General features: G+C 51.9%; 311 protein-coding genes and 17 non-coding genes across 328 annotated transcripts; 155 read left to right on the top strand and 173 right to left on the bottom strand.

Moving 5' to 3' along the window:
* Window positions 1-1767: 1767 nt before the first annotated feature.
* Window positions 1768-2928, bottom strand: LRP88_11935 (Alpha/Beta hydrolase protein; the record flags this gene model as incomplete). Its single annotated transcript, XM_083248343.1, has 1 exon — window positions 1768-2928. The coding sequence occupies one exon, from the start codon at window positions 2926-2928 to the stop codon at window positions 1768-1770; it is 1161 nt and encodes a 386-aa protein (XP_083095773.1).
* Window positions 2929-5508: 2580 nt separating this feature from the next.
* Window positions 5509-7977, top strand: LRP88_11934 (uncharacterized protein; the record flags this gene model as incomplete). The annotated part of the gene is made up of 1 exon (XM_083248342.1): window positions 5509-7977. One exon carries the CDS (start codon window positions 5509-5511, stop codon window positions 7975-7977), a length of 2469 nt encoding a protein of 822 aa, XP_083095772.1.
* Window positions 7978-8738: 761 nt separating this feature from the next.
* LRP88_11933 (uncharacterized protein) lies at window positions 8739-9870 on the bottom strand (the record flags this gene model as incomplete). Its single annotated transcript, XM_083248341.1, has 2 exons — window positions 8739-8776; window positions 8829-9870. 2 exons carry the CDS (start codon window positions 9868-9870, stop codon window positions 8739-8741), a joined length of 1080 nt encoding a protein of 359 aa, XP_083095771.1.
* A 990-nt stretch (window positions 9871-10860) lies between these two features.
* LRP88_11932 lies at window positions 10861-10956 on the bottom strand. Its single transcript has one exon. It is a non-coding gene; the product is annotated as a tRNA-Glu (tRNA).
* Window positions 10957-14584: 3628 nt separating this feature from the next.
* On the top strand, window positions 14585-17712 carry LRP88_11931 (BRO1-like domain-containing protein; the record flags this gene model as incomplete). Its single annotated transcript, XM_083248340.1, has 4 exons — window positions 14585-14862; window positions 14927-15350; window positions 15404-16552; window positions 16603-17712. The coding sequence occupies 4 exons, from the start codon at window positions 14585-14587 to the stop codon at window positions 17710-17712; spliced, it is 2961 nt and encodes a 986-aa protein (XP_083095770.1).
* Window positions 17713-18642: 930 nt separating this feature from the next.
* LRP88_11930 (L-lactate dehydrogenase (cytochrome)) lies at window positions 18643-20335 on the top strand (the record flags this gene model as incomplete). Its single annotated transcript, XM_083248339.1, has 5 exons — window positions 18643-18708; window positions 18765-18798; window positions 18854-18891; window positions 18943-19218; window positions 19268-20335. The coding sequence occupies 5 exons, from the start codon at window positions 18643-18645 to the stop codon at window positions 20333-20335; spliced, it is 1482 nt and encodes a 493-aa protein (XP_083095769.1).
* A 156-nt stretch (window positions 20336-20491) lies between these two features.
* On the bottom strand, window positions 20492-23445 carry LRP88_11929 (uncharacterized protein; the record flags this gene model as incomplete). The annotated part of the gene is made up of 2 exons (XM_083248338.1): window positions 20492-20930; window positions 20981-23445. 2 exons carry the CDS (start codon window positions 23443-23445, stop codon window positions 20492-20494), a joined length of 2904 nt encoding a protein of 967 aa, XP_083095768.1.
* Window positions 23446-23811: 366 nt separating this feature from the next.
* LRP88_11928 (mitochondrial 37S ribosomal protein uS4m) lies at window positions 23812-25503 on the top strand (the record flags this gene model as incomplete). The annotated part of the gene is made up of 3 exons (XM_083248337.1): window positions 23812-23850; window positions 23950-24495; window positions 24553-25503. 3 exons carry the CDS (start codon window positions 23812-23814, stop codon window positions 25501-25503), a joined length of 1536 nt encoding a protein of 511 aa, XP_083095767.1.
* A 2403-nt stretch (window positions 25504-27906) lies between these two features.
* On the top strand, window positions 27907-30598 carry LRP88_11927 (transcription factor domain-containing protein; the record flags this gene model as incomplete). The annotated part of the gene is made up of 2 exons (XM_083248336.1): window positions 27907-29471; window positions 29827-30598. The coding sequence occupies 2 exons, from the start codon at window positions 27907-27909 to the stop codon at window positions 30596-30598; spliced, it is 2337 nt and encodes a 778-aa protein (XP_083095766.1).
* Window positions 30599-34186: 3588 nt separating this feature from the next.
* LRP88_11926 (transcription factor domain-containing protein) lies at window positions 34187-37086 on the top strand (the record flags this gene model as incomplete). The annotated part of the gene is made up of 3 exons (XM_083248335.1): window positions 34187-34290; window positions 34358-36890; window positions 36943-37086. 3 exons carry the CDS (start codon window positions 34187-34189, stop codon window positions 37084-37086), a joined length of 2781 nt encoding a protein of 926 aa, XP_083095765.1.
* A 1979-nt stretch (window positions 37087-39065) lies between these two features.
* LRP88_11925 (uncharacterized protein) lies at window positions 39066-40342 on the top strand (the record flags this gene model as incomplete). Its single annotated transcript, XM_083248334.1, has 2 exons — window positions 39066-40106; window positions 40160-40342. 2 exons carry the CDS (start codon window positions 39066-39068, stop codon window positions 40340-40342), a joined length of 1224 nt encoding a protein of 407 aa, XP_083095764.1.
* Window positions 40343-41054: 712 nt separating this feature from the next.
* Window positions 41055-41759, bottom strand: LRP88_11924 (uncharacterized protein; the record flags this gene model as incomplete). The annotated part of the gene is made up of 3 exons (XM_083248333.1): window positions 41055-41199; window positions 41249-41502; window positions 41595-41759. The coding sequence occupies 3 exons, from the start codon at window positions 41757-41759 to the stop codon at window positions 41055-41057; spliced, it is 564 nt and encodes a 187-aa protein (XP_083095763.1).
* An 848-nt stretch (window positions 41760-42607) lies between these two features.
* Window positions 42608-44054, bottom strand: LRP88_11923 (guanine deaminase; the record flags this gene model as incomplete). Its single annotated transcript, XM_083248332.1, has 2 exons — window positions 42608-43758; window positions 43811-44054. The coding sequence occupies 2 exons, from the start codon at window positions 44052-44054 to the stop codon at window positions 42608-42610; spliced, it is 1395 nt and encodes a 464-aa protein (XP_083095762.1).
* Window positions 44055-44720: 666 nt separating this feature from the next.
* On the bottom strand, window positions 44721-51094 carry LRP88_11922 (acyl transferase domain-containing protein; the record flags this gene model as incomplete). The annotated part of the gene is made up of 2 exons (XM_083248331.1): window positions 44721-45841; window positions 45898-51094. 2 exons carry the CDS (start codon window positions 51092-51094, stop codon window positions 44721-44723), a joined length of 6318 nt encoding a protein of 2105 aa, XP_083095761.1.
* Window positions 51095-55042: 3948 nt separating this feature from the next.
* On the top strand, window positions 55043-60727 carry LRP88_11921 (trifunctional fatty acid synthase subunit FAS2; the record flags this gene model as incomplete). The annotated part of the gene is made up of 3 exons (XM_083248330.1): window positions 55043-55565; window positions 55625-60567; window positions 60617-60727. The coding sequence occupies 3 exons, from the start codon at window positions 55043-55045 to the stop codon at window positions 60725-60727; spliced, it is 5577 nt and encodes a 1858-aa protein (XP_083095760.1).
* A 513-nt stretch (window positions 60728-61240) lies between these two features.
* On the bottom strand, window positions 61241-61851 carry LRP88_11920 (U6 snRNA-associated Sm-like protein LSm4; the record flags this gene model as incomplete). Its single annotated transcript, XM_083248329.1, has 4 exons — window positions 61241-61423; window positions 61485-61535; window positions 61592-61732; window positions 61849-61851. The coding sequence occupies 4 exons, from the start codon at window positions 61849-61851 to the stop codon at window positions 61241-61243; spliced, it is 378 nt and encodes a 125-aa protein (XP_083095759.1).
* A 749-nt stretch (window positions 61852-62600) lies between these two features.
* Window positions 62601-64034, top strand: LRP88_11919 (uncharacterized protein; the record flags this gene model as incomplete). The annotated part of the gene is made up of 1 exon (XM_083248328.1): window positions 62601-64034. One exon carries the CDS (start codon window positions 62601-62603, stop codon window positions 64032-64034), a length of 1434 nt encoding a protein of 477 aa, XP_083095758.1.
* A 1694-nt stretch (window positions 64035-65728) lies between these two features.
* On the top strand, window positions 65729-67664 carry LRP88_11918 (major facilitator superfamily domain-containing protein; the record flags this gene model as incomplete). Its single annotated transcript, XM_083248327.1, has 4 exons — window positions 65729-65902; window positions 66047-66638; window positions 66689-67030; window positions 67081-67664. 4 exons carry the CDS (start codon window positions 65729-65731, stop codon window positions 67662-67664), a joined length of 1692 nt encoding a protein of 563 aa, XP_083095757.1.
* Window positions 67665-68037: 373 nt separating this feature from the next.
* LRP88_11917 (Zn(II)2Cys6 transcription factor domain-containing protein) lies at window positions 68038-71582 on the bottom strand (the record flags this gene model as incomplete). The annotated part of the gene is made up of 3 exons (XM_083248326.1): window positions 68038-69609; window positions 69660-70648; window positions 70700-71582. The coding sequence occupies 3 exons, from the start codon at window positions 71580-71582 to the stop codon at window positions 68038-68040; spliced, it is 3444 nt and encodes a 1147-aa protein (XP_083095756.1).
* Window positions 71583-71905: 323 nt separating this feature from the next.
* LRP88_11916 (KU70 family ATP-dependent DNA helicase II subunit) lies at window positions 71906-73932 on the bottom strand (the record flags this gene model as incomplete). The annotated part of the gene is made up of 3 exons (XM_083248325.1): window positions 71906-73162; window positions 73305-73817; window positions 73867-73932. 3 exons carry the CDS (start codon window positions 73930-73932, stop codon window positions 71906-71908), a joined length of 1836 nt encoding a protein of 611 aa, XP_083095755.1.
* Window positions 73933-74418: 486 nt separating this feature from the next.
* On the top strand, window positions 74419-75776 carry LRP88_11915 (ferrochelatase HEM15; the record flags this gene model as incomplete). The annotated part of the gene is made up of 3 exons (XM_083248324.1): window positions 74419-74646; window positions 74698-75274; window positions 75322-75776. 3 exons carry the CDS (start codon window positions 74419-74421, stop codon window positions 75774-75776), a joined length of 1260 nt encoding a protein of 419 aa, XP_083095754.1.
* A 1296-nt stretch (window positions 75777-77072) lies between these two features.
* On the bottom strand, window positions 77073-77165 carry LRP88_11914. The gene has a single exon. It is a non-coding gene; the product is annotated as a tRNA-Ser (tRNA).
* A 1006-nt stretch (window positions 77166-78171) lies between these two features.
* Window positions 78172-78263, bottom strand: LRP88_11913. The gene has a single exon. It is a non-coding gene; the product is annotated as a tRNA-Ser (tRNA).
* Window positions 78264-81717: 3454 nt separating this feature from the next.
* On the top strand, window positions 81718-83638 carry LRP88_11912 (Septin-domain-containing protein; the record flags this gene model as incomplete). Its single annotated transcript, XM_083248323.1, has 5 exons — window positions 81718-82051; window positions 82195-82248; window positions 82297-82440; window positions 82488-82954; window positions 83003-83638. The coding sequence occupies 5 exons, from the start codon at window positions 81718-81720 to the stop codon at window positions 83636-83638; spliced, it is 1635 nt and encodes a 544-aa protein (XP_083095753.1).
* A 1220-nt stretch (window positions 83639-84858) lies between these two features.
* LRP88_11911 (mitochondria fission 1 protein) lies at window positions 84859-85482 on the bottom strand (the record flags this gene model as incomplete). Its single annotated transcript, XM_083248322.1, has 4 exons — window positions 84859-85188; window positions 85244-85337; window positions 85391-85409; window positions 85464-85482. 4 exons carry the CDS (start codon window positions 85480-85482, stop codon window positions 84859-84861), a joined length of 462 nt encoding a protein of 153 aa, XP_083095752.1.
* Window positions 85483-85974: 492 nt separating this feature from the next.
* Window positions 85975-86627, top strand: LRP88_11910 (kinetochore-associated Ndc80 complex subunit SPC24; the record flags this gene model as incomplete). The annotated part of the gene is made up of 2 exons (XM_083248321.1): window positions 85975-86001; window positions 86049-86627. The coding sequence occupies 2 exons, from the start codon at window positions 85975-85977 to the stop codon at window positions 86625-86627; spliced, it is 606 nt and encodes a 201-aa protein (XP_083095751.1).
* Window positions 86628-86960: 333 nt separating this feature from the next.
* On the bottom strand, window positions 86961-87725 carry LRP88_11909 (uncharacterized protein; the record flags this gene model as incomplete). Its single annotated transcript, XM_083248320.1, has 1 exon — window positions 86961-87725. The coding sequence occupies one exon, from the start codon at window positions 87723-87725 to the stop codon at window positions 86961-86963; it is 765 nt and encodes a 254-aa protein (XP_083095750.1).
* A 1121-nt stretch (window positions 87726-88846) lies between these two features.
* On the top strand, window positions 88847-89878 carry LRP88_11908 (TatD family; the record flags this gene model as incomplete). The annotated part of the gene is made up of 1 exon (XM_083248319.1): window positions 88847-89878. The coding sequence occupies one exon, from the start codon at window positions 88847-88849 to the stop codon at window positions 89876-89878; it is 1032 nt and encodes a 343-aa protein (XP_083095749.1).
* Window positions 89879-90149: 271 nt separating this feature from the next.
* Window positions 90150-92087, bottom strand: LRP88_11907 (uncharacterized protein; the record flags this gene model as incomplete). The annotated part of the gene is made up of 4 exons (XM_083248318.1): window positions 90150-90776; window positions 90829-91794; window positions 91847-91908; window positions 91958-92087. 4 exons carry the CDS (start codon window positions 92085-92087, stop codon window positions 90150-90152), a joined length of 1785 nt encoding a protein of 594 aa, XP_083095748.1.
* Window positions 92088-93021: 934 nt separating this feature from the next.
* Window positions 93022-95175, bottom strand: LRP88_11906 (Zn(II)2Cys6 transcription factor; the record flags this gene model as incomplete). Its single annotated transcript, XM_083248317.1, has 4 exons — window positions 93022-93110; window positions 93166-93738; window positions 93914-94632; window positions 95024-95175. The coding sequence occupies 4 exons, from the start codon at window positions 95173-95175 to the stop codon at window positions 93022-93024; spliced, it is 1533 nt and encodes a 510-aa protein (XP_083095747.1).
* A 3782-nt stretch (window positions 95176-98957) lies between these two features.
* LRP88_11905 (uncharacterized protein) lies at window positions 98958-99728 on the top strand (the record flags this gene model as incomplete). The annotated part of the gene is made up of 1 exon (XM_083248316.1): window positions 98958-99728. The coding sequence occupies one exon, from the start codon at window positions 98958-98960 to the stop codon at window positions 99726-99728; it is 771 nt and encodes a 256-aa protein (XP_083095746.1).
* A 285-nt stretch (window positions 99729-100013) lies between these two features.
* On the bottom strand, window positions 100014-100128 carry LRP88_11904. The gene has a single exon (XR_014475194.1). It is a non-coding gene; the product is annotated as a 5S ribosomal RNA (ribosomal RNA).
* A 13094-nt stretch (window positions 100129-113222) lies between these two features.
* Window positions 113223-114395, top strand: LRP88_11903 (uncharacterized protein; the record flags this gene model as incomplete). Its single annotated transcript, XM_083248315.1, has 1 exon — window positions 113223-114395. One exon carries the CDS (start codon window positions 113223-113225, stop codon window positions 114393-114395), a length of 1173 nt encoding a protein of 390 aa, XP_083095745.1.
* Window positions 114396-115229: 834 nt separating this feature from the next.
* On the bottom strand, window positions 115230-116777 carry LRP88_11902 (uncharacterized protein; the record flags this gene model as incomplete). Its single annotated transcript, XM_083248314.1, has 1 exon — window positions 115230-116777. The coding sequence occupies one exon, from the start codon at window positions 116775-116777 to the stop codon at window positions 115230-115232; it is 1548 nt and encodes a 515-aa protein (XP_083095744.1).
* Window positions 116778-117449: 672 nt separating this feature from the next.
* Window positions 117450-122071, top strand: LRP88_11901 (ubiquitin-binding serine/threonine protein kinase VPS15; the record flags this gene model as incomplete). The annotated part of the gene is made up of 2 exons (XM_083248313.1): window positions 117450-117663; window positions 117717-122071. 2 exons carry the CDS (start codon window positions 117450-117452, stop codon window positions 122069-122071), a joined length of 4569 nt encoding a protein of 1522 aa, XP_083095743.1.
* Window positions 122072-122590: 519 nt separating this feature from the next.
* On the top strand, window positions 122591-123486 carry LRP88_11900 (U2 snRNP complex subunit LEA1; the record flags this gene model as incomplete). Its single annotated transcript, XM_083248312.1, has 5 exons — window positions 122591-122602; window positions 122684-122722; window positions 122773-123033; window positions 123084-123218; window positions 123271-123486. 5 exons carry the CDS (start codon window positions 122591-122593, stop codon window positions 123484-123486), a joined length of 663 nt encoding a protein of 220 aa, XP_083095742.1.
* Window positions 123487-123685: 199 nt separating this feature from the next.
* Window positions 123686-124359, bottom strand: LRP88_11899 (histone-fold-containing protein; the record flags this gene model as incomplete). Its single annotated transcript, XM_083248311.1, has 4 exons — window positions 123686-123972; window positions 124023-124113; window positions 124165-124240; window positions 124292-124359. The coding sequence occupies 4 exons, from the start codon at window positions 124357-124359 to the stop codon at window positions 123686-123688; spliced, it is 522 nt and encodes a 173-aa protein (XP_083095741.1).
* A 690-nt stretch (window positions 124360-125049) lies between these two features.
* LRP88_11898 (chloride channel) lies at window positions 125050-127749 on the top strand (the record flags this gene model as incomplete). The annotated part of the gene is made up of 5 exons (XM_083248310.1): window positions 125050-125229; window positions 125278-125293; window positions 125347-125628; window positions 125678-125736; window positions 125791-127749. 5 exons carry the CDS (start codon window positions 125050-125052, stop codon window positions 127747-127749), a joined length of 2496 nt encoding a protein of 831 aa, XP_083095740.1.
* Window positions 127750-127923: 174 nt separating this feature from the next.
* On the bottom strand, window positions 127924-128711 carry LRP88_11897 (uncharacterized protein; the record flags this gene model as incomplete). The annotated part of the gene is made up of 4 exons (XM_083248309.1): window positions 127924-128241; window positions 128289-128324; window positions 128375-128471; window positions 128557-128711. 4 exons carry the CDS (start codon window positions 128709-128711, stop codon window positions 127924-127926), a joined length of 606 nt encoding a protein of 201 aa, XP_083095739.1.
* A 545-nt stretch (window positions 128712-129256) lies between these two features.
* On the bottom strand, window positions 129257-129711 carry LRP88_11896 (transcription initiation factor IIA subunit gamma; the record flags this gene model as incomplete). Its single annotated transcript, XM_083248308.1, has 3 exons — window positions 129257-129406; window positions 129459-129606; window positions 129665-129711. 3 exons carry the CDS (start codon window positions 129709-129711, stop codon window positions 129257-129259), a joined length of 345 nt encoding a protein of 114 aa, XP_083095738.1.
* A 357-nt stretch (window positions 129712-130068) lies between these two features.
* On the top strand, window positions 130069-130854 carry LRP88_11895 (H(+)-transporting V0 sector ATPase subunit c''; the record flags this gene model as incomplete). Its single annotated transcript, XM_083248307.1, has 4 exons — window positions 130069-130126; window positions 130201-130327; window positions 130387-130692; window positions 130743-130854. 4 exons carry the CDS (start codon window positions 130069-130071, stop codon window positions 130852-130854), a joined length of 603 nt encoding a protein of 200 aa, XP_083095737.1.
* Window positions 130855-131210: 356 nt separating this feature from the next.
* On the bottom strand, window positions 131211-133322 carry LRP88_11894 (uncharacterized protein; the record flags this gene model as incomplete). Its single annotated transcript, XM_083248306.1, has 3 exons — window positions 131211-132871; window positions 132924-133002; window positions 133053-133322. The coding sequence occupies 3 exons, from the start codon at window positions 133320-133322 to the stop codon at window positions 131211-131213; spliced, it is 2010 nt and encodes a 669-aa protein (XP_083095736.1).
* Window positions 133323-133600: 278 nt separating this feature from the next.
* LRP88_11893 (RNA-binding protein POP5) lies at window positions 133601-134185 on the top strand (the record flags this gene model as incomplete). Its single annotated transcript, XM_083248305.1, has 2 exons — window positions 133601-133802; window positions 133860-134185. 2 exons carry the CDS (start codon window positions 133601-133603, stop codon window positions 134183-134185), a joined length of 528 nt encoding a protein of 175 aa, XP_083095735.1.
* Window positions 134186-134200: 15 nt separating this feature from the next.
* LRP88_11892 (GTPase GPN2) lies at window positions 134201-135360 on the bottom strand (the record flags this gene model as incomplete). Its single annotated transcript, XM_083248304.1, has 3 exons — window positions 134201-134869; window positions 134920-135245; window positions 135297-135360. 3 exons carry the CDS (start codon window positions 135358-135360, stop codon window positions 134201-134203), a joined length of 1059 nt encoding a protein of 352 aa, XP_083095734.1.
* Window positions 135361-135854: 494 nt separating this feature from the next.
* On the top strand, window positions 135855-140633 carry LRP88_11891 (lysophospholipase; the record flags this gene model as incomplete). The annotated part of the gene is made up of 3 exons (XM_083248303.1): window positions 135855-136138; window positions 136189-139097; window positions 139270-140633. The coding sequence occupies 3 exons, from the start codon at window positions 135855-135857 to the stop codon at window positions 140631-140633; spliced, it is 4557 nt and encodes a 1518-aa protein (XP_083095733.1).
* A 1192-nt stretch (window positions 140634-141825) lies between these two features.
* On the bottom strand, window positions 141826-143541 carry LRP88_11890 (pyridoxal phosphate-dependent transferase; the record flags this gene model as incomplete). The annotated part of the gene is made up of 2 exons (XM_083248302.1): window positions 141826-143360; window positions 143493-143541. 2 exons carry the CDS (start codon window positions 143539-143541, stop codon window positions 141826-141828), a joined length of 1584 nt encoding a protein of 527 aa, XP_083095732.1.
* A 3539-nt stretch (window positions 143542-147080) lies between these two features.
* On the top strand, window positions 147081-148566 carry LRP88_11889 (3-isopropylmalate dehydrogenase; the record flags this gene model as incomplete). The annotated part of the gene is made up of 7 exons (XM_083248301.1): window positions 147081-147131; window positions 147204-147224; window positions 147279-147350; window positions 147436-148030; window positions 148084-148200; window positions 148261-148295; window positions 148366-148566. 7 exons carry the CDS (start codon window positions 147081-147083, stop codon window positions 148564-148566), a joined length of 1092 nt encoding a protein of 363 aa, XP_083095731.1.
* A 1322-nt stretch (window positions 148567-149888) lies between these two features.
* On the bottom strand, window positions 149889-151343 carry LRP88_11888 (uncharacterized protein; the record flags this gene model as incomplete). Its single annotated transcript, XM_083248300.1, has 1 exon — window positions 149889-151343. The coding sequence occupies one exon, from the start codon at window positions 151341-151343 to the stop codon at window positions 149889-149891; it is 1455 nt and encodes a 484-aa protein (XP_083095730.1).
* A 5672-nt stretch (window positions 151344-157015) lies between these two features.
* Window positions 157016-158472, bottom strand: LRP88_11887 (Zn(2+) transporter YKE4; the record flags this gene model as incomplete). Its single annotated transcript, XM_083248299.1, has 4 exons — window positions 157016-157201; window positions 157269-157569; window positions 157627-158246; window positions 158299-158472. The coding sequence occupies 4 exons, from the start codon at window positions 158470-158472 to the stop codon at window positions 157016-157018; spliced, it is 1281 nt and encodes a 426-aa protein (XP_083095729.1).
* Window positions 158473-159476: 1004 nt separating this feature from the next.
* Window positions 159477-160439, bottom strand: LRP88_11886 (glycoside hydrolase superfamily; the record flags this gene model as incomplete). The annotated part of the gene is made up of 1 exon (XM_083248298.1): window positions 159477-160439. One exon carries the CDS (start codon window positions 160437-160439, stop codon window positions 159477-159479), a length of 963 nt encoding a protein of 320 aa, XP_083095728.1.
* Window positions 160440-161784: 1345 nt separating this feature from the next.
* Window positions 161785-161884, top strand: LRP88_11885. The gene has a single exon. It is a non-coding gene; the product is annotated as a tRNA-Ile (tRNA).
* A 2077-nt stretch (window positions 161885-163961) lies between these two features.
* LRP88_11884 (uncharacterized protein) lies at window positions 163962-165602 on the bottom strand (the record flags this gene model as incomplete). Its single annotated transcript, XM_083248297.1, has 1 exon — window positions 163962-165602. The coding sequence occupies one exon, from the start codon at window positions 165600-165602 to the stop codon at window positions 163962-163964; it is 1641 nt and encodes a 546-aa protein (XP_083095727.1).
* Window positions 165603-174784: 9182 nt separating this feature from the next.
* LRP88_11883 (uncharacterized protein) lies at window positions 174785-175714 on the bottom strand (the record flags this gene model as incomplete). The annotated part of the gene is made up of 1 exon (XM_083248296.1): window positions 174785-175714. The coding sequence occupies one exon, from the start codon at window positions 175712-175714 to the stop codon at window positions 174785-174787; it is 930 nt and encodes a 309-aa protein (XP_083095726.1).
* Window positions 175715-181699: 5985 nt separating this feature from the next.
* LRP88_11882 lies at window positions 181700-181781 on the top strand. The gene has a single exon. It is a non-coding gene; the product is annotated as a tRNA-Gly (tRNA).
* An 859-nt stretch (window positions 181782-182640) lies between these two features.
* On the bottom strand, window positions 182641-184944 carry LRP88_11881 (MBP1 family protein; the record flags this gene model as incomplete). Its single annotated transcript, XM_083248295.1, has 4 exons — window positions 182641-184214; window positions 184266-184439; window positions 184489-184684; window positions 184873-184944. 4 exons carry the CDS (start codon window positions 184942-184944, stop codon window positions 182641-182643), a joined length of 2016 nt encoding a protein of 671 aa, XP_083095725.1.
* A 643-nt stretch (window positions 184945-185587) lies between these two features.
* LRP88_11880 (actin family) lies at window positions 185588-186891 on the top strand (the record flags this gene model as incomplete). Its single annotated transcript, XM_083248294.1, has 4 exons — window positions 185588-185896; window positions 185945-186400; window positions 186451-186765; window positions 186829-186891. 4 exons carry the CDS (start codon window positions 185588-185590, stop codon window positions 186889-186891), a joined length of 1143 nt encoding a protein of 380 aa, XP_083095724.1.
* Window positions 186892-187901: 1010 nt separating this feature from the next.
* On the bottom strand, window positions 187902-188321 carry LRP88_11879 (DUF3602 domain-containing protein; the record flags this gene model as incomplete). Its single annotated transcript, XM_083248293.1, has 1 exon — window positions 187902-188321. The coding sequence occupies one exon, from the start codon at window positions 188319-188321 to the stop codon at window positions 187902-187904; it is 420 nt and encodes a 139-aa protein (XP_083095723.1).
* A 2313-nt stretch (window positions 188322-190634) lies between these two features.
* On the bottom strand, window positions 190635-192179 carry LRP88_11878 (glycoside hydrolase; the record flags this gene model as incomplete). The annotated part of the gene is made up of 4 exons (XM_083248292.1): window positions 190635-191198; window positions 191249-191493; window positions 191547-192026; window positions 192086-192179. 4 exons carry the CDS (start codon window positions 192177-192179, stop codon window positions 190635-190637), a joined length of 1383 nt encoding a protein of 460 aa, XP_083095722.1.
* A 1547-nt stretch (window positions 192180-193726) lies between these two features.
* On the bottom strand, window positions 193727-194931 carry LRP88_11877 (uncharacterized protein; the record flags this gene model as incomplete). The annotated part of the gene is made up of 4 exons (XM_083248291.1): window positions 193727-194321; window positions 194373-194460; window positions 194508-194560; window positions 194609-194931. The coding sequence occupies 4 exons, from the start codon at window positions 194929-194931 to the stop codon at window positions 193727-193729; spliced, it is 1059 nt and encodes a 352-aa protein (XP_083095721.1).
* Window positions 194932-195650: 719 nt separating this feature from the next.
* On the bottom strand, window positions 195651-197145 carry LRP88_11876 (alpha-hydroxy acid oxidase; the record flags this gene model as incomplete). Its single annotated transcript, XM_083248290.1, has 7 exons — window positions 195651-195729; window positions 195784-195860; window positions 195911-196290; window positions 196354-196521; window positions 196574-196911; window positions 196959-196992; window positions 197052-197145. 7 exons carry the CDS (start codon window positions 197143-197145, stop codon window positions 195651-195653), a joined length of 1170 nt encoding a protein of 389 aa, XP_083095720.1.
* A 533-nt stretch (window positions 197146-197678) lies between these two features.
* LRP88_11875 (sugar porter family MFS transporter) lies at window positions 197679-199511 on the top strand (the record flags this gene model as incomplete). The annotated part of the gene is made up of 6 exons (XM_083248289.1): window positions 197679-197772; window positions 197824-198624; window positions 198675-198816; window positions 198895-199035; window positions 199083-199147; window positions 199198-199511. The coding sequence occupies 6 exons, from the start codon at window positions 197679-197681 to the stop codon at window positions 199509-199511; spliced, it is 1557 nt and encodes a 518-aa protein (XP_083095719.1).
* A 778-nt stretch (window positions 199512-200289) lies between these two features.
* LRP88_11874 (endoplasmic reticulum vesicle transporter-domain-containing protein) lies at window positions 200290-201520 on the top strand (the record flags this gene model as incomplete). The annotated part of the gene is made up of 3 exons (XM_083248288.1): window positions 200290-200377; window positions 200428-201015; window positions 201066-201520. The coding sequence occupies 3 exons, from the start codon at window positions 200290-200292 to the stop codon at window positions 201518-201520; spliced, it is 1131 nt and encodes a 376-aa protein (XP_083095718.1).
* Window positions 201521-203936: 2416 nt separating this feature from the next.
* On the top strand, window positions 203937-207303 carry LRP88_11873 (uncharacterized protein; the record flags this gene model as incomplete). The annotated part of the gene is made up of 3 exons (XM_083248287.1): window positions 203937-206175; window positions 206228-206599; window positions 206672-207303. The coding sequence occupies 3 exons, from the start codon at window positions 203937-203939 to the stop codon at window positions 207301-207303; spliced, it is 3243 nt and encodes a 1080-aa protein (XP_083095717.1).
* Window positions 207304-207628: 325 nt separating this feature from the next.
* LRP88_11872 (uncharacterized protein) lies at window positions 207629-208975 on the bottom strand (the record flags this gene model as incomplete). Its single annotated transcript, XM_083248286.1, has 3 exons — window positions 207629-208703; window positions 208758-208846; window positions 208934-208975. The coding sequence occupies 3 exons, from the start codon at window positions 208973-208975 to the stop codon at window positions 207629-207631; spliced, it is 1206 nt and encodes a 401-aa protein (XP_083095716.1).
* A 494-nt stretch (window positions 208976-209469) lies between these two features.
* LRP88_11871 (P-loop containing nucleoside triphosphate hydrolase protein) lies at window positions 209470-212490 on the top strand (the record flags this gene model as incomplete). Its single annotated transcript, XM_083248285.1, has 1 exon — window positions 209470-212490. The coding sequence occupies one exon, from the start codon at window positions 209470-209472 to the stop codon at window positions 212488-212490; it is 3021 nt and encodes a 1006-aa protein (XP_083095715.1).
* Window positions 212491-212560: 70 nt separating this feature from the next.
* Window positions 212561-213435, bottom strand: LRP88_11870 (uncharacterized protein; the record flags this gene model as incomplete). The annotated part of the gene is made up of 2 exons (XM_083248284.1): window positions 212561-212886; window positions 212937-213435. The coding sequence occupies 2 exons, from the start codon at window positions 213433-213435 to the stop codon at window positions 212561-212563; spliced, it is 825 nt and encodes a 274-aa protein (XP_083095714.1).
* Window positions 213436-216813: 3378 nt separating this feature from the next.
* On the bottom strand, window positions 216814-217721 carry LRP88_11869 (uncharacterized protein; the record flags this gene model as incomplete). The annotated part of the gene is made up of 2 exons (XM_083248283.1): window positions 216814-217253; window positions 217304-217721. 2 exons carry the CDS (start codon window positions 217719-217721, stop codon window positions 216814-216816), a joined length of 858 nt encoding a protein of 285 aa, XP_083095713.1.
* Window positions 217722-220009: 2288 nt separating this feature from the next.
* Window positions 220010-221890, top strand: LRP88_11868 (amino acid permease-domain-containing protein; the record flags this gene model as incomplete). Its single annotated transcript, XM_083248282.1, has 7 exons — window positions 220010-220329; window positions 220380-220581; window positions 220634-220675; window positions 220725-220872; window positions 220922-221027; window positions 221076-221435; window positions 221485-221890. The coding sequence occupies 7 exons, from the start codon at window positions 220010-220012 to the stop codon at window positions 221888-221890; spliced, it is 1584 nt and encodes a 527-aa protein (XP_083095712.1).
* Window positions 221891-222092: 202 nt separating this feature from the next.
* On the bottom strand, window positions 222093-224141 carry LRP88_11867 (HET domain-containing protein; the record flags this gene model as incomplete). The annotated part of the gene is made up of 2 exons (XM_083248281.1): window positions 222093-223639; window positions 223688-224141. The coding sequence occupies 2 exons, from the start codon at window positions 224139-224141 to the stop codon at window positions 222093-222095; spliced, it is 2001 nt and encodes a 666-aa protein (XP_083095711.1).
* Window positions 224142-224529: 388 nt separating this feature from the next.
* Window positions 224530-226472, bottom strand: LRP88_11866 (multicopper oxidase-domain-containing protein; the record flags this gene model as incomplete). The annotated part of the gene is made up of 3 exons (XM_083248280.1): window positions 224530-225622; window positions 225711-226152; window positions 226205-226472. 3 exons carry the CDS (start codon window positions 226470-226472, stop codon window positions 224530-224532), a joined length of 1803 nt encoding a protein of 600 aa, XP_083095710.1.
* A 1838-nt stretch (window positions 226473-228310) lies between these two features.
* On the top strand, window positions 228311-228782 carry LRP88_11865 (Glyoxalase/Bleomycin resistance protein/Dihydroxybiphenyl dioxygenase; the record flags this gene model as incomplete). Its single annotated transcript, XM_083248279.1, has 2 exons — window positions 228311-228609; window positions 228659-228782. 2 exons carry the CDS (start codon window positions 228311-228313, stop codon window positions 228780-228782), a joined length of 423 nt encoding a protein of 140 aa, XP_083095709.1.
* Window positions 228783-228907: 125 nt separating this feature from the next.
* LRP88_11864 (2EXR domain-containing protein) lies at window positions 228908-229801 on the bottom strand (the record flags this gene model as incomplete). Its single annotated transcript, XM_083248278.1, has 1 exon — window positions 228908-229801. One exon carries the CDS (start codon window positions 229799-229801, stop codon window positions 228908-228910), a length of 894 nt encoding a protein of 297 aa, XP_083095708.1.
* A 279-nt stretch (window positions 229802-230080) lies between these two features.
* Window positions 230081-231292, bottom strand: LRP88_11863 (uncharacterized protein; the record flags this gene model as incomplete). Its single annotated transcript, XM_083248277.1, has 1 exon — window positions 230081-231292. The coding sequence occupies one exon, from the start codon at window positions 231290-231292 to the stop codon at window positions 230081-230083; it is 1212 nt and encodes a 403-aa protein (XP_083095707.1).
* Window positions 231293-231787: 495 nt separating this feature from the next.
* On the top strand, window positions 231788-232273 carry LRP88_11862 (uncharacterized protein; the record flags this gene model as incomplete). The annotated part of the gene is made up of 1 exon (XM_083248276.1): window positions 231788-232273. The coding sequence occupies one exon, from the start codon at window positions 231788-231790 to the stop codon at window positions 232271-232273; it is 486 nt and encodes a 161-aa protein (XP_083095706.1).
* A 638-nt stretch (window positions 232274-232911) lies between these two features.
* LRP88_11861 (DUF3632 domain-containing protein) lies at window positions 232912-233835 on the bottom strand (the record flags this gene model as incomplete). The annotated part of the gene is made up of 2 exons (XM_083248275.1): window positions 232912-233399; window positions 233451-233835. 2 exons carry the CDS (start codon window positions 233833-233835, stop codon window positions 232912-232914), a joined length of 873 nt encoding a protein of 290 aa, XP_083095705.1.
* A 337-nt stretch (window positions 233836-234172) lies between these two features.
* Window positions 234173-235745, bottom strand: LRP88_11860 (nucleic acid/nucleotide deaminase domain-containing protein; the record flags this gene model as incomplete). Its single annotated transcript, XM_083248274.1, has 3 exons — window positions 234173-235062; window positions 235116-235196; window positions 235250-235745. 3 exons carry the CDS (start codon window positions 235743-235745, stop codon window positions 234173-234175), a joined length of 1467 nt encoding a protein of 488 aa, XP_083095704.1.
* Window positions 235746-236706: 961 nt separating this feature from the next.
* Window positions 236707-237053, top strand: LRP88_11859 (uncharacterized protein; the record flags this gene model as incomplete). Its single annotated transcript, XM_083248273.1, has 2 exons — window positions 236707-236755; window positions 236806-237053. 2 exons carry the CDS (start codon window positions 236707-236709, stop codon window positions 237051-237053), a joined length of 297 nt encoding a protein of 98 aa, XP_083095703.1.
* A 920-nt stretch (window positions 237054-237973) lies between these two features.
* On the bottom strand, window positions 237974-238965 carry LRP88_11858 (uncharacterized protein; the record flags this gene model as incomplete). Its single annotated transcript, XM_083248272.1, has 2 exons — window positions 237974-238227; window positions 238281-238965. 2 exons carry the CDS (start codon window positions 238963-238965, stop codon window positions 237974-237976), a joined length of 939 nt encoding a protein of 312 aa, XP_083095702.1.
* Window positions 238966-243635: 4670 nt separating this feature from the next.
* LRP88_11857 (histone deacetylation protein Rxt3-domain-containing protein) lies at window positions 243636-247085 on the top strand (the record flags this gene model as incomplete). The annotated part of the gene is made up of 2 exons (XM_083248271.1): window positions 243636-245842; window positions 246134-247085. The coding sequence occupies 2 exons, from the start codon at window positions 243636-243638 to the stop codon at window positions 247083-247085; spliced, it is 3159 nt and encodes a 1052-aa protein (XP_083095701.1).
* A 212-nt stretch (window positions 247086-247297) lies between these two features.
* Window positions 247298-247696, bottom strand: LRP88_11856 (succinate dehydrogenase assembly factor 4; the record flags this gene model as incomplete). Its single annotated transcript, XM_083248270.1, has 1 exon — window positions 247298-247696. The coding sequence occupies one exon, from the start codon at window positions 247694-247696 to the stop codon at window positions 247298-247300; it is 399 nt and encodes a 132-aa protein (XP_083095700.1).
* A 1663-nt stretch (window positions 247697-249359) lies between these two features.
* Window positions 249360-250993, top strand: LRP88_11855 (phosphate transporter; the record flags this gene model as incomplete). The annotated part of the gene is made up of 2 exons (XM_083248269.1): window positions 249360-249822; window positions 249885-250993. 2 exons carry the CDS (start codon window positions 249360-249362, stop codon window positions 250991-250993), a joined length of 1572 nt encoding a protein of 523 aa, XP_083095699.1.
* A 404-nt stretch (window positions 250994-251397) lies between these two features.
* Window positions 251398-252115, bottom strand: LRP88_11854 (uncharacterized protein; the record flags this gene model as incomplete). Its single annotated transcript, XM_083248268.1, has 3 exons — window positions 251398-251655; window positions 251890-251967; window positions 252020-252115. 3 exons carry the CDS (start codon window positions 252113-252115, stop codon window positions 251398-251400), a joined length of 432 nt encoding a protein of 143 aa, XP_083095698.1.
* Window positions 252116-254869: 2754 nt separating this feature from the next.
* On the top strand, window positions 254870-255633 carry LRP88_11853 (uncharacterized protein; the record flags this gene model as incomplete). Its single annotated transcript, XM_083248267.1, has 4 exons — window positions 254870-254964; window positions 255021-255282; window positions 255342-255368; window positions 255502-255633. 4 exons carry the CDS (start codon window positions 254870-254872, stop codon window positions 255631-255633), a joined length of 516 nt encoding a protein of 171 aa, XP_083095697.1.
* Window positions 255634-257003: 1370 nt separating this feature from the next.
* On the top strand, window positions 257004-258034 carry LRP88_11852 (FMN adenylyltransferase; the record flags this gene model as incomplete). The annotated part of the gene is made up of 4 exons (XM_083248266.1): window positions 257004-257170; window positions 257235-257275; window positions 257417-257795; window positions 258025-258034. 4 exons carry the CDS (start codon window positions 257004-257006, stop codon window positions 258032-258034), a joined length of 597 nt encoding a protein of 198 aa, XP_083095696.1.
* A 397-nt stretch (window positions 258035-258431) lies between these two features.
* Window positions 258432-260085, bottom strand: LRP88_11851 (Clr5 domain-containing protein; the record flags this gene model as incomplete). Its single annotated transcript, XM_083248265.1, has 2 exons — window positions 258432-259827; window positions 259886-260085. 2 exons carry the CDS (start codon window positions 260083-260085, stop codon window positions 258432-258434), a joined length of 1596 nt encoding a protein of 531 aa, XP_083095695.1.
* Window positions 260086-260714: 629 nt separating this feature from the next.
* On the top strand, window positions 260715-261815 carry LRP88_11850 (uncharacterized protein; the record flags this gene model as incomplete). The annotated part of the gene is made up of 2 exons (XM_083248264.1): window positions 260715-261646; window positions 261698-261815. The coding sequence occupies 2 exons, from the start codon at window positions 260715-260717 to the stop codon at window positions 261813-261815; spliced, it is 1050 nt and encodes a 349-aa protein (XP_083095694.1).
* A 1203-nt stretch (window positions 261816-263018) lies between these two features.
* LRP88_11849 (glycoside hydrolase superfamily) lies at window positions 263019-264925 on the top strand (the record flags this gene model as incomplete). Its single annotated transcript, XM_083248263.1, has 3 exons — window positions 263019-263346; window positions 263394-263580; window positions 263665-264925. The coding sequence occupies 3 exons, from the start codon at window positions 263019-263021 to the stop codon at window positions 264923-264925; spliced, it is 1776 nt and encodes a 591-aa protein (XP_083095693.1).
* A 599-nt stretch (window positions 264926-265524) lies between these two features.
* Window positions 265525-265605, bottom strand: LRP88_11848. Its single transcript has one exon. It is a non-coding gene; the product is annotated as a tRNA-Ser (tRNA).
* Window positions 265606-267484: 1879 nt separating this feature from the next.
* On the top strand, window positions 267485-268773 carry LRP88_11847 (inorganic pyrophosphatase; the record flags this gene model as incomplete). The annotated part of the gene is made up of 7 exons (XM_083248262.1): window positions 267485-267619; window positions 267672-267831; window positions 267884-268067; window positions 268117-268177; window positions 268226-268285; window positions 268346-268399; window positions 268447-268773. 7 exons carry the CDS (start codon window positions 267485-267487, stop codon window positions 268771-268773), a joined length of 981 nt encoding a protein of 326 aa, XP_083095692.1.
* Window positions 268774-269605: 832 nt separating this feature from the next.
* Window positions 269606-271271, top strand: LRP88_11846 (major facilitator superfamily domain-containing protein; the record flags this gene model as incomplete). Its single annotated transcript, XM_083248261.1, has 4 exons — window positions 269606-269838; window positions 269887-270270; window positions 270325-271076; window positions 271129-271271. The coding sequence occupies 4 exons, from the start codon at window positions 269606-269608 to the stop codon at window positions 271269-271271; spliced, it is 1512 nt and encodes a 503-aa protein (XP_083095691.1).
* A 420-nt stretch (window positions 271272-271691) lies between these two features.
* On the bottom strand, window positions 271692-271979 carry LRP88_11845 (uncharacterized protein; the record flags this gene model as incomplete). Its single annotated transcript, XM_083248260.1, has 1 exon — window positions 271692-271979. The coding sequence occupies one exon, from the start codon at window positions 271977-271979 to the stop codon at window positions 271692-271694; it is 288 nt and encodes a 95-aa protein (XP_083095690.1).
* A 5709-nt stretch (window positions 271980-277688) lies between these two features.
* Window positions 277689-278187, bottom strand: LRP88_11844 (uncharacterized protein; the record flags this gene model as incomplete). The annotated part of the gene is made up of 2 exons (XM_083248259.1): window positions 277689-278000; window positions 278056-278187. The coding sequence occupies 2 exons, from the start codon at window positions 278185-278187 to the stop codon at window positions 277689-277691; spliced, it is 444 nt and encodes a 147-aa protein (XP_083095689.1).
* Window positions 278188-282401: 4214 nt separating this feature from the next.
* LRP88_11843 (batten's disease protein Cln3) lies at window positions 282402-283792 on the top strand (the record flags this gene model as incomplete). Its single annotated transcript, XM_083248258.1, has 2 exons — window positions 282402-282504; window positions 282558-283792. The coding sequence occupies 2 exons, from the start codon at window positions 282402-282404 to the stop codon at window positions 283790-283792; spliced, it is 1338 nt and encodes a 445-aa protein (XP_083095688.1).
* Window positions 283793-286824: 3032 nt separating this feature from the next.
* Window positions 286825-288096, top strand: LRP88_11842 (uncharacterized protein; the record flags this gene model as incomplete). The annotated part of the gene is made up of 3 exons (XM_083248257.1): window positions 286825-286946; window positions 287012-287355; window positions 287408-288096. The coding sequence occupies 3 exons, from the start codon at window positions 286825-286827 to the stop codon at window positions 288094-288096; spliced, it is 1155 nt and encodes a 384-aa protein (XP_083095687.1).
* Window positions 288097-291014: 2918 nt separating this feature from the next.
* LRP88_11841 (uncharacterized protein) lies at window positions 291015-291938 on the top strand (the record flags this gene model as incomplete). Its single annotated transcript, XM_083248256.1, has 3 exons — window positions 291015-291386; window positions 291445-291765; window positions 291876-291938. 3 exons carry the CDS (start codon window positions 291015-291017, stop codon window positions 291936-291938), a joined length of 756 nt encoding a protein of 251 aa, XP_083095686.1.
* Window positions 291939-292402: 464 nt separating this feature from the next.
* On the top strand, window positions 292403-293011 carry LRP88_11840 (uncharacterized protein; the record flags this gene model as incomplete). Its single annotated transcript, XM_083248255.1, has 2 exons — window positions 292403-292632; window positions 292681-293011. 2 exons carry the CDS (start codon window positions 292403-292405, stop codon window positions 293009-293011), a joined length of 561 nt encoding a protein of 186 aa, XP_083095685.1.
* Window positions 293012-300408: 7397 nt separating this feature from the next.
* On the top strand, window positions 300409-301059 carry LRP88_11839 (uncharacterized protein; the record flags this gene model as incomplete). The annotated part of the gene is made up of 1 exon (XM_083248254.1): window positions 300409-301059. The coding sequence occupies one exon, from the start codon at window positions 300409-300411 to the stop codon at window positions 301057-301059; it is 651 nt and encodes a 216-aa protein (XP_083095684.1).
* A 519-nt stretch (window positions 301060-301578) lies between these two features.
* Window positions 301579-302435, top strand: LRP88_11838 (cytochrome c1 heme lyase CYT2; the record flags this gene model as incomplete). Its single annotated transcript, XM_083248253.1, has 2 exons — window positions 301579-302114; window positions 302162-302435. 2 exons carry the CDS (start codon window positions 301579-301581, stop codon window positions 302433-302435), a joined length of 810 nt encoding a protein of 269 aa, XP_083095683.1.
* A 277-nt stretch (window positions 302436-302712) lies between these two features.
* On the bottom strand, window positions 302713-306303 carry LRP88_11837 (diphosphomevalonate decarboxylase MVD1; the record flags this gene model as incomplete). Its single annotated transcript, XM_083248252.1, has 6 exons — window positions 302713-302849; window positions 302919-304008; window positions 304060-304277; window positions 305003-305028; window positions 305084-306193; window positions 306242-306303. 6 exons carry the CDS (start codon window positions 306301-306303, stop codon window positions 302713-302715), a joined length of 2643 nt encoding a protein of 880 aa, XP_083095682.1.
* A 1349-nt stretch (window positions 306304-307652) lies between these two features.
* On the top strand, window positions 307653-308102 carry LRP88_11836 (uncharacterized protein; the record flags this gene model as incomplete). The annotated part of the gene is made up of 1 exon (XM_083248251.1): window positions 307653-308102. The coding sequence occupies one exon, from the start codon at window positions 307653-307655 to the stop codon at window positions 308100-308102; it is 450 nt and encodes a 149-aa protein (XP_083095681.1).
* Window positions 308103-309879: 1777 nt separating this feature from the next.
* LRP88_11835 (uncharacterized protein) lies at window positions 309880-310890 on the top strand (the record flags this gene model as incomplete). Its single annotated transcript, XM_083248250.1, has 1 exon — window positions 309880-310890. One exon carries the CDS (start codon window positions 309880-309882, stop codon window positions 310888-310890), a length of 1011 nt encoding a protein of 336 aa, XP_083095680.1.
* A 768-nt stretch (window positions 310891-311658) lies between these two features.
* On the top strand, window positions 311659-313194 carry LRP88_11834 (GNAT family N-acetyltransferase; the record flags this gene model as incomplete). The annotated part of the gene is made up of 1 exon (XM_083248249.1): window positions 311659-313194. The coding sequence occupies one exon, from the start codon at window positions 311659-311661 to the stop codon at window positions 313192-313194; it is 1536 nt and encodes a 511-aa protein (XP_083095679.1).
* A 628-nt stretch (window positions 313195-313822) lies between these two features.
* LRP88_11833 (uncharacterized protein) lies at window positions 313823-314293 on the top strand (the record flags this gene model as incomplete). The annotated part of the gene is made up of 1 exon (XM_083248248.1): window positions 313823-314293. One exon carries the CDS (start codon window positions 313823-313825, stop codon window positions 314291-314293), a length of 471 nt encoding a protein of 156 aa, XP_083095678.1.
* A 396-nt stretch (window positions 314294-314689) lies between these two features.
* LRP88_11832 (uncharacterized protein) lies at window positions 314690-315850 on the bottom strand (the record flags this gene model as incomplete). Its single annotated transcript, XM_083248247.1, has 1 exon — window positions 314690-315850. The coding sequence occupies one exon, from the start codon at window positions 315848-315850 to the stop codon at window positions 314690-314692; it is 1161 nt and encodes a 386-aa protein (XP_083095677.1).
* Window positions 315851-320674: 4824 nt separating this feature from the next.
* LRP88_11831 (FAD-binding oxidoreductase) lies at window positions 320675-322081 on the bottom strand (the record flags this gene model as incomplete). The annotated part of the gene is made up of 1 exon (XM_083248246.1): window positions 320675-322081. One exon carries the CDS (start codon window positions 322079-322081, stop codon window positions 320675-320677), a length of 1407 nt encoding a protein of 468 aa, XP_083095676.1.
* Window positions 322082-324488: 2407 nt separating this feature from the next.
* LRP88_11830 (uncharacterized protein) lies at window positions 324489-325598 on the bottom strand (the record flags this gene model as incomplete). The annotated part of the gene is made up of 1 exon (XM_083248245.1): window positions 324489-325598. One exon carries the CDS (start codon window positions 325596-325598, stop codon window positions 324489-324491), a length of 1110 nt encoding a protein of 369 aa, XP_083095675.1.
* A 923-nt stretch (window positions 325599-326521) lies between these two features.
* Window positions 326522-327232, bottom strand: LRP88_11829 (glutathione S-transferase family protein; the record flags this gene model as incomplete). Its single annotated transcript, XM_083248244.1, has 1 exon — window positions 326522-327232. One exon carries the CDS (start codon window positions 327230-327232, stop codon window positions 326522-326524), a length of 711 nt encoding a protein of 236 aa, XP_083095674.1.
* A 3873-nt stretch (window positions 327233-331105) lies between these two features.
* LRP88_11828 (aromatic alcohol reductase) lies at window positions 331106-332002 on the top strand (the record flags this gene model as incomplete). The annotated part of the gene is made up of 1 exon (XM_083248243.1): window positions 331106-332002. One exon carries the CDS (start codon window positions 331106-331108, stop codon window positions 332000-332002), a length of 897 nt encoding a protein of 298 aa, XP_083095673.1.
* A 1975-nt stretch (window positions 332003-333977) lies between these two features.
* LRP88_11827 (zinc-binding alcohol dehydrogenase family protein) lies at window positions 333978-335438 on the top strand (the record flags this gene model as incomplete). The annotated part of the gene is made up of 2 exons (XM_083248242.1): window positions 333978-334351; window positions 334403-335438. 2 exons carry the CDS (start codon window positions 333978-333980, stop codon window positions 335436-335438), a joined length of 1410 nt encoding a protein of 469 aa, XP_083095672.1.
* A 431-nt stretch (window positions 335439-335869) lies between these two features.
* On the bottom strand, window positions 335870-339725 carry LRP88_11826 (S8/S53 family peptidase; the record flags this gene model as incomplete). The annotated part of the gene is made up of 5 exons (XM_083248241.1): window positions 335870-336606; window positions 337196-337516; window positions 338442-338919; window positions 338995-339243; window positions 339381-339725. 5 exons carry the CDS (start codon window positions 339723-339725, stop codon window positions 335870-335872), a joined length of 2130 nt encoding a protein of 709 aa, XP_083095671.1.
* A 1575-nt stretch (window positions 339726-341300) lies between these two features.
* On the top strand, window positions 341301-342248 carry LRP88_11825 (uncharacterized protein; the record flags this gene model as incomplete). Its single annotated transcript, XM_083248240.1, has 1 exon — window positions 341301-342248. The coding sequence occupies one exon, from the start codon at window positions 341301-341303 to the stop codon at window positions 342246-342248; it is 948 nt and encodes a 315-aa protein (XP_083095670.1).
* A 237-nt stretch (window positions 342249-342485) lies between these two features.
* Window positions 342486-348090, bottom strand: LRP88_11824 (uncharacterized protein; the record flags this gene model as incomplete). The annotated part of the gene is made up of 10 exons (XM_083248239.1): window positions 342486-343173; window positions 343280-343428; window positions 343591-343869; window positions 344049-344118; window positions 344297-344352; window positions 344493-344554; window positions 344603-344675; window positions 344796-346717; window positions 346782-347923; window positions 347978-348090. The coding sequence occupies 10 exons, from the start codon at window positions 348088-348090 to the stop codon at window positions 342486-342488; spliced, it is 4554 nt and encodes a 1517-aa protein (XP_083095669.1).
* Window positions 348091-349983: 1893 nt separating this feature from the next.
* On the bottom strand, window positions 349984-351084 carry LRP88_11823 (Pyruvate/Phosphoenolpyruvate kinase-like domain-containing protein; the record flags this gene model as incomplete). The annotated part of the gene is made up of 5 exons (XM_083248238.1): window positions 349984-349992; window positions 350101-350192; window positions 350245-350406; window positions 350469-350868; window positions 350929-351084. 5 exons carry the CDS (start codon window positions 351082-351084, stop codon window positions 349984-349986), a joined length of 819 nt encoding a protein of 272 aa, XP_083095668.1.
* An 892-nt stretch (window positions 351085-351976) lies between these two features.
* LRP88_11822 (fungal specific transcription factor domain-containing protein) lies at window positions 351977-353136 on the top strand (the record flags this gene model as incomplete). Its single annotated transcript, XM_083248237.1, has 2 exons — window positions 351977-352410; window positions 352467-353136. 2 exons carry the CDS (start codon window positions 351977-351979, stop codon window positions 353134-353136), a joined length of 1104 nt encoding a protein of 367 aa, XP_083095667.1.
* A 1317-nt stretch (window positions 353137-354453) lies between these two features.
* Window positions 354454-356292, bottom strand: LRP88_11821 (pyridoxal phosphate-dependent transferase; the record flags this gene model as incomplete). Its single annotated transcript, XM_083248236.1, has 6 exons — window positions 354454-354525; window positions 354583-355358; window positions 355409-355500; window positions 355560-355881; window positions 355938-356102; window positions 356154-356292. The coding sequence occupies 6 exons, from the start codon at window positions 356290-356292 to the stop codon at window positions 354454-354456; spliced, it is 1566 nt and encodes a 521-aa protein (XP_083095666.1).
* Window positions 356293-356665: 373 nt separating this feature from the next.
* LRP88_11820 (Alpha/Beta hydrolase protein) lies at window positions 356666-358384 on the top strand (the record flags this gene model as incomplete). Its single annotated transcript, XM_083248235.1, has 3 exons — window positions 356666-357863; window positions 357920-358106; window positions 358159-358384. 3 exons carry the CDS (start codon window positions 356666-356668, stop codon window positions 358382-358384), a joined length of 1611 nt encoding a protein of 536 aa, XP_083095665.1.
* A 412-nt stretch (window positions 358385-358796) lies between these two features.
* LRP88_11819 (major facilitator superfamily domain-containing protein) lies at window positions 358797-360603 on the bottom strand (the record flags this gene model as incomplete). The annotated part of the gene is made up of 6 exons (XM_083248234.1): window positions 358797-358936; window positions 358989-359198; window positions 359263-359397; window positions 359507-359650; window positions 359700-359907; window positions 359971-360603. The coding sequence occupies 6 exons, from the start codon at window positions 360601-360603 to the stop codon at window positions 358797-358799; spliced, it is 1470 nt and encodes a 489-aa protein (XP_083095664.1).
* Window positions 360604-362724: 2121 nt separating this feature from the next.
* On the bottom strand, window positions 362725-364127 carry LRP88_11818 (uncharacterized protein; the record flags this gene model as incomplete). The annotated part of the gene is made up of 4 exons (XM_083248233.1): window positions 362725-363028; window positions 363095-363264; window positions 363316-363749; window positions 363800-364127. The coding sequence occupies 4 exons, from the start codon at window positions 364125-364127 to the stop codon at window positions 362725-362727; spliced, it is 1236 nt and encodes a 411-aa protein (XP_083095663.1).
* A 464-nt stretch (window positions 364128-364591) lies between these two features.
* Window positions 364592-368176, top strand: LRP88_11817 (uncharacterized protein; the record flags this gene model as incomplete). The annotated part of the gene is made up of 7 exons (XM_083248232.1): window positions 364592-364641; window positions 364693-365077; window positions 365153-365387; window positions 366566-366740; window positions 366794-367071; window positions 367120-367597; window positions 367651-368176. The coding sequence occupies 7 exons, from the start codon at window positions 364592-364594 to the stop codon at window positions 368174-368176; spliced, it is 2127 nt and encodes a 708-aa protein (XP_083095662.1).
* A 543-nt stretch (window positions 368177-368719) lies between these two features.
* Window positions 368720-369118, bottom strand: LRP88_11816 (GTP cyclohydrolase 1 type 2/Nif3; the record flags this gene model as incomplete). Its single annotated transcript, XM_083248231.1, has 2 exons — window positions 368720-368774; window positions 368823-369118. 2 exons carry the CDS (start codon window positions 369116-369118, stop codon window positions 368720-368722), a joined length of 351 nt encoding a protein of 116 aa, XP_083095661.1.
* Window positions 369119-371689: 2571 nt separating this feature from the next.
* On the bottom strand, window positions 371690-372469 carry LRP88_11815 (carbonic anhydrase; the record flags this gene model as incomplete). Its single annotated transcript, XM_083248230.1, has 4 exons — window positions 371690-371950; window positions 372054-372139; window positions 372194-372285; window positions 372348-372469. 4 exons carry the CDS (start codon window positions 372467-372469, stop codon window positions 371690-371692), a joined length of 561 nt encoding a protein of 186 aa, XP_083095660.1.
* Window positions 372470-373215: 746 nt separating this feature from the next.
* Window positions 373216-375284, bottom strand: LRP88_11814 (uncharacterized protein; the record flags this gene model as incomplete). The annotated part of the gene is made up of 6 exons (XM_083248229.1): window positions 373216-373559; window positions 373613-374049; window positions 374114-374220; window positions 374278-374451; window positions 374507-374724; window positions 374777-375284. The coding sequence occupies 6 exons, from the start codon at window positions 375282-375284 to the stop codon at window positions 373216-373218; spliced, it is 1788 nt and encodes a 595-aa protein (XP_083095659.1).
* A 1021-nt stretch (window positions 375285-376305) lies between these two features.
* LRP88_11813 (uncharacterized protein) lies at window positions 376306-376889 on the bottom strand (the record flags this gene model as incomplete). Its single annotated transcript, XM_083248228.1, has 2 exons — window positions 376306-376598; window positions 376649-376889. The coding sequence occupies 2 exons, from the start codon at window positions 376887-376889 to the stop codon at window positions 376306-376308; spliced, it is 534 nt and encodes a 177-aa protein (XP_083095658.1).
* A 1324-nt stretch (window positions 376890-378213) lies between these two features.
* Window positions 378214-379807, top strand: LRP88_11812 (cytochrome P450; the record flags this gene model as incomplete). The annotated part of the gene is made up of 2 exons (XM_083248227.1): window positions 378214-378521; window positions 378574-379807. 2 exons carry the CDS (start codon window positions 378214-378216, stop codon window positions 379805-379807), a joined length of 1542 nt encoding a protein of 513 aa, XP_083095657.1.
* A 3028-nt stretch (window positions 379808-382835) lies between these two features.
* Window positions 382836-383827, bottom strand: LRP88_11811 (uncharacterized protein; the record flags this gene model as incomplete). Its single annotated transcript, XM_083248226.1, has 2 exons — window positions 382836-383421; window positions 383472-383827. The coding sequence occupies 2 exons, from the start codon at window positions 383825-383827 to the stop codon at window positions 382836-382838; spliced, it is 942 nt and encodes a 313-aa protein (XP_083095656.1).
* Window positions 383828-387965: 4138 nt separating this feature from the next.
* Window positions 387966-388496, top strand: LRP88_11810 (ATP-binding protein; the record flags this gene model as incomplete). Its single annotated transcript, XM_083248225.1, has 1 exon — window positions 387966-388496. One exon carries the CDS (start codon window positions 387966-387968, stop codon window positions 388494-388496), a length of 531 nt encoding a protein of 176 aa, XP_083095655.1.
* A 752-nt stretch (window positions 388497-389248) lies between these two features.
* Window positions 389249-390041, top strand: LRP88_11809 (uncharacterized protein; the record flags this gene model as incomplete). The annotated part of the gene is made up of 2 exons (XM_083248224.1): window positions 389249-389556; window positions 389639-390041. The coding sequence occupies 2 exons, from the start codon at window positions 389249-389251 to the stop codon at window positions 390039-390041; spliced, it is 711 nt and encodes a 236-aa protein (XP_083095654.1).
* A 1117-nt stretch (window positions 390042-391158) lies between these two features.
* On the bottom strand, window positions 391159-391893 carry LRP88_11808 (SDR family NAD(P)-dependent oxidoreductase; the record flags this gene model as incomplete). The annotated part of the gene is made up of 1 exon (XM_083248223.1): window positions 391159-391893. The coding sequence occupies one exon, from the start codon at window positions 391891-391893 to the stop codon at window positions 391159-391161; it is 735 nt and encodes a 244-aa protein (XP_083095653.1).
* A 1372-nt stretch (window positions 391894-393265) lies between these two features.
* On the top strand, window positions 393266-394082 carry LRP88_11807 (uncharacterized protein; the record flags this gene model as incomplete). Its single annotated transcript, XM_083248222.1, has 3 exons — window positions 393266-393509; window positions 393565-393847; window positions 393902-394082. The coding sequence occupies 3 exons, from the start codon at window positions 393266-393268 to the stop codon at window positions 394080-394082; spliced, it is 708 nt and encodes a 235-aa protein (XP_083095652.1).
* A 1892-nt stretch (window positions 394083-395974) lies between these two features.
* On the top strand, window positions 395975-398506 carry LRP88_11806 (uncharacterized protein; the record flags this gene model as incomplete). Its single annotated transcript, XM_083248221.1, has 1 exon — window positions 395975-398506. One exon carries the CDS (start codon window positions 395975-395977, stop codon window positions 398504-398506), a length of 2532 nt encoding a protein of 843 aa, XP_083095651.1.
* A 1658-nt stretch (window positions 398507-400164) lies between these two features.
* Window positions 400165-400766, bottom strand: LRP88_11805 (uncharacterized protein; the record flags this gene model as incomplete). Its single annotated transcript, XM_083248220.1, has 2 exons — window positions 400165-400213; window positions 400261-400766. The coding sequence occupies 2 exons, from the start codon at window positions 400764-400766 to the stop codon at window positions 400165-400167; spliced, it is 555 nt and encodes a 184-aa protein (XP_083095650.1).
* Window positions 400767-401225: 459 nt separating this feature from the next.
* On the top strand, window positions 401226-403046 carry LRP88_11804 (uncharacterized protein; the record flags this gene model as incomplete). The annotated part of the gene is made up of 3 exons (XM_083248219.1): window positions 401226-401939; window positions 401990-402361; window positions 402423-403046. The coding sequence occupies 3 exons, from the start codon at window positions 401226-401228 to the stop codon at window positions 403044-403046; spliced, it is 1710 nt and encodes a 569-aa protein (XP_083095649.1).
* Window positions 403047-404374: 1328 nt separating this feature from the next.
* Window positions 404375-405094, top strand: LRP88_11803 (chitin deacetylase family protein; the record flags this gene model as incomplete). Its single annotated transcript, XM_083248218.1, has 2 exons — window positions 404375-404454; window positions 404503-405094. The coding sequence occupies 2 exons, from the start codon at window positions 404375-404377 to the stop codon at window positions 405092-405094; spliced, it is 672 nt and encodes a 223-aa protein (XP_083095648.1).
* A 232-nt stretch (window positions 405095-405326) lies between these two features.
* Window positions 405327-406658, bottom strand: LRP88_11802 (uncharacterized protein; the record flags this gene model as incomplete). The annotated part of the gene is made up of 2 exons (XM_083248217.1): window positions 405327-405822; window positions 406111-406658. The coding sequence occupies 2 exons, from the start codon at window positions 406656-406658 to the stop codon at window positions 405327-405329; spliced, it is 1044 nt and encodes a 347-aa protein (XP_083095647.1).
* A 1789-nt stretch (window positions 406659-408447) lies between these two features.
* On the bottom strand, window positions 408448-410364 carry LRP88_11801 (uncharacterized protein; the record flags this gene model as incomplete). Its single annotated transcript, XM_083248216.1, has 3 exons — window positions 408448-408465; window positions 408953-410013; window positions 410064-410364. The coding sequence occupies 3 exons, from the start codon at window positions 410362-410364 to the stop codon at window positions 408448-408450; spliced, it is 1380 nt and encodes a 459-aa protein (XP_083095646.1).
* A 1166-nt stretch (window positions 410365-411530) lies between these two features.
* LRP88_11800 (RNA recognition motif domain-containing protein) lies at window positions 411531-412597 on the top strand (the record flags this gene model as incomplete). Its single annotated transcript, XM_083248215.1, has 3 exons — window positions 411531-411564; window positions 411735-412224; window positions 412273-412597. 3 exons carry the CDS (start codon window positions 411531-411533, stop codon window positions 412595-412597), a joined length of 849 nt encoding a protein of 282 aa, XP_083095645.1.
* A 449-nt stretch (window positions 412598-413046) lies between these two features.
* Window positions 413047-413128, top strand: LRP88_11799. Its single transcript has one exon. It is a non-coding gene; the product is annotated as a tRNA-Ser (tRNA).
* Window positions 413129-414279: 1151 nt separating this feature from the next.
* On the top strand, window positions 414280-415992 carry LRP88_11798 (uncharacterized protein; the record flags this gene model as incomplete). The annotated part of the gene is made up of 4 exons (XM_083248214.1): window positions 414280-414662; window positions 414711-415066; window positions 415239-415624; window positions 415681-415992. The coding sequence occupies 4 exons, from the start codon at window positions 414280-414282 to the stop codon at window positions 415990-415992; spliced, it is 1437 nt and encodes a 478-aa protein (XP_083095644.1).
* A 716-nt stretch (window positions 415993-416708) lies between these two features.
* On the bottom strand, window positions 416709-418076 carry LRP88_11797 (uncharacterized protein; the record flags this gene model as incomplete). Its single annotated transcript, XM_083248213.1, has 4 exons — window positions 416709-416953; window positions 417005-417596; window positions 417655-417780; window positions 417831-418076. 4 exons carry the CDS (start codon window positions 418074-418076, stop codon window positions 416709-416711), a joined length of 1209 nt encoding a protein of 402 aa, XP_083095643.1.
* Window positions 418077-418755: 679 nt separating this feature from the next.
* LRP88_11796 (Endoribonuclease L-PSP/chorismate mutase-like protein) lies at window positions 418756-419206 on the top strand (the record flags this gene model as incomplete). The annotated part of the gene is made up of 3 exons (XM_083248212.1): window positions 418756-418807; window positions 418857-418930; window positions 418982-419206. The coding sequence occupies 3 exons, from the start codon at window positions 418756-418758 to the stop codon at window positions 419204-419206; spliced, it is 351 nt and encodes a 116-aa protein (XP_083095642.1).
* A 461-nt stretch (window positions 419207-419667) lies between these two features.
* LRP88_11795 lies at window positions 419668-419755 on the top strand. Its single transcript has one exon. It is a non-coding gene; the product is annotated as a tRNA-Gln (tRNA).
* A 394-nt stretch (window positions 419756-420149) lies between these two features.
* Window positions 420150-422249, bottom strand: LRP88_11794 (transcription factor domain-containing protein; the record flags this gene model as incomplete). The annotated part of the gene is made up of 1 exon (XM_083248211.1): window positions 420150-422249. One exon carries the CDS (start codon window positions 422247-422249, stop codon window positions 420150-420152), a length of 2100 nt encoding a protein of 699 aa, XP_083095641.1.
* Window positions 422250-422937: 688 nt separating this feature from the next.
* Window positions 422938-424434, bottom strand: LRP88_11793 (major facilitator superfamily domain-containing protein; the record flags this gene model as incomplete). Its single annotated transcript, XM_083248210.1, has 1 exon — window positions 422938-424434. The coding sequence occupies one exon, from the start codon at window positions 424432-424434 to the stop codon at window positions 422938-422940; it is 1497 nt and encodes a 498-aa protein (XP_083095640.1).
* A 724-nt stretch (window positions 424435-425158) lies between these two features.
* On the top strand, window positions 425159-425968 carry LRP88_11792 (Pyruvate/Phosphoenolpyruvate kinase-like domain-containing protein; the record flags this gene model as incomplete). The annotated part of the gene is made up of 1 exon (XM_083248209.1): window positions 425159-425968. The coding sequence occupies one exon, from the start codon at window positions 425159-425161 to the stop codon at window positions 425966-425968; it is 810 nt and encodes a 269-aa protein (XP_083095639.1).
* A 478-nt stretch (window positions 425969-426446) lies between these two features.
* LRP88_11791 (uncharacterized protein) lies at window positions 426447-429693 on the top strand (the record flags this gene model as incomplete). The annotated part of the gene is made up of 11 exons (XM_083248208.1): window positions 426447-426517; window positions 426573-426651; window positions 426724-427118; window positions 427168-427225; window positions 427275-427327; window positions 427386-427508; window positions 427561-427607; window positions 428491-428673; window positions 428723-429302; window positions 429374-429617; window positions 429679-429693. The coding sequence occupies 11 exons, from the start codon at window positions 426447-426449 to the stop codon at window positions 429691-429693; spliced, it is 1848 nt and encodes a 615-aa protein (XP_083095638.1).
* A 925-nt stretch (window positions 429694-430618) lies between these two features.
* On the bottom strand, window positions 430619-432110 carry LRP88_11790 (monocarboxylate transporter; the record flags this gene model as incomplete). The annotated part of the gene is made up of 2 exons (XM_083248207.1): window positions 430619-431918; window positions 431971-432110. The coding sequence occupies 2 exons, from the start codon at window positions 432108-432110 to the stop codon at window positions 430619-430621; spliced, it is 1440 nt and encodes a 479-aa protein (XP_083095637.1).
* Window positions 432111-434842: 2732 nt separating this feature from the next.
* On the top strand, window positions 434843-435096 carry LRP88_11789 (uncharacterized protein; the record flags this gene model as incomplete). Its single annotated transcript, XM_083248206.1, has 2 exons — window positions 434843-434883; window positions 434937-435096. 2 exons carry the CDS (start codon window positions 434843-434845, stop codon window positions 435094-435096), a joined length of 201 nt encoding a protein of 66 aa, XP_083095636.1.
* A 584-nt stretch (window positions 435097-435680) lies between these two features.
* LRP88_11788 (uncharacterized protein) lies at window positions 435681-439303 on the top strand (the record flags this gene model as incomplete). The annotated part of the gene is made up of 2 exons (XM_083248205.1): window positions 435681-435808; window positions 438331-439303. 2 exons carry the CDS (start codon window positions 435681-435683, stop codon window positions 439301-439303), a joined length of 1101 nt encoding a protein of 366 aa, XP_083095635.1.
* Window positions 439304-442500: 3197 nt separating this feature from the next.
* Window positions 442501-443891, bottom strand: LRP88_11786 (major facilitator superfamily domain-containing protein; the record flags this gene model as incomplete). The annotated part of the gene is made up of 5 exons (XM_083248204.1): window positions 442501-442604; window positions 442669-442797; window positions 442854-442901; window positions 442954-443737; window positions 443790-443891. 5 exons carry the CDS (start codon window positions 443889-443891, stop codon window positions 442501-442503), a joined length of 1167 nt encoding a protein of 388 aa, XP_083095634.1.
* A 511-nt stretch (window positions 443892-444402) lies between these two features.
* LRP88_11785 (aminotransferase) lies at window positions 444403-445578 on the bottom strand (the record flags this gene model as incomplete). The annotated part of the gene is made up of 1 exon (XM_083248203.1): window positions 444403-445578. The coding sequence occupies one exon, from the start codon at window positions 445576-445578 to the stop codon at window positions 444403-444405; it is 1176 nt and encodes a 391-aa protein (XP_083095633.1).
* A 555-nt stretch (window positions 445579-446133) lies between these two features.
* On the top strand, window positions 446134-446838 carry LRP88_11784 (ketopantoate reductase family protein; the record flags this gene model as incomplete). The annotated part of the gene is made up of 1 exon (XM_083248202.1): window positions 446134-446838. One exon carries the CDS (start codon window positions 446134-446136, stop codon window positions 446836-446838), a length of 705 nt encoding a protein of 234 aa, XP_083095632.1.
* Window positions 446839-447310: 472 nt separating this feature from the next.
* On the bottom strand, window positions 447311-448795 carry LRP88_11783 (uncharacterized protein; the record flags this gene model as incomplete). The annotated part of the gene is made up of 1 exon (XM_083248201.1): window positions 447311-448795. One exon carries the CDS (start codon window positions 448793-448795, stop codon window positions 447311-447313), a length of 1485 nt encoding a protein of 494 aa, XP_083095631.1.
* Window positions 448796-452465: 3670 nt separating this feature from the next.
* On the top strand, window positions 452466-453512 carry LRP88_11782 (phosphotransferase family protein; the record flags this gene model as incomplete). The annotated part of the gene is made up of 1 exon (XM_083248200.1): window positions 452466-453512. One exon carries the CDS (start codon window positions 452466-452468, stop codon window positions 453510-453512), a length of 1047 nt encoding a protein of 348 aa, XP_083095630.1.
* Window positions 453513-454291: 779 nt separating this feature from the next.
* LRP88_11781 (uncharacterized protein) lies at window positions 454292-455581 on the top strand (the record flags this gene model as incomplete). The annotated part of the gene is made up of 1 exon (XM_083248199.1): window positions 454292-455581. One exon carries the CDS (start codon window positions 454292-454294, stop codon window positions 455579-455581), a length of 1290 nt encoding a protein of 429 aa, XP_083095629.1.
* A 4282-nt stretch (window positions 455582-459863) lies between these two features.
* Window positions 459864-462222, bottom strand: LRP88_11780 (uncharacterized protein; the record flags this gene model as incomplete). The annotated part of the gene is made up of 4 exons (XM_083248198.1): window positions 459864-460024; window positions 460082-460329; window positions 460391-460514; window positions 460575-462222. The coding sequence occupies 4 exons, from the start codon at window positions 462220-462222 to the stop codon at window positions 459864-459866; spliced, it is 2181 nt and encodes a 726-aa protein (XP_083095628.1).
* Window positions 462223-462793: 571 nt separating this feature from the next.
* On the bottom strand, window positions 462794-466414 carry LRP88_11779 (uncharacterized protein; the record flags this gene model as incomplete). The annotated part of the gene is made up of 5 exons (XM_083248197.1): window positions 462794-463590; window positions 463656-464925; window positions 465338-465732; window positions 465793-466235; window positions 466293-466414. The coding sequence occupies 5 exons, from the start codon at window positions 466412-466414 to the stop codon at window positions 462794-462796; spliced, it is 3027 nt and encodes a 1008-aa protein (XP_083095627.1).
* Window positions 466415-468988: 2574 nt separating this feature from the next.
* On the top strand, window positions 468989-470642 carry LRP88_11778 (uncharacterized protein; the record flags this gene model as incomplete). The annotated part of the gene is made up of 4 exons (XM_083248196.1): window positions 468989-469479; window positions 469529-469713; window positions 469774-470158; window positions 470213-470642. 4 exons carry the CDS (start codon window positions 468989-468991, stop codon window positions 470640-470642), a joined length of 1491 nt encoding a protein of 496 aa, XP_083095626.1.
* A 763-nt stretch (window positions 470643-471405) lies between these two features.
* LRP88_11777 (Lactonase, 7-bladed beta-propeller-domain-containing protein) lies at window positions 471406-472718 on the top strand (the record flags this gene model as incomplete). Its single annotated transcript, XM_083248195.1, has 3 exons — window positions 471406-471794; window positions 471854-472328; window positions 472380-472718. 3 exons carry the CDS (start codon window positions 471406-471408, stop codon window positions 472716-472718), a joined length of 1203 nt encoding a protein of 400 aa, XP_083095625.1.
* Window positions 472719-475794: 3076 nt separating this feature from the next.
* Window positions 475795-478069, top strand: LRP88_11776 (ANTH domain-containing protein; the record flags this gene model as incomplete). Its single annotated transcript, XM_083248194.1, has 5 exons — window positions 475795-475842; window positions 475972-476209; window positions 476278-476468; window positions 476559-476670; window positions 476739-478069. The coding sequence occupies 5 exons, from the start codon at window positions 475795-475797 to the stop codon at window positions 478067-478069; spliced, it is 1920 nt and encodes a 639-aa protein (XP_083095624.1).
* Window positions 478070-478713: 644 nt separating this feature from the next.
* On the bottom strand, window positions 478714-479823 carry LRP88_11775 (TFIIH/NER complex subunit TFB3; the record flags this gene model as incomplete). The annotated part of the gene is made up of 1 exon (XM_083248193.1): window positions 478714-479823. One exon carries the CDS (start codon window positions 479821-479823, stop codon window positions 478714-478716), a length of 1110 nt encoding a protein of 369 aa, XP_083095623.1.
* Window positions 479824-480087: 264 nt separating this feature from the next.
* Window positions 480088-480788, top strand: LRP88_11774 (HSP20-like chaperone; the record flags this gene model as incomplete). The annotated part of the gene is made up of 3 exons (XM_083248192.1): window positions 480088-480100; window positions 480159-480361; window positions 480438-480788. 3 exons carry the CDS (start codon window positions 480088-480090, stop codon window positions 480786-480788), a joined length of 567 nt encoding a protein of 188 aa, XP_083095622.1.
* A 73-nt stretch (window positions 480789-480861) lies between these two features.
* On the bottom strand, window positions 480862-482973 carry LRP88_11773 (uncharacterized protein; the record flags this gene model as incomplete). The annotated part of the gene is made up of 5 exons (XM_083248191.1): window positions 480862-481101; window positions 481152-481322; window positions 481370-482804; window positions 482858-482906; window positions 482964-482973. 5 exons carry the CDS (start codon window positions 482971-482973, stop codon window positions 480862-480864), a joined length of 1905 nt encoding a protein of 634 aa, XP_083095621.1.
* A 534-nt stretch (window positions 482974-483507) lies between these two features.
* On the bottom strand, window positions 483508-484335 carry LRP88_11772 (LicD family-domain-containing protein; the record flags this gene model as incomplete). The annotated part of the gene is made up of 4 exons (XM_083248190.1): window positions 483508-483553; window positions 483608-483735; window positions 483787-484092; window positions 484144-484335. The coding sequence occupies 4 exons, from the start codon at window positions 484333-484335 to the stop codon at window positions 483508-483510; spliced, it is 672 nt and encodes a 223-aa protein (XP_083095620.1).
* A 1218-nt stretch (window positions 484336-485553) lies between these two features.
* On the top strand, window positions 485554-486706 carry LRP88_11771 (ER lumen protein retaining receptor-domain-containing protein; the record flags this gene model as incomplete). Its single annotated transcript, XM_083248189.1, has 3 exons — window positions 485554-485568; window positions 485635-485988; window positions 486044-486706. The coding sequence occupies 3 exons, from the start codon at window positions 485554-485556 to the stop codon at window positions 486704-486706; spliced, it is 1032 nt and encodes a 343-aa protein (XP_083095619.1).
* A 747-nt stretch (window positions 486707-487453) lies between these two features.
* On the bottom strand, window positions 487454-488322 carry LRP88_11770 (adenylate kinase ADK2; the record flags this gene model as incomplete). Its single annotated transcript, XM_083248188.1, has 2 exons — window positions 487454-488106; window positions 488166-488322. 2 exons carry the CDS (start codon window positions 488320-488322, stop codon window positions 487454-487456), a joined length of 810 nt encoding a protein of 269 aa, XP_083095618.1.
* A 3501-nt stretch (window positions 488323-491823) lies between these two features.
* LRP88_11769 (glycoside hydrolase superfamily) lies at window positions 491824-493693 on the top strand (the record flags this gene model as incomplete). The annotated part of the gene is made up of 2 exons (XM_083248187.1): window positions 491824-492564; window positions 492620-493693. 2 exons carry the CDS (start codon window positions 491824-491826, stop codon window positions 493691-493693), a joined length of 1815 nt encoding a protein of 604 aa, XP_083095617.1.
* A 1282-nt stretch (window positions 493694-494975) lies between these two features.
* On the top strand, window positions 494976-496711 carry LRP88_11768 (LETM1-like protein-domain-containing protein; the record flags this gene model as incomplete). The annotated part of the gene is made up of 2 exons (XM_083248186.1): window positions 494976-495036; window positions 495111-496711. The coding sequence occupies 2 exons, from the start codon at window positions 494976-494978 to the stop codon at window positions 496709-496711; spliced, it is 1662 nt and encodes a 553-aa protein (XP_083095616.1).
* Window positions 496712-497543: 832 nt separating this feature from the next.
* On the top strand, window positions 497544-498973 carry LRP88_11767 (sorting nexin-4; the record flags this gene model as incomplete). Its single annotated transcript, XM_083248185.1, has 2 exons — window positions 497544-497786; window positions 497837-498973. 2 exons carry the CDS (start codon window positions 497544-497546, stop codon window positions 498971-498973), a joined length of 1380 nt encoding a protein of 459 aa, XP_083095615.1.
* A 1379-nt stretch (window positions 498974-500352) lies between these two features.
* Window positions 500353-501192, bottom strand: LRP88_11766 (uncharacterized protein; the record flags this gene model as incomplete). The annotated part of the gene is made up of 2 exons (XM_083248184.1): window positions 500353-501092; window positions 501141-501192. The coding sequence occupies 2 exons, from the start codon at window positions 501190-501192 to the stop codon at window positions 500353-500355; spliced, it is 792 nt and encodes a 263-aa protein (XP_083095614.1).
* Window positions 501193-501741: 549 nt separating this feature from the next.
* LRP88_11765 (Zn(II)2Cys6 transcription factor) lies at window positions 501742-503746 on the bottom strand (the record flags this gene model as incomplete). Its single annotated transcript, XM_083248183.1, has 4 exons — window positions 501742-502328; window positions 502383-503419; window positions 503471-503580; window positions 503633-503746. 4 exons carry the CDS (start codon window positions 503744-503746, stop codon window positions 501742-501744), a joined length of 1848 nt encoding a protein of 615 aa, XP_083095613.1.
* Window positions 503747-504181: 435 nt separating this feature from the next.
* On the bottom strand, window positions 504182-505726 carry LRP88_11764 (uncharacterized protein; the record flags this gene model as incomplete). Its single annotated transcript, XM_083248182.1, has 1 exon — window positions 504182-505726. One exon carries the CDS (start codon window positions 505724-505726, stop codon window positions 504182-504184), a length of 1545 nt encoding a protein of 514 aa, XP_083095612.1.
* Window positions 505727-506461: 735 nt separating this feature from the next.
* Window positions 506462-506565, top strand: LRP88_11763. Its single transcript has one exon. It is a non-coding gene; the product is annotated as a tRNA-Leu (tRNA).
* Window positions 506566-507241: 676 nt separating this feature from the next.
* LRP88_11762 (mitochondrial carrier domain-containing protein) lies at window positions 507242-508221 on the top strand (the record flags this gene model as incomplete). Its single annotated transcript, XM_083248181.1, has 2 exons — window positions 507242-507319; window positions 507370-508221. 2 exons carry the CDS (start codon window positions 507242-507244, stop codon window positions 508219-508221), a joined length of 930 nt encoding a protein of 309 aa, XP_083095611.1.
* A 1276-nt stretch (window positions 508222-509497) lies between these two features.
* LRP88_11761 (kexin KEX2) lies at window positions 509498-512122 on the top strand (the record flags this gene model as incomplete). The annotated part of the gene is made up of 4 exons (XM_083248180.1): window positions 509498-510653; window positions 510704-510721; window positions 510783-511284; window positions 511333-512122. The coding sequence occupies 4 exons, from the start codon at window positions 509498-509500 to the stop codon at window positions 512120-512122; spliced, it is 2466 nt and encodes an 821-aa protein (XP_083095610.1).
* A 1516-nt stretch (window positions 512123-513638) lies between these two features.
* On the top strand, window positions 513639-515535 carry LRP88_11760 (uncharacterized protein; the record flags this gene model as incomplete). Its single annotated transcript, XM_083248179.1, has 3 exons — window positions 513639-513929; window positions 514104-515422; window positions 515523-515535. 3 exons carry the CDS (start codon window positions 513639-513641, stop codon window positions 515533-515535), a joined length of 1623 nt encoding a protein of 540 aa, XP_083095609.1.
* A 1800-nt stretch (window positions 515536-517335) lies between these two features.
* LRP88_11759 (uncharacterized protein) lies at window positions 517336-518457 on the top strand (the record flags this gene model as incomplete). The annotated part of the gene is made up of 1 exon (XM_083248178.1): window positions 517336-518457. One exon carries the CDS (start codon window positions 517336-517338, stop codon window positions 518455-518457), a length of 1122 nt encoding a protein of 373 aa, XP_083095608.1.
* Window positions 518458-518609: 152 nt separating this feature from the next.
* On the bottom strand, window positions 518610-520849 carry LRP88_11758 (beta-N-acetylhexosaminidase; the record flags this gene model as incomplete). The annotated part of the gene is made up of 3 exons (XM_083248177.1): window positions 518610-519726; window positions 519778-520271; window positions 520331-520849. The coding sequence occupies 3 exons, from the start codon at window positions 520847-520849 to the stop codon at window positions 518610-518612; spliced, it is 2130 nt and encodes a 709-aa protein (XP_083095607.1).
* A 699-nt stretch (window positions 520850-521548) lies between these two features.
* On the bottom strand, window positions 521549-522586 carry LRP88_11757 (Kelch repeat-containing protein; the record flags this gene model as incomplete). The annotated part of the gene is made up of 1 exon (XM_083248176.1): window positions 521549-522586. One exon carries the CDS (start codon window positions 522584-522586, stop codon window positions 521549-521551), a length of 1038 nt encoding a protein of 345 aa, XP_083095606.1.
* Window positions 522587-524134: 1548 nt separating this feature from the next.
* LRP88_11756 (annexin) lies at window positions 524135-525631 on the top strand (the record flags this gene model as incomplete). The annotated part of the gene is made up of 3 exons (XM_083248175.1): window positions 524135-524268; window positions 524316-524391; window positions 524615-525631. 3 exons carry the CDS (start codon window positions 524135-524137, stop codon window positions 525629-525631), a joined length of 1227 nt encoding a protein of 408 aa, XP_083095605.1.
* Window positions 525632-526041: 410 nt separating this feature from the next.
* On the bottom strand, window positions 526042-527167 carry LRP88_11755 (uncharacterized protein; the record flags this gene model as incomplete). The annotated part of the gene is made up of 3 exons (XM_083248174.1): window positions 526042-526126; window positions 526175-526575; window positions 526775-527167. 3 exons carry the CDS (start codon window positions 527165-527167, stop codon window positions 526042-526044), a joined length of 879 nt encoding a protein of 292 aa, XP_083095604.1.
* Window positions 527168-531391: 4224 nt separating this feature from the next.
* On the top strand, window positions 531392-532402 carry LRP88_11754 (NAD(P)-dependent alcohol dehydrogenase; the record flags this gene model as incomplete). Its single annotated transcript, XM_083248173.1, has 1 exon — window positions 531392-532402. One exon carries the CDS (start codon window positions 531392-531394, stop codon window positions 532400-532402), a length of 1011 nt encoding a protein of 336 aa, XP_083095603.1.
* A 110-nt stretch (window positions 532403-532512) lies between these two features.
* On the bottom strand, window positions 532513-533271 carry LRP88_11753 (uncharacterized protein; the record flags this gene model as incomplete). The annotated part of the gene is made up of 3 exons (XM_083248172.1): window positions 532513-532553; window positions 532660-532922; window positions 533156-533271. 3 exons carry the CDS (start codon window positions 533269-533271, stop codon window positions 532513-532515), a joined length of 420 nt encoding a protein of 139 aa, XP_083095602.1.
* Window positions 533272-533814: 543 nt separating this feature from the next.
* LRP88_11752 (uncharacterized protein) lies at window positions 533815-534558 on the bottom strand (the record flags this gene model as incomplete). The annotated part of the gene is made up of 1 exon (XM_083248171.1): window positions 533815-534558. The coding sequence occupies one exon, from the start codon at window positions 534556-534558 to the stop codon at window positions 533815-533817; it is 744 nt and encodes a 247-aa protein (XP_083095601.1).
* A 790-nt stretch (window positions 534559-535348) lies between these two features.
* On the bottom strand, window positions 535349-535452 carry LRP88_11751. Its single transcript has one exon. It is a non-coding gene; the product is annotated as a tRNA-Leu (tRNA).
* Window positions 535453-536221: 769 nt separating this feature from the next.
* LRP88_11750 lies at window positions 536222-536325 on the top strand. The gene has a single exon. It is a non-coding gene; the product is annotated as a tRNA-Leu (tRNA).
* Window positions 536326-539399: 3074 nt separating this feature from the next.
* On the top strand, window positions 539400-539888 carry LRP88_11749 (RidA family protein; the record flags this gene model as incomplete). The annotated part of the gene is made up of 2 exons (XM_083248170.1): window positions 539400-539511; window positions 539566-539888. 2 exons carry the CDS (start codon window positions 539400-539402, stop codon window positions 539886-539888), a joined length of 435 nt encoding a protein of 144 aa, XP_083095600.1.
* A 1002-nt stretch (window positions 539889-540890) lies between these two features.
* On the bottom strand, window positions 540891-541815 carry LRP88_11748 (uncharacterized protein; the record flags this gene model as incomplete). Its single annotated transcript, XM_083248169.1, has 2 exons — window positions 540891-540922; window positions 540993-541815. The coding sequence occupies 2 exons, from the start codon at window positions 541813-541815 to the stop codon at window positions 540891-540893; spliced, it is 855 nt and encodes a 284-aa protein (XP_083095599.1).
* A 452-nt stretch (window positions 541816-542267) lies between these two features.
* On the bottom strand, window positions 542268-542896 carry LRP88_11747 (2,4'-dihydroxyacetophenone dioxygenase family protein; the record flags this gene model as incomplete). The annotated part of the gene is made up of 2 exons (XM_083248168.1): window positions 542268-542499; window positions 542550-542896. 2 exons carry the CDS (start codon window positions 542894-542896, stop codon window positions 542268-542270), a joined length of 579 nt encoding a protein of 192 aa, XP_083095598.1.
* Window positions 542897-544332: 1436 nt separating this feature from the next.
* Window positions 544333-547043, top strand: LRP88_11746 (ankyrin repeat domain-containing protein; the record flags this gene model as incomplete). The annotated part of the gene is made up of 4 exons (XM_083248167.1): window positions 544333-544442; window positions 544498-544797; window positions 544855-545673; window positions 545723-547043. 4 exons carry the CDS (start codon window positions 544333-544335, stop codon window positions 547041-547043), a joined length of 2550 nt encoding a protein of 849 aa, XP_083095597.1.
* A 657-nt stretch (window positions 547044-547700) lies between these two features.
* LRP88_11745 (uncharacterized protein) lies at window positions 547701-548399 on the top strand (the record flags this gene model as incomplete). Its single annotated transcript, XM_083248166.1, has 1 exon — window positions 547701-548399. The coding sequence occupies one exon, from the start codon at window positions 547701-547703 to the stop codon at window positions 548397-548399; it is 699 nt and encodes a 232-aa protein (XP_083095596.1).
* Window positions 548400-548588: 189 nt separating this feature from the next.
* LRP88_11744 (gamma-glutamyltransferase) lies at window positions 548589-550432 on the bottom strand (the record flags this gene model as incomplete). The annotated part of the gene is made up of 3 exons (XM_083248165.1): window positions 548589-549915; window positions 549968-550142; window positions 550192-550432. 3 exons carry the CDS (start codon window positions 550430-550432, stop codon window positions 548589-548591), a joined length of 1743 nt encoding a protein of 580 aa, XP_083095595.1.
* Window positions 550433-552157: 1725 nt separating this feature from the next.
* LRP88_11743 (heterokaryon incompatibility protein-domain-containing protein) lies at window positions 552158-553897 on the top strand (the record flags this gene model as incomplete). The annotated part of the gene is made up of 1 exon (XM_083248164.1): window positions 552158-553897. One exon carries the CDS (start codon window positions 552158-552160, stop codon window positions 553895-553897), a length of 1740 nt encoding a protein of 579 aa, XP_083095594.1.
* A 3145-nt stretch (window positions 553898-557042) lies between these two features.
* Window positions 557043-557771, top strand: LRP88_11742 (ankyrin repeat domain-containing protein; the record flags this gene model as incomplete). Its single annotated transcript, XM_083248163.1, has 2 exons — window positions 557043-557224; window positions 557276-557771. The coding sequence occupies 2 exons, from the start codon at window positions 557043-557045 to the stop codon at window positions 557769-557771; spliced, it is 678 nt and encodes a 225-aa protein (XP_083095593.1).
* A 2711-nt stretch (window positions 557772-560482) lies between these two features.
* On the bottom strand, window positions 560483-562497 carry LRP88_11741 (amidase signature domain-containing protein; the record flags this gene model as incomplete). Its single annotated transcript, XM_083248162.1, has 4 exons — window positions 560483-561600; window positions 561648-562261; window positions 562309-562386; window positions 562442-562497. The coding sequence occupies 4 exons, from the start codon at window positions 562495-562497 to the stop codon at window positions 560483-560485; spliced, it is 1866 nt and encodes a 621-aa protein (XP_083095592.1).
* A 561-nt stretch (window positions 562498-563058) lies between these two features.
* On the top strand, window positions 563059-564973 carry LRP88_11740 (uncharacterized protein; the record flags this gene model as incomplete). Its single annotated transcript, XM_083248161.1, has 4 exons — window positions 563059-563062; window positions 563216-563415; window positions 563821-564406; window positions 564543-564973. The coding sequence occupies 4 exons, from the start codon at window positions 563059-563061 to the stop codon at window positions 564971-564973; spliced, it is 1221 nt and encodes a 406-aa protein (XP_083095591.1).
* Window positions 564974-566809: 1836 nt separating this feature from the next.
* Window positions 566810-567430, bottom strand: LRP88_11739 (uncharacterized protein; the record flags this gene model as incomplete). Its single annotated transcript, XM_083248160.1, has 4 exons — window positions 566810-566914; window positions 566968-567151; window positions 567209-567260; window positions 567316-567430. 4 exons carry the CDS (start codon window positions 567428-567430, stop codon window positions 566810-566812), a joined length of 456 nt encoding a protein of 151 aa, XP_083095590.1.
* Window positions 567431-567993: 563 nt separating this feature from the next.
* On the bottom strand, window positions 567994-572733 carry LRP88_11738 (uncharacterized protein; the record flags this gene model as incomplete). Its single annotated transcript, XM_083248159.1, has 7 exons — window positions 567994-568176; window positions 568232-568513; window positions 568568-569366; window positions 569416-570054; window positions 570110-571683; window positions 571745-572549; window positions 572600-572733. 7 exons carry the CDS (start codon window positions 572731-572733, stop codon window positions 567994-567996), a joined length of 4416 nt encoding a protein of 1471 aa, XP_083095589.1.
* Window positions 572734-573431: 698 nt separating this feature from the next.
* On the bottom strand, window positions 573432-578288 carry LRP88_11737 (uncharacterized protein; the record flags this gene model as incomplete). The annotated part of the gene is made up of 8 exons (XM_083248158.1): window positions 573432-575411; window positions 575506-575797; window positions 575853-576195; window positions 576246-576695; window positions 576747-576919; window positions 576970-577236; window positions 577310-578005; window positions 578113-578288. The coding sequence occupies 8 exons, from the start codon at window positions 578286-578288 to the stop codon at window positions 573432-573434; spliced, it is 4377 nt and encodes a 1458-aa protein (XP_083095588.1).
* Window positions 578289-580262: 1974 nt separating this feature from the next.
* On the top strand, window positions 580263-581322 carry LRP88_11736 (uncharacterized protein; the record flags this gene model as incomplete). The annotated part of the gene is made up of 4 exons (XM_083248157.1): window positions 580263-580532; window positions 580618-580758; window positions 580819-580845; window positions 580936-581322. The coding sequence occupies 4 exons, from the start codon at window positions 580263-580265 to the stop codon at window positions 581320-581322; spliced, it is 825 nt and encodes a 274-aa protein (XP_083095587.1).
* Window positions 581323-590318: 8996 nt separating this feature from the next.
* On the bottom strand, window positions 590319-591908 carry LRP88_11735 (uncharacterized protein; the record flags this gene model as incomplete). Its single annotated transcript, XM_083248156.1, has 1 exon — window positions 590319-591908. One exon carries the CDS (start codon window positions 591906-591908, stop codon window positions 590319-590321), a length of 1590 nt encoding a protein of 529 aa, XP_083095586.1.
* Window positions 591909-592827: 919 nt separating this feature from the next.
* On the top strand, window positions 592828-594340 carry LRP88_11734 (M20 family metallo-hydrolase; the record flags this gene model as incomplete). Its single annotated transcript, XM_083248155.1, has 4 exons — window positions 592828-592934; window positions 592982-593293; window positions 593355-593656; window positions 593709-594340. The coding sequence occupies 4 exons, from the start codon at window positions 592828-592830 to the stop codon at window positions 594338-594340; spliced, it is 1353 nt and encodes a 450-aa protein (XP_083095585.1).
* A 187-nt stretch (window positions 594341-594527) lies between these two features.
* Window positions 594528-595801, bottom strand: LRP88_11733 (serine hydrolase domain-containing protein; the record flags this gene model as incomplete). Its single annotated transcript, XM_083248154.1, has 3 exons — window positions 594528-594671; window positions 594723-595657; window positions 595717-595801. The coding sequence occupies 3 exons, from the start codon at window positions 595799-595801 to the stop codon at window positions 594528-594530; spliced, it is 1164 nt and encodes a 387-aa protein (XP_083095584.1).
* Window positions 595802-596472: 671 nt separating this feature from the next.
* LRP88_11732 (uncharacterized protein) lies at window positions 596473-597141 on the top strand (the record flags this gene model as incomplete). Its single annotated transcript, XM_083248153.1, has 1 exon — window positions 596473-597141. The coding sequence occupies one exon, from the start codon at window positions 596473-596475 to the stop codon at window positions 597139-597141; it is 669 nt and encodes a 222-aa protein (XP_083095583.1).
* Window positions 597142-597602: 461 nt separating this feature from the next.
* LRP88_11731 (uncharacterized protein) lies at window positions 597603-599246 on the bottom strand (the record flags this gene model as incomplete). The annotated part of the gene is made up of 1 exon (XM_083248152.1): window positions 597603-599246. One exon carries the CDS (start codon window positions 599244-599246, stop codon window positions 597603-597605), a length of 1644 nt encoding a protein of 547 aa, XP_083095582.1.
* A 349-nt stretch (window positions 599247-599595) lies between these two features.
* Window positions 599596-602078, top strand: LRP88_11730 (uncharacterized protein; the record flags this gene model as incomplete). The annotated part of the gene is made up of 3 exons (XM_083248151.1): window positions 599596-600536; window positions 600597-601750; window positions 601807-602078. 3 exons carry the CDS (start codon window positions 599596-599598, stop codon window positions 602076-602078), a joined length of 2367 nt encoding a protein of 788 aa, XP_083095581.1.
* A 708-nt stretch (window positions 602079-602786) lies between these two features.
* On the top strand, window positions 602787-604558 carry LRP88_11729 (flavin-containing monooxygenase; the record flags this gene model as incomplete). Its single annotated transcript, XM_083248150.1, has 2 exons — window positions 602787-603361; window positions 603415-604558. The coding sequence occupies 2 exons, from the start codon at window positions 602787-602789 to the stop codon at window positions 604556-604558; spliced, it is 1719 nt and encodes a 572-aa protein (XP_083095580.1).
* A 599-nt stretch (window positions 604559-605157) lies between these two features.
* LRP88_11728 (uncharacterized protein) lies at window positions 605158-606145 on the bottom strand (the record flags this gene model as incomplete). Its single annotated transcript, XM_083248149.1, has 2 exons — window positions 605158-606029; window positions 606079-606145. The coding sequence occupies 2 exons, from the start codon at window positions 606143-606145 to the stop codon at window positions 605158-605160; spliced, it is 939 nt and encodes a 312-aa protein (XP_083095579.1).
* A 1441-nt stretch (window positions 606146-607586) lies between these two features.
* On the top strand, window positions 607587-608413 carry LRP88_11727 (SDR family oxidoreductase; the record flags this gene model as incomplete). Its single annotated transcript, XM_083248148.1, has 2 exons — window positions 607587-607629; window positions 607683-608413. 2 exons carry the CDS (start codon window positions 607587-607589, stop codon window positions 608411-608413), a joined length of 774 nt encoding a protein of 257 aa, XP_083095578.1.
* Window positions 608414-610834: 2421 nt separating this feature from the next.
* Window positions 610835-611805, top strand: LRP88_11726 (uncharacterized protein; the record flags this gene model as incomplete). Its single annotated transcript, XM_083248147.1, has 2 exons — window positions 610835-610867; window positions 610918-611805. 2 exons carry the CDS (start codon window positions 610835-610837, stop codon window positions 611803-611805), a joined length of 921 nt encoding a protein of 306 aa, XP_083095577.1.
* A 1371-nt stretch (window positions 611806-613176) lies between these two features.
* LRP88_11725 (alpha/beta hydrolase) lies at window positions 613177-614973 on the top strand (the record flags this gene model as incomplete). The annotated part of the gene is made up of 5 exons (XM_083248146.1): window positions 613177-613556; window positions 613616-613875; window positions 613923-614034; window positions 614085-614748; window positions 614800-614973. 5 exons carry the CDS (start codon window positions 613177-613179, stop codon window positions 614971-614973), a joined length of 1590 nt encoding a protein of 529 aa, XP_083095576.1.
* Window positions 614974-616129: 1156 nt separating this feature from the next.
* On the top strand, window positions 616130-616723 carry LRP88_11724 (uncharacterized protein; the record flags this gene model as incomplete). The annotated part of the gene is made up of 1 exon (XM_083248145.1): window positions 616130-616723. The coding sequence occupies one exon, from the start codon at window positions 616130-616132 to the stop codon at window positions 616721-616723; it is 594 nt and encodes a 197-aa protein (XP_083095575.1).
* An 806-nt stretch (window positions 616724-617529) lies between these two features.
* On the top strand, window positions 617530-618829 carry LRP88_11723 (uncharacterized protein; the record flags this gene model as incomplete). Its single annotated transcript, XM_083248144.1, has 2 exons — window positions 617530-617745; window positions 617795-618829. The coding sequence occupies 2 exons, from the start codon at window positions 617530-617532 to the stop codon at window positions 618827-618829; spliced, it is 1251 nt and encodes a 416-aa protein (XP_083095574.1).
* A 292-nt stretch (window positions 618830-619121) lies between these two features.
* Window positions 619122-620282, bottom strand: LRP88_11722 (uncharacterized protein; the record flags this gene model as incomplete). Its single annotated transcript, XM_083248143.1, has 2 exons — window positions 619122-620182; window positions 620243-620282. The coding sequence occupies 2 exons, from the start codon at window positions 620280-620282 to the stop codon at window positions 619122-619124; spliced, it is 1101 nt and encodes a 366-aa protein (XP_083095573.1).
* Window positions 620283-620883: 601 nt separating this feature from the next.
* Window positions 620884-622540, top strand: LRP88_11721 (NAD-dependent succinate-semialdehyde dehydrogenase; the record flags this gene model as incomplete). Its single annotated transcript, XM_083248142.1, has 4 exons — window positions 620884-620901; window positions 620957-621044; window positions 621097-622344; window positions 622398-622540. 4 exons carry the CDS (start codon window positions 620884-620886, stop codon window positions 622538-622540), a joined length of 1497 nt encoding a protein of 498 aa, XP_083095572.1.
* A 93-nt stretch (window positions 622541-622633) lies between these two features.
* LRP88_11720 (uncharacterized protein) lies at window positions 622634-625008 on the bottom strand (the record flags this gene model as incomplete). Its single annotated transcript, XM_083248141.1, has 6 exons — window positions 622634-623296; window positions 623348-623869; window positions 623920-623930; window positions 623981-624684; window positions 624736-624864; window positions 624923-625008. The coding sequence occupies 6 exons, from the start codon at window positions 625006-625008 to the stop codon at window positions 622634-622636; spliced, it is 2115 nt and encodes a 704-aa protein (XP_083095571.1).
* Window positions 625009-625420: 412 nt separating this feature from the next.
* Window positions 625421-625522, bottom strand: LRP88_11719. The gene has a single exon. It is a non-coding gene; the product is annotated as a tRNA-Leu (tRNA).
* Window positions 625523-626001: 479 nt separating this feature from the next.
* On the bottom strand, window positions 626002-626605 carry LRP88_11718 (uncharacterized protein; the record flags this gene model as incomplete). Its single annotated transcript, XM_083248140.1, has 3 exons — window positions 626002-626216; window positions 626273-626420; window positions 626477-626605. The coding sequence occupies 3 exons, from the start codon at window positions 626603-626605 to the stop codon at window positions 626002-626004; spliced, it is 492 nt and encodes a 163-aa protein (XP_083095570.1).
* A 325-nt stretch (window positions 626606-626930) lies between these two features.
* On the bottom strand, window positions 626931-627590 carry LRP88_11717 (Hsp70 family protein; the record flags this gene model as incomplete). Its single annotated transcript, XM_083248139.1, has 5 exons — window positions 626931-626970; window positions 627022-627202; window positions 627308-627374; window positions 627429-627473; window positions 627522-627590. 5 exons carry the CDS (start codon window positions 627588-627590, stop codon window positions 626931-626933), a joined length of 402 nt encoding a protein of 133 aa, XP_083095569.1.
* Window positions 627591-627683: 93 nt separating this feature from the next.
* Window positions 627684-628784, top strand: LRP88_11716 (GTPase domain-containing protein; the record flags this gene model as incomplete). Its single annotated transcript, XM_083248138.1, has 2 exons — window positions 627684-627846; window positions 627901-628784. 2 exons carry the CDS (start codon window positions 627684-627686, stop codon window positions 628782-628784), a joined length of 1047 nt encoding a protein of 348 aa, XP_083095568.1.
* An 893-nt stretch (window positions 628785-629677) lies between these two features.
* On the top strand, window positions 629678-631298 carry LRP88_11715 (uncharacterized protein; the record flags this gene model as incomplete). Its single annotated transcript, XM_083248137.1, has 4 exons — window positions 629678-629983; window positions 630033-630303; window positions 630499-630666; window positions 630721-631298. 4 exons carry the CDS (start codon window positions 629678-629680, stop codon window positions 631296-631298), a joined length of 1323 nt encoding a protein of 440 aa, XP_083095567.1.
* A 667-nt stretch (window positions 631299-631965) lies between these two features.
* Window positions 631966-633876, bottom strand: LRP88_11714 (uncharacterized protein; the record flags this gene model as incomplete). Its single annotated transcript, XM_083248136.1, has 2 exons — window positions 631966-633411; window positions 633463-633876. 2 exons carry the CDS (start codon window positions 633874-633876, stop codon window positions 631966-631968), a joined length of 1860 nt encoding a protein of 619 aa, XP_083095566.1.
* Window positions 633877-634500: 624 nt separating this feature from the next.
* Window positions 634501-636159, bottom strand: LRP88_11713 (uncharacterized protein; the record flags this gene model as incomplete). Its single annotated transcript, XM_083248135.1, has 1 exon — window positions 634501-636159. The coding sequence occupies one exon, from the start codon at window positions 636157-636159 to the stop codon at window positions 634501-634503; it is 1659 nt and encodes a 552-aa protein (XP_083095565.1).
* Window positions 636160-637185: 1026 nt separating this feature from the next.
* Window positions 637186-637762, bottom strand: LRP88_11712 (NUDIX hydrolase domain-like protein; the record flags this gene model as incomplete). The annotated part of the gene is made up of 3 exons (XM_083248134.1): window positions 637186-637347; window positions 637405-637610; window positions 637660-637762. The coding sequence occupies 3 exons, from the start codon at window positions 637760-637762 to the stop codon at window positions 637186-637188; spliced, it is 471 nt and encodes a 156-aa protein (XP_083095564.1).
* A 1232-nt stretch (window positions 637763-638994) lies between these two features.
* Window positions 638995-641802, bottom strand: LRP88_11711 (transcription factor domain-containing protein; the record flags this gene model as incomplete). The annotated part of the gene is made up of 2 exons (XM_083248133.1): window positions 638995-639655; window positions 639713-641802. 2 exons carry the CDS (start codon window positions 641800-641802, stop codon window positions 638995-638997), a joined length of 2751 nt encoding a protein of 916 aa, XP_083095563.1.
* A 3210-nt stretch (window positions 641803-645012) lies between these two features.
* On the bottom strand, window positions 645013-646772 carry LRP88_11710 (Zn(II)2Cys6 transcription factor domain-containing protein; the record flags this gene model as incomplete). The annotated part of the gene is made up of 5 exons (XM_083248132.1): window positions 645013-645016; window positions 645213-645949; window positions 646005-646133; window positions 646189-646638; window positions 646716-646772. 5 exons carry the CDS (start codon window positions 646770-646772, stop codon window positions 645013-645015), a joined length of 1377 nt encoding a protein of 458 aa, XP_083095562.1.
* Window positions 646773-648806: 2034 nt separating this feature from the next.
* On the bottom strand, window positions 648807-649601 carry LRP88_11709 (uncharacterized protein; the record flags this gene model as incomplete). The annotated part of the gene is made up of 1 exon (XM_083248131.1): window positions 648807-649601. One exon carries the CDS (start codon window positions 649599-649601, stop codon window positions 648807-648809), a length of 795 nt encoding a protein of 264 aa, XP_083095561.1.
* A 3581-nt stretch (window positions 649602-653182) lies between these two features.
* Window positions 653183-657091, bottom strand: LRP88_11708 (uncharacterized protein; the record flags this gene model as incomplete). Its single annotated transcript, XM_083248130.1, has 1 exon — window positions 653183-657091. One exon carries the CDS (start codon window positions 657089-657091, stop codon window positions 653183-653185), a length of 3909 nt encoding a protein of 1302 aa, XP_083095560.1.
* Window positions 657092-659050: 1959 nt separating this feature from the next.
* Window positions 659051-659906, top strand: LRP88_11707 (uncharacterized protein; the record flags this gene model as incomplete). The annotated part of the gene is made up of 2 exons (XM_083248129.1): window positions 659051-659316; window positions 659378-659906. 2 exons carry the CDS (start codon window positions 659051-659053, stop codon window positions 659904-659906), a joined length of 795 nt encoding a protein of 264 aa, XP_083095559.1.
* Window positions 659907-660925: 1019 nt separating this feature from the next.
* On the top strand, window positions 660926-661672 carry LRP88_11706 (putative endo-1,3-1,4-beta-D-glucanase; the record flags this gene model as incomplete). Its single annotated transcript, XM_083248128.1, has 1 exon — window positions 660926-661672. The coding sequence occupies one exon, from the start codon at window positions 660926-660928 to the stop codon at window positions 661670-661672; it is 747 nt and encodes a 248-aa protein (XP_083095558.1).
* Window positions 661673-661805: 133 nt separating this feature from the next.
* On the bottom strand, window positions 661806-663587 carry LRP88_11705 (flavin monoamine oxidase family protein; the record flags this gene model as incomplete). The annotated part of the gene is made up of 1 exon (XM_083248127.1): window positions 661806-663587. The coding sequence occupies one exon, from the start codon at window positions 663585-663587 to the stop codon at window positions 661806-661808; it is 1782 nt and encodes a 593-aa protein (XP_083095557.1).
* A 1623-nt stretch (window positions 663588-665210) lies between these two features.
* On the top strand, window positions 665211-666428 carry LRP88_11704 (uncharacterized protein; the record flags this gene model as incomplete). Its single annotated transcript, XM_083248126.1, has 3 exons — window positions 665211-665343; window positions 665396-665491; window positions 665539-666428. 3 exons carry the CDS (start codon window positions 665211-665213, stop codon window positions 666426-666428), a joined length of 1119 nt encoding a protein of 372 aa, XP_083095556.1.
* A 1810-nt stretch (window positions 666429-668238) lies between these two features.
* On the bottom strand, window positions 668239-669981 carry LRP88_11703 (HET domain-containing protein; the record flags this gene model as incomplete). The annotated part of the gene is made up of 4 exons (XM_083248125.1): window positions 668239-668468; window positions 668524-668765; window positions 668813-669061; window positions 669113-669981. The coding sequence occupies 4 exons, from the start codon at window positions 669979-669981 to the stop codon at window positions 668239-668241; spliced, it is 1590 nt and encodes a 529-aa protein (XP_083095555.1).
* Window positions 669982-670828: 847 nt separating this feature from the next.
* On the bottom strand, window positions 670829-671632 carry LRP88_11702 (flavo protein-like protein; the record flags this gene model as incomplete). Its single annotated transcript, XM_083248124.1, has 1 exon — window positions 670829-671632. One exon carries the CDS (start codon window positions 671630-671632, stop codon window positions 670829-670831), a length of 804 nt encoding a protein of 267 aa, XP_083095554.1.
* Window positions 671633-674936: 3304 nt separating this feature from the next.
* On the top strand, window positions 674937-676058 carry LRP88_11701 (aldo/keto reductase; the record flags this gene model as incomplete). The annotated part of the gene is made up of 2 exons (XM_083248123.1): window positions 674937-675342; window positions 675391-676058. The coding sequence occupies 2 exons, from the start codon at window positions 674937-674939 to the stop codon at window positions 676056-676058; spliced, it is 1074 nt and encodes a 357-aa protein (XP_083095553.1).
* A 345-nt stretch (window positions 676059-676403) lies between these two features.
* LRP88_11700 (uncharacterized protein) lies at window positions 676404-677393 on the top strand (the record flags this gene model as incomplete). Its single annotated transcript, XM_083248122.1, has 1 exon — window positions 676404-677393. The coding sequence occupies one exon, from the start codon at window positions 676404-676406 to the stop codon at window positions 677391-677393; it is 990 nt and encodes a 329-aa protein (XP_083095552.1).
* A 205-nt stretch (window positions 677394-677598) lies between these two features.
* On the bottom strand, window positions 677599-679362 carry LRP88_11699 (uncharacterized protein; the record flags this gene model as incomplete). Its single annotated transcript, XM_083248121.1, has 4 exons — window positions 677599-677710; window positions 677763-678015; window positions 678065-679083; window positions 679142-679362. The coding sequence occupies 4 exons, from the start codon at window positions 679360-679362 to the stop codon at window positions 677599-677601; spliced, it is 1605 nt and encodes a 534-aa protein (XP_083095551.1).
* A 1207-nt stretch (window positions 679363-680569) lies between these two features.
* On the bottom strand, window positions 680570-682138 carry LRP88_11698 (glycoside hydrolase superfamily; the record flags this gene model as incomplete). Its single annotated transcript, XM_083248120.1, has 2 exons — window positions 680570-680712; window positions 680764-682138. The coding sequence occupies 2 exons, from the start codon at window positions 682136-682138 to the stop codon at window positions 680570-680572; spliced, it is 1518 nt and encodes a 505-aa protein (XP_083095550.1).
* A 647-nt stretch (window positions 682139-682785) lies between these two features.
* On the top strand, window positions 682786-685522 carry LRP88_11697 (bacterial alpha-L-rhamnosidase-domain-containing protein; the record flags this gene model as incomplete). The annotated part of the gene is made up of 2 exons (XM_083248119.1): window positions 682786-684561; window positions 684611-685522. 2 exons carry the CDS (start codon window positions 682786-682788, stop codon window positions 685520-685522), a joined length of 2688 nt encoding a protein of 895 aa, XP_083095549.1.
* A 1596-nt stretch (window positions 685523-687118) lies between these two features.
* LRP88_11696 (alpha/beta hydrolase) lies at window positions 687119-688501 on the bottom strand (the record flags this gene model as incomplete). Its single annotated transcript, XM_083248118.1, has 3 exons — window positions 687119-688039; window positions 688099-688279; window positions 688485-688501. The coding sequence occupies 3 exons, from the start codon at window positions 688499-688501 to the stop codon at window positions 687119-687121; spliced, it is 1119 nt and encodes a 372-aa protein (XP_083095548.1).
* A 2022-nt stretch (window positions 688502-690523) lies between these two features.
* LRP88_11695 (uncharacterized protein) lies at window positions 690524-691687 on the top strand (the record flags this gene model as incomplete). Its single annotated transcript, XM_083248117.1, has 1 exon — window positions 690524-691687. The coding sequence occupies one exon, from the start codon at window positions 690524-690526 to the stop codon at window positions 691685-691687; it is 1164 nt and encodes a 387-aa protein (XP_083095547.1).
* Window positions 691688-691860: 173 nt separating this feature from the next.
* On the bottom strand, window positions 691861-692393 carry LRP88_11694 (uncharacterized protein; the record flags this gene model as incomplete). The annotated part of the gene is made up of 2 exons (XM_083248116.1): window positions 691861-692290; window positions 692344-692393. The coding sequence occupies 2 exons, from the start codon at window positions 692391-692393 to the stop codon at window positions 691861-691863; spliced, it is 480 nt and encodes a 159-aa protein (XP_083095546.1).
* Window positions 692394-692502: 109 nt separating this feature from the next.
* LRP88_11693 (uncharacterized protein) lies at window positions 692503-693438 on the bottom strand (the record flags this gene model as incomplete). The annotated part of the gene is made up of 5 exons (XM_083248115.1): window positions 692503-692605; window positions 692658-692799; window positions 692852-693026; window positions 693078-693184; window positions 693243-693438. 5 exons carry the CDS (start codon window positions 693436-693438, stop codon window positions 692503-692505), a joined length of 723 nt encoding a protein of 240 aa, XP_083095545.1.
* Window positions 693439-694583: 1145 nt separating this feature from the next.
* Window positions 694584-695390, top strand: LRP88_11692 (uncharacterized protein; the record flags this gene model as incomplete). Its single annotated transcript, XM_083248114.1, has 1 exon — window positions 694584-695390. One exon carries the CDS (start codon window positions 694584-694586, stop codon window positions 695388-695390), a length of 807 nt encoding a protein of 268 aa, XP_083095544.1.
* A 600-nt stretch (window positions 695391-695990) lies between these two features.
* LRP88_11691 (oxidoreductase) lies at window positions 695991-697129 on the top strand (the record flags this gene model as incomplete). The annotated part of the gene is made up of 4 exons (XM_083248113.1): window positions 695991-696112; window positions 696161-696378; window positions 696441-697072; window positions 697124-697129. The coding sequence occupies 4 exons, from the start codon at window positions 695991-695993 to the stop codon at window positions 697127-697129; spliced, it is 978 nt and encodes a 325-aa protein (XP_083095543.1).
* A 306-nt stretch (window positions 697130-697435) lies between these two features.
* LRP88_11690 (uncharacterized protein) lies at window positions 697436-698572 on the bottom strand (the record flags this gene model as incomplete). Its single annotated transcript, XM_083248112.1, has 2 exons — window positions 697436-697556; window positions 697662-698572. The coding sequence occupies 2 exons, from the start codon at window positions 698570-698572 to the stop codon at window positions 697436-697438; spliced, it is 1032 nt and encodes a 343-aa protein (XP_083095542.1).
* Window positions 698573-702915: 4343 nt separating this feature from the next.
* On the bottom strand, window positions 702916-704595 carry LRP88_11689 (uncharacterized protein; the record flags this gene model as incomplete). Its single annotated transcript, XM_083248111.1, has 5 exons — window positions 702916-703181; window positions 703234-703690; window positions 703740-703901; window positions 703953-704375; window positions 704428-704595. 5 exons carry the CDS (start codon window positions 704593-704595, stop codon window positions 702916-702918), a joined length of 1476 nt encoding a protein of 491 aa, XP_083095541.1.
* A 2083-nt stretch (window positions 704596-706678) lies between these two features.
* On the bottom strand, window positions 706679-709143 carry LRP88_11688 (fungal specific transcription factor domain-containing protein; the record flags this gene model as incomplete). The annotated part of the gene is made up of 5 exons (XM_083248110.1): window positions 706679-707197; window positions 707389-707552; window positions 707628-707901; window positions 707955-708487; window positions 709116-709143. The coding sequence occupies 5 exons, from the start codon at window positions 709141-709143 to the stop codon at window positions 706679-706681; spliced, it is 1518 nt and encodes a 505-aa protein (XP_083095540.1).
* A 477-nt stretch (window positions 709144-709620) lies between these two features.
* On the top strand, window positions 709621-711246 carry LRP88_11687 (galactose-binding domain-like protein; the record flags this gene model as incomplete). The annotated part of the gene is made up of 1 exon (XM_083248109.1): window positions 709621-711246. The coding sequence occupies one exon, from the start codon at window positions 709621-709623 to the stop codon at window positions 711244-711246; it is 1626 nt and encodes a 541-aa protein (XP_083095539.1).
* Window positions 711247-711961: 715 nt separating this feature from the next.
* Window positions 711962-712801, bottom strand: LRP88_11686 (uncharacterized protein; the record flags this gene model as incomplete). The annotated part of the gene is made up of 3 exons (XM_083248108.1): window positions 711962-712167; window positions 712219-712284; window positions 712336-712801. 3 exons carry the CDS (start codon window positions 712799-712801, stop codon window positions 711962-711964), a joined length of 738 nt encoding a protein of 245 aa, XP_083095538.1.
* Window positions 712802-715681: 2880 nt separating this feature from the next.
* LRP88_11685 (NAD-dependent epimerase/dehydratase family protein) lies at window positions 715682-716812 on the bottom strand (the record flags this gene model as incomplete). The annotated part of the gene is made up of 1 exon (XM_083248107.1): window positions 715682-716812. The coding sequence occupies one exon, from the start codon at window positions 716810-716812 to the stop codon at window positions 715682-715684; it is 1131 nt and encodes a 376-aa protein (XP_083095537.1).
* Window positions 716813-717235: 423 nt separating this feature from the next.
* LRP88_11684 (S-adenosyl-L-methionine-dependent methyltransferase) lies at window positions 717236-718608 on the top strand (the record flags this gene model as incomplete). Its single annotated transcript, XM_083248106.1, has 8 exons — window positions 717236-717288; window positions 717341-717394; window positions 717454-717460; window positions 717516-717560; window positions 717615-717772; window positions 717843-717899; window positions 717955-718309; window positions 718372-718608. 8 exons carry the CDS (start codon window positions 717236-717238, stop codon window positions 718606-718608), a joined length of 966 nt encoding a protein of 321 aa, XP_083095536.1.
* Window positions 718609-718788: 180 nt separating this feature from the next.
* On the bottom strand, window positions 718789-720945 carry LRP88_11683 (uncharacterized protein; the record flags this gene model as incomplete). The annotated part of the gene is made up of 11 exons (XM_083248105.1): window positions 718789-718917; window positions 719020-719092; window positions 719142-719363; window positions 719417-719494; window positions 719545-719597; window positions 719652-719834; window positions 719888-720010; window positions 720081-720387; window positions 720442-720629; window positions 720686-720771; window positions 720831-720945. 11 exons carry the CDS (start codon window positions 720943-720945, stop codon window positions 718789-718791), a joined length of 1557 nt encoding a protein of 518 aa, XP_083095535.1.
* Window positions 720946-722232: 1287 nt separating this feature from the next.
* On the top strand, window positions 722233-723054 carry LRP88_11682 (uncharacterized protein; the record flags this gene model as incomplete). The annotated part of the gene is made up of 1 exon (XM_083248104.1): window positions 722233-723054. One exon carries the CDS (start codon window positions 722233-722235, stop codon window positions 723052-723054), a length of 822 nt encoding a protein of 273 aa, XP_083095534.1.
* A 356-nt stretch (window positions 723055-723410) lies between these two features.
* On the top strand, window positions 723411-724587 carry LRP88_11681 (chaperonin 10-like protein; the record flags this gene model as incomplete). Its single annotated transcript, XM_083248103.1, has 3 exons — window positions 723411-723422; window positions 723480-723602; window positions 723652-724587. 3 exons carry the CDS (start codon window positions 723411-723413, stop codon window positions 724585-724587), a joined length of 1071 nt encoding a protein of 356 aa, XP_083095533.1.
* A 468-nt stretch (window positions 724588-725055) lies between these two features.
* On the bottom strand, window positions 725056-726094 carry LRP88_11680 (uncharacterized protein; the record flags this gene model as incomplete). The annotated part of the gene is made up of 5 exons (XM_083248102.1): window positions 725056-725456; window positions 725504-725572; window positions 725632-725715; window positions 725768-725844; window positions 725895-726094. 5 exons carry the CDS (start codon window positions 726092-726094, stop codon window positions 725056-725058), a joined length of 831 nt encoding a protein of 276 aa, XP_083095532.1.
* A 556-nt stretch (window positions 726095-726650) lies between these two features.
* Window positions 726651-728555, top strand: LRP88_11679 (transcription factor domain-containing protein; the record flags this gene model as incomplete). Its single annotated transcript, XM_083248101.1, has 3 exons — window positions 726651-727009; window positions 727311-727632; window positions 727686-728555. The coding sequence occupies 3 exons, from the start codon at window positions 726651-726653 to the stop codon at window positions 728553-728555; spliced, it is 1551 nt and encodes a 516-aa protein (XP_083095531.1).
* Window positions 728556-731362: 2807 nt separating this feature from the next.
* On the bottom strand, window positions 731363-732448 carry LRP88_11678 (zinc-binding alcohol dehydrogenase family protein; the record flags this gene model as incomplete). The annotated part of the gene is made up of 2 exons (XM_083248100.1): window positions 731363-732254; window positions 732303-732448. 2 exons carry the CDS (start codon window positions 732446-732448, stop codon window positions 731363-731365), a joined length of 1038 nt encoding a protein of 345 aa, XP_083095530.1.
* Window positions 732449-732844: 396 nt separating this feature from the next.
* On the top strand, window positions 732845-734561 carry LRP88_11677 (FAD-dependent oxidoreductase; the record flags this gene model as incomplete). The annotated part of the gene is made up of 3 exons (XM_083248099.1): window positions 732845-733722; window positions 733771-733834; window positions 733890-734561. 3 exons carry the CDS (start codon window positions 732845-732847, stop codon window positions 734559-734561), a joined length of 1614 nt encoding a protein of 537 aa, XP_083095529.1.
* A 376-nt stretch (window positions 734562-734937) lies between these two features.
* On the bottom strand, window positions 734938-736164 carry LRP88_11676 (O-methyltransferase-domain-containing protein; the record flags this gene model as incomplete). Its single annotated transcript, XM_083248098.1, has 2 exons — window positions 734938-735492; window positions 735547-736164. The coding sequence occupies 2 exons, from the start codon at window positions 736162-736164 to the stop codon at window positions 734938-734940; spliced, it is 1173 nt and encodes a 390-aa protein (XP_083095528.1).
* Window positions 736165-737150: 986 nt separating this feature from the next.
* LRP88_11675 (beta-ketoacyl synthase) lies at window positions 737151-744040 on the top strand (the record flags this gene model as incomplete). The annotated part of the gene is made up of 6 exons (XM_083248097.1): window positions 737151-737166; window positions 737220-737488; window positions 737549-739014; window positions 739067-741221; window positions 741276-741827; window positions 741878-744040. The coding sequence occupies 6 exons, from the start codon at window positions 737151-737153 to the stop codon at window positions 744038-744040; spliced, it is 6621 nt and encodes a 2206-aa protein (XP_083095527.1).
* A 2256-nt stretch (window positions 744041-746296) lies between these two features.
* On the top strand, window positions 746297-747310 carry LRP88_11674 (adenosine deaminase family protein; the record flags this gene model as incomplete). Its single annotated transcript, XM_083248096.1, has 1 exon — window positions 746297-747310. One exon carries the CDS (start codon window positions 746297-746299, stop codon window positions 747308-747310), a length of 1014 nt encoding a protein of 337 aa, XP_083095526.1.
* Window positions 747311-755602: 8292 nt separating this feature from the next.
* LRP88_11673 (uncharacterized protein) lies at window positions 755603-755956 on the top strand (the record flags this gene model as incomplete). Its single annotated transcript, XM_083248095.1, has 1 exon — window positions 755603-755956. The coding sequence occupies one exon, from the start codon at window positions 755603-755605 to the stop codon at window positions 755954-755956; it is 354 nt and encodes a 117-aa protein (XP_083095525.1).
* Window positions 755957-759337: 3381 nt separating this feature from the next.
* Window positions 759338-761042, bottom strand: LRP88_11672 (CoA-transferase family III domain-containing protein; the record flags this gene model as incomplete). Its single annotated transcript, XM_083248094.1, has 2 exons — window positions 759338-759765; window positions 759845-761042. The coding sequence occupies 2 exons, from the start codon at window positions 761040-761042 to the stop codon at window positions 759338-759340; spliced, it is 1626 nt and encodes a 541-aa protein (XP_083095524.1).
* A 478-nt stretch (window positions 761043-761520) lies between these two features.
* Window positions 761521-763750, top strand: LRP88_11671 (acyclic terpene utilization AtuA family protein; the record flags this gene model as incomplete). Its single annotated transcript, XM_083248093.1, has 7 exons — window positions 761521-761599; window positions 761653-761727; window positions 761786-761964; window positions 762014-762654; window positions 762713-762916; window positions 762978-763117; window positions 763170-763750. 7 exons carry the CDS (start codon window positions 761521-761523, stop codon window positions 763748-763750), a joined length of 1899 nt encoding a protein of 632 aa, XP_083095523.1.
* Window positions 763751-764944: 1194 nt separating this feature from the next.
* LRP88_11670 (uncharacterized protein) lies at window positions 764945-765833 on the bottom strand (the record flags this gene model as incomplete). Its single annotated transcript, XM_083248092.1, has 3 exons — window positions 764945-765165; window positions 765222-765768; window positions 765831-765833. 3 exons carry the CDS (start codon window positions 765831-765833, stop codon window positions 764945-764947), a joined length of 771 nt encoding a protein of 256 aa, XP_083095522.1.
* A 4645-nt stretch (window positions 765834-770478) lies between these two features.
* Window positions 770479-771024, bottom strand: LRP88_11669 (uncharacterized protein; the record flags this gene model as incomplete). Its single annotated transcript, XM_083248091.1, has 1 exon — window positions 770479-771024. The coding sequence occupies one exon, from the start codon at window positions 771022-771024 to the stop codon at window positions 770479-770481; it is 546 nt and encodes a 181-aa protein (XP_083095521.1).
* Window positions 771025-774279: 3255 nt separating this feature from the next.
* LRP88_11668 (uncharacterized protein) lies at window positions 774280-774567 on the bottom strand (the record flags this gene model as incomplete). Its single annotated transcript, XM_083248090.1, has 1 exon — window positions 774280-774567. One exon carries the CDS (start codon window positions 774565-774567, stop codon window positions 774280-774282), a length of 288 nt encoding a protein of 95 aa, XP_083095520.1.
* Window positions 774568-775473: 906 nt separating this feature from the next.
* On the bottom strand, window positions 775474-776268 carry LRP88_11667 (class I SAM-dependent methyltransferase; the record flags this gene model as incomplete). Its single annotated transcript, XM_083248089.1, has 2 exons — window positions 775474-775558; window positions 775610-776268. The coding sequence occupies 2 exons, from the start codon at window positions 776266-776268 to the stop codon at window positions 775474-775476; spliced, it is 744 nt and encodes a 247-aa protein (XP_083095519.1).
* A 777-nt stretch (window positions 776269-777045) lies between these two features.
* LRP88_11666 lies at window positions 777046-777147 on the bottom strand. The gene has a single exon. It is a non-coding gene; the product is annotated as a tRNA-Leu (tRNA).
* Window positions 777148-778543: 1396 nt separating this feature from the next.
* On the top strand, window positions 778544-779947 carry LRP88_11665 (uncharacterized protein; the record flags this gene model as incomplete). The annotated part of the gene is made up of 1 exon (XM_083248088.1): window positions 778544-779947. The coding sequence occupies one exon, from the start codon at window positions 778544-778546 to the stop codon at window positions 779945-779947; it is 1404 nt and encodes a 467-aa protein (XP_083095518.1).
* A 217-nt stretch (window positions 779948-780164) lies between these two features.
* LRP88_11664 (cytochrome P450) lies at window positions 780165-781863 on the bottom strand (the record flags this gene model as incomplete). Its single annotated transcript, XM_083248087.1, has 4 exons — window positions 780165-781144; window positions 781195-781226; window positions 781297-781577; window positions 781630-781863. The coding sequence occupies 4 exons, from the start codon at window positions 781861-781863 to the stop codon at window positions 780165-780167; spliced, it is 1527 nt and encodes a 508-aa protein (XP_083095517.1).
* Window positions 781864-782832: 969 nt separating this feature from the next.
* On the top strand, window positions 782833-782960 carry LRP88_11663. The gene has a single exon. It is a non-coding gene; the product is annotated as a tRNA-Lys (tRNA).
* A 1250-nt stretch (window positions 782961-784210) lies between these two features.
* On the bottom strand, window positions 784211-788086 carry LRP88_11662 (hydroxymethylglutaryl-coenzyme A reductase-domain-containing protein; the record flags this gene model as incomplete). Its single annotated transcript, XM_083248086.1, has 3 exons — window positions 784211-784284; window positions 784537-784871; window positions 784923-788086. 3 exons carry the CDS (start codon window positions 788084-788086, stop codon window positions 784211-784213), a joined length of 3573 nt encoding a protein of 1190 aa, XP_083095516.1.
* Window positions 788087-792430: 4344 nt separating this feature from the next.
* Window positions 792431-794223, top strand: LRP88_11661 (oleate hydratase; the record flags this gene model as incomplete). The annotated part of the gene is made up of 2 exons (XM_083248085.1): window positions 792431-793262; window positions 793313-794223. 2 exons carry the CDS (start codon window positions 792431-792433, stop codon window positions 794221-794223), a joined length of 1743 nt encoding a protein of 580 aa, XP_083095515.1.
* Window positions 794224-794994: 771 nt separating this feature from the next.
* On the top strand, window positions 794995-796865 carry LRP88_11660 (uncharacterized protein; the record flags this gene model as incomplete). Its single annotated transcript, XM_083248084.1, has 4 exons — window positions 794995-795310; window positions 795365-795478; window positions 795534-795664; window positions 795726-796865. 4 exons carry the CDS (start codon window positions 794995-794997, stop codon window positions 796863-796865), a joined length of 1701 nt encoding a protein of 566 aa, XP_083095514.1.
* A 3567-nt stretch (window positions 796866-800432) lies between these two features.
* On the top strand, window positions 800433-802664 carry LRP88_11659 (general substrate transporter; the record flags this gene model as incomplete). The annotated part of the gene is made up of 10 exons (XM_083248083.1): window positions 800433-800634; window positions 800689-800911; window positions 800962-801024; window positions 801163-801240; window positions 801291-801681; window positions 801771-802065; window positions 802116-802212; window positions 802268-802279; window positions 802331-802469; window positions 802518-802664. 10 exons carry the CDS (start codon window positions 800433-800435, stop codon window positions 802662-802664), a joined length of 1647 nt encoding a protein of 548 aa, XP_083095513.1.
* A 1607-nt stretch (window positions 802665-804271) lies between these two features.
* Window positions 804272-808826, bottom strand: LRP88_11658 (uncharacterized protein; the record flags this gene model as incomplete). Its single annotated transcript, XM_083248082.1, has 11 exons — window positions 804272-805186; window positions 805238-805859; window positions 806722-806955; window positions 807005-807425; window positions 807480-807519; window positions 807575-808066; window positions 808117-808197; window positions 808246-808409; window positions 808466-808540; window positions 808591-808688; window positions 808750-808826. 11 exons carry the CDS (start codon window positions 808824-808826, stop codon window positions 804272-804274), a joined length of 3219 nt encoding a protein of 1072 aa, XP_083095512.1.
* A 607-nt stretch (window positions 808827-809433) lies between these two features.
* Window positions 809434-811646, top strand: LRP88_11657 (fungal specific transcription factor domain-containing protein; the record flags this gene model as incomplete). The annotated part of the gene is made up of 5 exons (XM_083248081.1): window positions 809434-809564; window positions 809717-810217; window positions 810268-811169; window positions 811227-811549; window positions 811614-811646. 5 exons carry the CDS (start codon window positions 809434-809436, stop codon window positions 811644-811646), a joined length of 1890 nt encoding a protein of 629 aa, XP_083095511.1.
* Window positions 811647-812364: 718 nt separating this feature from the next.
* On the bottom strand, window positions 812365-813559 carry LRP88_11656 (isocitrate lyase/PEP mutase family protein; the record flags this gene model as incomplete). The annotated part of the gene is made up of 4 exons (XM_083248080.1): window positions 812365-812933; window positions 812999-813195; window positions 813258-813481; window positions 813545-813559. The coding sequence occupies 4 exons, from the start codon at window positions 813557-813559 to the stop codon at window positions 812365-812367; spliced, it is 1005 nt and encodes a 334-aa protein (XP_083095510.1).
* A 1545-nt stretch (window positions 813560-815104) lies between these two features.
* Window positions 815105-816800, top strand: LRP88_11655 (uncharacterized protein; the record flags this gene model as incomplete). The annotated part of the gene is made up of 5 exons (XM_083248079.1): window positions 815105-815256; window positions 815368-815513; window positions 815569-816258; window positions 816324-816577; window positions 816627-816800. 5 exons carry the CDS (start codon window positions 815105-815107, stop codon window positions 816798-816800), a joined length of 1416 nt encoding a protein of 471 aa, XP_083095509.1.
* Window positions 816801-822249: 5449 nt separating this feature from the next.
* LRP88_11654 (M3 family metallopeptidase) lies at window positions 822250-824448 on the bottom strand (the record flags this gene model as incomplete). Its single annotated transcript, XM_083248078.1, has 3 exons — window positions 822250-822487; window positions 822537-823027; window positions 823174-824448. The coding sequence occupies 3 exons, from the start codon at window positions 824446-824448 to the stop codon at window positions 822250-822252; spliced, it is 2004 nt and encodes a 667-aa protein (XP_083095508.1).
* Window positions 824449-824646: 198 nt separating this feature from the next.
* Window positions 824647-826224, bottom strand: LRP88_11653 (uncharacterized protein; the record flags this gene model as incomplete). Its single annotated transcript, XM_083248077.1, has 1 exon — window positions 824647-826224. One exon carries the CDS (start codon window positions 826222-826224, stop codon window positions 824647-824649), a length of 1578 nt encoding a protein of 525 aa, XP_083095507.1.
* Window positions 826225-826802: 578 nt separating this feature from the next.
* Window positions 826803-827825, bottom strand: LRP88_11652 (chaperonin 10-like protein; the record flags this gene model as incomplete). Its single annotated transcript, XM_083248076.1, has 1 exon — window positions 826803-827825. One exon carries the CDS (start codon window positions 827823-827825, stop codon window positions 826803-826805), a length of 1023 nt encoding a protein of 340 aa, XP_083095506.1.
* A 603-nt stretch (window positions 827826-828428) lies between these two features.
* Window positions 828429-829285, top strand: LRP88_11651 (exosome non-catalytic core subunit SKI6; the record flags this gene model as incomplete). The annotated part of the gene is made up of 2 exons (XM_083248075.1): window positions 828429-828721; window positions 828772-829285. 2 exons carry the CDS (start codon window positions 828429-828431, stop codon window positions 829283-829285), a joined length of 807 nt encoding a protein of 268 aa, XP_083095505.1.
* Window positions 829286-829456: 171 nt separating this feature from the next.
* Window positions 829457-831054, bottom strand: LRP88_11650 (uncharacterized protein; the record flags this gene model as incomplete). Its single annotated transcript, XM_083248074.1, has 3 exons — window positions 829457-830842; window positions 830895-830937; window positions 831023-831054. 3 exons carry the CDS (start codon window positions 831052-831054, stop codon window positions 829457-829459), a joined length of 1461 nt encoding a protein of 486 aa, XP_083095504.1.
* Window positions 831055-831531: 477 nt separating this feature from the next.
* LRP88_11649 (Vta1 like-domain-containing protein) lies at window positions 831532-832856 on the top strand (the record flags this gene model as incomplete). The annotated part of the gene is made up of 3 exons (XM_083248073.1): window positions 831532-831634; window positions 831688-831916; window positions 831968-832856. The coding sequence occupies 3 exons, from the start codon at window positions 831532-831534 to the stop codon at window positions 832854-832856; spliced, it is 1221 nt and encodes a 406-aa protein (XP_083095503.1).
* A 239-nt stretch (window positions 832857-833095) lies between these two features.
* LRP88_11648 (uncharacterized protein) lies at window positions 833096-833986 on the bottom strand (the record flags this gene model as incomplete). Its single annotated transcript, XM_083248072.1, has 1 exon — window positions 833096-833986. The coding sequence occupies one exon, from the start codon at window positions 833984-833986 to the stop codon at window positions 833096-833098; it is 891 nt and encodes a 296-aa protein (XP_083095502.1).
* A 966-nt stretch (window positions 833987-834952) lies between these two features.
* On the top strand, window positions 834953-836593 carry LRP88_11647 (protein translocase subunit TIM50; the record flags this gene model as incomplete). Its single annotated transcript, XM_083248071.1, has 2 exons — window positions 834953-835930; window positions 835982-836593. The coding sequence occupies 2 exons, from the start codon at window positions 834953-834955 to the stop codon at window positions 836591-836593; spliced, it is 1590 nt and encodes a 529-aa protein (XP_083095501.1).
* Window positions 836594-837962: 1369 nt separating this feature from the next.
* On the bottom strand, window positions 837963-838055 carry LRP88_11646. The gene has a single exon. It is a non-coding gene; the product is annotated as a tRNA-Ser (tRNA).
* Window positions 838056-838776: 721 nt separating this feature from the next.
* Window positions 838777-838870, bottom strand: LRP88_11645. The gene has a single exon. It is a non-coding gene; the product is annotated as a tRNA-Ser (tRNA).
* A 2300-nt stretch (window positions 838871-841170) lies between these two features.
* Window positions 841171-841680, top strand: LRP88_11644 (uncharacterized protein; the record flags this gene model as incomplete). Its single annotated transcript, XM_083248070.1, has 1 exon — window positions 841171-841680. One exon carries the CDS (start codon window positions 841171-841173, stop codon window positions 841678-841680), a length of 510 nt encoding a protein of 169 aa, XP_083095500.1.
* Window positions 841681-841803: 123 nt separating this feature from the next.
* On the bottom strand, window positions 841804-843693 carry LRP88_11643 (uncharacterized protein; the record flags this gene model as incomplete). Its single annotated transcript, XM_083248069.1, has 2 exons — window positions 841804-843458; window positions 843558-843693. The coding sequence occupies 2 exons, from the start codon at window positions 843691-843693 to the stop codon at window positions 841804-841806; spliced, it is 1791 nt and encodes a 596-aa protein (XP_083095499.1).
* Window positions 843694-845522: 1829 nt separating this feature from the next.
* LRP88_11642 (calcium:cation antiporter) lies at window positions 845523-848184 on the top strand (the record flags this gene model as incomplete). Its single annotated transcript, XM_083248068.1, has 2 exons — window positions 845523-847811; window positions 847861-848184. 2 exons carry the CDS (start codon window positions 845523-845525, stop codon window positions 848182-848184), a joined length of 2613 nt encoding a protein of 870 aa, XP_083095498.1.
* A 1542-nt stretch (window positions 848185-849726) lies between these two features.
* Window positions 849727-853135, top strand: LRP88_11641 (cation-translocating P-type ATPase; the record flags this gene model as incomplete). Its single annotated transcript, XM_083248067.1, has 8 exons — window positions 849727-849899; window positions 849953-850032; window positions 850081-850936; window positions 850992-851232; window positions 851295-851689; window positions 851740-852088; window positions 852144-852727; window positions 852778-853135. 8 exons carry the CDS (start codon window positions 849727-849729, stop codon window positions 853133-853135), a joined length of 3036 nt encoding a protein of 1011 aa, XP_083095497.1.
* Window positions 853136-854833: 1698 nt separating this feature from the next.
* Window positions 854834-857166, top strand: LRP88_11640 (uncharacterized protein; the record flags this gene model as incomplete). The annotated part of the gene is made up of 3 exons (XM_083248066.1): window positions 854834-855540; window positions 855592-855775; window positions 855829-857166. The coding sequence occupies 3 exons, from the start codon at window positions 854834-854836 to the stop codon at window positions 857164-857166; spliced, it is 2229 nt and encodes a 742-aa protein (XP_083095496.1).
* Window positions 857167-857413: 247 nt separating this feature from the next.
* Window positions 857414-861507, bottom strand: LRP88_11639 (uncharacterized protein; the record flags this gene model as incomplete). The annotated part of the gene is made up of 10 exons (XM_083248065.1): window positions 857414-857595; window positions 857644-857724; window positions 857777-857848; window positions 857897-857959; window positions 858010-858062; window positions 858113-858443; window positions 859454-859664; window positions 859722-860044; window positions 860341-860954; window positions 861005-861507. 10 exons carry the CDS (start codon window positions 861505-861507, stop codon window positions 857414-857416), a joined length of 2433 nt encoding a protein of 810 aa, XP_083095495.1.
* An 844-nt stretch (window positions 861508-862351) lies between these two features.
* Window positions 862352-863975, bottom strand: LRP88_11638 (major facilitator superfamily domain-containing protein; the record flags this gene model as incomplete). The annotated part of the gene is made up of 5 exons (XM_083248064.1): window positions 862352-862792; window positions 862845-862937; window positions 862992-863578; window positions 863636-863721; window positions 863773-863975. The coding sequence occupies 5 exons, from the start codon at window positions 863973-863975 to the stop codon at window positions 862352-862354; spliced, it is 1410 nt and encodes a 469-aa protein (XP_083095494.1).
* A 670-nt stretch (window positions 863976-864645) lies between these two features.
* LRP88_11637 (uncharacterized protein) lies at window positions 864646-865545 on the top strand (the record flags this gene model as incomplete). Its single annotated transcript, XM_083248063.1, has 1 exon — window positions 864646-865545. The coding sequence occupies one exon, from the start codon at window positions 864646-864648 to the stop codon at window positions 865543-865545; it is 900 nt and encodes a 299-aa protein (XP_083095493.1).
* Window positions 865546-865777: 232 nt separating this feature from the next.
* On the bottom strand, window positions 865778-867858 carry LRP88_11636 (Zn(II)2Cys6 transcription factor; the record flags this gene model as incomplete). Its single annotated transcript, XM_083248062.1, has 3 exons — window positions 865778-865833; window positions 865897-867659; window positions 867731-867858. 3 exons carry the CDS (start codon window positions 867856-867858, stop codon window positions 865778-865780), a joined length of 1947 nt encoding a protein of 648 aa, XP_083095492.1.
* Window positions 867859-870008: 2150 nt separating this feature from the next.
* LRP88_11635 (transketolase family protein) lies at window positions 870009-872427 on the bottom strand (the record flags this gene model as incomplete). Its single annotated transcript, XM_083248061.1, has 5 exons — window positions 870009-870926; window positions 870977-871494; window positions 871542-872024; window positions 872096-872181; window positions 872240-872427. 5 exons carry the CDS (start codon window positions 872425-872427, stop codon window positions 870009-870011), a joined length of 2193 nt encoding a protein of 730 aa, XP_083095491.1.
* Window positions 872428-872907: 480 nt separating this feature from the next.
* Window positions 872908-873889, top strand: LRP88_11634 (ketose-bisphosphate aldolase; the record flags this gene model as incomplete). Its single annotated transcript, XM_083248060.1, has 3 exons — window positions 872908-872990; window positions 873053-873432; window positions 873498-873889. 3 exons carry the CDS (start codon window positions 872908-872910, stop codon window positions 873887-873889), a joined length of 855 nt encoding a protein of 284 aa, XP_083095490.1.
* Window positions 873890-882407: 8518 nt separating this feature from the next.
* Window positions 882408-884095, bottom strand: LRP88_11633 (cytochrome P450; the record flags this gene model as incomplete). Its single annotated transcript, XM_083248059.1, has 2 exons — window positions 882408-882985; window positions 883033-884095. The coding sequence occupies 2 exons, from the start codon at window positions 884093-884095 to the stop codon at window positions 882408-882410; spliced, it is 1641 nt and encodes a 546-aa protein (XP_083095489.1).
* A 1296-nt stretch (window positions 884096-885391) lies between these two features.
* LRP88_11632 (CFEM domain-containing protein) lies at window positions 885392-887052 on the top strand (the record flags this gene model as incomplete). The annotated part of the gene is made up of 9 exons (XM_083248058.1): window positions 885392-885472; window positions 885530-885665; window positions 885719-885897; window positions 885947-885983; window positions 886038-886105; window positions 886158-886421; window positions 886469-886587; window positions 886636-886703; window positions 886751-887052. 9 exons carry the CDS (start codon window positions 885392-885394, stop codon window positions 887050-887052), a joined length of 1254 nt encoding a protein of 417 aa, XP_083095488.1.
* A 2529-nt stretch (window positions 887053-889581) lies between these two features.
* LRP88_11631 (uncharacterized protein) lies at window positions 889582-894314 on the bottom strand (the record flags this gene model as incomplete). The annotated part of the gene is made up of 2 exons (XM_083248057.1): window positions 889582-894142; window positions 894256-894314. The coding sequence occupies 2 exons, from the start codon at window positions 894312-894314 to the stop codon at window positions 889582-889584; spliced, it is 4620 nt and encodes a 1539-aa protein (XP_083095487.1).
* A 5487-nt stretch (window positions 894315-899801) lies between these two features.
* On the bottom strand, window positions 899802-901739 carry LRP88_11630 (FAD-binding oxidoreductase; the record flags this gene model as incomplete). The annotated part of the gene is made up of 6 exons (XM_083248056.1): window positions 899802-900296; window positions 900344-900397; window positions 900448-900752; window positions 900802-900910; window positions 901138-901214; window positions 901265-901739. 6 exons carry the CDS (start codon window positions 901737-901739, stop codon window positions 899802-899804), a joined length of 1515 nt encoding a protein of 504 aa, XP_083095486.1.
* A 1449-nt stretch (window positions 901740-903188) lies between these two features.
* On the bottom strand, window positions 903189-905700 carry LRP88_11629 (BRcat and Rcat domain-containing protein; the record flags this gene model as incomplete). Its single annotated transcript, XM_083248055.1, has 4 exons — window positions 903189-903207; window positions 903257-903586; window positions 903635-904225; window positions 904280-905700. The coding sequence occupies 4 exons, from the start codon at window positions 905698-905700 to the stop codon at window positions 903189-903191; spliced, it is 2361 nt and encodes a 786-aa protein (XP_083095485.1).
* Window positions 905701-906672: 972 nt separating this feature from the next.
* Window positions 906673-908003, bottom strand: LRP88_11628 (uncharacterized protein; the record flags this gene model as incomplete). Its single annotated transcript, XM_083248054.1, has 4 exons — window positions 906673-906689; window positions 906744-906828; window positions 906879-907229; window positions 907473-908003. The coding sequence occupies 4 exons, from the start codon at window positions 908001-908003 to the stop codon at window positions 906673-906675; spliced, it is 984 nt and encodes a 327-aa protein (XP_083095484.1).
* Window positions 908004-908775: 772 nt separating this feature from the next.
* On the bottom strand, window positions 908776-911289 carry LRP88_11627 (fungal specific transcription factor domain-containing protein; the record flags this gene model as incomplete). The annotated part of the gene is made up of 5 exons (XM_083248053.1): window positions 908776-909653; window positions 909704-910043; window positions 910092-910773; window positions 910899-910959; window positions 911121-911289. 5 exons carry the CDS (start codon window positions 911287-911289, stop codon window positions 908776-908778), a joined length of 2130 nt encoding a protein of 709 aa, XP_083095483.1.
* Window positions 911290-911533: 244 nt separating this feature from the next.
* Window positions 911534-915586, top strand: LRP88_11626 (Hydantoinase B/oxoprolinase-domain-containing protein; the record flags this gene model as incomplete). The annotated part of the gene is made up of 3 exons (XM_083248052.1): window positions 911534-912511; window positions 912568-914697; window positions 914750-915586. The coding sequence occupies 3 exons, from the start codon at window positions 911534-911536 to the stop codon at window positions 915584-915586; spliced, it is 3945 nt and encodes a 1314-aa protein (XP_083095482.1).
* A 1365-nt stretch (window positions 915587-916951) lies between these two features.
* LRP88_11625 (WW domain-containing protein) lies at window positions 916952-919103 on the bottom strand (the record flags this gene model as incomplete). Its single annotated transcript, XM_083248051.1, has 3 exons — window positions 916952-917017; window positions 917461-917740; window positions 917794-919103. The coding sequence occupies 3 exons, from the start codon at window positions 919101-919103 to the stop codon at window positions 916952-916954; spliced, it is 1656 nt and encodes a 551-aa protein (XP_083095481.1).
* Window positions 919104-919684: 581 nt separating this feature from the next.
* On the top strand, window positions 919685-922051 carry LRP88_11624 (HET domain-containing protein; the record flags this gene model as incomplete). Its single annotated transcript, XM_083248050.1, has 4 exons — window positions 919685-920084; window positions 920377-920871; window positions 920920-921972; window positions 922026-922051. The coding sequence occupies 4 exons, from the start codon at window positions 919685-919687 to the stop codon at window positions 922049-922051; spliced, it is 1974 nt and encodes a 657-aa protein (XP_083095480.1).
* A 4998-nt stretch (window positions 922052-927049) lies between these two features.
* On the top strand, window positions 927050-928552 carry LRP88_11623 (uncharacterized protein; the record flags this gene model as incomplete). The annotated part of the gene is made up of 1 exon (XM_083248049.1): window positions 927050-928552. The coding sequence occupies one exon, from the start codon at window positions 927050-927052 to the stop codon at window positions 928550-928552; it is 1503 nt and encodes a 500-aa protein (XP_083095479.1).
* A 247-nt stretch (window positions 928553-928799) lies between these two features.
* LRP88_11622 (uncharacterized protein) lies at window positions 928800-930488 on the bottom strand (the record flags this gene model as incomplete). Its single annotated transcript, XM_083248048.1, has 6 exons — window positions 928800-929009; window positions 929065-929207; window positions 929256-929504; window positions 929567-929831; window positions 929891-930112; window positions 930324-930488. 6 exons carry the CDS (start codon window positions 930486-930488, stop codon window positions 928800-928802), a joined length of 1254 nt encoding a protein of 417 aa, XP_083095478.1.
* Window positions 930489-930558: 70 nt separating this feature from the next.
* Window positions 930559-931314, top strand: LRP88_11621 (uncharacterized protein; the record flags this gene model as incomplete). Its single annotated transcript, XM_083248047.1, has 1 exon — window positions 930559-931314. One exon carries the CDS (start codon window positions 930559-930561, stop codon window positions 931312-931314), a length of 756 nt encoding a protein of 251 aa, XP_083095477.1.
* Window positions 931315-931547: 233 nt separating this feature from the next.
* LRP88_11620 (Alpha/Beta hydrolase protein) lies at window positions 931548-933453 on the bottom strand (the record flags this gene model as incomplete). Its single annotated transcript, XM_083248046.1, has 4 exons — window positions 931548-931877; window positions 931937-932691; window positions 932766-933252; window positions 933301-933453. 4 exons carry the CDS (start codon window positions 933451-933453, stop codon window positions 931548-931550), a joined length of 1725 nt encoding a protein of 574 aa, XP_083095476.1.
* A 998-nt stretch (window positions 933454-934451) lies between these two features.
* LRP88_11619 (uncharacterized protein) lies at window positions 934452-935477 on the bottom strand (the record flags this gene model as incomplete). The annotated part of the gene is made up of 3 exons (XM_083248045.1): window positions 934452-934576; window positions 934628-935115; window positions 935179-935477. 3 exons carry the CDS (start codon window positions 935475-935477, stop codon window positions 934452-934454), a joined length of 912 nt encoding a protein of 303 aa, XP_083095475.1.
* A 4442-nt stretch (window positions 935478-939919) lies between these two features.
* On the top strand, window positions 939920-942600 carry LRP88_11618 (heterokaryon incompatibility protein-domain-containing protein; the record flags this gene model as incomplete). Its single annotated transcript, XM_083248044.1, has 3 exons — window positions 939920-940675; window positions 941203-942060; window positions 942118-942600. The coding sequence occupies 3 exons, from the start codon at window positions 939920-939922 to the stop codon at window positions 942598-942600; spliced, it is 2097 nt and encodes a 698-aa protein (XP_083095474.1).
* Window positions 942601-943274: 674 nt separating this feature from the next.
* On the bottom strand, window positions 943275-944762 carry LRP88_11617 (uncharacterized protein; the record flags this gene model as incomplete). The annotated part of the gene is made up of 1 exon (XM_083248043.1): window positions 943275-944762. One exon carries the CDS (start codon window positions 944760-944762, stop codon window positions 943275-943277), a length of 1488 nt encoding a protein of 495 aa, XP_083095473.1.
* Window positions 944763-945464: 702 nt separating this feature from the next.
* Window positions 945465-946388, bottom strand: LRP88_11616 (uncharacterized protein; the record flags this gene model as incomplete). Its single annotated transcript, XM_083248042.1, has 1 exon — window positions 945465-946388. One exon carries the CDS (start codon window positions 946386-946388, stop codon window positions 945465-945467), a length of 924 nt encoding a protein of 307 aa, XP_083095472.1.
* Window positions 946389-948036: 1648 nt separating this feature from the next.
* LRP88_11615 (uncharacterized protein) lies at window positions 948037-949105 on the bottom strand (the record flags this gene model as incomplete). The annotated part of the gene is made up of 5 exons (XM_083248041.1): window positions 948037-948161; window positions 948219-948371; window positions 948436-948739; window positions 948800-949009; window positions 949073-949105. 5 exons carry the CDS (start codon window positions 949103-949105, stop codon window positions 948037-948039), a joined length of 825 nt encoding a protein of 274 aa, XP_083095471.1.
* An 880-nt stretch (window positions 949106-949985) lies between these two features.
* Window positions 949986-951248, bottom strand: LRP88_11614 (uncharacterized protein; the record flags this gene model as incomplete). Its single annotated transcript, XM_083248040.1, has 4 exons — window positions 949986-950323; window positions 950378-950533; window positions 950595-951123; window positions 951219-951248. 4 exons carry the CDS (start codon window positions 951246-951248, stop codon window positions 949986-949988), a joined length of 1053 nt encoding a protein of 350 aa, XP_083095470.1.
* A 1613-nt stretch (window positions 951249-952861) lies between these two features.
* LRP88_11613 (uncharacterized protein) lies at window positions 952862-953859 on the bottom strand (the record flags this gene model as incomplete). The annotated part of the gene is made up of 2 exons (XM_083248039.1): window positions 952862-952868; window positions 952928-953859. The coding sequence occupies 2 exons, from the start codon at window positions 953857-953859 to the stop codon at window positions 952862-952864; spliced, it is 939 nt and encodes a 312-aa protein (XP_083095469.1).
* Window positions 953860-954797: 938 nt separating this feature from the next.
* Window positions 954798-956136, top strand: LRP88_11612 (uncharacterized protein; the record flags this gene model as incomplete). The annotated part of the gene is made up of 3 exons (XM_083248038.1): window positions 954798-955236; window positions 955292-955499; window positions 955929-956136. The coding sequence occupies 3 exons, from the start codon at window positions 954798-954800 to the stop codon at window positions 956134-956136; spliced, it is 855 nt and encodes a 284-aa protein (XP_083095468.1).
* A 536-nt stretch (window positions 956137-956672) lies between these two features.
* LRP88_11611 (uncharacterized protein) lies at window positions 956673-957251 on the bottom strand (the record flags this gene model as incomplete). Its single annotated transcript, XM_083248037.1, has 1 exon — window positions 956673-957251. The coding sequence occupies one exon, from the start codon at window positions 957249-957251 to the stop codon at window positions 956673-956675; it is 579 nt and encodes a 192-aa protein (XP_083095467.1).
* Window positions 957252-958393: 1142 nt separating this feature from the next.
* LRP88_11610 (ferric reductase family protein) lies at window positions 958394-960490 on the top strand (the record flags this gene model as incomplete). Its single annotated transcript, XM_083248036.1, has 2 exons — window positions 958394-958905; window positions 958957-960490. The coding sequence occupies 2 exons, from the start codon at window positions 958394-958396 to the stop codon at window positions 960488-960490; spliced, it is 2046 nt and encodes a 681-aa protein (XP_083095466.1).
* Window positions 960491-961446: 956 nt separating this feature from the next.
* Window positions 961447-962358, bottom strand: LRP88_11609 (uncharacterized protein; the record flags this gene model as incomplete). Its single annotated transcript, XM_083248035.1, has 2 exons — window positions 961447-961821; window positions 961876-962358. 2 exons carry the CDS (start codon window positions 962356-962358, stop codon window positions 961447-961449), a joined length of 858 nt encoding a protein of 285 aa, XP_083095465.1.
* Window positions 962359-963190: 832 nt separating this feature from the next.
* Window positions 963191-965185, bottom strand: LRP88_11608 (uncharacterized protein; the record flags this gene model as incomplete). Its single annotated transcript, XM_083248034.1, has 5 exons — window positions 963191-963835; window positions 963886-964254; window positions 964336-964405; window positions 964453-965029; window positions 965083-965185. The coding sequence occupies 5 exons, from the start codon at window positions 965183-965185 to the stop codon at window positions 963191-963193; spliced, it is 1764 nt and encodes a 587-aa protein (XP_083095464.1).
* Window positions 965186-966134: 949 nt separating this feature from the next.
* Window positions 966135-967520, bottom strand: LRP88_11607 (uncharacterized protein; the record flags this gene model as incomplete). Its single annotated transcript, XM_083248033.1, has 5 exons — window positions 966135-966796; window positions 966851-966948; window positions 966996-967139; window positions 967188-967341; window positions 967454-967520. 5 exons carry the CDS (start codon window positions 967518-967520, stop codon window positions 966135-966137), a joined length of 1125 nt encoding a protein of 374 aa, XP_083095463.1.
* Window positions 967521-968559: the final 1039 nt, after the last annotated feature.

Below are 968559 nucleotides of genomic sequence, written 5' to 3'. Positions count from 1 at the left end.
CAATGTCTCGGGTGACAGAACAGGAAACTCGCATAAGCTTAATATCATGTGAAGTAGGCCGATGTTCGGATGATTCGATTCAACTCGAATGGAAAGGAGCTGGAGCTGGACCGATCTTGGCGTGCCAATCGGCCCCGATATCGCTCTCTTAAGCTCAACCTTAAAAGAGTTGCCAAGAACAAGATGGTTTTGATGATGACGAAATTCAGTGATGAGTGAGCTCAACGCTACCATTAGTGTTGAAGCAACCACAAATCGAGATTCGCTTGAAATCCCATCCTGGCCGGGTTGGCGGTCATGATAATCATGAAAACTTCAGGCAGTGCCCCCTCTTCATACATACTGTGCGGGAGAGCAGATGCGCCCGTCTCGAGGCTAGCCAGTCGGCAACCCGGAGCCGAGCACACCATCTCACGGCCGGGAGGCGTGGATCATTTCAAAGAAGGATCGGCAGAAGGGAGGCTGATGGGATATTTTGAGATGCTTACATGAAGATTGTGAAGGGGGTCTTGGGAGCTTGGTAAGATCTAGGAAATAGAGTTGGTTTATGCTCATGGGAAGGGCGTAGGGATGAGATGACCGCAACTACGCATAATATGATGGCACCCACCGTCAAGTTCATGATGGAAATAGCAGATTTCGGCAGTTTTGTCAAAGGATGACAATTTGTATTCCGAGACATGGGATCACGAGCCCAATCGTCTCCGCAAGTTACGGAAGATTAACAAAAGTCCGCAGCATTGCATTGTTGTCACTTACAAACTAAAACCTTTTTTTACGGAGATGCCGGGCTCCACGGAATGCGGACACGTCAAAAAACCCGGTCGCGAAAATGGGATGCTTACAAAGTCCGACAGGACTCAGTCACAAGCCAAAGAATTTTTCTTTGAGAGAGAAGAGATGCAGGTGACCAACCTGAGCACTCCCCACAGGTCTAGATTCGCTCGTTCCCGTCGTTTATCGCTATCGCTTTTGTTGCAGTAACGAGAAGAATCGTGAGATTGTCGAGAGCTCGCGATGACGAGAAGTGGAATCATTATTCGCCCACGTTTCTCTCGGCAGCATGTCCCTTCTCAGATATCATTTGAAGTTGAAGCCAAGAAAACAAAAAGAGACACAAGGTGAAGCGCCCGCCGTCTAGCCTCCCGAGACCTTCACACACCTCCGACGCTTCCGAAGGTGGGCAGCATGCCTTTAGTCCCTGGACCCTTGAACCAAACCAGCGGATTCCTTTTGTTGCTTTGAATGCAGATGTATCTTTTCGGTGGATACAAGTACTCGGTTCTTCAATGAAGAATACCGCATTCACACCCGTGAGACAGACCGATCAGTCGGCCGCCGAAAAGAGTGGGCGCCGATGCCGAGATAGGGCTGGGAATGCTTGTTTGGCTTTGAGTTGGCTCCAGAGGTTTTCTGACTCTTTGTCCATATGACGATTCTTGAACCGCCACTCCCCCGTGTGTCCTAAACTGATATGCTTAAGCATGTTTTTATTCTGTATCGTGTAGTGTATGTGCCATCAGTCTCGCGCCCGCAGAGTATAGTATATACTGAAACGCAATAAAGCAAATCGAGCGCCACCGCCGTCTATCATGGAGACTCCTCCTCCCCAGCCTTTGTTCTGTTGAGACCTCCGTTTCTTGCGAGAAAAAGCGCCACGCTACTTAAACCAGACAAACCAGATACCAACGCCAACAAGAGCAGAATCAAAAGGCAAACTAGCACCATTATCAAGACGATGCCCAAGCAGTAGCCTGCCAGGGGCCACTACCTCCCAGACCAGGACTTGAATGAGAGATACTTGGGCCGTCTCAGCGTCGGCCGCTTGAGTTTCATAGACCGCATCGACTCTGTGTCGGTCTCACACTTCTTCCCAAACCAGCTGGCCATGGCTTCGACAGCCTCTTGGTACTCGATGATGACGCTCTCTTTAGGTGACATGGGCGGAGGACAATCCCAGGCATGTCGCTCGCCCGCAACTAAACGCATAGTGAACCGTTTCTCGGCAGCCTTGAGTCGATTGGTGAATTTGAGACCTTCAGCCAGGAGCATGTCATACTCGCACAAGACGATGTGGACCGGGGGAAGCTTTCCCAAGAGCTCATCAGGCATCAGACCCGGGGACAGGCGTGGGTCTGATCTATCCTCTCGGGGAATGGCTGGATAGATGAAAGATGCATCTATGAGATCTGTAAGCCCTTTGGGCAGTGTGAGGTCCGGCCGTGAGCATGTGAGCCGCTTCTCGGGGCGTGAGATGGTCCAGTCAAGCACAGGATAGAAGACAGCCAACCCCGCAATGCGGGGAGGCTCAATGGAAAAGTTGTAGCCCCAGCGGCCGGGATCCGTGAGGATGAGCCAACTCGCAAGAGCATTGGTGGCGCCGGCGGAGAAGCCCGAGAGAATGATACGATCAGGATCAATGCCAAACTCTGCAGCGCGGTGCTTGATCTGGAGGACAGCATCGACACAATCCTCCATCGGCGTTGGGAAGGGACATGACGGTGCCAGTCGGTAGTTGACAGTAAAGACAACGGCGTCTAGGTTCGTCATGACAGCGCCGGCCCATCGGGCATCATCAGTGCCTTGCCCAAGAATCCATCCGCCGCCGTGGAAGTTGATCACAGCTGTCCGAGCGCCGAGAGCGGGACGGGGCGGGATCCATACTTCGGCCTTGATCTTTGTCTTGGCCCGATCCGTATTGCTTGGAGAAGCCTTGGCGAGTGTGGCATCGAGCCAAATATCCCGCGTGGGCGAGGGTGCAGGAGGATCAGTGCGGTTGGCGATGCTGAAGCCCAGGCTCGCGGCAGAACGGATGGCCTGGGCACGGGCAATCAGGTACCAGCGTGAGCTGGATTCAAGAGGGTTGACATAGTCCGGGGGTTCCGGCGTAGTTGGATGTGACTCGGAGGGTGTGGCCTCGGTCTCCATCGCCATTTCAAGGGCAGAGGTGTGGTCCCAGCAGCCCGCGGAACTCGGCTGAGTGATATATGCAGGAGTGGTCTGCAGTAACACGCAGGGTAGTCTGGTAAGGATAGATAGGAATAAGGAGAGACGATGAAGCACAAGCGACCAAGCAAAACGCCAGCCAAGACGAGGCCGGTTGCAACGGCGAGGATAGACTGGCAAGCACCGCCAACGGGGAGCGGTGGAGGGAAACGGCCGCGTTCAAACACGTGGTCTAGCTTCTAACAAAACGGGGAAACAAGCCGGGGATTGGCTGCTACCGATGATCAGGAGGAATGAAAAGAATGATGGTTTGATGATGGGTGTCTGGAGACTTGTCGAGGAGGATGGTAAGCAGAGCCAGAGCGCGCCCATATCTACCTCAGTAACGCCCCTCGAGACTCAACGATAAGAACCGGTTTCCCCCTTGCGCCTGTATCTCTAGAGGGGCCACCGAGCGGTTTGCGAGCGATATGATGCGAATGGCGTCGAAGATGCGAGATGAGACGAGACCCCCAGGCTCTGGAAGGTTCAGGTTCCTTGGAGTGACAAATGACAATGACGTCGGTTGGCGGCTGCACGGGAAAAGTGGGGGCCGTTCAAGGAAAGTCGACAGGAACAAGTGGGAAGAGGCTTAATGTGGGTCGCGCCTTCGTGAGACCCGACGCTTCCGATCCCAAGTTCGATTGTTGACGTCACATGTACGAAAAAAACTCGAGCAATTCTGGCAATCAAACCCTCCCGCCCCTGATTGTTCCTGGTGCTCTATCCTGTTTTGGTGGCTGCATCCATCTTTTTGCACGAGAATCATGACAAGAATAGAATACATGCTTTTTTTGCTGGCTCGTTTTGTTACGGTAGCCGCCAAGAGATTGCCGGTTTGTGTCAGAGGCTTGGCCGATTTCCCGCGGGCACCGGAGCTTCTCCACCGTTCTTCCAATCAACGACCCCCGCTCGGCGCCGATGCTGGCCCCGGAAGTCCGGGGTGCGGCATGAGAAGCGCGAACAACCACCCTCCATCGCTGGTCACGGAATTTTCGCATCCCCCCGAGCGGGAAACTGTGGGCTTCTAGACATACTGTACACGGTACTTGGACGTCAACTGGAGGGTACTCTGCAACGTGCCGAGACGGCAAACGGCAGCTCACCCTTGGGTGGCTTGCCCATTCTGGTCCAAGCCAAGAGCTAGCATGAATCTCTGGACATGGCAGCATCTCTGATGCAGACCCCAGTGCCGAGTTTCCCATCTCCCTGTCTCTAACTGGCCTGAGTCGTATTCCACTGCCGTCACGCGGTTGCAGGTGATGCGGGATGGTTCAGCCACCAGGTGCCCAGTTCCGCGATACACGACGATTTCCTCGAGATACTTGGATGGTCAGAGCAAGTGTGAAGGTCGTGTCTACAGTAGCGTAGTGCCGGAGATAACAGCCATGACGCATCGTGGTATTCGCTGTGTCCGCACGCCACAACTACCGACCCCGTTTGAATTGTCAGCACACCTGTCTCCCGCGCGGTCTAGGGCTGCTAGGCCCGAGTCTAATGGCCCATGCTGACAATACCGCATAGAATCTAGGGAATATCTCGGTACCGTCACTCATAATTTTCTTCTCCACGAGATGCCGACCTAGTCATTCTGCATGCACCCTACACCGTCTTACGGCCTTTGCAGGCCGGGTCCGAGGCCGAGATCCACGGGTTAGCTGTGTAAGCTGAAAGAGTTTTTTAGGGCAAAGCAGGCTTCTAAGCAGGATCCCCATCGGACCCCGAGATGCCCGGCAAGCATTGATGAATGATATAAACGCCACTGGGCCTCGTCTCAGGAGAGTGAATGACAGAACATCATCATTGATTGCCAGCCATTCACACTGCCTTGCCTTGCTTCCTTGGCACACGGTATCCGTACACGTGTATTAATTCCTGATCTTCCTCTCCGCCTTGAGGAATTCCAAGACAACAAGACATCATAGCCGCCTTCGAGCAGACTACATCAACCTGTCGTCCCCCCGGTCCTGATCCCCCGACCGGCGCCAGTTTAACCCAACCCCAAAAGGAGCCAGAGCAACCAAAAGCAGCCCACCCGATCGTCATCGACTCTCTGGTAGCACTGACAACCCAGCTTTTCCAAGTGTGGCTCGTTTCCTCGCAGACCCCACCGTGCCACACGCGCACGCACACCCTCCACCTACGCCAGACCGAGCTATGACGGGCATCCTTGCTCCCGTCGCCTCAGCCTTTGGCATCCCGCTGGGACCCAAGCATCGAGTTGTTAAAGGCTCGACCTCGTCCTCATCTCCCCCATCTCCAGTCTTGGCAGTTGCTACCTCATCTGCATTCACTTCTGTTTCCGCCTCCTCCACCATCTCCTCCTCCGACTCGACCACCATAGACTCGGTTCTGTCCGAGGCAAGCCTTACATCATCACCGACGTCGATCCACAGCCCCGTGCCCTGGATGGCGAATAAAAACACCAACGTCGCCGTCGCGACTTCCCAAAGCGGTAGCACCACCAGCACCGTCACGTCACCGCCCAGACACTCGACCACCGCCAGCATCCTCCGTAATAACATGCGCGACAGCGGCGTCGAGCTCCACAACAGGGACTCGGCCAGGTCGAGCATGGATGGTTCGACCAATCGAGATGCCGCCGTTAGCAGCAGCCGAACCTCTCTCGACAGCGGCCGCACTAGCATGAGCGCCGACTGGCCGGTGCACCCGGGAGAGATCAACACTGTCGCCCAGCTCGACTCTCTCCCCATCGGCACCGAGGTCACATTCCGAGCCCGTATCGAGACTCAGCGACCGCTGTCCAAGGTGCTTGACTTCCTCCTCCTCCGAGACCAGACGCACTCTGTTCAGGGTGTCCTCGCCCGCGATGCCGATAACGCCGACTTCGTCAAGTGGGTGCGCAAGATCAGCTCCGAGTCGCTCGTCCAAGTGTCAGGTATCCTCAAGCAGCCCCCACAGCCCGTCCGATCGGCTACGCACTCTGGAGTTGAGGTCGACATCTGCTCTGTTCACCTCGTCAACCCTGCTCAGAACCTCCCCTTTAGCAACTACAAGCCTCCCGAGACCCTCCGCAACCGCATGTCCTCGCGCATTCTGGATCTTCGACATCCCTCTAACCAGGCCCTCTTCCGCGTGCGATCTATGGTCTCGCGCGTGTTCCGAAACACCCTTGAGCAACATGGCTTTGTCGAGATTCACACTCCCAAGCTTCAGCCCGCTGCCACCGAGAGCGGCGCCGCTGTCTTCCCCGTCAACTACTTTGGTCGCCGAGCCTTCCTCGCTCAGAGCCCTCAGCTCGCCAAGCAAATGTCCATCTCTGCCGACTTTGGTCGCGTCTTTGAAGTCGGCCCTGTCTTCCGCGCCGAGAACTCAAACACTCATCGTCACCTTACCGAGTACACTGGCCTCGATCTCGAGATGGCCATCGACAACGACTACCATGAGGTTATTCAGTTTATCGATATCTTCCTGAAGGAGGTCTTCAGGACTGTCTACTCCTCCCGAGAGCTCGAGGTCATTCGCAAGCGATGGCCCAGCGGAGAGTTCAAGTGGCTCGATGAGACTCCCATTATTCCCTTCAGCGAGGGTCTTCAGATGCTCCGCGATGACGGCCGCGACGTTGAGGAAGAGGATCTCTCTACTCCTGATGAGATCCGCCTCGGACAGCTCGTCCGCGAAAAGTACAACACTGACTACTACGTCCTTGACAAGTTCCCAGCCAACGCTCGTCCTTTCTATACCGCCAAGGATCCCGAAAACCCCAAGTGGACTCGATCCTTCGATATCTTCATCCGAGGCCAGGAGATTTGCTCTGGTGGCCAGCGTATTCACAATGCTGAAGAGCTCCGAGCCAACATGGCTGCCGCTGGCATGTCTGAGGATGGTATGGAAGACTATCTGACGGCCTTTGAGCTTGGTGCTCCTCCTCACGCCGGTGCCGGTCTTGGACTTGAGCGTATCGTCGCCTGGATGCTTGAGCTTGGCGATGTGCGATACGCCTCTCTTTTCCACCGTGACCCCAAGTCTCTCCCAACCAAGGCTCCTGGTCTGCCTCACCCTGAGGCTGATACTACTAAGCCTCACCACGCCGACTCTCCTCCCGCCCTGGAGAAGCTTATTGCCAACTACGGTGACGCTTCCAACACATCCTGGCTCGATGATCGCTTCAAGATCTGGCGACACGAGACTGGCGCTGCTGTTGGCTGGGTTCCCCAGGACAAGTTTGCCATGATTACCGGTGATCCCCTTTGCGACCGCAGCCAGTACCAGGAAGTCATCCGTGCCTTTGTCAAGCACGTCACCGTTGACCTGCGCCTGACCCCTGTCTGGATGCTCGTCTCCTATGAAGTCCAGAAGATTCTCGCCTCCGAGCTCCGCTGGCGGAGCTTGTCCTGCACTGAGGAGCAGCGCGTCGATGCTGATAAGCACAACCCCTCGCAGATCACTGGTCTTGCCGCCAAGGCACGCCGTGTTGAGCGTGAGGGTGTCAAGATTCATGAGGTCAAGGCCGACGAAGACTTTATGAAGCGTGCCAACCCTGCTATCGAGGAGTGGAAGGCTTCCCGCAAGGGTAAGCAGGTTCACTTGACGGAGGTCCGCCCCTGGGTTGACATGGAGCACCGACGGTACTTTGCTGCTGAGAAGGACGGCAAGGTCCTCTCCCTCGTGGTGCTCGCCAAGCTTGCTCCCCGCCACGGCTGGCAAGTCAAGTGGGCTCTGGACTTCCCCGGCGCTGTCAACGGTGCCATTGAGGTTCTCATCGGCCACGCTCTGTCCAGCGTCACTGGCCAAGTCACCTTCGGTGCTGGTGTCTCTGAGAGACTCACACCTGGCGAGCATGTCGGCGGTCTCCGTGCCCGCTTCCTCGCCGCTACCTACCGATCCATCGTCGACAGCCTGGGCCTCCGTCGCAAGGCTAGCTTCCGATCCAAGTTTGGCGCTCTCGGCGAGGAGGTCTACATCTGCTACCCCAAGCACGGTGTCGGTCTGCGCGACCTGCAGCAGATTGTCAAGTTCTTCCAGGACTAAGCAAGACTGTCAGTTGACCTGACTTGGAAACACATAGAAGGCTAGGGAAAGGGGTGGTGATAGCAATGGGAGTGGAGGATTCAAAGATACCATACGAGCGTGGGAATTATGAATGACGCACACGGCCTGTACTTGATTTTCTTTTATTGGAACGGTCTGGTTTTGTGGTCGGTTGGTTATAGCAGTTGCGTGGAGTTTTGCTCCTTCTTTTTTTCTTCTTTCTGTACGAGTCTGCGAGAATGTCTCGTTACTCCCCTTTTAGATACCAAACCTGGATGGAATACCTCTCTAGACGGAGCATGACGGCGGGCTGTGCTTGCTGATGTATACTTATACCTCGATAAGAACTTTATATGTTAAAAATCTCTTGAAATATGGATACCAATATTGAGTGTAGTGAAGCTCAATGTGAAAAAGTGGCAATAGTTCGAGTTCCAGGCAATTGATACTATACACTTAGATTATGCTTAAACCGTGATTTCCAAGTCGAACACTATTCATAAAGTCGTTCACAATGTCTACACATGGATGTTCTAACAACCCCTCTCTCGGCTGTCATGACTGAAAAGCCAATGAAGATTAATATGTGCTATCATTCTACCCAGTGTGGCCAGCAAAGTACAATATCATTACATTCATTCACCTCATTATTCAGCTCTCCCGTCCCCATCCCGATGTCATTAAGCTCACACATCGCCCAGCATAGGCTAAAAAGCATGAATACCCAAATACGCAAACACACACCCCTCCCTTACGCAAGCTCACGGCTCGTTGCCAACAATGAAGCCTCTCCGGAATGCTGCAGACCATGGGTCAACAATGTTCGATTTAACAGAGTCAAAGAGACTTACCTCCTGGGATCAGAGCCGCCGCATACATGACTTGAGAAATAGGCCTCAGGCCATCTCTATCATGCTGCTCCAGATGCTTCTCCCAAAAGCCCATCAACTGGTCAATCTGAGTCTTCAGAGACTCATCCGCCCCAACACACTGAACTCCCAGACAAGCGCCAAACTCCCTAAACGCCAATCTGTGGGAAGCAATACCGCTCATATCCGCAGAGTCGCCGTCAAAGATCTGGTCGGCGAGTTCCAGCGCTTCCTCGGTGAAGGTGTCCGCCCACTCTTCGTTCTGGTAGAAGTGAGTGATCCACAGGCCCATTCCCAAATCCAATGGATCACCGCTTGGAGTCACGGAGCCCTTTCGGCTCATTATCTGCTCGTAGTCGCTGATCTCTTGTTTGAGCATTTGATCCTTGCGACCTTGTCTCACTGCCGCCTCCTGAATCATTCTGTAGATGGCGTAGCCCGTTGCGGCGTCCAAATGGCCTTCAGAGGGTACCAAAACCTTTTGCATATCCATGGATATCTTCCAGACCATCTTCAGCCTGTTTGAGGACCGAAAGACAAAGTGAGGATGAATCGATCTTGCAAGCTGAATCGCCAAATCATTGAAGGAGGGGTCTCCGGTCGCCCATGAGAGACGGTTCAGGGAAAACATCCAAAGGGTCAGATAATGATGATACTGACCATCTCCGTCACTCCCCGACGCATCCATCTTTCCTATTCTCAACCCACCCTTCAACGGCTCCTCATCCGTCGCACCCGGAAGTCTCGCTGATCCATCTCTCGTGCGGCCGAGCACATCATGAACAGTCTGAACGAGCCGCCTCGCCAAAATTAAATACTTCTGTGTAGTTGTTGTTTCAAACAGAGTAATCAAATTCACGACGCCGAAAGCGTCCGTCCAGAGGTACCGGCCGCAGTGGCCTCCGGCTCCGGGATCATCGGGCGGGACCCACCTTTCGGCATCAGCGTCGGACAGTTTGTCGTAGTTGCCGTAGACGACGTGCATCGCTTTCGCGAAACGGCGGATTGCAATTTCTTGTGGCATTGTTCGTATTTGGCCTCAGGGTCTCCTTAGTTTCCTTCAAGGTTGTAGTGCCAAGTGTTGTTGGAGTGAAGTTTCGCCAGCTATGGATGTGAGCTGGGAGCCCCTCTTGCTACATCCGATGACTTCATCATACTCCTCTTCTCTCGTCATTTTATGCCACGGCCCGCTACCTTATTTTTCATTCCTATTGAGTGGGTGAGAACTTTATGGGGGGGGGCGAGCCATAAGGGGATATTGCAATATACTGAACTGCCTGCACAGCAAAGGATCACTACCATGTCTACAAGCCACAACAACTCAACCACCATATATCGAACTTGACCATCGAGGCCACATCTAGGGGCCTAGGGAACTATAGATACTCGAGTCTCAAACATGATCCTGCGAGGAGAATTTCACCTGTAAATGAACATCGATCTAGCTGTTTCTCTCTAGGGTAAGCTACTCATGCGTGGGAGACTCCAACTAGGTAGAGCTTGGTAAATCTTGGAAATATTGTTCTATAGCTCGGGTTCAAGCTTAAGCCTGTTCACATGGTCATTTTAAGTAGCTTGCCGGCAATGAAGCTCTTCTGCAGATTCACGATTAACACAAGCTAGGAGGCACACCGGTGGTTGATCATAGTCAACACAGCCGGGTCGAGTTCAGCTTAACAGATAGCTTCTTCTGTCATGTCCAGACAACTTTGATGGTATTTACAAGTTAGGGGGGTGCCTTTGACAGAAAAGCTAGAATAAAACACAACTCACTGTTGGTGAGTAGGAACGGAGTTAGGTCAAAACAAGCGGCTGCCGCTCGCTATGTATATATCCCATAGCCAGCCGGCATTATAGAAGACTCTCATTTGCATTAAAATAAAGAGGACTTATAGCGCATAGAACTACATGGAATAGAGGACAAGATCATAAATAGACAGAAGACAGACGACAGACTGACAGTCAACCAATCCGTCGACTAGACGACGACACGACGAGCAAAAAGAAGACGTCACTCCGGTACAGGGAATCGAACCCTGGGCTCCGCGGATAAGGATCTCTCAACTGAGTTAATGAGAGCGCGAAATGTTAGCCACTACACCATACCGGATGCCGGATTGTTGAGAGCCGGGGCTGCAATTGGCAACTCAGAATCCTGCCCAGTCTGTCCAGCGGAGATGTGAACAAGTCATCAAACCCTCCGCCCTGCCCTCTAAGAGATCGTGGATACGATTTGCAGGAGTGTGAGTGAGTTTTGACATAGGTAGAGTTTTAGTAAGTAGTTCCCTGGCCTGTCTCCGTTCGAAGTCCCGGTCTATCGGCCCCACTGCCGGGCCACCGCAGCGTTTCGTTAATCTCCATACAGTCGAAATGTACGGGCAGCTTGTAGTTTGAACCGTAAGCGAATGCTAGCAGCCCTTCGAGTCAGATCGAACATTCCGATAACTATAACTTGAATGGAATCATCATCTATAGAAACGAGGCAAGCTTCAAATTCACGTATCATGTATTGCTTCAGCCGTGCTGTAAGCCAGAAATAGTCTCTGGATAGAGGTTAGTTAGAAGGATATTCTTGCTAAACTTCCCATCAATTAAAAGCTGAAAAGCACACCGTATCTCTGCCAAGAGCATCGGTTCTGCTATATTCACCATGATCCATCTATCCGCAGGAGCACTAGCAACCCATTTAGACAGGGCAAACCCTCTTGGTTAAGCCTGATAAGAACGGATGCATACAACACCGCAAGTTCTGGGCTGAATGACGTCCCGTGGAGCAGCATGTCGTCAGTTCATGTACCAGGCAACATGACCCCACTGCTTCCCGGCTCCCAGCGACGAATCAAACCAGGACAACTACTCCGAGACACTCGATGAGATAGAAGGACCCTGGGTCATGCAATGACAGTTGATATTCGAGTCATTATAAGGCCATACGTAGCAAGCTGACCTTGGATCGCAACACGTGGATATTGAATGCTGGACGGGTTTTAACTGGGACGAGGCACCCTGAAGCAACCCAGCTCGGCGAAGGCGACGGGATGGGGATAACCCCGTCGCCAATCTTGAATCACATCACTAGAAGCGGTCGGTGTTTGACAGTTTGCGGTGTGACAAGCGAGCCGTGGCTGGCTGGGGTATGGGCTGATGCAACTCTGTCAGTCGATTCCCGCAGGGAAACCCATCTGCCGTCATGACGATAGCCAGCTCGCATGGGTAGAGCCCGCGTAATATGCCCTAGTATCGTGATACGTGCCGAGCATCTCCTGTTGTCGTCACATCACACTTAAACGAAAGGGTCCGGTGCGATATCGAGGTTCGTCGGATGTCTTATATCATGGCCGCATCTCGGCCCCCATGGCGCACGTTCCGCAGGCACCACTTACGCAAGAGATCAGAGATGCGGCCGCATAATAGGCCGCGGCGACCCTTTGAGAGGGAGCAGGACCCCTGCAGCAGCGGGCCGCTCGCTGTTGCGGATTGGGGCGGGACCCCGTGTTGGCGGTCATGGAACGGGCCAATAACACGTGGGACTGTGTTCGTGGCTGGGATGAGGCCAGTGTCACTTGCATTAGCTCCGAGTCATCAGACGAGGGTGAACGATGTCGAGAGCAAGACAATCGAGGACGGGTCGTGATTGTTGAAACATGGAGGTCAAGTGGCCTGCCGGGGCTGTGCCGTGATAATGCGAGATGGCGGTGTTGTCTTGGTGGGACAAGGTAGCGTGTTTTGCTAGAGGGGACCGGGCAACCGCCGAGAGCAACCTGTATTGTCAACTGCAGAGTGTAAAGGCTACAGTCATGATGAACTGTTCATGTTGATTCAATATGCGCTCTCGAGTTGGTGTGACCAGGGCGCTTAAGGCGGCTGAGGCCTTCTTTCCGGGGCACATGGATAGAAAACTCGACATGTTTATACATGCTCCGTCCGGATTGCAAGATGTGATTCTCGGCAAGTTGTTTGGCTTGGCGTCTGGAAAAGTGACGGGTCTCTTTCGGAGGCGCACTTTAGGCGAATGTCATTGATGGGGTCGGCCGGTCAAGGGATCTCCCTGCAGTTGCTGATCAGGTCGGTAAATATGGGCTTGGTGAGGCTTTTTGAGGTGAAAGAACGCAGAATCAATAGTGATGGTTCACTGAGACGACGGTAGAGAGGCCATGGCTTTCATCATGAATTGTGATGCCTGGAGATACGAGGTTCAAGTGACGCGGCACCACGTCGCCCGGTTTCTCGACAGGCATCAGCGTTGCGCACTCTCCACGTAGCCAATGCGTTGTATGCCATAAAATTTGAAACAAAAGAAACGAGACGGCGTGGTTAGCTCAAGTTGTGGCAGTGTGAATGGCATCCATCGTCGGATGATGGGCGGTGATGAAGAAGGAAGAGGAAGTTGGCGGGCGGTTAAGAAGGAGAGGCTTGGACAAGGCGGGAAAGGTCCAGCCACGAGGCACGGGACACGAGGTGGCTCATAGGGCACTTCGGCGACGTTACTGGCTGCAGGATCTGAGCCTAGGACAGACCGTCAGGCGGTTGTTAGTGTGATTAGGCACTAAAAGCTCCTGCCCTGGGGAGCCGGGTGGAGATTTAGATGTCCGGGCCATGGGTTGGAGAGGGCATGGTGGTTGGGATCCATTGACCCTGACTGAGGGACATACATGCGGAGAGGCCTTGGTGACATGCAAAAGAGCCCAATTAGTGGGAATCTCTGAGGGAACGCGGAAGAGGGCGGTGCGATGCATCTTTAAGCTTAGATATTGGCTGGGCAATGGGCGGTTACCGTATCTTGACTGGGCTGCTAATTCTGGCGCTTCCAAGCCTCACCACTTCACTCTTCAGGGCACCCTCCACTGAAGGTTGCAGCCAACCAGCAGAGTCAAGCTCCAGCTGGCCTCCAGCTCGTGGCAACCCAACCAAGAGCTTCCCATCCTTTCCTTGGACGCGCCGTGTCCTAAGAACTTGGACTCTTGCCCTCTCGTTCTCGTCCGATGCGGCGTTTTCGTTTCCCTTTTCCTCCCCTCCAACCCCGGTGACATTCTCCAGCCAAGGTCCAGCGTCTGGGGCCCTACCCCTACCCTTTCCAAAAACTATTTCGTCACCGCCGTGCGCCAACTGGGCCTGGGCCAGGCCTCGTCACTTTCCCGTCCAGTTCAGACCCCGCTCCCCGTCAAGTCAACCTCGACCCTCGACCTCGATTCGGACCTTGATCGATCCCTCTCTCCCTCCCCCTCCAACCCTCACAACCTCCTTCGAGACCGCCTGTGTTCGACCTGCGGTACCTACTCCTAGGCCACAAACCTCGGTGCCTCGCCTGACGCCCCCTGTTTACGGCGCAGCTGCACCTCGTTTTCAAGCTCAGCAGCTCCCGTCCCGTCACGGCCTGTCCCCCGCTACCGCCCCCAAATCATCCATCGTCCAACGACCCGCCGACTCGTTCCCGCTACGCTACTGCTACGAGAGATACCTAGATCGGGTCGCATTCTCCGCGACCAGCCGTCTATTGACCCTGCTTCCCGGGAGGCCCGATCTCGTCATTCCCCCGTCCGTCCTTTCGGGTCGCTCAGTCTTAGCTCAGCTGCAACCATCACCTGCATCCGCCCGACCTCTCGCCCGCGACCTCCTCCCGATTCCTCCCCGCGAACCCGCATGCCCTTGGCTCCCCGGCCACAACTCGTCGGGCTTTCAATTCGCCCTTAACAAGCTTCCTTTTCGTCTATTCGGTTGCGCTCCAGCTGTCGACTGTCATGTCGCAGTCTCCAATGATCTCGGTGCCTCTCAAGGCCACCAACGAGATTGACTGGATTGCGCCCCTCAAAGGCTATATCCGCGACACATATGGCGACGACCCAGAGCGCTACGCGGAGGAATGTGCCACACTCAATCGGTTGAGACAAGACGTTCGAGGCGCTGGCAATGACAGCACGTCTGGGAGGGATATGCTGTACCGTTACTACGGCCAGCTTGAACTTCTGGACCTGCGATTTCCCGTCGACGAACAACATATCAAGATCTCTTTTACATGGTGCGCTTTTTTCGACGACATTCCTGGCCTATGCATTCCAATATACTAACATGGTCGTGACTAGGTTTGACGCCTTTACCCACAAGTCCACAGCGCAATACTCTCTTGCTTTTGAGAAAGCATCCATCATTTTCAACATCTCGGCTATTCTCTCCTGCCATGCCGCCATGCAAGACCGAGCCGAGGAGTCCGGCCTCAAAATGGCCTACCGTAACTTTCAGGCCTCCGCCGGCATGTTCACTTACATCAATGAGAACTTCTTGCACGCGCCTTCGTCCGACCTTAGCAGAGAAACTGTCAAGACCCTTATTCACATTATGCTTGCCCAAGCACAGGAGATTTTTCTCGAGAAGCAGATCGCAGACAAGAAAAAGATTGGCTTGCTCGCCAAACTTTCTGCCCAGGCTGGATATTTGTATGGCCAGGCTCTTGAGGGAGTGCAAGAAAATGTGAACAAGGCTATTTTCGAAAAAGTGTGGTTGTTGGTAGTTCAGGTAATGCCTTGAGAATGATATTAGCGTAACTAAGCTGACAAGCATAGGTCAAAACTAACCTCTTGAACTCCATGGCGCAATATTATCAAGCCATGACAGACGACGAAGCCGGCCAGCATGGCGTCGCTGTCGGACGATTGCAGGTTGCTGAGGCTCAAGCAAAAGAGGCTGAAAGAGTTGCAAGGAACTTCCCCAGCTCTACGCCCTTGAGTTCTAACCTTAGTGCTGAGTGCGGCGGTGTACTTCAAGAAGTAACCAAGCGACATCACTCAACCGTACAGAACCAGTTGCAGAGCCTTTTGAGAGACAACGACTATATCTACCACCAAGAAGTACCCGCCGAAGCGAGCCTCGAAGCTGTTGCCAAGCTGCCAGCCGCCAAGCCCATCCCCGTTAGCGAATTATATGCCGGCCAAGACATCCAGCACATCACTGGTCCCGATCTCTTCTCAAAGATCGTCCCATTTGCCGTGACGGAATCTGCGAGTCTGTATGATGAGGAGAAGGCGAAGTTGGTGAGAGCTGAGACGGAGCGAGTGGATACAGCCAACGGCGAGATGGCTGCCAGTCTGGATTATCTAAGGCTACCTGGCGCATTGCAGGTGCTGAAGGGCGGCTTCGATCAAGATATTTTGCCCGACGAAGATTTCCGGCAATGGTGCGAAGATGTTTCAGACCATGAGAACCCAGTGGCCATTTTTGGGTCCCTCAAGACGGAGAAGGAGTCCATCATCTCGATCCTGGAAAAGAGTACTAAGCAGCTGGATATGGAGGAGGGTGTGTGCGAGAAGATGCGTTCCAAATATGAGACCGAGTGGACACAGCAGCCCAGTTCGAGGTTGACGACGACACTCCGAAGCGACATCCGCAACTATCGCGAAGCCCTCGACGAAGCCATGAGAAGCGACAACCAATTGGCAGGCAAGCTGCGGCAAAACGAGATGGACTTTGATGAGATGAGGCGGGCTGCCCAGACGGGTGAGGTTGACCGACTATTCCAGCAAGCTGTTGCAGAGGCACGGGCGCGGTCAAGTAACGCAACTAGCCCGGCTGGCGGTGAGCCCAACCTGTTGGATGACGATTTCGATGAGGGACCTAGCGTGATGGATCAGATCAACAAGGTTGAGGATATCCTGAAGAAGCTCAATCTTATCAAGCGGGAGCGAAACCAGGTGCTAAAGGACTTGAAGGACAAGGTGAGTGCATCACTGACAATCAGCTCGATACTGTAGCTGACCTTGACGAGGCTCACAACGACGACATCTCCCAAATTCTCATCCTCAACAAGAAGTCGATAGCAAACTACGAGACGCAACTGTTTGAACAGGAATTGGAAAAGTTCAGACCTCACCAGAACCGACTGATACAGGCAAACCACAAGCAGTCGGCCTTGATGAAGGAGCTTACGAGCACGTTCAACAAGCTGCTGCAGGACAAGCGGGTCCAGTCGGAGCAGAACAAGTACGAGACAATTCAGCGACAGCGATCGTCCGTCATCAACCGGTACAAGCGGGCATACCAGGAGTTCCTGGATCTGGTTGCAGGACTACAGAGCGCCAAGAACTGGTACTCGGAGATGCGTGAGACGGTGGAGAGCCTGGAAAAGAACGTCGAAACGTTTGTCAACAACCGGAGATCGGAGGGCGCACAACTCCTCAACCAGATCGAACAGGATCGGTCGACGAGCAAGAACTCGCATGCCGAGATGGAGCGGGAGAGGCTTCGAGAGCTCATGGACCGAATGTCGATGGATCCGAGCAAGTCGGCATCACCTCAACCTCAAGCCACGAACCGACCTACACCAGCACCCGTGTTCCAACAGGGACAGGGTCCTCGATACACGCAGTCGAGCTTCCCAGGGCAGTATCAGGTGCCCAGCTCGCCGCCGCCGAACCAGCAAACAATGCCAGGGCAGCAAGGATACCAGAACTTCAGTGGTGCACCCACAACGCAGTCGTTTGGACCAGCCCCCATCAATACGTTTGTGCAGCCCACGTATAACCCAAGCCAGTACGCGACATCTCCGCCACCGAACCAGACGTCGTTTTCGATGGGTGGTTATCGAGGTGCGGCGTCACCACCTCCCAACCAGACAACGTTTGGACACCAGGCGCATCAATCATTCGGCGGATACGGAGCATCGGCGGCACCTCAACAGACGCAGGGAGGATACGTGCCTCCAGGATTCGTCCCGCCACCTCCTCCCCCAGGTCCGCCTCCGTTGGGACCCCAGCAGACGTTCCATTATGGAAGCCAAGAGTTTCCAAACAGCGCGCATCCTACCAGCGCGGCGCCCCAGTCGGCAGCGCAACAGCAGCCTCATGATCCATGGGCGGGCTTGAACGCATGGAAGTAATGAATGAATGGATGATGGAAGTAAAGGGACACGAGGATTGGATCACTCGGCGGTTTCATGGGTACTTGGTCACTTGAGAGGCACTGAAAGTGGATGTTCAGGGGCTGACTGGGACAAGTATATATCGTCACCTGGGAGACGGCCAAAGAGATGGGTGGGAGGGAGGAGGAGGGAGAAAAGTTGTGGCGATTTAGCATTGCAGTGGGCGGCAGGAGTTGACTTTGAGCAATACATGTAGACAAATCGGAACCCACGTTTGCCCTACATGCAATGCAATATCGAGCCGTGCGGTGCATAGTATACGTAACTAATAAATAGCCTCGGTGGCTTTTGCAGTCGCCTTCGCGTGTCTTTATACCGAGAGGAGGTCGGGGTGCGGTCCAAGACCCTTTTATGGAGTAGCTCGACGGCTGCACCCCGCACGTCATTGCCCCGACGGCCGAGCTGCGACCCCCAACGCTAAGCTCTAGCGGCGAGCCCACTGAAGGGACACCGCTAGAGGTGCTAATCCAGGTGGTTCTAGTGGCTGTTTTGGGGTCTGGGAGTGGGGCTCCTCCCCCGCAAGAGCGGGCCATCTGTTTCCGCCGTTTGTTGCTGCTTGCTCTCCCGAGTCGGTTCCGCTAGAGTCGAGGTCCGGGTCCGGAGGCAGCGCGGCTATCTTGTCCCTTTTTGGGTCTTCTTCTTCTGCTCCTGCTTCTGCCTCTCTTTCTTTTCTTTTCTTCTTTTTTGTTATCATCATTGCTAGCTGTATTGTGTGTTTGGATACCTCAGCAATTGAACAGCGCCGACCAACCCTTGGACCACCAGAGCCGAGCATTTCGTCATTCAACCTCGGGCCAAAGGCAGCACCTTTCTCGTCCTGCCACTGCCTTTTTTTGCGCATCGCGACCAGACCCGTACCTCTCTACACACGCAAAACTATTCTTCATCATGGTGTTAAAGGGCGCTGAAGTTGCTGAGCACAACAATGCCGACTCGTGCTGGGTCATTGTTCACGTTAGTAGCTGCGATTGCGTGCTTGCGCTCGAATGATTTACTTACTGGGGCGATAGGGCAAAGCGTATGATGTGACAGAGTTTCTGCCGGGTACGGTCAAGAAGGGGAAGACTCTGGGAGACAAGATGGACTAACAGAGCTATAGAACACCCTGGAGGTAAAAAGATTATCCTCAAATACGCTGTACGTCTTTGCGCCTTCAATCTTTCCAGTACACTTCTCTAACATGCGCAGGGCAAAGATGCCACCGAAGAGTACGAGCCCATCCACCCTCCCGACACCCTCGACAAGTACCTCGACGCCTCCAAGCACCTCGGCCCCGTCGACATGGGCACCGTCCAGCAGGAGGAGAAAGAGGAGGACCCCGACGAGGCCGCGCGCCTGGAGCGCGTCGAGCAGAAGCCCCTGCTGTCGCAGTGCTACAACCTGCACGACTTTGAGGCCGTGGCGAGGAGGGTCATGAAGAAGACGGCTTGGGGATACTACTCGAGTGCCGCCGATGACGAGATTGTACGGCTTACCTTGCTTCTGCTTTCTGAAGCTATGCTAACTTGTCTAGACTATGCGCGAGAACCACAGCGCCTTTCACCGCATTTGGTTCCGCCCTCAAATCCTCGTTGACGTGGAGAACGTCGACATCACCACCACCATGCTCGGCGACAAGACCGACATCCCCGTCTACGTGACCGCCACGGCCCTCGGCAAGCTGGGCCACCCCGAGGGCGAGGTTGTGCTCACTCGCTCATCGGGCAAGCACAACATCATCCAGATGATCCCGACCCTCGCCTCGTGCTCTTTCGACGAGATCATCGACGCTGCCTCTGGCGATCAGGTGCAGTGGCTGCAGCTCTATGTTAACAAGGATCGTGATATTACGCGCAAGATTGTGCAGCATGCTGAGAAGCGTGGCTGCAAGGGTCTGTTCATCACTGTTGATGCGCCGCAGCTGGGACGTCGTGAAAAGGACATGCGCTCCAAGTTCACCGACCCCGGCTCGCACGTCCAGGAGGGTCAGGACACGGATAACAGCCAGGGCGCTGCCCGCGCTATCTCGACCTTTATCGACCCTGCCCTGAGCTGGAAGGACATCCCCTGGTTCCAGAGCATCACGTCCATGCCCATCGTCATCAAGGGCGTCCAGCGTGTCGAGGATGTGCTCAAGGCCGTCGAGTACGGTTGCCAGGGTGTTGTCCTGTCCAACCACGGCGGTCGTCAGCTCGAGTTTGCCCGCTCCGCCGTCGAGATCCTCGCCGAGACGATGCCCGTCCTGCGGGAGAGGGGCCTCGACTCCAAGATCGAGGTGTACATCGACGGTGGAGTTCGTCGTGGAACAGATATCCTCAAGGCGCTGTGCTTGGGCGCTCGCGGTGTCGGTATCGGCCGACCTTTCCTCTATGCCATGAGCGCTTACGGAGAGCCTGGTGTCGACCGTGCCATGCAGCTGCTTAAGGATGAGCTGGAGATGAACATGCGTCTCATCGGCTGCAACCGCATCGACGAGCTTCACCCCGGCCTCCTTGACACGCGGAGTCTGTTCCAGCACTCCTCCATCCCCTCTGATAACCTGTCGACGACAGTCTATGACCCCCTGGCCGTGCCGGCCCAGAGGCCCAAGGCCAAGCTGTAGAGAGAGTTCCCTTTTGATGAGCCATGTTAACATTTCTTGGATACTGCTGCATGTGTGTTGGCATAGATGTATAAACAGTTAGAATACACGAGCGTCTTGATATAAATATTGATAAAAAATCTCATTCGCTACCTATGCACCTTTGTTCCTTATTCTTTATAGACCTCTCATAAACTCCTGCAACGACATGGGTTTCCTCACAGCATTATTCAACCCTTCATGGTATGTCACCCACACCTTGCGCTCCTTTTCCGCCTTGCGCGCCCTCTGTTCCGTGCTCTCCTTGCCAGACTCTACAACTGGCCTTGCCACAATGATGCGGCCAAAGAAGTCTCGCTTGACGGATGATGCGTCCTTGGCAGATTCCTCCTCGACAATCTTCTTGTGCCTAGCTTCGGCAGCCTTGGTCAGGCTCTCAAGCCGCCCTGAGGTGTTGCCAGCTTGGAAGCGTGCCTGACGAGCAAGTGCTTCGCGCTCTGCATTCGTCTTGCGAAGTTCCTGGTCAAGAACCTGTCGTACGGCGTAGCGCGTAGGCGCCGCTGAGGGGAGGAGCAGTGAAGCAGCAGTCTCGAATGTGGCGAGAGTGTCGAGATCCCTATAATCAGGATTAGCGGTGATTCATATGTTGAAGGAGACATGACTTACGGTTCCATTCGGTAGACGTACTGCGCCCCCCGATTGACCAGCGATTCACTCTCAATCTTACCCTTTTGCAAGGAAATTCCCACCTCGGCGAGTACCTCGGACGCACGCTTAACCATGGCACGCTCGCTCTCCTTGCGTACGCTGGCCGTGGTCCCCTGACTTCCACCCACGACGACAGGCTTGACGTCAGGGGACACAAGACGCACCAGGTATGGGAGGAATTCAGCAGCCACATCCTCAGCACTGCGGAACGATCGCATGAGCGTGGGGGTAAGTTGACTCTGCAAAGCTTGAAGCTGGGCCCGGTTCTGTCTTTCAGCTTCATTGGCTTGATAGTCGGCGCGAGGGCCCGAGAAGGGCATAGGAGGCGCGGTATCCTCCTCAGCTTCACCACCCCAACGACGGTCGTAGCCCATACTGGGCAGATACCGCTTCGGTGAAGCGAATAGGTGATGACATGCCAGCACAGGTTGGCTGAGATACTGCGAGAGTTCCCACTCCTGACTGGAGTACAGCCGTGACTGGCAAGTATCGTGGAAGTGAAGCCACTCATATGCCTGGTTAGGCTTTGTCAGGTAGAGATCATCGTTGAACTCGCGGTTGGGATACTCGGCAAACACCTCGGTCATGATGTGACTGATCTCGCCGCTCGTGTCAATCATCTGCCGTAGACGCTCCATGGCATACTTCTTCTGATACTCGCCAAAGCCCAGTTCCGCCTTTGGCTGCTCGTGCTTTGTCTTGGGTTCTGAAAAGTTCATCGCCTGCTTGGGAAAGCCGCCACCTTCCTGGAACAGACGTGAGATGATGTCTTTGACACCACCGCGGCCAATACCACGAGCACCGCCAGCGCCGTTGGCAAGATCTTGGAGAACATTGCGTTCTATCCATTGTCGAGTAAGCCGACCTGAGCCATCCAAGGGCGATGCTCGGAAGCGTCCTGCGACCCATTCGCCAACCACCATGACACCTCGAAGGTCACCCTCGACGGTGCTCTCGGCGCCTCGTTTGGCATCAATGCCACTAGTCATACCCCATGCTGTCTCACAGAGCTTTCGAGCGGCGTCCTTGTCACAAGGAATGCCCTCCTTCTCAAAAACAGCCTTGAGACGACCAACGACTGAGTCGATGGTGGGCTTGCCGACACGGATGATTTCGGCCAGACCCGACTGTCGGAGTGGTCGAAGTGCGGGCGCGTAGACATCGTTGCAGATGAGAATCAGGGGACGCATGAGTCGAAAGTCATCACCCTTCTTCTTGCGCCCATGATGGTTCGACGCCGGAGCCCCTGAAGAGTTCTTCTGGTCCAGAAGAACAAGGTCTATAAGCGCCTTGACAAAGCCACCTTCGCCTGAGCCTCCCGAACCCGACACGACACCGTCGACTTCGTCTACCACGACACACGCAGGCTTGGCCACCTTTTGGGGCCCATCACCGTCTTTGCGGTTGCTAACCGTCTTGACACTTTCTGTGCCCAAACTTGTCCGAATCCGGTTCTTCACGACATCACGACTTCGGTCGTCGCTGGCGTTGATCTCCATAACCTCGTAGCCAGCCTGTCTGGCGCATACATGTGCCAGTGTCGTCTTTCCCAAGCCGGGGGGTCCCGTAAGCATCAGAATCTTTCGGTGCGGTTTCTCTTCTTCGTCTTGTTGCTTCATTCCCGGCCGTCTTGCGATTGATGGCCTCGACTTGGCCGCTCCTGGAAACACGATGGGATCCCATTTCTTCAACCAGCGCAGAACCAGTCGATTGGTACCATCATCGCCACATAGATCCATAAAAGTCCGCGCTCGGTATTTCTCCGTCCATAGTAGTGTTCGTTTAGGTTTCTTGCCGGTTGTTACTGGAGCTTCGATCGACTGTACCGGCACACTGGGCTCCTGCGGTCGTGTTTGTTTCTTCGCAGCGATTTCAGCGGAAGCTGCACTCATGAGATTGTGAATATCGATGCCGTAGTAGCTTCTCTTCGCTCGTCCTTCCTTTGTCTTTGACCGAGCTGCAACCATTGACTCGTATGTGGGTGCCGAGCTTGTCTTTCGTTCCTTGATCGTTGTCGTGTTGCCTTTGCATGTCCTAACTGTGAATGATTTGGACGACAGTCTGCTGAAAATAGATGTGGAATAGAGATCTTGTTGAACTGGGAATACTGGTCGTCGGGCTTCCACGTCGATGATCTCTGGTGTTGACTTAGGGTCATTGACGGGCTTTGCCGTTGTTGACTCGACTTCAGGGCTTGTCTGTGAAGGCTTCTCTTGGGGATCCTCGATCCTGGGACGCTTCGCTAGAGGTTGTGTATCCAAAGATTCTTCAACATCATCGTTCGAGTCGGAGTCGTCGTCATCGACCAAAAATGGTCCAGTTCGGGCTTTGGGTTTAGGAGGGCCATGGTCGTGGGGTTTGGCGCGCTTCGGGGGAGGAGGGGAGCTTTTGGGGAAGGTGATGGGTGAAGAAGCAGACAACATTTTGAATATTATTCAGACACAAAAAGAAGGAGAAGATCAACAGTCAAAATGAGAAACAACAATCCGCGGTTGTTGGTGTTGGTGGGCTTGGCCCATTTCTCAAGCAAGTCAAGATGGTCTCCGGGTTAGCGACGCGTCGTGTTTAATTGAGTCGCGTCTCCTGTCCATGGCTGCCCCACTATCGAAAAGATACGTACCTTTGGCCCTCACGCGCTCGATTATGTCAGCATTCCGCCCACCACCAACTTCACATCGGAGCGGCGGGATAATCCGTTGGCCCAGAATCGGCTTGAGACCAAAAATTTGGCTCCTCAAGCTCACCAAGACGAGCCCAGTTCCCAGCACCGTGGGCCTCAATTCGTCAAGATGCGCAAGCCGTGGAGATTCTACAGTCTCAACCGCCCAGTACGTTGGCCTCTTTTGCTCCATTGACAAGTTTCAGTCCGATTTCGCTTTGCGCCCGCTCTCAATTCCAGCATCGGCTAACCGACCCACGCGATATAGAAACTGAGGCAATCATGGAACAAGTACAATCTGTATAATATCGCTCGTGCGGCCGGCCGAGAGCCCCTCGTCAAGGGCCGAGCGACCTTTTTCCAGCAAAAGTGGGCGGCCAAGTCGAAAACCCGAGGCTACCACGGCGAGCACATCCCCGAGAAGAAATGGGTGCGACTCTTTTCCCGACGTCTCCTCTCCTCCGTCGACCTCCCCCCGGAGTATCTCGCCGCCAATGATGGTTCCGAACAGGCGGCTGGTCGTGGTTCAGGCTTGACCACCTCCAAGGTGACGGCCGAGTCCTACTCCCGAGTCTCCCAAGGCAGCACCAAGGTCCGAAGTCTCTCCCATCCTGCTCAACGGAAATCTGGCTATGGCGATGTCAACGAGATGCTGTCTCAGCACTTTGAGAACATGACGCCATACATGCAAATGACTTTTGCGCCCCTGGAGCGAAGACTCGACACAGCTGTTTTCCGCGCCATGTTTGCCAGTAGCGTGCGACAGGCTCGCCAATTCATTATTCACGGCGCTGTCAAGGTCAATGGCAAGAAGGTGGGTTTCTGATGATATTTGGAAAATCTGATATGAATTGCTGACATTATGTGATAGATGGTTCACCCGTCTTATGCCTTGAACCCTGGCGACATGTTCCAAGTCCAGGTTGAGAAGGTTCTGTATGGAACTGGAGAGCAAAAGAAGCCCGATGAGTCGGTCAAGCAGATCAGGGAATCCCTCAAGAACAAGGAGGATAAGACCAAGGAGTGGGGTCTAAACAAGCGCTCTCGAATCCTGGAGCATCTGGCTGCCAAGGAGGGAGAGTCTGCCAAGCCCAGCGATGCGCAGCTCGCCGACGAATCGCTCGACGAGCAACGTGCTGAGATGCAGGTCCAATGGCGCCGTGTCAAGAACCTTCGAAGCACGGCTCGAGAGATTCTGAAGGGTGGCAGTGATCTCAAGAACCTATCGGCTAAGCAGAAGAAGGAGCTCCGTTTGTTCCGTGACACTGCTCAGCGTTTCCTCTCTCTGCCAGAGGATAGCAAGCTGAGCGCCAGGGACCTCCTCAACGAGATTCAATCTCAGATTGAGAAGCTGGGCTCTGTAGAGAGCTTCCGAAAGGCTGACCCCGCCCCCTCCGCAGAGGAGACCGAGGAGCAGAAGCTTCAACGAGAAGAGAAGGAAGAGAAGGAGCTGCAGTTCAAGACAAGGGTCTTGGAGGAGGGTATGGATGGCTTCAAGGACGACCGAGAGCGTGCCCGTGCTGCCCGCATTCTCGCCCGAGAAGACCTTACCCAGGACGAGATCCGCCGTCTCGCCGCCATCATGAGGAGGGACGCCGAGAACCCCATCGACGATTCAAAGCCTTATGCCACCCCCTGGCGACCCCGCCCCTACATGTCGGCCTTTGCCTTCATCCCTCGCTACCTCGAGGTCAACCCCAACATCTGCGCCGCCGTCTACCTGCGCCACCCCGTGGCGAGGAAGGGCATGGCCGAGGTTCCCACGCCTTTCAGCTACCTGACCAGCCAGCTGGCCCACAACTGGTACCTGGGACGGGGCTGAAGAAAATGATAGCATATGGTTTATGAGTGAGGATTCTGGCTGCTGGGTGGATGGGGCCGCCCGTGTAATATACCATCTTTTGGAGTGTACGGTAGACAGCCGGATGTACCTTGTATGTATCACCACTGTTAAAAGCATGCAAAGTGTGGATGAAGTCTTGAAGCGTTGAAACTTGGAGCAACTGTTGAGCTGTGTATGCTACGAGTCCGAAGTGCCACGTGTCCAGGCTTTTAAGCATCCCTATCACGCCAGATGCTCCCATAATGGCCTATACGAAATATCATGAGACAAATGACTTGACGGAATAGGGTGTTGATCAATGACTCCAGATTTCATGGTGGCCTGACACAGAACCCACACCAATACAACGAACGATCTCCCTTTGACGGCCTGAAACCAGCCCTATTGAAACCTCAATCAACAAAGGATTATGCTGCACGCCCAAACAATATTGTAATGATGACTGAAGGCTCCCCAAAGTGTAATGGGTGGAAGGTATGTGAGTGACCTGTTATCCAAGTAGCTTCCATGTGTGTAACGTGGTCAACAGGACCCCTGAGGCGGTTTAAGAGTGGATTTCTAGTGCCATAATAACATGGAAATGCCTTCACTGGGGTTGGGTTAACCTAAGCAGGCGGTATACCTCGCTTAAGTACCCGTAGACGACTTGGAGCCTCATTGGAAGTTGATATAGAGAAACAACATGTCGCCGACTCTGCCTTGTTTTACTAAACAATTCGGAGGATTTTACCAAGTTGTCTTATGCCAAGTAAAGCATGGTCATGTTAGATACTGCAAATTCTAGTCCCCGAGATCACAAACCTCGGTGACCTCGCCTTTGACATGGCCTGAGCTGGATGTATGAGGCTCTCTGTGAGTTTGCCCCTGTGGATCCTAGTGCATGATCCACATCTGGCAGCTCTGGACGGAGGCTGAATTTTGTCGTTCCTGGACCTCTCAGAGGCTGTGAGATTCCAATATTGGACTGTTTCTTCTTAATATCAGGTAGCAAGGTTTGGGCTCACATGGTCTAATGTTCTCGTGGTTAATCTGTTGGTTCTCTCAATGAACGACTCGACAACACCAGAACCCCAGAGTGCGGGACCCCCCAGGTTGATTCTCGATGCGCGCCACGGGGCGGCACGGATGGGGAAGCGTTCGGTACAGAAATCAAGCTCAGGGGGAGAAAAGAGGACAGCAGCAAATGCCGAACTGATACACATTCCAGGCTTCTTGATACGTCCATGGCAGCCAATCTGGGGGCGTTGATGCGACCTTATCAAGAAGGGCTGCCTCTGTTATCAGGGATCCCGGGTCCCCCGTTGCGCTAGGAAGAGGAGCCACACCCTTGGCTGATCCGATCGATAAAGATATGAGCTGCATGGGCATTTGTCCCACTGGGATGGTATCGCGGGGAGGGGCATCTGGGGGAACTGCTGTATCTGTACCCTCGTAGGCAGGGCTTTTGTGCCTGGTGTTTTGAGGACGGGAGTGCTGGCTTCACTCCCCAAGAAGCCGGATACCGAGCCACTCCGAGTTAGTAGTGTTCCAGTGAGAGGGAGTTGGATTTAGGTGGTGGCTCACGGCACAACCAGTTACATAACACCTTGTACTGTGAGTCGCCAGAGGGGTTCGGAAGGCGGGACCCATCCAGCAGTTTCCCTGTCACGGCGCAGGAAAAAAGCCCTCCTCCACGCTGGGCTAGGTACCTAAGGTCAGGTTCCTTCCTCACAACGCAACGTTCTCCCAGCTGGGTCCCTCCTTCTTTTCGACTCTGGTTCTGGATTCTCGTCGAACGTCCAATTGCCATCAACCTCCACAGACGCCGTTCTCGGCCTTTGCCATCTTCATCTCATCCCGTCTCATCTCATCTTTCATCCTCCCAAAAAAGATTCCGTCCCCGCCCTAAACTCTTACTCGTCATCCTTTTCGCTCGTCGCCTCTCACGCGTCACCTTGATACAATACTAAGAAGAACCCCTCGCCTCCCTCTCTCGGTACTCGCTTTGACTTGACAGCCTGACCCCTTCACTCCTCTGGGCCCAACCATGATTGATTACCAAGCACTAAACCGCGGGACGGATTAGCACCTATCTACGTTCCGGTTCAAATAACCTCATTGCCTTCATTCGCATCAACCGACCGTCGGATCGCCGTCCAACCGCGACGGGTTTATATTCGCTTAGCTCCCTGATTAATTGCTGATCCCCGTTCGCCCCGTAACCCTGATTCCTAGTCCCCCACGGGTGCTCGTGTGGGCCTCTCCCGACAACCAGCGCATCTTGAGTATCGCGTCATACCATCGCCTTGGAGCTGGTCTTTCTCATCCTTCATCTCCTCTGGCGCCTCTCTCACATAGCCTGCCCACATCTCATCCCTGGCAGCGCGCTTTATCACTGAAACCATGGAGGAGCCGCGTCTAAGCACGCCGCAGCAGCCCGGCCCATCGGCCCCCAACCCGGGCACAACACGGAAGAAGTCACGCAGAGGTGCCGATCCTTCGGGCCAGAAGCGGCGATGCGTCAGCACAGCCTGTATCGCCTGTCGGAAACGCAAGTCCAAGTGTGACGGAGCTGTTCCTAGTTGTGCAGCTTGCTCTAGTGTTTACGGTACTGAGTGTGTCTATGATCCCAACTCGGATCATCGGCGCAAGGGCGTCTACCGTGAAAAGGTCGACAGCATGAAAGCTCGAAACTCGACTTTGCAGATTCTTATCGAAGCTATCCTGAACGCGGAGGAGGAAGAAGTTCCCGAAATTGTCCACAAGATCCGAACCTGCAACAGCCTCGATGCTGTTGCTGAGCAGATTCTCAAGCAGCAACAAACACCGGAGCCACAGGAGCAAGAAAATGAGGACAACGATGACTTGGATCACTCGAATGACAACTATACCACAGAGCCTGTGCAGGGTGAGAGGGATCTCGCTCGGAAGATGGGTGAGCTGAGACTCGAGAATGGCGCTGTTCGCTTCATCGGTGGTACATCTCATCTCATCTATCTGGGTGACCCGAATGACGAAGCAGCCGATCCAAACCCGGAACAATTTGTATCTGGAGAGGACCCCATAACATCCTGGACTCGCGTCACTCAGGACACTCAACTCATCACTCACCTGATCAACATGTACTTCAACTGGCACTACCCCTACTTTACTACTCTCTCCAAGACCATGTTCTTCCGGGATTTCATGAGAGGCAAGGCTGGGTTGGGGAGGGGTACTACGTATTGCTCGTCGCTACTGGTCAACGCCATGCTTGCCCTTGGATGTCATTTCACGAGCGTTGCTGGAGCCTATGGAACACCAGGTGATAACCGGACAAAGGGTGACCACTTCTTTGCTGAGGCGAAGCGCTTGATTGTCGAAAACGACGAATACGAGAAACCACGGTTAGTTACCGTCCAGGCCCTAGCACTCATGTCGGTCCGGGAAGCTGGTTGCGCCCGTGAAGCAAAAGGCTGGGTATACAGCGGTATGAGTTTCCGTATGGCAGAAGATATTGGCCTAAACCTGGACGTTGGCCAGCTTGACAAGGAACGCATGAGCGACTACGAGATCGATGCCAGGCGAATTACCTTCTGGGGTTGTTATTTGTTCGACAAGTGTTGGTCAAACTATCTTGGAAGACTCCCGCAGATTCCCAAGAGTTCTTTCAATGTCTCCAAGTTTGATGTCTTTCCTGACGAGGATGCTGAATCGTGGTCACCTTACACCGACAGCGGGTTTGATCAGTCGTTCAAGCAACCGTCAAGAACCCGAGCCATCGCCCTCCAGATGTCGAAGCTTTCCGAGATTAGCAGCGATCTGCTCGCATTCTTCTATCATCCGAGCACTATTGGCAAGTCCAGTGGCAAAGCCGTGGAGCTCAAGAAGCTGAGCGAGTTGCATCGCCGCTTGGAAGAATGGAGAAAGGAGCTTCCCAAGGAGTTTGAGCCCAAGGATGGGCAATTACCAAATGTGCTCCTCATGCAGTGAGTAGAACGTTGATCACTTGGTGGCATAACTGACCATATATAGCATGTTCTTCCATCTTCAATACATTCACCTTTTCCGACCATTTTTGAAATACTCCCCGGCGGCTTCTCCCCTCCCGCCGCACGTTTCACCTCGGCGCATATGCACGGCAAATGCAGGCGCCATCTCAAAGCTTCTCCGGTTATATAAGAAACTCTGGAACCTGCGCCAGATCTGCAACATCGCCGTTTATATGGTGCATAGCGCGTGCACAATTCACTTGCTAAACCTCCCCGAGAAAATCGCCAGAAGAGATATCACGCATGGAGTGAAGCATCTCGAAGAGATTGCTGAAGATTGGCTTTGTGCAAGACGGACTCTTACCATCCTGAGCGTTCTCGCTAGGAAGTGGAACTGCGAACTTCCTGAGGACGCTGCATTTGTGCTTCAACGAGCAGATGAGAAGTACGGAACTTACAGCACGTCTGATGTTCCTTCACCTCAATCGAATATGGCTGCTTCGCCGCTTTCGGATGGTGGCCTGGGCCTCAAGACAGGAGGCGACTATAGCCCCTTGACTCAGTACTCTCGAACACAACTCGCCCGGCCCATGCAACAAATCCAGCAACAGCAACCACAGCGTTCTGTAACGGATCCCATGACGACGAGTGCCCCGCTCTCGAATGCTGGCCTGGCTCAGCAACAAGGCATGTCGGCGAACGGATCCAACCTAGCTTTCTGTGCCGATTCGATAGGTGGATGGGGACCTGTCCCTGTATCGACGTCGATGCCATCTTACCAACCAACGTTTGGATCTGTCAACCGCAATAGCATACCGACTAGCAGCCCGGGTATGTCTTCTGGCAACCAACCAACTTCAAATCGGCCGATGAGGATGGACGGCCAAGAATGGTTCTTGAATGATAGCGCGAGGTGGCACCAAAGCTTTGAAGCCTGGCAGATGGCCAACAGCGGGCAGGACAATTCAGTGTTTCTGTTTGGCGATTCTAGCAACCAAGATACGCCTGCTAGCAACCCAGAGAGCAATGCTAGCATGCAGAACGAGGTCAACGACCAGATGGCAGCATTTGATGGGCTAGGGGCGACACTATCAGGAGGCGGGTGGCTCCCTGGTCTGGACTAACGGATGGGACATTGTTTGTTCTCTTGTTGCGAGTAATGACGAATGAATCGGCCACTTCAATTTAATACAGAATCTCTTGGGGGTTAGAAAGTTGGACTCTGCCGTCAAAGGCATCAACTTCAAATTGGAATATTCGAGTTGAAATACCCATGCTAGTCGGATCGATAGAGTTCAGGTATATTAGACAATCAATAATGGCTTTTTTGGATGAGTATCACGGTGCCGTGTGGTCGGCCCCTGAAAAGTAGCATAACCGAGGCATTTAGAGGGCGTCACTCACATCATATTGTCTGATGTAGAGTGCTATGTTGCTAGCTCTCTTTCTCGGATATGATGTCTGTATGATATTACTGAAAGGTAATAGTCTCTCCTGCAAAATACCTGCAATCTTGGAGACTCAACGCGGGCGTGTCATGGCACTTTAAAGCTGGCGGACCGACCATGCAGGCGGCGCTCTATTGGGTATGATACGCAGCACACATGTAGGCTCGTAATCGGACACGAAGCATTTGTAACTAGCTACACGCAGCTTTGTCAGAATCGTGGAGGTTGCCCTTGGGCAAGCAAGCACGTGGTAACTAGGAACAGGGCACGAGCAACCACATCATGACAGTTGGCTGAGAAAGCATCAGAACTCGAGTTTTGGGCTGTGGCAGGGGCTGTGCGGCACACACACACACGACAAAGGTCACGGCCAGGAGGTTGAACGATGCCATGAGAGAAGACATGGGCTTCGTGACTGTCGCGCCGTTGAACTAGGGTTGGCGGGATTTGGTTGGAGAGGTTGCAAGGATGCACGAGAGGCGCATTAAGAGGAGTGTGGGGAAATCGGGCCGGCGTCCGTGGATTGACTGATGGTGTCGGCGCCACAAGCAGGACATTCCGGCGGTGGGCGCGCCATCCGTCAGAACATGAGCTTTGGGGGTTTTGTGATGGATGACTGGACAGTCCGAGGCGCTGGAGCTCGCATCCTAGACAGACTCTGGCCATCCTATCCCTTCCCAGCGGCCTCTGCAGAGGGTGTCATGTCGCTACCCTGTGTGCCGCGCCGGCATCCATCCGCAAGTATCCGTCAATTCCGCAGGTCGAGTTGCGGGTGCGGGGGGAATTGCATGTCCAGGCCAGGCCAGACCATATAGGGCCATATGCGCAATGCTATTGGCGCGCGAGTGCGGCGTCGACCATGCCAACAACAGCAGGTTACACAAGGGGCGAGCTTCTTTCGGTGTATTGTTCGGAAAAGTCATTAGTGAGAGGTGGTCGAGATGGAAAAGAGGAAGAGTTTGCGTTGGTGTCGGGCAGGGAAGATGAATGAAGAAGGAAGTGATGATCTGAGCGACCTGCTGGTAAGCGCCTTCCATCAGCGGAATTGAGGGGATGGGGTTGGATTGGATCTAAGAGTTTGGGGGAAGGAGCCCCCAACTGACATCCCATCAAGGAAGGCGCGTACTGTACCAAGTCTGGGGTTTCTTCCGTCGCGTCTCACTTGAAGCTTGGACACACACACTTACCAGCTTCCCCTCGATGAATCTTTTCTTTTCCCAGCCTCGATGGAAACTAAATTGAGTACGGAAGATCCCCCATCGTGAAAATCCGGGGATGGATAGCGGCGGACAATCTTAGGGCCTCCCACACCCTCTTCTCACCCATGCACCACTCGCGCGGATATGGGGATGGATGGCTCCGCACAATGTTCTGTTCAGGGCTGCCACGCCCAGAGTCGAAACGGGTCTGCGATGGAACCAGAGCGGCGACGATCCTTAGTTCTTCTATCGGGCCTTGTCAGGCAGGCGATACGATGCGATGAAACCCAGCGAGAAATCAATGTCAGATCCTCCCCGCTCAGCCGTTTAAGCTTTCGCTCCTTTTGGGTGCGAACGAACAAGCTGGAAATTGGTTCCAGCGTCGGGGCTCGGTTAAGATGGAGCCGAACGTCAGGTCGGCGGCGACGGACGCGCTAGACGCCACCAAGTCCAGAGACCCTGACCCTGAGAGGAACGCTTTGGTTCGTTCGTGCGAGTCGACTAAACAATCTTCGCTGCTGAAGAACAGACACAAGCGTGGAATACAGCAGCTCCTTGCCTGGACCGGACGCAACTGACGCCATGAGGTTGTGGAAACCAACTCTCGCGTCCCCACCCCGTCTAGTCGTTGAATGGTTCTAGACGAAGAGATCCCTGAGATGGATGCCACCACATGGTCCTCCCGACGGCTATCGTCACGGCTTCTCCAGCTTCAATTCGTCTGACAACCCAACTCCTGACATCCGCGGTTCGCCTTGGCCCGCATAAAGGAGAAGATTCCTCGAACGAGATCCCAGTCCAAGTGTCATTCTCTTCGGAACAAGAACCGACAACGCCCTCGAGGTGTGAGTGGTACCCATGCTCAAAATCCTCCACCTCTGACCATACTCCACATCTGCCCATCAACCCACCCTCGGCGGGACCTCGCTCCCAGGCTTGCGAGCTAGGTCCTCACTACTCCGTACGGAGTAATAAGCGACCCATTTGGCATTCGGCAGCTGCCTGGTCACTCTGGGTTAGCAAATACACTCCTCCCCGTCCCCTACAGGCCTAGTCCTGGCCACGCCCGACATTTCGGTCACGAGCCGCCGTTGGGGTTTCTCCAGAAAAAAAGACGCCCATCTCTCCTCCCTCCTCCTGCCACCGACTAATTCCAAGGAACCATTGACATTGACAGTTGAGACAGAGTCATCCAGACTGTCTTCTCGCCTTTCCATCCAGCTGGTTCCATCGAAATCGCCATATCGACCTTGAGAGACTCGGCCCTCAGGAGTCCCTCGGAGATCCACCACCACAGTCTTCTGATCCGACCTGGCCTGGCCTGACATTCTATCAATAAGTATCAGACTGGACAACTCAGCTATAGGACCCTCTTCACGACTCCCAGCCATAACCCAGGTTCGCCACTTGAGCTACAGCAAACGACGAGGGTCATCATTGCCTGAAACGCTCTTGGGTGCACCGCAGCTTGGAATTGAAAGCGCACTCAGCAAGTTACGCGAAAGCCCAAACTATCTGGTTACAGTCAGCTTCTCCAGTGCCTTCTAGGGCAGCTGGAACCCTTTTGCCGGTCAGGGTAAGTCTATCTATTTCTCTTTCTCTTTAGTCGCGTCGCGTATCAGTCGTTCCTCCACCCCGCGTACCCTCTTCATCAACTTGCCTCTTTCAAGGAGACTATGATCGCCTCCACGTACAACGACACTACCGCCGTCTTTACGCCAAGGGACTGTCAGATGTCTTGTCAATCACTCTATGGTCCCCGCTTGCCGAGGTCTACCCCGGCCATCAACATGGTTGATCTTGTACTATTTTGATACCTCGACTCTTCCCATGCAACCGTCATCAGACTCAAGCCCCTGTCTGCTTCATCACTTCCCCGCAGAGCTTTGGGATCTGCTTACAGAGGCAAACTGACCATGTTTATCAAAGAATCTGCTCCTGCCATCGGTAGGGGAGGGGGATAACTCGTTCCACCCTTGATCCAAGCCACCAAGACCTTGGTCCAACCGCAGCGAAAGCTTCATTCACCATCTTGCAGAAGACGTGATAACACGCGCATGGCAAGATGTTGTCCAACCCTCTTCAACGCTTTTCTCCCTACCAGAACATTGCCTCTTCAAACATCTCACCAGATGGCAATGTTCAACAGACTCAGATCCAAGGCAATGGGTTAGAGACACTCGGGCAGAACCACCAATATCCAATTCAACCGCTTTCGCAGCCAGTATCCATCCAGAACCCTCATCTGGCGAGGGCAGGCCCTCAGACGAAGAATCGACAACATCCTTACGGAACTACTGCTCGTGGATCTGGAGCGTCAGGCATTCGTAGGAGGATTAGCCGAGCCTGTGATCAGTGCAACCAGCTTCGGACAAAATGCGATGGCCAGCACCCCTGCGCACACTGCATTGGTAGGTCCTGAAGTCGAATGTTGGGAAGCGTTTCTGACTTCAGTAGAGTTCGGTCTGGGGTGCGAATACATCCGCGAGAGGAAGAAGAGAGGAAAGGCCTCCCGAAAAGAATTAGCCCAGCAAGCTGCTGCTCAGGCTGCGGCAGCCGGAAAAGGCCAAAACTCGGAGGAAATCGCGGGTGAGAACAACCAATCCTCCAACAAAGGACTCGAGACTTCCAACATCCCCCACTCTGGCGAACGACAACCGAGCACAAGCAGTAAATCGAGCAAGGACCAAAGCGACGATGTTATGCGACATACCCAGGGTCTGGAAGGTCTTGAGAACCTCGGTGGCATGAATGAACAGCCTCAGCTTGGACGCCCTCCGGCCCTGGACAGCGAGCAAATGGAGAACCACGGAGGCCTGGATCTGAACGGATTTGGTAATATGGCGCACAACTACGATACCCAAGGTCTGGAGCTCAATGGCCAACCATATGGCCCTGGTGGCCGAAACAGTATGTCGGGTTATTCTGAGTTTCCATATTCGATGCAAGCCCAGAGCCCACCGAACTTCGGCAACAACACGACCTTTCGAATGGGAAATAGTCCACTTGGGTACTCAATGGGTAAAGGAGCATCCCCTGGCTGGGGGATCTCGATGGCTTCGCCACCAGGCCAATACCAATCTCAAGTCCCCCAAGCGAGCTTTGGCAACTCGAAACTGCGATATCCCGTTCTCGAACCTTTGATCCCTCACCTCAACAACATTCTACCAATCTCTCTTGCCTGCGATCTCGTCGATCTTTATTTCGCGTCTTCGTCATCAGCTCAGATGCATCCGATGTCGCCCTATGTCTTAGGATTTGTCCTTCGAAAGAAATACTTCCTCCATCCCACAAAACCGAGACATTGCCAGCCGGCCCTTCTGGCGAGCATGCTGTGGGTTGCAGCGCAAACGAGCGATGCCCCTTTCCTGGCCAGCACACCTTCAGCTCGTGCTAAAACGTGCCAGAAGCTCCTCGAGCTAACAGTTTATCTTCTTCGGCCACTTATTCATACAACCTCAGGAGATGCTCCAAGCCCAGTGGCTGACGGAGTTGCGCTTGGTGGATTGGGTGTAGCCATGCCTGGGTCCATTAGCCTGGATGCTCTGACGGGCGAGTCGGGGCCATTCGGTGCCGCGGGAAGCCTGGACGATGTGATCACCTACATTCACCTGGCAGTTGTTGTCTCGGCGAGTGAGTACAAGGGCGCTAGTATGAGATGGTGGACTGCTGCTTGGGGCCTCGCGCGAGAGCTGAAGCTGGGACGCGAGTTGCCGGTCGGTCCATCACCCACAAGCCAAGAAACGAGTGCCATGGACACTGAGACTGGGGACGATCAGGATGGCAACAGTGGCGGATACGTAACAGAGGAGGAACGTGAGGAGCGGCGCCGGATATGGTGGCTCCTCTATATCGTCGACAGGCACTTGGCGCTGTGTTACAACCGCCCCCTGTTTCTCCTGGATATTGAATGCCAGGGTTTGCTGCAGCCCATGGATGACAAGGCATGGCAGAATGGGGATTTTAGCAGCCTTTCCAGCTCCAACACGGATCCCAGCCTACTCAACACTGGGCCCGAAGGATACGTCTCGGATTCGTCGCAAATATGCGGGCCCCAGTATGAGTGTCGAGGTCATAGTATCTTTGGATACTTTCTCCCCCTGATGACAATTCTGGGCGAAGTCGTGGATCTGCACCACGCAAAGAACCATCCGCGATTTGGCATGGCTTTCCGTCCAGGGCACGAATGGGATGCCCAGACGGCAGAAATCACTCGACATTTGGAGATATATGAGCAGAGCTTGCAGGCCTTTGAGCTTAAGCATTTGCCGCGCTCCGGAGATGACAAGGTCGACGGGCAGCACGGCGAGAATAACGAGCTCTCTGGAGTTCCTGAAATCACGACACCATCAGTTCACTCGGTGCATTCCAGTGGGTCAGGTCGACTCACGGAGGGCAACATTCAGACCCGGATTGTCATGGCATACGGTACACATGTCATGCATGTGCTGCACATTCTCTTGGCCGGGAAGTGGGATCCGATCAACTTGCTTGATGACGACGACCTCTGGATTTCGTCACAAGGGTTCATCACGGCAACGAGCCATGCGGTAGCGGCGGCCGAAGCCATCAACCAGATCCTCGAGTTCGACCCTGGACTGGAGTTTATGCCCTTCTTCTTTGGTATTTATCTCCTTCAGGGATCGTTCTTGTTGCTTCTTATTGCGGATAAGCTGCAGTCGGAAGCATCACCCAGCGTTGCTAAGGCGTGCGAGACCATCGTGCGGGCTCACGAGGCATGTGTTGTGACTCTGAGCACAGAGTATCAGGTGAGTAATGTGGACAAGACTGTATCGGGAAGGGAAACTAACAAGTCTGCAGCGAAAATTCAGCAAAGTGATGCGCAGTGCCCTCGCCCAGGTCAGGGGTCGTGTACCTGAAGATCTAGGAGAGCAGCAACAACGGAGAAGGGAGCTTCTGGCATTATATCGGTGGACGAAGGACGGAACAGGCTTGGCCTTGTGAGCAGGGCTCTGGTCGAGTAATGTTCCTGGCGTATCGGGATGTTGGGATTGGAATAGGGTCAGCGGCCTTAATGGTTGTAGTAGAGGGCGGAAACGGTGGGCGGCATGACTGTTTTTTGAAAAGATACCAGGAAAGCGAAGAGCAACTTTGTGGTGAAAAAACAAAGAGGCCGGCGCAGGAACTTGGTTGTTTATCGGTGGGATTTACTTGGGGATGTATTGATCTCGGTCTTGGTGAGCGAGGCTTGGTGGGATTGGGTTCTTGGGCGTTGTTTAAGGTTGGAGGGTTATTTGAGTCGACAAATCAGCGAAGCGGTCGCGGGTATTGGTTTTCTGGAAACAATTCAGGGTGGTTAGCGGACTGCTTGAAAGAAAGGCAGAGTTGAATGTATTGTGTTGTCTTGTTCCACATCGACTGAACAAGGGGCCATTGTGTGAGTGGTAGGATGACGGCATGTTCTCGCACTCTTGTTCGAGGGCGAAATACTCTTCTTGCTGGTGATCCCAAGTCTTTGTTGTTGATGCTTCTCAGAGTCAGTCGGGGAAAGGTGAATATGAGCCGCGTTGCTGGTGGTGGCAACGTCTACCTTGATGCTATAGATTCGCGCCAGGGAGTCACCGTCAAGATGCATTGTCGCCCTCAAAGAAGGCGGTAGGTATGATTCGCGGCGTTTGAAACCAAAGCAGAGCCGCACGAATGGCACCTAGATGAAGGAGTCCGCACCCTCAGGCTACACACAAGGATAAATCCTACCCCCGCCAGTCCCTTTCCACCCCCGGAGAGACCCCATAGCTTGGTTAGTTGATGGCTAGGACACAATAATTTAGAGTGACTGCGATGTGCGATGCAGGACTTCATTCGTGCTGATCTGTGAGTTGATGCTCGCGTCAACCGATGAAGAATGCCAACTTGAATCACGGATAGCGACGCGACGAACAGAGGAGGCCACCTCGACGATATCGAACACCCGAGCTGATGACGACGAGATCTAGAAGTTAGCAAAGGAAAAGAGAAGGATACTTAACAGGGCGTGGAGAGGTTATGACGAGCGAGCTTGGGGTTGGCGGTGATGTTTTCCGCAAGTGGCCGCGTGACGACTGACGAACTGTCAGCCAGGGGGGAATGTCAACAGCATCACGTTTTCGTGTGACTTGTAAAAGGGAAAAAACAAAAAGCACTGTCTGCATCAGTCGAGCCTTGAGAGAAACAGGTTGCGCATGAGTGTCGGAGAGTCATACCTATGTCCCTTGTGCACCCCTTCGCTTGACAGCCTATTGGTCATTCAACTCGGGGGACGTACCTTGATAGTTGATGACGAAGGGAGTCAAGAACGAGGAAGTGTAGGTTTAGACGCTCATGAACTGCAGTTTGGGGTCATGTGCGAGAGGCCTGATCAGGGCATTTAGTGATTCACCTGCAGTGCAGATAGGGGGAGGCTCCCCGTCTGGCAGTGTAGACCGGCTGCCAGTCTAGGGGTTTGTTTACTGAAGGAGACTAGCTATTGTCGTTTTTGTTTTTGAGCATTCACCTCGCGGGTGGGGATGCGCGGCACCATTGTTAGCTATTGCTATTTCTTGGGCTGCGCTGCACGAGCTTCGCCTCTCTTCTTCTTCTCCTCTGCATCATCCTCCACCCTCCACTCTCTCTCCTCCTCCAAACATCACCACCACCTGCACACTTTTTCTTCTACAAACCTTCATCTTGGAACTCGTTGGTTTCTATCTGAAAAGGTATCTTGATTCCTATACACGCTGCTGCATCCATTCATCACAGGCGCGTATTTATTTTCTCTTCCTTCGCGATCGCTGGGTGGCATCGTCACCACAGCGACTCGACATTCACCATCCTGATTCCTAACTTCATTTCCTTCTGTCGCTCTCCATACACTTCTACACTCTTCCCGTCGTCTACTGCCTTCTTCTAACTATCGTGGTCGTCTCTTTCATTCACTCTTGTCGCATCTTTGCACTTCCGCCACCATGAACTCGCTGCCCAAGGGCAGGCGGTCCTACGACCAGAGCAATGCCGGTCAGCAGCATAAGTACCAGTGGGTGAACTACAAACGAGCGGACGACGCTGAAGGAAGCGTTGCGATGCCTCCCAACAAGAAGCGTTACGTCCCCAAGCCTACTACGACTGCGCAGCTCAACCTCGCTCTTCCCGGCTACTTCAACTTCAACGCTCAGGGTCCTGTCAACTCTGGTATCCCGATGTTGGGCGACAACCAAACTATGGATCCTCGTCTTACGCAACGCGAGTCAGGTCCTTCGGGTGAGCAGATGGGCGAAACCCTCACTCTTAATCCTCGCCTCACGCAATGTGAGCCAGTTCACTCCGGCGACAACGTCGTTGTTGACCCCCAGTTCTCGCAATTTGAGCCGATTCTCTCTGGTCTGACTACCAGTGGTAACGTCACTCCTGATGCTCGCCCCAAGAAGCGCCAGCCCGATTGGTCTGGCCGAAAGATCGCTGGCTACCCCTTCGAGAAGGCCGGCTTGACCATCCCAAACGTGGATTCCGAGGCAGACTATGACAAGATCATCGCCTCTATCGACTTTGAGCTTGCTCATCAGGAGGCCAACCCTCCCGTTCTCCCTCCATCTGAGCTAAAGGAGATGGCAGCCAAGCCTCTGCCCGAGGCTCCCTACGAGATCCCCGAGGACAATCCTCGGCTGGCCGAGATTCTTCGAGCCAAGAACAAGCAGATTTTGGAGAAAGGCAAGATGCTTGACAAGGAGCGAAACAACCTTGCGGCCAAGGCGACGCGAGACCGTCGTAACGAGGTCATCTTCCAGAGCCGAGTCCTCTTGAACGACCGTGAGGCAGAGCTCAACTGGTGGAAGCTCCGCGCCATCACCCTTGGGGCTGAACCCAACGAGTTCAAGAAGCTTCCCGATGAGTTGAAGAAGGCCATCTTGTCTGTTGTCGAACAGCGAGTAAGCGAGGGGGACGCAAAGAGGTCCGAGGACTCTGCGAAGAGCAAGTCGCAGAGGCAGTCCACCCGCACTGCCAAGAGCAACGTAAGTTGAACATATTCCACCTTTAAGTATCTCGTGCTAAGTATAAATCACAGAAGCATGTCCAAAAGGACAAGGAGGCCAAGGCAAAGGAGGTCGCCCGGCTCAGGGCTGAGCTGGAAGCAAATGATGCCGCGGCGCTCCAGGCCGCGCAGAACGCCATGGCTCAGCAGTCAGTGATGGAGCCTTTCCAGCAGCAGTTCAACCAGCAGCCTGGACAAGTTGCTGCAGCCGCTTAGAATGCGTCTGCTGAGGACATGTCCTCGATGGCTGATGATTGGAGCAACACCTTTACTAACAACCCCATTTGAACATGATCCTGTTGGCTATGGAGACGAAGAGTTGCTCTGTCTTTTTCTGGTTGATCATTGAACAAGCACGGAGAATGGAGATTTTCCTTGTCTGCTGGTGCTTGGCCTCGTCCTTTCTGGTTCACTCATGCATCACGGCACAGCTTTCACCGCCTATACTAGACAACCATGGGCAAGACAACAGGAGCAGCACACCGTCAAGCCAAATGGTTTATAGAATGGGTGGGATTTTCGGGGCTTAGTTTGGTCACCGGTTTCTTTTTCACTAGAGGTGATCGAGGTCTTGGACTTGTCTCTTTGCTTCTCTGGGCTTTGTTTCTTCTTTTTCTTTCTTCGTCTTTCTGGTCATTTTCCCCGTCTCTCAGGTTCCTTTTTTTCGTTTCCATCAGGGCAGATAGCAGAGGCGTACGGGAAAATCGCATTGTATAAACTCATGTAAGGTATCTAGAATCAAGGCCTCTACAGGCAAATCAAACACGTTGAAAAGCAGAACTGTCCTTCACCATTACACTCCATCACCAACCAAGCCCTGCCAAAGCCATCACAGGGGTCATAGACCCAGGGTATCACAGTATTCCTTTCGCCTTCACCTCCTTTGCGTAGTCAATTGATGTGTCTTCAAGCAGCTTGGCCTATTCAACTAGGCATACTGGGGCTGGGAAACGCCCTCTTGCTTGGGAGGGCCCATCTCGGGGTCGGATGGGGCCCTGGGAGAGAAGGAAGAGTCTTGAGGAGAGTCCATGCAAGCCTTGACGAAGAAGACGATGATGACGATGATGACGACCCTTTTGACGGTTAGTTTCCTTTCACGAGAAAAGACACAAAGAAGCTCACCAAGTGAAAGCGCCCAGAACAGAGCCGGCAAGCATAGAAGCACCCCAGGCCTTCAGCTCCGCGTACAGACCAAAGCCAGCAGCGTTGTAGATGGAGTAGTAATTCGAAGTCCAAGAAGCGGCCCAAGCCCAGGCAGACAGCCAAAAGATGGCGTCAAGAATGAGGGCGCCGACAAAGAGGAGGCGGAGGTACATGTGAGGCGCAAAGAACTCTGCAGCCAACATGCCTCCGAGGATAAGGAATGTGAAGATGGACTAATAAGAATGTTAGAGATATTATCATAGAGAGAAAGGATGTGCGTGTGACTTGCGTCAAAGATGAGGAAGCCGGCTGGGTTGGAGCCGACGTAGTACTGGCTCCAACCGCCGAGGAGGGAGAGATGGTAGGCGGCTGCGATGAGGACGCCGAGGGAGAGAACGAGGGCTACGATGCGGAGGATGGTGAGCCAGAAGGGCATCTTGGGGACGCCGGTGACCGTGAGGCCGTGGGTAGAAGTGGTAGTGCCCGACATGGCGATGTGTTGGTTGGTGGTTTACTTGGGAGGAGACAAAGATGGTGTTCTGAATTGCTACTCTCTACTACTTCATGGGGAGAGGGGGACTCCCCCTCTTCTTATGCTCCCACTGACGATGCAGCAATAGACGCCCAAGGGCCGTTGCAGCACGGCGCCAAGAGCGCAGGGCTGAAGGGAAGTTGTCTCTGCCGTGGCAGGGATCCGCACTTGACAGGGGCTGTCATTGGAGTCTTGCAGGCCATGCCAAGGTTCTGAAGCATCATGAGTCCCAGTCTATTCAGTTTATCGCCTAGTAGACGCATTCAGCTGAAAGACGATGCGAGTTGGAAAAATCTGCCTTGTCTGCTGGCAGAAATGTGTCTTGTGGTCTATTTAGCTAGGAGCTAAAGATAAAGCTCCAAGTTCCAAGCTTGATATTAGACTTGTATCTAAGCCACTGCCATGAAAAAGTGTTTTTTTATCTTTTGTGCTTAATGATGGATCAACGCCCTTGGCGGCGGCTGCAGCACCAGTCAAACGTCAGACGGCAACATGTTTGGCCGGGTCTTGGTCTTGCATGAGATGATCCCCGTTGGGTTGAAACATCCCACGGCAGATATGCAGGGGTTAAAGCGGTTTTTGTTTCTTTTCTTGTGGCGCACCCTCTACAGAACGAAAAACTACTCTTGGAATGCGAGATTAGGTGAAACGCGGTGGACATTTGTTGGGCTTAAGCCACAGGCAGATACGACTTTCATCTCTCTCTATCAGCTGGAGGCCGCCCGTCTTGAGGCCACCCTTCCCTTTCTCTTGGCAGATATGCCGAAATAGCCTCTTGTTCCTTGGCTGTGAGAGAGAGAAGAAGTTCACCGCTCGTGAACAAGTCTCCCCCTCACCCACACCTTCTTCACATTCCGATCATCCCCGTTAAACAGCCACTTGGCCATCCTCTCCTCCCACGTCTCCCACCCAAACACGTCGACGTTGCCGTCTTGTCCCATGCCCTCCTCGTCCACCTGTCCCAGACCGATCAGCTGCGCGTCCCACTCCATGCCCTCCTCGAACCCGCCCACGCGGTCCCCCAGGCCCACTACCTCGGCGCCGCCCCGCGTCCCCAGGTACAGCACCTCCTCCGCCGTCAGCTTGCTCCGCTCCCGCTCCGCTCCGGCTGCCACACCCATGGCTACGTGACGGCTTACCAGAGCCGCCTGCCGTGCCGCCTCGAGCACCGAAGGGCTGTAACCTCCGCTCATGTCGGTGCCGAGGCCGACCGTGATGCCCCGATCCCACATCCACCGTACCCTCGCCGCTCCGCTCGTGAGGGAGCTGTTGCTGCATGGGCAGTGAGACACCTTGCTCCCCCGCCTGGCCACGAGTGCCGCCTCCTCCTCGCTCAGATGCACCGCATGCGCCAGGATCGTCCTCCGCGTCAAAAGGCCATGATTATCGTAAACCTCTGCATAAGAGCCAGACTCAGGAAACTGCTTAGCCACCAGCGCAATCTCTCCTTCGTTCTCTGATATGTGCGTCTGCACTGGCAGGTCCATCTCCCTCTGAATATCTGCCAAACCTCTCATGGCCTCGCTGGAACACGAGGGCGCAAAGCGGGGTGTCAGGATGGGGCAGATGAGCTTGAAATCTGGGTCAATGTCTTGGACATGCTGGATCGTCTCCCGCGTCCTCTCCAATGACTCCTGAGCTGTCTCATCGCGGTAGTAAGAAGGGCAGGTGGTCGAATTGTCCATGCAGACACGCCCCACAAAGGCGCGCTGTCCAATATCGAAACAGATGTCGGCAAGGAGGTTCGTGGCGGCCACATCGATGGTCGCATAGTAGGCTGCTGTCGTTGTTCCATGGGACAGCGTCCGTCTCACGCATGCGGTATACACCCTGCGCGCCTTGTCCAGATCCTTGAGGCTCGACTCCATGGGAAAGGTGTACTTTTCAAGCCACTCCATGAGCGTCGTTTTGCCAAAGATGCCCACGTTGGGATACTGGGGCGCATGAACGTGAGAGTCTAGAGCTATCGTCAGCAAGCGCATTCCCACAGTCCATTATGCAAAACTCACCGATGAAGCCGGGGAAAAAGAACTGTCCCGGCTGTGCCACATGAATGTCCACCTCGCTCGCAGCCCATCCAAGCGTCTGGAGCGTCTTCTCCAGCTTGCTCACACTGCCAGGCTCCTTATCAACCCTGGCGATCCTGCCCTCGCCGTCGACGCAGATGAGGGCATTGTGCAGATAGTTGAGCTCCTGCGGGCTCTTGCTGGATATGAAGGTGCCGGCAAAGACCTGCTTCCTCAAGCCCGTCATCTCGGGGCTGCTGCTGTTGTTGTGTGTGCTTCCTCGGTTCAAGTTGTGACGCTTTGCCTGATTGATTCACGTGCCAAGAGCGAAAATGAGGGTGATGAGGATGATGTAATGCCGAGATCGGACTTCATCAATTGCGAAGAAGAGAGGAAAGAGCAAAAATTCTAGCTCGTCTTGAGTCCTCTGTAGTTATTATAGACAAACTCGTCCCCCTATCTCCCTCTGTCTACCAAACGCCTACACTACATGTAAACGAGTTAGCGGCCAACCATGTCAACTCGTGTACCTCGGAGCTCGGAGTAGGCCTAACTCCCCCTCTGATAGGCCACCTCCACCTCGTTTGCTATCTCCCCGTTCACCGGCCGTCGCCGGCAGCCGACCCACGGGCCGCCACCAATCGATGCCTCATCTCAAGCAAACACCTTCACTCCTGTCACTTGGTCACGCTGCGCTGCCACTCCCGTGTGGTGAGAAATTACACAACACTAAACATAATAGAGTCTAACTGCGCAGTAAAAGCAAACGCCTCTCTAAGTAATACGATACATCGTGATATAGTTCCTTCGTGTAGTAGTAAACCGGTCCCGTCCATCGGGAACCTGTAAAACCTTCTTCATAATCATCCATGACTGTCCTCTTCAGTCGTCTATCCTCTATTCATCCATCCATCTAAGCAGCAGCGCCGGGGCCCTCGTAGTCGCCGCCTGAGCTGCTGTCGCTACCATCAACACCGTTGGTGGCCGCCTCATCCTGAATGTACTTGTCCCAGTTGGCCAGGACAGCACCAATCTTGGGAGAGTTGGTCAGCTTGTACACATCCTCAAAGTACTCCTTGGTCAGCGCAAACGGCTTGGCCGTCACGTTGGGAATGTACTTTCCGACCAGCTTGGAGGGATCAATCGATGTCTTGTTGATCTTCTTGAGCAGGAAGGATCGGAAGGGCTTGACGCCCGATCGGAGGAAGGTAGAGTGGAAAGGCACGTCGATACCGCGGAGAGGGATCGTGGCGAATCCACGCTCAAGCTCCAGAGGACGAGGCTTGGCCAGAGTCTTCTCGGCAGAGCCGCGAATGATCTCGCGGAGGTGACCCTTGGCCTCCTCAATGTTGTTCTTCATCTCTTCAATGTCGATCTTCTGCACCTTGAGGAAGTTGGTCACGCCCGCAAGCGTGTCAAGAGCCCGCAGGTCACCAGCGCACACGTACTGCATGTTGGCAATGTTGTAGTTGACAATCTCCAGGAGCCAGCCAGTCTCCTCGGCAATGTTGTCCACCACAAACTGCAGAGCAGCCTCGTTGAACGTCTTGCTGATGCGGCTGGGGTTAACGGCGCACATCGAGTAGTTGGACCGTCCGGCAGCGTCACGCTCCACGGCCACCTGCATGGTGAGACCACGGTAGAACACAACCGAAACCAGACTCTCAATAGGCATGACCTCGGCCAGGGCAGCAAGGGCCGAGTATTCACCGAGCGAGTGACCAGCAAAAGTGCTGTTGTTGGGAACTAGGCCCTTGGACTTCATGTCCTCGAAGCTGGCCTTCTCCATCAAGGTAAGGGCGGGCTGCGTGAACTGAGTGGCAGAGAGCAGACCAGTAGGAGAGCGGTAGGTGTACGAGGTGGTGGTCTCGTCAATGTCCTTGAAGATCTTCTCCGACTTGATGCTACCGTCCGCAGCCACAGTCTCGAAAGTCATGGCAATATAGTTCTGGCGGATAGCCTTACCACGGGGACCACCGAAGTGGATGGTAAGCTCCTTGGGATTGTTCTTCACAATGTTGGTGATAGAGAAACCTAGCGATCGAGTCAGTATATGCGTTTCACAATACGCGAATGGGATTTCAACTTACCATAGTTATCCAAGAGGTACTTGTCGGCGCGGTCCCAGACGTCCTTGGCAACGGGACTGCTGGCGTACAGCTCCATACCCATACCCTGCTCCTGAGAGCCCTGTCCAGTAAAGACATAGGCGGTGACGGGCTGCTCAACCTCGGCCTCACCCTCGAGAACCTTGTCCTCGGTCTCCTTGTTGCGGACCTCGACCTTGATGATCTTGCGACCAGAAACCATGCCGGTGTGCTGGAGCTTGACCTCAAGATCGTCGTTGGGCAGGACCATGCCAACCAGGGAGGCATGGAAGCTGCGAACGCGGCCAATGTTGTTCTCAGCGGCCCAGGTCTCGACGAGACTTCGCACAGCAGCGCTAGAGTACATGCCGTGGGTGATGGTACCGGGCAGGCTGGCGTAGCTGGAGAAGACACGAGAGACGTGGATGGGGTTGTAGTCGCCAGAGACACGAGCGTAGTTCTCGTTGGAGGCGGGGGCTCGAAGAGCCAGAGGAGTCCTGCCGCTGAGAGGGATGGGGTTCTCAAAGTTGATGGGCTGGTCAATGGTCTTGCCATTTCGCTCGAGGTAGTCAATGACAGGGTTGCCATGAGACTCGCCGGTCTCGTAGTCAACGCTGGCAACCTGGATCACCTCCTTAGTGGGAAGCTCGAGCAGGACCTGACCGCGGGTCTCGATGCTACTGAAGACGTTCTTGTTCTTGAAACGAACCAGGCTCTGGAGTCGGAAGGTCAGGGTCTGGCCGAGGAGCTCAATGTCACGAGGAAGCTCATCGAGGGAGAACCACTGCTTGGAGCGGAGGACAGCAACATCCTTGGTGGTAGCAAGGTGCACCTGGATAGGAGTCTCAACCTTGCGCTGGAAGGTGTTCTCGTAGTCGGTGTAAGTACCGCGGTACAGGAACTGAGAGGTAACCTCCATGACAGGCTCGCCGTCTCGGACGAGAGTGCCACAAACCTCAACCATCTTACCAGCATCCTGGTTGATGACGGCGTTGATCTGGGCAGTGGTGGTGACCTCATCACCCTTCTTGAGAGGCTCCGCACCGGGGATCATGCGGAACTGGTTGGACAGGTGGACAAGCTTCAGGAGATCGCCGTCAATGGTGCGAGGGAAGATGGGCTTGGTGATAGCCTTCCAGCCAATGACAATGGCAAAGTCCATAGGAGCGTTGACAGTCTTGCCGGGTCGGTCAACGAAGGCCTCACCGGTGTTGCCAACAGCGTGGACAAAGTCGTTGATGGCCTCGCCGGTGATGGTAGTCTTGCCACCGTCAAACTTGGCAGTAACATCAGCGTCAAGGTCAAGAGCCTCCTCTCCGAACCACGCCTTCCAGTAGAACTCCTTGATGCGGTCGTTGCGGCCCTCCATGACCTCACGGATGGGCGAGTAACCAGCCTCAGGGTGGTAGGTGAAAAGGAGAGGGAGGGCAGCAGGCTTGCCAAGAGCGGTGGTCTCCTTGATCATGTTGACCTGGATCTTGTTCTCACCGACAAGCTTGACCTCGATCACATCAACATACTGGTTGTGACGAGGCTGCTCGCGAACCACAATGGTGGTCTTGGCAGGATCGTTGGGGTAGGAAATCTCCACAAACAGACCACGGGAGGGAGCAAAGATGCGTCGGATGGGGTTGGTCTGGAACTTCTGGCCCTGAGCGACGACGTCCGACATGAGCAGGGCGTGACGCCAGTTGCGGTTAGCACCAGCCAGGAGAGACAGCCAGGAGTCGAGCTCGGGCAGAGTGGCAGCGGCAGACGACGACAAGCGGTAGGTGTTCTTGTAGGTGTCGTAGCTGACAGTCAAGCCCTCAACGTCCAGAGGGATCTCAGGGTCAACCAGCTTACCGCCGAAGTACTCGGTGTAAGGGATGGAAGCCTTGTTGTTGCTGTACTGATCCCTGGTCAGGAACTCGATGTGAGACTCGTGGATGTTGTCAAGGATCTCCTTGATAGGCTGGTCAATGACGGTCGAGAACTTGGCAGCAGTGGGACCCTGGAGAATGCAGGTTCGGCCGACGTCCTGGTCAACAACCGCGTCGAGATCCTCAGACTGCCACAGGGAGTCCTTCTTGAAGTAGAACTCGAAGTTGTCATCAAAGGTAGGGATGAAGGTGACAGGCTTCTGGGTGGGGCGCATACACATGATAAGGAAGTGCTGGACATCCTGGGCGTTGATGATCTGGGTCTCGGCCTCGGGGTAGGCAGCGATGACACGGTCAATCACAGCGAAGGGGTCGCTGAGCTCAGAGTAGCTCTGGAGAAGAGAAGCCTGTCCAGGAGACGTGGTGAAACGTTCCTCCAGACGGTGAATGAAGTCACCAGTAAGAACAGTGTACGAGCGGTCAATCCAGCGAGACTGGTGCTTGACATAGAGGAGCTCGATGAGACGTCGAAGAACCTCGGCATAGGTCATGTCATCAAGGTCGACGGCCTTGCCCTCCTTGTTGCGGCCGAACCAGACCTTCTGGCAGTCATCGTTGAGCTTCTTGATGATGTAGTCCTTGTTCTTCTTGAGCTCAGGAACACGCTTCTCCTTGGGAAGGCTGAAGATCTTCTGGTCCATCTCGGCCCAGAAGCGAACACCACGAGTGGCAAGCTTGTGGATGGGCTCGCCCATCTCAGAGCGAACGGTGATGACACCACCGGCAGGTCCCTTGTAGGTCTGCTCCCACTCACCGTCCTCAAGACCAGGAGCAGCGACAATGGCCTCCTTGGCAGCCTTGCTGGTGTGGGCTTCCTTGGCAACCATCATGCGGCTACCGAACAAGCAACCGTCGAAGGGCATGGGAGGGTAGCCGTACTTCTTGGCCCACTGACCAGTAAGGTAGGGGTAGGTGTCATCGGCACCACCGAAACCACTACCGGCAACGAGGATGAGGTTCTCCTGTCGTCGAATACGGCCGTACATCTGAAGGATGGGCTGGTGGAAATCCTCGAAGGAGTGGTGACCACCACCACGGCCACCAGTCCACTGAAGGATGACAGGGAAGTGGGGGTTGGCCTTGGCGATGTTGATGACGGCCTGGATGGCATCGATGGAGCCGGGCTTGAAGCTGATGTGCTTGAGGCCAAGAGTCTCAATGTACTCCTGAGCAACCTCAATGGAAGGAACACCAGCACCAATGGTGAGACCCTCAATAGGAACACCCTCAGAGCGGAGCTTGCCGATCAGGGGAATCTGCCAGGACATAGCACGGGGGTTGACGTAGATCAGGTTGACAGAGATACCGCGACCAGCAGGAATAGCCTTCTCGATCTTCATGATGGCGTCAGTCATCATGGGGCCGATGAAGTAACCACCACCAGCAAGCTCGATGTGGTATCCAGCGTTCATGGTGGCAGCAACGAAATCCCACGGGACAGTAGCAGGAGTCATGCCTGCAACCACGATCGGGGGGAGACCGAGAAGTCGACTCATCTTGGTGTCAAGGTATGTGCGTCCGCTCTTGGTCGTCACGAGCTTGGGGCCGAACTCCTTAACCCAGTCGATGGCATACTTGACGGCGTTCTCCTCATCCCGGTCGAAGATCTCAGGCTTGTAGCCGATCTCGCTGAGCCCACCGTCGACAGTGCCAGCAACGATGACACGGACGCCAGTACCCTCCTTGTTGCGGCTGGTCAGGACACCGAGACCAGAGATACCACCAGGACCAAAGTCCAGGATGTGAGTGGCATCAGGGAAGACAGTAGCCTTCTCCCAGTTGACGGGATCCCGAGTGATGAGGCGAACAAGGGCGGGAACAATGTTGCCCTTGACCTGCTCACGAAGATCGTTACCGGTGTTGGTGTCGAAGACGGCAATACCGAGATCGCTGGAATCGATGGTGATCTCCTTCAGATCCTCATCAATCATAGCAGTGGCCTCAGCGAGGTACTTGCTGTGGAAGGGAGCCGTGATGGGCAGGAATCGGTTCACGAAGCGGACCTTTCGCTCGGTGTAAGGAATTCGGTTCTGGTCAAGACCAGTGGGAGCCTTGACCTTGCGCAGCTGAGAGTTGAGACCGTACAGCGAGGTAGGAGGACCAGTCACAACCAGGTTGCGAGGGCTGTTAATGAGGGACACGCTGATGTGACGGTCCTCAGGAAGGTACTGGTTGGTAGCATCGATGTGCTTCTGGACCTCAGTTTGGGAGAGATCGCGGATGCTAAGCATAGGAGTGGGAGAGCCCTCGCCGTGCTCTGATGACTCCCGGAGCATGTTGGGGGTCATGGAGGTGATGGGGAAAGCCTGCTGGCTGCGAGTTCCGATCCAGAAGAGCATGGTCAGGACGGAGGTGGCAATCTCGCGCCAAGAGTCCCAAGAGTCAGCGGCAGCGGTAGCAGCAGCCATCACAATACCCTGGGAGTGACCAGTGGTACCGGTGATTCTGTCACGGAGCATACCAGGGTGCACGCCGAGAACCTTACATGTCACCTCGTAGTGAGCGAGCTGGACAAGACCGATCAGAGGGAAGCTGACGGGGGCCGAGATCAGGTAGTCGACATCGGGAGTAGAGTCGGCGTGGTGAAGCCAGTTCATGACATCAAGACCCTTGGGGAACGACTTCTCGGCGGTGGGGTTCTTGGAGAGGTTCTGGAGGAGCTCAGCTGAGGAGCTGATCAAGTCACCCACAAAGCTAGAGTAGGTCTTGTAGATTTCCCGCAGCTCCTCGAAATACTCCTCGATGTTGCCCTGGCCACCGAAGATGGTGTAAATCTCGGCATCGCCATCCTCAGCAGCCCGGAAAAGAGCTGAGGCATGGGGCTTGATCGGTCGGTTGATAACAGAGCGAGCGGTGTAGTAGCTTCGGATGAAGTCGAGCTTCTTGGACTCAATGCCGGGCAGAGTGGCGGCAACAGCGTGGGCCTCATTGCCACGGAGGAAGTTGCGCTCAAACTCGTTGAGGACGAGCTTCAGGACCTCCTCGTAAGAGCCCTGCTCATCATCCTCACCCTCGTCGACCTCGTGAGCGATGAGACCGAGGTATCTGGCGACCAAGTCGGGAACGGATGAGGGCTCGTCATCCTGGGCAAGCTCGTCGGTGGCTTCGGGTAGGCTGGCGATGAACTTGTCTTTCAACTGGGAGGCGTGGAAGTGAAGGTTGGTGGGGATGAGGAAAGAGGTCTCGAGAGAGCCGTGGGAGAGAGTCAACGGCCGGAGAGAAGAGCTGGATCTGGGAGTGGAAATGCCCGTCTGAGGGCCTGCTCCGGTGCCGTACATGGTGAGAGAAGGGGTATCGAAGAAAATCTGCAAGCGGCGAGGCAAGAGCGAGCGGTCAGTTTATCTGGCCGATCAAGAGCTTCAACAAGAGCCAATGGCACACAAACCTATCAATTCAACTCGTAGCACCAGATGAAGATCCGATGCTTTCCCCAAGGACGCTGGTGAGAAGAATCCGGCGGTCCTGGTTTTGCGCGGAAGCTGGCTGGTCCCCTGGAAGGTGGGAGGGGGGAGGAAATTAGTAGAGAATAGCTTAAGAGTCGGTGGAGCGCGGCGCGGCACGAGACAAGACAACACCAGCCAGGCGCAAAGGGGACGAGGAGATGGAGGAAGAAGGGAATAGAGGATGAGGATGAAGATGGACAATCTCGAGGAGGAAGAGGTCTAAGATGGCTCGAGGGCAAGATTGGTCCGACCAAGGTATAAGTCCAGATGAGAAAAATCCAGCTTTGGGGACGTGGCACCGGGAGCCGGCTAACAAGGGCGTGGTTGAAGCTGCCGGACGGAGTCTGTGGAGGGGCCGCCTCAGCGAACCGAGTAGCAGGCCAAAATTTCAGTTCTGTTGGGGATATGGAGGGGTACGTATCCCAGCAAGCACTTTTTTTTAACCAACAATGGATGGAGGGCAGCTCTGCCTCCCTCCACAACCCGGCCTATCTTAGTGCACACCTCAATTGTCGAGAAGAAGAAAGGCATCCACCGACAAGAGGATGTGCCCGCCAGTTGTGAGACCGTGAGAGCCATTGGCATGCACCGCATTGGCGGCTCGCTTGATCCGCCGGCGCCCCACGACGTGAGACACCCCCTGCTGCATGGCACTCCCTGCCCAGAGGGGCAAGGGACCATCCATGGCTGGGCAAGGGTTGGGTTCAGCATGGCCAACCACGAGAAGGTGTCCTCGAGGTCATTGAGATTGTCCAGGTACTGGTACTTGATGCCCGCCAGATGAGATGCTGTTCAGTTCCACAACGCCGTCAACAACGCCGTTCAGTCGCCCTACCGGGAGACTTCGGGGGTGTTCGCTCCCCTCCAGAGCCCCTCTAAGAATCATCTAGAGCTGTTCTGGAGGGCTCGAACAGCGTTTTGGAGCCGCCGCCTGGGGCGTGTCCGGCCGGCTTGGTGATCCCATGAGGCTGCTGTTGAGCCACGCCTGCAGCGGGCGGATGGACGGAAGGCTGATGGTAGAATTTTTGATGAGATGTCGATTCGTCCACCCGGAACAACAAAATTCTCCTTGCAGACCAATGGCCTGGGCACATACTCGGCACTCTCGAACGGTTCCAGCTATGGGTTGGGTCTGTTTGCCACAGTGTGGCCGGGCTTGCGAAGCAGGTTGCATCCTCAACTCAAATCTTCCCCTTCAAGTTCCTATCTATCCCCGACATGCCCATCCATAAGCCATCGTGTCGATATTGAGTTGTATCCATATCTCTCATCAATTCGGAATTGATGATTCCCAGCAAGGGATTTCGTCATACCTTGGTAAGTTATCCTCAACCCTCACCCCATTCCAATTTGTACACAACTTCGGTTAGGATATGGGACAACGTGAGGCAAAGCGTCCATCCATCCGATATCGATGCCCATCATCAAACTCCGGATGGTGTGTTGTTGACTGAATTTTTCCCCGTCACTTGAGGGTTGCCATTGGAACCGTTGATCCTTGCCGGCAAAGATGCAAAAAAACGGCATGCATTTCGGAAGCTGATATAAACGTTGGTGCAACTACAGTGAAACCTTACTTAGAAAGTACAGTCGTTATTTAGTCAACCTCTTCTTTTTCTTGTTCCCTCTGGTTCAACCACCCCACCATCAGCACTGGCAGTGTTTACGCCAGTTCGGGAGCTTCGTGGGACTCCCGCAGACCAGCATCAATCCCCGTTGCCAATTTCAGCAACCACCTCACTCTTGCAAATTAAGTCAACTGTCTCGGGGCTTGTCAGGAGACCTTTTCAGCATTGAATTTCAACTGACTCGGAACCTTGCTCCCTAACCGTCAACTTTGGTTGAAGAGATGAAACTGTGTCATGACCATCCCTTGATTGTCTCTGTTGGTCATGATGATTGAACCCTTTCTTTCTGATTCTGATGCTCGAAAGCCAATTCCAACCTCTCGACTTTGTGCCAAAGTCCACCGCCCAGCGCCCAACTCCCGTCCCCAACTTCCCCTACAACAGTGACTGGCCCCCCACATTCTCCGTCCAGGCCATCTCAAGCTCCCGAACGTTGTGGGGCTCCTCGCTACGCGTAAAGTACCTGTACAGCGCCGCACCGGCTCGTCTCGGCGTGTTGCCGGCAGAAACTTGCGGAACAACAGCCTCTCAAAACGCCGTGATTCAACATCTACCTCTCATGAGCGCAGGTCTAGTCTTGCCCACACGCGGCATGGTGCCAAGTAGATCTCTTTGCATGCACCAACGACTGTGGCCAGCCGCGATGGCTTTTTGGGAGTGCAGTTGGGGAGCCGCAGTCTATTCTTCATCATGACTTATACGGAAGTTGCTGGGAAGAGACAAGGTTTCAGCTATGGCTTCAGGCATCAAAGGGTATCTCAACGGTTGTGCATTCAATCAAGACTCGGCCGCGCGGAGACCGACGGGAAACGAGAAATCGACGTTGAAATGTATCGGTACCTTGCCGAAACTCATCATGGGCATGAGCCAGACGCGAAATTGCATCGACAAAGCTGCTCCTTGGGCCCTCCCTTCAGTGTCCTACCCTACTGCTTAGTAGGGCCGCACCCTTTCTAGCCTTTCGTAACTGGTGAGCAAGGGTTAGCTGCCACATCCGTCAGATCCCTGAGCTGATGGTGGGAGGACTGTCGTCACCTCCCCTCGACCATTCCATCAAAGGCGGCGTTTCTTATCGTCCGTGAGCCAAGATCTCTACTGCAGACCTATAGATAAGCGGGATAAGAGCACAGGCATCAGTGGCTAGCCATCATCATGAGCCCGCTCGGCCGAGCTATCAAGGGCTCACCAAAGGCAAATCCATGGTGTTTGTGGTGTAGCCCAGCAAAACATGTCTGATGGTGCCCCAAAAGGTCGGTTTCTGGGGAAGCTGCTCCCCTGGCAGCCCCTGGCCGGTGCTCGCCGTCCCAGCCTGTCTTTTCCTGGATAGGACTAGCGCTCTAATATGGTTGAGGAGGGTGCTGCACGCCCATCAGTGAGGACCCGCAGCCATGTGTGGCTCGGGGATGTTCCACTCGAGGTCATCTCGCCCCAAGGCTCGAGAGAAAGTACCGGATACTCAACCGTGTTCCAGCGGGATGCGAGCCAGCAGGGCGCCCTGGCAGGCCTGATGTAGGTACCGGCAGCTGCCTACGACAGGGTCCAGACGCCGGGCAGCACCATGGACGGGTGCCCCATGGCCCAGAGGTACCATGTACTGTACCTACCTTACCCAGGGGCCAATGTGGTGGAGGGAAGGAGGCAACTTGACAGGGGTGTGGTGTGGGCGGGCTACAGCTTCCCCCAATTTTTTTTTTCTCTCGACGACTTTTTGGTGGGCCGGTTGTTCAACAATCGGCTCCTCCCTCGCCGTCGGCTACAATCGTGATTACCTATTCGTACCGGCCATCCGCTCGTTGGCACTCATCCTCTGGCTCCGTCTCTTCTCCAATTCCTCCCATTGCTTCTCGCTGGCAGGCAGAACGCATCTACAAACCTGGCCTTCATATTCATACACTCCTCGGCCTCTTCCTTCTGCCTCCATTCTCATCCTCCTCCCCTTCTTTCTCCCCTCCCGCCAGCTGCATATCCTCCCACCTCGCCAGCTTGGGAGCTTCCTGCGACGGCTCCATTTCTCTCTACGTTGGGGTTGAGCGGGCCCCTGGTATAATCACCACCTATTCGACCATTACCTCGCACCAATTCCTGGTTGCGATAGCCAATTCGGCCTTTTCGAGATACCCCTTTCAGATTCCTCCCCCGACCTAATTCCGCCAACATGCGTCCCGAAGTTGAGCAGGAGCTCGCCCACACCCTGCTCGTTGAGCTGCTCGCCTATCAGTTTGCCTCGCCCGTCAGATGGATTGAGACTCAGGATGTGTTCCTCGGTGAGAGGACCGCCGAGCGAGTCGTGGAGATCGGTCCTGCCGACACCTTGGGAGTGATGGCCAAGCGAACCTTGAAGTCCAAGTACGAGGCCTACGATGCCGCCAAGTCTGTTCAGCGAAATATCCTTTGCTACAACAAGGACGCAAAGGAGATCTACTATGATGTTGATCCCATTGAGGAGGAGCCCGAGCCCGCTGCCGCCTCCTCCAGTGATGCTCCCGCCGCGGCTGCTCCCGCTGCTGCTGCTGCTCCTGCGGCCGCTGCCGCTCCCGCTCCCAGTGCAGGCCCTGCTGCTGCTGTGGCAGATGAGCCTGTCCAGGCCGTTGAGATTGTCCGCGCCCTGATTGCGCAGAAGCTCAAGAAGCCTCTCCTTGAGGTTCCCCTTAGCAAGGCCATCAAGGACCTTGTCGGCGGTAAGTTCTATCTTTTTAGCTGCAATTGTAAGAACGCCATCTAATTTCCCCGCTTCCAGGCAAGTCGACCCTCCAGAATGAGATTCTTGGTGATCTTGGAAAGGAATTCGGTTCCACCCCTGAGAAGCCCGAGGACACCCCTCTTGATGAGCTTGGTGCCTCTATGCAGGCCACCTTCGATGGCAACCTCGGCAAGCAATCACAATCTCTGATCGCTCGATTGATCTCCTCCAAGATGCCTGGTGGTTTCAACATCACGGCCGCCCGAAAATACCTCGAGACTCGATGGGGTCTTGGTCCCGGCCGACAAGACGGTGCCTTGCTCCTGGCCCTCACCATGGAGCCTGCTGCCCGCCTTGGCTCCGAGGCTGATGCCAAGGCTTTCTTCGACACCGTCACCAACAAGTACGCCGACAACGCCGGTATTAGCTTGTCGACCGCTGCTGCTGCCGGTCCCGCCGGCGGCTCTGGTGGTGGCATGATGATGGACCCTGCTGCCATCGATGCCCTCACCAAGGACCAGCGTGCCCTCTTCAAGCAGCAGCTCGAGCTCCTTGCCCGATACCTCAAGATCGACCTTCGCGAGGGTGAGAAGGCCCACCTCAACTCTCAAAAGTCCGAGAAGGTCCTGCAGGCCCAATTGGACCTCTGGACTGCCGAGCACGGCGATTTCTATGCTGCCGGTATCGAGCCCGTCTTCAGCCCTCTCAAGGCCCGCACCTACGATTCCTCATGGAACTGGGCTCGTCAGGACGCCCTCAGCATGTACTTTGACATCATCTTCGGTCGTCTCCAGGTTGTCGACCGTGAGATTGTCAGCCAGTGCATCCGCCTCATGAACCGCTCCAACCCCAAGCTCCTGGACTTCATGCAGTACCACATTGATAACTGCCCCACTGAGCGAGGCGAGACTTACAAGCTCGCTAAGGAGCTTGGAGAGCAGCTTATCGAGAACTGCAAGGAGGTTCTCGACGTTGCCCCTGTCTACAAGGATGTCGCTGTTCCTACCGGCCCCAGGACGACAGTTGACGCCCGAGGCAACCTTAACTACGAGGAAGTTCCCCGTGCTAGCTGCCGCAAGCTGGAGCACTACGTTCAGCAGATGGCTGAGGGCGGCAAGATCTCTGAGTACGGCAACCGTACCAAGGTTCAGAGCGACCTTCAGCGCATCTACAAGCTCATCAAGCAGCAGCACAAGATGTCCAAGACCTCCCAGCTTGAGATCAAGAGCTTGTATGGTGAGGTCCTCCGCTCTCTCGCCATGAACGAGAGCCAGATCCTCCCCAAGGACAACGGCAAGGGCAGGAAGGGTCTGAAGGCTACCAGCCAGCCCAAGGGCAAGGTCGAGACCATCCCCTTCCTCCACCTCAAGAAGAAGACTCTTCACGGCTGGGACTACAGCAAGAAGCTCACTGGAGTCTACCTGAACTGTCTCGAGGACGCCGCCAAGTCTGGAGTCACCTTCCAGAACAAGCACGTTCTCATGACTGGTGCTGGCGCCGGTTCCATCGGTGCTGAGGTTCTCCAGGGTCTCGTCAGCGGTGGCGCCAAGGTCATTGTCACCACCAGCCGCTTCTCTCGAGAGGTTACCGAGTACTACCAGGCTATGTACACTCGCTATGGCTCTCGTGGCTCCCAGATCGTTGTTGTTCCCTTCAACCAGGGCAGCAAGCAGGACGTCGAGGCCCTCGTCGAGTACATCTATGACACCAAGAACGGTCTTGGCTGGGATCTTGACTTCATTGTGCCCTTCGCTGCCATCTCGGAGAACGGCCGTGAGATCGACAACATCGACTCCAAGTCTGAGCTTGCTCATCGTATCATGCTTACCAACCTTGTCCGTCTCCTCGGATGTGTCAAGGCTCAGAAGACCGAGCGCGGTTTCGAGACCCGACCTGCCCAGGTCGTCCTGCCCCTGTCTCCCAACCACGGTACCTTTGGTAACGATGGTCTTTACTCCGAGTCTAAGCTTGGTCTCGAGACCCTCTTCAACAGGTGGCACTCCGAGAGCTGGGCCAACTACCTCACCATCTGCGGTGCTGTTATCGGCTGGACCCGAGGCACTGGTCTCATGTCTGGCAACAACATCGTCGCTGAGGGTGTCGAGGCCTTTGGCGTCCGCACTTTCTCTCAGCAGGAGATGGCTTTCAACCTTCTCGGCCTCATGTCTCCTTCTCTCGTCGACCTGTGCCAGTCTGAGCCTGTCTTTGCTGATCTCAACGGTGGTCTTCAGTTCATCCCCAACCTGAACGAGACCATGACCAAGCTCCGCAAGGACATCATGGAGACCAGTGAGGTCCGCCGGGCTGTTAGCAAGGAGAGCGCCATTGAGAACACCATTGTCAACGGTGCCGCTTCTGAGGTTCTCTACAAGAAGAAGACCATTGAGCCCCGTGCCAACATCAAGTTCGACTTCCCCAACCGACCTGACTGGAAGAAGGAAATTGAGCCTCTCAACGAGTCCCTCAAGGGCATGGTCGACCTTGAGAAGGTTGTCGTTGTCACTGGTTTCGCTGAGGTCGGTCCCTGGGGTAACTCCCGTACCCGATGGGAGATGGAGGCTTTCGGCGAGTTCTCTCTTGAGGGCTGTGTTGAGATGGCCTGGATCATGGGTCTTATCAAGAACCACAATGGTATGGTCAAGGGTCAGCCTTACGCCGGTTGGGTTGATGCCAAGACTGGTGAGCCCGTTGACGACAAGGACGTGAAGCAGAAGTATGAGAAGTTCATCCTCGAGCACTCTGGTATCCGCCTGATTGAGCCTGAGCTGTTCCAGGGTTACGACCCCAACAAGAAGCAGTTCCTTCACGAGGTCGTCATCGAGGAGGATCTTGAGCCCTTCGAGGCCTCCAAGGAGACCGCCGATGAGTTCAAGCGCGAGCACGGTGACAAGGTTGAGGTCTTTGAGATTCCTGACAGCGGCGAGTACATCGTTCGCTTGAGGAAGGGTGCTTCTCTCTGGATCCCCAAGGCTCTCCGCTTCGACCGTCTTGTCGCTGGTCAGATCCCCACTGGCTGGGACCCCAAGCGATATGGCGTGCCCGAGGACATCATCTCCCAGGTCGACCCCGTTACCCTCTTCCTCCTCGTTTCTACCGCTGAGGCTCTGCTCTCTTGCGGTATCACCGACCCCTATGAGTTCTACAAGTATGTCCACGTCTCTGAGGTTGGTAACTGTGTTGGTTCCGGTATGGGTGGTGCTGCTGCCCTCCGTGACATGCATCGTACTCGCTTCCTTGACCAGCCTGTCCAGAACGACATTCTTCAGGAGTCTTTCATCAACACCATGTCTGCCTGGGTTAACATGTTGTTGATGTCTTCTTCTGGTCCTATCAAGACCCCTGTCGGTGCTTGCGCCACTGCTGTCGAGTCCGTCGATGTTGGTTACGAGACCATCATGGAGGGCAAGGCCCGCATCTGCTTCGTCGGTGGTTTCGATGACCTCGGTGAGGAAGGCTCTTACGAGTTCGCCAACATGAAGGCCACCAGCAACACCGTTGATGAGTTGGCTCATGGCCGTACTCCCAAGGAGATGTCTCGTCCTACCACCACTACCCGAAACGGATTCATGGAGTCCCAGGGTTGCGGTATCCAGATCATCATGACTGCCAGGCTGGCTCTTGACATGGGTGTCCCCATTCACGGTGTCCTCGCTCTCACCACCACCGCCTCTGACAAGATTGGCCGCTCCGTCCCTGCTCCCGGACAGGGTGTCCTCACCACCGCTCGTGAGAACCCCGGCAAGTTCCCCTCGCCTCTGCTCGACATCAACTACCGTCGCCGCCAGATTGAGCGCCGCAAGAAGCAGATTAAGCAGTGGCAGGAGTCTGAACTGGAGTACGTCCATGATGAGATTGACGCTATGAAGGCTCAGGGTGGCGAGTTTGATGAGAAGGAGTATGCCCAGGACCGCTTCACTCACATCGAGAAGGAGGCTGCTCGGCAGGAGAAGGAGCTTCTCCGCAGCATGGGCAACAACTTCTGGAAGAGCGACCCCAGCATTGCTCCCCTCCGTGGTGCCCTCGCCACCTGGGGTCTTACCGTTGACGACCTTGATGTCGCTTCATTCCACGGAACTTCCACCAAGGCCAACGACAAGAACGAGTCCAATGTCATCTGCCAGCAGCTCCGCCACCTTGGTCGCACCAAGGGTAACGCTGTCTTGGGTATCTTCCAGAAGTACCTCACTGGTCACCCCAAGGGTGCCGCCGGTGCTTGGATGATGAACGGCTGTCTCCAGGTCCTCAACACTGGTTTGGTCCCTGGTAACCGCAACGCCGACAACGTCGACCCTGTCATGGAGCAGTACGATCTCATCGTCTACCCCAGCCGAAGCATCCAGACCGACGGCATCAAGGCCTTCTCTGTCACCTCTTTCGGTTTCGGTCAGAAGGGTGCTCAGGCCATTGGTATCCACCCCAAGTACCTCTTCGCCACCCTCGATGAGAAGACCTACCTGGAGTACTGCAACAAGGTCGAGGCTCGTCAGAAGAAGGCCTACCGCTACTTCCACGACGGTTTCATCAACAACACCCTGTTCGTCGCCAAGAACAACGCTCCTTACAGCGATGAGCAGCTCAGCAAGGTGCTGCTGAACCCTGATGCTCGTGTTAGCGAGGACAAGAAGACCTCCGAGCTCAAGTTCTCTGCCGACTTCATGAAGAAGTCCGAGAAGGTTGTCTCGTCTACCAAGGCTAAGGAGACGGAGCAGGTCATGGAGGCCCTTGCCCTCAAGGTGGCCAACAAGAACAGCCAGGTCGGCGTTGATGTCGAGGATATCTCGGCCGTCAACATTGACAATGACACCTTTGTCGAGCGCAACTTTACCGCCCAGGAGATTGCCTACTGCCGCCAGGCCCCTAGCCCCCAGAGCTCTTTCGCTGGTCGCTGGAGTGCCAAGGAGGCCGTCTTCAAGTCTCTGGGTGTCGCCAGTCAGGGTGCCGGTGCTGCCATGAAGGACATTGAGATTGTCAAGGGAGAGAACGGTGCCCCTACTGTCTCTGTAAGTTCACTTATTCCTACAAGTTCGAATAATGCTAACTAGTTTTCAGCTCCACGGTGACGCTGCCGCCGCTGCTCAGAAGGCTGGTGTGAAGGACATTACTCTGTCCATCTCGCACTCGGATAGCCAGGCTATTGCCGTGGCTGTTGCCAACTTTTAAATACATTAGGGAGTGTTGTGTACATCTTTAGCCACGTGGGCTTACAACGGGAGTTTTGATAAACATCTGTTTCCATATGTTGTCTTGCGCGTTCTAATGAGGTATATGGGCGGCCACAGTAAGGCCTTGTTAGGCATGTGGTACTGATGGGATCTGCACGGAATAGACCGGGTAGAATGATTTATGCATAGAATAGACGATATTTCGGCTTCAATTACCGTGACTGCGCTGTCTTTAAGTCTAGTGATGTTGACTGGCATACCTCGTACAGTGAGTGTATGCTCACAACGGTGTACTATCCATGCCCGCCTGTCCCCTGATTTGTCTTGTTGGGTGGGATTGTCGTCCACTCTCTTTAGGGTAGGGTCCCATGAGTGAGAACCCGAGGCGTTGGCACGATATCAGAGGGACAGTTTCCCTTTATTGGATATCGAGCATTCCTCTGTGGCGGGAGTAACGCATAGCCACTTCTGACCATGCGTGGAGGGTATCGTCAGAGGCATAGTAGCAATCTTATTGACCTCGTCCTCGTCCACGGCCTCTACCACCACCACGACCGCGTCCACGGTCACCGCCTCGTCCGCCGTGATCGCCTCTTGATTGGCCTCCTCGTCCACCGCGGAAGTTTCCTTGCTGACCTCTCTGGGACTCGCTAACCTGGTCGATAATCTCGTCTGGCACTCTAAGGTATTTGATCTATTCGTCGTCAGCGTTTCTCCTCGGCATATCGTGCGCAAGCCTCGAGATTGCAACATACGTTGTTTCCTTTGACGTAAACCTCTGGTAACCGCACAAACTTGTCGCCTTCCTGTGTCCCGGTTAGCATCTCTCTTTGTAGCTATCGTCCTCGCCGGGTGCACGTACAGGGCTGGTCTGGACCACCTCCCTGAGTGTAAGGTTCATCCATGTGTCGCAGGAAACCAGATGTCCGTTGAGAGTCTCGCCGTTCTTGAGTTCGACTAGCATGGGGTGGCCTTGGGCCGCGTTTAGTAGACCGAGGGGTAGCTATGTTTGGAGAAGTGGTTAGCTCTTGCTGCGTTGTGCGATGCGCCGGGGAGTGAAGAGACGGGAGAGATGTTGTTGGCCTCGAAATTGGGTGCCAGAGGGTTATGCGAACGTACCATGGTGTCGGGTCTGCGCCAGCGGCTATGTGATGTGTGATGCGCGCGCTGGAAAGGGAATGTTGAGAATGGAACAACTCAGTGGAGCGGCTTCTCGGTGAATCCAAGGTGAGCGCTGAGAGGTGAGGGGCGGCTCTACGCGGCTATTTACCCCCGCAGTTGCATAATCATGTTTTTAGAGATATTTTCCAACGGCGGAAGTGTTCCGCCAAGGAATTCAAGCGCAAAGAAGTGCCGACCAAATTCAAGCTCCGAAGAACCATGATAATTCCTCAAAAACCATGAGCCGCCCGCAATTGTTGCCAGATGGGCTCTGGCGCTGCTTGCGTCCGGCATTGGAAGGATACTCCTTGCCTCGGACTCTCAATTCGCAACTTCTCCTACCGACGCAGCGAACATGGACCGGAAGACGATCGACCGTGACCCAGTGTCGCCGAAATACTACCAAAGCCTCGGGTGACAAGCGCCCTTCCCGACATGTAGGAAGTCTCGATCAATTCTTTCAAATATTTGAGCCAGGGAGTGATGGCCAAGGGTCCATTTCTAAAGGGAAGAAGTCACGATGCCCGGTCCCACCGGAGGAACGGTACAGGACCGCCAGAGGCTCGAAGAATCCTCTTCTCAGGCTAGCATCGCCGCATCTTGACCATACAAGCACCGAAGCAATTGTGGAAGCTCTCAGAGTGCTACGGGCGCCAAACGGCCGTGGACAAGTTGGAAAAGTGCCGAACCGTCATAAGAGAGTAATCCATCTGGTCAAGTTCCTTGTCAGCCAGCACGACTACCCCCTCGATGCGTTTGTCTACGAGTGTATGATGGACGCCCTGGTAGATCCCGTAGGCTCAGCCCGAGGAGTCGACAAGCTGCTGGATGATATGGCTGACCAGAACATTCCTCCTACGCCAACTCTATGCTACAGCGCCCTGCAAGCTTTGGCCATCCATCCCGACTACGTCGTACGCCAGCGGGTAATCGAGATAATGCAGAGTTACTGGTTCGAATTCACCAGAAGCGCCAGGCAAAACATTATTGTGGGGATGCTCCGGGAAGGACAGCACGAGCTCGCCCTGTCAAAGTTTGAGGAGTTCTTTGAGCAAGAGGGACGGGTTGAGCTTTGGGTCTACGACGCCTTCATCATCGAATTTGGCAGAGTAGGCCTCTTTGACGGACTGCTGGAAATGCTCAAGAAGAGGAGAGCTGCCAAGGGTACAGATGATGCCTTTAGGAGCCTTCTCTATCATACTCTGGATGTCTTCAGCCAGGCATATCACTACGAGGGGACGGTTTGGACATGGACACGCACTGTCAGGACCCCTATGCACAACCCCTCCGTTGTTACTCTCAACAACGTTCTGGGCACGGCAGCGAGACACGGCGACATAATTCTAGCCCATGAGGTTATCAATATCCTACGTAACCTGGATATCAAAATCTCCAAGGAGCATTACGAAGCCCTCATCGAAGCCTCTGTCAAGGCGGGAAATCTGGGTGGCGCATTCCAGCATCTGAGCACCATGGAGCAAACAGGTCTTCATCCGGACCGAGGAAGCACCAGGACTATCTACAAGGCACTGAAGGAAAACCCAGAACGCATCGAAACGGCAGTTGGTGCTCTCGAGGAAAACAGGGGAAATCTTTCGGCGCAGGCTATCTCGGTTACGATGGAAGCCATGACCCAAGAACGTGGCACAGAGGCTGGCATGCCTCTCTACCGCGATTTTGCCTTCCTCAGCGGCAAGAACCCTGACCATTTCCTCTTCAGGGACCTGTTGATGAACACTGAGCAGGCCAAGACAAGGTACACTCTGGCAAAAGACTACAGCTCCATGTTCAGAAACGAGGTGATGTCAAGAGATTCCATCAAGGCGTATGAAGTGATGATCCTGGCCTGCCTCGAATTCGACGACCTCAACATTGCGTTCAGGCTGGCAAGTCGTGTTATTACGACGAATAGGTCAAGAAATGGGGAGGAGGACCCCAAGTTATGGCGGAGGGCGGAATGGGTCCAGCCTCTTGTCAAAGCTGGTCTGGAAGTGGAGGACAACCGTGTATGGCCGATTGTGGACGCGCTGGATCAAGGTGATGATGGGCCAGCCAAGATGGTGCGGTTGTTGCTTTCCCAGCGCCGTCAGGGAAGCAAGGGGGTTGACACGCGGGAAAAGAACGACACGCCTGATGCCTTGTAGGAGCAGCGCTGAGCGAATGAACTGCCGAGCGGAAGAGCACTCACAGCTACGAGGCCAGCCAATACACGGGTTACATTTTCAGTCAGCTCGGCAGCCGGCAACTTCGGGGCCTATCAGCTACGCAGACGCAGATAAGATGCTGTCTAAATCATCATGTGGCAGAGACAATTCCTCACTACGAGAGTCAATGACGTGACAAGCAGTAGGATGCGAGCTTTGGCTGTGAGGCTCCGGCAGGATGGGCCCTATATGTTATGGTTATCGAGTAAGCCAGGTCAGCTCCGCTCCGGGCCTTCCGGGGGGATGGAGGTCGAGCAGAGTTCTGGTCCGCATGTGCGGTGGGCGTCGATCCCGTCAGCGGCCGGGCAGTCGGTGCCAATCAAGCCGTGGTCATGTCATCTCACGGAAGGGCGCACGTTGTGCTAAGCCGTTATGCTGGATCCGGGCCTACGTTCTGCAGCCTGGTCCTAGCTGACGGACAAGACCCGGCGGAGTGAGTCACAAAGGGTCCAGCAAGAAGAGATTCGAAGGTATTGGCTCGAACCGGCAGAAGAGCAAGAGCCGTGAAATAAGCATCGTGGACCTGTGGATGCCGGGGCTTGGCATTGCGGCTCGTCCGGGGCACGGCGAGAAACTCTGGCCGAGGGTGATTAATTGGATTGCCCGATTGGGCAAGTCTGCTGTCGGGAGCACGGGGCGATTTCTAATCCCACCGAGCTAAGAAACGTGTGTGGCTTCAACGGCATGTGGCAGCCAGACGGACAAGGCCATGACGTATCTATGGAAGTCGACTAATACGAACAAACGAATCTCCATCTTGTCAGAGTGAATGAGTTGGCAGTCGAGGCAAGAATCTGATGTGAGAACCACGCATCTTCCAAGGGCGCGAGAAGCACCTTGTTCCTTCTGGATGAAGTTTCTTATCATCATCCCACTGCCCAGGCCAGATCCAACATCTCGTTGCCAAGTCGTGAGCCGAGATGTGTTAGTGCTCACAGATCCCCATGCATGCTGTCGATCTCTACAGTACAACATGGAATGTACATCTAGACCGTTCGACTGCAGGGGGTTTACACGCTCAAAATGTAATCATCATTGTGAAATCTCGGTCCCACGGCTCTGGGGGAGATAGCACGCGGCGATAACTCTAAACCTACGGTGCCGCTTCTCGCGTCAGCGTCAGCCCTAGGCTGGACCTAGGGCTAGACCGTCCTCTGTGACTGACTGAAACAAGAGGCAGATTTGCAATCTTCGGCTCTGTGGCGTGCATCCACTTGGATGCCACCACGCGGCTCTTGGCTAGCTCACGTCCTTTGGCCGAGAGCTCAACTCTTACAACACCGAGCACCGAGCCAGCCCAACCAGAGATTGGTAATGGGCGCATGCGAGTTAGTCCGAGTGCGATTTACAAGCCGTTGAGTGCATATGGTAGTGTGTGTCTCTTGCACTTCGCTCTCATCGTCAAGTCCGAGCTTCTATCTCCGTGGCGTCGAGGTTGATTACCCAGCAGCATGATGGATCGCGGGGAAGTATTGTGTGCGAAGGCCGGGTGTGGTTGTCTGCAGCGGACGTGTATAAGATGTCATGATGCCGCAGTAGTTAATGAAGTAGATTCAACAAGCTTGAAGCTCCATCCACAGCTCTGATATCACACAAGACACGAGTGTTATCAAAGAACCCACAATCGACACACAATGGCAGACATAATCAGAGACGCCCCCCTGGGGCAAGTCATCCGCTTCGTCACCCGAAACAAGTACCTAAAGTATCCAGAGGAGAAGGAAGACTTTAAGCTCCCCGACCCCTGGATCACGCTCATGAACAACCCCGACGCCATTGTCGAAGACGCACCAGTCGAGAATCTAACAGTCGCCGCCTCATCCGCCTCCTCCACCGTCGCAGCAGACGACGACACAAAGCCAAAGCCAAAGAACAACAAGCCAGAGCACGACGAGGATCCCGAAAAGGCTGATAGACCTCCCCTGAGGCTGCAGCGGACTCGCTCGGCGCAGGATACGCAGGCTTATACTGCTGATAGACTGCACGCTGATGAAGAGCACGAGATCGAAAAGATTCAGTCTATTCCCATCGTGCCCAAAAAGACAAAGGATGGTGCTATCCTTGTCGACTGGTACTACAGCGATGACGCCGATAACCCGCACAACTGGTCCAACAACAAGAGGCTGGGCATCTCGCTCATCATTTGTCTATACACCTTTGTGGTTTACACTTCCTCGGCCATCTACACGTCGTCAACTGAGGGTGTTATGAAGGCTTTTGGCGTGAGCCAGCTCAAGGCTACGCTGGGTCTGGCGCTGTATGTCCTGGGATATGGTATCGGTCCTTTGCTGTTCTCGCCCCTAAGTGAGATTCCTCGCATTGGCCGTAACCCTGTTTACATTGTCACCATGTTCCTTTTTGTCATCATTTCCATCCCGACGGCTCTTGTTGGCAACTACCCCGGCCTTATGGTTCTGCGATTCCTTCAGGGCTTCTTTGGCTCGCCTTGTCTTGCCTCGGGTGGTGCATCGCTTGGCGATATCTACAGTCTCATGGCCCTCCCCTATGCTATGATGGCCTGGGTCTCTGCTGCCTACTGTGGACGTAAGTATCCCCCATCTCCTCCTCCCCCAACAAATACTAACATCCCCAAGCTGCCCTAGGCCCCCTCCTCAGCGGCTTCGCCGTCCCCGCCAAGTCCTGGCGCTGGTCCCTATACGAGAGCATCTGGGCCTCTGCCCCCGTCTTCATCCTCATGTTCCTCCTCCTCCCCGAGACGAGCGGCGCCAACATCCTCCTTCGTCGGGCTAAGCGTCTTCGCAAGCTCACGGGCAACGAGCGCTTCATGTCGCAGAGCGAGATTGACCAGCGCAATATGAAGGTTTCTTCTATTGCTCTTGATGCATTGATCAAGCCTATGGAGATCACAATCAAGGATCCTGCTGTGCTTTTCGTGCAGGTGTACACCGCCATTATCTACGGTATCTACTATTCATGTAAGTGCCACTCTCACCCTCCTATAAGTCCTCAATTCTAATAATACCAGTCTTCGAGGTCTTCCCCCGTGTCTACCCCGTCTACTACGGCATGAATCTCGGCGAGATCGGCCTCGTCTTCCTCTGTGTTCTCGTCTCTTGTATCATCGGAGTAGCCATCTACGTCGCCTACCTCTACTACTACATGGACCCTCGCATCGCCAAGCGCGGCTGGCCCGTCCAAGAAGCCCGTCTCGCTCCCGCTCTGCCAGCATCCATCGGTCCCACCATCGGTCTCTTCCTCTTCGCCTGGACAGCCCGCAAGTCAATCCATTGGATCGCCCCGACTATTGGCATCACCATCTATGGAGCTACAGTCTTCATCGTCATGCAGTGTATCTTTGTCTACATCCCCCTGAGCTATCCTATGTACGCCGCCAGTCTGTTTGCCGCCAACGACTTCTTCCGTAGCGCCCTGGCTTGTGGCAGCGTGCTCTTTGCTCAGCCGTTGTTTGATAACCTGGGTGTTGCCAAGGGCACCAGTCTCCTCGGCGGACTCAGCGTCATTGGCATCATCGGTATTTGGCTGCTCTACTTTTACGGCGCTAGACTGCGAGCTCTGAGCAAGTTTGCAGTCTACGAGCATGTGGAATAGGGGCTGCCGACATTTGAATAACTGGTTATCACCAGACAAACACCAGACAAACACCAAGGGAAGAGAATGCATTGAATAGTGATGGAAATACCACGGAGGACAGAGGATAGGATAGAGCTAATCGGATAGACAACGCAAAGGATAATGATCATGATTTCAAACAACGCATACAACTGCTATACACATCGTGATGGCTCAGTAATAATACGCAGCATCTAGCCCTTGACATTCCCATGGGTATCTCTAAACATGAATAATTATAAAGTCAAACATTGGCCATGTCCGTAACCGCTGCCCTTGATCCATGGACCTAAATCAATTTTCCCCCAATCATCAAATCGTTGCTAAACGATGCTTATAGTTCCAAAATGCATTACACGCCTGACCACGACTCGTAGCTGTAGCCCGACGACTGGCTCCCTGGGTTGAGAGAGCTGTTGCGTGAGCCTTGAAAGTACCAGCTTGATGGCTGGTTGCCTGTCTGACTCTGCTGTGTAGGCCCAGAGTAAGATGGATAGTTCTGCTGTTGCTGCTGGCCATAAGAGTTGCTGCTGCTCGTGCGAGTGTCTTGTTGTGTGCTTCCGCGCATGTTAAAGTTTTGCCTGGATGCCGAGACAGACTTGGAGGATGCGGGCTGTGAATATGCGGATTGGTTATGATACGAAGAGTTGCTGTCATATGAGCGGTCGTTGCGTCCTGAAGAGCTAGACCACTGGTTTGCAGATGAGGTAGTTGTCGGGTAGGAGGTGCTCATCATAGAGGGTGTCCCCGACGCCATCGACATGGCCATGGCAGCAGTCTGACTGGTCGTGTCAGTATTCTGCTGCGTCATCGAGTTTGTCTGATCATATCCCTGATGAGACGGCTGATGGCTTGTTGCGGTGTTGGTGCTACCATACCGCCCATACTCGCCATAGCCAGAAGTATTCGTCATCTGGGATGTGTCATGGCGAGCAGATGGCCTGGTGTTGTGTTGAAGGCCCATATCAACAGGTGGCTGATAGCCTCTAGTCCGATCAGCAACAGGAGTCTGTGACTGGTTTCGTTGGCTTTGCCGAGAGGTAGCACGAGGAACAGCAGCTTGTTGATACGGAGACTTGCGTGCTTGAGCCATCATGGCGGCAGCAGCTACAGGTGACTGACGAGCTTGTTGCATCACCGTATTAGACACGGCTGTTGCTTGCTGCATTCCATCGGCCATTTGTGAATGGTCCCTTGAAACGTTCTGGTTCACCTGCCGCGATCTCTGGTTGGCAGACCGAGAATATGCCATCTGTGGTGAAACAGATGAAACATTTGTTGCTGGCATAGTGTTGTTAGAGCTTTGAGCCCAGTCTGATGGCTGAGGGTTCGCAGCAGGCACGTTTTGCCCATTGGAGTGAACTGGTTCAGACGGGAGACTTCTCCGCGTCTTGTTGCCAGGTCCGATGGCTGTCCATCGTCGTGACTCGATGGGAGCAATTGTGCCAGCCGGAGCCGGAGCTGGGGGTGGTGGCTGTGTTACTTCAGGCATACCAGTGTTAGAAGTTTGCCTGGGTGGCATGACAAGTCCTGGATCGGCAGTCATGGGCTGTTGTGTGTTCGAATAGGGGTCTGGCTGAGGCAATGACAAACCCGAGGCGGGTTGATAGTAACCATTCTGGGAAGTTTGGAGATCCTGAGATGATGTATCCGTGGTTGTGACCATGTTTCCAATGTTCATCTGAGGGTATGAGTAGTCTTGTGAGGCGTCTTGCTGGGTGCTGTCCTCCTCTTCAGGAGCGTCTTCCTCGGCATCTTCCTGTTGTTGCTCCTCTTCCTCTTCGTCTTCTTCCTCTTCATCGTCTTCGACAACTATGGTCTCCGACTTTTCAGGCTTCCTTTTGTTTCTTGGATTTTGAGGTGCATATTCACATGCAGTGCCGTGGCTTTCACACTCGGTGCAAGTAGGCCTCTCCTTTGGACACTTTGGCATTCGTTAGTTGACACCGCCATTAATATCACCAGAATACTTACCTTGGTCTTTCGAGCCTTGCAAGGGAAGCAAGCTGTCCGTGATTTGGCCATCTTCTTCCTCTTGCCTCGTTTCGTTGTCTCTGGTACTTCTACCACAGCCTCTGCCTCAGTGCTGGTAGGAGCCTCATTGTCTGTTCCCACGTTGCTCTGAGCACCGGACTGGGGCACGAGTTCCTTGGTCGTCATGGGCCCAGACGGTGTTGTCTGACTGCTCGGGGTAGAAGCAGATGCGTTTGTCTGCGCAGAGCCCTCCCTGTTACCAGGATGAACAATCCGCAGGCGTTCTGCACCATACTTTACGAGCATACCCAGAGACTCTCGCTGAAGTTCTGGTGCCTGATTGGAGAAGATGTTGAACTGCTCAGCTGACAGAGTAGACGGCTCAACACCCGCATTACTGAGCATCGTCAGGGCAGCCTCTCGTCGACGTGCTGCTTCAGCTGCCGAGACATTAACTGGGTAGGTGACTGAAGGAGGTTGGCTGCCAGTCTGAGTAGTTGAGCCATTAGCCGCGGCCGGCGCGTCTCCCATTAGACCCTGGGGGTAATCGCTGAATCCTTGCTGGTTCTGCGCAGTTCCATCTGTCTGCTCCCCAGCAGCATAGGAAGGTCCTCCTTGTCCATCGATTGGTAGCGCTCCGGGATAGTCTGGGGGTATCATGGGTCCATCAGCAGGAGCAGTAGCATGGGCTGCGCCGTTATTCTTCTTTTTCCGTTTCCGAGGGTTCCCATTCTCGTCCTGCACCTTGGTTTCTCGCTTCTTTCGTTCCCTCTTCTCGCCCTTTGCCTTCTTAGGTGTCTTTTCCTTGGTCTTTTGCTGTTGTAGTTTCTGAGCGCCGGGACCTAGTTGACGAGGAGGAGGCTTGAAGTACTCGGCAAGCTGAGCAACTCTCTTGTGCATGGGTGTGTGATCGTACTTGACCGTGATTGCACGGCTGTTGCGATTGAATGCAATAGTGACGCATCCGCGGCAATCAAAGGCAGGTCGAGCTGATTCGAGGGATCAACGATTGAACCATTGATGGGACATTCTGAACTTACCATGCAGAACTGGGTCCGGGTCCCGTTGACTGAACTCGCCCACAATCGCCTTGGTTGGGTTCTTTGAAGTCTGCCGATTCCATTGCTGATAAGAGTCCTTGCATAGATACGTAAAAGTCCAGCCTTGCGACCCGCGCGATACCTCTCGAACAGTCCAAGTGCTACCGTCTGTTGCGCTGACAAGGCCGATAATGTGCTTTGCGACAGATCGTTGCAGAGCCGGGTCATCTTGCGGTTGGTTCATCAGGATGTCATTGGCAAAAACAACCCGCGAGAGCTGTCCCCCAGGTTGATCAGCGGCAACACTCGCCGAGCGCATTCCTCCCATCAACGGGTCAATATTATTGAGATTATCGAGTGCGCCATTCTCGGGCTCGGAGACGGAAAGCTGGAAGCGGACGGTGGCCCTCAGCTCGAGGGTGATGGATAGATGCTCGGCGCGGTTCGGGGTGACCTTGGCGTCGAGAGCGCCGCGGAGGTGAAGCTGCAAATCCTGGACCGAGTCGCACTGCGGGTTACTGGACGCGGCGGGCGTCTGCGCGCCGAGATTGAAGCTCGCCAGAAAGTCGGCCATGGCGTAGCTGGAGCTGGAGCGTAAGGTGCGGCGACATCGGGTCAGGCGGAGCAGCCTGTCGAGGTACTGAGCCGAGCCTGGCTCCTGCTGAGGCGATGAGCGGCTGCTGCTGCTGGACGCTGACGATGAAAGCCTCTGAGGAGTCGGCGATGGCGCTGGCGGGCCTGGACACTTCGCGTTCACGAGTCGTAGTGGGTTGGGGGAGGTGACGATAGGGGTGTGGGTTCTGTGCCCAGGCGGCGGCTCCTCAGTGTGAGGCTTGGTGGGTGTGCGCCCGCCACTCAACGGTGGCGTGGGCATATCATCCATCACCACCATCAACGAATATCAACTTCAGTTGAAAGATGATTTGTAAAAGAGATTTTGATTCATCTATTGATGGTTTGATGAGGTTGAGAGCTGGCGGCGGCTGGTTGTTGTTTGAAGATGTCAATCGCCTCGCCTGTGAATTGCAGCTGAAAAGCGCTACAACATGCACACGCTCACACTGAATTGAGAACAAGTATTTCCATCTTTACTCGTCTATACAATACAAATACACTCGGATTACCGTATGGCCTCGCAGGCCAGAGAACGCCCCAAATCAACTATAAGCCAATATACAAGTACACACACAGCCATCAAGGCCATGTCTAGGAATTTTCTTCCACCCACTGCTCAACTCTCTCAATCAGATCCATCTTTCGACCAGCTGTGCTCAAGCCTTTGGCCCCCAGCAAGTCTCTGAGTTGCACCACCGTCATCTTGGTGATGCCACCGCTCTCAATTGCTGCCTTCAACTGACAAGTCGAGAGCGAAGACCCAGAGGGCTTCTCCGAAGAGCCTCTGCTCCTCTTGGTTGGCTTCACATCGTCATCGTCCGCCTCACGCTTGGTGGACTTCGCACTAGAAACCCGGCCAGCTTCGCCTTCCAATGTCTCCGACCAATCCTCAAGGTAACCACCAGCTCTCTTGCTGATGGCCTTGAACTTGGGCTCAGTCGTATCTTCAGCCTTCTCGGGCACCTCTTCTTCCAACGCAAGAGCCTGGAGAATCTTGTAGTGCCATTGAAGGGCAGGATTTGGGTACTTGGACGGATTGTACATGGCCTTGGGGAGTTGAAGCTGCTGCACAATGGTCCGCATTTGTGTCGTGAGCTCGTCAGAACTTCGCATCACTTCGCTCGGGGCGTTGATGCTTCGCAGATCGTCCGAGAAGGGCAGGGGATAGATCCAAAGACCTGCGGGCAGGTATGGTGTTCCCGACTCATCATCAGACCGTTCCCTAGATGGAATGATGGCCGCGAGTATCGGCTGCGCGTTGGCTCGGGTGATGCACCATGCAAGACCAATCTTGTCGTCTTTAAGCAGCTTCTGCCACAATGCAGTAAAGACTCGAGTCGAGCCGACAAAGTCCTCTTCGCTGGGGAAAATAAAGGTAGACTTCTTGACGCTCGCCCATATGGGAAGCTGGCTCCGCGACTTGAAGCCAATGATGCGAATGATTGGTGAGCCGAAATCCTTCAGAGACTTTTGCTCATCAGGGGCAAAGTAGACATATTCGCCGCCAAACTTGTACGCCTTCTTCGTCTCTCCCTTCTCGACCGTTCGGGCACTATCCTCGGCGATTCTGGTGGTTTCGCCTGCGGCAATCTGGGGTTTCTCGCCATCGAGCCAGATATAACAGGTGCGGGCGGGCGTTTGGCGATGGACAATATTATATCCCTTGACCGAGATTCGCAGTCCAGGGGCAATCTCAAAGGGCAAGTTTGAGAAGAGTGCTCGTTTCGCCGTCTGCTTCGAATTCACATTCGAGATGAGCGAGTTGAGAAGGGTAAGTCCGTCTCCAGACTTGGAGGTGCGAATCTCGGACATGTTGGCTTCACCAACTGGGTCACGGTAGATGATATCCTTCTTTTGTTAGCCGATTTGGCCATGACTTGAGGGTGAGTCTTACATCATAAAACTTGTTCAGGTCAAAGGTCTCGTCCCCTCGAGTGATGGGGAAGAGATCGATTATGATACCAAGATCATACAGATCCTTTGCTCGAACAGCCGCGGCTGATCTTGCCTGCTTGTCAGACGCATGAGGATCGTCGTTGTCGGTCACTATGAACAAGCGACGGCTACCAAAGTTTGCGGCCTTTGTTGTAAAAATCTGGTTGGCGCAGAAGAGCACGTTGGCCATGCTGGCAGGCTCCTCTGAGGGCGTCAACACTTCGTCCTCGTCTTCCCCCTCTTCAACCAGAGCCTTTAGGGCCTTGACGTCCTCTGCCGCGGGAACGTCGAGATCAGTGAATAGATAACAATGAGGATATCCAAGCCCACTGCGGCCATCGCCCGAGTCCTGGAACTTGGACTTTTCAGTGCCGAATAGGAGAATGCCCATCATGTCTTTGGGGTTGGAGATGATGCGCTGCTCCATCAGATGGTAGGCGCATTTCAACGCTGCCTGTACGGGACTGTCCCGGTCTGCCTTTTTGGAGTCCGAGTGCGGCGGTGGCTCCAGCATTGACTTGCTCACATCTATCGCAAGCAAGATGGCATCCTTTTGTGCCTTGTAACTCTAAAAGTGGATCAACATGGTGTATGAGAGTAAGAGCTTTGATACTCACGTTCTCATCAATCTCCTGCTCCCCCTCATCTTCATCTTCTCGGCGCCAATCTTGCTTGTCTGCCATTGTCGATGCGTATGTGTGTGTTATGGCAAAATGATGGTTCTCATTGCGCGCGTCAGCTGGAACTTAAGAGCTAAGTGATCTCATCCTGCGGGCCATAGCTCTAGGCAAACGCGACCTCTGTAACAGGGGGGCGCGATGCTGCCTGTCGCGAGGTCACGTGAGTGAGTCTGGGGAGTGATTACCAACTTCATGATTGGCGGGAATGTCTTGTTGAGAGGTACATGTGCTACTGCAGACATTCTGCAGTGGCCGAGGTTCCTGCTAGCTTCCCAATATCTCCCGTCGGTGAAAATTCCGATAAGATGCGCTGCTGGCGATCCCGGAGCCCGTGGAAATGCGTGCATCATCGCCGCCCTAGCTGCCATACAAAACAATTCTTGCGCCCCTCAGCTGTTTCTCATTACCAACCCTCACACCACTGCCAATTGACGTTCGGCCGTTTTCTTCTCTCCTTTTGTGCTTCGCCTTTCAGTCTATTCACCAACAATGGCTCTGCGACGCTCCGGGGGCCAGCTCTACAAGGGCATCTCCCAGGCCAGCTCCCATCGTCTTGCGCTCCCTCAGATCGCCAGCCAGAAGCGATACCTAGCCACCCCAGTCCCTCCCGTCACACAAGATGCCACAGGCTCCAAGGGCCCGACCGCCATGGTCTTTCTCAACATGGGAGGTCCTTCTACTCTCGATGAAGTCGGTGACTTTCTCAGTCGCCTCTTTGTAAGTATCGCCGACATCCCGGAACCCCTCGGAGATGCTAACTTGCCACAGGCTGACGGTGACCTGATCCCCCTCGGCCGGTTACAAAACTACCTTGGCCCTCTCATCTCCAAGCGACGAACCCCCAAGATCCAGAAGCAATACGATGCCATCGGTGGAGGATCCCCCATTCGAAAGTGGTCCGAGTACCAGAGCTCCGAGATGTGCAAGATCCTAGACAAGATCTCCCCCGAGACGGCCCCCCATAAGCCTTATGTCGCTTTCCGATATGCGGATCCTCTGACCGAAGAGATGTACACTCAGCTGCTGAAGGACGGGTTTGGCAATGGCCGTGGCGGCAGGGCCGTCGCATTCACCCAATATCCCCAGTACTCTTGCTCGACAACGGGCAGCAGCTTGAACGAGCTCTGGAAGTGGAGGCACAGACTCGAGGGTAAGACCAACAAGGAGTCTGGCGACGGGAGCATCACGTGGAGTGTCATCGACCGCTGGCCAGTTCACACTGGTCTGGTCGAGGCGTTTGCGCAGAACATTGAGGCGAAGCTGGCAGAGTATCCCGAGGAGCGTCGCAAGGACGTTGTCCTGCTCTTTTCTGCGCACAGTCTTCCCATGTCTGTTGTTAACCGAGGTTTGTGCTCTACCCCGGAAATATGAACGGACCTAACATGTCATCAGGTGACCCTTACCCCGGTGAGGTCGCGGCCACCGTCTATGCTGTCATGCAGCGCCTCAAGTTCTCGAACCCATACCGACTATGCTGGCAGTCTCAGGTCGGCCCATCCGCCTGGCTGGGACCTCAGACCGCGGATAGTGTGGAGGAGTACATCGCCAAGGGTCAAACGGACCTTGTTCTTATCCCCATCGCCTTCACATCGGATCACATCGAGACTCTTTACGAGCTGGACGAGGAAGTGATTGGCGAGAGTGGTCATCGCGATACCGTCAAGCGAGTAGAGTCTCTGAACGGTAGCCCCGTGTTCATCCAGGCTCTGGCCGACATTGCTAAGGCACATCTCGCCGAAAACCAGGCTTGCTCGGCTCAGATGGGCCTCCGATGCCCTGGCTGCAAGAGCGAGAGGTGTGCCGAGTCGAAGCGATTCTTTGCGAGCCAGCAGGCTGGTCTGGTTTAGGGGTCGGTGTGTACAAGTAATGTTTATGAGTAGTTCGGCATGACACTGTATTATAGCTCGGGAGCGCGAGCGTTTATGTGTAATCAAAAGTGTAGTCTTTCAGGGCAGGTCTGGTGGCTTAAGGGTCAAGAGTGGTGGGATCTACTCCATATAGATACGCCGTACGGCAACTCTTCGCTTCATTCTCTGGCTTGGTCTGAGACTAGCTAAACTTGTGATCGTCTTATGATCATTTATGTTTCCTTTTGAGTAGGTATGTTAGGTATTCTCTATACATACTTTATGATACCCTATCATGAGTCTCATACAACTTTAGGCCTTTTTTAGACGAATGTGAGGTCTTTTAGGTAAGGCGCATTAAAGGCCCAACTCACAGGACTCCAGAACATAGGTATCCAAGGTACGGGCGTCTGCCAGTTGAAGGTCATACCCCGCGACGGCGGCCCGGGCGGCCGCCTCTGTGGCTTCCTTCTTCTTGACCCCGGCACTGGTTTGTTCTAATTACAACACATCTATTCTAGCTATTTATACTGGACACTAGGCCTGATCCGATCATCCCGACATCCAAGACGGTGACGGGGGCAACAACGACCGCGATGTCAACAGGCATCGGCAGAGTGTCTTAGCTTGCGGTAACGCCTCATTGCGAGTTCGTGGGCCTCTCCCTCTCCTTCTTCTTCTTCTTCTTCTTCTTGGTCTTTTTGACAATAACACTGGTTTATTGGCCTTGCAACACATATAGACTGCCTATTAATGCCTTGAACTCACAATCCCGACACCCAAGATGATACTGGGGGGGCTGCGATCCCTCAACTGCCCGCCACCGAGATGCCAGCACGCCTCGGCCGTATGGCCATACTTACCGCATATGCCTGATTACGGTCAAGATTTTACCTGGTCTAGAAGTCCCTTATATATTATACCTCTATGACTATAGTTAGACCAGAAGATGATTATCTTTTCTCCTTGTTGTGTCGGTGATGTTCCGCATCAACGTTACGGCCCCACACGGCCCCACATGGCCCTGACCCTGCTTCCTCAGTACAGAACGGGAACAAAGAATTGTAACCCACGCCGGCGCAGGGAACAAAATGAGCAAGAAAGGCAAAATAATGAAAAGCGACATGAATATGATGCTTCTTGAGAGTGTGCTAATGTCGTAAAGCCCCAAAAAGCAAGATTTCGCCCGGGGCGGCGACAAAACGGCAAGTGATGTCCAGATGAGCCACAAACACCACGCAGTCAGGAGAGCGAGTTCACCAGTAAAGAGATGATAGAAAAGAGCAAAAAGAACATCGACAACGGCAGGATTCGAACCTACGCGTGCGAACACAATGCCTAGATATGCAGGATAGCAGGGCATCGCCTTAACCACTCGGCCACGTTGTCTATTCCGAATTTGGTGATTGACGACCTCGATATCCACCACCATGTGCCCAGGGCAGGGGGCTATTACACGACGAAACAAGGGGAGAAAGAAGGAGGAGAGACACAAAACTGGCTGCCAAATCGGCCAAAGCTCAAAGATCGCGAGGGGCTCTGCTCTTCAAGCAACACCCTCCTTTTTTTACAGCCCAAAGAATCGAGCATCAGTAAGGCCTGCATTATGCGTTCATAGCAATTGCCTACCGCATTCCCATTGCCTACATGCGGAAGGGTTCGACGTACTGTCGCCACTGTGGCAAGTAGCCCTGTGTTGCTGCGACGAAAGAACAGTGAAAGCACCGGCTGAACAGGCCATGCCCATTGAGGCTTCTTTTTTGTTCGACAATGAAGCATTTACCTAGGAAATGCATTACTACGCCATGGCTATCCACTGGCTTTTTATCTATGCTGGCAGTATGATCTCCTTTGGTGGCGGTGTGCCGTCGAGCCGCTCCCTGTACCAAGTGAGACTGCTGGCAGGCATGCGAACACTTGTGAGCATGAACGAGTTACAAGTATGAGCAATTCTCATTCAAACGGGATTTCTGCATAATAAAAGAATCAGCATGAGTCGCCTAATATTACCAGCCACCGACTAAAATTGGTCGGCGCGGTGCGGGTAACGTTGACCACCATTCACCAAGCGTCCACCAAGATAATCGTCCACCATCTTAGAGTTTCATCATGGAGTCACTAAACTCTCTACACTTGCCAGGACGGAGCTCTAGTAGAATGATTTACCTATCCTTTTCGCTTACGTCGAAGCAGCACCCTAGGAGCCCATTTCGCTACCTACAGGCCAGGGAGTACCAACAACACTTCCACCACTTGGTGAAACTTGTTCCTACGGTTGAATTGAAGCAGGTCACAGTCAAGGTTTCACAATCGGAGCCTTGATTCACGCTGTGGCGAGCAAAAACGTGTTCCAAAAAGAAAAATTCTGGAAAATTCCCCAGAAGTCCATTCAAAACGACAAGAGCAGGGTTCGAACCTACGCGGCCGAAGCCAATAGATATCAAGATTGTTTCAAGTCTATCTCCTTAACCACTCGGACATCTTGTCTTGAAGTTGGGATGCGTTTCGAGATTTCAGATTTGCTTGATATGGAGTCTTGTCCAATTCTGGACTAGCGTTGCGGGGCTCAACGGCAGCCCGCGCGCCACCACGCATTGGTCCCACTCTTTTATCCTTTTCTTAGATCCAGTACGTATCTTTTGCTCACCATCACGTGAATGGGATTGATCAAGATCAGATAACTTGAACATCACAAAGGTTTCCTCTCTCTATCTCGCGTTCAGTCAATGTGGATATTGGAAAGCCACCAGTATTGATACTGACGGCCAGGGAACCTTGGTTGCACAAAGTATTCCTTCAAGGCAACCCACTTATCCTCCTCCACTTAGCCTGGTTGTGCCACCAAGAATGGACCCTCAACACTCGACGGTTGCCCTCACCTTCCCGCGGTGCTTTCGTCTCTCTTGTTTATCTTAGCATATATTTAGGTCCCTGGCTTTCCCTTCCTACCTGCCTCGGTTGAGGGGCATAGGATCCTTCAGATTGTCCTTCAAAGTGGAGCGCAAAGTGTCCAGAATCGAGGAAGCAGCCCACCGTCCCACACTCACCTGGTCTCAAACGCCTCCAGCCCTCGACAGTAGGACCCTGTCTTCCACGAGTTGAGTCGTCAGCTTCAGTCGATTTCACTGTCTCTCTTGACGTCAGTGCCTCATAAGCACCTGGCCCATTCGTCGTTGAGAATTTTTGGGCGTTAAACTACTCTCACGCCTTTTTGGGAGATTGGCCGACTATGAAACCATTGCCCGAGGTTTGAATGAGCTGGGAGGATTGTTTTATCCAACCAGAAGGCGTGTAAGCGAACCTGAAAGTCAACTAGATTGAGGACTTGGTGCGATGCATGACTTCCTCTACACTGAATCTCTGGTTCTTGGAGGGTTTCTCTCCTGCCTGCCTCGTCGTCGCCTTGCTTCAATGTCCCTTTGAAGCCCTACTCTACTCTTTCCTCCGGTTTTTTTTGGCCATGTTGCCTTTTTATTATTTTCAGGCTCAACAACTGGAGCTCATGCAACGCACTGCTGCGGATAGATCAGTTAAGACTCCAACCAAATGGCCAGTGACCCGTAGTCTTACACAGTTGGGGTGGTTGCTGATCATTTGGCTACCCTATACAACCAGGGCTTGCAACGAGGGCAACTGGTTTCTGGAGGCTCCCACATTCTGGCTTGCGTGGTAGAAAATCAACATAAAGAAAATAGAAAGTACCATAAGAACCCCTTACTTATTGTTTTCCAAACTTTACTAAATCTTTAGTATCACCTTTAGAGGAGGTTCATCTTTCTGGCGTCTGTCTCGGTTGGAGAAACGTGTTTCCGAGGACGCGCTCCGGACAGACCCTCAGAATTGGCAGTTTTTGCTGGGTCTTTGGTCGATGATTTGCAAAGTATTTAAATCGAGGCGGATGAACAGCCACAGCGATACATGCGTCGACCACGTATTACCTACTGTAAGTGAGACGGGGTTGGCTCATGTTGAGTGACGTGGATGGATGCTATCGAGAGGCGGTCGAGTGGCACCTTGGCGGAGCCGGGCTGGGCCGGGGTCCAAGACCCACCATGGGAAGGGAAACAACTTGACGGACGGGAAGTTGGCTATGTTTGATGTTTGACGGGGAATAAACGAGGGATGGACGGGCTCTAGCACAGACGTGGGAGCGGCCGAGGCGCGCCACTTGACAGCGTTTGGGCGATGTCACGGTCAGAGAAGACAGGAGAGTTTGGCACATTTGAAGACGAGCATGTCATTGTCTATACTGACTCAGTATCGATAGAGCTCTGGAGCTGGGAGCTGGAGCTTCTGAAGCCAGCTGCCTCGCAACTCTGAGCTGAGAAAGGAGTTGCATACCCCAACGCAGACCGACTCTCTTCTGGTGGTCAAATTTCAAGCAGCGGGCATGTCTTGCTGTGCTTCAGTCCACTCGTCAAGGGCGCTTGGCTGAGCTCCTTGATGTCTTGCCTTGTTGTGCCGTGTTGCGTAAGGAATGGCGGTAGTTAAGACCATGATGGCTGAGATTGTTCGTGCCACCGCATCAGATTAAGAGTATGCATTATCCTGCGCAGAGATAGGAGAACTGCAACCTCCTTAAAGATTGTCGTCTCGAGATGCCGAATCCCTTGGCGCGTCGTCCCATGCGACGCGACCTGGACTGCCGTTCCCCTTTTGGAACCAAGCTTAAGCTCGGAGCCTAGGGAAGCTCCTAGTGACGCTGGGCTGTGAGCTCCATTAAAGGGACTCCACGAACAGGAAACAAGATCAACAGCCAAACGATGCAAGACTCAGTGACTGCAGCCCAGAGCCTTATTACTACGTCTCACCAAGTACGGGTAATTTGCTTCACGCTTGAGGCTGGGAGATTGGGGGAGGAGAGCTCCAACACAATGCCATTTAACCCCTGTCAAGGCGGTTAATTGGACCCGTACCCACAGCAACCAATCAGGAGCGCGGAAGCACAGTGGCCGTCCAGCGACCTTCCAGCAGCCCTGCCCGCTAATTCTCCAGAGCTTGCCCCTGGGCCTTGGGATTTGGGAGCCCGCCCCCTGAGACGCTAGTACTCTTAAGGTATAGCGTCACAAACCCCTTTTGTTGCAGGACCGGGCCAGCACGCTCTGCCCAAGGACGCTGCTGCTGGGGGAGAACAGCACATCAGAATTTCGTCTCCTTGTTCCGCCTGTCACTCGCACCCAAAATTTCCCTTCTTCTCCTTCGACTCTCTTTTACCCCCGTTCCGTTCCTCATCATTGCTAAGTACTTTCTCTCGATCGCCTCCCATCGCGCGTGAGAGCAGGTTCCGTGTCGACACTTTGAGGCCTTCCTTCTAATCTTTGTCTTGCCGACTTGCGACGCCCATTCACACGCGTCTCCTGGCAATTAATTCCGGGTGAGTTGCTGTCGTTCCACCTCTCGACTCTCCCTGCCCGCCCCGAATCTCCCACGACTCGAGAAAGCGCGCCCTCGATCGACTCAGACTCGCCTCGACAACTCCTCGCTGGATGCGCCTGTAGCCTAGGTGGCTTCTGTGTCGACCGCGGCCCTTTCTCTCGTCGTCTCCCTACGAACCGACCGAGCTCGTATAGCTGGCCTTTCCCCTGACGTAGCTAACCTCGACCTCTAGAACCCGTACTTTCCACGAGTCCCTCTTCATCGATCGTTCTTGATACATCACTATGGGTAAGATGCCTCTTTCTTTTTCGTGTGCGCAGACCACGCCACATGGCAGCCAACAGAGGCAGAGCAGAGGAGGAAGGAGCTGCCCCCTCCAGGCCACGAGGACAACTTGCTCTGGAGCTGGACCGCCTTCTACCATCATCACCATCGCCTCTCGATAACGCGACGACATTCGTTCTTCCGCCATCTACGCTTTCTTGGGTCCTGTTCTTAGCGCCTTTTTGGTCTCGAAGCATTCCTCGTTGAGAATCAGCTCTTCACTGCAACCTCTGGATCAGCCATGACCTTCGACCTGATCCAACACGTCAAGGCTCGCACCCGGAGTGTGCATTTCGACAAGGGAACATTTTCTTTGACTTCTGCATCTCCTGCCGAGTCGAGTGCGAAAACGTCCAATGATTCCAAGCGAGCGAGCAGCCTCCCGGTGGGACAGGAGAACCAAACCCCATCTCCTGATGCCAGCCGTGCAACCGTCCAACAGTATCGCAGCATGCTCGAAGTCGAAGCAGAGGAACCTCCTACGTTGAGCCCCATGAATCCAATGAGCTTCGACGAGCTATACGTCGACCCTACCCAGTCGCCCGATTGGAGTCAGCCCAGACCCACGAGAATCGGTACCAAGAAAATCGCCAGATTGACCCTTGGAAGTGGCCAACGAAGTGCAGCAGATTCATCGAGTCAGGACTCCTCTTGCCTCTACATCTGCCAGAATATTTATACATCAGTTCTGCTTGTCATTTGCTAACTCTATTAATAGCTTCTCCCGGCAGCGAATCCCCGGCTCTGGCCCCTTCAGCCTCGCCCCCTAATGGTAAGTTACATCCCAACTTCTATCTAGCTTTCCACTAACCATGCACAGTTCCCTCCCAGCCGCCTCCTGCCGCTGACAACCGGAACATTGTCCGAAGAAAGCTCACTGGATATGTTGGTTTCGCCAACCTGCCCAACCAGTGGCACCGCAAGAGTGTCCGAAAGGGCTTCAACTTTAACGTGATGGTGGTTGGTAAGTTAAACAACAGCCGTTGTATAGGGGTATGCTAACAGTACTAGGCGAGTCTGGCCTGGGCAAGTCTACTCTGGTTAACACCCTCTTCAACACCTCGCTCTACCCTCCCAAGGAGCGCAAGGGCCCTAGCCTGGACATCATTCCCAAGACCGTCACTATTCAGTCCATCAGCGCCGACATTGAGGAGGCTGGTGTCCGTCTTCGCCTCACCGTTGTCGATACCCCTGGATTCGGTGACTTTGTCAACAACGATGAGTCGTGGCGCCCCATTGTCGACAACATTGAACAGCGATTCGACTCGTACCTCGATGCCGAGAACAAGGTCAACCGCATGAACATTGTCGACAACCGAATTCACGCCTGTGTTTTCTTCATCCAGCCCACTGGCCACTCCCTCAAGCCTCTTGACATTGAGGTGATGCGACGCCTCCACACCAAGGTCAACCTGATCCCCGTCATTGCCAAGGCCGATACCCTCACCGATGAGGAGATTGCCAACTTCAAGGCCAGAGTAAGTTACCTGTTGCTGTTCTAGACATCAAACGCTAACCACACGTAGATCTTGGCCGACATCAAGTACCACGGTATCCAGATCTTCGAGGGCCCGCGATATGAGCTCGATGACGAGGAGACCATCGCTGAGAACAACGAGATCATGTCCAAGGTTCCCTTCGCCGTTGTTGGTGCCAACAATGAGATCACCAGCGCCGATGGTCGCAAGATCCGTGGCCGTGCTTACCCCTGGGGTATCATCGAGGTGGATAACGAGGAGCACTGCGACTTTGTCAAGCTCCGACAGATGCTCATCCGAACCCACATGGAGGAGCTCAAGGAGCACACCAACAACCAGCTGTACGAGAACTACCGTACCGACAAGCTGCTCGCCATGGGCGTGTCGCAGGACCCCAGCGTGTTCAAGGAGGTCAACCCCGCCGTCAAGCAGGAGGAGGAGCGCGCCCTGCACGAGCAGAAGCTCGCCAAGATGGAGGCGGAGATGAAGATGGTGTTCCAGCAGAAGGTTGCCGAAAAGGAGAGCAAGCTCAAGCAGTCAGAGGAAGAGTTGTATGCTCGACACAAGGAAATGAAGGAGCAACTCGACCGCCAACGAATGGAGCTCGAAGACAAGAAGCAGCGCATCGAGAGCGGACGGCCACTGGAGAAGGAGGGCAAGCGAAAGGGCTTCTCCCTGCGCTAAGTTGCCTGCGCTCTAACGACCTGCGGACTGTTTTCTCCCTTCTTCGTTATCCATGTCTGAGTACCCATGATGCCCATACAATACCAGCTCGACGCCCCTCGTTGCATTCGATTCTCGTTTCTTTGTCGCCTCTTTCTCTCACCCCTTTTTAATCAACAACAAAACCACGTCCCCTAATCGCATACGCCAAACGAAATGATTGTCGTACGGAGACGGAACAACAAAAAGTCTTTTATGAAGAATAGTCATGCAAGGCGGGATGTGCAGACTATACGGCCTAGCAGGTGTCTCGGCGTGGCAGGTTGTCTTGGCGAGCATCCTTCTTCAGACCATGCCCTACGGCACGCATGGGAACCTGCTGTTCTAGCTCTCGGATCTGCTGCAAGAATACTTTTGGAGAAAAGGTAGCAGATTATGGCGAAAGGTGTTCGTGTCAGGAGCGCTGCTCGCTGGGAGAGACGTTGAGCGTCCATACGTGTCGGTTAGATTTGGGATGGTTAATACCTATCTATGGAGGAGATGCTGCCCAAGACGACTTTGCCCTTTTACCTTTTCACCTGCTGTGCCTTCGGATACCCCTCTTTCCCCGTTGCGGCCAGATGGAGCATCGGCCATGGATTGAACTAGACAGGAGCAGACGGATGGTTAGCACGGGGGAAGGTTGAGCAGCAACTTGTTGTATTTTAGCCGTGTGTTTGTTGAGACTGGGTGCTTTTTTATTATGTCTCAGCAGGCGACACGCCTCAGATGGTCATGCGTCGTCTCTTTCTTGTTTCTTAGCTGGCTTGATCTTTGATTTCTTTAACAGTGTTTCCGTTTGTTTAGGGTCTGGGTGTGTTTGCTGTGATTGTGTGTTGAGATGTACTACTTGCAAGAGTCTGAGCTAGATAATTGTGATTTGTGTTTGTACTTCCATTGCATCCTTCATTGTATCTAGGACATCGAGTGTAGACTTGTATCGACTCACTGGCGGTCATGACTTGGTAGACGAGGCATAGAGTATGTGATGGATGTTAAGAGACGCTTGTTTCATATAGTAGTAGTACATTAACCAGCAAGGTCAAGACTCCGCCCGTTCCTTGTCATGCCGCGCTCCCCATGGTTAAAAATCGTCAAGAGTGAGTAGTATAGTGTAGTGTAGTCCCGGCAAGCCCACGCGCATTATGCCTCCATTCCTTCTTCTTCGTCATGTTTCGGCAAACTCTACCTTTGACGGAACTCTACCTCTTTCGGGCATTCCTAAGCAGGAAAGCCCCCACGACACCGGCGGCGACTCCAACACCACTGAGGATGGCGACGCCCATCAGACCCTCGCGGGCAACCTTGTCGTCGATGAGCTGGCGCAGGTTGGTGGCCTGGAGGTTGGCAGGCTCCTTGTCGAGGAGGAGGTCGTTGTAGCGGCGGGCCTCGCCGTAGTTGCCGAGCTTGTAGTTGCCGAGGGCGAGGTAGTAGAGGCACTCGCGGCGGCGCTCGGGGGAGATGCGGAAGATGTCCGAGAGGAGGCGGACGCCGAGTTGCTGGTCGGTGCGGACGTTGGACTTGACGAGGCCCTGGAGGGGGAATGTCAGTTGTGGGCAAGCGAGGGAGGGGAGGAGGGGTAGTTACCCAGGCGTAGTTGAACTTGGTTTGAATGCCAACCATTTCTCCTTCTCGTTCATATTGGGCTCGTAGGACGCCGAGCTCCGAGGGGTTCAACGGCCTGTGGTAGGGAAGTCAGGATATCACTATGCATGGTCGGGGAGGAGGACTAACGTCTCGGCGTCGAGGGCATCTACAAGGTGTTAGCGAGGTTCATGATCTCGGGTGTAGAGAAGCGCAGACTCACATGGTAATTCGGTAACCATTTTGACTGTGGAGGGGAAGAGAAAAGATGCGATGGGAGAAGATCAATTGTCCCAGAACGAAGACGTTGCAACGAAGTTCCCAGAAGGCAACAGTCAAAGAGTATGAGCACGTGCTATGCTATGGAAGCAAAAAGGCAATGAATGGGGAGGACCCGTAAGCTCTTTTCGGGCATCCGATGCTTTTCTTCTTGGGCCTGGGGGGGGTGGGTTGAACTTGTGGCGGGACAATGACGATGTGCGGCGTCGGCAAAAGACCGGTTATGGGGAACGGTGGGGGCACGTGCGCTGATAAGCTGATTGTCGTCGTGGCGACCGAGGCACGTCCCGATAGGGCTGCGCAAAACACCAGGGATATATCGCCAATTACGCAGACTCGCTTTTACTCCGACTTCAATTAACACGTTCTTCGATCTGGCATTTGGATAAGTCTTGACTTGAACAAGAACACGGACAAAGCACACACGGACAAAAGACCACACCAATACCGCCATCATGTTGCTCTCGGAAGAACCAGCAACCGTAAGCCCCTGACTCTCCTCCGCCTTTCACCCACTAACACCCTCCAGCTCATCCACCACACAATCAACAACTTCAACATCAACCCAGACAAGCTCGCCGTCTCGCGAATCACAGAGTCCCTCTCAACTCTCCAGCAAGCCCGCGACCTCCGCGCCCGCGAGGCCGAGACGGCACTCAAGAAGCTCAGTCGTCAGCTCGCGACCCACACGTCCCGCCACGATGACCTCGTAGCTTCGCACTCGTCGGCGGACCACGCGTCAAACATTGCGCGCCTCGACACGCTCAAGTTTAGAACTGCAAAGGCTGCTGCTGATGCTGAGACGGAAGCTGAGCGGCTCGCCCTCGCTGCGGCGGATCTCAAGGCCCGGCTACACGAGCTTGAGCTCCAGGGCGTCGAGGGTGATGCGGCTGCCGCGGCCAGACGAAGAGATCCTGTTGATGATGAGGTGCTTCTGAGGCTCAAGGTGTACCGTAGCCTGGGCATCGACCTTGAGAGGGACGAAAGGGACGGGGAGTGGTCCAAAGCGGTGATACGGAACGACCGCAAGGGGGACGTCCACGTGGTCAACATGGACAAAAAGTTTTCACGCTTCTTTTACGCAAACTACTTTTGGCAGACTCTGTAAGGGGTGTGTCACGGATGTGTAATGTTTCATGATGAAAGGACTGGCGTTGAGGGCGTTAGATATACCAGGATAACGACGAGTCGTACAATGTATTCATTCAACCCATGAGAAACATCATGGTTGCTTCTACAGTCTTGTATCCCGCTGCTAACTACATGGTAGTATATATGACATTTCCAAAAAAACCCATTCAAGAGAGCATCATATCGCTCAAAACGCCATTAAAAGATAGATAGCCTCGCTGGTATCGCGACACTTTTAATACCCTGCCTGTCCGTCCACCTATCCTCATCAAATCGTTAAAAATACACACGAGAACTCAGTCTCGAGAGATTAGGCGTCGACAAGACCCTGCGCTGGGAGTCTCTTGATACCCTTGGGCGAGGTCTTGAGGGTGGGAAAGTAGCTGTCGACAAATGACTTGTTCCCAAAGCCGATGCGAGGGCCTGATGGCGTCCTCGTGCGGGAACTGTTTGGAGAAGCCGAAGTGCGTTTTGTTGGACTCGGTGCGCGGCCCTTCATCATGAGGTATCCGCCCTCGCCTGGAGTTGTAGGACCAGAGGGCGAGCGATGGTGATTCCGGCCGTGGTGTTGCTTGTCGGGCAGCTCAAGCCGAGAGTTGATGGTTGTCCATGTCTCGTCATCACCACCAAGACGCCATCCTCCAACGCCTTCAAAGTCTCTGTCTGGACCAATGCTTGGAACCAGGCCGAATGCCTTTTCACTGACAGGCGTGACTGTGCCGGCAGTGGACAGGGCACTGGAACTTCGTCGATGACGCCGACGTCGAAGACAGGACTCGAGAGCCGTCGATCCAGATGATGAGGGAGACGTATTATTAAAGAGCGAGCCTGGAGCAGGAGCGTCGAGAAATTGGTGATGAGGGCGGTAGTTGTGAGGATGGTAGGGACGAGTCTTGCGGCCACCCAAGTAATGAGGAACGAAGGACAGGGCGACGTCGATGTAGACAGCGAGGACACGGAGGATGAGGACGGAAAAGGCGATTGTGGTGGTGACGCCGGCAAACAGAGCCAAAGGAACAGTAACGACGAAGAGAAATGGCACGACAAAGGCGTAGACGGGGTTGAGGAGCGCCATGGGAGGCTAGCAGGACATGGCCACGAGCAAAAGATAACAAGATTGGGGCGAGTTATTGGTTACAGACGAGTTTATTTGCGAGACAAAGAACAAACAGAACTTGAAGATGGGAAGAAGGAAGATGGATGGATGGATGGATGGATGGGAGGAGGACCGAGGGAGAGACACCCAGAGAACTACATGCCCGTTTCTAGAGGGATGTAAGCCGGAGGGACGTGATAGGACTGCCGAGAGAAAGACAGGCGCCGCGGAGGCTGGTGGTCGTTTCCGGTCTCGATGAGGCGCGTTAGCTTGAAGCGGGGGAAACATCTGTGCGGTAGCACCAGAGTCTAGAAGAGGATAAAGAGTTGAAGAGTATCGCAGAGGGACGATCACATGTGAATGGCGCGGACTTGCACAAGCGCCGCGCTTCTTGGCCTGGGGCGCGCATATCGCCACAACCGTGCGGGGAAGGTCAATGCAGTCTGATACCAAGACGGAGAAGAATTGATTAAGAGAGGGATATCGTATGGTATGAGGTGTTTATCTGGCAAGCATGGTTGCGCCATCATGACGAGGGTATAGGTCGTAAGATATGAATACATATATCTCCAGGATATACAATAAACGGCAGATGAAAAAAAGACCCTGGATAGATATCTAGAGTTCGGTCAGAAGGTTGGAGCTTAGGCGTGATGTGGTAATTGGCACAACCACGCACGTCACATGAGGAGGAAGCCGAGGTTCTGCGAGTACAGTACTGTACAGTATCACGGCAGGAGAAATGGAGGCTACGGTATCACGGCATTATCAATATGTAGATGGAAGCATTAGGAAGGAACTAATTACTTTCTCCTGCTATTGCAGCTGCAGGCAGTTGGAATGCATGTCTCTCCTTCCCCCACTTGAAACCATGATCCACACACTCCACACCCCACTATGGATACCTTGCTGTGCATCACCATGAGAGCCTCACGCAACACCAACATCAACCCTCTGCATCACACACTCATACTGCCTCATTCGCACTCGATCTGCACAAACCTAATCGCGCCATCGAAGATAACGCAATAATGTCCGCCCAAGACCCCTTCCCTTGGCATCTCCCAATATGCGACGCCCACTGCCATCCAACAGACACCATGTCATCCCTCTCTGACATCCCCGCCATGCGGGCCTCGTCTCTCACCATCATGGCCACCCGTGCTCAGGACCAACAGCTCGTCGCAGATACCGCTGCCGGCAGCACCACTCCCGGAAAGGCTGTTGTTCCCGCCTTCGGGTGGCACCCCTGGTTCTCCCACCTCCTCTACGACGACGCCGGTAACTCCACTCCCGGATCCGGCCCCGATAAGGAGGTCCACTACGCCGCCGTTTTACAACCCGAGCCCGATGCCGCCTTTATCGCTTCCCTCCCGGATCCGACTCCCGTGTCTTCCTTTATCAAATCTACCCGCACCCTCTTGGATTCCCACCCAAAAGCCCTCGTTGGTGAAATCGGTCTCGACAAGGCTTTCCGTCTACCACAGCCATGGAAACCCTCCGACCAAGCCAGCCGGGACGAATCTCTGACACCAGGAGGGCGCGAAGGTCGACTTCTTAGTCCTCACCGCGTGAGAATGGAACACCAGCGTGCCATCCTCGCTGCCCAGCTCCGTCTCGCAGCGGAGACCCGCAGAGCCGTCAGCGTACACGGCGTCCAGGCTCATGGTGTACTGCACGAAACTCTCGCCGCGACGTGGAAGGGCCATGAGCGAGAGGTCATCACACGCCGGAAACGTCGACTTGTTTCTCAAGGAGCAGAAGATTTCTCCTCAGATGAGGATGAAGATGGGGATAAGCCTTACCCCCCGCGGATATGTCTGCACTCATTCAGCGGTAGTGTAGAGGTTCTTAAGCAGTACCTCCACCCGGCCATACCCGCGCGCATATTTGTTTCATTGTCGTCAGCTGTGAATCTCAGCACCGAGGCTACGAGCACACGTACTGATGAGGTGTTACGCGCCCTTCCTGATGAGAGCGTGCTTATTGAGAGTGACTTGCACGTTGCAGGCGAGGACATGGACGCAGCACTCGAGGAAATGTATCGACATGTGTGTAAGGTAAAGGGCTGGGAGCTTGAGGAGGGAGTGAGAAGGATAGCCAAGAACTACAATGACTTCATCCATGGGTGAGAGAGACGTGCATCACCACGAGCAAGATAGACTAGACTTAAAAATATTGTATTTTCGGATTGCTATCTCGCTGTTGAGGGAGAAGCGAGAGCATCTCAGGACTGCTTTGTCCTTGACATATAGAGGTATACATCGCTACGTCTAAAAACAAACCATTACTAGGCCACCCATGTTGTTTGTTATTTGTTGAAAATCAAAGACCCAAGAAAATCGGTATAATGCAAGTAAAGCGCCCCAAGGAAAAGAAAATCATTTCAATCTTTGCTCAAGTTTAGTGTTTGGAATCGCCTAGCACATTATCGGCGTTGGAAGCCGTGTTGGATGGCGTGTAGTCGGAGCTGCCGGGTGTGTATCGGCAGCCGTCGGTCACGACCGAGGCGTCGTGTTGAGGGTCGTCGTATGAGGGGAGGTTCTCGTCGGTGACGACGAAGCCGGGGTAGGATGTGGCGGCGGTGTGGTGAGGAGGCATGGGAGGACGGGGAGGGACGGCGGGGGCGTAGGAGTGAGGTTGAGGGTGGTAGTGAGTGCGGCCCTCCTCGGCGGTGACAAGTCCCTCGACCATGTAAGCGGCCTCGCGGAACTGAGCAATCTCCTGCTCCATAGTCACGCTGCCGGCTGAGGAAGTCCTCCGTCGTCGACCCTCACGGAGCATGGCCTCCTTCTCCTCGTCCTCGTCGTTGTGGGTGAAGAATGCGCGGATGGCGGCCTTGAAGGCCGAAGTGGGTCGTGAAGCTCGGCGAGCGCGGCGCTCCTTTCGGAGGGCTCGGCGGATGGCCCGGCGGGACTCGGGAGAGAGACGGTTTACTCGGCGGTGGATCCAAGCGATGCAGATTCCGCAGAAGATGGCCAGTGCGATGGCTCCCATACCAAAGATCATGACAATGGGGTTATGAGGGGGCTATCAAAAGTCAGCATGAATCAATTGTGATACATTCCAGGGGCAGACATACAGGTCCATCGTGGTGGTGGTTAGGACCGTGCTCGTGGTGTCCATGTTCCGAAGCCATCGCATGCTCCTTTCCACCCTCATGAGGTCGGTGCTCAGGGGGGTGCTCGGGCTTTCGTGGGGGAGGGGGAGGTGGCGCAGGGGGTCCATGGTGAGGCGCACACTCGCAGGGCATGCACATGGGAGGAGGCGGCGGGTGACCTCCAGGGAAAGGGAAAGGAGGAGGATGATGAGGGGGGCCGTGATGCGTTCCGTTGCCATGGTGGTGAGGCCCGTGGGGGTGATGAGGACCGTGGTGACCAAAGATGCTTCCGTATAGTCTATGAGCCGTGTGCTTCACCTTGTCGGTAAGGGTGTGTACGACACACTTGACTCCGTCGCACTGTTTGATCATCTTCATGGTCGAGGGCGGCGGGGGAGGGTACTTCTTGCCCAGCTTCTTGGACACGGAGGCCTCGCGCTCCTTGACGAGGCTCTCGAGCTCGAGGATCTGCTTGTGCAGGGCGTTGAGCTCCATCAGCTCGACCTGGAGCTCCTCCTCGGGGTCCTGAAACTCGTAGTGCGGGTGCTCCCAGATGGGAGGCGCGTTGGTGTCGTCATCGTTCTCGACCGGGACCTGAGCGTCGTCCTTGGAGGCGAAGGGCATAGACAGACTCCAGACGTAGGCCGCGTTGCCGACGTCTGCGATGCGGATGGGGGCCGTCTGCTTGAAAGTCATCCAAAAGGAGGCGTCGGTCGAGAGGGCCATGTCGTCGAGGGCGCGGACATTGAAGCGCAGGGACTGGGCAAAGGGCATCTCGCGGGGTCCGATGCACTCAAAGTCCCATTCGGCCGAGATGATGGTGTCGTTGTTGAGGTAGAAGGATCCCACGCCGTGTCCGGCCGCGTCCTGGGTCAGCTTCTCGCCGTTGAGGCGGACGTTGGCGGGTCCGCAGACATCTTCCGACTCCTCCACGTCGAGCCTGAGAGTCTGTAATGGTTGATTAGTGGATGAATTATTGAGTCGAGATGAGTTGTCGTACCAGAGGGTATGTCTCGCTCTCTCCCCACGGGACCTTGAGAGTGACAAACGCTGAGGGAGTTACTAGCACGTGTTAGCTTAACTCTTCAAGGTCAAGACTCAATCCACATACCATCGAGCGCGTCAGGAAGAAATCCCATGGGAGGGGGAGGAGGCGGGGGAGGAGGATGATGAGGGCCATGAGCCAGCGCCAGCGCTGGCGCCAACAAGACGGCGGCAGCCTTGGAGAGGCCGCGCATCATGAAGCTCAAGATCTCTTACACGTGATAGAGCGGGTAGAGTAAGGTTAATAGGCAGTGACGAATTCAACGACTGAAGGACACACGATGGTAGGCAGAAGGAAAAAGAAAAGAAGGGATTGGGTGAATCGTATAGAATAGCCCACAGGCACAGGCACAGGCTCAAGACTCGTGTCCAGAGATTAATGGAAAGAAGAGTGAGTGAAGAAATTGGGCTGCCTGACGATTCAAATGGCCGCCGGGATGTGGGAGTTTATCCCGGGGGCTCTCAGACGCTATCTTCAGAGGCCACGAGGCCGAGGGGCTGACCAAGACAGATTCGGAAAGGCACCAAATGAAAGCGTCGTCTTCTCACTCTCTGCGAAACCGCCTGAGCCTGCTGTGGCCCTGCTGTGGCCCTGCTGTAGACAGTGGTAGCCCTGCTATGCCCTGCCTCGGCGCCCAGCTGGGCTGAGCGACATTATCCTCCAAAGGGTCGGGCTGCGCAATCATCAACCCACCAAGAGTCGTAGTCTCGTCCATTAACCAATCATGGCCCCCGAGCTGACGAGTCCTCCCTCACCCCCTGGTCACATCGTCGGTGGCGCCGGGTCTCTTCGGCAATTCCTCTTCCATCCTTCTTGGCGCCCATCTTAATACATTGCGCGTCGCCTCTGTTTTTCATCATCTTTCTCTCCCTTGCTCTTTCAGGCAATAATGTATTCATGTCGTGTGCCCCTCCTCTAGATAGTCATGTGCGTGCTTATGTGTCCAGCAAGAGCCCAGGATGACTCGCTCTGCTCCAACCATTGCATGGATCTTATACATATACAACAGGTATGCATCCATATCATACCAGGCCAATGTCTTGTGAGCCATTACAATCCGTCAATCTACACACCCATTCCTTCCATCGATTATTGCTCGCATATCTCGCCCAAAACCACCTCTTCTGAGCTCATGTCAAAAACTCGCTCAACACCTGCACTCGGGTCCGTGCAACTTCCGAGTCCTCTCCCATCAGTTGCATAATTTGAATCATCCGTGCTGTCAACTAGTTAGCCACTTCGCCAAGACGAAAACCATCTTCATGTCCGCTTACTAATATCCGCCTTGGCCCTCACAAGCAACGGATCCCTCGCCAGCATATCTGCACTTCCAGGCTCCCGACCCGCTTCTTTCAGCACGTTGCCGATGCATAACGCCTCCAGGAACGCCCGATGATTGAACACCCACCACACACGTGCTTCCGTCTCGAGCAGTGTGAATAGGAGGAAGAACGCTGTGATCGCGTCGTGCGCCGCTTCCAGGGTTCCACGGACATTCACCGGAACATCGGGACTTTCCGAGGCATGAACCAGCATCAGGTTATGAAAGTAATTGCTCGTCAAGAACAGAGTCTGCCGAACCACTCTCTTATTTGTCTTGGCCAGTGCCGTGATGCTGTCGGGATCCCACGAACGGAACACATCGGGGAATGATCGATATACGGCGCGGAAGTCGGCAATCAGCTTCGACTTGTGTCTTGCCGTCGTGCAGATAGGTAGGTCCAGTGATCGGGGCGAGCAGATAGTCTCCTGAACCAAGTTGGCCAGAGTCCAAGATCCTCGGATATATGCTGTATCCGTAGGGTCGCTGTTGGCGATGGAGGAGCCATCATCAAGCAAGTCTTCAACTGAAACATCTGTATGTGTCGCCGAAGGGGGCAGTGAAAGCAGAACCGTTAGGAACGTGTCCTGGAGAAGAACTGCTTGCCACACCTTTCTCCGTTGCTGTTTTTCAAACAACGTGGCATTTGGGGTCACTACTCCATGTCAGTCATGACTTACAGCAAGTAGCAGTTTACCAACCAATATTTGGATCGCGATGTAGTCCCATGGCATAGGCCTGCCGAATGAGGATACCCGCAAACGCCCACCCATCCGAAGCATGATTGTCATTGATGAGGAAATAGGTCAACAAGACCATGGCCTGTATCGAGCGCAGCGAAGCGGTGCTGAGATATGAAGCGATCCGTAACGCCTGATTACTTGCTGATGCATAAAATTCGGCCGTTTGCTTTCGTTCCCGAGAAGATGTCGTTGATGTCACGAATTGGGTGCCCAAAGCCAGCATGACGAATATCAATGCAATAAAGGAAGGGTCCGTGTCGTTCTTTTCTTGCTGATTCAGTTGCCAAAAGTGCTCATAGTCGGCATAAAACGTCTGTCGATGTATCATGGGATATACGGGGTCGACGCATTCGAAGTAACGGTTGAGTAGAATATCGGCCTGGATCTTTTCAGGCAGCACCGAGATCACTTCTGGCAACCCTCCCTCGCAGGTCCAGTAGTTTGCGAATGGATGTTCGGATCCAATACCAAAGACATTGCTCGCGGTGGGCAGCGAATATGGTACATTGGACAAGAGGCCAATTGAGAGAGCAATGGCACCTCGAGAAGATGCAGCTGGGTCGTTGGACATGCCTCGATCAGCAATATTTGGAATTGGGGACTTTCCACTGGAACCAGGCTTCTTCTTTGGAGGCTTCGTCATTCGGCGGCCATTGGCTGCGGACCGCGTTGTCTCCCTGCTCATGTTAGGTCAGAACAACAGAGGGCGGAAAGACCCATACTCGAGGAGATTTGCGACATGTGCATATCTGCATTCAGTCTGTCGTTTTATACCTAGCCAAGTTAGTGATGGAACGAGTTGGAAGGGTGAGAACTCACAAGCAAGGCAATGCGGCCGACCCCTATCACACTATAAAGGGTCAGCATTCATAAACATAGAGTCGCATGCATGGCAATAAACGTAACAACATTGAGACTCATGTAGTCCAGATTCAGATCTAACAAGCCTGGGGTAAAGTGGGCTCATCTCATGCAAAATGGAGTGAGTGGGTAAATGTGAGATGAAAACAAGATGGATGAGGCTGCACATCACATGAAAGTCCCACCTTTGTCTTGCGTTCGACGCACTCATGACACGACAGAGTGGGCTTGTTGCGCTTCTGTTTCTTCTTTGGGGGTTCATCGCCGTTGACGGGGGTCGACGCGTCCTGGTCGTCGGCATCTGGAAGGTAGTCGCCAGTAGGATGCCTTGACGTGGTTGATGCAGAAGCTGAAGGCAGCCGATGTGAGACGGAGGCCGGTGACGTGGATGCTGAACCAGGCGTCAGGGCCGAGGGCGGATGAGTGCCCGGGAGAGGAAGAGTCGGCAGAGCAGACGGAGGACCAGGACTGTAGGTAGAATGATGCGCCGGGCGATGAGATGGTGATGGGTTAGAGAGCTGGGGCTGATGATGCGCGTGATGCGGATGCGCCCGCTGAGACAAATCCATCGATTGCGCAGTTCAGCTCACCAAGACGCTGACCAGTGAGTGAGCACCTTTTTGAGCGAAGCGATGGATGCGACGGCGAGGGGATTGATGCGCGACAATTGGAGCGGGCCAGGTTGGTGCTAGAGCGGGAGCTGGAGCTGGATCTGACGAAACTGGGGCCGAGATCTGGCACTTGCGGATGGTCAAAAGGCACCAGCCAAACGAGACGTCTTTTGGGCTCTGGGGTTTGGGTTTGTTTGGCTGAAGGGAAGGGGTCGCCGGGAATAAAGATGCTGATGGACTCAGGGACCTTCTGACGAGGGCGAGTTGAGTCGTCGGTATTCGGCTGGCGCTGGGAATAACGGCCGGAGATGGGCGGCAGCGGCAGCGGCAGCGGCAGCTGGAACTGGAGCTGGAGCTGGAGCTGGAGCTGGAGCTGGCAGCAGCTGGACTGGGGTAACAAGCGTAGGTCCTTCGGGGAGTTTTTGGCTCCCTGTGACAATTAAAGGGGAACAGAGAAGCCCACGATAGCAGGCTCAGAGTGTAAAAGGGCAACACCTTTCACCTTTGGAACGCACGCGAAAAAGGACAGGACGGGACGGGATGGATGGGATGGGAATAACAAGGCCTGAGGGTGGGAAAAAAAAAAAGAGAGATCCCGGAAAAGAAAAGGGAATTGCAGAGAGCGAGGAAAATCCAAGGGAAGGAATCGAAAAAAGAGAATTAAACCGGGGGGGGCCAAAAAAAAGGCGGGGGCGGAGCAAGCAGCAAAGTGGGAAAGCGCAGTGCAGCAGCGCAACGTACTCCGTAGACAGACAGGGCAGTCAGGGAAGCCCGGGAATGGGATGGAAGGAAGGAAGGATTGGTAAGGCAGGTAGGTAGGTAGGTGCCCGAGCTGGCTGAGGTAGAAGCAGACGGGAAGCAGGAGCCCGTACAAGTATGTACCTCCCCTCCTCCTTCCCTGTCCTTTACCAGGCTTGCTTGCCTCTAAAAGGCAGCTACAAGCCGTTGGGTTGGGTAGGCATGGACCTAGTACGTGCGCAGAGCGCGCGCTTTCCACGCGGCTGTTCTTGTGGTACCCGAGGCAGGCATGGATACTGTAGAAGTACATGGGAAGGTACGGGATGGATGCTAATTAATTCCGTCTAGATGCCTACTAGTCTGAAGATACACCTGTTTGATAGACAAGACTCTCCTCGAGTGACAGACAGCTTTGACAGGTGTAAATGAGAGGCGAGCTAAAACAAAAGGCGTAGTGACTGCCTGCCAGACAAGACAAGATGCCCACCCTCGGACGTTGGTAAGAGGACAGTTTACGGGGTTTGACGGCGCTTGGATGAGAACGGAACTTGGCCGTGGCATTGCCGTAACTGTAACCGTAGCCGCTTGCCGAGGAGACGGACAGACAGTCAAAGTACTGGATATCTACTATCCGTACCTAGATGTACAGTATCAGATTGTATCGCATCTGTGGATATTACAAGAATTCAAGTGGTAATATCGCTCATCTCATCTCTCTCTCCCGTCCATCTCCGACTCTCTTCTTGACCAAGTTACTTGTTCTAAGCGAGAAAGACGAGGCCTCTCACTTTCAGCCTCCTTTCCTGGCTCGGCTGGGCCCCGTTCCAGCGTCGCTAGACGGTGCACGCACGGATCGACATACGACTCTGTTCTCGTTGATGACCTCGACACAAAACAAGTGCCGGCTCCGGCGAACCGTAACCGATTGGAGCCCCCATGTCATCATCTGGACCTGGAGGGGGAGACGGCAACAATGGCTGGCCCAGGCCCTGATCTATTTACTGCCTGAGCCATCGTCATGGGTAAAAGGTGTTGCCAGCATCTCCACTGGGCTGGCGCCTCGTCCCCGAGCCAAACCAACAAAGACGAGGCAAGAGACTTGAGACAAGGGCTCATCAGCAATGTTGTTTCTGTCTCCTTGAGGAGATCCGAGCAGAGGGCAGAGACACAAAAGACCAGACAGGACCCCGGCGAGTGTCACCGGCTTGGACCATGCTCATCTCCCCGTCCCGGCTCCGCAATATGACCCCCCCTTCCCTTCCCTTCCCCTTCGCTCACCGGCACTTGGAAAAACGAGGTCGATTTCACCCCAGCCAGTCAAGCCATGGTAAAATTGTACATCCCTGTCTCATCACCCAGCCGTCCATTGGATCGCGCCGAGCCCCCAATGGATCGTCGCACACACGAGAAGGACGACACCCCAACAGGTGCCCCGGGACCCTGGTAGAGGAGTCGGGCGCCAGCGACATCGGTGACAGCCCGTCCAAAGCCAAGTCTCTTGTCCACCACCTTGAGGCACAACAAATTCCTGCTGATCTCCGTGCCTGAGACATGCTTCTCCATCTTTCTCCGCCCGCTAGAGCCAGACTGGCCTACCAAACCCAACTGGTAGAAACTCAATATGAACTGCCTCCCTCCTAGGCGCATGTACATGTGAACCCTTTCCTTTCCGCAGGCACTCCACCCTTGCGGCCTTAGTTCCATCCCTCAGCCAGGGCGGGCGTTTTGGTCGTAGAGGCGTTTCGGTGAGCTCCATGGTGAGGAGAAATGCAGCGGCAGTTGGGCCAAGCTTCGAGAAGAGGGCATAGAGCTTCGCCAGTTCGTGAGGCGGAGGCGTGGCTGCTTATCAACACTGGCGCCTCCAGCCCCGGCGACCAGTCGGGGACGTGATAAAGGCCGAGACTACGAAGAGCGGGCATTCATACCTCTGACGCGCGGCATTTGCTGAGCGAATACACACTTCTCCCTACATACGCTGTCTGTACAGTGCCGTGAGTCCTCTCCTCCTTGGTCGACCTCCGTCAGTAGCATAGCCGCTACATACCGCTCGGCTTCCCGGCTAAGCCCCTTCAGGGTGCCAACCCCGGACGGTCTGGACCCTCATAGAGAACTTGATGGACCAATCTCAAGCAAAGCCAATGACGTACACTGGAAATGAGGGACAGGCCTGGGTAAGGGCTTCTGGCCGAGTCCGCAAGGCATGAAGATGCTGTCGAGTCTTTGGGCTTCCGTCGTCATTTCCGCTGTTGAAGATGGGTGACCCGGCATTTGACTTGACGTCTGACCTCCTTGAGCGGCAGCATCATGTGGGCTCACAGACAATGTGCCTTGACCGCGAATTACCACTGTTTGGCGGTGATGAGAATCTGTACTAGGCGTGAACTCTAGGTGGCTAATGTTACTCAGTTCCACAGAGTCATGTTGTCGACAAGGTGGTGTCTACAGTACAGGCTTGGCGGAGGCTCAAGATCTGCACAGCCACGTGCCCAATTTCATAGCCAAGAGATGGATAGAAATGAAATCGTCAAATAGTAGATCGATGTCTGAAGTTATTCAAGTTGTCAATAGTTTCCTCAACTCATGACTCATAGATCAGTCTCTCATCGAGCTGCTGCGTAGTATGATTTGATGCTTGACCATGAAGTGGGGTCTCACGACTTCACGACTAATCAGCTTCACTCAGACAACTTGAGCCTGAAAGATCTCATGAGAGCACGAATTCATCACCCATGAAACCCATCACTTCCTCTGTCCAGCGTACGACTCAAATCCTTGGTCATCTCAAACACACAATGTCTAGTTCTCGTTCTACTCAGGCGGCGCCTTGGCGCTCTGCCTTCCTGACTCACGTCAACGAGTTGGATTCACCGACGTTCATGCTCAGCACCCTTCACCATGACTCGTCAACCGCCGTTACCCCTCGGTCTCGCACCGTTGTGTTCCGGGGCTTGTGGGCAGAGCTCCCGGCCAACCCCAAGAACAAGGCGCCGCTAAACCCGTCCCTGTATGAGAGCGACCTCCTCACGATCACTACCGATGCCCGCATGGAAAAGATACCCGAGCTATCCCCGGATGGATCCTCTCCCGCCCAGTCCGGCGGCGGCGGACCGGTAGAGGCCGTCTTCTGGGCCGTGCCGTCCAGGACCCAGTGGCGCCTCCGCGGCCGAGCTTATCTACTTGGCCCGGATATCAACGACCCATTAGGAGCACAGGTCAGGGAGATATTGGAGAAGCATATGCGCCGCAGAAACAGTGACGATTCAAGCTCGTGGGATTGGGCCAAGGAGGTGACGGCTCACTTTGGCAACCTGAGTCCCATGATGCGAGGATCATTCCGAAACCCAGCTCCAGGGACACCAAAGACTGAAAAGCCAGGGCCAGGACTCGGCTTGGGACAGAAAGTAGAAGACCTAGATGACGAGATTGCGAGGAAGAACTTTCGTGTAGTTGTTATCGTGCCGGAGGAGGTGGACCGGGTCGACTTGTCAGACCCGGAGGAGGGCAAAAGATGGAACTATCGTTTGACCGGAGACTCCTGGGAGGAAACAGAGCTCTGGCCTTAAAAGCAACTAGGGAATTTCAGAAGTTTACAACGAGTGTAAGAGCCAGGGTAGATGAGTTGCGAAACACCCAGCTAATGAATGTCTTGTCGGGACAAGCCAGCTGTATTTGGACGTTGAAGATATTGTCAAGCTTTCTATTAGAAGGAAGAATTACTTCTATGAATCATGCGTATCCGCAGAAATGTTTCGTTATGTTCAGTGACATAGGTGTATCAGTATAATGTTATGGTGAGATGAGAGAACGTTTACAACCTTGAGAAGGACAGGCAAAAATGGAGCAAAAACATACAACATTGGGGATTCGCTAGTCGTCACCGACCTAGCTACTAATCCAACTCCTGCCAGGTTATCGATGGGAGATCAGACGGGATCCCGAGCTTTCTAGCAGATGTGGTCGTATGTACTCGGGTTGGGGACAAGAGGCACTATCAAGGCGTCGGCTTGGAGGTTTGCTTCAGAAACTCAACTACTGTAGCATCATTTTGAGTGGAAAACACGGAAGCTTTGTAGCTATGTCGAAGTGGTTTCTTCCCTCTGTTAATATTCACGATGATGTTGGTAAAGCTGGATACTTGGGTGTGTTCTTTCTCCGGCGAGTTGATGCTGCTGTGTCTAGTGCTTACAACATTGTTCAATACGTGGATCCATTGGTCAAGATCCATTCTACTAAGTAACGATATCGATTAACTTTGTCGATGAAAATGTCTATGGTCGTGCATTTCGCCCCTCACTTATTATGATCCCATAGTCCCAGAGACGCTGCTACGGAGATCATGCAACTAAGCATCCACGATGAAGCGAGGGACCTCAAACCTTCAGGTTATTCTCTCCGCGTTTTTCTGCCCTTTAACACAAATACCACGATGCTCCCTGTTATTCGAACGGTAGTTGGGTAGCGAGATGTGAACTGGCAAACCTAGGAGATAGTCCTTCTCTGTCATGAAGGTCAGAGTGGCGGACTCCTGTTCATGCAATACAACGGTTGTATAATGCAGTCAGCTGGCCTCCTACGTGTTACAGCTCTGCCTTGCATGTTACAGTCTGTCATCTTTGGTGACATAGCCACTGTGCCAAGCTATTATTAGGAAGCGAACGAGTGTTACATTCGTGTATTGACGAGTCAGCGTGGACTTCCTAGCTGAGGAAGTTGGGGTCACATGAAGGCACCCAGTGTGCAAATCCTACAATTGCCCATCGTAGGCCTCTCCAATTCAGACCCAGCTGTTCTGGATGCTCCCCCAGATGGAACAAGCTGACGAACGACGGCCTTCGAGCTGACCTGGGTCGGCCCGAGGTGTCAGCCAACACACAACCTATAATACTCTCACCCATGCTATTAACTTGCGCTTATCCGACGTTGTATACTTAAGCTGGATGGCTTTGGTTACATGAAGGCATCCTACCGGCGTGGCTTGAAGTTGCATTTATCCACCGGAATGGCTGGGCTGGGCACGTCTTACTTGACACTCTATTACCATTGCAGGATCCGGCTATTTGGTCGAGTCAGGGACGTTACTCGGCTCTTTGAAGGGTGTTTGAGTATGCTATATGCCGCTTAATACTTTGCCAGAGTTGATGTTGGGTTGTCCATGTGGCAATTGGTGGTGTGAAAAGCTGACAGTGCAGGATCGCAACTCTCATGCAGGCTTAATATACAAGATGTTATCATAGAACTACGTTGTTCCTCATGGGTTCATCCGCGGTATACAGTATAAACCCACAACATAGCCCAATGGCGCTCTTAAACACGGATTAGGTTGGAGCCATAGCTCCATGGTCGAGACAATGTCACCCATGCGTTGGAACAGTCGCAAGACAGCCAGTCTGGTCTAGAAACTATCACACAATCGATTCACTTTAGGTAACCATATTTACGGGAGGGTATATCGGAAGGAACGCCGGCATGCCACCCAGACACGAGAACTCGGCTATTCGGGTCATAACCTATGAGGCTGGTTCCGACTGCAACCCCAACACCCGACGCCCGATACCCGACGTCATTTTGAGTGACTGGTCGAGAAAAGAGCAAATATCTCAGAATAAATTAAACACTCATGAACGGTATCAAATCCCATGGTCACAACTATTAGAGATTATGGCGGCCTTATCTCAACTGATCTGGGTATTCTCAGCTATAGGTTAAGTAGACGACTCAAGACGATACATCGATAGAACAATGGCCCGATTGTTCAGTTGTAATGTTCCAGGGGATGGTAGCTTGAGGTAGCTTCCATCTATTTGATTATTACGCTCGAGTTGGAAGCTTAGGGAGTGACACAGTAACTCGAACCAGCGGAGTTGAAGAAGAGTATGATATCCGACAACCACTCTGCCTATCTAGCCATACTTACATGTCAAGAGCAATCTATAGAAGCTGCGTCTTTTTGTCAATAGTCCTCATCTCCAACAGGTTAGTCGTCAATGCAGCTCTCCTGCTACCCTATCTTCTCGTATATCCATCCCGATACTATCTTATTCTCGGCGAGTGTCGGATGTATGTCAACAGATCAGCTACCCATCAGGAATAGAAACCCTCAACGGAAACACTAGTCTCACAAACCCACATAGAACGCATCCTCAACTCATTAGCTCCCGTCTGACACTTTGCTTACTGCACAAGCGACACGCCATGCAAGTGAAGACGCTTCGCAACCGAGGCCGTATCAAGCCCTACCTGCTCCACTGAAGTTCCCGTCACGAGGCCCGCAGATCTGCGATCTGATCCCGTTCGCGAACGGGGGGGACAGGGAAATATGGGCAGATGCGGAATTTTGTTGGACAATTTATTTGTCGGTGGCGATGCGGTGAGGGAAGCCCGCCGGCCGGCCGCCCTGCAGTGCAGTCAGTGCCCTGTCAAGGCCGTGCATAAACGCAACGCGCAGCGCAGCGAGGTTCAGTTCAGGCGCGGTTGAGACATGCAGGGCTAGTAGGAGCTGGGCTGGGCTGACGGAGAAGAGGCCTTGGGCTGCATGAAAGACCCAGACCAGATCAACAAGAGTGTGAGAGGAGAGGAGAAGAACAGGGGGGGGAGAGGGCGGGAAGGGGAACGGGAAGGCTTGCTCAAGGGAATTTGTTCTAGGGATCGTTCTAGGGATTTGTTCTAGATGGATGGACAGTGAGACACGAGATTTGCTCGTTTCGTTCCTCCGGGGTTCTTGCCAGTTCGCACATGGGAATCTCTTGATCGACTCACCGATATGGATCCCAATACGGACATTACCCTCAATGTGGAACTACAGACATGAGAATCGCGTCACAGGTTCGCGCATCAAGCATCCAACGACTCTCTTTGCTCTGGCAATCCTTCTTTCTGATGCACATTCCCCTTCTGTGGAGGTGCAGATGCATTACTTGGCCGTACCCCTGTATGTGCCCCCTCTTCACCCCTCACTCCGTTGCATGGCGGGAGAGGCTGGGACTGGGGCCCTAGTAGATCCGCGTAAGTCTTGTTTTCTTCGATTTGATGAGGGACACCACTTCCCGGCTATATCCACCGATGATATGTGTTGTTGGTTGCTCACAACTGCCAATTGCAAGCAAGCCCATTCCTTTGTTTTTCCCTTTCCCTTCTTTCTCCAACCACGGGACTTCGGTCGTCCGGCCCGCCGATCGGCCCGGAGTCTTTCTCCTCTGGTCGGTCCCGCCCCCGTATCCGCGTCGGCACCAACCACGCACCAACCCTGTGAGGAATTTCTTCACTGCAACCTCGCAGCCGGGCATGGTTTAGCAAGAGGGTTACAACAGCACGCACTCTTTTTCGCTCCGGAATTATTCCATTTCTTCGCTGCCTGCAAAGGAAGGGGCGTGGCCGCAGGGTACATACATATCTACATTTGACCTTGGAATGCTGGCCTGGCGTGTGCCGAACTGGACTGGGGAACTTCGCAGCGACACGTGCGCAACGTCAGCTAACCCAGGATCATGACGGATGTGGGATTTCCTCCTTCTCGGCGGTTCCCGTCAAAGGTCTGGGGTGTCAGAAGGTTAACCTCCACAACTCGTCAGTCTTTTGAGATGACCAGTTTGTGAATTGAGTTGAACCTAAGCCAAGGTCCGAGGGAAAGCTCGCTCTCAGGAGAGAAGCAGCAGGTACTTAGCCGAGGGCAACCTCCCAACGACCTCATCTCCTTACTGACCAGGTCAGGACCGTGTCGGACCGGTGAATCTTTCTTCTCTTTCCCCCCCCCCCCCAAAGGTCCATCCACCACGACTCTGAGGGTTTCACCCCCTTGGAAGACGCAGTCAGTCCGTCAGCTGGGGAGCGCACAAACCACGCCACAGCCCATCGGCGGGTAAGAGACATGCCCGATCCGGAGTGGAGCAGCCCTTCCCCGGAGCGGTCTAGAAGGGCGCGGCATCTCACGCCAGGGCCGCCGCATTCACTACTAGATCCTTGGCTGACCGAACCTTCCACGAGGCATTCTTGACCAGGGGGAAACGTAGCAAGCAGACGAGGGAAGAAAAAAGACATCTCATTTATGGTTTATGGTCCGTCAGGGATAGCATGAGTTGCTCGCAACTGGGGTAGGCCAAGAAAAGACTATCGGCTTTCTTCGTTTGCTTTCCTTCCCCCCTGGTCACCGAGTCTCCTGCGCCTTGACCAGTTCCAAACTCGATCCTGTCGTCATGTTAATCATGGCAGGTTATGGACATGGGTCTGAGTTGTATTCAGTCACCAAGCCTGACTCTAACGTCCGTCCAGTCATCTTGCCTAACCCAAGTACGCGCTGTCCAATTGCCTCACTCACAAGTAAATGACAGGACGAGATCTGCTGTCTTATTCTTTGTGGGGTTATCTATTTCATGCAAAGCCAACCTACAATTGTAATTGTGTGTGTGCCGATAGGCGCTAGAAGCTCAGTAGCGTCTCTGTTGCTGACCAGCATCAGGGCGATAAGCATTGTTTCTTCGTCTAGTTATTCCTAAAACGTTCAATTTTCGCGAGATATACAGATTCAAGCTGATATGCTACTACCCTAATCAAGTTTGTGCCCCTGACACAAAGCTAATATACACGGCAGTTCGTCCGCCTAGATACTTACATGATACTGTACCTATGATGATCTGAACAAGTCGTATCCGCGTCCACACCATAATCAAGTCTTGCTCGACACCCAATGCCTCAACCCATGCCTTCAGCCACCGTTGGCCCGTTTATGTACACCAACTGACAGCTGCCGACAAGCTGCGCATTACTCGCGCAGATGTCATATCCCTCAACCACCGGAATTCGGGAAAGTGTCATGCCCCGGACTTTTTCAAGACCGCTGATTCAGTCGTCCTCGTGTCCCGCTCACCGTATTCGAGTCTGCAAGTGTCAGTTGAAACGGGCCCTGGTTCGCAGATGAAGACTGGCAGTATCCTCTTTGGACAAGGACCCCGACGGAACAAAAAGAAGGTCAAGGCGTGAATATGGTGGGCCGCATATGTTCGACTGCCAATGCCATGTGTCGTAGATGATGACGTTGATGAATAACCGCCAGAGTATCAGCCATACTGGACATTGTCAGTCTGTTCTCCACCCGTCAAGATCAAATTGTTCGAGTCAATTGATGGAACACTGCATTTCTTGTCAATCCCTGGTCAAGAGTGTGTGACAGGGCTGAGTATCGGTCCAGGTAGCTCTTGTTTCAAGCATTCCATTGACCTTGTCAACCCCGAAACTCGTATGACACGTAGAAAAGAACAGATCAAACAACTTGGAAGTTTCTCAAGCAAGCCGAGTCTGCCCAGAAGAAAAGTATGCCCAATACGTGTTGGTTCTTGATCCTCCGCCAAGGCCCTCTCAACCAACGTCAAGCTGCCACAGAGCAAACAGGTGAAATCATTAACGTCCAGAACCTGCTACGGTTTAATAGAGTTCTGAAAGGATTGTGACAATCGAGATGCGGCTGGACACGATAGGTCAAGAGCGCCATAGCCGTGTGCGCCTCGGCGAGACGCCAGCCATTTCCGCACGCTGGAGAGCAATCCGAGAACCATGTGGAGCAGGACCTGACCTGTCAAGCCACCTCGGTAGCCGCCGAGACTAGCAGAGAAGGAAGAGGGCGTTTAAAGTCACAATGCAGGTCTTGTCACGGGCAGATGGCCTCAAACGCTGGTTTAATTAGGTTGGCGAGGGAAACGACAGATGCCCCGGCTGCTGGCAGCTCTTTTTGTAAATGTACCTACAGCTCGAAACAAGTCAGCAACATGACAACCCGCTGCGCCTCAAGAGACGTGATTCGAAAATTTGGGGTTGCCAGAGTCAGAAAGAGCGTAGCATCAAGAGTGATGAGACATGGCTAAGCGCCGTAAAGGAGCCGTAACCCTGTCCAGACGCGTCGAGTCGCGGCTCAGGCCTCATCACGTCGAGAGAAAAAGCCTCTGAAGTTGTAATCATGCTTAACCAAGTCGAGGAGAGAATCTGAGGGGTTAATGAGAGCTGTCGACAACTTAATCAAGCACTCCACCGGGGGTGTGGTGGATCTCTGCATGTATGTTGGGCTGTCTATCTGTGATTTCAATTTTCCTTTTTTCTCCCCCGCAGCTCGCTATTCTGTGCTTGAAATAGTTAAACAGCCGAGGCAATCGTTGGTAAATTGCGACAATATTGGTTGTTGGTGCTGGTGAACAACCCCCGAGATGCGATGCAAGGGACTCGCAGCCAACCTCGTCTTCAAGACTCGGCGGCTATAGGAGAATTCCCCACTAGAAACAGCAAATAATAGGTTGAGGTCTCCGGCAGTTGGCGGTAGGTACAGCACCAGACGAGCCAAGACTCGAGATGGCTAGGTAGTTGACTCACATGAACCCACGGTGATAATGAACCAAGCAGATGATGCCGTGATGGATGCCCAACAAAGGGAGCTTGGCCATTCTTTCCCTTGGCAGCCACCGTCACCGGTTTAGATTGCGAAAGCAGTGGCCCAACCTTGGGAACCGACTAACATTAAACAGAACAACCAACAGCTTCGACAGCGGCGGTCCGGGATCACTCGGACCGGGGTTCGGGACGTGACATGCTCGAGCGTCCAGTCGGAATACAGGGTAGAGGAAGAGGGCATTCTTGTCACCGGTCAGCAAGGATTCTCTGTTTCTTGACCTCGTCTGCCAGGCTACGATCAGGTGTTGCTGACATTTGTCGACAATCTCCGGGCTGCTGCCGCGGCTGCCCAGGCATGGTATTAGAAGCAGGTGCAATCAGTCGACGGCGGTGTTTGTACGTCACATTGTGAAGACGGAAATAGCGTGGGCCTGGCTGGGCTGGATCTCGGCGTCCAAGATGAGATGAGACGCATGTTTCTGGTGGCCCGTCTGCAAGCCTCAGGCTTACACGCGTTCATCACTTGTGTGTCTCAGTAGGCAGACCAGCCTCAATGGCAAGCAAATTTCGAGGCTGTCGTGTGTGTCGACTCGTCATGGATCACCGTACAGAAGTCTCAGGTTGAAATGACCGCGTCGTCTATCATCCACACAAACAATCAAGCAACAACATCGGCGGAGCGAGCCGAGGATCGACATAGACAACGCCGGGCGGACGCTAGGTATGTCTTCCTGCTTGGATCCACACGGTCGACTAAACCCTCTTGTCGCTAGAGGGATGCTTGTCCGTTTCAAAGGACAACTGGAATGGCCTTCTGCGTTCTGTAGCTGCGGGTTGACGGATTCGGGAGTTGTGACCTCGTCTCGAACCGGATGCTGCATTGTCGATGAGAGGGAAGCAGTGGGATAGACACCAAATGCCTTTTGTCTTGTGGGCTTCTCTTTGCTACTACGTAGAGGTCCAGACCCGACATGTCAGGTATCCTTGCAGAGTGAAGCCACCAACCAACAAGGCCGAGATGTCCCCAGGACCAGCAGCAGAGAGCCTCACCTGAGAAACCGGGGTGTCTCTCTGGTGGCGGGAGTCGAGCAAGCACCACTGATCCATGCATTCACGCACGGCACTTTGAAGCGGAGCAGACCATGGCATGGCATGGCAGAAGCATCGCATCGTCGACGCCGCCAAGTGGATGCCCTTGGTACCGCAGGCAGGTCAGGTGATGCTTCGTCGACGCCTGCAATCCGCAGAAAGCGACAAGGGAATGCAACGCTGAGGCGACAGCTCACGTCGCCTGTTGGGCGGAAAGCAAAGGGGGGACGAGTCGTGAAGCGAAGAGAAGAGGAGACGGGGGGCTAGGGGGATGCACCATGCGCGTCTTTGCCTCTTCAAGTGCCGAACAATGACACACCGTCTCGATGTATGGAGACGGGAGGCGTATGCGGGATGGAGAGTAGACGAGAAAAAACGTTTTTCTTCGCGATTCCTTAGCTCCCGGCGCAGAAGTGAGTTGTCGGCCGTATGTGGGAGTACCCCCGGAGGACAACGGCGCGCTTACAAGCAAGCGATCAACCGGCCGATTCGGAGACACGGGGACCGAGCAGCCAGCAGAGACGAGACGGTGAAGAAGAGAGAGATGGCGTCTTGGTTCATGAATTGACAAATGGATGGTCGAGGTTATCATGAAGGATGCAACAGTGACAGGCCTGCAATGGTCCATGTTTCACTCCCCTTTTCCCTCTCTTCTTCAGGCCGTTGGACACGAGGGTAGACAAAACGCCCAGCCTCTTCCTTTACGCCTCCCGCAACTTGACGTCTCTCACCTGCAGAGATGCTCTTCTTCAAAGCATGTTGGCTGCATACGCACACGCAAGTCTACCCTCCAAGAAAGTGGCCGGGGGTTCGGAGGTCAGCATTTCCCAATTTGGGACACACTGGGCATGCTTTGTCTACATTAAACTCGCAAGCCTGCTCTGCTTTTGGACTTTTGGGTTTAGAGCCAACAGGAACTCTTCTATCTAGACGAGAGAGCGGAATTGAACAAGATGCGCTTGGACAGCCTTCCTGTGATGAAAAAAAAAAAAAAACAACGCTGGAGCATTGAGGCAATTCAACTCGAGAGAGTGGGCCATCAAAGGGCGTCAACGCATGAAACGAACCCAAGACGCACGCATACCGTGTTTGCCATTCACCAGATACAGTGTCGTTCAACCGACGGGGCAATGGATGTCTGTCTGTGTCTGTCTCTTTTGCTGATGACATTTGCATGCAGATGCCATGCCACAGAGACCAAAGATCCAAGGCTAAAATAGGCGAAGGAAGCGGTCTCTCACACTCATTGTTGACCAGTTCTCAAGGTACAGTAAAAAAACAAGGCTGAGTTCTTCCCGAAGACAACATGTTGCACAGCGTCGCATGCTGTGAGACTGCCATATGTGGGAATTGCAGCGAATTGGTAGCTCACGAGCTTTCCGTGGTGGTACAGATGACGAGCCTGCTGTGGGAGGTTGCAGAGGATAAACTCTTGCCGTCCGTTCCTCTGTACCTTCCTACCTAGGTAGGTAGTTTCAGCGGAAAGATAAAAGAGATTGTGGCAGGGTGCGGCAGGGCGAGAGATGAGCGCTGGCTGTGTGTACATCCGCCTGCAGTTGGGCACAGCGGTCAACCCAATAGCCAAGCTATTCTATTCCAGGCTGAATACGGAGAAAAGGACCTGGCAATATCGCATCCGCCATCATCGCATTGCATTGTTGGAGAGTGTGGAATGGATAATGAATGGTCAATAGCTGCCCCTGCATCAAACCGTCGGCTCCTCCGTCTCGCATCGGCCGCTACAGTGCCAACGCCAACGGGACGTGGGGCCAGGGATGGGATGGATGATTACACAAGAGAGAGAAAAAAAGATCATCAGCAAGGGCTGTTCATTGTCGAGGCATCACAACACGTCAAAGTCAAGAAGTGCCTGGGGAACCTCGTCGCAGGGAGTCAGGTCAGGTGGTCCTTGTGCGAACCCAACTCAACTCAACTCATCTTATTACGCCATCTGGAGACCAAGGTGAGAGGCATGGTCAGGCCAGGTTCAGGTCAGGTCAGTCCGGTGAACGAGTTCCAAACAAGTGTGATCCTCAGAAGAGAGTTTGGGCAATGGCACGCTGCATTCTTTTTGGCCACCCTGGGGCCTTTTTTTTTTTTTTTTTTTTTTCGCTGTGATGAGTTGGCAGACACAGACAGACATGATCGCTACAGTAGCCAGCTGAGGAAAAAAAAGTGACACATCCGACACGGCAAAAGATCTGGAATCTTGTGTCTCACTCAAATCATAAACAGCAGAAAACTCTGTTCAGGCGGGAACCTTTTTTTTTTTTTCTCTTTCTTTTCAGCCGGTATGCAAACAACAAAGGGCATCAAAGTTTCAGATCTTTTTGTTTTTGTGATGAGTCTCTCGCGTTTGACGAGCGCAAGAATCTCCTCATCTGGGTTTTGATGAGAAAAGAGGTCCCAGCGGTTCGGCACGAGGGAATGTCTTGCGGATATCGTGACAGGTGAGGGAGCATGAGGATGGGCAAAAGCCATGAGCAGCGGCGGCAGCGGCCCGATGTTGGACGAGGAGAGATATGGCCCTTTGTGGTGCCCTATTCCTGTGTTGCGCGACGAGAGCGAGAGGATGATCGTCAAAGACTACGGCGGATGGATGTTGATGTCCGATGATGGGATGGGATGGGCAAAGGGACCCTGCCCTGTCCTGTCCTGCCGCGAGAGCCCATCATCCATGTCACCCTGCCTGCCATGGCTCATGGATGACCTCTTGTTGGTTTGTGCACGCTCAGTCCCCCAGCAGCAGCAGACAGCGACAGCGACAGCAAGCAGCGAATCCTTGCTTGACATGACCAGAGAGGGCATCATGGGCCGTCCGCCACCCCTTTCTCCCGTGCGGTGCAGTGCAGCAGCGTGCTCCACCATCCATCCTCCCCCGCTGGATGGATTGCTGTGCTGCTGCTCCTGCTGCGTTCTCTCTTTTTCCCGAGTACGCTGGCTGTGGTTACGCACGCCCTGGGATGGGGGAACCCAAAATATACAGCACAGTACTAACAGCAGATGTTGAGAGGAGGGGCGGATGTCCATCCATCCATCGATATCAACCCAAAACACCCTGTTTCCACTCGGCGACTGCCCTGTTGGGGGTTTCTACTCCCAGGGCTTCATGACCTGCGGCGTGCGTGTTTCGTGGGCGTTTCCTCTGAATGGGGAATGAGTTGGGTATTGTCTCATGGCAATCCGTGGATGGAAGGTGACTGGAAGGTGACCAACATGAATCAATAATGAGGTTTCCTCGGGCTGGTGGCCTCCATCACATCGACAAGTTGGATTGCCGTTATCTCGAAAGACATCGCCTGGCGGCCTTCCTTTTTATCTCGTTCTACAATGGATGTACTCCGTACACATTTGACAGGACGGAGAAAGCCCATTGTGCGTGCGCCATCCACGCGCCGTCCATCCCACACATCCCGCACACATCCCACATCGTGACCCCCCCGTGGCATATCTCATCGCATCGTCGTGCATCCGCATCACATCGCATGGGCCCTTGCTGTCGCCTTCTTTACGGAGTAGACTGGAGTTTCTGTTTGGTGATGGCATGGCATCTTCCGTGTGTCTGTGTCTGTGTGTTGCTCGGCCGCTTGCCGAGGATGGATGAAGCCATCTTCAACAAAGTAGCACTCTCTCCGCCATGGGAATGTGTCTTTTTTTGGTGCTGTGCTCATCAACTGTGCCCTGCCCTGCCCTTTCATCCAGATGCCATGTCCATGCCGCCGCGGCCGCATTTCCTGCCGCCCTGCCGCCGTCCATCCATGCCTCTGACTCTTGTCTGCCCATGCCATGCCATGCAGCAGCGACCTAACCTTTCCCCCGCCGTCAAGTACCTATGGACGGGACTTGTTCCAAGGCGGCTGTTACTGTTACTGCTGCTGTTACTGTCGAGGGTACCCTCTCATCGTTTACTGTAGGTACTCTGAGCGAGAACGAGCGATCCATTCCCTTGTGCTCTCTCCTCTGCTCACGCCCCCCCTTACCCCGGCCTGAGAAGGTCCCCTTCCATCTCGCCGCACCCCCCAAGGATTCTGGATGGAGAACAGCACCCCTGGTTGTCTTCGACTCTGTTTTCCCCTTTGACCTGGTGTGCAGCAGTGAGTGCAGCGAGTGCAGTGTGCATTTAATAAAATCTCTCGCCATCCCGCCATCGCCCGCATGCTGCTGCTGCTGTTGCTGCGCTTCTGCTGCTGCTTTGCTGATCCCATCTTCGTCTTTGGGTTAATACCACTTTCTCCTCTTTCCCTTTTCTTTTCTCTCTTCTCTTTTTTCCTTCCTCCCCCTCACTCTCAAGACCTCCATCACCTCTCCCGCCCATCAGCAATTGCTAACAGCCACCAGCAGCTGATCTCTTGTTGGATCTCGGCTTCTTGGCTTTTTTGGCTTGCATCTTTCTGGGGGTCAACTGACTTGACTGGACCGACTCTGGCTCATACTTTCACTCTCCTCTGCCGCTTCGGGTCCAGTTCCAGCTTGCTCTCGCAAGGCAAGCAAAGCAAACTCTCAGCCCAGCCCGTCAACCTAGTCCAAAGCCCGCCATCCATCAGGCCCACCACTCGGTCGCTAGTGGACTGTGGCTTTTCCCTTCTCCCCTCCTTGGACCGAGATCCCCCCTGGAGTAAGGGCCCTGGAGCATCGGACAATAGCTGCCAGCCGCGCCCTAGCCTGCCTGGGTCATCGTTAGCTGCCTCGTAAATAGCGAGTTCCAGCACAAATCCGCCTTCCGCGCACTCTAGCTCCTCCCCGCCGCACCACCCCGGAGTACTCGCCTCGCCTCAACCTGACCTTCAAGAGTCTAGTAGTCTTTCGAGGTCAAGAAGATTCTTGGTTGCAGTGGAATTGGGTCGAATACACGACGACGACGAATACGAATAGAACGACTCGGGAGCCGCTGGATCGTGCTTTTACCGTTTGGCTGTTGGCTCATCTTACGTCCATCCATTCTTAGTGGACCCATCGACCTTCCATCGGCCAGCCCAACCCAACTCGATTCTCGCCGAAAAAGGTCATCATTACCATTACCTTCAACCAACAACAACACCAGCACCAGCCTCACGAGTCTTTCTCCTTCCCTGAACCGCGATCCTCGGCCTTTTTCGCTAGATCCTCGTCAAACTCTGTCTCGTGCCGTGTTGCTCAACATAACGACATCCGCATCTTCCGCCCTACTCACCTATTTCATCACTGAGCCCGCAAACCTGTACATCTAACGAAGACCACGACCGTTAACGACCATCACGAGACAAAGACCATACGAGTCTCCGTCATAACCTGATTCTTTCCTTCTTGGATGATTATGTTTATTGCTTCAACACATCTACTCCATTGATACCTGCCGCTGTCATACACGGACCTCAGCAGCACCGCACCGCCGCACCACGCGATACGACGCCATCTCCAGACAGGTATTCGCCACTCACCACGCCAATCCCTCATCGCTCGTCCGACTGCTTCCGACGCGATACTGCATCAACGCAGTTTCCCCCATCAACTCTATCCGCCCCGTCGGTCCTTGTGCGACATTTGGGGCGTTGGGTGATAACCACCTAGCCCCCTTTCACTCAGCCAACACGGCTCCTCCGCGAGAATCAGACTTCCGCGACATGGCCATGGATGCGCTGAAAAATCTCTCGACAAACGTGCCCGACTGGCTCAAGCGCCTCGACAACCTCAGCGGCCAGATCGACCGTCGTCAGGCCGAGCTGGCCGCTGTCGCAGCTGCCGAGGGCAAGAATGCAGAGACCAAATCCCTTCGGAACAAAGGATCGACTGAGTCCCTCAAGCCCAAGGATGACCCTCCTGTAGTTCACGCCGAACCCCCCGCTGGGGATGCCATTCTCGAAGACCCTACCAACGCGGAGCAGCCCTCAGAAACTCACGCAGAGCCTCCGAAGCACACACCAAGCCCCGAATCCATCCAGCAGCAGCAAGAAGTCATCAAGGCAGCGCGTGCCCGAGCACGAGCCCAGGTCAAGAAGAAGCCCAAGTCACCGTCCATGATGTCGAACGAAGATGCCCCTCAAGCATATAGAACACGCAGCTTGATCATTGTCTTTTATGACAGCTATGTACAAGGATTCTTTGATGAACTTGTGAGGTTTGTCTCGTCAAGCCGAAACCTGATGCGCAAGGCCAAGATGGCCGCCCGAGTTGCCCAGATTAAGAAGCTTGCCGAGCAGGATGTGTCAGAGGATGGAAGCAATGGCGAAGATGAGCTCCCGTCATTGCGATACATGAGCAGCAGACGATTCGGTCCTATGTCAATATCCCGAAACGGTCCCAACAATGGACCACCCGATGTATACGACAACCTGGATAAGGGCCTCGAATTTGTGCAAAGCATGTGCGAGCATGGTGCCCACCAATTCCTCCGCGACGGAGACTGCAATGACGAGATCTCTAAGGTCCAGAAGCGACTCACCGAGGTTCTAGAGATGGCCAACAAGGAGATGGAGCGTGTGCAACGTGAAGAGCCTGAGCTAGCAAAAGAGACGGGTGAGATGGGCAAGGTTCGCACGAGAAGGCCCATCAGCATGCGCCGGGATATGAGCGTTGGCCTCAAGGAAGGCAGCCTGACACTTACCAAGGAGGAGAACAAGCTGGAGCCCGCCAAGGAGGAGCCCGGCAAGATAGAAGCTGCCGAGCCAGCCCAAATGGATCTTTCAGCGCCGCTAGCAGTGGATCCAGATATCATGGAGGCCGACGAGGGTATCGACATGGAGATCCCCAAGCTACAATATCGATCAACCCGAGCGATGCGGAACCGTGGACCATAGAATGGGCACGAACCGCGTGTCTGGGCGATAGCCATCGAAACGCCGTGACGGATATTCCTTGATACCTACCACAACATCCATCACACATCCATCGTATTGTTTGTTAGCCTCTGCTCTGCTCTGCTATTCATTCATCAATCACTGGCGGCGTCACGGACTGGGAGAAGAAGAAACCCGAGGGAAATGATTGGATATTATTTTGTCACCAAAACCAAACCCCCTTCTTTCACATCTCTTGTCTATCTACTATTTACGAAGCGCGAGCATTGCATCCACGCGGGATGTCCTTGTCTCATTGTCAACTTTTGTTTTTTCGTCCCTTTCTCTCTCTTTTTGAACATCTGGAGCCTTAAAAAAGAAAGACCATTCATAGCGTAGGGTCGTTGCATGCTGCTCTCGGGGTCGGGGTCTTGCTGTTGATCTTTGGACGTCATGTTCTATTTTTCCATATATCTTATCTTGGGTTCACGGTTACGAACAAATGGGAATACCTGAAAAGAGGTTGCACGAGATATCATGTGCCTCGACTATCATCATTATTGTCCCTGTGTCCCGTCTGTATATCTTGTGCACTCTCATACATGTGAATGCTACTAATATTATGATACAGGCCTGTTCTTTGGCAAAACCTTGACTCAACTCGAGGGTCCCTGAACACCCCTTCATATCTCTCGGCGCCTCAATGCCTCCGTACAACAATGTCATAAGCTTTCATGACGCCTCGGCCTTTCCTTCGATGAAAGCTTGGTATAACTCGAGTCTATCCTAGAACAACCCTTCCTGTCCCTCAACGCCGTCACGACCGTGGAGAAAAATTGCGGTGAGCCCCGCCTCTTAGGATATCTGATTTGTTCGAGTTGTCGCATAGCCCCAGCGATCTTGATGCTCCTGAAAAGCGACTGGAATCCCGCTGCAGATGGGGCCCCGCATCGCATCGAAAGCAGCCCAATAAGTTGTGTCCGCCAGGGCATCACGACGCACTTCTTGCCACTGTGCCTTGAGCTCATCGGGCCCGAAGATCATGGGGTCGTCACCGTCCTCTGGCTCCAGCTTCCTCGCCGTCCACGTCACGGTGAAGGTGTACATCCTCGGCCCAAAGCCGTATTCCATGCGCTCGTAGGTTTCAACACAGCACTCCGGCCTCTCGTCATCGTACCAGCCGTCTTCGTCAGAGTTATCTTCATCAAAGCTGTAGTCGTCGGAACCACAGAATTCCTTGGGGCAATCTTCATTGTGGCAGATGATCTTCCCTCCCATGTGTGGTGTTAACCCACGCCAGCTGATTCTCTTGATAGGGGTTCCCTCGGCGCTGAGGTAGTAGCCCTTCATCTTGCCGCCCAGTCGAAACGTCCAGACACGCTGCGCCCACTCGGCTAGCTCTTTGAGTGCTTCAGACTGATCCTCACTGTACTCAAAGTCCATGGTAAGCCGCTTCAGGTTCGGCATCATGCTGAGCGACTCGCCCCAGGTTAGCTCTCCGTACTCGCTTTCCCGTCTTGTGTATGGGATAGGTGGGATAGGAGCTCGGCCCTGACCATGCTCTTCTTCGAGCTGCATGTGCTCTTCCATCAATTGCCAGTCATCATCATCTCCCAAGTCGCGACCGTCGCCATAGGGGGTGAGCTGAGGTCCAAATATTTCTGACCCCTCACGCCAGTCCTCCTTGCGGAGGGTAATGCGAAGGTCTTCTACGCAGCGTAGGTTTTCGTGTCGGTCGAAGCTGTCGAGGAAGTTGTCTTCTAGTTGCACTTGGGTGATATAGATCTCCATCGATGTCAACCGGTTGGCGACATATCGTGTCATGCGCCTCATGCTGTGCACGGTCACTCTCGCATTTTTCATCTCGTGGGGAATGTCGGTGTCAGTGAAGATGCGAAGCGTAGCATTCTTCATCAGGAGATCTCGTGCTTCCAGAAAGATGCGCCGGCAGGTGCGCAAAATCGAGGTATGCTGAAACCTTACGGCCGATGTGCCGGGGCGGAGCCATTCGGGGCACTTGCGATAGAACTCCTCAACGTGCTTCCTCTGCGGCGAATAGTAGAAAAGATCAACGTTTTCTAGACTGCTATGTTCGGGCATGGGCTTGGAGGCGTTCTCGGACAAGTCGCACACCAGCCAGTTTGGCTCAGGAATCGGGGACTGCATTCGGGGTCGGCCCTGGATGTCAAAGTGGCTATTATGCTCTGACAGAGCATGCGAGAAGATCTCCTGCCGAATCTCGAGGGGAAAGCGTGAGAAGAGAGGGCATGAATCTTGGGGATTGATGGTCCATCGAGCGGCTTGGGTGCTCATCGACTCGGTCGTCGGCAACATATCTTGGAGTTGTTGGAGCACCACATTATGGCCCCCGGCCAGGTCGACGAGCTCTTGGTCGAGATCCATGGTTGCGGGTGTGCAGAAGGCAATGGCGCCAGGTGGTGATGAAGTTTAGATTTTTTGAAAAGGCAATGGTGAATTTAAATGAGGATTTTGTTGACCTGCTCAGATATATGTTTGCCGCATCACAAACGCAGGCCGGTGGTGTGCAGCTGTCGGGCACTGTCGCTCCTCCACCTTTTTAGCGGCCTGCAGCAGCACTAGCTCCCGTTTTTACTGCATGACATGGATGTAAACAAATGCTTTGAACTCGAAATCGGCTGAGGTCGTGGCATATACAAGTGAGGCTCAAAAATATCTAGATTTAACTTACACACGGAGTCCTCGAGGTGGCACCGATTCACGAGCTAAAGCTTAGGCGGGTGTTGCACCAATAAAAGGTTGTTGCTTGCAGGTGCCCCACAACTTGACCGCGTGAATGCAATCACTGGCCGCGATTCACAGGCACCACCACAATTACCAGATGACGTTCTGGGGGGAGCTCCATCTTGAACCTACAGCAACCCAACATCTTCCCTCCTCCGCCAACCGTTGAAACACTCGAGATTTTTGCGACCCCAACTCACACAAGACGATAGCGCACTCTTCCCATAGCCGCTCGTCCAAGATGACGACAGCTTCGCGCATTCTCCGATAGCTATCACGACAACTCTAGCTTTCCTCCTCCCCCGCCAAACCATGGGTCAAGGCTTCTCCCTCGCGACGCCGTCCGTCGGCTCTGCGGGCATCGACACTTCGGAACTGAGCGATGTACACTACGAGAAGAGCATCGGCAATGCTCGGTTCATGAAGACTATCCGAGGACGCCATGAGAACGGTCTAGTTCTCGTCAAGGTCCTCGTTAAGCCCTACCCAGAGGTCAAGCTGGACGAGTACAAGAGACAGATAATTGGTAAGCTTCATGTCCACGTGCACACCTCCTGAACTCGCGTTGACGATGCGCAGAGCAGAGCAAGGCACTCGCGAATGTGCCCAACGCCCTTGGATTCCAGCGCATCATCGAGACCGACTCCAACGGCTACCTCGTCCGCCAGTTCCTCTACAGCTCGCTCTACGACCGTCTTAGCACTCGGCCGTTCCTCGAGGACATCGAGAAGAAGTGGCTGGCCTTCCAGCTCCTCTGCGCTCTGCGCGACTCCCATGCCCGCGATGTCTACCACGGCGATATCAAGGCGCAGAATGTCCTCGTGACCTCTTGGAACTGGTTGTACCTGTCCGACTTTTCGTCCGCCTATAAGCCCGTCATGCTCCCGGACGACAATCCAGCCGACTTTTCATACTTTTTCGATATATCGGGTCGCCGTACGTGCTATGTCGCCCCGGAGCGTTTCTACGCCGCGGGAGAGGTGCCCCCGCAAAAGGCCAAGATGACCTGGGCCATGGACATTTTCAGCGCCGGCTGCGTTATCGCCCAAATGTTCCTCGAGTCTGAGATCTTTAGTCTGGCACAGCTGTACAAGTACCGCCGCGGAGAGTACGACCCTGTCATCACACATTTGAGCGTCATCTCAGACAAGGACGTTGCCGACATGATAGCGCATATGATCCAGCTGGACCCCGAGAAGCGATATTCTGCGGAGCAGTATCTGGAGTTCTGGAAGGGCAAGGTCTTTCCGCATTACTTTTACAACTTTCTTCACCAATACATGGAGCTCATTACCGACCCTTCATCGGGAAACAGCCCCATGTCTGGTGCGCAGAAGAACCTTGGAGAAGCCGATGATCGGATCGACCGCGTATTTTACGACTTTGACAAAATCTCATATTTCCTTGGGTACCAGCCTGAGAAGCGGACCTCAAACGCCTTGCAACCGACAACTAGGCTCAGTCTCTCTCATTTCCCCGTGAGGCTCAACATACCTAATCACGACCATACCGTCTCTCCCGATCTGGAACCACCAGAGGACGACGGGACATTAATATTTTTGACACTCATTGTGTCGCAATTGAGAAATACGGCTCGCGCCTCTTCGAGAATTAGGGCATGCGATGTTCTCCTAGCCTTTGCAGAGAGGCTCACCGATGAAGCCAAATTGGATCGGGTGCTGCCCTATCTAATGACGCTTCTCGTTCCAGATGAGACGGATCTGGTTCTAATTGCTGCTATCCGGACCATTACACAGCTCTTGCAGCTGGTCCAGATGGTTACGCCTATTAACTCCCATGTGTTGGTTGAGTACGTGCTGCCGAGGATGGAGATCGCCCTGGGAACCAGATTAAGAGCATCCAGTCCTCTGGTCAGGGCGACCTACGCCTCTTGTTTGGGCAGCCTTGCGATTACCGCCCAGAGGTTCCTCGATATGGCATCAAGTCTTCGGCCTGATGGTTCAATGCCCATTGCCGACCCTGAAGTTGAGCCTGGAGTCGACGCCAAGGCCAACTTTGAAAGCGTCTTTGACAATGCTGGTCGACAGCTGTTTGAACTTCTGGAAAGCCACACTAAGCAACTCGTTGAGGACTCGGATATCTCTGTTCGCCGAGCATTCCTGGCGTCAGTACCCGAGCTATGCTTGTTCTTTGACGACCACTCCAACGACGTGCTCCTCACCCATCTAAACACCTACTTGAATGACCGTGACTGGACTTTGAAATGCGCCTTCTTTGACACGATAGTTGGCATCGCAATCTTTATCGGCAGCACGAGTCTAGAGGAGTTTATGCTGCCGTTGATGATCCAAGCCTTGACTGATCCCGAGGAATATGTAGTGCAAGCAGCTCTTCACTCGCTTGCTCAACTTGCCGGTCTTGGCCTTCTGTCGAGGCCCAAGATCACGGAGCTGGTAGACCTCATTAGCCGATTCACCATGCACCCAAACATCTGGATTCGGGAGTCGGCGACAGAGTTCCTGTCAATGGCTGCAAAGTTCCTGACGGATGCCGATGTCACATCAAATATTATGCCTCTTGTGCATCCATTTATGAAAGTCGAGGTTCTGACAGACTTTTCCGAACTCAGCCTCCTCGACGCCCTCAAGAGGCCTCTATCACGAAACGTTTTCGACCAGGCCATTACATGGGCCCTGAAGACGGAGCGCGGCATCTACTGGAAGCCTTTACAAAAACTTAGACCGTTGCTGTTTGGATCTAGGGGATCAATATCAGGACGATCGTCTCGAGAGTTGTCGCAGGGCTCGCTTGGAAGGGTGGCTCGCAACGACGAAGACGAACAGTGGCTTGCCAAACTCAGAAACCTGGGGCTAAAGCACGAAGATGAGCTGAAGCTTGATGCCCTGAGAGAGTTTATCTGGCGCCTAAGCAAGATAAAGGCTCGAGATGCCTCGCTCACAGACGGGGTCACACCTCAGGGTGTTATCTCTCTGAAGACCCTGGGCATCACTCCCCAGACGGTGTTTTTTAATGATGCGCCTCTGCGAGATGCGACGGCGATTGTGGACGTCGACCTTCCGGCCGAACCTTACACTATCGCTGATGCCCTTTTGGATGCCTCGATGACGATTGATGATGCGATTGGAGGACGGAAGAGAGTCAGTCGACGGGTGCAAAGTGTTGGACCTCGTTCACCGCAACGGCTGTTATCGCCAACCGGTACTGGCCATGTGCATTCCAGAACATCGTCAACGACACGCGCAGGAGACGATGAGTCGTCTGTTGCCGGGGGATCTAACCCTTCTAGAAGAGCTGTTCGGTATCAACCGAGCGCACTCAGCCTACTTGATCGCAAGGACAAGAACAAGTCGATTGCACAAACCGGCATGACGGATGCTAATGCATTTGGTCAAGTGGAAGGACCCTTTGCTCAAGCTTCACCGAGCAAGCCCCCGTCTGAAGGGAACGAGGGCGAGAGTACGCGCCCAAGAATATCGAAACACAGCTATGAAGGAACCGACCCGAATATCCAGAGGATGCTCGACAATATGTTTGTGGAGAACCTCCCCCGCGATGTCATCGAGTTCGGACCCATGGTCACGCCTATCAAGAGGACCAAGGCGGCAAATCGCATTAGCAATGCACATGGCGAAGATCCCTGGAGGCCTGAAGGGCAGCTTGTGGCAACATTTGGCGAGCATAAGGGCCCTGTCAACAGAGTGATGCCATCCCCTGACCATGTCTTCTTCATCACTGGTGGCGATGATGGTACAGTCAAAGTGTGGGATACGGCGAGACTCGAACGGAACATTAGCCAGCGCTCCCGGCAAACACACAGACATGGCGATGGTGCGAGTGTTGTCGCACTCTGCTTTATCGAGAACTCACACTGTTTCGTGAGTTGTGCGGTTGACGGTAGTGTCCATGTTGTCAAGGTGGACACGCTCCCTGCCAGCGGAGTGATTAGGTATGGAAAGCTGCGTGTTCTGCGCGAGTATCAGCTCCCTGAGGATGAGTTTGCGGTATGGTGCGAGCATTTCCGGCAAGAGTCGAACTCTGTTCTCATTATCGCCACCAACCGGTCGAGGATCTTGGGGATCGATCTTCGAACGATGAACTTGTTGTATGTTCTCGAGAACCCGGTACATCATGGCACGCCTACTTGCTTCTGCGTCGATCGGAAGCGAAACTGGCTCTGTGTGGGAACCTCGCACGGAGTGGTAGATCTCTGGGACCTGCGTTTCAAGATGAGACTTAAGGGATGGGGGCTGCCAGGGAAGGGGTCCATCTACAGGATCTGCATTCACCCTACGAAGGGCCGTGGCAAATGGATATGCATCTCTGGCGGAACAGGTCAGGGCGAAGTCACCGTCTGGGACCTAGAGAAGACGGTCTGCCGAGAGATCTACCGAGCTGGAGGCAGCAAGGACGGATTCAAGGCCTACGAAGCGTGGGATGTCGATGAAGACAAGCGGGAAGGCATGCTGGGGAGATATGCCACCAACATTGAACACAATGAGCTCGCAAACGCGGATCGAGGAGTTCGGGCCATGATCGTGGGAACAGCGACGGCAGAGGACTCGAGAGACGTTAGACACGCCTTCATCATCACGGCTGGTTCGGACAAGATTTTGCGATTTTGGGATCTTTCGCGGATCGAGAGCTCGTTCATCTACAGCGGACTCTCGCCAGACTCACCGAAGCCGACTTACACAACGTCGAACCCAGTCACAGCGCTGACGCTAAACATTGAGCGTTTCCCTAGACAGGCCCCGACAGCTCCCAACGCGGGCTCGGGCTCCAAGACAAAATCATCAAGCGGGCGTCAGCCACGGTCAACGGTCATTTCTCTCCAGCAGCAGCAGTTGCTGCAATCGCACATGGATTCGATCCTAGACGTGGCGTTGTTAGAATACCCCAACACCATGAGCGTCTCGGTGGATAGGATGGGTGTAGTGTATGTGTTTCAATAGAATTGGGACGCAGTTGGGGTTGTTGGGCCGGAGTTTATAGGCAAACCGAGGTCGAGGACAGTGTGATTACGGCGTTTTGCGTTACTGGATAGATATACACAGGTGACTGATAAATCAAGTTGATGTTTACTATCCTGGGGTGACTTGCCTTGGTGAAACAAGTGAATGTTAAAAATGAAACAAGAATAAAATTGTCCAGACTGCTGTGTGTTCTCATCTCCTATCATAAGTTTCCTGGGTGGTTGAAGATGGAGTGGCTGCATGGTGTTGTGGCGCCCCATGTCAAGCCACACATGCGACACCAAAATTTCCCCTCCGCCTCGTCAAGATCATCAGCCTCGCCATCCAACAAAACAACCCACCCGCCAAAACCCTCCAGCGCGCAACCACAACCCCTCTCCGAAAGACGACAGACCAGAAAATTGAATCCGAGGTAAACGAATAGACCCAAGATGCGGCTGACGGCCGACCTGATCCGGGATTCCCTATCCTATCTCAACCCTCTCAAGGAGCGGGAGCTTGATCTTCGAGGTGCGTTTTGAAAAGGGCAGATGCTACACTTTTGATCCCAGGAGCGCAGAGTTGATACATTCGTCTTTGCGGCGTGAACAGGACACCGGATCCCCGCGATTGAGAACCTGGGTGTCGCTGGCGTAGGTGTTTTCCACTCTCCATCTTGGGAGTATAGCTGACCGTGTTAGCCTCACGACGCCATCGACTTCACCGACAATGACATTCAAGTCTTGGGAAACTTTCCCCTGTCGCCCCGCATAACGACTCTCCTCCTCGCAAGGAACCGCGTCTCGAGCATCCAGCCTTCCCTCGCAAAGGCCATTCCCAACCTCAAGAACCTGGTGCTGTCGTCGAATAACCTGGTCGAGCTTGCGGACCTGGATGCGCTGGCTGGATTCCCGCGCCTGACGCACCTTGTGTTGGTGGACAACCCGGCCTCCAAGAAGGAGGTGAGTTTTGGATGTTGCTGGTACAGGTGGCGCGTACTGACGTGGAGTAGAACTACCGATACTGGGTGCTTTGGAGATGCCCCTCGGTGCGATTCTTGGATCACGAAAAGGTCAAGGAGGCGGAACGGGAGAAGGCGCGGGAGCTGTTTGGAACTGAGGAAGAGCCCACGGCTCTGGCTTCAAAGGTACGCAACCAACAACGCTCCCCTACGAATTGCATACTAACGATGCACGCAGATCATGGGAATCAAGACCACCAACTTCACCACCTCTGCCGACGGCTCAGAAGCCCCGTCGAAGCTGTCGCGGATAAAGCTCACCGACGCCGAGAAGAAGAGATTACAGGAGCGCATCAAGAAGGCCACGAGCCTGCAGGAGATTATCGCGCTGGAGAAGGAGCTGAACGAGGGGCGTCTGCCCTCTGGCATCCATGGGGATGCTATGGAGGAGTAGTGATAATACCACGGCCGCATGGTTTCTGGGGTGGGAATCGGAAAAAAGGCAATGAAATTACATGAGCCAGGCTTTCAATAGCTGCTGCAATATCGGTGTTTGAGGCTGTATTATCAACTTCTTTTGCTCCTCTAGTGTACATGACGTGATATCAAAGCTACGGCTCGCGTGCTTCTCTCAAGTCCACGACCGTCTGGAACTATCCAGTCATGGTCACGTCGCCGTCGCGGTTTGCCCCGGCCGCCTGTCTCATCTCCAGCTCGAGCTGCTCATTTGGATCACCCTGCTTCGAGTCGGCGCGTGGACGGCCAGTGCCGTTGACGAGGGGCTTGCTGGCGCCGTTGGCGATAGGAGCCTGGGCAGCATTCTCACCGCGCAGGCGGGCCTGTGTCGCTTTGGAGGCGGCCTTGATGTTCTTGTAGGTGACTGTCTTGGGGACGATGTCTTCGAGGAACTCGAGGTTGTCCTGGTGTGAGACGGCGTTTGCTGGGGGGTGTTAGCTGTGAGAATTATAGAGTCAGGGTAGATTAGCTTACCAACGTCCTTGTATTGAATGTTTCGACGGGGCTTCCGGTCAAGCTTAGCCTGAGTATGTGATTCCTCGGCGAGATGTTGGACAAACATTTCCTATCGACAGTGAGACGAGGGCCAGCTGGGGTGAGAAGTGAAACGCACAGCAGCGAGGGTTATCACAAAAGCAGCATTGTTGGAGCAAATGCCAATATCGGGGTCTTGAGCAATGATCTTCTTTACTCTCGACACTGTGGCCATGTCAGTTGTGGCTGGTGAAGATGGGGGATGAAACCTACGTGGTAGTTGGGTCTGGCCTGTCGGCTCCTTTCGAGGAGGGATGGCTGTGGTATTGTAGGGCATGTTTGCAGAGGAGGGATAAGATGGAGGAGAGAGTAGTGAGACTGTGAGAGTTAGTGATGCCCTGAAATGACTGAGGAAGAACTTGGTAGGGGGTTGAGTGGGTGAGATCAAGGCCACCCAAGGTGTAAACCAGTGATCAGGCAAGACAGGTAAATAAGTGCACACAGCATGAATGACAAAAACCGGAACGAGAAAAGTAGTCGAAAAGACCGAACCCTGAATTGCGAGACGTACCTTGTCTGCTCAAACTTGAGCGGATTATCAGGGCCTATCTTGCACTTGAGCACCTGTCAAGCCCAGATCGCAATATTTAAGATCTTTGCAGAATCAAAACTGAGATGACTCTGATAAAGCCTGTGGTCGTAAGAAAGCTGCTTGTAATGCCGAATCCTTATTCTGGATAAAGTTGAAGTTACTCTCAGAAGCTCGGGGTCAAGACGCGGAAGTGGACGCGATGCTGCAAGCACTAAACGCGACCTACGCTGTGGCTGAAGCGTCTATCCCAGCCACATCTCAGCCTTCAGACCACATGCTGGCGCATTACGACACTCAACCTACAACGTAGACTCGAATCCATGAGAGAAGCCAGCCTCGCTCTCATCTAACGTATATCTGCGATCTGATACCCTCGTTCACCCCGCGCGAGCTCGAAACCGCTTCTCCAGACACCATGATCCCTTCGCCGAAGCCATGAACGTGCGAGCATCATCCTTCAGCCTGGCGCCTCCTGCTGGGTTGGAGAGGCGCCCCTCGGTCGTCTCTCGTCTGTCCTCGGCGTTTTCCAATGCTGAGAATGGCGATTTTGGAGGCGCGGCCCCTACAGGTGCGGCATTGATAGAGGAGGAGATTGCCGAGATTAAGAGATACGAAGTAAGCTCCATGCGCGGTGGACTGGTGACCCTGTATTGACTTGTATAGGACTTTACCACGATAGGTATGCGAATCGCGAAACGAGCCCGAACCGAGTACTGATATGTGGACCGATAGATTGGGTGCAGGATGCGGCGCGAGAACAAGCCAAGCGCAAGTCGAGGAGGAAACAGGCCGTCGGCCTCTACGACAAAGGCCAGCCGGGCTGGCGATACCAGCTCTGGAAGAGCTACGATGCGGCGCAGGCCTGGATTGTGGTCACCATCATCGGCGTGGCGATTGGACTGAATGCGGCGCTGCTCAACATCATCACCGAGTGGCTCTCGGACGTCAAGATGGGATACTGCGAGACGGGGTTCTACCTGAACGAGAACTTTTGTTGTTGGGGAGAGGAGAATGGTGAGTTTGTGTTGATTGGGGAGATTGTCTGATGCTAACAGCACGATAGGTTGTGAGCAATGGCATAGGTGGACTGGTTTTGAGCCGCTCAACTATTTCCTCTACTTTGTCTTTGGAGTAGGCTTGGTGTCCCCCCTTAGACTTCATATCTAACCTTGCTAGACCTTCTTCGCCTTTGTCGCAGGTACATTAGTCAAGTCCTTTGCGCCCTACGCAGCTGGCTCTGGAATTTCCGAGATCAAGTGCATCATTGCCGGGTTCGTCATGAAGGGCTTCCTCGGCTGGTGGACTCTGATCATCAAGTCCATCTGCCTACCCCTGGCCATCGCGTCCGGCTTGTCAGTCGGCAAGGAGGGCCCCAGCGTGCACTATGCTGTGTGCACTGGAAACGTCATCTCCAGGCTGTTTGACAAGTACAAGCGAAACGCCTCCAAGACGAGGGAGTTTCTGAGTGCTTCCGCCGCTGCGGGTGTTGCTGTCGCTTTTGGCAGTCCTATCGGAGGCGTGCTTTTCTCACTCGAGGAGATGTCGAATCACTTTCCCCTCAAGACGTTATGGCGCAGCTATTTCTGCGCTCTAGTCGCAACAGCCGTCCTCGCTGCCATGAACCCTTTCAGAACGGGACAACTGGTCATGTTCCAGGTCGAGTACAAGAACGATTGGCACTTTTTCGAGCTGGTCTTTTACGTCTTGATCGGCATCTTCGGAGGTCTCTACGGAGCCTTTGTGATTAAGTGGAATCTGAGAGTTCAGTCGTTCCGCAAGAAGTACTTGAAGGAGTATGCTGTTCTTGAAGCGACCCTCCTGGCAGCAGGCACTGCCATTATTGCGTATCCCAACGCCTTCTTGAGGATCGACATGACGGAGAGCATGGAGATTCTCTTTTCTGAGTGCGGGCAGACCGAGACGTATCATGGGCTTTGTGACCCTGATAGACGATACTGGAACATGGTATCTTTGATCCTTGCTACTATCCTGCGAGTCTTCTTCGTCATCGTGTCTTATGGGTGCAAGGTCCCTGCTGGAATCTTTGTACCTTCGATGGCGATCGGTGCATCGTTCGGAAGGACTGTGGGCATTATCGTTCAGCTCTTCTACGAGGCGAATCCTACCAGCGTCTTTTTCTCCGCATGCAAGCCCGATGAGCCTTGCATTACCCCAGGTACATACGCCCTACTTGGAGCTGCAGCTGCGCTCAGTGGCATCATGCACATTACCGTATCGGTCGTGGTCATCATGTTTGAGCTGACAGGTGCTCTAAACTACATCCTGCCCACCATGATCGTCGTCGGCGTCACCAAAGCCGTCAGCGAGCTTTTTGGGAAGGGAGGAATCGCTGACCGCATGATCTGGTTCAGCGGGTTTCCTTTCCTAGACAACAAGGAGGAGCACAACTTTGGCGTTCCTGTTTCTCGGGTTATGAGAACTTCTGTTGTTTCTATGCCAGTTCACGGACTTACTCTGGGAGAGGTTCAGCGGCGACTTGCTGATGATCGATATCAGGGCTTCCCAGTTGTGGAGGACAACAACACCAAAGTCCTCGTTGGATATATCGGCAGCACTGAGTTGCGGTATGCCATCGACAGAATGAGTCGAGGGAGCCCGTTGTCCGAGACTGCCAAGTGCGTTTTTGCACCGTCAGCCATCAACCACTCGATGTCGTCAGTATCAGTAGGAACCATGAACGGCGACTCATCCACATCCTCAACTCTGGATTTCAGCCGCTACGTGGACTCGACACCAGTTACAGCTCACCCAAGACTTCCCCTCGAAACCGTCATGGAGCTCTTCCGCAAAATCGGCCCTCGAGTCATCCTCATTGAGTATCACGGCCAACTCACCGGTCTCGTAACCGTCAAGGACTGCCTCCGATATCAGTTCAAGGTAGAGGCGGCCGAGAACCCCAAGGACGACCACCGCATCAACGAGGGACAGGAGCAGCTCTGGAACTTGCTGCGGCGAGCGGGCAACTGGGTTTCCGGCAAGGTCTCCAAGTTCTCTGGTGGGAGGATCCGCCTCAGCTCACTGGACGAAGATCGTCCGGTTGCAAGAGGTGGACAGATCCTGGACGGGGACGAAGAGGTTGGGGATGAGGGTGTTGAGCTGGAGAGCCGCCGGTAGTACGAGTTATTGAATCTGGGTCATGTAGTATAGTAGACGGAAGCGCGGGTGATGCGCTGGCGTTGGAAGGATGTTTGATCTGTTACTTTGAATCTACTGAGCGTCATCTCGACGACTTATACATACATACTGCTACAGTTTTCCAACTCAGTCCTTGAGTGAATAATGCGCTATCTATCGCGACCTTTCATCAGATAGCCTGCCCAGGTCGATGATATCCTCATCATCATTCTTCCTGGCATCCTCTTCCTCCTCTGGAACAGGAGCATATGCAGGTCCCTCAGCAGCGTCCTTGGTCTCGTCCTTTCTACCCACGATGACGTTGCCGGCGACGAGCAGAGCAGCACCAGCCCACCACAGAGGCGGTAGAGCCTCTGAAAAGATAAGGGCGCCGAGAAGGGCTGTGACCATGAAGTTCGTCGAAGTGTTCATGATGGAGACCTGTGTGGTGGATGTGCCACGGGCAAGTGCCTTTGTGAAGAGCGTCCACATCTATAATGTGTGAGCTTAGCTTTCATGAAACTGGAAGGAGAACTTACAACGCCGTTGAAGGTGAGATTGAGGGCGAAGAAGAGCTGTGAATGTCAGCTTCAAGGTTGATTCAGATGGGGAGATAGCCTCTTACAGCTCGAACGACATATTCAACAATGTGCTCAACAGAAGAGAGGCCAAGGAGTTGAGCGATCCAGTTGGACAAGGTAGTGGTGAGATCCGTGGTTGTCCTAGAGTCTGTTCAGCATAGTCCTCAGTCCATAAAAGCCAACTCAATGTCGAAACCAACATTGAATAAGCCAGTTTTACACATACAGCTTGGCAAAGACGCCATTGAAAGCAGCACAAGCACCGCTCGCAACAGCAAAGAACATCCACCCGCTCGCTGAAGTCATCTCGTCTCCTGCAGGACTCTCTGTAGAAGCCGTCTCTGAGGCTGCAGCAGCTGTCTTTTGGCGTTTGCGGAGCATGGTGAATAGCTGTCGGAGGCTTCGGATGCGTGAGGATGGATAGCCCCCCTGATGAGGCTCGACTTCTAATAGGCGCCCTTGACAGAGAGGGATGGAGGGAGAGCCCCCTGTGGATTTAGTGGGGGAGACCGCTGTGGCTGCGCCCCGGTTGAGCGGTTGGGTTTGGCACTTGATGGTGCCAGCCTCATCATGAACCAGAATCTGGGGAAAGTCAACAACAGTTGCGTCATGCCACAAGCAAAAAGGAGTTAAAAATCAAAGCATGGTTTTTCAATTTTTCAATACAAGCTGTGCAAAGTCTCCAGATTCCATCTTGGTCCCTTTGCCCAAAATAAATAGAGGTTCGTCGTCACTTTAAAAAGGGTTCCCTAGCTTGAACCTCACCCTCATATCCTGTATCTGTGTGTAATAAAAAGAGTAATGATAACCATCCTTCCGTACGCCACCCAATGCAAACAAAACAATCCTCGGCAGGTGTGTCTTTTTCCCAGTCTATAGCCGGTGTGTGTGTGTGTCTTTGTCGTTCCGTCGCGCCTTGTCTCCGATCATGTACCCTCAGGCTTCTTGGCGTTGCAACTAACAATCTTGACCTTGTTGGCGGTGACGGCTTGACCTCCAGTGTCCATCTTGAATGTCACATTCTTGATGAGGAATGTCCAGACTTCGTCGCAGAATCGGTACGTGTCGAGGCTCCCCTGCGCCGCTCGTTAGTCTTGATCCGCGACACTGCTGTTGTAGCCAACCCACCTTGAACTGGAGTCGCGCCTTGACGTTCTTCTGGAGCGCTTCCGTGATGGCCTGGTCAAAGTTGCCCAGAATCTTCATGGCGAGCTGCGGGTTGATGCGCTCATCGCTGATGAGGTCGTCGAGCGTGTCGGTCAGAGCGAGGCCGATGCTGCAAGGCAAGTTAGTTTGGCTGTCGCAAAGCAGCGCATAGCGACTTGGCGTCGTACCTGCTTCGACGGTACAGCTCGTAGAATGATTGCGCGCCCGTAGCCATCTTGTATAATCGTCTTTCGAAGCGTGAATTCGGTCGTGGGCGTAAAATGTAATTTCGTTGGTTGTTTGTTCAAAGGGCGAGGTTCATGAGGCTTGGTCTATCTGCCTATACCTCGAGAGGGGAGGAGAGGGCCGGGCGGGCATGACTAAGCCGTCAGCCTCGCATCATGTGACGTCGGTCCCGTTTAATTCCAGCTGCCTGCTGCTACTGGGACACGCATCGCCATCGCGGACTGGATCCCCAAGCTTAAGGTACCTCTTACAGGAGCTCAAGCTCGAAAAAGCCACCGACCGTCGACGCCCGCCATCGCCAACGAAATCATCGGATCCGTCGAAACAACAGCAAAGAGCCGCCGCGATGAGTCTCTACTATGGATTGGGCGGCATTGGGTCCTTTGTGACCGTCGTCGGAGCGTGTACGCGGACCCTCTAGGGATAGGATAACACATACTATCGAGATGAAAGCTGACCCATTGGTGCCCGTGTCTAGACATGCTCTTCACCGGTAGCGGCGAGTCCTTCGATGTCGGCGCGTTCCTCGAGTCCATTTCGCCTTATGCCTGGGCCAGTCTGGGTATCTGTCTCTGCATCGGCCTGTCTGTCGTCGGCGCCGCATGGTGCGTACCCCATCATCATCAACACAGATCCAGGGAGTAGTCGCTCTAATAAGCTACAGGGGCATTTTCATTACCGGCTCATCGATTCTCGGCGGAGGTGTCAAGGCGCCGCGCATCCGAACCAAGAACTTGATCTCCATTATCTTTTGCGAAGTCGTCGCCATCTACGGCGTCATCATGGCCATCGTCTTCTCCGCCAAGGTCGAGGCCGTCTCGGGCGCTGAGCTTTACTCTGCCAACTCATACTACACCGGATATGCCCTGTTCTGGTCCGGCATTACAGTCGGCATGTGTAACCTCGTGTGCGGTGTTGCCGTTGGTATCAACGGTAGCGGTGCTGCTCTTGCTGATGCTGCCGACCCCTCGCTGTATGTTGCCCAGTTTCAAAATACCGCCCCCTACTAACAAGTTTCAGTTTCGTCAAGATCCTGGTCATCGAGATTTTCAGCTCAGTGCTCGGTCTGTTCGGCCTCATCATCGGTCTCCTGGTTTCCGGAAAGGCGTACCCATTCGGCAAGAGCAACTAAACACAAACACACACCCTCTCCCCTACCTAACTAGACATGGACAAAGTCCGGCGGCGCTCGCAGCCGGCAATCGATTTTGCGTGTTCCAGCAAGAGATGGAGCGCATGCATGCATTGCGCCAATAATATTTGGTCTGGCGTTTGGAAGATTGGCTCGGGTGGACGTATTTTGGCTGTACCAGTATCTGTACCCTTGGAGGCGGAAGTGTACATCACGAGGTGGGATTTCTCAAGTTATACAAAATTAGGGCCTTGTTCGGGCAATTATGCCTTAGATGCTTTGATCTGATCAATTACAAGTTCTCATGACATTGAATAGTTGACTTTCACCGGCTTGTCACCGCAAAACGTTGCTGTCTACGCTCCGTGGACGGAGCTGAGCAGTAGCACATCCACCTTTGATCCCTTCTCAAGCGTTCCCTTTCCGCTGGGCAGACAAACCAGAGCGTTGGCTGATCTCAAGCTACCAACCTTGGAGCTGCGCTGGCCGCCAGTACTGGTGGCCGAGAGGAGGCCATCCTTACCCACCGTCACAACTGCCCGGTGATACTCTGGTCGAGGATCAAGCGGGAAGTCATGGGAGACGATGGCAGGGACCTTTGGAAGACCGACTGGTGAAACTCCAGATAGCTTGTGAAGAGATGGGAGCACAAAGAGGTGGAAAGTGACGAGAGCAGAGGCCGGGTTGCCAGGGAGTGAGAAGATGACCTTGGACACACGCTGGCCTGCATTGTCCTTAACCGGAACCGTGGCAAATGTCGTTGGCTTGCCTGGCTTCATGGCCACACGTCCAAAGTGAATCGTGCCGCCGAGAGCACGCTCAATCGTGGGCTTGAGAAGATCGAGCTCGCCCATGGACACGCCACCAGTGGTGATGAGCATGTCTGCTCGTCGGAGACCATCCCGGAGCGTCTCTTCCAGAGATCCAGGCTTGTCTCTAGCGATGCCAAGATCTATGACATCAAAGCCCCATTCCTTGACGGCGGACATGAGAGTGATGCGATTCGTATCGCGGACTTCGCCGAGCTTCAACTCCCCTGGACGATTGTACTCAACAATCTCATCACCAGTGGACAAGACTCCCACCACAGGTCGCCGATAGACCTTTGCCTCTGAAACACCCACAGAAGCAAGGAGACCAATCTCACCGCCGACGCCGCTAATGGTTTCGCCCTTGTTGAGGATGACGGTGCCCTCTTTGACGTCACTGCCGACTTCGCGGACGTTTTCTCCCTCCTTGACGCCTTCAACTTGGATCTCGACTTCTTTTTCCTCCTTGCCGTCATCTGACATTGTCTTGAGGATCGTGTCTTCTACCATGACAACTGTGGTGGCGCCAGGGGGTAAAGGTGCACCAGTAGTGATTCTAGCGAGTTCACCCTCCTTCAGAACACCGACTTCTCCGGGGGCAGCATGAGATACTGCTGTGACGGGAAAGACGCCTTTGAGTTGGCCATCTTTAGGGGCTACGACGGCGTAGCCATCCACAATGCTGGCGCGGAAACCGGGAACATTCTCCTTTGCCCGCACATCCTCGGCTAGGACTGAGTTGATGACCGACTGGTCGACTTGTGCCGTGATGATCTCTGGCTCAGGGGTGTTCTTTGAGATGACATCGAGAGCTTCATCCACTGGAAGCATGCGATAGGGAGATTCTCGATATCGACGTGACGGGCCCAGGGTAGGATCATTCGACAGAGCAGACTCTGGCTTTGTGTGTCTAACGAGGTTTCCGTGTCCATGCCCGTGTCCATGGCCATGGCCGTGATGGTGGCATCCGTGACTGTGACTGGCAGCAGGTTGGGGCTTTCCACCTGCCAGACCTGCGTCTGACTCTAGTTTCTTGACTCCCCCAGCGTGAAGAGCTCTGGAGTTGGCCCCTGACGCCTGGAGGCAAGCATGGGGGAGAGTCTTGACGACGGCCTGGAGATTCTCTCTGGCACCCTTGGGTGAGCCAGGCAAGGTGATAATGAGGGTTTGGTTACGAACCCCAGCCACTGGGCGTGACATCATTGCAACTAAAGCTTGATCAGTTTCGAATTAGAATATGAGATTGAACATTCAACTTACAAGGGGTGACGGCAAGAGATGCTGCCAACATTCCGTGGACTAGACCTGGAGCTTGCTTGTGCAGCAAGGGTGTAACTGCCTATCCCAAGAATGAGCATACAAGCTCTCTTCAAATCTGTAGAGTCTCACCTCTGGAGTGCCATCACCCGTTGCAAAGCCCGTCCCACCCGTAGTGATGACGAGGTTGACGGCGTCTGGCCCATCCGTCCAGGCCATTATCCGGGACTGAATCGCCCGAATATCATCTGTGACGATTGCAGTCTCGTGAACCTCCCATTTCCCCTCGCCCTCATCTTTCAAGACTTGGCTGAGGATCGGGCCTGAAGCATCTGTGGATGGATCCTGGGCCGCTGTGGTTGAGACGATGAGGAGGGCGGCCTTTAGGGGACCGGAAGCCATGGTGAGGGCAGTTGAAGTATCCAAGTATGGCTTCCTCTTAGAATTGCGTATATATCTTCAAATATCCAAAAATGCCTGGGTTGAAAGATTGCGAGTGATGACTTGATCGACCATGCTCAAGATGGATGGCGGGGGAAGCTCCCCCAATCTGGCTGAGCGGCCCCACTGGCCCGGGATAAGTGGGTCCACCACCGAAGCCAGTCTAGCACGAATTGGATCTCAAAGATTCTCAGTCTTCAACATCCAACTCCATCGCAGCTCGACGCGCCTCAGCAACCATGGTGCGCATAAAAGAACGATATCTTCTTGTCAACATCATCTACCCACCTGATCCTGCGAAGCCCAATCTGCCGGATCTCGTGGTTCGACATCAACCTACCATTGAGAAACTGACGCCTCAGGCTCTGCTCAAGGGGATTAGGACTGAGATCGCGTCGTTGTTTGGTGACTATGGATCTGGAGCATTGGGAAACATTTCAGGTGAGATATGATCCTTTAGATGCCCAAATTGGCGTGTTATACTCATGCGTGCTACAGTGAAATATCTATCTCTGGCCACATCCACCTTTATCCTCAGATGCTCGAGAGCCCACTACCAAATGCTCTGGTCTGCCTTGACCTTTATGGATCATGTACCTGTCAGGGACGGCAGACCATGCATCTTTCGCGTCGTACGCGTCAGTGGAACCATCCGCAAGGCCGAGGAAGAAGCCATTCGCCAAGCAAAGAAGCTTATCCTCGCGGCAAAGGAGGAACCTGGCACCAAGAGCTCCCTAACCAGCGCGCTGGAGAGCCAAGAAGAAATGGTCCTCGACATTACCGATGACTCTGGCGACGAGTCCATGGACGACGCAGATGGTTGAACGGGTATCATTTCTTTATTTCTTCCTAACTACCTTGATTCCACTGTCTGCCGGCACCGACATGTCCCCAAAGTCAGGGTCAAAGTTGCCTGGTTGAGGCGGTGGCATGGATTGTTCAATCTCCATGGCCTGTTCCTCCTGGATGCGAGCCTGCTCTTCTTCGACTTCGCGCTCCATCCGGTCATATTCCGCCTTTTGATCGATCCAGCGCTCCTGGATATCCTGCACCTCCAGCATGGACGTTTCGTTCCTCATCGCAACCGCCCAGACAGTATCGTTGGCACCTTCAGCACCGCCAAAGACATAGCCACCAGCACGATCAATAACCCGGAGAATATGCATCATGCTTTTCTTATTCTCGACAGCCAACACCTCGTACCGCACGAGGCCATAGCTCTCAATCAGATTACCGATCGCCTCGTTGAGCTTACCAAACTTTTCGCTTCTTAGCGCTGGCGATTCGGCCTCGAGATGGGGTGTCAGATATGTTAGGTCGTCGACATCGGTATAGTAATCGAGGTTGAAGGGTAGATCTTCGTATTCGGAGACTTTGTCGATCTTGGAAAGGATGTTGACGTGTGGCATGTCCATCTGGATCATGGCTCGCAAGGAGAGGAGGACGTTGGAGACGTACAGCGAGGGCTGCGTCAGGCAGAAGGAATCGGAGAGGTGAACGGAGACGAGCTATAGACTGTTAGCTGAAGATGTTTAAGAACAACAGGGGGGGGACCAACTCTGAAGCCAATCTTCTGGAGCTTGTAAAAGATGTTGCGCAACGAGTTGTGATGCGTATACAGTTCCACCTGTCCCGGGCAGTCGAATAGAATATAGTCCTCGCCCAACTCCTTCAGTCCTTCTTCTAGCCACTCAAAATTATGTTCCAGCTCCTCTAGAGCATACAGAATACCGCCGTTAGGTCCTAGTTTATCATCCTGCATAATCTCTTCGAGCTTAATCAGGTTGCGAATATCGAGCGCCGCAGGGTAGTTGGTATGATCGTTGGCCGGATCGAGGTTCACAACGGAGCACGCACGCCCGATGGCGCCAAGGAACTGGTGCACTTGTATCCATTAGCACGATATATAGAGGCTTGGCATGAGGTCCAACTCACTGCCATCGCAGTAGGTACTCTTTCCAGAGCCGGGGCTGCCGAGGACGAGTTGCGCAAAGGGCATCTGGAAAGTTGTCACAGGGATGTCGGGATCAAGAGCACATGGTCAAGCGAGACGCCGACACAGAAAAAAGATAAGCTAGAACAAGCAAACAGACTATCACCGCCTGTATCAGCTAGTCCAACTCAAACAGCTCAATCTTCAAGAAAACGTGGTGTAGTATCGCGACGCAGCTAAAAAAGAATCGAGAATGACGGCAGCGGCAGCAGCCCCTCCAGGCGGCACATGGGCAAATTCAGTGGCTAGTGGGGTCCGGTGGTGGCCGGTCAAACCTCGGCCCTCGAGCTCCCCCTGGAGCTCCGCACTCCGCTCCACTGGAATCACAAGCTAAAAAAGCTGCGCTTTGAGACAGCAGCCACTGATTTTTCCCTTGTTCATAATAAAACCTCTTCGCCTCTCCAATCTCCCTCCCTCCCTTCTCTCCCGCCCCTCCCCTCCGCCTACGCGGTTCTCTCCAGGATGCTACGCTATGATGCGCAGCAGACTCATCTTCAGCCATGGCATCTGATCCGTCAAATGCCGCCCGCGTGGCCGGCCTCGTCTCGGAGAGCGTCTCCAACGCCCTCAGCAGCTCCGCGCCCTCTGCCTTGAGCGCTATGCCCGCCGCAGCCGCCCATGAGTCCTACAGTTGGCTAGGCCTCTTTGGATGGCTGATCTGGTTCATCTTCCACATCGTCTCGACCATCCTCTACTGGGTGATCCGGATCGCAACGATTAATTTTCCTTCCTTCCTGTACCACTTGTTCTCGACAAGCTGGACAGTCACCATGAACGCGACTACGCTGTATGTTGCACTGCGCGCTTCAAGATGCACGTCGCTAATCCCAACAGCATGTTCATCATGGCGGGCCTCGTCTCGGCGGTGAGCTGGGTCGTCAGGTATCGCATCCTCAACATGTACTCGCGTCTGCCTCCCGAGCCGCAACGCAAGGAGCCAGAGATCGACCTATTTCCGGATACCCACGAAGGTGGCACCAAGTCAGGTCTGGCCAATTACTTGGACGAGTTCTTGAGTGCCATCAAGATCTTTGGTTACCTTGAGCGACCAGTCTTCCACGAGTTGACTAGGAGCATGCAGACGAGGAAACTCATTGCCGGCGAAACCATCAACCTGGAAGAGGAGAAGGGCTTCTGCATTGTCGTCGACGGTCTGGTCGAGATTTTTGTCAAGTCGGGTCGAAGTCCTCGTGCAGCTGCCGCGTCTAGAGGACGTCTTGACCTAGACTCTTCCGATGAAGATGATGTCCCTCCTGGTCAGCAGACCTACCAACTTCTGACAGAAGTTCGCAATGGCGCCCCAATGTCATCGCTCTTCTCTATCATGTCCCTGTTCACAGAGGATGTTAGACTACGTCCAAACCACGACGACGACGATGTGCATCCTGCAAAGAGCAGTGGGCTGAGGCACCCAAGCTTCTCGAAAGAGAATGTGTCTCGTGTCCCATCAGATGCTCACATCTCCATGCCGAGCTCTCCTCAGGAGGATGACATGGATCCCGAGGCAAAGAAGCATAGTGGGCGTGGGACTCCCAATCTGGACAACATTGTCAACGCCAGAATCCCACCCATGTCTCTGGACGGATCTACTCCTCCTCCTCCTGGAAGACCACCCATGCCCACAAGGGCGACCTCAAGCTCGGCCCACCCAGACATCATCGCTCGTGCTACCGTTGACACAACCATCGCGATTATTCCTGCAAGCGCTTTTCGGAGACTTATCAAGATCTACCCGAAGGCCACTTCACACATTGTCCATGTCATTCTCTCGAGATTCCAGAGAGTCACTCTCTCCCAAGCCTTCAACTACCTGGGTCTCACCAGTGAAGTGCTGCAGACGGAGAAGAGTATGATCAAGTACACAATGTGCCAGCTCCCCAACATCTTGCGGGGTGATGCTTTGGAACGGTTGAAGGAAAAGTTCAATCGCGAACGGGAACGCACAGGAGAGGGAGAGGAAACCAAGGGCATCGCTCTACACAATTCTGCTGCAACTCGCCGACGAAGGTCTAGCACGACCCTTCGAAAGGAAGCTGTACTGCAGTCGATGACCAAGCAACGCCTGGCTTCGGTCATTGCCAGCAACATCGCACCGCTTCGGGAACGGGCTTCACCACATACCCCGAGTCCTGGTGACCTCTTGGCGAATATTCAACTTGCGCGTGGTGGTGGTCGCTTCCCTCCTGATCAGCGATCAGTTTCGGGAGCGTCGATGAGACGGCAAGGGACCAACCCCTTGGATGACCGATTCTTCAATGATCCGTTTGACTCGAGAAGACATGCTCGCATGACTATTGATCCGCGAGAGTCGGTTGACGAGGACAATCTCTTCCGAGCCTCTATTCTGGAGTGCATGTTCAAGTCGCTTGGCTTGGACTCAAACGCAAGTGCATCTCGGGAACCGGAATCAATGGAGGGTTCTCCCAGGCTTGTCTCGCTGGACCAACGCCGATCAAAGAACCTGTACTCTCACAACAATGCCTTTGGATTCATGGGCCCTTACGATGGTTCTGCGGACGGGGAAACCGAGTCAGTGACATCGAGTGGTATGGCTCTTCATGCGCCAGTCAATGCTCAAGTCCTGGCGCACGACATGAGAGACGAGGTTGAGATTGTTTTCTTCCCCAAAGGCTCCGTTCTCGTGGAGCAAGGGGAGAGAAATCCGGGCCTTTACTATGTTGTTGATGGCTTCTTGGACATTGGCACTACGAGTGACGACGACCCGCACAACATTTTGCAGTCCAACGGAATCGGTTCACTCCAGCCGGACCCTTCCTCGCCAGATCCATCTGAGATGGGATCATTCCCTAATCTGGCAAGAACGGAGGCTGCACGAGACCGGGTTGAAAGCCAGAGTCAAACTCCAGCCAAGCACCGTCGAAGCGTTGCTCTCGTCAAGCCCGGTGGCCTGGCTGGCTACATTGGAAGCGTGTCCTCATACAGGTCCTTCATTGATGTCGTTGCGAAGACGGATGTGTATGTTGGGTTCCTTCCCCGTGCCTCTCTGGAGCGAATCGTAGACCGATATCCAATCGTTCTTCTGACGATGGCCAAGAGACTGACAAACATCCTGCCCCGTCTCATCCTGCACATTGACTTTGCTCTGGAATGGGTTCAAGTCAATGCGGGACAAGTCCTCTTCCACGAAGGAGACGAAAGTGAAGCCATTTACATCGTCCTCAATGGCCGCCTTCGTCTTGTGCAAGACCGAAAGGGCGGCGGAGTGACTGCACGGGCTGAGTTTGGACAGGGAGATAGTGTTGGCGAGCTCGAGGTGCTCACGGAAACTGCTCGTCCTGGGACTCTGCACGCCATCCGAGATACGGAGCTGGTGAAATTCCCCCGAACCCTGTTCAACAGCCTGGCGCAGGAGCACCCAAACATCACCATCAAGATCTCCAAGATCATTGCGTCCCGGATGAGGGCAGTGATGAATGACACAGCCAAGTTCTCCAACAAGGATGCTGGTGCTGGGCCGAACACGTTGATGCGGAAATCGACGATGAACCTTCGCACAGTCGCTATTCTCCCGGTGACAGCAGGCGTGCCAGTTGTTGAGTTCGGGAACCGCCTGATGAATGCCCTCGCACAGGTTGGTCCTGCAAATGGAGCCACATCTCTAAACCATGCCGCTATTCTCAACCACCTGGGCAAGCATGCCTTCAACAAGATGGGCAAGTTGAAGCTATCCCAATATCTTGCAGACCTGGAAGAGAAGTACGGTCTGGTTGTCTATGTCGCAGGTAAGCTCTAACCGTTCTCTTTTCCTTTCACATGTTATGATGAGAAATTTCACATCCCAGAGGCAAAGCCGATGCTGGTCATTTATACTCTAATTTTTTCCTGAATATGTTATCCTACACAACATCTCTTGCAAGGCTTGTCGAGGCTTTCACTAACATGTCGGTCTCCTAGATACCAATGTCAATTCGCCATGGACGCAGACTTGCATCACTCAAGCTGACAGCATCTTGCTTGTTGGACTTGCTGAGGGTTCCCCAGCCATTGGCGAGTATGAGCGTTTCATGCTTGGAATGAAGTCTACGGCTCGAAAATTGCTAGTATTGCTGCACGCTGAGCGATACTCGCGTCCTGGCCTGACCAGGTCGTGGCTTCAAAACCGCATGTGGATCAATGGCGGTCACTACCACATCCAGATGGCTTTCAGGACAAATGAGATGCCTGTGCATCCTCCTTCCAAAAGGTTGGGCCAGGCACTCAAGGAACGTGTCCAGGTGTTGCAGGCGGAAATTCAAAAGTACACATCCAGAAAGGTACATCACACGCCATACTACTCCCCGGACACGACCTTCAAGGGCGACTTTCATCGATTGGCTCGGCGACTCTGCGGCAAGTCTATTGGACTTGTGCTTGGCGGAGGCGGCGCACGAGGAATCACACAGATTGGCATCATCAGAGCCATGGAAGAAGCCGGTATCCCTATCGACTTGGTTGGCGGTACTTCAATCGGCGCCTTTGTCGGAGCATTGTACGCACGGCATGCAGACGTGGTGCCCATGTTTGGTTTTGCGAAGAAGTTTGCTGGGCGGATGGCCAGTCTCTGGCGGTTTGCTCTGGATCTTACCTATCCATCGGCATCTTACACGACAGGGCACGAGTTCAACCGTGGCATCTTCAAGGCATTTGGCGACACGCAGATTGAAGACTTTTGGCTTGAATATTACTGCAACACGACCAACATCAGCAAGAGCAGGGCCGAGTTCCACACAAGCGGATACGCATGGAGATACATCCGAGCGTCCATGTCTCTGGCAGGCTTACTCCCCCCGTTGTGTGATGAAGGCAGCATGCTGCTCGATGGTGGTTATGTTGACAACCTGACCGTTTCACACATGAAGGGTCTGGGAGTGGACATTATCTTTGCTATCGATGTTGGAGCGCTGGATGACGACACGCCACAGACGTATGGAGACTCCCTCTCTGGAGCGTGGGCATTCGTCAACCGATGGAATCCATTCTCGTCACACCCCAACCCTCCAACCTTGGCAGAGATTCAGGCGCGGCTGGCGTATGTCTCAAGCGTGGATGCCCTGGAGCGAGCCAAGGCGATGGCAGGATGCATCTACATGCGACCTCCGATCGATGACTACGGGACCCTTGATTTCCACAAGTTTGACGAACTGTCTTCACTAGGATACAAGTATGGACAAGAGTTTTTGCAGAAGATGAGGGATCAAGGAGTTTTGCCATTGGTAGAAGAAACGGAAGCCAAGAAGGCATTGAGACGGACTATGGCACCTAGACGAGCGAGTATTTGATTGCGTTTTACTTGAACTGTTGAAGATCAAAGTACAAGAGCAAGCATAGACACCCTCGGTTATAGATAAGCCATTAGATTGACGTTGAATACAAACGAGTTGACGTCTTATAACATGTGTCCCATTAAAAAAAGGAAGCAACAAGTCTCGTGGATCTTGTGTGTCACGGGCAACTGAGACTCTTGGCATGCGGGATGACGATGTTCCAAGTCCTGATGGTGGCCAAGGACAGGGGTGACATCATGAAGCATGGATGAGGCCTCGAGTTGGACCCTGGGGCGTCACACCAACTGGCGTCAGCCATGGCCCAACCGTCACTGGTGACAGGCACAGCCAAGGATTTAACTGGAGATGATAAAGAAGCATAGCCTTGAGTGGCATGAAGCAGCCCTGCTCGTTTGCGGGGGCGGCGAGAAGTTTATAATGACGACTTGGGACCCATCTTGATATGTTGGAGGCATACATCAAAGTTGAACAGAAATGCAGCTGGTGACTAGGGCCGATTTCGTGTCGCAGATGAGAGACAATACGACATGTATTGACGTTGTCTGATCGGGACATATGCATACACATACGGAATACATATATCGACTTGCTTCACTCGTCAACTACACAACTATTAGCTACCGTATCTCTCATTCTCAATATCCCCTCTATTAAACACCAAATCTACATCTACAAAGCCGCACATAATGGCAAGAAGACGAGACACAGACTCGGAACCTGCCCGAAGCCATCGCCATCACTCTTCAAGACAACAACTACCTCCCCACCGCCAACGGCCCATCCAGCAAAAAGAATGCGGCTTCGACTGGACGCCGGGCATCGTACTCGCTCTGCTAGGCGCTCTGACGCTTTTCAGCTACGATTTCGACAGATATAAAAAGAAGCATGACGGGCGTGAGAAGGATGATTGGGATGATGAGCGGGGGAGGAGGAGGTATAGGTCGACGAGTAGGCGCGGGAGTGATGATGATTATTATGACTATGGGAGAGGGAGGAGGTTCTCTCGATGAATGATTATGTGGACACGATGGATTACGCAGCAACAGAAAGTATTGTCAAGGAATGTATTGTCAAGTTACTATTGTGACAACAATAAAGAGAAAGCACAAGGACAGAAAGACAGTTTTGTGTACACCATCTTATCCGCCTCATCCCGGGATATATACCACCAAACTCCAACACCCATCTACGCCTTGGTCGCCTGAGCCTTGGCCCCATTGACCAGGGGAGTCTCGGTCTTGTTGGCAATCTGGACATCCGCCGCCCCGTTGGTCACGGGCTTCTTGAGCATCCGACTTTCTGCCTGCTCGACCAGAACCTCAAACACCCTCTGGACGTGCTCCTCTTCGACCTTTGCCGCGCCTGTGCACACACGGATGGCGAACTTGTGGTTGATGACTGTCGCTGTGAGGAAGAATTCGCCGTCTGCGTTGATTTTCTCGTATATGGCCTCGGTGCGCTCGTTGATCTCCTCTTCGGTTGAGCCGTTGACACGAAGGGTGACCAGTCCAAAACGTGCCTTGGTGAATACAGTAAAGAGATCCGGTCGAGACTCGATCTTGGCCTGCAGAGACTCGCCCAGTTCGACGCCATGACGAACATGAGCCTGAAGCCCCTTGACGCCAAAGCTCCGGAGCACAAACCACAACTTGAGGGAGCGGAATCGACGGCCCAGGGGGATCTGCCAGTCGCGGTAGTCAGTGACGAGCTCGTCGTCGCTGAACTGGTTGCGCAGGTAGGGCGGCTTGATGCTCAAGGCCTGGATGAGCCAGGCGCGGCGGCGGACCCAGACGGCGGAGCAGTCGAAGGTGGTGAGCATCCACTTGTGCGGGTTGAAGCTGAAGGAGTGGAAGGATGAGAAGGTCTTGGCGAGGTGCTTGTTCTCGTCGAGGAGGAGGGCGGTTCCTGCGTAGGCGGCGTCGACGTGGACCCAGATCTCGTTGGGGGTGTCAAAGGTGGGCTTGAGAGCCTCAACGACAGCCTCAAAGTCGTCGACGGCGCACACGTCGGTAGACCCAAGGGTCGTAGTAATGTAGAAGGGATGCAGGCCCAGGGCACGAAGGTCAGAAATGGTAGTCTCGAGTGCGACGCGGGTCATGGAGAAGCCATCCTCCTCGAAGACGGGAACAGTAGCGAAGCGGACGCCGAGGATCTGAGCAGCCTTCTTGGTGCTCGAGTGAGTGCCCGAGCTGCCAACAGCAACAAGCTTGCTCCTGAACTCCCACAGAGCCTCCTCTTTCTCGTCCGTGTCGTCGGGGAGGTGAGCAGTAACAGCGGCGAGGTACTTGTCACGGGCAGCCACCATGTTTGTGAGGATAGCCTCGCTGGCGCTTCCGTGAATGACACCGCCGCCATGGGTAGATCCTCCGCTCAGGAAACACTCAGGAAGACCAAGGGCCTGAGCAAGCCAGTCCATGACAATAGTCTCAAGCTCAGTAACAGCCGGACTACAGATCCAGTTGAAGTGAGCGCCATTAAAGGCATTGGAGTAGAGCTCAGCAAGAGCGGCCGGGTAACTGCTAGAGCAGGGGAAAAAGGCCATGAAGCGAGGACTGGCCCAGTGAGTGATGCCGGGAAATATCTTGGTCTCAATGTCGTGATGGATATCGGACCACGGCTCAGGATCCTGAGGCGGCGCCGAGGGGAGAAGAGGCCGGAGGTATCCGGGCTTCACGTCGGAGACGACGCGGCGAGAGGCAACGTTTTCATCCCAGTCGATGACTTTTTAATGTCAGTGAATATGATCAAAACTTGTGAAGTTGAGAATTTGGTGATCATGGAAAAGGTTCCGAATTCCGAGTGCGGGGGAGGGGCAACTTTCAAAAAGCATCATGACATGGAGTTTTTACTCACTCTCGTCGATGGCCGCCTTGGCCACTTGTCGAAACTCTTGAGCATCCATGATTTATAGAGTTGATCTTGTTGTTACTGTCCCTGTAAAAGAGTGTTTGTTGTTGTTATGGAACTTCTGAGAGGAAGACAGCTGCCCTTTTATTCTTAGTCCAGCTGAAGAAAAAAAGACTCCACCACCCTCCGCGCAAATCGACCGAGGTCGCAGAATGACGGAACTGCACCATTCTTCCGCGTGTGGCGTGGGGAGACAATATCGCGAGTAAAGAACAATATCATGTCCCATGAGAGGGGTTAGAGAACAATACAGAGAATCATGCAGCCCGGCTAACACCGCACTGTTGTCATGATGGTCAACGCACCGCCATGGAACACAGCCTGCCCATGATGAGAATGATGAGAGCCGGCAATCACCCTGGCTAGCCGCGCGTAACAAATGCACGCATGTCAAAAAGCATGGAGACTTTCGACGCCCTTAAGTAGACATTCATCCAATGATGCCCTGTCCCGGATATTCGGACAATCGGGGTTGTCAACGTCCGCCCGCACCAAGATTTGGAGCTAGCGGAAGTCCGAAGTGCCGTGGCTTGTGCTCGAAGAACAATAGAAACCTCCTCGAGGCCCCTTGCAGGTTTGCTTCGAGTCTAATTTGTTCTATGGTTCATCTAGAATTTAAACAGTGTTTACTTTTAATTGTGGGTATTCACAGTGTAGACGCGTAACGTTATGCTGGCATCTCGAGGATGTCCATAATTGTCGTATTTGAAAGCCGAGCCTCCAAGCATAGTAGATGGTTACCTCTGCAGCACATCCAATCTTCAGATGATACTAAAATGAAAGTGCCTGCAAAGGCAGTCCAACGGGCCGAATCACGTAATGAGAACTATTATGGTGAGATGCTCTTGTTAGGGTTACCTCCGAGGCATTAGTCCTGTCTACATCCTCATACAGTGCCTGGCCTCAAGCACAGTAGGATCCAGACAACTCGGAAGTCAAAGAGGCTTGACTCCCAATACGAGGCTATACGTAAAATCCCACCGCCTTTTCCTACAAAAGAAATGTTGGTGGTGGGCCAAGATATAGCCCCTACATCGAGGCGTTGTTTGCCTTTGGGAGCTACACGGCAAAGCCCGTCAGCTCTGGGAACCACAGACTCTGATTGAACAGATCTAACGACTTGAAACTTGTTGCAAGCTGTCAGCTCCATGGTCTCGATGAGCGGCTGAAGAACAATGAGTATGCCGGGGCCAAGAGGAGATCTAACCGACGAGCATCATCAGCCTCTCTCCTTGGGCTAGTATCTTTGTGAGCCAATGACGATGGCTCATTCACGGAATGAATTTCCGACTCGCTCCCCAGCTAGAGGCAACTTTAGTGAGCAGTGAGGTGACTAGTTGTTGCATTTCACGGGTAGCTACATGTGCGTCGTGGGAAGGGCGCACACACAATGAACCTCGTGTACGTCTCCAAAAGATTAACTAAATGTATCACATCTCCTAACAAGATGCTCCAGTAACAAGATCTATCGGCACGGTATATGCTCGGCAAATACGCCATCAGCTACCCAGTGACAACCGCATCCCTGCAATGATTATCACGACATCATCAGCTTATCAGTATCAACACAGATAGATTCGGCATGACTATCTCTGAAAGGTTCGGTCCAGATTCTAGATTTCGATAAGCCAGCGTATTAATAGAACGAGCCTTGTCAGCTTCAACTACCGGCAGCCGCATCTGGCTGCAGAGATTGTGATGCCGTAGTCATGCCAAGCCAGAAAGCTGGTCAAGATAGTTTCATCGTTCAGGGGGTAAAGTAGCACATCAAAGCTGTGTTTCGCATGCTATTCAATATCGCGCAGCATTCAGAAATAGGATGTGGCAAGCAACGGATGCACTGGGAGTCAGGGGGAGTACCCCATACTCCCCCTCTGACTCTAACCACTCGCGCAATCGTGACAGGTCATCTGTGTGGAAGTGCCAGACTATGAAATAAGTCTCTTGCGAGATTCCCTGCCGCCTTAGCTCGTCTGCAATCTGCTTTGCAGTCTTTGAGCCCTGAGTACAGTGATGTGCAGCGTTTGTTCTCGCATATCTGATCATGGCTACTTGCTTTGAGGTCATACTTCTCAAGCGCGTTACTCAGGTCGAATTTAGTTTGACACGAGATGCATCTGGTCCGCATGTACGGTCCGCCTTTACCGCGGCGAAGAGCAGTGGTCTCAAAGCTCAAGGTCGCGGACGATGGGCAAAGTCTACTGATCATGTTGTCGACAACTAGGCAAGGCCCCATGCAGTTGAGGCCCAGATGAGCAAGGGAACGAGTCGAGAAGTCTAGATATTCTAGTTGTAAGTCAGTCATCGATAGTCGTTATGGACTGTACCGCAGTCGCATCCGCATCCGCAAAGTCTGTGCGTATGATGAACTCCTTAGGTTTCGGGACGTCCGTCAGAGTGGTGAAATGACCTAATTCTCTATGCTTCTTTTCATGCTCGAGATATACATCTCGATATTTTCCTCGGCCCATGACATTATCTCTTGCCTTGGATGACGAACTTAGATGTCGGGAAGCCCGATGTAATCAGAAAAACAACCAAAAAGCTGGAATACATCAGTAAATATCTTGCAAATCGAAAACGTTGGAAAGGTAAAGTAGCGAAACGGACTTACATATGTGAGTCTGTCCACAGGAAACCACATGCCATCTCTACCAGGGACAATAGTGTCGCTGTTCTCTTGAACAGCAACTCCAGTGGGTGGCAGGTGGATCGGCAGGGTGATGCTTTTGCTAAGTCGGGAGGGGGGTCTGTCGGCCACCTATGTTTTAGAGTAGCCAGGTGACTGTCACTATGATGTAAGCGGCAGATCATTCTTACTCACGTCGACGCGACACGTTCCCGCTGCCAGCCCTCTCGACACGCCTCAAGCCCGCTGGTAAGATGCCAGACCGGCTGTCCGTGACCTCCGAAAAAGCTCCAACCGTCGATACAAGCCTCCACGGCCGCTACGAGCCACCACTGCCACAAAAGCGCCGACGTACTGGAAGGACCTGCGACAAAACGACACCGCCAGGAGGATGGTGCTGCGGGGGAGCAGGGCTGGCAGCTGGTAGGTAACCAGTAAAAGCCATTATGTGGTTCACAGAGGTGATCCCTAGTGCTTAAGAGGGCGACTCTTGAAGCTTGCCTTTGGATGTAATATTGGGTGTAATGTGAAGTGGTGAGGAGGAGTGTTGCATCGATGACATCTATGAACAAGTGTATCTCCGTATCCGTATCCAACAGGCCGATTGAGGAACGTTACTGCCATGTGTATACTGTATGTATGAGATCATACCTATCCATCCATGTTGCCTTTACGTGGTCCTGCTCTGTACATCACCTTCGTTCCTTTCTTGAATTGAAGCGCTCTCCTCTCCGATCTCGGCAGGTGGGGGCGGGGGTGAGGGGAAGGTTCCCCGACTTCGCTCTGCTATATATCTTGTCGAATGGATTCTTCAATCCCCTCACTTCCTTTTCCAATCTCGCTTCCTACGACATCCCTCATTGCTTATTGGTTAGGACGAACTCCGTCGGACAAGTATTGCAACCATGGCAGAACACAACATTGTCGTTTTTGCGGGCGACCACTGTGGCCCAGAGGTAACTGACTACCCCCGAGCTTTCCTACCCTTAACTCTGGACGGAGAGAGGCTGACTTTGGTTATTTGACAGGTTGTTGCTGAGGCAATCAAGGTACGAGTCTAGCATTTGCGAACTGCAGTTGAGCACGTCTGACGCAGGATTCAGGTTATCAAGACGATCGAGGAGCTGAGCCCGACTGCTGGCAAATTCAATCTGCAGGACCACCTGCTCGGAGGGGTAAGTCGTCCCCCGACGACGGATCACACGGGCCCAAAGACATCCATGAGAGAAGTCTCTTGCTAACCTCGGCGTTTCTCCCCAGTGCTCCATCGACCAGACCGGCACCCCCCTCACAGACGAAGCCCTCGCCGCCGCCAAAGCCGCCGACGCCGTGCTCCTCGGCGCCATCGGCGGCCCTAAATGGGGCACCGGCGCCGTCCGCCCGGAGCAGGGCCTCCTAAAGCTACGCAGTGAGATGTCTGCCTATGGAAACCTCCGTCCCTGCTTCTTCGCGTCCGACGCCCTCGTCGAGTCCTCCCCCCTGAAGGCGTCCGTCTGCCGCGGCATCGACATGATGTTAGTCCGGGAGTTAACCTCAGGCCTGTATTTCGGAGAGCGAAAAGAGTACGATGGGCATAATGCGTTCGACACTGCTGTTTACACGAAACCAGAAATCGAGCGTATCGCGCGGATGGGCGGCTACCTGGCCAGGACTAGGGGAGACTCGCGGGTGATCTCGCTAGACAAGGCAAACGTACTGGCGACAAGCAGACTCTGGCGTTCTGTCGTTGAGGAGGTCTATAAAAACGAGTTCCCTGAGCTGAAGGTTGAGCATCAGCTTATTGACAGCGCGGCCATGATTATGGTCAAGAACCCGACGCAGCTGAATGGTGTCATGATAGCGCCTAACTTGGCAGGTGAGCGAGGCCCCTCGTCCACCTCGAAGGCGGTTTAGCTAATGTGTTTTCAGGGGATATTCTCAGCGACGAGGCGAGCGCCATAGCTGGAAGCATAGGGCTCCTCCCGAGCGCGAGTCTCTGCGGAATTCCGAGCTCTCCAGTGCCTGGTATCTATGAACCAATTCATGGTGAGACTCCTATCCTGTTCGAGCCCTCATGTAGACATCAGCCGCTAACGCAGATGACAGGTAGCGCGCCGGACATATCAGGGAAAGGGATTGTCGTACGTCAAGACCCCGTTTTGGGCGATTCCTATCCATTCGCTGCAAGTACAGAGCTGACATGATTTCCAGAATCCCATTGGCACCATCCTTTCCGTGGCCATGATGTTCCGGTACTCTCTGAATCTCGCCCACGAGGCTAAAATCGTTGAGGACGCGGTCCGCGCCGCCATCGACGCCGGGCTGAGAACAAAGGACATGGGCGGCAGCACGGGCACCGCAGAAGCAGGAGATGCCATCGTTGCTGAGCTGGTCAAGATTCTCAAGGCTTGAGATGTCTCACGCGAAAAGGAGAATAGACAGAGAGGTTGAAACGGGAAAATAGGGATGGAGGGGTGGAAGATTTGAAGAAGATAGTGGCTGGGAAGCAAAATGAGTCGAGAACAGAAGTGGTGAAGAAAAGCAGTGGTTGAGAGTTTATTAGCACTGGCGAGGAAATAAAAGGGTTCAGTCAGGAACCGGGGCCGTCGACCCCAACACATGGATTACAGACGGAGACGCAGCGGTGTCGTTGACAGCAATCAAGGACAATAACAATATGGTACTGATGAGAGCAGGGTCTAGTAAGTCTGCCCATCCAGCCAAGTGAGGGGTTCTTTACATTGACAAGGCGGACGACACATAGTGAACTCACGATGATCTGCTGACATGGGACAATCCCCAACTGCATCTCTTGATTATCAGATCAAGCTCACCTTGCGAGTTTTATGTCAGGCCAATAACCCGGACATTACATCGTCTCCCAGCGGGCCGACATCGGCGCCGCCAATCAACGCCGACACCCCATGACGGATGTGGCCCGTGCGACAGGGCTTCCATCAGGGGACTTGGTTCCATTCCTTCTAAACGACCCTGTCACCAGATCAGCTCCCTCTATTAACAGCAGAAACGACGGCAACGTTGATGAATTGTGCCAGCGCGGTAGACGGCAACAAGGTGCGGATGACCGTGTGGGTTGCCTTTGACTAAGCGGGGCCTTCAATGCACGGTACCACGTGGCTCTCAGTCCCATCAGCCGACGGCATTCCCGACAGGTTTTTTGGTGAGGTGGTGAGCCGAGAGTGGTGTTGCCCGCCTTTTTCGCTCCTCGCTCTTACACCCCTCGACGTGCACGATTCAGGAATGCAACGTTTGACATTCCTACCCTGATCATGCATATTCGCGTAGCGCCGGTCAGATCTAGACTAGGATCCATGCTGCAGATGCACAAGAGTCACAGTTGTAAGATCAAGTTATTGTTCAAGTTTCAATTTCTCTAGACAAATAAAGGCAACTATTTCGTGCCTGATGCTGTAGATGTATAATGCTTCCCTTTGACCCCTTTGCTTTTTTTCTACTCCTAATGATGCATCCTGTATCCATGCTATAGCAAGAAAACCCGCCTCAAAACTCCAAATGTGAAACGGCTTGCTTTTTGAAAAAATCCTTAGAAACTCCTCGCTGAATGATGCATCCAATCTTGAATCCGCAGAAACAGGGTCATAAAAGTTTCTGTTCCTCCTCTTGTTGAAAAACAACCATTATGTCATGAAATTGTGTAGATCCCCCCTCTCCATTATGATCCATTATATGTGGTATTAAGTTGTCGGCAACTCTTAGGCAACTGCAACTTGGCGTCGTCTTGCATCGTCGTAGCCGGGGAGGGTGCTGGTGCCCTGGAAACGCTCCGAGGGGACCTGCGTGAGTCGAGGCTGGAAGTAAGAGTCGGCCTCGGCCTCTGCGACGGCGTCGTCAAAGGTAGGGAGCTCGTCGTCGACGGGCTCAAAAGTGTTCTCGACGGCAACCTGGACGGGCACAAAGAGGTTGATGTTGGTGTTCATGGGGCCGACGGAGAGGGTCAGGTAGACGATGTAGGTGCGGGCGCTGATGCACGAGTAAAAGGTGGGGAGGAAGATCTTGTTGCCGCCGGTGGGCAGGGTGAAGGGGATGTTGAGGGTGGCGTAGCGGTGGACGTTTTCCTTGCTAGCCTTCTTGTTGCGGCCTTCGGCGCCTTCGTTCTCCGAGGTAACCTCGTGCCAAGCGCCGCTGGAGTATCCAGAGTCTCGTCGAGAGACGGGGGCCTCGTTCTCCCAGGTAATGTTTGTGTCGGGGTGCATGGGGATGGGGGTGGTGGTCGAGTATGTGAGCGAGGGGCTGCTCTGATGCTTGATGCGAGCGCCCAGGTTGGGGAGATGGTTCATAGGGGCGCTGCTGAAGAAGGTGGTAGAGTGCAGCTTGGCGCTGACAGAGTTGATCTTGGGGGGAGTGATATCGGCAGAGGCCGTGCTGAACTTGAGGTCGACCTTCAAGTTGGTCTCGGTAGCATTGAGGAAGTTGGCAGAGAGCATGATGGCACTAGGCTGGGAAGCCGTGGTGGTGAGCTTGCCCTGCTTGGCCGAGAAGAGGTTCTTGCGGATAGTCTTTGTCTTGGAGAGTGTGTAACGCTCATCGTTGGGACCAATGTCAAGGGGCGCATCCTCAGGAAGCGAAGGGAGCACCTTGATCATGTGGAAGCCCTCGAGGATCTGAGTTCGGCCCTCCTCGGCAGTGTCCTTGTATGCGCCAGCGCGGACGGCATACTCGATGTGGGCCATGTCGGGAGACTGGTCATTGTGCTCCCAGAAACCCATGGTCGGGGGCAGCTGGAGGTGGTGATCGCGAACGCCAGCATGCTCAACCGGGTGGTTGCAGGCGCTGAGGGTGAGCTGGTGGGGGACGACAAAGTTGAAGGGGATGGTATAAGTACGGCCAGCCTCAAAGACACGAGGGCTGGGGAAATCTGAATCTCGGATGGGCATCCGAAGCTTCATGAATGGCCGGGCGGCGTAGGTAGCACTGGAGTACTGGTTGACAAAGTCAACACGGGTGTAGGCAGTGCCCGTAAAGATGATCTCAAAGTCGTCAAAAGCGACATCGCGCTGAGTGTTGACGACGACGTGACCGGCAATGGTAGAACCAGAGGTGTAAGCCTTGGAGCTCCAGTGCTGGTCGATCTTGATGTCGACGCCGGCAGATTTGGCGGGGCGGGCCCGGTTGGTCCGGGGTCCGTTGTCCGATGTGAGGGAGGACATTTCGTTGAGAGAGATGTATAATGTGCGAGTTGACGACGACAGAAGGCGTCTCCATGGTGAAGGACATATTATATTTATATATATAGAGATGCGGCGACGGGATGGCCGTTCGCGGGACAGGTCCAGGTACAGGTACCGCTACTTTGGTTCGTCGTCTGGCACTGGACCCTGTCCAAGCTGCTGAGGTGCTTGCAGGGGAGGGGGGGTTGACGGTGCCAGGGGTGTGCGGAGAAGGGCCCATTGGAAGTGTGTGCAACCGCCAAGCCAAGAAGGGAGCGCGTGCTCGCTGGGGCCCTTCGGGTCTGCAAGAGTTGCTAGATCGCGGTCGAGACTCGGGGCCTTGAGTCTTTTGATGATGGTTTGATGGGGGCCACAAGATTGCCCAGACGAAACAAGACCAGAAAAGGGTCCAGGAGAGAAGTTATACCCACCAACCTCTTGATAATCCGTGACGATGAGATTCTAGGGTGGATTACTCATAGGAGGGGGAAATTTACATTTTTCTAGCTGGTATTCTAGGGAGACAGCCGCCATCACGGTGGCTTGAGCAAGCAGCGGATAACCTTGAGCACATCATCAGGCTAGCTCTCAAGGTGCGGCTCACGGGGATGACTTGGAGAGGGAAGAATTTTCTTAGATCCCACGAGGGAGTTGTCTCTTTTGAAAAGGAGGGAACAGTTGGAGAAGCTACAGGCAGGATACAGTCCAGTAAACAGGGACTATGGAATTGGAGAAGCTCTAGACGAAAAGCATGGACGGACGATGATCACCAGGCACAAGCACAACCTCAGGTACAACACAGCAACACAACAAACCTCACAGCGGTCAGAGTGTTAAGCTAGGCAATATCAGAGCAGACACGGGCACGTCGTGCATTGGGAGCAAAACACACGTGTCTACGGAGCTTAGCTTGTTGGCGCTCCGTTACTCTAACTTCACCCAGGAGCGTTGCCAGATGAGAAACAGACCCTCTCTTTTTTCTTGCATCAAGATTACTCACGATGTTGCCAGAAAGGTCCCCATCTTTTGGGGAGGTACGGTACCAGTACCTGACACAGCTCACTTCACTTACAAGCCTAGAAAAAGAAGCAGAAAAAAGAGAGAGAGCTGGTGGAGAAGAAAAAACTGACAGGGCCTCTAAGTTGAGCCCACCGCCAGAGACCGGGATTAGACACATCGTGCATGACTAGCGCCGATGGTGGAACCATCTGTGTCCGGTGCCGAAAGGCCAAAGAAAGGGTCCCGAGACGCTAGCATCGTTGGCTGTCCGTTGACTCGGAAGGTGTCTGTGAGTGCCTGTAGGGCTCCTTCCATCCCATCTCCTTCTCCAACCTTGTTCCTTTCTTGACAATCTCCAGCCGAGAAGGGAAAAGACACAAACCAATAGCCAAGAGGAGCCTCTCTTCTATTAGCTCACTCAGAACTATTATGTGATTCTCTTATTTCGCAATCCATCGGGTTCCCATCCGAGCACATAATCCGTGCGATTGCCCATCTAGACAAAGCCGGGGTGTGATGAGTCGAAACGGAGATGCACAGTTTCGGGTGCCGCCGCTCGGCCTCTTGTCGCTACCACGAGGTCACGATGGTGGCCAGAGAGAGAGGTTGGATGGGGAATGGGTTCGGGAAGAGGATCCCCCCTGATGACTCTCACACTGTCTCCCTCACGGACTCAGCCGGCATCGCATGGCGCATTGCAATCGACGACACCATCGAGCACGTCAGGCACGAGAACTGCAAGGCACCTAGCCGCCACCCACCATTCACCACCCATCATCAGCGATCCAATGCCTTCTATGCATGGTTCTCGAGGTTTCTGTCTGGGCTGACCCAGTCAGGCCAAGCGAGAGCCGGCCCGTTTCGGAGACTTGTGCGCCAGTGAGAGAGCCTCACTCGGAGCTGGTCTTCCTCCCTTACCCACCACACACACACGCACACCACCAGGAGAATGCTAAACTTGGATATGGTTATCGAGATCCTTCACGTCACTTACGAGGCCGGACACTTGATGCCTTGGATATTTCATGATGATGAAGCATCAAACTGGAGAAGAAGCGGTCCTTATGACTTCACGAATCCCCACCTCAGTCCATCCGTGTTGCAACATCCATCACCATTGCGCAAACCCTTTCGGAGCTGACCTCCGTGGGTTGGGGGTTGACGCAGAAACACCAGAAGCCGTGCAGCTTGCCATGACTGAGAGAAATCCGACATAGGCCAACCGCATGCCCACACATCGGAAATACGGTACGACCGCCATGAGCACAGTGAGTGCGTACGTACGGCTCGCACGGCAGAGGGTGGGCATCAGTCGGGAATGCCTCTTTCCGGCGGTCAGTCAGACGAAGACAGACGGAGAGACGGGAATTCTCTGCTTCAGCTTGCCCTGTCTCGTCTCAGCGCCCTTCTCTATCCCCTACCTACCTTAGGCGAACTATCGTGAAGACCACCCAGGGAGGTTAGGTCCAGGGAGGGGAGAGCGAGCGACCACAGCTGCTAAGCAATTCTTATTACATGATGGGCAAACACTGCATATCCGCCCCCTCGTCCCGTTGTTCGTCTTTTCCCCATTTTGAACTGGCTCACCCAGAAACATGCAACTCAATCATGTGTACGCACCCCCCAAAGCCGGGGTCCCGTCGGCCGTTTGGAAGTCTGTGCTTCGTTCTCGAACCAAGACTAGCACAGCAGCCCATCAAAAGACTCCATCTGCCCTCGCAAACTCGACTCCGCCCTTCTCTCCATCAGGCCCCAAACAGCTTCACGGAGACTACGCTACCCCTGCAAGACGAGGCGGACAAGCTTTGCTCCTTATGGGCCGGCCGGCATTACCTGGGGATGGGAACATGGAGACGGGGTGCGGACGGACGACCTGCCAGAGGTGCACGATGCATGACACGACAGCGCCTCGTCGTCTTGCATCGTGAGTTTCTTCAAGCCCTCATTCAGTTGTCGTCGTCTTCTGCTACCGCCCCCGGTCCCGGCCTTTCCCCTCCCCCCTTCGCTTCTTTCTCCAATTGCCCCTCCCACCATCAGCTCTCATCACGATGCTGCCCGCCAATGGTCGATGGTGAACGGGCTTGCCGCTGACATGACTGGTCTAGCCGCGACAACGTGTTCTTATTTGGGAACTGTGGCTGCGAGGGAAAAAGTCTGGTTTGCCCAGCTCCGGGCCGGGGACCGTCGCAGGCAGCATCGCAACATCCAAAGAGGAAACCTCGCGAGCGTGGGATTCAGAGCTGCATCATGGGACACATTCCACACCGATCCACCACGTCTTGTCTGAGACGAGGATGAGACGCTGCAACTCGCTCAAGGGTCCTTTGGCAACCGTTGAGGGCTCACACTGCTGATGAGAGGCGAAGCCATCTAGATCTCAGCCTATGGTCTGATTGCGGGGAGTCAAAGAGGACAGAGAGACACGGGGAAGCTCAGGCCGACATAGTGGACCGGCGCCATGTGATGCATCTGGGTATACCCGCTCTCATGCATGCTGAGGGTGACAGTCTGGTGTTTAGCAGAAGACTAAGAGATCGGGCTAGCCTCCGAGATGATCTCCTCACCTTGTCCGCTGCTGGGCTCACTTACATGGCCATGGCGCGAAATGGGATGGTGTCAGTTGGTTGGCTGACTGCCCATGCACGCCTTCTTGTTTCGGCTGGGCGCGTCAGCCCAACACGAAAACACCACGATTTCACATCACGATACTTTTCGAGGCGACACCGATGAAGCATAAGCATACCTGCACGCCAGTTGTCGACCCCAAGGTTGGAAACAGGATACTTGGCCATGTCCCCTTTCGAACACGGCACTTGACCTCATCTCAGATCTCGAAAGTCGGTGAGTCAAGTCTCTCGACTTACCCCCCTTTTCCATTCCCCTCCAACCTCTTCATCTTGGTGGCCATTTCCCATCTCCACCATTCTGGTCCCCAAATCCGATATCGTCGACTCTTCCATCCCGCCTAGCTCACCCGACCAGAAGGGTTTTTCTCTCACTAACCACGTTTGCTGTAGACCAAGGTACGGGGGCAACTAACCCCCACCCCAGCAACCGCGCTCCGGTATTGAGCTTGGATTAATTCGGAAGCCAAGCACCATCGGGAGAATGCACGGGCCAGCTTCGGTAGGTGAGAGTGGCTTCACCTGGAGAGCCGCTCCCACGTTGCCAATGGTGGTGGTCCATCACGACATGGCCCTGGTTGACTGACAGCTGCGCAAGCTCATGGAGCACATGGGCTGCTGGCCACTCGTCCACGCACACGCAGGCGCGTGTGCTTCTCTTCTGCTTCTGGAGCTGTCCCGAAACGAAAGGTCTGCCCGAGAAAGGTCCTCCAACTCCACCACCGCTGCTCCGTGAGGCAAGGCGGTTAACTCTGACCTCGTCCGGTTCAGATTTGTGTTCCTGTGACGAGGCCCTGCCCGTCCTGTTCATGCCGAGTTGTCTCCCCCGTTGTTGTCTCCCGTCTCTTCCGTCCAGGTCCGAAAAAGCCCTTGATGCTCACCTGTTCTCGCCGTCGGAGCCGACCGTGCAGTTGCAGTTGGTCAAGGATGCCGCTAAGAGCCTCCGAAATGCTTAGCAAGTGATCACTGCTATTCCCGTGTCGCTCACCCGCGATCCACCGCGCAGCCGCTGTGCATGAAGCCGCCCTGGACATGTACCGTTTTCAGGGTCCAAACCCATCTCCGAGCGCACCGGGGCCGCCGTCCTAGCCCATGATTGGCTCCCAGGCTAAGTGCCTGGTGGATGTCGGTTGTCAACGAAAAGGCTTGTTTGTTTGAGGACTGTGAACTGCTGATTAATGGTTCTTTAGTTATCAATCTCGCCGAAGATCCTGGTGTGTTTCGAGCCTGAGGCTGGTTAGACAGCAAACTCTATCCCCATGACGAATTCTGTGTCATCAGCGGCGTCGGCTCTGAACGCCAAGTTACCATCTCCAACAGTTGGAGAAGCAGGAGATGGTGTGCACCAGCTTCTTCCCCTCATTCTTGGTCACGCTCTTTCCATTTTGCGCCCTGACTTGGATGCCTGTGTTGGCCTCGTGATGCTATTTATTGATCATTACCAGGTGCACTGATATTACCCTACAGCAGTGGCATTGGCATCAAAACACGTCAACCAACATCCTCACATTGGCACATCTAGGCGTTGTTCAGAAACAAGGTTTGGCTTCTGAGAACTCTGCAGAGCCAATCTCGATGTCCCGGAATGCCTCGAGGGCCAGCAGGTTCAAGCTAGCGAGACATGGCAGACATCATCTGGCATCTTGGACGTCGTCATTCACAGACTTGGCGATCATGGGAACAACGCCCAAACAGTCCATGCCGACGCAAGCCTCCATGTATCGATACATCTGGACTCGAACCCCTCATTGAAGTCGAGGATAGGAGACACCGGTGTGAACGACGAATTGAGCTTTGGTAATGTTAGAAGGTGGTTTTGAGCCCCTCCTTGGACTATAGTATTCGGCTTCTTACAACCCATCTACAACTGCTCAACTATGCATACGCAAACATCTCTCACCTCGATGGTACCCATCATCGGGACTCTACCAGTCGAGGCCATCATATCTTCATCTAACATCTACACCAACAGCAACGCTTCACACCGACACCCTTCGTCGAATGTCATCTACACCAAATCACACCGTTTTACAGACGCCTCTATCCTATCTAATCGTGCCAGGAAATGTACAGCATGATGCCGGCACCCACGGCAACAGCCGTGAACTGAATTAGTGTCTTCTTGAGCTCCTGGGCCTTGTTGGGACCGGTCTCAAGGAGCTCAGGGATGACGGCCACAGTTCCGACGTAGAGGAAGGTGCCGGCCGTGAAGGGCAGAAGCATATCACCCCAAGTCTACAAGAGCATTGTTAGTAAACTGACCTGCAGTACGGCCGAGCCCAGAAGGGCAGGGTAAACTTACCAAGCTGGTTCCCCAGAGGCCCTCGTTGCGGCCCATGGGCACGTCGCTGCTGGGGCTGCCAAACTCCTGGATAGCAATGCCGATCAGAGTACCGAGAAGAGCACCCAGGGCAGTGATGAACTGCGAACCCATGGCGGCACGCTTGGAGAAGCCGGACTGGATGAGCAGGGCAAAGTCGCCAACCTCGTGGGGGATCTCATGGAAGAAGACGGCAACGGTAGTGGTAGCGCCAATGGTGGGCGAGGCGTAGAAGCTGGCAGACATGGCAAGACCGTCGGTGATGTTGTGGGTGAAGTCGGCGCTGCAAACCATGTCAGTGATGTTCTCGCGGAATCCATGCCGGTATCGGGGAACTTACATGAGGTTGAGGTAACCGCCCAGCTTGACACTGGGGTTGATCTCCTTCTCAGTATTCTCAACGGCATTGGCAACCACAGCACCCTTGTCCTCGCTGCCCTTCTTGCGCGACTTGACGACAGAATCCGTAGCATCCACACCAGTTGAGATGGCCTTGTCCTCGGAATGCGAGTGTGCATCACCATGTCCGTGCGAGTGGTCATGTCCCGCTCCACCAGTAGCGATTCGGAGACCCTTATCCATAGCAACAAAGGTCATGAAGCCCACCATGATTCCGAGTCCCAGGATGAGGTTGCGGTTGGGCTCGACAAGGACAAACTTGACGGACTCGTCGTGGTCCTCACCAACAAAGATCTCGGGAAGCAGATGGAAGAGGGTATCTCCGAGGAGACCGCCGACGGCGAAGGCGACCATGACGGACAAAGAGGCGGGGTCGATGTTGGTCGGGCACAGGGCGAGGAGGAAGTTGGGGGGACCCGAGATGTAGAGAGTAGCGAGCAGGGCGTTGACGGCGGGGGAACCGGGGAAGAGGACGGCGAAGAGGCGCGCGGTGAGGGAGGAGGGAGCTGCGGCATGGTGGGCGTGCTTGGCAGCGTTGAGGTCTTTGACGATGGGGCAGGTCTGGACTGCGGTTAGAGGGCATCTCGATGTATGGTTGTATCGATATACATACCTGGAGCTGGGCGTCGAGCTCATCGAGGCTCAGCTTGCCCACGTCGACGCCTGTGAGGCTCTCGGCGTGCTCATGCTCATGCTCATGGCCATGGTCATGGCCGGCGAGGACAAAGCCGACCAAGAGCGCGAGGCACAGAGCGGAAAAGAGGACGCTCTTGCGAGGGAGCGCCATGGTTCTGGATGTGAATTATACGGAGAGAAGGACAAGAAGAATATTACAATACAATGCAAGGGAAGGGAACGAAGGAGCGTGTGATAGAGACTCAAGAAGTTGCAAGCAAGTGGAGGACACCTTGTAGAAGGAGCCAGGGGGCCAGAGACAGGTCGCCACTTTTCCCCTCCCAGCTGCAGTGAGTGTCCAGTGGCAGTGGTTGTGCGCGTGGCGCGCCGCGGTTGAGGCGCCCCATGCAGGGGAAGCTGAGCTATTGATCTGGGGCTGAGCATCGCCGGCGCCGGACAAGGCAGCGGATCGTCGGGCCTGGGCTTTCATGGTATCAATTGATGTCGCATTTAGCCTTTGAAGAGAATTCCGTCTCTATCTTGCCGGGTTGACTGTTTGGTAATGTGTTATCTTGTGTTTAATGGACACTTGTCAGCTTGTTTATCGATGACCAGGAAGGGATAGCTATTGTATACCCTGGTCACGCGACATTCTACTTTACAGTCTAGACTTGCCTCTATTCAAAGACTTTTGTTAGTGCATCAACTATTCTCAATAGTGATTTCTTAAACAGCTCTTCAGCTCCCATCGAATCGGTATCACCAAGAAAGACAACGCTCAATACATATCCACCCCGAACACATAGCTACCTAGGTGTCTTGGTTCACAAAAGCTGACATAGTGTTATCTGTCTATAGTACTTCCATTTGGTAAATAAGGATGAGTCTGAGGAGAACTATTAGGAAGAGCGCATAAACATAAACTATAAACTTATATATATATGATAGCTGTTATACAGTTTTATGATTATTTCAAGGCTCAACGTAGTATTATTCCTATCTCCCCTTTGGGTATGTGCAGTGATGCTATTGGACTGCACTACCTCATCTTGAAACACCGCGCCGAGAGCAACGCTGGCGCCGACCTCCCGGGGCCGGTACGCGGGCATCGGCGGGTCCTCAGAGCCGATTCCCGGGGCCATCCCGATCAGTCCGGCCCGGAAGTCACAGTTACCCCTAGGCCCCGCGCTTCTTCCCGCAGCTGAGGTCGTACAACGGCTTCTTGGTCAACTTGGATCCGATAACACCAAAACTGGGATTCGACGACTGAGTACCAGCGTCGAGGAGAGTGTACCACCACACGTTGGTGCTGCCAAACATAGGACATCCAACATCCTTCCAGTATGTGCGAGCGTTGCTGATCGAGGCGACAGCCTCGCCGGATGTCTTGCCGCTGATGGGCCAGCCCGTCTCTGTGATCCAAATCTCCTTGCCCCCAGCCACGGCCGCGACTTTGTCTTTGGCAGCACGGAAGAGGCTCGGGCCCTCGGATACGGGGTTGTGATTGGTATCTTCGTAGTAAGGGTAAGCGTCCATGCCGAGCCAGTCGCAGGCGTCGATGACGGCTTTATTAGAGCCGTTAACGTAGGCCGTCCACGTATCGACGTGACCAATGGGGATGGTTTCAAGACAGGTGCCTTTAACGGCATTGCGTGCTTGCGAGATGTAGTTTACCAGAGTGTCTGGGTTGACACCGGGATTCTCTTTGTTCTTGATGCCGATGGGCGAGTTGCGATAGAGATCCTCGCTGCCTACTGAGATGCCGGCGACGAGATGATCCAACTGACTGCAATATTGCTCGGTAGCTTTCTTCAGGGCTGCAACCTCGTTGCCAAAGACTGCGTCGCCGCCAGAGGCCCAGAGACCAAACAGAAGACTAGTCTTGGTCTTGATAGCAGCAGCGATGGCAGAGACGGGATCGTTGGGGGTGCCTCCCTGGATCATGGTGTAAAGACGGGCGCTCTTGAAAGCGCCACCAGTGCCTTCGAGGGATGCAGCTGTCTTGAACTCGTTCTCGAAGTCGGCCTGGGTCTTGGCACTTCCGTCGGCTAATGTGGTACCATAGTTGAAGCCCTGAAAGGCTGCGCTGGCCGCCCCGAAGGTGACGACTAGGGTGAGAAGATGACTGATAGACGGCATTGCGATTTCAGATAGGACTGCGATGGACGTGGATGTCTTCTGACAAGATTCGCGCAGCTATGAGCGAGTGTATCGATATAGCGAGGGGATAGTGACCAAGAGCGAACGAGAATGTTGAGGGAGTGAAAGGTTGAAGAGAAGCTGCCATGCAAGAAGGAAATAGACGACGAATACACTTCCGAATGTGTTTTAGCATGCTGTGTAGGAGGGCATGTCTACTTATAAGATACTCGAACCAACTTCGGATCCAGCGGCAATCAAAGTCTCCTCCAAGTCGCCCGTCAAAGAGAGTTTCCAGATAGTCAACTCTTGCTCCACCATGAATACGAGGAATTCTACACTGTGCTACAAGACTCGACAGCCAGTGCGAGTGTAGTAGAGGTGTGGGCAACACGCGTCGCAAAACTCCGGTCCAATCATGCTCAAGTCCGCAACTCTGTTGTGCTAACCAATGAAGCAGATATCAACAGGTATGGCCTTCAGTACAAGCTTGTGTTTGGAGTTCAATGGAAAATTGCTTTATCGATTCTTACTCAGCAACCTAGTTATGGCAATGTCCAGGGGCATTCATCGTGTATAAGCTGGCTGTCTCGTCATCTTGGCTTGATCGAGATGCTTGAGTTGGACTGCCATACTAAATATTGGAGGGAATAGTATGGCTCGAAATTGTTGAGGATATCAGATATTGCAATACTTGGACGTCGATGATGGTAACTTGAATACCCCGGCCCTTGATGGCTGTACTTGGCGCTGGTCATCTCATAACTTGAAGGGCCATTGGTTGCTAGGTCACCTCAAAATCAATGTTGGTGTCTATCAACAAGATCCAAGACCATAGGCCTAAATAGCTGGGATCTTGGTCTTTAATGGACTATATACGTAGCCCTCATAGCATCCACCTACTCACATTGAAAGAAGAGCTCCTAAGTTCAACACTGTCATCGATCATTGCCGTGCAATTCACCACGACCCAACCGCCGAATTGGCAACCCCAGAGAGGATGAAATAATATCACCTCGAACCAGCCACGACTTCAGTCTCCAGTAACCATCCTCTTGATATCCAAACGTGGGGAGGATCATACTCAAACATTGTGATGTCCATGTTTAGATGTTGTGATGCTGATGTTTTAAGCCTTGGACCACCCCGAGCACCGAGCCCCAAAACCCATCAACCATCTCTACCAACACGGAGTCAGATGAGATCGAGCACTGTTCAACACAGATAACCCAGCCGCCCTTCCTAAAAAGATCTCGGACTCTGGTCTGATGGTCAACGACCCTGGCCCGCTGTTGGCGGGTCAAGATGCCCAATCCGGACACCGGCATTCAACCAGATCTGGTTGGCTTCCGTAGCTCAGTTGGTTAGAGCGTCGTACTAATACTTCAGTTTACACTGTAATATCGGTGATGCGAAGGTCTCAGGTTCAAGCCCTGGCGGGAGCAATTCCCATACGCCTCCCAGATCATTCTTTTTGCTCTTTTTGATTCCTGGTTGTGGTGTTGTCATGCCATGGTCATGATCCAGTGGTGTTGAGCGAGATTTGGCTGGGAGGCGGCGAGGGAAGTAACTGGGATAGATGCGTGCTATGTTTTTGAGAAACACCACGCGTGGTATAGGTCTAAAAAGAAAGGAAGTATGTAGGCAAATCCATACCAATGGCCCCTGCTTTTCGTCGGACACGGGAGGCGTGCGAAGTCCATGGTTCTCACTCAGGTTGATGGCCAGCCGTTGTTATTGTGGGAGGAGAATAGCCACGCCTTTAGGCCTACTCAGTGATTTTATGACTACTTAGCCACCAAGAATAGTCAAGATGCCATCATGGGCCTGGTGTTGGCTGGCATTCCACCACTCTACAAACCCCCAAAGCCGAACGGACTCGTTGGAAGTACATCGCGGGGCCCAGCCTGTCAAGCTTCTCTCGCAAGTCTGAAGGACAACACGGCCAACTTGCCCAGGATCTATCCAATGTTGTCGTGATATCAAGAGGTCCAATTGGAATGGATCCCTTGATCTTCAGAGTGACACCGTGCTCGATTGTCCGAATGTGGTGATTGAGGCTTAGGGCTTGAGGGCCAAAACCCTGGCGAGCATCATCATAAGCTTCAAAACTATACAATCATCTTCGAGTCTAAGAATATGAGGAATGCTAGACATAGTATTATAGTAGTCGTGGGCATAATCATAAACTTATCGTCAACTCCACGCCTCAAGACGTAACCCCGTCTCGCCGTACTTGCTGGTCGCCCTACATAGAAGCAGTCTTCGATTGCAGGTCACACATGGCAGTATCTATGTCCCATCCAAGGAGCGACAGTGGCACAACACTGAAAGACCATACACACAGCCCAAAGAGCTCCCATGGCAGCATCTCAGCGGTGCACGATTCTCGAAATTGGGTCAGTGATATTTGTGGGAGGGTAATCGAGGTTACACACTCTCTTGTGGGATCCAGGTCTGAGTCTCCAACTATCAACATCAGACTCGACAAGAAAGCGCTGCTGAGCATCAGTCTATTCACCTCTAGGGTCGTTGAAATATGACAGACCACCAGCTAGGTTCTCTTCCCCAGTTTCTCAGCGGATCCTTCGAGTCCCAAAGCGGCTCTAGTACAGATGTCATCCTTCACTGTCAGTGCTTGATGGGGGACCAACATTGGAAATGTCTTGTCAACTCGGCATTGCTATGACCTCTTCCGGTTGACTGACAGTGAGGCAAAAAAGAGTTGTGTTGACGTACAAGACTCCTTGTCCATGTCAATCTTGTGACGGCGTCGACTTGTCAGCAACAATGCAGCACTACAAGTTGTCACACAGCACGCTTTGTGGCGTTCAATTTGTGATTGTGCCATTTCCTAAACTATCTATGCATCACTCTATCTCTCTGCCAGTCCATCCTGGTCTTGGGCTTCTCGTCCATCGGCGGCACTTCCTCCGCTTTGGTCAGAGACCACAAGACACTCACGCAGACTCAAGTCCGGGACCTTCAATAGCTAAAAGAAAAGACGTAAGATGCCATAAGGAATGCAACGAAAGCAAATGTCAAATTTGCCAGACATATTGTCCCTGCCGGGACCGCCGGCCGTGACTCACATCAGGGGGCTGCCCGATCACCTCACAGAGGTTCTCGGGCTAGGCTTGTCCCCGGTGAAATTTCTCATCCTCATTGGTATAAAGATTCCTCGTCAGTCCCCCAAAACAACCCGTTTGTCCATCTAGGCTGAGACAAGATAATCCCCGGGCCCTCCCCCTAATGTCGTGGCGAAGTGTAAAGCGTCTGAAAGAGAGACTGTGAAGCGAATTATAAACTTCTGTAGGTAATAAAAAAGGTTCGGGTAAAAGACAGGAAAAAAGACGTGTTTTAATCCACCCCATGCAGAATGGTAACAAGACTCCCCAGCGTAAGAAAAGGACCAAACGATAACATCAAAATGCAATCCGCCAGTCCGAGCAGTCGTGTGAAAAGAAAAAGTCCGGGCGCATAAGTCGTGACAGTGAGAGAGGGGTAGCCGTAGCGTCACCTCTAAGCAGCGGGAGTGCTCTTGGTGAGCACCAGTCTAGGTGCCTTGCGCTGGCCATCAGCGGACTCCTGGCCCTTGGCCGCTCGCAGAGCGCCGTTCTTGAACACATTGGCAAAGGAGCTTGTTTCGCCCTCGCTCGACGCAATACTTCCCACACTGTCGACGCTCTTGCGGGCCTTCTGGCGCGAGCTGGGTCGGTCCGAACCGATAGCTCCCCAACCGCCGCTAGCAGAAGTTCGTGAGCTGGGGCACTCCATGTCACCAGCCAGGCTGCCAGAGCCGCTTCTTCCAGAGTCGGACTCGTTGTCGGTGATGGGTGTCGAAGACTCCTCGGCAGTCTCGGAAACAGGGCTCATGCTGCCACAGGAGCTACCAGTACCCTTGCGGCGCTCGAGGCCGGCACGGACCAGGTTGTGGACTGCAGATCGACGAGTGCGAGCGGCAAAGTTCTTGCTGCCCTCGATCTTGGCAGTGGGCTTCGACTTGAGCTCGTCCAGAGAGGGGGGGCCTCGGGGCTGGCGAACGGGGTGCTCTCCGGCACGAGCCTGGCCAGGGCCATATCCTCCGGTCAGGGGGCTCATGGGGAATGTCGAGGTCTTGGGCCCGGCTGACTTAGGAGCGTCCGAAAGAGAGGCAGCAGCGAGAGCGCTGTTGAGGGGGGCGAGGGACGACGCCTTCTTGTGTCCGCGGCGGAAAGCATTGACGGATGGCGGAGGAAGGGGAGTCACCTCGGTGGGAGAGTCGTAGCGCTTAGGGGGCGAGTTGCTGCGGAACGAGAAAGGCTGCGATTCGGCAGGAGGGGAAACCTGGACCGAGGGAGTGTTCTGCTGCTGTTGCTGCTGGAAACCACCGAAACCGGGTGTCGAGGGCTGCTCGTTGTAGGGCGAAGTCATCTGGGCAGCGGCCTGTGGGGTCTCGACGTAGTACTGGCCGGTCATGGGGTTGTAGTACAGCTGCTGCTGCTGCTGGGGCTGCTGGGAGAGAACAGCCTGGGCACCAAGTTGCTGCTGAATGTTGTGAAGTCGTTGCTGCTGCTCGTACAGCGCAATCTGCTGCTGAGTGAGCTGAGGGTTGCTGAGGTTGAGCTGCTGGAACTGCTGGGCAGCAGCCTGGACACTACGCAGCTGCTGCTGGAGCCGCTGCTGCTGCTGAGCGAGGTACATGTTAGTAGCAACCAGCTGAGCATACAGGTTGGGGTCCATGTGCTCCTGGGCTTGCTCATCAAGAGGGAGCTCAGGAGGAGCCAGGACCTGATCGACAGTGTACTGCTGACCCATCATGGAGTTGAAGTTGTTCTGGGCGCCATACTGGGGAAAGGCCGTCTTAGGCGCATTGTAGATGTTGTCCTGGTTCATACCATAGGCGTTTCCAGCCATGGAGTTTCGGTTGAACTGCTGCGGGGGAACGGCACCCGTGGGAGACTGAGGTCCGAAAGAAGTAGCAGTGGCGGACTTGGGAGCCGTCCTAAGACCAGCAAGAAGGTGAGAGCGGCTGGTGCGCGGGGTGGGGACACCGGCATCCTTATCATTGCCCTGGTTAATGTTTTCAAACGAGAGCGGCTTGAGGTTCTGGCCACCCCTGCGAGCAGCCAGGCCGCCAGTGGGCATGGAGAGCCCGTCGGGAGCGAAACCGTTGGAAGACATTTGAGCGAGACCGCCTGCGTCCATTGCTCAAAGCTGGATTCGCGCTTGTGTGGGTGAGATTTGAGGAAAGGAAAAAGAATGAATGTGAGGTGGCTGTCTCTCGCAAAGAAAGCAGTCACACAGATTAGAAGGTAATCCTGCTGAAATCCAGCAGAGTAATTATGCGTTGAGTACCGGTCGAATCGACAGGTGTTGTTGGACCTCGGCTAGTGGGCGCGAAACGTATGTGAGAGATATCGTGACGTGAGGCCAAAAAACCGCAAATCCAAGAAAGCACACAGGTACTTGAGACACGAGAAAAGGTCGAGAGAGAGTCGGATGACGAGCTGTGAACTCGTCGAGAATTAGAACCGAGAGTAATTGCAACAGGAAAGAAGCTGGTGAATGAAAGGGCGACGCGGAAACACGGTCGGCGGGAGGAGATCGGTTCGACAGATGATGTCGAAGGAGCAAGGGGGTCCGAAGGCGGAACCTGTGAGGCTGGAGAGGCGAGAGGCCGGTCCGGAGCAGGCAGCGATCGAAATGTCGAGTGGCGACCGGGACGAGGTTTGCGAGGACGGTCAAAAGGAAGCAGGATTCCAGAGGATGCTGCTCCCTAAAGAGGCGTAAACAGGGTCGAGGTCAGGTGATGAGGGGACTGCCACGAACCCAAAAGAGTCGATGGCGAATGGGTTGAGGTTTTTAGCGATGGACCAAGAGATTCACGCTCAAAGCGGGCGAGTCGGGTGATTGACACACGACTAGAACACGCGAGCACCAGCTGGTATTGTCTCTCCAAGACAAGACAGCGTCCTCCTAACGATGTCGTTCCAGTTGTGAAAAGTCCGGGCTTTGCCTTGTATGACACCTCCTCTTTGATTTTTTTTGGGTGTTTGTTGAGTTTAATTGCCTGGTGGTCAAAGTCTGTTTCGAGGATCGTGGTTCCTTTTTCGATGCGGGTTGAGATTAAGCTTGGGCGTACGGATTTGTGGGAATAGGCGATGAAGCAAAAGAATCGACGAAAGAATAATACAAAGATTAAAAACTTTGGCAGGTATCGCCAGCTGATTGCGCCTTCCAGGACCTCGAAGTAGATCTGATCTTCTTTGTTGTTTGATTTTCTTTTCCGTTGTCGTGGGATTTTTGTTGGTTTGCAAGTCAAGTGCGAAAGCGGGCAGCGCAGCGTGGGTGGGACGAACCGACTCGCAGATGCGAACGCGACAAGGCCGAGGGACGTTGCAAACGAGGCGACGCGGGAAAGAGAGAGAGATCGAGAGAAAAGAGAGGAAGAGGAGAGGGGAGAATGAAGGAAGGGCGCAAAATAGTAGGCGAGGCGAAGGGGGGAGAGGGGAGGGAAAAGGAAGTGGAAGTGGTGGAGCAAGAAGGAAGTCGAGACGAGAGGAGGGAAGGAAGGGAAGAAAGAGGAAGTGGAAAGTGCGAAAGAGCGAGCGAGGGTCAAACGCAGGAGGTGCAGGCAGTGAGTGGGCGGCGAGTTTAGGAGCGGAAGCCCTTTGGGCTTGGCGGGCGGATGTGCTGGGGAAGGAACGAACGAACGGGTGGATGGGGTGGGAGGGGGGGCAAGGGAAGTGAAGGGAAGGGAAGGCGCGATGCTGATGCTGGACCTCCATGCCTGTAACCACGCTGCCAGTGCCAGCACACACTGGAGGAATCCTAGCGACTGGACCAACCAGAAGCAGCTTGGAGGGCTGTGAATGGACAGAAGCAGCACGGTGCATCACACACTGTTCCTGGAGCCACTGAGCGCGTGTGCCAGCCCCTTGGGCTCGTCGTCCCAATCCCAGGCATTGGCCCCCTCCTCCCAAAATAAAAATTAAAAAAAAATCATCGCCCAGCAGGACGGATGGAATGAAAGCGACGGGCAACGCGCTACGAGATGCTAAGAACGGGCCAGGGGCACGCAGTGGGCTATTTACAGTGTCTGAACACAGTACGAGATCGACCACCCACAGCTTCGTGCCCTGCCCTGCCCACCTCAATTTATTCTGTGCTGACGAGAGTGACAGGGCCGGGGAATATCTTTCAACTGCTCGCTCGGTTGCGTGAACCCTTGTGCCGAAGGCCTGACTCACCTCTTTCATGATTAATTAATGACGTCTTGAACCCCCATCAAAATCGCTTGTCCTCGAGCGATGAGGAAACAAATTAACGAGGCGAATCAAAACAAGCACGTCCTTCCTTCCTTCCCGTCGCTCGCTTTCGTCAAGTGAGCTGCAGAAAACAAACGTTGGAGGCGAAAAGGAAAAATCTCACCCTCGTCCAACCAATCGTGTCTTCGTCAAGCACCCGTCGAGAAACCGCTACCTGGCCGCGCAGTAGCTTCGGGCTCCAAATAGCGCGTGACAGCCCAGTGAGAGAGCAGAGACGACCTCTCTGGGTGGAGATGGCCACCTGGCACTGAGAAGCTCTTCTCTGTCGATGCACTGCAACTCCCCACAGCCGCCCGCTAAACAAGACACCTCCTGGCGCTCAATCGCAGTTGGACGACTCGCAGCACGACAGGGGTCGTCGAGATGCCCACGTCCCCAATCAGGGACGCTTGCGGCCGCTGCGGCGGACGTGAGGCAGCCCCCCAGGGCGTGCAGGGGCAGCCAGGGGGGGCTGGGGCGGACAGTTAGGGGTTAGGGGTGGTGCGTTTTGGCGTTAGATGCCGCCAATCAGACGAGGCCATCCAGGGGATGTGATGGATGGATGGATCCTTGCAGCACTCTGCAACGGCGTGATCGGCGCCCGTTTTTGTCTCGTCTTGGACAGTCGTTCAATGCAAGTCCCCTTTGCTTCGAGCTCTTTGTTGCTGCTGCTGCGAGGGATAGGAGATTCGGTGGTTCTGATAAGGTGTAGTTGACATGTGGATGGGTCAAAGGCCGCGGCCGCTGCTGTGCGTCGAGAGGCCGTGATGAGGAAACGAAACAAAGCAAGACATCGGCGAGAGAAGCCGATACCAGGGATTGACAGATATTACCAGCTCACTAAGGAATGAACCGAGTCCCGGGCAGCAGCACAGACTCGTCAGCACAGCAAAAGGCCAAGGATGACGCTCGCTTTCATTATCAACGATCCATCCTACCGTCCCAGGCGAGGAACAAAGAAACGCTGGGCCCCGGTATCTTGCCTATCGAAATCGGTCCTGGTCACTGTGGCGGCTCCGCCATGCAAAGCATGTCATGGTTGCTTTTTCTTCCCTTGCGAGAGCCGGGGCTCATCGGACGAAACAGAGCAGGAACTGACTGACAGACAGTGACGGCGATATGGCGACTTGGCCTCGATCAGGGACGGCTTTCTAATCTGGGTAGCATCGTCAGCTCGTCCCTCACCGTGGCCACCACAATCACCACCACTACAAACCCCAGGTTGGTTGCCATCCATCACGGCCCAAGGAACAGTCCACCTTTGTCAACCTGAATCTCGGGGAGCGGACCATCCCGTCTTGAGCAGACGGAGACTGACCTGGCCCCTTCTTTCGGCTCTCGACTTCCCAGCTCGGCATCATGTTGAGCAGCTTTCGATGTGACCCCCTGTGCCCTTGTCAGCAGCCTCGTCGTTGATTGCCCAGGGCCCCCTTCCTTTCGTATTTTCCCCACGCCGGCGACATGTTTCACGACCGCGGACCTCCTGGTCCATTTCCCTTTTGGATCCCCTGGAGGCCCGGTCTTGGTACCCGTCACACGTGCCGTAGAAGGGGACGCGCCCTTTAGACGAACCGTCCAGGGCTCACGGGGTTCTTGGAGCGTTTCGCAATAACTGCTTCTCCAGGTTTCGATCGATATATTGTCTGATGGGCAGTAGATTAATTTAATTGCGCATGTTCAGCTGTGACCGCGTTTCTCAGCATTTCAATAGCTCTGGTTCCTTGGAGCTGTATCCGCAGCCGAGCGACACTATTTGGACGTGGCGCAACTTTGGAATGAGCCCTGTGATGGACCATGGACCCTGTCAGGCCTGTCTCTAGAGCGCGTGAAACGAAACGCTAGCCACGGAAGAAATCAGCAAGCGAATGCTAGTCTGCATCAGACGCAGGTACGCAAGAGAAACTCTGAGTTTGTGTGCGCTGGGAGGGGACGTTGTAACCCTGAGAGTTGCCGTCGTTCGATTTGGGTTTCTCTAGCACAGCGGTTCTAATCAGGATAACACGAGCTCGCCGAGATAGCCTCAGATGCCTTGACGTGTCTCCAGATGTCTGAGATCCAGAGACATGATCGAGAAAAGAGGCCCGACAACTAGGCTAAGCCAGATACCCGCAACCATGTCTCTGGCCTAGTTCAAATCTCCAGCAAGAGACGCGTCTCAGTCCGTCCCCCTCATTTCCCCTGGCTAATACGATACGCAAGCGCTGAAGAGTGTAAATTTCGCTGACGCCGGCAAGGCATGGGCATGGGGAATGCGAGTTTAGCCTGCGTGTGGCTTGGGCCTTGCCTTGGGGGTTCGTATACGTGCTCAGTTAAGCCAGCCGTCTTTTTTCAGCAATCCTCCGTCCTCCGGGTCTCGGGCCTGTCTTGCTGTGTTGTCTTGTGTTGACAAATGCAACGACTCGCTCGGTACGTGGTACTCGGCGTCTAAGTTTGGGGGGGGGGCATCAGGCGGTAGAGGCTTGTTGTGCATGTGCACAGCCAACTCACAACCTATCGTGATGCACCAAGAGGCAATGAGCTTGACGGTGGAAGTACAGCCTAGCATTGCATACTGTGAAACCCAAGCTCGTGCTCTCGGTCCTCTTGATGTTGTCCTCTACCGCCTACGCCGTTACACCGCAACGCGTCTATCGTGCGTTGCAGCATCAGCCGCCCTTCACGCGCGTGCCCAGCGGCGTAGCTGTGGGCATCTCCAAAGACGACTGGCCACGGTTAAGCAGACTGCAACTGCAACACAAGTTTATCCCCGCGGGTGCAACAGCATATCCCTTCCCATGGTAGCGGGAAGCCATCCCCGGGCGCGAAGGTCCGCTGCATGTCCCGGCGCTTATCATTCTGGAGCGGGGATCCAATCGCGGTCGCGGCTCCGTCGAGATTCCGCAGCTTTTGCTTTTTGAACTGCATAGCCCAGTTTGCCTTGCCGGTCTGGTCAAGAGCGTCTCGTCCTCGTGACTGGCATGGGATCCACGAATGTCTCATCCTCTTGCAGCGAGTGCGAGCGGTTATGCCCGAGTCTGCAGCATCATAGCGTCTGAGCTATCGATTCGCCATCTGTGTAAGGACCAACATCGTAATCTAGTCGAGACTGGGACTGCAGTTCGGTTGAGAACCAACTCCAGCTTTGCTTCTGGTCGGCATTGCCCGAAGATGTTCTGCTGGCATCCAGATCTGCTGGTATTCAGCTCAACTCAGCTTACCCTACACCACCTTGACGAGATGCCAAGTAGACATGAATAAGCACTCAACTTTGACTTTAATTATAGATAAACTAATAAGTTTGATGACTATATAACCTTCAAGGCGTTTGTGGTGTTGGCCACGCTGACTCCACGTGTACTCTTGTTGGGTGTGGAAAGCTAATTTTATTACAGGAGAAACTCTGTTTTCATCTCACACTTCTCGAAGCCTGCCACTCGGCAGCCTCAGCTAAGCAATCTTAATACAAATAAGACTGATTGAACAGTAGTAACTACCGTCCCAAGCCCATGAAAACGGGTAACTTCAAATCCGGAACGGGCTATCGGGTCCTATCTGGAATGAGCCGAGTCATGATCTAGACCATTGCCTCGGTTGAGGCTCAAGCAGCCGGTGATTCCAACAGCCGGGTTAGGTATGTCCCCAAACGTGCAAGTGCCGTAAACCCCAGATCTACTCGAGAACTGAAACCGAGACTATGATTAACGCTCGTGCCGTTGTCGTGCGATGCCCATTCCTCGGCGTGTCCGAACTACTGCACACGCACGACCGGGGACTGGACGGCATGAACCGAGATTATACGACGGATTATTCTTCCCCGTGAGCCTAGCTGATTCGAAATCGGAGACTCCGACACTTCGTGTTGAACTTCGTGCCCATAAGGCTGGGAGATGATGTGAGTGAGTCACCATGTTTAGAGAGCCATCTGCAACTCAGCTTAGCTGATGTTCAAGACATGGAGGCAAAAAAAGCGTATCCATAGAGTTCCCTCTCATGCTGCGAGGTTTCCGAGGCAGGCCTTATCGTCCAGAAACTTGCACGATAGACACACGATAATGTAGTTGCCTGATGAAGTCATCAACCCTAACGAGGAAGACATGGCGCCTAGCGACACAGGACACGAAGTCAAGTGGACATGAGCTATTAGGGGACCCGACTTTCGTTCCTATAAAGAAAATAGAAGTAGCTGCCTAATATAACTCAAGTGATTGCTGCCATGCGTATCGAAACTTGGGCATGAAGCTCTTGTGGTGTTACTGTGCTATCACCGCTGGGCCGCTCTGGGTCCCCCATCGGGCTCCTTTCAACCCCCCCCCCCCCCCCCCGGACTCACTACAGGCTAGCGAAAAAGATCCGTCTGGCCAGAACAATAGAAGTTCCTCTTAAACTAGTCCTCATGAGTTCAGGCGTGTAACTATCTCCAGCTGCCGAGAGTTTCGGACGTGACCTGGGCTGCACAGCCCACCCTAGAGGACTAGTACAAACGCACTACTTAACAACTGACACCAGCGAATTACGAACACTAGCATAAGCATGGGGGGTTTGAAAAGAAATCCTTGAGACATGGATTCTTCAGCCCCGAGGGTTCCCAGGGGCTAGCTCAAGCTCGGCCGCATGTGATAGCGTAGAGATGCCCAGACGGAGGTAAGCAACTGCACTGCCACCGCCTTTGGGCCTGTTCAAGGAAAGTTGTATCTCCCTGGAAGAGACTTGTATCTCGACTTGACGGCTGGAGAACCAAGTTGCCCCGGGCTTACTTACCCTCCTGGGTTACCTTTCTGGAACTGCATTGCTTCTGGCTAGGAAGCCACTGGTGGGATGGTATGCTCAGCGAGGCACATCCAACATGTCAATTAAATAGTACTAGTGTAGTTTTAAATCGAAAGCGTCCAAAGTAAGACCCTCGTCCCTGCGAGCGTGCATGTTAAAGGGATGGTAGGGCTATTGGCAGGGGCCGACTACTCTACTGGACGACCGCCGTGGTCTTTTTCAGACTTGTACCAAGATCAACAGAGAGATTCCAAAGTGTCATTCCACAATATATGTTGTGACATGAGCGGTTTCGTACATGCTGAGTTAAGCACATCATGCTGCTCCGACCTTCCATCTGACACCACTCCCACTACCAAGAAGCATAACGGATACGTGAGCTTTGATATACTCCAATGTCTCAAGGAGACATGACAAACCTTATAAAAAGTACATAGAAAGCAGGGAGTCAAAACTGGGTGTCTCTTGTAGGCAGCAGTAGAGCATTTTCTGCTTCCCCTGAGCTGACGGCAAGACCGGATGCTCGGGGTTGAGGTTGAGCAGGTCACCAACCTCCAACATTATAGAACTAACTACAGCCCCTCATGGCTATATTCAAATAAATAACGTTATAGTAGACGTATCTATGTAGAAACCAACCTCCTAATGCAAGTTAAAACCGATCTATGCAATACTAGCTTGGGATCTCAAAGCAACAACACCCTTCGCAACATATGTCTATCTACGGACAGTTATCCTCTACCGTAAACGTCATAGAGACTTCCGTTTTGGAAACAAACAATCTCCCCCTCATGCATCATAGACGTCTCAATGACAAAAGTCCCTAAAACCTCTAGATCAGATCAGATCACATAGTCCACTAGGAGACATTCTGCACGTCTCACACCTTCTCGATTGAAAAAAAGACAGAATATCCCTGGTCCCTGGACATCACGCGCATCTTGGATCTTTTTCTCCACAAACGTTTGGAGGAGGGGAGGGGGCTGACCGTTGAACATGCAGAAGCTCTTGCAAGCAAACATACACCCCCCTCTCTCTCAACCACCCAACCAACCGTGTGATGATTACTCTTTAGGATAAATCAACATATGCTTCCCACTCAGCCCTACACTAGATCATGCTCATCATCAGTTGCCGTCGTCGTACTCGTGAATACCACAGCCCTACATGCACACAGCCCAACATGACGCTCCCCCCCCCAACCAATTCCAAACAGCAACCCGTGATCACCCGCCTCACCACACTTTCAAAATCCCTGCCCGTCTCACGTCATACCTCTAAATCCTTCCATGGCCCACGCCGAGAAGTCGTTGCGAGACACGATGTCACTGTACCCAGAGGGAGCTAAGGGGGGGCGGCCGACCTGCGGGGGAAACGAAATCGAGCATAGCAAGATGTCATATCGTCGTTTCGTCGATCATACGGCATGTCAGACTCACTCGGACGTGTGTATTGGGCTCAAAGTGGACAAATCTTGTCTTGCATAGGGGAGAAAGCATGACGCGCGCCGACTTGGCTAGGGCCTCATCGATACACATCGTCTGACAGATATTGCGGGTAATCTGACTGGTTCTCTTTGCTTAGCGAGAAATCGACTCTTTTCTTGATCTGGCGTGTTCTCGACAAGAGTCCTACGGATAAGCACTTGCAAGGGGAGGCTGCTGTTTGCTTGTCTGTAAGGCTGACGAGAGCCTCATGGGAGCCTGGGGAGGATAAAGTGGGAACTGACGAGGCTCTGTGACTTGAAAGGTATTGGTTCGGAGCATCTGGACCGGCCCAATACCCAAAGGAAACACAAAGAGGCCGAGGATAGAATGAGACTCGAGACTGGTGAGTTGCGCTGGCATATGTGGGTATTATGGTAGAGACCTCATGCTACATCTAGACACAAAACCACATGGGTATACCTGGTATGAACAAGAAACAAATATCATCATATCATCATGAGTCAGAGTATGAACCCTGACATATGTAACACTGTGAAATACAACTTCAACCCTCCCGTATGGCCTAAAAGCTCACAGAGTAACCTTGAAAAAGGGTATTATGTACTAGACGGTGCCCCAAGAAACCAAAACAAGGACAGAAAAGGAAAAAGAAATAAAAAAACAAAAACAATGCCACCTCAGTATGTCACACGCCGTTGTGGTAACCAAGACGAGTAAAACCCTTGCCGCAAGTTGCACCCGTTGTAATGCGTCCACTCTAACATGAAAAGTCGTAAATGGTCGTTACGCCTGGGATCCCCCAAAGCCAGCCACCCTAGCCATGATGAAATTACCTGGTAGAAGCAACTTCCTCTTTTACCCATCACCGCATCTCCTCAGGCCGCACCGTTGCTCCGTAGAATCCGCCGCCGTGGTTGCCGCCGGAGGCCGCACAGGCGAGACAAACACCGCCGCCATAGACACGCGTATGTCTCGTCCAACCAGCGCCCTCGGCATCCAGAACGCCGATAATCTCGCCCTGCACGTCGATCCCCTTGGCCCCTGCGTTTGGTGGGGCTGGGGGCAGCAACGGGCTCGTGGGTGGGTAGGAACTGGGTGAAAAAGTAAGATCGGCAGCATCCGAAGTGCCTTGAGACGCGGGAACGGGAACACCGATGGGGAGTGTCTTGTTGTACGAGCGCCGGCGGGCGATGGAAGGAGATGCTGAGCGAGGAGGCAGGATGGCGCTGGTGGTCGACGACATGTAATCCGGATTCGGCTGGTGGATGAAGCTATCCTCCCCCGGTCGCGGCCGGTCGTCAAACGTGAAGACGGCGGTGCTCAACTCGGGCGGCGTCAGAGGCGGCGCAGGAGGCGGACGCGACATGACCTGCATTGGCAACGCGCTGTTCTGCCAGTTGGGGTTGATGACTAGTTTCTTGCCCTTGGCCGACTTGTCTTCCCCTAGACCCTCGCCGGGGACAAGGTCCTCCTGAGTGGTGGGCGGTGTAATGTCCTTCTCATCCATTGTCCAGATGGGCCGCGACGGCAGCAGTTGAGGATGCGGTGCTGATAGAATATGCGATCTGCTAGTTGGGAGGATACTGGTATGCCGCTCAGCACCGCGGACTTGTCGCAACCATAGGTACAGCCTGACGACACAGAACCGAGCAATAACAACAACTGCAAAGAGGGCGAGCCCGGTCTGAAGAGTCGCCAACGAGGGAGGCAGGTTGTTCAAGTAGTTGCGAGTTGACGTCGCCAAGGTGGTGTCGGGTGTAAGTTGCACCACGCCTCGACTTGTTACAGGCATGGTTATTAGTGGTTGATGTATTCGAGGAAACTCAATTTGGCGCCAGTCAGCGGGGCCACTCCCAGGACGAAAGTCACTCTACTTTCTGCGGTCAGACGGTACTTCTGGGGGGATGCCTGCCCGTTGCGACAAGATCCTCGTATGGTAGGGCGGAGCCAAGAAGGTCAAGAAGGCTGGCGCTGGCGCTGGGCTGAACAGGGTTGTCGGCCAGCTCGGATGGCGTCGATCCAGGGCTCTTCTCCAGACTTGCGCCGTGAAATAGAGGGTGACTTGACAGATGGGGGGCGACTGAGTAAGCTCGGCGCGTCTTCAGAGTGTTTGCTCGGTCGTGGCTTGTATCAGATAGATTGAATGGCGGATGACTTCTCTCTGGAGCCCAAGGACTTGGTAATCTGTTGGAGCCGGCAACGTCCGACTTACATCAGAGCCAGATTCAGATTCGTCAGACGGGGTTGCAGCGATACGGATACGCTGCCAAGCGGTGCGACAAGCCGTCTCTTGGATCGAGTTCAAGTGCGTGGTGCCTGAGTCGTGGCGAAATAAGATGAGGCTGATGAGTTTTGCGAGTCGGCATGCAGATGAGTCGACGAATGCGAGTGCGCGTCAGAGTATTCGAGCCGGAAGCAAGATTCGATCGATACTTGACCAGTCGGCATGGGTTGGGGACACGGATCTTATATGGCTATTATACAACGAACTGGTAGAAGCGGACATTGCAACCAAAGCACGACATGTGCGTATCGAGCCAAGCCAGACGCATCGCTCGCTCGATGTCATCCGGGGCGAAAGTTCGCAGGCGCACGATAGCACGACACCCCCATGGCCGCCCTGCACACCCCGACGCTTGCTGAGTCCAGGCCAGGACAGTTGAGCAAGGACTGTTCGCGAGGGCGAAAAAGGGCATGCCTCAGACAGCCTCTTTCGACCCTGCCACCAATGGAGGCGAGCTGTGGCTTCGGCTCCGGACCTGGATACGACACTCCAGGACGTTTGGCTTTTAGGGGTGGCTTTGGGCGAGTGGAGAGTTGTGGATTTCAAGACGGGATGCCAGGGTTCAATAGTGGCACAAGGTGTACGACTCTACCGGGATGAGAGAGTCAAAGTCGCTCACCCTCAGCGAGAGTTGCTGTAGTTGACAGTCGCCGCTGACCCCAGCAAACTCTGAGTGATTCCATGGACCATCCTCGAGACATGGCAAGGCGAAACCTGCCGACATACAGTACAGTAATTAACTGGGATTGTCAGACGAGACGTGACGAGACAAGACACGGGGGTCAGGTCGCAACCCAAGGGGGTGAGATTGCAAGGACATTGCAAGCTGGACTGGACTGTCTCAAGCAACCAAGTTGGACAAGCCCAACTCGGTAAACCGCCAACATGCGCGCAAACGTCCCAACCACCATCTCCATCCATCTCCCCTCCAGTCCAGCTGGCAAGCAACGCAACCACGAAGTCGGGTCGTCGAATAGAAGTCAGTGCGCCTCGGTTGATGGTGTGGGATGGTGGAAGGAAAGGGCCCGAAACTGTTCGCTCCGGGCCAAGAAGCACCCGAGTCGATTGGAGGGTGCCGTCTCCAAAAGTCGTTTGCTGCAAAAGATCGGGATCCCTGTTTTCAGCCCGAGACGTCGACAGGAAGGCGTCAGAGACACAGAAAGTTGTCTGGCCAAGTCGGCAGGTCAGGCAAAACGCTCGAGGACTAGCCGGGCGTCCCTGGCAAAGATGCCCCACGATCGCACTGCAATCTGCTTCGAGCCCTGGTGACCCATCAATTGTGCAGAATAGTTCCCTGACCAGGCCCGATTCTGGTCAGTTTGGCGAGGGAGTGACGCCAGAGGAGCAGCTAAAGTGAGGATTTCAGCTGAGGTGAGCCCTACTCTAGCGACGCCATGGTCCAGAGACAGACCCCTGTCGCGAGCTTGTTCGTCGACAGGGACCGTCTCGGGGCTGCCATTGGCCACAGTGCCACGGAGGGATGGGGCAGAAACGAGCCCTGTGGCCTTTTTGGGGGGACAAGAGAGCAGGGGTCCGTGGCATGGGATTCGGGCGAGCCTCTGAGCCTCTGCAGAGTGCGAGTCTTGCTGCAAGTATCGAACCCTTTCTGGCGAGCTGCAACGGGACTTTGGCCTCACTCCCCGAACTCGTGCGTATCCGACTGCCGGGGACGGGATCGCCCGAAATGGTTGTTTAATTGTGTCAATAAACTTTGTATGGAAGCTTCGCAGGATCAAGTAGCTTGGCCTAGCAGAGCGGTGTGTTGCCAGTGCTGCCATGGCGGCCCTTGAACATGAAATGTCCCTGCATGAGGCGCCTGGATGCAACCATGCGAGCAGAAATAACCATGTATCACTAGAGCTCATCAATGCCGACGTCCCTGGCCTAGTCAGGCCAAAGTAAGTCGGTGATATGGAGAATGTCGACCAGGAAGAGAAAGGTCTGGCGAACGGTCCTTGGCTGGATTGCCAACTGTATCGACATTTCAGCCAGCCCGGCCCAGGGCAAAGCATCACAAGAGCGTCAAGAGCGGGGCGGGGGGCGTCTTGTCAATCTATCTCTGCGCCTGGCGGATAGAGTGGTCGTGTCTGTGTCTGTGTCTGTCTTTCGACTGAGTCTGGATGGGCCATGCGTCTGGAATCCTTCGAGTGCAAGTGGTTGCCTGGCATCACCTTACAAGGCCTGGTCTTTGGGCGGTAGGGCGGTCTATTCCTCCAAGCCTGTCGACTCTGATCTAGCCGTCGACTGACATTTCGGCCGATCCGGGCAAAGATTGACGACTTGATGATTAGTAGTACCTACTGGAGGTGTGTAGCAACGGAGATGCCATCTGCCTGCCGCGACCAGTTCATGACAGCGCGATTGCCGAGCCGATTCTCGAGGCTCGTCGAGATTCTTCTCCATCACGGCCATGGCCGACCAGGCCCCGTTAGGTAGGCTTGCAGGAGAAAAACTAGAAAACGCACCGAAAGACAATACTGAACTCAGATTAGCCCCAAGCCTGGCTGTGGCGCGTGGCACATAACGGGACAATTGTGCTGTTGCGCGTGGATGCTAGGATCGTCGAGTGTGGGATGATCGGGGAGGGCTCAGCTGAACTGGCTGTTTGGGAGCACGTGATTGGACACGGGGGAAGGAAAGAGAGGAGCCACCATTCCTGTTTGGGGTCACGGCTTGCAAGGAAACTGAGACTGACATCGCACGGGATGTCATTGGGATCTTGCTTTGTTGAAGAACCAAAGACAAGACAACAAATCTTCCATCCTATACACCCTCGACCTCGGGACCGAAGCGATGGTGTGTGTGCCATGCCCTACAGTACCCTGCCCTGCACTCGCTACCGTCTCCTTCCAGAATCGGGGACCGTGATTGTGCCCTGCGTCATGAAGCGTCGGTGGTGGCATGATATCCCGCTCGGCGGCATGTCGATTCACATCCATCCAAGCTGATGTTGGACCTCCTTCACCAAAATCGCACCCGAATTTTCCGAACCAGATGCCAACTCATTTTGAAAGCCAGCGAATGTGATGCAGAGGCGACATGCTGCGCCCATCTAACAGCCAGTCACGCGCCTCAGGGACATGCCAATGTCTCGCTTTTCCCCTGCTGGCGTCTCAGACCTTCTCCAGCGTCTCGGTAGCGAATCATATATGGGCGATCGGCGGCGGCGGCAACCTTGCCCAGCTGACGGAAAGGGAGGACACGGAGGGAGTGCGCAGTCGGCACCGGCACTCTTCGCTCCTGGGCACAGCACACACAGCAAAGCCCAGACCCGGACCCGTTGGCCGCACACCGTACTCTGCTGTAGCACTCCGTATCCAGCCTCGGCGAGCGGATCCTCGCTAGGCCTTCTCCCTGCCCCAAAACGGACCTCCAGAGGGAGGCCCTAGCTCACCTTCTAGAAGGTGGACGGCTTGGCGTCCTTTGCAATGTCTCCACCAACCTTTGGGCTTGGACGCGATGGCCCCTTCGAATCTTGTCATGTTGGTTGCCACACTGCGCCTCCATTGCAACGCAATCTCTTTCTCAGCCTGTTTCCACGAGGGGAAAAAAGCCTCTATCAAGACGAGGCCCAAATGCTATGTACGCACCACCCCCATCGTCGAATACTACCCACACAAAACAAAGACGACTCCCGAGGATGCAAGGTCATGTAGGATTCCCGGTTGGGAAGGCTGGGTTAGGTTCCTTTTGGCTTTTTTTCAGCTGGGATGGGATGCGTGTTTGAGACACCATCTTATTCTTGTCCTTGGCCATGCGCATGGCAAAGAGCAACGATTTTCAGATTTGCGTCGCACATGTCCCGATCGGGGACCTTGTGGATGACTAGCCGAATCCTCAACGTTTCGACGCACGCAAGGATCATCACCAACAGATGAAATGGATGGCACGAGGGGGAAAGCAAGGAACGACAAAAGGTTGCAATAGCACGCGAAGGAAGGACAAGGGCTGGTTCTGGCTCACTCTGCATATGCATGCGGCTGGTGCGCGCGCTCTGGTCTGCTCTGAGGCTCACTCACAGGGGCTCAGAAACACGCCGACACCACTTTCTATTTTGTCTGTCCCTGACATCAATGTCGCTATTCTTGACAATGGATGCAACCGGGCTGCAGTTTGTTGCAGCTGCAACCTCGATTTACCCGCGACACCCACGCATCCATCGCATCAGACCAGGTCATAACATACCGTCCGGACCTTGGCAACCAGCCAGTCTTTTGTTGATTCTCAAAATCTCTTCCCCTGGAGATGACCTGGTCTCGGCTTATACCAGTACAGGCAATGGACCCCGTCTCTCCAGGTCAGGCGAACCCCATTCTCCATGGCGATAGGATGGGATAACCATGTCAGCCTTGGGCATGGCCGCACTCTACTCTAATTCCGCTCTTCGGCAAGACTTTTTGTCGCACTAATCCTCCATTCTTGATTGCCCCTCACGTCTCCCCCTCCACGTCGCATCGAAAATAGCTCCTTGTTCAGCCTTACGAGTCGGCCCCCACCACCCCCAGTCGCATCCTTGTCGCTCACTCGCTCGTCAGCAACTTGTCTAGTTCTCCCGGTGCGTCACACGGAGCATAGGCTACGCAAATGGAAGCCTCCTCCATGTCCAACGGTCGTCGTTGGCCTGCTTTTCCTTGGCCCAACCGCCAACCTCCGAGCATCCCGGGATATAATAGCAGCTCTCATATTATCCTCATTCGTATTGTACGTCCATCTTTTCCGTCTTGGCCACGGAATTGCCCCTTTGAGCGTTTCGCGCCGTCCCCATCCACTTCGCGTTTTGAATGATGATGGGCTTGCTGACAAGACCCTGACTTGACTTGCCTTGGACTTACATGGGCCAGGAGGCTCCATCAAGAGGCTCTCAGCGAGGCGCATGTTTCTCGGAGCGGTAACTGCACGGCATGACATTGGCTCGGTCGCATTTGATACCCCGAGTTGACGCAAAGGTCCACGACGCCTCTTGCCACTTTACGCCGAATCAACTCGTCGTCCTGCCGGCATTCAATCTCACGATAGAACGCGTCTCTCGGCGTAATGCTTGACTCGACCGTGCGCCTCTTTAATTGTGGACGATGACATTCTTGCCCTCGCGAAGGGGCCAACCAACGGTCCGCGATCGCATCTCACCGCTCGTGTCAAGCGCCGGCGCAAGCACCGACCATCCAGCCAGCCTCATGACAAGCCAAGAAGACGGGGCTCCCCAGGGGTTCCGCAACGCCCGGTTGTGGTGTCGGCCTTGTTCGGATCGCAAACCCTGGTACGTCACTTGGACCATGTCGATGTACAGTGACAAAGGCATTCGAGGCCGATGGAGGTCGGCCAGTGGCCTCCTGGGTTGGTCCCAGTTGTCCAACTCGAACGCGATGTGGTGGAAGAAGCGCGGCTTGGGACTTGTTTGGGGATGGATGTGAACGATGGTGTGTGTCTGCCACACCTCTGACTTGACTCACAGACATGAGGCTCAACAGCGAAGTCGGATGATATCAAATCGAGGCGTAATTGGTTTAGTGGTAAAATTCTCCGTTGCCATTCGAGCAGCGTCGGGGAGCCCTGGGTTCGATTCCCAGATTACGCATTCCTTTTGCTCGTCGTCCGGATGAGCTGTCTTTTTGTTGTTCAGCAATATCTCGTCTCTTTTTGTTGGTGTTGTCAGATATCCAGGGGCCGTAGGGCTGAATCCTAAAGCTTAGGTATGTATATGCCTACCTTGGGAAGGTGCTTATACTTGGCTACTGCACCTTCCCTTTGTCTCGCGGAAAGACAAGACCAACACCAACAACACAATCTGCCGCTCTTGGCAAATGTCACCACCCGCTTCAAATTCCACTTCTTCTCCCGAGCCCTAACTACTCTTGTCTCACTCTGCCGATGTAAATCAGGGATCCCCAAGTATAGAAAATAGCGAGGGCGAGAGGCTGGCTGACAACAAATAGGTCGGTCACTATTAGCCGCCGGACCAGGGGTCAGAGCGCCTCGCAACGTACGAATAGCAGCTCTAGGATGGTTCCGACAACGCGGATATCCCCTCTTCCGGCGTCTGAGCCGTGTTGGCCACGGTCAGCGCCCGTCCGCTGACTGTTGAGTGGCTGGCTAATCTCGGAGTACGCCTCTTCTTTTTTCTTGTGCGACATTGGACAAAGAAGAATATGTATTTGTGTGTGTGTGTGAGAAAAGGACCATTTGCCTCGCTTGCGCTCAGTGTCTGCTGTCCCGCTTTGCGCTGTACTGATACACCCACCCGTTTCCCAGTCGTATAAGTCAGAGATTTGAAATGTCTACCACCCACGAAATACTGGCCTACCGCACCCTACCCGGAGACCAATGCCTGCTTTCCCACGCCCCTCCCGCCAAGATCAAGGTATAATGATGAATGAAACAAGACATGAAGAGAAAAAAGAGATATAGATCCGTGATCAACGACCCAATGATACCCTCTACATGCCAACAGTCAGCTCCATTGGCTCAGCCTCCATCCCGTCCATCCCGTGCACGTCCCGCTCTTCCTCCATCATCTCGATCAGGCTGTCGAGGTTGGTGTCCAGGCTCTCGCCGTCCTTGGGGTCGAGGCACCGCTTCAGCAGCCGCCTGTACTTTTCAATCTTGTCGCCGGTGCCCACCATGCTGAGCGCCTCAACGTAGTCCGTCTCGGCCTGCCGCTGCTCCGCGAGCATCTGGTTGAGCTGCCGTGCCAGGCTCAGCCTCTCCTCGTATGACTCCTCCTGCACGCCGCCGTCGCCGTTTATGCGGCTGAGCTCCTGATCAACCGATTGCTGTACGTGCAGACGGTTCTGGTGTGTGATGAGCGAGAGCACCTGATGCTTTGACAGGTTGGCCTCGTTCATGATCTTGGACGCTGCGTCATCGGGCTCCAGCTGCGCCTCAACCTCTGCTATTTGTTGCCGCACCGACGTCAGCTCTGCTTGCGTGTTCGAGAGGATGCGCTTTGCTTCCGTTTCCGCCACATCCTTCTCGTGCCACTCCTCCTCGTAGCTCTTAGCCAGGTCCTGGAACTTCTCCATGATCAGAGGTGATATGCGTGACTGCACCGTGTTGGCTGCTGCCGACTGGAACACTGTCGTCGGCTTCCGAGCTGGTTTCTCGACGAGGGCGTCTCGGAAAGAGGCATGCCGTTGTGAGTCGGGGGCGAAAGGTGACGACGAGCGTTGAGGCCCACGATCCTTTTTCGTGGCGTTCAGATCCATAATCATATCCTCCGCCCGTATGCCATTATTGTTCGCAATGTCCGATGACGCGTTGCGCCCAAGGAGCGCCCGTATACATTTCCTGGCGTTTCGGTCTGCGGCAAGGTGCAATGCCGTGTTCCCGTCGTTGTCCTGGATGTCTAGTAGCTGCTGGAACGCACTCGGCTCTAACGTCTCTTGCAGCTTGTTCAAGATGTTGTCTAGGTAGTACCGTGAACATGACGAGTTAAAGACCCTGCCGTTCTTCATCACAGCAGCATGATGAATCACTGTGCAGCCCATGTTGTCACGAGCATCAAACGTCTCGAAAAGTTCCTTCATAACCACCGGGAAGGTTTGCTTTTCATAACAATTGGTAAAGTTGACTGAATGCATAAAGGGGGTCTCGCCTCGGATGTTCTTGACAGTGGGAGATGCGTTGAACCGCTTCAGCTGCTTGACAACGTCCACATCTCCCATAGCTGACGCCCAGTGAAGGGCGGTGTGATCCTCGGCATCGATAGGCCAGTTTGGTTGAAAGTTGGGTGGTGGCTCGGGCTTTACTGCTGGTTGCTCTGTCTTACTTAGGAGAAAGTAGTCGAGGAGTTCGTCGCCGTATAGTGCATGTTGTTGTTCGGTTAAATCCTGCAAGACGTCTTCCCTTCTACGCTTCCTGCTGGTGCCCGGCACATTGGTGAGGTCGAATCGTTCATCTTCAGCCATGTATGAAGCCGATGCTACAGTGAGATTGTCTGGGGTATCCTCTTCTCCCATCAAGGTATCGGGCTCTTCAGGTACCACAGCGGGTGGTGGAGGGGGAGGAGGATCTGAGTCTTGTTAGATGAAAACACTCAGTGGACAGTCGGTGATGAACATACTGTTCCATTTCGGCAGCGGAGGTCGTGCCTTTGGCCCTTTGGGCTTGCTGGCATGCCTAGGAGCTGGAGGAGGGCTTTCTGCGCCCGGAACGAATTCGAATATGGGTCGTAACCGATCGATCACGCTATGTCGTTCGGCCAGAGCCTGTCCGCTTTCGAGAGGGATCCAAGTACCTGGTAGCGGTGTAAGAAAGAGTCACAATTGTGCCAAGGGGAAACCAACCCTGGTATTTTCCATAACCACCTTGAATCTTCTCATGAACATCCTTTTGTACGTCTCGTTCGAGGATTCTAGTCCGAGCTGGCTTGTCAAAGCCAGCAGCCTTCAAGATGTGTGTCGCATTGATCCAATTGTCCTGCCGTCGTCGCATGACATGTTCCTTCATATCACCGCCAAACTGAAATTCGTATACCGGTATCTAGAGATGGTAGTAACAATTAGCAGATGTCCCGGAAATCGGGTTGGGTGGGGTTGGTCGGCCTCATAGCCGGCTGCATCAAGAACGTCCGATGCCCCTGATACGTCGTCAAGAAGATCCAGCAGCAAGCAGCCCGATCCAATAACAACCAAAGACTCGGATTCCAATAGAAAGACGTCGAGACTCACTCCACTATATACGGCGCTGTAGATGCCTGGCCCTGAGGCCACGGCGGCGGCGGCTGCATTGCCCTTGACCATCTCGGCGGCTAAGATGAAGCAATTCTGGAACCATGCGCAGTTGCTCGTTCGGAGGAGGATGAATCGAAGGTTAGCAGGTGATGTAATGGGTCCGATAAGGCATTGATGTGAAATGCGAGGCTGAGAAGGCGCTTGCAGCGGCTCTTCGAGATCTCCAAAAGCTCTTCGTCAAAGGTGCAGTTGGCCAGGAAATGATGGCACGTCGGTGACGCGGTTCACGGTCGAGGAGACGCGCCGTTACGCGAAGCACTTTAATTGTGCCTGCCTGAGGCTTGAAGGGGTCACTTGGTCACGTGACGGAGCTCCACGACTCCTGAAGCTGGCAGATTGGCGGACGCGCTCTGAGTAACAGGGGTACTTTGGCAACGGTAAAGCGATATCGACGACCTTTGAGCTCCCTTTGCGACCGTTTATGGATACGGGCAGCTCGAGGCGACCTTCAACACTCCCGTTCTGCTAACACGATATCGAAAAGTGGCCCGGGCAAGGTTGCTGCATGCTGTGAGAGCTTGAGGAGGACGCTAGGGAAGCTCAGGGACGGACCCCATGGTGGTAGCATGCGAAGCGATTGAGACGATTCATGACCACATCGACGCAAAACAACACGAGACGATAAGGGACGAGACCATCACCGGACGCCAACATGGCTGATTCTCTGCACAATGCGCCTATAGTGCTGGACAACGGGTCGGGCACCATCCGAGCCGGTTTCGCAGGCGACGACCTCCCCAAGTGCTTCTTCCCATCATGGGTTGGCCGACCGAAGCATCTGAGAGTTCTTGCTGGTGCCCTCGAGGGCGAGGTGTTTATAGGACAAAAGGCGGCCACAGAGCTGCGGGGTCTCCTCAAGATTCGGTATCCGCTGGAGCACGGCATCGTCACCGACTGGGACGATATGGAGAGGATCTGGGAGTATGTGTACGGAGAAGGACTCAAGACGCTTAGCGAAGAGGTTCGTCAGAGGTGTTTTATTGCCTAGCTGATACTAACTCTGTACAAGCACCCTGTTCTACTGACGGAACCTCCTCTGAACCCCCGGAGTAATCGCGACACCGCCGCCCAGATCCTGTTCGAGACATTCAACGTCCCCGCCCTCCACACTTCGATCCAAGCTGTGTTATCACTATACGCCAGTGGCCGTACGACGGGTATCGTTCTCGACTCGGGTGATGGTGTCTCGCACGCAGTGCCGGTTTACGAGGGTTTCGCTATGCCCAGCAGTATCCGCCGTATCGACGTTGCTGGCCGAGACGTGACGGAATACTTGCAGACGCTCCTACGAAAGAGCGGATATATCTTCCATACGAGTGCTGAGAAGGAGGTTGTGAGATTGATCAAGGAGAGCGTTTCGTACGTTGCTCATGACCCGAAGAAGGAGGAGAGAGATTGGGCTGGAGTGAAGCCCAATGATAGCAAGTTTGCTGAATATGTGCTCCCTGATGGCCACAAGCTCAAGGTAGGCTTTCTGCACCTGTTTGTTTGTGTAGCAACTAACAAAGGGTTTAGATTGGCGCAGAGCGGTTCAGAGCCCCTGAGATTTTGTTCGACCCTGAGATTATCGGTCTTGAATATCCCGGTGTTCACCAGATTGTGGTCGATGCGATCAACCGAACAGACCTGGATCTCCGAAAATCGCTCTACAGCAACATTGTGCTCTCAGGTGGTAGCACGCTCACCAAGGGCTTCGGTGACCGTCTCTTGACGGAGCTGCAGAGACTGGCTGTCAAGGATATGAGGATAAAGATCTTTGCGCCGCCTGAGCGCAAGTACTCGACATGGATCGGAGGCAGCATTCTGGCTGGTCTGAGTACCTTCCGAAAGGTATGCCGCCTCCCAACTTATCTACACACCCTCGATTGTTGAGTATGTTACTGACTTTTCTAGATGTGGGTGAGCATCGATGACTGGCACGAGAACCCCGACATCATCCACACCAAGTTCACATAAACACGCCCTACACCTACTTTCACACTCCCCCATCTTCACGATGTGGCCCCAAAGACGAAATAGCCGACCGGGAGCACGCTAATCCTCAACCTCTCTCGGCCTCGGCCCCATTCACATTTTTACGATCGAGATGAACCTCGCTGTGATGGATGTCGACATGCTCGCGCCGGCAAACCCGCCATATCCACCCACCCCCTCTCATGGATGTCAATAATATGGTACATTTGAGCAAACGCATAAAACCCCTTCAAGTGGCACGGAATGGAAAAAGTCATGTAGGCGTGCAGCGACATCAGCGCAGTTGTAGACGACATTTGCCAGATAGAGGAAGCTTAATGATACCCTGATGTATTAAATGTTGGCGTCTTCCCACAATGATATATGACTGATGTTTCGGTGTGTATAAGAGAGGTCGGTATTGCCGATGATCGCTCTGTGAATTGGATTGGCCACTGACGGCAGTAAAGGTGGACAGTCGCTTAAGTGCTTCAGCTCGCCACAACGCGATAGTCCACTTGGTGGTCTATAGTGAGCCTCGCTAAGAATAATTGTGTGACGGGGTGAAGCTGAAAAGGACTAGTAGATAAAGTATGGTAGGCTCAGCTGTGATGTGTGTGTATATCTCTAACCAATGTTGGTTCGCATTGTGTGTGGGAGAGGTGTTTGGATAAGGGCACACCTTCAATCGCGATAACGTCACAATAAAATTGACCTTGGTTGACTAAAAATGCGAAATAAGTCAAGGGTTCATTGATAACTTTTATAATATATAAAGAGCAATTGCTCGGGGTATAGTAATCTTGACCAAAAACAAGCGCCCTATAAGACGATGAAAAAAAGAAGGTAAAGATCCCAATCGTGTCCATGCCTCCAATCCCAAGTTACCCATCCCCGATTGATTTCCTCCTCCCCCAAAACGCCAAACGCTAGAGTTGATTATCGTGTCTCTCGTACATGTTGAAATTATTCTCTCCTTCTTTCATCCCCTTTTTTATGTTGAAGAGGTTCTTTCAGTCTCTGCTAAAGGTGCTGCTGACACGGGCCCACAACTTGGTCTTGGAGCTCAGAGACGAGTCGTCGCTGGCGGTGGTGTCATCAGAAGCAGCATCGCTATCCTTGCGATGATAGACGTTTCCAGCACCGCCGATGCCCACGTGGCCAGCAGAGAGGTGGTCACGGGCGGCGATGCGGTCGTACTCCTCGTCGAGGGAGATGGGAGGGTGCTCGCTCGCCTCGTGGGCGTTGCCAGCTCCGCCGATGCCGCTGAAGAAGCGCCGCGAGGGGGCCGTGGCAGAGGTGACGGTGTGGGAGGTGGTTGAGGGCTTGTGCGACGAGTCCTTGGCCCTTCTGATGTTGCCGTAGCCACCGCGGCCGGAGCGGACGTAGGCGTTGGTGGAGGGGGATGGCTCTGTGACGATGTAGTTTGGCATTGTGGCGGTGGTGGTGATGTGTTGTAGTGTGTAAGATGTAGTTGAGGGAGCAACTGAAGAGATTGATCCAATGCTTGTATATCAAGTGTAAAAGTGTAGAGTGTATAACAGCAAGTGTCTGAGGAACGCGAATGTTGTCATGATGGATTGGGCCCTTTATAACACACAAGAAACAACAAAAGAAGGTCACACAACCTCAAGCTTTTCCCGCTCACCCCACAAATGGGTCCGCTTCCGCTTCTCATTCTTCTTAATTCTTCCTTCCCCCGCATTTCGATCGTGACTGTCGTCATCCGCCAGGAGGCATTTTCAGCGTCTCATGACAGCACGACCAACAGCGTAGAGGAGAAATGGCGCTGTCACGCGGACTGCACGTTCCTGGACCGACAGAGTTTCTCCTATGTAAAAGTTACCCCATAGAAACCCAGACTCGGGTCTAGCGGCGCTTGGCCGGAGTGTGATTGGTTGGAGGCTGCAGGGATGTGCTGGATCCGCGGCCGATTAGTCCGTGTCTTGGACGACATGCCACGAATGCTTCGTTTTTTTTCGAGGGCATGCGGCGCTTGACCCAAGTCCCATGTGAGGTGTTGTGTTTTTTTTCTTACCTCGCTATTTGCTTGGCGGTCAAACCACCGAGGTAGGTCATGAGCATCGGTCCTATGGATGGGAAGTGAGAGGGGGTTTGTGAACAGCACAACACAGTCAAGTTGCAAAAAAGGGGGCGAGAAGCTTTCTGTCTCGAAACTCAATGCTTTCACATCAACAAGACTACCTTAGCCAACGGCTCCTCCCGCCCCTTCCACAGAAGCATTGCAAGTTGTGAAGCTTGACTCCATACCGACATTGTCTCAAAACTCGTCTTCCCCGTTCAGAACAAGCTTCATATCAGATCTCACGCCTTTCAATGCCTAATGCTAGATCCCTCCCGGTTCCTGCGTCCGAATCGTCGAACTACCCCAGATCTTGGCGCGTTTTCGAGAGCATGGGCGAGATCAAGCCGTTAGGTAATTGATGCACTGGGGATCGAAAACACCTGGGGCCTGGACCATGAGGCTCTACGGCTCTGGTACGTACTGTAGACTACCATCAAAGAGGAGCTATCCATCAGGAGCTATGATGAAACGAGCTGCTGTTGTTAGACCCGCTTCTCATGATTCTGGGGAAGCTCGTGATGCTCTTGCTTAGTCCGCGTGACTCTATGTGTTTGAAGACGATTGCCTCTCTCGCTCTATCCGTAACTTCCTCGAAGGAGTAACTCTGCGCTGTGCTAGCAACGTGATCTGGCCCAACGCCTCAAATGCCGCTGCCAACTTTGAAATGCCGTCTAGAGACCCGGGTGAAACTCTTACCCCTCAACTCTGATGTGTTCCCCCCATGTCTCCCATCCCCAGCTAGGTATGGTATGATAAACGGGTATACGAAACCGTCTACCGCTCTTTCACAAATTCCATTGTCCAAATGGGCAAACACATCAAACTCACAGCATAAAGCTCCCCAATGGACCCTCATTTAATTGGGCTAGTCGAGCCTGTAACTATGGTGAGGTCACTGTGACAGAACCTAGGGCTTGCGCCATCATATGGGGCATCATGCCGAGGGCCGACGGTTTCAAGATGGTACTACAATTGGTGCACCATCAAGTCTTGATAATGCTCTGTTTCCCGCCAAATACAAGTCAAACTGAGTTACGCGTCATGGCAATTCCTGCAAGACAATGTGTAGTTCAAAGGATGCAGTGAAGCTGCTATTCCCACACTGCTATCCAACAAACTGGCTTCCAACAGCGAGCCCTTCAGAACTAGAGCCGTCACCTCCATATATTCCCTCGCAAACAAGACTGCACTTCTTCTTGATCCACTTGAAACAGGCCAGGGTCTATCGCCAAGGGGCCTCTCAGCAAACGCCATGCCAAGATATCACCACGTGGAACCGAGCAAGGGCAGGTTACCAAGCCCCAGCCAAGACGCGTGTTGATCGATAAACGACAAAAGATCAATTACACAACTATATATAGCTCTACTCTCGGGTCTAGCAATCCGCCCAGCCGTGAGCTATGGCTCTAATCGTTGATCAAGCGAGTGCCCCCCTTGACTTGCAAATGGGGGACGCAGCTGTGAAGTAATGAAACATGATAACATCCAGGGAAATAAAACACCAGCCATGCCAGGCTGGCTAAACAAGTACTTTCCATCCAACGCCAGGAACACGTTCTTTGTTCCTCCCAATCCCCCCCAAAAGCAGGCTGTAAGAGATTCAAATCCGGTGGCAATCGTGGCCCTCCGGTGGTATTAAATTCGCATCGTGGCACATCTCTTATTTGCCCATGCTCATCCAGCCAAACAGGCCGCATGCAACAGACAGAACAAGGAATGTCAAAATACCAGCGCCGGCCTTGTCGGCTGTAGTAATTGGCTTGTAGTGCTTGCCAGGCGTAGTGCTTCCGCTGCCAGCGTTGGGGTTACCCTTGGAGATACCACCCTTCTTAGCCGTCACGGGAGGATCGGTGTGTTCCATGAGCAACGACGACACGGCGGCAAGGACGTTCATTTCCTGACCAGCACCCGTCTTGCCGTCATACTTGCCCGATGCCCACTTGAAACCACAGGCACGTCCGGTGGTACCTCCGGTGCACTGCTTGATGGCTGCTTCAGCCGACGTTTGAAGTACGGGAAGAATCTTGTCCGAGATGTAAGGGGCGAGGTGAGTGGCTTGAGACATCCAACGGTGGACATAGCCCTTGAACGAAAGCATATCGGTGGTGCAGGTGCCGTGGTTTTCGCAGGCGATTTCGACAGCAATGCCGTCGGGGAAGAAGTTATCGAGGGTGGCATCGACGAGCTTGGTCAAGCGTTGCTCCCACTTCTTCTCACCATCGGTCTAGGAGACAGTGAGTTAATGCTGGACAAAGGTGAATGCCCGTGACTTACATAGTTGTACATGAAAGCAGCGCCCTGCAGGTAGACACCGGCGTTGTAAGAGAACTGGGCCTTGTTGATATCGGTGCAGTTGGTTCCGACGTGAGCTCCGTCATAAATCTTGTAGCTAGTGGGATCAAGGAAGCCCACGCCCTCTACCCACTCCCACGTCTTCTCGGCCCAGTCGGCATATGTGGTGTTGCCAGTGTAACGAGCGAGTCGAGCGCCAAGGTTGAAGAAGCAGCCGTTGGCAATGCCTTGCATCAGGTTAGCCGAGCATACCTAGAAGTCTGGTGATTCAAGTACTGACTGTTCTTGTAGTCATAACCGTTATTCGTGGGAGGAATCTGCCATCGGAGACCTCCATTGCAAGTCTTATCGTGTCGGTCGGGAGCTGCCTGGGTGTTGAAGACAGCCTGGGCGAGGGCCAGCCAGCCAGGTCTGTCCTCTGGAGGGTTGGGGAACTTGAGCTCGGCAGCGAGCATAGCCGACATTCCCCAGAAACCTTGATCGTCGTTTCCGAGGGACAAGGTAACGTTACCGGGTTGGTAGTCATTATCGTCACCAGTTTGGAACTGCATGGCTTGAATTACCCTTGCGTTGTAGGTCGCATCGCCGGTGCACTTCCAGTAATCCATATACGTCCCCCACATGGCACCGCCTTCCCACCAGTAGTAGTCACCATTGGGAGGAGGACCAGGGAGAATACCAGGAATACCGCCTGGGTCAAGACCATGATAGTACTCGATCAAGTCGGCGGCGAGTTGCTTGGCCGACTTCTTGATGTTATCTGGAGCAGTACAAGTTAGTCCTGCGTTGCAGAGCCCGTCAGGTGGTGTGAATGCGCACCGGTGGAATCAATGCTGTATGGCGACTGAGCACTGACGAGGCCGGCGGAAGCGAGGAGCGCAGCGGCGGCGCCGGTTGACAGAAAGGACTTCATCTTGAGAAGGGTGCTGTTGTATGTTCAAGCGAGCGGCTGCGGTAAAAATGAAGATCTGAAATGACGTGGAAAGCGAGCGTTGGGCGCGCCCGGCGAGGGCGATGAGTTGGTGGTGATGCAATCGAGGCGAGCTGGGACAAGATTAAGGCGATATGAACCGGTCGACAAGCCGAAACGAACGACGGAGTAAAATTGTATTATTAAATGTCAAAGGCCAGGCAAAAGTCGCACGCCAAGGGCCAAGATTGGTGATGTCGATGCGTGGTGTTGATGAAGAAATCAAGTCGAAAATGGATGGACAAAGCACGCCAAGTTGCCAAGGAAGGAACGGGCGATGGGGGTGGGTTTGCATGGGAATAAGGGAAGGGAGGGCGAGGGAAGGAAGGGGGGAACGCAAGTTGCAAGGAGAGACAGGACAGGGAACCTGAATTAATTGTGGAGCGGACACCAAAGAGCTCAAGAGGAGGGTGAGACGGCGAGTTGAGTGGCTGATGGCTTGATCCACGGGGTGGGCTCTAGCCCGGGAAGCGTCTCATCAGGGCGTCAGTCGCTATTTTTTTGCGGGCTGGACGGCCTGGATTGCGCATTGCATTGGACCGTAGCGATACGAGCTTTTCGCTTTTGGGTGCGACTCAGGGGTAGCATTTCTTGTTGTGTTGTTCTTGAGGCAGTGCTGATGAGGTGCATCTGTTCCTGACAGGGCGGCGATCATCTGCCGTTGTGTGCCTCATACACACAGAGGACGGCAAACGACTACGACTACTACGTATTGTTGCTGACCACCTGCTGAGACGTTTCTCATGGAATGAAGGTTTCCACCCTCGAGAATGTCCACGTCCCTGCGGCGGAAATCGGCTATGCCGGAACCTGATGGATGGGATTCTCCCATCAAGCCATCCATCCCAAATGGGCCAAACTCATCCGTTGCATCCCGTGCGTGGATAAATCTGGGCCCAAGTACCCGCCAAGTGTTCCCAGAGCACTCTCTGTCGCTGTCGACATTGACTTTTGGTGTTTTGCTTTCTCTTCCATCTGTTGCCCTCTCACCATCGCCTTTCGCGACTCTCAGAGTCAGCAGATGTCGTTCGTCTCGCAAAAACCACTTCTGCCCTGCCAAGGCGCTTATCGGCACTTACATCCGATCCACGAGCCATGGATCACTTGGCATGCCAAGGAGGCCAAGGAGCCAGTCTCGCTTGTCCCGCCTTGCAGCCGTTTGCACCTGGCACAAGCGAGCTTCGGGCTGGGCTTATCGATAAGACAGAGATTGGCACGTGATGTTAGATAGCTTCAATTATCACGAATTCCTTTCGTATTGAACTTCAATCGGTCACGAGTCGATGAAAGAGAGGTCATTCTGCATGCTCGTATTACTGGTCTATAGAAATTCTAACATTGTTCCGGGTGGCTTCGAGCACGCTCACAAGCAACACCTTAGAAGTCACTCACACCCATGACATCACAAGTTGGTGGTGACAGGTAAGCAAACATGGTATGTTGTCGTTGTAAGTGAATATATCTATTCAAATCTTATACTGGCAGTGTATCTAATAGCCAAGCGACTTTCTAACCTTGTTAATTGGCTGCTCCCCTTTGCTTCTCCTCTCCAAGTTATACGTCAAGATCTTGAACACCCGCTCATAAACATGGTTCGAGTTTCCAGCGCAGTGCGGCGTGATAATGACATTCTTGTAACCCCAAAGCTTGGAGTTCGAGGGCAGCGGCTCAGGATCCGTCACGTCGAGAGCAGCACCTCGAATCTGCTCCGTGTCCAGCGCCGTGATTAGATCCTCAGTGTTGATAATGGGTCCTCGTCCGGCGTTGCAGACGTATGTCTTCTTCTTACTCAGCAGCGCAAACTGCTCCTTGGAGATCATGTTTCGCGTCTGCTCTGTGAGAGGGAGCAGGATGACGAGAAGGTCAAGATCCGAGGCGAGGAAGTCGTTGAGGTGGTCCTTGCCGTGGAACCACTTGCTGGGTAGTAGACCATCGGGGTCGCCAAGGCCAGTCTCGACGAAGCCATCGTCCTTCCGTGACTCGGCAGTGGCTCGCTCGTGCAGGGTGTATGCATGAACATCCATGCCGAGAGTTGTGGCGATCTTGGCGACTTGGCGGCCAATATTTCCATAGCCAAGGATACCACTAACAAGATGGTCAGAAGAGGCGCAAAAGAACCGGTTTCAGATGACTTACACCCTCAAGCCCACAGAATCTTCGGTATCTTCATCCGAGTCAGGGTCCACCCATTTGCTCTGCTTTTGAAGGTCGAGGTAGTGAGGGACTGGCTAGGTTAGAAGCTGAATACCGCATTGTCGGGGAGGAACCTACAAAAGTGCTGATGTGCTAGCCATGTACCAATCACCCATTCAGACACTTGAGGCCTGTTATTGTTAGTTATAATGAAGTCTGCACGGAGTAGAGCAACGTACGCATGAGAGCCGTTTGATGTAGAAAAGGCAATCTCAGTCTCCTCGAAAAGAGGCAGACCAAAGATCTGGGCACACCCGGCGCTGAGCAGCTGGACAAACTGCAAGTTGGGCACCCACTCCTTGGGAGGGAATGTCTTCCAAGTGAAGAGGGATGTAGTTCGCTTCCACACGTCGGCGGGCACTTCCTTGGGCACCTCTTGTGCGTATAGCTCTGTAGGGTATGTTATGACTTCAACACTGGGGCATTTCGCCTTGAGATTGGCAAGCCATTCTGGCTTGGGGGCAAAGGGTGTTATAACTAAGAGAACTTCGGGGGAGCTCATCTTGAAGAATGACGGGGTGACCGGTTGACAGAACTTGGCCTTGGAGTGATTGCTTGATGAACCGACATTGTTTCAGCAGAGGTATATAACCTCGAGACTATTCTTGACTCAGCCCAAAGAAGTCATACAGAGACATATTTAACTGACTCTGCTCAACTGTCATGTCTCGAATCTGATAAGCCCAAGGAGGAGGCATCCCCGGATTTGACTCGGCCATGACTCGGCCCATGGCTATCGCAACTTACACCTGTGCCCCCAAGCCTTGAAATGCGGGGGATTAACGGAGACGAAGATGCACTCTGCTGTAAGCTGGTGACGTGCATTTTGCAAAAGGTTTTGCACGTTCGCAGTAGCGTAGCCGATAACGTTACGTCGGCAACGGTTCCCGAGATGTTGGAGGTGCTGAGGAGTCAAAGATGTGAGGATGGACATGGTCAAGAAATACCGATATCGGCGATAAGAGCAAATCTACGCAATTGACTTTCCGTTTAGTGTTCCTGGATTTGTACGATGATACGAAGGAAACACGACATTCACATGTAACTTGGATACGCTCTCAATGGAAACGCGTCTCACCCGAAAGCTATCCAAGACACAACAGTATCTTCGGTGCATATGTACAGTTGGAAAATAATAGTCTAATTCCTCAATACAGAGTTCTCGATGATCTATTGGCAATATTCTATAATGTTGCGTATCTCCTCCACCCAAAGACACTCCTACAGCTTGGACAGAATGCCCGTCTCCATCTGCAGTATCGATAGATGACCCTTGTTGATGTCCTTGATCGTCTTGCATCTGGACCATGGTTAGTTCCAAGTCAGTCTCGTGAACATGGGGTATAACACTCACCCTGCCAGAGACATGGCAATCTTGAACTCGTCGTGGAGGAGGTTCACTGCAAGCTTGACGCCCTCAGCTCCGTCATACTGTTTATTGGTCAGCCTTTGCACTCTTTGTAGTCACCCGAATAACTCACTGCTAAGCCCCAGATGGGAATGCGTCCGGCAAAGCAGAAATCCGCACCCAGGGCAATCGCCTTGAAGATGTCTGTTCCACGTCGAATTCCACCATCCACGGCGATCTTGATCTTTCCCTTTGCGACAGGGGCGCATTCTCGGAGGGCGTCGAGAGTAGCTGGCACGCCGTCAAGTTGTCGGCCGCCATGGTTCGAGATGAGGACTCCAGCTACGCCGTGCTGGATGGCTAGGGCAACGTCCTCAGCGGTATACACTACTCGAACTTTAGCGATTGCTGGATCACAACGACACTGGGCATGCTTGCCTCCTTTGAGCCAGATGTCAAGCTTGGTGACGCTCTTAACCCAGCCAATCGCCTCTTCCCAACCCATGGAGTCCTCTGCAAGCCGGTGTTAGCTAGCCGTGGCAATCTAGCTGCACGACAACCAGTCAGACTCCTCACCATAACTCAAGTCGGCGGCTTGGTCCACCAGATTGCTAAAATCGACATCTGGGAGAATGTTGGGATACCCCATGCCTTTGGGGATGCCAAACGAGTTGCGATACTCGTTGAGTCGTCGACCTAGCATCGGAGCATCCACCGTCATCATGACTGCCTTGTATCCGGCCTCTGCAGACAAAGTTAGTGCCTGTGAACAAGTGATCTTCTCATGGTAACTCACTCTCAGCTCGCTCGAGAATCTGTCGAGAGATGGCACGATTTTTGAGGATGCTAAACTGCATGATGTAGGGATTGCCCTTCCCCTCGGCAATCACATCCTCCAGCGAGCAAGTGGCATATGCCGACAAAGCCATGGGGATGCCAGTCTCGGCCGCAGCTCTCGACGTTGCCACCTCTCCCTCGGGATGGGCCAACTTGTGGGTGGCCGCTGGCGAGAAGCCAAAGGGAAAGGTCACCTTTGTGCCGAATATCTTGGTCGACGTATCAAGGTTAGACACATCCTTCAAGACTCGAGGACGGATCTTGTATCGGTCAAACGCCTTTTCATTGTCGACGACGCTGTATCCGCGGTGAGCAACGATCAACTCAGCGGTTGGACAACTTACGTGATCAAGTCCATAGCACCCTCATTGTAAAACTCTAGGAACAAGGTTGTTTGTTAATTGGAGTTCTAGGGTAGCGGGGATTGTGTTACCCACCCCTGTACGCCCTGGGGAGCTTCTTGGATCCCTTCTCCTTCAAGTCATTGAGACAAAAGATCTCCGAGTTTAGCGTCCTACCGCGGTTGGCCATCTTGACAATGCAAAAGAATCGTGCAACTTGAGTGTGATTGATGGCTTCGAATCGTCTGATGATTGCTTCATTCTAGTTATTTCTCCCCGCGCATGTTGCCCTTTATCCAAGCACGTCCCTGCTTGAGCCGAGTCAAGGCTGGGTGACTCGGCCCCTCTGATAGCGTTCAGATGGGGGATATTAGCGTAGGAGAGATGCGGGGTATTAGCGCTGCATGAGGGATCCGTCGTTTAGCTTTAGTTCCCTGTTCTTATCGCTGAACAAGGTTATGTCTTCCGGACGGCTTCCGTCTGGCTGATGATGCCTATCTTATACACCTCGGTCAAGCGGTATCATGGATATGGTAGTTAGTGTTGGAGGCGAATGATAGCAAGAGTCATGTTTACTTGACTCAGCTCAAAATCAGCGTCGTAAGGACCAAGGCTTGGCAGTTGTATATATTTTGCGGTTGTTGAGGGCTGAGTGTAATCGACACCAGCTTCAACAGTCAGCGAACCAAACCAAGCATCAAAGAACTCAGTCCAGCTGCAGCCATGGATTCTTCCGTGTCCCAACCTCGGGGCTTCTTCAAGAATTACCGAGTGTACATCCTCGCAACCGTGTCTTACATGGGATCTCTACTATTTGGTGAGCCACCCTAATGAAATTCCATCATCGGCACCTCTAACGTGTTTTCAGGCTATGATGTCGGTGTCATGGGAGGACTCCTCCCTTTCGAAAGCTTCAGGCGAGACTTTGGAATCCCAACTGGTTCGTCTGGCTTCGCAGATGGCAGAGTGGCCGAAATCTCCTCCAACGTCGTCTCCTTGTTGACTGCTGGATGCTTCTTCGGCGCCCTGTCAGCAGCGATTGCGAACGATCGATACGGAAGACGATATTCTCTCATGGCATACTCGGTCATCTTCTTGCTGGGTGCTGCTTTACAGACTGGTGCCCCGAACGACTTGAGCTACCTGTACGCTGGCAGAGTCATCGCCGGGCTGGGCGTTGGTGGCATGAGCTCCATCACTCCAGTATTTGTTGCCGAGACTGCTCCGGCAGATGTCCGAGGCCGTGTGACTGGCCTCTTTCAGGAGTTCCTTGTCCTTGGAAGCACGATTGCCTACTGGCTCAACTATGGCATCGAGCGAGGCATGCCCGTGTCGAGTGCCCAATGGAGAATTCCTCTGGGCGTCCAGATGATTCCCGCCGTCTTCCTCTTCATCGGCCTCATCCCTCTTAAGGAATCCCCTCGTTGGCTGGTGGAGAAGGGTCGAGAGGATCAGGCACTGGCATCTCTGGCGTACATCCGCAACATGCCCGTCGACTCTCACGAGGTGTTTCGAGAGTTTGTCGAGATCAAGATGTCCCTTGACGAAGAAGGAGGAAAGATGCGAGAGGCTACCTGGAAGGAGTGTCTCAAGCCAGGTGTCAGGAACCGCTTTGCTCTGATCTTTGCTCTCATGCTTTGCCAGCAGCTTACCGGAACCAACTCGATCGGTAAGTACCTCGAAGAATCCATGTGAAATATCAACTGACTGTTGTCGTAGGATACTATGCTCCCCAGATTTTCCAAACCGTTGGACTGTCTGGAGCTGATGCCTCTCTGTTCGCCACTGGAATCTATGGCATTGTCAAGTTGATTTTCACCGCCATCTCCCTGTTGTTTGTCGTTGACAAGATTGGACGACGGTGGGCACATGTTGGTGGTGGAGCTTGGATGCAAGTCGATAGCTGAAGTACTATTGACCTTGGACTAACTGGTGATAGGTCCGTGATGATGTTTATTCTGGCTTCAGTTTTGGCAACCCATCCTCCCAAGGAGGGCGAAGGTGTTTCATCTGCCTCCATTGCCATGTGTGTTCTCATTTACCTTTATGTTATTGCATACACTGGCTCATGGGGCCCTGGGTAAGACTCCCGCTCCTGAAACATCGAACTTCTGCTGATATTGAAAGTCCTTGGATTTATGCTGGTGAGATCTTTCCGACTCACGTCCGCTCTTACGGTGTGGCCTTTGGAGGTAGGAAACCAAAGCTACCTTCAAGATTTGAAATTCTGACAAGAAAACAGCGGCAACTCAGTGGTTATTCAACTTCATGGTAACTCGGGTAACCCCCCAGATCATTCATGATATTGGCTGGAAGACATTCCTCGTTTTTGCCAGTCTGTGCTTCGGGATGAGTGTGTTTACATTTTTCTTCATGAAGGAGACCAAGGGCCTGACACTTGAGGAGATTGACCAGCTCTTTGGACTGTCTGATATGGAGCAGTTCCACAACGATGTCGAGAGGAGAATGACCAAGCTGGAGGGACTCGATCCTGTTATGAAGACGCCGACGGCTGAGGAGGAAAAGGGGGTGGCTAAGCAGGAGGAGGCCAAGTAGAGGATATCCTGGAGCTCTTCGCTGTAACCCTTTCACAAAAGAGTAAAAATACAAGCGAACTGGGCTCTCCATTTGTATCTCGAGATCAAGATATATACGGCTCGAATCAGTTTAGGCTGAGGCGTATGGCGAAGTGGGCTACCTCGCGGTACCTTGCATGACCCTGAAACTCTCTGTGTACAGATCAAATATGAGTGTCTCGCTGTCTGGAAACTTGATGAGATGCCGCGAAAAAAGCAATGATATGTAGAAAAGCTTCTCAAACACCCGAAAAGAGGTGATTCTATGATTTTACTTGATCTTAATAGTTGTGAATTGGCGTCATCACATCGCGTCCTCCGTAAGCTCGGCTCGGCGCGACTTTATCCCACCACAGCCAAACTCCACCAATCAGCGCGTGGACCCTGCGGCGCCTCAGCTTCAGGGGACGCTTTTAGTTGACTTGTCCTTTCTGATTGCGGCCGTGGAGCGCATTCAAGGCGACCCGGAACCTACGACATTCATTGGGAATTCTCCTCCACCAGACACACGTGGCCGATAATCGAACGGATATAGCTTCCAGGTCACTGAGACCCGTTCCAATTGCTTCTTCCAAACGTCACTCCTTTATAGAGGCATGCGGTGCTGAGAATCGACTGGTGCTCTTTGTCGATAAGCGACTCCTTGGACGCTTTGCGACCACTTTGGAACCACGACCGACGATCACGACCCCACGACCTCTTTTTTCGAATCCGTTGTATATACATGAAAGCTAGCAGGGCTAGGAATCTTGGTTAACATGATGAACGGCGTTGAGAAGCCCGTCATCGACGAGGACGCCTTTGGCGCAAAGGCTGGAAGCATCGTCAGCGCTTTTGACGCATTCCGTACGTCGTCTCTTGCTTCTGGACCTTTGCTCGCGCTGACATTGAAACAGCCAAGTCGAAACCTCAATATATCCAACGAACTTCGGGCGGCGGAAAATGGACAGTCGCCGTGTCCATCATCTCCTTGATCCTCATCTGGGGTGAGGTAGCCAGGTGGTGGCGCGGCGCCGAGTCTCACAACTTTGAGGTCGAGGCGGGTGTCGGTCGTGAGCTGCAGATCAACCTCGACATTGTGGTGCGAATGCAGTGCGATGATATTCACGTCAACGTGCAGGACGCATCGGGCGATCGAATCATGGCTGCGAAGCGTCTCCATCGCGACAAGACCCTCTGGTCGCAGTGGGTTGACAGCAAGGGCATGCACAAGCTTGGACGGGACAGCCAGGGCAGGGTCGTTACTCAATCTGGCTGGAACGACTTGGGTTACGAGGAGGAGGGTTTCGGTGAGGAGCACGTTCACGACATTGTTGCGCTCGGCAGGAAGAAGGCCAAGTGGGCAAAGACGCCCAAGGTCAAGGGCCGTGCTGACAGCTGTCGTGTCTACGGAAGCTTGCACTTGAATAAGGTGCAGGGTGATTTCCACATCACGGCTCGAGGTCACGGATATATGGGTAATGGCGAGCATCTCGACCACAAGAGTGAGTTATGCCCAGAGACAAGGCTGGTCGTAAGCTGACAATCATCACAGACTTCAACTTTTCGCACATCATCTCGGAGCTGTCCTACGGCCCCTTCTACCCCTCGCTCGTCAACCCCCTCGATGGCACTGTCAACGCCGCCTCGGACAACTTCCACAAGTTCCAGTACTACCTCTCCATTGTGCCTACTGTGTACAGCGTGGGATCCAGGTCCATTCTCACCAACCAGTACGCTGTGACGGAGCAGAGCAAGTCCGTCAACGAGCACTACATTCCTGGAATCTTCTTCAAGTACGACATTGAGCCTATCCTGCTGACGGTTCACGAGAGCCGTGATGGTATCCTGACTTTCCTGGTCAAGATTATCAACATTGTGAGCGGCGTGCTTGTCGCCGGACATTGGGGCTTCACCATCAGCGACTGGGTGAAGGATGTTGTCGGCCGAAGAAGGCGCAGCAGTGGCGGCGTTGGTGTCCTGGGAAACAAGGAGGGCTTTGATGAGTAGATTGTTATTGTGATAGTGGCCTACGTGTATTAGAAACGCATGCAGTGGGAGAGCCAAGAAGAGGGAGTTTGGGCTTGGAGGTTGTGCATATCTGCCGCTTCGGAGTTTGGGTTAAAACATGGGGTTTGGTTTCAGCATTATAAAGAGGATTGACAGCCATTGCACGCACCATGATCAATTGTTGACCTGTTGACAACCAGATACGGGCCTGCTACAAGTATATGTGAGCTTGAGCTCGGTGTTCTTACAGCTGTCCTTTGATGCGGGGAGTGCGGCTTTGAGCTTAGCACGTCTCTCATCTCATCCTCTATTGGTAAGCTCCCTGCAGCTTTGTTGAGGCTGAGTTAAAAGTGAATGGCCTCTTTCTGCATCTCCAGACTTTATCAACTAGCACCAATAAGACGAGGCGGTGCACTTTCGCCCCGTTATCGTTGGATCAAGCCACCGCCATGCTGGTGATGCAGCACGATGAAAGGAAACGGACAGGCATGGAATATTCCAGTCATGGGGACAAGCTGCATCAGACACGGCATAGCGTGGCACTACGGAGAAAGGCCCATCGTGGCCAGACCCTTGAGGCACCAGGGCATCTCGTAAGGCTATCTACGCTCGATTCCTGTCAGTCAGTAAGAAAATTCCCATCCGGGCTGGCCGGGTAGTCACCATCATGTGGCACAAGACAAAGGGCGTCTGGTGACTCAAATCTAAGGGTCTGCGTAATCGTCGTGCCGTGTCTTGTGGGATTTCTGGTAATATGCATGCCGGCAGCCGAAAGCGGAGCCGAGTCCAGACGAGGTCCCCTTTTTGTTTTTCTTTTGGGATTTTTCGTTTTGGTTCCTTGGCTGTATGAGTTGTCCTCGAGGCGAACGAGGGACCTTGGACTCGAAGAAAAATAAGAACCAAGGACGGAGGGTGTTTCTGTTCTGTCGACTCGGCATGACGGGGCAGGGGTTTCAAGAGGTGGGGCATACCCATGGCAGACTATGACGACACCGGCATAAAAGAAGGAGAGAAAAAAGAAGGGAAGTGGAGGGTGGAGTTTTCCATCCTGGGCCCTTGGGGCATGTTAGTGACGAAATGTTTCCTTCATGGGCCAAGGACGAAGAGACGATGGAGATGGAGCCAAGGTCAAGGTTCGTTTCGGTCCGGAGCGTTGAAGAGAGAGGGAAAGGGAAGCTTCTTTTCTTTTTCCGCCTCATTCCGTTACCGAGGGTTCCTGAAAGAATGCGGGAACTGTCCCTGTCGATGAAGCGCACTTTGTTGGCTGGGTCACCAGGCTTTCTGAGTTTGACTCTCTAGATCCCGAGATGGAGGGCACCTACGAGACCAACTGAGCGACCCATGTGATGGGGTCCTATGAGAACTTGTTTCTTTTTCGTTACTGCACTCAACTTTCAGGTTTGTTGGGCTTTGTGCTGAGACAGGAGCCACGCTGGCAAGGCTGGACCTCTTTGACCTGGTCTTGTTGCCCTCGAGCAGGCGTCAATAGCGAGGTGGAACAAGGGGTCAGCATTGGAGTTTCGGCTGACGAGTGAAGCCCAATGAACAAAGGAATCGAGACCACGAATGCTTCTGTTTTGTTGCTGTCTAGGTACAGTACTTGTGCCGAGTGAGGCTCTACTCGAAATAACAACCAAGCAAACTCCAGGTTTTCCCTGGCACGACGTGTAGATCCCCATCTCAGAAGATTCAAGCCCGAGACGTCGACGCCCTACTCCCGTCTGTGTCCCAATCACCGCGAGTACCGTCCAGCGACCAAGCCAAAGAGCCCAACGAGAAAGCTCCCTTGCTTTGCATCTGTGCTCTCGCCCCGGGGTAAGGTTGCATGGCTTTGCTCAGCCAGAGCATTGATTGGGTCCTTGGCTGCCTGGCCTCGACGCCCAGCTCATCAGCCGGGCAGAACCAAGAGACCTTCTGCCATCCATCTCAGGTCGACGGCCAATCCCATGGCCTCCCGTATTGCACGGTAGCATCATCTTCCATCATAGCCACTGCGGGCCTGGACTTCTTGCTTGCAAGGCCGCGAAGCGCCCCCTGCAAGTCCCATCGCCGCCTACTGGAGCTTGCTGTGCTTCTGGGGCTCCACTCCCGCTGGGCTTCAGGCCGGTCCTGCGCCGCCGGGTTAGGCCCCACGCCCCGCCTGGCCTGGTTTCTTGTTAGACCAGCCTTTCTTTTCCGGTTCCTGCTCGACATCACTCACATCCACCACTACGACATCTCTCTTCCGTCATCGTTCCCAACTGTTCCTCCTTTTCCCCTCATACAAACTCTAGATTTCGCTGTTTCTGCACTTTGGGCGTTTCCCATCAAACCCTCGATTGCCTCACCATCCCTACATCGAACCGCCTTCTTTTGCTTGACTCGTACTGCAACTACACCACACAGCCCTCACCTGACCCCCCTGTCATCCCCCGCGATGGGTGAAGTCTACAGAGACACGCGCGTCTACCGTGAGTGGGATCGGGATGACAGCTCCTCGGACGACGAGCGCGTTCGCAAGACCACAATCCGACGATACAAGGTCACACCCGGTAGGACTGATCGAACCGAACGAGTATCCGAGTTTGACGATGGACGCTCCCGCGCCTCCCATTATGGTCGCACCTCGGGTGACCTGCTCGAGGAAGACCGTCGTTCCTATGCCGCGGACCGCCCTCGCTCTGCTTTCGAGTCCTATGCCGGAGCCCCTTCTCACGCCAGTCACTATGAGGATCGTGGCCGGGACCAGGCCCCGAGATCCTACGTTTACGAGAAAGAGATCGAGAGAGAGACTTATCCACCACCACCGATGCCCGTTCCTCCGCCTGCACCTGTTTCCGCAGCTCCTACACCTGCGCCCGTAGCTGTAGCTGAGCGACCCCGTACGACCACTTTCGAGAAGGAAATGGATCGCGACTGGGAGCGACGTTCCCGGTTTGATGGCCCACCTTTTGAGGATGACGTCAGAGTTGAGAAGCGCATCGAGCGTCGCGACGACGGCGAGTACCGCATCGAGAAGCGGGTTGAAGAGCACGTCGACGATACTCACGGCTGCGAAGTCGAGCGATACCGCAAGGAGACAGAATATTACACTCCCTATGACCCTCCGCCGCCTCCTGCCCCCGTCGTCATTCGGCAGCGCGCTCCTGAGCCGCAAAAGATCATCGTCCAGGAAGCCCCTCCACCGGCCCCTGTCATCGTATCACCACCCCCCCGTCAAGATCCTGGTGTGGTAGTGATTCGTGAAAAAGAGCCTCAACGTCAGATTATCAGGAGAGAAGTGCATGTTCCGGCTCGCCCTCAGGAAGAGGAGTATTATTACCGTCACGAGCGTCGGGATTCCCGACACAAGGATTACGCCATTGAGCGATATGATCGCCGACGCCGTGAGCACGATCACTATAGCGACGACGACGACTACTATGTGCGACGCACAGTCGTGCGCCGTCGCGAGCGCAGCGAGAGCCCTCATCACAAGAGATACCTCGCTGAGGGTGCCCTCGCTGGCGCCGGTGTCACAGCATTGCTCAACAGCCGCCGTGATTCCTATGGTGACCTGCCAGAACATCGTGGGCGCAAGGTGATTGCTGGAGCTGCTCTTGGAGCTCTCGGCACTGAAGCCCTACGACGAGCTCGCAGCGCTTATGAGGACCGGTGGCATGACGATGATCAGTCTCCTGACCGTCACTCCCGCCTCAAGCAGGGTCTCGGGCTCGCTGCCGTAGCCATTGCCGCTGCTGGAGCTGCCAAGTATTACCAGTCCAACAAGATTGAAAAGGAAGAGGCGCACCGAGGCAGAAGCCGTCGCCGTAGCCGTGGCTACTACTCTGGCGACGACTACTCGCGCTCTCGTTCCCGGTCAATTATCCGGAGAACCACAACCACAACAAAGAGCACTAGCCGCGGTAGCCGACGCCGCAGTCTCTCGACTGCAGCCAAGGCGGCCTTGGGCACCGTTGCTGCTGCTGGAATGGCCAAGCATCTCCGCAATAGGTCCAAGTCCCGCGGCCGCAGCAGCAGCCGCTCAAGCAGCAGCTCGCGCAGCCGATCTGGGAGCCGCTCCCGCAGCAAGTCTAGGCTTCGCAGGGGCGCCGAGATCGCTGGTGCCGCTGTAGCGGCCAAGGCGGCACACTCCATGTGGAAGCACCACAAGGACAAGAAGGGTGATGACAGCTCTGACAGCAGCGACGATGAGTACTACCGACGGCGCCCCTCGAAGAGCCGTAGCCGGAGCCGGAGCAGGTCCATGGCCAGATCCATTCGTTCAGAGCGCGGGACTGATCCTGAGCTAGGCCCCGTAGTTGAATACGGCACCGATCCCCTCGCAACGCAGCCGCCCCGCCCTGCGTCGCGAGGTTACGAATCCGAGGCGGAGGCCAGACGTAGACGGCGCAGACGACGCAACCGGAGCCGCTCGGTATCATCATCTGCGTCGGACCGCAGCAAGAAAAGGAGTAGAAGCCGACTGGGAGAAATGGCAGCTGCTGGTGCTGCGGCGATTGGTATCAAGGAGTACAAGGAGAAGAAGGATAGAGAGAAGAGGGAGCAAAGGTCAAGGGAACGTCGGCTGGAGCTAGAACGGGAGCGCGAGAGGGAGCGTGAGAGAGAGGCATCTCGAGAGCGTCGTGATCGAGCTGCCAGGTCTCCATCCCGATCCCGAAGCCGCTCCAGGAAACGTGAGCAGTTCCCTTTGGGAGATGACAGTCTTGACTGACAATTGTTGACCAGGTTCCGACGTCGACGCCTTTGATGATCGAACACGCTCACCACCCATGGCATCTGGTGGTGCAGGCTACCCTCCTTATCCCCCTGACCCTTCTCCTCCACCTGGCGGAGCTCCCTTCACACGATTCCCGAACCCTTCTAGCGACTATCAGCCATATGTTCCACAAGACTATACTGGCTACCCACCACCACCACCTCCAGGGCCTCCCAGGGGCTTGTCCACCGGACCCCCTTCCTCCTACAATCCACCACCGCCGCCGCCGGGACCCCCTGGGCCTCCTCCTCCTCCAGGGCCTCCTCGAACAGGTGGTCCTCTACCGCCTGACAATGTGAGTGACCCTATCCACGACCTCGGCTTGCGAGGGTTAGACGAGGGTGCGTTAAGCCGTACTACGGAGGAAGTTGGTTTCCGAGAACGAACAAAGGCTGACTCTTTCACAGATATAGACTCTGAGGCGGAGTCCCGCGTAGCCAAGTCGGTGACCTTTATTCCGTTGTCACCCAAAAGCTCAATGACGATGAAGAGGCACCGTGCGGAAGCGGCGGCCAAGGAGGAAAAGGAGAAACAAGAGCAACTTGCTTTTGATCAGCTTCACGCCCTTGTGCCTTTCAAGCCACGCTCACGAACACGCTCACGTCACCGACGATCCTCCTCCTCATCATCTTCATCGTCGGACAATTCTGATACTGGCCGCAAACATCAACCTCGAGGCGATGGATCTAGCTCAGACGATACCGTTGAGATATTGCCTGACCGATTTGATCGACGTGGTGAGCCGTTGGATGGGCATTCCAACCGCAACCGTGGGTGGAAGAGTCGCAGGGGAGATTTTGAATACCGACCTAAGAATCGCGGTGACATGAATGTCAAGGGCGCATGGCAAGTTGGTGGAACTGACGGTGAATCTGTGGACCGACTCGTTCGTGGTGTCACTGGAGTGCTAGAAGGCAAACGTAGTTGGCTTGGCTTGCTGGGAGAAGTTTTAGGTGGACTGCAGGGAGCTGATGAGAGCAAGGCGATTGAGGACGGGCGTCATCATGATAGGAGGCGCAGAAAGACGAGGAGGCATTCGGATTGACGACTTAATGACTGTGAATACGTTTCTTGACTCGGTAACGATTTCTTTGGCTGGACATGGCTGATGGTTTCTGGGTTGGGTCGAACTTGACACGATGTAACGACTACGTATATCTAACGGCCGATATATAGATCAACTGATGATGTGTGTTTATCTGCATGATTGAAGTGCCCTTATCACGTTGGACCAACTGTGAATTGAATGACTTTGAATTTGAAACGAAATGCATATGTTGGTATCCCTTGATATCTACAATGTATAGGACATGGCCTCCTCTTGAAATGATTCAGCTCCCCACCCTCTACGCCATCCCACCCAGCTCTCATCATAACTCATCTCGCTGAGGTTGTGCTGTCCTTCCACTATCGGCTTGTAGGTCGACACCGTTCTTTGCCCTCCATTTCTCCCACAGACCCCAAAAGTCGCTCTCCATGCCTGTGTCCATCTGGTCCGGAAGCACCACCTTGTACTCAACGTATAGGTTGCCAAACTCGGTCTTGTGGTAGACGCTGTCACCGTCCTCGTGCCAGATGGGCATGCCCTCGCCGACTACCGTCTCGATATGGCCGGGTTGGACGACCTGACCGCGGGGACGTTGTAGACGGACGACGTGTGCGTCGAGATGGGTTAGGTTACGGGTCCAGCCGCCCATCCAGGCTTCGCGGAGGGAGAGAAGTTCGGTCCAGTATAGATCGTTACCCTTGCGGCGGAAGAAGACGCCGTCGACCTTGTCGGGGTTGTTCTCGTGTGAGGGCGCCTGCTCGGTGAGCGTCACGATCAAGTCACCAGGGACCCAGTCGGGGCTCTCGTCTGCCTCATTCTCGTATACTACGCGGGAGTCGCGACCGGCTCCACGCTGGATGTTGAGCTGTACGTTTGTGGCCTTTCTCTCGACGCGCTGGCCTTGGCAGACGGGACACTTGTGCTTGATAGTCTTGCCCCTGCCGCCACAGGCGTCGCACTTCATGCGCATCTGCTGGAACATGCCCGGCGCGAGCTGTCTCTTGATGGTTCGGACGCCGTGACCGCCACAGACATTGCAAGAATCAACCTGACCGTCGGCGCTGCCTGTACCCTCACAGTGCTCGCAGATGTGCTGCTTGTTCCAGGCGAACTCGGTCGTGGCGCCGTTGTAGAAGTCGCGGAGGGAGATTTCGACTCGGACCTCGACGTTGTGGCCTCGAGGTTCGCTAGAGGCTCGTCCCGAGTGGCCGTGGCCGCCGAAGAAGCGGCTAAAGAGGTCGAAGGGGTCATGGCCTCCACCGCCGCCTCCGCCTTGACGGTGCTGCTGGACGCCATCGTGGCCCCATTTGTCGTATACTTTGCGTGTCTCTTCGTCGCTTAGGACATCGTAGGCTTCTGAAACCTCGACGAACTTGTCGTGTGCTGTGTTGTCACCGCTTGAGGTAGGTTAGTATGGCATCGAAGCAGAGGGGGGTCATGGAGGGGCATACGGATTCTTGTCGGGGTGGAACTTCTTTGACAGTTGGCGATATGCCTGTTTCAATTGCTTGTTTGAAGCTGATCGATCAACACCGAGAATCTAGAGATATGTTAGTTCAGAATGTCTGAGGAGCTCCTCGAGATGTCTTGCCTTGTAGTAGTCCTCGGCGCATACAGCGAGCTGGACAAGAGCTAATAGGACCAAGATGGCCGCTCCGTGGAGCAACATTGCGCCGTCGTGTGCGCAATAAATGAAGCGTTTAAAAAAATTAAAGAAAGCAGCTTCGAAGGCGACCTCGACGATGAAAGAGCGAAAACCACAGAAGCGACGTGGCGGGAGCGAGAGGCGAGAAGATGGCCAAGGACCGGAGAACAAAGAAATCGACTTAGAAATACCAGCGTGTTATCAATGCTTCGTTTGCCTCCAGTTCCAGGCAAGGTACTACCTCTTTCGGGAACGCTATCAGGCTTATCGATCAGCCACCCCTGCATGTGGCGCTTTATCGGGGGTTTGTGATTGGAGAGTCGGATTAATTGTCGGATTATCCTGCAACTAAATTCTTGGGTTGGACGTCAGCCAACTGCGTCGCGATGGAGCTTGTTCTGCCTGGGGCTGTATCTTCTGCCTTCAGCTTGGTCTACTTGGAATTTTACTGATTCTAGGTATAAAGTTGACGATTCTTTTTGTACTTTTATTACGGCGAAGCTCATCACATAATCACTATGAGCTCAAAAAAGTACGCTCTCCTCCCTATGGATGAGGATGAGGTCGGCCCTCAAAAAGTTTCCAAGGAGAAGAAGCACAGGCATCGAAATCGCGACCGAGACGACAAATCCTCATCCCGACACTCTAGGTCACGTCGCGATCGCAGTCGCTCGAGATCTCCTGGTCGAGGATCTTCATCACACCACAGCCGATCTAAGCAGTATCGACGACGCGATGACAAGGCCGATTTTGACGATCGATGGGGAGACGAGGAGCCGCCTTCTTCCGAGCCTGAGGAGGAGGAGGAAGAATTTGAGGAGTCGGCTAGCAAGAGGGTGAAGCTGAGTCATGATGAGCCAAAGGAGGAGGACCTTTCGGACGGCGCGAAGGAGGAACTGGCCCGGAGAAAGGACATTGAAGAGCGTGAAGCGTTCGCGAAGCGGCTGAAGGAGAAGGACGACAAGAGATCGAAACACAGCGAAAGAGAGGGAGAGTCATCGAGGAGGAAACTCGCCGAGGATGCTGAGGCACGAAACAAGGCGCTTCCCGATATCCGAGAACGATCGCGACAGGAATACCTCAAGAAGCGAGAGGCAGAACGTCTTGCCCTTCTACGGAAGCAGGTCGCCGAGGAGACGGCTGAATTGAGGAGCGGCGTGCGACTTTCGGAGAAGGAAAAGGCGGAGTTTGCCAAGAACAGGGAGATCCTGCGCCTGGCTGAGGAACGCCTCAAGATTGACGACCACCGCGATGGATATATGATGCCGGAGGATTACATCACAGAAAAGGGGAAATTGGACCGCAAGAAGAAGGAGGACGCACTCTACAAGCGATACGTTGAAAAGGACGAATATGGCCAGGAGAAATTCGTCACCGAGCATGAGGAATGGGAGCGAGAACAAGCCTCGAAAGCCAAGGCGCAGATTCAGCGCGCCGAGAGAGAAAATGAGGACTACGACTATGTGATGGACGAGGAACAGTACATCCAATGGAACCTGGACTCACGGATGGAGGGCGATGACCAAAAGTTGACGAAGGAGCAGCAGTTCTTGGCGGCACAAATCGACGCAGCCGAGAAGAAGGCCTTGACCATCCAGGAGACGAGGAAGAGTTTGCCCATTTATCAGTATCGCGACGAATTTCTGGCGGCATTGGAGCAGTACCAGGTTCTGGTCATTGTTGGAGAGACTGGTAGTGGAAAAACAACACAGTTACCACAATACCTCCACGAAGCAGGATACACCAAGAACGGCATGAAGGTGGGATGCACACAACCTCGACGAGTGGCAGCCATGAGTGTAGCAGCTCGTGTGGCAGACGAAGTTGGTGTCAAGGTCGGCAACGAAGTTGGGTATACGATTCGTTTCGAGGATTGCACCAGCGACAAGACCATTCTGAAGTACATGACCGATGGTATGCTTCTTCGAGAGTTCATGACGGAGCCCGATCTTGGAGGGTATTCCGCGCTGATGATCGACGAGGCGCACGAACGGACGGTGCACACTGATATCTTGCTGGCGCTGGTTAAAGATTTGTCACGAGAACGACCTGACCTTAAGCTTCTGATCTCTTCGGCTACCATGAACGCTGAGAAGTTTGCGCAGTACTTTGATGATGCGCCCATCTTTAATATTCCCGGTCGACGATACCCTGTGGATATTTACTATACACCTGCCCCTGAGGCCAACTATCTGGCTGCTGCGATTACGACAACGTTCCAGATCCATACCACACAAGGCAAGGGCGACATCTTGATCTTCTTGACGGGTCAAGATGAGATTGAGGCGGCCGAGCAAGAGATTGCGGAAACAGCAAAGAAGCTTGGAAGTCGCATCAAGGAGCTTGTCATCTGTCCCATCTACGCCAACCTGCCGTCGGAACTTCAGTCAAAGATCTTTGAGCCGACACCAGAGGGAGCTCGTAAGGTTGTCTTGGCGACGAACATTGCCGAGACCAGTTTGACCATCGATGGCATTGTCTATGTCATTGACCCCGGCTACGTCAAGGAGAACGTCTACAATCCTGCGACTGGCATGTCCAACTTGGTCGTTGTCCCTTGCTCACGAGCCTCTGCCAATCAGCGGAGTGGTCGAGCTGGACGTGTCGGACCTGGAAAGTGCTTCAGGCTGTACACCAAGTTTGCTTACATGAACGAAATGGACGAGTCAACGACCCCTGAGATCCAGCGGACCAACCTGAACGGCGTCGTGCTCCAGCTGAAGTCGCTGGGCATCAACGAGCTGCTCGAGTTTGAGTTCATGGACCCTCCGCCCACTGAAGCTCTGATCGGTGCATTGAATCAGCTGTTTGCCCTGCAGGCGTTGAATCATCGTGGAGAGTTGACCAAGCTAGGTCGTCAGATGGCCGAATTCCCGACCGACCCCATGCTTGCCAAGGCTGTACTGGCTGCAGACAAGGAGGGATGCGTAGAGGAGGTGTTGTCCATCGTTTCGATGCTTGGCGAGGCTTCAGCGCTCTTCTTCCGACCCAAAGATAAGAAGATTCACGCAGACAGCGCTCGCAACCGGTTTACGGTCAAGGATGGAGGTGACCACATCACTCTTCTCAATGTGTGGAACCAGTGGGTGGACAGTGATTTCTCTCCTGTCTGGTCAAAGGAGAACTTTTTGCAGCAACGGTCCTTGACCCGAGCGCGCGATGTCCGTGATCAACTGGCCAAGCTCTGCGAACGTGTCGAAGTTGCCCCCTCTACCTGCGGAGCGTCCAACCTCCGTCCCATCAAGAGAGCCATCACGGCTGGCTTCTTCCCAAACGCGGCACGACTACAGAAGAGCGGCGACAGCTACAGGACGGTCAAGAACAACACAACAGTGTGGATCCACCCAAGCAGCGTGCTGATGGCCATCGATCCGCCGGAGAAGATGGTGGTGTATTTTGAGCTTGTGCAGACTACAAAGGAGTACATGCGTAGCGTGATGCCGATCGAGCCCCGGTGGCTTTCGGAGCTGGCACCACATTTCCATAAGAAGAAGGATATTGAAGCTATGGAGGAGAAGAAAATGCCCAAGCAGCGGTAGATATGAATACGGATATTGCGCCTGCACGCGTCTAATTACAATCTAGCCTATTCCACGTCCCATCATCGTCTTAATCCTCTTTGCCTTCTGACGTTTCTTCATTGTCGGGAACCCATTTGTAGAGAATGTCGGTTCTCATGGTGTACTTTGTACCCCTGAGAACCGTTGCTCCCTCATGATAGAGACCCTTGTGCTGGAAGATGAGCACACTCCCTTGCTTGGGATTCACGTCAAGCCTGTTGTCGCCTCTCATCTCTAGAAAAGAGGTCGCGCCGCCTTCAAGATCCGACTCAGGATTGTGTTCCTTTGAGTCATTGAGATAGAGGTGGACCGTGTAAAAGGTCTCATACTCGATGCCTGTGCCTTCAGTGTAGTAGTAGGGGCCATCGCAGTGAGCTGGTCACGGTTAGAGATGCATGGTAGTGATGAGTGAGAGGTTGGCTTACGCTTAAAGTACTGTCCGGGAGTGTATTTGAGATATCGCATCCGCTCGTTGAAACGGCTGAATTTCCATTTTCCTCCACGCATGTAGGGGTCAGGTGGGATGACGGCCAAGAGCTCACGTAGCCCTTCAGCTTGTGCGCACCGCTCCCAGAGTCGATCGACTATGGTTTGCTGGTCCCAGATGATGCGATCACTCTCACGGTATCCAGGCGCTGGAGCCTCCCACCCAGGGCCGAGACTCACCAGCGCTGGTCTCCACGCTGAAGAGCCTTCTGGTCGGGGCACAGAGGCCTCAGCGAGAGATAGGAGCTCACGGCATTCTTGGGGCGATAGGACGTTGTCGAGGATGAGGGCGGTGTGGCCCTCATACTGAGGTAGAGGAGATGAGGCAAAGTCGATGTGATGAGGTGTTATGGGGGCGGCGGGAGGAGTGGTGAGGAAGGAATCCGGAATGACCACATCGCTGCTGGCGTATTTTACTTGACGAGGTAGATCTTCCATCTTGGATGGGTTTCTGGGTTTTATGACAAAGGAAGATGATGAAGAGGAGGAGGTGAGGCCAAGCTTGGAGGCGAGGTTGGAGAGCATGGTTTTAATGCTGACTGTAGAAACAGGGACTTGATCTTGAAGGATTCGCAAGGATTTTCAACGCAGGAACCCGAATTGGCTCAATATATAGGCAAAATAAACAAAAAAGGACACTTCTTTTTGCAGCCTAACACTCTGGCCCTCTTGTTTGCATTGTTGCCTACAACTTGGAGCTATCATGAGCGTAAGCGTGGCTGTGTGGGGAACAGCCACCACCAGAAGATGCGACTACCCGTGGGTCTGTGTGATACGGGACCCACTCATGGAGTGGGCGGCAAAATATTGGGATAGTTGCGAAATTCTGGGACACCTTATTACCCCACTTTAACACTAAAAGCCTGATTTCATAGCTAAATTAACTGACTTCTAGTTCTAACCAAGTATAACCCTGTCGCCGTGAGTCTATTATTCTTAGCTAACTGCCATAGGTTAACATGCCTTACCCCTTTAAGGTCATAGCCGGTGTCAAAGCTGCTCGACACATCCTAATCTCTCGCAACCGACCCCAGCGAGGTGCCCGTGAGAAGCCTCTCTCTCTTCGAGCTGCCGCAACCGCCTATGGTGCTTCTAAGAGTGATGTTCAATGTTATCTCAAGGCTTTAGAGGAGCTAGGAAGACCTGCTTTTAGCGATAGGTCTGTCGGCCGGCCAAGGAACCTTAATGAAGCCGAAGATCGTGCCTTAGTCGCATATATTATGTGGCTCGAGAGATGTGGCTTCCCTGCCACCCATACATAAGTGGAAGAGGCTGCGAATAAGCTGCGGCAAAGCCGAATGCCTCTAGCCGGCCCTGTAGGTGAAGGGTGGTATGCCTGGTTCGTCAGGGATCACCCAGAGCTATAGAAGAAGAGCCTTGTTCGAGCTCTTGACCGTGATCGTGCCGCCTTTGAGGGCGGCGATCTCTGGGACTTAGAGAGCTTCTATACTAAGCTCTCAGAGGTCGTATAGCGCCGGAATCTTGGTCTCTCTTAGATTCTGAACGCTGATGAGTGCGGTATATGTGTTGGCATTATCTGGGAGCGGCTGGAGGTCCTGATCGTCAGGAAAGAGAAGAATACGAGGCATGACGTTGTCGCCTTCGCCAACCGCGAGTCATCGACTCTCGTCGGTTGTGCCAACGCCGCTGGGGCCGCTATTCCGCCCTTCGTGATCTTTAAGACCTGGCCTACGGAGTCATGGGAGGTCGACGGGCTTGATGAACGGGTTCGCTTTGCTCGATCAGATATAGCCTTTTCCAACGCCGAGATCTCTCTTGACTGGCTTCGTCACTTTAACCGGCACTTATTCGAGAACCTGACTTAAGTATGGTCACTCGGCATTACCTTTGAAGACTGGTTTGGCTGTGATGAGTTTATGAGGGATATAGATAGTCCTGACTGGCTTTGGGAGTAGCTATACTTTGACCGGAAAGAAGAAGACCGTATTTAGCGACTTCTTATTATTGACGGCTTTATGGATAAGACCTCTATCGAGTTTATGGAGTATTGCATCTGCTTTGACATCGAGATCTTTGTTCTTCCTCCTTATTTCACTTACCTTCTGTAACCTCTCGACGTCGGGGTATTTTTATTATTAAAAAATGCATATTAGAAAGTCCTTCGTTTATATATTAGAGACGGATTCCTTAACTTTAAGCGGTCTAACTTTATTGCCTGGCTTTAAGAGATATTTAACTAAGTATTTACTGTTTATAATATTATTAATAGGTTCAAGAAAAGCGGCATCTTCCCCGTTAACGGGTTATAAGTGATTAATACTCTTAAGGAGAAGAGAAAGGACCTCCTTAGCACTTTAACGCCGGCTCTATAATCCCTCCTCCCTAAGGAGTCACGATTTCGTGATGCCCGGGAGGTCTCACGATATGTTCGTTATAAATACGGCCCGGAATTCAGTTCGCTAACGCGCTAGCGCATCGCAGTTATTGATGATATTCTCGCCGAGGCTATGACTCTCTCTGACTTAGTAGAATCATATATTAAGTCTCGTTAGTAGCGGATCGCCGCCGCGAGTAATAAAAGGAAGGCTTAGAAGTTAGTTAAGCCGTCAGGTTAGTATATTAATAGTGTGACTATTAGGTAGATACGGGAGAGTCTAGATACTTCGACTTAGAAGGAGTAAGAAGAGGAGCTCCGCTGGCAAAGGAGAGAGGCAAAGAGACTATAGAAGCAACACTTCGAGCAGTATAGAGAGGAGTGGAGGTCATAGTGGAAATACGATATAAACAACAACGGCAAGCCGGTACATATCAGCTTTGAGCGGTGGCTGCGATGGTCAGGGAAGAAGAGAGATGACAACGTAATCTCTATCCCCGATTCATCGCCGAGGGCATCACTAACTCCCTAGGAAGGCTAGTATTACGATACTACGCATTCTACCGCGAGTCATTGCTTTTATAAGCGCCTAAGAGAGGCCACTTGAGCTAGTATTTATCGCAGACCGCTATAGGATATGCCTTTTTCTCTATCGAGCGATAGAGTTAAGTTTCATTTAAGTAACGCCGCGGAGGAGCCTCCTACTAATAATAATATTATTATAGGTGATACTAATGAAGAAGACAATAATAAAGATAGCATAGAAATACTTAACCTTACCTAAGAAGCAATAAAAGAGCCGGAATTACCTCCTCTCCTCCCCGCGTTACTATACTCCTTAACGCTTATTCCCTTTACCACTAGATATCACCGAATTATATAAATTTTACGCCCCCTAGAGGATTCATAGGAAAGCTACATAACTATGCTTGGCCCTCCTCTAACCATAGAGTGAATTAGCTGCTATATAAAGAGTTAGGAGGCAGGACTTTGAGATACTAAAGAGAAATACTTAAAACGCTTAAATCATCATAATACTATAACCTATAAGCACATAGCATAAGAGATCTTTTAAGTATAGCTTTATTACGCCTAAAATATACTACATAGAATTTTTTATTGGGTTTAGGATATATATTAACCGGCAAAGTAGGAAATTTACCCTTGGCACACTATATTTATAGGTAATAAGGTGTCCTAGAATTTCGCAACTATCCCAATATTTTGCCGCCCACTCCATAAGTGGGTCCCGTATCACATAGACCCACGGGTAGGCTTTTCATGATTGCGAACCATGGGATTGGTGGACAAGGCGTTTTCTGGGGGTTATAATTGATGTTTTTGGAGGTGCTATTTCCGGGGTTTGTAAGTTGGTTTTATTTAAATAATATGGACGCATTATAAGGTAAGTAGCGGAACGCTCAACAACAAATTCCACACAGAGAGGGATTGACCAGAATAAGAACATGCTAACCCACCATCTAGTCCTGTCGTGGCCTGTCACCGACCGAATATCCGGGAAGCTCAGCAGGGGCTGATTCGGCCGGCATCTCTGCCTTTGGTGCCGGCTGGTGATCATCTTTGTATCCGTTCTCAACCTCGGGGACGACCCTAGAGCGATCGAGCTTGGCCTTTCGGAGAAAAAATATAAGCCAGACACCTAAGCCACCGAGGAGGAATCCTCCGATCGAACCGCCGATGGCTCCGCCTAGGAGCGCGGGGCTTGGGCCTGAGTCTGAGTCTTTGTCTACTGGTCCCGTCTCGTTTGGTGATGTGGATGCGGTAGTGCTGGTCTCGTCATTTTTGGTGGTTGATGATGTTTCTTGGCTTGACGATGTTGTAGTTGCTTCAGAGGTTTCTGTGGATTGTGTAGACTGGACCGACTTTGTTGCCGCAAGGATAGTTGTAAGGACAGAAGGTTCTTCTCATAGTTAGCAACGGAAATCGCAGGCCTGGACAACATGTACTTACCCGAGAAGGTGAGGGCCTTTGACTCATCTTTACAGACATTGGCATTTTGGCTCCTAGGACAAAAGAACCGATCCGTATAGCCCTGACACCTCGTCACGTCGGTACCTCCGGTCTCCTCTCCTTCGGCGTCGGTGCAGAAGTTGGGACATTCGCTGCTAGACCAGTCCTGGTTTGTACAGCTGCCGCGGGCGAACCTGCCCGTACCTGCGTACTCGACGAACTGGCACATACCCGTCGAGACGCAGATGTAACCCTCAGCGCAGCAGGCGGAGGCTTCAGCGTCTGGTTTGCATGGCACGTCGCGGGGGGCTTCTTGGCCGTCTGGGTAGTAGCATTGAGCGTGTACTAAGGTTGCTGAGAGGGCTATGGTAAGGATGAAGCGAGAAGAAGCCATTTTGCTTGTTGCTGTGAGGAACATGGCTGTGGAGCGAATGTGTAGAGTTGAAGAGAGAGTGTATGAGCGAGCGAGAGAACGAGAAGATCAACGGGGCGGAGCGAGGAGATTGCATCCAGGGAAAAAGACCCTCCGTCGAGACAATCTTATGACAAGAGCACAGGCACTCTTGTAAATGAAGGCATTGGCCCAGGACAGCTCATGGGTATCCGCTCTCAGTGCAGCTGAATGGAGGAGAGCGGCAAATGGAGCCCAATTCGGCAATCTTCAAGCTTATTTTTAAAGGGGTCACCTTGTCTCGACACAACGGCTGAGATGGGGCCTTCTTTATTTATCCAATTGTAGAGCTGTATAGGGGACTTTAGAACGATGTTAATTTTGCTTGTTGGATTGTTGTGATTGCTCTGCGTGCTGAGTCTGCGAGATGTGAGACGTGCTATGACACTTGGCGGGGGGGTATGTCTGAATTGCCTCAAGATGTGTTTTGTTTGGCCTCGTATTTCCGCTGGAAGGACTTTTGGCCATCAAATACACATTCTGTCGTTTTTCCGATCGAGGCTAGAGTCATCATCAAACCAGAGCTGGTTCATGAAGCTTAAGTACCAGCCGCCCTCGTGCCCTGGTGTTGCTCTTGAGTTGTGAGTCCCTGATCAGCCCTTCTGGGGTTAGAATCGGCACTTAGACTTGAGCGCGTAGTGTAAGGCGTGTTTGGTGTATATGAGAGTTCGTCAAAACCATTAGGATCGTCCGAGTCATCGCTGATAATGTGTGGTACCGGGAGGAGCATGATGTCCGCCTTTAACTCGAGGCGAATTTGAACATGGAAAAGGGAGAAGATGAAGTAACATTCAATATCTGGAAATATATCCTTTATAATATCTGGACTTTGTGCTTTGTTAGTAACACGATATGGTCTGATGGGTATCTATGCGGACGACGTGGCAGGGCCATTTTTCGAATGGCACTGGCGGGCCAGAGATGCTCATTTGGGAGAAGCTGCAAGTAACTGCAACCGATGAAAGTACTGAGAACGAGCGTTGGCCTTTGATTCATCGCCCGACTTCAACAATCGGACAGCTGAAGCGCTGGTGTAACCATCGCCACACTGGACCTGGTAGGTAATGGTGCTGGGCCGTTGGAAGTGTGGCTGCAATCGGTACTCGTAGGTCTTGGAAAATCGGGGATCGATGGAATCAATACTGGATGGCGCAAAAAGATGGAAGTTTGATGAAAAGAGAAAACGGTTAGTTCTCGCAAGTGAGTAGAGCATCAACTTGATGTGTCTGGACAGGTGATTCTGCAGCCGACCTGAACTGCGTGATAGACATGAACAGCGTGTCTTGCGTCATCATCAACCACATTGTCGTCTTGAACAATGACACTTGAGAGTTGACATTTCCGAAATCATGTGCTCATCGAATGCTCCTTCGGTGCTCGCTACGAACGGCGCGTGGGATGGACTCGACGTAAGCGAAGGCGACAATTTCGTTCCATTCCTTCTCGATGGTTGAAGAACGAGGTTTGGGACGAGCTCGGCTTAAGAAGAGTTGTCGGAAAGCGACGGCGACGTGGATATGGATCCTCGGGAGACTGGCATGACCTTTATCCACTGGAAATGCAGATGCCCAGAGTCGACGTAGGGCTTAGCTTGGACAAAACCGTTCGAGCCAAGACGGGAGCTTATGGTCTTGGGAGACAGGGGTTCATAAAGAGCCTCCTGTTGAACATCTCGTGAGTATTTCAAGAAGAGAGTCAAGGGCAATGTTGTCAACTGGTGAAAGAATGGCGACATCGTTTGTGTTTAAATACAGGCTGCCATATGGTTCAAGGTCCCAGTTTTCAGAGCAATCTATTACCTACACTCTCCCGGTCGATTGGAAACGGAGCACGGGGCAGACGAGCTTTTCCTCTTGAGATCGGCCCGTATGCTACGTGTGTGGCTACGGCACGGCCGAGCCGACCATCGCTGTGACGTTACCAAAGGATCGGAGCCCTAGCAGTGCTAAGTTACTGCCTGGTGATCCTTGGTCTTTTACTGCACCTTCCGCCTTCTGTCTAGCGGATGGAGTGACGATCGCATCTGACACGGTCTGTTACATAACGAACCATGTCTTGGAGGTTACTTGCAGTGTAATCTGGGATATCTGTGTGGGTTTGCCTCTGAGCACGCAATTCCTCGTGCTCTGCCTTTTTGGGCGTTGGAAATGGGGATTTTCAAAGTCAAATACATGAGGTTTTCCAACAACAATATGGGGTTCAATATCACGGTCCAGACTCTGACATGTCTTTTATTGTTTAACTGATCAACAACAATGGCAATAATCAACCCAGACTCAAAAGATCCCGGCAAAGATGATGTCGAAAACTCGGCAGACCACGTTGGCCGGGGTCCGACCCAGTCTGACCTGCTGCGTCGCTCGCTCTCGGCGCGCCAGGTCCAGATGATTGCCATCGGAGGCACGATCGGTACCGGTATGTTCCTGGGCACGGGAAAGTCCCTGGCCACTGGCGGACCGGCCTCGATCCTGATCGCGTATGCCATTGTGGGCTGCATCGTGTTTACTACCATGTTGAGTTTGGGAGAGATGGCTGCTTTTATCCCCGTCGCTGGTAGTTTTTGTACTTTTGCAGGGTTAGTAAAAGTTTGATTCTAGATGTGATTGGATACTGACGAATGAGTAGACGCTTTGTTGATGATGCTTTTGGCTTTGCTCTCACATGGAACTACTGGTTCAACGATGCCGTATCCACAGCCTCTGACCTGGTCGCTCTGCAGCTCATTCTGCAGTATTGGACCGACAACTTTCCGGGATGGGCTCTCAGTTTGATCTTTTGGGTTGTGTTGATTGGTGTCAATATTATTTCTGTGCGAGCATATGGCGAGGTATGTTTGAGACATGGGCTTAGCACGAGGACTCTTTACTTACAAAATGCAGCTCGAGTATTGGCTTAGTTTACTCAAAGTCATCACCATTGTTGTAAGTATCAGAACGTAAATGGCAAACGGCGGCCTCTAATATTCCCTAGGTCTTCATTGTCATGGGCATTGTCGTCAACTGTGGTGGAAATGTTGACGGAAGATACATCGGAGGTGAAAACTGGCACCTCCCAGGTGCCCCTTTCGTGGGCGGAATCGGTGGCTTTGCCTCTGTTTTTGTCACTGCCTCATTTGCCTGTAAGTGCCCTGGCTAATACGTGCCAATGGCATCCGCTAACACCAGCAGACGGAGGAACTGAGAGTATCGCCATCACGGCTGGTGAAACGAAGGATCCTACCAGGAACCTGCCCAAGGTGGTCAAGAATGTCTTCTGGCGTATTATTCTTTTCTAGTATGCTATCCACGGTATTATCCAGTGTCTCGATGCTAACATTCGCAGCCTCCTCTCCGTTCTCCTAATCGGCCTCAACGTCCCATATACCTACCCCGACCTCGACTCCAAGGAAACCCGTACCTCACCTTTCACTATCGTCTTTGAGATGACCGGCGCCCACGCAGCAGGAAGTGTCATCAACGCCGTCATTATGACTAGTGTTCTCTCGGCTGGAAACCACGCCCTCTTTGCTGGCGTGAGACTGATGTACACTTTGGCTTTGGAAGGCCACGCACCCAGGGTGCTGGGAAGATTGAACAGAAACCAAGTTCCCTGGATAGCTGTCCTAGTAACTGGAGCTGTTGCTGGTCTCTGCTTTGGCTCTAGCTTTATCGGCGCTGGTCAACTCTGGTCTTGGCTTCAGAAGTGAGTATCTCCATACTATTCATCTTGAACCCCATCTAACTCCTCGCAGCATTGTCGGCGTGTCCAACCAGCTGAGCTGGATTTCCATCGGCATCACATCCATCCGCTTCCGCTCCGCCCTCAAAGTCCAAGGAAAAACGCACCTCCTCCCCTTCCGCAACTGGACCTATCCCTATGGCCCATGGTTCTGCGTCATCCTCAACAGCTTCCTCGTGCTCGTCCAGGGGTGGAGCTGCTTCAGTCCCAAGTTTGACGGCGTCAGCTTTGTCAGCTTCTACATTGAACTTCCCATCATGCTCATCATGTACCTGGGCTGGAAGTTTGTGAAAAAGACAAAGACTGTTAAGCTGGAGGAGATGGATCTTGAGACGGATACTTATACTATTGAGGAGAAGGTTGAGGAGGTGACAGGGTGGAAGGGCAAGGTTAAGAGTGTGATTACTTGGTTGTTCTAGATGTTTACACATTAGAGGAAGATGTCTCTAGTTGGATGGGACCAAGGCGTCTAATTATCCCGTACAATTATAATATATACCAAGCCTATTTCTTTCAACGCCATAATTTCGAACCCCCCGGCTCCCTGAGATACCATAATGAATGACATGTGATTCTAATTGCTTTCCCAAACGCCCAAAAATTTATAACACGACCCGATAACTAGACCAGGAGGATGCGCGATGACCACTTCCTCTTGATGGGATATCCAACAAAAGACCCCAGACGAACGTACTTTTTATACTCAGCCAAGGTCTGATAGGCTGACTGCAGCAGTCTGCGAGGCGGAGATCCCATATCATAGGCCTCTACGATGATGAGTCCTGAGCTTGGTCCAAGGTATAGAAACCAGACATCCACCAACTCAAGAGGACTATTCTCATCTCGTCGTAGTCGGTGCTGACTTGGCACTATGCCATCACTGTCTAGATAAGTCTTCATCGTCGTCGGCAAGTTCGTCCAAGGACTGAAATTATCGTAGCCTCCGTAGTAGCTCCCTGAGGCCGACAACCTGATCGTCTTGACACTGCGAAGGTACCCATTGATCAGTAAACCTTCGTCCTTGGCCTTGGCCTGGATGTATGTCGGGTCGGCGCCTTTGAGAAACGTGATCTGTCCATCTACAGATGCCCAAGACCATGACGGTGCACAACGCTTCGTCCGGCAGGTGTAGACTCGTATCCCGTCAACAGTATGACTGCGGTGTTCCCACAAGAGTGACTCTGCGAGCTGATCCATCCATACTCCGTAGAGGTAGTCTGTTGGTGAGCCGTGCTGTGCTATCTTTGCGAGTCCTGCTATGACTGGGAACCTGTCGTTCGGACACGTGAGGCCGTTTTTACTGTATTCGGCCACGATGGATTTCCAGTTGGCTCGGATGTTGCTTGGTACATCGCTTTCCGAGACTTTGCGAGGAAGAGGTTCGCTTTCCATGAGGCCTTCTCGACACTGACATGCTCGACATCTCCATGAAAGCTCCCCCTTTTCGTACGAAATGGATCTGACGCAGAGGAACGACTCCTGAAAGAGCCATCCTCTCCGATGCAGCGGTTCATTCAAAGCATGAGGCTCTATAGGATTAGCACAGCGGCCGAGATAGACCGTGTCTCGGCCCTTCTTGTTTGCTGGAAACTCGTAGTATGAGCGGGAGAGGTTGTCTCGGTCACAGAGCAGTCCTTGGTGAGCATCCTCGCATGAAGACGCCGCTATCGTTAAGAAAGCGTAGCGGAATATGGTTCCCATTTGCTGTGCTTGCACGTCCCAGTCTTTGACAGCTTCTTCTTCTGAGCCTTGGATGATGCAGAAGGAGTCGATCCACACGTAACGTACATTGAGACGCCTGGTAATGATGATGGTGTCTTTAATAATCTCTGAAAGCTTGTCGAAGGGGATTCCCTGCTCAAGCTCGGATTTGTTTGCTGGGGTCAGGGCAAAGAATGGCTTCGGCCCCCAGCAATAACTAAGAGCGACGTATCTCCCACGCTGGTTGGGAGCTGTGGTTATCAGCTTGGGAGATTCAGAGCCGTCGGAGGGTCCAACGTCGATCAATCTAAGAGGTAGAGGTGACCTGTAATTTGATGGACATGTTCCGTAGTGCTTGAATAGACAATCCGAGATCCATTGCTTGGCCAGGTCGAAACAAGCTGGGGACCCAGAATTGGTCTCGATCTTTCGGAACTTGACACGACATCTCATGTCTTCAGGTTGTCCTAGAAAAAATGAGCATTTATATAATGCCATAGCGATGAGGAACTTACCGCGTCTAGGGTCTGCGTATAAGACGATACGGCCCCGAGTCACCCACGGCTTGGCATCTGGTGGGCCGAGATGCGAAAGACCCGAAAAGTCGAGGGCCCAACCCAAGTCTTCTCGCTTTTTCTTACTGACAACTATCACGTCGATCTGCTGCACTGGTGTCTTGAATGGGGGGTTGCAATACAGGGCGATGACGGGGTCGTCCATCGTCTGGATCTTGGCGGTGCGGTTCTTGAGGGACCACCATACTAGAAAGCATAGGTAGCATTCGTTTTCGTTTTCAACTTTTGCTTCTTCTAGAGTTTGTTTCACGTCAATGTCCAAGACGTAGCCGCGGCCTGTAATGTCGCATAGTGAAGCATTCCTGCATCCAGGACAGGGCTTTGCGGAGGGGTTGCGTCGAAAGACTTGGCCGTTCATAGCCGACGGCTTCAGTATGGCTGATGGTTCTTCCATGGTTGAAGAGTCTGTGGTATCAATTCCTAAGCGAAGGAGTTGATCTCGCAGGACCCTGTACAATAGTCTCAGAGGTTCAAGTATTGGTGGCCTCCGCTATGACATAGAGCACCATTACATTTGCGGACATGAAACAAGATGGACGGATTCGTAAACGAGGCTGTGAAAAGAGGAGGTAGACTTCTCATGACCTGAATTCATGGTGGTCAGCACTGCCTCGCTTTCCACACTCGACTGGGTTTAGTGGGCAAGCCATCTGCAGCCTCGACAGCTGAGCACCCGTAGCTTCACAGCAAAGTCGCACTCTTATTTATGTGTCCAAAGTTAAAACAATATGTATTCAGTAATAATGATGTACTAGACATTTAGAATTTAAACATTTTGTACTTTAGTGGTGCCACTTCTTCCCACGTGTCCCCTGACGGCCAGGGGCGTACTCTTCAGGAACGGTTGGCCAGTGGTCGACGCCATCTTGGATGACCATCATCATGCCTCCTACCATGTGGTTGTTGATATGGCAGTGCAGAAGCCAGGGGCCTGGGTTTCTGGCGTGGTATCGGACTACCACCCAGGTCACGTCCTTCTCTGCGGGAAGGGAGGTGAAGGCGTCTCTCCGAGGAGGGTTGACGATGTTGAATTGGTCGGGGATCTCCTTCATGGCTTCTTCAACTGAGCTCCATCTGAAGACGCCAGTTCCAGAACCGATTTGGTACATCTTTGTGCCGTGCTTGTGGATGGGATGCGGCGGCTGGGGAACCATGGATGCGACAAAGACGAGGTCGACCCATTGGTTCAGCTTTGTCGAGATGGTCACATTGTTGTTGACGTATGGCATCGGGTTGAACAGTGTAGGCTTCTGAGCATCGAGCTCATCAGACATGAGTCGCGTATCGTTAAGCGCCCAGAGATACGTCGCGCCATCGATCTTCATGCTCAGGTTGAAAGTGACATCGGCAGTGGGCGAAATGGGATCCGGTGGGAAGGGATAAGCTTTGTTCTGCTCGAAAAAGACAACGTCCTTGGACACTGGCAGACCAACGAGGTTGATGTATGCCTCGGCTTCTTGAGCCTCCCCGTACCCGTCGACCGAGAGGATGCCGTATCCCGTGATGAGCTGCGGCGCGCTGTTGGCATTGAAACGCATCTTGAAATCTCCCGACTTTTCAATCTTGACAAAGACGGAGTACCTGTCGCCGTTTGTGACTGTGATGGCCTGGACCTTTTGGGGTTCGATGTAGGAGCCGTCCATAGCGTAGACCCAGAGCTCGTGGCCGTCGATGGAGAAGACGCCGGTGACAAAGTTGATTGCGCCGACAATGTCAAAGGCAACCCACTTGGCTGATTTGTGATGCTTGTTGGAGACTTTGATGACTTCGATTTGACCTTTGGTTTCTTTGCAGCCGGAAAATGTTCCTGGGAGGAGGGCGCTTTCATTGCCTCCACCTCCGCCGAGGGCCAAGAGAGCAGCAGCAGGTAGACAACTGAGAACTGTTAGTGATTGACCTTTGAATGGTAAAGCTTACTAACGCCTTGTCAGTCATGGCGCCGTTGGGTACGGCACCAAGGTACGCCTTCTGCACAGGGTTGAGATTGGCTTCCACTTCTTCCTTGGGAATGCACTCCACCCTTCCCTTGCCATTGAACAGGATAGAATCATAGCACGAGTCCTCAACACCAGCAGCAAGTGTCATATCCCACTTCTCATTCGACGTAAGATGAACAAAGTCCGCGATGACAATTGGCTTGACACGCTTCTCGGCCTCCTCCAAGGCGCAGACAGTCTCGTAGTCATCCGAGATGAGATGGAAGGGGTTCGGATCGTTCTGTCGAGGGTGGATAACAATGGGTCCGTAGAGACCGTCTTCAATCTGACCCTTGAAGTGAGAGTGGTACCAGTAGCTGCCGTGTTGCGTTGCCTGGAACTTATAGGTGAAGCTGCATCCCGGTTCAATGGGAAGTTGTGTCACGCCGGGGACGCCATCCGACCAAGGGGTTCCCTTCATCTCGATGCCTGAACTTGGTCAGTGATGTTAATTATAGGTCGATGTTTACGAGGCGCATACCGTGGTAGTGGATGGTGATGTTCTCTGGGGAGTAGTTGTGTACTCGCACGACAACCCAGTCGTCTTGGTCAATCTCAAGGACGGGACCGGGAGATTGGCCGTTGACGAGCAGCATCTTTCCGGAGAAGCCATCGGGAGCATAGTCGTCCCATGTTATCTTGAGGTCAAACTCTTTGGTCTGTTTCCAGTGACCACTGGCTGCTACAGAGGTGAAGAAGGAGTGGAGAAGCAGAGGGAGAAAGACGAGGTAGGAGATAAAAGACACCATCTTGGCAATAGCTACCAGACTAGAGGAGTTGCGTGAGAGGAGTGGTCTCAACCGTCGATCTGCGGGATGCTCGCCATGATATTATACTCACTGCACCCGTTGGACTCCCCGTCATTTCGTTCCATTCCATTGGGTCTGTCTCTCTGAGTGTTGCTAAGCGAACCTTTTTACGGCTTACATGGCGCCGAGTGTTGTTGGGCTGCGCCGCCATGTAGCATCACCAAGGGATGGGAAAAAGTGCGCGAGTGAGACCTTGCCATTTCGTATCAGAGAAGCCAATAGAGACAATCTCTCCTTGTCGCACAGGCGGTGTCTTGTTCTCTGCCGCCGTGGGGTCAGTACTAGACCATGACCCCTTTCAGCAATTATGTGCGCGCATCTGGCGGGCGGCTATTGGATGTTGATGTGCTTTTGGCTGAGGTGAGCTGAGATTGACGTGTCTAGAGGGATGTAGATCACAATGGAGCAAGCGAGGGACAAGTTGACAGCTGAAAGACATGTTGGCAGCTGAAGGTTTGCCGTGTTGGGAAGCTGGATAGCTCGCTTAAGAAACACCAAGGACATGTTATCTTGGCGACTTTTTGGATCCGGGGAATACGAAAATTGACGAGAGACATTGGCGGATAGGGCTGTGTTGGGTTTGGGAGGTCATTGGCTGTGGGATACGGTTCAGTTTGTCATACGTGATGGAGTTTATTTTATGCAGACTTGGCATAAAACTAGAGTATTACCTCAGCCAGGGGAAACGTTATTTAGAGGGTTGACTCGGCCGAGCGAATAAACGGCTGTCAGCAGTGAGATGGGATCGACGTCAGATTACCACCCATTCGGGATAACCGTGGATGGAGACGAGATACGAGCTGTGTAGATATACAGCAAGATGTAGATCAACTGTTCACGAATGTTTATGAACGGCACTGCTCAATGTCCGGCACCCGATGATCCGAAGGGTCGCACTCCGAACGGCATGGGTAGGCTCGATAGTCCGGGCAATCTTACAAGGATACAGCCCCATCCTTGCCAAGTATCACCGTGAATCTGCATCCTCAGGGCTGAATCAGTCCAAATCTTGGCCATTGTCATCTTGACATGAGGAGGACTATGAATATCCTGCAAACATTCTCTTCAACAGGATGAGAGATCTCTCATCTCACCTCCTTGGCTTACAACATCACCTTTAACGGCATGAGAGAGAGGACCTTGGCTTACAACATCAAACATGGTGCTTACTCCCCACGGCCTTGAACAAGCACCGCTTACCGCTCCTAATCAACCCCACACTCCACTGTGTGATGTATCCCAGGTTATTTCACCTCTTCAAGGCGTGACTCATTCACGCGTCACCCAGTCGGGGCGAGTCTGTCGCGAACACACGTGCCCTGAACAGCGGTGGGCGGACTTCCCCTCATGTCCGGGCCGGGTAGATAGCTTGACGGCGCGGATATTGAGGGCATAAGATGAACGCCGTGGCGGTAGTTCGAGGTCCGGATAGGCTGCGGCGTATCATACTGTGGACCAAATGGACCAGACACAAGTGTTACTCTCGTGTTGGATCCTTAACAGAATATCGAGGTTTAGCATAACGTCTACAATAACGCCCAAACATAATGCTCATCGTTGTATCTGGCCCTTTTTTGGCACGTAACCCCATTTTATTGAACGGCGATCACTCACATGGTCTTATATTGGAGACAAGTATCACCGTGAATGCGTTGCTGTGGTTGAAATACTTAAGACCAGCCATGTCCCATCTCCAACTTGAAAACAATCTTCATTCACATCAATCAAACATACCAATTCACTAAACACTTCAATCAATCACTTCCACCACCGTAATCATGGGCATTGGACACCTTGGACTCCCCGTCGGCGACCACTACGCCGAGATGCGCGACTTCTACAAGGCCATCCTCGCCCCGCTTGGCTACACGATGAAGATGGAGGCGGAGACTGACAACGGTCACCCGTTCTGCGGCTTCGGCGTTGAAGGCGCTGGAATAGAGTTTTGGCTCGGTGGTGGTGCTAAGGGTGGTCTCCAAAAGTATGACGGCAAGCTTGAGGGCCGTGTTGCGCCTATTCATGTCGCTTTCAACGGACAGAGTCGCGAGCATGTTGATGAGTGGTATGAGGCTGCCATGTGAGTTGAGAACCCTATTTGAGAATGAACAGGACTGATGATTGAGTAGCAAGGCTGGTGCTGTGGACAATGGAAAGCCGGGTCTTCGACCGGAGTACATGCCTGGCTACTACGGCGCCTTTGTCCTCGACCCTCTGGGAAACAACATCGAGGTTGTTCACTTGACATTCTAATTTTTGACACTGAGGTGTGAACGTGTGGAGATGAGCGAGGAGTATGGAGTCGAGGTGATGAAATGGAGGCGTTGCTAGTTGTCGTGCCGATAAGATGTAAATGAACAAATTGTCTCAGACCCTTCTTATGAATCAAACGTCTGAATCTGAGGATTCTCGTGAACTGTGGGAATACCATCTCTCAATAACCACCATCCAATCACCTCTGGAGGATAGTGATCAGTGTCATGTTCACGGTCCTGCCATCCATCACCAGGTTCTGCCTCCTCCCCAAAGCCCTTTTCAATATCCTTTTTGACCTCTTTCCACGTCACCATCATTGAGTTGAGTCCATTGTCGTGCCTAATGTCGTTGAGAAGCTGCACTCGATCGGCGCCCCGATTCCTTGTGTTCTCCCACGGGATCTGTGTGTTCTCCGGGAGCGTGATGAGGATGGCTTCATAGTTTTGTGCTTGATATGGTTCTCGTCCCCACATCATGCCGCCTTTGTGCCGCAGCATCGGAAGAATGTAGTTGACAGTCCGCATCCGCGGCATGTGAACATACAATGTCTCAATCGCCGCCCTCCAGTATCGAGAAGTTGTCGCGCCTTGCCGGGGAGTATCCCGAAAGAAAGCGCGCCATTCAACACCAACGTTGAGAACCTGGTCCAAACCACAGATGGTCATGCTCCCCAGGTTCGGTTTGAGCTGGAGCATATTGCGCTGGTTCCGGTCAAAGTAGAGCATGTCATGTTCCGTGTTGAACCAGACACCAGGATCATTCCCATAGGGCGAGAGGAAGAAGCCCTTGCGCAACGCAACGGCACGGGACTCCTTGCAAGTAGACAATGCCGCTGGGAGAGCGTGGCGGATGTGGAAGCGAAAGAATTTGGCCGGTCTCGATGCTGCTTCTTCCTGAGGGCGCCTTGAGACTCCTTTCACATGAAAGACTCGACGAGTGGGGAGACTAAACTCCCAGACGAGATCTCGTAGCTCAGGTGGGAGGTCATTGAACTCGAGGTTTCGTGGAGCGTCCATTTGACAAGGCATGATTGTGCTTAAATAAAATTTATCAATTGAGTAAAAAATAACTTGCTGAACAAATTTAACTCTATAGTTGATTAAGAGATCACACGCGCGTTATAAACTCGTCGACTCTAAGGCACCGACATTTCGCGATACCTTCTTTTTGAGTCTGCCTGAAAAGCCTCGTCATCCCCGTAACCATGGAAACAGGCAACTATATGGCTTGAAAACTAACTCCAAATTTGGTGGGTATATTAAAAAAAAAAAAAAAAAAAAAGTAAGCAGAACCGTTCAGCGCCCGCCGCCATACTGAAACGGGCTGTCGGGCTGCGCCTCGTATATGTACAATGTGCTGTTGTGCTGGTCCGGCATTAGGTACAGCCTCAGCTTTCCGTCTTTTACGCTAACGTCCATTGGATTTTGAGTCAGTCTGACTCCTAGGGCGCTTTCTAGGTCGATGGGGACTTCGGCGAGTGGTGTCATTGTCGCGACATCTACGAGCGCGATGCCGCCTAGATTGTACCCGCCAATGGTGGCGACGCCAGAGCAGAGCATAATACTCTTTCCGTTGTAGAATCTGCTGTGGCCGAGCCACTTGCAGTCTTGGTAGTCGACAAAGTAACTCGGGTTTCGGACAACACGCTCTGGTTCGGGGCTCGCGTCGCAACCCGTCTCTGCACTCTTGAGGCCCCATGTCGAGGCATTGCGTCCTCCCCAGTTGAGAGCAGTGATGAGATGGTCGCGGGTGTCGTGGACCACGCCTCCCAGATGATCCCCATAGTTAAGTACCCTCTCAGGTACCAACGTGTTTGGGTCTGTCCGATAAACGTATGCCGTGCTGTTGGGGCGGTACTGGGCGATGGTTCCCCAAATATACTGGCCATCAAAGTCGATCCCTCCATTATGATATTCATCATCGCCTTCTTGTGTGATGGTCGCATCGGCAACAAGCCTTCCCTTTCCATTATAAACCATCAAATGGGCCAGTCCTTTTCCAGGTGTTCGGTCCGTCCCGTTGATAATCTTTCCATACTTTTCGGTAGGTTCGGTCCAATGGCCTGAACTGACCACGTAACGGTCATCACCCAACCGCACCATCCCTTCAGGCTCAAACGTGTCTCCCTCAAAGGTGATGTTGGCAATGCTCTTCCACACTGTGGATCGACCGAGGGTCTGAAAAATATGAATGATTTGCTCTCCATCTGATGCCGCATGAGCCGGAGGCAGGGGAGTAGGTGCCAATGGCTCCTCCATGTGAAGGGAGATATTCCTAGCCATGGCCAAGGCCGGGCAGACTGTAATTGCGTTTGAAAGCTTCATATCTGTGGAACCAAGATTGAATAGAAAGTTTACAGGTGATGCAAGCATAAAGATGGTCAGGACGATGAGGAGCGGCGCCGTCACTTTAAGTGCCGTGCTATCCCACCAGGACTCGCCCTTGGGAAGGGCACCCTCGTCCCTCATCCGGCGGCGATCAGCAGTTGGCTCCGCATCTTCGGGCATGCTTGAAGCCTTGGCTCGATGCGATTCGATGTGACGATTGCGTGGTTGAAGCAGATTGTGGAAGGTCGAGGAGTGACCAAGGAGGCGAGTGGGCCAACTCCATGGTTCGGCGCTGTCACGTGGTGCGGGGCCCCGATCTCCGATGTTCCGGCAGTCTTCCGGGATTCGAATCCAAAGACCCACCTTCCGGGGCCGTGGATGCCGGGGTATGTCCGGGGGTTGCTACAAGCTCTGTGCTATTGCTGGGATGGCAGAATCTGGTCAAGTTGCTTCTAAGGGAAGTTTTGAAGCATCGTGAAGGTAATTGTGGCCGTATGCTGCATATACTTTCCGGTCATGCTTCGAGATGCGAGGAAGAAGTCTCGTAGAAAGGTATCTGTGCCGCCCCAACGGTAGACATGTCTTCAATCCTAATATATAAACAAATAATTGTTTCGCTTAGTTTACATTGTTTTTCTTCGTCTACATTTTCTCTAATATGTAACCACCGCAACAATGACGCCCCAGACTATCAAGACACGATTTCTCATCCTCTCTGATACTCATGGCACACTGCTGCTTGAGAACAGAAAGCCTGAAGAGACTGTCGATGTGGTTTTTCACTGCGGCGATCTTACCCAACACTCCAAGCTAAAGGAATTTCGAACAGCCATCCGCCTCCTCAAAAACATTGATGCTCCACTCAAACTGGTCATCGCCGGCAACCATGACTTTACCTTCGATACTCCCACGTTCAGGAGCAAGATTGAGGAATTTCGGTCTTCTATAGACAAGAAGCTCGTAGAGCGAGAGTATGGTGCTTTCGGAGAAGCACGAAAGCTTCTTGATGAAGCAGCAAAGGGGGGTATCACGTTCCTCGATGAAGGCACTCACCACTTTACCCTAGCAAACGGAGCGCACTTGACAGTCTATACAAGTCCATACACCCCGTCTATCAATGATTGGGGTTTTCAGTACGATCCCAGACAAGGCCACGAATAGCCAATTAAAAAGGACGTCGACATTGTCATGACTCACGGGCCCCCATTGGGCATTTTCGACCTGCAGGGCAGCCGACGGATCGGGTGTCCTCAACTATTTAGAGCAGTCGCAAATACAAAGCCCTTAATGCACTGCTTCGGACACATCCACGACAACTGGGGTGCAAGGTTGGTGCGATGGCGCGAAAAGATTCCCAATCCGCCATCACATTTCACAGTTATTAAGAATAAAGAGTCGGTTACAATAGAGACTTCCAGGGCTCTAAAGACTGCGAGATTTGACACTGTCGAGGTGATCCTGGAAAAGTACAAAAGGGTGAAGAAATACGAAGCGGACAGCTATTGCGAGACAAGACACTCCGGAGGTGCCAAACACCCTTTGGAGCGCGGTACCCAGACACTCTTTATGAATGCGGCTATTCAAGGAACAGAGAATGATCCTTTTCACTTTCCCTGAGTTGTTGAGCTTGATCTTCCCAAGTCCAAGGGCTCCTGCTATAGTTGCTCGCTTTAAAGGCTAGAAATTGACTGGCTACTGTTCTTCAATTCAATGTCTAGTAAGGCTCAGAACAACAAGATAATTAGGCTCATGATTCGATTTAAATTCTCTTCAATTTCAATTAGGTGGTTGCTTCAGTGCTACTGGTCAATGTCTTGCTGCTTGACCCGATCCATCGCTTCCAAAGCCATCCGGGAAACCTCTCGAGTCCTCTGCGGAAGACTTTCCATCTCTGCCAGACGAGCCCATTTCTCCCTCCAAGCTTTCCATTTGTCTCCCGGAGCATCTTTCTCCTTGGCCAGAAGCCGACGTTCATGTTGGCTCCACACGCTGTGTATGTCCTTAGCGTCAGGGTCAACTCTCACGAGGCAAAACAGCTCAGGTGCCGCGTGTATAAAGAGCTGAGCGGCTGCTTCGATGCATATAGGATCAGTCACATGGTCCCTCTTTTCGATATCTCTCATCGTGATGTATCCAGCTGTGTCGAAGGCTGCACCGCACAAGGCGATTATCCTATCGCCGGCTGAGGCGAGCCGAGCTGCGAATGTGTTGGCACTTATCCACTCTGCTTGACGTCTCTCACGCTCTTTGCCTTGAGACTTTTCGATCAGGTATTGTGCGCCGTAGTCTATCCAGCTGTGTCAGTGTGTATGTCCTTGAGGTATCAGTTTGTTCCTACGGTTATAGTCATCAGCCCAGCTGCTGGTCAAGTCTGTAAGCTCCCGCCAAAAGAAGCCATCGTCAAAGTCCATGAACCCTTCTCCTTCACCAGTGGGTTCCTCTTCCCGTGGAAGGGTACGGATTCCCTGCAAGATAGAAATGATAGTGGGCTGGGCATCGACTAACCCGACAGCGGTCGTGATTAGAAGGGTCCAGAGCCCTCCCAGCCTCTGCTGCAACTCGAGGGGTGCCGATGAGGCTGACGGATATGCTGTCAACACCTGTGTCGCTTCCTCAATGGTTGTTTGTCCCTCGATGCATGTTTTCAGGACATCGATTTGGTCGTGCGAGATGCAATAGCCCTTTAGTTTTGGCGTAGCTCTGGTGAAGAACTCTTCGGCCATCTTCAATACCGTCCGTGTCGTTCAAGACTATGATGAAGATAAAGAATAGATTGATGAGTCGAACAACAGCCAGTGACGTAACTTTATGATACTCGTTGGAGAGATGGTTGCCTTGCAGATGCCCCACGTGAAGGATCTTGGGGGATGAGGAAAGGATTAGCGCTCACTTAGATCTTGCTCAGTCACTCGATACTTTGAATAGAGATATCACATTATTTCCATTGCGGACTGCCCTTTCACGATCCATTTTCCGCTGTCACTATCAATGTCCCTTCGCCACAAAGATGGGACAATCCTGAAGCACACACAGCACACACCCATAGACACTCCATCCCTCTCAGTCAAAGTCCCCAGCTCTATCACTCAAGTCCATATGCCCAATCATGGAAGTCAGGTCCTCGAGATCAACAACCGAGCCCGCAACAGTCGACCTCTCGGGCATCGCGGCAGAGTACGTGAACGAGTCATCGCCCTTGTAACTTGACGTCCCCTTTCTGGATACGATATCGAATGCTTCCTTTCGAACCTTTTCCAGTACCCTGTCGACCATGATCTGTCTCTTTTGGATACCCGTTTCGCCTTGGGACTTGAGCACGTCGGGGAAGCGCCAGTGAAGGTACAGATTTCCGTGTGATGGTCGATGTCCGACGTTTGGGACATGGTGCAGTGTGAAATAGTGATGGCACAGCTTGCAGGTTGGCTTGCTGCTCCCAATATACATCCACTCGTTGAAGAAGAAGCGTGGCTCCAGGAAGCCTTGTTTGTCGAGATGATCGAGAAGCAGCACCTCGGCGTGCACAATGGGCCGGAAATTGGGGTCCTTCCAAACCCCCATGATTAGGTCGTCCAGTTTGAACTTCTGCAGGTCGCGGGCAAACCGCCTGAAGGTGTCAATCATCTTCTGCTTCCTAGTCATCCTCCCGACGATGCCGTCGGCAGTCTGGCTCTTGTTGCGAAAGGGCGCCTCCATCCGCTGACTCGACTCGATGAATGACACTTTGAACTTGTCAAATAGCCCAGGCCATCTGACCTTTGCAGCCAGAATGAACCGCACTGACTCGGAGTACGCAGTCGTGCGGTTGATCATGTGCTGCAGGTCAGACCAGCATTCTTGGCTTGGAACTCCAAACTTGCGGCCTTCTCGGGCTCGCTCTGCCATTATCTTGCCTTCCGGTGAGCGGCAGAGCTGTTCGAGTAGCTTAACAGCCCTAGTGCCTAGATGCACAACTATCCGACAGGTTAGCTTTGTTGGTATAGCAGAATACTTGGGTAAGGCTTACAGTGGTGCCTGGAGGTCGTTCTAGAGGTGTCAAAGTCGATAAATTTGAGGAGCTCCGAGAGCTTAGTTGCGAGCCTCGTGTCTTCGGAGAAAATGTTAGAAGCTTAAAGTAATACAAAGTTATCAGGCGCTCACCTTCATCGTTGTTCGTGTCTTGGCAGGAACCTCGGCACTTGGTTGCCCTGTCAGATATCTGACGAAAGTAGTACTCGAGCCTCGGTCGATTGAACCATAGGACATCGGAAAGAAGTTCCCTCTTGAGACTGGCTAGATCTTCATCGGGATCCCCAACTTTCCCAAGAAGCTCCCTCACGTACTCAACCGTAGTCTCCAGCTCCTCGCGAGTTCTCTGGTTGGAGGCGAACCAGTAGTGAGCAGCACCGTCCTTCTCTTCGTCCTTCTCTTCATCCTTCAAGACGCAGAACGAAGTAATGGTCGCCCCATAGTTACCTTTCTGGCTGTCACAAATGTGTCCCAGCTTGTAGACAAAGGCTTGGAAAAGCTGCCGCGGATCCGTTGTGTCAATTGTTGCATCAAAGTCTCTAGGCGGAGCTGCCTCCCTCTCGGTAAAGTTGAGGGCGTTTAGAAGGACGGCAGGTTCGTAGAACTTGTGGATGCCCCTGACAGTCATGGGAACGGTCTCTGGAGTAATTGTTAGCGGAGCCAAGCCCTTGATGTTTGGTAGGGTCTCTCGCCTGGTTCAAGCACAGCGGGAGACATGGTGAGGATAGTAGTTGATAGTACGAAAGATTACGGCGCAATTCGATTGGTGGAGTTGGTAGGAGGCTTGTAGATGGACAATTGAGATTGTTTATTCCCTCTTGACACACCAAACATCTCGTCCTATTTATCTTGCACAACCCTCCGCCCCAATGCCTCAACTCGACTTACACAGCAAAGATCAAAGCGACATCGCAAACCCGCAGCGAACAATTTGGAAGCAATTCGAACGAGGGGTCGGCCGTCCACGTCACTCACCTACAGCAGCTGAGTCCATTTCCTCTGGGGGCCTTCCCACCAACTCGTCAACCCAGCCCAATCACGCCTGCAGCCCCTCCCCCAGCAAGGCGACCAGGCTCTTGGGCATCGACCAACAATGGTCACTGTTTCTTACACTTACAGATTTGCGCTGTTGGAGATCCGCAATTGAGGCTTTTGCGATGTCCGAGCTAAGACAATCGCAAAGCCGGGCGAGGGAGGCCGGCAAGCTTAAGACTTAAGAGGCAGACTTGAGAGGCAGACTTGAGTTGATGGACGATTGGGGGCCAAGCAATGGGCATAAAAGCCTGAGGCATTCCTGTTCTAGGTGTTCTCTTTTATTCTCATAGTCAAGAAGCAATTGATCTATTAAGACACCGAGTCTCGATACAATTGCTCATCCTCTGTTGTTCGTTTGGTGTTAGTCAAGCACCAGTTTGCCAGCGCTGTGAACGGTCAGCTCAAAGCGTCTCATTCGACAAGGCCACTCTTCATCTGAATGACACTGCAGTGAGCTTATTGGTTCGTTTCATCCGGTCTTTTGTTCGTCCCCGTTCATCCTCCCCGTGGAACTAATAGCGAATTCCCAGGTCACCAGCATTCGCCTGACCAAAATGACCTCGCTTTTTGGTGACATTGACATACAGAACCTCTCTACAGAGGGTACAGACAGTTCTTTTTACTAACTCGCATTCGTGCTGACGTCTGGACAGAACTCAGGTCAATGGTCCCTGATCCCCCGAATGGAAATCTTACCTATCAGTATGCCCAAGCTTGGAGTGATCCCCTTCCTGCTCATCAACAGGAAAACAACGCTCTTCAGTCCCCAGATTTCTATCCACACTCAGCAGAGAACTCTTCCTACGGTAGCCCCCAGCACACCTTTGATGCCAGTCCCAACCCATACACCAACATCGCCGTCGCCGGATCCTTCGCAGCCACTCCCAGTTTCGCGACTTAGTCAACAGACCAAGCTAGTACTATCGGCCTCGATATCCATGCAAATGGTTTGGCTGATCCTCATGCGGGAAGTGTTTACAGGATTCAAAGCAACGGTTGGGAAAGCGGTCAATCTGGTGGCAACAGTTCGGACGACGATGGAACAGGTGAGTATATGACATTGAAAGCATTTGTTATTGTAAACCTGACTGACAAAGTGATAGACTCGGATTACCAGTGGTGCTGTGACGAATGGCACAAGAAGGGTCGTGATCTGAAGCAAGTCTCCTCCCAGTCCTTCACTTATCCAGGTAGTTACTAATACGCAGCAGCCGTCACAACTGGAGGAAGCACGATCACAGGTTCCGGTGCAAGTTTTACGAGGATTGCGGTGAGATATCAGCAGACAAGAGAGACCTCAACCGACACTACTGGTCTCATCACAAGAAATATGCCATAGCCGCCAAGCTACCACCTGTGGAAGGAAAGTGTGAGGCTTGTGGGAAGAAGTACAGCAGGCAGGATCACGCCACGCGCCATCTCAAGAAGAGTTTAAAGTGCCGTAAGAAGCTAGGGCTCTGAGAAGACGTCCTGCCTTCCCACGGTGCGGAAAGCGTCTTGACTTGGCTCTGATATTGGTTGGTTTCTTTGTGTGTGTTTAGCAATGGGTGTGTTTTAGTATTCAGCGCTGGCAGTTTAGCCATAGTTAGTGTGTTCAGTGATTTCATTTCATCAGACTACACGAGAATGTATCTATCAATCTGATTTCCTTTCATTTTACCCAGGCCTCGTCGTATCTTCCCGAGTTGATAGCTACTGCTCTCTGTGCCCTGTGTCATCCTTTATCTCGCTCATATTAGCGTATAATCAATCACCCTTGGCCCTCCACCCTCCGCCTCCATGCTCACTCTTGTGTTCACCAGTACACTCATATCGGCGCAGTCAAATCTGGCTCTTGTTGATGTACTCGGCGAGAATAGCCGGGCTGAGCGCGATACCCTCCAGCTTAGCCCGAAGTTCCTCCTTAGGCGCAGTCGCAACGATCTGGCGAATCTTTGTCGAGCTAGGGGGGTCACTTGGGCGGAAGCTGATGTCGCAGGGCAGGAATCGGACAGTGCCCTTGGGCTTGCGCTGTCGCCGGCAGACAGAAATGCTGCTGAGCTTGGCAACAGCAGCCGAGATAGCTTCTTCGATAGCTGTTGGGTCATGTCAGCTTTGTTTCTTTGTTCTCATCTGAGAGACTACTCACCTGCGGCTGGCTTGCCTCGAAGTCTGGCTCGGACCTGACCTTCCAGCCTGATACGGTCGAAAGCAAGTCTCTCCCACATGAAGCAGCCAGGAATCTGGCGAAGCGTGTTGGGGTATCTAAAGTCGACAGCGCGGGAGATGTCGCTAGTGATACAATCGGCGCACTTCCAATACTCAGGGTTGCACATCCCTCCAGCTCCGATCACGTCAGGACCACCTAGAAGGATAAATTTGAGGTCGATGCCATCCTTTCTGACCTTTCCGGCAAGCTGAGTGCGGAAGGTCTCCCACTCTGACTCGGATTTGTCGTAGATCCAAACCCAGTTGACTGGGATGCCAGTGCCGCGCCAGAGGTTGACGCGCTGCTCGCGAGAGAGGATCAAGGGCTTCCCCTCAGTGCAGAGCTTGTCCTTGAGACGATCTTCATCAGTCATGATGACGATGGCCGCGACGATGTTGAGGTCATCGCCCGCGTTGTTGAAGACGTGCTGGAGCAGCTTCAGATGGCCCTGGTGAGGTGGGTTAAAGGAGCCAGGGAAGAGAATAATGCGGTTAACGCCTCGAGGGCGAAGGATAGGGGCTGCGGCGGCGCTTCCATTGTTGAAAGGCCTGTTGGTCAAGGCAGAGGCGTCTTTGCCTTGGAAGTGAATCGCTTCAGCGTAGTTGGCGAGGGGTCGGAAAGCCATCGTCACTGTCGTTGTTGTGAAAGCCATCGTGATGAAAAGGAAGAAAGAAGCGAAAAGAAGAAATGGCAGACTCGATGTTTTTATTTTGGTGCCTAGCAGCTTGCAGTGAATACGCGACAGTGAATGAGCTGCCAACCCAGGGGAGCAAACGGAAGTGAATGATTAATGCAATGCATGGAGCCGCACATTCACTTGCGCCTGCCCTAGCCGGTCATTTTCATCCTATTCCAGCAAAAAATCCTATTATGATATGATACGTTTGTTTCCGGGATGAAAATGGTGTTGAGCATGTTTGACAAAGAAATGCCTGAAAGGGGCACAACCAAGAGTATGAGAAGAAGCAGCAGGTCTTTCAATGAGCGTACTGTCAAAGGATGGGTGGCTAGGGTGATTTCCCAGAGCTTGTTGGCTGTGAATTCAGTGGGCGCCCAATGGTCTGAAGGCTTCGAGAATGTGAAGATAATGCTCTCATGTTGTTGTAGAACGCTTCCCAGGAACAGCCAGACTTGGATCCAAAGGCGGATCTCGTCATTCTGTGGGCTTCGCCTGAAGAAGCAAATGCGCTTCCATGCCGACATGTTGAGTAGTGTGTGTATATATATCTCTGCGTTGTTGTTTGTGGATGGACTCAAGGGTTGATCCAGCATCCATTCCCACTCCTCTTTCTCGTTGGGGCGGTATCAAAGCCCAAATATATAGATTACGCCTCCAAGTTCTTGAGGGCTGAAGGGCTGTTGGATTGCGAGACGATGTATCCGTGTTGGTCCTGACAGGTCAATCATGTCCGACTCCCCACGGGGGTGGACGGTCGTGAATCGATATAATATAGGGTTCCCCAAGGTCCAGAGACGACCGGTCTTCGATGCTGAGAACGACATGTTATTCCCACTATTGCCATTGAAGCATCGCGTATATAATGTCGTCCTCGCATGTTGATCGCACGCTATCAAGCCATGGTTTGGATCAAGTCCGTTCCATGGTCGCGGACTGTGGTGTAATGTCGCCCTCATCCTTTCGTCGGGAATCACCTCCCAGGATTGGTAATTCTCGATTCCGCATCCCTTCCCATGTCACCCCAGCATACTTGACCCCCAGCATCTGGTCTGCTTGTTTAGTTTCGCTGTCCAGCTGGTTCGATAGGATAAACAGGTCACGCCACAGAGATTGACTTATTCGGTCGCTACCCAAGACCTACCGGAGCGGAGCTCATATGGCTTTGCAGCCTTCCATCGCCGTGGCTCTCTTTCGTCAGCCGCTTGCGAGCGGCGACCTGGATTAAGTGTTTCGATTCGTCCTTTTCTCGACCAATCTTAGCGAGTCTCTGTTTGTCCGCTGCTGTGTACTCACTCTGTTTATATAGTACCCAAAATTAACTGGGATGCCGTCGATTCGCCGATGTCAGCATACTGTTGAGCCCTTGCCTCCCCGACTGGAAGAGGACCAGTTTGTGTTATGGTTCAAACGCGACATCTTGGGGGACGTCCAGTTGGCCCGAGGGTGGAAGGGAGGTCGTTCCCGACAACCCTCCCCGACCTCGCGCCACAACTTGACGACCGGACTCGAGTTGTGCTCACTTTGCACCCCGGTGAGGGGGCGGTCATCTGCCAATCCGTCCGCCTCTTCCTGAGTAAGGAGAGTCTGGGCTGCTCGAATCCGGAGAAGGCTCCCTCGTGGTCTCCCGGTTCACTTGGGCTTGAAGGTTGTAAACCTTGGTGTCTCCGCTGGCGATAAGCAATAAGATGTTAATAGCCGCCCAAGTACCAATAAATTGCCCAGATAGTAATGGAGAATGTGACATACCAGTGTTTTCATCCGAGGTCTCTGTTGACCACGAGACCCAGCCAACCCAGCTCGTTTGGAATGAGGTCAGGCTAGATGCTAGATGGAACGCTATATAGAGGTGACCAAATAGTCTCACTGATTACTGAATTGCTGAAGTTGGTGAGCAATCGCTATGGCCATTCTAGCTGAATCATTTGAGGCTCTGCTCACCTCTGATTTGGGCCATGACCCAGGAGACCTCCCTGCTGGAAGCTCAACTTCTGACGGCCTACCCATCAAGTGACCGCTCAGGGAACACCGACATACATTTATATATAATTGGTGAAAAGAATGCTCAAGAGACCAGTTCAGAACGCGCGAGTTCACCGGGTTCTTATACTTTGCGCGGAGGGCCTTGCTTCCTTTAGGGTAGGCTGATGTTGCTTGCACTCGCAATCAAACACATAACCGGGACAAGGCAATTGCTTGTATGATCACGGATACATTGCCAAGCAAAGGACCAGATGAAATCATACTCCCTGGAACAAATAGAAGGCAAAGCGAAACATAGTTTCCGATGTTATTTGCCATGAAAGGTCTAGAACTCCACGCGCATAAACACCGTGATTTATCGTTGCTGCAGCATAAATCAGATAATGAAAGACAAATCTTGCAATACCCAACTTCATGCATCAATCTATGGACTTATACGAAAGGATTCACAAACCCCTGCCGGTACTTGGTGAGACGGCGCCCTACGATCCATGGATGGGTTCGGTTCATCGATTGGCAAGGCAAGGTCCCGTCTTTTGTTAGCCACCACCACCATCCAACAACGGATGGAAGCCACAGGCACCCGCTGATCGAGCTGCAGTGATTGGCGCACGCCATGAATCCACTGCATGGCAAAGATACTGTACCTACAATGAAGCGGATAGGCGCAGAGTGAGGGTTTAAGGGACGTTGCAGTTGTCGCAAACAATCAATCAATGTGCATGGATAGCCGAGATGGCTGGGACAGCCACAGACCTGATCCTGATCTAGGCGGTGAAAAAGAAAACAAGACGAATGGTTTCTGGGCTCGGCTCATTTCGCTGTTCCCATTTATGGAAACAGGCCAGGGGCGGGATACCGACATGCCAGCACTCAGCCAAAAAGGATATGGGGTAACGTCACTCCAAGTCATGGCAGAGATAACATGACAGGGTTAGCTAGCGAGCGATCCGCGAACGGGACCTTTTCCCCGACCGGGAGGGAGGACGTAGCGTTGGATCTATCATTATCATTAGACCATTGAGATGGGATATCAGAAGTGCTGACGCTCATGATGGGTATGGCCTGGTATCATCGTGAAGAAGCCGGGAATACCAACGGCCATGACCAGGCCGCACAAAGTCTCGTCTCGGGAATGCGAGGGGAAACAGAAGTTTGGTTTGGCGGTGGGACACATGACCCTTGCGCTGGAGGGCATTTCGCTTGCCTCTTATTCGTCGGCATGACGAGGTCGACGGCAGACAAGGCGTTGAGCTGGGCCCATTTTTAGCTCCGAAGCCTTTTGGAGTTTTTCTGGTCTCATGGGGTCACCGTCACCCACCTCACCATGATGAGGTTTTGCAGCCATCAAAGAGTGAAAGAGAGTCGTATCCTCGACGGACGGCCCTTCTTGTCTCACCGCGGGATCGGCGACGGGACTGCTGCGCTTGCATGGCCCTGGCCTTTGAGTGACGCGATGACCCGAGAGCTGGAAAGACGAGAGCTCTGGACCTTGTCGCACTCGGGCAGCTCAAGCTTGAGCTCCAGCGCGTCAGCAGCGAGCGTGTCCATCTATCGGCTGCAGCCGTCCTCGGCTCGGGCGAGTATCGTCGAGGCCTGTGATGCTATGCTGCTTCTCCTGCCGGTGCTATTGCTCCGTCAATAAGTGCCGCTGAATCAAGGCCCCCAGTTCAGGCGGGCAGACCGTGTTTCTCTCCAGCCATCCCTCCATCCATCGACAACCTCCAACCAGCCATGCAACAAACGCATCGGCAGGGTCTTTGCTCATCGTGTGTGTGTCACTCGCCCATCCATGTCTCACTGCCCACTTAGCGCCCACCGCTCCCCTCCCCTGGTCCTGCCCCATGCCCACCGATCCCTGTCTATCCCTGTCCATCCCGGCGACGGGTCCTGGCTCTGCGCGCCCATGCCATCACGAGTTAGACTGGCCTGGCACACACACGCACACACACGGTATTCGTACAGTACAGGCATCGTCCGTCTGTCTGTACAGACCCGGCACAGGCGCAACGACGAGACGATCCATTGGGCGGGTGAGCTGCTTGGTTGGGGTCACGCTCCGGCCAACGCACATCTTGTTCTTGGAGGTGGTGTTTTCCGATCGCGTGTGCGGTTTGTCGCAGGCAGTTGAAGACCTGGAGATTCTGCCTCCTGCAAAGAATAGGCAGGCACAAATCGGTTTCGAGATTTCCCCCAATCGTCGTCAGTATCACGTTGTTTACTGTACTGCTCTGCTCGACCTGGCACGTGTCGCCGTGGTCCCTTGCGTTGTTTCGGCGCGCTCTGAATCCAACCTTTGCTCTCTCCAAGTTCTTGATCTTGGCCAGCCCAGCTGTTTGCGCTCCCCGCGCTGCTGCACCTGCTACCTCTATCTCCTGCATTTCGCGCTGTCCCGCCCTCTCGAGGTGGATGAGCTCGATCAAGACTGACAGACGGCTTGGGGAATAGCTTCCCCAGCGGCCACTCAGTAGGCGCCAGCCATCTCGTTGGTGCGGCCTACAGCTTCAAACCTCACAGAGTGGGCACCTTTTTTTTTGTGTATTTTTTTTCTTTCCTTCTCTGGGGCGTGGGAGATTTTCCGGGGTGGGCATTGGGTGGGAACCTGAAGGGAATTTTGGAGCTAAAAAATTGGCGCCATGGATCCACGGCATCCGCCCAAGCTTCCCTTTTCGCCGTCGCCATACGCTCGTTCTCCTTTCCCTTCCGCTCCTCCAACAACACCATCATCAGCATCCTCCGTCACCGGCGTCATCGCGACTTCCTCTGCTGCAAGCGCCTCGGCCAGCGCATCAGCCGCAGCTGCCCTCTCCGCACCCGCTTCGACATCGGCTTCCTCGTCAGACCCTTCGTTTGTCCTCGCGCACGCGTCGTCGCATCCTTCTCATGCCCATGCCCAGAGTCTGAGCCCCGGCCAGAGCCCTGCGTATGCCGCCCATAACCAGTTTCAGCGACGACCCTCGGACACGCCCTTCCATTCATCATCGGCCCGCCACTTTCAAGATCCTGCTGCCGCCCCTCGCGTCCAGGGCTCATCGTCGCTTCCATCTATTAGAAACCTAAATCGCGCCATGCCGCCTCCAAACTCGCCTCCTCAACCCGGCGTGAAGCAGCAGCAGCAGCCGCCCCCGGCGCACACCATGATGGGTTACGGCCCCCCTCCGCCGAGGGCACCTCCCGTCAGCGTCGGACCTCCTACGTCTTTCCCCCATAGTCGAGAGCTTCCTGCCTTGAATCCAATTGCGAGAACTGGCAGCAGCAACAGCTCTATGTCGATATCGGCCATGCTGGGCGGGCCGCCCATGCGCGACTCGCAACCTCCACCACCATCACATTATCCTCCACACTCAACAGCCCCCGGCTCCGCTCCAGGTTTTGCGCCTGCTGTGCATGCATCACCGCGGATGCACTCTGCCGCATCCGATTATCCTCCCTTTCGTCGACCTCAAACCCCCGATCACCAGCGGCCGTACGATCATCGAAACTCACCGCCCGGTCATTATTCTACACCCGAACTTCAGCGCTACGGCACCCCGTCCGCCTACAACTCAAGACACCCCACTGGCTCGGCCGACCACGCGAGAGAAGCTAATAGACTACCTCCTGCACCTCCTCCAAGACCAAGCAGCCAGCCCAAGGCTTATCCAGGGATGCCACCCCGGCCCATGGAAATGGGTAGGGCTCCAGGACCAGAGGAAGCTTATGGAAGGCGAGAAGAGATTGCAAGGCCCCCGCCGGGCATGGAATACAACCCCGAGAGGGCTGGCCTGCGTCCTTATCCCTTTGACGATCGATATAGAGCAGAGCGCGAACGGCAAGGTGAAGCAGAACAGCGCGAAAGGGAGAGAAGAGAGCGCGCGTATTCTGGAAGCGACTCGGGTCGACACCCAATGCACCCTGGTGACTACGCACATAGGGAGCCTCCTAGGAACCCGCTACCGTATGGCCGACCACCTGAGCGCGACCCTAGGGATGGACGCGACCCACGAGAGAGAGATCCTCGCGATCCTCAAGCTAGGGACCCGAGAGACATGCGAGAACGTGATCCACGAGAAGCCCACTGGCCCCGTCCAGGCCCCGATCCGAGCTATCGCGCCCCTATGGAGCATCAACGCCCGCACCCCGATTATCCCCCTTCCACGGCGCCGTACCCGGGTCACGGCCCCGCCTACCAGGCTGCGCCCCCGGACCGATACCCCCCGGCCTCGCACCCGCCTCCTGCTCCGAATGCACCCACAGGCCCCCCGCAGCCTTATGACTCCCCCGATCGAGCCCGAATGAACCTGTTGCACCAACAGCAACAACCACCCCCTCCACACCGACGACCTGGCGAAGAGGGACCGCCGCCTCCAACGATCGCTTATAACGGAACTCACGGCCCGGGCCCATTCGAGTCACCTCGGCACCGGAATAGCGACGACGCGTCTGCTCCGAACGGTCAACGTAATTTGCTGGCTATTCAAGAAATGAATCGCAAAGGCAGGATATCGCCGCTCCCGCAAGCTGTACAGGGCGCACAATTGCAGCAGCCAGGCCCAACAGGCGAACCAGGAATTAAGAGCGAATTTGGTCGAATGTTTGCCGGTATTGGCAATGGAGTCATGGGCGTGTCAAGCCCCATCATATCTGCTGCCATGCCGTTTACAAATGCCAGCCTGGGCAAGCGGGAGGACTCCGAGAACCTGACCCCAGAATCGGGTCCAGATGCAGGAGGCAAAGGCACCAAAGGCCGCAGGAGAAAACTCAAGGAGGAGGATGGTAAAGGCGATGATGACAGCTCTGGGCGACTCACCCCGGCAAACCGGGCCAAGCGACCCAAGACGCACCAACATCATCACCATCACCAGTAAGTTTCCAGGTCACTTGTCCATGATGCTTGCTAACTTTACAGTCATCCGCACCACCATCACCACCACGTCGATCCCGCGCAACCCGGTGGCGCTACTCCATTTAAGAACATGAAAGGGGTCGTTGGCGCAACGGATAAGGGCCTCCCCATTCCGCACCATCATCATGCTCCTCGACCGATGCATACCCACCAGCCAGTGAAGCAGCCAGTGCAGAACGCCGCTCCGGTCATACCTCCGAAGCCGAAGACCATTGTATCGTCGAATGCGGTATTGGAATCAGTCTCGAGTCGACCGCGAAACCACCTTGGAGACTTTATATACGAACCGGGCTTGAAGGCAGGAAAGCTCATCTCCCACGGCCCCTCCCAGCGGGCCTTTGCTTCAAACCCGAAGCCTCTGCCCTGGGATATGATCAAGGACAAGGAGAACTGTATCTTGACGGTCAAGGTTGCGCGCATCCATTTGTCGTCCATCTCGAGGGAGGAAATAACGTCCCGGGGGTACCTTTGGGGTACGGACGTGTACACTGATGACTCGGACGTGGTTGCAGCGTGCATTCACAGCGGATGGATCAAGGGTGAATGGAACGAGGACGTCGACAGTTCATTTTTGGAATTGGATCAGGGAACTGGCGATAAGCGACGTAAGAAGACCGCCAATTCGTCGATTGACCTGGAATCGGAAGGCCTCATCACAGCACCACCACCTGGCGGCCCGATGGCAGTACCAGCACGACGCGACCTTCATGTCAACATCTTAATCCTGCCTCGCCTGGTCAAGTATGCTGCCTCTACACGGTATGGGATTTCGAGCCGAGAATTTGGTGGAGACTACGCTCATCGCCATGCGGTTCACGACGGCATTAGCTACATGATCAAGAGCATCCGATGGGTAGAGAATGGGGCGCAGCCACAGTCACGACTTCGAGGAAAGGCTCGTCGGGAACGCATGCGAAAGGCCATGTGGGAGGTCAAGGGGGGCCATAATAATGCCAACGGGATCGAACGCGAGCAAGAGAAGGAACAAATGGGGCGACTACGAGGCGAGATCTCAGCCACTTGGAGGAAGAAGGAAACGGAACAAAAGGAGCAAAAGGACAAGGACCAAAACCCCGACGCGGACGACAATGGGAACCAGGCCAACGACAGAGAAGCCAGCAAACCAGAGTCAAAGGAGCAGGACAAGGACGTCGAAATGCAGGATACTGAGCCGGCGAAGGAGGCGCAGACGGAACAATGATCTTGTTGCGATGCTATCACTTGGGCTGTCACTTAGGCATGAGAGGCGTTGGCGTCATTGCATTGCCGGGCGAGGTGACCGAGGTGTTGTAGTATTAGAGAATACCCCATTGGATCATGATATAGGAGTTTAATCATACGGCGTCTCTCCGTCTATGTCTATGGTACACTTTTGTACATTCCGCACCATTGTTGGTTTCGTTTTCAGGTTGTTTAAAAATCCGTTACTCGTCCATTGTAGCTCCAATCACCTTCACCACCCCATCGGAGGGGTTCGTTCTTGGGTCCGCCGACCTCTCCCGTCTTCGGATTCGTATCACCCTCAAACTCGGGTGGCGCGCCACGGAACAAGCCTTGGTTGACATCCTCGGATTTTTCGGGGGTCGTTGCGTGACGGGCCTGCGATGTAGCGGGTGTTGTTGCGCCGACTTGCTCCTCCACAGGCTGAAAGGCGGAAGAAACGGCGGCTGCGCGCTGGAGGCGCTCGAACTCGGCCTGCTGCTCAGCTGGCAGCTTAGGAGGACCGGGACGGGATTGAAAGGTTGAAGAGAGACGGGAGGGAGTTGAGAGGCGGAGGAGGGGCGTTATACGGCGGGTGAGTAGTCGAGACATTGTGAGTTGCGATTGCGATTTCGTCGTTGACGTGAGGATTGAGGCGATTGCGATGGCGAAAGTTGATGACGGAGAGTTCGGAGTAGAAACGGGCCGAGGTTAGATTGATTTGCTAATGTGGGGGTCGGGGGAAGTGGGGGCGCGAGGTGTGCTTCTGTCGGTAGGTACCGACGCCGGCGTCTTTCCCACTCATCAATATGGCTGCAGTGGTTCATCCAGGCACCGATCAACACGATCCAACGGGAATGCCCTCAACTGGACGGAACCGTGACGACCCCCATCATTCCCCGATTATCGACCCATTTTGTCTTTTTTGGCCCCGACGGTGGACATCGACAACGGTCTGCAGCCGCCTCATCTCGGTCGCCAGATCGGGCGGGCCCAAACGCACGTGGGATGCAAGCCCGTCCCTGAGGAGCCAAGGTGCTCTTGATGGATTCGAGGGACCAGGGGTCATGTCACTGATGCCCATGGCGTTGACCAAGAGGCGTGGCGCTCCTTTGGGGGGATTGTGCAGGAGATGGCTTGCGTCTCGGTAACGACGTCTTGGGTGGATGATGTGATATCACCGGATTCCGCGACATAGCCGTTACTTTGGGACAACGAGTGTTTTGCCAAAGATGTTGGACTTGAGAGGTTCCCCGGGGGGTTATCGCTTCGTGAACTCGGCAAGAAGTCTTGTCGATATGCGAGTCTAAGCGCAGATGATGGACCCATTATCATCAAGGATTCAATAGCTCACATCCAAGCATTGGAGATTTGCTCCAAAAAATCAAGCTCTCGGAGCCGCTGTGTCACGCTGTTGGGCGTGGGTTGTCTTGGCCAAGCGGCTCTCGCTGACAGCCTCAACCTCGTGGCCGATCTGGTCCGTGTCATTGGCCGCTACATTGACAAGCCCCCGGTTCGGCGCGACATTGGATCGCTTCTTGGCCGGGCTTGGAAAGGTCTGAATCGGTCTTCTTCGCATGGTTCCGGATTTGCCTCCCCTTCCTGCTCTTTGTCATGGCGCGCTGCCTTGACCCCTGATGTCGTCTGTTTCTCCAACAACTGGTGAAGGTCGAGATCCCAATGTCGTGGATATCACCTCCGCAGACTTCTTCCTCTCCTCGAATCACATACCCTCAACTGTGCACACACAGCCCGCCTTGACAGCCAGGAGATATCCATTCGACGCACGTTGCGCGGTCCGGTGCGGTAGCGGATGCTACGGAGCCCCATCGCATCAACCTTGACACACTTTAACCAGTCCCCTGGGTTCCTGGACCAGCCCATTACAGACTTTGACCCTCCTCGCGAGTTTTGACAGCCCGTCAAGCTTGGGCCAGCGTTTCCTATAAGGCCCGTGGACACCCCCAGAGCCTCATCCTAGTTTCTCACAGGCCACCATCACCATGGATTGAGCTGCAGTTGTCGTGGGGACACGACGACACAGGCTTCTTAACACTCTTATCTTATTGTCTTATCTACCTCTCAGAGTTCCGCCAGGAGATGGCGATACTCCATCAGTATGACTACATCTTTGCCCTGACCGTCATCTTTGCCTGCCTTGATGCATGGAACATTGGTACGTGTGCTGGTATGCTGTCGAACCGTGACTGACTGTCTAGGTGCCAACGATGTCGCCAATTCTTTTGGCACGTCGGTCTCTTCGAGATCGTTGACCATGAAGCAGGCGATGCTTGTGGCAGCGGTGTGCGAATTTGGCGGCAGTGTCTCTGTCGGATCTCGAGTGGCAGACACGATCCGGACAAAGATTGTTGACCCTCACCACTACGATACCTCTCCAGCTGTTCTTCTCCTCGCCATGATGTGCACCATCATGGGTTCATCACTCTTTCTCACTTTTGCTACTCGCCAGGGTCTGCCCGTATCAACCACTCACTCTCTTATCGGCGGCCTTGTAGGAGCTGCCACAGCTTCGATAGGCATCGATAAGGTCAACTGGGGATGGCATGGCGTCTCTCAGATCTTTGCCGCGTGGGTCATTGCCCCAGCCATTGCTGGTTGCATCGGCGGCTTGCTCTTTTTCTTTACCAAGAAGTTTGTCCTGATACGCCACACTGCTATCAAGCGGGCATTTTATTCGATCCCTTTCTACACATATCTCACTGTAGCGGCACTAACCAGTAAGTTGTTGATGAGATTGGAGCGTGCTATGCTGACAAGATAGTGCTCCTCGTTTGGAAAGGAATCCCTACCATCGACCTCTCTGCCCGTGATACCGTCATCTCCGTCTTTGCCACTGCAACTGGAGTCGTTCTCCTCCAAGCTCTTTTCCTACTGCCTTATCTTTGGACACGAATCATGCACGACGACTGGACTCTCAAATGGTACCACGCCTTCCAAGGCCCAATGCTGCTATGGCGAGCACCACCACCTCCGACACCTGCTGGCTTCATAAAGCCTCGCATCAAGGACTACTATCGTGGACATCTCACACGTGAAGAACTCGACTATATCCGTGCATCTGAGACACTCCTCGAGTCGATACAGACACCAGATGGTCGCATGCCAGACCTTGATCGAGACGACCAATGGATTCTCCCCCCGCCTGCCATGACGCCACCAAAGACTCCGCCGAACCGTTTCGAGCGTCGAGCTTCTTCAGAGTTTATCCCCCCTCGACCCGACGGCTCGTGGAATAGCCCACGCGTGATGGCCTGGAAAGTCAACCGAGTACTCCTGCGTGGTCTGGAAAAGGATGTGGTGGCGATGCAGAAGCGGAACAACATCCTTAACTGGGATCTCGAAGACATGCACGCGAGGTCAGCCCACTACGACAACCGAGCAGAGTATATGTACTCGGCCCTTCAAATTCTCACAGCCGCCACGGCGTCTTTCGTCCACGGAGCCAACGATGTCAGCAACGCCGTCGCGCCCATCACCACGGCGTATGAAGTGTGGCTCACCGGCGAGATTCCTGACTTCATCGACATCCCCGTTTGGATTCTGGTGGTAGGGGGCTCCTGCATCGTCGTCGGTCTCCTATCGTACGGCTACCACGTCATGCGCACGCTGGGGAACCGCCTTACGCTCATCTCGCCCAGCCGCGGGTTCTGCATGGAACTGGCGAGCGCCATCACGGTGCTGATAGCGACGAAGCTGTCGCTCCCCGTCTCGACGACACAGTGCATCACGGGGGCCACAGTGGGCGTCGGACTGGCCAACGGGGACTGGAGGTGCATCAACCCCAAGCTCGTGGCGTGGATCTACATGGGCTGGGTGATAACGCTGCCAGTGACGGGGGTGATCTCGGGGTGTCTGATGGGACTTATTCTTAATGCGCCGAATTGGTGAATATCTGTCTTTACAGCGATGATACCTCTTGTTTATTTGTAACTCTGATGTAGCATGGCGTTGGAGGATAGCGTGGACGTGCTTTGAGGCACTGGTTTTGGATACTTGGTAGATAATGGACTTCTATCGACTACCTTAAATATAGTTTACCCCCTTTGTAACGGGTTGTTGAATCGACGGAATGATACGTGACAAGTCTTGATTGTAGTGATGACGGGTTGGATCACCTGCAGGACCATCATTCTTCACCAGGCTGCTTCCACATGGTGCCTCTCCTCTCAGAGCTTGATCAAAGTTCCACTGCGATGGATTTATCTCCAGGGCTTGAAAGGGGGTAGTCTCCTATCCCACAATGTGGAAGCCATATGAACCGAGCCAATTGAATATCCCAGTGCCAGATGCTGTCACAACGCTGTCTCATCAAAGGCAGCCCAAGCTTCTCCCCAAATGTATTCATCTCCCGTCATGTCCAGCTCATCAAACTCAACTCTTTGTAGGTGTTCAGCTTCAGGCGTCGTAAAATCCGGGGCGAGAGCGTTTTGGGTCTCGACTTCAGACGTGGCGACATCCGACGCGGGAGCAGCCTGAGTTTCAGCAGGTGTCGTGTCCGTGTCCGTGTTCATTGGCCACGAGGGTTTCTTGTTCGCAGCTATATCGTCGTACTAGGCTAGAAGATTATCAGAGATGTATTATCATAGAGGCGGACCAAGATGTGGTAGCACCGTGGGCTTGTGCGTTCAACTCAGTGGATATCCTCCCCCCTCGTGGGGGGACGACGACCTCGCACTTGTGCACGTTGATGTAGTGTCGCCTCAAGTATTCCGTCGAGACGAGTTTGCGCCTCTAAAAAACATGATGAGCCTAACTCCTGTATAAAGTCTTGACTCATGACCTACTTGAGAGCACATCAAGCCGTTCTCGGCATCCTGCCAGCGGCAAAAGACCTCGCCTGGAGCGAGGTCAACTGGGCCTTCCTAACAGAAATTTAGCAAAAGGGGCGAGGTGAGAGATTGGGGAGATGCGAACCTTGATTGGTTTGAGAAGCTTGGTAGGGCGAAGCTCGTTGTCCAAATACTTCTGGTAGGCTTCTGAGTGCAGGTAATATTGTTGTGGGACTGACATGGTGCTTTTGCCTTGAGATGGATGATGGTGATGATGCCAATGATTTCAAGTTGAAACAAGAGGAAGAATGGAAAGAGTAAAAAGAACAAGGAATTTACCTTTGGATGAGAGGACAGGACGTTATAGGGTTTAAGACTTGGGAAGGCAACATCAGGACTCCTTTGGTGGCACTTGCGGATAATCATGGGCAATTTCAGCGACACCAAGGAGCAAAGAAACAGAAGCAAATCGATTGAATGGGGAGCTATTGGCGTCAAAAGCCATGGCTCTGCAAGACATTAATTCCTGTTCCTTGTTACTGAATCACTTGCCTCGTGAGCAGGTAGGCAGACTCAAGCACTGACATCCCTTGCCTTTCAATAAGAGATGCCGGCGAATTGTTCGGGTGCTGAAAAAATAGGCAAGAGGAAGGTACGGCACAGGACTACCTAGGCCCGGAGAGCGCGTGCACTTTGGCAGTCTTCCGCTTTGTTGATGCTCTTTACACTCGCAACAATCAACAACATCAGTCACCCAATTACGTTCAACAGCATCATCATGGGTAGATTCCATACGAGCTTGGAATACAACAGGTACCTTGGGAAAACAGTTATTAGCCGTCCCGACGATCAACTGCTCCCCCGGCTCGATGAACAGGTTCATCGAGGTGTACTACTGTGCACACTTGACATGGAACTAACTCGGAATCCAGGATGACCAGATCTACGTCGCACCCGGAGAGGTTTACTGCAGATTTCGTGACGCCAACGGCCAGCTCTGCTCACATGTTTGTAAATCGAAATCTTGAACCGGCAGGCTAAACTGACACGGATTCATTCTTTAGGTTGGCCGGTTTTCTCGAAGGGCATATCTGGTAAACCATTACCAGGCCGAACACAAGCTCACGGTAGCGGACAATGTGACGAAATCCCACTCGAATAGAGGGGGCGATTCGATAGTTGGTAAGGTCCTTTATCCCTTTTCGACACGTCGTTGCAATACTGACGAGCCTAGGGTGGTATCAGGAGCTTATGGACGGGCATCAACCATCCTGGCGCGCCAAAGACCAACAGCCCCTACAAGTCAACACACAAACCAACCCGTCTTTACCAGTTCCAAGCGCCCAAAATGTTCAAGCTGCTCAGGCCGCCGACCAAGATCTCTCTAAAGACTGATAGATAGCCTTAGGTAAACGCATTGATAGTTTCATGGAAATGGTCTAAGAGTTGTCTTTGCGTCCTTTATTGGAGTGTCTAAAACTATGATACCCAGACCATCCTCTTCACCACATAGCATCCCCTTCCGCCTGAAGGCCCTCACAACCTGAATGGGTGGCTAAAATTGAGCTGGCGGATCAGCCTTCAAAATCGCCATCTTGGCTGCCTCCAAAGCTTCTTCGTCCACAGCCGGAATCCATTTGATTGGGATATTCCCCATGATGGTGCGCGCGAGATGGTCGTTGACAGGCTGCAGTGCCTTGAGGACGTCAGCGTGGAACTCGCGGACAGCTGCATTCCACGGGAGATATTCGTCATCGGATGCATTCAGTTTACGGGGCTGGTTCGAGTTCTTGTTGACCGCAGGTACATGCGCACCATGATAGTGCTGCTCGGAGTGGTAAAGCATATGAACCCTCGTCATGATAACCAGTTGCAACATACAGCCAGTGTGACGATCATTCCCCTCTATGACGACTGCGTCTAATTAGAACTCTGAATACCTGCATCTTGACGGTTGAGGGTCTGAGTGCCCACCTTCTTTCTTTCAATTTCTTTCTCGATTTGGCATTCAACAATTTTGCTGACACGGGTGCCCAGTGTAGTTGTGGCGGCAACAAGGTCCTTTCGAGTCATAAAAGGGGGAACTCTGTCTTCGTTTGGGCGTTCTCCGGTTCTAAGACGTTCGTTCAGGATTCTCTCTTGTCGTCTCGAGGGACTGTCAAGCTTGATGGCCATGCTGACATAGGCCATTGTGTCGATGATCTCCTTCGCATTTACCTGCAGAAAGCTAGGGGCGCTTCGAGTGATCAGTCATAAAGAATCAGCAATGGGACCATGACGCTTACCTGCCGCAATTCCCACCAGCCCTGCAGCACGGAGTGCATTTTCCATCACCATCGTCTGTGTCCCGCCAATGGCACTTAACAATCAGCAGTTTGTCCAGGTTCTTTCCACCAGCGCCTCGGATGAGGTAGCTCGCATCTTGAAGGGTCCGCCTGACACATGGCCAGCAGGGGATAGGGGCGAGTAGCTCGCTCATTTCCACGATGGTCTCGTGCCGACGCCAGATCGTTGGCGGGTCGGGGGCGGATGATGAGCGAGAACTCTCAAGGCGAGCAAAGAAGATGATAGAAGGGGAGAGTCGGAGAATTGAAGAAAGGGCTTGTAGCGTCTGCGTGTTCACCAAATGCACAATAGCAAACAACACTGTCAAACGGCACTGCCAAACAGGTGCACTCACTTTCAAGCCTCATTCGCATAACAGTCAGTGAATCACTGGAGAAACAAGGACGAGAAGAGCAATTTGTTTGCCGCCTCAGGAATTCATCTTTTGCCTTCCCCTCTCCTTCTCTGTTTCTCATCTTCCCACCTACTCCTCCCCCTCCTTAGTTGTGGGATATCCAAGATGACCTCACATGATTGCAGAGTTCACGGATTCGACATTCCCATGCCTTGCTTGAGATGTCTCCGGCACGAGATAAGACAGGCAAACAGGGTGATCGCGCAAGCGGAAGCGGCGCCAGCTAGAGGAGCTAGCTCACAGCTACCAGCAGCCTTGCCTGTCACATGGCCCTCCATCGAATGCAACTGGACCGATATTCGCCGTCGTCAATGCGATCTGTATTACGCAGAAAACAACATCTGTTCGCGGTAAGTATAAAAACACTGACACATCCAGCTCGACCCTCTTTGCTAAGCCCTTCAAGCGCCGCCCCTGGCATGATTTATGGCGACAAACTAGACATGATTGATACTATATGCTACATCGTCGATGTTCTAGCTTTTCAGAATCCATCTAGCTCCGCTGTGGCCGAGGAGGGCGACGGTTTCGCTCACCTCTTCTCTCGCGCAACCCCGACAGTCGTCGTCAAGGCTCTTGCCAAGCTTGGTGCAGCCTTTGATGCCATGGTCACCCGTCATGAGGGAGAGCACAAGTTGCTGGGCTCTTACGGGCAAGGGATCATGGGGGTAGGCTGTTTCTTGTGTTGGGCGGTGCTTGATTGTTCAGTCACTAACTTCTCTCACAGCCACGTGAACGCATCTACCAGGATAAGGTGAGTGCAAGGTGGCGAGAGATAAATCAGGTTCGTTGTCCCTTATCCAAGACAAAGAAATGGCAGCTAATATTTTCCCTATTCCAAGTCCGGAGCTCGAAATGGGTCATCGAGGAATATTTTGCGTCTCCAGTCAGGCGACATTGGTTTTCTGGACTGGAACACCGCTATGCAAGATTTCCGTGGCGAGGTTACCCGCGCAATGGAGGACGCGCACATGCCCCAAGGAGCTATCGACCTTGTCGTCTCGAAGTTGCCCATCTAATGGGCCGCCATTACACCACCCGGATCACAGTTTGCCAAGAAGATTGCGATGGGCCATCTTGTCAGCCCGTGTGACTTGATTTGTTTCAGGTCTGGAGATACCAAGGAGCAAATAGTGGCCAGGTTTTGATGGTTAGGGATTCAAGCCTGGAGAATCCCTTCTGGGGGAGATAAACGTGCTGTATGAGCTTTTGTGTTCCTTGTGGTGACTGTGATATCTTTAACCGTTCTCCTCGTCGAAACTACCCTCTTTGGTATCGCCTTGATGGAGCCGTGATCTTGCTCATGTCAAACGAGATAATACCTTGCTTGGCCGAAAATCCTCTCATAATCGACATTCACCATTCTCTCACGTCAACATCACACGCGGTCGGGAAAGGTTCTCCCTATCATGAGTAGCACACAAGACCTTCTAGCTCTGGAGCATTAGAAATGTGCCACCTGGAAGTCTCGAACTTGAATCCGGCTCGTAGCCTCTGTAATTCTTTAGCAATCCGGCTTGCTTCACGTGGTCCTTCATCAAAGCTGCTTCTAGCCCTGCTTACCCTGTACAGGAATGTTGAATCATGCCGCATTCCGCACTTCCACATAATCACTCAATACAGGCAGGCTTTGATATAGAAACCCACCTTGCTCCAGAACAGCACCGGGGCGCAGACAATTGCATCTTTCTTCCAGAGATTCAAGTTGAATCAAGGGTCTTCACGTGATGGGTGCAACGGTCCGAGGTCTGGACCCTTCGGCTGATGAGGCAAGTCAAGCCGACAGTGCGCTAGCGAAGAATAGTGGTGTTCCCCATGCCTGCCTATCGCAGTCTAGCTCCACGTGGCATTTTCTTATCGAATGTCTCAACTCTTCCTCTCCAGCGGGGACTAAAGTCAGCCTTCGACAGGGCTTGCATGACAATATAAGCGAAGTATTTAGTTCCTTTCACATTCTATTGAGGTTCGCCTTGATACATGACTGAAAATGAGGCAGTTGCATTGTTGCCCGCTTGGCATGGACAAACCGCAGATGTAGCCTCACCCCGTAGCGGAGCGTGATCCGCACCACCCCCAAAACTGCACCCGCCCGCCTCAAGACTGTGCCAAAAAAGGGTCCCCGTGTTTGGTGCCCCCCACCCAAAAAAGCTTGGACTGACGCACTGTCCACGTGATCGCAAAGTGGTTCGGCCTCTCAACCGCATTTACGTACATATCGCCTTACGGCGAGACCGGAGTCGGCTCTACAATATCCATCCTCTAGATTCCTCCTCGTTCCTCTTGTTTCTACGACTGCAACCACCTCAGCTCGAGTCGCCGACCTCGAGACTCTCCGTTCCTCCCTCTATCGCCCCGCCTCCGAAGCGACAGCCGCCAATTTCGAGCCATCATGACACAAGCCCCGCCACCCCGCTCCTTGCGCGACAAGTGCATCGAGATCAAGGACAAGGTCGACGCGTTCCTGGCTGAGGACCCGGATACGCAGATTCTTCGAGATGTACAGGCGCAACTTCGTGTGTCGATAGGGGTTGTGGAGGAGGCGTTGGAGAGATACCGGTGCGTTCAAGTCTGAAACGTCTTGACACAATCCCCAGGTCGCTGACCCTTTTCGCGCCAACAGACCTGAACAAATCTCCTTATCATACAATGGAGGAAAAGATTGTACGTTTGCCTTTAGAGACCATTCTGGGAGCTCCAGGGAATCGGGCGCTTTCGGGATTGCTGCCATGAGCCCACTCCCGCCTCCATGAGCCCCTCCTTACCCCATTCACTCTAACCAATGCTGACCCATGATATTGACAGGTCTTGTTCTTCTTATCGTGATTCTCGCATGTATGGGAAAGCGCTATTCTCAGACGACAGCCACCAACGGAACCTCCAACTCCGCGACCCCGGAGAAGCTCCAAGCCGTGTACATCGTTGCCGCGCATCCCTTCCCCGAGATTGACGAGTTTGTGGAGTCGTCTAGCGCCGAATACAACCTCGAGGTGGCTCGCTATGTGTTGTCGATGAAGAAGGGACTAGAGATATATCTCGAGGAGCGACCGAGTATAAAGGCAATCTTTGTGGGGACGCGGAGGACTGATCCTCATGGAGAGAACTTGACACATTTTGATCCGACGGATTCTGGGTGGCCTGCTTTTATGCGAGTGCACCCGGTGATTGATTGGCATTATGGTACGTGTATATTCAAGATGTTGCTGGGCCTCCCCTGGCTCTTGGCCATGACCCCCTCGCTAAGCAACAATTGCTAACTGTGGACTGCGATAGCGCAAATTTGGGCAGTAAGTTGAAATTGGCTCTCTGCCAGGGAGTCATTATCAGCCATGACGTTAAAAGAAGGCTAACATGTGTAGTTTATCCGACATTTGGGAATCTCATATTGTCCCCTCTATGACCAGGTTAGTCAGGTTTCAATGAGGGACTCACTCTCTTACTAACATGCATCAGGGCTACACCAGTCTTGGCGGAAAAAAGGATACCCATCCCAACCCTCACTTAAAGAAAGAAGGCCAGAATGGAGAGGGGTTCCGACCAGCATACGAGTTAACTGCAGATGACGAGGAGCGCTTGGGTCGTGAATCGTGATTGGGGAAAGAGGAGGAGGCTGTACTTGTAAGAACTTGACTGGCTTGCATGGAGAAGCGTTGAATAGAGTATAGACTCACGGCGTTAACTATCTTATGACTGAGGCAGCTTGTCTCTGTCACTTTGTGCTGATTATTAGGGCTATTGTCACCTCTCACTTAGCTACACTGTCATGATCCACCCTTCCTAGAGATGTTGTCGCCCATGAGACCCTGCCGCTGCCAAACCCCTATACCTCATGTACGGGAACATCATCAACATACTCCTCTAACCTCTTGTACGTATCCTGCCGAATCTGGGCGGCCTCCTCTTTACATCCCTGCCGCCGAAGCAAATCCTCCAACCGCCACAGCTCATGGATCGTCTGAGGTCCAATCCGACTCTGTCCATACTCCCGCATAGCAACGATACTGCGCATCCTATCCGTTGCAATGGTCGGATCAAACCCCATCTCCAGGTCGACATCAACGAGCACCTTCATAACGTATGCGATGATCCGGGCGTGGAAGCGCGGTAGCTGAGGAGGGTGTCGTTGAGGCATAGACGGCTCTGGGTCTGCTTCAATGTCGCTTAACGGAGTGAGGGTATTCTTTCTCTCTAGAATTCGGCTTTTTAACATTCCGGAGAGGATCCGGATCTTCATCTTTGTCTCTGAAAAGGGCATTGTGCTTCGGTGTTGTATAGCTGATACGCTGGTGTGCTTGAGCATCTCATACTCCTTGGGCGGTTCTCTTCCATACCCGTCACTGGCTAAGAGGTCAGGGTGAATGCGAGCTATCATATCCTCGGCAAATGCATAATCCATCGGGACCTTGTTTTCCAGGAGGGCGAACCATCTATCGGCATCCTCCAGCTTATTCTGGGGGAGACGGACCATCTCCGAGTCCCATACCAGGCGGTAGTAGAGGATCAAGAGGCGAGTGTCAAAGTTGTTGAAGATCATGTTTGCGTTTAGTGACCAGGCTTGATGTAGCACCTCCGCTTGAGGGGGGAGTGAGTCTTTGTACCAGCCCTGAAGGAGCGTGTGTAGGCCGTGTAGCATCTGCATGAGGGGATGTCCTGGTTCAAAGCGGTTCCTTGCCAGGTTGGTTAGATGAAGTAGCAGAATACCGAACAGTTGTGTCTGCCCGTAGAGTGCCATGTAGTATAGAATCTCCAAAATGTTCCAGATGAACAGAGGTCCTTCAACTTGCAGCATCGCCTCTATCTGGAGGAACGCCTTGCGTGTTAGACGTCCCGCCAGCTCACCCTTGCCCCTCTCCAGCAGTTCAACAATGATCCTAAAGGCAAAGCTCAGGCTTTCCGGGTCGTATCGCCTCGCAGACACCATCTCAGTGGGGGAAGCTGGGGGGCTGGGCGGGGGTGGGTAGCCATGACCTTCTGGCGAGTCAAAGAATGAGGAGCCCCAGTTCTGTATGCTTGCCAAGAACTCCAGGTTTGCCAGATCCGAAGCACCCAGTTTGAGACATGCGGGTAGAGTGACTTGCACTGTACCCTTGGGTACAGCTTTGATGGCTTGGGTGTGAGTGACAACCGGGTCGCGACTCTGTGACTTCTTGGTACCAGCACGTGGTTTGTTCTTTGAGAAGCCCCATTTCGTGAACCGCTTCTTGTACATTTGAAGCCTAGATGCAAGTTAGGTCATATTCACGCCAGGGTCGACCCTAAGCTGGGAAGTCACACGTTGCCTTGAAGTTGTACTCCGTCTCCATCGTTTCCATCACATGGCGTAGTTTTCTGCGCTCATGCACATACAGCCGCTCAATATGTACATAAACAGCATCCCACTCCTTGTCGCCGTGATGTATCGGCAGGTCAACCTTCCCGACCGCGGGCTTCTCCACCCCTGGGCGCGGAGCCAACGAGGCGAACTGTGAAGACATGGTGAAAGATGCAAAGGGAACTTTTCCCACGACGGTGAATGGACGAGAGGGGGAGTTTATGAAGCCCGACTCTGCGGCATTGAAGGAGCCGACTGATGTTCAAGGGACGTCAGCGCCGCGTGGAGTATGTACAGTACAAATCCTTGGCTGCCAATATTTACCATCTGGAACGATTTGACAATACGCGATTGGCCTGAGCTAGCAGGGGTCCTCAGAAGGATGAGCACTATGTTATCGTGGCCAATGGGTGGACTTGAAAAAGTTCGGAATGATCGACAGAGGCGCTAAGCGCTCTTGTACTCTACTTGATCGGGATCGTGCAGAGTGGCGTTTTGGACGGAAGTGTTGGTTATCAAGCATTGTGAACTACAAGATCCGAGCAGAAAAGTTCCTCGAAACGGGTTCGGATGGTTTGAAGGCTATTTCCGTCGCATTGAAAGCGACGGCTTGAGTAGATAATGCCGGGTCCGTGAAAATTGGCTATATAAATCATAGAGTAGTTGCCAGGCTGTTGCTGGTTATCAAGCCAGACTCGCAACACCTTCCACCAGCTCGTCCTAGATATCAATCGTATTCTTTCATCTTTATATCTTTTACTTCTTCTATAACCCCATCAGAACTTACAAGGAATGTCAGCCAACTTGAAAGACAGGGCAGCCTGGGAGGCCGGCTTCCCAGGTCTGTTCTGGAAGCAAGTCTTCCACCGCGTCCCCAAGATCCCCTCTCATATCGACCTCCAAGGCGAAACCGCTATAGTCACCGGCTCAAGTCAAGGCCTGGGTCTCGAGTGTGCGCGGCAGCTCCTACAACTCGGCCTAAACGAGCTGATCCTCGCTGTGCGGTCACAGTCGAGAGGCGACGAGGCCGCGAAGCAGTTGCAGGCTAAGTTCCCAGACGCGACTATCAGGGTTTGGATTCTTGACATGGAGTCTTATGACTCTGTGAGGCAGTTTGCTTCTAGGTGCGAGACCTTGAAGCGACTTGACGTTGTTATCCTGAACGCTGGGTGCGGCAAGGCATCATACCAGCGCTGTGGTGGGGACAAGGGTCGTGAGGTGACGCTCCAGGTCAACTTCCTGGCGACGATGCTTCTGACTATCCTTCTGATCCCCATATTGAGAGAGAAGAACAGCGTCATCTCTGGAGGGAAGAAGTTTTCCTCCACGCCTGGCCGCCTGACCATTGTAGGTTCAGACATGGCTCTGTGGGTGAAGATGGAGGAACCATCTGGAAGTTTCCTGGACGTGCTAGACGCCGAAGAGGGCTTTGACGGATTTGATCAATACGGCAAGACGAAACTCTTGCTACCCATGTTCATATCGAAGCTCGCAGAGGTCGTTTCCGCAGACGACGTCATCATCAACGTCGTCAATCCCAGCTCAACCAGAGGTACGGCACTCATGCGCGAGTCCAAAGGCCAGTACGCAGCGCAGGCTTTTGTGTTTATCACCGGGATTATATTCGGAAGGAATATTGTCGATGGGACGAGGCAGTATCTGCATTCTGCGCTGGTGCTGGGCAAAGAGAGCCATGGGTCTTTTGGCGACTGGGTGATTCGACCGTGAGCTGAGAGTCTTTAGATCTCCGATGACTGCTAACATAAAGATGATAGGTATCCGCCGATCATGTATACCGAGCCCGGCCAGAGGATGACGGAGAAGCTGTGGAAGGAGACGCTTGAGGAGCTGGAGATTGGCGACATTGAGAGAGCAGTCGCAAGCAAGAAGTGAGGCGTAAGCTTTCGATTAAGGTGCATGATCTGATACTCGAACGGAATTCGATCGACGGTACGTGTGGAGTGAACACGAGTTCAAGGTTGAGCAGGTCGTTATTAGGACATTCTTTCAGTACATCACGACGGGAGATTGGCGTTCGTTCATAAGGTGCCAGAACAAGGTTTTTTTTTTACTATATCCACTATCTATCATCTTAATATCTCTCTTTCATTTCAACAATTGGTCCTCATTAAAAGCAAGCCTTGCAGTTTTCGGCACTTATCCCTCCGGCCTTCCAGATAAGTCAATTAAACCGAGAGCCCCATCAACACCTTTCATCTCTTCTCGGATATCATCTAGAAAATACCGAACCTGCTAAGACCGCTCTAGCGCCTCGCATCTGAAACGTGGAAGGGGAGACGATCGACGCTTGCTGGACTCCCGATTCGCGATGCGACCCAAGAGTTGCGTTTCACGGTTGCAGAGAGGCTCGTATATGAGCTTCTCATTGCGACCTGCTATATACGACAGAAGTTGGATAAGCGCGGCAATAGAGAATTGAGTCGTCAACCGCCCGACGCAATCAGAGCATGTTCCCCATCTGGGGTGATAAGAGAACCCCTCAAATTCGCATTCAACTTCTCATCATTCGTCAAGCAGTCCGTTAATTCTCACAAGTTAGTCAACAATCAGGGGTCAACGGTAGCGAACTGCAGGGGCAAACGAACTGACGTTGCCGACAACCCGGTTCTCCAAAGAACCAAGGAATTTGGCCCGACTAACAGAAAACCTGGGACGATCGTCAAAAGCTTCTCTTGTATTTTTCTTCTCAAATCGTCTCATCTCCCTCGTCTGCCTTTCTTTAAGAGGAATAGCCCCCGAGGCGGCACCCCTGTCGCGACCTGAGACAGGGCGGAGATGCCAGGACTGTGCGCCCATCGGAGGAATCTTGGACGGTTGACGGATTCGAGTTTTGCCGTCTGGGAGAATAGGGATCTGGTGCCGTACTTGCGTATACCGTGGGACGATCAACAAAGACTATCTCTCGATTGATCGGGCATCCCTTGCTGTGGTGGGTGTATTTGAAGGACAAGAGCCCGGATTTTCAAGATGGGATGAACTTGCCATTGACCTGTACGTGTGTGTCGTTCTTTGTTTTTGCCATTCTTTCTTTATTCTTTCTTGTTTAATTCACTCGCTCATTAAACAATACAAACCATGTACAAGACCGCCCTCCTTGGTCTCCTGGCCTCGAGCCCTGTCTCGGCCCAGCTCAACAGCCTGGCGCAGGCCGCCGGACTCCAGTACTTTGGCACCACCGTCGACAACGGATACCTCAGCGACGAGGCTTACAAGGCCCTCGCCGACGACACCGAAGAGTTTGGTCAGCTCGTCCCCGAGAACGGTCAGAAGTGGGACTCGACGGAGCCGACAGAGGGAAAGTTTTCCTACGAAAAGGCCGACGTCGTTCCGGACCTTGCCAAGAAGAACGGGCAGATTCTGCGATGCCATGCTCTGACTTGGCACAGCCAGCTTCCCAGCTGGGGTAAGGTTTATTGTATCTTGGAAGATGAGTGGTGCTAACTGTTATAGTGTCGGGTGGCAGCTTCTCGAAGGAGGAACTTACAACCATCATTGAGGCTCACATCTCCAACGTTGTTGGTCACTACAAGGGCGACTGCTATGCTTGGGACGTTGTGAACGAGGCCATTGGTGACGATGGTAACTGGCGGGATAGCGTTTTCTACCAGACTCTCGGCACTGACTACCTTGCCATTTCGTTCAACGCCGCCCGCAAGGCGGATCCCGATGCCAAGCTGTAAGTTATTCCCCTGTTAGTGCTGTTCAACGTCTAACTCTTCAGGTACTACAACGACTACAACCTCGAGGGCAACGGTGCCAAGACAGAGCGTGCTATCGAGCTCGTCAAGGCCGTCCAAGATGCTGGTGCCCCCATCGACGGTGTCGGCTTCCAAGGCCACCTCATCGTCGGCCAGACCCCCTCTCGCGCTAACCTCGCCACTGTCCTGAAGCGCTTTACTGCCCTCAACGTCGAGGTCGCCTACACCGAGCTCGACATCCGCCACGCCTCTATCCCCGCCTCCGAGTCCGCTCTCAAGACTCAAGGTGACGACTTTGCCAACGTCGTCGGATCCTGCCTTGACGTCGAGGGCTGCGTGGGTGTGACCATCTGGGGAGTTTCTGACAAGTACAGCTGGGTGCCCAACACCTTCAGTGGTGCCGGTGAGGCTCTCATCTACAACGACCAATACGAGAAGAAGCCCGCCTGGACTAGCATTTCCAGCCTGCTCGCCGCCGCTGCGACTGGCTCCAGCGGCAAGGCCTCCAGCGTCGAGGCTAGCAGCGTTGTTGCCACTGCTGAGGCTACCAGTGTCGAGGTTAGCAGAGTGGTTGCCACTGCTGATGCCACCAGCGTCGCTCCCGTTGTCGAGACCACTGCCCCAGCCACGACTCTCGAGACCCGAACCAAGCCCGCTGTCTCGATCTCTGAGGCCGCCCCTGCTCCTGAGCCCACCAGCCTCATTGTGACTCCCTTCCTTAACAACACTGCCACTCAAACCACTCTCGAAATCCGAACCTCTGCTGCTGCCCCCATCGCCTCTGAAGTCGGTGACGACGAAGACTACGAGGGTGACGAAGACTGTGAGGAAGAGGGCGAGGGAGAGGACGAAGACGAAGACTCCCAAGATGACGAGGATTGCGAGGATGAGGAGGAGCAGCCTGAGCCCTTCCCCACCTACGCCGTCCCCGGCAACAGCACCACACCCATCAACGGCACCGTGCCCTACAACAGCCAAGCCCCAGTCTCCGAGGCCGCTGCCGCCTCCGTGACTGAGTCCCCCGCCGAGCCCACCGTCCGCGTCCCCATCATCCGCCACAGCAGTTCCGCCTACAACTACCCCTGGAACACCCAGTCCGCCGCCTCCGGCCCAGCGGTCCCAGCCCCAACCGGCACGGCTCCTTCGGCCCCCATCGGCACCGGCACCACCGAGCTGGTCAAGCACTACTACCAGTGCGGCGGCCGTAACTGGGACGGACCTACCCAGTGCGAGGCTCCTTATGTCTGCGAGGAGCACAACGAGTGGTACCACCAGTGCGTGTAATGCTGGGATCGGATCTGGGGTGATGGAACAAACTTACATTATGACTTGTAAATATTTGGCACGTTTATAGTTCTAGACTTTCTTCCCGGCTTGATGCGGGAACATGTAGATACGCGTAATTGAGGACAGGTCCTGAATGTTGTATGCCGTGTGATTGATTTGTGACCTTGGGCTCAAGCATCAATCGTTCTTTTCTTTTGTCATTGATCCTCATCCAGAACAGCAAAAGACGCAGATATCAATATACGACGGCACTGAAACCTAACCATCAGAGTGACCTTCATGCCTCTTGCTTGTCCCAGTAACGGTAGGTAGCCACATGCTGCCTATTGTCGCCTTGTATCTTGCTCTGTTATGAATATCCGCAATTGTGAGTCCTGGGTCTTGGGGAGCTTGGGCTGTCTCAAGAAAATTCCTATTTTGGATGACCGTTGAGATGGCGGTTGAGATTAGTCAGCAGCCGCTCCCGCGTGCCGCCTCCAAAAAAAGACGCGATACCAAAAAAAGAACATCAACAAAAAGACAACGCCACCAACCACAACAATCAGTTGGAACAAGATACAGCCAGATCTGATGAAGGATCTGCAAAAAAAACAAATCGACACAGGCCTGATTCGAACAGACGCTCCCGAAGGAAGTAGATTTCGAGTCTACCGCGTTAACCACTCCGCCACTGTGCCTTGGTTTGTTGTTGAATCGGTTGCTCAAAGTTTGCATAATGTGGGCGGTTCCGGGTGTTCCCGGGCCTCCGCTTGGCGTAGTGGGTTCCGTACGGTCCCGTGATTTGCCAGGCCGCGAAAGTGATTGCTTTGGAGCAACAGGGGTCCTTGTCCTTCGTTCTCTGCCCTGGCTGGACGGTCTGGACGGTCTGGACGGCCGAACGAAACCTCCATGTATATTTAGCCGTTCTGCCATCTCATCCTGCTTTTAGTTTCGGCTCTCGTTACTACCACTACTACTGCTAAGTCGCCCGGTCTTTCCATGTCCCATTGGCCTACCAGTTGGCGAAACAGTGTTTCCCTAAGCCGGTGTGCTGAGCTGGCATCGTGTTTTAGACGACTTCATATATCATACTCATCCATTTATGCTCATACTCTACTCTCTTTATTATGACGAACTCATCTTCAAATATTGATGATGCTATCTAAGGTGCGTGATGAGGCCGTGCTCGGGACACCGGGGACTGCCCCACGATGGCTCCGGAGCGGAGGACTGCCGCGGGTGGAGACCGGCGCTGGGCATCCGAAGATCAAGACGGCTGGGAGGAGGATGTAGCGAGTCAAGCAGGGTGAATAAACGGGCTTGAATAGACGTACCGTTGGGTGTGTATGACGATATTTGCGGCGTGGAGTTGTGCCACAGCTACCAGCGCTGTACTCTCTTTGACCCTGCTACGACCTCAACAACAACCCCAGGCATGGTGGCGGAGTGGCTAATTGAGCGTCTCTGCGCGATACCTCTAGCTTTCACTTGCGCAAAATAGTGTGATATCTCCAACTGCATTATTTCCACCGGGATCCGACGATATCTTCAACACTTCCACAGTTTGAAAACGCCTTGGACTTCATTTCACATGTGTTCATGAAGTATAGGGACTACCCTATCCCCGTGGATCTATTGACCAATTGGTCGTTGTACACCTGACGATAGTACTATAAAAACGCCTCAGTGCCGTTCTTACCGCAGATTTTTACACAATATTTAGTGAGCAGGACAGTATTCGAGGTGAGAGTAATGAAAATTGGCTTTTTGCGTACCTCCATGCTCTGTATTGAGGTCGGGGTAGGGCTGGTCTTGCATATACTGTGTGCCATCTCACTTCGTCCTTAGACAAGAACAAGGGAAAGCTCTTGTTTAAAATCAACATAATACTACTCTAAAATTATATGTTTCTGTCATAAAATTACTCTAAAAACAAGAGATTCTTGTCATAAAACATCTACATTTTAGCCAAGCCTTTGGCCAAAGTCCTCATAAGCACTGCCCAACTGGGTGGACTCTGACGCGGGATTTTGTCCGCTCTTTATCTTCAAAGATTGGATGGATTCACGTCGCCAAGAAACGAATTGACTCGGGCGTATCATGGAATTAAAAGCATTCATTGCAATTCCAGCTCTTTGGTCGACCTGCAGTAGCACCTACCCTTTTGGACATCGATTTCAGAATCTCCCAAGTCCCACGTGCCTCGATGTAAGATCGTCAACTGGACCCATCCAAAAGTGATCGACAACACCCCCTGGCACGTGCTCCCCTTTTGCCTCGCCGTTGGAGCCCTACGCTTTATTGCCCCGGCCGGGGTGACGATCCGTCGCTCTCGGCGGGCACCCACTACGCCGGGTCCCGGGCTACCGGTCCCACTTCTCCCGTTCTCGTCACCGAGGGTTCGGTTGGGTTCTTGTGCTACGGAGGCGTCATTGGTGTTGCTCCTCACGCGAGCTATGCACTCGATGCGATCTTCCCGACAAGCTTAAAAACACCCCGAGCGCCGGTGAAACTCTGAAGTTTGTTCAGATCAGCCGCAGAGTTTCTTCACAGCTGTCCACTTTCTCTCAAGTCATCATGGTTTCTACTTCTGTGCTCCTCCATCTGGCCTTGCTGCCCGCTGTGGTTCTTGGTTCTACTATTGAGCCCCGAGCCAAGTCTTTTGACTACGACTCTCTTACTCTGCGGGAAGTCGGAGCACGCAACACCCTCGTCAGTACTTGTCACCTCTACAAGACTAGAATATGATGTTGACTATCGGCAGGAATGGCGTGTGTGGTTGGAAAAGGATGGCCAGCCCATCTCCTTCTGGCACGATGTCCCCCTGTACCCCGAGAAGGGCAACAACCGCATCGTGAGCTATGTTGTCGAGATTCCTCGATGGACTGACGGCAAGATCGAGACCAAGCGCAGCGAGCCTCTCAGTCAGCCCCCCCAACACTCTCATTCAAAACTCAATCGCTGACTTTGACATAGACCCCATCTTCCATGATGACAAGAAGGACAAGCCTCGCTTTGTTGAGAGTGTCTGGCCTCACAAGTCTTACCCTTTCCACTATGGATCCATCCCCCAGACTTGGGAGAGCCCTAACTACGACCATGACTTTACTGGCTATCCTGGTGACAATGACCCTATCGACCTGTTCGACATCACTGAAGCGTATGTTCCAATTGAGCACCCTTGAGTTCATGTCTAATCTATATCACAGCCCTGCCCATGTCGGCCAGGTCAAGTCGGTCAAGGTCCTGGGCGGCCTTGCTCTGAACGATGTGAGTCTTCCAATAATTGATAGAAGTAACAATCTGACCTTCTCCCAGGGCGGCGAGACTGACTGGAAGGTCATTGCCATTGACACCAAGGACCCCCTTGCGGCCCTGGTTGATAGTAAGTTATGATGCCACACAGGCAGAATTCAGCTAACCCCCGTAGCTGTCGAGGATCTCGAGAAGTACCGACCTGGTCTGGCTCAGACCTTTTACAACTGGTTCACTGTGAGTTCCAACCCTAAACACCATAGACCTTTGCTGACAAGTCCCAGTACTACAAGGTCGCTCGCGGCGACGACGTCCTCGAGATCGTGGGCGGCGACTACCAAAACGCCAAGTTCATGGCCAAGACCATCAAGGACAGCCACGGCGACTGGCAGGATCTCGTCCGGGGCAAGGTCGACTCCAACGAGATCAACTACAACCAGACCAGCACCAAGAAGTACAAGAAGAGCTTCGTCCGCAGCAAGGATGCCACCAAGGAGTTCAACCTCCCCGCCAAGTCCAATGTCCTGCCTGCCGCTGAGAGGCCTGCCAAGTATGATCAGTGGTTCTACCTGGATGGCGACTACAAGTTGATTCAGCTGCCTGGTAACTGACTAGGTCAACTTGAGCGGTCTCATCGCCAACGGCCATTCTAGACGCGCGTGTAGAGGCATAGAGATTAATGTTAATGAACCCCCACCGTTGGTGCATTCACTCTGAATGTCTGACTTGCTATTGTGAAGTCTACCCCTCATCGTCGAAGAGTCCGAGGTCATGCTCCTCAGGGGGTGTTTGATCAAACCTCGGCAAAATTCCATGATCAATTCAAACATCGGGTTGAGTTTGCCGTGTGATACTTTTGCCACTTAATAATCTCAAAGGCGAGCTTGGCAATGTTCCTCGTGGTATCTCAACATGGTGACAATCCAACGATGGGTGCGATTTCTAAGCGGCATTTCAAGCCGAGGGACCGTTGATGCTTTGTATTGCATGGCAAGCCAGGAAACCGTTTTCCTTTCCTTGTAGTAGGTTATTAATCGGTTGCCGAGGGGAGGTCAACTTAAGGGCGCGACAAATGATGTACGCGAGGCCGAGGACGACACCCAACAAAAACGCAACTAAACCTCGGAGACGTGACATAATTTCATCCTAGGTTGAGCTCTGGCATAGTCATCATTAATTCCCAGGCCAATGCCCGCGCTAGTGATGGGCTTGGCCGTGGGCAACACCGCATCAAAAGGATCAGTAATCATATTAACCGCCATAAACCCCGTCGGAATTATTTCCATTTATGCGCCGGATGACCACAATGTCGCAATTCCAGAGCATTTCCATTATTGAGCATTTGTTTGATCAGCAAGCGAGATCTTAGATCTTTTATATCTAGATGGAGGTGCTGTCCTGGAGATGAGAAACAAGCCCTTTGTGTGATAGATCGCATACACAATGGCGACAACTCTGATTGAAGACGCCGCGACGGTGAACGGGGATGTCGCGTTGGCTGCTTCAATTCGAAACGACTCTACGACTGAAAATGATGTCGAGGTTGCGCAGTCAAAGGAGAGTCCTGAGGTTGTGGACGAGTTCGACTGGGACAACAGCCCGCACAACCCCTTCAACTGGCCAGCTAGGAAGAAGGCATTGCAAGTCGTGATGCTATCTTCCGCGGCATTTCTAGCGTAAGCGCGAATACCTTCTTCGAAACCATTCCTAACCTTGACATTCAGATCAGTTGGTACCTCCATCATGAGCGCCGCCCGCGGCCAACTTATGGCCGAATTCAACGTTAGCAGCACAGTCGCCCTTCTCCCTCTGACAATGTATGTCCTCGCCCTCGGCTTTGGCCCCGTCATCGGCGGTCCTCTGTCAGAGACCATCGGTCGGTACCCCATCTACGCTGCGAGCGTGCCCCTTGGGGCCTTCTTCACTATCGGCGCGGGCTTCGTGCACAACATGGGCGGGCTGTGTTTCCTTCGCTTCATGGCTGGGCTATGCTGGGGACCTGTACTAGCAGTTGCGCCGGGGACGTTGTCGGAGACGTTTACGCCCAAGAATAGGGGGCCTGTGTCTGCTGTGTTTATCCTGATGCCATTTCTGGGACCTGGATTTGGGTGAGTGTTCGACTTTCCATCACTCCTCTGTTAACGTTGCTAACTCCTTTCAAGACCAGTCATCGGCTCATTCGTTGTCAACCGCAAAGGCTGGCGCTGGACGCAATGGACCCTAATCTTCTTCGCCATCTTCGCCATGATCGTCGCAGCCTTCTCCGAAGAAACCTTTCATCCAGCAATCAAGCGCAAACTGGCCAAGAAGATGGGCCTCAAAGTCGAACCCTCGCCGCCTCTATCCGCTCGCCTCAAGGTCTTTGCCGTCGTGGCTGTCGTGCGACCGGTTCGAATGCTCTTCTTCGAGCCCATCACAGGGTTCATTTGCCTTTACGTTTCGGCCGAGTTCGGAACGCTCTTTAGTTTCTTCGCGGCTGTACCGTATACGTTCGGGAGGGTTTATAAGTTTTCGATCGAGGAATCGGGCTTGGTATTTCTCTCCATCGTCATCGGATGCCTCCTCGGTCTCGTTACGGTCATCCTCTGCGACGTCTTCCTCTACCGCACAAAAGCCCACAAGTATCCTCCCCATCAGATCCCACCAGAGCATCGTCTGTATCCTGCGATGATTGGAAGTATCGGGTTGCCGATTGGCCTGTTCTGGTTTGCCTGGACAGCGCGACCGGGAGTATCGTGGGCCAGTCCAGCAGCATCCATGATCGCATTTGCCTGGGGAAATCTATGCGTGTTCGTCAGCACTATGCAGTATATCACCGATACATATCACGGAAGCGTGGTAGCGAGTGCAGCGAGTGCAAACGGTCTCGCGCGGTATGGCTTCGCTGGAGTGTTCCCTCTATTTACGATTCAGAGTAAGTGCAACCCACCCTGAGGCACAGGCGATAGCTGACTCATTCTTTGAAGTGTACCGGAAGCTGGGAATCGACTGGGCGAGCAGTCTTTTGGCATTTATCGCACTGGCATTGCTTCCTGTTCCTTGGGTGCTGTTCAAATACGGCCCTCGCATCAGAGCCAAGAGCAAGTACGAGACGGTTCAATTCAGTTAGGCATCGACACGGAAACATACGACGACTTTTTGTCTGATTCTGATTCTGATTCATTTTTCTCATTCCTTTCATTACTACCTCTTATAGAAGAAAAGGTCGCAACATCCATGTATTTCCAAGACTAAACCGCAAGCGACAGCAACAAGACTCCATGCGAGACAATCAAGAGATCAAGGCTCTCGACAGCGAAAGCCAATGACGACAATAAACTTTTCCATCATCCAAATAATCAGCGTGTTGACAATGTATCCTCCCAAAACGTAAAAATTGATGACCGAAGCCTAAGCTTCAGAGGTTGAGTTTGTTGGGGGTGGACTTGAATACGTCCGTCCCTGCGAACCACCGCCTAGGTGGCTGGACAAGTTAGCTTCTCGTCAACATTGTGTTATTTGAGCTGCTTACGCTTTCCGTACGATGTGTCTAGCGACGGTTCATAATCTGCGCGTACACGGCAGACGTCGCCCACTCCTCAAGACGCTTGACGGCCACGCCCTGGCCACACGCAGGCTTCCACTCTCCATCGTGCTGCTGGCTCCAGGAGACTCGAAGCGCCCTCTTGAGGGCGTCCCGGAATGCATCTGTCCGAGAAAGATGCTGAAAGTCCGCGATGTCAAGCTTGGACAGCTTGAGCATCAAGTTGAGTTGAAATTTGCCATTGAGCAGGCTGATAGCCTGCTCGGCAGTGAGGCTTTCCGAGTAGGAAGACATGGTGGCGTGTTGACGTGTCGAGATGAGCTTGACGGGATTTTAAATAGTACTGGGGCGAGTAGTGGTCGTGGTCGAGTCAGAAGCCGAGAGTGGGCGATGTGTAAGGAAAGAATTTGCGTGAGATTCTAAGGGAGGAAGGCGGTTTACTTATAGGATGGGGGAGAAGCGAAGGTTGCTCTTGAAGTTTCTTTTGCAACATTTATGCTCTGATCTTGCATGATGAGCCTCAAACTTATCGTGAACCTTGATGTTGAAGTGTTGGGTTGTTGTCAGGGCGATGTGTGTCGGTCCATGGACTTGACCGGGTGTGGGCAGGATATGATGTCTAGATGACTCTTGATTGCTAAAGAGAGGACAATGCAAAGATTGAGCGTGTTCTAAGGGGTTTGAAAGTAGTCGTCTCTACCCCCCAATGTGGCTCAAAGAGTCGGCGTGTCATGTTCTTGACATGTTTGGTACTTGACCACACCGAAAGGGAGTGGCAGATGAAAAAGTCGAGGGACTTTCTTTGTCTTTTTAAACAAAGTCTCGTACAACTTAACAGTAGTTTATTCTTGGAAGAACGGGCATAGGCCAGTGTGGGCTTAGATATCCCAAGAAAGGGTGTATCATCGTACCGACATCAGGTTGCGCAGTCGACGCCCGCCCTTGGCAAGCTCGCTTTTTATCTGGGAGGCCATGGTTGTGATTCCATCCTTGATGTGTGGATTATTTTGTAAAAGGACAGTAGATTCTCTCTTTGATGGCATCGCTCTGGTCGTGAGAGCATGTGTATATAAAGGGAAGGGAAGGGAAGGAAAGGGAAGGTAAAGCGGAGATCTCCAAGATGCTCGGGATGGAAAGAAGTCTCTTGGGCTCTTTCGGTGAATGAAGATGCCCGGCAATGTCGTTGACTACAGCGGTCAATTAGCCGACATGAACAGCTCCAATCTGGGTTACAAAGCAAATAGGCACTCACCTGCTTTCTCGTTGCAACGTTGCGATAATCTTCTTTCAGCCTCGCGGAATATCTCCATGCTCTTTATTAGTGGAGGATGCACCATTGAATGGCGCAGACACAATGATCTTTCCGATGCTTGCGCTATATATAAACAACGTGGCGATGGTAGAAGAAAGGTGCGACTTTCCCGAGCCGTCAGGCACGACAACCACCCCAAGGATAGGCTTGGAGAAGTATTTGCGGAATGTATGTGGATTATACTCATCAAGCTTCATTTCGCATAGGTGAATGAAGAACGAAGCCTTCTTCCGCGAGAGGTGTGTCCTGGTGAGAGGACGAGGATGTCGACGATGTTCGAAGAGATACAACAACCCGAAAGTCGCTTGCGGTGTATGAAGAGCTTCAACGAACAAAGATGTCAAGAGAATTCTTGATGAGTAGTGCCGTTGGCCGAGTCATCATGACCGTTGAACTGGGCTATAGACACGTTCATCCCGTGAGCCGATTCGCTCTGAAAGAGTCTCGACTCGACGACTGGAAGCTCTGGATCCATCAACTTCAAGACGCTCCCAATAATGACTCCTGAGAAGCATGCAGAAAGAAGCACAGCCTTCCCTTGCTTTTGGTATATAATGTCGCCGCACTCCGTTGATGGATCCTAGACCGTGACGATGGGCGCCCGTCCTGGTTACGGCGACTGTTCCTCTCCTTCTAGTTGAGGGCTGAGCCATTTCGCCATGTTGCCGGAAGCAATGCGATTCTTTACGAAGGGTGATTGATACCAGGAAATCTGGGAGAACTGTTGCGTCTGGTTGGAGCAAACAACCATTCTTTTGAGGAAGAGCCTGACCCGATCTCAGAGCTGCTTCACCAGGATAAAAGTTCCCGTCGATTCCTGCCGATGATTAGATTCGAGGCCATTGGCGAGAACGTGGGCGCATCCTCTAGTTCATCGAGGAGTGCGGCTAGGCCTTCCTCTTCAACCAGGACATCATCGGCGATGGTAAGCCTGAGGATCGTCTCGAGACCTTCGAACAGTTCTTGGAGCTCTTCGTCCCCGACCGCTTCGCCTTCCGAGAGCTGGAAGTTCATCTTGAGCGCTCATGAAGGTAAGGTGAAATGAGGGTGGATGGTGACAGTGTGTGAAAAGGAGAGGCGGCTGACGTATGTCGCACGTCGATGCGCAGAAACGTCGAACTGCTCGGGTTCTTCAGTTGTTTCTCTCGCCGCTTTATCCTGTTCTTCATGCTTGCACGCCATCTTTCGTTGTCGGGGTAGGTGGGCAGTTACTTGCACAATTGGTCGTTCCACAAGTACATCTCCCCTGCCACTCCCTCCGTACGGGTAGGCTGGGTTGCTTCTCTCTCGGAACTTTCGCTATGAGAACATTCCCGTTATCTTTGTAGTAGCGATAACGTGGCGAATAAGTTGTTGTGGGTGAGGCTAGGTCGGTTGGGGGGAACTGTTCCCCGGCCCCTGAGACTCTCGATCTACCATACATATAGCCCCTCGAGAAGGAACATGGCTGATAGGTTCTCCGTTAGTGGGAAGCTTGACGCAATGAATGTAAGGGAGGCATACTTATTCTTTATCGAAAACGGTCTCCCATGACCAGGGCGATCCTTTTTGTCCCGCCAGCGGAGATTGCTTTGAGTTAGGGTAGCTTGTTGAGGATCTTCCTAACAAATGAGAATGCCGGGTAGCCGAAAGATGAAATATCGAACAGAAGCGTGAAGAGATGCGTTCCTGCAAGGACGCCATGACTCGCCATCTTCCTGATGCTGCCGTTGACTCGAACAAGAGTGGCATCAGGCTCGCAACAGTGGTCGTCTTGGGTACTCGATTGCGAACCCATAGAGGATACCCTTGGTAAGGCATAAAGAAGGCCCAAGGCGAAGAAGATAAAGTCGTTCTGGCTTTCGAGGCTCGAGGCTGTTCATGCCTCGAGGGTGACGCTTGGTTGAGGTGGTTGGTTGCAACGGCGGGCTCGTTGGACTGACGATTCCTGGCTCATGATTAACACAGGAGGTTGAAAGAGTCGAATTTCGACTAGACTTCTCCCCTGAGTGCCTTGATTATAGTAGTCGAGATATCTTGGATTGCTCAGCTGGCATCTTCCTCCACGATTATGGTCGATTACCCACATAACCTGATGTCGCTCACGTGATCAGACTAGGTCACATGCCACCCCTGAGATGCTCCTTGCCAAAACACCACTTCCAGATGTGATCCGTACGGTTTCCATCGTCAAGGCATCGCATTTTCTCTGCGTTAGTGCCCTTTTGTGAAGAACGCATCACGTAGCACCCTTTGCTAATCCTCATCGCTACAGTCTAAGTCATTTCGCTCCAAACCAGCCAGCTGCCCAATCATCCATATAAGTATTTAGCGTAGCAGGCACTCCTGCGAGCTCACCCATAAGATTATTAGGCTAGTAGTCCGTTGCCGCAACCACTCTATCGCCAATTTCTGCCGTGGGCACATTCTTGGGAGTGGCCTTGACCACCTTTCGTACAATACAATCGCAGAGACGTTCCGTACAAAGTTGACACTGTGCACGGGAAGCCTGAATTGAGGTTGGATTTGTCGTCGTGTCCCAACCAGGATACTCTCTAGGCGTCCAAATGCAGGCTCCATTCTCTGTAAATCCAGTCGGCGACCCATCTATCCACTTCTGGTTCTTGAAGGGCTCGGGTATCTCGATGTTGCATTTACGCCGTCGGCGTGCACGTTCCCGGACCGTTGTCTCTTTCCGGTCGAAAGGCGTATTAATACCATCCTTTATCCATCCGTACTAACGTCGGATAGCACCATCTTTGGCAAAGACTTCAGGGATCCCTTGTCGGAAGACCGGTGGTTCATGGGTCAGGGGGCCAGCTCTGGTGAGGGCGCCTCGAGTGAAGTATCCTCCACCGTGACGAACTTTTGCGGGAAACGAGAGTTCATAATCTCTTGCGAGACTAACATCGAAGTCGTGTTCCGATTTGTTTCTTAATAGCTCTCTCCTCTTGAGGCGCTTGGCGGCACATGCTTTCATCGTTACAATCCCTTCCGCGAGCTGCCCGAGTCAGTATGAAGGTATATATATCAGGCATATTGCGGTGTATTCTCACCACGGGGTGCTTTGTCCTAACATGGACATCCTCGACATGACGCTCCATGTTATCTTTTCCGGGGCGTAACTCAGCACCACGGATGTTGCACCGTACTTTCGAGCGGCCGTCGTCTCCATGGGGTGTTTGCTGTCGCGACATGATGCAAAGGTCGCATGAGATAAATATGGTCCGCTTAGCTTTGAATGATTTTTATTGAGGGACTCGGATATATATGTACATGTTGCACCCCCCGCTGTGGAAGCGCACTATCTGTGCCCTGTGTTCCGTTTCGGTATCGGCTCCATGATTTAGCCAGCCAGAGGCACTCATCGCGATGATGGAAGTTGGGATAGCCGAGCGATGGAGATGCCAAAGAGGTACTGGGCCAGACATCGACCCGCATGCCAAGTTGAACAACAACCCTCTGCAGAGTTTGCGGAGGTGGCAATGGTTCGGGCCTTAAACTTCTTTTTGGGCTAGAACAGTCATGTCTTCTCCCAGGGAGAAGTGATCATCTTCTGTCTCCTGGGTCCAAAAGTCGGGTTTGAGGCGCTCTATACGGCTTGCGAGTGGGTATGTTTAATGTTAAGTCTAGTATGAACTCGCCCAAAGGCAGCTCACGTGGGTCAGGGACGTCCTGTTGGGGCGAAGCGAAGTCCGACATCTTGAGTAGTGTTGATACGCTATAGGCTGTCAGGGCCAGTTGACCTAGGTCGCTGGAAGAGGTAAAGACTTACGAGGGTATTGCGTGAAGATAAAAGATTGTTCGCCGATACTGGGAGCGGCGACGGCGCTCTGAGTACTAATCAAAGGAAGAAAGGGTCAGTGACAAGATTGAGTATGTCCAGAGAGGAGAGCCTCGCGACCCCAGCTCTCTGACATTTTGAGGGAAAGGCAAAGGGTCCTCGAAGGAAATGGAAGAGCTTGAGAGGAACGGAGGAAGGAAAGGGTAAGGGGGTCGGGGGGCAAAGCGCAATAAATACCTGTCAGGCTGTGATGTTTGTCAACCTTTGCGTGGTGTCTATCAAACGTCGTCGGCACTTCTGGACGCGGCTGCGAAGCGAACAGAGGGAAATTTTTGTTGCTTCTTGGCAAATATGTGATCTTTGCCAAGCACTCAAGCTCAAGCATACACCAGAGGGGGAAAGACAACGATGAGAAAGCAGGTATTGCTGCTGAGGTGGGTGTTGTCGCCTTCGGGTGTGGCGAAGAATGGTGAAGAAGAAAGAAAGAGAAGAACAAAATGAGGAGAGAAGAAGAATAAGTGGGCGGCCAGGCTGCAAGTGCGTTCGTTCGGATCAGGTCGTGTTTAATTTTCCACATCTGGTGGTCACTGGCAATGAATGGCGACGCAATCTAACGCCGGGTTGGAAACAACCCGAATGGTAACGAAGCAAATAAACGCGTGTTGAACAGGTAAATATCTGCTTATGAACAATAGACCCCCTTTGGTATTGTCCCCTTTCGGACTAACTGCAAACCTCCACTGTTGACGACCTGGTCGGTGATTGGGATAAACAAGTACACGAAAGGCAGACAATAAAAAACCGCCGAATACCATATTGCACCTCCGTCTCGTCGTTGTTCAATTGCCTCTGCAACCTCTTTGCATCTTGCATTGAGCTCTGCAGCTCATTGCCATCCCTCTATGTAGAAAGTGGATGACCCGGCAGCCTACTCCCAGACGAGGGTCCAGGCATTCTTTTCAACCACCTCGTAAAACAGCTCTTCGTAGTCGTAGGGGGTGAGGAACTCGCCCTCTTGCAGTTCTTCCACGGTCCAGATGCGCTTAGATGCCTCGCATAGGTAGTCGAGTATTTCCTGATGAACGTCTGCGTTGTCGTCGTGCGGCTCCTCCCCAGTGGCGAGGTTTTCATCCTCAAGCCAGAACTGGCTGTTTGAGTGTCTAGAGGGGCTTTTCTCGCTGCCACAAAGGACGAGCATCTCGTCAGAAAGGGTGTCAGCGAAGCTGCTTGCCTCGTATTCCTAATACACAAGATTAGTGCCGGCGATCCCTTTCTGCGGTTTTGGCACGACTCACGACTACTTTCACGTTGTCCAAAACCCAGCAGAAAAGACGGGCTTCACGGTCGTCCTCGCCAATAAAGCGAACATTCTCCGTAGTAAGAAGATGCGTCTGACTAGACTCGGTCAAGTTGATAAGGGGTTCCATTTGGAGAAATCCGAAGAGTTCAATAGTGGGTGGTGGGCGGGAGTTATGTGTGTGTGTGTGTGTGTTTTGTGTGTTGATGCGGGTGAGTAGAGGAGAGAGTGGAAGAAGTTCAGAAAAATAACAGAACGCGTCAATATACCCTAAGATTCAGGTTGCACTGTGAATGGCAGAGCCTACAGGCCGTTGACTGTCGTTGACAGTGCCAGCAGGTCGGGACGGCCGCACAGCCTATTGAAGGAAGTCGGGTCGAGGGTGCGGATCAGGGACTCGAGTTCGGTGGCTCACGGACCGTGAGAAGCTATGGCAGAGAAAACTTGGCTACGTGCTCTAAAAATTGCTAAGTCCTGCCTACGAAGCCAATTGTGATGGTGTTGAATAGGGGAGTGGGCGGGGGGTAGAGGGATATTGCCCTGGAAACCATCACTCCCCAGCAGCCTACTCACTACTTGCGCTGCATCAAGAGTTGAGATGGAGAGAGGTCAAGTAGATATCATTGTGACGTCTAATTATTCTTTGTAGTTTAGAACGACCGTGTCGAGCCATCAAGAATCCCAGGTAGATGTCACGACGTAGCTATACGCACCAACGAATCCCCCCGTCTTGTTCATTCGGATCCGCCAGATGTTCATTCTCTGCTCTTTATTGCACGGGTGATCCCAATACATGCATTCTAAAGCCCTACGCAAGCCCTAGATGGCTTCTTTGTGGCAACCGTTTTTCCAACCTCGCGGTTTGGTGTCGGGGGTGTGTTCTCCTTGTCGCCCGCACTTGTGGATCGAAGTGTTGCCGGCCTCTGTCACGCCTCGAATTTATAGCCGACTCTCAGCCCCTCAAAGATCAACATCTAGACACTTCGCTGCTCCGTTCTGCTCGATATAACCAATGCGGCCCTCATCTCACACAAGGAGCTCCTCTCGAATCACCTCAGGAATCCCAAACAACCTTGTTGAGCTTTTTGAGATCAACCACAACGCGAGCCTGGCCGTTATTCCTCACTATCTTTATTGCGGGAAATGGCTTGTCCTCAGTGGCCAGGGTTCTGTTCTCCTCTGCGGTTTGCAGCCGCTCGATCTCGTTCACTACCATGGCTCTCGGGCCTAGCGTACCGCCTCTACCGTCGCCAGGGCCGGCAGCCGAAGGTTCTTCTGCCGTTGCTGCTGTTTTTTTTGCTGTCTCTGTTGTTTCTGGCATCTTGGGCGCCTCCGTCGTCTTCTTTCGCGACTGACGCTGGCTTCGTCCTCGTCGTTTCGTCATTCTTCTTCGCCTAGACTTTAGGTGCTAGTTGCCAGGGCTCCCAAGGCTACACAGCTATGTCGAGATTAGTTGAAGGCATCATTGCGGTAGAGCGAGGGTACATACGAAACACTCCCGTGTGGACTCCCAACGGCGATGGGGTGGTCGGGATCGGGATCGGTGGCAGACCAACTGAACCACAGCAGTCAAATATGCGTCGATTTAGAGATGATTGGTTGCGAATAGAACTGTTCCGGCGGAAAGAATACACGGGCTTAATCTGATCGAGTTGGGTTGGTCAAGAGGATGAGGGTGAGGGTGTTCAGGGACTGCGAGAGTGCGGGGGCATCAAAGAGAGGGCATGAACATTCTGGATCCTAAGCCTTAGCCAACGTCACAAAAGCGCGGCATCAACCAATTTTCCCTAATCCATCCAACACATTCACCCGTTATTCGGTACGGGAGCTCCTCTCGCCTCAGGCCAATTTTTCCGCTTTCTCCTCCTTTTCCACCTCTCCTCCTCATGCCCCTCCTCCATCATCACCACTCCTCCTTGTCTTTTCTTTACATATTCTTCCTTCACGCAACGCTCGACGGGTCGCACGCAAATCTCGGGTATCTCCAGAGTCAGGCCTACCAACAGTACCCGAACGGCGGCGTACGTAGGTCCCGGCAATGTTGTGGCTGATGGCTTCTTGTCATCATTGCAGACAATAATAAAGTCGGTCCCGACAGAGGCGGAAGAACGCCAACAAGGTGCCTTTCCCACCAGTTCATCACCAGAACCCTTACTGACGTTTCCCAGGAAAGCATCGACATTCTGGCCTGTGGCTACTATGCACTTCGTTGTGAGCGCCGACGCTCAACGCCGGTGGAGGCTTCTTGCCATTTCCAGGCCGTTGGCGCAGGTTTGTATGCTGCGGCCAACTGCAAGAAACAGGTATTGACATCGCGCAGATACGAAAGTCCTAAACACTCCGAGCTATGACATCGGTATCGGAAATCTCCCACGCCATATCGACCCGGGGTTGAGCTTCCCCTAAGGCATAGAACACGGGGCGGAATCAGTTGGAGGTAATGATAGGCGACTCACGCCCAAGACACCTGAATACCGATCTAATGTCTCTTTCAGTCAGGCACGCCAACGAACGCATTGTACGTAATACCGGTGGGCTACAGATTCACTATGTGCAGGGCTGACATGCCAAACAAGGTCAAGGCCACTGGTATTGCTTGCCTTTCTGGCCGATGGCCACGATGTTTCTTAGTACATTGCGCCCGCCAGTACCACCCCTATAAGAACATTCTTGGTAGGGCAGACGCTTGAGTCCCTCAAACACCACGATCCAACGGCCGATATGATGCAGATTTGGAACTCCCTTCGGGAGGGGATAGCTGCCGTCGCACCCCAACCTGCGCCATCTGACACTCGATCCAACGGACCCTTTTCCTGGGGACCCTCTCCTGCCATGACCTATCTTTTGGGGTCTTGTTATGAAGACTGGGTTTTTCAGGCCTGCTTGTGGTGTAGCAATGGCTTTGAAGCACGGATTCTGCCTTAGATGCCTTCTACAAGGATATTTCGGAGGACCAGATATGGTTCAAGTCGCCAGGTATGTCATACAAGTGAACATTATGTACAGAATCCCGAGCTAACATCTGAAAGCAGACCAAGAAGGTTACGGCCGATGACATTGAGGTGTCTGAACAAATTGCGCTGCCCAAATGGCCAACGCCCAGGCAAGAACCAGCTGAAGCCCTCCGTCAAAGGGCGAGAGACGACCCTATCACCTTTACGGTCTTCTGGCTCAGTTATCCCATCGAAGGCCGGGCTTCAACTATAATAAAGAACACATTACTGTCACCTTACAGCGGTGGACAGATAATGCCGACGAAATGGCATTGCTCCTTGATCAAATGGCACGAAAACGCAAAGGCTCTTTGATGTGAAGGCAAGATCTGGTCTCCATCGGGGCGCAGGAATAGGGGTTAGCGAGGGACCTTGGGCTATGCCGCTGGAGGAGGGTGATTTTGATGACCAGAGCCCCATTTCTATTTTCAATGACTTCTTCGTCGTGCACAATATCAAAGAACACAACAATAAACACTTGACAGCATTAAAGCCCAATGCTGTAAACCAGAGCCCCATCACCCTCTCGTTGCTGCAATGCTTTCCACATCCACCTTGCGTCTCCCCGAGCCGTCTGGGCTGATTTACCAAATTTTCCATGGGCTAGTGGATTGTGTTCTTCATGTGAGCGTTCTCTTCCGTCAGTTTACAAAGGAGTGGTTTCTCGGCCCTTGCGGTCGTGAGTGCCGTGTGGAGGGAGTTGTGTCCTGGCTAGAAGCCTTGCAAGCAACACAGGGTACAAAGAAACTCGAGCACAAGACGGCAGTACAAAGGCATTAGCCTATCTTCCCCTAAAGGTAGCTTGCAAGGAATAATAAAAATAACACAGCATCATCCCTTTTTAGGATATCTTCTTCATAATTCTGAATAGAGTTTATGCATATTTGCGTAAATTATTTGAGAGGAGTCAAGATATTCTTTGTCATTCTGGCGTCTGTTTTGGTTGGCTTACATGCCTGACAGCTGTTCGGTCTTGAGTAACCATTGTGTGATGCTTAAAGAATGAGGCGCGTCCCCTTGTCGAGGAACCCGAGATGATCGATCTCGGTGAAACCTACATGGATCTCGGTCAGTGAGCTCCCGTCGGCCCCACTCGGCTCCCGGACCCCCGAGTCAGCATGATCAACGTCATGAGGACGGACCTCTTATCTCGTGACCACCCCAAGCTAAACCTACAACCCTTATCGCCAACGCCCGTGACGAAGCCCCCTAACGAAGAGTTGAAGCCCCTCTCGCCCTCAATCGCCAAGCGCAATGTCGGTTGCACTCTCACAGCTATCGCGAGAGTGCTGATTGCGAACTATCCGCCGTCATGTCGGGCGTGTCACCTTCGTCGTCGGGGCTGCTCCCCATGCCAGGCTCGCCTTCGTCTTCATGGGCCGTCTACAAGGCAAAAATCGCGGCTGTGCTAGGGCATAAGGACATGAAGGTGATTGTAGCCTTTTGGCTGTTTGGTAGGGCGAGAATACCCCCTATTGCGACAACTTACTGATCAGGAATGTGCCAGGCCTCATCAATAACGTCCTGTATGTCATCATCTTATCCGCCGCCCAAGATCTCGTCGGTTCGCTTCCGAAAGGCGTTGTCCTTCTTGCCGATGTACTACCCTCGTTCCTCACGAAGCTCGTCGCGCCATACTTCATCCACCGCATCTCGTACCGCATCCGTATCCTCATATTCATCGCTCTATCCGCGGTCGGCATGCTCATGGTCGCCCTGACTCCCCGAACGCAATCCGTCGCCATCAAGCTTGTTGGAGTCGTTCTCGCGAGTATAAGTGCCGGAGGTGGAGAGCTGAGCTTCTTGGGGCTTACACACTTCTATGGGCCGATCAGCCTCGCTGGCTGGGGGTCTGGTACAGGCGCTGCAGGCTTGGTAGGCGCGGGGCTCTACGTGGTGTTCACGGACTGGTGGGGTTTAAGCGTCAAAGACAGTTTGCTCATCTCGGCGTGCTTCCCCGCGATCATGTTCATCAGCTTCTTCGTCATCTTGCCGCTAGGACCGTTGAAAGAGGGAACCAGGCGGAAAGGATACGACGCCCTTCCCGAGCGAGACTTGGAGGATGAAGACGTGGACAACATGGATCAAGGAACTGCCTCGTCTGCTCTCCTCGCTCCAGGGCCGTCTGTTGCATCGACGGCGTTCTCTGCCAACAACACGCCGGAGACACTCACTCTCAAGGACAGGTTGAAGAAGGCGAAGGGACTATTCATCCCATACATGTTCCCGCTCTTGCTTGTGTACGTGGCAGAGTACACCATCAACCAGGGAGTGGCACCGACTCTTCTGTTCCCTCTAGACGAGTCTCCCTTCGACGAGTTCCGCGGCTTCTACCCGTTCTACGGGTTCCTCTACCAGCTAGGCGTCTTCATTTCGCGATCCTCAACACCCTTCATCCGTATCCACCACCTCTACCTCCCGTCGTTGTTGCAGGTTGCCAACCTTATTCTTCTCACCCTACATGCGATGTACTTCTTTGTTCCCTCGGTGTACATTGTGTTTATCGTCATCTTCTGGGAAGGCCTGCTAGGTGGAGGCGTATACGTCAACTGCTTTGCCGAGATCATGGAAAACGTCCCACCAGAGGAACGCGAGTTCAGCTTGGGAGCGACAACCGTCAGCGATAGCGGGGGTATCTCCATTGCAGGCATTATCAGCATCATCATGGAGACCCGATTATGTGATTACCAGGTGGCGCATGGTAGGGATTGGTGTCGGCGGATACATGCTCAGGGGAGTTAGGTCGTCGGACTTGGATACCCAATACATCTGGCGTTATGTCCGGGTAAGTTTGATACATATATCTGTATCTCGGTTACATACAGCGTATACTGGATCATGCATTGCATGCAGGGGAGTTCTTCAGGTTATCTAGCTTTGTTCGTTGGTCAAATACAATCCCGGGACGTGTACCCTGGCCTTGCAAAGGAACCTCGGGGAAAGCAAAACTAGGGAACGTGCCTCTCTGTTCGCGCCAAAACGTTTATCCTTGCTGGATTATTTCGATCACCTCTCAATGGTCGATAAGCGGGATTACATCTATCTCATATGGGGCAATTCATTGTGACAGTTTGACTCAAAACCCTGCGATGGGAACAAACCCCCAGGACAAGTTCATTACACCGCTTTCCGGCCATTGTCGGGGAGCCTGGAGGAACAAAGGCCTTGCTCGCTTGTCTCAGTCCTTGAGACGATCCGGGGGCCCGTCTACTGGTATGATGCCGCTTCTGAAGGAAGAGAACTGGATCTTGATGCGAAACATGGGATGACAGAGAGCAGCCAATGAATCGGAAACACAGGCGACCAGAGACAGGTCTCCACGTCCCCGTCTCCAGTTAAGATGCGTCCGGATACTGTACCATGAGGGGGCAAGGAGCTCCCTGCGGCAGAAAAAGGGACGACGAGTTTAATTACCTGCAGGCGGCATAGCCGGGCTTTATCACGAGTTGGCGGGATCCGGCTTGGCGTTTTTGTGGTTCGAGATCAAGTCATTCCAGAAAAGTATCTATTCTGCGCTCCCCGAGAACTTTGGCCTAGGGATAGGTAAGATCTGACTGAATTGGGTTTTCGAGTCCAAGAATACGGACTGAACGGGTTGCTTGGTGGAAAGTTTCATTGCCGGGACAAGCGACGCGATGGCTTGTGGCTTTGATGGCCACGCCATCTCCGTTGACAGCTGCAACCAGTTCGAACAAAGACGCCAAGAGGCTCAACACGCGAGAGCGAGTGTTACTCTCTATATACGAGTTCAAGGCAGGAGACTTGTGATAGTATATCACGATGCCCAGACCAGATACGAGGCCGGTGCATCCAAGCGAATTACGTCACCTGATGGCCAAGGTGACAAGGTGATTTGGATGGCGATAACGCTGCATCGTGACTCTTGACCGTAAATGGCCTAGCGCTGACCGGGCCACTTCCTACCCAGTTTCACTCCCCTGCCAGATGAAAAGAGAGTTGGTGATCAGCAAATTCTCTATCCCACGCTAGGCTCGCATTGCATTGATCCAGTGAGACGCGGCCCAGGCGCTACGGAAGCGCTGACGCGAAGGGAAGGGGGAGGAGCAGAAGGAGTCCCCGGTTAGCTGCTGACATCAGAATCGCGGTGTTGGTTTGCGAGGACCCCCTGGAAGGGCTGAGATGGATGGATGAAGACCGTGGGTCTGGAGAATGATGCTTGTCAGCCGCAGGGCCCAAAGTCATTGCGGTTAACGACGAGGCTTGAGACTCTGAAACGATCAGGCCTTTTTCTTGTTGATCTCGATTTTTATAGCCGAGTCAAGGCTCGAGTTTTGCGAGGCAGGGGAGCGCGTTTGTCGGGAAGCAATGCGGCTGACGGCATTGCAGGGAGACCAAGACTTGAGAATGGCGTGCCCGAATCTCAACCTTTCAAGGGATGCTAAATGCCTCAGGACAATGGTCATCATTCTTCTTGAAGGTTGGGGCTATAATAATTATCGCCTCCTGAATTTCCTGGGGGAGAAACTGCACCTCTTACCGGAATGGCATCAGATCCTCTTGTCTGCATCCTCTGAAGAAAAGGCCAAGCCTCATCTCCGCCATGGCCGACGTTGCAGCCAAGTTGCACCCATCAGCCACGCCCTGATTGGTCAGACGAGAATGCAATCAAGGCCGGGGCCATGCAAGCGCGTGCTGGGCTGCCATCCAATGTTTGGCACAGATTTGAAGAAATGAGTTCTGTCCCGCCCCTATCCTATCAGAGATGCAAGTCTGCGGGGAAAAGGCCTTGGAAATTGCGAGTTCGATGAGCCGCGTCGAAATTGTTCAGTGGGATCTTCTCGGGCAGATGATACAAACCATAATTCAAGCTTCTCCTTTTTGTCTCACGATGGAGTCCAGCAGTGCAGTGGCTGGGTTTACAGGGCTGAGTCAGCCACCAAGAGCCGAGTGTATTGGGTGAGTTCCAACAGCACTTGAGCCTGAATGCTCAGGGGGCTTGTCCAGCGCTGAGTGAGGATGGAGCATAGTGCCCACCTCGCCGAGGCCAGCGAAAAAGGAGACGTGCTCCCCCTGATTCACTAGGGACAAGTCAAATCGCCACCTCCAAACATTCGCCAAGTTGACTCCATGCCCATCCCATCCATGCCCAGGCATTGACCCGCCTTCCGCTTCCTTCCTTCCCGAGTGAGAGGTCTGCTGCTGTTTCGTGCCACGCCATTCGCCAGGTCGCCACCCGCCCCCCTTCCAAAAAGCGTTTGGGGCGTTCCTGCCTTGCCTTGCACTTGCCTTGCTGTCGCTGGGCTGTGGGTGGTTCCGTTGTGCATGGTCCACGGTCCTTGCTTGAGTTGAGGTCAAGTCCGCCGGGGGCTCCTTCCCTCTCTCCACAAGCCAAAATCAACTCGCTTCTTCCTCTCATCATCATCCCCCCCGCGGGCCCTTCGTCCTTTGCCCCCCCCCCTTCCCCTGTTCAGATTTAATTAATCCCAGCAAGAGGAGCCTTATCTGAACCTTGTCCCTTTATTCTGTTCATTTTTCACTTCCTCCTTCCCTCACCGTCCCCGTCTGTCTTCTCTTCTCTTCTTCGACCCCCCTGGTAATTTGCTTGGCCCGCCAAACGTCGCGCCGCGCTTCGGGTTGATTTTTATTGCGTGTCCTCGTCGGCGCCATCCACTCGCTCTTCTTCCCACCCGGTCCGCTTCGTTCGTATTTCTTCGTCCCTCTTTCTTATTGCACGGCTCGTATCGCAACACGCATCGCAATCCCCATTCTCTCTCCAGTCAGTCAAGTCTGCGACAGAGGCGGCTATTGCGACCATGTTCGGACAAGTGCGTACAAATCGGTCGACGGCCTTAATGGCCGCCACCATCATCTTCCTCGTGGCTTTTGTTGGTCTTGCCTACAACCACCTGGATAAGTGGGAGCCTCCCGCTGATGTGTGAGTTCTCGCCCTCTTGCGACTGATCTGTGTTGATTTGGCGACTGACGACATGGAATCTACAGCACCGATACCGACACCGTCGTTGAGGAGCCTCATGGCGCTTTCTCCAAGCCCGATCGCCCTTCCAACGCTTCGACCGAGCTGGGCGATTACTACCTGAAGTACATCATGAGGCCCTCGGTCGGTCCTACTACCCCCGTGTACTCGTCCTTTGGCGCGTTCCCCTTCGAGCTGCCCGCCGACCCCAAGTGGACCGAGCTTGTTGGCGAGGACCTGTGCATCATTGATCTCGACAACCGACCTTTCAACGAGCCCGGCCAGATCTTCTCCCCCGATTTGATGAGCTGGGACCGCGGCTCCGAGGTTCACGGTCTGTCCGCCGGTGTCTTGAACCACTGGGTTTACTGTGCGTTTTGCCGTTGCCCCGAACCTCTGCTCTTGTTGCTAACTCTTACCAGCCAAGATCCATGGTTACAAGTACTACTACGTCGACATCACCGATCCCTTTGAGGACCGCCGCAACTCGTGGAAGAAGCCCCCGATCCTGACTAAGATCCTCAAGAAGCACAAGGCCTGCATTTTCCTCGACTCCGATGCCATCTTCAACCGCCTCGACCTCCCCTTCGAGTGGCTCATGAACTACTGGCAGCTTCACCCCGATACCAACTCCATGGCTCTCGCTGCCGATCCCAACGCCAAGAACAACCAGGATAAGTTTGGAAAGGTTTATCTCAACACTGGTTTCATCATTCTCCAGAACAACGAGAAGACGTTCGAGATCTTGAAGGAGTGGGAGGACTGCCCCAACGAGGGCGGCAAGCACCCCGAGTGTGTCGATTTCCGAAAGAACCGCCCCGGCAAGCCTACCGACCAGGGTGGCTTCGGTACCTACATCCGCTACGATTACCCCAAGGACATCAAGGAGCTCAAGTGCACTGAGGCCAACGGCTTCCCAGAGAGCCGCTCGGGATGCGACGGCAAGTTCATCAAGCATCTCTGGACCGGAAAGAAGGACCACATCAAGGTGGCCATCGGCCAGCAGCTCCCCGGTGTGCTGCTCGAGACTTTCCACCGACAGTTTATGGACGAGAAGAAGGATTTCTTCGTGTCCGAGAGGGATCTGATGGGTGCACCTGACGCCGAATGAAATGCTTAACGAAGTAATAAAAGGCGGGCATGACATGGGGATGGCTTTGAATCTTTTTAATAACTGTACTATACCATCCAGGAGAGGGTTCCTCTCCAAGGGGTTTCACGGTGTTCTTGGGAGTGTTATGGTTGCTTATGGCCTTGACCGTTGAATTAGGGAAACTTGGATTTCCCATGATGCAAGATCAGATCATGCGTTTCTAGGAGACGAACGGAATCTACGCAATGACTCGGGTATATATGAAACGAGGCAATAGGGAATATCAGAGTTACGGATCTCTACGATGGCTTGACTGTGGATGTGTATGTGTCTTGATCGCGTGTTGATCATTCGGGTTGAGCTGGGGGACAAAGATGGTGCTCACCTAGCCACCTAACTCTTATGATAATAATAATATTAAGAAATGAATATGCTTTCCAATCAAAGGATCATGAATATCGAGCGAAGGAAGAAGGAATGTCTCAATACCGTTTCATGCTTCGCAAGAATCGCCTTGTCAGATCAGAGGACCCAGTCGGTTATCGACTCACGTGGCGGTGCTACCCTATGCCACCAGCAAATGCAACGAAAGGTTTCCATTATTGAAGACTGGCGACTGGCATGAAATAAAGAATTATCGAATAAACAATCCGTTTCTTACTTACATATATACATTTGCAAGATCTGTTGTTTCTAGGCTCCCTTGACCGAGTCGAGCGTGTGTGGTCTCAAACTCTTATTGGCATGACATGCCAGGTGGCCTGCATCCAACGCATTGAGTCCCTTCCCAATGGATGCCAACCAAGACTCCCTTCACTGTAGCACGTCTTCCAACGTCGCTATCTGATCATTACACAGACTTGGCACGAGATGTTACCGCCCAAGCAGAGGTGACACCACTTCCAACCGCGGGCCGGACGCCCCAGTCCAAGATCTTGGCGTCGGGAATCGGCAAGCCTTTTGCGTGTCAGTGCAGATCATCAGTTGGTCCACTGAGGATATCGTAAATACTCTTGGCATCTCCCCTCCGTACAGGAGGCCTCTAAATGTCGTCGAGGAGTTGAGTTCAGTGTTGGTTCTGTAATCGCGTAGTTCCCGCTGATCTTTTCAACACACTGCTGAGCCTCGTGTCCTGAAATAGCGCTGACGGTAGACGTCGGGAGGATCCGGTTACGTGCTCAAACGAGCTGTGACACGGCCTTGATGTGCTGTGCTCTCGATTTTCAGAGCTCATTGACGTGACACCTTTTCCCTCGTTGGGCTGATGGCCTTTGTTAATGTGGAACGGGGCATGTTGCTGTTGAATAGCAACGGCTTCGAGGGGGAGAATTGAGGACCAGGATGGAAGACAGTATGAACCTGAATGAACAGTTGTAGAGGTACGGGATCGAGAGACACCCAAAGAGACTCTCGACTGTCAATGTGTTGATAGCTCTGTCTGAGGCGTACGTTCTGTCGACCGAAGCACGCATATCCTATCTACAGATGGTCAAAGATTATGATGATCATCTCCTTATTTACGGCTATCTACTCTATTCTTATGATGATTTGGTCTTTATTTTACGATTAATTACTCCTAAGTTTATACACATCTCCCTTCGTTCATGACAATACGTCATCCATTTGAGGAGTTCTGTATCTTATCACATGAATGAGGTTTATCGGAGGCCATTCAGATATGAAGGCATGGATCAAAAGAACCTATCCGAAAGATCGAAAGCCTCAGAATGGTTATCTCTCAAGATCACGAAGTCTTTCAAGCCAAGTTGTGGTGTTGCGAGGGCGGGGGTCGCTCCTGCCTCACCTGTTGCAGCCACTGCGGACCCACTGAGTTTAGCCATATCGTGCCTTCCCTCACATCAACGACGCGGGGCACAGTGAACTTGGAGGAAGCATCAACCGCCTCATCAATTTCATCAACGGACATCCATTGCTTCTACATCTACATCTCAACTTGAGCTAGCCAACGTCCCGAATCTGCTGCACATGCTTCACCGCGATGGGAAAGTTTACCGATTACAACATGTGGAAAACGTTGCAACGATGAGAGAGTGATGGAGTCCCGGCGCACCTCACCCATCTGGCCGAGTGCACCACTCGGAAATCAAGCGAGTTTCCAGCGGAGAATTCGACATACCAGCAATGGCAGCACCATCGGGTCCAATGCGAACGAATTTCGAAGATCTCAAAACCCTTGAGTCACAGTTCGAGTTCGCTGAGGATGAGGATGATGTTCCCAGCGATAACCAACCACTTTCTTACTAAGTGCAACTCACGGCGAAGACATTGGGAATCACGAATACAGAAACAACCTACGCCGGACTCCTCCTCTCTCGCGTGGTAGCTAGCTCCCTCAAACAGAAACTCTTGGACTTCCACTCGCAACCAACCCCTCCCACCGACACGTCACTCATCCCCCTTGATGCGTTCCATGGCGTACAAGACCGCAAGGATTGGGATGTGCATTTCCCGATCGTGAAAGAGCGACTAGAAAAATTCTGCCATGAGATCAAGCAAGTTTCAGACGAGGTTGATATCCCAGCATTGGCAGCACCATCGGGCCCAAATGCGGGCGTTGCTCCCATGTGTGACACTACCCGACAACGACGTCCCGCAACACAGAGTACTCGCATGCCATGGACCCCGACAACCCATGTCTCAGAACCCAACAAGTATGTTTGCGTTGTTGTCATTGTCGGTGTTATCTCATCTAACATACCTGTCGCAAAGGTCAAAATTGGGCTGAACCCTTCCGTTCTCAGTCTCAATATGATTCCAATCCGAATGAAGTACAATCCAAAGTCTGATCCGGACTGGAAGAATCCATTGCAAGCTTGTATGAAGGGAGACGCAGTGGAGGTCTGCAAGATCAGGTACAGTGGGCGCAGCGCCCTCGAAGAGAAATGTTCGGGAACGCACCTCACACCTTCGTGGCCATGGATGCCTCTGGTCAGGTGCGCCGAGTCATTTTCCGATCGTTCCATGGCCAATACGCCTTCTGGAATGACAGCCTTCGTCGGGGTGCCCTTTGGGACATGATCTACAACGCGGCCTGTGAAATGGCCGGTGTTGAGGTCCAGAAACATATCTTTTTTGAGTATCGCGCAATGGTTACTCAAGACCGAGCAGACAGCAGCCTCAGGGCAATGGTAGGCAATGTTCCCGACCACAATATGTGGAAAGCCCTGCAGCGACGAGAGAGTGATGGTGTTCTCCTCGACAATCCCCCTGCTCAAGGAAATGTTCCCTCGACTCCTGGCAAAGGTTCCGACTCTGGTGGCAAACATGGAAGATGCAGTCTCGAAGGGGTACAGCCCCCTTTACGCCATCACTTCTCACTTCAATAGCCTAACGGTGGCTACGAAGACCAAGCGCCGGGTCGCAGAGGCGCCTCCCACAAAAGCGCCTCCGGCAAAGAAGAAGTTGTCGACCTGCCAGAGCACCTACCTGGCGTCCGACAAACACCGCGCTGCGATCGACAAAGGGAACGCGACCAAGAAGGAAATGCTTGAGAGCAAGTACCAAGCCTTTATGGGCTCGTATACCGTTCGGCGCCTACTTGCCAACCGAGGAAAGGGCCCTGTCACCCCGGAAGCAGCCAAAGCATTATCTCGAATCGATCGGATTGTTGGCTGGCACGATGCCGGTGAGGGTAAACGGCTGAGCACCGACCTCTGCCAGTTTGTCGTCTTTCGGTCCAAGGCTGCGCCCCTTAGTCAATCGGAGCCATTTATCTGTGGAAGGGGGTCACGAATGGTAATTGTACATAGATGGAAATTAGACATGACTAGAAATAGCCGTCCATCGCCAAACCCCGACCTCGAAAGGGCTATCCACCAGATCAAAGAATTATTCTCTAAGATTAGTTGAAAAGATATGATAACTTTAGAAGATAGCAATCATAAATTTTATGTACTTTTTATCACGAATCATCACACAGTTTGGGTGAAATTAGAAGAGCTGGCTCTGTTCAGCCTGACGCTATTCGCAACATGGCACCGACCACACCAGCCACCAAGGAACCATCCACGCCAGATCCTGACGATAAGATACCGCTCGATAAGGATTCTTTAAAGATCCATCATCTTCTGAGGATCGATGTTGGATGTAGGTTGCCAGGGACGGTCCCTAGCCAGTTCCACATTTCCATCGGGGTGATGAAATCATCGACGAAAGAATGAAATCATATAGATGACATCACTTCGACCGCAATCACTACAAATAGCCGACAAGAGACTGCTTCCAGAGCTGAATAGATCAGATTCATCATCCTCAACACTTTATTCACTACACAAAGAAAAAGTCGCCTTTTACCACACTCAGAATGTCCAACTACGAACAGATCGCAAAGCAGGCCGAACAGGACCTGAACACTTACCAGGCCAAGACCGGCAACGCACGACGTCAGGATGTAGAGAATGCTGGCGTAAATCCCCTCGTTGAGAATCAGTTTGCGGGAGCTCAGGTCGAGTTTGGCGACGAGCTCAGCACGAACCGAGGCTACAATAAGCGCATCCCTCCTAGTGAGGGCGGTATCCTCGACGATCGAGGCCGGTAAGTACACTCGCTCTTTTTTCAATGGTAGTAACTTACACTTGGTAGACAAGCTCGTGGAGAGCAGTATGAGGGCGAGGGAGGCCCTATCGACAAGCTTAACCAGTCGTACCAGCAGCAGGGTGGCCAGAACGACAACGACGTTGTCGGCGGTCGCGTCCCCCAGACCTCGGGCTTGGGTAGCGCCAAAGATATCGCATCTCAGGGCCAGGAGGCGACGCGTGCAAATGTCGGCCGGAATCCTCCCGGCCCTGGAGGTTCTCAGTTTAAGGGCGAGGACTATTATGAGCCCGAGAGCGTGCCTGACAGCATCTCGGCCGAGGGATGGGTCGCACCCGACAGCGTGACCCAGGCGAGCAAGGAGAGTGAGCGAGCGTAGAGATGATGGATAGTGTGACTGGAATTGTATCCTGTACGAGTATCTTGAGTAGTTTGTAAGACTTGAATAATGAATAGCTGAATCTTACCACGCCCGAGAAGGCTAGCCAACGCTCGTTTGATGTTGAGTAACCATAGCGCGATACTTAAAGGAGGTGTGCATTGAGGGGATCTCAATACCGGCCTTCACACGCTGCATGGCACATGACGTCTAAAACTGCGCCTGAACATCGATCGGGAAGACAAGAATGAGGATTCAATGTCTTCGTGGTCTTTGAAGTAACGAGCGAGCCAGAGGGTTTGTCGTGCGTAGCAAAGTGCCGCCGGATCGGATCTGGTAGAAGGAATTGGTATTGCATGTCATGCAGAGCATAGTAGTAAGCAAAACCCTGTCTATGGGTACTGGAAGTCCCTTTCATCGTGAAATGTGCGTGTTATTGTGCTGCTCCTTTGTCGGGGAAGAATGTGAACACATCGTGAACGTTAACTGGGCTTTGAGAGATGCTGAACATGATGCCCTGCGATCACAGCCTTGGATTGCCAACTTTTTAATACCAACTGAATGCATACATACCAAATTACCTCCATTATCTGCTAGTATTGGGTTACATAGCCGTCTTTTGCACGGTTGAGAGAAGAGTGCCCGAGAGATCCCCCCGAAAACGCCCCCTGAAGCGATCGCAGACCGACCGATACACTCCTATTGAGCAAAACACCGATGTTGAACGCAAACAAGACTTCTTTTCAGACTTTAATTATGCAAGTGTTTGTTTACTACACGCTATTGTGAACGCGGGCCTGAGAATCGTGCAGTCGCGTAGCGCCAAACGCCTGCAGCCTGTTGACACTGCTCAAGCCAACCTCGGATTCAACCTCAGAAAAATCCCCCCGACCGCCTATTGTCGACACAATTTCTAGCTTCACGCAAACACTGTGGCTCAAACACTGTGCAGTAGCTACTTTATCTTTCCTCCCACTTCACAACATCGCGACACGACTCTTTCTTCACATCTTCCTCGATCGCCGACGTACTTCGCATTTTGATCTTGAAGAGTCATCGTCATAGAGCATCGATTTACTTCACCGCTGAGAGCTTCTACTGGACCCTTCATTCTTTGAAGCTCGTTATTCGCGTTTCTTTCTATCTCCCCAAGCACCGTTGGCGTATTCTCTTCCTTCTCGCCCTCACTCTTCTACTCCCACGGCAATCCGGATCACACATAAGAGCAACTGGCCTTCATCGTCAAGCGTCTTCGCCATTCACTACGGTGTCCTTCGCTTTGGATCATCGTTCCACTCTTGGCTATCCTCCCCCTTCGTTGACTCCAGCGCACTTGCCCTTGACAGAAAGGACGCTTTTCTCACGAAAGTAGTCTGTGGCTCGCTTTTCCGCCTTCTTCATTCACCGAAGCAGGCTCCCAATCTAGAGCAACTCGGCGACTTTTCCTTCCCCTTCCCCTTCCCCTTCCTCTTCCTTGCACACACATACGCTTCCGAGGATAGCCCCCTTGAGAGCTTTTTACTCCCAAGCCGCTTTTTTGCGTCGACAAAGCACCCAATCCGATCCGCTACCTCGAGGTTATTCGACACTGCCTCCGATCCGACATCTCGTCTTGGCCGTTGATCATTGTAAGTAGCCAACTGTGATTCTGAAACCCCCTCAACCAACGTCCGGCATTAACAGCGACGCCAGAAGAAGCTTGTTATCTCTTCCAGATAGCACCATTGTATTCGTTTCTTACGACGCTCTACGATTAAGTGCGATCCCGATTTCTTCAGTCAACAACCAGTGTCCGACTCTCGCCGACAGAGATGTCATAGACAACGACATTCACAATTCTCTTCAAGATTTCATTTTCAGATACCTGGAACGATGACTCCCTCTGTGGAATCGACCCCGAGGAGCAGGTCCGGTAGCCCCGAGATCAGAACGAATCCTAATAGTCCCACCCGGTACGCCCCCCAGCAAACCAGATCAACAGTTTGTATTCGGAAGCACACCAAGAGCTTCCAGAAATTCCAAAAGCTTCCCCTGGAGGTCCAAGACCTCGTGTGGCGGGAAGCGTTGGGTCTCGACGCGCCTACCGTCCATGGAGTTACAGTTCGACGCTCGACAATCGGCAACACGGGAGTGCACATGGTTGCAGACCTGTTGTGGAATTCCAACACGGGTGCTAGAAGGACACCTATCTACCCAGCGAGGGACGCTCTAAGTCTAGTGTGTCGCCGTTCGAAAGCGGCCGGGGAACGCGAGCCCCGAACGTGGGAGGCAACAGAATCATACCTGCTACACTCTGACAGGTTTTGGGTCCCCACCGAGCAGGTCGATCTCTGGCGAGACCTGTTTGTCTTGCCGAACCAGCTTGAGGGCGACATAAAACAAGCAGACAAAATACCAGGGGCCCGATACGTTGGTGTTGCATGGGAAGGCATGTGGGACGTCCACGTTGTTGAAAAGCTGGAAAAGGTGGTCGACCTATTCCCAGATGTGGACACGATATATGTCGTCGTCACAGCCGCGTCGACGATTCATCCCCATCTAGAAGAATGGTCAAGTGAGGCGCTGCCAGTTCTCAATGCATACGAGAGGGGGTGCTGGGCAAGAGTCATCGACGAGACAAACAGAGAGTTTTCTTGCGACGACATGGTGTACAAGGAGATTCCGACCGAGGCCCTATCTTCCATGGCCGGGCTCCAGCAACCACTCGCATATATCAATGAGTTCAATGCCAATCTTGACGTTAGATGCCAGGAGACTGAGGAAGATGGAGGAGTATTCAGAAGACCGGCCATCAGGACAATGACGTGGGAGATGGCTCATAGAGTGAGAGCACGTTTTCCCTGATGGCCGGTTTGACTGGAACTTGTCGGGAGGAATTCTGATGACGGTGATGCGTAGAAAGGGATTTGGAGTGTTATTGTATGATTCATATAGGAAAGCAGACTGGGCGGAAAACAGGGATTGTTTGTTTGTACTTTTAGGGAATGCTCGTAAATAAGATGAGCTTGTTTTGTTTTATTCTGTTCTACTTCTACTTCTAGACTTATGCCTGTTGTATCCCTGCCAACAACATAATATGCTCGGAAAGCTGTGAACGAGTTTCTTGGGGAGCGTGTCTCTGATCTGTAGTTCGGGTTAGCTTATTAAACTCTTGTGCTGATAGACTGGATAAACGCTTCGTCCCGGCATACTTCAGGTGGGCAGCGGCGGTAGAGTACTCACTCCTGTTATCCAGCTCAACATACCGTTGTCCCCGGCCTCAACGGTGGTGGTGGTGGTCAAGATGCAGCCTATCAAGACGCCCCTAAGCTTTCAAGAACCCACCATATTCGACTGTTTCAACTGAGTGCTGTGAAAGTCCACGAAGGCCCGCCGCGTCCGTCGCTGACTCCTAGCACTTCGACCGAGACCATGCGTTTTGTAGATCTTGGACTGCCCCCGACCAGCCCCTAGTACAAACACGATCGTCGTTGTGTCCTGGCTGGAGGATCTCAGCTGTAACTAATGTCAGATGATTCCCGTGAAGATGACTTGGTAATGACATACGGCTGTGTGCTGTTAACAGCACTCCTCTTCTCGTGCGTCCCCTTTGGCAAGTTCGGCCACAGGATCCGGAAGTGACAGGAGGGAGACCGGAGGCAGAGGGCGGAGCAATCAAGATGGACTGGATCGGGGCCTCTCCATGAAGTCGATCTCCCTGAGGGAAACTGCATCGAATATGTGTATCTTGGATCACCGCCTCCTCGCAAACCATCTTTCTGGGCGGTGGGTGACCATCCTGGCCGTTGGCAGTTGCTTGAGGGCCGAGAATCAGTCCGAAGGGCTCGGGTGAGGACGGCACGACTTCATGGTGTGTATCCTCGGTATGGCCACTCTTTTGTGTTTCACCATCTGTCTGAAGCTCACCCGAGCTCTACTCGTTGTCTCTGGGGCCGCCGTTGTTTCCTCCGTTGCGGGATGTCCCCAGAAATGGCACTCCGCAATTGCGGTTGAAGCTTGAGAGCCAGGACGTGAGGTGGTGTTCCCCAGTCAGTTGGTACTGGTCTGTCACTATCATCACTATCATTACTCATTAGCCAGGTATTTCCACTGAGATCAGCTGTTGAATGCCTAACTTTCCCTCATGGTGTTCGAGGTCCACTCTCCAAGGGTGATGAACAAGGCCAAGGGTCTTGCCTTGGTAGCTGGGCTCGCGGGGAGACAACCAAAGACGATTGTGTGGGTGGTAGCAAGGTACCCCGACGAGGAAGTAACCGGGCAAAATGTCAAGACGGATTAATGACTGTGTTTTTTGCTGTTGTGGCTGACGGCTTCTTGTCATCATTGCAGACAATAATAAAGGGGAAGGGAGGTCGTTCCATGACAAGATTGACGGGGTGAGAACTTGGGGGGGAACTTGGCGATGTTTGGAGGAGGAGAAGGTGGGAGAAAAGGAAACCTGAGGCACGATGCGAGGTGGTAGCCCACGTGGTTCGGGCTCACCAGATCAGAACGGAGCCCTCTGCCCCCTTAGACATGGCAACCTGTATTTAAAGCTAATGCTGTCTTAATCTGTGCGTGAATCTCTACCAAGGTTAGACAGAGGGGACCAATGGTACAAGACATCCGCATGATGGGTCCCAGGAGTTAAGCGGGCAGTGCCAGTCGAGCTTTGGCACTACTGGCGGGGAGCTGGAGCCGTTTGCTGAAAATTATAGGGGACTCACTCACTAAACAATGGCACTCGCATCGATGGCCGGCTCTCAGCCCGCTTGGACAGTCCATTCATCCATGGGGGGTGAGTGGACCATCACAACGAAGGCCGATGTGGTTAGGAAAACGTACCGACACTCTGGCCGATACCATGCGACCTGAGTGCTCTCGGACGTTCTCAGAAAGCAGCAAAAGCACCTCGAGCTGATACGCAGACAACAGGACCACGAGAAAGACATTAGCCACATAGCTCTCGCCGCGCTTTTCCCTGGCGAAGAGGTAAGCTGGTGGTAAGAACACTATAGCCAAGGCGGAACCTCATATCCAACCAGCGGAATTTGGCTTCACGTCGCCAAGAGAGTTCGAGAATCATCAAGACGAGGAAAAGAAGCTCATACCGACAGCTACCTACCACGGGAACGACCCCTCCCCGAGTATTCCCGCCCAAGCCTCTGAGAATCATGACACACCCGGCTGAGTGGCATCCCAGGTCTGCGCCTTGTTTCTCAAGCCTTGATTCCTGCACAGCGACTCGAAACACTCTTGCCTTCGACCTTCTGGTCCAAAACAGAGCTTGTTCGTCTCTTCGTACCCATTGATCCCAGTTCTGGGTGAAGGATGGAAGGTAGCTGCTATGCAATCCGGGGCCATTTCCGACCAAGTTTGCTCGCTCGACTATGAACAGTAGGCACGCAAGGCATCCGCCTTCTTGTATTCTCAGCAGATCAATCTCCGTCTCTGAAGGTAGTTCTGCGGTGTATCCCACGACTTGGCCTCTGGGCGAGGGTCTTCACGACAGGGCCAGAGGCACCGATGGTATGGTATTTATTTTCGATATTGAGCTCCTGGGACATTCAAGTGCCGTTTTTGAGAGCTAACTGTGACTCCTTCATCAGGATCTCCGATTCGCTGGCTCGATTCGACGATGCGACGCACGCCCCAAGCACTCGAGTGACCTTTAGGGATGGCAACTCCAAGCAGTTTGGCTTTCAAAGAACCTGGAAGGATGAGTATGTTTTTCGAAAGAAGCTATCGCGAAGTTACGGCCTCGAGGGCCCTGTCGATCTACGATGCGTTGGAGGTATTCGTCTCATTCGCTGCGCCGGCGGCTGAGTGCTTGGGTCGGAGACTACGACGATTTGGGCAAGATGTCTCGTGTTTCGCGAATGAAAGACGATTGAGAGGCTTTAGAGTCTACGGATGGAAGCATGAAATAAGTTATTTGCCCTGGACTGGGCTATTCATCCACTGACGATGCGCCAGACACTGACAATGGCAGCCCTATCACTCCGAGGCCACGACCGCAAAGAAGCAGATAGCGGCGCGAGTGTACAGAGAGTGCGAAACAATTATTCCGAGCTGCGAGACGCCGGCATCTCAGATCCCAAGTTGCGCTTTCCGACCGTTGATCAACGAGTTCCTAGGGCACCTGGGCCACCTCCTTATCCGCTCTTGTTGTGTGGCCTTGATTATAGATCTACCGAATACCGAGGTAAACTTGCAATGGGAGCGAGATATTGGCTGCGTTTCTATGACGGTGTACGTATACGGAGGGCAGAGTCTTGCTTCGGCCACGAAGCCCCCTATCCTGGTTGAGGAGCAGGTCCTTCTGGCTTTCGATGTTTCGTAGGATTCTTGGCACGCGTGACTTCGCAATGAATGCGTATTTTAATTTCCGATGCTAAATACAACCAAAGATGCTCTGTGCCGGGCATTGTCGTGGGTAGTCATTCGTTGTCTCCTTTGTCACCGCGCGAGGCGAACAATGCATCACCGCCACAGGGAAGAAAGAAGCATCAGGATCTCGGCCATCTGTGCGCACGTCATTTTAAGCAGTCTTTGTTTCCGAGATATCACGGTAATGGGATTCTATACGGCCTTGACAAGGAGATCTCTGGACATCGTAAGCCAGCCAGCATGCTCCCAGGACCCGCCTCGGTACGGCCTACATCCCATCGCCAGAAACATTGCGTATAACATGCACGTAGACAGAGGCAAATTAGGGCTCGGGGTGACATGAATATCTAGGAGGGGGCCTCAGGGCCTTCTCAGTTGGCCTTAGAGCCTAGGCAGCCCATATCCAATACCGCCGTGCGCTGCAGCATCTCAACCCCTGTGGCGCCCGTCGCCAGTGCTGGAGCTTAGCCTCAACCTCAGATGCGTTTGTGACAGTGAATCACTGCCACTGTCTATGTAAACAAACAAGTTCCATCCTCAAGCCCATTCTTCCACGCTTCTGTCTTCTCTTCTTCCACTCCTCTCTCTCGCAGATTTCTCTTCACCCGCATCGCCTTCATCTCTCCCTCTTCCTCGTCTGCCCAAGCTATCATCTCAGCCTTCGGCTTGCCGATGCTTGACTGTCTTTTCTTCCCTTTCATCAAGCGCAAGGTGTACCCGCCCAACGTCCTTCGTCACTAGCAAGCGTTGTTTGATAAAGCTCACTATCTAGCACTGTGTCTTTAGCCACCATGGCTTAACTTGCTAGCCCGGGTCTGACAACCTTTCGTATCTTTCCCAAACTCCCGCAGGAATTGCAGGATAAGATTTGGGTCTTTGCCATTGACGTGGATAGCCCACGAGGTTACAACGTGGGATTCATAGCCACCCCAATCGCGCCAGGCTCGACGACAATCCGATGGGGTCTCAGAAAGATCAGACAACAGCACGCTCCGCGCATTGGACCCAACGAAACAACCCGAAATGTAATGGCAACAGGGCTCGCTGGAGCTGGCGTTGCCAAGCTGCAATGGAGACTTTGGCGACCCGAAGTGCCATTCCGCCTGGAGGACCGTTCGAATGTGGGCGATCCCATGTCGCCTATAAAGGCAGAATCACCCACGGCCAAACGCATCAAGGTGGATGCTACAAAGGATCTGATGGTCATACCCAACATTGGAAGATCCAAGAAGGACGACACCATTCCCGAGATTTATTTGCCGCATCAGATTGTGGCACACCATTCAGACTGTCCGCTCCCGGGCGCGCCTGGTGAGCTCACGTACAGGCTGAAGAACATGCTACCGCTCTGCCCGGATATTCGAGTTCTATACATCGTCATTCACAAATTTCAAGATTCGCAGTCAAAGCCGCTGTCGGAAGATTTCGAAGCGACCGCAGGGCATATCCTTGAGTGGTACAAGAGGGAACTCAAAGATCTCGAGCCACAGACTTCTTCGGCCACCTATCCCCTCGGGGATCGGATTTACTATGAGATCAAGCCTGAGAGCTTCCCCCGCACTGACGAGTTCAGTCGGCTTCTGCAGGATATTTCCGAAGTGAAAGGATGGCACCGGGGCGAATACCCGAACCGCCAGCAACGACTGGCATTCCGCGTCATGACGTGGCGCTATGCCTGAGAACGAGGCTTTTCCTAGCATCGTGAGACGCTCTCACTCAGAGGAAGATAATGGAGAGTCCGGAAGGTATGGGACAAAGGCATTCGGTTTGGCGATCTTGTAAGAAAAGATGATTGGAATTCGGAACTATGGATGAGGCGTTGGGGGACCACGGAAAATAGGGGATTGGGATTGGACTGTATGACAATGATTGACGGACTTGTATGGCATCAAAATGTGTTTGAATTGTATTCGAGCTGAACAAACATCAACTATAGACATTTGAGGTTGTCGCAAGTGAAGCCATCACCAAGTGAAGCTGAAGATGCCGAAGCCCAGCCGGCCCGGACCCGGTAAAAAACCGGCCCAATTTTTTTTTATCCCGCCATGACAAAGACAGAGCCAATCCATCCCGGCGCATTACCATTCATCCTCATCACGACGAATTACGCCATCACGACTTGCCATTGAACTCTCCCACGACACGATACCGTAGCACAAACCGTCGATTGGTAACGCTAGTTCGAGAACCGAGACGCAATGGCCGACGACAACTCTGCCTGTCCCGTCGACCACAAGGCCCGCGAGGCCTGGCTCGAACAAGCTCGTCAAGCCGAAGCCGCAAAGGCGCAAGCACAACCTGCAAAGTGCCCCGTCGATCATACAGCGCAAGCGAAGCCCAAGTCGTGGTCTCAAACCCTCACATCATACCTCCCGTGGTCCTCTTCGCCTGCGCCTGCACCCGCCCACCATCCTCCTACGCCCAACGATGGTCTAGACACAGATCGCGTTGTTTCTACGATTCCACGAACGTCTGGCGGTCCTGCTGTGTGTCCGGTGGATCATGGGAAGGAGGAGCCTGCGAAACCTGCGAATCATGAGATGGAGACGGGTTTGGACCCCTCGGGCAACTGGGTATATCCTTCAGAGAAGATGTTTTTCGATGCCATGAAGCGCAAGGGATATGATGCGCGAGTGGCGGATATGAAGACTGTGGTTCCGATTCACAATGCTGTGAATGAGAGGGCATGGAAGGAGATCAAGGAGTGGGAAGCTCCCTACCTGAAGGGCACCAAGTAAGCCTCCAATCCTCTTATTCTATCTGAAATACTGACTGTACAAGATGCGATGGACCCAAGCTTGAGTCCTTTGCCAACAAGATGGACCACATGACGCCCACTGCCCGCATCAACACCATCCTCGGGTACACGGCGCCCTTTGACCGACACGACTGGGTCATTGACCGCTGTGGTACCCGGGTTGACTACGTAATTGACTTTTACGCCGGGCGGCCAGACGGCAAGGGCGGGCCCAGCTTTTACTTGGATGTGCGACCAAAGTTGAATACGTGGGAGGGTGTCAAGATGCGAGCCATGAGGTGGGCATATTTGGCGTAGGGTGTGTATGCGTATGTGTTGTATGAAAAGCTGTATGATGAATGATATCCATTTGGGCGTTGGGAAAAGTGTACAACATGGAAAAGCATATAGAAAAAGGCGTAACGGGTCTGGGGGACTCTAGCAACATCTCCAATTATCATTTCGAAAGCTCTCTTGAGCTGCATCTCTGGGTATTTTTTACTCTACACATGTCAAATCCATCGCGCGCTCATGAGGCGATGCCCTTGTTCCTTGACGCCAAAACTCCGTGTAATCCATACCGGTCCGTACATCTTCACTGATCCTTCTTGTCTTCGTGCAGGATGGCCATGCGAACAGGCGCTTCGGTCTCGAAGGCCTGAGACTCCAGGTTCCATCCCTTGGCGAGCATCTCCTCCCAAAGCTCACGGTCGTCGTACTTCTGCTGGTAATCTTCATCGATCTGGTCGCCGTCCTTCTTGGGTTCGGTGTTCCAGTTGCTGGGGCGGGAACTTTTGCCACAGAAGATGCGATCCAGTCTCTCGGTGTAGCCCTTGCCCTTGTCCATCTGCCAGGCAATCTCCATGGCCATGAACCACGCGCTGATGGCATGGCCGGCCTCTGAATCCTTCCAGAGCATGATCTTGATGGGCATGTGCTTGTGGCTTGCGTGGGACCAGATGAACAGGGTGCTCATCAGACCGTCGAGGATGGCGATGTTAACGCGAGCTTCTTGACCTCCCATTGCGTTTCCGAAGCTATCGGCCATCTCGATGCGTGCGATACGCTGACCATGTCGGTTTCGAACAACAGGGCTCCAGAAGAGGATACTCTCACGGTGGGCGACTTCACCAGGAGTCAAGACGTTTCCTGACTTGAGATACTCTTCGAACAAGATCGTGGCGCGTTGTCGGTTAAGAACGCTCATGCAGACGCTGCGGACGCCCAGATAATTCATCCACAGGTGAGCGAGGACAAGGACCGTCATCAAATAAACGACGCTCGTGTGATCCTCAACATGCTTGACGACGAATGTTCCGACGAGTAAGCCAATCAAGCCGACTGCAGTCTCCTGGCTGGCCTCCTTTGCGTTGAGCTCAGCTAGGTTGTCGTGCTTTGCAAAGTGAACGCTCAGAGCAGCCTTGCTCGCTCCACCTGCAACACCACAAAGGGCGCGAAGGGCTTCACCAGAAGTGAGAGCCAAGATCTTGCCGTAGGGACCAAAGTAAGGACTGTAGAGCTCCAGAAAGAAGGCCGTGTCGTTGAACAGATCAGCCAGGAAACGGTACCGCTTAGCATCAGGCTCAATCCGAAGACCAAACTGCTGGGCGAAAATAATTGTGGCGACGCGAGACATGGCATCCTTGAGAACCGTGAGAAGCATGGCAAAGGTGGCAGACGAGTTGGCATCTCCGACACCAAGACCTTGGAGGAGGGCTCTGTTTGCGAGGAGAGCGGTGATGGTGGAGAAGAAGGCCTGCAGAGAGTCGAAGAACTGGTAGGCGAAGTAATCACCCGAGACAGAATGGGGGTATCCAACGGGGAGAAAAGCGTCCATGAGGATCTTGCGCATCGAGCGCTTGAAAAGGCTGGGCTTGGCCTTGCGAATGATCTATCGTGAATGTCAGCGGCAGCTCTGCCTGTGATTGAGGGCGACGTACGCGGTTGCTAGGCATGTGCACCCAGCGGCGGGCGACATTTCCTGACTTGTCGAGGTCGATGACTTCGACCTCACGGCCGCGGCCGAGATGCTTTGTGAGGCCTTCCATCGCGATGGTGTTGATGCGAGGAGGAGATGAGATGAGCTGGGGTTGTGAGGGAGAAGCGTCACTTGTGGCACAGTGCTCAAACGACGACCTACCCGCGACTCGTCACTGCTCACTGTTCGAAAGGGTCAGAAAATGGTTACCTAACCTTAGGGACTAAAAACGAAAATGAAAAAAGTACAACATGTTTTTTTACTTCTAGTAGAGCCATCTATCCTCACTTGAACCCAACAACCTGTCTTTTGGGCCAGCTTCGCATGTCGCCGAGGTGCAGCTTGCTAATGTCGATGCTGGTGATGTTGTCTCAAGTCTTGTAAGACGACGGGGTATGGGTCTCCGTATACTATGATGCACAGCATTCTCCTCGTATTTACAAGCGGCCATCTAATGGAATTGAACACATCAACAACCAAAAAGAGTGGTCTTTAGGTGGATGGTAGTTTTTTAGGTACCGACTGGTCAGAGGTGGATTTAGGTGAGCGGAGAGAAGAAGAAGGTTTATAGGAGCGGATTTTAGGAGAGGTTTACCACTTGACCAGGACGCACGCTGAGCACTGGTATATGCTTTTAGGGTGGGAGAGAAAGGGTTTAACCTCCTTATAACACTTTGGCAGGTCTGGTCTTGACGGCGAAGGCCTCTCTGCCTGCTTGTGTAAATGGGCATGTGACGATGAAGCTGTCAACCCCGTATCGACTGGATGTATGACCCATGATTCATCTTGGAAACCCTAACATTCTGGCAAGAGGATTAAAGGCTACCTCTTTACTACCAACTGCATGCTGTGATATCCCTTACCTTGTTGCGAAGTTGATCCGTCGGTATCGTACAATCACACTGACTTTGGGTCCTAATCGTATATGCGGTGCTATTCCGATGTGTATCATTTCTGTCGAATTATTTGCTTTTCATTCCCAATCTACCGTCGGACAGCCTCGCCATCCTCACTAACCAGATACTCCTCCGTCTTGATAGGACCCTCACCAACACCAGTCGAGATGACCCTGCTCACGCCCTCCTTCAGCGTAGCAGCAAGACCACTGTCAAGCTCGAAAGCAGACTTGGCGCTGGCAGCATTCTCCTTGAAGCCATCCACACCGGAAAGAGCCTGGTAGAAAGTGCCCAGAACGGCGTTTGCGTTCTCCTCCAGGTAGTACACGACACAGTTGGGGCCGGCGTCGAAAGTGTAGGCAGCAACGGTCTTGCCGGCCTTGGTGTTGATGTCCTCGACGGCGCGGATGGCGGCTCGGGACACGTCGTTCATGTAAAAGATGGGGGGGTAGGTGTCAGCGCAGGTGGCGTGGAAGGAGTTGGACTCGCGCATCGTCACCTCGGCGAACTTGGCAAAGTCCTTGTTCTTGACGGCCTCCTCCATCGAGGCCATGTTGGCAGGGACAATGTTTGTTATCCTCTCCTTGAAGAGACCAGAGGTGGCGACGGTCTGCTGCATGCCAGAGGTGGACGAGACACCCTTCTTGGCGGCGCTGGCGACGAGGATAAGAGCTCGCATCTCAGGCCAGTGAGACGCAGGGGCGACAAGCTCAGCCTTGGAGTCGCTTCCATCGTCCTTCTCTCCCATTCTCCATGCAACATAGCCACCGAACAGACTGCGGCAAGCAGATCCAGAACCTTGTCGAGCAACGAGCGAGAGGTCCGAGGGTGAGTCAGGGAGCTCGTAAAGGAGGGCAATGGCCTGGACAAGCGCAGCAAAGCCAGCGGCAGAAGAAGCAAGCCCAGCAGCAGTGGGGAAGTTGTTCTCGGAGACAAGCTTCAAGTTCATGGTGGAGAGCTTAGGCAGCGAAGAGTCAGCAGCCTCAAGAGCGGCGCGACGAGCCCGTAGCTCACGGAAGCAAGCCTGAGTTCGGGCGCCAGAGACATCAGCGGATTCTCCATTGAGGGTAAGGCTGTCGCCGCTGGTGTACGAGTTGGAGCAAGAGGCGGTCGTGAGGGTTCGGAGGTCGGCTTGCGAGAGGGTGACGGAGAGGGAGCTGTTGGTGGGAAGGTTGAGCTTGGGATCGCGCTTGCCCCAGTACCTGTTTAATGTTAGACATGTTGAGGGTATTCAGAGTCGAGAGAGGTACTTGACAACAGCAATGTTGACGGGCGCCGTGGTGCTTGCGCGATAGACTTTGTTGTCGGCCATTTTGTCGCGGAGGGGGTATCTGTTGGGTGTGAGGGTAAAGAAGATGACAAGAGGCAAAGTCTAAAGGAAGAGAATGTCTCAGAACTCAAGTACTCGCTCAATTGAACAACACAAGACCAGACTCGTGCCCGAGGAAAAAGCAATCTCGACTACACCGACTTGTTTGATTGTCGGGAAGAGTTGGGGAGATGAGCACTCTCGGCGCCATACAGAGGTGGTAGCCTGAAGGGGCTTAGTGCGGGGTTCAACCCCTCTATTGGACCCCTGGGCTTGTGATCCGCGAATCCCCTCAACGTTGGATCCCTGTCGTTTTCGGGCAGATGCGACCGAGGCTGGTTGATGGGGTCCTGCAGGTGATGCTCAGTTTCCGATATCGACTCGGGACTTATCGTCATCATAAATGTTGGACGTTGAGGTTATCCCGAGTCACGCGGATATGCCCACTTTTATCACCAAGCTTCAACTTGCAGAAGACGGGCGACATGCAACCCAATTCGTGGCATTGCTGCCGCTGTTGCTGTGGTTACAAGACGATCTACCGTTGGAACGTCTAATGATGGTGCAGAAGGCTCTTAAATATGTAGGTTCGTTGTTGAGTTAACCTGGTCTGGCCCAAGTCAATATAGGAATGGGGACCCCTGGGGTTAAAGAGAACTCCCCAGCAGGACTGCACGAAGAATAAAGAAGTAAAGCTATCGGCAAGTCTCAATTGAAAGAAAGTTTTGGCTTTATTCGTGTGAAGAGTCCACGAAGATTAGGTCTACATAGGGACAGGACTGTGGCCATAGTCAGATTGGATGAGCGTGAGGGCCAGCATCAAGACAGAACCTAGAGAAGGAGGTTTCATAGTTCCTCCGAAAATAATAAGAGCAGGAAATCGAAGTAGGAGAGAAACTGTAACGGATACATTGGATAGGAGTAGTCTCTCAGCGCTTGAGCTAGGATGCGTGAATGTCTATCTTACAAGACCGAGAATCGAGAGAAGCTTTCGGCACAGCATCGCATGCTTTCACAATCAGGTTCCCCGGTGACTCAATTAACCTTCTTTTGTTTGTTTACCAATGTCGTCGAGCAGGCTGCAATTGGGAATGGGAAGTCGCATCGGAGTGTCCATATAATCCCTTCGTCACCCTCTCTCAGTCATCTTTCTCTTCCTACTCTTATATCAACTCAACACCCGAGAATTACCATCGACTTATGATTGTTATCATTAACAAGCTTACTATCAACTTACGCTCTATTCTCTTTACACTTACCTACTACTTGTCTCAAGCTACACTGAGTCTTTAGTTCTCTACCAACACTTTCAACATCACACCAACTCGCTCTCGACTTCCCCGACTGCCACTATGGGTTTCGGATATTCATCTATAGGCAGCCAGCCAGGCTCAGCCCACCAGCCCAGACTAACGGCGCCATACCAAGTCATGTCTCTATCCCCGTCGATGAGCGAAGTGTCCCAGGAGGAGGCTCAGAATCCTACCATGTTGAGCCAATACTCCATCGGCTCGCAACACGCTCAAGCTCCGCTCATGATGATCACGATTGGTGGAGATAGACTTCCCATCAAAGCCGTCGATCCCTGTGCCCCAACTGAGACCAAGGACAAGGACATGGAGTACGAGCATGATGAGTTCCTGGTTCTCGACATGTATATCTGGGTCGGGGAGAAGAAGCGCAACCGGGGTGTTTTGGCATGGGCAAACACCCTGGGATGCAACAAGTTCTGGACTCGAGAGCAGAAGAAGGGCTTCAAACAGACAGTCAAAGGCCTGAAAAGTTCAAGCCCAACCAACTGAGTGGTCACGTCAGCAACAACGTGAACCGGAGGCTCGCCAAGCTCGAGATCATGCAGATTCGAGTCATGGCAGGGCATAACAACTCGTGGCTGTTCCACTCGCTGTCGGATGAAAAACCCCGGATACAAAAGACGAGACAAGCCCGGGAGGAAGAGGAGATGGACAGACGGGATCAGATCAGGAAGGAGATTATAGAGTCGCTCATTCGCTGCGGTGTGGTGAGAGACAGAGATGTACGTGCCCTCAGCTGTGCCTAGACTGGCTCAGAGGGACTGGTCTATCTGGTGGTTTTAAGACGGAAAGGCGGATTGCTTCCTAGGAGTTGGTGAATAATTACTGCATGGGTTTCTTTGGCGACCTCGTTCGTGGCTATAGACAGAAAAGCGAATTGCTTCATGGGAGTTAGTGAATGATCATTACCTGGGTTGCTTTGATCACTTAAGCCTTTGTGATGGTTCCTAGGTATCAAACCGTTGGATAATCCTGATGGATTGGGGAACTACATCAAGATAAGTTACCGAAGCTGGCTGTTGATTGCTCAACACATCGACTCTATATTAAATATCTACAGGGGAAGCTAGGTAAACGACTGATCGATCGTACACTCACATTCACCTCTTCCGATAGAAGTCAACTATCTGGGACCTCCTGGATAAAGATCAATTTAGACGGGTATTAGACAAAGCACAGAGGTATCGGATACTAGGCGGGATACTATGGAGGAGAAGCTATCATGATCATAGGTGCAGTGTTTCGCATTCTCTTGTTACCGACACGCTCCATTTCGCACACACGGAAGTGGGATGTCTCGGCCCTGTTGCGAGGCATAGAAGCCGAATCGGTCCGTAGGAGGCACGAAAAAGACATTGACCAGAGCAAGGAATGAATAGAGCGAAGCAAAGACAAGGGATAGCGAGACTGGCTCTATGCGGTTCTCATGCCTTGTTCATTTCTTGACCCGCATGGCCAGCTCAAGACAGAACTAGGTTAGGTAGTAATAGATGAGCAAAATTGTCAGAACACAACAATTGACGAGATTGACAGCAGGGATTCCAGGAACAAGCAAGAGACCGTGTTCCAGACACGGCCAATCAGAAGCTAGGTGCATGATGATTCCAGGGACGGAGCTCTTAGCTACCGCAGATGCTGACGTCATGACCATCGACGGATGCCTCTGCCAAGTTGAGCTGAGCAGCTTGCGACGGCCGTGAATAGAAAGGCCAAGGGATACCAAGACCTGTAAATATTCTTATTTCCACTTCATACGTCCCTTTGTCTGCTATCTTTGTCAGACAGCCTACCTTCTATCTCTCTTTCCTCATCACTCCTTCGAGAAGCACCTCCGAGATGAACCACGCACTAAGACGCGCGACGCTGCGTCTTTCTCCAGCTCTGCGCACGCGACTGCCAACTCAAACATTCTCCCCAACCTTTTGCAGATGCGAAACAGCCCAGACACCCTTCACACGAACATTCATAACATCAAAATACTTCCAGCAGGAGCAAGCTGCGACTAGAGATGAAGACTTGAGAGACAGAGCGCACAAGAGACAAGTGCGCAAGGTCACCTCTGGCACGAGCGCCCAAACGCTGGAAAACGACCGGCCATGGCACCGAATGGACAGTCAAGCCGAGACAGGGGCGGGCGAAGAAGATCTTCCCAAGAAGGAGGATATGACCAAGGGTAAATACCCAAGATGCCTCGATCGAATAAATACTAACAAACCCAGGCCGTCTCCTAACGACGCCGACTCGACTCCTCAAATTGATCCTACCGATGCCCTTCCACCCCGAGCAAGAACACGTCAATAGACCAGTGGGTGAAGATGTGAAGGATGCAGACGACACAGTTGAGCCATTAGCGCTGCTTGTCCATCCTCAACAACCCCTGTCCTACCTTGAGCGACTCATTCAGGCCGAGATTCCCCCAGTACATTACAAGGGCCGAGAGAAACTTCCCGACATTGTTTTTCGCGCCGAGGCAGATCAAGAAGAGCAACATGGAAAAAAGGATGACAAAAAGAATGGGGCCAACGTTGCTTCGTACTCTGGACTCGGCCACGAGGGTCCTTCTCGTAAAGAGGCCAACTGGGTGCGCTGGAGCGGCAGCACCGAGGTCGGCGACTTTATTCGAGACGCAGCCAGAGGGCGCGAGTTTGCCATCGACATCGAGGGCTACAGCAAAGAGCTCCGAGTCGCAGTTCCCAGCTTCAGAGACCGCACATACTACATGCGCATGCGATTAAGACGCATGTCTCGCGACATTGATACCATGGCCAAGGTCAAGAATGAATGCGACGCGCTTGCTCACCAAGGAGCCCACAGGCTTGCGCAGGGAGGGTTTGCGGCTCTGGCTGGATGGTGGGGGGTTGTTTACTATGTTACATTCCACACGCAATGGGGATGGGATCTGGTGGAGCCCGTGACATATCTCGCTGGCCTATCGACCATCATGGGCGGTTACCTGTGGTTCCTCTACATCAGCAAGGATCTCAGCTACAAGGCCGCTATGAAGGTGACGGTCTCGAAGCGCCAGACGGCCTTGTACCAGGAGCGTGGCTTCAACCAGCAAAAGTGGGAACAGTTGGTGCACGAGGCCAACACTCTGCGAAATGAGATCAAGGTGGTGGCGAGCGAATACGACGTTGATTGGGACGAGAACAAGGACCTTGGTGGTGAGGAAGTGAAGAAGGTGCTTGAGGAGGAGGAGAAGGGTAGAGACGGCACCAAAGCGGCCAAGAACAAGAGCGACGATGAAGGGCCAAGAGAGGCCAAGAAGAAGCAGTAAGAGGGTGTCGAGCGCTTAGACCGAAGATAAAGCTTGTACAGTAAAGCATCAGATCATGGCGAGACCGAGAAGTTTCGAACAGACAATGGCTTGTGGTGGTGGAGGGTGAAGATAGCTTGTTAGTGGTGAGGCACTCAAGCTGGGCTGTACATCAGATTGAACAAGGCATTGCGAGGGAGCATTTAGCGATAGCAAACGTGGGAAAGGACCAGAGTGACGCATAAGTCGGCTGCGAATTAGGGAATAATGATGACTCTCATGATTTTACGTTTCTTTTCTTGCTTTGCCGGACCGATCAAGGTCGGCAATTTGTCTTGTGATTGATTCATGAGGGAGAAGCATTCCAGGTCCGTGGGCTGATGTTTTGGATGACGTATCACAAATAGTGAGATGTCATGTTCACACTGTATCAAACCTAGAAAATGGTGGTCACACAGTGCGCGCCTCAACTCCATCCCGCGCCTGAGATCCCACCACCCACCACCATCCCACCAACAACCACATAAAAGCGTCTCTCCCAACTCCACTGCTGCGTCCAACCATTTCTCTGGCGTTTGTCACGATCGCCTCGTCCAAGGTCAGCATGTGACCGGAAGAGGCAGTCTTCTGGAACTGTTCTCGACGTCTTCCAGAAGCCATGTCCCAGCGAGCTTCGGAGCTTCCCCTCTTTGAGTCCTCATCCGCACAGCATTAGCTGCTTAAAAGCCCGGAGGAGAACCCCCCGCAGAACCGAATAAATCGGAACGGAGATCGGAACTACCTAGAACGATGGCGCCCCAAGTCATTCGCCTGCCAGACGGCCAGACCTTTACCGTCACGCCTGTCTTTGCCGGCCTGGGCTTCAAGAGCCACGAGCTCAACACCCACCACAACGCCTTCCCCATCGGATGGACCGTCGTCCTCAACACCGAGACCGAGACCGATGCCGACTCGGGGGCGGATCCTACTTCGGAGGATAAGGACGATAACGATGTCGAGAAGCAAGGACCCGAGAATGAGGGCAACGGCGTTGCCCTCGACGGGGAGTCGTCGTCGGCCACGCGCAGCGTGAAGCGCCATATTCACTCGTTCGCCAAGCCTACGCTGCAGGGCGACAACCTCTTCATCTCTTCCATCGCGAACCCTTCGAGCTCCGAGTTCAAGCCCGCGGCGAGCCCCACTCGCCAGATCGCCATGATGCTGTGGATCACGCTCTACTGGTACTTCCACCAGCCCGAGCCTGCACCCCAGGTCCCTGCCGACGCCGCAAAGCTCACACCGCACGCGGCCAAGCCACGGGGCGAGTGGAGGATCAATATCAAGCGGGATGGCGTGCTCCGGGGCCGCAACCTCATCCCCAAGCTCGAGCGCATGGGCCTGATTGCGTCTGCCGACAGCGCCGTGGGCACGAGCCTGGACGACAACAGCGATGGCTGGTCCAACATGTTTGTGTCGCGGCGCATGTTCTGGCAGCTACCGGGGAGGTTGTTTCTCTTCTCCCTGCAGCCCAACAAGGTTGGAACCTTTGACTCGATCCCTGGATCACCCATTGGTAGCCGTCCAGGTTCTCCCATTCGAGGTGAATCCCAGGCGCCTTTCCACAAGGCGTATCCGCGTCACTCTCCCCATTCGTCTTATGGACGATTAGACACGGATCTTCCTGGGGGTCCTATGCCGACCTCGATGACGTCGATGCCGAGTTTCCCTATCGGTCCATTCTTTTCAAGTTCGCATCTGCCAACTTACTATCCTCCGCCGCCGTTGCAGTATGTATTTACAAACAACATTCGGCACCCCATGCGGCCCAAGCCGCCGAGGATGGGAGAAGTCTTCTATACCCGATTCGTTCCAAGTGTTTGCCAATACTTGTCCTTCAGAGTTGCTTCAATCTCGCCCAACCCAGTGCCATACCTGGGCCCTGTTGGACCCAAGCCTCCAGAGCAAACTCACTTGTCAGCGCTCAGCGACACGTCTCTGCTGCAGACTTGGATGAGTAAGCCGCGTGTGAGTGCGTTCTGGAATGACTACAATCCCCAGTTTCTCGCCAACTCGTTGAACTCGACCAATTCTTTCCCTGTGATTGGAATGTGGGATGGTGTGCCTTTTGGGTATTTTGAGATTTACTGGGTGAAGGAGGATATTCTGGGCCAGCACTTGGGAAGCGATGCTGGAGACTGGGATCGAGGTCTTCACGTCTTGATTGGAGAGGAATGGGCCAGAGGACGTGTTCCAATCTGGTTGACAGGGCTGGTTCATTGGTGCTTGACTTCGGACTATCGAACAATGAACATTTGTCTCGAGCCAAGAGTGGACAATGCGAGGTAAGTCCCCTGTGACAAGCACGAGTGCTGTTCTAACAATGGCTAGGTTCTTGCAGCGCCTCGAGTTCACTGGCTTTTCGCGGGAGAAGCAGATTTCCTTCCCGCACAAGCAGTCTTGGTACGTGCGCCTGCGCCGCGAGCAGTGGGATGGGCCGGCGCTTTAGGAGTTGATGCGTTTGATGGGATGCTTGTTTTGGTGAGGATTGGGAGGGGATACCTAGAACCTATGGCGACGATAGAACGAGATACGACTTACGATGATGGAGTAGGCCATTGGCTGCTCGGAGCAGTGAACATGAATCGACAATATTTCTTTTTTCGAGTCTTTGATGAAAATGGCGGGTGGTGAAAGGCGACTGGCCATGTTCATTTAGTTGGTGGGTGGTGAACAAGTCCGAGGGAACAAAGGCATGCCTTATCGCAACTACATTGCGCTCTTTGATCTGTCGGCTATTTTCTTCTATGCAATGGACGCTTGAGAGGAGTCTTTCAATGAACTGTGTTTACATATGACCGCTACCAGAACTACTTGGTTCACTCAGAACACAACATCAGCTCCAAGCCATCCAATTTCACTTGAAGAATCTAATCACTTACACATCATATCTAGATTACCCATCACCTCAGGTAAGATGTCGCGACCAACCAAACCCAACCCGAATGAGGAGAACGGCACCTATATCACTCGATTACACCAACGCGGCCTCCTCATCCCTCCCCCGACAAAGACATGCTTCCGCTGCAAAAACAACTTCACCGGTGCCCCCAACGTCTGCCGCCCATGCGCCAAGACCCTCTACCCTAACAAGAAACCCAAACCCGACGCCTACCTCGACGTGTGCCAGGTATGTCTTCCTCAGCTGGAGCCTAGAGAGGATAAGCGTCCTGCCAAGACTATGCATCTTGGTCCTGGGTGGTGCGTCAGGTGCAATGCCGTGCCTGGCAACGAGTTTCCTCTTATCTGTGATGAGTGCGATATTGTTGAGCCGCTGCCCGTGTTCGTTAATGATGATAGGGGTGGTACGGTCGACATGCTCCAGGATGTTGAGACGCTGTGGTGCGTCAAATGCGAGAAGCAGGCTGACTCGCACTGTCGTCTATGAATCATTTGGGTTGGTATCAGCAAGTTCACACATAGAATAGAACTTTTTATGTACAAGAAAACGATATAGAGGAATAGTTTTTGTACAGTTCTGTTTGTTTCTTTATTTTTACACTCAGGTTGTTAACTCTCGCTTCAAACAAGACAATGAACACATGTCTGGAGGTTCCGTACATGTACAAGCGATGCTTCTGTCCTCCCACTGTAGTAGTATAGTATACTCAAGTGCCTTACATGGCTTCATTCGGTTACATGACTTTCATTCAAATCCTTTTAACGCCACCGTCACCTTTTTGTACCTTTTTTTTGTCTATCCCTTCCTCCCCTAGTGAAGTGGTAGAAGAGAAGAAGTTCATCGCTGCGTCTCATGCGTGCTCTGTTGAAGATGGCACTGTCATTATGGTACCCGCCGCCACGGGTTTTGAACCGTCTCAGGGTAGTCATCCGTGTCGGAGGGTTGTTCAGGGTCTTGTGACAAGGAGTTGAAGGCCTCAATCCCACGGCCGACGCTTAATGCAAAGGCTGCGTGGTCGAACACGTTTGTGTTGTTATTTCTTCGAATGGCATTCCTGTTGGGATATTGGATGTTGATGGGATTCGAAGGGGGATGGGCCGAGGGTCCAGGGTTGGCCGGTCCAGAGTTGGTCAAGAGGCTAGGGTTTATCGTGCCCGTCGAGTTTCCAGGATTAGTCGGGGTTCCATAGTCCATTAGTCCAAAGCCGGCCTGTCCAGTGATCCTCAGATATCCAGGGTCTGCTGTGTTCATCATTCCAGCATTCATCGTGAGTGCGGGGTTTTCCAGGAGCCTCGTGTCCATCAACCTGGGATCTACTGGAAGCCTGGCGTTCGTAAGTCCGGGATGCCTCGCGAATGCAGGGTTTCCCAAAAGTGTAGGGTTCACTGGCATATAGTTTGCCGGAGGTCCGCCGTGATTCATCGTGAGCCCCGGGTTTGTAGGGAATCTGGCCGATCCGGGATGCCGATCCGAGGTGTTTGGCGTTCGCCGGTGAGGTGGGGCCCGGTGACTGGCCGGTGTCCGGGTGCCAATAACGGGCCCCGCTGGAAGGGGTCTCGGTGCGGGCGTGGATGCCGGGGTTGTGACCGGGGCCCTGTGTCGGCCTATGGTCTGTGGGGTATGCTCCGGGGCGCGAGGCGTAGAGGGACCGGCATTCGCGGAACCCTGCCTGGCGTGTGCCGGAAACGCGCGCTCGATCAAGCGGCGGGTAAATGCTTCAATCCGATCCCGCTCCGGTCCTGGCGGCATTTGAGACAAGTCCTCGTCCAAAATACCATCCAATCTGCGGATGTTGCTGGCCTCAATCTCTTCAGCCTCGTTGCTGAGATATGGTGAGTCGGGCCTCTCGTATCCGGGGAACAGCTGCTCCCACACCTTGTACCACCGTTCGAATTCGCTGCCGGCCGGTTTCTCCTTCAACTTCCTCTTCAGTCGACGGTGTTCCTCAGGTAGGAGTTTGCCCAGCTCCTCCAGAGTGACCCTTTGACAGGTCCTAACCCGTGTGTGCTCTTGCCACTGTGTGTCCGAGTTCCTGCCACCCATGGGCCACCCGACACGGCAGTTATCGCAGTGGTAGTGTTTATAGTCTAGTAAATGTTGGCGGATTATGTGTTGTAAGAAGTAGGCGACCGATTTGATCTCGAGATGCCCGCATTTCCGGTATTTGACTGGGTCGACCTTGTAGAAGGCGCAGCAATAGAGGGGTCCGTCCTTCTCTTTGCCTTTCCCGGCACCTTTCCCCCCGGGCGTCTCGCCGTCATTGTTATCGTGGTCGCGCCCGTTGTCGCCGTAGTCGTCTGGGTCATAGGGATCATCATCGTCGTTATCGTCCTGACGAGGCTTTTTGTTGCTACCTTGGTCGTTGCCGAAAGAGAGTGTGTGCTTCGTATTAAAGGGGGTTGATGATGATGGGTGTGATTCGTTTCCAAGGCATTGGATAAGAAATAACTTGAGCAGAAAGAAGGCAAAGAACCAAGGTGGGAATGGTAGGCTTCCTTTCTGCGACGCACATGGAGGGAGGGTGTTTGAACTGCTTAACAGCTTGATGTCGTTGACTAGGAAAGTCGATAAATTGGTCAAGGTTTGGTTCAAATCCCAGTCAACTAAGATGCGATGGCGGTTAAGCAACGTTCAACGGGCCAAATGGTCAAGTGAAACATACCATGACCGTCTACAGTTAACTGGCACTGGGTATAGAGGAAAAATGGGTCAGGGTAAAGGACGGCGAGGCACTGTCCCGTATCCTGCCCTCCTCCGCCATTGGCGTTGCAGGTAGACGGCGTTAGTGACTTGGATCCAGGTTTCTTGAGGGTGTTGGCAATATGACGAGTGCGATATGAGGGCTGGATAATGAGGGAGGAACATGGGCCCGAGTCCTCGCCAGGGGCCCTTAACAGATGCGGAAATGCGGAGAGGTACATTGTGGCTGTTTGCCAAACAAAACCACCCGTGTACCACAAAGAGCAACGTTATCGAGTGGAAATGGATGAAGATACTTGTTTTTGAGGCCAGCCGTATTGTTAATAGATAAAGAAATGGAAGTCTAAGCGATGCTGGCCTCGAGAGACAGACAATGCTGTGAATTTAATACAAGGCGGGTTGATTATCCAACCATCTGGTGGTACATCTGGAGGCGGAGTCCTCCTTTTTCAAGCACCTTGCAAGAAACCAACCCACGCCTGTGGGCGAACCACCTGGCGAACAACTCGCCGCCGCTGCAAATCACTTGCGGCGACGCTCCCTTTAAGAACTGGCAGACTCGAGATCAAGGCTGACTGCCGCGGAAGTGACGGCCTCGGGGTTCGGTTTCGCCCAACTCCCTTATCTAGCGGGGCGTAACCATCACGAATGTGTTGATTGAGAGCGTGTGACTTTTTCGCAATGGGCTTAAAAGGGCAGGTTGCGAGACGTTATTGGTTATCACAGCTGTGATGCTCACAGTTGAAAACGCGCGTACGCTACTGGGTACACCAGGTGAGCACCCCTGTCATCACAGCTGTGGGAGAAACGATGTCGAGTGAACCCCGCCAAGAAGGCGTCGTTTCAGACATGGTGTGTGTTAACACAGATGGGATAGACACCGCGACTATACCTTGGAGGGAGAGAGACAAGAGAATGCCTTGACACGGATGTTTGTGTCGAGTCTGTCTGTCTGTTAGCTATGGTGCTGGGTTTAAAGTCGGATCGCCCACGATTGAGCGAGAGCCCATCACAGCTGAGTAGTCAATCACTCAACTGTGGGAGGAAAATCAGAGTAATAGTAGAGGAATTTAGTATATAAAATCTCTGTATATCTCGAAGCAATACTATTGACATCTGTATCTTCAAAGATTGACTTTGTAACTGCCACTCAGCTTCAATCCAGGGTATCTCAAAACAGCACCCAACGAAACACCAAGATCTTAGTGCACTTTGACGAACAATGTCCACGGCAACACAAAAAAGGTTAGTCCTGTCCTCACCGAGCATCGCGCACCCCAAACTCACACAAGGTCGCCCAGCGGAACAAGCCCTTGGGAGAACAAGCAGCCCTCGGAACAAGAGTACAAGCAGAGGATCCAAGACTGGCTGTCAGACCCTGGTCTCGACATCCAAGGCAGACTTCTTAGCGGCCGCAGCAGCAGGCCCACACCACCTCGAGGCGTCCGCCAACAGGGCGAAGCAGTAGGCGGAAAAGTGAGGCAAGCCGTCTTGTGATGGGTGTTTAATAGGAGGCCGCAGGACGGACTCTGAGTGACGGTGTGGCGCCGTGTTTCTGATGAGCGTACTCTGTAGCGATTTAACCATTTTAATTGATGATCTCGAGCGTAATCAAGTATGCTTTACATACCTGTAAGACGGGGAGGTGAAGCCGCAATCCTGTAATCGTAACCATGACGGCGCCAGATACAACTCGGTCCTCCGCTCTCCGTGTCAGAATTAGGATACCACCAGTAATTGAAGGGAGCACAAATCCGTTAATGCATGTTTTATCCTTGCATAAAGGAGTGTTATGACCTAACGGCTCCGGTACTTGTCTCTCTCCAAGCCCTGTAGGCCCCCAGCCTGATCTACTGCCCATGCCCAGCACCTCGCAAAAGGCGTCCCATCTTCTCCTGTTTCTTTTCCATTTTCAACCTGCTTCTTTTACCGAGGGCCGAAAACCTGCTTCATTTTTTGCCACTGAAGGAGATTATCTCTTCTTTTCAACCTGTCTTGCGAAATTGGCTCGAGTCCATCCTCCCACTTGCTGTTGCTGTTACTGCTGCTGCTCTGCACAGACATGGCATCCACACGTATTGCGAGTCGATACACTACTCATTCTGCAAAGGCTAGAAGGTCGAGGATATTCAACAAGGACAAGATTAACATGCGGGACGAGATAATTGTAGCCGGAGATGAAAGCGACGCAAAGCGTCAGTCATCACGAGAGCCGCAGCCGTCGCCGTCGGTGGTCTGTCTCGATGGGACTATAATACCACCGATCGAGCCCACAGAGGCCAGTGACCAACACCCAATACAGCCCGATGGGGAAGATGCGTGTAAGATGGAACCATTTGTTGCAATTGTCGCGGATGCTGATCGTTGGGCCTGAGTGCTCCAGTATCTGAGTATGATCTCCTCTGCCCTGGCGACATAGATCGGGCTGCACCGATGCCTCCTCCAGGATGGCCTTCGGATGACCAGAGGAGGTGGAATCCTCTTCAGAGGCAAATACCTTTGTACACATCCGTGTTCGGTCGCAACCAGCTAGAGCGTCCGAGTTCCTTCACGCGCCTTTTTGTCCGCACAACCGGCGACGGTTCACCTCATGACGATGCGTCCAGCGTAGACTCCCGTCAAGACGATGTCAAACCCATCCTCACGCAACAAGCTCCTTCTATTCCTGGCAAGAGCAAATCTTCCAGAGCATCAGCCACCTCGAGGCGAAGCACCAAACAGGCATCGGTCAGCAAGTCGTCCCATAAGCGAAGCCGAAAGGGCGCATCTCGCGATGATCACGACCAAGAGGGGGACTGCCTCATGGGCGAAGCTGATGTCCCCAAGAAGCAAGAGGACAATGGCCCTTGGGTGTGTCCGTTTTTTAGAAAGGACCCAACCCGTCATATGGACTGCATAACCCTCACGCTGAACCGCATCCAAGACGTCAAGCAACATCTCACTCGACGACATACGGCCGAATTGTACTGCTCGACATGCTTTCAAGAGTTTCAGCTTCATCAGGAGTGGGAACAACATACTCAACGCAGGGACTGTACAAGGCGACCTTGCCCGCCTCACCGCGTCACACCACAAGCCCAGGACCGTCTTAAGGTCCGTGTGGATAGGACAATGACTGCTTCAGAGCAGTGGTATGAGATCTGGAAGATTCTGTTTGAGGATGAGAAACCGCCACATAGTCCTCAGCAGGGCAGTGTGATTGGGGAGGTGATTAGCATCATCCGTGATTGCTGGAATGAAGAGAGGGGCCAGATTCTGTCTGAGCTTGCCAGAGGTAAAGGAATATCGGAGGATGAGGCTGCTCTCCTTGGGATGCTTCTGCCTGGACTTCTCGATCGAGTCCAAGATCGGGTTGATCCTCCCCAGCGCGACTCTGGGGTGTCTGAAACCCCTTCTAACACAGACAGCAGCATCCCAAGGAGAGCAGCCTCATCCTCCGATATTCCTTTACCTCTGGCAGGCTCAGCATTTCTCGCGCCGACCAGCGACTATAGTGCTACTCCCAAGCTATCCAAAAGCCCTTCACCAATGACTCCGATCTTGCCCGACATCTCGGGCTCGAATTTCCAATCTTTGAAACTAGAACCATTCACATATGATTCATCTCCGCAAGAGGATTCTTTCGACCAGATGATGGAACCCCAGTACGCCACCTCGGCGGAAGTTGACGGACTCGCCCCCATGGCATTTAGTGGTCAACTCGAGGGGAACTGTCTGGAAACCCGTGGACTTCTCGGCTACATGGATCCTGTGATAGATTACCATGGTCTGAGCACGTCAGCATTTGCGCCTAGCAACCCTGTTTGGGCCCAATATCCTGGGCAAATCGATATGTTTGACGGGAATGATGTGACTGGTGAGTCGGTGCTGCCGCAACCATTCGATTATCCTAATGCCAGACGAACAGATCTGCCACCCATGGTGAATCAACCCTTGAAGCAAAGATGTCAGGGTGACCCCAACATACGTTAGTTCAAACGCCCCTCGAGGGGTTTACCTGCCCAGGAAACAGGCCTGGATGTGAAGTGTGTGGAATAGACGAGGATATATATCACAGGAATTCCGTAAGATTGAGATTGGGCTTTAATAATATACCTATACCCGTGTTTACTCGCGAACAGATCGAAGGTAAAGAATCTCGACCAGTCTACTTTGAAATCTCAGAGCCTAGACTTCAAACGGGCTCCAAAAGAGTCCCTCGGCATCCCACAGCTTCTTGACCTCTCTCAGCTCCGCCAGCCTCTCCTTATCAAACATCTCTTCCAGGTTTATTCCGAACCGCAAGTTGTTTGGGAAGCTCCTTGGGACACTCTCTGGATCGCCTTTCCTGAGTTCAGCGACGGTATCGTCCATGAACCCAGTGAGGGCAGCCATTGTCTCCTCCTTCTCGCAAATGGTCACGATCTGGGCGGAAATGTCCCTATTCCGGCCCTCGATGAACTTGAAAGAGCCTGAATGTCCTTGACCAAGCTCTGTTGGCTTCGTGCTGTTAAGTGAAGACAGGGCCAATGGGCTCTTTTGAGAATCAGGATACTTGGCCGTGACTGAAAGCCACAGCTGGAAAGCGTTCTTGATGGCTTCGATGTTTGTCTTCTCCAGACGACAAGATGCAATTGCCTTGTGTCCGCCATGTGTGTTGAGCGGATCAAGCTTGTCATTGATGTTTTCCATGGGAACAAACAGCGTGTTCGCCATGACAGCCTTGCTGACCACGTCTTCCTGGAATAATAGGGCGGCGTGCTTCTCAGCCTCTTTGGCAGGACCAAAGAATGAATATCCCAAGACGACGATGGGGGCTCCGGCTGCTGGTGTACCCGGCGGGCTGCGCATACCCAGAAGGGTGATGCTCGCATCTGGGGGAGGACGTAGAAGATCCAGGAACAACTGTGCAGCTGCGTCGATGGCTGAGACCGGAAACACAAGCGAACGAGTCCAAACCTTGCCTTCTGGCATGTTGAGATCGGCGATAGGGTACGCAGACGTCTCGATGGACGTGATGACTGATAGTCCGTGGCCCGCTCCGCAGAGAGCATTGAAGAGGGTAAGCTCCTTTCCGGTTGATGCAGAGCTGACTTCGATAATGTCACCTCCAGCGGTAACGACGCGGAATGAGACGACAATATCAGCCATCCATCCATGGAGACCGTTCAAAGGAGTGTTGCCCCCTCCAATCACACATCCCACGACCCCCACAGCGTTAGAGTTGGGAAGGGGAGTGTAGTAGCCCTCTTTAGCCAAAGCCTTGGACAACTCCCCGGTAACAACACCGCCACCGACTCGGACCGTTCCTTTGTCCTTGTTCAAGTTGATGGTTTTGAACTCTTTCATGTCCAAGTACAGCGTCTTGGGGCTCACAGTAACGAAGGTGCCGTGGCCTCCACCGCTGGCGACGACGGTAAGGTTGTTGGCTTTGGCAACACGAAGAGCAGCCTGGACATCTTGCTCGGTCTTGGGCGTGAGGATCAAAGCAGGCCGCTCAATGTTCGTGTCAGACCAGCGCGACGGCTTTTCCACAGACACGTCCGAGTTGACGAGGTGTTTGACAGAGTCAAGTCCCGAAAGCGAGGTTGCCATATTTGCAAGGGATAGCTTGCACAAGGAGTTGAGATGAAAGAATGGTAAGAAGCGCTCAAATTTCTTGGCAGAGAAGAGAAAATTGGTAATTATATGGACTCTGACGGGCCGTGGCTCAGCGCCTAAAATCTGACGTCAGGTTGTTGAGGTTGCAACGTAGACAAGATCGCTTACTAGGTCTTTGTCAACCATCATCATATTTCTATTTATATGCCTCAGATCGACCACTTGTTAAGAGTCTCTTCAGCTCTGCACCATTTCTCATCTCGTCGCCATCCCGACATTCAGGAAATCGATCAGCATTGATCATCCTCCTACGCATGTTAGAGGACCGTGAATAGCCCTTACGCCATCGGTTGCTTTTGGGCCAACAATGAAGAAACAGCTGTTGTAAATCGAACGGCGGGACGGCTATTGCTTCTGTTCGATGAACTGACTTGGTGGGAGATCGTTGGATGGTGTTCGTATGGCGTTTCGAATCTGATTTTGTGATACGCATTGTTCAAGCCAAGGCTTAGTGGTATAGAATAAAGCGCGGGGAACAGAGGAAACGCTCAATTTACATTTGTGAGCTTGAAACTGAAGGCTGTAGTTTGGAGTAGTGTTGAGTTGGTGGGTATGTTTAAGCATCTTAATGAAATGGCCGAAGGTTCTGGTACTGCTTCTGTGTTTAAAGCATTATAAGGTCTTTGGAAATAAGACGGAAAACTCTTTTCCTTCGGCGGCTTTATTAGTTGATTTCAAGGCTGCTTCGCGGAGGACGGGTAGTGTCGTCGTAGAGAGTACCCATTCACATATCTAGAGCACAGAGATAATAGAAATAGTTCTAGATATAGTTGTAACGAACATTGCAATAAGACCAACACGAAAGACAATAACGTACTCAAATCGGTCATGCTACCGGAAGGTGTGGGGATATGTGCCATCTCGGCGGCCGGCCGAAGCGTCTGGGTATCCGTGGACGAGATAGCGAGGGTGATAGATCGAGTGAGAAGATACTCGATACTGGGTACACTCTTGTTGACTTCTTGCTAAATTCAAGTCGCTAGTCGCTCTGGCATAGAGTCGCAAGCCTTGTCTCTATTCCCGGTCATTCTGTTGGCCTATTGATTCAACTTCCCATCAGCTCAAGTGGTTGTTTGTTGAAGATGTCAGGAGATCCCAGCGATGAATTGCGTCACAGAGGAGAGAAATGTGAGAGAGTATACTCGGCTTCTAATTACTTGCGTTCTTTTGAAAGATTCGGAACCAACTCTAGAGTTCCACTCTAGAATGGCTCACTCCTCTTTTTGTAGATATAGAGAGTGGTCTAATTATTTGATTCCCATTGAAAATTCATTGTCCCTACTGCTGTGAGAAAATCTTATTTGTGATATGTATCGGCATAGAGAGCAGAACATGTGGAGTTCCCCAGATTTGCAAACCGGCGCATGTGGTTTTGATATGCTGGGCGAAGGTTTCAATGAGCAACAGCATGTGCTCATAATCCTAGCATAGTAGGAAGGTTACCGTTGAGCTAGATATTTGCTAGTTCCTTTTAAATCTTCATATTGAATGGAAGCCTTGTACTTGATACTGCTTTGTACGTTGTCCCCGGTTGTCTGATATTCGAAGCGACTGAACTTGGCGGCCCCTTAGCTGTGGCTCTCCACATTCCCAGGTATTCCTACGTCGCATTAATAATTAAGAGACTTATAGCTGCCGCATCTGGATATGTCCTCTCGAGATCTGGTGTTAATAATAGCAGTTAAAAGGGTAGGACTCCTTGAAATTGCTGCTAGGATCTCTGGCTGTAGGCCAGATATGTTAATAAATATAACCAATATATATATATGCAAAATGGATGTCCAGTTAAGTCCTGCTTAAATGTTTGATGATTCTTGGAAAGCTCTCATGGCTGCTGGGCTTCCTGGAGACTTCCCTTTAAACTCAACCAAGAGACTTGGTGGCATGCCTATCCCACTGTGTTAGCATTGGGATGTGATGCTGTGAAGTTTTGATTCCTATAGTTGAAGCCCGGCGTTTGCTGGGATAACTGAGCAAGTGATAGTGACATAACTATAGTGTATCACTAGATCCCATGGCCAGAGTTCTGGAGCTGTAGAAACCTACTAGGTGGTACTATCCACCTGTTGGCTGCTCCGAGGACTCTGAAGTCCAGAGGATCTGGGTATTACACAGCCTTGGCGTTGATGTGGGATGAAGGAGCTTGACATACCTGATGTAATTCTAGGGCACGACCATATGGGCACAAATACGTCGTGGTTGAAAAGAGAAAAGAGATGTTCCAATTAAGTTCCTCCTTACAAAAGAGACTATATAAGTATACTTGAATGAAATCATTCTATCATAACTCATCATAATCCATATTCGTGTATCCCCAATCCTTCCGTTCACAACGATCTCACTAACGCCCATACCGTCTAACTATTTCCTGGAGCACATCCTCCAATACCAGCTTGCACAATGCCTCTTGCGCATTCTCCTCATCCTCATCATCCCCGAGCAACTTGCGGCTCTCCAGGAACCTGGAGACGCTACGCCGGCCCTTTTCCGCCCAGTAATCTCGGGCCATGGAAACAGCTTTTCCACATCCTTTATCTAGGTACGGAGAAGGAGAACGGTCAGAGGTGGGAAACACGGTGGCATAGATGCGTCTCCAGCGCTTTGCCTCACCGAGATAGACCCGGTCTCGTCGCTTTAATTTGGACTTTTGGTAAAAGTTGATGCCGTCGATAGGCTGTAGGTCGCGAAGCTCACACTTCCTCTCCAAGATGTGAGAGTCCCTGCTGGACAGACTATCAAAGGTCCGGGAGCAGATAGGACAGTATGGTGGCTTCATGTGGTTGCGCCAAATATGGCGAATAACGTCTTCGTTGGACTGCAGGTCGTGATGAAGCAAGCAGTCCTGATATTTGGCCGGGTTGGCAACGTAGAGTGGGCAGGCCAGGTGATAGTACCCAGTCGGGGGATCGACAACTACGAACCCGTCGTCGCTGTCTTCACCCTCTTGCCAATGTGATGTCCGGAGTCGTTTCCGGGGAGGCAACCTGTCGTCAGGTGGCGAAACGTATCGAGTGGTTTTCATCCAGCGTTCCAGAGAATCTAGGATGGATTGTACCAGTTCCGGTCTGATATCATGGAACCGATGGTTTTGGGGCAAAACGTATGCAGGGACAGCGCCTCGCCAGCCATGCTTGCCCTCGCATGAGCTGTCATCTGAGTCGCTGTCACTGGATGAAGAACTGCTGTCCAGTTCGTCGTCGGAACTGGACCAGTCCGAGCTTTGGAAACGTTGATTCCGGGCAGGGGTCCTGGGTTGTCCGGACCGCTCCCGTTTGATGCCAGCTGAGTTGGCAGGTGGCGAGGTTTGAGATGATTCGCGTGGAGGACCTGATACAGGTCTGTATGGAATCTGGTAGATGGCAGACGTTGGTTGGTCGTCAGGTTCGTGCTTTGGAGTTCGCGGTTGGCTAGGGGAGCCGTTCCTCCGGCAGGACATAATCCGCCGGGTCATGATGTTGAGATGAAGCTACTGCAGGGGCTTCCTGGGAGGACAAGTACAAGTAGAGAGCCATGCAATTTTCTGAGCGGTTCGGGCCGAGTTAACGTCCAGTAGTCTGTATTTGAAGTTTTCGAGTGCGCAATTGCGCACAGGAGAATTCGCACACCACAGCTGTGCGTTCAGAGGTTGGCCAACCACGGCGCCTTGTGAAGTCAATACTGGCCAATCACGTGGCGTAATCCCGCGTTACCCCTGTCAGCCGATCCTTTATTGTTGCAGGTGTGAGGTTCAGTCATCTCGCCATTCAACGCCTCGTTAGGCTTGAAATGAGGCTCAGTGGTCTGCTTGAAGGTGCACTGCACTATAAAGAAGGGTAGAGCCGTGAACTTTGTGCACGGCATCCGCGCGGTTCTGCCAGCCACAGCTGTGTGGGTGTGTGACGATATCGCCAGTTTCCCCACGGCTGTGACTCTCCCCGGATATGGAGATTGTCATTCCCGGTTCGGGACCAGATGACTTGCATCGGCAGTGCCCGACATTTTACGGCATTGGGGTCCAGGCTTCCATCGTGTGACCCTTTAAAAGTGCACGACTCACGCCGAGTGACCAAGGCCAAAGGAGACTAGGCATGTAGGACTTTCGGCGTACGTGAGAAACGACTTTGGTCTGTACAGTTTATTTAAAGTCAGCCAGGGCCTGCCAACCAATTTGCAATTTGAAGGATAGGCCCCCAAATGGAAAAGACGGCTAGTTGCCCGGGTAGATGATAATGGTTGTTCAGCTCTCGGTCAGGGGGGTCAGGCAGAAATGCAACACCACAGCTGCGCGCATACACGGCTTATCTGAGACTAGTTTCAAAATAACAAAGCCACAACTGATGATGAGTCGCCCTCCTGAACTGGGTCACGATAGGGTGACCTTTACATCACTGGCTCTCACTGCTCAGACTTGCGGCCGCCAAGGGGAAAGGAAAAATCAGGCGCGTCGAGTTGCTCAATCTCCAACACTTCCTTGACGCCCTGCAGCTTCTCGAGCGCTTTCCCGTGCTTGTACAGAGCAGGGTACGCAGTTTCAACGTCCACCTCGAGCTCCAATATCCATCTGTAAAAGATGTACAAGGTAAAGTCAACCACCGTCAAGGCATTACCAACTGCAAACTCCTTGCCTTGAAGTTTGCTGTCAATTCTGGCATACGCTCCGTCAACGGCCTCTCTACCCTTAGCACGGATACCGTCAAAAGTAGAAGGATCATTGCTGAAACGTCCAGGTCTTCTCATCATGCCGTAGGCGCGACCATGCACAGTTCCTGAAAGCCAAGCGAGCCACTCGGTGACTCTAGCCTTGTCAAGAGCTGTGACGCCTAAAAGGTTCTCGCCGGGGACAAGAGAGGAGATGTAGCCCACCACGGCGGGCAGTTCGGTGATGACCTCGTCGTCGACGACAAGTGCAGGGACATAGCCCATGTGATGGACTTTCCGGTACTCGGCATTCGTGAAGCTTCCGTCTGCTGCTTCAAATCCATCAGCGCCGCTTCGCATTCGAACGGCTGTGAAGGGAATCTTGTAATGAAGGAGAAGAGCGTGAGGGATGAGGGCACAAGACCCATTGAATCGATAAAGGGTAAGTTTGGGGATGCTGGCGGTCATGTTTATGAATCAACTGTATAGTGGGTTGGGTGTACTCAGCTGTGCATGGCTTGGTTCTGGTCCCTGCATGAGACACAGCCTCTTATACGTGTCCGCTCAGCCCTTGGTGATGTCGTGTTCTCAACGTCATTCACGCCCTTGGTCGGATAGATTCATGTCGCGCTGACAAATGGCTTGGATCGTGTCATGAAATGCCATGGCCTTAGGCAGCGGTACATTGAACCAAATGCGGCACAATGGAATTCACGACCATAGCGCGAGAAATGAGTCTTGGCATCTGGCGTTGATATACTGCACCCTGGACCACATATCATAGGCGAAATAGAAGGTGAGATATCCTGAGGTATTGTATTCGGGAACTTCTTGATATAATTACCTCTTACTTTTCTCAGACAATGGGTGCTGGGTGCAATGGCAAAGAGCCTGACTTTCATTGCAACATTGGCATCAAACACAAAATACCACAAGAACATCAGCAAACTTGCTTAAAGGGGTATCAATTCATATTTAATCAACTAGCCGCAGCTGCGGGCTGCAAAATAGGAGCCACATCATCACTCAGCTCCCACCTCCTGCTCCCTTGAGGAAGCAGAGCATTGAACCTAGCCATCCACCCTTCAGCAACGCATCTACAAAGCGGTATACTGTGCAGTGCCGCCGTGCCTCCAGACTGTATCCAGTTCTCCAGCTGAGCCGTGCTCTGCAGATTCGTCGGGTCCACGCCGACATTTATGTGGCTCAAGCTCGGGACGCAGTTGCAGGCATGCTCTGAGAAGATGAGCCACGCCCAGACTACGAGCGCGCTCATGGAGATTGTGAGATATGCGATAGGATCTATCGATTGTGTTTGGGGCTCGTTTGTTTGTATATCGGCTTCGCATCCGCGTAGGACGCTGAGGGCGTGGAGGAGTGCGCGTCTGCTTTCTGATGTCGTTGCCCACGCGTTGAGTTGAGCTTGATGTTTTTGGATCCGCAAAGACTTGGAGGAATCTTCACCAGTAGCTTGAGCAGAGAACCTGGCGACTGTGTTCATAATCCGTATATCGGAATAGAGCTGCATCCCTTGAAGATGATACGTCATCATGCAGTCCGAGACGAGGCATTTGATATGGTTCATCGCCGCCACTTTGGCTCGTTGTGGTTCCTCTTCGTATTTCCCAACGTAGGCAAAGAAGGGAAACTCTTCGATCTGGTCAGTGTGGAAGCATTGCGTGCACTGATGAGAGATGCGCTCCAGGTCTGCTTTCCATGTCTCAAGTTGCCAAGCGAGCGAGGTGAGTGAGTTCGGCATTGGCCTTCCAGCTTCGGTGGTCCGTCGCACGATTTGGGTGTGATTCCATATTCCGGGAAGCAACCCACATAGAGCAAGGTGAACGTCTTCGAGAAGTACGAGGGACTTTGCGGGTGAGTTTGGGTTGCTGATAACTTCGGAGAGCTTGAATCCCACACGATCGGTGGGTTCCTGCGAGAGTCGTCTAAAGAATACATTCAAGCCGTATGCGTTCCATAGAGAAAAGGTCGAAGGCATTGTGGCGTCGATTTCTTCCCGGTTGAGGGCTGCGGGCTGGCCGCGAGCTATTGAAAGATATACGTCGATTTTGTATAAAGCAACGATGAGTCTAAAGAGTCAATAAATGGTCTTTAGAGTTGAAGAAGGGATACTCACCTCTTCCATCGTTCACGGATTGTTTGTAACCAAGGGATGAAAGTGCCTGGGAAGTGAACTCGCTGTTCATATGCTGCGCTTTCACAGACAAAGAACTCCATCTCTCTCATGTAGACGACGAGCATTCCTCGTAATAACGTCGCCCTTGCAACCAACTTTTCGCTCTGTAGTACTTGGTTAGTCTGACATGTCTGGGGACCAGGTACTGCACGAACCCCGTAGTAGAAGGCAAAAATTATGTTGAGAATAATTCCCTGGAATATGTCCATCGGCCAGGGTTCTTGCAAGTTATGTCGAGGTCTAGGATTCGCCTGGGGTTATTAGATACTGATGCTTCCTCCAGGGATGGCACAACTTACAATCCATTCAAAGAAACGCTCCATCAAGACTTCGTGTAGTCTCAGTACAGCCTCGGCCATTCCATCAGGGTTCTTTAACCATGAACTTATCATGACAACAGAGACAGACACAACAAGTGCATGATCCATGGGGAAGAATGACGGTGCGTGAAGTATCGGCCAACTGTCGTGGAATCGCTCAAAGAACTCTTTCGAACTCGCCTCCATCCAATCCTTGTCGGCACTAGACATGCGGGTACTGCCGTCGATAGAGATTTCCCGAGATGCCAGCTCACCAGCGATTCTCTTTAGTCCGGCTGTCACTTCATCTTCTTTTGGACTTGACAGTAGAGTCGTCCTCATGTTGGCAGCAGCCGATGCAAAAGCCTCTCGGAATCCGATAGCTGCTGCCGGAGAAGGAGAAGTGGGCGAATTTGAAGGCGAGGCATTGCTTTTGGATGTCTTGCCGTCGCTGCTGCTTTTTGATACAAGCTTGTATGTGCAGCTGATGCCTCTCTTGGCACAGAGAGTGCACTGGATACCTCCATCGCACTTTGTCTTGTTCGCATGACAGGCATCACAAGCTCGACCCCGGCGAGGATCTGGAGCCGCTGGCATGTCATGGCGTGTCAGGTGACGACGGAGCAGGTCACTTAAAGCAAGTCAGCACAAGAGCAGAATCCGGGGCGGTCAGGGAGTTAACTGACTTGCGCGTAAACGACCGTTGGCATACGGAGCATACAAAGTTCCGTTCTCCGTGGGTGGCTTGATGCCGTCGAAGATGCTCCTTCCTGATAAAGCCTTTCCCACAGTGACAGACATGACGGGTGGGAGGTTGCTCGGCCGATGATCTGGTGAAAATGTGTCAGATCTGACATGTGCAGGATTGTTGACATCGGAGATCCCACATCCAGAGATGTCATGATAAGAAGATGGACTCACCTATTTTCAGAGTATAACTCCTGGGTGCTCCCCTGAGAAACATCCAGAGCGGATGCCATACTGGGCGAGATGAATGCCAGTGGTAGTGACCCGAGTGGGATTGATCAATCAAATCACGCAAGAATGGGATGTAGAGCTCCGCAAGCGAGGAGTAACCAAAAAGCTATGTAATACAAAAAAGAGGATCGAATGTAAAGGGCCTCCCGCGAGTTTATCCCACACCGAGACGCGCAAACTTGGTGGTATCCCGACTTGGTAATCCTGTCGGTGGGAGAGCGGGATGACCGGGATTCGAGTGGGATGAGTGGGATCGGCGACCTCGGGGGTGATTCTGTGGGATGGGATAATATGGGGAACGGAAGCCACACGACGCTATTGGATGTGATTCGTCGTCGGGCTCTCCGTTGCCCCAGTCACTGAATTGTCATCCCGCTCGGCGATCCCACTCGGCATCCCACATGAACTGGGATCGGTCTCAGTCTCGGGGCCGGAACCAAAACACGGAGTCAAGACGGGATGATCTGGATCGCGAACTTGAAGGAGGTGCGGTTCATGCCTCGAACCTGTTCTAGCCGATTCAGGCTCGCGTGAGGCGTTGATCTGATCGGTCAATCTTGCCTAGTCCGTCCATCTGGAGTAATTCTCCTGCTATTGTAATGGATGTCTAAAGTTGAAGCCATACCCTAGACGGTTTGTCAAACCTTGGGTAATGTGCCAATGGACGAAAATGGTGTCAACTCACACTATCACCTCATGACAAAGCATGTCCATGACGCCGTCGAAGTGCAGATTGAGCATATCGACGATAGATATATAACATGAGACGAGATGCCTTCATTGAACGATTCTTTTGATCATCATCAACCAGCTCAATACCCAATCCGACATTTCATCCCATAACCTTAAACACACCCGCACATATACACCATGTCTGCCATCAAGACTGTCGCCATCGCCGGAGCCTCTGGCGATCTCGGCTCTCACGTCTTCAAGAAGTTTGTCGCTAGCGACTTCACCATCCGAGTCCTTAAGCGCGCTGGCTCCGAGTCCACCTTTCCCGAGGGTACCGATGTCGTCGAGGTCGACTACTCGTCCCTCGAGTCCCTCACTGCCGCCCTGAAGGGCCAGGATGCCGTCGTCTCGACCCTCACAACCCTTGCCGCCGGTGCACAGGAGACCCTTGTCGATGCTGCCGTAGCCGCTGGCGTCAAGCGCTTCATCCCCTCCGAGTTTGGCTCCAACCTCGATATTCCCAGCGTTCGGGCGCTTCCTCTCTTTGGCGCCAAGGTCGCTATCCAGGAGAAACTTAAGGCCCTTGCCAAGGAGGGCAAGATCTCATATACTTTCGTGTACAACTCGGTCTTCCTCGACTGGGGTCTGGCCCACAACTTCTTCGTCGACTTTTCCAAGGCTGAGGCCACTCTTATTGACGGTGGCAACGCCGAGTTCAGCACCACCACCCTCTCCAGTGTCGCCGATGCCGTCGTCGGCGTCGTGAGCCACCCCGAAGAGACCAAGAACCGCGTCGTCTACATCCAAGACGCCGTCCTCACCCAGAAGAAGGTCCTCGAGCTCGCCCAGAAGGCCAACCCCAACAAGACCTGGACCGTCAAGGAGGCTGTCCTCGACGATCTCATCAACACTGCCAACGAGCGACTCGCCAAGGGTCTGCTCGACTGGGAGACCTTTGGCGCTTACCTTTACCGCGCCATCTACGACCCCCCCAGCGTGCCCAAGTTCCCCAAGCTGGACAACGAGCTGCTCGGTCTCAAGGGAAAGACTGATGAGGAGGTTTATGAGCTTATCAAGGCTGCGGCTCAGTAAAAGTGTTTACTTAATTAGCGCTATAGGGTATTAGCATGATAATTATGAATAGTTAAATTTCTCACCATTTTTGCTCCTTTTTCCGACGTGATGTGTTCCGAACGGTCTCTCTCCTCTTTCAGCATTTGTGAAACCCCGTAAAGACTTAGACCTTGTAGGCGTCCTTGCCTAGTTATTATAAATGATAGTAAGGAAGGTCCCTCTGAGTGTTCGGGCAAGACGAGTAGACGAATGTTGCGGGTGAAGAATTATGCCCACCTGGTTGGACGAGAATTCGCACAGGCCTACAAAGACAACTTTGAGTGCTCAATTTCCGGACACTGACAGCCGGATTTAACGGAGTCAATGCACGATCATGCATGGCCAGTTGCCTGAATGCTAGTTGCGTCGAGGCTTTGCGTCAAGACTATAGTGGACCTCTGGATTTGCGCTTGGTTCTTGACTATCCACTCTCTCGTATTGAATAGTCGTATTCGAGATAATGGCCTAGATGTTGTAAGAAGAATGGCAATGGTAAGGTTATATAATGACCCAGAGCTATTTCTCTGGTGAGTGTAGAATCGTCGTGTAGATCATTGAAACAAGACTCAAGAGTTTCAGGACATGCACGATGTGCTGCTGACAGCGTGAAACACCTGTTTACATGTCTTGCCCTGTGCAGTCAGGTTGGAGATTTGAGCTAAGATCCCTGGCAAATCTCTACCCCTGCCCAGCGGAATCATCAGATCGGATCTGGCTTTACCTACTTTGTGCTGCTGGTTATTTTCGGCCTCGGACCCGATCACGAATAACTAGCGAGATTCATTCATTTTTTCGTGACTGATTGCGCGATTGCGTCTCTAAACGCGGTAACCGGCTGTATACAGACAACTGCGTGGGTCTGGAAGCCTCCTGGTCGGCACCGAGAGGTCTGGATGCATCACAAGATGGCGAAGAAATCCTGGATAACCGATAGTCTAGACAGGGCTTACAAATAAGACGAGATAATTACCCACAGCAGCTCTGGCAAGCGAACTTCAGAGGCTGCTGTTCCTCTGAATCCTGAATGGCGTCATCTACATCGGGGTGTTGCACCATCGACATCCCACAAACACCTCAGTCCTTATACCCGAACCTTTCCGCCTAGGCAGGATATGCGAATGGAGAACCCCGCAAAAGCATGGTTGAGTTGTCGATGTGCGATCCTTGCCGGGATTGTCATGCTCTCGCGGGGTGAAATGCCGGCGCACATGTCCCGGCATCGCAGGGTGAACTCGATGTTCTTGGCTCAGTCCGTGTTAACTCCGGTGCATATAGGAGTCATGTTGAAGCTGACGAGATGCTTCCTGATGAATCAGATGCGTGCTTTAGTGTTGGTCGCTCCTAGATTGATACCCCGTCAGATGGAACCGGCAACGACCGGCCAAGCCTCAAACGGCAACTAAGAGGCATCAAGAAAAGATTCTCCCCAATCAACATCTTCAAGACCTCCATTGACAATCCCCAAGCGAGTTGACCAAGACAAGGCTAAACCCAAAGTGAGCGGACATCCTGGGGGTTGAGTGATTGATAGGCGAAATAACACCATCGCCTCGTGTGGAGACACCTCGATCTCAGCCCGACACCGGCAGACGACAACCCAAGTCACGTCATCTAGAAAATGCGGGCATGGGATAAGCATCTCAGGCTTGATTCGACAAGAGTGGCCATGACGCCATCCGCCGCGTGGGAGCGCTAACCGATGCTCGTCGCCGAATTCGACGGTTGGAACAAAATGCGCCCTCTTCCCACCCTCGGTTGTTGGAGGGTGAGGGATTGTACTTCTTACGTGTTTGCTCCGAGTCAGAGGCGGGCTTGCTTTTTGTTGTAGATCATTGAAAAGGGCGTTACCCCTGGTTTTAGACGTTGTCTTTTTCAAGAGTCGATTCGATAATCTCGGCTTATACAACAACTACTCGATCGCCCTGACTTGGATTAAGCAACCGATTCGCCCACAATGAGCACGAGTACTTTTGTCACCCTCACGCCGGAGCCGGTCCTCGAGGCCAAGTTCCCTCAATTGCAAATACAAGAGACCACACAGAAGGAGGAGCAACCACCCGCCTCTCAGACTGCCCAGCCATCACCTGCAGCCCAACCTCAGCCAACACAACCTTCCGACCAATCGACGGACTCATCAGCGCCATCCCAAATACCCGAGACAACAAACGAACACACCATACCCTCCGCCCAGACAGTCCTATTACTACACGGTGTGAGACAGCAATATGAAGTGACTCATGGCTACGCTATTCCCGATACCAAGCACGACCATGAGCTATTGGTGCGTACCAACACTATTGGTCTGAACCCTATCGACTGGAAGTCACCGTAAGTAAATGAGCTGAATATAACTCAATTCGGGTCTAATTGGTCTCTCAGGGACTATGGCTTTGGTATCCCCGAACTCCCCTACATCTCTGGCCGCGAGGCATCAGGCACAGTCGTCCGCGCTCCACTAGGCCCCTCCAGAGTGAAGGCCAACGACAAGGTCATTGTCATTTCCACCGACTACCGAGACCTTCGAAAAGCCACCTACCAGCAGTACGTCGTGGCATCCGATTTTAACGTTGTGAGGATTCCAAAGGAAATCACCGTCAACCAGGGAGCCACGCTAGGAGTCGCCTACGTTGCTGCGTCACTGTCACTGGGCGTGTGTCTCGGCGTTGATTTTACCAGTGTTCATGATGGTCCTAATATTCTCAACCTTGTCCGGGAGGTTCCCGAAGAGTCACTTCCACAGGATATCAGAGGAGAGTGCTTGAACGGAATCCTTCCTGGCGAGGGAGCCAAGCCTGGAGACTGGATCGCCATCTGGGGCGGTTCATCAACCTCAGCCGTCATCGCCGCCCAGCTTGCCCGTCTTGTCGGTCTCCGAGTAGCTCTAGTCGTGGACAACGCCAAGCACGGCGTCCGCATCTCCGAGAACCCCGTCCTCCGCCCAGATCTTCTCGTCGACAGCCACGACCCCGAGCGAGCTGTGGCTATTCTCCGGGCCAACACCAAGGGCAAGCTACGTTTCGGTATCGACACACGAGGAAAGGACACAGCCGAGATCCTTCTACGTGCATTGGGACCTGAGGAGCTCCACCGCAAGACTCCTCCGGTCAACTCGCCCCCGAGCACGCCACCTTCCGAGCCAACAGTTCCCGCCCATATCGTGGGTATGAGTGGACTGCCCAAGCAGGCGTCCGCGGGAGTGATATTCCATACGATGCCCGTGAAGCTGTACCACGAGGTTCCCGAAGTTGGAGAGGCTCTGTCGAGCTGGCTGGAGAGGCTTCTGGCCACTCGCGCTCTTGTACCGCCTAGAATTATTGACGTTGAGGATGGGCTGCATAATGTCAACAAGGGTTTGGATAGGATGAGGAAAGGAGAGATTAGCGGAGGCAAGCTGTTGGTTGATATTGACGCATAAGAAAGCCATGGTAGATAAAAGTTGAATACGCTCAAATCAAGATTCAAATCTTAAAGATGATAGATGCTCATATTCTTGTGCAGAACATAAGGCTAGCGCTTATGAAGAATGTTTTCACAAGTGATCAGAGTGTTGGATAACAAGATTAACAAGTCTGGAGCAGCTAGGGGTACCTATAGGCGATGTGAGAAGGAGGAAATGTAATCCAGGAATAGCCCACGCCGTTAACACACCGTGGTAAGTTCGATAAGCCCGAAGCGACCAGACTATTTATTCGCTCAGTCATCCCATCAAGGGCCGTGCTTCAACTATGACAAAGAACACAATACTGAAGCGACCAGTTTGCTTGATTCTATTGAAATTTGCTACCCCAGTACAGCCTCTACATATTCCCGGCAGCGCCGTTGAGAGAAATCAGACAATAGCATACCTCATCGAGATCTACCTGATTGTACAAATCCGTACTGTGCCGAGCGCCGAAAGTCATCCAAGGTGCCTCGGACATCAGCCAGTGATCGACTAGATGTACCTGGCACAAATGGGCCATCCCTAATGTACTTCTCGCGCCAAATGCTCAATGTGAGCTTTTCGTCGCCATAGGGCAGATAATCAGCCTCTATAGGGGTTTCATGAACCCTGGGCTTCTTTTCCTTTCTCTTTTGCCCTCTAGGGTCTTCTTCTTCTTCGTCTTCATGTACGCTAGGAGCTTCGTTGGACACAGGTGTAAGGGGGCCCCAAACATCGTCCTCTTCGCCCGCAATCCAGTTGTCTTCAGCACTCGGAGGTGCGATGAGGTAATGGCAGAAGTAGTATGAGAGGGCTTCCAGGTGCTTGCCTATGTACCTCTCTATACGTTGGTGATCGCGATTCTCCTGCATGGCAGCGCAATCAGCCTCAGATGTGGCAGGTGATTGGTCTTCCTCTATTCGATCCTGGGGGAAGATGACCTGCGCAGTTGATTTTCCATGGCCTCCTTCATGTTTTGGTGTTTCAGCATTTGACTTGTGATTGTAATCGTCGTTCATCCAAGAGCCGGTTTCAGAGTGTTCATCTCCGCAGATTGGGCAAATGTTCAGGGGTCGAGGTATGGAAATACCACTGCTGCTAGCGAGGTTTGTTAAGTCCTCATCCTTCTCACAGATATCCTGGTGTTCAGCCTTCATGTGCTCTAATAGACTCTCTTTAGTGGGATATTCAGAGACGATATTCCTGTCGTGTGGCAGTGCGCACTTCCACATAAGATGGTTGTGGAGATGGCGAATCCACATGGCTGTATGTACTTGCCTCATGTGTCGGATCCAAGACGTTCTATCAGCAAAGAACAGAAGATTCTTACTGCAGTGCTGCGAAATGCATACATATGGTTTCAAATCTTGGTCTACATGAGATCTACACCATTGGTAAGCCTGTGACACACATGGGAGCTCTTTGGTTGACAACCTACCTCCATTTTGCTCCTTGAAGTACCTCAACATCGTATGACTTCTTGCAAATCGGGCATACGGCCTTCTTCTGTCCCTTGAAGATGATTGGGGCGTTTGGGTAATGTATATCTCTGGTCCTAAGCATCGAAGAACCGCCCATGAATCGTTCTAAAGCGAACATCCCTGAACCGACAATCGTTCTAAAGCGAACATTCCTGAACCGAGCTTCTATTTATCAATAAGCTTATTCCACGATGTGTCGGGCTGAACATACCTTTTTGGAGCTGCCATTGTCTGCTAATGCCGTGGAAGGCCTCTTCCTACGCCCCTTACGTCTTGGGTCCGTCCTGCGCTCGTGAAGAATCCGATAGTGGCGGTAAAAGACAGAGGCAGAGAGGAGTTTCCTAAGCTCAGGGCGCCCGTATTGAAGTACGCGATCCACATGCTGCTCAAAATGCTTGTCTCGTTTTTCGCCGGCGTAAGCCAAGACTCGGTTTTCCAGGCTTGTTGTCGTAGCTCTGTGAATCGTAGAGACGACCTTTTCAAGTCTCTTGAGGGAACCTTCGATGCAAAATAGAGCTATATCTAGTCTGCCCGGAGAATCGTTCTTATCCGACTCATACAGCGTCTCGTTCTCTCGTACAGGCTGTAGTGCTAGATGGATGATTTAGCTTTCGGGTTGGCGGGTAATTTCATTATTCTGCAACTTACCAAGACAAAGATTTTGCTTCAATACTCCGAGGAGTAGCAGTACTATCTTTCCAGTCTGGGAATCAAGGGGCAAAGGCGGTCTTGAGAAGGAGTTGAAAGCACGTAACCAGGCCCAGAACCGTTGTTGAGAAGCCTGGATAGCGACATGTCGCGGCCGATTTCCACGGACATATTTTGTGAATAGCTCGTCGCATTCACGCGAGGCGTCAGAGATCTCCGTCTGCCCTTGTCTGTCCATGTTGCGCGTTTGGCCGTGCTGGTGATGGCATCTCAGAAGGATATGAAGTCGATAAGATCGACAGATGAAAATGGATGACCGGGGGGTTGAAAATGGAATCTCACAGGACAATAAGAGTGGGGAACTTCAGGCAGGCTCTGGCATTCTGACACAGGCTGAAATAACTGGCTGCAAGCCTCATCACAGTGATAGGCCTATGAGACGGCCGCCCGGCCGCCCAGCCGCCTTTGCCAGCTGATTCGACAAGGAGGGCGGGGTATTGGTCAATGATAATCGCATACAGTACTGGATCGACCCCGTTATCGAATTAAACATAAAGTCTAAGTGATTAGGCTGTCCTGCCCGACATGGAGGGCACTTCTTCCGTCCTAGGAATTCCGTGGAATGGCTCAAAGCAATGGCCGCTTTGGATTGATTACGGTGCCATATGACATGAAATTTACCATGGAAATTGTAATATCGCGCCGAAAGTTGTTTTCTTTTGGCGTGCGGCTGGTATTCCTTATCCGGCTATTGCATCCAGAAGAACCTGGCAAATTCCATCATTCGGGCTCTCCCACAACGTCCATGGCTGCAAGTAATGATAGTCTCCCCGTTTCCCGGCCATCTCTTTGAAAATTCTCCGCATACAAGGCCCAGTATAAAGAGTTCTCTTCCTATCTGAGGTGAGTAATAGCTTGTGTCTCGAGAACTCTAGGACGTTTGCTGCGATCGCAGCTGCAATTGGGGTAGCATATGAAGTGCCCGTGACGTAGATCTTCTTTCCATCTCGTTTCCCTAGTGTAAACTTTGTTTCGATATCGCGACCCAGAGTTGCAAAGTTGTCATCAACGTTGTCTGTGTTGGGGTTGATGTTCATAGAAGTTCCTAGACCGTCCGTTGCGTGGATAGCGATGACGCCCTTCCTTTTTGCTGGCCATCCTATAAGAGAATTGCCTCCGGAGTTTCCAGCGGCTGCGAACACGATCTTTCTTGAGATTCCCGGGCCCTCATATGACGGATCGATGGCCTGTGCCAGTTCTTCTTCAATGCCTCTATGTTTGCGGTCGATCACAAAGGACATGCTGATGATGTCGACCTTCCAGCTTTGGATAGCCCAGTTGATAGCCTAACGACCAAGCTTCAGCCCATATCATGTAGTATACAAGGTAAGTTAGGTATTAAGAAGTTATACCTGACTCACACAAAACAGCCCTGTTGAATCGATCTTGACGTTATCCGTGACGTTTGCAACGTATATCTCGGCATTTGGTGCATGCTCAAGCAGTAGAGACGTCACAATTGTACCATGCCCGTCGACATCATTCCAGTCATTGGGGTCAGCTGAAGGCAAGAAGTTCCTCCTTTTAATTCTTCCCCCCTCCTTTGCAGCTGAAATGAGACCGTCTGTCAAGCTGGCTCCACTGTCAATGATGGCAATCTTGATCTTTTCCTGAGAGTAAAGATTAGTTACTGGCGGGTCCTGGTTGCGAAAGGGCACAATGTTCTGATTTAGCCAACGCTTCATGTTATTGCAAAAGGTGTTGGCCGCCTTTGAGGATCTACAACTTGTCAGCGCACACTGCTTACACTTTCTTTCTCATCAGCATAAGGGTTGACTGACTCGGTGCTGGAAGGGGTGTTCCAGGACTCGCCGTCGTAGCGCGACACGACTGCCTCACTATCACCGGCGGCTGAGGACTGTTCACTGAATGCAGAAGAGCTTGACAGGCCAAGCGGTTTTTCTTTTCCAGAGACAGAGCACTCCAATTTGAGGACAATCTCTCGATAAATAAAGTCTCGAAATTCGTTGGAGCCAGTCTCCCTGGCCGCAGCAATTTTTCCCTCATTGCTCAGACAGGCTGTGACAGCCTCGACAAACGTATTGTCCGGAGACAAATAGATTCTCTCGTCATTGATTATCCCCAGCAGCATTGTCTGCAGATCGAGTTCCCGCGCTGTCGATTGGATTCTCTCACCAGCGTTAATCTCCATAAGGAGTCGCGCAAAGTGAAGAAGATGAGAATCGCACGTCAGTTCATCGGTGTCTGCAAAGCTTTTTTGGCCAGGAGGGGCCGAACTGATATCCCAAGACAGGTACGGCTTTGTTTTCCACTACACGCTCCCAGATATCGGGTTTGTGAGAAAGAAGATGTTTCCAGAAGACCATTGAATCTGACGCCACTGGGAAATGGTGCTTTAGATTACCCCTGTCTAGGAGCTTTGCGAGAGATACCGTTGGTGCAGCAATCGACGCATGAGGGGGTGCTTTATCTTTTTGACGCTGGAGGCGGCCCCCACGGCCCTCTTGCAGGAGTAAACACAATCGTTCTTTTGATTCTTCGCATTCACGGATAAGATTGCAGCCCGGTTCCTCTGGTTGTGGTACCGCCCTAGAGCCGGGATGTTAGTTAAGAAACCATGTGTTTCAAGGAATGGCGGCTAGTACTCTTGAAAAATGCACCGACTCTCTAGCCAGCGGTACGGCGTCCAGTCAAGGCGGGAGGATAGGTAAAAATCGAAAAACAGTCGGAAATGCTCATCGATCTGATCCTTGAAGCCGGTGAGCTTTAGGCTCGCGACATGATCATGTTTTGAGTCGGCGGTCTTTCCGCAGTGGCTGAATTGGTTTGCTAGGCCTATAGAGTTAAGCCGTTGCCCTCTAATGGGAGAAAGAAAGGATCTTGGGTTGGCAGACCTGTGATAAAGAATTGGAGACAGTCTCGAACCCGCTTTTTCAAAAGCTCCTCGCTACTAAGTCGGGATTCAGAGTAGTCCAGCTCAATCTCAGGACCCTGCGGCTCCTGTGGAGGCCTAAGTGCATCCAATTCGTCAAAAGCACTAACGGACTCGTTCAATGCCTGCACCGAGGAGAGGGGGTCGGCATGGTTTTGCGCTGCCAAGCGGCCCTTGATTATCTGAAGCGCTTGTCGCTTAACATCGTCCGGCAATTCACCGCCATGGGATGTAGCCAGCAGTGCGGTATCTACCTCTGCAAAAGAGCTCCATGTATTCGAGAGTACTTTTACTGGCGATAGGGGCTGCGTTACACCATGACGCGTTTCGTCATTACCCGACTGGTGGACTGGTTGAGGAGTAGAAAGTTCCCTTATGGCTCTTCTGGCCACTTCTTGAAGATAGTGTATCAAAGTCATCGAAGAAGATTGAAGTGGTCAGAACGTTGAATGGAAAAGACATCACAGCCTGGCAATGGAGCACAAACTGTAATTATCAGCAAATGACCCGATAACTAGGATTTTCGCTTTACGAGGTAGTCAAAATTCCTCATGTTATTGAAGAAATGCATGAGCTCTGGATTCAGTTGCCTGAAGGTTCAGCTCTGCCCAAAATGTTCAATTTAGACTCGGGGGCTTGCGACCAAGAATGTGCAAATGACAGTCACCCATGACCAACTGAAGCCTAATTTCCAAGTGAAAAGTACAAAAGCAAGGAAATCTTTTCCAAGAGGAACTTTTCACCTTACACGTCAATATCTTTGGAAACTCTACTATGGTCTCCCCGACGCCGACTTATCACATCATCTCAAGGGTGCCGCCTCCCCCTCAAGGGCCACTCAAACTGGGCACTGTCATCGGCAACTTGCAAGACCCCACTCCGCTCAGTGAGAACCTCCACGTTGAAGAGTCTCGCCAGATTCTCTTCCGCGATGAGGAGTTCGAAGTCAATTTGGAACAGGTCCTCAAGGGAGTAGGTGGAGTTGGCCTCAACGTACTTGATACGCCAGTGGGCATTGATCTGTCTGGTGGCGGTGAGACTACAAACAACGACACTTACAAGTTCAAACAACTTGATACCGTCTTCGTTAGTCCTACCCTTGATGACTACAAGACGGCCGTCGCCGTACCCAGCCTACAGGAGCACCTGGAGTATTCGGGATACAAGCCAGTGTATATTATCACAGGCATGAAGATCGGCCATCAGCCACAGGTGACCTTGAGAAGGGGAAATCAACTCAATGGAACCTTTGCCATCGGCTTCAGCGACTCGAACATAACCCTAGGCACCAACGCGAACGCATCCTCATCCAGAAACATCGTCCAGGGATCCAAACGCTCTCCAGACAGCATCGTGTTTGCGATCAGGGTGAGGAAGCTGTCATACAAAAAGCGCCACTTCCTTGGTAGCCAGAGGGACTTGCATGATAGTTCCCACAACTACAATGCTGAGCTGGTGGGCGTGGGTAATGATGAGGACGAGGAGAATGAAGTCCCTGTTTTTGACGTGGAGGAGATGGATCTTGATGAAGAGATCAAAGGCCGGGCTACACAGGAGTGGGAAGATTCTCAAGAGGGAAGATTTCAACTTGTATTTGGAGGTATTGTTGGATATCCCAGATCGGTTTTGTTTGGACATCGTTTAGTCGCCAACTTGATCAACATTCGCTCTACCGACAGCTTCTCATCTCCTATCTATTCGTTCACTATTTCTACAATCTAGATAGGGATAGAAGTTTTTTTTAGGCGAATTTGACGAGTACCACATGGAGAATAGTTGCTGTGTTGAAGTGCAGAGTCGTCTTCTCGCCCTAGCATAGTCCAAGAGTAGCAAGAAGATTGACAGTAGAGCCGCAGAAGAGAACTTGATATAAGTGGCATATATCACATGAAAGTAAATCTATTATATATACGAAATCCTATCTAACCCCGTCTTTAACGCTAGGAAAATCTTTTATGGCTAGTTATGTAAAGGGCCCGTCCAGTGACGCCTTCGCCGCCTTCTAATCTCTGACAACGCCGTAGAGTTGTTTATGTACAAGTTCATCCTCGACCCCGCTCCGCAGAAACTGAGGCTGTTTCCGGGACACTTGAAGTTGCAGTCATCCATGGTGACGTTCTTTCCGGGAGTCGCGCCTGTGTTGCCCTCCCAGTTGAGGGTGTCGCCGCACCAGCACTCTCGGCCATATTCGACGCCGGCGTACTTGAACATCCAGCACTTTTCGAGGCAGGCATCGATAGTCATGGCGTCGCCATCGTTGAGCATCTGTCGGGGGAGGATGCGGCCGTTGGATGGTTCGGAGACGCAGTTGTACATGGTAAAGTTCTTGTTGCCCGCCACGACAGTGGGAGTAGCTGCCTCGGTTGTTGTAGTACTGCTTCTAGTGCTGAGAGTGGTACTTGAAGTAGTAGTTGGCAGAGCAGCGTTTCGATAAAGCTGAAGCCTGTTACCAGCACCACAGTACTGGGTCTTGTCTCCGGGGCAGGTGAATGAGCAGTCTTTCTGGTTGTCGGCCTTGACACTGCCCGAGTTAAGGAAATTTCCACAATAGCATTCGCGTCCATACTCCGCTCCAAAGTAACCGAAGCCATCGCAGAAGGAAGCACAGTTGTCAAGTGTCATGTCGTCCTTGGCATACGCCTTCTGGCTGAGGGCTCGCATGCTGGAGGCTTCCGTCCAACAGCCTTGGAAGTCCCAGTTCCCGATCTTGTCTGAGATTTGAGGCCCCGTGGGGGTGGCCTTGGCACTGGAACTTGTGGTTGAAGAGGTTGTTGTCGTGCTGCTGGTGGTTGAGGCGGAGGAGGTTGGGCGCGATGTGGATGAGGATGTTGAAGTCACACTCGATGAAGATGTACTGGAGGCCGTGGTTGACGTAGATCGAGATGTTGTCGCAGAGGTTGAGCTAGATGAAGTTATGGATGATGAAAGGGAGGACGATGTAGTGGAGAATGTCGTAAAAGATGTAGTAGTGGAGGAGCTATCTTTGGCACCAGCCGGATTAACTGTGATTTGCGATGTAGAGGATGTTGCAGATGAAGTGGTACTCGAAGACGAAGTGCTGGACGCTGTTGGAGATGTGGTAGTAGAACCAGAACGAGACGTTGTGGAGCTTGCAGTCGAGGAAGTAGTCGAAGATGAGGTGGTTGACGAGGCGGTAGATGATGAGCCAGAAGTGGCCGTCGACGTCGTTGATCGTGATGTCGCTGTGGAAGAGGATGTAGTGGACGCAGAAGTAGTGGTTGTTGTGGAGACGCTTGAGATCGTCGAAGAGCTTGATACCGTCGTAGAGACACTCGAGCTTGATGTAGTTGTGGTAGTTGACCGTGAAGTAGAAGTAGTGGTGCTACTTAAATTGCTTGAACTACTTTGAGTGCTACTCGAGGTACTTTGAATGCTTGATGTGCTGCTTGTAGTACTGCGCGATGTCAAGACACTTGAAGAGCTGGTGCTGCTTGATGAAGTGGTCGACATGCTGGTTAATATGCTGCTGCTGCTACCTCCTCCAGCAACATTAACGCTCACCGTACTTGAACTGCTGCTGGTTCCAGCGCTCGAGGTCGTCGAAGAGCTAGTAGTGCCGCTGGTCGTGGTACTGCTTGCCACAGCACTACTATTAGTGGCGCTGCTCGATGTAGTAGTCGTCGCTCTTGTGCTGCTGCTTGTAGATCCACTCGACGTGCTGCTCAATACTGTACTCGAGGTGGTGCTGCTACTGCTTGGCACAGTAGAGCTACTGCTGCTAGTAGTACCACTTGTCACAGTGCTACTACTGGCGGCGCTGCTCGTCGAAGTACTTGCCGTTGTAGAACTCGTGGCTGAAGTCGAGCTGCTAGTTGTCAAGCTGCTGGTCGTTGAGCTTGAGACAACACTCGATACAGACGAGGTTGTTGAGAGCGAGGAGAAATATGAGGTTGAAGCGAGGCTGCTGCTCGTGGTGGAACTCGACGTCGACGATGAACTACTCACGGGTGCATTAAACTGGTACACGTTCAAACGATTAGGACCACCACAAAACTCAGTCGAGTTACCTGATGCATGTCAGTATCTTTGATAAGTCCAGGAACAGAGGAACCAACCGTTGCAGAGCATGGCACACTCCCCGATAGGCGCAGGGACCGACCCAGCAGAGAAGTCGTTGCCACAGTAGCACTGGATATTGTTAGTCCCTCTGTCAGAAATTCACTTTGAGGGTATACTGGCCTCTCCGCCGTACTCAACTCCAGCATATGCGAAGCTTCCAGCCTTGCAAGCTTGCACACAGTTGGCAACTGTGGGTGAATCTACACCCTTGCCAGTTCTGAGTGCTCGACCGGTCGTAGCCTCAGTATAGCAGCCGATACTGTTGTATCCGTAGACTCCAGGGTTCACATAAGGGCCCTTGGGACCATTGTCGCCTCCAATAGTGCCAAAACTACCATCCCAGGACAACGTATCAGCAAAAAGACTGATGTAAGCACCTGCTCCATCAATGCCATTACCGCCGCAAATCTGGTTCAAGTCCCCAGCACAGTCAAAGTTGCAGTTCTTATCGTCGACTTTGAGGTTGGGAATCTTGTTTCCGCTCCAGCATTCCCGACGGTATTGTGTTCCGCAAAATGTCGAACCCTTCTGCCCACAGGCGTTGATGCACATCTTGTTGGTGTTTGTCTCATCGCCGTATAAGAGGTTGGACAGCTGACGGCCAGGGTTGTTCTCTTTGAAGCAGCCCACGTAACGGTACTGGCCTAGGCCGTTGGGAAGAAGAGGAGCTGCTTGTTCTGTCATGGCGTTGCAGAAGAATTGGACAAACTGCTTGTCCCAGGTAGGATCGTTGGTGTTCATGGTCCACTGTGCTGTTCCGTTGTAGGGCTCCAAGTTCCACTGACTCTTGGGGACAGTGCAGGTGAGTACTGCTGTCTGACTCTGGCCTGGTGCGAGTAGAGTTCCCTCAGCCAGATCGATCTGATTGGCAGCCCGGATAAGACCAGCAACTCCAAAGGGCGGCTTAGACACGGTGAGAGAGAGTTTGACACCGCCTGGTGCAACGTTGTTGGTGACTCTGAACCGCAAAGACCTTGAAGTGTTCTCCGTAACATTGCCAAAGGTAAAGGGCTTGCCAGATTCGTATGTTACCCAGCCAGAACCATCTGGTGTCTGAAACTCAAGCAGAGCTGATGCTGGATCACCTGCTGAGGCTGCCATGTAGACAGTTCCGTTGCCTCCAGTCGTAACAAACTTGACCCATCCTTGGAAATTGCCAGCAGAAGATGTATCAGGTCTGATGGAAACCGCAGTCGAGATGCCTCCGTCGATGCTAGCAGGGATGTCCGTCAACGAGAATTTGCCAACCTTAAGACTTCCCGTGCCCGTCCATGTATCAAAAGGCCCATCAGCAGATGTGTTTGAGAACAACACGGCTGACACTTGGAGTTGATTGGTTCCATCGTTGGATAGGAGAACAGTCTCTCGGTCGGGGTCCGTCCCGGTAACCAGGCCAGCAAATGTGACAGACTTTGGATTGACGGACAGCAAGGCATTGGTACTCTTGCCAACTCCAGTGAGTCTGACTCTCGTCGTCTTACTGTACGAGTCATCCGTGACCCCGGTGGTTTGAATATTGACGGTTCCACCAAGTCGGCCAATGCTCTTGGGGAAGAACTGGGCCTTGAAAGTAAACGACTTGCCCTTGGTCAAAGCAAGAGGCAGAGTTGGAACAGTCGAGATGTTGTAATTGGTGCCATCCGCAAGGTCGATGCCAGTGACGATCATGTCGAACAAAGCAGTGCAGTTCACCGTCTGCGGAATCGTAACGTCCTGAAAGTCGGCAGTTCCAAAGTCGACAGGTGAGGTACAGTTGAGAGGGACCTTGTTCGTAGCACCAAGGCCGTAAAAGTAACCGACCGTCGTTCCGATGTAAGCCATTCCATCGCCAAAGACTGGCCTGCTGAACTTGGTGATACCAACAATGGTAAAGTTCCTGATTACATTCAGGTAACCGTTCTTAGGAATAGCGTCGTAGATCTTGAAGTTGGTGTTTTGAACGTCAGACACCCAGAGTAGACCTGTGCCTGGCTGCCCGTTCAAGGATGTAGTTGTCCCGTGGCTCACGCCCAAGATGTACGCGTTGTTTGTCGGACTATCAGCAACCTTGGTGAAGTAAGGAACGCCGTTGGTGCATGAGAACTTGAAAACATGCGTGGGATATTGAATGACTGCAAAAGTTAGCATCACAGACTCACAAATATTCCGAGAACTTACCGTTGATGTAGATGTAACCACCCTCAAGAGGATAGACACCAGCTCCAGCGTAGACAGAGTTCTCATTTTGAAACGTCTGAATCACCCTATCCTTGTTATTCGGTCCATTTCGATATCCGCCAAGATTGTCGAGGTTGAGCCAGTATGTCTTGCCTGACTTTCCCGTCACGACGCCCATTCGTTTGACATCGCCGCACGAGAATTGACTTGGCAGAAGTTCCAAAGGGCTTGTTCCCAAATCCTTATCTGCACCATCCAGCTCCTGCTTCTCGAATGGCATGAAAAAATCGATCACGCTAAGTGAACCATCGTCGTTGATCGACATGTGAACTGCTGCTTGTTCCATGGCTGTGGGCGGTGTGAAGCCATTGACAGGGATCGTCGAGAGTTGGGAAGCGTAGCCGTTTCCACTGGCAAAGAACATGGATCCAGCATTGTCGGATGCAAGTCCGCCTCCAGACATCCAGACGCCCGCGCCTTGAATGGTGTTGGGGACACCCTTGCCTTCCGCAGCCCACTTCTCAACAATCTTGCCAGTGGTCTTGTCCCAGCCAATGATCCAGCCTGTGAAGTTGTATTGAACGCAGTGGGAAGCGAAGCCAGCATAGACATACTGCCCAGTATGAAGCAACCCAGGGCGTTGGTGGTGAATCCCACCCGTAAACATTCGTTCGGGGTTGTTGTTGGCAATCAGGCCTTCGAGATTGATCGGAAAGTTCGGCCTCTCGGTGAGGTCATTGACGTTAATAGCATGAACGTAATATCTACCAGCCGGCCTTCCCTGTGGGACCTGTCCAGCCGTCTGATCAAAGTACGTCTTTGCGGTGAGATACCAAGTATCAGTCGAAGGATCAATGACGCCCGTCGCGGTGACGCCAACTGTCGGGTTCACATCGACACAGCCGTCGAGATCGGCCGTCAGGAAAGGAATGTGGAGTTTTCGCGAGGCCAAAATCTCGCCCGTCTTGGCGTCGAGCTTGTAGATATTGTTTTGTGTCGTCGCGAGAAACACGTACTGCGTGGTGCCGCCAGATGGTGTGTAGACGAGAGGTTGTGAGAAGATCTGTTCGGCTGCTCCGACGTATCGACCGGGGAGGGAAGTCTTGAAGACGATGTCGAATTGGGGACTACCAACAACAGCAGGGTCCATGTTGTGGTTCCTGTCACCCTCCTGATTAGTATCACGAACTCACTCATCCTCAAGCATCACTCACGTCTGGTAGCCTGTTCGGGAATTATCACCGCCCCAGGTTATAGTATCTGTAGAACCAAGACCCCCAACCCGGCCAGCTAGGGCCGAGAGAAGCAGTGCAACCAGGACCTTCATGATGGCTATGCAGCTGATACCTCGAGCCCTCAAGAGTCGGAATTGCGTTTTGGCGAGAAGCTCCAACTTCTTTCCCTCGGGAGGCGTTTCGCGATGCAAAGGTTCTTCATATATACCCTCAAAACGGTCGGTGGGGATCGGCGCCAGGGGCAACTCAGGAGTTCAAAGGTCCAGATCCTTCTTCTTCGTCACCGCAAGTTTGCCAAGGAGATCCCATCGCCCTCGGTTCAAACAGGGTGACCTGACATCTCAGTCCGGCAGGTCATTCATGCTCCATTCAACACGCGTTTGGCCGTTAACCTTTTGGTCGGGCTCACCAAGCAGGGCCGCGAACTGGCGCCACGAGGCGGCAGCATTCCCGTGTCGTTCGACGGGCCCTTGCAGCTTGCATAATCTGGGTTATAGTGCCGGAGCATACGGAGCCAAGATTGGCGCCACGAGGGGCAGTCGATTGTTTGCGATATGGCTTCTATGCCACATGCGGGTAAGACATGGGGCGTGGTGGCGATGCCCATGAGACAATGATTCGTGCCTGTCAGCTGTATCGGGCATGGCGCTCTTCCCAATCCGATTGGGTTGGGGACCCTGAGCCGACGACTCCTGTATTTGCATTCCATTGGAATTCTGGCGTCAACCACTTCTTCGTTTTTCTCCTGATGGCTGGCTAGCTGAGTCTGCCCCTGTTGCCACTCTCCTTTGTCTGCAAGGGGGAGGCTGTCTCACGCGGCCCGGCGGACGCAAGGGGGCTATTGAAGGTTCCTCGCATGGGAGTGAGCCATCCCCCCGCCTGCTTGATCTCGAAAAGATGGATTTCGGCTCTTATATGTAAAGCTGGTGTGGAATGGACAGCTCAAGGTTCAATGGCGGCCGAGGCGGCGCAAAGGATGCTACGTGTGGCAAAGCTACTTGATGCCGATCCTCCGATTGAAGTTCAGATTGAATCAAATCTTGATCAAGAAGCCGTGCCTGACATGAAGACGTAAACCCTGTGCCTGAATCCCGACGCCTCGGTTAGGTGTTGTCTGAGATTCCGGAGATAACCGGGGTCCAATGAGACATTCCACCTGCCCAACCCTCATTCGGCCTTCCACGTTGATGATTTTTTTTTCTTCTCCATCGTCTACTGCATTTCTGATTACGTTTCTGCATCTGAGACATGTCCAGAGCCGGCTGTGTCAGTCCTGTCTTTGCCAAGCAAGAGACTCACATCAAACCAGGCCAAAGAAAAGAGGGACCCAAAAAATTCGAATTGTGACAAGAACTCGCCGGATGTGCTCTAAAAAGCTTCCAAGGTTTGGTCTTTAAAAGGTCTTCTCCCTTTGTCTCTAGCGGGTTGCTCTAACGAGTTGGAAAAGTCGTTGAGTGGGTAGCGAGATCAGTTTGAAGGATAATAAACCCGGTCTAATTATATTGATATTCATACTGCACATTCAAAACACCCTTAGCCCTTTTAGATTCATATCTTCACGTACTCAGAGCCTACCAGTGCTTCATTTCATATTAGTCCTCTGCCCCCTTGCACACTTTCGAGTATCACGTTACCTTTTCACTATTTAGCCTGCGACCCGTTGCTCCACGGGGCTGTTAGCTGAAAAAATCATATAGATTCTTCTCTGTTATTGAGATGAAGCATGATGTTAAGTAGTGGCTATCTAGTAACAATGAATACTTAGGCTGAGAGCCAAGCAGTCAGCCCCTGGTAGTTACGCTCAAAGTCTATCTTACATGGCACAACTGTTGTACGCTCTATATTTCCCTGAATGTGAATTTTACAACAACAAGGTGCATTAGTCAGGACAAGGGCCGTAAAAGAAAGATAACCGGTAAGTCGCTCAGACGCAGGGTAGGTCAAGGCGGTCGGCTGGGTTGATTGCGAATAGTAGTAAACATTATCTAGTAGATCTTTATATCTTTGGCATCAGCTAATATCTCTTTATGTTCCACTATGCTTCCATCCTTCTTGTCATTTTTTACCCCGTTCGTGGCTGGTTCCTGGGTCAGTTCTCTCACTCGTCGTATCTCGTTGGACATGGATGCCATAAGGGCGACGATATCGGCACCGCAATTGACAAAGTGAAACCCTTGCTTATACTTTTGAGCGGCTAAGCTGAATATTAGTAGGATATTCGAGTTTGATAGGTGTGTACGACCTACCTGTCTCTGCGTCGAGAGCGAAGTGCCCTGCGTACTTTCCGGCTGCTAGTGCTGCGTCGAGAATCTTCTGAGAAGCTTGCTGGACCTCGGGGATGGAAGCATGGTCAAAAGCCACGTACCCTAAAGAGGATGCAAGATCATTCGGTCCAATGAAGAGCATGTCTGGGCGGAGAGAGGTTGGTCAATAGATGGTAAAATGGGCCAGCAATCGATTGGATGCATACCGATTCCGTCTACTTTGGCAATCTCTTCGACGTTTTCCACTCCCTTGCGAGACTCAATCTGCACAAAAACCATGACTTTTTCGTTTGCGTTGAGAAGATAGTCTCGTCCGGTGAGGTTGAATGCTGCCGGGGCAAACATGGCGCCGGTGCCCCGTATTCCTTCAGGATGGGCTTTTGATGGGTACTTGGCCGCTCGAACTAGCTGCTCGGCCTGCTCTTTGGTCTCGCACATTGGCACCATGATGGCGTGGGCGCCGGCGTCGAGGGCACGCTTGACCATCCAAGGTGCATCGGCGGGGATTCTAACAATTGGCGACACTCCGCTTGATGAGATGGCACCGATCTGGAGGTACATATTGTGATCATCAATGTTGCCATGTTCACAGTCAATAAGCACCCACTATAGAAGCAACATCAGTCTCAACGCCAGGGAGGAAAGGGCTGCTGGGAGGTCACCGACGTCTTGTCCTAGAGGTGCAATAGTTCTTGCAAGTGTATAACCTGGCAAGGCAAGCCACTGTCCGAGACTGGGGCCGTGGCCATCTCTGGCTCGCTCAAGGGACTGTTGGAGACGGGTCTTGCCGTTGACTATGGGGGGTGCAATTTGATTCGACATGATCGCAGACTACCTACGGTAGATATGTAGTGGGCAGGTTGGCTTGGCCTTGGAAACGACTGCGTACCTACTTATCCTACCAGTCTGCTCCGGGGGATACACGTGACTACATGCTTGACCGGCCGGAGCTCGGGCCGTGGCCTTTGCCCCCTTGATGGATGGATCCATCACCGATAACATGTTCCGTTCAACCCCCGAGCATTGGGCCGCTAGCCGCTCCCCTCTTGTTTGATCAGGGAATAACTTAACTAGAGAAAGGGAATCATGGTTAAACGAGGATAGGATAGGCGACCGTCCCCGCACTCGGCCCACAGATATGACCCCGAGCTCCAGCGTTATCAAGTCGAGGATAACGAACACCGAACCGGCGCCCAGGGCCCATTGTTCTAGGTCGAGATGGGCGGACGGCACGAGCAAGCGGCTATGTACCGCTGGGTTAGGCGGGCAACTGATGTCCAGTGGACCCAACCGCGCGACAATGGGATCCTCACCCGCCGCTCACTTAGCGATCGATCTTGGACATCCAATCTACTGCCGTTCATCATCTTTCTATTGCTGTACCATCGTGACTGCGCGTGGACTAAGCCTCCCAAGCCTATCAATTTGACTAACGGACACCATGAGTAAAGAGCCTGGTGACGGTGTTGCGCCTCGTGTCTGGCAAGCATGCCTCACTTGTCGGCGCAAAAAGGTGAGGGGGCGAGCAACTGTTTATCGAGTCTTGTCTCACGGCCAATTCTACTGATACGAATAATTCATCTTATCCAGATAAAATGCGACGGGAATAACCCCTGTCATAACTGCGGCTCCCGTCATCTCACGTGTGAGTACCCTGGAAGCAACGACAATGCTTCTAGCAGTCGCAGGTAAGCATTCCCCCCACCGGCTCACCATGCAGTGTCATTCATCTAACCGCCGTAGCTATGCTACCTTGTTCGAGGCTCGCTTCCAGCAGCTTGACACCTTGTGCCAGAGGCTGGAAGCTGTCACGACTCAACTCACCCGCGCAATTGAGAAGCTGCCCAGCGACGTCCAGCCTTCACCACATCGAGGATCCGCCGCTACGGAGCTGGAGCAGGTCTCTCAACATCTGCAGTCGCTCCTCGATCCGGTCGACTCGGGAGCAGCATCGGGCGCGTCTCATACTGAGTTTGCGCCATCTGAACCCGAACGCGACCCTGATTACAGCAATGCATCCCATCACCCGAGTCCCGACCCGGAGATCGAGGTCGACCTGTCTGATGAGTCTGTCGACCTGGCTCTCCAGCATGACCCGGCCCTTGAGAGCTTTGGGTCGCTGGTTCCTGACTCGTACGGGAAGCTAAGGTATGTCTTCAGCCCCCAAACTGTGTGATTTCATAGCTGCTGATTTGTATGCCTAGGTTCATTGGTGGTGCCAGCAACCAGCTCCTCGTCAAGTCTATCCAGAGCCTGGCTACTGATAACCCTCAAAAAGACACAGACCCCGACACTTTTGTCACAAGTATGCGACATGGACCAGATCAGAGGGATGGTAACCCTTCAGTCGAGGTTCCTCTGTTCATTCAAGGCCTCAAATGGCGCGAGCTGCCATACCTACCAAAGCCCGATGATCTAAACCTGCCCCCGCGATACATCGCCGACATGCTCATTGGGCTCTACTTTGACCAACTGCACTATACATTCCCCGTCTTGTTTAAGCCTCACTTCATGGATCGATACACCCGCTTATACGTTACCCAAAAGCAGACACCCCGGGACAGGGAATTCCTCTCGGTATTCTTCGCAGTTTGTGCATGTGCGTCAGGCCTCATCGCTTCCGGTGGAAACCAGTCGGCTTTTCCCGGCTTGGAGTTTTACGAGAAGGCGTTGCTGCTGCACTTCTCAACCATCGGTCAGGCAAGCGTGGAACGGACGCAGTGTCTGGCACTCGTGTCAATGTGCTGCTCTGGGTGGAATACTCTATCATCGAGTTGGCACTTTGCTGGGCAAGCCGTCAGGGCCGCCCAGGATCTTGGAATGCATCTCAGCAACCTCGTAAGTTTCCTCCCTGTAGCAAAGCCGCCCCACTGACGTAAAACAGACGGCGCCATCTCAAGACTCGACGAAGGGTCCAGGGGCATCTCTGCTGGAAGCCGAGGTGTCTCGACGAATATGGTGGAGCATATACTGCCTTGACATGTAAGCCATCCTGTGATATACTTGTTGATAACTGTACCGAGCACCCGTTGATGATTTTGGCAGAGTTACGTCCGTCTGCCTTGGGAGACCAATGGCTGCCAACGATGGCGATTGCTGCTGCGCCTTACCTCGATCTATCTCAGACGAGGAACTTGAGGCAGCATGCGCCCATCCAGAGAGTCTCGATGAGCAGCCCGCGTCGCCGAAATCACCATTGTCAGGCTTCCTGGCATTCACTCAGCTGTGTCAGATATCCAGTAGGATCCAGAACCTCCAGGCGCCGGCTAGAATAGCAAGCCTCAGCTCACCACAAGGTAGAAGACGGATGGTGAAGTTAGCCAAGGGCATTGAGAAATCTCTGGACGAATGGCTCGATGGCTTACCGGATGAGATTCGTTTCTCTGCCAAGTATATACCCTGCTGAGACCAACGTCAGTAGAGAGTTCGCTGATAGTTGCTACAGCGCCCTGGATCGGGGGCCGACTTTGACCATGTCCATTCTTGTTTTCGTCATACATGCAGGGTCTCTCATCAATCTTTACAAGTAAGTTGCCCTGTGCCGCTCGCAGATGTGCTCCCTCGATGCTCAACAACAGCCCAGAACCTTCTCCAACGATACGGGGTCCTTTCGTCAACTCAACCCCGTGAAGAACTGTATTAGTGCCGCTCGTAGCTGTATCAACGCGGCTGAGCTGGTCCGGGACTTTGTTCCGCCGTCACACTACTTGGCATTGTCCGTACACTGCCTAACGATATCTGGTTTGGCCCTGTAAGATCATGCCACCCGCTTTCAGATAAAATCTTGGAAATTCGGAACTGACTATGATGATTTCAGGCTATGGATGCAAGACCCATCCCCAGAAAAGCCCGAACCAGATGTAGAGAAGTGTGTTCGATTCCTACACGACTTAGAGGAGGCATGCTCAGGGGCATCCAAAGGAAGGGCAATTATTGAACAAACACTGGGGAATATGACAAGAACTCGTCAAGGTTCTTCACTTGATCTGGATCTTCAGTTCTCAGCCATGCTTCACAACCAGATGCCTGACTTGTTCAGCCTGGAGTCATCTGTGACGGGGTGCGCAAACTTCTGGGGCACATTGTGATAGATGAACTTTTGGGATTGAGCCTGAAGCCGACGCTGAACTTGAAGCTAGATAGTTCAGCCTCTGATATATGGAGAACAAGACAGGCTATTTAGGTAGTACCTTATGTTGTCTCCTCCCAGAACTGGCCCACTACTTTCCTGAGGCGCTTTACGCCCTCGTAGATCTGCTCTTTCTGGATCACAGTAGTGTCAGCATCGTCATCTTGCGAATTTTTGAGGGTTCACCCTACCGTGGGAGTTGCAAACGAGAATCGGAAGTAGGCTGACCGCGGATCTGCTCCTCGAGCCTTAGTCGAGACCTTTTCGGCGCCCTGCCAGGCATGGTAATATGATCCCGGAGTCAGCAGCACGAGTCCCACGGCCAAGGCTTCCCAGAGCTCCTGGGCGAAGGCCTGCTCCGGATCCTCCAGCGATTGGGCCTCGAGCTCGACGAAACGCGGGACACCGTCGAAGTAGAACTTGGACCAGACGAACATGCCGGCCCCGGGGTCTACGTAGCTGAAGACAGGCCGCAGCTCGCCGTTCTTGCCCTGGAAACAGGCCACATAGCCCTGGGCGGTAGGCACCGGCGACTCGGCGGCCGGGACGACGGTGAACTGGTCGTAAAAGGCCGAGAGTAGCCAGTTCCGCCTCGTCTCGTACTGATACTGTAGATTCTGCAGCCATGATAGGTACCCGTCAATTCCCCACTGCTTAAAAAGAGCAATCGTAAAGGCCTGACTGAGGCCTGCGGGATCCTGGGTCTCGACCTCTGTCACGCGGAGGAGTCGCTCGGTGAAGACGGGGTTGGCGACAAAGTAGCCTAGTCGCAGGCCAGGGAACAGCGTCTTGGAGAATGACTCGAGGCGCACGACGCGGCCCTGGGTGTCCATAGAGAGGAAGGACGGGGTTAGTGACTTGAGGAAGTCTTCTGTGGGTACCGGTTGGAAGGGCTTGTCTTCTTTTTGCGGTGAGTATCCCGGGAACTGGAGGAAGTAGTATGGGTCATCTTCAACAATGATCAAGTCTAGATGGTGTTAACAGATGCACTGTGAGAACAACAAGCCGTGTACATACCAAATTCGACGCAGACCGCGTAGATTTCCTTGCGCCGGCGTGCTGAAATTGTGATGCCAGTTGGATTCGACCCAACTGAAACGAGATACAGCCTACAGAGAGCACATGGTCAGTTTGTAGAACCCATCAACTGGGTCGAAAGAGTGCGTACAGTTTGGGTCGCCCCCTGCCCCTGGCCTTTTCGTCCCAGTTCTCGAGCAGATCCCGCAGACTAGTCGCCAGGATGCCTTCTGCATCGGCCGCCACGGGAGCCGCCTTGATCCCGAGGGGGATCCAGAGTGCCTGAGCCGAAGGGTATGTGTACCCCTCTACGATGACGTAGTCGTTGTCCTCACAGAGCAGACCAACCACCTTTGCCCATGCGTTTGTGTTTCCCGGGTGCAGGAGACACTCATACTCGCACGGCGGAGCGTGCACTCTCTCAGTGAGCTCTGTGGCAAGTTGAATCATCTGCCGATTTCCAGCTCCAGACCCTAGGATTTAGAATGTTAACCGCAGGGTACCCCAAACCGTAGCGAGCTCCCCTTACCATACTGCAGAAATTGCGTGAGGTCCAGATCCCCTGGTGATGATCCGCGGCCAAGGTTGAGGCTTACGAGCCCGTCCTCAGTCGTCTTTTGAGATGGAGACACGGGAGGGGCGAGGCACTCAAACATGGCTTGCTCAAGGGGAAACAGAGAGGGGTGAGGAAGGCCTTGGGCAGATTGTTAGCTGGTGACATTGGTGGATATCTTGTAAAAGGTACCTCCAGCTAAGCTGATCATGCCATCGTAGCCCATAAACTTGATAATGTCCTTGAGAGGCGATGGGTGTCGAGACTTGCTCTTGACGTTGATGTGGTGGGAGAGATCCACTGGTGTCAGCTTGTCCTTGATGCTGCCCATGGTTGCTTCTCTATGCTGGTGTGTCGAATTTGTTTATGCGTCGGGGCTGGTGTTAGTTGAGATCTGAGATGCGACCTGTTAAGCATCGCTCCCCCTTCTATGGTGCCTGACAAGGGTCTACTTAGCTATTCAGAAAACTCGCGAGGTTGCGTAGCCCGGAGCGAGAACAAGGTCCGCCCCGCTGGTATCTACCCGAATCCTCGGCCGGAGATCCGTGCGGGGGCCGGCCCGCCGCCGATAAGGAACGGATCTCGGCAGCCGACAAACGGATTGACTACCAGTGTAGATGATTCAATCATCAAGTCCTCGGAATATTCCTTGGCTGCGTTTCCCATCGTTGTCCAGCAATTTGCACTCAAATCACGCTATCAAGATGGGAAACACAATCTCGTACAACGAAAAGCCCTTTGATCTGGATCTGGGCGACAAGGGAGTCATCCGTGGTCTCCAACTTGACGAGAAGTCGCGCCGATATGCCGGTATACCCTATGCTCTTCCTCCGACTGGGGAGCATCGCTGGCGCAAGCCGAGACCGCTCCCAGCAGGTTACACCTACGGAAGTGACGCAGGCGGCCCATTGGATGCCACTGAGTTCAGAGCCGTATGCCCTCAGAAGGCATTCCACGTCGGCAAAGCCGAGGGTGGCGACGGGGCGTACAGCGAGGACTGCCTGTTTGTCAACATATGGACTCCTGTGGGAGACGAAAGGCAGAGCAAGTGGCCCGTCATGCTTTGGTTGCACGGTGGATGGTTCCAGATGGGTGACCCTTCACAAGAACCAGGCATGAATCCTACGGAGCTCATTTCCACCGGTGGTCTCAACGCCATTGTCGTGGCCATAGGCTACCGTCTTAACATATTTGGCTTCCTGGCTGGCCAGGACCTGGTCGAGGAGAGCGGCGGCGTCTCGGGGGGGAACTTTGGGCTCTGGGATCAGCGGATGGCGGCCGAATGGGTCAAGGAGAACATCTCCTTGTTTGGGGGCGACCCGGAAAACATCACACTCGCGGGTCGCAGCGCCGGGGCCTACAGCGTAGAGGCTCAGATGCTACACGAATTCCGTCGAACGAGCCAAGAGGCTCCCCTATTCAGGCGCATCTTTATGGATTCGAATGCGATACCTGCACAGCCCAAGTCCCTGAAGGATACCCAGGCTCAGTTCGATGAGCTGTGTCGGCACTTTAGGATCCAAGAATCGTGGCCTGCCGAAAAGAAGCTTGCATCCCTAAGAAAACTCGGCGTCCAGGAGCTGATCGAGGCCATCCCCAAGCTGACGCACCACACCTTCCGACCAGTCACTGATGACCTCTTTATTCACTCTGGAATGATGGATTATCTCCAGAGCAAGGAGTTTGCGGACGAGTTCAAGGCTATGGGATACAAGATCCTCATCGGCGAAGTTGCCAACGAGGAGACTCTGTACTCGACATATAATAGTCCAGAAGAACCAACTCTGGAGTCTCTCAAGATCCAGGTGATGAACTACTACGCACCGGAAGTCACAGATAGGGCCATTGACTGCTATCCGCTGCCTACATCCAACGACCTGGTTCTTTGGAAGAAGCTCTTTGGTAAGATACTCCCTTCAATAAGAATGTCATCAGTGGGCTTATCTACCCATTTCTAGGTAACATCGTGTCTGATGGTCAGGTGAGAGCGCCGTCAAGAGCACTGGTGAAGCACCTTGAAGAGAATGGGGTGGATATCCGCGACATATGGCGCTATCAGATCGCCTACCGATTATCGTTTATCGATGAGACAGTGGCGCCGCTGTCATTCGGAGTTGCACACGCAATGGATAAGCCATTTTGGAAGTAGGTCAAATTGCCTCAATTTTTTCAAGGACATGGTTTAACGGTAAAGCAGCTTCTCGATATCGTACGGGCCGACACCCAAGGAAAGGCAACTCATGACTGACTGGATTCGGATCCTGGTGGCCTTTGTCAATAACGATGAGACTTACGACTACGGAACCAAGACGGTGCAAGAGATGAGGGTTATTACTCCAGAGGGCACTATCGAGGTTCAGAAGGATCAGCGTTGGGATGAGCTTGTTAGAATCGGCAATATCTTTAGCGGCGGCAAGGCGTAGGCAAAAATTAATGACAAATGGCCAAGTAAATGTTGAAAAATGGGAGCGACTCTTATAATGAATAAGTTGTGGTAAATAAGAGAGTTTGAAAGAGGATGTTTAGCACCCACATGGGGTCACCCCTGAAGAGATAACATGGTGGGAAGTGCTATGATGAACCAGTATACTGACACAACGGAAAAGTCCATGGCAAGGGCGAGGATGGATCTTCTAATCAGCAAGATTCAGACCATAAACGACGCCAAATAGGATATTATAGTGCTCATCAGTCATTGCAATTTCGGTAGCAACATTTGAAGTATGTATTTCGGAGCTTTCCCTCTTTCCTAGCCTCCCCTAGAGGCAGAAGCCAATCTATGGACACCAAACTAGACTACTGGCAGCCAGGCTTGATCGCCAACCTCAATATTGACTAATACTTGTACTTGAAGTGAATATTCTCTCGATCAGTCATGTCGGCTTCCGCGTTCTCCTTTCCGAGGCGCAGGCTCTCCTCCTCAGAAATACCCTGCTCCCGAATCAACTTGGCTCGTCGACGGTTCTCCCACATGTCTAAAGACCAGAGTTAGTCTAGGCCAGACAGGCAGCGTCTTGAGATACTCACAGTATGCTCGCCACGTTCCCATGCTACAGAATTCGACGCAGTAAAGGACGGCGCAAGCGGTGAGGCCTCGAATGTATCTGGGCGCATCCGAGGCAACAAACATCTGGGCTCCGACGGCGTTGCCGACGCAGTAGGCGATGAAGAGGATCGTTGCCGTGACCGTCTTCTTGGTTCGGCCTGCGACATTGGATGGCAGGAAGGTCCAGATCACTGGTGAGGAAGCGGTGAGCAAGAGAGGATATCATCAATGCTCACAGGATGGAACAAAACTCACTGAGTCCGGGGAGCGATCCAAAGACTTGAAGGATGTACATGCCCCATCTCGTCCACTTCATGCCATCCTTAGGCAAGAATGCAAGAGCCATCATTCCTGAGAAGGCCGGCACGAGGGAAAACATCATCATGACGACTGGTCTTTGTTAGCTAGGAGTCAATAGAAGGCGTCGGTGACCCACATCGAAGGTTTGGCTTCTTGAGAGTAACATAGCCGACCACTAGGAACCAGCAGATGCTCACACAGTAGTAGGGTGTGGACCCTTTGAGCAGAGTCTCCAGAGGCGTGAAGCCAAACGACTTCCAGATGAGCTTGGAGAAGGTCGTGTTGGCACCATTGGGGAGAGCGTTGATGATGGTGACGAAGAAGAAGAAGTAGGTCTGGGGGTCTAGACACGATGTGAGTAGTGTTTATTCGGTTTGGTCTGGATAGCTTACCCTTGAACGTGGCCCATACCTGCTCCCACTTGAAGTCGGATCGCTTCTCGCGATCAGATCCCGTCTGGTTGGCGACGACACGGGCGATGGCGGCGCGCTTCTCATCCTCGCTCAGCCAGCGGACCTCACGAGGAGTTCCGAGGACAAACCAGACGAGGATGCCGCAGGTAATCGTCAAAGCTCCGAGCAAGAATGAGATTCCCTTCCACTGTTTCAGGGATCAAATGGGTTAGCTATACGCTCGATTTACAGGGGCGCAGGGGTTGCTTACAGCAGCCAGACCGCCAGGGTGCTTCTCCGCATGGAGACCAATTCCGTACATGCTGAGACCGGCCAGGATGTTCATGCCGGCATTGGAGGTCCCCCAGATCAGAGAGCGCAGAGTGTGCTCCTGGGAGGTATACCACGCGCCGGTGATGAGCATAAAGGTGGGAGAGATGGTGCACTCAAGAGCACCCTGAAAAGTCCGAAGAATCATGAGGTGTGCAAAGTTCTTTGCAAAGGCGATGCACAGCACAATGATACCCCAGAGGACCATGACGATGGACAGAAACTTGCCCGTGTGACACTTTTGCATGAGCCAGTTGCCGGGGCCCTCGCAGACCATGTACGAGAGGTAGAAGATGGTGCTCAGCCAGTTGAACTGCTCACCCACAAGGCCTGTATCCTCGCGGATGCCAAAGACGGCCTGCACACTGAGAGACGTCTTGTCGGTCTGCTGGGTGCCGTAGCAGATCCACATGAGGGGCAGAAGCCAGAGGTCGATCTTCCAGAGGAGCTTGCGGTAGTAGGCGTCCGAGTATTCGACGGCCACGTCGTCGACGATGCCCTCTTGGACGTCCGCGTCAGAGGGCTTGCGCTTCATCTCGATGTCGTCGAGGGCTTTGGGAATGTCGGTTGTCATTGTCGCTGCTCAGGACTGTGTGCGAGGTTGTCGTGAAGATGGAGATGATGGATCAAACAGCCTGAACGGCCGATATATGAGTCAATCACCATCATCCCAGCATCAAGGCGATATCACCATGTCCCCGCCGATGCTCGCTTGCTAACTAGCTTGCGATTCATATCGTCGGCCGGATCTCCTCCGGACTCCTCCCTACGCAATTGATAGTGTACCCGGGATATTCCCACAGATAAGCTTGTCTGGAGCTAGAAAAAGCTCCGTTATCTGGGTCGTCTGCTCTCTCGTATCTCCCCCGCAAAAAAGTGAAGCTAGAAACGCGGGGAAATGAAACTATAGTTGCATGTCTCCGTGCAAGCGATGAGAGTCCATCGGGTTAGGGTGGCTGCGACTATTCAGCTGGAGCTGAGACATCCACTGTTGCTGATGCGCCTTGATAGACATTGAATGAGATTGTTTAGCCGGAAAACATTAAGGACCTCTTAGTTCCTAGCCGGGGAAGCGAGAGTTGGCTGGTGGCTTCAGGATCCGAGTGTCATGGCTGACTATTGTTGTTGCTCAAGGCCAAGTGATGAGTGGATGAGTCTGAGCCCCTTGCTCGACAATCCTATATCAACATCAGGCCATTTCCGCCTATGTTTCGGGTAATGTACCAGGAACATACCCGCGAGCTCAGTCGGCTACGAGTTAGGTTGATTGAGATGCCGACAGACTCAAGCAGATGGTGTCGGCTGGGTCCCCTCCGAGCTCCCATTGACTGATAAAACACCAGGGAGATTGAGCCTCCGACTCAGACACAGTCAATAGCTACACACACGCACACAAGATGAAGCACCCAGCAGCGAGCACCGTGCCTCTCCCTCTGGCCTTTGGGGTGGGGACGTTGTGGTTCGAGGAGAGTCGCCAGGACATTAGCCGCAAGATCGTCAATGGGATAAAGACGGCGTTGGAAGTAGGGTACCGACACATAGATTCGGCTCAGAGTAAGCTTTTTTCAAGCCATTAAGTGCTTCTTGTACTGATGTGACTTTAAAAAAAAAGTGTACAACAATGAACGGGAACTGGGGGTCGCGCTTGAAGAGTCGGGAGTGCCAAGATCAGAGCTTTTCATCGTCAGCAAGACTTTAAACCTTGACGACCCAGAGTCGGCTCTTGTGGATATCCTCGCCAAGCTCGAGACTTCGTATGTGGACATGCAAGTTGACCCCTTTCGCTATCAGCGTCCTCACCTACAGCTGACCGTCTCGCTCCAGGTATCTCATACATGCCCCCTTCTCAGCCACATCTCCATCCCATCTTCAGGAAGCATGGCGCAGGATGGAGGTTTGTGTGGACAAAGGCCTCGCCAGAAACATCGGGGTCTCGAGTTTCAGCGAGCAGCACATCGACACCCTTCTCGAGACAGCGAGGGTACGGCCGGCTGTTAACCAGGTCGAGATGCACCCCTACTTACCACAAACCCATCTCAAGGCATACCTTGAAGCAAAAGGGATCCCGATGGAAGGTTTTGCGTGTCTTATTCCTCTCACGAATCCCCAGCCTGGTCCAGTCAACAGCATCGTCAAGTCGTTGTCAGACAAGTATCGTGTGAGCGAGTCGGCCATCCTTCTCCAGTGGGTGATCCAACAGGGGATTCGGGTGGTGACTACAAGCGGCCGAAAAGAACGGTTACAGAGTTATATGGATGAGCTTGCTGCTTTTGACCTTGATGAGAAGGAAATAGAAGGTATTGCGGATGCTTCCAAGGACACACATGTCAGAATGTTTTTTGCAGAAGAGTTTAAAGCATTAGATAGGAGTTAGCTACATCTATTTGAATCATGCTCTCAAGCCATCAAATCTCAGCTGGTTGTGCTAAGACACAACCAATTGCTTCCAAGACAAGATCAGATTGCGGATGCCACTTGCAGAGGTAACTGGTTTTAAAGTAATAAGCCGTACATATCTCACCGGGTCAGTGATAAACATCTACATCCATGCTTGCTGGAGAATTACAAGAGACTCCAGCACCACCAGACTGACCTTGGTTGCACATAACATTTCGTTGTCATTATGGATATTCACAGTGATAGGCAAGGTATGGTTTGCTAGCTAATAATACTCAAACTCTTCTGCCATGATCGGCTACTTGTCCTCCGTTTTTCTTCCCTCAAACTTGAACATTTCGTTGGATAGCACGCCGTTCCTGTCCCTCATCTTCACCGCAGCCTCGGGCCCAGCGACGGGGACGCGATACTCAAATGTCCCGGCCTTTGCGTCTGGTAGATCGTAAGGAAAAGGTAGATACTCGGGCATCAAGCCGAGCTGCTTCAGGACAGTGCCCTGGTCCCACGAGATGTGTTCATGGTACAGCCTATCCCCGCGGATGTTGACAACGGCGGTGAAGGGCACTTCTGCCTTTCGTCCTGTGGGAGGCACTCCGGGAATACTGTAGATACGTATCAGCAAAGCCGTCGGCCTGCGATTTATCTCAATGTGTGTGCGAGTAACTCACAGCCAGTCAATCTCTCGATCATGGGTGAATTTAAAGATGAACTCATCAACAACCGTGTTGATGCCTAGCGTGCGGCTAATGAGCTCCAACTCAGTATCGGCAGAGTTGTTGAATATGAAATTGTGTCGGTAGAAGTTTGTCAGTTTCTGTCGACCAATTCCGCCGGTCAACTGCAGCAGTGTCAGTCCGGTCTAGTATGAGCGTCACAGCTATCAACGTACCGTGGGAACATGGTTTACATAGGGCTCTTGCACCATGGTGCTCATTGTATGCTCAACAGAGCGGTCAGCGAATTCGTAGTAGGTATGTTCTTCCCAAATTGCTTCTAGGTCGAAATTCGGACCGCTCATCAGTGGTTTGAGAAACTGGAGGCTCCTCGTATGCGAAATGGATTCTGTGATGTAGTGGAAATGCTCACTGGCGGGTGTTGCAAATCCGTAGCTCTTCACCGTGGGATATTGGTACTGGGTGACGCCCTGTTGCTTGGTGGAAGCAGCGGACGGACCAGCCTTTCCAGCTACATGGTTCAATGTGGGGATCTTAACTGCCACGAGGTTGTCGAGGGTGGATACATCAACATAAGTGATGCCGGCAATGGCCTGGGGGATTTGGGCCAGGGCCGGGGCTGCTTGGTTCCAGAGATCGGGCTCGTAGGCTGTGGATGGTCAGCGTTGGGACGAGGGCGAGGCAGGGACTTCTACTTACACACCAGGCCAACATTGCCCTTTGGATCGCATTGGGAACACTGGTTGAGGGCCTCTACAGCCTCACGCAGTACATCCTCGGCCGGCCTGCCGTCGAAAGAGGTGGGATCCAGTTGCGCAACGGCGTATCCCTCTTCGGCCCATTTGAGCAAGGGTGACGGCGCCCCATCATAAAAGGTCAATGGATCCTCTGAGTGTCGGTGCAGGATGATCAGGCCGGGCCCATGACCACGCCGCGAGAGGGGCGGCAGCAAGAACATGCCCTTGCTCAGCGTCGTGAGCTGCGAGGTGGGAAGCGGGGCTGGCGGCTTTGTGATGTCTGCAAACATGATGATCGTGTGCACAGTACCTATGGCAGTAGATTGGTGATGCAAGGATTGGTCGATACTAGTTCGGGGGGCTAGGTTGGGTCAGGTATGTAGGCGTTGGAGGATCAAGGAGCGGTTCAATATTTCACGACTCACCAACCTACCCATGTTCTACCTATGGCATCTATCTTGTGCTACCTGAAGCATGGCAAGATGTCACTGGCCGATCCTACCGGCTTCCATTTGTGGTGCCGATCGGCAACCGCTGCGCCTACTGTGCAGTGCCCTAGCCGACAACACATACGTCGGGCCGTGTTCCGTACCGACAATCCGTCCTGGCCTTGTCGTGGTCTTAATGCGGCTCCCGACTGGGAGTTACGAGAAGGATTCAATTAAGCTTATGCTGTGCTATTCCGTGTTCTGTCATTAAAGTTACTATATTTTGTTTAACAAATCAAGTTCTAAGCAAGCACGGTACACCAAACATGTCCTCGTTCCCTCCCGGTCGCTGCTGCTCCCTTGGGAGCCTCCACGAGTGAGTTCACAGGCGCCGATAAGCTGAAACCAAATGCTCATTCAAAGACAGAGGCGAACCTACTGGAGACCTGATTCTGCTCGACGGCCAGGTCCACGCCTACCTGGCCACGCCTCCCAAACAGGTAGAGTCGCTAAACGTGGGCATCCTCTACGTACCAGATATCCTCGGGATATGGCAAAACAGCAAACTCATGGCCGACTTATTCGCCGCTCAAGGCTACACCACTCTGGTCTTGGATATCTTCAATGGCGATCCTGCACCCTTTCACATGCCTGACGATTTTGACATTATGGGTTGGCTATCTCATGGGTCCAACGGAAGCAACCCTCATACGCCAAAGGCCATTGATCCACTTATCCTCAAGGGCCTTGCTCACCTCAAGTCTCTCGGCTTGGCTCGTATTGGTGCTGCTGGCTACTGCCTGGGAGCCAAGGTCAGATGCAGTTCCTCATCATTCCTTGCATCATCGTCCTTGTGAATCATTTAACAATGCTAATTGCATCTTCAGTACGTCATTCGTCATTACAAAGATGGCATCGAGTGTGGCTTCATCGCTCACCCTTCCTTTGTCGAAGCTGACGAGCTGGCTGCTATTTCCGGGCCGTTGTCGATTGCTGCAGCCGAGAACGACGACATCTTCACTGTTGAGAAGCGTCACGAGTCTGAGAGGATTCTTGCCAAAACAGGTCAACGATACCAAATCAACCTCTTTTCCGGCGTTGAACATGGCTTTGCGGTGCGAGGTGATCCTTCCATAGCCGTACAGCGTTTTGCCAAGGAACAAGCTTTTCTACAAGCCATTGCCTGGTTTAAGGATATATTTGCATAGCAGTACTAAATCCACTTGGAATACTAAAATACATACGAAGGTCCTTTTCAACTAATCTTGCCTTGATAGACAAAGATCGACGTTGAGTGGGTGAAAGAAGATTCTTGCCCCCTCCTTGCTTTCAATCCTTTTTTTCCTAATTGAGCCATGATATCAGGAAATACTCTAGATTCCATTGCGAACACAAAAAGATATAAACGCCTCTGAGTCTGTCTTGGTGAGCCCGTCGTTTTAATGTTGTGTCAGGCTCGCTCTAGGGTAGTGGGCATGTCTAGAATCGCCCAATTATTTCTGTCAGTAATTATGCCAGTATATCGAAACTGTGGTTGTACGTAATGCATGATGTTGTGTATGCGGCCACTCGAGTCTGCATCATGAGGTATTGGCGCGTGGCTTGAATGGACACGTCGTGAAATGGGCCTCAGCTCCATCGGAACATGACAACAGTCCGAGCACGACAGTCGATAGCCTTTTAAAGAGTATTGATACGTTATTACGTCCTCCTAAACAGTAATTCCCGCCTCCACAATGGTCAATAGCCTCTAAGGTGAGGAGATTCGCAAACAAGGTCATACAAGAAACATCCGATCGTCGGCCGTTGGAGATGGTTCCTTGGGGTTCTAGCCAGTCACAGAATGAGGCCATACAAGCACCTCAAGACGCCCCTGTACACATCCACCAATAATATCGCTCACATTTGCCTAAAATCGGAGCTGCTCTCACTTCACCCTCCTATTACAGTCTAGCCCCTTGCCTCCAACATCTGCTTCCAAGCTAGCTTCTAGAATAGCGCGAACCAATCTGCGGAGCTGTTCACTCGCACTGCGGGGAAGTTTGGGGGACATCCATGTGATGTGCCTGGATTTTAAAAAGACGAGGCCCGTCCTTCTTGTGCAAAACCCCGGCCCGTTCATGCGATCCACGGCCATAAACTCACGCCGTTCAGCGTCGATCGATCCGATTTGCTCACCAGCAAACGTGGGGGGTTGAAGAGTTGTGAATGCCATGCCGCCAAAGAAACGGCCATATGTACCAAAGACGAAGGGTCAATACAGCTTCATTCTTGGTCGAAACAATCACTGACTATCATAGGTTGCCACGAGTGCTCGAAACGACGCATTCACTGCGACCGCACCGAGCCTAGCTGCAACAAATGTGCCTCTCGTGGTCTAAAGTGCAGTGGACTTGGGATTCGTCATCGATTCAACAAGGGTGTTGCTGCGAGGGGCAAGTGGGCTGGAAAGACCATCGAAAGGGTCTATGAAGAGTACGCATACTCACAGAAGCTGTCTATGCTGTCCTTACTAACAGCGGTGGTAGGAATTCATGGAGTCTTTCCGGAAACGACAAACATGACACGATACCCTCAAAGTCGACTTCCACGGTGAGTCTTGTCCTATCGGATAAGACAGGCACGCAGCTTGATGGCGAGACTGAGGAGCAAGAAGATGACGACATCGAATTCATCATATCAGACGTCCAGGATCTTGTACCTGGAGGAATTGGTTGGTTAGAGGATCATACCAATTTCTGCAGTGTCTTTCTTCAGGAGATCCCCCAGAGCACACCAGGATGGAAGAGGAACCTGTTCCTACACTGTATGTGATTTTAACTGAACGCCACATTCAACTTCTAACGAAGTCCAGTCTCACAGTACATCTCGACCGAGATGGTCGCCATTGACGGCGTACTCAACGACTGGCGTCACATACTACTCCCTCTAGCCCAGACCGACGAACTTGTCATGGACGCCGTCCTCACCGTCTCGGCCTTTCACTTCCACCTGAATAAGCTGTCCCACAACCTACACGCCAACAACCAGCAGCACACCATCTTTGGCGGAAGCTTTGACATTCACGACTTTTACGTCCCAGATCCGTACCAGCTCTGTGGACGCACTCTTCGAGGCCTGCGACAGCGACAGGAGCTCGTCAACGCTGATCAAACTGAGAAGCACTCGGTCTTGATAAGTCTCTTGTTGCTTATTACGGCCGTGCTGGTGACTGGAGGTTCTGACTTTCCGGTCCTGTTCCGCATGATGGAGTCGGCGTTTGATGCTATTGGAGGCAAAGAAGGTCTCGGGACTGGGACCTTGGCCGAGTTTATCATGCGGGAGCTACACAAGTAAGTTGACAGACACTCCATGAGTAATTCTTTTCTAACAATGCTGTCGATAGACTTCGAGTCTACGCTGCTCCGCACCTCGGCGAAGAAACAGGCCTTGAGATGATCTCCTCACAAGCCCGGACGGCCCAGCTATTTGGATGTCTAAACCACTGCATAGACCAATATCCCCAGCACTCATCTCTATCTTCACAATTCGCAGATCTTGTGTACCAGGCGCGAGACATTTATCTCCAACAAGTCATGTCAGACCAGACCTCGGCGTTTTTCAACTTTGAGCCCGTCCCAGGTAACCCAGGCTCCGTGGCCCGTCTTGAAAAATTCATCGAGTCGCTCAAGAAAATCCCACACACGTCTCCTGTGGAGCACATGCTCATCTGGACAACCTTCGTGGCGGCTTCAGACGCGCAACTTGACGAGCACAAGGCGTTTTTCGAAAAGGTGCTTCGACGACATCATGCGAGAAGTGGATTTGGGAACTTGCTCAAGGGTATAGAGTCACTCAAGAAGTTATGGAGTCGGAAACCGGGGGAAAGGTGGACGTCACTGTTACCACAGGAAAAGGTCCTTGTTGCGTGATTTTAAAGCTGGACTTGGGACGAAGACATGACCACCAAAATTGGATGTGAAGATAGAGTTTTTGTATAATACCCTAATAATCTTGACTCTTTTCCCACCCTGGTACATCTTGTGCATGTAAGGATAGACCAACTAACGGTCTAGGCCAAGACATGCATTCACTTTTCGGCAGTAGAATGGCAACACCATGACTTTCAAGACACGGCAATGCTGTACAGGGAAGAACCCAGCTGTCAGAGCCCGAGAAATGCAGAAGAATTCACGTGGACCGTGCTTGAGATCACGTCCAGACGCTTATGCCAGATCGCCGGCTAGTTAGGCACCTGTGCAGGCAGGGTTAGCGTGACTGCAGTCAGCGCGGGGAGAATGGAATTGCTTGTCAAAGAAGTTTATTAAAAAGTCACAATATGCGGGCGTGCAACGTGCGTGATTGCTTCAATATTACCGTCGTGTCACGGTAATGAATGTGTAACATGTCGCCCGCGTCATGGAAAACACCCTCCACCTCAAGAGCTGCCCAAACAACGGCTCACGACATGTTGACTAAAAGTCCTCAATTCGATAGACCTGGTAAGCAACCTCTTCATAAGGATGCGCCCTGCACTTTGTCAGCAATCAGCCAGCAACACCAACAAGACACACTCACTCCTTCAGCGCCGAGACAACCTTCTTGACAGTCTCCTCCCCCGCGCACACCGTCTCGACTCGGACCTCGGGGATCTCCTCGAGCTTGCCCACCTCCCCAATAGCCGGGTTGGCCGCGTCGCCCGGGCGAAACTGCCCCGTGCCCGTCGCCTGCCAGCAGCATTCCGTGTAGCCCCCGGGCCCCGGGTAGCGGCCCGCGCCGGCCTTGAAGATGGCGGCTTTGCAGGCGGCGACGGACGCGGGGGGCGCGTAGAAGACGAGGCTGAAACGACGAAGAGGTGGGGTTAGTGATGCCATTTTTGCTAAAAGGCGATTGCCGATGAGATGCTCGGGGAGATGCGATGGATGAACTGAGCTGAGTGTGGCGATGATACTGTTCCGGCCCGGAGCTGCGAGATAAGCGCCGAGATGTCCGAACGATTTTGCTTCTGTTTTTTTGATGGTTCGAGAAATTCAGCTAAAGCATTTGAGGCACAGTCAAACAAAGATGCAAATCTCCACCAGATGCAAGCCTGCAATCATGTGACGTCGCCGGGCGAATCTGCGTAACCCATTTGGTAAGCCGCGAGGTCATTCATGGCACCATGTCTGCAGCTGAGGAGCGGACACGCCCGATGCGGGCGAATCAGAGGTACGCTCCAACCGGCGCGAACTTGCCGGGCCTATGTTTTACGAATTCGAAGAGCATAATGGTTGTTGAGGAGGTGTGCGTCAAGTTGAGGTGCGGGTAGAGGTGGTATTCAACAAGGACATACCCAAGAACCAATCATCCTTGCACTGGCACACTGATTCTATTCTAGCTTTTGAGGGTTGGTGCAAAGCATCTTGAGCCGTATCCTTCCAGAACAGTTGACCAAGCGTCCTCCACTTCATCGGGAATATCAACACGAGATGACCCAGACCCTCGTCTATATCCGTGACCGCTGTCCCGTACTCCCGGCATCTCTCCAAGTATACGGTCCAGGAAGCGATCCATTGACCACAGCCCCTTTCCATCATCCAACTTGACACCATATGCCGTCGGTTCCGGTGCCAAGACGGGCCAACTGGCTATCTTTGGTCTTTGCGCACACCTGCTATAAACGCTCTCGAAGCTTGCGACAGTTCGTCTGCTCATGGCTGGATCTTGGACCACGGTGATAGAGCTGGGGTCGCAGATCCCATGGCTTTCCAAGACTCTTTGCGTCTCTGACGGACTGGCTCCGCAGTTGATAGAACGGTCGGCCATTAGGATCGTCAAACCATCTTGATTCTCCAAGCCACTTCGTGATGGCGTCAAATTAGAGCCCCCGACCTCCAACCCATAAAACCGCTCCGCAATAACCTTCAAGACATGCGCCTCCGGTTTCCCCTCAACACTGTCAAAAATGCACGAGTACCGCGCATTAGCCTTGACTGCATCGTAGACGAACGGAGTAGAGGGCCCAATGCCACCGCACAGGACAAGCACCATCCTCCTGGGATGTTCCTGGTTGTCGTCCGGGGTGGACTTTTGGATATGCCGGGCGGCCCACCCGAATACCGCCTCGGCAATGACGAGGATTGCCGAAGCGCACAGGACGACTACATCTGTTGGTTGTGATTCGGAGTTCGGAGTGGTGTTTAGAGTTTTTGACAGGAAGTGGAGGTATGTTTCGAGTTCGTCAGCGCTGTAAATTTGTTCGAGGGCGAGGAAGCGGGAGACCAGGTTGGCCGAGCTGGAGAGCTGGTCTGTTTTCTCATTGAAAATTTGTGAATGCATTTTGAATGTCTTGACAGGCAAGATATCCAGAGTATGGGAACTGGATTGGAACAAGAAGATGGATGTGGATATCAGCGTTGGGTGGGATATTTGATGCTTCAAGCCCCAAATATTAGCTGTGCGTTCAATCTTTAGAGCAACTCCTCCCCTCCTAGTATGCCCCGAGGAAAAGGCACGAGAATAAAAGACCGGTTTGTCTCAATCCCATCATCAATATGTCGACTTAGTAAGATTTGCAGTACTAATTAGCTGCCTCGGAGACGTCTTTAGAGTTTGTGACTAAGTCTAGCTTCACGTAACATGGAATCCCCGCCGGAGTCCCTTACCTGTTTGGGTAATCGAGACAACTCCACCGGATGTCTCTCGAGTTGCTATTATCCTATAGTTATTCAATCAATGGTCATTCTCTAGTAGAGAGCGTCTGTGCGCGTCAGGTGAACCATTTCTTTTGTAAAAAAGCCGCTGTTGGTGTCGCGCATCATCTCGCAATTGGGTGTAGTCGTTGAATCACCACGGGCGGGCGACGAGATTGCTTTCATGGGCGCAAGCGCAAGTCTTGGCTTATGACAATTCGGCATTTCCATGCATCATACCGCGGCGTAAAAATAAAATAAAAAATGATTCACATCCGTACATATGCAAAAGATGCCGTGCAATGCTTGACCGAAGATTTGCTTTGTCAAAATGTCTCTGTCGTGCACGCCAAGGTCAGCCAAGACGGCTATCTATACATCACCAAAGCTTCGCCAAAAGAACAGACAATTCTCCAACGGTCAAAAATCACGGAACATAACGGAAGGCTTATGCACAAGACAAGTTAGAATTTCACGACGGCTTGGCTACTACCTCATGCAAGATTTCGTCGTAGATAACCGAGACCGAGTGGGGACGAGTCGTCGACGGGAATTTTTGCCTCCCAAAATTCATGCAGGTCCAAGAGATGGCTTTAGATTCGAATCTTGGTAGAAAATGCTTAATATTTATCCGTTTGTATATCCCAGTAAAACTTGTAATGCCCGCTCGCTATGTAATGAAACCGCCAATCCATACTCAAACATCCTTCCCATACCTAACCCAAATGTACCTAATCCCTCAACGCCTGTTGTATGTACACTGTCCACGCCCAGTTAAGGGCTGGAAGGTTCGGACTCGGACTCGACTGGGTCCTCGACCTGCTCAATCATGCCCGTCTTGACGTCGTACACGTACCCCGTGATGGGCACGTCCAGGACCAGGGGGCTCTTCCTGAGGAACGAGACATCGTCCAGCACGCTCTGCCGCAAATCAGAAAAGGGCAGGAACGCCATGTGGTCGACGTCCTCCTTGAGCTCCTTCCGGATCTTGGACCGGAACTCGTGGTCGGAGAAGCTCTGCATGCCACAGCCGGTCTGTGTGTTGGAGCGTGGGGTTAGCCTACAGAAAACACCGGGCCGGTCGTTTTTTCTTCTGCCGGAAGAGAGGGGAACAACAAAAATCATGGGGTCATCTTACGTGGTGCATGACGATAATCTCCCGGGTTCCCAGCATCTGCTGAGAGATCAAGATGGAACGAAGAGCTTCAACAGCTCGGCCGCCAGCTAGAAGAAAAAAGTGTCAGACTCGGTGATAACAAGACAGGCGCAAGAACGGACCATTTCGAATGACATGGGCGTCGCCAAGATCTAGCCCTAGCATTTTGGCCGGGTCGAGTCGCGAATCCATGCAAGCCACAATTACCACCTTGCTGCACAGTCGCGTTGTCAGCCCTTGATCCATGTCATAATTCACTCTTCGTAGATCTCATACCGACGGGGCGGCGAGGGCAGGTGGGCCTCGTTGAACGTAGCCGCATACTTCTTGTTGGCAGCCTCAAAGTCGGACTTGACAGAGGAAGAAAAGAAGTTTGTCGAAGGGATGATGGAAGGCATGCTGGGCAGAGGTGGGTGAGGCTCTGGTCTCTTGAAGAGGGAGGAGAGGACTCGGTCAACCAGGGAGAGAAAGTGTGGCATCTCAGCTGCTTCTTGGGGTGCGTCCCGTCCAAGGCCTTTTATTGTTCGATGTCTTGGAAGGCTGGGCCTCGTACGAAATATCAATATATACACGTTTTCTGACATGTCCATCCGCGGTGGCGTTTTCCCTTGATCCGAGTGTGTGTGCCATCATCCTTGTCCACCTTTCTCAACACAAAACGGGGACGGAGGGCCCCGACGAGGAAGCTGGAGATACCCCTCACACCTATGCCGGGGCAATCTTTCACATTCTGGGGGCAATTGGCTAGCTTCGGATAATACAGCACAGCGGTGGCCCATATCGTGCCATGCCAGGGACATCCAGGTCTGGAACCGGATGCATGGTGGCCCGCCCACTATCCAACTATTTGGCATCTGCATATCCCCCATGGCACCATCCATCTCGGCGATAGCCTCACTCCGACCTCGTTCTACGACCGACTAGGCGACCAAGTCCGTCTCCCAAGAATTGTGTTGAAACGTCAGCTCTGCCCAGACAAAGCCACAACTGGGTCATCCCGGCGCCTGGTTGGATACGATCGAGGCCAAGATGCTGGGCCACAGACTGGGGGGGTCTATATCAGCGCCAGATTCAGCCAGTGACTGGTGCGCTATTGCCAAGGAGAAATCCGGGGTAAATGGCATGCATCTTGACGTTTTTGTCATCAATGCGCAAATCGGAAGTCCAGACGCTTGTTTCCCTCATCGGTCGTCGTGTCGAGGTAATGCTGCCTCTGTTCTTCCGACATGGCGTTCCACCTCTGCTCACGCGTCTTGTTGCGCCAGACGTAATAAACCTTGACCAGCAGATACAGGCAGATGTTGACGCAGGCCAGGACGATCAGGGTCCTGTTGCCTCGGCGGTAGCGGGGCTTGTCGTCGGCCCGGTAGATGTTGGACGCCATTATCCCGGCGGTCTGGACGCACATGTTGTACATGGCCGCCGAGACGGTGCGCAGCCGGACGGCGTTGGAGTTGCGAGAGTTCCATCCCACCTGTATGGCATGTGCTGCACCCCACGAATTAGCGTCGTCATATTGTCTGATGTAGATGGAGCCTTACGGGATGGGTAGGCGAGTAACAATGTCAGAATCATCCATGCTGCCCACTTGTTAATCTGCGTGACATCTACTACATACAGAAAAATCAGAAACGGAAGCGCCCAGATCTGAGATAACATGGCTACGAGAGCTCTCTCGTCGAGAAGGTCAGACAGGTACGTGATGCCCATGATGGAGCACATGGTCAGAAACGTGGTGGGAACAGTTAGCAGATTCGTGACAAGGGTGCTGAATCCCAGCTCGCGGAGTATAAGCGTAAGGTACTGGTGCGGCGGCGTCACGGGCTGGCCCCAGACCAGGCCGAGCGCGTACAGTGGCCAGAGGTCGTAGTCCAGAAGGCTCTGGGCCAGGAGGCTGAGGGTGATGGGCTGGCGGTTGTGCATGTCGCCCTTACTAGGGTCGTCCCTGATCACCCGATTAACCATGATCACCTCCTCTCTTTGGTAAAGGTCAGCAAGAGGGCTTCGAGAAGCTAGATATAGCAGGGGGGGCAGCTAAATACCGCTCATCGAACCACCCCTGCTCCCCGCGGAACCAGTTCGCCGTCTGAGTCGGCGAGGGTGGCATCAGTCCGACGGCTAATAAGCCCACAACGAAAGTTAGAGCGCCCTGAGTAAAATGATGAGTCTCTTTTAATGCTCAACACGATTTATTCCGCCCACTCACCTCGATCAGAAAAAGGTACCGCCACCCCTCAAATCCATGCAAGCCTCGGAGCTGCAACAGGCCAGCTGCGAGGAACCCAGCCATGATGTCAGAGAGTGACATGGCAGCCCAGAAAAAGGCAAGACGTAGCGAAAGCTCGTGAGATTTGTAAAAGTAGCTAAGATATAGAATGACCTATAATCTGCGTTGGCGTTTCGAAACCTGGTAAATGGTGTGGTGTCACACTCACGTCGGGGATGAAGCCGCCCTCGCATATCGCCAGCAAAGCACGGCTTACGAGAAAGGATGTCTTGCCTGTAAGCCAGAATTGGCTGGCTGATACCACACTCCAGACGCATATCTGCATGGGAACCCATCTGTCTGGGCCGACCCATTTGCTGAGGACCTGCGAGGGGAGCTCGGCGCAGAGGAACGACAGTTTGAAAACCGTGTTCCCGAGGTTATAATCTGGGAGACATCAGCTGTTGATCAAAGAAAGGGGTTGGACAAGGATGCGGACCGTCAGTAGTGAGTCCGAGATCTGGTAGGAAATTATCCGAAAGGGCCTGGCTGAGGTTCGCCCTATCCAGCTGCAGAGCCATAAACATGACACAAGAAAAGACCATGATGCGGATATCAATCTTTCTCACGAGCTTTCTCTCCTCGTCCCAAGTCCATCTAGCAGAGGGGTCAAAGCGATGAATGTTTTCCCAGTCTGGACGAGGTTGATATCTCTTTGCAAGCTCAGGATCGTCAAACACCGATTTCTGAGTCGCGATGGCATCACCATCTGGCTCGTCACCTCGCTGCCACCAGAAGCGCTTCTCTGTGACTGTTGAAAGAGGCTCTAATAGGTCGAGGTCTTTCGTGGAGACTGGTGGCGTCTTGTTGTCGCCGCTGAGGAGGGGGATCTCATCTTCTCTGCCAGATGTCCATATGACGGCCCCTGTGGCGTCTGGATCTTGGTGCTCGAGGTGCTGATACGTGGCTCTGGATGAACTCCGCGGCAAGCGAAAAGAGGACGACATGTTGGCCTGGAAGACGAGGTCTACCTCGATAGATACACTCGACTTTGCAGTAGTTTGGAGCTCAAACTTGAGATCTAAAATGAGAAATCCGGCATCCAAATACCCCTACCCACGAAGCACGACATCGCGACGCCGTTTTGGGGTTTATGACGCCACATCTCTGCTCGACAATCTTACCCACGAGTGAGACCTGTCCTCGCAAGCCATTGGGTAGAACACCCCACGGCGAGCGTGGGATTCAGCAAGAAGCCCTGGAGATTGTCGGAGGATGCCTCGCGACTCGGTCTGACAGTTCTCTTATTGGTCGGCTTGGGTCATGTCTGGCGCAATCGCCCTTGTGATACTTTCGTGATTGGAGCTTGTGATGACGAGTTGGTGCCCCGCTTGATAACCTCTCCTGAAAACGTTGGGATTATCACCGCATTGCTTACTTTGTAATCAATCTCATAATAAAGGCATATGTGCCGTTTTATGTTGGTGAAGTCTACAGAAGACGATAAAATGAGTTATTATCACAATGTTGAGTGGGGTGTGAGGCGGCAGGTGTATTGAGAGGTCACTGACTAGGTATGTGGACTTAGATAATAGCGGGTTTAGATTTTAAAGTTAAATAATAAAAATAGGCTACCTATTATCTCATCTCAAGATCGGATACCAGATTCGATTAGCGAAGGAGTCATCCAGCTTTTCACGTCAAAAGGGTTATGGGGCCGAAAGGGTGACATTGCGGGCCGATATCTTACACAGTTTGTCTCACACTCTCACTCCAGATCTCCCTTAATATTAATGCCTTGATCGAATGCTACCGTGAAAATGACACCTCGGTCCATCCGTAGTACTTCTTGACGCTGAGAGGCAAAATTCTCTAGTCGACACTAGTTTTTGAGGGGTTCATGTCAGACTGAGAGAAGAATGTAGAATCTCCATCATTATTCAACATCACCGATTTCAGACAGAGTTCCCACATCAGTGACATCGCATTAACCATTCTTCACAGACCTATTTTATTCATTAAAAAGATCTATCTGTATCTAGGCGGACCAGTCTGCATGCCGGCCTGCGGCGGCTGATTCCAGCCCTGCGTGCGGTGTGACGACTCGTTGTGCCAGTAGTCGTGCACCTTTTGATTCTTGTCCCCCATTCGCGGCCATATCGCCTCTGGTAACCGAGCTGCCGTCGGTGGAGCGTGTCCCGCTACCTCTTGCAGCTTCTCTTCCATCATCTTGGGCATTTGTCGCTGTGCTGCGCGGTTCTTTTTCGCTTTTCTGTGTCTTGTGCAGAGGATGATGCTTGCAACCAGGATGGTCAAGGCGACTACGCACTTTGTTAGACAGATATTTTCAGAGATCAACAAGATAACTTACCCAAAATGCCAAATGCAATGGCAATCTCTACAGCCCCAATGAACTTCATGCCACCCCCATTGTGATTCTCGGCGTCCTCAGCAGTGCTCTCCGATGTGACCGTGACCGTCGGTCTTGGTAGAACACCACTTGCAGCCTCAGTTTGCGGCACCAGACGAGGTGTAATAGATGTAAAGAGTGTTGTTGATTCGACTGCCGAAATGATCTGGGAGACTTGGTCGTAAAGTGCTATGCTCTCCATTTGGTAGTGTGTCGCGTGAGGTATTCGAGATATGAAATCGATAAAGGAAACGATCGATGGATCAACTGAGGACGGAGATTTTCGTGCAATTCAATTTAATGGCCAGCCAATGAAGGAAAAGGTGAATCAATCACGCAGTTGAAGAAAATTAATAGGCCGTTAAAGATAGTCGTCAAAGAGTCCGCTCATCCATCAAGGATTACAAGAAAAGAAGGACATCCGTCAAGGATTGCGATCCAAAAAGAAAAGAAGAGAAAAGAGTGCAGAACGACGACATGATATGTGGAGTCTAAAAAATGCGGTCAGTTGCAACTGTTTGAGATTCCCTAGATCCGCTTGTAAGGCGAAACCGGGAGTCGCTTGAGGCGGCGTTGGTGAGACGGCAGATCAGACACTTTGACCCCTGGACGGCCTCAAGCCAAGCCCACGTCTCAGCATCATCTGGTGCTAAACCTGGAACTTGGCAGCCAAACTGAGTCAATGCATTGATCTGGCAGGCTTAGCCGGTTACCGAGAGGTTACATTGAGTCGGCTGGTGCTGATTCCGCGCCCGTTGCGTGGCTGAGGCCCCCTTTGCAGGCGCGTTTAGAGGCCATCAGGGACTGGAGCGCCACGGTTTCAATTTTCTCCCTTTTGCCCAGCCAACGATGCATTTCAGAATCAGGCTCTTCAAACGCCGACAGAAATAGCATCAGTCAGTTTTAAAATATCAATAGCCCATTATTAGGCGCAGCGGCCTCGCGTGCTGACCTTCTCGGCATCCTCACCGACCGGCACACCCGGCATTCCACTCATCCTTTGCCGATTTCAAATCCCGAGTCTGCGTTCCCCGCAAACTCCCTCCACAAGCACAGCAACCTCTCCAAACTCTGGGGAAGCTAATCGCAGGATATGATTCGTCCAATGCCAGCGACCTTCACTGTTTCTTTCCATCTTCAGCATGTGAAAGGATCTCAAAAAGCTTGAAAAATGGCTGACGACTGCTCTCGACGGACATCTTCATTCACCGAACTACCGAACTGCGGGGCAAGCGGAGGCTTCGGATATATCCATCTAGCGCGCCTGACGGAAAATTCTACTCTGTGATCTTTTTCATCAAGAGCAATTGGAGGCTTGTTTGTGAAAAAGAGTATTTAATGACCATTGGGACGCCTTCAATTGGCCTCCCAACAACCGTTCCATCGAGTAGAACCTCCTCGGATCCCCTCCACCAAGAATCGACTTGTGGAGGAAGAGGAACAGCTCTCCCACATCCCGTGAAGCTTATATATCTCACCTCCCCTCCGCAGCGAGATCCCCTCACTTGCCAAAAACAACCCTTACCATGGCCATAGTCGACCTCCTACTGTCCTGGTGGGCGCTGCCCATCGGGGTAGCAGTGCTCGTCGGCACGTACCTCTACACGTACTTTGTCACGTACGGCTACCTGAGAGTCATCCCGGCGCCCTTCCCCGCTCAGTTTTCAAATCTATGGCTGCTGTACGTGTGCCGACGGGGTGAGAGGTATGACGTTATGGATAAGATCCATAAGAAGATGGGTCCTGTTGTTCGAATTCAGCCAAACCATGTGTCCATAGCTGATGACGAGGCCATTCCCATCATCTACGGCCACGGAAATGGCTTTTTGAAGTCGTAAGTCGATAAGGTTAAATGTCGATCTCTTGTCATGACTGACAGATGACAGTGAGTTTTACGACGCCTTTGTCTCTATCCGTCGAGGGCTCTTCAACACTCGAGATCGCGCAGAACACACACGCAAGCGCAAGCTCATCTCCCACACCTTTTCAACCAAATCTATCAGCCAGTTTGAGCCATACATCCACTCCAACCTCGAGCTTTTCGTCAAACAGCTCGACAAGCTCATTACCTCAGGCACGACCAAGGACAAGCAAGGTCGTCAACAGGCGCTGATTGACTGTCTTCCTTGGTTCAACTATCTCGCTTTTGACGTTATTGGCGACCTCGCGTTCGGCGCTCCGTTCGGTATGCTCGCAAACGGCGCTGACGTAGCAGAAGTCAGAGCCACGCCAGAGTCTCCTCCGATTTACGCCTCAGCGATTGAAATCCTCAACCGGAGAGGCGAAGTGAGCGCTACACTCGGTTGCTTCCCCCAACTCAAGCCGTACGCCAAATGGCTTCCGGACCCGTTCTTCAGCAACGGTCTGAACGCCGTTCAGAACCTCGCAGGCATCGCCATCGCTCGTGTCAAAGCAAGGCTCGACAACCCCCCACCCGTTGAACGAAAGGACCTCCTCGCGCGTCTCATGGAGGGGAGGGATGAAAAGGGCGAACCGCTAGGTCGTGAGGAACTTACTGCTGAGGCTCTGACGCAGCTCATCGCCGGTAGTGACACGACCTCCAACTCTTCGTGTGCGTTGCTGTACCATGTTACTCGGACCCCAGGGGTTCTCGAAAAGCTTCAGGCTGAACTTGATGCTTCTATCCCTTCTCACGTCTCAGTCCCAACGTTCGACATGGTCCGTGACCTTCCTTACCTCAACTGCGTCATTAACGAAACTCTCCGTTACCATTCCACATCAGGCATTGGTCTCCCACGACAAGTCCCCGAGGGCTCCCCTGGCGTCACCATTCGCGGACACTTTTTCCCAGCAGGCAGCGTGCTCAGCGTCCCGACATATTCAATCCATCACTCCAAGGAGATCTGGGGTCCTGATGCCGATGATTTCAAGCCAGAGAGGTGGGAAGATGTGACTCCCCGTCAGAAGAATGCTTTTATTCCCTTTAGCCATGGACCTAGGGCGTGTGTCGGGAGGAATGTAGCCGAGATGGAGATGAAATTGATAGCGGCGACATGGGCGAGGAGATATAATGTTGAACTGAAGCAGGAGATTATGGAGACCAGGGAAGGATTCCTGAGGAAGCCCTTGGGTCTGGATATTGCTCTGAAGATGAGGTAACGGCTCAACAACTGCACACTCCTTGAATAAGCTATTAGAAAGTAGGGTTAGGCTGAAAGTGATATTAATTATTTTTTTCCCCTTAAATTACCTTAGGGGTCTTAGATTAAGGAGACTTTAGATTTAAGGCTTTACCGAAGTCTTAGGAACTTTTTTCCAGCAATAATTAATTCTATGTATATAGCCTTATCTCATAATTTCATTCGTTTCCTATTCTATTACCTCTAAGGAAAGCTCACTGGGTATCCTATATATCGCAAACAGACAACCATAGCGCTATAGCCAAAGGTTTAAGAACCCTATATTCGTACTATGTATAAGCAAGTCATCCATGGGTTGAAGCATGAAGTGTACCGGAGACAAGTCAGGTAACGGTAACTACTTGGTGCCAAGGACATCACGTGAGGCCGCATTCTCTTATGCCCAACCTTCGAGTCGTATGGCGTTGGGTTGAGCCACCAACCCCCAAGCACACTCCACAACACCTCAGCACCATCGAGAGCCACCATGGCTGCCCTTCGGTCTCCATCATCGTTTGCCAGACTCTGCCAGAAGTGCAAAGTTCTTGAGCTGGACGAAAAATCACTCCCCGACTCCGCTCTGGACGCAACGGTGCCTGAGTGTGAACTCGCCCTTAACTGGGGGTTGGTGCCGCAAATAGACGAGCTAAAGATGAAGAGCTGCGATTCTTGTTATCTTGTATTCTCCATCATATTTTCTTGGCAGGCACATCGTGATCTGGAACATCTCCCGGAACACAATAGGCGTGTGTCACTATGCTATGTGATCCGTCAAAAGAGACTCGAAACTCTCCGCGTCAAGATTCACCACGGTGCGAGACCCAGGCACAGTTAAACTCTTGATCAACACACTAATATCCAAGTATTAAGATGGGATGGATGATATCTATTATGATTGCCCTATTGCCTCCACCAATGCCCATCCCCAAGGATCACCATTAGGCCTTGAGAGTCCTCTAACACACCTCGATCCCAAGCCATTTGCTTGGACGGAGTCGAAGATTGATTCATGCGTGGCTCATAACCACACGCGGGCACACCGGACCTTTGTGCCTGACCGACTCATCAGAGTCGACCAAGACAAACTCCATCTTATCCTCACAAAGGACTCCTTCAACTCGCAGTTCCATCAAAGTCCAGCTACTGAGCTGCCATACTACGCCGCTCTCACTTACTGTTGGGGCCCACCTCCACATTCGGATAGGCAGCTCAAGACAAAACAAGACAACCTCTCAGATCACTTGAAGGAAATCCCAGAGAATAAGTTACCTCAATCCATTAAAGATGCCGTTTTGGTCACCAGAGCGCTATCTATTCCATATCTATGAATCGATGCTCTCTGCATCCTCCAGGATGAAGGCTCAGACTGGGCCTATCAATGCACCCAGATGGACAACATTTATGGCAATGCATATATCGCCATCAGTGCTGCAGTGTCTGAGAACTGTGAAGAGGGCTTCATTGCGAGGAAGGATATGATAACGGTTCCCTTTCATCTCCGAGGCGCCTCTGTTCCTCCGATGCCTATTGCTATTTATTTTCCCTCGTACCACAACACGACCGCCGAAGACATTGCAGCCGTGACTTGGGTGGGTAGAGGCTGGACGTTCCAAGAAAGGATGGCGTCAACGCGCATGCTCATGTTCGGAAAAAGCAATGTACACTTCCAGTGTCGGAATGGCTCTTTCTCTATGAGCAAGTACCAATCTGAATATCACTTCAACGTGGTCAACCGGGACCTCCTAAACGAAGGTGATGTTGCGTTGATCTACGAGGAGTGGGCTACCAATGTTGCCATGGAGTTCAGCGCCTACGACCTTGAATTCACGCGCGGAACAGATATCTTACCGTCAATCGCCGGGCTTGCCACTTTGTTTTCCCACCGCTTGCGCGATGACTATCTGGCTGGTCTGTGGAAGACAGACCTATATCGGTGCCTCAAGTGGGATCTAGACCGTTCAGACAGACTCACGGGATACAAAGACCTCCTGGGCGGGCTCCAGCATCCTGCTCCGTACATAGCGCCCTCCTGGAGCTGGGCAAGTCGATCGGGCCTGGTCTTGTTTGCTGTGTACCGGAGGGTGTACATCATGAACGCAAGGAGCGAATGCGCTGTCCTAGAAGCTGTAGTTCAGCTCAAGGGCACGAGCGCATTCGGAGAGGTGACGGGAGGATATTTGGACATTTCAGCCAAACTCTACACCGGATCACGACAGTTGGTGTACCAAGAGATGGAAAATAAACCAGGAATTGCAAGACAGACGTTGCACGTGGGAGATCAGTACCTGGTGGACATTGAAACTGATTGCATTTTGAGTAGCCTCTTTAAAGAAAGAGACGGGAAAAGCGAGCTAATCGTACCGATTAGCTTCCTACTCATCGGAAGTACCATAAATGAGGAGAGGTACCAGGGGGGAAGAGGTCAAGACGGGTTTGAAGGTCTGAGGAAAGGGTCTGGCACGGATGGCCGAGGCTCAGAAGATGACGCCAAGCCGGGCAGAATGGCGTATGGACTTTTGATACACCCAGCAGAGAAGCCTGGCGAGTTTGTCCGAGTCGGGACTTTTCAGTCCCGGTGTTCTCAGCTTGGAGGTCTTGGGTTCTTTGAGAGATGCGAGACCAAGACTGTACGGCTTATCTGAGTTGCCCCTAGAGCTGGGGCTGGGTATTAGATCAGAGAGCTTAGAGTACTTCCAACTAGCAGAGATAATAGACTTAGTGTGGAACACAGTAGACCACTATGCCATACGGCAAAAGTAGAAGATACCCTCTGCTAATGCAGAGGCATTTTAGGCCTTGTAATGCTGCTCAATACTTAGCTATCTTGTAATTTTATAGCTTACCTAGCTTATTGGGTCAGCTCGCCTAGCCCTTGGCCCATATGAGCCAAAGGGTAATCAGATTAACGATAGCTTAACATTAAATATTCCTCTACACGCTACCCAAGGTATACATAACCCCCTGCGCCCGCAAATGAAGTTAAAACCCACACCTCCCGACTTCCCCCACTAGCTCCTCACCGTGTGAGACGGCGTGTGTGAGCCCTCTAGCTCAGGAGTAGCCGCCTCCAGCTCCGCCGGAGGGTACCGTGGTGTTGAGCCGTCCACTTCCGAGATGTAGTTGCCTGGTGACTCCGACTTGGGCTCCTCTTCTGTGGGAACAGGCGTCCGCGTGTTGCGCTTCCTTCGCCAGAAGTACAGACCCGCTCCGATGAGGAGGAGACCGGCGACACCCACGCCCACGCCGATGCCTGCCTGGGCTCCCGTCGATAGACCTGATGAAGGCTCGGGATCGGGGTCGGATGTATTTGAAGTCATCGTCTCGCGGGTGCTGCCTGTGGTCTCGCTTGATGTACCGGTCGAGGAGGGAAGGTCCGAGGATTGGTAGTTGAGCTGGAACATGGGGGCCCTGATTGTGACGCCGTCCATCGTCGACACGCTCTCTCCGTCGCTGCTCGTCTTTGTAAAGGTCGCGGGAAATGTGAGCCAGTTGAGGATCGAGTCGCCCTCGGAGCACGATACGAATTGCATTGAGCCCCTCGACGCGACACTCTCGCACGTCTGCGGTCCTTCAGGCTGTTGGCAAGTGTAGCCACTGCATCGCATCAGCTTCCATGCAGCACGACGGGCTTCTGTAGAACTCACCTCGGACAGCACCCAATGACGGTCTCGTGGTCCAGGACGGAGAATTGGAAGTTGAAGTCGCCCGTCATTGATCCGGTCGCACTACAGGCGGGCTCGTAACCATCGGGGCACTCGAGGCCGGGGGAGTAGTAGCCCCATCCGTTGAGGGCATATGGAGCCGTCTTCGACGTCGCTCTCGGCGGCCAGCAGTCCGTGTCATCCTGAAGACCTTGTGTGTTTGCCTTGTTGAGCGTTCCACACGATTGGGCCTGCCATCCCTTCGTGCAATCGGTACAGTCGAGGGCTGTCGCACTGCACTTGGCTGGGTATGTGAACTTGGTCGTTAGAGGACCGAGGTTCGTTCGTGGGGACACCATGGCTCAAGAAAAGAATGACGCTGCTATCTTGAGGAATCGGGGTCGAGAGGAGTGCGTTTGCCAGGAGTGGGAGTCGCTGATCTTGTCATTGTTTTGCGCAAGAAGAAGGGTCGGACCATCTCCTTGAGTGCGTTAAGGCTTCGTGAGGGTCACGACAGGGGGTCCGGTCCAATTAAAATAGCGAAAATTAGAGGTACTTTAATCCCCACCTATTTTCTATGGTGATAGAAGTCCCAACAATCTTGTGAGTTACAAATCGCAACATCACATTGCTTGCAGCCATAAGATGACCTCTTCAGCCCCTTCCTTTTCGTATTGCCGTTGACGCCGGCTAATGGCTTCCTCTTGCTACGTGACCTAATTTGACCGCAGCGGAGTCCTTGACAAGCAAGGCAAGGGCTGTTTTTCCCTCTTTTGACGCGTTCATGCAGCTCCATAGGCGTATTTTCGTCGCCAGCTCGAAATCGCTGCCTGGAATGACCAGTCCAATAAGCCGCAATAAGGTCATCTATAAGGCGGCCTCGCCAGTCACTCTGAGACCGTATTTTCTTCCACTTTGGCTGCCCATGAAGCTGAAGAAGATAGCTATTGATGAGGGCTGTGTCAAGAAGGAAGGTCCAAGCTATAGCCTGCCAAGGGCCACGACGAATTGAGTGACTATAGCCCCGTGATGCCCTTAGTTGGTCGCCACGGTCCACATGGTTCATCTCATCGTTGTACGTAGCGGCGATAGAAGGGATCGCAAAGGTCTTAACGGCATCGTCACCAAAAAAAACGCTGTATTGGCCGTGCGCGGGCTTGATCTGTATTTGGCCTCTTCCTCTTCCGTATGATAAGCTCGTCGCCTTTGAATACAGTAGATAAGAAGAGCACGAGGGCGTTATCCTTCCACGCGATTTGGTTGACCTAGGGAAGAGTAAGTCAAATTAGTAGGGGTTTTATAGGTAAATTTGACTTAGCTTGCTACCTTATTATCAACTGTTGGAGCCATTCTGACCTCATTGAACTGAAGGAGCCTCCGGCCGGCAGAATCATCGTCTTTGAGCTTCGCGAAGGGGGCGTAGATACCACAGTTGCGGCGGGCCGTGCCTGTGGCCCCGTGGCCATATTGACGGAGGCTTCTAAAGAGGTTAGCGGACGAGAAGAGGTTATCAATGAAGACGTGATATATGGCTTTTGGCAGCTTATTAATAAGGGCAATAACCACGCTTTGTGTCGGGTTGAGGTGTGTGTAAAGTCGCCTTCTTCTCTGAGATCGAAGCCGCGTTACGAGGCTAACTGGACCGTATCTCTTCTTCGGCTCGTGCCAAAGCCACCGCAAGAAGAGGCCTTTTTGCGCCGTGGCCCAGATCTTGAAGCCCACGGGGATAGGCTTATTTGGGACTCGTGTTGTCTGGTATGACCTTCCTGTATAGCGGATCATACACTCGTCCACAGCGATATTCGTGCCCGGCTTGAGGAATTCAGTTGACGCGTATTGTAGGTGCCGAGACCACTCGTCAACGGCGGCAAAGACCTTCGTAAGGCCAGCTTTGGCAGCCTCTTTGGCGAGGCTGAAGGGGTTGAAGAGCCGAAGGTGCCGATGAATCAGTTGAAAGCGGTCAAAAGTCATGACTTTGAGGATTGAATGGTCGGAACCTTGGTGCCCTAGCCGGGAAGTCTTCCAATGGTCTCGGATTGTGATTTCCTTATGAATTCCTATATGAATTAGAAGCGCAAGCCATAGATATACCTCTGGCACGGTGGTTGGCTTCCAACTGCGAATTCGAGCCCGTGGCTTCCAGCTTCCAGCTGCGACTGCGAAGCAAATGATCAACCCATTCATTCGTATATTTAACCCATTTTGCAACTAGGAAATAAGGCACAAAGTGATGGAAGAGGTCAAGAGGCTGCTGGGGCAGCTCTTTGACCTCGAGGTCGCGATCGGGCACCATCACCGGGAGGAAATTGGTGCCGCAGCTAGGGACCGGGTTGAAGATAGGTCGGCAGGTGAAATCGGCTGGCTGCTCGCGGCGGCTATTCTCTTCTGTAATTATAATACTTGGATCAGAGGCACTCAGTGCCTGACTAGGGATTGATTGAGAGCTCATGAGTATCTTCAAAAATATTTATATGGTGTTTTAGGTGGAAATAATTAATGGAGCACTATGTGGTACCCCTCTCGTACCTACGTCATGACTAAGGTCATGTGGGTCAAGTAACCTCACGAAGCCTTAACGCACTCAAGGAGATAACGACAGGCGGTCGGCGATTCCCGAATTAGGCACCATCGAGCGGTGCGATCTGCAGATTAAACTAGTTCCAATCGAGGCAGGGCTCGAGTGGACGCGATGGGGGCCAAAGGTGGCAGTGATGCGAACTTTTGGTGTCGATAGGTCTGTGGAGATGATGCGAGAGGCTGCGCCCCAGATTCGAGGCTGGGGTTACATCGTCCGAGGAAATTAGCCCAGCCCGGTGGACACGTTGGAGCTCAATCCTTGCTCATTCGCCCTCTTAGCGGGGCTAAAACGGTATCCTGCGCGACCCAATCTCAGCCTCAGGAAGCTTCCCGAGGACTCGGTGGGCAAATCTTGGGCTAATACGAGATCCATGTCAAGGACTCCCAGCCCTGTAGGGATGAAAGGAAGGTGGAGATGCCCCGAGTCCTTCGGGCTTCCGGTTTGACCTTTGAACCGCGCTTATCGTTTATCTTATCTCTGTCTTATCTTATCGAACCAATGAGGATCAAAGAATAGCAATACCTTGAGAGAGACCTCTGATAAGGACTCACCGAGACAAAAATGGCCACAAATGGGGACAGCCGATGTCTTTACTCTATAGAGCAGTTCTTGTTCTTTAGTTTATCTTTCTCTCCACAAACGAAGCCAAGGTGACTGGGGTTGATTGCCCGTTCTTATGGACAGCTCACAGCCTGATTGCAATTTTTGCAGCACTTTAGCCCTCTTCACGCAATATGCCTCGGTACCTATTCTTATCGAGCCTAGGCGGATTTCGACTTGACTGCGGCCGAAGGGCACTTGGCAGCCGAATCTCCTTCTGCAGCCAAGAAGTTGACCTTCCTGATTGATACAAGGCGCTGGCACCAACCAAGCCAGCGACTGAGACCGCTGTGTCCTTCATATCTACTCCTGTAAGGTGAGGTATCTTTCCAAGGCTCTAGCTATACAATCACGCAGGAACGACAGAGGCGCGTTTGCATACAGTGTGAAATTCGCCATGTGACCTGCGTACGAGATTGGCATTGTCCCCTTCCCACAAGACTTGGCCATGCAAGATTTTACCGAGGCACAGAGGAGGACTAAAAATACCTCAGCCAAGACGCAGTTGCTTCGCCTCTGTGCGTTATTATCAGTTATGACAATGGCCATGCTCATATGATTGGTTGGAAAACGAACAGCGGCTCGCTTAATTGATGGGTGTCTGGTGTTTGGCCGGGCTGGCTAATCTTCATCTTACACCTCACGTAGGTCGGTGGGGGCATTGTGTGTTCTAATCCATATCTCGTCGAAACACTCTCTGAGACGGTAGATTTCCCGCTTACTTGCATATTTATGCCGCTCTCCGGTCCTGGGTTTCATATGTGAAGTGGCCAATCCCGCCAAGGACCACAAGATTCACGGGGTCGCCAGGAACTAAGGCAAGGTTTGCTCGAGTTTGTTACCGGCTCTAATTTTTTTGGCCCCCTTTTCTATACATGAAACACTGGAAATAGTTTTCGAGGTTGATTGGGGATGCATTTAGGCGAGCCGCATATCAATACCGTCGATCCCGGGCCAAACAGATTTCCTCAGCCATCCATCAACAGCCCCCTGAAGCATTGACATTTTGCAAACGCTGCTTCATTCCGTTTGGTCGGGGACATACCGCAATCGTGATGGATACATACAGATAGGGAAGAAATATGCCCGTTCCCGTGAAGAGGGAGGCCTATCCCAGCACGAGCACGCCAAACAGCGGTCGGTTTCCGAGACCACGCGTTGGATGGCGGATCAGAATTTGGGCATCTGCTTGACGAAGAATTAGTATAATAGGAGAAATCCCAAGGATGTATTTGCTTGAAATGCTACCTCTGCAGCCGCATTCTATCCATGGACTCTACCTTTCTATTGGTACACACTCTAGCATTTTCCAACACAACATGGACACGCCTACCACGGCGGGAGCTGCAGTTAGCAACGCACTCACCTATACGCATGAGGTGGGCTTTTCTGACCTCCCGACCCTTCTGAACACTACCAGCCAGGGCCAGGGGACCCAAGAGAGCGAGAAACCGACGGTTGTCGGACTCTACGGTGTACCCGGCTCAGGCAAGTCTTTCATGATGAAGTATCTGAAGGAACACGAGTCGTTCAGCCATCTTGCCTTCTACGAAGGCCTCGAAGTGATCGACAGCCTCGTCCCGGGTGGTCTCGAAGCATTCCAAGCTCTAGGAGAACAGCGAAAAGCAGCTTGGCGAGCACGAGCCATCGAAAAAATCAAGAAGGACGCACTTGAAAAAGAGACAATGGCCATTGCCACGGCGCACTTCATGTTTTGGCCTGAGGAACAGGCTGTCGGCCAGCCAGTGTACGCAGTGAACGATTTTCATGTCTTCACTCACATCATCTACCTGAACACGCCAGCGGAATGCATTTTCCAGCGTCAGTTGCAAGACGAGCATAGAGACTGACCTGTGGTTTCTGTCGAACATTTGCGCAGATGGCAGGAAGCCGAGATCATTGGCGTTCGCCATGTCTGCTTCCGGTCTGGTATTTTATTCCACGTTCTCACGGACCCAGAATCCCTGTGTGAGAGGGCTGAGCTCGTGGTCAATTATTTTTGGGATACATGAACTCCGGAGGGCAACGACCATTCTGTCACTAAGCGATTGGACAAAATATATCCTGATTGGAGATGTGAGCCGCCGGAGACCGCTCTGGTTTTGGATGCTGACAACACCTTCATGTCGTCAGACACGAACTCATTACTTTCGAAGGCCGTTGATCGGATCCTGCCCCGGAGCACGATTACTGATAAGCTGAAGGAACTCCTTGACGGTTCTCTGGGTTTTCGCACACAACACTTCTCCAAACAACCCTGCTGTTGGAGGAGGCAGCAGATGACGACCAGTACGGTGATCTGTGCGAAGCCGTGGCCGCGTCTGTCGAGGTGAATCCGGGGGTTGTCTCGCTGCTTCGGGCAGCTGGGAAGCACCCTAACATTTTGGCGGTGGTTGTTACCCAGGGGCTGTCACTTGTCTGCCAAAAGGTCTTGATGAGACAAGGCCTCTCTGACAGGGTGAACGTTGTGGGCGGAGAGGGAATCTCTGATTCTACCGGGTTCGTCATTACCCCAATCAGCAAAGGCAAAATCGTTCATCACCTTCGTGAGAATTTGAATTTGTATGTCTGGGCGTTTGGACAAGGCCCTATTGACTTCATGATGCTCAAAGAAGCTAATGAAGCTGTCATCCTGGTTGGAGATGAGCAGGACGGAAATCCCAGTACGAAACTCATCTCAGCCATGGAAAGCCTTGCGTCTTGCGACATCAACAAGACCATGATACCAGCGGTACGCCTTGGCGACTCGGACTTTGTCAAGTCAGTTGTGCGTCATAGATTCGACATGGTGCATGCTAAATCCGAGAAGGGGGCGGCGAAGTTGCTGCTGTTTTCTATAAGCAATCCCTCTACTGCCAGCCCCATGTTGAGAGAAGTGCACAAATATGTCGAGGTGTACCTGGCTCTTGAGTATGTATCTGAGTTGGTTGGCCTCGAGGAGCATCCCATGGCAGGCGAACAGGGCCAGCAGCTGAGTCACTACCGGCTGCAGGATGAACAGCGGACTTAGTGGAGGCGAGCCTATGGCTCGTGGTATCAACGAAACATTCCCCCATACAATGCTTCTTAGTGGTGCAACGGCGTCCGACATCAACCACCATTTGCAGGATAAAAGAACGGTCATCTTGGTTGATTCGGCCATCAACAGCGGACAGACGATGAGGGACCTCATTGAGCAGATCCGCAAATCCCACCGACAAATCCGCATTGCGGTTGTGGCAGGAATTGTTCATCCCAAGGTGACCGAGAGAAACCATGATCTGAATAAGATGATGCGGCGTTCCGGTGCCAGTCTGGTCGCACTCAGAGTATCGGAAGACGACTTTACCGGGACAGAGTCAACCGACACCGACAACCGACTTCTCACTGTGAGGCCTGAGATGGACCTTTCTTGAGCCTTTAGGAGAGGAAAGGTAGTACCAGATGGTTGGCGTACCGGTACATGAATCATGGAAGAGATCATGGGCACGGGTTTTGATTTCACTGGCATTGGAAAAGCACTGCCTCCATAGGCTTGGGAAAGGACACGCTGAAGGACTTTTGACTGAGTAACTCCAAGGTCGATCAATTAAGCTAATAGACCTCTACTACTTCTGTATCTGGCGCTATGTTGTGCTCAAAGAGCCAGTGTGATAAGGAGGACGTAGTGCATTGGCTCCCGTGATTCTCGGCAATTATCCTTACCAAGCACAACCCTTCGCAAATCCGAGGCCTTTATATCAACCTGTTGATCGAGTTTGACTTTCTGCGCAAGGTCAAGACGTGTCGGGGGGGTCCTCGCCAATTCCTATAAAGCAGGTTTCTAATGTCCGAGACAATTTCAGCGTCGGATGAAAGGAGGCAGTTATTCCTCAGGTTAAAGGGAACTTCCAGGTATGAGCACAACGCTCATGATCAAAAGGAAGAGCTCTGGCTAGGCAATGGCCCTCACAATGAACACATCACATTTAGACTATCAGTTATCAGTAGCTGATGTACGACTGAAATGCGCATTCTGCTTGTCTTAACTAGTGATATGGCAGAACGGACTCTTCCAAAAGATTAAGGAGCGTCCGCACTCGAGCAACCGATGGTTCTGCGCCGAAAAGGACGACTATCCATCCTGCCAAGGGCCGCAGGCTTCATGGGGTTGCCAGTCGCCATGGCATGGGTCCGGCAACGTTTGCACGGGTTTGCCGCCGACTACGATATTTCTGGCCCCTTCTGGACAAAGTCGACTTACACTAGCAACCGGCTCTTTAACACCACGCACCTGGCTTGAGTTGAGATTCTTTCAAGCATGTAGGAGAGGAGGGTGTGAGGACTGGTCCGTGTAGCAATGGATCAGAACCGTGGAATTGGTTATGGGCTCAGGTTTTGATTTCACTAGCATTACACTATGGTCCTAAGCTGCGTCCCGGTTCGCCCTCTATCGTCAAATAGACAAGCAGCCCCTCCACAATGACTGAGGGACCAAGTTCTCAGGTATCTGGCAACAGCCCAAGCCTGCCACGACCGGCTGCGCGTAGCCCGTTAGATTTGCGCGAGGCCGCCGTCGACGGCAACCTCGCTGGCGGTCATGAAGCTGCTGTCCTGCGACGCGAGAAAGGCAGCCACCGCGCCGATTTCCGCTGGATCGGCCATACGCTGGAGCGGATTGAGCGAGGCGAAGACCTTCATGCCCTCCTCGCCCAGCGCTTCCTTCGCGAGCTCGGTCGCCGTCGGCCCGGGCGACAGCACGTTTACTCGGATGCCGGTGCCCTTCAGGTCCTCCGCCCAGGTCCGCGCGAGGTTACGCACAGCCGCCTTGCTCGCGGCGTAAAGGCTGAATGCTGGGGAGCCCGTGGTGCCAGCGCTCGATCCGGTTAAGATGATTGAACCGCCCTGGCCCATCAGCGGCAGCGCCTTCTGGACCGTGAAGATGGAACCCTTCACATTGGTGTCGAGGATTTCGTCACAGTGCTCGACCGTGATCTCGCCGAGCGGAAGCTGGTTTCCTGCCCCGGCATTGGCAAAGACGATATCGATGGTTCCACACTCAGCCTTGACCGCCGCGTAGAGTCGGTCGAGGTCGGCCAGATCCGAGACTGAACCCTTTACCGCGCGGGCATTGGGCCCAAGGTCGGCCAGAGCCGCGTCGAGCGCTTCCTGTCGGCGGCCGAAGATGAACACGAAGGCACCCTCCTCGATGAAGCGTTTTGCCGCTGCGAGGCCGATGCCGGTAGCGCCGCCGGTGATGACAGCCGTCTTTCCATTCAGTCTAGTCATGTTGTGAGAGTTGCACGGATCGAGGTGACTGGCTGACTGGCAGGAAACTATTATTTGAAGACAGGACCAATTGCTGATATCGTGAGGTCTACTAGGCTGTTTTTCACCATGAAGCGGTAAATGAAATGACTTGATAGAGCTGGTTTAGGGCATGAGTATCTACCTGGAATAAAAGGGTGGGAGGTACCTTTTATATAGAGACGCTACTAGCATTCTAGCAGATCTTATCTATCTTATCAATCAGGTTAACTGATTGATAATCTTTCTTTACGCGGGCGCGCGCTCCGGATATAACAGGCGCGCGCCCCGGAATATAACAAGCGCCTTGCATCTCTCCTGCGCGCGCTCCGGATGTAACAAGCGCCTTATATCTCTAGATCAGTCATAAATTGCTTTGAACTACCAGATGCGGCTTCTACCCTCACGTCTAGTTGACTAATCCTCAAGTCCAAGCTGTTGTTTACAGAGCGGGGCCACGTCTCCTGGATCTGCAGAAGTGCCAGAATCGTAAAGGAAGGATGCTCTCTCTGCAGCTGATACCACGCTGGTGAAGCTTAGATCCAGGCTATTGACTTCGTCCCTGGCCACCTTGGCTCTGCCGATTCGCCCCAATCCCTGCCATTACGATACGCAGTAGCGCCTTGTTAAAAGGTATTGAGGTCGTTGGTCATGACAAATGCTCTGGAACATGACATATCCAGCCTCCACTCCCAGCCCGGGTGGCTCTATCGGGTGAGTGGCATACATCTTCAGCTGTCCATCTGAATATGAGCAGCTAATAGTGTAAGCCTTGTTGTCAAAGATTGGCTGTGGAGCCTTGTAAGAGTGAAGAGTATGTTGGCCTCTCGCTCCGAGTGTCATATCATAGGCAAGTTGACGTTTAGCAATAGCTGCTACCCTATCTGACCCTTTCACCTCGAGGAACATATTTAGTGCTGCGGGCAGGTTATGCTGGGTAGATGGAATGATTTGGCCATAGGAGCAACGACTAGCATCATTGCTTGATTAAACACCACACTTCCATGTTGCCCCCCACGTTTAACAGAGCTAGGGCTTATGATTAGTCGTTCGGCCACCGGAGGAGACGTTCTTTACTCTCCGGCCTGACAAATTGCTTGGGCTGACAAATTGCTTGGCTGACAATATCACATCAAAGACGGCCATGACGTGCTATGGCTTGATAAGGATTAACATACGAGCCATATACCACTAGAAGTAAGAGTACAGAGTGCTATAAGTACGACTGTATCCAAGCACTCGGCTAGAAGGCTTTATGCTGAATAGGACTTGCGCCTAACTTCTCCCCTTTTGAGGCACAACCAAGTACGAAATACCCGAAGTAACTTATCCTTAGTCGATCCAGCATTAAACCATGGCCGCCAAATCCCCCGTTGTCCTCATCCTCGGCGCCGGTCCTAATATCGGCCAGGCCGTCACCCGCACCTTTGCCTCCAAGGGCTACAAGGTCGCCCTTGCTGCCCGCTCACTGAAGGAGGCCGACAGCACCGAGAACCAGCTGAACATCCCGAGCGACTTCTCCAAGACGGATGATGTGGTCAATGCCTTTACGAAAGTGAAAAAGGTGTTTGGCATCCCCAGTGTCGTCATCTACAATGGTAAGCCCTCCCTCGTCCCCCACGGTGCCGTCGCTGGCCGACTGACGCATCGCAGTCAGCGCCGTGCACTTCACCCCCGCCGACGACCCCTTCGCCCTCTCCTTTGCCGACTTCAGTGTCGACACGACCATCAACATCCACAGTGCCTTTATCGCCGCGCAACAGGCCGTCTCGGGCTTTGCACAGCTTCCGGCATCGGCCGCACGCACCTTTATCTACACCGGTAATGTCCTCAACGTCGCCATCCTCCCTAGATTTCTCTCAGCGGGTGTCGGCAAGTCGGGCGCCGCTCACATGATCTGGGTGGCCTCGGCGGCGTACAAAGACCGTGGATACAAGTAAGCCCTCGATCCGCTTCCGGAATTCGCGCCTGGGAGACTAATGACGTGAAGATTCTACTATGCCGACGAACGGAAGGCGGACGGATCGCCCAAATACCGCGTCGACGGCGACGCACATGCAAATCTCTACTGGGAACTGGCCCACGCCAAAACACAAGGCCCGTGGCTGCAGACATTCGTCCAAGGTGTGGGATATAAGAGTTTCGACACCATCTATACGCCTCTCGCGTGAGGCATTACTGACGTGGATGTTTCGGCCTCACTGACAAGTTGGGAGACTGGTGCAGGACTATCATCCTCAAGGAGTGGTTCAATAGCGTTGGTGGCTTGTTCGAGTTTAGTGGTGATAGAGAATCGTAAGTTCTTACAACGTGCTTGCAGAAGTGAAGAATACCTGCTGATTTACAATGTATACGAACAAAAAGAGACAAGAATGGCCCACCCGTGATGACATGACACAGTTCCCCAACTACTTAATACAGGTTGACTCGCCTTGAAAAGCGACGCCGCCAAATTATCACACACATGAACCCCAGAGTCAGAGCCAACGATCCAATAGTTAACCACTTGGTCACCAGCTCCACATGATCTGCCGTCCAGTTCAATAACTGCCCATCTAGCCTCTGCCACGACCGTCCCGCGGCGTGGTGAACCACAGAGTCCCCATAAAGGTCTTCAAAGATGCCCAAATTGCAGTCCTTCTCGTCGTTCAGCCATAAGTACTGCTGAAGAGCCGATGTCATCATCATCGGACCTGTCGACCAAAAGACCTGAAGATATGGCAGGAGTATCCATCTTGATGCTGAACCGCCGCGCCGCTTGGCTTCTTGAAGCGCCCAGAGAAGAAATTTCGATCCTTGTTCTGCCATGAAGAAGTGGTTACTTATCCCAGCGCCGTCCCCGGTGGGAGGAAAGAGTTCTTGGAAGCCAAGATGTTGTAGGCAAATTAGGCCGTTGACTGACATTAAAAAGGCGTCTAAATCCGCATACACGCCTCCCTCTGCATGCACTACCACAAGCCTGGCCATATCTGCCCGTTGAATATTCTCCGGATAACTCTCATAGGTCGACCAGAGCCAAGTGTAGTTCGTCTTGATGAGCGAAACGACATCGTCCTCGGTCCATAGCTTGACGGTGTAGTTCAAGGGTTCCAACGCCGTCTTCCAAGATTCATGTGATGCTTCAGCTGGGTAGGAGCTGACGTCGGCTGTCTTCCAAATCTGATGGATTACGTTGGGAATGAAAAGTGCAGATTGATAATGCGTCTCGTTTGCCGAGTCGGGAGGAGGGACTTGGCATTTCTTGACCGTCTTGGCCGTCGCTGATCTTGGCTCGGCTTCGACATTGCTGTTGGCGTAGCTCAGAAGATGGAGAAAGACAAGCGCGGCAAGAAGGACAGGTGTGAGTAGGAGGGTCTTGTGCAAGCCCCTTCGCAAATGCTTCTGCATTATCCACAACAAAACCAGGCAGAATGAAGAAAATGAAAGTGCAAATCTGCAGAAATGACGAGAGAAATCAAGGGTCCAACGCTAGATTCAGAGAAAGGGCTGAAGTGGACACAAGATCGCCCTGCTTCAGGTGGAATGCACTTTGTCTCAAACATATTGAGAAGGCGCCGCCCATTCATTTGTATCACCCCCATTCGCTTCGTGTAGTCACTCAAACGACACTGCCAAGGCCATCGTGAACCAGGAATATCAAAGAAGAAGCCTGTGATACGCCTGTTGGTTAGAGAGCCAAGACGGTAGTTTGGGCATCACGTTGGCGGGCATCACAGTGTGACACCGCCTCTGTAACCACTTTGCTCCCTTTTTCGCTTTTTTCTGTCACGGGGCAACGGGCTCAGCCTGCCACGTATCGACGCCTCGATACCAATCAGGCAATTTGGTCGCGATGGCTGCTAGGGCTGAGGATTCTAGACCTCGAGCTGAGGTGGGCGGAGCAAGCCCCCGAGGCAGAGTGGTAGACCCTGGCTGTTAGTGGCTGTTAGTGGCTGTCAACTGTCAGGGACCCCTGCCTCGCTAAAATAAACCTCCAAGTGGCAGGGCACGTGACACGACCCCACCACCTGTGAGACCACCTCCACCCGCATTCAACTACCGGATGTAGACACGTTCAAATGTCATGATGCAGCCCAGACAAGATTTTCGCTTTGATCCTTTTAATTCCGACCAAGATCTCGACATCCCTGATGGCTTTGACGATGGAATCCCTAACGGAATCGATTGGTCCAACCCCCAGAGCTTCCTCCAAGCCATGGGAGGTCCCATGCCCAAGATGCCCTCCCCTGCAGAGGTCCGGCGCGAGGCCAAGGGAAGATCTCGCGATATCTTCGCCGCTTACGATACTCTGAGCAAGATACTCCAGCGACATGAGGCCACGATCCAGAAGAGATGGTCCAAGAAGACAAGGCAACAGAGGCTGCAGATCCTCCTCAATGCCTGGCCAGGAATGCCAGTCTCTCACCGCCCAGACTTTGAAGCCTTCCGAAAAGAATCCAAGGAGCAGCGGGAGAGGGGGACCAGATACAAGGATCACTTCATGTGGCCCTATATCAACCAGGAGGATCTCTCTCAGCCGAAAGTGATGCCATTGCTGCTCAATTCCAGAGGCCGTCATCCTCCCCCGGCGTTCGCTGCGGCCGACAACGACGCCGTGCATCTTGGTCTCGTATCCAGAGCATTGGTCCCCATATTTCTCAACCAGTATGTGTTGATTCTCCATGGGGCCACCACAGCAGATGAATACGGAAAACTGATTTCATGGGACGATCATCCTGATGCCTTTGACTGGATGCACACGCGAAAGCAGTTCCTCCCGGGAGAGGGGCTTCTTGTCCTCGAGGTGCAAGATCGTCTGATGAAATTTCTTGTCGACTGCTGCCATGAGATCCTTCACGAAATCCCGGAAGCCGACTTGATCAGTGATGCATATGCCGTTCAACCGGAACCCCCTCTCAAGACGGACAACGACTCCTCCGGGTTCGCATCGCTGGCAGTAATGGCCGCAGAAGCTCCGTACAGACTCCCGGAGCGTCTTGATCTGACAAGGCTCGAGTCTTTGCTCGAAGCCAAGAAGTCGGCAGCAGAGGATCACGTTTGGGCTCTTCGTGAGGATCCTGCCTACTTCGCCCATCAGTTCCTGGAGATCCAGGATCACCGACAGGAGATGCTCAAAGATACTCAAGGACGTTCACACCCTGTAACTGACAAACGGCGGGAACATCTTCTCTGGGCTCGGATCACTGGGACCATCCTCACTGATGCTTACATCAGTCTCGAGTCCTTTACTGAGCTTCATCGACAAGCCCAGCATCTGCGCATTCTTCAGAACAAGTACAAGGCGGATATATCACCCACAAAAGACTTGCCAGAGGAGTACCTGGTCGGTCTGCTCCGGTTTAGGTACTTTCTTGAGCAGACAGCAAAAGGCCCCATGGGGCAGCTCAAGATGGTGACTGCTTCATCACCTCCCATGCACAAGTTCTTTGTCCGCGAACCCCCAGTGGACGCCGATTCGACAAAGATACTGGTCAGGCTAAAGGCTGGGGTCAAGAGGAGCAAGGTCGAGGAACATCTGATCTGGCTCCTGCAGACTTTGTGGGAAGATGACTATAACCTGTTCTTGGCCGGCCTACCTCGCCTCATGGATGAGCTGGAGCGTCTACTACAGTCGAGTCCCGAAGCGGACGCATTGATATCAGCACAAGTGATCAAGATCCTCGGTGATTTGTCCATCATGGCTCAGTGTTCGAGGCAACTTGACCTCTACCAACCATGGGCTCAGACGTTTGAAAACGCATCAGTGGAACATCTGGATAGCTTCAAAGCGGAACACATCCAGTGGGGGGAGCCCTGGGCGCAGCTTCTTCCTGCCATCAGGGAGCAGAACCTGGCCAGCGTTGGGAGACTCGCTGAGCCTTCTAGGGGCAAGTTTACATACCCCTTTGACAAACGCCGGACGAGGGAGACGGTGAATGCGTTGCGGAGAGCAGAGGCCAACCTGGATGCCGTTTGGACCAAGATCGATGAGCTTTTGCGGTCCAAGGTGCCGCAGCTGCAAGGAACAGAAGTTCATCGCTTCCTTTCGAAGCCGCGCATGCTCCGGAGAACTGCTGAGTGGGTTGAACCGACGGCGCCGACGACAGACAAGAAGGTCGCGGATCCTGACCTCGATATCTTGAACCGACCACTTTCGAATGTGTTTTTGGATCATTCGGAGGATAAAGTCCAGGGATCAAAGGCCCAACCAAAGGTCAAGACCAAGACCAAGGGCGTCTCATCCGCAACACCTGCCGCTGCGCCTGAGGCTCCTGAACCTGACAACACGGATCCCCAACCAACATTCCACGTTGACGCTCGAACGCTCAAAGTATTCCGCACCCTATTCTTCAACCCCGAGGTAAACTCGACTCCCGGCTCGGTTCTTTGGAACGACTTCCTCCACGCGATGGTGGCCACGGGCTTCCAAGCAGAGAAGCTCTACGGCTCTGTCTGGCAGTTTTCGCCCACCACGTTGGATGTGGAGAGGAGCATCCATTTCCATGAGCCTCACCCCAAGGGTAAGATTCCTTTCGAGGTGGCTAGAAGGCATGGAAGACGGTTGACAAGGGCGTATGGTTGGTTCGGGGGCATATTTGTCTTGAAAAAGAAGTAGAGCCGTGCTCTCTTTAAATATTGGAAAGCTGCTAGAGAGATGCATTTGAATCTATGCAACATGTATTTCCAGGATGTCCTTCAGAGATGTAGTATTCAAGGCTAACAGAAAGGAGAAGGGCCGTGAGTAAGATGATGACCATTGATGTATCACCAGAACCCCTACCCGTTGCCTTCTTCCTCTTGTTTCTGGCGTTGAGAACTGTTTTGGTCCCCTTCCTCAAAATCGTCGCGCATGGCAAGGGAGCTATGCAAAGTCGATCCACTGTCAAGATCCTCTCAGTGGCCAGTCGGGGTTGGCAGGAAGATTGATCGATAGGTCGTACAATGCACGACATGGGGCATCAACGACTACGAGACACTATGGGACCTGTCTTTGGAGATCATAGTTCATAAGAAGGCATCAGGCCTTGACTTGAAGAGCCACTGCGTCAACTCTGAGCTGCTCAGGCTTCCTGGATGGGTGGTTCCCTTCGAACTCGATTGATGAAAACAGGTCGCCGTGGTGGCTGGTTCACGAGAGAACTCGGCTCCCAGTTTGAGTGAGTCCTGTACGCCTGTTTGCTCTCCAGCAGGGCGGGTCGCCCGGAGTGGACATAAGGGCCAGCACGAGACAGCAAAACTGCATCCGGATCGTATCCTGGCCTAATGACTGATGGGCGCCTGATCATTATCTTCAATGGCGAGTCCAAAAGAAGCTACCAGCCACAATAGCCAAAGACATAGTTATCAACCTACGACGGCATCAAAAACTAAGACCGTAAAACACCGTAGCCTAGTTACTTTGACCTTTTATGGCGGTAGCGATCGAAGGACCTCCGTTTAATGCTTCCATGGCTGCCGCCACAAAAAGTCAAAATAATGAGGTTACGGTGTTTTACGGTATTGGGTCTTGGTGCCGTCATGTATGGATGCCCGATCAGAGTCATGGAATTGGCAGTTGTTTCTTTGCTCGTGGTGGACTGAAGACAGTCATTTAACTAGTTGTTCAGTAATTCGGTAGTATGCGGATGTCATGTTTTCAGTTCTCTTGTTGCGGATCGGGCGGATATTCGGTCACTCCTTCTTTGAGGCGATACGGTGTTCTCTCCAATGCTTGGTTCTGGTGTATAATGTTTAGTTGATGGTCGAGTCGAACTAGGATTCTGGCTGCTCGATTTCCTCCTCTTGGTGTTAGAGCGCGACGGGGATTGCGGGGACAGTCTTCGAGGGGCTTCTTTAGCTGCGGATTTTGGATGAACGGGTGATAAATATGGCTGGGGATCGAGAGTTGGCGGTATGTCCGTGTTTTGGTCGACAAAATTGTCTGCGCTATGCTTGTTGCGTTGGGAAGAGAATTCAGAGACATCGTCTTCACGACTCGTCTCTTCCGAAACGCCAGACGTATCTGCCTCATCATGTTCCATGTCGTAGATAGATTGCGGGCGCGGACGTTTCACTTGCGGCGAGTCGTCGGTGTCAAAGTCCACAGAGTGTTTCCTCTTTCGTCTTATGGGCGTCTCGGGCGCACATGATTCGGGTGGCAGCGTTGTCGAGTCTCTTCCAAATGTTGTCGAAGGCGGGCACTCTCCATCACCTTCTGGTGGTGATGGAGGCAACTCAGCATGCTCTAAATCGCGGGAATCGGGGGTCGATGGCTTCAAGCTAGCAGCTAGGCCTTTAAGCAGCGAGCTTCGGGCGTTGCGCTCTTCGGACCGCAGGAACATATCTGTGATCAAGTTAGCCTCCCTTGCTACACATGCGGCGGCAGCAGACTGACCCAGAGATGGCATCATGCCCTTTTCATTGGGCGCCAGAAGCGATGCGCAAAATGCGACAAGGCAGTCTAGACTGGCATAGCGCTGGAGGCGTAGACGATGGAACCGTTGGTTCTCAGCGAGTCGAGTGTAGCCCGAAAGGTGAAAGACGCCGATCTTGTCTTGCATATCCTTGAGTTCATCCAACCTCTGATCTCTTCTCTTCTGGAGGCGGGCGCAGAAGTCCTCTTTGTCAAGAGCCTGGCGTGCGATCTCGTTGACGTCGTGGTGGAAGGCGTCGGGGTCCTGGATGAACATGGGAACAGTGTTGAAGCGCTCGTGGAGGTCTCCAAAGAGGTCGTCTTCGTCGAGGTCGACTTTCCAAAACGGCCACCGGTACTCGGCCTGCTCTTCGAAATTGACGCGTGGGGGTTTTCGCCACGGCATGTTGACGGTGCCTGTCACGGTGGTGATGATGATTGTGATGGTGATGGCAATAACGGTGGCATTGAGTTGTGGAGCCATGCGATGGAGCTTGGAGAGTTGGCGGCCTAATATTAGCCCGGTCCGAGCATCGACCAGCCACTTGGGTGAAGGAATAAACGAGGCACCAGAACGCAAACCACTCTAACTCGGTTCGAATATCACCATAATACATAACGAAGCTTACATAAAATAATACAAAGATAAAGAAAAGATATTATGAGATGAGTTAAATATTGTGTTAATAGATTCTTTATATGTTTAAGTGTATTTCTACATAATACTTTAGATATTGGATGCCGAGCCTTGTGACTTTGTGTCAGTATCCCTCTTTTTTGTCACCTGTTAGCCAGTCACCATTGCGTGAAAGTCGAGCATGGAGATCCAATCAACGCCGTCCTTTTGTGACCTTCTGAGGCGGCGCATGGCGTCAATCAAGAGCTGATACATAAAAGTTGTTCCCCATGCATCGCCCCTCAAAGGATACCCAGCGCTGGCATAATGTCCAGAACGGCGCCGTCTGAAGATAACGGCTCCGCAACGAACCCATTTTCGTCTGGTTTCTTCGAAGCCCGTCTCACCTCGGACCATGTTAACGATGCCGCACTGGCTGAGCCAGCCGCCCGTGAACCCCTTGGCGCGCCGATTGCGATACAAGACCTATCCCTCAGTGAGATACCAGCTAGAGCCGAGAATGCTCGCCTCGTCATATCTCCGCGTGGGCCCCCGCCACTAGATGACAGTGAAGCACTCGTGCCGTTCGGTCACGGAGAGCTGCTCGCTGTTCTACAGTCTTCCAAGTCGGCCTGGTTTTCCCTCACCTTGGCCGCCGACATTCAGTGCACTTTCTACTACGACCCAGCAAGTGACAACCTTGTTCTGCGAAACTCAAGTCGGCAGCCAATACAAATTAGCCCCATTCAGGATGACGATGGCGACGATAGCACCACTGACCCGAGCCTGTACACCCTGGAGTATCGCGATGTTCACGTTGTTTCACCTGGCCCGTGGAGGATATCGTCAGCTAAGTCGTCCACTGTGCTTGTTGATTTCCTGGTCCTCCGTCGGCGATACCTTCTCGAGACGCAAACGGGAGGAACGCAGCCTGGGTCGAAAAGGAAGGACGTCCTGTCGATCGGAGCTCCGGCTAAGAGACATCGAATTGAGACCGAGAGCATTGATCAGAGCATAGTACTAATTAGCAAACCACCCAACGTAAGCGATGTAAACTCCAGCACTTATCTAAGCGTATTTGACCAATTCAGCCCTCTCAGAACCCGAGAACAGAGTCACCCCAACTGGAACTTGTCCGTACCGGCAACCCCCTGATCACCCTTCAGCCTGGGCAAGCGGTTTTTGTCACAGCCCCGGGAGAAGTCCCTTCAGCTGGAAATCATTCCCACAAGGAGGCTGTCGCTTCATATACTCAAGCTATGCCTGAGAGCTATTCACTCCTCCATCTGCGCGACATTGCTAGCACCAAGGGGTTTGCGTCCGTCTTCAGGGCTCGCCACGGCGTATTTGGCGATACAGCAGTCAAGGTTATCCGGACCAAGCAAGCTTCGCAGTATTCTTATATTCCGACCATGGCTCAGAACTGGAAGCATGAAGAACAGATCCTGCGGAAAGTCAAACATGTCAGTGAATTATACGATATATATTCCGACCACGTATGTATCCATTACTAACACTATGAAGCCGTCTATCATCAGGTTTTTCGGGTCAGATGCTCGTCTCTACTCCATATATATGGAGCATTTGCCCTTCCCAGATCTTAATGCGTGGAGGAACCGACCCCATGATCACTATTTTGTCGGTAATGCCGATGATGCTGAGCGGATCCTTCGTGATATGGCATCAGCTCTCGAATATCTCCACGGGCAAAACATTCAACACAACGATATCAAGCCGGGGAACATTCTCTACGACCGTGAGCGTGGTCCTGTCCTCATAGACTTTGGCCTGGCATCTTCACACGACGGGCAGCTATGTACCGGCGGCACACCATGGTACGTGCCACGCGAGTTCATCGATGATCTAGAACGGGGGCCCAAAAGTGACGTTTTTGCCCTCGGCGTGACCATGCTATATCTTCTGAGAAAAACTCCGTTGCCTGATACCACGCAGCGTGGTTGGATAATCTACAAGGCTCCCCGGGACAGTTCGGAGACGACGCTCATGGAGGAATGGTTATCAAAAGTGGTGACAATGCGGGCTGAGCTCGATGAGACTGATCATGTTGAGTCTTTGGTAAGTGACATGCTCAGCCCTCTGTCTCGAGATAGAAAGTCCGCAAGAGAGATTGTGGAGGCGATGGTATAAAAACTGTGAGAAGTTGCGGGGTTGGAGCAGCAAATAGCAACAGGCGAGGGATAAAAGAGAGAGCATCCAAGTTATAGGCTTACCTAGGAGTTTAGCTTTAAAGGGCTTAATAGCTAGAATTACTTGATACTTGATATACTATTGTTATCTACAATGACGACAAGAAGCCATCACCCACAACAGCAAAAGAGACAGTTATTAATATGTAACGGCATTAAAACCCAGTGCCGTAAAACACTGTAAATTACTATATACTAATGGAGAATCTGCCAATTTATATTGCTTTCAAGCTCTAGTACTAAGCTCAAAGTAAGATATTAACAAAGATATATTTCAACGACATCGCTTCCGCTGCGAAGCTCGCCTTTTTCCTTTTCTATCCTTGCCAAGACCGGACAGCTGGGCTACAAGGCACTGGGGGAGTGGTGGTCAGCGCAGCCTGACCAAGTGTGCCTGAATGAGATCATCAAGGCTCATAACATTACCACAACCTGGTTTCCAACATGGGCAAACAACTGTATTAGAACTCGTCTAACTATATCCCGCATCGTCGTCCAACTCCCGGGCATGAAACCATCCATCCTACGATGCATAGCATGAAGCCGTATACTTTGGCACTATTCATCCATATCTGACTCGGCGGTCCTGTCGTAGATGTAATTCTGTTGAAACTTTTGCCCGTTCGAGGTCGGTCTAGCAGGGGACAACCTTGCTTTGCTTCTTAGTTCTGGGCTTGAGGTACCTAGAATCCGAGCGGGAAAACAACCAATCAATGGGTGACCGAAAGGCCGAGCCTGATCTAAAATCATTGGACGTGAACAGCTTGTTGGTTTGTCGGTTGCAGCGAGGAGGCCCTCAGCCGCTCTCGCTACCAAGCAAGATGAAGCCAGGTGGCGGTTTCGAAGATAATCCCTCAAGCCTCCATGATAGGGGTGTAGAAAGATCCAGTTGCCGCCTTCGAGTCAATGGCGCTTGGTCGTTTAGCAATGCGGGCGTTTCTGTTAGCCGCTGGCTGCACCTGATTCCGTCCTATCAATTACAGCAGCCGAAAATAAGGCTCCAGAGGTGGAAAACTTGATTGGGGAATATGCAAAGGAGGCTTGAGTTGTGAGTCGCCTATGGCCACTGTCACATTCAATGCATGCAGGCCTCAGCTTCGGCTCAGCCGTCCGTCAACTCTGGTCACTGGAACTGTATTGCGGTCTGATTACTAAAGTTCCAGACCAATCAACCTGCTGCATGGCTACACCCAACCTGCACCGTGATCACACATCCATTTGCTTCTTGAATCTCGCGGATTCTCTTGCTCTCAAGGGGATGCTCTAGACATGTTGGCCGCTCTGTTCATGGTCTGGGCCTTGGCCACTCCCCTCTACTTCGTTTACAAGCCCCCGTCAGCTCTTATCCGGTATTTTCAATCACGATAGCCAGATGTGCTGTGGTCCGTCAAAACCAGCAAAAAGGTGATCGCGCTCACCATCGATGATGCGCCATCCGAGCACACTCAAGAAATCCTTGACGTCTTGCGGGAGAACGGAGTCAAGGCAACCTTCTTTGTCATCGGCTCCCAAGCGGTCAGCCAGGAGGCGATGCTTCAGAGCCTGATCCGCAGCGGCTGTGAGCTGGGCAACCATGCGATGCACGACGAGCCGTCGCGGTCGCTGAGCACTACCATGTTGACGGAGCAGATCCAGCAGGTCGAAGAGATGCTGGACGCGTCATATGCCGCCGTCGAGGGAGCCTCGTCCCCGGCTCCCCGGTATTTCCGACCTGGGTCAGGCTTCTTCAGCACCGCCATGCGACAGCTGGTGGGCCGTCTGGGCTACCGTCTCGTGCTTGGCAACATCTACCCGCATGACCCGCAGATCCCATACGCAAATGTCAATGCGAGCCACATCTTGAGCATGCTGCAGCCTGGTGGCATCATCATTTGTCACGATCGGAGAAGCTGGACTGCACCGATGCTCCGGAAAGTGCTCCCGGAAATGAAGAGGAGAGGTTATGAAGTGGTGACCATCTCGCAGTTGCTGAGGGAGGAAGCGAGCTGATTGACTATGGGAGCGGGATGAACTGAGGCAGAATAAAGAAGTGAGCTGGGAGTTTGAGATTTGGGATCACGAGCAATGATGGGGACTGCATCTCATTTGTACGACACTTGGAAGGTCGATCACCGAGTACGGCAGGGTAACAGGCATGAAATGACAGGCAAGATTAGGATGTACAATGGTTCTAATATATAGAGTTAAGCTATCCAAACTCCTTTCCTTATCCAAGGTGTGGTCAGTATTCCGAAAGGGCCAGAGTCTTGTACACTCCTGGGTCGAGATACGGGATGACGAGGACCACCTCAACGATGAGATACACACGGGACGCCATGTAGGCGACAAATAAAACAATCCCAAACGCACCAAAGCCGACACTCATTGCCCGGTTCAGCCGCAGATGGGCGTCAGCACCTCTCCAGACCCTCAGTCCAACCCACATCACCATGCCCAAGGGCCCAACCGTCAGGACCAGCAGGGAGGCGACCTTCCACAGCACCCGCTTGTGTCCGCTTGGCGCCAGCGCCGCAGAATCCCAGGCCAGCATATGAAACCCTCCATAGCAGAGACTGGTAACGAGCAGCATGAACAGCGAGTTGACCAGCTCCTGGCTAATCTTGGGGCCGTCGGCGCTATTGTCGAGGCCCCGTGGCCATGCAAAGTTTGGCTGTCGGTCGCGCAGCCAGACGGTGTAGTTGTGCGAGTACTCATCGTGCTCAAAAGTCCGCCGCCACCTTCGCAGCGTGATCTGGTCTACATCCAACGATAAGAAGGTGGGTTACAGCTCCATCGTCGTACCTGTGATGATTTCGCCAGGAACGAATCTCTTGACCAACTCGGTAGTATCGCGCACCCGTATCATCTGCCGATCAACTTCATCAGGTGCGGTCAGGTGAGGGTAATAAAACCACCGATCAACGTGGCTAAAGATGTACCAGTCCTCGCCAGCCCCAGGGCAGAGTGTCATGTTCTAGCGACCACGACAAAGGTTCATGAGCAGCTCAGATCCGCCGTGGACATACGTCGGTCTCCACTCAAAGAGGCTCAGCGGACGATGCCGGTTAGTGCTTGTCGCTCCCTGGGCTTCGTAGAACATGCCTGATGCGCCCGATGCCCACTGTGCCGCGCACAAATTCCGCAATGCCTCCGACTCCTCAGTGCGCAAGACGAACTGTTCCTCCATGACGCCCGGCTTATGCCACCAGAGCACATAGACAAAAAGTGCGCAGAGGGCATGCGCGAAGGTGTTGAGTTCGAGAAGGCTGACAGGTAGCGCCTGTGCCAGACGGCCGATAAACTGCACACAGAACCACAGCGCCTGGATGATGATGAGCGCCTTGGCGAGGTGGTCCGTCTTTTCTCGGCTGCTAATAGTTTCCTTTCTCAAGAACCCAAGGTCTATGTCAAGAAACTCGTCCCGGCCGAAACACTCCTCGAAGCAGGCGGGCGTCAGGGTGAGGCGGTTGCAATACGTGGGCCAGGTACGTTCGGGGTCGCCAGACATGTCCACTGAGAGCCCGCCCATGACGATAACGAAGCTGTGAACAAGACTGAAGTGCTCTTCTTCCATTTTCTAGTCTAGAATTAGCTTTTACTTCTCCCAGAGACGATCGTTGTACTCCAAACATGGCACTTACCTGCGATGAGAGAGTTGAAGATCCTTCAGGCGAGGTCGGGTGAATAGTTTCATTGTCACTACTCCCACTCACGGTGCTCTCGGGGTCCACCAATGCATTCTTCGCTTTGTATGAAAGCCGCCCAGAGAAGGGGCCTTTCTCGGCTTCTCCTCGTTCAGCCCTGTTGGCGGAGCAGCCGACCGATGCGGACCGCCTGGCGTCGCTCCGACCATGCATTGAAGACGATGAACTCAGGGGCGACAAGAGCAATTACGAGACATTTCAGGCGGAGCAGAAATCTCCACCACGACGGGCTGCCCCTATGGAAGACGTTTGGGTGAATCGTGCTGAAGACGCAGAGACCGAGAGTCAGGAGGCAAGTCTGTATCAGTGACCACGTCCCCCGGACTTCCGGTTCCGACGCCCAGCTTGGATTGCTGTAGTTGCTAATACCAAAAACCACCAGGCCATTCGACATGGTGAACTCAGTCTTTTTAAAACGATTAAATGAATTGAAGCTAACATGGTGTGTATGTACCGCCAGATCGTCATGTTCCCAACATCGTACTCTTGATATCATGGGAAGGCTTGATAATATCGAGGCTTCGCTCACCCTCCTTGACAGGTCGCATCTCTATTTTTACATGCTGAAAACGCCGCGGCGCTCACTGTAGTTTCAGCTTGGGGGCCTACCTCCATTAAGGGTCGCATAGACAACAGAAGTGCACCAACCGGCATTCTTGTTCGATGTGCCTATGGAAATACTCCAACTGCCAGCCTTATTTCTATGTATAGAAACATGCCAACCTCCAGCCTTATTCCCGCGTAATATGGAATTGGATAATGCAATAAATGGGCCAAAAGACGAGGTTGCTTTAAATCTGAGTGCCAGCTTCACACATTCCTTTGAATATTCAACTAGGATTATACTTAGACGCTGAGAAGGCCATGACTGTGCCAGTTGGACAACTAGAAATTTAGTTTCAACTTCTCCAACATCCTGGGACTGACAGCGGCGGGGGAATGGGCAACTCAACTCACTCACCAAGACGATATTGGAGCCTCAACTTGAAACCGCGCCGCAAGATTCAATTGCACCGGCTGGCTGATATACGCTTTATGTGTTATAGACCTGTCGATTCTTGACCATTGACAGAGTTCTTTGGAAATTCTGAACCCTTGATCATCTCAGAAAACTGGCTTGTGATGGGAAGCAGCTGCACGCATCCGCTCTTTCGTCTCCGGGCTTGATGAAAGTGCTCGATTACCCCCTTTCCCTCCTCACCATCATGTTCAAACCCCTAGTTCCACCACATTTTCACGCACTTAGAGGGCATCGCCCTGACCCAGCTCATCAGGGGGTTTTGGTGGTCCAGGTGATGTGGCAAGGCTCAGCCGTCGCCCAAGGGCCATTGATGATGGTTATCTGACGACGGTGCTCAGCGCACCTTCCCAACCAACACTGCGGTAACCTTGAGTGCGAAGGAGGTACATCGGCCGGCTCAGCCGAGCCAGAGCTTGGGGAGCGGCGGTATAGACAAAGAGTGTGCTGGAATATCGCGCTTCTGACACCAGATGAAGCCGCCTTGGGCGAAGCCACAAACTCCTTCCATCCCTTTCGCTGGATTTGCTCCTATGAGGCGCCTCGTAGTAACGGCTACAGTTCCTCTATATTTTTTGGTCTTAAAAATAGAGACAGCTTGGTTGAAACGAAACTGGGCGAGGATATATAGAATGCTTGGGTCATGAGGCGACTTGCGGCTGTCATTACGGTCAGAGTAGTGTGGAGTAAAAAGACAGAAATAAAAAGAGAGAACATTAGTCCTTTATGGACTTACCTCTACTATGGTATATATTTTCCTGGGTTACTTTATGTAGGGTGTTGCAACAAGACGCCGTTCGCTCTCACGGCCCTCCTCATCTGCCTGTGTAGGTATGGAATATCGGGTTCAAATAAGCTCGACCAATAGACCAACGCTTTGCTGAGATGCAGCTTCTGCTCTGTTTCTAACTCAATAACCCAGACAGAGAGATATATAAAGCGCTTGTCTTGTTGATTCTTGACATGATGACTTCTCCTCTTATTGAAGTCGAGTCCCGAGTAAGAACGGAATTATCAACTATAGCACACTCAAGTTGTCTTGGTTCACATAACATCGTATTCTTTTCTATATAAATCAAACTTTCAACTCAAAGTTTCGTTCCACGGCCGCCAAGTTTGATGTTGGAAATCTGGCATGCACCTCACCTCACGTGGAGGCTCCAAAACCCAGTCGATCCCACTACTCTCCTCGTCCTGCTCCTCAACCATGCCTGACACATATCCCTTGAGGTTTTTAATATCTGCCCCACGCTCGTCTGAGTATTCGAGATTTACCGTCGGCACCACGGCAATCTTACGATATCCCCTGAACCAGAGGTCTTTGCAGAAGAGCTCCGGTTCGCCCTGGAAGCACTCGCCCTTGTCGCCGTGAGGAGAGCGGAAGCGAAGGCCGTGGAGGAGAGGAGCCGCGGTGAATGCGGTGGCTCCATTCCAGCAGGCAAAGACTTGGAAAGGCAAGTGCCTGTTGTATCGGTCCTTGGTTTCTGGGGCATTCCAGAAAAGGTTCCACGCCGAGTTCCAATTCCCATCATCACCAACTCGGAAGAATGAGTCGCCTGATAGAGCTCGAGCAACCCAGATATCGTAAAATGTGGGATCGTTGCCCACATAAGTCCAGTCCATCGCGCAGGTCATGTCAGCGCCAATGTTGCGTCGCTGGAGGGCGAGCTCAAGGAGATCCTCAGGACAGGCGGCCACGTCGTTAATAAACAAGACAGTAGTTTCCTCCGTGACTGGGACTTGCTGCTGATATAATGGCCTGAGGGCCAGGTTCCGTAATTCTGCTAGCTTCTGAATACGGTCGCCCTTAGATGGGTTGACTTTTGACCTGTTGTAAATGTAGGTTACGCCGCGGCCCTTAAGAATGGGACGCAAAGCGAAAAGAACATCGCCTGTTCCATCTGGCGAGTTGCCTTCCACTATTGAAAGGGCACAGCGATGAGGACCGAGGAAGTGGATAGCTTCGACAACACTGCCCAAAAGGCGTGGGAGAAGGTGCACGCATTCGCGCAAGTTGAGGGCGAAGAAGTAGTCAATTCGGTCGCCCAGAGCATTTTCTTGGTCGTCTCGCTCTTGCCGCACTTCTTGGAGAACCCTGTATCGCCCCCCATCTAGCGCAGGGCACTCGAGTCGCGGGAGGTCTGTCGCAGTAGGATCGAGGATGGCTGAGACATAGCGAGAGATCTGCTCGGCTGAAAGGATGGTTCCTACAATCCGTGAGAACTTGGCTCCTTCTGGTTCGAGTGCAAATGCTCACCACCTTTTATTGACGGGGTAGATGGAGCCGTCGCAGATGGAGTGGAGGTGCTTTCCGAAGAGGCGAGGGTTGGTGTGATCGATGCGCTTGGCGTAGAGACACTCGGTTGTTCGAGATCCGAGACTGTCGTCGTAATCGAGATTTTGGTGGGGCTCAGCGATGATTGCGCCGGTGGGTTCTGGAGTGGAAGATAAGTGTGGGAGATGCGACTCAAATGATCACGGCCCAAGTATAGACTTGTGGCGACGAAGAGGAAGCAAAGAGCTGGCACCACCACCACCAGCACAAGCTTGTGACGCATGGCTGTCTCGAGATGTTTTTTAACAAGTTCATTGTTGAGCAGAACAGGAGCGGGGAAATGAAGAGGACTTGTACACGCAATGACCACGGGCAGTGAATAGCTGCATGAATGCTACCCAGCAATTAACTTTGCTGAGACATCTCGTTTCAGGTACAGTACCCTCTGTCCGCGGTATCGAACCTATCAGATGCTGGCGGGCCCCTGTTGCCTGTTCAAGATTCACAGAGACTAGCCATTGGGGGTCATCAATCCTTGTCAGTTCTTCGAGTTCGCGCGTGCCTGACTTGCATCATCACATCGGATAGGCGCATGGCATCACGCCTTTTCGAAGAGGGAGGTAGCCTGATTGGTTGTACCCTGGATGTAACTCGGCAAGACACTCTTTTATCGTGCCTGCGCGGAAGATTTTCACGGGAGTCCCCGTCGTACATCGCGGGAAGAGATCCATTTTCGACGCGTTCACCATCGATAAGCGCTCCACATCCCTGCTCCATCACAAATTTCTCAGTCAAGGTCACAACTTTAGCCGCGAAGAGGTCGCAAATCCGCTTCTACCGGCTCGTGATAGGCTCTCAGTTATTAAGCTTTGCCGGTGATGAGACAAGGACCTGACCTCCAGTTGGGCAATCGGCTCATAGGCAACAGAAGCTGGGATGGCACCGAGTGTTAGCAACGGAAGTTCAGACCAACTTTCCATGTCCATTGTCAGAGTAGCCAAAGTGATCATTCTGAAGTCTGATTGTGTTGAGGTCTCCAGCTTGTCCATCAGAGCAATCCTCTCCTGTACGCGCTTGTGGAATGTGTTCCGCGCTTGGCGCCTATAAGTCTGCAAGCCATTAGACACACAATGCCCCCCATAGTTAACCGCTGAGTCTAATTATCACGCCATTATCCCGGTATGTAACTGAAATCTCGATTATGGAGGGCTGAGTGTGGATGTGGCCTCAACTGAGACATGTTGGGTGATGGTCAAGAGGTGTATTGAGATGAGAAGCCTCAAAACTGGGCATTCTTTGTATTTCAGAAGACATGAGAAAACGGAAAATAAGCTCAATTTCCCCATTAGCAGATAGACACTCTCTCGACCATTCCCAACAGCAAAAACCATCGTCTTTTCTTGACATTCAGCCTGTGTAGGGTACCTCTCTCGACTGACCATCGGTCCGATGATGTTCCCCGCCCACACGAGCCAGGTGTTGAGTCGGCGCTTAACGCGAAACTCAAAATATTCTCCGTCTTTGACACCTGGAAACAATGGAACGAGCCTCCCAGAGCCAGCCGGATGCCATCGCCGAGGGCAGGCGCATCTACATAGGCACGACAATCCAGAGCCTAGACTCGGGCCTTGAAGGCTGACCATTTGAGCTCAGGTAACCTCCCTTACGAGGCCAAGCCCTACGACGTCGAGGAAGTCCTCTCCAACAATGGCTTTGGCAACCTGGACAAGATGCACATCTCCATCGACCCTGTCAGTGCCCGAAACCCGGGGTACTGCTTTGTTGACTTTCCCGACCGTGAGACCGCTCAGAATGCTCTTGAGTCGCTGAGTGCAACTATTCGTGGACGGTCCATCAAGGTTGGTCCCTGTGAGCCCAAGAAGCCTCGACGTAACTTTGGCGATGAACCTGCTACGTCTCGCCGATGGGGCGACTGGCGCACCAAGTCGGAGGAAGGTGGGGTTCCTATCGGTCAACTCAACAACAAGGGAGAGGAAAAGGGTCCTTATTGGGCAATGGATCACTTTGACGATGCCATTCGCAGTGAGGAGGTTCGGAGGCTGTATGTTGGTGGTCTGGGCAAGATGGTTGACCAGGCTCAACATCAACGTGAAATCACCGAGATTTTCACTGGCTTCAACCCGTATGCGAGATCTCTATTGACCATATACTCTTTGCTGACATGCGTTAGAACTGCGATTGGCAAGCGAATCACACCGCACGAGAGCACGAGAGCACAACCCGGCAGACACCACTACTGCTTCGTCGACTTTGAAACTAAGGAGGAAGCTCTCGCCGCAGCTGACGCTCTGAATGGCAGCACCACCACAGGAGGCCCGCTCAAGGTGTCTCTGGCGGAAAAGATCCCCGCAAAGCTGGTGGCCCGGCATCCAGATAAGAGAAATGGTCGTCGAGTGTATGACAGGGCTTACGCGCGTCCGGGAAACACTGGATCTGAAAATGCGGCGGAAGCGAGTAATGCTATGGCATCCAATAACTGGCGCAGAAGAGATTAAAAGTGCCTGCAACACCTTTAGTGTTTGAACTCTTCATTGAGATACAGAAGAGTTCGCTGAAAGGTGATATATACGTTAGAGAGCTTAGTGAGTAAACGCTACAAGCACTATAGTTATGAAGGGCTACCAAATCACGGGTCTGATTGGTGATTTTCTATGATACAAATGGCCGGGAAAGTGGTTACTTGTAGGGAGACAAGTGTTTTTCTCGTTTCTAATGTGAGGAGGCCTCCTGATGTGCCCCGGTCCCGTCCGCTTCTAGCTTGGCTGGTGGAGGCGTCTGACTGCACCGTGACAAACAGAAAAAGAACTCTTATGGATTCTCATATAATTACGATTTTCGCTGTTCTTTCCGACTTCTTCCAACTCGTTCAACGAATTCTCTGGAGGTGACAAGCCATCCAGTCCAAAATTGCAGCTCCCGGTTTCAACGAATCACAAGCATCCAAGGCGTGGTGGCAGAGTGGTCTAATGCGATAGACTAGAAATCTATTCTCTTCGGAGGCGTCTGTTCGAATCAGGCCCACGTCGAGCCTTGTTTTTTTGCCAAATATCACCAGAGTTGTTGGTGTTTTCTCTTTTTGCTGTCACCAACCAGCTTTTCTTGTCTTTGGTAATCTCACCTCAGTTGCATATAACTCCAGGAAGCTTGTTTCTTTCCCTTATGTGAAGGTATACCGCATAGGCAAGTGTTGGCGAAAGTCGACTCAGAGCTACTAACCTCGGGTCAGCTCTCAGTCGAGCCCTAGTCTGGACAAGGCAGGAGACATGAGCATTTCTAATCTCTTACTTCTATACTTGTATCCCGCGCTTCCCACTTCCTAAACCTTGTGTAGGGGCGAATTATCGATGTCGGTGTTTCGTAACGTTACCAGTGACAACTGAAAGTGAGCACCAATTTAGGAGGCCCACAATGATGTCAGCATGACCATCGCTTGTTCTACCGATGCTGTCTCAGAATCGGCCAAGTTAAGCGAAGTCTGTGGTCCAAGGATTCGAAAGAAGAAGATTTGCCCTCAAGAAAGGCGGGGATGAGACCTCTAGTCTTATTCCCGGTCGCTGCACTCTGTAAGCGAGCGTGTTGGATGATGTTCCATGTCTCCGATCCTACTCAGCTCGCAGTGTCGTATGTGTGTATAACGGTGTTCCGTGACACTCCTCGCTACTGAACAGCAACCTGGGGTAATAACTGACTCGAGTCCCTCCAGAATGAGGATCATTATGAGTCGTTCGCATATGGGGTTGTGGAGAAGGTTAAATGGCTGCCTGAGCATTCACGAGGATTCAACCATAACCAACACCGAATCACGAACACCGAAGCTTAAACCTACCTCTCTCGTTCCTGACCTGGTGATCTGGATGCTTCACATTCCCTGATTCGGCAGGTGATGTAACACCGTCTGACATCTTCCCCAGGGTAGAAGTTGCAAGCACCACTCATGCTGTGATGACCTTGGTTGGTTCCCCACATGGAGCAGGGAATGGGTTCCCTTCCCCAGCCTTTCCATGTCGATCTCTGGGGCCTCCATGTTCCCCAAGCCCGGCATGTTTCCGAAACCATGTACTTGTATACATGAAGGATGTTTTACATTGACGTAACATTATATAAATCCGTTCAGTCTGCTGCAGGATCGTCACTTTCCGCTCTTCAGATACAATCAACACCTGCTTCACCAGTCAAGATGCGGACATGGTTCGGCCGCGGCAAAAAGCTGCAACTCGCAGTAACATCATGCTGTCTCTGCGCCTTTGTTCTCTACGGATACGACCAAGGGGTTTTTGGTGGTATTCTTGAAAACGAGGACTGGCTCAGACAGTTCAACCATCCCGGCGATACCCTGACCGGCTTCATCACGTCGAGCTACAATCTCGGTTGTCTGGTGGGCTGCTTTGCCAACTTTTTCGTTGGTGAGAAGCTTGGTAGACGACGGACGATTTGGCTTGCTATGGGATGGATCATTGTCGGTGCTGCTTTGCAGACTACTGCGTTTACTCGTGGGCATTTGATCGTGGGGAGAATTGTTACTGGTGTTGGAACTGGTCTCAAGACGTCTACCGTCCCGATGTGAGTATACTTTCAAAGAAACAAGTGAGGACTTGCTAACCATGCTAGGTATCAATCTGAGCTTTGTGAAGGCACAAAGAGAGGCCGGCTCGTCTCTGCAGAGGTCATGTTCGTCGGTATCGGCATCGCCTTTGCCTACTGGTGGGACTTTGCTTTTAGCTACGTCGGAGGCGCCTTTGCATGGCGATGGCCCCTCGCCTTCCAAGCTGTCTTTGCCTTGTGGGTTATCGTGGTCGTCTTTGGTATCCCAGAGTCACCACGTTGGCTCCTCAACCACGGCAACAGGGAAGAGGCAATCCATGTGCTGTCCGCCGTCTACGACAAACCAGTCGACCATCCGGATATTCTCAGAGAGGTCAATGCCATTGAAGCGGCTCTTTCTATGGAAGCCGAGGCCGAGGGAAGTGCTTCGTGGGCGTCCACCTTTCGCAACGACAAAGTCAGCACACGATATCGAGTCTTTCTCGCTTGGTTCGTGCAGTTTATGAATCAAATGGGAGGCATAAATTTGGTCGTATATTTCATTTTGAGTAAGTGCGACCCATTCTAAGTGAAGCTGTTTCTAATTTCGTGAAGCTGTCTTGACCGACAATGTTGGTCTTGAACACCGCCTCGCCCAGATCATCGCCGGATGCATCCAACTCATGTTCCCGATCGGCTCGCTTCTTCCCTCTTTGGCTCTTGACCGTATGGGCCGTCGGTCAACAATGATGTGGGGATCAGCAGGACTTTGCGTCTCGATGCTCATGGTTTCTGCTCTCCTGTCTCAGGCTGATGACACTGCGAGAGGAAAGGCATTTGCCTCTGGATCGATTGCCTTCTTCTTCACTTACATGCTCGTCTTTGGAGCTAGTATGAACTGTGTTCCTTGGGTTTATGTCCCCGAGATTCTTCCTCTTCATGCTCGAACTAGAGGCACGGCTATTGGAGTGAGCTCAAACTGGCTGTGGAACTTTACAGTTGTAAGTGTTTGGTTTATGCCTCTTTCAAATCACCAGAAACTGACGATAGCCATTAGGTCATGATCACTCCCATCATCATCAACCGCCTCAAGTGGAAGGCCTACCTGATCTTCATGGCAACCAACCTGGTCTTTATCCCCATCATCTACTTCTTCTACCCCGAAACCTCGAACCTTGCCTTGGAAGAGGTTGACTACATCTTTGCTCGTGGAGAGAACGCGGTGGAGATTGCCCGAGAAATGCAAAAGGAACTCGCTAGAGAGGGACGTTTGGATGTTGAGAGGTCCCTTGGTGGGAAGACTGAGTCAAGCGCCTTTGTTGATGGGACCGAGAAGCAGGCCGAGACCGTGGAACATGTCAATCCTTGATATACTTGACAAGTAAAGCTCGATCTTGTATGGAACTCTGGCAGATGGCTCTTGAGGGTTATTGATGATCACTGAGGCGGAAAAAGCTGTAGGTGCTGTGGGGAGCCAAGAGCGAAGGCTTGGTAGTCACTTCTCTTGTTAAATATAACTATCTTGCAGAAACGAAATACCATGTATCCCATTAAAGTCGTTGAATAAGTAGCTTCTTCATTCTTGGAGACACAGTCGGACATTATGGTTTACAGACGTGGCGACGTGTGCAACACCTTCAGCAGATAAATTCCCTACGGCCTTCTGATGAAGCTATTGCTGTCTCATGACTGTGCTTTGTAGAAGTTTTCCCAAGATTAGAGCAGCCCTGAGCTAAGGAGTTGATGTGCCACGCCTCGTGAACGTGTGGTGTATCTGCGAGGCTTGATGAATGCTATTGTTGCGTTGAAAAGCATTTGGCTATGATGAATTTGTTGTGCTGATGTCCGTGTTTTTATTGATGAGCTGGCTTGACTTTTCCCTGGAGTATAGAAGGAGGTGAGAAAGCTGGTCGAGTGAATCAAGGATGGATTATCACCGATCATTGTTAAACACCAGGAACAGACGTATACTTGAACATTGTCATATCCATAAACACTAAACTAAGCAATAGCTAACAACTCAAAATGTCGCGTACATTATGCAAGCTCCTCTCTGATGCACATTCTTTCTCCCTCCCGTGCCGCTTAAACGGGCAGAACAACCTTGACGCCCATGTACTCTCGCTGATGCATAAGCTTGCCATCAATCAGAACCTGATCAGCACCGACTCTGTTGCGCACGGTATCCGTGGGATCCGTACACGTCGAGATCTGGATCTCGCGCCATTGACGGTTTGTAGGGACGAGCTGGCCCTGCGATGTGCGCTTCTTGAACTCGGAGTAGACGCCTTGGTCTTCGACACAGCCCTCGCGCTGGATGAGGGGAGAATCTAAATGCTGTGTTAGTATATGGGATGGTGTTAGGTTGTTGGAGGGCTTACCTTTGGCGGGTGTCATGCGGAGGTCGCCGACGGAGCTGTTGAACAGGACGAGAGACAGACGCTCTTGCTGGCGCTGGTCAATCGGAGGCTTGAAGACACGGTGACGAGTAGCCTTGAAGTGACCACCAGAAACGATCTCGAGAGTATCACCAATGTTGATGACAAGAGCACCAGGCTTGTAAGGAACATAGTACCACTTCTCATCCCGACCCCAAATCTGAAGACAAGAAATAGGTACAGAGAACAACAGAGTTGTCAAGCCAAAGTCTGTGTGTCCATGCATGCGCAGACCCTTTGACGCCTCCTCGGTAGTCTTTTGCACGGGGCGGAACAGAGCGTGGCGGAAGTATCCCTCGCCGGTAGGGCTGCCGTGGGACTGGACATTGTCCCAGAGGTAGTCGTCGGGGAGCTCGAGAACGCGGGAGAAGAGGGTGAGGAGACGGCGGTTGACAGACTTTGTGAGGTAGTTGGCAAAGGCCTCGATCTCGTCCATGAAGGGGTGGAGGCACTTGGGGACTCGGCCGTTGACGTCCTCCCAGTCGGGCTTGTACCAGTTGAACTGCTCGATTCCATCAGGGGGGCCACGCTCGCGCTGGAGACAAAGGAGTTAGTCATGATGCATGGGTGTAGATGGGAAGGCGTATGTGTACCTTGAAGCCGTAGGGATGCTTGTAGCCGGACCAGACACCGGTCTCGGGGTGGAAGAGCAGGCGTTCCTTGTCTTCTTCGGTGATGTTGTGGTACATGTACTGCGCAATAGAGAATTGACGGTGGAGCTATACCATGTCAGTCGTCACGAACTCTTGCCCAATGCTCTACCACGTACCTGTTCTAGCGAAATACCATAGTTCTCAAGAAACAAGAAGCCATCATCGCGAATAGCCCGCTTGACCTGCTTGATCAAGTCCTCAACGACAGCAGGATCCTCCGAGTCAAGCAGCGACAGGTCAATGCTTGTGAGCTCGGCAAAGTTCTCCTTCTCCTGCGTTACCGGAGGGGGAACCCATTGAGGAACAGAGGGTTTGCCGGGGAGGTCGGCGGCGGGGGGGTTGAAGGGTGCGGCGGGAGCCATTGCTGCTTAGACTTGTGTAATTGATAGAAGAGGTGTGGATGGACGGTTGGTTTGGTTTGTCTGATGCTAGAGATAAGATGGTTGAGTCGCGTTCTTCTTATACATCTATGAGCTAGAGACGGAATTAGACAAGCCGTCAAAGGCTTCAAGTCTAGCCGGCTCTTCGGATTCGAGCTCCGCCACCAAACGAAGCAAAGAAAGGGTGTAAGCCAGAGATCCGGTGTTTCCAGCTTACCGGTCGCGTGCAACTCCCCCTACCACATCGATCGGCATCCAATACCATCTCCGACGCATTGCTTTTGCTCCTCCTCCAATGCCGACCAACCTCCTCCCCCAATGTCTGTCATGCATGTCCTCCGCCGCTATCTATCGCCCCCTCCGCAATCTCTCCTCCTCCCTCCGCCGATGATCTTGCCCATACCTGCCAGAAGCGGTTAGTCGCCCCCGGGCCCGGAGGATGGGAGGAGCTCCTCCCGGACCCTTGACCACGGGCCCGCTGAGCTCCTCCGAGATAAGCCACAAGATCCAATCGGTACTCGACCGATTTAGACTTAAAAAAGCGACAGAAGAGACAAGGGATACTCTTCTTGCTCAGCATCAAGCATTCTAGACCATCTTACCATTATCACGCGTTCATCGTACCACCTTTCACACTTTCACACCCTTCTTCTCAGCAACCATGTCGCGCCAACTCATTTCCAGCGAGAAGTTCCCTCCCAAGCCCCACAACTGTAAGTTGAGTGTGTCTTGGCTCTCTTGACGGGCCACTAACATTGACAGGCCCCGCTACCAAGGTCCCGGGTCTTGTGTTCTGTGCTGGCCAGACTGCCACCGGAGAGATTAAGCAAGCCACGGTACGTCTTGTACCTTGTCAACTCTTGAGCAAATCACTGACTTGACCCCAGAGAACCGTGCTTCAGAACCTCAAGGAAGTCCTCGAGCTTTCGGGATCTTCCCTCGAGCAGGTTGTCAAGTACAACGTCTACCTCGCCGACATGAAGGATTTCGCCGCCATGAACGAGGTCTACATCGAGTTCCTGCCCAAGCCCATGCCCTCGCGATCTTGCCTACAGGCTCTCCCCCCTGGTGATGGCACGGTTATCGAGATTGAGTGCATTGCTCAGGCTTAGAGTGTGGAAAATGGATATAGTAAAAGATAGAAAGGAATGCATCAATGTTTTTCGTCACAATCGTCATAAACCATTGTGCATAAATATTTATGTGATGATCGTGTCTCTTAAGCGAAAAAAATAGCTTTGCAAACTCTTTCGCGACTAGAAAGTTCCCTGTCTTGTGTGATTCGAGGAGGTCGTTAGCTATCGTTGTATCATGGCTCCCGTCCTGTTCGATTTGTAGTTTTTAAGAGAGGAAGCAGTTTTTTACATGCTCTCAACCCATTGATAGAAAAAGCAGAGATGGTCAGGTCTCTACTATATAATACTAGAAGAAATACTGCCCTATCCTGAAGTTACTGAAAGAAAAGACATAGGCAGCTTTCTCTAAGGGGCATGTGCCAACCTGTACCGTACGAACTGCGCGCATGCCTTGATAAAGCCAAAATTGTGGTGTTGCATATCACAAGCTTAGTAAGGGTCCTATTGTTTAGTGGTTATGACGTCGGATTTTGATTACTCTCAAAAAGCCTTCCGAAGACCCCGGTTCGAACCCGGGTAGGACCTCATATTTTTGCTTTCCAATCGTTGGCTGACTTGCTTCACAGCCCGTGTCAATCATCGAAAACCGAGTCTTTTTGTCTTCCCTCTTCTTTTTACGTTTTTCGGCTCTGTTGGTTCCATGGATGCGCGAGACATCATTACTACGCGATCGTGATATGGTAGAAGTCCATAGGAATTCCACGTTCTGCCTCATCTCATTGTCTGTACGGGCACAAACCCACCCCTGCGACCGATCAGGCCATTCCTTGGGCTCCATCGGAGGATAAACCCCCTCGGAGACCCCGGAGAACCCCGTCCCCCATGTCTTTTTTCACGAGGAGCTCGCCGGTGACATGAATCGACCCAAATTTCTGGTCTTTCGTTCTTTGTGTTGTACATTTAAGCTGTGGTGACCTACTCACTTCTGTAATGAATCTAAGCATCCCATGATAATCTTGCCCAACTGCCACCGCTGTCTTCGCCCGAATACTTTTCTCGCCCATGCCAGTGCGCCCTCAGCGTCTCCATCCTCGACCCCCACAGCTTGCATTGAACCCAACATGCTCCCCCGAACCAGCTGCCAGGCAATCATGAACGCCTTGTACGCATACAGCGTTATCCACGGAGCCTCGGCGTCTGGCTCAATTGTTGCGTCGAGATAGCGCAAGAACCAGTCGACATGGGGCTGTATTGTCTTGGCAGTGTTGGATTCGCACAGAAACTCGCAAGACGGCGCCAGGTAGCTCAGCTGATGCAGCACCGCATCCATGCTTCCTCCCACGATACCCCCGGTATGCGACGGAGACCATATCTGCACCTCTATCATGGCCGACTCCCATGTCGCTTCACACAATGCCGCATGCGCTACGTCTGTCGACTCGGGTTTCGAACGGATAAAAGGACCAAGCGCCAGGAGTGATGACCGTAAGGGTTCGAGTCGTTCTGTGCTGAGCATTCCCGTCATTGTACACCAACCAGAGATCTCTTGTGCGCTCGAGACGAGGAAGTGAGTAATGTTGATGGCGCCGTACGGGTCGAATGCTGGGAGAGAGCTGAGATCTGCACCTGACAAGAACCGTCGAACAGCATCCGGATATTGAACCGACGTGCCAGAATTCCCCGCGACCAGCTTCCGATGCGCCCATTCGACTGAAGAAGATGCTGTCCAGTGGTCTTCTGGACATGGTAGTTCGTGCTTGATCTCCAAGTGTGAGAATTGGCGAGGGATCGACAAGAGTTGATACCACAGGGTATCAATCTGATGGGCAGCAAAGAGCGTCCGTTTATGTGATTCAGTCCTGATGAATTCCCGCCATAATGAGTCGAGGTCCTTAGTCGTCGTTGGCTCCGTCGGTATCGGTTGCGAAAGTCCGCTAGCTCGGGCAAGCGAGATCATCTTGGAATGCGTCTTGAGAGCATATGCCGAGTTGTTCCCACAGAGATACATCATGGCATATATCTGGAGCAGCAAGTATGCCTGGACCATGGAGACATTATGTGCCGGGCCATCAGTTTTGTCCTCATCGGCGAGGACGACAGCACGCGCTCGATGGAAGCAACGCTCGGACAAGCTCACTCCCGATCCTGGTTGACCAACGCAATCCGGGTCCTCGCCGTATTGATAGGCGATGCAGAGCATGCTAAGTAGTAAGTGGTTGGAGATGTGTGCGGCGTCAAAGGTAGGTTGGTGGAGGAAGGGTACGAAGTGGGAGATGTGCGTAAAAAAAAGTTGGCAGCCGTGTGCAATTTGTGAGGTGGAGGGCGACCAGTCCTCCTGGGCTTGTGTGATGTCAATTGATCCGTATAATAACCTCTCGGGGCTGCCTTGGTCGAAGCTGAAGCCGAGGATGTTGGTGCCAAACGGAGCAGAGTGTGGCATGGTGACGGCGTCCATCTGGGCATTGCTGGCATGCTCAAGAAAGTCGGCACCCAGTAATTGGAGGTCGGCTGAGCCTTGGACGATGGAGGTGATGCATGATGAATCGCCGATGGAGGTTGGTAATGACAATGGTGCGGCGACGGTCTGGGTGTGATCGCCTTCGGTGCTGGAGGGCGCGACGGCAAGGTTAATTGCCTCTGGGTTCGGGTCATTCTGATCAAGCCATATCCCGCTATCCATTTCCAAGTCATCTTGGTGGCTCTGCGCGGGCGAAGCAGATGAGGCCTTGTCGCCCTGAGATCTCCCATCACCCCCCTGCGACGGCGGCGTCGGTGCCTGCAGGTCTCGTTGTCGCTTCCCCTTGGAGCGCTTCTCCAGATGACCCATGTGCTTTCGCTTCATGTGGCGATGACGTAGATCGGGGCGCGAAAAGGTGGCAGAGCAAAGTTCGCAAGGGAGAGAGGCCTCGCTGGGGGAGCGCGTGTGAAGCGCAGCATGACGCTTCAGGTTCTCATGGCGGGTGAAGCGACTGGAGCAGACAAGACATTGGAATGGCTGATAGGAGGATCTCCTCTCGACAGCGGGAGAAGCAGGTATGGCGGAAGCGAGGGCGATATTCCCGGCGTGCGGCGATGCCATTTTTATCGTTGTCTGTTCCAGGTGAAGATGCGGGCGGAGAGAGACTCGACCGGGTCGGGTTGTACAGGCGCAGGTGACGCTTTCCCTTTCCCCCAGATAATTCGATTCGCTTTCCTTCCCCGCAATCTAAAAGTGGAGCCTTTCAATGACTTATCTGGTGATCCACTCCGGTGGTTCTCCTATCTTTTTCGCGCCTTTTGTCATTCGTTGTTTGGAGCGTCTTATCACGAGGGACGCTGAGTAATTTCACTATCGATGGGTCTGTTGATAGCGTATCTATGCGTGCTATGCAAGAATCCTTATCCTCTATTCAATTCTCCCTTTCTTTAACTTTCGGTCCGATATATATCCCTCAAAGTCTCTTCCTGAGCGGTGCTTCTCAGCGGTGTGGCAACCCCGTGGCAACCCCAAACCGGCATCGTTTCTAGTCCCTATCTCCGCACCCGGACCGCTAATCTGTATTCCGTCGGCTCCTCGGCCGGCCCATGACTTTGACATCATGAATTTTGGACAATTGGATTCACAACTTTGAGAGTGGCACATTACGGGTTTTTGATCCAACACTATTGGCTCTAACTAGAACCTATGTAACAGGAGACCGTCCGAATTTACAAGCTGACATGGTCTAACGAAGAGAAGAGAATTCTTACTACACCCAGCACTCCGGGACCTGTTCCGATACCTATCATCAGTACATCTCGTAGCGCCAGCCTAGCTGAACCATCTCCTCGGTGACGCCGCCCTTGACAACCTTGGCAATCTGATCGGGATCACCCGAATCCAGACGCTTGTTCTCTCGGAGCACCAACCAGCGGTAAAACGTGATGGTGGCAGCAAACAGAAAAGCGCAGCCCATCAGAGTGCCAAATGCGGCGTAGAACTGAGGGGGAGCATAGTAGAGGTATGAAGCCCAAATGTTGGATGTGCCACCGATGGCATTGACCAGGGCAGAAGCGGCTGCTCGCTTGGTGACGGGTCGTGCAAGATGGAGGTTGATTGTCTTGAAGAGGACGAGCTGAGGGCCGACCGAGGCGAATGGCAGAATCATCATTGAAAAGTAGCGGGCGGGAATGTTGAGAGTCGACATGGGAATGATGTACATGCCGATCGCAATGGCAATGCATCCAAGGATGATGGGGTAAGCCGTGTTCTTGCGGTCAGAGTACCACATAAGAACCCAGTAGACACCACCGGCAAGGACGTAAGGAGGTGCGGTGAGGAGCAGACTGACAGTTCGGTTGAAGTTGAGAGACGCGACGAGAGTGGGAAAGTAGTTGGCGATGGAACCCTGAGCCTGAGAAAGCATGTTGCAGAGGATGAGAAGCAGAAGCTTGGGATCCTTAAGAGCACTGGTGAAACCCTTGAGGGTGCTCTCCTTTTCGGTACCCTCAGCTGCACCCGCGTCGGACTCGACACGCCAGACGGCGAGATCACGCTCGAGCTGGGACAGGATTCGGCTGTTGTAGGGGAACTCGGGCATGAAGAAAGCGCAGATGAAACCAATTCCAACTGTAGCAGAACCTTCGATAATGAAAAGCCACTGCCAGCCGCGAATGCCATGAGCACCATCAAGCTGGAAGATTCCGGCGGCAAAGAGACCACCGAACGCGTTTCCGACCTGCTGGGCAATGTACAAACTGGCAATACGCTTTCCGAGCTCAGTCTTGGTGTACCAAGCAGAGAGGTAGTAGATGGCTCCAGGGAAGAAAACAGCTTCAGAGACACCCAGGATGGCACGAACGGCCAACAGTTGTCCGTAGCTCTTGACAGCAGCTGTGCAGGCTGAGATGGAGCCCCAGATGACAACAGCGCAGCAGATATACAAGCCCGGTCGAGCAATCCTCGAGATGATGAGGTTGCTAGGGATTTGGAAGGGGAGATAACCGACGAAGAGGATCGAGATGGAGGTGGCGAATTGCTCGGTCGTCATGTTGAGGTCCTCGGTGATGCCTTGAAGTTTGGCAGCGGCCAAGTTCTGGCGATCGATGTAGTTGAGAATGTAGAGGATACCGATGATGGGAAGGATGATGAGATCGATTTTTCGAACGAGCTTCTTGTTCATGGCAGACACTTCAGCTTCGCTGAGGTGAAGGAGGGACTCTGGCATCCGCTGGTAGGCGGTGCTGGTGCCCTCGGCATGGGACGAAGCAGGCCGTTTGGCATCCTCCAGAGTGGCGGTCGTCATGATGACAAGTGTAGTTGGATAAAAGAGATGTTGAAAAGGTGAAGGATGTTGTGAGAATGAGTTGTGAGTTGTCGTCGGGCAAGCGTGGTATATATCGACGAACGAGTCAAGAGATAACGCTTATCTCGCCCACTAGTTCGGCGTTATCTTGCCAACTCTAGGGAAGACGACGAATGATTGAGACTCTTTTACAAAAGGATCTTGATTTGTCGATATCATTTCCGATTAACGGGTCCCTTTTAACGCAGGTTGGAATGATAGGAAGCGGTGGGGGGAGAAGAGAAAAGATTCGGAGGAGCCCCAAAAACGACGATCTCTAGCCCCATTCGGCCATTACCAAAATCCGGGGTCCGGGGTTGGCGGCGCGATAGCGCATTGGCTAGGCTTATCAGAGGAGGAGCTCATGGCTTGCAGGGAGGCGTTGTTCCATGGCCTGCAGGGAAGCAACCCTGATCGGCGCTCATCGTGCAGCCATCTCGGGGGGGAGCTCCTCCCAGTGGGGCCAAGATAACATCCATCACCGAGATACTGCATGCTCTGCGAATAGATGCCATGTTTATCCAAATGACGACTTTATCTCGGCGAGTAGAAAAGAGAGGCTTGGAAATCATAAAGACCCTTGTTTTCTGAACAGACCATCTCATCATCCCCCTCCTTATCATCATCAGCCCATTTCAAACCACCAAGAAAAAACCAACCAATCATTTCACTCTATTCATCCATCATGACTCAAAAGACCTATCCCACTGCCCTCACTACCGAGATCGAGAACCCTCGGTTGAGGTTCCTCAACAAGATCAAGGCGGGTGAATACCCCCTGATGACCTTTGTGGCCATCCCCTCTGTCCGCCAAGCCCAGATCGTTGCCCTGACTGGTCTCGACGGTGTCATTCTCGATTGTGAACATGGTCACATTGGAGATGACTCCATGCACAACTCTGTAGCTGCCATCTCGGCTCTCGGAGTCTCCCCCATCATCCGCATCCGTGGACCCGCCCACGACATCATCAAGCGCGCTCTTGACACTGGCGCCCACGGCATCATGGTTCCCCAGATCAACAACGCCGAGGAGGCCCGACAGATTGTCCAATCCTCCAAGTTCCCACCCCAGGGTGTTCGCGGCCAGGGCTCAGCCTTCCCCGCCATCGGCCACGGTCTCACGACCCCTGAGTACATGAAGTCAGCCAACGAGACGATCCTGACCATGATCCAAATAGAGACTCGCGCAGGAGTCGAGAACGTCGACGAGATCTGCGCGGTCCCGGGTGTGGACATGGTCTTTATCGGTCCCAACGACCTGGCCCAGTCCCTGCTGGGATACGTTCCCGCCCGGGGAGATGAGCCCGAGTTCCTGGCTGCCATTGACAAGATCATTGCTGCGGGACGGAGACACGGCAAGTGGGTTGGCCGCATGGTCAACAACGGTACTGCGGCCAAGGAGGCTAGGTCGCGGTATGACACTGTCGCTATTACTGGAGATACCAAGGCTATTCAAAATTGGTACATGGCTGAGTTTGAGATTGCGCGGTCATAGAAGTAGTATTAGATGTCTTGAGGGAAAGGTTTAGATGCATATAGATTGGTGTCAATTCAATGTTGGTCAATTGTTCTAAAGATTATCTACTCTGATCAAACAATGGCTGCCTTACCTGCTTTGAAACCCTGCCAGCATCTTGTAACAAGATCTTGTTCAAACCCATGCCTGAGAGGACACATCCACAATGACTGACACTACTGATCTCATCTTTCAATCTTTGTGCAATCTGCCATGTCCTTATGATCGGCGCCGTCATTACCGCTCTTCTTAAGCCCCTCCGACGTCGGGTTATGCAGCCACGGCCTTCCCCCCGATGCGAACCCACCCACATGGTGTGCTCCTCCAACACCTTCTCCGCACCTCCTCCTCCAAGACAACCCGCTAATTATTTATTCGCCCGACTTTTCTAACCAGGATCTGCAGCATCCTTGTTATCTCAATCCCGCGTTGCAAAAGTCATTATCACACCAACGCCATGTCTACTTATCACATCCGAGAGGTCGATAACCGCCTACAAGGGCGTCTTGCCCTTGTGACTGGGACCAGGTGAGTTGTCTCAGCTCCATTGTTTCGGACCAGAAACTGATATCATTACTTGAAGTGGAGGCATTGGTTCCGCGATTGCTCGAGCTCTAGCCGCAGAGGGCTGCGATGTCGTTCTTCACTGTAACTCAAGTTTGGTATCTCACACTCACCCTTGCATCACGGCAGTGATCTTGTAAGAGGGCCATACTGACAATTGTTGTGGGCAGCACAAAGTGGAAGCGCTTTCCAAAACCCTCCAGTCCACCCACCCCGACCAACTCTTCCCCTGCGTCTCGGCCGATCTCAGCTCTCGCGAGCAAACACGCGGTCTCGTCGATGTCATATTCCAGAACCCGATAGTCTCCTCAAAACACAAGGCTATATCCATCCTTGTGGCCAATGCCGGCCTCGGCAAGCGAATCCGGGATGTGCAAGAAATTGAGGAGGAGAATTGGGATGAGATGATGGAGGTGAACGCCCGAAGCCAGTTTGTGGTGACAAAGAGCTGTTTGCCTGGAATGAGGGTGCAGTCTTGGGGACGAGTTATTCTCGTAGGGAGTATCGCAAGTAAAGGTGGTGGCATCAATGGGTGTCACTATGCTGCTACAAAGGGGGCGCTCACGTATGTTGACCTCCCCCCCTTGAGATGCGATCTTGCTGACTGTCGCTAGCTCCATGGGTTTGAACCTGGCCACTCTGCTCGCCGGTGAGGGAGTAACAGTCAACACTGTAAGTCAATGCCTTGGCTCTATTGGTCATCATGTTAACGAGAGTCTAGATCCTCCCTGCAATGATTGGCGCAACAGATATGATTCCAACACCAAAGTCTACGTGCGTACACACACACTGCCTTAGGAAGACTGACTTGCTGAAGGATACCCTCGACTAGAACATGGACAAGCGATACCAACCTAGAAGCGTTAAAGGCCACGGACCCGGGCCTCGCAATTGCTGCAAGCATCCCAGTCCATCGACTTGGGCAGCCAGATGAGGTCGCCAACGTTGCCGTCATGTAAGTTAGAGACCTGTACCGTACTATTTGCGCATACTGATGACTCTTCAAGGATGGCAAAGACGGGATATCTCACCGGACAAGAAATCGTGCTCTCAGGTGGGCTAAAGTAGGACAGAGATTGCAGCAGGGAACAAGCCTCGGAATACAGCAACACGGGCGAAAAGCATGAGCACACACAGTTTCTAATGGTAAATTATGAAAAGCTATCTGCCCTCGGAGGGTCGGGAGCGTTCAGCCAGAGGAGGAGAATAACGATAGCGATCCTGGTATACCAACGAACCTACCGACTGTACCCTTCTGAGTCGCTTGTGTGAAGATTTCAACACTGTAGATGCGCTATTCCAAGGGTAATAAGACCAGTACCTGAATTACCTGATTTAGCTCCGAGTGTGCCAGCTCGACTGAACTTGGGAATCGGAAAGAGCTTTCCATATGCCACCTTCCAATTCTGCCCTCTCGCGTTTGGGCAGAAGAGGACAAAATCGTGGAGGAAGGAGCCCATTGGGGTGATTCTTGTCTGTTCCTGTCTCCCCATGGGTTTGCGGCAAGACGGGAGATCAATCGCTGCCCACGTCTGCCTTCGATCCCTCCCACACCACCATCAGCATCCATCGAACTGCACATCTTGAACATCCTTCGCGCATAGAGTCTTCAGGCCCCATCGATATTCGAGTCGGAAACATCCCCTACGCATCGACTATCCCGGAAACGGCGACGCTACATCGAGATGTCACAATCACAACAACTCAACTCCACCTTACAATACCAATCCCCCTTTCCTTGCGCCAATGTGAACGGAGGGATCGCCTGTAGGGGTACTGGTGTGCTGGTATGCGCATCTTGCATGTTGGTTGCAGTAAGTCCCATCATCTGCTTCTGCCCAGGGGAGTTCCTAAACAGACACCCAAGTATTGCGACCCTTTCTGTCGGTTTCAAGATCGGACCCATCATGCACCATATTGCACGCTCCCGTTCTTAGATTCGACATGGGTTCCATCCTGGTCAGTCGAAGGCCGACAGCCCACGTTCGGTCAGGAAGGCTACGTGGCACCCTTCGCGACACACAAAAACATCTGGGGCGATGTTCCGGCGTTGGATATCCTGAAACTGGACCAAAACGAGGGTGTACAATACTATAAAGACTTGGCACTCTTGTTTGCTGGTAGGAGTCGCCTTAATCCTCTGGTAGTGTTAACACTGATGCTCTCTAGCATCTGGAGATCTTCGCAATGTCATCAAAACCGTTACCTCCCTCCCCCGGACGTTCCGAAATGATCTCACCATCACAATCAACGACAATGACCTTGATGTCGTGGCAAGGAACATCATCCTGCTTCTCACTGCCCTCCTCAGTGCCAAACCTGAAGATGCAGCCACCCGTATGATTCACATCTGGTATTCTACCTTTATCCGACAGAGTGATCTAGAGTTTTTACACGGTGTGGTCCGCCCCAACATCGAGAGAGCTTGCAGCAACCTTGAAGGTGAGGATTTGGATCGCCTACACTCGGGAACCTTTTCAAGAGGGTCCTACTCCGGGGTCAATGTCGTGCTGCCCAAGAAGTCGTGGCTTGCACTTCTAAAGTACCTTGAGGTGCCAGAGGGCCTGACTCTTGACCAAGCTCAACAAGTCCGAACTGCTGTTACCCTACCAGCCGGCCACCTTGGCAACATAGAACACAATTATTTTCCCTTGTTGCCAGCACAACGCATCTGCTGGCATCGGTTCCGTTTAGATGGTGTCCTGTTGCCCTTTGGGGCATCCAGTAAGCCATTCGACACACCAAATCCGTTGGTGAACCCCCCTCTCTTGCCCGAAGTGATACTGATACGAGCAATGTTACTGGAACATTGTTCCATAGTGCCCACTGGCCGTATAGAGGCGATTTGCAGCCTATCCACGGATGGGGCTTTGGTGAAGTCATCAAGGTGTCGACTGGAGAAGCTTCCATGGACCACTATGGGAAGCTCTTCTACTATCTTCAGGAGGTCTTTGTTAAGTTTTACGGAGATCTGAGATCGAGAAACCTATCTTTTCGCCTCTACAACCAGGACATCCAGCACTTAGCCGGAAGCCTAGGAGCACAGTCCTTTGCAAGAATCGAGGTATGTCATCGGCTGGGCCATGGAGGGCCACAATGTTTTGCCCTCGACTGACACTGGATAGTTATCCAACCTCTGAGAAGAACCCTACATAGACCCTGACCTTGTCTCGAGATGTCTTGTCCCTCTGTTGCAAGTTCGAACCATGAATCCTTACGCCACACTCATCATGCTGTTCACAAAAGCTGTCTAGGCCCAGATAAATACTTCCTACGGAATTCCAGCCATGGCCAAATGCGCACCCATAATGGCGACCTTGATACCTCAAGTGGTGATGCCACCGGATAAGCAGGACCTGATAGTGTCAAAGTTTCTTTTGGGGATGGGACTCATAATCGACGTCGACAATTTATTCGACAAGTGAGTTTTCATTGCCAAGAGCAGGAGATAATGATGGCCCTAACGCGCTTCTTAGGTATTTGGATTCCAACCAAGCCCATCGCATGAATTGCGATAGCATGGCTGTCAAGGAGAATCACACGATTGTAGAGAAGTGGCCCTTTCGGCCCAAGCTCACGCCAGGGCAGTGTGGTACCCCTGGGGAGTTGGCGGTTATGCTGAGCTCTGCAGCTCTGGGACTGGCAAGATACGTGGAGTACAAGTCTCTCCTATCCTGAAACCCCAGCCAGTTCACAGGTTTGTGATCATTGCCTTCCGAGAATGCTTCCTTTGGTTGATGAAACGGCCTTGAGGAGGGCTGAAATAGGTGGCCTCTAGACAAATAGATGAGAATCATGTGGCTTGTCTTATACTCTTTCGGTGATGATGCCCTAATTAGTAATTACCCAGCATAAAGATCTCTCACAGGCACTTTTCTTTTGGTGACTTGAATCTGGATCAATACCAGCTGGTAATGTGAGGAAAACGGAGATCACTATGGCTGGTCTTCGTTGTTCCCACCCTGACATTCCGTCTCACCCGGACAGAGTGTTAATCATAGGATGTCCGAACTTGGAGAATTTGACTAAGTCCGTGGTGATATCTGCCTTGGGAGAATCCTTTGCTTACAGCTTCCACTTCCACCTCCGCTTGCCGTCGGTTCCAACCATGGCCTCCAGCCTCACCCAAAGGACGGCACCAGTAGCGGCACACATCAGTGTTCCAACCAGTATCGACATTCGCTCATATGCCTTGGGTCCAATGTTCGTGCTTGAGGTCCGGATGAGAACACCGCCTACTGGGGTGCCGATCATGGTGGCCATGCCACGAACCATGTACAGCACGCCGTTGACAGAAGCAAAGTTTTGCGGACCGAAAAGCTCTACTAGGCTGGCAGGGAAGAGGGAGATGTACGCGCTGGCAAAAATTCCGTAGAAGATGGTGAACGTGATGAAGAGATTTTGGGAGCTGGAGGCTTGGCCATGCAATGTCGAGGGCAACCAAAAGGCCAAGGTTACTACAGCGCTCAGAAGGGTTGTCATGAAGAGTGAGTTGAGTCTCCCGATGCGATCTGCTGCATGGCCGATGACAATCTTTCCGACGGCGTTGCATGCGTTGCTGATTGCGATAAAGTTTGCGCCCGCTGTGGTGCTGTATCCAAGAGTGGCAGCGTAGGATGCAAAGAAGAAGACCGGGGTGTAATATGCGGCTGCTTGGAAGATGGCGCTGAGAGCCTGAGCCAGGAATCTCTGTGACTTTGCGACTCGGAGATCGACGAGAGGGACGTTGAAGATGCCATCGGCGCGGCTGACGCGCGCTGCATTGACGACTTTCAGTTGAGCCCTGGTTCTTGGCTCCCAGGCCATGGCAAAACTTGCAGCCGTGACGAGGAAGAATGAGACACCACCCGTGAGTCGCAGGGTGTTTCGGAAGCCGATCTGATCGTTGCATGCTTTGAGAGCTGGCGCCCATACAAGACCTCCAACGCCGGTGCCTGAAAGGATGATTCCCATTGCCAAGCCTCGATGCGTCGTGAACCAAGTCGGGGTAACTGTTACAGCCGTCATGTATGATGAGCAGGTACCAAAGCCAAGAAGCAAACCTTGACTGAGCGTAAAGTGCCAGAGCCTGGTGCCAAAGCTGGCAAGGATGAGAGACAACCCGAAAACGATGCCGCCGATAAACGAGACCCTGTGGGGAGAAAAGCGCTTGGCCCATGCCACGATAAAGGGAGCGCCCATTGTCATCAAGGAGATGGATAGCGTGCCGATCAAATCGATTTGTGCAGGAGAGGCTCCCGTGAATGGCGTGTTGGGCTTCAGAGCCATGGCCTCGTACAAGGCTTGGTAGACGCCAAAGGCAAAGTTGAGACCGCAGCAGGTGAATACTATCGTGAAGGAAGAGACGACCATGATAATTGACTTCCTGTTGAGGTGTTAGTATTGGGCAAGCTGGCTGTAGGAATTGAGTCACATACCACTTAGGGATGTCAAACTCGTTCGTCGAGACGGCATGGTCAGTGTTGAGGGGTGCCTGCTGCAAGTTGTCTTCAAGTCGTATAGGGGTTGAATTGAGGAATTCGCCGTCGCTTGGCGCTACGACTCTTGAGGAAGCCATCGTTGAGATATGCGATGAGGGTTCATTGAGATGATGGAGGATGGAAGTGCTTCGTCGGAGTTTGCAACTAAATCCCCGAATGGGGGAGGCCGGACTCAACGGGAATACCGGTTCGGACAAGGATGATTCACACCTTCTGCCGAGAAAGGGCGTAAAAGACAATATGAATGGGCCTGAAGGCATAATAACGGAGCCATTGTTGCGCATTTCGCAGCGCTGAGTCATGGGGTTGAATTGCCATGAGTCCATGACTGACATTAACCTCATTTTGCTCATTATGTGGTAAGCTGCTCGGGGTAGTGCTTCTCTCTTCATATTATCTGAAGGGATTGCTATAGCCCATTGGACGCTGCTCAGACAGGATATGAGAAAAATGTGTTTGGGTCCTGTGTGATGTGCTCATCACCAGCTGACAAATGCCATTTCTCGTCATCACGATGCCCACATCTCTACGCAACAGATGCCAACTCAAGTCAGCAAACAACACATCTCGCTTTCAACTGATTTCCCCATCAAGATGGTTTCTGGACAGGATAATGTTGGTAAAAAATACTTCTGCCAATCATGTCGCAAGGAAGCAGACATCGACGGAAAGACGAATACAAAACCGCAAGGCCCAAAAGGCATACCGTGAGTTCCACAAATGGAGCTGAGCTAAGGTGCTGACCGAACCTAGGCGATAGAAAACGACAAAGACTGCAGGAGTTGGAAAGCAAGGTACATGCTCTAGAAAGTGCATCGTTTATACAGCTTTCAACGCCGCAGTCTATTGGCAACCTCGACACCACACCCAGTCAGAACATGGACGCGTCTCTCGGCCTTCTCGGAGATGCTCTGAACGGCGATTCATTACAGACATTTTCCAATGCAACAGCTGGTTTGATCGAAGCATCGGCTTGGACTGACGCCGACATGTGGCTGAATGAAGTGCAGCTAGATAGCAATATCGACATCAACAATGCTTCTAACGACACGGAAGAGCTATCTTCATTGAGACAGAATCATACTCCTGCCTACACAAGATCCACAACCCAACACACGCCCTATTTGACGACAGATGGAAAAGTCATACAGGTATCTCGCCCCAGCGGGAGCATGATGTCTTTCAGTCCTAGGGTTCTACGAGAATTCTACACATCACTACCAAAAACTGCAAGAGACGAGCTTCGAGAATTGGCAAGGGCGGGCGACTTCTCGTTTGTAGATGTCATCAAGTCACGCCTTGCTGAGAACAACCTATCCAATCGAGGTCCTGGACAAAGGACTTCGGGAGATTCAACATACTGTCCCTACCGGAACGTCTTGCACATTGCACGGTTCTCCTACTTTGCAGCACTATTCGCAAACTTTAGCTCGCTCGGCTTTGAATTTTCCTTATTCCTCGATGAGGCAAGCGTGTCTCCCTTTGTCGGCCGTTCCGATCTTGTTGATACCGACGTTCCCTCCAGCCTCCGGCCGTTGCCATCACAGCGTTCTATTTCCCATCACCCTTATATCGACTCGCTTCCGTTCCCCGAGTTTCGACGTCGGGCGCTGGCAGCTCTATCGACGGATCCGCCGCTATTAGATGAGGACAATCTCTGCATCGACTTGATGTTGAACGACGGACTTGTATGCTGGGGGTCGACAAGTGAGAATGGTATGGACCGTGGAACGCCCTGGGACAGTCGAAGCTGGGAAGCCAAGGGGTGGTTTCTGCGGAAATGGTGGTGGCTCGTGGGTGGCCAGGATGGAGAGCTCTGGCAATCGTCCACGTGGTGGGCGTCGCAAAGGGGAGAGAAGATATCGACGCGGGAGAGGAACACCGAAGGTAAGGATATCGCCGTGGGGGTCTACGTGGGTGGTACACCTTGATGTCGGTGAAGCTCTCGGGCCTCCATACCCAATTGGAGACTGACCACGGTGTGTTGTTGTCCCAGAACCGGGCTATCGGAAACAAGTAATCTGGCCAACTAATACCTTTACTTATCAAACGTTTTTCACGTGTCACCGCTTCAATACAACGGACAACGCCAACGTCGCGGTTATCCCGGCTAAGGAGCCGCACCAAGATGAGCCCACTCTCGAGCCATGTGGTGTAGACCCACGGGCAGAATCCGGGGTCGCACGAAATCGTCGACTTAGGGTCAATTGGCAAACGCGGGGAAGATTAGTCTAAAGATGCATTGTAGTATTGAGAGGCTCGAAGGATTGTTCTGGTGGTTGCTTCTTCTGCGCCGGGGTTGGACGAGGCGAGAATATCCCGGAAGCCCCGGTGTGGTTCCATGGTCACGGTATTGCGACACGAGGGCGAGCATGTTGGGCATTGATTCAAGGGATTGACGTCTGTGAGGTGAGGCTGGAAGAGGGCCATGTCATGATCAGATGAGCCCGTGTGTTAGAGATGATCCGATTCGTCGAGAGTGTGCGGCAATGCAAGATGACTTCCCTTTCAATCACTTCCAGGCCTCGCCACTGGCACCTCCCGGAGTCGCCCGACCAGGGTCTGACATGCGCCGTCACGGTACTGGACGGTGATCATCATGCCACCGGCAGTCGTAAGAAACGTTCGATATTAGACAGCCGAGGGTCGAATCATGAAATTGAAGCATTTGGAACATAATTATATAATACCACCGTTTCCCTCTCGGTTTTGCATCATCATCAAGCACAATTGCAATCATCCAAAGCATACAAGGCCACCATTGCCTGCAATCACCACCAAAACAATCACAACACCCACAATCTTCCCAATGCTTCCTGTTGTCAACTCCGCTGTTCCGGTCGGTTCCAAGTAAGATCACCAACTCATTCAATCCTAGCACCGCAAATACTGACCACTCCCAGGGTACTGCCCGTCGTTCTGGCCGTCGGAGGCGCCACAATAGCTGGCGGCCTCGCCCGATCGCAGCAGCGATTAAACCAATTCAACGCGGCGCAAAACAAGACACTCGCCGCGCCCGATGCCAAGTTTGTCAACGTGGTTCTCGAGTCGATTTTTGCATAGAGAAAAGAAAGCGGCGCTCGAAAAAGAGTGCGGGTACGATATGGATAGTGTACGACATAGGATAGAGCGAAAGTCTGGACGCATGCAGTTTGACATGCCTTTACGAATGATATTTTATGAACTTGTCTTGATTCATCATCGTCTGTGATAACCTCACCCGGCGTAGTATCTCATCTTCAGTCTTGACGTCACAGGCTTTAGCCTAGTAAAAAGACAATCTTGTCCCCAAGATCGCATTGTATGTAACTCGACAGCATTGTCTGTCAATGCATATGGTATATTTCGCCTGGAGTAATTGCATGCATCCAATGGCGGGCCAGGCCTCCGTGACTCCAAAATCTCGTCGCGATATCACTGTTTCTCACATCAAAACATTGGGTCTGCAACAAATGTGGCGTCCGATGCTTTGCGTGCTTGACACGGTTTTTCAACACGCTAGAACAGGGCCGATGTCTAAGATTACGTAGCTCAAGACTGTTGGGGTAAGGGAGATGATAAACCGGCCATTTCTTGCTATGTCCTTATCATCGAGTCCGCTACATCCGGCGAGGCCACATTCGATCGTTACGCGGAACCCCTCGACAATGAGATTAAATATCGCATTGGTATTCACTTGCGGCGCATTTTTGGCGTCTGCATATCCTCGTCCACATCGCCTATTCTCGCGATTGATCGTGTTTGGCGACAGCTTCAGCGACAATGGCAATGGGGCGTGGGTCGCAAGCAACGGAACGTGGCCGGTAGATCCGGCCTACTTCAACCACTCCTTTTCGTAGGTCAGCATCCTCATCCTCATCCCTCCCATCCTGACTGTCTAGAAATGGCCCTAAATGGAACGATATTGTCGCCGAAGTTCTGGATCTCGAGCTCATCAACCTTGCTACTGGAGGCGCTACCACAGACAACAACTTTGTGGCTGGCGGCACCGGAGCCAGCTCAACAATCCCAGTTCCTTCTGCCGATGACCAGATCACTGCTTTCTTGTCGCGGGATAAACCAACGGCAACTGACGTCTTTGTCCATTGGATCGGAGCCAACGACATCCTCTTCAATACGAATATCACGGGCATAGAGGTCACCAGTCTGATCTCAAAACATGTGAACCGATTATATCGTGCAGGAATACAGAATCTTATCCTGGCCAATTACAACAATGCCACGACCTTTCCGGCGACGTACAACTCGTCCGACTACAACGTCCCTAGCGTGCAGGCCTTTGTCGGCGATCTAACCATCGGGCTGATAGACATCGCCGCCGGTTATTCAGGGTTCTTCCGAACCGCCGTTGTTGACATAGGCGCTCTATTCCTGGATATTATGGAGCGACCAACAAGGTACAACATTGACCAGAAATACATCGATCCGCCCACAGCATGCTTGACGGGTGTGTACACAAGCGAGGGGGTACCACGGCATTTATGCAGCGATCCCGAGCGTCATCTGTTCTTTGACTCGTATCATCCTGTCAAAGAGGTGCATGCGATGATGGCGAAAATGTTTATCAAAGCAATTCAAGGCTTGAGTCGCGGACGTTAGGACCCTGGCATGCTCGCGTCAGCATGCAGCGGCAGATGGGATAAGCAGCTGACGCGAGTGAATGCGTGCGGTGAGCAGGACTTTTATGATTTTTGTTATAAAATGAAAGACACGTTGATAGACATGAACTCAAGCTCACAACATTTTCATCTCTTTCAACTACCCAATCTGTATTACCGAAACCAGAGCTCTGCACCATGGCATCTTTCGGCTTCCACACCACCTCTGACCAGGCCTGCGAGGCCTTCAAAGAAAACATCACCGGCAAGACAAGTAAGATAAAACCAAACTGTTCATCGCTTTTGTATGTACTAAGGAGGAACAGTCGTCATTACAGGCGTCAGTCCAGGATCCCTTGGCGCTGACACAGCCCGGGCTATCCTGGCCCAATCCCCTGCCAAGCTCATCCTGGCCAGCCAGACAGAGTCAAAGCTGCACGAGGTCATCAAATCTCTTGATACTACTGCGGGGTCTTCTGTTTATCCCCTGGTTCTGGATCTTGCCTCACATGATGCAGTTCGCAAGGCTGCTGCCGAGCTTTCGGCGTATGTCGATGTTATTGATGTAATTATTTGCACCGCGGGAGTCATGGCTTTGCCTTCGTACCAAAAGTCCAAGGATGGTGTTGAGATGCAGTTTGCGGTCAACTATCTTGGTCACTTTTTGTTCATCAATCTCTTGGTCGACAAGCTTCGTGCTGGGGACACTACCGTGGTCACTTATACCAGCGAAGCCCACACGCGCGCTGATCTGGGCTTCCTGGATGACTTGACCTACAGTGAGGGAGAGAATTACGAAAAGTGGACTGCTTACAGCAATTCCAAGGCCTGTGACATTCTGCTTTCAATTGGGTTGGTCGAGAAGTTTGGCAAACGCGGCCTTCGCTCGTTCAGCGTCGATCCGGGCGTTATCGTCAGCACGGCATTGACTCGAAGTGTGCCCCAAGAAGATTTCCGAGCTATGGGTATGATATTCCTCCACTTTATTATGCGATATTTGCTGAGATGTAGCAGGGTGGGTTGATGAGAAGGGCAACTTGAATTCTGCCATCAAGGTCAAGACGTTGGCTAAGGGCGCTGCCACCGGCATCATCGCTGCTTTTGATCATAGCATTTCTAGTAGGTTTTGAACTGCTCGCTTGCGAGATATACCAAGACTGACAATTATTTTAGATGAGCAAGGATACTTTCTCGCTGACGGAGCTCTCACCGAGCAAGGCCTCTTGCCAGCTGCAGTCGATCCCGTCATAGCGGCAAAGCTGTGGGGTATCAGCGAAAAGCTGGTGAAGTAGTTAGTTATGGTTCAAAAGGTGAACTGGATTGAGGTTGGAATAGGAATCTTGTTTTGAGTTGATCATGGCAACGAGACACAATTGGCTCATCATGATGGACTATCAGTTATCCCGATGCCGGCTGCTGCCTGCTTACTGCTTACGCCTCATCTTGGCACAAAAACTGACAGTTCTTCTTTTGAATTATTCCTACTTCTACATATGACAATGGCACAGTGCCTTCTTTCCATCCAAAATGGCTCTTTTCGGCTCCAGGCACCTGAGCGGGACAGCCGAACTCAAGACCCCTCGGCCAGAGACTGGATGAAGTCACATCTTGACGACATATGCCTTGAAACGTTTCAGACATCATCCCCTCAGCTACAGCCACATCACCGCAGCCATGGAAACTTTGGTAGACTGCCTAGGAATCTCAGGTCACAGTCTCGTCTAGTGAGCCCAGATGGCGTCGTCGCCATTACAAGCCCTCGAAACTGGTATTCTCAGTTGACAGGCAAACGTGCCGCTGTCCATGTGGAACCCGAGCATCGGGACTTCCGGAGTCCGTTCTTCACGCTGCCTGTCGAAATAAGACTCTCCATCTATCGCCATCTGCTCATTACAAAGGGCCTCGCTGTTCTTTGCCCAGACCCGGACGGCTTCCGTGTTTTACCCCGAGAGTACTACGATGGACACTTTAGGCTATACCCTGAGATCCTCGCGACTTGTCGTCAGATCAACCGAGAAGGCACTTCGGTTCTATACTCGGAGAATGTGTTTCGACGGGAATTTCTCTGGAGACGCACTTGGACCAAAACTGGACGCAAACCTTTCCCGCGCTTCGAAAGCTCTCCGCTCAAAGAGGCCAATCTACAATGTATCTCACGAATTCGCATATTCCGAACCTACCACCAATGGTTCCGTGATGGAAGCCTCAAAGTCTTGCACGACTTTCCAAACTTGAGGGAGTTGCAGGTGCACATTGACGACAACGACATCTGGGGCGACCTCAACCCGGATAGTCACTGGAAGGATAGCATGAGGGCCATCAACCGTGACCGTCCCGAGTTGGCCTGCGTTAAGACCCAGATCCGACTCCCCTTTGACCGACGCTATCACGATTGGTGTGATCGCTGCACGAATAGACGCCTTGACTTCAGTGTGCACAGGATCAAGAAGGATGAGCTTGAGCAGTGGATACGGAGCGAGGGCCTGTTTGCTGGTCGGGAACTGTTTTGGTCTTTCAGCACGCAGACTTCTGAGTATTGTGGACCGTCCTGCATCGTTGCACTCACAGTTGATAGCAGCCGCAGGGGGACAGATACCATCGAGTGTCGCATTGAAGGAGACGGGGACACCGAGTACACTACAGAGCCAGCCTACCTTGACAAAGAGGTCTAGGCCAGAGGATAAGCAAGGATCATTTTGAATAGTTAAATATGCAATAACCACATCGCAATCAGACAAGTAGAACACGGTGAATCTTCACGATCCTCAATATTAGCGGTACCTCCCTAGATGCTTCAGGGGGACAACGGAAGCCATCATTTAAGCTTTTGAGGCACAAATTAGTGGCGCCTCGTGCTGTTTTCTGGCGTCTAGCCCCCGTACATGTACGCGAATAACATCAAGCCCAGAGTCGGCGAAATAGTATATTGACTTTTCTGAAAATACGGTGTGCAAACTATTGCTTTCCAGACTCGAGCCGGGCCGGAACGATGCCTGAATCGGCGGTGAAGCATGACTCGAGTTGGAACTGACGTCGTTCTGACGCAGTCAAAGCGCTCCTCTCGACGAATTGGGGAGTGTCATCAGCCTCGCGCCATATCAGATTGTTGCAATGACAGGCCTCAAAAAAGGATATTATAAGTGTAATATCCCTTCAAGGTGTCTCTTAATGAGCTGTCAATTAACAACAGCCGTTTGAGTAACACTTTACTCTTCCCCCCTCGGAATGAGATCATGGCGATGAATTACAGACCTATCAAGCCTGCTCCCCCGATGGATGGGAGCCATCGAGTCGACAAATCAAGTCGATCAGCACCAAAGAGACCACCAGCAACCAAGACAGCTTGCTGGGGCTGCCGCAAGCGAAAAGCCAAGGTATGTCATCCACTGGACTATTTCACAAAGACAGGCGAGCTCACGTTGTGGTCCAGTGTGACGGGCAGCGACCAGCATGTGCAAACTGCATAAAGTCCACCAGAGAATGTGTCTACGACACCAATAACAGGGATTCAAATACACGAGCTCTTCAGCTCGCAAACCAAGAGCTTCGGGAGCAACTAGACGCCTCAAATCTACTTTTGAGACAGCTAGCGTCAGGTGCACCAGAAGTCCGAGGTCCCATTCTCGAGTTTTTGGCGGGCAACAAGCAGCCCCAGGAGATCATTCGAGCTCTAAGGATCGATAACAGCCTTGGGCTTCGACCCAAGGCGTCGGAGCGGCGGCAAGGTACGTGACGCTTGCAGAAACTCATCCCCTGCTTTACCTCCATCTGCCAAGGTTCTCACACCAACTTGCAAGACAAGATCGTATATCGATTGCTGGGCTCACAGACTCCGGACTCGACGATTCATTACAAGACGGGAAGTGAGAAAGACTATGTGCCGTTGTCGCTGCCGACCCCGGCCAACTCAGTTACTGATTCCACCGTCTTGCCCACATTTGGTCAGTCTTCATGGCATCCTACTCGGACAGATTCTTCAGGAACCCCGGTTTCCAATATTCTGGATAACTCTCCTGTAATAAGCTTGTCTGTATTGCCTTGTGACTGCCTGCTAACATGAGCAGATGCTACTGCAAGGGCCTTCCTCTCTCGAAGCTATGGCATCTAGCTTTGCTCCTCGGAACGCCATCACAGTTAAGCCGTACTTACAAAGTCCAGCTCTCATACCCGAAGCATCTCGGATCAAACGAGAGAGTCTCTTGTTTGTATTTCCCTTGTTTAATCGTTTGGATTGTCTCTTGGGTGCTCCCGTGGACGACCACGATGCGACTCCGGACCCCCCCAGAGACACAGATCAAACGATTCGCTGCTTTTCATCCACGGGGGCTTATCGAGGAGCGCCACCTTTTAATATTCTCAACTCTCACAGTTCCTACTCATCTCCTATCCTTGATCAGTTGGCCAGTCTCGGCGAACCGAGAGTACCTGTGCAAACCGATCAAAGTCTAGCTGCCTTTCTCAGAATCCACTCCAACTACGGGAATTCTTTTGGCAATCTTCCACTCTCCAGCAGCATCCGAGCTAACAACTACCCTCCAGAAGTTCAGCATGCCCAACTCCGAAACTTTACAGTACCTATATGGGCTGTGACAACACTGAACACACTACCTGACCCAGGTGGCCTGAGAGAAGCGTTTACCAGCGTGTACAACGAGGCGACGACGTTACTCCAAGAAGGCGCTGCTCTTGACAAGGTAGTTGGGACACATCCTGAGATAGCAGCATTATTCGACGAAGACGTGTTTGACAAGTCGACTATTCTTTCAAAATGGGCTGCACAGATGGTGCATAGCGTCAAGCTCAAAGGTATTTCCGCTATGGAGATGTAGCTCGAGATCTAGAAGCTTATCGAGTCACAGGATACGACTTTACCTGTTTTGCATCGATGTACGTCTTCTGGTATCTGATGCGGTGGATGATCAGTCCATCTCCCGAGACATATGGCGCCATGCCAGAATGGATCAGGCCAACGCGAGTACTCCTACTCCTATGGGCAATGTACCATGCTAACTTGCACAGGCCAAACCAACTCTTTATACCTCATATCAATATGGTCGACTTTGCCATCTGGCCAGCCTTCCGCGAGCTTGTGGTTCAGCTACCATCTATGCAAGAGCACATGGAGTGGCTTATCGACTTGTCCAACTCGATTCAGTGCGAGTGGCCATATGAGCTCGATCAAGCACTATACAAAGATGAAGCCACTGGAAGTATTTATCTCGTTGACTTGGCCAAGGTATGCTGCTCTTTATGGATTTAGACAACAATGCTAACTGGCAGTAGCAACATGTGTGGACTCTGGGGTGCTGGTCCGTAGGCCCGACATTTCGGAGTTACTTTTTGAACGCCGATAACTATATAAATATTAGAGTTGAAGACCTGGAAGTTGGTTCATCCGCATATACTGAACTGGGGCGAGAGATGTGACAGGGAGTGACGACATCAACTCTACAGGAGAGGGTGTAAATTTGAACAAGTTTTGTATATTAAGAAACTTAAACGCTTTTTAATTACACAAATTGATGGTTTTCTTCTATCCTCTCTAAGATGTGGCAAAGTGTCCCTGCACAAGCGGCTCGTCATGTCGCGACAATCATGCTTGAAGCCTGGGCAAGCTTTTGACAGAACGGGCTCCGTTTCCGAAGGGCTTCTCCGTATCGAATAAAAACAAACGGTATCAGTGCAAGCCCCAAGGTGACAAATGCAAGAAGTGAGCATGCCCACTGGACCCCAAGTTTGTTATACATCTGGTGTGCCGCCAGGGGTAGGCAGACAGCTGTGATGGACCGCAGCGTGCTAGCAGATGCTTGTGCAGAGGCAGAGAATTGCCTGTAAGCGTCGGTGATATAGTTTAGCAGCGCTATGAAGATTATGAGATAGCCAGTTCCGAAGAATAGGCCTGAAACTGCAGGCACTGCTGGATGAATGCTCGGGTAGGCTGTCCATCCCAGCCAGAATAGAGATATGACGATCCTAGGTTATATCAGCACTCTGATGAAAAAGTAAAATTTGGATACCGTTACTAACATTGGGCCACCTGCACAGGCAAGAGGGAGTCGACGATATTCAATCTTGGCGGCCCAAGGCGCACCCGCTTTCATGGCCGAAGAGTGGTAAGCACTATACCAGAGGAAGATCACAAGAGCAAGAACAGAGCCAGCGGTCACTATAATTTTGTCAATGCTTCGCGGGGTATCTTAATGTAAGGTTTGATCAACTTACCAGGTAGAAAAGTCAAGCCGACTTCACCATACGACAGCCCATACACCCCTGCCAGTAGTGAGAAAGAATTCGTAATGCAACAGCAAAGGAAAAGACTAACCTTGAAAGATGATCGGGTATGCTTGAAAGAATAGGTACAGCGTCGAATAGATCAGCGCCAGGTAAAGGGCTGAAAAGAGAACGACTGGTTCCCTCGTGATCATGACAAAGGGTCTTGAAAAGATGGTTCCGAGTTCCTGCAGAAGCTGATACTTTTTCTTTTCTGGGCATGGCAACTCTAACGATATGTCGTCGCCATTTTTTCTGGCATACTTTTTCTTGAGGACGGGGACATACGTCTCCGGGAGAAATACCACAAGGGGGAGGCAGACGCCGGCAATGGCGAGGCCGATCCAGAAGGTTAATCTCCAAGAGACTCCGGTTGAGTATCCCGAGATTATAGGTCCAAAAGGCGGCGTCATCGAAGTGGCACACATAAAGTAGGCCATCGACCTGCCTCTGGGCTCAGGGCGATCATATATATCGGCAAATAGTGGCCCGACAACGGCGTTTGGGGCTGCAGCCGCTATGCCGCACAGGAGGCGAAACAGTAGCAACGTGCCATAGGTAGGGCTTACGGCGCAGCAGAGCGTAAAGATCATGTAGGCGAGGTACGTGCCAATGAGCACGAGACGGCGGCCGACATGCTCGCTTAGAGGCCCAAAGATGAGTGGCCCAATCGCAAACCCAAGCATGTAGATCGAGTTAAGGAGGACAAGCTGCAATGGAGCAGTGACGGAAAACTCTTTGGCTATGTCGCTTGCGGCCCCAGAAGGTAACGACGAGCCGAGGGCGCTGTTGACGATAATGGCGACACCTGCTGCAACGACCCGGGCCTTTTTCACCTATAGTCTCTGGTTAGACACAACACAAAAGAATCATGGGTTAGTTGCTCACATTAGAAAAATTGACAGGGTTCTTGTCGTCTGGGAGGTTGACGGACTCGTAAGGGTCTCGCCAGAGACTCGCTCCCGGCGCCGACGCAATCTCAACAGCCATTCTCCAAGATGGGTAAGGACTGCAACGATTGCAGGGCCGTAAAGAAATCTTAGAGTAACAAATAAAAAAGGATTCGATGTCAACAAAATCTCCTTCCGCTGATAGGCCTCGCCTCTTTTCGCCTGCAGCTCACGCCCTACGCCCCACGGATGACATTCGGCGGCATGCCCCCGATTTCACACCTGAATGACATGCCCGATCTCGGCCTCGGTAACGCCGTCGTAGTTGATGTTGTTTGGACTTTAGGGAGATAGCTGTCAGCATTGAAAATAGCTTATCGATTGGCTATATCATGTACCTGCCTGCGTGGTGCAAGAATAAATTGCTGGCCTACACATGTTTCTTGTGAAGATGATCTTTTGGATATTAGAGCATTAGGTGAAGCTTTATTGTTACGCACAACGCAGTCGCCAAAATACTGACATAAAATCTCATGCTTCATGATCTCGATGCAGACTTTTATTAACAGAGAAATACCCTTCATTGATGCTTTTCCATGACCAGTTCTATTTTAAGACTCTTCTACAATATCGGCCCAGCTGTTCTCTTCCCGACCATACATGATGTCCGACATCCGCTCCCTGAGCAGAGAGACATGTCGTGCCGAATCCATGGCGACCTCGATAGTCTGCCCATTATACATGATCTCACTGACCTCCTGTATCCAGAAAGCGGTGCCGACCACAAAGGCACCAATCAGTCGGCTCTCATGAGAAGCACTTTCCACCTCAGCCATGGTGATGACTCTCTCAAAGACTTCGCACTCCATGTCCTCCTCTGCTTTTCTGGGGGCAAACATCTCGCGGCTAAGGTCAATGATGCTGCGTCTCGTGTTGCCTGCCAGGATAAGGTTGTTCTCGTCTAATGGAGAAGTGACCATCTCGAGGGTGCCAGAAGCTGTCTTCCACATGACAAAGATGTTGGTGGAACCAGCCTCGGTGATTTGGCGGTCAGGACCATAGAGCCATAGAACTTGATCGTAGCCCTGCTTCTTTGCAAGAGCATGCTCGACGAGAGCTGATCCATAGTTGCCTCCAACCTTGGCAGCTCCAGTGCCTCCAGGCCACGCTCTGACTGCCGACTCACTGCTAGCGAGCAGCCTAGTTCCGGGCGCGGTGCCTCCATTAAGAGCAGCAGGCTTGGGAGGTGGCCAGTATACCATAAAGATGTACAGCGCGGCCTCATCTGGGACCTTGAAGCCCAAACTCGAATCCGTTCCGATCATGGTCGGTCTGAGGTAAAGTGCAGACCCAGGCTTATCCTTAGGGAGCCATTTGGGTGCCTCAAGGATGCACAGTTTTCGGATGAGCTTGAGAAGTTCTTCAGGATCGAAACCAGGTAGGGAGATGCGAGTCGCCGACTTGAGCATGCGCTCGCAGTTGTATAGGGGGCGGAAGAGGCGTAGACGGCCGTCGTACCCGCGAAACAATTTCATACCCTCGAAGCACTGGGTTGCATATTGCAGGGCGCTGGCGGAGGGCATTAGAGGGACCGGACCGTAGGGGACCACTTGGGGGTTGGCCCAGCCTTGGTGAGCAGTCCAGGTAGCCACTACCATACGATCCGTCGAGACCTTCAAACTCGCAAGTTCGGGACTGTCAACATCTGGAACAGGCTTAGGGGTGTCATTTGCTTTAATCTCAAGCTTGGAAGCGTCCAAGGGCGCAAGAGGGGATTCGGCTACCATGATTGCTTCGGACTTGATCAGCAAGAGTTGGTGATGGAATTTTACTCGGCAACTGAAAGAAAGAACCGCCAGCTACATAGCAGAATGAGACTCATTAAAAATACCCAAAGAGCCTCTTTAGTCCTTGATATCGGCTCCACAAGACACGTAGATAGTCAGGGCGTAGGGCGTAGGGCGGCTTTCCAGCTGACAAACATTCTGTTATCGTTAGACATTTTGACACCTTTTCCACATCTTTCCATGACATTTGGCAATTCCTGTGGAACTTGAAATCATTTTTGCAATGGCAACCAAGTTGAAAAGGGCGTGCATGACGTGTAGCCGTGGTAGCATCCCCACGGCATGTAGATATAAAGGCGTGGGGCGTAGGGCGTGCCACGAGAGCGAATATCGGCTTTGGATCTAGCGTCCGATTCTGCGTCTGGATTAGACCCGACTTGGTATAGACATTCCTGGGCCTGTCTCCTAAAGACTACTATCACTGGAAATTTGCGAGTTTCTAGTTTTCGGAACGTTCCAGCTTCCACAAACATCGTCACTTGCTAGTTCTCAACCATGGCTCCCCCCTATACGGATATGTCCGTCTTGATATACGGAACTGGTAGTATCGGAGCCATCTTCGCCTACCTCTTATCCAAGAGTATCCCGGAGGAGAGTATTTACGCCATCTGCCGTTCCAACTACGATGCCGCCAAGGAACAGGGCTTCACCATCGATTCGGATCTGTGGGGAACTGGCCTATCCGTACGCCCATGTATCGTGCGCTCTGTCGAAGAGGCTGTCGAGTCATCACCTCAGCCATTCAGATGGCTTCTAGTTGCGACAAAGGCTACTGTCGATTGTCCCGAGGTTGAGGCCATCAAGCCTGCTGTCACGCCCAACACAACAATCGTCATCCTGCAAAACGGCATAGCCATTGAAGAGCCATTCCGAACTGCATTCCCTCAAGCACCCATCCTCAGCGGTGTTCTTTACACACCCGTCAGCCAGACAGGGCCTACCGCCTTCACGCACGGGACTCTGGACGAAGTGTTCCTGGGAACATTTCCGGCCGACGCCCCTGTCGTTCATATGAACGCTTGTGCCAAGTTCACTTGCCTTGTGAGAACAGGAGGCGCAAAGGCCCACCACGTCACCGACATTCAGATCGAGCGATGGAAGAAGCTTCTCATAAACGGATCTGAGAATCCAATCTGTGGCCTCTGTCGTCTCCGAGACGCCGAGTTCTTCCGGAGCTCTTGTGGTGGACGGCCTTTATGAGGGATGTCATGTCAGAAATTGCGGCGGCTGCGCGAGCTGCTGGCTATACTTCCATTAACGAGAGAGTAGTTCAAGAACAGTTGGAACTGTTGACTATAAGGCCGCTGCCTGGAGTTATGCCCAGCATGATGGCTGACGTGCTTGCAGGGCGGCAGATGGAAGTTGATGTTATCTTGGGAAATACGGTCAAAATTGCTCAAAAGCACCGGGTGGCTACTCCACTGTTAAAAGCACTGCTTGCTCTTACTACTGCTCTCAACAAAAGCATTGTAACAGAAGCTAGATAGATGATGTGTTGTAAGGAGAAAGTCACGGCACTAAAAGATTCGATCGGGCACTTGCAGAATTTTAGTTTCCTCAGCTTTGTTTCAATTTCACATGTTTATCAGACTCTGTTTCTAGAGCACGAGAACTACTAACTACTCTGCTCATCGTTTTGTTCTCATAGTGCGAGTGGATTCAGCCTGTTGCGTTACTTCCTCAACAGTAACCACTCGGCATTCGTCTCCGCCACAGTGTCTCTACCACCTCGTAGCCCCCGGTTGGTACACTGAATCACCACCCGCTTGTAAGTCATCAGACTAGGAGTCCCATTATCCTTGACCTCCAAGACGATGTGGTACTCCTGTCCCTTCTTCAGGGGCTTACCGCTTCGTTGCTCGAGACACGAGACCTCAGGGGGTGGAATCGGCACCTCCACCTTGCGCCCCAAACCCTCTAAGTCGACGTCTTTGATCTCGAGGTCAGGGACCATTTCCCCGAGGAGACCAGAGACACCAGTTGGTTCCCTATACTGGAACCAATGAAACTTGACCTCTCCACCATCTGGGTCGTAGCTCTTGGAAGCATCCAGGACAATCTTCTCACCAGCCTCCACCTCGATGAGCAGCGGCTCAGGTCCCCCAGTACTGTCGTTGACAAACACAACAGGAGCGTGATTGGCATCTTCAAACTTTTCCGCCAAGGTCCACTGCATTCGAGCGGCAAAGTCATTCTGGAAAGCCGGACGCCATCGCCAAATGGTAGCCCAGTTGCTCACATAAGTCTTGCCGTCAATTCCCACAGCAGCTTCGACGGCATCCGCAAAGTGCCTGCCACTCATGCTGGGGTCAAAATATGTATATCGGCCACCCCAGCTACCCCAGTGGGGATGCTCAGGAGACCCGAGGCCGTTCTGGATGAGGTATAGAAAGGTGGGCGTGTCGCCTTCAACGAGGAACTTGAAGTCGGGGTATTTCTTGCCCAGGGGACCAATCTGAATATTCTCTTTAATCCACTCCCTCGTGAACTGGCTTGGATCTGAGCCGCCCACGTCGGTAGGACCCGAGATACCTGTCCATGTTGCGCAGTAATACTGGCACCAGCCGTGGATGGAGCAGATGTAAAAGATGTCTGGATGCTTGATCCTCATCCACGCACCCGTGTCGACTTGGTCAGAGATGGCATAGACTCTGAGCTTCGAGCGGAAATAGGCACTCTCGGAGGGAGTTCTCGTCTTGTCGATATAAGCGACGGCCTGTGCAAGAGGATTGGCACCGCCCCAGCAGAGAACCCAGAGCGGCTCCTCGGACTCGTCGACGCGGTTGATGAGCAGTTCAGAGCCACCGGATAGTGGTACGTCGGGTTCTAGGGCGAGCTTCCCATACACGGGCGGTCCGCTCCTGATCATATCGCGAAGAATCTGAGGGTCAGGGTACTGATTCTCCGGATGGGCGTGGATATTCAGATTGGCCACAACCTCGGCGTATCCGTTGACAATGTCTTCAATCTCTTGAGGTGCCACGCGGGACATCATGTGTGTGGACGTGCATGCCACGAGACCCCTTGTGTCGAACTCATTGCTGTAGAGAAGGTAACGGACCAATGACTCGGAGTCGTCGGGCTCGTTGGTAATGTCGGTGAGGATAAAGACCCTCGTCTTGTTCTTACAAACGCGGAGCTTGGCTTGTTGAGACATGGTGAAATATTGCGAATGGGGTGTTTGTCTTGAAGTGAATGGCTACGACAGACATGGTCGTGATCATATATATAGTCTCTTGACATCGTGAATACGAATAGATGCGAATAATCTAACGCGGAATGGCAATAGACAAGATGCCTCCCCCGCATAAAAGATGTCCACTTAGACCTCCCCACGGCGCTTAACCTTGCCTTTCATAGAGCACAGTTAAACCGGCGGCTCATTAGGGAACAGCTAACCCCACCATTCTGCCTGAATGAGCCGCTAGCAATATCTGATCACGAGCTTCGGTGAGAGATGGGCCGAAGGCTGCTGATAGACAAAATCAAACCTGCATCAAGGCTTTGACTCCATAGCCATGCTAGAGACTCGTGTGTGACCAGCTTGTGACCTTAAGCCATGGCCTGCCAATCGGCGAAATGCCTCGCCGACAATGACGGTTGCTTACTCGTTGAGCGAATTGAACTTTTAAGGTATTTGTTTTGCCTATCCTTGTAGTCGAAAATTATTCCATTTACTAGTGTATTCAATCATAGTTCATACGAAGGTTAAAACCCTTTTAGACTATCTCAATAACCTCTGTAAATGTACAACGACCTCTGGGCATGTATGGCTTCATCCCGCACGAGCCAGCTCTAGGCATCACCGAGCATGCTAACTCCAGGCAGTCATGCATACAAAACATGGGTTATACTAATCCCGCTCCGTTTCCGGGTTGGTTCTCAACCAAGATTTTCATCAAGACAATCCTGACTCACCTCAGAATTTAATCACAGATACAACATGGAGCAACTCGCACCGGAAATCCTCTCGAGTATCGCCTTGTGCTTGTGGGAGGACTCGGAAGAGTCACTAGCCCCATTCGCAACTTTGTCTCGGCAATGGCAGCCTTACATCGAGGCTCAGACGTTCCGGCGCCTATTCTTAAACCCAACCAGACTATCAGAGGCGATAAGTCAAAACCTTCTTACTCCAACGCGTCTTTCCTATCTTCGCTACTTGCGGTGCGAATTCATTTTTCCCGCCCATGAAACTGATTCCACAAATCCGGACGACCCGGATGATGAGACCGTCTTTGTCAAAACGGTTAATCAACTCTTCAACATATTGAGCAAAACACCACCTTGCAAGGATCCCCTAGTCTACCTCTGTCTCGAAATCCCAGTACCTGGTGTTTTTGGGTCTTCAGAACAGTATGCTAGTGACTACGGGGAACCTGTAGACTACCCGTTCGTGGCTCAAGGACAAGTGCGGACATCATATCTGGACTTCCCGCCAGGCTATGAGGCAGAGCTTCCAGAACTGCCCATGGTGTACAAAATGTCAACGAGTCTCATCTCAAGAAGCGTCGTCTTTTCTCCACGTTCGATCTGTTTAATGGCAAGCAAGATGCCCAAGTTGAGAAAAGTGAACTGGGAGCTCAGCGATGCGGAGAAACTGGATACAGCCGTCAGAATACAGCAAAGAAACGGTAAGTCTCATAAGTTTTACCCCTACAGTTTGCCCACAACTAATTGTGCTTTTCATAGGTCTTGCCAGCACACTCCAGATACTTCCAATGTCCCTCGAAATGTTTCATCTCACATATGTTCGGGAACTACCAAGCAACCACTCTTTTCAACCTCCTAGTATCATCCCACCCGACTCCCAACAAGATCCTCTGAGCGAAGCACTCTGCAAGTTTACGCAAAGGATAGGGCTTAAAGACTTTACCTTTTCCGGCAGCATCGACCATTCCATATTCTGGTCTTCATCGGAGAGTTCAAATGAGCAACCCTACTGGCCAAGTCTCAAGTCAATAGATCTCTACCCTCACGAGGTCCTCCCCTCAGGGGAATGGCTTACCATGCAGAGACCCGGCAGTCGCCTTCCCCCGAGCGTGATGATACATCTCGCAGCCGACATTCCAGGCGAAGGACTCGAACGTCGTTTCCGAGACTATCCCGTCCACTCTCTCATGGATGGCTTCTTCCGCAGTATGGGAAAATGTGTAGCCCGCATGCCAAAGGTCGAGTACTGTTCTATCAGTTTCAGCGACGCATGGCTCTCAAATCTCCATTTCTGCACAGAATTTCCCGAGATTCCTTGTCTGGTACTAGCTGGTAAGCCAGAACCTGAAGTGAGCAAGGAGACGTTGGATATCTGGCAGAAGGCTGTCAAAGTGCACAACAAGGACTTTCGGTTACATTTTAATGTAGACGATCCATTTTCCTTGACTCATTTCTCGGGGGAATATCAAGAGGTGGATGTTAGAGAGAATTCCGTGTAATGAGAAGAAGCTATGCCCAGTTCAACGTTCACAACCCTTTCATCTGTGTCAAGTTCGCGTGTCATTACCTTCGTTTCCCCAATACTATAAGCGTATCAGCTCAACGTCAGTCTGTTCAACAGAGTTGTTGTCTTCCAAAATGACAATCTCCATCGCCCTGTGTAGGTTATGAATACAGCTCAAACCCCGTCAATCCGGATGCCATGTGATGCCCAAGAAAATAAGGCACCCGGCTCAAGTCTCATAACGGCCATTCCGATAGTTCAGCGATGCTTTTTTATGCAGGCTGCTCAGCCAGGTGCGACTCTAAATGAACAAGCACTGGCCCAAGAAGACTCGGTGTCTGGCCTCAAGAGAAGTGCCTTGGCGTTCAAAGCAATTGCACACACCGAGTTGACATTCTTAAGTGAGGCTGTCCCCAGGCCCCATGATGTCCTGTCGCCCACCTCCAGATAACCTACGATTGCAGATGCCACAGCCGAGATGGTCCGATATTAAGGCAGGCTGTGAGAAACCATGGAGAATGAGGCTCAAAGGGCCCCAGCTTATGTCGGCAGTGTCAGCATGGCACAGCCTACTCCCACAGTGTCTACTTCCCTCCTCTACTCAAGCCCATGCCTTTCAGTTACTTCTCAAGTTCTGACTCACATCCCGTTGCACACACAGAAGCTAGCACAACACCAGTCACAATGCCGAGGTTCCCCACAAAGCATCACTGTCCAATTTGTAAGAGTATCACCAAAACCATGTCCAAAGCAGGTCATTGCACCAAGCATCAGTGGACGTGCGCCAACGATCACAGCGAGTGGGTTCAGGGAAAGAATCAGGCGTGCGAGAAGTGTGGAAGAGAATATGACGACAACTGCGCCAGATGCGATGAATAACTCGTTAGTATACGGATTTGACGAACTCGTTTGGATATCATCAGGGTCTAATCATGCCTTCATACAGACGTTTTCCTGTTGGAATCCACGTGGCACGTTTGGCAGAGTTATGTGATGTGTTGTCTGTTTCAGATCCATAGGAGCTGGTAACATTTGACATTTCGTCATCAAGAAGGCGCGACACGGGATAGTGGAGAGATAAAGTGGGGATTTGATCTTTAGTATGCAGTAAATACTATTCCTTAAACCAAAAGTGCACCCACTAGTCTCGCAGTATGGGAACTCGAGATGTCCAAGGTAGTTAACCCAGAGCCGCGTTTTCAACAGCGCCGTGAATTTGTATGAGACCTGACCGCATTTCTCCGTTTTGGTCCATCTTCATCGATTGCTGACTAATGCTTAGATTGATTAAAGGTATCAGGCTGCGAGGCTTTGCTTTCCTCACGTGTTTATTTGTTTCCCCTCTCTCAGGTTTCACTCGTACACCGACATTCCTTCCCTGCTTTCAACAAAGATGTCTTCGTGCTCAAGCGCCGATGAAGAGTATGACTCTGACGAGCCACCTAAACTCGAGCTCAATATCAATAGCCTGAAAGATGTCGCCTCAAAAGTCTTACAGGCCCCCTGCATCAGTGCTCGGCCAATGGCAAGAGGCTCCTCACATGAAATCTTTGCCCTCGAGTTCCAAGAGTCAAGGACTACTTCATATCAGTCTCTGGTGCGCTCCAGTTACTCCTGTATAGCCGGCTTTGCTCGCGTCAGGGGGACTTCGGCCAAAGAGGAGAGCGAGATTGCCACCATCCGGTATGTCAAACACCACACCAGTATTCCTGTGCCAGAGATATACTACCAGGATCTGAACCCCGACAACGAGGTCGGCGCGGCCTTTGTGTTGATGGGAAAGCTCTCCGGCCGCCATCTTTATAAAACCTGGGATAATCTGTCACTCTACCACAAGAAGGTTGCACTTTCACAAATCGTATCCATCATCGTCCAGTTTTCCTCCCTTCGCTTCGACGAGATTGGATGTCTCACTGAGGACGGAATCGGTTCTCTCATTAGTCCTTGCTACGATTTCCCTCAAGGACCTTTCTCTTCTACACTTGACTATCTCGAGTCGTTTATCTCGCCTGATTCTGTGGAATCATCCGGGACGAAGAATCTTTTTGGACAGATTAGGGCGGAACTAGTCGAATACTCCGCAACAGAGACCACTTCCTACCTCGAACCACCGTTTTCAATTATTCATGCCGACTTTGACGCCCAAAACATGCTGTTTCTGGATGCCCCAGATGGCTCAGGGCCAAAGCTCACGGGGCTAATCGACTTTGAGTACGCTCACACTGGCCCAGTATACTTCCTTTATGAGTACCCAATCTTCATCCAGGATATCTCTTGGTCCAGTCACCTGTATACCAAGAATAAAGTCCTGAGGGCACATTTCGTGTCGCAGATCTTCAACTCTCTGCCGAGCCCACAGGAAAAAGCAACCTTTATCTCGTGCATCAATTCCAAAAGCTTCCTACTCAACGGCTTCCGGGATGCTTTCATGACCATATAATGTTCTGAGAGATCGCGAAAGAACTCGGCATTTTACTATCTTGAGTCATTAAAGGACGGGATGGGGCTCGCATACTCTGGTCAGGCCACTACAAACCAGAATACCATTCCAAAGAGGGACAGCCTGTGCGACCAATGAATAAAACCTTTGAAGAGCTGTTGGAGCAGTCGTTGGATACATGAACAATCCCAAACAGCGAGCCGTGAGAGGTATTCGAAGTTTGCATCTGCGTAGGGCACAGGGGTTGCGGTTGATATGAGTGTTCTTGTTTATTAAAGGATATTGGATCATTGAAGAATTAGAATTTCGGTTTACGGTAGCTGAAAGTCCCCTGGGTGAGGATAATATTGCGACTACTCGAGCTTGGGTCGGACTATGTTATGAGATTTTTCTTATTTTGATACGATATCAATGACCAGACCAGAAGAGGCTATCAGCCACAACAGCAAAAGACACTGTTACTAGTAGATGAATATCGACATTAAACCCCAATATTGTAAAACACCGTCGTACCTGTCCATCTGCATAAGACTCAGCACTAGTCAGCTAGCTGTAATAGGTCAACTATATCAACATATCTAACTATCTAACTACATAACTACCCGTTGACTCATGCGGGGCGAGCCCGGGCGAGCCAACTTAGCAAGCTAAGTTGGCCCCAAAAATCCGTGACAACCCCTCACCGTGCCGCGTCTGCATTTGCATGAATTTGCCCCTAAAAAACGCCAAAAAAGAGACACAAGACCGTGCAATCCAGTGACTTTGCGTCTATCTTCATTATGAGTGTCAACCCGAACCTCAAGGCCGCGAGGGAAGTGATGCAGTCACGGGCTAGCTTCGCTAGCCTCACAAGCCGGCCTCAACGCGCTTCTGCTTCCTCGCACGCTTCTTCCTCACGCATCACAAAGCCACTCTCTATCAGGGCCGCCGCAAGCAAGCATAAGGGCGCCAACCGAGGCGCCATTGAACGCCTGATCAAGAAGCTAGAAGACCCTGATTCCGTGAGGCCGCGAGGGCGGCCGCGATCCCTGACGGATGAAGAAGATGAAGCTATCGTTGCCTTCGTCATCTGGATGGAAAGATCCGGTTTCCCAGCTTCTAAACCAGAGATTGAGGACGCCGCCAACACTCTCCGCCTTCGCCGTGACCCAGAATCGAAGCCAGTCGGTCATTCCTGGTATGCCCGCTGGTGTGAAGATCATCCTGAACTGGGGAAGACGATCTTTAAGGCTGTCGAGAGGTCCCGTGAGTCATGGGAAGCCGGAGGCATCACCGACCTCAAAAACTGGTTTGAACAACTTGCTGAGACCGTCAGGACCTTCCGGATCGGCGCCTCTGAGTGCTGGAACGCAGACCAGGCCGGGATACGAGTCGGCTGCTTGCGTGAGCGGGTTCAGTGCCTCATCGTACGTACGAAGAGGAAGACACGCGCCCAGGTGCTCGACCCGTCGAACAGAGAATCCGCTACCCTTATCGGTACGGGCAGCGCTGCTGGTGACACGACCGCCCCTTGGATCATCTTCAGGACCTTCCCGACGCTAGATTATGCCTATGTGGATGCAAATCCACAGATGAGGTTCGCAAAGAGTGAAACTGCCTTCTCCAACGGTGAGATAACTATGGAATGGGCACAGGACTTCAACCGGCAGTCTTGGGAGAAGTCTGCGGCCGTGAAGCGCCGCGGGTTGCGATTTGAGGAGTGGTTTGGCTGTGATGAGTTTCTGAGAGACCCTGTGAGGAAGCATATTCAATATGACGTTCCTCCAGTCTCTCATGATGATGTTGATCAGGTCTTTCGGTTGCTTATTCTAGATGGCTTCACAGGGCACGGCATCTTTGCCTTTAAAGAGTGCTGCATCAAATTCAGCATTCTCGCTATTCCTCTGCCGCCTCATTCTACTCACTTTCTTCAACCGATGGATATAGGGGTCTTCCAGCCGATGAAGAATGCGCATCAGAAGATCCTCCGCCGGGCCCTACGCAAAGGGAATATCTCTTTCTCTCGCCTTGACTTCGTAAAGGGCATCCAGGTAAGACAAGCTATCTTTTCTGAGAAGATTAGCATCTGATCGCGGCCGTGCAAAGCAAATTGTCGATGCTGGATTCACCCCGAAGAATATCATCTCGGGCTTCTAAAAATCTGGCCTCTTTCCCCCTAACGCGGATCCCGGAGTTGCCTACTTGCTTAAGCAGCAGATGAAGGCGAAGAAAGCGATTGCTCCTGCCTTTGCCTCTCTTCTTCTATTAGAAATACGCTTCTAGCGCGCCTCTGACATAGCAAAGGAGGTCGTGGAGAAGTATCGCGATCTTCTGAGCTCTCTAACCCGTGCTGGCCTTCGCGAAGTCGGGAAAGTCGTCATAGAAGCCCGCCTCCTCGAGGAAACGGTCAAGATATATGTGGATGACCGAAGAAAGCGGATTGAGAAGCAGTATCATAAGAAGAAGAGGGGAAAGGGAGGTAAACCCGTGGGCGACTTCTCTCATAACATCAGCCTCCAAGAACTACGTGATCAGCAAGAGGAATTCCTTGCTGAGAGTTAGGAAAAGGAATATAAGCGGCAGATACATGCCACTCGCTCTATTCTTCTCCGCGAGATTAAAAAGCTCAAGGCGGCATGGCGGGAGAATAAGGAAGTTACTATTGACGGCGTCACCAAGAAGTTACAGTTCAAGAAATGGCTTGAACGCACGGGGAAGGATAAGGAATATCTATCGATGGATACACAACGATCTCAGATGACCCAATTACTCAACGAGAAGACTGACGGCTTCATCATAGATACACAGTTACCGCCGGAAGTCAGTGAGTCGATCCGTCAAGCAAATTATGCCCCGAAGCCTCTTAACGCCGTTGACTGGACCGCCCTCGCTGGAAGCGATGATACCATCGATTTCAACCTCGGCAGACCGGCTAGCGATGAAGAAGATGATGATGAAGAAGAGGAAGACCTTCCAATGATCCAAATACCTCGTCATCACGATAACAGAGCAACGCCGCCTCACGAGCGATCTTCGCCGCCGCTCACGCCTTCACGAGAGTCATCTCCATGGCCGGAAACCCCCTTCACGCCGTGCCCTTCGCGTCATCAGCCTCAACAACACATATCTCACGCTTGGAGGATCGATGATATGATCATGCAAGAAGAGGGCGCATAAGAAGCCATGGAGAAGGCCCTGGGGGACGCCGGTACAGCCAATTTTGTATGGGGCACCGTCAGGCACAGCAGAAGGGCCTGGGTGCACAAGCAGCAGCTTCTATAGCTAAATTCAAATGCCCTCTCTTTCATCATCACAAGGGGCCTCAATCTGCCCCAATTCGCAGCTTCATAATCACTTTTGACAGCATGAGAAAGCCGGAGGATGAAGAAGGTGGGGAATCACAGCTAAAATCGGGCCCCGCCGATGTCACGGATTTTTGGGAGTGTCGCGGATTTTTGGGGCCAACTTAGCTTGCTAAGTTGGCTCGCCCGGGCTCGCCCCGCATGAGTCAACGGGTAAGTGCCTAGGTGGCTGCGCCTAGTTGCCTAGCGCCTTACTATGCTTGACTTCCAAGGCAAGCCTTTCTATCGCCTATGTTATTCATATATCTACTCTTATACCCTTTCACCTCTGTCTCAAAACACTCCCATTAGTAGTGGTCTCTTCCAGAACTTTTCTACACACTTGAACAGACACTCTTACACCTCTATTAGCTGTAATGGACTTGCCCGCCGACTTGCTGCCGGTTCATTCCTGTCCACATTGCGAGAAGTACATACTCGACGCAAGCGCAGACGGCCGACCCGACATCCAAATCCACCGTCGATCGTGGAAGGCTATTGACCATGAGCTTACCATTGGCAGGCTCAGGGAGCTGGGACAGAGTGGCTGTGTATTTGGGGGGTCGATTTATTCCGACCTAACATGCTATGAATCGCCATCTGATTGTTCCCCTGCCCTGTATTCCTTTATCCCCCTGGGAATTCGATAAAACCCGATATCAGGCCGTCATGTTTGGAGTTTCATAGTCTCTAGATGACGATGATGAAAAAGAGGTCGATAAAGATTACGATCATCAGGACGGTGAAGACAAGACCCAATCAAGTGGCATAAAGGTGTACCTAAAAGTGAGACATGATTTGATGACAACTTCAGGTATTTGTCTCATGGGTATTGGTGACAGTGATGGCCAAGGCTGATCAGGTGTGCCTAGACAATGCTGCTTCGAACGTCATTCCCCGTCGTCCAATAAACCTTGATCCTGCGTCAGCAAGCTCGTTTGATCTAGCAATTGAGTAACTTCAGACATGCTTGGCTGATCATGCCAAATGCCTGAAGCCTAGTCTCAACTTCATGCCCAAGAGGGTCATCTCCATCAGCCAAAACCAGAGCGGATTTTCCCTACGCCTACTCAAAACGGAGGGTCTACTTGATCTTTATTGTACCTTGAGCTATTGCTAGGGCGGTGATCAAAAGATCAAAGCAACAAAGGAATCCCTCCCACAGTTGAAGGCTGGCATCACATTCGACAAGCTTCCAGCAACCCTCCAGGACGCCGTCACTATAACGCACGGACTGGGGCTTCGCTATTTGTTTGTGGACTCGCTCTGCATTCTTCAGGACGATGAGGAGGATATACACTTTCAAATAGCGCAGATGTCCGAGATATACAGCGAACCGGCCGTCACTATTCTTGCTTCTCGAGCTAAGGGTGTCGACTTTCCCTTTCTATACAAACGACAAAACTCATTTCCGAGCTTCCGATCAAGAGACAATCTTAAAAGACGTCGCCGAGGGGCCCTAACGGCAAGTTAGGGTCGGTAGTAGTACTTTCAAGCTACTCAAGTGGTAAAAAGAGCTCAGGACCTCTCGATTCTCGAGCCTGGGCTTTTCAGGAAAATATGCTGTCGGCACGCACTCTAGACTATGAGGACGACCACACTACTTGGCGATGCTCGACTATGAACAACTTGACCGATAGATAGCTGAGCACATTGGAGTTCTTGCATATGCTTGGTTTTGCATCGGTCCCTGAAGTTTTACGTCCTCGCTCGGCTGTAAAAGCGACCGGTGAGACTGAGTATCGTGATGAGCGACAAGGGCTTTTCCGGCAACGGCGCAGGCTCGTTAGCCATTACGCGCGGCTGGAGCTCTCATTTCCCGGCGATAAACTGCCAGCAATAAGTGCCATAGCTGGACGTATGGGCTCAGCCCTGGCAGATGAGTATCTCGCCAGCATTTGGAAATAAGATTTACCCCAGGACCTACTCTGGGACTTACGTCGTAGGTATTCCAGGTCCAAAAGGTTCAGGGCCCCTTCATGGCCGTGGGCGGCTATCGATGGTGATCCGTCCCGGATTAGTACTCTCAACGAGTCTCTCAGCCTAGAGGTGCTCGAGTGTCATACAGAACTTGAATCCCCAGCTTCACCATATGGTGCTGTAAAGGTGGGTATTTGGCCGTGGGAGGGCGACTGCGGTGGGTTGTCCTCTCAGGCATCAAGGGGCGTGTGTATGCCCAGGTGGGAAAGTCGGAGCCAACCGAGCCCGAATTTGCAAACCTTTTCCACATCGTGGAACCTGGCTGGGAAGGGACTGAAGCTTGGATTCCAATCAGCTTTGATGCAGTGGAGCAAGAGTTCCAAGACAACTCTGATATGGATATCATCATGTTGGAAGTGTGTGGGCATGAGTCTAGGCCTTGCTATGGGCTTGTTGTACGACCGGTTGGGCCCCAGAGGTTTTCAAGGCTAGGTGTCTTTAACTATTTGTATGGCCCAGAGTACCTTGATCAAGGTTTAAGTCAAGGATCTGATACTGATGGATGGCTAGAGGGGGCTGAAGAATGGGAGCCATTATATGAGAATTGGCTGCAGGGATTTGGAGGGTGCGACATGACGACTCTTACACTTGTCTGGATGATTCCCAGCTTTCACGAACTTGAGAACCCCTCGCGAACCGTCTTTTCGAGGAAGGTCACATTTGTTTTATTTTTTCAGAATAATCCTTGGCAAACAGGTAGACAGTGCAAGTAGCAGCCACGTAATCTGTTGGCTCTTCCGCTGCAAGGGTGACCAAAGCAGTGTCGTTCCTGGCCTTCTATGGGCGATCCTAGAAGTGCGGGCAGGAGATGGTCCCATTGGGCAACTTTTCGCCACGCGCTTTTGGCGTGGAAATAACAGAAAAGTTTGAGATGGAGCAGCGGGCTCGGTTTATAAAGTCCTTTGGAATAGCTTGGTCCGCCCATCGATGGTCCGCGGTCTCAGGGGCACTCATGTAGAGGGGAATTGACATTTTGAAGTCACCCAAGCTGATTCACGAGTTGCTCTAGCCTTTCTATGTTCTAGTAAACGGGAGCTTGAAATATACGTAACTAAACCTCGAAGGGCCCTTTATACATAAAGGGATGAGAGCCCGACCCATCGAAATTAACCCTAACGTGAAGTCCCACGCCCGTAGCGTTCAGGTCAAACCCAATGCAGGGATACATTTTCCCATACTTAAAGGTCTCTTCATGTCCCTCGAAAGCATTTCCTAACATGAAGTTAGTTCGGTGGATGGAAGTTTCTCATCTATGTGCTTGCAACTTACCCATGTCCAACCTCTTGCCATTGCGCGTGCAGAACCCATGTCCTGTATTTACGTTCAAGCAAACACCCAAAACGTCACCGGACTTGAATTTGCCAGAGTCTCCAAAGTCTGAGCTCGGAATGATTGGTTCAGTGACCGGATCGATGAGAAGCGCCCCATCGTCACCATGGTATCCCCACGATCCCTTGAACCAGCCTGGCATTTTATTATCGCCGTCGCTCAAGCCGCAGAAGCCGATCCCGAAAATTCTATATTGCATCCTAAGCTCTTATTCTTGGAGGCTGTGGCACGAAGTGAATTAACACTTACCGACTCGATGAATCTCGAAGGACCTCGGCCTCGAAATAGAAATGTTTTCCGAATGGGGAAATGCTGTGATCGCTGCGTATACACGCGCACCGGATATTCCGCGACGCCCCAATAACCTCGACATCTGCCAAAAGTTCGCTATTAGACTTTGAGTCTTGGGAGCAAAGAAAATAGAACAACATACCGTGTACTTTCGAGCAATGATCACGACCCTCCGTGGCGTAGGAAGTGACTTTGACGATCGGCTCAGAAGAAGTCCAGATCAGGGTCGTCGGCTCCATATGCTTGTGTTCCACGTTGGTGTCCAGAGGCTGTAAGTTGTCGACAAGGCTCGTCAAAGTTCCATCACGGTCGAAGCGTTTGGCGTAGTCCACTAAAGACCAGTTGTCTTCGTCCAGGCCTTGAGGGACATTTTTCCCCTTCAGAATCTGCACAAACTCGACATCACCAAGCAAGATCGCTAGATGATAAGGAGCTTTCAACTTCTTCCATCCACCTCGTTTTAGACCCACCGCGAGTTTGTTGATTAACTCTTGAGAGTCTGGAGCAGCTGCGTGATTGAAAAGCCCAGGAAAGTACCGAAGAGTCAAAGACGTATCCGTAAACGTCTCAAGTATATCGCCGATGATGCTGTGGAATACATTAAACAATGAAGAGGTGAACTGTTGAAGGTAGTGGAGTCGCTCTTTGGGGGTAGTTCGGTGATCCTTGAGTAACATTCGGGCGGCATCTTTGCGGTTACGGATCACAGATAGTCCCAGTGGCGTTTGCCCACTGCGATTCTCTTGATGAAGTTCTGCAGATGGTTGCTCAAGCAGGAGAGCCAAGCTTTTGGAATCTTCCAACGTGGCAGCATAGTGTAGTGGGGTATACTTGTCCCGCTTTCCAGTCTTGTTCACGTCAACTCGTTCACTGCCTTCATGTTTTAGCAGCTTTGCGACAATGTCGCTATGTCCATTCTCACAGGCCCATGAGATAGGTGTCTGATGGGACCGCGCGTCCTCGGTGTTGATGATGCTGGGCCATCGCTTCAGAATTTCTGGAACGATTTCAGAAAAACCACGTCTGCATGCCGTGACGAGCAGTGATTCTTTGTCGTCGTCGAATGGTTCCGTTTGCACCTGGCGTGGATCTTCGAGTCCTAAAAGATATAGTGCGACATTGTCTTTTCGCTCAATAGCCGTGTGCAGTGCAGTCCTGCCACGCGAATCTGTTGCCAGCAAGTTGCATTTGTTTGTGATCAAAAAGTCGACCATTTCTCGGCTACGAACATAGTGAATCGCAGCGTTCTTGCTATCGTCAACCTCATTAACAGAACCAGAGTCAAGTGCATCTAGTAGTACTCGGGCGACCTCGATGAGGTTTGTCCAGACAGCGAACATGAGCGCTGTATGGTTGCGAGAGTCTTTTGCCGATGGCTTCGCTTGCAAGTCTTTGATGAGTGTACCGGCCACGCTGGGACGGCCGCTCAAAATCGCGTAGTGCAAAGGTGTTAACCCGTCATTGTCCCGGGCCTCAACGTCGAACCCTTCCTCACGTACCAATGTGCGAATGTTCTCGTCGCTTGCGAACTCGACTGCAATGTGAACAAAGGATTTTCCGTCGTTGTATCGATAGTGAGGCTCCATCCCAAATTTCAGAAACAGGTCGAAGCTTTCCTTGCTTAGCTTGAATTCCATTTCGGTCTCATTGCTTGGGGAGTCATTGGCCTCTGAATGGTTGCTGTGTTGCGCCTGGACGGTGCTTTTCAGGCCCTTCTCTACCCACCTTTGCACAAAATAGTCGGCAGGACATTTCCCAGCATCGTCGCGCCCATCAGAGCGCGATCCCATTTCCAAGAGTTTGGTAGCAATTTCTTCATGCCCGAGCTTGCAAGCGATGTGCAGTGCTTGGCGACCCCAAACGTCTTTCTTTGTGAGAAGTGCCTTTGCTTCGTCTGTGGACATTGATTCAAGACAATCAAGACTCCCGCTTCTTGCTATTAAGTGAAGAAGTGTCATGCCATCGATACCACTTGCTTGAATGGCCCTCTTTCGACCCTCTTTGCTCAGCTGGGAGAATATGTGCGAAAGCCTGGAGGACCTTCCCGCCAAGGCAGCGAAGTGGATTGGACTGCGCCCTAAATTGTCAAGCATGCCAGGCAACCGCTCAACTACGCCCTGAGAAATTCCAGAAAGGATTTGAATATGAACTCGATCACTATCGACAATACAGTCATAGTGGTACGGAGTCCATCCAAAGATGTCACGGGCTTTTGCGCCCTTTCCTAGTTCCATAATAGATTAGGTTAGCCGAATTGACTATCGATAAACAGATACAAGCCAAAAGCCATGACTGACCACCTCTAAAGATTTGCGATGCGATGGGACCTCGATGCTGTTGTTTATGAGCCACGGCTGCTCATCAGGGTAGTTGCTTCATGCCACTCACGAGTCTGAGGTCAGAGGTTTGACACATCTCGAGGTGGCACTGTGTAAACCCCAAAATGTTCTTGGCAAAATCTTCATCTAGGCGACGAACCGGGCCTGCTGGATATTGAAGAACGTTGTAGAGTAATATGTGGCGGAACTGGCGGCGGTAAACGAACGCAAGCTTTTCCATGATAGTGGTGAACTTGGGCGAGAGAAGTTCTTGCGCAATTGCCCCGAGCTGGTCGCTCAGATCTCGCGGAGGCTTCATCTTTTCATCGTACGGCTCACAAGCAAAGGAAAGGAAGTCCATTGAGGCCACAAAAATGGCAACACCGAATTGGTCTTCCTCGCTTACCTTGTCTGTCTTGATCGTTTCAAGGAGCTTCTTGTGGCAGATGGCTGTTTCCACCCATCCCAGACCAGAGCCAACACGAGGCATGAGCTTGAGTATTGCCTGATTAGGCAAAAGGTTCCTGGAACTGAGTGCTGGGATCATGCAGAGAAGTATGTCGGTGGTGCTTCCTAGGCCGTAGGATTCCATTTTTCGGACAACTTTGGTGAGTTGACGGTGGCGAAGCTTGGGTCGTAGCCAGTTCTGGGAGAAATCGGATGAGTCGAACGTCTTGGGGCCCTCCATCTCTACCTCTTGTTGGATTTCATCGATGCCAGGATTGAGGCAGTTCCTCGGTAGGAATTCGACCACAGTCCACATGAAACTGGTGAAAAGGTGCTGCGCCAAAATGATGTGGAGGCGATCATTCGAGGTAATACCAAGCTCCCGCGCGGGACCTATACATGTTTGGATCGGTTTAGTTTTGACATGTGTGAGCGGGTTCAAGGCATGGGGTGCTTACCATCATGTGGCTTGTTGCCGTTGAAACCAATCACAATATCAACATCACTGCTCCTCGCTCTGCTCCAAAGCCGCTTCTTGCCGCGGAAACCAGTCACAAAATCAGCATCACTGCCCCCTGCTATGCACCAAACTCGTCCATCGCCCTCGACATCGCTGCCATCATCGCTGCTATTGTCGTCGCCTTCTGCCACAGAATCACTCTGCTCAGCGACAATGCTATCAACCCACCAAGAGATATCCCGCTTGAGTACCTCATCATTCAAGTTGTCCCCAATGATACGGCCAAAACTGCGCCTCGAGTCATCGCCAACCTTGATGCGCCTCCAATCAGGCGATGGCTTGCCAGAATTCTGCGCGAGATCTGTGACTGACCTGCCTTTTCCCAAGCCCCGTCGAGCATCCCTGCACTGTTGTGCATCCTTTTCATCTTTGGCCTTCTTAGCCTCGATGCTGGCCATCCAGATAGAGAGTGCCGCATCAATCTTGGCAACATCCACTTCCCACTTGCCATCGGAGGCCCTTCGTGCCACTGGAATCTTGACCCTGTCTGAATCTTCAGACACGCCAGTGGAGGTGAGTTCTGTGGCTTCAATCCGCCAGTTCACGTGCAAGAGTGGCTCTTTGTTTTCATCCTCTTCCGTAGAGCGCGGCGAAAAGCTGTTCATGAAAAGCTCAATGGACTGTGATAAGGATAGAGCGCTCTCTGTAGACTTGGATGTGAAGTGGCATAAGTCGCCTAGTCTCTCCCGCACACGGATGAGTTGTTGGCTCGATGATGTTTCGAAATCTGGGCCGGTTGTACTCTTTTGGGATACAGTACTGGAACTCTGTCGTGCTGACTTGGAAGTGGCACTGGTGGTCGCTCCGTTCTTCAGTTCCGACTGACTGGTAGGCGTTGGTTGAGCAAAAAAGGCATTCTGTTGCTTTGGATCCGCAGTCCTGACTCTCCATCGGCAGAAGTCGCTTGGTAGCTTGTTTCCCCCGTAGTTCTCTTCTCCTTTTCTATGCTGATGGGAGGTTCGAATCTTTGGATAGAAAACGAGTTGTGTCGCCAGAAAGTCGAGCTCGTACCCTTCAAGCGCAGGACAATGTGCCGGGACCTTTCCTAGGCGTCTGCGGATGCTGGCTCGAATGAGCGCCATGATGAAGATAGCTCCGAGTTGAGCAATAGAGCAAGGGAATGCAAGGCCACGGAGGCCCATGAACTGAGCAATAAACCCAAGGCCTGCCGCAAAAGCGGCGCCAACAGTAAGCCACTGCCAAAACCCCTGAAAGTGTTAGATACAACACTCTATCAGTTGCAAAATGATGAGATGAGAAAAGACATACTTCATTTTTCCCGCTACTACTTGAGTGTGAGCCTCCAGAGGCCGAATCGTCACTTGGATGATGCTTTCCAATGTCATCATCCCGCCTCGAGGTAATGACCCGACGCTTCGGGCCAGCCAGTATGATGTAACCTTTGAAAGATTGATCATTTACTGTCTGGTATCGTTGGATCCATATGAGTCGAGGGGCATTCTGCTGTGGCTTCGCTTTCTCTCCGTCCGTCTTCGATCGTGCACCGTTCACTGCCTCCCAGGAGTGTTCAATAGTGCTGTGTTCGACGATGAATGAACAAAGTCCCGTGCCAATCGAGAGCAAAAGAGAACCAGCAGCATAGCAAGGAAAACCGTAAACTTTGGTCTCGAAGAGGCTGGAGGATCCAGTCTTCAGGCGATAGGCTGTCGTAGCTGCGATGACAATCAGGCCGGCTTGGAGAAGGACAGCGGCGACGGCTGCCAGAATGAGCTCGTGCCGCTTTTTCAGCGTATTTTGATCGAAGTGATCGGATGAAAGATTTAGCTGAAGATTCGGTGGACCACTGAGGGCCGGCTCTGCTTGGGGAGGGAGAGGGGGGTGGCCGGATTCAGTGGAAGCAGTCCCTGCACCCTTTTCATCTCCTGGAGGTGTCGGAGACGCGGATCTGAATAGATCCTTTATCGTGCTAAGGGGATGCCGCCATAGGCGACGGGAAAATGCCAAAGCTGACTCAGAGCATTCTTGAATCATGGCCGCACTATCACTAGAGCAGCCTTCAAGGGCATAGCTGTTAGCGAACAAGATCAACAAAGTACTGTACGGCTTTTACACACGTTTGCACACCATCAGTTTAGACTCTCCTGGCTCTCTTGAAGTCGCAGTCCGAAGAGAATGGATGCCACACGACTTGTCCTCGGGCTCTTCACCGGCATCATCGGACTGTTTGTACTTCTCCTCGAGTGCGTCATACTCATTCGGGAAAATGAGAAATTGCTCAATTTTGGGTTTACCCATAGCCCGGACGATTGAATTGCCATTGAACAGTTCGCAGACCTCGCCAGATGTGGAGGACATCAGCTCGATTTCCGCAAGGGCACGGTTCTCCCTCGCGCGTCCAACAAAGGCCTTGGCAATCTGCATGCCCTGGACCCGGATGGCGGCCGTAATGGCGGTAATGATGCCCAAGGGCACCATTGCAAATATGAGGTGGTCAACCCATGTCAGGCTCTCGCTCATGAACTGTTTTGCAAAGGCGTCTCCAAAAAGAGCAAGGATTCTGGTAATTTTGTTGGTCAGCCGAGTGCATTCGTGAAGTGATGGTAGGTAGGCCTACGGTGCAACATCTGTGAGGAGATTAAAGGCGAATTCGGCATCGTCTGCTGCAGAAACAGTAGTCGCCAGAACTGCCAACAGCAGCAGGCGAACGCCCGTGGTCGTCGCAATATGGTGAAGCATCAGCACTTGAAGCGAAGACGTGTAAATAATTGGTCATAATGTGTGAAATTAAGGTGACAAGGGGAGGTAAGGATGGTCGCAAGTTTTTGTCCTAGCGGCATGCCTCACAGTCGCTTAACAATCAGGGTGCCACGTCTCATCTGCAAGTCTTTGCACTTTGCCCGTGATGCGCTAAACATTCATTATTCAGAGAATCTGATAGGTTCAAGGTGTAGAGCGATACCAATAGGAATCCTGGTTTGAGGCAGGAAATGGAGTTGCCGGGATGATGGCGTCCAGTATTAAGCAGCCCCCACCCAACCCCCCGAGACAAGACTCCTGCCAATAAAAGTAATTGGCGGGCAAAGGTAAGCGCGAGCCTGCTTTTCAGCTGGCGAGGGTCCTTCTAATTTGAGGGCCTGGTTCATGTCAGCGCCTTTCCTAGGTCGCGATTGGCCCAACGGCGAGGGAAAACCAACATCCAATGTTGTCCTACACAGCATGCAGGAAACCAGTTGTGCATCAAGCTAGCCAATCCCGAGTTACGTTATCTCCGGAGGTGAAACTGGAAATTTTTAAATAATATATGCTCGCCGCATGTGAGCCTAACTAGATATTACATAACCGAGTTCGGTCGGGGACTGTCGTGTGCGAGTCGAAGTACCGAGGCTCCAGACCGGTTGGATAAGGGAATAGAGAGAGTAAAGGTACATAAGATGGGTGGGATTTATAGGAATAATCAGGAATACTACATCTCGTTACCTGCCTTCTAGAAGCTCTATAGCCGAAGGCTTCAAGCATCCGGTTCAAGGAACCCTGGTTCATGTAAACCCTTTAACAGAGGCCACAGCCAAAGGAATTAAGGGATGCGGCGCCGACGAACCCAGGACAGCCGGTGTCGATCATTCAAGACCCCGAGGCAGCATGTCTTATCACGGGTGTGGCCAATCTTGTGACAAATCTTGCAGCTCTTTCTGACAATATCAGGGCAAACGTACCCCCAGTCAGCAACGATCTAAGCAGGTTGGAGGCACTCCTGTCCGAACTGGCTGACGGCGTCGATAACGATCTCAAAAGATGTATGAACACATACGCAGAAGCTTACCTTGCAAACAATCTATCCGTACAAAGCAAGTCACCGCAGGAAAAGCTCAAGGTCGTCTTCACAGAAAAGGACATCAGGGCCCCCAAGTACTTTCATAGAGGCAAGGCCGAAACTACCTCGCCCATAATCCCCGGTGCAAGCGGTTAAACAACATGGCTGCGGTAAGTGCATTCCGACGGCGAGTCTCGAAGGTGGTCGACTACATGAGGCATATCCAGGGTCGATGTGCCTACTGAGAAGGAGGGCGAGCTACTCAAAGGCGCGAAGGGTGGTGTAAAGTGGGTGTATCTCTACCACCATGAGATCACTCGGGCTGATTTCATCAAACATGTTTCTCAATCCTGTTCCTATTCTGTTGCCAGTGATTGTATACAAGGGCTGAACATGCCGACATGTCAGCCCCCTTTGAGACCGAGGCACTGAACGTGTTGCTCTGGGAGAGTCGAGAGGTCTTTTAGGGTCAGGAACTGAGAAACAGAAAACAGAACCTCTGATCGACAAAAGGCAGCTCTTGTCCTACGCCAGGCATTGTCGTATTGGCTGCAAGAGTCCGGGCACGGGCCGAAGGTGCGCGGGGAAAGACAAGACGGGCAGGTCAAGAAGCTACTTGTGGGGTCTCCACGCCCAGAACTGATCTCTGAGGGCCCGTCAAGGACCAAGCAGGAGGCAGGGGAATCAAGAAGGTAGGTAAGGTGACGTGAAACAGGGATGATCCCCTTGTCAGAGAAATCATCTGCAAATGCCCGAAAAATGATCTACCCCCCACATCTTCTTCCCGCTCGGCTATGACCCAGATTCTCGGTCCGGCGCCGGTCCGCCTGCTGGTCCGCCACGACTGAGGGGAGGCGGAGCTTGGCCAAGCCAAGAAACAACGTGTAGCATGGCGGGCGAGGAAGGCTAATGTAGTCTAAATAAGTTTAATTTGACCCTGGCGCATAATTCTCCCCGTGGGGAGTTCGTGCCGCTCAAAGTATTGATATTGGGATCAAGTGTGCTTGCTCAGTATAGCATAGGTAGGTACCAATGCAATAAAGTCTCTCCATAGCATGTATCAAGCGTGCTTGGACTTGTCACCTCCATGGACTCGCCGCCAAGTGACTTGTACTCAGCCCCTCAGAGCCAAGCAATCATGTCGCAATGGATTGACGCCTTGGCACCGACTCGTGTAGGCCCAAGCTAGTTCCCCCCCCCCCCCCTTCCCCCCCTTGTTTACCCCAGAAACCATCGTCCCATGTCAAGTCGATCAGTCGAGATCCGAGGATAGATGTCGATCCGAGGCTATGGGCCGGCCCTTGGAGGTACCTTGACCGTCTCATGGTATCATGTCATGGGCCAAGACATCTTGCCCAGGCCTGGCTATAAATATGTATGCCCTGACGGCAATCCTCCCGTATCCATCACTCCTCAAGGCCATTGTCTCGACATCTTCCTTAAATATCTTCTAGCTCTACATTCACTTCCATTTTAACCCTTTTGACTCGCACTTGGCCATGAAAGACAAATCGCCAGACAGCGCCGCAGCAAGCGTCCAGATTGCTGAACGCCCCGACAATGTGAACCTTTCCGACAAGACGGGCTCAGTTGAGAATGCGGGCTGGAGCGAGGCAGACACAAAGAAGCTGATCCGCAAGATTGACTGGGTCATCATACCTTTTGTAGCTCTACTCTATCTCCTGTCCTTCCTCGACCGCACCAACATTGGCAACGCCCGGCTCGATACGCTCGAGGCCGACGTTGGCATGTCGGGCCTCATGTATAATAATGCCCTGGCCGTCTTCTTCCCTTTCTACGTTGTGGCCGAGATCCCATCCAACATGGCCATGAAGAGGTTCAGGCCATGGATCTGGATCCCGTCAATGATGGTTGCGTGGGGTATTTGCTGCACCCTGATGGGAATTGTTCAGAGCTATCCGGGTCTGCTCGTTGCACGAAGCTTCCTCGGTCTGACTGAAGGTGGCTTGTTTCCTGGGATTGCCTACTAGTTGGTGCCTCGGACGCTCACGATTGTCACGTTGGCTTACTTTGTACAGCATCACAATGTGGTACCGACGCCACGAATGCGGGTTCCGCATGGCAATCTTCTTCTCTGCAGCCACAGCTGCAGGTGCGTTTGGCGGTCTGCTAGCTCGCGGCATCATGGAGATGCGTGGTGTCGCGGGGCTCTCTGGCTGGCAGTGGATCTTCATCCTTGAGGGACTTCTCACAGTTCTTGTTGGTACGTTGACATAGCCTCCAAGCACGACCATGCTATCTCTAACCAGATTTCTCTTACCAGCCCTGGCGTCTTTCAAGTTCATGGCCGACTACCCCGAACGAGCAAAGTTCATAACCGAAGAAGAGCGAAAGCACATCCAGGAACGCCTGAGGCTTGACCGATCGTCACTAGCGGATGAGTTTGACACAAAGTACGTCTGGGACGCTCTTCGTGACTGGAAGATCTGGGTCCACATGTTCATGGCCACTGGAACCTTTACTGGAGTCTACTCTTACTCCTTGTTCCTGCCGACAATCGTTCGCGATCTTGGATACTCCAACACGACAGCTCAGCTTATGAGCACTCCTCCATACATCGTGGCATGCGCTGTCTGTGTTGGAGCTGGTTGGTGGGCCGACAAGGTGCAGCAACGAGGCATCTTCATGATTGTCTTTATTGCTATGGCGTAGGTTCCTGAAGCCATGTTGTCTACTATGGTGATGTGCTAACAATCTTTCAGCGCAGTTGGGCTTATTCTACTCATGGCGGTCCAACACGCCGGAGTCCGATACTTTGGCTGCTTTCTTCTCGCCTCAGGTCTTTTCCCCAGCGTGCCTCAGGGAAATGCCTGGAACAGCAACAATATTGGCGGTGCCCTCAAGCGAGGAGTGGGAATCGCCATGAACGTGAGCTGTGGTAACCTCGGAGGTGTTGTTGCAGCATACCTATTCCTGAAGAAGGATGCTCCGAGATACTTCCCCGGTTTCGGCACGCTCCTGGGCTGCCAGACCATGGCGTTCATCCTGGCTGTGGGCATGACCATCCACTTGCGCCGCGAGAATGCTCGGCGAGATGCATCGTACAAGCCACCGAGCGAGTACACTGAGGAGGAGAAGAATGCTGAGCGGGAGAGAGGTGATGATGCAAGCTTTTTCCGGTATACGATTTAATCGTTGGGCACTTTTTGTTGGGAGCCTAGGATGGGATACCACATATCATGAATGAACACGCATGGTCCGGTCATTTCATCACATCCGCGGCTCCATTTGATGTATCGTGACAGAAGTGTCTAATGTCTTTCACCAGCCATCGGCCAATTGGAGACTCGGGTCCGCGCAGTTCAAGCCGGCCGAATGGGAGTCGGCCAGTCAGAGGGATGTCATGCTACTCCTAAACCGGCCTCACCCAGTCTTTCACACAGATATCTTCGAAAGAGAGACAATAAAGGAGGCCCTAATGAGCCGCAGGCCTAGGAAATCAGCCAAGTCTCAGACGCAAGATGGCAGTTCATATAGTCAGAGTTCCTCGAATAAACCCAAACGTAATTACCTTCCTTATCCGTCCAACACATCTCCATTACAGCTTCCGAGCATACCGGGTTACTATGCTTAACTTGCAGGGTTGTTCAGGCTAATCGAGCTGACCAATCTTGACTGTTCATCACCAAATTTCACAACGGAAAAATAAACATCGGAAAACGTGAAACCGGAAATGCTGTTAAACTTTTCTTATAGGTGGCCTTTGCTCAGGACTTGACTTGATGGGGCAATTATCCCCCGGTGCTAGTTGGGGTGTATTCGCAATAGGCCGGGGTAGCCATGCAAAGCCTATTTTGAAACGTTGACACATTTAAGAACCGTTCCCCACAAGATGCTGATTGATATCGTCTCCCATCTCTCATACCTTCGTTTATTCTTAGCTGGGTGATCGAAAATGCGTCGTGGGACTCTTGAGTTGTTCCTCACCTCCGCCCTTTGGGCAGCTTCTTCTGGTGCCGTGACGCTCTTTGTGGCAGACTCGGGTGGTAATTTGACCACATTGGCTCTCACTGGCTCTGAGGAAAGCTATGATCTAGCGGTCACTTCGAGGACGGCTGACTGTCAGGCCAATCCTTCGTGGCTGACGCTCGATCACCCAAACCGAGTGCTCTACTGCCTCGACCGTGGTGCGAGCACTTCCGTATCGGGGTCCCTCAACTCTTTCTTCATTGGAGAAGGCGGAGACTTGAGTCGCATTGGGCGTGTTACTGCACCTTTGAGTGGCGTGGCCGGCGAGATCGTCACCACTGGTAGCGGAGCGCGAGGTTACGTGAGTGCTTCATAGTAAGTGAACAGACAGACTGGTTGATCAGCCATTCCAATGGAAGTTAACATGGTGGCAGCAACCGAAGTGCCGCGGCCGTATATGCCCTTGGTGAGAACGGTGCCCTCCCAGGAACCGAGCCTCTCCAGCAAATCTTCCCAAACATCAGCAAGACGGGCCCAATTCCTTCCCGCCAGGACAGGAGTTATCTTCACCACGTCATCATCGACCCCAAGCAAAAGTACATAGTCATCCCCGACCTCGGCGGTGACTTATGCCGTGTCTACACCTACGACAACGACAACGTCGCGCCTATCAAGCAGGTGGGCGTTCTCAAGGCTGATGCCGGTACCGGCCCTCGCCATGGTGTCTTCAGGGTCATGAAGAATGGGGAAACGTTCTTCTTCTTCAACGGCGAGCTTAGCCAGAAGGTGTACTCTTACCGTGTCAAGTACAAGAAGAATGGTCTGCAGTTCACCAAGGTCTTTGAGATCCCCGCGATTGACGCCAACCTCCCTTCGAACACGGCTCCTACCAGCGAGATCGCAATGAGTGTAGGTGCCACTACCTTCTGTTTCAAGCAATGAATCTAATCTCTATTTCAGCCAGATCAACGATTCTTGGTTGTTTCAAACCGTGAAAAGTCATTCGCCAGCTCCCCTATTTGGGGAACTGGTCCCCATGACACCTTGTCGACTTTCCGCATCAAAGAAAGCGGCAAGCTGGAGCGCGTTCAGCTGGCTCCTGCTGGCGGTTGGCAGCCCCGTCAGTTCTCGTTCAACAAGGCCGGAGACAAGATTGCGGTTGGTCTCCAGACCAACAGAACTGTAGTCATCTGGAAAAGGGATATTAAGTCTGGTAAGATCATCTCGGAAGAGGAGGGTGGCAAGCTAGGACAGGTGCAACTTACCGGATCTGTGGTTGCTACGATCTGGGATGAGTAGATAGTTTACCCAAGAACATTTAGGTAACCTCTCGTCAACTTGTCTATACTCAGTTACCTTAATTACCGTTTCAAGCTCTGTGATGTCCTCTCTATGATTGGCGAGCTTAGAGACTCGGCTGGCCAGATCAGTTGAGACAGGCTCTTTCAGCAGCAGGTTCTTTTGCAAGAACGCAATACTAAATTACATAGATATCAACAACGACTAAAAATGCAGTCAATTTGTCCAGGTTCTATCTATCTGCTAGCTCAGCTATTCCATCGAGGGCCTGGCTTCAACTATAACAAAGAACATATTATCAACACTTGTCAAGGTTCATTGATTGATGAGTTCTAGGAAACTGGTCAGTTTGCTATCCATGTAGACATCTAGCTGGCCAGATATGCCTAGGTTCGCACCTCAGGAACAGGCTACAGAAAGGAGCTTAATTCTCACAAATGGAAACCCGGTGTCTAAAAGATCAAATCCAGGAAGGATAAAGCTGTTCTTGTGCAAACTTCAAAGTCTGTTCACAACTATCGAGACCAAAACCAATATCGTAACCAGTATATAAACGCCAAACTAGGCACAAACCACAGCTCCAAAAATGAGAGACAGGTTTTGATTTGAATAATGAAAAACAGCGTTCCTTAAACAAGGATTGGATCTACTTTCTGACAGATCTGAAATCCAAGGATTGAGTTTAAGGTGACTTCTTGTCTCAACTTGATCATTCATACTCTCAAGGAAATCTACTTACGCTCTAAAACAAGGATTAGGACAAAACAAGACATAGCATAGCTGCCATGGACCTCAGTATTACTTATTCTTCGGTAATAATATAAACTTTCCAGCCATGTCCATTGCTTCCAGTTTCATTAGACGCGCATTGCCGCCGCGTGTTTGACTTCACCTTAGCAAAACAACAAGCGCAGCATCTAAGTTGGCAGCAGTCTAACCATCATTACTGAGGTATTTTAGATCCCCTATGAGGAGAATGGACCGCTGCTAGGACTTCAAAAGACTATCGATTAAATTCTTGCCTGCAGTTAACAGCGAGAACTCTGATCTCACAGGTAGGGAGTGATGCTTGTCCATTGCTTTCCGCTCCTAGGTATCTAAGCTTATTTCTTGAGCCTCTATCACATGCATATCCATGGCACAGTCACTTTCACAAGGGAGGTACTTGGGAGGCGACATGCGCTTAGAACCAGATAGGTTTTATCCATGGTTTACACGGACGAAGCAGACTCCGCATTGACAGGAATTCGCTCTACTGTGCTTGACAGTGGTCACTAGATTGAGCTAAGGCAAATGTTTTGAGGTGAGGTGTGCTACCTTCATTCTGATGCTCGTGACACAGTAAGCCGCCCATTGGAAAGCGGGTATCTTCTCACCACAGCATCTGATCAGGCTTCGACTGATTGGCTTGCGCGGTGGGCGCAGACGCAGCTTGGCTAAAGAACACGCAATCACAGTGTTGCTAAGCCACCCATATGTCTGCACATATCTTGTAATCACATTGTAATTGTATATCTGCGACGGAACAAGTCCACGGCCACATGACAGCTTCCCTGTGTGATTTTGCCGTCATTCCCACCTTTGCGCGTCAAGGTGTAGGGTGAGGGTGAGGTGAAGACGAGAAAATCAGCCGAGGATCAGCCACGGCGAAGAACCCCACAATTCCCACCCGCCAGCAGAGCTTTAAATTTTGCGCGGGTCGCGCTCCTTCTCTTCTTCTTTTTCTTTTCTCCTCATGACCCTTCCATTCAAATAAACGTGAGTCCCTCCAATCGCGCAAAGAGTGCACGACACCACCGAAAGCTTCTCTTGCTAACAAACTATCAGATGATGAGAACCGCGTGCCTAATATGATGCAGATGCCGTCTCTCCGGACCTCGAAACCCTCCTTCCTTTGGGTCGGCTTAAGCGGTTCCGGGGCGAGGAGAGGTCGGTATCATGAAATGGGCGTTCGACACACCGACCTTGTTAAGCATCGGACGCGATGAAAAACAGCTCTGACTTATGACGAATGGAAAGGGATTCTTTGATCTTGTTGGCTTTGTGCGGCTTGGGGAGACCCGGCAGCAGAATTTGAAGCTTCGAGTAACAGGTAAGTTTGGTGGGAATGACTGTTTGCAGATAGCTTGGGAGAATTGAACTGTTTCACATTGATTACCATCCATGTCAAGTTTGCCGTGTCAGTTTGCCGTTTGCGTGATTGCCATGAATGCCCCAAGCCGAAATGAAGAGAGACATGCTGTGCCACTTGCAGACAATCAGCACCGACATGTCGCACAGTCGAGTAAACAAACAGCGGACTCCTATTCTCTGCATCCGAGATGCAAGAGCGGGAGAATTATCACCCCTGGCTCTTGCTTGTCATTGTCAATCTCTGGGCGGCGTCAATCCCCATTATCTTCCGGGCACCATCATCTCCATCTCCATGTTCAGTGGAGCTCACTTGATGGTCCCTGAGGGAAAGCTCTGAAAGGTGGTGACGACATCCTGCCCGAGACCCCGTAGCGTCCCCTGGACTCATTACAGTGGCAGCGCCGGATTCAACCACCAGTCCGGCGGAGGGGAGTTATAGAGGTACTTTAATTGTCTCATAGATCAGGCGAATGTGGAAGTATCCCCTTATCTCATCTTCTCTTCCAAATCTCCACCTCCCAGACAACCACCACCGCCCAACCTCCAACCTGACAACGCACACCCCCCCTCCCCTGGTCCTGCCACGCCCCAAATTCGTCCACGTCCCCCGGCGCGGATGCGGATCCTTGGGCACTCTCTCTCTTTCCTTTCGTGTTCCTCTATCTCTGCGCTGGCGATTTGAAAGCCCTCAACTCCAACTCGACGTGACGGCTACCGCCCGCGACGACCACCTTCCACCAAGACACCATCTCGAGTCGATCCTCCATCTCTTCCTCCTCCGCCTCAACCTCCGACCGCCGGCCCGTCTGCTTCCTCATCCCGCTCCGGTCTGCCAGTCCAACCTCGGTGCTCCGATCCATCCCCTCTATCATTCGGCGCCCACGAATCCCGAAGCTATTTTCTCTCGTCACAAAGCTCGACCGAGGTCATAGTGGCTAGCACAATGTCTAGCTCTTTCGAAAAGTCCGTCAAGGGCGCAACCAAGATCAAGGTGCGTTGTCTGAATGATTGCTTGCATGCAGCGGCCAGCACGGGATTCGGCATATCTCGCTCTCAACCCTCGCGCCTCTCTTGTTCTGCGACCTGTACTTGGTATGCTGACGCAAGCTCCTCTCCTTAGAATGCCCCTCCAAAGACAAAGTATATCGAGCACATTCTCGTCGCTACCCATTCCGGCGAAGCTGGCGTCGGCGAAGTCTTTCGCGCCCTCACATACCGCCTCCGCGATTCCACATGGACCGTCGTCTTCAAGAGTCTGATTACTGTGCATCTCATGATTCGGGAGGGTTCACCAGATGTCACACTCGCCTTTCTCTCAACGCACCGCAACGTGTTGGCAACAAGCAGCTTCACAGATGGTATGTGGTACTATCTACGACAAGGGTCGACCGGACATCTCTGAACGCGATAATTAACGAATTTGTAGCCCAAACCCAAGGACGCAACATTCGACACTATGCCTATTATTTGTCCGAGCGAGCGCGCGCATATCGAGATACCAAGACGGATTGGGTCCGCGCCCCCGAGTCAAGACTGGAGAAGCTTTCAGTCGAAAAAGGTCTATTACGAGAGACGGAAGTGGTGCAACACCAGCTCGAGGCCTTGTTGAAGTGCGATGTACGTGGACATAGAAAACATGGCAGCGTCGCCTATCCATTGCGCTGCCTCCAACGTCTCGAGACATTGAAGCGCTAACACTCCCCCCAGGTCATGGAAAACGAGCCCGAAAACGAAATCACTATAACCGTCTTCCGATTGCTTGTCTTGGACTTGTTGGCGCTGTTCCAGGTTCTTAATCAAGGGTTGATTAGCATTCTCGGTTGGTTCCCCTCCCCCTCCCCCTCATGTCTCAGTCCGCCTCCTTTACTGACCAAGACCCGTCTCTAGGCCACTTTTTCGAAATGTCAAAGGTCGATGCCGAGCGTGCCATGGCGATTTACCGCAAGTTCACCAAGCAGACAGACTACGTGGTCCAGTACCTCAGCGTTGCCCGGCAGTACGAGCACCACACACGAGTCGAGGTTCCAAAGCTCAAGCACGCCCCTGTCAACCTGGGACGTCAGCTTGAGGAATACCTCAATGATCCAGACTTTGAGGTACACCGGAGGCAGTATCTCGCTGAGCAGGATGTCAAGAAGCACGGGGGTGGGAGCTCGAGCTCTAAAGGGGCAGGTCTCAGTAAGAAGAAGAGCCTCGATTTCCCCGAGCCATCCTCCAACAACCCCTTCCCCAAGGTTATCAAGGCTTCTTCGACTGGTGGCAAACCTTCCGAGTCGAAACCTCAAGCCAACAAGGGTCCTGATCCTGATTTGATCGACTTCTTCGACTCAATCGAGCAGAACCAGACACCACTAGGTGTGACCACCAACCAAACACAGCCCTTCCAACAGCAACCGACAGGCCTGCAGTTCCAGCAGAATGGCTTTGGTGCTCAACCTACAGGCTTTGCAGCCAACAACAGCGCCTTCCAGCAGCCCCAACCCACCGGCGCTCTTATGCAGCAACCTCAAATCCTGCAACCCAGCTTTACCGGCGCCGGCTTCGGAGGGTTCACTTCGCAACCTGGATTCCAGCCGAGTTCTCTTGCGCCAATTCCCCAGGACTCTGTGGCCAACTTCCCTACTGCTGCTGCTGCTGCTCCAGCCGTTCAACAGCCAGTGCAAAACGGAGGACTTCAGCCCGTGCAGAATGGAGGTCTTCAGCCAATGGTAACAGGGCAACAGAGCACCAATCCCTTCAGGCAGTCCATGCTCCTGGCCGCCCAGCAAACAGGTGTTCAGGCGAACCAGATGCCTTCTTCCGTTTCAACACCTGCTGCACTGAACCGGCAATCAACAAACCCATTCGCTCGATCACCAGGGCAGAACACGTCGCCATTTGCCCAAGCTTCCAATTCACCTTTCCAACAACCTACTCAGCAACAGTCTCAACAACAAGCTGCTGCTTTACAGCCAACTCCAACTGGTACGAACCCCTTTGCTCGGCACTCGATGCTGCCGGCGCAAACCCAAGAGCAGCAAAGGCCACAGACGGCGGGAGCTGCACTTGTCGCTCAGCCCACTGGAAGCACAAATCCGTTCCGTCACGGCGCCTTTGTAAACCACGCCACAGGCACAGGATGGCAACACAATCAAGCACCGATCGGAGGTGGCCTCGATCAACTCGAAACAGTGCCCGTGTTCCCCCGACCTGCGCAGCAGACCCCCTGGCAGCAATAAAGGGGCATAATTCTCCACCACTCTCACATCTACACGACACTATACTCAACACTCTGAGCCTTTTTCTCTCACATCCACACCGCGTTTCTCGGCGCTCTCTTTGTCTTTTTTGGCTGTACAATCCTCCCTTTCCATATAGTAAGCGAGGCGTTTTTCGGGAGGGGATGAAGAAAGATGGGAAAAGGGGATCCCCGCAAGGTGAAAGGATGGTTTTTTGATACGCAAGGGGGGTGTTTTTGACTCTCCAGTAGCAAATTATATTTAACCTGCCCTGGCGAGAATCTACTCCCTTTTGCGGAACCTTGGCGATCCTCTGATTCCCTTTTTTTTAGTCGGCGTCTTTTTATTCTCCTTGCTTTAGTATAGTAGCAGTCGTAAAAAATATCATTGGTGTTATTATATTAACTCCCTTGTCTCCTTTTATATATCCTGGTCTCGAACGAAATTCTGGTTTATACCCATTGTGTCCATGGTATCGTGCCGTGTTTTTGTACCCCTCGTGAAACTCCTAGTCTCTATAGCGAGTGTCGTCTCGTACCTGATTCCATTGTTTCGTTTCCCTAGACGCCTTTGAACCGTAAACGCCGTAGCTATGCTTCCAAGTGCAATGTTCCCACCCAAAAAAGACACAAATTTGCAGTCCTCTAGAAAGGATCGTCGACGTCCATCTTGCCTCCAGTATCCCCTGTAGCAGCAGCTTCCCTTGCTCCGGCTGTAGCAACACTCCTATCTGGCTTCTCCTCACAGACAAACACGCCCAAACCAGAAAACGCCTCGAAGAGTGCTCGCGAGAGGTACTCGTCGGGGCTGTACCCTCCAGCCTTGAACTCGGTCTTTGTCCTTGTAATCTCGACCCATTCGTTCGAGTACGCCGCCAACTTCTCGGGCGCGAGGTCGACGCGCTGCGTCGTGAGTCGCACACCGCCATAAGGATCGTATGGCTCGTCGTCGGCGACGTGATGTGCTGGGCCCTTTTTGTCGCGAAGACCGCGGATCGAGAGTTCTCCTGCGCCAGCAGCTGCACCCAAAGCACCATCGCGCTTGGTTTGGCCTCGTTTCTTGAGCAGGATCTTGTTCATTGCCTCGTTTGCGCGACCGTCTTCAGCACTCTGGAGGGAGTCGAGCATCTCTTCGCGGAAGCGCTTCGCGTTGGCTTTCTCTTCCATCTCGGCCTTGTGCTCCTCCATACGACGCTGTCGCGCTTCCTCTGCTTCAGCTGCCAGACGGCGTTGACGAGCTTCATCTGATTCTCGAGCAAGACGTCGGTTGCGCTCAATGTCGGCCTTGTGCTTCGCTTCCCACTCCGACAACTGAGCCTCTGCCTTGCGCTTCGCCTCCTCATTACCGCTGACGATATCGCTCGTCAAGCACTCGACCATCTCAAGGTACTCATTATAATCCTCCAGCGTCTCAAAGTCTTCCTCAACCTTGTTGAAAACAGCCGCAACACGTCTCCGAATATCGACCTCGCGCTCAACGCCCAGGTCCGCAAAGAAAGCCGTCTTGAAACCCCTGAGGCGCAGCGTCTTGTGGCAGCCAGCATAGGGACACTGGTTTGGTCCATCCTTGAAGATGCGCTCGACGCATGTCTTGCACATGCGGTGGTAGCACTCGGGGTTGATGCGGAACTCCATGTCGCGGTTGAAGTACCGCGTCGTCTTGCACACGGGGCACGTCTCGTCTTGATCGGGCGGAGGAGGAGCATTGCTGCTAAAGTCGGAGTGGCGCACCGAGATGGCGCCTGTTCGAGACATGGTTGCGGGTGTTGAGGGATCGAGATGCGAGGTTGAGGACGAGGACAAGGCAGAGGCAGAAGCACGCTTTGTTTAGCAAGATAAGTGATTCACTGTTGGTTCTGCGCGGCTGAGGCTACAGGGATTAGAAGTTTGATGGATCACTTCCTATTGGCTAAAGCTTGTTACCCGCTAGCCCCACACCGACTCTGCCCCTCCATCAAATTGTCAGCCTTCTCTCATACGAATCGCTTCCATCATCTTCTTCTATCACGACAACTCAAAATGGCCGACAAAGGTGTGTTCCTGACTCTACCTTGACATGTTTCTACTTCTAAACTAACCTCCAATGGCAGAACCCACTCCCGTTGAAGACGCTGCCGCTCGTGCCAAGGAGGCCGAGGAACAGGCTGCTCTGCCCTACAAGTGGACACAGGTGATCTCTGAGCTCGACATCACCTTTACCGTCCCCGGGAACTTCAAGTCTAGAGATCTCGTGATCGAGATCAAGAAGAACAGCCTTCAGGCGGGCATCAAGGGCCAGGAACCCCTCATCAAGGTACATACACCCTCACTCATGACTTGGCTTCCTCCTCCATCGCCGCCAGTCTCAGCTCCAAGCTAACACCTCCCAGGGCGACCTCCCCCACCCCATCCACGTCGACGACTCAACCTGGACGCTGAGCACCAACGCCGACGGCACCAAGACGGTCGAGATCCACCTCGACAAGGTCAACAAGATGGAGTGGTGGGCGCACGTCGTGACCAACGCGCCCAAGATCGACGTGACCAAGATCCAGCCCGACTCGTCCAAGCTGTCGGACCTCGACGGTGAGACGCGCGGCATGGTCGAGAAGATGATGTTTGACCAACAGCAAAAGGAGCGCGGCCTGCCCACCTCGGACGAGCAAAAGAGGCTCGACATTCTCAAGCAGTTCCAGGAGCAGCATCCTGAGATGGACTTTAGCAAGGCCAAGATTAACTGAGCGAGAGCAACCAAAAAGTGTAATATCCTGTCATGGCCAAGACAATGGTTATTTGAGTTACTTTGACTGTGTCTCATCTTGTTTCCAGTGCAACTGCTGCCCGTTCCAAGAAAGCGTTAAACTCCTTGACCTGCTGGAGCATTCCGCCTGCTGAGCTTGCAGAGCTAGCTTCATTTGTGATGCGTGCCACAAGTAGCTCGAGGTTTGCCAGCTCGGCCTTTTTCTCTTGGGCGCGTGATAGTTCGGGAGCATCTCGTCCCTGTTCAACCGCAAGGTCTACATCGTGCATGATAGCAGACGTGTCGAGGCGGTACTAGATGAAATATTAGTCCAGCACAGCAATGAAAGGTCCCTGCTACTCACTTTTGACTCTTTGGTGTCTTCTTCGTGCTTGATTCGCACTGCATCCATCCGAAGAGCCACCTGTTCCCTCTCTGCCTTGAGCTGGAGAATATCTTCCCTTAGTTTCAGCTTCTCCCGCTGAATGAGGCGAACTCGTTTTCGTAGTGAATGCCAATCATTGAGATGGGTGGCCTAATCATGTCAGCTTCCGTACTCTGCAATCTGTGAAGGTAACTCACCAGCTGAAGTAGCTGCAACGTCAACTGCTCTCGATATGCATCCACGGCCCGTATCTTGATGCGACACTCTTTCTTCTTCTCCTTGTCTTCTGTGCTAGTCATGGTCTCGTAAAGCTTGGCCAGCGTAGTCTCAACAACCTCCAGGCACACCTGCGCAAACACATCGACAACTGTTTCTTCCTGGTTTTGGAACGGGACTTCGCTCGCAATAGGATCTTCCTCGCCATCTCCTTGTCGAAACTGCTTGGCGTTGACCCATCTCTGTACGGTAAGCTCGATAGCCGTGCCGTCACTGATTCGCCTGTCTTTGGCGGCTTTCTTTGCTTTACGGGCCTGTTTTTCCATTGTCTTGGCTTCTGAATCGCGAGTCTTTGCCCTCATACCAGTTTTCGGCTTCGTTGTCGGCTGTTTCTGTGTGGCAGGGCTTCTTGATGGTCGTCCACAGCGTCGCTTTGGCGCTGGCTCTTCTTCCTCTGCCTCCTCCTCAACCACCTCGGAAGGTTCCACTTCAGGGGAGGGAGAGGGCAGACTCCTTCGAGGACGCTTCCTTCCAATGGTTTTGGCGGCTTCCACCTCGTCAATCTCTTCTGCCACAACGTCCTCTGGCGCTTCCTCTTCTTCTCGCACTTCGGTCTCTTCGGGTACTTCATTCTCTACTACGGGTTCTTCTTCGATTTCCGGCTCCTCCTCCACTGGGTTGGTATCTGAGAGTTCATCATCCGCAGGGTTGTAGTCGGTCGGTCGATCGGGTGAAAGCTCGTCTGCATCCTCCTTCTCAGCAGCTCTAGAGCTCTGTCGCCGACTCATTCTCGCTCGGATAGAAGCAGCTCCTTCGCTGCGCCGAACCTTGCGCACTAATGGCGAGGACGAGGGCGGTACCTCCTCTTCCGTGTAAAGCCCATCGTGTAGTCGAGTGGTCGAGGATAGAGCATCGCTCATGCGCACGTTTCGTCTTCGATCTGGAGGACTGTGAGCACCGCCTTGAGCGCCATCTCTCGATCGTGGTATAGCTGGCGAGCCAGAGACATTCTCGTTTGGTAGGACTGGTAGCGCAGCGTCTGGTTCGTCTTGAGGCTCCTCAGTCGGACTTGGTATCTGAGGCTCTGGAGCCTCTATATTATCAACACTAGGTTCCTCCTCTTCCACCTCCGTCGCCTCTGCCGTGGTGACCTGCGCGGCTGATTCCTTAGAAGAGTCGGGCAGATCGTAGGGGTCTCTCGGTGCGGATCGCGGTGATCGTCTGCGCGCGCTCCCTGGCGGCTGTGCAGAAGGCGGTATGTCATTCTCTAACCTCCTTCTCTTGGCTGATGTGTTTGGTGTACGACGCGCCGAGGGTGCTGGAGGCGCGGGCGCTGACGGAGCGGCAGGAGTCGATCCGGCAATGTTAAGGCCGGCGATGTCGAGATTGAAGGAATCGTCTTCGATAACGGCGCGTCTGGATGATATCAGTGTCTAAATCGGCGATTTTCAAGAACTGGCGAGTCGTACTGGGCGCCTCGAAGACGTTCGTTTAGCCGATCAGCACGGCGCTGCTGGCCTGGGCGATTGTTAGCAACAATCCAGGTTGATGTTTGGCAGCTCGGCGTAAGCTTACCTGTGGCCATTGTGGGATAAAAAGCGGCCTGCGCTTCAACTTGCGCATGCGTACTTCCTAGGAGAAATTTCGTAGGGACGATGAGCAAATGTGGTGTTGCGACCGAATTCTTGGGTGATGATGTAGGAGCAATGTTGGAGAGCTTGTGACGCGTGGGGCCAGACGCGTTTGGAGTCGCGGGGCATCAATTAACTGATCATGACCACTTTAACCATGGCCATGATAAAACATGTGTAGGTGCATATACCACAGCTGAAACGATATTCTTACCATAATTTACCAGTTTTTTGTGGAAGAAATGGTCGTAGCTTTAGAGTGATAAGATTGCCATGAATGCGGTCTCCGTTCATCTTCAGCGCCAAAGTAAACAATCCATGATGCAGTGTATACAGTAACCCTCTATTGCTTGGCCGGGTATCAATTAATGTACAGAGGCCTTTCTATAACCTCGTCCAAGGGATCTACCCATAAGTTTTGTACAGTTTCCCATCTAAATTTGACCTAAACGCCCCTAAACACTTGATGTTTGTGTAACCTCGCCTACCTAGTTGATGGCAACCCATTCCATCTTCTTGGGATCAAACCTGTGACTGTTTGGTTGTCAGTAAATGAACCCAAACCAATCCTTCGAGATAGAACCATACTCATGAAACTCTGTCTTTGACAAGGATCCTTTACCATACTCGGAAGCGAGTATCTCCTTGTATCGATAGGGGATCTTGGCAGGGAGGCCTTCGAATGTTGTATCGAGCAGAGGAAACACGTACTTGTCCTGTAACACAAGAGTCAGGGAATGTACCATACAAGAAACAGGGCTGCAAACCTTGAACTCGTGATCGTGCTTGTCGTAGAGGACTCCTTCGCCTCTTATGTGGCCAGGATCATACCTCGCCGCTGTGATGTCGATAAACAGCCCAGTCTGCATGTCAATCCACCGAGCATCAATGACATTAAGAGTGTCATCCCGACCGCGGTGCTCAAAGTAGGGGTTAATCTCAAGCTGAAAGAAGCGACCTTCGGGTGCGTTTTCATATTGGTAGTAATAAACCGTCATGTTGTGATATGCGGCCAAGAAGTACATGTCCGCCTCGGTCACCTGGACATCGGCATCCAGGTCCCACGGCATGACCTGGCAATCGAGTCAGAATGGAGAGTAGACGACAGTTATCAGGCTTCTTACCTTCTTCCCCCACCACCAGCCAAGCAGGGAGCCGTGCATCAACCATGTCTGGACGCCGAGGTCTCGGAATGTGGCCAGATATGTCTGCATTAGAACTTTGATGCCTGCGTTTTGTTCGGCGAGCTCGAGGGGCTCCTGCATATATCTCCCGTCATAGTGCGGATGGTATCTTGGCGCATCATGGGTTAGCATGGGTATGTTGAATAACAGCAATAAACTCACGCTGCCTCTTCTGTAGAGTTGTTAGTCTTGGTTTTATCATCAAAGGCTTCGGGCAAGCCCGTGAGTTCGTGTTTGAGACTTACTAAAGTACTTCGGCGGTGGAGGTGAAATACTTGGAATTTTCTGCTCCAGCTGCTCAATCTTCTCAAGAACGTCGGGAATGACCGAGGCGCTGGCAAAGGAAAGCCATGCGGCAAAGGTGCAAATGGCCGACAACTTCATACCCGGCGCAGACGAGGTCTCTCAGATACAGACGCAGCACAAGAGGTGTGAGCTGTTGAGGATGAAGCAATGGAGCTGATGCCGACGTGGAAGGGGATGATAAGAGCCCGAAAGATCCGCAAGGGCACGTCACACACTCGGTAGCATCAACCGCCAGGATCAACAAACGGCCAACAAGATTGAGAGATCAAAAGAAGTGAGAAGTATGGCGAGCAAGTATAAAGGTCTAAAGAACAAACAAGACCTATTCAATGATATGGCGCGTCAAAGGACAGCGTAAGGGCGCTTGACTCGCCTCCTGTGGAATTGTCCAGTCCCGCTCCAATATATTCAACCCCTGATTCCCTACAGTGCGGCCACATCCCGACCCTGATAGCCGCGTCACCTGTAAACGCATTCACAGTGGGTTCAAACGTTTTCAACATCAATGAAGCTATTCAGACACTTATATATACAATTCACTTAGACACAATTAATATACTATGCACTCCTCGTATAGAATGATCCTACTCAAATAACCTTAACCACAAACTTGGCTTGAAGAGAGCCATTGTTACGAGCGAACCAACCGCACCGCTTCTCCCGCCAAGCCCCCACTTCCCCGTGGCGCAGCACAATCCCGCTCGTGCATAATGTGGCTAGTGAGTCTAACCCCCAAATGGGCAGCTGACTGACGCAAGCTCAGCCCCAGCTCCTCCTCCATCATCGCATCGTGGAGAGCTGCCTAGGCAAGCAACTTGTCTTCTTCTTCAACTTTGGATCTTTGTCACGTTGTCAATCCCTCTTCGCAGGCGATCCTAGCTGCTTGTGCTAGATCGCTTCTTCGAGTTCTTTTTACCTTGCCTCTGGCAGGTCCTTCTGGTCCAGCAAGGCCCAGGCCTCAGCGACTCCTATTCGTCACTCCCTTGCTCCCCTCAACATCACCATCAGCTCGAGTCTACTTGATTGAGCAACCTGCCATTCACAATGGGCGCGTGGAACGTACGTCGCCGGCCTCTGAAACATGTGCTCCCAATGCTCTTGATTACAGACTGACACCTGTTGTAGCTCTTCCGTATCTTGGGCGACTTGTCCCACGCCCTCTCCAAATGCATCCTCATCTTCGCCATCCACCGCAACCGCAGCGCCGAGGGTGTCTCTCTCATCACCCAGATCCTTTACGCGCTCGTCTTTTGCACCCGCTACCTCGACATCTTTTCTGAAAAGTTCCCATGGAACTTGATCTTCAAGATCTTCTACATCACATCGTCCTTCTACATCCTCGGTATAATGCAATGGATCTATCCTCGATCGCGCGAGAGGGAGATTGCCTGGAAGATTGGTGCCATCATTCTCGGCGGCTCTTTTGTTCTGTCGCCTTTTGTGATGCTGATCTTTGAGAGATCCAAGGGCTTCCTGACTGTAAGTCTACTAACTTCGTGATCTTGAAACCGTCGCTGACTCTTGTCTCCTCCAGTGGATGTGGGTCTTTTCCCAGATTCTCGAGTCCGTCTGCGTCCTCCCCCAGCTTCTACTCCTCCGGCAGACGACTGTGCCTACCGTCATCGACTCGTTCTACCTCCTCGCCCTCGGCTCCTACCGCGCCCTCTACTGCATCAACTGGTTCCTCCGCGAATTCGAGGTTACTGGAAAAAAGCCCAACACCGTCTCCGTCATCTTTGGCATTATCCAGACCGCCCTGTACGTCGACTTCGCCTGGGTATACTACACTCGCCAGCGCGTCAAGCTCCGTGGCGGGGGCATCGTTGATGCCGACGATATGCGCCGTGGCTGGCTCCTTCGTCGCATCTTTGGTAAGCGCTTCGAGACCTCGGAGGATGACGAGGAGAGCGGCCCCGGCTTCGACGACGACGACACCGGCGCCCGCCGTAGCGCCCGGCCCAAGTGGGGAGCTCGGGGCATCTCTGTCAGCGCCGATGACGGCGTTCTCGAACAGGAGCGACACAACCGTGAGCAAGACGAGCTCGGCGGACCTGTCGACCCGGATGCCAAGATGCAGGACCCTGACGAGCTTGCGCGGGCTCTTGATGATGACGACGATGAGCAGACCCCGCTGCGCCCCGGTCAAACAGAAGGCCAGCCCAGTGGGCTTCGAGGTGGCGAGGAGTGGCGCGACTAGACTCGCAAGCTGATCCTCTGCCCTTTTTCATTTTGGGAGATTTCACGGTTCAGAGTATAAGGCTGAGACGGAGTATGACGGGTTATTTGTTTGGGACTGTTTGGAAGGTATACAATTTCTACTTGGGCTGCCATTTTGGGAACACGACACCATGACAGAACTGCTGTAGAAGAGACGGAAGGGAGGGTCCTTGCTGTGGCATCCATTGTCAGCAGGGCGGACTGTGGAACGCAAGGGGGAGGGATATCAGGGGATTTCATTATTCTGGGCTCAACGTGTATCGATAGCGCAATGCTTTTAACGAGAATCTCAAAGCGAGATGAACTGGAAATCAATCACTCAGAATCACGTTATCAATCCGAAATCTCAAAACACAGAATGGCGGTTAATCATATCATTGACGCAGGGTGCGAGGGCCAGCTTTTTTGCATTTTGCCCTCGAGATCCGTTTCGTTCGCTAAACCAACCCGCACTTTTGTCAAAAGGGAATCGTTCGTTATATACAACCACACAATCAGGCTCTTATAGAGCACTTTGTCCCATCAATACGCGCCATGTGCCAGTGCTGTCTATCCGACAGACTGGTCTTGTTGCAACTCCACCAGCAGCATCCAGAAAGCTGCAGTAAACTCCGAAACAAGAAAAAAAGAACTATGGAATAAACAGATACATCCAAAAACGTGCAGTAGAAATAAAATGGGCGTCTTGAAGGCGCTGGGTATCCTTTCAACAGACGAAGCCACTTTCTTAGTCGACAAAGCGCTTCTCAAACTCGTGAAACAGCTTGGGGCTGATCTCGTCGCTGCTCATGCCCCCAATCTCGACTAGAACACCCTTCTGGGCGTAGTGGTTGAGAACAGGCTCGCTCGTCTCCTGGAACTTCTTGAAGCGAGCGCGATAGACTTCCTCCGAGTCATCAGCGCGCTGGATGAGAGGCTCTCCAGTAACATCGTCGATTCCAGGGACGCGAGGCGCATTGAAGGAAGTGTTGTAGACTCGGCCCGAAGGCTCATGAACCCAGCGACCAGCGATTCGCTCCAGGATAACAGATACAGGTGTCTTGAGGGAAACGACAAGGTTGATGGGGATCAGCTTGTCCAGAGGAGCAGCCTGGGCAGCTGTTCGGGGGAAACCGTCGAGGATAAAGGAAGCGTTGGGGTCTTCGGAGACTCGTGGCGGGACATGTTGGTCAAAGAGGGAGGGTTTGCTGATGAATGAGTCCACGGGAGGGGCCCCATCGTACGAATGTTGGCCGATTGCGGTCGCCTCGGAGGCGAGGGTCATGACGGGTCCTCGACTAGCCAGCCATCCTCGGGTATAGAGTTCGTTGGAAATGAGTCGCAAGATGAGATCGTCGGCGACAAGACCGCCAGACTTCATCGTAGTCTCGACCTTGATGCCTGCGATTGAGAAAGTTAGCATTGACTTGGGGAGGTAGGGCTGGATGCTAACAACTTACCGAGAGGTGTCCTTTCCTTGACATTTCGACGGAGGAGGTCGCCAGTGCTGACAGAGTTGAGTTGCGGGAAGCGCGCGAGCAACCGCTCGCTCTGGGTTCCTTTACCAACACCAGGTGCACCAAAGAGGATAACTCGAGCAGCTTTGTTCAGTCTCATTCTAGGCGTTCTGGAAACGTTTTCGACCGGCGCGAGATATGCAAAAAATTGGTTGACTATTCAATTGCGAAGGAGAGAAAATCGATTTCGTCTAGGTACAGTTTCGAAGAGGTTGGATGGAGTCTGGTGGATTCCAAGGATACTGTCGGCTTTTCGTTGAGGGGAGTGCGTGCTCGGTGCAAAGATAGCGCGGGGAGTTGTTGAGAGGATGCCAGGGATGGTTTAAATTGCGTCGAGAACAGGATGACGGGATTCGAACAGGCCAAACTAAGGAATAAAGATATGCCCAAAACAATCGTACACACGATGATGACAAAAGATCAAGAGGAACTAGGAGCTTAGGTTGGAACAGGACGGAGAGCAAGTTATCGAGGAAAAGGTGGGAGGTGGGGGGGCGGAAAGCACGGGCTGGCGTGGTGTTGAGTGCGTCGATTTGTTTTGAGTGCTAAGGCGGTACCTGCCGACGCGCGTGGTCTTTCCCTGCGACACATGTACCGGCCGATGACGGATGGGAACATGCACCATGGCGTGGAACGTGCGCAGCAGGAACGGTCAGGGTGGGCAAGGACCAACACATCCTTCCCTGCCGGTCCGGGGCATGGACTCGTTCCGTCTCTTGCCGTCACAGCGTCTGGAGCCCAGAGTTTCTAAGCAGCCAAGAAAGTCAGCCCAAGAACGGGCTTAGATCTATGACATCTATTTCTAGGCACAAATATTGGATCTAAGACGTCTTCCAGAAAAAAGGTTCAACCATCGTTAACCCCCCTCGTGTCCAAAATCCGGGGGTTTCCGGGGAAGATGTGAGACGGTGCTAAGGATCGGCGCCTTCGCGTTAAGTCCGGGGTCATCCCCAAAGTCCAAGTCCAACGAGAGGAGGGGAAACGTGCGCCCCGGGACAAAGGGCATCGGAAACAATCCGATACTCGAGGCACGAGCTGGGCTGTCGGCAAGCAGGTCCCGTTTGACAGGCGGCATGTGAATCCATGCGGTACCACTGGGTCCGTTCCGTAACTGGCGCCGTTCATCCGTGGGCAAACACGTGGTACTTCTCCCGCTGTCCGATCTTCCCAAGGCATTGCGGCTCTCGCGCCCTCGGACAGAGGTATCATCGGCAAATTCTGAGAGCGTCGTTTAGTAACTTTTCAATGGCTTTTTGCTTCGTAAACGGCATTCCAGCATGAAACGTGAAGGATTTCCTATGGGCCAATCACCTCGCGTGAATTTGATTTCCAAGCACTGGCGCATCGGACAAGCCCCCGAACCTTGTGAGGTGAAGGCTCGGCGGCACCGGCAGTGTGGGGAGTTCAGATCGGTTGTGAGCGCCAAGTGATAATGTAGCAGCTTAGAAATATCACAAAAAAGCTCCGACTAGTAGTAAAGGTCTAAACTTACAAATAACGATCCTATGATGTCACTCCCTATTTCTATATCGCGAAATGGGGCAGCGCGTTGTCGCTGGGGTATTCTCATCACATCGCCAAACACTCTGCCTTGGACCAGTTGACTGCTTCAATGCCAACATCTGATGAGAATATCCCAACACCTCAATCATTTCGTGGGGTAACATTCCGAGGGAGCATGGTGATAATATTGTTTTTGTTTGTCGTTTTTCTTCTGGAGTTCGACCAGGTGTGGTCCAACGCTGCCATCCTCGAATCGCCCACCGCTCAGCCAAGGCAATGGAGGTCACAGTTGAACCACAAAGGATTCCTCACAAAGACCTCCACCACACAACCCTGGTTATCTCGTATGGTAGGCGCGAAGATGTATAAAACAAATACCCAAATATCATTCATGTTTCTAAACAGATTAACAAACTACCTAAACTCCCAGCTTTTGTCACATGTCATTCACCTCCGTCTGCCTACCCTAGTCCTCCAAGCCATATTTTCCAAGACAATCACAGCATAAGCTTTGTCGATCATGCCAAGACAATAAGTACCTACCACTGCGATAAGTTAATCTTGGGCTTGGCTCTGTCAAATTCACGCCGTTGCCCAACGAAGGTGTCCATGAATGGGTTGTGGTTGTGGTGCTCATGTGCCAAAATCTTGGGTTCTCGCGCCGTCGAGCAGGACACTCCAGATTAAGGCAAAAAAATTCAAAGAGTTTATATCATAGCCATACGTATAAAAGAATATGTCTTGCTTAAATTTCGTATACTTTATAATACGTCGGCTACACCAAACAGTCTCGCCCATGCGCACGGTGGAGAACCAGTACGCGAGCTTCGCTGCCAATCCCCAGAACCCAAATAAGCTTACTTTTGAGCTTAACCTTTGACCTCTATCACAGCTCCCACACCGCTTGCAATCGGCGATATATCTAAATGTGATACGGATAAAAAGCTTATCGCTAGTTGTACAAGTGCTTGCGATAACCTGATTGGCACTGTTTACTCGTCATCCGATAGTTCACGCCGATATGCATATGAGAAAACCCAGTAGAGAGGTTCATCCATGCCAACGGGCTCCTTTAAGCCTGTCTTCGTAATAAATGAAACACACTCAGACCTGAGAACAGCACAAGAGACCTCTGCTCTCACGGGCTTGAGCGTGCCAACATCTCCCCCTTTACCTCGGCAACTCAGCAGCTCAGCAGCACTCGAGTAAGTACTTACTCAATATCAGCAGGTACATCGTTCTGAAAATCTGTTCCAACCCCGTGCACTTGGAAACCCAGGGAAGAACAAACCCTTGTCAACTGCCGAGACACAGTCCCGAGGTGTCCGACCACCCAGGGTAGTAGTGCGGGATCGGCGGAGCTGTATCCATTTTGACCCAAGTCAACCCATACATCATGCTATGGAACCAACCTCGTTCGCCGACAGGAAAAAACTGCGCTTAAGAGTACCCATTGCGGAATTAAAACTTCATAATGGACCAGTTATGACTGCCAAAGCTCATGTCAACTGGCCGTAGATACGCCGGCTTGGCTCTTGATATTGAATCCACTATCCCACCAACACCGCTTGTCTGCTCGTATTGTTCTTACGGGTGAGTCTCTTGAACCGCATGGCGTCCAGAGTCATGGGATTTGAGAAACGGGCCGAAACACAACGGTCTCCCCGCACGTTTATCCCAGGATTCTTCATGATCCACGCGGGTCCCCAGATTTACACCCCCGCGTTGCACTCACCTGTCATGAGTGGTCCGGGGGAACGTCATGTACTTGGGTTCTTTCCCAGTACAGTGGGTTTGGTCATCCGCTCCTCTTCAACTCAGACTCTCTGATGTTGGAAAAATGCCACCACTAATGCAGCTTGGGGTCGAATGGTCGGTCCGAATGGATCGTGGGAACCGCGGGAACGGTTTCCCGAAGTGCTGACGATAGGATGATCACGCTTCAACTTCGGAAGAGACGATGCAGTGTATTAGATGAAGTTGAAGTTTACGATTGCTCTATAAAAGCGAGTCAAAGTCTTGTCTTTGTGTCGGTCATCATGGTTGTTCCAAAGTGACTTGGGCGCTATCTACTAAATCAAAAGAGTCTATTATCACCATGTGGTCTCATCTAGTTCTCCTTGGAGGCATCTCCCTGGCTCTCAGTAGCCCTGTTGCTCGTCAAGATGCAAACCCTCCTCCATATCGAAACACATCTCTCTGCTTAGACAAGCGTGTGGATGACCTCCTCTCCCGCATGTCCCTTGAGGAAAAGGCAGGACAGATGTTCCATGCCCGTACTCAGGTTGTCAACAATACATTCGACGAAACCATTGAGGGCTATGTCAAGGACAAGCGCATAACTCACTACGTTTTGAGTGGAGGTGTCAACGACGCTCGCGCTGTCGCAAACTGGTACAACAAGCTCCAGAAACTGGCCCAAGATACATCTTTAGGCATCCCCATCACTATCTCTTCCGACCCTCAGCATGGTTGGACGGATGATGCTGCAGTGTCAGTTGTTGCCAACGGCTTCTCTCGTTGGACTGAACCCCTCGGCATTGCTGCCCTTCGGTCTCCTCAGCTGGCTCGCACCTTTGCTGAAATTGCTCGGGAGGAGTATGTTTCCGTGGGAATCCGCCAGGCTCTTCATCCTCAGGTGGATCTTTCGACTGAGCCTCGATGGGGTCGAATTGGTGGTACCCTGGGCGAGGACGCCAACCTGACAAGTGCCCTGCTTGTCGAATACATCAAGGGCTTTCAGGGTGAGAAGATTGGACCTCACTCGGTCATTGCTACAACGAAGCACTTCCCCGGTGGTGGTCCTATGGAGAACGGAGAGGACTCTCACTTCCCTTGGGTATGTAACACCTATCAGCTACCTATGGACAATCTTCTAATGTTATATCATATAGGGCAAGAACCAAACATACCCTGGTAACAACCAGGCTTATCACTTGATTCCCTTCAAGGCGGCAATTGCTGCTGGCACAAGGCAGATGATGCCCTACTACTCGAGGCCCATCGGCATATCTTGGGAAGAGGTTGCTTTCGGATTCAACAAGGGCGTTGTCACCGACCTCCTTAAGGACCAGCTAGGCTTTGAGGGCATCGTCGTTACAGATTGGGGCATCGTCACTGACCGAGCTTGGGGTCTGGAGGACAAGACCGAGCTCGAGCGTGCCCGCCGTGTCATTGAGGCCGGTTGTGATATCTTCGGGGGCGAGACAAAGCCAGAGCTGGTTATTGAGCTCGTTAAGAAGGGCTTGGTTTCTGAGGCTCGCATCGACGAGTCTGTCCGCAAGCTGATGAAGGAAAAGTTTGAGCTGGGACTCTTCGACAACCCCTTCGTGGATGCCGACAATGCTGCGCGTGTGGCTGGCAACCCTTACTTCAGCCGTCTGGGCAACGAGACGCAGCGTCGGGCTTTCACACTGCTCACTAATCAGAATGACATCCTGCCTCTGCCTCTGTCGGCGCTGGAGGCCAAGTTCTATATCGAAGGCATTGAGCCCGAAGCTCTCGAGTCGCGAAACCTCAAGGTGGTGGACAAGCCAGAGGATGCAGACTATGCGTTCCTCCGTCTTGCGTCTCCCTACAAGCCTACGACTGGCACTGGCCTTGCAGCGATGATCAACAATGGTACTCTCGAGTTCAACTCGACCGAGAAAGCGCGTCAGGCCAAGATCTACGAGACTGTCCCGACTGTCGTGGACATTAGACTCAACCGACCTGCTGCGGTGCCCGAAATTGCAGAGAAGGCGGCGGCGCTGTTTGGCAACTACGGCAGTAGCCACGATGCGTTCCTGGATGTCGTGTTTGGCGTTGACGGTTGGGCTCCCGAGGGACAATTGCCATTTGACCTTCCGCGATCCGATGCTGCGGCGGAGGCGGCCTTTGAGGATGTGCCGTTTGATACGCTGAACCCAGTGTTTAGATTTGGACATGGATTGCGGTATAAGGAGGAGTGCAAAGCAGCTGGAGCATGAGGTGGTGAGATGTAGATCGATGAATGAGATGAGACTCGATAGTCGAGATGAGACCAATTAGCGGGAGATAAGAGACAGGAGGCGGGCTTATGACGGTGGCATTATTTCTAGCGTACATATTAGACGAAGAAATGTAGTTCCAATTTTACTGAATTCGTTGCCAAGTCAACTAGTAATGATCATTATAGTGTCGAATTGCTAGGTATCTTGGTGATCAAGATCATCTTTGCTTTGCGACAGCGGGAATAGACTAGGCAACGGGGAAGCTGACAAGGTGCCGCGGACACGTGTTGGATCATAGGTACTGGTACTCTGTAACTGGAGTGGGATGAACAAGTCAATGGATGTTGCGACACGGGGCGACGTTCTTGGCTATAAACGCAAAGGATGGTGTAGAAAGCATCGCAAAGTATCTGCATGCACGTTTTGGCGTGTGTGAATGCGGTTGGTGAAGATGCAACAAGAAGAGCATCAGCCTCAAAGATTATACGTGGATGGCTTCAATCAAGTACACGACGCAAACAATCCCGACCAATGCCCAAATGTCTCATGACTCTGGGCTTCCATGCCAGCTCAGACACACCAGAAGCAGCCCATGACATGGTCGATGTGAGACAGCGATGAAGCCACCAGGCAACCAATTGACTGGGGAGTGACAGCTCAGAGCAGCAGCAGCGGCTGACAAAGGAAAGGGAAATCTGCATAAAAAACTAAACTCGGCAAATGTCTTCGGAGATATGGCGGAGTTCTTGTCTCTTCTCGTCTGTTGAGAGCTGGCCTCGACCCGTAAATTTCACATGCAGGGGATTTGTCTTCTTTTGTTGAGGGGAGACGGGACTCCCGGCAAGACACGTGACTGTTGCTCCCTCATCTCTGCTGACGCAAGCCCAAGTCGAGGGCAGGGATTGGATGTTGGCGACCGGAGATGTGAGCCTTGAGAGCGAGAACGGGGAGGCGAGGATGGAGGAGGAGGGGCCGCGACCGGAAAAACAGATTCTACGGATGCGGCGAACCCCGGCTCGCCTGTCGGATAACGGAACGCCAGCTCTTCCGCCCGGCTGGGCTTAGCACGGGATGGGGGAGATCCAATCCAATATCTCGTAACCACCACTACCACCACCTTGAGAACTTAGACTGCGCATCCACTCTGTCCCTCCTTCATCTTCATCTTCTTTAACCTAGATTGTGCCATCGTTTCTTACCCTACGCGAGATCGATCGAATTCAGTTCAGCCCTTCTCTTCGTTTCGCAATCCAGATTCTTCCCGACACTTCGGCTCGCTATGAGCGCTTCCTCCAACGTCGCTCGCAGGGCCGTTGCCCGGAACCCCTTGTTGGGTAATGGTGAGCAACTGCCTTATCGGCTTCGCCGCCGGTCATCATCGCCGTTGAGGTTGTTGTACTGACTTTCATCGCAGCCAGGGCTCTCTCTCGCGGTGTTTCTCCCGCCGTTCTCGGTCGCCATGTCAGCCGCCATGCAAAGGTTCCGGCCATTGCCATCTTGATCCCGCTCCGATCAATGGGCACTGAGCACCATCGCCCCGACGGTCCCCTTTCCGGCCCACCCCCTGGATTCAACGCCGAGATGGCTAAGAAGCCTCTCCCGAAGGATCCCAGCACTACAGTCGCCAAGAAGGAGGAGAAGAAGCTTGATGCCCAGCCCAAGGAGTCCGCAGTTGCGAAGCCCGCCGAAGCTTCAGCCGAGGCGACCAAGGCAGAGGTTGTTGCAACCAAAGAGGGTGTCATGGAGAAGTCTGATGCCGCCAAGAAGGACCAGGAGGAGAAGAAGTTGACCATGTGGCAAAAGGTCAAGAAGGAGGCCCAACACTACTGGGACGGATCCAAGCTGCTCGGCACCGAGATCAAGATCAGCTGGCGATTGGCCCTCAAGATGGCCGCTGGATACGAGCTCACCCGTCGCGAGAACAAGCAGCTGCAGCGAACAGTCCAGGACCTGGGTCGGTTAGTGCCCTTTTCCGTCTTCATTATTGTCCCTCTGGGTGAGGCGCTTCTGCCCCTCGCCCTCAAGCTCTTCCCCAACATGCTCCCCAGCACGTTCGAGGGTGCCAAGTCCAAGGAGGCCAAGGCCACTCTTTTGCGAGCAACACGAAAGGAAGTCAGCACTTTCCTTCGACAGACACTCGGCGAGACGGGTCTGCCTCTGAGCCAGGCTACAACACAAAGAGAGGAGTTTTCCAACTTTTTCCGCAAGGTGCGGGCCACCGGCGAGGCTCCCACTGCCGAGGATGTCATCAAGGTCTGCAAGGTGTTCCGGGATGATTTGACCCTCGACAACTTGTCACGACCCCAGCTCGTTTCCATGTGCCGATACATGAACCTCAACACATTCGGAACCGACATGATGCTCCGATACCAGATCCGTCACCGTATGCGACAGATCAAGCGAGACGACAAGGCCATCAGCTTTGAGGGCATTGACAGCCTGACCGTGGCCGAGCTCCAAGGTGCTTGCGCTGCCCGAGGTATCCGAACACACAGCGTTTCCCCCGCCCGGATGCGAAGCGATCTCCAGACTTGGCTCGACCTCCGACTTAAGGAGGGCGTTCCCTCAACACTCCTCGTGCTGAGCAACGCCTACATGTACGGTCAGGGTTCTGGTGAGGGCTCTAGCCAGATTGAGGCCCTCGTCGGTGTTCTGTCGGCCATCCCCGAGGAGCTTTACCACGAGATTGAGCTTGAGGTGCACACCGCTGAGGGTGCGGCTACCAACAAGCAGCGACTCGAGGTTATCAAGGAGCAGCAGGATCTTATCGAGGATGAGGCCGAGCAAGACCACGCCAGCACAAGCTCTGGCTTTGCCACGCCCCGAGATGTTGATGATATTGATGAGAAGGAGGAGAGACAGGCTCTTGCTGAGGCCGAGGGTCTAGGCAAGAAGCAAGTTGGTGAGATGGTGGAGGCGGAGAAGGAGTTGAACAAGGCTGCTGAGACGGCCGAGATTATGGAGGCTGAGATCCGAGCGAGCGCTGGCGCTGCCAAGCAGCAGGAGCAGAAGTGAGAGGCCGGCCGCGGAGCTGGCTCATGTACCACGAACACTTGAACTTGGGATTGGGAGTTGTTTCATATGTATGACTGTATGGTATGGCATCAAGGGTGGGATGGATGGGAACAATGGCGCTGTATCAAAACGGACTCCCCGAGAGGTCCGCAAGAGATTACTACTACTACTGGGATAGACAACTCTCGACACAGGAAAGCAATAGATTCCACTGATATTTTTTTTTTTGTACATACGTGGCCATAGCCCAGATTGGATGAATACCACCGAGAGTCTATGATTGAATGCGTCTTGGTGCATGTGAAGCTGAATGTCAAGGCGCGGGAGCAAAGTGGAAGCCTGAGATGGAGCCGGCTGCGTCATCGTGGCCCAGCCTCAGTTGCGTAGATCATTGGTAGGGGGTACTTGGTGAAGGAGAGTAAGGCATCAAGTAGGCTGCGCATCACTGTTTTCAAATGAATTCGAAATCATCAAAAGAATGAAGGCGCTGTATTAAATCCATGGAAGATTTCATTTGGCCTCAATACCCCATATTGATGCACGCAATCACTGTCTCCCCGACCCTCCCAAGTCATCTCCATCTCGACTTGGTCCCTGCGCCACATACCAGCTCCCCACACTCACTTACGACCTCTCGAGCTTCAACCTCCCGCCAACTCCGCCCGCGTCAAACCCTCAGCCTCTCTCAACCTACAGCCTCGCGATCATTTTATCTTTACCTTTTCTCTATCTCTCCCCGCGCGAGTATCAGCAACGTCCCGCGACCTCACCCGTATCCCGAAATCCTTGATAGCCGACGGCCCCGCGCTGCCCGCACTCCCGGTCCACCTCAATGACGGCCATGGATCAAGACGACTTCTCTAATGTCTCGTGGAGCGACCATGTACATGATCAGACTTCGAGGACTATCCCGCCTGCTGAGCAGCCTGGACATGATATGAATGGACCTGCTACTGGCCTTGAGGCCGATGCTCCTTCGTTGGGTAACGAGAGGCTCGAGTGCACTGTCGGCACTCCCATCAAGGAGAATGACGGCACCAAGGACGCATTCGTATCGTATCTGATCACCACCAACGTGTGTATCCCCATTACCTCAAGTATCCTTTCAGATGCTAACAGCCACAGTCCACCTTCTCCTCCTTCCAGCGCTCAACCACCACCGTCCGCCGACGCTTCACCGACTTCGTCTTCCTCTACAAGCAGCTCACCCGCGACTTTCCCGCCGCCGCCGTCCCCCCTCTGCCCGACAAGCAGCGCATGGAGTACGTCCGCGGCGACCGCTTCGGCTCCGACTTTACCGCCCGCCGCGCAAACTCTCTCCAACGCTTCCTCGTCCGCCTGTCTCTCCACCCCACGCTGCGCCGCGCCCCGATCCTGCACGTCTTTCTCGAGAGCCCCGACTGGAACGCCACCATGCGCAGCCGGGGCGCGAGGACTAGCTCTACGAGCGATGCTGGGTCTACTGGCGTGTTTGATAACTTTGCCGATACCTTTATTAATGCCTTTACCAAGGTCCATCGCCCGGATCGACGGTTTATTGAGGTCAAAGACAAGAGCGACAAGTTGGATGATGACCTCGGCCATATCGAAAAGGTCATTGCGCGTGTGGCCCGTCGCGAGACAGATCTAGAGGTTGATCTGCGCGACCTCGCTGAGCAGTTCCAGAAGCTCATTCCTCTTGAGCCTCATGTTGAGCCTGCTGTCCATGCCTTTGCTGCTTCTATTGAGGATACGGCGACTCACCTCCGGGAACTGAAGGATGTCACAGATCAGGATTACCTCGGCTCTCTGCGAGATATGCAGGCTTACTCAATGGCCCTCAAGGGTCTTCTCAAGGCTCGCGAGCAGAAGCAGCTCGACTATGAGCAACTGACAGAGTACCTCAACAAGTCGACTACAGAGCGTGACACGCTACAGTCTGGTCACGGCTCCGGCGGCGGAGCAGGTGGATTCCTGCGTGCCAAGATTGAAGACGTTCGCGGCGTAGACCATGAGCAGGCCCGTCGGGAGCGCGCTCGCAAGCTGGAGCTGCGGGTAGAGGAGCTAACCCACGAGGTGGAGAGCGCCCGGAAGACGAGCGACATGTTTGACGACGAGGTGGTTAAGGAGGTGGCTGACTTTGAGCGCATCAAGCGCATCGAGATGAAGACGCAGCTGGGCGGCCTGGCCGACGCCCACGTCGAGTTCTACGGCCATGTCGTCGACATTTGGGAAAAGTACGTTCAGGAGATGGAGAAGGATGGCGGTGCCGTGAGGCCGTGAAGTGTAGGGACTTTTTATCTTGTGCGGGCTTGAGGCGTTTAATGGGACTTGGGCGTTTCGGGATGAAGATGAGGTTAGTTGGTGAGGTAGCTAGCCGTGATATCAAGACACTTTGAACGAGTTCGTCTTTTGCTCTCGATAATTTGTTGCCTGTATTGCTACTTTGGTCATACAACCCTGGCTCTCGTCAGACTGCCCTCGTCATCCCCGACAGACGTTTTTGAGGCGATTGAGGCCAGAGTTAGTACAGTCTATATGTAAGATTTACACATTTAGGATGATAATCATCGCGGGTTTAATATGTATTAGGCAAAGATGTTCTCAGTCTCAGGTATAGGTCACGATATGGCCAGCGGTTTTCACGGTCAAACACGGGCACAATGCAAGCTGGGTTGACGCTGTTGTATTGATGTTGACGCTATTGTAGCGATGTTGTAGAGATGTGTAACGATGTTGGTATCATGTTGATAAAAATATCGACCACGGCGGAGTACCCACGCCATCGCCGACGACCACAGCAAGAGCACGACAACCACCACCACGGACCACCACAACCACTCTGGACCAAACCCAGCCCGCAGAGACGCCTCCCAGCCCCCCTCGGGTATAGCCGCAACCTCGACCCAGAAGGGGAACGGCCCACGGCCCGTGGTCGCCCCATCCATTTGGCTTCTGCAGAACGGGGGATCATCGTCAGTGAGTTCACAAAGGGTGGTGAGACGGGTTGACTTACTGAGTGGCCTGGGGCTCCCAACGGGCCGACTCGGGACTGGGCCGTCTTCCAGGCTCGAGGTGCGGTGTGGAAGAGGGGCGGGGGCGTGCGGGCTCGGGTCTGGTGATGGTTGTGAGTGGTTGTGGTGGTGATGTGGTTGTCGGTGGTGGTTGTTGCTCTTGCTGTGGCCGTTGGCGGCCAAGAACGACGCGGAAAGAAAAAAGCTTGCTGGTGATGCAAGTTAGCATGGTCACGGTGAATCACGGACTGGATTGTGTTGGACAGGGGGGTAGTTACACTGCCATGATGATATTGGACTTGAGGAGAAAAGAAAGAAGAGAAGAGAAGACGAGGACGAGAAAGGCCATAAATACAAGATGGGGATGAACGAGAATGAGAGGAAAGTGCAATAGGTGTCAGTTAGAGGACGAAGAAAGCGCCATGAGAGCAGTTGTATGAACATGAGGAAAGTGATATGCCTCTAGTGAGAGCCGGACTTGTCGAGGCACCTACGCCATGACGGTTGATTCAGTCACTTCTCTTACCATTGAGCCAGAGGGAATGTCGGGCAAAGTAGGACTTCAGGTTGTGGCTTCAGGTTGTTGCTATTCATCCGAATCAAGATATCTAGACAAGCAACCACCGCGTGGTTCACTATTGGCGTCCGTCAATCCCACCACGAGTCAATCATTGAGTCCCCATACTCCCAATCTGAAAAGGCGTCCAGCCCTTCCTCCTCCCAAGCTGAAAAGTCGTCCGGCTCTCCCTCCTCCCACTTAGTCTCCTCACCCTCGTTGCCTCCTCCTTCGTCCTTTAACACTTCCTCGCCTTCCTCTGTCTCTTTTCGCTCCTCCTCCTCCTTTTGATCACGATCCTCTCTTTCGCGCTTCGACACTTCCTGATCTTTCGCCCCATCTTCCTTCCTAGGGAATGGCCAGAGTCCGCTCATGGGCATGTCGTCATATATGTAATTCGCGTTTTTCTCTGGATTGAGCACGTCGTAGTAGTATACCGGATTCCCATCACTATTCGAGACCATGGCGTTATGCACCTTGTCTGCTGAAAGATGGTGAATCCGAAAATCCCTGACTGCCTCGTAATTCCATGAGACGACACAGAGCTTGCCTGGCCACTTTGGATCGACGACGGTGAAATAGCGGTGAAGGAAGTAGCGCTTGCGCTTATCTGAGTAGGCCCGATGAACGTAGTTCTCGAGCACTTGGACATTCTCTTGGGTCAAGTAGAGGCCGTCATGCATGAGGCTGGGAAGGTCCGAGGTGGCAAGGTCCAGGTGAGCAGTCCAGTCCTCGGACATGTCTTGTAGCGAGTCACTCAGCAGGCTTTCGGGGTCTGAAGAAAGCCGGAACTGTAGTTGCCACTCCTTGCCCGAAAGTGAATCATGGGGGGCTGAAAGGTCAGTAATCATTCGGATCTGGGGAGAAAGACTCGACTTACTACGGGTGATGAAGGACTGGTACATGCCCTTGAAGAATTCCATTGTCATCATGATGGTGAGTAATGAGTTGTTGATTCTAGCGAGCTGAGATGCAATGATAATGGTGGAATGTTGGTTGACTGAAACCAAGAGAGACGTCTGAAATTATTTATACCCAAAAGCGCGACATACTGATTGTAAGCTTGTGTGCCTCAACAAACCTTCTTTTATCATTGATAATGTATACATTGTGAAGCAGAAGAAAACTTTGCTTTCTCCCTAGGCAACCTGGAACAAGGTTGTGGAAAAGATGCATGTTGAAAGTCTGACTAACGTTGACTGAGTGAACACATTAGGTTTCCCATGCCAGGGGTTGCAGCTGAGGAGCAATGAAGTACTCTCTTTTCAAAGGTTTAGGTCTGCCTAATCAATATAGAAGCTAAAATCGATAGAAAGTTTGAGTATGAACGCTATGAGTTTGTGTATGTTACATCAAATATAATGGTAATGGTAGTCATAGAATCAAGGGCATTTTACCGAGACATCTTGACTTAAAGTTGTTGATTACATTCCGCCTTACCTTGCTCGCCAAAAAGAACATGTGTGCCAACGCCGTGCCGCTTATGAAGGGCCAGAAAGTCCAAAGCTCATGTCGTAGTTGAAAAAGAAATCGCCTGCCAAATCAGAAAAGAGGTTATCCACGCCGGGCATCTGACCTGTCGTGTCCATGCTCGGATCCATTTCGAGACCCGTACCAATTCCCGTCTCTCCTGGGGCAACAGGCTTGAGTGTTTGCGCCATCCTCTCTAACCCACTGATCATTAGGTTGGCTAGATGCCATTTTCCTGCTGGTTGTGATCGAAACTGTTGTACAAGACCTGTGATTAGATCATACACTTTTTCTTTCTCAATGAGATCGTCGTATTTGGTTGCGACTTTGGTGAGAAACATGGAAGCGAATGCCGTCATGGAGTGAACGTATGAGGGCATGCCAACGATACCCAGGGCGACATCGGGATCGTTTATGAACTTGTCGATGATTGTTGTCGCAGTCGAAATAGCGTTGAGAGCACAATCGAGAAAGTAGTGTGGGACGGGGTCGTTCTTCGACAAGCCGCGGAAGACGTGGGAGTAGAGGTAGAGTTGAGCAAAGTTGTAGTGGAGGATGATGCCTTTTCGAGGGAAGCCTCCAATACCTGGCCATTGTTCTAAACGCTCTGTCAGTGGTAACTCCAGAGGACTATATCAGAAAGAAATCTCACCTTGAACCTGTTTCGTCCAAAAGTCAAACCACTGATCAAGCTGCTTTCGAAAGTGGGTGATGTGATTTAGATGCATCCTCGGTATTGGCTTGCCCTTGTTGATGCTGAACAACTCCCTGATACTCCTGAGGATGCTGACTGACGCAACTTGACTGAGAAGTCGCCGGTCCTCTTCATTCGCGACTGGACAGTGGAGAAAGTTGATCACGCTCTGTGTTGCAGCATCTTCTTGCACGATTGATGGCCGGCCATACAATGTTGCCAGTTGTTGGTCGCAGACATAGAGAATATACCATATCCTCGCGCAGTCGGCATCCTCGGCACTTGAATCCTCGATGGCTCTGTCGTAGCTGTTATGAAGATCAAATTCAGCAGCTCGACGGATCGCGTGCCCAGAAAGCATCCACGATACATCACTTAGCCAGTATGAACCAATACAGAGAGCCCGCAAGTAATCACGGTCTAGCCGTCTCTCAAAGATTGTCATCTCGATGAGCCTTCGAAACTCAGAGCTGCAGATGGGATACAGGGAGTCGGCTGTTGAGTCGTGCAGAGAAGCAACTGTGAGAATGGCTACGAGTAAGAACTGGCTTTTTTGTCTTAGTTCTTGTAATGACTCGTAGGGGCAGCCGATGAGGTATATGTATGGATTTAGGCGCCTCCGGTAGAAGCTGAATAGTCTTTCTGCATCAGCCAGAGAGATGGAGCGCCTTGTGATGAAGTCATCGATGCCTTGGCTGTGTTGTGAGTCGACGTCGTCGGGAGATCGAAGAGCTCGTAGTTTGGTGAGGGCATAGAGAGAGTGGATGGGCACGTAAGGGAGGCCCTCATCTTCCGGCATCAGTTTGGGCGAGTTATCGCGGGATGGAACGTGATGGCCCTTGTTGGAGGGAATTGAGTGACCGGGGGAGTCTTCTTTAGGGGGTTCCGCACCAGCGGATGAGCGTAATGCTGGTAATTCGAGGTCAAGTTTTCCGGCGACTTGCTTCAGAAAGCCATGCATCTGTTCAAGGTCTTGTAGCAGATCCTGAGAGAACCTAAGTTTTTGTTAAAGAATGTCAAGACTCAATTGGAGATGAATAACCCACTGTGACTTCTCATCCAGGATGGTCTGAAGACTCTTGCCCAGGACACAACTCAAGTTCTTCTCCGCGCAACGTCGGCATGGCGGACCACTCTCGTCAATCAAGCATTTTATCTAGCACCCATTAGTCAACTTTACCCGTCACTATAGCCCAATGAGCCCTCACCTTGTGTCTCCGGCAAGCCGTGCAAGCCTTGACCTTTCTCGAGATCTGCGGAGGAAACTGCTGCTCAGCTCCGGCGGTGCCGTTCTCAGTCTCTGACCAAGTTCGTTTCGACATGACGGCTTCAATTGCAAGACCCGCCTTCTTCACTAGCTTTTGTGGAAAGGGATGTTTAGATATCACGACAGCCTGGTTGGCGGAGAAGTCGAAAGTCGGGGGGGCAAATTAACAAGCGGGGTTTTTCCGCGGCGACCTCCGAATTGAGTGAGGTCAGGTTGCCACGGAACTCCCGGCTAACTCACGATGCCTCCACCCTCGGTTCACTCACACCGCAAAAAGATGCAAGCGGTATCGGGAGCTTCGGATGACTTGTCCCGGCCGCTACATATCATACTGCCGGATGCGGGGCTTCGACTGCGCCGCCGGGATGGTCTTCGGGCTTCCGGGCCGAATCCACTTTGGCCGAAAAGCGGAACGGAACGGAACGGCAATCACGGGATAGCATGGACTTGTTAAATTGGTCTTATTTCTGGGGCTTGTGCCTTTCAAGCTCTATTTGGTGTTTGGCTGTAAATCCTTGGGCTTGTCCGGGTCATATCCTACCAGACAATTGACCGTCTCATTGCCCTCTCCGCTATCATTAATCTCCTTGCCTACGGGACCACGCCAGTGTCCAGTCAGCTTAATGTAGCCGTCAAGGGCATTGTTCAGCGTATGCCCAATCTCAAGCGCCTCAGCCGCACGTGTATGCGAATAAAAGGTCAGTAGACTCTGCGCGGCCTCCCGCTCACCCTGCTTGATCATGGTCAAAGCTGTCTTTTCCACCCAGCCGTGGACTTGAACTCTAGACGCGGTCTCAAAGTCCTTGAAAACGTCTGTTACAATCGGGTGGTAGCGGTTCGGGTCTGAGCACATGTAGTATAGCACCCGCTTAAACACTCGGCCGGCAAACTCAGAGGCTTCCTGAAGTTGGTAGTCGGGGTTCAGGAAGCTGCTCGAGGCGCCGGTGGTCAAGTATCGGTGTTCGCCATACTCTGGAGGAATTGACTGAACGCCAAGCCACCAGGGGACAAAAGGCGCCGACACAGAACCAGTCGGGGCATTCCAAATCCGCAGCATGTCGCGATCGATGCCAGCATGAAGACTGACAACCTGTCCGTAACCAGCCTCGTCGTCGGCAATCCGAGGATCTCGAACCCTCTCCATCATCTTCTCCTCGGTCAAAGGCACCATCTCGAGGGTGGCATTCTCCAGCGCTGCCTGCGACATGAACTTGTATCCTCCGTCGCGGGCCTTGTATCGAGGATCTTGCGGCCCGTAGACGTTGAAGATGTTGAATGGCTTGCCTGAGCTCTCATTCCACCACCCTTGCTCAACAGCGAACGACACGATATTGTCGGAGCCCATAAAGTCGGGATCTCGGGCAAAGTTGACGGGAAAGTCCTCGATGTATCCCGGGTAGAGGACCTTGACATCATTAGGTCCCAGTCGTTGCGCCGCCCAGAGCTTCTTGCCGCCAGCCATCTCCCAAACGACCCAGCCCTCGTCCTTGTCGGCAATGAGATGAGAGTTACCGCCGTAAGTCGATTCACCATACTTTTTGATCAGATCCCCAATAATCTCGACACCTTCACGGGCAGTGCTGGCCCTCTCCATGACGATACGGGCCAAGTCGCTGTACTGCAAGCCGTGCTGAGGATTCGGCGTCATTTCGAGGAGCTCTTCACGGTTATCTGCCCAGACATCACGAACAGTAACGCCCTTTTCGTTGAGACCGCCATTGGTCAATGGTGCTGGGAAACCCTCATAATCTGAGTACTCCATGCTCATGTATCGGAGGGTATGATTCACTTGGGGGATCTGAATGAGCTCTCCGGGAAAGGTGGCATCCTTGGTGACACCGACACTGATGGTCGCATTTGGTGGATGATCGCGGGCCGGAAAGAGCTGAAGCCAATGGCTTGACACCTCCTCTCCAGTGCCTCCGATAATAACGCTGCCATCCTTGGTGAGGTTCTTGCCGACGTAGAAGGCATAGCTGGCTAAGGCTGGACAGGCCAGCGAAAGAGTCGCCGCCAGAACAATATAGTTGAACATGATCCTCAAGCTTCAACCGCCATAAGTATGAAGGAAAAGTTGCAAAAAGTCGGGGAGCCAAGCCTTGCGAAAACACCGCAAAGAAGCAGGCCTCACCATGTTATAGCCTCAGTTTCCGCACGTGACTGTCGCTCAATTACTCAGTAAGGTAGCATGAGGCCGAAATTGAGAGCCAAAAGTCTCCCCACAAGCGGGGAAGGGACGGTAGGCTGTTTCCAAGCCGAGCCTAGTGATGGCTAGGAACGGGAACTATACGATGATAAGAACGTGAAAGGTCGGTCTGGGAGTGGGCTCCAGTTTAGACAGTTCGTCTTGGCGGAGGCCTAGGGTAGTATGGATAGATGAGCTACGGAGGAGTTGTCGGGGAACCTTGAGAGATACGAGTGAGTTAAACTCGGTTAGTAAAGAGTCAGCTAGCTCGAGGGATTTCTAGCTATAGGAGGGACTGTTTTCATGAGAATAAATGCAGAGTTGTGGTGCTAGGTTAATTTGACCATGCATGGTATTGGGAGTCGTACCAGTTGGTTACTCCAGGACCACTCAGAATCACTCAGCTTCTAGACACACCTCATCCATTTCCCATACCACCCCACCTACAACCCGAAGCCTCTACTGGACACTTGTAAAGAGACTCTGATGTACAAAGGAGTCAAGTCGGGTCGAGTAAGTCACTCGTGTCTCGTAGAAACGCTTGCAGTATAGTGCTCAATAAATCGCTCGCCTTCAACAACTCAAGGTGAGATGGCCGAGCGGTCTAAGGCGCTGTGTTCAGGTTCCACAAGAACTAGCAACGATTCGCAGTCTAGAAATAGGCGTGGGTTCGAATCCCACTCTCATCATTCATTTTTGACGTTTGCTCAAGCATTCTTCTTTTTGCTTTTTGCTGTGGTGAAATTGTTGCTTCCATCCTTTGAACGGTGGCTGGGCGGCACACGTGACCGAGTTCTTGGGTGTTATGCGTGAATGGATGGACATAGAGTAACAGCCGATAACAAAGCCGAACAAGCGAATTGCCCATTGATATCACATTTCATTATCAAAAAGGAACCGCCGGACGCCTTGTGATGTCATGTTATGCCGTGTTCCGGAGACGGAGCGGCTCGCCGTGGTCGGTGCCGATAACAACGAGATTTGCTTTCCCGGATTGGGGCGACGATCTGCTTGACGGTCTTGGGTGCCAGGTTGCGACGGAGGACTTCAGCGCATCGCTTTTGAGATCAACGACGGCTTGCCTTGGGAGAAGGCATATGCTCAACTTGCGCGAGAGATTGATTTAGCCCTCTGCTTAATTTTCATACAAAAAACAACTCTTATCAGTAAAGAAAACCCCCAAATGTCAAAGCGGCCCGATGACGGCAAAAGCGCCGTGTCGACGGCCGTGAACCAAGGTTTCCGATCGGCTGCCACGGAACGACGTCATCAAGTCTCGCAACATAAAAGCATCCAAACGCGACTTTTCCAACGCAGCAGCATGAGCCTCAAAATAAACGACATTCAAAATGGCATCCAAGCAATCTGAAGTGCCCAATTTCACACCTAGTGACTATGTCAAGTTCTTTGGTGCCGGCGCCCTCGCGGCGACGTCTACGCATGGTGTAAGTGCTTCCTTCACATGTCGCATCGTTTTGAGCTAACAGTTAAAGGCCGCGACGCCAATTGATGTCGTCAAGACGAGGATTCAGGTCGATGATGCCTTGAAGGGCTACAACATGCTCAAGGCCGGTCGGACCATTGTCGCCAAGGAGGGCGCATCAGCGCTTCTCACGGGTTTTGGCCCTACGGCTGTTGGTTACCTGGTCCAGGGCGGCGCCAAGTTTGCCGGCTACGAGTTCTTCAAGAAGAAGTACATCACCCTCGTCGGAGGACCCGAGAAGGCCATCGACCGTCGAACAGGCATCTACCTCGCTGCCAGTGCATCCGCCGAGTTCTTTGCCGATATCCTCCTCTGTCCACTCGAGGCTACGCGCATCCGTCTCGTCTCTCAGAAAGGTTACGCTAATGGGTTGGTGTCGGGCTTTGGGAGAATGGCACGTGAGGAAGGTTTCAAGGGGTTCTACTCTGGCTTTGTTCCCCTCCTGTTCAAGCAGGTTCCCTTTGCTGTTGGTCAATTCTCGGTCCACGAAGCAGTCAACGAGGTCATCTACCGTGCCATGGGCCCCGAGCGCAAGGAGAAGCTCACACAACTCGAGTCAACAGCAGTAGAGCTCACCTCGGGCGTCACGGCCGGTGCTGCAGCGGCCGTGCTCTCTCACCCTGCCGACACGCTCCTGTCGGCCATCAACAAAGGCGCCGGCGATCCGAAGCAGGGCGCGACGAGCCGCATGTTCCAACTGGCGAAGGAATTTGGACCCAAACGGCTCCTGCTGTCGGGCCTGGGACCTCGTGTGGTGATGACATGTGGTCTTGTGGGAGGGCAGTTTGTGATTTACGCACAGTGCAAGGCGTTGACGGGGGCTCCTCCAAGCATTGAGATTCACAAGGAGGCATCGCTGTGAGAGGGGGAATTGATGATTGGTGCACGTGTTTGAGAAAGGCGTTGGGGCGCTAGAACAAGATCATAGAGGTAATAGGCATTTGTATTTAGAAAAGATTCGTTAGAATTAAGAGGTTTGATGCTATTGATGCAAGAAATGCTCGACGTGAGCTGTCACTCTGATGGTCTATCAATTACAGGGGTAATCTCGTTGCAACCTACCCAAAACGATGCTCATTCCCCGACATGCCCTTGCTCGGGGCCGTGCCGCCTATTGAGCCGCCTATTGATTTACCGTCTCGACCGTAGCGCGCCATGCAATCTTGAGCACGGGTCGAGACCTGGCCGCTGGGCCTATCCCCAAGCCGGGTTGGACGAGATCCATCAGGAGTGGCGTCTCAGATGGCGGAGCTGTGGCGTCGTTGAATAAGAGATGCTGTTGGTGGGAGCCATCATGAAGTTTTGAGCCAGCCGGTAGATGGTTACGCGTAACCGAGGGGGACACATTGCGATGTGTCAAGGAAATAAACAAAGGTAAAAGAAAAGGAGAATGGAATATGCCATTCCAGGCAGAAGAATTATTGTCAGCATTCACTGGCTGACGATCCTGTTCATCTTTGTCTGAGAAGAACTTGTCTACTTCGGCGATACTTTGTAGTCAGCATTTCATGCAACCAAAAGGCGCCAGCTGGCCTCGCTCCCAGATTTAGATTGTGGCGCAGTCGGGGGGGCATTGCCTGCCCAAACAGTGGAAGGTGGCCGCGTGCCTCGTGCTCTTCCCTGTACCTAGGCACCCAGTAACTAACGCCCCCGGCCGTGGTCCCCTATTCCAGGTTCCAGCCGCAATTTGGTACCTGTCTTGTACATGGTAGCCTTCCGCTCTCAGTTGGAGGCCACGACATCACCAGCGACGCAAAACAGCCCCCGACATTGGGCTTCTCTTTCTCTCCATCCCCGACCCTGGAGCCTGCGCTCATCACCGCGTCGTTTTTGACCGATTACTAGGTACGATGATCTCCTATTTGCTCAGAAACCGCAGTGCGACCTTTGTCGAGAATCCGCTGGTTGTACCGGCCTGTTCTGTCGGCCTGCGCGGCGTGGCAATATCCGACCCGTCAGCGTTCTGTTGAATGCAAATCGCGACGTTTTGATCCTTTCAACGCTGACACTGTCGCCCTATACAGTTCTCGATTCGTTGTTTATCGCCCGTTTCAAGATTCCCTGGATGTGTTAGACTCGCTCGATTCCGTTCCCTCGCGTTGTCTTTGCGCTGCAAAGACTCCCTCCCTTCCTTCAACATGAAGATTGCGTCGTTCCTTGGCATCGCCGGCTTGACCGCGCTGGCCCACGGTTCCAAGGTCGCCCGAGACTACGCCAATAATGACTACTACGTCCTGCATCTCGACAGCTCGACGGCGCCCGATCAGATCGCCAACCGCCTCGGACTCACCCACGAGGGTCAGCTTGGTGCACTCGATGACCACCACGTATTCCGCGCCCCTAAAGTCGAACACGATATAGTAAAGAGAGAGATTACTGAGCGCAGGAGGAGGAAACGAGACATTGGCGGCTCAGACCCCCTCGACGGTATTCTCCTGTCCAAGAAGCAACTTGCGCGCAAGCATCTTGAGAAGCGAATCATCCCTCCCCGCCCGAGAGATTTGCCTGTCGCCAGCCGAGGCAATGGCCATAAGACAGTCGATGTTGCGGCTCGAGACCAGGCTGCTGAATACCAGGCCACGATCATGAAGAAGCTGGAGATTGCCGACCCCATCTTTACAGAACAGTGGCATCTTTTCAACCCCATCCAGCTGGGACACGATGTCAATGTGACTGGCCTTTGGTTGGATGGAATTACAGGACAAAACGTTACTGTGGCGGTTGTCGACGATGGTCTGGATATGAACAGCGATGATCTGAAGCCCAATTACTTCGCCGCCGGTTCTTGGGACTTTAACGACAACGATCCTGTCCCCGCCCCCGAACTGGACGACGATCGACACGGAACTCGCTGCGCCGGCGAGGTTGCTGCTGCTCGTAACGATGTCTGCGGTGTCGGTGTTGCCTACGACTCCAAGGTTGCTGGCCTCCGAATCCTCAGCAAGCTTATTAGCGATGCGGATGAGGCAGAGGCGCTCATGTACAAGTACGACGACAACCATATTTACTCGTGCTCTTGGGGCCCCTCCGACGATGGCCAGACCATGGAGGCTCCCGATGTGGTGATTCGGAGGGCGATGCTCAAGGCGATTCAGGAGGGCCGTGGTGGTCTTGGTTCCATCTACGTTTTTGCCAGCGGTAACGGTGCCGGTGCTGGAGACAACTGCAACTTTGACGGATACACCAATTCTATTTACAGTATCACCGTGGGAGCTGTTGACCGCACTGGACAGCACCCCTACTACTCGGAAGAGTGCTCAGCTCAGCTGGTTGTTACCTACAGCAGTGGTAGCGGCGACGCCATCGTAAGTAGTGCAATTGACGTAGACGGACCTCGCTAACAGGAGCAGCACACAACCGATGTCGGAAAGAACAACTGCTACAAGGCTCATGGTGGTACATCCGCTGCGGCTCCTCTTGCAGCTGGCATCTTTGCTCTAGTGCTCCAGGTTCGACCCGACCTGACTTGGAGAGACCTGCAGTACCTCGCCATGGACACGGCTCTGCCCATTGAGGGTGACGAAGCCAACCAGCAGGACACGGCGATTGGCAAGAAGTTTAGCCACACGTTTGGATACGGCAAGATTGACTCGTGGGCTCTGGTCGAGAAGGCAAAGGACTGGGAGTTGGTCAAGCCTCAGACATGGTACTTCTCTCCTTGGATCCACGTTAAGAAGCCCATCCCCGAGGGCCGAGACGGTTTGAGCGTCACCTTTGAGGTCACCAAGGATATGCTCAAGGATGCCAATGTCGCTCGCCTGGAGCATGTCACCGTCACCATGAACGTCGAGCACCAGCGACGCGGTGACCTCAGTGTCGATCTCATCAGCCCCGAGAACGTGGTCAGCCACCTTGCAGTGTCGCGAGAGCGAGACGCCAAGGCCGAGGGCTATGTCGACTGGACCTTTATGAGTGTGGTGCACTGGTAAGTCTCTTGCGCGTCGCGCTGTGGATCTACGCTAACATGAAACAGGGGTGAGTCTGGTGTCGGAAAGTGGACCATCATTGTTCGCGATACCGAAAAGAACCAGTTCAAGGGCAAGTTTATCGACTGGCGCTTGAAGCTGTGGGGTGAGGCCATCGACGCCGACAAGGCGACCAAGCTGCCCATGCCCGATGTTCACGATGACGATGATCACGACAAGATTGTCGAGACCACAACTCTGCCTGCTTCTACAACTTCGGTGGCTGAGGCCACTAAGGGGACCTTGGTGGAAAAGCCTACCGGCCACCCTGAGCGACCTACAAATCCAGCTAACCCTAGCACCACGGAAGAAGCAAGCCCCTCTGGCACCGAAGAGGCGGCCCAGGAATCTACATCGGCCTCGTCATCCTGGGTCTCGTGGCTCCCCAGCTTTGGTGCCTCCAAGAAGGCTCAGATCTGGATCTACGGAGCCATCGGCCTGATCTCAGCCTTCTGCATTGGTCTCGGTGTCTACTTCTGGATTGCCCGTCGCCGTCGTCTACGCAACAGTTCCCGTAACAACTACGAATTCGAGCTCCTTGACGATGAAGAAGCCGAAGGCCTGAACTCTGGTGAGAAGGCTGCTGGTGCCAAGGCGCGCAGGACCCGGGGTGGAGAGCTTTATGATGCTTTCGCCGAGGGTAGCGACGACGAGCAGTTTGAAGATTATCGAGACAACCGAGACCAGTCATCCGACCGATTGGCGGCTGACGACACGGAGCATTACGCTGTTGGGGATGACAGTGACGACAGCGAGGACGAAAAGGCCGAGACAAGACCTCTGGGAGGCGGAAGATGAGGTGCATCAAAATCAGAATAGGCAGGCATTGGATCATGATTCCTGATACAATAGTGCGTGCTGGGCATCTTGCATGGGACGAACGGAGTTGATGACTCTTTTGTTTATGTTGGTACAAGTCGTATAATCAAATAGATGTTGGATTGGCGTTTTTGGTCTTGGTCCATTCTTTTTACTTAGCTACTTACTCAAATACAATACATCTACACCACGAATGCGATAATTCACCTCCACTGGTAGGAATCTCCCCAACTAGGGCCCTGACATGCCTTACGGTGGAATATCTAGTACCACTATCTAACTCATCTAACCTATTTAACCTAAGAGGTACCTAAACCTAATATGAGGGACAGCTTTCTCTCTTTCTACTTCCGAACCGAACCATCTAACTGCATCGCTGGGAGACCACTATCCTCCGTGGTGGATGCCTTGTTATGCAGGTCAAGGAAAGTTGGGATACTAAACCATACTCTGTGTATATAACCAACACATAATTACACCTCGGCCAACCATACACAAGCGCAAAACTCGCGACGTTCACTCTGTACATCTCACCTACAGCCAAACATCTTTCCCTTCGAGTGATGCGTAGGTAACACCAACATCATATACTCGACGCCAGTGCCACCAGCGAGCACTGTCCTCCGCCGAGCTTGACACAATACATATGCCACCGTGTAGCAGGCCACGGCGGCAGCAAGACAAGCCGCGGATGGCAGACACGGTACCTCGCAGGCGAACGTGGCCCAGTGTGTGGCGTCCATAATAGCCCAGAAAATGACGTTGAACAGGGTCTCATCCCCTATCAATCGATCCGTCTGGGTGTCAACGGTGTCGAAGAGTAAGAGTTGCAGAGAGACGATGGCGAGGATGGATACGCTTGTAATTTGATGTTAGGGCGTATAGGAGAGGAGCAGTAAGACTGGCGGCGTACGTGCTTAGAACCCCGATGAATATATCCCCTTCTGGACGAACGTAGGTTTTCTCGATTACGCCTGTTAATAGCAGAAACACCATCACAATCTCGGCTATCAGTGTTGCAAGAAGCCACCTAATCGGCATTGTAGTTAGTATGCGTCCCGGGGTTTATGTCTTTGAGGAGCTGACCATTGTGCGTAAACATCTGTAGCCTCCACTTAGCGAACATGACTCGATAGTGTACGGGAGAACTTGACTTGCAGAAGTTCAATGACCTGACCTCGTCACCAAATAAACATACAGATTCCTTGAAAGAAAGACCCATGGTTCTGGTGAGAATATCCGCAGCGTGCTTGGCAGGCTGCAAAAAGAGGTGGGTAGGCCCTATGTTATACCTACCTATCCATACCTGATGGCTTGTTTTCAGCTTGGATCGCCTCATGCAGCCGACATATGGGTTGCCAACCTATTTTTAGAAATCAGGCTGGCGGCAAGAGAACAACAAACAAGGACAAATTGTCGCGTTTGATTCTGTTTTTCTTCTTATTGTAATTCATGTTATTAAGTCCAAGACAACGAGGCAGTAGTTGGGTCAGGCATGAGCTCTCAAATCTACCAGAACCTGCCGAACCCGGCAACCTCGATACGTCTCCTCCGGATAGAGCCCGGATGGCCTGCGGACCCTCTCTCGGTTCAACTCACGGTGGTTCCGGACCGAAGCACGGCGCCGAGTTATGACGCCCTCTCGTATGTCTGGGGAAAGGATCTGAGCTCTGACCCTATCTTGTGTGATGGCTCGTCCATCACCGTCACTGCAAATCTCGAATCAGCCCTTCGCACTCTCCAGCCGTTCCCTGCTGTGGGCAATCCTGCTCAGTACGGCGTGGATGTCATTAACACGGGCCATCTACTTCATTCCAGTAAACACCCATGGAGAACCTTTGCCCGCAATCGCAATGAAACGGAAGTTGCCGGGTCTCGAAGGGCCAAAGCAAGCGCAGACCAAACGGCTGGGTTTGTATGGATTGATGCGCTTTGTATCAACCAGGCAGACTTGAAATAGTGTGCGGAGCAGGTCAAAGGAATGCGCGGTATCTACACGACGGCCAAGGTTGTGCGTATATGGCTCGGCACAACACTTGTTTCCGCTGAGGGTGTGCCGCGAGTCTTTCCTGATGTGAAGACTCGCAAGCTCGATGCCGCCCTCGGCCGTATCCGTCTGACTGAGCTTGGTTACATGCCTGTGGTATTGAGCTTTCTAGCTCAAGCCCTGCGGAACGAAAGACGAAGCCGCGTGGACGACGGTTACACTTCTGTACCGGGAGCTACAGTTGAGACTGAGCAGCGTGAACTTGACTTGGTCGGCTTCCCACAGTCTTATGCCCCCGAATGGGCCATATTGACCGGGTTCCTTGAGCAGCCGTGGTTTCACCGCGTTTGGATTGTGCAAGAGGTGGTCATGGCTCAAGAGGCCAGAGTCATGATGGGCGACTGGGAGATGCAGTGGGAACCCTTTGTACGAGCCATTGACATGCTGGATGAGGCAAGGCTATCGATCTCGTACCCTCTGAAAATGCATCGTTCAGAGGAGCTCTGGAAAGGACTACCCCTTCTCGCTGCTCGATACCTCGGTCACATCCGTCGACTACCGGGTCGTACTAATAACCTCCTCCCTCTCCTCAACGACTCACGTCAACGAAAGGCCACGAAACCGGCAGACCATGTTTTTGCCGTCTTAGGCATGGCCAGCGAGGTTGTCAACCCAGATCCCAAACAAGTTGATCTGTCGAGGCTCGTCACTATTGATTACAACAAACCAACGGCTCACGTTTTTCGAGATGCGACATGGTTTATTATTCTAAGTCATGCCACACTTTTACCGCTCCATATGATGGAGCCCAGCGACGGCCAGCCAATACAGGACTGTCCCTCTTGGGTTCCTCTCTGGACAGAGCCCCGAAAGACCATCGAACTGCGCCGGAGACTTTTCAACGCGAACCTGGGCAAGAAGATGGATATTGGTTATCATAATGACAACACACTGCGGGTCTCAGGGTACGCCTTTAAGCGTGTACAAGCCCTGAGCCCAGGGCTAAAAGGTGCGACGCAGGCGGCTGGAAACATCAACAGCAACTCTGCCTGGCATTACCCATCGCACAGCAAGGAAATCGAGTTTGTCACTTCAGCCTGGAACCTGGCGGAATTCTTCCAAAGCACAACGCCAGAAGAGACCAGGTTATTGCAACGTCCCTATCAGTCACCCGATACCTTGCTGGAGGCGTTTGCTTACACCCTGTGCGGTAACTGGAACGAAAGTACCGACAACGAGAGGGCTGACGCATCCAGCGAAGTCATCAACTCGGCAAGGAGCTGGCCGAAAAAGTTTGTAGATCGATTCTCCCAGCCTACTTCGTTTCTCAGTAAAACATGGCATGCTTTTCAGGAAACCATTTATCCGGTTAACCCCATGCTAAGTTTCCAGGCTTGCATGCTGAGGGCTTGCATTTCGCGGCGTTTTTCATGACGTCTGGCGGTTTTATGGGCATTGGTCCCGAGTCGATGAAGGAAGACGACGTGGCCGTTATGGTATTTGGCTTGTCTTTGCCTTTTCTGCTGAGAAAGAGTAAAGCGGATGCAGACAAGTTTCTCGTTGTCGGACCTTGCTATGTACATGGTATCATGGAAGGGGAACTAGTCACGGCGTTAGAGGGTCAGCCTCCCCAGGTATTTACCTTGACTTAATCGAATGATACGCGTAGATGTATATCCCTGCTAGTGATGATGTCTACAGAGCAGCTAACTTTATTTCGGAGGTGTTCTGAGTCTGGACGGAATGGGGCATTGGTTAATACCAACCAGTGTGTCGTCGGCTCGAAAACATCCAAATCAGATTGGCGGAGAGAACTTTGAGAGTATTTTGGGCCATGTTAGACTAGAAGATACGGCGTGGGCTTGCATTTTTGGCTTGTGTTGAAAATTGATCGTAGAAACAGCAAGGCCTAATATACAATAATTAGTCCAAACTCAGATTGCCTTGGTCAGTTGGCCGGCTGCCTGCACTTCATCCAGAAAACTCTGAGCCTGCTTGATTTGCCACGTTGAGACCTCAGGCCAATGCGCCACGGCTGATCCAGGCAGACTGACAGCAGACGCCATAGCTCCCACCGAGCTCGCAACTTCCAGTTGAGCCTGGGGTCACCCTCGGCTATCTATGGATTAGGTCGTGTGAGGAATGTATTCTCTTAGCTCGAGTTCTTGACAATCATGATAGAGTGTATCAAACTGCGGTGCAGGAAAAGAGGCGGTTGTCTATTTCCCCTTTCAAATGACATTAAGGACTGTAGGTCTTAGAAAGCGTTGGGCTATAGCTTTTGATGAAAGGCAGCCAAAGCCTGTTTCATAGAAGCGAGATCCATGAACGGGTTGGGGTGTATGGTTCCCAAGTCTACACCTAGACGCTCCCCGGCTTTACGTTGAGTTAATTGGCCCCTGTCTTATTCCTCATGCCTACTGCTGAATAATATTAAAGAATCTTAGCTCTACCAATTCTGCTTTCTGGTGCTCACATAGCCTAGGTTGACATCTGGTGATGCGTATGAGGTCTGAAGACGGCAGAAACTGCCTTGCCGTCAGTGGAAAATGCTATCTCGGTGTTGAACTGTCAAGGCTGAACAAGGTTATGCGTCCCAGCCCCGCAACACAACGAAGTAATTTCTCCGAGGAGTTCCAACGGCGGCGCATCTGAGGATTCACCTCCGCTCTCATACGGATGGCGGCGGGGGAGGCTGATAAGCTAGGTAGGGCTTGGATATGCGGTGTACCACTCATTGAGGCGTCTGGTCTGGGATTCGGGCTCTGAGCCTCAAATGACAAGTAATATTTGTCATTGAGCGTTTGCTGCGTGAAGTGTTTGATTTGTATAGCGGTGGCCACAAGGTTAGTAGAATGCAGTAAGACGGATACTCTGGCGTCGTGCTGTTCAGAAGGGCACCGTGGCCTGAGACAGCTTCATGAACTAAGCCACCAACGCAACATCTATCACATACCTGTTGACGCGAAGAGGAGCTAGTAGATTCGACCTATCCCTTGACCTTTAGGTGGCGCCGCGCCAACAACAAGGCTCCAACCTGCGCCATAGCGCCATCGCGTGATTTCGACCATGAGCTCCCAAAGTGGACGTTCAAGGCGTTCAAGGCGTTCTGTAGGGCTTGAAGCAGGAGGAGAGGAGTCTGAGGTATAAAGATGTGAGTCATGACAGCATACACCAAAGATAGCGACCAAAAAGCAGACGCAAAATGAGATTCTCAGACACGCTCTACTTCAACAAGCTCGAGTATTCGAACAAGCTCGAAGGCCTCGTTGCATGCCAATGCATCAATGAAGTCCGAGAGCGTGAGGTGCTCAAGAACCGTCAGATATACGGCTACTCCACAAAGATCGGGATGGGCGCCATCCTCTGGCTTCCTACCGCGGGATTGTCGACCATCACGTCCGTTGTTGGCTTCCGCCAGCTCTGGGTCGCATGCGCAAAGCTCGAGGTGATCAATAGCATCATCAAAAAGTACGGCATCACACCACATCAATGTGGCTTCCGAGATCGGGTTGTTCCCATTGTTACCAACGTGCTGACGGTTGGTATTGGCTGCGGCATGTCATTCCTGCTCAGCGATGTTGCAGCCATGGGCGTCGAGGGAGCATCGGCGCAAGGTGTAACTTTCGATCCGCCCACCAGTGTCGGGGAGGTGGCGAGCTCGGCTGCAGCGAATCCCGGTTCATTCGTTGATGGCTTCTTCCACGGCGTTGAAGCTCAAGTCGATTCAGTTTCCGCGGCGCTCGACCCCGGTAATACTGCTGCCAATGTGACCCAGGCGACCATGGAGAATGCCGTCCCTCTGTCAGTAGGCGCCGAGTTCATGGATGGCGGGAATGTCGGATTCTCAGCAGCCGCTGTAGTGGAGCGGTTCCTCGTGCAGCAAGCCGTGGCAAGCTCCCTTGAGCACATGGCTGACCAGAGTGCGCGCAATAAGCTCTACAGGAGAATCGCCGAAGAGGATCAAGTTGCTCAAATACGCCCCTCCGAGGAGATGTATGAGTGGCAACAAGACCTAGAGGAGGTTCACGATGCCCTTCATATGCAATATGCCGAGTTGATCACGGCACACTCAGAGTTGCTGAATAGGAATAGGGGCAAGAACGAAAAACAGCATCTTGTTATTCAGTCCAAACAGATGCGAGATGAGGTAGTGTCTTTAGGCGCAAGGGCACGAGATAACCGTTTGGCCGCTGAAGAGTGCCAGAAAGCTCGGTTTGTGAGCGCATGGGTTTCTTGCCTGAAGAAGTGGGAAGAGACGATTAAGGAACAGGCTGGTATGCAGGCTGAGTGGCAGAGAGTTATCGAAAAATGGAAACGGGGTTAAGTACTTATTGACTTACTATTAAACATCTAAGAAAGTAATATAAATAAAACACATGGCCTGTTAGTTCAAGCGTCTCTCAAAGGGTCACAAGCTCTAGCTGGGGCATTTATTCTCTCCACTCAAACGAGTCTGTACAAGCTAAGAATGGACGCTCACGCATTATCTTCTAATTTGACATGGCCCAGGATGCCCTCAAAGTCTCCTCCGCCAATCACGTTCAACGGAGCTTCAACTGCAATCTTGTCCCACACATATCGCCTACCACGGATGCCAATCTTGGTGAGAAACTCCATTGGCTCAAGGTCGTCAACAGAGAGGAAGGTTCTAGGTCCTTTGCCTATCAACTTGGCATTCGTCCACTTGTTCAGGGGAAAGGTATAGTTTAGGGTATAAGCCGAGTCGTCTGCTACCAGGGTTACGTTGGTGACGCTTCCGCGTCCGGCCCAGAGCGAGCTGTCGGGCCCTGTGAAGATTGGTCCGGGATTTTTGGATGTTGGATTGATGGAGAATGAGAAGGTATAATCTCTTCCTTTGGATGATAGAGGGGTTGTCACCTTGCACGAGGGTGAAAGACGGACGCCTCCCTTGGAACCTTTGCAAGACGATTTGGCATCATAGCCGTTGCCTGACTTGTCCTTGACCAAGCCGCGAGGACCGGAGTGGGAGAAGTTGTATTCTAGAATCGTGGGGCCATTAGAAGGAATCCGGCGATCCAGATTCTGGCCAGGAACGAAGGGTTGAAGGGCTCTAAAGAGCGATGGATATTCCTGCTCGGTCAACTTGCCGCCCCATTGCTTGTCAGCAAGAGCCGGAAGGCCATCCCGCCAACTATAATATGTCTCTAAGATGGTAGTCGAGTTGGGGCCCCAGTCAGTCCACAAAGGAGCGATGTGACCTTCGATCCTCGGATCATCGCGCGCTGTATTCTCGGTCTCGTTGGCAGGATCAAAAATGCTTGGCGCAAAAGCACTCCCGTCAGGAGACCCGTGAAAGATGAAGGTCTGATTCAGGACCTGGGGGTAGCCAGCTGACCATTTCGACACAACGTACAGGTCATCTCCCGAGTTTAGGACGTTGTAGTCGTTGGCGAGCCAGTCTGCGACCGCGTGCGCCTCAAAGTTGGCCCAGTGTTGAATTGAGACTGACTTGTCCACGTTGCTGCCCGAGGATGGCGGAAATGTTCCCCAGATGCGGACTTTCTTTCCAGATTCTTGAGTGATGAAGTGGTTCAGCTCGTTTACGAACCGCTCATACTCGGCTGTTAGAGCACTGGATATAGAATTAGTGACCTGTTCAGGAGGTCAAAGGCTCTTTGCTTACTTTTCGTCAATAGTACTATCCCTGTATTCGTCTGCACCGATGGAGACAGTCTTGCTGTGGAACCACGGCAAAAGCACCTTCCACACCGTCTTGACGGCTGGGATGGTTTCTGGGTGAGTGATGTTGAGCAGCGTGTAGTCGGAGGACATGCCAATCTGAGGTTTCCACTGAGAAAAGACCAAAGCATGGCCTGGAGCCTCGATCTCGGGCAGAATAGTGACTCCGCGGGCGGCACACTTGGATTGAATGTCTTCAAAGACCTGGCGGGTATAAGACTCCTCTGGCCTCTTGTTTAGCCCTTTGACTTGCGGGTCGTCAGAGTACAGCCGGAAGGTGGCGTATAGCCTCATCTGTTCTTCAAAGTCGAAGAGTTCTGGGTTATTCCAGAGGTTGTCGCTGAGATGAAGGTGGAGTGTGTTTTGTTTGAAGAAGGACATATATGAGCAGAGCTCCACGATGAAGCTGGGAGGATAGTACTGTCGAGCTGCGTCGAGCTAACAATGTGTCAGCGAGGTGGTTGTGATTCATGGGCCGTTTATTTCACGAGACTTACCATCATGCCACGAGTTCCCCATCCGGGACTATCGTGAATACTTCCAGACAGCAATTTTCCATCTGTAAGTAAAATCTGTTGAAGTATGGTTCGAGTCCCCCACCAAACACCCAGCGGACTGGCACCTTTCACTGTGATGGAGTTGTCGACATCAAAGGAGTAACCCTCAGAGGTCTCTCGGCCGGCGACATCCAGATAATCACTTGTTCGCCCGAGGGTCAAGAAGATAGTCCCTGGGCGAGGCTTGGAACCAACCCGTGTTGACAGTTTGAAGCCCAAAGAAGATAAGTCGTCGGCGAACGTTTCGGCAAACTCGGCCAACGAGGGGGGGATCAGTGTCTGGCCGTTGTTGTCACGGACGTTGGAGTATTTCGCATCGACAATAATGGAAGTGAATGAGGAGAACTCAACCGCCTTGGCATGTTGCCGGGGAATAAAATTGGCCGTGGGGATACCTGGGAGGATCGAAGCAGCTGACAACACGACAAAAGTCAAGAGAGTTAAGAGGGAGAGACGCATTTTGAGATCATAATGCGACTTGAGATTTTCACTGCGAGCTAATGAACAGGTATCGTTGTGGAAGGTACCTTGATTTATATCATGTTTGCATGTTGCATCCCCTCATTGCCATCCCGACATGCTCCCGATGGTCATGATGCTTCCCCGCCCTTTCTCCATTCCCCAGGGGACGCCAAGGGGCTTATCTCTAGGTTCCTGGTGACATCGGATTCTCGTGATTGATTGACCTTTCCTCTAAGGGGTAGGAGGGGGTTGACAGGGAGGCTGGCGGATAAACCGACACACGCCGACTGAATTGCGTCGGATAACCCGAACAGGACCCAACAATGGCAACGTTGCATGGCACGGGGTTGGATATTAGAATCGAACGATGGAAACCTGTAGCAAAACGTTGTATCTTGTATATATGTACATTCCAGCGGACATTGCTTGGTTAACACGGCCCAAAAACAGTGCTTACTTCCAGTTCCCGACTCCATTAACCTGTCTTTCTGAAGGAAAAGAAAAAAAATAGATAAGGCCCTTGGCAACTCGGCTTCGGGGTACCTCAGTTATATATGGAGCAGGAGTGTCATATGTATGGACCCATTTATTTCCGTAGGTAGTCAAGTTATCTTACTAGGAGGACGCAAGGTTTGGTATCTATGATAAGAATACAATGCACAGAAAGCTGGTTTCAAACCCCAAGAGCTCGAACCCTCAAGGCCAATAAACATCCAGAACATCAACAGGAGAACCACCCAGTCTCGTGCCTCCTCCAGGAAGGTATATCCCACCATTAACAGCGACAGCCGACCCCCCATGCCTGGGAAGCCTCATGGCATCAAGCTTCTTCCAAGTCTCGGCTTCAGTGTTAAACACCTCGACGTCATCAAAGACACCTTCTGCTCCGGCGGCACTGTTACCCTCGCCTCCCATGATGTAAACCTCACACCCGATTGTGCCTGAAACGACGCCTCCGCGGGGAGTAGGCATTCTTGCCTTGCTGGTGGTCCATCCTTTGTGCAAGTTCTTGAGATTGAGGACGAAGACGGTGTCTTTTACGTTGTGCTGGCCTCGGAGTCTTCCCCCAAGAACGTATAACTTGTTTCCTACGACAGAAACACCCGCATGGTCTCGTCCTTCGGGAATCTTCTTCGCGGGCTTGGGAAGACTGATCCACTTCGACAAGACTGTGTCAAAGGCTGACACAAAGTCGACGGTATCTTGCTCCCCGCCTGCTCCCGGAACCAAGGTGCGCATACCTCCCGCCATGTAAATGGTGCTTCCGTAAACACTCATGGCGGCACTACCCCTCTCTTCACCATCCGGAATAGGATCCAACGGCGACCACCCGTCCCGGTCAGGATCGTAGACCCGAGAGTCTGGAAAAGCTCTCCAAGCACCGTCAGAGGCGACAGAAAGCCCACCCAAGAGATAGATCTTGCCGTCAACCGCCGCAACGTTAGGGTGATTGACTTGGATAGGGGCCGGAGCAACTGATCGCCACGTGTCGGAGGGGATATCGTAAAGTTGTACCATTGAGGTTGTGTTGATACCCTCTCCGTCTGGATTTGGGATGATCCCACCGATAATGGCGAGAGTGGTGTCCGAGAGGGCAGCCACTGAATGCTCCTGTCGCGGTGCGATGGGGATAGGGGATAGGATTTCCCAGGTGCCTTGGGCGTGAGGGGTTGGACTGGCCAACGTGGCCGCCCAGAGGGTAGAAATGACAGTAAGAGCAAGATGCATGCTCATTGTTAGTGTAGCTGATGGACAAAGATGCAATGAGGCTAGATGGAGATGATTTTCGATAATGGGGCACACGTTCACTCGTTCTGTATTATACTCGAGTTAACAACCCAATACAAGTTTTCCTTGCAGAAGAATTCAGAAAATGCCTCGTAATTGTCGTGGCTGGCAACTAAGACACATCATCTGCAGCTGCATGCCAAGAGAGTATGATCGTAATTGGAGCTTCCCTTGCGTCAAGTTGAAGTTGCTGATGCGCGGATGTCATTAATTCAAAAGTCTATGAGCCTCTTACGCTGACGCGTCAGACCAAAGTATTGTCGGCTTTATCTCAACTTGCTCAATAAACCCGATGCCAAGGTCAGATGTGAGGGGAGTAAAGCCGATGTTCTGCTGTTATTGGTCATTATCCTCACCTCAGCTGTAGCTACTATCGGCGTGTTTGGCTGGCGACGGAACTGCAGCATCAATTGAAAGAATGGCAACTTCCCAACGATAGCCGATGCAATGCGAAAGTTGTGAGAGACTCGAAAACTTCCGAGGAGAATCACCCGCTGATCCACTAGTAGTACTTGGCTCTCTATTTGGCACGTAACTGGGGATAGCTACTCATATTTAGGAGATTTACACCAGTATCTTATGATCCTATCATGTAATATCAATCCTATAATGTCAAAATACTGTCTTGAGATATTGGAGAATTATCGGAAAATAAAAAAGGCAGAGCCTCTAACTTATTCTTTGACCCTTCCATTATGCTCCGTCAAGTACCTTAACTATCGACTATCTCTATTCCAACAGGAAAAATAGCATATCAATAGCTGAATGAGTGTGTTAAACATTCACTGCAACTACCAATAACCGCGCTGGGCTGACACTGCACGCCGATGGACGCCGGGGGCGCTCCGGCAAGACAGGCCTACGAAGCCTGCTATCCGGAGGCCGAGTCACCGAAAGACACGGCCGAGCGGGGTTTCCCTATCACCGAGAAGACGAATTTCCTACCGGAGTCGGTTAAGATTAGGTGCAGCATTGGCTCATAGGCTCTCCCAGTGTCAGCCTGGGCTGAGCCGGGCTAATGGTATCACTAGGTAGGGCTGTATCACTGAGCCATCCCTGTCTCTTCCAACCAGCGGGTGATTTTCGTGATGCGCATCAATCCAGGCAGATCATGCTGTCTTAAGCATCTTCAATTATTAAATGAAAGACAGGGAACCAGGTCATGATCTGCTTCTCCGCTTCTGCGCCTCAGTTCTGCCTGACTGGTTGGGGGCAGTGATGCGACACAAGGTGCCACACAAGCTAAACAAGCTTTGAGCTAACCTTAATTGATGTAGGCTAAATGTGCCTTTATTCACAAAACGCCTTACTGTGACGTTGGGTGACATGCAAGGCTTACGGCTCAGTCTAGTCCCTGCCAGGTAACCCACCAGGGGAGGCCTCCTCCGCAGTTGACGCCTGATCGTTCGACTTAATAGCGCTCCGTTCGAGCATCATTGCACATCTTGTTCTGCTATTCACATTTGATCATCACCAACACTCGTACCAAGAACTATGTCTGGACAACCTCCGTATTGGCAGGCGCCTCAGGGCCAGCAGCAACAGGGTTATCCTGCTCAGCAGCCCTACGGTTATGCGCCCCAGGGCCAGCAACCGAATCAGCCCTATCCTTACGCGACCCCGCAGCAGTCGTATCCTGCACAGGGCCAGCAACCAAACCAGCCTTACTACTCAGATCCATCTCAACAACAGTGTCCTCCTCAAGGTCAGCCAGGTCAATATCAACAACCCCCTCAGGGTCAGCCACAACAGTCGTACTACGGCCAGCAGCCTCAAGGAGCGCCGGCCCCCTACGGCCAACAGCCTTCTCCGGCTCCATATGGACAGTGGCAGCCGCCTTCCAACTATCCCCCTCAATCACAGTATGGTGCACCTCAAGGTCAGGCACCATATTCCGGCCAGCAACCCTATCCAGGACAGCAAGGACAGCAATGGCAGCAGCCACCATCACAGTATGCCTCAGCGCCAGCGCAGCCTCCCGCACAACCCAAACCAGTCAGCATCCCCGAAAAAGCATCACCGGGATATGATCCTCAGCAGAAGCTCGAAACAATGGCTGTAGACAAAGCCGCCGATGTTGAAGCTGTTCGGAAAGCCATGAAGGGCATGGGCTGTGATGAGCGTGCCTTGATTCGTGTTCTCACAAACAGCAAATATCGCAACCCTTGGGCTATGGCGCAGTTTGTCGAGGCTTACAACAGCCGCTTCCTGCGCGATCTGGCAAAGGACATTGAGAGCGAAACAAAAGGTAGTCTGGAGACGGGTCTTCTTGCTCTGATCCGTGGACCCCTGGCAAACGACGTCTATGTCCTGTCAAAAGCCTTGAATCGTCTGGGTACCGACGAGGAGGCTCTTAACGATGTTCTTCTCTGCCGCTCCAATGCGGATATCCGCGCTATTGCTGCTGAGTATAAGCGCGTCAGGGGCAAGGAGCTGCTGTCTGATATCAAAGACGACGTCGACGACACTCTTTTCAGACTCTACAGCATGGTCCTCTCTGGCACCCGCTCAGAAGGCATCACGGCCATCAACCCTGTGGAAATCGACCAAAAGGTCACGGAGCTTCAGAATGCAACTGAAGGACAGATCGGCGCAAACGCTATTGTGGTGGCCCAGATCTTCACCAGCAGCAGCGACCTACAGCTTCGTGCCATCAGCGACGCATACCAGCAAAAGTACCACCGAAGACTCAAGGACGTGATCGAGAAGGAATTCCGCGGCGACTTGGAGGATGCTCTGCTTCTGATGCTTGACCACGCGACAGACCCGGCACTCTTTGTGGCATCCAAGCTGAACAGGCCCCTGAGGAGTTCACGCAAGGAGAAGCACTTTATCAACAGGCTTCTCGCGCTGTACTGGCGTCCCAACGGTATTCAGATGGCACGAACAGGGTATGAGCGGTATTTCAGGGTTTCGTTGAGGTCAGATATCAAGGCTGGTTTGGATGGAGACTTTGAGCAGTTGGCTCTGGCATTGATTGGTGAGAAGTAGTTCGCTTTGTAGGATATTTTGATGGATATGGATGTGATGAGCGATGAATTGGTTAGCCAAGTAGCTTTTCTTACTTAGGTACTCTTATTTTGATATCATTGATGATTATGAACGAAAGCCACCAAGGCCGTATTCTGTGGCGCTTTCCTAGTATCTATTTAAGCCACTGGGGGGACATATCATGGCTGTTGATCACTAACTGACGTTACTACTTTCGAAGTCAAGACACGAACACATACACAATCCAAGAGAGACAGGTCAAGAATAGGCCGAGAACGAAAAAGCACCTATACGATAACAGTCGAAGCACTTTAGAGTTCATAATACATACAATTTTCCCAGTCTACATCCTTGTATCTTTTTCCTTGTTGCTATTGGTATCATTGGAGTTTCCAAGAGAAGTTCCCTTCCTAGATAGCTCCTCCAAAGAAAGCACCAAGTGCCGACAGAACAATCCGGATTCCAGCTTGCAACTCAAGCTCGGGTACACAGTATCTATCAAGGTTAGTGAGCCTCCAGAGCCTTACAAAGATTACAACTTACGTATCTCCAGCCAGTTCCAAAAACCCAGCCCAGAAAACCCAATCGGCACAGAAAGTGAACATTCCCAAGACAACGCACACGCACATTAGATACTTTATGTGACGGTGCTGAGAGGGTCTAAATGACGGAAATAGACCCGTGCAATACACGATCAAGACGAGGAGGGCGACGCAGCTGCTTCCAAGGTGGTAGAGAGCAGCGCCGTGCATCATCCTCGCCGCCGTGGGAACTTGAGGGTAGTTTGAGTCGGTGGGTAAATATCCGTTGCTGAAAGCAAAGTAGCCTATCTTGCCCAGGTAGGACAAGAGAGGGAGTTGGATGAGGAGCTCGGCGATCAAGGCGCTTGCTGCTGCTGAGCCGTGGTCCACTTGGGAGACCAAGCCTTTCTTAACTGCGTTTTCCTGTGTGTTGGAACGGGATGTTAGTCTCATATTAGGTAGCCAAGAAACTTCCAACGGGATAATATCAAGAGATTGTGCACCTACATCTTGACCTTCATGGATTTGCCTAGTCTGTCCTTGTATTAACAACCACGCCCTTTACTACTCTTTCAGAGCCGTGATTGGCAGCAAGGGGCTGCCTAATCACATGTCCACGTACCTGTTCGTGTCTCCTGTGGAGTAGCTGAATACAGAATACGATGAGAAGACAAAAGAAGGACATCCTTGGAAGGGTAAGCTGTAGGAAGAAGAGCGAGTGTCGAGGATAATCGCTGTCGCGGCCCTCGTGCTGTACTATAATGGCAACGTTGATGGCTGCCGCAGCCAGTGAGAGCCCAAGTGGGAAGATCCACGTCCATCGCCAAGCTCGGCTGTCTGGGTGTCCGAGCCAGTTGCAGGTGATCCATCTTGCGATGCGGCGGTGGCCGACGAGGAGGCATAGGGCGCTGATGATGGCGGCGGTGACGGCGTAGGTGCCGAGGACTCGAGCCTTGGAAGGACATTTCCCGGTGGTGGAGGTCAGTGTGTACTCCCACGGGATGTATTGATCCATGTTTGATTGAATCGGCGAGCAGTGTTGGTGATGAGTGGAGAGGAAACTAGGTTCGAGGCAGGGGGGAGAAGCGTGACTGGGCTTTCCCTTATATGCCAATTAATGAGCACAATTTGGGCTGAGGCTGAGTCTACTGATATATCGTAGGCTGCATGGGGTAGAGGCCAGCCTCATCTTACTTGCATTAGAGGCCTACGTGCTATTGAGTAGCCAAGCTAGGGTTATTTGCACGTTGAGGGACTTTGTCATTCACATTGGGATGGTGTAGGGATTCTGAAGGGTTGCACAGCCCTTTTTCAAGCCGCTTGGGTAAGCCAGAGTGCCAGCACCTTCAAATCAGGCTGTGAAGGCCAAGCCAAGCGAGAGAGCCTTGGATCCCTGAATCAGGTCAAGTTGCTGAATAATGGCGGCTTACCATAGGTGTGCATTAGTTTGTCACAGTGACGGCCGAGATACGCAGCATTGGCTAGAATAGACCATCTTACTCGACCAGCACAACTGTGGCTGCATATACGGCTCTTGGAGAACGGGATCGATGGCCGGCCTCGTCGGCCGGTTCGCACAAGTTTGGGCACAGCCCGGTGGAATTGTTCGAGTCTTGTGTGATTTTGTATTGGCTAGCCAAGCCAAAGTCCTCATTTGACAATGCAGATAAGCCTGGGAGCTGAGACTGTGGAAATTGCAAGTAGCTCAGCCTGCTTGCGCACACCACACCAGCCGAGTCACTCGCAGAGCCTGATTTCTCAGCCCCCAAAGAAGAACCAATAAGGATACTTGCATGAGCCACATTTATCAGCTGGTTAGTGGGATTAATGTGCGGGTTTTCGGTAGTTGTATCTGGTGCCTGGCAGACGTTTGTTGGAACTCTGCCTTAGCCAGGTCAGGGGCAAGGAGAAATCTCGGCCCACATACGAAAGCTAACACGGTCTGCAATTTTCTTGCCAAGATGCCCGAGAAGTAACCTTGTTTATGAGTCTATTCTTGTCCTTCAGAGGCATGAGGCTTTAGGAAGTCGGCGATTGGTGATGGTGCTGTATGTCGTTGTTTCAAGAAACCCCAAGGGCTAAATCTTCCTGGCTTAGTCAAGTCCGTATGCCTGTTGACTGAAAACTGACCCTGAACTCAAGCGGTGCAAGATTAAAAACAATATGCTAAATGGTATTCAGTGGAACCAAGTTGGATCGAAAGCTGAGGTGGCTTTAGTCTATAAAAGTGCAAATGAATGTGTGTCTATATACTTGTTCCATCATGATGGACCGGGTACGGTCCTCTCAGTCCATCCACCCTCGTGCCTTTACCAAAGCGTCTGTTTCCCACTCTGCTGGTCGTCACCGCCCGGTCTCTTGGGTTGCGGCCTAGGTAGTGACATGTAGATTAATCGAGGTATCGTTGTTTGAGAGAGCTGTTAACTTGTCTTCCACCTGAATGATTCTTCCTGGATGATATACGTTGAACATAGCCGCTGTCAGAAGCATCAAGGTCGCGTCGAAGACATAAAGATAGACTTCGGTGGCTAGCAGTGGTCCATCGCTACCCATGACATACTCGGCGACTCTAAAGACAGATCGAACCATAATTAAGACGCTGGTGCCATAGAGAACCCGGATAAACCGTCTCCAAGGAATCTTGGTAGAGTAACAGACATTCGTGGGAGAAGCATTGATCCGGTAGTGGAAGACGCAGATGACAACAATGAAGACCCCAAAGAATGCGATCTGAATGCAGAGACCTGCAATGATGATGTTCTCGCCGAGCTTCAGGTCACTCAATGACTTGGCCCGGGCAAGGATGGCACCACCTTGAACTCTGTTAACCTAGTCCTCTCAATCCAAGTATTAGGGGACGCTAACCGGCGCCTTGGGTTAAAAAAGACAGAACGTCGCCCAAGACGAAGATTTTAGTTAGCCAGTTCGCTCTGATCGGAGAGAGACGTTCGGCCTCGAGAAGTCTAACCAAGCGACCTAGGACCATGTAAATGGAGGCGGCAAGGAGGGCGGGCCCAAGAAGAAGGGTCAGACTTTGGATCGTAAACGACCTAGTGGTCCAGTCCGGAGTTTCAGTCGCAGATAAAGCTCGGCCTATATATCCGACGATTTCAACTAACAAGACGGTCAAATTTAGCAATCCAAGGTTTAGGTGCGGAAACTTACAGATGCAGCCAGCAAAGAAGGGTATGAAATACCAGGCCCGCGATCGAATGAGCTGATAGAGGTGAAGAAGAGACGTTATGCCGAAAAGACTGATGAAAACAACAGCGGCCGGGAGGGAAGGGCCGTAATGATAAAAGACAAACTCTCCTGGTTCCCCGTTGGAGCTCATGATGTCGTAAGATTTCAAGCTTGTTTTTTCAGAGTTTGTGTCTGTTTACCCGTGTGATGGGTAAAATGAGGCCATGAAGCTCAGCGGCCGACTTTTATATATATATAATGTGCATCCTATTAATAGGGACATTAATGTTTATCACATTAGTTTATCCCTATTCGGCCCTCGGGATCTTGGTGTCCCCGGCGCACTAACCAAGACTTGGCACGAAATTAGGTTTCAAGTAGGATTTATCTCGGATTCCTCGCCCCACGTCCATGGCTTTCCCCCTTCAAAATCCAGCTGACCACCCAAACTACCGACACCCAGATCCACCACGCACTCTGACATAGCGTTCTCCAGACAACCAAATACTGCACACCCGTTTCAATGGCGAGGATTGGGCACAAGAAGTCGCGAAATGGCTGTTCCCGCTGCAAGCAGAGGAAGGTCAAGGTTCGTATGCCTGGCGTGGTGCCCGAACCCGAACGGAACGGCTGACACCCTCAGCAGTGTGACGAAAGACGTCCATGTGGTGCCTGCACTAAGCGGCACCTCTCGTGCAGCTTGATTTCGTCACCTCCTTCTGGCTCTGCTTCACTAGATGACCAGGCCAATCCGAACCCGAAATCAGAAGTCAAGGTGCCTGATAAGGGCATCTCCATCGCCCCGAAAGCCGAGCAGCCGTCTAGTTGGACGCAGGACCTGGGCCTGATGAGCCACTACTCCTCCATCACTTCAGCTACCCTCCCTGGAGCTAATCTCCACGTATGGCAGATCGAGATTCCCAGTGTGGCCGTCGGCTATCCTTTCCTCATGCATCAGATACTTGCCGTCTCGGCGTTCCACCTCGCAAGTTTGAACCCATCTCAAGGCCAAGCACATTTATCCAGAGCGTTTCAACATCAGCATCATGCAATATGCGGCATCAGAGCAGAGGTCTCGGCTGTTACTGCAAGGAACTGCCATGCTCTTTTCGCCGCCTCGTCTCTTCTGTTTATCGGAGCTTTCGCTGCGTGTTCTCCGGCGAGGGGCAGAAGCCTACGGCAAGAAGTTGACGACATGCTGGGTGTTTTTACTCTTGTTCGGGGCGTCAGAAGCATCCTAAATTCCTTCAATGCGACCATTCGGGATGGAATATTGGGGGACTTTATGGAATGCAATTCACATACGGGAGGGACAGGTCTACTCACATCACTTCTACAAAGGCTTCCTCGCATCACAGAAGACCTTGACACGAACAATATGGACCCTGTGGCCAAAGCTCTAGCAGAGGAAGCAATCTTCGCCTTGGGAGAGAGTGTCGCAAGGGCTTCGGCCGCATCTCCCGAGCTAAACGTCGCCATCATCTGGCCCATGACCCTCAAGGACGGGTTCCTAGATCTGATCCGTGCCCGTCACCCAGCCGCTCTAGTGGTGGTTGCGCATTACTGTACGGTACTCGATGCGGTGGGCTCCAAGTTTTGGTTTCTGGAAAATTGGGGGAGCCGCCTGCTCACCGCCATCGTAGAGGCTCTTGGGCCTTGTTGGCACGAGTCAGTCAGATGGCCGATGGACTGTGTCAAATATGGAGCAACTTAAATCTCTTGACTGGGAACAAGATATCATCAACCGGTCCCATGATATGATTCCGCAATCTCGGCACGCAGAATTGCGTTTGAAGCAAGGATGACGACGATTAATGATACTGGATGTATTGAAAGCGACCAATCACACACGCACTTGAATCCGAACCCGAAGTTTAGTCTCGGACTTGGCATCCACCCCTGTAATCCGACGTAACCTTCTTCAATCCGAGGAGTTGCTGGTCAACGTGGCTACGCTCAGTAGGTTCAATAAAGTCTGATTCTCCCTTTTCATTTGTGCCATGCAGCTTCGTCAGTCCTTCTTTTCTTTTCATAGCCTAACCTTGTTCCGGCAAACATGCAAGCTTGGCAGTACACAACCATCAAGGAGACTCTGGAGAGCTCTCTCACTCTCAATGAGAAAGCCACCCCGCCAGATGCACAATCACTGCCCCGGGGCCATGTCCTGGTTGAAGTCATTACCGCCGCCGTCAATCCTGTCGAATATAAACTGCCAGAGGCTCCTTTGTACGGAAAGTTCATGGTGCAACCACCTGCCAGCCCAGGCCTCGACTTCTGCGGTCGTATCAAGGCCACAAATGACACGGATGACTCACTCGAGGAAGGCCAACTTGTGTTTGGAGCCTTGAGCATTACATCGAAATTCCCCAAGTTTGGTACTCTCGGCCAAGTCATTGTCGCGCCCGTTTCCCAGCTCACAGTTCTCCCTGCCGGTGTCGCACCTGATGATGCGGCAGCGGTGGGCACGGCTGGTATGACGGCATATCAGTCTCTGCCACAGGATCTGATCGGGCCTGGAACCAACATCTTGATCAACGGCGGCAGTGGAGGAGTGGGCTCCTTCACAGTCCAGTTCGCCAAGGCTCTCGGTGCCACTGTCACGACGACCTGCTCCACGGCAAATGTACAGCTCTGTCGCGACCTCGGAGCCGACGAGGTCATTGACTATCGTAAGCTCGACATCATTGGCGAGTTGAAGAAGAAGGGGCAGATTTTCGACCTCGCTATCGATAACGTGGGCACACCAGCTGGTATGTACGAGCAAAGCCAGCGCTTTCTGAAGCCCGACGGTACATTTGTCCAGGTTGCCATGCAGCAATCCCTGTCTGGAATGGTTCGCAGGAGCCTGTTGCCATCGTTCTTGGGTGGCGGCAAGAGACAGTATCGTCTTGTAAGGGTGAACATCAACCGAAAGGATTTGCAGCAAGTCGGCCAGTGGATGGCTGAAGGCAAGGTCCGCGCGGTGATCGATCACAAGTTCGAGTGGCAGGAGGCTCCAAAAGCGTACGAAAAGCTCAGGCTCGGACGAACAGTGGGCAAGATTGTTGTTCATGTTGGTCATGCCTAGAATACGCGAGAATGGGAACACTGAGGGACGTTGTATGAATCAATGTGCCTTGAAATTGAATCTGGCTAATTCTTGTTGCGCATACCATATGCGATCACACACTAGTCCTACTACATGAGCACACAACACGAGTTCTGTTTCTTTGCTTGTTCTGCGTCCCAGTCGATTAGCATCCAGAACCGAGTTCAAGAAATGCATATTTCTGTGTATTTCGCAGGGGAGGCTACGGTGATCAGAAAGGGAAAGGGGAGACTCACGGTAGAACATCTTGCTCTGGGCACTCAAGCCGTCACTTTTGGCGACAAGATCGTCAATCTTCTCCCCGCGTTGCAGCACGCTTTCAATAGTCTTGTGAAGGATGATCTTCGTCTCGTCCAACTCCTTTTGGATCTTCAAGATGCTGCCGGCTTGCTGCGGATCCTGATACTTGGACAGGTAATCCTTCAATTCTGGAAAGGCCAAGGTAGGCTCGCCAGTAGCCCAGGTAGACCGGGGATGCTTAGAGAGGAATTCGTCCACTCTAGGTGCACGAGTTAGTTGAAGAGGTTGGTTTCGTATCAAGGTTGGACATGGTTCTCAACATACACTCTGGAAAGCAGCTGGTGTGCCACCAAGGTAGGATATTGGTGGTCGGAGATTATGCTTGTCGAGCGGAAGGTCGTCAGTCAGCACTACAAAAACAGACAAGAGGTGGTCAAGTTCCAGTAGCGACAAGTGATCTGAGTTGGAATTTGGGAACTAGGAGACACTCACATGCCACAGATTCCCTCGCTGCTTCCGGAGGCATGCGAGACGAGGTCATGCTCCTCCACATCCAGACGTTGTCCCGGTCGGGTCCGCTCTGCCACTGTCTTGGAAAAGAGGGTCATGAGTTCGCCATAGCTGTTGAAGGCGACGGATACCAACGAGTCAGTGAAAGATCTGCCTGAACCTCAGGAGGTTCACCTGTTTTTCGTGAAACGTGAGTACGCCGACAGCTCCTTTTCGCTGACCAGTTCAACGGCTGGTTTGTCCTGATTGCGGACGATCTAGCGAAACGGGTGGTTAGGCACCGATGTAAATGGTGGCAGCTTGTATGTGTGATTTATCTTACACCGATATAAAATAGTTTCATAATTTTAAGAAACTCAAAAATGTCTACTGGCGGTCCGGTTTTCAGTGGTAGTAGATATGGTCGGGGCAGCGTAAGAGTAGACACAGAGAAAACGAGATAATAGGAAGGAGTAAGAGCTTAAATACATCCAAGGGGATAAGAGACTCACGTGCTAATAAGTAAAGCGTGCTAAGAAAATAAGAGAGTTATATACGGGCCTTACTTAAAGGGTATAAGTACATTTAATAAAAGGAGTTAAGATATAATTACTCAGGTAAGAGAAACATTATATTTAGTAATACTGTTATTATCTCCCTTTCTATACCCACTTCATCAAGCGCTTCCACCACTTTTGCTTCTTGGGAGAGTCCTTCTCTGAGTTGTCTCCCAGTGGCTTAAACATGCCCTCCTCTCGTGGCGGGTAGAGCAGGGCGAGCATTCTTTTGTCTCCCTCCGACAGGACGACGTTACCCGAGGTCGTTGCCTTTCCGTGGAGCTCATCGCCCTCTCGGATGAGGTAGTGCATGATAGACTTTGGATCATAGGGCTCCAAGGTCTTGCCTTCGGGTGAGTGAGGGGCATAGGAATGGTAAACCATTTTCTGAGACCACCCAGTTCTGTATTGAAGAAAAGTCATGTCCCACTTCTTCCCGCAATTCGGATGCTGATGCTCGTGAAAAAGGCCCAGAGCATGTCCGAACTCGTGCAGGACGAAGTTCTGAAAGCAGAGTCGTCGATCTTGGCCGTTGATGCGCTTCGGAGTCTCAAGGTCCAGCTTCATGGTCGGTTTGCTGCTCCGGCGAACTGACTTGGCAGCTGTTCCTGCATAACAGCGGGACTTGTTTGAGAATTTGATCCGGATGTCGACCTTACCGGTCTCGCCCCTCTGATAGAAGTAGAACTTGATGCCCATGGGCAGGGAGTTGAAGTGCTCTTCCACCATCATCCACACAGGCTCCCTGTTGTCCCGGCTCCTGTTGAGGAACCGGACATTCAGCCAGTGCTTCTCGATAGGCCACAGCAGTCTGTTCTCGGCCATACCGCACATTGGGGCGTCTGGCATCTTGTCTCCGCTCTATATTGGTTGTTGTTGGTTCAGTAATGTGATGGTGGTGTGTCCGTGTTGACTCGGGCTCAGGTCAAGCTAGCAATCAACCGTTCTGTCGTTGATGTTGTAGGTCCAAGAAAAGAAGTTTCAGAAGGGTTTCGTAGTTTATATATTTCATGATTTTAGAATTAAAGATTTTTCGTTCCTCTTTATGCTTCGTTTATACATTGACATCTTGCTTGGGCACTGAGAACCTTACTTGCTTGAGAATTTTACGTGAATGATAACCTTATGTGACTGAGACCATTACTTGGTTACCGAGAAGATTGTCAACTCAAGCCATCATTGTGGAATCTGATAAGTTCGTGAAGAAGTCTTCACTCACAATAACAAAGAATGCAGTTATTGACACATGTCAGCATTAAAATCCAACGCCAAAAAACCCCATAACCTAGAATAACCTTCTATGGTTGCACCTCAACGGTTAAATAGCAGGAAACTTACTCTCACACTCAGATGCCATGTCAAAGTTATCAGGACAAAGCGATATGACTGTTCATTATCCTCGGTACTACCATTGCACACAGCCAAGTTGATTTCTGTTAGGAATAAAGTGCCAAATTTAACTGTTTAGCTTACTTGCCCAGGGAATCGTCCTTTGCAAAGCTACCAAGAAGCCACCACAAACAGTGCACCCTCCAGCACGTACCAACGAGAGCCATAACACCAGGGGTCCCAGGTGACTTGACACGAGCGAGTGCGACTAGGATAGTAAAAAGGAAGGCGGAAACCGCAAAAATAGAGCTGACAAGAGTGGGATTCGAACCCACGCCTCTTGCGAGACTGCGAATCGTTGCTAGTTCTTGTGGAACCTGAACACAGCGCCTTAGACCGCTCGGCCATCTTGCCTTGTGATTGGATGAGAGCTGGAGAAGCACAATGGGAATAAGAGTGGGAGGCCGGAAAGAGGGGGCAATGTTGTTTTGTTGTGGACTTGGATGGTCTCTGTGGAGGTGGAGAGGATCCAAGAATAGAAGGGCAAGCCGGTGTGGAAATCACAGTGTTAATAGACTGTCACGAGCAAGAGGACAATCAGACGAGTAACTGCGGGAGACATGGTTTCTGTTTGAAGAAAGAAACAAATCCAGGCGTCTGGTAGTCTCTTGAAGGAATCCGACATCTTGGACCTCAGAACTGCTTGAGTTGCTCTAGGGTGGGTTAAAGACCTTCGACAGCATTATGCTTTAGTAGTAGAGACTATGGGTCTTGTTCTTTTTCCGTTTGCAAATTTTCAAGTAAATTTCCAGGCGGCTAGAGAAGAATTCATTCCCTTTCATCCCCTTTCTCATCATTCTTTCAGCATCTTATAATCCCATTACTCTCTCAAGACCGTTGCACATACTTGAGCAGTCTCGTCTAAACATGAGTCTCGTTTAAGCTCCATGTTCCCGCTCTTCGGGCCGTCCCTCATTGGCCACCCTATTTCGAAGCGTTACCCAAAAAGGAAAGTCTATGGAACCTCACAACGGGGCACAATGTCAACCATGAAATCTCTGCTCCCAACTACCCAATTGACAATGGCAAGCACCCACACCATCTCATTAGGGCTCCGTCCTCTCCACTCAATCCCCAGTCAACATAGCACCCAAATTCTTCGCTGGAATCCAACAACCAGTAAGGTGAGATGGCCGAGCGGTCTAAGGCGCTGTGTTCAGGTTCCACAAGAACTAGCAACGATTCGCAGTCTAGAAATAGGCGTGGGTTCGAATCCCACTCTCATCATCACTTTTTGCCTCTGTGACCGTTGAATGGGTGCAGTGAGGTTCATTTTTTGCCGGAGGGTTGGATGCTCAGTGCTTGGATGCGGCGGGGCTGAAGACTGGGTCAGCAAGGCACGCTCTGTTTGGCGAATGCTACCTTCACTTTTTGATAGCAAATGGCAAAAACACGGCTTGGAAAAGGCATTGGTCAATTTGGATCATGATACCCATGAAATCTCTAACTATATAGCTGGCACCTGTGAGGGGTACAGTTTGTGTGTTGGAAACTCTTACTGTTGAACTCCGGAGGGTTCCCGGAATGTAAATTCCCCAAAAGTGGGTCACCGCACCGCAGCATCCTCGTCCTCGACGAGAACGAACTCGGTCCCTTCCTCTCACCTGATCCCCATCATTATTTGCTAGTTCCTCGTTGTATCAAGATGGCTGATGCGGTGCATGTTGGCCGAGAACCAGCCCCCCTGTCCTCCAATCCCCGGCAGAATGCGGCCGCTCCCGGCAAATCCGGAGCTCGGGGCCGATACGCAGCAAAGGCTTGCCAAGAGTGCCGCCGTCGCCGTGCAAAGGTGGATCTATGTGTTGATCCCATATTCTAGCATGCTATTCTGACTGGTGGATAGTGTGATGGTCAGAAGCCGACATGTTCGCGGTGTTCAGGCCGCCAACTGGAATGCATCTACACCACAGAGGACGACGGTCGGGGCATGGCCCCCAAGGCGTATGTTCGACAGCTACAAGCTAGGATTCAGATTCTCGAGGAGATTCTACGCATGCACTCCATTGATATCGATGCTTCCGCGGCCCAGCTGATGCAGCGGAACGTTGTTCCACAGAGCTCCACAACAGATGTCTTAGCGACTGCAATTGATCAATTGTGTGACGCTGTTGAGGGGGCATTGGCTCTTGATGAATCAATGAACTTTGACCAAGACGGCGAGGCGCGATATTTTGGCACTACAAGTGGTCGTCTTGAATTTCGGTGTTCTGATGGTGTGTTTTCTGTTCATCCCCGTCCACAGACTTGCCCCTTGTTTAGAGCTAAGAATACCTCACAGATGCACAAGATCTTTCACCCCGGGGGCACTCTTCACTACTCACAGAATTGCATGAACCGGCATTTGGTGACCAAGTGATTGTTGACCAAGAAGTTGAGGCTCACCTCCTGGACCTTTACTTTATCTGGGACAACCCCTGGTTCCAGGTTGTTGATGAGGCGCTATTTCGTGATAGCAAGACAAACAAGGGGCGGTACTACAGCCCGCTGTTGCTACACTGCATACTTGCCTGCGGCTCTCGATACTCGGATCGTGTCGAAGCCCGTTCGGATCCCGGCGATGCAAACACGGCTGGTCGCCCATTTCTTGATATGATCGAGGCCCTTCTTCATGACGAACTCAAGCGACCAAATATCACGACTATCCAATCACTCGCGATTCTAAGTATTGTGTACTTTGTGAGTACCTATACCTTGTTGGCTGTGATTCACTCTAATATCGGCAGGGTTCTGGACAAGATGCTGCCGGATGGCTGTACTCGGGCATGGCGAATAGGCTCGTCTTTGACATGGGTCTTCATCTTGACCCAGACTCTCTGGCTAGCTCAGTTCGTATGACCGTGGAAGAAGCAGGACTTCGGAGGCAATTATACTGGGCATTGTATGCTGTGGACAAGACGTCTGCCGGCTACACAGGACGGGTATGCTCTATGTTGGTGAGATCCCCTCAATCAAAGCATACGAGCCCTGGTCTGACAATGACGGCGGACTGAAGGATTTTCAAGGGGCTGTTAAACTACCAGAGATACCAAAACATGCCCAGCAGAGCGACCCTCGTCACACACTTTACTCAGTCAGCCCGATGATGTCGGTCGGCCTACATACCTCCTGGATCAAACTGAGCCAGATCATGGAAAGGATCCTCTCGAGCCTGTAAGTTACGAACCTAGGGGAAATTACTAGCGACTGAAAACCCTAGATATGCCCCGAAGAAGCTGTCACTTGGTGATCAACGCCGAAACTTTTTTGACTCTACTCTTCTCGAACTGAAGAGCTGGTTATATGGCCTATGCACAGCGCTCAAGCCCATCCAAGGTGGGATCCCCAACAGGTTCCCACAGGCCTACACCCTCTGCATGGTATACCACACCATTGTTATTCTTCTCGCAAGGCCGTATATACAGCGCCCCAGGCCTTACAGCCTGCCTCAAGCACCTTTGCAACAGGTTGACTCTCTAGCGCAAAAGACGGTCACCATTTACATCGAGGCTGCGAGGAGCATATCGTCCCTAGGGGACCAATATCGCCAAGTATTTGGCAGTTTTCGGAAAAGTCCACTGGTGGCAACATATGCAAATCTTTCGGCGGCGCTGGCCCTACTTGACCCAGTGTGCCAAAGCAGAGAGAGCCGTGGACTCAGTGAAGCGGATGAGGATAGGATCAAGTCGTGTCTACAAACACTGAATGAGCTATCGGTTGCATGGAGGCCTCCTGCAAAATATCATTGCAGTATTATGAAAATTATGCACAAACGCATGGGGAGCGAGCGAAGGGAGGTTAGAGCATCGGACTCTGTTGTGAAACAAACCGGCCAGAGAGTAGAGCATGATGCCGGACCTGACCAAGTAACAAGGAATCTGGACTTGCCTTTCTGGATGTCAACGGCGGAGGGCAGCTCGAGCAGGCTCGAAGAATCGCCAGATACTCTGCCATTTTCAGAAGCCGATGTTCGCACTCAATTGTGGAGTGATATGCCATGGGAGCATTTTGTATGGAACTGGCCCGAGTCATCGTTCTGGGGTGAAAATATAGAGAGCTGAAGCAGAGATTGGCGACCCCTTGGGAAAGGGGCTCGTGGCTGTACAATAGAGATGCATTGTTTCGCTGGGATAGCATGAGGAACATCTCAAGGACAGATCAAGTTCAAGATTCATGTCCAATTTGTCATCAATGATTCAACCAAGGTTGCGGGGTCACGGAATATAGATTCCGCACAGCTTATCACGCCATGTATAAGAAGCTTAATAAACTGTCAAGCAGGATTCCAACGACTCTTCCTGGTTCAATTTTTGTAGCTCTCCAAGATGTCGGATCTCCAGTACTACAGCTACCCCGGTGTTGGCACCAGCAACAGAGAACAATTCTCGTACAGTCAGGCTGTCAGAGTTGGAGATAGCATCCACTGTTCTGGACAAGGTGAGTTCAAAGTGGCATCGGCCTCTAATATTGACGAAAGCTGATCTGCATCAGGTGGATGGCGTCCTGAGGGCAAGGTGTCCGAGATCCCCACTGAAATCAACGAGCAAATCGACCAAGCCTTCAAGACGGTCGACCACAACCTCAAGCACGCCGGCGGCAAGGGATGGAACCAGGTGTTTCGAGTTAACTCGTACCATGTTCCGCTCAACAACGAAGCCCTCGCTGCCATGACGAGGAATTTTAAGAAGTGGATGCCGGATCATCAGCCGATTTGGACTTGCGTTGGGGTTACGAGACTTGGTGAAGATGATATGAGGGTGGAGATTGAAGTGGTGGCACATGATCCAGAGGGTGCAAAGGCTGCCAAGGCTTAGATACGAGAGAATTTGGGGGTTTCATGGGTTTTACAACTGTCAAATTAAGAATATGAAGATATTTAAGAACATGATTGCTTCGTTATTTACTGGCACATATTCTATATTACCCTGCCCGCTCTCCTATACGCAGAGAATCAGTCCCAGAGGTCTTATATACCTTGTGATAGGATAGAAAAATCACGTAATCGTAACGGGAAGACATTGGGAACCTAGCTTCCGAAGGCGGGTTCACCGAGACGGAAACCTCATGTCTCACGTAGGACGTACTTGGGTCTTCGACGACAACCAAATCGGGCATCGTCGTCTGGCTGATATGTCCGGAGTCGTCCAGGTACCTCTCAAAGACATAATCCCGAAAGAATTCTGTCCTCTCTTGGGAACTGACCCCTCCTTCTGTTGGTTCTGGAGCAAAGAGATCCTTGTAGGAAGCCGCTCGAGGGACAGATTCGAGCAACTGTTTCTCCGAGCATAACAGAGCCCAAGGGCTATCTTGAACGCCCTCGCCCCTTGTATGAACTTGCAGTCCACAAACCAGGGCCATGCGAAAGATCTTGAACGGCCTCCCCACATTGAAGGCGAAGAATCGTAGATGCATACAGCTGCGCAGACCCCCAGATCCAAAGCCATCCACGCCGAGCGGTTCATCTCTGAATGAAGGGTCCGACATGTACCCAGTATTCATGATAGGAGATCTTGGAATGCTATTGTAGTATATGCCGACCATGATATTCTTGGTGATTATTTCGGCGTCTGAATCAGATAGGGATGCTGCAATATAGACAACTTGCCTGACCTGAGAGACTTTGTGCGTAACCATGGAAGAGCAATATTGAAGAACGTCGGGAAACAACCTCAGGTAGGTTGTTCCAATCCTGCGTAGTGCAATGCCGACCCATCTCGCCTCATGGCGGGTGCGTTCGCTCCTCTCGAGACAGTCTAGCCTCATGAATAAATCACCATCTGGTAGATGATTTTCATTAGAGTCAAATCCGGGGTAGCTCACGTCAAAGTTCCTATCGAACCGTAGTCCTCTGTTTGTCAGGGTGAACTCGGTTTCTGCCTCGAGCTTTCCCCGGGGAACAAGTAATTTGTCGCAATGACGAAATTCGTTGGGCGAGGTGGCAAAGATACCGCTGAGCTGCCAGTTTGACCCGGCCGACTTTCTGGATTGCTGCCAGGCAAATAAGGTGAGGTCGTTCGTTGAGCGGGCTATTTCCTCTTGTAGCCTGATGAAAGCCCTGGAGCCCTCTCCATAAAGAAGAGGCATGTTGATACCAAAGATACCCAAGAGACAGTAGGCAGTATCCTCGACTCTCTTGGTCTCCCGCTTGGCTGCCCAAGAGAACCTCTTGCCAATATTGATATTCTGCAGTGTCTCAACACTCTTGAGAACCACGGTGTCGATTCCAGTGATCCTTGCCAAGTGGTCCCTGAGTGATTCTTTGGTTCCTAGGATTTCCCAGTCTTCGTTAAAAAAGCTCATATGAGATGGTGCAATCAGCTCCTGGAGTGTCCAGCCTCTCTGAAACCATCTGTAGCTGGCCAGCTCGTCGTCCAACAGGTTGCCACTGGAATGTAACTGCGGCTCATGTATGCGAGTACACAAATAGACGAAACATATCTTGGAATCTCGATACCATGAAAACATGGAGTTTATAGCCTCGCTCAGCTCGGCGCTGCTGGTTTTATCGATGCAGCACGTGTCGACCCAGGCATAGTCCAAGCCCATATCCTTTGCGAGCTGGCACGTCTTTTTTATCTTTGCCCAGCCGTCTTTTGTCTCGCGGTGAGCGATATCTTGCATGTCTTGGAAAGTGACTTCCTCATCGTCTCCTCCCCAGGTGTGCGAGAGGATGGCATATTCGACGCCTTCAGAACGAGCGAATAGTTGAAGTGATAGAGTTCTAGTATCAATCAGCCACATGGCGTCGGATGAATTATTGCGGCTTCTTGTTCTGGGAGAAAATGGTGCTATCTCCAGCGGCCTTTTCGCTGACCATAGCGTTGCAGTTGCAACGTGTAGGTGAGTGCTGCCTGAGGCATAAAGTTGAGCAATTCGCCGGATTGGTCAGCTTTTGAGGTCAAACCTGACGCACGACTTTTACTTTAGAGATGAGTCCTCTGCTATCATTGGGGCGGTCCCAGGCGGCGATAGAGTTGGCTTTAGTGTATCAATGAGCCGGAGGCCCAGGGCGTGGAGTTCAGAGCCAGAAAGTCTCACGGAGAAAACACCATAAACAACAAGAGTACGGATTCAATCTGCGCATCTCAACTCAAGAATACCTCCGAGTAACCCAATAGTGAATCGCCTGTGTATGTCCTGCGTCCCCTGAATTGCGTAAATTCAGCCCCCGAATCCCTTTCACGATAGTGTGCTTAATACCACAAACTATCGTTCGGCTTCAATCCCTTCTCCTTGCAGTGGTCATAGTACATCTTTGAAAAGGTAAAAATATCCATTGTGTCCTTTAGGCTGTCATCGTCGTTGAAGAACTCGAGGCTGCCAGTAATCGTAAACACAATCTCAGTACCACCGCTGAGGAAGAGTGTGTGGATCGTGCCGGGATTTTCGACCACGTAGTCTCCTGGCCTAGCAACCCAATCATACCTAGGCATCTTAGCATACTCAAATAGTAAATTAAGGCGGATGTGACATACTCTTTATATCTCCAACTTCCCGAGACGGTGACTGCAGTCACACTTCCACGGTGTCGGTGCTTGCCTAACCAAGCATCGACGGGAGATCGCAGGACAACCACAAAGGTTCCAGTCCTGGTTTCCATGCGTAGTGGCTTCAGCTCAATTGGGCCTACCCACGGAAACCACAAGGTATCAGTTTCGCCGTTGATGTAGACGTCGGGTGAGCTGTATTTGTCCGTGAAGGCGATCTCAGCATGATCCTTTTCTGTCAAGACTGATTCGTTTTTGGGAGGTTGAGGAGCATCAGCGCTCTTTTGGGACACTTCCGGAGTGTCGTCGCTCTTTGAGGGAGCCATGGTCTGCATTGGGCCAGGGAGGTATACACAAGACTGATAGCAAGGAGCACCGTTAGTTTTAAGGTGGCTAGATGCGAAGGAAAGAAGACGAGCCTTGGGCCGTCCTTGGTGGATGGGGTTTTTATACACCAAAGACTCCGGGGGAGAGTGCATGCAGAGCAGATTACCATTCATATTGCGGTGATTGGCTATTTCCCGAGGACTGAAACGCGATCGCCATACAAGCAGCTGGAACTTCTATACTAACGGCATGTAACCTTGAACCCTTAAACTACTTGCGGGCAAGAGATGTTACGCCTGGAGGGTTGCATCTCGGCCAAACTGCCCCTTTGGGTGTTGAGGGAGGCCAGTGCAGCGAAGATCTTCAGCAACCGTGCTTTAAACCGCCCACCGGCTGATGCTGTAGCTTGGACGGCCATGGAGATGTCCTAATCGCCACGCTGTTGCCGCATACCATTACATAGAAATTGCGAAATACGTTATCATGTGCCATCTTGCGTCAAATACAAACATGCTTTCTCTACGCTGCGGCTGACTGACAGCTGGGCTGGTTGGTCAAGTATAGAGTTCGCAAGCTCTGACAAGGGCACACACCGCTTATGTCCTGATATGATGATGACGAAGGACACGCTTGCCAAACCCTATGGTCCACCTGCACCCACGTCGGCTGCGTGCCCAAAAGGATATAGCATGGTTTATTCGCGCCAAGTCGTGCATCAATGGCGGAGATTTGAGGAGGAGGACATAAGGTTATTTAGTCGAATACTGCCAGTCTGTCATTAAAGCTTGGGCGTATCGTCGAGTTGTGCCTCGGCTGTATTATTTCTGTTGAGTTGCTCTGAAGCCCCTTCTTCCCGGCCTCATGGAGCTTTTTTGACCAAGTTCGGACGAAAACGGCTTCTTAACCGTTGTTATTACTGCTGTTAACTGCTGGTGGAGATCAGTAGTAAGATCGACATATACACCAGGCCCAGTTCTCCTGGAGGCTAGAATAGGCCCTGACTATGATAGATCTAATCTAATGCTACAACTCCTTCCACTCCGCGACCGTCAACGAGAACGAGTAGTATACAGCTCTTTTCGAAGAGTAGAAAATGGTGCAATACCCACGCTGTTGGTCAGGCCCCAGCTGGGGATCTCACTCTGCACCGCCACGCATTCATCCTGGTTCTTGCGCCCCAGTGGCAGGAGGAAACTTGTCTTCTTGTGCCAAGCTCAGACAAGAGACAAGAGGATTATCTGGCTTCTGGTTGGTTATGCAGTTTCCATGGCCGACTGGTCATATTTCAGCTGGTCATCCTTCAGCTGATGATCTTTCCTGCATAAACCCCGCACCTGATGAATCCTAAATCTCTCAAGAGCCTGATGAGTGCCCAAGTTGCAAACTCAAGACAGCTACCTCCTATGACCCGAGTTTTCAAACGTTCCAAGGCGAATATAACAAGATGAGCTTCGGCTTCGGTGTTGGCGACTTCATTGCGGTCCTTGAGCTCGTGAACAAGGTCCGTAAAGATTTTCAGAGTGCCCCGAGCCAGTTTGAGGACATCTCCAATGAGTTGGTTGCTTGGTTGCGTTGAGTCCCTAAAACGCCTATTGACTTGTTGGAACAGGGTTAGAAGTCTCTCGATTTTGCTATCCGATGTCGACATCACCGTTTCCGAGACTGAACTCGACGCATACCAGCGGTCAGACCTACAGCATCTTGTTAGGAGCTGTCGAGATGTGCTTGAGACCTTGGAAGAGACGCTGGACCAGTACAGGGACTTGAATTCGGGTAATGGAAAGTTGAGAAGCCGGGTAAAGAGGGTTTGGAAGCGAATCAACTGGGAACCAGACGATATTCGGGAACTGCGAGAGCGGATTACGTTGAACACGATGCTGCTCAATACATTTCTTGGCGGGATTTCCAGGTAACGAACGCCTTATCATTTCTTGAATAACTACTCAGTGGATGCTAAAGCGGGCAGTCAAACAATTTACATTATCAAACACGGCGTAAATCGGCTAAATCTTCAGCAAGACAACGAACAGCGTCTCGGGACACTCGACTGGCTCACTCGGCTTGACTATGACGCTCAACAGCAAGACTTCATTAGTCGACGACAACCGGGCACTGGAAAGTGGCTCTTAGACTCTACAGAGTACCAAAGCTGGCTGACGACTGTGGGCCATACCTTGTTCTGTCCGGGTATGCCAGGAGCTGGAAAGACAATCCTTACCTCGACCGTGGTCGAAGATCTTACAACGAGATATCGTGGCGATAAGAACACTGCCATTGCGTACATTTACTTCAACTTTCGCACGCAGGATGATCAAAAGCTCACCAATTTGTTGGGAAGCATCTTGAGGCAGTGTATCCAACATTTGGATCGGCTACCGGAGAGCGTCACCGCTCTTGAGAACGAATGTAACAAAAGCAGCAAGCGGCCATCACTTGACGAGCTTTCTGGAACACTCCAGTCTGTAGCTGCTGCCTACTCACGTGTCTTTATCGTCATCGACGCACTTGACGAATGTCAAGCTTCGGATGACCGCCGAGCTCATCTTCTCTCAGAGTTGTTCAAACTCCAGGCCAGGTGTGGCGTGAATATCTTTGCGACATCAAGATTTATACCCGATATTGTTGACACATTCGAAAATGGCACAACGCTGGAGATACGGGCAAGCAGTGAGGACATCGAGAGATACGTGACAGGGCGCATAGAGCATCTCCAACCCTTTGTCCGCCGGAACAAGCAGTTACAAGAAGAGATCAAGGCCGGGATATCAGCAGCAGTGGATGGAATGTATGCGTGAAAGAAATCTCACTGTCGATTTGGCTAACCATCGGTATAGGTTTCTTCTGGCGCAGATCTTTCTCGACTCGCTTGATGACAAGCTGACGCCCAAGGCCATCAGAAGCAGCCTGAAGAATCTCCGCAAGCAAATTCAAGGACCAGGGGAAGCTGGCCAAGCCCAAGCGCTGGACTATGCATACGAGCAGGCTATGGAAAGAATCAACAGTCAAAAGCCAGGCTTGAGGGATATTGCATTCCAGGTTCTGGCATGGATTACCTGCGCGAAACGACCACTTACCCAACTAGAGCTCCAGCACGCGCTCGCAGTGGAGCTCGGCACCATTAAATTTGATGAAGAGAACCTCCCGGACATTCAAGGAATGGTTTCTGCCTGCTGTGGATTGGTGACGATCGAAAACGAGAGCAGCATCATCCGGCTGGTCCACTACACCACACAGGAATACTTTGAACGGACACAGGGAAAGTGGTTTCCAGATGCTGATGCAGAGATTACAACAGCTTGCCTCACATACCTTTCGTTCGACGTTTTTGAGGCTGGGGTTCTCTATAGGGACAAGGAGCTCATCGAACGCCTGCGTTCAAATCCACTCTATGACTACGCCGCGCAGCACTGGGGCCACCATGCTCGCAAGGCTCCCAACCTGGCCAAGGAAATCATAGAGTTTCTCGAAAGCGGCCCGAAAGTCGAGGCCGCCGGCCAGGCGCTACTGTGCTCGACTCGCTATCAACCAGGCTCGAGTACCGGCGGCGGCACGGACCCAGATGGCGTGACAGGATTACACCTGGCAGCGTACTTTGACCTTGACACCATCATGAAGTCGCTGCTTGAATCAGGTAGCATAGATCCAAACTCGGCGGCTAGCTTCAAGTGGCATGGAGACATGACGTCGTTATCGTACGCTGCCCAAATGGGCCACGAAGCCATCGTCAAGCTGCTTCTCGAGAAGGACAACGTCGATCCCGACTCCAAGAATGCTGCCCACAGAAATTGGGGCAGAACTCCGCTGTCGTATGCTGCTGAGAATGGACATGAGTCGATCGTTGAGCTACTCATCAACACGGGTAAAGTCGACATCGACGCTGTAGATGAGGTAGGGTCCTTCGACTTGTTCACGTGGCCTGGTGACGGATTGACGCCTTTGTGCGCGGCTGTGGAAAATGGCCACCTTGGCGTTGTCAAATTATTGCTTGCTAAAGGAGCGGATCCTGCCTACAAGCATAGCTATTCGGAAACCAGCGGAGACACCGAAACACCACTGGCCCGGGCCACCAAGAGTGGACGTGGACATGAAGCTATCGCCAAGCTGCTGCAGGAGAAAATCAAGTCTAACGCTGAGCCGGAGAAGCAATGGGATTGAACACTTGCCTGCCTTGTATGTCATAGGAGCCAGCCCTCACAGCGAACCCAGCTAGCTTCCCACTACATGCCGGGCCGCTGCCAGCTTGACGACCTTGTGTGCCGTTAATAAAGGGTGCAATAGTGGCTCGTCCAAAATTGCCTTTCAAGGATGAGCCCCGTGAAGCTGCACATGATCTGTTCTTTGCCAGTGTGACTGATACTCGCTGAGTGAGGGGAGAGAGAAGTCCCATGATGAACAAAAACAATATTTGGAGAGTGTGATGGAGGAGGCTCAGTGAATTGATGAGAAAAAAGACGGTGTTGATTTCGCAGTGTGCTCGGAGACAGTGATTGGTGGGATTTGATTGAAGAACTCTCTCTTAGCCTGACCAATTGTGATACTTGAAGAAACGATCGTCGCTTTAAAGCCTCATGACATCTTTTCTTCGCGGATGGTAACATGGCAGGGTCTCGAGGCTATTCTATATTGAGTAGAATATCCGCGAATCACGACTGCAGGCCGTTGAGGTAATAATCTCGGCCATTGGCCCGGAAGTAGCAGGCGAGAGTCTAATAAATGACGAGACAGAAGGAGAGCTGTCTATATAATTCGACAACACGGCAAATTATTCTCTTGGAAGGGCTCATCTACGCTCTCTCTTTTCACCCAGACAAGATGCGATCTCTCCTTCTGTATCCCCTCATGCTCGCTTCATCGGCCCTTGCAGAGAAGCTTCTCTACAGAAATACCTTTGACAGCAGCGATGCTGTTGCAGATTGGGTCGCGGAAGGTCCTGTCAATGCCACCATCAACAACCACACCCTGGAATTGAGCGGCGCCGGCGGCATTGACGACCACTTTGTCTTTTGGGCTCCCGAAGTCTTCCCTGACCGCATTCGCATCACCTGGGAGTTTACACCTATCAATGAGCCTGGTCTGGCCATGTTCTTCTTTGGTGCTGCCTCTGTAGCAGGTGGTAGCATCTTTGACAAGAACCTGGCTCCTCGCAACGGTTCCTATCCTCAGTACCACTCTGGCGATATTCGAACTTTGCATGCCTCATACTTTCGTCGGCGATGGCCTGAAGAGAGAGCGTTCCACCTCGCCAATCTCCGAAAGTCGCCCGGTTTCCACCTCGTCTCCCAAGGCGCCGACCCTATCCCTTCTGTTGAGGATACCCAGGGAGCCTATTACAAGGTTGAAGTCATCAAGGACAAACGGGATGTTCGATTTTCGGTCAACGACTTGCTGTTGTTTGAGTGGGAGGATGTTGATCGCTCTACGGGTCCTGTTGTTCGGGATGGCCGTATTGGGTTCCGCCAGATGAACCCGCTTGTTGGACGGTATCGCAACCTGGAAGTATGGAAGCTGTAAGGACAAGGCTGTATCTGTGTCCGAAACTGGGATGCATACTACGAGACGCATGTATCTAGCTTAGAGGTGGGAAGCAGGATTGCACATTCTTTCGGCTACAAACTTGGTATTCTGAATGGTCTCAGGTCCACAGTGCCAAATGGTATATATCAGCCTCTAAGTGGTCACTACATAAAAAACCTTCTTCGTTTATGTGGAATATCCGCCAGAGTTTGACTGCCGGGGCTCTCCAGCTGCGTCAAACGATCCATCCGGTAATCGCCTCAAAGCCTGAGCTGTGCTTTGTCCTGGCGCCACCCATGTAATGTTGCATCCTATCTCTTTCATGTATGCTACTGTCGAGTTGTCAAATGCGTACTCGAATCTGACTTCTTGTGGCACAAGCTGGTCATGCATTCGTGGGGCGGCCAATGCTTCATGCGCTGTCATGTTCTTCTCCAGAACATTCAACATGACTTGGAGAGTCGCTGTTATGATGCGGCTGCCACCAGCTGAACCAGTGACGAGGGATACAGTACCATCGGGACGTTCAACAATTGAGGTGCTGATGCTGGAAAGAGGACGCTTGCCAGGTCGGATAAAGTTGGCCTCACTTGGGATATATCCGAACGCGTTGGACTCTCCAGGGATACTGAAGTCGTTCATTTCGTTGTTCATGACCATGCCCGTCTCTGGGACCATGATCTGAGAGCCAAAAATGAGGTTGACGGTAGTAGTGAGAGAGATGGCGAGACCAGACTTGTCCATGGCGACCAGGTGTGAAGTTCCAGGTGTATCCAGAGACTCTAAGCCCTGAGGATCGTATGCCTCAAGCCCCAAAGGCTTGCCCATGATTTTGGCTCGGACCTCCTCCGCTGTGGCGTTTGAGAGCATCTCGGCCTGGTACTGGGACAAGCCCTTGACGAAGCTTGGGTCACCCAGCTCGCTGCGCATGCCATAACCAAACTTCATGGCTTCGTCAATCAGATGAGTGCTCTCATTTACTCGGGCTGGGTCGCCGATGAAGTCATAGCCACTGAGGATGTTCATGATAGTCGCGGCAACTGCACCGCTGGAAGGAGCGGAGCCACTCGTGATCTTACCGCCTCGGTAGTTGATCTGAGAGGGTTCTCGGATGACGACAGAGTAGTTCTTAACGTCCCCTGTTGTCATGATGCCGCCCTTTTGCTTAAGTGCCCGAACCATGGCATCCGCAAAAGCACCCTCGTAGAAAACATTCGCACCATTGATAGCAATCGCTTCGAGGAAATCAGCATATCTCTTGCGAGTGATCTTCTCGCCGAGTTTGAGCAAGCTGCCTGAGGGGGCAAAGTCAATTGACCAGGCCGGGTCTGTGACTAGGAAACTCTCATTCTCGAACTTTGTGTAGGTGGTTTTCATGAACTTGACGAGGTCGCCATGAACGGGAAAGCCGTAGCGAGCCACGTTGATGGAGGGCTGTACCAGCTTTGCCCAGGGCAAGCGACCGTACTTCTTGTGCAGATGCTCCAAGCCTCGTAACTCTCCAGGGACGCCACTGCACCAAGTCAGTAAACATCTAGTAAGTGAAGCTTTGAACGATACTGTACCTTGCTTGGCCCCCATAGATACTGGCGTTGACATTGTCCTTGAACATGTCTTCGGTGGCCGCAGCCGGCGCCGTTTCACGAAAGTCCACGAACTCGTACGGCGAGGCATCCCGCTTGCGAGTGGGCTTGTGAATGAGCATAAACCCGCCTCCACCAATTCCTGAGTGATACATGCCTGCCGAGAGTTGGTTAGTTGCCAGCATAGTTGGATATTAGATACTTACTGGTTGTCCCGACACAGAGAACCGATGCTACCATAGCATCGGCTGCATTACCACCAGCACGCAGAATGTCGACACCGATCGTGCTACAAATTTCATTTTCACAAGCAACACCGCCGAGCTTGTTGGTGTAGCGGTTCGAGTGCGATGGTGACGTAGCCGGGGGGTAGTAATTCGGGTAGGGGTGAGCATGGACTTGCTGTGCCGAGAAGCTCAAAAGAGCACCAAGGACTTGAGACTTCATCGTTCAGACTGTCCTCAAGATGGACCAAGAAGAACTTTAGACTGATGATGAGGCAGAAAGAAGAGGGAGAAATCAGGCGTGTATTAATACCGCGCAACGTGACACCAAAAATTGGAGACTCTTGATAACAGGGCAAGACCATGGTTGATCCTAGCTTGAGGGGAAATGCGGGGGTGGACAATTACGCACGCAAGCAAGGGGTCAAAGATACGGACGAGCCTTGGTAATATGGCCATATTGTAATGAAAACTCGGGCCTTGAGCTCTTTGAGGAGGGATCAGCGTGTTAGGGTGAGCCGATATCACCTCACCTGGCACCTCCCCCAGTCCCCTCGACTGGCCGATAGAAAGGCATGGCGAATTCCGTTGTCGGTCTTCTCAACTTTCTTATGCTCGGGAAGGTTTAGTCACCATTCTGAGCACGGCAACGTTGCAAGGACTCTTCGAGTATAGGAAGCCTTGGAAGACCAAAGACGGGACTCGCTTGGCCGGTCTACACGCCCCCTCAAGTTTTCACTAGTCATGGCTTCTCCACCAAGCTTCCCAAAGAAGAAGGTCATAACTGATTTGTCAATTGCGCCCAACCAGGGCGAAATCTAGGTTTGGAGAGCCAGATAGAATAATCCCTTATTAACTATTAGGAACGAATGATTCCCTAGTGCTCAAACCATGGGTATAGGCAGTGAGCTCTACTGACAGATCCAGGTCTTCCACATGTCAACAAAGATGGAAGCCCTGGCCAAACTAGCGGCAGAGGAAGCCGAAGAGTCGGCCAGGAAGATGGCCGAGGCGGCCAAGCTGTTCTTGGGGCGAAGCCGGAGTCGGAGTCTCAAAAGACGAGCTGTGCAACGGAGGGTGTGATCAGAAGAGATTTCATTGCGCTGCTTAATTGTATCTAAGGGAGCGACGAAGGTCGGCCTCTTATACCTATGTTTAGTCTTCCAATATCATAGGCAGCCGCCTGCTGCCTCATGCTAGTTGTGGTCGTTCACGAATATCGTGATTTTGCCTGATTTCTATCCTCATTCCAACACGGAGTCGCGGTAGAGGACCAGCGGTACCTCAATGAGGCCCTGAGATGGGAGGAACGGCCTGCGAGAAAACGGCATGATGTGCTGTGATCGTAATGGTGGACCAAGGCGAAGATTTGATTTTCTCGGCCTCGCACCAGATAACAACGGCTTAGATGGGGCCTGAATAGCTGTACGTTGCCGTCGAAGTGGATGCAGACGAGTGTGAGGAGGCTGGAGTAGGTAGCACCGTAGCGGGGTTGCTTTAGCAAGCGCCTGCTGAGATAACATCTCTGGCTCGGAATCCGTATCTATATTGTCCCATGTCGAGTAATCTAGGTGCCATGGAATCATCCTCATAGAAAACACCCTAGTTGTGAGACGGCCCGGCTTGCACGCAGGACCTCAAAACGCAAGGTCATCCCAACACTCGGATCACCTAACGACCAATGCCGTCCAAGCCAAGCCGTAAGCTTCGTTCCGAAAGGCGTTGGCGGGCCCGTAGGGACCCGTCTCCACTGTCAGCATCTAACTTCCAGGGCTCGGTGTTCTATTGTGCCGATTCCAGTGGGGAGCTGACAGCCAATGTCGAACCAGAGGTGATCTGAAAGCTCATAACCTCCTCTCTTCTCCCCTTAACATCGTTCCCAGACGCTCAAGTTTGACTGCAAGCCTGGGATGAGCTACAATCCCCTTCCGATATGACAATGCCCAACATGGATCCAGCCCAGCGTCAAGGCGAAATTGAGGCACAGCGCCAGGTATATCAACCACTGAGCCCTCGGCAGACAAGAGCGCTTCGAGTTCATTCTGCGACCGACTCCGATGTCGAGATTGAATGCGACCTGTTCACGGTAGACCTCAAGAAGAAATCAGGCGCAACAGTTGCGGGAAGCTCCAAGAAGGCTGGGTACGAGGCATTGTCGTACACTTGGGGGGATCCCGAGCCAACCAAGAGAATCTTGGTAAATGGGCTACCGTTCTGGATCTCTGCAAATCTCTTCGCAGCGTTGAGACAGCTTCGGCTCCCGGAACGACCTCGAGTGTTGTGGACAGATGCTATCTGCATCAATCAAAACGACCTAGTTGAGAAAGCAGGCCAGGTGGGGATGATGTTCAGCATCTATCTCAAGGCGTACAGGGTCGTTGTCTGGCTGGGTCAAGCGACTAATGATGACGAATATCTCTTCAGCCTAATCAAGACCTACGGCACGGAGGGTATGGGTGGCATTCGTGGAGGGGTCGAGGACCCAAGAGCACGCAGAGCAGCGACCGAGCTCATCGAGACCAAGCCATGGTTCCAGCGGACTTGGACCCGACAAGAGGTACATGCGGCTCACGAAGTCCACGTGGCCTGTGGAAGCCAGGAATGTCCTTTCGAAGACTTTCAGTTTGTCATGGATCGCCTTCTTCCAGACATGGATGAGATTCGGGATACGTTCAGACCCCATCGCGACCCTCGGGAACGAGCCTTGAGCGCGAGGAGAGCATACGTCTTCTTCAAACAGCATTGCGAGAGCGACACGTACACTGAGGACGGCGGATTTCATCAAGCCTGGTTCAGAATGATTATGCGAAGCAGTCTATATGAAGCGACTTTACCACAGGACAAGGTCTTTGCTGTCCTCGGAATCATTGCAGAGATGACCAAGGAGGCCTACGACGTTACAGAAGGGTTCCCGGAGATTGATTACTCAAAATCGATTTCGGCAGTATTCGAAAGCTTCCAGAAGCACACAATCAACATCAGCCAGACTCTTGCCAGTCTCCAGATCTTCTACGACAGAGACGCCATCGGACAGGACTTGCCATCCTGGGCTATCGATCTGCGCCAAAACATTACCCGCTTGATGCTTCGATTCGGCGTATTCCACTTTGACATGCCCTATACGGCGCCTCCAGTGCAGGCATATGACGAAGATGGGCTTTTGCGTCTCGAGGGAGCACGGATTGGAGTTATCACCTCAACAGAGAGTCCATGGAAAGATGGAATGCACCGGGAGTTCAACTCCGAGATTTTGGGATCTTACTCTTCAGGGGTAGGACTGGAGAGCTGCTATTCGAGTCATGACTGGTGGATGCCCGATAATCAGGGCAACAAAGGCATCGAAGAGGTATACAAGATTCTTGAGAAGCGCTGCTCGTACAATTGGGCAGCTTTGGAACCTAGGAACAGCAATGTCATCGAAGAGTACAATATATCTCAACATCGCTGCCTAGTATTTGTGTCGCATCTGGTGCGAGAGGGAGATATCATGATTCATCCGTCTGGTGCCGAGATGCCTTTCATCTTGCGGCCGGATACAGAAGCAGGACGCTTCAGCTTTCTAGGTCCAGCTATCATCGCGATGGGAGTGGTGAGGAAACTAAAGGACAGGGATATGTTCACATATGCTTTTCCTCGCCGTGGAAGTGGCTGCGATGTCTACTCGCCCGAGAGCTTTGTACTCATCTAAGGCGAACTTTGGTCTACGTTAACAAGCAGCAACAGAGCATCGCTTAACCGTCATTAGTAGGAGGGTTTAACCTTAGTCTCATATTTATGTAAGAGTCGGTTGAAGAAGTTTCGATACATGTGGCTAGTTTAAGAAGCGAGAGACTATACTGATTCTCGCAAGTTTTTTTCTCGACGGGCGAATTAAGGTCCGGCTTGTGGTTCTGGTTCCCCTTCATGAGCTGATCTCTTTACTACTTTCAATCGCCGCCTAGGCTTCCTTTCATTATTTAAGCCCAACCCTGGACGGCGAGATATGCATCGTTCAGTGAATCATGCCTACCGAGAATGATACCGTGAGAAAGTATGTCCAATACCTCGGCTTTTTCAACGCCATTACCAGCCTCAAAGAGGCGGTGAACGGAACATCCATCAGTGGTCTGACGAGGAAATACAGGATTGCTGCGGAAAGACTTCACTCCTCCGCGCGGGTTTGTCTGGGAGCTTTCCCAACACGGTATGTGCTGGCCGGGGCCGCAAAGCCTCATAAGATGGATGGCTGACTGAAACTTCGAGGCCGTACCCTTCGAACAAGTGCCCGGGACCTACGAGTGTTGTGCAGCCGGCAAGAATGGTCTAAGTACAACGGTTCAGCTAGACTTGTAGGATACGGCCGGAGTCTCTGAATATAGCCACCTAGAGCCACTAAAATGGGCGAAAGTAGACGTATTTGTCGTCTGTTTTGCGATCGACTCAATGGATTCACTGGACAGAGTTCAAGAGAGGGTAAATTTGGCTGTGAGTTTCTTCAAATCCGATCAATCTCACCCGAATAAATACTGATCACTTTGTATATAATGCTTACCAATGATCAACCACTTCCACCCACTTATCCCCATCATCCTAGGTAAAATAAGAAAGAACTGTCATGACAGGGGATATGAAGATGGGAAAGTCGAATTTGTGACTCCTAATATAGGCGAGCAAATGAAGCGGATGAATAGTGCCTACAAGTATATCGAGTGTTCTAGCTTGAAGGGCGAGGGTGTCAGGGAGGTGTTTGGGATGGGAAGATCGTGGGAGTATTGAGCTCTTGAGTCTCGCTGTAGTAGATCTGAGCAGCTGGCCATAGTGCAATAACAATAAGGATTCTGAGAACGCAATGTGTCTTCTGTTGAAGGAGGGCTTCGGATAATTCCTAGCTATTTTATAATAAAATCCTTTTAAAGTTTCATCATGCTCGTCTCACGATCCCCCCCCCATTTTCTCACCCTTTCAAACTGCCATTAGACTTTTGCATAGCGTGCCATGCGCCACCAGGATACCCTTGACACATGTAAGCAACCAAAGACAATTTCAGACGGGAAATATAAGACGACCCACGCAACCTTGGGAATAGCACTTGTGAAAATCTCCATAGCGGACTCTTGGCCGTTAATGCCATATAAAGGCACATTGAAAACCGCCCTAGCCATCTTCATTCCTCAAGAGATAATGCATCAACTCACAACGAGACCAAAGATTCCTCCGTGCGTCCAGACAAGGAATAGAAACACGGCTCACACAGCTGAGCATATGAATTTAAGCCTCTAACCTCCTGACAGCGGTCTCTGGCCAGCGTGGCTGGAGGCGAAGAAACAAAGATAATAATAGCTCACCCAGGCCAGGTTGACAGGTGCTGAATGGTGGGGACTCAGGCAATTTAGATGTGAAGTATTGGAAGCGTCAGGCGTGGCGTCAATAGTTCTTCTTCGCCTTGCCTTTTCAAGTTGGGTTAGCTGGGTCAGCCCGGCGCCAAGCAAATAGTCTTTAATAAAGACCCAGCTCGACTAACCAACAACAAACCGCAATTGTCATTTCGGTATCTACGCAGGGGTATCTATCAACTATAAGAACTCCATCTTGCGTCGTGCCAACGCGTCGCTGCAATTTGCACCGGCACCAATAATTGCTGCATTGTTTTTCTACCCAACCTTGAAGCCTTTTTTTCAAGAATGCCTTCGCTCAAACTTATCGCCGTTCCTCTCCTAGCATTGGCTTCTTCGCTGGCCAATGCCAGCGTCTGCAAACCATCAAGCACGTCGTCGTCTCCGGAACCTACTTCAACCCTCCCATGCCCAGCCTACACGCCCGCTGCTACGGCTCCGGATGGCACAGTCTGCGGGAAGGGAGTCCGGCGCTCAGGATACCTACGAAACCTCCCCATCCTGTATCGTCCGGCAAGCCTGGAGGCATGCGTTAAGTTGTGCGCAGAGACACAAGGCTGCGTGTCACTTTACGTGGAGCTTTATGATCCCCGCGAGAGTCCCCCGTACCCGTATTGCTACATCTTTCCTCAGAAAATGGATGACAGCGAGTTCTTCCTTCCAGCCACGCCAGGCATAGGTACCGGAACCTATGATGAACTTGGCTGCTATGAATGTGATCGGCGCGGGGAGTGAATGGATATGCACTACGTATCGATGTAAATACAGGGGGCGTATATGGGGGTCCAGCGGCCGTTGCAGGGGATGATGTCAAGAGCAAGGTGTTGCGGTTTCCAGGATCAGGCTGAGATTCAGTTCTGACCTATGTACGGAGTAAATCAGCAGGCAATCCCTACACCAAACACTCACTGTCCTCACTGCGTCGACAAATCCCTTCCCACACTAAAGTAATAGCTAACTATCCAATACCAAGTTGGGTGTTTTCACGGATGCATTACTTGAAGAAAAGCCATGGGCCTTTCAACACATCACCAGATTGAGAGGTGTAAGATAGACCATGACAGCACGTGACATATGACCACTGGCGAATTTCTCCAAGTCAGCAGCAAGCGACATTTCTTTTCCCGTTAGCACTTCGCACAACTTGGCTCAACCGAAAAACAGTCTCATTGTTGAAACACGGCATGCAATAGCATGCCTGCAACCCCCGAGCACGCGTCTAGTCGGAATCCGCACTGCAGCAACATGTTTCATGTACCACTTGAGCCAGCACCCACTGTCAGGGAGAAAGAGATTCATGCCAAAATGCTCGACGCCGCAAGAGATAGAGACATGCCACGCCTGCGGCAGGAGCTTGAGCGATGGCACAGGTTGAAGGATGAGGAGCTGAGACCACCTGGAAGGTTAGTCCTTCGATGGCCGAAAATTATTCATCGCGAGTTCATCTCTGTGGCTAGAGAGATGGCCAACGAAGGCAACTCTGAAGTAATTGGATACCTGCTCAACATGGGCCTGATGTTCCAAACCGACGTCCTCGTGAGAGCTGCTCGCCGCTGTCATTGGGGGGTTATCAAGGCCCATTTGGACTGCGGATGGTGGATTGACGGCTACCTCAGCAGTGATTCTGAACCTCCGCTCTTGGGGTACGCCTCCTCGGATAACAGGTCTATCGTTGTGCTGACAGTAAAATACAGGCGACTCATACACAAGGAAGAATGCGTTCGTGGGCTACTAGAACTTGGTGCCAATCCCAAAGCTATGTATGTCGATGATAGCTATGACATCCCACACTTGGCTGGAAGAGCAGCTTCACCTGCTATCATTCAGCTGCTTCGAGAATACGGAGTCGACTTTAAGGAGACGAATGCGCTTCACGAGGCTGCTCACAGGGAAGGGGATCTTCAAATCGACACCATGACCTATCTCCTCGACGAGATCGGTGTTCCCATCAACAAGCTCACGTTCCCATACCAGTGGGAATTTTCATGTACGTGGGTTGGTTGCTGTTGCGGCACGGCACTCCACTGCGCAGTCGAGACTGGAAATATGGACAAGGTTGAGTTTTTGGTTGGTAGGGGAGCGGATCCCAACGTGAAAAACGAGGATGGTAAATCTCCCCTTGACTTGGCCAAGGAGAAGGGATTTGCAGATGCCGTTCGGGTGTTTGAAGAGATTAACAACCGGACGTAAGCATTAAAGTGTAGATATTGACAGAATCTCAAAGAGCTCGCGCTTGAATCGGAGCGATGGCTATCGGAATGGATGCTTTGAACGAAACACACTCCAACGGGACTCACATGTCTCTCCTCTGTGAAGTGGCTGTTCGAGGCTGAGTGTCAACTCATAGGCTTCAAGGCCAATAGAAACATGATATCTCAAGCCACGGCGTGTGGCTGCCTGCTGCGGATGACAGGTGGCGGGGATTTTGACCAGACGCTGATAATTTCACCATTTTCAACCAGATGAGCACTTTCAACCAGATGAGCACTTTCAACCACTCTCTTCACCATGTTAAATCCATGTGCTTACTGCTCCAAGTTGACCATCGAGTCGCTTGTTGCATTCGCACGTCAAAAAGCCAAACGAGGGGAGGCGTATTACAAGCATCACAATTCCTTCAGCAACCTCGAAGCCGCAGCACTTGCCGGTTGCGATCTGTGCCGGCTGGCTCTTGAAGACTTTCGGCGGCGGACTCTCTACGAGGAAGCCAGAAATCTTAAACGGTCAGATGTGAAGGTATGGATAGAGATGCAGCATGGGGATGCCGGATTGTTTAAGCCACCCGACGTGCTTGAAGCCATCACCTTCAGGGTGGAAGAGACAAGCTTCGAGGACCCAGATGGCTTCGCGGAGGTGAGAGTTAGATTGATAGCCAAAGAAGGTATCAGTGCTGTCCATAAGCATCAACTATGCCTCCAGGCTAACAGGGAATCACGATTCAGATTGCATTCCTCGGCTAAGTCCGTTTTCGGTCGACTATACTGTAGAGGATCAAGCCCTGGACTCAGCATCCAATTTTGCCACAGTCAATCAGTGGCTTCATTGTTGTGAGAACCGTCCAGATTGTTGGCCAAACGAAACTCCAGTGCTCCCTACCCGAGTTATCGACGTTGGAACCCCGCCAGCGGACGCCCAGAATGATGAAGTACGCATCTTTTGCTCTCAAGGAACAAGGGCCAAGTACGTTGCATTGAGTCATTGTTGGGGAGGCAAAATCGAACCGGTGCTGGAAACGGGCAACTTGAATAGGTTCCAGAACTCAATTCCCTACTCGTCACTGCCAGCCACCTTTCGAGACGCCATCACCATCACACGAAACCTGGGCATCCGGTATCTATGGATTGACTCGTTATGTATTGTTCAAGACTCTCGAGACGATTGGGAGCAAGAGTCGAACAACATGGGGCCGATATTTCGCGATTCCACCCTAGGCCTCTTCGCTGCAGCCTCCAAGAACAGCAACGAAGGAATCCTCAACAAAGAGCCTTCTGTTTCACACCCAAAAGTTGCTCAGCTTAAAGTCTTTTCTGACCCTGACGACTATACCACTATCATGGCATCTGTGAAATGCTTCTTCCCAAGGGAGTCATTCAAACAGATGTGGTCGCAGAGTCCCCTGGCCACTCGTGGCTGGACGTTTCAAGAGCAGGCTCTGGCACCGAGGTGCCTGATTTACGGCGAGAAAGGGATATACTGGAAATGCCCTCGAAACCTTCACTCGTCTAAGTTGTCTTATGTCCATGTCCACGATGTGCTGTTTAGGACGACCGAGACGATAGACCCAATCCTACACTCTCCTACTCCTCCTTGCGACCCTAGGATCTCGATGGATTTATTCAAAGTGATGGGAGAACATTATGGGCTTGTTTCTACTTACTCTCGACGAGCTTTGACGTTCCCCTCGGACAAATTACCCGCCATGCCAGCGATAGCAAAAGCTTTGAGCCACAAGCTTGCCCAAGAAAACGCATCGCCCACGTATCTCGCAGGACTGTGGGAGATGGACCTTCCACGGGGCTTAATGTGGAAAGCCGTATCACCGTCATACGCACCACACGTGTCTATTTACCGGGCGCCCTCATGGTCATGGGCAACTACATACAGCCCCATCACCTTTGCCGGGTTATATGAATCGGGTTGGGACAGGATATGGCGCACGGACCTAAGAGTTGTGAGCTGCGAGGTATGCCCTTTAAGCCCTGGCTACCCTTTTGGAGAGGTCAAGAGCGGTCGACTTGTGGTGGAGGGCCGCATGATACCGCTGATACGCAGCAGACAAGTGGTTCAGACGGATGGTTTTGGGTTCAGATCCATAGGGCGGTGCAAATACGACAAGTGCCTGGATGGGGAAAATCCGTATCTTTCTGCGTCACGCATATTTCCAATTACGAATGGCGAACAAAGACTTCTCTTGACCTATGTTGAGAATTCTAGAGCACTCGGCGGATCCAACTTCCGCAAGGGTGGCGAGCTGGAGATTGATGAGGCATCATTTCGCGAGGAGGACTACAAGGTTGTGATCATCTCTATCGCGGACATTGATCCTCAAAAGCCCCAAGAAGAGGCGATGGTAAGGGGTATTTTGGTGTAGAGGCGTCCAGGGCCTGAGGAGTATGAGAGGATTGGCTCTCTACCCAACCTTGATATCGCTTGCACATGGCTTGAATCAATCCAGCGAGAGAGTTTGGTGATTGTTTAAGTGTTCAATGGCAAAGGAAGATGCATTTTCAGATGAAGTCACTGATTTACTTTTCTAGAGCGGAACATCGGTTACAAGAGACCGATTAATTGGCCAAGAATAGCTAGGAATTGGCAGGAGGCCAAGGGCTGTTCCTCTCTTTCATTCTTCTCGTTGTAGCTAGTTTAGTACTGTCTCTAAGATTGCTTGACTATCATTGTCCTCATAAATCTCCATTGACGCCATTCCCAACAGCCTTGTTGGTTTTGGCCTCCGTCTCAGCTCTCGAGATAATGTCCTCCCAGATAGGAGGCTTGCAACGTCGATCCTGACCCGCGGCCTCAGCATCGAAACCGAACCGTAACAGTGCATCTTCACTGCACCACTCGCCCGTTGCCATGAGCCCGACAGGCACCATTCCTTCAGTATCCTTGGTAGCGACTTCTCCAGCCCCCTTGCTGCCATCGGGAACCACATAGCCAGCAGGCACGTTCAATGCAGGAAGGCCACAGAAATTGGCTAACCAGACGTATTCCATGCTTTCCAAGGTGCGACTTCCGTCGTTGAGACCATACGATAACTCTGATTGACCAGACTTGACAGGCCATCCCGCGCAAGATGTCGTTGGTGTAATTATAATCATACCGGGATGTTGCTTCCAGAGGTATGCAAGATGCTGCATAATCAAGTTCCGTAGCTTCTGCGCCAAAAGGTAGTCTGTCGACGGGGTAGTGCGACCTAGGGAAAGCAGAATCTTGTTGGCAGGAGTAATGGTTCGAGTATCAACAAGTAACGTTGAGGCGTCAGTTAGAACCGTGAGAGCGTGAGCCATTTGGCCTTCAGCGGCGAAAGGGATTTCGATAGGGATAACGGTGTAACCATGCTGAGCAACCAAGGAGTCGACAAGACCACGGACCAATTTCTGCACACTGGGCTTTGCGCGGGAGAACCATGCTTCATAAATACCGAGGACCTTTGTCACAGGTGGTGATGGCTGCAAGGCCAATGGTGGGTATTGAGTTGATGAGTGCGGCTCTGCAATCGTCTCGTAGGCGGCCACTAGAGATTCCATATCGATGGCGAGAGGGCCCTGTACTGCACAAGTTGGGGAGTGGTTCGGACCAGGCCAGCATGTAATACGGTTGTGAGTTGGCTTGAGTCCAAATAATGAGCAGAACGACGCTGGAATACGGATGCTGCCACCACCATCGCTGCCAAGAGCAAGAGGGATGATTCCGCTGCTAACGGCATAGGCTGGGCCAGAAGAGCTTCCACCAGTGTAATAGCCGGGGTTAAATGGGTTAGGAGGCGTGCCATGGTGTGGGTTATTTCCAGTGGTGTCTATCCTTGTCAATGATAGTTTCAAAGCAAAGAACGTTTCGACTTACCCAGACCATACTCATGCATATGCAATTTACCAATAATAATGGCACCCGATTCCTCAAGTTTACGGACAGCCCAGCTTGTCGATGATTTCCCGTCGGCAGCCTCTTCAAAATAATCATTGACAGACCCAAGACTCGTCGCATATCCGTCATAGTCGTAGTCATCCTTAATACTTGATGGAATGCCGTCCAGGGGACCAATAGGCTGCTTATTCTTATACCGCTGAGTGGACTCTTCGGCTGCCTTGAGAATTCTCTCAACCTGTATTTCCCTCCAAGCGATGAAGTGCTTGCCCGGTTGGCCGTCATCGCGACGGATAAGAGGCAGGATGGCTCTGACCACGTCGGTAGGGGTCAGCTCTCCAGAGAGGTACTTGGCACGATAATCGGCCACCGAGTAAAACTTCAGAGGCTTCTGGGACTGCGTGAGGCCATTCTCAGTCAAAAGCGAAACCCTTTCACCGCCAGCCTCGATTTCCGACTGTGAAATAGGCAGCGGAACAATGGTGGGATCATAACGTGGCTCAATATTCATGAGGTCGGGCAAGATCTTGCGGAGATCGGAAAAGCCAGCATTATGCCAAGCCGTCTCACGGATGAACCGGATCCATTCCATCCTTGGAAATGTGAGTCAATGTTGATGGAGCTAGGTCAAAAGACTCACAAGAAGGCAGCGACAACAAGAAACGGCCCCGTAAGGACGGGATTGGGCCTCCTCTCGACGGCATATTGAACGTTTGGCCTAGCAGCAACGTCAGCTGCAAGACCACGATGGCGGGGAACAGCGTGCACTGTACCCTTTCTTTGGCTCGGGGTAGTTGAAAAACCTCCTCTCCTCTGGTTCTTTGCTCATGATGGCGATACAATACCTGGTGTTGAAGTAGTCAGTTACGTGTTAAATTGTCGAGTGGTGAGTGTGTTGGTTTTATTCTCGGAGACGGAGAATACGGCAGCCGCGGAATGCCGATTGACGTCTTAAACGCGTGATCTGCATGTGCATGGATCAATTGAGCCTCGGCCGTTGGAAAAGTGACAAAAATATGCAGGCATTTGTCTTTCAAAGACGAACGTTACGTGACGTCGCATCTTGATACCTGGCCGTGATGTAATGATGCAGAAAGCTCCTACCTAAATTTTTAATAGACATTTCTCACTTAAACTGTGCTGACCTCTCCTATTAGGCTCATTGGCATGTTTATCGAGGCATCTGTCGAAAGCTGGTGGCCGCTCGCTTACTATCTGATTCATATGGCCCTGCTTAAATGTCCTTCAAGGTCTCCCCATCCAGCCTCACGATATTATCACCAGTTGTCTGTTCATAGTGGGGAGAGCTAAAATTAACAGGATCCTTTCGAGCTCCGACTTCTTTTTTTTTCTTTTTTTTTTTTTTTTTTCGATTTCTGGAGCTACCAGCATGCGTGAGCCCTCTATCTAACTTAGAAGTCGTGTTAGATCGGACTTTTACTATTTATCCGAAACTCCAAGTCATCTCAAACAGCACCCCGGTCAAGAAATAAATGAGACAACAGAACGGATGGTATAGGGTGTCACCTAACTCACATCAGACATAGAAAACCAGGTACCGTACTACGACTGGCTTCCCATCCTCGACCTCACTCACCAGATCACAGCCATCAACACCCAAGAAGTCCTCATCCCGCAAGAGTGGACGGGTTTTGCCGTGGTCATGGCCATCATAGCTGCGCACTTTGCAGTGACTGCTCTCACCATGGTGCTCTTTGCGCAGCGCACCGAATCTTCCCTCTTGAGCGTACGTTTTGTCGAGTGGTATTAGTAGTGACAGGGCAGAGTTGCGTGTACGTCAGATCTAAGGTGCTTGCTGCGCCTTCTCCCTAGGCACAGGCGAAGGTCTCGCTCCCCTTTACTTGATAGTATTATGATCAGGCCTATGTAATGCGAAAATACCTCGCCCTGGAGGACCCTAAAAGCGGCTGAATTGCTAAATGACGCATCCGTAAGCGAGGTGTGATCGTCTCACCGCACTGCCCCTCAGATTATCCAGTTTCCTAGTGCGGTACACGTGTATCTGCATCGTTGGCCCACCAAGATATCACCGTGGAGTAGATCGTCGTTGCGTAGCAACAGCCTCAATGTTAGGCTGACTCTTACTTGTAATAGCATCTGTTGAATGGTCTTATTACTTGATCCTTCGTAGTTTCTGACATCCAACTCTTCTTCCTGTCATTCATCTGTTGCAGGCGATTTCTCAACGTCCGGCTCAAAAATGGGCCACATTGCCCCTCTCGACATTCAGGATCCAAGTGATCTTGATGCCATCCTGCGCGACAGGAGGCTCTTGGACCTCGAGGTCTATGTATGGGAGCCTACAAGGAAATCCATCGAGTACCGACACCGGCTGGGAGCGTGGAGAGTTGCAGAAAGGAAGAAGGCACGCCCAGACGCCGAATTCTGGGGTCCCAGAAGCGAGCTATACTACCAAGGCGAACCAGACGACATTGGTACCAGTGGTACTCTGCCGATAAAACCAGACGGAATTTGGCAAAGCCTGCCACCTTGCTCGACTCGGGAATACTCTTGCCCCCGCAAGCTGCCTGATGCATCGATTGTCGTGGCTGAACACGAGAAATCCGTGAAGGAGGCATTGTGTGAACAGTGTGCCAAGATTCCTGTTGGAAAGCTGCTCCTGTCAGAGCAAAGCTACAAGCTGTGCGACAAGGCCTCGCATCTGGATGTCAACTCGTGCCGCCTCTGCCGCATGATATTTCGACATATTAAGAAAAGTATCCCCTCGCAAGACGACGAAATCTCTCTATCTGTGAAACTAGCGGATGGCATCTTTCACCAAGACTGGTTATTCGAACAGGTACAGCAAATAACCCCCTTTCAAGCACCATGGAAACTGACACGATAGTGCAGGCTCGCAGCAGACCGAGCAAGTGTCCCTCGCCATCCTCCATGGGACGGGAAGTAAAGAGTATTTTCGCCTGCTCCAAAAATGGCTGGATGAATCAAGCGCCAGCGGCCGCGAGCTCTGTCCATATTATTTGCCATCTCGGTTGATTCACATCACTCATTCCGAAGATCATTTCAAATTGCGACTCATTAAGACGGAAGAGTTCAAGTTCAGCTCGCCGCGATATATCGCCTTGTCTCATCGCTGGGGCGGTATCGATACGTTCTGTACAACCGCAGATAACTTCCACGAGCGGCTCAACGACATTCCATACTCTGAGTTGCCGAAAACCTTTCAGCACGCTGTCATTACTACTTGGAATCTTGGAGTCAAGTACCTCTGGATAGACTCGCTCTGTATCATCCAGCGCAATGCGAGCGACTGGCGCCATTAGTCGGCAAGGATGGAGAATGTCTTTGCCTACGCTCATTGTACACTTGCTGCCACTTTAGCGAAGAACTGCAACTAGGGCTTCCTTGATAGGTTAGCCGGAAGCTATGTTAAACTTACGGATCCTGATTTAAACTCTGTACTGTCTGTTTATATTAAGGAATCGGAAAATGATTTCGATAAGGACGTAGCTCAAGGCCCGTTGAATAAACGGGCATGGGTGTTTCGGGAAAGGGTTCTATCACGCCGAACTATTTATTTTACGATAGAGTAGACATATCTTGAGTGTGGCTCTAATGTCTGGTGCGAAGCCATGGGCCCTGAGTATTCGTATGTACCTGGACCAAGTTTGAACTCCTGAATTAGAAGATATACTATACTGACGTCTAATAGGTTAGATAGTCCGCTAAAAACACTCTAGTGGCGATTGTTTGAAGTAGAGAAATCTTCTCGAAAGGAAGATTCCTTGTTCGAGACCTGTTTTTCCCAATACTCGACTCTGGACATCACAGACTGCAGAGATCGCCCTGCGGGCATTCTTGGTCTTGAGTCTAGATTGGCAGAGTCGTACGAGACGGCAAGTTTGTATGGGATTCTCATCTCGTCATTCTACAATAGCCTTTCCTGGCATCGTTCAGGAGAGAAGAGAATGAAAGCGATTGATTTTCCAGAAGAAAATGTGCCGTCTTGGTCTTGGATGGCTTACGAAGGAGCCATAAATTATGGTTTCTTGCCAGGTTCCTTTTCATGTTCGATCCAATTCGACTGCGCGGGAAAGGAAGATGAAGACATCAAACTCACTAATGCCGGACAACTCGCCCCCATCAGAGAGCCAGGCTTCTTGCTTATCGCTCCACTGTACCAAGTTTCTGGCAGCTGCATCATCGAGCCTGACGGCAACTCTAACTGCAAGATGATAGCTGGGGACAACTTCCTTGGGTGGCTCAGATACGATGGTGAATACAAGAAAGCTGGCATCGACTTGCTTTGTATCCGTGTTGGTCGGATCGACACTGAAAAGGAAGATGATCTGAGGAGTGGCGAGCTGGCTCAGAGAGGCTTTGCTACGATTATGCTTGTCACGCCCACATATAGAGACGGGAGGCACGTTTACAGGACATATCAAAGGCTCGGGGTTGGCATCATTAGAGAAGAATCTTTAGTGCGCGATGAGCAAGGACTGGTTTGGGTGGCGTGATTCTGTACACACGTCATCAAACTCATCTTCAGGTCACTAGTTTCTAAATGCGATTATCTGATTGAGTATGGACATATTCGGCGATAGTTTTAATCTCTGTACCATACAAAACATCCTCATTCCACTCTATAATAACAATATGTAGTATCTATTGACTTGGTTGATATCCATAGCCCATAAAACAGCTCCCAATCACAAGCACTTCTGCCTCTGTTGTCGACTGCAGGTGCCACTGACATTCAGCCTCTGGTCTTTCTCGGGCAAGTTTAATGTGCATTCGTCATGAATTATGCCAAGTTATGGTAGAAACTGCCTTCCAGTAGACCCCAGATAGCGGGTTCTCCTATCACTGCCAAGAGAAGATTGAGTCTACTGGTGAAGGCCTTCAGCCTGTCGGACTCCAGGGGTAGGAAATTGTCTCTTTCCCTTCATCTATAGCAGATGGTCAAATTTCATGAGGCAACAGGCTTCATAGTTAAGATGCGATTTCAAACAAATTGGATAGCAGTGATAAGCCTGCATGCAAAAAGTGTATTGTTGACCGTTTCGACAGAGTGATTGTCGTCAACAATATGACTCATGCATCCTTCTTCAATAATCGTCCTCGTCGTCTCCCCGCTTATTCTTCCCGCCTCCAAATCCCTAAACGGCGGGTTGGGTTTGTAGATGAACAACCAACTGCGTCCAGGACTCCTCCTTATCCCACTCGAAGCCAGCCAAGTAAGGCTTGTCGAGCTCATCATCTGACTACTCCGTGTGTCAGTAACCCGGCGAATATTTTGGTGGAGAGAGCATTATACCCTTTTCTTGTAAGCCTTGTAAATAGCGTCGAGTGCGTCCTTGATAGTCACTCCCCTCAGGTTTCTGGCCGTAACCTCCTCGCCCAGGGGGAAATGCAAGTCGATCCTTCTGACCGGGGGTTTGGTCAGATGAAGCTTAAGAATGGACGGGTCTTCGACTGTCACCGAAGACTTGTTGATTTTCCTGGCAGGATGTGAGAATCAAATGTAGATGGATGATATCACAAAGTGTGTGACACACCATCCTGTTTTTTGGGTCTCGACAGCGACATCAAGCTCGGTACCCTCACTTTCTACCGACGAGCATCATCAGTCAGATCTTCACACCAATTTTATCGGAGTTCTTACCCAAGTCATTGATGTCGTAGACCCCAGGAATACTTCGAGCACCGCCGCGATGGCCGCTTCTTTCGGAAGACAAAGCCAGGACGGCTTCGTCAATCTGGCTGAGTGGTTCCGACATGGTGACTGGTTCGGCTATAAAGAAACAGATGTTAGCATTTCCTGGAATAGAATCGGGGTCTCACCAAACTGACGTGGTATGATTGAGGCGGTGAAGCTATTTCAGATATTGGTGGATGGAGAAGGAAGAGAAAAGGCCAGACTCCTGCGGGGAAGAAGAAGGTAATAAATATCTCGAGGTCTGAGACATTGACATCATCACCAAGCTTTGAGTAGTGCTGTTTAGGCTAGGTGGCTTCGCTGATCGGGATCAAAAGCCTCCAATTGCGGTGTGAGAACATCCGCCCAAATGGTCATCCTGCATTAGAGCTTCCCACTCATCATCAGAGGCTTTTCGTCCAAGGCCCTTCCAAGTAGATCTGACAAGAAAACAGAGTCGAGGATACGATGGGGGTGGGGGACTGAGTTCAAGATCCGCGGTCATCTTTAGCGTCGATCTGAGAGGTAATCTTGAACCAGTAAGCCACTAGCAGAGGTAAAATACGTCAACCTAGCCTGGCTAGTTATTCAATTATACCCTATCTACACTACTGCACTAGCTTGGCTAGTAAACCCCCCTCAAGTTTATCTAGAATCTCGAGTTCCTTCGCAAACCTGGTATCCATGAGGCGAGGTAAACGTTAGAAAGCCATTGAGATAAAGGCTCCATGGGCGTGGGTAAGCCTTGAGATCCGGGTTCTCCCCCTCGATGTCGTAAACTCGCAGAACAATATATGCGTTGTTGGGGTCGTCGTCAAACCTCTGCATCTGTAAAAACCATTAGCATAGTTACCCAGCAAGGAACTTTTCGTAGAAACCGTACCATGTTGACTTGATTCTGGCTAACATAGAATATTTCCCCAACGCCGCCAGTCGTGGTCTTGACCTCCAGGTGATACGTGGTGTTGCTGGCATAAGCTGGGTTTAGATCCAGGCCGGCTCGTAAGAGGAACTCTTTCATGTGGCCGTGGGTATCGAGGTACGTAAAGTCAGTAAAATCTCTCTCGCGTTCTGTGAAAGGCGGATATCCATTCTCGACGCGTAGTCTGCTGGTCCAGTTTTCAAAGGACCAATCACCGACATTGCGTTCAAATAGCGCATAAATCTGGCCCGAAGATTAGCGTTGATGTGGGAAGGACACAAGGTAAAGTCGGCTTACGAAGGCCTCTCCGAGAAAACCGATCTCCCTCGTTCTGACTTGATAGGCAGACGACGTGGAGGTCAATTCAGGAACAGAATCATGATTTTCACCAGCCTCTCCTGAGGAGCCTGGTAAGCCTTCCACTGTAGGGATGCTTCCCCGAGCCTGAAAGCCTTGTGAGGATTGTACAGGCCTCTCGTTTCTGCTCCGCGCTTCAATCAAGCCTCGTGTTATGGGACGTTTCGATATCCGATAGTTCCTTGCGCTTCTGACGACGCTCTGAGACCGTGACTGGAACGAAGGGATCAACTGGCGCAAGGAGTATTGGGCCTGAATCTGTTCCGAAAAGGTCGAAATATTCTGTTCGGAAGCTTGAGCCGGCTGGCTGAGGGCAATGAACTGTCCACTTGGTTCATCTAGAACCATTATGTCGGAGTCTGTTCCACCCGAGACGCTCAAGCTGTGGATGCTTCCCGCGTCAGGCGGATAACGATTGTGTTTAGCCATGATGGTGTTCAACTCTTCAAGTGGAGCAGTCAACAACAAGTTGAAGAGATTGATGTCTTGCGGCTTGACATCGTGCTGTTTGGAAAAGAACTCGGCCAGTTTGTAGTTGACCTCAGCCTGTTTGGATGGAGGAGTGACGGCACGAAGGTAGATTTCTGTGTAATCAGTCGTTTCTTGAATTGTGACGAACTCGTTGTCTTCTTCGACTGTGATGAAACCGAGACTTCTGGTGATGACGACAGATGGTACAGACCACACTCGCAGGGACCTGGTGTCCTGTCTCGAACCGGGATCGGGTGGTGGATTGAGACTGCAGATATTAGCAGAGTGGGCATGGACTGAAATTGAGAGTTTCTCACAGAGAAAAATATTGCACTCGAATCTCGAGGTCTCGTTCGGTTGACATGTCGTGGATTGACGTCCCTCGTGGCTCAACGGTCTCTTCGATGGCAGATGAAAAGTACTTGCTTTGGGAGTTCATCCTTGAGAAGAAGGAGTCAAGAAGGTTTACCACTCTGACGGGAAAGTTGAGGATGTTGACCCTGCCTCGGAAGGCTGCCTCCAATGTTAACCTGTCAGGGATGTACCAATCCGCATCGTGTAGGGATCTCAGGAGCATCTCGGACTTTGTATTAGGATACTGGCTTCGCACAACGGGAAAGACTTTGGCATGCAGAATGCGCAAGTAATGTGTCACTGGCAATTCAGCTCCTGCTGTCAGACGTTCGCTCAGCATCGTCAACAGTTCCTCGCAGCGTTCGGCCATGCCGTCTGAGGTTTCCTCCTGCAATAAACAGAGCTCATCTGCCACATTTTCGATGCTGGCAGGCCCAACACCAAGGATGTTGCAGAATAGCTTCTTACAGTCGGCGTAACGGTTCGAAAGCTTGGTTACCTGTTTGAGGGATGAAGGTGCACTCCACACACAAGAAGCGTGTCTGACCCATTCTGGATGAGGTCTGGCCACAAACACCAGAGGTTTCGAGTTGAATAACTCCCTGGGATACATGTTATTATCTATGCAGAAATATAAGGGACGGGCGAAGGTCTTACAAGATCCCTGCAGCTTCTCCATCTAGGCTTAGAGAGAGCCCGTGGTAGGTTTCATGGACGAGGTCCCTGTCAATCGACTCGATAGGGAGGCTCGCCAGTGCTTGAAGCTCCTTTAACCTGGCAGTGGTATTGGGTGCCGTGAGGATCCCAAACTGATCGAGAAATGCCCACCTCTCGGGGGTCGGTAGGGCAGCGAAGGGAAGATGTGGACACGCCCGCAGAAGATCTGGAGTCGGTATGGCCAACTCGCCAAGTCGTCGACGAGTACCATCACGACAGTTCACCTGAAGTTCTGGGACGACTGGGAATAGTCGAGTGTTGATGGAATTGCTCTTCCAGAGTTGTTCAATGACTAGCAGCAGATCTGTCACATTCGTATCTCTGAGAAACACCCATTCAGGGCTCGGGTAGTTGTTGCTGATGAGGACCGGGATTGCGGAGATGTTTTCAGATCTCAAGAGCCAGCTCTTGAACTCTTCCTTGACGGCACTATTCTCACCACAAATTGTGCTCACGTATCGTTCATCCAGGATGTAAAATGGATGCCTTGGTGTTTTTTTGTACTTGTTGACGAGACGGGGCTTGGCCGCGCGGTCGTCAATGTAGAGTTGATGCTTGCGACGGGTGGAAGCCTCATAGTTATGGGCATAGAAGAATATCTCGGGAGCGCCTTGTCCTGGGCGTAGATGCCGATGCTTAAACAGGTAAGCCGCGTCACTTACTAGGTCTTCCGGTTGGCGGCCGGAAAGGTCAGAACCATTGCCAGCATGAAGTTCCATGATTAGATTATAGACCTGCGACGGAGTGTAGGCTAGGATGCCCAAGAACTGGAAGAAGCTTCTTCTCACCGAGTCCTGACACGCAGTCTGGTCGATGATTGATATGCTGATACCACTAGGAACATATTCGTCCTCAGCCTCAGAGGCCATGTAGAGGCGTTCAGTCTTCGCGCTGACCCATGAACCATCTCGGAGGGGGATAATTGGAAGGTTCATTAGATGTTCTCTGAGATCTGTCTTGTCACAGAAGAGACGGGCAACGTGATGATGCCACCCTGCAGGTTTGGCGTCAAGGCCAGCAGAGCCGACCTCTGCGACCCACGTTGAGAACTCTTCGCACAACTCGAATGTACCAGTTCTTTGGACCCCAAGAAGGCCAAGCTCCTCAAAAACACCATCGTAGTTGAATGATAGATGCTTCTTGCGTAGAGAAGGGGAGTCAAAGAGGGCCTCCCCTTCAAACCTGAACTTGCGGGGCATGAACTTGAGCTCTGGGGGGTTGTAGGGCCCAGCGACAGGGTCTCGTGATTCGAGAATTCTCTCCTCTTTAAGGTCGCGCAGGATAGCTTCGTGTAACTCGTTCCAGAAGGGATGCGCGTGTCGATGATGTTTGATATACTTGGGCCACGAATATCGCAGTCCCCCTTCTGAGTAGCTCGCTGGAACGGCGGCAAACCGTTTCACAGCCTTCAAGAAGGCTTTTCGAACGGCATCCCACAGAGCTGTGTTCCACTTGCGACCATAATCGAGGCCTTCCCGACTTGCGACAAGTAGAAAATCGGCATGGATAAGGAACTACGATCAATAAAGTCAGTAACCCGCACTCTAGCTTTCCATCTCGACCACTGCTACGTACCTTAAAGCCAAAGTCATCGATCGGGAGAAAAGCAAATGCTTTTTGCGGGCTGATCTTGGGTTTTGAGTGTTCAATAGGAAAGGCCAGAACAATCTCGGACGTCGTGATTCCCTCTCTCCGGACATCCTTAGGTATTTCGCTGGTCCTGTATCGTGCGATGGAATACTTCGTCTTGCTAGGTGTGACTTCACCTTCCTGGTTGGAATGAATAGTAACAATCTCTCCCAGCGCGGCAGAAGTATCACCTTCAATGTGATAGGAGTTTCTGGTGTCGCCAATCTGGATATTTAACCCACGGAGATTTTTGAGGAAAATGAGAAGCTGAGGCTCGATATTGTGCAGATCAGCCTCAATCTCGGCGCAGCCTTTCTTATCTCTCATCTGGAGAAGGAACTGGGTATGGTCCACAAGTCGCTGTGTGCTCGGAAAGGTAGAGCGGATGGGAAGAATCATGCCGAGATGTTCATTTCGGTCGAACTTGAACTCGTAGTGGCCGCTAGCAACATGGACAATGTCGGCAGCCTTGAAGACCGACTTGAAGCCGATCCCCTTCTCGCCTATGTAGCCTCTCTGTCCGTTGGTTGCGCCCTTCTTGGTACTCTGTCCAACTTGAGTTATAGCGTCGATGTCTGCAAATGTGAAGCCAGCTTCGTTGCAATCCGTTCGCAGATATCCGATATCAGATTCCGAGAACAACGTCAGACTGAGGTTTGGTGTCACCCCGGGCGAAAAAGTAGTATCGTCGGCATTTTGAATAAGTTCGAGAAGGAAGTGTGAAGGGTTCTGGTAGAGCTGATCCGAGACACTAACTCTTTTGTTAATACTTGGCTTTTGGCTCCTGAGAGGAACTCATACATATCGAGAGCTGCACTGAGGCCTAATTCTATCCGGCTTGGCTGTGCATCTCGCCCTCGTCCAGCACCGTACAGCATCCGGACGTGCTCAATCTGAGCGTCAGCGGCTAATTTGGATATCACCCTGTTGCTCATCAGAAATGCGGTGATACAGAAAAAAAACTAATAATATGAGGAACTGATAGGCAAGGTCTGGAGGGGGTAGATGGAACACAGCGGTGCTTGATTGACTGTTTGAAAGATGATAACAAGTCCGGCCCTTGAGGGGATAACTGAACCAGAAGGCCGAGAGATGATAACCTCCTAGATAGGTGCTATTTTTGGCGAGGCATTCTTCTGGAGACCGCTCAAGAGGCCCAAGATCGATAACATGTTTGTGAAGTAGGTAGGCCTTGGTATGGCCGCATAATTCAGGCCCATTAACCAGGCCGAGTTGGCTCTACGCGACCCTCCATTCTGCTATGATATGAGTTAATTGGACCATAAAATTTAGAAATGTTAAATTTAGTTATATGCTAAGCCTCCAAGTAAGACTTCTTGAAACATCTTCAACCAACAACACTTTTCGCTTGCATCTTTCTTGATCATCTCTCCCTATACTTCCCCCTCAAGATTTCTCCTCTTCTGACTGCCTTAATGCCGGACTTGCCGAAGAAAAATGTAAAAAACAAGGGTTCAAGTCTAGTAGTTTTTTTCTTTTCTTGGAGAAAAAAGAAAATTTTTTCCCACGGTACTAGCCTCGGTATCGAGGCGATCATTACAATTCACATGGTCCACATTCTCAATTAAGTATTGAATAGTAGTTAAATCTTCGGCCCTCTATATCCATTGAATTATGTTTCCTTTGTCGTGTCCTTTGCAAGTTTCTTGACCTCCTCTAGACTAAATAAACTAGGCCCATCTTCGCTCTTGGACGTAGGCCACACAAGAGGAGCATTCGGCTTGTTAACGCGGTGTTTCACATCTCCCATATGCGTAATGTTCATTACAGCTGGTGCCAAAGCTCCTTCGAGGCCTGCCCTGGCCTTGAGAGAGGACGTGCTGTACGCATACAACCGCAAGAGAAGACAGCCTCCGGTTATTGGAGGATCAAAGACGTATGCTCCACCGAAACTGGATGTCGCATCTGGATCAGTGCAAAAGAAGGGAATGTTCCAGGCTCTGAGACAGGACTTAAAATTTGATTCGTCATCGGCAAAGTGGAAAGCCTCCTTCGTTCCGCATCCGGTCTGGTCAGTTGCCCACTTGGCCGAGACCACGACGTTGTAGCCGTCCGCTTCGAGGGCATCAGCTTGACCGACGCTGTTGCCTGGTTCAAGGACGTAGCTGGAAGAGCAGAAAGATCCAATCACTTGCTGGGCTTGACTCTGGGTGAACTTGAGGAAGCCAGACTTCCCCGAGTAGCAGTACCCATCGCCTGTAAAGGTCGTGTGTGTCGGGTATGCTGTATCAGTTGATGTCTGAGAAGGTTCTATAGTTGTTGTGGCCTTGGGCTCATCCGTGGTGGAAATCTTGATGTTTGAAACCGTGATCGAGATGGTGGTACCAACGAAGGAAGGGATAATGGTAGCCGATGTCCCATCAATCTTGGTCTTGATAACTGACGTTGCAGATGGAACCGGATAGGCAGTCTTGTCGACCGTCACGTATCCACTCTTGACGCGGTACTGAGTTGACTTGATAATGGCAGTAGGAGAGAAAGTGGTCTTGTAGGCAGTGCCTATCCTGCTGCCGTTGTCATCGCCATTCTCATCCCTCTCTGCGTCGACGGTGATCAAGGGGCAGTATGAGCCGGTGGTTGTAGCAGTTGCAGTAAGGAAGCAACCGGTGATGACCTCGGTAGAGGTGGTAGTGCATGACTGAGACTTGCAGGACACCCAATAGTCTGTGACCTTGGAGGTTGTGCAGTCGCAGCCGATATAGGTGTTGCAAACGGTCTTGCAGGGACTTGTCGTGCAAACCTGATGACACTCAGTGTTCGTCTCGGTGGCACAGTCGTCATCGTCATCATCATCGTCATCGTCATCGTTGCCATCGTCACCACCACCTCCTCCGCCGCATCCAACACCGACGCAGTTCTTGGACCCAGGAGGACATCCCAAGCCGATACATCCACCACCACCGCCTCCACCTCCGCCTCCACTTGAGCCACAGCCAATGAGGCAAATATGACCACAGCCAGACTTGCAGACAGGTCCAGGGCCACTACCACCACCAATGACATGAATGTCACCAGGGTTGTCACCAGGCGGAGGTCCAACTTCGGTGGTAGTTGGATAAGGCCCCGGACTGTATGTGTAAGTGATGCCGTGGGTGGGCTCTGTTAGAGTGACTGGAGGCGGGATGATGCTGGTCTGCACAGGCACAATTGTGGTGGTAGACTTGCTCACAATGATGTTGGACACCTCGATCTGCGTAGTGGTGATTGGCGGCAGTGTGATCCGGACCGTGATCGTGGTTGTGCGATATGTAGTGACACCGTCGGTGGTCTCAGGCCAGGTTTCCTTGATAGTTTCGGTAATGACCGGGAAGCTGATGGTAGTTTTGGAAGAGAGCGGCCAAGGTGGAAGAACAAGCGTGCAAGGAGGACGGCAACTTGCGGTGGGCTCGCTGGACTTCCAGATAGTTGGATCAATGTAGACGACGCCGTCACCATCTCCGCTGCCGCCTCCACTGCCGTCATCGCCACCTCCAGAACCACCGTCGTCTCCGCCACCGCCTGAGCCGTTGGGCCAGCAGCGGTTGTGCCACAGATTCAATCGACCGTTGTCAGGGTTGATGGAGACATAATCGGCACGCTTGTCGCCAGTCATCTGGGTAACAGTCAGTTAGCTTAATGGAAAGAACAGTAGTACGTGAAAAGCGACTTGCCTCTGTGATTCTGATAGCAGATCCAATAGACCCAACACCGTCAGCGAAACTCAGCGGCGTATTCCATCGAATAGACCCATCATCTCGGAATCCAAGGTGATGCCACGTTCTGGTCATGCCTGTCGTAGTACCAACAACGACATAGTCAAGTTTGCCGTCGCCATTGGTATCGGCAAACTGAACATTTTGTGCGCTGACGCCAACTGGTCCATCGGCTACCAAGTGCGGGATGCCCCATGATGGAGGATTGGTGCCCAGATGCCGCCACATAATGACAGCTCCTGTGTCACTGATGTAGAGGTAATCATCAAGACCATCACCATCCAGGCTTTTTTCACTTCTGTCAGTCGATCTGATATGAAAAGGGAGGTGTCAAGACTTACTCTGCAAAACGAACGTTCTTCGCCTTAAAGTTGAACCCGAACTTGGTCTCAACAGTGTTCTTAGGTCCCGCAGCAAACTCGCCACGAGCTTTCCAACCCCAACCTCCGTCAGGCCCAAGGTTCTCAAACCAATCGGATCTTCCGATCTCTGGGTCGACAACTACGTAGTCGGCGCGACCACTTGTAGTTAGAACTGCCATGTGTATCTGCTCTCTGGGATGATCTCCTTTGGCGATCATGCCGAGGTCGTTCCACTTGTTCTCGCCTTTTCCTACGTTGAGGTAGCCATAGCCCTTGCCCGTGTGGTCAATCCAGAAGTAGTCGCTGGTACCATCACCGTCCACTAGCGCTCAGAGTTAGGATGGGCTTTGAGAGGAGATCAGGGCCACTTACAATCGCAGAGAAACACGCCATCGCCTGGCTGCCACTTTCCACCAGTTCCAAGGTTCTCCCACAGCGTGACTTCGCCGGTCTTCTCATCGACAAGCAGGTAATCAACCTTGCCGTCACCCGTCATGTCAACCAAACGTACTTGGTTCGACTTTGCACCATCCGGTCCCGCAGCAACATTGAACATCTGCGACCACCGGGGCACCATGCTCGTTTCTTGTCTTCGGTTGATGAGGCCGTTGACTTTACCGCCAACTCCAACCATCATGTAGTCAGCTCTACCTTCACCTGTTAAGTCTCCCAGGATGACGGTGTCTCCGTCTGACTGAGAGGCTCCGGTTGCAATGATGCCGATCTTGTGGTAGTCAGGCATGGCCTCGCCGCCAGTGTTTAGCCAGGCCGTCACTTCTCCGGTCTTTTTGCTAACGATAAGAAAGTCATCTCTTCCATCACCTATGGAACCATTAGCACCATTTAATTTTGTGAAAGCATTAGGTTGCTTACCGTCAATGTCGACCATCTGAAGTGTCTCATTGGTTGCGCCAACACCCCCGGCAATACGACCAAGACTCTGCCACTGCCATACGCCATCCTTCTCAAGGCGGTTGATCCAGCCGTGAACATCCCCCGTGTCAGGATCAACCCAGATGTAGTCGTCTCGACCGTCGCCATTGAGACTAGGCAGGTTAGTCAAGAGCAAGGCAAGATAGAAAAGAGAATTACTCACTCAGCAAACATGACACCCCATCCATCTCGGGGCTCGGTTGGGTTAACCACAGTCCTGGGTACCTTCCAGTTTCCAGAGGTTTTGCCATCTGCGTCTGGAATGTTGATGTTCACCTTGACTGCTCCTGTTTTGGGATCAACGCAGGCGTAATCCTTCAGACCATCGCCGTCGAGGTCCATGAAGTGAAGTCGAGCGCGAGGGCAATTGCCCTCAGCAACGACACCTCGCTTGTTCCAAGAGGGCACGAAAGGACCGTCAGAATCAGCCCTAAGAAATTAAGTTAGCATCCTTCTTTTCATCGTGGATAAGTATTGTACTGGGGGGTCATAGGGCAACATACACTTTTGCGCCAGTGGCGATCATACCAACATTATACCAAGACGGCGTCGACTTGCAGTTCTCAGGACTGGTAGAATCCGGAACCGGTGTCTTCTTGCCCGGCGGGGAGATCCAACCTCGCTCGTCCACGGACTCGATGGCGGAATAGAACAGGTCAGCCATTTTCCCGTAGCCAACATCGTTGGGATGAAGACTATCAGCCAAGTCGTTAAGAGTAATCCCATGGTTCATTCCAACCACGAGCATCTTCTTTTTGCGGATAGTGATGTACTCAGTTGCTATGACGGGGATGGCTTCGTTGAACTCGTTAATGCGTGGGACTGTGGCAGGGTACCTATCAGGGCCTGCCGGGATGAGGTTACACAAGAGAATGACAGCATCAGGAGAAAACTCGTAAATCTCATCAATCAGCTTCTTGAGACGTTCCGGTGCACCAGCGGGATTGATGTCGTTCTTCATGTCGTTGGTTCCGGCATGGAGCAGAACGATGTTGGCGCCCGCGTGAATGCCGACACCACTGACTTGACGGATCTCACCGATCACATAACCTCGATGACCTTCGTGGTTCTTGTCGGCCATTGTGCCCGTGCTCATGCCGCCGACAAAGTCAACATTGTTGCCTCGTGCAGCGAGCTTGTCAAAGAGCTTCTTGCGATAGCCATTCTCGTCTGAACTCTGAGCACCCCAGGTGATGGAACTGGAACATGTTAGAAATGCACACAAAAGTTCGGAGGAAGGGTTATATGAGGTAACGTGTAAGTGTAACACCCGCTGCGTAGGTAGCGGATAAAGGGCAAGACATACTCTCCTATGGGAAGAACTCTCAGATCAATGCCATCAGCAATAGGAGCCCGAGGCTTCAGATTCGTAGTTGGGGTAGCAGCGTTTGCAACCGGTACCCAAAAACTAGACACAAGTACAATTGCTGTCAAAGTGGTCCAGACATCCCACCATCGGGTGGTCAGCGCACTCGGCACCATGTTGACTGTCTGTACTCTGACTTTGTTTTGGAAGCCAGGTCAATTCCTTACGCCATTGTACACAACCGGATGCCATGAGAAGATATCCTTCTTACCAACCCCTGCCACAATGCTCCAGGAGTACGAGTGACATACCCAGCATGGTCTCGCCCTCACGGCCCGGCCAGCGTGGGATCATGGACTCTTGGCACTGGCAGCGCTATCACGCACCAAGCCTAATTAAACGCTAGAGCGGAAAGGAAAGCCGCGTCTAGAGCGGCAGGGGGCGGCTGCAGCTTCTCGGGCGTCTAAATCAACCGACATGTGCATATCAGCTCGGCTGTGCTGGCAGGTCGCTAGTTCCAGTTTGTCTAAACGCCGATTAGCACCGGCCGGTCCGACGACCTTCGGGGGCCCATTCCCGCTGTCTTTTCCCCTACTGTTTCCAGTGTGTGATTGAAGCTAACAGGGGGGTTCGGCGGTAGCTGAAAGAGGATACCTGTGCGAAGATGCTCCCCTGCGAGGCGATGGGACTAAGAAGGTTTAAGGGTTGGACGAGTTTGCGTTTACTAACATTTGAACGACCAACACTGGGTAGGAATGAGGGAATATGTCGTCTGCCTATCCAATCAAGAGTTCTGCACTGCCCTTGCGGCCGACCCATGATCGCCAGTGCCCGCACCTTTGTCCGGCCAGGTTAGTATTCCGTAACCGGAGAAGCGCCTTTAGTACCTTGCAGCGTTAATAATAACCGCGGTAGAATGCTTGGAATAGTCTAGCCCACTAGCCCTGGTAACCCAAAGGTCTATCTCCGATACCCTTGACAGATAGCAATTGGGGGCGACAGGGTTGCATCCAGGACATTCCAGATGGAGAACTCCGGTTGATCCGAGAACTTTTATCTTGATATATTTGGGAGTCGTGTATGAAGCAGTTATGTATAGCTAAGCTTTACCAAAACACCAGGCCTCAAGGCCAGTAGCTCCATTAAAGTAGATGTTCTCAAGAGGTAAGAAATAAGTATTCATAGCCGCGGCATCACTGTCAGATCTTTCTTTCATAGGCGCTCGCGCTTAGGCAAGGGCGGGGAAAATGCCGCACTTCAGATCGGAATTGCGAGAAAAGAGCGGAATTCGAAAACTGCCGAAACTCCATATCTTGCCCCCAACATGATGCCCGATGAACTTTCGGCCCCGGAAGGATCCAATGGGCTAAATCAACCTCGAGAACAGGTCATGCGATAGGATCACTCGGCCCGTCCGTACTTAGATCCCCAGTCTGATATGCACTGCGCTTGGCGTTGGTTGGTTCGTTGAAGGGTGTTGTTGGTTCTAACATTCTGAAGGATGATACCACCCTACTGGTCCCATCCATTAAGCATACTACGCAGTAGCATGCGCTCAGATAATTTCCAACGGCCGACAACATCCGTCTCTTGTGATCCCACAAAGCGGCCTTTTCAGGGGACTTTTCCTCTGGTCTAGCCTATGGCCAGTCGGGGCAACATGCATGGCGCGTGGTCAGGGCCCCCGGTCATCACATCATGGTTGTCTAGGCCCTCTTTTTTTTTTCCACTGGCGGACTCAACCCTAGCAATCTGGTTGAGAAAGAGCACTATAACTCGGCCGCTCACATGGGCCCCCCGTCCATATCGGACAGCTTGAGGACTCGCCCACGTCAAAAGGGATACCAGCTGCTCTGCCGCCTTTCCTACACATTCCACGCAAACAAGACCTTGGACGTCCACTTTGTCTCAAGATGGGTACAGGGCCTCAGTCCTCGTGGAGGTCACTCCTCTCCTTCTTTTCCGTTGCCCTCTTTTCCCTTCTTCTACTTCTCTATGTTGGTCCATCTCGAAACTCTGGCCTGGACCTTTCCGTCCCACCAACAGAGAGAGACCTCCATGACGATGCAGTCACAAATCTCACCAAGCGGGCAACTGATAACTATGAGAAAGCTAGCGAGAAGGGAGCCAAGCTGCATTGCTTACTAGCCATGTCCAAGGAAGATACCGCAGCGGCCGACAGCGGAAAGTATAAAGATTCTGAAAAGTACCTGCAAAAGTGGGGAATTGAAGAGATAGAAGGTTGGTATACAGAAGGGCAAGATAAAGATGTTCCGTACTATCGAAACTACTTGGATTCGGCGTTTGCCAGTCTCGGCGCTTCTGGAAGCGATGCTCACCATGTCTATTGGATCCACAACCGAGATAGCTTGATATGGGAGGATCCTATTACTCTTGAAGGGGACCCATACAACGGCGTTGTAAGTTGCTATAGTTCCATCAGTTTCAATCATTTCAATGGGTCAAGTGATGAGGAGCGCTGATTACGAACCATGGTATTCATAGAGGTCGGAGGCCTATTTTACCAATTCATTCATTCTAAACCCTGGCATCATCATCGCGGACAACAACCTCGCTGTCAAGCCAGCATTGGACGACTCCATACCAGACTGGGAGGACATGTTCAAAGTCACCCACATTCGTCGAGTAAGTCCTGGACCCTATGTCAACACTGATAATTTATGTATGACTGACTCCAAATCTCAGTGGAGTGACGCGGCATGGATGCAATGGGTGAGTTAGCCGGGTTTCCTCTTGTTTTTCCTTGGATCAACTCCCTTGCTTCACTTGAACTCGCTAACCTCCCTGCTCGGGCATCCACAGACGAAAGTGTGCGAATGGTTTAACGGTGATGTAACAAAGATCAAGTACATCATTCGGTCACGCATCACCAACAAAACGACTCTATCCATCATCTTTGAGGCTCTCATCAGCAAATATGGGGGATTCCCGACAATTGGCAAATGGGACCAGCGCTTCACCCTCGACGTGGCGACCAACCCGGGCGAGTTTCACGCTATCCTTGGAAGCCCCAACGGAGCAGGAGCGGCTTTTATCCTCCTGAACCACAAGGGGACACTGGGAGTCAAGACCATCAACAAGGTCGAGATATTCATCCCCAACATCCCTTACACCGTCACTGGGACCACGGCTGACAAAACTGCCCAAGATGCCAAGATTATGCTCTTGTTTACTGTCACCTCACCATAGGAAGTTAGCTAGTTGTCGACAGCAGTTGGTGGGGTTTCTCATGAAGGGGATCAAGATGTTGCGAGCATGTTCCCGAGACTGTGTAGATAGTAACAAACCCTTAAACACTTCTGGGCACAAATAATCATTCAGATGAATCAAGCTGCATGTGATCAAAAGCCTAGATATGTTCTCATCTACCAGTACCTTATCCGCCAAGTAAAATGACGATTCGATGTTTCTCATGGTGGAGGCGGAGAACACACCGCCCACCAAGACCCAACAATAGAAGACACTACTATGGACTGGCATAGTTATCCCATCAAGGGCCGGGTCTCACTTATAACAAACAGTACAATAAGAAGACACTGCAAATTGGTGTGCATTTGGAATTTGGACAAAGCGTTAAGGCATTAAAAATTTCGCCTTGTATAAACAGATCCAACCGTGACTAGCGCCAGCATAACACGTCTACCTCTCCCGGGCACGCGACGCGGCAAGCCTAGCGTTATAGCTAGCCATTGATCTCCACCACTCCTCTCGAAGTCCATTCTTGATGCTCTCAACCTCTTCCGGAGGCAAGATACTTTCCCACGCAAAATAGTAAAAGTCGTCGTTGCGGACGTGAATAGGAGGTGCCAGACCCAAAAGGTGCATTCTCCACCGATCCCAAAAGGCAAATCCGAGCGGACGAAAAGAGTCAAATTTGACGCCAGTAATTGGCGACTCTCTAGGACCAACTCCATTACTTGTAAGGTCTCGGAAAAAGTCGACGCCAAAGGAGTCGTACTTCAAAGCGGTTTCGGTCCTGCCCCAACTATGGTCTTCGCTGTATTTTGGAACCTTCATTGGTCTAGCACCCTCTGGCACAGGAGAACCCGGGCGCAAACGATGAAACTCTCTGTCCTTAACATAGCCACGCACAACCCAGGTAGTGTCCTCTGGAATTGGCAAGGTCGTTGTCCATCTCGTAACAGGTGAGGCTGGAGGCGGACGGGGCAAACGGTAGTATACATCGTTTGTCACCTCCCCAAGTGTCGTCAGGTATTCCATGGCTGACCTGATCTCTTCACCTTGATAGTTTGTGCGGTAAACACGAAAGAGATCTATCAGATCCGTTTTGTTGAAGCTGTCGATATCTTCATCTGGCCAGATCATGTCTGCCTTGTTTGCAGAGAGGCGCCGCATTTCGCCCACCATCTGGATGATCAAGATAGCGCGAACGACCCGCATCTCTTCCACCCAGGTGGGCTGCCCTGCATCAGCCATCTTGGCGGGTGCACCGGGATATTTACGATCAAAGGCTCGAATCACCTCGTCCGGACGACCATAATCATCTGTATAGCAGATCTTGGGATCGACAGGGTGCAAAACCGGGAGAGCTCTCGACCGTTCCAAACATGATGCCAAACATGCTTGCGATAAAGCAGAGACTTGGTATGCTGTCGCGACAACGGACCGAAGCACGGCTACCGTTATGTTTGAGACTGATAGAGATCCAGGACCAAGAGGAATGAGCTCTATATCCCTCGCTACGAAAAGATCAAAGAGCCCACACATGAAGCGGACTTGAAAGTCGTACAGATTCTTGAAAGGAAGAGATTTGGACCGCGCAAGAATAACTCCCCGAACGAGTTCTTGGACTTTTGGTGGCAGAATGGAATTCGGGCCGGAAAGTATTTCTTCAGTGATGGTGATAGCATGGCAGTTGAAAAGGCGTAACGTGTTTGGTGATGCCCTCATTAGATTCCAGAGTGTGTCGAGGCCAGGTAGACTGGTGACGATGGGGAGGAGAAGCTCAGGTGGCAGTCGCTCGAGTGAGGCCGGTTCGTCAGGCCGGCCAGACCCAGGCGTGGCTTGGTGATTCATTGTGTGCACATATAAGGCGGACCGTATCTAAAGACGTTTTTATGGGAGGACTGAGTTGAGCGATTTCATGTGCTGAAGATGTGATGCGACGTCGTCTGTCTGTTGGCTCTGGGCTGTTTCCACGTGATGCGTGAATGACATAAGCCCTCTTCAATATTGGCCAATCACAGGCCCAAGATCGACATTTCAACCAGTTGGCAGATACCCTAGAGCGAGGAGTAACGCTCAAGTTTGCTCAGGACGATTATTAAGGATACAAAAGGAGAAAAGGAATAGCGTTCTAAATTTCTGCTTAGTACAATTGGGGAATTTTGTGACGCAATGAATTTCTCAATAAGGTAAACATCTGAATATAATTTGTTACCGGCGCCGTGATTTATCACAGGAGTTTCACACAACGCAAAATTATCGCGATGTTGGATCTGCAGCAAAAATATAATGATGGTTGATAAAACCATGTAACGTATGTGATAAGCGAGTGGGACAGACAAGCGAGCGTGACAGCATACTGTCCTACTGTAAAATACCTTATCTTTAAGAAGGTCTTTTATAAAATAAAATTCTAGAAAAATAAGCTTATAAGATATAAGCCTAGGATCTTATTACCCTATATTATAGCCTATGCGCTTCCCTATGAAATGCTTACCTAAGCAATATCTACTTAGATAAGCAAGATATAAGGGAGTGTCAATACTGCCCCTTCTGGGCTTATTTCCCTTTTAGGAAGGTCACGTGACTTCGGACTTAGGGCTTTACCATAAACCCGATAACTCCATTAAAGCCGTTTCCTTCCAAAGAGTATTTCCTATCTGGTTTTAAATATCCTAGTTTAAAACCCTATAGGTTTTAACTTCTATTATGCCATAACTCGGCTTTTAGTTATTCGCAATTAGCAAAACTAATAAAGTTTTAAAGCCCGGAATTAGAGCTATCCGACGGTATAACTTTTATCCGAATCGGGCTAATAAATTCCGAGCAATTAGATATATAAGCTATAGATCTTCTTTTTAAGATAACTCCTTAGATTCTCAATAAATTCAAACAATAAGAACACTAATAAGAAGCTAGTCTTCTCTATTTTAACCCTACTATCTATTTAATTCACTTTTATTACTTTATGATTCCTTACCTAGCTAATTAGCTTTTTATAAGGACTAATTCCACTACTTATTTACCTCCTATCTCTATTACCTACCCTATAGGCTTTGAAGACTATATTTCCTTTATTTTTCGGTTTTTTATATTATTTAACTAAGATATATTTAGTGGTTAAGAAATAATTAATTAAATAAAAATAAAAGAGATTAAGGGATTTTTGCGGCACTTGCTTGTCTGTGGCACTTGCTTATTATGCATGTTATAAAATAATAGATTAATATATATGATAAGCGAGTTAGCTAGGCAAGCGAGTTGGCTAAAAATCCCTCACCTAATATCTTCTCGATTTAATTAATTAATTCTTAACCACCTAGCATATCATCTATGAATTATGAGGCTAGAATGCTTCTTACCCTTTAGGCTTATTAAAATCAACTAAAACTTAGCTTTTAATAGGCTATAAAGATCTATAAGGTTAATTATAATACTCTTATTAATCGCTATAAAGGGATCTAATCTCAATGTAATACTATTAATAAATCGCATCGACTATTTAATCTAGAGGAATAAATTATTATTTAGTTTATTCTTAACCTAGATTTACGAGGATTTCCCTCTTAGCTTCGTGGTATTAAAGAAATAGCTAATTAATTACTTATTAACCGCGATGCGCTGCTAATTAATATATATTAGGCTTTAAACTTTATTAAGTAATACCTAGAGATTAAGATATATTTTTTTTTATAAATATAACTACTAAAGAGCTAAGTATAAAGATTTAATTATTATTTATAACTAGTTTATACTTATAGTAAATATAATTATAAAATATAATATTTAATTAACATATATAATAAGTATGCGACGCATCTAAGTATACGACGCACTTTTCCCTCCTATACCTAACTTTTCAATTAATTAATTAATTTTTCCACCACTAAATATATTAGACCTAAATACTAAGGCTAAAACCCTTCTTGCTCTTTAAGCCCTTCAAAATAACCCAAAACTAAGCGTCCGACGCACTGCAAAGATCTATAAGGTCTCCGAGCCAAGGCTACGTCGTCGCAGACAGGGAATCCAATCGCGATGCGATTAGATTCCAAAATCACGCCGACTATCTAATCTAGAGGAACAGATCATAGTTCAGTTCATTCTCGACCTAGATTCGCGAGGATTCCCCCCCTAACTACATGCTATTAAAGAAATAGCTAACTAATTGCTCGCCGACCGCGACGTATCACCCATCGGCAAGCGCTAGGCTTATAACTTCATTAGGCGACATAAAGAGGTTAAGATATATTTTTTTCATAAATATAACTACTAGAGAGCCAAATGCGAAGATCTAACCATTATTCACGATTAATTTAGGCTCATAGAGAGCATAATCGCGAAATATAGTATTAACCTCGCTAATATCTATAACTTTAATAAGACTAGCTTTATGATAGGTCTAATTATAAGCGGAATAGTCATCATAGGCACAGATAGGCGTAGAAAGCCAAAATCAGTGCAGCCTAGAAACCGGGAATAGATTATAGTAATCCAAGCGATTAATGCGGAAGGCTAGGCGATCCCGCCGTTCATCATCAGTGCGGGCCAATATCACCTCGCCAACTAGTACCGAGAAAGTAACCTCCCGGGCGATTAGGCTATTGCGACGACCTAAAATAGCTAGACTAATAATGAGATTAGTCTCAAGTGGCTAAAACACTTTAACCGGTATATAAGCAATCAATTAATTAGTTCCTATCATCTTCTAATCCTAGATAGCCATAAAAGTCACCACTCTGTCGACTTTAAGAGATATTGCGAGGAAAATAAGATTATTATGCTTTATATGCCACCTCATTCGTCTCATCTACTTCAGCCTCTTAATATCGGGTACTTTAACCTGCTCAAGTAGGCTTACGGTCGAGAAATAGAGCATCTAATCAGATGCTCTATAACCCACGTTTCAAAGACTAAGTTCTTTCTGGCCTTCTACGCCGCATATTAGGCCACTATAACGGAAAGAAATATCAAGGCGGCTTTTAGAGGAGCCGGGCTTATTCCTCTTGACCCGGAAAGTGTGGTCTCGAAGCTTGATGTGCAGCTACGGACTCCAACGCCTACCGAGGAGGTAGCTAGCCCTACGACCCCTTGGGCGTCAAAGACTCCAAAGACCGTCCTTAAGGCCCAATCTCAGTCTAAATACCTCGATAGATGAATTAGAAGGCATCAAAGTAGCTCCCCAGAGTTAATTTTAGGAGCTCTTAAGTCGCTTGCTAAGGGGACTAAGGCAATGATGCATAAGAATGCCTTATTGAGGTCTGAGAATAAAGACCTTCGAGAGGCAAATGAGATACTAAGCCGGCGCCAGAGGGCAAAAAGGACTAGACTATAGAAAAGAGGGGTAATAATAGTAGAGGAGGGAAGGCAAGCAATTAATCAGATGGATATTAATGCGCAGGTAGTGGCGGAATTATCGAGAAGTAGTGGTCAAGGAAGGTCGGCGCGACCGGGGGTTCAGCATTATGGTGTCTATGGCAAGCCTAGTCATAATGCAAGGACCTATTAGGTAGTAATTAAGACATCTAAGGAAGAGTATAGTGAGTAGTTTTAATTAATTAATTAATTTTTTATATTTTTATCTTAGTTTATAGTAGTAAGGTTTAAGAAAAGTGCGTTATATACTTAGATGCATCGCATACTTATTATATATATTAAATAATATCTATAATATTAATAAGACTAGCTTTATAATAGGTATAATTTAAAGTAAAATAGTTATTATAGGTATAGAAAGGTATAAAAAGCTAAAATTAATATAGCCTAGAAATTAAAAATAGATTATAATTATTTAAGTAATTAATATAGATAGCTAAGCGATCCTGCTATTTATTATTAGTACGGGCTAATATTACCTTACTAACTAGTACTAAGATAATAACCTCCTAGGCGATTAAGCTATTATAATAACCTAAAATAGCTAGACTAATAATAAGACTAGCCTTAAGTAGCTTAAGCACTTTAATTAATATATAGCTAAGTAATTAAATAATTACTATTATCTTTTAATCCTTAATAGCTATAAAAGTTATTACTTAATTAAATTTAAGAGATATTATAAAAAAAAAAAGATTATTAGGCTTTATATACTACCTTATTTATCTTATCTACTTTAGCCCCTTAATATTAGATACTTTAGCGTGCTTAAGAATACTTATAGCTAAGAAATAAAGCTTTTAATTAGATATTTTATAACTTATATTTTAAAGACTAAGTTTTTCCTAGCCTTTTATGCTATATTTTAAGCCACTATAATAGAAAAGAATATTAAGTTAGCCTTTAGAGGGGCTAGCCTTATTTCTCTTAACCCAGAAAGTATAATCTCGAAGCTTAATATATAGCTATAGACTCTAATATTAGCTAAGGAGGTAATTAAACTATTAACCCCTTGGGTTTTAAAGACCCTAAAGACTATACTTAAGGCTTAATCTTAGTTTAAATACCTTAAGAGATGAGTTATAAGGCATAAAAGTAGCTCCCTAGAGTTAACTCTAGAAGCTATATGGTTTTCTTCTAAGGGAATAAAGATAGTTATATATAAGGTTGCCTTATTAAAGGCTAGGGTTAAAGACCTTAAATAGGTAAATAAGATACTAAGTTAGCGCCGGAGGGTAAAAAGAACCCGGCTATAGAAAAGAGGGGTTATAATAGTAGAGGAAAGAAGGCAGGTAATTAATTAAATGGATATTAATGCACAGGTAGTGGCGGAATTATTAAGAAGTGGTAGTTAAGGAAGGTCAGCGCGACCAGGGGTTCGGCATTATGGTGTCTGCGGTAAGCCCAGTCATAATATAAGAATATATTAAGTAGTAATTAAGATATCTAGGGAAGAGTATAGTGAGTAATTTTAATTAATTAAATAGTTTATTATATTTTTATTGCGATTTCTAATTAGAAGGTTAAGAAAAGTAGCTAACTCGCTTGCCTGGCCAACTCGCTTATTATGTACGTTATGTAATAAGTCTAATATTAAAATTTGATTTATTTTGACTTAACGTACATGATAAGCGAGCGCCGCAGACAAGCGAGCGCCGCACTTTTCCCTCCTATACCTAACTTTTCATTTGATCAATTGATTATTAACCACTAAATATGTCAGACCCAAATACTGAGGCTAGAACGCTTCTTGCCCTTCAAGCCCTTTAAAATAACCCAAAACTAAGCATCCGAAGCGCTGCAGGGATGTATAAGATTGATGAGCGGCGGCTACGTCGCCGCCAGCAGGGCATTCAATCCCGACGCGATACTATCCCAAATTCACGCCGACTATCTGATCTAGAGGAATAGATCATAGTTCAATTCATTCTCGACCTAGATGCGCGAGGTTTTCCCCCGCGACTGCGTGCTATTGAAGCAATGGCTAATTGACTGCTTGCCGACCGCGACGCGCTACCCGTCGGCAAGCGCTGGGCTTCTAACTTCGTTAGGCGATAAGAAAAGCTAAAGACGCGTTTTTTTCGTAAATATGACTACCAGAGGGCTAAGTGCGAAGATCTAGAGGAAATCCGGAAGTGGTTTCGGCTCGTGGCGAATATAATCGCGAAGTACGGCATCCAATCAGATAATATCTAGAACTTTGACGAGACTGGCTTCCTTATGGGTATGATTGCAAGCGGAATGGTTATTATTGGCGCAGAAAGGCGTGGTCGACCAAAATCAATACAGCCTGGAAGCCGGGAATGGATTACAGTGATTCAGGCGATCAATGCGGAGGGCCAAGCGATTCAGCCGTTCATCATAGGTGCGGGCCAATATTACCTCGCCAACTGGTACAGAGAAAGCAACCTCCCGGGCGATTGGACTATTGTAACCTCCCAAAATGGCTGGACCGATAACGAGACTGGTCTCGAGTGGCTAAAGTACTTTGACTGGTATACAATCAAGCGATCAAATAGTCGCTATCGTCTTCTGGTCCTCGATGGCCACGAAAGTCACCACTCCGTCGACTTCGAGAGATATTGCGAGGAGAATAAGATTATTACGCTTTGTATGCCGCCTCATTTGTCTCATCTACTTCAGCCTCTTAACGTCGGGTACTTTAGCCTGCTTAAAAAGGCTTATGGTCGAGAAATAGAGCATCTGATCAGATGCTCTATTACCCACGTTTCTAAGACCGAGTTCTTCCCGGCCTTCTATGCCGCTTATCAAGCTACTATGACGGAATAAAATATCAGGTCTGCTTTTAGAGGGGCTAGACTTATCCCTCTTGACCCGGAAAGTGTGGTCTCAAAGCTTGATGTGCAGCTACGGACTCCAACGCCGGTTGAGGAGGAGGCCGGGCCCTTAACCCCTTGGGCTTTAAAGACCCCAAGGACAGTGCTTAAGGCCGAATCTTAGTCTGAATACCTTGAAAGATGAATCAGAAGACATCAAAGTAGCTCCCCAGAGTCAATTCTTGAGGCATTAAAGTGTCTTTCTAAGGGAACAAAGGCAGTTATGTATGAGATGACATTATTAAGGGCTGAGGTACAGGATCTTCGATAGGCGAATGAGATACTAAGCCGGCGCCGGAGGGCAAAAAGAACCCGGCTACAGAAGAGAGGGGTAATGATGGTAGAGGAAGGAAGGCAAGTAATTGATCAGATGGATATTAATGCGTAGGTAGTAGCTGAATCGTCGAGAAGTGGTGGTCAAGGAAGGTCGGCGCGACCGGGAGTTCGGCACTGTAGAGTATGCGGCAAGCCCGGTCATAATGCTAGAACGTGTTAAGTAGTGATTGAGACCTCCGGGGAAGAGTATAGCGAGTAGTTTCAATTGATCAATTAATTTGTTGTGTTTTTATTGTGATCTTACTAAAGAGGGTTAAGAAAAGTGCGGCGCTCGCTTGTCTGCGGCGCTCGCTTATTATGTACGTTATATCTTAAATTTTAATAGCTTTTTTAATTTCTCTTTTTAAGGTAAAAATACCTCTGTCACGCTCGCTTGTCTGTCCCACTTGCTTATTATATACGTTATTACAAAAACAAAAAAGAGCAAAACAATCAAGCCAAGCCAGGAAATTAACGGCCCGATCTGTAAAACTCAAAATGCCTCGCAGGAACGTAAACCACAATGGAAACAACAGCGGCGAGGATCCAACTGATGTCCGTGCCGGTTGGGGACCCCCCAATAGCAGCCGCAATAGGACCAACCCACCATGCCTGGCTCATACACAGGAGTGCTACCAAGGTACCTAAAACAAAACTCACCGAGGCAGCGACACCCAAGGGGAGCCGGGACCCATCATTCCAAGCCTCCAGGTCATACTTGAAGCCACGCCTCCAGATGTAGCAGTCGGCGAGGACGATTGTCGTGAAGGGGGTAACGTAGTAGGCGCAAATATTGAGGAAATTGGTCATGACAGCCTCAAGGTGGTCTCGGCCAGCAACCGAACACACTAGAAAGACAGCACCGCCGATCAGAGTGTAGACGAAACGGGGAACCAGCAGGGCCTTTTTAGAGACCACCTGCGCGCTGAGGCCGATTGAGTACATGCCCACAACCAGGACGGCAGCGGTAGAGAAGGCCAGCACAGCCTCGACAAACTTCCCCAACCCGCGAACACCGGCGCCATGACCGGCAAAGGTCTCGCCGATCAAGCCACCCATGCCAGCTGCCTCGTACGCGCGCCCGAAGCGCTCGTCACTGCTCATGATGAGGGTGCCAAAGGCTGCACCAAGAATCTCGATGAGGAACTGGCTAATGAAGAAGCCGCCATAAGCACAGCCGACGACGGACGTGTTGTTGGTTGTCTCCTTCATGTAGACACTGTAGTCGGCTGCGATGAGGACCCATGCAAGCTCGTAGCCCATGATGACTGTGCCGAATGAGAGGACCGAGGCAATCTCGAGCGATCCTCTTCCCATGGGTACATTGACAAAGTGCGGCGCCCCGAATCCGGCGAGGATGGTGAGACACACCACGACGGCCATCCACGAGTATCGCTCAAAGGCGTGGATGTAGTTGTACCCAAACAAGGCGATGATTATGGCTACAACGCCGATCAGGATGACGCACACAGCAGAGGGCAAGTCTCCTCCGCCCACGTCGTAGAGAATGCCAGCGCCGGAGAGGTCATTGACGATGGCCCATCCAATCTGCGTGATGACATTGATGATGCCAATGGCTTTGGCAGGCCACCAACCGAAAGAGTATCGAGGGACCGTCATAGTCCGAAGCCCCATCCTGTGACCGAATTGCACGAATAGAGCCGGCGGCACGGCGCCCAGGAGGTTGAAAAAGAGGATACAGAGGAACGAGTCCCACCAGCCCAGCTTGAAAACAGCAGGGCCCAAGTACCCAAGGGCGAGTGTTGCCGTAGTGCAATTTGCGCTGAAGAAGATGACGAATAAGGTCCAGGGCCTCTGGTTTGTCCGGGAACCCTCGGGGATGCGCTCGATACCAGATTCTTCGGCGCCAATGGCCTTGATCCAACGACGGACCCGAGTCATGGTGTTTGAGTAGTTGATGACCTCGCCGGGGGCCGAGTCGGCCCTAGGGGTCTGCGGCTCGCTATTGTACTCTTCCCCGGACTTGTGGTCCATGGGGTGTTGATCGGGATGTTTGGCTTTGTCTGAGCCTTCGACGGACATTGACATAGGGGCGGACATGGTGGCAATGTTGGAAAGATGAGGAGGAGTTGGAAATGGTGGTAGAGGTTGATACTGCAGAACAGATGGCCAGCGGGATGGGGCAGACTTTATAGCAGCAAACCATCAATTAGTCTCATCACGCAACGGCAATGGTTACACCCTCCTTGCTGAAGAATGGAACATCCAAGTCAACTAGTGCACGTTCCCCACGGGGTAATCGTTTCCCTATCGCAAAGTTAGCCACCGTTCCAGGCATGGCCTATCTCACGTGCTCCACCATGAAGGTTGTTTGAGCAGATGGCCGAAGATGGCCGAAGATGGCCGCCTCGTTTTTTGCTTCGCTGGCGTGGTAATCTTGGATAACGGAGGCCATGGGTCCCGACTGATAAGCTCTGTGAGGTGTCGAGTCATGGATGCTTGTGGCCACGAATATTATGAATCCTATCATTAGTACTTTGTACTTGACGTGTTGTCTTATCTTGTTTTGCTTGGATCTTTAATTTGAAAGCGAAAGCAGACGAAAGATGAGCTCAAGCATCGTTAGCTCAGGTCCTTTCCATACCTATCATCAAGATGACGTAGCCGCTGGTCATACGATTGAGCATTGCCAGGGGATCTCATTCAAATGGTGCGTAAGAATGGAGCTTAGGCGACGGCGGTTGTTGGATGGCCGTCGGCCAACGCGACCATCTCCGAGATATATGATGAAAACCCCAATCACTATATCAGTCTGGCTCATGCTTATGTCTCCGATCGACCATTGATGCCGGTAGCTATCATTCAAGCGACAAGACTTTTTCTCTAGGCGTGCTAGATATCAGTTTCACTGCCGCGTTTTTGCCTCGGTTTTGGCATGCGTATCGCGTGGAGAATCATTTCCGGTGTAAACAACCAAATTCGACGGCGTCGTCATTTCTCGCGTCTTCGGACCCTCAACATGCAGGATTATGACATTGGCAGAGTCAAGGTTGACTCGGAGCGCCTAAACTCCCTCCTCCACGACACATGTCGCTTTGGCACAGGAGAGAGATGGGGCAGGCAAGTGTTGTCTGACATTGGTGTTGTGATACCTCTTGGCTCACCAGAAACAGCGCGGCTACGGAGACGGGTATGGCCAGGCTCGCCTTGAGTGATTCCGACAAGCAGGCTCGCGACTGGTTTGTATCTACCACCGAGGCGTTGGGCTGCTCAACTACTGTGGATGAAATGGGTAACATCTTTGCCATTCGCCCGGGTCGCCGTCAAGGACCTGCCACGTTTGTCGGCTCGCATCTTGACACCCAGCCGCGAGGGGGACGCTACGACGGCATCTTGGGTGTTTTGGCCGGTGTTGAGATTCTCAACGTGCTAAAAGATCACGGAATAGAGACTGAATTTCCAGTAGGCGTTGTGAACTGGACCAAGTAGGAGCTCACCCCCTTTTGTCTACCCAGAAACTTTGCGTCGACTGACTACATCTGGCAGCGAGGAGGGCGCCCGGTTCCCCATCATTATGGTGGCATCTGGTGTCTGGGCCGGTAAAATCCCTTTACAGGAAGCTCACGATCTCAAAGAGGTGAGCTCTGGATCTTGTACCATGAGGTCTGAACTGGAGCGCATCGGCTACCTGGGCTCAACGCGTTGCAGCTTCCAGGATACTCCAATGGCCGCCTACTTTGAGTTGCACATTGACCAAGGTCCGATACTGGAAGCCAACAACCAAAAAGTGGGTGTTGTGACAGGTGTTCAGGCCTACAGGTGGTTCACGGTCCAGGTCATTGGGCAAGGTGAGGAACTGAGAAGGCCATCTTAATCGACGAGAAGCTGAATGTTTTATAGGAGCCCATTCAGGCACAACTCCCCTCTCGGAGCGCGCGGACGCTTCACTTCTCGCGTCACGGCTCATTTTGCATTGCCACCGTCTCGCAACCAAGCATGACGCCGTAGCTACGACTGGCATCATTGAGGTGTCCTCAGGGAGCGTCAACACCATCCCTGGCCACGTTAGGTTCACCATAGATATGCGTGCCCCGCATGAAGACACCCTGGAGCTGTTTGAGAAGGAACTTATGCATGATGCGCACATGCTGGCCTTGGGAACAGATATCGGCGGCCTGATGGATGCAAGCACTCCAGGCAAGTCTATGACCGTGTGTATAACAAAGGACACGACGTCGCCAGCCGTAACGTTCCACCCTGACTGCGTCGACATTGTCAGAGCTTCTGCAGCATCGGTGACTTCGAGTCATGACCTGTTTAGAGACATGACCAGCGGAGCAGGGCATGATGCTGCGCATGCCAACTTGAGATGTCCGGCGGGCATGGTCTTCGTATCCTCCAAGGGTGGCATCAGCCACAACCCCGTCGAGTACACCAGCCCGGAAGATTGTGCCATCGGCGCTGAGGTGCTGTTGCAGAGTGTACTCAGGTATGACCAGCTGCGAGCAAAGAGAGGAAGCGAAAGTGTATGATAGGCAAGAGTATTAGAGTTTCAGAATCTTCAATGTCATTAACCTCAATGCCATGGTTGTGAATGGTCGAATGAGAAATGATGGCGCGAGCCCGAGGGATTACACCAGGATCTTCGTAATTGCAAGAATTTATTTACTGTACTGGCTGTTATAACATTTGCTCCGTCTACTGATGTTCCGGCTGTATTTACCTTGGCTCCTTGCTAACTAATCCCAGTTGGCTGTAAACCGCTTCCTCGAAAGCCTTGATAATCGGGCAGACAACAGGATCCGAGGGTGGAAGGACCTGTGTCCCAAATACCCCACAAACACCAGCTTCACGGTCAATGAACTGAAGATTCTCGGTTAGTTTTTGGATTATAACCCGTTCTGCTTCACTCACCCAGAATAAACTTGGTGCACCGCTCCAGAGGAGTGTGTTTCGGCGGCGGTGGGGATGACTTTCACCGTCGATGAGCAGCCCACCATAACCCCAGTCGTACTCGCCAGTCGGGGGTATGTCGCCTACCGTCCAACTTGCAGACTCGAGTTCTCTTAATAGAGCTGTCTTGTCTGGGGGTGATAATTGAGGCTTGAACATGACGGCGGTGGTCTCCCTCTTCAGGAGGGTCTCATGATCCACGAGCAGCGAGTGCAGAATCTTGATGTAGTCTTGAAGACTCACAAAAAGCCCCTGGCCTCCAAAACAATCCTTGAGGCCAGTAGTGAAGGTTGGCACGCTGGGATCCGGGATTGCAGGACTGTTCGGGTGGATCCGGACAGCCATTGGTGGCCGGGGTAGCTCGCTGTTGAATGAAGCTTTGGAGATCCCCAGGGGCTGGAAGATGTTGATTTTGAAGTAATCCTCCAGAGAAAAGCCCGACACACTCTCAACGATCTGGCCGACACGGTCAATGGCATTACTGTATAACCAACCCTCCCCCGGCTCGTATGAGAGAGGGAAGTCAAAGGTACCGTTGATGGTGCCGTCCGCCTTGTACTGCGAGCTCACCGCAACATAATTGGCAATCCGCTGATCCGTAAAGGTATAGGCTGCGCCAGCGGAGTGGGTGAGGAGACGGTGTAGGGTGATCCGGTTGCGTCGCTGGCGCGAGGCGAAGCCACCATTCTCGTCCACCTCGCCGTCCAAGACAGGCTGATCTGCAAAGGCGGGGATGTAGTGAGAAACATCCTCATGCAAGGATATGAGGCCACGTTCCACGAGCTGTAGGGCAGCTATGGTAGTCACGAGCTTTGTCAAGGATGCGACTTCAAGGACAGTATCTTGGGTGTATGTCGAGTCCTTCCCAGATATGGCCTTGCAGTAGACGAGCTTTCCTGAGCCAGACAGTGTGAGCAAACATCTCTCGAAGTACTTGGGTCAAGGGTAAACCGACCTTTGTCATCCCGGGCGGCAAATACAGCCCCGGGAATAACTTTGTCTCTGACTGCCTTTTCTACCAAAGCTTCATAACTGTCCATTGCGAACGGTGAAGAACTTGTCTTGATAATTGCTACTCCGTAGTGTTGGAGGTTACTGTTTGTTATTTAGACAACAGGCACTGTAACTATGCAACATGCGAGGTACTTTATCAGTCCAAGACCAAACTGTCCGTTCGGCATGATCAACTGCATTAATTGGCTTGAACGCTACTGGCGGGGTGTGAGTGGTGGGTAAGTTGGCCGATGGCGGCCGAGGACGAGCGGCCAAAGAAAACGGCCAAGCTGCAGAGAAAAAGTGTAAAGTTAGCGGTGGTAACGGCTCCAAGAGGGTTAGTTAGTATGGCCTTCCACAGTGCTGTCGAGGCAAGTCATTCGCGTAGATGAGAGCTTATAAGATATCACCAGGCTCAGGAATTCGCGTGTCGGGAGAATTCCAAGGTACCGAGATTGCCAAGTCATTTACCCGTCCAAGCACAATGTGCCTTCCGTTTGTCCTTGACCAGTTCAAAAAGCACAAGACGCGCTCTGTTGATAGACCCTTTATACTGGGCCTCAATGGAGTTCAGGGAGCTGGTAAAACAACCCTCGTAACCCGTCTCGCCACGGCTCTAGTAGAGGAGCATGGGTTGGAAACCTTGGCCGTCAGTGTGGATGATTTCTATTTGACGCGTCATGGCCAGCTCGAACTCATGAAAGAAAATCCCGGCAACATGCTACTTCAAGTTCGAGGACAGCCAGGTATGAACAACGGGCTAATCCAGCAAGCTCTCTTGACTGATATTGAGGGCCGCTTAGGAACTCACGATATTCCCCTGATACGCAGCTTCTTTGACACCATTTGTCAGAATCTCCCAACGAGGGTGCCACGGTACAACAAAGCCGCCCATGGGGGAGCAGGAGACCGTGAGCCAGAGTCGACGTGGGGGTTAGTCAACGGGCCCGAACAGCCAAGGCTACAGATTGTCATCTTGGAGGGATGGTGCGTGGGCTTTGAGCCCTTATCTGAGTCAGCACTCTACGAGAGGTATCTCCAGCCGAGCCGAGCATTGAGGCATCATAGGTTGGAGCACATTGCATTCGTCAACGCCCAGCTCAAACACTACAGCGCAATCACGGAGCTGTTTGACGCCTTTGTTCATCTCGACGCCGAGCGTACTGAGTGGGTTTACGACTGGAGGCTTGAGCAGGAGATTGAACTACGGCAACGTGCGGGATCAGCCATGTCAGACGAGCAGGTCAAGGCCTTCATCGATGCGTACTATCCTGCGTACGAACTGTATATAGAACCTCTTCGGCAAGGCGTGCTAAAGGAGCGTGGGCGTCAGATGAGGGTTGTCGTAGGAAGGAACCGTAGACCAGTGCGTGTTGAGCTTCTTTGAACCGTATTGCTGTTGCAACTTTCATTAGGTACAAGACAATGTCAATACGACATCATTGAGCTTCTCCTTTTGCAGGTTTTCATTTGGGAGATTCGTTCGGCGATAGTTAGTTGTCGTAGCCCTTTATAATGTTCATATTTGCAACATAGGAATATTTTCCGTCATTGATCGTGCGTGATTTTCCCTACTGAGATAGGTAGTCAACTGCTGGCTAGCAGTGCACTCTGGATCTTCGATCTTGTGGCTCAGTTAACCCATCAAGGGCCGGGCTTCAACTATAATAAAGAACACATTGGCAGTGCACCCTCTATCCCATGCATAGGCAGGCAAGCGGGCATCTCCAAAATTTACATGGGACTCAGTTCATGTCATTTCATCGTTTTATCGTTTTATTAGATGGTCCATTCTACTTGAGCATTCTCCGTATGAAATCAACCTCAAGCCAAAAACAGCCAGACAGATCAGGACTTGTTCGCGGCCTGCTTTTTGGCATCCAGCCAAGCCGCAGCAATATCCTCGTGCTTGCAGAACTGTACCTCGTCGCCCCAGCCCTTCAGCCAGTTGATCATCCTCTCAGCCATGCCAATGATGTGGGACATGCCACTGGTGTCGGGGTGCATTAGAATAGGAAAGACAAAGTCGAGCGACTCGTTGGCCCTCTCGCTATCCTCCTCTACCCCTTGGTGGTTACGCGAGGCATTCTCCCATAGCCAGAGAAACTTGTCCTTCCACATCTGCTCCACGACCCGGGTGGATACGTAGCCCATGCTGTTTGGGAGATGAGGGAGATATTGCAGAGGCATCATGTCCTCGTTGTACCAGCCGCACGGAATCTCGACCAAGGGGTGCTGGTTGGTGGAGAGGGGGTTCAACTCCCCAGGATCTGTAATCGGGGTGGGCTTGAGCCAGGAAGAGGCGTCCTTGGAAAAGTCGATCTTTTCGATTGGTGGGTCTGCCGGGGTCCAGTATGGTTGTGAGTCGTGATGGCTGAGGGACGAGTTGTAAAGGAACTCTTGCTCGCGGAGAAGCTCGACCGTGGTCTCTCTAATGGTGTACATGGGAGCACGATAGCCGCGAGGTCGCTTACCGCAGAGCTTTGTCGCAACCTCGATGCACTTGAGAAGGACATCTCGCTCCTGGGCCGGCGTCATCTGATAGATGCCCTCGTGGGAGTAGCCATGGAGGCCAATCTCAGCGCCAGACTCTACAACCTTCTGGACAGACGCGGGGAACGTCTCGATTGTATGGCCGGGGACAAACCATGTGACCTTGTCGGCGATGCTCGTCCGCTTGAGCATGTTGAGCAGCCTCACAACGCCGACCTGGCCAGCAAAGATTCCAGAAGAGTAGTCGGCCATGTTGTTGTCCGGGTGGCAGCCGGTTCCGAGCCAGTGGGACACGGCGTCAAAATCGAATGAGAGAGCAACCTTGACGCGTTTGGGGCGATGTGTGCTCAGCGGGCGCTCGATGGCCCCCGCGGTGGTGGCAGTTGTTTCCTCTGTACAATCTTGGTCCTGGAAGATGGCGAACTCGCAGTCGGCCGGCTCCCCATCGTTGACGGGTGCCATGTCTTGGGGGCATGAGGTCATGACGATGACAAGGTCTGCCTCGGCTCTCAGCACAACATACTGTCTCCTCTCGCTGGTCGGGGGCCGGACGTCGAGTCCACCGTGATGATCGACGGCAACGTTCATAAACAGGTTCAGAGGATCGGGGATCCAGTCGTCGGCGATCTTGACATTGGGAAAGGCTTTTAGCGCCTTGTGCATATTGTCGGCGCAGTTGTCATGGTAGCCGACGGCACCCAGCATGCGATAGCGCTCCTCATCGCAGGCTGACCAGATCAAGTCGTGCACGCCGCGCGTCGTGTCTCGGACGAGCGTCAAGATGGGCTTGCGTCGGGTGCTGTAGAGGGCGTCTCCCTCGCGGAGAGCAATGCTGAGGAGCACGGTTCTAGTGTGGACCGTGGAGAGATAATCATGGCTATCCTGGGGGTTGAAGGCCCAGAAATCAACCACCTGCTTGCCGTGGGTATTGATGACTTTAAGGTACTGGCCTTTTTGGATTGAGACGGCCGTGGCGTTGCGAGCAGGGAGGAGGACCATGGCGGGCAGGGATGTTTGGTCTGGGGTATGATTCAAGCTTACTCTGGTTGAATAAGATCAATTATACATGGTCTGTCAACTCTGTACTTGATATAAACTGGCTGGCACAATGTATCCATCTTGGCCGGCACCGGCTATCCATCCATCGGCCGGCCGTGGCAAAGTGCCCGGCACCATTACACACCTAACTAGGTTGCTTATCTTGCGGGGTCCTTATCGTCGGCCGATACATGATACACCTCCCATCATCGGCCAAAGTCCCCCGCCCGAGGATGCCGCCTACATGCTCATGCTCATGCTCCATGCTGTCCTGTCCAAATCTCCATCTTCCCGCTCACCCACGCACAAGATGAACGGCCGAAGACCGCAACCCCGGCCTTATCGATCCAAGCGTCATCGGCCATGCGACGTCTGCCGACGCCGAAAGCACGCCTGTCACTTCCAGGACCAGCCTCCCTGCACCGTCTGCCAGGAACTCGGGACTGAGTGCACCTTCAACGAGCCCCCGACCAAGCGCAGGAGGCAGACGCGTTTGCCGCCTTCTGTTTCTCCCGAGACGACAGGCGAGGGGTTGGCAGAGAGCGGCGATCTCGAAACAGCCGCCGTCAGCAATCAGAATTGGCCATCCCCTTCCCCAGCCGTCACCGCTACCCCCATCCGCCATGATGAGGAGCCTGGAATCCAAGATCACTACGACGCTCCGGACAGCTCACTTGATGCTGGCATGCTGCAGCCGTCTCGGCATGACATCTGGTCATCAGTCATGCTAGACCCCGAGCTCGGGGCTCTGTCGCTGGCTTTTTCCGAGGGTTTTGATGACATCAACATTGCCCAAGATAGCCTATTCCCAGTCTTTAACCAACTGCCCATACCCGAAATTCCTAACGAGTCTGCTTCCCAGGCTGCAAACGCCCCGCAACCTGGTGAAGCTGCCAGCCAGCCTGTCCACTATCAATCGACGCAAGCTCTGGACTCACAGGATGGCTCCTGGACTGCGCAGTACTTTGGGCTCTCTGGCGAGACTGACCCGTTTCTCCTCCGCCACATGCGTTTCTCTGAAGAGGGGAGCTGTAACTTTGGCCAGTTTCAGTATCGTTGCGTTGACCCCGGTACCATGAGCACGGATTCTGACGCTTCCACCCCGCGAACGCCCATCCACTTCATCATCAACGCGCCCCGGCGGCTTGCCCACTGCGAGAAAGATATAGGCAGGAAGGTTGAGCTGGGGGAGTTGCGTAGCGAGCTCAACAGGCTAGTTGACCCGGAACTGGGGGCTCGGCTCGTCGGCCTGTGAGTTCAAGTCACTGTAGCAGCCACTAGCTGTCTAGCAATACTGATATTGGATGTCAGCTTCCTGCGATACATCTTCCCAAACCTCCCCGTTATCTCAAGAAGCCAGCTCAAGGTCCGCACTGAGACTTTGGTACCCAAGTCTAAGCAGCTTGAGTGTTTACCCCCGTATCTTCTCGCGGCCATCTATGCCGCGGCTGATCAGTTTCGCCGGTATGACCCTGCTTTGAACGTCTCCCAGACTGACAGGGAGTTCCCCAAAGACGCTCTTTGGAAAATGGCCTACCAGAGCCTTGTCCGTTTCGTCCATGTGCCGCAGCTGGCCACCGTCCAGACCTTGTTGATATACTTGCAGAGACCGCTTGAGGAGGCGACGACAGCTTCAGCCGACAGCCCTGGACACTGGCCTCTGCTGGGATCCACGATCCACCTTGCCAATCAACAGGGGCTTCATCTGGAATGCTCCTCATGGCCAATTCCTGACTGGGAGAAGCGACTGAGGCGTCGGCTGTGGTGGGTGATTTATGGAGAGTCGACATGGCGTAGCCTGGTGCTTGGACTTCCTCAGTCCATCCAGAAAGATCAATGGGACGTTGGACCTCTCAGTTCGGATGACTTCATCATCGAACATCTACAGTGTCCCACTGAAGACACGGCAGGTCAGGCACCGATTTTGCAGAAGCCCTGCGAATTCTGTCACGCTGGCCACGACTTCCGGTTTCTGGCTGACCTGGCAACCATCGGGTCGGATATCCAGAGTATCTTCTATACCTTGACTGCCACGAGGCTTCTGTCTGGGGATGCCGACGCTTCATTCAGCACCGGCCAGCACTTCCTGGAACGGCTGGACGACTGGCATGCCCAGCTTCCCCCAGAGATGCGCCTGGGCACAAGCGTCGTTATGGAGAGGCGGGACTATTTTCACTCTGGCTCATCAGCTCAGCTGAAACTCTCCTTCTTGACGTTGAAGGCGCTGGTCTACAGAGCCATGGTGCGGCCACTGACGGGTCAAGTTACCCAGAGCACCATGTTTTCCGGCCGACCCAATGCGAGCCAGTCCAACGAGGATGCTCGGGGATCTACAGTTTCGGGTTCGCATGGGAGTGCTTCTACTAATGAGGACGTGTTGCAGAGCGCCCTCGGCTTTGCCAAATTGGCATCCCAATTTGCGCAGCGGCTCAACTCTTACGACATGAATAGTTTTTCCCGGTCTTGTAAGTTCAAACATCAATCCCACTTCCGTCTCGATGTAGCATGCTAACTAGACAAGGGTCTCGGGGCTGTTTCGCAACGATATCGAATCTCATCCTCCTCCTGCTTGTCGTAGCACCAACGGCCGTCTCAGCAAAGGAGGTACTGGCGGTTCTTGCGCGGTGGGTTATCATCATGAGAGAGCAGAGTGTCATGTTCCACAATATGCACCTTGGCCTGCTACGCCTAGATGCCGTTTTCCGGCTGGGACTGGAGAAGGCATTCAGCCTCCCGGCCCACGTCAGAGAGAGTATACAGCATCAACTGCCGGCTCCGAGTTATCAGAAGTAGAAGAAGTAATCTTGCCTAGCCAATCCGGCGCAAACTTTATGCATTATGCTTTTTCCGTGTTAATTATGACCTGCCGGAACAAGCGGGTGCCCTTGTTTGGCCTGAGAATAAGTTGCATTTGATGAGAACGACTTGAGACATCTAAGGCAAGTAGGGCAAAATAACAACAGGAAAGACTTGACGCAGAAATGTTATTTCACCTGCAGAGGCCAAGTTTGGAGAAACTCTCCCGACATGACTGATGCTGTCCTCCAAGTTGAGTAATTCAGCCAGGGGGAAAAGAGCAACAACATCCATGACCTCACATAGGTCAAAAAGTCAGGGCAGGCCCCCAGATGCGTTTTCTATAGGCTGAGTGGCGTTGCAATCTTTCGGCCGCGTTGACTGCACACGGCCGTCAAAGTGGGTGGCAGCCGCCTGGCTCCGAAACGTGGACACTCGATAGCCGTAGATGATACAACTGATTCGTATGGGGAGGGGAAGTGGCCGAGGTTGGCCGACAACGGCCGTCACATGCGCCACTATGGTTGAGTGAATGGCGATAGGGGGAGCCAAGATGAAGGCGGGATTCATGATGTAGTAGCTAGCCAAATCATCACAGTCCCGGTAAAAGCACAAATATACGAGCCCGAGGGCGGTAGCAATCTCGAGACGAGACACCCATTCATTGATATTCTAAATTATTCGACTACGCGGTTCAACAACATCATGAACGGTCACACAGAATCTCCCTTTCAGCTAGATGGCCAGGCCGTCGACGATGCAAAGCCGATCCGCGTCTTCATCATCGGCGCCGGCGTCTCTGGAATTGCCCTCTACATCAGGATCTTGCAGCACGTACCTAACGCAAAGATCACCATAGTGGATAAGAACCCCGAGCTAGGCGGCACTTGGTACGAGAACCGATACCCGGGCGTGGCCTGCGACATCCCTAGCCACGTGTACCAGTACTCGTTTGCCCCCAACACTCGCTGGTCAAAGCTCTTTGCCCCTGGGGCCGAGATTCATGAGTATGTCAAGGGAGTGGCGAAAAAGTACGGCGTGGACGCCAAGATCAACTTCAACACCAGGGTTATCGGGTTGCAGTGGGTCGAGGACGAGGGTCTTTGGACTGTCAAGATCGAAGTTACAGCCCCTGGCCAGGCTCCGCGTATTGAAGTGAGCCAGTCTGAGGTCGTAATTAGCGCTGTAGGCATCCTCAACAACTGGAAGTGGCCTGAGATAAAGGGCCTCCACGACTTTGAAGGCAAGCTTCTCCACTCAGCCAACTGGGACAGCTCATGGTAAGAACATCTTCAAGCGACATATCATACTAGAAACTGACGGCAGCTCCCAGGGACTTCGAGGGCAAGACGGTAGCGCTTCTAGGCTGCGGTTCATCAGGAATCCAGATCCTACCTCACTTCCAGAGAAGCTGCCCCAAGGTGTACAACTTTGTCCGTGGAGGCACCTGGATCAGCCAGCCGTTCGGGTCTACCTTTACCGAGAAGATTCTCGCCAACAGCACCGACCCGGGCAACTACTCGTACACTGACGAGGAGATCACCCGCTTCGAGCAGGATCCCAAGTACTACAATCGATTCCGCAAGGAGATGGAGAGCTTTATCAACAAGGATTTTCCCAGCCTGTTCCCCGGCTCCGCCGAGGAGCGCATCTCCACTCAGAAGATCAAGGACAATATGAAGCAGAAGCTGCTCTCCAAGCCCGGGCTCTACGAGGCCCTAGAGCCACGCTTCACCCCGGGCTGCCGCAGGCTCACGCCGGGGCCCGGGTACCTAGAGGCGCTCATCAAGGACAACGTGGAGCTCATCAAGTCGCCCATCACGCGAGTCACAAAGGTCGGCGTGGAGACGGAGGACGGACGGCAATATCCCGTCGACGCCATAGCCTGCGCGACTGGCTTCGACTGCAGCCACAGGCCTAGGTTTCCCATCATCGGCAGAGGGGGCCAGGATCTCGCCTCTAGATGGGAAACTCGGGCCGGAGCATACCTGTCCCACTCAGTTCCGGGCTTCCCCAACTACTTTGTCGTCGGAGGGCCCAACTCGGCCACGGGCGGAGGCTCCCTCCTGCTCATCCTCGAGTCGGTGATGGGGTATATAGTAAAGGCGGTTCAGAAGATAAGCCGAGAGCACCTAAGGTTCATGGAGGTTAAGAAAGAGGCTCTTGGTGCGTGGACGACACACATCGACAAGTACTTTCCGAACACGGTTCACGTTGACAGCTGCACGAGCTGGTACAAGTACAACGATCAGGTCATCGGGCTGTGGCCCGGGAGTTCCCTGCACGCCATGGAGACTCTTGCGCATCCACGCTGGGAGGACTATAGCTACGAGACGGATGAAGGGATCGGGAAGCTGGACTGGATCGGTAATGGCTGGACCCAAGAGGACGTGAGACGGGGGGACTTGGGCTATTATGTGGATGCGTTTGACGTTCCGCCGGTTCCCACAACCGAGATCCTATCTAGGCAGCCATAGATGGATGATAACATGCTACTTAACCTACTTGGACGCTGAGCAACATTGTTTTCCCCATTTATTGACGTGTGTTCGGTTTATCTCTACCATGATGTGTGTCACTGTAGAAGAGGCAGTGGTCGAGGGGGAACTTCATCTTACCTCTCATTAAAGCTTCAAAGTAAAGTACCTAGTAGAGTTGTAAAATACGATAGATCATGGTTTCATTATGCTCACCGGTTCACACTTCCCACATAGTGACCAGTGCGCCTTATAATCGTATTCTGCATATTGAAAGCAAACAAGCCACCATCTAGGGGGCATGCAATCTACAGATTCCTCCTATGCTCATCCTCAATGAGGCCTCCAAGAGAGGCCATCAGGCACAGTAGCTAAGGACACAGTTATTATTACATAACGGCATTAAACCTCAATACCATAAAAAATCATAACCTAGATATTATCCGTTAACAGCAGCCGCCATAGTGACTACACTGACACGCAGGGGGGCTCTTCGTCATGGAGGCGGGAGGGACAAGACAAACTACACAGGTTCGTCCGTCAATAATTGCTAGATGTTATCTCCATGGATTCCAAGAGACTATGATGACTATTAGCCCTTAGATCTTGGGCTTATCGGTTGTCCATCCAGCACCCACTCCCAGCGCCTCGTTAATAGCCTCGCAGTTTTGCGCCATCTCAGCCCCCATCCACTGCTTATCCAACCTCTCAAGCTCAGACTCAAACTCCCACCCCTTACCACCCTCAACGTAGACGGCGAGGCCGGTTTGGTCGCTCCCGTCTGCCTGGCTCCTCGAGGCTGTGATTGTGACGGCATAGTCACTCACCTCGTCGGCTGTATTGATCGGTAGGCCCTTCCCCTCCCAGACGTGCTGGATCCTCGAGGACATGCCGGTGCTGATAAGGGATGGACAGAGGATGTTGACGCGGATACCGTGCAGCGAGTATAGGTTCTTGCGTGTCGACCTAAAGAGGCCCATGACACCGTGTTTGCTTGGCTGGTACACGAAAAGGCCAGCCTGCTCTTTGAACGCGGCCAGCGACCCGGTGAGCAGTAGCGACTTGTCGCCCCCATCTTGACCCTGACGGAGATACACGGCAGCGATGCGGGCAAAGTAGAGAGCGCCGAGCAAGTTGATGTCTACCACGGCGGTGGACGGGGGCTGGGCGACGGACTCTAGGTCGAGCTCGGGGGCAAACCAGTTCTGGCCCTCAGTCACGCCGGCGATGGAAAGCGCGTGATCTACGCGACCGTGGGTGGCCAAGGCATCCTGAAACAGAGCGAGGTTATCGCCGTAATCTCGCACGTCAACACGTCTAAAGCGCAGCGATCCTGTGCTCGTGGGCTTCTCCTTTGTGAGATGTTCTACCAGCTGACGGCAGGACGGCTCGTCAATGTCGCCAAATACAACATGGGCTCCGACCGAGTAAAGAGTTTTGACAATTGATTCTCCAACACCATGCGCACCACCTACACAAGATAGTTAGCCCAGGTCAGGGATGTGCCAGGGGCGCCATACCAGTAAGCACAACTACCTTGTCCTTGAGGTTGGCAAAGAGCTCCGGCGTCGAGTTGTATTCAGGCATTGTCTGGGTATTGGTTGCTTTGATACGGAGGGTGTATGATTCGGCTCCTCTCGTGACAGGGAGGAACATGATGACCATTGGACTGCCCCCGAACCTGTTTAATTATGGGCTCGGAATCCCTCCGAGCGATCGGCGGTTATCGGGCATTGCTTTGTCCACCCAGCAAAACCGGATACTAAGGTGAGGTTTCGGCGGTTTCGGCCAACTCCCCCAGATGGCCGATCCTGGCCGACTTGGCGGCCACCAAGGTGGTGGTGGGTGTCTTGGTTGACTTTGGCTCAGGCTGCTTACAACTCTCGGTAGCAAGGCAGAGGCGCCGCTAATACTTCGCATTTTTTATCTTTTATTTTAGTCGATCGGTTTTAGTGTGGATTTCCCCTTATGGGCGCTTTCCACTAACACTCGTCGTCTTGCCCAGCCCAATCCTTCACATACAACTTAGACAGAGGCTATCATATGCCATCACGCTTTAAGCCTTTTTAAAAACAACAAGCATGGGATGAAGCACGCTAAAAAAACCATTGTGTCACATCGTCTATTGCTTCTAAATGCCATGGCTACCAAACTCTCCATCCACAAAGTCGATAGCTTGAACCTGCTGCACTACAGTGTCGCTCCAGTTAACAAATTCCAAATGTACAGGATCCTCCAGTGCGTAGTAGTCCCGCTCCTCAACGGTGTCAAACGTGACAACAAAGACGTGGGTAGGCCCGTTCTGACCCGTCAGTACCGGCTGCTGGCAGGACGTAATTAGTTTTGGGGCTTGGCTTACTTGTAGTCCCTGGACCGAATTGTCCCGGCCTCCAGCACAAGTTGTCAAGTATGGCTTCCCCGTAGAGGGATGGAGGCACGTTTCTTTCAGCGCCAACATTCTGGAGATGAGTTCCTGTGGAAATGAACGATAAGCCAAAATGTGATTAGGAGGTAAGCGTAGAGATCCATGAAACATACAGCGACCGAGTCCGGCTTGGTGCCTTGTTTGAATTGGAATGATACGATGTGAGTAACCGTCATCTTTGCTGCCTCTGTGCCGTGGGGATGTGCGGTCTTCAGAAGATTTGTCTCTTAATATTGAGAGACAGGCTAGGCTCTTAACCCATCTACTCTCTTTATCCATTTCTGTTTCCTTCTCGCTGCTCTCGCTTTGCAGGCCGATGATGGCCGGTGGGCCTGACGGCCGAAGTAAAGGGATACACACACAAACCAGCCGACAAGTTTCTTCCGAGTGTATGCGGCAGCCAGCTAGTTGGCCGACTGCGAGGCTGTGTTTTCGGGTATGGAGAGCACCGCATCTTCATTCTCAAAACACTTTGCGTATCGGCCGACGGGCACCTTGAGAAGACCGGCTGCGATGAAGAGGGCCTCCATAATCTCTATCACTCTGAATCGCACCTCTCCTGCACGTATCCCTTATAGGAACATTTCAGACACGTCCCCCAAGATGCCGCCACCCCGAGGTAGTTGGAATCCTCTCGAGGGACCAGGTGCGCCCACCAAATTCTCAGAGTTCAGGAATTCACCACTAATCCAAATACAGGTGACTACGACGTTACTCCGACCGTTCATAACGATACCTATCGAGCCATTGATCCAGTGCAATTGAATCTTGGCGGGAGGGCCGTCTTGATTGTAGGGGCATCCAGAGGCATAGGACGGGCCATGAGCGTGTCCTTTGCCAAGTCAGGTGCAAGCAAGATTGCCATAGCAGCAAGGTCAATGCCCTCCGAAACATGTCTAGAGATGTTGGCTGCCACTGCTGATCTTCCGATTCCTCAGCCCTCCATCCTGCCTATTCAGATGGAGGTGACTGACCAAGCGAGCATCGCCAGCGCCGTCGAGGTGGTACGGGCTGAGTTTGGCCATCTGGATATCATGGTCATCAACGCTGGGGTGTTGACCAAGGGTAGGATAATTGACAGTAGCCCTGAAGATTGGGCGAGGAACTGGACCGTCAATGTCATGGGGCCCTACCTGCTGGCAAGGGCCTTCTTGCCACTGATGCTCGCGGGAGGTGAGAAGACTATTGTAACTGTCAGCAGTGTTGGAGCCCACATAGTGCTACCCGGCTTCAGCGGGTACGAGATGTCCAAGTTGGGCGTCCTCCGCCTCACAGAGTTCCTCGCAGCCGAGCATGGCGATGACGGACTCGTAGCCTACTCGATTCACCCCGGTAACGTCCCGACCGACATGGTTGGAGGACCAGAAGGAGTTGATCCTGAAATGAGACATGGTGAGTTTGGTATGGATTGCGGTTCTGCCCAGACATGAGCGTTGACGCGGAAAACACTGTGTTAGTTTTCGTCGAGACCCCTCAACTGAGTGCTGACTCGGTTGTCTTTCTGACATCTGAGAGGCGGCCCTGGCTCAATGGGCGATATATCAACGTGACTTGGGATCTTCCAGAGCTACTAGAGAGGAAAGACGACATTGTAGGGGGCGATAAGCTGAAAGTGCGCCTTGTTTCTTAGTATGGTGCCAGGGCTCAGTAGTTACACGAAGTTGGTGAACATTTACTGCCATTCTCCAACTGATGAATTCCTTGCTATGCTTGAAATACAGCCAGAAATCTAGATGCAGATATCTTCTATTCTTGCAATGCGGTAGCATCACAATTGATCTCTCGTCTTTCCTTGAAGTACGCAGCCTGAGTTCAGCGCGAGCCTGCGCATTATGGAACTAGATCTCAACGGCAAACTTCCTCAAGCACTTATCTGCTACATTTAGCTTACTTCCCCTCATCTTGATGGGCTGACATACATCCTACCGTCCATCTCTGAGCAAACACACGGAGTGTTGGGGCAAGTTGAGCAATCTCTTCGGAGGCAGGGGCGCTTCTCGTATCGTTTACCAGTGCAAATACACAGTGAAACACGCAAGAAATACTAATCAAGGACAGTTGATTTATATCAGCGCCCTTGTTGCTTTCGAGGGATTCTCTGCATGTGTCCCAGACCATGCGACGGCAGGCCTGCAGAGCTAGGTCCGCTTTGGAACCAGGTTGAGTCTGTAGTTCTCTCACGCGCTCTTGGCGGATGATGAAAAGGCAGCTAGATAAGGATCAGTGTTAATAGGCTCATGTCTAAATTGAGATCAGTGCATCTTACCAGAGTGACATGGTTGTAGGGTCGCAGTATGATCCGGAATAACTGTCGTTATGGGAGAGCAGGTGATCCAGCATACTTTCAAGGTCACTGTCAACTGAATCATAGTCGTCTTTGGTCCCGATTCCCAACTTAGAGCCTTGTAAATACTCTAGGGCTCGTCCAGCAAGCAACACGACTTGTCCCATTGAGCGGACTCTCTGCGAGATTGGGCCGAGTGGCAAAGACTCTATGATTGAAGAGTTGAAATACGCACGGGCTCGAGTACTCAAGGTGCTAGATGCCGGGCAAAGCGAGGGCAAGTTGTCGTGGATAGTTGAAAGCACGATTAATCTACTCGGTTAACCAAAGTATGTGAACCGCATTTAAGGGTGCAATTCGCCTACCGATCAAGTATCATCAAACACACCTCCAAGTGTATTTGTCCCTCCGAGCCCTCCGCATCAGCACCAAGTAGACTTATCATGGCCACTGTCGAGCTCAGAGTCAAATATGCTTGTCTTGTCATCCCATGACCGCACTCGTAGAGTGTCATGAGAGATTTTGCTTCAACAAGAGGAACTCCGATGTCGTTTCGGGATTGCAAGGCCGCGCAAAGACACTGAAGGGTCATGTACAATCTTTTCTGACTCAAGTGTTCGATGTGACCGCACTGCGGAGTGATGACGAGTAGCATAGCTAGAGATAGCAAGGTTGTTGATGTCTCTGTGCTAGGCGTCGATGGGTTGTTGATATGGGGTCGTAATTGATCAAGGTTGACGATAGGAAACCAGTTATGAATTGAACGTGTGTAGTCTTCGACAAGACTAGGAAGCGTGAGATTGACTTCAGAAAGGACATTGCTCAACTTTTCAAGAGGCTTATTTCCAATGCTCCAGTGTCGATCAACAGGATCGTTCATGGCGAGCTTCATGAGTTCGCTCTGCCCCAACAGTGACAGGTCCCAGCCACAAGCCCCAAACTCAATAAGGGATCCCGTTAACTCCGCACAGGAATGGCCGTTTGGAGTCGCGGAGTAGTCACATCGTATCAGCTTCCTATCTCTTTGTCAACAGGCGAAGTACATAGGGATCGTGGGGCTTACAGGGTGCATCGAGAGCATCCTGGTAACAACCGGTCGCACCGCTGTTTGCGGACGCGACATCGGGTGCAAGTACGAGATGCTTTCTCGACGAGTTGAACAGGAGCTGTCATTGCAGAATTTCGGATATTGAAAGAGGATGTTTCATGCATCGGCCGATACAGATGAGAGCATATGTTGATGAAGGAGGGTGCATGGCGTTGATGCTGACAAACTCGTGGCGCCTGAGTTCAGCCTGTAGCCAATAAGGTGAACGTCTGGGGAGACAGGGGAGCGGCCGATGCATGAAATAGCGCCGATTTGACAGTCGTGACGATCCCCTAATGAGGAAACCCATCTCGACTGGAAGACAGGAACCGGCAGGAGGTTTCAAAATCGGGTTGTGCTCCTCTGTATAAATATGACATCTTTCGTAGGTCAAGGCTCAAAATGGCCTACATTTCACCCTCATCTCAGAACCAACTGCCAACCTACCCTATAGATCACCACATATCGACCAGCGTTGTCATGTCACCCCTCAAGAACGTCGCTATCCTTGGTGTAAGTTTCCTGACCTGGCATCTAAGATATTTTGTTGACAGGAAAATAAGGGAACCGGATCTCTGGGAGAGATTCTCATACCCGCCCTGCTCAACGCCGGCTTCAACGTCGCCTGCATTACCCGTCCTGGCAGCTCAGCTGTTCTCCCAGCTGGTGTCATCAAGAAGACAGCCGACTACACGGACTCCAAGGCCCTTACCGATGCTCTCAGAAACCAGGATGTTCTCGTTGAGGCCTTCAATCCTGCAGCCGCCATTCATCAGGGGCTGATTGTCCGCTCCGCTCTCAAAGCCGACATCAAACACATCATCACTCCCGACTTTAGTGGTGACACTTTCCACCCTCGTATTGGAGAGCTCCTTATCTTTGAGCCCAAGCTACGCGCCAAGCGCGAGTTTGAAAAGGTGATTGCTGAGTCCGAGGGTCGACTGTCTTGGACGTCTATTATTGTTGGGCCATGGTTTGACTGGACTATTGAAACTGGCATCTTCTGGGTCAACAAGGAGCAGAAGAAGATTTTCCGCTATGGATCTGGCGATCAAAAGTGCAGTATGAGCAGACGAGCACTGAATGGCGAGGCTCTAGTTGCAATCTTGCAAAACCCGGACAAGTACCAGAACCGACCTGCGTACTTTGCAAGCCACACTGTCTCAACCAACGAACTCATCAATATCATCAAGGACTTAGATCTTGAAGGGTGGTCGGTCACAGATTTGCCAATTGGGGGACTCTACCAAGAGGCACTTAAGCTCTGGGAGCAGGACACGGCGAACGGGGTTGAGAATAGGCTCGGCTCTAAGGCATATCCGATGCTTTCAACTGTGGCACTTCTGGATGAAAACAACCGCTACGGGTCAAACTTTAGTGACAAGGTTGAGCCAGGCTGGGATGAGAGCGAGGATGCTTTGAAGGAGTCACTGAAGAAGTTGCTTGAGTAGGGTTAATTTTCAGCATTTCTCGTGGTGCTTCAATGCATGGCAGGGTAATACATCTGACTGTCGTCAGATAACCAAGAGTTACATGCATCAGCGCAAGTAAATGTCCAACGCCAATGAGGCCCACAGGGTCATTTGCATCTTGCTTGGAAATCCAACGTAAGCTGCATTCTTAGAGAACACGACCTCGGCGACTGGTTTGATTCGGAATCGCCGATTTGTTGATGAACGAGGATGTGTGAATGTTGGTGATATTAGCCGACGAATCGCAAGCCCTGGACACTGGTTGTGCCACAATAGGGAATTGGCAGTCAAGAAGTCCAAGGATCACTGTATCTCTGGACATAGCCTCCTTCTAACTCAAGGGAACTCTTGGATAGAGACCAATGTTACGGATGAGTTCGTTTTGGCAGATGCTTGACACCTTGGCTGATGCCGACGTCTCTTCTCCTTTTGGACAAACTGCGCGATCCTTGTTCCTTGTCAATTGACCCGCTGTTTCCTCGAAGGGTTTCGATTTGCTGAGAGATTTCTCCTCCACAATGGCTGAAGAATGCCAAGGTGCAAGGATCTCGGCTGACGCCGAGGGAACCCACACGTCATCCTGCCAACAGCGAATTTGATGCGTCGAGGTTGCAGAGCTGAGATTGATAGGTTACAATTCAGCTTCATCAGTGTTAGTTTGTTCATGACTGGGATCGCAGTGTTGTCACAGCACCCAATGGCACGTACTGCCTTAGATCCTTATCCAAGATCAGACCTAAGAACGTCTCAACTTGTAGATTGCCCAATAGAGTGGATCTTAAGGGCGATTGTGTTCTTTATTATAGTTGTAGCCCGGTTCTCGATTGGATAACTGAGCCAGAAGACCGTGGATCTCAAAGGCAATGCTGGTCAGGCTGTGAAGTTGGTCAACCAAGCAAGATCACAATAAACCAGACAGATTGATCTTGGTCCACGAAAATATTGATGCGGGTCACCTAGCAGTACCCAAAGCTCCCCGCGTACGGCGCGGTGAGGTGATTTTGAGAGGCGCAATTAACATCATGTTGAAACAAAGACCGCTAACAGTCAGCCTTGAATGGAGATGTAAAGGGGCCAATGCGAGTCACTCCTCCACGAACATCAGCTCTACGACAGGGATCGCAGATTCCTTCCAAGGAGAGTCTCAATTTTCGTATCAGAGCTCTGTCAGATGCTAAGACCTGTAGGCTGAGCAGATGCAGATCTAGGACATGGGCATTCGAGAGACATGACTACTGCGCCCCATAGGAGAATAAACAACGCTCGAATTTATGTATATAACTCGCACTAGTACCGCCCAATATTTGAGCTTCAATCCCTTCAACCGCATCGACACGACCTACAAGCACCATGACACGCCTCTCCCACTGGCTTCTTGCACCCATCTGCCTCCTCAGGCTATCCCAGGCAAGGCCCGTTGACAACCATCTCAACGCCCGAGCAGACACGATCAAATGGAAGAACTGTGTCCTCAACAAGAACCAGACTCTTCCCAGACAATGTGCCAAGCTCAAGGTACCCCTCGACTACACCGACCCAGACAACAAGAAGGAAGTCACCCTCGACCTCACAAAGATTGAGGCGCTCAAGAAACCTTCGAAGGGCTCCATCCTCATCAACTTTGGAGGTCCCGGAGAGCCTGCACGCGCCAGTCTCACGTCGAACTCGGCGGCCTTGATATTGCTGGGCCTGACGGGAGGTGAATACGACCTTATCGGCTTTGATCCACGGTAAGATTATATGCTGAGATATGGAAAGCTACAGCAACTGACTGAAAACCGGTACACAGTGGAACTGGAGATACGCTCACCTTCTCATGCTTTGACACAGACTTGGAGAGGACACAGTTCACGAACGGCGAGCTCAAATCCGTCGCTGGCGCATTTCCTCTCGCAAGAGGCCAAAACTGGGCCTCGAGTGAGATCTTTGCCGATACATGCGCCCTCAAACAGAACAAGACTGGTCAATTCCTTGGTACATCTTTTGTCGCTCGGGATATGATGCAGATCGTTGATGCTTTGGACGAGGACGGCATGTTGCGCTACTGGGGTATGTGCTCAGCTTCAAACTCTTGACAGTGTGCTAAATGTCTATAGGAATATCTTATGGCACCTATCTTGGCGCCGTGGCAGCCAACATGTTTCCCGATAAGATTGACAAGATGATGCTTGACGCTGTTGTCAATCCCTTTGACTGGCGCATCAACCAGTAAGAACATCTTCTACCACACGAGAAATCTGACTGACTATGTGACGCAGTGACTTTGAGTCTCTTGTAGATACAGATGCGACCTTTAGCAGATTCTGTCAAGAATGCGTCGAAGCACGGGATGTCTGTCCTCTCGCCGGCAAACTAAACGCCAACGACCTCGAGAAGAAGCTATACAAGTTCTTTGACGATCTTCGGCTCGAACCTATCGTGTTCCAGGGCACAATAATCGACTACGGGTGGATCAAGGTGTTGCTGTATGCTAACCTCAAAATGCCCGAGACATGGCAGATAATGTCGAGGCTCCTTGATGCCATGATGAAGCGAGACCCGGAGCTGCTTGAGGCGGCGCTAACTCAAATGTCGGAAGGGGGCGGCGGTGGCGGCAGCGGCATTACCAAGGAGTCTCTTTGGGGAATTCGCTGCAGCGATATGACCGGGCAGACTGATGATATTCACGACATCATCCCTATACTGAACAAGCGGTGGGATACAAGCAGATTCGCCGCCGACACTATTGAAGACGTCGTCATGCGATGCTCGAGGTGGAAACTCCCAGCCAAGGAACGATACGAGGGCGACTTCAAGGCCAAGACGAAGAACCCAGTACTCGTTATCGGGCAGACTGCTGACCCCATTACTCCCCTGGCGTCAGCCCGCAACCTCACCGGGACCCTTGAGGGCAGCGTGCTGCTCGAGTTTGACATCCCCGGCGTAAGTGACCCCTTTGACCGTCTATCGGTGAAAAGCTAACAACGTCGGCAGCACTCGATTCTCCGCCGAAGCTCTGAGTGTGTTATCAAGGCTACCGCGGCTTACTGGAGTGAGGGCAAGCTTCCCAAGAATAACACGGTCTGCAAGTCCGAGGTTGAGCCTTTTTCGACCGACTCAGGCTGGCCTGAGATGATCAAGGAGCTTGGCATGGGCCCCAAGGGATAGAGAGACGGCTGTGTAGAAGAGAAACTTTGAGGAAGGTCTGAGCTGTGGGAGGATTGGTGAATTCTATTTTGTTCATTTAATATGGTTTAACTGTCTTTACCACATACGTCCAAGGCAATAGATATACGCAAGTCTTCATACCTACTACCTACTTTGACTCGACCATAATAGTGACGTGTGTGAAGCATACCGAAGATACCGTAAAAGGGCTGAAAATTGAGTCCTTTCACCCGAAATGTCTGATAAAAGCCCTCATTACTCACCCTTGTCACCGCTGCCAAGCCCGGTCCGGGGTGAGTCACCTGAGACCGCAAATGGCTATACGGGCAATACGCATCCAGCAGCATTGATGCTATACCCATTTAAGATGAAATGCGCCCTTTGACAGACGCAGTGGATTTGAATGCGGTAAGCTGGTCAATAAGTTGCTGCGGCCTTCGGCGGCTGTCACCGACGCCGAGTCAACGTGACTCAGGTACGGGGAACGCATCTTCAACATCGGCGTTCATACATTATAAGTCATTTTAGTAAATACTCATTGGCTTTATGTTAAAAATGGGCTCTTGGCTCAATTAGGATGTCTCGGCGTCAATCAAATCTCCTCAGTTCTACCCTCATCGCAATGTCTCCCTGGAGCCCTCGGCGGCTGCTATCAACACGGCAGCCGAACCAAACCCCGAGTCGGCGAACCAATCTGAAAATCAACCTCGAAACTCCTACCGCCATTCTCCACGGATATTTCAACAGCAGTAGCGATGCCTATGTCTCGGGACGACTGTTATTCAACGCGGAAGAGGCTATACAAGTTGAAAGCCTCGATGTTACACTACAACTTCATGTGCGGTACAAAAGTCCTCGGAAAAAGAATTGCGCCAGCTGTGCGCAGGACTTGATCCAAATATCTCAACAGAGTGTTGTACCCACCCTGACATCACTACCTAAAGGGCAACATGACTTCGATATGTCCTTCATCATCCCAAGCCACCTTCCCATCTCCATGAATACGCCCCTTGCAACAGTAGAGTACGCAGTATACGCCAGCGCTATTTGCACAGAACAAGAACCCATCATCTCAAAAAAGATACTCAAGGTCGAGCGGATACTTGAAGCCGAATCTACCAAACAGTTCCATACCTACAACTTCAACTCCACCAACATGATAGCCACGTTATGCCTCAACAGTGTCATTCGTCCTGCTGGAACCAGCTCGATCTCACTTCGAATCGACAATATCACCTCAAGTCTAGCCATTGGGCTTGAGGTATGGAAACTTCACAAGGTTACTTGGAAACTTGAAGAGTCTGTTTCCGTTGCTCTCCCGAACTGCCCTCGTCATCAGACAACCCCAGCGACTGGTTCGGGAACCAGTAGCGACCAAAGCCAACAGTCAGAGACCCGAATGCTTGGAAAAGGAAGCCTTCGTCATGGATGGGAAGAACACGCAAACGAATCCCAACCTCACATTACCTTCAGCTTCGACTACAGCCTCAACCGAGTTGGCTCCAAGACTATCCATGCATGTGAGGAGAATGCCGGCCCACAGGTGACTCACGCCCTTCTCGTCGAGCTTCACCTAGAAAAGCATTTTGTGTTGCCAGAATCCCCTTGGATGACGTCGCCTCCAAGGGCTGAAACTACTCTGCGCATGACACGGCCTGTTGTTTTGACGGAGCTCGTTGAGCCGAGTGTCCCGCCTGCATACGGTAACTCGGCCGATAGTCCACCCGAGTATGCCGATGTCAGCTATTGAGAAGCAATCCTTCCTACCAACAGAGTGGTGGGTGGAACTAAAAGAGAAGAGGAAAAAATTGTAGAGATTGTTTCGTGTGGGAACCTTTAGTCGTCATATCAGTCAGCATGTGCGCAGCCTCAGCCTGACGGCCAAGCCGCAATAATTACCTGAACTACTACTTAATTTGAATTAATTCCCACTTGAGAGTTGCTTCGGTGCTTACTTGAGTGTCTTTGTTGGGGACATGGAGACGGATAACGACGGCACTGACTGCATTGCTCCAAATGTGTCGTGAGAACCCCCACGTAACGATGAAAGTTGGATCATAGGTGGATCAATGCTTGTGTAGAAATACCCTTTTGCTTGTTGAGAGGCGTAATGAATTCTTGAGTAATGGGTGGGAATTGAGTGCCCAGGAGAGGAAGTTGGTCACAACTGTGATGAACTTTGCATCTAACCTTAGCCTCACGCTATTCTCGCACAGGTCATGGCAGGATAGACCTCAATTAAATAATACATACATTACATAGAGCTTCAACAAAGCTCTTTCATCAGAAGGCCGCGCGTATGAAACATTCTTGTTACATAACGCGCAACGCCCTTCTCTTGGCACTTGTCGACTAAAAAGTGCCCTGCTCGACATAGGGCGCTCCCGATGAGGGACTACCCCAGCTCTTGACATGTGCCCCTCACCAATGATTCCCCGCATCATGATAATGTCTGAATCGCGTATAATTCGGTGAGAGGCTTATATAGAAGGGATTTGGTCCATTGTCCCGGCCATCTCCAGCCCTAACTGCTTTACCAACCATTCACCGAGAAAAATGGCGTCCAACGAAGCTCCCAAAAAGTCCAGCAACTTTGTACTGACGGCAGAGGTGTTGAACGAGGCCTTGCCTAAATTTCACTTCAGCACTCAGGCCGTCCACGCCGATGACTTTGTTAGTTCTCATCGGGCCATCGCTCCGGCGATGCACCCGGCCGTGAACTACCGATACGCCCGAGATCCGGATGACTTGGTTGAGATGGAGAATGACGATGTCCGTACCCCAGCCATCACCACCCGTTGGCCATGCTGACCATCGATAGCCTAATGCTCCGTTCGACTCACACGTCTACTCCCGTTACACGGCACCCAACTCCAGCCGCTTCGAGATCGTCCTCAAGGCCCTTTTCGGCACCAGTGTTGTCTCATACTCTTCTGGCCTCTCAGCCTTCCATGCCATGCTAGTCTTAGTGAACCCGAAAAAAATCTTTCTCACAGAGGGATATCACGGTGTTCACGGAGTGATCGATGTCATCTCCAAGCTTAACGGCTTGAAGAAGTTGACCCTCGACGATATCGATCAGATGGGCCCGGGCGATATGCTCCACATTGAGACACCGCTCAATCCGACTGGAGAGGCCCGCAACCTGGCTTATTATAAGAAGAGGGCTCGTGCCGTAGGAGCTATCCTCACTGTTGACTCGACTTTTGGTCCCCCTCCTCTGCAAGACCCTCTACAGTTTGGTGCAGACATGGTGATGCACAGCGGAACCAAGTATATCGGGGGCCACTCAGATATGCTCTGCGGCATCGTTATTGTCCACCCCGATCGTGTCAAGGATGGATGGGAGGAGAAATTACGTGAGGAGCGCCTGGTCTTGGGAAGTGTCATGGGCAGCTTTGAGGGGTGGTTGGGTATCCGATCCCTGCGCACCCTCCATCTCCGTGTGACGCGGCAGGCAAAGACAACCGAAGCCCTCGTCGCATGGCTCCATAATGGCATCCAAGACCCGAACTCGGTTATCGGGCGGGCAGTCCTCAAGGTTTCACACGCATCGATCCAAAAGGACGCTCTAGAGGAGGGCTGGCTGCAGAAGCAGATGCCTGGAGGCTACGGACCCGTATTCAGCATGTGGCTCAAGAAGAGAGAGTATGCTAAGCGGTTGGCCAGCAAGCTGTACATCTTCCAGCACGCCGCAAGCTTGGGAGGAGTTGAGAGCTTGGTTGAGTGGCGTTCCATGAGCGACAAGGGTGAGAATCCCCTTGTCATTCGTGTTAGTGTCGGTGTTGAGGACCTTGAGGATATGAAGGCGGACTTTACACAAGCGTTTGAGGCGCTTCTGAAGGAGGACTCATAGATAGACCATGAGTATTGTATCCGTTCTTTGAGACTCAAGATACTGTTCCCCAGCTAATTGCCTCTGCTGATGCGGTGAGTCACCAAGATGTCCTCGTCTGAAGGCCTGCTAAACAGGGAGGTTCACGAAGGCCTGAGTACTTGATCATCCACAGACCTTGAAGCAAAAGGATGCCAAACACGGTCTACAGCCATCTCTATCCTGGAAGATAAATGCAGCCATTGATTATTTCAATATCAAACGGAACGTCCAAACTCAAAGAGAAACATGCTTATTCTATCCGTCTTCTACTCTACGCTATCCTCGTAAGCACCTTGAGGAGATCACCCAACACACCCATAGCCGTAACAGGACCACCGGCTCCAGCACCTTGAACAATTAAGGGAAAATCACCATATCGCTTAGTATAGAAGCTGATGATGTTGTCACTTCCCTTGAGTGAAGCAATGGGATGCGACTTGTTAAAAGCCTCAAGGCCAACCTTGAGCTGCTTCGTCGTGACGTCCACGGAACCAATGAACCGCACCACCTTGCCGGACTTTTCAGCAGCTTCCTTGTGCTGGTTCATCTGCGAGTCAAACTCGGGGAGCCTTTGAAGAAATTCTTCGCCAGTCTTGATACTGTCTAACTCCTTGGGGATGAGGCTCTGGACTGGGAAAGCTGTTGCGGACTCAACGGGAAGACCGGCTAACCGGGCGAGGATGATGATCTTGCGGGCGACATCGAGGCCGTTGAGGTCGTCACGGGGATCAGGCTCGGTGTACCCCAACTGCTTCGCCTTTTTGACCTTATCCGACCACTTTCCACCGGTTCCCAGGGTAGGGGCAAAGTTATTGAAGAGATATGACAATGTGCCGCTAAACACGCCCTCAATTCGAGTGATCTCATCGCCGGTCGCGATGAGCTCCTTCAATGTCGAGATGATCGGCAAAGCGGCGCTAACCGAGCACTCGTGGTACACCATGGAACCGGCAGTGCCCTCAGCAGCAAAGATGTCTTCCCACAACTTCCAGCTTCCAGAGAAAGCCTTTTTGTTGGGAGTAACAACGCTGAAACCCCTGGAAAGAAACAAAGGATACGCCTCTGCGACTGCCTGGCTGCTGGTGTTGTCGACGACAATAACCTTTCCAGGTGCACTAGCCAGATATTCGATGGTTTGGGAGATTGTAGGTAGTGGTCCGCCCTTTGCTTCGAGAGTTGAGACAGCGGAGGCAATATCTATGGCTGCATAATCGGCGTGGTAGAGAGCCTTGTCGATGATGGCGACATAGACGAGTCTCAGATGGTGCGAGGTCTTGTTCTTGGCCACCCAGGCGAGTTGCTGGAGGAAGACGGATCCAACACCGCCAGCGCCTATTTCAAGTGTCAGTGGCTGATTCTAGTCGATAGCAGCCCTTGGCGGTATCTACTGACCGATCACGGCAATAGAAACCTCAGTGGTGGACGCTGTCATGTTGGGAGGCTGAGGGCGGATGACTGAAGTCTCCTGGCGATAGGCCGTGAGTCTCGAACAGGGCTGCAGATCTAGAAGGACAGGATGGACCATATCTTTTAAGGATGGATCAAGCCATGTGTTTGAAATCTCTGCATCTCAAATCGAGTGCCGATAGTCTCGGAACGGATTCGGCTTGTCAGTGCGACGCCGTCCCCGTGAGCGGCGTAACATAACCAAATCATGATGAACTTGAAGCTTTACATTTAAAAAGTGATAAGAAAAAAAAGGTTACTACAGTTTCCCTTCGTCAGCACTCCGGCTATTGAAGGTGTAGAGGCCGAAACGATTCACGAGTTCGTTGACATAATCGGATGCTGACAAGACACTCTGCGGCAGCAACAATTACGTCGCCCCTAACGGGTGGAACATCCGTGGGACGATTTGTCAAGATTCAAAATGTGAGACAGAATTCGCTTTTGTATGTTTGGAGGCCGGTAAACATCAATATATCCGAGCCAGAATAAGTGGCATATAAGTCCATAGATCTCGCCCTCATCATGTCAGTTGGTGGACAAAAATCACAGGCTCTTCAGCCAATCTACCTGCACAGCAAGACACAATGTCTCTCCCCTTCACAGTACTTGCCCCTCCCCTTCATCCATGATGTATACCCCTCACTGACCATCTCCAAGTTAAACGACCCTTCACTCCTCCATGAGGCTTCCCTGCTGAACGGCAAATGGGTGCAAGCCCAGGCCGGCAAACGTTTCGACGTCGAGGGTGAGTTCTCAAATGCTCAACTTGATCGATTGGCATCTTATAATATGTCTAGATCCCGGCTCTGACAAGATCTGGGCCACGTCCCCCACCAATCAAGTCGAAGACGTCGACCAATACATTGAATCATCTCAGACCGCCTTCAACAGCTTCCGCTACACCAACCCCCGCGAAAGAGCCAAGATCCTCCTCAAATGGCACGAGCTCATCACCAACGCCCGCGAGGACATTGCCAAGATCGTCGTCTATGAGATGGGAAAGCCCATGGCCGAAGCCGTAGGCGAAGTCGATTATGCGCTTGGCTTCGCTTGGTGGTTTGCTGGCGAAGCTGAGCGTGTCCGCGGTACGATTGCGCTGCCTTCGGTTTCTAACCGTCGAACTTTTGTTATTAAGCAACCTATTGGTGTGAGCGTCGCCCTTGTGCCTTGGAACTTCCCTGTTGCTATGATTATCCGCAAGGTTGCCGCGGCTCTGGCTGCCGGTTGCACAATTGTTGTCAAGCCTTCTCCCGAGAGTCCCTTCAGCGTCATGGCCCTCGCCGATCTGGCACTCCGAGCCGGGCTACCCGCCGGTGTGCTCAACGTCATCTCGACCGACAACATCAACACACCGTCAGTCAGCGAGAGACTCTGCAAGCACCCCTTGGTGCGAAAGGTCACCTTTACAGGAAGCACCAATGTCGGAAGCATCGTCGCCAAGCATTGCGCCGAGGGCCTGAAGAAGATCACTATGGAACTTGGCGGCAACTGCCCGTTCCTCATCTTTGACGATGGTGACTTGGATGAAGCTGTCGCTGCGCTTATGATCCTGAAGTGGCGCACAGCTGGCCAGGCTTGCACGCATGCTAACCGAGTTTACGTCCAAAGCGGCGTGTACGACAAGTTTACCCAAAAGATGTTGGAGGCCACGCAAAAGCTCAAAGTGGGCCATGGCGCCGAGACAGGGACGACCATGGGTCCCCTGACAACAGGCCGACAAGTCGAAAAGGTCGAGAAGCACGTCTCCGATGCCGTTAGCAAAGGAGGCAAGGTTCTATGTGGTGGAAAGAGACCAGCTGACCTCAAGGGCGGATACTTCTTTGAGCCCACCATCATCTCGGGAATGACACCTGACATGTTGACTACACAAGAAGAGATATTTGGTCCTCTGCTGGGCATCTACAAGTTCGAGACGGAGGAGGAAGCTGTGGAATTGGCCAACAATACATCTATGGGCCTGGCTTCTTACTTTTACACCAAGGATGTCAGTCGTACATGGAGGCTTCTCGAGAGCCTTGAGGCTGGTATGGTTGGAATGAATACCGGTAAGCATCTTGTCATGCAACTTCAAGAGATATCAGGGCTGACAGCTTTCAAGGAAATGCATCATGCGCCGAGTCTCCTTTCGGTGGTATCAAGTCTTCGGGCTATGGCAAGGAGGCCGGGAAGGATGTTGCCATTGAAGAGTATCTCATCTCCAAGACGGGGACGCTCACAGTTGATGGTGTTCCCACACCTTGAGCAGGTTTCAGGAAGCCGGAGGGGTAGATAAAAAAAGAAGATAAAAGAGTAGAATTCAATCAGTTTCAAGCCTTGCAGTGTGGTATTATTATATCAGCCGTTCATCCATCCTTGAAACCCCTCATTAGGCCAGAAAAATCCTGGAAAGTCCTGATCGTTATTGGATGACTCAAGGAACTGAAGATCCAAATCAGACTGAGACAGCAAGTCCTGGAACGACGGCTCCGTCAGGGCCATCCTAGCTGTGTCCGTAGGTGCATCGAATATCCTCGGGTCGTGAAAAGAGAATGGCCCGCCACGCATGGCCATTGAATCAGGCTCTCGGTTATCCTGGCCTGCCTGGTTCCTCTCTGCAGTGATACTATCAAGAGCGGCCCTAGTGGCTTCCATGCTCTTCAAGAACTCCCTCGCCGCGAAATTACCGCTCTCATCTAATTGCTTGAGTATTTGCATCGCGGCGTCAAAGTCGTCACTGTCGCTTTGAGACTCGTTAGTCTGAGATAGACTAGATATGGCGAGGACGATGGATGATGAGAATAGGTGGTGAACGTAGGATACATCGAACGTTGGGAAGGACCCGTTGATCCACGACTCGACTAGAAGTCGACACGAGCGTCGAGCACATTGGATGCAGGCATCTGACAGAGTCAGAGCGACTTCGCCGATGAGAGGGCGTTCTTCCTCGATAGACTTGCGGGCCTCTCGACGCATGCGAAAGACGTACAATACAATCGGTCTCGCCGCCCGTATTAGACACTATGCGGGTTAGAGGCGTGTTAATTAGTGGCCATGTGTAGCCCAACTAACCTGGTTGAAGAAGAGATGCAAAGCGGTGATGGGCGCCGTCGCGTTAGGAGGAAGTTCCTCCATGGCAGCTCGCAAAGAGCCCGGCAGGCCTTGTAGCCAGCTAGTCAGATCTCTCAGCGCTTGTTGAACCCTACTAGAGAAAGAGGTGCGCTGGTTCTTCCGGCTGTAGATCAACGACGCAATCTGAGCGGCGAGATTGGTCAACCGGTGGTTAGCCGTCAGATACTCGGCGTCTGCAAAGTCTTCAGCCGCACTTTCAGCGGATAATCCCTCAATAGAAGGAGGATCAACGTCGATGTCCTCGTCTCTTATAGAAACTGGCTGGCCGATCTGAGCTCCCCAGAAGCGGTCAAGAGTATATACCGACCACCATATTCTCTTCCGGTGCTCTTGCTTCTCGCGGTCCGGCATCAGAGACAGGGGCACATTTTGGTGAAGGCCTATCATGGTGCTGAATTTGACAGCTGATCCGATCATGCAATATGCATTGTATCGCCGATTCATAGCCAGAGAGTATAACGACTGTCTGATATTAGCATTGCACTTCTAGGAAGGGTGAAATCCTTACCAGCATCAAGATGACCTCAACACAGTCAATGCGAGGTTGTTCGGTAAGGACCCGGAGGAACCGACTGGCGCGTACATAGTAAGCAATACCAGGAAGTTGGTTTTTGTCCTTGGTAGGCGATGTTCTCGTTGAGTAGACCTCACCCAAGGCAAACAGGACAAAGAGCTTGCACTCAGATACAAGATCACACATGTCGGGGTTGTGAATAGCTTGCTCCAGTAGACGCTGTGTAGCACTCCTTCGGACGAGATAATAGCGCTTGCATACTGTGTTGAGTGCCACTTTGAGCAAGAAACGGGCTCTTGATGCAGGCGGCCAGGGACAAGGGGTGTTCCATGATGATGTCAATGCTTCATCAGTCACATTTTCGGTGCGTGGAATATGTCGTTGTGATTTTCCAGATAATTCTTGACGGAATCTAGTGGCGAATGGTGCATCTGCGGCTTCTTCAATAAGCATAGGCATCTCGGGAGTCAACGAGAAGAACCAGGGACGGTCCTCGAGAATCGGGTTCCGAATAGAGTCGTCGGTCTCTGGGGCAGGTCTTGTCTGGTCAACAACGACAGTCGCTTCAGGATTTGCTTGTAATGAGCCCGTGTCAACGTTTACGACAGAGGCGGCAGGCGATTCCTGGTTGACGGCATCACCATCTGAGACGAAAGACTGAGCTCTGGTCTCGTGATGCCGAGACGGTGTTGAGTGAGCAACTTCAGGGGTATGAACCGCTTTTCTAAGAGTATGAATCTCTTCTAGTAGTTCATCGATATAACTAGCCCATGATTAGTAGTTATCCCAAAGGACTGTTGACTTGCTTCCATACCTCTGATCGACCTTCACTCGTCTGATGCGCCTTGGATAGGAGCATTCAGCGCCGATATTGGCCTGTAGACAGTTGGCACAAGGGGTGCCGCCTGAGCATTTTACTTTACGAGCATGACATTTTCGGCAACTGAAAACGTCAGTAAAGATCCGCCCCATTGGTAAGTAGCAACTCGTCGCAGACATACGCAATGCGTGCGTTCTTCGGCGTTGCTCTCGAGGCTCCGAGAGAACGCCGAAGTCGCTGGCCCTCAGGCTCTGGTGTTTCAGACATGGGTATTACAACAGCGATGGACCACAATAAGGGTTGATTGATCAGATATGACCAGGAGGATCCGAGAGCTGAGATGATGGATGAAGTTTGAAGACGTGATGCGGTTCTAAGCCGTACTCGGCAAGGGCGAAAGGAAGCCCGAATTGTGGAGGATGACTAAGATAAGATGGATCGGCTCCAATGTGGCACAACCGAGACGCAATGCGGCAGCGGGGTGGGAGAACCGAGTGTGGTTAGAGCGGGAATGTCGTTTGTGAGGAACCTTTGATTGGTCAAAGTCAGTCAAAGAGCAAAGAGGTAGCAGTGGAAAACCGACATCTCTGGCAACGAAAAAACAAAAAGGCACTGTTGTGATGACTTGATCACAGCCGTTACTAGAACATGACATTTCAGCGCAAAATGCAAAAAGAAATGATGAGACTGGGACTCGAACCCAGGAGGATTGCTCCATCAGGAATCTTAGGTTGTTAAGGTGACCTTAACCTGACGCCATAACCAACTCGGCCATCTCACCAACCTTATTGGATGTCAAGATCCGATCAAGGAGAGTCTATATAGCAAAGAACACAGACAAGTCCCAACTAAGCTGCCAGGTGAAGCTCAAGCATAGACTGCTTCTTGTATTGGCTTCCTACCTTCCTTCAGCTCTAGGAAGATGATCCTCGATTGAAGTTGAATGGCATTTTTGAAAATATCCATGGTTATCTTAAATTACGAATTACTTTCACGTTTTATGTTGCTCTAACGGCCCGTTTCTCGTCGCAACATCATCCACCCTATTAAACAACTGATGAGATCATGTTATTATCAAGTACCTCGAGAGAGATAACGTTTCAAAAACACCTACTCACAAGCACCACTGTTTAGAGCGTAATGCAACATCCTTAAAGGCCCCATTTCCTGTGCAACTTCCGACATATCCCGTCCAAACCTGCCAGTTCTGCCATTGTAGACATTCTGTCTTTCATCCCTGTTCTCCCAAAAGGAATCGGATCAGGACAAGTGCTCTTCGTAATTTGCCTTCACAGCGCCAAGACGTTCGCCCCTGTACTCTACCACAAAATCAAGTGTTGCATTTCCCAAGAACACCTGGAGGTCCAAATCCATCGAGCTCCACTTTCCCGGCTTAGCGTCACTCTTAAAGCTCTTTTCACGCCAGATTATAGACTCGTTGACGGAAAATCCGATGCTACAAAGCTTCTTGACGTCTGAACACAAGATATCAGCCGGGCTCAGGTAGCATAAGTGCGTCAAGGACACTTACTGTCTTCTTTGCGCGGTGGTGGTTCCTTGTCCTGGCAGTAGTAGAGTGACTGCGCAAAGTCTCGCTTGCCTGAAGAGGTCCAGCCAACCCCGTGCACGTCCTTGGAGACTCGAGTTCTCAGTATAGTCCCTTCGGTAATTCTCTCACCCTAGGCATCTATGTTTTAGAACTAAGCCGTCTCCAAGTTTAAGGGCGAACGCTTACCTTGCGTAGCAGCCATTTCATCTGATTGGTTGCATAGTAAGTGTTGGTTGCGAGGTTGAGACGCCGATCGTCCCAGAGATGCCGTGAAGAGTCAAAGGGTCTTTTGACGCACACACCATAGCTGTACATTGAGATCCGTCCAACAACGGTTGGTACTGGGGCCATCATTGAAGCGTCAGGCCGCCCTCTTGCATGCTCGAGCCCCCAGCGGCAAACACCCCTACAGATGGAACTCCAACTATCGAGATATGTAAGCATTGAACGTGAAGACTTCCATTTTAGGGTGTACTAACGCTCCGTCAACTTGAAGAACGGAAATGCCCCGTGACGAATATGACTCCTCAAGTCGATGATGGAGATACTTGCTGGACCCAAAACCGCCCACGAGGATAGATTTGACGTTTAGCCCATTTGAAGCTACTTCGTCGGTCTGATTCTGAACCAGCGTTTCGATTTAACCGCAGACGTGATCAAACAAAGTTCGCAGCATGGAGCTGTATGGTCAGTTAGCCATGGCATCGCGGTCGGTGTCGATGTTGACTCACTGATCCAAGGTGATTGTATCGTCCTCGATACCGTGCCTTTCGTTGTCCTCGACCCCCTTGAGATCCACCGAGTACTCTTTGGTCGACTCGAGGGTGAAGCACCGTTTGACGCCGTACTCGAACACTCGCATCATCTTCTTCTTGTTGATCTCCTTTAGTTTTCCGTACTGATTCTTGCCCACTAGCGTTTCGATGTATTTTTCAAAACATTTATCCAATCGCGTGGAGCCGCAGAGGTCACCTAGGAAGTGTCAGAATTTGTGTAGGCGTCTGAAGATCCACGTACCATCGCCAATGGCACACTCCTCAATCTCAAGGGGGGAGGTGTTGTTGACTTTGTAACTAATGAGGTCCTATTACACACTATTAGCAATACATCCAAACCAAGGACAAGGCATCTGACGTACCACAGTCCCACCTCCCGCATCGCAGACAACGAATGCATCTCCCTTCTAAACAAGGTCAGTTTGATACATACAAACTCAACGAATAGTACATACCTTGAGCGAATTTTCCTCAGCTTTGTCATGTAACGTGGCTAAGGCGGCAGCTTCTGGCTCAGTCACCAAGCGGATGTCCTGTGGAAGACCAGCCCATCAACGACATTTCTTGGTTGCCCAAACCCCAAAATCCGATCATAGCATCTACTCTGCTTCGTCACCATGGGCTCTCGCGAAGGAAACACCCTCAACAATGACGGCCAAAACAAAGCAGATGGCATGAGCATGATTGTCGTCATGGGCGTAACCGGCTCTGGCAAGAGTTACCTCATCAACCGCCTTGCTGGAAGACAAGTTGTCGCCGAGGGATGTACTCTTGACTCATGTAAGTACGTATCCTAGGTTTCCAGGCAGCTAGATCTGACCAAAGTATCCCCAGGCACCCAAGACTGCCAGATGGTTCCAGCCAACATCGGCAATTCCAAGGTCATGTTGATTGACACCCCTGGATTCGACGACCCGGATAGGCCTGATGCAGACATCTTGAGCGATATTGCCCGCGTACTAGCCGCTCAGTATAATCTGGGGTTTGAACTCAAGGGTATCATCTACATACACCGGATCACAGACGTCCGCTACGCTGGACCCAGTATAAAGACGTTCGAGATCTTCAAGAGGATCTGTGGCGAGGAGGCGCTGAAAAATGTCTTGCTCGTCACGAGCCGCTGGAACGAAGTGGATGAGGCGACCGGAGCTGATCGTGAACGCGAGCTTCGAGAGAGGATCTGGGCGTACATGCTCGGACGCGGATCCTGCATGAGCCGATTCCACGGAGACCGGTCGTCAGCCGTCACGCTTGCAAGCCAGCTCCTAATCAAGGACCCGGTTATGCTACGTCTCCAGCATGAGATGATCAACGAGGGCAAAAGTCTCAATGACACAACGGCAGGCTCTTTTGTCGACGACGGCCTTAAAAAACTCCGTGAAGAGTACCTCGGCAGGATTGAAGCCCTCGAGAACCTTAAGAGGGAGCTAAAGGAGTCTGACCGAGTCATGAAGCGCCAGATACAGGCTGAGTGGGAGCGGGAGCGGGCCCGGCTCCGCAAGACAGAAGAGCAACAGGTCAGTCTCCGGCGGGACGTCTACGAGGAGGTCAAGACCGAGATACAGGACAAGACTGAGACCAAGCCCAGGGGGCTTAGACGACTGATATCATTGATCCCGGCATCGTTAAGCCTGCTTGGTATGTTTGTGGGCATTCCGCCAGGCTCCATTGAGCTGCTTTCGGAGTGGTTCTTGGACATCACCTCGTTTGGAGGCTGAATGCAGGTGGGTTGGGAGCTAATGGACCTGTTTGATTGGGTGGTCTTCACACATGGTTCGCGGTCGTGGGGTTCATCAGAATAGCTTTTCAGTAGGTGATTCAATAGTCACTGTGAATATATTCTCTACACAAAGTCACTTTCGTACCAAGCTGTCTAGGTCAAACACTGGGAAGTGGGAGAGGAGGATGTCTCAGTTACGATGTTTCAAAACTTTGGGCTTCATACTGGCGTTGTGCTGGCGATTCACTGTTTTCCCCTATCCATGAAATCCGCTTTGGCCTCTTAGGTAGATGCGAAGAGGGCTGGAAGCATCATTAGGAATGATGTCTCAGTTGGAGCTCACTCCGCCTGGGCGTGTTAATTGTCGGGCAAAATCATAGCTTGCGCATCCCCACGAGATACCTGAGCGTCCTGGGCTGAAACGGAACGATGGGTTCATTGGTTAAGGCAAGATTCCCAGGCCAAGGGGCTGTGATCGAGACCATCAAGTTAACTGCGAGGCATAATGAAACTGGCAATGGGCGCCACAGCCTGCCTTAGCGTGATGAACTGAATTCAACGCTTTCTCACCTGACTTCAGCCGCTTTCATGACTATTGGGCTGCGCTTAGGGCTGAATTTTTTGTCTCTCCAAGACCGCCACGGTTGCGTGGTCCCCGGTACCTGTCAAGTACTCCTGCCAAAGCCTCCACTCACCAAGGCAGACTTGTAGAAGCCCAATGGCCAGCAGTTCGGAAAGTGTAAGAGGAACGAAAAGAAAAGGCCTAGCAAGGGGAGAGAGCTCAAAAGTCCTGTGGGGCTCGGTGCATCATCTCTCAAACTCACCTTCCGACACACCTTTTCTTGGTCCCTAGCACGAGTATCTTCTTGTATCATCCCATCAAGAGCTATCATGGTTTGGAAAAGCACGCATTACCACCAGGAACAGTCTCGCTACCATCCTCAGGGGGCTGAGAGGCGACAGTACGAGCACTACGGAGATGAAGAAACGCAGTACGAAGAAAGGAGCCGCGGCCGCCCAGAGGCCCGTCCTAGCTCAAGCAGCGGCGGATATCGCTCCGCCAGGCCTTCGAATCTGCCACCGCACTCAGGGCAGACCGGCGAGTCACCTGGGCGTCCCGGTCCCTCGATGGGAGGAAGCCGTGATCCCCGATGCAACAACGGAATATGGACATCCTTTTCTCAGGGCGCAAAGAACGTAAGATGATCCAGAAATTTTCAGACTCTCAAAGACTAACACTTTGTAGGTGGGCAGCTTATTTTCATCAATCAGTGATAACCGCCGTGATGACCGTCGTGATAACCGGCGAGAGCAGTTTGGAGCTCAGTCGGCGCCTCGAAGTGACGCGCCCCGGGACCTGTCCATCAAAGAGCTAATGCACGGCAATCAAATCCTTCAAGAAGGCAAGATGAAGCTCGAGGGACATATACAGAAGCTCGATAGCGAGTGTAGCCGGCTAAAGAACCGCGTCGAGGCTATGCAGTCGGCACGAGACGCACAGGAGAGCCGTCTGGGGCGTTAGGAGCAAGATGATTCTATCAAAGAGCAAGTCGCCAACGTGTTCCAACCCATCAAGAAATGGACCACGAATTTCTGCAGAGATGCCTCACAACCTGTCGATGTGACCGGCATTTCGTCTTCGTTGACACCCCTGATCCAGAGGGTCATTCCGAGCATCCCCAGTCTCGAAGACTTGCCAGAATTTCTGCCAGAAAGTGACATGAAGCGCCGCAAGATGTTTGTCCGAGGTTGGATCGCATTCAACGTGACTTCTCAGGTCCTATCCGTTCCCAGGTGGTCGGACTCTGGGTCCGACCTCTGGTTGCCCAAGATGCAGAGGGACGCTGTCAAGGGCCTAGAGTCGATATTCATTTCCTCTGGTGAGCATCCATTGCCCTTTAGACAACAAGATTACAGTTAACCAAAAACTGCAGACGAAGAAATCGACCAGTCCTCCTACCACGAGTGGAGGACACTAACGCTTTCTCTGTTGGACAAGAGATTCCACTCATGCCCCTGGACCCGAGATACCATGGAGACGTTGGACGACATTATGCAAACGACATTGGAAGTGATTAGACCTCTGGGTTCCCCGACTGCTGATATGGTCGAGCTGAAGCGCACCCTCCGCGAGAATGTCTTCGTACCCGCCGTTAAGCTGTCTCAAGTACTGCGTCGTCAGCGCGCGTACTGGTATGTGCAGTTCCCGCACGTAATGGCGGTCAAGGATCTTCTGAGCGATGAGCACATGCAGCCTTACATCTTCAAGCCTGATCAGATGACAGACATTGATAGTTCCGACGAGGAAGCGGACGCGCGGGGTCAATGCCTCAAGAGTGTCGACATTATCATTTTGCCGGGTCTTTACAAGTGCGGTGATAATGACGGCGAGCAGTATGAAATAAAGTCTGTGGTTGAGAAGGCTCAGGTCTCATGTGAGGACATTGAGGTAGAGACGTTGTGTGAAAGACATGACGGCGGCGTGGATTTGAGAGATGGGTCGGGTTTCTGACGGTTTTCTCTTGGGAATTGTATCTATTTTAACAAATTTGACACTGATTATACTGTTTCCAAGCTATGCCACTATGTTAGCATTGGTATATGATGCTATGATGTGTTGATAATGTGTTTTTTTCATGCAGTTGAAGCCAGGCCTCGATGGGATAACTGCGCCAGAAGATAGATAGTTTCCAAGCTATGTTGAAGTTTATGCACCGAAAAACAGTGTATCCCTTCCTGAAGACTATTCGATCAGAGGTGAGCTCACTACTCTTGACGGAGATTGGTGCCGCACAGTCCGATAGAGTGCTCGCACGAAAAGCCTACCAGCAGTCTTTCTAGACAAATACGCCTTCACCAATAACATGACTTGTCCCTGTTTGACTAATCCCCAAGATTCCGGCTTCGTACAAGTCCTGAATAAGTGAAAATAACATGCCATCACAACCTTTAGCGGCCATCATCATTGTTATTGATCATTCGAAAAGCACTTGAGGTAGTAGAGATTAATGGCAGGGCCAGTCACGACAGTGTAGCAAAACTTGGTAATTAATGCGCTGTCAGGTTATAGCCTACAGCTATACCTATCACTATTGAAGCTCTTGAAACGCATCATTGATCATGGAGATGTCATGTTGCCATGTCCAACTCTAAGAAGTAATTAAAGCTCTCCCCCTTACTCAACGGGACACATTCTCCCTCAAGCCCTTGGTCCTAAGCGTAAACTTAGCATCACCCTCCCCAAACGGCAGCAAGAGGTCGTCATCTGGGCTGTCGGTGATGGAATTATCCCTGGTGTGTCCGTTCGTCTTCAACAGGGCCGTCCTCAAGGCGTCGCCATGCTGGTTCATAACCTCACTGTCCATGCTTCCCCTTCGACTCTCTGTTATGCTGCCTCCATCGCCATCCGTTTGGCCCGACATTGTCGACATCCTTCCTTTCAGTCTACCAGCCCATAAACCGCGGACACCACCCTTTTTGCGCTCAGGAACTTGGTCGGTGCCAGCGCTGCACACATAGAGCAGGTACTCCAGATTGGGGAGCGAATGGCGGATGTCAACAACCCGAAGGCCTTGGGATGCACAGAGAGCCTCAATGTCTTTGTTGAGGAGGAACCAGCCGTACTCGAAGCGCCACTGGCCTGCCGTAGAACCACCCCGTGGGAGATACAGGGGAAACTCTCTCCGTGAGACCTGCTTGTCTGACAGCTGGGAAATATGGTCGCGGGCGTATGATCGAGAACCGAACCAGTCAAGAGGGTACGGTAGCGGATGAGATAGATAAAACTGCAGATGATGGGTAAGCATTGTTGCATACCCAAGTCCAGCAGACAAGACATCCTCGGGGATCTGTTTCGCCGTGGCTGCATCGTACGTCGAGTTTGGGAGAGGAAGATTGCAGATCTTGAAAGAAAGCGCTGGAGAGTTCGGTATGGGAGTTATGGGAAATATGTCGGCGAGGTCTGAGCATATGCGTCGTCGCTGGCCACGAATCTGTTGCTGTGTCGTCTCGAGAAGCTGTTTGGAAGCTTCCAACTGCTCCTTGTTGTTGGTAATATCCTCCTCGGCCTTGGCCTGAAGCTCTCTCCCTTTTGCTATAGCCTCTCTTCGACTTTTGAGCGATTCCTGTAGTTCATCCCGCCTCTTCTCCGCTTGCTGATTTGTGCGCCGTTGCACAGCGACGTACTTTTCCACCAGCGAAGCTGATTCGCGCGCTGTCCCCGATCTGTCCTTTGGCCTCGCAGCTAATATCTGATTTATCTCCTCCATGAGTCGTTGTTGAGTCTCTATCGCGTCCTCGATCGAGCTTTCCAAGTTGGCCAGCTTCATAAGTGTACTGTATGACGACGTGGCCATTGGCGGAGCTTGTTTGGGTTCCGAGATCTTATTTGGGAAATCGAGCGAGTAAACACCATCTTCAAGGTGGAATACGAGTGCATTCGGGGGGAAGTTTCGGTCTAGGAGCGTGCCTATAAAGTTGAGTCGACGAAGGTCTATCGATTCCTCGAGCAGGAAGATCCACGACGTTTGCTTCGGTCGACGGACCCAGACGCGGACAGTCAAGGCGCAACTTCTCGAGATGGTCGAATCCGAGTTTTCGAGGCTAAAGAACCTAAAGTTAAAGTTCTACTGCATAGTCAGATGTCTGCTCAGCTTGAGAGCGTCTGCACGTCTTACCGCCGCCTTCTCACGCACTTCGCTGACGTAGACGGGCTCAGTCTCCCCTTCGACGTGCAGCGAGTAAAAGACATCCCCAACCGACTCCTCAATCAACGTCTCAAGCTTCTTCTGTCTCGCGACAGGGTTCGCATGCGCCAAGCTCAGACTCGTTCTCCTCTTCTGTTGCGGTCGCAAGGCATCAGGCCGTGTACTATCCTTCCTCAAGCTCTCCGACGATCGCGAAGGGTGCAATTGGCTCGTCTCCCTCACCATGGGCAGCTTCTTGGGACTCGTATTCAGATCGGCATCATCGGCAGTCCTAAGGTTCGTCGGCGCAAAGGACAGGTTGCGCAGCCAGACTCCGCGCAAGTGGCGGAGCTTGCGATTCCGGGCGAGGAGACGGGGGCGACGGGGTTCAGCGAGAGAAGACATGGTGACGATAGCATGCTGCGAGTGCGCGCAGCTGATAAGTGTAGCTGACTATGACATTGGACGAGTAAAGAATATGGATCGAGGGTGAAGGCGAGAAACGGGGGCTATATCTTGGTTGTTGACGCGAAGAGGAGGCGTCATGGAGGTATGGGGAGCTCGGAGCTTAAACTCGAGGTCACGAGCCGCGATAGTTGCAACTCGGCTATAGCGATTGCGACACGAGGGCAATGATTGTCTTGCGAAACAACACAAACAGGTTTAATTGTCTTGGATAAAGCAGCATTTAATGTCTATGGAATGTTCCGGTTTATAATTATCACGATTGTTGGTCTAGTGAAGCCAAGGACTCAATCCACTACACTGGGGCCCCTACTGTCGCTGTCACTGCACGATTGTCACATCTCAAAGAGAACTCGATTGATCATCGACAAAAGGAAACATGTATTAAGTCTAAACTGCAAATGCCTAAAGTTTGTGAAAGAAATGAAATATCATCCGGCTGGATGTTTGTCCAAATGTGTTTGTCCAAATGAGGTGTTTGTGCCTCCCAATTGCCTGTACACCGTTCATATCCCAGCCAGTAAAGCCGTCAGTCGTCACCATGTTTTTGCAATCTTGTACTGCTTAGTTGCGGATGAAGGAGTAGCAGTCCTTCTTCTCCTCGAGGTACTCCTCCTCGCAGGGCTCGGTCTCAGGGGCGACCATGTAGTGGCAGTTGCCGCTCTCGGCAGTCTGGTCGAATTGGATGGCAGCGCAGACGAGGATGTGGGCGATGTCACCACGCTTGGTACCGGAGTGGATGGTCTGGAGAGCACCCTGAGCCTGGCAGATGGCGAGGCAGTGGTTGACGTCGTTGGCGTGCTCCTGCTTGGTGCGGGTGATGTACTCCTTCTTGAAGCCCTTGTTGCAGATGGGCTGGTAGTGGCTGCTGAGGTCCTTCTTGCTGTACTGAGATCCGGGGCCGTAGCTGGGAGTTCCGTGGCCGTTGTTGCTGTCAGAGCCGTTACCGCTTCCGTTGCCAGATCCATTGCCATTACCAGATCCGTTGCCATTGCCGGAGCCGTTGCCAGAGCCGTTGCCGTTGCCACCGTTGTTGCCAGAGCCGGAGCCGTTACCATTGCCACCGTTGTTAGATCCGTTGCCCGATCCGTTACCAGATCCGTTGCCGTTGCCGTTGCCGTTGCCTCCGTTGTTGGAGCCGTTGCCGCTTCCATTGCCAGATCCGTTGCCGTTACCACCGTTGTTGGAACCATTGCCGTTGCCTCCATTGTTGGAGCCGTTGCCGTTTCCGCCGTTGTTGCCACCGTTGTTGCCGCCGTTGCCATTGCCGTTCTCACCACCCTTGTCCTTGGGAGTGGTCAGGATATCAAGGTCGATGGCAGCCTCATCCTCATCAGCCTCGCCACCAACGTCGAGGTCCAGGAGATCTTCAAGGTTCAGGCCATCCTTGCCTAGGAGACCGTCCAAAAGGCCAGGCACAACGCCATCCTCGCCCAGCAGGCCATCCAGGAGACCACGGCGCTTGTGGGTCGCGACATCGACATCGATGGTGGCCTGGTCAGTGTCCTTCTTGCCGCCGACGTCGACGTCAAGAAGGCGGTCGCTGCGTCGGGCGTGGGTAAGAACATCGACGTCAATAGTAGCCTGATCGGTATCCTTCTTGCCACCAACATCAACATCAACGAGGCGGTCGGATCGGCGCTTGAGGTCGATGAGAGGCTTGCCGTTGAGGTCAAGTCGGAGAAGGCCATCGGGGCCGAGGAGGTTGAGGTTGGCCAGAGGAGGCTTGCCATCCTTGTTCTTGCCAAGGTTGAGGTTGACGAGGCCATCCTTGCCGCCGACCTTGAGATCAGCCAGGGAGCCGTCCTCGCCAACGTCGAGACCAAGAAGAGGGTCGACGGTCATGCCATCCTTGTCCTCGTCGATGTGCTCGCTCTCGGGGAGCTCACCAGTGATGTGGAGGTACTTTTCAAGATCCTCCTTGCTGAGAAGACCGAGAAGAACAAGCATCTGAATGTCGTGGATGACAGTGTTCTTCTTGCACACCTTCTCAGGAACCTGGTAGCAGTTGTCGGTGCTGCATCCTCGGCGGTAGTGGACCGACTTCTGAGGAGTGGTGGGGGTGACAGTGATGTACTTGTCCTTGGCCTCGACCTTGTTGGGCTTCTTGGTGATGATGTCGAGGGTAGGGCAGATGCTCAGGTCGATGAGGGTCGAGACGTCGAGGAGGCAACCGGTCTCACGGCTGATGACCTCGAGCTGGGAAATAATGTTGGAAGGCATCTTGAGAATTAAAGTAGTAGTAGTTGGTTGTAGTCGAAGGAGTGACTGAAGTGTGTATTAAGGAGTGAATGAAGAGGAGAGTAGAGTAGATGAGATGAGATGATTGTGAGTGATGGTGATGATGAGATTTGAGTTTGGGAGGAACGACCATCCCATTATATACCCCGGATCTCGCAACTTAGAGCCCCTTGAAGCTCTCACGAGAACCCCATCCTCACGGCAAGACCCTCTATTGTGAGACCTCTCTATTCCGCGTCCGAAGCTAATCTCGGTCGATTGATCATAGACTCCCTAGTCAATCTCGGGTCACGACTAACCAAGAGATTGATCCTTCACCAAAGTCTCCTCGAGGAAAAGAAACAATCCCGCCGATCGTAGAGAAGCGAAGTCTGCGGGATGGATATCCAGGAGGTCGGCCTAGCTGTGCCTCCGAGACAACAGCTCCAGCCGACAATGAATGTCTCATTGGCGCCGGGCCGTGGCGGATCTCGCTGCTTCAGAGTGTGGTCAGTCTCGATAGAGGCATTGTTCAATTGCATAGACAATGGCAAGCCCACGATAGTCCCAATGCCATCACTTCAATTCCTCTCATCAACTTCAATCGCACTCAATCGCACTCACCTTTTCCCCTCCACAACTCCCTCCATGACGTATCCAGCGCAAGGAGTCCCCCGTCCCTGAAAATCGCCCTCACCCGCAAAAGCAAAGTTTGCCAACCCCCCGAACCGATGATCGACAATGCAAAACACCAAAAAACGCATTGATTCAACTGAACCCTGCTGAAAAGGGTTCCTGACAGGTCAAAAATAGTGAGACGGCACGATGCTAGCTCCAAGACAATACAGAGGGGCGAACCCCGTTATGACGGGTCCCCCCTGCAGCTGAGACAGAAACAAGTCTATTGTTCATCTCGGCGTCACGGAAAATCTAGTGGCGCCCTTGTTTGCTTTGCTTTATGTGAATCGCTTCAGCTTAGTATCCCCCTCTTGTTCTATCCCGTCGACCAGGCCCTCGGCCCCCTCCAACTTATGGTCTTAGGGTATCCAAGTTGTCCGTCTGCTCAAGCAGGTTCACCAGCGGCAGGAACAGGCTCTCTCCCTGCTCGCCCTGCGACACGGCTGGTAGAAGCTGCTTCAGGTCGTCCCATGTCTTCCAGTACCATCCGTCGCACTTCTGTGGCTCTAGTACCTGCGTTGTGGGTTAGTCAGGTGGGCGCGCGGGAGAAGCAGCCCGTATTGAACGTACCTGGGGTTGTGCCGTCTTGTCCTCCATCTCGCAGAGGACGAAGAGGGTGATGTAGTGCTTTCCCTCCTTTTCGAATATGTCGTTTGTCACAGCGACGACCTTGACGCCTTTGACCTTGAGGCCTGTCTCCTCGAGGGTTTCGCGCTCAGCGCACACGAGGATGCTCTCACCATAGTCGAGATGGCCGCCAGGGAGTTGCCAGGTGCCTATGTCCCTTTTAGCTGCGAGTATTTGCATAGTATCACCGTGACTCACCCGCTCCATGGCTTCCCTTGCGCTTCCCAGTGACCATCTTGCCGTCTGGCCCATAAATAATGGCAGAAACGCCAACGCGGGGGTTGTGTGCAGCTGAGGCCATTGCGAATTGGACGCTTGAGTAAATTGTCAAACCAATGTACTAAACTTGTTCAAAATGAGGTGAATGCGAGGACTTCGATGTGAATGCAACAGACCCTGCGCTGATGAGAACCACCTTTATCGATCCTTCGTGAGGACGCCCAAGGCGGCGCAGCGCGCTGAGTCATCGCCGAAATCTGCCTTCTGCGGCCTCTATTCGTTGCACGGCGGTCGTGGAGCAATAGGACTGACTGAACTAGAAAAGTAGTGGGCGTAAATGGAGTTGCCGATATGCCTTGTACAGATTCTCCAGGTTCTATACTAGCTATCGGGAGCTTCTAAGGCTACAAGGTTGATATTTATCGAGATTTTCCTATGTGGTGGTTCAGGGTAATTGAGGGTGTGCACTGAGACGTCACCATTCGAATCATTTGTATTAACTAGCAACGCCCATCACAGCCTCTATTTAGTGCTGATGATGTTTATTTACAGTTCCATTTACTGATAGAGGCCTCATGATGTTCTTTTGTGTTGTTTAGGCTGTTATTCAAGGGCCAATGATCACTGTGCAAATGTTGCCCATCACCAGTCTCCACAACACTCTAGCAACTTTTCGTCATTTATTTACTCGTAAACACATCTAATATTGAACATGGCCAAATATCGCTCTAACAACTGATGATCTATGCGCAAAAGAAACAAAAAAAGGCCCTGCCAACAAAACGGCTCTCATCAAGTCGTAAATAATCCGTCAAACAAGGGGCTTCACAGCGTCTAAATGTGAAGCCTCCGAGATACTCCATGTGCCTTGGCGCTCTGCCTGCGATGGGACGTCCACCCCCACAGCCACGACAATAGAGGTTCATAGGAAAGAGGGTGGCTAGTCGAGCCTCGCTGTCTTACAGCAAAAACTCGACTTGAAACACTTTCAGAGAACAGTCGACAGAGCCTCGCAAGGACGGCTCCTTGTCAACCAACCTTTGAAAGGGCAGCTATCTATTCCTCGACATCACGGGAGACAACCCGCTACAAGGCTGTGTTATGCCTCGGCTGCACGAGGCCTGCGAATATAGTTTTTCAACGTTCGGATTCTTGCACCGAACCTGTCTCAGCAAGCCGGCGAACCGAGGCATCGACACGTGCCGATGTCTGACGGGGGAGGACAGTCTCAGAGGGACAACGTTAGGCCAGACAGTCATGTCAGGCCGCTGGGGCTGGTCCTGCACCAAATGTTTCGCCAGGCTCGCCCGCCAGTCACGGGAACGGCTGCGAGGGTGCAAACAGTCCATACAGCGCGTCCTGGGAAATGTCCTTTTCTTGGTCGTTCAAAAAGTCCAGCAGTCCTGGCGATGTGCCAAAAGCGGGATCGAAATGGTCCATGTGTGGGATGTAATCAGATGGAACATACGTACCCGTCGATGCTGTCGTGGTCGGCGCGAGACCGGGAGCCGAAGGGGTCATGGCCAGAGGGAAGAAGAAGCTCTCGTCAAGGCCTGCCGGCTGGGGTCCTTGCTCCGGACCTGCGGAACTGCTCTCCTTCAGAGTGGTCTGGAACTCACGGACCATATCTTGGAGGACGCTGAGCGGCTTTTTGAGGCCAAAGTTGCATCCAAGCTGCAGCTCGCTGAGGCATGTCCAGAAGAAGGAGATGGGCTCGGTGAATTGGCCTCTCTCGTGACGCTCTTGGCGAAGGATGACAATGACAGCCGAGTAGACAGCATACGAAAGCAGGAATGGCGCGCGACGGAGAGTAAACGACTCCCGATATCGCCGGACCAGCTTCTGGATCATCAGAGCACTCTGGATGCATGCCTCCTCACCGCGTCGCTTGGAGCTCTCGTCGGTGTGCCTCCTAAGGTGACCCTCCTCAAGGAACGCGCGGTGTAGCAGGATGGTGAGCGCATGGAACGTGGTACTGTACCGACTGTTAGCAAATAGGGACCCCTACGTGGGGGCACTGGGGTAAGCTCACTGTGGGGTGATTTGATGCGGTGGAGGCGTGATGGTGGTAGTATCATCGGGGTCGAATCGCAGGTGGCTGGGTAAGCTGTTCTGCCACTTCTCAAACTCCCTCTCGATCGATTCCTTCTTGTTGAGGAGGTACTCGGTCGTATACTTGACACACTGAATGCCATACAGGTCATTGATCCTTGTAGAGATCTGCAGTATACGGACGAGACTGCTAAACGTTGACACGGCGTGGGCAGGTTGACGTCCATACGGAGGTGGAGCCGAAGCCGGAGACTTGGGATCGACGTAGGGCTCCCACTCCTCGAGCTCCTCAAAGGTGTCGAGCAGCTGGAGTGGCACCCTGGCCTGCGCAGAGGCGAACATGCAGGGGCGTCCGAGGTACAGGGCCTGGGTAGCATCGGTGGTGAAGGCGGCCCAGTATAGGCGCTTGCGCATCTCCTGCTCCAGGTCCCGTCGTAGTACTCGCTCAGTGGTGACACCGCCCGTGCTCTCATAATCGGGACCCAGCATCAGGTGGCAACCCAGGTCGATAATCATGCGATGCGCAGTTCCTGACAAACTCCAGCCGGCGCTCGGTCTACCCTGCGACACGAGCGACACGCTGGTCAAGAGCAGAGCGAGGGCCGAAGGGATGCTAGGTTTGTCCAGCTCGTCAACGAGGAGTTCGCGGAATCGGTCGTAGAAGCGTCTGCCGACAGTTTGGGGGTCATCTCGGTCTGCGCGAAGACATAGGCGATCGCTGTATAGAGAAGTCGAGTAGAAGATGGCATTGAGGAGGAGTTTGTTTGCGAAAGGTCCACCGCCGCTAGCGAGACTATCCATGATGGCGGGTCGGTAGGAGATAAGGTAGGCGTAGTGCTGTCGGTTGAAGTGCAGATCGAGAAGATGCTTGGCCAGTTCAGGGTCCACGCCGTCCAGGTCCATCAAGTCTCGTGGGTTGCGGAACATGCGCGCCTCTCGTTGTCGTTGAAGCGCGGCATTGCTAATGAGGCGGGCTTTCGAGGCGGAGATGGCATCGTCGCCCTTGCGGGTCATGGTATTGATGTTTTCTCGGTGCTGGGCGCGGGACGTGGGGTTCATGATACTGGCGAGACCGTGGACTGCAGAAACGTAGCCGTTTTCGTGGAAGACACCGGCGACTCGGGCTTCGCTGGGTGACAAGCCGGTGCCATCGCCGTTGCCGTCGTTGCTGATGGGGCGAGGTACCAACTTTGCAGGAGCAAGTTCGGTCGAGTCGACGGGTGCATTTGTTCGCGAGAGGATAGTGTTGAAGCTGTCGAGTCGCGGCTTGGTCTCACCGTCGGTCGGCCCAACACTGCTTCGGGGCGGCGAGGAGAGGAAGCTGGCGCCCATTTCTTGCGCCGCTGTCGAGGCCGTCGGGGTCGGAAGAGGGCTCGCGATGGCGGCGGTTGAAGCCAGACGGCTCAGGCCATGTGTGGTGTAGTCCTGAGATGCGCGGGAAGGATGATCGGTATCCATGAGTTCGGCAGTCCACGCAGCCTGCATCTCGGGGGTGAGGATTCCGGCAGCCTTCATGTGGTCGAGCATGGTTGCGATGGTCGCCTCCAGACTCTGCACACGGGCACGAGAGGGACGAGGCTCACGTCGGGCATCGTGAGGGTACACGCAGGCAAGGTTGTTTGTGCTGCACTCGATGCACTGGGGTCGCGCGCCGTCGCAGCGAACCTTCTTCTGGCGACATGGCGTGCAAGTCTTGCAGAGAGCGCCACCGGACGAAGGGCGCGAAACTCCCCTAGAGTCTCGTCCGGTGCGTTTCACAATCTTGTTTGGGCCCGTCATTTGCGATCGCCTCTTGTGTGCCGCAGGCGCGGGCTTCGTCGGGGGCGGGGAGAGGTCAGCACGGCGGGCGACGGTGGTGATGGTGATGAGGCTGGAGGGAATCTCGTGGTGTTGAGGCGTTGGCTTGAGCGAAATGTTAGTCAAGCCCTGGGTCTGGGCTTGGGCTTGGGACATGGATCGAATCGGATGTGGATGGCAGGTGAGCGGCATCGGTCGCCGGTTATTTCGGTGAGCGTCTCTCCTGCCGTCAGGTCGGGTGTCTTGCCATTCCTGCGGGGAGCATCGGGCCATATTTCTAGGTGAACGGCCCACTGAACAGTAGCGGACTCGAACCCCGAGCCACTAGAATTCGGCCTCTGAGCCCGCTAGAGGGGCACTTCCCCGGTCAAATCGGGGTCCAGCCCGGATCCACCCGATTTCCTCCGCAAAGGCAGTGTCATCAAGGCGACGGTGAGTGGTTGACGAAAAAGACTGATGCTCACCTCACCGGCCAGACGATTGATTGAAGAAGAAGCTATCGTTCAATTGGGGTATGATTTCCAGAGTTGTCACACCCAGCACGTGCGGGCATAGCTCGGCATCCTCGGTGTCCAAGCTGAATATTGTGGCATCCAATACCTCGACAACTCTCTCTACCATGATGCACAATATGCAGTTCGGCATGTTGATACCCCGCATTCGTCTAATTTGGAACAGGTTAGGCATATGAGCGATGCAGCCTGAGCCGTCATATGAAACGAGTCAAGAAACTCGTCACATATGCTGTGTCAACTCGCGTTCGGATGAATGGAGCTTCTCTAGTCAGGAACCTACTGCTACATAGCTTCCCGTCCCCCGCATCAACAAGCCCGAGATATGTCCTAAGATCTGGCTCTTTGACTCCAAGAGTGTGAATTCGTCAACTCAGCACTACTATTGGCCGTGACCATGAACTTTGCAGATCCCGAAAGGCGATATTAGAAGGAGGCCATACTCATGTAACCACGTAAACTGTCGTCAGCCATGCTACCAAAAGTGGTGGCTTCAATCTTCTTTCACGAGTGCCATCATCCTACAACCCTCCTCTCTTCCGCCTTCCTTTCTCCCGAGCAGCTGACGAGTCCAAGGTTTGATCAAACCTTGCCCGGGCCTAGGAGTCATCAGGCAAGTGAGCCAAAACCAAGAAGGAATGCGAAGAACCGGAGATATGTGGATGAGGGTTGGCGAGCGTCGAGAGAGGATTCAGTTCCAAATCTATGCGTTGTGGCTGCTCCAGCTAGCTCACACTCGAGCCATCGGATTTTCATGTTGTTGTCACATGAATGACTCTATCAGGATCCGATGATCCGTCCTGGCACTCTCGTCCTGGTTACCCCTCTTTCACATGAAGGCGGCATCAAGTTAACAAGCTGGAAACATCTCGGGATCAATGATCCATTCAGGTAAGCACGGCTGTGTCTTCCGATTCTTCGCAGCCGGCTCTCGATGCCCCATCCAGCATAGTATGTGTGCAGATAGGGCAGGAGGGGTTGTTCAAGGAGGTTCCTAAGATTCCGAAAAGACCCAGGGCATGGATGGCTCGATAAGAATAAGAATTAGGTTAATGCCTCATTACTTTTAAAGAAATCTAGACTAGTAGTTTATATCCCGATCGAACTCTGGTCAACCTAGCGGATGAGCCATGACGGCTGGCATGGGAAGTAGTTACAACCTACTCACTCGGTAGAATAAACGCCCGGGTGGCTAGGTATGGTGCTTGAACTGGGCGGGCGCTCCAACTTGCTAACCAACAAGATTCTTGCGTGCGCCACAAATTCACCCAAACGGTCGAAGCGTGATGGATAAAGTTGAAGTCGGCTATGTAGCTGTCAAATGATGTTTTGAACAATTGCCGAGAGACGGGAACGTTGTTCGACTAGTACCCATCTTTAGCCGCAACGGTGATAGGCAAGTACATCAAGCCAAGCCATGGCCAAGGTATTTTTTACCCAGGTGCCGGCCAAATCCCTGGTGCCACTACTTACTCCCCAGACGAGAAGCAAGTCTTGTTCTATCTAGCGAAAAGTCTAACCTGCATCTTGAGCCGGCATCGGACATTGCAAGGCTTCTTGTAACAGTGAATGGGAACTGGGCCGTGACGATGGCCGATTACTACAACAATATGCTCAAGGCAAGGCACCTTTGTTCGGCCTGTTGGTACCAATTGCCGTTCTTTCTATAAATGCATTGTTTGCTTCTTGAGCATCAGGGCATCATCCCATGGTTGGAAGACCAAGCAGTGACCCGGCTTTTGGGCAATGAATTCAGTCTCGCAAGTTTTATTAGCTTGTAGCTTCATACATGAGGTATCCAAGTACCATCTGCCGCACCTCCTTATCACGATTCCATCCCTTGTCTGTCCCATACCATAGTGCAGATCATCCTCAAGAAGCTGCCCATCGAAACTAGTGCGATTACACTCTCAAAATAGAACTTGACAACTCATATTCACAACATGACTCCTGTAATTGGCCATAGAAAGGCTTGGCTTGCATCGGGTTCAGGAAGTGCCGGAGCATCTCCAAGCCGGAAGCCCAACATCCGAAAGCTTCGCAGACTCTGTCATCCTACCTACAGCTTGACCACGTATTTCTGGCCAGAAAACTTCGCTTCAAGCATGGAACCGAAGATCCATTTGCAAGGGGTGCCTTACTTTGTGGCGCAATGAGGCACGGTGGCCATGCGTTATCTACGGCAGTTTGCGGCGTCGCAGTGTGTTGCTGCATTGGGATTGATGTCGATCTTGCTTCAAACACTGTTTTCTTAGCACTCCTTTCTCTGGAAGCTCTGCACGAAACAAATCTCTGGATGAAGCAATTGGCAAGTTTCCTGGCTTTTCCGGGATAAACGATGCTTCTTTGAGTTTACAGATTTGTCTGCAACTTTCTTTGAGCTGTGGCTCCCGCGATCAAACAATCATAACTGGTTGCCTGGGCCTCAAGTCTTGGTAACAAAGGTTTCACAGTCGCTTTTCTAGAGAGTTAAAGGAGGATAAAATCGTAACTCATATAAAAATTCTAGCTACAGACACAGGATATCATATCACTGAAAGTAACGAGTTTCCAATCACTAGGCATTTTCAAATTGAAAAGTAGGTAACTGAGGGCAAAATCAAGAGCCTGAAATTGGGACATGCGAATTAGCTATGGTATGCTAAGTCAAGGCTTGAAAACTTCAAGAGGCGAGAGCAGAGTTGCAACCCGATAACTCGTAAATGCCTATCTTGAGAAGGCATCCGAGGCCCAAATGAGTTGCAAGTAAGCCTTGGTAACGTTACCTTAGGTAAATCAGACAAGTAACCTTAAGTCAGCCGCATGGGAATGGGCGGTAAGCTTCATCGTTTCAAGTACGGGGTGTGGCTGGCTGACTGCTGCAATACTCTGCTTGGGCTGACCAACACCCCTCTATTTGGTAAACATTGACTTGTTTGCCCACCCTAGGTAGTAAATACCTGAGTAACTCAAATTATCAAGATTTATCTCGCTACCTAGATCATAACCTCGTAGTCCAAATCCATTTGGGATTATGTGGACAGCGTTTGTGTTTGATAGTGACAAAATTGTCATTGAAACTTCTTTGTTCCTTTTCAAGCTTAGTCTCTTCTTTCTGTCCCCTGTCGAGCTGAAAATCCACCACGCTGCTGCACACCCTCTCACGTAAGCTCTCGCTAAAGTATCACGCACTCACTCGGCGCTCCAATATCATGCACCCGCATATCATCCAATGGATCTTGCATGCATCCCGGCATCGGTGCTTCTGGTGGTGTTTGCACCTGAAATTGTGTCTCGCGTCTTGCCATTCGGTAGAGCCTCCTCTTCATGGCGAGAGCCTCTTCAAGGTACTCGGCCCCCTCTACGTCATTTTCATAGTCGAGTAGAATTGCCTCTATCTCAGCAGATCGGTAAGAGTCTGTGATGGATGCCCAGACCATCTTAAGGTAGTCTGGTGTAAACGCAGCACCGTTGGGTCGGCTGGGAGCAGTCTGCTCTGTCAACACGATAGCCTCGTCGACATATTGGTGTGACTCGGTAAGAAGGTCTAGATCGTGGTCGAATATCCGTAGGACGTGGTTCAAAATGGATCCCAGACCCAAGAGCAACCCCCACGCAAATCGGTATGAGGACAGGACTCTCATGGCCATGGGTGGCGCTTTAGGTGTCATGGTGGCCATTGTTGCAAATGTGACGAGCTGGCGGATTCTTGCCTTTTCGGACTGTACAAGATTGTACATGCACCGAAGCTGATACTGGTAACGCCTCGGCGAACGAATGTAGATGGCCGCTTCTGCCATTGTTGTGGGCTCCAGGCTCAAAAATGCGCCTTGGTGGTACCGGACAGGGCGAGGAGTGCCAGTGTTTTTGCAGGCATTCCAAAACCATGGGCCCAACTCAAACCTTGGGTTGAGAATGTTTGCTAGAACCTAGAGACTTGATGTCAGTATGGGGTGCAAGAATACATTCACCAAGAACACTTACTGCTAATTGAGTCAGTCCCTGGAAGTATTCAGGCTCAATATCCTCTGCCTTTCCAGCCTCAACAGCTTCGCGGAATAAATGTGATATCATTTCGCGATGCTGCTCTGCGTGCTTGCGGTCAAGCCAAGACTGGGCTCAACGTTAGTGGATGGATAGGTGCATATTGTGGCTTGCAGATACTCACATGGCAAATGTACATGACAGAAACTGTGCGCATCTTTGTGACGACAGGTTCTGAAGGGTCTTGTATTGACTTTCGAGTCGCGGCCAGAGCTTCACCGTACTTGGTGAGAGCATCCACCTTGGATTGTTGGTATTGACGAGATCTGTATAGCGCGACCATGGCGGACACGCAGGCATCGAGGGCTGGATTGGAACCCAGTTGTTGGGGAAGATCAGGGATGAGCTTGCCTCCAAAGGCGCGTAGATCGTATCGAATGTCTTCGATGCCGAGGATGTGGACGAGCGACGATGCGACTCTTGTCTTGCCATTGCTGGGACTCCGTCTCGGTGTTGGAGTCAGGCGCTGATCCTCAACTCCAAAAGACTGAAACTTCCATCGCTTGACGCCATTCCCAACGCAATTAATCGATAGTCGTTTGCATCGGCCGCACTTTGGTTGGACTTTGTCGCACTACCCCCCATTCCATGGTTAGCGTGGGACGGGTCGCTAGGTTAGGCGCGCATCCTCCCGCGCGTGGCTGGGCTTACCCGTTTCTTCTGCCTCCTACAGGCCTCGCAGCCCGTGCTAGAGGGAGTTCCGGGCATGTTTTAGGGGCTCAGGCGGTGGTATTTGGAGTAGTGGAACGAAGTAAAGACACGCGATGGTCGTGATGACATGTGCTGACCTGATTACAGAATTTGGAAGAGGTGACAATGGTCGGTATATAACGCGCGCATCAGCATCAGCATGCCGACAAAGGTTCCACAGCACGTGACGTGATATGTCGCTGCAGAGTTGCAGCACAAGGGTTTCGGCCGTAGCGAGCATGCGGGCTGAGGTTGAATTAAACCAACTCCGCCCTGGGGGGCTGTGTGCGTGCGTGGCCCAGGGGTCTCAGCCTTATAGGACGGCTAAAAAAAGGAACCTCGAAATGACAGGACAAGGGCGCGTTTATCGTCTGAGAAGGTTTGGGGTCAAGATACGGACATCTGCGGAGAGACAAACTCTCCGCATGGTAACCCTTCCGCAGGAGATGGCCAATTAGACATGGTAGAAAAGATCTTTGACCTGAGTAAGCGGGACAAGAGAGGATAGGTACGAGAAAATGTCACGCAATCCCTGGAGTCTACAGCGGTAATTTGCCCACGACGACAGATCAATTTGCAGACAAGCATGGCTCCAGACGGAACAGCCAGCCAATTCGGCCAGCGCCAACTGTCGACGGTGACAAGGTGGTCAGACCCTTAACTGCGGCTACGGACCAATCTCGTCGCCAAGCGACGATTGATAGCCCGTTGCGGCTGGACGTTTCCCCACTTGGTGTCCGAGCTAACTGTGTATCACCGGACGGGGCCGGACAGGGGATGCTAGTGACTTGCGTTTCAGTGGAACCGTGCGTTGGACGAGACGCGGATGAGGGACATGGATGGTCTGGGTGGTGGTGCTGTGTTGCACGAGAAGAGTGTGCACCAAAGGTCTTCCTTCGGCTTGACAGGTCGGCATTTGGGAGACTACCAGCCACAGCGAGAGAGTCATAGTCGGTCATGTGTGGCGCGCACCTCTAGGGTAACATCCATGAGGAGGATGTATATACTCTCCATGCCCAACACAAGATTCGTTCTAAGACTTTGGAGTCTTCTAATGTCTTCTCAACTGTTGGGGACTATTTAGTGCGTCAACTGGATGATCTGCGGGCGTCACCTGCTAAGACAACGAACCCATCAGAAACGTCAGGCCAACACCACTCCCGAATCAGAGGCCTCACCTTGACACGACAAGAATCCTGTTCATCACAACTGCACAGTCATCCATTACACCATCATTCGGCCGAGAAGGCAGAACACGTCCACTTCCCCATTTTCGGCTGTCTTTTTCACCGTTTCAAGCCCACAAGCGCGTGCGAGGCCTCATATCTGACCCCTATCGTGAGGACCCCAGCCACAGTAATCAGCCACCGGTATGCCCGATGCCATGCCGGGGATTTTTGCATCCATCGCGCGGCTTGGGAGGCAGCAACACCGCAGCCTAGAAAATGTACGAATCGTACATATTTTCTGTACCTCGTAAAAGAATTGACTAGAACGTTTCGGTAGATCGAACAACCAAACAGATTGCGTAGTTGCAAGATGCTCTGAATGACGCATGGCCAACGTGACGCAACGTATATGCACGAGAGCTCGTGTGGGAACTTGGAAGAACTGCTAACACTTGCAGGGTCGATAATCTTATCTTATTGGCCAATGGATCAGTTTCGGATCTGCATGTCGTGATTCATCTGGGCTCGAAAGTCAGGGAGGCCTCGACACCAAGGCTCCAGCTCCAGGCTCCAGGCACGAACAGGCAGTGATTCACAAACACGATGTTTCAGGTGCTTCGTATGCTAGTTATGGTAATGAATTGACAAAATGAAATCTAGCTTCTTGAGTAGCCTCAAACAACTATCTACAGAATCATAAAGGAATGTAGCTAATCATTAAAACCATACAATCATAGACACTTACCTCGCGGCCCCCAATGTCTCTGCACGCCACTCCCAATTACTAGGTACTCCTTGCATGAACCCCCCCTATATCCCTCCCAAACTTCCACTCAACCCTGCGTGCGCCACACACACACTAGTTGGTTCCCAAGCGCCTGTTTCATCCACTCGCTCTGCTTTCCCCAGCACCAATTAGCTGGAGTATCAGGATGCCGCTCATGGCGGCCATCAGGGCCCAGTGGTAGCCAAGCTCAGACGTTGCGCCTGAACCCTTGAACTGGAACCCGCCGACTTTAGACCTGTGATTTGATCGTGACGATGGTTTTTCCTCGGAGAGAATCGCCACCGTCTCTTTTCTGCTGCTTGAACCGCTGTCTGTTGCTGCAGGGGAACCATAGTATTCTTGGCCGTATGGAGAGGGATACCACTGTTGCGACATGGCTTCCTCTCCACCGGGGCCGAGACGTGTGAGCTTCCACTTTCCGGCAGACTTTGAAGAACGGCGCCACTCGAAAGTTTCAAAGTGGTTGTTTGTGCCATCTCCGACAACCATGGTGAACCTAAACCAGGTCACCGGGTCGGCGTACTCGCACTGCAGAACGATCTGGCAAGGCATGATACCGCAGCTCGGGACACCGGGCAGGTGAAAGGTTGATTCATGACCGGACCTCTCGACATAGAGCATTGGACTGCCCTGGACTCTTGAGCCAGCATAGAGAATCGTTGGACCGTTCCAACCCTGAGGCATGTCGGCAGAGTATAAAGCTGAAGATCCAGGAGCGGCGATATGTAGAACCATCCTGGAGGAAGAGTTCATCCAGGTGAACTGTATGTTTTGAGGGAGACCCATGAGAGCCACCTCGTGAGGAATCTCTATAGGACTATCCGGTCTCCAAGATCCTTCTCCAAGGGAGTAGGAGTCCTGAAGAGTTGGCACAAACAGTGGGAAGAGCATCTTGGTCGTGTTGAAGGGAAACCTGTTGTAGTTTGCTGTTGCTTTTCGATTTCGAGTGTTTGCTGCTTTGCTCTTTGAAGCTTTGTCTTGAGACTTTGTCTGATTGCTGTTGAATATCCTCGAACAACGAGATACCGGAGGCCGTGTTATATACAAAAGAATCATCCATCTTGAAGAAACAAAGACTCGACCCAGATCTGGCACAAGTAGGCGTTTTCAGGTACCTGGCCATGGACAGTTTGGTATGACCTAATTTGCCCAGACTCCAGGTAGCTAGCGGCGCGAGTTTCCCAACTAACTAGCGGGCTCAAGCCGGTGAACGGGTTGGTTGGTTGGCTCCAGTACAAGGGGACGAGGTGACACCCCCCAGGAAGAAGACAACCGAAGGACCGGGCCCATTTCGCGTCTGTAAAACGCACGAGGCGATTCTTCCTCTCAGCCCTAAAATGGAGCATCTACCGACACCATCGAGCACATCGGCAGTGATTGGCTCTACCGAAGATCCCTCATTGTTGGTAACGAAAAAGCCACAGTTTTCGCACTGTGGTTTATCCTTGTCGTGTGGTTTACAGCTTCAACTGGTGGACCTTCCCTAATCGGGTCCATCTTGCGCTGGCATGGGTCCGGTGCATGCAGCAACACGTCATGATCAACCTCTGTAGGAGACTCATTGGAGGGGGTGGACGTGTAGCTGGCACCACATGGCGTACAGGGGTGGTTACCAATCGAGTTGAATTTCGCGGTCCCTTGCAATATTGGGTCTTGGCGTTTGGTGATGCTATCCAACGGCGTTGCTCTACACACTCATATACACATAATCCCCTACACACCTCATACAGTCCACCACCTACCATACACTCGTTCGTTTTCACGCCCCTCCCTACACTACATCCGTCGTTTTCCCCTGCAGAAGCCTACAAAGATGCCCGCCGTGAACCAACCACAACACATAATCCCACCTCCTATACTTGGAAAGCCACCACCCCAGATCCCCAACGCCTCATCGATTGACAGGCGGGAAAACGGGCTGTGCACACTTTTCAGCCCAAATTGTGGAGCCCAGATTGAAGGCGGCGGGTCCTCACACGCACTCCCAAGGGCCTGGTATAGCAACCATATGCATCTTGCGCCATTCCGAAGTCCAGGGCGCAGTCCTTTTGGGAGGCTCAGATGCAGTCTGCTCCTTCAAGTACGTGGCTTATTGTGGCTTGCTATGACTTGGTTGGCTACCCTCTGCGAGGAATGGTCTTTGGGTTCGTGTATAAAGTGCTTAGAAGAATCCGTGTTTCGTTGTTTCTGCATCGAACTTTGGTATCAGAGTCCAAACAAACACACCCTTTCCTCTTTCGTACCATGTTGCCGCTCAAAACGCTCTACTAATCCTCGCCTTTCATGCGGATTTGGCTTCCTTTGTTGTCGCGGACAAGGCAGAATCAATGTCTTTATTGGAAGCCCCTGTTTTGACTCACCACATGACACATGTCTTGATCCGGGTCCCGATCGTGTGTAGCCATCCCACGGAAAGGCCCCAAGCCTGCAGATGATCCCAGAATCAAGGCTACCAATGAGACCTCTTAGACAGACACAACCTCTTCAGCCCAAGCGGGCTTCGACCAGGTATAGAGTTTCTCCGACGGCTTCCCACCCCAGTAAGCTGGACCATGTGACTCCTTCTGGCACAACCAACAACGGATCTAGGGTTACAGGAGGAACATTTGGCATTGCAGGATGCGATCATCGGTACGTTGCATGATCCTCTGTCCTGTCTTGATGGCTCTCAGGTCATCAGGGGTTACCAATGGTCGAACCATCTAGATCTCACGAGGATCTTCCGAACAGAACCAACCCAACTCATACCAAAGTGCCAATTTACAACGTCATTTTGTCCCAAGAAGGAATATGTACGAGATAATCAATGTGTCCTTGTTGCAAGATCGCCAAGGACCTTTGGTCGGTACTCGTGCGGCATTTGCGCAATGCGCATATCGTCCAAGCTCTGCTCCTTCGTGTATGCGAAATCTCATACGGGGCTGTCTACCCGGCCGAAGTACTGCCCTGATGTTCTCCGGGGATCTGGATCCATTGTCCCTGAGGCTGTCGTAGATCAGAAGTACTTGCCAGACCTTCAGCTGAGGCGCTTTTTCGGATCGATACTACATCTCATGTCCAAAAGCGTACATCGGTGCCGACTTCTAGCCTCATGTCTCTCAACTTCAGTGGACCAAGTTGGTCAGCTGAAGTGGTCTTATCCTTGGAAGCCCCATGGAAGTCCATTGTCTCTCCAGGAAGATGCCTGCCGGATAGCCATGGCAATATGTCTATAACGTGTGGGGTGTCAAGACACCATCCACTGCTACAGCCTACATCTCAATGGCACCGGATACTCCTTGATACTACTGTAACTCGTAAGAGACTGTACGGAGGTTGAAGTAAAGCTCATCATGAATCATAATGATTGGAAACTGATAGAGGTTGAAAGAAACAAGCCAGGCAGAACAAGGCCACCCGGTATCAAGTCGGGTGCTGCCTGGGCCGACAATTTGCCACACAAACCTTCCACAAGACATCGTGTTTTGTTTAGCTAGGACTTGAAACTGATGCCCATGACTCAGATGCTGTTGTCTGCCTAAGGAGCCCCAATCTATCATCTTCCAATAGACAGCCAAACATGATGATCAGTACCCCCTCTACCACAACAAGGCAGTCAAGACATGATTCAAAAGTCCTTTGAAAATAGAATGATCAACTCTCGGCGAGTACAAACAGCCTCACTTTCATCATTGAGAAAACAAACACCTCTCAAGACGAAACTTGGACGTGGCAAGCAGCGTCTTTATTCGTTCCCTAATTTTAGAAGACACGAAAGTCCTGAGATGATATGAACAACTTCGCCTGTCTTGGAAGTTCTCACAAGTGCCGAAAGGAACTTTGCTGGTTTGATACTGATATTGTTTGGGCATAGAAGTCTACTTCCCCATTCGGTATATCCTGCGCACTTACGGATATATCTTGAAATTACAACCTTTACACCCTTGATAATCTCACCCCTTATGCAACGTTAACTTGACAGATGAATGATATCTACGGTGGGTAAGAGATCGTGTGTAACACACTCGACAGGCAGAAATCTCTCCTGAGACTGCCGTCATAATCCATCATAGTTAATCACATGCACAACACCAAAGACCAAGGAATAAAGATCCAGCCTGGAAAATGACGTTCAAATTAGCCCAGAAAACATCAATTAGCCTGCGGGCTGTCAGTGGGCCGGATCCGGTGAGGCGGAGGCGGGTTTGCCGGGGTCATGGAGACGAAGCTTGGCAGAGCAAGCCTCTCATCCAGGGATCTCACTCCAGAGAAGCACAAGCCTCAGGCAAGGATCGACCCGCAGCGCAGCCCAGGGTTGCATTACACGTGGTGGTACTTGGGTATCAAATAGTATTAGTAGTAGTAAGTTAGTATCCCCCTTTCGTAATAATCCGCCGTCACCAAAGATCCATCATCATCCCTTGTCTCCCGTACGCCATGCTGTAAAGAGCACACCACCCAACGAGCCCACCCATGATGCATCGCAGCCAATTCTAACGGTCCGTTCCTGCAAACTTGACGCTCTTCCTCCTCTCCCTCTCCCCGGTACCCACCACCCTCCCTGGACTCGAGCTGAGGATCCCGCCCGTTCCCTTGTTCAGGGCCTCCCGGGCCATGCCCACAGCTCGGCTCTGCGGGATGTCGTTCCCGTCGCTCTTGACTGCCCGGTCCATTCCTGGCCGCGGGCTAGATCGTCGGCTACTGCTTGTGCCCCGCTCGTCCCTGACCCGTGTCTTCTCCATAGCAGCGCGGCCGAGTTCATCAGCTCGGGCCGTTGTAGTCTCGTTTCGGTACTTGCCAGGGAGGCAGGCATGTCCGCAGCCGTCCAGGGGACAACATCCATCGCTGTATGTAGATGGGCCACTGCTTGGCTCAAACGGCTCCGTGGGTGCGTGCCAGGCTTGGAGACAGGAGGCATGCCCACCGTGCGCGCACCCGGGACAGTACCACCACTCCGACAGCCAGGAACCAGGAGAATCCATGGCGGCGACGATTTCAGCGGGGATATAGTTTGACTGTTCGGGATCCCGATGATGACACACGGCACAGGGTGCCATGGCTGTCCGACAACGCTCGCATGTCCAGATGGCATCAGGCCCATGCTTGGGGTCGCGCTCTCTGGGCTTGCGGCACGAGGAGCAAAAGAAGCTGACTTTTCCTCCCTGCTGGGCTGGGCTAAAGATGACCGTGTAGTTCTCGCCCCATTCAGGCAAGCCCTCTGGCCATCCTTGGATGCAGAGGTTACGTAGAAGAGATGCCTCAATAAAGAGGCTCATTCGCATGAGGCGTGAATGATGTTGCTGGAGAATCGCGCTGGCTTGGTAGTAATCGATGACGAATTCCGGCACCAGCGGCTTGAGAAGAAGAATAATGGCCGAGGCGTTCAAAGCAGAGGTCCGCGATTCGTAGTCTAGGGCCTTGGTTATAAGAGAGTAAGGATCCAAGGGCGAGATGACGGCATCTGTCCCAGAGGCAGCGGTCGGGTGAGGGTAGGGCGGATCATCGTCCCATGGGAGGTAGTCCGTCTCGATGACATGGGGTCGAACATCTTGCTGGGCGGGAAACGGTCCCTTGAGGGGACTCGGCGATCTGCTAGGGTGGCTAGCCGGAGCCAGAATAACGGGTTGTTGGGACTGTTCCGGCACTGGAGCTTGTTCAGCGGTCGGCGGGGACTGCTCAGCAGATTTCGGCGCTGGAATGTCGAGGTCCAACTCAGAGGTCTGAGAAGGAATGGTATCGTCTGTTCCCATTGTTGTCTGTGAAATCATAAACACTTCTTCCGGAGAGTCAATTACGGCCTTCTTGCTGCGTGGTTTGGGTGAATCGTTGGGGGTCTCGGTCGAGGCATCAACCTCCTCGCCGCGTATCCGGCTAGGATACTCCTGACCCTCCTTGTCCATGTCCGAGGCATGCCTTGCGAGGCTGGATCGCCATGGGCCGCTAGCATTCGGGGTCGATGTCGGTCGCTCTTTCGTCGCATCAGACGTGGAAAACATCTGAGCAAAGCTCTCGTCCGAGTCGTGTCTCGTCACTCTCCGAATGTTAGGGCTCGCAGGACCAGCATAACCCAAGGACAAGGGTTCCTTCTTCTTGGGTGCAGGGACATCCACTGCTTTGGCCAACGATTCCGTATCATAAAAGTCATAACCCTCGGTGCTAGATATTTGTGAGCGTTCACCTTCATGGCTCATATCCGACACGGGGACCGAGTCGAGGCGCTGCCGGGGGGTATCTTCGAACCTGTCGTTTATACCGGGCCCCAGCGTGAAACCATCGGACGCGACCGACGCCAATCTCTTGCCAGCCTGCTGCGAGTTCCCGTTTTGACTGTCTGCTCCGTCTGCCGGTCGTGCAACCGGAGTTGGGACGTTCGAGGTGCTCTCAAATCCGAGGGCCAGAAGAGATCGGGTGCTTAAGGAGCGGCCGCCGAGGCTGTTCTGTCCAGAAGGACGCCTAGGTGTTTCATCGCCGTAGCTTCGACTGGCAGTATAGTCAACGGGTCTCAGTCTTCCACTTCCTTTCCTATCTTCTATCTTCACCTTCTGGAACCGACCGAGACGTATGTCGAGATGGTATTGAGCACGTCGTGCAAGGAGTAGGTCGACTGCATACGACAGAATCCGCCATGTCTGGGCGAGTCTGAAGAGTGAGACGTGTTCTGCTGCCCTCGCGTACTGCTCTAGAATGGACGCCACCCGCTTGATGAGTGGTTTGCCGTCCTTAACGTATGGAAGCTCACGCTGGAGCGTTTCGAGGTAAATCCCCGAGAGATGCTGGTATATCTGTGCCGTTCGTGAGGCAGGTAGACGCCCAAAGGCCATTGTTTGTTGGGTCTTGAAGATACCCGTCACCTTGATTGCCTGATCCAGTCCCAGGGGTTTGTGCTCGTCACCAAGACTCGGACCAGATGGTGGAGTTGTACTCATAGGAGCAGATCTCCCCGCCGTTCTCTTTCGGCTCAACTTTCGTCGAGGGCCAAGAAAGCTGCCGACGACATCCTCCTCTGAGTCGCTTCTGCTGATGCTCAGCATGGGAGCATTGGGGCTAGAGCCATAAGTCCCTCGAGGTACGATCTCGGCATGATGCGTGACAGGAGGTCGCGGCCGTTGCGAATGTGGCCGCTCATCGAGAAACATCATTACGTCGCCTCTGGGTGAGAATGCCATCGAGGACGTTGACTGTCGGTCGATCACTTTGGGAGCAAAGGCGACATCGCATTGGGTAAAGAGTCCATCTGAGCCCACAGTCCACAACATGTCTTGGTCTTGCCAGAGCAAGGCCGCCGGGGAGGTGTCGAACCTCTCAATCTCCTTGTACGGCATCGTTGGCCGAGCTAAATCCCAGATATGCACCGCCGATGTTCCATAGCGTCGAGAACTAGTGTCATCATAGGAAACTGCGACTTGTGCAACACGTTTGCTCTGAGCTGTGGCTGACCATAGGCCAGGCCGCCAGGCAATCGAGAAGATGGGTGCAGGTGTTGTAACCGACCACTTTGGCTTCTGCCGTTTGTCGGCCGTATTCCCCAGATCCCACGCATGAAGTTTTGTGTCTGCGCCTCCACTGACGAGATGATTTCCGTCAGGATGCCACGCAATAGAGGCGCATGCCTTCTCGTGGGCATTAATCCTCAGTAGCGGCCTCCCTGGTTGTCGTACGTCCCACTTCAAAACCACTCCGCCCTCGGTACAACAGGCCATCTCATGTCCAACCTTAGGTGACCATTTGACTTGTCGGACCGGATCGATACACTTTAGAGGCGCAAAGCGCTGGCGAAAGGTGACACCACCCGAGCGGCCTGGGACGGCAGTCGATGTGTCGAAAACGCGCGCTATTCCATCCTGGCTACCTGATAGAAGCCAGCTCTTGAGGTGTGGGTTGACATCCAGAGTGGTAACCTGTCGAGAATCTTCTTGCATCTGTATATATTCCAAGGGCTCAGCCGCGCCAGACCCTACTCTTGCGACATCGTATGCAAAGATCTTGCCGTTGGCGCACGCCGTAAAGATGGTCGACCCGCCGTGCCATTTCACATCCCGTATACTGAGCTGATCTGCCACCTGGCTACCCTTGGAAGTAGTAGGTTGTGCAGTTATAACAGCCCTCAGGTCGACGCCTTCGCGAAAGTTGAAGTTGAAGTTGTGAGGATCGTCCAGCACCACTGTCTTGAGAATGTGCGCGCCAGCGAGCACGGCTGCTCGTCGGTCGGGGGATACATCGAAGCTCAGAATCGGCACGCCTGCTTTATACTCAGCATCTTGTGACTTGGATGGGCGGAACGCTGCCCCGATGGTGGACGCGGGCGCGCTGGTGATGGAGAGGTTGCTCGGGTCGCCGGCTGGAGTCTCGGGAGCGGCTTTGCCGAGCAGCTTGCGCATAATCTTGGACTCGCGGTTATACATGATTGCGGTATCGTTGAGCCGCTTGCGACGCCATTGGAGTCAGTTCAATGGGCCAGCTTCGGCATGTTCGAGGCGTCGCGGGGTGGGTATCGCGATACTGTCGAGTGGTGGTCGAGGTGTATGGCATGGAGAGGCCGAGGGAGCTTCTGTGGGGCTCTAAGGCAGAGGGGAAATTGTTAGTGTGCGCTCACGTGATGCCCCGGACTCTTGACACCGGTTCACTCCTCCGATTCTGGCGGCCTCAATACTGTTGACAGATGACCAAGAGGCTATCTGTCTATCAGATGTAACCAAGTCAGAAATTTGTCTTGATCACTGATGCTCAGCCTAGACGAATCTGCTCTGGCTGCAGACATGCGCCCTCATGACCGAGACATCTTGGCTTCCCTACACCACGAGGGTTCATGGCGCTGGATTTTTAGGCAGTTAAACATCGCTGATTTCTATCGGCATGTCATACTCGGAGAGAGGTCCAATTTATACGAAGATCACGTCAATACATCAACCCTAGGCAGCTGCGTTGTCCTCCACAAGTGACCTTCCTTAACGGTCCAATCCAGGCTGAGACAACCCTCCGCAACCATCAAGACAGGTAATCGCGATCGTCTTCAGCCAGTCATCAAGCTGTGTTCCTTGATCTGACGTGAATTCTTTCATCCTGCTTACACAAGCTTACGGCAGTCTCGGACTCAGTGTTGGACTCGACCGTTGGGAGTCCTCTTGTGGCGTGTGGGTCTACCCGCCCTGGCAAGTCCCTTAATTTCAGCCCTAGGCGAGAGACTTGGTAAGGCTTCACTTTGACGACGACTCAATCCGTTCGCGAAGCGTCTCGTTTGTCCATTTCTGGACGAGGCTTGAACCCTTTAGCCTCTCAAGGTCTGTAAATGCCCGTTGACATCTGCAAACAGGCCGCACAGCTCGTCTAGTGGCATCGAGAGGTCCGAGATGATCACGGCTCCTACCGGTACTCGAATCCATCGCGTATCACACTACAAAATGCCGGCAAGACACGGTTTATTGCAGTCGCTGGTGATTGGTGAACTTCCCTCTGCACTGCCTCTTCATCGCGCGATCGTTTACCCCAGAGACGCCCGCCAGTGTGGGTTAAATACCTGTCCTGTAGGCTAGACTAAAGATTGGGCTTAACAATGGCGACTGGGCGCCCGCTGTGCAATTAAACTCTGAGTTCGTGTTGCTCCAACGTCGCAACGCAAGGCATCCTTTGGCAGCACGGCTCCTACGTGAAGACGGAAGCGTGTTAGCTTAGCCCCTCAAACATTTTAAGAAGCAGAAACTGTCTGTGATTAGACTCACAGGCGATGCCTCAAATACTGCATTTTTCTTGGTTACAACGCACGATTCTGTTCCTCTTCTTTCCCTCGAATAGACTTCTAACAAGAGTAGCAACTTGTCGGTTCAAAGTCCGTGCTGTTTGAATGGATAATGAAGTCTTAAATGCACGTTAATGAGGCCCTGTCCAGAGAATACGGGGCAAATTGGCAGCATCTTCGTAGCCGACTGTTTCGGGCAATCCCACCGAGGGCACGTAAATGGCTCCCTGTCTTTAGCTAGTGGATCCCTCGAGCTGTGGTTCCCAACGCCTGTTAAGGCTGGCCAACCATCGCCAACCACAAGCGCGATGAGCCGCCCTCTGCCCAGCAGGGGGTTCACATCGGCTGCAACCACGCGCTTTCAACTGGTCCATGATTTGCGGAAATACGCAGTCAGCTTACCGATCAATGACCTTAATGCCTGTATGAAACAAGGACAGGGTAATACTAGCCTTGTTTGTGGATCCGAAAGCTATGATGGCTTCGCCCCCAAGCACAGTCCGACCTTGTGCTCGCCCACTTCCCTGTTTTCTCAAAAGTCGCTCTATGGCTCGGCGGTGGGCATCTTGAGATTTCTTTCGTCCTGTTGTTGGTGATCTTCCACTGTACGGGACCAGACGAGACAAAGATGCATCAGCCTCAAGACAGCGAAGGCCTCCAGGTCGACACACACTCCCAACAGGCGGCCAAGGCCCCGGAGGTCGCATATGATCAAAATGGCAGCCCCTACTATCTCCCTCCTGGATATCAACCGCCTTCAGGCCAAAAGACTCAACATATTCCCTTTGGTCTCGGCGTGTGGACTTTTGCTGCTCTCGTCGCCCTCCTTACTGCCATCGTCGTGGGAGCTGGTGTAGGAGGTGGACTTGGTGCAGCTCTGGCTAATGCTAAATCGTGAGTATTCTTTCTTCATTCTAAGATTTATTAAATGAGTTTTTACTAACATTGACCTCAGCGACGACAATTGCCCTGCTGCGACGGCTGCCTCTGCTGCCCCTGTGGAGACAAGTACACCAACAGAATGCACAGCAGCCCCCGAAACAACCACGACTTCCGCCGATAATGACACCGCCCCCTACGTTCCCAGACCAGCAGACGAGGTCCAACTTCTCGAATTGGATTGTCCAAAGGACAAGAGCGAGGCAACGTCGTTCAAGTCAAGCAAGGGATACGACTTCAAGTGGTGGTGCGGTGTGAACGCACCCGCAGGCGCAGAAGCAGAGGAGGGCGGCGTCATCTCCGACGTCTCCCCGCTCATCGCGTACACTCTACAAGACTGCCTCAACGCCTGCAGCGCCATGATCGACAAGGACGAGAACGAGGGATCTGGAGTCAAGTGCAGGAGTGTGGTCTTTGGCAAGAGGATGTCGGAGGAGCTGGGTAACTGGGGTGTCAACTGCTGGCTCAAGAATGGCACCAAGACGAAGGGAAGTGAATGGGGATTCAAGGACGACTGGTATGCGTACGCAGAGAGGGTGGATTAAAGATGTGGATGGCAGGATTACACGACAGCGCTGATTTGGCAAAGCGATACTTTTGATACCTCATACTTATTATTTATTAAATATTTTCTTCCTGACAATACCTCAGGCTGTTTCCTTTGCCATTGGAATCAGCGTTAAGGATTACAGCGGTGGCGTCGCCCGCCCCCAAGACTGGACGACTAGCGCAGGTACAGCGGCCCGGACCCAGGAACGCGCGGACAACAACAAATCCCCCCGTACAAAGAAGCAAACAACACCGTACCTATAACATGATGGTGAAATGACTCTTGGCAACCCAGCTGTCACAATTCAAGGGTCCCTTGGCGGGCTTTACATTTGGCGGCCACAGCTTAAACAGGGATCGGACATGGAAGCCGGCATTAAGGCTATTTCCGTTCACCCCCAATCTACAGCTCATGACGAAATCAGTTTTTATCATGATGCAAAGTTTATGATTCAGAGTCGTCGACTGGAAGTAACCTTCTTTTTAAGGTTCGCGACACTAAGAAAGCTCTACCATTTTTGTAGTAGCTCGGCCCTGACTTTTCGGCCATTGCCTGAGCGGAAAGAAGATGCCTTCAGCCGTAGGGTAGGTCTGTACTGGCAGAGATGAAGGTATTTACACTCCTTAGAGAGGAGTGATACGCCCAGAGCGTGCGGCGTCTATTCAACGTCTCGCCAAGACAATTTCGCCTGGAGCCTTGTTAGCAATTCAGGTGTTCAGCCTATAAGATTGTCTGGGACTACCTCGGGTACATGAATTGAAACTCTCCGTTTTTGGCAAGCAGCCAGGCAACGACAGCTTCGGTCCCGAGCAAGTGACATGGTTCCCCGAAGGATCGGTATCCAAGATCGAACATCGTGTCTGACTGGGTCGTTTAATTATCGAGCCATTATCCGACGTGACTCATGCATCTGCCACTACTACCCCTCAGGTACCCTGGGACGTCGATAGTACATAGCTATTAGGCTCGCCTCGAACTTGGCACTAATTCACCATCTTTCGCCACCACTCCAACATGTCAATCAGCTCCTGTTGCACCAAAGGTTTCAAATGGGATGGAGAACCCACTGGCCGAACTGAACGGCTCGCGGATCTAAATTGTTATGTGACGGGCGACAACACCAAGGCCGCGGTCCTCATCATTCACGATCTTTTTGGTTGGACATTGCCAAATATCCGTCTCTTAGCCGATCACTACGCCAAAGAAGCCGACGTGACAGCCTACGTCCCCGACTTTTTCCAGGGTGATTCTCTACCTCTTGATCTTCTCACGGCAGAGAAATGGGGTGAGATGGATATGCCGGGGTTTCTGAGACGAAACTCCCGCGAAATCCGTGAGCCACAGATTTTCGCCTTTGCCAGGGTTCTTCGCGAGAAGTACGGTAAGGTGGGCGCAATTGGCTTCTGCTATGGTGGCTGGGCTGTGTTTCGACTCGGGGCCAGGGAACATGCACCACCGCTTGTGGACTGCGTAACATCTGCGCACCCATCTTTGCTGAAGGCGGAAGATATTGATGGGGTCAGCGTCCCGGTGCAGATGCTTGCCCCCGAGTTTGACCCTGTGTACACGGCGGAACTGAAGCTTCACACGTTTCAGAAACTGCAGGCTGCTGGGCTACCATTTGACTATCAGCATTTTCCCGGTCATGCCCATGGCTGCTTGGTGAGAGGAGATAAGGAGAGAAAGGGTGAGAGAGCGGCAATGGAAAGAGGAAAGAATGCAGCCGTTGCGTGGATGAGACTGTTCTTACATGATGAGTGATGATGCTGTCGATCTACAAGGTACCTTTCACTTTCTCCTCTGGCTTAACGTTTCGTCGCTCAGGAAGTTGCCCGTATCTGGAGAAGAGACAAGAGTTATGTTCGAGGTGCGTTAGACTATCAACATCGTCGATTTACTGATGCTCAATCCACCTCCCCATCCATTCCTCGTTCACCTTCTTTGCCTCATCAATCATGCCAAGCTCTAAAAGAAGCTGGATAGTTCCTCTAGCGGACGAGTGAATGGCCGAGCTGATCCAGGCCTGCGTCGGCGCGGTGTGCTCGCCAATGAAGATGGTGTTGTGCTCGGTGCGATGATAAGCAGGGATGTAGAGCTTGTGCTGTTCAACATCTGGCCGACACCAAGACGTGGCGGTGTGTTCGTCTTGTAGCCAGCAGAGACGCTCGTAGTCTCCTGTGTATAGTTCCCTTGCTCGCTCTCCATGTAGGCTCACAATGGAATCCAGTACCAGCTGCGCATGCTCTTCGTCGGAAAAACTGACGTAGCGATCACTCCAGTCACCTCCACGATAGTGTGTAATGAGGCCAGGTCGCGACTCGTTAAATCCGTAGACGGGGTAGTAGAGAGCCCCGATTGGCCTACTGGTTGGCATCGAATAGCCACCAAATATTGGCTTCTCACCCTTCTCCCAGAAGCGTTCGGAGAAGAGGAGGGAAACTTTGCAGGCAGATTTGAACCTGAGGCCTGCTTCGCTGATGGCACGGCCGAGGACCGAGGAGAAATTTGGCAGCTCCATGAATCGCGTCATGGTGAAAGGAACGGCCATGATGGTGTAGTCGTAGTCTTTAGACTCAAAGGTTCGGTTGCCGACACTGGGGTACCACGATAGTCGAGTTCGAGCGTGGTCGTCCTTGTCCTGCACAGTCTCAAGTTTTCTGATCTTCCGGTTCAGAACTAGTCTGTCAGAGACATGGGGGAGAAAGGCATCCGAGAGTCTGTTGAAGCCACCATCGATACACTTCCACTCGGTCTCTCCCAATGAGTCTCTGATGCCATCCAGCCCGAGGTTCGAGTTGTGGACCATTTCATCCCAAAAGACGTCATAGTCGGAAGCAGTCCAGATAGCATCGGTCACATTCTCAGTTGCGTGGAAAGCTTCCCTCATCATGCACTGCTGACTCCAGTCATCGAGACCCAGATCCATGACGCGCTTGTGTGAGCGCCAGACATCTCGTTGAATTTCCCTGAGCATGGTTTCATTCTTGAGGATCTTGTTCATGCGGGCTTTGGTCTCGTTGTACTCCGCAGAGGTCAACGCTGGAGGCCTTCCAAGACTAGGATTGGCAAGGATATCTGCTCGAGTTGGGACGCTGCCGTCTGGGTGTCTCCCAGTTCCCCAAGCAATGAGTTCGTTTGGGTGATGCTGAATCCATGGGATGAAGTCAACTTTCCACTTCGAATCATTCTTGTTCATTTCGTTGAGGGTATTGGCCAGTTGGTAGGTTAAACCGTGCTCAGTGTAGATTTCTGTCGAGTTGTCGCTTTTGTACGTGACAGTATGAGGAAGTCTCATGGGTCCCATCTCGGCGAACTCCTGAGTTCCGCCGACGAACTTGGTTCTGAACCGTCCGCCGATTCTCTCACTGGCTTCGATGATCTCCCAGTTATGAAACCCGATACTGTCGAGCATCAAGGCTGTGGTAAGACCGGAGATACCTCCGCCCACGATGGCGATAGAAACGTTCGAGTTTCTGGTGATTGAAGTGCAGTTGACTGCTGCGACGCCATCAAACCAAGCCCCGGTGGAGTCAAAGTCCTCCATCAATGGCTTCCTTGAACATGTTTCGGTTCCATGTTGGGTCGCGTGCGGCACCGCTTGGCCATACTCAGGGAAGGACAGTGTTGCTAGGAGGATCAAGGAAGTCTCCCACAAACGGTTTGATAGTCTGACCATGATTTGGGTGTGAGGCAGTAAAGGACTGAAGAAGGGGGCTTAGAATGCTGAGCTGTGCCTGTGAGCTGGAGAGCAACGTCCTAGAGAGAATAAAGATGTCTATATATACAAATCTCTATCTGAAGTTCGATCCGAGCCGATGTTACGACATCCCACGCTGTCTCAGCCATGGAAGTGGTGATTATTCTTGCGGAGCCTCAACTCGACCTTGATGGCTTGGCGTTTCCCGTTCTTCCATGAGGGATATTCATAGCCCATGAAGATCAGCGTTGAAATCATGCCGCTGGACGGTTTAGTCGAATGTAAAGAAACTTGAATATGGTTAAATGTAACTGTATATAATGCCAGTAACCCGGATGGCTTGGCATCGAAGCCGCTAATTCAGCGTCCGTGGGGCGTTCCCGTTCAGGGATTATTCATACCCTCCTGTAGATTCCCTCGGTTTTTTGGATCGTCGAATAAGAGAAATGATTTCGGTTCCCGCACTTCGAAGATCTGCATACTCGCGTTCTCTAGGATCCCTGTTGTCCTGTGTGATTATGGGGCTTTCCATCAGGGTTCTTACAAGACGATATCGGCATTTCCCATCGATGCACTGGTATGGTGAAGTGAAGTGGATGTTGAAATAATCTGAATAATGGCATAAAATAAGACAACTTGAGATATTTTCTCACTCAAGCACCTGTTGTGAGTTAGTGACCTGGCTCCTTGTTTTCTTTGGAAACTCTCCTTCTGCCTCTATTCTTGAACAGCACTTTAAGTATCATAAGACGAACTGTTGGTGCTGTTTCAGAGCTGCAACCAATGAATTACTGGCGGTATATGGTGGCGGCGGCCCTCTTGAGGCCTTTTGTGGCCTCTGCATATTCGTTTTCAACCACCGGAACGACCCTGCAGCTCAATGGCATCCCTTACTATGTGCCGCCTCATGCAGTCGGAAAAATCCCGCGGGATGTGTTTGAGGTTGATGAAAACACTGGGCTGCTTCCAATTACTGTTCTCAACACGGACAAACAGTCATTGAGTCTTGATGATGTCAATGACATCACGGCAACGTTTTCGAAGACGGATGATGTTTATCAACTTGGTTTCATCCAAGGTGAGTCTCCTTATTTGAGGTATTGTATTTCAGAAAAGTGCTAATGCTATGCAGGCTTCTACGTGCAGGGAACGAGTGCTAACAATGAGAGAGTTGATGTTACGGTGCTGGGTAACTCTACCGCTTTTTGGGTTTCCAGAGCTCAAGACAGCAATCCTCTCCCGCATGGCCCATACTTCGTCTCTATTACTGGGCGCATCTACCAAGCCTATAGGCTGTACGCTGATGTTCAAGGGGCATTTAGTGAATCCTCAATCTTGAATCAAGATGGCTCGTATTCGGTTCTTCCAGCCAATCTACCTGGTCAATCCCTTGCAGCTGCCGTCCCTTCGAGACTCTACTTTACAAGAACTACTGAAAAGCCACTGGCTGGTGTTAGACTTGGGGTTAAAGACATTTTCGATATCCAGGGGCTCAAAACCTCGAATGGAAACAGGGCTTGGTATCATTTTTATCCTGCAGCCAACCGAACGGCACCTGCTGTCCAAAACTTGCTGGATGCTGGTGCTGTCATTGTGGGAAAGATGAAGACGAGCCAGTTCGCCAACGGAGAGTCAGCAACTGCTGATTGGGTGGATTATCACGCACCGTTCAACCCTCGAGGAGACGGGTATCAAGATCCATCATCCTCTTCAGCTGGTCCGGCTGCTGGCGAAGGTAAGGTACGCGGCATAAAGGTCTTGATAAGCCATGCTGACTGGCGACACAGCTGCTTATCCATGGCTGGACATTGCTCTTGGTTCTGATACTGGAGGTAGCATCAGGTCACCGAGTCAAGTTCAAGGGATCTATGGGAATAGACCGAGTAAGCTTTATTATTCTCGTCTTGAATGATACAGCTAACTCATTTAGGTCACGGACTGGTTTCTTTGGATAATGCGATGCCCCTGTCACCTCAGTTTGACACGGCCGGCTTGTTTGCGCGTGACCCGACCCTATGGAAAACAGCAGCCCAGGCACTGTATGGCACAAAAATCAGCTTCAGTGATTCATATCCTCCAAACATCCTGACGATTGGCTTTCCGACACAGGCCAAATCTGAGCTAGATATTACCCTCACCCGATTTCTGGCGAACCTAACCAACTTTCTCTTGGCAAACGCTACCCCCTTTGACCTTGACGATCACTGGAATAGCACGAACCCTGACGCCCCTTCTGTGGCGGCCTTGCTTAACAACACATATGAGATTGTATCGGCCAAGGAGCAGGCACGACTTGTGCGAGACCCATTCTTTAGAGACTATGGAGCTGCTCATGATGGAAGACGGCCTCACGTCAACCCTGCGCCCCTGAACCGTTGGGCGTTTGGCGACAACTCGACGTCGACCGTTGAGCAGGGCATCGCAAACAAGACTCGGTTCATGGAATGGTTCAATACCAGTGTATTGTCCCATGACACCGAGTCTTGTTCTGACAACCTGCTCGTATATGTTCCGAGAATGCCAGAGCCAGTTTACAGAGACACGTATCGGTCAGGCCCACAAGTCCCAAAGGCCTTCTCGACAAGTCGAATATCGGTCATGAGCGAGACGCCTGACATGGTTGTGCCGATTGGACAGGTGGCTTATCGTTCTTCGGTTACTTCTCACACGGAATACCTGCCTGTTACCGTTGACCTGATGGCTGCTAATGGGTGCGACGGCATGTTGTTCTCGTTAATTCAGGACTTGTACGAGGCGAGGATCTTGGGGATTAGTCAAACGGGGAGAAGCCATGTTATTGGCGAGGAGGCTTTAGTCTAGGCGCTGTAGTTCCGTCACGGGGGCGGTCTATGGAGCTTTAATGTTCTTATCCCCTTGGCATTTGCCTTTGACGGGCTACGCAGACTCAAATCTTGGCTTGGAAAGATATGATGCTGAATCAACTACAGGCCACATTGCTGATGCTTGGAACAATCTCTTGGTGACTTTCTGGATTGGTTACTCTACTCTTTCAACGACGTACTCGTCAGACACATGATCAAAGAACACATGAAGAGACACACAGCAACATTCAAACTCAATGCTGCAAAACACTGAAAGATTGATTACTCTCGCATTCCCGGTTCACTCCGCCACTCGGCGTATTACAAAAGCCCGACGGGACGGATCTATAATTCTACTATATTGGCATCCCCATTGACAGAAAGGATCAAACCCTTGCTGAAACTAGAAGTCACTTTCACCGCCGGAGCTTGCGGTGTCCGTAGATGTTCTGCAGGCCGACACTGGGGTCATCTCGGCGAGTGTTGCTGGATTGCCCTTGGTTGGCTCGTTGTCTTGTTTTAAATGAATATCGCCACAATACGGTGTCAAAAGCCAAGTATCGATATAAAATGCTTCTGTTTTTACTTTCACTGAAGTCCTGGATTGAACTGATGCGAGACTTACAAACGGCAAAACGGCCGAGATGGCAAGAGTAACTCCATCACGACGGGCCGCGAAATACGAAGGCGCCCTGGCTTGCCACCTTGTTCGGAGAACCGACCCAGGGTCGAGTCGCTGATGGTGTTCACTCACGTCTCCGGAAACGCATCACTGAAGACGAGACCCATCGAGCGAAGAAGAACGGCAATACTTGCTATCGCATCGCCATCTCCTCTGTTGAGGTCAAGGAAGCCCTCGGCTACCTGCCCGAGTGGTGGGAACCCGAGACGGCCGACAATCGCATCAACGCCCTGCAGACGTTGGAGGCACGAACCGTCTTGTTGCTCCGTACCCCCTGCGACATTACGAGGACATGAACATCTCATGTCTCTTACCCACGCGAAAGGATCGAGGGGACATTGAAGAGTCTTGGTATGCAGATGGTGACCGTAAAGAGTTGATTAGCGCCTTTAACGACTTTTACGAGCCTATCCGAAAGATACTCGGGTAGACCTCTTCTATCAACCTTAAACTGGGATCAAGAGCGCTGACAGACGCAGTATTGCCAAAGAGATTAAGATTTGGGACCTCCAAGACATGGACCCTCTCTCAAACTAGCACAGAGGACGCGCCATCGTCATTGGCGACGCCGCACACGCCATGACGCCCATGCAAGGCCAGGGAGCCAACATGGCAATGGAGGATGCAGAGAGTCTTCCGCTGTTGCTTCTAGGCATGGGCAAGGATGAGATCAAATCGGTGCTCGCCAAGGTCGACGCAGTTCGACGACCACGTGCAGCAAAAGTGCTGCAGGGCACTTGCCTTCAGGCTGATGAGACTACCATGGAAGAAAGGCTGGCTAATATGGATTACAACTGTGGTTACAATGGAGTGTACGAAGCGCTGAAAGCCCTGGAGTATAGTGTTGATAAGAGCAGTGTGGACAGATTCGGGGAGACCTGGGTGTATTTTTGCCTCAAATTTGAGATATTTCACCCAGAACACCTGCGATCATCTTCTTGTAGGGTCCATAACTGAAGAACCTGGTGGATTGGCAGGCTTCAGCATGTGCTAGCTGGGTGGTAGCTCAAAGGTGTTATTTGAACAATCTTTTCTCAACTTTCCAGGTATCGATCTGCTTGATGTCAAGAGAATCACCCTCCTCGCCTATCTGATTATGAGACTCCGTCTAACCATAGGCAGATGTCTAAAAAAATCGCTGGTCTCTACCACATGTGGCCTGACAAGTAATGAAATCGTCACCCCAGTCGTACGAGTCTGTCGAGGCCGAGTCGCAGTCGGAGTCTGTGTAGACTCTACGGTCAAAGTCAATACCGAGGGAGCTCCTTTCAAGCGAATTTGCGTCGTCCTTGGAGATGACCTCGAAAGTGCTCTCGTCAAGTCGCTCAGAGTTCTTGTCCTTCCCCTCGCCAAGTGCTAGGAGATTCTGCAAATGGAACCCCCCATAAGAACGCTGGCTGCCCGCCTGAACCGTGGGTGTACGTGGTCATGGTGGCCTTGATAGCGTCGAGGACGTCATGGTCGTAAGCCAAGTCACGCTTGGAGAAGGCTTCAATGTGGTTCCAGACGGACAAGTCACGTACGGGTCGCTTATCGACTTGCCACGAGACTGGCTCGGTGACTATCTCCGATTGCTCACCTTCGGTGCAGTGGAACAGCACTTGATGAGCGGTGAAGATGAGCTGGCGGGGTGAGAAGAGTCCCTCTTGGTACCTATGGGTAGTCAGCATTTGCTCTTGTTGTCAGAGTGATTCACTTACATCCATCCGCGAGTGTTCCACTTGCACTGCGATGTAGGTAGGAATGGCTCAACTGCAGAGACGAGGAGACGACCGTTGATCTCCGCATGGGTCTGCCCTCGTCGATATCTCATCGAGACACCAAGCAAGCCATGCCACGCACGTGTGCCGGCTGCCGCCACGATAGTGAACAGTGCCCTCTGATAGATGAGGTGCATCTGACAAAGATGCTCATGGAGGACTTTTTCGTCACCTTGTGGGATGCAATATCTGTGTAAAACGTTAGCCAGGACAATGGATTGCCGATTTGGGAATGCATACTTGTCTACCCATAAGTAACGGTATCCCATCTGGGTCACCACTCGCATGGCATCCTCGACGACCCAGGGTGTGTGTGGAAGTTTCCCCCTTTTAAGCTGACTGTCATCAAAGAGCTCTTCCCGCTCTCCCCAGACATAGCTCAGTGCAACGAAGGAATCTTTCGGAGCAGCCCTCTTGAGCCTTCTAGTCTTGCAGTCAAGAAAGCGAAGTTTTTTGATCGGAACTCGGTCGACAGTCAAATTGCACGCTGAATGGTTCTTCTGGCACTCTTCCAGGAAAAGGCGCAATAGACTGTAGTTCAGGAGCCGGCTACGCACTCGCCGGGCCGGTGATGGGATATTTGGGGTTGAAAAGGCCGGGTAGATGCTGCCAAAGTATGAAAGCACTTGTGCGTCTGGGTCTCTTTTTCGCGCAACCTTGAGGGCGATGAAAGTCCCTTTGTCAAGTTTCCCAGCTGGAAGTGCAGCAGTGGCCTTTGCCTGGGATTTGGAGCGCGAGGGATTGGCTTTGAACATATCCGTTGTGTCCGTGTATTCGGACGACTCTGAATGACCAATGGAGTCCCTGTTCTTCGCGAGAGGGATCTCAACGGCAACGAGGAGGTATGACTGGGGCTCGTCATCTCGCTCAGGGCCCACCTGATCACAAAGATCGCATCTGTCGTGATACGAAGCAAGATCCTCGTTACAGAAAGGTCTGTAGATAGCTTCGGCGATCAAGCGGCACAGGCCGCAATATGACTTGCGCTGCTCCTGGGGAACATCGCCAAGCGCGATGACCAGATGAGGTGTTTCGTATCCGCCTGAAAAGACCTTGTTCAGGTCAATGTCTGAGCACCGCTGGCAAAGTTGATCCTCTTTTGACGCCATGGTAGACACTGAGTTGGGCACTTGTGAGGTATGAGTAGTTGGCTGAAGGCAAGGTTCAGGAAAGATCCGTCCGCACACCCCGAAAGGGTCATAGAAACGTAAAATTGTCTACCAAGACAAGGTTCTCGCGTTGAAGAAGGCAGAAACGCAGCTCTAACAGCCAGAGACCGTCGATGTTTCGTAGCTCTGAGAAGTTGAAGACAGGTCCCATTCTCTGACTGATAGGACGGGCCTTGATTAGGCGCATTTTCGTTTTTTACACCTTCCCTGCCATCTCCGAAGGCGATTCTTAGGCAGGGCATCTTACCTGCCGCGACCAGTCTTTCGCCTCGATGCAAAGAATCGTCGTAATCCAACAGATCGACGCAAGAGATGAGGCCAGCGTTCTAGCTAAAGGCTAGGCTAAAGTGATGACAGCTTTGCGCAGGGATAACTCGAGGCGGGTTTTCCATGAGAAAGCTTGGATCGGGACCATCGAAGCCTTAGAAAATTATGCTGTGGTTCTTCGGGGCCATACCGATGCTACCCAGAGGTCAGATGCGCGGACCCTCGAGATACTTATCCCGACCAGCCCGGCAACGACCTGATGTTCAACTATATGGGCTACCCGGGATATGCTTGCTATCGAGAATTCACCCCTGCCCAAAAGGCTCGCATGTTTGAAAACTTTTATGTATATCATGCCAATGTGTAGTAACTTTTCTCTCACAACCTCACTATGCATCGAACACTTGCTCGATCGTATTATGGTAAAGCTCTATCTGTAGTCAAGTTACTATGGTCAACCCTCAATTCATGTCGCCTAGCACGAAAGTAATTCAGCCCAACCCTAGTTTACTGGGACATTTCATGGTCCTGTTGCGTCCTCGATGTTGTGGCTATGTAACGCGAAACCTGAAGTATTAGGGTCCTCCAGCCCGGGCTTCAGAGTCAAAGTCGGTATCTCGTAGTCTCCCCCATTCTGTCGCCGATAAGCAATAGGCTTTGCGGTGAACAGGGTTTTCATCCTCTGACGGAGCTCGTCGGCCGCCTCTTTGAACTGTTCATCTCCTGCTCGATCCGATTGATACATGGCAAACGACGGCAGAACCTCGAGGCCAGTGTAGTAGAGGGCCCCGTGGGTTACAGGGAATAGGACATGCTCGAGCGGCCCGCCGATTCCTCGGGCAGAGTAGTGCTCCTTCCAGCCTCCGACTGTCACGACTACCATGCCGCGTTTTCCAAGCAAGATTCCCTCTCCGTATCGATCGCCCCAGTGCGTGTCGCTGTGCTCCCCGACGCCATACGCAAATCCCAGGGAAAAGACTCTTTCGATCCAGCCTTTCAGAATGGCAGGCATGCTGTACCACCACAAAGGATATTGGAGAATGACAAAGTCGGCCCACTTCAGCTTTTCTTGTTCTTGCTTCACGTCGTCGGTGAGTGTGCCTGAGTAGGTTGCAACGGCTGATGCCTTTGTCACCCTGAGACGTTCATCAGCAGGATGTTGGGGAAAGTCCTCGCGGTCAACTTGGGACTTCCATTTCATGGCGTATAGATCGGAGACCTTGACTTCGTGGCCTTGGGCCTCTAGTTCTTCGACTGCGACTTTGAGGAGGGAGCCGGTAAGGGACTGTGGCTCAGGGTGAGCAAAGACGATAAAGACCTTCATTTTGGCAATTTTTGGGCGTCGGGGTCTGTACAATAAGATTGGAGATTGGAAACAAAAGGCAGTACCTGAGCATACCAAACCCTTCCTTTTATATTGCTTAGTTGCCATGACGTGATGGCCAAGCCCATGGTCTCGGACGATTTGAAACCCCTCGATTAGCCTATCACAGACTTATCCGAACGAACCTACCAGGTCTCTTGGAGGCATACCAAGACTCGAACAGTACCCAGCTGACAAAAGGATCGAGCACAACGTTTGTGCGAATTCTTATAAATCATCAGATCATGACGGAAACCGCGCAAGGGTGGCGTGATCTGATAAGAGCCTATTGCGTTTGACATCGCAAGATAAGCTCGCTTAGGGAAAAAGGATGGGCCTGGCTTGCGTTGAAGAAACAGGCAGAAGTCTGCTCGCAAGTTTATTTCCTCATAGTGTACGCGTCGACAGGGGGGGTTAGTCCACATGATAGATCGGCTCAACGATTCAACCGATCCAGCCAACCGGGACTGTTCTGCTTACCGCCGTCATATTTTGTTAAGGAATCTCAACTTAGCATGAAATCTAGCGCCTCTTCAGCTTCGATGGCGACAAACAATACCCCAGAGCTCAGCGCGTGCTCGCTCCGCACCGACACCAACCACCAAGGTCTTCCCCCAGTCCAGTTTCTTCCAAGAGCGCAGAGCGCCCTCGCTGCCCTCGCCGGCCGAGATCAGAGCCCTGAATGAGGTATCCTGCCACTACCGTGCCGCATCCTTGAGCCATCCGCCCCCCGTTCTCGTCCCATCCCTGGAACTAGCCGTCAAGCATGGAGCCGACCTGACTATGTCCGAGTTTGAGGCCCAGGTGTCGATGCGTGAAAACTACAAGACCGTGTTCCAGTCCCTGAGGTCTTCGGTTGAGCTGAAGATGGCGGCCAAAAGTTCATATACATGTCTCTGGTCGAGGGTGATACTCTGCAGGTAAGATTTGGCCCCATGAATGAAAGCGAGCGGCAGGCCTCGTCTCATTCAAGTTCGTAGATGTATCTCGCTTAAGCAGTCTTGAAGAAGCATCTCCTACTCTTGAAGCTGCAAAATCGCATTCCCTAAGCACTGCTCGTGAAATTTCCGGGCGTCGAGGGTGCTGGACCCAAATGGATGTTGGTTGAGGTGCTCGGCCCGAAGTTGGCAATGGCTATTTCATTAGATATGCCATTAAAGTATGCGGAAGAATATACTTAAAGGGTTGCCCGCGATATTGCGGTGCAACAAATGGCTTTGAGCCCTTGCAGAGTCTCTAAACTCATGCTGGGAAGGTCCCCGTGCTTGTCGATATACTCAAATAGTGCTGTTTCCATATTGTTGATACCATAACACCAGACTTTATATTGCAGGTATACTCTTGTTTCTTCTATCGATGGATGCTGGATCTCTGGGCTGCCGTTGTCGCCATATGCCATGATTCGGCGAATTTCATATTCGCGAGGCGTCACATAGAGGGGGGTGATCTGATACTGGCCAGTAGACATTTTGCTAGAGTCAATATAAAGAGGTGTCGTGCAATTTAAGTTATGGTTTCGGAGATGCTGGATGATGAGACTTGGGATGATAATGTGAAATGAGATGAAAGACAAGTGCAAGAAAAAAATATTATAGCAGGATGGGTTTATCTTATGGGAAGGTATAAGGAGCATCTATCATGAGGAGGTATTGCAGGCAAGTACATGCCATGGACGTCCGGGACGCGTCTATTCTAGGAAGTCAAGGTTCAGTAATAGCATACCACTTATCTGCCTGAGGTCATTGATACGGTAGATGGTGAGAGCTTTTACCACCCGTGGCTGTATTTCATGTTGTCTAACATCTGAGACTGTTGCTCAAGTAATCATCATAAACCTGTGAGCAGGTACCTGAAGTCTTACCTAGCCATGCTCTCGCCGTTATGGCAATGCTCTCGGCGTGCCGTTGCTGTACTATACCGTTTCAATGCTACTTAGTTCTCTCTCATGCTTTAGCTATACTAAGTTTTCCTCTCAAAACTTGATTCAGCCAAGGGTAAAGTTGGCGGGTAGGCAACCCCAGATATCATAGGCCTTGGGGAGCAAAGGCCCGAAAAGGTCGAGATGATTTCTTTCAAGACAAAGCTGTCTCTCCAAGGACCCAAAGCCAGCCCATCTTGTTCTGCCAAGATTCTCTCGCCTGCCGAGATGTGGCGACGCGCACTGTCGCCGCGGTTCTGAAGCTCGTCACACACGGTGAGCAAGACACAGGCGATGAGTATGATGATAACGTCGACGTTTTGAGAGCAACTCAAAATCTGTAGTGCCCTGCTGTAGTGGGCAAGGAAAGGGACCTTGTTGTTCGAGCTCAAGTTTGATGCTGCAAGGACCAGGTGCTTGATGCTTTCATCGACATGGCTGGCCTGCAGCACAACCAAGCCCCAGAAGCCCTCTGTGCCATAGCCGGAAAGCATCGGGGCATACAGTTGGCTGAACATCTGGAACGACTGCCTCGACCTGGCGGGACATGCACCAGGGGTTGAGCAGGACCCTGAGCCCATGACAACTATCGAGACTGCTTCCAGCCTGGGCTTTGGTGCGGGATAGCCGTCGCATTTCCGACCAGTGGAGGTACAACGCTTGCATGATGGCTTCTTCTCGTCGCACTTGACACGCCGGATCCTAGGAGGGTTAGATGCGCCGGAGTTAAGCTGAGGTGTATCTCTTGACTAGCCACTTACCTACAAGTGATGCAACCGCCGTTGCTCCGCCTGTGCCTTGTCGGCCCGCCGCTGCATTCTTTACCAGTTGAAGCCATGTCATCGGTTGTTAGGTAAGGGGAAGTCGACTGAAGGTTTTCACATCAACGAGGTATGAGATCCATTAAAGCCAGGTCCTCACCTCGGAGATAATGTCGTCCTGCCTGGGCACCCACAAGTCAACTCTGATTGGCCTGCTCGGTAACTAGCAACTAGCGTCAACCAGGGGGTCATGAAATGGATGCAGAATCACCGTTGATTGGCCAGGGCGCTAACCAACTTGTTCATCGTGGATTACCGGTATATCCAAGGCATGAGAGGAATCTGTAACGATGATTCTGTAAATGAGAGCCCGGATATTACCATTCAACTCTCCTAAAGCCGTTCTGAGCTTACAAATGCATCGTGCTTGGTCGGTGAAACTCAATGGACTGCCTGGTGAAGTGGGATTATAAAGGGCTCCAGATACTCATGATCAAATTGTAACTCATCACTATCACAACCTCAAGCAATTCTCCAGACGACTCGACTCTAACCATTACCTAAGTCAATCCCTCTTTCTAACATCATGGTCTCTCAGAATCTTCCAATCTCCCTCAAGAACAGCTTGGATACTACCAAGGTGGACTACACCCAACTGGGAGCATCTGGACTACGCGTCTCAGTTCCGATTCTCGGGTGCATGTCCTTTGGTTCCAAGAAGTGGCATCCTTGGTTGATCGAAGAGGAAGAAGCCCTCGAGATCCTCAAGGCTGTCTATGATCGGGGTATCAACACCTGGGACACGGCCAACATGTATTCCAATGGCATCTCTGAGGAGATTCTCGGAAAGGCAATCAAGAAGTTCAACATCTCTCGCCACAAGCTCATCCTCATGACAAAGTGCTCCGTCTTCGTCGGCGAAGATCAGGAGGTCGTGGGTCCCTCTCATGGGCAGTACATGGCCCAGAGCAAAGACTATGTCAATCAGGGAGGTTAGTAGGCTTTCCCCTTGCACTTAGATCTCTGTGCTGACATATCAGGTCTCTCTCGCGCGGCCATTTTCAACGCCGTCGAAGCATCGCTCGCTCGTTTGGGAACTACCTATATCGATGTCCTTCAGGTTCACCGTTATGATCAATCCACTCCACCTGAAGAGACAATGAAGGCGCTCCACGACCTCGTACAGAGTCGCAAGGTCCGCTACCTTGGCGCAAGCTCGATGTGGGCTACGCAGTTTGCAGGCCTGCAGCATGCGGCAGAGCGCAACGGTTGGACCAAGTTCGTGTCGATGCAGAACTACTATAACCTGTGCTACCGCGAGGAGGAGCGAGAAATGAACCGGTTCTGCAAGGAGACTGGCGTTGGCATTATCCCGTGGTCGCCTCTATTCGGCGGTTTGCTGGCTCGTCCGTTCGGTGTCCAGGACACGGAGCGCTCCAAGATTACGTCACCATTTGGCTCGGCAATCACTCAAGCCGACGAACAGATCGTTAAGAGGGTGGAAGAGGTAGCTGGCAAGCATGGCTGGAAGATGGCCCAGGTGGCTCTACTTTGGCTGAGGAGCAAAGATGCGATCCCAGTTGTCGGCCTGAACTCCATTTCCAAAGTTGAGGAGGCCGTCGAGCTGCGCGGCAAGGAGCTAAGTGCAGAGGAAGTGGAATATCTAGAGGAGCTGTACATTCCCAAGCCCATTGCAGGACACTTTTAGGTTTTATCATCTCACTGGCTATTTAGCTACTACCCCGGGCAATCTCTTGCGTTTGTGCGGTATCAATCACAGCTACTCCTAGCTTAACGCTTCGGGCCATACATCAAACTATCCTGCTCAGTCTGACGTGAGATGTGAGAATCGGATTGGCTCCAGCGAGACTTATTGCATCTGGGCAGAGACTGGCAAAGAAAACCCGTAACCACAGTTACAAGACATTCTTACATCTCTATTGGCTGCCAGTCCCGTTGCTGCCTGCAATGCCCCTCCCTATCCTCACCTCACGGTTCAACTTCTTCAATCTCTTTTCTTTGTCAAATTCTCTTATTGTCGTATTTTTAAATCATGAGCATTCATTATCTTGAACGCATTCAGTCCGGCAACCGAGATGGCTTGTGTCTGTGGATTCGCTGGAACAAGGCACGAATGATTGTGCACATTGATCCATCCCCAGTTGGGGACTTGATGCAGGATTCTCTCATCAAGGAGTACGAAGACGCGGTTTGTAATAGCCAGCGAGAGGAAGAAGCTATGATGGATAAGATCTTGGACACCGTCGTTGAAGTTGGGAGGTCAACCTTTGACCAGACTGTCCCACCGAAGGATAAGCCTGCTCCCCCGCCGTCCCTGCACTCTCTCCTTTTCCCAGAAGAGTTTATCTTTCTCTTTTACACGCTCCACAAAGATGGAGAGTGGATCCTCGACACCAGCGCCCAGAGCCCCGACGTCTCGTTGAGGGGAGCACTGCCACTCAATCTTGAGCTTATCCAAGGTGCGGATCTGCCCGTAGTCTTGACCAAAGACATATTTGTGGTGGATGAAATCATCAGCGACGGACGCGTCTCTCGTGTTCTTGTGGAAGATGAAGAAACGTGCGCCAAAGTCGGGATTGATCTGCCGCCCGAGTCTATCCAAAGGGAGCTGCACACTCTTTTGAAGATTCGGGCCTCCCAATACGCCGACACTATCCGGGTACCACAAATTCTCGGTTTGGTCAAGAGTCCAGTTCATGAAAAGATAATCGGGTTCTTAAGTCAGTACATTCCGCCACCGGATGTTCTCTTCCTTGTCAGTCTCGGAGATGTCAGGGCTTCCTCGTTTGCCGCGAGCAGGAGGGAGAAGTGGGCGAGACAAGTCCGAGGAACAGTCCAAATTTTGCATGAAATTGGAGTCGCATGGGGAGATGGGAAGCCTTCTAATGTCTTGATCCATAACGATACCGATGATGCGTGGGTCATTGACTTTGATGGTGGATGGGTGGATGACTGGGCGAACAGGACCGTGGAAAGGGACGAACAAGAAGTTAGGAAGATATTTGAGTTTTTGGAAGTTTAATGCCACTTTTATATCATAATTTGGTAAACATGCTATCTCTGAAGGATAGAGAGGTATGGATTGCTGAGTGGTATGAAGGAACTAAGACGTCACCCGGCGAGCTGTGCAAGGGAGAACATTGACTATTCGTTATGGATACACTGGATAGTCCGTGATATCTACACGAGCACTCCATTTGGGCTGAAAAAAAGCCTTTGCCAGGTTCTCAATAGTTGTTCTGCACCTCAACAAGGCGCTGGGTGGCTGTCTCGGTCTTGTGGAACCTCCAAGCCTTGATCTTCCTCTCAAACAGCTCATCCAGCTCAGCGGCGGAACGACTAAAGTGCCTAATTAGCCAAATTCGAGTTTTATGATCGAAAGTTCACTTACCCTTTGGTCTCGGGGATCAGAAGCCACATTCCAATCACGAAGGGCAGACCGACGCCGGCGTAGAACCAGCCTGTCTTGAAACCCCAGTTCCACTCGTGCTCGTTGACCATGTAGGGGACGAGGACATTCATGACAATTCCGACAACGCAGGTGATGGCGGCACCGAAGCCAGCGGTATAAGGTCGAAGTCGCTGGGAGGAGATTTCGCCAATGTATCCCCAACCTGCTGCTCCGTTGGCGGTCATACCAATGTCTGTCACTGTGGTTAGCTATGGAGAGATTAATGGATGGAACAAACTCACTCCAAAAGCAGGCAAAGAGCACGAAGATGTAATCCATCGCCTTTGTCTTCTTAATGAGACCAAGAACTCCGATGACTGCGCAAGCGAGCATCTCCACCGTGGTGGATGTACAGGCAATCCATCTTCGGCCAACTCGATCGGCAACGAGAATGATAATGATGATGGTGGCAATGTTGATGCCTGAGGTGATACACTTGACAGTGAATGGTTTTGCAACACCTGCCTGCTGGAAAAAGTAAGTGCCAAAGCTGGAGAAGAGGGTAAGACCGAGGAACTGCTGGGAGAGGTTGGCCCAGAGAGCTGTCACGGTGCGTCTGCCGTCGGTGCCTCGGAAGATGGACACCCAACTCTGGCGTTTCTGCTCAGCTGCGACAGCCTCTTCATGCTCTGCGGCGAGAATCAGGACCTGGAGCTGCTGGTCGATGTTGTAATCGGGCACTCTGCCGTGCAGTTGCTGCATCGCCTTGCGGGCTCGCTCATAGTTCTTCCTCCCGACACACCAGGCTGGTGACTCAGGCAGGAAGACATAGATGAGAAGCATGAGACCGATTTGTGCCCATTGGGTATAAATCGGGACCAGCCAGTCCATCTCATGTGTTTTGTTCAGAACGTTGAGTGCTACGTGGGCAAAGAAGGTGCCGACAGTCCACCAGAAGCTGTAACACATGAGAAGACCACCACGGATTCGTACTGGTGCAACCTCGGAAATATAGACGGGCAAAGTCGACTGAAGACAGCCGACACCGATGCCGGCGAGCAGTTTACCCACCAGCCAGACCGGCCAAGTTCGTGCGAGGGATTCAGTCATGACGCTCATGGCCAAGATGAACCAGTACGTGTACATGGCAATCTTCCTACCAAATCGACTCGAGACGAAGGCGAGGGACGCCATTCCAATGACTTGACCGACGGACATGATGGAGCTCCAGGCGCTGAGGATGGGAGATTCGAGGAAGGGGTTTCCTTCAGCGTCGTGCTTGGTGGCAAACTCGTGCACGAAACCCTTGTTGGCGACAATGCTGGCGTTCATACTAGACACTGTTAGTTATTGCTTGTTGGAGGTGAGTGATGTCTTACCCAACTTGGAAGCCATCAGTTGCAGCGCTGAAAGCCGCAAAGAAGCACACCGCTGTGGCGACCTTGAACGTCTTGACAGTCTGCCACGGCGTGAGGTGTTCATAACCAGATGCTGCCTGACCCTTGCTGGCAGCATCTACGGTGGCTTCAGACTCCTTGAGGCCCATCTCGATTGGAGCCTCTGCGTGCTCCACGTTCTCTGCCTCCTTGGGGGGTGCCATGGTGAAGGATGCGAATGCGGGGAAGGTTGATGCAGAACCTGGGGCATTTGGAGAAACTAGGCATGATGCCACGAGGTTTTAATATTAGATGACTCGGGTGACAATAAAGCGAAGAACGAGGTAGCTAGCTGAATGCGGAGGTGAGTTGGGTATATCTGCCAAGCGCAAAGTGGAGGATCACGTTGGTTCCGGGACGGTCATCGAATGAGGTTGTGATCCGGTCGGAAGTCGAGCCATCCCGGCTCAGGCTAACGTCCTGACCCCGGAGAGTCTATCCCCAGGTTAACCCACTCCCCGCATCGTCTGGCTGGCGGGAAAAGGCGGAGAACCAGGGGGAGGTTAGTTGGACAATGTGGGGCAAGTTCTGCAGGGTATTAGGAGAGAGAAACTTGTCTTTTGTCATGAATTGATTGGATAAAGGTGAACAGCTTCGCCATTGTTTGTCCCGAGGGTTGAATTGTCTGGTATAACGAGTACAAGGTTGGTTGAACCGTTGGTCCAGCAGTTGACAGCGGGATCATCATAATGGAATACCATCACGGAATGTCATGGCGGAAAAATATCACGGAGTTATGCGACGGGTCGATGAGGTTGTAATTAGCACCGCTGGAAGTGTACTGGAAGAATTGAATATAACGCAGGATGGCTCCCTTAAACGGTTCTCCCACTGTCTGGCATATTCCTTCAAACCTCATCTCCACCGGCAATGGAGTGTGGATAGCCTCGGTTAGAATTTGGCCTCAGTGAGACCCCAACAGTTGACCAATGGGATGATGGTTGCGCCACAGGTTGGATCTGGGGTCAAGGGCAGAGAGAACGACGGCATGGGGGGTGTCTGCCAATCGTAGTAGGCACTCGTACGAGAAGCTCAAGGCTAGACACCTGTACTGGGCTCATCTTAGAGCTCCAGCTGAACCCGCGTACTCGTACTGATCGCGAGACTTGACGTTCAGTGCTTGTCGCGCACCGCTGCCCTTCGAAACCAGCGAGCTTGGGGGCCTGGTGGCTTTAACAAGGTCCGTTACTGCAAGAATAGGGCTGGTGACTGGAATATTACTGGAAATCTACCTCTTGTGTTCTCCTTATGTCTAATATCAATGGCTCTTCTCGCAGGCCGGAGTAATTCCACCGGAGCCAAATCTCTGAGCTGTGACTTGTTTCTATGTGAAAACACTAAACGCAGCCCAACGGTTCCCGGCCATCGGCTTCAAATCTTTCCGTTGGTCTTCTGAGATCGACGTTTGCGGAACGTTTCGCGGAGGTAGCGCGAAGAATCTTTAGGCGTGCGTTTCAACGTCGAAAAGTCAACGTGAGTTATTCCGAATCGCGGTCCGAAGCCAGCTGACCATTCTTCAAAACGTTAGTATCGGGGGTATTTGAGAATGAAGAAAGGAAACGCACCAAAGTTGTCCATCAAAGTCCAGACGTAGTACCCTTGCACAGGCACACCATCCTCGTAGATAGCTCGAGAGATGGCGTCGAGATACAAACCAAAGTATCTTGTCCGGAACTTGTCATCCACAGCCACTTGAACGTCATCTTCTCCAGGGCAAGGGCAGCCATTCTCGGTCACGATGACGGGGAGATGGTACCGGTTCCACACCCAGTTCAGCAGTTTGCGGAATCCTTCTGGCGCGACTCGAAGCCACTTTGTGCCTGAAACCGGACCAATTTCGACGCCGGCATGATTGACAGAGCCTTCTTCGATGTTGCCCGTCCAGTCATCGTCTGCTGGAGGATCTGGGAGGGCGTGGGCGTACTTTGTTGAGTAGTGGTTCATACCATAGAATGCGTTGATGCGACTCGTGTCTCGCAGTAGCTGGCGCTCCTCGGGTGTGAACTCCGGCAGTCTCGAGCCGAGATCTTCTCTCATGGAGGCGGGATAGTCTTGGCCGAGAAAAATAGGATCGCCGAACCAGCCGATATAGAACTCCAGCCGCCTTTGCGCAGCGTCAATGTCTGCTTTGTTATCCGAGTAGGGCTCGTAGAAGTGTCCGTTTAACACAATAGAGATGTCGCCCTTCTGGGATGCAAACTCCTTGCTGTAAATCTGTACGACTTCAGCGTGGGACAGGATGAGAGTGTGTCCCACACGCCATGGCTCCGTCTTGGTGTCATTCCCAGCAGCAGCGCATCGCCCGGGAGCGAGAACCCCATTGTGATGAGCAAAGATGGATGTGATGTAAGGTTCATTGAAGGTGACCCATTTCTTGACTCTGTCGCCAAATCGGGAGAAGCAGAGTCTCGCGTAGCGGATGTAGTCAGCTTTGAACTCCTCCGTGTTCAAAAAAGCACCGTAGCGGTCGTAGATGCCCTGAGGAGTATCCCAATGATACAAAGTCGCAACTGGCTCAATGCCTTTGGCAAGGAGCTTATCGATGAGGTCGCTGTAAAAGGCGATTCCCTTTTCATTGATGGGATCGTCACGGCCACCGCGAGGGATCAAGCGCGACCAAGAGATGGAGAAGCGATACACGTCGACATCGTAAGATTTCATCAAATCGATATCCTCTTGGACGCGATTGTAGTGATCACACGCTATATCGCCGTTCTGGTTGTTGGTACGCGACGGGGTGAGATGCGTGTACGTATCCCAGATGGACGGACCCTTGCCATCCTGCGTGACCGCTCCCTCAACCTGGTATGCGGCCGTCGCGGTGCCCCATTTGAAGTCTGGAGGGAGGGCAAGATCCTGGACGGGCAGGTCGTGGCCGGTTGACTTGCTGTACGATGTGACGACATCGTCAGCCAGGAACATGGACGCTTCGTTGGCCATGGTGAAGAGGGGAATAACGTGGTGTGAGTTGACCTACCAACTGGTGACCCAAAAGCTACTTGATCTTTTATAGGGCACAGAAAGCATACCATCAAGGATTTTTACACCCAAACACCCTATCTGGCCTGTCTCACACCATGCTGAGGCTGTCATGGCTTCTCCACAGGGTTAACGCCCCTGGTCGAGTTTCCCGACAGGTTTCCCGACAGGTTTTCCGCCGCTAATGCATATCGTCTACCCTCCCCTGTCATGCGGAGGCGAGAGGACGGAGTTTTTAGCGTGGCCAAGGCTTGTTTCCGTGCAGGTGATTACTCCGATAGGACAGTCCTTCCGATTAATCAGCTGACGGAATGCTGATTGTCCATTAATATTGGCTAAATTGCATCCTTGGTTCGGTATTTCTCCGTATCCGAGTCAGAATCCACGGTTGAGTCCCTACTTGAGGGGTTATTCTCCCCCGGGATTGCCAACATGGGCTTGCCAAAGACTCAGCTCGCGTCAATTGCTCCCGAATCTAGTCATATGATGGTTTCCATGGCGGGCACTTGCGAGGGGTTAAATGATTGAGGTTTGATCAAGGGTGGCTCGCAACGACTCTACAGCCAGGGTCGACACTCTTATCTCGTTTCTCAGGCCACAGCGCAAAAATGGCCTCTGTCATTGACGTTCAGTTTGAGCACTACCATGCCCCAAACACGCTGGGCGTCCAGCATTCTACGCCGAGAATCTCGTGGAAGATCAAAGATGCGACCGGCTCGTTCAAGCAAGCTAGCTACGAGATCGAGGTGAGCTATGGCAACGCCAATCAGCAACAACGCCTTGCTTTGACTGTGAAACGAACGTCAAGTCTCTCTACGCTCGTCCCATGGCCTTTCGACCACACTCTCCGCTCGCGGCAGAAGATATCCATCAGAGTAAGACTCTATGACGACAAGGATAACGTTACTCCTTGGAGCGAACCCGCAAATCTCGAGATTGGCCTCCTCGAGCGCCAAGATTGGCAGTGTCAGCGTATTGCTGCTGCTTGGGGCCCTGGTACTTCTGAACCAGACCCAGAGCAGCTCTACCGGAAAGAGTTTCAGCTTTCCGGCGAAATTGAGCAGGCGAGGCTCTACATCACATCTCAGGGCGTCTACGAGGCCGAGGTCAACGGGCAACGCGTCGGCGACTATTTCCTCGCTCCCGGATGGACTGCCTACGACAACAGACTACAGTACCAGACATATGATCTCACGTCAGCACTCGTTGAGGGCGCCAACTGTATTGGAGTTCGTCTTGCTGAGGGTTGGTTCTCTGGTCGGATTGGCTTTGAGGGAGGTCATCGAAACATCTGGGGCCCTCACACTGCTCTTCTGACACAGCTCGAGGTTTTCTACGCCAACGGCCATTCTGAGATTATCGTCTCTGATGGTTCTTGGGCTGTGACCAAGGGCCCTATCAAGCTGGCCGAGATTTACGACGGCGAAAAGTACGACGCCCGGGATGAGATCGCATCTTGGTCAACCCCCGCGATGGACAAGGCAGCCTCCAACTGGGACCCTGTTCTGGTGATGGAGAGCCTACCTCCGGAGATAGAGTTTACAGCTGGCTACGGAGAACCCGTCCGCCGGGTTGAAGTGATCAAGCCGTTGGAGAAGATCACCACACCATCTGGAAATACCATCCTCGACTTTGGCCAAAACCTCGTTGGGTATCTACGTCTTCGAAACATCAAAGGTCCTCGGGGGCACAAGATCACGCTCCGCCATGCCGAAGTCCTAGAGAACGGAGAACTCGGCACGCGTCCGCTCCGCATTTGCAAGGCGACCGACGAGTACACTCTAAAAGGAGACGAGAAAGGCGAAAGCTACGAACCTCGATTCACATTCCATGGTTTTCGTTACGCCGAGATTGATGGATGGGTTGGTGATTTGGGCCTGGAATCAGTCGAGGCTGTCGTCTGCCACACTGATATGAAGCCTGTTGGTCAATTCGAGTGTTCCGAGCCCTTGCTCAATCAACTGTATAAGAATGTCGTCTGGGGAATGCGAGGAAACTTCCTCTCCGTTCCCACCGATTGCCCTCAGCGTGACGAAAGACTTGGCTGGTCTGGCGACCTCGCACTCTTCGCCCCGACTGCAACTCTCCTTTATGACTGCTTCGGCATGTTGAAGAATTGGCTGATTGACCTGGAACACGATCAAAATGTGCTCGGAGGAGTGCCGCCCATGGTCAGCCCCAACTCTACAATCCCAGATCCAATTTGGTGTCGGAGAGTGCCTTGTGCTATTTGGCACGATGTCACGATTCTTGCGCCTTGGGCTCTTTATCAGGAGACGGGGGATGAGAGTATTCTTGCGCAGCAGTACAATAGCATGACAACTTGGATGAAGGTTCTTCCACTAAAGGACCATTTGTGGGATCCGAAGCCGTTTCAGCTGGGAGTAAGTACAGCCCTTGACTCATCCATCGTTTCTTACTGACTTCTCCAAGGACTGGCTTGACCCGGCAGCACCTCCCGATGCCCCGTGGAAGGGAGCGACAGACGCCAAAATGGTGGCCAACATGTTTCTCATCCAAAATCTGGACCTGATGGTCAAGATATCCTCCATCCTCGGTCATCAAAACGAGAGTGCCAAGTTCCAAGCCGATTCTGAAGCTGCTCGGAGTGCATTCCAAGATGAATACGTCACACGCAACGGCCGTCTAGTCTCTGATTCTCAAGCGGCATACGCTTTGGCAATTTGTCTCAACGTTCTTTCTCCTGCACAGAAGAAACACGCAGCGGATAGACTTGCGTGGCTGGTACGAAAGAACAACTTCAGGATCGGAACAGGTTTTGCCGGAACACCGTACCTCTGCGAAGCTCTCGCTTCCACAGGGCATTTCCAAGTTGCTTATACCACGTTGCTTGAGAAAGGCTGCCCGTCATGGCTTTACCCCGTGACCATGGGTGCAACTACCATGTGGGAGAGGTGGGATAGCATGCTGCCAGATGGTTCCATTAACCCGGGCGAGATGACGTCGTTTAATCACTATGCATTCGGTGCCATCGCCAAATTTTTGTACGAGAGACTTGCTGGACTACAGCGACTCGAGCCAGGGTGGGAGCGATGCCGCATTGCTCCCGCCATTGGGGCAGAGTTTACAAGTGCCTCGGCATCTCACATTACTCCTTACGGCAAGATTTCCTGTTCTTGGGAGACATCACCAGTTAAGGAGTCGCCTCAGAGCGAGAACATCAGGCTTCGGGTCACAGTGCCCCCCAATACTACTGCTGAAGTGGTTATTCCTGGGAAGGATGGAGAGAGAACGGAAGTTGTGGGGTCCGGTGAGTGGGAGTTTGAGTCTGTTTTTGAAAGAGACGGCCCATGGCCAGTCTTGGCCTTGCCACCAAAGTCTTAGTGATCACAGGCAGAGTAAGGCAAGAATTAAGACCGTCACTCCTCATTACCTACCTACGTGAAGCTCTCGACCAGTTCGATTGGACCACCATACTCGACACTTTTCGCGCCCGGAAATAGAGTCTCTCAAGAGATAACCCTAGCGACTCATCACTAGCTCCATGTAGACATGCCCATAGAAACGTGGTGAGAATATAATGCCTTAGCTGCTTGATATCAAGCTTTTCCAGGCGTATTAGAAGCCCGTATCCCTGGAAACAAAGATATGCCACATATCTTAATTCTTCGTGAACGGTCCTTTGGCGGAATTGCCAAACACGGTTGGAGTTGATCTCTAAATTTGGCACCGTAGCCTTGCCGTCAGGGGACTCGCCATTGCATACAATTACGGCTCGCAAGTGCCAATCAACTCGTTGGACAAGCCGATGGTACTTGGCAGACATAAAGCTGAATATTGATTTCAGTTGGATAGGGTCCCAGAGAACTCCTTCACAACATATGATTGTTGATAAAAACGACCGATCGTAGAATAGAGCATGACGACAGTGTTCAAACTCCATGAAAGTCGCCCTGAGATCAGACTTAGCCTCTTCTAGGAGCCTCGAAGAGGTTAGACCTATCTCCAATATAAAATGTTCGATATAATCATTGGCCTCTGATACTAAGCAGAAGAGGTCACAAAGGATAGGGAGATTCCCCTGCCACTCTTCTGGCTTTAGCTCTGGAAGGTTATCGATTTGCTTGACCTTGGCCTTAGCCTCAGCAGGCTCCAAGTAGGGAAGAAGATGCTGAATGGATCGAAGCCGAGTAATTCGGGGTACTATGAGAATCGAAAATTCATTCTCAAGCCCCTCTAGCACCAAGTCCAGGTATGGTTGAAGTATATGACGGCTGTGAAAATGGAAGTACTGAAAGGACCCTGGGCAGGCTGTGAGGAATGATCGGAGATCAAGCGGGGAGTCTAGCGTCCGAAGAAGCTGAACCATAAGCTCGGCTGGTAGCTTGTCGAAAAGGGACATGTTGGAGATATCGTCTAGAGAAACTGACCTGAACTGATTTGACTGAAGAGAACGGCGAGTGTTGGCGTTGATGCTGTGTTTCTGTTCCGGGAATGGAGAAGACTAGGCCGATATAAGTCTTCAATCTCATGAGTCATACCACGACGACGTAAAAACTGTTGAGCAGCTTAAGTTTATGCATCTGTGCAGGTGACCCTTTGCCTCACGGGGAAATATCGAGACAAGGTTCAAATCATACAGCATTTTTCGGCATTAGGTCCATATGCCGATATTTGTCATACCCTTATTATTTCTTATTGCGGATAATTACCTCCTTGCAGGCGTCATTGATAATAACAATAATGGGGACGAAAACAATAGACACCCATGACTAGCAGAAATCAGAGTCAGTAATAACATTTGATGATAAGAAGAAGAGGGTTTGATTATGCTTTTAGTATGAGCACGTTTATTATCACTTAATACTTTAAGTATTTTGTTCTCTAATCAGGGCTAAGGTGTAGGCTAACGCATCCCTAATATACTCAAATACCAGACGTGATAACTTGAGCCCCCGTTTCTGCTAGCTCATGGGATAGCTAACTCGTCTTTGGAAGGTCCATGGTGTATAGGCTAAGTCTCGACTGAATCCATCGCTCAATGAAAGCCTGAATCCCATCACTGTTCTTCTCCATAAACATCATGTGTCCATTACCATGAATTCCAACATCCCCGAGCTCTACATGCTCAGTCTTGGAGCAGCCAGCCTGCTTGAGGTAGTTGGCCGTACAGTAGTCGTAAGGCATGTGATAGGAAGCTTCTCCCGTGACCATGAGAATGGGCTTGTCCAAAAGATTTATCAGCTGACGGGGCTGGGGGTCAGCAGCTTGCAGCGTGCAGTCGCTATAACCCTCTCCCTTCGAAGCAACGCGCGTCTTGACGATATCGACAGTGGGATCAGTTACCGCAGGTTCGTAGGTGAGAGGAATGTCCGCCAAACCCCATTGACGAGGATTCTCGCCCCCGAACACAAAGATTTCGTCAACGAATGGCGGACCACCTGCTTCAAGCAGGATAAGGGCTTTGGCTAGCGTAGGTCGAGCGTCGGCAATGAGAAGAGGCATAAAACTGCCTTGACTATGACCTAGGAGGATGACAGGTCGACCGATCTTGTCCAGGAGAGCCGCTCCCGCGGCTTGAACAGCAGCCTGCTGATAGGTAGTATTGCCGATAAACTGTACGTTTGCACTATAAAAGGCATCAAATATAGGATCCCCTCGGAGACCTGTGCCGGGCCATTGAGTGTGGTTCACAGCCTGGGGCCAAATATTGAACTTGTGCGTGGCAGTAAATGCTTTCTCGATCGTCTCAGCTGAGAGGGTTGAAGGTTGCTTAGCGCCGTATGAAGGCATCCACGCCGAACGACCGCGGAAGGTTTGGTCGACGATGTATACTTCATAGCCTTGGCTGATGAACTGGGAAGCCCAGCCGCGGCCGCCGTCTGGCTTGTTCAAGAAGTTCTCGGATCAACATTAGCACCATGACATTTTCAAGGAGGCTGTAATCTAATTATACTCACACTACCTGTCTGAGCTTGACCATGAATGAGGACAATAGGTGTGTCTTGGGTTGCACCACTAACTGGCAACAGTTTCTCAACGTACATCTGATCGCGAAAGATGTGACCCCCATTTCCATCTTCAACATATTCGCCGCCGACATAAAAATAGGAGCGAATGGAAGGTACCTCGGCATCGGATCTGACATGTTGTGAAGAGGCTGCCACTAGAGACGGGCTGATGGTCCAAGCAGCCACAGCCGCGGCCGCCGCAGTAGTGAAATGCATCAGGGACGACTTGATTTGATAGTCTTTATCCGGATACGCGGTTTTTCGTAGCGTGAGGGTGGAAAGATGACCTTTCACGTGGATGGAATGAAGTCAAGAGGGGTTACGATGTCGATCACAGGATATCACATGACATTGAAGTTTCGGCCCCCGAGTTCTTGAGGTGTTTGTCTCACCTTGGCTGCCGTACAACCGCCTTTCTCCGCTGCACGATGTAGCTGATTTTCAAACTGACTTCTTACATAACAATTGAGCTTCTTCTTTGGGCAGGAAACCCAAGAGTTTGTACGACATCGTGAGCTATGAGATGAGAATGCCTCCAAAAGGAGCAATTCCTCGAGGAACTTGGGTGCCGCTGATGTCAACATTGACTTTTGCACTACAGTACTTGGCCGAGGCCCTGGACAGTCTCCTTGACTCGAACGGCATTGGGATAGTCGCATGGCTTCGCCGTTAACGCGCCACCAAGAAATTACATCTTCAGCCGTTATTCTTAGTGTCGACGAACTTATGTTTCTCTGAGGCGCAAGAGATTACTTCAAATACCAGGCCAGATAGCCCGTGGCGTTGAGACGCTCGAGTAAAAAAAGAAGCAAGACCAAGACATACACGGAGTAGATCTACAGGACGGACCCCTAGGATTCGCCCTATGGTGTCGATCCCTCATATCAACTACGTGGCGCTTTTGTCACCGAAGTAACACTCCCCAACAACGCCGCACGTCGACATGTCACCCTGACACCGGGGCCGTAATCATGCAGATACAATGTGACTGCGTCTTGGCACTGGATTGGCCTTCAGTACGATGGGAACGGGGAGGAGTTACATATATTGCTCGCCCCGTATCCACCTGGATTGCTCGCTCAGTGCTTACTCACGAGTCAGCATCCACAGCTCCGCGATGGCTCGGCCGCCGTGCTGACGCTTGCTGGAGCCTCATCTATCGCCAAGGCGCAGCGGCGCAATCCTTGGCGGGGCCTCTAGTCTTTCCTTGTCGCCGGATGCTACGTTGGGTAGTGCGTTTATACCAGGGGGGGTGCTAGGAGGAAGGGGTTTCTAACGTATTAAGGGATAAAACTAGTAGAAGGAATGGCGATTACACGTGTAACTCTTCCAGGAGGATGTCTTGCAGCAAGGCTCAACCCTGCCGCTAGCGCTTCAAGTGCCGGCACCGACGGGATGACGCGGGCCAAGGCGTCAGCCCGCGGGAGTCAACGTTGCTACTATCAGCCTCCCCAGGCTTGCCCCAATGGGACACTCGTATCTGTCGCCTCTGCAATGGCGAAAAGAGACCCCAATTAACCCCACGCTCCCTCATCCCGAACGGCAGCAGATATGATATACGACAAAGTTCTTTTAATACCTTCCATTTGCAGCCTGCATGCATGCGGGTTTATCCGTATCAGACGGGGACGGAGATATGTAAGCGCCAATCTCCCCGCCATCGCATCCGATTCGCCTCTCGCAGGGGTTGGCAGATCCCCTCGATGCCGAGGTCCGGCGTAGCCCTATGGACTTTCGACATCTCCCCCATGTCAAAGATATCTGCGAGTGAATAACCGAATTCCCTGCTCGCCAAGCCGGTTTTCTCGATCTTTTCCGGGGATCCAGCTTCTACTCCAGGTAAAGTGTCTCGGCGCCAGGTAAACAAGCTTTTCTGCTGCGCTCAGCCTTGGGCCAGAACTCAAACCAGGAGCATGTCTAGCGTGAATAACATCCCTTACATATACCCCCCTAGGCAGATTCGAGTCTGAAGAATCAATCAGTAAGCCTGAGACAGCTGTAAGCAGATTGCCTCCGTGGAGCTGCGAAACGGCCTCTCCACTGTGGCTCATTCCAGGAATGGTTGAGGGCATAAGCCCATGTTCCTCTTTCGGTCTGCAACGGGGCCGGGGGTACTTGCATCGTTAGGCGGCGAGCCGCTGCTACATTGACTGGCAGACGTCAGCCTCCGGCTTACCGGTCCTCCACGAGGGGAAGAGAACGAGGCTTGGGGGTTCGTGGTTTGTAGGCAGTTCTTTATTTGCGGATGATTGCAGTCCCGAGGCCTTGCCCCCGGGTGCTTGGCCATTAAACTTGCGGGTTACTCCGGCGTATACTAAACTATCGGATTCCCTAGCCTTTGTTGGGTCAGAGAATCATCGAAACTACCCACACCATGACCATGCTATCTGATCCGTTCCGAGTTATCGACGACCATGCGTCCACCATCACACCACCTGTGCCGCGCCCACAGAAACCTGTCCGACTGAGACTCGCTTGCGATGCCTGCACCGCGGCCAAGGTTAGGTGTAGCAAGACTCACCCGTGTGAGCGGTGCATAGACAATGGCCAGGAGTGCTTCTACAGCGCTTCTCGACGGCATGGCAAGAGGTCTCGACATAAAAAGGCCGAGTCTGATACTCAACGTTCTTCTTCGAGCGAGGTGCCAACGCCTGGAGCTATTCCAGTGCCAAACGGCATCAAGGGCATGTCTTATGGCTCCGAGTTCTCCTGGGAAGAAAGAGAGACTAGCCCGCAGCTGTCGAGTTACCAAGCATCCACATTGGGCAATGGTATCGGAAAACTTGACAACTGGGCATTCCACGACATTGACATGATGTTCGACTTTGACGACACGTCCTATATATCCCTGACCGAACCATGGAAAACAACACCCGGGTCCCTCACGAGCCAACAAACCCTCAGCGAAACAATCACCCCTCCCGATCACCAGACAACACCTGCAGAGCAACCAACCAATGCTACCTCGACGCCGCCGATCGAGCCCCACGATCCCAAACAAGCACACGACTGCGAGGCTCTAGCTCTTGGCGTTCTCCGCTCGCTGCATCACCACAACGCTGATGGCATCTGCAAGGGACCTGCAGCAAGCGGCATGAACCTCGCCAAGCCGATGCCAAGCATCGACACGGTCCTGTTCGCCAACAAGGCTGCCCTGACCAATCTGATCCCCCTGCTCAAGTGTCCCTGTGCAAGGAACCCGCATATTGCCCTTTTGCACAGCACCATTCTTTCCAAGACCATCTTTTGGTACCGTGTTGCTGTCACTGCGCGGTATCATGCCGAAGGTGCGGAACTGCGGCCCATGAAGATACAGCTGGGGATGCTGGACCTTGATGATGATGATCAGGCCACGCTGCAGCGGGCTGTGCTTCTTAGGGAGCTCCGCAAGGCGGAAAAGGTCATGGAGACGTTTGATGAGTGTTCAGCGAGTGAAGATGAGTTACCAAAGTGGCATGCTACGGCCATTCGGAACATGAAGGAGGAGCTTCAGGCGATTATTCAGAAGATCAAGAAGGGTCAAGGAGAATGGGCGTAATGTGGCTATAGCCTCTTACACCGTTGGATAGCGACTTAGAATGGCATTGTTTGAAGCATTTCGGTCAGGGCAGCATATAGAGGAATCCATTCATATCTATCAGATAAAGATTCGGCACTTGAGCCGTAGATGTCCTAACACCCTCAATTGATGTCAATTTCTACATTCTGTTCCTATATCTTCTTCGCCAACTTTACACCACCAATCGACATCCTCGTAATGGCATACATACATGCACCCGCCATCAAAATAACTCCGGTCCAAATCTTGATGTTAGTGTACCCTCCATCATCACTCGCAATAAAAGCGCCACCAATGGGGTTGCTGACAAGCGCCGGAATGGCGAGGACTCCAAACTGCATGCCATTTCGCAGTCCAATCTCACGAATAGGCGAGATTTGCGCCATTAGGGTTGGGCAGAGAGTCACAAATGCTCCGGAGCCAAACCCGTAAAGGGCGGCGAAAACGATGATGGCGGCGTTGCTTGATGCAGGAAGCCACAGGGCTAGAACCAAAATGGCAGAGAAAAATGCCATGATTGTCTGGGTGTTGTATGCGCCGAACTTGTCAGCAGCGATTCCAGGCAGAATTCGCCCAAAAAGGCTTGTCATTGTCAGCATTGTCTTACTGTCTGCATACTATCGTGCAGATCTTACCTCGCTGCGTTCAAAATTGGAATGAGATACTGCGCCAGGTTCTCGGACATGCCGAGTTGGGCTGCCTGGGCCGCAATGTAGTTAATTGGCACGAAAAGGCCAAGAAAGTAGATGAAAGCCGAGGCCACCGTGAAGAGATACGCACGCTCCGTGAAAGGCTTAAAGAAGCCTTTGAGGGGTAGAGGAGCAGGCGACGGTGGCAGGCGTGAAACGATCGTCAGGTTGGCGATGATGAGCAAGCCCAAGATCAGAAACGCACAAGCTCGCCTGTACAAGTCAGTTTGGCTCTTTCTGGCAGCCCATATCGTACTTACATGGCCCATGGAAAACCGATCTGCTTAATCAAGCGGTTAAACATGATAGGCAGGAAGACACCACCAAGACTGGAGCCACCACTGACAAGGCCCATTGCAAGACCTCTTCGCTTTTGAAACCAGGTGCTCACGCATGCAACAGCTATCACTAGTTAGTGAGCGTGCTATGGGTATGACAGTCAAAGAATAGGTACCTGGTGTAAAGAGGCAGCATATTCCAATGGGGCTGCATATGCCCTGCGACAGAATGATTTGATAGTACTTGGTGGAGAGCGAAGCCATCATCAGTCCAAAGACATGCATGAAAGTACCAAAGGCCATTAACCACCGTGGGCCATATTTGTCGTAGATTCGGCCGACAACAAAGCCCTGTAATCTCGGATTAGCTAGTGCTCGATGATCTTGATATACGCAACTCACGCCACCAAAGAGAATAGACAATTCCAAAGAGGCAATCCATGAGATTGCGCTAGGAGAGTAGCCTTTCAGATACTGCTCCTGGTAGTAAGCCTGGAAGACTCCTATGCCTGTTCGCACACAGAATGTCAGCACTTAAAGCTTGTGATTCCACTAAGATGCACTCACAGTTAATCCATCCAAAACTGCAAATATTGGCTGCCCAAGCCCCGAACACGACTAACCACGCTCGCAAGCCGCCATCTGGAAAATCGTTCAGAGATGCTCCGCGGCGCTGGTCATCAGTTTTCTGAGATTCGATGGACGGGAGGGTATCATTCGATGACCCCGATAGGTTGTTCACTAAAATTTCTGTAGGCTGCATGATTGCTCTGTAAAGAAAGTTGTAGAATTTTGGACAAAGAGCTTCTCGCTTCTTTGAAAGAGACAAAAGATGATGCCAAGCTACCTGGGTGATGGATATGCTTATCCTCGGACACTCATATTGTTTCGGTGACCTCTCGGGAATACAGAAACTTGCTCTGCCTCGCCTTTAAGTGTTGTGAGCGAGGCCGAGCGAAGATCCTTTTCTTAATCTCACACAGCTGACTACCCGGGACCCAGAAGTGAGGGCGACGGTGAGTCGTAAAGATGTGTTACTATGCATGATGCGGTTACAGATCTACTGTCTTGGCTATGTGTACTATGCATAGGTAGGCTCGGAAATTTTAGATCGCCAAGCTTGCCAAGACATGGTTGATCATTGATCGCCGCATATGTTTGTAAAACTGCCTGGACATGACCTTGTGAGTAGACGTCTGCATAGTGACATGTGATTGTTAATTGTGAAACGTCTTATCGCTGCAGTAAGATATGAGATTTCCTGATTAGCGACAATACGAATTGCTGAACATTGCGTCGCTGCAAAGGGCCCTACAAACGATCCAACCCCTCAGTCTAGAACCAACAACCTGCGGGTAATATGCCACGTCCAACCTCTCTCCTGCCTCAAACAGACAACCAACATACTATTCAGGCTGTGAAACTCGCGTCTCAAAGACAGAGGCGAAAGAGCCGAACCCAGAATTCGGCCTCGGCTTTGAGCCAGATTATCGCGATTGGCCTTTGTGGCGGGCACTCATGCGGGGAATCAGCCGGGCATCGTCGGGTGTTGCAGTAGTGAACCGTCCAGCCGAAAATGGAACCCTGGAGCCCCTTGCAGCGGGCGGCCAGAGGCGTGGCCCCCACTGTAAACGGGCTGAGTCAGTGAGATGTAGGCTGAGGAGTTGGGGAGTCTGCGTCGCACACCGTAATCAAGAGATGGGAATTGATACACAGGGTAGCAGACATGTTGCTGTAACCAACAGTTTCGGTGTTGGAATGTTGATCCCTGCCGTATATTATTGCATTTCGAGTAGGTACTTAAGTTGAGCTGTTCCCAGTGAAAGTGTCTCTCAATTCAGCATCAACAACCTACCCATCAATCACTTCCCAATTCCCCACCCCCAAAACCACCACAAAAATCACAAAATGGCTGCTGCAGTTGGCAAATATGTCTCCAAGCTCGCCGGCAAGCGCGTCCTTGTCATTGGCGGCTCCTCAGGCGTCGGCTTCGGTGTCGCAGAGGCTGCCCTCCAAAACGGCGCTTCATCCGTCTTCATCTCCTCCTCCTCTCAATCCAAGATCAGCAGCGCCATTGAGCGCCTCAAGAGCAACAACACATCCACCAAGACTGAGGTCCAGGGCTTCCCCTGCAACTTGGCTTCTTTTGACACCCTCAACTCGGAGGTTGAGAAGCTCTTTTCCGAGGTCGCCAAGACTGGAAAGCTTGACCATGTTGTTTTCACAGCTGGCGACCAGATTGCTGTTGGCAAGCTCGAGGACTTTACTCTCGACGCCCTCAAGCAGGCCGGGGCCGTGCGCTTCTTCGCGCCCTTGGTGATCGCCCAGCAGCTCCGCAAGAACCTCAACGAGAGCACCACATCCTCATACACCATTGCTACAGGCGGCGCTCAGGAGCACGTCGGCAAGGACTGGACGGTGATGCAGTCGTACCTTGGCGGCATCCGCGGCATGACCCGAGGGTTGGCGGTCGATCTGGCGCCCATCCGCGTCAACGCTGTAGCCATGGGTCCCACCGACACCGAGATCTGGGGCAAGGTCAAGGAGATGGGATACTGGGACCACGTGACGGGCAAGATGAAGGCCAGGATGACTACCGGCGCTATCGGCGCCGTTGAGGACGTGGCTGAGGCGTATGTGTACCTGATGAAGGACAAGAATGCTTCTGGTAGCATAGTTGAGACTACTGGTGGTACTCTGATGTCGATGTCTTAGATTTGAGGGTGGTGATACAGGGTAGATAGATAATCATGGCGTTTTGGGCAATACACCAGTTTTGGCACAAGTTACTTCCTCCCTTCTAGTGATATGATCTCGCAGAGCTGCGACGAAGCATTAGCAATAATTAACCAGATCAAATAAAATATTAGCAAGATCAATTGTTGTTATTCCTACCCTCTCGAAGCTGTGATAACCCCCGCCAGATCTGCGTAATCTTCTCACAGCGGGTCTCTGCGCGTAAGCAGCCACCCATGCTCACCACCTGTCAACAGTTTCATGAGAATGCTGTTGGTTCACGCATCTCGCGTCTCGGCATCATCACTCAATGCCCGAGATATTCCCCGACATACAGGGACCCTTTACTCGGCACTTCGCCTTTTTTCGCTTCTCGGATTTTAGCCACCCGAATTGTTAAGCTCCGTGCATGAGATGTGATGCATTCCAACCCCCGATGGAACGTGGAGATCAACTGCACAGCCTTTGCTTACCTTTCCATTGTAAAGCCCTGTGCAGGACAAAATGTTGTCTCGTTTCCCCATGTCGGCGTCAAGGCGGCTTTCAGCTTTATCGGGGCAAGTAAGAGCAGCGAGCACCATGAAGGAAGCAATCGTGTCGAGAGGACCCAAGGTTGAGATTATCGACAGCCCCATTCCCAAAGCTGGGCCTGGACAGGTTGTAACAAAAATCGTCTTCTCGGGCAGCAATCCTAAAGACTGGTAAGAGACTTTTTGGTTGCATTAACGCAAAATACTGAATATCTATAGGAAGCGACCAGAATATTGGGGTGCCAGAGGCACTGGCAACCAGGGCGATGACATTTCAGGCATTGTCCATGAAGTTGGTGAGGGCGTCTCCGAATTCAGGCCCGGCGACCGCGTCGCAGCCATGCATGAGATGAAGCAGCCGGGAGGGAGTTATGCCGAGTATGGTGTCAGCTGGGCGTACACGACATTTCGTCTGCCCGACAAGACATCTTTTGAGGGTGAGTTTTTGGCGCATGTGAATCATCGTGACATTCATCACAAGCTGACGGGGCCAATTTAGAGGGCGCTGCACTGCCTCTGACTGCCTTGACCGCTGCGTGCGGTCTCTATGCGCGCCTCGGCCTCCCCGAGCCATGGCTTCCTGTGTCTGATTCTCAGAAGATTCCACTGGTCATTTGGGGCGCCTCATCAGCCGTTGGCTCATACGCCGTTCAGCTCGCCAAACGTTCCAACATTCACCCCCTCATCTGCGTCGCCGGTCGCGCCCAAGAGCATGTGGAGGGGCTGATTGACAGAAGCAAGGGCGACACGGTCATTGACTACCGCAAAGGCCACGAAGCCGTGGCTGAAGAGATGAGAGCCAGTTTGAACGGGGCCAAGCTCGAGTATGCATTTGACGCTATTTCCGAGGATGGTTCGTACCAGACCATCTGCAAGGTTCTTGACCACCACACGGGAAAGATCACCAATATTGTGCCCGCGCAGTCGTACTCGGATATTCCCAAGACGATTCAGAAGTCAGTCACGACGGTTGCTAGCATTCATGAGGATTTGAAGGATTTTGGATATGTATACACAAGGTATTTTAGCAAGGGCTTGGAGGAGGGCTGGCTGAAGGCGCAGCCGCAGGAGATCATCCCAGGTGGATTGGCGGGCGTTGAGAAGGGCCTTACGAACCTCAAGAATGGCACCGTGAGTGCGGTCAAGTATATTTTCAGGATCGCTGACACTCCAGGTGTACAGTCATGAGATTTCTCTTGAGTCTTTGCGTTATGATGGCCATGGGATACGCGCACGTCGGTCGGGGACTCGGGGCGAACGTGCAATTGAAGCTGGGTGCGCTTGAACGGAACAAAATGCAATACGCAACGATGGCAGTAAAATACACGATTATTTATGCCCTAGTAGTTTGAAGGGGTTCAAGACATGATGGACAATTTAATAAGAAGTGAGAACTCCATGACCACTGCATCGCTGAGAGCTTTGGTCTGCCCGACTATCTAAGGTAGTCTTGTGCTATGCTTTCGCATCAACGAAGCTATTTCGGATACAACCTCATTTCTTGAAGTCGTTCAGGATCTTTTGCGCTCCAGCAAACTCGAACTCTGCCATCGTTTCTTGCCACAACGTCTCGCGGGCCGCCTCCCCCTCGGGCGTGTAGACAAACGCGGCAAAGCTGGACAGCATGTTAACCATTCAGTTATGCACGTGAATCTAGATATTTGAAAACAAGGAGATATTTGCATGGAAGGGGAATGTGATGATCACTTGGGGTACTTACGGCGCAATCTTCCAGTTTGACACGAAGCATCCATGGGACTCTTTTCCCTTGACTGCAACTGCATCGACATATGTCGACGCACCAACAGGAAGAGACCGTCCGAAAATTTCTTTGAAGATGTAAAAGAAGGCCACAACAAGCCAGGGTGCAAAGTTCTGCAAGGCAGTATCCTTGACCAGGCCTGGGTCGGCAAGATTGACGACGACATCTTCACAGCCAACATAGCTGGCCAGGTTGATGACAAACAGGTGACCCAAGAGCTTGCTCACGGCATATCGCTCAACAGGCTTCCATGGCCTAGTTTTGTCATCAAGAGCAGCCAGGATTGGAGCACCTTTTGGTTCCGAGAGAGTGGCTCCTCGAGCTGTGCCAGAGCTGACGATGGTCAACCGACTTGGCTCGCCCACCGGAGACTTGGACTTGAGGACCCGCAAGAGTAGGATGGCGAGGAAAGAAGTGGAGAGATAGTTGACCTGGATCAACTTCTCGTGGCCAGTTCTGGGTACCGTAACGAAGTCGGCTCCCTGCACTCCGGCATTCAAGATAGCGATATCCAGGCGAACAAGTTCGGCTTCAGCGCGGCGAGCAAATGCCTGGATAGAGTCATACGACTCCATCTCAAGTGACCAGACCCGGATATTAGCATCCGGAAACTCAACCCTGAAGGTGGCTGCGACCTTCTTGCCCTTTTCTTCAGATCTCACGGCCAAGATGAGGCCCGATAGGCCGTATGATAGGAGCTGGCGAGATGCTTCAAGCCCAAGACCGCTGGTGGAGCCCGTCACGATGGCAACCTTGCCTTTGAGGTTGGTATCTTTAGGAGGCCATCGGGCTGGGCTGCGGAATTGGGACTTGAAAAAAAGAGAGCCGGGGCTCTCCTTTGGAGGACCGAGATCTAGAGACGCGGACATGAGGGTTGTCGTGGGTGTATATGACCAAGGAGGAAGGAGGTAGTTGGAAGATGGGTTACGGAAGAAAAGGGCCAGGAGTCTGGGCATCGAAGAAAGCATAGAGATAAAGGACCATAAGAGTTACTTTGAGGAAAACTGGTGACTCTATATACTCCTTCCTGCCATTCTCAACTCTCTTTGAGTCTTGATCCCAGCATCACAGGTCCGGGAATATTCCCAATTCGGCAACGCTCGAGATGGTTCAACATACGCTAAACCAAGATCGGACTTCACTCTTGTCTTGGCATTCTGGCTCGAGCGTCTTCTGAAGGCGGCCCCATATTATCTCTCACTACCCATGTTTCCATTTCTCTCCTAGCACGCGAGTCTCCTCTATCTTGTCCCATTCAAGGCATCACTCTTCTTTAGACGGCCCTCTCAATACTTGGCTCATCTTATTCTGCTTCGTTACTACGCTTGTTCCTTGCTCTGACCCCTGTGGTTACCCCGTTTAGTTGTCCCGACCATGCCGACATTCCCGTCCTGCAGTGACGAACTCCCCTTCATCGTCACCACACCAAATATGCCATCTGTCGAAGCAAACCGGAGGACTATACGAAGCCATGCGATGCGTGGAAGGAACCGAAAGAAGCGTCCGATTAGACCTTCATCTTGGATTAATGGAGGGAAAGTAGAGACGTCTTGTAATCCACACTTGGGCCAAGCTTTCTCTATCATGCCCAAGGTTGGTGGTGAATTCTCGTTTACGGCTGTTCCTGAAGGTCTTGGGCCGGAAATTCTGGAAATAGTCTGGAAACGTAAGAAAGGTCCCAAGTTTGAGTGTGATGGATGTCCCAAACTAACATCTGGATACCTAGTCAAGCACATAACACCTTCTTTGGAGTTTGGCCCGGCATCTGGCCAAGAACAGTCCCTTTGGCTCGAGCCGGTCCTGAGTGATGTCGCTTGTTTCCACTTTACCATGTTCATATCGAAAATGTACCTCGATTACCTTGAGGGCCACACCGGAAACGCCCAGAATGCTCTAGCTCACCACACCACGGCCTTGAATGCACTTCAGAGGCGCCTTTCGGTAGGAAACATGGACATTTCGACTTCAAACTCAACCGTGTTAACTGTTGTTGGTCTCACTACCGCGGCGCTGGCATTCGGCGATGTGGACATCGCTCAAAAGCACATGAGAGGCCTACACAAGATGGTCACTTTGAGAGGGGGCATCTCGACAATTTCGCACGATAAGCGACTACAAACAAAACTATGCCGGCAAGTCTTAAATCTCATTTATTGTGGAAAATTCTTCCTAATGAAAAGCAGTGTTGATCTTGGCGTGTCTCTCAGTACAGGAAGCGAGCCTCTCTTTTTCTCGGAAGAGCTTTCGTGGAGTTCCTACCTCCCCCCGCAGGCACCAAAGAAGACACAGACCGCATATGAAGCATCTTCAGATCTTCTCAAGTTCCTTGCAAGTTTAGACGCACGGCTACGCCTGGTTTGGGATGACCTAAAGACGTATTCACAAGCAGCCAACATGGCAGCACACGGCGGCCTTGACATGGACACTGTGCTCTTCCAAGAAGTCATGGTGTCTGCCCACTATCGCCTTATTCGTCTCAGATTTGAGCTGGGTACCATAAACGAGACAATATGCCTTGCACTACTAGCTTTTGCCAGCTCTGTTTTCCTCCAAGGAGGTGGTGTCTGGATCCGTCACGAACATCTCTATCGGCAGCTGAAGAAGTCTTTTGCTGTGACCAAAGGAAGAAAAGAGGTTCCTCCTCAGATGATGCTGTGGCTGTACGTCTTCTGCGTGGCTTTGGACGTTAGGGAGCCTAGCCACAGCAGGCTCCGACCTGGCCTGACTGAGCTTCTCCAGACCCAAGGATTGAGATTGTGGGACGAGGTGAGAGCCTTGTTGAAACCTGTTCTCTGGGTGGATAAGATACATGACGCTATAGCGAGGGACTTTGTGGAGGAAATGCTAGGTGCAGCGAAAAATGGGAGTCAAAGTGGTGTCTGAGCTGACAGCTGAGGCTCTATCACATGGTTGTGATACTTGAGTCGAGACATCGGGTAACGGGAGTCTGGACTCGGTAGTTGAAAAATCACATGTAATTTAGCAAGAGGTTGATTTAAGCTTGGCAGCGCCTCAGAACAGGTGGCTGCAAATGTTGGCTGGCTATGCCATGGCTGAACTTGGATATTTCAGAATGGACACGCCGGCTATCCCTTTGGGCATGGAATTTACGTAAATTAAGCCACGTGGTTGCATAAATGCCAATGGTCTGCCTGAAAATTCCCAGACAGGATTCAACTGCTTTGTCGTTTGTGCACAGCGTTGTTTCTCGTCGTGACGACTCAAAGCCCGTTTCCGCCCCAGCAAAAGTCAATAGCCGAGCCCCGATGTATTCCTGGAGCTATAGTAGTGTAACCATGTACTGTCGTCTACTGAGGACTTACTACATCCCCGGCGTGGACGCATATTGGCGATCTCCGACCAATCCTCCAAGCTCGTGGGTGCTCGCACTCAGATGGTCGCTAGTGGCTGCTTCAAGAGCATCGTGATTAAAGTAGACTGTCTGAGGAAGCGTTGCATCGTTCTGGGGTTCAATAGGCGAGATTGTGCGGGAGGAATATGGTTGGGTGATGGTTGGAGAACCCACGACTTTCGGATCGGGTACGCTTGAATGAGCGGCGGACTCAGGCAAAGAGCCATGCGACTGATCTCTTCTGCGATTGCGACGCAAGATGTATAGGATTCCCAGGATTGTCAGGCTGATGACGGCCAAACCTCCCACAACACCTCCCACAACCGCACCAACGTTGAGTCCTGGGGGTGGGGGCAGAGGCGGATCTGTTTTTGTCTCATTAGGCTCCTCTGTCGTTGTTGTTTCGAACATCTCACTTGGGTCGGTTGTTGTGCTCTCGGTGGTTGGTGTGAATATGGCGTCAACCCACGTCGTGCTCGGCGTTCCATCAACGAAAACAACGGTCTTGAACTCTCGAAGTTCCCAATCGGAGGTGCTGTAAATAGTTTCCGAGGTTCGGAAGTCACTACAGACCCAGGCGGTAATGCCCCCAAAGTGCCACTCTGCACAGTAGGGGGAACTGGACTCGGTGCTACATGACAAGGGGTTTTAGTTACTGCCTTGAGAAAGGTGTTGCGGAGTTGAGATGGCTTACCATTTTAAGATGTAGTCGTTCCAGGAACAATCATCATCGCATATGTCTGTGTCCGTTGCATCGACGCGGTCGAGGCAGGTAGTTAGGATTTCCTCGAAGTCGCAAAACACATCGGCGATCGAATCCAATTCCCATGAGCAAGAGGTTGAAGGTAAGCAAGTATACCTGTACGATTGATCATCAAAACCGCAGGTCTCATCAGGAGCCACGGTGACAGTGATAGTTCCCGTAGTCAGGTTATCGTCATACTGCCGCCGACGAAGCCCCCGCTCTGGCTCTTCAGAGCGAAGTCGCGTATGCTCGAGATTGTTGAATGATGTGAGGGTCTGGGGGGCAAGGGAATTCGCTTTTGCAGCCAAAATGTCCACTATGGCGATTGCCTTTGCGAATCTGCGTAGGAGCATTGCGTAGGTCGATGGGAGTCGGTGGGGGCGTCTATAGCAGCTGACAGTAACCAGCTGAGAGAATGGCGGGTAGTGGCCCCTAAGTAGTCCCACTAACCGGAATTTACGTGTTTGGGTGCTCGTCCCTTCATGAAGTGGCTTGCAGGAGCTGAAGGAAGGCCTTCGCCCTCTATCTATTAGCAAGACAGATGCTTTAGCCACCGTTAACGTGGTCTGGTGGCAGCCCTAAATTATGTGGAGGTCGGCTGTTTGTGATAACTGAGATTTGAGTCAAAAGCCTGGATTAAGCTTTGTTTGTGGTTGCGGTCCTGCGGTGGCTATTGGCTGAACTCGTAGCCATCCCTCCCTTGGCCCTTGAAGTGAAGCCGAATGCGCCAACCAGTGAAGCCTCCATACCAGACTGAGGCTACCGAAGGGGCTTTGGGATGCTTACAGGGCGATTTCCCATTACTGTCGAGCCTGCGACGGATTTTCCCGTACAGAATCTCCTCATTTTGGTTCACGTGGATTAAGCCACACGCCCAGTTCATATGGGATTCTAGAGTGGTCTTCCTCCCACAAGACTAGGCTTGGGGATAGACATTACGTGGGCTTCCTGACCTGTCACATTGTGTGGTTTCAGGAGTCATGACGCTTGCAGAACGGATGAGGCAGTTCGTGGGAAAGGGCCGGAGTGGTTGAGGCTTCGAAATTGCTTTCTTTCTGGCTCCTCTCTTAGCGGTAACTACAAATTTCCCCTTGAGGCCAAATGCCCTGTCTTGTTTAATAAGTATATCGAAAGTTCTTGTTCTCCTTATCAGTGAGATCGTCACGAATGGCGTCGAGACCAGCCGTGACCCGAGTGCCTTCAGAGTCTACGGCACCGTCCTTGTGATCGCGGCGCTTGTTCTCGATGGCGCAAATGATGAAGTAGAGAGTACCAGTACCCATCATGACCGCGAAACCGCACAGCATTGCGCCGATGCCGAGGCTGTAGTGAGGGCGCTGGCTCTCGAGGAAGAATTGGGGTCCGACCATGTTACCGATGGCTGGGCGAGTGTTAGCGATGTGTTTTTGGAAGTGGAAGAAGAGGAAACATACCGTAAAAGCAAGCTGCCGAAATTGAGACGAAACTCTTCTTTGTCATGCCCGTGACGTTTGAGGACTGAAGACTCAGAGCCATGACCCACGAGACGTTATAGAAGCCCATGAGGTAGACTCCAGCAAGAGAAGCATCCCTGTTGGCTACCGGATCCAGCGTCTTGACCATAATGGCGCCAGCCATGGCGATACTACTAGAGATGACCCAAAAAATGCAACGCATGTTAGGTACCCAGAGTGTAACGGCAGTCATTGATGCTTGGGCAACCATAGCAACAGCGGCCTGGGGGGTGGCCATCAGGACAGTCTTAGCTTGCGTAAAGCCGTAGCCGGAGATGATGAGAGGGTTGAAGTTTGTGATTCCGGCGTTGGTGATGGACTGGGCGATGAAAAAGATAGCCAAGCACCAGTACTTGGTGTCCTTGAGAGCCTCGCCAATTTGTCCCCAACGGAGTTTCTTGGACTGGGTTAGCTGGGAATATCTGGGCCAGAGAGCATCAACTTACTGCGCTTGCTTCTGTTGCCGTTTGGTTGGATGCTAGTCGAAGTACAGCCACCGACTTCAGTTCATCGTTGAGGAACCAGGCCTGGGCGGGCGAGTTGGGCAGCAGGAAGAACACCGCGATTCCCACAACCAGAGTGAATGCTCCGTAGATGATGAAGATGTACTACCATGGTCAGTCTTCGAACTGAAGACACGGGGGGGGAAGGATACATACCTTCCAAGTTGAAAGGCTTCCGTTGATACGGCCAATGGCATAGCTTAGAATGCCTCCAAAGACACCCGCAAAAGTGTTGGCCCAGAACGCAGTTCGTAGCGGCTGCTCTTCACGACGGTACCAAGTCGAATTGACCAAGATAAGACAAGGAAGAATGCTCGCCTCGAAAGCTCCGAGAAGAAATCGGATAACTGCCAGTCCAGCAAAGTTGTGGCAGACGGACATCAAACCAAGGCTGATTCCCCATGCCATAAGGCAGGCTCCCATGTACTTTCCGGCCGGGAACTTGTAGATGATCCAAAGGTTGGGAAATTCCATAAAGAGGTAACCAAAGTAGAAGATGCTGCCAAGCCAGCTGTAGTCTTGCTTCTTTAGGTTCGTGTCCTCTTTGAGACCGTAGATGGCTGCATAGGCCAAGGCATTCTGGCCGATTTTGTTAACTTGGGTCGTTCATAGGAGACGGGCTGGTGCTCACCTTGTCGAGGAATGCCAGTGTCATGGATATGGTGATCAGGGGCATGACGACCAAGTCTGTTTTGATCCGAACTTGTCTGCATTTGGAAGGACTCGGGACATCAACCTGACCCTCGGCAGTGTCCGAGCTGACAGCCATGTCAAGATTCTTCTTCAGTTCGGCGTCCATGTTGATGCAAGTGGTTCGTCTTGAGAGGTTGATGCAGAGAAATGCCTGGACCATGGACTGTGGGGTAGACCGCCTTATAACCCCATGAGCCCCAAAAATAATGTCATTTCGAAAGATCAAGATTAACGATATGGTTGAGAGCGTTTGGGGAAGACCCCAGTAAAGGCCGGGCCGACATGAAGCTAAGAGTAAACGAGGTGGCGAAGGGCGGCCCGATGCAGCAACATGATTGGATAATGAGCCGACTTTTTGTCGGTCCAGGTCTTGAGAATCGGATCTGCCTCATCGGCGCGCAATCTTTTGGCTGCGATAAGCGTCGTGCACTTGTCGTGTACTGGATAAGGCGTCCAGGCGTGATTTCGGAATGAACTTGCTCGGTAGATTGTATCTTTGGTGGAATAGAACGTAAATAATGTGATAGGCTTCTCATTGTCGTTTCATCCGACCCCATTGGCGGTCCTGCTGGAAAGATCGCCATGTTGATTGTCGGGCCGTATCACAAATCAGGGGCGACTTGGCGCAAATATCGGTCCGTCATGGATCGGATGTCATCCCCTCAAACTTGAGTCCATAAATTTCGTCTTTTTATCTACAATTGCGTGCTTGGCCTGTATTCTTGGCCTTCCTAGATTGCAAGTATCGAGGTCTAGCACATAGATCACTACTCTTACAACATTTCCACTATCCACTACCCCGAGACCACAACATGACAGTGGACACTAGCATCGAATGCCATTCCCATGGCTCCATCTCCTGCATCGAGACTCACACTGTGGGAATGCCCTGTCGAATCGTCACCAAGGGCTTCCCACGCCAAACAGGAACTCTACTAGAACAACGGTGTGAGGCGGAAGCCAGTTACGACCATATACGAAAGCGTCTTCTCCTTGAACCCCGAGGACATGCAGACATGTTTGGTGCTGTATTGAGACCACACACTGAGTCTACAGTATCTGGGGAGGCTCACATGGGTGTGTTCTATATCCATAGGGCAGGCTATAGCAAGATGTGTGGCCATGCCACGCTCGCTGTTAGCAGGGTCCTCCTCGACATACATGACCCTGAGGTCTTTCCCCAGAGGCACCTTGTCAAGAACGATCCATTCACACAAACCTCTACAATCATTCTACACACACTTGGCGGCCTTGTCAAGGCAACTGTCCCTACTACTGCCGACGGCCAACGGTCAGACCCATCGCGTCCCGTCACCTTTGTCGCAGTCCCATCTTTCGCCATAGCCACCGACCTCAATGTGGCCATCCCTCCGGAGTATTGGTGGCCAGAGCTTGGCAGCCGAGCCAGCGTCAACGTGTCCCTAGCGTATTGCAGCGCCTTTAGCTGTCAGACTCAGTTGCACGAACTAGGCTTTCCACCGCAAACGTTCCAAGGCGGGCCTGTTCCATTTCAAGACCTGAAATACGCAGTGTCACAGCTGAAAAAGGCTTTAGGAGAGCGAAAGTATCAAAAGTACTTTACAAACCCTTCCACTGGTGAATCTGGCTCCTGCTTTGGCGTCTTGATCGGGGATAAAGGGCTGGGCCAGCGCAGCAAGGGGTCGGAAGGCGTAGAGACGGGGCTTTACATCTTCGGTGACGGTGTACTGGATCGGTCTCCCACCGGTAGTGTTTCAGCCGCAAGAAACGCCGTTGCTTTTGCCAAGGGTGATCTCTGTCCCGGACAGTCGTGGACTTATCATAGTCTCTTATCCAACACTCTCAAGAGGAAGGAGGGTTTCACTGCTACGGTTATACGCGGGGAGGGAAGAAGAGAGATTGAGGAGGGAGGGTATGCTGCGGGGCCGGTTGTAGTGGAAGTACAGGGCTCTGCGTACTATACTGGTTTTCATACTTTCGTGGTCGAAGATGAGGATCCGTTGGGTAGTGGCGGGTTCACATATGCACAGCTAGCTAACTGAAGCTGTGCTGAGATTCTATGGCTGATTGTTCTTATAATGTAAGCCTTCCAAGTTAGAGTTCCTCCATTTGAGAAGCAGGAACGCGGACGTCACGAGAAACAGCTTGACTTGAGGTCACTATTAAATCTTTGGCGTATTCAATGAAAAGCAGAAGCTTTTCCATCTGATTCATACAAAGTTCTGCAAGTCCAGTCCCTCAGCCAGGGTCAATAACCCAGATGGAGACACCGTAAAAGAGTCCTGCAGGTCCAACAGATTCCATGCCGCTATATCGTCAGCAGGGGAGTATTCCTGCGTCATTACCGAGTCACCATCATGCTGCACTACTCTCGACATATCAAAAAGTCTGGGCGCCTCTTCAGAGTGCGACGCTTGGTTATTTGCTTCGCCAGCCTTGACCTGCAGATACGAGAAGAATATCCTCTGCAATCGCTGCAGCTCCATCTTGCGGATCCGTGCTCCGTGGCTACCCCCTGCTATCATCTTGTTGAGTACCAGGTACGCCACAGGTAAACAGGGTCGATCTTGCAGCCAGGAAGGGACGACTGAAGCGATGACATGGAGGATGAACGCGGATGAGAAGACCTCCTCGAGCTGAAATGGGATGAAGCAATCTGATAATGTTAACATGTATGGCTTGCTTCTGATGGAAGATGACCTACCAAGCTGATCCGCATCACTCAAGTTCTTAAGAGTGGCGAGAATGGTTGATGCAGAGTCCACACACGTCTGTAGTAGAGAACTGACTGGTCCCTCGGGTATGGGCTCATCTGCAACGCCCTGGGCGAGATGTTTCTGTAGGACACACATAACTAGAGGGCGTGTTGCTAGCACAATACACTACCTGTGTTAGCAGTCTTCGTCCGAGGGCGAATGGCAAAACGTACATGATGATAGGATAATAGCAGACGCGTCGCAATTCTTGATGACGACTTGATGGTGGTGCCGTGGACGTTTGTCTGCAGGTATCGGTTGAGTTCGCTCGACAAGTTTGCAGTGCTGTGCAACATCGACTGGGTCTTTTTCACAAGAGTATCGCTGACTTGTGCATCTGTTCCATATACGCCTGATTTATCCTCGTTAATCCGTCATCTTCTCGAACATGGGGCAAACTCACCCGCTAGAATCTCGGCTGTCAGGCGTGAAAGGCGAATGTTGAGTGTCATTGCAAGAGCCCAGGAAGAGTTCACAGTCTCCGATGGAAGCTTTGCAGTGATGTCCTCATCACGTATAGAGCTCGGTGCTCCTACTAGAGTCGAAAAGTGTCGATCGAGGATATAGGTGGCCCAGAACATGGTGTTGCAGCGCCGGGAATGTGTTGGCCCTACCTCGGCTGGAGATGCATGTCTGTGAAACCCTTCCAAAGTGCAAATGCGAAGAGCCTGACCAATCTTTGCAATGATTATGGTAAGTAAGAAGTTCAAGATGGGAAGGGCAGGCTTACTGTCTGAAATGCCTCCAGCCTTAGGTCCAAGGACTGGAGATACAGAGCTGCTAGACATAACGTCTCGACTGCCAGTATGGAGCTCTTGTTGACGCGGAAGAAGTTGGGGATCAAAGACATAGCTCGTGACGCATACCGGGTCCCCGGGGTAGCTGAAGCCCCCTTGGAGTTTACAATGGCTTCTCCAAAAGCTAGAACGAGCAGAAATTGCGCATACCAAAGCCTTGAGTGTTGGACCTCGGCAACCGGATCGTTGTACAGGTCGTTGATCCGCGCAAAAAAGACCTCATCGTCGAGAATAGGTGATAGAGTGCCCAAGTGGTACTTGACGGTGTGAGCGAGGAAGGTCGCGTAGTCTTGTGCCGGTAGGTCGTTGATGGCGGGCGACTCGTCCGCGTCGAGAGGATTCCAGTTGAGTTCAAACTGCGCGAGCGTCCAGGGATCTGGGGGTACATGGTGTTCGGGGAGGCGACTGGCGATCAAGGAGAGGACGCGTCGACAGAATGACCAAGACGAGGTTGGTCCCAAGAACCCTAATCGGTAAGAATACGTGAAAAGAATGATTATGAGAACTTACAGAACTTTCCGTCTGACCCGACTGCAAATGTTTCATCGCCACCAATAAGAGGGTTCGTGTTAAACTCTGCATTGGATGAGTCGGTGGCGGGAGTAGGAATCCCACTCCTCTCGGGCTGCAGCGAAGGCAATCTCGCTGATGGCAAGGTGCCAGCTTGTGCAGTGGTGGGACCATACGTTGCTAGCCCAGTCTGATTGCTGCAGTCGTCATCTTGCCCCAGATTTGCTTCATCCGGTGTTGCTCCTTGATCGCGTGAGGCGAGTTCGGCATCGGCCCGAGGTCTGGGGGACTGGTCGCCTCGTGCTCTGCTCTCCAGCGACCGCAGATAACTGGAACTTGGGGTCAGTGGTTCCACTTACATCTGAAGAATTGCGTTACCTACCTCCTTGAGATGGAAACACGACTTTCCGTGGACTGAAAGTCGCACGTCTTGCGTTTCCGTTGACAACGGGTGCACGGGAAGGTGCCGGAGCAGCGAACCTTCATGTCCCGACACCGGGAACATCTAAAATGTCATTTAATCGGTCTTTCTCACGTAAGTAAGGCATGAATGGCTCACGCTTTTTGACATCTCTGACTCCTACGGTCGGTATTCTCCTGCACGGGCGACATGGTTAGATATCAATTGTCGTGCGGATTGGAAGTTCGGGCCGATGGTTTCGAGAACGGGGCCGTGGGGTTTTATACAGCGAGCCGTGTATCGTGTTTTGCGGGGGAACTAAAGGCTTATCTCAACCCTTGCAAACTAAGCTTATCAAATGCTAATCTCTTATCGGGCTGCCTCGGTAAAGGTTTAGACCAGAATAGGGTAGCTAACAATATTCACGCCAATGCCTTTCAATACTAAGAAACCGACTGATCCAACTACATATCCAATACCAGAGGCTTATAGAAATACCTATGCCGAGCGTAGTATCTTTATCCCAATGATAGAGTAATTGTAACTTGAGGAGAACACAATCAGGTGACTGTCAGGGTAGCATCTTTCACCACTAGTGGCTTGGCTCGATTTATGGCAGCCTAATTCTCGTTAATACTTCCACGTCAGCCTTTCTTCCCGTGCATCATCCGTATCACCATCAAACAACCATGGCTCAAAGTCGCGGCATCATCAATACAGTGCTGGATCGCTCTATTGGGTGGCTCCTTGGGCTGCCTTCGGAACGATGCGGCTACACTACCGAGCCTGTTTCGATCCCACTCAAAGATGGCGCTATCCTAGCAGCCGACCTGTATAAACCTGACGGCATGGAACCCCTCGGAACTATTCTCGCCCAATGTCCGTACGGTCGAGGCATTTTCATGGCTGCTGGAAACGCTCGCATCTTTGCTCCGAGAGGTTACCAGATTCTTCTCGTCAGCTGTCGCGGAACCTTCGGATCAACTGGGGATTTTAACGGAGGTTTCTCGCAGCTTGAGGACGGACAGGAAATTGTCTCATGGATGCGTGAGCAGCCGTGGTATACGGGAACCTTCGCCACAATCGGGGCTTCGTTTATGGGATACGCGCAATGGGCACTTCTTCGTGATCCGCCGAAAGACATGGTCGCTGCCATCATCACCATCGGTCCACACGATTTCGCCGAAAGCAACTGGGGAACGGGAGCACTCAGACTGCAGCAACGCCTTTCCTGGGCTGATCTTATCGTGCACCAGGAAACAGCCACTATGAGTGATCGGTTAAAGATGATGGGAAATACCAGGATCGCTCCGATGATGAACGCAACGCCGTTGCAGGAGCATGTGGATGCCTACTTTGGTGACAAAGCTCCATGGCTCACTCACTCGCTCACGCACCCGGACATCACGGATCCGAGTTGGGCATCACAAAGGCATGCCGAGGCCCTTGAAAAGGCGGATATCCCGATCTTGCTCATCTCAGGCTGGCACGATGTCTTCCTAGATCAGACCATGCATCAGTATCAACGATTACTCGAACGAGGATGCAACGTCGCGCTCACCATCGGCCCTGGAGCTCACATGGATGTCCAAAATGGCGACAGCAATCGCGACACTTTGGTCTGGCTCGAGAAATACCTTGCAGGCAAGGAGGATGTCGAAAGGAAGTCACCGGTTAGAGTTTGTCTTGGAACTCCTGGTCAGGGGTGGTTAAACCTCCCGAGCTGGCCTTTACATATTACAACTTTAGAGTTTTACTTGCACCCTAATGGGGTTCTTGGACGTTCTGAGCCTTCAGAGGAAGCGTCTTCCTCCTTTACTTTCAACCCCAAAGATCCTACACCAACTGTTGGAGGTCCTCTCCTGACTGGTGGCGGAAGCACCGACGACACAGCACTGGCGGCCCGAGACGACACCCTCGTGTTCACGACAGAAGCTTTGAAGAGGGGAGTGATAATCGTGGGTCAACCAGTTGTTAAGCTGGAGCATTCCACGGATCGACCCTATGCAGACTTGTTTGTTCGTCTTAGCGAAGTAAACGCAAAGGGCAAGAGCCATAACGTGACGGAAGCATTCACACGGCTTCCGGTGGAGAGGGATAGTCGATCAGTGACTATTCCAATGCGGCATATTGCTCACAACTTCCCTACGGGCTCAAGGATTCGTCTTCTTATTGCTGGAGGATCTCATCCCCAGTTTGCTCGTAACTATGGATCTGGAGAGCCACTTGCTACGGGAACAACCTTAATCCCAGTGAAGCACACGGTCTATCACGGCACTCAAGGGATCTCATCCATTGTTCTTCTAGTTCCCTGAGTGCCTTTGGGTGAAAAGACGCAGTAGCAACGACGGGCACAGTTGGGCTTTCGGTTACGGATTGTACATAGCGATGACGATTTCAGTGCATGGAACGTATAGGTAAGCACTTGGCGGGATAACTCAACTCCGTGAGTTCAGCATTTCATTACACGGACATATATGTTAGCTTTCTTACTAATGGTTCAATTGATTCTTGGTGTGCCTGAGCGTTATGGATACTGGATGGGTTCTCGGCGTAGGTGGGTTAAAAATGCAGTGAAGGTGGCGGGCCCCCAGCCGTTTAACCACAAGAATACTTGGTGAGGCCTCAAAATCGGCCATCCTCGCCAGTGATTCTGACTGACTGACTGGCGGAGATGGCCGATATTGAGGCCTCACCAAGTATCAAGGTGCCGAGTTATAGCAGAACAGGATTAAATCAAAGTAGCTCCAAGCTTGATCATTGCGTGCCTCTGTGGAGTCGCCTCAGACAAGTTGTAGCGTTTCACGGCTCTTTCAAGGTGACAGCGAGTCGGGATTAACTAGGAGATATATTGGTCTAGCTAGACAAGACTACCGTTGCTTGAGGGCTCTGGCTTTTCATGGTAGAGATCGGCAGTTCAGTACAGAGAACGGGATGGTGAGAGTTGGGTTATAGAAACCCACTGAGGGACTTTTCAAGCCATCGAGGATCGCGCGCGCAACAATCCTTCGTAGGCTCCAAGAAAGTCGCTTACTTCTTGACGGCGCAGTTCCACTGGTTATCGGAAAGACCGGGGGTAAGGGTGTGGCCGACCCTGCGCTCGTAGAGCTGACAGTTAGTCTGGTAGATGCCGTGGAGGGCGTAGGTGCACCAGCTCTTGGAGCTGCAGAGCTTGATGCAAGCGGCCATGGTGTCGACGTTGTTGTAGGTCTCCCTGGGGGCGGAGGTGTCGTGGTCTGTTACTGGTTAGTCCTGAAGACGCGGTGATATGGCGAGGTGGTACTCACAGCGGGAGCACCAGATGCGGTACTCCCTGCCGCCGACGGTGGTGTACTTGGTGTGCTGGACGGGGCCTAGGAGAGCAGTCAGTACAGGGCCTCATAAATATCATCTTGGTGACTTACAGCTAGAAGCAAAGAGGTCCTTAGAGTCCTCAGCCTCAGTGTTGGCCTTGGCCAACTCAGCCTGGAGGTTGCTCTCACGGAGGAGGCAAGCAGCCTTTTCATCCTCGCAAGCCGAGCCAAAGGGGTCCTCCTCCTTAAAAGGATCATAGGCATCTTCCTCAACCTTTTGCATGTAGATGGCGCCAGGACGAGGGATGTCCCTGCCACCCTCCTGACCAACGACGCATCGTCGGGTGGGAGGGTGGTAGGTGCAGACAGAGCGGCCGGCGTTCTTGCAGAGCTCGGCACACTGCTGCTGGGTGGCGATGTTGTTGTGGACATCTCCCTGGCGGACGATGTCGCACTTGTACTCAACCATGTAGTCGGCGCCTATCATCTCACGATGGCCGTCGACACACTGGACGGAGGCCTGAGCCTGGACAGCGCCCAGGGCAAAAGTGAGAAGATAAGCCGCCGAAGCCTTCATGGTGAGTGTAGTGCGATGTAAAGTGTTTATGTGTTTGTAGAGAAGAGTGTGTTGTGATGATGAGAAGAAGGTCTGGATGAGAGGGAACATCTGGGGGTTTATATACCATTTTTTATCTATCCTTTGCCGTCTTCCTTCCTTCAAGTCCTGCTGATGATATCATATGTCTTGCATCTCCTTCCTATCTTGAGATTGACAGTAATGTTCACCGCTTCATCCACGTTATGGCTATGACTGGCAATGCCGTGAACGTCCGTAGTGCCTGTTTTGGTTCATCCTGCAGCTTGTGAGCCTGCTCATACGGGTCACCAAAAGTTACTCCGCTTTCATGCTCTACTTTTGGATCAGGATCTAAGTCAGTTCAGGGATATCCTGGACGCTGATCAATCAGTTGATGTTTGCATTCCTCAAGTGCGACGTATATCTCAGTACCTATCCTCGTTGTTGTCAGTTTGGTAGTATATGTTGCCATCCGTTGGAATACCTCAAACTACGCGATGATGCATACTAGGGCATGGAGATGGATCAGACTCATCTCATCAAACTTGAGGATTGCGGGTATGGATAAAGCACACTCTGGCCTCCAGGAATTTCCATTGTGGTTGCTGAGTGGCATATGGTATTGACAGTTTGAGACATGAAAAAGTCCTCACAGCGCGAACTTAGATTGCCATGGAATCATGTAGGTAGATCAAGAAGTGGCAGGGTCCTATCACTGGATATGGTTGAACCAAGGAAACTATGCTATCACAAACGGGAACAGCATGACGCGCCATGTCTGAACTTTAGCCTGCATGACCCGTGTGACTGTCCACGATCGTCCATGGCCTTATACCTAAGAAGGACTACTATTGAGGTGTTATTCACCGATTGGCCAATGGATGTCATGGCATCTGCGGAGTTGTCTCGGGGGATCCCTCTGTTGATCTGCATGATAGCTTCCCCGAGGGCTTGTTCGAGGCGGAACTGTATCTCTTCAGCTGCGCCTCTTCCAGCCATTTTACCTCAAGAAAAGCCATTTAATTAGTCAGATTAATCTGCAAACGAGCTATCACAACGCCACATCGTCGTGCCGAAGGATTTAGAGACAATGCCTTGGAACGGCTCTGGTCCGCTCATGTCGGCACTGGGGGACGCAGCGAGCCGTTCCGCAGGCAGATGAAAAAAGCCCGCAACATTCCAGTACCTACGAGAGAAGATCCATCATAGGCCGCTCGGTACGTCGGGACATGCATGGCTTGTCTTGCCCGCAAAGTCTCTGCGGCAGGGAATCCAAGTCCCTAAAACAAGGGAGAACAAGTCTTAGCGACATCCGGGTCATCTCATCGCCAAGAATGGGTCCTAGGGAGGACTTTGCGGGGAAAGCCACAATACCACCTTTTGATTGAGTGTCTGGAGTTTGTCGTGGTGACATGTGCTCGGATCGGATATCATAGAGCTACAAGCATGCGGAATGCCCAAGGGCGTGACTGTCTCTTGGCAGATCTTGGAATTCGAGATCCGTGAACGCGGGGTAATGAAATTATTTTCGAGTGACGGGAGGAGAGATGTGAGGATTGGGCTATGGAGACGGTTGTGGGTTTGTTGAACCATGCATCCACCGTGGACCGGAAGTGAGACCGGAACAACGAGTGCACAGACGAGTGCATAGACTAGTGCAAAGACGAATGCATAGGTAGACGAGGTGAAATATGTTCAACTTTATTCCTATTAAGTACTTCTTTATCCGGCGCCCCAAGCCAACTTAGAGTGTCCCAATTAGGAGCCTCATGATGGTGAAGGTGCACCGATAAAAGACTTGACCTCTACGCTTTCCACTTCTATATCAAATCTCTCCTGGCTGGTGCGCATCACAAAGTCGCTATTTCGCATATCGTTGTTGAGCGTTCGCTCAAGTGCCTTCTCCATTGTATTCTCAATCCCGGCTTTTAAATGGCGATTGGCGATTCTCCTGATGGCGATGTCTTGGTCTACCGTGACCAGCCATCTCTCGTCGACAAGTCCAGCAATGGCATCCCATGGTGCTTCGTTGCTAAGAAGGTAATTGCCTTCTACGAGACAGACTTGGATCTCAGGCCCTATCGTCAAGCCGTCTGGGACTGGATCCTTTTTCGCATGGTCAAAAGTTGGTGCTGTGGTGAATTTGTCGGGCGAGTCTCGAAGCCTCCGTATGAGCTCGACGACTGCATCACCATCGAATGTCCAGGGGGGCCCCTCTCCTCTCGAGAAGTTCCTTGCTGTTTGGCAATGTATGAAGAGTGTCGAGGGAAAGATGAAACCCATCGGCGGAAATCGATGAGATCAAAGGGCCGTCAGGCAGACCTGCCACGATACGGGCAACTTCCTGCGCAATGGTTGACTTTCCAGATCCCGGAGGGCCTGCAACGGCAATGATAACACGGCTGTGACCGTTTGCGCGTTTGTCTTCCCAGATTTGCTGAACGCGGTTTGTCAACGAGTGATAGGTTGATTCCATTGTAAGGATGGCCTGGTCGAATCTTGGCTGGAGTAATGTCAGCTCCGGAGAGAACAACGGGGGGGGGGGGGGGTTTTACTAAACGAATCCTCTTCAACTCACTGCTCTTTGTTCCAAGTGGTTTCTATTGAGAGGGGACAGAGGGCACTGATGGGAAATATATCCCCATATGGGCAAGTCTTACCACAGGCGGAGACCCTAAACTCGGAGCACTGTGCTCCGATTGAGTCAGGCAATACAGCGCAGCCCCTGAAAGATTGGATCGGTCTGAGTCCGACTGGTCCACAAGGTAATAATCTTTTGAATCACAACCCGATTCAACTTGTTATTCAACTCCAACTGTGACAGCAAGCGTCGATTCTGCTTTTCAGGATAGCCTTCATATTAAGCATAACTTGACGAGCTTATTTCTTTTGGCCAATGCAGCTCTCCAATGTCCACGGTCTCTGCCGATTCTTCAACGCCTCGAGCTCATCCTTAAAGTCTTGCTTCCAAGCCTCTTCCAATCTGGTCGGATTCCAGCCTAGCAGCCTCTTTGCTTCTCTCCCTTTCATCAACTTGGTGCCTGCCCAGCCTCGCTCAGCCATGTCGGTAAGTCCGGCAGTGATCTCGTCGGCGAGTTCCTGTAGGGTCACCTGCCGAATCTCCTTTGAAGAAGGCGTGCCTTCACGAGGCAATATTCCCTCTGCGAATGCCACATCCAAGCAGTTTTGCATGATCTCCAACTGCAAAGCTCGTCCGGTAGCTGGAAAGAGGATTCCGTTGGTTCCGCTAGGAATATAACCAACACCGCGGTCCTCCCTTTCCAGAATAGTGCGAGTCAAGAGAACAAAGACATCGGCAAGATCCTCAATATGAACCCAGTCCCAGACTGAGGTCTCATTGAGTTTGAAGCCGTGCCCGTGCTGGATGACGTAGCGCATGATGATTGGAATAATAATGCCTTGCTGATTGAATAGTCCCGTTCCGGTTCCAAAAATGATTGGTGTGTTCAAACTGACTGCTTGGACGCCAGTTTCTTGGGCTGTTGACAGCACACGAACCTCAGTGGTTCTTTGAGGATATGGCTCGCGTGCGTCTTCAGCCTTCAAGAACTCATAGACTGCGTTGCCGTCCGTGTCATCCCATTCCCTATCCGGATACGCTTGCTGAGTGAGAGGTCGATCAGACAGATTGCTACAGCCAGATATATGCAGCATCCAAGGCGGTGAAGCACCAGGCTTGACCCGACGAGCAAGGCCCTTGACGAAAGCCTCAGCTCCATCGGTGATGAACCCTGAGCCTGTGCTGATGATAATGTCATAGTTGGAAGCAATGTCACTGATGAACTCGACATCGTGAAGACCCGCCCACTGAATAGGATTGACGCGATCACCATAAGCTGAGCAAAGCTTATTGGCAGCGTCCTCGCTTCGGACCAGCAGGTCAAAAGTCAGGTGTTTCAAAACCTCATCCTGGGCTTTGATGAAATGATCGAGAACAGTGCCGCCGACATAGCCGGTTGCGCCTATGAGAAGAATGGCCTGAGTGGACATGACTGCCGTGATGAATGCAGAAACAAGATGTGATTGAAATGACTGAGCGAAATTGGGAAACTGGAGGGGTAAAATGTACAGGGATGAATGTCAAGCGAGGTCGCTATCATACGTTCACCACTCGTTCATTGGGCCACGTATCGACGCCTCTTTTCGCGATTGGATGGCCTTGACAGGCCTTGTATGGCAAATGGTACGACACGTGATGAACGGCGGAGGATAAGTATTATTCGGATCCCTGACGCCCCACAAACTCGCACCTCTTTTTATATTGCGTCCTTTTATGGAGTAACATGGCCAATAATACCAGCCCAGACCCGGGCTCAAGCCCGGAGCCGACGGTTCCAGCTCAGCCTTTGCCATCAGAAGGTCCCCTGGAAGTTGACGTGGGTCTTAAAATAAGCATTATCTCCTTTCTCTCTAATGATTTCACAGGATGATGATGCGCTTGATAATGATTCCAGTTACAATCCCTCGTAAGTTATTCCTAGGCCAACCCTCCTTAAACTGACCACCATCCTTTATCAGAGAAGGTTCTGTCAGCGAGACTTCTTCAATCCATTCGAGCATTCTGGACTACAGGTGAGCACTCAGAGTATCATCACAGTTTTTAGCTAAATGAACATCTAACGCGATAACAGGTACAAGGTAATATCTCCTCGGCGCATTAACTATTCATTTCACTTACTGACAAACTGCCAAGAACGGGCGGCGGTACCACGCATTCCGCGAGGGTGCGTACTTTGTTGTAGGTGACCTATACACCACCTGATTGCCTGATACTGACTTGAACTGCCCCAAGCCTAATGACGAAGAAGAGCAAACGCGGATGGACCTGGTTCATCACATTTACTCCCTCATTCTCGATGGCAGTCTTTACCTGGCACCCATCGGCGATCACCCTCAACGTGTCTTGGATTTAGGAACTGGCACTGGTATCTGGGCGATGGACTTTGCCGAGTGAGTTTATGCTGCTGTCTTTCCACAGTCTTGTCGATAGTACCGGCTCTGACCTGATAATATTCTTTAGCGACTTTCCATCGGCCGAAGTACTTGGCACTGACCTGAGTCCTATTCAACCCGAGTGGTACAAATACCCACCCCCTTGGTGTGAAGAGATGCCAACCATGAACTCATTGCAGGACACCACCCAACTGCGCTTTCGAGGTGGACGATTTTGAAGCTGAATGGCTATACCACACTCCCTTTGACTTTATCCACGCACGGGAACTGGAAGGATGCATCGGCGATGACGAACGATTTTTCCAACAGGCACTGCGTCACTTGGTCCCCGGTGGTTACATAGAGATGCAAGCTGTCGCTGCTCCTTTCTTATCTGATGACGGCACAGCGGAAAAGGCCGTCAACGCACAGCTGTGGCTAAAGACTCTTTGCGAAGGATCTGCCAAGTTTGGAAAACCGATTGATTGTGCCCCCATGTGGAAGGACAAAATGATAGCAGCAGGGTTTGAAGGCGTGCAAGAGGAAATACGCAAGGTACGTGATTCCAAGTAACATATCCTCATGTCAACAGGCGCAATACTCAACTATTATATCAGATGCCCCTCGGCGCGTGGCCTAAAGATCCAAAGTTGAAGGAGATTGGCAAGTTTCAGGCTATCCAGGAAGCCCAGGCAATCGAGTCGTATACACCTCAGATATTTTCCAGCGTGCTTGGGTGGACTCAGGAGGAGATACAGGTCTTTATGGCAAAGGTCAAAAACGAGATCAAAGATCCTAGCATCCATTTGTATCTTCCTGTTCACTTTCTTTGGGGAAGAAAACCTAGACTGTAGGGCTAGGCTAATAAGCATTATTTGAGCGACATACTCACCTGGAGTTTACGTTATCTACTATGTTATATGCTCGGTACGCCCGGGAGGCTCAATAAAACTCAAAGGATAAACTACAGTATAAAGATCACCCCAGCTTATCGTGCTACCACCGGAGCTCATGAGGTACATATTCTCCCTAGCCTAGCCAGACATGACCGCTTTATCCTTGTGGCCGTTCTCCTCGGTGAGAGTCTTAGTGTTCTTAAACCTCCAGGCGGGGATCTTTCGCTCGTAAAGCTCGTCGAGCTCCCAGTAGGTTCGACCATAAGTCTAAAATTTATTAGCCAAAGCCTGATTTGCATCTACGTGACGTACCTCGGGATAAAAGAACCACAACAGGATCGTTGTAGGAACCAACATGCCAGCCCATACATAGACGGCCTTGATACCCATGTTTCCTGCATCAGGGCTAATCATGTACGAAACAGACCACTGAAAGGCAACACTGGTACTTCGTTAGCTTGAACGGGATCGTCGATGTAAGGGCAACCCACAAGCCGATGCCATAACAGCCCAGGTTGAAGGACGTTGTCTGAGCTCGGAGACGAGGAGTCGAGGTTTCTCCGGCTGCGACGAAGCCAATGGGTCCAGCTGAGCAGCCGTAGCAGATTACCCAAAGCAACAAGAAGGCAAGAGCAGCCTTATCTGATGCGTCTGATTTGAAGAAGCCGGTCGTTCCAAGTCCGACATTGAAGACCATCATGAAGAAGCATCCACTGAGTGCAGACATTAGCACTTGGAAACAAAAGTAGGCACAGATAACAGTTACCCGATAAGAAGGGGCCTGCGTCCGATATACTCGCATGCAATCAGTGACGAGGAAATAGTGACGATGAGGAGAACAAAACTAGCAAGATTTAGCGGGACTGTTCGGGTAGGTGTTGAGTCTGTACTCACGTAATAATGGTAACAACAAACGGATCTTTAAGGCCCGCAACTTTGAAGAAATACTGTGAACTGGGTCAGCCTCCGCAGCACCAGTCACCAGCGGAGTTAATACTCACTGTCGAATACCCGAATACGATCGGGGCACCCGCAGCCCACTGGCTGCAAATACCCAAGCAGCCTGCGAATGTCCTGCGCCAGTGAGCACGCTGGAAGATTTCCAAGAAGGACGACTCCTTGACTGTCTCGTTGAACTGCTTTTCTGCCTCGAGACCATGCTGGATAACACGATACTCGTGGTCCTGAACGAACGTCGTCAGCAAGCTTCCGCAACTCTCTTCTTTCGAACACATACCACATCATAGCCAGGCGCAGTCCCATACAGCTTGATCATGCAACTCTTCGCTTTCTCATGGTCGCCCTTTCGAGCGTGGTAGAGGTGGGATTCGGGGACGAAAAAGATCAGAATGATGAGGACCTGCCAGAACGGGAAAATAGGTTAGCCGGAGGGAGAGAACTAGGGGGTGTCAATCTCAGGTAGAGCATACTCCTGTGAAGATGAACTCGGTAGCGATCAAAGGCCTCCACTTGGTTGGCTGGTAAACATCAACGAGCTGAGTAGCGACGGCACTAATGAGCTGGCCCAAGGCGATGAAGAGCTGGTAGGCACCAATCATCAACCCTCGAATCTGGAACGGCGATAGCTCAGAGACGTATGTGACGAGGATGGACTGAGCCAGACCAACGCCCAAACGGACGAGCACGGCAGCTCCGAGCCAGCTCTTCCAGTCGAATGCTGCGATCTGGGCAACCGAGCCACCGAGCAGAATCACGACAGCGCCCATCATGGCTGGCCTGGAAAACCGGTCAGTGGAAAGAGCGGATTACTTTTTGAAGTGGACAGTATACTTTCGGCCGAAGCGGTCAGCGAAGTAGCCCGCTATAAACATGCCCAGAGTCTTGGACATTTCCGCAAAGCCCTGCCAATACGAGATGACTTTGGCGCTGATAGCCGGTTCGCCGTCGAGGGTCGTGTCGGCCATCTGGTTGATGAAAGCCTGCATGGGAATGACGTTGCCGGGAACCTGCTGCTGGAACTGTAGAACACGTACGTCAGCTCTGGCCTTCCTCGTCTGAACCGAAGTGTACTTACCCCATCGTTGAGGGCGGCCCAATTCAGGATCAAGCAGAAGATGGTAGTCCTCCAGAAGACTTTGGCCACCTCCCATTTCCCGAGAGCTGAGAGGCATGTTAGACTCGCGAATCGTAGATGGCCTAGATGTGTCAGTTCAACTCACAAGCATACTTGGTCTCCAGGACCTCGCCTCCTTCTACATTTCCCACCACATGCTCAACGTGACTGCTATCTTCAGAAGGCTTGACGGCAGGTCGATCTGAATCCTTGGGACCCATGTTGGCGATTTGGATAGATGTATGAACTGAGAATCGTGATAAGGGATGGATGAGTTGGAAGGTTGATCCAAATAGAGCGGTTAGAATTACAAACGTTCAAACGTCTACTTATACTGCAGAAAGCCACATGGTGAGTAGCGCCACCGAGCTGCAGTTGCCCCGGATTTGACCCCATGGGTCTGGGGGAGGAGAAACTCTTCACCCTGTGGGGGATAGACCTTCCCGGTTACCGTTAGGCCGGAAGCCGGTGAGCTCCGGGGGTAGACCAAGGAGACAGCCATCGGAGCACTGTACTCCGAACACTAGGCCAGTGTTTAACCCATTTCCGAGGGCTTTTTAGCTTGAGCTTCGTATTAACGTAGAGTTTCACTCCATAATACTCTCCATGCTGGCTCATGACTCGAGGGAACCCCTGCTTTGCGCAAGGGCCATAGGCCTCGGGCGACAGTTGTCCGACCTTCAATTCGAATGGTTGAGTTTGGTGTGGTGTAATCAGTCAGCAAACCGCACCTGAAACTAATTTCCCTCACCCAGAAGCCAATAGCGGCTTAATTACCTTTGCCACCATGGCGTTGACTCCTTGTGTCTTTCGATCTGGGGTACCGGCGAGCTGGGCTTGTCTCATGCCGTGACGTGTTGAGGCTAACCACGGAAAAGCTGCCGGTGTAGTCATGCTCAGCCTATCTGATAATTTTGATCAAGTAGACGGGCCGATAGTCGCCTATGAGTCGAAACATATTCGACTGAGATCTAAAGACGGACCAGTTCTCCCGACAGCCGTACGGACACTCACTCTTGGCCATGCTCTACATACGATGTTTATATTGTTCCCAGCGACCATTTCAAGGGAACTGTTGAATGATTTGCTATGATGGCTGGCACCTCTGAAAATGGATGTGCCGTGCTGTGACGGATGTCATGTTATCCTGTCGTCTCTTGACATGCACCCCGGACCGGAACTTGCGATCTCGGTCGGTGGGGCCCCGAATTGAGCCCCATGCTGCCCCGGCCGGCTGTGCTCCGAGCCGGAACAAGAGAGGAAAGAGAACAGCGTCACTGGTAGATCCAGTCTTGACGACAGGCCATAAAGCATACCTCATTCAAACCTAAGGTGGTGCTGTCATCTACATGCCACTTTCCCCTCTTACTTTCAATCATAGTCAGCATTGTCTTCGTTCCATCCCAATCACACTCAGGATGTCTCCAAGCGCAGATCTGGATGCCCGCGAGGCCCTCGCCCTTCGCAGCGTCCCGATGATGATTTTCAGCGACGGCAGTGCTTCCTCCATGACTCCACCACCAAAGTCAGCACTCGAGTCCGATCCCGCCGTCGGTGCACAGAAGAGGTTCTCCGTCACCGGAAACGCCGTTGTTACTGGGGGCGCCGGCGTCCTCGGTCTCCATGCTTGTGACGCCCTTCTAGAGCATGGACTAGAGGGTCTCATGATCTTGGATGTCAACCCTGCCCAGTCGCAGGAGCAAATCGCCAACTTGCAGAACAAGTTTCCCAGAGCCAAGATCATGGCGCTCAAAGTCAATGTCACGGACGAGAATGCTGTCAACGCGGCCATGGAAGAAACGGCCCGGGTTCTAGGGTCCATCGACACTTTAATCTGCTTCGTTGGCGTTGTAGGGTGCATCGAGACATTGGAGATGCCAGTTCCTCAGTGGCGAAAAATTCTTGATATCAACACCACCGGCTCTTTCATCTGCGCCCAGGCCGCGGCTCGACAGATGGTGAAGCGAGGCAGAGGAGGATCCATCGTGTTTGTGGCGTCCATCTCTGCCCACCGTGTCAACTATCCTCAGCCCCAGGCAGCATACAACGTGAGCAAATCGGCTCTTCTCATGCTCAAGAGTTGTCTCGCAGCCGAGTGGGCTCGGTATGGGATCCGGACGAATAGCATTAGCCCGGGATACATGGACACTATCCTGAATGAGGGAGATGGGATCGCAGAGCACCGTAAGGTCTGGGCTGAGCATAACCCTAGCGGGAGAATGGGCGCTCCTTCGGAGTTGACGGGGACTGTCGTGCTTCTTGCCAGCTCTGCAGGAAGTTACATCAATGGTGCTGACATCGTTGTTGATGGAGGTGGAATTGTTCTGTAATTAGAGTGAGTAACTACATGAAACACATTGGCAAAACCTTGGTTGCTCAAACAAACCATACATTTTGCATCTGCCATGCTTGTAGAGAACTTGACCAAGCTCGGACATATGATCCTAGATCGGCCTTCCGCATATGAACTGTCCAGGACCCAGAATATGGCGTCGTTACCCCGTCAGGTGAGGGGAAGAAGGGCTTCGATCCTCGTTCGGGCGACAGTGCTCCGATGCGGGGTTGGGTCCCCACCAAGTACTTGGACTTCTTAGTTGAGGATCTCGATATTTCAAGGGCTGTCATTGTGTAGTCCATCAGCTCCAGACTCGCTACCCTTTCCTACCATCTTGACTTTCGAATCAAGATGAGTCAAACAGTGAGTAAACTATGAGCTCAACCGCCATTGAAATTCCCAAGTCTCATGTCCTGTCAGAATCTCTCTTGTGTCCTCTATGGTCCCGGCAAAGCCCGTTTTGAGGATCGACCGGTCCCATCCCTCAAAGATCCCCACGATGTCATCATTCGCATTTCTTACGTCGGCGTCTGTGGCAGTGATGTGAGTTGCATCCAAAAAAATGAGACCGTTTAGATGCTCACCTCTTCAGGTTCACTTTTGGACGGATGGCGGCTTTGCGAGAAAGGTTTCCGAGGACCAACCTCTCGTCATGGGCCACGAAGCATCCGGCATTGTTCACTCGATTGGGCCTGATGTCACGCTTCTCAAACCCGGTGACCGCGTAGCCATCGAGCCTGGGTTCTCCTGCAGAAGATGCAAGCAATGCAAAGATGGAAGATATAACCTCTGTCCTAAGATGAAGTTCGCCGCAGATCCTCCCCTTACGCAGGGTACACTGTCTCGCTTTTTCAGCATCCCCGAGGACTTCGCATACAAAATTCCCGATTCTCTCAGTCTTGAAGAAGCCGTTCTCGTCGAGCCTCTGGCAGTTGCCGTCCATGGTATTCGCCTTGCAGGCCTTGAGGTTGGGCAGCGTGTCCTGGTACAAGGCTCTGGGACCATTGGTCTCCTCACTGCTGCGGTCGCAAAGGCGTACGGCGCGAGGCAGGTCTACATCACGGATGTTAACCTGGACAAGATCACATTCGCAAAGAAATATCTGGAATGCTCTGCGTTTGTCCCAGATCTCGGGTCGACGCCAGAGGAAAACGCAGCCAGGTTCAAGACTGAGACGGGACTCGACGATGGCGTTCAAGCAGTCCTAGAATGCACTGGCGTTGAAGCATCGACTCAGACTGGGCTTCTTGCCCTCTCCGCCGGTGGTGTTTTTGTTCAGGTCGGGCTGGGGAGGCCAGTGCAAGCGATTCCCATTCACGCCATGTCTGAGAAGGAAATCGTTCTTAAGACGTCATTCCGTTATGGGCCTGGTGACTACGAAGTCGCACTCGAGCTGCTTGAGTCTGGTAAAGTCTCTGTGGGGCCTTTGATCAGCAGTATTATGCCGTTTGAAAAGGCTACCGAAGCCTGGGAGAAGACCAGAAAGGGTGAGGGGATTAAGAACTTGATCCGGGGGGTACAAGATTGAGTCTGTGGCATAAGATCAGCACTTCATAGTTTTATTATTATCTCCTGCTGCCAAATTTAAACCAGCCATGCCCTGTTACTATCTATCTATCGGCTCAGTTATCTCATCAAGGGCCGGGCTTCTACTATAACAAAGAACACAGTAATGCCCTGTTGAGTTCAATCCTTTTCAACAGACGCCAGACGTCCAGTGGTGCGGTGATGTTGTCCATATAAGCCTGACTCTCAATAGTCGAACTTGGGCAAAAACAATTCCTGCCCTGGGGATTTGAAGGAGTGCGATGAAGAACCTCAAGTAGGAAGCTCAAACTCAGGCTTACCTCTATGCAATAAGAGTTCTAGAATATTCTCCTCGCAACTCAGGTTACAGAATCATAATTTGTGCCTGGCGCGCACGCTCGTGGTCACGTCTTCCCTGCGATGGGACTTTTTAGGCATCATGATTTCTTTGTAGTTTGAGATAGGTACTCTAAGGCAAGACATATCCGCCATCGATCAGGATATCGCTTCCCGTCATGTAGGTAGATGCATCGCTAGCGAGGTACAAATAGAGACCCTTAATCTCCTTAATGTGCCCCTGTCTCCCAAATGCCGACATGCGATAAGCCTCATTGATCGCCAGAGGGCTCGCACCCATCTTCGTATCAAAGAACCCAGGGGAAATAATATTAACGCGCGCAAACTCCCGCCACTCTCGAGCGAGTGACTTGCCAAAGTGCGTAATGAAAGCCTTGGTGGCATTGTAAACCGGTTGATCCGTGGGGACGTTTACGATGTGAGCGCTCATGCTAGAGGTGATGATGAAGTTGCCGAAACCTTGACGCTTAAAGATCTCGCCGGCGTACTTGGCTGTGAATACGACGCCGTCCACTAGACGCGAGTTAGTTGAGCTCAAGAGCTGGCAGAGACTCGCTTACTATTGACAGATAGCTGCTTCTTGTATTCGTCGATCGTCTGCTCTAGAATCGGCTTCGAGATTGCCATTCCTGTGTAGTATTCACCATTAGCCTCAGGGCGCCATGAATAACCTGTCATGGGTACTCACCAGCGTTGGCGACGAAAACATCAATCTTTCCAAAGTCCTTCAGCACAGTTTGGAGAGTCTCCTGGACTTGGCTCACATCCGAAACTAACAATGTTGTTAGGATTGACCTGAATTATCAGCCGCTCATGGTGCTTACCGTCGACCTTGTAAGCAGCTGCTTTAATTCCATGCTGATTTACCAAGTCCTGGGCCCTGTCGACGGCGGCGGCGTTTCTGCAGATGTTAGAGTTGATGCGTTGCAACGAGGCCCAGCGGGTACATACGAGTTATACCACAAGGCAACATTTCCGCCAGCTTCAGCCATGGCTGTAGCCACAGCCAGACCAATTCCATCAGCAGCACCCGTGATAACGACGACCTTGCCGTTGAGGCGGAGTTGCTCAACAACGTTGGACGGGGTGTCTGGGAAGGGCTTGGGGAATCCCTCCCGGACCTTGGCGCAATCCTCGAATGTCATGGACATGGTGGCGGTTAAAGTTAATTTGGTGAAGTGTTTCCTGGTTTCGCTAGATGATTTCAATTAAGAAGGAGAGAGTTGATGAACCCTCTGGTTATATGTTGGGCGACGTTGTGTCATCTGACCCACGTCGGAGCTCTCTGCTCCGACGCCTCTGTTGATCCAACCACAGAGCTCCAATGTTTCTCTCCCTCCGCTTCCATCAACATCTGAAGAGGCAACCTAGTCCATCGGGCGACAGTCAGCCGCCCCCGTTACCTCGTCCTTGCATCAGCAAACAACGGCCCCGGCCCAATACCAGGACCTCCGCAACGCCCCACTCGGTGCTCAAACCCCGAGCCGATCGGCCATGAGTCGTCTCATGGGGAGGGATGGGCCACGGCTCCAAGTCAGCCGAGCCTGTGTCCACTGCCAAAGGCGCAAAACACGCTGTGCGGGGAGCAACAATGGCCAAAGAGCTTGCAGTTACTGCTTGAGCACTGGGAAAACGTGTAGTTTTGACCAGCGCCCGGATCGAACCCCGCTCACTCGCAAAAACCTTGATGACGCTGAGACGCGTTGCATGCAGTTGAGGTCGCTTCTGGAGAAGTTCAACCCTGGCTTGGATATTGACGCCGAGCTCGCAGCATTCGGTAGCAGTCCTGATGTCGTACAAGATTCGCCCGATGGCGTTGAAGATGGCACGGCTCGAGAAGATTATGAGTGGAACGAGGCCTCGTCGCACGTCTCGCCCGGTTCCTCAGCTATGCACAAGGATGGCATGGCAATTCTACCTAGCCTCAATGCTGGATACCTCGGTAAGCTCCTTCTGTCGCACATCCGACTTGAGCTGATCCTGTTCGCATCAAGGCCGAAGCTCAGGGTCCGAGATCCTTCAAGAGGTTACGGCCTTACTCCCGCCATCCACGATTCTATCACCCAGTGGCAGTGATGAATCCCACCCACTTCCCGCCCAGCCTGCTGCGAGAGGCGTGGGCCCTGACCCTCCACAGCTTGCATCTTTGGCTGTCATCAACACGTTGATTGATGGGTATTTTCGCCTGTTCAACACCTCTTACCCAATTCTCCACGAGCCAACATTCCGACGCGAAGTTGCCAACAGGGACAAAGTGTGTGCCAACCCTACGTGGCGTATAATTTATTACATGATTCTGGCCATTGGGAGCTGGCTGCTGGACAATAACACGACTCCTGACCAATGTCCGTATTACTCTGCTGCTAGATCACGCATATCGATGCAGGTCTTCGAGGCTGGTACTACGAGAACCGTTCAGGCTTTGCTTCTGATGGGCAACTATCTGCAGAAGCGGGACAGACCGAATACCGGATACAGCCTCATCGGGCTTGCCCAAAGAATTGCATTTGGGATTGGTTTACATCGGGAAAGGTCATCTGTCGATGACAAGATTGTGTTCGAACGGCATCGACAATTGTTCTGGATTGTCTACTGTTTTGATAGTGGTTTCAGCATCACCACTGGCCGCCCGATGGCAGTTCTTGAGGGGTTTATAGATCAAGCTCTACCCCGGAACATTGACGACCAAGTGAGTCATCATCTTGCGAATACGTTCCTAGGATACTAACACGGCTGGCGTAGGACTGTGATAATTCATCCGTTGTGCCGGCTCCTGTCAACTACCCTACCACTTACTCCGCCCTCATCGCTCAAGCTCAGCTTGTCAGGATTGCAAACGGGATTCACCACGAGTTCCTCTCCGCAAAGACGGCCAACCAAAAGATGGAATACCAACTGGCTGAGATCATGGCCCAGAAGCTGGACGTGTGGAGAGACAACCTCCCGACATACTTTACTAGCCCAGATGTCCCGGCCTGGTTTCTGGGCCCGCGGTCAATCGTTTTGTGGAAAGAGCAAAACTTGCGCATTCTGCTATGGAGGGGAACCAAGAAGGTTCACCCATATTTGCCAAGTCGCATGGATGCCAGGGGTCGCTGCCTTGACGCCGCGATGGAGACTATACAGTCCATCTCCTCCTTCGTCGCCTCCTATGAAAGTAGCCTGCACCCTGGAATCGTTTGGTATGGAACCTACTTCATCTTCCAGGCAATGCTAGTACTCGAAGCCAGCTGTCTTGGCCGAGATGGCCAACCTGACCAAGATTTCCCGTGCGATTCGGGGGGCTGGGAGGCCTCAATATCCGCCGCCACCCAATGTCTTGAGTCCCTTGCCCGAAGGAATAGCTCCGCTGCCCTCTGCCTCGAGTTCATTGAGAGAATTCATCGTTCAGCCGGATTGAAGGCTGGAGAAATGCCTGGTACTCAGATGGACTCTGCGCAGCAAGCCACGGATGGTGTCCTCACCTATGACTATCTTTTTGATCCGACGGCTTGGACGTCGGAAATGGACAACATCGCCACTGACCCGGTTTTACGGGAGCTCATTGGCGAGGCCTTTTTGGACTTTGAGGCTGTATCAACTGTGGCTTGTGACCTCGACTTGTCTGTTTGACTCAGCCACGTCTTCGTGACGCTCAGGGCGTGTTCGTGGAAACCCGGGCGCCACCTCCCCCTGATGATATAACTCCTCCTCAACGAATTTTCTTCAGGTGGAGACTTGATCATGTTTATACGATTAATAAGAAAATAATCCCAAGGCTATTCAAGGGCCTATTATCAACCCAAATAAGATACTATATTTACGTACTTTAAGTCTAAGTGTACAGGGTAAGTAGATGTATCTAACCCGCTATACTTTCAAGCTGTATCTCTTTACCTATATTCCTAGAAATATTATCCTTACGAAATAGGTGAATTCTAACTTAGTCGCAGGAGTTTGACTCCCAGTGTTGACCGACATCTCGTGTTAGGCCGCAGTTGGCTAAGACGAGGCGTAGTCCGGCACATTCCGGTGTTGTGCTTTGGTTCAAGCATGTCAACACCTCTCTATCAACCCTCAACACTACGAACGCCGAGATCAGGCTTATTGGGATTCTTCCGGAAGGATTCAGCCTGATCACTGTCCCTCTTCACAACGCACCGAAATATGCAGCACTCTCATACGTTTGGGGTGACCCTCATGACGAAGAAACGATCGTCCTTCAAGGCCGCAAGGTCCAGGTTGGAGCGAACCTGGCCTCATTCCTCGCCCGGATTCGGCGTGGCCAGCCAGGCCACGATCACCCCTTGCGCAATTCGCTCCATCGCCTTTGTCAGCGAGTCAATTTGTTAATTCTCACCATTGTCCTCCAACGCTATAGCACCTGCGCTTGGCTAAACCGCCTGGGTCTCCCATTGCGCGATCGACTGCATCACTACTACCAGCTGGCCCAGTGGTTAGCCGTAGCCGTTATTTGCTTCCTGTTTCGTCAAAAAAGTCATTCTGAGCCCCAGGTAGAGGAATTCGATGTGGGAGTCAGCTACTTTTGGGCGGATGCGATATGCATCAACCAACAAGATATCAAAGAGCGTACCCAGCAGGTGCAACTGATGGGTCAGATTTACGGTTCCGCAGAGACTGTTTACTCTTGGGTTGGCCCGAGGGATCAGTCGCTGGCCTTTGAATCCATCAAACGACTTGCTCGTCTTTGCCGGCCATGGGACCCCGACGTAGATTGCGAGCTGCGAATTAAATCTCTATGGTGGTATCCCAGTCTTTGGCGCGAGACCGACAAGTCAGACGAATTCCGATTCCGCAGCAAAGCCTGGAATGCCATTAACGAACTTTTCTTTGATCGGTACTGGAACCGCGTCTGGATCTTCCAGGAGGTCGTTCTCGCCCGGCAGATGCATCTCATGAGCTCTGGCGATAGCACATTGAGCTGGGATGACCGCCGGGTTGCGATCACATGTCTTCAAGGCCTATCAAAACGACTCAAGGAAAGCCAAGAAAAAATACCGTTCTTTATGTCTAGTTGGGCCTGGCTATTTCTAAAAATGTTTCCCGACTGGTCCAATGTTTTGCAAATGGTAGCCGGAACGAGGTTAACGAAGACCTCTGACGACATAGTCAAGGCACTCCCTCGACTGTCGAAATCTCCAAAGTTGACCCGAGAGGCGTATGACAAAGGTGCTCAAGATTTAAAGCACCTCATGGAGAATATACAATGGCAGCTGTCTCTCCTCAGTGACGACTTCACTGCGACGGATCCTCGAGATCAGATTTACGGCACCCTGGCCATTACCCGTCTCCCTATCGTGCCAGACTACACCAAGACGGTTTCGGATGTGTACATGGACTATGCCGCTCGTTGGATGAAGGCGCACTCCTTATCAGGACACAATTCGTTGCCTGAGCCTGAACAGGAAGAGACGTTTTCGCCTCTTGCTTTCTTAGCGTTTGCGGGAGCTCACCAAGCCATTCCCTCTCTCGATATCCCCAGTTGGGCCCCCAATTTCATAGTAAAGAGAAACCACAGCCGTCGTGTTTTTGGCAGGCATGATAGAGACTATGGCCCGGGATTCCGAAGAGACGGGAAGAATAACCCATACATCGTTCTGGGCACACGAAGTCTTCATGTTTGGGGTTTCCAATTGGAGCTCATCTCTGCCTTGACGTCAGCTATAAATGATGCGAGGTTTGACAATATGGGCCCTCTCAAGGGAATTTTGAGGTATGGGTCGTTTACCTCCAGCTTTATGTCGCGACATCCGCAGTATGTCTCGGGCACCTCATCCTTTGAGGCCGCCAGTCGCTTGCTAGAACGACCCCATGGCTCCGATATTACAAAAGAGGCGATGGTCTGTCTGTGTCAGCTTTCACGATGTATGGCCGCTCGCTACGTCAAGGGCAGCGTTCAAAGCTCGACAGGTCCTACACTGTCAACCGCGGATCCCATACCTCCATTCCAAAACTGGGCACCCGAAACTTTCAAGGATTACTTCCCCGACACAGTCTTGCAGCAGCTGGGGCTTCGTCATAATGTGTTTGCTAGGAATCCGGATAGCAAAGAGTTCGCTGTGGATTATCATCATTGGTTTTCAGCGCTGAATGATGCTCGGGAATTGACCTATTTCGAAACAAGTAGTGGATATATCGGGATGGGAACTGTGGACGTGGCCGAGAGGGATTGCCTCTGTGTCTTTCAGGGCTGCGGTGCTCCAGCCATAGTGCGCAAGACTACGGACGGTCATTATCAGTTTAGAGGAACCGTGTTTATGGTGGATTTGGACCCCCAGAGCTTTATTGAAGCAAACGGTACGCAGCCTCGATGGCTTGAACTACGGTAGGAAAAAGGAGGGTCATACTAAACCAAATCTAGATTGTATCGTTGAAGCAAGCCTATTATGAACAAAAGGACAGCTAATGTACATCAAGTCCTAGTCCCATGGGTTCAGGACAAGCTTATGTCCGCTCACTTCCCCGCGGTCCATGAGATCGAGCGCGTGCTGAGTGTTGACAAGCCCTCGATCGACCTGTTGCGACGGAGTAGGCACAATGACTCCAGACTCAAGTCCCTGTGGCACCAGAGTTTCGTAATACCACTTCCTGAACTCTTCATGCTCTGGGTTGTTAAATATCCATCCATAGGACTCAAATCTGCGCTCCACGTTTTCGGGTATGGGGTTTGTTCCCGGAAAAACGGGTATGAGTGTGTTGTAGGACCCTCCGCCGACGCTGCTGAGGTACTTGGTAATGATGTTGGTGACTGGTGGAACACCGATGGTGTCAAGGATGCGATGATAGGGACCGTGAGATTGCAGGCCCTGGATGATCTTGTCGGGAGGGCTGGTGTGGTCGATCACCACGGCCGGACCCAAAGAAACGACATATTCATGGTTCTTGGGAGAAGAAGTGGTGACCACTTCATAGCCAGCAGCCGTGGCATATCGTATCGCAAGGCCACCGCAAGAGCTTGATCCTCCATATACAAGGATCTTCTGGCCCTTTGGCGACTTGAGTTTGTCAAGACTCGGTCGTTCCAGACCGAGAAAGTGGGAGCATGCTGCTGTAACCGTAGCAAGATTGAGAACAATCTTGGCTCCCGACTCTAATAATTCGCTTGATGGCAGCTTGGAGGTGGTGTCGGCACATGCAAGCGCATATTGCTGGAAAGACCCAAATCTTGGATCATTCGCTTTGCCGTGGGGACGAGCAACAGTTACGCTGTCGCCTTTAGAGAACTTCTCAACATTAGGGCCGACACTCTCAACGACGCCAGAAAATGAGAGACCGAGAATATTGGGGTAGGTCAAAGGATGAACTTCAATCCTGGAGTAGTTTGTTAGCGAGTGTTACTCTTCACGGGAGCATTCTTACTTCTGTTGCTTGGATTCAATTGGACTGAAAGCAATAAATCGGACTTTGACAAGAATTTCTCCAGCCCCCGGAGTCGGAGTCTCAATAGGGCCAAGCTCCAAAGGAGCGTGCTTGTGCTTGATCCAAGCTGCGGTATGTGTTGCCATGTTGTCTTGGCAGGGCTAAATCAGAACAAATCGTGCTACGTGTAACGCGTAGCTTTACCTTACCTATGGAACTATATTTACTATTTACTGATAAAAACCGAACGATTGGAAAGTTCGCGACTGGCGCTTACACCCGAAGCCGCAATGAGGCTGAGCATGTAAGCCCGAAGGCGATTGGGGATTACCGGGAATCCCCTCGGGGATCTCGGTGACATATTTCGGCGCCGCGAAGACATGAAACCTCCGGTTATTCCGATGTGAGATTGTAGTGCTTGATGGCCGAATGAAAATGTATTGAAATAAGTGCGGCTCATAAGGCCACCAGAAAGACAAGATAGCTCCTCATCACAAGCCATTCTACCGTTTCAGCTAGACACTGAACATCATTCATTCACAATGCAAATCAACGACCAAACCACTACACAGCCAAATGGCACTCACACCAATGGCCTTCCTACCAATGGAACTCACTCAAATGGAGTGAAGTCAATCGGCACATCCAACGGCACACATCAGAACGGCACAACCCCAATTCCCAAAGAGCGCCTTGAAGATGCCATCAAGAGAGGCATCGACGTCAAGGTCATGCGCTACCCCGAGACTGGCATCAACGTCCTCATCGCTGGTGCTGGCCTTGGTGGTATCACTTGCGCCCTTGAGTGCTGGCGCAAGGGTCACAATGTCCGAGTCATTGACAGGAGCCCTGGCCCTGTCTGGACGGGTGACAACGTTCAGATCCAGCCTTCCGCTATTCTCCTTCTACGTCACTGGCCTGACATGGGCTATGAGATTGAGGATAACCAGTACGACGTCGCCATGTCTTACTATAAGCAGACTGGCGAGCGCATCTGGGGCCCTGCACCACCCATGTTCAACGACCCTGAGCATCTTGCCGGCCGAAGAGGTTTTCCTTCGGTCAATGCTCACAGCCGAATCAAGCTTTACCGTGCGTTCCTGCGACAGGCTGAGCGTATTGGGTTGAAGATTGAATGGGGCTGCAAGGTTGTCGAGTACTGGGAGGACCTTGAGCAGGGTGCTGGAGGAGTCGTCTTGGAGAATCGCGAGAAGCGAACTGCCGATATTGTTGTCGCGGCTGATGGTCTCCGTACCAAGTCCAACACCATTGTTCCAGGCATGCCCAAGGAACTAAAGACCAGTGGAAAGGCTATCTACAGGGCTGGATACCCTGTCGAGCATGCCCTGAAGGACCCGACTGTGCGGGAGATGTGGAACTTCGACCCTAGCAGCCAGCCCATCTGGCAGTTTTGGCTTGGGTGAGTTTCTTGTGTCGAACAGACAGAATAGTGGCTAACTTATGACAGCAACGGTGCTCATGCCATGATTGCTCTCACCCACGATCTTGCTTTCTGGAGCTTCATTCACTCGGTTAGTCTACTTCCTTTCTCTAGAAACACTTTCCATGTCTAACACCCTTGCCCAGCACGCCGAGTCTGCTACCGAGTCCTGGGTGCCAGACATTGACCCAGCTGAGGTCATCGAGGTTATGGAGAAGAACGCCGCCGTCCACCCAGCCATTGCAGCCTTCATCAGGACAGCACCTAAGGGATCTGTCGTCAACTGGCAGCTGAAGTTCAGAGATCCCCACGAGCAGTGGACTTCCCCTGGCGGTCGAGTTGTTCAGCTTGGCGACGCAGCACACGCCTTCCTGCCAACATCCGGAAACGGCGCCACTCAAGCCATCGAAGACGGTGTCACATTGGCTACCTGTCTCCAACTTGCTGGCAAGGCCCAGGCGGCCAATGCAACCAAGGCCTACAACAAGCTTCGCTACCAAAGAGTATCCTGCGGCCAAAAGATGGGCTTTGTCAACCAACAACTCAAGCAGCACACAGACTGGGACGCCATCGCCAAGAACCCAGCCCTCGTTCGCTCACGGTACCCCAAGTGGGTGTGGTCGCACGACCCTGAGGCGTACGCGTACGAGAAATTCGCCGAGGCGCTACACCACGTGCTGAGTGACGGTGAGGTTCCGCTGAACAACACAAACTACCCTAGGGGTCACAAGTTTAGGAAGTGGACTATGCAGGAGGTGCAGGAACAGATTCAGGCTGGACAGAGTCTAGAGGAGCTTCAGGATGGAGATTGGGCTTAGATAGTTGGCGTGATAGCAGACTGATTAGGTAATGGGAATTTATCTCTTTTATAGCAATTAGTTGTCGAAATTGTTCTTTTCATTTTTTACGAGATTGTTCCTGTACTATAATCCAATTTCCTTTTTGTGTTTGTTTGTTGCTTGCTCCTGAGATCTTGTCGCATGTGTTTGGTGAGACAAGCGGCTGGTGTTGGTGTTGGGAGGCTTCGATCTCACAATTGATCGGTTGAATGATAGGTAGCACCAAGCAGTCGTGGAACCTACCTACATTTAGCAAACAACAACTTATCATATTATTCATGATCCAGAGAGGAAAGCTTGGTAAGAATAGCGATGTAAGTTCATAACCAACTGCATATCTCATAATACTAATCATCTAAGCATGTCCATTCACACCATTCGCCACCTCTCCGTTGACACTGCTCAAGGTTGCCTCAATGACCGAGAGCTCACTTCCTGCCGGCCTCTCAATAGCCCGGATGGTCAGCCCCGCCTTGGCCAAAAGAGCCGTCCACTCTTCAGTCTCCCGCTCCTTGGCGTTGAATGCCTGGATCATGGTGAGATCCTTCTGTCGTAAGGCTGCTTCAAATGTCCTTGAGCCAGAACCTGGCTTTGGAAGGACCATGTCCATGATGAGAAGTCGACTGGACGGCCCCATCGCTTCTACGATACCTCGCAGAATCTTGGCCGCGTCGGCATCCGGCCAGTCGTGGATGATGGTTCGCAAAAGGTAAACATCTGCTCCCTTGACTGGTTGGGGAGTGAAGAAGTCGTAATCGAGAATCTCGATACGGCTCCTCACGTCTTCCGGAAGCTCAGGAATGCGAGCCCTGGCATTTTTGACTGGGCCAGGAAGATCTTCGACCACCAGCTTGAGTTTTGGAAATGTCGTGGCAAGCATGGTGGCGGTAGAACCGCTGCTTCCACCAACCTGGAAATTGTTAGTATATCTCAGCATGAGGCTGTGGAGCATGTTTGGACTTACATCAACAACCTTGGCCTCTCCCAGAGACTTCCAATCAAAAGCCTCTAGCAGATGCTCCACATTCGATCCAGTATGAGACACCGCTCGACTCTTCATAAAGGCATCAAAGCCCTCATTGAGATCGGGCCGAGACTTGAGGTGCTCAAAGAATGTCAGATCAGTGTCGTGAACGAGATTGTAGGCAGTCTCGTTCTTCGCCGTCGTGCTCCCCCATTTCTCCGTTGCCTGTGCCAATTTCTCCATAATTGGGACAGTCTGATTGAACATGTGCAGAAGCTGAACCCGCATGTGAGGATTCTCAACAAACGAGGCGGAGAGCGAATTGTGCGAAAGCCTGCCATCCCTGTCCTCGCAGAGCAGGCCGGCAGTCATGGCCATACGCGCCACAGACCGAAGCGTAGAGGTTGGCACACCGGCCTTGGCTGAAACATCGGCATATGAAAGTGAAGCCGGAGGGAGTGGAATTTGGGAGAGTACATCAAAGTGACAGAGCCAGCCGATGCAGTGATATTGCTGCTGTTGTACGACCAACTCTGTGATGAAGCTGTTGGGATCATGAACAAGGTGCTTGATTTGAGCTGCGTGCTCAATGATGGCGTCTCTCTCGGTCTTGTGCATTTTGGTGTGTGTGGAAATAGTGGGCTTCTAGATGCAGTGTGGTTGAAACTACCGTATCAGTGAGGGCCAAGGGCTGCTGCTTATGAGGGAGACGCATTCCACGCAGCCAACAGCTTTTTACAACAGGAAAGACTATTGCCGATTCCCCTTACGAGTCTGACAGATGTCCGGCAGTCTTACGGGACTTGTTGGTGTTGCCGGTGAAAGCCGGGGGTTGCTGACCTCAGACTGTGCAAGAATCACCGACCATGTTCCCGGAGGAACCCCGTAGCTTTCGGACGCCGTGCTCCATACGGCTGCGCCTTGCAGCTCGGTGCAAGCCCGAGAGATTATGGAATGAAACTTGAGCCTCATTGTTTACTCTTCTCTACGGAAACGAAAGAGAGGCTGAGGCCGGAGATATGCCTGCTTTGTCAGGGACCGGGGACAGCTTGATAATCACCGTGAGGATGATACTGCTTGACGCAAGGCTCCGGGATCCGAGTGAGGCATTGCTGACGGCGATGGAATCTGCGGCAAGATAACGACCGGGATTGTTGAGAACACGATGGCATGTGGAAGGCTGCAGGATATGGACGGATCAAGAGGCAGCTTGATGTTGACCATGGATAAATACGAGCTTCTTCAGCAGTGAATCTGAATCTGAGACAAGACATCAAACAATCCAATCCTTCAACCACTCTTTTCTATACCACCAAGATTCAACACCTTCGTCATGACCGACAACCTCAAGCTCTACCTCTTCGGAGACCAAACCTTTGACATCAAGCCCCATCTTCAGAAGCTTTTCCAGCAACGAGACCACCTCTTTCTCCAAGATTTCCTATCAAAAGCCTACAATGCCATCCGCGTCGAGATGTACAGGTTGCCGTTCAAGGTCAGAAATGACCTTCCCCGGTTCACCTGTCAGGAGGATCTCCTAAGGTGGGATGAGAGTGGGAAGAGGTGCATTGCTTTGGATATGGCGATGACTACTCTTTACCACCTTGGCACTTTCATCAGGTAAGTATCTACCGATCGACTTAGAGATTTTATCTAACATCTTGGAAGCCAAGCTGGGATCTCTTCATACGATGCTCAGAGCTCCAGAGTTGTTGGTCTCTGCACAGGAGCTTTCGCCGCCGCCGCCATCAGCTGTAGTAGCTTTACAGCCGATCTCATTCCCATGGCTGTTTACTCAGTCATTGCTGCCTTCAGGACAGGCATGCTTGTGACTGATGTTGCCAAGAGAGTCGATCAATCACAAGATCTTGACCAGAGCTGGGCACTGCTCGTTCCTGGTTCCAAGTCTGCTGCGGCTGTAGAGAAGTTCTGCGAGGAGAGCGTAAGTGTTCTTATCTGTCCTTACAAACCAATGTGTTTTATCTAATCGTTTCGCTTCCAGAACCTGCCCTTGACCAGCCGACCCTACATCAGCGCCTACGCCCCCAACGGCATCACCGTCAGCGGCCCTCCCAAGACCCTCGCCCAACTCATCAGCTCTCCCAACTTCAAGGGTCTCACATCCAAGAGAATCCCAATCTTTGGTGCCTACCATGCTCCGCATCTGTACTCGCAGATCGACGCCAAGAAGGTCGTGTCGAGCTTGTCATATAACGCTGCCACAGCTCTCTCTGAGCAGATTCCGCTCCTTTCAAGCACTGGCGTCAAGCTGGAGGAGCGAAGTTTTGCGACGCTCTTGGAGGATGCCGTTGCTCAGGCTTTGGTACACCCTCTTCACTGGAGCTCTATCCTCAGCGACATTCAGGCCTGTCTCCAAGATGTGAACCCAGGGCAGTTCAGTGTTGCTCCCATCGGATCTACTGCCGATCACCTGATCTATACCGCCCTCAAGCAAACGTCTCTACGCTCTCTGGTTCCCACCACCCACAGCCAGAGCCGTCAGTCTGTTCCTGATGTCGGTGCCGAGTCGGCTTCCAAGAAGCCCAAGCTTGCCATCGTGGCCATGTCTGGCCGCTTCCCAGGCGCCAAGGACAACGAAGCCTACTGGGATCTTCTCTTCCAAGGTCTTGATGTTCACAAGCCTGTCCCAAGCCTCCGATGGGATGCCCAGACTCATGTCGATCCCACTGGAAAGAGCAAGAACACCAGTGCCACTCCCTTTGGCTGCTGGCTTGATGATCCCGCCGAGTTTGACGCTCGCTTCTTCAATATCTCGCCACGAGAGGCACCCCAGATCGACCCTGCCCAGCGTCTTGCTCTGATGACTGCTTACGAAGCCATTGAGCAGGCTGGCATTGTTCCTGATGCTACTCCTTCCACTCGCCCTGATCGCGTCGGTGTCTTTTACGGCGTGACCAGCAACGATTGGATGGAGACCAACAGTGCTCAAGGAATTGACACTTACTTCATTCCTGGTGGAAACCGTGCCTTTATCCCCGGTCGCATCAACTATTTCTTCAAGTTCAGCGGTCCTAGCTACGCAGTTGACACAGCTTGCTCCTCCAGTCTGGCTGGTATCCATCTCGCCTGCAACTCTCTCTGGCGTGGAGATATTGACACTGCTATTGCAGGCGGTACCAATGTGTTGACCAACCCTGACTTCACGTCGGGTCTTGATAGGGGCCACTTCCTATCGCGAACTGGAAACTGCAAGACCTTTGATGACGGTGCTGATGGTTATTGCCGTGGTGAGGGTGTTGCGACTCTCATCATTAAGCGTCTCGACGATGCACTGGCTGAGAATGATCCCATTCTTGGTGTCATTCTGGGCGCTTACACCAACCACTCGGCTGAGTCGGAGTCCATCACCCGGCCTCACGTCGGAGCTCAGCGAGCCATCTTCAGCAAGATTCTGAGTGAAGCAGCTGTTGATCCTTACAGTGTTAGCTATGTTGAGATGCATGGAACGTAAGTTGCCCCACTATTCTTACGGATTGAATTGATGCTAACATGATCGCAGAGGTACCCAGGCCGGCGACGCCACGGAAATGGCCAGCGTCTTGGACACATTCGCACCACCTCTCGTCGACGGCAAGAAGGCTCGTTCTGATGATCAAGCACTCTTCCTAGGCTCAGCGAAAGCAAATATCGGACACGGTGAAGCTGCTTCTGGTGCATCTAGTGTGATCAAGGTCCTCAACATGATGCAGAAGAACATGATCGTTCCTCACTGCGGCATCAAGACCAAGATCAACCACAAGTTCCCGACCGATCTTCTCCAGCGCAACGTTCACATTGCGCTGAAGCCGACTGCTTGGGAACGAAACAATGGTCCTCGACGTGTCTTTGTGAACAATTTCAGTGCTGCTGGTGGAAACTCGGCTCTGTTGTTGGAGGACGCGCCACCTAAGATTGAGCGACCCGTCACCGTCGATTCCCGTGTTCAATTCCCAATTGCTGTCACCGCCAAGAGTGGCTCTGCTCTGCAGGGAAACTTGAGATCCATGCTGAAATTCTTGAGGGAGAACCCAGAAGTCTCTCTTGGTGAGCTGTCGTACACCACTACAGCTCGTCGCATCCACCACCAGCACCGTGTTCTTCTCAACGGCCCTACCACAGAGGATATCTGCAAGAAGATTGAGACTGCTCTACAGAACAACACTGGCGTCAACCGACCCAAGAGTGCACCCAGCGTCGTTTTCACTTTCACTGGTCAGGGCGCTCAGTACCCTGGAATGGGCAAGCAGCTCTTCGAGGAGTCCTCCTTCGTCCGCTCCGAGCTTATCCAGCTTGACCAGATTGCGCAGAGCCTTGGCTTCCCGTCTATGCTGCCAGTCATTCAGTCTGAGGAGCAAGACATTGGCATCTTTGCTCCTACTGCTGTGCAGCTGGCCAGTGTCTGTCTCCAGATCACTCTCAGTAAGCTTTGGGCCTCGTGGGGGATTTACCCTGCTGCTGTTGTCGGCCACAGCCTTGGCGAGTACGCAGCTCTCAATGTCGCGGGAGTTCTGTCCGATACCGATACCCTCTTCCTTGTGGGCAAGCGAGCGCAGCTGCTTGAGCAGAAGTGTACTCGCAGCACTCACTCCATGCTTGTCGTGAAGGGATCCGAGGATGAGATTGCCGAGGTCCTCAAGGGCAACAACTACGAGACTGCATGCATCAACTCGCCGATCGAGACCGTTCTTGCTGGCACCAACGAGCAGGTCGCCGATCTGAAGGAGCTGCTTACAGCTGCCGGAATGAAGTCGACCCTTCTCAAGGTCCCGTACGCTTTCCACTCCTCTCAGCTTGACCCCGTCCTGTCGGAGTTCCAAGAAATCGCTGCTGGAGTCACGTTCTCCAAGCCCAATATCCCAGTCCTGCGCCCTCTTGACGGGACCGTTGTCGACCACTGCGAATCTTTTGGTCCCGAGTACCTGGCGAACCATTCTCGCCAGCCTGTCAACATGTTGGGCGCGCTCTCAACTGCCTACCGCGACCATGTCATCACCGACCGATCCATGATCCTCGAACTCGGACCTCATCCCGCCATTACAGGCATGGTCAAGGCCGTCCTTGGCCAACAGGTGACATGCATCGCCTCCCTTCAGCGCGCCAGACAGCCCTGGGACGTGCTTTGCGCAGCACTGAAGGGTTTGTATGACGCTGGAGCCAACATCAGCTGGGCAGAGTACCAGAGCGATTTTGAGGGCTCTCACTCTGTTGTCTCCCTTCCAGCTTACAGCTGGGATCTCAAGGACTACTGGATCCAGTATGTCAATGACTGGTCTCTGCGCAAGGGAGATGCTCCAATCGTGATCAACAACGCCCCAAGACTCGAGAGCACAACCATTCACTCTGTGGTCGAGGAGAACGGTGACTCCAAGAAAACACACATGATCGTCGAAGCAGACATCTCACGCAAGGACATGAGTCCCCTTGTGCAGGGTCATGAAGTCGACGGAATTCCGCTCTGCACTCCATCGGTCTACGCTGACATGGCCCTGACTCTTGGAAGATACCTTCTTGAGCGGTACCAGCCTCAGCAGAAGGAGAACTTGATCGATGTGTCGGACATGACCATCTCCAAGGCTCTGATCCTACGAGGCGATGGAAGCAAGCAGCCTCTTCAGGCTCACCTTGACGCTGACTGGGCTTCTCAATCCGCAACGATCAAGTTCATGACCTTTGATGTAAGCTACACTGCAATTGTTTCTCTTCCTTGTCAACAAGCTAACAATATTTAGAACAAGGGTAATCTGCAGAAGCACTCAGAGTGTGTCGTCCGCTTCAGGGATCACAGCCTCCAGAAGACTCTGCAAGACAAGGCAGCCAGCGTCAAGCAGAAGATGCAGGCCCTCCGTAACGGAATCGCGACCGGCGAGACGGCACGATACAACCGCGCCATGGTCTTCCGAGCCATCCGTCCCTTGGCCCGCTTCCACGACGACTACCGTGCCATTGATGAGATCATCCTCAACAGCCCAACATACGAGGCTTCTAGTCGCCTCAGCTTTGGTAGCGTCAAGCGCGACGGCAACTTCCACACTCATCCCGCCATCATTGACTCTCTGACCCAGGGCTGTGGATTCGCCATGAACTGCAACGATGACACCGACTTGGATGTTGAGGTCTTTATGAACCATGGCTGGGGATCTCTGCAGATGTTTGAGCCTCTTCAGTTTGACAAGACTTATACTACTTACACCCAGATGCGTCCTGGTGAGGATAAGCTCTGGCATGGTGATGTGGTCATCTTTGATGGTGACCGGGTCGTCGCCTTTTTCGGACAGATTGCGGTAAGTACAACAAATTCACTGCGAAATAGCGCATACTGACCTTTCTTCAGATCCAGGGAGTGCCCCGCCGAGTCCTCAAGGTCATCCTCTCGCTTGAGAGCGGCAAGAAGACTCAGCCCCAGCGCCCAGTCCAGAACAAAGCACCAACCATCTCCATCTCTGCTCCTACGAATGGCCCATCGGCTATCCAGAAGTTTAGTCTGCAAGTTGAGAAGGTTCAGCCGTCCAGAATCTCCACGGCTCTCTCGATCATCGCCGAAGAGAGTGGCATTGATGTTGCTGACCTGACCGATGGCACTAACTTTTCTGACGTGGGCATCGATTCGCTTCTGGGATTGACCATCTCCGCTCGCTTCAGAGAGGAACTCGACGTCGACCTTGACTTCAACGCCCTGTTCTTCGATCACCCCACCGTCAAGGATCTGAAGATGTTCCTCATGGGACCCGACGACGATGGAAGCGCGACCTCATCCTCCAACGCCAGTGACTCTGGCTTGGAGTCGCCCCCAAGTGGTCTCATCACTGGAGCAATCACGCCTGATGTGCACGAGGACTTTGCCAACCCTTTTGAGGTCGACTTTCTCCGCGCGCTTGACATCATCTCGGAAGAGAGCGGAGTTGCTCGAGAGGAACTTGACGATGACACTAACTTTGCTGACTGTGGCGTCGACTCTTTGCTCTCTCTTGTCATTACCAGTCGCTTCCAGGATGCTTTTGGACTTGATGTAGGACATGAGACTCTCTTCCTTGATTGTCAGACTGTCGGCGATCTGAAGGAGATGTTGATGAGGGAGATGGGAGGAACACCTCCAGTCCCGTCTGTTCCCATCAGCAAGCCAGTCGCTCTCCCAGTGCCGGAGATTATCCAAGCTCCTCCCGCCAAGACAATTGCGGCGAGCAATACCCACAGCGGTACTTCCAACCTCGATGCCCGCCAGAAAGCCGTCGACGAGCTTGTTCAGAAGTACACGGCTGGTTTCTCTGCCCCAACCTCAAACCCTTCAGCGGCTCTCCCTGCAGACAACGAGAAGGTCGTCCTCATCACCGGTGCAACCGGAGGCCTTGGTAGCCACCTCGTCTACTCCATCGCCCAACTCGAAGACGTCAAGACCGTTATCTGTCTCAACCGCGACAACAGAGAAGAGCCCGAGACCCGCCAGTACAAGGCCATGAGGGAGAAGGGTATTCGCTTCCCCGAGAACCTGAAGCACAAGCTGCGAATTTTCCAGACCGATACCTCCAAGCCTCATCTTGGACTTGACAAGGGTGACTACGACAGCCTTGTGGGTTCCGTCACTCACTTGATCCATAATGCCTGGCCCATGAGTGCCAAGCGCCCCCTCTCTGGCTTTGAGTCTCAGTTCCAGGTCTTCCGCAACCTCGTTGACTTTGGCAATGAGTCTGCCTCTCGTCGCCCTAAGAGCTTCAAGTTCAGCTTCCAGATGGTGTCTTCAATCGGTGTCGTCGGACAATACGGTCTTGCTGCTGGTCAAACTGGAAAGATTGTCGTCCCTGAGAAGAGCTCGACCGTCGATTCTCTGCTCTCGAACGGCTACGCAGAGGCGAAGTGGGGATGTGAGAGGATGCTTGATGAGACTCTCCACAGGTATCCTGATCGCTTCCGTGCCATGGTCGTCCGTCTTGGTCAGATCGCTGGTTCCAAGACGAGCGGCTACTGGAACCCAATGGAGCATTTCGGATTCCTCATCAAGTCGTCTCAGACTCTGAATGCCCTGCCTGATGTCGATGGTGCTCTCAATTGGACACCAGTCAACGATATCGCCGATACCTTGTCCGATCTTGTTCTGTCTGACCGCACCCCTCACCCCTTCTATCACATCGACAACCCCGTTGGTCAGCAGTGGCGCGATGTAAACACCATCCTCTCCGACGCACTGCGAATCCCCAACCTCGTCCCTTTCAAGGACTGGCTTCAACTTGTCCGAGATGCACCTCAGCAAGACAACCCTGCTGCTCTTCTGGTCGACTTTTTGGAGAGCACCTATCTCCGAATGGCCTGTGGAGGACTCGTTCTAGATGTGAAGAACACGCTTGAGCATTCCAAGTCCCTCAGGGCCGTTGGACCTGTCTCAGAAGTTGTGACCCGGAAGTACATTCACATTTGGAAGGAGATTGGATTCCTGAAGACCACGGCGGAGGACAAGGCTGGCTTTGAGGCTGAGAGGCTTCGACTTTGGGGCCCGAGGGTATAAGTAGAGGAGAAGTAAAGGGAACCAGTTGGTGGAATTCAAGCATGGGTCACGGCGTTTTGATACATTTGCTTTTTGTCATGGTTGGATTCATAAAGATTATTTCCTTTGTCGTCGCCTCTTTATTCGTATCTCTCTACCTTTCTCTATTCTCCTAGACTGCATACAGAATATATCTTAACTTGCAAATGCTCCACATGTCTAATCTCTGTAAGAGTCTCCGTCAACGGGCTCTGAAGAGTCCTTATCACTAACATAGCCCTCTGTCCACGAATAATGACCGGCTCCCTGATCCTCTTTCCCTGATCTCTGTACATTGACCTGGCCGCTCGTTTCAAGGTCATCATCGTCAAGATGCGAATACTCGGCATCAGCACCCCTCTTGCAACGCTTCCATCCCAGAGTATCGCACAACGAATACAAAGCCAGAAACACAACCACACCCAAGCCAGCCGCTTGATCGAAGTCTTGCAACATCAAACCAAAGTATGGAAACTCGGGTATTCAAGCTGACGACGAAATGAGGCAGAAAGCAGGTGGCCAAAGAGTGGGCAGTAATGGAATGTTGAGAACATGTGAGAAGAATTGAAGCGTGTGTATTCTCCACCCTCTGGGTATGTCATGATCCCATTTAACAAGTGCCTTAAGGAAGAGGAAAGATTCCGACACGAGCCCGTAAATAATAGGGATGATGAACAAGGGAGGTAGGAATTGCAGGGGGATAATGTAGAAGCCGAAAGCATAAGCAAGCCTTCCGCCAATAAGAAAAAGCATCCCAAATGACTTGGCAATGCCCATGTAGCGCTCGCCATTTGGGTGAAGACCTGTAATCTTGGCTGCGACGGACATTTCTACCATGAAGCACCACATAAAGGAGACGCTCAGAAACAGAGCAAGACTCCTTCTCGTGGACGGTGGGAATGAGACTCTATCTGAGAATCGTAGGGCTAGTAAGGCTAGAAAGGCAAAGGGCAGAGAGGAGTCGACAATGTTGAGGGGCAAAACAATATTCGCGGCCTGGGACCTGGCACTGAAGCTCCGTTTCGGGTCCCCTAGCAAAGGATGAAGCCAGAAACCAAATACCAGGTCCAAAGGGCTAGAAATGACAGAACGTATGGTCTCCCAGTCGTAATGATGCCGAGATAGCTTGAGAATGAGGTCGAAGGATGCTATGAGGGGGTACGAGAGTACAGTGACGTCTTCGGCGACGAGGATGTTGGTATCGACCCTCTTTCTCAGGCGTATCCGTATGACATTCGTGAGCGTCGTTGACAGTACTGCCACACGCCATGCCCATATCGGTCCGGGGCCATAAACGCCAGGGACTTCGGGGGTGTAGGGCTCTGAGGATGGCATCTTTGAGACTACCGGTTGGCTGATGGCCCAGGTGTCAAGTCAAGTCCAGGTAAGAAAGATTAAGAGTTATTTTCGAAATCCTTCACTAAGATCGGGTGCATATACATGGATATGTGGAAATAGGATTACCCGCGGCCAGGACTGCTATGTAGCCCACTGTTACTAGGCACCAACATCATGGAACAGGGGCGAGCACAGCTTAGAAAATAGTTAAGGGCCTTGGTTCGTGTTGTTATGTATATAATGCATCGGAACGCACTTGTACACATTTTTGTGGTCCTGTTCTGGGTCGTATCGGCAGAGTCTTCCACAAACTCAACTCTGGACCGGGCTCCTCATCACAGTTGCTTCATTCTGCTTTCAACCTTGAGATTGCCACAGCCATCGGGAACTCTAGGAGCCATGGTGGCACAGGACCAGCGAGGAAATATAGCGCAGCTACATTTAGATACAAAGTACGATGCATCTAGAACTATGGAGTGACATTTATCAAGTGTAACTAGTCGCAAGGTGTTGAAGTTAAGGTGCCTACCCCGGAGTTGAAGGGCCCACTTGTCGGAGTTGAGCTTGCATACCGCCGTGAGTCTCGAAGTCCCAAATCCATGTGGTTTGTCAGCAGGGCCCCAAATTTCGTCAAATTGTTATTTATGAGATGATTGGGACAGACGCTGTCTCCATTCCTTGTTTTCTTTTGCCTGTCTTCACTCAGCTTTTCCTCAAGCCACCTCGATTCTGGTTCAAAAAGAAACATTTTATCCATAAGCGACAGGATTTATTAGTTCAGTCTCGCAAGACTTCTCATACGTACGTGTCTTTCTCCCTACCTGCATTCAGCATCAGCTAAAGGAGGTAGCCAATATCCAATCATACAGTGACGCGAAACATCCCAAGCAAGAGACGAGGATGGAGAACATCCAGGATTTCATTAGGGGCATCCCGAAAGCAGAGCTTCATATGCACATCGAAGGGTGTATTGAGCCGGACATGATGTTTGCCCTCGCTGAGCGCAACGGAATCCCTCTTCAATGGAAATCCCCTGAAGCATTGCGGGATGCATACAAGTTCAATGATCTTCAATCATTCCTCGCCTTATACTTTGAGGGATGCAGGGTACTGGTCAAAAAGCAGGACTTCTACGATGTGACTTTTGCCTACCTCGAGAGAGCACACGCCGAGAACGTCGTCCGGGCGGAGCTCTTTATTGGCCCCCAAACCTTCACTGAAAATGGCACTCCTCTATCCGACCTCATGGAGGGCGTTCTCGGTGCAATCCACGAAGCCGAGCAGACATTAGGCATCAGCACAGGGCTCATTATAAGCACCCACCGACATCGAACGGAAGAGGAAGCGCTTGAGTTACTCGACTCGATCATGCCGTGGAAAGAACGGATTATTGGCATCGGTATGGGCGGGCCCGAGATGCCGAACCCACCCTCAAAGTTTACTACCTACTTCAAGACGTGCCGTGAACGTGGATTCCGGACCTGTATCCATGCTGGAGAAGAAGGTCCCTCCGACTATGTACGTCAGGCTATCGAGCAGCTACAGGTCGACCGGATCGATCATGGAATTGCTTGTCTTTCGGATGCAGCACTAGTCGCGGAACTTGTTGAAAAACAGATCCCACTGACGGTTTGCCCTGTGTCGAATCTGAAACTCAACGTGGTATCGTCGATTGCTAGCCATCCATTGCGAAAGCTGCTCGACGCGGGGGTCAAAGTGTCGATCAACTCTGACGATCCGCCATACTTCGGCGCTTATCTAAATGACAACTTCATACAGAGCCAAGCCGCGCTCGGTCTCTCCGTTGACGATATTATTACTCTCGCTCGTAATAGTATTTCCAGCTCGTTTCTACCTGAAGAGGAGAGAAACGCTCTGATTCTGAAGTTGGATTCATTCGTATCAGGAGTTTAAATATAGGAGCTATCTATCTATTCGCTTAGTTATGCCATAAACGGCCGGGTTTTAATTATATCAAGGAACGCAATAGTCGCTAGACTACAAAGTGCAGGGAAATTGTCAGATGGTACAGGTATGCATCGTCGACAATAATCCTGCATAATCTGTTCGCAAGCTGCTTGCGGCGAAGACTCTTCCCAGCTCGTATGTTGGGAAGCAGAGGACCAACATTAATTTCAAATTCGCTCTTTACCTACTTCTTCGGGACCACTTTCCATTGTCACTTCTGGGGTCAAAATGCTGTAGATGTAGCGGTCGAGGTGATGCAACATCATTTCCTGCTTCTGTATCGTAGAAGAGCAGCAGGACAATCAACAGTTGGCGTCATGACAGCTTTTGCAGGGGGTACAAGGTGAGACTACAAGTTGGCCTCAGGGGGCTTCAGAACCTTATTTTGTCTGCCGCTCTGTGATGTTTTTCGGCATTGCGTTAATGCCTGCATGTCAATAGCCGTTTTCTTGTTCTTGTGGCTGATGGCTTCTTTTGGAAGCGCCACCAAACTCACAAATAGACGGAATCTGCATCCTAATGTATCTCTTCCATCTCGCTTTCAAGACATCTTCAAATCAACTTGAATATCACCTTCGGCCCCTCTAGAAAGACATCACCCTGAGAATAACCTGACTCGAACATGCCGACACGCCGAAATGCACCATCTCCCACAGGCTCAATTATCAGCCCCTGAACCGACTTTGAACTAATAGACATCCGTAAAGGAATGCACATGCATTCGATGAATTGAAGCAACTGACCACCCATCATGACTTGTCTGAAAGGTCTGTCGGACAGAGAATCTTCCATAGGAAGGTCAAGATACGCGGTGCCAATACTGAAGCGGTAGTCAGAATCGTACTTCTTGTACAGATTCTGTTCTCCTATGCTCCAATTCTTTACCTCAAAGCACCCAAGCTCGAAGGTGCTAATGGTTAATTGAGCACTGCTTATCTCTCCAAAAGGAGTGGAGAGCATTTTTGGGGTTAGATGGCACTCCAAAATCTCTGCGATGCTACCAGCGGGAGAGGAGAGCTGAGACAGGCTCTCACAGTTTATCACCAGCCCATCAACTGAGAGCCACGACCAGGTCGGCGCTCTCCACTTTTTGGGTCTGGAGATGGAGACGGTTTTATGCAATCGCCAGAGGAGGGCGCCAGGAAACCACTGCTTCCACATGCCGGCTACATAGTCGAGGTTGGTTCTCTGTGAAAAGATCGTCGCCAGACTAGAAAGTGCGGGAAGCTTGTCAGATGGCACCGAGATGCTTCGTCGAGAATAGTCCTGCATGATGCGCTCCCGGGTTGTCTGCAGCGAGGGTCCTTCCAAGCTCGTCGTGTCTTGGGAAGCCAAGGGCCTAAAATAAAGCTCAAAGTCTCTTATCGCCCGCTTCATAGGGTTTGTTGAGCTGTCGCGCGGACCCCATAGCCGGTGAAAACTTGAGGCCTCTGCATACGCGTTCCAGTCATCGATACCTCCGTCCTGCTGAGCCTGTTCCTGACACACAAAGAAAAGCTGGTACTTGGAGAATAGCAGAATTCTCGGTGACAGAATGGTTTCTTGCATAGTCCAGGCACGGTGATGAAGAGGTTCCATGGGTTCCCCCTTGAATGTTCGATTTTGCTCGACAAGAAGGACCGTAGCGTTCAATGCTTGAAACGTCGCTTTGTAGTTTAGCCGAAATGGTATCGTGAAATCTACAGACGCCATCTCCCGGGGGCCAAGAAATCCTTCGAGACAGGTTTCTGCCCTTGCGGCACAAATAGTGAGGGAGGAGTTCTGATAGATCCCATGCATCTTGCTGACCTCGACGGCCTTGTCATTGTCAGAGTCCTGCACGATGCATAGGGCGTCGATCCATAAATACTCGAATCCAAGTTTCTCAGTGACATGCAAGGCGTCTTTTATAGTTTTGGGGAGTCGGTCGACTGGCAATTCCTGGAGGTGAGAGCTGAGCGTGGCCGTGGTTGTGACAACTGGCTGCTTCGCGCCCCAGCAGTAACTCAAACATATATAAGGCAAGGGCTCTCCTTGCGAGACATAAAGCCTCGGAGGGTCTCCTTTCCGGAGCTGAATAACCCGCGTGGGGAGAGGCCCAGAAGACCTATGACACTGCTGATGAGTTGTATCGCAGTCTTGGATCCAGTCCTTGACGAGTCCAAAAGTGCGGTCCGTTGCCACCTCCTTTTCCGACACGCAGACCTGGGTCAGAGATTTTGCCGGATCATTGTCTTAATTTCGACGGGTTAGCGAAAACGTTGGACGTATGCATAACTACTTGGTCTGACCTGATTGGGAGAGTCTGGCAATGGTGAAGGAAAGTGGTTTCCCCTCAGGATTCTCGGTATCCCTCAAAACAAGGGAAGCTTTCTTGTAGCCCTGGACGGCGACGTGCATCGAAATATCTGTCTCGTAAGGATGGTTTTTCATAAAAATCGGGCTGTTCAGTTTCCCAGCCACCGGCGGCCTGAAGTCCTGTAAAATGCAGCGGCAGAGTGGACATCCATCACGAGCAGATTTATGCAGCAGCGACAGATATCGCGTACAGCTGTATCCTTGTCTCAAGATATGGGACTCGCGAAATGATAGAAGCTTGGCGCATTCAGAGCAAGCTTGCAGCGGACTGAACCCGGATATGTCTTGGTTCGGATTCTGGAACGTGGAGGAAAGGCCGGTTGGCCCTTTGAAGCTCCAGACAGGTGTTTTACCTAGGAGGGATGCCTGCATAGATAATCGGGCCTTCTTAACAGCATCCGGATTGCGGGGCCTGCTGGTTAGCTTAGGTATATTCTTTATCTGCATACCAAAGGCGTCTTGAAGCTTGCGAACAGAGTCGTTGGCGCGAGAGTTCTGGCTGTCACCCATCTTGAACTCTGAGTGAATGAGAGGCTGTTCAACAAGGGGGCTGTGACTTTCTCAGAAAGAACTTGGCTTGGGGATAGATCTTGCTATTTCCAGATTGTGCCCAGTGTCTCTGGGATTCGTGTTTGTTGGGAGAATGGAGAGCATTGAGGGGTTTTACGTGACGATTCAGGCGAGCCTGCTTTATGCACTGCCACTCGTCATCAACTCACGTGTTGGAGGCAGCAAACAAGGTACAGACAAGCCACAAATGATGGTCTTGGCATTCTGTAGCACCGTGACTAGCCAACCTTTTACAAGGCAACTGCCCACGACGTAGTTTGGAGCGAGCGTCGACGATCTGCGTTGACAAAATGCTCGAAGTCTAGTGTTCCAAGCACAATGACACCTTCGACAGAAGCAGTCACTCGTCACAAAGTAACAGAAATCCAAAACATTTTCGAGTGAAAATGAACTTCTTTCAAGCACTGATACCAGTCATTAACCCAACGGCGCAACCGGGGGCCAACCAAATACGCAAGCTCAACGGGAGCGTTCGCCCTTTTCACCGAGCAGTCTCTAAAGCTGTTTTCTGGCACTCAGAGGCTAGGGCATCCAAGTCGGTATTGAGTGAATATCAGGGTGAGCTTGTGCGTAATTCATCAACTACAAACGAAAAAGAGAATAGGAGAGTTGCATTGTTGGGCTCAGGGCGCTGTCCGCGTTACTCCTCTTGGCCATCTTCAGATTCCTCCTCACTTCCACTAGGCTCTGATTCGAGGTATTCGTCGCCCGAATCGTATTCAGTATCGCACATTGACTCAGCACGTGAGCAAGAATCCTCTGACTCTGAGTCACCAAAATGAACAAAGCACTGGACTCTTTCAGGCCACACGTCTGCGCCCCAAATTAGAAAACCATCATATTCGCGCTTTTTTGAGCACTTACGCGTCTTGACACCGCTTAGACACTCCCTCATCCCATTGACGACGTCTTCATCAACAGCGAACAGTCGTTCAATGCGTGATCTCCAGTCGTCGTTGAGAAAGTTGACAAACTTTTCCATCGTTGGCTCGACCACATTCAGCTGGGCACTGAATTTCTCCATCAAGGAATCCAGGAGATCTGCATTCTTGTGTTCGACCTTGTCAGCTCTAGTCTCTTGGATCACTTTTGCGTCATGATCAAGAATTACTAGCTGCTCGTAGCTCGGATTGCACTCATCGAAAGTGACGAATTCCAAGGCGTCCTGGTTCAAAATCTGAAAATGGCAACACGTATGTGTCGTTTCAAGAGCTTCGAATGTAAGGAACCGCACAAATTGAGTCATGATAGGTAACGCCACGTCGCCGCATCCCGGGACGTCAAGGAATTCTGCGAGATTCTTATTCCAACCAGAGCTTCCAAGAGCCCAATAAGAATCAGCGTGGACTTTCAGAGTACACCCCAGCGGAGAGCAGCCCTCTCCTTCAGGGATACACCAGCAAACGCAACAGTCTCTAATTGAAGATCGAAAAACTTCGCGCAAGAGAATCTCGGCTCTCCTACCCCATCCCTTAATATAAGCGTGTGCAGCAAGATAGTGCCAGCCAGTGGAGTTGGTGTTGAGACCAAGATTATATGGATCCTCAGGCGAGTGGTCAAGAAACCCTTTTTCTTGCAGCCATTGCAAGGTGGTTAGCAAGCCGTCATCATCGATTCCGTATCCCATGTCTCCGGAAAAATATTCGAAACGCCAGAGCATGGCCGGAGCAAGTCCAAGCTCGTCACATGCCCAGTGATTTCGAAACCCATTTTCGAAGAAGATCCGAAAGTAGTCAAGCGGCAGACTCTGACAATGAAATAATGTTGTCAAATCATTTTCCACGTTCAAAGCTGGATGGACTGGAATGCCCGCATCGACAAGCTCGTCGTAAACCAATCTCGCTTCCCATTCAGGCGTATCGCAAGTGAATTCGTCCTCGAAGTCCGGAAGCCCATCCTGTACGAGCGCAAATAACTTTGCCCTTCTCTTAAAAAGTTCGCGAGCAACAATCATGACACATTCAAGTGATGTTTCTTCCCACTGAAACTCAACGTTTAGTCGAGCCCCGGCCTTCATCAACATATCAAGGGATTCTTCACAACAGGATCGCAGTGCCAGGGAGGTCGGCCAGTACCCAGGGCCACCAGTGCCATCATGGACAAGATTTCTAGCCTCGGTCGTGAGTAATATTCTCACTCCTTCGAGCCAAGCCGCACTTAATTGGAGAGTACTGTATCCCTGCACTCTGTCTTTGACGCCTCCGGGTTGAACGAGATGCATCTTTCGAGTTCAATGATAGATCTCGACACAATGGCACGCGCCATTGGAGTGAATTCCATCACTAGAAACTTGTCAGTGGTGAACTTGCGACGTCATATCAGCCCTGTGACGCTGGTACCTACCATTCACAAGATCGGGTACTGAATTCAATACATAAATAGTGTCGAACTCAAGGCAGTTCTTAATAAGCATCTTCTGGTTGAAATGTTGGGTTGTTGCCAAGTATGATACCAATTCACCCCCCCGGCGCCTAGTCAGGCGGGCATCCCCCATTTCATCCTCGCTGAGACAAAAGAATGGGAAGGATGACAAATTTCTAATCGGCGAGTTCGAATGAGTATCAGCTAGTGGAACTTTTGTATCCTAGCAGTGACCAGAAGAGAGCGCAACTTACACGTTGACATCATCTGTTGCACAATCTCGTGCAGGACTTGCAAGATTCTCAGCACCGTGGCCAAAACTGAGTTATCACACCAGACTATTTTCTGTATTTTAAAAATGTTGACAGAACTGCCGCCAAATCTATGCACCCAATAGTTATTAGGGTTCGCCAATGCGTCAATAAACATCTATCAAGTGTTAGATGGCCGACATATGAACGTATTTTCCTAACACTAACCCTCAAGTGGCAACGGCCATCCTCATCCCTGTCACCTGGCGAAGCCTGTCTATCCCTATATAGAGATAGGATTTCCCTTTCAGCGCCTTCGAGCAATTGTATAGTCTCGTCAGTAGATCGCGAAGCTTGGATGCTGTCTCCCGTTTCAATCAGCACTCTAACGACTGGACTATAACGTCCAGGTACAATGTTTTTCCAGCGTACTGAACAGCCTGGACTGCTTGTGCCGACCGCATACTCCATGCAGGCCAGGGTCATTCGGGCAGACATCCAGGCGAGCTTCAGCGGGAACTGGACATTGACGCGCCTTTGCGTCTGTCCATCAATGCCAAAGAACTTGCAAGACCGACGGTGTTTTCCTGGAACTTGTTGCTGGAATTCGAACTTCAAGTTCCAAAATGCAAAGGAGAACCCAGATGGGCGGCTGTTCCGTCTGCAATTACAGATAGGTGGGGAGAAGCGACTTGAGGAGCGAGTAATTGACGCATAGCGAGTGGCTTGTTCTGGAGGACCGTTCGGCAACAAGGCGCCTTGGTCCTGGATACAGGATAATTTTATCCCCTTCACGTGGGATTGTTAGTAGGACAACTCTCAGGGATGCACATTCGCCAAGCCGTCTTGCCAGCTGCGAGATCTCTGCCGATTGTGAGTCCAACTTCCCAGCCATGTCTGTTAGCATTTCTGCCATGACACGACGAGTCGAAACTACTTCGGTTTCCGTGATGGTGAGCTTTCCAGAGATATCGTTCCCGAGATCCTGGATAGCCCACTCTGCCTGTGTGATCCGCTGGTTGAGCTCAGTGAGGGAGTCGGTGATGGTGGATTCTAGTGATCGGAGCTGGCTCAGGTTTTGTTGCATCTAGGTATTTAGATCTTGGATGCCGGCATTTGAGTCTTTCGACTGAACGTCCAAGTTCTGTATCGAGAGGCTGATGCTGTCGATTTTGTCACGATTGGTGACTTGGGACGCCCTAGAGGGATCGTCAGATTGGTATGGACAATCGGCAGGGACATCAAACTGAACTTACAGTGATGTGATGTCGATAGCCAAGTTCAAGTTGTTCAGGAGCTCCCGCAACGACTGGCGAAGCGATTTCAACGTATCGGCTCGGAATGGGTAGACGAGCGTTCGACCCGCCTCTCTCATCTTGTCGCGGTTGGCGGTGGACTCTTGGGGCCCCCTCAGCTTGACCAGTAATTGCTGCAGCTCCAGCAGCTTTCCTTCACTATCTTCGAGGCATCGTCTAATCGTCGTTGCTTCGGTGCATCGGGTTTGATTAATCTTGGGGAGGATGTCGTTGAGGGAGTAAAAAATGGATATCAAGGTCTGGATCTCGCCCAGATCCTGGGCGATTTCAGCTCTCCTTCCATGGACAGAACGAAGGTACCAAACAAGCCCTTGGCACACTTGGATCCCGAGGGATGTGATTCCCACGGCAGTGCCCGCGACGGACAACGGATCTGACATTTCGCGTCAGGCGACCGGGCCTACCGCCGGAGGACAAACGACGGCTTGGGTTTGATGAAAAGAGAAAAAATGAGGGAGGGGAGATGGATTCGGAGAGGACAAACGGCAAATGCTGACCTCCTCCCGCCAAATTTGTTATTCCGAAAGGGCAATGCAAAACGCGCCGCCGCTATGCAGCCAAGATACCGTTGGCTCATCGTTAGGGGCCCTCATCCCCTATCATCAAGCAGAGGATGGCTGCCAACCAATCATTTTTCGTCATGGCTGTTCAGCTTCTGCACGTCGAGGCGCCTGTTTCGTGGCAAGGCATACGGCGAGGCCTACAATCCCCAAGCCTGATTTTCAAGCCCCCGGTTTGGGTCGGCGCGATCCGCCATGTTACCTGAATAAAGCAAGTTTAGATTGCAAGAGAGAGGACCTCGATGAGGCCAACACGGGATCTGCCCGTAATATCATTCCTTGGAGATGTCATCTACGCTTGAAATATATTGACTAGCTAGTGGAGAGGGAAAGCATCCAGAGATTGCCCGGAAGGCCGAATTTTGTCGTGAATATCGGACGTTGTCAAAACAGACTCAGACAGTTTGTGAGCCACCCATTTGAAGAGTCAAAACAACTACATTCCCAAACAAGGTTACAGACTTTCCATCTTGGAGAGACGGAAGGCGCTGTTGTTAATGGGATCACTTGTCGCCAGATAGTTAAGGCTCAACTTTCTCGCCTACCTACCCATTTTTGAAACTATCTTTCAGCAATGTTTATTATCTTCAAACTCGTCGGATAGGTAGATAACCGACTTTGAGGCTGCCGTCTTTGCCGTCCTTCAAATCGCTTCGAGTCTGACTAAGCCCTAGTAAGCGAAGGTTCCAGGGCTCAACTCAACGTCCTATAAGAAGTTTTCCTGATCATCATCTCGAGATCAGCATCTTTTCCTGAGGTTCTAACCCCTTGCCCTATTTAAGTGTCGCAACCTTGACCGAAAGGGCTTGACACCAAATTTCAGTGACACTTTTCCCCTCCAAGATGTCTCTGCCACTGTTCAAGCAATATCTCCCCATCTCCCTCGCCCTGCTCCTCTACTACGGCAGTGCCTCGCGGTTCACACATGGCACAACTTCTACTGCCAGTTTTTATCAGTTTCAGAACGAGCGACGGGCTGATGACGGGTCGACTGAAGCCCGTCTTATCCCTGTCTTCGACTTTATCCTCGCGACAGCCATCGTGATGCCTGGCACATCACGCAAGATTGCGACCTGCTTTGTTGCAGCTTCAATCAGCGGATTCGCGGCCCAGCGGGCAATCAATGGACTGCCTTGCCAAGGAGATATATTTCAGTCCATTTGGGCAACGGCTACAGCATTTGTGGGCTTTATTTAACATTGAGTTATCGAGTTAGGGCTAGCAGATGGGCAGTAGGACAGTGGTGTCCTTGAAAAAACACAGGGCGACATCAGATTGAGGAGGAACTATCCTGGGGTAGTTTGGAGACATCCCTTGATTCGGCCACTCACTTCAAGCGACGGGGTCTTTGGTACGAGAAACTGTAACTATTTATTGAGCAATCGGCACTCCAAGAATGTCGTCTTATACTCTCCATCGCTATCCAACAGCCATCTGTGTCGAATCTAAGCAGCGATAAACAGGGCATCCTCGAGGGTATCCACAGCTTCACGTTTATCCTTGACCCTACATCATGCATAAGGGTTATCACAGTTGATCCAACACCTCTTAGCCGGCCACTGAGAGACGCCCTCATCACGTCTCTTCTTGGAGTGGCAGGTCGATCCGCCAGGCCCCTTGCCGCTACAGTTGGCGCAAGGATTCATGCAGTTGATGCAGCACCGCTTCTCATTTCCAAAGAGGGTCTCTCCTTCAGTCTCTACGGCTTCTCTCCTCTCACGTCCGTCGCATCGGGCGTATGGGTTGTCGCAGTTGATACAGCAACGCTTGCTGAGCCAGCGGAACTAGTGAGTTACCCCTTTCCTCACTCTACAGAGTGAGCTTACCAAGATAGAGTAGACTTCTTACAACCCTACTGTTTATAATAACATTTCTCAATCTATAAAGATATACTTCCCTCGAAAAACATATCCAAGTTCCACCCCCACAACATAGGGTATGGATTTTCTCTCTCCATTCCCGCTGAACCATTCGAGTTCCATTCTGTGCCACCCTGTTGGGTATTAAACGCTGCGAGGGGGCCGCTCCACTCAGTTTGAGAATGCATCGAGCCAGGCTCATCCCGTAGCAGCACAGTATTGCGAGTAAGCTGCCTTTCTTCTGATGTTTCCTGACCCTGGCCCTGTTCCTTGTGATTCTGGCCTGTGTCCACGTGTTGCTGTGCATGAGGGGCATGTCTCGTTCTATAGAGTGACGAGGCTTCTTGAGCCATCTGAAACAGTTTCCGGCACCTCATCTGGAGATACGCAAGATATGTCATTTTATCTGCTTCATCCATAGCATCGAATAGCTTAAGAAGAGAGAGAATAGCTTCTAGGTCCTTGTCTGCACTATCCGTTCCGGGGGCTCGTAGTAGATTGAAGCAGAGAACAATAATAGCACTCAGGATGGAAGGAAGTAAGCTCCTAGAATGAGGTTAGTAACGAAGAAAGAGAGAAGGAAAGCAAAACCTGAGGTAACTTTGAAATCCCCTTTGAAACAGACATACCAAGAAAGTTCTTTCCGGACGTGTGAGATTGTACCGCCGATCGCAGCAATAGCCCTAGCCGCAGTCAAACAACGTTGAACTGATGCCATGACACCGGCAGTCAACTCTGAGGTTGTTGAGCGATTTAGAGCCATCCAATATTCGGGACTCTGAGAACGGTTGACTGCTATCACTGAGTGGTGATAGGAAGCGTGTAACCGCTTTAGTAAGCAGTCGTTTTCGTTGCTGAGTTGTGCACCTGGCTGGAGTAATAAAGGGAAGCTGGAAGACCATTCGTCTAGCTGCCCATTGAGCTTTGCTGCGCAATCTTGGCTCAGAGTCGAATTACCGGTGACTAAAGACAATTCCCGAGAAATACTAGCTTGAATAAGTGCAAATTGGGCTTGGACTCTAAGAATATTAACCTTGGAGCCGTCTGCAGCCTGTAGAGTCCCAGAATCATCTTCCATAGAATCGCTCGGTAGTCTGGGATGAAAATCGCGCAGGTCGTGTGCTGGGGGTCTCCCTGTTTGAAGACAGAGCTGACCATCAAGGCTCACAGCGACCCAGAAAACTCGATTCCTCATTTCCTTTTCTATGGAGCCGAGGTTATGGTTGTAGTCATTTCTGTGAAGTCCAATGGTATGAGCCAGGCGCACAGCACTCCCTACCAACATGAAAGCAGGCTGCGGATTGGGCGTGCCGATAAAGAACCAGCCAATTGTCAAGAGCGCTTGAACTGACAATAGGCATGAGCTTCGCATTAGAACGTCCAGAGTAGATCCCAATGCGTTGGCAGCATAGCCCCAAGCCAGATCCTCCTCTGCCACTGGGCTGCAGTCGGTTTCAACCCGGCGACGTTGAGCGATTGCCAGCACGGCGTTGAGAGCAACCCACCAAGCTGGATTTTCTTCCGAGGTATCGCAATATTGCTGTCCGAGAAGAGTCATAAAGGTAGGTGGATGTAGGCACGGCATAGCTTTGTGGTCGTGGTCAAAGAACTCGCTCACTAGAGTGAAGGCTTTTGACCAAGGAGGCAAGGGCTGTTTCGTACGTCTCTCTAAAATGGTACGGACTGACGGGTGTGTCCACCTGGACCAAGATTCTTTAGAAGGGAATGGTTGTTTTGGTGCGTGCTGAGGAGTAGACTGGCCGTGTGTGAGATCCGAGAATCCGGGCGGCACCCAAGCAGATGGTCCTAGAATGAGAAGAACACATGTTAAGGGATGTTTTGGATCCATATTTTCAAACTTCTTAATTAATACTTACCAAAGAAACGCATATCCTTGCTATCACCCACGACGATGCCCGTAGAGGTGCCTGATGGTGAGCCATGGGCGCTCGCTACACCCGGACTTTGGCTGGCAGGGTACGAAGAAGACTCTCGAGAGCGGGGACCATTGTCACGTTCGACTACGACTTGCTCCACTGTGCCGATAGGAAGTGTCTGCACATCCGTCGTGCAAGCATTGCTCGGTCCGGCTTCTTCGACGCGTGTCTCTCGTAACGCGGCCAGGGAGCGCTGAGTCGAGCCTCTGTTGGGTTTCGCCACATCGGCATAGTAACATGAGTTGCCGAGGTGTTGGCAGCGAGTACAAACTGGGCGCTGACCATCACATCGGAGTTTCTTACGCCGACAAGCATCACAAGCCTGATGTGGACGCATTTCAGTAATGTTCGGAGTTTCGGATGGTTCCCAGTATGACGTACCTTGGCAAAGCGGCGCCGACGGTCCACACGCACGCCTGCCATTGAAATCAAGAGACGGACCTTCCGAGTAGCGCTTACCGACGCGAAGATCTCCAGAAGGGTCGATTAGGCGTGATCTCAAGGTAATGAAGACGATTGATGATGAATGCGTTGAACAAGCTTGGTTCATTTGGTTCGCCTTTCCGTTGCCAAAGCTAATTCCGATGGTTGGATCCACAATTCATTTGCCGAACCTCCAGCCTCAAGTGGACTCTGCATTAGTCAGGTTGCGATCTACGAACGAATACCTTAAGAGTGTTTACCAGCTGCAACCTGTGTTGACACTGGCTAGTTGGGAAGCGCAATAGAATCAGTGAAAAATATCATTCTAGGTGATAACATCGAGAGAAACCCTCAATCTACTACTGCAACCATTCAGGCTTAGACCTGCCCCGACGCCCCGTGGGAATCTCCCATGCCACCTCTGAAGACTCAAAAGTGAAGGCAGGCGCTAGGATCTTGAAGTCTTCTTCGATGCCGTATTCCTTGCCTGACATGCTCCAAAAATACTCTGGATGGGTAAAGAGGTCCGGACGAACCTTCTCCAAAGACTTGTGCGTCTTGCCGACAAGGGTGCTCATTTCGTCGTAATGACGTGGGCTGAATTGGGTGTCTCGGTTTCTGAGTTGCTGCTGCTGGTCCTCGCTATATGTGCCCAACCGGTAATACCAGATGTTGTATTGGGTTAAGCTGATTTCAAGATCAAACGTCACGTTGTCTTTTGCGCGAGCCAGTAGAGCGTCGATGACCGCAACAGCGCCGACTAAACCCGTCTGGTAGTCCGAATTGGCTGAGTTATTGGGTCAGTCTGAAAGTGCCAAGGGAAGTGAGGAACATAAAAGAGAGGACGAGAATGATTATCAACTTACGTAGAAGTGGTACGACAGGCTCATCTAGTCCAAGGAACTCGCCTTGTAGCCAAGACAATCCAACTAGGCAATCACTGATCTGTTGCCAGCCGGATCGACCAGCCAGCGGACCCTTGAAACCATAACAGTTTTCTCGCAAATATATCAAACTGGGATTCAATCTTCGTAACGAGTCCGAGTCAAACCCGAGTCGCCGCAGGGCCCCAGGGCGATATCCATCGATGAGGACATCAGCGCCTCTCACAAGCTCAGAAAAGTCTTGCTTTCCTGCCTCTATCTTCAGGTCAAGATTTGTGTCTCTCTTGCCGGTTTGAAGATCTGGCATGGTCGCAGGATACTCTGGCAGTTTGTCGCACGACACGCGAAGAACGTCAGCACCAAGAGCAGCCAAAAGCTTAGATACGGCTGGGGCTGCAATGACGCGAGAGAAGTCGATGACTCGGATACCAGCTAGGGGTTTATATCCATCGCGACTTTTCGGCTGAGGCCAAGGCTTCATTGGTGCTGATATGGGTGTCTTGTTCCACAGCGGTTCTTGAGCCATGATCTTGCCGTGCTCGCTGGAAAAGAACTCTTTAGGTGTCCGGCAGATAACGCCCGCTTGATCGAATTTGTTGTTGGCTGTCTCCTCGAGGTCTTCAGACTCCCAGCTGGCGACCTTTTTGGCATAAATCTCGATTGCCTTTTGTGGAGTAACGTCGGAATCGTCCACGCCAAGCATATTCATAGTCGGGCATGCGTTCATGGAACCATGAAGGTGGTACCATCGACCATCCTTGGTCTGATAGATGTTGGTAGCATAGAATTTGATGGGCTTCATATTTTGATGAATGTCCATCTTAGCGAGCTCCTTGATCATTTGAGGGTGTTGCGTAAATGGCTTCCCACCGATAGTCGGTAGCAAAACAGACTCTAGGAATAGAGTGGCCACATCAGTGTTGACTTTAATGCTTTGATACGGAATTCCGTATCGCTCGGCGGCCACGACATTTGCAGCAGTGGCCACAAGAGCAGTGAGCGAGGCGCATGACTCGGTGATTTTGAGAGGCGTCAGGACGAAAGGCTGGTCATCGCCTCCGACGAACTCGACTTTTTTGGCAGCTTCGGCGAAGGAGGTAGGAAGGTCAAGTTTAGGATCAGAGACCAGGACTTCGTTTAGAATCCTAGTTGATTCTGAAAAGATCGAGTAATGCGACATTGTTGAGCAAAGATCCGTGAAGTGAAAGACAATGGTTCGGTACAAATATGGTGGACAAGACTTTTCTAAGGTAACCTTCAGAGACGGATTAAAGGAAAGAAGAAAGCCATTTAAGAAAGAAGGGAATACATCCCTTTGGCTCTGATTTTTGCCTTGCTCCTGAAAACTCCATTATTCGACCTAAGGCGATTCGGTGTCATTCGGATAGAGAGTCGGAGTTTCAGAACTCCGATAGACCAACGGGCCGGGCGGGTCCGAGTCCTCGCGATCCTTGTGGGTCTTGTCCTCGGAGTTTTGACCTTAGCCACCTTGTCAAGAGTCCGATTAGAATACTCCCCGCATCGGAAAGAAGATATCCGTTCAGTTCATGATGTAAATAAAGGAAGAGAGGTGTGCCTCGATAACGCAGCATGATCACCAAAGTTTCCTTCATCCAAGATACCACCACTTTTCTGATCGTGTATTGTCTTCTTCCACCATGAGCGTCACAAACAACTGGCGAGCTGGGGCATTTGGTGTCAGACCAGTGCGTATAGCGAACTGCTCTGGTTATCACGGTAGGCTCGAGGGGCAGAGCACAAATGGATTAAACTAATCATGACCTTTGTAGGTGATCCGGCTCAAGAAATGTATAAGCAGGCTACCCTGGGCGACATCGATTTCATTACTGGCGATTATCTGGCCGGTATGTCTTTTGGTATCCCGTATTCAAGCTTAAGCATCGATTGGCTGATCGTACAAAGAGGTCAACATGGCAAATAATGCCGAAGCATTTAGACAGAACCGGCACCCCGGCTACGAAGAAACCGCTTGGGATGGAATACAGCAGACAATTGACGTGATTTCGCAGAAACGCATCAAGGTTGTCATCAATGGAGGTGCCCTAAATCCCGGCGGTCTGGCCATGAGAGTGGCCAAACTGGTAAATGATTTGCACTGAATCTTGGAATACTTGACTGAGAGGATTTTAGGTCAAAGACAGAGGCTATGACCTGAAGGTCGCATACATCTCTGGCGACAACATATTGCCCGAGCTTGGCAACCACATGCCTCAGCAGATGGAACAAGCTCTGCCACATTTTGACTCTGGGAACCATCACGTTACTGTTTCTCCAGAGTCATATCTCTTTACACGAGAGGGGCAAGAGCCCCGCGAGATTGTCTCGGCCAATGCCTACCTTGGCGCGCATTCCATCTACGAGGCTCTACAGAAAGGGGCAGATGTCGTCATTTGTGGCCGAGCCTCAGATGCAAGCCCTGTGATAGCCTGCGCATGGTACTGGTGGTCATGGAAGAATACGAGCTACAACGAGCTGGCTGGCGCTTTGATCGCCGGCCACTTGATTGAGTGTTCGGCCTACGTCACAGGCGGCAACTTTGCCGGCTTTGACGCCTTTGATATTGAACGCTTCGTCGACCCTGGCTTTCCAATTGCTGAGATATACCAGGATGGAACATGCGTTATTACCAAGCATTCAGGGACGGGAGGCATGGTCACTATTGATACCTGCAGTTGTCAGCTTCTTTACGAGCTGCAAGGCAACGTTTATCTCAACAGCGATGTCAAGGCATACCTGGATGATGTTTCCATGGAACAAATTGGGCTTGATAGGTGAGCCTTTACATGATAGAAACTGGGAGTCTATGAAGAGATGTTAACCATGTGCTAGAGTCCGTGTTTCTGGAGTTCGTGGAGCTCCACCTCCAAACACGACAAAGCTTGCCGTTTTCTACAAGGGCGGTTACGAAATGCAAGCGCTATTCAATGCTTCAGGTTACGGTACGGCCAAGAAGTTGGAGCTTTTTCAGAAGCAGGTTCGGTTCTTCCTTGGAGAAGAAGCATTGCAGCGATTTCACGTCCTTGAGTTTCAACAGTAAGTTGATCTACCCTGATCCCACGTTCTTTTTGATTTTACCTACTGACTGATGTTGAAGAATTGGAGTTCCTGCCCCCGATCCAGCTGATCAAAACAGCAGCACCGTCTATTTCCGCATTTTTGCACAAGCCCCTGAAGCGTCTCTTCTCAATACCATCAGTATTGCTGTACGCAACATCTCACTGAAACATTTCTCAGGTTAGTGCCCGGTTGCTAGGAATAGAACTGGCTTAACTAATCCGAGTTCTAGGATTCCATAGCTCTCTCGATATGCGAACAGCGATTCCTCGTCCCTATCTCGCATACTATCCCGCCCTTTGGGATCAGTCTAATATCAACGAATGTGTTCATTTCGTTGACCCCGAGGGAGAAACCGAATCGTTTGCGACTTGCCAGCCGCCAGCGTTTGAGGATCTGGGCCAGCGTCAATCGTATGATGCAGAGCCATATATCCAAACTTCGGTCGAACTTTGCAATGTGCGTCTTGGTGACATTGCACTTGGGCGCTCCGGTGACAAGGGTGCAAATCTCAACTTTGGCCTGTTTGTCCGCACCCCGGCCCAGTGGAACTGGCTGCGATCATATCTATCGCGAGCCAAGGTCCAGGAGCTTCTCGGTGCTGACTGGAGGGCTAGCTACTCTATCGAGCGTGTAGAGTTTCCAAAGATTTTCGCCGTACATTTTGTTGTGTATGGGATCCTTGGCCGTGGTGTTAGCAGTTCCAAACGTTTGGATGGGTTTGGCAAGGGCTTTATTGACTATTTCCGGGACAAGGTCGTTCAGGCACCGGCATCCATTGTAGAGAGTGCGACTACGGTAAGGAAACTATGAGGTTTCTTTACGATCGTATGTCCTTTTCTATTATAGTATTAAAAAAAAAGCCTTGTGCATTCGCCCGGGAGTCTGCTCGTTGGGGACCAGAAGCTATCACGGTCATATCCTTCTCAATTTGCATCTTGTTCAATCTTGCCGCTACCTCATCTCCTGGTTTTGCGTCGACCTTACGATACAGAGCTCCTGCTCAGGAGAGAACAGCGCCCTAGGCAGCCCGTAGGCGTTATAAGGAACGCTAATATGATCAACAGGAGGGCCGGGAGCAAGATAAATGATGAGAAAGAAATTTCATCTTTGTAATGACATATACTGGAACTCCTCGACTTGAATCTACAATACATGTTGCGGATTTGATACCGAGAAAGTCTAGAAAAGTGCCGGCGATGAGTACGTCGTTCTCCCAGTCTCATGAACGAAACTTCATGGCTGAGTTTGCCAGGCTCTAGAGCGACCCAGTCTGGCGGGGAAACCACACCTTCACTCAGCAGATTGATTAGCTATCAAACTGGTAGGCTCTTCTTCCCACTACTTCTAGTGAGTTGAGACGAAGCCCTCCAATCTGTAATCCAGTAGCCTAATAACTAGAGCGGTGATAATATACTGTTCCAGGAGGACCGTGTTCGCCTTAAATCATTTATCGGAGCGCTTTCTTTCAACAACCGCATGAACTCCCCAAACGGTTCTAATCGATAGATAAGGAGCAAGATGTAGTTGGCTTGTGAGCTAATTGCTTTGCCTCGCTCTCTCGCTCTGACAGAATCACATTCCTACAGTGTCTTGCCATCCAGACAAAAGGATGTCTACTCACATTTGGCCATTACAAAGATCCAGAAGTTGTCATTATTGGTGTAGGTACAAAGAGTACTAATTAAATTCCTCTTTAAAGAATAGAGAGATTGGAGTTGAAGGGCAGATTGATATCACAGCGGAACGAACGAAGCTCTGAAGCTGGGTTATGAATACGTTAGGCATTGCGCTTATCACCAAAGGCATCTTCAAAAGAGGCCACTGCCCACAATAGAAAAAAGTCATAGTTACTTGCTAGTCATAAAGAAATCAGCGTGCTACTATACTTGGTGACTTTCTTAGAAGCATTGTTTCTATGCAAGATGCTCAGTTGGAACGCTCATACCGCTCCGAACCCTCCCCCGAGATTCTGTGATGCTTCTCAGGCAACCCCCGTGGCTTCAACTAATCCGACCTTGAACTTGCTTTCAGAGCGGCAATCAAGACGTCTTTTGGGAGTGGGTGGTTGTTTTGCACGCCGTTCTTTACCTTGTTATCCATGATATACACGTCAGCCTCGTTCCAGGGGTCTTGCTCTGCAGAGGACCCGGAAGTTGGTATAGGGCCTATGGAGCTTTTCAGGAGATCCTTCAGGTCATTCTGGCCGATCATGATAGAACCCTCTGCTATTAGACTCGAGTGTAAGCATATTTCCATGGTCCTCTGAAGACAACGATCTTACCTGTTCGGGGTCGTGACTCAATGAGCGCATTGAACTGATTGGTATTGCTAATACCCATCTTCTCAATTGCGCTCTGAAGTTCCAGGAGCTTATCACTGTTGACTTTGACTGTGCTCTCAACGTCATCAGTGAGAGCAATGTTGGCCAGGATTAGATGGATCGAAAGATCTTCCTTGGCACTCTTAAGGGCAGCGACGAAAGGTTGGATGGTGTCTTCGCCATCGCTCCCTATAAGGAGAGCTCGCGCCACGTGGCTGGTCTTGCTATGGTTTTCGAGCTTGTCACGGATGGTCTCCAGACGATCGTTCAACTTGTTTGTTGCAGTGACGACAGACCTCAAAGATGTCTCGATCCTTGAACTTTGCAGGGCACGTTCAGATTGCACTGACTGAACCACGGTCGAGGTAGTTGATATCTCCTCAAAGTGTCGGTCGACGAGTTGGGCCAGGTCTTTGGGACTGTTGACCGCTTGTTTAACCCAGCGGATGAGCTTGGCGGACTGCTCAAGGCCCGTCGTGGCCGCGGTGAGCGTGCCAAGTACGTCAACCTATAGAGAAAATAATATTTAGTAAACAGCTTCAACAACGTGGATATCCCATCAGTACGAACCATAGTTTAGACGCTATCGGTGTCACTTTTGTCAATCTCAGATGCGAGCGGGTTAGGCAATCATTGCGTAGGGCATGATTAGACCGCTTTATCAAAGCCCAAGTCAGCTTGGATCAGGCTCGGGACTCGGGCGTCTCAGTTTCATCTGCCGAGCCTCGTTTTCCAAAGCCCAAGTCTGACGTGTTCACATGTCAGCTGGAGGTCACAAGGCCACTCAGGTAGAGACAACATATCCAATTACCTGTCGCTCCAGGGAGAATGGTGCCAACATTCATGCCCCTCGTGCAGCAGCTGAGATTATGTGACTCTTGGCAACCCTTCAGGCAGCGTCCTTTGAATGCTGGGGCCTGACATATTGGCCCGCTTAATGTGATTTCAACCGCTCACAAGTACGCCACGACGCCACTCACACAGTGTCGGTTCACATTTTGAGGCATATTGGGTTACACATGGGGGCTGGCCTTACCGCCCTGCTTCAATGAAATCCAGGGGAGTGGTGGGTGGCATGACACAGAGAATCCCGACCACTGCGGTGCCGGTCTGGGAGAAAACCTTCGTCCTGGTTCTTCTCCAAATCTTCGCACCTCTCTGAAGCGGAGAAGTCAGGTCTCTCTAGCCGCCATGGATATTACTCCAGTGTCATCGGGCGAGGAGGATCAAAATGACATCAGAGAGCGACCACCTCTTCGGAGATCGAAGAGCGAATCATCCGCCCAGTTACCACAACATCGTAACAAATCCAAGAGCCCAGCGAAAGAGGCAGAACAAAGCGCAGCAGCCGAGTCTAGAGATGAGCCTTGGAAAACTCAGCTCGCCAACATTCAGCATTTGATGGATGCAGTTTTATTGTTTCTAGCTTGTATTGTCAAGCAAGAGATTAGCCCTCTGCCAACTTCTTTGCAGCCAAAGGTTTTAATACCGAAGGAAGGGTGAGTTGACACAGGCAGACAATCCGGTCCTGCGTCCGAAACCATCGATTGTGACTGACTTTGAAGTGTAGGGAACCTGATCAGACACCCAAGTGCAACTGGGAGGTTGTTCGTCGTCAACTTGATACCACGTTGAATGATTTGAATAGATGGTGGAAAGACTTTGACAGTGGTTTCGGCACACTACTCGGCGAAGACGGTAACTCCAATGATACCCATGCCGATACCAACAAGGCAACGGATGGGGATCTCTACATGGAATTGAAAGAAGCCATTTCCGGTATCACTCCTCCGCTAGCAGAATTTGCAGCTCTGCTGGAAAGTCGTGAGTATCTTCCACTTCACATCAATCCACAATTAACCAACTCGGCAACGAAACCGCTAACTAGAGAATACAGTCGTCGACACGTCCTGCTCAAACTCGCAAATCGTTGATCCTGTCCTTCACCATCTAACAAATGAGCTCAAAAAGAGGCTCGATGACCTAGGGCCGCCTGAGCCAACACAAGGCGATAGCAAAGGCTCTTCAGCACTCGCAAGCAGTGGCACAAAGACGGAAATGGAGCCACTTGAACACCACATGAGCAGCCTCAAAGAGCTTCAGGATTCTTTGATTGATATTTCAATCCCTCTGCAAGCCAAGCTGCAAGTACAAATCCTCAGCAAAGACTTCCGGCGTCAAACAAAGGCTCATCGATCTTCCGACTCAAAGGGGATCGGGCAGAACAAGGTACAATCGATGCTAAACATATGAACCACATTTCAAGACTGATTGAAAATTCCCAGAAAAGGAGGGTTCGCTTTGAGCAGAGCAGGAGCGGCAGTACTCCTCCGCATCAAAGTAGGGTACCCGCGAGAGCCAAAGGCGCATCCAGGCCAAGGAGCTTGAGCTTTGGCGCGAAGTCATCGACTCTAGTATTTCCCAACTTCAGCCTGCTCCCTAGAGAGGGAGCTTCGTTAGCCGTATGGTCTGAGATAAAGACCACTATTTCGCAGCTGTCTAAGACTCGGGCCGAGACCAAACAGTCCCGGATCAACGTGGGAGATTTCATTGCTGGCGAATCTTCTCAAGTTGTTGTTCGTATGTCAACGGACGAGAACGCTTTCATCACATCTTCTCCGCCTGATGATAATGACGAAGTAGATAAAGTTACAGTGGCAGATGTCCAGGAAGAGCTAGTCAAGTCTGACGACGTTGACGCCCTCCACTCTACAACATCCGCGTTCCAGAAGATGGATCTCGATGTTACTGGCGCGGACCTTGCTTCAGAGGCAGTTCTAGCGCTCATCAAACTATTTCCTGATTCTCGAAAATCGTGGACGGCATTCAATCTTCCTTCGTCGCTTCAGAAAGCGCTATTCCGAAATTGTGCGGTTCGATCACTCTTGGATAACTTCTCGCAATGGAGTATCATCACCCATAAGAACAACACTACCTTGGCCTCCTCGCTACTGGGTCTTTTCCAGGAAACACTCATTGATCAAGTCTTGGGCTCGATGGATCAGATCTGTGACCACTCCTCTGATATTTTTGGAGATTCGCCAAGTGTCTCCATGAGTCACGTCGTCTGTATTCTGGATGAAAGTATGAATCATCTCCTCCGGATTCATAAGTCAATCCATCTCGATCCTATTTGCAGCAAACTGGAACCTGAACTTCTTTCAGCATCTGAAGCAACCAGTCGCACATCTTCTCGACTAAGTCTACACCTTGCTCGACAAGCGAAGCCTTCTACAACTCTCAAGAAAGCTCTCTCTTTGGATATAATTTCCGTACCACCATTGCGTCTTCTACTTTATTTGACCTCCGGCATGGAGGATCCCCAGTCATTGAGGGTTTCGTCCGGGGATCTCGACACATCATTTATCCGGCTTACACCTGGCACGGCAAGAGGATTTGGCGGAGAGTGTCTTGAGATTGCAGACAAGGGATTTCAGACAGCTTCAGATGATACAAACAAGGGCTAACGTACATGATAAGCGAGCGACGCGGATAAGCGAGCGACGCGCTTTTACTACGCTCTTAACTAGAAATCACTATAAAATCGCAATAAATTAATTAATTAATTAAAACTACCCACTATACTCTTCCCTAGACGTCTCAATCACTACCTGACACGTTCTTATATTATGCCCGGGCTTGCCGCACACTCCATAGCACCGAACCCCCGGTCCGACCGACCTTCCTCGACCACCACTTCTCGACGATTCCGCCACTACCTGCGCATTAATATCCCTCTGATTAATTACTTGCCTTCCTTCCTCTACTATTATTACCCCTCCTCTTTGTAGTCGGGTCCTTTTTGCCCTCCGGCGCTGGCTTAATATCTCATTTGCCTATCGAAGGTCTTAGACCTTAGCCCTTAATAAGGCATTCTCATGCATTATTGCTATAGTTCCCTTAGCAAGTGACTTAAGAGCTCTTAGAATTAACTCTAGGGAGCTACTTTGATGCCTTCTAATTCGTCTATTGAGGTATTCAGACTAAGATTAGGCCTCGAGGATAGTCTTTGGGGTCTTTGAGACCCAAGGGGTCAAGGGGCTAGCTACCTCCTCGGTAAGCGTTGGCGTCTATAGCTGCATATTAAGCTTTAAGACCATACTTTCTGGGTCAAGAGGAATAAGCCTAGCCCCTCTGAAGGCTAACTTGATATTTCTTTCTATCATAGTAGCCTAATATGCGGCATAAAAGGCTAGGAAGAACTCGGTCTTTGAAACGTGGGTTATAGAGCATCTGATTAGACGCTTAATTTCCCGACCATAAGCCTGCTTGAGCAGGTTAAGGTACCCGACATCAAGGGGCTAAAGCGGATGAGACGAATGAGGCGGCATACAAAGCGTAATAATCTTATTTTCCTCGCAATATCTCTCAAAGTCGACGGAGTGGTGACTTTCATGGCCATCTAGGATCAGAAGACGATAGGAACCAATTGATCAATTATTTGTACACCGGTTGAAGTGCTTTAGCCACTTGAGACCGATTTCATTATCGGTCCAGCCATTTTGGGTCATTGCAATAGCCCAATCGCCCGGGAGGTTGCTATCTCGGTACCAATTGGCGAGGTGATATTGGCCCGCACCGATAATAAACGGCTGGATCGCCCAGCCGGCCGTGTTAATCGCCTGAATGACCGTAATCCATTCCCGGCTTCTAGGCTGCACTGATTTCGGTCGTCTACGCCTTTCTGTACCTATAACAACCATTCCGCTTGCAATCATACCCATAAGAAAGCCAGTCTCGTCAAAGTTCCAGATATCATCTAATCGGATGCCATAATTCGCGATTATATTCGCCATAAGCCGAAACCAGTTGCGAATAACGGTTAGATCTTCGCATTTAGCTCTCTGGTATAATCTGTTCCTCTAGATCAGATAGTCGGCGTGAGTTAGGGATAATATCGCCTCGAGATTGAATGCCATCCTGCCGGCGACGTAATCTTGCCTCAGAGATCTTATAGATCCTTGCAGTAGGTTTAATACGTAGGTTTGGGTTATTTTGAAGGGCCTGAAGGGCAAGAAGGGTTCTAGCCTCAATATTTGGGTCTGACATGTTTTATGGTTGATAAATCAATTGATTAAGTGAAGGTTAGGTATAAGGAGGAAAAGTGCGTCGCTCGCTTGTCCGCGTCGCTCGCTTATCATGTACGTTAGCCCGTTCAGTTAGTGTAAATTGAAGTGAAATCTAACGTGCATGGATAAATGTCAAAGTGGTGGTCCCGTTACCCAGAGGCTGGCAAGACGTTCCTTGCTACATCTTGCAGCTTCTTCATCATACCGCTCATTTCCTCCTCTTCCATTTGAAGGGGTCGAATAACCTTTTGATAGAAGATTTTTTGGGTCTCCAGGTCATACATCTCTCCCTCCCTATTTGACTCCAGCAGGCAGAACCTTGTAACATCAGCATATCTGGTGCCCATATCTTTCTTCAAAGCGCCATTGCAGCACTTGTCCCGTATTGCCTTATTTTCTGGCCCTATGGGCGCATTCATCAAGCCCTGACGTTCTTCTTCCGGGATTTCGATATATGCTAGCTCCAGAAGGGTCAATCCGAGATCCAGGAGCACCTTTTCAATGGGGGGGGGCTTCCAATCTTCTGTGCTGGTTCTGTCGTAGCTTCTGATGTCATTAATCGGCTTCTCCAAACGGATCTTGACGTGAGACTCGATCTTTTCGTACTTGGGTGAGACGACAAAGACCTTGGTAGCCCTCAGGCAGGTTTGACGCCACAGAGTAGGGTTGAGACTGAGAACAACCTCGGCAATCATCCTCGCGAGACTGATCCTTGTGCTTTTATCCCGCCAGGTCATCTTGATCCACTCGGATAGCGGTATTGGACTCCTCTTTCCAGCGTCGTTTGAAGGTAGGCAACTCAAACTTGTCTCCCCAAGCCTGAAATCAAAGTTTGGCTGCAGTCTAGCCAGACAAAATCGCACTTCATGACTCGAAGGCAAAGTTTCAACTTCCTCGTGTGTGACATATTGTGATGGTGGCGCTGGTTTAGCTCGGATCCACACGAGGTTGTTTTCTTTCTCCTGAGCACCTGTTCTCTGACAAGCGAGGACGAAACTGACAGCATTTTGCCGCGCTCTAACGTCTTCTTCTCTGTCGACACTAAAGAAAAGCTGATGTACTTGGTGTTCGGGGCATAACCGGCTCAGGCGATAGCAAAGCGCACCTGAAGCATCTCGGCTTGCACTAAGAGTGTTCAGGACACGTGCTTCAAGTCTATCAGGAGGGCTCGGCAAGCAGAAATTTTGGAAGACGGATAAGAATGCTTTCAACGATTGCATGACAGCATGAGCATGATCCCGAAAGAGGACGAGCTCAAGGTCAAGTGCCTCCTGACGAAAAACAGGGGGCCGCGGGCGTGAGCTTCTGGGTTGTACTGTCTGGGAATGGTCTCGGTTAGTTACCATGAGCTGAACTGAACAGAGCTGCAGTATTCCTACCCCAGATATAATCCGCGCTCGATTCTCCACAGCTTGCGCTTTGCGCCTGGCGTCCTTAGCCTTCTCATTGAGTCGGATGAGCAGTCCCTCATCCTCAGAAGGATCTTCTCCACCGGTGCGTACCACGGGACTGTCGTCAAGTTCTCGCTTGATTTCTTTGTGCCTCTTTCTACAAGACTTCAAAAACCTCCTCAGGGTTTTGGCTCTTGTAGAGAGAGTCTCATTTGGGATTCTAATCTTCTTGAGATAGGCCTGAGACTTCCGCAGAGGTGCTGACACTCCGTCAATCTCATCGATGATTGTCTTTGCTTCGACATATTGGCGAAAAGGGCGGCCGCATTTCTCGTCGAAGCTGTCGTCTTGATCGCTGGAATCATAGTCTTGTTGGTCCTGTTCACTCAAATACCCTTGCCCATCAGTCAGTGGCTCGGCGACATCAGAGACCATGTTCCGGGCTTCAAGGTTTAGATTGGAGACACTAGCCCTTTCCGGATCCACTTCTGCAGCCGAGTCAGATTGGCCGTCGTCTTCCAGGCCGAATCCAGGGTCGTTGAAGAAGTTGACGTTCTCTATGTCGACGTAATAGCGTGGCCCGTTGTGGATCCATCCATTATTCATTAAACCAGAGCCGTGAACCGTGTTTGCACGGTTCTCATGATTCCTTGCTTCCCGTGGGAATCGACGGTACATTTGCTGCTGAGGACCTGGCATGCCATTTCCTGTGCCTTCATCCGAAGGGGGCGACATTGCAGGAAATGGTTGATAAGCACACAATGGTCAAGGCTCCAGAGGCCAAAGATGGGAAAATGAATTTTGAAAGCAGATGAAAAGAAAGAATGAGCTCCCCAACGTCGCAACGTGGTCTTTACCCAGCACCCAGTAACGACGAGGCTCTCAAAGTGCACAGTGTAAAGACGACGGACCCGCCCACCGCCAAGCGTAGCCTGCATACACAATGTGATATCGGGGTCCCAGGGGCATGTAGAGAGCTGAAAGTATACTGTGGCCGAGATGGAGGTAGAGGTGAGATCTGAGGGTCGAGTGACAGATTGGATAGCGGGTATGGAGCGACAGGCACACATGGATTTTGCCAGGATCGAGGTTGGTAATAGAAGCACTCAAACAGTCCCATGCAGAGCCTCATTTACTAGTATCTTGATACATAGCCTGTCCTTGAGGTGATCCTCGGTGAGCCCGGAGGGGTAGACCCATCTTCAATGTGATTCTACTGGTGGTGTGGGGGCTTGAAGCGCTCCGTGTTGAGCCAAGATGATGACGTTGGCCACAGCCGCCTTTTTGAAACGCCTCTTCCAATATTCCCATGCACGTTACGCCACTTGAGGGTATTTCAAGGGTCCATCCACTAACCGAGGCTTCGTAGAGGTTGTGAGAAAAATGAAAGGGCTGTGAAATGCCCTAGCCTGGCAGAGAGGGCTTGCTGTTGGTCAGATGCCGTCTGCCTCAAGAGCAGAATGTCTCGCACAAGTGATGTCACCAGAAGCGATGGTCACGGTTGGTCCGCATCCTCGCTCTCGGCTTTACCGCACCCAATGAGGTTGTACAGACACTACTCATGGGCACACGTTGGCGCGGTTGCGAGGCTCGGTTGTGAAGCCTCAAGCCATGGCAGGCAGAAATGCAATTTACAAGATTTGAGCGCTTAAATCCCGACCGTGGCCAGCCCGCTTCCCAAGAACTCGCCTTCATTGGTTCAGCCGCCATTCAGGGCCCAGGGCGGAGGTCTCCTGTGGCGTGGATATCTCGCATATCCGACGGAGCACCGGGTCTGCCACCTCGGCTAGCGTCACTGCATGGCCACTTCTTCTAACGAGGTGCCCTAGAACTTTCCACTTGGCCAGGCTGTTAACTTAAGAGTTGATTACGAGGTGTTCAAGAGGACACTATTTTCTGGAAGTTATCTGATCGTCAACTGCAGCTTTTTTCTTCAGATTACCACACCTGAAGGCCTATTTGAGCCGAGCGAGCCAAATGCTAGAGAAACATGGAGTGTCCTCGCCTCACCCAATAATTAATGCCAGTGGAGAGAACTCAGAAGCCAATGTCCTAAGATCGAGGCAAAAGCTCGCCCATTGAATCAAAGCGTATTTAAGGTAGTATAAACATAGCCCGCCAGGCATCTGAACGACCATCGATCCAAGTATTAGGATCCATACTGACCCGTTGCAATAGAGGAACGTAAAATCTAACTTACAATTTGGTGCACATACCCATGAGTTCTCACGAAGAGCAATTTCCAGGAAGACCCCTCTCACCCAAATATCGATATCCATTGAAATATGTACATTGAAAATGTTAAATCCAAACTCAAACCACATGGTGTTTGGTTTAACGACAAATAGACTGATGATGCTCTACCATACAGTCGCCGACAAGAGAAATGCTCTAGTCTAGCCGCCTTGATAGAAGCGACGATAGACAACCAAGCCCTTCTAAAAAGGGAGTCAATCAACTTCTCAATGTCATATCGCCCTATTTCTGGATTTCTAAACAACTAAAACATTTAGTATTGTTCTAATGTGATAGAATCTGTCATCGCTCACAAGAAATCGCTTAGAGATAGCATCGGCCAGCGCTGCAGTATCTCGCGGTGTTCTTGCAACACTCGTACTTGCAGCACTTCTTGGTTCGGCAGCAGAATCCACCGATGGAGCAGTATCGAGGGTAGTTGGCAGGGCAAGTGACAGCAGCGAGCTGCATGGCATCGCCATGACCACCAAGGTCATAACGGTCTTCTCCGGCAGAGGCAGAAGACAGCTCAGGCAGGACCTCGGCGGACTGCTTAGCGGGGCCGGCGGCGGCGAGAGGAATGAGGAAGAGAAGAGCAGCAGTGAACTTCATGTTGAAGGCTTGAAATAGTTGGGTTGCTAAGACAGAGCTGGTCAGGAGTTGAATGACTTGCTGTTGGCTTGATAGTCTATCTCGATCACGCAATCTTAAACAACAGCAAACAAGAGAGGACTTTATACCACAGCCCTTCATACCAACGGGGCAATATTGTGCCGTTGACGTTGCATATGACTTGTACAAACTTCTTACGAGCTTGTCCAAATTAGACAGCTAGCTGAGTTGTCCACGTTGATCCCTGCCACGTCTGGTCGCACCATCAATCCCCCAATCCGAGAAGAGCAAGGTGCAAGGCATCGACCTCTAGCAAAAGGGGCACAAGGCTGACTCGGAGCATTGAGATCGACTCCACAGTTAGATGAAAGCTGAGGGACTGTGATGATCTACGGGGTCACGGACCGTCGGTGATTGACACCCCGCAGAGGGTTTCTGTTTCTATTGGAGTTGTTTTGGTCTCTATTCACAGGGGTCATGTTAAGCTTCGGGAATTATTAGTCCGTCTTACAGGGCTACGACGGGATCGAAGCTGGTCTAATGCCGATTGGAAATGAATGCATTGTTGACAACTGCCGAGCAGTAATTTCCCGCTGCAGCCACCAAGAAGTCGGGCGTTTCGTGAAACGATCTAATGGCACCGCGGGGATGGACTGTCATTCTTACAGCTGAGAATCCTAGGCTGCCGATACTATAAAAAGATATCTCAGCAGCCACTCTTGGCGAGCTAGTGACACCGGCATCATCTAATATGTCTGGCAAGTAACGACTCTAGACTCCTCCCGTGCATGATGTCTTAGCCTCTGTTGAACCTCTTATGACGCCTTGGTCAAGGTCCCAGCAATGTGAGGAATCACCTCGAGCCAACTCTCACCCAAGAGAGGAGCCACATTGAATCTATCCCAATCACCAACCTTGAGGATCGACCTGAGAGTTGGCCGACACAGCTTGCAAGACCCGACAAGGTACTCCCAGGGGATGTTGGTAAGACCTGGCGCATGTTAGTTGGTGATCAATATCGTGATTTTGAGGTTACTCACGCTGAATCAATGGGATCACGGTGCCCTGTTCCGACTTGACATGCTCGTAGACGTACCACCGGCCACCTGGCTTGAGGTAGTCGTACAGCAGACGAATGTTCTTCTCTGGCTCTGGGATGCTGCAGAGACATTGGACAGTAATGATGCAGTCGACGCTTCCTGGGCCAATGGAGGTCTCGTCCTTCAAGTCTTGGATACCAAAAGGTAGGACTTCGTATGTCCCAGCGAGTCCTGTCTCATCGACGCGTCGCTTCAGAGCCGCAGCAGAGATAAGGTTCGGCTCGACGCCATAGATCTTGCTGGAGGATTTTTCGGCAGTCAACTTGGTCTTCTTGATGACATCGGCCAGAACCTGTGTCCACATTCCACTGCCGGCTCCAATCTCCAAGATGACACCGTCGATTGGCGGGCCTTGAGCAGTCTCATGAATCTTGCCATCCTTGACACGACCCTCAAGCAGCGGGACTACCCAGCCCTCAGCCCCGGCCTTGGACTTGGGACCCATGTATACCCAAAAGTTGCCGAACCATGCGTCGTGAAAGGCCTCCCAAGAGAACAAGGTGCGCAAGTCACCAGAGAAGGCGAGCTTGGCGACAGTGGTGAAGAGGTAGAAGGTCGAGATGGACATGATGCCCCACGGCCTTAATATTGAGCCGATCATGTTGTCGGTGTATCAATTGGTTTCTCGGCTTTGTTGAAAAGTTGTTTTTGAAGAGGTGAAGTGCGAAATCGGCATATGTTGGCCCGTATTGGGTTTTATAGCTCCTCTGCCGAGAACCGAAGAATGTGCTCAACCCCGCACAAACAACAGTCAGACCAGATACGATATCGCCAACTCACCTTGCTGAGACTCAGAAAGTCGGGCGAATCTATGACTTGTTTTTGAGATAGGCATTTGTTGATTGAAGGGCTTCGCAGACTCCAAGTTATTCAGCCGAGTGTAGCTCCAATGTAAAGCAAATTAAGCCTCCTCATGATCAATCGCCGACATCCGTCTAGCGAGTCCAGCCTGAAGCATATCGACCCATATCTCTCAAATCGTTGCCGCTATCTAGATGCATTTGTCAGCGTCGGGGAATACATTGACGAGTCACAGGCGCTGTTAAGGATAGGCATTCAATGCAAGATGGCCTCATATCTTGGCCATGTCCAGCAGTCTGTGAGCAAGGTCTTATGTTTGTCTTGTGCCTGGTATCCCGACTTGATAAAGAAAGGAAATGTAGCTGCTATGTCGGGCGATACGAGTTAATGCTGTTGGGATCTTAGAGAACCGGTGGAAGTACGACTATAACTTACATACTAAACAAAAGACGAGTTGCTCCATTGAACAAAAAGATCTAACAACGAAGTATTTTTGTAACGCTCAAACGGCAAAAATGTCACAAACCGCAAAGGGTCAGTAAAAGAGGTAAACAGCAAAAAGTCAAAAAGAAGAATTTGATGAGACTGGGACTCGAACCCAGGAGGATTGCTCCATCAGGAATCTTAGGTTGTTAAGGTGACCTTAACCTGACGCCATAACCAACTCGGCCATCTCACCAATGTCATTGGATGGAAACCAGGCGTCGAAATTACGGCTGATGGGCCAAGCCCTAGTGGAGGACGGAACTCTAACAACCACCAAAGTCAATGCAACTGAGGAGTCATCACCATGGTACCTAATTGAAGAGGTAATCATCTTTTGTATCCGAATGAAAAGCCCTGGTATCTTCGGTTTTCTCATAATGGCCACCCAGGCCCATGGTTAACTCCAAATGAGAAACAGCAGGACAGTCACACTGGCAGCTATGTTTATGCCCGTTCTGACAATCATTTGAGTCATTTGAGTGGACGATTGAGTTTCAACTCAATCTATCGTTCCTTAGCTCCCGAACAACCACCCGCTCGCTGGCCCCAATCCTCATGTTCTCCCACGAACGCCTCTCTCTTCTTCAGCATCAGCCACCAACGATACGAACACATGTTGCCTCGCAAGCAAATGCATAACATAAGTATCCTCCATTGAGTCACAGACAAAGTTTATGTACCTCCTACCTTTTAATGCCACCAACACAGCGAATTTCCTGAAATGGAGATCCTGGGATCAAGAGTTCAGGAGGCCCTCATGTAACAGTCCAGATTTGACCAATATTACTTTATGGCAATGTCCGCTCAGCCTTACAATCACGTGTTTAAAACGTTCATGTCGGATGTGTACTGCCTCTTCATTTAATGTACGACCTACTTGGTTCTCATCCAATATCACCTAGATCCAAGACCCCATATCTATTCCTGCCATCCAAATCCCAGAGTTCATAACTCTCTGGGCCTTGAAGTTTCTGCCATGTCTATGACTTCATCACTCTGCTGAGCAAAACTCATCGTCTCGGTGACTACGTTGGAAGATTAACTTCCGCCACCTAGCTGCAGTGTGGAAGCTACTTTCACGATGTAGATAACACCAGCTCCCTTCCCTCTTCGTTCGTTTGTTCAATCGCGTCCGAATTCCTCTCTCTCGGCTGAATTGTTGACATATCTTCACGGAAACCTGCGGCGCGATAAGGTTTGCAGCTGCCTTTGACATCTACTTAAACCACCCAGCTCCCTGCCTGATTCTTCTCCTTGATCCGTGAACCACTCTTTCCGCTCTAATCATCATTCTAACAGATTCACGCAAATTTACAACATCTTCTTCCCTTTAACAGGCACTCACACGTATTACAACCCTCGACTCTGATCATCTCGAGTCCTCAACTTCTCCCGATCACCACCTTATCCTTTTTAATACTTTCTTGATCCTTTTTTACCTTTTTGATTCTTTTTTTATCTTTTTTTTTATCTTTCTGGGCACTCTACCTCTTATGGCTCATATTCACTCTCCCTTTTGTGGCTGCTCTTGGGTCACAAAATTTATTAAGAAAGAACAAGATCGAGTTACTCCTCAGCTAAACCACATCATGGCTTGGCTCAACAATCTCTCCGACACTCCTACTCTTCCCGATACCTCTACACTACCATTCGGCAGTCAAGTCAGGAAAATGAATTCGGAAGGCTTCAACCCGGCTTATAGCCAACACTCCGCCGTCTTCGGACATGCTCAACTCGCCATCTCCTACAACGCTTCCGTCGACGTACCCATGGTCGACTCTCACACCTTCAGCTTTTTCCCGTCGGGGACACAGATCAATTTCCCCATGACTACCCCAGAATCCGACTCCGACATGTCCTCTTCTCTGCCGGTGGTGGGATCAGTCCGCTCGACATCCCATCAAAACTCCAAGCACGCATCGCGTCCCCGTGGGATCCTTGGTACGGGCCGAAGCCGTAGACCGGAATGTAGTTTTGTTGTGGACTACGAGAAGAAGAAGGCACTTCGGCGATTGGTCAGAGCGGAGGAGATTCCCAAACCTCCCCCCGCTAAGCCCCTTGAGCATCACCACAGCGCTTGCGGGTGTTCTCCTAGGTCTGTCATCAAGAAGAATCGTGAGGTCTTTCGTCTAGAGGGTATTCTCCTAAATTTGACTTCGTGGGGAGATCTCAAGTCCCCGTCCGACAAGGCCTACGACTTCGATCGTCCGGTGCTTCCCGCTCGAAAGCCCAAGCATCGGACAAGGACACCCGTCAAGTCGTGTCTCAAGAAGGTTGCTGCCGTCAACTTCTGCGACGACTTGGATTCTGGAGAAAGCGACAGTGATTGCTCGTTGGCTTATTCCGATGATGATAGCGACACTGATAGCATTTGTCACTCGTTTGACGGGGACAATGCTTCCAGAACCGGGAGGATGTCAAGGTTTGTCAAGGAGAAGAAGGTCAAGTCTGTCCACTTCGGCAAGGCACACTGCCTCCGAACAGGCCAGAGCATGCCCCCGACTCCCAGGACGCCCGAGAATGATTCGCGGGTGGAACGCTACAAGGCCAGGCAAATGATCGAGAACAAGTACCGCAAGATGTTGGCCCACAAGGACGACGAGGCTGCCAACGCCGAGCAGCCCCCATCTATGGCCTTCATCCGGCAAGATGAGGAAGTTGAGCAGCGTCTCGCGAGGGCCGAAGACATCTCCCGGGCCAACGAGCGAGCAGCCATCGGTCGTGGTGCCCTCGACTTTTTGATCTTTGTGTGTCGCGACAATAACTCTATCGGCAACCAGATCAGTGAACACCTGGTTGACCGGCTCGTCAAGCACCATGGCAATCCTCCCACCGTGGGCAGCTATCACGGCGATGAGAGGGAGTACGCGAATCCGGGGACCTCAAATATTTCCCCTGTGCCGGCGCACTTGTACCGCGACTGTCGAAGTTCCATGTCGTGGGTCGGAACGAGCGAGGAGGATGAGGTAGACAAGATGGACACGAGTTTGTGATGATGGTTACGAGTTTATGATTGTGGTTACGAAGTTGATGACGATGGGCATTGCCCAATGATGAAACATGGCGAATCGATTACCAAGGCATTAGCCAGCCCTCAGATACCAGGTATCAGGATGGATACCAAGGGCGGCAACGCTTCTTTCAATATTACGATACCCTTATAGAGATATGACTTTCAGTTCATTCATCTGTTTTGCCTTTATAGCGTTTCTAATCGCTCGACTGTCTCGCCCTTCTCTTGATCCTGATCCTAACACCCTCTGGTGGTAACACGGCCTCAGCCATCCAGACGTTCGGTGGCCTCTTGCCCGCATACTCTTCTGGGAACGCAATATCATACTTCCTCAACACATATGCAAGAATCATCTTGAGCTCGAAATCGATGAGAAACCGGCCAGGACAAGCATGTTTTCCATGTCCAAAAGGGAGAAACTCGGGAGATGTCGACACCATGCTTACTAAAGGCACTTTTTCATCGCGGCTGACAGCAAGTTCGCGCATACGGGAGAAGCGGAAAGGGTCGAACTTGAGGGGGTCTTCCATGGTTTCCTCGTCCGTCTGGGCTGGCTGACCGAGGAACGAAATCATAAGACCCTTGGGAAGTGGGATGCCATCTTCAGTCGTGAAACCAGACGTCATGACCTTGCGAAAGTTGGCTCTTCCTCCGAAAGCACCCAGGCGGAGAGTCTCACGGCAAAGACTATCGGCACGAGTCATCTGGTTAACAAGGGCCTTCGTCCATTGAGCGTCCTCGTCAGGACCGAGGATACGGTCGATCTCATCACGCAAGATGGCGATGGTGTTGAACTCGGCGTCAGAACCAAGCACGTTGAGAATCAGGTTGGTGACTTGGATCTGTGTCTGATGCATTGAACCAAAGTTATGAGCAATCAGACGCCCGGTCATAACATCCATGTCGTTGATCTCATCTGGTCGTTCGCGCTGGCCATATCGAAGCATCATCTGTAGATGATCCTGGGGCTCGGGAACACTTGGGTCGGCTTCCATGCGTCCCTTCCAGAGAGGAACGAACCACTTCTTAAGTTTGCGGAATTGTATGCCTGTTGGGATGTTGAGAAGGGTGCCGACGATGGGCTGCAAGACAAGAGGCAAGCCTCCAGTGAGACCAGCATTTAAAATGAGGAGGTCGTTAATCTTGAGAGATGTCCTAAGGTAATCTTTGTTACGGCCTTTATCCTGTCAGCAAACTCACCACATCAACAAAACAACAAACTTACACAACGGCAGCCCAACAGTAAACCGACTAGCAGCCTGCGCAACAATAATCTGAATCGTCGACCTAAGATCAATCTCCCTCCAATTCTCAGTATCCTTCCCAAACTGCTCGTCAAACACAGTCTTGAGCTCATTGTTCATGGCGTTGACAATGTTCTCCAGCACGCGGTTCAGGTCGCTCTTGACGAGCATGCCCTGCCACGCATCGACGGCGATCTCTTCGTGCCCGAGACTCCATCTGACCTGGTTGACCTCTGCAAAGGCTTTGGTGACGTTGAGGACTTCGTCGGGTTGGGAGAGGACCCATTTCATGGAGCTTTGCGGGAGGATGACTTCTTTTCGGAAACCGAAGCCTGGAATGACGACAGGCTTTCCCTTTTTAATGTACTAAGGAAAATTCTTAGTAGAGTCAATTTGTTTGGGCGAGGGTTGGACAAACGTCGTGATATGCCTCTCGAAAGAGCGCCTGACAATCCGTGAGGTAGGCATACCTCGTCCGCAGACTAAACCGACGAGCACCCTCAGGTTCACGTATAAGCGGAATCCCCGGAGGATACGGCACGTGAATGAGGTTCTCAACGAAATAGAGCACCGAAATGGTCACCAAAACCACCAAGACGATGCCCAGAGGGCTCGTCAAGCTAGGTAGCTGATCCGGCAGTAAAGGCGCCATAACGAAGATGACGAACCAAAGACCCGCGGGGGAGACGTCACCCTGTATTTAAACGACCGGTAGATACAAGAAGCCGCAGTTGATCCAGGGTCTTGGGATAGTTAAGCGCTTTTCGGACCATGGTCTCTCGCTTCGCTAAGACTAGCGCTTACCGGGTCGGATTCTGACGAAGTCCGGGCAGACAAATCATGGTGCGTCTTTCTGCTTGGGGTAAGATTTCGAATTGATCTGGCAGGGTAGGATACCCGGTTAGGTGATGTGAAGTGGGTGGCGAGAGACTGGGCATTCACGCGGCGTAGGGATAAGATGGTTACAAGGGATGATGACACAAAGCGGGGACTCTTGTTTTAAATCAGTGAGATGCTTGCCTCTTTCACCATGGGGTCCGTGTTGCTCTTTTAGACGAAGCCTTGGAGTGATCCCTCATAGATGGAACTCAACTCGTGTTCTTCACATCCCACACTTAGAGATGATAAAGGGGTCAATAAGCTACGCCGATTCACGAGGTCATATCATATCGATGTCATGACCATGGTCAATTAAGCGGTTACTATCCCGACTGTTCCGGTGAAGATGAGCATCGCAGTATTTGACCCAATAAAGCTGATAAGCAAAAGCAGGCACCAATCTTGCAGTTTTCTTACACCAGCGCATAGTGGAACTAAATCAAGAGATCTACGACCCGACCTATTATCCTTAACTAGCCAATTGCTGCATGTTTCCTCCTCAATTGAATGACCTCCAAAGTCAACATGTTTGTCCAGGGTAGCCCAACTGACAGCTGCCATTACATAATCAACGCCAAAACCACAAGGGTATCCCTGCCACACCGCAAAGAACCCACCAAACCCACCAAGCCAAACCTCAACGCCCCAGCCCCACACATGAAGAAAAACTTTGACTTGCAGATTCTTGCCATTCAGCCCAATATGTACTTCATTCTGAGGCAATTTGTCAAAAACAGATTGAGCCCGGTTAGCTCAATCGGTAGAGCGTGAGACTCTTAGATTACCTTGGTAAAATAAAGAGTGTCCCTCTTGAAACCAGGTGATGAGTACGCGATCTCAAGGTTGCGGGTTCGACCCCCGCATCGGGCTTTTCCTATAACATAACTCATCTTTTTTTGCTGTTTGTCTGTATTTTTGCTTTTTGTTTGGCCGAGTCTTGCTCGACTTGCGCCGGTGTCCTTTGTATGGAGTACAAAGTGTAGAGTTGTGCTTGACTCGCTGTGTTACTCTTGTCCCGTGATGCCTCATGGCGGGGTCGCTTATCGGCTTATCCCGAGACCTCAACTTGAACTCTCCAACAGCCCCTCCATCATCACCTGCAGACCTACCTACCAATAGCACAGCACTACAGAACTTCAGAATGGCAGACGATAAACAATTCAAGCCCGCCCTCATTATTGTGGACTTTCAAGAGGATTTCTGCCCACCGGTGAGTCTATCTCTTTGTCTTTGCCACATGCTACCTGCGCGGGTCAGATGGAGGTTGAAGTCAACCAAAGAGCCTTCTCGTTCATCAAGAATTGCAACTACACGAGCCGTGATTTCTCATTTTCTCACCGAGGAGATGCTTTGACACAATTGCGCTTCTTACTCAAGCCTGTCGACAATGACGGGCGCATCTCTGTCCATATCCCATTCCTTTACTAAGAACCCCCGTGACATCACTCAGCTCTCAATTGAGCTTCTTACATGTCTCAAAATATCCGCATGTTCAAACAGCTGACTCTTTTAGAATGGCTCCCTCCCAGTCCCAGAAGGCCGCTCCATCGCCACCCCAATCAACACCCTAACCTCCCTCCCCTTCCCCCTCATCCTCGCAACAAAAGACTTCCACCCAGCATCACACATATCCTTCGCATCTAACCACCCCTCCGCGGATCCCTACACATCCTCCACCATCATCGTCCACCCCCACGATCCCTCGCGCACGTACGAGACGACCTTATGGCCGACGCACTGTGTCCAGGGTACCGAGGGCGCGGACCTGGTGCCTGAGCTGGATGTCTCGAGGGTGCATGCTGTTATTGAGAAGGGACAGGATGAGAGAGTTGAGATGTATAGTGCTTTTTATGATCCGTTTCGGTTGAGCGATAGTGGGTTGGCGGGTATGCTCAAGGAGCAGGAAGTTACTGATGTTTACGTTGTTGGTTTGGCGGGTGATTATTGCGTCAAGGCTACAGCGGAGCATGCCGTCGATGAGGGATATCAGACTTGGATTGTAGCAGAGGGTACAAGGCCCGTTATGCAGGACACATGGGAAGAGTGCAAGAGGGAGATGGAAAAGAAGGGCATCAAGTTCACATCCATGGACGGTGAGGCTGTTGCCAGAGTAAAGACATTCACCTAAACACCAGACCGAAACCTAGGTACAAAAGAGGATTAAAATGCATTTTTAAAGCGGAACTTAATCCAGCTGTTGTTGTTGTTGTTGTTGTATGTTTTACGTGTAGTGTATGTATATGTACGCTTTGCGTGACCTTTCCAGAATGTCCCATAATGCGAAAACTCCATGCTGTGACCTTCACCAACCAAGACGATGTGCCCTACAAGCAACGTCTATGAATTTTGACACCAACCCACCAAATGCTCCGTCAAACACTTCATCATCTTTACCTCTTTGATCGCTGGATGGCGGCTGCGCTCATCGATGTCGTTGAGGCAGAACGCTCCTGGGCGTTGGTCATGGCCAGGGAAATTGGCGTCATGGGAGGAGCCGGAGTCGTGCTGCGAGAAGGAGCCGCACTTCGGTTGTGCTGCATGTGCGCTCGCACCAGGTGACCAGCGGCGAGGGCACTGCACAGAGACAGTTCACCAGCGAGCACAGCCGCGGCAATGATGCGGGCCAGGCGTCGGGCGTTGTCTCCAGGGTTTGTGGGGTGAGATCCCCTGACACCGAGGATGTCGAGCATGGAGCCCTGAGGCTCAAGAATGGTACCACCACCCAGGGTTCCGACCTCAAGCGAGGGCATGGACACGGAAATTTGGAGAGCTCCGTTCAGGCTGTGACAGTTGGTTAGCACGATTCTGGTAAGATGTGACTAAAACACTTACTTCTTCATGATGGTGATACAGTTGGCACTCTCAACAACCTGAGCAGGGTCCTGACCGGTGGCAAGGAAGATGGCAGCCACCATGTTGGCGGCGTGGGCGTTGAATCCACCGACGGAACCAGCCATGGCCGAACCGACCAAGTTCTTGGTCACATTAAGCTCAACCAGAGAGTCGACATCACTCTTGAGAACACTGCGAACAACTTCGCCAGGGATGATGGCTTCGGCAACAACTCCCTTGCCTCGGCCGTCAATCCAGTTCAGAGCAGCGGGCTTCTTGTCCGTGCAGTAGTTGCCTGACACGGAGATAATCTGCATATCGTCGAAGCCTCCATCCGTAGACATGACACTGAGAGCGTGCTCAACACCCTTGGAAATCATGTTCATACCCATGGCGTCACCGGTAGTCGTCTTGAATCGGATAAACAAGTTGGTACCAGCAAGCGCCGTCTTCATCGACTGGAGACGGGCGAATCGGCTGGTAGAGTTGAAAGCCTTCTTCATCGTGGTCTGGCCGGCCTCAGAGTCGAGCCAAAGCTTGGCGGCACCGGCACGCTCAAGAGTCTCGAAAGCAACACAGGGTCCACGAGTCATACCGTCGGCGGTGAGAACAGTGATGGCGCCGCCACCTGAGTTGATGGCCTTGCAACCTCGACTGGCACTGGCAACCAGGACACCTTCAGTGGTAGCCATGGGGATAAAGTAGCTCTGACCATCAATAACAAGAGGTCCAGCAACACCGACAGGAAGGGGCATGTATCCGATAACGTTCTCGCAGCAAGCACCAAACACGCGCTCCCAGTTGTAGTTCTCGTAAGGCAGCTTGGATCGCTCGAGGGTGTGAGTCAGGTCGGTCGTGGCCTTGGTTCGAGAGATGATGGTACGTCGGATCTTGACAGCACGGGTAAAGTCACCAAGAGTCTTTTCTAGAGCATAACCAGGGATCTTGCCGCGCATCGACAGAGAAACAACCTCCTCGTCGTTCATCTCGCGCACTCGCTTCTCGGCCAACAGCTTCTCGAGCTCCTCGTTGCTTCGCTTGGGTAGGTTGGCGGGTCGAGCCTTGGTCATGTGTAGGCCATCAGCCTCATCGTCGGTAACGGCGGGGGTACTGGGCTCGGTGCGCTGGGGAGTGGGAGGAACGTATTCGCCCAGAGGAAGGGTGGTCGAGCTGGTGTCGTTGAACTGCTGCGCGCGCGCGAGCTCATTTCGGTCAATGTGGTGTTCGGGGTCGTTGGGGTCCTTGATACCCCATCGAGCGACGTTGAAGAGGTAGCCGTTCAGAGCAACACTGAGAGCGAGGGCGACGACAATCCACTTGGAGAGAACTGGATCCTCCAGACTCTTGAGCAGACCGCCGACCATGCGACCGCCGAGGCCGTATCGCTGGAAGGGGTGGAATCCCTCCTCAACCTCAGGGCCGCTTCCGTTGAGAGAAGACGCCAGGGCGTAGTGGATGGAAGGATACTCGAGCTCGTACTTGATGGGGGTGAGGACAGTGACGAGGGTGGGTCGGTTGTTGGCCTTGGCGTCAGCCAGGATGGCGTCCAGGCCGTTGGAGGCAACCTTGAAGGGGTCAACGGACATGGGCGAAGCCACTCCGCCAAAGCTGCTAGCCCAGGTACGGATGTTGGACAGGGAGCTGGGGTTGCGGAAGGGAATCGAGCCGAGGTTGACAGCGTTGACGAGGAGGAAGCCGAGGACCATGAGGACCTTGAACTTGGGAATGCTGCTGCTCTCACGACCAAAGAGGGAAGTGTCCTTGGCGTTGCCGTTGACACGGGGCCAGTCCTCGCTCTTGGCGACGTTCTCGGCAACACGACGACTGACGCCATCGTCCTCGAGAGCCATGCGCATGTCGACGTGGCGCTTGATACGGTTGATCTCGAGCTTAATGCTGAGAATGGCAGTGTAAAAGGTGAAGAGCAGGATGCAGTCAAAGAAAAGGATCCAGGCAGCAAGGAAGCAGAAGTGCTGGAGACCACCCTGCACGCCAGAGGCAGCACCGAGGACGAGAATGACAATCTCGATGGCGTAGTCGAGCATAATCTCGAAACCCTTGTCCTTGATGGCTGCCTGGACAGCGTACTGGATGACGTTCTGCATGGAGCGCTCGGGGGATCGCTTGCCAGACTTGGAGCTCTTGGCCTGGGTGCGTCGGTGCTCAATAGCATGAGACATGACGGCGCGGGTCAGAACAATGTTCTTCTCGAAGCCAATGGTGACGACCAGGAAGGGAAGACCCTCAGACAGCAGAATAACGCTGATGGGGACACCCAGCTTGGTGGTAACAGCCAGACCAAAGAGGAAAGCAAAGACCGAGGAGAAGATGGTGCAAACACCGAGCCAGAACTTGGAACCCATGCGGCGCATCGAGAGGAAAAGCGAGACAAAGGTCAGGTGCATGGCAATGTAGCCCAGGAGCATAATAACAATGTCGAGGGTCTCGGCGTTCTTGAGAAGATCAAGGAACTCGGTCCATGTGTTGCTGGCCCACTGAACAATGCTGTGACGGGTGTTGACCTTGGCAGCCTTCATGATCCAGGTCTTCTTCTCGCGGCCATGTTCTGTCTCGGTCTCTTCCGAATCCTCATTGGGAATCTCCTGGGTGGCAGCAAGGAACTCAGGGCCCTCGGCGTAGGGGAGAGAGTAGGCGAGGATGCTGTCCTGGGAGTAGGTGGTAAAGGGGTTCTCGGTAGACGGGAGTTGCGTGATGGACAGGTTCTGAGGAACAGGAACGTGGTGAGATCGAGGCGCAGTGCTAGGCGAGTCGGTAGACAGAGTGTCGGGGAACACGAGGGTCAGGAGAGCGAGGTGGTCGGCATCGGCACCAGCAACGTCAACATCTTGCTCGACGCCCTTCCACTTCCAGGCAGTCTCTGGGCCAGCGCGCAGGACGCGGCTACCCTCGACTAGGGAAGACCAATCGGCCTTGCCCACAGCGGTGGTGTCAACGTCGACGTTGAAGAAGTTTTCTTGAAGAAAGCCAACGTATGAGGTGCTCGCAAGGACGGCGACAAGGACGACGGTATGAATGGGGTGTGAGCAGGCGCGTCGGGCGAGGTACTGGGCGATAGGAGTGAGGCGCTTGGAGGCCCAGGACGGTGTCGTCTTTTCGGTGACCTGAGTCTCGCCGCGGAAGCGACGCGGGAGGAAGGAAGCCATGATGGTTTCAGAGTGATGGCAAGTGACTCGTCGATGTCGTCTACCACATTGAATGTCTCGTGCGTTTTGAGCTGGTTGGTCTAAGCGCAGGTGTAAGTCCGGGGTCAAGATGGACGGTCTGGGGCACGGCTAGATATTTGACGGAGCCATTGAGGGCGACCAAGAGGGCACATGATTGAACCGAGGCAACAGATGACGACGGGAGGAGGCTGAGGGGGATACTTACGTTGCTAGGGTAGGTGAAGTCCTGAGGCGGACGAAAAGTTCACCGAGGCGGAGGCAGCACACAACGCTTCAACGTTTTCCGGGCGACTAAACGCGCAGGAGGGGCAAGGCGTTGAGGCCTGGGCCACAGAAAGCGGGCGATAAAAGGGACAAACAAAGCCAATTGCTGGTCCGTAGCCTACGCAGAGAGAGAGAGCGAGACCAAGATGGAGGTAAAGGAGGATGAGGATCGTAGGAGGGTTGGGGGAGGGAAAGAAGGCGGTAAAAGGGGGTGGGAGGGTGTGGAGGGATAAGAGAGAATGTGAACAGCAGGAAGCTAAGCTCACAAGAAATAATTGGGGACCCGAACCAGACCGGAACAAGTGGAGGGGAGGGAGCGGAAGCGGCCCAAGATGGTGGAGGATGGAGGAGGAAGCCGGGTCGGAGGTTGAGCGGGGGGCCGAGAGAGGGAAAAAAAAAAGAAATTGGCTAGAGGAAGGAGCAATTGGGGCGTGATGGTCCGTTGACAGGCGGCGCCTTTTTGTTGAAATTAGGTGCACGTAGATGACGGGTAAAGATACAAGAAAAAAAGTAAATAAATACAGGAAAAATCTTGGAAAAAATATCTTTGTTGACTCTGCAAAGCACGAGCTTGAATTTTTTCTCTCATTTTTTCCTCTCGTCTTTCCTTGGCCAATTGCCGATGCAAGCACCCTGACCCTGTCTCATCTCGCTCCCCCAGCTGCCTCTCTTTTGTGTGGTGCCTGATGGAAAATGGATGGTGAATGCCACGCTGTGACGCTCCCCCCCCGTTGAAAGACCGCCGCTGGCAGGCGGCATTTTTAGCGCCCTTTGATGTCGGTTCAAAGGTTGGTGTGGCGCACCGACCGCGTGGGTTATTACCGGGGGGGATCTTCTCAATGGGGTGGGGCCAAATGCAAGAAGTTGAGATTCATCAGAGCTTCGAGTGATATCTCGAGGGTTGGGAGGAATGTATATATCAGTGGTTCTGTTCTGCTGATGTTCTTGATGATATTGTTCTTTTGCACGGGCCAGAAAGAGCCTCTGCCGCTGCAACACTGTGAGCCCTTGCATCACGGGTATGCCTGTCATGAGACGTCTTCCTTTGTAGCGGCCTCCTCGATGACATGCCCTGCACGTGGACAACACCTTTGATAGATCCAAATGTCGTCAAAGCGTTTGCCCTGCTGTCATTAGCCTGCCCGAGGCGAGGGCTTGCAATTGTCCCCTAGAATTGTTCCGTTTCATCGGCAATAGGCTAACTAATCTATCCGTGGCCCCCCTCCAAACACGTTCTCGTAATCGTCAACGCGAAAAACCCGAATACGCCTCGAGGTGATTACATATGGATAGCTGCATCAACACGTCTTCGCAGGCCGCAGTCGTGAACCCGTTTCTGACATTGTGTGCACGCGTAATGTCCAGCTCGACCAAGTTTTTGCCCTCTTTTGATGATTATCTGAGGCGCAGCCGCCGGCAAAGCTTCCAAGGTCGATGGGACGCGTCTTGAGGGTGGCGGGCCTGTAAGGGTAAAAAAAAGTCAAGGACCCAATGCGAAGCTGGGGGTCCAGTGTGAAGCCAAGCCAGGGGTATCCCAGATCATCCACACCAAAGCCGAAAAGCCCTCTTGATGCCGATCCCCATCTGGTTTCTGATATCAAGAGTGTTAAGCGCTTGCTTGCCTATACGGATACGTAGGTACAGACAATGCCTTGTTGGTTGACAGAGACACAGCCTGTCTACCTGTTGCAACAACATTGGACATTGGATACGCAATTCATCACAAGGGACACTTCTCAAACTTCATCACCCCCATCCTCCGGGAATCGTCGCCGGCTCTGTCCGCGATGGGTCTCGCTACATTCTGTACGTAACCGTTTCAGACCGTCCCGGACGCCGTCGCCCGCGGCCCACACCTTATCAATCAGTCACTGGACTGCCGCCATCACGGACGGGCATCAGCACGGCTTCAAAGTCCAAGTTCGTCCAGCGCTAGACCACCTCGGTGGGGGTTAAAAGCGTGGGAGGACCTGCGACTTCGGCATTTGGGGCTGCGGCTGCGTCTTAGAAGAGTAAAGAACTGGAACTTTGCTAATGAACGGCTGTACGGATGAGGGTTTGTTCAAAGTGGGATTGAAGGAAAAAGGAGCTGGATCCTTGGCTGATGATGCCGAGCCGCACGCACTCCGGGTCTTGCGGGTTGCGGCTGCTGGCAGTGGCCGAGACATTTTGGGGTCATTCTCTTGGACTGCGTAATCTGCATTTCTGTTTGAATTTTTCGTCGTGAGAGCCCAGCCAAGGATCTGCAACGATCAACCTCAACCGCGTCTCCAAACCCCAAGACGAGGCTCATCGGCAAGAAGCGACTGGCTATTGCTGGGGAAGGGAACAGGTTTTGCACCGTAGGCGAGGATCCAAACAGGGTCCTCTTCAAGGCAATTTGGCCAAGCCCGGTAGGGCAAATTCAGGTCATCTCGCTCGACCTGGTAAATCTCCAATGACCAAGATCTGACATGGAGTTCGCCTAAGCCTGCCAGCTGTTCTTCGTGTAAACAATTGACCGCCCCAAGACCCTCCTCGGTGAAGCTCTCACGGTGACCTCTCTTGGCAAGTCTCCATCGCAGGCTTTATTCCCGTCAGCAAAACCGCTCGGAATCCGGCTGCCTCCGTAAGACCCTGGCGGCCACGTTTTGAATGCCTTCTAGAGCATGCGTGATTCCCGCAGGTGGAATATTATGAAACAATACCCGCGAGGTGGTATCGCAAACATGCAGCAGCAGTAATAGGCGAGCACAATACGGCTTCTTGAAACAAGCAACGCATCCATCCGTTCCGCATGCCGGCAATCCACGGCTCGGGTGATGATGTGACATTGAGACAAGTGACCGGCAAACCACCCGGATCTAGGGAAAAAAGTTTGACGGCCGTGCTTTTCCTCTTCCATGATGCTGATTTGAGAGGTTCAACTTTCCCATGCTGTCATGATGCAAGAAATCCCCATCTCACGCTCTGCTCCTCTGAGGAACCCTGACCCAGCCGTTGCAGGTCCACCCTCCGGATAGCACTTTGCGGGGCCGTCAAGGACCCTGAGGACCGGTGTGACGGGGTATCATATCATTCTAGACTCTCCAGTGTGCTTGATGGAGCATTACAGCTGTTGATATTGGAGGGTTAGCAAAGGGTCTGGTCTCAGATGAAAAAGCAGCCTGATGAGTGCATTTGTGGATGGATGCAGTTTGTCTTTTGTCCAATCTTTCTACCTTGATAAGAGAGGCCTTCCGTTGAGGGCCCCGCTAACTCGACGGCACACCGCAGGCCAGGTCGAGGCCTATGCGCATTGGCCCATTGCGTTGGCAAGTGAAGAGATTTCGTGACGAGGCGTAGAGCTTGGTAGCAAAAAGAGGCAAGCAAGATGGCTATCTGTACATCTATGAGACGCTTCTCTGCAGTTTGTCTCTCTCACTGCGAGTCCCCGTCTGTACGATCAAAAAGCAATGCACAACACCGACCAAACACCTCCGGAGCTTCATGCCTCGGCCCTCCGCAACCTACGCAGCGGCCCGCTTCCGATGGACGGGCGGTCCACCCGGTGCCACGCCAAGCTGTCCGCTGTCCAACATCGTACGATTGCTCCCCTCTGGGTCTTTGCAATTTTTCTGTCGGTTCAAAGGCTACAGTCAAGTTTAGTAGAGATAAGGAATAGCCAGAGAAAGCCAAAATTGAGACAAACGAGTTAGGTGGGCGGAAATGACGCCAGACTCTGAACCGGTCTCGCCGAGGCTGGGGTGTTGGAACAACGCTTGGGGAGACAATGCGTGTGATGACAGGCGTCCCCATTGGTCGCCGGGCTTGTTTCTCCCCTGGGAGGTTTGTGCTCTGTGTGGTCTTTTTGGGTGAGGGGAGACGAACCGGCCAGTCATAAATTTTCCCATCTCTCGTGATATTTTTCTTCTCTTTTGCGACTGGGCATCTTTTCACGATATCGACGAATTGTTCAAGAGGGGAAAGAGGCTCAAATACGTGCATATTCGCCAACTCGCCAAGGGTCGCAAAGCTGACGATCAGCATCCCTCTCGGTTAGACCGAGAGCCTGGGCACGAAACGAACCACGGGGAGAAGATGGAGGATCCTACGGCTGCGGTTACAACGGGTACACCTAGCTCGGCGACACCAGGTGACATGGACAACAGCAACGGGAACAATGTCGCCAGTCTCGGCAGCAGCCCCGAGATCATCAATGGGCCCAGCCCTCACGTGTGGCTTGTCGGCGGCGGGATAGCGTCGCTGGCTGCCGCCGTCTTTCTGATTGACGATGCTCACGTTCCGGGGGATCACATTCACATTCTCGAGGCGTCGTCCAAGGCTGGAGGATCGATGGCTACTTTTTCTAAGCCGTCATGGGAGACTGGGTATCGTGTGTCGGCCATTAGGAAGATGAGTCTCACGTATCGCTGCCTGTACGGCATGCTGGAGAAGGTTCCCTCCGACACTGAGGGCGAGACGCTTGCCGACAAGCTCAACCGGTTCAACCAGGCGAGGAGAAAGCTGGGTGCTTCAGGTACGAGATTGGTGAGGCAGGTGATGGATAAGTACGGCGTCGAGAAGCCGGAGGCTGTCGACGTGAGCACCATGGGCCTGAGTGTCAAGAACCAGTGCGACCTGATGAGGGTGGTCCTCGAGACAGAGAAGGAGCTCGAGGGACTTGAGATCCAGGCTCTATTCGAGCCTGACTTCTTCGAGACCAACTTCTGGGATCTGTGGTCGTCGCTCAACCGGTTTCATCCTTGGTGCAGCGCCGTCGAGTTTAGGAGGTGTCTGCACCGCTTCTTGCACGAGTTTCCCAACATGGGGACCTTGTCTGGGGTAGAGCAGGCTCCGGAGGAGGACTATGAGGCTATTATTAAGCCATTGACGCAGTATCTCAAGGCGATGGACGTCGAGTTTCGTCATGGTGAGTTCGGAATCTCGGCTCGAGTGTGTAAGAGGGACTAACACCGTCAGGCATTCAGGTCAGCGGACTGGACATTGAGGACATTGGTCCCGAGTTCAGAGTGACTGGACTCAAGACTTACCAAGACAACAAGCACGTCGATCTCGCCCTAGGTCCTTCGGATCTCGTCCTCATGACGCTGGGCTCACTCACCTCTGGTATGGGCTACGGCTCAAATAGCAAGCCTCCCCCGACAATGGAACTCCGCGACTCTGCTCCCCACGAGCTGGATCCCTCATGGACCTTTTGGGACAGGCTAGCGATGGACCGACCGGAGACCTTTGGCAACCCGGAGGCCTTTTTCGACCGTCCTTCCAAGTCGACTTGGCTCTCCTTCACCGTGACTCTCCGCGATCCAGCCTTCTTCGAGCACCTCCGCTCCTGGACGGGGACACTCACAGGCGCTGTGCCTCTGATCACCTTCCGAGACTGTCCGTGGATGCTGTCGCTCACGATCCCCCAGCAGCCGCACATCAAGGACCAGCCCGACGACGTCTTTGTGTTCTGGGGGTACGGCCTCTTCCCCGACCAAGCAGGCCGACACGTAAAGAAGCCCATGCTCGAGTGTACGGGCGCTGAGATCCTGACGGAACTGCTTCACCTAATGGCGTTCCCTCTACACCCAACTCTTGAGCGATCCATCACCATCCCCTGTCTCATGCCGCTCATCGGCAGCCCATTCCTGACGCGAAAGAAGGGCGACAGACCAGACGTGATCCCCAAGGGAAGTCAGAACCTCGGTCTGATGGGCCAGTTCGTGGAGATCGACCGTGAGGTGACGTTTACGATGGAGTACTCGGTCCGGTCGGCGCAGATCGCAGTGTACGGGCTCATGGGCGTCGACAAGAAGCCTCCGGGGGTACAGGGAGAAGATCACTCGGTAGTGACGCTCGGGATGGCCTTGAAGACAATGATGACCTAGTCCACGCAAAGAGGTCAGCTAGTGGATGGGAGGATAACGGCGCAAGGGAAGGAAAAGCAACGCAACGGACCAGGACTTGAGGGATAACAAACTTTTCCACTCTGCCTCTGTGCATCGAAATCTGCCTTTGGGTATGTCTTTTTAACGAGAAAACGTCTTTCAGGACGGTTGGTTTGGGGGGGTTGGTATCGGGGAGGTATTTTGTCGTTTTTTGTTCTGTATTACTAGATGACCAAGAATGCCAATGCATCGGGCTTTTACTTGCTCGGCTTCTCTCCGATTGGATTCTCGACGGTTCTACAAGGCTGCTTGTACTGTAAATGGGTTCTGTGCTACTGTATCTAGCCGCTGATAGGCATCGGTACGGGGGCCTACATATCGACTCGGTTGCTGTCGACGCAACCGTAGCATTCAAACAAGCTGCAACAGGCTCAATAGCAAGGAAAATAGAAAAATCCAAACATCTAATGTTTTAATCTCTACTTCTTTATCCCTATCATTTCATGTCGCGACGAAAAAAAATTCAGTTTCAAAGTTAGATGCTGACCATTATTATCTTTCGTCCAGACATGATGACTACAATACATCCCCCTCGTTTGACACTTGCAAACACTGTCAAGTCAACTGGCAAATTCCCCTCCCAAGTCAAGTTGTCTCAGCCCAGTGATTCACACACACTCCCTCCCATTTATTTTGTTTTTCACTCTTCTGCACCCACACCTTTCTTCCTCGCGCATTCACGGTACGATCAAGCACAACAGCACAGCAACCATGGATGACGAGGAGAGTTTGTCTCACCAGCTGGCAATCAAGCTGCTGATCGAGGAGCTTGAAGTGGATGATGCTTTGAAGGAGAAGAGACGTCAGCACGCTTCTGCCGAGGTGCTTGCTGGTCGGGTTGCTCCTGAGGAGAGCACCGCTTTGCCTTCCAGCACTTCTACTCACACAGACCGCCTTAGTGATCTCTACCAGGATACTCTGGGTCCTTCTGTCGTCGATCAACCTTCTCAAGAGACTGCTGGCGAGAAAGGGCTCGTCGTTGACGCTGCTGGCGATGCTCCGAAGCCTTCTCCTGCGCCCGTCCAAGGTAAACAACACCCCCAAACCCACGAGACACACCGGCTGACCTTGCTTCACATAGAAGACGATGGTAACAAAGAAGAAGATGATGATCTCTACCGGGATGACGGCGTCACCATCCACCGGCGGCCCAAGGCTTCTCCTGCCGCTGCCGCTGCTCCTGCGCTCGTGAGAGGTAAACACTACCCTTAACCCTCTAGACAAACACTAGCTAACTCTGCTTCACATAGAGAACGACGGTGATCTCCATAGTGACGATAGAATGGCCCTTGGCCGGAAGCCCAAGCCTTCTCTTGCTCGCCTCGCAAGTAAACACTACTCCCAAGCCCTCAAGACCCCAACAGAAGCACCAGCTAATCCTGTTTCACAAAGGCATCTACGATAATCTCTCCCATGACGAGAAATTCATCTCCTTTCGGCAGAGAACTCTCAAGAACCTCCCTCGCGACAAGAAACCCTTCAAGATCCTCGGCCTGGCAGAAGTCCATCACATCGCGGCCGAAGCTCGCCGTCGTGATCCTCTCTCCAACCTCCCCGTGGAAGCTAACCACCGCCGTCGTACCGTCTGTGGCCTTACTCAAGTCACTGGTGCTCCTGCTCGACGTTCTCAGCCTGTTGTTATCCATGAAGACAACGACGAGGAAGATCTGATTTCGTTTGAGAACACAGTCACCTTCCGTCCTGGAAGTCAGCCTGAGGATTCTTCTATTCGCTCCATGGCTTCTGATTCTCGCCTCTCTGAAACGTCTTCTCTTCAAGCTCAGCCGTCTCACCCTCTCCACCCTCAGCCTTCTCTCCCTGTCAACTCTCTTCGTTCCGTCTCTTCTGGTCTTCTTAACTCTGGATCGTCTTCTACTCGTCTCCAGACTTCTCGCCCTGAAGCCGCTTCTCTTATTTCTCGACCTTCTGGCTTTCTCCGACCTGGAACATCTTCTCACCACACTCAGTCTTTTTGTCCTGAAAGCTCTCTCCGTCGACCTGAGACGTTTTCTATCCATTCCGAGACGTCTTCTACTTATTCTCAGTCTTCTCGTCCGGAATCTTCTTGTACCGAGACCTCTGTTCGTTCTAGCGGCACTGTTCTTCGACCTGAGACCTCTTCTTCTCGACTTCTTCGTTCTCAGCCTTCTACTTCCCTTAGCCCTGAGACCACTGTCTTTCGCCCTCAGCCTTCGTCTTCTCGCTTTGGGCCCTTCGCCAACCCCCGACCCGAAGACAATGCCCGACCCCGTGATGCCAACGCAGAGACCGATCCCGACAAGGAGAACGTCTACTGCCACACCTGCGGAAATGACGATGAAGAGTCTGTCGTGCGTTGCCCGTGCGGCCACTACTATTGCCCCCAGTGTCTTGGCCGGATTGTCGAGTCTTCTGTTGGCGGAGACTCGTCCCCCTTCCCGCCTCTCTGCTGCGGCACGCCAGTGCCGGTCGACGTCAACTCGACCATCTTCGACAAGGACGTCCTCAAGGCGTTCATGGAGAAGAAGCTTGGCTTGCCGTTGTCGGAGAGGGCAAACCGCGCGGCTCGGACCTTGCCGCCTGCTGTGAAGGTCGGTCCATAGGAAGACCGACCGAAGCAGCAGTCGGTGAGGGACGGCCGCTGGGAGGGGCGGAAGCAGTGCCAGCGCTGCAGACGTTTCCTCGGCCAGTACGAGGGTAAGTTGTCTCTATGTCTAATCTCTCTTGTACTTTGAAGCTAACGTTTATCTTAGCCGTGTGCCCTTGTGGCACCACCACTACCACCACCACCACTGTCGCCCCCTGGCGACCAAGCCGCCCCGGCCCCCGTCCCGCTCCCAGCGGTTTGGGCTGCCCCCATTTCGAGTGGGATACTCGAAAGGGGGCAGGCACCTGTAACAGGTGCGGCGTCTACTTGGGGCGTTTCCAGATGGTGTGCCGAGGCTGCGGCCTCAGCGTGTGCATGGACTGCCGCAACTTCATGCGTGGTTAGGGTGGACGAGAAGGGGTGGTTGGCTTTGGTGGTTAAGTAGGGACAAGACGAGATAATAAAGTGATGTTTTGAGGGATACTTGACTTTACGTGATTATACTTGATGCTAATGTGACAAGATAAAGCAAGTTACCTAACACCTTGCAACGTCTATGTTCATAATGATTGATTCTTCTAAGTTAAGATCAGCCATTATGAAGTCTTTGTTCTTTTGGTTATCTTCTTTTTATATTACTAATTGTTTGGTGATTAAGTGTCTAACCATATCTTATGCTTAATTATTTGGAAGTTATATCTCAAGTGGTCAAGACAAATACCTTATCTTACTTTCGTCTTTTGTGAAGTGTTGTATAGGTGATGGAGTACTGCCGGAGCGAGCCTCCTCGAGATGGGGCATGGATGATACTTACATACTTGCTTGACTTTTTAGATGACCAACACATGTTTGGTTTGATTCAGCTTCTCGTGATCCCCAGCGTGGCCACCACAGGACATTCATTGGCGCCAAATTTGGACATCGAGCTCACTTTCTTAGGTACGCAGACCCTCCAGCCCTGAATCCTAGCGAGCCGAGATTCCCATTGAACCAGCCAGAACCATCCTGATCCCGAGAATGGTGCCCATGACCGACGATGATGGCCATTTACCAGACTCGACCGGTTGAAGAAACAGCTCACTGCGCTTCGCAGCGGCAGAGAAAAGGGCGCCCCTCCTTGGCCCAAGACTGGCGACTTTGCTTTCCAGGGCCGCCACACTCTCTTTTCGAATATTCGAGTTCTATACATCATCATTCACGATTTTGAGGCCTCCAAGTCACGACCGCGGGATGAGGGCCAAACCGAGAGTTTGAGTCTGCATTTTTGGCTAGGTGAAGGTTGAGAAGCCGAGATTCAGGATTCCCGCACAAACGGACAATCGAGTTTTTCGACAGTTGAGGGCAAGGTATGCATTTTCCATCATGCAATTCGATTCGGAGAATGGTGGGTACGTTTGCGGCTCTCGTTTCTTAAAAGGAACTTTTCTTTGCTCTCTTATTTGCTCCTGAAAACACAACAGGTCTCGAAATATCGCCCCAAACCCCGGTGTCACGATAGCGGGCTGTTCTTTTCCCCCCTGCCGCTCCTTCTTTTCAATCTTACCTTTATGCGACTGGCCACAGTTTACTCCCCATCTTGTATGCGAAAGACATTCCCAAAGATTCATGGAGGCCTTGCTTGATGTAGTTTTTAGGCGCAACATGTTGAACCAGCCTGGAGATGTTTGCTGACAGCACAACTGTTGGGAGCGACGAACTCGAGCATACCCAAGATTCCACGTCCGCGGAAAGAGAGAACAGTATCCGGAAACACGATGTGTGCTGACTGGCCTTCACACTGATCACACGCGAGTCATCAGTCCACGAAACATACTCCCAACCACCAGCAAGCCTCGTTCCGACGTACAAACCAAAAGAAAGTGGATTCTGGGCGGGGGAACTGTTTATGACCCCTCGAAATACCTCGAACAGATCGCTTCCAGGACGACACGGACCCCTAGGCTAAAACGGGCTATCAGTTTTGTCTCAGCCAACTTGGGAACAGCCAAGGATACATTTCAGAAGACGGAATTGTCTAGCAGGATATGACCTCAAGCTTCTCCGAATTCGTCTCCAATGTCAACCAAGTAGAGAGGTTGTCGCTTCTTTGATCTAGGTAGGTTGTTCAACCTCTTCTTCCTCACACAGGCTCAGCTTTGGCTTTGGCTGCTCCATACTATCCCGGTTTATGTACGCCCAGAATCAGCCGGTTCATCCCGTGACAGGCATGATGCCTAGGCTGGGGAAATAGGGCCGATTCGGAGTTTGTCCCTGCAAAGTCGCAACCGACTGTTAGGTCGGGCCATCTCTCGGCCGACATCAACACGAGAACCGAGATGCTGCGTTACGACCCCGAACAATCTCCGACCGGCCGGAACAGAGGTTCATACTTTACTTGCCATGCCTTCATCAGCTAAGGCATCTTTTTCAAGTCTCCGAACATTCCTCCGTCATTGAAACTCATCCTCCCGTGTCCACTGGGGACTAGCGATAAGCCAAACGAGGGTTGATAGTACCAAAGGCGACCGAGAGCTGCTCCGATCATTAAACAAGAAAACGAACGAATAGGAAGCTACCGGGCGAAAGAAACACTGAGAGCCTTGGCTTGAAGGCACGGCTAGCACGAGCGCAACAGGGACCGCGATATGGTCTACAATCAAAGGCCAAGCAACACAACAGATCAACTCCTTGAGTTTGGATATGGGAATGCGATCGCAGAATTAGAATCTTCCTGGGGGCCTGTAGTACCAGGGGTTGAGAAGCTCAAGGGATACCTGCCTCCTGGACTGGCTCACTGGTTAGGATAGACACCATCGCCCAGCTTGATGTTGACATTCACCAAAGTGCTGACGAGAGAGTTCTAATGGAGCTTCCTCGATTCAATGGCGATATGATATGGGAGAAAATCTTCAGACATCCCATGGTTCGTCAGCATCTCAGAGTTTACCTGTAATCTCAAACTCCTGACGTGCCAAGCACAGACCCAAGGCTAAGCTTACATGACTGCTGGCTTTATCAGTCAACTTGCAGTTCGATTTCCCCAAGGATCAAGCATTTAGGCATCTCAATTTCAAGCACTTTAACTTGTCCAGAGGATGCATACTTGCGTTCCCCCGAAGCTTCGACCCCAACGTAACGTCAGAGCATGGGTTCGGTTACATCCACGGAAAAGAGACCCCAGCAACCATCCAACAGCGGATAAATACACTCTGATCACCTGGGGATCCGGCTATGCTGACCTGAGCTGATCGACGTTTCCCTGTGCGGGGGCCCCATGGAGGTTGTGCGTCTCCACATGAGATCGGCGGTCGACGCTTGGTGCCGAACCGTCTGATGCTACTCTTTTGCAAAGCTTGATTGGAGCGGACGTTGACATTTGTATTGAGCCTGAATTGAGGGTTGGATGCAACCGGATCCTACAAGCGGTCGTAGGGAAGCCTTGTTAACTACCGTTTATACGGTGCCGCGTGTACATCCCGGTCGTGATGCTTCGTGCATATAATGAATGACGTCCGGGCATTCTTGCTCTGGGGCTTCCTGAACTCGTCAAGCTTCCTTTAAATCAATCAACAAGCAACCTTATCTGCCACCCCAAGCATCCAAAATGGGCGCAGCCAAGGCTACGACCACCTACGATGTGGCCCTCCAGCGACGTCAGGCCCTCATGGGCGCCAGCGGTGCCCGCGCTCTCATCAAGAACTTCAAAGTCTTTCGAATTGCAGCCTTTGCTTGCATCGGCGGTATTCTTTACGGCTACAACCAGGGAATGTTTTCGGGTATCCTGACCATGGCGTCGTTTGGAAGGCGTACGTTTCTCTCACCCCGATTTTTAGCGAACAATAACCCCTGACCTCCTGCAGATATGGGCGACTACGTCGAGAACACAACCAAGAAGGGATGGCTCACGGCTATTCTTGAGCTTGGTGCTTGGCTTGGCGCTGTTCTCTCCGGAGCCATTGCTGAGCTGTGCTCCCGAAAGTACGGTATTCTGATTGCCACAACTGTCTTTATGCTGGGTGTTATCATCCAAGCTACGGCAGTTAAAGCTGGCCATGACTCTATCCTCGCAGGCCGTTTTATCACGTATGAAGCCCTCGAAGCGAGCTTGGTTCCCCTGCTAACAGACTGTCCAGTGGTATGGGAGTTGGTAGTCTGTCGACCATCGTCCCTCTTTACAACTCTGAATGTGCTCCTCCGTAAGTCCGAGCCCCCGATTTCGCCTCCTCGCCTATAATCGCTGCGTTACTCAAAGAGGTTTTGTGGGTCTCAGTGATGTCTCCAAAAGAAGCCATCCTTGCTCAAAGAACTGTGTTGGCTAACTCTTTGCTCAACAGTGAAGTACGAGGTGCCCTTGTAGCTCTACAACAGCTAGCCATTACCTTTGGCATCATGATCAGTTTTTGGATCGACTAGTTCGTCCTCTTCTCCTGTGATATCCCGAGGCCAAGACTAACGAGAGTAGTGGCTGCAACTACATCGGTGGCACTCACGTCGACACCCAGTCCGATGCTGCTTGGCTGGTCCCTATCTGCCTCCAGCTTGCTCCCGCTCTTATCCTCTTCATCGGGATGATCTGGATGCCCTTCTCCCCTCGTTGGCTGATCCATCACGACAGAGAGACCGAGGCCCGAGAGATCCTCGCCGACCTCCGCGGCCTTCCCACGGACCACGAACTCATTGAACTCGAGTTCCTCGAGATCAAGGCTCAATCTCTGTTCGAGAAAAGAAGCTTGGCAGAGCGGTTCCCTCAACTGCAAGCCCTGACAGCGTCAAACATCTTTAAACTCCAGTTCGTGTCTATAAGGGCTCTCTTCCAGTCACGTGCCATGTTCAAGCGTGTTGTTGTCGCAACCGTTACGATGTTCTTCCAACAGTGGACTGGCATTAACGCCGAAAGTAGCCTTCAAAATAGCTATTTAAGACTATAACTAACACTATTTAGGTCCTCTACTATGCCCCCCAGATCTTCGGCCAGCTGGGGCTGAGTGAGAACACCACAAGTCTCCTTGCAACTGGTGTTGTGGGCATTGCCATGTTCATTGCAACTGTGCCAGCAGTCTTGTGGATCGATCGTCTGGGCCGGAAGCCTGTTCTCATAGTCGGTGCCATTGGAATGGCTACTTGCCATATCATCATTGCCGTTATCCTGGCCAAAAACATTGACAACTTCCATAACCATCAAGCGGCCGGATGGGCTGCCATCTGCATGGTTTGGCTCTTTGTTGTACACTTTGGCTGTAAGTGTTACTTATCAGTCTTGTTTAGAAGACTTTCTCACCAGCTATAGACTCCTGGGGTCCTTGTGCTTGGATCATCATTGCCGAGATTTGGCCCCTCAGTACCCGTCCTTACGGCACATCACTTGGTGCTTCGAGCAACTGGATGTAAGTGCCCCTCCCATCTTTTATTTTTTGTTGGGTATCTAACATGTATGAATAGGAACAACTTCATGTAGGTCAAATTCACGAGTACCTCTAACCCATCTAACACAAGACTTCACAGTGTCGGCCAAGTCACACCAGACATGCTTGACGGCATCACCTACGGCACCTACATCCTCTTTGGTCTATTGACCTATATCGGCGCCGCCTTTATCTACTTTGTCGTGCCAGAGACGAAGCGTCTATCCCTCGAGGAAATGGTATGTAATACAAAAACTGTTGACCAGGCAAATGCTGACATGCTGCAGGATCTCATCTTTGGCTCCGAGGGTACAGCCCAGGCCGATGCCGAGCGTATGGACGAGATTAACCGTGAGATTGGGCTTGCTCATATCCTGAGCCAGTACGGTGGGGTAGACCAGCTAGGTGATGAGAAGCCGAGGGCCTCTGTTTAGTCCAGGCAAGGTCTGGTATGAAGGCGTTGACACAGTATTTCCCTTGCGGGTAGCGAGGGTTGGTGGTGCCGTCGATGAGCCGCATCGTTTATTCGATTGCTGAAATGGATGCTGACAGTCTGTCAATTTGAAGCCATAGCAGGAATTCTATTCTTGGTACATTCAACGTCCACTAATTCGGTGAAGTTCAGCCCATCAGCACCCAGCTCTTGGCATCAAGCCTCCCTCGTATTCAGCTGAACCACCATTCCCGCCTACCCACACGTCAAAAAAGCCGTTGCATACGAAAAAGAGGCTTAATCTGAGGACTTGTCTCGACGCTCGAGCCTCTTGGGCTGACAAGTGGCGTCCTTTCTCTTCCAAATGCGTATTTTCGCAGCTCGGTTTGCCGAGAAAGTCCGCAGCCAAGGGCGCCGTGGAGACAAAACTGGACACTTTTGGTGGGCTTGGCTGATCAGCGTCTAATGTTTAAAAGGAGAACAAGTTCCCCCTTCCGCCTTTCCACTTGGATTTATTCAGTTTTCATTCATTTCTTGATTGTATTTCTTGCGTGAAATCATCGCTTTCCTTACCATGTCTCGCTTCTCATTCATCACTCGCCGTCATCTCAGCCAAGTCGCCAAAACGGCTGTGGGTCTCTCTGCCACTGGCGCGACAGGCTTTTATCTCTGGACGCGGAATTGCTATTTCGAACCATTCGGACCGGAATTAAATGAACCCTTGTTCAGACACCCCATGTTGAAGCAGCTTAATCCATGGAACAAACCGATTTCGTTTGATTCGTGCGTGCGGGAGGTTTCGTTTGACAACTTGGATGATAGCTTGTTGGAGGATGCGAGACAGGGTGGGACAAAGCTGATTGAGAGGTTTTCAGAAGGAATGTGGGGAGGTTATGGTGAGTAAAAATATGGCAATCAGATGAATGTTTGTTAACGAGCTCTAGCATATGCGATTCAACGGAGGATCTTGGAATCATTCAAGGATGAGGCGTGTAAGGACGACGTATGGTCTCAAGAAGATCTACTCAAGTGCAAATACGAGCCAGGTTCAACACCCCTTCCCAATATACCACAAGCAATTACTAACTTTACACAGGCACGGTCTTCACAAACCACTTTGCCGTTCTCGAAAAGACCCCAACATGCCTCACAATGCGCGGCTGTTTCAGCCCTCGCCAAGACCCTCTGGTACCACAGAACGTCGACAATCTGTTTGAGCTGCGGGCCGAGCTGGATGAGCGGCGAAAAGTCGTCAAGCTCAAGTTGAGGTGCCTCACGTTTGACGGGACCGAGGGGGCCAAGGAGGACCCTGATCCGTTTGGTGGAGTTGGTGGGTTCTTGCATAGGCGGTATTCGAGCTTGCTTGTTGAGTCAGGTGCTGGGAATTGTTTGCGGTAATACAGGCAGGCAACGGTCTGCTGGCGTTTGGAAATGGACAGTGCTGGGGCATTGTTCTTTGATAGACTGTGTAACAATAGATAGAGACTGGCGGTGGTATAGAAGTGGCATCTGAGGGAACGCAACAAGTAGAAGTAGTAGAATTATTCATAGATCCAACTCTCTCGATACTAAGCACCATAGCCTCGACTCTTAAACCTGACGTAAAGGTTACTCTGTTTGACAAACCACGCATTGTGTAGCTTCCAGTCTGAGTCTTCGCTTGGGAACTCCAACTGCCTTGATGTTAGCCCGGCGGTCGAATGACGAGACCTTCTTTTTACTTGCCTCGTACCGCATCAGGAGAGCGGGTATCAACTTGTACATTTCCAACAAGCTAATATTCTTTCCAATGCAAGTCCTCGATCCCGCCCCAAAACTAAAGAGGCAATTATCCATTAGACGTCGCTGGTCCGGAGACGCCTCGAGCCATCTGAGAGGTCGGAAGCTGTCAGGATCTGATCCGAATATCGAGGCGTCGCGATGGATCGTCCATGCGTTGCAGCCAATGATGGTGCCTCCGGGGATGAAATTGTCCGAGATCTTGACTCCTTGTGGAGGTGTGATTCTTTCGAGTGTTAGGCCGGCTGCTGGGTGGATTCGCAAGGCTTCTTTTATCACGGCGCCCAATACGGGTAGGTCACGAGCTTCGTCCCAGTCGACTAGTCCATCTGTCCGTTTAAACTGTCCAGTCCTCTTTTGCTCATCCAACTCCGCCATCAGGCGCTCAAGTTCCTCCGGGTTCTTCAAAAGAAAGTAAAATACTGATCGCAAAGAGATGGCCGTTGTGTCAGAGCCTGCAAAGATATTGGCTACCGTCAACGCGAGGACACGTTCACTCGTGACAAAGTCGGGATCCTTCTTGTGTGCCTCGAGAAACCGAGAAAGAAAGTCGCGTCTGGCTGACGAGGAGTCCATTCTCGAGGATGGCTTTTCCTGACCTGTTGAGAGATCGACTCTTTCAGAGAATCTCTGGCGGGCAAAGGTTACCATGGGAGTTGTCGAACCGATCAGGCCAAGCCGGGAGAGAAACAGCCGGATTGGGTTCTTGAGTAGGAAGCTGTCGATGATGGGCATCTGGCCAACCTGTTCTCTCGATCAGTCGACAGACTCTCGGAAGAGAATGGTAGAGCTCACAACACTGGCGTAATCAAGCATCCACTCAATGCTAGATATGATTCCATCAACATCAATGCCACGGTCAACAAACCCCAACCTCTTTGAGTAAGTGAGTTCACCGATGACATCAAACGCATAAAACTGCAACCACTTGCCAAGGTCACATGGCACCTGCTTATCTTTAAACCTCGCGTCAATTTGTCGAATAAGCTCTACTGTCGTCGAATCCACGTATGGCTCAAACTGCACCAGTGTGCTCATGGCGTAGGCACTGCTAACAGATCTCCTAAGCTTGGCGTGGAATCTCGTGTCGGTTGATGTGAAGAGTGTGAACAAAGGTCGTCCCTTGGCAAGCGTCTGCTGGACGGTGTAAAAGTCGGACTTTTTGAAGCCGGCTGCTAGGCCGTAGATCTGACGGATGGCGCTGGGATCGGACACGGATATCGCGTTGGGACCGAGTCTCACGAGTTTGCCATATCGCTCGTGTAGCTTGACGTGGTCTATGTCTGGTCGTCGACCCCATACGATATACAGTCTCCAAAAGTCACTGAGAGAGGCCAAGAAAGGACCGGGGATGTTCGAGATGCCATGGCCGTATCTGTTGTAGACTAACTTGGCCACGAGAGACAGGACAAGAAGCCTAGCGAGGAGATCCAAATGGGTTGAAATAAAGCTGAGGGTGAACATATTGCAACAATGGAGGCTTTCTTTTCAGGGCGGAAGCCTTCTGGGCATGACTGTGGTACTTGTAGACACACTGAAACTCTGTTTCTGCCTCAATAGGCTTGGTCTGGGGAAAGAAATGCCGAGTTCTTGCGGATATTCGTTGTATCCCCCACTATCCATCGGAACTCGGACGTCATTCCGACATTGCCAGCCTTGGATAACCCTCTACAAACGCGGGGTATGGGAATGACCCCAGTTCAAACCGAGGACTAGACAGTTGCAACCGCTCTTCAAAGGTCATGAATTTGTACCCAGACTATTAGGTACAAGGTACGCGATCTAGGCAGCTTCCGGGACCAACAATTTGATGAAAGGAAACCGCCTTCTTTGTTACTTGGCCAAGCCCTCCTTCTGCAGCCTTGAAGAAGTAATTTCCAACTTTGCAATTTGTTATCGAATCTGGCATTACCCAAGTCCAAGGCAAAACACGCAGTCTCCTTTGTCGTTGTCGATGGGGATAGCTATCTTCTCAAGGGTATCAACCTCAACGTGAAAGCCCACATGCCCGGGCACAGTAATAACAGTAGAGTCCCGTGATTTAATGCGCCATCAAAACTTTTCTCCTCTTGAAAGAACTGTATATTCACGAGGGCAGATGGCGAAAATGCGGTGTTTGCCTGGAAAGATTGCTGTTAACTATCTGCTTTCAATTCTATACTCGGCCCGCATCCTGAGCTTTCTCAGAGGTACCATTGACCGAAGCCTGCTTCTTCTTTGCTGCGTTTCTCGCATTTATCAAGGCTATCTGTTTCTCCAGCCTCCACGGGTAATCATACGTCCCCATGAAAATCTCGAGCAGCTGAATCTCCTTTGGCTCCAGGTAGCTCGCAGAGTTGAGCACTAGCTCCAACTCCTCCCTCGTCTTGGCTTCACAACTGTTTTCTCGGCCGTTGCGTGCACCAAAGGTTTCGAGGAGTTGCTGGTGACGCCACTGTGAGATGTCGTTGTACTCTTCTTCGGGTCCGTGGATGGCTCTTTCGATGGTGAAGCCGTTGTTGTTGATGACGAGTCTGCGGTTGTCTTAGCTGCGCTGTTGTAATCTTTTTGGGAAGCACTTACAGCAGAGGCGCCAATCCATGACGGATCATGGTCGCTATCTCCTGGACAGTTAGTTGCAAACTCCCATCGCCAACTACCAGAATAGTCCGTCCGCCGGGCATGCCACCCCTGGCCTGGATCTCAGACTGCGCCAATGCAGCACCTAGGCACGAGCCAACCGAGTAGCCTATGGAGCCAAAGTACACCTGCGTGATGTACTTGACGTCGTTGGGCAGAATGGCGTCGGGGAACCCGAACTGTGCTGTGCCTGACTCGACGACCACGACGTCGCCTGGTCTGGAAAACCGGCCGATCCGCTTCCAGATCCAGGACTGCTTGATCTCATTGCTATCGACCTCTGTCGAGTTCTCGTCGGGGAAGGTTGGTAGAGGAACACGGGGGATCTCTGCGCCCTTGAATGCAGACAGTAGTTTCTTCAATACTTTTTAAATGGTCGTCAGTACTAGGATTTGAAAACTCAAAAGGCTCAACTTACAAGGTCGAAGAAAGACTTGGTCGAACTTCCGGCCGAATATCTGGAGGCTAGTCAGTGACAAAAAGGCAAAGTGTGCGGCAATCGGGTACACGAACCGTACAGCTGTCTGGTTCAAGCATGAGAGCCTGGTGAAGACCTATCTGTCTGCTGTGGCCTCCAGTATTGCTATCTGACAGAAAAGGACCAAGGTTGATGATGCAGTCGCTCTCCTCGACGTATTGCTTCAGGTCAGGTGTAGATACATCCCCAGCATAAATACCCCTCCAAATCGGCAAGGTCTCGTCAATAATTCCCTTACCCATCGGAGCCGTGAAAACGGGGAGGCTGAGAAGGTTTGCCAACTGTCTCGCTTCCTCAACGGCGCCGTGTCGCGATACTAAGCCGTCAACGAGGAGAAGAGGTTTGTTTGCTTGAGAGACGGCTTTTACGATCTGTTGAGCAGCAAGGGCTTCGTTTTCGATGTTTACAGGATACGTTAGGTCGATTGGCTGCTCCAGACGGCGAGCAGACACGGGGATGTGCACAAAATCCATTGGCACAAAGATGTACACAGGCAGAGACTTGATCCAGCATTCCCGGATAACCCTCTAAGCGCCATTAGTTAGATATTGCCAACCAGATGAGAATGTGCACCTACGTCGATTTCAGCCGTCGCAGCATCTGCATCGTCGATCCATGCGTGCGCACATCTGACATGGCTGGATATCTTGTCAAACACCTGCAACTGCGTCAGATTTTCCATTTTTAAGACATGAAGCAAACTTACTCTATGGTCAGGGTTTGAACCTAGACAATGATGGATCATGACGCGATTCTTTTGTGCTTCAGTCGGAGTCGTTCCCACGACGTGGATGACCTTGACTTGCTCGGTATAGGCGCCCGCCACACCGTTCAAGGCGCTCATCTCTCCCACGCCCATAGTGGTTGTGACTAAACCCTTTGTAAGTATCACATATTGTACTGTTTTCAGGAATGGCAAAGCTTACTTGCGCCTGGGCAATCTTTGACACGAGCGTAACCATCTGCGGCGTATGCTGCGTTGAGCTCGTTTGTATTGCCCACTATTGACCATGTGAGTGGTTGAAGAACAAAGCTGTAGAGGGCAACTCACCCCATCTCAGGCCCGGAACTTGCTTGATGTAGTCGAGCAGCTCCAGGTTCATGTCACCAGGGACACCCATGATGCTTTCTGTCCCCTGCTGGCGGATACTACACGCACACCCGGTGGTCAACAAGGGGTCCTGGCTTGGCAGGTGCATGGACGACTTACCGAGCCCATAGGTACAACCCAAGAGGAATGGTAGGGGCTGTGGCATCGGATGATACCTCAGCGGTGAGCGAGCCCATGGTTGTACAGATACGGGTAGTTGAAGGCAGGTTAGGGAAACTTCAATGAGACGAGATGTGTAATGCTGCTTTCGGTGTCACGTATAGATCCAATTCACATCACAGTGATGTAGATTGAATTGTTCTTATATGAAGTAGGTACCGAGGCAAATAGTCGAGTTTTGAGGTCCGCCAAGGAGTGAGGAGTTGGCCACCATGCCGAGTTCCACCCGGAAAGCCACGGAAATAGATGCGTCTGGCAGGCTGCACTGGGCAAAACGGTGGCGCTTTTTTAGCGTTACACACACTGTTATCATGGTTTTGTAACATGCAGAGCTCTGTCAATACCTGCTGGTTAAAGTAAACGGGTTTATCATTACAGCCTGCCCGGTACTCTTGCTAGGCACATACGGTATCCGTGGTATAGCAAACATATTTCCCTACCAATTAAAGACATAGCAAACCCGTATGTACCTACCCATGTAGCCTAGATAGCTATGAAAATGATTCCCGTTCACACCTCAACCGCAACGTGCCACCTCGGAATGGTTCCGGCCTACCACGGATATATCTCACCCCGCCGCTTCCCGCCATATCCCCCACAAACCGGGCATCCCACTCATTCAGTATGGAGCTAATGTCAGCAGACACGACCCCTAGCGAGACGCGACCTCCTAAGGAACCCAAGCGAGCTTACAAAGCGTGCTTCCAGTGCCGCAAGTCCAAGGCTAAGTGCGAACTCAACTCCGATCTTAGAGTGTGCGTCAAGTGTGTGAGGGAGCATAGGGAGTGTCGGTTTCCGGAGCAGAGATCCGTTAGGACGAGGAAGCAAAAGACTATTTCGACATCGGTGAGATGAGGCATCGTGCGTGTTCGCTTGAATTGAACACGGCTGAGACTTAGTGGTAGAGCTCCCAATCCGCCAACACCAATGCTGCAAGCCTCAGCTATGCCTCGGGTCAGCTCCAAATCTATACTCCGGTCGAGGATGTGGCGTCTACCGGGGTGATCCAGACACTTTCCTTCACGCACCATCCAGACACGTCTTCGCCCATCCATCGGCCATCCACGCAGTTTGGGAGTTTGACTCACCTCCACCAGACAAGCACAGCACTAGACGAAGAGGTTGTAAGGACTGTCGTCTCATCCTCTAATGACGCCAGGAACGTCCTGTTCAAAGTTGCAAATGAACATGACCCCGACGACTCGGATGGCCAGCCTGCTTACGCCAACGTCTTAGACGATGTCAGTCTAGCTTCTCCCTTGACCAACAACACCAAGGTCTCCCATCAAGCTCCCCAAGTGGTGGTTCTCTCAAACCTTACAAAGGAAGATGCCGAGCTGTGGAGTCGTCAGAGGTTCGTCCGTCAGGGCTGGTTTACTGCCCAAGAAGCAATTACCTACATCGATCTGTAAGTCGGCGAACCTTGACCTTAGGCTGTGTCACTGACTGATCACCCAGCTTTTTTCAGAACCTATCCTTCCTATCTCCCATTCTTGACACCTCCTTTGCCGATCACAAGAACCACAAACACCTGATCATCGAGGAGCCTCTCCTGTGCTGTACCTTATTGATGATCTCTTCGCGTTATCATATCCTTCCAGGCTATGATGGTCCATCTCGAGCCGACTTTATCCACATGAGAATCTGGAAGTATTGCGAGCATTTGATCAACCGCATCACGTTTGGTGCCGAGAAGTACTGCACAGCCAGAACGAGAACCCTGTGCAGTATACAGGCGTTACTTCTCATCACGGAATGGCACCCTCGTGCTATACGGTTCCCTCCTGAAAGTGATGGGTGGGATCACGGACTAGCTCCCGGTGTTGACGACTCGTACGGTCATCCTCACGGTGTTATAGATCCCAACGCGATCAGGTGGCGAGAAGAGGTCTTTGAGCCAGCGAAGAGATCGGATAGAATGAGCTGGTCATTGGTCGGCTTGGCAACTACGTTGGCCCACGAGCTCGGCGTCTTTCAAGACACCGGGGATGAGATTGACGATTCCACTGTGGGATCTCAGCCGAGCCGTCTGCGTATTCAGAGACTACTCTTCTTGTATGTTCACCAACTGACACTCCGGCTGGGGTGCACAAGTATCTTCCCTCAGACCCTTCAACTGGCCTCATCTCTACCTCCGATCGCGACCACACCGGAAGGGCGTTGCCGTTATGACCGAGAGGTGATTCTTTCGCAGTACATCGACATAACCAAGTTACTCAAGACAGCCACGGATACCTTGTTTCCCAACAAGCGAATGGCCAAGCAAATCATCAGAAGCGGCAGATACCTGGCATTACTTGAACACTTCAACCCCCTATTGGACTCGTGGTACAAAAAATTTACCCACCTCGAACTACCCAGTGAGCCTTGCCCCATAATCAGCCTCTTCACAAGCCGATGTGCTAACAGACATAAAGCCATCTCGGACGCATCAAAGCAACTTCTAATACTCGAGTACTACTACGCCACTATGTACATCAACTCAGTCGGCATCCAGGCATTTGTCGAAAGAGCATCACGCCGAGATGGCCAGCACATGTTTATGGATGCCAACGGGGTTCATCTCAGCGACTACCCGCAAGATCTGATCTTCAACGACGCCGTGAGAGAGGCCAGCTGTAATATCCTCATCATCGCCATCAAGCTCGGTGAGAACGGGTGCCTGAGATACTGCCCTGTCCGCCCTTTTTTGAGACTTGTCATCGCCTCTGTCTTTCTGCTCAAGTCTCTCAGCTTGGGAGTAAGAAACCACGACATGCTGCACTCGCTTGATATCCTCGACCGATTTAACATGACACTGAAAGAGAATCGGCATGATGACATTCATCTCTCCGTAAGGTATGCCACGCTAATAGCCCGGCTCGTCCGGCGGTTCAAGAGAAATCTCCGCACGCAGAGCAGCCTCAGTGTTTCTAAGGCTGTATCCCCGGAACCTGGGATAGTTCATTCACCAGGCCATCGATGCGACTCAACGGTGGGCAGAGCGGAGGCGCAGATATTCTTGCAGGGGGTATCGGCCTTGAGCAAGGAGATACTGGTGACTTTTCCATTGGCACTCAATTGAATATGGATGAGTGGTTCGCGCAGCCGTTTGATCCATCTCTGGCCCCTTTTGGTTTGGAGCTGGATGCTGGAATATCAGATCCGGTTCCAGAGTCATTGGACTTTCTTTGGAATATTCGGCATCAGTAACTGCGAAGATGATAACATGATCTAAAATGGGAATTTATAATTTCAGAGTAGAGCCATGATGAGTCTGGATTCCATGGAGCAGTGTTCGTAGTGACGAGTCATGACACAGCCTCTGTCCTTAGCTACGTGGGGGCGAATAGATAAAGGGGATATGTCACCCTTGAGATGCTTCTTCTTGCATCAATGCTGTAACAATTGCATTAATTTCGACCCGTAGGATATATGTACGGATTTTAATTTATAGTGGCTGTATCTGAAATGCTTACTTGAGCTTAATTGCCTTTCTATGGAAGCCCGCTTAACTACTCATCTCTCCGTCTCCATTGTCCCGGAAACGACCATTCCGCACACTTAACAATCTGTCTACGCACTCCCGCCATTCTGATCTGACCTTTCCGCTCCATTCGTCAGACCATCGGCATCATACTTGTACCTCTCCTCCAAAGCCCAGTACTTGTTAAACCCGACACCGTAGCAGACCTCCTCGTAGCTCAAGATCTGCTCCGGCTTCCCGATAGAGAAGCTCTTCTTCAACGACTCAAGAGCTTCTCTCGTGCTCCTCAGGTGTGCAGCCACGAGTGTCCAGGGATAAGCCACAGTGACCATGCCGATGGCAGCAAGATCTTTAGCTGACATGTTCTCGGTGAGGCCGCCCTCGATGATATTGGCGCAGAGGGGGCCCTTGACCTCCTTAACAGCGCGGATCATCGTGTCCCGGTCAGGAAGGGCCTCGATGAAAACAAGGTCTACACCGATCTCGAGAAACTTGTTGGCTCGATAGATAGCTTCCTCCCAGCCGTGGGTGTTGTAAGAGTCTGTACGCGCCTGGATGACAATATCCAGTCCTTCATCTCGGGCGTCGACGGCAGCCTTCATGCGGGCAAAGGCCTCGCCTCTGGAAACTACGGACTTGCCCTTTGTGTGGCCACATCCTGCGAAAAGGGGTTGTTAGCCAAACAGGGTTTTGTGATAATGTGAGAGGCCGAGTTAGACTTACGCTTCGGCCAAGTCTGGTCCTCGATCATGATGCCAGCAGCACCAGCACGTGCAAAGGATTCCACAGTCCTCTTGACGTTCATGGGCGAGCCGTATCCGGTATCACCGTCTGCCATGACGGGAACTGAGACTTGACGGACGGCCTCTTGGATCTTGTCGCAAACTTCTTGCAGAGCAATATATCCGGTATCTGGGAGACTGCAACAAAAGTATTGTTAGTCCTTGATTACTGAATTGAACTAAAATAGGCGGGAGCATACCCATACGAACTTGCGACGGCATATCCAGCAAGGAACACGAAAGGGAACCCAGCCTCTTCAGCAAGACGCGAAGTGAGTCCATCATAAGTACACACATGAGCAGCGATCTTTGCCGGATCACGATAAGACTCGAGGATCATGGTCCTCATGCGAGACGCCTGGATGGACGGGATCTTGCCACGGACGTTGGGAAGGTGAAGGGTGACACCTCTGAGTTCCCCAGGCTTCCCATTCTGCTCCGTCTTGATGGGATTGTCAAAGTGGAAGGGGTACTCATGGGTGTTGACGATGCTGGAAGTCATGGTTGCAATGTGTGGGATGGTTTTTGATGTTTTCGGTTGGTCTTTAGATGATGGTGTTTGGCCAAGACACTAACATCATGAACGTCATAAGCTCCTTATATAGGTGCGAACGTCTTTGATCTTTGACTCCTTGTGTCTGTAATGACTTCATCTCCGGAGCAGGTTGAGTATATCCGACGCTCAGGAGGCAAAACCGGCCAGGTCCGGATAGTTCAGGAGATAGGAGTGCCGACTTCCCCGCAATCCTGCCCCCTGGCAAGAGGGGCCGGCATGTCAAGTCACAGTAATTGCCGAACCCAGTGTCCATGATCTTGGTAGACAGATGTGATTCCGAGCCCGTTCCGATACTGTGAGTCTCCAGAGTCCGGATCGCATTCGGTCCCCCACACGACGGTTCGAGCCGGTTGCTTTTAAGCTTATTTTGCTCATGCGCTTCACGATCCCACCATGACGACGCCAGCGGGGTGCATGAATGGGGTGCATGAATCATATCCTAGAATAGGGCTACTTTGTTGGATTCGTGATATCAGGGGCCGAGTTAGAAGTTGTGGAGGTGGAAGGCTACAAACGAGACACAAATACAAAGACAATGAGCTCATCCACTCTTATGGGTACTAAATAGAGCATCGTAAGAATAATTAGAAGGTAAAAAAAACATTCTAGATTCTCGCCTTATTGTGATATCTGTTGGGATATCTTGCATCAATTTCCTCACAATGGTACCCGCTCTTGCGCTTTTCTGTCAGCACAGAGGACAGCCACCGATATACCAATGACCATCACCAGTATCCATCCGAGTCGAATACTAGATCGCACACCGTAGCATTTTACAGGTAAATGCTGACCAATCGATTATCCAAGCTAGTTCAAACCGCTGTCACAGCGTCTTTGCTTGGCTGTACTCCGCGATAGTCATCCAACACATATGATCATGCAACGGCCTTCGGAGACAACAGAAAGTTCATCTAACTTTCAGTCGACATGTGCTGATGGAAAGTGACGGATGGTGACGGTCAAGAGTTGATTGGATCTAGATCTTGAACTTGTGAGCTTGGCGACTTGGCAGACAGCCCATGTACTAACCCATGGGCGAGTCTTGGCTGCAAACCACCCAGGGCTGTGTATGAAGCACACTTGGAGCCACGCCCGAGCAGTCCTGGCCGTGGGACATTGTCTGATGATTCCTTCCGGATGAACATCAACCACTGATCTTGGATACGCCCGGGGCTTCTCTAGCCGAATGTTGAGCCCAGCATCCCGGAGCATTCGCAAGACAATATCCGAGGGCATTTCAGCATAGTGGGGGATGCTGGCTTGGACGAGTTGGGTAGGAAGCGGGATAATCTAAGATGGACTAGGGGGTTCGTCCGCGCCTAGGATTCTCAAAATCCGGGGTAATCCGGGGTGAGGGGTACGTGGCTGCTGGGTGCTCTCAGAAGTATAAGAAGGCTTGAGAATCAAGGAAGAGAGCTCAGAAACAAGATCCAGCTCACTCAGCTCTCTCTTCCCAATCTACTTTATCATCTATTTATTCCAACCCAAACCATGACGCACCAAGCCCAGGATAACGCCCGTGACTTGGCCCAGACTGTCTCTCATGATGGTGAGAAGTCGCAGTGCGTCCATGAAGAACTCAAGCACGACGACGGCGACCTCGAGGGAGACACTAGGAGCTATGCTACTACGGCTCCCAAGACGTCTCCGGCTGAGATCAAGCTTGTGCGAAAGCTCGACTGGGTCATCTTGCCTACTCTTTGGATCATGTACGTATAAGCGCGTTACAGGGAGGCAAAACTGACTGTAGTAAGGTACTGGTTCAACTATCTAGATCGAAACGCAATCACGGTTGCCCGCCTCGACGGCCTCGAAGAGGAGCTCAACTTGACATCGACTCAGTATCAAACCTCGGTGGCCATCCTCTTTGTCGGATACATTCTTGGCCAGGTGCCCAGCAGTAAGTCCTCGATCCCGAGCTCATTCCAGAAAGCAGGGTAGACTGACACCCTTAGACATGCTCATCACTCGACTCCGGCCGTCTATATTCATGGCATCCTTCATGGCGCTTTGGGCCGTCGTCAGTACCCTCACAGCTATAGCCAAGGATTTCAAAGGGCTGCTTCTCACCCGTTTCTTCCTCGGTGTTGTCGAAGCTCCTTTCTATCCCGGCGCACTTTATATGTTGTCCATGTTCTACAATAGGAACGAAATCGCGACGAGGATTTCTATCCTCTTTACTGCGAATATTTGCGGTACCGCTTTCGCAGGACTTATTGCGATTGGCGTTTTCAAGATGAGCGGTATCGCCGGTCTCGCGGGATGGAGGTGGTTATTCATCCTCCAAGGTATCATCACTTTTATCGTGTCTATTGTTTCCATTTTCATCTTACCAGACGAGCCTCAAAACACTCGGTGGTTATCCCAGGAAGAGCGCAATCTCGCAGCTTCTCGCATCGCTGAGGATACCGTCCGTCTCAAGGCCAACACCAGCACTTGGGCCGGTCTCGTCGAGGCGCTGCGTGACCCAAACCTCTGGGTTCTGATCTTCGTCCAACATCTACACTTGGCCGCCAGCAATTTCAAGAACTTTTTCCCGACTATTGTCGAGACTCTAGGGTTCTCTCGAAACGTCACGCTCGCGCTGACCTGCCCCCCTTACCTCGTGTCGGGTGTCATCTCCATCGCATGGGCAGCGAGCTCCGGTAAGTTGACAGCAATGCAGTATTTTGCCACCCGGCATGCCTCTGAAACAAGCTAACCACGTTAGGACACTTTAATGAAAGAGTCTGGCACATCACGGCTTCAAAGTGTGTCGCAGTACTTGGATTCGTGCTTGCTTGTACAACTCTGAACATTGGGGCCCGGTACTTTGCTATGTGTACATTCGCAACAGGAGTTTACTCCGCGAATAGCATCATCTTGGGCTGGGTATCGACAACTTGCGGACAGACCAGAGAGAAGAAAGCAATCTCTCTCGCTATCGTCAATACCTTTGCGTCCATCTCTGCCATCTATGGCCCAGTAGGTCGTCTCTCTCCCGTCTAAATTCCACATAGACTGACATCTCCAGTATCTGTGGCCAAAGTCGAACGCGCCGCGGTATACCATTCCTATGCTTGCGAGTGCAGCCTTCTCCATTGGCGCTGTTTTTCTAGCATGGCTGCTACGATGGATGCTTGTCAGGGCAAACAAGAAGCTCCTCCAACAAGCTGGCGACAGCCGCCCCAACCTGTACCCTTACTAGCAGTGTTAATAGCCACGGAAGCATGTCCTTGTCTAGTTGACAGCCACTTTCAGCTGTTGTCCCAGACGCGCGTCTTGTAAGAGGAGGAGTGACATTCTCAACATGGGGTCCCTCCCTAGCCTTTTGGAGGATGGTACGGCTCGGTTAGAATTAAGTGCAGTTCTATGAGTTCCCCTGAATCAACGTCAATGTGAAAAATGCAACTTGAGAACCATCTTGACTCAACACCAGCCGTCTCTTGACATTCCGAATACCGAGGTTTAGCTCATGATGTCATCGCTATATAGGGGCTATCGCTAAAACGGTAATCGTTACGAGCCTAACGCGGGAGGCCTTTCCAGCCACGACTGCACAGCCACTCCAGATGGGCTGAACAGGGGTAAATCTACCTTTTGCGATGGCGATCTATCCATTCCAGCGCGAGATGACGGGAGGAGGATCCTCCCTGGGCAGCACCGTTGCTGTCGCATCCAGAGACAGCCACGATAATATCGCTTTTCAATGAGATGGATGGACCCGACAGGGAGGTTAAAGTTGTTTCGCCCCGAGGCACAGACACCTCATCCCATGCCCGGACCATCCACGCCGAGATTGATCTGATGATGACCCTTCCCCCCTGTAAGATAAGGATAAGTCTTCCCAAAGGAGAATCCCGACCGTGAATCCTGGGCTTCAGCTCTCGAACATGTCCGAGGGTGGGCTTCAGCTTGCTGCATTTGGTGATGCTTGCGGCAACGCCGTTTGAGGCGCAGCAGCAGCAGCAGAAGTCAGGCTCTGTGACGTGACGTCTTTTTGCAAATTATTGCCAGATGATGAAATGTGTGTTCTTGGCTTCCCCCATGGTCTTGCCGTGTCTCTCTCGCCTTGACTCGCCACAATGCGACATCAGCTCATCAAGGAGCCACAAAAGCAATTCGTAGCGCGGGATCGTCGATGAGGACAGTCTGTGTGAGATTCTGATCCGCGGGAAAATGGCGTCGTTTTGTGCCTATCCCAGAGGTCTAGACCACTGAGGACTCGGGGACCTGTTTGCGCAATTGTCACCTCCTCAAACCCTTGACCGTCTCCATGGCGATTTGGATTGGATTGGACCCTGGTTTTTTCGTTATCCAGGGCTGCAGCTGCAGGAAGGGCAAAGATGATGATTGGCGTTTTTGCAGGGGACACGGAATGGCTTACCGGGCAGCGTAGACCCCTGTTTTTTTCATCCGAGTTGATTTTTTAGCTGATTTTGATCATCGCGAATCACATTTCAACAACGCTCAACGCCTCCTCTCGCCCAATTTCCCACTTTCTCCATCACATCACACCCTTTCCTTTTTTTCGTTCCCTTTACCCAAGATCGGGTACGTGTGGTTTCCCCATCTTTTTGACTTTCTCCCGCTTTCTGCACCGCCAAGACATTGCTCAACGGGCCACCCTCCCAATCACAGGGGGAGGCCTGCCCTGGACCTGGTCAACGGACGAGGGGATTCCGAGACATTTCTCCATGGATCGGATCGAGCTCACCTGCAGCGCAGTCCCGGCCCAACTAATTTAATGCCCCGCGAGCCCCTGTTTTTAACGGCTTACCTGCCCACACACACCTGTACCCGTACCTGTGCCTCTGCCCGACTTCAAAACTCCCCTTGGCACGCGCGCTAAACGTGTCGGGTCCTGAGGTGTCAAGAAGTCCGCCGCCCGCTCTTGCTGTCAGGCAACGAACCAACAAGGCTCCATCTCTCAGAAACATCCATCCCACTCGGACATTGACTTGACATCCATCGCGACGTCACCTCCAACTACACGAGCAAAGCTACTACTGCCTCTCGTAGGCATCCAAGCTATGCTTGGCTCTCTCGCTGTTCTTCTCGCGCCCTGACAATGCCGTGCCGCAATCGTCGACTGTCGCTGCGAGCTATCATCACCAATCGCTCTATCCTCTTTCTAGACAGTCGGATCCTGCTCTCGCCGGTCCGACAGTATCATCATGACCTCCAGCTGGGCCTCCCTCTTTGCCAGGACGGACTTTCAGTTCGGCGTCGTACGTCCCATCACTGCTTCGTCTATCGTAGTGTCTAACTCCTCTCAGGAAGGCGATGATTCCCGTGTCGGCTCTACCAGAGATGGTGGTAGCGGAGGCACCCTCAGCGCCAACACCAACGAGAAGTCATCCTCTCTGCAATCCCTCGGAGCTACCTTTATTCCCGTTGTCATCTATTCTACCTGCTGCGTGCTCTTCTTCTGCTGCTTTCGCCGGAAATGCGGTAGAGTCTATGCTCCTCGGACAATGCCCAGTCTGAGATCACCACAGTACGAAACCCCGGACTCATATTATATGGCCTACTAACTGTCGATAGCCCGGCAACTCCAATCCTCCCCAATGGTTGGTTCAATTGGGTCGTACCCTTCTTCAAGATCCCAGATACCTTCATCCTTAACCATAGCTCTCTTGATGGCTTCTTCTTTCTGCGTTACCTCAGGGTCTTGCGCAACATCTTCCTCGTCGGCATCTGTATTACATGGCCCATCCTTTTTGCCGTCCACGTCACCGGCCACAACGACGTCAAGCAGCTTGATCTTTTGACCATTGGCAACATCAAGGACCCCAGGCGCATGTGGGCACACGTCGTCGTTGCGTGGCTATTCTTTGGTAAGTGATAGACGATGCTCACTCGACCAAACAGTCCAGTCACGAGAATCCCAGGTCTAACCAATGCAGGCTTTATCCTCTTCACAATCAGCCGAGAGTGTATCTACTACGTCGGCATCCGTCAAGCCTTTCTCTCTTCTCCTCACTATGCCAAGCGCCTATCATCCAGAACCCTCTTAGTCACCTCCATACCCGAACGCTATCTCGACGAAGCTCGAATCCGGAAGCTCTATGGCGACTCGGTCAAGCGCGTATGGATCCCCCGAACAGCCAAGGCCCTCATCAAGCTCGTCGAGGAGAGAGAACAGACGGCACTACGCCTGGAAAAGGCCGAGATCGCCCTCATCAAAAAGGCCAACATGGCCCGCAAGAAGCAGATGAAGGTCCAACCGCCGACCACCTCTTCTTCTGCCGAACCATGCGCTGCACCCTCCAATTCCTCGATCAGGACAGAAACCGACAGCGAGCAGCCTCGATCTAGTGGACCCCGTGTCGAGATTACCGAAAATGACAACACCCAGAACGAGAATGGCCAAGACGAAGGTTTCAAATCTAACCTGACACAAGTGTCTCAGACCAACACACACGACTTACTCGAAAAGGCGGCTGAAGATCCCGAGTATGTCCACCCGTACGGACTCAACCCAGACCTCCCCGATGTACGTGGATCCGTGGCTGCCCAGTGGATTCCAGTCACAGTCCGACCCCATCACCGACCCCTTCACAACTTTTTCCGACGTGTCGATACCATTCGGTGGTGCCGCAAGCGACTCAAGGAACTCAACCTCGAGATCTTCAAGCTACGCCGTCAGGTTCGTCGAGGAGATGGCCAGACTCTCCCCGCCGCCTTTATCGAGTTCGATACCCAAGAGAGCGCCCAGGCTGCCCACCAAGTAGTTGCTCACCATCGACCTCTGCAGCTCGCACCGCGCATTTTGGGTGTCCGTCCCGATGAGGTTGTTTGGAGTACGTTGAGGATGCGTTGGTGGGAGCGAATCATTCGTCGTTTTCTCATTATGGGTTTGGTCACAGTCGCCGTCATCTTTTGGTCGATTCCGTCCGCTTTTATCGGCATCATCTCCAACATCAAGTTCCTCACCAGCATCCCCTTCCTCAGGTGGATCAAGCTGTTGCCCGGTGCCGTTACTGGCTTTCTACAGGGATTCCTGCCTGCCATTGCGCTGTCGTTTTGGATGTCGCTGGTCCCTGCGATGCTTAGATGTATGTTTCATGTCCCCTGTGATAATTCCCCTTCTAACTTGTGCAGTCTGCGGTATCAGGGCTGGCATTCCGTCTATGGTGTTGGTCGAACTATTTACACAAGAGGTCTACTTTGCATTCCAGGTCGTGCAGGTCTTTTTGATCACGACTCTTACCTCGGCGGCCTCAGCAACCGTCATGACCATCATCCAGGAGCCGTTAAAGACCCCGGATCTCCTCGCTGAGAATCTCCCCAAGGCGTCCAACTTTTACCTTTCGTACATCCTCGTCCAGTGCCTGGCCATTGGCGCAACTGGTCTGCTACATATCTTTGAACTAATTCGGCATTATGGCTTTGCAAGGGTCACGCAGATTCCGAGGACTCGTTTCAATGTTTGGTATAAACTGCAGCCTCCTCGATGGGGTGGTGTATACCCTATTTACACCAACATGGCCGTCATCGGTGAGTATTGGCTCCAGGGTTATCTCATAAAGGGGACGTGACTAACTATGGCAGCCATTTCTTACACATGCATTGCTCCTCTAATCCTCATCTTTGCCTGTGCCGGAATGACATTTGTGCGCATCATTTATCGATACAACATTCTCTACGTCTTCGACTCGGAGATGGACAGCCTGGGTTTGTTTTATCCGAACGCCCTGATCCATCTCATCGTCGGATTGTACTTGGCCGAGATCTGCATGATTGGACTCTTTGCCCTCAAGTTTGCGTTCCCGCCCATGGTCATGATGCTCATCTTTCTCATCATCACCGGCCTTGTTCACCTATCCCTCCGCGATTCGATCTCGCCGCTGCTCACGAATCTCCCGCAGACGCTATCGTTGGAGGAGGAGCTGCAGGAGGAGGAGAAGGCGGCGGCAGAGGCAAGACTGCAGGAGGCTGCCGAATCAGGCCAGGCCGGCACAGGCACTGCTGCCAGTTATTTCGATACGGAGCAGAATTTTGGCGAAGAAGAAATGGAAGACGCCCCGAGCGAGGACGAGGACGACCATACACACGAGGGACCCCAAAGCTCAAGAGCAGTCGAAGGAGCAGGTGGCCTCAAGCTGCTGACGACGGAATGGATCAAGTCGATGACAAAGGAGAAGATAAAGACGGAGGCGAAAGAGGCGGAACAGGGGCCCGTCATGAAGTTTCTGAACAAGTGGATTCTCGTTCGTGGGAATGAGTCGTCCGAGTCGGATCAGCCCCCGACTTTTGTGAAGCGATTCTTTCACCCCGAGATTTACGAAGACTTCATCGCCCTGCGAAAGCTGATTCACGTTGAGGATCAGCCCGAGTTTGACTACGAGGTGGACGAAAAGCTGTCCAACTATTGGCCACCCGAGCTCTGGAGGCCCAAGCCTGTCCTGTGGATCCCACGAGATGACGCCCGTGTTAGTCGACAAGAGGTGGCACACACGAGAAAGATTACACCCATCACGGACGTGGGCGTGGGTCTGAACGAGAGGGGACTGGTTGTGGTGGATGTTGAGGCAGCGCCGTTCCCGAGGCTGAGGCTGCTGCACTAATCAATCGATCGTACATGATGTAATTTATGATGGAGCTTGTCACGATACCCTCTTTGGCATATAAGCGTTGTTTAGTTGCTATAATTACAGAAGCGCCGATGGGTGCGTTGTGTTGGGCCCTTGTGTGTCTGGTGAACTGGAGATCTCGGAGTAGTAGGCCTCGTCGTTGGGTTCACGTCCTAGAAAGTTGGTGAGACTCTTGAGCTCTGGTTGACTGCCTCCAGGCTGCAGGACGAGCTGGCGGTACTTGAGACCGGCAGCCTTGTCCATGGGGTTTGCTTTGAACGCGCTGACCCAGAGATCTGTGGCGTAGACTTTGGACCTGCGACTGTGAGTACATAAGGTGAATGTCTGGGGACGTGGGAGCTTACAGGGCATAGGTAAAGTATGCGGCATCGTAGCCTCTGAATGGATGAGCGAATGAAGCCTGGCCGATGCTGTCTTCTCTCCATAGACCCATGATTTCCGACTTGCTCTTATTCCAGAGCTCAGTGGTGTCCACAGGATGGCCCTCTTCGGCGTTGTGAATGGTAAGATCAAACAGCGCAAGAAATACTTGATGCAGCATCGCATGCGCTCCGTTGACATGCTTGGTCCTCGCGAGATCCAGCGCCAACTTTTCCGGCAGCGTCTCAGTCGGCCTCTCCCGCTCTCCTTTCTGACTGTCCCAGAATGCCAGGCCCTCGTCATTGAGGTAGCTATAATGACGACCCAGACGACGCAGGACAGATGGCACCCAGATCCAGCTCTCGAGGAGGATGCTTGGGATCTCGACAAAGTCGCGGGCGCAGCCGTGCTGGTGCGCCGTCCGCGTCACGAGTTTGTGGATGGCGTGGCCGAGCTCGTGGAACATTGTCTTGAGCTCCGAGTGCATGAGGAGCGTTGGACGGGAAGGGGTGTGGATGAGGGATGTTACAAGGGAGGAGGAAGGGTAGTGGCGCGTGTTTTCGGGGGTGGTGAAGCCCTGGAGATGTTAGAAAGGGATGTGTATGTGATGGGTGTACTTACTGGCTGGATGAGGGAGCTGTGAGCACCAGAGTATTTACCCTCTCGCGCATAGAGGTCAAGATACAGATATCCCAAGAACCCTCCACCCTGCTCCTCCGAGTCCCACGCTTCGTACACGGTGACATCCTTCTGCCACGTTGGCGCATCAGTCGGGATAAACACCATGCCAAACAACTCCTCAAAGATTCCCAACATGCCCTTAAGACTGTGGTTGACCTCGAAGTACTCGGAGATGAGCAGCGAGTCGACAGAGTATCGCTCCTTTTCGAGGATTCGCGCGTAAAAGGCCCAGTCCCATGCGTTGAGTCTGGAAGCATCATCGGGGTCTTCGTCGGTACCGTGGTCTTTGGTGTACGTCTTTTTGATCTTGTAGAGTGTCTTCATTTCTTCTTCGGCTAGTGGTTTGAGCTCTGTTCTGAGTCTTTCAAGTCTTGCAATAACGCTTTCGACGCTCTTGGCCATTTTATCTTCCATCTTGAGAGCGGCGTGTGTCTTGAAGCCCAGCATTCTCGCGGTGCTGTTGCGTAGCTCCACGGCTCTCTCCAGTCGCACCACGTTCTCGGGGAAGCGCTGCTCCTTTGCTGTCAGGAGAGCCTTGCGCGTACGAGAACTAATAGCATGTTTCATGACCGAGATGAGATGGCCCTTTTTGAATGTGACTTTGAGCTTTGTGCCATCCTCACTGAGGGCCATGGCATCCAGTATGTTGGAAGGGACACCGGCGAGTTCATCACGCGTGAAGTAGATGCCCTCGTCGGATTCGCTGATGGTTTTTCGTGCTGCTACGAGGATTTGGTTACGTTCTTCGACAGCTTCCATGTACTTTTCCCTCAGAGCTTCATCCTGGATGCCTGCGCCTGTGTTTTGATAGGCGCGGTGAGTCTTGAAGAGCATGTACACCGACTCATCGTCTAACGCCTCTTCACCACGTTGATGTTTCTCGTATACGGCTTTTACGAGGGAGGCGACGTCTCTGCGCATGAGGCCCTCGGCGTTGGCTTTGAGGGTCATCTCTTCGACCTTGCGGGACGCGTCGCGGAGGTCTTTGTCCTCGGAGACGGAGCTGAAGAGACGGGCGATGAGGCCAGACTTGGAGACATGGTGATCATGATGCAAGATAGGGAGGAGGAGGTTAGAAAAGGTGGCAGTAGAGGGTGTGAGAGTCGAGACGAGGCTGTCCTCAAGAGCGGTTGTGGATGAGATGTTGGAGGATGTCTCGGCGAGGAGAGCGGAGGGTGTCGTCGTGAAGGAGGGTGGTGACTGAGGCGGTTTCATTGTGGAGGGTAGGATGCGGGGGATCACGTGTTGGAGACGAGGAAGTGAGCGAAGCATGAGATGTGATGGAAATGTTGAGGTAGGTGAGGCTGATGATGTCAGGGCAAAAGCGGAGAGAGGTAGTGGGTCTTGGTGTTTCAGCCACTTTGAAGAGCAAACAATTATTCCAATAATGCAATCACTTCCGTACATCAACAACTACACCTTTGGAACTTCAAACCCTCCCGTCCTCCTAAACACCTGATTCGGATCATAGTCAGCTACCATGTCCCTCGCAAACTGCTGCCCCGGCAACCTCAACCTCTCGTAAAAGTCCTGATAAGTCCCCGCGCTATTCATGAGCAGCGGCACGTACATGCCTTTAATGTCACCGTCCGAGACCATGTCCTGCGTGATATCCCACGTCGCGTCGGTAACATTCTTGATCAGATCGTTTATGCGCTTCTGCATCTCGTCGTATCGCGCTATAGGCTTCAGGTCCTCGACCTTGTGTCCGAAGAAGCTGAAGCTCGCTTCGATTATTATGCGGTCGTGGTGCTTGGTCTCCATGTCGAGCATGTCGTGACCTCTATCGTGTGCTGCTCTCGCGGCTTGGTATGTCAAGGGCGTGTAGCTGATCTCGGAGATCATGCCGGGGAGGATTTGGACCATATCGACGACGCTGCGCCAGTGGTTGTAGATAGCCACGAGGAGCTCATCGCGGTATGCATTTGGTGGGTTGGGGATTGTCTCTGTTCCGATGACGGTGATGCGGTCTTCTGTTACGAATCTGTCGTTTTCTTTGATGAGATCCGAGTAGCTTCGATCTCTGCAGGTGTTTCTGTATGGATCGAGGAATAGGAAGGCTTGAAAGAGTGTCGCCGCCTTGACCGTCCAGTCCATCTGCCTCCCATCGTAAAACGCATGCAGCACCCAGATATCCAACTTGTCTTCGTAGATCCGCCTTGCCTTGAGCATGATGGATGCCTTTGGATCGCTGTTATACTGGGTAAACTCGCGTACCGCCGTTAGAATACGTCTATCGACGTACTCGTCTCTGTGGAAGAGCATAACGCCGCCCCAGACTATCCCCTGCTTGAAGCCTTGCATATGGAACGAGGTAACAATGCCGTATCTGTTTCCACCTCCTCTGATAGCACGGTAGAGGTCTGCGTGGTTGACATGGTTGGCAATAGCCATGGATCCGTTGGCGAGAACGACTTGCATCTCGAGGATTGACGACGCTCCCCAACCGTATTGCTGCGTGTAAAAAGAGAGGCCGCCGCCTGTGAGGTACCCTCCGACGCCGATTTGTCCAAATCTCGGTGTAGGCAACATCCATCCTGTTCCTTCGAGTCTGGGGATGACGTCGTTCCATATAGCTCCAGGTCCAAGATCAATATGTCCACTCTCGGTGTCGAGGATGACATGGTTCATCTTCCTCAGCGAAATAAGCGGGCCATTGTCCACGCTTGAGAAAAAGTCGTTTTGGTTAGATCCTCCTGCTTTTATGGCGAAATTTTGATCGCTCTGACTCAGGATAGTCATGATACCGCGGACCTGATCGGGGTTGTAAGGGTACAGGACACAGGCGGGTGTCCTTGACCTAGCGGCGGTCGAATGGTAGCTCAAGCGTTCTTCTTGGTATTCCTTGTCCATAGGCAAGGCGATTTCTATCGTCGTGGTGTTTTTGATGGAACCGCAGACATCTTTGTTGTAGTCTGGTAACATGCGTTGTGGTATCCCACGGGCGTGGGCGACGGCGACGAGCAGGGTCGCCAACAAGGGGAGACGCATCGTGGGGATTGTGGGTGATCATGTTAGACTGTGGTTTTCCCCTCTTGTTATTTTGTCCTTTTGATCTTTATTAACGGTTCTTTATATTAGCTTTCGGCGTTATGTGTTGAAATGGTGAACAAACTTTAAGATCTCGTACGTGTGTAGGGTAGGAGATAAGGCGCTCACGAGGTGAAGAATGATCAGGTTGATGAACATGGGGAATGAGAACTATATAGAGAAAGCTTTTGTTAAAAATGCCCTTTTAAAGATCAATGCGAGATACTGGTAGTAGCGGTACCTTCGGCTGCTTGGACGAAGCTATGCAAGGTAGGTTATGACGATGTGAAGTTATCAAGACACATTTCCATTTATGATTCCTTCAAAGTGATGGCATCAATGTTTCGCTTAAAGATATTTTTCGGCTATGGGTTAATTAGGCATTTAATATGTTTGAAAGAGCTTTAAAATGCAGCTTTTGTGAAATGTTTGATGTCTTCTTCATGCTACTTCGCTTCAACCTGGTATCTACACAACGCCCCTCAACACCTCAACCACAATCACTTCACCCAACTCCAATCACTCCACTATGCAACCTTCTACTCCATAACCAGCACGTTCCTGAATCGGGGCTTTCCAGCAATCAGACTGTCAACTGCGTCTTGTACCTTCTCAAACGGATACCTCTCAATCATGCACTTGACACCGTGTATCATGGCGAACCGGATAGCCTGCTCACTGTCGATGGCGTGACCGCTGGGCCAGCCAGTCACACTCGCTCCCTTGGCGACAAGAGCTGCGCTGTCAATCTCGACAGGTCCGACGGGTGCAAGACTCAGTAGCTTTCCCTCAGGCGCGAGAGCTCCGACAAGAGGTGTGATGGCCTTGGGGTTGGGTGCCGTCTGGACGATGATGGAGGCTCCGCCGAGCTTGTTCAGCTCAGCTGCCACATCTGACTTCTTTGTGTTGATGTAGTGGCTGGCACCGAGCTCCTTTGCAAATTGGGCCTTGTCGTCGCCCGAGGAGAGAACGGCGACTTCGTAGCCCATCTTGTTGGCGTACTGAACTGCGAGATGGCCGAGACCTCCGAGACCTTGCACAGCAACCAGGGCACCCTGCTCAACGTGAAGCTTGCGTATTCCGTTAAAGACGGTCACGCCGGCGCACAGTAGGGGAGCTACCTCGGCGGGATCAATCTCCTTAGGGATGCGCACGACGGCTTCGGCGCGGAGAAGGACGTACTCGGCGAAGCCTCCGTCGCGGCTTACACCGTTGACGGCCTTGTTGTTGCACATCTGGAACTGAGCCTTCTGGCACTGCCGACAGGTCTGATCATGTCCACCGTGCCAAGGACCACCAACACGATCTCCATCCTGGAAACCCGTCACGCCCTCGCCGATCTGGACGACGTTGCCGACAATCTCGTGGCCCGGAACTCGGGGGAAGACATCGCCCATGTGGCCGGTTGCGACGCCTACATCGGAGAAGCAGACACCGCAGGCGAGGACCTTGACGAGGATCTCGCCTCGGGAGGGTTGCTTGAGGGGGACCTCTTGGAGGGTGAAGGGGGCATTGGCCTTTTCGAGGATGCAGGCCTTGTAGGTCTTGGGGAGGGAAGACATGATGAAGTTTGGATCAATTGGGTTGAGACTTGTTTGTTCAATTGATGGATGAAGCTTGATGCTCAATAGTGAATGATACACAACCTTTACACCGGGGAAAGCCCATATCTTTTATATCAATCAGACGCAACCGGAATCATATCACAACATGCCATCCCCACCAACCAGACACAGAATAACAATCAACCTGTCTGAAACTTTCGGGTTCAATCACCGCAAACTCCGTGCCCCTCACTCCCCCAGATGCGGAATTATGGCCTTCCAATCGTCACCGACAAGCGGCCGAAGAGTGACATCACAATGTCGACAAGTCCGATCGGTCGGCTGCTCCCGCTAGCGTTTTTTGCGTTCGGAGATCAGAGCTTGGGCGCCAAGGGCCGGGATGAGGCATCGGATTTGTCGAGGGGGAGATGTTCCAAAGCCGTAGAGTTGATCCGATGGTTTTTCCGTGACGGAAGTGCAAGAGCTACAATCAGCCACCCCATGCCACAACACCAGCTATAGCACCAGCCACACGGGCATCTTCCAAAGAAATTTCCCCCACCATAAACTTCAGCCTTTCGGTTGGCGATCACAAGCTCCTTTTGCGCAACAACAGAAACAATGCCTCTCGACACGTCAACATATTCATTAGCCCTCCTGCGGGTAGACGGGCGTCGCTGGAACGAGCTCCGCCGTCTCAATGCCCAGATCCGCACCCAGGATGCCGCAGATGGATCATCATACCTCGAGATGGGCCACACAAAAGTCATGTGCGTCGTGACAGGTCCGTCAGAGCAGGGGCAGCAGCAGCGACGTGTGCAGACGGCGCAGAGGGACGTTGCGGCTATTAATGTAAATGTGGTTATTGCTGGGTTTTCGAGCGTGGATCGCAAGAAGAGGGGGCGCAACGACAAGTGAGTTGTAGATATGATGTTTTGAAGGTGGATGTGCTAACTCACTGTAGGCGCACTCAAGAGATTGAAGTCACAATTGCGAACGCATTCGCCTCGAATCTGCACACGCATCTGTTCCCTCACTCTTCAATCACAATCTCCCTACACGTCCTCTCCCAAGACGGCTCTCTCCTCGCCGCTCTCCTCAACGCGACGACCCTCGCCCTCATCGACGCCGGTATCCCCATGACGGACTACATCGCCGCCTGCACAGCAGGCTCAACTTCTACATACGCTGCGGGCGACGACTCGGCGGATCCTCTGCTGGACCTTAACAACCAAGAGGAGCAGGAACTGCCGTTCCTTACTGTCGCGACATTGGGAGGGAGTGACCGCGTGGCTGCGCTCGTTTGCGAGAGTCGCGTGCAGGTCAGCCGTCTAGAGGGAATGTTGGTAGTAGGCGTGGACGGATGCAAGCAAGTGAAGCAGTTCCTGGATCAGGTAGTGAAGGACAAGGGCGCCGAGATGGTCAGGGAGGGAGCAGCTGAGAGGAGCGATGCCATGGACGTCATGATGGAAGAATAGACTTGATACCTGGGTGGCATACGAAGGGTTTTATTTGGTTCAGGCAAATATCCATGGATATATCGGCGTTTTTGTGTTTTGTTAGGTATGGTACAGGTCTGTCTCCGCCTTTCAGTAAAAAATCATAGTGTCACAAAGCTAATGCCTACACTCTCAAGATACCCGACCCCTTTACAGCTCCTCGTGCACAATCTTTTGCTCCTTGGGCTCAGCCTCAGCCTCAGGCTTCTTGGTCTCTGGCTCAGTCTCAGCTTCAACCTCAGGCTCGGCCTCCGGCTTAGCCTCAGTTTCGGCTTCCTTCTGAGCCTCAACCTTGGTCTCCTCCTCACTCTCGACCTCGGCCTCCTTGACAGTCTCAGCCTGCTCAGGGGCTTCGGTCTCAACTTCAGGCTCAGGGTCAGTAGCCTGAGTGGCCTCCTCCTGGGCACTTTCGGCCTTGGGCTCAGCGTTGAAGTCCTCGGGGAGCTTCTTCTTGGCGCCCTCACCCATGCGGATGGCGTCAACCCAGTTCTCGACACTGTGGAGGCTAAAGTCGCCCTGGTACTGACGCCACCAGTTTCGGCGTGCGTTGATGGCAATCACGTTGACTTCGTCGCTAAGGCCAAGAGCCTTAGGCAGAGTCGAAGCAGCTTCGCTATCGCTGGGAATAGAGATGAAGGGGAAAGTGTGTCGTCCACCGTGGACATACTTGGTGTTGAGATGAGACAGTGAGTCGACAGCCTTCTCGCCAGCCTCACCGGGAGTGAAGACAAGGATGCAAGTGTGGGACTTAGGTGCGAGGCACTCCTTAGTGAGCTTCTCAAGCGAAGTGATGGTGTCGATGGGAACGATGGAGGGGATGGCAGACTCAGCGGCTGCAGAAGCGGACTCGGGCTCAGCGGTAGGCTCCTCCTTGACGGTCTCGGTCGACTTGCTCTTCTTGTTCTTGGCTCCGTTGCTCTTGGCCTTGGAAGCCTTGCCATTATCAGGAGCAGGGTCAGGGTTAGGCTGAGCAGCCTGGGAAAGGAACTTGACCATGTCCTTCTTGACGAGCTCTCCGTTGTAGAGGATAGGCTCTTGGCCGTCACCTGGGATGAGGACAAGAGTCGGGAAATCCTTAATGCCAAACTTCTCAACCGCAGCCTTCTCCTTATCACGGATCTGGGCCACAGAAATGACATCGAGGAACTCAATGGCGATACTTCGGATGAGAGCGCTGGTGGTTCCCTTCTTGGTGAACAGGATGGCCTTGGGCTTATCACCACCCAGGAAAGAGTCCAGATCCTTGTCGCTCACTCGGGTGACATGGTTGTTGATCTTGCTCGAGACAGCCTCACTGATGGCACCGGCAGTTCGCTGGCCCTGGTAGTCCTCGACAACAGGCTTGCCGTACTTCTTACCAGGACGGACAATCTTGAGAGTAGGGAAACCTTGGACACCCATGGAGCCGCAGAATGGCTTGTTGGCATCATCATCGCAGTCAATGGCCGCGACCTTGGCGAGACCCTCAAGATTCTTGGCAGCCTTTTCGTAGGCGGGCTTGAGGTTCTGACAGTGGCCGCACCAAGGAGCGTAGAACTCGACGATCTGATTTGTCAGCGACGAGTATGAGTTATTTGTGAATAGAAACATACCGAAGTGTAGTTGGACTTTGCAATGAGCTTATCATAAGTCTTTGCGTTCAACTGCAAAACGGGTGAGTTCTTGGTGTAGATGGCAGCGTCAGCCGCGGGCAGAGCCGCCAGCGCCGCCGTCAACGTCACCAGCAGAGAAGAGGTGGGGTTATGCATCACGAATGTTGAACCAGGCGACGAGATGCAACAAAAGGAGAAATTTGGATCAGGAGGTCAAATAGAGGAGAAGAATATCTTTGTGCTCCAAGGTCAAGGCCGAGGCCAGGTCAGCATCTGTTGTTTGTCGTCGAATGCAAAGTGGCATCTTCGGAATGTCCAAAGAAAGAAAAAGCCACCTGGTGCCACAGTGCAATGTGAAGCTGGGGGTATGCAGGTCTCTGATTGGGTGAAGGACAGCTCGAGCCACCTGTGGCGTGAGCTGCCAAACCTGGGGAGCCGTGTGGCGCAGCACCAGCCACCGTTACGTCAAGTTAGGCAGGCAGCCAAGAGAGGAGGTGGTGGGGGTGAAGTTGGACTTGACATTACTTGCGCCATCGCGATTCTTGCGGTGAAATCTCCCAGGACAAGGGTAATTACTACTCGTATACTTCATTCTATACTGCTTTGAACGTCTAGGGGATCGATATCGACATCATGGCGCAACCTCTCCCGGCCGCGCTCAAGATCCCCGAGGTCAGTCGCTTTATCAACCGCGCAAATCAGCTGAGGAACCACAAGCCCGCCATCTCATACTGGTGTAGGCATCACTGCAATAGATGAAGCTAAGAGATGGCTAACATGAGAGTCCAGGTGAATACCATGCCGTAAATCAGATCGTGGGAAAGGGGCTACACAATACAGATGACGAGACCTTTGAGTTCACAAAGACCCTCATCGAACGTCTAGAGTCAACAAAAACAGAGCGCGCCGACGACGATGCCATTGTCGACAATGTTGCAGGCCAGGCATACGTGGAGCAGTTTGCCAACGAGACATTTGACCGCGCCGATCGAACCCTTCGAGCCAACAAAGTAACAAGGTAAGCGCATCATCATACCTCTTGACCCTCATCACCTCTGACCGGCCACAGACAGACTGCTGATACATTCGACGCCGCCGCCACCTTCTTCGATCTCACTCGCGAGTGGGGCGAACCCGACCCTGAGGTCCTGCAAAAGATAAAGTTCGCCAAATGGAACGCCGCCCGCATCTTCAAGGCCGTCCGCGAGGGCAAGGACCCGAACGAGTCGAACCCGAAGGCCCCCGAGCCTGAGGCGGCGCCGGCGCTGGACCCATCCGACCCTGATGTGCAGCAGCTGACGGGACCGCATCCGGCGTCGGTGGAGGACGCGCCGGACGCGGGGGAGCCGCCCAGTGTTCCCACCTTCACAGATGCGCCGCCAGAGATTCCCGACCCGGGATACTTCCCTCCTCAGCCTCACCCCGATGCGAGGGCGGCGGAACCCTTCGTTCCCTCTCCACTGAGCCAGAGTCCGACGCCCGGTCTCACGGGGGTTCCTCCGCCACCACCTCCTGCGGCACCAGCGGCCATCTCCCCCGTGCCCGAGATCCCTCCGCCTCATCCAGCGACGCAGATCCCTCCCCAGCCATCTCCTCAGATTCCCACCAAGCTTCCCTCCCAGTTCGCGCCCCCTCCTCCACAGCCTTCGTCCGGCTCGTCTGCACCGCCCTCGTGGTCCACGACCCCGAGCGTGCCCCATCCGGTCGTTTCGAACCCTCCGCCAACGATCCCCCAGGCGCCTGCTCCTCAAGCGTATGTGCCTGCTCCAGCTCCTGTTCCCGCGCCGGTACCTGCCCCTGTGCCGGCGCAAAGCATGGGCGGCTTTACGGCGGATCATAGGGATATCAACCAGGCGCAGAAGCATGCCAAGTGGGCGATATCGGCCTTGAACTTTGAGGATGTTCCAACGGCGGTAAAGGAGCTGCGGAATGCGCTTGCTCTGCTGGGAGCGCAATAAGTAGTTTGACGTAGTGAGCTGAGTATGGGTTATGATGAGACTTGCATCTAGAACGAGGCGGACGATACCACACGTTGGGATGGGACAGGCCATGCATAGGAAGTTTCAGAGTCGAACATTGTAGAACAGAGGTGGATGAATCCAAGTGCTATCTGATTGCATAAACCCAATACCAAAAGACCCCTTGTACTCGTTACTATCGTGAAATCATTGGCACGAATGCAAACACTCGGTAAAAGCTAGGCCAGAGCCATTAACCCGTGCGACTCGTAGCCGGGATGTGGAAGACCTTCCGGGTACACTACTGCAGTGGCCGGTATATCTTGGTCGTCCTCCATCTTGTCGGTCCATCCTCTCTCAGGACCCCATTCAATGGCACAGCCAAACTGTGTAACAGCCTCCATGAGGCCTTGCATCATGGCACCAGACTGCTTAACGCTGGTCCAGCCATCGAATTCAACTGTATCAACAGAGGGCAGCTCCTCCAAGACATCAGTGAGGAGGTTCACACTGAACCCCTCGTAGAATCCATCCGAGCGGCGGAATCCCCTAATTGCGCTGTCGCTCGGGTCGATCTCGACAAACACCTTGAGCCGCTGCACGTCAACGCAATCCGAGAGCCCGAGCGCCGGGTTGACAACCCACCCCTTGGGCGGCGCATTCCACCCGGGGCCGAGGCGCAATTCGAGAGACGTGATGCACTGACGCTGTTGCGGCTTCAGCCTCGCTAGTAGAGGCTTCTTGCTCTTGAAGTAGCGGCCGGGAAAGGTAGGGAATAGGCGAAAGGTACGCGTGCTGTAAAAGGCAAAGGTTGCCTCATCATGAACCTGTCTGCATACTCTCATGAGACCAAGTTTCTTGTGCACTTGCTTGTAGTTGTGCGGTCCAAGGTCGAGGACTGTGTCGACGTCATTGAAGAAGTAGGTGTATATCTGGATGCGGACTTCGGCAGGTAATGATAGGAAGTGGAATGGTGTTCTAGGAACGCGACGCTTCGGCCTTAGGGGGATGAGAGGAGTATCGAGGGTGAGGTCGGCGATGGAGAGTTTGTTCACGTCCTCTTCGGTGACGGGTTTAGTAGAGGTCGGATTCGCGGATGCAGTTTGCGCCCGGCTGGAAGACGAAGGCATAACAATGCGCAACGTGCCCACCGGGCGAGAAACAGAACTCTTGCTCGTTCGTCGAGCCATGTTATGAGGTGGTAGAGTCGTGACGCGGTTCAACTGCAGAGTCTGGTAGGCGAGGCGAGGTGGCGAGGAGAATTCGGTCTATAAAAAGGGTGAAGAGGCTTGTATCAAATCCTTGCGCAATGACAACGGTCGCAAATTAAGATGATATGGTCTCAGCAGGTCGCCAGGGTCGTTGCGGTCGGTCTCGAGGAACGAGGCTTATCACAGAGGGTGGTGCCATGGCGTAGTAGCATTCGACGACAAGGAGACCACCCTCTAGAAGGCAGCGGACGCGGCCACGGCCACCATGGTGTCTCTCGGGTAGTCGGGATAATCAGCGGGAATTGGGGTCGTGGCGAATTAGAGAGAAAATTGGTCAAGACCAGTAAAGTCAATTATGTCGACTGTTGTCGTCCACTCAGAAGATGGACGGACCGTGAGGCACCGTGAGGGGAAGGAGATGAGGGTTTGGGTTGCAAATTAGAAAGGCCATGCCGCCGTTCGATGTCGCCTTCAACGTCGGAAGATGAACGCCATGAGCCTGGGGAGGTGAGCAGGGGCCTTCACTGGATGACATAGCATCATGGAGGGGACGGCGGGGAATCGGAATCTGCTTCATGATGGGGGCGTGACCAGGGCCTCACGTGAAGGTCTCACCAATCAAGGCATGACGCCATCGGTCAATCTAAAAGTCCGTGACCCCGGCTAATCCACGGCGGATCTCTCCAAGGCCAAAGCCCCACTCCACGCCCGCCGTCCGATTTTTTTTCCACAGCCGACGGGCGCGGTGCGTGCGACGGCGGAGCAATCAGACCAACTTCGTCAAGCTACGCCATTGAAGTCGAGTCCGCTTCGCCATCGACTCCCGCGCCAGCAGCCACCCCAATTCTTGTGGTATTATCCGGGACTCCCTCTTCAATCTTCGCCATGCTGTCCAGAGTGGCCCAGGCTTCGCGCTTGGGCTTGACGGCAGCTCGTCTGTCGAGGCCCGCCGCATCGCCTGCTCTCCGAGTCCGTCCCGCAGCAGCTCCCGTCCTTGTGTCGCCGTGGCTTCGAGCCTACTCCAAGGACAAGGGCCCTTCAAGCCAATCGCCTCCCAATGAGACAAACAAGAAGCCCGCGCAACCCCAGAACGATGCCGATGCCGCAGCGAACGAGAATGCCGCCAAGTCTTCCGAGCAGAATGTCGACAAGGCCGGAGAGCAGTCGCCCGAGGCCCCGAAGGAGGGCGAGCAAATACCCTTCCACAAGCTCCCCGACTTGACCCAGGGTATTCCTTCGACGTTGGAGTATGAGATGGAGGGCGACAAGAAGAAGCCATCGCAGGCTCTGCAAGAGCTTGAGGAAGAAAGCTCGGGTGGCCGTGGTGGACGTGAGCGATCGGAATATGTCTCAACCTCGGATCGCAACCGAAAGTGGTGGACAAGATTCATGCTCGTTGCGACCGCTGCTGGTGGTACCCTTGCCGTTCTATACATGGGCCGCAACTGGGAGGACACTATCGAGGCTGATCGTCATTCCGATATTCCCAATGGTCCTGGTCTCGGTCTCTGGTGGAAGCGTGCCAAGGCCCGAATGACCGAGTCTGTCACCTACTACCAGGAACCCTCATTCGAGAAGCTGCTGCCCGACCCCGATCCTTCCTTTGAGCGCCCTTACACCCTCTGTCTGAGCTTGGATAACCTCCTTGTGCACAGCGAGTGGACTCGCGAGCACGGCTGGAGAATCGCCAAGCGACCTGGTATGGACTATTTCATCCGATACCTCAGCCAGTACTATGAGCTGGTTCTCTTCACTACTGTTCCCTTCGCCACTGGTGAGCCTCTTCTCAGGAAATTGGATCCCTTCCGCTTCATTCTTTGGCCTCTGTACAGGGAGGCTACCAAGTTTGAGGATGGCGAGGTCGTCAAGGTATGCTTTACTCTTCCATAGCTTCCACTTGTGCTAACTTTTCAGGACCTGTCCTACCTCAACCGTGATCTCTCCAAGGTCATCATTATCGACACCAACGCCAAGCACGTCCGCAACCAGCCCGAGAACGCCATTGTCCTACAGCCCTGGAAGGGTGAGCCCGGTGACAAGGAGCTTGTTGGTCTGATTCCCTTCCTCGAATACATCCACACCATGCAGTACTCGGATGTCCGCAAGGTCATCAAGTCCTTTGAGGGCAAGCACATCCCTACCGAGTTTGCCCGTCGTGAGGCCATCGCCCGTAAGGAGTTCAACGCCAAGCAGCTCGCTGCCAAGCACAAGCACAGCTCCGGTGTTGGCGCCCTGGGAAGTTTGCTCGGCCTGAACCCCAGCAACATGAGCATGATGGTGAACCCCGAGGGCGAGCCGAACCCCACCGAGGCTTTCGCCCAGGGCAAGATGTTGCAGGACATTGCCCGTGAGCGTGGCCAGAGGAACTACGAGGAGCTTGAGAAGCAGATCCGAGAGAATGGTGAGAAGTGGCTCAAGGAGGAGGCCGAGATGATGGAAAAGGCCCAGAAGGAGGCCATGAACAGCATGATGGGCTCCTTCTCTGGCATCTTTGGCAACAACCAACCCCCCGAGAAGAAGGCCTAAGAAGCCCCAAAGAGGTGCCAGCACATCTCCACTAATTAATGTCTTGTAATCTTTTTGTGTTACGGCGAATTTACGGAGGGGATGAAGTCTGCTAGTCACGTCATCTTCAGACTGAGAGGGAGAGAGAAGTCGCCTTATAGAAAAACAGCATTTTGGGACGGGAAGGCATTATGGGACATTCGGTCAGGGATGGGAGTCTTGACTTGTAAAAGATGGTGGAGAGATGATGTGTATATTACGTGTACCGAGATGTTGTATAACAAACAAAATGAACCAGTGTCTTGATTCGAATTGGTCTCCTGGCGATGTGAGGTTTGGATGAAGATGCGATGCCGTCATACATGTAGCTCTTCAGGTGGACTAGAACTTGGACCTTGTATCTACTGCTGGGTTACTGTTGGGTTGCTTATACCCGCGAAACCGCCTTGCAGCTCTAACTTCCTCTGCATTCTTTTATGATGAATACGGAGATCCAACACTGATCTGATATTCCGTGCTCAAGTGTAACCAACGTAGAGCAGATCTTGCCCTGCACAACAAGGCTACCCGGGACCAGGAAGTTGTAATGAGTCGGCTGGAGAAACGCAGGGAATTGAGGATGATACTAGCTTATCTCAATTCTTTCCATGCCCATGACATTGCAAAGGTATTTGGTCTCTTTCTGACTTGACTTCACTGCGACGGGGGTCCCGGGCCGTCTGTTTTATTACCTTTAGCAGGAACAGCGCATTGATCTTCAAGTGTTTATGTATGGGAGTGATTCGGCATGCAAACCATTTGGATACATCGCTTTGAAAGTACCCCAAAGACTTTTCGGCCAGCTTGTAGGGAACATTTCCGTAAAAGCCCTTTCGAGACCGACCGGAGCCCGTACCACCGAGGTCCGGTGGTCGGCGCCGTAGAGGCCCACACGGCCCCACATTTCGGCCGGAAGATGGCGTTTTGGGAACTTTGGGCGCGGAGACCGGGAGATGGAAGCCAAAATAAAGCCAAGCGATGCAATTGAGGCATTTATGAGTGAGTGACCAAAAGAATGACGGGATGTTTTGCTCAAGACCCCGTATAATGAGTTTAGAGTGGAAAAAAGACAGTAGCACCCGCAAAAAGACTCGTGATGGGAGGATGAAGAGAGGTCACAGCAACCACACCGGGAGTAGAAGATGATGATATCAGGAGGTAAAAAGAGCAAAAAAATACTACGCTACACGTTTTATGATGGCTCTTATGATAGGAGTATAGATAGGGAGTTACCTAAACAGGAAAATTGGCGAAACACAGCAAAAGTTAACGAACAACACCACAAGACAATAACAATGGCATCAGAACTTAGGAATAGCGAAAGAATTGTTCAAAAAGACAAAAAGAACAACGATAACGGCAGGATTCGAACCTACGCGTGCGAACACAATGCCTAGATATGCAGGATAGCAGGGCATCGCCTTAACCACTCGGCCACGTTGTCTTGTGGTGGATTGATGCGGGACCGCGCAAAGATGCCTCATCATGGGTCTGGGTGCAAGAGAAGAGGAGAAGACTTCGTCGAGGAGACGAAGAATCGTATAGAGAACTGTGCCATTTAATTTCAATGATGTCTGAACAGATAGTGGCTCCTCTTGCCTGTTGGACGGTCCCATAAGTCACCAAGACGGACACTTGGTTGGACCACTAGGGAGCCAATCAATTTACAACTTCTGCAAAATGGGGAATCAAGCAGTTTATTTGCTTTGCCTTTTCTGCGTGATCAAGGTGTTGTTGATATGAAGGAAGCTAGTTATATCGGAGTGCTGGTATTTGTCAACCACTCTGTATATTAGACTTACCTCGCAATTGGGTTGTTTCTTTGCAACACGCAACTTGAGGCAGAATGAAGTGCTAATAAGACCACAGCTGTACTGAAAATAGCTGGATAAAAACATCAGCGAATTGCTCTTACTAAGATTCGACTGTGTCCTGTCTGATCGGCGTGAAGCTGCTCTTGGACTTAGAGCTGCCGGTAAGCATTCAGGATTCTGGAAAACTTTAGGTCATCATAATGAGCACTGGGAAAAACTAAGCGGCAGGTTCCTCACAGCCAGGTCCCATTATTTGTCGATGAGATGGACTCACCACCGCCACCATCTCAACCTCAACACCAACTATTTCATCACCATGATCATGTCGACAAGAAGAGCAAAAAAACAAAGCGACAACGACAAGATTCGAACTTGCGCGTGCGAACACAATGCCTATACGATCAATGATAGCAGGGCATCGCCTTAACCACTCGGCCACGTTGTCTTATGGGTTGATGCGGGACCACGCAAAGATGGGTCATCACGGGCCTGGTGTAGGGGAGTAAGAGGATTAGACAAGACAGATCATCACGTGAGACCTTCTGTATTACCATGTGTTAACAATTCTTGAACAGAGGTGGCTTCTCTTAACTCTCGGACGGTCGCCAATATCACCAAGACGAACACTGAGCTGGTCCATTAGGGAACCAATCAATTCACAACTTTTGCAAGATGGAGTCCGAATAAGACTACTTGAGAAATTTCATTATCCGTATCGCCGTAATCAAGTTCATGTTAGCTAGACAGCCAGACTAACAGGAGTACCCGCAGTTGTCACAGATGGCTATGGATGTCCTTTCGGCCCTTCCGATGTCTGCTGACGTCGAAAGGCTCTTCTCCACGGCAGGGAGGATAGTGTGGGACGACCGGAACAAGCTAGAAGCGAGTACCATTGGGATGACGCAGACGGTAAGATCGTGGCTGTCGAGTTGAGGTGTGGCCACACATTGCGTGGATGGGAAATGGAATAGATCACCAGCTTGGATCCGTCTGTCTGTTTGTAGAAGCTCACGATTACTGCTTTAAAACTTTTTGTATGAGAGTTTCAATCTGCCGCACAAATCTTTCTGCATTATTACCACGTCGGTGGAGGAAGTGCATGCATGTTGGTTGTCGTATTCAGTCCTTGCTTGATCCGATACTTTGATCTGATAAGGTCCGAATTAAGACAAGGAGCTGAGGGTAATAGGCACATACTGGCTTGAGTTGCCAGTCGCACGCAAGCGTGCGGATCTTTTTCTTTCTCAACCAACAGGTGACAAAAGGACATTGAGGTACCTATTTGATGCTGAATATCGACCGACCAATGCAGCTCTTGTACCTCCTATCAACAAAAGTTCATTGTAGGTCATGCCGTGTTGAGATAGAAAATGGTTCATATATATTTATATGCGCCTTTTGTTGGTCCTGAACCCTCACAGCTGCGGAGAAGTAGCCATGTCATTCGCTCAAGAAGAGATACGTAGACCTGGCCATGGAGGGAGGTTATCCAAATGATGCTCGCTCATTGGATGTGTTCTTTAAGATCAGACAGGAGAAGACGCTGTGCAAATTCGGCACTCGGCACGCCAAGTCGTTCATCCATGATCCCTCTCCTGGTAACGAACCTGGAGAGGGCACCTTGACCTGCGGCAGCTCCCAAACTATTAACAATATCAGGAAAGTTGTATTTCCAGCCAGCATAGTAACCAGGGTTAATCATGCTTGTGGAAATATGAACAGCATTGGGAAATCCCATGTGATAATCTCTTCTCCAGGTATATAAACACTAATAAGCAAAGCCAGTTCCGTTGATTCTCAATGCACTGGTACAGTTATTCGACTGCCTTTAGGTCATTGCCTTCAGCAGGTCATAAATCATTCTAAACGTTCCCGTGGATATGAAGCTCGGTACGGTCTCAACGCTCTCTTGGTGCAGATTTCTTGTCAAGGCCTAACGGAGGAGTAATAGGGTCTTCCCTCCTCGCGGCCTTGTTCGCTGGCAACCTCGTGAACGCCAAATACACGGTTCAAATTCCAGATGATGCTATCTGGGTCACCACCTGGGAGCAATATCATGCTGAAGCTCCCCAGTTTGGCAAGACGGTACTTTACAAGTACGGAGGCTTCGTCGTTGAAGTGGATGACAAGATTGTTCTGGCCACGGATGAGAAGATGACCAAAGAGATTCACGATCTACTCACTGCGCTGGAGAAGAATGACGCGGAACCTGAAAGCGAGCTACAAACTCCAAACAGGCGGAACACGGAGATTCGTGGACTAAGAAACAAATGTTCTCACCCTCCTTGCTTTGGTCCAGGAATTTGTACCACCTACTCCCATTGCTATGTCTGTACTGGGCTCACCGGAGGGGTTTTTAAGCGAGGCAGGTGCATTTGAGCTTGGTACCCAATTTGGTTGATACTTGGGGAGATAATAAGCCCATGTGGTGCAGAAGGAGAAACTCTTGTGCTGTTCGCTTAGGTGGTCATGGATCGAATCAGGATGCTGAATACAGACGAACTTTTGAAAGCAATACATATTACGTCATAAAATCATACGATATCTTGCGAGTGTGATATTGTTGGTTCAACCAACAACAGGGATTCGAAAATCCTGGCGTCACATGTCACCACGAAGTTGGAATGCATGGTCACCCATGATTGATATGACCAACTCCATCTGCACTATCAGTCTAGATTTACCTGGCTCCAATTTGTTGAACCCAACCCATCTTTTCTCTCTCACACAACATCCCTATAAATCATGTCTCAACCCAGCCCAAAGGCTCAAGAGACCATAGAAACACCACAATGCAGCACTGAAGATGGCATTGCATACGAAGCTCTTCCACCGGAACAAAAAGAGATGAGCGACATCTTGCGTCACATGGATCGCGACCCTGACTTGATGGGTATTGCACACCTCGGCGATGACGGAGTATTTCGCTTTCTCGACGCCGATCGCAACATTCATTACGCTACCCCTTTGAGGCCTACCTTGATCAAGGCTCTTCTCGATCGTCTACCACACGATGAGGAGGCAGAGAAACGCTACCGTGGAGTAGACGGAACCAGAGTACCGAAAGAACAGTGGTATAATCCACCTGCTGGTATACTTCCTCCGCCATTGTCAGAAGAGGAGCGGAAAGAGGAGCGGGAAATCATGGAAAAGCATAAGGAGAAGTTTGACAAGATACGCCAGGACCTGAAAGATGGCATTTACGAGGATCGTCCCGTCTTTATAGAATCAGACCACAAGCTTGAAGAAGTGTGATATAGTCTAGCTCGTTAGGGTATTCGAAATAGAATCACGAATGTCATTCAGTCTGGAGGACTTTTATTACGGCGACCCATACGTGCACAGCCGGTGGTGTCTATATTAGGTACCTACTATCGTCTACCTCGGGCTCCCTACTTTCGCGCTGCTTAGTGAGAACACAACTGGTGGTCTCATCTCCCTCGACAGCCTGGAAACCGCATCGTTGTCCGAAAATCCCATCTCACTCAAGCCATCTAGCTCATCAGCCTCCTCTTGGACATACAATGGCGGTTCAATCTCGAAAACAGCCTGTATATCACCGTGAGGCGAGAAACCGGTGAACTGCCATGGTCTAGATGACTTCCTTCCTGATACTGTGGTCCATTGCCGATGCCTCTCGCAGAGGCCAATGACAAGTAGTAGCGGGGCGTTGGATATTCTGACAAGTGCTACATGCGTGAGGTGAAAGGTCCTTGGGGAGAGAATGAGCCTCAGGGGAAGAAGTGTGGCAAGGGCGAATAGGTTGAAGGGCGGCGGATAAGCGAAAATAGCATCGCTTTTGACACCTTCGAATGTCAAAACTGCACGTCTGAACTGTATCTCGACCGTTTCTGAGGTAACAATCTTGGAGAACCGATTCGTGAGAAGTGAGACAAGAATAGTGAGGAATAGAGTATTGCCGAGAAAAGCAAAGGCGATCGTGAGGCCTGGTCCGAGGATAGCGTGGAACTGAACAGATGCCTCTATGCCAGTTCCATCCAGACCAAACCATATCCATAGAAGCCACTTGATGATGGTGAAGTCTCCAGGAATAGTGGTCGACTCATCTCCTGTTGCCAACCACTGTAGTGCCAGTAGGAAACCAGTGAAGCACCAGGTTGCCAGGAAGGTCAGGATTAGAAACTCCTTCATCATTGCGTGGAGTGATATAAAGACTATGTGATCCGGAAGAATGTTGAAAGCCAGTCGAGTGAGCAGCACAGGTGCTGCCAAGCATAAAAAGTTGAGCGCCATGCCCCTTTCTATGGACGCAATGGTAACCTCGCAACCCCGGATTATAACGTAGATGGTGAAAATGAGTGTGAAGGTGAGATCCAGAAATGACCACAGCTTCTGGGAGTGAATGGTCCATCCATGTTCGATGATGGCGGCAAACTCATGCAGGACCCAACCAGCCGAGTAGAGTACAAAGAACGTCTCGTACATCCATAGAGCGTTGGTACCTCGGTGCATCATTGTCAACACGTAGAACGCAACCAGGACAATGTATTGTACAAACTCGATAGCATACCGAGAACGTGGCACAATAAGCCGACGGTGATTCAGCAAAGACGCCTTCTGAGGATCGTAGAGGGAGACAGGCTGATAGTCGAAGTGATTCGGTAAAAGGTCAACAAATGACAGTGGCGTATACACAATCCACCCCTGGTACACTGCCTCAATGACTCGCTGACACCCCGGCGAACTAATAAAGTTCTTGCTCTCAGAGATGATGGCCAGCTCGAGGGCTGTGATCTTCCTTTCGTGTCCACCACGGTTTTGGATTGGCCATTGAGGATATCGGCCTGAAGTTTGAACATCCTCCGGGGCACCCGAGAAGGGGTCAAAACCTTCGACGAGGATTTTGGAGAGTGTGAGCAAGCCACCCTGAACAGGGTTGTCTTCTTGAAAGTTGCGTATGATGCGTATAGCTAGTAGCTCGCACAGGTTGGCTCTGGCGATGCTGGTGCTTTGATGAACAACGCTGGATTGTTCGCGGAGGAACTGAACACGGTTTGCCAAGAGGCAGTATACTAGTCATATCAAGTTAGCGATTTTGAGACTTGGAGAGCATGCATCACTGTCAGGCGAAGACGATGAACACACAGAGACGGCAAAGGAAGCATGCGAACCTATCGAGTAGTCATACTCATCGTATAATCTGTCGAGTAGTGGGCGTATAACAAGGTTGTTGAATCTTGGGCTAGTCATATGATCTAGAGAATATGGATCATCTGTTTGACAGTTAATATTTGCCAGGTGATCCATCCATGCCAGGGAGTATACCAAGACTTGCGAGAATAAACTTGCGTATCCTTGACTAGTCAGCGCAGCTTTGAGAGAATGTCTACTCCCAATAAAACCTACCGGTGGATGGTTATGAAAACCGGAGGTGCGCGCCGGTCTTGTTCCAGGTCAAAACATGGATCGGTCTCGACGCTTTCATCCGCTTCAAAGAAGAGAATGTCGTTGTCGTCTTGTTCGACGTGGCTGCCGGGGCTTGGGTCGGCATCGTCTATGCTGTCATCCATTGCACGGATTAGAGGGAATACGGATGTAACGCTTGAGTACAAGGCCAGCCTCTGCAAAGACGGGCAGAAACCGTAATAGCTACAGGAGGTTCAGAGGGATTTTTCATCATTTAGATCGCTTGACCTTCCCCTCTCGTGGACTGAGGAGATCAGCGGATCGTGAGGCTGTGACCTTTGCCTCTGGATGTGTGGAGAAATTTGCCATAGTATCAAGCGCGAATTGGAGCACACTACGGGAAATACCATACGAGACTTGTTCTCTACCGATGACGCTGAGAGTATCAGGCACAAGTACGACCACACGCGACCTGTCTGATTCAAAAGTGGCTCCTACAGTACAAACGAAATACCTTATCGGATGGTGACCCAATCATACCTACGATCGACATACCTGACAACCTGCACGGGGCACTTGTCTGCAATGACTCGAGAGGGGACGGGGGCTGTGTCGAGGGAGCATACGGAGCCGAGCTGCGCCTCCTTGGACAGACGGCAACAGAAACCAGCTGCGTCATGGCACATGTCAAGCTCTCTGTTGACACGACAAGGGTCCAAGTAAGCTTTTTAGCGTCGGTCAGAGGGAGCTTGGCAACGTGGTACAGACGACGATCCACCCACCGGAAATGAACAGGTGAAAGAGGTACGGTATGAGGGATAAATCCAACCTGGAATTTCCAGCTTCTGCGTGGGATGGGACGACAGAAAATGTCAGACTAATTGATTCTAGGAATTACCTTAAGTCTGGACAGAATATTTGGGTGAGTGAGTGTACGTAGTTGCTCCTGGAACCAAGTTGTCTCACGGGTGCCTCGATTAAGCGCATTTTGAACTTCGATTCCTTGGCCTGTGCACACAGGAAGACAGGGGCACAAAGCTTGGCATCCCCGGACGATGCTTGCGTTGGTTGTCCGACATGAGAAATGACAGTGACGACGACGTGCAGAGGGCGAGTGTCGAATGCGAAGTGGCGGTGGTTGAGGGATTTTTGGAAGGGCGTTGCGGCAACGCTGGATCGGGCATGGCAATGCCCTTTTGTATTGTAGAGATAGGTAGAAATCTTGGTGTTTTGTATGGTTGTCGACTACCTGATACACGGCATATTAGCTCGAGTGGAGATGCTATTCCCGGCCCCGGTCACGGCGATCATAACAAGTCAAGCGTACAGATCGGGATACTCTATTCGTATAGTTTACGGCTGGCGGCCTCCCGGTCTCCATCTCGGTTGGAGGCAGATGCGCGTGTTGAGTCAATGTACAGCGCGGTAGCGAGAGGCATTTACCTACCGAGGCCGCATCATCAAGCATAACGCCTCCAACGCTGATCGGTGAGCAGGTAAAACACGTTCTAGGCCCCGTGCTGTGGAGCGCATCTGACCAAGGCAGGCTGTTGACGGTGGCAGTGTGGTACGTAGTTTGCGGGACGATGGGGGATTCTAAATGCCCTCTCAATGCTCTGACGAGAAGGGGAGAGAATGGCTTTACATTCCGATGCTCGTGTCTTTGCTGTCGGCCCTACCGCACTTGTTTAATCCTGAAAGAGGCCTGATTTGACACATCTCACGTTGCAATGCCTCGTCGACTGTCGACGACCCTACGAATGCCCCGTCGAGACCATCTCTTTTCCGCAGACGACGATACCGCCGAAGTCGAGGCTGATTCATTCAGACGCCGTATCGTAGGCCGCAGGAAATCAGCTCCTCCTGGCTTTGTTCCTTCAGAGCATCAGCACGTTGGCCAAACTGCTCCCTCTGGAATACCTAGGTTGGAGTTGACAGAAGCCCCGGACGAGCCACCTGTGCAAGATGATGCGGAGGTCGACTCGGACGCTGGGAGCTTCACTCTCAAACTCCGCCAGCAAGCCATCAACGAGACACACCCCTTTGGAATTAGGCTATGGAAACCCGCCCTTTACCAACGAGGCAAACCGCTCGACGACGATGAGAGCCGTGATATTCACTCCATACCAGGCCAGAAGGCCAATTTGTGGTCGTTGCTGTTCAACGTTCTCTGGACTATCTTGTTCGGTTGGTGGCTGGCCATCCTCGCTGCCGTCGGCGGTCTTGTATGTCTAGCATGTTCAACATCCAATTCGAGAGAATATGGCAGAGTCTTGTGTAGCTTGGCCGCATACCTATTTTATCCCTTTGCAAAGCTTGTGCGACTTGAGGCAAACGACCACCTCAACCAGGGACGCAGCATGCATGAGTATGAGCAATGGCAGAATGGCAGCCTGAATCATGGCCATCTTTTCTTCGGTCCCAGACAAGAGCAGCCCACGGGGCAGACTACCATGTTGGGTCGAGGCCAGTGGAACAGTGGAAAGATCATCTTCTTTTCTGTTCTATACTTATTTATCCTCCCGTCGTTGTTCCTGGTCTCGTTGATCTGCTGGGCCCTCGTCTTTACCATTCCCATGGCCAAGACGTGCACGCATCTTCTCCGTCATCTTCAACATTGCCCCCTCGCCCTCTCTTTCGATTCAGATGCCCACTCAGCGCGCTCAGGCGAGGAGCCAGAGCCCAAAGTCTTGCTATGCACATACTCTGCCGTCGGCTTTCGATACTGGCGCTACTCTATTGGCGGGAACAGCATCTTTCTCATCGACCTCATGGGCATTGCCTTGATCATAATCTTCAACTGGCTTATACTTCAGAAGCTCTTGCATATCCACACCTTTACTCTTCCACCTGGTTTACTCTTCCCGGCTAGCCTTCTTGGCATCATCCCGCTGGCTTATTTCATAGGCCAGGCTGTCGCTTCAATCTCAGCTCAGTCATCCATGGGCGTGAGCGCCGTGGTGAATGCATTCTTCTCTACAATATTCGAGGTCCTTTTCTACTGCGTGGCCCTCAAGCAGGGAAAGAGCCGTCTCGTTGAGGGATGCATCATTGGAAGCATCTTTGCTGGGGTTCTCTTCCTTCCAGGACTATCCATGTGTTTTGGCGCCCTCAAGCGCAAGACGCAGAGGTTCAACTCCAAATCAGCCAGTGTCACCTCGACCATGCTGCTTTTCGCCATTATTGGGGTCTTCAGCCCTACGCTGTTCTATGCAGTCTATGGCACCCATGTTATGAGATGCCGGGGTTGCTCCTACAAACCCACCCAGAGCTTGATGGCCAACTCTCGGCGGAGTGTTGCAAATTGCCAAACCTGTTCCATCTCCCAGGAGCCTGATCTTGATGGGAATCTTTATGTCCATGTTCTTCGGCCATTCAGCTACTTTTGTGCCGCTCTTCTACTACTGGCATATGTGATTGGGTTGCTATTTACTCTTCGCACTCATGCCGCCGTCATTTGGGCCGGAGATGTAGATGACAAGAAGCACTTGTCGCACAGACGACAGTCAGTAACTACCCCTTTGACCCAGGGAAGGCCAGCAATCCCCATTGGTGCACCCTTTGAGTCTCGGAGACACTCCTTCACCAGCCATCGCGGAAGCATCAGGTCGACCACCACGGTAGGATCTCCACGTGGAGCACTATCTCCTCTGTCATCCCCATTACAAAGGGTTGAGCCAGAGGTTCCGCCTAGGAATCTGGCACGAAGAGACTGCGATATTCTGCCTGAATTGCCTGAGGAGGATGGCGCTCAGGATGGCACAAACAGAGCATCCATCTCATCCACAGACGCTCAAGTTACCAAGACGATAGCATCAAAAGACAATGACTGGCATTCTGTACCCAACTGGAGCAGAACAAAGAGCCTGCTGATACTATTAGGATCAACAATTCTCTACGGCATTCTTGCCAACATCATCATTGAGATGGTTGATTCCATTCTCAAAGAAGTCCATGTAGATGAAAAGTTTGTCGGACTGACCATTTTTGCTCTCGTGCCTAACACGACAGAAATCTGGGTACGTTCCCTTGCCCTCCACAAGATACCGTCGCTCACACAGCCCGAAGAATGCCATTCTATTTGCCACCAACGGCAATATTGCCCTATCGATGGAGATTGGCTCTGCCTACGTGCTTCAGGTCTGCCTCCTCCAGATCCCGGCCCTTGTCTTCTTTTCTGCAGTGTTCCACTCACAGCCTGGCCCTCATGAGGATTTGAGGAACTATGTGTTTCCCCTTGTTTTCCCACAGTGGGATATGGTGCTTGTTGTCATTTGTGTGTTCCTTCTGGGGTACTTGTATGGCGAAGGGAAGAGCAATTATTTCAAGGGGAGCATTCTTTTGCTTGCGTATGTGGTTGTCGTCGCGGGGTTCTACTTTTCAGGGGTATGATGAGAGCAAGCAAATGGGGGTGAGATTTTACGACTTTAAGATTACCAATCAGGACCATCTCTTTCAAGCTGAGGTGAGTATAGAAAACTACTTGATACAAGGTAAATCCCCTTGACGGCCCCTTTAGAGCATGCTAACTCCGACCAGCAGCCCTGTTGCTGTGGGTGGGAGCCACACGGACCACAGGCGGCACTTGGGGAATAGCCATACCAGATAAAAAGGCCAGATCGACTCGACTTGAGATTGGGGATTACCCATGTTAGCTGGTTGTCTGCTCATGTCGGCTCTGGGCTTACCGACCATAGAGGACAGGTTCGGGCGCGATTTATCAGCCACGGATCTATACACTGTGGATGGAAAACGTGTCCGCAGGGCAGTTTCCTTAACCTCGTTCCCTCAGTGAAGTCTTCTGTGCAAATGGAGCACAGAGAAGACACCTCTTGTGTCTTGGCTGTTCCGGACTCGAGAGAGCGAGGGGAGAAGCCCGGATGGTGCTGGAACACTTGGATTATCGAGCGTTTTGGCGCAGGCGGTTTTGCGTGAACTGGAGAATTTCGAAAAATGTGTATAGGGGACTTGCTTGCGGCCGGCCGCGCATGAAACTCGACGGTGGGAATGTTCTCTACCGCGTCTCTCCCCAAGCCCGCTGTCGTTCTGAATCGGAGGAGTTGGTGGCTAATGACATCGGGAACTGGCCGTGTGTGCAAGGCACGGTGGGCGATGTAGATGATGACAAAGATTGCTATGATGAGTGCAACTAAAAGAAGCCCCCAAAACGTGCTGGAGTCCATGCCATGACTTTCACGGTTCTCTTGGGATCCCGCCATGGGAACCACTAGAAGAAGCGAGGCGCGGGGGTCATGCTGTGTGGAAGAGTGAACGTGGGATGGGAAGGGAAAACAACCAGTTTTTAGCTCGTCAGAGCTAGATTTGACTCAATGTCATAGGTAATTATTTCCTGCGTTGAGGGATTTGAGGTTGTCAGAACATATTCGCCCTTCTGCTCAGCATGGAGGCGGGTGTCCATCTGTCACCGCCATCCAGGGGTTCAGTCACAAATGACAGTCCAAAAGAGCCGCTAGTGGCCACAAGTACTGTCCAAGTATCTCTACCTCAGGAGCTGACGTGCGGGGAATGCATGCCGCACATGATGTACCGCACATCCCCTTGGACGGAGTCAGTCAATACATTTCAGGATGAGGAGGCCTCCTCGTGTCGCGAGATGGCTCTCTGTGAGGCATTTAAGAAGGGACAATGGGCTGGGAAAACAATTAGGTAAATTTAACGTTATGGATTGTCTCTTGGAGGGTGTGGGAGAGCTGGCCTTTGTTGGAGACGAGGTCATATTCGGTTCGTGGTCAAAGGCATACCGAATCTGTGCTTCCGGTGTGGCTTTTGCACCCGAAAAGATGCGCTCGGATGGCCCCCTTGGTGTCGTATTGCATCTTGTCCATATAAGACCCTCGTTCGATGACAGTGAGTTTGACCACATTCCAACATCATCTCTTTCGCATTTAATCACGATACTCTAGTATTTGCAAAATGGCCGTGTTAGGATCCCTGCGCTGGAAGACCAGTGACGAGGAGGACGGCACCAGGGCCAGCGGTAGAACGCAGACTGGTCCTGAGGCCGATGACGAACCGAGGCCTCAGAAGCGCTCGTCGAGTCAGAGCCGCCGAGGGAACGCGACCCTCCCGATCCAGTATCGCAGCATGTGAGTCAACCACCAGTTTTGTAAGTGATTGATGTCTAACCAAGTGAACCCAGCTCGTTCGAGATTGACGACGCTGAGAGAAGCCACCATCACGCGCAGTCCAAGTCCAAGGCCAAGGATGCTGTTGTTTTGAGTATGTACGGCATCTTATGAATCGATGCCATCAAACTGACACTTCTAGAATTTGAAACCATCGAATGGCATAAGCTGCAAATCGAAGAAGTTCAGAAACGCCTTCAAGTCGACATGGCCCATGGCCTATCGGCTCGAGAAGCCGACGATCGGTTGCGAAAGCAAGGCAAAAATAAGATCTCCCCTCTCCCGAACCCCTTGTTTTGGAAGATATTCGGATACTTCTTCAAAGGCTTTGGAGGTATCCTCTGTGTTGGAGGTATCCTCGTCTTCATCTCGTGGAAGCCCCTAGGAGATCCTCCCGCCATCGCAAACCTTGCCTTGGGTATAGTCCTCGTGGCTGTTTTTGTCATTCAGGCGACCTTCAACGGATGGCAAGACTGGTCCTCGTCTCGCGTTATGCAGTCCATCACCGAGATGCTTCCCGAGTCGTGCGTTCTTTTTCGCGATGGTGCTAGGGTTGAAGTCAGCGCTACCGACGTTGTTGCTGGCGATGTCATCTTCATCAAGGCTGGAAACAGAATCCCTGCCGATGTTCGCTACCTCCAGGTCTCGCATGATACTTCGGTTGACCGCGCTGTTCTGACTGGTGAGTATCTGACGTTTGTGGGAGATGCATGTCTGACTTTACCAGGTGAATCAAAGCCCATCAAGGCTACTGTTGACTCAACTGATGACAATTACCTCGAGACACACTGCATTGGCCTGCAAGGCACGCATTGTGTGTCCGGTAGTGCGCTCGGTGTTGTCGTTTCCACTGGCGATGCGACAGTCTTTGGCCAAATTGCAAAACTGACTGGCGAACCAAAAACGGGTTTGACAACGATGGAAAAGGACATCTTTCGCTTTGTCTCGCTTATCGTTCTTATCATGGTGTCGTGGATCATTATTCTAGTGGCCGTCTGGTATGAAACCGTCAAAATCATGCTTGAACTTGAACATTCGCTAACTCTACCTTAGGGCTGGATGGCTCCGCAAGTCTCACCCTGACTGGATCAATGTATCTGCTCTCATCGTGAGCTGTGTCAGCGTGGCCATTGCGTATATCCCCGAGGGTCTTCCAATCGCCGTTACGTCTAGCCTGACTATCACGGCGAATCTAATGAAGAAGAACAAGATTCTGTGCAAGTCACTTAAAACAGTCGAGACTCTAGGTTCAGTCTCTGTCATCTGCTCCGACAAGACTGGAACCTTGACCAAGGTATGCATATTGAGCTAGAATGAAGTGATACTGTGGACAGTGGATCGTTAACAGTCATACAGAACAAGATGTTTGCCACCGACTGCTCTCTATACACCACCACTTTTACTCCCGAGTCAGCCATGGACGATATCCGCCTCAAACAAGGAAGCTCAGGCATCCATCAAATTCGAGCAGTGGCGGGACTCTGCAACTCTGCTGAATTCGACCCCGAGTCTGAGAAAGAGGCTCTGGCGGACCGGCACATCTTTGGAGATGCCACCGATCAGGCAGCCTTGAGGCTCTCGGAAGGGTTTGGTCCCGTCTCAGAGCTACGCAAGGCGTGGACGAGCGTTTTTGAGCTATCTTTTAACAGCAAGAACAAGTTCATGGCAAAAGCATTTACTACTTCTAAGAACCAAGATGTTGATACTTACCTTGGCGGGTCAGGGGCCAAGGAGTTCACGGCTGGCAGCGTGTAAGTTGTACCCTGAAAAGCGTTCTTTTTCTTTGTACTAACGGCTTCAGGCTGCTGACAATCAAGGGTGCCCCGGACATTCTGCTTGGACGATGCACCAGCATGGTTCAACCAGATGGCTCTGTGGCGGCCTTGACTGAGGACGAAGCCACGGCAGTGAAGCAGCTCAAAGACCAGTGGTCCTCCAATGGCAAGCGTGTGATTCTACTCGCTCGCAAGATACTTGGCGCTGATAGGATCCTGCCTGATCCATCGTCACCCGAATTCGAGACTCAGATGATGCACGAACTTCAATCTGGGTTGACCCTGGTTTCACTCCTAGCCATGATCGATCCGCCTCGTCCTGAGATGCCTGAGGTTATTGCTACTTTGCGTGGAGCTGGAATCCGTGCCTTTATGGTCTGTCCCCTCAACTAAAGACGTTGAAATGGGCTTCCGATGCTGATACCTACAGGTCACTGGCGACTTTGGACTTACCGCCTTGGCTATCGCTCGCCAGTGCGGCATGGTTACTGCCCAAGTCGTCCACGATGCATCCTCCCTTGTGAGATTCCCAACAGAAGGCGCAGACGACTCAAAGTCACCACGAGATGCCGCGCTGCTCCTCTCTGGCGCAGAGTTGATGAGTCTCAATGAACACCAATGGGAACAGCTCTGCAAGTATAACGAGATTGTCTTTTCCCGCACAACCCCTGATCAAAAGCTGCGTATCGTCCGCGAGTTCCAGGCCAGGAAGCAAATTGTCGGCATGACTGGTGACGGAGTTAATGATGCACCGGCTCTCAAGGCTGCAGATGTCGGCATTAGTCTTACCAGTGGTTCCGACATTGCTATCGAGGCGGCCGACATGGTACTTCTGGAGTCGTTTTCCGCTATTGTGGAGGCTGTCAGATTTGGGCGGGTTGTCTTTGATAACCTTAAGAAGGTCATTGCCTACCTGCTCCCAGCAGGCTCATTCTCCGAGTTTTGGCCAGTGTTCACCAACGTGGTCTTTGGACTTCCGCAGATTTTATCCTCTTTCCTCATGATCATCATATGGTATGTGCTACGTGCGACAATACTTTGACTTGAAGGCTGACAATACATAGTTGCTTCACCGATTGCGCCGGCGCCATCGTCCTAGCCTACGAAAAGCCCGAAGCAGACGTCCTATTCCGACCTCCACGAGACCCTAGCAGGACACACCTCGTCAACTGGCAGCTCATATTTCATGCCTATGCATTTGTTGGGGTAATTGAGAGTGTCTGCTCGTTCGCCATGGCGTACTGGTACCTTGAACGAAAAGGCATCCCTTTCTCGGACCTGTGGTTCAAGTTTGGCGAGATTCCTACACACCTTGACCCAGATTACTACTATGCCCGGCTGAACGAGGCTAGTTCGATTTACTTTATGAACCTTGTCGTCATGTCAGTCTGTGCTTACCTCTATGTGCTTAAGCTCAACTGACGCTTTCAGGCAATGGTTCAACCTCATGGCGGTTCGCAACAGACATCTGTCCATCTTTCAACATCCGCCCGTGTTCAACAAGCGCACGCAGAATTTGCTTCTCTTTCCTTCAATCCTGTTTACCCTGGGTGTTGCCGTCATCTGGCTGTATATCCCAAGCCTCCAAGACGTTTTGAGTACCGCTGGCGTTCCGGTTGAACACTACTTCTATCCCGCGGCTCTTGGATTCGGTCTTTTCTGTTTGGATGAGGGTAGGAAGGCATGCATTCGTCGCTGGCCAAACTCAATGCTGGCCCGGATGGCTTGGTAAGGACCGGGGCAACGCACTGGTAGATTTCAGAATTGGCCGATAGGGCCGGGCTGTCTATACACGAAGGGCACTTGCAACTTACACCGAGAACATATGTCTGTATTAGGTTATTGTGTTATACGGTATTGGGTTTTGATACCGTCATGTATTAATGACTGTGTTTTTTGCTGTTGTGGCTGATGGCTTCTTGCCATCATTGCAGACAATAATAACATATGTCTATGTATCTACTGGAGGATAGTGTTCTTTGATCTTGCGTATGACCAAGACGTAATTTAGGCCTCTAAGAGTAAGAAAGGAAGCACTATTATTTCTACTATCTTATACCAAAAAAAAAAAAACCCACAGGCTAGACTTGTATTAGGAAGAATCCTTCTCTGGAACGTGTTCGGCAGCGCCTTGCCAAGACAATCCCCTTCTGCTTCGTCCAGCCACCTCGGACGCAAGCCTTGCCAGCACTGGGCCAGAGTCTGCACACTTCGGCCCCAAGGCATATTTAGACAGGATGATCATAACGTTAGGCGTACGAATCTCGCAACTCTCCGCATTCGGAGCAGCTGCTTACTCGCCCACAGTCAAGGCCCCAATGCACCATCAACCGTGTTTCCTATCCAATATTCCTCAACTCGCTGAACAAGTGCTGACGGCTATCCATCCTCTCGCTGTCAGCACCTTCAGCTCTCCACTTGACTGGCATCTTCCCATTTCGAGATGCGCCAAGGCGCCTTGGGCCCCTGCACTATGTAAGCCGTGGACCAATTGTGAGCCTGGATGGTTTCTCCGCAAGAGCCCGAGGCCACTCAGGCCAGTGACAGAATGCAGGTCAGCAGCGACTGAAGACAGAATCAACGATGACTGTCCCGGAACGCTCGGGGCACGAATGAGGCCCTTCTGCATAAAAGCGGGGGGGGCCGAGGGTCTCAGGAAAGGCCAATATGGATGCTGCTCAGCCGGAAGAGGGCCGCCCGGATGGTGATGGCAAGGTACAAGGGTCAACATAACGGTCTACCGCTTGTTGGCATTCATAGAAGTATAGTGGTTCATTGGTAGCCAGCTTACCTGCGGGATTGCCTCTCCCTTCCTTATCTAGCCATCAGGTAGCCACATGGGTCTCTCAGCTCGTTGCTAGCCAGCAGATGCAGAAAAATATTGAAATGTAATGCTGATGCGTGTTCTGGTGGCAGCTGACGATGAAGCTGTGGATTGTATGACAGAGTCAGAGCTTCCAGAGAAGAGGTAGACAATAGAGAAGAGAAGAGTTGCGAAACTATAAAGGGCTCACTGACGCCTGCTAATGTGAAACTTGGAGCATCTCTCTCAGCATCTCCTCAATAACCCAACCTTCTTCAACTCATTCTCCCCAGCCTTCACATCCTTCCGTCATCAATATGTTTGTCTACTCTGGAAAGCTAAACTGGGGCACCTCTGCCACGGACGAGCTCTTCATTGTCATCCTCCCTGATGGCACGGCCCGTCGCGGCGATAGTGTCTACCTCTTCTCCCAGTGGACCAAGGATGCCGCCGGAAACAGGAAGCCAAACTGGTTCGACACCAAGACCGTCACAAACGTGTCCAAGACTGAGGATGGCGAGGACATGATCGAAATGTCACACAACTTCTACACCTATGTCATCACCACCAAGCAAGCGTACGGGAAGATTGACATCACCATGTCGAACCCAGCCAACTCCAAGAGCTATATGACTCTTGACCGCGTCCACCAGTCTCAGGGAGAGGTGGCCGATTCCTTCCGAATCTGGACTGGGAAGCTGGACTGGCCCAAGTATGCCAGCAACGAGCCGATCCTGGTCCTTGTCCCAGAGGGTGTCGGAGCTGGAAAGCCCGTTCTGGCTTTCTGGCAGTGGACCGAGGATGCGGAAAAGAAATCCAAGGTTCCGTTCTCTATCAACACCGTTCAGAGGGCGGAGAATGGACTAGGCGAGCCTCTCAAATTTGATTTCGACGGTCCCCCCTACAGCCTCTACTGCACCCGAGATGAGGGGGCTGCAAAGCTTGCAGTTCATATGAAGGGGCCAGAAGGTGACAAGGAACTTGAAGACCTTACGCAAGCAGTAAGCAAGCAGTCTCACTCTCAGTAAGCGAGACGCCCCTGACTTCTTCGATGCTGCTAACATTGTCTCCTCAGCGAGATGACTCCGCCAGAACCACCCAGAGAGAAGTCTGAACTGAGCGTTTGCTACCCTCAGACCGAGGCTGCGCTTCCTCGCATCCAGACTCCGATGCCGTTCCCTCGCAATCTTGTCGAAACCCTAACGCACACGGCCTCTTTCGTTGACCAAGCCGGCTACCTCGCCAAGTATGCGACCGAGGTATGTACTCGTCTACCACATGTTGCCAGGAGCACCGTGCTAACCATGTACAGCGATTCAACGTCCTTGACAAGTCATTCCACGGGCTCAGGGAACAGGTGGACAAGTACGACAAGCAGATCCGTGACCTGAACGGCAAGATCAGCGAGCTCAGCGACGAGAACAAGCTCGAGAAGAACAAGAGCGCCGAACTGGAGAAGAAACTGTCCGAGGCGCGTGATGAATATGCCAAGAAGGAAGCAGAGCTCACCAAGCAGATCCAAGACCTGCAAAAGACCATCTCGAGCGATCGTGATCACGACGCAGCCGACCACAAGGCCCTCGACGACGCTCACAGGATGATCGCCGAGGAGCAGGCAGCCAAGGCTAAGCTTCAGAAGCGCCTGGATGAGACAGAGATTGCCCTAGCAGCAGCCCAGGGCCGTGTCCAGCAGTTGTCAGCACAGATCTCGGAGCTGAACTCCGAGGTCAGCCACCTCAGCGGCCAACTGGACGTGGAGCGTGAGCACAACAAGGAGCTTGACAAGAGCAACAAGGAGCTCAACCAAAAGGTCGCCAAGCTGGAGTCCGGCCTGGCCTCGACGCAGAAGCAGCTTGCTCGTACCCAGGAGGATCTCGAGCAGGCTAAGGCCGAGAGCGATGACAAGGACAAGATCATCGAGGGCCTGGAAGCTGGCCTGGTAGCCATCAAGAAGGATCGTGATGCCAAGAAGAAGGCGGTTGAGGAACTGAAGAAGAAGACCGACGCCACCATCCAGGATCTCGAGGCCAAGCTCGCATCGTCAACGGGCGGCAGCGGCTGGCAGCCACCAAACGACAGCATCTTCCCCTTCAAGCAGACTACCCCTACCCCGCTGAAGCAGAGCATTGACAAGCACGCGAGCAAGTCCACCTGGGCGAGGCTGTCGCCTTGGATCGGCACCATGGCCAACCGCGGCCACTTCTTCAACACGCTCGACGACGCGCCCGAGAGCGCCAAGCTCAAGACCCTCCGCATTCACAGCGACGGCAACTGGGTCAGCGGCTTCACCGTGGACTGGACCGACGGCAGCAGCAAGAGCTACGGCGTTCTCCACGGGTCACCCGTGCATACGGTCTCCCAGACGCCCGACCAGCCCATCGTGGCCGTCAACGTGGTCACGGATAACTTCCAGCCTCGCCTCCCCTACCAGACGCTCGCCAACATGACCTTCTTTGGCTTCGACAAGACCAACGGGTACCAGCAGGTAGACGAGTACATCGCGCCGCATGCCCACGACCGCTGGACCACGGCCGTTGCCAGGACGTCGCTTGCGCCGGCGCTTGATGGCACTTGGGCCCTGCGCGGAGTGTATGGGTACTATGATGGGTGCATTGATGCTATTGGCTTCGTTTGGGGGATTGAGAAGTGAACTGCAACTCTGCTAGATTCGATCCCGAGTCTGATGAGCGGACCAGAACATCTTTGGCGGTGTCAATTAGATCAATAAGAATCATGAAGTGACAAGTATCTGAGCCTTTGAAAGGCTCGACTCGAGCTAGGGTTCACCTCACATTTGAGAAAAGATTCCAGACCAATCAAGACTGTAATTATCCATCTACAAAGTTCCAGCAATGTCTTTTTTGCAAAACTCGACATCGCCAAGTCAAATAATATGTTTACGAACACTCCTTGGAATCGTCAGTGTAGAAGTAATCCTTGGAAATGACGATAGAGTCGGCGTGCCAGGTCTTGCCGCCGTCGGAAGTCTTAAGACCGGTAGAGTCGCCACCGTTGATGGTGAGGGTCTTGCCAAAGTTAGGATCGGCCGATGTGAGCTCGACGGTGAAGTCGTCCCAGCCTGAAATGGGTCAGTTAGTTGTCAAGTCTGAAGAGAAAGTGGACTCACTGTACTCCTGAAGGGTGCCGCATGCGCCCAGGTAGCACTCGTTGCTCGAGTAGATGTAGGTAGGAACTTGGGAACCAGTGCCTTGATGAGGTTAGAAAGAGATTAGAGTAGGCGACTGGGGACTTGAACTCACGGTCAGTCTGCTTAGAGACGACTTTGCCATTGATTGAGACGACCTGGGTCACGGCCTTTCCATTGTAGGTGACTGGTCTTGTTAGGCTTTCTATCTAAAAAGCTTGGCGATTGCACTCACTCTCAAAACCAACAGAAGCGCCCTTGGGGATGGCCACGTAGGGCTGGGCAACCTGGGTTCCAGCTAAAGCATTGTCAGATATGATCTTTATAGCGGAATTCAACTTGTCTTACAGTCAAAGGTGCTGGCGGCAACGCACCAGGCGTCGTTGGGAGCAGGACAACCCCTAAAAAGTTGGTGAGTAAAATTTCACGATCGCCACACTACGGGGCTTACTCTTGCTCGTTGTTGGGAGCCCAGTTCAAAAGAGGCTGGTACAGATCCGAGGATTGGTCACTGACGGAATCCGAGATACCGACCCAGATAGACATCCAAGGCTGGTGCGAAGGGTCCTTGACCTGAGTTCTGCAGGGAATGGGAGGAGGAGAGAGGGTGTAAGTCGCCTTCTTGATGGCGCTCTTGGCAGGGCCGGCGATGAACAGGTTTCCAAACTTCCAGTCGTCATATTGACCGGCGACACCTCGCACAGCGAGGGCGGCAACGACGGCAGCAAGAGAAGATGCAGACCGCACGTTGGCGGTTTTTGAATTGAAAGGAATGAATGAAGCTACAAAAATCACAAACAAACAGATCAACTGTCTTGGCGAGTAACAAGAAAAGCCAAGACACGGATATTCCTAAGTCTTATAACGTTTGACGTGCCCCGATTCAGCTGCCGTGATCGGTAGATGAGCATGGTTGCATTCAAAAGACCGACATCGTATCCAAAAGGCTGACTTAATTAGAAAGGATGTGAAGGGGTAGAGGCGGACATGGGGTTTTGGTCATGAAACATGGTCCAGTGAATAAACCCACGAATGGTCAATTGATCCACGTTGAGAATGGATTTATATGGGTCGACGAAACGAACATTCTAAAACGGGTCTTGACAATAGTTCCAAGACTAACCCATGCCTGAGGCTCTCGGTAATCGATGCCATTCTTCCTGACCAGTCCTTCCCGCGGCATCGAGGCCTATGCCGCGTATGGAAGTAAATCGCCTAATTTCTGAGCTATACGAAAATTACGTCGCCAGAAAAGTGCGTTTGGATCTGCTTGATGGTAACAGGGACCGGATCAGTCGGCATATCTGGCAGAGAACCTAGAAAAGGGGCAGGGGACAGCAGACTCCATTTAAACATAAGGTAAGCGCAGGTCATACGGGTAGATGTAAGCTTCCGCTTAGATAAGGTGAATCGGTAGCTTAGTTACAAATCGCACACCCCGGCTTTGGCGGGTTGCTTTGGAGAGCATGCCACGGTCAGCTAGGGCTATGATGGAGAATTTGACGTCTACACGATGTCACTGACCAGACTTCATGAGACGTTTTCAAATACCCCAAATGAACGGAATTTCGAAAGGTTGTATTAACTCTATTGCACTACTGATACCACTTCCCGCTCACCGGATCTTCTGCTGCGAAGCTGGTCATCGAGCAATGATCAGTCCCGGGCACAACTCCCCACCTGACGAATTCCGCAGCGGCATCCTCATCATCCTCGGGTGCGTGGCAAGCAGAGCTTATAACAGCCGAGCACGTAGCTCCCGAAGGAATCACTGGCATCATCGTTCTCATACTTCCCCCGACAGTGGCTAATAGAATCAGACTTCCTAGAATGATAGAAAAGATGATGGCGATGGGAGAGTAGCCGCATGTAGTTGTTTCGTCTGGGTATCTGTCCACTAGCAGCTTGTCGTTTCTCCAAAGTACGACCTTGACGAAGAAGATGGATTGCGAGATTAGCCAGTGGAGGGTAGCGGATCCGAGGATTAGGGGGACTCCGTATCGCTAAAAATCACCAAACGTCAGCAAAGTGCTCGTGCAGTCAAGAAGGGTTCCACTCACCAGAGGGAGAGACAACCAGTACGTCTTTCGTTGTTTCCCAACCGGATACGTCGTACGGAGGCCCTTGTGTCTAATTCCGTAGCTATTCCACTCAGCTCCAACTAACATGGTTGTCCACATGCCGTTTATCGCCGTGTATAGAAGGGATAAGATCAACTGGGGCAAGTTGGATATCACCACCATTTTCGTGGCCCCGTTGATGTTATACACGGAAAAGTCGATGAGGGAGTCAACGTTGACTTGGCCGAAGCCTCTGTTCCAGAGGGCAGTCATGCTTGGATGCCCTAGTGTGTTGAGGCCCATGCTGAGGAGGACTGCGGCCGCTATGATTGTTACAATACACCTGGGTTCATATTAGTTACGCAAAAAATACAATTGAGTACGAATTGGAACAATACAGAAACACCGTTACTCCGTATCTTCTCCATGAAACTGCTGTAGCCCAGCGGCGCTTCTGGGGAAGCCAAGCGCGAGGTCCAGGTTCCCAAGACAGCTTTTTGCCAGAAACCTTGGACATGAGATGACGCTTCTCGGTGGCTGGATCCGGATTGGTGAGAAATGAATCCACAGCATCTTGCAAGTTGTCAGCAAATTCTAGCTTTGGTCGAGGGAAACATACCTCCAAGGGTTAGTAAAGGTCGTTTTCCTAGGTATAGCCACGTCAAAGCCAACCCAACGAGCTTGACAAAGTTGCACGCTATAACACCACCAAGCAGGGGAAGGTTCACAACCACTTTGCAGTGTTCATGTGTGGATTTGCTATAGCAGTGATCAACCCGTACTGCTTGGCGAGGCTTGAGACCAGAATCCAACTGAATATCGAATTCGATCTTCCAGTTTTCCGATTTGATAGCCGCCGTGTCGCATTCCCAATCCCAAGCTTGAAGAGAGACGGCACGGCCAGAGACACTGTCCAAGTTACACATCCAATTTTTAGACGGGGGTTGGATTTGCAATGGGTTAATCTCGACTGGGAGGGAATTGTTGTTCCAGAGGTATGGGATATCTGTGTCTAGGACTAGAATCACGTCGCCTCTGGTTGAGAGGAGGTTTCGACGATAGGTTGATAGACATTCGTCAACTGGAAGCTTGTCGAAATCGCTGAGAGAACTTTTGAGGTTCTTGTAGGTTTTGGTTACGTTGGCGAGAGTTGTCTCCTTGAGGTCATTGGGTGTGGCAGTGTAGACCGAGAAGTAGTTGGCGCTGGTTTCGAAAGAGACCACCGAGTTGTATCTATCAGTTTGTTAGCAACCCATGGCCTCTTGTGGCTGACTGTGGCGTACAGTAGGTGAATAGGTAGAGAGCTCAAAGCTAGAACTGTCCAGGCTGCCACTCTTTTGATAGAAATTTTGGTCAGGTTATGAATTGACGAGACGCCAATGTCTAGCCACTGCCTCTTATCGTGAGCCTGGTCAATTTCCTGCCTCGTCGGCCCGGTCAAGACCTGCTGCGTATAATTGCCGGCGCCAAGTAACACGGTAGCCAACGCGTTGATGGCAAGGTGAAGCCATAGGGAATACTCTTTCGCAGTCTTGCAGTCCCCCATCCATAGGGCTCCGCCATTGGCATTGACCCTCGCTCCAACGACGCCCAGGAAGATGATATTGGCGAGCGTGACAAAGGCTGCTGCTGAAGTGGAGATGGCTAGACCGGTCCTCCATCCGCCGAAATATCGCTTCTTCTCGGGCGTGGCTGTCAATGGTTTCTGGCTGCTCGCCTTGGACGCGATGCTGGGTGGACGATAAAGAGGCTCCGAGTCCAAAGAGGCCAGCTCATACTCTCCCATTGTGCGTGAAGGGACGACAAGACCCGTAGTTGAAGGCGCTGAAGATCATTTAGTGGTAGCTAGTTGCCGCGATGTGTCCTTAATGAGCCTGACTGCGAATGATCTGCGTTTGTGTGCCTTGGCTGGAGGGCGGTGATCTTCAAACACCATGCGAACAGGCTTCCGTGGAGATGATCCGTGGGATATGACGATAAAATACCTTAGTAATGACAAGTGGATATTCTTTTTATACAAGGGGCTGGCGTCTGCAAGGATTAGGGGTTGCAATGATACGCTGCCAACTCACAAATGCAAGGAGCAGGTTTGCCGAGTGTCCACACCAAGCCTGAACCAGGCACAAAAGATAATTATCTGTAGCAACTGTTCACATTTGGATACAAACGAGTTAATGAATCGTTCCTGCCAAGCAGCAATTCAGCCAATTGTCCAGCTGTCAAGTTTCTGATGTGAGCGAACTGCCAGGCAGAAGGATCAGGGCTGAGACCACCCCTTGTCTCATAATGCAACATAACCCTGCAAACGTCTGCCTAGATCCCTTGATTCGGCTAGTTCCTAATTCGGATGACGATCCTGGAGACGAGTCCAAGCGCAGACGAATCACGACCCCTTACCCTCTGCCATGGATGTATTTTCTCCAGACCGTATCAAGCCCAGTCAAGCAGATCACGTTCTTGACATGCACGCCCCTTGAGTGTCGCTCTCACAGCCTCAATCTCGGTTCATGGATGAGTCTATTCTTATCTTTCCACGAAGACTTGGCCGAACTAAATGCTTCAATCGCCCAACAGGAATAACAACCCAGGCACCATCACCCTTCAAGATAAAGCTGGGCACCTTTTCATGCCTATGGCTTCCATCGTCGGACAAGAACATGCATGACAATGTAGACGCAAACACCAAAACCCAACATGCCAGAAATAACTCCAAAGCCCATGAGATACTTGGGCGCGTCGTCGGAAGGAAACAGGTACGCGCCGTAAATCTGCGCAAGGTTGCCCAATGCGTTCATGAGTGCCAGCGCGACAGCTCGAACCTCGGCGTCCATTGAACCGAATGTCGAGGACGCGAAGCTAAGGGAGATGGCATTGGACGCCCAGAGGCCTGCAGCCATGAGAACCAATAGGGCATATCGAGCTGTGAAGTCGTAGACTACACAGACTGCGATGGATGTTATCATGGAGAAGCTGAGCCAGCCGGCGATGACGAGACCTCGGTAGTTGGAGATCTTGTCGGCAAAGTAACCACTCACGGCGGTGCACACAAACGCTACGGCGTAAATGGGGACCTATTTCAAACTGATTAGCTGGTTTGCAATTAGACCACGCATGCCGTCTCACCGTCATGTACTGTGCTTGAACAGTGCTGGTGTAGCCAAGGCCGTGAACTAGAGTTGGGTAGAAGTAGGACAAAGTCGAGGAACCAACAATGACCTAAATAAGTCAGCAAGTGCCAATGGAAGATGATTCATCACAGGAGGAACTTACCATGTAGCCAAAGATGAAACCCCAAGTCCGCCAATCCCGCAAAGCGAGCATGAACGACTGCATCTTGCCGACTTTTTCGCCCTCACCCCTCACAGTAACACTATCCTCCTGCAGTCTTGCAATGGCAATGGCTCTCTCACGGTCAGTAATGTGCTTGGTGTTGGCCGGAAAGTCGAGAAGCAAAAACGCGGCAACGATGGCCCAACCAATGGTGGCGACACCCTCGACGATGAAAAGCCAGCGCCATCCTCGAATTCCGTGGACACCCTCGAGGCCTCCGGTAATGGCGCCTGCGAGAAGACCGCCAAAAGCACCGGAAAGAATGGCGGCGGACATGAAGACGGCGAATCGCTTTGACTGTTCACCTCGCTTGTACCAAGATGAGAAAATGAGGAGAATTCCGGGGGCGAAGCCTGATTCCATTACGCCGACAAAGACTCTGAGGATGATAAGATGGCGATAGCTCTGAACGACAGACATGGTGCATGTCAGGACGCCCCAGACAATCATGATGGCGGGAAGATATAGCGACGGGCGGGTCCGGACTAGGATCATGTTGGACGGCGGTTCGAAAACAACATAGCCGACTATGTGTAAAATGTTAGCTATTTGGTCTTGGCGGGGCGAATGGGAGAGTGACTTGCCAAAGAAGACAACCAGAATGATGCTATACTGAGATGAGGTGAGTTCAAGATCATCGGCCATGCCGGCAATCTTTGCGTTGCCGATGCTGCAACATGGTTAACTCTACCCAAGCCACTGAACATTACTGGGGACTCACTTGGTTCGATCCATGTAAGACAGCAGGTACATGAGCCAGATATTGGGCAAGAGAAACAAGTCAATCTTGCGGACGAGCTTCTTCTCCTCCTCCGCAGTCCAGCTAATGTCTTGAGTGATTTCGACATGCTCGGCGACTTGACCGGGACTTTCGAGATAGTCCTTCTGGTCGACGGCCTCGGTGCTGGTTCTATCGGCCGCCATGTTGCGTTGGGGTTGAAAGGATAGTGATAATTGAGACGCTGCGATCAGATAATTGTCGATAAAGTGATTCTCAGGCAAGTAGTTGATGTCATTTGAACACGGCGGGAGTCGTCGTGGCATCTGACAGACTTATAGATCATCTCACGCACGCAGAACCAAGTTTTTTCTGACCGGAGCGATGGAAATTGCGCTTGAGGAGAATCAATAAGAATGCGGAGACGGGTAACCAATTCCCCATGGGGTATGGGGTAGTCTAACGTTAACATGAACTAACGGTAAAGCTGGTACGATCGGGGACGCCCGGTGTGGGCGCGAGGATGACGCCGAAACGAACGTGGCCTCGAAGCGAGCATGGATGACCTCGTTGCGAGGTCCATAGGCGTCAAGACCATGTAACGTTGGCTCGTCTCGGTGGCCTCGCCTCGATGGCCTCGCCTCGATGACCTCGGGCATTGTCGATTAGGTGCATCATACCATCTCCACCCAGATACTCGATCGATTCATTGTTTCTGTGGCCAATGTGCTATTCTATTCCGGGCATAAGAATGAGACGGGGGGCATCTAGTCTTGTTCCCTCAATCATCAAAAACCATCCTACAACTGGTGACACACAAGACTCCAGGTTCAAGTCAAGCACTCCAGAACAAATCACACATAATCACAGTCTACAATGTCTCCCAGCGCACTCGATATTCCTACCGCCGTCCCTACCAACGGTAACGCCCCTTCAGCAACAGAAACACCAGACGCCGCCGCCGAGACCTCTTCGACGTTTCTCAATACCCAGCCAGGCCCTGACCATGACTGGAGAATCACACTGAAGGACAAGGTCATTGCCATCACAGGTGCCAACAGGGGTATCGGCCTGGGAATCGCAGAGGTCTGTCTAGCGAACGAAGCCGCCGCCGTCTTCAGCCTCGACCTCTTCGAGCCCGGTGACGAGTTCCTCGCTATGCAGACCGCCAACCCGAAGCGCCTTGGCTATATCAACTGCGATGTCACCTCTGAGGAGAGTATCACCTCGGCCATCGATGCCATCATCTCCAAGCGAGGTGCCATCCATGGCCTCGTCGCCAATGCCGGAATGACAAAGCATCAACCAGCGCTTGACTTTGACCGGGCCCAGCTGGACAATCTGTTCAACCTCAATGTGTTTGGAGCCTACTTCTGCGCTACAACCGTCGCACGGCGGTTCATCGAGCTGGGGATCAAGGGCTCCATCGTCTTCACGGCATCCATGACCTCGTACCGCCCCAACCGTGCGGCACCCTCAGCTCCCTACGGAGCCACCAAGGGTGCCGTGCGAAACATGACGCACACACTAGCCATGGAGTGGGCCAAGCACGGGATCCGCGTCAACTCGATCTCGCCTGGCTTCGTCAAGACGGCCATGACATACTTTGTGGACCAGACGCCGGATTGGGGTCTCAAGATGCAGTACTATGGCGGCATGCCGAGATTGGCTGATCCAAAGGAGCTGGGGGGTGCGTACGTCTACTTGCTCTCTGACGGTGCTTCCTATACGACGGGCATCGATATTCCAGTTGCTGGAATTGTAGGGGCTTGGTGAAGTGTTAGAAGCAGGCAATAGAAGCATAAGATATAAGGAATATTATGAGTTTGCCCAGAAGAATCACTTATTGTCTGAACCCGAACCCAAAGGATTTGGTGGATCAGCATTGCCTAAATACCTCGAATGGACAGGCAAGGCTTCATGTTGACTTATTGAAAATCGCAACGTGGAGTTTTATTCCTGCCAAACGCTCTTTAGCTCCTCAACGAGACCTGAAGCGGGAAACTTGCTAATATCCAGCATCCTGTCCAACGTATCGAGTAGTTCGGCCTGCTTCTCTGGCATCTGGACGCATTGGCCGACTTGAACGGTCAGTATAATAGCATGATTCATTAAAGGAATGCTTACCAGCAAATATAGCCTGGACATTGACAAACGCCATGGCAGGTTCCCCCTCTCGACAGGCGTTGGCAATCCCACAGACCATGTGAAGGCTCTCGTTGAGACACTTCTGTCGCTGGCGATATGCGTTGAGACCGCCCGTTGTAGGCTGGTTCAGCAAAACAACAGCCTTTGCGAAATGGTACATTTGCATTGCGCCGGCGTGGTTGGGCGGATGAAACCATATGGGCTGGAACTTTGCCTGAGACTTGGATGCTGAGGATGGTTGATCTGGCTTTGTTATGAAAGTGACCGGCTTGTACGAACTGGGAAGAACGCGATGCCAGTCTTCAAGTGCCTGGAGAAGTCTGTTGCCATGTTCAATCCTCTGTCGTATATCTTGATCGAGCGAAGTCTTGTCTAGAGCGGCAAACTCTACGCACTTGGCACAGATGTAGACCATTCTCGTGGCGAGCTCATCAGAATCAAGATCCTCGAGTCTCTTCCAGGGTCGCCATATCGTGAGAGTTGGCCTCCCTGCCCGGAACGCTGCCCAGATGTCTTGTCGAAGCCATGCCCACCACACAGCCCGCCTCAAGCCGTCAATGGACTCGCCGTCGTTATCCTGGGAACGCTGTATCCAGAATGCCCCTCGCAGGTGCCGTTCCCAATTTCCGCTCGTCGAGGTTCCGTCGGCGTCAAACATTTCATATGTGCTGATCATTATGGCAGTGGCCAAGATTTCGTGGGATTTGGCGTAAGAGGGATAAAGCAGGGTCTGGGAGAGATACTGGAGGGTCTCGTAGTAGTACTGGGTGGCCATGTGCGCTGGAGTTTGACCGTGCTCCTGTGGTTGACCACTACTTGTTGCTTCTGGCGACGACGAGTTGTTCTCGCTCGTGCTTTCGCCATCACCTTGTCGCTTCCTGGATTTGAGACCAAGAGACATGTGCTTGGCTGCGACTGCAAGTATGGCCTTCAGCAGTCCCGAATTCCGCAGGGCGAGATGAGGCACGGCATTAGTGAAATGGCGCGCTTGATCGAACAGGTCGAGGATCGGCCCAACGATCTCAGTGTAGTATCGAAAGAAACCGAGGTCTTTTGGCGAGAGCTCGATGCTCTCAGCAGTGTTCCATGGTTTGTCCACCAGGCCATGGTCGACTAAAGAAGTCCCGAGAATATCATCGTGACGGTGATGGGCGTGAGAGTCAGCATCCGTAGATATTGGGGCCGGCGACTGTCGACGAGAGAGTGTGCTCTCGTCAAAGTTCCACCGTGGTTCACCATTCGAGGTATCGTTCCATCGCTGAATCTGGGAGATGGCATCCTGCGCTAGTAGATCGTACCATTCGAATGGCGAGATGTTGAGCAGCGATACCTGGCTCCTGGCTAGAGGAGACGTGGCAAAGGCAAAGTCCACGTTGGGTAGACCTCCATCACCACTACTCGTCTCTGGCTGGTCATCTTTGGGTATGTCGATGGAGTCATGGAGCCGGAACGTGACGGAAGCCTCAGCGGGAACGGCGAAGGCATCCTGGTAGCCTCCTTCCACACTGGGCTGATGATTCTCAGTGTCGACCGTCCCTTGTGTGGCGCTCGGACTGTTCCCGCTGCAAGATGCTTCCTGGGCAGCAGCATCGTCGCGCAACCCGCTCGCCTCGGAGACATCTCGGACCGCTTGGTCTGAGCCATATGGCTGGGCATAGCGACAACCTCGATCTGATTTCGAGCATTGGACACATCTGGGTTTGCCTTCGTCACACTTGACACGCCTCTTTCTGCAAGTGAGACTATGGGCCGGTGTCAGCAGAACAATGCCGGCGTTAACCAGTCGAGGGTAAGTGAGCGAATACCTACCAACCTGTCGAAGTCCTCAAACCGCGGGCTCGAGACGGTCTGTTGCGACGAGATCGTCTGGGGGTATTCTGGGCGTCCATTGATGACGGATGGCAAACATTCTGGGTCTCGTCTCGAGGGCACCGGCTCCATTTATTGACAAGAGCTTAAACGAGCCATCTAACGTTGAATTACCCCGCATTTCTCCACCGAACTAAGATCAGTTTAGCCCCTTGTTCCCCGTGGAGATGATCCATGAAAGGAAGTTGATATCCGAGGCGTCTCTCAAGTTGGGAGTATCATCAAGTGACCAGTCCGATTTCTACCGTTGCAAGAGTCAAAATGAGTGATTTGATGTGCATTGCGAATCCTGCACCGAGTTGAGTGAGACACACTTGAAACAGTGAAATACAATAACAAATAACGTACATGATAAGCATGCGTCGCATGCAAGCATGCGTCGCACTTTTCCCTCCTATACCTAACTTTTCATTTGATTAATTGATTCTTTAACTATTAAATATATTAGACCTAAATACTGAGGCTAAAACTCTTTTTGCTCTTTAAGCACTTTAGAATAACCTAAAACTAAGCATCCGACGCGCTATAAACCTCTATAGGATCTCTGAGCATAGGCTATGTCGCCGGCAGAATGGCATTTAATCGCGACATAATTGGATCCCCTAATCGCGTCGACTATCTGATCTTAAGGAATAGATTATTATTCACTTCATTCTCGACCTAGACTCACGAGGATTTCCCCCCTGACTACGTGGTATAAAAGAAATAGCTAATTAATTACTTGCCGACCGCGACGCGCTACTAGTTGGCACGCATTAGGCTTATAACTTTATTAGATAATACCTAGAGCTTAAGACGCGTTTTTTTTAGAAATATAATTACTAGAGAGCTAAGTGCGAAGATCTAGCTATTATCTATAACTAGTTTATGCTTATAGTAAATATAATCGCGAAGTATAGCATCTAATTAGATAATCTTTATAATATTAATGAGACTAGCTTTATGATAGGTATGATTTAGAGCGGAATGGTTATTATAGGCATAGAAAGGCGTGGAAAGCTAAAATCGGTGTAGCCTAGAAACCGAGAATGGATTATAGTTATCTAGGCGATTAATGCGGATAGCTAAGCGATCCCGCTGTTTATTATTAGTGCGGGCTAATATTACCTCGCTAATTAGTACCGAGAAAGTAACCTCCCGGGCGATTAGGCTATTGCGATGACCTAAAATGGCTAGACTAATAATGAGACTGGTCTCGAGTGGCTTAAGCACTTTGATCGGTATATAGCTAAGCGATTAAATAGTCGCTATTATCTTTTAATCCTTAATGGCTATGAAAGTCACTACTCTATTAAATTCGAGAGATATTATGAGGAGAATAAGATTATTAGGCTTTATATGCTACCTTATTTATCTTATCTGCTTTAGCTACTTAATATTAGGTGCTTTAGCGTGCTTAAGAATACTTATGGTTAAGAAATAAAGCTTCTAATTAGATGCTTTATAACCTATATTTTAAAGACTAAGTTCTTTCTAGCCTTCTACGCCGCATTTTAGGCCACTATAATAGAAAAAAATATTAAGTTAGCCTTTAGAGGAGCTAGGCTTATTCCTCTTGACCTAGAAAGTATAGTCTCGAAGCTTAATATATAGCTATAGACTCTAATGCCGCCTAAGGAGGTAGCTAAACCATTGACCCCTTAGGTCTTAAAGACCCTAAAGACTATGCTTGAGGCTTAATCTTAGTTAGATTACCTTAAGAGGCGAGTAAAAAGGCATAAAAGTAGCTCCCTAGAGTTAATTCTAGAAGCTATATGGTCTTCTTCTAAGGGAATAAAGATAGTTATATATAAGGTTGCCTTACTTAAGGCTAGGGTTAAAGAACTTAAATAGGCAAATGAGATACTAAGCCGGCGCCGGAGGGCAAAAAGGACCTGACTATAGAAAAGAGGGGTAATAATAATAGAGGAAGGAAGGTAAGTAATTAATCAAATAGATATTAATGCGTAGGTAATAGCTAAATCATCGAGGAGTGGTAGTTAAGGGAGGTCAGCGCGACTAGGAGTTCGGCATTATAGTATCTACGGTAAGCCTAGTTATAATATAAGAATATATTAGGTAGTAATTAAGATATCTAGGGAAGAGTATAGCGAGTAATTTTAATTAATAAAATAGTTTATGGTGTTTTTATTGCGATTTCTATCTTAAAGGTATAAGAAAAGTGCGACGCATACTTGCATGCGACGCATGCTTATTATGTACGTTAATACAAACTAACTTTCCTAATGCTCAAAACCAACGCCCAAGCTTCCGTTAAGATCTCTAAAATCACCCCTCAGTATCTCAATACCATCTCTCTTGACCTCCTCCACAAGATCCTTGATCTTTGTCGCAACATTATCAGGCTGGAATCCGAAATACTCGTATGCCGCCTTTGATGGAAGACTCTTTCCGAATCGCCTCATAGATATCGACGCATCGGCATATCGCTCCCATCCGTTCGCTGCATATGCCTCGACGACAACCGTAGGCTTTCCAGAGCGAGGCTTCAGAACTGATTGCTTGTACTGTCGGGATTGCTGCTCAAAGAGTCTGGGACAGGGGAATGAGACTACTCTTGACTTGATGCCGTGCTCGTTGAGAAGCACATCTTTGGCTTGCATCGTCAGGCCCATCTCGGAACCAACTCCGATTAGGGTGACGTCGAAATCATCGCTGTCAGCCTCGACAAAGACGTATGCGCCCAGGCTCACGCCCTCGCGCGAAGAGTGCTGGGGGAATTGGGTCAGGTTTTGCCGAGATAGAGAAATGATGGTTGGCGTCTCGGTGGCTTGGATAGCGGCCACAAAAGCACCTGCAACCTCCTCCGAATCGCATGGACGGATGTACAGGGTGTTCGGCATGGCGCGATAAAGAGCTGGAAGGGCGATAGGCTGATGCGTTGGTCCATCCTCGCCGGTGCCGATACTGTCATGGGTGGCGATGTGAATCTGCTGGAGTCCCTGGAGGGCTGCCATTCGAACAGCCGGAGCGGCGTAGAGGTAGAACATGAAGAAGGAACTCGTCATGGGGATGAATGTGCCCTTGTTGAATGCGGCGAGGCCGTTGGAGATGCCACACATGGCGTGCTCGCGGATGCCGTAGTGGATGTAGCGACCACTGTAGTTTCCGTTCAGACCACAAGCAGTTCGAAGATTGGGCTGTTCGTTCGTTAGTGCTTCCTGCTAACACCCCCGTTCTTCACACTTACCGATTGGAAGTCGACCTTGTTGTTAAAGGCCACATTGCACGAAGGGGTAAGATCCGCAGTGCCAACCAAGAAGGACTTGATCCTCTCTCCAAGGATATTGGTCACAATTCCCGCAGACTTTCGCGATGCCGTGGGTTCCGTTGGAAGCTCTGACTTCTCGGGGATGCACTTTGTCCAGTCGTCGGGCATCTTTCCAGCAACACGGAGACCGAACTCTGTCCCCAGCACAGGGTCTTCCTTCTTGTACCTCTGCACAGTCTCTTGCCACTCGGCTTCGTAGGCATCGCCACGGGTGCGAACATCTGCGAATATGTCATAGACGTCTTGTGGTATGTGGAAATGCTCGTTCGGGTCGAGGTCGAACGACTTCTTGATGCTGGCCACGTCGTCAACCCCGAGAGCAGCTCCGTGTGTCTTTGCGTTGCCAGCCTTGGAAGACCCGAAACCGATGGTTGTGCGAATGTTGATAAAGGTGGGCTTGTCGCTTGATCGAGCTGCGACGAGGGCGTTGACGATGGCTAATCATGGGTTAACGGTTATTCGGTAAGGACAGCTTGGAACTTACCAGCAACATTCGAGTCTCCGTCAAGCACATCCAGTACATTCCACCCAGTAGCCCTCATCTTGGCATTGATATCTTCGGTGTTGGCAACATCCGCTGTGCCATCACAAGTGATTGAGTTGTTGTCGTAAATAATGCAGAGGTTATTGAGTCTCCAATGACCGGCGAGAGACACTGCTTCGAGACCAACACCTTCCTGAAGACAGGCATCACCAATCATGCACCACGTCATGTTATTTGCCAGATTGTATCCTGGCTTGTTGTATGTGGCAGCCAGGTTCTTGGTGGCCATGGCGAGGCCGACGGCGTTGGCGACTCCTTGGCCGAGGGGACCCGTGGTGACTTCGACACCTTCATTTTCGATTTCAGGATGGCCGGGGCAGAGTGAATCAGTCTTTGTTGAGTGATATGATTTGAGCTGCTCGAGGGTCATGCTCTTGACACCGACGAGGTGCATGAAGAGGTATTGCCATAAGCAGGCATGCCCTTGGTTGGTCAGCGTGATTCATCGTGAATTGGTAGAAACCACATGCCATTAGACAGTACGAAGCGGTCACGGTTAAAGTACTCGCAGTTGTTGGGAGAGTACCTCATGACATACTTGTAGAGGGCGATGCCAATCGCCGCCATGCCCATAGCGGACCTGAAGAAGTCAAGCCAATCAGTGATGTGAACAGAATGAACAAACAAAGGTCGCTTACCCAGGGTGTCCACCATTGAATTGCTGGCAGAGATCTGCGATGAATGCTCTAAAAACCTTCAACACTCTGTCATGTTTCTCTGGACTCTCGAGCTTAAGGCCAACGACGCTGGTGCCATTGGTGGGGAGGGACTTGGTAGGGATCTTGTCAACGGCAGCCCTCTCGTAAAGTTCCAGTGTAGGAGCCATGATGTCGCGATAAGTGTAGAGTCCTTGTTATTGGTAATGAGATGTGCTTATGAAGTGACAGCTGGAGATTCATCGCGAGCTGTCTGCCCTTAGATATACTGGGACGTTGCATCGCATTCATTGTTCATCCAAGACAAGTTGTAGTCGTTCAATCTGTTGACGCTGGGACTTCCCAACTTCGAGACGAGCCTGAGCTCGATTCCAGTGGAAATTATTGCCGTGTAGCATATCCGAGTAGACCAGATGGCTTAACTGGTGTGAGAGGTCGTGGACCTCGCTTCGGTCGCCCTCGCTTCGAGTCCATGATGGCCTCGTCTCGAGGACGGCCCCACCTTGGCTTACCACCAAGCGAGGTCGAGTAGTATGGAAGCCATAGATGTTTGATCCTTGTCAGTATTATATCAGAGAGTAACTGGAGATTCAATCGCTCTTTCATTCATCCGTGATCAATGAAAAGCTTACCGTAAAATGGAATCCTGGATGGATGTTCAGAAGCGAAACCGCACCCTGCAAATCCTCTGCTCAGCAACTGAGGGCAAGTATGGAGTCTTGGCCATAATCTGGTGGGTACTGCTCCATTGAACTCCGGCATGAACTGTTCTCACTCGAAATACGTCTTGTGCAGTTACAATATTGAGCACCTAACAGCTCTTGTCCGCGCTGCCGAGGCCCAGAGGTCACCTCTCATCCTTCAACTCTTCCCCTCAACCGTCAGCCAGCTACCGACTCTCGCATGGGCAGCAGCGGCAGCAGTCAAGTCAGCAACTGTTCCGCTTTCGTTGCATCTGGACCATGCACAAGATGAAGCACAAATCCGGGAGATTGCTGCAACCTTGCCGTTTGACTCTATCATGGTGGACATGAGCCATTATGACCACGATGAGAACTTGGAAAAGACAAAGACTCTGACGAGAGTTTGCCATGACCGCGGCATTGCCGTCGAGGCTGAGAGCGGGCGCATTAACGGAGGAGAAGAGGGTATTGCAGACACGGGATCTCTAGAAGGTGAGGCGATATCGAGGCTACAGTTGAAGAAGGAAGCTCGAAAGTGATGACTAACCTGGTGCCAGCACTCTTTACTACACCTGAGGAGGTTGAGGACTTTCTGGCTGCCGAGATTGACCTTCTTGCACCGAGCATAGGTAACGTCCACGGCGACTATGGTCCAGCCGGGCCCCAACTCGACTTTGACAGGCTGTCCAGGATCAACAGTCAGATCGGCAGCCGAGTGGTGATGGCGCTGCATGGCACAAACGACTTTGCGCCCGAGATTATGCAGCGTTGCATTCAGCACGGTGCGGTTAAACTAAACTTTAACAAACTCATCTTGGAGAGCTGGAACGTCTACGTGAGAGAGCATGCCCAGGAGCCGCTGATGCAGCTCATGGACCGTGGCATGGATGTACTTCAGGCTGAGGTTGAACGGTGGATGGATATCTGCGGAAGTAGTGGGAAAGCATAGAATAGTTGAAATCGTTTAGGCAACGATAACTCAGCGTAACTAAAGTTTCTATTGGCTTGACTTATATTTCAGGCCTGTGTCAACAGTGCACCACTTATAGTGATAGCTACTTGACAACGAATGCTGCGAGATTTTGGTCAAGTCCATGCATCCTAACGGCTGATGGTCTCCTTTGGATACCTCATCGATGACAAGAGCGTGCCTTAACTCCCCCAATCTCTCTGCTATTTCTCAGACAGGAGTATTAATGATGAATCACCTCAGAGACTGAGGTTCCCGCTTAGCCAAGCTGCCTGAAAGCAGCCACCTCGTTGGAACCAAACAAACTGCGGTTAATTTTGGCTTCTAAAACGCAGCGAACTGGACTCCAAATTTGGACCCCGACTAGTACCCGTCATTAGCACTCATCCGAGCTCGACTGCCGCCCGGCCTCGTTGCGAGCCCACCTCGAAGCGAGGTCCACCCCCTGCTTCTAGGCCATGTTATTCGAATCAACTAAAGTCCGAGTATAATGAAACCAATTAGCGAGTTGAAACTCAAAAATGAAAATTGGCGAACCTGGGCAGGGGACAAGCCCAAGCAGTTTCATGAACAGGTGATACGGTAACTTGTAGAATGAATAGATAGATGAAGCAGTAGACCGACTGGATTCATCAGTCCACTTTTCACCACTACCTACACACAGTCCACCTGCTCTCTAACTATGAATCATACGATGCATCAAAATGCCACTGGAGGCTCAGATACCTCTTGGGCCAGTGGAAGTTTCTATCACGATCCTCGGCAACTCGACAGAGTCTCGAAGCTGCTTACAGGTCTCATCTCCAAGTCGGAAGAAGGAGACTATGAGTAAGTCTCGCCAGAAATAGTTAATTGTATGTTATTTATCTGAACAGCTGTGTAGATCTGCCAGGCTCAAGGCCTCTATCGGAATTGCCCTCTTTAAGTATGTGATGAGATATGGACCGGGCAGCAGTCATAACTTCAATCGTGATCGGTTAGTCGCATCAGGACGTACGTCTCGTTCTCAGTGCCATGCCCTTGGCATATTTACTTACCAAGTCTGACATCTATCCATAGGCTATACCAGAAAATGGCAAGACTTATTCTGGCATCTCATTGCAGCTAAGGGCCTCGCCGTCGACTCGATTAGGCGTGCCAGCGTCCTTTCCAGGATGTCAGCTTCGCCGTGTCATCCAACTCAAGCGATCTCCAATGCCATCGGTCAGGCAATTGCAATGAAGAACTTGGCAATGCTATACAACAAGCCGGGCTTGGAACTGTTGGATAACATGATTTGGTGTATTATTGACGATGCTAGGTTTCAGCAAAGCAGCGTTCTTGAGACAATTGCCCTCGCCGGCTGCTGGAGGCTAAATAATCTCTGCGTTATCTACGATGGCATCCATGGCACTCTGGGTCCTAGCGTTGACGTTTCCAAGTTGAAGATGTGTGGCTGGAACGTGATTGAACTGGTGAATGACAACGACCTCACCGTCACTGGTGAGTTCATCCAGTCTCTCCCGCATCGATTCAAACCAGTCTTTAACGCCCAAAGAAAGCCCTGTGTATAGCTCTCGGCGCCGCAAGAAGAAGCAACGTACCGACTTTTGTCAGTATCCAACCACCAGACAGCTCCGCATCCGATAGGCTGCCCTACCCTCCCAATGTCAACACTCCGCTGCACCTCCTTCTCGAACTGTACGACTTCTTCCAGGATGTGAGCAAGAGGAGCAACATCGATGAGGCTGCCTGGCTAGCCAAAGTCAAGGCGTATCAAGAATTGTACCCAGCGCTTGCCAAGGAGTTTTGGGACAATGTTGCCGGCAAGAATCTTGTTAACCCAACGAGACACCAACATTATCCGACCACCACAGCAGGTCCTATAACTCCACCTCTATCGCCCTTGTCGCGCTCCCGGAGAGGGAGACACAGCTCTCTCAGAAGAGACAAGCCCCTACAACGAACAGGCAGATACTCAACACCAAACGGAGAAAAATCTGAAACTCTTCATATCCGCCCTTGTGACGCCGAAGAAGCTGCAGGCGCCTTTCTTGTGTCTATCAGATCGACCGAGTTGCCCACAACGATTTCCCTACCGCAGAATGATACCACCAACTTTCCAGGTCATTCATCTCGTCTAGGCGTGACGCTTGGAGCTTATGCATTCTCCAACTGTCACGGCAAGGACTTTGATATGACACTGATAAGCGCGGGTGTTGGGATTCACTACGCAATGGGCACACAAGATTTCCTCCTAAAGAAATATCGTCTGAACGCTAGGATAGTGTCATGTCCCTGCCTCAAACTCTTTCAGCTGCAAACTGAGGAGTACAAGAGATCTGTCCTCCGACCTCAAATTGGGAAGCCGACGGTGGCGATTGACTTTGGGAATAGTCAAGGGTGGGAACCATACGCGGACGCGCTGGTCTCGTTGGAGGAAGACGATGATGGAGAAATGGGGGATAACCAACCTGATAGGATTGGGCCGAGGGTTAGAGACTTCGTTAAAGAGTTTACGGAGAGAAGGACGAAGTGACATAGCTTGAGAAGGCGTCGTCTGCAGCAAGGGTTTTGCAAGCCTAAGCAAAATGGACCGGGGGGTAGAGGTTGAATGTGGGCCGAGATGGGCATTTGATGCTTACGCAAACACAGGATCTCAACTTATGCCGATAGGAAACCACTAGTTACTCATCCGAATATGGACTTGAGAACTTAAACATGTGGGTAGCTGACCTTTCACTAAGCGACCCTGGAGAATCATCGCCTGCCTGCCCATGGTTCGTTCGTTTCAGTCAACACATGAGTTCATTCACTAGCCCTTGCCGATGCCTCGCATCTCGCTTTGACAGCTCTCCAAGAATACTGATAGAATAGGCCCAACCGCGCATCTTTACAGCACGCTTTCCAAACCTCGCCAGACCAGCAGCCGTGCCTTCGTCCTCCGCCCTTTCGACTGCATCTTCAGGCCATGATTACCTCGGCGACGAATGGCCGCAGGTGCTGGATGGATCCCAGTGGGATGGGCTGAATCTTCTTGGCCTCCTCAGTAGAGGTCAAAGTCCTTTCAGCACTATATGGGATGTCAATCTTCTTCTCCAAGAAGTCGAGGATAAGCTGGGCGCTGAAGTAATCGATATCCCTCGCGTCCACACTGGTGCCAACAACTAAGTACGTATCTTGCATTCCTACTATTCAGGCAGTGATGGCCATGAAACTGACCAGAACTCCGAGCCTAGGGTTTTCACTTGAAGTTGTCTGACCAATTTCATGCGCTGGCGCGTCTGGGGAGGGCCGATGTCAACATGCCGCACTATGACAGCTTTTCTCTTCACTGGCTTCACAAGCAGATCGATTTTGAGATTGCCACAAACAGCCTTCTCCAAAACACTCCAGGTGTGCCAACCGACCGGCTCCTGTATCACCGTCACCCTCCGTAGCACACGGGGATCAAGCGTGGTATGCCCAAGGACATTAGTGGACGGGGCCTCATGATCTTCGAGATGGCGCAAGGCCAGTGTCGTCTTTGGTCTGAGTTTGATCAGCAGCAAAGGGTGAGTACTGGTAATTCATGATGGAGACTTGCCTGTTGGTATTGGGTGATTCTTGCTAACCATCTAAGATGTCAACCTTGGCCAACGCAGCTACGATCCGTGCTGCATTGCTCAACCTGGAGCTCCCGTCCCAGTTCGTGAGTGATTGGTTGCTATGGCGTACCCTCCAGCCAGTGAAGTGGATGCCAAAGGAGCTACCTCTTCCCATCTCCGCCACTCGCGACTTCTGGCTTGCCACGTTGAAAGCCAAGGTGGAAGCCAAGGTGGAAGCCATGGTCAAAAATGAAGGCGACGTCATCGGGTGGCCCGGGAACAAAGTAACTGTAGGACCAAAAGCTCTAGCAGCCAAAAAGTCTCTGTTGCGTTTGATTCCACTGATTCTGCCAGAGGGAGACGAAACAGTCTTGTATCGCCCGGTGCTCCAGCACGATGATTTCGGCTGCCACAACCTACTGAACTCGATCAGTGATACGGGGAAGACAAGCATCACCTCCATCTTTGACTGGGAGACTGGCTGCATTGTTCCGTTCACCCTGTCTGAGATCACATTTTTGGTCGCCGGCTGGAACTTGACCATAGACGAGGATGGCGAGCCATCGGTTTACGTCCGACCCGGGTGGGCACCCAATCTTGAAGAGAGACAAGAACCAAGAATTCTCTGCTGAGTTTGTGAAGATAAGTCACTTATGTCCTAAGACTGTGTCTTCTTTGACGTGATTTAACTTGTGAGGGTAGGAAATTATACGACAAGCCCCCTACATGGAGGAGGTTATTCACAAGGTCAAAGAGTCTCGCTATCTTTAGGTGAAGCTCAAGAAATGGAGGGGACAGGACTCCGAGGAGTTCTTTGGTGAACTGGGAGATTGGGCAGAGAAAAGATTGGTTGAAAGAGGATTAAGCGACACAAGCGACCTTTAGGGCCACAGACGCAACTACTCTACTCTAGACATCCAGTAGCATGTGATGATGATGATTTGAATCGTAAGTCACTCGGGCTAGTGAAGATGCTTGGACACCCTATATGATAGACGGTGCTGTGGAAGACGCAACTTGTTCACAGAGTGTGTTAATCTCTGTCCCGCGTTTTTGACCGTAGGCGTTATGCTCAAGTTATGCATTGTGGCTTACACTCTGATCTGGAGACGCGTCGAAAGAATTAAAACGTTTGGATAATGTCTCGGAGTATGAACTGTCACCTCTATGTAGATTCGAATACAAGTGGTTTGTGCATACTTGACATAAACATTGTCTGCGCTAATGTCCAAGGTCACTCTACACATTGCGGTAGAAGTAGGTTGGACATCGCATCATTAACTTTGAGTGTTGTGAGGTTGTGCATCAAAGTCAATGCATCTATGCAAGATGTTGACTTCTGAAAGTTAATTTCTAGCTGCAGATGTCTTTAGACTTGACAGACGGTTTATTTACCAACAATCATGTCGAGGTTTGAAGCTTGTCAGACTGAGCTCTACAATAAAACCCTCTCCTGACCCCGTTGACTTGCCTTATTTCCCATGTTCATCATCGTCACAACTTAAGTCAGCCCACCTCACTTCTTGATCTCTTACTTGGACAGAGTCTCACAACAATATTTACCCATTCTTTCTGCTCTGCTCTTGGACTCGGTCAAACACGGTCTAACCTCTCTTTTTGGATTCATACACCACTTAATCGTCTACAGACAGACCACCGACCACCTTTCTGTACGACTTCACACACCACAACCATTAACATGTGTGGCCTTTTCTCTGCGCTCTTCGGCAGTAAAAAGAAAAAGGCATGGACCGAACCAATTTTCAACCCAGCCAGTCAGCTGAAACCAACGAGGATCTCAACCACCCAACCACAGCCGCAGAAGCAGACACCTCGGACAGCAAGTGTCCCAATATTTATACAACAGGGTGCCTCACAACCTGCCAAGCATCGGAAACGCCCGGATGACTACAACAGCCAATGCCCTTACCACGACGAGGAGGCGGCATTCCAAGCGCAGTACTACCTGCGCGGCAAATACGGCAAGTCTTGGAGAAGTCCCCCCGAGAGCAGCCATATCTTGGTCTCTCCTCCGGGTATATCGGTCCCCATGCGTAGCGCCGACTCGGTGTGGGCAGTGACTTGTGGTCCCCACAGAACAGGGCCGCAAAGGAAAGTCCACTTTGATGAGGCTCAGCGTCGCCCCTTGAGCAGGACGAACTGAGTAGGGAGATCAGTGGTCGGGTGTTGGGTGGATGGGTGAAGTCATGGTTGAAACCTGCTTGCCCAAACTCACTACCGACAAACCATTTCTCCTCTTCCACATGCCACCCCAGACTCCACCACGAGAGATCAATCGCCCAAGGCCGACGGGATGGGACATCGACGAACTTGGGGAGAGCCTCGCGGGACCGGGGACTACCAAGTCCCCGGGAGCCGAGTAGAGAAGAACGAGCGGATGGCACCCTACCTTGGAGTAGTGAGAGGTACGTTGATAGCATGGGAACAAGGCACAAGGAAGATACACCTCCAACTCAGATAGGTTTGAGGAAGGGCTTATCATTTGTTGAATGGGGGGTCATTAGTGGTTCATGCTTTGGTCCTTTGTGCGCGTTAATCGTGAGATGGAGGACTTGAAGAGAATTAATATACTTATTCTGTTCTTCAAAGTATCCTCACTGGCTTTATCGGCAATTTTTAACACAAAAGTATCGTTAAAGCAATGTTTACATGAGCCCATCCGTGAAAAAGCTAAACAGCAAAGCCTCCGTCTGCTCATCTATGACCATATTTCCGGGTTCAAACATGTTAGAGGTTGATGTTTCCGTAGTCCCAGGATTGTTTTGACTGTTCGTTCTTGAGTTTTCCCCGACCCCCTTGCAAATATTAATAAATCTTTCGCGCAGTTTAGTGAACACAGTTGGTAGGAACCGAGGTGGGGAGGAATTAATGCCTTCGTTCATGGCTGCTTCGATTTTCTGCGATAACCCCTCGAGAGTATCTGCGAAGTCTTGGATGCTGGTGAGAAGTCCTGGATCCCAGAAGTTGTGATGTGTGACCAATAGGCGTGAAAATATCAAGATAGCATGGCCTAATTGAATCCAGTATGGGTATGGCATTGATAGAATGACTGGGTTTGCCAAGGACAGAACGGATGCAGTCTCGGCTTTTACTGCGTTGAAGCATGAAGCAAGGAGGTGAGACACTCGCAGAGAGTAAACCGAAGAACCTGCTGTGTCTAGGCTCTGCAGTAGGCGGTCATCCATGCCCACCTTATACAAGAAGATTTGTAACACATGGCAAGACATCAGCAACAACTCTGCCATTGGTGAGTAAGATTGACCGTATTGAGCATAATTGTACTTACCTTGTTGAGGAAGTCCCTGTGGGAGAGGGCTTTTAATCGCCTCTACTTCCTTTTCAAGATATGAAACAGCCATGAGTACTGCACTAGGAAGGATGGCTTCTTTTGCACTCAGATCTTGATAAAGCGTTTTGTCGATAGTGTTGGCAACTTGTTGTACTCGAACAAGCTGGACGAGATATTCATCGCAAGGGAGCTCTGCCGCTTGCTGCAACGCTAAGCGGGCTTCTTCGATAGATTGCCCTACTGGCATTGGACAAGTATCCATTACGCACATCCTCAACCTATAGCTGATATTAGTGACTAGTTTTATTTAACCAAGGTTGCGTTTTACAAACACAGAGTTTATCCAAAACAAGCCGAGGTAGCATCGCCGTTCTTCGTTTGTCTTGTCCCGAGTCCCTTGGTTGGTGGTGAAATAATCATTTAACCCTCCCGGAGAGGTCTTTGTGCTGAAGGATTTTTCTCTGCTGATTCCAAGCTCCTCGGCCAATGACATGGCTGTGTGCATGAGATTGTTGAGTTGGGAACCGAGCTGTAGGTGAATGTGGTGCCTGCCATGATGTCAGGTGGAGTTTAATACTTCGGCTATGAAGCCATACCAAGCTAGGTATACCAGAACTCCCTGCAGGAGATGAAGGTTTTTCTCTCCATGAGCCCATACTCTACGGCCAAGTTCCTCTCGCCAACGTTGAGCAAGCTCCTGCTGGGCGTCCACGTTTTGCTGGCACGCCACTACCATGATTGCCATGTACAGCATGGGTCTCTCTCGGAAGAGTTTCTCGGGCGATTCATCCAAAGATATCCAGACAAAGGGGAACAACGGCATCATCTGTCGGTGATAGAGCTCAAACATCTTGTAAGCTAGCAACTGTGCTTCGGGTGTTAGTGGCCGTGTGAAGACGGCGGTAATCAGAGAATCGGATAGTGATATTGAGCCTAGGGCTGGTCCTGGTGAGTTCCCCACGACGGCTGGGGAGTTGGACAAGAGCTGGGCAACCGAGTCGAATTTGGACTCGAGTCTCAAAAGGTCACTGACCTTGGTTAATCCATGCTCTGAGATAAGTCCAAGGTACTCACTCTCTTCCATATCCTCGGGCCCCATTTTTGCGACTATGGCTCCCGCGTGGCTGTATACTACACTCTTTGTCGAGTCGATCACATCTTGTAATGTCTAGGTTAGTATCATGGAGGTCGACGCGCGACATCCTGGTAGTACCTCTTGCACCTCCTTTGACCAGCTACTGTTTCGCATCGGACTTTTGCGGTAGCGCATGTTGAACATGCTTTGAGGCCCTTCGACTTTGAAGCTTCAGCATCCATGTTTCATCAACACATTTGTGCTTGTACGAGTATCGACGTGAGTGAATGAATTGTGTCAGATCATTGTCCCAGCTCAGCCCCCAAAGACGCGACGTGGTTTTGGCTGAGTAAGCCTGCTCCTAAATCAGGGGCCAGCTTCGAAACATTCATTTTTACACTTCTTTTTATTAATTGTCAATCTGGCCATGTCCACCAAGGCCTCGCTCGAAGCCATTCTTGCACGTTCTTGTTTTGCAATACGTACGAGACGCTATGTAATAAACTGATCCACATTCTATTAACTGGCATTTCTCTACCCAATCCCCTACGCCTTGGCTCGTTCCTTCTTTGCTCTATCAAGAATAGCAGCGTGATCCAAGTCATGAGTAGTACCCGACTCCGCAATCGCGTCTCGCACCCACTGGCCTCGAGGCCGATACACAGCCTTGAAGGGCTTGGGAAGCGTCACAAAGCCCTCTGTGCAGTCCATATCATCCACCTTGTGCTTCTCGCCTGTCGTCTCGTTGATGCCCGCCTCGACATTGAACGCCCAAAGCATGCGTGCCATTTGGATAAACAGCTGATTCCGCGCAATGATTCTCCCAGTGCACACTCTCCGACCGAAGCCGAAACCTGTGTGGGGGAGGTCCTTGAGCGCGGTTGTGTTGAAGCCACAGGCATCGATGTTGGGTTCTTTTGTGTCGGCGTCATCGGCGAGCCATCGCTCGGGCAGGAAGGCGTCGACATTGTCTCCAAAGACGGATTCGTCGCGGGTGATGGCGTAGGCATTCCCGAGTACGATCGAGTTGGCGGGGATGTAGTAGCCCATATAAGTGTCTTCCTTCTTGGTGAAGTGAGGGACTCCGCCAACCACGACGGGTCGCCATCGCAGGGTTTCGCTTGCTGTCATGCTGTTAGGGTGATCTTTTGCTCAAGGGTTATGTACTTACCGATGGCATCAATGTAGGCCAACTTCGGACGATCCTCAAACGTAGGCATGCGGTCTCGACCAACAACCTCATCAAGAAGCTTCTGCGCCTTGCCAACCCATCGCTCACCACAAGTAATCCAAGCGACAACAAACCAGTCCAAAGCTACAGTCGAAGTGTCCAAACCAGCATCAGCCAGAATTCCCAGATCAAATGCAAGCTCCTCAGTAGGCATGTCGGTGGCCTCGGGAGAAGCCTCCATGTACTTGCTAAAGTTCCAGCCACGGTTGTTCAAGCCCTTCTTCAAGTTTCCGACGTGAAGCTGTCGCTCTAGCTCGTACAGTTCCTCGGCCTCTTTCTTCCACGGCGCGAGGAACTTGGGGAGGTAGTTGAGGGAAGGGAATGAGTCGACGATGTAGGCACCAACTTGGCCGGTCCTGGCAAACTCGGCTTGCACCTTCTTGCCGTCCATGAGTTCTTGCTCGTAGCCGGTCTTGAGGCGGTAGCCGTAGTTCATGCAGTAGATGAAACTCGCCATCGCGCGCTCGTGGTGATGGTGGAAGTCGACACCCTTGTCGCCGACCTGACTTGACTCCCCCAACACGTCAAACAGCAACTGCCTCGACTCGATGTCCTGCAGAGGACGGTAGGTGCTTGCAGAGCGCAGAGTAAGGAGAGGAGCCTCCATGCGCTGATGAAGCCTGTACCTCTCATCGTAAGGACGGAGGAGCATGTGCATGTTCTTGGTGACGAGCTCACCAGCCATGACCATGCGTGGCCGGTGCGAGTATTGCCCACTCCGCCTGTTGAGTAGATCATGGGCGGCCTGATGCGTGGAAAGGATGATCAAAGGCTGGCCGCCCATGCTGAGGTGCATGATTGGGCCATACTCCTTGCTCCAATGATACAGATGAAGCCACTGGAGACTCTTGGGAAGCTGGTGAATGTTGCCAATCACAGGTGCTGGCCTGGGTCCTGGAGGAAGAGGACCCTTCCCTCGTCCGCTGAGATAACGTTTAAGAAGCCATGCAACAACAGCCCCGACGAGGGCGATGCTCAGAGAGCGCTGATCTTGCAACAACATGGCAAAAAAAGGCACGAGCGAGACACAGGAGCAAAAGCAAACACCCTGAGACACGCTTCCACGTGAGAAATGTCTCGGGGGTGTTGTGTTCTTCTACTTGAGCACATCTCCCTCCCACATTGAGGCACCTTGGATAACAACCCTGGGAATTGACCAATCGCGAGATGTGAATTTGATACGCGCAGAGAGCGAATTATGCCTGGGATCGTCAATCTCTTTTCTCCAAGTGGCGTATCTCGCGGCCGTTGACGTTCCATCGTTTTCATGTATGAAGGTGGAGTTGCTCGGTTGCGGGACAACGGATTCCAAGCAAGACTCCTTGCAAGGTGGGAGCTAAGCAAGCCATTCTGCTCCTTTGAGGGTTTGGAGTCGAGTGCTATGCTTGATCGAGTAAACCTTGAGTGAACCAACTGGCTTGGGAGGAGTCACTTCCCCGTCTCGGGCGCCATTGTTGTTGGTGATGGTAAAGTGCTTGCTTTTTTCGTTTCGACTACTTGAGAGCTAACTTCTGCAGCGACCTTTAGCTGAGTTGCAGAGTCTCATCGTGAACCCAACTTACGGAGGGATTTTCAGGAGGACTGGAGGTGATATTGACATGTCAATTTAACAGGGTATACAGGGAGGGATTTCCTGGGGAGTCCCCCAACCGGCTTCAAAGGGCGGCTGCAATGGCACTCTCCGGTCATGAACTTTTCTCCGCTCGCCTTATGTACCCGATATAAGCGCTAAATTAGCGCTTTACTACCCCCCGGGCCGTTGGCTTCCCGCCGGGACAAACGGCCGCCAAGAGGGACCGGTTCGCGGGGGTGCCTCCCGCGACAAGGCCCAACAGCCCGGTGGCGGGAATCTGCGTGCCCTTGAAACAATGGACGTTAGCCGAACATGTAGATCTCGACCTCGAAGAAGAGCGAACTTACATGGGAAGGACTAGGCATCTTTGCTTTTTGCTTCCTTCGTGAGGCTCGAGTTACGTAAAGACTCTTATCAAGAGCAAAGAGCGTATAATAGTGACGAAATGCAGTGTATGATCTCCTAATACCAAGCCTCTTAAGTGACCCCCGGTAGAGCGATCAGTGGAGGCAAATGCAGAGTTTTGCCTCGTGCTGGACCGGGATGCCGCGTCTTGAGAAGTGATACGCAAGAGGAGTTTTCTCTTTCCTCGCGTGGGGAAATGCAACGCGCCGGCAACGGCTTCTTGGGGTTGAAATATCAGCGGAGCCGGTTCCGAGTGTTTCTTGTTGTTGGCTGTGCCGCATACTTCCTCGACAACCTTTTGAGTATCGACAACAGCAGACGATGAGGTTCACATTATGGATAGTGTTGGCCGTGGCGGGCCTGGCTACACTTGTACAGGCGCAGGAGATGCCAAAGTGTGCAGTAGGTTACGCGAGGACTGTTCAAAAGAAGAGACCCAGAGTTGCTAACACTTCTCAGAGCGATTGTCTAGTCAAGTTCCTCAAAGACTCGAAATGCGAACCGACCGATTCCGACTGTATCTGCGCCGACACAGTCCTCAATGAGAACGTCGGAGCCTGCACACTCACCAGCTGCACCGTGGTAGAAGCCCTCGGTGCGTCGAACACTCTCCTTTGCGTACATGCGGATTCTAACAGCGATACTCAGCTGCCAGGAATGGAACGGCAACGCTCTGTGGCGAGCCAGTAAGAGACAGGACTCTCATCGCGCCAATTGCGACTGCTGTATCTGGGTCTCTGGCTTTGGCATTCATTGCGCTGCGCGTGTTTGAGTGCCTGTATCATAAGGAGTTTCGATGGGCGGATATTTGCGCTGTTTGTGCAATGGTGAGGGAACGTTACCATTGTTGTCTGCTCAGAGTACTGACCATTGCAGGTGTCTTCCATACCTATGGACGTCTTTGAGTTCTACAGTACGTCGCTGACTGCAGCTTGGTAACCGATCTATCTATACTGACAACCTACAGTGAAGGCCAACGGCTTCGGAAAGGATATCTGGACACTAACTGAGCACCAAATCACAAATGTCGTCAAGGTAACAGCCGCGTCGCAGATTCAGAGTCAACAAGTCTCTAACAAGCCTACAGTACACCTGGATCACACAAGTCTCGTATATCCCAGCCATCTGCCTCACTAAAATCGCCATCATCTCCATCTTCATCCGCGTTTTCCCCAACAAAGTCTTTCAGATGGTATGCTGGGGAACGATAGCACACTGCGCCTTGTTCATGTTGTCGACTACCATTGCTGCTATCCTGGCTTGCGTTCCTGTCGAGGCTGCTTGGACGAACTGGAAGGGAACCAAGGAGGGAGTGTGCTACGATAACAATGCCTTTTGGTGGGCTCACTCGGTAAGTATCTGTTACACCATCAGTGTGATTGGCATTGACTCGAGCAGGCCATCAACATCGTCACGGACTTGTGGATCCTTGCCCTACCCATTCCTCAGCTTCTGAAGCTGCAGTTGGGAAGGAAGAAAAAGATCTATCTGATTCTGATGTTTAGCGTCGGTATCATGTAAGTATACTCTTCGATGACGCTGATGCCGCGACTAATGTTTGATAGTATCACTGTCGTCAGCATCGTCCGCTTTTCTGGTCTCGTCACCTACTCTGCAACCTCGAACCCAACATGTAAATCAGCTCGGTATTGAAAGTCCGATTCAAACTAACGGTTCTAGACAACAACGTCATGGTCGCAACATACAGTGTCATCGAGTGTAATGTCTCCATCATCTGCTGCTGCATGCCTGCTCTCCTCGCATTCCTCCGCCGAGCATACCCCAGCTTGTTTGGCAGCACCAACCGCTCCCTCGAGTATCGATCGAAAAGCATCGGCGGCTCCAAGTCGCCGTTCCCGAGCAATGGAATTCAGAAGAGCGTCACGCAGTCAGTCTCGTACATGCCACGTTCTGACGATTCTGACGTGGTGGAGCTGATGGATGTGGAGGAGAACAAGTCGGACCGATATCACAGGTGGTAGAGGTGGTGACACACGGGTATAGAACATATTTGGTTGTAGTTGATCTCACGATCTTTTCCTAGTACACACAAAATTGAGAGAGGGGATAGTTGGGCTATTCATGATCGCTACTGGATGCTGTAGCTATGCTAGTTGCTACGGACCTAGCTGCAAGCTGGTCGAACTGGCTTGCATCGATGGATTGGCATCCTGGAATGAGAGTCCCTTGACCAACATCAGTCACGCCGCCTTGTTCGGAATATTGTTCGGGGCATTTTTCGGAAATTGGGAGGCAAGACGGAGTGAAGAAGCTGAAAATACATCATGGTGTCGCAAAGGATTGCGGGGTAAATTATAAAGAAGGCGTAGTATAGCTCCATAAAGACTCAACCGAAAGTCAATCTTGGAATTAACCGAATCTACGATCAGTGGGTTCACAAACCCTTGCAGCAGGAGCCATCAAAGGTATCGTTCACGTCTCATCCCCCCGGACAAGCGAGGATCGTGATCGTCGCTCGGGTCAGGCTGCAACAATGCCTCAATTAAGCGAGCCTACACTGGATCCTCTTGACAGCTTGAAGATGCCCAAAGCTCATGGGGCGAATGCGACATTAGTACTAAGGTCAATGTCGCCAAGAGAATCCGTGTTACTGCGATGAATGAGTTTGATACTCGGTCACGGAGAGTAATTCCCCTTGCAAAGAGCAGCATGGAACACTAGCTATGAAGCCCGTAACCCTCAGCTCTCACCCCTTCGCCATTCTTAATACTTTCTATTTGACTGGATATATTTCATTTCATAAACTTTGATACCCGTTAGCCGTTTCTTCTAGTGAACACACTCCCCCTAGACTGACATGACAAAAAGTCTAGGGTACCACTAAGGCGTGAGCGAGGACAAGGGCAACCCACGAATTTTCAAGGAATGTAGAAGTGATATCCTAACGGTTGGATGAACCCCTGTGCGGTTTTACTTTTTTTTATCAGTGTGAGGTAAATATTACTAAAGCAAGATGAAAGCACAACCTGTATCACGTATAGGCATTCGTGTGTAAGGCAACTGAGAACACTTCTGCAGCCCGCTACCCCTCCCACGGTAGCATTGACTGTTGAAATATAAGACCCAACAGGCTTCTGAGTGCTAACCCTTTCTATTTTAACATTGACGCTCTTCCACAGACCTTGTTCAATGGGAAGTCCCATATGTTTAACGATATCTAATGCCAACCCCCGTCAATGGCTTTTTTCTTTGTTATCGTGACCATGGCTTCTTTGGGGACGTCACTACGATACACACAATGCAATTGAAAGGTACGTAACAAACAGCGTGCTGGCATGGTTAGGCAAGCGTTTCGGTTTCTCTTCTCCTAATGACATCAAGATATCCCACTTCACCAGCTACTCCGGGTTTCCTTGACATTATGGACTTGGTCACTCTTCCAAAAGAAGTCATCAGCCACAAGTGATTTGCCCACCCCCACGACATTTCCAGCAGATGGCGTAATATTGGCCGTCACCGTTGCATTGATTGCAATTAGAGATGCGGCCAGTATAACCGCGGACCTTGCCCGTTCCAGAACACGGTGAGCATTGCTGCAAAATACTGCCTCTGCCCGCACAGGCTGAGCAGGATACTTGCTGCTTTTCAAACCGATCAGTTAGAGACAAGCTATGCATGTGAACGGTCGGCCAAGCTTACCTGTGGCATTGTGAAGTTCTAGTATTGTGATGTGGACAGGGCGGGTAGCGTGGGTAGGAGAGACCAAAACACCTTGTAGAAGATTGTGGAAAGAAGAGAGAGCTGGGACGAAGACAGATGGAAACGACGCAGGATATATACACGCGATTACAGCCTGGTTGAGGGAGTAAAGGCAACTCGAGCCGGCATTGACTGAACTGGCATGTCGCTATGGGCCAATGAGCAAAGAGAGGCTATCATGCCGGGCGAGAGGGATGCGTCATGATATCTTTGATTGGGAGTGTTTCTGCAAGCGGCGTGGAGGTGTTGTGATGATACGACGGTTGCATTGGTGTGAGTGCGCAGCCTCGTTTTGTTTGTCTGGTTCTACAGTGATGAGAATGCACACTTCTAGTTTTTCCGAGAAAGTGTGTGCAAACTTAAGTTCAAGGGTGTTTCCACGCTAGAATGCGTCTACTCGTTCTATATTAGGCGCTCAATGTCACAGAAGGTGGGAGTTTTCCGCTCTGAAGCCCCTTGGGTGTATCTACACACTACATACATAATCGTCACAATTGGGGTCATGAGAGGCAATCACAACAGTGATGCAAAAGGTCCTGTCAATTCCGAGATACACGAAAAGCAATGATGACTGCATAAAGCCGTCAACTTGGTCCAATAAGCACCGTCATCACCCACCCCCATCCTTCTTGTTTGACATGTCTGGAGTGGGAGCCTGATCCGGCTCATACTGTGTGCTGTAGTAGATACTCATCTACCATAGGGTTTGCATTTCTAGGCTCCGGCTTCCTCGCCCATTTTAGTGAATGAATTTCGTAACGACAGTGGGTGTGTCCCTTTTCAGACCCTCCTTAATGATTGTCCTCGTCACAACGGTTCTCCTCCAAAACCCCAAAGAAGACCTGATCAAGAGTAGCCCTACTAACACTATAATACTCGATCCCAAGTCTGCTCTTGGCCCTCTCAATCCTCTCCAATACATCCGCTAGCGACAAACTGGTGTCATCCCGACCAAAGGAAATCTCAAACTTCATCTGGCCGTGATGCATAGAGTCCGTATCAATGCTCTTCAAGTTGCGGAACTGGGTATGAACCCAATCCCAGATATTATCCATTTCGACTTGATTGGTGTTTGGTGCGTCACGATGAGCTAGATGTACTGAGTAACCGTCGCCGTATCTCATCTTTAGCTCCTTTGTCGTGCCCTGGGCGAGCATCCTGCCAGCGAGTATTCCAGCTCGGCTCGCAAGGGCATTGGCTTCTTCCATCGAATGAGTTGTTAGCACGAGAGCTCGACCTGGTATCACGGAGGCTAGGGTTCGCCACATCAAGCGTTTACTCAGGGCATCCATTCCGGACGAGGGCTCGTCAAGCAGCAGCACAGTCGGGTTGCCCATCAGTGCGATGCCAAGAACCAGTTTTCTCTTGTTGCCACCTGAAAGCTTGGTTGCCTTTCTGTCAACGTACTGACGAATGCCAAGACCATCAAGAATAATGTCAATGTTGTGATTCGGGTTACTAATTCCGCGAATCTCAGCGTAGAAACGCAAGTGTTCACCAACCGTCATGGTGTCCAGTGGATCAATCTGTGGACAAACTCCCATCTTAGACCTGGCTTGAGCACGGTGTTTGACCATCGAAATACCATCGACTGAGATTTCGGCATCGCGGTTACTAGGCGGAAGATCACCTTGGATCATGGAGAGGCAGGTCGTCTTGCCTGCTCCGTTCGGGCCGAGAAGAGCGAAACACTCGCCTTTGGGAACTCCGAAACTGACATCTTGGACAGCAAATTCACGCTTGAACTTCTTCTGCAGACCCATAACCTCCAGACAGTTACCCTTAATTGTCGAGGTTCCGTTGCGGCGTGATCCCAACTCGAGCTCCATAGGGTCACCATCTCCGTTGTTGGGTTTTGACTTGGGTCGTTGGAAGTGGAAGCTGAAGCCCAAGTCGTTCCAAAGCAGAACGGCTAAGAGTATAAGGGATTGGATAACGAGGTAGAGGATGGGTCCTCCATATATGTCGATGGCGCCTGGATAAGACGCGAAGTCTCTTCCCTGACAAGAAATCCCCCACAAGTTGATGGACAAGTAAATCGAGCGACCCAAGCTGGCTACAGGCGACACAGCACCCATGACATAGAAGATGGTGTTCAGAATGGAGCTTTGGTCTGCCGGATCCTGAAACGTGAAAGTTGTGGTGTTGGCGATGAAGAAGATCAGGTAGAACAATACTTGGACTCCCGCTGAAATGGCAAAGACAGCCAGCTGAGACTTAGCTCTTAACGATAAGACATAAGAAAAGAGTGTTGAAGTGATTCCGTAGAGAAGCAGCACCGTGAAGAGATACTCGAGATGGTACCAAACTCTTGACATGGCTGCAAAGATAATTGTAGCGACTGTGCTGACCAGCAACGTCACCAAAAAGTCAAACGCAAGATATGCCAGCCATAGAGACAACGCATGTACTCCATTGTTGTAGTGCATCGCTCTAATACCTCGAAGCCTTTCAAAAGTTGGATACAATCCGAGAAATGCTGGGTACACGGCCATGGCTAGAGCAAAGCTGGTTAAGAAGATGAACAAGTCTCCAATGCTCCCAGAATATGGAACTGCGAGAACCTTGCAGTTGCTCGAGATGCTGACATTGAGGAGTTCGATATCGATTAAGTTCTGAACTGTGTGTCCAAATACCAGAGGTCCATCTGCGCGCCAGGCAAAAGTTGGCTCATCTCCCAGGAAGAAACCTCCAGGTGTCAGGTTGGCGTATTGTGCCTTAACCTCCTGATGAAATTGATCAAGAGTATCGACGAGGGTTACAGATCCTCCAGGGCTCTTTCGGATAGTGTCCATGGCGGCTTCTGAGAGCTGGTCTTCCGGACCGGCCACGATTCGATAGGATTGTGGGGATGTTGAGTCTGAGCTTGACTTGAGCGATTCGATGCTGGGGTCGCAACTTGTTGCAGGGAGTCCACCGATAAAGATTGAAGCACAACCTGCAGCAATGATAGGTATGGCAATGGCTACCAGGTATGGCGTCGGGTTCTTGCGGAAGATAGCGAATCTCTTGGAGAAGAGCACCTTGGCTTGAGTAAAGACAGTCGTTCGCTTTCCGGTCAGGAGGTTTTGGATCGAGGACCCCTTGTTGCGTGATGACCCTACCAAGGAAGCAGATGAGTCGCCAGAGATATCTCGCTGGTGACGGGGATTTCTCCGGGACTGACGCCCTGGCTTTGCAGAGTCTTCATCTGCAATCTTGAGAAAGACATCTTCAAGCGTTGGGCCATCTACTTGATACTCGGTCACATCGTCTGCTTCCAACCTCCGTAAGAGACGACATGTGTTTTCAGAACTCCCAGACAGATAGACCGTCTCTTCGTCGTGTTTCGTGTGAAGTTCGTCGCCATACACTTGATGCTCGGTCGACCCTAGTGGATGGTAGACGTGGATGCGATATCCCAGGCCCAGAGTTTGTTTCAACTCAACTGAAGTGCCGGTGGCTTTGAGTGAGCCATTAGAGAGGGTTGCAAGCCGATCAGCCAGTAAATCAGCTTCGTCAAGGAAGTGAGTGGTAAGAAGGATTGTGCGTCGACCACGTTGAGCGAGTAGAATATCCCAGAGTTTCCTTCGAGAAAGAGGATCGACACCGGAAGAGACCTCATCAACGCAACAGACTGTGGAGTCACCAACCAGCATGAGAGCTAGTTGTAGCTTGCGTTTTTGGCCACCAGAAAGAGCGTTGGCGCATGTTGACCTTTTCTTGGATAGGTCGCATCCTTCGATGAGTCTCTTGATTTGAGTTGCCGAAGAATGCCCTCTAGTGTTCTTGATACCATCAAAGACGTGGATGTGTTCCTCCACGGTGAGTTCATCCCAGAGGACATTCTTCTGGGGACAGTAGCCAAGCTTTCCGCCACTCATCTCGTAGCTCAGTGATATCTCGCCATCAGAAGCAGAATGCATGCCAGCAATGGCGTCCAGAGTGGTTGATTTGCCGCTGCCGTTGGCGCCGAGAAGGACCATAATCTCTCCTCGGAAGGCCTCAAGGCCAAGGCTCCGAACAGCGTGCACCGAGTTCAGTGGCCTCTTCAAAAAGTGTGACAGAACTCGTTGCGTGAATCGCGGCTGGTAGGTCTTTGTAAACTTGTCAAGTCGTACCGCCACCGGAGAGTTGGGAGGTCCAATTTTGCGGTTAGCTGAGGCCGCTCCGAATAATGCTCTCTCAACGAAAGTACCGAGTAGAGGGTAAATGATGGCATGAAGGATGGAAAACAGCCAGAAGACAATGACGGGGCTGGTGGACTTGGAGTCCGGAGCTGATCCGACGAAACTTGCGCCCTTGCCGTGTCTCTCCCACCGTGCCATGAGAACTACAAGGTAGACAAAGTTCATGGGAGGGAAAAGAAGGGATAGAATAGCCACCAGCCAAGTTTGAAGGTTGCCAGAGACTTGAGCTAGGATGGCAAAGACAAGACCGATGAGTACCGAGATGATTCCGCTCAGTTGTGCCTTTCGAAAGAAGCTTCCGATAAACATTGTAAAACCAGTCAAAGACAGTCCACAGAGGATCACGGAAAGGATGGGAATGACCATCGTGGTCTTTTTGAACGCCATGCTTCCCATGATAGCACCCATAACAATCCATCCGGGACCGTAAAGAATGACAAAAGCAAGGTAATGGGCCAAGAGACGAACCGCCTGGGGCTGCCATGTTGGTTCGTTGGGCATCATGGTATCGAGAAGTTGCGCCAGTCCTAGCTCTCGCTCGGTGGCCATGACGCCGGCGAGCTGGTAGAGAACACCGATTAAGGCGAGGTAGAAGAGAATTGCCAGAACGGAGATGATGTTTTTCATGTATTGCTCGTCGATGAATTTCTTTTGCTCCTCATTTGATCGGCTCGTGAAGGGATATTCGAGGACTTTGGTGGACAGAACGTCTTTGGAAACGGTCGAGTCGATGCTGCCGATGGCAAAGTCGATGGCGTGTTGTAATGGGAGACTGTAGACTTGGGCATCATTGTCCGACTTGTCAGTGTTAATGCCAGAGCCTCCCAGAGAGCCGTCGGTTTGGAGAGTGTAGTTCCAAATGCCCCATTCTCCTTCAGAAGGTGAAGAGTGGAAGACTACCGCAGCAACGCAAGTCGAAGAACCCTGGCCAGAAGTACTGCACAGAACCCCGAGGTCGCTTTCACTCTTGACAATCTTGATGTTGATGTCCGAATCGTGAAGGGGCTCGGTGACGTTGGAAATGACATTGTCGATATCGCCTCCTGTGAAGCCGTTGTTGACAAAGACGATGCGATCTCGGTGTCCGGTTACGGCACTGATAGCCTGAGGAAGCGTTCGAATAGCAAGAGGTGGTCTGATTCCGTAGGTCGACGGAGGAAAGAAGAGGTTTTTTGTGTAGCATCTGGTTAAGTTAGCATTGCCTTTCTTCCGACAGTGAGGGCGACTTGCAAAAAGACGACAAAAAGCAGTGGCAGGACGAAAGCGCGAAGAGGAGTCCATATCCATTTCCGAAACAGAATAATTCTCAAGTCCTTGGCCGTCAAGCTCCAAAGCTGTCGCAAAAAAAGCCCCATCGTAGAAATAGCGGATGAAGCTGGTTCAAGTTGTTGATGGTCACCTCATCGACACATGATGGTCCAACGTTCTTATAGAGATGGATTCGAAGAATAAGCTTAAATGATTGACGTTAAAGACGCGCGTTGAATTGTCTAAAATTGGAGGCACAAAGCTGATTGATCATGTTTTGCATCGAGGCGTCGTCAACTTGGTGGTTACCGGCTCGAACGGGATTCCGCTCCCGGAGTGTTGGGCTTACAGGAGTGGTTGATGGAGGTGGTGATCCCTGTCTCTAAGCCTCGATAGTCGGAATTTCGGAGCCCGGTCCGACCTGATCAACATTGAACCCTCAGATTATTTGATTTGCCGGCCATCGGGATTTTATTGTCATAGAAATTCCGTGTTAAGGGATTCTGATCAGGTGGCAGTGTCGTATTAAGAGGTGTTGTTTTCACGCTTCAGGTATCGCAGTCATGCTTGACGAATTCATAGCGCTGATTTTTGTTTGTTTATTTTCAGTGCTTTGTTGATTCTTGCTGGCAACCTCTCGTTAATAGTTCATGCAACATCATTAATCTCAACTTGAATCAATCGTTTTCAGCCTTGACATAATCTCACCTAGAACACACCATGCCCAATCCCGCGCCTGCCAAGCCACCCACGCGGCCGTAAAAAAGCATGTAACGCTAAACCAGCCAGCCCTCTGCAGTTATCACGGCAAAATAGACCAAGTCATAGGCAGAAAAGCATCATAAGTAATTAAATAGTATTAGAAAGTAAATATATTATTATTTCCCTTATTTATCTTTTATTTTACTTATGTTTAGACGATATAGCTATACTTTTCTACTATCTTAGCTAAGCGTAGGCGTCTTGGAGGATGCTGGTCCTTGCTTCCGGGCAAAAGATGATCCACCGCATTTCCTTGGAGGCGGAGGTGGGAGCTTCGCGACCCGACTCAACTGTTGGTCCTTTCACAACTCATCCTTCATCGAACTTCTTTTAATAGACCAACCCTCGCCGAATGCTACTCTTCAAACCATGACAGAATTTGCAGGCTATAAAGCGTTCCTTCAGGCTCTTGCCATCCAAAACTCAAACTTGGTGTCCGAAATCAACCAACTAGCTATTGAACTGCGTATTAATATCACCCGGCAAGATGAAGTTTACACCAAGATCAAGACGCTTTTGTTGAAAATGTACGACTCAATCGCCATGCTTAGCAAGCAGACTCGCCATCCCGACGTACGAAATCCAGACATCCTTCCCGTCTGGAGATCCTTTCTAGCGCCCATCACCGCCCTCTCCCAGCTTCCGTCGGGACATTTCCTCTCTGCACGCATGATCCTTTACTTGTCCAGCGGGCTATTGAATCAGCGTTCTCTAGATCTGAAATTCTCCAAAATTGGATCTGCAATAGAGGGCCGACCAGTGTTTCGACTGTGCAGGGCAATTGACGACACCTTGCTTGCATCTCTGCGCTATATCTGGACCGCGAGTGGCGAGAGTGAAAGATTCGATTGGGTCTTTACACAATATACTTTACAACCTCAAGATGATCTCCAAGATGGAGCGAGTCGCTTACGAAAGCTTGCCCAAGCGCTCTCGCCGGAGGCACTGGCTGCCATGAACGGGATCGAGGGACGCCGGTTCATATGGGCAATGTCAACAGACGAGCGAGAAGGAGATCTTGAAGACTGGAAGCCGTTCAGAGGGAGTCTACCAGGTGACGCCACAGAATGTGCGAGATATTCCGTCCCGGATGACGACCAAGTGAAGCCTGGGGAATGTTTCTGGAAACAAATCGGCTCCGATGGCCCGATCCGACAACGGTTTCGCTACTATTCCACAGTATCCGACCATCTCCGCCCAGCCAGTTTCAGACTATGCTTTTTTCATGAGTATATCGAGTTTCTTGATCGTTCGCGTCGGTTTGTCTTGGACACGCGAAAAACGATGGAGCCTTGTTTGACAGAGGCGGAATATACTCTGGTGCACAAGGCACTCGTAAAGGTCAATATGCCCCCAGAGATACGGCGGAACATTATCAACTACCTAGAGCTTCCGAAAAGACATCCTTACCTCCGGCATTTTGATATTGCCAAAGCATACGCTCCCTTTCCGGACAATGAACGGTCGTGTGAAACGTGTTTGGAACCGACAGCGACAGACAGAGACAAGTTGACTTGTCCGGAGTCGACCTTTTTCGTGTGGAATTTTGCTCTCCGCGCATTTCTTGCTTTTCATCGACGTTCGCCCAACGGTAACATGGCGCTTTGCAAGTATGGTATTGATTGCCAGGGCCACCATAACGACGATGACTGGGAGGTTAAAAACGAGGAGGACTTTGTGAACCTGATCGAAGGAATCGTAAAGGAACGGTGTGGGCATGACACCACTCTGGATCAAGTCGGTTTGGGTCCAAGCAAGGATATCACAGCCATGAGCCCAACGCAAGCTGAAGCATTAGAGCTGAGGCTCATACAGCCCAGGGGTCCCCTTGAGGATGCAGCGGCCGAGTTGATGAGCGCCGGTGGCTTCCGCGGGTTAGTTAACTCGATGCTTTACGGTAGGGTGCTTGTTGCATTGTCGGCGAATCGGTACAAGTACCCTGCACAGTGGGGATTGGCTAGGGATCGGGGGGAGTATCTGAAGGCGATGCGTCTTGTTTGGACACTCCGGAGTGAGCGTAACGCAGACTCACGTTGAGCGGCCCGGTTGATCAAGATGCGTTTTGGGATAGACGGCTTGACCTACTTGAGATCTACAATCATATTTCTCTGGAAGCTATTAGGTATATCAGGGGATGTTTTATGTTTGTCTACTGGTATTTGCGAAGTGTGGCACACAATAAACTACTATATAACGGCAAAACTAGAAGATACCTTCTGCAAGTACGGCGGCAATTGGAGCCTTGTTTGCTGCTTCACACGAAACTTGTAGTAATCACACACGGAATTCTGCGCCTTCAAGTGTTTCTCCTCCACACTGACACTGACACGTAGTTTAGGTACCCACACCTTCTCAAATCACTACAGATTTGCGCACATCATTCGCCAGCACTGCCGCAATCTCATTCTTGGCCATAGCCTTGGGCACACAGTTGGGCAGAATTGCCCTCTGAGGCTTTTCCCACACAGCACTTGCAATTTTGTGATGGCAACTCAACTTCTTTCATTTTAACTCCATTCATAGGCCCTTTGGACGTCTCTCAACATTTCTACGCCCAACCATGGCAACTTCTCCAGAGCTCTTACCTCCGGAGATCACCCCAAATGAGGCTGATCTGAACGAGATCACTGGAGACGACACCACGGAACTAACTACATCGGCCCCTCTCAACTCGTCATCCGTGCCTGTTGCCGACATGGTTGGACATCCGCTCACTAGGCCCTGCCGGCAGTGGGAGTGGTTAAACGCAGTGTTGAAATCCCAAGTTCGCGATAATTACAAACCAAGTAAAGACCATGAGTCCCTCGTATCGCTTGACCATTGTGTGGAACCGTGCCAGCAGTGCCAAATTCTCTCGCACTTCTATCGTGGGTTTAATGGAAGCGGTTCGGAAGCAGTCATAGTTACATGGCTGTCTATTGAGGAAACTTCGTTTTTAAGATTCGAGCAAAGGTTTTTTTCGAAGCATTGTGCAACCCTATCCGCAATTGGCAGTGAGTGATGTTCCTTCTATAGTGTAACTTGGGTAGATATTTATCATATTGACACCCATAGGTACTCCAAATCCGTGGGGTCTCCACGGCCTGTTGCCATCGGCAGAGTCAACAGGGTCTTCCGCTTGTATGCGTCTTCTTCGCCGATGGCTAGACGACTGTATCAACAATCATCCGTCATGCGGGTCACCAGACGATCCAGTCCTACCGACCCGAGTTCTGGATTTGGGCCTAGATTCATCTACCAGGGTATCACTGTGGGAACCAAGGGGTAGGACAGGTCGATATGCGTGCCTCAGCTACTGCTGGGGAAAGTCCGAGTTTACGGTGACGATACCAGGCAACTTTAGAAAACACCTGGAAAGGGGAATTGAACTTAAGGACCTCCCACAAACGTTTCGAGACGCCGTCGAGGTCGCCCGGGAACTGAAGGTGCGATATCTGTGGATTGACGCCCTCTGCATCATCCAGAAGGAGGCCGATCACAAAGACTGGAAGCGCGAATGCGGCAATATGGCCAGCATTTACCGCAACTCCTACGTAACTATAGCTGCGGCGTGGGCAAACTCAGCCAACAGCGGCTGTTTCATTACACCAGATCCCGGCGTTACCATTGGACCTGTCATGATGCGCGACATGTACCATTCTCCCTTTAAACCGACTCCAGAAGATTTAACCAACTTCCCTATATTCACAAGAGCATGGACTTTTCAGGAGCGATTGTTGGCACGCAGGGTAATCTACTTCGGCCGACAAGAGATAGTGTGGGATTGCATCACAAAACGCGCATGCGAATGTGGAGGAGTAGCGGATTGGTGGCAATCGCTCACGAAGCTCGAGTTCCATAACCAGGCCACCAGGGAGAGCATTGGTGGACTGTGGCGTAGGTTGATCGAGCAATACTCGCCATTGCAATTAACATGTCCCAGTGACAAGCTCCCAGCTCTATCTGGATTGGCGCAAGCCATGACGCTTAGGAGTCAAGAGAGCTACTTGGCGGGACTCTGGAAAGATACCTTGTTGATTGACATGTGTTGGATTGCGGGCTCTCCAAAAGCAAATGAACCGCTACAAGCGAGATGGCGGGCGCCGAGTTGGTCATGGGCCTCAATCGATGGACCTATAAATTACCCTTCGGGGCTATGTTATGGAGAGCTCAAAGAGTCTGGGAAGGGGCACGCGCTGGTTCGTGAGGCCAAGTGCACTCCAGCAGGCCCTTCGCTGACGGGTCAAGTCAACGACGGGTTTGTTACGCTGGATGGGTTTTTAATTCCTGCAAGTTTCAAATTTGGGGCGATTTATGCTAATTATTCAGGGCTGGAATCCTTACGTCTGGAGTGGTACCCTGACCGGGCCTATGAGCTTGAAGAGATGGCAGTCATTTATCTTATTCCAATGATGACAAGCCTGGGGCTTGGCGATCGGGACTTCCACGGGCTTGTCGTCAAGCGCTACGGGCAGGGTAGAGAGATGACACGGGTAGGACTAGCGACCCGCAAGGAGGAGGAGAGTGATAAACTTGATTTTAGCTTCTTGCATTGTGAAAAGCAGGTAATTAAGATAGTTTAAGTAGTATCCGGGCCCTAGTTGCGCGTTCAAACCCATCAGTGAGTCAATCAAGGCCTTGACTCTCGTTCGGTGACGAGTTTGTGGCTCAGCTTAGACCAGCAGGAACTTAGCTCCAGAAACGAAAATAGATTTTAACATGTTCGGTTTTGTCCCCGAGTTTACTGCTATCATTACAAAGTCTACGGCCGTTGCTCAAACCAACAGGCTGAGTATTGCCTCTAGTCATCAGCATCAGGCAAGACTCCTCTTATAGTAACACAGGAAGCGAATCTAGTACTTGAATCCACCGACTCTCGTCCTCAGAACACCCTCAGGATCCGCCTTAAGCTGAAGGGCCTTGAACCTGGCATAGTCCTTGTAACTCCCCGTAACATTCTGATCCGCCATAGCATCATTCATAAATAAGGGCAGATACTGGTCCGCAGATTGTCCGTCAGACTCAAGCCATTCTGGAATTCTCGTCTCGATCCAATCCGTCAAGTCCCTGGTGAACTGGGGCACAATGTCATCCTGGGCCTTGTCGGTCCAGCTGCACTGGAGCTCCAAGATGATGCGATCAGGATCATTCTTGGTGAGGCCCATGGCGTTGCCGCCTCGTTGCTCGGAGTGCTTTCCGATGATGGATGTGAGGGGTTGGAAGTCGACGGAGCATTGAGAGGCTAGGTTGAGGGGGTTAGAGAAGTACTTCTTAGAGATGGACTTCATCTTGTCTGAGATTTCGTCGTAGATGCCGGGGCGAGAGGCGACGTATGGGATTGTGATCGTCTAGACGTGTTAGATGGGGTTAGAAGTAGAGAGGTATAGTCACATACTCTGAATGATTGTCTCGAATTCAGGAGGGAAACTCCAAATCCGTTGGCTTTGAGCTAATTTCATGTTACTTAAATGCGCCTTGCCAGTCTTGCGGGTAACTCACCAGCTTGGGATAAGGCTGCGTCTTTGTCGTAGAAACCAAACTCTTGATCTTCAAGAACTTGGCAAACGGCCCAGTAGTCGGTGGCTTCTGGCCATGGTAGAAGTAAAACACAAAGAAAGACCTTGCAGCCCCAAGAGTGTAAAGATTGCTAACGATAATTGCAGCCTTGTTGTCCTGGTTGTTGTAAGGAGTGAACTCGTGCAGAGCCTCAAAGATCTCGTCCGACTTGGACTCGTCGTAGATGCGGATGCCGCCCCAGACTTCGTTGACGGGGTAGGCCTTGATGGTGAATTGCGTGACGACGCCTGAAGTTTGTTAGTTGTGTAATCATTGGTAGGCCATAGAGGGACCAACCGAATTGGCTACCGCTGCCTCGCATGGCAACGGCGAGCTCGGGTTGTTTGGCAGCATCGACATGGACGATGGCGCCATTTGCGGTGACGACTTCCCAGCCAACGATGTTCTTTGACGGATGTTAGCACTATTCCAAAGGCGTTGGCGATATACGTCTCCATCAGCCACAATAGCCAAGACGGATACATGACGGCATCAAAGCCCAAACACAATAAGCTCGATCTTATTAACCTTTCATGGCTGCCGCCATGGAAATTCGGGCATAGAAAGACGAGCATTGGAGTGCAAGATGCCACGTCGCCGTTTCTCAAGGGAACAAGGGCAACGTCGACTTACATCAGCAGCGAGACCATACTGGGAGCTCAGGAAAGATATGCCTCCCTGGAGAAGAAGACCTCCAACTCCAACAACACCTAAGCCTAGTCAATACACAAGTTCATCTCAAAGATAGTCTCTGACTCACCTAGGCGACCGCCAACCACGGCAACACCTTCTTTGTTGAGCTCAGAGATAACATCGTTCCATTCTCCACCCGGCTTCACGTACGCGACGCCATTGTCCCTATCATATGTCGCCCCCTTGATTTCCGCAAGAGAAATGAGCACCCCATTGCTGACCGTCGCATGTCCAGCATTGGGATCGTGTCCGCCACTCTTGACCGCAAACTTAACGTCGGGGTACTTATTCAAGATCTTGACGGCCGTCGAGACGTGCTCGGCCGACTGTGGGACGACAATGCAGGCAGACTTGATGCCGCGTAGGAGGGTGGACCAGTAGTCGGATTGTTGGGAGTTGTAGTTGATGCTGATGGGGAAGAAGACGCGCTTTGGCAGGGCCTTGGATATTTCCTCACAGGCGTCTTCAGTGGGAGTGGTACTTGGAGCCGCCCAAGCCACCGCTGAAAGCAGCGAGAGAACTGACAGCCGGTGGAACAACATTTTGATGGAGTTGTTGCGTGGAGCCGTCAGAGAACAGGTTGGCTAGAGTAATAAACGCCTCCAAGCCATATTTAATAACAGACATCGGCTTTGTGCAAAGGATCTGTCGGATCATGTATATCCGCGTTGTCATGTTATGCCCACAAATTGCAAGGGCTTCATGCGGGACGTGTTCTATCACCTTGACTGAATGCCGCGTTTGCTAAGGGGAGACTTGCGGCTCAGGGCTGAGCCTTCCACGATACTTGGCCCAAGGGGAACTCTGCTGCATACTCAAAGTACCTGCACAGATCCTCTTTGTTAGCACTTAACATCATCCACCCCTGAGCTGTAATTAGATTTGGAGGCGCTCAGTCTCTACCGGTGGGTACGCTAAGATGAGCGAGTCTATCGTTTCACGGCAGTTGGTGATCTCACGACCAGAAATGACTGCATTTGTATTAAAGTTTCCACCCTGACTCGTGTCCTCTTTAAGCGAGGAGAGGCTGACATAAATATAAAAGAACTGGTCAGTTATCAATTCCGCTGAAGCCGGTTGGAATATTGTCTCACGTCAAAGTGGCTTACCCGAGGTCAAAACGCGGCCCACTCAGCGCGTTTAGCTCCACCGCTTTGACAATCCTTTGCTTCTTCTAAAGTCTATGAAACAGACAAGTCCATGCCTTCTGCTTTTTATAAGAGATGTTTGAGACAAAGATTGTTCCTTATCTTCCTGCCGTGTCGTTTGTTTCACGAAACACGTTGATCTCTCCCGGATATCTGGAATCGCCATGTTTTTTGTCGATCGCGTGACCGGGTCTCAAATCAGCCGGCGTGGCATTGCAACGTCAAGCGACCGGGTAGGATGTAATACCTGGCGATCATAATCTGCTCATTCCCTTTCGGCCGCTGGGTTCGGGGTCTTCTGTTAAGAAAAGTTCCGACCTGCTGTCTCGCTTAGAACCCCAACTGAGACATGAGTGGTTGTACAACGTGTTTGGTGTAGTGTCTATGCTTTGGGACTCGTGTTCGGGACGCACGCGAAGGAATCCGGTTTTCTCCATAGAGCTATAGGGTATGCGATCTCATCACTGGAAGACCCGACCTGGGTGTATTAGTAAATGACGACAACTCTTGAACACTCGCTGCAAGAAAAGATGGTTTAGATACTATCTACTACAGGCTATAAAAGGTCATTTTATCGATTTACGCTGACATATATCGTTCATATCCATTCTTGGTATATGTGAAGAAACAAACACATCTTCCTTCGATCCTCACCGACTGTTTTATTCTGCTGCTCATCGTCTTCGTCGGGGAGCCAACGCTTCCTCCACCGTCCTCCCAAAAAGCTGGCTTGGCGTCAATCCATTGGTGCGAAAGATGCAGTCCTGCCCATGCGCCTCCGGATTGTGTTCTCCCGGACGGGGCGTGATCTGGGTCCAGTCCGCCAGGCAAATCCAGCAGAACTCATGTTGACAGTTGGAGCCTGTGAGACGTGATTAGCTTAAGCTCGGCTATCAGGGGATATTGTAAACTTGCATGTCATGTGGAAACAGGCCTCGCCCTTTTGAATATTCTGGTTACAGTTTGGGCACGGCTTGGTGTTATTTGCAATCCAGTCTTGTGTCTGCTGGTACTGCGGGTCACCGTGATCTCTGGCGCTCTCAAACTCCTCACAAGTCAGGCCCTCGTGCCAAGGAATCATGTGCTTGTAGCACATTTCAAAGGCACACTCTTGGCAGTGAATATGAGGATCCGTTTCATCCCCGTCGTCGTAGAGCTGACCGTTGGGGCATCCCTGTCGAAGACACCATCGGAAGTTTTCGAGCTTGCTGATCGCGTTGAGGTGAAGGTAGCGGTCATAACTAAAGTATCGTTAGCAAATTGGTTAAACGGATCAAGGTATGACTTACAGCTCAAAGGTTTCCGGTTCGGCATAGAGCCGAACTTCCTCGTAATCAAGCCGACGCGCACAGCCGTCGGACGGACAAGCAAGTTGATCACACCTGCTCCGTCCATACTGTTCAAGTTGCGTCTTCAGATGCTGTTCCAGACAGCCAGTGCAAAAGTCGATCTCATGGTTGCATCCGATCCTAAGCTTGACTGGGAACAGGAGAATCTTCCACATCCACTCGCCGTGGAAACCGGCGCATAAATCTAGCCACTCTTCCACGGAAGCAAAGTCGACGTCAAAGAATTCATCGGTGCAGACTGCACATTCCTTTGGCGTTCGTTGTCGTCGGACGAATCGGATAAATAGTGGCACGAGGATACTGCCTCCTTCGTGGTCGACGCGGATCATCTTGATGTTTCCAGGATTGAAAGGGGGAATTCGACCGGCTTCGTCGGGTTCCGTGTTATTGAAGACTGGGTCGAATAGTGAATACATTCGGCCGACTACTGCGAGTTGGCTGTGCATTCTAGCTGCGATCTTCAAGGCTTCGTCACTTGGCTGGGGATTCAACTTGGCGAGAGCAGCACGGAAGATAAGGATGCGATCGTACCTGTCAGAAGTTAGCGAAGAGTATAAGCAATGGCCTTCACCAACCAGTACTTACATGGCCATCTTGTTATCGGAGTCTTTGTCACCCAGCTGCCGCAGCAGGTTTGCAAGGGCTCCTCGATGAGTGAGACGCAGAGCATGGTCGCAGTTTGGTGCCGGGCAAGTCAGCCAACTTCCTCTCCCCAAGTTACCCCACCAATCGTTGGTAAGGGACTCCGTGATAGAGTTCAAGTAGCAATCAGTGCAGATAAACTTGGAGCAGCAAGCAGTCGGTTGCGATACACTCGCAAACTCGTTGACACGGAGTCGCGGGTTGTTGGACTTGTTTGCAAACTTGGGCAGCTGACACAAGTCACATGGAAGGACCTTGAGATCTGCAGTCGAAATATTTGCCGCTAGTCGTTGCGCTTGTTGAGTGTCGAGTTTGATGTCGAGGAGGTTGTTGGTGAGCATGGCCAGCGAACATGACTGTAAGAACGGAGCGGCGTTCGGTGCATTTCCAGGAGCTGCCGCGTTCTGGAAACCTTGGGAGAACATGTTGTTGACCAGGATCATCCGAGGTGTCGGGCTACTCCAAGGAACTCGAGTTGCTTCTTCCATCTGAGTCTCATGCCTCTGCCGCTCCTGCTCAACCTCTGCCATCTGCTGATCAAGCACAACCTTGATATCCTCCATCTCCTGAACCTGCATAGCCAATTTCTCAGCCATGTCCCTGTTCTCAGCATCAACTGCACTTTTTCGTTGGTGCATTTCGAAAAGTGCCCTTCTTCCCTCATCGCACTCTGCTTTTTCATGTGCTAGCTCAGTCTCCAGAGCCCTGACCTTTTTCGTGAGCATGATCTTTTCTTGCTGCATCGTGGCGGGGGCATCGTCGGTGGGTTGTAGTAGGGCGCGGTTCTCGGCCTCGAGTTCGTCGACTCTCTCTTGCAGTTGACCCTGGGCTTCGGACATTCTGATATAAGACACTTGATACTCCTTCAACTTCTCAGTGTAATCCTTTATTAGCGACCTTTCCTCAGCCATGCGAGCTTCCTTTTCTCGTAGCTGTTGTGTATGTTGGTGTTCCAGCAGGTCTTTCTCTTGTCTCAAGCGAGCAACGTTGTCATTCAGTTGTCGACATCTTCCTCTGTCCCGGTCAAGAAGCTGTCGCATGTCCTGAAGCTCTTGATCCTTCTCCAGAAGCTGATGCTCTAGACGCCCTGCCTTTGCAACCTGTTGGTTTCGCTCCTGGTCGAGAGTCTTGATCCGATCGCGAAGAGACTCGACAACGGCATCTTGGAGATGAGTCTCGAACTGAGCCTCGTCATGGATCGACGGGGCAAATGATGTGACATCTTCAAAGGCATTTGAAACGCGATGAGGCTCCTGATGGTCGATGTCGGGAAATTCGGGGACCGGGGCAAGGTTGATGGTCGACCTCGAGGCCTTTTTGCCCCGAAAGACCTCGGAGAAGCTCCGTCTCAACTTGGTAGACATGATTAAACTGCTGAAGAGCAAAAGGAAAACTGAGAGGGGTAAGCTGTCATATTTTTGCACTTGAGAGAATGAGAATCAGGCTGAGACGCGCAGTTTCGTTTTTCCAAAGCGGCAAGGCGACCGCATCCAAGGCCGACCAAGTTCAGCTGTGGCTGCATAAGGCTCTGAAAGAACTGGATTTACCTGGCCGGTGTCATACGTCCGTATGGCCGCATCATGTCATCGGATAGAGGCTAATGGTTCATGTGGCCTGTCACCGACTGCCAAGTCTCAATCCGCCTTTCTGCCTGGGGTACGTAGTTCGCCAGCCGACATGATCTAGACCCTGTTTCAAGTGGTGGATATTGCGGATTGCCTATTGGGGTTGGTGTTTTCGGTGGCGCGAGGCAACTACATGTAGGCAGGGGGTTATAAGGCATTCGGATGGCTGTTTTTGCCTTGGCGTGAACGCCACCACCAGCTGAAGGCTTGGGGGACAAGGCGCACTTGAGGCCGTCGTCACAGTTGTGGGATGACACAAGCAAAATGTGAAAGGCGAAGTAAATACAAAGGAGCCATAGAGCGATTTCAGATCCTGGCGCCATTTGCTTGTAGCTTCAAGCACCTGCACCATGTATTGCATGACAGTTCAGATTATTCAATGATCGTGTGAATTGACTCTGCGACCATCGCTCTCTCAGTAAACTAATTTAAATATTATCCAACCCTTCTGCATATTCAAAAGCAGTATATACGAATTAAACTCATGCATCTTCCAGCCCGTCGACTCAGTATGTGTAGTGGAACCGGGGGTTGTGCTCTCCCAACTCCTCGGCCTCCTCCTCAGTAAGACCTTGGATCCTATGATCCTCCTTACCAGCCATCTTTCGCTTATTCTGGTGGCGGAAGAAGGCCCAGAATGATAGATAGATGACCGAAGACATGGCAATCAAGGCCATAGAGACGGCGTGTCCCTTGACGAAACGTGGGCCTTCATGGGTTTTGTACAACTGCAACAATGTCAGATAGTGTTCCTCAATTGACTGGCGCGAATCGACGCTTACAAATGGGGCTGGGATACCAGCAGAGTTTCCAATAGTCAGTTGAAGACCGGTTGCGACCGTACGCTTTCCATATCGAGGGTTGTTGCTGGGAAGCCAAGCGAGGGGAAGACCAACGACAACGTACAAGCCCATGGCTGCGAGGAGGCAACCAAAATACTTGACGCCTCCTGGAGCAGTGCTAACCAGAACAGCATATCCAGTGGTACATACAAGACCGAAAATCACAGTAAAGACTGCACGACGTTGACTGCGGTCCGAGAGCCAGGCGACAACAATGTAGCTGATAGCACCAAGCGCATAGCAAGGGATCGTAAGAGCCTGGACCTGCGCAATGCTCCAATCACCAAGACCTCGGATGATAGTAGGCAGGAAAGTCGAGTAGCCGTAGAGAATGACATCTCCGCCAAACTGACCGATGCAGAACAGCCAGATCTTCCAGTCCTTGAGGCCCGCATACACATCCTCCTTGTGCATCTGGTCCGAAGACTTGGTGTGTCCAATCTGCTGTCGCATGCGCAGATCGATGAGCTCCCGTTCGTTGATGGTCAGGTAGTGAGCCGAATCAGGCGTGTCGGCCAACCAGAACCAGATTGAGATGCCCAGAATTACGGTGGGAATGCCTTCAAGGATGATGATCCATCGCCAACCGCGTAGCCCAGCAACGCCATCCATGTGGCCGATGCCATAAGCGAGGAGTCCACCCATGGAACCGGCAATGGCAGCTGACACGAAGAGGTAGCCGATTCGGAGGGCGTACTCGCGCTTTGTGTAGAACATGGTGAGGTAAATGGTCAGACCGGGGAATAGACCACCTTCGAGGGCACCGAGGATGACGCGACAGGCTACCAAGCTCTTGTAGTTCTGCACAATGCCCGTCAGGGTCGCCACGACTCCCCAAGCAGTCGTGATGAACGCGATCCAGCGCGACGGAGTGAATTTTTTAATGACCAAGTTCGAAGGCAGCTCTGAAAGAATGTACGTGACGAACAGCACCGAAACTGCAATCTGGTACTGGTCACCGGTGAGACCGAGGTCTTCTTCCATACCGTAGAGTCGAGCGTTGCCAATGTTGACGCGATCTAAGAAGCTGAGAAGGTAGAGAAGCATGACGGGAGGGACAATCCATCTGTCGAGTTTGCGGAGGAGAGCCTTTTCGGCTTCTGGGTCGATGTAGATGTCATCTTGAGCGGTACGTTGCTGCTCTTCAATTTCCTTGTCAGGGAGGGTGTCGGAAAGCGCTGCATCGATCTTTGAAGCCATGATTGCAGAAGATGAAGAAGAAAGGTGATGATGGAGCAGAGGGAGAGAAATGTCAAACAGAGAGTCGGGTCATGGACCATTTATGGGCCTCGTTACTCCACAATACCCCGGATCTTGAAAGATAGTGAGGGGAATCTTCGCCTGGAGATATCACCAGATTGTTCATGGATGGAGACTAGGATAAGACAGGGATAGGCTCCCGTAGTTCTCGAGGACCTGCCTTGTCGGGGTGGAGAGGGTCCGGTCCGTGAGGGGTTTGCCGGTGACATGAATCAGTAGCAACCGGTATTTTGTGTCTTGCCGATCTTCGTCGAGGCAAGGCTTTGACGTCACTGGCTGGTGTGTCGCAAGGTTTTCTCCGCCCGAGTTAAGATTGCGTGGAATCCTTCTCGAAACGAGGATAAACGGGTCAGGTGTTGGGTTTCACGCGAGTCATTTAAACAGACCCCGGTAGATACGGATATATCTCATAACAACCCCCGATAACAAACTTATGATTTTCTGCCTTGACCTATCTCGGACCCTTGTTCTGGTTCCCATTGTCTAGATAGGCGATATCTACAAGCGAGTATACCCGTGGCAACTTTGAACTTGCCGATCGATAATACCGTTACGTTATCGACTAGTCTATTTTTAGCAGGTATTCCGTAAATGGTTGATAGCCGGTCGATCAAGGAGCATAGTAAGACAGAGTAATTCCAGGGACTGCTTCATTCGCTTGTCAATCATTGTAGCCGACGTGCACTATCGTCATCTAATTCGAGGGTAATCTCTACGCTCCAAACTGAAACTGCTCTTCAATCTCAGAGGCGAACTCTTTCCAAGTGCCATTCTCTGAGAACAGAGCATCCAACCACTGTACCTGATTCCCGTCTAGAAAACTACCAAGGAGAGGATTGCCGAGTACATCGACGTTAGCATAGTTAATAATACCTAAATCTCCTCCTGCACTGCTCGGCATATTCACGCTCTGTTGAAAGGGATGTCCTGCACCCATCGTAGCATCTGGTGTTGCAACCACTTGACCAGCAAGCGGAGGCTTCTCAATGCATACGGGGTCTAATCGACCAGTGGCTCTCAGGTTTGAGACACCTGCCTGAATCTGCGATAACCTCTCGCAGAAATCAACGGCAGGGATATTTCCATCAGTCTTGAGCGACCGAAGTACGCTCAACAAGGTCTCGAGATGATCCGAGTTGACAGCCGTTGGCTTCATGACGGCCGACATGATCAGAATCATGGCTGCTGAAAAGATGTGGTGTGCATCCCAATATCCAAATGTAGCCATGGAGCCATCAAGAAAGAGGCCCTCAACGATCCGGCTTGATGCTTGGGCCGCATTCACACAGCTCTCTGCCAAGGCCAAGGTGATGGACGAGACGCTTTGACGTGGCGGCACATCCTCTCGCACCCTGGAGCCCAACTGGAACTGCATTTTGAAGAGATGTAAAAGGACGGGACGAGTTGTTTGGATGATGCATTGATTGTAGGCAAGGTGTAGGCTGGCAACAGGTCGAAGAGTGCCCCGTTCCTTGATTCTCATTTCAGGCGGCAGCTCATCGTTCCATGCTCGAAGTTGTTTCAGAATGCCGTGTACTTGGTGAATATAGAGCCCATTGGTAGCTTTCGGTATACCGTAGATATGTGTCACTAGGCGAGCCAAGTCAGAACGAGACACAAGATGGGATGCGATGACTCACAGATGTTTCCGATGATTCGTGCGAGCTTGATGTTGATAATCAGGTTCTGAGGGTCCAAGAATTCCGCCATCTCTTCCCTTGTCAGACCGTCCATACTTGGCATCTCGACGTCGATATCCTCATCTCTAACAGTGATAGGTTGACCAAGCTTCGAGGCCGAGAATCGGTCAAAGAAGTAAAGCACCCACCAAGTCCGCCGTCGACTTTCTCGTTCAACTGGCGTGAGAGTTGTATGCCTCGAAGCGGACCGATGCATGCCTAGACTCTGAGCCAGCCTCATAGCGATGCCACTGTAGCAGTATGCAGTTCTGATTCGACCGAGAATATTGGACGCCCATGCCTAGTTGTCCTGTTAGCAGCGTAACAATAGTCGGACCCTTCCCCTTACCAGCAGTGTCAAAACCTCTACTTGCATAAGAGAGGGCTCCTCATAGGCGTCTTGGTTCTCTTGGAGCAAGTTCACTGCCCGCACATAATAGTCTGTGCCGGGCACTCTGTTGTTGTCACCGACACCTCTTCTATGTGTGTAGATCTCCCCTAGAGCCATCAGAGCGTAGAATTTGCATAGCCATAGTGTCGAGGGCATCAGCTCTCTCCGATAGACAGCATCAATCTCTCGCATGAACGTGACTTCTAGAAAGAGAGGATGGTAATTGCCAATGAATCGCCGGGCAACGTTCAAGAGGAGCTTGACGTGCATCCGCTCTGGGAACTCGGGGCCTTCTTCTGGAGGCATGCGGCCGTGCGTATTCAGACGATAATAGTTGGATAAGCCGGCTGTGGATGGTGTGTAGGTGTCGTCAAGGCACGACATGAGTCGGTTGCTAAAGGCGGCACATGATGCTTCTCCGATGAAGCCTGGCTCTGATGAGCGTTCGTGAACAGGCTTTTCTGGTTGGCGATCAAATAGGGGGTTGAATAGGTTGCTCTCCTCTTTGGACAGCGATGGTGGCTCGTCCTCGGTCTCGTTATCGTCGAAGGGGGTGTTGAAGCTCTGCTCGCTCTCTGGTGTTGGGTTCTGAGTAACTGCACGTAATCGTTTGCTGTCTGCCTCCAGCTTCTTGAGGTAGCTACAGGAGGGTATTCGGATGAGTACATGGGGTTTGAGGCCTTGTCAGAGCACACACCTTTCAGAGATTGTAATCTTTCGCTCCCTGGCAGGGAATTGACACTCGTTAACCCTGCCGGTACTCACGCACGACTGACACGGTTGGGTCCCTGAGCATTTGATCTTTTGAACGTGACATCTATGGCAGCTGCAGTGATTCTCAGTTAGAATATCTTGTACGTAAGATGCCGGAAGTAGGCGAGATGCTCACGCTGCCAGCAGTCTTCTGGGTCGTCTGGTGGTCTGAACGCTCATCCTGGAATGCGAGACGAACTGGGTGGATTCCGTTCGTATGCCTGGTCAACCCACAAGTTATTGGAACAAACTCGGTCTTCCGGAGTGCGGGTCCGATGGATGTCTTGACCCCGGGGTAATCGGCCTGGCTTCGAGTCGAGTTGCCGGTTGGTGAGCTTAGAGAGCCGAGGACGGAGGCGGAGACGTCGGCAAGTGTCACGTTACCGAGTGGGTCGACCGGCAATCTCAATTTTGCCGATGACTAAGCTCTGAACCGACCAATGCCGTTTGCGGGAGACGAAGCCGAGGATTGCATCACGGAGATTCCCCCACAACATTGAGGCTTCATCATTGCCCCGAAGGTTGATATAATACACCATGGAGGTGGTCAAGATCCAGACAATCCTACAACTTCTTCTCCATCCCAGTCATCTTCCCCCGTCTTGAACACCTCACCCTACCCCTTCCTCCTCTATAACTCCTTCACAATGGCAACTCAAGGCATTCGCATCGCCATCGACCGTGGTGGCACCTTTACAGATGCCTGGGCAGAGGTTCCTGGGCGAAGCGAGCACATAGTCTTCAAGATCCTCTCAGTATGCCCAGATGAGTACGACGACGCTCCGACAGAATGCATCAGACAAATCCTCGAGATTGCCTTGGAGAAGTCCATTCCCAAGGGATCTCTATTAGATCTCGAGCCCATCGAGTCCATTCGCATGGGGACAACAGTCGCCACAAATGCTCTCTTGGAACGAAAGGGCGACAGAGTCGCGTTTCTTGCCACAAAGGGTTTCCGAGATATCCTTCTTATCGGCAACCAGACCAGACCAGACCTATTCGACCTTGCTGTCCGGAGATTAGAACAACTTTACGAGACAGTAGTCGAAATCGATGAGCGTGTTACCATTGAGGGTGCTAGCGAAACACCAGAAACCGCGCCAATCGATGTTGCGTCAGATTCAGCCCTTGTCATGGGCCAGACTGGAGAAGTCGTGAGGATCATGAAGAAACCAGATCTCACTGCTGTGCGGGCCGATCTTGAGAAACTCAAGGCCCAAGGTTTCAAGAATGTTGCAATCGGTCTCATGCACTCTTATACCTACCCGGAGCACGAACTCCAGGTCAAGAACCTCGCCGAAGAGATGGGCTTCAAGGTCTCTGCCTCTTCTGTTCTTCAGTCCATGGCCAAGTATGTGCCTCGAAGTCAATCTGCCGTTGCCGACGCGTATCTTACACCCATGACCATGGCCTATCTTGATGGCTTCCGCAAGAACTTTAAGGGCCAGCTGGAGGACGAGAGCGCGAATAAGCTTCTTATCTGTCAGTCTGATGGTGGTCTGACGAGTTGGTCCAAGTTTACTGGTTTGAGGGGTGTCTTGAGTGGTCCTGCTGGAGGCGTTGTCGGTCTATCGAGGACATGCTACGATGACGCTGATGGCACACCAGTGCTAGGCTTTGATATGGTATGTGACGCCCTTTCTTTAAAATTTCCCCTTGTTCATTCTAATTATTTCTTCAGGGCGGTACAAGTACAGATGTTGCCAGATACTCTGGCGCCCTCGAGCACATCTTCGAGAGCACCATTGCTGAGGTCACAATTCAAACTCCACAACTCGACATCAACACTGTTGCTGCTGGTGGCGGTTCTATCCTGGCCTGGGAGAACGGCCTCCTCAAGGTCGGTCCTAGCAGTGCTGGTGCGAACCCAGGACCTGCATGCTACGGAAGAGGAGGTCCCTTGACCGTGACGGACGCTAACTTCCTCCTCGGCCGAATCATCCCCGATTTCTTCCCCCGAAGACTGGATCTCGACATTGTCAAGTCCAAGTTTGCCGCTCTCACAGACATTGTCAACCGTGAGAAGGATGGCGGTGAACCCTTCACCCCAGAGACACTTGCTCTTGGCTTCCTCGCTATTGCGAATGCTACCATGACTCGACCTATCCGAACCCTTAGCGAAGGCCGCGGATATGGAGCGGCGAGCCACAACCTTGGTTGCTTTGGTGGTGCCGGTGGACAGCACGCTGTCTTTATCGCTCGTGATCTCGGCATCAAGCGAGCCATCATCCCCTGCTACTCCAGTATCCTGTCCGCCTACGGAATGGCCTTGGCTGATGTCGTGGTCGAGAACCAGGAGCCTGCAGCCATTACCTTCTCTGAGGAGGTTGTGCCTGAGGTCAAGGCCAGACTCGAGTCGCTCTCCTCTCAGGGAGCTAAGGGGCTGGAGTCCCAAGGCTTTGACGCCAAGTCAACCGAGCACGAGTACTTCCTCAACATGAGATATAAGGGAAGCGATACATCTCTCATGATCCCCGTTTCTTCCCGCGTGGAAGATGCCGGCGATGCCTTCACCGCGAGACATACGCAGGAGTTTGGCTTCTCTCAGTCCCGAGACATCTTGATTGATGATGTTCGTGTTCGAAGTGTGGGCAAATCTCGTGTGCTCAACATCTCCAGTCCATTCGCAGAGCTCAAGAAGTACAACTCTGACGGCCTGACTCCTGTGCCCACACCCATCTTCTCGAGGAAGATCTTTTTCGAGAAGCATGGATGGACTCAGACAAGCGTCTACGAGCTCAAGTCGATCAGCCCTGGTGTGCACATCACTGGTCCTGCTATGATTATCGACAAGACGCAAACTATCGTTGTCGATCACCTGAGCAAGGCTGTTGTCCTTCCTGAACACGTTGTCCTCGAGGTCGACAAGGCCGAGCAGCAAAGCGTGACTACTCAGACCGTCGACCCTGTGCAACTCAGCGTCTTTGGACACCGTTTCATGACGGTTGCCGAGCAGATGGGACACACGATGGAAAAGACTTCCATTTCGGTCAACATTAAGGAGCGATTGGATTATTCGTGTGCCATCTTCTCGGCGGATGGAGGCCTCGTTGCCAATGCTCCTCATGTTCCCAGTCATCTTGGATCTATGAGTACCGCCATCGCCTACCAAGCCCAGCGATATGAGGCCGGTGAGCTGAAGCCGGGCGATGTCATTATCAGCAACCATCCCACAGCTGGCGGTACACATCTGCCGGATATCACCACCATCACTCCTGTCTTTGACGATGAAGAGAACCCCAAGGAAATCATCTTTTTTGTCGCCAACCGTGGTCACCACGCCGATATCGGCGGTATCGTTCCCGGCTCCATGCCACCGAACTCAACTGAGCTGTGGCAGGAGGGCGCCGCCATTGAGTCGTTCAAGATGATAGACCAGGGCGTGTTCGATGAGGCTGGACTCATCAAGCGTCTGTACGATGAGCCTGCTTCTTACCCCGGCTGCAGTGGAACACGTACTCTGAACGAAAACATTGCCGACCTCAAGGCCGCTGTTGCTTCCAACCAGAAGGGTATTGAGCTGATTCGGGCTCTGATTAAGGAGTTCACCTGGCCCGTTGTGCAGCTTTACATGCATGCCATTCAGGACAATGCTGCTCAATCGGTCCGTGATCTGCTTAAGCAGTTTGCCGTCAAGCATGAGGGTGGTGTTCTTGAGGCCACTGAGTACAATGACGACGGCATTCCTTTCAAGCTCAAGGTTACCATTGACAAGGATACTGGCGAGGCTGTTTTCGACTTCACTGGTACAGGTCCTGAGCACTCGGGCAACCTCAACGCCCCCCCTACTTGCTCGTACTCTGTCATCATGGTAAGTTTCACTTCATTATCTCTAGGTTATTGGTCGCTAACATTTTCAACAGTACTGCCTCCGATCCATGATCTCAACAGATATCCCGCTCAACCAGGGCTGCCTCAAGCCGATCAAGGTTGTCTGCCCGGAGAACACCATCCTGTCTCCCTCGCCAACTGCCGGCACCGTTGGTTGCACGACAGAAACCTCTCAGAAGGTGGCCGATCTCGTTCTCCGCGCTTTCAACGCCGCAGCCGCTTCTCAAGGCACCATGAACAACCTCAGCTTCGGCTGTGGTGGTACTGACCCCGTCACTGGAGAGGTCACGAAGGGTTTCGGCTACTACGAGACCATCTGTGGCGGTGCTGGAGCTGGTCAGGGCTGGCATGGTGCCAGTGCTGTTCACACACATATGACGAACACACGCATCACAGATCCAGAGATCTTGGAGAAGCGGTATCCAGTAATTCTTCACGAGTTCTCGATCCGCAAAGGAAGTGGTGGTGATGGTCAATGGCGTGGCGGTGACGGATGCATTCGGGAGATGGAGTTCCGCATGCCCCTTCAGGTTTCCGTCCTCACAGACCGAAGAGTCACGGCACCATATGGACTCGAGGGCGGAGGGGATGGCCAGCGAGGTCAGAACATCTGGGTCCGCAAGGATCCCGTCACCGGCGCGACAAGACAGGTGTCGCTCGGACCACGCAAGACGTCGCATTTCGGGGTTGGAGATCGTGTCATTATCATGACACCCGGAGGAGGTGGCTTCGGCCCTGTGCCGTCGAAGAATGGGGTCAAGGCACCTCAGTCGTTGGGTACTGGGTTGGAGATCAAGGAGCGAGATGCGAGGTCACTATTGACGAATGGGTCCCTGGGAGTGAGACATAGCATTGCCACTGGAAATTAGTTATCATGTAAATTGCCCTGTTGCATGGAATTAAAAATAGTTAAATAAATTGCCCGTAATATCGCTGGAAAAGAGCCCATGACTACGTTGTTCTTACAAAATGGTACTTGGGAAAGTAAGAGTTGAGCGCAAGCCTATTGGCGCAAAATCGGTCGCATGCAGGTGTGAGTGTAATCGGATTGGTTTACCCTTATGTATGGCTCATAAAGACTTAAACCAGAGTTATCCAAGTCATAACTAATACTATAGACTAGCAATCTATAAGAGCATAAGTTTTATGCATAATTTATTTAACTTATTGTTGGATCGACCCCTTATGTGGCGGCATCTGCCCCGAATTTGCATAAACCCCTAGTACACAGATATCCTAGCCTTAGTCAGATGACTAGAAAACCCCCTCTTGAAAAAAGAGGGGGCCGGGAGGAGGATGAAGCAACATCATCACTTTTGGCTCCACATCGTGTTGTTTCATATCTTTCTGATCGAGTATGCCGTACGCTATCCAACACTTATCATAAAAAGTTTATGCTCTTAGAGGAGTTAAGACGCCCCTACCCTAAACTGTTGTGAGGAACGCATAATGTCGCTTTGATATGGATGGCAGGAATGGCTATTCTCGCAACTTAATACTGGCTATTGAGGAACATTTTGCGTCGTCTTGGCGGGGAAAACGAGGAGGTATTCGTGACCCTCAGGCAGACTCCCCAGGGACCAACGACATTGGCTCAGGGCAGTGTTCAGCGCGGCACCAGGTTCCCCGTGGTCTACAAAGAATTGGGTATCGGCGCCAGAAACAAGACGCTCTGAATCATCGTTACTGAACAGAGAGCCCTTGACGACTGCTGTTGCAACATAATCGATCGGCGAGGCTTTCAATATCTCTTGGGCGTGTTGGCGAGTAAAGTCAAGGGGTGGGTTAACAATGGACTCTGTCAGATGTCATTAGTAGATGTGTTTACCTGGGTTAGGAACGGGTTCACCTACCGCCAAAACTGGTGGCCGCCGCCATGCACGCGAACGGGTGCGAACTCAGGATGCCATAGATGTCGTCGGACTCGACCCTGGACAGTCGCAGAAGGATGGTCGCGATGCCTGCATGACGATATTCCACGTGAACCACCAGCTGCGTCACCCAGCAGACACATTTTCCATTCCAGTCCCATCGACATGTGATTGCATGACCCACGAGTCGACCGTCTAAAAGGGCTCTGGTGTAGCAGCAGTCGGCATGCTCAGGTAAGTATTGGTCTCGAAGTCGCTTCGGGCTGATCCTGACACGTTTCCCTGTAGTAAACAACATCAGAGAGGTTGGCCTTGAAAAGATGTAAGGCATGAAAGCTTACCCTCCAGTCCTGTGCTATTACCCTAGAAGCCATAGTGCTCTCTGAACAGGATGGCGGCATCCTCCAGCACCTGGTCCGTCACGTCCTTCTGGGGAAAAGTTTCGAATAAGAGCGACATCTTGATAGGATTCTGTTTTACCGACGCCGGAAGTTTTGAGAATAGAAAGCGAGTAAAGACCCGTAAAGAGATGGACGAGACGGTGTCTTATGGAAGAACCATTTTTGGCGAGAATTTAAGATTTTCGCAAGGCGCAACTGTGCATGCCCGCTCTTCCCAACAAACCTAAGATCCATTACTCTAGCTGTCAACATGCATAATTGACGTATTCTTTTCCGCCTGAGGGTAGCGAAGACTGAAGCAGATTTCTTTAGCGTTGGTGATTACGATAATATTTTTGTTGGACTCGACCAAAAATTACACCTTAAAGTCCCTGATCAACACTGTGTGCGATATTGCTACCGCCGGTATCTCCCAAACGCATACCCATGCCATATCCAAAGACCCGTCGTCAACGCCGATAAACAGCTAACCACAAGCAGCCACTTGATCAACTCTTGAGTTACTCTCAGATAATCATCCGCCTCATCCTGCGCCATGTCCTTCACCCGAAGGTTCTTCACCGAGACAACTTCCACAGCAACTGGATAAGCCATAGCGGCCGAGTTTGCTATCCAGGCTAAACAGTTCAGGTGGTTGGTCATCGCATCCACTGTTGGAGGGCCAAAGCCAAAGAAGAAGAAGAGGCAAATGAGTGTTACTCCCAAGTCGATGATGCCGGTAAGCACAGGCATCCAAGGGACAAATATTAACCTAGTAGGGTTGTCAACTGTGCAGCATGGAGCCTTGTTCATGTCCTTACTTACCAGTGAACATCCGTATTGAGACGAAATCGCAGTGCAAGAGAAATCGCAATGCCAAGTTGGGCAAACAAAAGTATTGCCAACAACAGGGCATATAGACGGGTATATCTTGCAGCCAAGTAACGCTGCTTGAAGCTTATGTCATTGTATATGCTCTCTGCGCTGTTTGACCCCGATCGGGTTGATCTCGGGGATTCAACCACTTCTGATTGCTCCTCGGGCCTTCTCGGGTCTTTGTAAGCCCACTGGCCGTTTTGCGTGTCCAAGAAGCAGATCGTCGCGCCCTCGCGGTTGTTGCAGCTGTGATGCAACTCCTGCAGCCATCTGGACTCGAGGGGCGGCAGGGAATTGCGTGGATCGTACCCTGTCCAGGTTTGGGTATTGTGACAGACATAGTAATCTCTGCCCCGAGAGGAGTAGTTTTCCCATCCGGGAGGTAATTCGCCTGACTGATCGACGAATTCTGCTTTTGGTTGCTTTTTGCGCTGCGGACTTTTCCATGTTGTCTCTCCTGTTCGGTGGTTGACAAAGAAGAAGCGGTTGGCTCGCCGGATCCAGATCTTTTCCCATTCTCTAAAAATGTCGTCGTCGAATCCTTTGAGGTAGGGGAGAGCTGGCTTGAGCCAGGTCGTATATCGGTTGTTGTGATCGACATAGCATGTTCTCCCCGTTCCTTTGTCGACAAACTTGGTCCATCCAGTACAGAATCGTGGGTCTCTCCAGATCGGTTTGGTATCAGAGGCATGTGTAAAGTATCTTCCACCGTCTTCAGTATTGTGCATTGTAAAGTCTGCAGGAAGCTGTTCTTCATTCCACCGCCAGGTGGTGCGTTTTCCCCATGGATATGGTGGAGGCCAACGTCCTCCACTTTGATGGAAAGTGGTGTTGCTCCTGGCTTCATCGGGGATTTCGCGGCGGATCTGTTTCAGGTATAACCTTCCAATTGGCCCATCGCTGATAGCGGCTTCGGTATCGACACCTGAATCGCCAAGAAGAACTTCATAGTGGAGGGATTCCATGCTGCTCTGCGGTTCATTGCGGAGATGATCATCACTATTCGTTGACTGGGCTAAAGTCTTGACAACTTGACCATCTTCGATAATCAAGTAAACCGATGTGACAAGTGTTGCCAGGCAACTCAGAGGAACCGGCATGATGACGGTAGCAAAGTACCACCAGGTAAGTTTCCACTGATGAGCATCGCCCTCCTTGAAGAGCGAAGCGAACAACATGACAGCAGGGATAGCGCTAATCATGGCCAATACAGCGTGCATCAGCAAAATCCCCTGCTGAGGAAGCATAGTCCCAGACATTGTTCCGCAAAAAAGGGTGACAAATGCAAAGGCCACAGACAGCAATATCGATGTCAGACGCAGCTCAAGCCCTGGTCTGATCTCCCTAGCGAGGACGTTGAGCGTGATGATGGGGATACAACAAAGACTGTGCCAGGCACATGATCCGATATGCTATTTCTGGTATGGAGACTGAAAAATCCGCCTCCAGAAGGGGGGCGGCCTGAAGGACAGTGTATCGAAGCGCGCCATGGTTGCAAAGCCTTTGAGGATGTTGTTAAAGAGAATCTGATGGCCTCTTTGGGGGCGTCATTAAGATAAGAAAGAATGCGAGAGATGAGCCTGGACTTGAAATCAGGCTGAGAGATCTGCGACGCATGCCAAGGATTTCTTGCATGTAGGATCAACGCCACTGTTGGTATGATTGGATCTTGGCTGGGGAAGTAAGATGACGGGGGGTAACAAGCGCTTATCGTTGTCTCGATCTGTAACATTTGTTCTCTCACGCGACAGAGTGATGAATCGAGGAAAGTTGCTGTCAATCAATTCTCAACTCCTCATCTCCTTCAACCTCCATCACCTAGCCGCCAGTTTTCGCCAAAATGCCCCTCTGTACAACATGCGCAGAACTCGACATCTGCAAGTTCAATATGGCAAGCAACGTGCTGCCCTGGACGCGTAGTCTCGCCGATCTAGAACAGCAAAGCCTCAACGGATGTCGATTCTGCACCCTGCTATGGGAAATAGCATCGAGCATGAAAAAGGGTTTCCGCAGACAGGAATATGAACATATTACACCGGCCAAGAAAGCCTTGCCCGACACATGTCGCTGGCTTCGACTCCATGTTAGAGGAACTGGTACCGACAGGGACAAGCCTCAGCTCAACACGGTTCATGTGGTCCTGGCCAATGACAAATTTGCGAGTTCGACTGTGGATCATATCAATGTTTTGATCACTGAGGAGTTTACCGATTACGAGGTATGTCTTGCCGCAGACCATGGTGAGTCTTTGCCAGCCTTTCCCAAAGATCTGATGTCTTGAGCTGACGCTGTCATCTTGTCCAGAGAGCCGGGCATTTCGGAGTGGAATGATAGGAGGAAGATACCTAGGCACCGATAGAGACACTCCTGAGTTTTACGAGATGCTAAGCCAGTGGCTGGATCAATGCATGAACGGCGGTCGGGCACACACAGCATGTGCCAGGTTGACGTCGGGAGACGCACGACCAAAACCTTCCGAATCACCACTACCAACGCGGTGCGTGAAGGTGACAGAAAACCATGTCTGTCTAGAGAACACGGGCGGTAAGAAGGGAAAGTATATCACGCTGAGCCATAGGTGGCATGACAACACGGCAGCATGCAATACCACAGTCTCAAACCTCAGCGATCGCCTGAACGAGGTAGATCTGGATAAGCTTACTCCGACATTCCAAGATGCCATAGCAGTTGCTCAAGGCCTAAAAATCCCATTCATCTGGATCGACAGCCTCTGCATCATCCAGAGTGGAGATAACGGTCAAGACTGGACAGAAGAGGCAACGCGGATGGGAGATTATTATCAGCACTCGCTCTTTACAATCTGTGCTATCAGTGGGGCAGAAGACTGTGGCTTCTTGGAGATGAGAAGCCCGGGTATCGAGTCCATCGCACAACTGCCATTTTTTGAGGACGGCAAACGCACCGGTAAACGCGCCGGCCACATGTACGCGTATCGACGACCTCTGAAGGCTGAGAGACTATTCTCTCACGATGTGGATCAAAGCAACTTGATGTCCCGGGGTTGGGGTGAGTTTCATTCTCTAACCTTGAACTTCGATCTACTAACAGATCTAGTTTTCCAAGAACACATGTTGTCCCGACGGATTGTATACTTCACCGACTCGGAAACATTTGCAGAATGCGCCTCTTCCACGCCCAGAACCATTCCTAGCAACCAAATATTGCCCGGATCCATCATGAATGCTAGGAACCTGCCAGACGCAAACTTTAGTATCGGCAGGTTTGGCATGACCCTCAACCGTACTTTGAAGGTCGACCTAGAAGGACGGAAGACGGCACCCTATCATCGCTGGTACACCATCGTTGCCGGATACTCGAGTACCGATCTTACATTTCCCAGCAAAGACCATTTCGTAGCCATCTCTGGCGTCGCTGGTGAGTACGACAAGGTATTCAAGGGTTCGTGGCAGCGTAAAAGGCTGGAAAGGTTGATTGCCAGATCCATGGCTCGAAGGGGCAAGGAGTATGTCCCTCCTGTCTCGACATATGCGTTTGGTCTCTGGAGGGAGGATTTGCATCATGGCCTGCTCTGGAGATCCCGAGCCCCTCAGGCAGCTGCTTGCACCTGCAGCGCTCCCTCGTGGTCTTGGTTATCCCTCCGCAGCCCTGTGGTGTGGTTTAATCGCCACCGGGGGACAGAGAAAGCGCTCCAGATTCTACGAGTACCAGTCCACGCGCCTGGTGATCTAAATGCTCTCAAAAACAGGGCACTTGATCTGAACGGGAGGCTTGTCAAGGTGGTTGTCAAGGGCGCAGAGGAAAGCCCGCAGAATATCAGAGAGATGAGAGTCGAGCAACTGTTCGAGACTTGGAGAGCCCGGGAGATGACAGGTGAGATGACCCGTGAGCCTCAAAACATCATCAAGGGGAAACTCAAAAGCGCACGGTTTGACGAGGTCTATTATGCCGTCCACTCAAAGTCTCGACCAGACGATGTGGCAGGCTGGGCGTCACTAGACGAGCCACAGCACTACGGCGGAGTAGACTGCGTGAACATGTTCAGCGATGAGGTGATTGCATGCCATGTTACAACGCGGCACAATGTGAGATCCAGCAGACTGAGCAAGTTTGAGGTCCAGGCGCCTCTATTTCGTGGCCGGTATAGGGGTAAGGTTTATGATGTTTTGTTTCTGAGGGAGCTTGGAGAGAATGTTTATCAGAGGATTGGGGTGGGAAGCATCTTTGACACAGATCTCATGAAGGAGTTTGTGAAAGGTGGGAAGACTCGGTTTAAACTTGTTTAACCCAGTGTTAAGGGATTTTAGAGCTAATCAAGAAAGAAGATAGTGGTGTTATTGATGTAAATGACGTTTCCAAGAGCATCAGTTACAAAGTGTTTGTTTCGTTCTTGAGTCTTTCAGATTCTGGCGCCAAGCTGCGTTGTGTTACATGACCAACCAACCGACAAGGCCTCAACCCTCTTTGGTTGGCCTGAACGCCTTCGAGGCTTGCTGTATTACGAATTAATCCCCAATCACATTTCGTGGCGTGGCCACGACAAGGAGGAGAGCCAGTAAGAATCTATTTGAAGGCATCCCCCACCTTCAGGCTCGCTTAAAGATATTGGGCAATGGCAGCCCAGCCGCATTATTAGGGCCTTAATTTGAACTCTCCGAAAGATATTTCTCCATGTTACTTCTTGTAATTTATGTTGAGTGGTCTAATCGCCGATACCTCTTCATTATCACGCCCCGCACGTAAGATGACCAGTCTCCTCTGCAATGTTTGCGAGTCGATATTCAGAGGCAAAAAAAACAAGCAACTTCGCGGTCAGGGGGAAATCAATTTTATTCCGCACCACCAGTCTCTTGAAGAGCTCCATGATGGGATGAACGCCGGCTGTGTTCTTTGCGCCCGGCTTGCTTACCACGTGGCCTCAACAGTCGATGGCTTAGCGGATCTAGAAACGTTGAAGTCGCACCATGTTCTCCGTGATTATGATCGCCCTGGCGAGATCGGATTTTTGTTCCAATTCGAGGAAAGAAATGGAAAAGATAACGGGGAATTCAACCTCGGCCGCTACTATTACAGTTTTGGTGTAGTACCACTTAGTCCAGGTTCGTATGGCATCCCTCCACTTCCCCTCCAGCTAGACTCTGTTGGGCCGATTGACTAGGTATTCTGACTGCAAATATTAGCTACTGAGCTGCAGCAACTGTGCCGGCCAATAAGTGTCTGTTCCAATTCCGAATCGACTTTCCAGCTCATTCAGACATGGCTTGACAATTGCCGTGTGTCCCATCAACAGTGCTGTCAGCGTGGGAAGGACACCCTGGATTTCCGTTATCCAACCAGGCTTATCGACACTGGGCCAGTGGGGAGCACAGAGTGCCGAGTGATAGAGACTGATTCTGGCTCAGTCTCGGGGCCATATATTACTCTCAGCCATCGCTGGGACTTTTCCGACTTTTTAAAATTCACATCCCTGACTATCAAGACCCTAAAAGACGGCCTGCCAATACGTGACCTCCCGGCCACCTTTCGAGACGCTGTCTTTACTGCCCAGAGATTGCGTATCCGCTATCTGTGGATAGACTCTTTGTGCATTCAACAAGATTCCAGAAAGGATTGGATCAAGGAGTCGCCAACCATGCGACATGTCTACGGTTTTGCTACCCTCAACATTGTCGCCGGACACTCTAATGGCCCTGGAGATGGCCTTTTCAATGCACGAGGGTCTTTCGGGTTTGATCCAATCACCGTCAGATCAGAATGGGATGACAATACCAACGCAGACTATCTTCTGTGGGACAATGCAGCTCTCGACGACGACTTCGAATTCGCACCTCTCACCCGGCGTGGCTGGGTCTTCCAGGAGCGGCTGCTGGCACCTCGAATTTTGCAATTTGGGGAGAACCAGGTGTATTGGAGATGCTCGCAGCTATTTGCATGCGAAATGTGGCCCCAGGGCGTTTGTTCATTCGAAGGCAATCCTCTCAGATTTGGTGCTGACCTTGATGGCCTGGATGGCAACGCCCGCATGGAGATGCCGTCACTTGAGAATTCGACTGACATTCCCATCGTCTCCCTCTCAAAGGGGCCAGTCGCACAATGGGAACGTCTTGTTTCTGAATACTCCCGTACTAAGCTTACCCGTTCTGAGGACAGGCTTGTTGCCCTCTCTGGCGTGGCCAAGCTGTTTCAGCAGACATTTGGGGGCGATTACCTTGCCGGACTTTGGCGGACACCACTTGAGAGGCTCCTTTGCTGGTGCCGAGATGATAGAAAGTCACAACAACCGAGGAAGAAGCCTGAATATCGCGCGCCATCGTGGTCATGGGCCTCAATTGACGGGCCCGTCTGTTTCACCACCACAACCCGCGACAATCAGCTACTCTGGATGGAATACCTCGTATGTGTATTAGATGCACAAGTTACACCGTTGAATGGTGATAAGATGGCTCAGGTTAAAAGTGGATATATCAAGGTGGAAGCAAGACTCCACTCACTTCGGGTTACATCAGGAAAACTCGAGGATGCATCGCCACGAAGAGCAGGAATGGAAGTTCTTGAAGTTGAGGTAGATGGAACTGAAATACCCGAGGGGGACTTCTGGTCAGTCATTGACACAAATCCCGATTGCGAGCTCGATGAGCTCCCCCTATGGAGCATGCCAACTTTGCTAGCTATAGAGACCGTGAATGAACCCCCTCACGCAATTCATGTCGAAGGGCTGGTGTTGCGGAAAAGAAGCGAACAAGGCGTGGAGAGCGATACTTATGAACGTATAGGCTATTTCATGTACTTTCCTGTTTTTGAAAATGTGGTTGAAGAGATTTTTGGTATTTGGGTCGACGCAGATGTTGACGAGCCAGATTTCGACAATTCTCGATGCTGCTCGGTGGACTTTGATCCAAACATTCAGCCATGGGACGTAGTAACAATAGTTTAGTACATTTTATATTAGTTAGACAGCACTGGAGGTACCAAGGTTGCTCGATTGATGACCAGTGTATCTTCCAGAACATTAAGCCATAATTGTGCGGTTTGTATGGTTTATTATTGTGACCGATGGCCTCTTCTGGGGGCATCGTAACGACTATCGCTTACAGAGTTTCTTATCCTCTGTTGCTCTTGAAGCTATGGCAAAACTCTTGCGTTAGCTCTAGAAACCCAACTTGAAACCACCAACCACATCCTCGTATCCTGAATAGTAGTGTGAGGTTCTGGCGGTTAACAAGAGCCCAACGCTGCGAGGCAGTAGAGCGAAGTCACAACTAATAGCAGCTTCTTCAGTGGCGTTGAGAACGACCTTCTAGCTCAGTTAACCCATCAAGGGCCGGGCTTCAACTATAACAAAGAACGCATTGCTACATTGAGACTATTGTGCTACGGGTCTCCTTTCCTCTGTCTTGTCATGTGAGATTTGCTTCTATCTCAACCACGAGTCTCGCCAATCCGGGAATCAAATTGCTTTATGGTAAGGTCCGCTACACCACTGACAAAAAGAGATCGCGCCTCTATGTGACGCCATAGTATCAGGTACTTGACGCCTTCACACTTTCCCTTATCCTCCTTTATAATTACTTTGGAAGTAGGTTAAATATATTTCTTCTATTGGTAGATAATATTTTATAGATGCTTGATTTAAATAAGGGGGTATTAACAAAGGACCTAGTAGGCCCTATTTTTAGGTGTGTTGAGTCTCTTCTCAGTTAGTAGTTGTATCCTATCTTGGCTTAGAAAGACGTGAACTAAATGAGTAAATCGCTTTATGAATATAAATAATGGTCTACTGAGCAATGTGTTCTTTATTATAGTTGAAGCCCGGCCCTTGATGGGATAACTGAGCCAGAAAACTGTAGTTGAGGATCAAAGACTGCCCAGAGGAGAGGGACGAAAGCTTAAAGCTTGAGATTGGCGTAGCGTGGCGAATAGGTCCAAATAAATAGGGTATAGACGCATTTGAGGAGCAGGACATTATGCTAGGGGGCTTGATATTTTTTCGTTTCATGTGGTTCTTTGGTTAGTGCGTTTAGTTTGTACAAGCATTTTTCATACACGTCTGTTATTCAGCTGCTACAGATCAGTGCCTCGATTTTGTTCATATCCCTTGTTACCGTTGTCAAGTCCCCAATGCCCGTCGGCGTGACGAGCACATTATCCTCAAGCCTACTAGGTATCAGCATAGATTTCTTCTAGCAAGCACAATTTGTACAGCGCCTCACAGCCTATTTTGAGGTACTTAGGTCGTTGATGCATTCATATTTGATTTTAAACATCATGTTCTACCTACCACTAGTATCTAGGAAACAAAGGCAGAGGTGCGAATACCGTGCCGTATCTCAATATTTGAATTCTATGATGTACTGCCATATCCTGACCACGAACTTTCACTCCACCGGGTCACAGAGAATCGGCTTTTCTATTCTCCATGAGGCTCGGCACAGCCGGGAATTCAACTGGCTTCCCCCATCCACCCTGCAGCCACTCAGGAATTTAAGCGAACCTACTCCGTTGTTTCGCAGCCGACATCCGGTAGACCATTGATTCAAATGAAGAGGCGCCAACAAAAGATCCTTGGCAGGTCCCGTTTCCAGGCACAGGAAGTCTGTCACTGGCTAGAAGTTGTGCGCTATCCATCTCAGCCCAAGCGCCAAAGTCTGGAACAAAAAAGCCAGTCGCCTCAATCAATAAACTCCACACTTTATTCTTGGCGTCATCAAACACATGGCCAAAGCAACCGATCGAGGCCCGGCCTTGTTTCTTAATCAAGCTTAATTCTATTTGTGATTCGACTGAATTTGTCGACACATGAACAGGCCCCTTGGCGATTGCGTCTTTCCTTGCGTCTTTCTCAACGATGCGATGAAACGAAACGAATCAAGGCAAAAAAAGAAATATGTAAAATATGTCGGCTCCAAGTCCCCGGTTGCATCAATGACGCGACGGCATGTGAGACTGCACCGGCTGAGCATGTCGGTTGAGACGGCGAGACGGCCAACCGGCGCCTCCTGAGCTATTGGTTACTATTTCCAAAGCCACATCTTATTTTCAGCTCAGGCTCACCAACTCTTCGATTTGATCCGGTAGCTCGTGACTGCCTTGGCACCTTGTGGAAAGGGGCCGGACGGCATATAATTTGGGAAACACTCCGCTCCCTCTTGGGAGCTCTCTTGTTTGATTTCCCAACCGTCCAACTCGGTGATACTTTCATTCTATTTGTCACACTTTCTTTACCACTATGCGTTCTTTCTTCGCTTTGGGCGCCCTCGCCCTCTCGGGCTCCATTGAGCTCGCCGCGGCTGCCAACTGCCGGCCTGCTGGCACCACCGCCAGTGCTGCGCCCTCTTCCTCCGAGACTGGAAGCTCTGGAGGCAACAAGGTTGTCAGGAACTTGGTCGCCAACGGTGGTTGCAACGAGCTCAACCCCAATGATCCCTCCGACATCCCCAACTTCCGCATTGAGGGCAGCGGCCAAGGCGTCACCGGCCAGGGATACACCGGCGGCGGTAGCAAGGAGACCAACTGCGCTTCTCTAGCTGCCAACGGAAACCCCAGGCGCAAGAGAGCCCTTGGGCCCTCTGTTAGCATCGCTCAGGATCTTTCCAACTTGGACAAGGACGGCCTGTACACGATCCAGTTCTTCTACCGAATCACCTCGCATCCTGGAAACGCGGGATGTCTGCTGTCGGCCACCCTCGGAGGAGCCCCGTTCTATTCTGCGGAGGTCGATGCCAGCGAGACTGGATGGATCAAGGTGCTCGAGCAGATTACACCCCCTTATGAGACTTCGCCCATTGATATCACCATGACCTGCGAAGGTGACGATGCCACCATCCTTGTTGACTCCATCTTTGTTTCCGATGCTGTTACTCCAGAGACTATTGATGACTACGTCCTTGACTTTAGTGATGGTGGTGCTCAGCAGACTGATGCCGCTACTGACTCTGTCACTGCCAGCGAGACTGCTGTCGAGACGGCTTCTGAGACCGATGTTCAGACTGAGGAGCCTGCTACTGAGGCTACCGACGCTACCACTGTCATTGAGACTCCTTCTGCTACTGAGACCTCCGCTGAGGAGACCACTACTGCTGAGGAGACTTCTGGATTCGAAACTACCACCGTCGCCGAGACTTCCAGCGCTGCTGAGACTTCTGCTGTTGACGAGACCACCTCTATTGAGGAGGCTACCACCGTTGAGGAGACTTCTGTAGCCGAGACTAGGACCACAGAGGCCGAATCCACCACTATCACTTCCGCTGCTGGTGAGACCACCTCTGCTGCCGAGGAAGAGGAGGAATTCACCACCACCACCCCTGCCACCGAAACCACCTCGGCCGCTGAAGAGGAAGACCAGACAACCACCGCCAGCACCTCTGCCGCCACCGCCACCGACGGCTGCCTACCCTCGACTTGGGACGACGGCCCAGTCTTCTGCGAGGCCAAGCTCGAGGTCGAAGACACCTTCTGCGCCGTCCAAGGTAACGCCCCCTCCACCGCGTTTGAGCTGCTGGATCTCTCCAGGTACCCCTGGCAGGGATACGCCGAGCGTTGCGCGACCATCTGCCAACAGACCGAGGGCTGCAAGGTGTTTGGCTACACTGATGAGCGATGCGCCATTGCTAGCGTCAACACTGTTAGCGACATTGAGTGGGAGAGTGGTGGCGATGAGGCTGATATGATGGAGTGGTCTAACCTGGACTGCTTTATCTGTGATGAGACTTGCATTGTTACCGATAACTAGGTCTCATAGTGATCGTTTGTCTGTGGGGGATTGATCAGGGCTTCTTCAGGCATTCAAGCTCTTTTTTACATGTGTAAGAGTATATAGTAATATTAATCTGGCATATGCCTTCTTTTCTACAGCAGTCATTTGTTGACACCCACGGGGACAGGACGAAAGGCGATGTAATGCTGAAGTGAGCACAGTTCGCATGTCTATAGGGTATTCTATTCGTAATCTATGTCATCCACTACCCTTCATTCCATCCCTAAACAACGCTGCTCTCGCTCCTATGATAGTTGGGCGTCGATGCGGTGCTCCGTGAATCGACGTGAATTGTCGTTTCTTGAATGATATGTCGACCACTCGAGTCATCGTCATGCAAGCGATCCCAGTTTCCTTTTCCTGAGACTGTTGTGCGAGTCTGACCTTTTGGTGTGAGCGAATGAAGAGGCGTCTCGTGGCGGTACGGCGGTCTCTGTAGTTGAGGTTAGCAATGAAATTTCGAGTTGGATGATGTTGGGGAACCTTACAGCTCCTCCTGATACGTTGTTTGTCGAGCGGTTCATAGATCGGGCTCTGCATCCGCAGAAGAGCTTGAGTGACAGCAGTGAACAAGCGATGATGGCAAAGGCAGACTCAAGAAGGGACCAGAAGAGTAGTCGGCCTTGAGAGACTAGTAATGGTTAGCTTGCGATGAGAGAAGAGGAAACCAGGTACTCACGAAAGTGATCCTTTGGATACACCCTGATGTCGATGTATTTGTAACTGACGATGCGCATCAGAGCGGCGATACTGGCCACAACACCAAGACCAAGGATAGCGGCGACCGATATCTTGACTCGCTTTGGCATCTGTAGTGAGTAGACGATGAAGAAGGGCGTGATGGCACATGTCCAATCCGAGGCCACCTGAACAGTCGTTCCGATATAGCTGAGGTTCATGAACCGTCCTCCAACTTGCAATGACCCAACTTCGGATTCCAGTACGTCGCAAAGGGAACGCAATTGACAAACAGCCATATCAAGCAGATACCATTAGTGGCGATCATGACACCCATGAGTCCATACATGATATAGACGTATCTCTTCTCGGCGCAGATGTGTAGGATCTTGACGGCGATGGCGAACTTGGTAAGCGGCGATGAGGCGTAGTAGGTGAGCTCGTAGAGAATCGGATACTCCATCCCTCGGACCTCGAGAAACTCTCTTATCTCGAATTTGTTGAGATACACGTCCGTCGATCCGATGCCATAGTGGACAGCGAGCGCGCCCAGCACGCTTGCGGGGATGAAGGGGAGCTACCGAAGGTCATCATTAGAATCGTTCAATTAACAACAGACGGAAATGGAAAGCTCACAAACCCAGTCACGGCGAGGTACTCATTGACCCTCCACCCCTGAGATGCCTCAGAACTCCATGTCTTGATGTACACCCGCAGCGCGATGACGACGGCGCACACGACGGTGAGGATGTAAATCAGCACCTCGGTCGCAAGCCCAAGGCCCGACGAAGGGATGGAAGACTGGGCATAGGCGATGTCTGATGTCTCCTCCCCCGTGAGGTTGGCCGTAGACTGCACCTACACCATGCCTACATATGCCTGCGAGAACCAACAAGCAAAATGATGAACCAACGAACAAGGTCAAGCAAGCAGGGGGAAACGAAAAAGAGGGCGGCCCCGAGGGAGCGGAAACTGGGGCACCAGGCCATATCTGTATATCAAGGGCAATCCCGATGAGTGTATCGATCTCACCTGCGGGCCAGGCTGTCCTACTTCGATCGACGATTACCTTTACTCTGACCGGCCCATACTCGGACTGCACGTAGTCTCCCTCAAGGATGCCACTCTCGTCACTCTCCACTGGCTGCACGTTGCCTGCGATGCCCTGGGCATGAAGGCATTGGCGGGAGGTTGGGTCCTTACGATGCAGGGCAAAGAGGTTCCCGCGCAGCAGGGCTTCGATACTGACCCTCTCGAGGAGCTTGAAAGCATCCCAAGAGGCTCACAAGCTGGCCGACTAGCGTATGAACACTGGATCTCTACTCACATATGCCTTCAAGAATGGATACAGCCTGGCTTTCGGTAAGAAGGAGTGCCGAATGGTCTGTATCCCTGGCGCGTACCTTGACAAGCTTCGTACTACTGCCCTGGAAGAGCTATCCGCTGCTGGCGTTCAGAACCCCTTCCTCACAGACAATGATGTCCTCGTCGCCTGGTGGACGCGCATCGCCCTGTCCCATCTCCCTCCGGACTCTGACCGTCCTGTCACCGTACAACTCGCCATGTCGCTGCGCAAGTCCCTCGAGAAGGACCTTCTACCTCCAGGCAACCCATATGTCTCCAACTGCTTTGGCTTCACCAATTTGCTACTCCCAGCAATGAACTTTAAGCGCGAGCCAGTTGGCAGCATCGCGTCACAGATGCGCACAGCGCTCAATGAGCAGGGCACTCGCGCCCAAGTCGAAGCGTACCAAGCTTTGGTACGAGACTCTATCGCTCATCTGCGGGTCTTTTTCGGAACTGGAAACACGTACCAGATCTCATACTCCAACTGGACCAAGGCTGATCTATACGAAGCCGACTTTTCGGCGGCGGCTGTCACGCCCAGGGACGAGCCACTATACGCGTCGTACATCGCTCATTGTCAAGTTCCTTTCCAGTTCCCCGAGGGTTTTATTGTTGTTGGCAAAGACTCACATGAGAATACTTGGCTCTGCGGATATCGGGTGCAAGGCTTGTTGGACAAGGTTGAGCAGGAGCTGGCAGCACTGGATGTATGAAGGGGACACGGACACTAGTTCGGCCTGGGTTGCGCATTGTCTTTTTACTCTATTTATCGTAGCGATAATGAGGATACCCTTGGAATTCACGAACCAACATTGCCATTGTGACAGGGATGGCAGTGCCGTCTGGATTGGGTGCTTGCTATCCAGGGTCACAGAAAGAGGGAGGGGAGCATCCCAGTCTCATTGGTGCTTTATTTTATCTGAGCAGATTCAATGCCTTACGTCTCTTAATTCCCAAAGACCGTCAACCCATGTTCGTTCATCCAGTCCATTCCTCCTGCTCTCCAATCGTCGACTTCAATAATGTTTCTATCTACACTAAAGACAATACCGTCCCCATCAGGAGTCTCAGATGAAGCAGCGTAAACTGGCCAGTCTTGACCATCTGGAAGACCCAAGTCATGGCTTCCGTTGGGATCAAGGTTGGCAAAGAAACTGATCCACGAAGAGGACATCGCCTTGGCCAGCGCCTTGGCCTTTTCCGGATACGTCCCGTTGCCACCAAATGGGTTGGTGCTGTATCCGTCTCCGTTGATATTGTTGAAAACGAATGCAACCTGACCGGTTAGCTGTCAGCTCATACACAGGGATGATACTATTGGGGTCGATAGCTTACCTCTTGAAAGTGTGTTGCGCCAGTGAACGGTGGCAAACCATTTACGGTGACGTTGAAGCGATATGTGTAGCTCGGAAGGCCGTGTTTTGCCCAGGCCTTGTTGGCACGACGTCTCTGATACTGCATGGAGAAGTCGCCGAACAGAGCGCCTGTTCGTCGATACTGGGCTCCAAGTTGTTGCGCAAAGGTGTCTCCCGGCTCAATGACATGGGGCCAGGTTTCCAAAGACGGAATGCCCACTCGCTGATCGTTGGGGTAGAGGACCATCAGTTCATCGACCAACTCGTCAACAGACTTTCCAGTGTGGACTTCAGCGTCAGCAGGGATGATGTTTGCGATTGCATCCCGCATCTCATCGTCTGTGTTGACTCCGCCACCGTTGGGCCCCCTGCCCGAACCAAAGGCAGATCCTTCATCTGAGTTGGCACCAACAAGTATCGGGATCTGGGGAAAATCTCCATTGGCAACCTGGTTAGCGGGATAGTCGGCAATGAAGTCGTGGTCCAGCACTGGAGGCCAAGGTCCAACACTGCTCACGTTCAACGCATGGTTAATCTCTTCGAAGGGTACTTTTCGTAGGCACTCTAGAGACTCTGGCTTCCCAACCAAGTCGGCACACGAAGTGACGTTACCGACAAGAGCATCATATACAGTCTGCATGTCGGAGGTCGCATTGAAGCCCCCTGGGAACCTACCAATGGCGCCACCGAAACCAGACTGAGCGATGGCACCTCGGAACAGACCATCCCCGCGTCCTATTCCCGTTAGAAATAGCCTAGCCAATAAATGTCTTACTCACCGTTATACGCAAAGACCTGAGCAGAGACACTCTCAGCGCCCGAGCTTTCTCCAAAAATCGTCACCTTGTCAGGAGAGCCACCAAAAGCACCAATGTTTTCATTAACCCACCGCAGGGCGAGACGTTGGTCCCGGAACCCGAGGTTGGTAATCCCCTCATCCAAAGCTTCCTTGCCGCAGGGGAAGCCAAGAGCAGAAAGGCGATAGTTGATACTGACGCCGATGACGGGAGTCTTCAGCTCGACGCTGCGCTCGACGATAAACGACAGATTGTACCTCCGGTCAGCAGAGCCGCCCATGAACAAGCCTCCTCCATGGATCCAGACGGCGACAGGGAGGTTGGAGGTATCTTTTATGCCAGCAGGTCGCACGACATTCAGATAGAGGCAGTCCTCAGACTGGGCGTACCCGATCTGATCGGAGCCATAGCCAAAGCAGTGGGACGGGTACTCGACAGCTTGGTGAGTTCCATTCCACGTCGTGTCGAGCTCCTTTGCCAATGTGAATCTCTCAGGCGGCTAAATAGAAGTCAGCATGGTGAACGAGAGTCAAGAACAATATCTAACCTGAGCATAGGGCATGCCAAGGAAGAAGTCCTGGTCATACTGCGGACTATAAACACCAGCGTAGGTGCCGTTCTTGACTGAGACAGTCGGTGAAAGCCTCGCGGGCAACGAGATTGCTGACCCGAAGAGTCCAAAGAGAACCAAGGGAATCATATTGAGACTGTAGCTCACATGAGAGGAAGTACAAGTAGAAGACAGTGTCTGATCAGTCCCGTGGCTTCATCCCAAAACCAAACATGGACGACAGTACGACCACTGGGTTTATGTATCGAGCCATGCCTCCTCTTCCATCGGCTCTATCATTCCGCTCGGTGATATTAACCATCCGAGGTCCCGCAATCAGTCGTTACAATATGGGTTGTTCTCATCGGCGAAGTGGTTTGGGGCCCCATGTACGGAAGGCAATACCCATGGTTTAACCGGTCCCATGACCTCAGAACCGTTGTTGATCTCCGCAAAAGGTGCATTCCCCGCGACTAACAACCCCACAAATCGGCCCTTTTCGACCTACAACGTAAAAGTCAAGTCCGACGTCAACTGCCGACGATGTTGAAACTGGGGTAAAGGCCCGTTTGGTCGATCATGCCCCCCTCTAAATGGAGGAAAGGGAAATGCGAAGCGCCAGCCCCTGTCGTGGGGAGACTCATGGGGAGACCCCATTTTGGAGGATGGCAACCTTTTGATTCCCGAACATGGATGTATAGATTTCTGTGAAAGAGACGGCCTATGCTATAGCAGGGTTGACGGTATTAAGACCCAATGCCGCATGACACTAAAACCTAGATATAGAAACTTCAAACTCAATGTTAGCAACCAAGTGAGAATTGTGATGCTGAGTGACCGAAGGCATGCACTGGACAGGTAAGAACCCTCCAGTGGAGCGCGGGCACGGTAACTCATTTAGACTCTCAACAGAATACCTCAGCTAGACATCCGGAGTGATATAGGTCAACTTCACATAGTCCGGTTCCCCGGCTGCCCACTGTTCTTTTTGCGAGGTAGAGACTGGCAAGTCTATCCAAAGTAATATATAAACAAGAATCAAATGCCACACAACTGGCGCACTTCATGGATCAACGCATATAGGTTACCCATTCCATACCAAAAAGCAACATGAAAGATGAAAGATAAACATGGCCGAGTTATTCCGCTCACCACCCACGGTTTCTCTTCAGCTCATACCACCAATTACGCAGCATCCAGCCGTCGAAATCAGTGATTCTTCCAGAACTACCAGCCAGCATGATAAAGTTACTAACACCAGAGGGAGTCCAGTCTAGGATCAAAGTCAGTAATTCAGTACGTGAATTGGATATCAGAGACAAACCGTAGAAATCATCTAGGCCAAAGGTATGTCCCATCTCGTGAAGTAGGATTTGGATGTCTGAGAGGCCGATGCTGTTCATGAAATACTCTCGACCCAACCTCTGACCCCAATCACCACCAGCACCACCGCCAAAGCCATCAGTGAGCCACAAAGACTGATCATAGTGACGAGAAGCACCTCCGGGGCACTGGCTGTAGTCCCCGTTCTGGTGGAAGAAGCGTCCACAAGCCGGAGCACATTGCGGAGCACCCTCGCTGTCTCTGTCAGTGTAGACATCAATGCCCGACGTTGATCCCTGGAGCAAAGATCGGTCGCGAACAGCCCAACCCACAACGTTGACCTTGATGTTAGAATACGGAAATCCGTCAAATCCATAGACCCACTGAAACCATTTCTGATACTGCTGGTTGTAGACAGTAGCAATCTGCCTGCGCTGGGCTTCGGTGACGGGGGTGTTGGACTCCCATCGGACACAAACATTGATGGATCTGATATATTGGTTAGCCGCTTCTATATACTAAAAATGGACGACGGAGCAAGATGATGCATACCCAGAAGTGGCTCTGATCTGATCCCAGCCGTAGTTACGGAATCCAAAGAGACCATCAGAATATGTGGCCTTGCAATGATCCCAGACTTGTTTCAGCGGCGTCACCAAGTTGGATGGCGGATTCCAGCCTGATTGGCGCTTCTCGGGCCGGTTCCAGACCGGAGCGTCTCGAGTCCCGTGAGAACGAGTCTCTTGAGCTGACCAGACAGAAGAGTCACTGTCTTGGCCTTCGGACAAGTCGAGGCCATTGGCGGTTAGCGCCAAGGCCAGAATGGCCGAGAAAGAAGATGTCAAACGCATCAGGACTTGAATAGCGAGATAAATATTGATTCAAGATGATTCGGCTTTGTGGGCTGTTGGGTATAGTCAAACGGTTATTGTCGATGCAGGACACTAGTTTTTATATCAGTCCAAGTCATACGAGCACGTAGGAGCTTCGAGTATCATACTTGACTTCTGGAAGGATACCTATTAATCCTAATGGTGGGAAGCAAAGAAAAGAAAGACAAATCGCACCAATCACAGTGGTATCAAATACGAAGGAAAAGTCTAAATGGTCTTCCCCGGACCATATACGTCCGAAAGCTATTCTAGGAATAAGCATAGAAATAAACGCGCCAATTATACCAACGACAAGGATAACCACCTTCCTAAATGAAGGGGAACACTATAAGGTTTTCCAATCTAAGCAATACGACGCGGTAGTACTACGAGAGGAATATCTTTTCATTCCAGGATTCTGTTTCGTATAGGAGCCGCTATTTGTGGGATAATCTAGGGCGCAGACAACATGGAACGATAAAATTCAACCCAACCCAGTAACCATAGATGTTCCTTACTCTTCCATAACTTAACAAGTTCAAGCCATCCTTCATTTCTCCCGGTTTTTAAATACTGTACAAACTATGTGAGATGGCGCTCGTATGTTTCACTTGAGCTCATTGCGGATCGGTGCCTAGTGCTCCTCCGCTGTACTTCTATGACTTAAGTATTGAGTTGGCCCTCCACACTCTTGTGTCCCTGGTGAGCGAGACACACTATATCCAATGCACTCGTCTTTACACGGAAACAAAGGCCTGTGAGAACTTGGGAATGTCACACTTGGCAGGTCCTTAGGGCAGCGCTGCGAAGACTCAGTTTCCTCGATACTCTCGATTTTCCTCCATCACAAGTCGGACAAGAACAACATGACAGCTAGTTTCACTATTCTTTTATGCTGTTCCTCGCACGTGAATCTTTCACCAGCCGGCAATCCTCAGCGAGGGGAGGGCGATGCAACAGGTTAAGGCTTTGAAGCCTCGCGGTGTACCCGGGGTTTGGTTATATTGGATAAATATTCTTTGTGACTTATTCTATGTCCCATTGCCAACTCATGTTTCAAGTGACGGTCAAGCATGAAACTCGAATAATATACACCTGAGCTAATACTGGTGGTGGGTCGTGAGCCAGGCTATGACCAGCGCTGCCCACGGATCAAATACAATCAAACAAACTGCCAAATAAATTAATCAAATGTGCCAAAATCTTATTTTAAATCAAACAAATATAAAATGCCGAACTTGAAATAACAATTGAACCTGCCAGGCTGCTGAGTCCGTCTTTGCAGCCTACCCGGAACCTTGTGAGTGCCAAAACCGGGGACTGGATCTGGCCAATCACGATCACTTCTTCTGCCCGCTATTAGTGGGCTACCTTTCGCCACAGCCTCTAATCTGCTAAATGCAAAGTATCTTCTTAATCTTCCTCTATCGTTGACCGCGTCATTGGCAGCAGTCTGTTTACATGTACTTCTCTTGACGCGTGCCGACCCTTACTGATCGAAGATGAAATCCAACGATATCATGCTTCCTTCTCCATCCTCCGCCTTTGCTCTTCTCCGACCGCCGAGGAATCTCGTGACTTAATCCGAGCTGGCGACGCGAACTAGCATTTCAAAGAAATATCTGTAGCTTTTGTGCATGCTTCAGCCCAACACCAACTCAAGCTCCTCCCGAGATTGCCGTCCCCAAGCTGACTTGTCAACACGGCCAACACCCTGCCGGTGAGCAACACCATCCTTCCATTCAACAAACAAGACATTGTAGAATTCGAACAATTCCCTATTCTGATTCTTCAACTCCGGATATTCATCAAGGCGAGTCCACCCACCAGCAGTTGAATCTATAGATCCTGTAGATATCGCCGCCAACTCACACTTTTCCCTTTTGCACAGAAGCCGCCACAGCACAATTCGAGTATGAACGCGGAGACACCCAACCCACGTTTCTTCGCTGTCGTAGAGATTGATGACGGCTTCTTCTTCAAGCTTGTCAACGGCCAGCCTGTATGGCACAGGAATGTTCCAAAACCACGCTCGCTCCGTTTTACACATTATGAAAAATGGGGTTTCTTTCATCAGCTCTCCGTCCTCTCCATCGGCCACAAGAGGAATCGGGTACTTGAATCTGCGTTCTGGGTCGCACGGATGATGGAAGAGATTCCCGTCCTTTTGCCAGCCTTGAGGAAGCTCAAGCGCGGGGTCAAGACTGCAACCTTTGAACCCATCCAGGTCATTCGAAATGCGCCTGTTTCCTATAGTCTCCTTGACATACCAGGTACAGAATGATTTGGTTACTAGGCCATTCAAAAGACCTTCAGGAGGAGATTTCCGAGTCCAAGAAGCAGAACCGTATCTTTGCTGGCGATCCTCGTTAAAATGGGATCTATCCAAGTACGAGAAGGCACTTGCCCAGGGTGAAAAATCCGCCGATGTCTCCAGGTAAAGGCAAAACATCCATGACCAGCTGGGCACAGATGCCGCGCCCAGCTGGTGACGGAAGGATGCTCCACCTGTCGTCCTCCACAAGAGAGCAACATCAAACGCAACTTCAGGGTGGCCGAATAGGAAACCGCCCGGGAATGAACGAGTCAAAGCCGTCGTGATACCGGCGAAAGCTGGCAGGATGTCGGTTGGGAAAGTTAGTTCTCTCCTACTATAGCTGGCCGCCAACTGATAAAAGTCCTCCAAATTTGGCCAATGGGAATAGTGGAAACCACGAGTATGTGGTGCGTATGTCCCGAGGCAGTTTTTTATGCTCAAGTCTTCCAGGGGCGTTCGTTCATGCCATACTGCACAGTGGCATTCCCAAGTGACCTCGTTGTCATGGAAAAAGAGTGATCGTTGTGAAAACACGAGTTCTTGCAGCGTCCAGCCTCGGCGATTCCACGCTGAGCGCGCGACGAGACCGTAGTGACCTTCAGCTGACCAGCGGTCGCTAATCATTGGTGGGGTGACGTCTTTAATTCCTTTCAACCCTTCTGCGGCACGCCAAGCAGCCGCAGCTATCAGCGTAAAATACGCGCTGCCGTAGATGAAGGCCATGTGGCGAATCTGTTCCTGCTTTGACGCATCATCATCCTGGACGATGCAAAGGCGATCGACCCATAGATATTCTTCCCCGATTTGTCTCACAAAGTCAATCGAATGCCGAATTGTTCGGGGAAGCTGTTCCCATATTGTCTCAAGAGAGCCAACTTCCTGAAAGGCAAGGAGGTTGTCCAATAAAAGCTGGGGCTCATTGCTGTCCGTTGTTCCCCAGACATAGCTGAGAGCGACATATCGGCAAGCTGGGTCGAAGGGCACCAGGCATTTCGTCTTGACATTTATCAGCCAGCGGGGTAGGCCTAGATGAGATTCACCAGGCAGGCGTGATCTTTGACAGTGATCCCCATGCTTGGTATCACACTCTCTGATCCAGGTGTGAATGAGCTCTATGTCGATCCACTTCGGATCTGGTGGGCGGCGGATGGGCCGTTTGCGACGGACGGGCCGTTTTTGAGGGTCCTGATCGTCGAAGAGGTAGTATCTAAAATTTCTAGGTGCTGGCATAACGTAGAGGTAAGGTAAAAGATGCAAATACTCAGGTCGGGCGATCCAATTAGGGCGCTGAGATGAGAATCGACACTGGGTCGTGTCGTGCTTGAAGAGTCGTGGCTTTGTAGTGGTGGGGGGTTACATGTGACGGGGTACTATTTCACAACCTCCTGATAGAAGCGCACGAAGACGGGTCGAATGAGCTTTATTTTCCTACGAGAAAGACGGCGCTTTTATAGCAACAATAAGCACCCCTTACAGAAAGGGGCTGTGCTGGAACCAACCAGGAGACTGCGCTTTGAGACAGTATTAGTCAGGGTATGCACAACGATGAGGCTCTGTATTGATGTTGTGTAACAATCATATTCTTTGTTGTTGTGGCTGGCTTCTCCGTCTCCTTCATAAGGCAAGCCCTTGAGTGGCAGTACGAGTTATGCGGGTTGATACAATTCAGCACCAAGTAATACTTTATACTTTGGGCATAGGCTTCTAAAAAGCTATAAGGCGGAATAAAGCATGGGTTGAAGTGTAGTGAGGCATTTTATAGCATCCACACTCAAGATACAGAGTAATCGATACTACGGTAAATACAGATTAGAGTGAAGAAGCTGAAAAACCCCGGACTTATTCAACCAATCATTCAAATGTCGTCAATCAACCTCGGCGTTGGCGAGGCGTTTCGAGTCTTGGCAGCGTTTCATGAGGAACGCCACCAGCGGCTATGTAGCAGGGCGGCCAACTCTTGACTGTCCTTGCGTGCTCCAAGTCGCTTGTTTTAAGCCTTAGAAGTAACGGTAGCGTCCCCGCGCTTCTACTGTACAATGTTAACAACGATAGTCTATTCAGCATACGCCCCAAACCGTCAACGTAGACGGCAAGACAGTCAAAGATGTATGACTCCCATATCCTTCCCACACCGACGTCCATCAGACTCTTGGATATCATCGAATCCCAAGACGATGTAATTCGATGCTCTATGAGCGTGGTTGATCTGGACGACGAGGGCCTCGAGTTTGCCGCCATCTCATACACTTGGGGGGATCCTATCACGGTTCATGAGGACCCAATGCCAGATATTACCGGCCTTACACTGGAAGAACATGCAGACCAGCTACCTTTTAGCTACTTCACTTCCCCAATGGGGCCAAATGGCGAGTCGATTTGCCTGGTCGATAGGGCAAAACTTGATTTCTACGCCAAATACAACTACATCCCAAGTGAGGAGTTGCGTTGGAAGAATCGCTCGTCGAGAGAGATCGAAGTTGATGGGAATCGGGTCCCCGTCGAGGAGAACCTGTTCCTTTGCTTTGAAGCGTTGTTAAACATCCGAAAACGACTTGATGAAGCTTCAAGAGGCGACAACGACCGGGATTCTGACAAGAAGTGGCCTCCTGTCTGGGCGGACGCCCTTTGTATTAACCAAGCCGACTTGGCAGAACGCGCCTCCCAAGTCAAGTTCATGGGCCAGCTATACAGAACAGCGCGCTTGGTTTATGCCTGGGTGGGTAAACTCGACCGGCTCTCACACCGGGCGTTGTTGGCGATGGCTACAATTCTAGATTTCGACGCGACCCGCTCCCATGCACAAGACTCATCCTATCCCGAGCAGGAAGAGGTCACGCTCTCGTCAGTTCCGAGAATGACTGTGGTGGACTGGTTTGCCCTTTTCGCCCTCTTCCAGCGACTGTGGTTCCGCAGGGCTTGGGTCGCTCAAGAGGTGGTTTTTGCGCACAACATACATATGATATGCGGTCCAACATTTTTTGACATGAGTTTGGTGTTGGCAGTTGTTGCATTCCTTGAGGAAACTGGACTTGACTATGAGTTGTGCCAGCTGGGCTGTAACTTTCTCACCGATCGAGCCACGTCTGATCAGACTCAGCATTGGGAGAAGCTGGCTTCGTTCTCGTCCCAATCACCCAACACGATGAAGGAGCTGCAAGTCAATCCACGAGACGCATTATCATTCATCCTGGGGTGTCACCGTACCCGTGCACGCCTTGGGCTCTGCAACGCGGGCATGCCCATGGTTTATCTACGAGATCGCGAAGAACAGAGTCATCAGTCGTCCATGAGCAGTCGATGGTACGTTGAGCTCCCTGAGACCATCAACCTCGATGATCACGATGTTATACGCGAGTATAACGAGGAATTCAAGGGATATGGATTCAGATTCGAACGTCGACCATTACACTTCTGTCTGTTCTCTCCCACTTCCGCGATCTTGAGGCCACCGACCCACGAGACAAGATATTTGCCTTCCTGAATCTTGCCGAGGATGACCTTGGATTGGTACCAGACTACTCTGCCCAGGTACGAGACGTCTTTGTCCAGGCAGCCAGGGCCATGATAAACAAGCGCAAGGGCTCTATACTCGCTGTTCTATCCCACCTGCAAGACTCGTCAGACACCAGGATACAAGGTCTTCCCAGCTGGGTGCCTGACTTTAGTGCCAGGCTGGGCCGGATCCCATTCGACCAGGGTGGACATGATGACCGCTTCTGTGCCGGGACTAGTTTGGAAATAGATATTGAAGATTTTATTTTTCATATCAACCCTGATGACACTCTCACCGTCAAGGCCATCAAGGTGGACCAAGTCGCCGTGTCAGCAAAACTAGGCGACGAAGCCGTCATCCAGGCTTTACGGCTGGCACTTCGCGGTCCACCACGTTACCCTATCGATCCAAGGGCGTGGTTCATGGACGGTGACCGTCATATACGCCCGTCGCGGGCAGTAACCCGGGTAGAAGCTCTGTGGCGTACGCTTGTCATTGACAATCTAACGGAGAAGGAAGAAGACTATGGCAGCCTAGAGTCAAGAGACAACCTCGGGATAGGTTTCAGCAACTGGATCTTGACGGACATCCTTGAGGCCCGTGATCTTCTCGTAGAATGGGCTAAGCTTGAGCAAGATCAGTGGACGCGGATACTCATCGAGAAATCCTTTTGCACTCGCGTGGCTCTCTGGTCGGCCATGTACGACGGAAAGCAACTCGCCGATGAGCTGGAGATTCCCGATCTTGAAAAGGTTCTGGAAGATTAAATGGGAAAAATTGAACGAGAATCTAAAAAGCCAGATGAGCAGAAGGAGGAGGAGGATGATGGTTCTCTATCCCAGCGAGAGTTCCTCCCCACTGCGACACATATTCGCGAGTGCTACGCTCAAGTAGACGAGGCCCAAGGAGACGGAGACCCTCTTCGCCGAAAATACAAGAGGCCCTCAATGCAACGACTCACACCCCTGGAGAGGAGGAAACTTCGCAACTTTGAGAAAAACATGCGCAGCGCTACCGAGGGGCGGAAGCTGTTCATGACAGAATCTGGGTTATTCGGACTGGGCCCCAAATCTCTTGGACAAGATCCCAGTAGCAAGGATGAAGTATGGATCCTGGTGGAGGCAAGAGTGCCTTTTATTCTGCACCACGTGGAGGGTTGCAAGTATCGGGTTGTGGGCGAGGCATATGTACACGGCATAATGTACGGAGAGGGCTACGACTACTATACAGAGTGGTACGACTGGGAGTATGGATACGGTCGCACCGGTATGGAAGAAATATGCCTGGTCTAACGTAAGCTCTATATGCACCGTTTTACTCTCTGGGCTTGACAAAGCCAATACTATTTAGTTCTGCTCTGGAGTCTTTGCAATCCGGTTCAATGTCCCTCAAATAGAATTGTGACTACGGTGGTTATGGGAATCCAATAGGTTGAATTCTAATTAGCCAAAACCGAACAAACCCAGGCAGAAATATTGAGGCGATACAGGATGTAGCCGTCACAAAAGAGATGTGTGCGTGCCTGAGCAGCGACTGAGCAGCAACCCCAAAAGCGGCGACAAGTCTACGTCGAGATTCGCATGGCATAACAAGTAGTCGATACTACAGAGAATCAAGGTATAATAGAGGAAGAAAAACAACTTAGTGTTCTGCGACAAAAGTGGCTCAATGCATATAATCAAAGGAAGAATCAGTAGCCAGAATTATAGCCGGATATTATCAAAAGAGCCATTCGTGAGAGGCTTAATGAGATTAGAAAGAACGAAGTCGACCCTAACTAGCCGGGAGACCCTATTCTAGTGCTTCCGAGTTTCAAAATTAATGCTAGAATAAGCAGCATAAAGTTACCGACCTGCCCGTTAGGGTTCATAGTACAGTATATACTCTATACTACCTTCACGGTACGAATGCCGGAGAGGTGCTAAGAAAGAATTGCCAGCCCTCATTGGGCAGTCAGTCCCTCAAGTTAGTTGAGCTGTCTAGAGTTTCGTAAGTATTGCAGTAGTTCCTCTGACACTAGCCGACTAGGATAGGTTTCCGCCATTATTTCCTTTTTCATTGCCACCACATGCTCTAATAGTTCCACTGCCTTCTCGATCTGGCCGTTGGCTTGGTATGCTACTGCGAGGTTGTGCTGAGATGCCAGTCGATCTGGGTGATTCTCCGCCAATGTCTTCTCGTTGATCGCCACCACATGCTCCAGTTGTTCCACTGCCTTATCGATCTGACCGTTGGCTTGGTATGCTACTGCGAGAGTATGTTGTGATGCTAGTCGATCTGGGTGATTCTCCGCTAATATCTTCTCCCTAATCGAAACCACATATTCTAGCAGGTCTACTGCCTTGTCGATCTGGCCGTTGGCTTGGTATGCTCCTGCGAGGTTGTGCTGTGATGTCAGTCGATCTGGGTGACTCTCCGCCAATGTCTTCTCGTTGATCGAAACCACATGCTCTAGCAGGTCTGCTGCCTTGTCGATCTGGCCGTTGGCTTGGTATGCTCGTGCGAGGTTGTTCTGTGATGCCAGTCGATCTGGGTGATTCTCCGCCAATGTCTTCTCGTTGATCGAAACCACATGCTCTAGCAGGTCTACTGCCTTCTCGATCTGGCCGTTGGCTTGGTATGCTCGTGCGAGGTTGTGCTGTGATGCCAGTCGATCTGGGTGATTCTCCGCCAATGTCTTCTCCCTAATCGAAACCACATACTCTAGCAGGTCTACTGCCTCTCTCGTCCGTCCATCTCTAAGTAGGCATCGGCCAACCCAGAATCCCAGTTCGCAAAACTCTTTACTCTTATCGCTAACCGCCCTGTTGAGAACTCTTAGAGCATGTGGGAGGTATTGGCGCCATAGCTCACGGTTTTCCCAGGCATCCGTCGGAAATACCTCTGCGAGACGTATTGTTGCTGCTTGTCTCTGCTGTCTCTCAAGGTCGTGACTTGCATTCCATAGCTTCGTGGCTAAGTGCACCAGACTATGCATATCAAATGTCTCGCTGTCTTCTTGTCGGTTCAGGAAACTATACCCACAGAGTGTACCGATTGCCTGTGTCATCCGTTGTTCAGAGCCTATGGTGGGCAGTAGGGTTCGGGGTATCGCTTTCGGCTCAATATGCGCTGCAAAAGACAGCAGTCTCGCGGCATCTCCATCTGTGTCACGGATCTGGTTGAAGGACACGATCCAGGTGGTAGCGACCGCGCCCTGAGCGCTTCGGTAATGGCTGCCGTCGCGAAACCCACGGCTCAACAGTTCAACTATATCCTTGTCTGTGTTCTGGAAGAGCCGGAGATATTCTTTGATAGGCACCTTGTTCGTGTTCATGTACGCCGATGCCTGCGAGATTGCAAGGGGTAGATGTGTGAGCTTCTGCAATAGCTCGCCGACAAGTTCATCATCCTGGGCTTGATCCTTCTTGATCAATGACTTCTGTAAAAGAGCTTTTGCCTCTTCCGGACCCATCTCGGATAGCTTAACCACGCAGCTTCCTGCAACGCCGACGGCTACTCCTTGAGACCTTGTTGTGAATAAAATGCGACCATTATCGCTATCCGGAAGGAAATCGGCAATTCCGCCTGGCTGTTGCGTTGACCCATATAGAATACTCATATCGTCAGCGTTATCGATAATAAGTAACCACTTTCCCGCCTTATCCGAGCTTAGGAATTCTCTAATTATTTCTTTAGGGTCTTTATCGCCAGCGCACTTGATGCTAAATTTATTAACAATCGTAGTATACGCCTGCTCGAAGCTCGCCATGCTTAGCGCTGGAATCCAGATGACAGAGCAGTTTTCATATTCCTGGCTATTACTCTTCACCAGATGCGCGAGTTGCAGAGCAATTTGGGTCTTACCCATACCGCCCAGTCCGATAAGAGCGATCCGTTGTTTATTTGAACTAGTGAGGAGGCATTTAAGGGTTTCGATGACGTCTTTACGTCCCACAAAGTTTCTATTCCGCAGGAATGGAAGATAATGCATAGTATGCTCTGTTATGGAGTTAGCTACGAAGTGGCAAAGTACTTAATATATTAATTGCACTAACTCGCTGATATAACTCTCTCCTTCCCCATAGTAGTGTTTATTTCGACATATGCTTGTGGTGCGACGGCTTCCGGTGTGGAAATGCTTCGGCCTGAAAGGATATCTTAGCAAAAGCTTCTCTTACATAAATGGCTTGTCTCTCTTACCAATCTCCGACTCCCATACCGTCAGCTCCCCGGCGAGCCTTTTGAATCCATTCTCTTCGGCGCATCTGAACTTGACCATGTCCCCATGGTTTGCGTGGATAGTGATGGGATCATAGCCCTCAAGAGTGGCCGAGTCCTTAGACACAACTTTCCCTACTACAGGAAGAGGTAGTTCCTCAAAGAAGCACGTGACCTGAAGCTGCCTGCCTGCCTCCCGCTGTTCTCGCACCAATGCTAAGAATCGGGCTTGAATAGACTCAAGCAGTTGGTCATCGGTTTCCAAAATCCGAAGAAGTGATTTGTTGGTCGATTTGATCAAGCCGAGAGCTGATGCAGGCATCTTGGCCCAGTCGGCCATCCACGACCCCTTGTGAGGGGTTCCCATGAAGATGATACCTTTGAGGTGGGTGAATATGTCACGACGGCGACGGTCTGGGTTATTTCGCGATGTCAGAATGGCCTCTTTGCAGATAAGACCACCCAGGCTATGAGCAATAAAGATCAGGGGACGAGACGACGCGCGGGAGCCTGCTCTGTCATTTGTCAAATCTACGAGAAGGTTCGTAGCGTGGTCGATCAACCGGTTCGACGATGCCACAGCTTTCGAGACTATATACGCATCGTAGCCGTATGTGAGTATGCGAGCTTTGCTGAGCTTTTCTGGCAGGAGGGTCTTTGGCCAAGGCGCGGTCTGTCCATGAGCTGTCCAGGTGCTGATGCGGTTCCCAGTCAAACCATGAACGAAGCAGATGTCGACGGTAGCATCAGGACAGTCGTGCAAGACCTCGACACCGTCCGGAAAACTAAGCGTCGAGGGCTCCCGGTTCGTCTCTTCCTGTGGGTTGTTGATAGGAGCCGGCGATCGACCCGAACGTAGACGCTCGTAGAGTTTCTTCATGGCTCACCCGGCTGTTGAGGTATGCTAGAAATTCGAGCGCAGATAGCAAGTCTGTAAACGCAAGATTTCTGAAGCTGCTACGAGATCTTGTCGGTTCTCGGTGCTGATCAGGACGGACATGGGAAAACGACGACGAGGGGCGGGCGGGGAAAGACGAGCTTTGAGGCATTTCTCGGTTTATGCCATGGCGATCCCTGTCCAAAAAGCGGGTTCGCAGTCAATCATATCAGGGCATTACCCGCCCAAGGCAGAATTTATTCCATATAACCAGGACGCTGATCGTCACTATCGGAAAATAAAGATTCTGAGTCCACAGAAAGAAGCCATTACAGGTTAGCGGCTAGCTTATTGGGAAAGCCGCAGATCCTTTATTTTCATCCTAAGTCAGCTTCACAAGCGCGAGACTTACCAATGCAGAGCTTGAGAGAAGCCGAGAAACAGCTCCCGAGCGGCCCGTCCCTAGCCCTCAGCTCCCTCCCATCATAATTGGAGATAACAGGTCGACCCAGCATTCGCGAACGGCCAAACGAGATCATAAGCGGACCACAGCTGTGTCTATCGTTTTGAAGCAGCCCTCCCTGACCGCACAATTTCTCACAGTACTCGAAATGGGCGAACTCTCTTTCACATGCCGTCTATCAAACAATCAGTCCGTATCCTTAGAAGTCACTTCATATGCTAACCTTGATGACAGCATTTTTTTCCGCGTACAAAGAGTCATAGTGTTAGATAGAATTTTCCCTTTCGTTTATCTCGAGGAGGCTAAAGTGATTCTCGTGCTGGAAGAGCGGGAAGAAGTGGATCAAAGGGTTCCGTCCCCCGGCTTCTTGTTGCCACTGCGCCATTCGCTTTGCCGCTCTCTTGAACGGGCGCGGTATAGGTCCCTTCTGGCCGTGGATTGGGACGGAGAAGCCAACTCGGACGGAGGGTAGTTTGTCGGATAAGTGTAGGCAAGCGAGAATGACGTCGACATTAAGCTATTCCCTTCCACTGAGCGTCTAAAGGGAACCCACGCTAAATGTAAAGCCGCTATCCTTCACGAGAAGCATATCGCCAGGAATATATTCTTAGATTTACTTACACAAATCTCCAAGTCCGATAGCAATAACCGAAGACTAGAGGCCTTTGTTTGCTAGGCCGTGGAAGAATCTGTCTGGATTTGTCTTGCTAGTTGTCAATAAAAGTTTAAACTAATCTTACAATAGACCTAAAACTGCCATCTTGTTCGGTTTTTTTTGCGTAGTCCTTCCACCAGTTTATTCAACATATTGTTTTCGGACTTAGCGAGCTGCCTAGCATTGATTAGTCGATCATCTCCCGCATTCTAAAAGGTAGTTGCACGTACTATGCGCCTTTAAAGAAAATACTAAAACCCACTTCCTTGGCCAAGAGCCCCCACTTCAACCCGCAGGCGAGACCAATATTCAGCTGCTTTCTGCATCTTTCTCTAACACTCTTGGGCCAGCGATCGAGGATACTTGACAGTACTTGTCTCGAGGCGGCCGTTGGGTTAGATGCAGACCCGCTAATCAATCATGTTTATGATATATACCATTGAGCAAAGGCGATGGCGATAAGGATATAGGAAACAAGAGAAATTGAATATTTGCTTTGTTAATAAGCAGACGCCCTTATTCTAACACTTTCCCTAATTCTTCGTCTCTATCACCACATTGGTAGCCTCATACTTGGAAGAGCGGTTTACAAGCGGCTTCAAGCCAGGTAGAGATACAACAATATTAGCCAGTGCCATCTCAAGCATACTAAGAGGGTCTGCAAAGTAGTCGTCAGATAATCATATATCGCCATGAAAGAGTAGTTATGACTTACAAACAAGATTCTCCTGTCCGGTGCCGACCTTGAGAGTCACGAATCGGACAATAGTGGTACAGATAGTTAGGGTTCCGAAGACAAAGGTGATAGTGACACCAGTTGAGGGCTTAATGACACCCTGGATCAACAAGATAAGAGGAAGAGCGTAGACTTAAGACCCATTAGTTCATGCATGCTAGGATGTGTTGGGGGCGAGAGAGGCATTGTAACTTACCGGCAATGTAGCAGGCCAGGTTCAGAGTGAAGTTGAGAATGAATGGCTCAGGCGCGTAGAAGACACTGCAGGCTCCATCCTCCTGAGACCACTGAATGGAAACGTCCTTGCCGCAGAAGAAAGTGTCGTCCCAAAGGATGGCCGTGTATGACAGGCAGACAAAGGCAGTGATTCCGTACAGCGACTTGCGCATGACAGAGCTGATACCAGTGGAGGGTTGGAAGTAGGCCCAGTAGAAGGCCAGCATGCTCATTTTGGGGAAGCCCATACCGACATCGTAGAAGTAGTTGGAAGCAAAGGAGATCTAGAGGTATCATGTGAGCCATATCCAAACATAACTTGTTTACTTGCTGGGTAATGTTACCTTGGACAGCTTGACAGACGGCTCCCAGCTATCCATGACACCAATTTGGAAAGTCAAGGTATCACAGATGATGAGCGCGAGGGCGTTGAATGCGGAAATGATCAGAAGGATTTCAGACCATGACAGTCTTTCTCGCTGGCGGAAGAGGCGAGCGTAAATACGCAAGCCGACAAAGACATACGAGACGGCCAACAAGATCCATTCAGAGATCTAGATAGCCTTGTGAGTATATGGACCGTGAAGCCTGGCTAAAAAGAGCAAGATTTTACTTACCATGCAGTCCTTTCCATCGATAAAAAATGCCATTGTGAAGGGCCGCAAATCAGATGATGAGGAAATGAGCGGTGGTGGTGAAAGAGAGTGAAGAACAACGACCACTTTGGTGCAGGGCCGCAGGTTTGCTTCAGTTTAGATACCACGACAGCGCTGGGTCAATTCGGCGAAAATCACATCGGCTAAGGAGAAAAGAAATTATCTGCAACGCCCAGGTCCCTGGTGGAAGGATGGATTTTATCCGCTGCAGGTGTACGGCGTAAAGCCGGACGAACAACCATCAACCAACACCTCTACCAAGTCATTGCATCACGGATTTAACTGAAGGAAAACCCGGAGACATGTCGGACATGGGGGCCTACGGTTGGGGTGGTATTGCTTCCCTGGAATCCACCCAAAATTACAAAATTAGACTGAATCATTGGTCGGTTCCGCGGGAGAATCTCCGTTGATAATGGCAAGCCGACCGTAACCCCAGTACCAACGAATGCGACATTGGTGACAGAGGACGATGAGACACTGCAAGTCTTGACATTTGCATTTTGTGAAGCAGGGAAGCAGTGGTATGTTAATGCACCAATAAGGGACCCCCTCTGATCTTGCCTTTGACAGGACAGCAATTCCGCCCGTTACGGGAGCTTGAAGGAATGGAAATCGACATTTAAACAGGTGTGCTCATCGAGCTGGTTTTCCGTCTACCGGAAAGATCGCGAAATCTATATATACGCCTGGCTATATATCATACAAAGTCTAGCTCATATTCTTATTTTTCCCTTTCTCTTTGTTGATAGTGGTCCCATTTTGGACGAGTCGTTGGATCGTTCCCATGGTTTCAATGCGCATCCACACACACCAACAACCAGCGTTAATAAACTCCCGACATTTTCCCCGCCCCGCTCCGCTCCGTCCCTTGTCAGTCAACGTCGCTGCGCCGCTCGTAAGTCACGCTTATGCGAGCCGACTTGTAGATGCCTCGGAGGTTGGTCAGCTCCACCTCACTGCCGGAGTCTTCTTCGGGGGCCGCCGCCACTCGCGCGGTAGTGGCATAGAGTTCCCCGTTGTCGCGTCCGCTCGACAACTTGTTGAAGTGGCTTGATGCGGTTACTGTGGTCGAATGCTTGTTGTAGCCTGAGCCCGTGTGTGTGGTCCCTTGTTTCGAGGAGCGTAGCCCAAGCCCGTGGAGAAGAGACTTGAGAGCGGGTAGCGAAACAACGACAATGGCAGCCGTCATCTCAGTCATGGATAGCACGTCTTTTTTGTGTTGATTAATCTAATGACAGGTATCGGCTGAGGACGACGACTTACAAACATTGGTCCAAGCGTGAATAGCTTCGACGGTTGCAAACCTGGCTATGCTTGCTCCGACCGTGATGAGTCCTGATGCGAAGATGGCAACCAAGCCAACCATGTAGCGTTTGCTGACCTGGAGACCAAAGAGAAGAGGGAAAGGAAGGGCAAACACTATCATCTTGTTAGCTAGAGGTTCGTGTAGCTATTAAATGCGAAAAAGGTCAAAACGGACCTAACACATCAGACACGAAATTCAGTCCCCAATCAATACGGAAAACCTCCTTGGAGTCAAACGTTGTGCAGCTGCTATCAATCTCCCAGTTCAATGACACCTTGGGACCGCACCAAAAGGTATCCAAGAAGCAAGTAGTCACCATGAAAGCTCCCGTCAAAGCCGTCACGCCATAAAGAGCCTTGCGCAAGACTGGCATGGTCTGCGGGATGAGCTTGAAGTATAGTGCCAGCAAGGCCAGTTTCGGAAAGTAGATGCCTGTGTCGTAAAAGTAGTTTCCCACAAACGAGACCTTCATCAGCGTGATCTGGTCCTCATTGCTCCGCTCCGGTTCGTTAGGGTCATATTCGTCCATCCCCCCCAGGTTGTATGAGGCCGTGTCGGTCCCAAAGAGGGCGGCGGCATCGAGTAAAGAAGCGACGAGAAGCCAATCGCTGATGGTGAGGTTCTGCTTTTGGCGGATGGTACGAAGAAATAAACGGGCCAGGACGAGAACCGACGACACGCCGAAGAGCATGGCCTCGATGGGCTGCGAGATTGATCATAGTTAGCAAGCGAGTCATCTAAGCAAGGCATATGCTGATGGCAATCCAAGAAATGGGTAGGCTGGGTGAATGGGCTTACCACTACGGCCTCTTTGGCGACGCCTGGCATGGCGAAATTGTGCGTCGAGATTCTTCACTTAAGAATGACCAAACTCGATCTTGGACACAGTGGACGTCCAACGACGATGGGGCTAGTATCGATTAAATGTCGAGACATTGTTGCAACGGCCCGGATATAAACCGTCCGTGGTGTGTCAATCCCAGATTATCCTTTGGCGGATGAAGGCCTGCATTGTCACAAATTGGCTAGTAGACTAATCCAGTGTTGGTGCGTTGAGATGGAAAGAATACCGCGGTTGACCAACAGAGAGACACAGGAAAACTGCTAGCATCAGGGGCAACAATGCTCAGATCGGGCAATGGATTATTTCTGGATGGCTTCCGGATGCCGCCAATCGCCTTGGCGACGGCAGAATCGGCTAGATTTCCGTCAGTGACTGGCAATGGGCCTTTATGCAGTCAAAAGTTCACGCTCCCACCGGAGTGAGCAGTAAAGCAGGGATCGCGAAACGAGTTGAAACCCAGTCGAGAGGATCCGGCAGAGCCGAATCATCTCATTGGGGAGGATGGGGAGGGAGCAAATTTCCGCAGTATCTGTCATGTCCGTTTTTTTTCTTTTTTGGGGAGGTTTTTTTTTTTCGAACCCTTGGCATGTGTTGGCCCTAAAGTCTACGGCACAGCCCGGGGAACTGTTTAGGTTCGCTGTCAAGTTACACACAGGGGAATTCAGCGTAGCACTGGCTGGATGTCAACAGGGAATATACGAGCTAATCAGAGTGCTCCGGCAAAAGCTAATCCATGTTGACACGACAAAGGTTCTCAATGAGAGACGTGTGGGCGGTCCGAGTTGGCCGCATCATGGACCCGATGGCAGATAAGACTTTGTGGTTGCAAGGCCGCATGATGCAGGGGCATTGATTATCATGCCATTTTTTTTTCTTCTGGGCAGCTAGCCACAAAAGCAAAGTCGGGCACAAGAACAAAGAAGACGGTTTTGTCACAATATCGACATCATCACGAACCTAATGCTAGAAATAGCGAAACGTTCGAGATCTTGACATAGCTTCTCTAGATCAATATCATCCTTTCTCTTCAAGCATCGTGTGTCCCATCACATCAACGGCTCATTCCGCAATTCTCTTACCAGCTCCATGCAAAACAGGCAGTAACCAGGTCTTTGGGCAACCTGAATTCGGACGTTAGATCACAACCCGATTTTATTGTCTTCACTGTATCATTCTGGGTAGTAGCTTGCAAGAGCTTCATGGCTTTGAGCGGCAGCCTACCAGAGCGGCGTCTGATCACTCACATCTTTAGCGTCAACATCCACCGCTCCAATAACGAGTCACAATTTGGAAACAGCATTATGGTCTTTCGTGGGAGCATATGAAGCGGAGCATAATTTTGTTCGTCTCATTATACTAAGAGAATGACAAGCATGGAACACATTGACTGCAGTGATAATACAAAGAGATAAGAGCTAGGAAGGTAAAGGAAACTAAACTGGTGAAGCCCAGGGTGAGTATCACTATTGATTTGCTGGCCGAGCTGACGTAGACGGGTCGATCGTCGGAAGGAGGTACTTGGCTTGAATTAGCACTATTGCATGTCAAAATGAGTTGAAGAGGGCACATACGTTCGGGTGAGTAGTTAGAGGCAGAATTAGAACCTGTGTCTTGTTTGTTGTTTGGTGCGGCATTATTTCCAGCGTCTTGTTCAGGTTGCCACCCAGATTGAGATCCGGGGTGAGATCCGGGTTGTGATCCAGCATCAGAGCCAGATCCTGGTCCAGGATGTGAGTTAGACCCAGCCTTGTAACCGGAGTCTGAGTTGGCATTCGGGAAGGCGTCAGAGTCGGAGCCATAGTGAGAGTTGTCGTTGGGACTGGAGCTAGAGCCCGAACCGGGGCCAGACTCAGGTTGAGAGTAAGAATCAGCGTTGGAACCAGAGTCGGAGCCGCCGTATGATCCGCCGTTGGGGTTGGCCTTGGAGTCCGAGTCCGCATCGGAGCTGGAACCATCAGAGTCAGACCCAGAGTTGGAGCCGACACCGGTTGAGTCTGCACCAGATGCATAGTCGGACTCATAGTGAAATCCAGAGCCATCCTCTTGGGAGGGAGAATAAGCAGCTGGCTTCTTCGCCCCAGGCACGCCCGTCGGAGCCGGAACCTTGTTGATGTAGAGTCGATCGGTCAAAGGGTACGTGATTGTCGCGGTAATCGGCTCAGGCCCGCACGTGGTGCAAGTCTGGACATCGCAAGTGAAGCCAAATGGGAGGTCAGTCGGAGCCAAGGTAGGCTTTGCAGTCATGCCGCTATACGTCTCGGTCACGACGTAAACCTGCTTGCAAAGGCCAGTGTCGCAGAATGCGTCGCACGTCAAAGTGTACACCTCAGTGTGAGCACAGGCGTCGCAGCCGCACGAGTTACACCTTGGGGCGTCGACCTCGACAATGATGGGTTGGCCTGTTACCGCTGGTCTGTGGATGATGGGTGCATTGTCGCCGATGCTCAACCCAGGTGTTGGCTCAAGGCCATCACCCATGGAGAAACATTCTGTGATGGTGGCCGTCTGGTAGGCAAAGAGGACACCATCGATGGAGATTGACTGTGCCTTGACGACGGTCAAGAGACCTGCTAGGGCAACAGACTCTCGACGCATGATTGTTAAAAGGAGTGACTAAAGAGAATCTTGGAGAGCAAATAGGCACACTCGAGGAGGGACGCTAATAAAAAAAGAAAACTTTGGCCTGATCATAACATCGCCAGGGGTTGAATGGCACTCAAGGGATGCCTCAACGTTCCACGAGGTCGAGTCTAGGTCCTCCGCCACGCTTGAGTGGCTGGCTGGCAATCTATATTTCCAGTTGCGAGCTAGCCAACTGAGACACTGTCCGACCAACACTGTCTGAGACGATAGGGCTGAAGCTCGTCTGGGAAAGCCTCTTCGTTCCGGACAGTCCCCCGGGCTTAGTCTTCTAGGTGCTAGCTGGAACTCATGCTGCCTAGATTGTCTCATTTCGGAAATACGTCTTCGTTCCAGGGCGTTGAGGCAACGCTGCTGAGCATTTCCTGAGACCGTTGCCGAGATGACTAGTCTCCCTGCATGACTGGCTCCTCCCTGCAGAGACAACATGTCACAGTGGTCGAGCAAGTGGTTATACAAACGTACCGCGTTGGCTCGTCTAGAATGTTCCCGTCAACTTGCGCTAGCATTCATTCGTTTCTTCGTTATCTACGGTCAATCAACACGGCGCTATGAGGCCATCCTCTGTTACCGCGGTGTTTGGAGGCATTTTTTACATTATCAGTGCTGCTGACCTTGCGAGAGGTGGCGAATCTACCCCTGTGTCTTGGTGCATTACGTACCTGTCAACCTACCTGGCCCCTGTGTCAACCAACACAGCTGGTCCGGTCTTGGTCGAAACATCCACCGCCAGATTGGGCTCATCACTTGTCCCCTCTTCCTCTGGAAATCTTTGGCCAGGAGCTTCATCTACCCGAGGACTGCAAGGTCCAAATTCGAGAGATTCTTCCTTATCGCCCACACTTTCTATCAGCACGAATGCCTTGCTTCCATCGGACGCAGAAACCTACAGCCTGTCTTCCACCGCTACGAGCAGCCCAGACGTAGCCGACGGCAACCTCATCTTTGCCATCACTCCTTCCACGGACTCTTCAAAGCGAGACCTATCAAAGAGAGCCCGCGGTGGCTTTGTAGGTGGCGAGAACGCTGTAAACCCCAACACCTGCACTGATGCCTCCACCTTTAGCCTGGTCTTGGGACAGCTTTTCCACACCGGTCTGCCCATCTACTACAGCGGCGAAGCCTACAAGTCATTCAGTGACCAGGGGACTCCGCCAGATGGTTCCATAACGGCCACTTTCCAGAATGCTCAAGGTCTCCTCCAATTCGTGAATCCTTCTTTGCCGAATGGTCAGGCGGGCTTTTGTCAAGATCCTACCACTGGAGAGGTGTACATCACCTTCTCGAGGAGGCCGGCAGACTGTGCGCCAGTCTCGCTCACCATCTACAGTGGTACGTTTCGAGATTCATGACATCGTGATGTGTGACTAATGAGCGTCTTTAATAGTCGAGCAATGTCTGAACGGGGAGATTGATGACCGAGTTCCTCCCAGTTCTACCAACACTAGTACTGGATCAAGCCGCGGTGTCGAGACATCAGGCTCCTCGGTTTCAACAGGCAATGGAGGGTCGATAGATGCTTCGAATCTCCCTACATTGGTATCCCAAGATTATGTGGCGTCGACCGAGAGATTGCCTACATCGTCAGACTCAACGTTAGTCCTCCAGGATACTTGGCCTGCAGTTTCTCGGACACCATCGCCCGCGTATTCCTCTTCTACAGAGACATCCACAGAAGAAAAGACTCCAAAAAGTTCCGGAGATGATCCATCTTTCACAAATACTCCTCCAAAAACCTCCACGCTCGCTGAATATTCCTCCATTGATACATCGCCCGTTGAGTCAGCTTCTGCAACAGAATCTGAAGCCACGGAACTTTCGATCCCTGAGCCCCCGTCAATCTCTACAAACTCTTTTCTAGATACATCTACACCTACAGATCCGTCTTCATCGACCAAGACGCTGCCAATGACAGACACAGCGCCGACAGAGCCCACTGATTGGCCTTTCGTCCCAACGACATCATTCCCCGTCGCAGACTTTACCACCCAATCGTATGAAGAGGAACTAACCCCGATTTTCAGTGACGACGACTTTCTCAACTCTCATCGAGATGACTCTAAGGAGATCACCTTGCCATTCCCTGTCACCATGTATTCATCTTCCAATAATATCATATACGTCAGTGTAAATGGCATTATATCACTAGGCGACGGATCAGGCGCCACAGACCATGGCGAGCTTCCCAGCGACTATCTAGCAGACAAGTCCATCGCTATCTTCTGGACCTGAAACTCGATTATCCCAGGTTCAGGACAAGGCGTCACGTACCGGGTGCTAGGGGAAGGGCCGGGCCGGGTCGCCTCGCCATTTTCGATTTCAAGGTCCATCCTGACTCCAACACGGCCAACGATGAACCCGACCACTACAGGGTCACCTTTATGGAGCATGAGCCTAGATTCTGCTCCATTCCGTATATCCATACTAACGGCAAGGGAGGTGATGCGACTGTTGGTCACCAAGACTATTCCAACCGTCTCCATCGTCAATATTCGTACAACGAGCCAGGCGCCATTCCCGACATGACATGGCTGTACATGTCCTTGAAGCGTGAAGCGTGATGGAAGCTTTGAGTCTGGCCCTGAAGGCCAATGAAATGATGTTGAAAATGTTATAATACTATCTACTTTTGTTTGTCGCCATATACTGCCTCCGCTATGCTGCAATATGTCAAGCCTGCCCAACATAACCATTCCTTGCACATTCAGCAGTACTCCAGATTATGGCACCTTACTTAGAGCCTAATTTACACCCGCCGTGCTTCGTGACTAGAGACCAAGGCTCAGCAGAATAGCCAGGCCAGCAACCGTAAAGGTAGGGATCAACAGATCGCCCTGTCCATACGTCAAAGCCCCCCGACCTTCAGTAGTTTCGTTCCGACACTCAATAGTCTCGTTGTTGACGCCACTGCAAGACTGCGGGTTTCCTCCCTCCTTCTTCAGAGCCGAGACGACGGCATCCTTGTCAATGTCGACCTCATAGTCCTCCGCCTGAGGACACTCAATCTCTGCAACAACAGCATACGCGCCCTGCTCGTACTCTGTGCAGTTGGTTGCCACGCAAGTAGTGACGTTGTCGTAGAAGGCCTGGCTGACGCAGAGAGGGTGGTTCACAGGCTTGGGGAAATACTGAAAGTTGGCGTTGCAGCAGGTTCGGGCGCAGGTAGGCCAGGGAATACCGGAGGGGGTAAAGTTGAACTGTCCGTGAGCCATGGAGTGGTCATGGCCAGTGCCACTGGTGTCATTGCTATGCTCGCTGCTGCTGTCGTGATCATGGCCTTCGTGACGAAGTGAGAGTCCAAAGGCAGATGCCAGAGGGAGGGCAAGGAGAGCGGCCGTGTACTTCATGGTGATGGTGACTTGAGTGAGTAAAGACAGTGAGTGAGATGGTGTGATGAGTTCTTAGTATCACAACATATTCTCAACAGCTCTTTTTAACTGCATCTCATCATATGCCTGGTAACATGCTCAAAGTTGCTCACATTGCAAAACGATTCGCTTCAGGCAGTTGTGGCTTCGACTACATGTCTTGGGCTGCGGAAAGCCTCCGCGCGGTTTGAGGATAGCGATACGTAAAAGTCTTGGCGGTTGTTTTACTGGTCAAGAGGGAGGTTGGGGTTTGACAAATGCTCGGGTGTCGAGTTTGGTTATTCCGTATGTAGTAGAGGAGGAGCTTGGAGCAGGTCGAGACTGTTTGATGGGAGTCTAGAATTGGACGCCAACTTGAGCCTGAAACTAATCCTTTGGCCCGGCGATGTGAGTTTGGGCGATCATGGCAATGCCCACTTGCAGCTGATCTACGACGTAGTACTGATCAAGCCCACTAAAGCAATGATACTCCCTGTAGCTAGAGATGCATCTCCAGGACAAGGCACAGGGAAGAGTCACGGTAAGAGACACCCTTGCTGCATACCCTATCCTGTTCAAGATTCCCAGTTCCCATGCAACCATCCCAAATAACCTCAAAAAAGAGTCCGGGATCTTGCAGTGTTAGCGGCTCAAGATAACGACGTCGATCTTTGTTGATGCTGCGAACTGAATCACAAGATCCACCACCTCTTACCGACACATTGGCTGAGCTGCAGTCTACGATCCAGACTCCGAAGCAACTCCCTCTAATGCTCCCCAAGGATGCAACCTCTTGCCTCACAGGTTGCCTGATAGGCCGAGGTTATCACCAGTTTTTCAGTGGCGCTTTAAACGCGCGTGGGGAAACTTGCTCATATTGACTCTTTGGAATCGTTCCATCGTCGAGCCGAGATTCCGGTAGCCAATAGGATTGTTGGTATTTCTCCTTATCGAAGGCTCTGTAGCATCGAAAAGAACCCATTTTTCACTCTTTATAAACATGCTGCGTCTCTCTTTGTATCTACGTTGTCTCGTCTTGGTCTGTGGTCTCTCAGTGTTTACTCCTGCAAGTCGTTCATCCCCCCGAAACTCCACTCGCGTGCAATACAGGGGTCCTTTTGTCTCACTCTCCATCCGCTAGCATGAAGCGTCTTGCTCTTGCATGGCTGTTGGCCCGGCCTGTTCTTGGCGGCGGCGGGTTGGTCGGCTATGGCATTTACCCATACGAGCCACCCTGTGCGTACGCCTGTCTCCGGTCGCTGAGCGGCCTGATGCTCGAGTGCTCCAGTCATGGTGATACGCCAAGCGGAATGAGCCATGGTCCGGGCATGACTTCTCCGGAGTGCAGGGCTGATGACACACCTTGGCTCACCACCCTTGCTTGGTGCATCAAGACAGAGTGCGCCGAGTATCACGTCTCCATCTCCAAGATTGAGGGTTTTTGGGAGAAGGAATCTACAGAGAGTCCCGCTGTTGCTCCCAAATGGAGCTATTCGACCTCTCTGCAGAAAATCTCCAAGTCGCCGACGCAGCAACTCACGCCAACTGACGAGGATCTCAACACAACCTCCATCGTTGACCCCTCTGTCTACCTAGCTCAGTATAATGCCCTCACCGCCGTTTATCGTGAGAATCTTGTGGAAGCAGGCTTTGGGTACGTTCTTGGACAACTATTAGGCTCCTCATCGCTAACTTGTTCATGCAGCATCGCTATTCTGGTCGCTGGATTTGGCATTCCCATGGCCCTCACCTGGCTGGGCTACGTTCCCTACATGTCCGGTCTCCTCGACAAGGTGAAGCCTTACTTTGTCTACCAGACTATTGTAGGAACATATCATGTCCGCCCGCTTCCCTACCTCCTCGGCAATGCTCCCACCATGGGTCAAGGCCTTTACGTGCTAGTCTTTTTCATCCTCAACCTTATCCTGACGGCCGTCAACTACAAGACCCAACAACCCCATGCTTGGTATGCCACGCGGGCCAAGGAGATCACCGCCTACATCTTTTACCGCACAGGAGTGTTTGCATTCGTCCTGCTTCCTCTCCTGATTCTCTTCTCATCCAGAAACAACTTTTTGCTCTGGATGACAAACTGGTCTCACTCAACCTACATGTTGCTACACCGCTGGGTAGCTCGCATGTTTGCCCTGCAAGCTCTCCTCCACACTCTTCTCGCCCTGCCTTTATACTATCCTGCCGAAGCAAAGAAGGAGTACTGGATCTGGGGTGCAGTGGCAACTGTGGCAACCATCATAATGGTCTTCGCGAGCGGCCTTTACGTCCGTCGTTTCGCCTACGAAGCCTTTCTCATCTCCCACATCCTTCTTGCAGTCTTTGTCATTGTTGGGTGCTGGTACCACATCAAGTACTGGATTGGCCTTGTTTGGGGATATGAGGTCTGGTTGGAAATTGCTTGCGGTGTGTGGTTCTTCGATCGTCTCGTGCGAGTGGGACGCATCTTGAAGACGGGTCTACGCCGTTCTAAGGTTACTGACCTTGGAAATAGCTACATCCGTGTTGATGTCCCTGGAATTCGCTGGGCTACTGAGCCTGGAAACCATGTGTATGCCTATTTTCCGACGCTGAACCTCTTGCGCCCTTGGGAGAACCACCCTTTCTCTGCTGTGCCAACTGCCCTGCTCTCACATTCAGGCAGTGGTGTCAACTCGGAACAAGACGGTCATGTGGCTCCGCTCGATCACGTCGACGCTGAGAAGAATGGGTCAAAACAACAAGCCTGTGCTGCCAAGGTCGTTCACTCAACGGCTGGCCTCACGCTCCTGATCAAGAAGTCGACAGGAATGACCAAATATCTCAAGGCTCATGATAACCTACTCACTCTTCTCGATGGACCGTATCCAAACACTCCCACCAAGGAAGTTCTACGCTGCGATCGTGTGCTGCTCATTGGAGGAGGCATCGGCATCACCAGTCTCCTCCCTTGGGTAACCCGCCACCGCAACATCAAACTCTGCTGGAGCGTCAAGGAGACGGCGTCTTGTCTGGTCGAGGCGATAGATGGAGTTTTGAGTGAGATTGCAGAGAAAGACGTGAGGGTGGGAGAGAGACTTGACATTTCCCAGATCTTGGCTGAAGAAGAAGCTGCTGGATGGAGCAGAGTAGGCGTCGTGGCTTGTGGACCAGGAGGACTCTGCGATGACGTGAGAGCTGCAGTTACTACAGCGGCAAAGAAGGGACAAGTTGTTTTTGAGCTCGAAGTGGATGCGTATTCTTGGTAGACCAGGCTTACTAGGTGATTTAACCCTTGAATAATGCCAGGGACCTAATTGACAGATGAATCTTGGCGGGTTGAATACTCCTCTATATCCCGGCCGTACCACGCGACAACACTCGTGAAATCATTTAGTAAACCATGCCAATCCTTTCTCAAGGCAGTTCCATCTCCCATTTATACCCGTGATAGCTGGCCCGCCCCGTCGCGATGGAACATCTGACAGCGACCCTGTTCGTCAAACCACCATTGTAGCATCCCTCCGCAGCGGAGGAATCTCCGGGCAAGAAATCCGTCATCATCAGTAGGCTCAGATTCGATCGCTGCCAGCCACCGCCCGGCTCTTTCATTCTTTTCCACGTAAAAGCCAAGCAGCAGCAACGATGTGTTGTCAACCCGCATGCTTTCGCCCGCGCAGTCCGCCCGAAACTCACCCGCGCAAGCTCGATGGCCATCTGTGTAGTGCACCATGATTCCGGATAAGACCCAGCAGTTATCGCCCTGAGCATGGATTTCTCTGCCGCAAGGTGTTATCTGCGCCACATTGTCTAGACTCACGGCGGAATAATGTTGCCGTCGAGGGGCGGGGGAGGGCATGACTGGCCATGGCATCATCTGCCGAGGGGGGTCTTCGGCGAAGGTTTCCAGGGGCTGGACGGCGATTTGGTCGACTCCCCGGTATAAGAGTTTGCAGTACACTCGGAAGGGGCTCTCAGAGACGCCAGGTAGGGGCGTCCAGAGACGGGCTTTATCCAGGTGATTTTGGCTGTCCGTTCGCAATCCAAACATGACTTGTCTGCCTTTGTTTGTTTGCAACTTGTCACAGGTTGTAAGCAGGCTGTCATTGGAATACGGGCAGTCTTCCTTACCATTAGTCCGGAAGATGACATGATGTCTTGACATCTGATCCAAATGGCTGAGATACGCTCATCGGGGTCAACTGGCATGTACATCCAAATGCCATTACGGGTTGCCATTACGGGTATACATATCGACTTCATCGTAGATTGCCAGGTCTTCTTCGCGGTGAGCGTAAATACCCCTGATTCCAGACTTGAAGCAGACAGAGTACCCAGTCACGGCTGGGTCGTTGCAGTCGAACGAGACGGTTCGGAAGCGATAGCGAGTGAACGGGGTCCATGGCGTGATTTCTGCGTTACGGCGCTCCTCTTCGATTTCCCAGGTATTCAAGTTCAAATACTGAAGAACTGGTTCATTTGCCGGGTACAAAGGCCTGGGCCACGCCACATCTTCAGCGGTTGATTTTCCCTGCATGGCTGCTGATGGGACGGGGCGTGGACCGCGGCCGTCCGTTTTGATGCCTCGCAGTTTAACGCCCTGATAAACATGTTAGACTGGACGTTAACGGTGGAAAGTTACACGATAACTTACATCAAAGTTGGCGTAAAAGACGGTGGTGCTGAAAGGGATGTTGCGCCACCAGGCGTCTTTCACTGGGGTACTGAGAAGGGATTCAAGCTTTTGCGAATGCTCGGTGCTAGAAACCAGGATTCTTCTGACTCCAATGTGATCCTCCAAGACATGGATGGCATCAATTGTCGACGAGGCCGCGAGGTCGACGACCAGCTCGCCCTCAGCGAAGGGCGAGCTGGACAGAGATTCCACATAGCGGACTCCGTCAATGTAGATGTACCGAGCCCGCACATTCATATCGATTCGGTTATAAATGTCGCAAGCTTCTAGGTCGCGTGGGCGACCTTCCCAGAGCTGTTCGGTAGCCATGGCGGCAACCTCGCGAACAAGGTCACCGGCAATCATGAAGCATACTTCTGCAGGCAGCTGTTTATAGACCTGTTGCAGTCGCCTCCCCAGCATCAACCGGGTCCTGTTGACGCGCCTCTGATCCTCACGCATCGTGGGCTCATAGGTATACTCAGTGGCACGAAGCAGATATTGATCATCAGGCCAGGATGCGTACTTGCGGCATCCGACGTGATAGCAAGGAACCTGTCCCGACTCCCCGTCCTCATGGCTGCAATCGATTCGACAACCCTGAAGGAGCAGATGCTTATCCCCATAGTAATGGGAAGATTCTTTAAAGGCGTGAGCTGTTCACGTCTATTCATCTGAGCGTCAGCTTCTGCCAGATTTAACGGTCCCGCTTGGCCACTTACCAGCGACCACCATCTCGCCCATTTCAATGGGGAACCGACAAAGCCGGCATCTGCGTGTCACGCAGTGATTTTCTGGCTCATCTATCCGCTCTTGGGCTTGTTCCATGGTGTTTTGATTTGGGGTGAGGATGAGGATATTTGTGTAAAAAAGAAGTTTGTTGTGTTGGCATTGCTAACGCCACATCTGATTAAAGTATTGAACTCATTCTGAAACCCCATTTGCGTCGCCAGGCCAACTTGGGTTAACTCCGACACTATTGAGAGTGGCTTGTGATGGAATCCCGGTTCCTCCGAACAATCAGCCTTTGGCTCTGCATTTGAAAAAGAGCATCTGAGAGAATCCCCTTTCTGCCAAACATGAGCCTCAACAACTCTACTTATATCCCATCGATCTCACTTCTCACCACAATTACCAAGGCCAAGACTCTTAGCTTGTATTTATTAGTGGGTTAGTAAGCTAGTCTAACCCTAGATCCAACTATCTTGATAACATATATTGCTAGTGAACCCAAGAGCAAGCCACGACAATCCCTTCTCAAGGCCATCCGCCAGCACCGTCGTCTATTACCTAACTAGGTAGCTGAGTGGATCTGGCCCATGTCGTCGATCCATGATATCCTGCACCGGCCCTCGTCGCCAAACCACCATTGAAGCGTCCCCTCCATCGCCAGACACCACCAACCCTGGCACTCGTCATCCTCGATAAGGTTAAGATCGATCCTCGACAGGTGCCAGTAGGTGATTTTAGTTTTATCAACGGAGCCCAGATATACAAACAATGCACCATCGACGTTTATAGGCTCGCCCGCGCAGTCCATCCGAAACTCGCCCGCGCAGGCTCGACCGCCATTCGCGTAGCGCAAGAGAACGCCTGTAATGGCCCAGTAGGGGGTGTTGAGTGGCTTGACCTTCCTCCTGCAGGGGATGATTTCCACCACGTTTTCTAGGCTCACGGTGGAGTAATGGCAGCGCGGCCAGGCAGCGTAGTTCAGGGAGGGTAATGGCGGCATGATCTTCCCAGAGAAGGATTGCTCGAGGCCACTCAGGGGTTGGGCGACGAGCTTTTCAACTCCGCGGTACGAGAGTTGGTAGTGTACCCGAAAGCGTTTTTTACTCACGCTGGACAGCTCTCCCCAATGCTTAGCTTCATCAAGACGCTCACCTTGGGAATCTTCGCAATGTCCGACCGTGGCCAGCCTTCCCTGATTCGTCTGGAACTTTTCGAGTGTCAGAAGGTCATTATGGTGAGAGAACGGGCTGTTCTTACCATGACTCCGGCATCAAACGAGTCGCCCCCGCTCCTGGTCCAGATCCCGGTGATACGCTCGCCAGGAGCAATTGGTATATATATCCAGGTGGGGGTTTCATAGCACTGATCAAAGCTATCGTAGGCGGTGAACTTCTCCACCCCGTAGTGTGCGTGGACGCCCATAACGCCGCTTATCCAGCAGACCGAGTATCCAGTTATCGCCGGATCGTTAAAATCCAACGACACCGTCCGGAGGTGGGTACGAGACATGTCCATGATCGGCTTGTTAATCAGAATCTTGGCCCAAATCGTAAACATGGGCTCTTGGAACGGGGCCATGGGCGTAGGCCACGCAACAGTTGTCGACTCTGGAGAGTTGCGGGTTGACTTTGAGGAAATGGATCGTAATTTGAGGCCCCTATTGGAAAATAATGAGCGTTGAGGGTTACAGTTGCTCAAATAACTTACATCAGACTCGATAATAAGCTTCTTGCCGGTGATGAGGATGGTCCGCCACCAGGTATCTGTCTTTGATTTGCTTATAGGAGAGCCGATAGTTTAAGCGAGTGCTCGAAGTTAGCAAACACCACTTGCCTGATACCCAAGTGATCTTCCAAGACGTAAAGGAGCTCAGGAGCTGATGCCCTATCAGCGCCAAGAAGCAGGACGCTCTGAGAGTCCCCCGTGTTAGAAAGAGACTCGACATAGTGAATTCCGTCAATGGAGGTGTAACGAGCCCACACACCCAGTGAAATGTTCAACTCGGAATCCAGTGCTTGCAGGTTACGACCTTGTAAAAGCTCATGAATGGTAGTTGCGGCACATTCTCTGACAAGCTCCTCAGTGATGAGAAGACACACTTCAGCGGGTAGAATTGGGCACTCCATCTGCAACCTCCTACCCGCCACATCTCGGATCCTTGAGGCGCGTCTTGGGTCCTCGGATGTGGTAGGCTCATAGGTGTACTTGGTGGCACGGAGACCCTCTTTAGTGAGCGGTGGCGCGTATCTCAGGCACTCAACGTGATAAGCGGGCAGCTGCTCACCCTCCTCCTCATGTGAGCACTTGAGGTGATAGCCTTGAAGGACCATATGTAGGTCCCTCTCGAAATGTGCGTTGCGCCCAAAAGGGAAACCTGGTGTGAGTTTACTCTCACCCACATCTAATTTGCCAACTGTCAGCTCTATCCGCCCTTTTGATTTCATGCTTACTCACCCGCAACTACGGTCTCGCCCAGGCGGATGGGGAAGCGGCACAGTCGGCATCTGTAAGAGATGCGGTGGCCGTCTGGTTGGTTTGATTCCTCGGCTGGATTCATGATGTCTGCTCTTGAGATGAGAGAAAAGAAGCATGATGACAACGAGGTTTTTTCCCCTCATCCGATGGCCAATGTCTTTGCTTTTGTTCCTTCGCAGTGAATCAGCCGCCCTTCATGTCGCCCAGCTAACTTGCTAACCCCTTTAGTCTAGAGCGGTATTGACGTGGCTTGAGGCATTCCAATGCAACATTTCTAACAACCACGCTCCCTCTTCGCTTGTGTTCGTCCGTGGGTTTGCAAACTAGTCCACTACTAACAGCGGGCCAGATCACATTAGGGCGCCTAGACGCGTGGGGGCCTCGAGTATCTGTACGGAATACGGGGTACCTTTTGCGTGCTTTCCCGCGGGATGAAAAAGTACCTCTGAGACACAATACTCGCTCGGGGCGCCATCTTGACACAGTAACGACATTAAACCCGATACCGTAAAACACCAGAACACGGGTTATTTATAGAAGTATTTCTATGGCGGCAGCGATAGAAAGCTAAAAACTTAACCTTGACATTGCTTGCAAACTGTTACCTCTCCTCTCCCGCAAATGCTGGGTCAGACATAAGTAGCAAACGAAACTACTTAGCCTCGGCTACTACTACAAAGAACATTCCACGGGATCAGCACTTGGTCAAAAGGCTCCCTAAAGCCCAGCGGGTCCTTGAAGCAAGGAAGACCGATCGAGAGAAACCTAGTAAAAAGAGAGCCCTTTTCACGTCACAGGTTTTCAAGCGCCAAAAAGTATGCAAAACCCGTGATAGCAAGTCTCGCCAGAAGCCAAGACCAACCATCACGATGAGAAATTATTCATACAACTACTAATCAAATACATAGAAAACACCAAATAGTCGACCAAAGTCAAAAAGTCATCCCAAATCCAGGTGAGCGCGTAAAAAGTCCTTACAGCTTCGGTCGACTTGAAGCTCTGCCACGCTCATCTGTTCACTATCCCATCACTTATTTGGGAGTAGACTTGAAGCAAGGACCACGGTAGTAGGTGCTGGTGTCCTTGTTACCGAGGGTCAGGGTGGGGAAACCAAGAGGGCACTGAGCAGGGAGGCAGTCGCCGGCCTTGTTCTTGGTGTAGTAGAGGTCGCAGCTGAGGCTGCCGAGGTTGACCTTGAAGAAGTCGCAGTTCTTGTCGGAGAAGCACTTCTCGCAGCACCTAGTCAGGAACTTGGAAGCGTTCTCGAACAGGTTCTTGTTGAGGGTTTCCTTCTTGAGGGAGATGCTGTTGGGGATCTTGATGCTGCTGCCGGGCTGGATCCAGGCGGAGGGGTTGACGCAGGCGGGGGCAGTCTGGGTGGCGATGTTGGTCTGGGTCTCGGTCTTGGTGGCCGTCTCGGTCTCCGTCTTGGTCTCAGTGTTGGTCTGTGTGACGGGAGTGTGGACGGTGGTGGGAACGTGGTCAGTCTGAGTCTCGGTCTTGGTCTCGGTGATGGTGGTCTCAGGAGCTTGGACGGTCTTGCTGTTGGTGAACTTGGTCTCGGTGACGGTACGGGTCACGGTGGCGGTAATCGAGTTGATCTCGTAGACGGTGACGGTAGTGGCACGCTTGGTGACCGTGGCGGTGGAGGTAGCATCAGGGGCACGGCCGCTGGTGACGGTCAGGAGGCAGCCTGGAGAAGAGTCAGTATGGTTAGACACAGGGGAGTAGCCAATGGTAAACTCACTGCAGTCAGTGGGGAGGGCCTCCTCGCGGCGAGCTCGCCTGACGGTGGGAGCGCAAGTAGGGGCGACAAAGTCAACAGTCTCCGTCTTGGACTCGGTCCTGTGATGATTAGCCATGTGCTCAAGAGCTTGCTCTGCTCATCTTACTTGGTCTCGGTCTTGGTATCAGTCTGAGTAGACGTCTCAGTCTTGGTCTCAGTGAAGTAGTCCGTCTCAGTAGAGGTATCAGTGACGGTCTCGTGGACGATCTCGGTGTCGGTGTTGGTGAGAGTGATGGTGGGAGGAGTGATACTGCCAAAGTTAGATGCGCACAAAGATTCTGATGAAGTGAAAACTCACGCCGGGCCCTTCTTGGTGATGGTCTTGGTGGCCTTCTGGGTGACGGGGATGGGATCCAGAGTCTTAGTCACCGTGTTGGTAGGGTAGACAAACTCGGTGCGAGTGACAGTGCGAGGGGGAGCCAGGCACATCTCCTTCTGGAGATCCATGGCAGCTAGACATTGTCAGCAGAGTCAAAGACTGAAGAGCAGAAGACATACCAATCTTCTTCTTGCACGCGTTCTTGTCCTGCTTGGACATGGAATCGCAGGCCGCAGGTCGCTCACCGCACACAGGCGGGGAGACGGCCGAAGCGGCAGTCGCGAAGAGAACAACCAGAGTCTGGAACTTCATTTTGAATGATCGGACAGGCAAGCAGAGGAGGAAGACGCAGAAGAGATGATTGTGAGGGTGACTGTGTGTGCTGATTTCTGTCTCCACAGGCCGGAATGCCCTCCTTTTATAATCAAAAATTGAACCTCTTTGCTCCTTTTTCCTCTCACCTCCTTTTTACTCCTCTCTCAACAAGGCGGCCGACCGTGAAGCCCGAATATTCGATAGTTACGCCTCAACTCCCTCTATTGCTTCTGTCCTCACCATGTTTCCCCGGAGAAAGATGACTGCCAAGACTCCAACTCTCACGATGTCTGTTGGCTCAGCCGTCCACAGCTCACACTGCATGCGCACACTATTGTCAATAGCTCTCTGCCTCTCCTCACGCCGAGGCGCAACGGCAGTTGCGAGAGGAGGGTGTTCTCGACCCTGCCAAGACATCCACGCGGCGGCCGACGAGCCGGAAAACCAGGTTGTTGGATCTTGTATTGGTCAGACCCCATATTGTTGGCTTTTTGCATTTTGGGTCAGGCCAGGTTGTAGGCTTCTGATCAGGCTGTGGGCTTTTCGCATATTGGTCGAACCGAGCTGTTGGCTCTACCTTTTTGGGGGAAAAAGCTGTTGGTTCTAACGTTTCGTTTATCCCTGGGTCCATTTGGCCCACCAACTATTTGTTTTTAGACATGCTTAAATGCAGCAGGCTCCGGGTCGTCAGCCAGCCCCAGAGCGCTACGGACCCAACCTCGTCAGTTTAGAAACTCCATAGGGCGTGGGTTCGGCTGCGAAAAAGTCGGTCACTCCTGAGGAAGATCATGAAGCTGGCGAATACACGTTGCAGAGTTGATGGCCTGGTTCCAACCACTATCGTTTAGATCGCCTGACATGAGGGGGTCTTTCGTCTTAACGTTATGCTTGTCCTTCTTGGGCCAAAATGGTCCTGACTCCGGAGCTAACGCCCTGGCCGACGTGGCCACGACTCACGGACTCACGGAGACATTCTGTTGTTCCATCTCGCGACTGCCACATTCCGTTCTGAGTGCAGTTGCCGAACGGCATCAAC

Source organism: Fusarium phalaenopsidis (genome assembly GCF_050370095.1).
Source record: "Fusarium phalaenopsidis strain FUZ10S chromosome Unknown contig_32316, whole genome shotgun sequence".
NCBI classification, from domain to species: Eukaryota; Fungi; Ascomycota; class Sordariomycetes; order Hypocreales; family Nectriaceae; genus Fusarium; species Fusarium phalaenopsidis.
This window is presented reverse-complemented; position numbering and strand designations above follow the sequence as displayed.